Source organism: Delphinus delphis, chromosome 19, assembly GCF_949987515.2.
Source record: "Delphinus delphis chromosome 19, mDelDel1.2, whole genome shotgun sequence".
Lineage (NCBI taxonomy): Eukaryota > Metazoa > Chordata > Mammalia > Artiodactyla > Delphinidae > Delphinus > Delphinus delphis.
This window is the reverse complement of record NC_082701.1, coordinates 36348195-37404055: the sequence shown is the minus strand read 5'-3', so window position 1 is coordinate 37404055 and position 1055861 is coordinate 36348195. Positions and strand designations below refer to the sequence as shown.

The window sequence follows — 1055861 nt, the reverse complement described above, 5'->3', positions numbered from 1 at the left end:
TTTCTCTGTTCACCAGTTGATGCACATTAGGGTTGTTTCTAGTTCTTGGTTATTATAAATAATAATAGCAAATAACCCTGGAAGGTTTTAAGCAGGGAAATGAGCACCATAACCTGATTTACATGGAGGAAGATCACCATGGCTATTGTGTCAAGGGTGGAATGATGAGAAGCAGCAGCGAAGCAGGAGGAACAGTTAAGAAATTGTTTCATTTGCCTAGACAAACATGATAGTGCTCATAACAGGGATAAAGTAGGAGAGATGGAGAAAATTGTATGAACTTACAGTACATTTTGGAAGAGAATGAGAAGAAAGTGCTGATGGATTGGATGTAGTGTGAGGAAAGCTTGGTGGGCAAAGAACAAAGATTTTGTTTCCACGGGCTCTTTTATTCTATTTTTTGTTTTTTTAACTTACAAAAAAATAAGCGTAAAATTTATGTTAGAGATTATGAAGTAAAGTCATTTTGAAAATCCCAATTCCTTTCCCTCATGCTTGAGAAAGCAACAAAAAACAAACAAAAGTTGTAAAATGCCTTTTTTGATGTAACAAAACAATGGCCGCAACCCTAAACTATGAACTGCCAAGAATGCATGCCTTAAACTGGGCAATCTGGACCAGTATGAGAGGGGATGCTGTGATCCAACACTTTTCCCTCAGATCTGGAGTACTAAGCAAATTTCCTTAAAAGTAAGAATCACAGTTTTGACAGACACTTCTCTAATAATTTGATTGGAACCTTGTGGTTTAAGTTTCTTCACATCACACTTAATGTCAGAAGACAGTGGAGAAATGTTTACAGAGATCTGAGGGAAAGCATGGATGAGCCCAGAATTTTATACTCAGTGAATATTTCTTTCAGTTATATATATATAAAATAGAAAAAAGGTCACATACAAACATGGTAAAGCCTGCAAAAACTAAGATCATATAGTCTCCCTCTATTCCTTATTTAAAAAGTTTAATTATTTTAACTAAAAATAGCATGTGTAACATAACCTCATTCTTATTTATCTATTTACCTATCTATATTCTGTCTTTCTATCTGCCTATATATCCACCCCTATACCTGTATATATGCATGGTCATTGTTAGAAATGATAGTTACCAAATAACAGTAGTGATTGGATTTGGAGTCATTTTTAAGTTTCTTTCTTTATGCTCCTCTGTACTATTTACTTTTTAAAAATAACTACATTGTTTGCTATTTTTTTAATTAAAGAAAATGTAAAATAAGTGTAGCTAAATGAAACCACAAGAAGGAAATCCACATGTCGAGTGCAATGACGCTGGATGCTGGAAGGAGCCTATGTCCTTGTTGACTTTCATCAGTACCTGCTCCAGGCCTAGACCATCCTCCTATGGATTTCTTGTTACATGAAAACAATCAGCTCTCTTGGTTTGAACGACTAATATCAGTCTCTTAAATTTAGCATGTTTGTTAGGCAACTGCCCAACCCTGAATCTTACATCTTAATTGGCATGCCTAGGTTAACAGGAGGAACCATTTTAGTCAAATATGAGATCACTTAGATCTGCTCCCTTAAACCATATAACTCATGCCCAACTCCTAGGTAGGATGAACGTGGGGCATCCTTCTAATGGTGGTAAAAATTCTTACTCTTACTTGACCCAACTTTGTAACTTGCTTTCTTCTCTGTTCCTAATCTACCTGACCCAAATCTTATGACTTAGTCTCGCTCTCTTTTCCACCCTGTGCTCACAGCTTGGGCTAGAGGTTCTCAATAGGAATGATTTTGCCTCTCTCCACCATGGACATTTAGCAATGTCTGGAGACATTTTTGGTTGTCACAACCTGGAGGGACGTTACTGGCTGGCATCTAGAGCAGAGGACAGAGTGGCTGATTAATATCTGCCAGTGCACAGAGCTTCCCTACAATAATAATTATCCAACCCAATACGTCACCAGGGCTGGACTGAGAAGCTCTGTCTTAGACCTAGCCACCATTTTGGTTTAAATCATTGGCTAGCTCTTAGCTAAAACTCAATTTCTCTCCCCAATAACTCGTCGCCTTGAGGTGATATTTTATTATCCTAAATGTAGCCCTGACCACAGAACTCTACACTGTGTGGTCATTGTTCTTTCTAAACTCAATCTTGGAAAAGGGACTTAGGTAAGAATGGGTTGTGCCAGAGTGATGTTTTTTTCCAAGCAATCCCAGGGAGAAAGAGGCCAAAACAGAAGCCATTAGGATAAAGCATAGTGTAGTCCTGTTTAAGGAGTAGAGGTGAAATGGGATCTTGTCTGTGTCAGGTAAAACTAGAAAGCCTGTTTCATGAAAGAATTGGAGGTTGGTGAATGTCTGCTAAAGCTGAACAATAATGAGTAATTGATATAAAGTAGCATGCAAAGAAACCAGTTAGGGTGACTTTATAGGAGGCTAAATTAAACTTCCACATTGCTCAGGCTAAAACATTGCACAGAACGTAGAAGGTGGGGCAGGGAGGAGAGCCAAGGAGACCAAGAGAGCAGAGGTGGCAGATGAGACGACAGAGGCAAGGGAGCTTTGAAAGCCTTCTCTAGACAGCCTCTAACACTTTTCTAGGGTAACAGAGAATAATCATTGGCTGTCTAGGGCCTAGTTAGCCCATGGTCCAGAGATAAAGACTCCTGTAGGGTAACACCTATGTGCCCCTAGACCAGCAGTTCCTAACAAGGCCAAAAGAAATTTCATCTCATCCATCCAGATCTGCTTAGGTAAACTTTCTGATATACTGCAGACTGAGGAATCATTTTTTTGTTAATTGGGCATTTTGGTTAATAAAGAGCTTAACATGAGACTATGGAATAGTGGCAAGACTCCTGGGCTTAGAGTCAAAATATGTAGTAGTTCTATTGCTTTCTAGTGAGTCACATCAATTATCCAAGCTTCAGATTCTGAAACTGCTAAATTGACATCTTACACCTGTCCTGTCCTGTCTGTAAGTGAGGATACAGGGATCAAATGAGGCGACACCTGTAGGAGTGCTTTGAAAATTATATATTGAAATATATGTATTGAAGATGTGATAATATTATCACATACACCAGCCATGAATTGCTAGTTTGAAAGAATTAGAACAAAGTTCACATAAATTTCAAACTACACACAATAAATTTTATTCTCTTTCATGATACAGAGCATTGTTCAGTATCATGGAGAGAAGGCAGTGGCAGAGAGAGTAAATGCAGGAATTCAAATCCACTGTCCAGCGTTCTGGCCTTTAAAGTAAAATATCTGGAGTTGACCTCCTATTTAGCAAAATACATTAAGATATCTTAGATCATGCAGAACAAGTAAAGGTTCCAGAAGTGAACTTTTTGCACAATAAAAGTGAGAGCAGTTGAGTGTTAGAAGGAGGCAAAGAGGGAAGGGAATCCAGATACGAAGAAGCAGGGGGTCTTTGGGGAGATGGGGGCTGGGCAACCTGGTGATATGCAACACCTCACTGGCTCAAATCCTCGAACACCTTTATTACCACCTCCAATGACTTGAGAGAGCAGTTATCACATTGGGACAGATGGCAGTTGCCACCCCCAGAAAAGAGGTTGAGTTCCAAATCTACATCAGTAAAGGGTAGGGAAAAAGCTATGGGAATGAAATGAGATTTCCCCATGGAGCCAGAACTCAGAACCCAAAAAAGTGGGGTGACTGTCAAGACCATCTGGGGTTTAGCACTGAAAGTCCATATCCCAGAAAACCCTTGGTTCCAGACAAGTTGGGTTGATTGGTCGCCCTCTAAGTGATACAGGAATGAGGAAATTCAGGGTTTTCTGATATCTTCAGAAGGTCATTGGACTCTCACCAGGCTTGGATAGAGGAATGAACCAATAGAAAAACTCTAAGGACAGGATCTTGTTCCATATGTGTGTTTGAATGTTTAGATTAGTAAAGGCTAATTGACAAAGGAAGCAGAAGAGAGCACATGTCCTGCTGTTTTCTATGATGTTTATTAATTTTCACTAATGCCAGAATTTCCTGGGCTACTTTTGCTTTGGTTCCTCTTAAAAGAAGAACAGCTCCGGGGCTTCCCTGGCGGCGCAGTGGTTGAGAGTCCTCCTGCTGATGAAGGGGATGCGGGTTTGTGCCTCGGTCCGGGAAGATCCCACATGACGTGGAGCAGCTGGGCCCGTGAGCTATGACCGCTGAGCCTGCACGTCCGGAGCCTGTGCTCCACAACGGGAGAGGCCACAGCAGTGAGAGACCTGCGTACCAAAAAAAAAAAAAAAAAAAAAAAAAACAAAGCTCCAATGCTCTTGCATGTAAAATTCAGGGTAAATGAAACAATACAGCTCTGTAAGCACTCATGAAAAAAATAAAAACAAAGCAAAAAACTAAAAAAAAAAAAAAAAAAAAAAAAACACCAGTGCATTTTATTTGGAAACAAACTTACAGAAAAGCTGCAAGAAATAGAATAGTACAAAGACCACCAATATACCCTTTTCAAGATTACCTATTATTAACATTTCACACCATTTGCTTTATAATTCCTATATTGTCTCTTCACACACACACACACAATTTTTTTTCTGAACAATTTGATGCTAGGTTGCATGCATCATACCTTTTTACCCCTAAATTCTTTAATGTGTATCTCCTAAGAATATTCTCTTACATATAATTTAACATCAATATAATACTTCAGTAATTTAACATCAATACAATACTTTTACCTAATCTACAATGCATATTCCAATTTTGTCAATGGTCTCAACAATGTCCTTTATAGCAGGGGTTCCCAACCCCCAGTCCATGGACAGGTACCGGTCCACTGCCTGTTAGGAACCAGGCCGCAAAGTAGGAGGTGAGTGGTGGATGAGAGAGAGAAGCTTCATCTGCTGCTCCCCACCACTCCCCATTACCTGCATTACCTCCTGAACCATCCCCCCCCATTACTCGCATTACTGCCTGAACCATCCCCCCCAACCCCGTTTGTGGAAAAATTTTCCTCCACGAAACTGGTCCCCGGTGCCAAAAATGTTGGGGATTGCTGCTTTATAGCATTTCCTTTTTACTTCAGTATAGGAACAAACGTAGGATCAAATATTTCATTTAGTTGTCATGTCTCTTTAGTCTTCTTTAATCTGGAACAATTTGCAGCCTTTCTTTGTCATTTTTGAAGGTACAATCATGTTTTCATGTTTAATAGAAAGTTCCTCATTTGGGGGTTTGTCTGATATTTTCTCATGGCTAGATTATGCATCCTGGCTTGAATACTATTTAAGTGATTCTGTGTCCCTCTCAACGTATCACATCTGGAGGCACCCAATATCCATCTGTCCCTCATTAATGATACTAATTATGACTATCTAGCCAAGGGGTCATCTAGTTTCTATATGATAGAATTATATTTTTTCCCCATACACATACATTCTTAATCAATTCTGAATACAGATATTAGCCTCTTAGATGATTTCAGACCTGCACTTCTTTGCAATCATGGACAGGAAGAAGGTGTTGAGACATCTATTTTCAATAAAGGAGAAAGTTTTTATATTTTTATATTTATGTTCTACTTCATTTCTGGAACAAAACCCACCTCTGAAGATTGCTTCTTACTTGAGTAAAGAAGTGAGAAATAAAATCAAACCAAAACAAAAGCTAAGAATAAAACAACCCACTCTTGATCTGTTTCCTCCACTAGAGGAGATGATTGAGTTTCATGGAGCCAACCATCCTGAGAGCAGAATTCTGTTTGCTGCCTCTTGATGAGAATTTGACTAGAAGATTCTTGGGAAAATGAGAGGAAACTGGGCCAGCATCCCAGTGTTAAAACTACAGAGAAAAAATTAAATTTCTCTTAGTTATGAGTTCATATTACTTGTATCCTGCTGACTCTGATAGGCAGAGTAGCTTTAGAAAAGGTGAATGTGGAGAGCCAGTTTGTTAGTGATGAGTCCAAGCAAGGACAGTGTAGGTCTGATGTCTTTCAAGGGATAACCTGGACCTCAGAAATGCCTGTTGTTGTTCAGTATCATGGAATAAGATATAAAACTGCTTTATATGCATCTTTCTCCAAATTGTGACCTTCCTGGTATCTGCATTTCTGTCGTCAAGTTTCTCCTCTACCTAAAACCTTCACTGGGTAGTGTCTTGTGTCCACCCCTGGCTTTGTTCTCTGGTGTCCTTCAATATTTTTTCCCCTTGGTTTACAGTTTTCATGTGAACTTATCACCGGTAACAAGCCTCCTGTTTGGCATATGCCTAGGTTATTTGATACATGCTGATTACCCTTATGGACAGCTCAGTCCAACCCCATGGATGGACACCAGATGGAGAGGGTCATGAGCTGACCATGTCAGGAGAACTGCATTAGGCTCTAACCCCTGACCAGCGGCCATATATAATTCTTCTCTCCCAAGTTGGAAGTGGAAAGGAAGCAGTCCCACTACTTGGTCTCTGCATGGGATTAGGTAACAAAGAACAAAACTTGTGCCCCTAAAGAGTGAGGAGATCCAGCAGGTCTTAAGTGGGTAGTTAACAAAAGGTCAGTAATCTTGGGCCCAATGTTCAGAATCAAATGGGGGTCAGAAAATAACAGTAGATGAAAATGCGGAATAACAGGTTGAAATTAGTGAGAAAGATGTTGCTTGGATTAATTCTGGAGTGGGGAATCTTAGACTGAATTTCATTTTTACAAAGTCAAAGTACGTGTTGGCAAGATTGGACTGGAACAGTGTGCAATAGACAACCTATTTGATCCTGCACTGATGGTCTGGTGATCATCCAGTGAATTTGAGCAGAGAAGTTCTACATCAAAGGAACAGGTAAAGTCAGACTCAGTGATGAGATTTAAGAGTTCTGTGACTGTTAAGTATCTTGCCTATTTTAAGGTTCTTCACTTAAAAATCTGAAAAGTTGGAAAATTGAGTAAAGCAAATTCTTGAGAGGAGGTAATATTTGTGTGATATTTCTTAATATGCTGTTGGATAAAGGATAGTTTGAGATATTGGAGAAGTAATGTGTAACTAAAAACCCAGGAATTTCCACAATATTCCTTGATCACAGCTGGGAATATGATGGCCTCAGGTGTTTTGTGGAGCCCAGGTTACTATCAGCTACACTTGTATTATCCCGGTGCCAGGTTGTGCTATATTCATTAGCTTAATTCTCACAATAATCCTATCAAGTAGGTATTATTGTTTCCTTCTTTTTGAAGAGAAGGACATAAGAGACACAAAGAAGTTACAAAATTTGCTTAAAGTTATACAACAAATGATCAAGTTGAGAATTAAGCCTAGGGCTCTTAGTCCTGTGCTCTGCTGCAGTGTTTCTTAACCTATTTGAGGTAACTGATCCTTTGAGCATCTTATGTAAGATGTGAATGTTCTTCACAGAAAGTTGTACACCCAAAGTTGTATACCTAAATCTTCAGGGGGGCTTATGAACATCTGGGAGCCCACTGATGGACCTAAAGTTAAGAATGTCTCCTGAATATATTGAATATATATGTTTTAAAATTTTATTTTTAATTTTAAAATTTTTAAAGGAAAAATATATTTTAAGTTACCAAAACCTTATTGTACATAAAAACTGTTTTTTTTTTCAGTATGTGATCCTGAACTGGATCCTTTATTGTAAAAATATTGTTAAGTACTATTGGAGCAACTGATGTACTTGGAATATGATCTATAGAATAAGCAGTAGTATTATTTGATGTTAAATTCCCTGAATTTGATAACTCTACTGTGGTTATGCAAGTAAATATCCTTGCATACAACCTGTTTTCAAATAATTCAAAAAGTATAATGTACATTGAAGTAAAAGATCAGACAATATCAGAAATGGCTAATAAATTAAAATTTTCTCAAGGGAGAATAGATTTGAATGAAAATTTAATAAAAGACATTAAAGAAAGTCAGAAAAACAAAAAAAAATAATTAAAATTAGATGAAAGAAGTAACTTGGATCCGTATAAACTTTTGAGACCCAACAACTTTCTGAGTTCGATATGTTGATATAGAAGTTTTGGAGCAAATTCTGTTCATGCCTTGCTCATATCACTTTGGCACTCATGGTTCCAGTGCGTTCTTTTTTTAAAAAAAATTATTTATTTATTTGACTGTGCTGGGTCTTATTTGTGGCACACAGGATCTTCATTGTGGCACGTGGGATCTTTAGTTGTGACATGTGGGCTCTTAGTTGCAGCATGCAGGAACTTTAGTTGCGGCATGTAGGATCTTTAGTTGTGGCATGCAAAGTCTTCGTTGCAGCATGTAGGATCTATAGTTGTGGCATGTGAACTCTTTGTTGCAGCATGTGGGATCTAGTTCCCTGACTAGGGGTCGAACCCAGGCCCCCTGCATTGGGAGCGTGGAGTCTTAGCCACTGAACCACCAAGGAAGTTGCCTCCATTGTGTTCTGATGCAGCCAGTACAAGCTCTTAAAACTCTCCACTTGAGGGTTTTCTCAGACTGCAATTGGAACAGGTCAGAAGTGCTGGATGTTTAATGGCCCTGAGAGTACCTATTGGCTAATGAAAGATGAGAATTGGAGAATAAACAGCCCTGATTTCTCACTTCTTGAGAGGAAAAACTCTGAGGTAGATTCTATATCTCCCCTCAGGCTTCCCCAGCTGGACGGAACTTTAGATATCCACAGTGGGAGCCTGTTTGATAACACAGCCTTTATTGACTTTTATCACTTCTCTGTCTCATTTTTCCACTTTCCTAACTAGTGCTCTCTAGAACCACATTCCAAGCAGATTACTTACATTCAAATTCTTGTATCAGTGTCTGCTTCTGGGGCAATCTGGCATCAGACAAATCTATACAAGTATGCTACTGTGATAGTTTTTACACAATAATGATAGTTTAAGATACTCATCAAATGACAAAATCCAACTTTGAACGCTTTTGTCATCATGTAAAGAAGGCTGGTCTAGCCACTGGAGGATGAGAAGCCCTATGAAACAGAATGTAGGCAACTTAGTCAACAGTTGCAATCAACTACCGGCCATGTCAGTTGCTATCTGCAACCATCTGGTCCCCAGTCAACCCACCATTTGACCACAAAAACATGAGTGAACGCAGCTGACATCATAGGGAGTGGAGAGAAGACATACCAGCTGAGCCCTGCTCAAATTTCCAACCAGCAGAATTCTCTCTGAATCAAGGGGAACTGTACCCAGAATCTTGACCTTGTCAGACCTGATACAGATCATGGACTTTAAGCCTGATCTGTGATTAAATAAGACCTTGGGAATCTTGGGAAGGGGTGAGTATATTTCATGTATTTCACATGAATCACTGGGGCCAAAGGGAGGGCCATGGTAGTTTATTAGAATAATGGCCCCCAATGAATCACATCACCTTGTCTCCTCCCTTTGCAATGTGACCTTTTCCCCTCTCATCCAGAGATGGAGGCTATTTCCCCATCTCCTGAGTCTGTGCTGGCTTTGTGACTCACTTTTACCAAAAGAATGCTTCGGAAGTTACATTTTGGGACTTCTGAGGCCTATACTTAAGTGACCTTGCAGCTGCCACTGTCATCCTTATGAAATGCATCTGCTGTCATGTAAAAGGCCTGATCTAACTACCGGAGAAAGAGAGGCTGTGCAAAGAAGCTGACAGCTCCAGGCGACTTCCAGACATGTGAACAAGGCCATCTGAAGGAGCCAGCCACCAGCCGACTTGCCAACTGACCACAAACACAAAAGTGAGCCTAGCTGACACCACATGGAGCAGAGACAAGCCATTCCAGCTGAGCCCCACCAAACTGCCAGCTCAGAGAATCGCGAGAGGGAAACATAACATTATCCATGCATAGTTCTTAGTCTTGCTGAGTTTCTTTCTCCATTACTTCTTGAGACCAGGCAAGGAAAACAAAAATAAGGTCAACATGATGGTTGTAGACCCTACCTCAGCCACTGCCAAGATTACATTCTCATCTAGGTCCAAATTCAACCCTTTCTTTTCCCATTGACCCATGAGCCAGAAACTGGGGGAACTTTGGACTTAGTTACAGTAGAGGGCTACCAGGTCTGTCCAATTCTACCCAGGGGTTAAACCAACTACTAAACTGAAAGACAGATTACACAAATCATCTGCTGCTCTTGAAGAAAAACCCTGAGCACGACTTAGGATTTTGCATAGATTTGTAAACCTTGGCATTTCCTTGTAAAACTCAAGAGTATAGGTAAGTTAGTCATGGCACTGTTTCTGTTCTTTTTGCTTCTCACATTAACATTCATGTAAAAATTTACCTTAATTGAGAAAATAATACTAATAAAAGAAGTGAGAGGGGGCACACCACAAATAGGCAGAAATGCACCAGTCTTCAAGTAGCAGTAGTAATTTCAATATGAGCTATTTTTGCTTTGGGGAAGTTTAAGGAAACATTTTCTCTCTCCTTTTTTTCCCCTCTGTGTTCATCATTAGATGCTTATATTGAAGGCTTAGGTTGAAGAGCATGTTTTAGGACAGCTTCCCTTACTTTTCTGAACATTTATCTTCCTTTTGTGAAGTAGAATTATATAACACTGTGAGTGATTAATTTCAGATTTCTTGCCCTTCCCACTGTGTTTTCTTCAATTGTATCTTTTAGATTAGAAAATGCTAGAGAAAAATGTTGATTTCTGATGAGAATAATGTAACTTTTTCTGGTGAAAATCTTTCTTGCATAGAGCAGTCAGTTTGAAGTTTTTTTGGAAACCATCCAACTATTGATTAATTTATGTACATCGTGTAGCTCCTCTAAACTTGGCAGAGTTCCCCAGACCTCAAATATACAAGTTCATCATCTGCTGTTACTAAACTTAAATCAGAGGGAACTTTGCATTGCTAAAATTTCTCTTGCAAAATGTGTGAACATTTGGGTACTCCCAGATGGCTCTCCTGTTTGGTCCAGTCCTTCTGGCTACTTGGTCCCAAGTAAACCTATGGTTTAAGGGGCAGTTTTCTATCCAGGGACTATAATGTACCTATAAGGTCACAGGAAATATAAGTGAACCCCACATTAGTCTTCCCATACTCTATACCAAACCAATATAGTGGTTAACTGGGAATTTTTTTGCTAATACACCTAACTTCTGTTTCTCCTTTACTTTTATATATAATAGGCAAAGGATTATGCATCTATTAGTATTTGTAGAGTCTTTCTGACTCCAAGCCTCTGCTGATAAGCTTTTGTGTTGTCTTTTTGACTCTTTCCCCTTCTTTTACTGCCATTTTCCCCTAATCCAGCTCCTAGCCAACATTTACTTGAGAGAAAAAATAGCAATGGCAGAAGGAGAGGAGCAGGGGGAAGGGAAGAATGCAGGCGTGTTGAGGTGGACAGGGCTTCTCTTACCCCAATTGATTATTAGAACCTTCTTGGGAACTTTCAAAAAATATCAGTGCATGTGCCTGTGGAACAGTCTGGGCGTTGGCATTTATATAAATCTGCCTTGTTGATTCAACTAAACAACCACCATTAAGAACTATTACAGTTGAGTTTTTATAAGCAAGAGGCTGGCAAGGAGGAAGGTTCCAGGCTAGCTGTGACTTGTGAGAGAATTGGAAAACAAGATGTTTAGGAGAAAGTGAATTTTAAGAAATGTTAGGAAGTAGTGCTGTAGATTATAAATTGGATTTTTTTTTTTTTACCCAAGAGGTATATATAGAGATTAGAATTGATTTTGGTTGCTGATCCATATTTCCTTGAAGACAGCATCATATCATGGTAAGACTTACCCTCTTCTGGTTTCAGCAATCCTCTTTACAGGATTTAAGATATGGGGAACCACAGAGCTCTCCATGCACAGTTCAGACCATACCTGCTCTCACCCTCCAACACCTCCATAAAGGAACTCCCTGCCTCATCTCTTGACACTATCCAATTGACCATATCCCAGAAGGATATAACCAGATATGATTATCCACCTCTCTGTAAGACAGTGATTTTCAAATTACAGAGTCATAAAATAAATTTAATGGTTGTGACCAGCATATTGTGTTTTTAATGAAAAATAATAGGCAAGAAAATAGAGTGTATGGAAGCATATCATTTGTTAAAGTCTTTGCTTTACTATATGTATATGAGTGTAGTATTTCTTATATTCTTATGTTTCTTGTATTAGTATTTCTTACAGGAGGTTTTTCTTATTGTGAGTCTGGCAAAAATTATTGAGAGCCACTGCTCTAAGTGACCACAGAACACATTGTATCATACATTTATCTGGGTTTGATCCAGTTACCACAAGACTTTTATGCCTCTCAGGTGATCCTTTATCACCTGGACTCTCATTGTCATACATTCTCCAGTCTGACCCAATATACCACCCCTCCTGATGGCTCAGACCCTTTTACTTTGCCCTTTGGAATTTGTGGGTTGGCCATTAGCAGAATTTCCAATATTCTCAAACTCTCTTTGGAACAGTTCTTCTTGATCTATCTGAAAACTTATCTCCCTTGAAGTCTCTCTCCTACAGCCACTTATGTGGTGGCTGTTTCTTTTCCTCACTTCCCACCATTGGGTGTGGAGTTGGGGGTGTCCTTTCTGCTCCTCATTTTCACTTCCAGATCATTGTTCCTTCCTCATACCTAAAGAAGCCAGTTCTTTCAGACCATATCACCCACTACCTTTCCCTGACACAGCCAACTTCAGTCCTTATGGTTAAACTCATTCATTGATAATTAAAGAACCTGATTTTGCATCTTTCCTTCCATTGCTAGTCCTGCCTTCATTCTAGTTTCTGTTTTTTTAACATCTTTATTGGAGTATAATTGCTTTACAATGTTGTGACAGTTTCTGCTGTATAAAAAAATGAATCAGCTATACGTATACATATATATCCATATCCCCTCCCTATTGCATTTCCCTGTCACCCTCCCTATCCCACCCCTCTAGGTGATCATAAATCACCAAGCTGATCTCCCTGTGCTATGCGGCTGCTTCCCACTAGCTATCTATTTTACATTTGGTAATGTATATATGTCAATACCACTCTCTCGCTTCGTCACACCTTACCCTTCCCCCTACCTGTGTCCTCAGGTCCATTCTCTACATATGCGTCTTTATTCCTGTCCTGCCCCTAGGTTCTTCAGAACCTTTTTTTTTTAATTCCATATATATGTGTTAGCATACAGTATTTATTTTTCTCTTTCTGACTTACTTCACTTTGTATGACAGACTCTAGGTCCATCCACCTCACTACAAATAATTCATTTTTGTTTCTTTTTATGGCTGAGTAATATTCCATTGTATATGTGTGCCACATCTTCTTTATCCATTCATTTGTCGATGCACACTTAGGTTGCTTCCATTACCTGGCTAGTGTAAATAGTGCTGCAATGAACATGTGGTTCATGACTCTATTTGATTTATGGTTTTCTCAGGGAATATGCCAAATAGTGGGATTACTGGGTTGTATGGTAATTCTATTTTTAGTATTTTTAACATATTTATTGTAGTATAATTGCTTTACAAAGGTGTGTTAGTTTCTGCTGTATAACAAAGTGAATCAGCTACACATATACATACATCCCCACATCTCATTCCTCTTGCGTCTCCCTCCCATACTCCTTATCTCACCCTTCTAGTTGGACACAAAGCACGGAACTAATCTCCATGTACTATGTGGCTGCTTCCTCCTAGCTATCTATTTTACATTTGGTAGTGTATATATGTCCATGTCACTCTCTCCTTTCGTCCCAGCTTACCCTTCCCCCTCCCCGTGTCCTCAAGTCCAGTCTCTATATCTGCATCTTTATTCCTTTCCTACCTCTAGTTGCTTCAAAACCATTTCTTTTTTTTTTTTTTTTAGATTTTTTAACATCTTTTTTAGAGTATAATTGCTTTACAATGGTGTGTCAGTTTCTGCTTTATAACAAAGTGAATCAGTTATAAATATACATGTGTCCCCATATTTCTTCCCTCTTGCATCTCCATCCCTCCTACCCTCCCTATCCCACCCCTCTAGGTGGTCACAAAGCACCGAGCTGATCTCCCTGTGCTATGCGGCTGCTTCCCATTTGCTATCTATTTTACGTCTGGTAGTGTATGTATGTCCATGCCACTCTCTCACTTTGTCCCAGCTTACCTTCCCTCTCCCGTACCCTAAAGTCCATTCTCTAATAGGTCTGCATCTTTATTCCTGTCTTGCCCCTGGGTTCTTCTGACCATTTTCTTTTTTTTTTTTTTTAGATTCCATATATATGTGTTAGCATATGGTATTTGTTTTTCTCTTTCTCTTTCTGCTTACTTCACTCTGTATGACAGTCTCTAGGCCCAACCACCTCACTACAAATAACTCAGTTTCATTCATTTTTATGGCCGAGTAATATTCTATTGTATATATGTGCCACATCTTCTTTATCCATTCATCTGTTGATGGACACTTAGGTTGCTTCCATGTCCTGGCTATTGTAAATAGAGCTGCAATGAACATTTTGGTACATGACTCCTTTTGAATTATGGTTTTCTCAGGGTATATCTCCAGTAGTGGGATTGCTGGGTTGTATTGTAGTTTTATTTTTAGATTTTTAAGGAACCTCCATACTGTCTCCATAGTGGCTGTATCAATTTACATTCCCAACAACAGTGTAAGAGGATTCCCTTTTCTCCACACCCTCTCCAGCATTTATTGTTTGTAGATTTTTTGATGATAGCCATTCTGAGCAGCATGAGATCATATCTCATTGTAGTTTTGATTTGCATTCCTCTAATGATTAATGATGTTGAGTATTCTTCCATGTGTTTGTTGGCAATCTGTATATCTTCTTTGGAGAAATGTCTGTTTAGGTCTTCTGCCCATTTTTGGATTTTTTTTTTTTTTTTTGATATTGAGCTGCATGAGCTGCTTGTATATTTTGGAGATTCATCCTTTGTCAGTTGCTTCATTTGCAAATAGTTTCTCCTATTCTAAGGGTTGTCTTTTCATCTTGTTTATGGTCTCCTTTGTTGTGCAAGAGCTTTTAAGTTTCATTGGGTCCCATTTCTTTATTTTTGTTTTTATTTCCATTTCTCTAGGAGGTGGGTCAAAAAGGATCTTGCTGTGATTTATGTCATAGAGTGTTCTCTGTATATTTTCCCCTAAGAGTTTGATGGTGTCTGGCCTTGCATTTAGATCTTCAATCCATTTTGAGTTTATTTTTTTGTATGGTGTTAGGGAGTGTTCTAATTTCATACTTTTACATTTAGCTGTCCAGTATTCCCAGCAAGACTTATTGAAGAAGCTGTCTTTGCTCAACTGTATATTCCTGCCTCCTTTATCAAAGATAACATGACCATATGTGTGTGGATTTATATCTGGGCTTTCTCTCCTGTTCTGTGAAAAATGCAGGTGGTAGTTTGATAGGGGTTGCATTGAATCTGTAGATTGCTATTGGTTGTAGAGTCATTTTCAGAATTTTGATTCTTGCAATCCTAGAACATGGTATATATCTCCATCTATTTGTATCATCTTTAATTTCTTTCATCAGTGTCTTATAATTTTCTGCATACAGGTCTTTTGTCTCCTTAGGCAGGTTTATTCCTAGATATTTTTTTCTTTTTGTTGCAATGGTAAATGGGAGTGTTTCATTAATTTCTCTTTCAGATTTTTCATCACTAATGTAGAGGAATGCAAGAGATTTCTGTGCATTAATTTTGTATCCTGTTACTTTACCAAATTCATTGATTAGCTCTAGTAGTTTTCTGGTAGCATCATAGGATCTCTATGTATAGTATCATGTCATCTGCAAACAGTGACAGCTTTATTTCTTCTTTTCCTATTTGGATTCCTTTCATTTCTTTTTCTTCTCTGATTGCTGTGGCTAAAACTTCCAAAACTATGTGGAATAAGAGTGGTGATAGTGGGCAACCTTGCCTTGTTCCTGATCTTAGTGGTAATGCTTTCAGTTTTTCACCATTGAGGATGATTTTGGCTCTGTGTTTGTCATATATGGCCTTAATTATGTTGAGGAAAGTTCCCTCTATGCCTATTTCTGGAGGGTTTTTTATCATAAATGGGTGTTGACTTTTGTTAAAGTTTTCTCTGCGTCTATTGAGATGCTCATATGGTTTTTCTCCTTCAATTTGTTAATATGTTGTATCACGTTGATTGATTTGCATATATTGAAGAATCCTTGCATTCCTGGGATAAACCCCACTTGATCATAATGTATGATCCTTTTAATGTGCTGTTGGCTTCTCTTTGCTAGTATTTTGTTAAGGATTTTTGCCTCTGTGTTCATCAGTGATATTGGCCTGTAGTTTTCTTTCTTTGTGACATTTTTGTCTGGCTTTGGTGTCAGAGTGATGGTGGCCTCATAGAATGAGTTTGGGAGGGTTAATCCCTCTGCTATACATTGGAAGAGTTTGAGAAGGATAGGTGTTAACTCTTCTCTAAATGTTTGATAGAATTCGCCTGTGAAGCCATCTGGTCCTGGGCTTTTGTTTGTTGGAAGATTTTTAATCACCATTTCAATTTCAGTGCTTGTGATTGGTCTGTTCATATTTTCTATTTCTTCCTGGTTCAGTCTCAGAAGGCTGTGTATTTCTAAGAATTTGTCCAATCTTCCAGGTTGCCCAAATTATTGGCATATAGTTGCTTGTAGTAATCTCTCATGATCCTTTGTATCTCTCCAGTGTCAGTTGTTTCTTCTCCTTTTTCATTTCTAATTCTGTTGATTTGAGTCTTCTCCCCTTTTTTTTCTTCATAAGTCTGGCTAATGGTTTATCAATTTTGTTTATCTTTTCAATGAACCAGCTTCTAGTGTTATTGATCTTTGTTATCATTTCCTTCATTTCTTTTTCATTTATTTCTGATGCGATCTTTATGATTTCTTTCCTTCTGCTAACTTTGGGGTTTTTTTGCTTTTCTTTGTCTAATTGCTTTAGGTGTAAGTTTAGGTTGTTTATTTGAGATGTTTCTTGTTTCTTAAGGTAGGCTTGTATAGCTGTAAACATCCGTCTTAGAACTGTTTTTGCTGCATCTCATAGGTTTGGGGTATTTACGTTTTCATTGTCATTTGTTTCTAGTTATTTTTTGATTTCCTCTTTGATTTCTTCAGTGATCTCTTGCTTATTAAATAGTGTGTTGTTTAGCCTCAATGTGTTTGTATTTATTACAGGTTTTTTCCTGTAATTAATATCTAGTCTCATAGAGTTGTGATCGGAAAAGATACTTGATAAGATTTCAATTTTCTTAAATTTACCAAGGCTTGATTTATGACCCAAGGTATGATCTATCCTGGAGAATGTTCCATGAAACCTTGAGAAGAAAGTGTATTCTGTTGTTTTTGAATGGAGTGTACTGTAAATGTCAATTAAATCCATCTGGTTTAATGTATCATTTAAAGCTTGTGTTTCCTTATTTATTTTCATTTTGGTTGATCTGTCCATGGTGAAAGTGGGGTGTTAAAGTCCCCTACTATTATTGTGTTACTGTTGATTTCCCCTGTTATGGCTGCTAGTATTTGCCTTATGTACTGAGGTGCTCCTATGTTGGGTGCATAGATATTTACAATTGTTATATGTTCCTCTTGGATTGATCCCTTGATCATTATATAGTGTCCTTCTTTGTCTCTCATAATAGTCTTTGTTTTAAAGTCTGTTTTGTCTGATATGAGAATTGCTACTCCAGCTTTAGTTTGATTTCCATTTGCATGGAATATCTTATTCCATCCAGTCACTTTCAGTCTGTATGTGTCCCTAGGTCCAAAGTGGGTCTCTTGTAGACGGTATATATACAGGTCTTGTTTTTGTATCCATTTAGCCAGTCTATGTCTTTTGGTTGGAGCATTTAATCCATTTACAGTTAAGGTAATTATCAATATGTATGCTACTATTACCATTTTCTTAATTGTTTGGGTTTATTATTGTAGGTGTTTTCCTTCTCTTGTGTTTCCTGACTAGAGAAGTTCCTTTAGCATTTGTTGAAAAGCTGGTTTGGTGGTGCTGAATTCTCTTAGATTTTGCTTGCCTGTAAAGCTTTTCATTTCTCCGTCAAATCCAAATGAGATGCTTGCTGGGTAGAGTAATCTTGGTTGTAAGTTTTCTCTTTCATCACTTTAACTATGTCCTGCCACTCCCTTCTGGCTTGCAGAGTTTCAGCTGAAAGATCAGCTGTTAACGTTATGGGGATTCCCTTCTGTCTTACTTGTTGTTTTTCCTTTGCTGCTTTTAATATTTGTTCTTTGTATTTAATTTTCAGTGGTTTGATTAATATGTGTCTTGGCCTGTTTCTCCTTGGATTTATCCTGTATGGGACTCTCTGTGTTTCCTGGAATTGATTAACTATTTCCTTTCCCACATCAGGGAAGTTTTCAACTATAATCTCTGCAAATATTTTCTCAGTCCCTTTCTTTTTCTCTTCTTCTTCTGGGACCTGTGTAATTCAAATGCTGATGCATTTAATGTTGTCCCAGATGTCTCTGAGACTGTCTTCTATTCTTTTCATTCTTTTTTCTTTATTCTGCTCTGCAGTAGTTATTTCCACTGTTTTATTTTCCAGATCATTTATCCGTTCTTATGCCTCAGTTATTTTGCTATTGATCCCTTCTAGAGAATTTTTAATTTCATTTATTGAGTTGTTATTCTCTGTTTGTTTGCTCTTTAGTTCTTCTATGTCTTTGCTAAACATTTCTTGTATTTTCTCCATTCTATTTCCAAGATTTTGGGGCATCTTTACTATCATCATTCTGAATTCTTTTTCAGGTAGACTGCATATTTCCTCTTCATTTGTTAGATCTTGTGGGTTTTTACCTTGCTCCTTCACCTTCTGTGTGTTTCTCTGTCTTCTCATTTTGCTTAACTTACTGTCTTTGGGGTCTCCTTTTCACAGGCTGAAGTTTCAAAGTTTCCGTTGTTTTTGGTGTCTTTCCCCAGTGGCTAAGTTTGGCTCAGTGGGTTGTACAGGCTTCCTGGTGGGGGAGACTACTTCTGTGTTCTGGTGGATGAGGCTGGATCCTGTCTCTCTGGTGGCCAGGTCCATGTCTGGTGGTGTGTTGTGGGTGTCTGTGGCCTTATTTTGATTTTAGGCAGTCTCCCAGCTAGTGGGTGGGGTTGTGTTCCTGTGTTCCTAGTTGTTTGGCATAGGGTGTTCAACACTGTAGTTTGCTGGTCATTGAGTGCAGCTACATCTTAGCGTTGAGATGCAGATCTCTGGGAGATTTTCGCCATTTGATATTACATGGAGCTGGAAGGTCTCTTGTGGACCAGTTCCTGAACTTGGCTCTCCCACTTCAGTGGTCCAGCCCTGATGCGTGACTGGAGTGCCAAGAGCCTGTCCTCCACATGGCTCAGAATAAAAAGGAGAAAAGAAAGAAAGAAAGAAAGAAGACAAAATAAAGTAAAGTAAAATAAAATAAAATTATTAAAGTAAAAAGTAAAAAAATAATTATTAAGAAAAGCAATTTTTTAAAGTAATAATTTAAAAAAAAACAGGCAAAACCCTAGGACAAATGGTAAAAGCAAAGTTATACTGACAAAATCACATACAAAAACATACACATACACACTCACAAAAAGAGAAAAAGGGGAAAAAAATATATATCGTAGCTCCCAAAGTCCACCTCCTCAATTTGGGATGATTTGTTTTCTATTCAGGTATTCCACAGATGCAGGGTACATCAAGTTGATTGTGGAGCTTTAATCCACTGCTCCTGAGGCTGCTGAGAGATATTTCCCTTTCTCTTCTTTGTTCACACAACTCCCAGGATTCAGCTTTGGATTTGGACCAGCTTCTGCATGTAGGCCACCTGAGGGCGTCTGTTCTTTGCGCAGACCAGATGGGTTTAAAGGAGCAGCTGATTTGGGGGCTATGGCTCACTCAGGCCTGGGTGAGGGAACGGTATGGATGCAGGATGAGCCTGCAGCGACAGAGGCTGGCCTGACATTGCACCAGCCTGAGGCACGCTGTGCGTTCTCCCAGGGGAGTTGTCCCTGGATCACGGGATCCTGCCAGTGGTGGACTGCACAGGCTCCCAGGAGGGGAGGTGTGGATAGTGACCTGTGCTTGCACTCAGGCTTTTTTTTTTTTTTTTGCGGTATGCGGACCTCTCACTTTTGTGGCCTCTCCCATTGTGGAGCACAGGTTCCTGACGTGCAGGCCCAGTGGCAATGGCACACAGGCCCAGCCGCTTCGAGGCATATGGTATCTTCCCAGACCGGGGCACGAAACCGTGTCCCCTGCATCGGCAGGCGGACTCTCAACCACTGCGCCACCAGGGAAGCCCGCACACAGGCTTCTTGGTGGCGGCAGCAGCAGCCTTAGCTTTCCATGTCCGTCTCTGGGGTCTGCACTGATAGCCACGGCTCGTGCCCGTCTCTGGAGCTCCTTTAAGTGGTGCTCTTAATCCCCTCTCCTCGTGCATCAGGAAACAAAGAGACAAGAAAAAGGCTCTTGCCTCTTCGGCAGCTCCAGACTTTTTCCCGGACTCCCTTCCAGCTAGCCGTGGCACACTAGCCCCCTTCAGGCTGTGTTCACACAGACAATCCCAGTCGACCGAAGCCCGAGCCTGAGCTCCCCGCCCCCACTGGTCCCATTGGATGAGCAGACAATCCTCTCAGGCTGATGAGTGCTAGTCAGCATCGTTCCTCTGTGTGGGAATCTCTCCACTTTGCCCTCCGCACCCCTGTTGCTGCGCTCTCCTCCATGGCTCTGAAGCTCCCCACGCCCCTCCACCACCAGCAGTCTCCACCCGTGAATGGGCTTCCTAGTGTGTGAAAACCTTTCCTCCTTCACATCTCCCTCCCACTGGTGCAGGTCCCGACCCTATTCTTTGTCTCTGTTTTTTCTTTTTTCTTTTACTCTACCCAGGTACATGGGGAGTTTCTTGCCTTTTGGGAGGTCTGAGGTATTCTGCCAGCATTCAGTAGGTGCAGAACCATTTTTATTTTTCAGATTCCATATATATGTTTTAGCATGCAGTAATTATGTTCCTCTTTCAGACTTACCTCATTCTGTATGACAGTCTCTAGGTCCACCCACCCTACCTCAAATAACTCAATATTGTTTCTTTTTATGGCTGAGTAATATTCCATTGTATATATGTGTCACATCTTCTTTACCATTCATCTGTCAACGACACTTAGGTGGATTCCATGACCTGGCTATTATAAACAGCTCTGCAATGACCATTGTGGTAAATGACTCTTCTTGAATTATGGTTTTCTCAGGGTATATGCCCAGTAGTGGGATTGCTGGGTCGTATGGTAGTTCTATTTTTAGCTTTTTAAGGACCTTCCATACTGTTCTCCATAGTGGCTGTATCAATTTATATTTATAACAACAGTGCAAGAGGATTCCCTTTTCTCCACATCCTCTCCAGCATTTATTGTTTGTAGATTTTTTGATGATGTCCACTCTGACCAGTGTGAGGTGATACCTCATTGTAGTTTTCATTTGCATTTCTCTAGTGATTACTGATGTTGAGCATCCTTTCATGTGTTTGTTGGCAATCTGTATATCTCCTTTGGAGAAATCTCTGTTTGAGTCTTCTGCCCAATATTGGATTGGGTTGTTTGTTTGTTTTTTTTTTTTGATATTGAGCAGCTTGTATATTTTGGAGATTAATCCTTTGTCAGTTGTTCCATTTGCAAATATTTTCTACCATTTTGAAGGTTGTCTTTTCATCTTGTTTATGATTTCCTTTGTTGTTCAAAAGATTTTAAGTTTCATTAGATCCCATTTGTTTTTTTGTTTGTTTGTTTGTTTTTATTTCCATTTCTCTAGGAGGTGGGTCAAAAAGGATCTTGCTGTGATTTATGTCATAGAGTGTTCTGCCTATGTTTTCCTCTGAGAGTTTTATAATGTCTGGCCTTACACTTAGGTCTTTAAACTATTTTGAGTTTATTTTTGTATACTGTGGTAAGGAGTGTTCTAATTTCATTGTTTTACATGTAGCTGTCCAGTTTTCCCAGCACCACTTATTAAAGAGGCTGTCTTTTCTCCATTATATATTCTTGCCCCCTTTATCAAAGATAAGGTGACCATATGTGTGTGTGTGTTTATCTCTGGGCTTTCTATCCTGTTCCATTGACCAATATTTCTGTTTTTGTGCCAGTACCATACTGTCTTGATTACTGTAGCTTTGTAGTATAGTCTGAAGTTGTGAACCTGTCTCCTCCAGCTCCATTTTTCTTTCTCAAGATTGCTTTGGCTCTCCAAGGTCTTTTGTGTTTCTATACAAATTGTGAATTATTTTGCTCTAGTTGTCTGAAAAAATGCCCTTGGTAGTTCGATAGGGATTGCATTGAATCAGTAGATTGCTTTGTGTAGTATAGTCATTTTCACAATGTTGATTCTTCCAATCCGAGAACATGGTATAACTCTCCATCTGTTTTTATCATCTTTAATTTCTTTCATCAGTGTCTTATAGTTCTCTGCATACAGGTCTTTTGTCTCCCTAGGTAGGTTTATTCCTAGGTATTTCATTCTTTTTGTTGCAATGGTAAATGGAAGTGTTTCCTTAATTTCTTTTTCAGATTTTTCATCATTAATGTATGGGAATGCAAGAGATTTCTATGCATTAATTTTGTATCCTGCTATTTTACCAAATTCATTGATTAGCTCTAGTAGTTTTCTGGTAACATTTTTAGGATTCTCTATGTATAGTATCATGTCATTTACAGACAGTGACAGCTTTAATTTTTCTTTTCCGATTTGGATTCCTTTTACTTATTTTTATTCTCTGATTGTTGTGGCTAAAACTTCCAAAACTATGTTGAATAATAGTGGTGATAGTGGGCAACCTTGTCTTCTTTCTGATCTTAGTAGAAATGGTTTCAGTATTTCACCATTGAGAACAATGTTTACTGTGGGTTTTACATATATGGCCTTTATTATGCTGAGGTTATATACCTCTATGCCTACTTTCTGGAGGTATTTTTTTATCATAAATGGTGTTGAATTTTGTCAAAAGCTTTTTCTGCATCTATGAGATGATCATATGGTTTTTATGCTTCAATTTGTTAATATGGTGTGTCACATTGGTTGGTTTGCTTATATGGAAGAATCCTTGCATTCCTGGGTTAAACCTCACTTGATCATGGTGTATGATCCTTTTAATGTGCTGTTGGATTCCGTTTGCTAGTATTTTGTTGAGGATTTTTGCATCTATGTTCATAAGTAATATTTTCCTGTAGTTTTCTTTTTTTATGACATCTTTGTCTGGTTTTGGTATCAGGGTGATGGTGGGCTCATAGAATGAGTTTGGGTTTTTTCCTCCCTCTGCTATATTTTGGAAGAGTTTGAGAATGATAGGTGTTAACTCTTGCAATGTTTGATAGAATTCCCCTGTGAGGCCATCTGGTCCTGGTGTTTTGTTTGTTGGAAGATTTTAATCACAGTTTCATTATCAGTGTTTGTGTTTGGTCTGTTTATAGTTTCTGTTTCTTCCTGGTTCTGTCTTGGAAGGTTGTGCTTTTCTAAGAATTTGTCCATTTATTCCAGGTTTTCCATTTTATTTGCATATAATTGCTTGTAATCATCTCTCATTATCCTTTTCATTTCTGCAGTTTCAGTTGTTACTTCCCCTTTTTCATTTTTAATTCTATTGATTTGAATCTTCTCCCTTTTTTCTTCATGAGTCTGGCTAATGGTTTATCAATTTTGTTTATCTCTCAAAGAACCAGCTTTTAGTTTTGTTGATGTTTCCTATGGTTATCTTCATTTCTTGTACATTTATTTCTCGTCTGTTCTTTATGATTTTTTTCCTTCTGCTGACTTTGGTTTTTTTTGTTGTTGTTGTTGTTCTTCTTTCTCTAATTATTTTAGTTCCAGAGTTAGGTTGTTTATTTTAGATTTTTCTCTTCTTGAGGTAGGATTGTATTATTATAAACTTCTGTCTTAGAAATGTTTTTGCTGCAACCTATTGGTTATGGGTCATCATGTTTTCATTGTCATTTGTTTCTAAGTTTTTCTGATATCCTCTTTGATTTCTTCAGTGATCTCTTGTTTATTTTCTAGTGTATTGTTTAGTTTTCATGTATTTGTATTTTTTGCATTTTTTTTCCTGTAATTGATATCGAGTCTCATAGTGTTGTGGTTTGAAAAGATACTTGATATGATTTTAATTTTCTTAAATATCCTGAGGCTTGATTTGTGACCCAAGATATGATCTTCTTTATTCATTCATCTGTCAATGGACACTTAGGTTGCCTCCATGTCCTAGCTATTGTAAATAGAGCTGCAATGACCATTGTGGTACATGAGTCTTTTTTGAATTATGGTTTTCCCCCTGTATATGCCCAGATAAATAGTGGGATTACTGGGTCATATGGTAGTTCCGTTTTTATTTTTTAAGGAACCTCCATAGTGTTCTCCATAGTGGCTGTATCAATGTACATTTCCAGCAACTGTGCAAGAGCCTTCCCTTTGAGGTCACCCCAAAACACACCCCTTTACATGGTCCTGCCCACCAGAAGGCAGGCAACAGTCCCTCCCACCAGGAGGCATGCACAAGGCCCTGGACCAACCTCACCCACCACAGGACAGACACCATAAAGCAAGGAACTACAATCCTGCAGGCTTTGGAAAGGCAACCACAAACATTGTAAGTTGAGAAAGTGAGAGGACAGAGAAATTTGTTCCTTGCAGATGAAGGAAAAAGATAAAAACCTAGAAGAACAACAAAATGAAGAGGAGACAGGCAATGTACCTGAAAAATAATTCAGAGTGAAGTTAGGAAACATGATCCAAAATCTTGAAAAAGAATGGAGGCACAGGAATATAGAAGAAATGTTTAACAAAGAGCTAGAAGATTTCAAGAGCAAACAGAGATGAACAACACAATAACTGAAATGAAAAATACACTAGAAGGAATCAGTAGCAGAATAACTGAGACAGAAAAATGAATGAGTGAATTGGATGACAGAGTGGTGGAAATCACTGCTGCAGAACCAAATGAAGAAAAAAGAATGAAAAGAAATGAGCACAGTCTCATAGACCTCTGGGACAGCATTAAATGCTCCAATATTTGCATTATAGGGGTCCCAAAAGAAGCAAAAGAGAAAGGGCCTGAGAAAATATTTGAAGAAATTATAGTTGAAAACATTCCTAACATAGGAAAAGAAATAGTCACCCATGTCCAGGAAGCACAGAGAGTCCCATAGAGGATAAACACAAGGAAGAACATGCTGAGACACATGTTAATCAAACTAACAAAAATTAAATACAAAGAAAAAAATATTAAATGCAAGATGGAAAAAGCAACAAATAGCATACAAGAGAATCCCCATAAGGTTATCAGCTGATTTTTCAGCAGAAGCTCTGCAGTCCAGAAAGGAGTGGCAAGATATATTTAAGGTGATGAAAAGGAAAAACTACAACAAAGAATTCTCTACCCAGCAAGCTTCTCATTCAGATTTGATGGAGAAATGGAAGGCTTTACAGAAAAGCAAAATCTAAGAGAATTCAGTAACAGCAAGCCAATTTTGAATCAAATGCTGAAGAAACTTCTCTAGACTGGAAAAAAGAAAAAAAAAAGAGGCCACAACTAGAAACAAGAAAGTCACAAATGGGAAAACTCACTGGCAAAGGCAAACAACAAGCAAAAGTAGGAAATCATCCACACACAAATATAATATCAAACCCAGCAACCATTGGAAGAGAGTACAAATGCAGGAAATGGGAACTGCATTTGAGATTAAGAGACCAGCAAACTAAAACAACCTTGTTTTATATATATAGACTGCTATGTCAAAAACTCATGGGAAATTCAAACCAAAAAACTACAAAAGATACACACACACAAAAGAGAAAGCAACCCAAACACAACACTAAAGATGGTCATCAAACCAAAAAGAGAAAGGGAAGAAAAAAGACCTACAAAAACAAACTGAAAACAATAAAGAAAATGATGATAGGAACATACATATTGATAATTACCTTAACTCTACAAGGATTAAATGCTCCAACCAAAACACATAGACTGGCTGAAGGGATACAGAAACAATACTCATATATGTACTATGTACAAGAGACCAACTTCAGACCTAGGGACACATGCAGACTGAAAGTGAGGGGCTAAAAAAAGATATTCCATGCAATGGCAAATCAAAAGAAAGCTGGAGTAGCAATACTCATATCAGACAAAACACACTTTAAAATAAAGACTGTTACAAGAGACAAGAAGGACACTACATAATGATCAAGGGATCAATCCAAGAAGAATATTTTAAAAAATATAAATAAATATGCACCCAACATAAGAGCACCTCAATATATAAGGGAAATGCTAACAGCCATAAAAGGGGACATTGACAGTAACACAATAATAGTGGGAGATTTTAACACCCTACTTACACCAATTCAGAGATCATCCAGACATAAAATTAATAAGGAAATACAAGCCTTAAATGACATACTAGACCAGATAGACTTAATTCATATTCATGGGTCATTCCATCTGAAAGCAGAGGAATATACTTTCTTCTCAAGTGCACATGGAACATTCTCCAGGAGAGATCACATATTGGGCCACAAATCAAGCCTCAGTAAATCTAAGAAAATTGAAATCATCTTTTCTAATCACAATGCTATGAGATTAGAAATCAATTACAGGAAAAATAACTGTAAAAAGCACAAACACATGGAGGCTAAACAATATGTTACTACACAAGCAATGGATCACAGAAGAAACCAAAGGGTGAAGCAAAAATTACATAAAGGCAAATGACAACAAAAACACAATAATGAAAATCTATGGAACACTGCAAAAGCAGTTCTAAGAGGGAAGTTTATAGGAATACAATCTTACCTCAGGAAACAAGAAAAAATATCAAGTAAACAACTTAACCTTACACCTAAAGAAACTAGAGAAAGAAGAACAAACAAAACCCAAAGTTAGTAGAAAGAACAAAATCATAACGATCAGAGCAGTAATACAAGAAATAGAGGTGAAGAAAACAATAAGAAAGATCAAGGAAACTAAGAACTGGTTCTTTGAAAAGATAAACAAAACTGATAAACCATTAGGCAGACTCATCAAGAAAAAGAGAGAGGACTCAAATCAATAACATTGGAAATTAAAAAGATGAAGTTACAACGAACACCACAGAAATACAAAGCATCCTAAGAGACTACTACAAGCAACTCTATGCCAAAAAAATGGACAATCTGGAAGAAATGGTCAAATTCTTAGACAGGTATAACCTTCCAAGACTGAACCAGGAAGAAACATAAAATAAGAACAGACCAATCACAAGTAATGAAATTGAAACTGTGATTAAAAATCTTCCAACATGAGAGGGAGAAGATGGCGGAAGAGTAAGACGTGGAGGTCACCTTCCTCCCCACAGATACATCAGAAATACATCTACACGTGGAACAACTCCTACAGAACACCTACCGGACGCTGGCAGAAGACCTCAGACCTCCCAAAAGGCAAGAAACTCCCCACGTACCTGGGTAGGGTAAAAGAAAAAAGAATAAACAGAGACAAAAGAATAGAGATGGGACCTGCACCAGTGGGAGGAAGCTGTGAAGGAGGAAAGGTTTCTACACACTAGGAAGCCCCTTTGTGTGCGGAGATTGCGGGTGGCTGATCAGGGAAGCTTCAGAGCCGCGGAGGAGAGCACAGCAACAGGGTTGTGGAGGGCAAAGTGGAGAGATTCCCGCACAGAGGATCAGTGCCAACCTGCACTCACTAGCCCAAGAGGTTTTTCTGCTCACCCGCCGAGGTGGGCGGGGCTGGGAGCTGAGGCTCGGGCTTCTGTCAGAGCGCAGAGAGAGGACTGGCGGCGTGAACACAGCCTGAAGGGGTTAGTGCACCACGGCTAGCCAGGAGGGAGTCTGGGGAAAAGTCTGGACCTGCTGAAGAGGCAAGAGACTTTTTCTTGCTTATTTGTTTCCTGGTGCGTGAGGAGAGGGGATTAAAAGCACTGCTTAAAGGAGTTCCAGACATGGACGCGAGGCGCGACTAACAGTGCAGACACCAGAGACGGGCAGGAGACACTAATGCTGCTGCCACCAAGAAGCCTGTGTGCGAGCACAGGTCACCATCCACACCTCCCTTTCGGGGAGCCTGTGCAGCCCGCCACTGCCAAGGTCCTGAGATCCAGGGACAACTTCCCTGGGAGAACACACGGCGCGCCTCAGGCTGGTGCAACGTCACGCCAGCCTCTGCCGCCACAAGCTCACCCTGGATCGTGCCCCTCCCTCCCCCAGGCCTGAGTGAGCCACAGCCTCCGAATCAGCGGCTCCTTTAACCTCGTCCTGTCTTGAGTGAAGAACAGACGCCCTCAGGCGACCTAAATGCAGAGGCAGAGCCAAATCCAAGTCTGAGTCCCAGGAGCTGTGTGAAGAAAAAAGAGAAAGGGAAATCTCTCCCAGCAGCCTCAGGTGCAGCAGATTAAAGCTCCACAATCAACTTGATGTACCCTGCAGCTGTGGAATACCCGAATAGACAACAAATCATCCCAAATTGAGGAGGTGGACTTTGAGAGCAAGATTTATTATTTTTTCCCCTTTTCCTCTTTTTGTGAGTGTGTATGTGTATGTTTCTGTGTGAGATTTTGTCTGTATAGCCTTGCTTTCCCCATTTGTCCTATGGTTCTATCTGTCCATTTTTTGTTTTTTTTTTCTTTTACTTTTTTAAAAAAAATTTTCTTAATAATTATTTTTTATTATAATAACTTTATTTTATATTACTTTATTTTCTTTTATCCTTTTTCTTTCTTTCTTTCTCTCTTTCTTTCTTTGTTTGTTTCTTTCTTTCTAATTTTTCTCCCTTTTATTCTGAGCCATGTGAATGAAAGGCTCTTGGAGCTGCAGCCACGAGTCAGTGCTGTGTCTCTGAGGTGGGAGAGCCAACTTCAGGACGCTGGTCCACAAGAGACCTCCCAGCTTCACATAATATCAAATGGCAAAAATCTCCAAGAGATCTCCAACTCAACACCAACACCGAGCTTCACTCAAAGACCAGCAAGCTACAGTGCTGAACACCCTATGCCAAACAACAAGAAAGACAGGAACACAACTCCACAGATTAACAGAGAGGCTACCTAAAATCATAATAAGTCCAGAGACACCCCAAAACACACCACCAGACCTGGACCTGCCCACCAGAAAGACAAGATCCAACCTCATCCACCAGAACACAGGCACGAATCCCCTCCACTGGGAAGCCTACACAGACCACTGAACCAACTTTAGCCACTGGGGACAGACACCGAAAACAATGGGAACTACGAACCTGCAGCCTGAAATAAGGAGACTGCAAACACTGTAAGATAAGAAAAATGAGAAGACAGAAAAACACACAACACATGAAGGAGCAAGATAAAAACGAACCAGACCTAATAAATGAAGAGGAAATAGGCAGTCTACCTGAAAAATAATTCAGAATAATGATCGAAAAGATGATACAAAATCTTGGAAATAGAATAGACAAAATGCAAGAAACATTTAACAAGAACCTAGAAGAACTAAAGATGAAACAAACAATGATGAACAACAAAATAAATGAAATTAAAAATAGTCTAGAAGGGATCAATAGCAGAATAACTGAGGCAGAAGAACGGATAAGTGACCTGGAAAATAAAATAGTGGAAATAACTACTGCAGAGCAGAATAAAGATAAAAGAATGAAAAGAACTGAGGACAGTCTCAGAGACCTCTGGGACAACATTAAACGCACCAACATTCAAATTATAGGGGTTCCAGAAGAAGAAGAGAACAAGAAAGGGACTGAGAAAATATTTGAAGAGATTATAGTTGAAAACTTCCCTAATATGGGAAAGGAAATAGTTAGTCAAGTCCAGGAAGCACAGAGAGTCCCATACAGGATAAATACAAGGAGAAATATGCCAAGACACATATTAATCAAACTGTCAAAAATTAAATACAAAGAAAGCATATTAAAAGCAGCAAGGGAAAAACAACAAATAACACATAAGGGAATCCCCATAAGGTTAACAGCTGATCTCTCAGCAGAAACCCTACAAGCCAGAAGGCAGTGGCAGGATATACTGAAAGTGTTGAAGGAGAAAAACCTGCAGCCAAGACTACTCTACCCAGCAAGGATCTCATTCAGATTTGATGGAGAAATTAAAACCTTTACAGACAAGCAAAAGCTGAGAGATTTCAGCACCACCAAACCAGCTTTACAACAAATACAAAAGGGTTTGCTAGGCAAGAAACACAAGAGAAGGAAAAGACCCAGAATAACAAACCCAAAACAATTAAGAAAATGGGAACATACATACTGATATTTACCTTAAATGTAAATGGATTAAATGCTCCCACCAAAAGACAGACTGGCTGAATGGATACAAAAAACAGACCCATATATATGCTGTCTACAAGAGACCCACGTCAGACCTAGAGACACATACAGACTGAAAGTGAAGGGATGGAAAAGGATATTCCATGCAAATGGAAACCAAAAGACAGCTGGATTAGCAATTCTCATATGAGACAAAATAGACTTTAAAATAAAGACTATTAGAAGAGACAAAGAAGGACACTACATAATGATCAAGGGATCAATCCAAGAAGAAGATATAACAATTGTAAATATTTATGCACCCAACATAGGAGCACCTCAATACATAAGGCAAATACTGACAGCCATAAAAGGGGAAATCGACAGTAACACGTTTATAGTAGGAGATTTTACACCCCACTTTCACCAATGCACAGATCATCCAAAATGAAAATAAATAAGGAAACAAAGCTTTAAATGATACATTAAGCAAAATGGACTCAATTGATATTTATAGGACATTCCATCCAAAAACAACAGAATACACATTTTTCTCAGTTGCTCATGGAACATTCTCCAGGATATATCATATCTTGGGTCACAAAATAAGCCTTGGTAAATTTAAGAAAATTGAAATTGTATCACGTATCTTTTCCGAGCACAACGCTATGAGACTAGATATCAATTACAGGAAAAGATCTGTTAAAAATACAAACATATGGTGGCTAAACAATTACACTACTTAATAACAAAGTGATCACTGAAAAAGTCAAAGAGAAAATCAAAAAATACCTAGAAACAAATGACAATGGAGACATGACAACCCAAAACTTATGGGATGCAACAAAAGCAGTTCTAACAGGGAAGTTTATAGCAATACAATCCTACCTTAAGAAACAGGAAACATCTCGAATAAACAACCTAACCTTGCACCTAAAGCAATTAGAGAAAGAAGAACAAAAAAAACCCAAAGTTAGCAGAAGGAAGGAAATAAAAAAAGTCAGATCAGAAATAAATGAAAAAGAAATGAAGGAAATGATAGCAAAGATCAATAAAACTAAAAGCTGGTTCTTTGAGAAGATAAACAAAATTGATAAACCATTAGCCAGACTCATCAAGAGAAAAATGGAGAAGACTCAAATCAATAGAATTAGAAATGAAAAAGGAGAAGTAACAACTGACACTGCAGAAATACAAAAGATCATGAGAGATTACTACAAGCAACAATATGCCAATAAAATGGACAACCTGGAAGAAATGGACAAATTCTTAGAAATGCACAACCTGCCAAGACTGAATCAGGAAGAAATAGAAAATATGAACAGACAAATCACAAGCACTGAAATTGAAACTCTGATTAAAAGTCTTCCAACAAACAAAAGCCCAGGACCAGATGGCTGCACAGGCGAATTCTATCAAACATTTAGAGAAGAGAAAATACCTATCCTTCTCAAACTCTTCCAAAATATAACAGAGGGAGGAACACTCCCAAACTCATTCTACGAGGCAATCATCACTCTGATACCAAAACCAGACAAAAATGTCACAAAGAAAGAAAACTACAGGCCAATATCACTGATGAACATAGATGCAAAAATCTTCAACAAAATACCAGGAAACAGAATCCAACAGCACATTAAACGGATCATACACCATGATCAAATTGGGTTTATTCCAGGAATGCAAGGATTCTTCAATATATGCAAATCAATCAACGTGATACAACATGTTAACACACTGAAGGAGAAAAAACATATGATCATCTCAATAGATGCAGAGAAAGCTTTTGTCAAAATTCAACACCCATTTATGATAAAAACCCTCCAGAAATAGGCTTAGAGGGAACTTTCCTCAACATAATAAAGGCCATATATGACAAACCCACAGCCAACGTCGTCCTCAATGGTGAAAAACTGAAAGCATTACCACTAAGATCAGGAACAAGGCAAGGTTGCCCACTATCACCACTCTTATTCCACATAGTTTTGGAAGTTTTAGCCACAGCGATCAGAGAAGAAAAGGAAATAAAAGGAATCCAAATCAGAAAAGAAGAAGTAAAGCTGTCATTGTTTGCAGATGACATGATACTATACATAGAGAATCCTAAAGATGCTACCGGAAAACTGCTAGAGCTAATCAATGAATTTGGTAAAGTTGCAGGATACAAAATTAATGAACAGAAATCTCTGGCATTCCTATACACTAATGATGAAAAATCTGAAAGTGAAATCAGGAAAACCCTCCCATTTACCATTGCAACCAAAAGAATAAAATATCTAGGAATAAACCTACCTAAGGAGACAAAAGACCTGTATGCAGAAAATTATAAGACACGGATGAAAGAAATTAAATATGATACAAATAGATGGAGAGATATACCATATTCTTGGATTGGAAGAGTCAACATTGTGAAAATGACTATACTACCCAAAGCAATCTACAGATTCAATGTAATCCCTGTCAAACTACAACAGGCATTTTTCACAGAACTAGAACAAAAAATTTCACAATTTGTATGGAAACACAAAAGACCCCGAATAGCCAAAGAAATCTTGAGAACGAAAAACAGAGCTAGAGGAATCAGGCTCCCTGACTTCAGACTATACTACAGAGCTACAGTACTCAAGACAGTATGGTACTGGCACAAAAACAGAAAGATAGATCAATGGAATAGGATAGAAAGCCCAGAGAAAAACCCATGCACATATGGTCACCTTATCTTTGATAAAGGAGGCAGGAATGTACAGTGGAGAAAGGACAGCCTCTTCAATAGATGGTGCTGGGAAAACTGGGCAGGTACATGTAAAAGTATGAAATAAGATCACTCCCTAACAGCATACCCAAAAGTAAGCTCAAAATGGATTGAAGACCTAAATGTAAGGCCAGAAACTGTCAAACTCTTAGAGGAAAACATAGGCAGGACACTCTATGACATAAATCACAGCAAGATCCTTTTTGACCCACCTCCTAGAGAAATGGAAATAAAAACAAAAATAATCAAATGGGACTTAATGAAACTTCAAAGCTTTTGCACAGCAAAGGAAACCATAGACAAGACCAAAAGACAACCCTCAGAATGGGAGAAAATATTTGGTAATGAAGCAACTGACAAAGGATTAATCTCCAAAATTTATAAGCAGCTCATGCAGCTTAAAAACAAACAAAAAAAACAACCCAGTCCAAAAATGGGCAAAAGACCTAAATAGACATTTCCCCAAAGAAGATATACAGACTGCCAACAAACACATGAAAGAATGCTCAACATCACTAATCATTAGGAAATGCAAATCAAAACTACAATGAGATATCATCTCACACCAGTCACAATGGCCATCATCAAAAAATCTAGAAACAATAAATGCTGGAGAGGGTGTGCAGAAAAGGGAACCCTTTTGCACTGTTAGTGGGAATGTAAATTGATACAGCCACTGTGGAGAACAGTATGGAGGTTCCTTAAAAACTACAAATAGAACTACCATATGACCCAGCAATCCCACTACTGGGCATATACCCTGAGACAACCATAATTCAAAAAGAGTTGTGTACCAAAATATTCATTGCAGCTCTATTTACAATAGCCCGGAGATGGAAACAACCTAAGTGTCCATCATTGGATGAATGGATAAAGAAGATGTGGCACATATATAAAATGGAATATTACTAAGCCATAAAAATAAACGAAATTGAGCTATTTGTAATGAGGTGGATAGACCTAGAGTCTGTCATACAGAGTGAAGTAAGTCAGAAAGAGAGAGACAAATACCATATGCTAACACATATATATGGAATTTAAGGAAAAAAATGTCATGAAGAGCCTAGGGGTAAGACAGGAATAAAGACACAGACCTACTAGAGAATGGACTTGAGGTTATGGGGAGTGGGAAGGGTAATATGTGCCAAAGTGAGAGAGAGGCATGGACATATATACACTACCAAACGTAAGGTAGATAGCTAGTGGGAAGCAGTCGCATAGCACAGTGAGATCAGCTCGGTGCTTTGTGATCGCCTGGAGGGGTGGGATAGGGAGTGTGGGAGGGAGGGAGATGCAAGAGGGATGAGATATGGGAACATATGTATATATATAACTGATTCATTTTGTTGTACAGCAGAAACTAACACACCATTTTAAAGCAATTATACTCCAATAAAGATGTTAAAAAAAAAAAAACTACAATGAGCTATCATCTCAAACTAGTCAGAATGGTTATCATCAAAAAATCCACAAACAATAAATGCTAGAGAGGATATGGAGAGATGGGAACCCTCCTATATTGTTGGTGGGAATGTTAATAATTTTTAATATTAAATGTTCCCTATCCTAATTACTGGTATGATTTTCATCTCCTGACTATAACTCAATTGGTTCAGTGGTATTGGCACAAGGTCACATAAATAGACCAATAGAACAGAATAAAGGGCCCCCAAATTGACCCATGTAATTTGTAGACACTTGGTTTATGACAATACTGAGCTTGCAGAACAGTGGTGAGGAAAATTTATTTTCAATAAAGGGAGCTGCTCTGTGATGACATCTCCTACTACCATATCTCACTGTACTGTGTTTCAGCATTGCTGGCCTCTCTGGCTTGTTGGAGACAGCAAGCATGCTGGAGCCTCAGAGCTTCTGTCTTCCTATCCCTTGCTTGCAGTGTTCTTCTCCTGGACACCTGTATAGTTTCACTTAATTCTATGCTCAAATCTCAATTCCTTAGGGAGACTTTCCCTCTGAAAAGTGCGAAATCCAAAATATAATTTCCAGGTATTCTTTAGTCCCTCCCCTCAGTTTATATTTCTTTATAGTACTTCATAAGACTAACTTTAAATATTTATTTTTGTTTATAGGTTGTCTCCCTCTTAAAATATAAATCTTACAGGAGGTACTTTTTTTTTTCATAAACATGAAATGTCTGTTTTTATTTTGTTTCTTAAATTTACTTCAGTAATTTCTTTCTTCCTTCCTCCCTCCCTCCCTTTCTTCTTTCTTTCTTTCTTTTTTCTTTGTTTCTTTCTTTCTTTGTTTCTTTCTTTCTTTCCTTTCTTTTTCTTTATTTCTTATGGAAATATTATTGATTTACAATATTGTGTTAGTTTCAGGTGTATAGCAAAGTGATTCAGATATAGATATCGTTTTCAGATTCTTTTCCATTATATGTCATTACAAGATACTGAATATAGTTCCCTATGATATGCAGTAAATCTTTATTGTTCATCTATTTATATATGGTAGTGTGTATCTGTTAATCCCATACTCCTATTTTATTCCTCCCTTGCCCCCCCCACCCCCACTTCCCCTTTGGTAACCATAAGCTCTTTGGCCATGTTTGCAAGTCTGTTTCTGTTTTGTAAATAAGCTCATTTGTATTATTTTTAGATTCCACATGTAAGTGATACCATATGGTATTTGTCTTTCTCTGACTTATTTCACTTAGTGTGATAATCTCTAGGTCCATCCATCTTGCTGCAAATGGCAATATTTCATTCTTTTTTCATGGCTGAGTAACATTTCATTTATATCCACATCTTCTTTATCCATTCATCTGTTGATGGACACTTAGGTTGCTTTCACATCTTTTCTATTGTAAATAGTGTTGCAGTGAACATTGTGGTACATGATTCTTTTTGAATTATGGTTTTCTCAGGGTATATGCCCAGTAGTGGGATTGCTAGGTCATATGGTAGTTCTATTTTTAGTTTTTTAAGGAATATCCCTACTGTTTTCCATATTGGATGCCTCAATTTACATTCCCACCAACAGTGTAGGGGTATTCCCATTTCTCCACACCGTCTCCAGCAGTTATTATTTGTAGACTGGTGTGAGGTGATACCTCATTGCATTTTTGATGTGCATTTCTCTAATAATTAGTGATATTGAGCATCATTTCATGTGCCTATCAGCTATCTGTATGTCTTCTTTGGAGAACTGTCTATTGTCTTCTGCCCATTTTTTGTATTGAGTTGTTTTTTTGTTTTGGAGTTGTATGGGCTGTTTGTATATTTTGGAAATTAAGCCCCTCTCTGTTGCATTGTTTGCAAATATTTTCTCCCATTCTGTAGGTTGTCTTTTTGTTTTGTTGATGATGTCCTTTGTTGTGCAAAAGCTTGTAAGTTTGATTAGGTCCCATTTGTTTATTTTTACTTTTATTCCTTTTGCCTTGGGAGACCGATGGAAGAAAATATTACTATGATTTATGTCAGAGAATGCTTTGCCTATATATCTTCTATGAGTTTCATGGTGTCCTGGCTTATATTTAAGTCTTTAAGCCATTTTGAGTTTATTTTTGTGTATGGTGTGAGGGAGTGTTCTCACTTCATTGATTTACGTGCAGCTGCATCAGGAGATACATTTTTTTTTTAAGATGCTGTATGTCCAGCATTTAGAACAGAGTTTCCAATAAATATTTGTTGAATGAGCAAACAAACAGATGAATAAATGAATGCATATTGACACTGGCCATGTAAGCCCTGGGACTTATTTGGGTTACATGATTTATTTGGGTTACATGCACCTGTTCTGTAATCTGCTGTTTAGCCCACTTTGGGAAAAGTTCTGCTACTTACTGCCATCCTGTCTTAGAGGCTGACTGCTATTCTATTGAAGATTTTAAAACTTGGTGTTGAAAATGTAAGTCAGATTATTTCACTTCCATGCTTAAACCTCAAATGACTTCTCATTGCATGTGGAATAAAATTCAAGCTCCTTTTTTTGGCCTACTGAACCTGACACCATCTGTCTGCTTTCTACTTTTCTGATCTCTTCTCTTTGTGCTCTCTTTTTCACTCTTTCACTTGCAGCCACACTTGATTTCATTCTGTTCTTTGAATAATACCCCAGCCCATTCCTTAGAAACTTAAACTTCTTTCCTTCTGCTTAGAAAGTTGTCATCAGATTATCACTTGTTTAATCCTTTGTCATTCAGTACAAATGTCACCTTGCCAGAGAGGTATTTTTTTATCTCCTCCTCATCACCATGTAGTATTTGTCACACCCTAAAAATTATCTTGTTTATTCTTTGTTTACTCTGTTTCCCTTCTTCATCAGAACCTTGTTTTATTTTATTTGCTACTATATTCTTAGTGTCTAGACAAACAGTAGCTGACACTTAATAAGTGCTCAATAAATATTTGCTGAATAAATGAATGTTTCATCAGGGATATCATCTAAGGGGTAAAATGCTAGCCTTATCCTCTTAGAAATAATGTAAGCAACTTGGGGAACTTTCTGTTTGCAGTAACTTATGACAACTTGACTTTCTTCATGCTCACACATGTTTTTCTACAAAAGCCTTTCTGTATTGAGACACTTTAATTTCTATTTCTGCTTATAAATAAGGTACATTCTGTCAGTTACAGTCTTTCTTTGAAGACTGTTTTACTATGAACCATCCTTCTATGTGAACATTGTTCCTCTTTTATGATTGATGGGAGGCTAATATCTGTCTCTTATCTCCAGAGTCTTTTCACTCTGCTCCTGGTTTATCAGATTCAGGCAGTCTCTGCTGATGTTAAGAAGAAAAGCATTAATATTCTTTATTTATTTTATGTATTATTTATGCCTCACCTGCTTCCAAAACCAATTTGAGGCAGCTAACTTCACTTAATTATTTTCTACCCTTGCCCTTTGTAGCTTCCAGACCCTGTAAGTTTTCTCAGCAGTGCCACTGGATCTTTGATTCCTTTTCGAAAAGTATGATGTTGGATGGTTGGATTAGATGACCTCTGGACTCTTTTATAGTTATGACATTTTAAACCATGCTTCACAAAGTAGAGGCAGTTAATAACCATTCATCTAAGGGCACGCCATACTCACTCACTTCTTCCTGGGTAAATATCTTTACCACTTTCAGCTGTACTTCTTAAGGAGACTAAGTTTGAAACATGCTATATATAGATTTTCTATTTCTTTAAAATGTGAATATTTAAGTTTATATATATGGAACTCATGATACCACTTGCTGAGCACTACTATATTCCAGGTACTGCTAGGTATTTTATATAAGTAATTTCAATTAATTTCTGTAAAATTTCTATAAGGTAAATATTAATACTCCTATTTCACAAAACAGAAGAACTAAGGATCAAAATAGTTAAGTAACTTATGCAAAGTGAGTAATAAAAGGCAATACCAGGATTTGAACCCTGGTTTTTCTGGTCCCTCAGTCAGATACTCTGAGTCTGTCCTCTGTAGATGTATATTCTCCTATGGGTATAAATCATAGATGGAGAGAAATTCAACCCTGGTATTGGGTTAGCGATGACTAAGGGAAACTGAAACATCTGTGGACAAAATCAATGCCTTCTCTTTGCCTTCTCTGCTTCTATGGCAGTGATTGATAGGCAAATGAATGGACAGATGGGTGGATGGATCAGGGTCTGAAAGGCTGCATAAAGCTTAGGTCAGTCAACAGAGTAGAGACTGAGGTGAGGAGTTTGATTTCCAGGCAGAAGAAATAGCATATGTGAATTCCTTAAGACATGGTAAATAGTTTGGTGAGATCAGAGTGTAGGATCTGTCTGCAGGTTAGATAAGGCCTGAAAATGAGGCTGGAAAGGTCAGCAGAGGCCAGGTTACAAAGAGCATTTTGTGCTTGCTAACTAGTTTGGAATGAATCCCATAGGTGATGGAGCATCACTGAAGAACTGAAGAAGACTGATATGATCCAGCTTCATTTAGAAAGCCTGTTCATTGCATATTGTCTCTAACTCCTATGAACTGAACAGCTATTGATGGCCAGGTATATGGGGAATGCACTTTGGGAGAACATCTTGTTTTCTTGGCTGGCAAGGATTCTCATCCTGCTTAACCAGTGCCTGGGTATGGGAGGTGATACATCAAGGACAGAAAATGTCAGAGCCTGAATGGGGGCTTTGTGGGTGGAGCATCCCATAATTCAGCCTTGAAAGGTAGTTTTCTATTGCTCTTGAGATTAGAGGGAAGGCTGCTTTTGCCTCAAAAGTCAAGGCATTCTATGGGTGAATTTTCTGCTGGAGGTAAATTGGTGCCAATTTGAATTAACCCAATAAACTCTGGAAAACAAAATTAAATTATTGGCTCCCTTTCCCCTAGCAGCTAAAGGGTAGAATACTTTGCCTCATGTTCAGACACCTGGAGGGAAGAATGGACAGCTTCTTGGGTGAAAGAGAAGTGAACAGAAAGAAGAGATGAGAACCTGGAGGTGGAGGTTTTGTCTGGATTTGCGGTGCTCAGACAGCTTTCTAATGCCAAGAACAACACTCCCAGGGCTGTGCTATTAAAATGGAAGCGTAGTTAACATTCATAAACTGCTTGTCAGTTGAGAAATCATTGTCCAAACACATAGCCTAAGGTACTTTGCACAGTACTCTTCAATTGTTGGATACTAGAAAGTGTGGTATAAACCCTTAAATTTTTAATTTTATGAGTTAAAATGTTTAAAAATTGTTTAAATTTTATTTTGATTCCACAAACTCAGATTAGAAATTTGAAGATACTGAGTAGCAAAATTGTTGTAAGACTCTTTCCTCCATGTGGCAAAACATGTCAATTCTGTTGTAAAACCATATGTGGCCAGGGGACTATCAGAACTCTAGTGCACTTTGGAGTCAGACAAACCCAGTCTGACTTCTAGTCCCCAAACCTGAGTGTCCATGGGTAAGTCACTTCCTTTCTCTAAGCTTTAGTTTCCCATCTTTGAAATGGGGTCAGCACTACTTATCTCATAGGGTTGTTATAAGCATTGAATCAGAGATTATAAAGTGCTCAGTATTTTATATTTGGTACACAGTAAGGACTCAAAGGCAGTCATGGTGATCATTTTTGGTGTTTTTGAAACTCAGGTTTCCCAACACCGGTCCTGCATCATCCTGATTTGCTACTCACATCTCTTTTGAATGCGGCCATCTCTTTACTGCTAACATGAGTCCATATCTCCATCCTCACCTCTGATAAATATTTCCAGATCTGACACCAACTTGCTTGGCCAGAGTGCTCAACTTTTCCCTTGGTCTCCTGATACTTTAGTTTCAGTTCATCCTTCTACTCTGACATTTGTGCTTGCAGATGTCCTGGTAAGATGCTCCCAGCTTCCATCATCTCCCACTCAACCCCTGCTCTGGCTGGTCCTCAGATCTCGTTCCTTGTAAACTGCCCATGGTAGGCAGAATAATGGTCCCTCCCTCCCCCCAAAAATATTCATGTTCTGATTTCTGGAAACTGTGAATAAGTTATGTTACATGGCAAGGGAGAATTAAGGTTGCAAATGGAATTAAGGTTGCTAATCAGCTGACTTTAGATGAAGAGATCATCCTGAAGTGTCCCACTAGTGGGGCCAATGTAATCACAACTGTCCATGTAAGGGAAAGAGGAGAGTCAGGTCAGAACATGTGAGAGAGTCTCAAGAGGCCACTATTTACTTTGAAGATGGAAGGGGCTATAAGCCAGGAAATTCAGGTGGCCTCTAGAAGCTGGAAAAGGCAAGAGAATAGATTCTCCCCTAGGACCCCCAGAAAAAACACAGCTCTGCCAACACCTTGATTTTAGCCATGAGACCACCACTTCTCTAAAATAATAATTTTGTGTTGTTTTGAATACCACCACTGAATTGGTGGTAATTTGTTACAACAGCAGTAGGAAACAAATACTTTGCTTTTCCAGGCAAGCTATGTGCTTTCTGGTGGATTGGCCCAGACTTAAAGACAGGAAGACAAGATAACATGGATTTCAGAATAAGTGTTTCCAAAAAGACTTGGTACATGGCAGTTTATGACAAATATCAGTCCAATGATCACCCCAAGTATCCACTCTCATTTTGAAGTGGAGAGAAAAAACTCTTATTACTTTTTATTACTCTCCAACAAATACCTTGGTTACTCTTCTGTATTTTTCTTGCTGCCTTCATTTGATTTTAACAAGTACTACATTTTTATCTGACAAAATATTTTTAAATTATTAAAAAACTCTCAAGTTATGAAAGCATAGAATGTTAATGGGGGGGTTAAAACCTTTTATCTCCTTAAATAATGGGCTCCTTTTATCAAATGAAATGTTACGTGACCAGATACTATATAAAACAGATGATGGCAAATTGTCCAGTTAAAATGGATTGCTGATGGGGAGAGGGGAGGATACCCAATGTTCAGCCTTAGTCTCTGTGGCCCCTGAGCATCTCATGGGAGCCCCAGAGGAACCATTGTTCTAGATTTGAATTTTCCATTTGCAGATGGGAAAACTGGCCCAGAGGGGAAGCATAGTCATCTCAAGGGCACATGGTCAGTTAGTGCTGAAATGGAAACTGGGACCTGGGCCTCTGGGCCTGGCTCTCAGATTGTGTTCTCTTTACTCTAAACCAAATACTTCTTTTGTTTGATTTTTTTTTTTTCCTCATTGATAAGGTAAGAGGCACAGGCATTCTCTCGGGCGAAAGAATATTTTTCATCCAGGAAGTTCAGGTTCAAACATGTATCAGCTGCCAAAATAATTTCTTCCTTATGCTTCAATCATTCTACAGGTTAGGACACTGAGGCCCAGAAAGGTTAAGTGATGTACCTCCTATCCATTTTCAGCTCAGCTTTCACTCAGCAAGTGTCTCTTTCCATTACAGGCAATGAGAACTCTCTTCCTTTGTCACAGTGGAGGGACTGTTGCCACCAACCTGAGCATTCTGGTGCAAAAGAGTCAGAGAAATAGGAGGATTTCCCATTGATAAGAACACAAACAGCCAACATTTTGTGCTGTTGGATTACATTAGAAGAAAGTGTTGCCTTCCATAGAAATTGATGTAAAATAACTAAATCCTTAAGGATTCGTTATTAGGGCCAGTAGTAAGAAGCCAACTTAGAAAACAATGGAGAAGCTCCAAAACCTGAAGGAAGAAGAATCCATCTCAAGCCAGTACAGAGGGTTATCACTAGCCTTCCTGAGAAGGAAGCTTAGACTGGTATCAAATTCATGTCTTCTTCTAGTTCTCTTAATACACATGTACATAGTAAGTAGCTCTTATTTCCAAATGAAACACCAATCATTCTCTCAAATCCACCCTAGGCATTGCTGTGTATTTTGGGGTTAATGCTCAGCTGGGATACACTCGTATGGTCCACCAACAGGCATCTGTTCTGACTGACCATTGCCAATGTCATAGTTGTCATCAGGTATTTTGAATATTATCCCTGATATAAATGCCAGGTTCAGCCAAGATTCTGGTACTGTAGTGAGCCAAGCTGGGTAAGCAGAATCACTTACAGAATTCCTGAGTAAAGTTATTTTGATGTGGGTTTCTGGTAAGTGATGGAGCCAGAGCTCAACGCCCTTCTTACTGGTTTCCATGCCATACACTCTTCAGCACATTGTGTTTCATTTCAAGTGATGAAAAGCATTTTTCAATGTGATGGATTTCATCTACATTTTATTAGTCTGTTTCTGGAAAAAATATCATTTGTACATCATTCTGCTTGCAGACTTGTCTTTATTATTCCTTTCCCCACCTCACGTGGTGGGTCCAGGATTTGATTTTCTCTTGGCTCCTGGCACATTTCTCATCCTCTCTCAGAGCAATTTACCCTCTGTGACAGTCCATCTGTCTCTCCTGCCCCACTTATGAATCCTCTGCCTTTTCCAATTTTCCTTATTTCTTTTTTAGTATCATCCACCTCATCTTCCGTGATTTTTTCCAGCTCCTCAAATGTCCCATTGCTCCTTATCCAGGCTGTTTGATTGACTAGGATCCTGCAGATTGCCATGACAACATTTCTTTCATAACTTGCCCTGTCACTCTCTCTTAACTGTCTCATTGACCTTCACTTGTATTTCAGCGGTTTGCATTTTTCTCTTATTAAAAAGAAACTACAAACATGAAGCCTGTGGCCATTGTTTGAATGTTAGCATTTGAGATAGAATGTTCCCTGCCATGCCTGTTGGGGTTAGAGGGAGAGAGCATGTGGAGCTTCATTCCACCACTGAAGCTGGTGGGGATGCTTCGATGGGCTCATGGTCATTGTTGCTGAATGTCATCAAGGGGAGATGTGTACTTTCTTATATAAGGTCAGCAAATATTTTCGGTAAAGAATCAGATAGTAAAATTTTAAGTATAGTCTCTGTTGTCACACCTCAACCTTGCTGGTATAGTACAAAAGTTGCTAAAGAAAAAACAGAAAGGAACAGGCAGGGCTTTATTCCAATACAACTTTACAAAAACAGGCAGAGGGCCTAGTTTGTTGACCTTTGTTTTAGAGTAATTTTACCTTCTAGCTTCTGACCTTTCCTTGGGTATTTGTGCATTTGTTGTTTATTGAAAAGAGATTTTTCATATTTATGTTAGCATCCTATCTTGGGACACTCTCAGAGGTCACTTTGCAAGGGAGAAAGTGGCAGGGAAAAGGGAGCTTGGTGCAAGGAGATATCATGTGCCATTTTTGGTGTTGACAGAGGGATCCTCATTCAGGCTTGCTGGAGGAACTTGGCTTCATTACAGATTGGAGGTAACCTGAGCTGTGTCATTGAAGATTTAATTCTGACCCTCAATATTTTGCTCAGGAGCTGGGTGAACTTAGATAAGTCATTTCATTTCTTTGGATTTCAATGTTCTTATCTGCAAAATGGGGTCATTGTTGTTACTTTTATTATTATTATTAAATTTAATGTTCTATACTATTTAATTTCACATCTCTGATTACCACTTGCCAGCTGGCCCAAGGATTTGTATCTTAAGAGAGTTGTTGTCTTCTCATATCGCCAGGATAATGTGGTTTATGGATTACAATGAAACAGAAAATTCAAATATAGGGATTATGCTATGTATTTATTTTTCTCCCAGTCAGTCGTCCAGGCTGATATGATAGTTCATGATGTCAACATGGACTTAGGATTCTGCTATCTTTCTGTCTCATTTGTCTCACTTGACTTTTATCCCCAAAGTCCCTTTATGGTGTCAGTGAAGCCACTGTACCTCCAGCCATCACATTCACATTCCAAGCACCAGATCAGAGGAAAGGGAATTCTGTTCAATAACTTTCCTGGAAACTCCACCAAATAACTTCTATTTATGTGCCATTAGCTACCCCTAGCTTCCAGGAAGTGCAGTGTTTTAGCATGGCATGCTACTGTTCTCAGTAATATTAGGATAAAAGGGAAGAATGGCTATTAGGAAGGCAAATAGCAGTTTCTGGAACATACAGATTTATATAAAAGTGACAAGTGGATAGCTGCCCCAAACCATACCTGTGACACAGCATTTCTAGCTCAATTTTGACAGTTTTTCCAACAATGAAACAGGTGAGTTTATATAATGGGTAGTGTAATCATATTATGATTCATTTCATTAAGAAGGAAACCTATAAGTGATCTTGTTTCCCTTAGTTTCTCACTATAGACATGAGAATCTTAACTGATCCTGTATTCACATCAGGGGTAATATTAAAAAACAAAACCAAAAAAACTAACAATGTGTCTGTCATCAGCCCTGACCAATTAGAACAGATGCCAGCTGGTAAGACATATAGGCATGTACCAGTTGTTCTAAAGTAATGCATGGGAAGCCTTGAGACACAGTGATACATGAGAGGGATTTGTGAAGAATGATTAGAGTCTCATTCTGGAATAAGAATCATTTACCATACACATTTGTCAGAAATGAGCCAGAAGGATACATAAATGCTCATACTCGTCTATAGCTCCTCCTAAGGAGGGGGCTGGTAATAACTGTCAGCGTTGGCTTAGGATGGATCCTTCTCTCTTAGGTTTTAGGGATCATCTATGTTTCCCAAGTTGGCTTCTAATTACATGCTCTAGTAACTAATCTCACCTGCTCAGAGATATACTTAAGGACTTAGTCATTTTGCATTGATTTCCATGAAAGGCAACCCTTTCCTCTAATGTAATTTAACAAGCACATAATGTTGGTTGTCTGTGTGCATATCAATGGGAAATCTTCATATTTCTATAACTCTGACCCTTTTTTAACCAGAATGTTCAGATTGGTGGCAATAGTCACCATACTCTTCCAAAGTTTGAAGGTTTTCATAACCTTGAATAGGAAGAAACACTTGCTGGTTGAGATATGAGCTAAAAGTAGATTAGCCCATTGTGCTGCACCTGTATCATGAGAACTATATGATGTTCTACTTCCTGTGCAATTCCATTAAACAACATACTCTGCACTTACTCCAGCAGCTGCAGCTCTGATATTGCTGTCTACTTATGCACAGTATCGTGCGGGTGATTTTTCTGAGTTGGACAGGACAGTTCTCCAAATAATTAGATATAGATATAGATATAGATATAGATATATAGTATAGTTATTTTATATGCTTATATAATTCTACAACTAATATTATATATATATATATATATATATATATATATATATATATATATATATATATTCAGCCTTTCCCAGACCACCAAAATAAAAATCTTGTACTTTACTTCTTAATTCTTACTTTTTTTTTTTTTTCTGATTAGAGAGTCAGGAAAGCAGAATTTGGCTGGGGAGAGAAAGATAATCAGTGCTGGGCCAGGTGTTGGTGGGCCAGGTGTGGCTAGGAGGGGAAAGAATAATAAAAAAAAAAAGTCATTCTGGACTATATATTTGGATTCCATTTACTCTTTTTGAGAAATGTAGGTAAATGTTTTTTTATCACTTTTAGTTTTTGGATTGACTTTTTTGGCCCTGATCCTCCCTATGAATAAATTGTGAGTAACCCATATAATAAAAATTATATTTTAATAAAAAGTAAACTTTTTTTTCCTACTAAAGGAGCAATTCATGTTCTTTGAAGAAAAATCACTGAAATGGAGGGTTTGTTTGTCAGATATTTAAGAAGTTTCTATTTACAAGTTGCAACTTCCTTGTTTGGGTGGACTAGCAAGCAGACTTGGAGCATATTTTTTTAGGAAAGAGTTGTCTTTAAGCTTATACAAGGGGAGATTTAGTGGTTACTTTCCATCTTGGGAAAGAGTGTAAGAGGGCAATTTGCCACCTGAAGAATCCATTCCTTGGGAATATCTTTTTTTTCTTTTTTTTTGCGGTACGCGGGCCTCTCACTATTGTGGCCTCTTCCGTTGTGGAGCACAGGTTCCGGACGCAAAGGCTCAGCGGCCATGGCTCACAGGCCCAGCTGCTCCACGGCATGTGGGATCATCCCAGACCAGGGCACAAACCCGTGTCCCCTGCATTGACAGGCGGACTCTCAACCACTGCGCCACCAGGGAAGCCCTGGGAATATCTTTTGATATGCTGGGCTGGTGCTTTGGAGAAGGTGGATCCATTTGCATATCACCCAAGGAGCTATTGGGAGGAAAGAGATCAAGACCCTAGGTGCTTCATTTTGAGGTTTAAAGCTAGTGGACATCCCAGATGTGTCGCAATGGTCCCCAGGGAGATGCAGAAAGATGAAGCAGGCCTTCAAAATTCACTCATGAGAGACGGGGTTCTAGATAGTGACTGAGCTTAGAACAAAGGCTCTGCTTGGGGATGTGAGTTAAGACTTGGAATTCTGGGTGCCCATCTGTGGAGGTAGTATGGAGGAATGAGACTGTCCTTCCTCAAAGGATGTTCTTGGCTTGGGCAAGGATTTGGGCCAGCAAGAGGATCAACAGGAAGCTTCAAGCTGAGCCAGCCAAATTTTTAACAGCAGCAGGGGCAGTGAAAACACAGTGGTGCTTGTCAAGTATGTGTTTCCTCTTTTTGACTCACAGCTGGAAACAGTACTACGTAAGCCTAATGATTCCTGGACCATTCAGGAAAGGAGTCAAGCCCAAGAATGAGAAAATGGGAATCCTGCTAATATGGGAAGGTTTACATGATTAACTGAGTATAAAATATACAAATAGACCTTGTTTGTACCCTAAACTGGAAGGGTAGTACATACTCAGTTACATAGAAAATATAAAGCCTAGGTATAAGACGTGACATCATAAAACTCCTAGAAGAGAACGTAGGGAAAACATTTTTGGACATAAATCGTAGCAATATTTTATTAGGTCAGTCTCCCAAGGCAAAACAAATAAAAGCAAAAATAAACAAATGTGACCTAATCAAACTTACAAGTTTTTGCACAGAAAAGGAAACCATCAATAAAAGACAGCATATGGAATGAGAGAAAATGTTTGCAGACTCTGCGAACAACAAGGGCTTAATTTCCAAAACATGCAACAGTTCATACAACTCAATATAAAAAAAAAAAGGGCTTCCATTGTGGTGCAGTGGTTAAGAATCCTCCTGCCAATGCAGAGGACATGAGTTCGTGTCCTGATCCGGGAAGATTCCACATGCCATGGAGCAACTGGGCCCACACGCCACAGCTACTGAGTCCATGCACCACAACTACTGAAGCCTGTGCGCCTAGAGCCTGTGCTCCACAACAAGAGAAGCTACTGCAATAAGAAGCCCGCGTACTGCAACGAAGAGCAACCCCTGCTTGCCGCAACTAGAAGACAGCTCATTCACAACAATGAAAACTCAATGCAGCCAAAAATAAATAAAATAAAATAAATAAAACATTAAAAAAAATTAAAAAATAGAAGACCTAAATAGGCATTTCTCCAAAGAAAACCTATAGATGGCCAATAGGCACATAAAAGATGCTCAACATCACTAATTATTAGAGAAATGCACATCAAAACCAGTCAGAATGGCTATCATCAAAGTGTCTACAAATAATAAATGCTGGAGAGGGTGTGGAGAAATGGGAACCCTCCTACACTGTTGGTGGAAATGTACATTGGTGCTGTCACTATGGAAAACAGTATAAAAATTCCTTAGAAAACTAAAAATAGAGTTGCCATATGATCCAGCAATCCCACTGCTGGGCATATATCTGGAGAAAACTATAATTCGAAAAGATACATGCACCCCAATGTTCATAGCAGCACTATTCACAATAGCCAAGAAGCGGAAGCAACCTAAATGTCTATTGACAGGTGAATAAAGAATATGTGGTGTATATACACAATGGAATATTACTTGGCCATAAAAAATGAATGAAATAATTCCATTTGCAGCAAAATGGATGGGCCTAGAGATTATCATTTTTTTCTCCATTTCCTGTTCTTGCCTCCTTTGTTGTAGATTAATTGACCATAAGTGTGTGGGTTTATTTCTGGGCTCTCTATTCTGTTTCATTGATAAGTGTGTCTGTTTTTGTGCCACTACTGTACTGTTTTGTTTACTGCAGCTTTGTAGTATAGCCTGAAGTCAGGGAGTGTGATTCATCCAGCTCTGTTCTTTCTCAAGATTGTTTTGGCTATTTGGGGTCTTTTGTGTTTCCATACAATTTTAAAATTATTTGTGTTAGTTCAGTGAAGAATGCCATTGGTATTTTGATAGGGATTGCCTTGAATCTATAGATTACCTTGGGTAGTGTAGTCATTTTAATAATATTCTCCTAATCCATGAACACAGTATATCTTTCCATCTGTTTGTGTCATCTTCAATTTCTTTAATCAGTGTCTTACAGTTTCCTGAGTAGAGGTCTTTTACCTCCTTAGGTAGGTTTATTCCTAGATATTTTACTTTTATTTGATGTGATTATAAATGTGATTGTTTCCTTAATTTCTCTTTCTGATAGTTTGTTGTTAGTGTATAGATTTCTGTAGATTAATTTTGTATCTTGTAATTCTACTAAATTCAGTGACAAACTCTAGTAGTTTTCTGGTGGCATCTTTAGAATTGTCCACGTATAGTATCTTGTCATCTGCAAACAGTGACAGTTTTACTTCTTCCTTTCCAATTTGGATTCTTTTTATTTATTTTTCTTGTCTGATTGTTGTGTCTAGGACTTCCAATACTATATTGAATATAACCAGCAAGAGTGGGCATCCTTGTTTTGTTCCTGATTTTACAAAAAACGCTTTCAGCTTTTCATCACTGAGTATGACGTTAGCTGGGGGCTTATATATGGCCTTTATTAAGTTGAGGTATGTTCCCTCTATATGCACTTTCTGGAGAGTTTTTATCATAAAGCGATGTTGAATTTTGTCAAAAGTTTTCTCTGCATCTATTGAGATGATCATACAGTTTTTATTCTTCAATTTGTTAATGTGGTGTATCACATTGATTAATTTGCAGATCAATATCTCCAATACCCATTCTTGCATCCCTGGGATAAATCCCACTTGATCATAGTGTATGATCCTTTTAATGTATTGTTGAATTCAGTTTGCTAATATTTTGCTGAGAATTTTTGCATCTATATTCATCAGACATTGAACTGTCATTTTCTTTTGATATATTTTTCTGATTTTGGTACAAGGATGACATTGGCTTCATAGAATGAGTTCAGAAGCCTTCCTTCCTCTGCAATTTTTGGGAGTGGTTTGAGAAGGATAGGTGTTAAACTTTCTCTAAAAGTTTGGTAGAATTCACCTGTGAAGCCATCTGGTCCTGGACTTTTGTTTGTTGGGAGTTTTAAAAATTACTGATTAAATTTCATTACTGGTGATTTGTCTGTTCATATTTTCTATTTCTTCCTGGTTCAGCCTTGGGAAATTGTACTTTTATAGGAATTTGTCCATTTCTTCTAGGTTGTTATAGTTGTTCTTAGTAATCTCTTATGATTCTTTGTATATCTTTGATGTTGGTTGTAACTTCTCTTTCATTTCTGATTTTATTTATTTGGGCCCCATCCTTTTTTTCTTGTTAAGTCAGGCTAAATGTTTATCAACTTTGTTTAACTTTTCAGAGAATTAGCTCTTATTTTTATTGATATTTTCTATTTTTTAGTCTCTATTTCATTTACTTATGCTCTGATCTTTATTACTTCTTTCTTTCTACTAACTTTGGGTTTTGTTTGTTTTTTTTCCAGTTTCTTTAGGAGTAAGTTTAGGTGTTTATTGGAAATTTTTGTTTTATGAGGTAAGCTTGTATCACTGTAAACTTCCCTCTTAGAACAGCTTTTACTTCATCCCATAGATTTTGGATCATCATAATTTTGTTTTCATTTGTCTTCAGGTATTTTTTTTTATTTCTTTCTTGATTTTTTTCAGTGACACATTGCTTGTTTAATAGCATATTGTTTAGCCTCCACATGTTTGTGTTTTTTTGCAGTTTTTTTCTTGTAGTTCGTATGTACTTTTATAGTGTTGTGTTTGGAAAAGATGCTTGATATGATTTCAATTTTCTTAAATTTACTGAGACTTGTTTTGTGGCCTCATGTGATCTAAACTGGAAAATGTTCCATGTTCAGTTGAAAAGAGTGTGTTTTCAGTCACTTTTGGATGGAATGCTCTCTATATATCTATTAAGTTTAACTGGTCTAATGTGTTGTTTAAGGCCTGTCTTTCCTTATTGATTTTCTGTCTGGAAGATCTATCTATTGAAGTAAATGGGGTGTTAAAATCTCCTGTTATTATTGTGTTACTATCAATTTCTCCCTTTATGTCTGTTAATATTGGCTTTATATTTAGGTGCTCCTATGTTGGGTGCATATAAATTTACAATTGTTATAACTTCTTCTTGGATTGATACCTTGATCATTATGTAATATCCTTCTTTGTCTCTGTTTTAAAGTCTATTTTGTCTGATATAAGTATTGCTACCCTGGTTTCCTTTTTATTTCCATTTGAATAGAATAATTTTTTCTATCCCCTTACTTTCAGTTTGTGTGTGTCTTCAGATCTAAATTGAGTCTGTTGTAGGCAGCATATGTATGGGTCTTGTTTTTGTATCCATTCAGCTGTTCTATGTCTTTTGTTTGGAGCAGTTAGTCCATTTATATTTAAAGTAATTATGGATAGGTATGTTCTTATTGCAATTTTCTTAATTGATTTTGGCTTCTTTTTGTAGTTCTTTTTTTGTTCTTTTCTTCTTTTGTTCTCTTCCTTTGTGATTTGATAACTTTTTTGTGTATCTATTATAGATTTTTGGTTTGTGGTTACCATAACTTTTATATATAGCAATGTCTCTTATATATCTATGTGATTGTTTTAAATTGCTGATCTCTTAATTTCAAATGCATTTTAACAACCCTGCATTTGTACTCTCCTCCCCTCATGATTACTGTTTCAACATCATATTTTTGCTTTGTGTACCCTTCATTACTTATTGTGGATATAGATTTACTAGTTTTGTATTTAAACTTCCTACTAGCTTTGTGTGTACATTTCCTACTGCCTTTACTGTACATTTGCCTTTACTGGTGAGTATTTTCCTTTCATAATTTTCATGTTTCTAGTTGTGGCCTTTTCTTTTTCACTTAGAAAAGTCCCTTCAACATTTCTTATATAGCTGGTTTGGTGGTACTGAACTTTTAGTTTTTGCTTTTCTGTAAAACTTTTGATCTCTCAATCAAATCTGAATGAGAGCCTTGCCAGGTAGAGTATTCTTGGTTGTATGGTTTTCCCTTCCATCACATTAAATATATTGTACCACTCCCTTTTGACCTGTAGAGCTTCTGCTGGAAAGTCAGCTGATAGCCTTATGGAAGTTCCCTATATGTAGCTTGTTGCTTTTCCCTTGATGCTTTAAATGTTCTCTCTTTACCTTTAATTTTTGCCATTTTAATTATTGTGTATCTTCATGTGTTCCTCTTTTGGTTAATCCTATTTGAGTCTTTCTGTGCTTCCTAGACTTGGATGTTTATTTGCTTTCCCAGGTTAGAGAAGTTTTCATTTATTATGTCTTCAAATATGTTCTTTGCCCTTTTCTCTCTCTCTTTCTCCTCTGGGACCCCTATAATGTTACTGTGCTTGATATTGTCCCAGAGGTCTCTTAAACTCTCTTTATTTCTTTTCATACATTTTTCTTTTTTTCTGTTCAGCATCAGTGATTTCCATTACTCTGTCTTCCTGCTTGCTGATCTGTTTCTCTGTATCATTTAGTCTACTGTTGATTCCTTCTAGTGTATTTTTCATTTTAGTTATTGTATTCTTCATCCCTATTTAGTTGTTCTTTATATTTTCTAACTTTTAAAAAAACTTCTAACTTCTGGCTCTGTGAATTCAATCTTTTCCTGAGTGCTTTGATCATCTTTATAATTATTACCTTAAACTCATTCTTTGATAGATTGTCTATCTCCACTTCATTTAGTTCTTCTTCTAGGGTCTTATCTTGTTCCTTCATTTGGAACATGTTCCTCTGTCACTTCCTTTTGCTTCATTTACTGTTTGTATTTCAGTGTCTGGTAGGTTGGTTATGTTTCTTGACCTTGGAGAAGTGGATTTTTGTAGAAGATATCCTATGTGTCCCAACAGTGTGCTTCCCCTCTCATCACCAGAGCTATATGCTTTAGGGCTGCCCCTATGTGGGCTCTGTGATCCTTCTGTTGTGGCCGGATGACTACTGGTTGGCTTGGTTGGCTCCTGGTTTGGTTGATTGTCAGGCCCTGCCTTGTGTGGAGGCTTCCATACACTGGTTGGTGGGGCTAGCTCACAAGGGTACTGGTTGTGGAATCCTGGGGTGCCCCAAGGCTAGTACTGGCTCACTTGTGGGAAGAATCATGTTCCAGGAGACCCTGGGGCTGGTCCACTCCCACTGGTGGGTGAACCCAGGTTTTAGGGCTTGTGCTGTCCCACTAGCGAGTAGAACTGGGTCTTGGTGTCTGGCTGAAGGGCCCAAGGGTCCCAAAGCTGATGTCAGATGACTTGTGAGTGGGGCAGCTCCTGACGCAGCTGGCTGTGGGGTCTGACGTGGCCTGAAACTTGTGAGATTCTGTGTGTGCTCTTAAAGAGTTGAGTCTCTATTTCCCTGAGTCATCTGGGACTCCTGAAAGTGAATGCTGCTGGACTTCAAAGCCAAATGAATCTGGTGATTCATCTTCACATTGTTGGACCCCTGGGCTGGGGAGCATGATATGAGGCTCAGATTCCTCATTCCTTGAGGAGGACCTCTTAAGTTGTAATTATTATCCCATTTGTGAGTTGCCCACATGAGGGTATGGGACTTGACTATATCATGACTCTGCTCATCCTGCCTGTCTTATTGTGGTTCCTTCTTTATATCTTTAGCTGTAGAAGATCTTTTATGATCTTTTTCATCGATGGTTGTTCTATAACTACTTGTAATTTTGGTATGCCTGTGAGAGGAGGTGAGCTCAGGATATTTCTACTCTGCCATCTTGGCTGATATCCAGGAATGAAATTCTTGGAAATAACCACTGACCCTAATGGTGACTACCAAGCTATTCACATTGTCAGTGGTTTCCTGGTAAATTAGAATTCTGAAGAAAATGACAAGAACATCGTCAACAAAAACAACAAAACAAATTGTGATATTGTAATTTATAAGAAGAAATATTTGATCTTCATCCTGTTCCTGGTACAGGGCTCTAAAATTTTTGGAATTTCCTTAGTGATAGAGCAGTAATGGTGAATGGAGACACTTTGTTCATAACAAGCCCCTTTCAGCCACATCCATGATTATGTTAATGAGGTTATTTTTTAGAAAGCCCCTAAAAATGGGATGTTGATTGCCAGGAAAACCAACTACATGATTAGAGGGCTGGAACTTTCATTCCCACACCCTCTAGGGAAGGGAGAGGGGCTGGAGGTTGGGTTAATCACCAATGGCAAATGGTTTAATTAATCATGCCTATGTAATGAAGCCTCCATAAAGACCACAGCTGAAGGGTTAGAAGAGCTCCCAGGTTGATGAACACGTGGAGGTGTGGGGAAGGTAGTACAACCAGAGAGGGCATGGAAGCTCCCTGTTCCTTCCTACCCTTGCCCTGTGCATCTCTTCCATTTGTCTGTTCCTGAGTCATAGCCTCTTGTAATAAACTAATAATCTAGTAAGTGAACTGCTTTCCTGAGTTCTGTGAGCCACTCTAAAAAAATGAACCTGAGGAAAGGTTTGTGGGAACCACTGATATGTAGCTGGTCAGTCAGAAGAATAGCTAACAATCTGGATTTGGAATTAGCCTCTAAAGGGGGAACAGTCTTGTGTAACTGAGCTTTTAAACAGTGGAATCTGATGCTAACTCCAGGTAGATAGTGTCAGAATTGAGTTAAATTGTAGGACACTCAGCTGTTTTCTGAGAATTTCTTGGTAAGGGAAAATCCCCCATATATTTTGTTACCAGAAGTAAAATATTCTGTGAGTAGAGTGTTGTAGCAAAGTATAGAAAAAGGGTCAAGAGGAGAAACAGTGAGTTTCTTCTTTTCACAAATGAACCATGACTTGTAGTATTTGACAATATCCATGGTCTAAATACCTTCACCATGGTCAATTTAAAGCACCAACAGTTTAACAACTGACCTGTAAAATTCTTGAATGTTTAAAAATCAGCTCTCTGTGAGCTTGTATGGTTATTCCAGTAAACCACTGGTTCTTGACCTGGAACTTCATCATAGGTGAAAACAAACATTATGAATTCTGATCTAACTTAGGAAATGGCTTGCCTTTGGTTGAGAAATATTATTAGCCCATTTCTCTCCTGTATATCTCCTGTACTTGGATTCAGGAATTCTTTCTTGATAACACAATAACCTAAGTGGTAATAACCCCATTTCATGGATGAGGAAACTGAAATTCAAAAAGAAGTAAATGTCCAAGATCCTATATAAGACAGTATATATGGTTTCAGTTTCTTTCTAGAAGAACAGGTCTCTCCCAAAAGGCCAAGTGATTCAGTGCCTGGGCATCAGACCCCTAGGATCAAATAGGGGAGCTCATGGGAAGATATGGTGTATAGTAGCTCTATAGTTAAAAGGAAAAGATTATGAGGTAGCTGTTTCCACAAAGATTTAATTCTCACAATACTTTTATCATTTATTAATACACTAAGTGTAAAGTGGTTTGTTCATTGTAAAGTGGTAAACAAATTCTAGTCACTAACTGTTAATACTGAAAGTAATCTCGTAATTCACAGTCTGCAGTCACAGGTAAGATTATCACCAGTTGGTAATAAGATGCTGAGTGTCTGAGAGGTTCATTCAATTACAGTTGACACTTGAACAACAAGGGTTTGATCTGCATGTGTCCACTTACATGTGTTTTTTTAAAAATAGGAGATGCTACAGTTCTATATCAACTGTGGTTGAATTCAGGGATGCAGAAGAACAGAAATGGCAGAATCCAGCCATGTGTTTGGAGGACTGACTATAAATTACATGTGGATTTTCCACTGCAAGGAGGGTTGCCCTCCCCCATTTGTTCTAGGGTCAGCTGTACCTTGGGCCTCATAGCCTTTGAGGGGTGATCTGAAGAGACAGGTCTGCAACCAGTGACTCCTAAAGCCCAGCATAGTCTATCACATTGCTTCTTTGCATGTGTCCTGTCTTCCCTACTGGATTACAATGCCTCTGAGGGGAGATCCTCCTCTGTCTTTGATGTTTTTGTATCTCACCTTGTCAAAATGAGTTTTGATATCCAGGAGGTAGTTTTTGTCCTAACAAGGTTAGGTAACAGGGTTAGCTAATGCAGTCAACCAACTGATTCTTATTTAAATTTCTTAGTTTTCTACTGGGAGAAATCCAGACACATCTTTTACATCAGAAAAGGCAGTTGGAAATGCTACAAGTAAAAGAATGTTGTGACTTAGTTCTCCACATCCGTGTTACTGAAAAGCAGTCTACGTTCCCATGGAAAGTGGAGTGGAAGCATCATTTTTATTAAGAGGGTGGCACATCCATCAAACCGCTGAGTTGGGAGGTCTGCTTTAGTCCTGTGCTTCGAAGTTATCAGTCTCCCCTCACAGGGTTCATAAACTCCATCCAGAATCACTTGCCCGACCTGCTCACACTTTGCTTTCCTACCTGGGTCCAGTTGTCTTGATTACCTGACTTCCAATGCCAAGGCTTATTTTCTGCCTCATGGTCAATCTTTAACGGCTTGATGGGGAACAGAAAGAAGGCCAGAGTGTAGTGAGACATGGGGAAGGGTGGTAGGAGGTGAGCCTGGAGAGATCCATGGGGGAAGTGTGTTGTATGCAGACTTGCATTTAAAAGATTTTTCTTGTATGTACAACTGTTTTTGCAACTATAATTTTAGTTTCTCAGGGATGAAACCAATTCCTGTTCCTTAGAGTGAGCAGCACAGTGAAGACTGAATGTGCATGATTGCGTTCCAATAAAACTTTATTTACAAAAAGAAGCAGCAGGTTGACCTTGGTATGTAAGTTAGGGGGGATGTCTTGAGTATTAGTCTTAGATCCCCTTGGATTTGATCCCCAGCTCAGACACAAATTGTTTGGCTTTAGACAAGTTAATTAATCCTTCCTATCCTGAAGTTGTTCAGCCATAATTAGGATGTCACTTTATTAGGATGATCATGTGAAAATTAGATGACTGTATATCAAGTGCTCATCCCATATGTGGTAACAGCACCTTCTGTTTTTATTTTAATTACTCTATTTCTAATATGCAAGGAGTCTATGAGTCTAAGAATTCTTCTGGTATTTTCAGTTTAGGTTTTTCAGAGACATAAGCTGATAGCTCCTAAGATATATTTTCTCCGAGAAACAATAAACACTTTGAGTGGATTCCTTATCTGAACTTATATCATGTGGACAGATAAAGAGTTGCTTTAGGGACAGTGTTCTAAGTGGTTTGGAGAACTTTTCTTTCTAAAATGCCCAGCCTGAGCCCTACCCTTTGGCACATTTTCCCAGGCAGCCTGCACTTCTGTATGCCCTTCCCTCTTGGGCCCTGGCCTTCCCTCAGTAGGCCCACTTAGTCCCTTCTATGCATCACCCTGGCTGGGGATCTTGTCTTAGGTGTTTTTTGCAGAGGACTCTATCAGAGGACCTCTAGTCTGACTTTTTGGGCCACAGGAAACACAGACTTTGCAGGCAGGTGCAGGGCATGTCTATAAGAGTTCAGGTAGCATCATGTTATTCAAGGCAAAGATAGGAACCTGAGCCAGGTATTTTGGGACCTGGGGAGTGATGAGGAACTGGTGGCCAAGTTGGGAGGCTATTGTGTAGGGGTTGAGCACATGACTCTGATGTCAAGCTGCTTGGGCGTGAATCCTGGCTCACCTCTTATTAGCTATGAGAGCCTGGAAAAGCAAGTGTTGGTTGCCTAATGTGTTAAATGGAGATTGTAATTGTACCTATGACACAGGACTGCTGTGAGGACTAATTATAGCTATTTCCTTTATCGAAGGTGCAGCTTGATTTCCAGCAACTGCTGCTCCATTCCCTCTCTCTCTCCAGAGTGGCACCCCTTTCATACCCATATGCTTGCACATGATTCCAAATTCTCATCTCAGCCCTGGAATGTACATGATCATTTTGCTGAATGAATGTATCTGGTTGGATTTCTGAATTGCTTCTCTTCACTTGGTTGTTACTTCATACATCCACTGGGCTGTTATTTCATTCATTTCACATTAATTGGACATCTACTCTGTGCCAGGCATTCTGTTTGCTGCCCAGATTACAAATAAAACATGGTACTTGGGCTTCCCTGGTGGTGCAGTGGTTGAGAGTCCACCTGCTGATGCAGGGGACATGGGTTCGTGCCCCGGTCCGGGAAGATCCCACATGCCGTGGAGCGGCTGGGCCCGTGAGCCATGGCTGCTGAGCCTGCGCGTCTGGAGCCTGTGCTCCACAACAGGAGAGGCCACAACAGTGAGAGGCCCGCGTACCACAAAAAAAAAAACAAAAAACAAAAAACAAAACAAAGAAACAACAACAACAAAGAAAACATGGTACTTGCCTCCAAGGAGTTGCTCATCTAGTGGGTGATAGACAAGCAAACAATTCTAGTGTAGTTCAAAATGTCTGTCATACACATGGAGAAGGGCAGGAGGCTCAGATGAGAAAGTCAGGAGGGCTTCTGGGAGGAAGTGATACTTAAAAATAGTTTTTAATAAGTAGATGAGAGATGGACAAATTGGGAAGGGATGTTCCAATCAGAGGGGAAAGCATATACCACAGCTTGAAATACACTTGACCCTTGACCAATGCCACACTCTTTTTTTTTCTTCTAATTTTTATTCATTTATTTATTTATATTTTGGCTGTATTGGGTCATCGTTGCTGCATATAGGCTTTCTCTAGTTGCAGAGAGTGGAGGCTACTCTTTGTTTCAGTGCACAGGCTTCTCATTGTGGTGGCTTCTCTTGTTGTGGAGCATGGGCTCTAGGCACGGAGGCTTCAGTAGTTGTGGCTCGTGGGCTCTGTAGTTGTGGAACAAGGGCTTAGTTGCTCCACAGCATATGGAATCTTCCCGGACCAGGGCTTGAACCTGTGTCCCCTGCATTGGTAGGCGTATTCTTAACCACTGTGCCACCATGGAAGTCCCAATGCTGCACTCTTGTGCAGTCGAAAATTCACCTATTACTTTACAGTTGGCCCTCCCTAACTGCTGTTCTGAATCCAGGGTTTCTCATCTGTGGATTCAACCAACTGCAGATCATGTAGTAATGCAGTAGTTACTAATGAAAAGACCCCGCGTATAAGTGGACCCGCTGCAGTTCAAACCCATGGGTCAACTGTATGGTGATTTGTTCAAAGCCTTACAAGTAATTGTGTAACAGGAGCAGAGGGTGAAGGGGAGAGGATCTGGCATCCTGGGATGGGGAGGGATGTAGGTCAGATAATGAAAGGCCTCATGGACCAGCTCAGTGGCTTGCACTTCATCTTTATTCCAGGAGCAGTGTGTGACCTTGAAGGGTGTAAGCCGGGAGTGGTGAGTCAGATATGTGTAAGGAATGTGAGGGGTGAGGTGGGTGATTTTGCACCAGGCTGCAGGGAAGCCTCTAGTGACTTCCTCAACAAACCAGTTCTGTTACTCTGCAGTCAGAAGCCCAGAGTGTAAAGTGTTGTTGTTTTCCTTTCCTTCCCTTTTTTTTTTTTGATCCTTTTTAATATTTTGGACAAAACAATAAGAAGATGTCATTTACACTCTGAAGAGTGTTTTGCCCAGGGCAGAATTGGACGTCAGACCCCACCTGCTGCACATTGACAGGCTGCTGTATGAAATGCATGCTTGGTGTGAATAGGCAATTAACAGTCCCAACTGTTTCATCGAAAACTCAGAACTTCAGGACTGTGCTCCTTCAGGACGTGTTTTTCCATTTCCCAAGTCCCATTAATTGGTCCTTGCACTGTCCTCTCTCAGCGTTGTGTTCAGTCCTCTGGTTACCACTGCCTGCTTCTGTTGCAAGAGCTGGGAATCTATTTGTCTCACATGTCAGAATCTTAAACCCTCCAGTAGCAGAGAGGGGGTCTCATGTAGCCTTGTGGCCTCTACCACATGCTTTAGAGTTGCATGCACAGTAGATGCTTAATTAAGGCTACTGTTTCAAATCTGATTTTTAAAAAATTCTCCTTTATTTTATAGGTGAGGAATTTGAGAGGAAGGTAGCAAGAGAGGGAGAGAGAGAGAGGAAGGAAGGTGACATATATCAAGGCTCCTCTGTGGCTGTCACTGTATTCCATCTACTTTGCTCACTGAATCCTCACGACAGGGATAGTATCACCCTATTTTTACAGATAAGGAAAATGAGTCTCAGAGAGGCCAAGGAACCCGCCTACATTTGTGAAAAACATTATTGATCCAAATGGGTCTAGAACTCAGGGCTCTTTCTAGAGCACCCCACAGCCTCCCGGGCATGACTGCAGTGAAGGTCTGTTGCATTGGGTCATTCATTCTAGGGCTCTAGATGCAATTACCTCAGCCTCTGGGGCTTTGATGGGACATAGCTGCTCTCCACAGTGAGGCCACAGGGTACCTAGATGAGATGGACTCAGCATACACAGTGCAAATGCTTTTGCTACAGGAGCATGATGGAGACTTGCACCATGGATGAGTGAACATGGGGCAAAGAGAGGGGGCACCTGCCCTTGGAGACCCATAGCTACAGGAAGGGGCTGACAACTGCAGCTGTGGTCTTCAACTGAGAATCCAGACACTGTAGACTGGCTGCCCAGGAGAAAGTGCTATGGGAATAAATACTTCCACCTCACTGTTTTTCCTATCCTCCAGTCTCCTACATGTGACAAGGACACATTGCTGGACCCAAATGGAACTAAGAGAGCCAGTGAGCCTGCTAAGGGGTCCACAAGATCAGCCTCTTGGGGCACAGAGCAGTGTGGAGAAGGGTGGAGAATGGATTTGAAAGGGCAGAATGAGACTTGATAGCATCTTGGGGAGTGAGGAACTTCTCTCTTGGGATTTTTGTATGCAGAGGGTCTAGGACACTGGTGTTTGAAGTCCTGTCCTTCCACTTTCACTCCTGCACCCCCATCAGGAGGGAAATCATTGTCATTGTTTTTGTTGGACAATATCTTTCCCTATGTACTATCTTTCACATTCCTGAAGTGGTTTTAGCCTCCCCTTTCCCAAGGGCCATATGGCAGAAAGAAGGTGGGTTGCCAAAATAAGAAACAGGTCTGGAACAGTTTTTTGTTTTTTGTTTTTCGGTTTTTTTTGCAGTACACGGGCCTCTCACTGTTGCAGTCTCTCCCGTTGTGGAGCACAGGCTCCGGATATGCAGGCTCAGAGGCCATGGCTCACGGGCCCAGCCGGTCCGCGGCATGTGGGATCTTCCTAGACTGGGGCACAAACCCATGTCCCCTGCATCAGCAGGCGGACTCTCAACCACTGCACCACCAGGGAAGCCCCTGGAATAGTTTTATATACAGATGGTTCCCAACTTACGATAGTTTGTCTTAGAATTTTTCAACTTTATGATGTTGCAAAAGCAATGTGCATTCAGGAGAAAGCATACTTGGAATTTTGAATTTTGCTCTATTCTAGGCTAGTGATATGGGGGACGACACCCTCTTGTGATGCTGGGCTGGGCAGCAGCCACAGCTCTCGGTCAGCCACGTGGTCACCAGGGCAAACAACCGATACACTGACAACAATTGTGTACCCAGACAACCATTCTTTTTCTCACTTTCAGTACAGTATTCAATAAATTACATGAGATAGTCAACACTTTATTATAAAATGGGTTTTGTCTTAGATGATTTTGCCCAACTGTATGCTAACAAGTGTTCTGAGCATGGTTAAGGTAGGCTGGGCTAAGCTATGATGTTTGGTAGATTAGATGTATTAGATGCATTTTCAACTTATGGTATTTTCAACCTACGATGGGTTTATTAAGATGTATCCCCATCATAAGCCGAGAAAGAGCTGTATATATTCTCTGTAATGGTATCCTTGTTAAGTGTTTGTGTTCCTGCAGAGACATTGGCTCTCACTGATACCCCTCCCCTTGTGAGGTGAGTCAAGTCTCCCTCCCAGGGCTTGCACAGGTAGAAGGCTAGGTCAACGTGCTACTGAGTGGGATTCTCACATCCTTCTCAGGAGGCTTAGCTTTCTCCCAGGACATGCCCCACTTGGACTAAGAACAGACAAATTTCTCAGGAGCAAGGTGGTCCCTGGCTAGGCTCATGTCACAGTATACTGAGCTGCTGATGTTTCTTAAGGCAACAAGTAGAGTGGGTTAGTACTCCTCCTTGTGGTGCCTTCCAGACTGTGTCGGGGGAAGCCACATGTGAATCAAACTGTTTCTATGCTCCTCTGGTCACACAGGAAGACTGTTTCCATTTCCCTTGCAGTTAGAGTGGGGCCATGTGACTGGGTTCTGGCCAATAGGATGTGGGGATAAATGAAGTATGGCACTTCCAGACTGGCCTGAGTAAGACGAACCTGGATCCCTGACTCACTCAGTGCTTGGAGGAGAGCTACAAAGGAACATTGACATTGGCATTGAACTGTGACACAAAATCTTTATTAGGTTAAACTCCTGAAATTTGGGGGTTGATTGTTATAGCAGCTGGTTTTAATTAACCTCACTAATATGCCCTCCTCCTCGTAGTAATTGGCTAGACACCCCACCATCTATACCTAGTGATGATGTCCCAAATGTGTGCTTATTATGACCTGAAATGGAGATATTCAGAGAGAAAATATTTACTAGTGTGTGTGGAGAGATACCACCTCTCTTTTGGGGTTCCTTTCTTAGGAAAAGATGAAAATAACATCTTTATAGGCATTTTCACACGTTAGTTCACTCTATCCTCTCAAAATCATGAGAGTTAGATATTACTTAATATTCACTACCCCTGTTTTACATAGGAAAACACTGTGGTTCAAAGAAATTAAACAACTCTTATCATTGTGCAGCTGGGGAGCCATAATTGGGAAAGAGGGAAGTGACCCTCAGGTAAAACAACAAAAGGCTTTCAAAATAGCTTATGAAGAAGAACAAGGTGATGTGAAGAAAGGCATCATCCGCTAATTCAGAGGGGACCAGAGTCAGTGAGCCTTGAGAATTCAGAAGCTTCACCAACCATCGTGTAAAACATGTGTGTTCTCAGTGAAAAGGAATTTTAAAAAATTAGAAGATGATAGTCTACTGTCTTAAAAGAGAAAACTGAAGGCCATAAAGGGGAAGTGCCATACCCAGGTCATCTGGCCAGTAAGATGAGACACTGGGGTCTGAACCCATGCTCAAGGCCCATACTCTTTTTTTTTTTTTTTGCAGTACACAGGCCTCTTTGTGGTCTCTCCCATTGCAGAGCACAGGCTCTGGATGCTCAGGCTCAGCGGCCATGGCTCACGGGCCCAGCCATTCTGCGGCACGTGGGATTTTCCCGGACTGGGGCACAAACCCGCATCCCCTGCATCAGCAGACAGACTGTCAACCATTGCGCCACCAGGGAACCCTAAGTCCCATACTCTTTTTCTTCTACTGATAGCCAAGTTGCCTTAGAAAGTGGCCAGTCTCTAATCAGAACTTTCAGAATCATTCCTGTTCAATTTTCTTAATAACCCACCATAAGGCCACACTTCAACAATAAGGGAAGCAAGTTTGGGGGTTGGGTCTGTACCTCTGGCAGGTGGAGGAGCTGGCACGTGGAGTTCCTAGTTCTGACAAATTTCTTCACCCAAATCAAGACTTGCCTTCACATTGCTTCTACTAATATTTTTTTATCATAGATTTAAGAATTATCAATAACAAGCAATGACATTGAATTTTTTTCAAAAAGAAAAATTGGAGCTTTTTTCAAAAGTTATCAAAGATTTATTATCTATCTTTCATCCTCTGCTTTAGCTTGGGTGTTTGACAGATCCTTCATTATTTCCATACATTTGGACACTTCGGAAGGAGTCTGGGTTCTCTCTGATGCTGGGCCTTTCAATATTCTCGGTTTGGATCTTTATCATGCAAACTTCTCTTCTGAATAATTCTGTAGCAAGAGTGCAGAAGATGGCCTCAGTGGCTTAAAAGTTGTTTTAATTCACTGGAGACAAAGCAATTTCTCTGAGCTCCAATGACTTCTGTCCATCCCTGGTTGGGAAAGAAAATTGGAAATGGCATGGCTGAGTTGCCCATTCTTGGTTCAAACCGCTGTCAGGCGGGGAGTTCTAGGACACACTTATGGTGGGAGAATAAGCTTGCTTCTCTTTGCCTGAAGGATGGTAGCAAGCTGGAGAAAGTGTTGCTGGATGTCTGCAGTACTCTCTCCAGTCCCAGAGTAACCCTGTGTGTGGAGGGATTCTTGTTTCAGCGTTAGAGGGAAGAGTATGAAAGAATGTAGTGTTCAGCAGTCTCAGGGATGAGAGTTTGAATCCTGGCTCTGCCACTTTGCTAAGAGTAGGCTATTGGGCAAGTCTGAGCCTCTGTTTGACTCACTGTGCTTGGGGACAATACGTATTTTTTATCACAGAAGACTGTTGGAGGATTGGATAAGATGATGCTAGAAAAGTGCTCAGTACAATACCTGGAACATGGGAAGTATTTGATGACTAGCAGACATTACTATTCATTATATTTTCCCACCAAACAAGTGATGCCACAAGTTGGGTTTAAATAAGTCTGTGGTGTACAAGTCAGAGGTTGAATATGTATTCTACACCTCTGTATAATTCGAACCCCTGCATCCAAGCAGGTGCTTCCCTCCTTAGACTTGCCCATCCTGAGATTTGGTTACTTGTTTTTTTCCAAATTGAACTGAAATTCACATTACATAAAGTTAACCATTTAAAACTGTAAGGTTCAGTGGCATTTAGTATCTTCACAATGTTGTACAACCACCACCTCTATCTACTTCCAAGGACTTTTGATCACCCCCAAAGAACCCCCTGTACCTGTTAAGCAGTTGCTCGCTATTTCCCCAATTCCCTGGTCACCTCCAATCTGGGTTCTGTCTGTGGATTTACTTAATCTGGACATTTCATATAGATGAAATCATATAATATGTAACTTTTTTGTCTAGCTTCTTTCACTTAGCATAATGTATTTGAGGTTCATTCACATTAGCATACAACAGTACTTCATTCCTTTTTATGAATAATATTCCAATACTCCATTGTATGGATATATCACATTTTCTTTATCCATTCATCCATTGGTGGACAATTTGTCTATATCCACCTTTTGTCTATTGTGAATGGTGCTGTTATGAACATGCACGTATATGTTTGAATTTCTATTTTCAATTCTTTGGGGTATATACTCGTTACTTGTTTTAATTCATCTCTGCTGTTCATTTCTCACTAGCAGGTTTTCTGTGAGGCACCATGACAGAGAGGTAAGGCATGAGTGCTCTGGTGCCAGGCTCTCCCCTCTGTTACTTACTAGTTGAGCAATATTGTGCAAGGGGTTGACCTCTCTGTGTCTGTTTTCCCCTCTGTAAAATGGAATCCATAACAACAGTTTCTACTTTACAGGAGGATTGTGATGATTAAATGGATTGATAAACACAGTCTGTGCTTTAATGAACATTAACAATCACTGTCACCCTCACCTTCTAGTACTTCCTTCCTGGAATTTCCTTTTTAATCCCCATTTTAGGGTCTCTCATCTACTTCCTGGAGAGCCAGTGGCTGAAGTTTCTTCTTGGCCAGAGTGGCTGAGCTACTGGGCTCTCCCTTTAACACAGGGAGCCTTGGGACTTTGGAGGACCAGGATCTCTGAAACCAGAAGAAGCTTTAGAGGAACTGGGCTCTGAGCTTACTGCTGCCTGACCAATAGAAATCCAAATCTGATGTTGCCTTCTTCCTTCCCTCCATAGACCCCCACCCCCACCCAGATCTGTGGCTCAGAGCTCATATGACTATCTACTTTCTAGGGGAGGTGCCTCGCTCAAAGCTGCCAGTCGACTCATGTTTCCCCTTCTTGTCATATTCCTGCTCAAGACTTACAGCAAATCCTTATTGCCTATTACTCTAAGACAACCTGATCTTGGAGAGGCAGCAGTGATTGGTGGTGTGAAGTAAGATCTTAATTACCTGCCCAGGAATTGAACCTGGGTAGCCTGGATGAAAATCAGGAATCCTACCCACCAGAACCCCTGGCTCTTGCCCACAGTGCAAAAGGCAAAAACTGTAAAAACAGGTACACATTTTATTACTAGAGACATAGCACAACAACAAGTGTGAGAGCACACAGAGAAACAGTTTGTTTAGTTAAGATAGAAGCAAGGCAGAGATGCACACCCAGAGAGAAAGGGTGTGGGCATCACCCCTAATAAGGAGGAGTGCAGTAAAGAGGAGGTTAAATCATTTATATAGGGCGGGTCTTCCGGGTCTTTGTTTACCTTTGGCCAATTATCTGGTTTCTTTTTCCACACCTGACCTGCCCTTGGACCCTCCCCAACAGGCATGCACAACTTTTTTCCAAGATGGATTCCAGCCCAGAGGCCTATGGGACGGCCTTAGCATAACATATTGTGGGGTGGTGCCCCCTTCTTTTCGACCCCCAATGAGCCTTTCCATGCATGTGCAGTGTCTCCCTTGCCCCAAGGATGGGAAATATGTGACCTCTTGATCCTTTACTCAAACAGAGTTTAGTCTCTCTCTGTTCCTGCCATGACTGTTATCTTAAAGTGCCCTCAGGAGACAAAGCCTGGGTATTTACCCTGTTTCTGTTGTTACTGCCATTTCAGAGAGCAAACAGGAGGCTAGTTGTAAGTACCTAACCTGGAGCCCACCTATCTCCTGTCTCAGGAAATGCAAACAGGAGGCTAGTTTTAAGTGCCCAGCCCGAAGCCACTGTTTTCCTTCCTTAAACCTATCTATAACCCTATGATGTAGGTAGCTCTTCTCCATTTTATTTCTGTGTATTTGCTTGCAAAGGAAGTTTCTTTCTTTCCTTTTTTTTAAAAAAAAAAACGAGGAATCTTAGACTCAGAGTCATAAGATAATTGCCAGTTTCACTAGCGAATAAATTGTAGGGCTCAGATTTGAATATGCTAGCCAGGCCCAGGAGTACCTGTTCCTTCTGGTTTGCACACTGCCACCCACTCTGACCACCTGATCCCAAACCCAGCTGACTTTTCCTTCGTCCATTTTCATCCGATCTGTACTAAGCCAGTGAAGTCTCATTATGCCTTGAGCACCTGCCAGGCTTGTTCTAGCCCCAGATCTTAGCCCCAGCTGTTCTGCTTATCTGGAACACCATCCTGCCTTCCACCTATTCCTGCCACCTGGCAGGCCCAATTCAAATCCCTTTCTTTCACTAAAAGTCCCCACTGAGTTTTTCAATCAAGCTGTTGTTCTTCATTTTTGAATCTCCTATCATTCTTAAAGTTGCTGCTCTCAGGGCCTCAGCTAGCATTAGCATTGTCTTTGTGTGAATTACATTAACCCCAAGCTGATAAAGTACAAAAAGATGCTCTCAGTCACTCTCTCAGCTGGGCACTTTTCTGCAGTGTGCAGACTGTACAACCACATTCAGCCAACTTACCTATCTGACACCTTTGAAAATAATTGTCTTCTGAGTGTAAAACATTCCTAAGTCACATAGATAGCAAGAGCTCCATGCTCATTCATTGTCTCCCCAACTAGATTTGAAGCCTCTTGGGGGCAGGAACCACATCTTATCCTTCAGTTTCCCCCACCATGCTGGGCCCAAGAACCAGCTGTGTAGTTAGTGTCAAGGCCTTAGTTCCCAGTCAGTCTAGGGACTTAGAGCAAGTGTTGTCAGCCCTTGACTCTGAAGGGACCCAGTACAACTCTTGTAGGTAAGATCTGACTGACATCCACAGGTGACCTCAAGGCCTCTGTCCCATTCCAGCCACACTGACCACTTCACCACTTTGGAACACAGCCGACCTGTTCCTTCAGGCTGCTTCCTCTCTGGAATGCCGATTTCTTCCCTATTCGCCCAAGCACACTATGTGTTTTGTCAGCTCAAATGCCACTTCCCCAGGGAAGCTTTCTTGCCCAGAAATCTCTATTGGAATCAATTCCTTCCTCCTACAATTCCCTAGGTGGTCTTTTCCTTCTAACCCATCATTCCTGACTCTTGAAAAAGCATTTTGTAAGAGGCAGCTCAAATTTTCATCTCTAAAATCTGTTTACATCAGGGAGGTGTATTCCCCCCAAACACTGGGACCTCATCTCCTATTCTAGGTTCTTCGAGGGCAGGGTGGGTACCTGGCACACAGTAGGCCCTCGCTCAATGGCTGTTGGATCAGCGTCCACCAGGACCCCTCACTGAGCTCATTTCCCAGCAGTGTATCTTCACCCAGCATACCAGGAGCATTTGCATCTTTCCTTACCTGACACTTGTGTGACACTTTTCCTAAGTTTTTTCTCACCTCTTCTGTGGTTTTGTTTTCACAACTTTAGGATATGAGAAAAGAAATGATTATATTCATTTCACTCATGAGGCACCTTAGTTCAGGAGGCAGACACCTTACCTCATTGTCTGGTGACAGGGGCATGGCTGCCACTCACTAGGGTGTCCTGAGCTCCAGGGACCACTGGGGCACAGTGACAGTTTGGCTGTAGTTTCATCCTCTTAACTCTTGCTTGAAGATAACCACTCATTACCCTTGGAATGCCCACAGAATGTGAGCCCTGAGGTCAAGAAACCGACTTGGGTGTGAGGGTAAATTATCCTTTTCAACTCTAAATTCTACGAGCACAGCTCACTGGATTTCTCTCATCGACTCTCCACTTTAACATTCTATTTGAGTATCTCTTCCAGTGGCAGGTAGCCTAGAATGTAGACTCTACATATTTGGAAACGTTTGGCAAATATTTGCCCTGGCTCACATTAGATTCACCTGGGAAACTTTTAGAACTGCCAATGCTCGATAACTTCATAAGTTTCCTGAGGTGACTCTGTGGGAAGCCAACATTGAGACTGGTTCTCAATGCTGATGGCAGAGTAGAATCACCTATGGCTTTACAAAAATCTACTGATGGCTTGGACTTATCGTCAAAGACTCTGATTTAATTGGTCTGGGGCTAGGAACCATTTGCAGACCTCCTATACCTTGGGTCTACCATAATGGATAGGACTAAATGACCGAAGTCTCAAAGGGTAAGCCCTTCCATTTTGGCACCAGTTAAGAGCTAATGTTGCTCTAGTAGCAACCTTTGCCCTAGTATCAACTTCTGGCCCTAATACTCACCAACTGCGTGATCTTGGGTAAATATCTTTTCATCTCTGATTAACTTCTTTATCTATTATTAACCAAAATTTAAGAAATGGAGACCTGATTGAAATAAAAATGTGTTTATTTGGGGTTTGTTAGGACTACAGCCCAGAGACACAGTTTCAAGAAACACTTGAATTGTGTTCTGCCAGACTATAAAATAGGGGAGACTTATAAAGGCAAAACCCACAAGGTTACAGTTATTTACATGAGTTGTTTTTTAAGAATTATAATTGGACCTGGCAAGAAGTAAAGGTGCTTGTCAGGTAAGGATTGGTTAGGGCCTGAAAGAGTTGTATAATTATAAGGGGAGACCTTGAGATCATAAGGTTGCAGCTGGCTGATGTTCTGAATATGGGGGTGGTGGTGTCCTTGGGTCTTGTACAGTTCCAAGGAAGTTCAAGTTCTCAGTTCTGCAGGGATGTGTCTGAGATGAGACTCTCAGGTGCTGCCTGACTCCATCTTTGTATACCTGAACTGTGATTACTCAATTATAATTTCAATTTGTCATCACTATAAAATAAAGCCAAGAACTACTTGGCAGAACTGCTATAAGCACCAAATAAAATAATGTATATACAATATACGTAAAAGAACCCAGCATTGTGCCTGGTATATACCTGGTACAAAGAAGGACCTCATAAGTTGAAAAGAATCAAATATTATCCTCTTTCCCATAGGAAAATTCAACAAATTTTTTGAGCACCTACTATTTGCAAAGCATTGTAATATGATGTCTTTCTCTTATTTTTTTCTGTGCATATGAGGAAGAGCTACAGAGATGAAGGAAGAGATAATCTCTGTGTTCAGGAGATTTCAAATTGGTACGTACAGGCATGAAAACAAAGAACCGAATGAAGTCTATATATAACATGAATATATTTTTATATTTATCTATATTTCTAATATAGACCCAAATGAAGTAAATGTTAATTTGAGATAAAATCAATATGCTGTTCAAGCTCAAAGCAAGGAAAAAGTAATTTTCCTTGGGGATATCAGGGGAGCCTGGGGTGGCATTTGAGCTGTGTTTCTTTAAAAGTGTGTTGTGTTTCCACAGGTGAGGAAGAACAAGAAAGAGCACTCCAAGCTGAGGGATGACATGACTGATGCTCTGAGGCTGAGACAGGAGTTTGCAGATTCCTGTTGAGAATCCATCAAGGGAGACTTTGCCAGCTTTGCCAAGGGATTTGAACACCTTTAATCTGAAAACAGCTGGCGATCATTGAAAGTTTGAGTCTTGGGAGATGTGCTCCATTTGAAGATTTTTGTTCACAGATTCTAGTGATGGGATGGGAGGGTTGGAAATGTTTGGTCAGGACATGATTCTCCATCTCTTCCTCCCCACCCTGGCCCATGGCCAAGGCCTCAGATACCTTATGAAGAGCAGCTCAGGAAATATCCCTGAGTTCTGCTTCCCAGTCTCCATTCCACGTATGGCATATAGGTTCTGTCCTCTAGTGATGCATCTGGAATCTGTTTCTCTACCAATTGACTTGGAGCGCTGTCCTTTGGATGATTTGCTTAGTTTTGCATTTTGGTCTCTCCCCTGGAAAGTATCTCAGGTCATCCTCCATCCCCTCACCAGTCCAGCCTAAACTTCCTACAACCTCTGTTCAGGGTGGACTCAAATTCCTCTTATCTGAGAGCAAAGGCTGGGTAGTTTTTTCTCCTGGCTCAGGGTCTTTCACTTATCTGGAGATTGGAGGCAGGAGGACCTGCTGGATGGCTATTACTGTAGTCTGGCCTGAGATGATGAGGGTGGGACTAGGGCTTGTCACAGGGCTGCTGGGCTGGGGGAGGGAGCACTGCATGGAAGAGATACCATGATGGTAGAACTGACAGGGCTATAATTTGCCTGTGACTTTTAATTATGGACCCAGCTTATCTTTTCCAACTTCTGGTATTCTGACTCACAGCTTGTTTTCATTTATTTATAATAGTCTGAAGTCTTGGAAATGTTACAATCTGAGTAATCAGGAGGAGTGACCTGGGGTGGATTTTGGAAGGTTGGCACCAAGCCGTTATTTCAAATACTACTGCTTCTTTTATTTAAAAAAGGGAGATTTGTTATTCAGACTCTGGGCTTGTTAATTGAAGATTGGGGAAGAATAAGGGGGCTGGGGAGCATTCTAAAACCATCCAAAACAGTTATTATGCACAGGGTTTGGGATGTGATTCTGAAAAGTGAAGACTTGCTAGCTAACACTTCCTCTAGGCTCCCATGGACCCACCTTACAGGAGAGCCCTCCTCTGAGTAGGTCCTTCAGACAAGGATGTTGTTCGCAACTTTGCTGCATGTTGGAATCATCTGGGGATTTTTATAAAACCCTGACACCATCAGATATTCTGACTTCAGCAATGTGTAGTACAGCCTGGGTACTGGAATTTTTAAAACATCCCAGAAAGTCTAATGTGTAGCAAAGTTTGGGAGGAGCTAGTGGGAATGAGCATTTGATTTACAGTGGTTTTCACATTTGAGTGTGTATCAGAATCACTTGGAGAGCTTGTTCAAACACAGATGGCTGGCCGCACTCCCAGAGTGCCAGTAGGTCTGCAGGGCCATCTAAGAATCTGAATTTCTCTACAGCTTCCCACTGATGCCAATAGTCAGGGCCACACTTTGAGAACCATTGGCTTAGAAAAGCTGGGTCTGGCTTTACCACTTAAGAGCTATGTGACCCTGAGCAGATTCCCCAATCTTTAAGAAGTAGTTTCTGCATTTATAACATAGCAATGGTGATTACCTTATAGGTTGTTGTGTGGGTGAAATAAGATGATATTTGTATGTTGTTTAGCATAGGGCTTGGCCCACAGGAAATGTGTAACCCATGGTGGATTTTATTAATACGTTTCCTTGGCTGGGGTCTTGACAGATCTTTCCTTGTGGTCAATTGTGCTAATTGGTGAATGATGTTAAAGTGAGTTTCTGCTCCTAGAGATCCCGCTTTTAGGCTTTCTGGAACAGGAAAACTAGGATACTCTTGTTAACTATAAGTGCTCTGGGGTCCAGTAGGGTAAGGGCTCCCCCAGAAGTGTTGGCATGTTAACTGATAGTCCTCAATCAGACCCTTCAGCCTGGTGTGGGTGGCTATGGGCCATGCTTTAAGACTGTGCTCCTGCCCAAACACCAAGTGACTCTCACATTCCAGACACAAGTGGTGCAGTGAGTTGTGGTTGTTCTGACATCACCATGGAAACCCAATTTCTACTGAGGGAAGTGGGAACAAGGCCCTAAATTGTCTTGGAAACCACGAAATACGTCCTTGAGAGGGGAGTTGTGGATCTCCACACTATGACTTCTCTTTTTCTCATACAATTTGCCCAGAACTCTCTTCTGTGTATATTTACCTCCCTCCCCTATTCTGCTAAGGAGGGAACTGAGTCTCAGCATATATTTTCTTGCAATGTCTAGTTATCCTCCTCAGGGGGAAGGGATGTCCATGTAAGTCTGTGGCTCTAATAGGCAAAACCAGCTGGCCTTCACACACAGCAGAGCACAGCAGCACTGCTGCCTGCCCTTCCTGAACACCATGGACCCAAATTGTAAGAATGTATTTTTGTTCCTTGATGACTTCACCAGGCCAACTGTCAGGGGGCTTTTGGTGCTTTTTAAAACTTCTTTATTTTTTAGAGTGGTATAAATCCAGCTAATCTTTATTACTTCTATGTGGTTTGAAGACAAAGTGCTCCAATTTCCATTTTATAGTTTAGGAAACCCAGTGAGTAGGAGAAAGGACATTTCAGATGGGCCCAGGAGGTGGGAGGCAGGCTAGTTCACTCTATTTCGAGTTCTCTTTGGCCAGAGTGAAATTCTGCCTGTGGCCAGGGACCCCAAAAGGTGAGAGCCTGGTTTCCCTTTGTCTTCCCTGGGCTGAGAACTGAATGAGAGACAGAGTGAGGGAATGATAGAGAGTCTGTGAGAGGTCATTTTATCCAAGTCACTTATGGATAAGGACACTGTTCCAGGGAGGGCAGTTGACTTGCCCAAAGTCACAGAAGATGCTAGTAACAGAACAAGTCCTAGAAACCCAGCCCCTTGTCTTCCTTTCTCATTGGTGCTCTTTCCTTTTTGCTCTGACATACTTTAGGTATTTACCTATGTGCTGCCTGTTGGGTATCTATTGCTATCATTTGGCATTAATTTTTATTTTTTATTGGAATAAAATTGCTTTACAACATTGTGTTAGTTTCTGCTGTACAGTGAAGTGACTCAGCTATATGTATACCTATATTGCCTCCCTTTTTGACCTCCCTCCCACTCCCACCATCCCACCCATCTAGGACATCACAGAGCACTGAACTGAGCTCCTGTTCTATAAGCAATTTCCCACTAGCTATCTATTTTACACATGGTAGTTTATTTATGTCAAACCTAATCTCCCAATTTGTCCCACCCTCCCCTTCCCCACCATGTCCACATGTTTGTTCTCTATGTCTACGTCTCTATTCCTGCCCTACAAATAGGTTCATCTGTACCATTTTTCTAGATTCCACATATATGAGTTAATATACAATATATTTTTTTCTCCTTCTGAGTTACTTCACTCTGTATGACAGACTCTAGGTCCATCCACATCTGTACAGATGACCCAGTTTTCTTCCTTTATATGGCTGAGTAATATTCAATTGTATATATGTACCACATCTTCTTTATCCATTCATCTTTCATTGGACATTTAGGTTGTTTCCATGTCCTGGCTATTGTAAAAAGTGCTGCAATGAACATTGGGTTACACGTGTCCCATTGAATTATGGTTTTCGCAGGGTATATGTCCAGTAGTGGGGTTGCTGAGTTGTATGGTAGTTCTATTTTTAGTTTTTTAAAGAACCTCCATACTGTTCTCCATAGTGTCTGTATCAATTTACATTCCCACCAACAGTGGGAATGTAAATTTCCACACCCTCTCCAGCATTTATTTTTTGTAGATTTTTTGATGATGGCCATTCTGACTGGTGTGAGGTGATATCTCATTGTAGTTTTGATTTGCATTTCTCTAATAATTAGTGATGTTGAGCAGCTTTTCATGTGCCTCTTGGCCATCTGTATGTCTTCTTTGGTGAAATGTCTATTTAGGTCTTCTGCTCATTGTTTGATTGGGTTGTTTCTTTTTTTTGATATTGAGCTGCATGAGCTATTTGTAAATTTTGGAGAGTAATCCTTTGTCCATTGCTTCATTTGCAAATAGTTTCTCCCACTTTAAGGGTTGTCTTTTCATCTTGTTTATGGTTTCCTTTGCTGTGCAAAAGCTTTTAAGTTTCATTAGGTCCCATTTGTTTATTTTTATGTTTATTACTCTAGGAGGTGGGTTAAAAAAGATCTTGCTGTGGTTTATGTCGAAGGGTGTTCTTCCTATGTTTTCCTCTAAGAGTTTTATAATGTCCAGTCTTACATTTAGGACTTTAATCCATTTGGAGTTTATTTCTGTGTATGGTGTTAGGTAGTAGTCTAATTTCATTCTTTTATATGTAGCTGTCCAATATTCCCAGCACCATTTATTGAAAAGGCTGTCTTTCCTCCATTGTATGTTCTTGCCTCCTTTGTTATAAATTAGGTGACCATATGTGCATGGGTTTACCTCTGGACTTTCTAGTCTGTTCCATTGATCTATATTTCTGTTTTTGTGCCAGTAGCATACTGTTCTGATTACAGTAGCTTTGTTGTATAGTCTGAAGCCAGGGAGCCTGATTCCTCCCGTTTTGCTTTTCTTTCTCAAGATTGCTTTGGCTATTCAGGGCCTTTTGTGTTTCTATACAAATTGTAAATGTTTTTGTTCTGATTCTGTGAAGAATGCAATTGGTAGTTTGATAGGGATTGCAATGAATCTGTAGATTGCTTTGCAGAGTATAATCATTGTCACAATATTGATTCTTCCAATCCAAGAACATGGTATATCTCTCCATCTGTTTATGTCATCTTTGATTTCTTTCATCAGTGTTTTATAGTTTTCTGAGTACAATCTTTTGCCTCCTTAGGCAGGTTTATTCCTAGGTATTTTATTCTTTTTGTTGCAATGGTAAATAAGGTTGTTTCCTAATTTCTTTTTCTGATTTTTTGTTTTTAGTGCATAGGAATGCCAGAGATTTCTGTGCATTAATTTTGTATCTTGCAATCTTACCAAAATCATTGATTAATTCTAGGAGTTTTCTAGTGGCATTTTTAGGATTTTCCATATCATGTCACCTGCAAACAGTGACAGTTTTAGTTCTTCTTTTCCAATTTGTATACATTTTATTTCTTTTTGTTCTTTGATTGCTGTGCCTAGGACTTCCAAAACTATTTTGAATAAGAGTGGTGAGAGTGGACATCCTTGTCTTATTCCTGATGTTAGTGGAAATCTTTTCAGTTTTTCACCATTGAGTATGATGTTTGCTGTGGATTTGTCATATATGGCCTTTATTATGTTGAGGTAGTTTCCCTCTATGCCCACATTCTGGAGAGATTTTCTCATAAATTGGCATTGAATTTTGTCAAAAGCTTTTTCTGCATCTATTGAGGGGATCATATGTTTTTTATTCCTTAATTTGTTAATATGGTGTATCACACTGACTGATTTTCATATACTGAAGAATCCTTGAATTCCTGGGATAAATCCCAGTTGATCATGGTGTATGATCCTTTTAATGTACTGTTGGATTCTGTTTGCTAGTATTTTGCTCAGGATTTTTGCATCTATGTTCATCAGTGATATTGGTCTGTAATTTTCTTTTTTTGTGATACCTTTGCCTAGTTTTTGTATCAGGGTGATGGTGGCTTATTAGAATGAATTTGGGAGTGTTCCTCTGCAATTTTTTGGAAGAGTTTGACGAGGATAGGTGTTACCTCTTCTCTAAATGTTTGATAGAATTTGTCTGTGAAGCCATCTGGTCCTGGACCTTTGTTTGAAGATTTTTAATTACAGTTTCAATGTCATTACTTCTGATAGGTCTGTTTATATTTTCTAATTCTCCCTTGTTCAGTCTTGGAAAATTGTACCTTTCCAAGAATTTGTCCATTTCATCGTGGTTGTCTGTTTTATTGGCATATAGTTGTTTGTAGTATTCTCTTTTAATCTTTTGTATTTCTGTATTGTCAATTGTAACTTCTCTATTTTCATTTCTAATTTTATTGATTTGCACCCTCTCCCTTTCTTTCTTGATGAGTCTGGCTAAAGGTTTATCAATTTTGTCTATCTTCTCAAAGAACCAACTTTTAATTTTATTGATCTTTGCTATTGTTTTCTTCATTTCTATTTCATTTATTTCTGCTCTGATCTTTATGATTTCTTTCCTTCACTGACTTTGGGTTTTCTTAGTTTGTCTTTCTCTAGTTGCTTCAGGTGTAAGGTTAGATTGTTTTTGAGAGTTTTCTTGTTTCTTGAGGTGAGATTGAATTGCTGTAAACTTCCCTCTTAGAACTGCCTTTGCTGTGTCCCATAGGTTTTAGGCTGTTGTGTTTTCATTGTCATTTGTTTCTTTGTATTTTTTTATTCCTTCTTTGATTTCTTCAGTGGTCTCTTGGTTATTTAGTAGCGCACTGTTTAGCCTCCATGTATTTGTGTTTTTTACAGTTGTTTCCCTGTAATTGATTTCCAATCTCATAGCACTGTGGTCAGAAAAGATCCTTGTTATGATTTCAATCTTCTTAAATTTTCCTAGGCTTGATTTGTGAACCAAGATGTGATCTATCCTGGAGAATGTTCTATGTGCACTTGAGAAGTATATTCTGCCACTTTCAGGAGGAATGTCCTATAAATATTAATTAAATCTATCTGGCTTATTGTGTCATTTAAAGCTTGTGTTTCCTTATTTATTTTCTGTCTGGATGATCTGTCCATTGGTGTAAGGCAGGTGTAAAAATCCCTCACTATTATTGTGTTACTGTCAATTTCCCCTTTTATGGCAGTTAGCATTTGCCTTATGTATTGAGGCACTCCTCTATTCAGTGCATAAATATTTATTATTGTTATATCTTCTTCTTGGATTGATCCCTTGATCATTATGTAGTGTCTTTCCTTATCTGTTGTAAAAGCCTTTGTTTTAAAGTCTATTTTAACTGATATAAGTATTGCTACTCCAGCTTTCTTTTGGTTTCCATTTGTATGGAAAGCTTTTTCCATCCCTTCACTTTCAGTCTGTATGTGTCCCTAGGTCTGAAGTGGGTCTCTTGTAGACAGCACATATATAGGTCTTGTTTGTGTATCCATTCAGCCAGCCTGTGTCTTTTGTTTAGATCATTTAATCCATTTACATTCAAGGTTATTATCGATATGTATGTTCCTATTACCATTTTCTTAATTGTTTTGGGTTTGTTTTTGTGGGTATTTTTCTTCTCCTTTGTTTTCCACCTAAAGAAGTTCCTTTAGCATTTGTTGTAAAGGTTGTTTGGTGGTGCTGAATTCTCTTAGCTTATGATTGTCTGAAAAGCTTTTGATTTCTCTGTTGAATCTGAATGAGATCCTTGCTGTGTAGAGTTATCTGGGTTGTAGGTTTTTCCCTTTCATCACTTTAAATATGTCCTGCCACTCCATTCTGGTCTGCAGAGTTTCTGCTAAAAAATCAGCTGATAACCTTATGGGGATTCTTTTGTATGTTATTTTTTGCTTTTCCCTTGATGCTTTTAATGTTTTTTCTTTGAATTTAATTTTTGTCAGTTTGATTAGTCTGTGTCTTGGTGTGTTTCTCCTAGGGTTTATCCTATATGGGACTCTCTGCACTTCCTGGACTTGGGTGACTATTTCCTTTCCCATATTAGGGAAGTTTTCCACTATAATCTCTTCAGATATTTTCTCAGACTCTCTTTTTTTCTCTTCTTCTTCTGGGACCCCTATAATTCAAATTTGGTGTGTTTAGTGTTGTCCCAGAGGTTTCTAAGATTGTCTTCAATTCTTTTCATTCTTTTCCTTTATTCTTCTCCTTGGCAGTTATTTCTACCATTTTGTCTTCCAGCTCACTTATTCATTCTTCTGCCTCATTTATTTTGTTATTGATTCCTTCTAGTGTATTTTTCATTCCAGTTATTGTGTTGCTCATCTCTATTTGTTCTTTATGTCTTCTAGATCATTGTTAAACATTTCATATATTTTCTCAATCCATGCCTCCATTCTGTTTCCAAGATTATGGTTCATCTTTATTATCATTACTCTTAATTCTTTTTCAGGTAGGTTACCTATTTACTGTTCCTTTATTTGGTCTTGTAGGTTTTTACCTTGCTCCTTCATCTGTGACATATTATTTTGTTGTCTCTTTTTTTTTTTTTTTTTCTGATGCGTGGAATTGTGTTCCTGTCTTACTGGTTGTTTGGCCTGAGGCTTCCAGCACTGGAGTTTGTAGGCTGTTGGGTAGAGGTGGGTCTTGGTGCTGAGATGAGGACCTCTGAGAGAACTCACTCTGATGAATACTCCCTGAGGTTCTCTGGTAGCCCAGTGGTTTGGACTTGTAGTTCCCACTGCAGGAGCTCTGGTCTGACCACTGGCTCATGAACCAAGATCTCTCAAGCAGCATGGGGTGGCAGGAAAAAAAGAAAAGAAAAAGAAAAAAAAAAGGGACAGAACAATAACAAAGAGTAAAAACTAAAATAAGAAAACTAACAGATATGTTAGAAATAATAAAAATATAGATGAAACAACAACTGGCAGGTAAAACAACCACAATTGTAAAGAAGAGGGCCTTTTTCAGAGAACTAGAACAAAAAAATTTCACAATTTGTATGGAAACACAAAAGACCCTGAAGAGCCAAAGCAATATTGAGAAAAAAAATGGAGCTGGAGGAGTCAGGCTTCTGACTTCAGACTGTACTACAAAAGCTACAGTAATCAAGACAGTATGGTACTGGAACAAAAACAGAGATACAGATCAATGGAACAGGATAGAAAGCTTAGAGAGAAACCCACACACATATGGTCCCCTTATCTTTGATAAAGGAGGAAAGAATATAAAATGGAGAAAAGATGGCCTCTTCAATAAGTGGTGCTGGGAAAACTGGACAGTCACATGTTAAAGAATAAAACTGCAACACTCCCTAACACAGTATACAAAAATAAACTCAAAATAGTTTAAAGACTTAAGTGTAAGGCCAGACATTATAAAACTCTTAGAGGAAAACATAGGAAGAACATTCTATGACATAAATCACAGCAAGATCTTTTTTGATCCACCTCCTAGAGTAATGGAAATAAAAACAAAAATAAACAAGTGGGACCTAATGAAAGTTAAAAGCATTTGCACAGCAAAGGAAACCATAAATAAGATGAAAAGACAACCCTCAAAATGGGAGAAAATATTTGCAAATGAATCAATGAACAAAGGATTTATCTCCAAAATGTATAAACAGCTCATGCAGCTCAATATTAAAAAAACAAACAACCCAATCTAAAAATGGGCAGAAGACCTAAATAGACATTTCTCCAAAAAGGACATACAGATGGCCAAGAAGCATGTGAAAAGCTGCTCAACATCACTAATCATTAGAGAAATGCAAATCAAAACTACAACGAAGTATCACCTCACACCAGTTAGAATGGGCATCATCAGAAAATGTACAAACAACAAATGTTGGAGAGGGTGTGGAGAAAAGGGAACCCTCTTGCACTGTTGGTGGGAATGTAAATTGATACAGCCACTATGGAGAACAGTACAGAGGTTTCTTAGAAAAGTAAAAATAGAATTACCATATGACCCAGCAATCCCACTACTGGGCATATACCCAGAGAAAACCATAATTCAAAAAGACACATGCACACCAATGTTCATTGCAGCACTAATTACAATAGCCAGGTCATGGAGGCAACCTAAATGCCCATTGACAGATGAATGGATACAGAAGATGTGGTACATATATACAATGGAATATTACTCAGCCATAAAAAGGAACGAAATTGGGTCATTTGTAGAGACGTGGATGGATCTAGAGACTGTCATACAGAGTGAAGTAAGTCAGAAAGAGAAAAATAAATATCGTATATTAACGCATATATATGGAACCTAGAAAAATGGTCAGATGAACTGGTTTGCAGGGCAGAAATTGAGACATAGATGTAGAGAACAAACGTATGGACACCAAGGGGGGAAAGCAGTAGGGGTTGGGGTGGTGGTGTGATGAATTGGGAGATTGGGATTGTAATGTGTACACTGATGTGTATAAAATGGATGACTAATAAGAACCTGCTGTATAAAAAAATAAATAAAATAAAATTCAGAAAAAAAAGCTGGATAAAGCCTTGGCTTGAGGGGAGGGGCTTAGGCAGGGGCTGGGTTTAGGCGGTGGGAGGGAACTATGCTTAGGTCCCACAGGGCCAGAAAAGCCCTGGGTGGGGAGTGGGTGTTGGGCTTAGGCTCAGTGCAGCAGGAGTGTCCCAGGAGTGCCTCTGCGCTTGGAGGTCAGAGGACCGGGTCCAGGACTGCAGCAGGCTCACTGGGCCTGAGTGGGTGGGGGAAATTCCCTCCATGCCTCCCCTGATCCTCTGATCCCGGAGGGACCCCCCGTCCCCCACATCCACCGCTCCTCTACTGACGCTGCCTCCCTCCTACACCCTTAGGACCAACATGGCGTGGAGCGGGGCCTTGGAGGACAGGAGCCCCGCAGGCTTCCTGAGGCCAAGTGGGTGGGGGAAACATCCGCTGTGCCTCCCCTGATTCTCCGGTCCTAAAGGGTCCCCTCCCCCTCTGTCTGCCTCTTCTCGTCCTCCCCTATCCTCCCTCCCTCCCACGCCCCTAGGACCCATGAGGTTGGAGGGAGTCCCAGAGAATGGAGGACCAGGCCCAGGAGCCCAGCAGGCTTCCCGGAGCCTGAGTGGGTGGGGGAAACACTAGGTGTGCTCCCCTGATCTTCCAAGCACCCGAGGGTCCCTCCAGATGTGGGAACATTTCCCCACTCTCAGCCACCCCTCAGGGACACCGGTCCTATCTGGTCTCCACTTCTCCTCCCCCCTCACTCCCCCCACGTCCTACCTAGTCACTCAGGGGTTCCTCCTGTCTCCTCCATTTGGTATTAATTTGATGCCCATTTTGTGACTGATGCTAACCCCTCCCTGGAGGGGAAGGTATGGTCTGGTCTAGGAAAACCTCTAATACTTAGGCAATGCACGTGCTCTATAGTCAGTCTTTATAGAACAATCATTGCAGGTATTGTGCTAGCTGCTTTAAGTAGCTACATAGCATTTAAGCCTCATAGTTCATGGAAGTAGTTATTAGCATCCCCGATTTACAGATCAAAGAAGTAAAGCAACTTGCCTAAGATCACACAGCAAGCAGGTAAGTGGTACGGTGACAATTTGAAGCCAGGCCTAGTTGACACACTACATCACTGCCTGCCCTTGCAGGCTAAAGAAGATTCTGACCTAGAGAGGAAGCAGCAAGCCATACAAAGAAAGACTGCCACCTGCCCACCCTAAATCTTTGCAGACAGATCTGGTTTTCTGGAAAAATATGATTGCTCAGAAACAGGGTCATATGTCATCATGGTTAAGGCCATCATCTAACTAATTTTGGTGCAAAAAGTGGAAAAAATCAAATTAAGTGTATTGTTTCAAATATGAAATATCTGGCTGTTTGATTTTTTTTTTTCGTCATCAATAAACCTAGCCACTTGCTTAAGTTTTTGACATATTTGTGGATGTTCCCGTTTGCACAGACCCTACATGCCTGTGCTTTCCCTTCTTTCTGGAGCTGTAACAGAAAGGAAAGATGAAAGTTATTTTTAATTTGGCCACTGAATGAACAGCCAAGTCTTCCCTTCCAGCAGCTAAGCCTATATGTTTTCTCAACAGGGTATTAATTACCTGGCTCTGGGAATGACCAGACAGGCTGTTCTGGAGGCTCTGGCTGCCCTGCTGGCCATAATGCAATTGCTTGTGGACACAGCAGGACTCAGAGGCTTCAGCAGGGAGTGCCCTCCTCCTCAATAAACTCAGACACAGTACTGGATAACTTGTTACACACATTTATTGATTTCTTGACAGTAACCAAACACAGTGAGTGACCATTATAAACAAGAAAAGAAAGGCATTCATTTGTACTTTGTGAGATCCAGCTGCACCTGGAGAGAAAATACACCCCTTTCCCAAGAATTTACAAGACAAAGTGCATTCCTTCAAGGGAGCATCACGGGGGTGGGGTGGGGTGGGTGGTGGCAGTTTTGAAGTGCAAGAAATCTGTCACCTACTATCTCAGGCTGAACCTCACCTCATATGAATGATCGAGCCATGGAGTGGAGTTAAAGTTATACTTGCTTAGCAAATGCATTCCCATTGCCACAAACTCAGTAAAAACTGGCTGCAAATGAGCAAAACATGTAGATGAAGGAACAAATGAAACCAAAGAATGCAGTTGCATGGAGCCAGGGCTTAGCCTGTAAGGAAGGAGAATAGACTATAGCCAGAAAAATGAAATTAACTTGTTAAACACATTTATTGAGCTGTTAACAATAACCAAACACAATGTATGACCTTTGGAAAATAAGAAACAGCAAATGGATCAATATGATCTTGGCAAATCCTACTACACATATATGACAAAGAGGGGTAATAATTCCATTTTTTAATAGTCTGTGGTGATATATATATATACAATGTGCATCTATTCAATATCTGTCCTTTTTTCTTTTTAAATTGTTGAGTAAACAGAAGAATCGCAATCTAGAAATGTGTCCTTGGCCAACTTTGTCTTGGCTCACCTGTCACCAGCACCCATAAAGGATCCTAGGACACTATTTGAGATTACTTGATGCAAAGAACAAAAGTCCACTTGATGCTGTCAGAGCTGTGTTTTCTCCTCTCTCTCTTTTGGAAGAATTTTGTAATATACAAGGCTGAAAATTCTCATTCGGTAGATTTATTTGTTTCGGAAAACAGTATCAAAATTGTAATCAGGTTAATTGGTTATTTTCTTCTAAGACCTCTTATGAATGAGCCTTTTGTTCCTAAAATTTAACTTCCCATCTTGGGGGCTGTATGAGTGTGTATGTGAGTAGATATATTTGCATGTGTGTGTATGTGTGTGTGAGTGCTTGTGTGTGTATTTGTGAGTGTGTGTAAGAGATATATTCCTCTGCCAAGGTTTTGCAGACAATTTTCATGAAGAAAGGGCCGATCCAAAGAGTGAATGAGGCTTGAGGGAGGAAAGAAAGAGAAGAAAGAAGGGGACAGTTTAGGTTACGTCAATTCACAGTTGTAGCATTTCACTGAGGTGGAATTCTTCTTGGCTTACTTTCCTATTTGAGGAGCCATTCATTTACTGGAAAGAGAGAGAGAGAAAAAAAAAAACACACAAACAACACAAAACAAGGCATAATTGGATTAATTTACACACAGTTTGGGGGGCTTACTCCAAAGGGGAAGGGACAGTTCTCTAAATGTCTGCTTACTTGTATGTATCCCAACTACCCTCTCCACTTTCTTATGAACCTCTAGGCCTGAGCTATCCAATAGGGTTGTCACTAGCTACATGTGGCTAATATAAATCTAAATTAATAAATAAAATTGAAAACGTAGTTGCGTTGTCACACTAGCCACACTTCAGACATTCAATAGCCACATGTGGCTAGTAGCTACCCTATTGGACAATGCAGACACAGAACATTTCCATCCTTTCAGAAAGCCATAGTGGATGGTGCTGCTTTAGACCAGGGGTGGGCAAATGACAGCCTGCAGGCTAAATCCAGCTGTGAACTGCTTTTGTAAATAAAGTTTTATTGGAACACAGCTACAACCATTTATTTACATATTGTCTATGGCTGCTTTCACCCTAAAACATCAGAGTGTGGCAGAGACCCTATGACTCACAAAGCCTGTATTTACTATCTGGCCATTTGCAGAAAAAGTTGGCACTCTGGGTGTGTCCCTATTCCATCTACTTCATGATTGTCGTGAGGAGCATATGAGAGCCTGGATAGGGAAGCCCTTTTGAAACAATAATGTGCTGCCTAAATATGGGGACTATGGATGTTACCAGGCAACTTTAGAAGCAGCTACCACCTCTACCCTCCACTTTATCTCTCCAACTTCCTCCACATTTTTGTCTTTAATTTTCTCTCTCAGACACACCCAGAGCCCTGGGGTTAAATGATTTGGCTGGGTTTGTATGGCTTGTTAGTGTCAGAACCATGGCAGCAACTTGGGTGTCCTAACTCCTGGTTGGGGGCATCTCCACGACACTGTCCTTCCTCCACCTTCCTTTCCATGTTGAGAGTTTATGACAATGATCAATAGGTACTTAGTGTGTAGAAGGGAAGAGAGAGGGCTGGGTGTGGACCAGAGGGTTATGGGAGGCGAGAGGCATCTTGAATGTCCCCTCTAGTAGGAATTATAGTCACTTCTAGGGACATAGCACTAGAAAAAGATGCATTCATACACATACCTCATTGGGTCCCAATGGCCTGGCATCCAGAATTATTTGCTCACCTTCTAGGGGAAAAGGGGATCTATTGTGTATATAACTAAAAGCGCTAATGCTTCTAGCTGTCCTGTTTTAACACGTAACTTTGGGAACATCAGCCTCTCTGGGCTCTTCTGTAAAAAGGCAATGAAAATGCTGTCTTGCCTGAGCCAGACAAGATTTAAAGATTTGATCTCTGTCTCTGTTTAGGAAATACAGACTTTTTCAATAGAAAAGCACCATGTAAATGTCACTTATAATCATGACTCCTCCAATGGGAGATAGTGCCTGGCCTTTCAGAGTAGGTGTGAGCAGGAAGACTGGGCTTGGCCTGTCTCCACTGCCCACTGAGCCACTGAACCCACCTCTATACTGAAGCTTCTGGGCCCGGTTGTTTGGACAGTCCTTCCCCTGTAAACTGAAGTTGATGTTGGTGCGGATGCAACGGTTGTTGAGTGGCTGGACGGGCCTGAAGTTGTCACTCATGCTCAGAAAGATCTGAGATGGTTGATTCTGGCTGAGCAGGCGTAAGGAATGCATCTGAGGAGAGAGAAACAACTGTGAGATCCACCCATACCAGGAAAGAAGTAAGACCATGTAGACTGTGGCCAACCCGGGCAGTGCCAGCTGTGTGGGAAAGGACACCTGAGGCCTCCACAGACCCTGATTCATGGGTTCAGTGGGTACAACCCACTGATACCTCCATGCTTGGAGGGAGCCTGGCTTCAAGCTCCCTGGCTCCTGTGTGCCTCTGAACAAGTCAGTGATTCTCTTCTGTCTTATGACACACTGTCTGTCAAAGGAGGAAACCCAGCTGGGTGTTCTCCAGGGTCTCTTCTTTCTATCACACCTTGGGGTCCAGTAATTCAGGGAATTGTTCTCCCACATAGATATTATTCAAACTACAGTGATTGGTCCAGGAGTCAGAGCTAAATTAAGCTGGATTAATTCAGTTCCTTTTCTGTGAATATCAGGATCTGGAGCTGGACTAAAATGTTTGCAGCCATGTTCCACCCAGGACTGTGAAGCTAAAGAATACTCTCTAGCAGTAGAGGAGAACGAAGCTACGGTGCAGGAGGGAGCAGGAGAGAACAGAGAGAAAGGGCTTCTGGGCTTCTGATTCCAGTGACTTCCTGACATCAATTTCTGATCTTAAATTCCATAAGTTGACCCAGTATCTCATGGATAAATCCTTTTTCTAAGCTGAAGTTAGATGGAGGGGGTTGCTAGTCACTAAGAGTCCCAGTAAATACAGATAGCATCAGATACTTCAAATTGTTCAAATTGCTGTTGGGTTGTAAATACATATCCTGTAAAGGAGATTGGATTTGCTTCCTTTGCTTATCTTTCCTCTGAGTTTTTATAGACTCTTGCAATCATAGAATAGACTCATGTAATTTATCCCCTTCATTACAAAGAAGAGAATTCACTTCAAAGAAGTGGGGCAACAGGCTTAGGAGCTAATAAGGAGCCATTAGTAAAGTTGGCCTCAGAGGCCAGATCTCCTAGTTCCCATTCAGTTCTGAGAAATACTAGCCAGCCCAACTAGGAATAATGTGAGATGCTCTAAAAAATCCCACATTCAAATATGTTTATGAAATGTTACATATCATATTGCCTCTTCTTGGAGACTGACATGTATATCATTCTAAAGACCCTGAGAAACCTTCCAGCAATGAAATCGATTTAGCTCTTTTTATTTCTTTTTTCTCTTTTCTTTCTACTTTTTTAAAAAAAAAATTTAACATCTTTATTGGAGTATAATTGCTTTACAATGTTATGTTAGTTTCTACTGTATAGTGAATCAGCTATACATATACATATATCCCCATATCTCCTCCCTCTTGCGTCTCCCTCCTACCCTCCCTATCCCACTCCTCTAGGTGGTCTCAAAGCACAAAGCTGATCTCCCTGTGCTATATGACTGCTTCCCACTAGCTATCTATTTTACATTTGGTAGTGTCTATATGTCAATGCTTCGTCCCAGCTTAACCTTCCCCCTCCCCGTGTCCTCAAGTCCATTCTCTATATCTGAGTCTTTATTCCTGTCCTGCCCCTAGGTTCATCAGAACCATTTTTTTAACATTTAGATTCCATATATATGTGTTAGCATATAGTATTTTTTTTCTCTTTCTGACTTACTTCACTCTGTATGACAGTCTCTAGGTCCATCCACCTCATTACAAATAACTCAATTTCATTTCTTTTTATGGCTGAGTAATATTCCATTGTATATATGTGCCACATCTTCTTTATCCATTCATCTGTTGATGGACACTTAGGTTGCTTCCATATCCTGGCTATTGTAAATAGTGCTGCAGTGAATATTGTGATACATGACTCTTTTTGAATTATGGCTTTCTCAGGGTATATGCACAGTAGTGGGATTACTGGGTCATATGGTAGTTCTATTTTTAGTTTTTTAAGGAAGCTCCATAGTGTTCTCCATAGTGACTGTATCAATTTACATCCCCACTAACCATGCAAGAGGGTTCCCTGATAAAGCTTTTTCAAACATATTTGACCAAACCACTCATTTTGCTCTGCCTTTTGAACACTAGAGTTGTAGAGCACACTTTGGGAACTAACCCTGCTGTCTTTTCTCACTCAAACAGGTAGGGTGCATCTATAATTAGTTCGTGCTAAGCCTTTCCAGATGCTGATTCTTTTTATTTATTTATTTTTAAATGTTTATTTATTTATTTTTGACTGTGTTGGGTCTTCGTTTCTGTGCGAGGGCTTTCTCTAGTTGCGGCAAGTGGGGACCACTCTTCATCGCGGTGCAAAGGCCTCTCACTATCATGCCCTCTCTTTTATGGAGCACAGGCTCCAGACGCACAGGCTCAGTAGTTGTGGCTCACGGGCCTCGTTGCTCCGCGGCATGTGGGATCTTCCCAGACCAGGGCTCGAACCTATGTCCCCTGCATTGGCAGGCAGATTTTCAACCACTGATTTTTAACTACTGCACCACCAGGGAAGCCCCAGATGCTGATTCTTTAAACATAAATTTGATGAGCTGAATTGTGTACCCCCAGATTAAAAAGTTAAAGTCCTAACCCTCAGTACCTCAGAATGTGACCTAATTAGGAAATAGGGAAATTGCAGATATAATTAGGTAAGATGAGCTTATTGGGTTGGACCCTAATCTAATATGACTGATTGGGGTAGGTCGTAACCCCATTTGACTGATGTCCTTATTGTGGGGTGGGGGTGGGGGTTGGACAAAGAGACACAGACATTAAGAGAATGCCATATAAAGATGAAGGCAGACTGAGGTGATGCTCCTACAAGCCAAGGAACACCAAAGTTTTGCCAGAAAACCACCAGAAACCAGGGAAGAGGCATGGAACATATTCCTCACTTCCTCAGAAGGAAACACCTCTGCAGACACCTTGATCTTGGACTTAGAACCTCCAGAAATGTGAGGCAATATGTTTCTGTTGTTTAAGTCACAAAATTTGTGGTACTTTGTTAAAGCAGTCCTAGCAAACTAATACAATAAGCACTCCACAAACCCAGCCAGTCTTCACATCATCTTCCCCATTAGCTAAAAGACCACAGAGAAGCTCACCTGCATCCTGGTTATATAGACAGGTTTGTTCATTATTATCCAGCTTGCCGTCTCATAGCAGGGTGGGATAGTCATTGACCCATCATAAGTAATGAAACTAGAGGTCTCTGGATATAGTTCCTCTATATTAAGTCCCTGTAGTAAATATGCATCATCTAGAGAAATAAAAAAGACTTAAGAATTAGATTTCTTGAGAAAGTGCTGGTGTTGCTGATAATTTTTTCTTTTCAGATTCCAGAAGACTATAACTCTCAGGATGGGCTACAGTAACAAACAGTTCCCCAAATCACAATCACTTTAAACAAAAAAAATTCTATTTCTTGCTCGGATACAAGTCCATTCTAGGTTGGCTGAGAGCTTCCTGCATGTCATTGTTGTCCATACTCTGGGACCCAGACTATCAGAGCAGCTGCTGTCTAGATCCCTGTGATTCACAATGATAGGAGGAAAAGTAAGCATGGTGGAACATATGTTGGCTCTTAAAACACTGGCACATGTTGGCACATGTCACTTCTGCTCACATTTTGTTAGCCAAAAAATCATATGGCCAAGGCTGATGTTAGAGATTTAAGGAAGCACATTCCTCCCATAGGATGAGACAATGAATATTGGTGAACAGTAATGTGGTCTACCACAAGGAGAATAGGAAGAGCCAAGTCCTTGGTTATGGTCCCTGATACCTGGGCCCATAACATTATAGTCATAAAGAAATACACAGTTAAAGGCTTTTAGGACCCGTTAAAACATTGCCTGGTCACCATCCTTATTTATTAGCATTGCTTAATTAAGAGAACATTAAGAAAATATTTTTAGAAAAGTAAGTCAGACCAAATCCTACCATGAGATTTAACTGTTAAATTCAACAACTGATTTCATTTTTGTGGCTCTCCTCTCCATAAGGCCCATATAGATAACCCTTCTTATACCTATTCAAGGTATTCACACTCATATATCTTTTATTATTAAATATACTTTTTCAATTATAAAAGTAACATAAATACATATAAGACTATATGGAAAAAAGAAAGAGGAAAATAATAACTCTGATCACATAAAACAATTGCCATTAACATGTTGGTATATTTCATTCTGATTTTTAAATTCAATGCATTGGTTGTATTTTTATAAAATTATAATGTACTGGAGTTTTCAAATGTCAATAAATTTCAATGAACTTCTCTCCTCCTCTTCTCATGATCCTTCCTCCCTTCTTTCTGCAGACTCTTTCTCTCTTCTCTTGGCTTCTAAAACACCATACTTGGGACTCCTATTTTTCTGGCCATTCCTTCCAGGATTCTGTTGCTGGATTCTTATTTTCTACCTGCTTTACTCAGTGTTGGCATTTCCTGAGGATCAGTCCAAGGCTCTTTCTTCCCTCAGTCTATATTCTCATCATAGCCCATCTACATTCATGGCTTCCATTGCTCTCTGTACCCCAGTGATCTCTAATCTATGTCTTCAGGAGTCTTGCACCCACTGGTTTGCCATGAGTGTCCACAACTGTGGTCGGCCCAGGGAGCCTGAAGAACACATGGCAGGGACCCAAAGCCTGGCTGGCAGAGGGATAAGACCTGCTCCTCCAGTCCTCCTAGGTTCACATACATTTTCTCATCCATGTGTTCAACTCCCAGTGGGAAAGAACTGACTCTTTGGTGGTTGATATAATCTCTCAAATTCAGTATTGTGTATGTATAATGGTAAAAAAGGGCTTTCACATACAGCTGGAACCTCATACTGTCCTAATAAGATTGGTCAGGCATATAATAACATCTTCATTGACAAGAAACTGAAGATCAGAGAGGCAGAGTGACCTGCCCAAGGTCAGAGTGCTAGATGGTAACTGCAGAGTGGAAAGTGGAATCCAGCTCACCTGACTTCCAGGCCAAAGTCATTCATTCATTCAAAAAATGTTCACTAGGTACCTCTTAGTGCTGGATACTGGGTTAGTCTCTGGGGTAGAGCAGTGAACAAGAATAGATGCCTGCCCTCATTCTAGCTGAAGAGACAGATAACAAATTGCAAAAAAATATATAATATGTTGACCTTAATATCAGGATGGTGATGATAAATGCATCTTGGCCCAGGCTGTACCTACTTATCCTGAGCGTTAATGCTGCTAATCCATTTTCCTGGGCAAAAATCCCTTACCTTCCCCATCTCTTCCCCCAGAAATTTCTCACTCAAGTTTCTCTGATAAGAAAGAACCATCTTTGCCAAGGAAATTTGGATTTCAGAGCTCCTTTGCTTGCCAACTGAGTTAAGGACAAGTCAACTGATCCAGTGGTTTGGAACAATGCAAATAAAACCAGTTAGCCTGCTTCATCCTAAACTGCCTCTCCTGGCCTCTGCCTACCCTTATAGGGTAACTGAACTTCTCCAGGGCTCTGTCGACAAAATGCCCATGAGAGAGATTGGTCAAGCTGGATTAGAACACCAACACTAGGAGAACGGGCTTTCTTTCTCTTTCCATTTAAATGTTTCTACCTTTCTATCAAAACATCAGGGAATCAAGACAAACCCAAGAGAGACATAGTGATTGGAATATAGCTCGGCTGGATCTGTACTCTGACTTGTGCAGTCAGATGGTTCCATGACAGAACTGTGGTGCCCAGAGTATACACTGATGTGATGGTCCTTGGAAGTTAGATCAGGTGTCAACACAACAAGCTTATGTTGAGTAGCCACCGTTTGGCTCTAACTATTTCTTAAGCCCCTAGTATGTGTCAGGCACTAAGCTAGGTATAGGCAAGCAGGATGTAATGTAAGTGAATACAGCAAGAAACCACAGAGATAGTGATATATATCTGCACTGGGTACATTGAGAGGCTGTCAGTTATGCCTGGGGGTGGGTGGGACTGCAGAGGATTAATTGAGGAGCTGACCTGAACTGTATCTTGAACAACAGGAGGTAATCAGTGTGTGGCTGGTAAGGGTGGCTGTCAAGGGCACTGTAGATGGTCACAGTAAAGAAAGCTAAAGACACAGAGCAGCACATACTCAGGACAGCTAGTGCATGGGTAAGATGCAGGGGAAGGGGTGTTGTGAGGAATAAGGCTGGGGGGGTGGTCAGTACAGGCCACACCCAGAAGGTCCTTCTCTGTGCTGTTGGGAATTAGGGCTTCATCCTGTAGGCAATGTGGAGCCACGGAAATGTTTTAAGCTGAGGAGTAGTGTGATCAAATTTGCACTTAATGATCTTTCCTCTGATGGTGGCTTGGCCTGAAGATTAACATATTGAATGAGAAAAGGAAGCATTTGGCACATGTTTATTAAAGGTCAATGTGATTTGTTTAACCAAGCTTGCACTTGGAGCATATTGGGTACTCTAGCATGCTGCTATTATTGTATTTTTTAAAAACATCTTTATTGGAGTATAATTGCTTTACAATGGTGTGTTAACTTCTGCTTTATGACAAAGTGAATCAGTTATACATATACATATGTCCCCATATCTCTTCCCTCTTGCATCTCCCTCCCTCCAACTTCCCTATCCCACCCCTCTAGGTGGTCACAAAGCACCAAGCTGATCTCCCTGTGCTATGCGGCTGCTTCCCATTTGCTATCTATGTTACGTCTGGTAGTGTATATATGTCCATGCCACTCTCTCACTTTGTCCCAGCTTACCCTTCCCCCTCTCCATATCTTCAAGTCCATTCTCTAGTAGGTCTGTGTCTGCTATTATTGTATTTTATTTTATTAGGTGTGGTGGGGAGGAGAGATGGAAGGAGACCATAGAATGAGGGGCATTCCAGGCATGACTAGAGTAAAGAAAAACAACATTTATGTTTTTCTGAAACTATAATTAGCCTCTGTGTTTCATCTGTATTTGAGGACAGGGTGTGTGTGAGTGTGTGTGTGTGTGTGTGTGTGTGTGTGTGTGTGTGTTGGGGTCAGGGGGAAGGCCAGGAGCAACAGGTTACATTCATGGATTTAACCCACATAGCAGGGCAAAAACCTGCTTCCAAAACACTCTTGTGCTGATATCCCAGGCTCTGCTGCTGTGGTCCTGCCAGGAGATTCCTCTTCACCCATGTCACCTGTGAGATGTGCAATGGTTGCCACAGAACATGGCAGCTTCTACCCTCCGACAGTCATCATTCACCACTTTGTTCTTCCCATGAATCTGCTAATATGCATACTTCATCTTTGCCCTTTTAATTTCCTCACACTACAGAACTTGGAAAAACCCCTGTGTGAAGAATGTGAACTTTGGTCTCAGACTGGAGTTTCAGTGCTGGCTTTGCTGTTCACCATTTGCATGACCTTGGGCATGCAGGTAACCATCTGAGCCTCAGTTTCTCAGTATGCAGATGGTTGGAGTGGAGAGTGGACTGAATGGTTGTGTCTCCCTCAAATTCATAGATTGAAATCCTAATCCCCAATGTGATGATATTATGAGGCAGAGCCTTTGAGAGGTGATTAGCTCATGAGGGTGTAGCCCTCATGAATGGGATTAGTGTCCTTTTAAAAACAACCCCAGAGGGCTCTCTCACTCTCTTTCTGCTATGTGAAAATCCAACAAGAATTCTGTAACACAGAAGAGGGATTTCACCAGAACCCAGTCATGCTGGCACTGTCATCTCATATTTTCATCCTTACATAACTATAAGAAATAAATTCTGTTGTTTATAAGCCACCCAGTCTATGCTGCTTTATTATAGCAGGCTGACCTGCCTAAGACAGAGTACTTGCCTCACAGAGTTTTTGAGGAACAAATGAGATCACACTTTTCAAGTACTTGGCACAGGGCCTGCCTGGCCCATGGCAAGTACTCACCAATACTAATGTCCTTGCCCAGCTTTCCTGGGATAACAATTGCTTGGCCTCCCCGAGCCTTCCTGGCTCTCCCACACTGGGTTAGTGCCTTCCTTTTACACCATATTTACTGAATTAGCTTGCCAATAATTAACTAACCTATTTGAATGTCCCAGTAAACTGTGAGATCCTTTGGGAGAAGGGCTTCCGTCTTTTATCTCTGATTCCTTAAGCCCTACCATGGGGTCCACTACATGGTGGGTGCTCATTAAACATTGGTTGCATGCATGAATGAAATGGTCTCTGCCCAGCAGCTTCACCTGCTGGTGGCTCTGGACAGAAAATAAAGGAGGAAGAGGCAACATCATCTGTCAGATTATGGGAGAAAATCTCTGAGGCTTCAGTCTATACCATTAGCTTAAATACATGCTGCTCACCACTACTCCCAAATATGTCATACCCCAGATCTCAGAATGAGACGGAGACTGTTGCCTGTCTCCATGTGGTGTTACTGTTTCTGCACCAAACACACCTTTGCGTTTACATTGCTGAAACTGTAATGTGTGCATTTAACATATAACACTTGTCCTCATGACTCACCATTTTGCCTCAAAGGCTGACATTAAATCACTGTTTTATCTTTTAGGGATTAATTTGAGAACTACTGACTACCTTTTTATATCTTCTTTTCTCCCCACAATGACTTGCTTGATGTATTTGGCAGGAAAGAGGCAGTGGGACCCAAGAAAGTTTTCAGCCCTAGTGTCAAGGAACACTGGGGTGTCTTCCATGGCTTACCAGGTCAGGAAGTAATTATTACCCACAGACTACCTTATCCATGCAGCAGCCAGCAGAAAACCAACAGTTTGTGCGTGTCAGTGTTATCCTCTTGTCATGGTAGACAAAAAGGAGCCTAAGAATTAATGTCCTGAAAGATGGATTCTGCTCTCCAAATTCTCAAGGCTCTATTCATTAGTAAGGATGCCAAAGATCTAGAGGTCAGAGTTGTTTATAAACAGAGAGATAAAAATTTGGGGTGAAGCTCAGAGGCCAATAAGCTTATCATGCATGCCTCTGCTTGTTTTAAGGATATTTACTGAAAGAAAGTGATGGCATGAAATAAATTTTCATGAGTAGTTTTATAGAGAGGTTTCCTATCATCTATCTATCTATCTATATCTATCTATCTATCTATCATCTATTTATCTTCTGTCTATCATCATCATCATATAGAGGGCAAAGCCCTGGACTTCAAGCAGGAGTCTTAATTCAAGACTAAGTTCCAACTGTGGCTTTGCCAGTAACTTACTCTTTCTTCACGGATAAGTCATGTAACCTCTTACTTGTGAGCACAAGAATATTCTGGATAATTGCTAAAGTCATCTTTAGGTTAAAATATAATCTATAGACCCCCAAATATCCTTCAATATAAACAAGCTTACATAGATAAATTTTTCTTCTGTAGGTCAAATTTTTGGTATGACAGTGTTGTGATTTTTTCAATGTGTTGGATATACCTCTACATCACAGGAAGACCCCTTGGATAACCAGTAGGTAGAGAATATTTATACACAGTTGATAGCCCCAGTTTATTCTTTCCAATGATTGGAGAAGTTAACAGCTGTGCTTTTGGTTTTATGACATGCTCTTGCTGAATCTATGCCTTATCTTATACTGAGTTCTTAGTTTTGGACACAACTCCTAAAGCTGACTCTTTCTTTCCTTCCTTTCTTTCTTCCTTCCTTCCCTCCTCCCTCCCTCCCTCCCTCCCTCCTTCTCTCTCTCTCTTTCTTTCTTTGAAATACACCATGATGAAATGCCTAGTATCACATAGCGGGGAAATCTTTCCCTTAGTCTGAACTTCGATGGCAGCCTCTGGTAAATGCATCGTGTTAACTTATGTGACATTGATGAGATTTAACATCGCCTGACTTCCTGATTATGAAGTTCCCATTCAAAGAGAATGATGCCAGTGAGAAAAAGGCACAGCAGTTCCAGAAATCAATACTGGACTAACTTCTGATTAATATGGAACTCTTTGGCAATTTTCTCATATGGAATGACATTTCCTCTTGTAATCTGAGGCAAATTCAACTGAAATGAAAAAAGGCAATTGCTAAAGAATAAAGTAATATGATTTTTCATTTTATACAAATGAAAAATGAAAAAGAGGGCCTCCGAGAACTGGATTCAATGGAGGTAAGATGTTCCTTTTCCTTGCTGACTATAGTTACTACTTGGATTGCAACGTGGGGAGTGGAATGCTGCATTTTGCATTCTGTGAAAACATTTCCAAATCCATTCATTTGAAATGAAAGCACAAGTTCAATTAAGCATAGAGAAAGTCACCGGGAGTAACATGCTTAAGCTCCCTGGTGATATTTCATCACATTTAACACTGTGTTCCTCTGAGGAGTGAGTGCACAGAACACTTCCCAAGGAACTGAGAAGTATAAGGCAGTTACAAGTTGGTCTGTCCTTGCCTACACATTCATGTTTTAGTCAGGGTTGGGGTAGGGGGGGCTAAAGCAAAGTTATAAACAGGCAAGTTTGAAAAAAGATTTTTAAAGGGCTCAAAACACCATGTTTAAAAGCTTTCCTCAAAACACCTTGAGTTGTGTGCTTTTATTTCCTTGCTGGAAATACGTATTAAGACAATAATCAGACCCTTTCAAATTTGGAATCTATAATCTTTTGGATTCTTATTGGACTGAAGTTCACCATTGTATTTACTGTCTATGAAATGAATGGAGTATATGAAACTGAAAGAGAATGAAGCTACTAAAATACTCCACTGTCCTAAGACCCTGGAAGAAAGCATTCATTTATGTGTACTGTTCTAATAACAACTCCCTCTTACCCATTTAAGAAGGTTCTTTGCTCCACTTGAAAATATAAATATTCTTTAAAAAAAAATAATGCTGACCCCATGAAATCAGGTGGAAAATCAAATGATAAGAATGTCACCTTTTATGTAATTGGGGCTCTGTGCCTACTTATTAATTAACACAAGGAAAATGGAGGGATATTGGCATTGTTCCAATACACTACACTAAACAATTAAAATACTTCAAGTAAATTACGAATATCTCCTCCAGAAAATCCATTTTTCAATGCCATGATTTCAGTCTTGACCCTTAATCTGTTGAAGGCGAATTTAACTTGAATAAAATGGATTTTCTTTAAAAGACTTTCTAAATTCAGCCTGAAATTAATTCAGGCTGGTCTTTTCCATCGTCAGTCTGGGTAAGTAAGAGTGTTTTATAAGATTTGCTCAGACATATGAAATCCAAGCTTTCAAAGAGAGTGGAAGCTCACTAGGCTATTGCCATCCAATGTACGGGTCCCATGCAGGAGCTGGGTTTCATTAGAGTAAACAAGCTCTGTTGTTTGTGTGCCCTGTATTGCATTCACCTTGACAATAACTTTTATTTAGTTTTATAGTGACCTGCCTCCCACTCTCCAGGAAGCTGGATTTGACCACAACATACCTAGGATAATTTAGAAACACATGTTATTATGCACCTGGTTTATACCAGTCAATGTCCAGGCAACTGACTCATTGCCTTGTTTAATCTTCATCCCAACACTCTCAATGTCAGTATTAGTATCCTCATTTTATTGATGAGGAAATTATCTCAGAGAGGTTAAGAAACTTGCCAGAATCCACACAGAAAAGAGTGGTAGAGCCAGGAGCCCAGGTCTGCTTAGTTCTATATATCTTCACTAGAACACATTACATCCCATAAGTATAGTGGCTTTTACCAGAATGTTGGCTTCCAAAATTCCCAGTCCTTTTGGCAAGATTCTCCTTCTTTCCTTCTTTTATGGATTACCTGGCATTGATTTTCTCAACTGGATCAATAGAATGATTTTGCACAATTCATTTTTTTCTCCCTAGTCATCTAATATATGTTGAAATCAAGCAAATGGATTGTGTGCCTACTGGCTGCCATTTTGTAGCGATTTCACCCCATGCTTCCATGCTTACTCCTGCCTCTTTGTACCTCCTGAGCCAGTTGATGAGACAGACATACCAGAGCCTCATCCAGGGTAGGATTTAAAAGATATCTTTAGAAATTATTTACAATCTTAAGTCATGGGGATCTTTTAAAAGTGAGGATATGTCCGCCTCTCTTCTCTATTTATTCTCTCCCATGATCTCACCCAGGTTTAAATGCCATCTGGATCCCAATGACTTCCACATTTATATCTGTAGTTCTGTATCCTGAAATCCAGACTCATATATCCAACTGCCTAGACTCCACACCTCTTCTTTGATGCCCATCTTGAGTTTAACATATTTGAAATTCTGATTCCCTTCCTACCCATGAATATGCTTCATCCATAACCTTCCCCATCTCAGATGATGGAAAAGTCTTCCTTCCATTTACTCAGGCTAAAAACCTTAGTTATATTTGACTCCTCTCTCTCATATCACACACCCAATCTGTCAGTCAATCTCTTGGCTCTTCCTTCAAAATATACCCAATCATTTCTCATCACCTCTCCCAAGTTGGCCTGATCACGATCAACATTGCTGCAATCATCTCTCAACTTTTGTTCATGCCCCTATAGTCTATGCAAGCAAACAGAGAGATCCTTTTGTCAGGAGATCATGTTACTCTCTGCTCAGAGTTTTAGATTGACTTTTCATTACAAATGGCCTCCAAGGGAAAGACTGATAGAGAAGATTGACCCATCTAGTACCAATCTCTATGCCTTCTCTGGTTTCTGTATGTGCCTAATAATGGCAGTGCCACTGTGTTCCCTTGAATGACAGTGGTTTCCACTGGTAGTCCTATGTCAAGGGACAGACAGGAGCTGCAGGGGGCTTAGGATGGTATGAGCCTGAACTTTTAAAGTACCCACAAGTTCTGTGCATAGTTTATGTCCCTTCCAGAGTGGAAACAAGTGCAAAAAGCAAAGAGATGGCTCTTCAAACTGAACTAAATTTGGAATTAAGAGAAGAACATGCCGATAAGCTTCATGTAATGTGAAAGTATCAGCATTACAACTAGTTTTAAGACCTCAGAGCTTAGCTTTCCTTGCTCCTTAGGGAGGAAGACAGTAGGAAAGTAAGAGCATAGAAAAGTCCCCGGGAGGACCTATGATGGAATGCTTGCTCTCTCACTATGGATGAGTAAATTATTGTTCAGGAAATGTTCACTCCCTCCTCAGCCCCAATTCCATGGGAGTATTTTGATGTTGGGCTTGGCCATATGACTTGCTTTGACCAGTGGAAAGTAGATAGAAGTGACAGTGTGTGAGTTTCAAGCCTAGGTCTTAAGGAACATCACACATTTCTGACCCCCAGCATAAGAAGTACTTGATCTCAGAAAAATGAGAGCTTTGTGGAGCCAAGTTGCCCTAACTGACCTGCAGACATATAGAGCCACTCTAACCAACCCACAGATGCAGTAGTGAGAAATCAATGCCTATTGCTGAATGCTTGTTTATTATGCAGATGTTACTGACTAACAGAGCCACTCACTAGGTGTGTGTCCTTGACAAATGGCTTCACTTCTTAGAGCCTTGCTTTCCTCATCTATAAACTGGTATAACAATTGTATCTATATTGAGGATGGGACTTTGTGAGCACCAGGTAAGGTGCTGCACATAAAGCTCTAGCACAGAGCCTAGAGTGAAGAAAGTGTTTGGTTAGCATCTCTTCCTTGTTCCTGATGATGAGCACTTTGTAGAGTGGGTACCACAGCTGCGTGAGTATGGCAGACTGAAGCTCTGCTGGGGTGTAGTTCTGGGTAGCATCAGAAGAAGGGCTGGTTGGGAGAGTGGGTGGGGGCCAAAGTCAGTTGTCCCTGGGTAGTGTGTTTGGGTGGCAGCTGTGGGGACCCATCTCTTTCTTGCTTGCTTAAAAGTATGAAAGCTGGGTACTCTGATAGTTGCCCCTGAGCAGGTGGTGTTGTCTTTGTCTCTACCAGAATTCATGGGCCAATGAATAACCTGCTGCTTCCCGTAGAGCCTCTGGGGGGGACTTCCAGGCTTGTGTTTCCTACCCACTGGCTGTGTCCATGTGAATGACTCCTGTTTCAGAAACTCCCCTTCTTGCCGTCTGCTGGCCAAACTTCCAAGAGCTGGCTGCCCTGGGGCGTTCAGCTGGAGGGAAGAGTGCTAGTGCTTTCCTTCTGTGAAAATCAATCTCTTTCAGCCACAGTGTCCTGGGCATCACAGTGTCTAGGCCATTCCCACATGTCAGGCCAATAATTATCCCTGCAGTGTTACTTCCTTCAGGTATGTGATAAGTGCTCCTGGGAATACCTCCATTATTCCCCAACAGTGTAAAAGCACAAAATACCTGTGATTAGGGACGTAAAGCAGTTACCTTTCCCCATACTGGGTCTCTTTCTCTTGCTTTAGTTCCCTTTGGCCCTGACAGATAGATGATGGGACAAGAGAAGGGGGCGCTCCTGCTCTCTCTTAGTCCCACTTCTAGGAGCCTATATCTAGGGCAGTGAGGGCATTTCTTCAAATATGCTTCTGCATAAACTCCTTAGCCTGTTCTCAAGACCCTTCAAGATCTGACTCCAGACCATCTTTCCTGCCATTCCCTCTGCCCCCATAGGGGGCCATTCGTTTCTCCATTTATTCAGGCCATAATGAATGTTTATTGGACGTGCTGTGGGCAGAGAGGAAGAGCTGATGAAAGCAAAGTTCCTTCCTTTGAACTATTGAGTCCTTTAAATGCTCTTCTTGCTTTTGTATATGCTGCTTGGAATCTCCCTCCCTCCCTCCCTCCCTCCCTCCCTCTTTTCTTGCTGTCTTTTCTTACCAAATGTTTACTCATCTATTCAGTGCTTATTTGAATAGCAATTGCTATGTATAACCTTGCCATGAATTTTAGGCAGATTTTCTATGATCCCAAAGAGTTCTGTTCCTATTTTTAATATATTATAATTGTTACACAAAGTTTTTAAATTTTTTTAGACATGTATTTATTTATTTGGCTGCGTCCGATCTTAGTTGCAGCATGCAGGATCTTTCATTGTGGCGCTTGGGCTCTTCTTTGTGGCGTGCAGGCTTCTCTCTAGTTGTGGCATGTGGGCTCCAGAGTGCATGGGCTCAGTAGTTGTGGTGCACAGGCTCTTTAGTTGTGGCATGCAGGCTCTGCTCTCTAGTTGTGGTGTACAGTAGTTGCAGTGTGCAGGCTCTCTAGCTGTGGTACAAAGGCCCAAGAGCTCACAGGCTCAGTAGTTGTGGCATGTGGGCTCTCTAGTTGTGGCACACGGGCCCTAGAGTGTGCAGGCTCGGTAGTTGTGGTGCATGGGCTTAGTTACCACACGGCATGTGGGGTCTTAGTTCCCGCAACCAGGGATTGAACCCACATCCCCTGCTTTGGAAAGTGAATTCTTAACCCCTGGACCACCTGGGAAATCCCCTGCTATACAGATCTTTATGAAACACTATGATATGTCTGTCTCTCTGACTAGAGAGTGAGGGGCTCATGGACAGGAAACATGTTCTATTGATCTCTCTACTCCCTGGCACGCAGGACCACTTAATAAATACTTGTAGCAAATATTTAGTGAACAAATGAATGAAGGTCTTTGGTCTTAACTTTGCTATCCTCTTCAGCTATTGCCAAAGTCTGTCCTTTTCAGTTCCTACAGACCCAATGAGGATGAGTCATCAGGAACATCTCCCTTGAAGCAGATGAAGTTGAAGTTCCCCTCAGCCACATAACTGCTATTCATCATTGTTTCCAACAAGATCTGTCATCCTGGCTCTCTAGCCCCTATTTGTAAGAAAGGCCATCTTCCCATAGCACAAACCCATATGGATGCTTTCATCTTTGGCAGCAGCCACATCACTTAATACTAATCAGACCAGAGCTAGGGGGTGGGGCAGGGAGGGAAGTCCCACTAATGATTGACTTTGTAGCTGGCAATCTTTTAGATTGTGTGTTGAGGCTTAATGTATGATTTCATGGCTTTTCATGGTCTCTAAACTGCAAATTCAAGATTATTTGAAAACGTTTTATTTAATTTTTATGCTCTTTTAATCAAAAAAGTTAAAAAAAACTAATAATCCTTTATGGGCAGTTATAAAAACTGTTTGCACACAAGACAGAAATGTCTCCCTTTGCTGATCAATCTAAGTTTGAACTTAGAGAGGACTCCATAGGGGTACTGATGAGGCAGGGTGGTATGGTTTTGGAGATAACTTAATTCTTCTAGGTGATTCTCCAGGTTCATTCATCACTGCCAGCGTCCCCAACCCCAACCTCTTCATATGGAAGTGACTTCATATGGAAGCGAGTGCCTGTGGGGAGGGCTGGTGTCTGGCCCATCTTTTTATTCCAGGAGCCTCACTTGGTGCCTGTCATGAGGCAGGTGTGCAGGAAATGCTTGCTGAATGGATGAATAATTGAACAAGAGAAGGTTTCTCCATACTCTCCTTCCAGCAGTCTGAGGTGAGATCTGTAAGCATTCACTCTGTCTTTCCACGTCACCATTGGAGGTAGAAGCACCAGTGGCCTCCACCAAGTGAGGATACGCAAAGGGGATGTGAGGTGTTAGAATGTTTGTGTGTTGCTTTTTACATTTGCAAAGATCAGATTCAGAATCCTAGATTTAGAAAGACCTTAGAAATCTGAAGTTCAACTTCTTCACTTAACAAATGAGGAAACAGAGTCAAAGTGAGGAAGTTCCTTGATTAAAGACAAAATTGGCACATGAATTCCACTTTTCTGGTCACTCTTAATTAGTTAAATTTTTTTTTTCCTATACTGTTTTATTTCATTCCCTTGGTGTGTGCTGTCCCATAACTATCCCCAAATCTTGCAAACTCTGGGATTGCTGTGGAAGACAGTAGCATCCTTTCCCCTCTACTTCCTTCAACTTTTCACTGTTCTCTCTTTTTTGCTTAAGGATTCTGGGGATAAAACACTCTAGAAACCCAAGGAAACCGGACAGAGTTCTCTAGGTCATCGTATCACACATGTAAATGAAGAAAAATGCCACCCTGCCTCCACCTGAAAGGGAGACCCAATGACACAGAGAGGGAGATGTGGTTTCGCTGAGGGCTTCTGGATGTTTTGAAGTTGGATCCAAACCACCTGGTGAATGCTTTTTCAATCACATAATTGGCAAAGCCCCAAATGTGGCCAGCTGACATTGGTAGAGTCTGTCAGCTAGCAGAGTCCCCCAGCTCTTTACCAATCCATGGGGTAATGATGACCATCATCATAATAATCATTATTACCTTAGACAGACATGGATGACAAAGGCACTCTGGGGGCTTCTGTTTGAAATGAGCTGCTTCTTAGCCTACCTTCACTCTCCAGAGTGACTTTCTACAGAATTAAAGGATCATGAAGCTGAAAGAGGCCCTTGGAGATCATCAGTTCTGCCTTTCTGACTTCAGACAGGACTAACCTTTATAGAATAGTTGCTATATAGGAAATTGAACCAAACTTACTTTTATATGTTATTCTTGTGATAGTGTCTCTGTTGAGCATTCGATTAAGAAATGGGTTTGATGAATCAGAAACCTAGGGGAGAAAAGAAAATATTAATAACTGGGCAGTACTATTTCAAGATAAACATCGCCTCCATGCATTTACTTATTCACTCATATTTATTGAGTCCCTACCATGCTATAAACACTATGATGGCTGGAAATTCAGAGATTAAATATATAGAATCTACTTTCCAGAATCCACAGTCTAGAGAAAGAAGACAGGTAAGTAACCTAATGGTTATAATTTAGTGTGAAGAGTGCTATGATAGAGTTACAGGTATGATGATATTAGAGGAAGACCGTCCACCTGGGGAATCTTAGGCACTAAGGCCTGAGCTAAGTCTTGAAGGATCAGGGGAAGTTAACAAAGTGCTTTGGTGGTATAGTGTGGAAAAGGAGGAAAAGTGAAGAAAAACATGACATACAGAGGACTGTGCACACATGGACATGGGAGAACTAGTCATGCCCAGGGAAGTATTTCAGTGTAGGTGAAGGTGAGAGTATGGGGGAAGGATGCGAGGTAAGGATAGAGAGGTAGGCAGGTGCTAGGTCATGTCAGGCTTTGAGTGTCATGTTAGGGAATTTAAACTTTATCCTGTAGGGATGGGGAAATATCAGAGCGTTTTAAGTAAGGAGTAGGGAGTGACATATTAAGAAGGGGATAGTTTTCCAAGTAGAGAGTGAGAGAAAGAGTACTCAGATCAGTGATATCAGGAGGTAAAAAAGATCTCTAGGATATAATATAGAATCTTATACCACTGCTCAGTATTACATGAATCAAATATATCATAAGCCATGTCATTCAGTCAATCAATCAATCATCCATCAATCTGTCCTTTCATCCATCCAAAAATTATTTACCAAATTCCTATTATGGGTGACACATTTTACTAGATGTTCAGGGATCAGTTCCCATTTTATGCCCATGCTGTTAGGTCTCCAAATTCCTTGTTTGGAGAACAAGCCAAGTTTCCAGGGGCTTAAGCCAGGGAACCACAATTTGGAGACTGTGATGGGCCCCCACAAGACTGTATATACTGTTTTCTTAACAACTCCCTTTTTACTCAGCCTTTTTCTAGGGACCATTGTTCATCCTAGATATTTTTCTCCTACCTTGCTCAGCTGTGCTCTGTAATTTACACCTCAGCTGTTAATCGGATGTTGTGACACATCAACATTTTAAATCTGATTTATTCTGAGGGTTGGGAAAATTGCAGCAGATTATTATTATTATTAGATAAGTAACAGGTAATTTTTAGTTTGCAGAAAGCACAGACTGTTTATTTTCCCTCCATCTGCCTTTCCTTTCCCACGCAGTTTCCTGGGTGTGTTGTTGTGGTGAGACATACACCAAGGGGAGCTTGGTGAGTGACAATGTTCAACGGAGGTAAAATCCCACTCCAAATGGAGAAAAGTCCCAAATTAAACACTGCTGATCCCTGGAAGCTTTAGTGCTGAATCCAATTTCTACTTTGACATCCTCTTCAGCTATTTAAAAGATAGCCTGAAGCTGCCTGTTTGTGTTGATGCAGTCCATGAAAGGAGAGCCAAAAATAGATTGTCGTGGCAGGTGAGGAATCTGCCATGTCCCTCAATCGGGTGCCTTGGTTTCCTGGTACCCGGTGAGTCTGGGCAGAGCTAACATTGGGATTAGACATTTTTGTGCTGATTAAAAATAATTGAAAAATTTCCAAAGTGCACACAGATGATTTGTGGGCTCTAGCATGTTGGCTGTGTGGGTGAGAGGATAAAATATGTACTTGGTATAAGTGAGCTTAAGTGGGAAGTTAATGGTATGTGATTGAGCAGCAATTATAGCCAAATCTCAGTTCCCTGTGGTCATAGGAAGGGTGGGGGATTAGGAGGGGACAGAGATAGGTAAAACCCACAGATAAACAAATCTCTTGTTTTAACAAACAATTCCAGTGCTTTTATGGCTCAGCTTTTGGGCCAGGGTGACATCTTGAGGGCTCAGCTGACCTAGATACAGGGTCTCTCATTTTCTGTTCCTGCCTACCTTGAGGCAGGAACTGGGGAGGAGAGGCAGAAAGATCAGCAGGAGGGGAGGGCTACCAGAGGTTTTGTTCACGTCATTTCTAGGTACCAGTGTCCAGAACAAGGCTGGACTGTGTCCCATGCTCAGTCAGTGTTTGGGGATGAGTGAATGACAAGTCACAGCTTGGATAACTCACTGTGGAGCATCTGGGAGTTGATTATGTTGGACAAAGATAGAAGTGCTGTGGCTTATTTTGAGATCTAGCCAGAAAGCTTCAGGTTTGCTCAGGGAAAGAACAGAAGCATCCCTAAGAGCCAAACTGGCCTGAGAAGATGCAGGAGCTAGTCACCATCCTTTCACTGACCTCAGGGTCTGGGGCATATGTTCCATTCAACAACCCGCAGGGAAGCAGCAGGACCTGCATCAGTAATCTCGGTGGAAAGAGTGTTTCTGCAGGAGCTTGTGAAACACACCAGGAGTTTGCAGTTAGGAGGCTGACTTCCTGGTGAATCAATCACAGTGTCAGCTGTAATGTGCCTGCACTTCCAGGATGACATACACTGACTTAGGAGCTTTAAGCAAAGTGAGGCAATGTCAGTGGCAGGGACTGAGGCACTCACCAAAGGTCAGGAGCTGTTGGGCAGCCCATGTTGGCCGTGAGAGTTACTCATGGAAGGCCTGGCATTGTGAGCCCCTGGACATGCATGGCACAATTTTGTGAAATATCTTTAAGCTTCATAACAATAAGCTTGACCCAGGTTGAATGCATCAGTTGGTTATCAATATCATAATTGGGGCTGGTTGAGGGATATAGTTATTTGCCCCATGTTTGTGGGCAGCATGGGGATATGGGGGAAAAGTTTTTAAATGTTGTTTTCTCTTTTCCCCCTCCCAGCTCTGTGAATAAGGTCATTAATAAGGTCATTGACTTGCCTTAAAGTCAAGCAAGACTTGGGTTCCATTCCTTTATGGGCTGTTACGAACTACATGAATTAGGATGGAATGTCAAAGATTCTCTGAACCATTTTCCTCATCTGCAAGATAGGGACATAATACCCACTCTACAGGTTTATTATTAGGGTTAAATGATAAAATATATGTAAAGTACATATCTCAGTGCCTGGCATTTAGGAACCCATTGTTTATTATAACAGGGTCTGTGATGATGTCAAGACATATAGAGCAGGGACTGGCAGGATCAGTCTGTACCAGGACCAGTTTCCTTTGGGAAGTCACATCAGGTATTAAGAAGGCACGACAGCTTAAAAATGTACTTCCTCTATCAAAAGCCCCTTCCTATCTTTGCCAATGACAAGCTAGACGAGGTGGGGTTGGTGGCCAGTGACAGCAATATGTCACTAATGCCTCTGTCCAATGTTCAGCTCTACTGGGGCCACAAAAAGGTGAGGTGAGGGAGAGTAAGTTAGGAGGTGGTGTAGCCAGGCAGGGCAAAGTGCTTATTGAAAAGGGTGATGCTCTCAAGGAGGGAGGGGGAGTAGTGACTGGGGTTGCCCCTGTACCCATTCTTCTGAGTGATGCCTGGGGTTGTCCCTGCACTCATTCTTCTGAGTGATGCCTGGGGTTGCCCCTGCGCCCATTCTTCTGAGTGATGCCTGGGGTTGCCCCTGTGCCCATTCTTCTGAGTGATGCCTGGGGTTGCCCCTGCACTCATCCTTCTGAGTGATGATGATGCCACCACGAAAGCTCTGTTAAAACTCACTAGTGCCAAATGCTGAATTTCTATTGACCGTCATCAGATTCCAAGTTCTGATTGGAGCACTTCCTCTAATGGTCTGGCTAAAACTTCCCAAGGGGCTAGCACACTGACTGCCAACTTTTAGAACTGCCACCTTTTGCTTTTGCTTTTTTTTCCCTTTTGGAAAGACAGTTTCTTTTGTTTTCTTTCTTTCTTTCTTTCTTTCTTTTTCTTTCTTTCTTTCTTTCTTTCTTTTTTTTAATTTGCAAACTTGTTTCACTCAACAACTGTCAAAATGTTAAAGGTAATTATTTTTTAACAAATTAGAATTTGCTTGCTTGGAGGTTTGTTGTTGATGATGACTGTAAGAAGATGTAGAGCCTCCCTAGAATGTCATAAAGTCAGCATTGGTGACCTTTGCTTAATTATTCACAAGGATGCTTACAAAGGAGAAGGACAATGGAAGGGAAAGATGATACTCAGAGCAATTGTGGCAAGCTGGAGGGAGCTGTTTAGTGCAGTGCCTGGAGGGGAGAGATATCTCACATTTTCCTTTCATCTCTTTTTCCAAGGGTTATCTGATGGACAGGTCTTTAATCCGCTGGGGTGTCAGTGAGAAACCATCTCCCCTTATATTGCTTCCTTCTGATTCTTCTGTATGAGTGGGACCTAAAGCCTACACCTGGATCCAGCACACTTTTTCTCTCTAGGACAAAAGATACCTGAATCCTCAGGCCCCAGTGCTCTGAAATGGAACTCATTGTTTTTGCATCTCACTGAAAGGGGCTTTATTTATCATGAATCTCATGGAAATAAAAGTCACCCCCTGCAGCTTTTCTTGGGCATAGATATTACCTCTGTTGCTGTTTCTAAGATCCAACAGGACCGCAAACTGATATTCTGATTGGGGTGGGAATGGCAAGAAGAGAAGAATGAAGGAACACAATACACTTACTTTTATAAATATAGAAACTACCACCAATCCATTTGGGCTCTTTGCAGCTTCTGTGACATTGGTATATAACTCGTGGTTATAGTGGATGAGCTGCACCTGGCAGGAGTGAAAAACAATAATAAGAACAACAATCTAGCATTAAAAGATGTGAGGTACGGCATATCCACCCTACATAAGGGTAAACTGTAAAGTACATTGTAGAACAATTGGAAAGATAATCCTATAATTGAAGAGATTTCAGGGATATGATCTGTGTGTGTGTGTGTGTGTGCATGTATAAAATACGTGCACACACACATACACACACATACAAAATACCCATACATATTTGCAAAAGTTTTCTGGTAACAATCATGCATTTAATAAGCTTGGTGCCCATCTGGCTCTGGCTTCATCTCAGGACATTTCCCCTAAAGTGTGTGTAAAGTGAATTTCCCTTATTAGGAGCAGAACTGCCCTACAGGGGTGGACATGTTTCCAGGCTGCACCAGCAGCTGCCATTGGCAGCAAGCAAATCTTCCTCATGGCCATGGACAAGCAGGGAATTGCTAGGTCCTGAGTCAGCTCAGTGACACTGAGAGGAGACTGGCCAGCCTGCAAGATGCAGTGCTCCTGATGGAGAGAGAGCTGATGGCTTAGGCTCCTGATGCACCAGCTTGCACCAGTCACCTGATTGTGCAGGACTTAACTTACTCTTCATTGAATGAAGATCAGCAATCTGCCTGTTGAGCCCTTGTTCATTCATTTCAGGCTGTGGCTTTAAAATACCTTTTTATGTCCATGCCACTCTCTCACTTTGTCACAACTTACCCTTCCCCTCCCCATATCCTCAAGTCCATATATACACTACCAAACGTAAACTAGATAGCTAGTGGGAAGCAGCCACATAGTACAGGGAGATCAGCTCAGTGGTTTGTGACCACCTACAGGGGTGGGATAGGGAGGGTCGGAGGGAGGGAGACACAAGATGGAAGAGATATGGGAATATATGTATATGTATAACTGATTCACTTTGTTATAAAGCAGAAACTAACACACCATTGTAAAGCAATTATACTCCAATAAAGATGTTAAAAAAATAAATAAATAAAATAGCTTTTATTTTTTAACAGTATGGAAGTATAATTTTGTAACAAACTAAAAGAAATTAAAAAACAAAAGTTCCCCTTCCCCACCTCTTTCTAATCCCAGTCCAAGCAATATGATTATTAAGAGTTTAGTATTTATTCCAGATTTTTTTTGTGCTTATTAATCACACACACATATACATGTAGAGTTAAAAAAAAACACTAAATGGATAAATTCCTAGAAACATACAACCTACCAAGACTGAATCAAGAAGAAATACACACCTGAACAGATGAGTACAAATAAGGTGATTGAAGTAGTAATCAAAAATCTCTCAACAAAGAAAATCCCTGGACCAGATGGCTTTGTGGGTGAATTCCACCAAACATTCAAGGAAGAACCCATACCAGTCCTTCTTAAACTCTTCCAAAAAATAGAAGAGAGAACACTTCCGAACTCATTTTATGAGGCCAGCATCATCCTGATACTAAAGCCAGACAAAGACACTGCAAGAACAGAGAACTAAAGGCCAATATCTCTTATGTACATAGATGCAAAAATCTTTAATAAAATCATAGCAAACCAAACTCAACAACACATTAAAAGGATTATACACCATGACCAAGTAGGATTTATTCCTAGGATGCAAGGATTGTTCAACACATACAAATCAATCAGTGTGATATACCACATTAACGTAATAAAAGATAAAAACCACATGACCATTTCAATAGATTCAGAAAAAGCATTTGACAAAATTCACCATCCATTCATGATAAAAAATCTGAGAAAAACAGAAGGAACTTACCTCAATACAATAAAGGCCATATATGAAAAGCCCACAGCTAACATCATAATTAATGGAGAAACACTGAAAATTTCTCCTCTAAGATCCAGTACAAGGCAAGGATGCCCACTCTTGCCACTTCTATTCAACAAAGTCTAGGCAAAGCAATTAGACAAGAAGAAATAAAAGACATCCAAATCAGAAAGGAAGAAATAAAATTGCCTCTTTTTGCAGATGAAATGATTATATATGTAGAACACAATAAAGACTCAACCACACAAAAAACTCTTGGCACTGATAAATTAATTCAGTAAAATTGCCGGATACAAATTCAGTATACAAAAATTGGTGGCATTTCTGTACACTAACAATGGACTATCCAAAAAGGAAATTAAAAAAATAATCTCATTTATAGTAGCAACAACAAAAATAAGATACTTAGGAATAAGCTCAACCAAAGAAGTGAACAACTTGCACACTGAAAACTATAAAACACTGGTGAGGGAAATTAAATAAAATAAATGGAAAGACAGGCCCATGTTTGTGGGCTGGAAGAATTAATATTGTTAAAACGTTCATGCTACTATAGGTGATCTACAGATTCAATCCAATCCCTAACAAAATTCCAAAGGCATCCTTTACATAAATAGGAAAAAACCCCTAAAATTCATATGGAACCACAAAAGACCCTGAGTAGTCAAAGCAATCTTGAGCAAGAAGAACGAAGTTAGAAAGAAGCTAGAGGAATTACATTTCTTGGTTCCAAAATGTATTTCAAAGCTATAGTAATTAAAACAGTATAAATACATATGCATAGACCAGTGGAACAGAACAGAAGGCCTTGAAATAAATCCACACACTTATGGCCAACTGATTTTTGACAAGGGTTCCAAGAACACATAATGGGGAAAGGACAGACTCTTCAATAAATGATGTTGGGAAAATTGGATATCCCATGAAAAATAATGAAATTGGAACCTTATCTCATACCACATACAGAAGTCAACTAAAAATGGATTAAGGACTTATATGTTAGACCTGAAACTATAAAACTACTAGAGGAAAACATAGGAAAAAATTTCTTGACATTGGTCTTGACAGTGTTTTTTTGGTTATGACAGCAAAAAGCACAGGCAAGAAAAGCAAAAACAGACAAGTGGGGTTGTACCAAACTAGAAAGCTTCTGCACAGCAAAGGAAACAATCAAAATAGTAAAATGGTAACCTACAGAATGGGAGAAAATATTCACAAACAATGTATCTGATAAGGGTTAATATTCCAAATATCCAAGTAACTCATAACAACTCAATAGCAAAAAAACCCAAATAACCTGATTAAAAAATGGGCAAATAATTTTTTTTTTTTTTTTTTTTTTTTTTTTTTTTTTTTTTTTTTTTTTGCGGTACGTGGGCCTCTCACTGTTGTGGCCTCTCTCGTTGCGGAGCACAGGCTCCAGACACGCAGGCTCAGTGGCCATGGCTCACGGGACCAGCCGCTCCGCAGCATGTGGGATCCTCCTGGACCGGGGCACGAACCTGCGTCCCCTGCATCGGCAGGCGGACTCTCAACCACTGCGCCACCAGGGAAGCCCTGGGCAAATAATTTGAATTGACATTTCTCAAAAGAAAACATACAAATGACCAATAGGTACATGAAATAGTGCACAACATCACCAATAATTGGGGAAATGCAAATCAAAACCACATGAGATATAACCTCACACTTGTTAGAATGGCTATTACAAAAAAGACAAGCGATAACAAGTGTTGGTGAAGTTGTGGACAAAAGGGAACACTTGTGCACTGTTGGTGGGAATGTAAATTGGTGCAGCCACTATGGAAAACTGGATGGAGTTTCCTCAAAAAATGAAAAATAGAACTATCATAAGATCCAGAAACCCCATCTGTGTATATGTCCAAAAGAAATGAAATCTGTCTCTTAAAGAGATATCTGCACTCCCATGTTCACTGTAGCATTGTTCACAGTAGCTAAGATATGGAAACAACCTGAGTGTCCACTGAGGGATGAATGGATAAGGAAAATGTGATACATACCTCTCCCCACACACTGGAATATTATTCAGCGATAAAAATAACTGAAATCCTGTCATTTGTGACAACATAGATGAACCAGATGAGCCAGAAGGACCTTATGCTAAGTGAAATATGCCAGACACAGAAAGTCAAATACTGTATGAACTCATTTATAGGTAGAATCTAAAACAGTCAACTCATAGAAGGAGAGAATAGAATGGTGGTTTTCAGGGGTTGAGCAGAGAGGGAAATGAGATATTCGTCAAAGGGTACAAAGTTTCACTTATGAAGGTGAATGAATTCTGGAGCTCTAATGTACAGCATGGTGGTGATAGTTAACAATATTGTATCACACACTTGAAATTTGCTAAAAGTATAGATCCTAAATTAAATCTTTTTTTTTAACATTTTTATTGGAGTATAATTGCTCTACAATGGTGTGCTAGTTTCTGCTCTACAACAAAGTGAATCAGTTATACACACACATACATCCCCACATCTGCTCCCTCCTGCGTCTCCCTCCCACCCTCCCCATCCTACCCCTATAGGTGGTCACAAAGCACCGATCTCATCTCCCTGTGCTATGCGGCTACTTCCCACTAGTTATTATTTTACATTTGGTAGTATATATAAGTCCATGCCACTCTCTCACTTTGTCCCAGCTTACCCATCCCCCTCCCCATATCCTCAAGACCATTCTCTACATCTGTGTCTTTATTCCTGTCCTGCCCCTAGGTTCTTCATAACCACTTTTTTTTTTTTAGATTTTATATATATATGTGTGTGTGTGTGTGTGTGTGTGTGTGTTAGCATACGGTATTTGTTTTTCTCTTTCTGACTTACTTCACTCTGTATGACAGACTCTAAGTCTATCCACCTCACTACAAATAACTCAGTTTAGTTTCTTTTTATGGCTGAGTAATATCCCATTGTATATATGTGCCACATCTTCTTTATGACCCAGCAATCCCACTACTGGTCATATACCCTGAGAAAACCATAATTCAAGAAGAGTCATGTACCACAATGTTCATTGCAGCTCTATATAAAATAGCCAGGACATGGAAACAAACTAAGTGTCCATTGACAGATGAATGGATAAAGAAGATGTGGCATGAAATTAAATCTTATCACACACACCACACACACACACACACGCACATATCTATGAATTTGTGATGGATATGTTATTTAGTTCGATTTTGGTGATCTTTTCACAATGTATACATATATCAAAATATCAGTTGTACACCTAAAATGTATACAATTTTGATATGTCAAAGATATCTCAATAAAAAAAAAATGAAAAGCGAAAAAACAATGGAAATGGAATCACTTATAAGTAACTGTGAACTTGATTTAAAAAAATTATTTTTTTAAAAATTAAAAGTAGTCTGTGGCTATCTTTCTAAGTCAATGTGTATGGATCTACCTAAATCTTTCTAATAGCCATATAATTCTCCATCACATAAATGCCCCATAACATATTTAACCATCCTCTCACTAGTTTTTAGGTTGTTTCCATTTTTTTTTTGTCTCTCGGAAACAGTGTCACAGCAAGCCTAGCGTTATCTTTCTATAATGGTATTAGCATTTTCCACAAGCTGATTTGAGAATCTAAAAAGATGGTGCATGTAAAAGTGATTTATGACTGAAAGTATAAAGAGTATTCATTATTCCCAACATCTTATGTTGAATTTAAAAATGAGGTGTAGTTTTAGAAGCTGAGAAAGTTAATGATCAAAAAAGGGTACTTTTCCTTGATCTTTGAATAAAACATCTCTAACAGAGTGAATTGCAACCTTCACTGTGCATCCAGTTCACCTGGGTGCTTTTAAAATCCACCTATGCCTGCCCCGCAAATTCTGATTTGATTCTTTTAGGGTGGGAACAAGGCACTGATGTTTGTTAAAAGCTCTTCAGCTAGAGGGCAGCTGGAGTGGAGAACCAGTGCAACATAATCAGTGAGCATCAGTATCCCATCACTGTCCACTCAGATGGATGGTCCCTTGAGTCTGATAATATCCTGAACATCTTGAATCAGTAGAGCTTCTCATATTATTGCTGCTCTTGAAATATCCTATTTGTTTATTGTTACTTCACTTCTGGTGTGTTTTGCCAATGGTGGCAGATGGTTATACAGCAGCTACTCTGTCATCAAAAAGGCAACTGCAGTCAGGGGTTAGTGAATCTTCTCTGCCTGTGCAGGACTCAGGCCAGGCAGGCTTACAGGTCTGTGCTCATCAATCTCCTCCCTCCCTACCTCCCACCCACACAGCCAGGACTTTCTGTAGGTGGAGAACCAGGAGCTATAGGGGGACCTGCCACATCTCCTTTCAGTGTTGAGTAAGCTTCTTAATGAGAATCAAAACACATCCTGCCAACTGCTAAGATCTTCCCACCAGGTGACCTAGAAAACCACCTGGGGATGTGCCAGTTCTTCAAGGCATGCCTTGAAATTTCAGTATATTCTGAGAACTAGGCTTGGAGAGCAGAGAAGTGGAAGGCAATCAAGTGGAGTGATTCTTCTCTCCAACTTATAAGACTGAAAAAGGTAGGAAGATGTCTCTTGGATGCCCCATAGGGTAGGATCCCATAGGGGCCAGGGTTGTGGCAAGTATAGGGATGAGGCTGTGCTCTGCTCTAAGCTCAAGTTAGCACATTTGGGATTTTGATCTGAAGTCTTACCTCCTCTATGTTCCAAGGTAAGTTGGCTAGGATCCTGAGATCATGGTGAACCATATGAAATTTACTTTTTGATTTGCAAAAATGGTGATTTTATAGAGTTAACATAATCTTAAAATAAAGCTATTTTGAATACAGCATACCCCCACATGCCCACACACGAATTACACGTTAAAAAGATGACATAGTACTTTCCTACTCAATGTGCAGTGCAGGGACCAGCAACAGCCTCAGGATCTGGGAACTTGTTAGAAAAATGCAGAATCTTGAGCCCTACTCTAGACCTCCTGAATCACAATCTGCATTTTAACAAATTCCCAGTGATTTGAATGAATGTACGTTATTAGTAGTTGAGAAGTACTGGTTTAGCAGATACTGCTGGCTGGTTAGCAGGGGCCTATTTTGTCTGGTTGTTCACCCTTCCTCTGGTTCACTTCAGCTGAATTTAGGGGTACATACATTATGTATGTTGGAAGATAGGCTGAGTTCAGATCATAGGAGGCTTAGACTAGGAGCCAGGGAAGGGATTTGAACAGGAGATACTATAATCACTATGGGCTGTAAGAGGGAGACTGGAGCAGGGAAAGACCAGAGGTAAGGAGGATATAATTTCAGGTGGTGGTCTTTAAGGTGGAGAATGTTCCATAGGACTTTGTAGTTTATAGGATGTGCATGTGTGTGGTGAGTGGGCACCAAGTGATCCCCCAGGCCTCAGACCAGTCAGGACCACCAGAAGACCCCAGGAGGCAGCTTGGCAATGGCCAGGCTTCTTGTTCCCACATGTCAAAACACAATTTTGGCATCAAAGGCAAGAGGGACATTCATGAATCAACAGCAGGGCTTAACTGTGAAAAAGCACTGCTTCCCTTTCACCTACCTCCCAAGGTCCTTGTCAGTAGCAATTATAATTCCTGCAGCTGTTGATTTTGTTTTTCTCCAGGCAGGAACAGTGGGCCCAATCAAATACACACTAACCACATACACAGTGCATAGATGTGGGTGGGTCTGGGGGAAGGGGATCTGCTGCTTCTCCTGCTATTAATTTGGGGTTGGGGAGAAGCTATGTGCAAATCATATCCTGCTAGGAAGAGAGTATAAGATTGGCAAGTTGGTTCTGAAAGTGATGCCTGTGGATTGCCTTTTGCCATTTATGGGTAATATTTTTAAATCCAAACCCTACTAAGTCAGAATTTTGAATAATTTGGATGAGCACTTAAGCTGTAGTTTGAACACCAACTTTGGTGCTTACTCAAGGTAATCAAAGTGTCTGACGTGACATAGGAGATTTATAAGTGAATGCTTGACCTTCTGAGCAAGTGTGTGAGGCAACTAGAACTGCAGGGACAATGTTGAAACTGCTTACAAGAACAAACTCTTTGGGGGTTAATGATGACATTCTAATTAAACACTGCTTTTAGCTATTCATTAAAGAGACAACCCAAGGGCTTCTGCTAGCTTAGTTGGAATTACCATGTGAAAGAGCTAAGCCTGGATTACTGGAAATTATTTTATAATCTTGACTTTTTAATTAGTTTAGACAGGTGTCTGAACTTTAGAGAAGGTTTCTGGAAATGCAAGACTGAGAAATGGCTGTCTTAGAGGAAGAAATAAGATATTGTTGGACTTTTCATGATGCTCAGACATGGTACACTCTGTGATCCAGAGCATTTTCTAAGTTCTCTGAGATCTGATGTGATTCTTCATTGTGTGACACTAGCTTTAATCTTGTGTTCTCATCCCAGAACATGCTGTCTCACCTCAGTCTTTTATAAGGAGCTGGAATTTGTTCATTCAAAATATCTTTGAGGGTCAACCATGTGTTGAGGCCAGTGGGAGTGAGACTGATAAAATGCTTGTCCTCCTACAGATAACTTCAGATGGTGGTAAGAGCTTTGAAGGAAACAAAACAAGGTTTTGGCTTGCAAAATGAATGACAGTAGTGGAAATATTGGGGGGTGGCATGCAGGGGTGGGGACAATGTCAGGTAGTGTAGCTAGTGAAGATCTCTCTACAGAGGTGATATTGGAGCTGAGTTCTGCTGATGAAGAGGAGCCAGGCATGGGAGGACTGGAGGGAGGTACATTGCTGGCAGAGAGTGCAGCCAATGCAAAGAGCCTGAGGTAGGGATAAATAGCTGACTATGGTTGGGAAGGGTGAAGGTGGCTCAAGATGGGACTAGCTCATACAGGGCTTTGTAAACCATGGTGAGGAGCTTTGATTTTATTCCAAGTGCAGCACGTAGCCATTGGTTTTAAGGAAGAAATCAATTGATCTCTTGTGTATCATTTTGTTTGTTTGTTTTTTCTGATGTGCACTTTTGAAAGCTTCCTCTGGTCACTGTTGGAGGGCATAGTTGACAGAAGAGGCTTTGTCTATACTTCTTTACATTACAGCTCAGCTTTGGCCTCATCTTCCCCAGGACACCTTCCATGAACCACTGACACTGAGCATCAACTGCAGCTCCTCTCTGCTACCATGTACTTTCATTCAGTGGGAAAGATCAAAATATCTTACAACTAGGATGGCATTGTTAGTAGGTAATCAGAACAGATGTAAGCCACTGACAACTGGCATAGTCGTATGGGTGCCGAATATCCTGTTGATGTTAGTCGTCATCATCACTTATTGATGATCATCACCAACATTTGTTGAGCACTGCTTTGTTCCAGAGACAATGCCAGCAATAACATCATCTCACTTAAATCTCACAAAATTCCATGAGTTAGTGACATTATCTCCATTGAAGTCATAGGCCACTGGGCACTGGGCCACTGAGAGATTATTTGCTCAAGAAAGTGGTAGCGTTAGGATTGTGCCTAGTTCCTATGACTATAGAGTTAACATTCATGCTCCCTGTGATTTTGAACCTGTTTTCTTTATGTTTGTATCTATTTTTGAATAAACATCTCAAGGGCAGGGGTATACCTGGTGCCTGTCATGGGACATGGCTTAGAGGATATGTTGGCAAGTGCTTGCTTAACGACTCCCATTTCTGCATCTCATAGAGATGGGACCTTAAAAAAAACCCAGGCTAGTCCACTTTTAAAAATGAAGAAACTAAGATCAGAGAGGAGCTATGTCTTGTCCAAGATTATACAGTCATTTGTACATCCATTTGTTCAACAAGGATTTTTTGAGCAACTAATAAGTGAGGGAGAGTGATATGAGAGGACGAATAGGGAAGCAGGACGAGACTGTGGAGAACCTGGCAGGCCAAGCTAGGGGGTCTGGATTCCATTCTAAGGGTGATGGAAAATTATGTTTATGTTCTAGAATTCTCTTAGGACCAAAAGCAAAGCTTCTTCTCTGCCCCATAACTGAAGTGAGGAGCCAGGCAAACATTGACTTTTGGTGACAAGTAACCCAGCTTTCAAGCTAATCAACAAGTACTTATTTTTACTAAATGAGAAGACCTGCTGCAAGCAGGATTCTAAGTTGACAGCAAGCTATCCTTGTCATTGGTTAGGCTGGGCACAGCCTCTGGTGTAAAGGTCTCAGATCGAGTCTTCACTTCTCAGAAGTGAGCTGACTCACCATTGCATGCAGGGCTGTGGCTCACTCATCCCTCAGGCCATGGCAGAGAGACCAACTGTGTTTTCAGATCATGATGTATACACCTTAGTTTGTCTCAGTGTGTTGCTGCATTAGCAGAAGTCCCTTACTGAACTGAGGAAAGAGCAGCCTTGTAATGGAGGATCACACACAGCATTTGGAGTGATAACACCACCACTCTGATTACCCCTGCTCAAACACCTCAGTGGCTTGCCATTGCTTTTAAGACAAAGGCCCAAATCTGAGCACAGGTCTTGTGTGGCCTCTGACTTTTCCATCCATGTCCCCTTGTTGGATGTGCTCTGGCCACAGAGACCTTCTTTTTGTCTCCCTTACACACCATGCTTCCTCCTTCCCTAGAGCCTGTGCACATACCATCCCTCTGTTTAGAACACACTTCCCTCCCCTCTGTGCCTGACTCCTGTTTATGAACAACTTTAGTTCTCAACTCAAGGGTCATCTCTTGAGAGAGTTCTCTATAACCCACTCTCATGGCATCCTGTGCCTTTCCCCTTTGAAACACACATGATAGTTTTATTTAAATATTTATTGTGTGATTGATTAATGTCCATCATTTTCACTGGAACTTAAGCTTCATCGAGGCAAGGACTGTATCTGACTGGTTCTTGTGATGTCCCCATTACCCAGCACAGTACCTGACACATATGAGTAGTAGTAAGTTTGAAATAATTGCTAAATGAGTAAAGAAAGCCATGCAGGCTGGCAATAATGCAACAAAATGTGATGTCCCAAGGGACAGGGAAAGCAAAGTGCTTGGCTGAGATGGTAAAGGAACAGCCCATAATCCTAAAGGATATCTCTAATGGGAGCCCAGAAACTAAATACCACATTGGGTTATGTGGATTTCAAAGCCTAGCTTTGCTACTGGGTATCCTTGGGCAAGGCAGGCCTCTCATCTAAAAACTGGGATAATGCAGATGTCCAACAAACACATGAAGAGATGCTCAACAACACGAATCACCAGGGAAATGCAAATCAAAACCACAATGAGATATCACCTCACACCTGTCAGAATGGCTATCATCAAAAAGAACACAAATAACAAATGTTGGCGAGGATATGAAGAAAAGGGAACCCTCCTACACTGTTGGTGGAAATGTAAATGGTACAGCCACAGTGGAAAACAGTATGGAGGTTTCTCAAAAACACTAAAAATGGAGTTACCGTATGATCCAGCAATTCCACTCCCTGGTATATATCCAAAAAAAAACAAAGACACTAATTCAAAAAGATACATGCACCCCGATGTTCATAGCAGCATTATTTACAATGGCCAAGATATGGAAACAACCTAAGTGTCAATCAACAGATGAATGGATAAAGAAGATATGGTATATATACACAACGGAACACTACTCAGCCATTAAAAACGAATGAAATTCTGCCATTTACATCAACATGGATGGACTTGGAGGACACTATGCTAAGTGAAATTCATCAGACGGAGAAAGACAAATACTGTATGATATCACTTATATGAGGAGTCTAAAAAGTACAACAAACTAATGAATACAACGAAAAAGAAACAGAGTCACAGATGTAGAGAACAAACTAGTGGCTACCAGTGGAGAGAGGGAAAGGGGGAGGGGCAACATAAGGAGGGTAAGGGGAGTAAGTGGTACAAACTATTAGGTATAAAATAAGCTACAAGGGGGCTTCCCTGGTGGCGCAGTGGTTGAGAGTCCGCCTGCCGATGCAGGGGACACGGGTTCGTGCCCCGGTCCGGGAAGATCCCACATGCCGCGGAGCGGCTGGGCCCGTGAGCCATGGCCGCTGAGCCTGCGCGTCCGGAGCCTGGGCTCCACAACGGGAGAGGCCACAACAGTGAGAGGCCCGCGTACCACAAAAAAAAAAAAAAAAAAAAAAAAAAAAAAAATAAGCTACAAGAATATATTGTACAACACAGGGAATATAGTCAATATTTTATAATAACTATAAATGGAATATAACCTTTAAAAATTGTGACACTATATTGCACACCTGTAACATATATAATACTGTACAGCAACTATACTTCAATAAAAAAAATAAAAAATAAAAACAGGGATAATACTACTAACTACTTCATAGAACTGTGGTGATGATTTTTTTTTTTTTTTTTTTTTTTTGTGGTACGCGGGCCTCTCACTGTTGTGGCCTCTCCCGTTGCGGAGCACAGGCTACAGACGTGCAGCAGGCTCAGCGGCCATGGCTCACGGGCCCAGTTGCTCCGCAGCATGTGGAATCTTCCTGGACCGGGGCACGAACCCGTGTCCCCTGCATCGGCAGGCAGACTCTCAACCACTGCACCACCAGGGAAGCCCTGTGGTGATGATTTTATGACACAGAGTATATAAATCTAGTAAGCACTCAATAATTAGCTACTGTTGTTGTTGTTACACTATAATTATTATATAAGCTATAGATAATAGAGCCTTCAGCTCCTGAAGAAACAGGGTGTGTACAGTCCCCTCTTCTGGATTCTCACTTTGAGGTGTTACCTATTCATGACCTGGATCATTTTCCAACATATCTTGTCCCATTTAAACATATATGGAGCAGCTACTCTGAGGTGAGAGCTTTTAAAGAGAAATGTATCCCCAGTGGCTGATACTATAATTTTCAGGTAGTGGGAGACTCTTTCTCTGTAAAGAGTCATAAATATGGTCATATTAACTATATATTAACATATTAACTATAACATATTAACTCCATCACAGCCATGCAATCCTGCTTTTATATGAAAGCAGCTATAGACAAAATATAAAAGAATGGGCATGGCTGGGTTCCAATAAACCTTTATTTACAAAAACAGATGGTAGGCTATAGTTTGCTAACCCTGCTAGTTTAAGTTTCAGAGATGAATAAAAAATTTTAGGAGCATACATTTTCCAGAAAGTATTCTTAGAGATAGGAAGAAAATACATATTTAAAGAATATAAATATTAATCTCTCCCTTCCCTTTAAATGATAATGATTACCATTTCATATTTCTATAGCCCTTTAAACCTTTCAAGGCATATTCAACTCAAGTGAGTATAATTCTAGTCAGTGAACAAGTCCCAAGCACCCATCCTATGTCAGACCCCAGAAGTCAGAGGTAAATGCTATATGTTACCCCACGTTTTCCTAAAATAGGCAAAGGATATAACAAAGTCACAGAGAGGATAAGCAACTCTTCTGAGGTCACACAAACAGTGGTCCTGGTCGACTTTGCTTTCGAGTGTATGACATTTTCTTTCCACAAGAAAGGAAAAGTGTTTAGTATTTGAGGGGAGATCACATTTTAGCAGCTGTTGTTGGAACAAAAATTATAAGCTAGAATTTATTTATAAAAAGTCATTAACAAGTTTTTCTTTCTGTATAAGAGTACACACAGTCTGCAGAGAAGAACACAGTTTGAGATTTACCAACTGCCACATTCTCACCCTCGGTTTGTCAATTACCACTGGTCTGCCTGGTGACCGATGGTTTCCTGCATTTTAAGACATGGAATGCAATTCTGGCTAAAAATTTTTAAAAAGCCTCCAAATGTGGTCCAGCTATCACAGCAGCCTATAAAGCCAGAGTGAAATATGGGGTTTTTTTCCCCCCAGAAGATAGCAAAACTTGGATTTTAAAGCATGATGTTTTTCACAGAGTTGCACAGTTTGCACAAGTGCAGAGTGATATGTTTGAGAGCAGGATGATGCTGGAAAAGGCAATGCTTTGGGCCTCCTCAGATACCTCTTCTGTCTAATAACCTCAGGCTAGTGGCTTAGCTCCTCTGTGCCTTAGTTACTTCATCTGTAATATGGGGATGCATCTAAGGATTGTCATGAGAATGAAACAAGGTAATCTACTACACAGGCTTTCAGGAATTAGGCAGAGTATAATCAAACAAGCAAAATAAATGATGTGACACATACAAAGGACCACACATATAAAAGGCCGTTATCAAGGGACTTCCCTGGTGGCGGTGGTTAAGAATCTGCCTGCCAATGCAGGGGACATGGGTTCAAGCCCTGGTCTGGGAAGATCCCATATGCCGTGGAGCAACTAAGCCCGTGCACCACAACGACTGAGCCTGTGCTCTACAGCCCGTGAGCCACAACTACTGAAGCACAAGTGCCTAGAGCCCCTGCTCTGCAACGAGAAGCCACCACAATGAGAAACCTGTTCACCGCAACAAAGAGTAGTCCCCACTCGCCACAACTAGAGAAAGCTCATGTGCAACAACGAAGACCCAATGCAGCCATAGATAAATAAATAAATAAATTTATAGATATATAAAAAGGCAGTTATCAAATTCTCCTTCTTTTTCTTTCCACGATGCAAAGATTGGACATACTTTCCTTCTTATTGGTTTCTGGACTTCAAATTTGTTGTCACAAAACAAATTGCACACCAAGGATCTTCTAGAGAGTTTTCACACCCTTTTCACAACCTTCTCAAGAACCATTCAATTAGGGTGTTTTTTGATGCTTTTTTTCCCCCTGAAGTATTCTGAAATAGCTGTTTCTAGAAACCGATCTTTCCTTCTACGATCCTTTTTCTGAAGAAGCCATATCCCTTCCACTTCTTGTAAAAGAAACTGCTGAAAGCCAGAGCAGGATGGACCTCCTAAAATGAGGTCCAGATCATCCCAGAAGAGACCTACAGGGAGTGGTTGTTACCTGCCAGGATCTAAAGGTGGGGTCTGCAGATACTTTTGGAACCTTAGCTGATTTTAATTAAGGCTCTGCCTCAACTGCTTCCTGCAACCCAGACTTCATTGCTCCCATCCTTTTTCTCTGCAGTTGCCTACTTCCCGTCTATACTCTCATTACCTTAAACACATACCAGCAAAGAGCATGAATGAAGATCATTTATTGGCTCTGGAGTCAAACATCTTAGGTTCAAGTTCTGGGTTAGTCTTTTTGAGCCTCAATTTCTTCACATGTAAAAATGTGATTACAATATAACCACTCAAAGAGTTGTTGAGATGATTAAATGAGTCAAAGCATGTAAATGAGCTGAAGTGCATCAATGAGATAAATTAGGCTTTACAAGCAATGCCTGGCATATTCTAAGTACTTAATTACTTCCATGAACAAATGCATGTATGAAAATCCATCATGCTTGATCATTATAATGCAACATATGTCTAATTAAATACATATATTTTCCTTTTTTTTTCTGAAAATTGACGTACTCAATACTCAATCTTTTCAGGACACCAATAAATAATTCCTACAGGTATCCTGATTGGAGTAACTGGGGTTGGGGTTGAGAGGATACTTGGATGACTTCTTCAGAAGAAAAGGAAAACAAGTCATCTGAGGAATAGTGAAACTCCTCTGGGGGCAAAAACAGAGGTTAAATCAGACAAATTACAGGGGCAGAACCTGTCACTCCAGGGTCTCATACCAGAGACAATTTTTTCTTAGATTCCAACTCTTTAAGCAAGTAACTCTATCAAGACTTTTATGATATATTGTTCAGTCACTTCTGCTTTCTACAGAGGCCATAAACATCTATCATGGAGGAAGAAAAGATTAAATCCTCACAAACCACTTGCCAAAGCCGCTATATTCAGTTGGTGTTAATTCAGAAGAGTCACTTTTGATGAGTATTCTCCTAACTGTTTTTATTAATGGAAATAGAAATACAACATCTATTAGATAAAGAGAGGAGGGTTTTCTTTCCTTTTGTAAATCAAGCTTCAGAGCAATTTGGATAAGAAGTTCATAAAACTAGGCTTGATTTTGAACACATTAATTGCATAAAGTGTGATACTTAATAACTAGAAATACATTCAAGGCCATTAAATATACATAAACAACATCCAGGATGGATTGATTCTGGGGATGAGGAACGGAAAGAGCCTTGAACCAGGCATCAAGGGGACTTTGTTTTAAAGGACAGTTGGCCACTCAGTAGCTGGGTGAGTCCCTGCTTCCTTTTAGATCTCGGATCTTTATCTGGAAAACACGGAGTTTTCAAGGATAGGGTTTTGTGATTTTTCTAAAAAAATGAATGCACATTGGTAGGAGGTATAGGCTGTTGCCTTCTGAGTTTCCATCAAAGTCAATTAAATGACATGATTCAGAAACCAAATATTTAAATAAAAGTTTCAGTAGACAGCATGTTTAAGCCTATGGTTGCAAATGGAGTGACTACAGGGGCCAGGAAGTTTGCATAGGTAAGAGAAGGGGGCTGGGTAGGACTGCAGCCAAGAACATGTGTGCAGGTCAGGAACAGTCACTGGGCCTCCTAGCTGCCAGTTTGTGACCTCTGGTTTCTCCATTTGATAGTATTTAGGCCAAATCAAGTCAACCCAAAGAAAAGAAAATATTCCAAACCTGAGAATTGACTCTCAAGTCTTCATTCATTTATTCTTTCAATAAACACTTATTTGTGTCTCCTATACACTTGGCACTATGCTGGGCATGAGATGATAAAAAGAGGGGAGATCTTAGAGGCAGAAGGAAGCACATGTGCATAGGCCCTGTGGCATGTGTAAAAGGTAGAGGCTGGAGCCCAGAAGTTAAGGGGGGGATGAAGGTAAGATGACATAGAAGTAAAAAGTAGGGACCAGACCATATCTAGTCTTGGAGACCCTGGTAAGAATTTTGCCTTTATCTTAAACAATGAAAAGTCATCAAAATTCTAAGATGAAAGGGAGCATGTGTGTAGAGGGGTAGGAATTGTGATAAGGTCAGATTTAATTTTGGTGCAAATCACTCAACCAAAGACTATAGGGGGAAGTCTGTAACTATAGAGACTCTTCATTATAACACATTTTCTCACTGTGGTGTCTGACTCTACCAGGAATCACACTGCCAACTGTCTGCCAACTTTCCCCTATTCTTGCCCTTCCAGAATCTACCCAGCTTCTCAGTGAGCCATGCATTCCAAATCCTGGAATCAGATCACTTATATTCAATAACATACCTCATAAGAAAACAACATATCAATCCACATTACAGGAAATGGAATACTCTCAAACAGGTTTTGAAAAATCAGGAAGAATATTCAGGAAGATTATGAAAGATGAGTAGTGAGTACAAAACAACTTTTGGCAAATACAGAAAATTATTAGTTTATCGCAAAAAATAAGATACAGGTTATCCAATTATTAGAAAGTAAATGGCAAAAAATATCAAGAAAGCCTCAATACTTGTGTGGAAAAGTACAAAAGCAATAATTCAGGAACTAATTTGATCAATCCAGGGAAGGCCACATTGGTTCTGGCCTGTTATTGCAATTTAAAATGAAGTCAAATGCCAGAGGATAATGGGAACCGTTTTTTGGGTACTTAAATGCCATATAGGAGAGAGGGAGCCACAAAGACAGACCTCATTGTAGAAGAAGGAGGGGACTGTGATAAATGTTATTGAATGGGCTTACTGCCAACTTAATATAGTCTTAGAATCCAGCCCTCCTTCTGCTATCCAGGCAGTGTTTTATAATCAGGGAGAGGTGGACAGTTGTGTCCGGACAAGTCTTTACTGTATGCGACTGTCCCATGCATTGCAGTGCCTTTAGAACGTTTGTTTCCCCTCCCACTAATTGCTTCTTGTATCCCCCTCCCCCAATCATGGTGAAAATCCTAAAAATCTCCCATACATTTCCAAACAAACTCTCCAGTACAAACAGCTGGAGTGTGGCGGGGATGGTGGTGGTGGTGGTGGTATGGATTGTTGGTACTGCACAGACTGAGGGTTATGACTGGGAAAACCAGTTTCCCTATCAAACTGGAGGTAATGGTGAAGTTCTCATGATACACATCTGTGCTGTACGTCTTCATGAAGGTTGCAGAGTCTCTGGAGTCAAGTGGAAATGACCTTCGGTTGTAATGTCTTTCCTGCTGTATCCATGTGTGGTCTGATTGTCATTCAGATCTTTGCAGATTGCAGCTAGTTCCTTTCTCTCCCAGGGGATTTTGTTTTATAGAAAGGTCCTTTGATTTTGCTACTGAGGAGTGGGTCTGGGCCAGTTGTGGGTAAAAGGAGACAAAAGAAGGGAAAGCTGAATTACTCTCACTGTATGACAGGGGAGCCCAGATGGTGCCCTTGTCCCAGACGCCCAAAATATACTCTGGGAGGGAAACAGAGACAGTGTTTTGCTGACAGCATTTGGGAACAGGCATGAGGGCAGTCTATATTAAGACTTCAACATCCATTCTGAGCATATCTTTGTGTATGTGAGAGCACCGGGACTTTACTTGGAAACTACTGGGCCTAATCGCTCTGGGGCAAATGACATTTTCATTCTTTCCCACCTATCCAACATAAGCCAGGCCCAACTCTGTTGCTCTTATGATACTGGGTATAGCTCAATATCATGGTTTCACCTGGGACCTTTGTCATTTGCCAGAGCAAAGGTTCTTTCCAATAAAATTCGGTTAGCCAGAGGGGGAGTTCTTAGTGTCTTGTACAGCCAGAGTCTGAGGTATTCCCAAGAGTGCATGGGGACAGTGAGCTTCACATCCACAGAGAGGTAGCACCCACTCTGCCTGGAGCTGTGCTGGGGGAGGGGGAACAATTCTAAGATGGAGACCTGGTCTTGGACTTGAGCAGTTCTCAGTCCATGGAGGGAGAAAGCCAACTCATATATGGATAGCTTAATAATTTACATCTTCACATCCATTTCCTCAACGGAAGAAAACAACAGCCCTGATGTGAATTAGGTCAGGAAGCCTTGAAATCCACTTTGGGACAGGAGAAAGTGAGGACCTAAAGTCACTCAGCTGGTAAATGGTAGATTCTAGGCTTGAATCCAGGTCTCTTATTTTTCCAAACACAAGTCTATTTCCCATCTCTAGGCATTTGTTCAAGCTGCTACTTTTGCCTGGTGTACTTTTCTACTTTTATCCACCCATCCTATCTTGCCTGATCTTCAATTAAAAAAAATATTAAAGGAACTACTATATACTGAGAGTTTTCCACAAGCCAGCAGGGTCCTGAATGCCCTACAGCCATGCTCTCTTTCAATTCTTGTAACAGATAGACCAGCAGGAATTGTCCCCACTTAACAGATGTGGAAACTGAGGTCAGAGAGGTGGAATGACTTGCCTGAAGTCCCCCACCTAGTAAAAAGTGGAGCCATGAATCAAACCTGCTCTGTGACCTTAGGCACAGCCTCTGCTTCCACGGGGTTAGCATGATTGCCCCGCCTGCTTAAAGCCTCCCTGATCACTCCGGTCTGCACTCCTTTTACTTCCCCAAGCCTCTGGGACACCAACTCATGCGTGAACCTGGGGAAGTCACCTTCCCTTGTTGAGCCCTAGTTGAGAGACTGAATGATCTCTGAACCCCATTCCACCTCTGCCTTTCTCTGGCTGTATCTAGACTGTTCATTCTACTCTGAAGTTTCCATATGTTTATCTCATATTCACAATGAGTAATGACAACAACACTTGTGTATATTATTGAGCCTGTAGTTGATCCAGGACTGTGTTAGCTAGTTCACATTCATTATCTCATTTAATCCTCACAAAAACTTTATGCATGAGAAACTTATCATTACCTCCAATTTATAGATAAGGAAACCAAGGCATAGGGATGTTAAGTAATGTGTCCAAGTCAGACAGTTATTAATGGATAGAATAAGATGCCAAAGACAACATGTTAACTGTTAAGCTATGTGGCCCCCAAATGGATGTAAATGCTTTGGGACTAGGGATGGTCACTCAGACTTGAGGGACTGGCTAAAGAAATGACTCTTATGGAACAAAGGCCTCTGGTACTGGAATGTTACCTAGTGTCAGCTGTGGAGAAAAAGGCCCAGAGGTCCATTGTCCAGTGTGCTCCTTCCTCATCCCCCAGCCTCAGCTCCAGCTGCCGGAATCCTGTCTCTAAGTTTGGAGGGAGCAGCTCAGTGTGATCACCTGTGAGTCTCAGGCTCTGTTTCTCCCAGGTAGGAGCTACTCCAGACACACTGCCAGCCCTTCCTCTGCAAGTTCTGTCTGGGGGACAGCCTCTTGGCTTTTCCCAACTGCTAATGCTGTCTCCTTCTTCCTACCTCCAAGCCACCCTGCCCTTGGTTGGCCCTCAAGGTCTCCACAGCCCCATCCCAACTTCTCTAGCCTTCTCTCACCCTCTTCTCTATACCCCCCACCAGCCACATAAGGGGCTGCTGGCTGCTCCCTCCACATGCCCCATAGTTTCACACAGCTTGGCCTTTGCCCATGCTATTTGTTTCCACCTGGAAAGGCCACTTTCTTAAGCCATCTTTTCTGCCAATTGAAAGTCCCTCCTGCGATCTTCTCCATGCTAGCTTTCCAGATTTCCCTGTCTGAATTTGTACTCTTTCTCTTTTTGAATTTTCACAGTACTAAAATGTAGCTTTTACTCTGCTTTAAATGATAACTTTTGTATGTTTGTAGCAATTCCCCCATAGCCTCTAAGTAATGGAAAGAATTGGAAACCTTATCCTGGACCTGGCACTAACTCTGTGACTTAGGGCCAGCAAGTTAACCTCTCTGAACTTGAGTTTCTTCATCTTTAAGGTAGGGATGATACTACTTATTTCTCTAGTTGTTCAATTTATTAGCAAAGGATTATATAAACTAATGTAAGTAAAACACCCAGCACATGCTAGACATATACCAGGCATTCAAGAATCTTAATTTACCCTTCCTCAAAATACACATATATCTACATACACACACACTACCTACACCACCACCACCACCACCACAGCCACCATGAAGATGGTTCTAGGGTACAGGGATCATAACATGTCCAAGCTGTAAGGTTCATTAACAGTCCATTGTATTAGTCATTGTTTTATATATAAGTAGCCAGCACCTGGGTTAAGGGGGTCAGTTGCCCTAAGTTAATGCAGTAATATAACTAACATTTATTGGTTTCCTACTATATGCTGGACATTGTACTTGGTGGTTCACAAGCATTATCTTGTTCGATCCTGCCAACGAATCCCCTATGAGGTTAGGTAATAACTTTTCATCATTCCCATTTTATAGAGTTGTGGGGGGAACTAAGGCTTAAAGAAGTTAAGTAGCTTGTCCAATATCTCACTTGGCTAATACACTAAAGAGCTAGAATTTGAACCCCAGAGCCTAATTCCAGAGCCCAGCTCTTAACCAGAAGCCAAAGTAAAACTGGACCCCAGATATCCTGCAGAGATCCTACGTTCTTTCCAGAATCCTCTCCAGTGCCTCAGGAAGGGCTGCAGGAATTCAGACAAAGCTCATGTCCTAATTCCTCTGCCAGAGCTCTTTGCCCAGCTCTATCCAGTAGACCTGAATTGAACAGAAATTAATTCCACCTGTTTGGATCCCTTGCCCTGCCGTCTCCTCCTTCAATAGCTAAAATAAGTTCCCCCAAGGGTTGGTTGCTTTCTGTGGGGAGTTCCAGTAATCTCTGCAGGAGAGGAAGCCTGGAAGGAGAACTCCAACAACTTAGGTTGCTCTGAGGCACACCCTTAGGCCGGCCCAAGAGACAAGACCCTTAACTCTACCTTGGGCTGACACAAAGCACACACCTCTCTTGCTGGTCATTTTGTATTGAACATGCTTGGGGTCTTAAGGCCTGTTGAATTGGATAGGTACCAGACAGGGCCATTCTTTGCTTTCTAGGTCAGCCGATGTAGATTTAGGTAGAGCAGAGATGAGCAAACACAGCCTCCCAGTCCCAGCCCTAGAGCCTCTTATGCCCATTCTCATTTTTTTGGCATTTGGAAAGCAGGACCCCTAAAGCCCCAGATGGCAAAGATGCAGGGTTAACCTAAGGCAATCCCACACAGCTGCCCCGCCTAGCTGTGGCAAATTGTTGCATCTAGGCAAGGGAGACTTCTGAGCACTCACGGGGACTTTATGCTCCAGGTCTCAGCTTATACTAAACCACACTCATGATCCCACCCCCTGGACTTCTCTCAGATCTGCTCCTCTTGCATCCCCTCTAACAAGGCCATTGTCTACCCAGCACTGCACTGATAAACTTGAGTTCTTAGGAAGACTTGTTTTCCTTATTCCTGGGAGTCCATTAGTCACTAAGTCCTGTAGATTTCAGGAATATTTCTAATAGTTCTTTCAACTATCCCCATCCTCTTTATTCCCAGTGCCACTACTTCAGGTCCTTGCCTAATCTTACCCAGATTATTTCAAAACTTCCTAACTAGCCTTGTTGCTTCCAACCTTATGTCCCTCCAATCCAGTCTCTGCCCAGTGGGCATTGTGATGCTCTAAGTCTAAACATTTTACTCCCCTGCTTAGGGAACTCGTCTAGGCTCTTTTGCATCATCTGAAAGGCCCTTCACAACCTCCAACCTTTCACTCTCCCTCCAAACCACATATGCCAGTCATACTAAACCTATGCAGCTTCCTGGGCAGACCCAACTGCACATCTGTACATTTGAAGATGCCTTCCCTCCACTGGATATGTCCTTCACTCCTGTGTTCATCTGACAAACTCTTACTCATCCTTCAAAACCCTGCCTAGGCTTCACCTTCCAGGTGGGAATGCTCACGTGTGCCTCTGTGCCAACTTTATTCCTACAACTTACCTCTACTAAGGCATTTACCGCTCCAAGTTACAATTATTGTTTATAGGAGAAGAATGAGAGTTGCCGGAAAGCAGGACCATGACTTATAGAAACTTTTTCCCCAGGTTCTAGCACAGCTCCTGTTGCATCACAGGCACTAAATACACTTTGTTGATTTTCTTGAGTTGATCAAGTTGATTCTTCTCACAAAGCACAACCACCGCAGGGAAGAAAAATTGTCCTCTTACTTAGGAAAAAAATTACTTGACATGTCTTAGAACTGTGAAACCTTTGAACAAGTATTTTATTCTTCTTTTGCAGTTACTTTTTCTTTTTTATTATGTGACTATGGTCTGGATTAGTTGCCTGAGTTTTATTCATTTCTAAACTCTGATCATTATCTTGGGGGGTGGGGTGAGATGAAACAACAAACAATATATTTAGCTTTTTTTATTCCCAGAGACATATAGAGCAGCTTCTGAAGGAGTCTTAATATTGGGAAAGATGCTATTATCTGCATTTTATTAATTAATCCATACATCTGCCCTTCATTCTTTCTTTTCTATGGCCTTCCTCACAGCAGTGGCATACACTTTTGCTGTTGGTAAATTGGCACAATGAATCTGGTGAGCCCACCTCTATTTCCAGCAGTTAACATTTTATCACATGGCTATGATCTCAGGATTGAAGTCAGCTAAAATGATTAATACCATTTAATACCACCCAGAAGGAACATGCCAGAAATCTGTTTAAGGTCTTGTTATTCATGCCTTCATTGTGCATGTATTGTGATAAGCATAACCATCTTTTTTAGGCTACTGCTAATAACTACTTAGAATGATTAAGTTAACTAGTTGTTTTCTGCAAGAAAATTGCTCTGTTGTCATTAACATGAACTTAACACAGCTCCTGTTTCATCTTCAGCTTAGCACACAGCCTTTTGCCTCCCAGTTGCCTTAAATAAATGGAGAACCATCTCAAGAAGGTTGCTCCTTCATAAAAGATGAGCTTTGAAGAGGTAAGGAGGTAAGAAATTGTAGTTTTGCAGAGGACACTGCAATGGAGGCAGCTGCTGGGAGGGAATACCTGGCTTCTGCCTGGTAAGCACATCCCCCTGAGCTTCCATGGGGTTTGCGGGAGTATAACTGACATAATTAGCATAATTTTATTATTCTTGTGTGCCCTGAGCAATGTGAATGGGATCTGTGACTCTTTAAATCTCCCAGTTCTCTGCACCAGTAGTTCTAAAATTTTCTTTCACCTGAACATACGCATGATATTCTTGTGATACATACTCCCATGGGAATATGCTGCTTTTGAGAAAGAGACACAGATATCTTGTAGAGACATAAAGCACTATCAGTAATGACTGGTTGTTGGGGGTTTCAGCACAATTAAGATTGGTCAGTGCTACTTGAAGAGGAGTCTATGAACATGTGCATACAAGTTTTTGTTTAAGTACCTGTTTTCAATTCTTTTTTTTTTTGCAGTACGTGGGCCTCTCACTGTTGTGGCCTCTCCCATTGCGGAGCACAGACTCCGGACGCGCAGGCCCAGCGGCCAGGGCTCACGGGCCCAGCCGCTCCGCGGCACGTGGGATCCTCCCGGACCGGGGCACGAACCCGCGTCCCCTGCATCGGCAGGCGGACTCTCAACCACTGCGCCACCAGGGAAGTCCTCAATTCTTTTGGATATATACCTAGGAGTAGAATTGCTGAGTCCTATGGTAATTTTATGTTTAACCTTTTGAGGAACTGCCAAACTGTTTTCTTACGTTTCAAAATTGAGCATTACCTGTCCCAGACACTGAGTTAAAGAGTTTGCAAGATAGAGCACTTGGACAGTGAACATCTAGAGATCAGAGGGGACCAGAGGTAGTGCAGGCAGATCTCTAGGATCTTTTCACATGGTGCTTCTCACTCACCCACTGTGAACTGTCTTGTGAGTGGCGCATCCAGCATGGGCATCACCTAGGAGCTTGTTAGAAATGTAGAACTGAGTGCCCCACACAGACCTACTGCATAAGCATCTCTGGGGGTGAGGCCCAGGAATATGTTTTCAAGAAGAAATTCAGGTGATTCTGATGATTTCTCAAATTGAAGAAGCTCTGAGATAGACTTCAGGGTAGCCGTACAACCACCTTCTTTCCTCTCACATCAGAAAACCTATATATAGCAAAGTGAGTGAGAGAGACACTGCTTTAGGAATAGATTTGAGTTTGCTCTACTTTATATAAAATAAATCATTTGCAAAACTCCTCACTTTGAGCAAATTGTGTGCACCTTGCTTCACTTCAATGACAATACCAGACCATTCTGGGCAGTTATGCATGGAGAGTCACCTCAGCCCCATGTCATGTCAGTAAGCTCTCAAATGGTCCCTGCAGAAATGATCTAGGGTCTTTTTTTTTTCAGATTTCTTTTTTATTGAAATATAATTGACATACAATATCCTATTACTTTCAGGTGTACATCATAGTGATTTAATGTTAACATATATTAGGAAATAATCACCATGATAAGTCTAATTACCATCTGTCACCATACAAAGTTATTACAGTATTATTGACTATATTCCCTAGGCTATACATTATATCCCCAAAACTTCTTTATTTTATATCTGGAAGTTTGTACCTCTTAATCCCCTTCACCTATTTCACCTGCCCCTTATCCTAACCTCTCCCCACTCTGGTGACCATGAATTTGTGTCCTGTAGCTATGAGTCTGTTTCTGTTTTGTTTCATTTATTCATTTGTTGTGTCTTTTAGATTCCATATGTAAGTAAAAACATACAATATTTGTCTTTCTCTGTCTGACATTTAATTTAACATAATGATTTCTAGGTCCACCCATGTTGTTACAAATGGCACGATTTCATTTGTTTTTATGATAGAGTGATATTCCATCATATATGTAATACCACACCTTCTTTATCCATTCATTCATTGATGGACACTTAGATTGCTTCCATATCTTGTCTATTGTAAATAATGCCACAATGAAAATGGGAGTGCAGATATCTCTTTGAATTAGTGTTTTTGTTTCCTTCAGATAAATACCCAGAAGTGGAATTGTTGGATTGTATGGTAATTATATTCTAGGATCTTCTTAATAAATACTGAAACTGTGCTCTTCCTCAACACCCAGGCCAAACTGCAAGTATGATGATTGGTCTATGGTGGAGTCCACTGCTTTGGATTAACACTCTGTGACTCCCTGACAGCCAAGGGCAGTCTTGACATGTGATATTTGGTGTTTGTGTTGAGCCTTTCAGGTTTCTGCTGGTCGGGAAATGGCAATTTGGTAGTGTGTTGAAAGACTATGCATTTTGTTGTCAGACAGACCAGGGTTCAGATCCTGGTTCTGACACTCAAATCTGAGTATGTTTCTTAATTCTCTAAGTCTTCAATCCCTTGCCTGAAAAATGGGTTAATAATACCTACTACATGGCATAATATTTGTCCAATAAATATTGGTTATTGTTATTAATCCTTGCTAATGGTGCATGTGGGAACTCTCCATGGTGCTTCTGCCCTCCCCTCCCTCTTGTCCCTTTTTTTTTTTTTTTTTTTTTTTTTTTTTGCGGTATGTGGGCCTCTCACTGTTGTGGCCTCTCCTGTTGTGGAGCACAGGCTCCGGACGCGCAGGTTCAACGGCCATGGCTCACGAGCCCAGCCACTCCGCGGCACGTGGGATCTTCCCGGACCTGGGCATGAACCCGTGTCCCCTGCATCGGCAGGTGGACTCTCAACCACTGCACCACCAGGGAAGCCCTCTTTTCCCTTTTTAATAATAATAAAGAGAAATACATGGAAAGAAGAAGATGATCAAGGTGAGGTAGAGAGAACAAGAGAGGTACAACTGTCATGGATTCCTAAAGACTGCTTGGACTACTTCAGCCCTCTGGTCTCCTCCTGTTTCTAGATGTTTTGTATCTAAGTGCACTGTTTTGTGAATTCTTTAACTCAATGCCTGGCACAGGGTAAGTGCTCCATAAAAAAAAAAAATAAATAAGAAAACAGCTTGGCAGTTCCTCAAAAAGTTAAACATACAATTACCATATGACCCAGCAATTCCACTCTTAGGTATACATCCAAAATAATTAAAGGTGGGTACTCAAACAGAAATCTGTATCTGAATATTTATAGCCACACTATTCATAATAGACAAAAGGTGTAAACAACCCAATGTCCGTTAACAGATGAATGCATAAACAAACTGTGGTCTATCCATATCATGGAATATAATTCAGTCATAAAGAGGAATAAAATATTGATACATGCTACAACAGGGGTGAACACTGAAAACATTATGTTAAGTGAAAGAAGCTGGCTGTCTGGACACAAAAGGTCATATGTTGTATGATTCCATTTATATGAAATATTCAGAATAGGTAAGTCCACATAAGAAAGCAGATTGGTGGTAGCCAGGGGTTGGGGGGAGGGGAGAATAGGGAGTAAATATGTAGTGAGTACAGGCTTTCCTTTTGGGGTGATGGAAGTGTTTCAAAACTAAATAAATGTGGTGTTTGCACAGCATTGTCAATGTACTAAGAGCCATGGAATTGTTCATTGTAATATGGTTATTTTAATATTACTAGAATTGAAAAATATATGTAAAATATATATGTATGTATATTTAAAGAACAAAACAAGATGAAAGGTTGAGACTGCATGATTTATTTAGTTATTCCTGAAAAACAACCATTTAAAAAGATCTTGCTTCTGTTGCTTCCTATAACTAAAAATCCCTTGGTTCATGTGGGGAAGTCGGTGAAGGATGAGAGGCTCTCTAGCATGTGCCCATGGCCACATATTTGACCTTGCTTGTCCAGGATTTCAGGTAAAATCAGGAACTATGAAAGTTGTTAACAACTCAGCTGCTTCTAAAAGAGGTGAACATCTAAAACAGGGTCAGAGGAATGGTTTAATGCAGCCAAGAGAAAAATGTGAAGGAAAAGCATGTAGGTAAGCCCTCCTGAGAGACAAATCAGGAGCATAAAATTGGCAGTTCTTCTCCATGACACAATTTGACATGATCTGAAGTCTCCTCCAAATTTCTGCCTCTCTCTTTATCTTAATTAGCAAAGCAAAGTCTTAGTCTCCTTCCCTAATGGATTATCCAGAAAATAGAAAACTAAGCTTTTGGGAGAGACTTAAAAGAGTGAAGGAAAAGAGAGAAAAGGATGGCTTGAAGACGAAGAGGTATGTGAATCAAGCTTCCCCAATCCATTAATTCATTTACTCTCAAAAACAATTATATTCCTTTTTTCATGTACTGTAAGGAATCAAAGATATATATGACAGACATTTTCTGCCTTCAAAGAGTTTACCATCTGCCGTGGGGAGGTGGGGGGTGGGAATGTGGACACAAACAATTATTAAACAAACCATGGCAGTGCATGTAGACTGTATTGTATACATGAATCACTTGGGAATCTCATTAAAATGCAGATTCTGATTCATTGTATCTGGGGCGGGGTGTGAGTTTCTGAATTTCTCAAAGGACTGAGGTGAAATCCATGCTGCTGGTGAGGACACCACTTAGCATGGAGCTAGAGTGTCATAAACACAAAAACAAAATGATGATATAAAGCAGGTTTCAGCAAATGATGGCCTGTGAGCCACACATGGCTTGCTGCCTGTTTTTGTATGGCTTATGAACTAAGGATGGTTATACATATTTAAATGGTTAAATGGAAAAAAAGAAGCATGCTATCACATGACAACTAAAAATGGGCACACCCATTCCTTCACATATTGGCCGTGACTGCTTTCTTACTACAAAGGCAACATTGAGTAGTTGCAACTGAAATCATATGGCCTGCAAAACCTAAAGTGTTTACTCTTTGGCCCTTTGCATGAAGACTTTGTTTACCCCTGGTATAATATAATAAGGGATTTCAAGAGAGAAGGAGAGACCAGTTCCTGCTGGATTAATCAGGGGAGACCTCAAGAAGGAAGTGCATCTGAGTGGGTAGGATAGTGCATCTGAGTGAGAAGAAGTGTATCTGAGTGGATAGGGTAGATAGACTAGTGGGTAAGGACCTGAACAGCAGTATTTAGGGAATAAATAATAATAAATAAATAAATAAATAAATAAATAAATAAATAAATAAATAACTCCAGTAGGTACAAAGTCTCGGGAATGGGAAAAGCAGGGGATGTGATTGCAGATCTCAGTGTCAAAAGCATGAACAAACCAGGCCACTGTCAATGTGAAAGCATCTTTAAAACTTCCCTTTGAATGAGAAAGAGAAATGGTCTGACACAATGAAACCCCATTCCCAACTCTGGGAAGATGAAGCCAGCTGGGCAAGTGTATAATGAACTATGTGTGTATCTGAGAGCAACAATGAAGTCCAGGCATAACACTGGAGTGAGAACTTGGGAACAAGTGTTCCTCAACGTTGGGTAGTGACACTGCCCCCAAGGGAGTGTTTGGGTATCTGTCAGCATGTTTTGGGTTGTCACAATAAGTTTGGAATATCTATTGACATTTGCTGCCCAGGGGCTAAAAGGAACTGCAGTGAGACACAGAGGACTGCAATTCTGGGCAACAACAAATGGTTTCTTCTAAATGCCAGTAGCACTCCCATGAACAATTTCAGGCTGGGACTCTGCTGTGGTGTGGAATGGCCATGGATTGAGGAATGAAAAACTGGATGAAGGGAATGCCACCCACTTGGATATTGATGATTATGCTTGGCAGTTAGACTGAAAGTCTTCTGTTTTTTCCCTCAGATTCCAAGGAGAGCCAGAATGTCAGGTAATGCACAAATCCAAAGGGAAATTATGTTTTAGGGGATATTTATAGTGTCCATGAAGGACAAGATTTTGGTGGGGATGAAGTTCTATCACTGTCATTTACTGACAATCACTCTTTCAGCCTCAATCTGCACAGTGGCTAGATTGTTGGCTTTAAAATCAGAAAGAGCTGGGTATGATTTCAGTTTTGTCTTTTCCTAGTTGGGTGCCCCCTTGGCAAGCTATTTAAATTTTCTTAACCTTAGTTTCCTGACCTGTAAAATGGGTATGGTGAAGGATTGATGTAAAGATTGATTGAGATACTCTTTAGGGCAGGCTTAGCACAACATTAGGGCCCATAGTGGTGCCCAGCAAATATGTGTCCCTCTCTCTTTGCTTTGATGACCACAAACAGATTGCTTCTGCCAACAGTGTTGCTCTTATAGGCTGGTTGGCAAAATTAGGGCGGAACCAAATTTAGCATGGCAATGATTGATGTAAGGTGGGGTTTCTTTACCTCAACACTATTGACAATTTAGGCTGAATAATTCTTTGTTGTGGGGCTGTACTCTGCATTGAAGGATGTTTAGCAGCATCCTTGGCATCTACCTAGTAGTTGCTAGTAGCATCCCCCAGTCATGACAAGCAAAATTATCTCTAGACATTGCTAAATGTCCTCTGGGGGACCAAAATTGTGCATGGTTGAGAACCACTGGTTAAGGTGAGTGAAAAATAAGTTATAGCTGTTTTGGATGAAAGGAAAAACATGGATTGCTTTGTTTTTTTGTTGAAGCCAAAATTCTGACCATAAATCTCAAAACTCTGTGGCCTGTAAATACCACAACATATCCCATTTTCACTCATTGCCAGCCACTGTCCTTGGTCCTGGGGACAGATAGAAACAAGACATGGCCACTGTACTCTAGGCAAAGACAACCTGTTTTGCAGAGTCCCATCTGGAAAAGAAAGTTCTTGAAACTCTTACCACCAAGCAGCCATTCATTTTCCAGGTAAGGCCTGTCATTAGGTCTCTGGAAAACATTTGGATAGGCTGCTGAACTGATAAGATGGGAGCCTGGGTGGATTTATGCTCCTGTTTAATCTGAAAGCTGGGCCCAGGTCCAGGCTGAATCCTCTGGCAAAATGAAAGTTCCCCTTGCCACTGTGAGTCTGGATTTGTCTCAGAGGACATGGTTTGGTGGACAAGACAGATTATGTGGGGTGTATTTATACAAGTGTAATGTACTCAGAGCTCAAGGCAGAAGGTGGGTTTTATAAATCAGCAGATAAGTAAAATAAATGCATTAGGCTAGATATTCCTGTTCCTTGTATAAGGGTGAAAGGGAATGGTGAAATACAGTTATTCAAGGGAATTATATAAACAGTGGATTCTCCCTTAAACCACCCAACCTCCACCCCCACCCACCCAACCATGTTCTCTACGAGAAAGTTCCAGAACTTTGGCACTGGAAGCAGGAGCTTGTCTTCTTAACACCAATAATCAAAAGTAAAGAAATGGAAAAACAGAACACCACCTTGATGAAGGCATGGAGAAGAAATCCAATGTTTAGAAAGGGCTTCTCTGTGCCACGTGCTTGATGCATACATCATCTTATTTAATTCACACAAAAATCCTGTGGACCAATTATTTCCAAACTTCTCTGCTTACAAGAAACATCAATTATGCTTATTACAAATCCAGATTTGAGTCCTACCCTCAGACCTTCTGAATCTGACTTTCTGCGGAAAAAGGAAAATCTGCATTTTTAACTATCACCTTAGGGGTTTCTAATGATCAAGGGTTTCCAGTGATCAGGCTGGTTTGGAAAGCACTGCAGTAAGCCGTAATTTATTATCCCTAGTTATAGACGTGGAAACTGGGCTTTGCCTGACGTCTAATTCTAAATCATTTTCATGGCTTCATGCTGCTTCCTTAGAAATGACAGGTCCAATCAAGATTCAAAGAAGATGGCCTTAAAATTTGTCACTGTTTTGCATATCAGGTCCTTAGAGCTTTGAGAGCCAGTGTGGTAGAGAGAACAGAACCTGTGACTGGAGTCCAAGGACTTAAGCTCCAGCCCCGCAGTTTATTAGCTCTGTGACCTTGGGTGAGTTACTAAAGTTTTCCTGGTCACAGTTTTCTCATCTGTAAAATGGTAATAAAAAATAATACTTGCTCCAACTGCCTCCAGATTCATTGTGTGGATTGAATGAGATAATGGATGTGAAAGAGTTTTGCAAATGGCAGAGCGGTCTGTAATGTCTTAACATTACAGAATCCTGATTAGATCAATGCCCAATTATCCACATAACCAGTTCCTGTTTTGTGCAAAGCTTTTGTAAAGTTCTGAACTTTCCTTCTTACCTTTGGATCACTTCCCATTGTGTGGTCAGTATGAGAAAAAGAAACTCATACTTATTGACAGATTAAATAAAGCATGGTTGGTGCTTCCCATCAAAGGCTGTTACTCAACATAGGAAACCCCAGGGTAGCCATTTGCAGCAACATGGATAGGTCTAGAGATTGTCATACTGAGTGAAGTAAGTCAGACAGAGAAAGACAAATATCGTATGATATTGCTTGCATGTGGAATCTAAAAACATGGTATAAATGAATTTATCTATGAAACAGAAATAGAGTCATAGAAAACAAACCTAAGGTTACCAGGGGGTGGGGGGAAGGGATAAACTGGGAGGTTGGGACTGACCTATACACCCTACTATATATAAAATAGATAACTAATAAGGACCTTCTGTATAGCACAGGGAACTCTACTCAATACTGTGTAATAGCCTATATGGGAAAACAATCTTAAAAAGAGTGGATATATGTATATGCATAGCTGATTCACTTTGCTATACACCTGAAACTAACACAGCATTGTAAATCAACTATACTCCAATAAAAATTAAAAAAAAAAAAAAAAACCCAGGGTAGGCGACCCTCCAAAGCCATCTGTGTCTGGTTCTGCAACTCCTGATATTTGACAGCAAAAGCTCCACTGGATTAATCTGGATAGCTGAATATTAACCAGGCCTCTGCTTTAGCAAGGATAATTGAGTGTTGCCCGCATCCTCTAGTGGCTGAGGCTGTCAGTGCTGAGGCTGTCATTGAACCTTCAGACACTTAGACTTTTGTCCCCCTTGTTGCAGGAAGAAGAGTGGCCCCCCAGAGATGTCCATGTCTGATCTCTGGAATCTGATCTGTTACCTTACATGGAAAAAGGGACTCTGCAGATGTGATTAAGTTAAAGATCTTGAGATGGAGAGATTATCCTGGATTATTCCAGCGAACTCAATTAAATCACAAAGGTCCTTGTAAGTGAAAGAGCGAGGCAGGGAGGGGAATAGAGAAGGAGATGTGATGTTGGGGGCACAAACTGTAGTCATCCAGTGTGAGAAACACTCAACAGGCCACTGCTTGCTTTGAAGACAGATCCTCCCCTAGAGCCTCCAGAGGGAACACAGCCCTATCAATATCTGAATTTTAGCCCAGTGAATCCGTTTGGGACTTCTGATCTCCAGAATGGTACATAATAACTGCACGTTGTTTAAAACCACTAAGTTTGTGGTCACGTGTTACAGCAGCCATAGGAAACAAATGCATGCTCTTTCTCAGTGGTTATCAGTGGAGTGCTGTTGGCAAGTTAGTGAAGGCTGGTCCTGAGCATTGCAGGGCACCTAGAGTCCTGCAGGCAGTTAATGCCAGCTTCCCTCCCAAGTCATTCCCACCCAAAACATACCCATGCATTCCCAAATACTCCATGGCAGAGGCTGGCATTGCCTAGGTTGAAAACAACAATGTATATAGCTGAGGCATCTGGGGAGGAAAGGTGCATGTGGGAGCGGGCTTCAGAAAAGCAGAATTTAAAAAAAAAATACATTTAAAGCTCAACAATCCTCATTAACACTGTTGGTCCACCACTCTGCTGGAGATCTACTTCATGCCTACATGTCCCCTGCACATCAGGGCCCACCACCTGGCTGAGAGTAGGTGCTCTATAAGTGTTTGTGAAGAAAATAAATGGGTTATTTGATTAATTATTTCTCAGACCTCAAAGAAGGATTTACTGTGCCTTAAAAATACTAAAAAGTGTAAGCCAAAAATAATGAAATAAAATCTCATTAAAAGGAGCAGAGAAAGAGATGTCCAGGCACCTGGGGTGGGAGGTAGGAAGGATGGGGTGTTGAGGTTCTGTTTCTGAGCACCTTCTTTGGCCCTGAATTCCTGATTGCAAAAGTTAGACAGGTAACAGCCACTTAAACTTCCTTTTAGGTCTCACGTGCAGGTCAAAGGCGAATCACAAGGGGTGTCAGGAGTGACACATTGTTTACCAGCTATGGCACATGAAAACCCAAATGCTAGAAATGCAAATATATGTTTGATTTCCAGAAACTTTCCTTACAATTAGGGGAGAGATGGTTGGAAAATTCATCCAGCTTGATAAGAGATAGCCAGAGGCATGCTGATATGAGTGGTTTATTAAATTATTAAGATTTCTGGAGGCTGCGGATGCCAGAGAGGATGGCATGAAGAGTCGGAGTTGCAGTCTGTGAATCGTTGGAGACACTCTGAGTGTTGGTGCAGGACAGGAGGAAAGTCCTGGATGGGGCAGGGTGGGGGAGGGCTGGGGTGTCACTGAGTTTTCCAGGCAAAGAGAACGAACCAACCCATGTCCAATGTGTTGCTTCCTGCCTCTGCAAAGCTGCCAGGTACAGCCTCTCTGTGTTATTGATGCTAATGACCCACCTAATGGCCCTGCAAGAAGGATTTTAAATGACAGCTTTTGCAGGCACCACAAATCACCAAGCCTTGTAATCAAACACAGAGGGGCCCAGATCATTGAAGGACTTGGGATAATGGGTGATAAAATACAGTTTAATGTGGACAAATGTGGAATAATATGTCTTGGAACAAACAATCAGAAGGAGGAACGGCTGCTAAATGAATTGGTTTGCATTACACTGACCAGGAAATAGAAATGGCCCTGAGCAGCATCCAAAGAGATGACAAGAGGGGAAGGCTGGAGAGGCCAGTCTCCTTTGCTGGAAAAGAACCCCAGAAGAGTCAAAGGGAGGAGAATGACCAGGTTAATGCCTGCCTCCCAGGCACCTGATTCTCCACAAAGACAAATGAAAATGGCTTGCAGACCGTTCTATGGGTTATGTCCTGGCTGCAGCTTCTCAGGCTCCTTTGCCAGCTCCTCTGGTCAACCTCCAAACATTGAGGTGCCCCATGCTTTGGGGTACCCCAGGGCGTGGACCTTGGGCTTCTCTTCTCCTGTCTCACTGTCTCTCCAGAGAATCTCAATCAGTTCTTTGGCTTTAAGTATCATCTATAATCTGTTGACACTCAAAGTTAAATCTTCAATTAACCTTTCTCTCAAACTCTAGGTCAGTGGGTCTCAAAGTTTCCTACACACTGGAATCACCTGGGGGATATTTTCAAAAATCCCAACATGCAGACCACACCCTAGACCAATTAGTCAGAATCTCTAAAGGTGGGATTCAAGCAGCACTTTTAACTCTACAGGCGATTCCAATGTACAGGCAACTTTGAGAACCATTGCTCTTGACTTCTTTACTCAATTGCCTACTTCACTTCTCCACTGGGATATATAATTGGTGTCTCACAGCCTCTTCAATAAGTGGTGCCGGGAAAACTGGACAGCTACATGTAAAAGAATGAAATTAAAACACTCCCGAACACCATACACACAAACTCAAAATGGATTAAAGACCTAAATGTAAGGCCAGGCACTATAAAACTCTTAGAGGAAAACATAGGCAGAACACTCTATGATATAAATCACAGAAAGATCCTTTTTGACCCATCTCCTAGAGAAATGAAAATAAAAACAAAAATAAACAAATGGGATCTAATGAAACTTAAAAGCTTTTGCATGGCAAAGGAAACCATAAACAAGACAAAAAGACAGCCTGCAGAATGGGAGAAAATATTTTCAAACAAAGCAACTGACAAAGGATTAATCTCCAAAATATATAAGCAGCTCATGCAGCTCAATATCAAAAAACAAACAAACAACCCAATCCAAAAATCGGCAGAAGACCTAAATAGACATTTCTCCAAAGAAGATATACAGATTGCCAAAAAACACATGAAAGGATGCTAAACATCACTAATCATTAGAGAAATGCCAATCAAAACTACAATGAGATATCATCTCACACCAGTCACAATGGCCATCATCAAAAAATCTACAAACAATAAATGCTGGAGAGAGTGTGGAGAAAAGGGAACCCTCTTGCACTGTTGGTGGGAATGTAAATTGATACAGTCGCTATGGAGAACAGTATGGAGATTCCTTAAAAAACTACAAATAGAACTACCATATGACCCAGCAATCCCACTACTGGGCATATACCCTGAGAAAACCATAATTCAAAAAGACACATGCATAATAAGAACCTGCTGTATGAAAAATAAATAAATAAAATATAATTCAAAACTTAAAAAAAAAAATGACACATGCACCCTAATGTTCATTGCAACACTATTTACAATACCCAGGACATGGAAGCAATCTAAGTGTCCATCGACAGATGAATGGATAAGGAAGATGTGGCACACATATACAATGGAATATTTCTCAGCCATAAAAAAAACAAAATTGAGTTATTTGTAGTGAGGTGGATGGACCTAGAGTCTGTTATACAGAGTGAAGTAAGTCAGAAAGAGAAAAACAAATACCGTATGCCAACACATATATATGGAATCTAAAAAAAAAAAAAAAGGTCATGAAGAACCTAGGGGCAGGATGGGAATAAAGACAGAGACCTACTAGAGAATGGACTTGAGGACATGGGGAGGCAGAAGGGTAAGCTGGGACAAAGTGAGACAGTGACATGTACATATATACACTACCAAATGTAAAATAGCTAGTGGGAAGCAGCCACATAGCACAGGGAGATCAGCTTGGTGCTTTGTGAGCACCTGGAGGGGTGGTATAGGGAGAGTGGGAGGGAGATGCAAGAGGGAGGGGATATAGGGATCTATGTATACATATAGCTGATTCACTTTGTTATACAGCAGAAACTAACACAACAATATAAAGCAATTATACTCCAATAAAGATGTTAAAAAAAATTGGTGTCTCAAACTTAACATGACCAAACACAATTATTACCCCCACTCCATGCCTTGTCCTCTCCAATCCTCCCCATCCACTGATTGCTCAAGTCTGAAATCTAAACTTTATTCTTGTTTTTGCTCTTTCTTTGAGTACCTACATCTAAGCCACCAGCAAATTCTTCAACACTAACTCGAAAACAACATCCTCCCACCATCTAGTCTAACCTGGACCATTGCACGTCTGCTTATGTTTGGCTTCTCTCTATTTTCCCTCTGGTATCCAAAGTGATCTTAAAATTAAAACCTCTATTTTCCTTCTGGTATCCAAAGTGATCTTAACATTAAAACCAGGCCATGTCATACTCTGCTTAGGAACCTCTGATGGCTTCCATTCCATGTAGAATAAAATCCAAGCTAATTATCCTGACTTTTGAAGCCCTCCATGACCTTTTCCATCCTATCTTTATAACTTCATTTTGTATCTTTCCTCCCTTATCCATCAGGCCTAGACACTCTGACCTCAAACATCAAGCTCATTCCCATCTTTGGAATCTTGCACCAACTGTTTCATCCACATAGAATGCACTTTTCTTGATCTTCACATGGCTCACTTGGTCTCATGTTTATAGACACCTAGCTCTGTGGCCTATACCAGTGGTTTTCAGACCCTTGTCCAGGGTCTATTTCAATTTTATTGTGAGGATTAAATGTGTAAAAAGTCCTACCTGACCTGGACATCCCATTCCTCTCTGAGCTTATATTCTATGATACCCTTCCACTGCATACTCCTCTCCAGCTGCGCTGACTTCTTGGCTATTCCTCAAATTCATCAGAAAAGTGCCCACCTCTGGAACTTTGCACCAGCTCTTCCTTTTGCTCCAACATGTCTCCTTCAGATACCCAGTGTCTCACCACTTCAAGTGTTGGCTTGCATGTTTCCTCCTCCATGAGGTCTGTCTTGACTACACTAATTAGTTCTGTGCCCTCCTCCAGCCACTCCTGAGACCACTTGCTTTTCTTTTTCTCACTGATGTGTCCCTGGCAACTATAAGAAAGCCTGGCACATAGTAGTCACACCATAAATATCTACTGAATGAATGAATAAATAAATGAATGAATATATACAGGAATGAAATCATTCACTGACTGCAATAAAGTTAGCTATTATTGTTGTAAACTGGATACCCTCGGTTTTCTTCATCCTGGGATTATGAACAATTTTAATGCCCTAATTTTACTACTTACACCCTTGCACAGCAGCAGGACCTCAACCCCCTCCCCTGCCACTCCTATGTCTTCTGCAGTCATTTTTAAGACTGTAAAGGGGCCCCGGTGCCAGTCTTCTCCAGCTCCAGGTTTGCGGTGGTATCAGATACTTGAATTCGTGAGGAGCCCTCCATGTGATTCTGCTTCTCTGCCTCCCACCTGACCCAGCAGGCGGCCCTGCCGCTGCTTTCTCATTTCCCTACCAGCACAACAGATGCTGCTACTGCTGGTCCATAATTGGCTCTGACTACTGTTGCTGTGTTCTCCCCAGAATGGGAAAAAACATTCCCCTCCTCTACCCTCTGTTGTCATGGCTCACCTGGACCCTGAAGTAAAACAGCTTGTGCTCCAAGCCTTTCAAAGTTTCATGACAAAATGGTCCCTTTCAGTTTTTACTTAGGACTTAGGATGAACACCTGACAGACACGAACCTGCTCTCCATTGTCACCTTTCCTTTGGTCTTTGCTCCAAGCTTCCTTGGAACCTTCCTCTTCCTTCAATCAGAGATGGGTGCAGCTGCCAGGGCTCCCAATTCATGTGAGTATCTATCTGCCAGTAGGTGTCCGCTGACCTCACACCCAACCTTCACTTAGTTTCAGCCAAGATATCTCTCCAGAGCATCAAGAACAGAACTAGTTATCATTAAAAATACAATTTTAAATAGCCTTATAGAAGAACCCAATGCCTTAATTACTATATGTTGGTAAACTGCTGTCCCCTCTGAAGGTCCATTTCTGCATGAAAAGGATACTTTCTCATCCCAACAGTTTGCCCATGGTAACAGGATATCACTGATCTTTTTAAAATGACTTCTATTAAATGAAAAATCATCCCCAGCAGATGCGTATACAAGTTTCATCTGCACATGGGAATCAATTTCTTCATTTAGACGTTATTTTGGCAGTATTTATAGGCTGGTGGTTGCAGGGTAAAGAGAGGTGACTATTATGAGTATTAATTACAATCACTTGCATTTATCTAGTGCTTTATGCTGTTTAATGCTTCCACAGCTGTTTGCTCGTTTGATTCTTGCAAAATCCCTATGAGGCAGCCATTGGAGTTGAGGTCAATGAAACCCAGGAAGGCACGCAATGTACCTCACTTCCTTCTTTGCCAGGTCCCAGAGCCAGTTTGCATCAAGGCTGTGGCTAGAAACCTGACCTTTGGGTGGTAGGCCTGCTGGTTCTGCCCGCCTAACCATCAGGGTGTCATTGGGGAAACTGGTAAAGGCCTCTGTTCAGGGAGTACTCTTAGCTGGGTCACTGTGGTGGTCTCCTAACAGGTCCCCTGCTTCTGTCCTTCCCCTGCTTCCATCTGTTCTCAATGCAGCAGCCAAAGTGAGCATTTTCAGTCCTATTTCAGAATATGTGACTGTAACACTCAAAACCATCCCACAAAGCACTGAGCTGATCTCCCTGTGCTATGCGGCTGCTTCCCACTAGCTATCCACCTTACGTTTGGTAGTGTATATGTGTCCATGCCTCTCTCTCTCTTTGTCACAGCTTACCCTTCCCCCTCCCCATATCCTCAAGTTCATTCTCTAGTAGGTCTGTGTCTTTATTCCTGTCTTACCCCTAGGTTCTTCATGACATTTCTTTTAGGGGTGGGATAGGGAGGGTGGGAGGGAGGGAGACGCAAGAGGGAAGAGATATGGGAACATATGTATATATATAACTGATTCACTTTGTTATAAAGCAGAAACTAACACACCATTATAATGCAATTATACTCCAATAAAGATGTAAAAAAATAAATTAATTAATTTAAAAAAAAATCCCACAGCTCCCTACTCCACTCTGAGTGAGAACAGAACTCCTGGCAATGGCCAACAAGGCCCCACCATGGTCTTGTCTCATGGTCACCTCTGCTTGCTCACACTCCTGCTACGTTGGCCTCCTTGATGTTCTTCAACTGTGGCACACTCCACCTCAAGGCCTCCACTGCATCTGCTTCCTCCGCCTGGCACGCTCGTCCCCCATCTCTGCTTTGCTCACCTCGTGGCTCCAAACTTTGTTCACATCTCCCCTTCTCCATGCTGCCTGCCCCAATTTCTCTAGACCTCCTTTGCCTGCCCACCTGCCTCCTTCCTTCCTCATCCTCCTCGCCCTGCTCTATGTATTTCTTTCTCTATAGCACTTACCATCTTCCAATATACTACATGTGTTAGTTTTCCCAGGCTGCCATACAAATTACCACAAACTGGTAGCTTAAAACAACAAAAATTTATTGCAGCAATATTTTTTTGATCTGTCTCTTAAAGTAAAGGAAATAAAAGCAAAAATTAACAAATGGGACCTAATTACACTTAAAGCTTTTGCACAGCAAAGCTGTGTAAAACCATTGACAAAACAAAAAGACAACCTACTGAAAGGTAGAATGTATTTGCAAATGATATGGCCAATAAGGGATTATATCCAACATGTATAAACAGCTTGTACAACTCAACATCAAAAAACAACCTAATTAAAAAATGGCAGAAGAACTGAGTAGACATTTTTCCAAAGAGGAAATGCATATGGCCAACAGGCACATGAAAAGATGCTCATCGTTAATCACCAGGGAATGCAAATCAAACCACAATGAGATACCACCTCACATGTGTCAGAATGGCTATCATCAGAAAGAGCACAAATAGCAAATGTTGTTGAGGATGCGGAGAAAAGGGAACCCTCATACACTGTTGGTGGGAATGTAAACTGGTGCAGCCACTGTGGAAAGCAGTATGGAGGTTTCTCAAAAAACTAAAAATAGAACTACCATATGGCCCAGCAATTCTACTCCTGGATGTATATCAAAAAAAGAAAAAATCCACTAATGGGAAAGGATACACATATCCCAATGTTCATAGCAGCATTATTTACAATTTCCAAGATATGGGGCAACCTAAGTGTCCATCATCAGATGAATGGATAAAGAAAATGTGGTATATATATATACAGTGGAACACTATGCAGCCATGAAAAAGAATGAAATTTTGCCATTTGCAGTGGCATGGATGGACTTGGAGGACATTATACTAAGTGAAATAAGTCAGATAAAGACAAACACTGTATGATATCACTTATATGTGGAGTCTAAAACATACAACAGACTATTGAACATAACAAAAAAGAAGCAGACCCACAGATATAGAGAAAAACTAGTGGTTACCATTGGGAAAGGGAAGGGGGAGGGGTAATATAGGGCTAGGAGGTTAAGGGGTACAAACTATCAGGTATAAAATAAGCTACCAGAATATATTGTACAACATGGGGAATATAGCCAATATTTTGTAATAACTATAAATGGAGTATAACCTTTAAAATTTTGAATCACTATACTGTACACCCATAACATATATAATATTGTACAGCAACTGTATTCCAATTAAAAAAAAACACCAAAATTTATTTCTTCACAGATCTGGAGGCTAGAAGTCCAAAATCCAGGTGTTGGCAGGCTTGATTCTTTCTGGCGTCTTTGAGGAAGAATCTGTCTCATGCCTCTCTCCTAGCTTCTGGTGGCTGCCAGCAATCTTCGGCATTCCTTGGCTTGTGGCAGCATAATTCCAGTCTCTGCCTCTGTCTTCATGTGGCTGCCTTCTGTTTGTGTGTGTTCAAATTTCTTATAAGGACGCCAGTCATTGGATGAAGGCTCACCCTAATGATATCATCTTAACTTGATTGATTAAATCTGCAAAGATCTTGTTTCTAAATAAGGTCATATTCATAGGTACTGGGGGTTAGATCTTGAACATAACTTTTTGGAATTCAACCTATAATAATAATTAAATTTTTTTAATGTTTCTTGTTTATTGTCTGTTTCATAAGCTCTGTGAAGACTGGGACCTTCATTATGTGCACTGGTTGAATCCTAAGATACTTAACAAATGTCAGCTTCCTTCCCTCAAGTTCTTCATCTTTTAAATATTATTTATATCCCCCAAAGAAATTTTCATAATAACTAATTCTCAGTTATCTACCCATATTTGGGAACTGGCCAAGAAAGGTAATTTCACAGTTATTTTTCTAATGTATTGCCAGAAGAATCCTACTTTGACAAATTGGGCATTCTATCAAAGTTTCTACCTTATATTCAAATTTCACTTACATAGAGGCAGCCACAGCCTGCTAAAGGCTGTATGACAAGAGATAGAGTTTTTAGATGTGGTGTCTCCATTCAGAACCCCTTCTTTCTGCAGAGCTTGCAGTCACTGTGCTCACCCCCACCGTGCTCACCCCCACTGTGCTCACCACCTGTCCTGCCATAGTTTTGCCCTCAGTTTAGTACCTTGCACAGATGACCTTTCTCAGAATTTGCCAACCAGTCTGGTGAATCAGACTCCTATCATTTAAGAGCCCAAAGGGATCCTGGAAATCATTCATTTATTCACTTACCTAGTAATATATTTCTTGAGCACCTACTATGTGCCAGGCATTATGAGCTTCCCTTTCTATCCCCTTAAAATCTCACAGCACCCTGTAAGGTGGGCATTATGTTCCTTGGCATTATAGAGGGCACAGAGGCAGAGAGAGATTAAGGGAATCTCTGTGATGACTCATCTGGTAATTGGTAGATACAGGTTCAAACCAGGATGCTCAGGTTCTAAACCCTTTGAATGACACTGCCTTGAAATCCAGCTCCTTATCATTCAGCTTGAAGAGGAGAAAAGCAGAAATTACTCTGCCTCTTCTTTTAGATCACTCTCACCCCCTTCTTGGGGGCACACTAAATAGCCTATAAAGAGCTGGTGAAACTTAGTTCTCATTCCCAAGTTAGTAAATAATTTTGTTACTAGTTTGGTTTTCTTTACAGGGCACCCTTCCCTCCATGGACACATTTCATTTCCATACAGGTAGAGCAGGTGTCATGTGCCATTGGCTTCACTTGTGCCCCCAGAATCCCTCTCCATCCTTCTCCACTCTGCCAACTTGTGTCCTGCACTAAGTTGTGCCTCACATACCCTCTGGCTATCCTGGGGTTCTGCCAATGACAACCCTGGAAGGAAATCAGGTCCTCATGCCCCTGCTTCCTGCCCTGTGAAGTTGTCTTGGCTGGCGGTGTCCCAAAGGTCACTGCCTCTCTCAGAGCTGCCAACCTTACAAGAATTTCTCTCCTTGCAGCTTCTGGTAACTTCTCCCTCCCTTTGTCCCTTTGTGCCTCAGGGTAGTAACAAACAGGGTGTTTTATCCCTAGGTTAGTGTATTATTCCACGAGGCTCCCTCACATTCTTGCCTTTATGAATGGCCCTTTTATAATACACTTTCCTAAAATAATCCAATTTTGAGTGTGCCATATATATCCTACTGAGAATTTTTTGTATACAAATTACTGTGTCCATTTGATAGAAGAGAAGACAGAGGCTTATGTGGAGAAAGTAGCTGACTAGGGGCTGGAAGTAAGTCTCCAGTTTAGTGCTCTGAGGACAAAGAAGAATGTCCAATTGGCCTGAGAAAAACCTCTGGTAGGATACCGTGTTTATAGTAGGTGATCAATTAATGTTGGCTGATGACAAATAAGTTTTCTTTGTATATTAGTTATAATGATTATGTTCTAAATAACTAAACATAGGAAGTCAGCCTATTTGGAATTTCATTATCATGGAAAGAAAACTGGGAATGCCCCTAGTAGAGCTGAGTTTAAATATTAGTTCATCGGTGAGCAAGCCCCTTAGACCCTACAGTCTCACCTTCCTCATCTGTGAAACTGAGACAAGGCTTCATTCTCCAGTACCATTGCCAGGATTAAATGAGAGCATAATTTTAGCAATAGCCCCTGAGCCATTTTCTGAGCACCCCATGCTTATTGTTCACGATACCATTTCTTCAGCATTCCCTTCACGGTCCTCCCTTAGTGTGGTGTGAGTTGATCAGGAGTAGTGGGGTGGCAAAGAATGAGCTCCTGAGTTAACATGTATGAAACTGGGCTTTCTGCCACTGAAAGAGGCAAATCTTCATGGCGACCCAATTAAAGTTTTAAGCATTCAATTTGGACAGTTAGCAAGCTAGGCTCCTTTCCAGGAGGAATAAGAAGTCAGTGTAATGACCTAACTGATCCTGGACAGCTTTCTATCTCAAACAGTTGGAGTGGGTTTATCAGCTTCTTTCAGGAATCCAGTGTTCCTGGGCACAGTCTTCGGTAAAGAAGGGTGTCCTGAGGAGTCACACTGATGTCATGGCCCAACAGTGGTTGCCATGACTAGAGGACATGCTTTTTGAGAAGGAAGGTCATGAAGTATGGTTCTCACTAAGGGAAAAATGACTTCTCTTTCAACTGTTGCTATGGAAGTTTTTGGAATGTAGAATAAAGAACATCCTTCTGAAACCATCCATGTATCCTTCCATCCTTCCATTCATCCATCCATCCATCCATTCGCCATCCATCCGTCCATCCATCCATCCATCCATAATCCATCTGACATATACTGAGTACTTACTCCTGTCAAACATGGGAGATACAACACTAAATATGGCACAATTAATATTCAATCAACTAAAACAATGCTTACAAACTCAAGGCTCAAAGTCAGAAGACCTGTGTTTGAGTGTTTATTCTGTGATTTAAGTGGCCATGTGGTCTTGGGCAAGTCATTTCTCTGTAGACCAATTTTATCATCCATAAACTAATGTAGCTGGACTAGAGGAATACTCTCTGAGGTCTCTTCCAGGTCAGACATGGTGAGATTCTATGTTCAGGCAAATTCAGTGTAAAATAAGCTCATCGCACAAGTGCAGATACTGCAATAATGTAGTAAGTGGTCTCCTCTGTATACTTAGCCCCTCCAATCTACCTCCAATAATGTAGGCAGAGTGGGCCTTTCCAAAGAAAATCTATCTTGTTTCTCTTTTCATTTGTCCTCTAAGGGTGGATTCTTATTCCTCTTAGGCTGAAGATCAACATGCTTAAGGAGGCCTTTGTGGCCTTTTCTAACTCTTCACTTCATTTTACATCAAGCCTTGACTTGCTTTCTTTGCCCCTTAAACTCTTGTTCCTTTTATTACAAGGCCTCTGTCTGAACCACTTGTCTTTTCCCCATCCTTTGCCCAGGGAGAATCACTCATCTTTCAGAGAGCAGCTTACCCGCCATTTCTTCAGGGATACCTTCTCTCACCTCCTAGGCAAGACCTGGCTCCTTTGTTGTATATACGCATAGAACCATGTTTCTTCCCTTTAGAGCACAAACCCTACCCATATCCTAAGCCTTAACAAAAGGGTATTTTGTTTAATCTTTGGCTCCCCTACCAGCCTCTCAGTCTCATGAGAGCAGGAACAGTGGTTGGGAGCATGAGTCTGGAAGTCAGACAGAGGTGATTAGAGTCATGGTTCCAGCTTTGGGCAAGTCACTTTGCTCTAAGCCTCAACTTCTTCATCTATGGAGACAATGGTATGTTTATCACTGGGTTGTTGGGCAGCTGAAAATTGAGTTATGAAGGCCAAGAGCTTAATATAAGGCCTGGCATGTATTCAGTGCTCCATACATGGAAGTTGTTACCAATGAGATCAATTCTCCCTTTGCTGTGATTTTTGCTCACTTATAGGTCCATCTGGTCTGCATTTGATTCCATTTTTCAGAAGTGGGTTCCTGTGGGAATTGGTCCCCTTCACAGTTGCAAAACTTGACTCCTCTCCTCTCTCCATAGCACACCAAGTCCATCAGCTACCAGCGTTGGCTTTCCTTTCAAAATGTATCTAGAATCCAACTGCTTCTCTACCCTTCTACTGCTAACACTCTCATCTAAGGTGCTGGTAGCTCTCACCCAGGTGATTGCATTGGTCTCCTGACTGGTCTCCCTGCCTCTGCCTTTATCCTCTAGTCTTTTCCTGGTACAATAGTCAGAAGAAGCGTGCTAAAGTCTAAATTGGATCATGCCACTCCTCTGCTGAAAGACTTCTGATGGTCCCCATCACACTTAGAATGAAAGCCAAATCCTGCCCTTCAAAACCTTCCTGATCAGCCTCAGCCAACTTTTCTGATCCTATCCACTCCTCTGACACATAGGCTTCTGCTACAGTGGCCTCTGTGTCACATGTTGGAAGCACCTCCGTCTGGAAATCTTCAATCTGGCCTCCCCATCTCCTTTAGGTCTTTGTTCACAGGTCACATTCTCAATAAGGGCTTCCCAGACCACCTTGTTTAATATTGTGATCCCCACCCTACAATGGGCACTTTTTCCTATTATCCATCTCCTATTTTATTTTCCCCACAGCACTTGATATCATTTGATATACTATACATTTTACATATTTGTCTATTGTTTGTTTTTTCCATTGTGAGTTCCATTATGAAGGAGTTTTAATTCTTTTTCTCCCCCCTGTTGTAACCTTGGTGCATAGATCTTTATAAAAGAAACATGCTAGGTGCTTAATAAATATTTATTGGATGAATGTATGAATGACTGAGTTGTCACCTCATGGATGAATTTCTGTGCAAACTCAGAAACTGTCCTGGATTTTATGCTTGGTGTGAATCAGGCTCCCTGAACCTCTTCTTTACAGGGAGACACTACTACAATTAGATTTCCAAATTCCCTGAGCTGCAGAGTCAATCCCAGATGTTAGATGTCCCTGACACCCAGGTCTAACTTCAGGCACTGTGACACATTTTCACAAGAGTGAAGAATGAGTCATATTTTGATATGGTATAAATATTTGGCTACTTACCTCCTCCTGAAGGTGAATTAGTTCTCTCAGGTCACCAGAAATATCTCTCAGTTCCCTGAAGCAGAAACACACTTACTGATGTACATAAATAGCCAAGACAGAAAGAAGAAGCAGTCTTATGCTCACCGTCTTGGTCACCAGGCATTATGCTTACTGGGCAGAGAAAGAAAATTGATGAATATACATATTTGTTTCTCATGTTCCTAGCCTTAAACAGAAAAATGGAATCCCTCTTGGAAGACTGGCTGGGCAAATTTGGGGCTGTAACTTCTTTCTGTTTTGGAAAATAGTGGTTTAGTTTTTAAAGGAAAAGTTGAGGGAGCTCTGAGGAAGAAAGTGGTCAATGGTTGTGGTGCTCCAAAGAACTCATCAGGCTTATTCATGTTGGGACACGTGTTTGTCATAGGATGAGCACCAGGGAGATTCATGACAAAGGCATTTGCTGGGGTAAGACATTTATAGATATATGTACAGCAAGACGTCAAACCAGGAAAGATCTGGGAGTGGAGATGAGCAGAAGATGGCACTACAAGTAGTGAAGGATCCCTGAAGACATGATCACTCCTTGCTGCTTCAGTGATCATAATTGGTCTCCAGTAATTATTTTGAACAGATTCTACTGATGACCAGTATATTATCTGAGTGGCCCTCTGGGGTGCCTAGATGGGAGGGAGGGGGAACAGGGAGGAAAAGAGAATTCTGATGCCTCCATTGTGGCATGGTACTGGAGTGGTGAGGGCACAGGTGCAGAATGGTAGAGTATTGACTTGCTGTTCTGATGGACATCTGTGGGATATATGGAAGGAGAGGACATTAAAAACATGGAATTTCACAGAACTTCCAGTACGGATATGCAACTTGTGGTATGTTGTGGTTATATAAATTTGTTGTTGTTAGGAAGACCACAAAACAGAAAATTATGACTGTAGAGAAATATTTTCCCCAGAGGTACTGAAAATGGGGGCTCTTATCAGATGAAGTATCAATATGCTATCAAAAATAGTAACTTGGATTCTAAGGACTGAAGCCCATTCATTCACTCACTCATCTACTCATTTATTTATTTATTCATATATCCATTAATTCACTTATTCACTCACCCAAAAAATATATTTTGAGTACCTATTATGTATTAGGTATATGTCTTAATGATATAGAAGTCAACAAGATGAACAATATCCCTGCTACCCTAGAGCTTGAACTATAGTGGAGAAGACAGATAATAAACTAATAAACAAAAAATAGAAGAGAGAACTTTAGACAGTGATGAGTATTATAAAGATAATAAAGTCAGTGAATGATGCAGAGTTCTGTGGGTGAGTGTTCAGGCTACGTTAGATGGGATGGTTAGGGAATGCTTCTTTGGGAAAGGATGTTAGAACTGAGACCTAAACGATGGGAAGACCCAGTCACATGCAGATCTAAGGGAGCTTTTAAACAATACTGATGATGGACCCCCATCTTCAGAGGTTCTTATTTAATTGATCTAAAGATGAGGCATAAGATAATTCTAATGTATAGCCAGGGTTGCAAATCATGTATCTAGACTAGAAGAAAAACACACTAGATAGAGTAGCACGTGCAAAGGTCCTGAGGTAGAGAAAAGCTCAGCGTGTTCCCAAAGCAGAAAGAAGGTGGATGTGGCTGGAAGAGAGTGACTGAAACTGAAGGAGGAAAGAGACAGTTGGAGAAGGAAGCAGGCCAAGGTGAGCTGCTGAGCTTGCCATAGCTCTAGAACTGCACCCCTGGAGTATGCAGGAAAGAAGGGTTCCTGGCTACACATAGAGGCAGTCAGGGAGGCAGGATGAATAGCATGGAGAAAACCCCACACGTTCCACTTCTTCAGTGTCATCACAGAGCAAACTAATCTTAACTGAAGAATTTCTCTGGTGATCAGCTGCCTGTTTTCCTGGGGTGATCAATCTATGAAAAGTTTCCAAATTGTGTTAAAACTGCTGTTTTCTTGCAAATAGCACAGAGAGCACTTTCCAGAGAGAGAAGTTCAATAATTAAAATGAGTCAGCTCTGAAGAACTGGAGGGCAGTTTGATCTAGTTTAGCAGCTGACATTTTCTTAGCAGAGAAATGCAATATCCATAATACATTATTTTGTGCTGAACAGAAGTCAACTAAAACAGAATTGTCTCAGAAGAGACCAAGGGCAATTTGCCAAAAAATCTTTTGGAAGGCAACAGGAAACCTGGTTTTCAAAAGCTGAAGTTGAGGAGTGGTCTTGGGGCCACATCTCAGGTGCCTGCAGTTTGGAGGTGCTCCCCAGAGATGTTCTGACACACCTCTCCCCTCTGCTTCCCCTGGTGGAACTCTAAAGGGCAGATAAACACAACTCCTGGGCTGTCTGAACACCTGGAGTTTAGAAGTCTGGCTTCCAACCTCACCACCAACTGAAAGACCCCATCAATGTTGGGCAGCTCTTATCCTAGGGGTTAGGTTTACATTTGCCTAGTGTGTTACTATAGGAGGTGGGAGGTTGGGGTGACTCTTTATTTTTATGAAAAGAAGAGGTGTTAAAAGAGAAAATCGCTTTCTCTGGATGTCAAGTGTCCCTGCAAAACATCCCCCACTGAGCTTCCATGAAGAGTGAAATCTGCCAAACCTGAAAGTGGCTTGGCTTCAAGTCTAAGTCCCAGGGAGAGGTTGTAAGAATTTCCTCCCCATGCCTTCTACACAGTCTCTCTTCCTGGGGCTGGCTCTCCAACTTCAAAGGATGCAGAAATTGGCTCTATTCTGTCCTCCCAAGTTTATGCTATCATGGGCCAAACAAAATTCATGTTAGATTATGCCAAAGGCTAAATAACATTTTGCTTTTTTTCTACTTTTTGCTTCACCGACAATAGTCCAAGAGAGGAAGGCTTCAATTAGAGTAGCAGAAAATACTGATTAGAATCAATCAACACCTCTAGAAGTTTAAACACTTAAGTTAATTAAATGGTTCTGTAAACTTGAAGCTAAACTTGCAAACAGAAATTGCAGTGTATGAAAGGATGCTTAGATTTTTAAAAAACAGATAATTATCCAACAAGCTCAACATCAACATCACCAAGGCTCTGTGGAAATGATCAGGGAGTGCATCAATTTTCTTTTCTTTTCTTTTCTTTTTTTAATAAATTTATTTATTCATTTATTTATTTATTTTTGGCTGCATTGGGTCTTCGTTGCTGCACGCAGGCTTTCTTTAGTTGTGGCCAGCAGGGACTACTCTTCCTTGTGGTGCATGGGCTTCTCACTGTGGTGGCTTCTCATTGCAGAGCATGGGCTCTAGGTGCGCGGGCTTCAGTAGTTGTGGTGCGTGGGCTCTAGAGCGCAGGCTCAGTAGTTGTGGTGCATGGGCTTAGTTGCTCTGCAGCATGTGGGATCTTCCCGGCCCAGGGCTCGAACCCGTGTCCCCTGCATTCGCAGGCGGGTTCTTAACCACTGCACCACCAGGGAAGCCCAGTGCATCAATTTTCAATGCAGCTCACACTAACATCATTCAAAAGCCAAAATCTGTGACCCCTATCAGTAGATGAGATATTCTCACAAAGAACTGGTTTAGAGATAGATATGGGGGGAATTGGAAATGATCATGTGGTTTTTAAATAGTCCTGAACATTATAAGAGACCACCATTTCCTTACCCTCAATACAAATGAAACCATGCAAATGCAAATAGATCTTGCTGATTTTGTTTAATTTTAGGAGAAGGCCCAGTCTGAATGAGTGAAAAAATCATATATGGATTCTTTTCAAAGACCCATATGTTCTAACTCTTCAGCTACAAAATGAAGTCAAACTAGTTGACTTTGGTTGGGTTCCCTTAGAAAAAGCCTGAGATGAGGAATATAGTTCAAGTGATTTACTGAGGATGTGTTCCCTAGACAAGGGGAGGAAGGAAAGCAGGACAGAGCAGGAGCAAATATCTAAGCAAGGGTGGTGACTCAGCTGGAGATTTCTTCTCTCTGAGCCTTAGAGAAGTGCTGGAGTGTGGATTACACAACAAAATTAGTCCCACCTGAGGCAGGGAGGTCAGCCTATTATGCCCCTGCCTTGCATACCTCAGTCATTGGCTGTGGGCTTCTGCTGGGGATGGGTGGGGAAGTGTTGGGCATGGTCTCCTGGGCAATAGTAGGTGGAAATTTCCCAGGAACAGGGCCAGCTTTCAGGTGTGATCAGACCATCACAACCACTGGGGGATAGGCTCAGAAGCTACAAGATGGGATTTGGGCAGGGGGTCTGCTCTGCTGGACCAAGGACCTTCTGTCTCATAGAGGTTATTGGGTGATCTTAGGTAAGGGCAGGGCTGAAAGTTAACTTTGATGACAAGCTCATTCTAAAGTGTGAGCTACTCCAGGCTCCAGACACTGTCTTGTTCACCTATGAACATATGAGTCACTTAACAAATGTGTGTGTGTTAAGTGAATGATGAACAGATCACTTGTAGTGTCAACTGGAGATGGAGCAGTTTCCATGCCCTTTCCAAACATTTCACAAACACCCATGGGAGATAAAACAATAAAACAATAATATACTACTTGAAGTTCAGTCTCATCAGAAGATATGCATTGGAGCTCTAGTGTAGTTTCTCATTAGTTATGTGGCTTTGGACCTCAGTTGTCCAATCTTTAAAATAGGGAAAATACAACTTCACAGGCCTCTTGTGAGGATTAAGAGAAATGGCACATGGAAATGCTTAGTAATTTGGCTTTTTCTCATAAAACACTTTCCTTTGACAGATTGGCTAGAGTGAAGGAGTACAGACACATAAAGCTAAAGGATTAGAATGCTTTAATAATAAAAAATTACTGTGTAAAGGTAAAGCAATGCTGGAACTGTGCTATAAGTTGATAGGCACCATGGATTGATATTAATCTATAGAACACTTTTAGGAATGAAGCTACTATGTAAAGCTAGGTAGAGACCTAGAGTAAGTGTCTCATTGTTTTATTTCCCAACATAGTTTACAGCTAAGGCCCTGGACTCCTCTTAACTAGAGAAATGGTGAATAGCAAGCTGAACATGTGTTTCCCATGTGTTGATACTTGTGGGGTCTCTATGCACAACACTTACTACACCCTCTCAGACTATCTGGTGTGACTTTTTTGGGGTTGCCAAAAACAAACACTCCCTTCCATCATCCAGGAAAGCAAAAGGAGAGCAAGTGGGCTTGTCAGGTTAGGATGTAGTACTGCAGGCACTCTGTGCCCTGGTGCTCTAGCTGTCTCTCTGACCTCTGCATATTCTCCTTTTCTGCCCCTGCTGGACAGCTGTTCATCGGTCTAGAACAGAAGGTCATTACAGAGACTCAGCCACACTCTAAGTCAGAGGTTGGATTTTTAATTATTTGGGAACATGAAGGTGTCAGTTGTCCAACTGGCTGACTACAGAAAGTGTTTTCCTAGCTTAGAGTTCCTGAAGAATTGTGAGCTGCTACTCAGAATAACCTCTCTCACATTCATTGAATGGTCTGAACATTATTCTTCTTGTCATCGACTAAGGGACAGGACTAATGGCTGGACTTCAGGTATGGTCAGAGGGAGGAAGGAACCTATGACTGGCCATTTCTTGACTTGGTCATGACCACAGTGAGGAAACAGAGGCCTAACAGGCAAGTGTAAGAGGACAATGAGAATCCTGCGCTGACTGAACCCATCAAAGATGGGGACAAGGGGGAACACCTGAAGACAATGGTGATGGTAAGTCATGAAAAGAGTAGAGTCTGAAAGAATATAAAGTTGCTGAATATAGCTCCTTAGCTATCACTCAAACCTAGAGCCTAGGGCTAGATTCCCTGACCACTAGGCTTACTTAGACCGGAGCAAAGAACAGAGTATGGGTAATGAATATTTGTTGTTATCCTGCCCAGAATCTATCTATTCCCCCCTTCTCTTGATAATAGCATCCTCCCTTTCCTTTGAAGAACTGCCCCTATCTCATTCCATATGGCAACTGGGAAAATACCAATCCTGGTCCATGACCTCACAAGTTAGGCCAGATTCAATCTCCTAGGAATTTGAATTTTAAGTGGAGTGAAAGATGGATGGGGCATGACTGAAAACAAGAAAATTTGATGGCAGTACTCAAAAACAAGTCTGAGATCTGTGGTGCTGAGCTTACATTCCTGACATTCTTGTGGCCCTTGATTATCATTTTAGAAAGTTAATTTAATCCTTAAATTAGCTAGAGTGGCTTTCTGATGATTATAACCAAGGAACGAGTGTTCCAGTATAGAGGGTAGTGGTGTGCCTAAGGAGAGAAATGCCAGTCTCTCCCTCTCTCTTCGCTCTCTCTGAATATCCATGTAGTTGTGCTGGTGTAAGCACTGACAAATTTCTTACACCTCCACAAAGTTTACTTCAGACTTCTTGTCAGTTTGAAAGGTAAGGTGCTTACGTGCTGCCATCCATTTCTGTCTCAAAGAGGTATAGTCCCATAGTGGAATGAGTACATATTTTGCAATCAAAGAAAACTGGGTTTGACTGCCAGTTCCATCATCTGCAATTTGTGTAACGCTCGGCAAGTTACATAACTTGTATCCTTTTAATTTCCTCACCTGTGAAATGGGAACCATAACAGCTATTTTCTCAATGGGTGGTGTGAGAGTTAAATAAGGCAACGCTTATAAAGGACCAAGTATTGTGACTTTCACTAGAGCAAATAATTCCCTTCCTCCCTCTGGAGCTCTCTGGGAGGTGGGTTGGGCTCTTCACCATCATAGTCATAGTTATTCTGCAGTGTTGAATCTTGTCAATATACTAGATGAGGCCACACTCAGGTGGATGAGCAGTGACTCTCTGTGGTTTCAAACATAGGAGATACGATCGGAAAGGTGATACGTACTCTCACTAAGATAATGCACTTAAATGGTGATGGGAGGGGCTTAGTTAGACATAAGCAAGAGTGTGCTCAGATGGAGAGAGAAAAGGGGGTCTATAGACAATAGACGTCTGCAGAAAGTAGATTTGCGTCTATATCTGTGTGGGACAGTTTCAGCTAGTAGCCTGAGAAGAGAGTGGCCAGGGAGGGATGAGAATTCACAGATCCCTTTCTGCTTTGTGATCCTGGCTAAACAGGTGCTCATTATCCAGAGAATGGAAAAGCAAATTGTCTGTCAGCACAAGAGCACTTCTCTCAAATTTTCACTATTTTATAAGAGTTCTAGTTTCTCAGCAATCATAGTTCTTCTAGCTTTACATTCTCACACTGTAAGTTTATTTGTAGGGAAAAGGACAAAGTAATGGGGTGGGGAAAACTATTTAGGGGGTCAGTTTCCAAGTAATTTCATTCAGAGTTTTGTGTTTTCCTGAATCAATAAATACGATGTACAACAATATAAAAATGGTCCTGTTTCCTTTCTCCTGCTCCTCACCTGAGGACAGTCCCCTGGGCCACCTCACTCAGGGGTCTTCCCTCCAGATTTGATCGAACCATTGAGGTTGAGTGACACATGACAGCTCCTTGAATCATTTTCAGAGGAATTTGGTTGGGGTGGGGAGTCCTGGGCCTGGAGGTGACTGGATTAACAAAATATATTAGTGTATTTTTGGAAGAAGAAATGCACCTGGGGTAAGAAACTTCCCCCAAAGAAAGGATGTCTAAAATGTTCACAGTTCCCTCTTTTCCATCAAAAAAAGTGACATATATTCAGAGAAAAAAGAGACAAAAAGAAAAAAATGCCAAGATGTTATTCCCTTGGGTCCTTTACCTGTCCCCTCCTCCTTCCCTTCAGCCCTCCAGGATTGAACCCTGGCTGGCAAACATAACAGGGCTGGCCCCTCAGGTGATGTCAGTACCATGGTTTAAGTAATACCTCACCACTTACTAAATGTATAAGGTTGGGAACTTCATTTTGCCACACTCAGCTGCAATTCCCTCCATCTTATTTGTAGAGGAGTTATTTAAGCATATGCTATCTCCCCCACTGAATTTTAGGCCTCAACACATGTTGAACTTAGTATAAAATCCTTTCCCCTATACACTCTTCAACCTTAAGGCTTGCTGCTGAAAAATTGGATTTGCATGTGACAGAAAGCCCAAGGTTCACCAGGTTCATGGTGGGCCTAGCACTTGATTATCAAGTTTGTGGTCTTTCAAGCTTTGACTATGTAGGCACAGGGATCTTAAGTAGGAGGCGGACATGGAGAAACGAATTACAGTGTTATGTGAGTAATCTATGAAATCTAAGCTGCCATCTTTGGAAATTTACTCAGTGAGGAAGGCTTCTGTATCTCCGTTTTTAGCACAGCATTGTTAACTGGAAGCCATGAGCAGTTCCCAGAAAGGTCACACCTTTTCCTCTGATCTCACTCCAGTCCCTTTTTTCCTTCTGAGAGCTCATCTAAGCATACCACACATCAGCATGTATGCAAAACTACATTATGGAGAAGAGTGATTTGATGAATCATAAAATCTCACACAGCACTGGAGAAAGTCCAGGATAAACGGGCTTTGAATAAAGTAAATACCACCAAAACCCCCATATAAATGATGCATGACATCGCCTGCAAATTGAGGCCCCAAAGCCGTGAAATTTTAAACTCCCAGATGGCTCCCCTCTGTTTCTTTTCAGCTTGTCCTCACAAAACTTGTGCAATAGCTGCATCACTCACCACTGAACTAAGATAACACCTATTGCTGAAAACCAGACTGGGGGTTTAAAGGCAAGATCTATGTTGTATTTCTCCCTGTAGTCCCAGAACCTAATAAAGGATTGGAACACAGTAGGTCGCAGTAATTGTTTCTTGCATGTTTCTAAATGGGAAGGAGAGCTGTCTCTGTGTCAGAGAGGTTAAGACCCATCAGCAGACATCTATACTTCATGATTTAAGGAGTTAAGTATGTGCAGATAGAGATGAACCTGGATTTTTCCAGCCTTTTAAGGAGGAAATGGGTGTTGAGACCAGGTAGACTGGGGTTTGGTTCTCAGCTTTGGAATAGAATAAGTATATGATCTCTGAGCTCTGGTTTTCCACCACTGAGATGAATGTAATAGTAGTGATAGTAATAGTAATAAACAATTACACCTTCACAGCATTATTTCAAAGACTGAGCTAATAATAATGCACCCAGAGTGACCAGAACACACCAGACACTATCTATACAAATCCTTGTTCGTGTTCCTGCTGCCCCAACTCTTTCAGTGATTCGGCTGGATTCCACTAGTCCAATTTTTTTCTCCAACATCAAGGCCAATTCCAACCTTGTGGGTATGCAACATTTTTTCCTTTACAAGTACTTTTCCAACAGGGCAGATGTGGGTATCCTTTTAATCACGGTCTATTTTGTATGATTTGAAAGTTTAATTGAAGAAATGAGGAAAAGGGATGCATACTCACCATCACAGTTCATGTAAGTAACTCTGCTAAATCTTAGGCTGGGGGATGGCATCAGGCTTTCTGTCTCTCTTCCCACTTACCAAAATTTACAGTGTATATTGATCTTTCATCCATTTTCTTATTTGACACTCACAATAGCCCTGGGAGGAAGTTTGGACGAGGCATTATCACTATTTTCCAGATGAGAAAATGGAATCTCAGAAAGACAGACTTGTAATAAAAGAATCAAAGCATATTAAACCTGGAGGGTGTTTTGGAAACCATGTGGCACAACCCTTTCAGCTTATGATTGGAAAACAAAGTCTGGATCAGGAAGCGATTGACTTGCCCAATGCCACACGGTCATTGGTAGATTGAAACCCATCTGTCTTGATCCTTACTTTGGTACATCTCTCCGTTGGTTACAACAGTTATGTCTCTTTCTTTATAACAAAGGGCTTATCCTTACCACCACCCATTTATACCACCATCTATGAAATATAGGCTTCTCATGAAGTTAGTTTCCCACCTGCTGATACAAAGAGTGAACAGTTGATTGAAAAAATAAAATTAGACCAACAACAGTAACTCAGCTTTATCAATAAGCCTTGAAAGATGGTTCCTGGTTCCTACTTATAAGACTGGGCCAAATGGGAAAGTTGCCCATCGGTTAGGTTCATGGAAGAAGAATGCCAGGATGAGTCAAACTTGGGCATGTATCTATTCAGGCTATCCTAGAATATGTCATTGGTTGGAGAATTTGAATTGTGATAAGCAAGATCAGGGTTGTAGCTAAAAAATTAGTACCAGATGTCAAGTTCAAAGAGTGAAGCTAGGGATGAAATTGGAGGATGAACCATGAAGATGATGCCAAGAAGTTCAAGAGCAGGATGGATTTAGAATTAAGAACAATGTTCAGAACCAAGGATGTGCATGGCCACTAAGTGCTCTTGGTGTCTGGGATGTGGTGTGGGGACAAGCAGGCTGCCTGGAGTTACCACGCAGGACTGGACATGATGTGCACTGAGAGACCCTTCAGGTGTCGTCTATGCGGAAAACATCATTTTAGGGAAGTAACTAGTCATAATCTCAAAGAATTGCATGTTTTTAAGTCTCTGGGGAAGTTTTTGAAACTCACTCAGTTCTTCTCCCTTTGATGTGAGAAAAGCAGAATGAGACTGAAATCTTTTCCTAACCTACTTGCCATTCATATGGGGTGTTTGCTGACCCTTTTATCTTTGCTAAAATCAAAATCCTTTATGTCTGATGAGTGTGCTAGTATGATGCTATTTGGGCTTCTGTGTAAGGCTGTTTTTCCCCTCTGCTCCCTTCCCCCCATCTGTCTTCACATTTCCGAGTACAGATAAAAATGTTGGTACTCATTAGCTGGGCACCGTTGCAGCAAGCCAACCATCGTCCTGGGCACCTGCATGAAAAGCCAACAGCCCTGACCTCCTCTGCGCTGAATCCTGGCTCCCAACAGCACCGCAGGGCTATGTGGGTTTAGGGCACAGTAGCAGCAGACCCACAGGCCTGGTGAAAAGTAATCCGGAGTATGAGGCAGCCTGGGAGTTTGGAATTTTGAGGGGGCAGGAGAGGAATGAGGTTTTGGTGGATAGAATTCAAAAGTGTGAGAGATTTTATAAACAGCCACTCAAAAGGAGAGAAAGAGCTTCCAGTAATGCAGTGTACATTGTCCTTGCAGGGTGGCAGGCATACCCACTCCCACGCATTCGGTAATGATACAACATGAAAGCATGTTGTTTTAATCAAGGACATCACAAGTTAAGAGTTGTGCTCAGATTCTCTGGGCCTGCCCACTTTTTTCTACTTAAGGAAACTGTTTTCCCTATACACGTTTAGGAGGGCCTAGTTAGGGGATGCACTTTTAAATAATGTGAACATCCAGAATGAGTTTTTCTTAGTAAACATTGACCATTGCCAGAAACAAGTGTAGGATGGGCTAACTTCTCCAGTTTTATGGATGAAGAAAAAGAGGCCCAATGTCCTCTGAATAAAATGACTTTACCCACTTCTGTATTTGCCTAATGCAATTTCACTCACCCTGAACTTGGGAAAAAAAAACACAATGTGATTTCTTGGGGTGGAGGATTATGGGTAAAATTTTCCTTTTATTTTATTTTCTCAGAATATTATTATGACATTTGTGTAATGGAGAAAAACAATTACCTGCTCTCTCAATGAACAAAGGTTTGCAATTGAAAATACAGTGCGAGAGAGACTTATTTCCTTTCCTGATTTGAGAATGAAAGATAACTGTGCCTATCCCAGATGACACAGGGAAAATTCCACCTCCTCCATGAAGTTCCTCTCTTAAACATCTCTGTGCCTCCCCAGGACCCAGCACACTGGTGTTAGCCTACTGGTCACTCAGGAAATATCATTGGAGATGAAGGGCATGGTAATAGCTAGTAATAATGATAGTAGTTTCCACTGTGGAGTGTCTACCAGGAGCCTGCACTGACGGAAGCAGCTCTATAGTCATCATCTCTAGTCCCCATGACAAACCAGCAAGGAGGGAGCTATATTCCATTTTACAAATGGTAAGGCTAGACTCGAAGAGTGAATCCTTGTCTAAGGCCACAGAGTTAGCCCCTGCTTTGTGTAGATGCCTTGGTAGCTTCTGTGTGGAGCAAGACACATGTTAGGAGCTGGCTGGCATGTTCCTCTCTATTTCCATCTGGACAGGCCAAACATTCATAAGTATGCCCGAGCCCCTTTGAAAACAGCTTTTGAATAACCCACATGAGAAGGGCAGAGTAAATCAGCCTACTTTCTTGGGTTTCCCAATGCTCTAGCTTGAACTTTAATAGAATGCATATCTTCCCTCTTTCTAGTTTCACTGTCAAATTTTCCTCTGCATGAGCCATGCTTCTTGGAGGGGGAAGTGTGCACTGCTGCCCAGCACATCAACAAGGTGAGGGAGCTTTTCTAGTAACCCTCTCCATGGCAAGGCCAGTAGTAAGCCTTCCTGCGTGTCCCCACGCATCTGTAGCAAGTGGGAGTGGACACATGGGAGGTAACCTATAGCCACTTGCTGGCTTATAAGTGAAGGATGATTTTTAGTTTCTCTCTCCTTCCCCAGAATCAAAGATGCTATGTTTGCTCATTGAGAGGGATCCTTTTTTCTCTTGCAATTTCTCTGTGTTTTCTCTCTATTCATCCTGATGCCTGTCCTCAGGTTTGAGAAGGCAGGTGCAGATGGTCAGCTGTATCTGGTTCAGAGCTCGTTCCTGCAGTCTTTGTTCATATATTTGTTCATCCATTCATTCATTCATTCATTTATTATCTATACAGTGTCCACCTTCTGCTGGGCACCGCGTCTTTTGCTGGAGATAGAGAGATAAGAAAGACAGAGACCTTGGAGGTGGAAAGACCCTCTGGGTGTAAAAAAACTGTGATGTGCAATAAGGACATGTTTACAGATCCTGTGGGACCCCGAGGAGATTAAGCCTGTCCAGGAGTGGAAGTGGTGATGCTGACAGAGCAGGGGCACAGAGAGGTCTTCAGAGATGAGGTGGACTTCTGAACTGAATCTTGAAGGAGAAGTGAGATTGGACAGGCAGACGAGTAAGGCAAGAGAGTTGAGTGTCCTGGGCAGAGGAATTGTCTATGCAAAAGCCTGGAGATGCAAAGGAATATGTTGTTGTTGGAGAAGTGACTGAAAAACTACTCTTTTGTTCTCTGTTTATATAAATGTGATGCATCCTTTCAGGTCCCACTTTATGTAAGAAGCTGACCTAGACCACCTTAGGGAACACCCGGCCTCCTTTTAAAATAATTCTATAGAATTATTTGTTGACAATTATTCATCTAATGCCTTGTATTGTTACTTAACTTCTTAATGTATGTCTATTTTTTTCCTGACTATATTGGTAGATTTTGGAAAGCACAGAGAATATCCTGTACATATTCTATTGCCCTACTATGACAAGCATAACACAGAGTCCTTAGAAATATAATATTTAATGTGAACTTTGAACGAGCTAGAAAAGGACTTATGAGATTTTCCAGAGATCTGCCCTCATTTGACAGATGAGAGGCACAGAAAGATGAAATGGATTGCCCACATTTACGAAACCATTTGGTGGGATTACAACCCAGGTCTTCTGGTTCTCAGGTAGTGGTCTGTCTGTTCTGTCTGCTGCTTCCCTAGTTATTGAATAGCTGGGTGGATGTATGAATGGATGGATGGGTGGATGGATGGATGGATATCATGGTGCGTGATGAGTGTCAACTGCACCCTTGTCTTAATGTTGCCCACTCTTCAGACATTTGCTGAGCCCCTTCACCTTTCCTCCTGGTGCTCTCACTGTAACTGAACTTTTCATAAAATAATGAATCACTATGCTGCATACCTGTAACTAACACAATATTGTAAATCAAAATACTTCAATAAATTTTTTAAGAGCTACAACTAATTTAAGATCATATGCAAAGAGCAATAATGCTACACATTATACTAAGACAAAACGAAAATGGGATTAAAAATAAATTCACTTTGACACTTTGAGTGGAAGTTTCCAAGTATTTCTAAAGGAGATAGAATCCAGGATTTCTAAACTTTCCATTAGAGTCATCTTTTTGGTCCACTTTTTGACAACCCAATAAATACTCAACCCCTGCAGCCCTCACTGGAGGCATTCCAGCAGTATAGACAAAGCTGACCTGTTAGTAGCTATGCCATGATGGTAGAGAAACGATAACCAGAAAGACCACGAAAGCAGCCTGAGGACTTCAGCTGGCATGTGTTGTACTGTATCATTTCATTTCTGCTAAAAGTCTCACAAATATGTTTTCTCTAATGATGTGGATATTGAGGTAACATTTATTTTCAGAAAACACAAAAGTCAAGTTAACCCACATGGTCAGATAAGGGGAAATAAGTCCTGAATAGACATCTCTCTCAAATGGCCAATGAATCAGGACAGAAGAAGAATCAGTAAGATATAAGTTGGTATCATTCCCATTTTACAGGTGAGGAAACTGAGGCAGAGACTGATAAATAACTCCCCCAAGGCGAGTACCGGAAGTAGAGCCAAGAGTCAAGTTCAAGCAATCTAGATGTGCTCATAACCCCATGCCATTGACTTTACTGCAGAGAATAGCAAGCTTTCCTCTGTTTTCCCACTATAGGCAGTGCCTTTTCTTAGCACAGAACTAACTCACCAAGAAGGACTGTAAATGTCTCCTTACTAAAATGGAATCTCCCTGAGGGCATGGATTGTGCATTATTCATATTTGACCATAGATGCTGGCAAAATAATTCACACAGTAGAAACTCAAATATGTGTCTATGAGGAATAAATATAATTTATTATACAGAGTTTTTGGATTATTCATTATTTTGGATTAGTCATTCTTCTGTTTGGTTGATGAAGAAGTTATTAGACACACCAGTCAGATTTTGTCAAGTCCTGTGGTGCAAGAATATATTCTCCTGAGTCAGATTCTCTTTCTGAACTCCATTTATTTCCTAGTATAAATGTTTGTAAATCTGGGCATAAAATCAACAGGGACTTAAGCAAGGTTAAAGGGATTAATGTGTATCTTCAGTGAAGCAAATCATACTACAGCTAAGGAAGTAGCTGGTTTTGCAAATTTAACCCTGATTCCCCAGCTCTTAACACAAGCAAGCTTTCTTTTTCCTTTCGAAAAAGAAATTGAATACATGCCATATGAAAAAAATGTATCTTCAATATTAAAGGTCCACTGTAACTGAACTTTTCATAAAATACTGAATCACTATGCTGCATACCTGTAACTAACACAATATTATAAATCAAAATACTTCAATAACTTTTTAAGAGCTACAACTAATTTAAGATCATATGTAAAGAGCAATAATGTTACACATTATACTAAGACAAAACGAAAATGGGATTAAAAATAAATTCATTGATTTACCAACACAAAAGTGAGCACCAAAGTTAAATAAGATAACCTGCAATGTTGATCAAACTCAGCTTCTGCCCAAGAAAGCTGTGTGTTTCTAAACTGTTGGCATTTTTCAGAACATTAATAATGAGAAAACTCCCAATGGGGATATCCTGGACTTCGATGTTCAAACAATTTTTGGAGAGCATCCTACATCTGAGACTCAAAAAGTTAAGTCAATGCCAGGCACATAATAAGTTCCTGGGTTGTTGCAGTGCCTTGGAAGGGACAGATACTAGATAATAGTGAAGCAAGAGGTAAGGATATGTCTCAAGGGCCATTGATTATGTTAGTAATCTTCCTTTTTTTGGTGGGGGGTGGGTCTTATTTTAACTATTCTGTTCCAATTTAGCCCACATGTCTATCCCCAACTCTGCATTTTTAAAATTAAAGATACTTATCAGCCCACTACAGGAGAAGAAAACAGAGAGGGAAGGGGCTAAAATCAAACATTCTTGACGTCTACTCTGTGCCAGACACAGTGCTAAGGTTCTTTACCTTGCACTTTCTTGTTCTATCCAAACAACAACCCTCTGAGGTTGACATTGTTATTACCATTTTTTCTCATTTAGGAGGAGCCTACATAACTTGTTAAAGGGCACACAATTAGGAGGTAGGGCTGGCATTCCAACATGTTTGCTTGACGCTAACCCCTAGGCAACTTATTTGAGCCCATGCTGTGGTTTGTGCATTGACAGAAAGGAAGGAGAGGAAGAGCCATGTTAGCAGCCAGGCAGGCGAGTGACACGGTTGTGATCTGTTCCTGAGGTCCCTGTGATGAATAAGGCTGTTGTGACTCTAAATCACAAGATGCAAAATTCTTTGAGTGTACATTATGGATTGACTACAGTTATTTTTTCTATTTATAAGTAATATTCCTATTTGTCTGGGACGCTTGCATCCTATTTCTGCCACACTCATACTATTCCTTCAAGATTCTGCTCATGTCAGAAAGCTTTGTTCAACCCTCAGATTTGAGTCAACTGTGTCAACAGCACTTTAGCATGTAGATTTTCTTGGGCTGAACAGAAAAGAACTGTCTGTTTCCCACAACAGTAGACATTTTGGGGGATGTCTACGTAGCATACAATGCCTGTCTTCTCCATATAATTGCTCTCCCCACCACAGGGGCAGGTCTCCCAAGACCTATTTATCTACATAACCTCACTCCCATACACTTAGCTGATTGGGTCAGAGAGAACTTCAGATCTAAGTTGGGAAAATCAAATCTCTTCTTCAGAGAATTTGAAATTGGGATAAAGAGCCAGCCAGCCAGCCAATCCAGGAAGGTCTTGATCCAATGGGACATAAACTTGGGAGCTTAAGTGGGGGCGGGCACTTATGACCTCCATGTGCCCAGCAAATCAGATAAAGGGCAACTTATGGAGAGAATAAGAATAAAGCAGCCATGCAAATATAAGAAATGGAGTAGGAGTAGTTCCTGGGTCATGGCCTTGTTTCAGTCCTGGATTCCAGTCTCTTCAATGGGTCAGTGACCCTTGGGTCCTATGACATATCCTAGAAGCCTTCCAGTAAATTGTCCTCGTACTTTAACCTAGCTTGAGTGAGTTTCTGTTATTTGTACACCAAAGCACTATACCTAAGATGACCTCCGGAATTTCAACTCTATGTGGACAGTGGCCAGGTTTCTTCATCTGTGCAGCCTTAGGCTAGCACAGTTCTTGGCTCAACTCCACAAATCTTTGTCGAATTGTACTTACTGAATACAGCTTTTTTATCTAAGAGATAGAGATAACACTACCTGATCCTCCCCCAGATTGTCTTATGCTCCAGGAAATTAAATGAATTGAAATCAGGGGATAGTCGATTCCACTAAAAGGGCTTGGTGTCGCTTCACCTCATTTGCAGCTGGAAGCAGGTGCAGTGAAAACTGACAAGCACTTGGAAGAGAGAGAACAGCAGCAAAGAGTGACGAGCGAGGCAGGGTATGAAAAGGGCTTGTTTTGGTCTATGTGCTTTGGAATTAACTTATCCTTTAATTACAGGGAAAAAATTACCCTCCAGCTAGTAAAGACAGCCCTAAGAAAATTTTAAAAATGTAAATCAAGCTAAATGAATACTGCAGAAGCAGCTCTACAACTTGGTGGGATGGAGTATTTGGATGCCCCCGAGGTTTTAAAAGCAAATCCTGCAACTAATTTTTGGAGCAGAAACACTCTCCCTTTTGTTTGATGGCAAAGGAGGCTAAATGCTGACACTAACAGGGATTTACCGAGGAGTTTAGAGTGACAGAATCTTCTTGCTGTTCTGGCTCTCTAAAGACCAGAATTCAAACAAAGCCTAAGTGGATGATGATGACAATTCCTGGGGTTTCTTCTCAGGAGTGCTCAATGTAGAGATATCACTTAAATTGTAATTAACATATACAAAACAAATGGTTCAAGGGGAACCACTAGTTTCTAGTAAAATACCTTATTAACCTCAGGAGCATTTAAACTGGGAAGCAGTTGAATGAGTGATGTGTGACTGTGTGTGTGTGTGTGTGTGTGTGTGTGTGTGTGCGCGCGCGCTGGTAGCCTTGTGATGGCAGGGGCATGAGTAAGAAGTTCAATTTTTTTTTAAATTTATTTTATTGAAGAATAGTTGGTTTACAATGTTGTTTCCAATGTTTCTTCTGTATGGCAAAGTGATTCCGTTATACATATATGTACATTCTGTTTCATATTCTCTTCCATTATGATTTATCACAGGATATTGAATATAGTTCCCTGTGTTATACAGTAGGACTTTTTTAATTTTTTAATTTAATTTTATTTATTTTATCATACAGCAGGTTCTTATTAGTCATCAATTTTATACATATCAGTGTATACATGTCAGTCCCAATCGCCCAATTCATCCCACCACCAACACACCCCTCTGCCACTTTCCCCACTTGGTGTCCATACATTTGTTTACTACATCTGTGTCTCAATTTCTGCTCTGCAAACCGGTTCATCTGTACCATGTTTCTAGTTTCCACATATATGCGGTAATACACGATATTTGTTTTTCTCTTTCTGACTTACTTCACTCTGTATGATAGTCTCTACATCCATCCACGTCTCAACAAATGACCCAATTTCGTTCTTTAATGGCTGAATAATATTCCATTGTATATATGTACCACATTGTCTTTATCCATTCATCTGTCAATGGGCATTTAGGTTGCTTCCATGACCTGGCTATTGTAAATAGTGCTGCAATGAATATTGGGGTGCATGTGTCTTTTTGAATTATGGTTTTCTTTAGGTATATGCCCAGTAGCGGGATTGCTGGGTCATGTGGTAGTTTTATTTTTAATTTTTTAAGGAACCTCCATACTGTTCTCCATAGTGGCTGTATCAATTTACATTCCCACCAACAGTGCAAGAGGGTTCCCTTTTCTCCACACCCTCTCCAACATTTGTTGTTTGTAGATTTTCTGATGATATCCATTCTAACTGGTGTGAGGTGATACCTCATTGTAGTTTTGATTTGCATTTCTCTAATAATTAGTGATGTTGAGCAGCTTTTCATGTGCTTCTTGGCCATCTGTATGTCTTCTTTGGAGAAATGTCTCTTTAGGTCTTCAGCCCATTTTTGGTTTGGGTTGTTTGTTTTTTTAATATTGAGCTGCATGAGCTGTTTATATATTTTGGAGAATAATCCTTTGTCCATTGATTCGTTTGCAAATATATTCTCCCATTTTGAGGGTGGTCTTTTCGTCTTGTTTATGGTTTCCTTTGCTGTGCAAAAGATTTGAAGTTTCATTAAGTCTCACATGCTTATTTCTGTTTTTATTTCCATTACTCTAGGAGGTGGATCAAAAAAGATCTTGCCATGATTTATGTCAAAGAGTATTCTTCCTATGTTTTCATCTAAGAGTTTTATAGGGTCGGGTATTACATTCAGGTCTGTAATACATTTTGAGTTTATTTTTGTGTATGGTGTTAGGGCGTGTTCTAATTTCATTCTTTTACATATAGCTGTCCAGTTTTCCCAGCACCACTTATTGAAGAGACTGTCTTTCTCCATTGTATATCCTTTGTCATAGATTAGCTGACGATAGGTGCATGGGTTTATCCCTGGGCTTTCTATCTTGTTCCATAGATCTATATTTCTGTTTTTGTGCCAGTACCATATTGTCTTGATTACTGTAGCTTTGTAGCATACTCTGAAGTCAGGGAGTCTAATTCCTCCAGCTCTGCTTTTTTCCTTCAAGACTGCTTTGACTATTTGGAGTCATTTGTGTCTCAATACAAATTTTAAGATTTTTTGTTCTAGTTGTGTAAAAAATGCCATTGGTAGTTTGACAGGAATTGCATTGAATCTGTAGATTGCTTTGGGTAGTATAGTCATTTTCACAATATTGATTCTTCCGATCCAAGAACATGGTATATCTCTCCATCTGTTGGTATCATCTTTAATTTCTTTCATCAGTGTCTTATAGTTTTCTGCATAAAGGTCTTTTGTCTCCCTAGGTAGGTTTATTCCTAGGTATTTTTTTCTTTTTGTTGCAATGGTAAATGGGAGTGTTTCCTTAATTTCCCTTTCAGATTTTAAATCATTAGTATATAGGAATGCAAGAGATTTATGTGCATTAATTTTGTATCCTGCAACTTTACCAAATTCATTGATTAGCTCTAGTAGTTCTCTGGTGGCCTCTTTAGGATTCTCTATGTATAGTATCATGTCATCTGCTAACAGTGACAGTTTTACCTCTTCTTTTCAAATTTGTATTCCTTTTATTTCTTTTTCTTCTCTGATTGCCATGGCTAGGACTTCCGAAACTATGTTGAATAATAGTGGTGAGAGTGGACATCCTTGTCTTGTTCCTGATCTTACAGGAAATGCTTTTCGTTTTTCACCATTGGGAATGATGTTTACTGTGGGTTTGTCGTATATGGCCTTTATTATGTTGAGGTAGGTTCCCTCTCTGGGAACTTTCTGGAGAGTTTTTATCATAAATGGGTGTTGAATTTTGTCAAAAGCTTTTTCTGCATCTATTGAGATGATCATATGGTTTTTCTTCTTCAGTTTGTTAATATGGTGTATCACATAGATTGATTTGCATATATTGAAGAATCCTTGCATCCCTGGGATAAATCCCACTTGATCATGGTGTATGATCCTTTTAATGTATTGTTGGATTCTGTTTGCTAGTATTTTCTTGAGGATTTCTGCATCTATATTGATCAGTGATATTGGCCTATAATTTTCTTTTTTCTTTTTTCTTTTTTTTTTTTTTTCGGTACGCGGGCCTCTCGCTGTTGTGGCCTCTCCTGTTGCGGAGCACAGGCTCCAGACGTGCAGGCTCAGCGGCCATGGCTCACGGGCCTAGCCGCTCTGTGGCATGTGGGATCTTCCCAGACTGGGGCATGAACCCATGTCCCCTGCATTGGCAGATGGACTCTCAACCACTCTGCCACCAGGGAAGCACTATAATTTTCTTTTTTTGTAGTATCTTTGTCTGATTTTGGTATCAGGGTGATGGTGGCCTCATAGAATGAGTTTGGGACTGTTCCTTCCTCCACAATTTTTTGGAAGAGTTTGAGATGGATGGGTGTTAGCTCTTAACTAAATGTTTGATAGAATTCACCTGTGAAGTCATCTGGTCTTGGGCTTTTGTTTGTTGGAAGACTTTTAATCACAGTTTCAATTTCATTACTTGTGATTGGTCTGTTCATATTATCTATTTCTTCCTGGTTAGCCTTGGAAGGTTATACCTTTCTAAGAAATTGTCCATTTCTTCCAGGTTGTCCATTTTATTGGCATAAAGTTGCTTGTAGTAGTCTCTTAGGATGCTTTGTATTTCTGTGGTGTCTGTTGTAGCTTCTCCATTTTCATTTCTAATTTTATTGATTTGAGTCCTCTCTTTTTCTTGATGAGTCTGGCTAATGGTTTATCAATTTTGTTTATCGCCTCAAAGAACCAGCTTTTAGTTTTATTCATCTTTGGTATTGTTTCTTTGTTTCTATTTCACTTATTTCTGCTCTGATCTTTATGATTTCTTTCCTTCTGCTAATTTTGGGTTTTGTTTGTTCTTCTTTCTCTAGTTCCTTTAGGTGTAAGGTTAGATTGTTTATTTGAGATTTTTCTTGTTACTTGAGGTAGGCTTGTATAGCTAAAAACTTCGCTCTTAGAACTTCTTTTGCTGCATCCCATAGGTTTTGGGCCATAATGTTTTCATTGTCATTTTTCTCTAGGTATTTTTTGATCTTCTCTTTGATTTCTTCAGTGATCTCTTGGTTATTTAGTAACATATTGTTTAGCTTCCATGTGTTTGTATTTTTTACTTCTTTTTCCCTGTAATTCATTTGTAATCTCATAGCGTTGTGGTCAGAAAAGGTGCTTGATATGATTTCAATTTTCTTAAGTATACTGAGGCTTGATTTGTGACCCAAGATGTGATCTATCCTGAAGAACATTCCGTGTGCACTTGAGAAGAAAGTGCAACTTGCTCTTTTTGGATGGAATGTCTTGTTAATATCAATAAAATCTATCTGGTCTATTGTGTCATTTAAAGCTTCTGTTTCTTAGTTATTTTCATTTCAGATGATCTGTCTATTGGTGTAAGTGAGGTGTTAAAGTCCCCCAATATTATTGCGTTACTGTCGATTTCCTCTTTTATAGCTGTTAGCAGTTGCCTTATGTATTGAGGTGCTCCTATGTTGGGTGCCTATATATTTATAATTGTTATATCTTCTTCTTGGATTGATCCCTTGATCAGTATGCAGTGCTCTCCTTGTCTGTTGTAACATTCTTTTAAAGTCTATCTTTTCTGATATGTGTATTACTACTCCAGCTTTCTTTTGATTTCCATTTGCATGGAATAACTTTTTCTATCCTCTCACTTTCAGTCTGTATGTGACCCTAGGTCTGAAGTGGGTCTCTTGTAGACAGCATATAGATGGGTCATTTTTTGGTATCCATTCAGCAAGCCTGTGTCTTTTGGTTGGAGCATTTAAGCCATTCACCTCTAAGGTAATTATTGATATGTATGTTCCTATTACCATTTTCTTAATTGTTTTGGGTTTGTTTTTGTAGGTATTTTTCTTCTCTTGTGTTTCCTACTTAGAGAAGTTCCTTTAGCATTTGTTGTAGAGCTGGTTTGGTGGTGCTGAATTCTCTTAGGTACTGCTTGTCTGTAAAGCTTTTGATTTCTCCATTGACTCTGAATGAGATCCTTGCTGGGTAGAGTAATATTGGTTGTAGGTTTTTCCCTTTAATCACTTTAAGTACACCATGCCACTCCCTTCTGGGTTGTAGACTTTCTGCTGAGAAATCAGCTCTTAACCTTATGAGAGTTCCCTAGTATGTTATTTGTTGTTTTTCCCTTGTTGCTTTCAATAATTTCTCTTTGGCCTTAATATTTGTCAATTTGATTATTATGTGTCTTGGTGTGTTTCTCCTTGGGATTATCCTGTATGAGACTCTCTGTGCTTCCTGGACTTGGGTGGCTATTTCCTTTCCCATGTTAGGGAAGTTTTCGACTATAATCTCTTCAAATATTTTCTTGGGTCCTTTCTCTCTCCTCCCTCTGGTACCCCTATAATGCTAATGTTGTGGCATTTAATGTTTTCCCAGAGGTCTCTTAGGCTGCCTTCATTTCTTTTCATTTTATTCTTTTTTCTTTATTCTCTTCCGCAGAAGTGAATTCCACCATTCTGTCTTCCAGGTCACTTATCTGTTCTTTTGCCTCAGTTATTCTGCTATTGATTCCTTCTAGTGTAGTTTTCATTCCAGTTATTGTATTGTTCATCTGTGTTTGTTTCTTCTTTAATTCTTCTAGATCTTTGTTAAACATTTATTGCATATTCTTGATCTTTGCCTCCATTCTTTTTCCGAGGTCCTGGATCATCTTCACTCTCATTTTTCTGAATTCTTTTTCAGGAAGGTTGCCTATCTCCACTTCATTTAGTTGTTTTTCTGGGGTTTTATATTGTTCCTTCATCTGGTACATAGGCTTCTGCCTTTTCATCTTGTCTATATTTCTGTGAATGTGGTTTTTGTTCCACAGGCTACAGGATTGTAGTTCTTCCTGCTTCTGCTGTCTGCCCTCTGGTGGATGAGGCTAAGAGGCTTGTGCAAGTTTCCTGATGGGAGTGACTGGTGGTTGGTAGAGCTGGCTGTTGCTCTGGTGAGCAGAGCTCAGTAAAACTTTAGTCTGCTTGACTGCTGATGGGTGGGGCTGTGCTCCCTCCCTGTTGGTTGTTTGGCCTGAAGCGACCCAGCACTGGAGCTTACCTGGGCTCATTGTTGGAGCTAATGGCTGACTCTGGGAGGGCTCACACCAAGGAGTACTCCCCAGAACTTCTGCGGCCGGTGTCCTTGTCCTCACGGTGAAACACAGCCACCCACCACCTCTACAGGAGACCCTCCAACACTAGAAGGTAGGTCTGGTTCAGTCTCCTATGGGGTCACTGCTCCTTCCCCTGGGTTCTAATGTGCACACTACTTTGTGTGTGCCCTCCAAGAATGGAGTCTCTGTTTCCCCCAGTGCTGTCAGAGTCCTGCAATCAAATCCCACTAATCTTCAAAGTCTGATTCTCTAGGAATTCCTCCTCCCATTGCCAGATCCCCAGGTTGGGAAGCCTGACGTGGGGCTCAGAACCTTCACTCCAGTGTGTGGACTTCTGTGGTATAAGTGTTCTCCAGTTTGTGAGTCACCCACCCAGCAGTTATGGGATTTGATTTTATTGTGATTGCACCTCTCCTACCATCTCATTGTGGCTTCTTCTTTGTCTTTGGATGCGGGGTATATTTTTTGGTGAGTTCCAGTGTCTTCCTGTAGATGATTGTTCAGCAGTTATTTGTGATTCTGGTGTTCTCACAAGAGGGAGTCGGAAGTTCAATATTTCAAGCATCATAACAAGTAAAGTTGACATACCCAAGTGAGCAGAACAATCTGAGCTTTAATTCTTGGTGTTACATCAAATGACTTAATTTCCCAAGCTCTTACCTTAAAGGATGTATGATGATGGCTATTTTTAAAGTGTATACTTAATCTTTGGGAGAACTTCTCAAATATAACATAAAGTTTTTTATTACAGAGAAATGTTTCTGACTCTCCAGACAGCACAATGACCCCCTCAATCAATGTTTCTATGTGATGATAAAATTCTGCAGTAAGATTTTACTTCCATTGGCCTTTTGGTGCTAGAAGGGCCCTGATAGAGCAAATTTAATACCTTCATTTTCTGGATGAGGGAAAGGAGATTCAGAGAGGTTAGTTGCTTGCCTAACTAAGGCCATCTAGACAGAGGCTGACCATATGACTGATTCATTGTGCAAACTGGAACACTTTTGTGAGTAAAAGGAGGTGCTGTTGGAGGACAAACTGGTGTCAGCCTGGACTGTCCCAGACAAACCAGGGCATGTGATCATCCTATCTAAACACCTCAAAGCTTTGCCTGAAACTCACAGGGAATGAGAAAACGTGCCACCTGCTCGTACCCTTTGCAAGAATGAGTTATTATCTGGGAATGGGAAAGGTGCTACTAGGAGGCCAGGATGGGGGAGTGTACTTCCTTGTATGTGTTCAATCTGATGAGTTTTCCCCACAATTCTAAGCTGGTGTTAGTAGGGGCTTGATTGGTCTGTAGAGGGCCTTTGTGAGTATTAGAAAAAGGTGCAAATCTGCCAAGGACAAACACACTATCTAGGGGATGGTGTCCTTTGCAAAGATATAGGGAGTTATAACATTCCAGTATATGTCAATATTCCAGAGAATATTAACGCTGACAAGAAATTGGCAATCAGAAAGGGCCTAAGACCCATCTTCTTAGAGTAAGGGATTTGGAACCAACTCAAAATCGCTGATGGAATTTTCAGGAATTTTCCCTCCTACACAGATGCCACTCTGGATTTTTGTTAGATATGGATGGAGGATGGGAAATAATCCAGCATGAGCATTGCTGTTAGTCTCATTAACAAGGAAAATGAGACAAAAGGAGGTTGAATAACTTTTCAAAGGTCACAGGTGATAAGTGACAGAGCCAGGATTAAAACACAGGAATGAACAATGGCAGCAATCTTAACCTCTGCAGTTAACTACTGCTCACATAAGTAGGTCACATCTCCTCACCTGGGGCAGGGAAACCCATCATCCCTAGAGAGGCAGATGCAACAGGGAGGAAATGTATCCTCCACGAGGACCTTATGGAAACAGTAGCTGTTCTGGGGTGGCCATGTGGGTCCACCACAATGAGTCTTTCCTGAAGTAGAGAACTATTTGCTTTGAAAAAACTGGTATAGGGAAACTGAGTCCTGATGCAGGAATCTGGTCCCTGGGCCTCTCCCTTCTTCTGGTTTGCAAAGTGTTGGTTTTTTAAAAAAATAAATTTATTTTATTTTATTTTATTTATTTTTGGCTGCATTGTGTCTTCATTGCTGCATGAGGGCTTTCTCTATTTGCAGCGAGTGGGGGCTACTCTTCGTTGCGGTGCACAGGCTTCTCATTGTAGTGGCTTCTCTTGCTGTGGAGCATGGGCTCTATGTGTGCGGGCTTCAGTAGTTGTAGCACTCGAGCTCAGTAGTTATGGCTCACGTGCTCTAGAGTGCAGGATCAGTAATTGTGCTGCATGGGCTTAGTTGCTTTGCCGCATGTGCGATCTTCCCAGAACAGGATTTGAACCCGTGTCCCCTGCGTTGGCAGGCAGATTCTTTTTTTTTTGTTTAACATCTTTATTGGAGTATAATTGCTTTACAATGGTGTGTTAGTTTCTGCTTTAAAACAAAGTGAATCAGTTATACATATACATATGTACCCATATCTCTTCCCTCTTGCATCTCGCTCCCTCCCACCCTTCTAGGTGGTCACAAAGCACTGAGCTGATCTCCCTGTGCTATGTGGCTGCTTCCCACTAGCTATCCATTTTACGTTTGGTAGTGTATATATGTCCATGCCGCTTTCTCACTTTGTCCCAGCTTACCCTGCCCCCTCCCTGTATCCTCAAGTCCATTCTCTAGTAGGTCTGCATCTTTATTCCCGTCTTGACCCTAGGTTCTTCATTAATTTTTTTTTTAAGATTCCATATATATGTGTTAGCATATGGTATTTGTTTTTCCCTTTCTCGCTTACTTCACTCTGTATGACAGACTCTATGTCCATCCATCTCACTACAAATAACTCAATTTCATTTCTTTTTATGGCTAATATTCCACTGTATATATGTGCCACATCTTCTTTATACATTCATCTGTTGACAGACACTTAGGTTGCTTCCATATCCTGGCTACTGTAAATAGAGCTGCAATGAACATTTTGGTATATGACTTTTTTTGAATTATGGTTTTATCAAGGTATATGCCCAATAGTGGTGTTACTGGGTCGTATGGTAGTTTTATTTTTAGTTTTTTAAGGAACGTCATACTGTTCTCCATTATGGCTGTATCAATTTACGTTCCCACCAACAGTGCAAGGAGGTTCCCTTTTCTCCACACCCTCTCCAGCATTTATTGTTTGTAGATTTTTTGATGATGGCCATTCTGAATGGTGTGAGATGATATCTCATTGTAGTTTTGATTTGCATTTCTCTAATGATTAAGGATGTTGAGCATTCTTTCATGTGTTTGTTGGCAGTCTGTATATCTTCTTTGTAGAAATGTCTATTTAGGTCTTCTGCCCATTTTTGGATTGGGTTGTTTGTTGTTTTGATATTGAGCTGCATGAGCTGCTTATAAATTTTGGAGATTAATCCTTTGTCAGTTGCTTCATTAGCAAATATTTTCTCCCATTCAGAGAGTTGTCTTTTCGTCTTGTTTATGACTTCCTTTGCTGTGCAAAAGCTTTTAAGTTTCATTAGGTCCCATTTGTTTATTTTTGGTTTTATTTCCATTTCTCGATGAGGTGGGTGAAAAAGGATCTTGCTGTGATTTATGTCATGGAGTGTTCTGCCTATGTGTTCCTCTAAGAGTTTGATAGTGTCTGGCCTTATATTTAGGTCCTTAATCCATTTTGAGTTTATATTTCTGTATGGTGTTAGGAAGTGTTCTAATTTCATTCTTTTACATGTAGCTGTCCAGTTTTCCCAGCATGACTTATTGAAGAGGCTGTCTTTTCTCCACTGTATATTCTTGCCTCTTTTATCAAAGATAAGGTGACCATATGTGCGTGAGATTATCTCTGGGATTTCTATCGTGTTCCATTTATCTATATTTCTGTTTTTGTGCCAGTACCATACTGTCTTGATTATTGTAGCTTTGTAGTATAACCTGAAGTCAGGGAGCCTGATTCCTCCAGCTTCGTTTTTCTTTCTCAAGATTGCTTTGGCTATTCAGGGTCTTTTTGTGTTTCCATACAAATTGTGAATTTTTTTGCTCTAGTTCTGTGAAAGATGCCATTGGTAGTTTGGTATGGAATGTATTGAATCTGTAGATTGCTTTTGGTAGTAGAGTCTTTATCACAATGTTGATTTTTCCATCCAAGAACATGGTATATCTCCCTATCTATTTATATCATCTTTAGTTTCTTTCATCAGTGTCTTATAATTTTCTGCATACAGGTCTTTTGTCTCCTTAGGTAGGTTTATTCCTAGATAATTTATTCTTTTTGTTCCAATGGTAAATAGGAGTGTTTTCTTAATTTCATTTTCAGATTTTTCATCATTAGTGTATAGGAATACAAGAGATTTCTGTGCATTAACTTTTTATCCTGCTAATTTACCAAATTCATTGATTAGCTCTAGTGGTTTTCTGGTAGCATCTTTAGGATTCTCTATGTAGAGTATCATGTGATCTGCAAACAGTGACAGCTTTACTTCTTCTTTTCTGATTTGGATGCTTTTTATTTCTTTTTCTTCTCTGATTGCTGTGGCTAAAACTTCCAAATCTATGTTGAATAATAGTGGTTAGAGTGGGCAACCTTGTCTTGTTCCTGATCTTAGTGGAAATGGTTTCAATTTTTCACCATTGAGGATGATGCTGGTTTTGGGTTTGTCATATATGACCTTTATTATGTTGAGGAAAGTTCCCTCTATTCCTACTGCCTGGAGAGTTTTTATCATAAATGGGTTGAATTTTGTCAAAAGCTTTTTCTGCATCTATTGAGATGATCATTTGGTTTTTCTCCTTCAATTTGTTAATATGATGTATCACATTGATTGCTTTGTGTATTTTGAAGAATGCTTGCATTCCTGGGATAAACCCCACTTGATTTTGTTTTATGATCCTTTTAATGTGCTGTTGGATTCTGTTTGCTAGTATTTTGTTGAGGATTTTGGCATCTATGTTCATCAGTGATATTGGCCTGTAGTTTTCTTTCCTTGTGACATCTTTGTCTGGTTTTGGTATCAGGGTGATGGTGGCCTCATAGAATGAGTTTCGGAGTGTTCCTCCCTCCGCTATGTTTTGGAAGAGTTTGAGAAGGATAGTTGCTATCTCTTCTCTAAATGTTTGATAGAATTCACCTGTGAATGGAAGGCAGATTCTTAACCACTGTGCCACCAGCGAAGTGCCTGGCAAAGTGATTTAAAACCTCCTGATTAAGCTCATTTTGTCAAATAGTTCCTGTCGGGTTCACTTTCAAGGCTCAATCCAGAAATTCCTAGTTCAGCAAATAGATCCAAAGCAAGAAAATGTATTCACTCAAGCTACCTCTGAGACTAAGGACTATGGTTCCTCATGTTTTGCAGAGGGAAACAGATGTGTTTATATACAAACATATCCACAGATATACAATCTCTTCCTTATCATATTTCAAAGAAGTGAGACAAAAGATGTAACTGTGCATCTATATGAAACTTCCTGGTTGCTGTCCATCTGAGAGGGGAAGTTGAATAAACCTACAGCTCTCAGCAGGCCACGGTATGATGCTATGTCATATTTTACATAGCAATTGTGCCACTTGGAGAACTAGGCTCCTGTCTCACTTTACAGTCAGAAAAAGTTCAGGCTATTCTTAAGGCTGATGCAGAAGTGCGAAGGGCTAAAAGATCATTTCAGGTAACAGAGAGGGCACTTACGATGAAAGAGAACAGCATGATCAAGAAGCTACTTAGGGGCATAACTAGAGAAGTGACCTGGCTTGTCTAAGGTCGTTCAGTGCATAGCTGGAGTAAGAGACCTGGGTTCAAATTCTAGCTCTTCTCCATAACAGCCAAGTGATTGAAGGCAGGTTCTTTGACCTTTCCAACTTTCCTTTCCTCTTTGTAAAATGGTGCTAATGAGTGCTACCTCACAAGAAACTTGTGAGGATTGGATGCAATAAGGCACTGAGCACAATGCTTGGAACATAGTACATGCTCAGTAAATGAAAGCTGATGGTAGTACTAATATTAGTACATTGTATCTTTATGTTTTATCTGCAAGTATTTTGGAGTAGATGAGCTCTAAGTGTTAAGCTGGCTAATAACTGACTTGTACAGCACAACTGCTGTATAAGTCAGTTTTGTACTATAAAAGCAGTATCTCAGAAGTGCCTTTTTTTCTTTTTTGGACTGCACATCACTCTATAGTGTGTATAGAGCTGGCATTATTACCCCTTATCACAGCTTAAAAGGTTAAGGAAGGCTAAGTGACTTGCCTATTTCTGCCCTTACTGAGATCACACAGCTAGTAATTGACAGAATAGGATCTTGAAGTCAGATCTGCTAAGTCAAAATGTTGCCCTCTCTCTGGTGGCCCTAGTGTCCATCTCCTAGGCCAATGTCCTTTCCCATGATGTGTTTGTCTCTGCTTCCCTGAAGCCCTCTTCCAGGCCAAGGCAATGACTGCTCTTGGAGACTGCTTCTAACAAGCTGATCCAATGAATTATCATGAAAGCAATCCTAGTCTTACCCTTTTACTGCTGATATAGGGATAGATTTATAGAGGCTGACTCTGGCTGTATTTGGGAATGGATAATTACCTTCATTTAATATATCTTAGGCTGCTTTGGCTAAATATTAACTGCCCAGAATTCTGCCCTTTTTAACCAATTCTGAGCATGAGCATGCCACAGGCAACTAAGTGGCATAATTCATTTGAGGTGACCATAAATCTAAGATTTCCACTAGAAATGATGCAAAGAATAAATGGAACATGAAATCAAGTAAATGGAATTGAGTACAGTAATTAGTTCATATTTTAATCCTCAGTTCTGTTTATTATCCATTAACTGGTAAGCAATTAAGTTGGCACCATTGAAATGATTAGCTTTGTTTCAGCAAAAGTTTATTGATATGTCAGTGCAAATGAATCTGGTGGTTTTAAATGGCTTTATTTTGAATTGCATAGCAGCATATCCATGGAGCGGCTAGACATCTAATGATTTAATTTTGCAATATTGTTATCTAGATTACTTATATTTAATATTGCTGAGCTGTTCTGGATTGTTATTGGGAAGAGTTTGTGAGAGGACGGATTCAAACTGTAGAAAAGTATGGCTTATATCCTTGGGTTCTTAATGCAATAGTATGATTGCATTTTCCTATTGAGACCAAATGAAGGATCTTTAAGGCATTTCACTTTCTATTTTGGTCTTCCAAACTTTAATTTCCATACTTCTTGGAATTAGGCACTATAAACGTTTTCACATCAGTGGTGTTTTTGTTGGACACTCAAGATTGCTCATGTTTGTGAAATAATCTGTCAATGTCTTTGCCTTTTTGAGGCTGATTGTCTAAATGCCCTTGTGATGGGGTTCTGCTCACTAAGGCAGGAAACCTGAATATCAGACTACACCTGCTCTACTGGGCAACAAAAACCAGATGATGTAAACTGGTCTTTTGAGTGTTGGGATTTGATATAATAATACAATTTTTATTTAGAAAATTTTAAATCCCAAAGTAAGAGTCAGGAAACTTGGGTTCTGGTCCTAATTCTGCCACTGAATCTCGGTGACTCCAGGAAGGTCTCTTGTCCTTCCTGGCTCTAATTTTCCCTTTGTATGTAAGTCAGTGGGAAGAAATGACCTCAGTGGGGTCTCTAACACTGATACTTTAGATGGAGGCTTTGCGCAGACTTCTTTCTAAAAGCAGGTCTGTATCTTGAAGTGGAGATGTGATCTTTGGAGGAAACTCTACAAAAATTTTTTTAATTAAGTTTTTTTTTTAAGATCTTATTTTATTATTTATTTCTTTATTATATTTATTTTTGGCTGCGTCTGGTCTTAGTTGCGGCACATGAGATCTTCACTGAGACATGCAGGATCTTTTGATGCGGCGCGGGTTCCTTGTTACAGTGTGTGGGCTTCTCTCTAGTTGTGTCCTGTGGGCTCCAGGGTGCGTGGGCTCTGTAGTTGTGTCACGCGGGTTTCAGAGCATGTGGGCTCTGTAGTTTGCAGCACACATGCTCTCTAGTTGAGGACCACAAGCCAGTAGTTGTGGTGAGCAAGCTTATTTGCCCGGCGGCATGTGGGATCTTAGTTCCCTGACCAGGGGTCAAACCCGCATCCCCTGCATTGTAAAGCGGATTCTTTACCACTGGAACACAAGTGAAGTCCCGGAAATTCTAGAAATTTTAATGAACATTGACGTGGTCAGATTAGTAGTGAACAAGTCATTTTTTACTTTACATTTTCTTTTCCAATTGACTTTATTCCAGTAGCTTTGGAAATGGATAAAAAAATGTACCGCTAATCATTTCAACTGTACCAGCTTAACTGTTCACCAGTTGCTGGTTCACAGAAGTCTTAGAAGCAGTACCCATCCTCTAACTGCAGTGTCACTGGCTATTAAATAAAAGAAGATCTCATTCAACATTTGTAGAGTCATAACAGTGATCATCTCTATGATGACAGGTTCTACTGAACCCTGATCAAGTCCCAGTTAATGACTGTCTTTAATATTTTCTTTGTAATATAACACCTCCTTCCCTGCTTTAGACGGACACCAAGGGGGGAGATAAAAATCAAGTAAAGGAAGATGGTGGCTGTTATAATGCCACCCTGGCAGGACCAGATCAGAGTTACGATACAGGTTGGGATGGAATCAATGGGATAATGAGCTGATCTCAACAATTTGTCTTCAAATGCAATGACTTCTCTCTTAGGCAGCCCCAAAGTGTTCATCTAAAATGGTAATCCAGGAAGCTGCTGACTGGACTGAGCTGTCCTTTTCCAGAAGAAATTATAAAAATGTCCAAAGGGAAAAGTGCCTATCAGAGTCATCATCTGTTTGCTGCTATCATCATAATCTGCTCTACTACTAGGCTTCTGACCTCTGTTTGCTTTACTTCTTACAGGTCAGTTTGTTCACTCTGAGTGGGACTGGTTCCTGGATTCCAGAGCTTTGGCTTCTAGTATTGGCAAAGACAAGTTCCCTGATCTGATCCTGGGAGTAATTCCAGGGTTGAAACGAGGAATCTAAATGAATTTTTCTAGCACACCAGTTATCAATTGTTCCATTACTCCTCCCAGGTACACTGAAAATTCACTTACCTTATGTTTGTAAATAATTTGACATTAACACTTAGAACTTCTGTTAATAATGCCATCGACTTTATTAGGTTTGTCATTATGACAACAGAATTTAGTTTATGATATACTGGGCATAATTTAGACTCTGAAAGCTACAGTCTTTTAAATGATATTCATTTACTCATTCAATCTACTAAGTGACTATCACATGTATGTTATATTAAAAAGCACAACCTACTCTGTAGCTGCAGGGAGTTAACAGTCTGTTTGGGAAGATGGGATCTTCCACTAGATTGAAGGCTCCTTAAAGGCGGGCCCTGCAGCCTACAGGTCTTTGAATTTCCCCACTGGACTAGGGCCCAGAGTAGGTGAACAATGATTATTGTGGGGTTTATGGATAAACATTAGCCTATGGTAAGCAATGTTATGTATCAGAAGACCTGAATTAAATTCAGCCTCAATCACTTATTGTCAGGATGGTCTTGGGCCTTAGTTTCCCCAGGTATAAAGGGGATAATACTAAGGGTAACCTCACTGAGCTGGTGTTTAGTGATTAAATCAGAGAATTTATGTCAATGTGCTTTGGAATTCATTCAAAGTAAAAGCCAAAGTCCATACAAAATCCATGCAAAGGGGTAATGATCTGCAGCAGCTCCCGGCCCTACTCTTCTCTCTCTGACCTCTCACACTTGATCACTTACAGGTGAGCTCCTGGTCTTCCTAGAACACTCAAGCTTTCTCCCACTTCAAAGCTATGGAATTGGTTGTTGCCCATGCCTAGAATGTCCTTTCCCTAGACATCCCTATGGCAAACTCACAAATGTCATGCTCTCAATAAGGTCTACACTGACCACCATATTTACACTTGTAACTCACTACCTCCACTCCTCATCCTCTGATCCCCCTTACTCTGATCTATTTCTTTTCCCAGAGCATTTATCATACTCTAACTTACCATAGAAATTTACTCATTTATTATGTTATTTATTATTTGTCTACCCCCACTAGACTTAATTACCTTACAGGTAGGATTTTTACCAATTTAATTCACTGTAGCACATGGTAGGCTCTCAATTAATATTTGTTAACTAAATGAATGAATGAAAGAAAATCACAAAGCATGTAAACAGTGACTGGGTATTAGCAGTGAAATTCCGTAGCCACCTATGGGTGTGACTGAATAAGTTCTGGATTGCACTGCACAGTAATTGATTCGAGTCCGTGCCTTGTCCCTCCAATGGAAATAAACTTCCTCCAAGGTGACACTTAATTGTTCAATCCCTTTCTGTTCTTTACCACATTTAGAATAGGGCTAGGTGAGTACCTCGCCTCAAAGCATACCTCTTTCTCAGAGAAAGCCCAGAACTTCTCTTAGTGGTTACTGTGAACTAAATCACTCTTTCTTTCTTCCAGTTTCTAATGGAATTTGATGCTTTGGACAGCCTTTATTAAAACACTTCAATTTAAATGAGGCTATATATATAATAATCCCCATATAGTCAATGAATGCAACACACCCAAAATTCCAGGGAAAAAAGCCTATAAAGTTCCAATTACTAAAACACCAATAGTAGAGTAAGTTATTTATTCAGTGATTGATTGATTAATTCCACAAACATCAATTAAGAAGCACCTACTGTATGTTAGGCACTGTGCTAGTTGCATGATGTAGAAAGATGAATAGCAAAAAGTCTCTGTCATTGAGGGGATTACCAAGATTATTTATTCCTTAGTTCAGCAAACATTTATTGACTCTGCTGTCATGTGCCAATGTACAAGGTTCTGGGAATACAGTAATGATCAAGATAAAATTCCTATCAACAAGAAATGTGGTTCCAGAAGTGAGAGTAAACAGTTATAAATCTATAGCAATGGGTAATTTAATCGATTGGGGTCAGCAAAATTTTTCTCTAAAAGGCCAGGTAGTAAATATTTTCGCTTTTGCAAGCCACATGTGGTCTCTGTTGCATATTCTTCTCTTTAAAAAACAATCCTTTAAAAATGTAAACCATCCTTAGCTCCTTGGCTGAATTTGGCCTACAGTCTACAGTTTGTGGACTCCTGTAGTAGATGAATATACAGGATTCTCTGGAAGTCAAAAGGAGGCAGCAACACTTGACTGGCTGGGAGGAGGGAAGGGGACTTGGAAAGAAAAACCAAGTGGGCTGTGCTGGATATAGGGGGAGGAAGGTGGAGCTAGTAATCAGGGTAGAGGGAACAGCATTCCCATGGCACTCAAGTAGCTCTTCTATGTGTATTAGTCATGTATCTGTTATTTTTGAATATCCCAATTCTCATTCCCCCTCAAATCCCCAATTGTGCCAACGGAGCATCTCTACCAGGAGGTCCCAGCCTCCTGCACGGTGCTAATTAGATTTCCGGAGTACCTCCCCGCAAAACTATTCAGTGCCTCATGGGGCCCTGGTTCTCAGTCATGTGTTCCTCAGCACTTTCATACCCTTGCACACTTCAGGACAATTTGGTGTTAGTTGCTTATTCCTACAAATTTGTGTTACTTTGGTGAAACCAGTCTCTCAGAGATGCAAATAACTGATTCCTTGAAAAGGACAAGGCCTGCAGTTTCTGTTGTTTAGTCTCAGTTGTTTGCGCTGAGATAACTGTTTTCTCTTCTGATTCAGAGCCACTAAAAATACATATATTCTACATGGGACTTTTATTTCCCCTTTTAATTAAACAAATATTATCTACATAGCAACAGCTATGGCCTTTTTCCTCCCTCAAATGTGTTTAAACAGAATCAAGATTCAAGAGGCTGAGACTTGAGAAGTTGATGTATTTCTACCCAACCTTCATAGGGAGCAGCAACTGTGTCAGGTCACACAGCTATTCATCCATCCTCTCCTTTATACAATCCAGAGAGAGTTATTTCATAGTTCCCTTTCCAGAACAATCCTCAAGTATAACCCATATTATGTTGTGTTATAAACATATGTAAACCTCAATAGACTGTATGCTTCTCTGGGCAGGAGCTGGGTTTTGAGCTCAGCACACAGCAGAAGCACACTAGCCATGTGAAGAGTGGGTAAAATAAACAGGAGAATCTGGCCACAGGTATTCCATGAAGTAGCTGGTGCAATTCTCAGTGTACCCCCTTAACCCTTTGAAGTGAAGAACTTCAGGAAGGTTTTCAAAATGAATACTTCCAATTTCCCCAAATAAGAAAGATTCTTCTTATCTAGACTCACTACTGCAACTTAATCCATGGGCATGATTCTTTTCAAATATTATCTTTTTCCTGGTTAATATATTTTTTTCTTTTCATTAATACCCTACTTTGTATTGGACATTAATCTAACCATTCAGACACGATTAGCAAGCTAAATGTCTTACTTATTAAAAACGGTTAAAAAAATCGAGATGTTTGAATCTCTGAATATGCTCATTTATCACCAATCCCTGACAATGCATCCAGGAGTTCTTGTGTAGGACATGAATAATTTTTATAAAAACACAGTTGCTGACTGTGTGGTACATCCACACAGCTTTATAAAACAAAGCAAATAATGACCATCAATTACAATAACCTCACTAGACAAGACTGCAATTAATCTACAGCTCTTCAGATAACGACCGCTGCACTGCATCAAGGAAAATGCCTGGCATTAACTGGCTTATCGTGATCAGCAATGATAGATGGGGCAGATGGCAATGTGATTATTCATTGTCAACACAATAAACAAATGCTTTGCAGCCGAAGTGTTTACCTAGGTCCTCTCAGAGGATAGCTCAAAATAGAGAACAAAGGCAGCTCTGAAAATAGCTCAAAATAAAAATAAACAGTTAATCTATGGATGAAATATACTTACTTAACTGGGGCTAACCCTTAGTAGAATCTATCTGGAAAATATTTTCCCGAAGGAGATCATGGGTTTAGTAGAGTTTTGGCATTAGAAGGTACAATAAAGCCCATAGCTCACTTGCTTGTTAGGATGAGTCACTTTTATGAAGTCCTCAAATTCCATTCCATGCTTAATAATTCCCGTGATGAGAATTCATTGTTTTCAGAGGCAGACTCATTCCATAGATAGATAACTCTCATTGTTAGAACATATATTTAGCTGACTGCCATCTCTCTGGAATTTTGGACAATTGACCCTAGGTTTTCCTCTCATCCCACATAGAAGATATTAAACTCTTCTTGCTCACTAAAGCCCTTTATTTATTTTTATTAATTAATTATTTTAAAACATCTTTATTGGAGTATAATTGCTTTTCAATGTTGCATTAGTTTCTGCTGTATAATAAAGTGAATCAGCTATATGTATACATATAGCCCCATATCCTCTCCCTCTTGCATCTCCCTCCCACCTTCCCTATCCCACCCCTCTGGGTGGTCACAGAGCATCACCGAGTTGATCTCCCAGGGCTAAATGCAAGCATACCTTGTTTTGTTGCACTTTATTGTACTGTGCAGATACTGTGTTCTTTACAAATTAAAGTTTTGCAGCCACCCTGCATTGAGCAAGTCTCTTAGTGCCATTTTTCCAATAGCATTTGCTTGCTTGTGTCTCTGTGTCATATTTTGGTAATTCTTGCAATATTTCAAAGTTTTCATTATTATTACATTTGTAAAGGTAGTCTGTGATCAGTTCTTTGATGTTACTACTGTGACTCACTGAAGACTCAGATGATGGTTAGCATTTTTTAGGAATAAAGTATTTTTAAATTAAGGTATGCACAATGCTTTTTTAGATATAGTGCTATTGCATACTTACTGTAGTATAGTATAAACATAACTTTGATATGCACTGAATTCACGTGACTTGCTTTATTGTGATATTCGTTTTATTGCAGTGGCCTGGAACCTGCAATATCTTTGAGGTATCTCAAAAATCAATGCCCATCCAACTCTTTCCACATGACATGTTTTGGTGCTTTCAACATTCTGGATTTTTGCACCTAAACCCACACCAGTTTTTAGACCACTCATACTCAGGGGCTCAGAAAGAAATGTGATATATCTGATGTGGTGTACTCAGAGCAAAGTGTAACTATTTGTGCTGAGGCTGAATGTCAATTTTTCCTTGGAGCAGGGGATGTGTGCGTGGCTGCTCTGCTTGGGAAGCTGTTCTCCAAACACCATTAGTCTAGATAGCACCCCAGCTCTGCCATGTCCAGGGGGCAATTACTTCGGGTGCGCCTTTTAAAATTTTGTGCAGGATGGCTTTGTTGATTAAGTCCTCCTTCTTTAGAAAACTGGGATAATTCAGGCAGAACCTGAGCTGAAATTGACACAGTGGTCACTAACCAAATTCTCTCGCAAAAATTTTTACAAATGCACATTCCTGGACCACTTCTCTGCAGACTAATTCAGCTGCTTCCGGAGGATTCAAATGTAAATATTTTGGCAATTTTCCCCAGTTAATTCTAATTCGCAACTCTGTTTAAATGCTTTTTTCATTGAGAACACTTAATAAGGTACTACTGAGGGAGTGCTTCACAAACCTAATATTCATACTCTCCTGGGAGCTTTAAAAATGCAGGTTCTTTGGAGCAGCTGATACCTGTGGTCCGGGGTAGGTCTAGGAAAATTAATACATCAAGATCAAATTGTTATATGTTTCCCTTAAGGGTTTTGGAAGCCCTCATTTACTCCAAAATTGTAGTTTATATACAAGTTACAAAGCACCCTTATTATATATTGAAGAAACAAGCAACTTTAGGAAATTCTACAAGGTAAAGGTTTTAGCCTGGTAACCATCTATATTTTTTCACTCATTCATTTAATAAATTCATTCATAAATTCATTTTTATTCTGAGACAATATTGTGATAGGCACTGGAATTTAATAGTTCAGTAGGGGAGAAAAACAAAGAAATGACAGCAAATAAACGTCAGTCAACAAAGAAAATGAATACAAATCTTAAAATAACGTATTTAAAAAGGAAGAGTTTATCTAATTTTAAATAGTCTCTAATTCAGACTGGCAGTCCCCCAGTCATTCTCAGTTCATGAGTTTTTGCCCTGCTTTCATCATATTCCCTGGTACATGTTAGTTCAGGATCTGTAACTCTTCAGAATTTCCCATTACATTCTCATGTCCCTTTGCCAGACATCCCTAATCATCCCTAGCTTTTTTTCCCTACAGATTCAGGAAGGAGACTCATATGCCTGCTCAACCCGGTCCTCTATGCAGCCATTACTAATAGACCACAGATGAAATCCACGTGCAGCTTCCCCCATTCACAGTGCCTTGACACACCTTGGCGACTTTGCTGTTCCTCATTTCCAGCTTTATCTTTGTTGTCTATCAACTATTGAGTACTTCTAGTGATCTTTACATCTTTAATCCCACTTAATTTCAAAACAACCTGGAGAGGTATATAAACTCAGCCTTAGAAGGATCAAGTAACCAGCTCAAGGTCACACAGTTACTGTGTATCACAGCAGGAGGTACAAACTCAGGTTCTTTGATGCCAAAGCTGATGTTCTGAAACTTGTTCTGCATTGCTTCTCTTCTCAGCCCAGTTCAAAGGGCACCTCCTCTGTGAAACTTCTCCTGCATGCTTCAAGGAAAATTTGTCACTTCTTCCTTAGAGTTGGCCAAGGCCTTTGTACACCTCCATTACAGCATGACATTATACTTTAATGATTTGAATATAGTATTCTTTGAGCTCCTCTGTGGTAAGAACTATGTCTTTATATATATATATATATATATATATATATATATACATATATATATATATATATACACACATGTATATATGTGTATATATATATATATACATGTATATATATATATATATATATATATATATATATATATATATATATATCCGTATCCCTGGTAACTAGCACAGTGCCTAGGTAGGTTCTCAGTTGATGCATTTTGAATGATCATTAAAATCTGGCCACTGGACTCATTCAGCTGTGGATCTCTTTCTCAGTGTGTGGCCTTACTATATTAAAAACAATGCCACGTTTAAACATGATCTTGATTAAAAATGTTAAAAAGACCAAGCCAATAGTGAAATACATACTTCTGTTATTTGAAGACCTTCTTGACATCAGTTATTGAGGACTCTTAAACAGAAACCTGGTTACAAGATATTTAGCATATAAGGACACCTGACCTTTAGTTGATAACCACCCTCAAGTATAAGGGAGGTAAAAGAGGTCAAATTAACTACACCCTGCTTATCAAGTGTCATATGTCATAGCACACATGATATTTGTTTAAATTGTGGCTCTTGTCCTATAACTGAAGGTGTGGTTTGGCTCACTGATGTGGCCTGAGTTCTGTCTGGGCTGATGATAGACACAGTGACACTCACCATTAATGGCGGCACATTCTGCAGAAACTCAGACTATTTAGTTCCCTGACATTTATTTCGCTATACGTAATAGTTTTGTGCAAATAAGACCCATTCTGCCAGAAAGGAGAATTATGGAATCTATGCAAACATATGTGACATATAGGGGGCTGATTGCATAGATTGCATAGATAGGTGTAAATGAAGATGTACATGTAAGGTGAGGGTTTAGGGTTGAAATAATGATCTGGCGATATCTTAGGGCATTAGTCACAAGAGAGCTGTCTCTCAATGTCTCAGGAGGAAATATCAAGTTTCACTGTGGTCTTCCCTGGAAAACACTGGAAGCTCATTATAAACTTCTATGTCAACTTGCAAAAGACAGATGGAGAAAGGAGGCACAGACCTTCTTATTTCATAGATACAAGAGCAGTCTTTCCATCTGTCATCACACCTTGGATATAAATAAGCACCAAATCTTATTAATTGGCACTTACCCGTAGTACTTCAATAACCTCACATACCTCCCCAGAGAAGGCTTGTCCGTTGAGGAGGTGCTCTGACCCTTGGCTATCCTCACTACCAAAGTGTAGCCGGACCTCCTCCAGCCGGTGGCTGTATGTCATGGGCCCTCCTGATACGTTGACCAAGTGCTCCTTGTCCAGGCGCAGGGACACATGTCTTCCAGTGTTGTACATGGTCCCACTGACCTGCAAGGCAATGAGCAACAGGTCAAACAAGACTCTCCTCCTTCCATTTCTCACAATTTCTCACTCAACCCAGCATGGTGCTTAGACCAATGCCTTTTGCTTCCTTTTGATAGGAAGACACTAGGCTAATTCCACATGTGGAGTAGGGAGTGACAGCCTCCCCAGAGAGCACTTTTGCCCTACCTGGCATCTATGGTACTTTCTGTGAGTCATAAGCCACATTATCATTTAGGAATCTGAGGTAGGAACTCAAAGGAAACCTCATCAACTGTGACTAATATTTTGGACATTGCACTTATAAAGAATTAACTTGTCTTCTTACCATAAATATTTGGAATGTAAAGATGCTGCAAAAGTTAAAATCTCAGGTGTGAGAAATTGGAGAGAGCAGTTAGTAAGGATGAGATGCTACAAAGGCCAAAAGAGAGACAAGTAAGCTAAAATGAGTGAATAGGAACAAACCTTAGGGGGAGACTGAGGCTTAGGTTTGTAGTCTCAAGCATTCAGTATGGTGTGTCTTGGTTTAGGTCCTTCTCTAACTGCTGCAACCAGACACTGCAAAGAGTCAGAGCTCTGATACTTTCTTGCAGTTTATGGCCTCAGTGCTAAGCTAAAGAGATTCATATAAGCTTCCCATTTCACAGACTTCCTATTCCATCTTGCTTCAGCCCCTGCCCGCTGAACCTTACTGCTTGGGGTTTCTTTCCCTCCTTTTCTCTTGAACTTGATGCTCAGCTTCATTTTGTTGATTATGACCATAGCACTTCTCAACATTTGATTCTAGAACACTGATTCCTACCTGTGAGTCTATTGTCTTAGTCTTCTGTGTTGACTTAGCTCTAGGAGCAGATTGAAAACTTAAGGGAGACTTTGAATGGGTCTGGATGGAATGCTTCTGGGCTATGGGTTGCTGAGCTACTTGGATTTTCTACCTGCTTACTCTGACTCCTTTGGGCCCAGCCCTAGGGATCCTTTAAGGCAGTGGTCCCCAAAATTTTGGCACCAGGGACAGGTTTCGTGGAAGACAATTTTTCCCACGGACTGGGGGGTGAATGTTTCAGGATGATTCAAGTGCATTACATTTATCATGCAGTTTATTTTTATTATTATTACATTGTAATATATAATGAAATAATTATACAACTAACCATAATGCAGAATCAGTGGGAGTCCTGAGCTTGTTTTCACTTACCACTCACAGATAGGGTTTTGATATGAGTCTGCAAGCAATTGATTTATTATGGTTCCTGTTCAATCAAACCTCTACTAATGACAATCTGTATTTGCAACCACTCCCCAGAGCTAGCATCACTGCCTCAGTTCTACCTCAGATCATCAGGCATTAGATTCTCATAAGGAGTGCACAACCTAGATCCCGCACATGTGCAGTTCACAGTAGGGTTTGCACTCCTATGAGAATCAAATGCAGTGCTGATCTGACAGGAGGCAGAGCTCAGGTAATGTTCAAATACCAAAATACTCCACTGACTCACTATAGCACCATCTTGCTATAAGGTGGAGCCCATGTGCTGCTGTTGGCCATGGTCTGTGCGGGGACATGACCAATGAAACAGTGAAAAACTTATGTAAGATTCTCCAGTCTCTTTCTTCCCCTGCTTCATCAATCAAGGGGCAATGTGGAAAGTTGTAAATGTGGTATAGCTACAAGATGGAGGCTGTGTCAGCCTGAGTCGCTGGCAGATTATATGCAGATTGCAAAAATGGCTAGAATTCTTCCACTCCTTGTAACTACACTACTTACAATGTGACCTTGTAGCTGTTCCCATCAAGATAGGGCCATCTGTTTCTCCACCCCTTGAATCTGTACTGGCCTTGTCACTTGCTTTGGCCAATAGCACGTAGTGGATACAACATGCTTATTCTGAGAGTAGGCCTCTAGAGGACTTGCACGTGTCCTTACGCCGTTTTGGAAACTCGAGACCACCATGCAAACAAGCCTGGGCTAGCCTGCTGGAGGATGATCCAGAGTGAGGAGAACTATCCCAGGAGAAGCCATCCTAGGCTGGCCATTCCACGACTGATCCACCAGTTGACTGTCTTAGTCTGGCCTGGGCCAGAAGAATTTCCCACAGACCATAGCTTCCCATATACTGGGGAGCTAAAAATTTGGTTGTTTTCAGTCCCTAAGCTTTGAGATAGTTTGTTATAGAGCAAAAACTAACTGATATACACTAAGTCAATCATCTTCTCTGTCATGTGACTCTGGAACTATCAACAGAAGCTCTGGACAGTCTTTGTTGAGTAGCTGAACTAGAAAGTCACTTGGGGCTCAGACAGTCAGTCTGCTAATCAGCTGGAAAGTCATACCAGAATAAGAGAAGAAAGCAGCAGATATGCCAAGAGTGACAGAGGAAACCATGCAGAGATAGAATTAGAGAGAATATCAACTTCACCTTCAGAAACCCTTTGTATCTCTTTGTTCCAGTTCCTTCATGAGGCCTGGGCTGTACTTTCTCTGATACTTTACATCTTACAAAGGGATTTATTTTTTCTTAAATTATCTATCCCTTGCAACCAAATGATCCCTATCAAAGACTCTATGTCTGTTCTCCAGTCTCAAATAAATGTATATTCAGTCAGTATGACATAATGAGAGTTTGTTTTCTTTTCTTGTCCCAATTTATGACTTTCTTTGCAGTAAAATGATAGAGATAGATTTGTGTTTGACACTGCATTGATCTTTAAGCAAAATTTATTTTTTCTAATTATTAAGATAATATACAGGTATTATACATGGGTAGGAAGACAGAGAACAGCTCAATGAAATAAAAATTAGCCAAAATTCGACAGTAAACCAATAATCACCACTAATATTTTGGTGTATAACTTTTCACACTCATAACCGTATATATCTATATTTTAATGGGATCATTTTATATGTGTGATAATAAATGCTTTTCACATAAAAGGGTATATGATTTTATATATATATATTACATATAATAATTTAATATATATAAATTTATATATTTAATATATTATACACAACACACATATAATATATTTAATATATTTGTTACATATTTATACATTAATATATATATAGTAAATATATATTATTTTTAGTCACATGAATATTTCTAGGTTATTAACTGTTCTTTTGCAATATCACTTTGAAATAGCTTCATAGTATTCCACTGTAAACATATATGACTTATTATTGAATCTTTACAGCCCTTTCACTTTTTCACTATTGTTAAAAAATATTGCAATGAGATATAGAGAGCAAACTAGTGGTTACCAGTGGGGAGTGGGAAGGAGGGAGGAGCAATTTAGGCGTAGTAGAAAAAAAGGGTTAACATGGGATTATATGAAATCATCTTTGTGATACTTTTGAAAATTGTAAAGCACTACACAATTTAAAGAATCTTTCACTCAATTAAAAAAAATACTGCAATGAACATCCTTATGGATAAACATTTTTACTAGTGCAGATATTTCATTAGGCAAACTCTGGGTCAGACTGTGTACACATTATTACAGTGCTTATTATCTAATGCAAAATCCATTTGCTGTGGAGTGTAGATCCCACAGAGCAGGGCTGGATCTCAAATTCTCTTCAAATTGCATTAATTCAACAAGCAACATCCATGGGCCCCTATAGTATGCAAGGCTGCATAACAGGAGCTGCTTCAAATTCTTATAGGATATGTGCTCTGTTCCAATGAGCAAGTATATCAGGCTTCCCCGTACTTCTAAAAAATCCTCTCAATGTGTCTGTCTAATGTTCCTAAGAAAATTGTTGCCCATTGAAGCAAGGCAGGGACCATGTCCTATGCTTGTCTGCATTTCCCCAGTAATTAACACAATGGCACACAGTAGAGAGAAGAATAAAGGACTCTTGAGTCAAAAGATTCCCAGTCTGCCTCTTGGTGACCTTGAGTAGTTCAGTTAATTACTTGAAGCCTCAGTTTTCTTAACTGTAAAATAGAGATAAGACAATTTCCCCTATGAAAATGAGGGATAAAAAACTATAAGGCTTATAGAGAATGAATATGAGAATGATAGAGATAAATCCCTCCTTATCAGTAATTACTTATTGATTCCACTTACATGAAGTCCTAGAGTAGTCAAAATCATAAAGATAGAAAGTAGAACGGTAGCTGCCAGCGGTGGGGTGCAGAGAGGAATGGGAGTTATTGTTTAATGGGCATAGAGTTACAGTTTTGCAAGATGAAAAAAATTCTGGAGATGGACGGTGGTTGTACTTAATACTGCTGAACTGTTTAAGTAAAAATGGTTAAGATGTGTACTTTACACACGTAAAAATTGGAAAAAATTCCCTCATGAGTTTGTTGTGAGAATTAATACATTTAATGGTCAAACATTTTCATTCTTTTCCTTCATTTACTTTTGAAAATGGGTGCCTAGCTGACCTTGCAGGACCTGTGTTGATCTTACCCACTTCCCATAGCCCAGTGGAATATAGTGTTGCTTTCTAAAAGTCACAATGAAGAACTTGTACCGACTTCTGCATTGTGATGATTCACTTGTCTCTCATTTTGGATTTTAAAGCTCCAGTTGTGGGAAGCATCCAAGATCATTTTGAAGGCCATGAAGCAAACATGAAACCAGGGTAATCAGGAATAAACCAGTGCTTTCTAGTTCTTCCACTCCATACTTCCATACTCCTTCTACTTCCATGGCTCTATCTTCATTCATTCATCTGACTGTGTGCTAGGAGCTGAGGATAGTGTGGTGAGTAAAATCAGGCATGGTCCCTGCCCTCATGGAGCTTACAATTTCCATTATGAAGACAACAGAGTGGGAGAAGGAAGTTATGGGGAATCCATATGAAATTCTACCATTTGCATATGTGTTCGCACAATTAGAGGCAATACACCTATTCCCCCACCCTTCCCCCAGACATTGAAATAACATTAATTTATATTAATCAAAAAAAGCTGTGTAACCAGGGTATGGTTTGTTGCACTTTAATTTTTTTTAAAAAAGGCTTGACAATATTATGTATGATATCTGATGGTACACCTGCACTGAAGTAATTAACACTGCAGCAGTGTCATTTTACCTGTAATGCTAATTACAGTGTTTCCAATGAACTACTTTGGTGTGCAGCATGTTGGAAAAAGTTGTATTATGTAGACCAGGAAACAGAACTGAATGGAGACGATGAAGCTGCAGGGGATATCCAGGTTGCCTATGGCTGCCTCACACTTGTCCTTTTTGTTTTATTTTAATTCACTACAAAATGAGATGAGAGATACGATGCCCATGTAAGTGGGAGAAGTAAGAGTGGTCTGTGAATGCTCAGTGACTTGTCTAGAATCATACGGCTAGCAGTGGTGGCAAACCAAGGTCTCCTGATTCCAAGTCTAATGATTTTTTTTTTCCCATGGAAAATAATTTTGTTCATTGGTTTTCATTTATTTTAACATCTTTATTGGAGTATAATTGTTTTACAATGGTGTGTCAGTTTCTGTTTAATAACAAAGTGAATCAGCTATACATATACATATATCCTCAAATTTCCTCCCTCTTGCTTCTCCCTCCCACCCTCCTTATCCCACCCCTCTAGGTGGTCACAAAGCACTACCGAGCTGATCTCCCTGTGCTATGCAGTTGTTTCCCATTAGCTATCTATTTTACATTTGGTAGTATATATAAGTCCATGCCACTCTCTCACTTTGTCCCAGCTTACCCATCACCCTCCCCGTGTCTTCAAGTCAATTCTCTATTTATTCCTGTCCTGCCTCTAGGTACTTCATAACTTTTTTTTTTTCTTTTTAAGATTCCATATATATGTGTTAGGATACAGTATTTGTTTTTCTCTTTCTGACTTACTTGACTCTGTATGACAGATTCTGGGTCCATCCACCTCACTAAAAATAACTCAATTTCATTTCTTTTTATGGCTAAGTAATATTCCATTGTATATATGTGACACATTTTCTTTATCCATTCATCTGTCGATGGACACTTAGGTTGTTTCCATGTCCTGGCTATTGTAAATAGAGCTGCAAAGAACATTTTGCTACGTGACTCTTTTTGAATTATGGTTTTCTCAGGGTATATGCCCAGTAGTGGGATTGCTGGGCCATAAGGTAGTTTTATTTTTAGTTTTTTAAGGAACCATCATACTGTTCTCCAGAGTGGCTGCATCAATTTACATTCCCACCAACAGTGCAAAAAGGTTCCCTCTTCTCCACACCCTCTGAAGCAATTATTGTTTGTAGATTCTTTGATGATGGCCATTCTGACAGGTGAGAGGTGATATGACATTGTAGTTTTCATTTGCATTTCTCAAATGATTAGTGATGTTGAGCAATCTTTCATGTGTTTGTTGGCAATCTATATATCTTCTTTAGAGAAATGTCTGTTTAGATCTGCTGCCCATTTTTCGATTGGGTTGTTTGTTTTTTTGATATTGAACTTTATGAACTGCTTGTACATTTTGGAGATTAATCCTTTGTCCATTGTTTCATTTGCAAATATTTTCTCCCATTCTAAGGGTTGTCTTTTCATCTTGTTTATGATTTCCTTTGCTGTGCAAAAGTTTTTAATTTTCATTAGGTCCCATTTGTTTATTTTTGTTTTTATTTCCATTTCTCTAGGAGGTGGGTCAAAAAGGACATTGCTGTGATTTATGTCATAGAGAGTTCTGCCTATACTTTCCTCTAAGAGTTTGATAGTGTCTGGTATTACATTCAGGTCTTTAATCCATTTTGAGTTTATTTTTGTGTATGGTGTTAGGGAATGTTCTAATTTCATTCTTTTACATGTAGCTGTCCAGATTTCCTAGCACCACTTATTGAAGAGGCTGTCTTTTCTCAGCTGTATATTCTTGCCTCCTTTATCAAAAATAAGGGGACCATATGTGCATGGGTTTATGTCTGAGCTTTCTATCCTGTTCCATTGATCTATATTCCTGTTTTTGTGCAAGTACCATACTGTCTTGATTACTGTAGCTTTGTAATATAGTCTGAGGTCAGGGAGCCTGTTTCCTCCGGCTCCATTTTTCTTTCTCAAGATTTCTTTGGCTATTTGGGGTTTTTTGTGTTTCCATACAAATTGTGAGATTTTTGTTCTAGTTCTGTGAAAAATGCCAGTGGTATATAGATAGGGATTGCATTGAATTTGTAGATTGCTTTCGATAGTAGAGTCATTTTGACAATGTTGATTCTTCCAATCCAAGAACACAGTATATCTCTCCATCGGTTTGTATCATCTTTAATTTCATTCATCAGTGTCTTATAATTTTCTGCATACAGGTCTTTTGTCTCCTTAGGTAGGTTTATTCCTAGGTATTTTATTCTTTCTGTTGGAATGGTAAATGTGAGTGTTTCCTTAATTTCTCTTTCAGATTTTTCATCATTAGTGTATACAAATGCAAGAGATTTCTATGCATTAATTTTGTATCCTGCTATTTTACCAAATTCATTGATTAGCTCTAGTAGTTTTCTGGTACTATCTTTAGGATTCTCTATGTAGAGTATCATGTCATTTGCAAACAGTGACAGTTTTAATTATTCTTTTCTGATTTGGATTCTTTTACTTCCTATTCTTCTCTGCTTGCTGTGGCTAAAACTTCCAAACTATTGTGAATAATAGTGGTGAGAGTGGGCAACCTTGTCTTGTTCCTTATCTTAGTGGAAATGGTTTCAGTTTTTCACCATGGAGGACGATGTTGGCTGTGGGTTTGTCAAATATGGCCTTTATTATGTTGAGGTAAGTTCCCTCGATGCCTACTATCTGGAGGGTTTTTATCATAATTTGGTGTTGAATTTTGTCAAAAGCTTTTTCTTCATCTATTGAGATGATCATATAGTTTTTATCCTTCAATTTGTTTTTATGGTGTATCACATTGATTGATTTGCATATATTGAAGTATTCTTGCATTCCTGGGATAAACCCCACTTGATCATGGTGTATGATCCTTTCGGTGTGCTGTTGGATTCTGTTTGCTAGTATTTTGTTGACGATTTTTGCATCTCTGTTCATCAGTGATATTGGCCTGTAGTTTTCTTTCTTTGTTACATCTTTGTCTGGCTTTGGTATCAGGGTGATGGTGGCCTCATAGAATGAGTTTGAGACTGTTCCTCCCTCTGCTATATTTTGGAAGAGTTTGCAAAGGATAGGTGTTAGCTCTTCTCTAAATGTTTGATAGAATTCGCCTGTGAAACCATCTGGTCCTAGACTTTTGTGTGTTGGAAGATTTTTAATCACAGTTCCAATTTCAGTGCTTGGATTGGTCTGTTTATATTTTCTATTTCTTCCTGGTTCAGTCTTGGAATGTTGTGCTTTTCTAAGAAGTTGGCCATTTCTTCCAGGTTGTCCATTTTATTGGCATATAGCTGCTTGTAGTAAACTCTCATGATTCTTTGTATTTCTGCAGTGTCAGTTGTTACTTCTCCTTTTTCATTTCTAATTCTATTGATTTGTGTCTTCTCTCTTTTTTTTCTTGATGAGTCTGGCTAATGGTTTATCAATTTTGTTTATCTTCTCAAAGAACCAGATTTTAGTTTTATTGAGCTTTGTTATTTTCTTTTTCATTTATTTTTGATCTGATCTTTATGATTTCTTTCCTTTTGCTAAATTTGGGGGTTTGCTCTTCTTTGTTTTCTAATTGCTTTAGGTGTAAGGTTAGGTGTTTTATTTTAGATTTTTCTTGTTTCTTGAGGAAGGATTGTATTGCTATAAACTCCCCACTTAGAACTGCTTTTGCTGCATCTCATAAGTTTTAGGTCGTCGTGTATTCAATTGTCATTTGTTTCTAGGTATTTTCTGATTTCCTCTTTGATTTCTTCACTGATCTCTTGGTTATTAAGTAGTGTATTTTTTAGCCTCTATGTATTTTTATTTTTTGCTGATGTTTTCCTGTAATTGATATCTAGTCTCAAAGTATTGTGGTCAGAAAAGACACTTGATACAGTTTCATTTTTTTAAAATTTTACCAAGACTTGATTTGTGACCCAAGACATGATCTGTCCTGCAGGATGTTCCATGAGCACTTGAGAAGAAAGCATATTCTGTTGTTTTTGGATGGAATGTCCTATAAATATCAATTAAGTCTACCTTGTTAAATGTATCATTTAAAGATTGTGTTTCCTGGGGTTTCCCTGATGGCGCAGTGGTTGAGAGTCTGCCTGCTGATGCAGGGGACACGGGTTTGTGCCCCGGTCTGGGAATATCCCACATGCCATGGAGTAGCTGGGCCCATGAGCCATGGCTGCTGAGCCTGCGCGTCCAGATCCTGTGCTCCGCAATGGGAGAGGCCACAAGAGTGAGAGGCCCGCATAGTGCAAACAAAACAAAACAAAACAAAACAAAACAAAAACAAAAAAAAAACAAACAAAAAAGCTTGTGTTTCCTTATTTATTTTCATTTTGGATGATCTGTCAACTGGTGAACGTGGGGTTTTAAAGTTCCCTACTATGATTTTGTTACTGTAGATTTCCCCTTTTATGGCTGTTAGCATTTGCCTTACATATTGAGGTGCTCCTATTTTGGGTGCATAAATGTTTATAATTGCTATATTTTCTTCTTGGACTGATCCCTTGATCATTATGTAGTGTCCTCCTTTGTCTCTTGTAACAGTCTTTGTTTTAAAGTCTATTTTGTATGGTATGAGAATTGCTACTCCAGCTATCTCTTGATTTCCATTTCCATGGAATATCTTTTTCTATCCCCTCACTTTCAGTCTGTATGTGTCCCTAGGTCTGAAGTGGGTCTCTTGTAGGCAGCATATATATTGGTCTGGTTTTTCTATCCATTCAGCCAGTCTATGTCTTTTGGTTGGAGCATTTAATCCATTTACATTAAAGTGAATTATCAATATGTATGTTCCTATTACCATTTTCTTAATTGTTTTGGGTTTGTTATTGTAGGTCTTTTCCTTCTCTTGTGTTTCTTGCCTAGAGAAGTTCCTTTAGCATTTGTTGTAAAGCTGGTTTGGTGATGCTGAATTCTCTAAGCTTTTGCTGGTCTATAAAGCTTTTAATTTCTCCATCAAATCTGAATGAGATCCTTGCTGGGTAGAGTAATCTTTGTTGTAGGTTTTTCCCTTTCATCACTTTAAATATGGCCTGCCACTCCCTTCTGGCTTGCAGAGTTTCTGCTGAAAGATCAACTGTTAACCTTATGGGGATTCCTTTTTGTGCTATTTGTTGTTTTTCCCTTGTTGCTTTTAATATTTTTTCTTTGTATTTAATTTTTGATAGTTTGATTAATCTGTGTCTTGGCCTGTTTCTCCTTGGATTTATCCTATAACAGATATGCATTATTACCAACTGGCTCTCCTTCCATAAGATTGACATTTGGAGAACAATTTTAATATTACTGACTTTTTAAATTATATAATATAGAAAAAAATATATATATATATACTATATAATTACATATATCAACTTGTTATGTGTGGTGTCAACACAACTGGTTAGGAGCTGTTTGAACAAGATGTAGTAAAGAAATCAAATGGTATTTGAAGGTAAATTTGATGGTTAATTTTATGTGTTAACTTGTCTCAGCCATGGTGCCTGGATAATTGACCAAACATTATTTTGGATATTTCTGTGAGGGTAGATTTGAATGAGATAAACGTTTAATTCAGTGGGCTTTGAATAAAGCAGAGTTCCCCTAATAATATGGGTGGGCCTCATTCAGTCAGTTGTAAATCTGAATAGAACAAAAAGAATGGCCTCTCCAGAGCAAGAAGTAATTCTGCAGTAATTGACCTTAGGACCTGAACTACAGTATCAACTGTTTCTTGGATCTTCAGCCTGCCAGCACACCCTACAGATTACGGATGTGCAGCTTCCATAATCAAATGAGCCAATTCCTTAAATAAATCTCTTTCTACATGTATATACTCATTGTATTAATTCTGTGTCTCTGGAAAACCCTGACTAATATAAGTAATCCCAAGCACTCTGGGGGGTTACTAGGCTATCAACTCATATTTGAAGAAAGCATTGTTAGGTAATCGGTTGTGCAATCAAATAATTCCCAGTGGTTAAAAGTACAGGCTTTAGAGTCAGAGACATGTGGGATCAAGCCCTGGCTCCCTCATTCATGGGATGCTTGCCTCAAGCATGTGACAAAAGCTAAAATTAAGAAAATTGAAATTGTATCAAGTATTTTTTCTGACCACAACACTTTGAGACTAGATATCAATTACAGGAAAATATATGTAAAAAATACAAACACATGGAGGCTAAAGAATACACTACTTAATAAACAAGAGATCAGTGAAGAAATCAAAGAGGAAATCAGAAAATTCCTAGAAACAAATAACAATGAAAACACAATGACCTAAAACCTATGGTATGCAGCAAAAGCAGTTCTAAGAGGGAAGTTTATATCAATACAATCCTTCCTCAAGAAACAAGACACATCTAAAATAAAAAGCCTAAACTTACACCTAAAGCAATTAGAGAATGAAGAACAGAAAAAACCCAAAGTTACCAGAAGGAAAGAAATCATAAAGATCACTGCAGAAATAAATGACAAATAAATAAAGGAAAGAATAGCAAATATCAATAAAACTAAAAACCGTTCTTTGAGAAGATAAACAAAATTGAAAAACCATTAGCCAGACTCATCAAGAAAAAAAGGGAGAAGACTCAAATCAATAGAATTAGAAATGAAAAAGGAGAAGGAACAACTGACACTGCAGAAATATAAAGGATGATGAGAGATTACTACAAGCAACTATATGCCAATAAAATGGAAAACTTGGAAGAAATGGACACAGTCTTAGAAAAGCACAACCATCCAAGACTGAACCAGGAAGAAATAGAAAATATAAACAGACCAATCACAAGCACTGAAATTGAAACTGTAATTGAAAATCTTCCAACAAAAAAAACCCAGGACCAGATGGCTTCACAGGCGAATTCTATCAAACATTTAGAGAAGAGATAACACCTATCCTTCTCAAACTCTTCCAAATATAGCAGAGGGAGGAACACTCCCAAACTCAATCTACGAGGCCACCTCACCCTGATACCAAAACCAAACAAAGATGTAACAAAGAAAGAAAACTACAGGCCAATATCACAGATGCAAAAATCCTCAACAAAATACTAGCAAACAGAATCCAACCTTAAAATGATTATACACAATGATCAAGTGGAATTTATCCCAGGAATCAAAGCATTCTTCAACATATGCAAATCAATCAATGTGATACACCATGTTAACAAATTGAAGGAGAAAAACCATATGATCATCTCAATACGTGCAGAAAAAGCTTTTGACAAAATTCAACACCCATTTACGATAAAAACCCTCAAGACAGTAGGCATGGATGGAAGGTTCCTCAATGTAATAAAGGCCATGTATGACAAACCCACAGCCAACATCGTCCTCAATGGTGAAAAACTGAAACCATTTCCACTAAGATCAGGAAAAAGACAAGGTTGCCCACTCTCACCACTATTATTCAACATAGTTTTGGAAGTTTTAGCCACAGCCATCAGAGAAGAAAAAGAAATAAAAGGAATCCAAATCGGAAAAGAAGAAATAAAGCTGTCACTGTTTGCAGATGACATGATACTATACATAGAGAATCCTAAAGATGCTACCAGAAAACTACTAGAACTAATCAATGAGTTTGGTAAAATATCAGGATACAAAATTAATGCACAGAAATCTCTTGCATTCCTATATGCTAATGATGAAAAATCTGAAAATGAAATTAAGAAAACACTCCTATTTACCATTGCAACAAAAAGAATAAATTATCTAGGAATAAACCTACCTAAGGAGACAAAAGACCTGTATGCAGAAAATTATAAGACACTGATGAACAAAATTAAAGATGATACAAATAGATGGAGAGATATACTGTGTTCTTGGATTGGAAGAATCAACATTGTGAAAATTACTCTACTACCCAAAGAAATCTACAGTTCAATGTAATCTGTATCAAACTACCAATGGCATTTTTCACAGAACTAGAACAAAAAAAACTCACGATTTTTATGGAAACACACAAGACCCTGAGTAGCCAAAGCAATCTTGAGATAGAAAAATGGAGTTCAAGGAATCAGGGTCCCTGATGTCAGACTATACTACAAAGCTACAGTAATCAAGACAGTATGATACTGGAACAAAAACAGAAATGTAGATCAATGGAACAGGATAGAAAACCCAGACATAAACCCAGGCACTTATGGTCACCTTATCTTTGATAAAGGAGGGAAGAATATACAGTGCAGAGAAGACAGCCTCTTCAATAAGTGGTGCTGGGAAAACTGGACATGTACATGTAAAATAATGAAATTACAACACACCCTAACACCATACACAAAACTAAACTCAAAATAGATTAAAGACCTAAATTTAACGCCAGACACTATCAAACCCTTAGAGGAAAACGTAGGCAGAACACTCTATGACATAAATCACAGCAAGATCCTTTCTGACCCACCTCCTAGAGAAATGGAAATAAAAACAAAAATAAACAAATTGCACCAAATGAAACTTAAACGCTTTTGCACAGCAGAGGAAACCATAAACAAGATGAAAAGACAACCCTCTGAATGGGAGAAAATATTTGCAAATGAAGCAATTGACAAAGGATTAATCTCCAAAATTTACAAGCAGCTCATGCAGCTCAATATCAAAAAAACAAACAACTCAATCCAAAAATGGGCAGAAGATCTAAATAGACATTTCTCCAAAGAAGATATATGGATTGCCAACAAACACATGAAAGAATGCTCAACCTCATTAATCATTAGAGAAATGCAAATCAAAACTACAATGAGATATCATCTCACACCGGTCAGAATGGCCATCATCAAAAAATCTACAAACAATAAATGCTGGAGAGGGTGTGGAGAAAAGGGAACACTCTTGTACTGCTGTTGAGAATGTAAATTGATACAGCCACTATGGAGAACCCTATGGATGTTCCTTAAAGAACTAAAAGTAGAACTACCATACGACCCAGTAATCCCACTACTGGGCATATACTCTGAGAAAACCATAATTCAAAAAGAGTCATGTACCAAAATGTTCATTGCAGCTCTATTTACAATAGCCAGGACATGGAAGCAACCTAAGTGTCCAACAACAGATGAAAGGATAAAGAAGATGTGGTACATATATACAATGGAAAATTACTCAGCCATAAAAAGAAACAAAATTGAATTATTTGTAGTGAGGTGGATGGACCTAGAGTCTGTCATACAAAGTGAAATAAGTCAGAAAGAGAAAATAGATACTGTATGCTAACACATATATATGGAATTTAAAAAATGGTCATGTAGAACCTAGGGGCAAGACGGGAATAAAGATGCAGACCTACTAGAGAATGGACTTGAGGATACAGGGAGGGAGAAGTGTAAGCTGGGACAAAGTGAGAGAGTGGCATGGATATATATACACTACCAAACGTAAAATAGATAGCTAGTGGGAAGCAGCCACATAGCACAGGGAGATCAGCTCGGTGCTTTGTGACCACCTAGAGGGGTGAGATAGGGATGGTGGCAGGGAAGAAGATGCCAGAGGGAAGAGATATGGGGACATATGTATATGTATAACTGATTCACTTTGTATAAAGCAGAAACTAACACACCATTGTAAAGCAATTATACTCCAATAAAGATGTTAAAAAAATAATGTATGTCTGAGTTATAGAGCAATTGTAAAGAAACAATTTAACTTATTTTTTCCTTCAAAAGATATATGCACAACAAGGTAGATTTATCCTTGAGTTTGCATGGGGTATCAGATGTGATTCTGGAACAAGTCCCTCAGGTTGTCAAACTTCCTGTTACCAGATTGGGAAAAAAAAAAAAAAAAAAGAGGAGGAGTATCTTTTTTAAAAAACTCAACTTTTTAGAAAGACTCAATTCACAAAATAAACACATTGACTTTTTTTTTTTTTTAATGGAGATAGCACTTGTAGGGTTGATGTTTATTGTGGACAGCTAAGCTTGAGTAAACCTTACCTTCAGAAATTACAAGAGAGTCAATAAGTAGTTATTTGTTTGGTGTATTACAAAGCTTATGTGACATTTCCATTTCATTCTCTCTCAAGGCAGTATGACTGAAATCTCTAAATACTCAGAAATAATTCCCCACAGCTTATACAGAAATGTAACACTACAAATGGAGTATGAGACAGGAAACAGAATTTCAACTGTGTAAAAGAGAGAGATGGCTATCTGACGTGCACAAGGCTACTTGCATTCAGTTGGTTGGGAGAGATGGGGTGGAGGGCACCCACAACTTTTGAGGACTTACTATGTGTTAGATGCTGCGTCAATTTATGGATCAGAAAACTAGGTACAGATAGGCTAAAGACTCTACTCAAGGTTATAGGAGAAGCAAGCGAGGGCACTAGCACTCAAAAGAAAACTTTATGACCCAAAACTCATGGTCTTCCCACTGTCTCAGACAACACCTTCAAAGCTACCATAGAGATGCTGCACTCCATTTCTCACTGACTCTGTAAACTTTAGAAATTTGATAATGGTCCCAATTTATTTTTCTATATAAAGCTGGCAGAGGCTCTGCTCTCTCCTAACAGAGGAGTGCTGGCACTCTTGCCTTTCGGGTACAGTCTTCTCTAGCAGATTGTCTTTTACTGTAATTTGAGTGAATACATTGGGCTGATGGCTGTAACCCTAACATCGATGACAGCAGCAGTGATTGCGGTGTGTGCTAGGCCTTGCACTAGTATCTCCACTTAATCCCTACACTGCCCATGTGAGGAAGGCATTATTATCCGTGTTCTACAGAGGAGGAGATGGAGGCTCAAAGGGGTTACATGACTTTAACTAAAGCTGCAGAGTTAGAAATTGGCAGAGCCAGAGTCCAGCCGTGGCCTGTTTGATTCCAAATTCTACAGCTCTTAAAAGAGAATAGGTCAGAAGTTGGCAGAAAGAGTGTTTGGGAAATCATTTAGATTATAAGTAGCTTTGGGGATTGGGGACAAACTCTTAAAACCCAACTATGATTCCCCACAGATATGCCAGACTGGGTTTAATTTGTTTTGCCAGGCCTGGCCTGAATATCCTTGGGGATTTCTAGGCCGCCAGGTGGCAGGTGAAATCCCAGTCCACAACTTGCTGGTTGTTGAGAAATGGATCATACCTGACTATCCTAGTGTTGGCTTAGCAACTGGGTGACCAAGCTCATAATGTTGGCTTAGTGCCTAACAGAATTAGTGAAGAAGGTCCGACAATCATGTCATATAAATTAGGTGTCCTTTCTTGGCAATAGAGGTTTCCTATCATGTGTCTCTGACCGCTCTGCTGAGGTGTGTAATAGGTCTTCTTTGAATGTAATTAGTGAGCCTAAGAGATTTAAGAACACCACTTAGTCTGGTTTCCTGCAGAGTAGCTCAAGATGCCAAAGGGCTGATTTGTAAATGCTGAATTCAAGAAGCCAGTAGGCTGCTTGCTCATGTAGGCACTCTGGAGGCATCACTGCAAGAATAAACAATGTGGCAGAAACAACTGGAGTCAAATTATTGGCCTCACTACAGTGTGGCATATACATAAATTGGCAAAATTAGGGTAGTGTGGATTTTAGAGTTAAAAGGACTTCAGAGATAATCAAGCCCAACATTTTACTCAATAAACCTGGAAACTGGAACACAGGGAGGTTGAGAGACTTATCTAAGATTGTACAAGTGGCAGACTTGAGACTAGAAATCAACCAATTAACTCTGTCTCTTGCTCAGTACAGCACCTCTCCCCTTTCTCTTATTCTTTTGTTTATCCTTTACATTATTTAACACGGAGGGTACACTAGCATACTGACTCAGTTAGAAATGCTGGAGCACTAAGGCTGTGGATACACAAATACCAGAGCTCATAGAAAAATAGAAAAAAATCAGCCTGACATCTGGACATACCATTTACATGATATCATTCATCTGGATATGGAGCTCCTCTCAGTGCTTGCCCAGATGTTTGTGCCATGTAGATTTTAGAGCACTGAGTAGAAATGGAGAGGATTAGATGCTAAGAGAGGAGATGGAAACAAAGGATGTGGAGCGTTAGGAGCAGGTATTTTTGCAACATAGCTTTGAAAGAAAGAGAAGATAAATATTTGGAGCTCGTGAGTTGGAGCAGTTAGGCAGGAAGTGACTGAGATGTAGTTAAAAAAGAAAATGGAACTGGACCAGAATGATTGGCTTTGAGTTGCCATAGATGAAGTTGCACAGGAGGGTTGAAATACTTTCAAGATCTCACTCACCACTCTTAACCCTGCAGGGAGGATAGATTCTTCCTTAGGAATGCTAAGTTTACTCATCTCTCTAGCCCATCTATCTGAGTCACTACTCTTCCTATGTGAAGAGACTAGGATTTTGGAGTCAGTATTGAAAAACCAGATGAAATGATCAAATGTGCTGCTTGTTATTATACTAATCCTATTATTGTTATTAAGATAAAAAAATGAACCTATGTATGGCAATATTGACTTTTCAAATAACAGATGGTATCTTTCAATTCGAACTCTTCAGGGATGCTAGGCAGCACCACTGCAGCAAAGCATGCATTGAACATGATTGGTGCTGGTGGTAATGACAGGAGGAATTGAGGCCTGTGTGAAAAATGTTGCCTGATCTGCAAAGGTGTAGGCTACATAAAGAGAATGTTCTTTATCCTCCATCTCTCTCAAGGGTACCATGGGCAGGTGGCTGGCATTAGGCTGGGCATGTTCTTGCCTCACATAGTTGTTGGCACTGAAGCCCTTCACCGATACCCCAGCATTGCCCAATATCTGACCAGGGAGGGGACAGCAGAGAGAGGTGTTTGGAATGAGTTTTTCCACTATAGCTCTGGTGTGTAGGTTTCCAGGTGTGAGTCCTATATATTAATTGTTTATTGATCCACTGCTGCTAACCAATGATTTCATTAATTTAATATTATTTTAATAATTTAATCTTATGAATAAAATTTAAATTTAATAATTTGCCTCTGTGTCTTCTTACGTGCTTTATGAACATTTAAAATTCTTACACGAAATCTGCAAGGTAGGTGTGATCTTCCCATTTTCCGGATGAGGTAACTAACACACAGAGGGTTATGCAACTTGCTCAGTGTCACATAGCTAGTGAGTTAAAGAGTTAGAGTTTGGATGCAGACTGTCTGATTTCAAATTTTGTCTCTTTCTGCTTCACTGTGCTTCTCCTAACCCTCAGCAAGCAGGCCTCGTCTGTATCACTGTGGTTCAGTTTTGGTTTCAGGATTAGTTCTCCAATTCCCTTAGCTGGACTAGAACTCTGCTTTAAATCTTAGCCTGCTAGGCCTTTGAGTGCTCCAGAGTTCTTGCCAAGCCTCTCATTGTTGGTTGTCTGTATCCAACTTTTTGGACTCTCTAATGAGTGACCAATTGGACAGAGTAATCAAAATCAAGGTGGTATTAGCTGATTGACCAGCATTACTGCCCCCACGGAAATATCTGCTTCTCTGCTCCTTTTATGGGCTGGGAAAACACCTTAATTACCTGTACCAGCTCAAATCAAGCATAGGCTGAGTACACTCCTATAAATTTAAATATATTTTTGGGGGGGGGGGGTGGGAAATAATATAGGCATGTTTGAATTTACCTTTCTTGTTTCCTGCTGTATCCCCAGTACCTGAACAATGCTTGGTTTCTATTTATTGCAAAGAAGTGTACAAGATGAAATTCTGAGCACCATATCTGGATGCAGCCCCAGCTCCACCCACAGACTGACCAGATAGGTCTGAGGTGGGACTCAGGAAATTGCCATCTTCTTTAACCAAGTCTGACATATTCTTTATCCTTTCCCCATCCTCCATGCTGTAAGGACTTGCTTCAATAATTATAAAGACGATAGCATAAAAGCTCTTTCTAAACATATATTGACTCATATTCAGGCCACCTTTTATCGTTAAACTGTGAAAATTCAAGGTTAGTCCACTTTAATTAACATATTAAAACTTGTCTTAGAAAAGTTATTTCTAGCTTAATGTCATTTAATTCAATCCCTGATTCACAAGGCTTTAAGCAAATAATTCTCCATCTCCAGTTATCTGGTCTCCAAAGGGGAAAATGCCTCCTAAGGGGAGCTTGGTGGGACACAATGGCACATAGGCACTAGCAGAGCACGCAGAGCACCTTCTTAACATTCCCCCATGTGGGTGTCCCGGGTCCCACTGGTCAGGTTAGAATCCTTGATGCCAGTTTTTCAAAGAAATTAGAAATAGCAAATGTTTGGAGGATAATTAGAGAATAAGTCCCACTGCTCATTCCTCACATCACTGTACGCAAGTTAATTAACATTTATCTCTCACCGTGTTCTTGTCCCTATGGACTCTTGTTTATCACAAGCTGCTGCCCTCTAGGCTATACTCAAATGCTCACAGTGGTCAGCAGGCAACATAAATGAGATAGGTGAGGCGTGAGACAACAGGGAGTGATGGAAGCAGTGGGGGCGCTGGGGAGCAATGTGTCCTGGTATCTCTGGCAGAGTGTACAAGAAACTGGGGTGATGCTTACTTCTTGGGGAGAAACCAAGAGGAATCAGGAAAAGGAGGGGCAGGGGGTACAAGACTCATTTTTCATCTTGTGCCCTTTGGTATTGTTTGAATTTTAAAAGTAAACAAAATAATTTTTTAAAGTGAAATAAGATACTCTGTGGACAGTCACATCTGATGCTAAATCTTGGCTGTGGTACAATGGTTATGATGCGGGCTCAAGACCTAGTCTAGAGCAGCTGCCCATAGAAATAGAAAGCAAAGCTACATTTGCAATTTTAAACTTTATAATAGTTACATGTAAAAACGTAAGACAGTAAAATTAACTTTAACAACATATTTCATTTAACCCAATGTATCCAAAAGGTTACTTCAACATGCAACCTATACAAAAAGTATTAATGAGATGTTTTACATTACTTTTTCGTAATAAGTCTTTGAAATTCAGTATGTATTTTGCACTCAAAGCACATACCAATTCAGACTCACCACATTTCAACTACTCAATAGCCACATATGGTTAGCAGCTACCACATTGGACAGTGTAGCCTAATCAGTCTTCTTTCCCAATCTGTTCTCTCTCATACTCCTGTATTAGGGACTGAGACAACTGGGCAGCTGCTGGAGATGCTAGACTCTGAGGAGCACTAAACACCCCAGGAATAAATTAGGAGTATAGTATCAGTAACTTGTATCTCTTTCCCATCCATGCACACAGTTCCCTACCTGTTCAGGATTTTCTTTTCTCTTTTCCTCTCCTCTCCTCTTCTTTTTTTTTTTTTTTTTTTTTTTTTTTTGTGATTCATATAGTAAACTTTATGGGGCAACCATGCATGAGAGCCTACAAATGACAGTTGCCTAGGTTGGTGTTTAGAATCTACTGACCTTGAAACCCAGTAATGCATGGCCTAGTGCTATTTACTAAGAAGGTATAATGTCCTATTATCTAAATTATAAATCTTTTAATATTCTTCCTAAGAAGTTGGTTGAATCTGAAAACCATGAAATAAGCTGAGAAGATAAATTACATAAAAGTGGGAATGCTTTTGCTCACAGGTGTATTTGTTGAGAAATCATGGAAGAGTTCCCAAGTGCTGCCATCCCACTGCTTCTTCTCCTCCCAGGATTAGAGAGCCTCTGTTCCCAACATGAAGGTCATTTATTCTATATTTATCAAAGCTTTTCGTCTTGTCATTTAACAACTGTGCATTTGAGATTTCATATCAATGCCCAGTTTTCATGTGCTTTGCATTTTTCAGTGGCTCTGCAAGTATAATGAGCATTTCCTGTGCCATGGAAGGAAAACTTAGGGTCTTTGGCTGATGAGTAAATATAATTCACAACGAAATTCAAAGAGGACTCCACCCCGGATGCACTTATTTTATTGGTTTCATCACTGCTGCCATTGACTACTGTAGCCCCTAACAAGTGAAGGGTGACTGTGAAAAGACACCAGTTTCTAGAAACAACATGTGTCCTTTCTAGAAGCATGTAGCCAAGGAAATTACACTTTCTGACTAGAGGTCACATCTAGATCTACTATGACGACGACATCAGCATCACTACCGTCTGTCGAGTCTGTGTGTCTGCCGCTGTGCTTGTTTGCATTAGCAACTTGATCCTGGCTGCTGCCCCAGGAGGCAGATATTTTTATTATCACAATTTTGATGAAGAAACTGAAACTCAGCGAGGGCAAATAGGTTACAGAGCTGTGAGTGTCAGAGGTGGTAAATGTGAAAGAGCCCATGTGGACTGCATACTGAGCTGTTACATTGGCTTTGAGGAGGGACAGATGACTTTTGTTCAGGAGTGCCAGAGACGTTTCCTAGAGGAGCTGGCATCTGAAATGGGCCTTGGAGATGAGTAGGATGTGGATGTCGAGAGATACTTAGGATAGCGAAGAGCTGAGGATGGGAAATATAAGAGGTGAAAAGGGGAATGGAAAAAGTGACTAGTCAGTGTTCCTGGAGTGATTGAGACAGGAGCGAGGGTGGGGGTGACACAGAGTATCTGTGACCAAGGTGTGACAGACTCCCTGCTAGTGCTTTACACAGATCATCTCCTTTACTTGTTAGCAAAATCTGTGAGGTTCTCTGTGCTACAGATAAGGAAAACCGGGCTCTGAGAGGTTCAGGGATTTGTCAAGGTTGCACAGCCAGCAAGCAAAGGAGGGAGGACTTGAATGCATGTCTGTCCCACTTTTTTCACTATAATGCGAAATTATGTTAGAAAAGCACACTTTTCTTAAAAAAATAATTTCCTGCTGGCATGCTCTGTCCTACTATGCTGATTCTGTTGATTTGCAACATTTCTGTATCACAGAGAGCTTGGCTCTCACTCTCCTCTGTAATGCCTATCACCTCTACCACCACCATCACCACCCCTGTCAACCCTCTTCTCCCTCTTCCCCAGTCTTTGACTAGTAGGAATAAAATCTAAAATCCAACAACCAATAAAAGCCCAAAAGAAATGGTTAAGTAGCTGACAGCACCAGCTCGAATCTCACTTTAGGGATGAGAAGATAAATACTGCAATAACCAATATCTCAGAAATACATGGCTCAGTTTTATGCAACTGTTATTCTATTTCATGGCTCCGAAGTGACAGTTACATGAGCCAATTTGGGTCCTTACTATAGTCAAATGCCTACGAAGGAAGGCAGTGTGGTGTGTGTGCCGTGGGGGTGGAGATTCTTTGTTGCGGATCCTAAAATCAGCTCTCTGGGTATTCAGGATGGGGGAAGCAAATGGTATTTTTCAATTTCATCCATGACAAAAATAGTGAATGGCTCAAAAGTGATTTGTACAGTTGATATCAGGAAAGCGTATTCAGGAAAGCATATTCGCCAGATGAATTAGAGCAAATTAAATGCTGTGCAATGCTGTGCTCCTGTTTCCTATAGGCAGAAGACCATCTCAAACCCAGACGGCCAAAAAGAAATATCATCCAGTTCTTTCCCACATGCCCTCCCTGTGCTGCTTCCATCATCCTACTCCGTTGAAAACCCGTGCATATGTCTATGTAATGAAGTGATCTCAGAGTACCTTTCTGTTATACAACTCCCTATCTCTTTTATAGTCAAAGAACCTGAAATACTCATAGTAAAACCTGTTTTTACTAGTTTCTTCCAATTGTTACCACACACACCCCTCCCCCCTCGCCCACACTCCACAGAGGAACTCTCCTCGTTTTTGTATCTGACATACAATCATTCAACAATTAAAAAAAAAAAAAATCCCACCTCCCCAAAGCCTCTATAATCTGTCCCCTTCTCTCTGTCTGCACACTACCTCTTGTTCTGTCCCTTTACTTTATGCTGTCCTTTCCACTCCCAGCCACTGCCTAATTTAAGCTCTTATTTTACTGTGTTTCGTCAAATCTCAGATGTCATAGATTTGTAAAATGCACCATGATTCTATGTCCCATCATGTTTATAAAATGATAAACACCATCATTATAGAAGGCATTCCAAAGAGATGTTAAAACATGAAAAGAAAATGTGCATCTTTAAAATTGTTGATACATTCTCAACTAAACTCTTACAATTGTCTCCTACTTGCTCATACAACTTTGTAGTGGCACAGCAACCCCTACACAGTCAGGCCCTGAGCTATGTCTCCTTTTCTTCTGTTTAGAAAGACACTTCTCATCCTTCCAGATGACTTCCTCAAAATCTTTTGAGACTTTACGTGCATGGTGATGATGCTGTCACCTATGCATTTTCCCCTCCAATGACTATGAGGAATTTTAGGACAGGCTGCATATCTTATTCACCTCAATATCCCTCATCTTTGGCACAGGGCAGGTCCTGGGTTAGATACTGCTGAATGCAGATAAGGACTGCATGATGCTCATAGCTTCTGGGAACAGTCACTAGAGGGCAGTGTGGAACCATTACGAACCTCTGTTCTTCAGAAATCTACGTTGCAGAGGTTGAAGTAAGCAGGCCTCTTGTGGGCAAACTGGCTGAGAGCCTAGCAGGCTGTACAGTTCCAAGGGTGCCGCACCATTCTGCAGAATCTACTTTGAGGATGCTTCTTCCATCTCCATATCCCTTGTCAGCCTGCCCACTAGGTGTTTTCGGGAGGCTGCCTCAGCACTTTGCTTTAATAAGAGCCAAACACTCTTCCCAGCTTTCCATCCAGGGCAGATGGGGGAGGCCATGAAGAGGGAAAGAAATGAATGCCTCCTTAACATCTCCATTCTCATTTCTAATAAAGATAGGCTTGCCGTGAAGGGCCTGCAGTATAATTGCTCCACTTTGAAGAACAACAGGTAGCAGCATCAATATTTGATTTTTAAAAGGCTGTGTGAACAGTTTTAAATATTAAAGATAAAGGCAAAGACTCAAATTGCCTTTTCATCTCAGCAGTTGATGGATTTTAAACGAAAAATGGTGCTAATGAGCAGAATAAGACTGTGCCCATCAAATGGTTTTGGGTTGCAATAAAGCAAAATCATTTTGAGATGGGAGGGGGGAGCAAGGGGTGGGAAGCAATATCTGCACCAGTAAAGTTTTCTGTTCATTATCTCTGTAATGAGAGATATATAATGCAACTCTGCCAGAGTAACTTTCTTCCAGTTCATCGTGGGCTGTTTAGCTTCCTCAATGAGTGGTCTGGGACAGGATCTGATGAAACCTCATAAATTAAGTACCCAACTTCCTGGCTAATTAGCCCATATGTCAATTTCCAGTGATCAAAATGATGCAATTCAATAAAGCACAGTTCATTTTGTAAGGAAATATACTTTTAATAGGGAGAACTGCAGGGTCATGGTACTCCTGAGATAATTATGGGCCAGAGGAATTAGAGGCCTGGAGCTGTACTTACTGTCTGGAGATACCCCATGGGGTTTGTGTGGCAGACAGTGTCTTTCACGGACAATAAATTCCTTCATTACATTTCCATTACTGCATTAATGCAGCAATCTCTGATTTACTTTTAACAAGAAGGCTGGTTATTCCAAAAACTTGGCATTTAATACTAATGAGTGCTTGCAATTCAGGCAGCTGTGTGTGTGTGTGTGTGTGTGTGTGTGTGTGTGTGTGCGCATGTGTGTGTGATGTGTATGTGTGTGTGTTTGTGTATGTTTTGGGCTCAGGCAATCCAGCAGGAAAGTCAGGAACCTGGGAGGGCTCTGGGAAAGGCTTTGGGGGGCTGAGGTGACTCAGGCCAGGCAGACAAATGGTTACCTGGGAAAGTCAGGAGTATATAGTCTGAGAGCCCTGAGATCACACCTGAAAGAAGAAGCTGAGGTTAATACTAGGTAGGTAGTACCAAGTGTGAAATCCAGACTGAAAAGGCAGGGGATCCTTTAGGTAAGGTAAACAGGATTCTGTCAAAAAACAGGAGTGCTGGGCAGCAAAAGGATACAGGACCAAGGCTTGGAAGCAAAAAATGGTGCTGGGAACTCATGCTGATTTGGGGTTGTCCATGTAGTGTAGGAAGAACTAGGCACTTTGTGATGATGGGGCTAAGGGCAACCCAGCCCAATGGGTGTATCTTTAAGAGGCTCTACCTTGAATAGATCCTTTAAGAGCGAGGACTCCATAGTCAGGCTTGCTTGATTCTATAATCTGCATCCAAGAGCAAAAAGGTACCTATTTGTTTTAAATATAGAAATAGATGGAATTAATTTCACAAGTCTCTATGCAGGACTGGATGACCCTCTGACATGCTACCCAACCATGCTGGGAAGCCCTGCTTTGAATGGAAAAACCAGGCAGGAAAGATCAGTTCCACTAGTATTCTTCAGCTTGACTGCAGTGGAGTGGTTGGGTGACATACAGGAGAGGGAACAGCTCTTAGAGTCAAGTTCAAGTTCTGACTCCTCTGCTCTTAGCTGGGTGGTGTTGGGCAGGTTGCTCAGCTTCTCTCAGCTGTACTTTCCTTAATTGACATTTAATTTGCTTGGAAATCTATTTCAGAGGAGATGGGATGATAAATAAATGTCAGTTTGCTTATTTTCTACTTATTTCTCCAAAAACAGAGATAAGAAAAAAATAAGTTACAAATGGAATCAGGATTCTTTCCCTTGAAGCAATTCTTATCTATAGAGGAACTTCCTAGAAAAGTAAGGTTGCTGTTAATTCAAATAACTTGGAAATAAATTGGTGAAAAAAGGATTTTTCCATGAGTCAGAGGACTGAAATACGAATACATTAATTGGGGTGTTTACTTAAGGTGAGAAATGGATTGTGCCAAATTCAACCTTATGCAGATTCTTGCCAGAGTTCCCTGATGGGCAACATTGGCAATGCCTGTCAACTTTTCCTGTCCTTGAAATGAGGCTTTCCTGGTTGTCCAGAAGTTGCGGGAGGTGCCTTTGACAAAGATTTCCCACTATTAAAAAAAAATCTCTTCTTTGGCTTTTGACACTTACCTTGTCTTGGTCTTTGACTAAATTCAACTGATGTGCACTGAATATTTACTATCTACAAGTTCATTTTGTATGTTTTGTCATTTAATCGTTATAATAATTACATGAAGAGGGTTTAATTATGACTGTTTTTAGAGATGAGAAAACTGAGGCTCAGGCTGATTAAGAACTTAACCACAGGGACAGCTAATAACAGGAGAGGGGAGCTCCATATTCATGCCTTTGGATGAATTCCATGTCTCACATTCTTTTTCGTATTTCATGTCTCTTCCTCAGTGATTTGTCACAACTAAGAAATTAACATTGGTACATCACTACTAACTAAACTATAGACATTATTTGGATTCCATCAGATTTTCCACTTGTGTCATTTTTCTGTTCCAGGATCCAATCCAGGATACCACACTGCATTTAGTTATTGGCAGTTTTCACCTATTTGTTTCAATTTCATTTGGATGAAGGTTGGCATAGGGATAAAGTTTAAAGGCTAATATTTTGTATGCTGTACCCAATTGTAAAGATATGCTAGTTTTTTGTTTGTTTGTTTTTGATTTTGCTTTTGGTAAAAGCAGTTCTTAAAACTTGTTGCAAATGACACTTTCATTTTGATTTGGAATCTTGGCTCACTTGTACCATGGCTATGAGGTTTTGGGATTGAGATTCAGCTTTCAAAAGCAACTCTCCATCATTGTCTTCTTTCAAGGACAGGAAATTTCAAATCAACTTTGGGCTTTAGTATTCACTGCACCAAACATTCCTGAAGTTTCCATGATTGCCAATAAATAAGACATTCTATCATCTTTAAAGCATCAAATCTTCTGATGAATTGAATTTCATAAAATATTGCTCTATTGATCTTAGTGCTTAGCTTTCTATTGAAAATTGCTGGCCGGGACTTTTCTGTAAGGAGGATGTTGTGTACTTACACGGGTAGGGACATTTATGAGGTCAGGGTCCCTGATTCTAAATTTCACTTTCTGGCACTATATCAAATCCAAACTGATCATAGTGACCTTCTCTTCATTGCTGCTGCCTTAACTTTAGAGTAAAATTTCATTAATACTTAAAAGAATGTGGAAAGGATCCCTATGGATACATTGTAGCTATTACATGGCACACAGTGGGTGTGTAACCTGTGCTTCTTTTTGTCTTAGAGCAAAATAAAATCAAACTTGTCTCAGAACTCAAATTTGAGAGTTCATCACATTTACAGAAAGGAAAGGGCCATTGAGGAAAACTGATGACAGGGCAAGACTGAACAGGAAAAAGTCAAAGCCCAGTGTTTCTCCCCATACCAGTTTTCCCATGGCTGCTCTCTAAATAGTCTGCAGTTATGTGCAGGTTCTTTTAAAATATATTTAAAAAACAAATAAGATGTTCATATTTTTGTGATAACATGTCTTGAATGCCATCTGTTCTTGCCACTTGTTAAGGCGACTCAATGAGAAAATAATATTTGGATGACTAATATTTAGCTTGTTCATAGTCTTTTTAAATGTGTGGATGGCTTTCTTTGAGATAATATCCCAGGCTCCATGGCAGGCTAGTGGGATGAGAGAGCTGAAGGCAGAGCTTTGCCACCATTAGTCAAATTGCATCCTTCATCCAACATTTCTTAAGGAACTATAATATGTGAAGCAGTGTGCTAGCACTGGAAATGTGAAGTTGAAAGTGAGTCTCTGTAGGCTGGTGAGGACTGAGCAGCAAATCTATAATTACTGTACGTACAAGTTGTTAAGTTCCATGACAGAGGTTTGCAAAGGATGAAATCCATCTAATATACCTAACCTACTAAAGTTGAAATCCATCTAATATACCTACTATAACTAACGTACAAGTTGTTAAGTTCCATGATAGAGGTTTGCAAAGGATGAAATCCATCTAATATACCTAACCTACTAAATATCATAGCTTAGTCCAGCCTACCTTAAACATGCTCTGAACACTTAAATTAGCCTACATTTGGGCAAAATCAGCTAAGAAAAAAGCCTGTTTTATAATAAAGTGTTGAATATCTCATGTAATTTATTGAATACTGTACTGAAAGTGAGAAACAGAATGGTTGTCTGGGTACACAATGGTTGTCAGCGGATAGGGTGTTTGTCCTGGTGACCTCGTGGCTGGCCGGGAGCTGTGGCTGCTGCCCTGCCCATCATCACGAGAGGGTGTCGTCCCTCATATCACTAGCCTGGAAAAAAGCAAAACTCAAAGTATGGTTTCTTCTGAATGCACATCTCTCTTGCACCATCATAAAGTTGAAAAATCATAAGTTGAGCCATCGTAAGTCGGGGACCTTCTGTATATGAAAGAGTGCCTGTAACCCAGTCTGTGTGTATGTGTCCAAAGGTTTCCCTGAAGGAGATAAAGTCTGATCTGGATATAGCAGAATTGGTGGATAACAGCTACATGTGAAAGAGGGATGGGTGCAGGCTCAAATGAATCCTGAGTCATCAAGGATGCACATTTAATCTTTCATCTGTTTTAATTACACCAGAGAGCAAGAGTATTTGACTTACAGCTAATAAGTTAAACTCCATTTCCTGGGCACTTACTAGTGCATCCTAAGATAGTTGACCAAAAAGAATTGATTGCTCCTCCCCAGACCAGGCAAAGTGGAGATACAGGAGAAGACAACATGGTCCAGTTGTGGCAGCCACAATTTCCCCTCAGGCAACAATCAAGTAGTAATGTGAAGCAATAAGTTAAACATGAGGGTCCATTTGTGCTTAAGTAGCAGATTTATTCTATGTTAGTTTGATGTCATGAGTTGATACATTGCTATATTTTCAAGGTCAATTACTGAAGGATCTTGTACAGGAGGGCTAGACAGGGGATCTTGGAGACTTCCTCCCAAATCTAAAGCTCTATTGCTACTGTTCTCTTAAAGGATTGAGGTTTGGGAGGACCTGTTTATTTTTAATGCATAGTAAAGTGCAGTAGCTGCACATTGTAAAACTGCATTTTTCTCCCCATAAATAAAAAGCTCTGAAGGCATTACTTCCATGTTTTTTCAATCATAGTTACCTGTGGTGAGCAGCCAGTTATCAAGTGTGGCTATAACATCCTAAGTTCTTTCCTATACTATGGAGGGACAAAGAATGCTAAAACAACAAAACAGATAAGATACAAAGCCCCCCAAGAGCTTCGAGGGTCATAAAATCTATGAACATTAATACTAATACTTATGCTAATCTAATGCAAATACTAATAAAAGTGTTAATACTAATACTTGCTAAACTGTATTGAATGCTTCCTGTGTGCCAGGCTTTGCACTGAATACAATATCCTGCTGACTCATCACAGCAATCCTATGAGCTTGTACTAATGTTATCATTACTTTATAGATATGAAAACTGAGGCTTGGAGAGGATCATTGACCTCTCCAAGATCACACAGCTAGAAGGTAACAAAACTAAGTCATCAACCCAGCCTTGTCCAGATGCAAAGCCTTTCCCCTATCATATCACTTCCCAGAAGTAAGAGAAGGGCGCTTCCCCAGGCCTTACTGGCAGTGCCTATTCTCTATAATGGCTACAGTGAATTTGGGGACGCTCTGACTTTTCATGAAACTCAATAGTCATACCCTTGGAATTCTTTGAAGTTCCAACTTTTCCGCTTTTGTCATGGGCAGCTGTCTCACCATGTCTCAGCCCTGTCACTTACTCTTCCTACATTCAAGATAGTGAGAATCAGCTGGCTCTGGCCCTTTGCTGGTTCATTCAGTTAGCCCTGACTGAGCATGCACTGTGTCCAATGTTTTCCTATGTCCTGGGGTGGTGGAGGGAGAAACAGGGGAGGAAACCAGTAAAGTGAGACTTGACCAATAACGGCTGGCTAACATCACTATGGCTCCTTATCATTTACAGAGCACCCTAGGGTTCCCAGACAGAAAGCTCCGAAGTGGGAGAAGGCAGCCCATCTCACAAATGAGGACCAAGCCTCTCACAGAGTTTAAGCAGCTCATCTATGGTCACACTGCTTGCAGAATCAGGGTTTGGTACCATTTCATGTGATGCAACACAGAGTGCTCTGCATTGCTGCTACAGTTCTATCACTCTTACTTTTTTTCCTCTTTTTCATTCTCGTACACTACTTAACTACTGTGCCTCACTTTGTTCTCCTGTAAAATGGGGAGAAGAGCAGTAGCTGTTGGTTTGTCATGAAGATTAAGTAAGGTAATACATGTAAAAATACTTAGAAGAGTGCCTGATATAGTAATTACTTAATAATCATTAGGTACAAGTATTAGTTACTGCTAATGGTTAGTTACCAGTATTACTCTTACTTCTACTACTATGATTCCCACATGACAAATAGAAAACAATTATAAATAAATCTGCAAATGAGCATAAGCACTTGCTTATTAAATGAAAATGTTAAGTGGTATGGGGTAAAAAAGTGATATAAAGTAAGGTTTCCCAAACTTTATTGTTTTTGATACACAGCTCTAACAGTTTATGTTTCAGTAATTAAAGCCACAAGGGGAACTAAAATATGGACTAAGCCTTTGAGAAATTCACAAATGGGAAAGATGGAGAGGCAGATACATACATAGGTAAGCAGGTTAGAATGAAGCAAGGGCTACAATTGTCATGGGACCAGGGAGGAGGAGGTGAGGGGAAAAGAGACAAGAGAAGTAATTTCTTCTTACTGAACCTGCTAACACAATCATGCAATTTAGTTCTAATAATTGTCATGTGAGATAAACGTTATTATCCCTATTTTACGAATGAGGACACTGGGACTCAAAGAAGTTAAACAACTTGGCACAGAATGGAACGGAATTTTAACACAGAGGTTTTACTCCAAAGCGCATGCTTTTTCTATCTCCCCAACAATAGCATCATAATCTGGGTAGCATCATGGGAGAGCAGCTTGTGATTTCTCCCCTCTCTGAACTCTTAGAGCATGTAGCACACACACACTTGTACACACCACACTCACACACAGCATCATTGTGTTATCGGTACACCCGAGTGATCTCTGCAATCAGGCTGTAAGTTCCTTGAAGGCAGGGTCAGTGCTGTAGTTGCACAGTGCTTAACATATGGCCTTGTACATAGTAAGTACCCGCTGAAAAACCTGGGGGAAGGGAGAGATTCCACGATGTGCAAGACAGGGGAGGCGGCAGTAAAGCCAGAACACCTGAGAAAGTTCTCAGCATGTAGAGCCTCTGGAAGCCACGTTTAAGCTTCAAGTTGCCACCCTTGAGCATAGGTGATTTGATTAAATCTGGATCTCTTACTGAAGCTGGACTTTTGGATTCTTTTCTCAATAATTTGGGACAAGGACTAGGAGATTTAGTCAGGGCTGGTCTCTTAGATAAAGGGGATGTAAACTCAGGAACTGTAGGCTAGTCATTTTCTGCGTGAGAAGCAGAGAGAAGGATGAAGCAGACATTTAGAGAGATGACATCCTCATGGCCTGCTGGAGAAGTCACTAGATGTCTGCAGAGTGATGCATAAGGAAGGAGCTCGCTGAGTCTTTGGAGCCAGATTGCTAGGGTACAAAACAGTTTCTGTCTCTTACAGTCAGTGACTGTGGGAATATTGTACAACCTTCCCAGGCCTCTGTTTCTGCCTCTACAAAATGACGATGGTCATACCTCCCTTAGGATACCATGTCACCTGCTTCGGCACAGTGTTGAACACATAATACACTCTCTTTGAATTGCAGCTATCATTTTAAGGTTGTACCTCCATTTTCTTCTGCTGGGTTTCCCATCTGTATATTTCTAGCATCTTGGATACCTTTTCTTCCTCATTTAAGAACTCTCAGAGGCCCAATTGCTACTTGCACCATAAAGCAAATCAAAGTCCTCTCAGTTGCCCATGGAGAGATGGGTCCCTCAGCAGCTTTTGCCTGAGCATATTGATCAGCTACAAGCCAGAGAAAAAAAACCTGTCTTTTAACAGGTGAAACCCCAGGCTCCAGCACATTTCAAAACACAGACCTTCTCTTCTTCTATGGAGAAGAGGCTCTGCTTGTTTGTTCTCTCTGATTCTTGGGGCTTCTTATTAATTTGGTACAGGGCTGGGGATATTAATGTCTTCTTGTTGTCAAGAACATTCTCCAGAGTCATGAATAATCATGTTGTCATGCCTGTGTGACTTAAAATATAAAAGGTGTAATTTGTGCAAGTTTCAAAGTTACTTTTTTTTTTTAACATCTTTATTGGAGTATAATTGCCTTACAATGGTGTGTTAATTTCTGTTTTTATAACAAAGTGAATCAGCTATACATATACATATATCCCCATATCCCCTCCCTCTTGCGTCTCCCTCCCTCCCACCCTCCCTATCCCACGCCTGTAGGTGGTCACAAGGCACCGAGCTGGTCTCCCTGTGCTATGCGGCTGCTTCCCAGTGAAGCTGTCAGACTGTCAGAATATAAGCAATAGACTAGATCCTTAGCTGTTACTTCTGAATTTTCAAAGGACTTTAGCACATTTTTAATTGGAGTTTTTTCCCCCAGCCTTCAAATCAATCTGTTGGCTATTACTTCGTTTTGTGGGGTGGCCATATAATGCTGGGTTGGTGGGAGGGGTGGGTGGAAAGCTTGTTTCATTCAAGGCCACCTTCTTGGCTCAAGGCCATGGGCCAGAGTCCTGGTTTCTCAGACAATAAACAATTTTATTTATTTAATTTTTTAAAGAAAGGTGAGGAAAGGAAGCAGGATGCCAGATAGCCTAGGTGTGTGTAAAGTTTCTTAATAACAGCTTATATTTTCATAGCACTCTCAAAACACTTACACGTACCTCTATTCACTTGACCCTCCTAACAGTGGTGTTTATTCTCATTCTCTTAATATGTGTAAGCAGATTCCCAGGTCTCGGGGTGGGGGGAAACTAGTTCCCCATTCCTCTTAATTCACGAGGAGGGACTCTTCCCAGAATAACACTTCCGTTGCCTCTGTCATCGTCTCACTCTTCCCCAAGAAAGATAGGGCTGACTTCTCTGATTGGTGAGTTTGAGAGAGAAAAGTGAGCCTGTGAAGCTCAGTGCCTTATACTCTGCTCAGAGCAACCCACCCACAGAGAGGGTACACTAGCTGGTTCTCTTGGTCATGCTGAGACTTCTGTCATCTAGACTTGTCCCTACTGAGGTCAGGCCTATGGGCAATGGGGTGGGCAGTGTTCTCAAATTCACTTTGTAGCACACCTTAGCCGCATCCTCCAACATGTTTTACATCATTAATAAAGCTGATATTTTAGACTCCAGCTATCTGAATCCTGAGTTTATCTCTTAATTTAAACCAAGATGTATGCAAGGGGAGAGTGTATTGGAAATGTTATTTTTTTAGTCCACTCCAACACAGATAAGAAAAATCAAATCTAAGATTAAATAGTGAGGATGTTTTCTTATATATTCCACACATATTTAGTGGGTGTCTGCTATGTGTCAGGGCATAGATTTTAAAATGAAGAGTCTTCATCAAGCATATATTTTAATGTTAGAGAAAGGCATTCAACAGTTAAATCCACAATTACACTGTAATAAGGACTCAGGAAAGAAGCACATGAGACTTGGAGAATGTATAATGGGGGTCCTGACATGGTTTTGTCTGGAAATTGAAGGTTGTCTTCTCTGAGCCGTGGCACATAAACTGCACTCTGAGGGACAAGCAGGAGACTGACCAAAGTATTTCTGTGAGGAAGGATGAAAAATGATACTAGCACAAGGTACCTGGGAACCTGAAAGGAGGCAGGTGTGGCTGAAACAGAAAAATGGAAGGGAACTGGGGCACATGACAAGATGGAGCTAATAAGGTAGGCCAATCATGTAGGATCTTGTGTCAAATTTAGGATATTATAGTTTTTTTTTCCTAAGATCAACAGGAAGGCACTGGAAGGTTTTTAAGCAAGAGTGACTATGTTGAAATGTCAGTTTCACTAAGATCACAATAGCTGTTATGTAAAAAGTGAATTAGAGCAGAGCAAGAACAAAAGCCAGAAGCCCAGTTAGGAGGACACTGCAATAGTCTAAATATGAGACTAGAAATAGGGATGCATCTTGCTGCAATGGAGATGGTCTAGTTATATTAGTTTGGGCTGCTCCCAAAGCAAACTCTGAGATTCCAGTACAGTAATTTGACTGGCAAGTATTTGTTTGGAAACACCAGTATAGGAAAGAGATATGAGACAGGGAAGGGAAGGAGGTTACCAAATGTGAGTAATCGAGCTACTATTGGTATCTGGAACTTGATCTTGCCAGGACACATGCCTTAGAGCAGCACTGTCTGTTAGAAATTAAATGAGGGCCAAATATGTAATATAAGATTTTATAGTAGTTGCATTAAGAAAAGCAAAATAAAACAAGTAAAATTAGTTTTAAGAATATATATTGTCGAAGATGGTGGAGGAGTATGAGGATGTGGAGCTCATCTCTCCCCACAAATGCATCAAGAATACATCTACAAATGGAAAAATTCTCACAGAGAACTGGCTGAACACTAGCAGAGGACCTTGGATACCTAAAAGGACAAGAAAGATCCCTGCTTAACTGGGTAGGATGAAAGAAAAAAGACGGGAAGAAGAAGAGGAGAGGAAGCAGGATGGGAATGGCACCATTTGGTGGTGGGGAGCTGAAAGAGTGGAGAGGTTCCTGCATCTGGGGAGGCCCCCTCACCAGCAGAGAGATCAGTTGGAACAAAAAGGAAGCTTCGGTGGCTATCAAAAGAGAATGCAGCAACCCATCTGTGGCAGGCAGGACAGAGTGAGACCTACACAGATATATGGTCCATGTCACAGCCCTGCATGCCCCAGCATGAGACATGTGTCCGCTGGTGCGGATGGGGGCTGGGGACTGGAATGTGGGGAGAGGACTGCTGTTGGCTGTGAGGAGACAGCTGAGGGGATGGGAGTGAGGAAATCTGCAACTGGGAATGCCTGTGGAGGAAACCCGGCCTGCCATAGAAGCAAAGTGCTGCGTTGGGTGTGGAGCTTCTATTGCACCCTCTCTCCCCATGTGCCAGCCCCTGCCTCCCCAGGCACTAGGAAGGGCCCCCATCAGGGCCGGCTCTCTTGCACCGCAGCTGCCACCTTCCCCACACACCTTATCACTGCTGGGGCGGGCTGGCTCACGCACATGACCACTGGCTCTCCCGTGCACCTGTCGCTGTTTGGGCTCTTGCAACCTCAGCCACTGTGCTGCCTCCACACCCCTTCCTTGCTGGGGTGGACTCATGTGCTCCAGAGCAACCACAGGGGCAAACCCCTGTGGGTGGCCCACACACAGAGGTGGGACTGAAACCACAGCTGATCCCCAGGGAACATGCAACTAAGGAAGAAAAGCTGAAATCACTCCTTGCAGCTGTGCAAGTCATGAATTTACATCCCTGTGACCAGCCTTGTTAATTCCGTGCCTACAGAAGATATGAACAGAAAATGAATGCTCCTGTAGCCAAGATGGGTCTAGCTTTAGCAGTTGTAGACTTTGTGGGCACATACACATGGGAGTTAGACCAGGATAGAGTTGAAGTGCCTCCATAACACCCACAGCAGGCCCAGATTCCTGATTACTGCAATCCTGGGACCTGACTTCAGTGGATATACACTGGTAGCCTGGTAAAAACAATGCCTGAGAGTCACCAGGGCCAATTGCTGGCATACCCATAGTTAAGGTGGGGTTAAGAGCAGTGCCAACAACAGTATAATCTGAGAGCCTGCACAAGGGGTTAAAGGTGACACAACACAACACACCCACAGGTGAACATCTCCAGAGGAGGAATATTCAGTGGCTTCCCTCCCAGTGGGAGTGATCCAATCCCACCTACCTCACACCACAGATCAGAAACACAGCTATGAAACAGATCTGGGGGTCTCTACTCCAACAACTAGGAAGCAGACCCCACCCCTGACAAGACAGTGACAACCACTGACTGATGGGGAGGTCCTGCTCAATATCCAGTGAAGGCTCTTGTCCCCACACAGTCACACCTCCTATTAAGGGGATAACGGACAGCATGCACTGAAGAAAGAGATGGCAGACATCTATACTAAAACAGTCCTCCCCCCCAAAAAATATTAAACCCATGCTGTATACACAGGAATGTCCCCACATAAATATAGCCCTCCAAGACAGTCTGAGGGTCTGGCATTGGGGGGAATAACCCCCAGAGCATTTAGCCTTGAAGGTCAGCAAGGCTTGAGTACAGGAGCTCCACAGGGCTGGAGGAAACAGAGACTCCACTCTTGGAGGGTGCACACAAGTTCTCACATGCACTGGGACCCAACACAAAGCAGTACCACCATAGGAACCAGGGCTACACTTACCTAGGGATCTTAGGGGTTCTCCTGGGGAGGTAAAGGTTGACTGTCACTCATTGTGGGGGCAAGGACACTGATAGCAGAAGCCCCAGGGAATATTGATTAGAGTGAGCTTTCCCAGAGGTCCAGATTTAGGCACCAAGACCCAGCCCCACCTAATAACCTACAGGCTCCAGAGCTGGAAAGCCTCAGGCCAAGCAACCACCAAGATAGGAACACAGCTTCACCCATCAAAAGACAGGCTGCCTAAAGTTGTACTGAGCTCACAGCCACCTCAAAACACACCCATTGACATGGCCCTGCCCATCAAAGGGACAAGAACCAGCTCCACCCAAGAGGGGGCAGGTACCAGGCCCTCCCACCAGGAAGCCTACATAAGCCCCTGGACCAACCTCACCCCCCAGGGAATACACATGAGAAGCAAGAGGAACTATGACCCTGCAGCCTGTGGAAATGAGACCACAAACACAGAAAGTTAGACAAAATGAGTCAACAGAGAAATATGTTGCAAATGAAGGAAAAAGATAAAAAAAAAAAACCCATGTGAATAACTAAATGAAGAGGAGATAGGCAATCTACCTGAAAAAGAATTCAGAGTAATGATAGTAAAGATGATACAAAATCTCAGAAAAAGAGTGGAGGCACAGATCGTGAAGATACAAGAAATGTTTAAGAAGGAGCTAGAAAGCTTAAAGAAAAAATAAATGGAGATGAACAATACAATAACTGAAATGAAAAATACACTAGAGGGAATCAATAGCAGAATAACTGAGGCAGAAGAACGAATAAGTGAGTTGGATGACAGAGTGGTGGAAATCACTGCCAGAGAACAGAATAAAGAAAAAAACAATGAAAAGAAATGAGGACAGACACAGAGACATATGGAACAATATAAAACACATTAACATTCACATTATATGGGTCCCAGAAGGAGAAGAGAAGGAGAAAGTGCCTGAGAAAATATTTAAAGAGATTATAGCTGAAAAATTCCCTAACATGAGAAAGGAAACATTCACTCAAGTCCAGGAAGTGCAGAGAATCCCATCCAGGATGAACACAAGGAGGAACACGTTGAGACACATATTGATCAAACTGACAAAAATTAATGGCAAATAAAAAATACTAAAACCAGCAAGGGAAAAGCAACAAATAACATACAAGTGAATCCTCATAAATAAACACTGCAGGCCAGAAGGGAGTGGCACGATACATTTAAAGTGAAGAACTTACAACCAAGAATAGTCTAACCAGCAAGGCTCTCATTCAGTTTGAAAGAGAAATCAAAACCTTTACCATCAAGCAAAAGCTAAGAGAATTCAGTAACACCAAACCAGCTTTACAACAAATGATAAAGGAACTTCTCTAGGCAGAAAAGAGACCAGCAACTTAAAACAACCTTGTATATATATAGACAGCTAAGTGAAAACCACATGGGAACAGCAAACCCAAAAATTACAACAGATACACACACACAAAAGAAGCAAGCCAAACACAACACTAAAGATGGTCATCAAACCACAAGAGAAGAAAACAAAAGAGGAAGGAAAGAAAAAAGACCTACAAAAACAAACCAAAAACAATTAGGAAAATGACAATAGGAAAATACATATTGATAATTATCTTAAATGTAAATGGATTAAGTGCTCCAACCAAAAGACATAGACTGACTGAATGGACACAAACAAGATTGATATATATGCTGTCTAGAAAAGACCAACTTCAGACCTAGGGTCACATACAGACTGAAAGAGATGGGATGGAAAAAGATATTCCATGCAAATGAAAATCAAATGAAAGCTGGAATAGCAATACTCACATCAGACAAAATAGACTTTAAAATAAAGACAGAGATAGGAGAAGATGGCGGAAGAATAGGACGCGGAGATCACCTTCCTCCCCACAGATATATCAGAAATACATCTACACGTGCAACTGCTACTATAGAACACCCAGTGAACACTGGCAGAAGACCTCAGACCTCTCACAAGGCAAGAACCTCCCCACGTACCTGGGTAGGGCAAAAGAAAAAAGAAAAACATAGAGAGAAAATAATAGGGACGGGACCTGCACCAGTGGGAGGGAGCTGTGAAGGAGGAAAGGTTTCCACATGCTAGAAGCCCCTTCTCGGGCAGAGACTGCAAGTGGCAGAGAGGGGAAGCTTCAGAGCCATGGAGGAGAGAACAGCAACAGGGTTGCAGAGGGCAAAGCGGAGAGATTCCCGCACAGAGAATCGGTGCCAACCAGCACTCACCAGCCCGAGAGGCTTGTCTGCTCACCAGATGGGACAGGCGGGGGCGGGGAGCTGAGGCTCGGGCTTCAGAGCTTAGATCCCAGGGAGAGAACTGGGGTTGGCGGCGTGAACACAGCCTGAAGGGGTTAGTGCACCACGGCTAGCCGGGAGGGAGTCCGGGAAAGGGTCTGGAGCTGCCGAAGAGACAAGACACGTTTCCTTGCCTCTTTGTTTCCCGGTGCGCGAGGAGAGGGGATTAAGAGTGCTGCTTAAAGGAGCTCCAGAGACGGGCGCGAGCCGCAGCTATCAGTTCGAACCCCAGAGACAGACATGAGATGCTAAGGCTGCTGCTGCCGCCACCAAGAAGCCTGTGTGCAAGCACAGGTCACTATCCCCACCTCCCCTCCCGGGAGCCTGTGCAGCCCGTCACTGCCAGGGTCCCGGGATCCAGGGACAACTTCTCCGGGAGAAAACACGGTGAGCCTCAGGCGGCTGCAACGTCATACGGGCCTCTGCCGCTGCAGGCTTGTCCCGCATCTGTATCCCTTCCTCCCCCTGGCCTGAGTGAGCCGGAGCCCCCGAATCAGCGGCTTCTTTAACTCCGTCCTGTCTGAGCAAAGAACAGACACCCTCAGCCGACCTAAGGGCAGAGGCAGGGCCAAATCCAAAGCTGAACCCTAGGAGCTGTGTGAACAAAGAGGAGAGGAAATTTCTCCCAGCACCCTCAGAAACAGCGGATTAAAGCTCCATTATCAACTTGATGTACCCTGCATCTGTGGAATACCTGAATAGACAACGAATCATCCCAAATTGAGGAGGTGGTTATTGGGAGCAAGACAGATTATTTTTTTCCCCTTTTCCTCTCTTTGTGAGTGTGTATGTGTATGCTTCTGTGTGAGATTTTGACTGTATAGCTTTGCTTTCACCATTTGTCCTAGGGTTCTGTCTGTCCTTTTTTTTTTTTTTTTACTTTTTAAATTTTTTTTCTAATAATTATTTTTTATTTTACTAACTTTATTTATATTATCATACTTTATTTTATTTTATCTGCTTTCTTTCTTTCATTCTATTTTTTCTCCCTTTTACTCTGAGCCATGTGAAGGACATTCTCTTGGTGCTCCAGACAGGCGTCAGGGCTGTGCCACTGAGGTGGGAGAGCCAAGTTCAGGACACTGGTCCAAAAGAGACCTCCAGCTCCACATAACATCAAAGGGCAAAAATCTCCCAGAGCTCTCCATCTCAACACCAACACCCAGCTTCACTCAATGACCACCAAGCTACAGTGCTGGACACCCTATGCCGAACAACTAGCAAGACAGGAAGATAGCCCCATCCATTAGCAGAGAGGCTGCCTTAAATCATAATAAGGCCACAGACACCCAAAAACACACCACCAGACATGGACCTGCCCACCAGAAAGTAAAGATCCAGCCTCATCCACCAGAACACAGGCACTAGTCCCCTCCACCAGAAAACCTACACAACCCACTGAATGAAACTTAGCCACTGGGGACACAAATGAAAAACAACGGGAACTATGAACCTGCACCCTGTGAAAAGGAGACCCCAAACACAGTAAGATAAGCAAAATGAAAAGACAGAAAAACACACAGCGGAGAAGGAGCAAGGTAAAAATACACCAGACCTAACAAATGAAGAGGAAATAGGCAGTCTACCTGAAAAGTAATTCAGAATAATGATAGTAAAGATGATCCAAAATCTTGGAAATAGAATAGACAAAATGAAAGAAACATTTAACAAGGACCTAGAAGAACTAAAGAGGAAACAAGCAATGATGAACAACACAATAAATGAAATTAAAAATAGTCTAGAAGGGATCAATAGCAGAATAACTGAGGCAGAAGAACGGATAAGTGACCTGGAAGATAAAATAGTGGAAATAACTACTGCAGAGCAGAATAAAGAAAAAAAGAATGACAAGAACTGAGGAACAACTCAGAGACATCTGGGACAACATAAAACACACCAACATTCAAATTATAGGGGTTACAGAAGAAGAAGAGAAAAAGAAAGGGGCTGAGAAAATATTTGAAGAGATTATAGTTGAAAACTTCCCTAATGTGGGAAATGAAATAGTTAATCAAGTCCAGGAAGCACAGAGAGTCCCATAGGATAAATACAAGGAGAAACATGCCAAGACACATATCAATCAAACTATCAAAAATTAAATACAAATAAAACATATTAAAAGCAGCAAGGGAAAAACAACAAATTACACACAAGGGAATCCCCATAAGGTTAACAGCTGATCTTTCAGCAGAAACTCTGAAAGCCAGAAGGGAATGTCAGGACATATTTATAGTGATAAAGGAGAAAAACCTACAACCAAGATTACTCTACCCAGCAAGGATCTCTTTCAGATTTGATGGAGAAATTAACACCTTTACAGACAAGCAAAAGCTGAGAGAGTTCAGTACCACCAAACCAGCTTAACAACAAATGCTAAACGAACTTCTCTAGCCAAGAAAAACAAGAGAAGGAAAAGACCTACAATAACAAACCCAAAACAATTAAGAAAATGAGAATAGGAACATACATATCGATAATTACCTTAAATGTAAATGGATTAAATGCTCCCACCAAAAGACACAGACTGGCTGAATGGATACAAAAACAAGACCCATATATATCTGCCTACAAGAGACCCACTTCAGACCTAGGGACACATAAAGACTGAAAATGAGGGGATGGAAAAAGATATTCCATGCAAATGGAAATCAGAAGAAAGCTGGAGTAGCAATTCTCATATCAGACAAAATAGACTTTAAAATAAAGACTATTACAAGAGACAAAGAAGGATACTACATGATGATCAAGGGATCAATCCAAGAAGAAGATATAACAATTCTGAATATTTATGCACCCAACATAGGAACACCTCAATATATAAGGCAAATACTAACAGCCATAAAGGGGAAATCGACAGTAGCACAATCATAGTAGGGGATTTTAACATCCCACTTTCACCAATGGACTGATAATCCAAAATGAAAATACTTAAGGAAACACAAGCTTTAAATTACACATTTAACAAGATGGACTTCATTGATATTTATAGGATTATCCATCCAAAAACAGCAGAATACACATTTTTCTCATGTGCTTATGGAACATTCTCCAGGATAGATCATATCTGGGGTCAAAAATCTAGCCTTGGTAAATTTAAGAAAATTGTAATTGTATCAAGTATCTTTTCTGACCACAATGCTATGAGATTACATATCAATTACAGGAAAAGATCTGTAAAATATACAAACACATGGAGGCTAAACAATATACTACATAATATTGAAGTGATCACTGAAGAAATGAAAGAGGAAATCAAAAAATACCTAGAAACAAATGACAATCGAGACACGATGACCCAAAACCTATGGGATGCAGCAAAAGCAGTTCTCAGAAGGAATTTTACAGCACTACAGTCCTACCATAAGAAACAGGAAACATCTCGAATAAACAACCTAACCTTGCACCTAAAGCAATTAGAGAAAGAAGAACAAAAAAACCCCAAAGTTAGCAGAAGGAAAGAAATCATAAAGGTCAAATCAGAAATAAATGACAAAGAAATGAAAGAAACAATAGCAAAGATCAATAAAACTAAAAGCTGGATCTTTGAGAAGATAAACAAAATAGGTAAACCATTAGCCAGACTCATCAAGAAAAAAAGGGAGAAGATAAAAATCAATAGAATTAGAAATGAAAAAGGAAAAGTAACAACTGACACTGCAGAAACACAAAGGATCATGAGAGATTACTAAAAGCAAGTCTATGCCAATAAAATGGACAACCTGGAAGAAATGGACAAATTCTTAGAAATGTACAACCTGCTGAGACTGAATCAGGAAGAAATAGAAAATATGAAGAGACCATCACAAGCACTGAAACTGAAACTGTCATTAAAAATCTTACGACAAACAGTCGCCCAGGACCAGATGGCTTCACAGGCGAATTCTATCAAACACTTAGAGAAGAGATAACACCTATCCTTCTCAAACTCTTCCAAAATATAGCAGAGGGAGGAACACTTCCAAACCCATTCTACGAGGCCACCTCACCCTGATACCAAAACCAGACAAAGATGTCACAAAGAAAGAAAAAAACTAGCCAATATCACTGATGAACATAGATGCAAAAATCCTCAACAAAATACTAGCAAACAGAATCCAACAGCACATTAAAAGGATCATACACCATTATCAAGTGGGGTTTATTCCAGGAATGCAAGGATTTTTCAATATATGCAAATCAATCAACGTGATACACCATATTAACAAATGGAAGAATAAAAAAACATATGGTCATCTCAATAGATGCAGAGAAAGCTTTTGACAAAATTCAACACCCATTTATGATAAAAAAAACCCTGCAGAAAGTAGGCATAGAGAGAACTTTCCTCAACATAATAAAGGTCATATATGACAAGCCCACAGACAGCATCATCCTCAATGGTGAAAAACTAAAAGCATTTCCACTAAGATCAGGAAAAAGACAAGGTTGCCCACTCTCACCACTATTATTCAATATAGTTTTGGAAGTTTTAGCCACAGCAATCAGAGAAGAAAAGGAAATAAAAGGAATCCAAGTTGGAAAAGAAGAAGGAAAACTGTCATTATTTGCAGATGACATGATACTATACATAGAGAATCCGAAAGATGCTACCAGAAAACTACCAGAGCTAATCAATGAACTTGGTAAAGTAGCAGGATACAAAATTAATGCACAGAAATCTCTGGCATTCCTATACATTAATGATGAAAAATCTGAAATTGAAATCAAGAAAACAATCTCACTTACCACTGCAACAAAAAGAATAAAATATCTAGGAATAAACCTACCTAAGGAGACAAAAAACCTGTATGCAGAAAATTATAAGATACTGATGAAAGAAATTAAAGATGATAGAAATAGATAGAGAGATATACCATGTTCTTGGATTGGAAGAATCAACATTGTGAAAATGACTCTACTACCCAAAGCAATTTTCAGATTCAATGCAATCCCGATCAAACTACCATTGGCATTTTTCACAGAACCAGAACAAAAAATTTCACAGTTTGTATGGAAACACAAAGACCCCGAATAGCCAAAGCAATCTTGAGAATGAAAAACGGAGCTGGAGGAGTCAGGCTCCCTGACTTCTGACTATACTACAAAGCTACAGTAATCAAGACAGTATGGTACTGGCACAAAAACAGAAATATTGGTCAATGGAACAGGATAGAAAGCCCAGAGATAAACCCACACACATATGGTCACCTTATCTTTGATAAAGGAGGCAGAAATGTACAGTGGAGAAAGCACAGCCTCTTCAATAACTGGTGCTGGGAAAACTGGACAGGTACATGTAGAAGTATGAGATTAGATCACTCCCTAACACCATACACAAAAATAAGCTCAAAATGGATTAAAGACCTAAATGTACGGCCAGACACTGTCAAACTCTTAGAGGAAGACATAGGCAGAACACTCTATGACACAAATCACAGCAAGATACTTTTTGACCCACCTCCTCGAGAAATGGAAATAAAACCAAAAATAAACAAATGGGACCTAATGAAACTTCAAGGCTTTCGCACAGCAAAGGAAACCATAAACAAGACCAAAAAACAACCCTCAGAATGGGTGAAAATATTTGCAAATGAAGCAATTAACAAAGGATTAATTTCCAAAATTTACAAGCAGCTCATGCAGCTCAATAACAAATAAACAAACAACCCAATCCAAAAATGGGCAGAAGACCTAAATAGACATTTCTCCAAAGAAGATATACAGACTGCCAACAAACACATGAAAGAATGCTCAACATCACTAATCATTAGGAAATGCAAATCAAAACTACAATGAGATATCACCTCACACCAGTCAGAATGGCCATCATGAAAAAATCTAGAAACAATAAGTGCTGGAGAGGGTGTGGAGAAAAGGGAACACTCTTGCACTGCTGGTGGGAATGTGAATTGTTTCAGCCACTATGGGGAACAGTATGGAGGTTCCTTAAAATACTACAAATAGAACTATCATATGACCCAGCAATCCCACTACTGGGCATATACCCTGAGAAAACCAATATTCAAAAAGAGTCATGTGCCAAAATATTCATTGCAGCTCTATTTACAATAGCCCGGAGATGGAAACAACCTAAAAGCCCATCATCGGATGAATGGATAAAGAAGATGTGGCACATATATACAATGGACTATTACTCAGCCATAAAAAGAAACGAAATTGAACTATTTGTAATGAGGTGGATAGACCTAGAGTCTGTCATACAGAGTGAAGTAAGTCAGAAAGACAAAGACAAATACCGTATGTTAACACATATATATGGAATTTAAGAAAAAAAAATGTCATGAAGAACCTAGGAGTAAGACAGGAATAAAGACACAGACCTACTGGAGAACAGACTTTAGGATATGGGGAGGGGGAAGGGTGAGCTGTGACAAAGCGAGATAGAGGCATGGACATATATACACTAACAAAGTAAGGTAGATAGCTAGTGGGAAGCAGCCGCATAGCACAGGGATATCAGCTCGGTGCTTTGTGACCGCCTCAAGGGGTGGGATAAGGAGGGTGGGAAGGAGGGAGATGCAAGAGAGAAGAGATATCGGAACATATGTATATGTATAATTGATTCACTTGTTATAAAGCAGAAACTAACACACCATTGTAAAGCAATTATAGCCCAATAAAGATGTTAAAAAAAAATCATGCAGTTATTGGTTAGCTGGGTATAACACAGTATGACCCTTGGAAAGTATGTCTTGAGAGCCATTTTTTTTTTTCAAATGAGGAAACAAAGGAACAAAGAGGCCATGAGACTTGTTTAACTCATATATATATGAAACGCTCTGCTTTCCATAGTATTTATCTTTGGCATGGGCAATAAAAGGCACCAAGCAAAAACAAACAAGCAAACAAACAAAAAAAAATAGATGCCGAGAAAGCTTTCGACAAAATTCAACACCCATTTATGATAAAAACCCTGCAGAAAGTAGGCATAGAGGGAAATTTCCTCAACATAATTAAGGCCATATATGACAAACCCACAGCCAGCATCATCCTCAATGGTGAAAACTGAAAGCATTTCCACTAAGATCTGGAACAAGACAAGGTTGCCCACTCTCACCACTATTATTCAATATAGTGTCGGAAGTTTTAGCCACAGCAATCAGTGAAGAAAAAGAAATAAAAGGAATCCAAATCAGAAAAGAAGTAAAGCTGTCACTGTTTGCAGATGACATGATATTATTCATAGAGTATCCTAAAGATGCTACCAGAAAACTACTAGACCTAATCAATGAATTTGGCAAAGTAGCAGGATACAAAATTAATGCACAGAAATCTCTGGCATTCTTATACATTAGTGATAAATATCTGAAAGTGAAATTAAGAAAACAATCTCACTTACCACTGCAACAAAAAGAATAAAATATCTAGGAATAAACCTACCTAAGGAGACAAAAGACCTGTATGCAGAAAATTATAAGACACTGATGAAAGAAATTAAAATGATACAAACAGATGGAGAGATATACCATGTTCTTGGATTGGAAGAATCAACATTGTGAAAATGACTCTACTACCCAAAGCAATCTACAGATTCAATGCAATCCCTATCAAACTACCACTGGCATTTTTCACAGAACTAGAACAAAAAATTTCACAATTTTTGTGGAAAGACAAAAGACCCCGAATAGCAAAAGCAATCTTGAGAACGAAAAATGAAGCTGGAGGTATCAGGCTCCCTGACTTCATACTATACTACAAAGCTACAGTAATGAAGAGAGTATGGTACTGGCACAAAAACAGAAATATAGATCAATGGAACACGATAGAAAGCCCAGAGATAAATCCACACACATTTGGTCATGCTATTTTCGATAAAGGAGGCAAGAATATACAGTGGAGAAAAGACAGCCTCTTCAATAAGTGGTGCCGGTAAAACTGGAAAGGTACATGTAAAAGTATGAAATTAGAACACTCCCTAACACCGTACACAAAAATAAACTCAAAATGTATTAAAGACCTAAATGTAAGGCCAGACACTATCAAACTCTTAGAGGAAAACATAGACAGAACACTCTATGACACAAATCACAGCAAGATCCTTTTTCACCCACCTCATCGAGAAATGGAAATAAAACCAAAAATAAACAAATGGGACCTAATGAAACTTCAAAGCTTTTGCACAGCAAAGGAAACCATAAATAAGACCAAAAGACAACCCTCAGAATGGGAGAAAATATTTGCAAATGTAGCAAGTGACAAAGGATTAATCTCCAAAATTTACAAGCAGCTCATGCAGCTCAATAACAAATAAACAAACAACCCAATCAAAAAATTGGCAGAAGACCTAAATAGATATTTCTCCAAAGAAGATATACAGATTGCCAACAAACACATGAAAGAATGCTCAACATCGTTAATCATTAGAGAAATGCAAATCAAAACTACAATGAGATATCATCTCACACCGGTCAGAATGGCCATCATCAAAAAATCTAGAAACAATAAATGCTGGAGAGGGTGTGGAGAAAAGGGAACACTCTTGCATTGTTGGTGGGAATGTAAATTGATACAGCCACTATGGAGAACAGTATGGAGATTCCTTAAAAAACTACAAATAGAAGTAGCATACGACCCAGCAATCCCATTACTGGGCATATACCCTGAGAAAGCCATAATTCAAAAAGAGTCATGTACCAATATGTTCATTGCAGCTGTATTTACAATAGCCAGGACATGGAAGAAACCTAAGTGTCCATCAACAGATGAATGGATAAAGAAGATGTGGCATGTATATACAATGGAATATTACTCAGCCATAAAAAGAAATGAAATTGAGTTATTTGTAATGAGGTGGATGGACCTAGAGTCTGTCATACAGAGTGAAGTAAGTCAGAAAGAGAAAGAAATACTGTATGCTAACACATATATATGGAATCTAAGAAAATAAAAGGTCATGAAGAACCTATGGGTAAGATGGGAATAAAGACAGAGACCTACTAGAGCATGGACTTGAGGATATGGAGAGGGGGAAGGGTAAGTTTTGACAAAGTAAGAGAGTGGCATGGACATATATACACTACCAAACTTAAAATAAATAGCTAGTGGGAAGTAGCCACATAGCACAGGGGGATCAGCTAGGTGGTTTGTGACCACCTAGAGGGGTGGGATAGGGAGGGTGGGAGGGAGGGAGATGCAAGTGGGAAGATATATGGGAACATATGTATATATATAACTGATCCACTTTGTTATAAAGCAGAAACTAACAAACCATTGTAAAGCAATTATACTCCAGTAAAGATGTTAAAAAAAAAAAAAAGACAGTTACAAGAGACAGTGAAGTATACCACATAATGATCAAGGTATCAATCAAAGAAGTAGGTATAACAATTGTAAATATATTTATACACAACATAAGAGCACCCGAAAATATATGGTAAATGGTAATGGCCATAAAAGGGGAAATCAATAGCAACACAATAATAGTGGGTGACCTTAACACCCCAATTATACCAATGGAGAGATCATCCAGACAGAAAATTAATAAAGAAACAGAAGTCTTAAATGACACATTATACTAGATAGACTTAATTGATATTTATAGGACATTCCATCTGAAAGCAGCAGAATATACTTTTTTTCTCAAGTGCACATGGAAAATTCTCCAGGATAGATAACATCTTGGGCCACAAATCAAGTCTCAGTAAATTTAAGAAAATTGAAATCATATCAAGCATCTTTTTCTGACCACAGTGCTATGAGATTAGAAATCAGTTACAGAAAAATAACTGTAAAAAACACAAACGTATTGAGTCTAAACAATTTGTTACTGGACAACCATTGCATCACTGAAGGAATCAAAGAGGAAATCAGAAAATACTTAGAGACAAATGACAATGAAAACACGATGATCCAAAGCCTATGGGACATAGCAAAAGCAGTTCTAAGATGGAAGTTTACAGCAATGTGATCTTATCTCAGGAAACAAGACAAATCTCAAATAAACAACCTAACCTTACACCTAAAGGAACTAGAGAAAGAAGAACAAACAAAACCTAAAGTTAGTAGAAGGAAATAAATCGTAAATTTCAGACGAGAAATAAATGAAATGGAGATGAAGAAAATGATAGCAAACATCAACGAAACTAAAAGCTGGTTCTTTGAGCAGATAAAGTTGATAAACCTTTAGACAGACTCATCAAGAAAAAAAGGGAGAGGACTCAAATCAATAAAACTAGAAATGAAAAAGGAGAAATTACAATGGACACCACAGAAATACAAGGGATCATAAGAGACTACTAAAAGCAACTATAACACCTATAAAATTCACAAACTATAAGAAATGGACAAATTATTAGAACAGTAAAATCTTACAAGACTGAACCAGGAAGAAATAGAAAATGTAAACAGACCAATCACAAGTACTGAAATTGAAACTGTGATTTAAAAACTTCCAACAAACAAAAGTCCAGGACCAGATGGCTTCACAAGTGAATTCTATCAAACATTTAGAGGAGAGTTAACACTTATCTTTCTCAAACTATCCAAAATATTGCAGAGGAAGGAAACACACCCAAGTTCATTCTACAAGGCCACCATCACCCTGATACCAAAAGCAGACAAAAATATCACAAAAAAAGAAAATTACAAGTCAGTATCACTGATGAACAAAGACACAAAAATCCTCAACAAAATACTAGCAAACCGAATCCAACAATATATTAAAATTATTATACATCATGATCAAGTAGGATTTATCCCAGGGATACAGTATTCTTCAACATACATAAATCAATCAGTGTGATATACTACATTAACAAACTGAAGAATAAAAACGATATGATCATCTCAATAGATACAGAAAAAGATTTTGACAAAATTCAACACCCATTTATGATAAAAACTCTCCAGAAAGTGGGCATAGAGGGAACCTACCTCAACATGTTTAAGGCTATATATGACAAACCCACAGCAAACATCAATATCAATGGTAAAAAACTGAAAACATTTCCTCCAAGATCAGGAACAAGACAAGGATGTCCACTCTCCTCACTTTTATTCAACATAGATTTGGAAGTCCTACCCATGGCAATGAGAGAAGAAAAAGAAATAAAAGGAATCCAAATTGGAAAAGAAGAAGGAAAACTGTCACTGTTTGCAGATGGCATGATACTCTACATAGAAAATCCTAAAGATGCCACCAGAAAACTACTAGAGCTCATCAATGAATTTGGTAAAGTTGCAGAATACAAAATTAATACACAAAAATCTCTTGCACTCCTATGCACTACAATGAAAGATCAGAAAGAGAAATCAAGGAAACAATCCCATTTACCATCACATCAAAAAGAATAAAATACCTAGGAATAAACCCACCTAACGGGGTAAAAGACCTGTACTCAGAAAACTATAAGATACTGATAAAAGAAATCAAAGATGATGCAAACAGATGGAGAGATATACCATGTTCCTGGATTGGAAGGATCAGCATTGTCAAAATGACTATAGTATCCAAAGCAATCTACAGAGTCAATGTAATCCCTATCAAATTACCAATGGCATTTTTCACAGAATTAGAACAAAAATTTTTACAATTTGTATGGAAACACAAAAGACTCTGAATAGCAAAGTCAATCTTGAGAAACAAAAGCAGAGCTGGAGGAATCAGGCTCCCTGACTTCAGACTATACTACAAAGCTACAGCAATCAAAACCGTATGTTACTGGTACAAAAACAGAAATATAGATCAATGGAATAGGATAGAAAGTCCAGAGACAAACCCACGCACCTATGGTCACCTAACCTATGACAAAGAGGCAAGAATATACAACGGAGAAAAGAAAGTCTCTTCAATAAGCGGTGCTAGGAAAACTGGACAGCTACATGTAAAAGAATGAAATTAGAACATTCTCTAACACTATTCTAAAAACTAAACTCCAAATGATTTAAAGGTCTAAATGTAAGACCAGATATTATAAAACTCTTAGAGGAAAACAGGCAGAACACTCTGACATAAATCGCAAAAAGATCTCTTTTGATCCACATCCTAGGGTTATGAAAATAAAAACAAAAATAAACAAATGGGACCTAATTAAACTTAAAAGCTTATGCACAGCAAAGGAAACCATCAACAAAATGAAAACCCTCAAAATGGGAGAAAATATTTACAAATGAAGAAACCAAAAAGGGATTAATCTCCAAAATACACAAACAGCTCATGCAGCTCTATATCAAAAAAACAAACAAACAAACAAACAAAAAACAACCCAATCAAAAAATGAGCAGAAGATCTCAATAGGCATTTCTCCAAAGAAGACATACAGATGGCCAAGAGTCATGTGAAAAGATGCTCAACATCATTAATTATTAGAGAAATGCAAATCTAAACTACAATGAGGTATATCACCTCACACCAGTCAGAATGGCTATCATCAAAAAATCTACAAACAATAAATACTGGTGAGGATGTGGAGAAAAGGGAACCCTCCTACACTGTTGGAGAGAATGTAAATTTGTACAGCCACTATGGAGAACAGTATGGAGGTTACTTAAAAAACAAAAATAGAGCTACCATATGATCCATCAATCCCATTCCTGGGCATATATCCTGAGAAAACCACAATTTGAAAGGATACATGTACCCCGATGTCCATTGCAGCACTATTTACAATAGCTAGGACATGGAAGCAACCTAAGTGTCCATCGACGGAGGAATGGATAAAGAAGATGTGGTACATATATACAATGGAATATTACTCAGCCATAAAAAATAACAAAATAATGTCATTTGCAGCAACATGGGTGGACCTAGAGATTGTAATACTGAGTGAAGTAAGTCAGAAAAAGACAAATATTGTATGACATCACTTATACGTAGAATATAAAGAAATGTTACAAATGAACCTAGTTATAAAATGGAAGTTGAGTCACAGTTGTAGAAAACAAACTTATGGTTACAAGGGTGGAAAGGTGGGGGGAGGGTAAATTGGGAGATTGGCATTGACATATACACACTACTATACATAGAATAGATAACTAATAAGAACCTACTGAATAGCACAGGGAACTCTATTCAATACTTTGTAATGACCTATATGGGGATAGAATCTAAAAAATAGTGGATATATGTATATGTATAACTCACTTTGCTGTACAGCAGAAACTAACACAACAGTGCAGATCAACTCTACTCTAATAAAGAATTAATTTTAAAATGCATATATATTGTCTAGCCAAATTTATCTCAAGGATTATCTCTTAACATGTCAAAATAAAAATTATTAATTAGATATCTTACGTGCATCTTTAATACTAAGTCTCTTCAATCCAGTGTGTATTTTCCACTTACAACACATCTTACAACACATTTGAATAAATACTAAATTGTCTTTGGAAATAATTCATATGTGTTTCTATTTCATAAAAGTTATAGCTGAAAAAGTAGATTCATTCTCCTAAATTGTAAACATACTTAGAAGTTTCCCAATAACTGAATTGAGTGTCAGATTTTACCTGGGTCTCCCTGGGATACATCAACTCTGTGTGTCCTGGATGATGGCATAAGCTCAGTACGAGGCTCACAGGCATCTCTCCCCAGACTCCACAGACATCAGAGGAGGACAAGTGGCACAGCCTACAAGTCCTTCAGACCCAGTGTTTTCTGGAAGTTAAGGCATGGCTGGCTGGCTTGTGGGCTTGTAGGCAGGTTCAGGGGTATGAATCATTGCTTGGGTACCTTGCAGACAGCTTTTTAGGACAAGACCACTCTAGGTGATACAGACAGTGAGGTCTTACATGACTTCACACTTCGTTAGAAGATTTTGTTCCATCAGTTTAGATGAGATTGCAGAAAACACACCTTAACCACATAATAATGTCCCTGATAGCTGTAAAATCACATCTAACACCTTTACACAGAGGAAGTAATCTAGTACTTAATCATCTGTTCAACTTGAAGTTGTAAAGTGTTGGCATTTTCCCAAGGTCTTGTGCTAAGGAATGGGAGCCCAAGGGTGAGCTCTTTCTGCTTCTGCTCAGGAGGGAGAATCGATAAGCAGACAATCAGGGTAGAATGTGCTAGAAGGTATGATGGAGAGGATCACAGAAATGAGGCTTCTAGCTCCAGCTGTACAGGGAGGAAAATACAGGGAAGTTTTCCTGAAGAAAGTGACCTCTGATGAAATTGTTGAGGGAAAAAGAGCTCTGAAGCCTCATGTTCTTGGGTCAAAGAGTTGAGGGGGGGTCCCTGGGAGTCATGAAATCCCAATTTCCCACCTCCTGCAAGCTGCAGTCATACATCAGTTGGTTGAACTGGGCACCTTTTGATTCACAGCAACATCCAGAGAGAGAGAGAGTTTGTGGCAGGATCTGCAGGACCTGGAGTTGCAAGGAAACTGAAAACCAGTAAGTCGTCAGAGCCAGGGAGGGGCAACGAACAGCAAGAGGTCCAGGAGCAGGTAGGTCACAGACACTGTTTTCCCTTTTCCAAAAATGGTGGAAAGACTAGTGGGCAGTAGTGGCTAGAGTGAGAGCCCTGCTGAGAGTTTGGCATCTCAGGGCTCCTGTCTGTCTAGCAGCCCGCTTCTGCCCTCTACCCTCCCTGACGGTGTTCTGCCCTGCAGATGAACACTGAAAGCTTTTATTATTTAATCCTTCCCCTGGCCCCAGAATGATTCATTACAAATTCTGTGTCCATGAGCTGCATTAATATTGATTAAGAAACAGGTGCTCTCAGATTCAATTAGCAAAACTGCAATTATTCACAGAAGGTTACACTGGAAAATTGAGAAAAATATGCAGGTGTGCAAATGAGACCTATCTGAAGGTGCTGCAGAATGGCTTGAAAAATGCCTCCCTGCCCTCAAGCACTTTCATTGCATTACACTTTTCTTGAGTGACAAATGGAGCTGATGATGAGGCCAGTAGAAGTTCAGGTTTGGATTCAGATTCCTAAGTCAGGATTCCCAGACTTGCCTGTTGGCAAGTGAATTTATAGATTCCCCACTCCTGGTGATTCAAGTTCAAGGAATTCAGTTGTGGGGCTTAGAAATCTGTAGGTTAAAAATAACTGATATGACTTGTCACTAGACAAGTTTGGGGAATGTGCTCCAAGTAAAGGCTGGAGCTGATCACAGCTGTGAAATGTCATCTGTGGGGATGGATGATGATGGGACATGGGAATGACATCCTTTCTAGTTTGGTTTTGACATAGGTTTATTGAAGGCTGTAATCTCTCTGTGGATTCTGAGTGAGTAGTGGTTTAATCCAATAAGCATGAAAACAAGAGGAAGGTATCATGACTTGCCAATTAATTCTCTTTTTTTTATATAAATAAGAGAAAATAAATAGCTTTGGGTATGGAATCATGGAAACCCAACCTGGATATCTGGCACATTCTTGGCATTCTTGCAAATAAAACCTCCCTTGACAACAACAGAGGAGAGTTTGTGACTTAGATGCCTCCCTGGCTCATAGAATTTTTAGGACAAGAAGGACATTGGAGAGAATGGAGTCCAACCTCTTTAAAGTGCAGGTGAAGGCATGCTGGCTCAGAGAGATAAGGCACCTGCCCAAGGCCACTCAGGTGATGAAACAAGTGATCCAAAGACAGGAGGAGAGATACCATGTTTCCTGAACCTTGGTTTCTGGCTGCCAGTGACCCCTTCTGGCACAACTACTGCTTCTGAGATACTCTCATTATACGACTACAGTATGCTAGGGAGCAGGGAAGAAAGGAAGAACTTAAATTCGTTTCAATAAGTATTAAATAAGAACCTAATATATTCCAGGAAATGGGTGGTATGATAGATATAACGATGCATAAAATAAGACTGCTGTCCTTTAGGTCACATTGGCATGTAAATGAACAACTGAAACATAATGGGACAGTTACAAAGTAGAAGTATATGTAGAACAGTGGTAACTCCAGAGAGGAAGCAACTAACTTCTTGAGAAATCAGAAAGTCTCAGAGGGTTTTGAGTCAGAAGTCAAACCTCATCATCCTGATGAAAGAAGCAGCACGCCTGGCAGAGAGAACATGTGCAAGAGTCTGGAGGAGTGAAAACTCTAGAGCAGGTGTCAGCAAATATTTTCTGTGAAGAGCAAGGAAGTAAAGATGTTAGGCTTTGTGGGTCATAGCTTTTCTGTTGCGACTGTTCTACTCTGTCATAGCATGAGAGCAGCCACAGACAATGTGTAAGAAAACGCGCATGACTGTGCTCTAATAAAATTAGGCAGTGAGCCAGATTTGGCCAGTGTGATATAGTTTGCTGAACCCCTGCTCTAAAGTATATAAGTAGTTCAGAATTGTTGGAACATAGATCTGGAGGAGGAAGAACTAGGAGGAAAATATGACAAAAGATTAATCTGGTCAGCTTGGTAAAGATCAGATCAGAGACTTACATGCTTGCGTGAGTCACTTATCTTCTCTGAGCCTCAGCTTCCTCATCTGTGAAATGGGAATAAAAGTAACTCCCCAAGAAAGACTGTTGTGGATATTAACTGAGATAAATCTAGCATAATTCCTGGTATTTGGTAGGTGCTATGAAATGTTAGCTGCTATAGCTCCACAAATAGGCTACATTTAGAGATGGGAATGAGGAGTTGTCACAGTTTCAGAATTGACTCTACGATCAAAGTGCATTGTTTCCACCAGCAGGTTAATAAGAAGAGATGCTGTTTGGCTGTAAGTTGAGAGGGGAAGTCTTCAATGGGATATCTCCCTGGAGGTTCCAGGTCAAATGGCCTCTTATTATCTGACCTTACTTACGTTAAGCCTAATGAAAAGCCACTAATATCTCTTCAACAAATCTACTTTTTGCTTTGTTCATTTCTTCTACTGGAGATGAGTGCCTTGAAAGTGGACCATTCATCTTTGTATCCACATCACCCGGCACCCAGTAGAAATCAATGAATGTTTGATGCAGATGCCCTTGTGTCTGTCATTCCATCTGGGTGCCTTCTTTCTCTTCTCCCCATTAAGTCCCACTTTTCTTCCTATGCCGTGTAGACTTTTGATCTTATAACAATAATGGTATGTAACATTTTTTGACTTCTTACTATATGCCAGGTAGTATCCTCAACAATTTATGTACATCAATTCTGTATCTTGTGTAATACGAGGTAGATATTATATAACAATATGGTTATATAACAGTGAGGTAGGTATTATTATTACTCCTATTTTATAGATGAGGAAACTCGGGCTTAGAATACATGCTCCAAATTTTACAGCTACTAAGTGGCAAGACTGGCATTTGAACTAGGCTTGTCTGATTTCAAAGCCTGAAATTGTGCACTGGAAAGACACGTGGTGTTTGTTTGTACACTATCTTCTGATATTCCAAGTTATTCCTTGTAAGTCAGTCTCTTTCCTTGTAAGTCAGTCTCTTTCCCCAACCAGATTGTGCTTCTCTCTCTAAGGTGGAAAAGTTGACATTTATTAAATGTCTGGAGACTTAACTTGAAAAGCCCTTTGTCCCATGGTCCCTTGGATTGTTCCAAAGGATACATTACTAACTCATTCTTGGCCTTTGGGAATTACCACTTTTTTGACATATGGCAAGAGTGGAAATATTTTTCTGTTTATATGCTAAGCAGCATTATAACAGCTGCCTGAAAATATAGGCCTGCCATCCATCACTCAAGCACCCGGATGTCATAATCACAGATGACAAGCCAGCTCAGAAGTGCATTTGCTCTGCGGAGCAGGCCTGATACTAAGCATCTTCTTGGAGAAAATACTTTCTCAGTTAAATTGAAATCAAGGCCCATTGCACTGGAATTCTCTTTCTAATAGTGTTGGTTGGTGTCAAGCATTGGCCCATTCTTTTCTGATAAGAAAAGACCATGGTTATTTTCTTCATCTCTCCATTCTCCATGGAAACAGGATGCATGATGGACATGGAATGGTTTTCTGACTATCTAAAATCCAAGACCCCTAAGAGGGAATCTTTCTCTTCTCCAGTGTACACGGTTTTGGCAGGAGAGCAATTCTCAGTGCCTGTCTCACACTCTGGAAGTCTAGGCCTCCAATCCTTGAGATACTCCCTGGTACAGCCAGGAGGTAGGACACTGCATTTCACAATAGTAAATGGTGATTTGGTGGAGGTCAGCTTGTCCTAGCGATGGTAGAATGGTGATGGCAACAGTGATATCTCAGAGTCTTTGACTGCCTCATGACCAGAGGTGGTTGTTCCAATGCTTGGCATCCCTTGTTCCAAGTCTGATCCTCTAGCTTCCCCCTAATATCTTTCCAACAAATCTCCTTTTTGCTTAAGACAACCAGAGTTATTTCTATTGCTTGCAACCAAGAATCCTGGGTGACATAGTTCAGAACACACAATTTTATTGACAATCTCCCAGTCAACAGTTGTCTATAATATTAACCTCTTTTTCCCAGAGCTGCTTCATTGGCTGGTGGGAAACTATTATTTCCTTTCTTCCCATGTTTCAGGGGTGCTGAGCAGGAAGATGCTCCCAGAGCAGGAACTTATTTGGAAATTCATAGTTATTCAACTGGCCCATTAGAGAAGTATGAAAGCTAGTGTTTTCTTTGCTCACCGCTATATCCCCGAAATGTAGAACAGTATCTTGAACACAATGGGTACTCAATCAATACATATTTGATTGCTTAATGAATTAATTAATTGGTCCCTATTAACAGCTAGATAAAAACTCAGGTATTTTCACATTTAGTCTTTTTTTTGTTACTGTATGATTCTATTTACATGAAGTTTCAGGACAGGCAACACTAATTTAGATGGTGGTTCTCAACCAGGGGTGAAACCCCACCCCCCCTGAGGAACATTTGGCACTGTCTGAAGACATCTTTGGTTGTCACAACTGGTGGGGGGATGGTTTGCTACTGGCATCTAGTGGGTGGAGCCCAGGGACACTGCTGAACACCCTATAGTGCACCAGACAGCCCCTGCAACAAAGAATTATCTGGTCCCAAAGGTAATCGTGCCAAGGTGAAGAACCCCTGGTCTACGATAATAGAAGTCAGAAAAGTGGTTACCTATTGGGGAATACCGACTGCAAGGAGCACAAGGGAACTTTCCAGGATGATGGAAATGTTCTATACCTGCGTTGTCTCAAATAGTAGCTACCAGGCACATGACATTTAGTCTTCATAAACAATACACAAACAAGCTATTATTATCTACATTATATAGATAGAGAAACTGAAACTCAGTAAGCGTAAGTCATTTTCTCAAGGTCTCATAGGTGATTAACAGAGAATCTGAAATTCACAGTAAGTGTTACTGAAGTCTATCCAATTCATGCTGTTCCCCTCCCTATCCTGAGGCAAGTAAGGAGAATGAGAGGAAAATGACGTGAAGGACTAAAAAGAAGAGAGAAGAAAAGAGAAGGTGATAAAGTGAAGAAAAGACCTGGTAGGTTTCAGAATGAGTCCCCTTACCGGGACAACTGAGAATCTCCTGAGGTATTCTTTCCTGCGTTCAAACAGAGGGTGAGGGCAGCTTGTGCTGGGTGCTGATGTTCTAAATGGGGTTTGCCTCTCCCTGCTTGGAGGGAGTCAGCGTGTGTGGAGGCCCTCAGCTGATAGCACAGTGTTTCTCTTAGCTGTGTCCGAGCAAGACTGAGGAGCTCGCCTGGATCCCTGTCTTCGGAGCCTGTCCCTCAGTTCCTTGAGAGGCTGCTGACTAGAGAGCAGGGGAAGGATCTACAGGACAGGCCTACCTGGGAGGCTGGTTGCAGGGTGTGATGGAGCAAGGAGAGACTAGCTCTGCCAGGCTGGCAGCACTGTGTCAAGAATACCTGGAGTCCCTTCTGTTCCCTTGCCCCTGGCATTGCCCAGTGGGTTAAGTATCATAATTCCCATTTTTCAGTCTGGGAAGCCAACTGGATAGCTCTCATTGCTCAGGGACAGATGCCAAGTGCAAACTCTGGAATAACTTTTCTGAGGAGTTGGCCAGACCCTGGGGAGCTGGCAAACCCAGACTGTGTGAATGCTGGGGTGGGTGGCAATGTTACCTTCTCAGCCAGGAAGGAGTACCCCAATCCATCCACCATCCCAGAGCCTGAGACCCCAAGAGAAAGGACTCTCATGGTGCCAGAGCCTTGGAAGGTGTAAGAGGAATACGGGAGGCAGTTATGTCTGGTTCTGGGAATTAGGGAGGTTTTCATTTAAAATGTTTGTTTAAAAAGGCTCTTATCAATATCTACTATGGAGAATTTCCAGGGAACCCCATTTCTCCTCCTCCTGGAAGTTTTTCCCTGACCACTCTCGTGGGGCTTGATAAAAAATGAATAGACCCAGGTTAAAGTTCTGGCTCTATCACCGATTATCTGTGTGATTCTGGGCAAGTTACTTTACCTGCCTGAGCCTCAGTATCCTCCTCTGAAAAACTGGGATGAAAAAACCTACCTGGATAGAATATACAACTGAAGAATAACTAAATAAATCTAGTTTTCCCCACCATTTTTCCCCTTTCCTCTGACATTCAATGGCACTTATAGTATTTGTCAGATAATTTAGTTCTCAATTAGACAGTTTTCTAATAAAAGACATTTACCTTATGGTGCCATTATAATGATGTATTTATTTGTGATTCACTTTTTTTCTGTCAGATTACAGCCCACGGCTTAAAGGAACAGGTTCACCATTAGCTTCTTCAATGCGCCACAGACAAACCTTGCATGTATTGATAACTTCCTCTCCAATTCTGCCCTTGCATGAAACACTCCAGTACACATTGCATGGTTTATGGCTCCCTGAGCTTGTAACCCTCTGCCTCTGAGTGTGTGCACATGGTATTGCTCCCTGCTGGGAAACCAGCCGCTCTGCCCTCTCTTGCCTCCCCACCCGCTTCCAACAGGCTAACATTTCCTTGGGGAAGCCTTCCCTGAGCCCAGCTTGTAATGGTGCCCTAAGCCTGTTTCATATGCCGGGCACTCGTACACAGGTAATATTTACACCCCCCTCCACAGTCTCATTTGTCATTTTCCATTGTAAATGCCCAGAATAATAGGTGCACCTCACCTTCTACATGTGAATCCCAGCAAATGTCTCTGGTTCTTAGCCTTAAGTGATGCTGGAGAGATAGCTCTCCAAAGGATGAAGATTGGTGATTCCTCTAGACATAACTCTTCTCAGTACGAGACATGAATCTCACCTCTGCATTATCTTCCAAGCCCTTTGGTGGGTCCACAGTTTGTACCAGCAGCAGCCAGCCCCATCCTTGCCCTGTTAGGTAAAGCCTGGTCAGTGGCTGACTTCTTAGCTTCCTCCTTTCCTGCTGGCCATGGGAGGAGTCATTGTGCATCACATGCTTGTACAGATCAATGAGTGGGGAACAAGAGCTCATTCTAGGTGGGTGCCTGGGACCCCGGCTCAATGTGCTGCTCCATTGGAGCCCTGGCATCTGAATTCCCTTGTGTGGCTGGGCCCCTGATGACTGTGCCACAGTGACAATAATAAAGGGGAGCTCAGGAAGAACATGACAGTCTAGTGTGTCTGCAGCTGGGCCTAACTCCTGTCTCCAATAGGATGGTGCTCCTGTTGTAACAACTGTCCTCTGAGTTGCAAGTAATAAATCTCTGCCTTAAGTTACAGGTAACTGAGATTGTACCACTTGCATTTGGCAAACCCATAATGATTTGCCCTCTTCCCCTGCCATTTTCCTAGCTCAAGTGAGTATTCTCTCCCCTCTGGCTACTTCTCTGCCTTGAACACAATTCTTTTCCTGAATTTACCAAAAATGATTGTAACTTATTTGCTTGCCAGTGCGTCTTCCCTACTAGGCTGAGAAAACCTTGAGGGTAGGGACTCTGTCTATCTGTACTCTGGGAACATAGTGGGCTTAACAAATATGTGTTACCTTAATTGTTTGTCCAGATAAACTTGATCTCAAATTCATCTGTTACTGTGAAAAGTTTAGATGAATAGGTGGATCAATTTTAAAGGTTCTACTACTTTTGCATCTTGGTCATATTAACGTTTGTTAACAATGGGCTAAATGTCACTTGTAATAATAACCATCTGTATACTGTTTTCCAACACATCACCACTTTCATACATATTATCTCCACTTTTGGGGCAAAGGACATTATCCAACTCACATGGAAGCAGCATAACATATTGGTCAGGAGGACAAGCTATGGCTTGAGGTTTAAGTCCAGGCTCTCTCAGCTATGTAACATGTGCCTTCGGGCAAGTTACTTGACTTCTTACAGCTTTAGTTTCTAAACCTGGAAAATGGAAACCCAGATACATACCTCAAAGAGCTTTAGGAAGAATAAGTGAGATTATGTAAGTACTCAGAATATAGTTTCTCTCTGTACACTGTAATAGTAGGAATATAGTCATCACATACCTAGTAAATAGTAGAGGTAGACTAAGACCTATGTACTCCATTCACGATTTGTCTACTGTACTAGTCTAATGTTGCTAATTGAAGAGTCTGCCATTTTGAATTTCTATTCAAAACCAGTTCATGTGATCAAATGACAATATTACAATGAATTCTCATATATCTATCTTCATATACAAAGGTGCAACTAATATCTCATCTATATATTTATTTGATTGAAATGTACAGTGCCTGGTACACAGTAGATATTCAACTAATGTTTGTTAAATACAACAACCTGTGGATTCTTAGCTCCTTGTCTTGTATGTGCTAGGCTTTCTCACTGACTACACCAGGAGTATATTGACATGACTTTTTGGGCTGCCTGATCCAATTTCACTCTCTCTGGCTCATATTAGGGGAACTGTCTATGATCAAGAACCTAAAGAAATTCTTCCATGGCCCATAAGGAGATGGAGGTCTGTGTCTGGGAATTATCAGCATTGTGGTGTCACCAACTCAGATGACCAGACACAAATGAATTCTTCATGGTTCTATGGTGGAATCAGCTCTTCTGGCTTAACTACCTAAGTAAATATTCTCTCTTTTCCACTTATTAGGATCCTGCTAGCCTTTGGAGGCAATTTAGGCTTTCCATTTCAGGTATTAATGTACTTCATCTGTGATGTTATGGAAATGTTTGAACATCTATTTTATAACCTATTTAATTCTGCTTTGCATGAATGTTACTTGAGTATATTTCTCTCTTTTCTACTAGATGGTAAATTCTTGAAAATAAACACTATTCCTCTCTAAACAGAGAAACATCATGCATGATGTGTAGGAGAGAGAAATTAAAGATAAATAAGTGGAACGATACTACATTGTACTACTCCTATTTTAGGTATTATGCCAGGTACTTAATAGATATTATTAGTAGTTCTCACCTGCGAGACAGATATTACTTCTCTGATTTTACCAAAGAGAAAAGAGGCACAGGGAGGTTAAGCAACTTGCTCTAAGTATTGAGGATGGCAAAGGGTGGAGCTAGAAATAGAGCCCAATTTTTAAAATTTCAAAGCCTGTTCTTCCACTTTACCAGCTCCCTTCTATTGCTTTGCACATAATAGAGGCTTAGTAATTGTTGAACCGTGACCTGATAAACCCAATAACAGATTGAGGGTATGTGATCATAGCTAAACATAATCAAATCCCATGTAACGGCTTCAAAGTACTTGAGCAAGGGAGGATGGGTGGCAGCATATGTTTGTCAGAGTAACTACATTATAAGAATCCAATTCATTTAAATAGGAAGATTGAATTAAAGATTGAATTAATGAATGAAGCTTAGTGTAGAAGCTCAGCCTCAGTTGCTGGGTATATGCAAAGCATAGGATTGTTAATTATGTTTAAATCAAAAGCAAATTGACTGGTAGCTATTCATTATGTTTTTATGCATCTGGAAAAGAAAAAAAAAAAAGGAAAATGTGTACCAGGATGAACAGATCCAATGGAGAGGCTGGCCTATATTATGCAGATAAGAGCCATAAATCATGTGTGAGTGAACTTTAGGGATGATCAATATCTTGCCCAATGCTACTTTTACAATTATAACAATATCTTATGTTTATGCAGGTATTTGTAGCTTAAACATAATCTCAAACCCCTCATCAATTTTAATCCTCAAAGAACACTATAAGGTATGTGTTATCACCCCCATTTCACAGGTGAGGAAGCAGAGGTTCAGAGGTTCAGGCATCTTGCCCAAGGTTGTCCATAGTTAATGGAAAAGCAACAAAGGGAATGCAGACTTTCAAGAAACTGCTTTTCTTCCAAAAGTTTTGTTGTTCCTAGTGATGTTCATGGAGAGAATTGATTATCCAGTCACTTTATTCCTATCTTATGCTATTCCATCTTCCATCCTTTTTGCATGGCTCATGCTACTGAGGACCCAACGTGCCTTACATCTGAGTCCAACTGAATTGAAGGAACAGGAAATGATGCTTCATGGTTTAAAATAAATGGGGTAGAGGGGAGGGCAGAGAGAATTCTGGGCCATGAACTTCTTATAGAGTCTAGAATTCATGACAAATTCCTTTGGATCAGTGACCTTTTGGGGAAAAAAATTCAGAGAAACATAAACCAAGATGTCTCTTATGAAAACTATGTGGTTGTGGTTTTATATGATGAGATGGGTCTAAGATTACTTGCCCGCTCCCATTGGTTAGCCACATAACAAATGTATATTAAAATCCAAAAGTCATTGCTGGTTGAAAAATGAGGAAAGAATATAGATTGCATGAAAACTGAATAATGGGCCATGATTGGAACCATATTCTTGATAATCTTTAATTTGGTGCAGATTTATTACAATATTGCCTGGGAGGCCAGGTACCCCACAGAAACCAAGTTTTGCCATGTTGAAACTATAGACTAAGACAGAAAGGTAAAACAATAGTTTTTGACTAGAGGTTGAGTTTAGAGAAATTTACTGTAACTTTACTGTAACCTGTCTCTTGTACAATGGACAGTGGAAACGCCAAACAGCTACTGATTGGTATATTAGTACACAGACACACATGGTATATGTGGAGGAAAGACAATATCTTTTCTCCTTGCATCTTTTAGACAGATGTTTGGTGTTCCTTGTGCTTTCTTTCCTTACCACCTCATTTATGACCTTTCTTTGTCAACTGTTCATTCAGGGTAGGGCTATCATTTATCTACCTGCTGTGCCTCCATCTGCCCTAGAATGCCTCAGCATGCCCAGATTCTGGACATCCAATGTAATCTGATGGGGATTTGCTTTTAGAGTCCTTTTCTCTTTGTACACAATAAATCAAACAGCAAACGGTGACTATGGGACCCACCCCTGCAAAATCAATAGATGCTGGTGGTTGGAAGAAAGCTGAATTGAACTAAGCAGTACAGATATTTGCAAATTAAAACAACTGCTTTTCTTCCAGGGTTTTTGCTGGGTCTCACAAGGACCAAGGAGAGAAGTTAATTACAGCAGTCACTTTGAATTTCTTGAGTATCACAAGAGGGAAAGGTGTATTTTTAGTTTGTTTCTGGTTCCATTGTTAGCCAAAATGAGTGTGTAAATAGGGCATTATGCTGCCTGGGCACCTACAAGTATAGACATGATATAGAGCTGGAAGACAAGCTGCTGGATGGACCTTCTCCATTTTACCAGTAGAAAACTGAGGTCAGAAAGTTTACATGCTTGGCTCAAGTTCATATAGCTAATTGGTGGCAGAAGTAGAAGTAGAGACTAGGTCTTTTTACCCCTGGGTCAGCAGGTGTCATCCCATTATATTGTATTAATTTTAATACTAAGGCAAGGTTCTTTTATATATACAATTTAAATTCAACTGTATGATATTTAAACATTGATGTCAACAAATAATACCAAATAAGCATTATGTATAATATATATGTTAAATATACATTGTCATAAATTTCTTCACTATTTCAACCAATATTAATTTAGGACCTTTCTGCAAACTCTGGAATAGAGATAGTCAGACTTTCAATATAAGAAATTTATAATATAACTATTATAAGAATAGAGAGAAAAAGTAGAGAAGAAAGTAGGGAAAGAAAAAAGTAGAGAGTGCAACCTAGGAAATGTATTGATTACAGCAAAATCAAGTATATTTCCACAAATATAAGGCAAGATACTTGAGACTTTTAAAAAAATATCTAAAAAATGTTCATTTTAAATAGGGTTTATGGTGAATCTCAGTTAGCTAGAAGAGAATTATCCAGGACTCTCAATTAATCAGAACTGTGTTGCTAGTTCTGCTTTGGAAGAGAGAGACAAACCACAAAGAATATAGGACATATCAGGCAGAATGGCATCTGGAAAGGACCTGGATTCAGATCCAGATTTTCCAGAAGCCTTAACTTTTCTGCTGCTCAGTTTCATCGCTTGTAAAAGGCCAATGCAAGGCTTAACTGTGTGAGTGGGATGATACAATATATGTAGGTTACTCAGCCTAGAGGCTGGCACAAAGCATCTGCTCAATAAGTGTTCATGCTCTTCCTCACTTCTAAAACTGAACTTCCAGAGGACTTTCCTGGGTTTGATTCATATTCAGAGTTGTATCTGGCATCAACATCCTCATGAGATGAAATAGTAAGAACCAACATTCGGAATTATGTGACAAGTCCCCAGGGGAGCTACAACCATCTAATAAAGATTCCATTCTCACTGATGTTTTCCACAAGGCCCCAGGGGGGCTACAACCATCTAATAAAGATTCCATTCTCACTGATGTTTTCCACTTAACAAAAGAGAATATGGAATTACACATTTTAGAAGAACTTTTAGCCATTGAAAAGTCAATCAGAAGATTCAACTAACACGGTTTTACAAGAATTGTGGGTGGTTGAGGTTTTGTTTTATACTAACCTAATAAAGGTGCCTTTGGAGGAAGGACTGTTTCTTGGTATCAGCTTCCTCCAGGAGGTAAAGGACTCGAGTGCCCTTACTAAAAATAGTTGCTCCTGGATTGGACCAGTGCTGACAGAGCTCAGGGCTGATCCTGGGAAGGCACCAAATGTCCTCTTCAAGGTCTTTACCCACACTCATGGTGGTCAGAGGGCAGCGTTGTGCTGGGCAGTTGTAAGGAAGAACTGGTGAGTATATATGCTAATACTTGTGAATGTGTCAAATAACCCATACTTTTCAAAAGTTGGATTTGGAGGGTAGGAGGTGGGGGATCTAAAGCACAAGAAAATCATGGGATAAAAAAATTATAGAAAGAAACCAATCTGAAAAGGCTACACTCTGTATGATTACAAATGTATGATATTCTGAAAAAGGCAAAATTTGGAAACAATGATAAGATCATGGTTGCCAGGGGTGGAGTAGAGACAGATGCATAGGCAGAGCACAGAGGATTTTTGTGTAGTGAAAAAACTTTATGATATTACAATGATACATACATGTCATTATACATATGTCCAAACTCATAGAATATACATAAAGAGTAAACTCTAATTAATGTAAACTATGGACTTTGGGTAATAATGATGTATCAATATATGTTCACTAATTGTAACAAATATACCACTTTAGTAGGGGATGTTGATAAAGCTATATATATGTAGGGGCAGAGAGTACATGGGAAATCCTGTACCATCCTCTCAATTTTGCTGTGAACCTAAAACTGCTCTAAAAAATAAACTCTTTTGTTTTTGGTAAAGTCCTAGAAGTCAGAGCAATTTATCTAGATACTTTATTTTATAGGATGAGAAACTGTAGTCTGGAAAGGGACAGAGGTAATGGCAGCAGTGGGATCAGAACCTGAGGGTGATATTTTTCATCCAGGTTTTTACTGCCATCTCTGAAAATCTGGTTCTTGACCCTCTTTCCTAGAGTAATTCCTAGACAACTAACATGAAGTTGAATGTTACAGAGGGAAGGTATCTCACAGACTTCTTGTTCCAGTTCTGTTCTTTTTCAGAGGAGGGTACTGTGTTCCAGGAAGAAAATGGGACTTTCCCAGTATCTCATGGAAATTAGTGAGAGAGCCTGACCAGAGCTTATCTCTCCTATCATGGGCCCAGTGCCATTTTTACTTCAGTATGCAGAGTCTGTGGATAGCCAGTCTTTAAAGAGGACCAACATGTTCCTATGACTCCCAGGAACTGCAAGTTCAAGGGCCATGTCTGAGGACATGCTGGGGTACCATGCAGAGAAACCTATATCCTTTGTGGTAAAGGAGGTGAGAAGGAGATTAAGTCAACAGACAAGACAAGGAGAGCTACATCCCCTGGTTTAAATCTTTTTGGGTAATTCAAGTAAAATTCATGAGGCCCAGACCACTTTAGCTTGGGATTAAAGCTAAATTCACAATAGTCATAAAACTGGGGTGCTCTGGGCTTTTTCTCTACCTGGAATTGGGTTGCCTAGAGCACTTCAAATCAGGGAAGCCGTCTCCTAATTACAGTGTAGCATCTGTTCTTCTGTCCCCTTCCTTTCCAACTCCCCAAAGTTCTGTTTGTTGCCAAGTCCTCTAGCATATGTGCCAAGAGCACTGCTGCTTTCCCTAATGCCACCAAAGCCTGGGAAGGTCACTGCAAAGCTAACTCCCATAGCTCTCAGAGATGTTGGCACTTTTTTCTATAAAACATAGAATAAGTGTCTTTAAAGATGAGGATGGTGACCTTGCTAACAATTATTCAGTCATTACCCTCACCTTTAAAGATATCTTTTTTATTCTTTTCCCCAGAAGCATCCCAGGTATGCTGTTTCCTACCCACAGACCATCTGCCAGCCGTGTCTGCCAGAACAGCTGCCCATCAGCTGGAAGAAGAACCCAGAGAGCTTTTGCAAAGCTCTGACATCAGGGAGGCAGGAAGGCCTGTCACAGACAGTCCCAGGTGTTGGTGGCTGACACAGCCAATTTGGGCATGGAATAGGTACTGAGGGCAGACAGCATGAACATGGATGTGCATTTGTCTATGCTATGTGAAGTGATGATTTTTTGTGCACTTTCCAGGTGCATGCACATGCACATACACACACACAATTACTGACTTGTGGAGTGGTGGTGCTAGAAGTGACCCAAGGATCATTTAATCCAATGGTACCTACACTTGACCATGGCTCCTGACCATACTAACCACCTGGGGAGCTTTTAGAAATTACAGATTTCTGGACCCCACTGTCTGACCTAGTGAATCAGAATATCTAGAGGTAAAGGAAAAAAAAAATCTATATTTGAACAAGCTTTCCAAATGATTTGGCCATAGCCAGCTCAGCATGCAACCATGGGTTAGCATTTTGGAGCCATTGATTGTAGTACAAATACCCTCCCTCCACCACTATAATTTTTATTGAAAAGGATGCAATGGCCTTGGGAAGTGACCTGCGTTGGACCCATGGCAAAGCCCTGATGGAGATGAGTCAGTGACTTCTTATGTTCTGCTCCTTTCTACAATGTATACTACCCTGTCCCTTATTAATAGCCAAACTTTTCTTCCTATTTTTCTCACATTCACAACACAACATATGTGCACTTAGCTAGGCAACCACATTAATTGATAAAAAAAATATTTAATCTAACCTGACCTCCTTTTGGAAGCTCATCCCTCTACAACATGAGTCCTGTAGGCCAGGGACTGAGAGGCTTTAGAGAGACCCTAAGGCTTTAGAGATTAGCCTCTGAAAAATATATAAATACTGTTGTATACACACATCTGTGCTTGTTTTTTAGAAGAGGGTTCATAGCTTTCATCAGATGTTCAAAGGCAACTACCTTATACTTAATGTGGCTAAAACCTCTAGTTTATAATACCCATGATAAGAATTTGTTTGCCTATTGTTTTGAGGGAGATGGCTTAGAACTTAATAAAAAAGAAAAAGGAAAGAAAAGAGAAAAAAAAAGTCAACTTTAGAGAGCTAGCTTAACCTACTGGATTTTGGCACATATAGCTGTGCTAAGCATAGTGAAAGTGTTTGATAAAGTGTCAACATAGAAGACATGATCATAAAAGCTAATGCAACTTAAGAAAAAATAATTAAGTTGGCTTAAAGCTGCACTGTCACTAATGTGAAGCAAAAGTATGGCCAAACCAAAATACCTCAAGGAAAAGGCAGATGAAGCCAGAGAAGACTTAAGACATGGACTTGAAAGGATAATAAACATTTCATCATGGCAGAACTTGGGAGGAATAGGAAACAGTTACTTTTAATTAAAGTTATGCTAAAGAGCTTCAAGATGGTGGAAGAGTAAGAAGTAGAGATCACCCTCCTCCCCACAGATACACCAGAAATACATCTACACGTGGAACAACTCCTACAGAACACCTACTGAACGCTGGCAGAAGACCTCAGACATTCCAAAAGGCAAGAAACTCCCCACATACCTGGGTAGGGCAAAAGAAAGAAGAAAAAACAGAGACAAGAGAATAAGGATGGGACCTGCACCAGTGGGAGGGAGCTGTGAAGGAGGAAAGGTTTCCACACAATAGGAAGCCCCTTCCCTGGCAGAAACTGCAGGTGGCGGAGGGGGGAAGCTTCGGAGCCGCGGAGGAGAGCTCAGTAACAGGGGTGTGGAGGGCAAAGTGGAGAGATTCCTGCACAGAGGATCAGTGCCGACCAGCACTCACCAACCTGAGAGGCTTGTCTGCTCACCCACCAGGGTCGGGCGGGGGCTGGGAGCTGAGGCTCGTTGGAGGTCGGACCCCAGGGAGAGAACTGGGGTCGGCTGCGTGAACATAGCCTAAAGGGGTTAGTGCGCCACAGCTAACAGGGATTGAGTCTGGGGAAAAGTCTGGACCTGCCTAAAAGTCAAGAGAACATTGTTTCAGGGTGTGTGAGAAGAGGAGATTCAGATCAATGCCTAAACGAGCTTCAGAGACAGACGTGAGCCGCGGCTATCAGCGCAGACCCCAGAGATGGCATGAAACACTAATGCTGCTGCTTCTGCAGCCACCAAGAATCCTGTGTGCAAGCATGGGTCACTAACCACACCTCCCCTCCCGGGAGCCTGTGCATACCGCTGCTGCCAGGATCCTGTGATCCACGGACAACTTCCCAGGAGGAACACACAGCACACCTCAGGCTGTTGCAACGTCACACCAGCCTCTGCCGTCACAGGCTTGCCCTCATTCTGTACCCCGTCCTCCACCCAGACTGAGGGAGCCAGAGCCCCCGAATCAACTGCTCCTTTAACCCAATCCTGCCTGAGCAGGAACAGACACCCTACATGCAGGCGTGGGGCCAAATCCAAAGCTGAAACCCAGGAGCTGTGCAAAAAAAGAAGAGAAAGGGAAATCTCTCCCAGCAGCCTCAGGAGCAGCGGATTAAATTTCAACAATCAACCTGATGTACCCTGCGTCTGTGGAATACCTGAATAGAGAACGAATCATCCCAAATTGAGGAGGTGGACTTTGGGAGCAACGATATATAGATAGATAGATAGACAGATAGATAGATAGATAGATAGATATAGATATAGATATAGATATAGATATATAGATAGATATATATAGATAGATAGATATATAGTTCCCTTTTTCTCTTTCTGTGAGTGTGTATGTGTATGCTTCTCTGTGTGATTTTGTCTCTATAGTTTTGCTTTTACCATTTGTCTTAGGGTTTTGTCTGTCCATTTTTTGTTTTTTTCTTAGTATAGTTTTTAGTGCTTGTTATCATTGCTGGATTTGTTTTTGGTTTGGTTGCTCTCTTCTTTCTTTCTTTTTTAAAATTACTTATTTTATTTTTAATAATTATTTTTTATTTGAATAACTTTAATTTTTTTTATTTTTTTCTTTCCTTCTTTCTTTTTTTCTCCCTTTTATTCTGAGCTGTGTGGATGACAGGGTCTTGGTGTTCTGGAAAGGCATCAGGCCTGTGCCTCTGAGGTGGGAGAGCCAACTTCAGGACACTTGTCCACAAGAGACCTCCCAGCTCCATGTGATATCAAACGGTGAAAATCTCCCAGAGATCTCCATCTCAATGCCAAAACCCAGCACCAATCAATGACCAACAAGTTACAGTGCTGGACACCCCATGCTAAACAATTAGCAAGAGAGGAACACAACCCCACCCAGTAGCAGAGAGGTTGCCAAAATCACAAGAAGGTCACAGACATCCCAAAACACACCACCAGATGAGGACCTGCCCACGAGAAAGAAAAGATCCAGTGACATCCACCAGAACACAGGCACTAGTCCCCTCCACCAAGAAGCCTACACAACCCACTGAATGACCCTTAGCCATGGTGGCAGACACCAAAAACAATGGGAACTACGAACATGCAGCCTGCAAAAAGGAGACCACAAACACAAAAGCAAAATGAGAAGACAGAAAAACACACAGCAGATGAAGAAGAAAGGTAAAAACCCACCAGACCAAACAAATGAAGAGATTTCCAAAATCATGGAAATAAAATGGAGAAAATACAAGAAACGTTTAGCAAGGACCTAGAAGAACTGAAGAGCAAACAAACAGTGATGAACTACACAATAAATGAAACTAAAAATTCTCTAGAAGGAATCAAGAGCAGAATAACTGAGGCAGAAGAACAGATAAGTGACCAAGAAGATAAAATAGTGGATATAAGTATCGCAGAGCAGAATAAAGAGAAAAGAATGAAAATAATTAAGGACAGTCTCAGAGACCTCTGCGGCAACATTAAACATGACAACATTCGAATTATAGGGGTCCCAGAAGAAGAAGAGAAAAAGAAAGGGGCTGAGAAAATATTTGAGGAGATTATACTTGAAAACGTCCCTAATATGGGAAAGGAAATAGTTAATCAAGTCCAGGAAGCACAGAGTCTCACACAGGATAAATCCAAGGAAAAACATGCCAAATCACATATTAATCAAACTATCAAAAATTAAATACAAGGAAAAAATATTAAAAGCAACAAGGGAAAAACAAGAAATAGCATACGAGGGAATCCCCATAAGGTTAACAGCTGATCTTTTAGCAGAAATTCTGCAAGCCAAAAGGGAGTGGCAGGACATATTTAAAGTGATGAAAGCGAAAAACCTACAACCAAGAGTACTCTACCAAGCAAGGATCTCATTCAGATTCGAGGGACAAATTAAAACTTTACAGACAAGCAAAAGCTGAGAGAATTCAGCAGCACAAAACCAGCTTTACAACAAATGGTAAAGGAACTTCTCTAGGAAGGAAATACAAGAGAAGGAAAAGACCTACAATAACAAACCCAAAACAATTAAGAAATGATAATAGGAACATACATATTGATAATTCACTTTAATGTAAATGGATAAAATGCTCCAACCAAAAGACATAGACTGGCTGAATAGATACAAAAACAAGACCCATATATATGCTGTCTACAAGAAACCCACTTCAGACCTAGGGACACATACAGACTGAAAGTGAGGGGGTGGAAAAAGATATTCCAGGCAAATGTAAATCAAAAGAAAGCTGGAGCAGCAATTCTAATACCAGACAAAATAGACTTTAAAACAGACTATTACAAGAGACAAAGAAGGACACTAAATGATGATCAAGGGATCAAACCAAGAAGAAGATATAACAATTGTAAATATTTATGCTCCCAACACAGGAGCAACTCAATACATAAGGCAAATGCTAGTATATATAAAAGGGGAAATCGACAGTAACAAAATCATAGTAGGGGACTTTAACACCCCACTTTCACCAATCAACAGATCATCCAAAATGAAAATCAATAAGGAAACACAAGCTTTAAATGATGCATTCAACAAGATGGACTTAATTGATATTTACAGGACATTCCATCCAAAAACAACAGAATACACTTTCTTCTCAAGTGCTCATGGAACATTCTCCAGGAGAGATCATATCTGGGGTCACAAATCAAGCCTTGGTAAATTTAAGAAAATTGAAATCATATCAAATATCTTTTTCGACCACAACACTATGAGACTCCATATAAGTTACCAGAAAAAAACTGTAAAAAATACAAAAACATGGAGGCTAAACAATACAATACTTAGTAACCAAGAGATCACTGAAGAAATCAAAGAAGAAATCAAAAAACACCTAGAAACAAATGACAATGAAAACAGGATGACCCAAAACCTACGGGATGCAGCAAAAGCGTTTCTAACAGGGAAGTTTATAGCAATACAATCCTACCTTAAGAAACAAGAAGCATCTCAAATAAACAACCTAAACTTAAATGTAAGCAATTAGAGAAAGAACAAAAAACCCAAAGAGCAGAAGGAAAGACATCACAAAGATCAGAACAGAAATAAATGAAAAATAACTGAAGGAAAAAATAGCAAAGATCAATAAAACTAAAAGCTGGTTCTTTGAGAAGATAAACAAAATTCATAAACCATTAGCCAGACTCATCAAGGAAAGAAGGGAGAAGACAAAAATCAATAGAATTAGAAATGAAAAAGGACAAGTAACAACTGACACTGCAGAAATACAAAGGATGATGAGAGATTACTACAAGAAACTATACACCAATAAAATGGACAACCTGGAAGAAATGGACATATTCTTAGGAAAGCACAGACTTCTGAGACTGAAACAGGAAGAAATAGAAAGTATAAAGAGACCAATCACAAGCACTGAAGTTGAAATTGTGATTAAAAATATTTCAACAAACAGTTGCCCAGGACCAGATGACTTCACAGGCGACTTCTATCAAATATTTAGAGAGGAGCTAACACCTAGCCTCTCAAACTCTTCCAAAATATAGCAGTGGGAGGAACACTCCCAAACTCATTCTACGAGGCCACCACCACACTGATACCAAAACCAGATAAAGATGTCACAAAGAAAGAAAATTACAGGCCAATATCACTGATGAACATAGATGCAAAAATCCTCAACAAAATACCAGCAAACATAATCCAACAGCACATTAAAAGGATCATACACTATGATCAAGTGGGGTTTATCCCAGGATGCAAGGATTCTTCAATATATGCAAATGAATCAATGTGATACACCATATTAAGAAACTGAAGAATAAAAACCATATGATCGGTTAGTGCACCACGGTTAGCCGGGAGGGAGTCCGGGAAAAGGTCTGGAGCTGCCGAAGAGGCAAGAGACGTTTTCTGCCCTCTTTGTTCCCTGGTACGCAAGGAGAGGGGCTTAAGAGTGCTGCTTAAAGGAGCTCCAGAGACGGGCGCAAGCCACAGCTAAAGGCATGGACCCCAGAGACTGGCAGGAGATGCTAAGCCTGCTGCTGCCGCCACCAAGAAGCCTGTGTGCGAGCACAGGTCACTATCCACACCTCCCTTCCGGAGAGCCTGTACAGCCCACCACTGCCGGGTTCCCGGGATCCAGGGACAACTTCCCTGGGAGAACACACGGCGAGCCTCAAGCTGGTGCAACGTCATGCTGGCCTCTGCCGTCGCAGGCTTGCCCCGCACCCTGTGGCCCTCCCGCCCCCGGGCCTGAGTGAGCCAGAGCCCCCAAATCAGTGGTTCCTTTAACCCCGTCCTGTCTGAGCGAAAAACAGACGCCCTCCGGCGACCTACAGGCAGAGGCGGGGCCAAATTCAAAGCTGAGACCTAGGAGCTGTGAGAACAAGGAAGAGAAAGGGAAATCTCTCCCAGCAGCCTCAGAAGCAGTGGATTAAAGCTCCACAATCAACTTGATGTACCCTGCATTTGTGGAATACATGAATAGACAACGAATCATCCCAAATTGAGGAGGTGGACTTTGAGAGCAAGATTTATGATTTTTTCCCCTTTTCCTCTTTTTGGGAGTGTGTATGTGTATGATTCTGTATGAGATTTTGTCTGTATAGCTTAGCTTCCACCATTTGTCCTAAGGTTTTATCCATCCATTTTGGTTTTTTTTTTGAATGTTTTTCTTAATAATTATTTTTTAATTTAATAACTTTATTATGTTTTACTCTATTTTATTTTACTTTATCTTCCTCTTTCTTTATTCCTTCCTTCCCTCCTTCCTTCCTTCCTTCCTCCCACCATCCCTCCCTCCATCCCTCCTTCCTTTCTTTCTTTCGTTCCTTCTTTCCTTCTCTCTTTCTTTTCTCCTTCCTCCCTTCCTTCCTTCCTTCCTTCCTTCCTTCCTCCCTCCCTCCCTCCTTTCTTTCTTTCTTTCTTTCTCTCTTTCTTTCTTTCTTTCTTTCTTTCTTTCTTTCTTTCTTTCTTTCTTCCTACTTCTATTAATTATTTCTATCTACTTTTTCTCCCTTTTATTCTGAGCCGTATGGAGGAAAGGCTCTTGGTGCTGCAGCCAGGAGTCAGTGCTGTGCCTCTGAGGTGGGAGAGCCAACTTCAGGACACTGGTCCACAAGAGACCTCCCAGCTCTACATAATATCAAATGGCAAAAATCTCCCAGACATCTCCATCTCAATGCCAGCACCCAACTTCACTTAACAAACAGCGAGCTACAGTGCTGGACATCCTATGCAAAACAATTAGCAAAACAGGAACACAACCCCACCCATTAGCAGCGAGGCTGCCTAAAAGCATAATAAATCCACAGACACCCCAAAACACACCACCAGATGTGGACCTGCCCACCAGAGAGACAAGATCCAGCCTCATCCACCAGAACACAAGCACTAGTCCCCTCCACCAGGAAGCCTACACAACCCACTGAACCAACCTTAGCCACTGGGGACAGACACCAAACACAACGGGAACTACGAACATGCAGCCTGCAAAAAGGAGACCCCAAACACAGTAAGATAAGCAAAATGAGAAGACAGAAAAAAACACCGCAGATGAAAGAACAAGATAAAAACCCACCAGACCTAAGAAATGAAGAGGAAATAGGCAGTCTACATGAAAAAGAATTCAGAATAATGTTAGTAAAGATGATACAAAATCTTGGAAATAGAATAGACAAAATGCAAGAAACATTTAACAAGGACCTAGAAGAACTAAAGAAACAAGCAACAATGAAAACACAATAAATGAAATTAAAAATACTCTAGATGGGATCAATAGCAGAATAATTGAGGTAGAAGAACAGATAAGTGACCAGGAAGATAAAATAGTGGAAATAACTACTGCAGAGCACAATGCAGAAAAATGAATGAAAAGAACTGAGGACAGTCTCAGAGACCTCTGGGACAACATTAAATGCACCAACATTCGAATTATAGGGGTTCCAGAAGAAGAGAAAAAGAAAGGGACTGAGAAAATATTTGAAGCGATTATAGTTGAAAACTTCCCTAATATGGGAAACGAAATAGTTAATTAAGTCCAGGAAGCACAGAGAGTCACATACAGGAAAAATCCAAGGAGAAACCGCCAAGACATATTAATCAAACTATCAAAAATTAAGCAAAAGAAAACATATTAAAAGCAGCAAGGGAAAACAACAAAAAAGACACAAGGGAATCCCCATAAGTTTAACAGCTGATCTTTCAGCAGAAACTCTGCAAGCCAGACGGGTGTGGCAGGACATATTTAAAGTGATGAAGTAGAAAAACCTACAACCAAGATTACTCTACCCAGCAAGGATCTCATTCAGATTTGATGGAGAAATTAAAACCTTTACAGACAAGCAAAAGCTGAGAGTTCAGCACCACCAAACCAGCTTTACAACAAATGCTAAAGGAACTTCTCTAGGCATAAAACACAAGAGAAGGAACAGACCTAAAATAATGAACCCAAAACAATTTAGAAAATGGGAATAGGAACAATACATATCTATAATTACTTAAATGTAAATGGACTAAATGCTCCCACGAAAAGACACAGATTGGTTGAATGGATACAAAAACAAGACCCATATATATGCTGTCTACAAGAGACCCACTTCACACCTAGAGACACATACAGACTGAAAGTAAGGGGATGGAAAAAGATATTCCATGCAAATGGAAACCAAAAGAAAGCTGGAGTAGCAATTCTCATATCAGACAAAATAGACTTTAAAATAAAGACTATTACAAGAGACAAAGAAGGACACTACATAATGATCAAGGGATCGATCCAAGAAGAAGATATAACAATTGTAAATATTTATTCACCCAACATAGGAGCACCTCAATACATAAGGCAAATACTAACAGCCATAAAAGGGGAAATTGACAGTAACACATTCATAGTAGGGGACTTTAACACCCCACTTTCACCAATGGACAGATCATCCAAAATGAAAATAAATAAGGAAACACAAGCTTTAAATGATACATTAAACAGGATGGACTTAATTGATATTTATAGGACACTCCATCCAAAAACAACAGAATACACATTTTTCTCAAATGCTCATGGAACATTCTCCAGGATATATTATATCCTGGGTCACAAATCAAGTCTTGGAAAATTTAAGAAAATTGAAATTGTATGAAGTATCTTTTCCGACCACAATGCTATGAGACTAGATATCAATTACAGGAAAAGATCTGTAAAAAATACAAACACGTGGAGGCTAAACAATATACTACATAATATTGAAGTGATCACTGAAGAAATGAAAGAGGAAATCAAAAAATACCTAGAAACAAATGACAATTGAGACACGATGACCCAAAACCTATGGGATGCAGCAAAAGCAGTCCTAAGAGGGAAGTTTATAGCAATACAAGCCCACCTGAAGAAACAGGAAACATCTCGAATAAACAACCTAACTTTGCACCTAAAGCAATTAGAGAAGGAAGAATAAAAAAACCCCAAAGTTAGCAAAAGGAAAGAAATCATAAAAATAGATCAGAAATAAATGAAAAAGAAATGAAGGAAACGATAGCAAAGAACAATAAAACTAAAAGTTGGTTCTTTGAGAAGATAAACAAAATTGATAAACCATTATCCAGATTCATCAAAAAAAAAGGGGAGAAGACTCAAATCAATAGAATTAGAAATGAAAAAGGAGAAGTAACAATTGACACTGCAGAAATACAAAAGATCATAAGAGATTACTACAAGCAACTCTATGCCAATAAAATGGACAACCTGGAAGAAATAGACAAATTCTTAGAAATGCACAGCTGCCAAGACTGAATCAGGAAGAAATAGAAAATATGAACAGACCAATCACAAGCACTGAAATTGAAACTGACATTAAAAATCTTCTAACAAAGAAAAGCCCAGGACTAGATGGCTTCACAGGCCAATTCTATCAAACATTTAGAGAAGAGATAACACCTGTCCTTCTCAAACTCTTCCAAAATATAACAGAAGGAAGAACACTCACAAAATCATTCTACAAGGCCATCATCACCTTGATACCAAAACCAAACAAGGATGTCACAAAGAAAGAAAACTACAGGCCAATATCACTGATGAACATAGATGCAAAAATCCTCAACAAAATACTAGCAAACAGAATCTAACAGCACATTAAAAGGATCATACACCATGATCAAGTGGGGTTTATTCCAGGAATGCAAGGATTCTTCAATATATGCAAATCAATCAATGTGATAAACCATATTAACAAATTGAAGGAGAAAATCCATATGATCATCTCAATAGATGCAGAGAAAGCTTTTGACAAAATTCAACACCCATTTATGATAAAAACCCTCCAGAAAGTAGGCATAGAGGGAACTTTCCTCAACATAATAAAGGCCATATATGACAAACCCACAGCCAACATCATCCTCAATGGTGAAAAACTGAAAGCATTTCCACTAAGATCAGGAACAAGAAGAAATTAAAGATGATACAAATAGATGGAGAGATATACCATGTTCTTGGATTGGAAGAATCAACATTGTGAAAATGACTCTACTACCCAAAGCAATCTACAAATTCAATGCAATCTCTATCAAACTACCACTGGCATTTTTCACAGAATTAGAACAAAAAAATTCACAATTTCTACGGAAACACTAAAGACCCCGAATAGCCAAAGCAATCTTGAGAAAGAAAAACGGAGCTGGAGGAATCAGGGTCCCTGATGTCAGACTATACTACAAAGCTACAGTAATCAAGACAGTATAGTACTGGCACAAAAACAGAAAGATAGATCAATGGAACAGGATAGAAAACCCAGAGATAAACCCACGCACATATGGTCACCTTATCTTTGATAAAGGAGGCAGGAATGTCAGTGGAGAAAGGACACCCTCTTCAATAAGTGGTGCTGGGAAAACTGGACAGGTACATGTGAAAGTATGAGATTAGATCAGTCCCTAACACCATACACAAAAATAAGCTCAAAATGGATTAAAGACCTAAATGTAAGGCCAGAAACTATCAAACTCTTAGAGGAAATCATAGGCAGAACACTCTAAGACATAAATCACAGCAAGATCCTTTTTGACCCACCTCCTAGAGAAATGGAAATAAAACCAAAAATAAACAAATGGGACCTAATGAAACTTCAAAGCTTTTGCACAGCAAAGGAAACCATAAACAAGACCAAAAGACAACCCTCAGAATGGGAGAAAATATTTGCAAATGAAGCAACTGACAAAGGATTAATCTCCAAAATTTACAAGCAGCTCATGCAGCTCAATAACAAAGAAACAAACAACCCAATCAAAAAATGGGCAGAAGACGTAAATAGATATTTCTCCGAAGAAGATATACAGACTGCCCACAAACACATGAAAGAATGCTCAACATCATTAATCATTAGAGAAATGCAAATCAAAACTACAATGAAATATCATCTCACACCAGTCAGAATGGCCATCATTAAAAAATCTAGAAACAATAAATGCTGGGGAGGGTGTGGGAAAAACACTCTTGCACTGCTGGTGGGAATGTGAATTGCTACATCCACTATGGAGAATAGCATGGAGGTTCCTTAAAAAAGTACAAATAGAACTAACATATGACCCAGCCATCCCACTACTGGGCATATACCCTGAGAAAACCATAATTCAAAATGAATTATGTACCAAACTGTTCATTGCAGCTCTATTTACAATAGCCCGGAGTTGGAAACAAGCTAAGTGTCCATCATCGGATGAATGGATAAAGAAGATGTGGCACATATATACATGGAATATTACTCAGCCATAAAAAGAAACGAAATTGAGCTATTTGTAATGAGGTGGATTGACCTAGAGTCTATCATACAGAGTGTAGTAAGTCATAAACAGAGAGACAAATACTGTATGCTAACACATATATATGGAATTTAGGGAAAAAAATGTCATTAAGAACCTAGTGTAAGACAGGAATAAAGCCACAGACCTACTGGAGAACGGACTTGAGGATATGGGGAGGGGGAAGGGTGAGCTGTGACAAAGCGAGAGAGAGGCATGGACATATATACACTACCAAACGTAAGGTAGATAGCTAGTGGGAAGCAGCTACATAGCACAGGGAGATCAGCTCGGTGCTTTGTGACCGCCCGGAGGGGTGGAACAGGGAGGGTTGGAGGGAAGGAGATGCAAGAGGGAAGAGATATGGGAACATATGTATATATAAACCTGATTCACTTTGTTATAAAGCAGAAACTAACACACCATTGTACAGCAATTATACCCCAATAAAGATGTTAAAAAAAAAAAAAAAGATACTAGATCCTAAGAGTTCTCATCAAAAGGAGAACGGTTTTCTTTTTTTCTTTTTTATTGTATCAGTATGAGATGATAGATGGTAAGTAAACCTATTTTGCTCATCATTTCACATTATATATAAATCAACTTTCTTGCTATACACTTTAAACTTGTGCATTATGTCAATCATTTGTCAATAAAACTGGGGGAAATATCAAAAAACTAAAACCAAAAAAAACATACGATCATCTCAATAGATGCAGAAAAATCTTTCAACAAAGTTCAACACCCGTTTGTGATAAAAATCCTCTGCAAAGTAGGCATAGTGAGTACTTACCACAACATAATAAAGGCTATATATGACAAACCCACAGCCAGCATCATCCTCAATGGTAAAAAACTGAAACCATTTCCACTAAGATCAGGAAAAAGACAAGATTGCTCACTCTCACTGCTCTTACTCAAAATACTTTTGGAAATTTTAGCCACAGCAATCAGAGAAGAAAAGGAAATAAAAGGAATCCAAATCGGAAAAGAAGAAGTAAAGCTGTCACTGTTTGCAGATGACATGATACTATACATAGAGAATCCTAAAGATGTTACCAGAAAACTACTAGAGCTAATCAATGAATTTGGTAAAGTAGCAAGATACAAAATTAATGCACAGAAATCTCTGGCATTCCTATACACTAATGATGAAAAATCTGAAAGTGAAATCAAGAAAACACTCCCATTTACCATTGCAACAAAAAGAATAAAATACCTAGGAATAAACCTACCTAAGGAGACAAAAGACCTGTATGCAGAACATTATAAGACACTGATGAAAGAAATTAAAGATGATACAAACAGATGGAGAGATATACCATGTTCTTGGATTGGAAGAATCAACATTGTGAAAATGACTCTACTACCCAAAGCAATCTACAAATTCAATGCAATCTCTATCAAACTACCCCTGGCATTTTTCACAGAACTAGAAAAAGAAATTTCAGCTTGTATGGAAACACAATAGAGCCCAAGTAGGCCAAAGCAATTTTGAGAAAGGAACACAGAGCTGGAGGAATCAGTCTCCCTGACTTCAGACTATACTACAAAGCTACAATAATGAAGACAGTATGGTACAGGCACAAAAACAGATATATTGATCAGTGGTACATGATAGAAAGCCCAGAGATAAACTCACGCACATATCATCACCTTATCTTTGATAAAGGAGGAAAGAATATACAATGAACAAAAGACTGCCTCTTCAGTAGTGCTGATGGGAAAATTGGACAGCTATATATTAAATAATGAAATGAGAACATTCCCTAACAGCGTGCATGAAAATAAACTCAAAATGGATTAAAGACCTAAATGTACGGCCAGACACTGTCAAACTCTTAGAGGAAATCATAGGCAGAACCCTCTATGACATAAATCACAGCAAGATCCTTTTTGACCCACCTCCTAGAGAAATGGAAATAAAAATAAAAATAAACAAATGGGACCTAATGAAACTTAGAAGCTTTTGCACAGGAAAGGAAACCATAAACAACACAAAAAGACAACCCTCAGAATGGGAGAAAATATTTGCAAATGAAGCAACTGACAAGAGATTAATTTCCAAAATTTAGAAGCAACTCATGCAGCTCAAAACCAAAAAAACAAAAAAACAAAACCAAAAAAACAAAACCAAAAAAACAAAAAATGATGCTCAACATCATTAATCATTAGAGAAATGCAAATCAAAACTACAATGAGATATCACCTCACAGCAGTCAGAATGGTCATCATCAAAAAATCTAGAAACAATAAATGCTGGAGAGTGTGTGGAGAAAAGGGAACCTTCTTGCACTGTTGGTGGGAATGTAAATTGATACAGCCAATATGGAGAACAATATGGAGGTTCCTTACAAAACTAAAAATAGAACTGCCATATGACCCAGCAATTCCGCTACTGGGCATATACCTTGAGAAAACCATAATTCAAAAAAAGTAATGTACCACAATGTTCATTGTAGTTCTATTTACAATAGTCAGGACATGGAAACAACCTAAGTGTCCATCGACAGATGAATGGATAAAGAAGATGTGTCACATATACACAATGGAATATTACTCAGCCATAAAAAGAAATGAAATTGAGTTATTTGTAGTTAGGTGGATGGACCTAGAGTCTGTCATACAGAGTGAAGTAAGTCAGAAAGAGAAAAACAAATACCGTATACTAACACATATATATGGAATCTAAAAAAAAAAAAGGATGAAGAACCTAGTGGCAGACGGGAATAAAGATGCAGACCTTCTAGAGAATGGATTTGAGGATGCTGGGAGGGGGAAGGGTAAGCTGGGACAAAGTGAGAGAGTGACATGTACATATATACACTTCCAAATGTAAAACAAATAACTAGTGGGAAACAGCCACATAGCACAGGGAGATCAGCTCAGTGCTCTGTGACCACCTAGAGGGGTGGGATAGGGAAGATGGGAGGGAGGGAGATGCAAAGAGGAAGAGATATGGGGATGTGTATGTGTATACCTGATTCACTTTGTTATAAAGCAGAAACTAACCATTTTAAAACAATTATACTCCAATAAAGACGTTTTTAAAAAAGTTATGCTAGTACACTAATTTGAGTAACCAAGATTCATATTTCAAATTTTATGCCAACTCTGCCCATTGCCAAACATTCTTAATGGTTCCAGGAAGAACATGATGTAGTTACAGGATATATTTCTTTGAATATCAAGGGAGAGAGTCAAATGCACAAAGTGGAGAAATTGGTGGGAATAGCAGGAAGCTTTGTCACTCAAGCTCCTAAAGCCTCTTCTGCAAAATGGGCAGTGATAGTTATTTGGCCAAAGGATGTCCAAGTGTCCTTCACAGCATAGGTTGAACGATATTATTACTCTATGGCATTTTTTTCTGCCTTCTCTAATTCAGTATGGTCCCCTGAGGGCAGGAACTGTGTCTTTCATTTTTCTATCCTCAGTACTTAAGATACTGTCTTGTATTAATCGTCTGGTCCCATAATAATGTCACCAAACAATCACAAACCCTCAGTGGCAGGTAATATTAAACATTTATTTAGCTCACGAGTCTTAGGGGTTCAGATGATCTGAGCTGAATTTGTTCATGTGTCTGTGGTTAGCTACAGTTCTGCCAAATTTTCTGTGTTCACTCACATGTCTGGAGGTTACCTGGCTATCGGCTGATCTAGGATAGTCTTGGTTGGGACGATAGGGTAACTCAGCCCTTCACCACATATCTCATCCTTTAGCAGGTTAGCTTGGGTATGATCTCCTAACATCTCATTGGACAAAGCAAGACATATAGCTAAGTTTTGAGTCCAAATGAGGGAGTACTACCAAACTGGTACTACCAAGTACCAAATTAGTTGGCAAAGGGTATGAATACAGAGAGCAGTGAAGAATTGGTGCCATTAATGCAATCAGTCTCCCACATTTCTAGAATAAGGTAAAGGCTCAATAAATGTTTGTCACAACAAATGAATTGAATGTTCTCCAAATAAGGTATACAAATGGCCAATACGCATGGTGAAAAGATGCTTAACATCATTAGTCATCAGGGAAATGCAAATCAAAACCACACTGAGATGTTACTTCACACCTACTGTGGCGACTAGTACCAAAAAGTCAGATAATTACAAGTGTTGGCAAGGATATGGAGAAAGTGGAACCCTCATATGTTGTTTGTACGAATGTAAACTGGCACAGTCACTTTGGAAAACAGTCTGGTATTTCCTCAAAAAGTTAAACACTGAGTTGCCATTTGATCTATCAATTCCACTTTTAGGTATATACCCAAGAGAAATAAAAACATATGTCCACAAAAAAACTCATACATGAATGTTCATAGCAACATTATTCATAAGGGCCAAAGGGTGGAAATAATTCAAATGTCCATCAATTGATGAATAGATAAATAAAATGTAGTATATCCATACAATAGAATAACTTGTCCATAAAAAGGAATTAATCAGTACACATGCTACAACATGGGTGAGCCTTGAAAATATCATGTTAAATGAAAGAAGCCAAACACAAAGGGCCACATATGATATGATTCCATTTATATGAAATGTCCAGAAGAGGCAAATCTATAGGTCTAGAAAGAAGATTTGTTGTTGCCTAGAGCTGGGTGAAATGGAAGTGACTTCTAATGGGTAAAGGGCTTCTTTATGGGATAATAAAAATGTTCTAAAATTGTGGTGATGTAACACAGCTCTGTGAATATACAAAGAGCATTGAATTGTGAACTTTAATTGGGTGAATTGTATGGTATCTCAATAAAGCTTCTACCAGAAAAAATAAATTAAATAGATAGTTCCTGTGAAGGTACTGGCATAGTACTTGGCCATGTACCGTAATTCATGAAATCTGTGATGCTGCAGATTGTAATATGCACCATTATTTTATGAATCTCCAAGAAAGAAAAAATACTGCCAAGTTAACTATGACAGATAATCAGTTATAAGGTGTATTCTGATTTCAGAGATGTTCAATTGTAGAAAATATGTGTCTTCGAACCAATGAAATACGGTGCACATTGAAGAAATGTTTGTAGCATCTGAAATTAAATCTATTCAACAAAAAGACAGATATTTCTTTCTTCTAGATTCAAATTTTATGCTCACACACCTTTCCTAGATTAATGGTTTTTGGATATCCAATCTTGACTCCCAGTCTCCATCAACTTCAAGTGCAACCAGGTGAAATACCTACCCTCGCTGGTCTAACCTGCCATGCCATTCCCACTCTAGCCCTGTCCTAGGTGTCGCTGGACTGCCTGAGTATCTCTTGTCTCTTTGTAGGGAGGGAGGCCTTATTCAAGCCTGCCTTTCCCTCAGGGACTGGAGGTCATTTCTGCCTCCAAAGCCCTTCAGGCATCTTTTCTCTCCCCCATGATGAGATGTGACTGGGGTAAACAAGGAGAGGACTTTGTTGTGGTGAGAGACACCTGGCTCCCGGTGGCAGCTTCCACTGAGGAAAGAGTGAAAAACCACATACTTTTTCACTTTTGGTGGGGTAATGAGCAGTCAGAGCTGTTGACTGACAGACAATGGAATGAATAAAAGTACTACCCATCCATCTTTTTGTTGTCAGTAAATCTGCCGTACCTCTTGGGAAGTGGGAAGAATTCTTTTCTCCCTCTTGAAATTTACCAGCCTCACTTAGGACAGATAGGAGAATGACTTCATCATAGGCAGGCTCTCCTGCACTTTCTTAACAGCATGAATGTACTTTCTAATTTTCACACAAGAGGAAAAAATTCCCAAGTTCTTCAGTTCTATCTTCTGTATATACAAACCTTGTGTGAACTATAGAATGTTCTTGTGAGGAAAAGCAATTAACAAAAAATAGTGAAGAGAAGCAATCTTTCTCAGAAACAAAACCTTGAGAGAGCAGTGAGTAGCATTGTGGATGCCATGTCTACTTTATGATAGTTCTCCTGGGGCTGGCATTTTGTTCGGAATGATTCCAGATTTAGGGTATAACTTCACAAAAATTACATTGAGATATGAAGAAGGCATTATAGTGCAAGACAATCCATGTTTTATGAAATGTATCTAGCCCAGTGACACCAGGAAGATTTGATCATGGTGTTTGAGATGTATAATTCTCATAACAGTACTTGTACTTGAAATGTGTGAGACTGTCATTCTAAAGTCTTAATTTCAGCCCTACTGGAGACACTGCTCAGAGAACAAGCCCAAAGGACCACAACTGATTAAGCTTCAGGGAAGGATTAAAAGGTGTGGTCCACAGAGGGTGGATACCTACAGAGGGTGGATACCTAATAGTTGGTTATCACAACTCAGAGGTGGCAAATAGCTTCATTTTTCATCAGGATTCTAAATGATGGGAAGTGGCTGCTTGGCATGCCACGTTGAGAAGGATTCAGAAGCTGCTTCAGAACTTCAACTGGAAAACGTGCAGTATTATTGATCACGCCTACCTATGCTTTTAGCAGGGCTGGTCTTATGGTAGGGCCAGTAGGTCTGCTATTTATGCTTCTCATTAGTTTCCCTGAGGGAGACAGCATCCTAGAAGGGAAACATTTGGAAACAGTCACACATGGTCTCAATCCTGGTTTTGCTTTTTGTCACATGTCCGTGAGGTAAATTATTTAATTTCCCTGAGGCTTCATTTTCTCATTTACAAATGAAGTAATAACAATTGTGATCTCTTATACATTGCTCACTTAGTGCCACACACTGTTCAAAAGTGCTTTGCATATTTCAACTTATGTAGTCCTCACAAGTGCCTAGCACAATCCATCCCTGGCATTGCAGAAGAAAGATGCTTTCCACTTGGGAAAACTCTTCCTCCTCAGTCCAGTGCCTTTGAATTCAGCCTAATGTACTCTGCAGGCTCTGCTTAGAGGGAGGACTTGTACCTGAAATCTTGTAAACCCAGAAGTGCTCCCTACATGCGCCAAAGGGCATCTGAAGATTAATTCTAAGTTGAGAGGGGGTTGTTGAGTCTGGATTCAGTCTGAGGGGCAGATGGCTAGGGGCATCCATAGAGTGTCCCCACCACCAGTTAATGTGCAGATGATACTGGAAGCTGCGGTGAGGAAACACCCAGCCACCTCCATTCTATGCCCATTAGGACAGGATACCTAGCAGCCTACACACAATTCTGCAACCTTTGCCTGCTTTCAAGTAATGAAGTTATATCTGCTTCCAGGTTCTGCTGAATCTCCCCATATTTAAGTGCCCTATCCCTTCACCAATAACAATGAAACAGCCATCTTACTGACATTAAATGCAGAGTAGCAGACAGTAAGACTCATAGCCTAACATCTCAGGACCCTGCCAGTCATGCATAGACACCCTTCTGGCTAAAGGATTAACGTGCTACTCCTGGTTTAAATGGGGAATAAGCCTGTCACAGTACAAGCCAGTTTTCCCCTTACTTTCCCTGACATCTCTTGTAATTGTACCAGAGAATGAATAGTGCTCAAACCTCTGAACTGGTAGGAAACTAAGACAGTCTATCAGAAAGGGCTGTTCAGGAAGGTGAGTTTGAGGTTTGGCTCTGAGAAGCTGATGAGGTTGGAGAACTCTGTCCAAGGTTTCCTGAAGCAGAAGTAGCCCTGCCCTCCATCCTCCTGAGACTGAGTCTCCCCTCCCTGAGCCTTCACTATCCCTAAATGGCAGGTGGAACTTGGCAGCTTCCCCCACTACTTCATCCTTCCCTGCCTTCCTGCATTCCAGGGCTTGGCTAGAGACCTCATTTCCTTTTTACTGCCTGTTTCCTCTAAATCCTGATTTCTGTATCTCTCCCAGCTATACGATCTAATCTAACAATGAAAAATTTATGGAGATTTCAAGTCATGGAAAATGTTTGGTTTATTTCTACTTTTTCCACCTTATCACTATTTATTTATTGGTGTTGTGGGGGAAATGGTGTGGAGGAATAAGCAAAGAAATACAACATTTTAAGAAAAGCAAAAATCTTTAAGCACCAGTTTTAGTCAATTTAGGAGCATAAGGCTACCCTACAACTCGGTTTGCTAATTAAGTGGTGATTGGTATATTAAATTTTAAAGTATAATTTAGTCAGACAATAATTACCAGTGAACTAATTAAATTTACTTTTCAATGTTTTTAACTTTCAGCAGAAATTCAGTTGTAAGTTACTAAGCTACAACGATTCTAGCATCTTTCCTTTTGTCAGTGAATAAAAAGCAGGCAAAACAGCAATAATAAAAGAGATTTTCTTCCACATTGTATTTTATATGAAACATGCAGTAGTTAAGTGTATAGACCTAGGAGCTAGGCTGTCTGGTTCAAAGCTTGACTTAGACACTGACTGGCTGTGTGATCTTGAACAAGCTACTAAACCTCTCTGTGTCTCAGTATCTTCATACTAATCAGTACCTATCTCATAGAGTTATCATGAGGAACAAATAAATTAATTCTTATAGAAAATTTTAAATGTTGCCTGGCATATACTAAGTGCTAAGTCAGTGTTATCTATGATGATTTTTAAACAATTCTTACTCTTTCTGAACTTATCTCTTCCAATAGCAAGCCTATTCAAAAATAAAAATTTCTAGAAATGGATCTGCAGAAAAAATGATAATAAGAACCCAAACTCATTGATGATAGCATCTGCCACACAGGATTAGCCAATCATTCTTAATTTGTGACCTATTGCTGTCCATATTTCTGCTTCCAATGTTCTTCTCTTGTCACCTTCATAGATTCTGACAACTGAAATTTTGCAAGTGACTAGAGTTGTTGGTTCATTTCTTAATTTGGATAAGGTAAAGATCTTCTTGTGAACAGTTATAGAAGTCTTGAGAAGACAGAAGCATTAAAATCTAAAATGCTTGAGTTACTTACACAATAGACCAGTTTTTTTCATAAGCCTTCAAAATATGGAGGAATATGAAGTTGGCAGGTGGTGGAAGAAAAAAGAAAGAAAAGACCTTGGCCACCTTGCTCTAGGAGGAACCTTAGGCAGAGTCACAGATTGCATTCCTGCCTGCATTCTTAGTCATGCACTGGGAGGTATCTTTTCAGCATTAGGTGTAAATATGCTGCTTGCTTGGTAATCCACATACCACAATCTGATTAATAAACTGTTAGCATAATCTAATTAAAAGGTAAAGACTCCCTGGCCCCAGGAAGAGGTCAAGTCCCTTCTGAGTGGCAGACGTGACCCTTGCCAACCTGTTTACCCTCACAAATATCATGGCATCACACCTGAATGGATTTGGTGTATAATTTACCCATCTTCATAGAGGGTATGATTTAACTCCCTATAAAAAATTTGTTGGATATCATGTATCCATAAAGCTTGGATATACAAAACATAAAAACAGTTTCTTTCTTAATAATGGGTCAGGGTTTCTTATACTAATATTTTTCTTAAGGAGCAAATGGGCTTTTTTTAGGCAAAATTAATCTGCTTTCGACAGCTGTTATACTTGTTATCATTTGTGAAAAACTTTTCAAGAATAATACAAAGTCTTTGCTGCTTTCATTGACCTCTTCTTGGCCTTTAACTTGACCTGGTATGAATTTAAGTTGCAGATTCTTAGTTACTGACATAGACAAAATCTGCATCGCAATTCCATTAGGAGACCTAAGGTCAGTGTGCATCCTCTTTTAAGAAATCAGATAATTATATTTAGTAACAAAGGGCTATACTGGGAAACCTCTTCTTCTTAGCTTACATATTTATGACCTTAAATAGCTTTACAATCACGTGCATTCAAACTCCTCAGGCATAGAAATTAGAAGGATTGTCTTCTATGATGTCACACACTAGGAGTTGCTAAAACTGACCTATGGTTTTGCTAAATAACTCTTCACACAGTTGTCTGTTTGACTATCAACTGTTACTAAAAGTTAAAAGCACTATTGGTCACAAACATCCTCCAAAATATAACTGGATTATTTTAATTAACTTGGTTCAATAGATAAATTTGTTGTTAGTTATCCTTCTTGCGTTCCTGCTTCTTAATTTTCAGCCCAAGCGGTCTGTAGTAACATGAACTAGCACAAAAGTCTCTTTTTAAGGCAGGGAATTGGGATAAAGAGTACCAAATGGGAATCACATATGCAGGAAAGAAAGGCAGCTACTCTCTTGCTTAGCTCTGGGTGAGTTCTATTCCATCTTGCTTACCCTATGCTCTTTATCTCCCCAGTCTTAGACTCCCATTTCTGTCTATGGGCCCTCTCCTTTGAAACCTGCCTCTGCAGCCTGTTCAGAGTCAACTTTTGACCTCAGTTTGGACATTTTAGTTTTTTCTTTTTGAAATAAGCCTTTGTTTCTATCTGTACTCTCAGTCCTCACCAAGACTTGGCTGAAGTTTCATCTGCATCCTTCTAACTTGGATGGAGCACCAAAGAGAAAAAATAAATTTGCTTTCCTAGGAGAGAATTATCTGCAACAATGCAAAATGAAGTTACACACATCTAATTGAAAATGGAGAGAGAAGAGCCTGAAAACTTTCTAGATCATTTTTTAGACCATTTTTACTTATTAAAAATGTATGTTTTTACCTTTCTCCTTCATCTGTGACATATGCTAACACATATATATGGAATCTAAAAACAACAAATGGTACTGATGAACTAGCTGCAGGGCAAGAATAAAAAGGTAGACATAGAAAATGGACTTGAGGACATGGGGTGGGAGGGCGAAGCTGGGGTGAAGTGAGAGTAGCAATGACATATATACACTACAGAATGTAAAATAGTTGGCTGGTGGGAAGCAGCAGCATAGCACAGGGAAATCAGCTCGGTGCTTTGCGATGACTTAGAGGGACGGGATAGAGAAGATGCGAGGGAGGCTTAAGAGGGAGGGCATATGGGGACATGTGTATGCATATGGCTGATTCACTTTGTTGTGCAACAGAAGCTAACACAGTATTGTGAAGCAATTACGTTCCAATAAAGATCTATTTTAAAAATATGTATGCACCATCATTCATGTTTTATATTTTATTATTTAGTCATCTGTCTGATGCTCTATCTCAGTGAATGCAAAACACCCATAGGGTTTCCATAGGTTTACAGATAAGAGCACTTTCTTTAACCTTCTTTTTACCATAATGTCTTTTTTCCCTGCTTTATTGAGATATAATTGACATATAACATTGTGCACATTTAAGGTGTACAACAGAATGATTTTATATATATGTATATTGCAAAATGATCACAATAAGGTTAGTTAACACATCCATCACCTCACATAGTTACAGTTTTGTGTGTATGGTGGGAACTTTTAAAATCTACTACTTAACAATTTACAAATGTACAATATGTTATTGTTAACTATAGTCATCGTGCTGTATATTACATCCCCAGAACTTTTTTGTCTTTTAACTGGAAGTTTGTACCCTCTGACCACCTTCACCCATTTTCCTCACCCCTCACCCCTTGCCCCTGCCAACCACCAATTTGTTCTCTGTTTCTGAGTTTGTTTTTTTTTAGATTCCACATTTAAGTGAGCTCATACAATATCTGTCTTTCTCCATCTGATTAATTTCACATAGCATAATGCCGTCAAAGTTCATACATTTTGTCATAAACAGCAGTGTTTCCATCTTTAATGGCCGAATAATATTCCATTGTAACTTTATTTCACATTTTCTTTACCCATCCATCTGTTGATGGACACTTAGGTTGTTTCCATGTCTCAACTGTTGTAAATAATGCTGCACTGAACATAGGAGTGCAGATAACTCTTGAGATAGTGACATAAGGTCTTTAAATCCTCAAATGTAAATTTTCCTACACTGAGGGTGTCAGGAAGGGGAGAGACAGTACATTCCCAGACTTTCCATTCCATATTTCTGTGCTCCTTTACTGAACACCTCTATTTCCTGTGTCTGGGGTCTTTCCACATTACTTTACAGGATTATGTGAGCATCTCACTGGACCTGTGGTTTCAGCAGTCCCTCTCAGCAATGACCGAATGATTCTTACAGACATATATTTCCAGTTCTATATTTGCAGTTCTGGGCATAACGTGCCATGGCACACCATGTTCTTTGTGTTTCTGTGTCTTAGCAAGGGCTTTCCCTCTATCCTCCACTTTTCCATTCATTTACTTAATAAACATATATTAAGAAGCTACTATGTGCTTAGATGCTGGAGATTCAAAGGTGATCCAGTAAAAGACTTTCTATTAGGGACCTTTTACTATGTGTTGTCAGGACAATAACCAAGTAAGCAATTGAATAAATAAGATAATTAGTGTTATGAAAGCAATAAACAGGTTGATAAGACAGAGTAGCAGTTCTCAGTTATGGCTGTACATCAGAATCACCTGGAGAGCTTTAAAAACTTATAGGTGCTTAGGCCTCATCCCCAGAATTTCTAAGAGTGGGGTACTGGTATGTTTTTAAAAGCTCCTCAGGTAATTTTAAAAAACAGTTCTATTGAGGTATAATTTATATCACCCATTGTGAGCATATGGTTTGATGATTTTTTAGTAAACTGCAATGTTGTGCAACTATTCCTACAGGTCAGTTTTAGAACATTTCCATCACCTAAAAAATCCCTCCTGCCCATTTGTAGTAACTCCCTAGTCTCACCTGCAGCCTTAGGCAACCCCTGATCTGCATTCTACAGATTTGCCTTTTCTAGATGTTTCATTTGCCAGATAGTTTTAATGTGCACGTAGGACTGAGAAACACTAAGGCTGAGTAAATGAGAGGAAGGAGCAGCTAAGCTAGATTGGAAGGATGAAAATAAACTGTTTATGCAAGGAGTGTGGAGAATAGCTCTCTTGGCAGAGGGAACAGCAGAGGCAAGGCTTATAGGAGTGAAAGAGCTTGTTGTGGCCCAGGAGCAGAAAGGAGGCCACCTGTGCATAATGAGCAAGGTTGAGAGCAGACCAGGAGGCAGGATCCAGAACATTCCAGGCTTTGTGGCTTGTTGAGAAGCTTGGGTTTTCCTCTGAGATCGATGGGACATCACTGAGGGTTTTATGTAGGAGTGCGACATGTGATTCTCCTTTAAAAGATTCCTAGCAGCTTTGCAGAGCTGAGATCAGAGAGGGACAAAAGAGCGAAGCAGAGAGACAGGAGCTACATCGACATGGCTGGCTTCTACTCATCCTTTAAGGCTTGATTAAATGTGACCTACTTTGGGTGGCTTTCTCTTTGGGTGTCCCCACTTTTGTTCCCATAGAGCTCCATTCACTCTTCCATTAAAAACCAATTGTAAGGGATTGTTAATAATCTATTTACTTGTCTGTCTTCCCTATAGATTATGCATGCCTTTGGTGGATCGTTTGGGGGAAATACTCACCAAATAAGTAAATTAATGGAAACTATAACAAACAACGATGAGAAAAGCAAAAAGAATTATGTGTTATTTATACTTTTATTACTAGCACCTGGCACTATGCCTAGTGCAGTAACAGGTGTTCAGGAAATAAATATTTGTTGAATTGAATAGTTCATCTCTTCAAGGGCTGAGACCATGCCTTATGTTCTGAACCCCTCAGCAAGTAGCATGATTTAGTGCACAAGAGAGGTAATGTATAATTTCAATTGCACAAATGAATCTACCTTGATATTTGACTCCATCAGCACATGGAATATAACATGAGGTAATAATGAAAGTTAACATTTGTGTAACAATGTATAGTTTTCAAAGCACTTTCATTCATTCAGGAAATAGTTGCTCAGTACCAACCAGACCACATACCAGGAACTGTGTTGGGTATTAGTGGGTGGTACAGGGTTTGACAAGATAGTAAGTGTCTCCCTGCATGGGGCTGTGGTCTTGTTGGAGAAAACTGAGGATCACAATATCATACAACAGGTTTGAAAGGGGGGTAAGTCAAACCTCATTATCCCCATTTTACAGATGAGAAAAACCAAGGCAGATTGAGGTGCATATCTAAGATATGCGCTGAGACTCAAATCTGTGACTTCTGCCTCCAAATTCCTTTGCCGAATAGTGGCTCTTGGAAATAACTGCTATATTCATGACACTTGGGCGTTTCCCTGTGGAAAGCAATGATTATATCTGTGATGTAGACAATATTGGACTCTCTTGAAACATGAAATTTACAGCTGGAGGGGACCTTGGGGAGCATTTGGTTCAACTACTTTATTTTACAGTTAAGAAACTAAGACCCAGAGAAATGAAATGACTTTCCTACATGTTACACAGATATTTAGTTAGAAAACCCATGAACTCTCAAAGTGAAAAATCCTAATTCATTTCACTGTTGAGGAAATTTGGATCCAGACATGTGAAGTGATTTGCATAAAATTATAATGAGGAGACGGCAGAGCTCTTAAAGGAACCCAGGTCCCTTAACTCTTGGTCTACTGTTCTCACCACTAACTTGTAAAACACCTAAAAGCTTATATATGTTGTTCACCAAAAGACATATGAAAATGTCCATAGTGCCTTTAATCATAATGACCAAAAAGTAGGTATAACAAAAATGTCCATCATGGTAGAATGGATATAGTCACATAATGGAATACTATAAAGCAGTGAAAAAGAGTGAGCTACTGTTTCACAAAACAACATCAGAATATCTTAACAGATATAATAACCAGTAAAAGAAGTCAGACCATAAAAAGTGTCCATACTGGATGATTTTGGTTATGTGAAGTCCAAGCAAAATAGTGATAGAGGTAAAGTTACAATACGGAACAGCTGGTTGAGATGGGGCATGAAGGAGTCTTCCAGGGTGCTGGACATGTTCTTTGTTTTCATCTGAATGGAGGTAACACAGGTGTAAACATGTATAAAACGTCCTCCAATTGTCCTCCTAAGATCTGTGCATGTTTTTGAATGCAAGTTATATCTCAATAGATTTGATGAACAACAAAAAAAAGAAAGGTTCCAGTTGTCATCCCCTGTTCCTCTCACAACAGCTCTGAGATGTAAGACCAGGCTTGGGAGTATTAGGCTCAGGGAATTTGGTGACCAGCTCCACAGTCCATGGAACATGCTGCCCAGCCACAGCTCTGCTTAAAAGGCTGTTGGCTTTAAGACTTCAGTCAATAGAGAGAAGTCTTTAAGCTTCCTATAGACTATAAATGTGTTAATTACAATCATCAAGATTTTGTACTGTAATAAATGCTTATCTAATGGGTTTAGATTAGGCAATTTACTCAACTTACTTGTTATTTCCCAATTAACTCCTGAAATCTTCTTTTTCTGACTTTTCAACCTATAGCAATGAAGCCAATATACTTTGGATCTAAGGGATTATTTTTAAAAAGTATTTCATACAGTTTGCTTTACAGCAAAGAGTTCTGGAGGCAATTTCAGATTTACATGTGCATCACAGCTTCTTGAACTTATGTTCTTGTTTTGTTTTGTTTTTGAGGAAGAATATCCACACAAACACCCACTGCAGCATTATTTATAATGAAAACTAATAGGAAGCAAATAAATGCCCATCAGAATGTGAAATCCAAGAGAACAGGGATCATGTCTGTCTTATTCCTAGCTGAATTCTTAGAGCCTAGAACAAATCCTGGAAAGGAAAACATTCATGAAATATTTGTTGAATGAATTAATTGATGTTATGGGAGCACCAAGTAGGGTTCCCAGCCTGGATAGAAATGGGGGTGGATGTCAGGAAGGCTTTCTGTGAGAGGTGGCAGTTGAGATGGGCCTTAAAGGATGGGTAGGTTGTCTTCAGAGTCTGAGTAGGAGTAGGAGGGCTGAGGGAAGCAGAGGAAGACATGGGAGCATGGGAACAGCACAGGCAAAAGGCATGGTGGAGAAAAATGATGGGAGAGGAGCTGGAAAGTGCGAAGCAGGGTGTGCCTAAAGATGATGCTCAAAATGAGACAGAGACCAGATTCCAGCAGGACTTGGAAGCCTCCATTTTATTAGGATTCCATTTAAAGGAAATCAGTTTGTGTGTTTTAAGTGGGGATGGGACATGATTGGATCTGTGTTTTAGAATGCTTGGCAGTATGGAAAGACACATTTGGGTGACACAAGACTGGGGTGAAGATTTCAGCTGGGAAAGGGAAAAGTGGCCCCTGATCCCCGGGGGCTAGCCTGAAACTGTCAGCCAGGACTTGGTGTTGAAGATAAACATAAACCCCTTCACAGACCACAGCAGACAAGGCCACTCTGCCTGTAATGGGTCAAGTCAAAACCAAGGCCACTTCATAATCCTATCTGAACACAGACATAAAACACAAACACTGTCCAAACTACAAAAATGACCAGACATCCCCCGTCCTTGGTTAGTGTCAGTGGCTGATTCTGCTTTATCATTTACAGTTTTAACCTTATTTCATTCTTCCAGTATTATAGATAAGATTTACTAAGCTATTCAGTTTCAGAATTACCTCCATTTTCTGACAACACACAGTCCAGAGCCATGTCCTATTTTCTTGAACCTTCCTCCAAACACCTAACACAAGCTTCAATCCTATAATAAGTCCTTCCTAGCCCCTCATACTGAGATGCCTCATGATATCCAATGTTATCCGTCCTGCCTCATTGGAAGGAGCAATAAACTAGATTTATTCAACTGCAGATGTGTTCCTGGTGGCCTTTGGCTGGAAGGCAATGACATAGCTAAAAGTCTGTTACAATTTAGGTGCTAGAGTCCACCTGTACCAGCTTGTGAGAGCCTATTGTTAAATTTTTAGGAATTTTGCAAGCTAGTTGTCAAACACATCATTATTAATAATTAAATTATGTAAACTTTCAATTTAATTTAATTATATTGAAACAACAGCAATGCATCTTCAAAATTTATTACTTCCTTATTCTTTTATTACATTTTATGATTATCTGTGCTCTGGAGATTATCTGTGCTTTTATTACATTTTATGATTACCTGTGCATCTATTTTATCTGTATCGTGAAAATGGTATAAAATGGCATCTCTTCCTTACTCCATGTTTAATGATATCATATTGTTAGCTCAAGATTTTCCATAGTGGAAGTAGTTACATCATGGAAAATTGACAAACACTAGGAATCAAGGCTTCTCTCCATTTGGTAAACCAGCACCCCACTGTTAGGTTAATCCACAAATGTTGACGCCTTGCACTGAAGCACTAAGAGCAGGGCAGGGGATCATTGGGTAGATTCAAAAACTATACAGGTGAAAAGAGAGCTGACAGAGAAGGGAATTAATTATCTGAATTTTTCTCCCACCCTCTGGTATGAAAAGTATGACACTTTGAGTTTCCTTTGCTTAAGGAGTCCTATCTTTAGTATCCAGATATCCTTTCCTGATCCTCTTTATACTGTCCTGGACCCTTCCCACTCACAAGCTGATTTCTGGCCTTTGGTTTGAAAGGCAGGAAAAAGCTCAGGGAGTTCTGCTGGCCTCAGAGCACTGGTAGGAGCCATCAGGTTGAGGGGATCCTGCTTAGCCATCTTCCAAGTAGCTCATCATAACCTGAGAGAACAAGTACAACTTTGTGTCTTAAATTATTTACTTCAGGGATGGTTTAGAAATAAGGATGCATAAAATTTATTTACTTTTTAAAATTTTCAATCAGCATTAAAATTTCACTTAGACTAAGTCAGATAATAGAAAAGCACAGAGCAGATAGAAAAGATTAAAAAGAGAGTCATATATAACAGATGAAAAATTATGCCACTGGGGGAGGAACAAGAGTGTTGTGCTCTGAAGGAAGGGGCTTCCTCTAATGATAGTCTCTGGCATAGCAACAGTCAGGAAATTAATGGTTATAAAATACTTTAAAAGCCTAAAGCACTGCATCAGTGCTAAGACGTAATTGTGCCATTGCATCAGGACATGGAGCTTCATTACCCTTGCTCACAGTGGGATTCTCAAATGGGAGGGAGGTTTCAGCTCAGCAGTCTTGGCATCAATCCACTGGCTTCATCAGGCACTGGCTTGTTCCACACCCAGATCACTCACCTGGGCAGCCATGGTGAGGGCCAGAGGTATGAGGAAGACTAGGCCTACACTTACATGTGAAGAGGGAGGTGTCAGTGTGAGTACCACCTCCTGCAGGGAGCCCTTCTAGATAGATCACTAGGCTCTCCTCAGAACCCCAGCAACTCTCTCTCTACCCCTTGAGTCACCCTTGGGTCAATGTTGTTTTGCATTGTCATTTGCATGTTTCACCTTGAGTTCTGGAATCATGCCCTTTGCCTCTGTTGCATCCTCTGCATAGGGTCTATCCATCACAAAGTTGTAGCCTTTAGAGTATTCTCCAAAAGGCTGTGTGCAATTGCATGATAAGAGTGAAAGTTTCTCCTCCAAATAGTGTGTCTCCACTCCTACACTATATCCTGCTGTACCAATCCTGATACCCCATGGATATTCCAATTCCTTCAAGCACTCTAGAAGGCAGGTGTTATTAAAAACTCCCACTTAAAGGCTCAAAAAATGCCAAGCAAGTAGCTTGCAGAAGAGCTCAAGCCAAGTTCCAACTCAGTTTAATGCCCTTTCCTCATTATTTCCAAACTGTTGTGTGGTTTTTGCTGCTATTTGACTTCCTTGTTTTCCACTACGGTCAAAATAATAACCATCCAGACAACAAAAGCAACTGACATTGCAGAGTGCTTTCCTCAGCTCAGAGTGTGTCTGTATTGTCATCTTAATTTGTGCTGTGACTCCATTTCTAGCTACACAACCTTGGGCAAGACTTTAACCTCTTAGGGCCTCTGTTACTTCAATTATCATATTCATCAACTCAATGTCTAAGTGAGGCAGGGAAGATTATATTAGTAGTAAATTATTAATAAATATGCATTAATAATGACCCTTTAAACTTTTATAACTCTCCAGAGTTTACAAAGCACTTTCTCAAGTGTTTTCTCATTTTTTCTGCCAATAGCTCTGTATAGTCGGTGAGGCAGACAGTCCTGCCCCATTGTGAGGGTGAAGAAACTGAGGCCTAGAGAGACACCAGCAGCATTTTATAAAGTATATTTTGGGAGCATATTAATCTCTGGAGATACTCTATGGAAAAAGGGATGAGTGGGTAATACTGCATGCCGTGTCCCTGCTTAGAAAGTTAAAAGTGCAAGAAGGCACATTAAAGGCCCTGGTAAGTCCTGCAGTAAGGAAACTGGGTTGATTTTACTTAGTTTCTAATATATATATATATATATATATATATATATATATATATATATATGCACAAAAGATAGCTCCATCTCTGAAAACCTATTACTATTTCGTGAAACTAGGTTTCTTTGCAGCTCATGATCTGTGGAATTGACCCTTAGGATTATCTGGACTAAACTATTTAATCAAGGTAGTGTGACTGGGAGAGCTGATCTTCTATCTCTGAGTCAATACGCAGTGGTGTGGTCATTAGCAGAAACATATTTCAGCCCTCTGTTCATAATAAATTTAACTACCTGTATTGGTCAGTTTCCTGTCTGCTTTGGCCCAATAGGGTTGGACAGCCACTCCAGTCACTATTGACTTTCACTTGTTGCCAGTGAAATGCTGAATTGCTGGTACCAAGCTAACTTCACATCACTGCATGGCTGGTCCAGACTTAACCATCCAGCAAAAGTACAGGAGTGGGAGTTTGGGAAAAGGTATATTGAGGCTTCTCTGCCCTAGTCTTTCAAGTCTAAAAGGATCACACATTGTAAACATGACTTCTGGTGTCTCACTGGCTTTTCTTTCTAAGCAGTTCTGAACATTCCAGAGACATACTCCAGATACCAAAGACCAAGGATTAGGTAAGGGGACTAAAACAGTGGTTCTCAACCAGGAGCAATCCACCCCCAGCGCCTCCTGCCAGGGGACATTTGGAGGTGTTTGGAGACATTTTTATCTGTTCCCACTAGGGGGTGCTACTGGCATCTAGTGGGTAAAGGCCAGAATTGCTGCTAAATATCCTATGATGCACAGGACAGCCCCCACAAGTAATTCAGAATGTCAATAGTGCTGAGGTGGCGAAACCGTGGACTACAGGAAGTGAGATGGTTTGGGCATGTGCCACATTATTGAGGCAGCATGGAGTAGTGGAAAGAGATCTGACCGTTTGCCTGAAAGCCAGAGTTCAAATCCTGGTTCTGCTAGTGTGAAAGAGCCTTCTAGGGCTCACTGCCATGTAGTTCTCCTCTCCTTCCTGGTATGCGGAGAAATTTCATACAGCAAGCCCCTCCCTGCCCCTTCCCACAGATTGGTAAAGCCTATGCCTTAGTACCTGGTGGTGGACAGAGGTAAAGTTATGTGACCCCTTCTGAGCCTGGCCCCTAAGCTACCCATGACACCTGCCCTTCCACCACCTGCCAGCAGAGAATCCAGTGGAGGATTCTGAGGCCTGATCTAGATATTGGATCAGGGATTCTAAAACTTAGATCCTTGGGTGCCCAAGATGTCCGAGGATGCTGGAACTTGGGAAGGGAAACACTACCTCTTTTTCTTTGCTAACCTGTAATTGAAAGTTAGCATTTTTTCAAGTATGAGTGCAAGCACCAAACCATTGCAGTGTTAACAACACTTGTGACTTCTTCTCTAATAGAAATCAGAGATGTTTTCATATCACATTGCAGTTATTACATCCATATCTCAAAATAACAATTTTGCTCATCACTACTTTTAAATTATAGTAGTTATCAGCGTGACTGCTGGATCTGTTTAATAATGCACTAATAAAGAAGCACACATATTGCTACATTACAATTTTTTCTTTTAATTTTAATATTTTGGTAACTATTTCAAATTTGATGTTCTATGTAATCCTATGTATTTTGTTATTCATTTATAAACATTACTCAGGGAATGGTCCATAGGCTGTACCAGACTGCCAAAGGGGTTCGTATCACAAAAAGGTTCAGAGCCCCTGCTCTCTGAATGACTGCATGGATCAGAGTCCTTCTTCCCACCATGGCCCCACCCCATCCTTGGCGGGGGGTCCGCCAACCCACATTGGGCCATACTATGTGCAAGGGAGAAAACTCCCCGGTGTCGAACCAAAGAGATTTGAGGGGTGTTTGTGACAGTCACAATGATTAACCCTGCTGAGCCTCTCAAATGCTCTAAGCCTGGCTTCCACACTTCCTGGAAATAATCGTATCTATTCACAGGGTGGCTGGGAGGAGTAAAGGGGAGAACATGTATGCCATGTGCCAAAGATGAAGGGATTATTATGAATTACCAAGTGGGGCTGCTTTTCCCTAAGCCAGGAAAAAGCAAACAATGACCCACCTGTTTTTGTAAATTACATTTTATTGGAATACAGGCCCATCGCTTGTTTATATATTGTCTGCGGCTGCTTTCATGGCAGAGGTGAGGTTTACAGTTAAGGAAACCAAGTCATAATAGGTTATGGGAATGTGAGAAGGGAACTACCATATAATGGACAAGTGCCTTCAATCATCACGTACACTCCTTAAAACCCTACTATGAGGGACTCAGGAATTGGATGGTGGGGGATGGGGGAAATCTCTAGATTTGCCCAAGTTAGTGTGATTAGCAAGTGACAGAGCTGGGCTTTTAACCCCAAGTGGTTTCATGCCCATACAGTGTATACTGTCCAATACTGCTCTCTGCCATCATTTTCACTGCCAGCAGCATCATTATCAAAGACTTTTGTGTGATGTATGTGGTTACTGAGTGACAAAGTCTCTGCCATATGCCAGTCCAGAGTGGTCTTTCAAATGATACATGGTGAATTCTTGTTTGTCCTCTGCTGTTGAATTGCTATGTGATCCTAAGTAAGTTACTTAACATCTCTGAGCCTCAGTTCATTCAACTATAAAAACAGAAGTAAAATTTTTATCCTACCTGACTGGTTAATTTAGAACTCATTGAAAGAAGAAAGGAAGTAAATTAGTTGAGTAGATTTTTCTTTTTTTAGTCTCAGCACTGGAAAAAAGTATTTTTCTTTGAGAGACTCACAAAACTGACAGCTGCCAAAATTAGCATCTGACTCTTTTCCTTTTTATAAAAATGTATCTTATTAGATTCCATTACTTTGTACATCACAGAATGGTATAATGCCAGAGCTAGAAGGGAGTTTAAGAGATCTTTCTAAGCCAACCCTTCTTTTAGCAGTTGAGGAATCATGGGTCACAGGAGGCAAAGTGATTTGCTTAGGGTGTCCCAGGAACTATGGGCTGAGACTGGAAATCTAGTCTTTGATTCCCAGGGACTGTGTTTTCTGCATTATTGCATTGCCTCCTGAAGGAGGGACCTGATAAGAGTACCCAATTTGGGGGATGATTGTTCAAGCTTAAAAGTCATAATCATCAATGTGTCCCTTTTCTTTGGGGGTAAGTACACAATGCTAAATCTTCCAGCTTTGGCTTGAAGAAGGTCTGGCTTTGAATGTGCCTCTGCCATTGACAAATGAGACCTTGGGCTCACTGCTTCCCTCTTCTGCAGAGTCTTTCTTTCTTTGCCTGTAAAATAGGGATAATAATACAGACAGTACTCGACTTACGATTTTTCGACTTTATGATGGCACAAAAGTGGTATGCATTCAGGAGAAAGCATACTTGGAATTTTGAATTTTGCTCTTTTCCAGGCTAGTGATATGGGGGACGACACTCTCTTGTGATGCTGGGCGAGGCAGCAGCTGCAACTCCTGTTCAGCCATGCTGTCACCAGGGCAAACACCTGATATACTGACAACCATTGTGTACCCAGCAACCATCTTATTTCTCACTTTCAGTACAGTATTCAATAAAGTACATTAGATATTCAACACTTTATTATAAAATAGGCTGTTTCTTAGGTGATTTTGCCAAACTGTATAGGCTAATTTAAGTGTTCTGAGCATGTTTAAGGTAGGCTGGGCTAAGCTATGATGTTTGGTAGGTTAGATGTATTAAATGCGTTTTCAACTTATGATACTTTCAACCTACGATGTGTTTATCGGGATGTATCCCCCTTATAAGTTGAAGAAGATCTGTAGTATCTACCTCATAAGCTATTGAGAGATTAAATAAGATGATATAGATAAAGCATGTATAATAAAGTTTCTGGCATATAGTAAGGCTTGATAAATGCTAGCTATATTACAGCTATTGCTTAGCAACCTAAGGTAAGGATCTCCAAGTGCAATCCACTCATGGGGCAGAAAACAGGCTGTGATGTGTCATCTGGATGCTAAGAAACAAGGTAAATATTAGTAGCCATGGCTATCTGCCCACTTTTATGATTGAGAAAAGCTGCATTCAAGAAAATCACTGCAAATTTAGGTCTCTTACTTGGTATAACAAAATGGGAGTTTAAATATGTATTTATTTCATGTTTTGATGTCAGCAAGTATGAGTACTGAAGTAATCACCCATAAACAACTTAAACTTCCTGAGATAAATCTTCAGCAGTTGTTTTCTCTCCAGTCAAGAGTTGGCCCTTGACATTTGATTTAATCTGCACACAGGTCCCCACAGAGGCAGCCTCCTTCTGGCCACAGAACTGGTCTTCAGCATTTGGCTTCCTTAGATCCAGGGCCACCACAAATCCTTACTAACTATGAAATGTCTTTAAGCTTTAAGCTCTGATAAGTTTGATGCCCTGAAACCAGACCTCTTAGCCATGGGCTGAGGTCAAAGGCTCACTAGTTTACACACAACCAAGCTCTCAGTGGAGCACTGGGGGAGTGAGAGCGGGGGAGCTGTTTGGGACTAATTAGCCTCATTAAGAAACTCTTGATGAGCAAATGAAACTGAAATGTAGACACCTTCTGAAATCATTTAGCAGATTTGCAACCTGAAAATAAAGTAACTTTCCAGCAGTTTCCCAAGGCCTCAAAGTCCCATGTTCATGTTTCCTCCAAGAAGAAGTGGTACAGTATGGTTTTCCTCCTCAGCTGAGCCTGAGCCTGGAGACTGTAGGGACTCCTGGTGCCCCTTTGTACTTTCTTTAGATTGAGAGCTCTGTCCAATGGAGTTCTCTCCTCTCTCTTCTTTTTTACATTTAGATCCAACCTCCAGAGCTCTGCTCAAATCCTACTCCTTGCCAGAAGTGTGCACTCTTTCTCTTTCTGTCCTTGTTTGACAATTTACCCTATGCTGAGTTTTCATATGCATCTTCTCATTTAATCGCTATAAGGACCTTATAAAGTGGTCACTGTCATTATTCCCATTTTATAGATGAGGCTCAGAGATGTTAAATGACTTTTCCCAAGTCTCACAGCTAGTAAGTGGTACAGCCAGAATTTGAACCCCAAAAGTCTGACGCCAGAACCTGAGACACCCCATGTAACAGTCTTCAACTGTGAACACTTAAGAATGTCCTCAGTCTGCGTCCACCACATCCCCACTTCAGTGTGTCCTTGTCTTATGTGTGTGTAATGGATGTCCCCAACTGGCACACAGTAGGCATTCAATAAATATTTGCTTCATGACTCCATGGGTCATAAATTCCTTGAAGAGAATCATCTTGTTTTATACATCTAGGGATCCCACCCCCTCAGCTGGAGTTACCTGCACAATGTTGAGCTCAAAGTTTGAAGCTATTCCATTCTTCCTGAATACCAGACAAATTCTTTCTCATATCTAGATGAAATTTCTGACACAGCAATCTAAACTCACTTCCTTTAGTCGGAGTCATATTTGAAAATTTCTACCTATACCCAAATTAATACCAATCCATCTCAACAGAGGAGAAAATCCTGGAGTTGAGAGTCAGAAGACAAAAGTTGGAGTCCCATTCTGTCACCTATTAAGTGTGACCATTGGCAATTGGCTCAAGATTCTTGAGCCTCAATTTTTTTCATCTGTAAAATGTGGATAGTAGCATCTGCCCACCCAGACCACCTCACAGAAGTGGTATGAGCATTGGGTTAGATGATATACATTGTATCAACTTATACGTCAGCTATATTATTCTTACTGATCACCAGCTGGCGGCAGAAGTGTTTCTTTTGGTAGAGTAACTGAATTGTGGTGCATTCTGGATAGCAAAATCAGCAGAAATCTTGAGGATACCTTTCCCAGATCAAACTACTAAGTAGAGGGGCTGTGGCTAATTCCTTCTAAAATTCTTCACTTCTTCAAATATTTATTGTGTGCTTAATGCATGCAGACAGTAGATGCTAAATGCTGGATATTCAGCTGTTAGATACTGGACATGAAAAACCATATAAAACAGAGCTCCTACCCCTCATGGATCCCACAGTCTAGAAGGAAATAGAGACAGGTGAATCCCCAACCACCATGCAGTAGGTCAAGTGCTATGAAATAGATGGAGAGAAGGAGAGCTCATGTATCATGACTATCTACTATATCTTGGAATCATCCTTAACTTCTCCACTTCTCATCACCCTCTCCCCTTCCAGCTAGAACTTGTGAAAGTGAAAGTCAGAACATGTCACTCTTCTGCTCAGAATCCTTTGGTGCCTTCTTACCTCACTTGAGTAAAACCTGAAGTTCCAACAACAGGTTCAAGGCCTTGTACAATCTGGCTCTGGCTACTCTCTCCTCACTGCTACCCCTCTCTTCCTAGCTCAGCCCACACATCAGCCTCCTTGCTTTGCCCTGGCTCCTCCAAACACATGCCCATCTTAGAGTTTTTACAGATACTTTGACACAAATCTTGGCTTAGAATATCTTTTTTGCAGATATTCATGTGGCTTGCTCCTCCACTTTCTTCAGCCCTCTGCTCACATCTTGTATTAAAAACTCCATTCTTGACCACCAAATGTTAAAGAGCACCCACACTCTCCCATTATTGATACCCTCTTACTTAATTTTTCTTTTAAGGACTTAACACCACTGGATATGTATCTAATTGTTTAGGTGTTCACTGTCCTCCATTCCATAAAATGGAAGCTCCATGATAGTTGGTTTGGTTACTGATGTTTTCTTAATATATAAAAGTGTGCCTGGCACATAGTAGGTATTCAATAAATATAAAGAGATAGAATGTAAAGGGTGGTGCACAGAGAAGGGGCATCTCACAGGACTTGGTGGGGCAGAGGGAGGGGTCATGAGTCCCTTTTGGAAAAGGTACCACCTGCTCTGAGTTTTGAAGAATTGAAAGGTATTAGATAGACAGAAAAGGGAGGAAGAGTGTATTCAATTGAGGATGCAAATATTATGTGCAAAGACCCCAAAGAATGAAAAACCATGATGCATTTGGGGAACTTCAAGTGGTTCTAGATGGAAAGAAGTTCAAAATCTTTCTACCACAGTCTAAGGAGGAGATGTAGCCTTACTCCCATCATCCTCATCTTCTTTTGATACCCTAATAATTCACTAGAGGTTTTATCAACTGAGAGATTCTTAAAATATTCTTTCTGAGCCCTGCTCTTTGTAACCTAGGTAGCACTTTATTTTCCTTACTTTTGTTTTCCTCTTTTGCTTTGCTTTCCTTGGTTTTTAACAGGCATAAAAAACCTTTCATTTCTTTTTTTACATGCTGCTTTGCCAGAACCCAAACACCAAAAAATAAGTTGGTGAAATGCCAGATATCCACATCCAGAGTATTGGCAAAGGGCCACTGGGCCAGGCCAGATCAGATCAGCCAACCTGCAGGAAGTCAGGCGGTGGGGCAGGGGCCTCTGGCTCCAACTAAGGGCAATGGCTTTGTTGATGTTTTCTGCCATTGTTGGATGCTGCTCTGGAGAGGAATCATGTTCCCTCTTGTACACCAAGTTACTGAGGAGCTGATTTCCAGTTCTGCTCATCTTTTTATTTCTTCAGCATATCTGGTCTTTCTCCTCTGTTCTCTCTGTAAGGAATAAGGATGAAGCCCAAGTGTGCTCATTATGGAGGGAGAGGAGTGTGAAACTTTTTTCAGACAATTGTTTTTTCTGGGCCTCAGTGCCAGAGATCCCCATGCTTCTGGGGCTGAACCAAGTGATGAAGATAGCTGTTAATACTTTAATGCTGTATCTGTACATATTGTGGTAGAACTGTCTAGAATCCTGGAGTTTCAGCTTCAAAGATGGCAGTATAGACATGTCCATTGGTCTACCTGCCTTTCCAAACTTATCTTTCCCTACTTGAGCAAGATAAATAATAATCATTTGTTAAGGCATTAAGATGTATTAGACATTACAATGCACATAGAAATAATTGTCTCCTTTGCTCTTCTCAGTAACCTTTCTCTAAACTAGTCCCACCTCCTTCCTCTCCCTCTCTGTTGCCATCACTGTTGGTCACCCTACCTTGCTTTGTTTTCCTTCTAGGTACTTACCATAACTATGCTACATAATATTATGTATTTATTTTTTTTTGACCATTACTCTCCCAACCTAAAATAAAAATGCCATAAGAGCAAACACTTGGTTTTATTTTTGATAACTGCTGTATCCCCTACCCCTCAAGCACATAATAGGTGCTCAATAAATATTTACTAATAGATAAATTAACAAATCCATTAGTTAGGTTTTATTACTCTTTTGTTGAGGACAAAACCAACCAAAGGGGAAGTAAACTACCCAAGATAACATACTCAGGATAAGACTGAGAGTAGAGCTGAGCTAGGATTTGATCCCGGGCCAGATGACTTCAAAGACATCTTAATACATCTTATCACGCACCCTACATTCTAGCGTGGCTGGTGTTCGGCTGAGGCAAGTGAGGCACTCATCTCTGTACAAAATTTAAGGGGGCACCAAAAAATCCAGTAATCAAAATAAATGTTTTAATGTACTATTTAAAAAAATCAAAACTCTTAAGGCCAAAAAATTCATGATGAACAAAACTTCAAAATTATAAACAAAGGAACAGTATTACTGATTCTTCCTTTTGCCTCAGGCTCCAGTGTGGTTCAGTCCAGCACTGATCCATCTTTATTTAAAATGTTGATATTACTTCAACTCCTGCCCTGCCCTCTAGTCACAGTTGTATGTTAAATCTCTTATCCTTCAGGTACTTCTTCCTTCCAGGTCTTTGCTCAAATGCTCTTGGACCTTGGGATATATGTCTCTTGAACCACTGGCACTTTCGTATGTTTGACAGATCTCTCTAAACCACAGTGGAATGGTCACATAGCAATGTGTGACATCTCTCTTGAACTGTTGCTTTTTTTATTTTGACTCCACAGATTCTGGCTCCCTCACCTTGCTAACCGATGGCCACTGGGAAGGGCGGCGTTGGCTTCACTTACCAGCTACTAGTTCAGCTTGTCAGAACTACTGCCTGTACTGTCATGTTGTTTAATTACTGTGTTATTTCGCTGCATTTCCCTTATTAGTTTGTGAAAATGAGTGGAAAACAGAAAAATGAAAGAGCTGAATCTAGTGAGAGGAACTGTAAATCTTATAATCTAACCTAATTGAAAAAAAAATGGAAGTCGGTAGACATGTCAAAAGCACTGCTTCCTGGGCTTCCCTGGTGGCGCAGTGGTTGAGAGTCCGCCTGCCAATGCAGGGGACATGGGTTCGTGCCCCGGTCAGGGAAGATCCCACATACCGCGGAGCGGCTGGGCCCGTGAGCCATGGCTGCTGAGCCTGCACGTCCGGAGCCTCTGCTCCGCAACGGGAGAGGCCACAACAGTGAGAGGCCTGCGTACTGGGGAAAAAAAAAAAAAAACAGTGCTTCCTGAGCTTCAGTCAGAGGCTTGCTGAACTTGCCTGTTGACCATGTGTCCACATGTAGAAGGAAAGAACAGGATTAAAGGATGCATAATATGTTAAAGATATATTATCAAAATTGTCTCAAAAGATGAGGTTTAATCAGATTTGATGCTTTTTTTTTAGTTTTTCTGGGAACATCCTTAAATATCATTATAATTGTTAAATTTGTACTCTATGCCAGACACTTTATTTTACATGTATTAACTCATGAAATCCTCCTAGCAATCCTAGGGAGTAAGTGTTAATATTATCTATTTTATCTTTTTCTTTTTTTATTATTATTACAGATGAGGAAGCTGAAGCTCAGAGAAGCTAAGTAATTTGCCCAAAGCCACACAGCTAATGAGTGTCAGAGTCAGGATTTGAACCCAGGTGGTCTGACTCCAGAATCCCAGCCTAAAGGACACCAAACCTCTTAAGTAACACATAGATCTATTGGACTTTATGTATTTTGCACATATTTATTTTGTTCTTAATTCTGTAAGCATTACATATAGAAGCAGTGCCCTGCCCGTGGCTTCTCCCACTTTTGCTGGTCCTAATCCTAGCCTTTTCCAAGGCTCAGAAAAAAAGCTACCTTTCGGTGTTGCCTTCCCTGACAAACTAGAAGTAGTCTATCCTTCCTAGAACAATCTACAGCACTTTATTTCTCTCAAACTTTATTGCTCTTTTACTCGACACACATGTGATCTCTCTTAATTTATTGGATTAAGTGAATTTCATCTTTGCATTGTGCAAAACAGTATAGTAATAAGTCCTCGTAGCAGAGGGAACAGAGGAATGGATATGCCCAGTAGAAATGGCCTCTAGCTCCTGGAAGGTCAGAGGATTCTGCAGATTTTCCATGACATTTCTATACAGTGGTTATAAAGTGCCATATAAATATGGAGGAAGTGAAGGGTACTAACTACTGAAAAGTATAGCATTAAGTGATTAATAACATCCTTTCATGGAGATGACCCTTCTGGGAGACAGTCAGCAAGGTGTGTCATGTACATGGTGAAATTTGCATCGGGTTAGTTCCAGGAAATACCACTTTCAAGTCCCAACCAGATCTTTGAAGCTCAGATGTGGGGAAGGCGGCTCCATCACATGTAAAATATGGATAATTACTCCTGCTCTTTGTACCTCATGGGGTTGTTGTGACAGCAAATGAAAAATGTAAAAGGGCTTTATAAGCTGTGAAGCAATGTCTAGGAGGTGATTATATTTTCCCTGGGTAGATTTAATCATGCCCAATCCATATTCTCACATACTCCAAAACCCTGCTTGTGCTGGATACTCTGCATTAACCCTAGATCCTGCCTTCACCCTTTTCCACCTGTCTCTGTCCTGGGAGGCTGACCCTTATGGTCATTACTGGCTTCCTTTGCTCTCTGGCTTCTGCTTAGATTTGGCCGATGAGGGCCCTTGGCAGGAGACTGGGGCAAAGAAGGAGCAAGAGGCCAGGTATTTATTCCATTGTCTATCCCTCACCCCCAGGGTCTCAGTAGGGCTGGCTATGCCCCCTCAACTGGGATCACTGTCTCTCTTAAGGCAGCCCTCTCTACCCGGCCCGCTCCTTCATTTGTCACATCCAGTCAAAGGGCAGTGACAGCCAGTGCTGGGCACTGCATTCTCCCTCTAATGTCTCTACACCCTGCACACACCAAATCCTGCTCAAGGTTTCCTGATTTGTGTTATAGTTTCCTACTGGGGCCCTAATTAATTCACCTGCTCAAGGTCTTACCTTCTTCCTGAGGCTCTCCTAGCAAAACCAAATCCAGCAGCCAGCTAATCCACCTTGCTCTGAACTTAAAAACTCCCTCTGTTTATATTTTTGCCAGAGTGAACACCGTGGAATGAATATTCAATCTAGTGGATATTAGTAAGTGACATTAAAATTTCTTTTCATGTTCTGGTACCTTTGCGACTCACCAGCTGAACAAACTACATTACTATCAACCCCCTTTTTTTATCTTCAAGACTTTCAACAGCATTTACTTTGCTATCATGCATATTACAGGCCACTAAGACAGAACACACAAAGGCACACACACACACACCAGCTATGTAATTGTAAGAAGCCATCTACTGTGAAATGTATTACTATTTCGGGGATATTAAAATGTGAAAAAGTGTTCTTAGAACAGATGGAATATAAAAGTATGCACACCTTCAATTTTTCTTATTTGATGATCCTTTTCTGAGTAGAAAAATCTCATCAGAATAGAGTGCTAAGGGACATATTTTGGCAAACCCTGGCTCACGCCTTTTACCAACCAACAACATATAATAACACCTGTGCATTTCATTTATTATTGAATTGTTGTTTAGCCATGTGTTGTTAGTCTCCTTCTTGGTAGGTAGTCACTATTAATCCCATCTCTAGACATAGAGCTAACATCCTATGAGTAGTTGGGTGGGTTCTGTGGCAGAGGCTGGCTCACTCTTGACCAAGTCCAGTTCTATTTCCTCCTGTGCAGGAAACTAACTGTATTTCTCAGCCTTCCTCACAGTCAGGTGTGGCCTTGTGAGTTCTGCCTAATAGAATGTGATCAGAAATAATATGTGCTGCTTTCAAGCTTAGCCCATAAAACTCTTCCTTTCATGTTCTCTTCTCCCAACTGCTGGTGGGATGTTGACACCCAAGACAAACTTGGTGGTCATGTGTTGAAGATCCAGGCATATCATTAGCCTACATTTCTCAACACATGAATTCCCTCTATGCCCAACCTACCATTAATGCTGTTTGGATTTTGAGCAAGCAAGAAATACATTTCCATTGAACAAAGTCACTGAGATTGTGGGCTTCATCTCTTTCATACTGTGGCTAGTGTTGCATAAACTAAAACAACCTCCTTGTGACTAGGGGGTGGCTGGGTTAGGAGTGTGGCCTGTGGCTAGACATTGCACACAACCTTGGCCTCTGTAAACTCAGGCCATCTGTCCACACCCAGCCATCTCTTCTCTGATGGTCTTCCCCACGTTCCAGCAAGTGCTGACTGCTCCCTTGCCTACTTTTCCTGCTCCTTTGGGCATCATCTTACTAAAACACTTACAAAGTTGGATTTCATCTCTCTGTGTCCGTGTTTATCTTTCTCATTTGCCACAAGTTCCACGAGATCAGGGACCTCAATGGATTCATGTCCCACTTCCTAATGCCCCACATAGGGGCTGGCATTGGGTGCATATTTAAAAAATATTTTATTGAATTAATGAATTACTAGGTCTTTGTATAGTCAAATAAGGCATCTTGGGACCTTTGCCATATATTTAGAGTGACTCCAAGTAAAACCCACCATTTGAATAAATATAAATAAAACTGGAGGACCTTCAAGATGGTGGAGGAATAAGACGTGGAGATGACCTTTCTCCCCACAAATACATCAGAAATACATCTACATGTGGAATAACTCCTACAGAACACCTACTGAATGCTGGCAGAAGAACTCAGACCTCCCAAAAGGCAAGAAACTCCCCCACGTACCTGGGTAGGGCAAAAGAAAAAAAAGAAAAAACAGAGACAAAAGAATAAGGACGGGACCTGCACCAGTGGGAGGGAGCTGTGAAGGAGGAAAAGTTTCCACACACTAGGAAACCCCTTCACAGGCGGAGACTGTGGGTGGCAGAGGGGGGAAGATTCGGAGCCATGGAGGAGAGCGCAGCAACAGGGGTGCGGAGGGCAAAGCGGAGAGATTCCTGCACAGAGGATGGGTGCCGACCAGCACTCACCAGCCCGACAGGCTTGTCTGCTCACCCGCAGGGGCGGGCAGGGCTGGGAGCTGAGGCTCGGGCTAAGGAGGTCAGATCCCAAGGCGAAGACTGGGGTTGGCTGCGTGAACACAGCCTGAAGGGAGCTAGTGCACCACGGCTAGCCGGGAGGGATTCCGGGAAAAATTCTGGAGCTGCCAAGGAGGCAAGAGACTTTTTCTTGCCTCTTCGTTTCCTGGTGCCCGAGGGGAGGGGATTAAAAGTGTCGCTTAAAGAAGCTTGCGAGGTGAGCATGAGCCACGGCTATCAGCACGGACCCCAGAGACGGGCATGAGACGCTAAGGCTGCTTGCTTGCAGCCACCAAGAAGCCTGTGTGCAAGCACAGGTCATTACCCACATCTCCACTCCCAAGAGCCTGTGCAGCCCACCACTGCCAGGGTCCCGGGATCCAGGGACACTTCCCTGGGAGAACACACGGTGCACCTCAGGCTGGTGCAACGTCATGCTGGCCTCTGCTGCCACAGGCTCACTCCGAACTCCGTACCCCTCCCTACCCCCAGCCTGAGTGAGCCAGAGCCCCCAGATCAGCTGCTCCTTTAACCCCGTCTTGTCTAAGTGCAGAACAAACGCCCTCAGGCGACCTACATGCAGAGGTGCGGCCAAATCCAAAGCTGAACCCCAGGAGCTGTGCAAAAAAAGAAGAGAAAGGGAAATCTCTCCAAGCAGCCTCAGGAGCAGCGGATTAAATCCCCACAATCAACATGATGTACCCTGCATCTGTGGAATACCTGAGTAGAAAACGAATCATCCCAAAATGAGGAGGTGGACTTTGGGAGCAACAATATATATATATATTTTTTTCCCTTTTCCTTTTTTATGAGTGTGTAGGTGTATGCTTCTGTGTGTGATTATGTCTGTATAGCTTGCTTTTGCCATTTGTCCTAGGGTTCTGTCTGTCCATTTCTTTCTTTCTTTTTTTTTAAAGTATAGCTTTTAGTGCTTGTTATTACTGGTGGATTGGTTTTTTGGTATGGCTGCTCTCTTCTTTCTTTCTTTCTTTTTAAAATTTATTTTATTACTTAATTTTTTTAATAATTGTTTTTTATTTTAATAACTTTATCTTATTTTATTTATTTCATTTATCTTCTTCTTTCATTCATTCTTTTTTTTTTTTTTCTCCCTTTTATTCTGAGCCATGTGAATGACAGGCTCTTGGTGCTCCAGCCAGGCATTAGGGCTGTGCTTCTGAGGTGGAAGAGCCAAGTTCAGGACATTGGTCCACAAGAGACCTCCCAGCTCCACATAATACCAAATGGCAAAAATCTCCCAGAGATCTCCATCTCAACGCCAAAACCCAGCTCCACTGAACAACCAGCAAACTCCAGTGCTGGACACCCTATGCCAAACAACAAGCAGGACAGGAACACAACCCCACCCATTAGCAGAGAGGCTGCCTAAAATCATAATAGGGTCACAGACACAGCAGCAGATGTGGACCTGCTCACCAGAAATACAACATCCATCCTCATTCACCAGAACACAAGCACTAGTCCCCTGCAGCAGGAAGCCTACACAATCCACTGAACCAACCTTAGCCACAGGGGGCAGACACCAAAAACAATAGGAACTATGAACCTGCAGCCTGAGAAAAGGAGACCCCAAAGACAGTAAGTTAAGGAAAAAGAGAAGACAGAGAAACACACAGCAGATGAAGGAGCAAGGTAAAAACCCACGAGACAAACAAATAAAGAGGAAATAGGCAGTCTACGTGAAAAATAATTCAGAATAATGATAGTAACGATGATCCAAAATCTTGGAAATAGAATGGAGAAAATACAAGAAACGTTTAACAAGGACCTAGAAGAACTAAAGAGCAAACAAACAGTGATGAACAATACAATAAATGAAATTAAATATTCTCTAGAGGGAATCAAGAGCAGAATAACTGAGGCAGAAGAACGGATAAGTGACCAGGAAGATAAAATAGTGGAAATAACTACTGCAGAGCAGAATAAAGAAAAAAAATGAAAAGAATTGAGGACAGTCTCAGAGACCTCTGGGACAACATTAAACACACCAACATTTGAATTATAGGGGTCCCAGAAGAACAAGAGAAAAAGAAAGGGACTGAGAAAATATTTGAAGAGATTAGAGTTGAAAATTTCCCTGATATGGGAAAGGAAACAGTTAATCAATTCCAGAAAGCACAGAGAGTCCCATACAGGATAAATCCAAGGAGAAACATGCCAAGACAAAACTAATCAAAATATCAAAAATTAAATATAAGGAAAAAATGTTAAAAGCAGCAACAGAAAAAAAACAAATAACATACAAGGGAATCCCCATAAGGTTAACAGCTGGTCTTTCAGCAGAAACTCTCCAAACGAGAAGGGAGGGGCAGAACATATTTAAAGTGATGAAGGAGAAAAACGTACAACCAAGATTATTTTACCAAGCAAGGATCTCATGGAGATTTGATGGAGAAATTAAAACCTTTACAGACAAGCAAAAGCTGAGAGAATTCAGCACCACCAAGAGACCTTCATAACAAATGCTAAAGGAACTTCTCCAGGCAGGAAACACAAGAGGAGGAAAACACCTACAATAACAAACCCAAGACAATTAAGAAAATGGTAATAGGAACATACATGTGAATAATTACCTTAAATGTAAATGGATTAAATGCTCCAACCAGAAGATATAGACTGGCTGAATAGATACAAAAACAAGACCCATATATATGCTGTCTACAAGAGACCCACTTCAGACCTAGGGACACAGACAGCCTGAAAGTGAGAGGATGGAAAAAGATATTCCATGCAAATGGAACCCAAAAGAAAGCTGGAGTATCAATTCTCATACCAGAAAAAAAAGACTTCAAATCAAAGACTATTACAAGAGACAAGGAAGAACACTACATAGTGATCAAGGGATCAATCCAAGATGAAGATATAACAATTGTACATATTTATGCAACCAACATAGGAGCACAACAATACATAAGGCAACTACTAACAGCCATAAAAGGGGAAATCGACAGTAACAAAATCATAGTAGGGGACGTTAATACCCCACTTTCACCAATGGACAGATCATCCAAAATGAAAATAAATAAGGAAACACAAGATTTAAATTATACATTAAACAAGATGAAATTAATTGATATTCATAGGACAGTCCATCCAAAAAGAATAGATTACACTTTCTTCTCAATTGTTAATGGAACATTCTGCAGGATACATCATATTTTGCATCACAAATCAAGCCTTGGTAAATGTAAAAAAACTGAAATCTTATCAAGTATCTATTCCGACCACAAAACTTTAAGACTAGATATCAATTACAGGAAAAAACCTGTAAAAAATACAAACACATGGAGGCTAAACAATACACTACATAATAACCAAGAGATCACTGAAGAAATCAAAGAGGATATCATAAAATACCTAGAAACAAATGTCAATGAAAACACAACGACTCAAAACCTATGGGATGCAGCAAAAGCAGTTATAAAATGGAATTTTATAGCAATACAGTCCTACCTTGAGAAACAAGACACATCTCAAATAAACAACCTATCCTTACACCTAAAGCAATTAGAGAAAGAAGAAAAAAATATCCCCAAAGTTAGCAGAAGGAAAGAAATCATAAAGATCAGATCAGAAATAAATGAAAAAAATGAAGGAAACTATAGCAAAGAACAAAAAACTAAAAGCTGGTTCTTTGAGAAGATAAACAAAATTGAGAAACCATTAACCAGACTCATCAAGAAAAACAAGGGAGAAGACTCAAATCAATAGAATTAGAAAGGAAAAAGTAAAAGTAACAACTGATACTGCAGAAATACAGAGGATTATGAGAGATTACTATAAGCAACTATATGCCAATAAAATGGACAACTTGGAAGAAATGGACAAATTCTTAGAAATACACAACTTTCTGAGACTGAACCAGGAAGAAATAGAAAATATGAACAGAACAATCACAAGCACTAAAATTGAAACTGTGATTAAAAATATTCCAAAAACCAAAAGCTCAGGACCAGATGCCTTCATAGATGAATTCTATCAAACATTTAGAGAAGAGCTAACACTTATCCTTCTCAACCTCTTCCAAAATATAGCAGAGGGAGAAACACTCCCAAACTCATTCTACAAGGCCACAACCACCCTGATACCAAAACCAGACAATGATGTCACAAAGAAAGAAAACTATAGGTCAGTATCACTGATGAACATAGATACAAAAATCCTCAACAAAATACTGGCAAACAGAATCAAACAGCATATTAAAAGGATCATACACCATGATCAAGTGGGGTTTATTCCAGGAATACAATGATTCTTCAATATATGCAAATAAATCAATGTGATATACCATACTAACAAATTGAAGAATGAAAACCATATGATCATCTCAATAGATGCAGAAAAAGTTTTTGATAAAATCAACACCCATTTATGATAAAAACCCTCCAGAAAGTAGGCATAGAGGTAAGTTACCTCAACATAATTAAGGCCATATATGACAATCCCACAGCCAACGCCATCTTCAATGGTGAAAAAATGAAATCATTTCCACTAAGATCAGCAGAAAGGCAAGGTTCCTCACTCTCACCATTATTATTCAACGTAGTTTTGGAACTTTTAGCCACAACAATCACAGAAGAAAAAGAAATAAAAAGAACCCAAATCTGAAAGGAAGAACTAAAGATGTCACTGTTTGCAGATGACATGATACTATCCATAGAGAATCCTAAAGATGCTACCAGAAAACTACCAGAGCTAATCAATGAATTTGGTAAAGCAGCAGGATACAAAATTAATGCACAGAAATCTCTAGCATTCTTATAAACTAGTGATGAAAAATCTGAAAGTGAAATTAAGAAAACACTCCCATTTACCATTGCAACAAAAAGAATAAAATATCTAGGAATAAACCTACCTAAGGAGACAATCGACCTGTATGCAGAAAATAATAAGATGCTGATGAAAGAAATTAAAGATGATACAAATAGATGGAGAGATATACCATGTTCTTGGATTGGAAGAATCAACATTGTGAAAATGATTATACTACCCAAAGCAATCTACAAATTCAATACAATCCCTATCAACCTACCACTGACATTTTTCACAAAACTAGAACAAAAAATCTCCCAATTTGTATGGAAAAACCAAAGACCCCGAATAACCAAAGCAGTCTTGAGAAAGAAAAACGGAGGTGGAGGAATCATGCTCCCTGACTTCAGACTATACTACAAATCTACAGTAATAAAGACAATATGGTACTGACACAAAAATAGAAATATAAATCAATGGAACAGGATACAAAGCCCAGAGATAAACACACACACATATGGCCACCTTATCTTTGATAAAGGAGGCAAGAATATACAGTGGAGAAATGAGAGACTGTTCAATATGTGATGCTGGGAAAACTGGACAGCTACATGTAAAAGAATGAAATGAGAATACTTCCTAACACCATACACAAAAAATAAACTGAAAATGGATTAAAGACTGAAATGTAAGAGCAGACACTATCAAACTCTTAGAGGGAAACATAGAACACTCCATGACATAAATCACAGCAAGATCCTTTTTGACCCACCTCCTAGGGAAATGGAAATAAAAACAAAAATATACAAATGGGACCTAATGAAACCTAAAAGCTTTTGCACAGCAAGGGAAAGCATAAACAAGATGAAAAGACAAACTTCAGAATAAGAGAAAATATTTTCAAGGAAGCAACTGACAAAGGATGAATCTCCAAAATTTACAAGTAGCTCATGCAGCTCAATATAAAAAACACAAACAACCCAAATCAAAAATGGGCAGAAGATCTAAATAGACATTTCTCCAAAGAAGATATGCAGATTGCCAACAAACACTTGAAAGAATGCTCAACATCATTAATCATTAGAGAAATGCAAATCAAAACTACAATGTGATATCATCTCACACCACTCAGAATGGCCATCATCAAAAAATCTACAATCAATAAATGCTGGAGAGGGTGTGGGGAAAAGGGTACTCTCTTGCACTGTTGGAGGGAATGTAAATTGATACAGCCACTATGTAGAACAGTACGGAGGTTCCTTAGAAAACTAAAAATAGAAGTACCATATGATGCAGCAATACCACTACTGGGTATATACCCTGAGAATACCATAATTCAAAAAGAGTCATGTCCACAATGTTATTTGCAGCTCTATTTACAATAGCCAGGACATGGAAGCAACCTACGTGTCCATCAACAGATGAATGGATAAAAAAGATGTGGCACATATATACAATGGAATATTACTCAGCCATGAAAAGAAACGGAATTGAGTTATTTGTAGTGAGGTGGATGGAACTAGCGTCTGCCATATAGAGTTAAGCAAGTCAGAAATAGGAAAAGAAATACCCTATGCTAACACATATATATGGAATCTAAGAAAAAAAAATGCTCATGAAGAACCTAGGGGCAAGACCAGAACAAAGATGCAGACCTACTAGAGAATGGACTTGAGGATATGGGGAGTGGGAAGGGTAAGCTGGGACAAAGTGACAGGGTGGCACGGACATATATAGACTACCAAGCGTAAAATAGATAGCTAGGGGCTTCCCTGGTGGCGCAGTGGTTGAGAGTCCACCTGCCGATGCAGGGGATACGGGTTCGTGCCCCGGTCCGGGAAGATCCCACATGCCGCGGAGCGGCTAGGCCCGTGAGCCATGGCCACTGAGCCTGCGCGTCCGGAGCCTGTGCTCCGCAACGGGAGAGGTCTCAACAGTGAAAGTCCCGTGTACTTCAAAAAGAAAAAAAAAATAAAAAATAAGATAGCTAGTGGGAATCAGCCACATAGCACAGGGAGATCAGCTCGGTGCTTTGTGACCACCTAGAGGGGTGGGATATGGAGGTTGGGAGAGAGGGAGACGCAAGGGAGGAGAGATATGGGAATATATGTATGTGTATAACTGATTCACTTTGTTATAAAGCGGAAATTAATGCATCATTGTAAAGCAATTATACTCCAATAAAGATGTTTATATATATATATACAATGGAGAAGACAACCTCTCCAATAAGTGGTGCTAGGATAACTGGACAGCTGTATGTAAAAGAATGAAATTAGAACACTTCCTGACACAATACACAAAAATAAACTCCAAATGGATTAAAGACCTAAATGTAAGGCCGGACACCATAAAAGAGGAAAACTTAGGCAGAACACTCTTTGACATAAATCGTAGCAAGATCTTTTTTGATCCACTTCCTAGAGTTATGAAAATAAAAACAAATGGGGACTAATTAAACTTAAAAGCTATTGCACAGCAAGTGAAACCATCAACAAAATGAAAAGGAAACCCTCAGAATGGGAGAAAATATTTGCTAATGAAGCAACCAACAAAGGATTAATCTCCAAAATATAAAGGCAGCTCATGCAGCTCCATATGAAAAACAAACAAACAACCCAATCAAAAAATGAGCAGAAGATCTAGATAGACATTTCTGCAAAGAAGACATACAGATTGCCAACAAACAGATGAAAGGATGCTCAACATCACTAATTATTAGAGAAATGCAAATCAAAACTTCAGTGAGGTATCACCTCACACCGGTCAGAATGGCCATCACCAAAAATCTACAAACAATAAATTCTGGAGAGGGTGTGGAGAAAATGGAACCCTCCTACACTGTTAGTGGGAATGTAAACTGGTACAGCCACTGTGGAGAACTGTATGGAGGTTCCTTAAAAAACTAAAAATAAAGCTACCATATGATCCAGCAATCCCACTCCTGGGCATGTATCTGGATAAAGCCATAGTTTGAAAAGATACATGCACCCCAGTGTTCATTGCAGTGCTATTTACAATAGCCAGGACATGGAAGCAACCTAAGTTTCCATCAACAGAGGAGTGGATAAAGAAGACGTGGTGCAATGGAATATTCGTCAGCCGTAAAAAAAAGTGTGAAATAATGCAACCTGGATGGACATAGAGATTGTCATACTGAGTGGAGTATGTCAGACAGAGAAAGACAAATATCATGATATCATTTATATGTGAAATCTAACAAAGGGTACAAATGAACTTATTTACAAAACAGAAATTGAGTCATAGATGTAGAAAACAAACTTATGGTTACCAGGGGGGAAAGGGAGGGGAGGGATATATTGGGAGATTGGGATTGACATATACACAGTATTATTTATGAAATAGATAACTAATAAGACCTACTGTGTAGCACAGGGAACTCTAGTCAATACTCTGTAATGGCCTATATGGGAAAATAATCTTAAGAAGAGTGGATATATGTATATGTATAACTGATTCACTTTGCTGTACACCTGAAACTAATACAACATTGTGAATCAACTATACTCCAATAAAAATTTAAAAAAATATAGTGCACCTGATTTACAGAATATTATGCTTTTTAAGAAACCATTTCTGAGGTCCATTTCAACCTTACAATTCTATGCTTCTATGCCTTGTAGCTTCTGTTATCCTTATTCATGAAAGGTTTATGATCTGCTGATGCAAATCAGTTGCAACTGTTGAAAACTTTAGGACTTCACCTCATAAACAGCTTTTGACAGGCCTGAGCAATCAGGGTTGGGCCCCAGTTATTCCAGCGATAGAAAGCAGACCCTCTGCTTCAGTGAGGAGGCCAGGATGGAACCTGTCTACTTACTTTGCACCTGATGGGAAGAAGGAAGGCAAGCAACAGAACATTTGACTGATACTGGTTTAAGAGATCATGGCACGTTGATTGATTTACATATATTGAAGAATCCTTGCATTCCTGGAATAAACCCCACTTGATCATGGTGTATGATCCTTTTAATGTGTTGTTGGATTCTGTTTGCTAGTATTTTGTTGAGGATTTTTGCGTCTATGTTCATCAGTGATAATGGCCTGTAGTTTTCTTTCTTTGTGACACATCTTTGTCTGGTTTCAGTATCAGGGTGATGATGGCCTCGTAGAATGAGTTTGGGAGTATTCCTCCCTCTGCTATATTTTGGAAGAGTTTGAGAAGGACAGGTGTTAGCTCTTCTCTAAATGTTTGACAGAATTTGCCTGCGAAGCCATCTGGTCCTGGGCGACTGTTTGTTGGAAGAATTTTAATCACAGTTTCAATTTCAATGCTTGTGATTGGTCTGTTCATATTTTCTATTTCTTCCTGGTTCAGTCTCGGAAGGTTGTGCATTTCTAAGAATTTGTCCATTTCTTCCAGGTTGTCCATTTTATTGGCATAGAGTTGCTTGTAGTAATCTCTCATGATCTTTTGTATTTCTGCAGTGTCAGTTGTTACTTCTTCTTTTTCATTACTAATTCTACTGATTTTTGTCTTCTCCCTTTTTTTCCTTGATGAGTCTGGCTAATGGTTTATCAATTTTGTTTATCTTCTCAAAGAACCAGCTTTTAGTTTTATTGATCTTTGCTATTGTTTCCTTCATTCCTTTTTCATTTATTTCTGATCTGATCTTTATGATTCCTTTCCTTCTGCTAACTTTGGGGTATTTTTGTTCTTATTTCTCTAATTGCTTTACGTGCAAGGTTAGGTTGTTTATTTGAGATGTTTCCTGTTTCTTAAGGTAGGATTGTATGGCTCTAAACTTCCCTTTTAGAACGGTTTTTGCTGCATCCCATAGGTTTTGGGTCATAGTGTCTCCACTGTCATTTGTTTCCAGGTATTTTTTGATTTCCTCTTTGATTTCTTCAGTGATCACTTCATTATTAAGTAATGTATTGTTTAGCCAACATGTGTTTGCATTATTTACAGATCTTTTCCTGTAATTGACATCTAGTCTCATAGTTTTGTGGTCAGAAAAGATACTTGATAGGATTTCAATTTTCTTAAATTTACCAAGGCTAGATTTGTGAACCAAGATATGATCAATCTTGGAGAATGTTCCGTGAGCACTTGAGAAAAATGTGTATTCTGTTGTTTTTGGATGGAATGTCCTATAAATATCAATTAAGTCCATCTTGTTTAATGTATCATTTAAAGTTTGTGTTTCTTTATGTATTTTCATTTTGGATAATCTGTCCATTGGTGAAAGTGGGGTGTTAAATTCCCCTACTATGATTGTGTTACTGTCAATTTCTCCTTTTATGGCTGTTAGTATTTGCCTTATGTATTGAGGAGCTCCTAGGTTGGGTGCATAAATATTTACAATTGTCATATCTTCTTCTTGGATTGATCCCTTGATCATTATGTAGTGTCCTTCTTTGTCTCATAAAATAGTCTTTATTTTAAAGTCTATTTTTTCTGACATGAGAATTGATACTCCAGCTTTCTTTTCATTTCCATTTGCATGGAATATCTTTTTCCATCCCCTCACTTTCAGGCTGTTTGTGTCCCTAGGTCTGAAGTGGGTCTCTTGTAGACAGCATATATACGGGTCTTGCTTTTGTATCCATGCAGCCAGTCTGTGTCTTTTGGTGGGAACATATAATCCATTTACATTTAAAGTAATTATAGATATGTATGCTCCTATTCCCATTTTCTTACTTATTTTGGGTTTGTTATTGTATTGTATTTGTTACTTCCTGCTCTTGTGTTTCTTGCCTAGAGAAGTTCCTTTAGCATTTGTTGTAAAGCTGGTTTGGTGGTACTGAACTCTCTCAGCTTTTGCTTGTCTGTAAAGGTGTTAATTTCTCCATCAAATCTGAATGAGATCCTTGCTGGGTAGAGTAATATTGGTTGTACGTTTTTCTCCTTCATCACTTAAAGTATGTCCTGCCACTCCCTTCTGGCCTGCAGAGTTTCTGCTGAAAGATCAGCTGTTAACCTTATGGGGATTCCCTTGTGTGTTATTTGTTGTTTTTCCCTTGCTGCTTTTAATATGTTTTCTTTGTATTTAATTTTTGAAAGCTTGATTAATATGTGTCTTGGCGTGCTTCATCTCAATAGATGCAGAGAAAGCTTTTGACAAAATTCAACACCGATTTATGATAAAACCCTGAAGAAAGTAGGCATAGAGGGAACTTTCCTCAACATAATAAAGGCCATATATGACAAACTCACAGCCAACATCATCCTCAATGGTGAAAAACTGAAACCATTTCCACTAAGATCAAGAAGAAGACAAGGTTGCCCACTCTCACCACTCTTATTCAACACAGTTTTGGAAGTTTTAGCCACAGCAATCAGAGAAGAAAAGGAAATAAAAGGAATCCAAATTGGAAAAGAAGTAAAGCTGTCACTGTTTGCAGATGACATGATACTATACATAGAGAATCCTAAAGATGCTACCAGAAAACTACTAGAGGTAATCAATGAATTTTGTAAAGTAGCAGGATAGAACATTAATGCACAGAAATCTCTGGCATTCCTATACTCTAATGATGAAAAATATGAAAATGAAATTTAAAAAAACACTCCCATTTACCTACCATTGCAACAGAAAGAATAAAATATCTAGGAATAAAGCTACCTAAGGAGACAAAAGACCTGTAGGCAGAAAATTATAAGACACTGATGAAAGAAAGTAAAGATGATACAAATAGATGGAGAGATATACGATGTTCTTGGATTGGAAGAATCAATATTGTAAAAATGAATCTACTCCCCAAAGCAATCTACAGTTTCAATGCAATCCCTATCAAACTATCACTGGCATTTTTCACAGAACTAAAGCAAAAAATTTCACAATTTGTATGGAAACACAAAAGACCCTGAATAGCCAAAGCAATCTTGAGAAAGAAAAGTGGAGCTGGAGGAATCAGGCTCCCTGACTTCATACTATACTACAAAGCTACAGTAATCAAGACAGTATGGTACTGTCACAAAAACAGAAATATAGATCAATGGAAGAGGATAGGAAGCCCAGTGATAAACCCACACACATATGGTCACATTATCTTTGATAAAGGAGGAGGAATGTACAGTGGAGAAAGGACAGCCTCTTCAATAAGTGGTGCTGGGAAAACTGGACAGGTACATGTAAAAGTATGAAATTAGAACGCTCCCTAACACCATACACAAAATAAACTCAAAATGGATTACAGACATAAATGTAAGGCCAGACACTATAAAACTCTTGAGGAAAACATAGGAAGAACATTCTATGACATAAATCACAGCAAAATGCTTTTTGACACACCTCCTAGAGAAATGGAAATGAAAATAAACAAATGGGACCTAATGGAACTTAAAATCTTTGACACAGCAAAGGAAACCATAAATAAGACAAAAAGACAACCCTCAGAATGTGTGAAAATATTTGCAAATGAAGCAACTGACAAAGGATTAATCTCCAAAACTTACAAGCAGCTCATGTAGCTCAATAACAACAACAACAAAAAAAACAACCCAATCCAAAAATGGGCATAAGACCTAAATAGACATTTCTCCAAAGAAGATATACAGATTGCCAACAAACACGTGAAAGAACGCTCAACATCATTAATCATTAGAGAAATGCAAATCAAAACTACAATGAGATATCATCTCACACCGGTCAGAATGGCTATCATCAAAAAATCTAGAAACAATAAATGCTGGAGAGTGTGTGGAGGAAAAGGAGCACTCTTGCACTGTTGGTGGGAATGTAAATTGATACAACCACTATGGAGAACAGTATGGAGGTTCCTTAAAAAACTAAAAATAGAACTACCATAAGACCCAGCAATCCCACTACTAGGCATATACCCTGAGAAAACCATAATTCAAAAAGAGTCATGTACCAAAATGTTCATTGCAGCTCTATTTACAATAACCAGGACATGGAAGCAATGTAAGCGTCCATCAACAGATGAATGGATAAAGAAGATGTGACATATATATACAATGGAATATTATTCAGCCATGAAAAGAAACGGAATTGAGTTATTTGTAGTGAGGTGGATGGACCTAGAGTCTGTTATACAGAGTGAAGTAAGTCAGAAAGAGAAAAACAAATACTGTATGCTAACACATATATATGGAATCTAAGAAAAAAAAAAAAACATGTCATGAAGAACCTAGTGGTAAGATGGGAACAAAGACCCAGACCTACTAGAGAATGGACTTGAGGATATGGGGAGGGGGAAGTGTATGCTGTGAGAAAGTGAGAGAGTGGCATGGACATATATACACTACCAAACGTACAATAGATAACTCGTGGAAAGCAGCCGCACAGCACAGGGAGATCAGCTAGATGGTTTGTGACCACCTACAGTGGTGTGATATGGAGGGTGAGAGGGAGGGAGACACAAGAGGGAAGACATGTGGGATCATATGTATATGTATAACTGATTCACTTTCTTATATAGCAGAAACTAACACAACATTGTAAAGCAATTATACTCCAATAAAGATGTTAAAAAAAAAAAAAGAGATCAGGGCATATGACTGTCTCATTCTAGGGCATATTTGTCTCTTGTGGCTGCCCTATATCCTCTCTATATTTTGGTTGTGTTTTATATTACAAGTACTCCCTTTTCAAGAATAGGGACCATAAACTTGTATTCACAGACTCCCTTGCAGCTAAAGTACAGGTCTGAGATTTGGCTTCTGCCAATTGGCTGTACCCATGCAATACTTGGATTCAAAAGTGGGCAATGTGAGGAAGTAGTCAGGTGTGGGCTCTCACTATGCTGGTGATCGCTGTGGTGTAAGCTTCTACTTCTTCAGAGCTTCAGGCATTCAGGCATAAGCAGCACTGGGGATGAGGGGCAATGACTATGACAGTGATGTTTTTACTAAAACTGTTCCCCTGACATGGTTAGATATTATTTTTATCTCTGTAGTTTCAAAGCCCAGCTCTCTGGTCCTCCTGCAGAGTCTGTGAGTCAGCTAACATCTTTTAAATATTATTGTTTTTTACTCGAAGTAGCCACAGTGGATGCTGTGATTTTGCAACTTAGAACCCTGACCAGTGCTGGCAAGTGACAAGGAATAGGTGATTCCAGGGTCAGAGCAGCAGCTTAAAGTATCTTTAAGGATTCAGCCACTATCCTCCCAAGTTTTGTGTGTTTACTGTTTATCTCAATATTGGTTCAATGGCTCCCAACATCACATCCTCACACTTTGTTGTTACAAGTCAATAATAAATTAATGGGCAGAAAATAAACTTTCTTTTGTTTTTCCAAAAAAAAAATTTTTTTAATTAAAGAGGAAATAATTTCTAGAAGCTCTTCCATGTTTCCTTCCTTTTGTTCATTGACCAGAACTGGGTCATAAGAGCACCACTAATTGCAAAGGGAGCATCTGACCAAAAGAAATGTGATAGCCATTATAAGCTGAGACCAGCCATGATTTAGTACAAGGGGCTGGAAAATCCAGATTCTATTATCAAGAAAGAAGGAAGGGAGTGGCTGCTGGGTAGGCCACTGATGTCTGACACAATTACATTCCAAGCTTGCTCTCTCCTTGATGAGAACTGGCAAAGTGAATCTGCTCCTTTAAGAGGAAGCTTTACTATCAGATTCTGGTTTCCATTTTCACCAGGACAACTCCTAGATGCTTCAGAACCTCCTGATGGACCCATTGTCAGAGAGATTTGGGTTTGAGTCATGGCTCTGTCATTTGCCCAGTATGACCTGGGCAGGGACTTTCTCACTTCTCTTTATTCATCTATAAAATGGAGGCAGAAATAGTGCTGCCTCATCGGTTCTTGTGAAGCTATAGTAAACACAAAATTCCTTGCACATGATTAACAATAATTTAGAAGGAGGAGGAATACAAACGTGGAATGTTCTGACACATAACCCTCCTAGGGAGGGTAGCTTGACAATGCATAACTTGGTGATTTTAGAACAGATAGTTTCATACCAACTACAATGTGAGATGTTTGCCAAATGTGTGTTTATAAGTGTGTTGTAAGAAAATGTTGCACAGTTATCTCCTTTAATCTTCATACAACCCCTTTTAACAGTTGAGGAATCTGAGGCTTAAAGATGCTCATGATGGACCTGAGGGTACATTTGGTAAGCAGCAGGGACAGAATTAGTCACCAGGTCTACCAGGCCTCTTTTCATTTTACCTTGGTACCTGGAAGCTGAGCAGTACGGTCAATAGCAGATTGCTTGATAACCACTGAGGATCAATCTGAAGAACTCAGGAGCATTATGCTGGCTGTAGAATAGTGGCTTGTAGAATAGTGATATCACTTATGTTTTTAAGCTCCAGAGATTGAAGTCAAGGATCAGATTACTAGAGAGAAATTATGAACAACATAAGGAAAAATATGCAGTATGAGCTAAGCAACAGTAGAATGAGTGGTGTTGGTGAGAAGTGAGTTTCCTGTCACTAGAGATAATCAAACAGCACTGGTCTCCTGTAGAGATAATCTGTGCTTTGGATGGAAGCAAGGAAGTATGAATGAATGATTCTGAGGACGTTTTTAGTTCTGAGATCCAAGATTTTGTGAGAGAAGAGTGCAGGGCAACCCCAGCCTCATGAGAGGTTCTGGAATGGGTAGAATTTAACCTTTCAGTAGGATCAAAGTTCAGAGTTGATTAACTTACACGGGAATCCTGGAGTCAAACATATTTGATTTCTCTGCCCTTTCCTTCATTTCTCTGAGCCTCTGCTGTGAGGTGACAGTAAAGTCCTTTGGGTATCCAGGCTTTTCACTTGGGCATTAGTAAGAGAGGCTTGTTCTGAAAGGAAAGCAGGCTGACTGTTCTCACTGGCGGATCTCAGTAATGCTACCACCTGAGATGCCAAGACAAGCCAATGCACCCTATCCTTCTCCTGTCAGCACTCTTTCCTCCAACATGACACAGATTAAGAATTTACTTTTCAATAGCCTTTGATGAGTTTTTAAACATTTACCCTCAGGATTGTGCCTTTCTTTCTCTTTTTTGTTCTCTCAACTTTCAGCCAGCTGATCAAAATTCTAGCTAAATTTAAAGACTTTCAAATTGGGCCATTCAAAATTAAGCAAAAGGCACTGAATTTACTAAAGGTCTAGCACTTTTGATTAATCTTGAATTAATACTTCACTAATTTTCAATGCTACCTTTGAAACACAGAGCTGTGTTCTAACCTCAAATCCATTATCTTACCATTTTGTTTCTTTTTTTTTTTTTTTTTTTTTTTTGCGGTACGCGGGCCTCTCACTGTTGTGGCCTCTACCATTGCGGAGCACAGGCTCCGGACGCGCAGGCTCGCCCCTATCTTACCATTTTGAAAGGCAGGACTATCTTCCAGAGAATAAAAAAAAAAAATGCTGAGTGGTAGTCTCTTCTTGGAAGTTAGCCTTGTAAAATCAGCATTGATAGATAGTAGTCGTGATATATATATATATATATATTAGAAGACAACTGTTTTCTAAAACTATCTAACAAGAATCAGCTAGGAGAATTATTATAATACAGAGTAAAATAATATTTTTGCCATGTTGACACTAATTAATCTTTGTTATTTATACTAATGATTTTATGGTTTTATTGGTGTGCTACACTGCCAAAACTGTGGTTTATAATTTAACTTCCACTGCTGGGTGCAGAGAAGCCACTGGAGGCACCCTAATGATGAAAGAACAGCCATGGTAAGACCATGGAAAATGATACAAAGATGATTTATGTAATTTTCTTTTCCTATTTGCAGTTCATTAAATCACTGTCTTCTCACAATGACCAAGTGAAAATTAAAACACTTCAGGGAAGAGCTTGGGGTTCAGCATCATTAGACGAAGAGAAATGGGTGCCTTGATGAACTTGACTGCAGAAATCTATAAAGCAGAACTTAATCAGCCTCTGCATTGATCTTGGATGCTCAGAGGCAGGTTTAAGATTGAGCAAATCTTTTTAATGCATATTCTTTCCCTTTGAAAAGCAGCATGTGATACATGAGAATGATTTAGAGATTATCTCAGACTTCAGTTTCATAAATTGAAATGGCACATAGCACCTTCCAGGTTTTCATGGAAAAATGGGAAAAGAATAGACACTCTTCATGAAGCTGCCTCCTTCCTTGGATTCTCTGTCCATGCTCCCCAAAAGCATTATACATACAGTGGCAATTACTTAGAAGAAAGAGAAATTGCTTGTTGTCCAAATGATCATAATAAAGTTGGGCCACCAGTGTTCCACTTCCTTTACAACTGCAGGTTCAGAGAGACCAGCAGAATATATGGATCTGGACTGGCAAGAGGATCCTTTTCTCCCATAGTACATGATTTTCCATCCTTGTGGAGACGGACACCTTCTATATGAGGCAGGTGGCAAAGGCACCAAGGCTTTGGTGTCTGACAAGCTTGGACTTGAATCCTTGCTTCTGCAGCTATTATGAGTCCTTGAGAAAGTTACTTAAATTAGTTGAGCTACAGTCAGCTCCTCAACTGCTAAAAGGGGCTGATGAAACTCATCTCTCATATGGTTACAAAGGAATTAAAGGTAGTCATTGATGAGGACCGGAGGTAATGGAAACCATCCTAGTGTGATGCAAAAGTAGACTTTATTGGGGAAATTTACAAGCAGAGGGCCAGCAAGATTAGTTCCCCTTTGTTTCCTCTATGTAGAGAGTTGTCCAGGGGCCCAGATGGCTGGACAGAGTGTGAGGTTGTGCTATTGGAGTGGAACCTACCACCCTACTACTCTATCCTTCTATAGGTAGAGTGTGAGAGGGTTCTCAAAAGAGTGGCAAAAACAATCTGATCTTGCATCCCAGTTGTCCAAGAGGGTTGTAGATAAACATTTTACCACTGGACACCAGCTCCTCAGGAGAGTTGTTTATTCCTGGCATGATATCACTTTCAACTTGTGGGAAGTCTAAACCCCTCCCACTTGAAGACATGAGAGTCAGTCACCAAGGGTGACATGTGCTGGAAACAGGGGTGAGGGGAATCTTTGAGGAGAAGGTGGCAAGTTTTGGACTGGAGTTGAAGCTGTGCCTTGGACTATATATTTGAGAAGAAGGCCACTTTGCCTAGATCCATGTATTTTGCAAGTCAAGATTTACTTTGGGGCTTCTCAAAAGTGGAACCGTGGTCTGCTGACAATACTCTGTATTTCTTAAATATTCTATCTTTCTATAACCTGTTATTCACAATATGCTCTCCGGCTTTCCTCCTGGGCCTCACTATGAGCCAGCAGAGACACTAAGAGCAAACTAACATAAGGTAAGATGTAATTAGGTTTATAAGAAAGGCATTTTTTGTTATTTTTCAATTCAACAAAATAAACATTTCTCATTCTACCTTCTAGGCACCAGGGAATGTAGAAATGGGAGGGGGTTAACACCACCAATAATAACTCCAAACAGTTATTGAGTTTTACTGCCTACAGACAATACTCTAAGTACTTTATGTGTTTTATAAAAAGGTATCTAACATATAACACCTGCCTTTGAGTTAGGTGGAGAGTCAGCCACTTAACCAACAGAATGGGCAATGCTAGCACTAAGTGCTATAAGAGTGTAACAGACAAATGCTATTGGAGCACAAAGAAGGGAGTGAGGAAGGTAAGAGAAGGGACATTTGAAGCAGAAGGGTGAGAAAGAATTAGCCAGATAGGGATGGAAGGAAGAGCATGAACAAAGTCACGATGGTGGTATTGATGATGGTGGTGATAAAAAGCCAAGGAAGAGGAGGGAAAAGAAGAGGATGAGTAGAATGGCAAAAAACAATTAAGATTTAAGAGACATAAACTCCCAGCCACCATAAACACGTCTCTCAGTGCAGGTTTTCAACCCACATTTTCCACTCATTGACTTGGAAGGGACCGTGAGAAGCAAACATAAATAGGACTACTACAACCTTTATTGACTTCACCAAAAAGAAAAGCATCCTTTCCATAGACTGAAGGTTGGCTCTCTACCTCTCATCTGTTATTCTTGCTGTCCAAGGTAAACACACTTTAAAGGGAAAATGTCATTACTTCTCCTGGGATCTTTTTTACCAAGATCCTATAACTCTTTTGTAAATCCAGTGAGATGCTCTATGTAAAATCACTTTGAAAAAAGGCACCAGCAGCCAGCATACAGGCAAAGTCAGTGCTGTAAAGAAGTCAGGGTCCTCCTTTGCAGTCAGTGCTCTCACGGTGGAGGCAGCCATGGCCAAGTAGTCTAAGAGCAGAGGTGAAGTAGCAAAAGGACAGGGCATGTGGCACCTGGGTAACCCAGGTCTTCACACTAGCCTTCAGGGAGCCCCCTTAGTATCTTGCCCACATCCATTTCCACTAGGTAGTAAAACAGAGTGGAGAAACATACATAGGTTCACACATTCACTTGCAGCATAACATTTGTGGAGTGCCTGTGCCAAGTTCTGTGGACCCCATGGTCAAGGATCTCTCAGTGTATGAGGAAATGGACATGTGAAAAATAATTGTATTTTATCTGTGCCAAATGTTAATAAATTGTGGTGGTACAGAGGACTGAGATAATTGGTGGGGTGGGGTTTGTCAGAGAGGGATAAGGGTGAGAAAACTCCTCCCCCAGAGTGAACATATGTGAGTATGAAAGAGAGGAGCTTGTCTTTTGTTTTAATTCTTATTGGATATACTTAGTTCCTTTCACTGGGAGGTTTTACCCAGGAAGCAAAACAGTTAGCATAGAGTAAAGTGATAATGAAGGAGAGAAGGGGAATATGAGTCTGGGAACTAGGAAGTAAAGTGTTGTGTGAACATTTATACTGTCATGAGAAATGGTACATATACACTGGTTTGAGGTCAGATCACACACACACACACACATACACACACACACACACACATACACACACACAAACAAATTTGGCAGAAAGTCAGTGAAAGGATTCAGATTAGTGGTGTGTAAGGTCCAACACTTCAGGAAAATTCTTCAAAGAAGCAGCACTGAAAGAATAGGATTAGCAGGCCTTTGTACAAGCTTTCCTTTGCAAACTGAATTTCTAGAAATTATGTCTCCTCTTTTGGCATTATCATGGCAATTGATAATGGAAGTAAGATTCCCCTCTACCAGTTACAGTAGGGTTGAGGATGTGAGATCTTACATTTCTGATGGTCCACCCCACCCTTTGACAGATGCTATATAAAATTTTATTTAATTCTTATGACACCGTATAATGTTGGGTATGAAAAGTTAGATCCATTTCATCAATGGCAGGAAATTGTGGCTTGAAGTTTACAAATTCTTTTTCTAAGGTCATGCAGCTGATATAAGTCAGACCTCTTTTATCCCAAAGCATATACATATACAATGCTGCTCTGAAAACAGTGAACACCATTCTTCAAAGGAATAGTGTTTTTTATGTGCACATGATCAAATGTGAGAATGTAAGTTTTTTTTATATGTCAAATATATCTATATGAGAATTATTATCATTATTTGTCATTACTTCATTGTCATTGAAAACTTTCCATTGTTTACATCTTCTAATTTTTTTTTTTAAGTCTGGTTCATTGGGAGGCTAGATTGTTGCAGTTTTCAACCAGCTAATTATCTAATGCATTATAGATATGCAATATAACACCTGTGCTTCAGGCTAACATTTCTTCTCTCCTGGCCAAGCACAAAAGAATCAGCATACTTTCAGACTCTGAATCCTTAAAGTGATATTTATCATCACTGATTTAAAAATTGGAGTGCAAATGTCTTGAAGCATTTTATCTTCTCAATGTATAATTAATTACCTTGTTTAGAACTCTTATGAAGTATGTGGTGCAAGTATTATGATCCTCATCTTACATTCATCCATTAATTCATTCACTTTATAAATATTTATTAACATATTTAAAAAATCTAAGCCCCAGAGAGATAATTGATATACCTACAAGTCAACAGAAGAAGCTAATGACAGTCTGGAATCAGGGATCCTCTATCTGGGTTCTGAATCTGGGGCATCTCTCACTAAACTGTCTTGTCTGAGTATTGGTTCTAGTCTAGGTCTTTTAGATATATATTCATGCTGGCTTAGCTAAGTTATTGTAGGAAAGATCCTGATGGAACTAGTACCTTCTAAATCAACTCCCATTTCCTTCCAAACCCCTAGGGAAGTACAGCTCTTGGAACTGCTGTAGGCTTCAGAAGTCCTGAGAAATACATGCAGTGGCTTGTGTACTAACTCAGTTATAGGGGATGGGACTGCTTAATTGCTGTGAGGAGCTGAATACAGTTATTACTCAGAGTGAAAGAGCCTTGTTTCTTATTTTATTTGAAGGCTGACAATTATTTTCTGGAATGACTTGATGCATTATCAAAACTTCCATAGGAATTCAATGAAACATTCCACAACAGAGCAAATGCCCTCACCAGTTACTTAGCAAATATCTCTATATACATACGCTGTACTACCCAACAGTAGATGATTGGAAAATACACAGTTGTCCTCGAGTCTCTCTATTAGCTTTCTAGCACCTTCTGTGATCCTGTTCCTGCCTGTCCCTTCTCCAATTCCCCCATCAAAGATGGAATCACTACTTCCCATCTACCATCATTGTGTCCTTATAGAATTCTATGAATAGTAAAGTTATTTTAATTTAATTTCCCATTTTTTCCCCTATGAAATTGTGTACATACCTCCTAAAGGCAGAGATCTTGTTTTATTAACATTTGTAGCCTTGATGCCTAACACAGTATCTGATACAAAGCAGGCTCTTAAAAATGTTACAGGGAGACACAAGTGCATGAAATCAGGGATTCATAGTCCTTGGTTAATTACATATTCCTTGTTGAGTAAAAGAAGCAACAGGCTTTGAATATATCCTGTGCTTTCCTATCATGTATAGACTGATGCAATTAAAAAGGTTCTATCTTTTAGAAGAGGTAAGTTAATATGCAAATGACAAAAATCATTCATTTTTTCATTAGATATTAGGTAAATTATTACTTTGGTCCAGGCATGAGCTAATGACTAGGTATAAAAAGTAATAATAGGGGTTCTGGAGGGACTTACAGGCTCAACTATAATCACATAATTAAAATAAAGTAAACCAAGAGCCTAAACGTAAAGGAAGATTGAAACAGAAAGAAATTTGGAAAACTTCAAAAGAGACACAAAATAGAGCTCTAGCAGAGGAATTCACATGAAAATGAATTTTGGGAATTAGCAACATGGGGCCAGGCAATGAGCAATGGGTTTCTACCATTTAGATGAAGTGTTCCTCAGTGTCAGGCATTGTGGTACCTTCCTTGTACACTATAACTTATTCCTTACACTAACCCTGGAAAATAAGCACTTGGACTTCTTTTACAGATAAAAACTTGGGATCACGAAGATAAAGTAAATAAGGTATAGTGGTTAAGAAGACATCTTTGGTGTCTGGCAGAACTGGGTTTGAATATTGGATCTAAAACTTAACTGTGTGGCCTTGGAAAAGTCATGTTAAGCCTCAGGATTTTTACCTGCAATATAGGGGTCAATGATAGTACCCATCTCACTGATAAGGCAGGTAAAGTACTTATTAGCACTGTGCTCAATACAGAATACATCACCTATTGACTATTCTTTAGTTCAAGATGGTAAGCTAGCAAGGCAGGGTTACATCCAGCCTTCTTTACTCCAAAGCTGATGCTCTTTCATGTTTGCTGTCTGTCTCGGTGACTTGACACACATTCATTAGATGCCTGACATGGGCCAAAAGGCAGAATGCAGCTCTTCTGATCATTTTATTAGGACATTCTGTCCAACTTGAGCTTTGAGCCCAATCCCAATCTCTCATTGGGTTTAGAGTTCAAGTTGGGACAAAAATGCCCTTAAAAAATCCTTTGTGGCTATAATGATACAGAGCTTGGAAGGGAGTACAGCTCTTTCTTATGTTTTTGACTTTGGAGAGTAAGTCTAAGCCTGAGGATGAGAAGGATGATTTTAGTTTTGAATATATTGGGTCTGAGATTCCCATGGATTATACAAGTACATAGGAAAGCACAAATGGGAAACACATCATAAAGGCATTTTCAAGAGGAACTGACTACATGAGGGAGAAGGCTAGGAGGTTTTGAGTATGGTGGCAAAACACCAGAACCACAGTCTAAAAATGTGTCCTATTACTACAGATATCTTAAATGAAAGAGAGCAACATTGAAATCAAAACAGCAGAGGCAGATCTTGTGAGAATAAGCTCACAGTTTATCAGTTGAGAAACAGAAAGCAAAACAGAGCTGAGTCCACTTCACGAGACCCATGTGGTTGCTCAGAAGTAGAGGTGAATTAATATTCTGAAGGGCTAAGTGATAGCAGTAGAGACAGAAGGTAATGATTTTCATTTCCGTCAGCCATATAATCAGGCTCCTGATTTCCTGGAGAGGACCAGATTCTTGTATGATATGGAACCCCATCAAGAAGAATGTGCTCTCTTCGTTCCTTCCCCTTCTTTTCTTGTAGCAGCGAAAAGTCACGGCTTCACCCTCCTACCCAAATGTTGAGTCTTCAGTTCATGTGTCACTTATATTTGCCATCATATGTGACTTTAACTGTGTGTATACACTGATAGTTGGATTTTATAGTCCCCTTTGTTGGTCTCATGGCCTCCACACATATCCATGCTATTGTATTACCTCTAACAGCATATTCTCCAATATACCAATGTTCACAAGAATGCATCTTCTTTGCTGGTAAATATTTTATTGAGTGGTGTCACTGGTACTATTTCTGATGCAGATCTGACTCTTCTGTAAGGAATTTCCAATGTGAATGTAAGCAGACAAACTCACAAAAAAGACTCAGTAAATAGGATAAATAGCAGGATATATGCACAAGCTTTCATGAGAAAGTGGATGAGGTAATTGTTCATTGCACTCTAAAGACTGGGTACCTTGGATAGTTTTCAAAATCTCCACGCAAACATGGACAGAAGTTCCCTTCAAGAGAAGTACACAACATGGGTTGATTTATTATTTTGGCTACATTGACAGAAAACCCGCACCTGACCAACTTAAATTTAAGGAGATTTATTATCTCACAGTGTAAGACATCTATAGGTGGGGAAGGCTCCAGGCAGGGTACATCAGGGCTCTGAGCCTACCTCTCTGTGGCCCTGTCTTCCTTTGTGGGTTTTGCTTCATCAGCACTTCCAGGCATCATATCCAGGCATGCCAATGACTACAGGAAGAGACAGTACTCTCTCCCCCTTGCGTTTCTTTTTAAGAGCAAGAGAACGTTTCCCATGAGTGCCTTCCATGAGTTTCTCATATAACTAGCCTGAACAAGGTCATGCAACTGCCTCTAAGCCAGTCACTTGTAAGGGATATGAGATTACCATGATGGTCTTAGACTATCTGGGTTTTGTCCCATGAGCAGACATGTTTTCTGAGAGAGGCCACCTAAACAAAATCAGTATTCCATCAATGAAGAGAAAGAAGAGGACAGATTTGAAGTGGGCAGCTATTATAATAGGACAAGGGTAAAGAAGGTTGACTGATTCTGGGCAAGGGATTCTGGTTTTGGACATCTTGACACAATTAGAAAGAAAATCTGGAGATTTAAAGAGCTGGATGTTGTGATCAGCAGCTACAGAAATATCAAAATATCCCATGTATCCATTAGACACAGCTGTGATTGAGCACTGCAATGTCAGATAACTCTGCACTTACTCTCAGAATGTGTGCAGTGTTAGAGTTGAAATTTACTATGAGCTATACTATATGTAACTTTAAAAGGTTGGTAGTTATTAGATTTACCTGTTGGAAACATATCCCTGTAAAAATGAGGCACCATTGGCACAAAACTCTCTCTCACATATGAACTTACACAAAGAAATATATATATATATATATATATATATATATATATATAACTAATAACTTATTTTTCATGCATATTAAATAATTTTTGCTTTTAGTAAAAGTCACATCAATAAATCAATAAGCAATTAAAGTTTAAGCATTCAGTCTGAGAAGAATAGCAGTACATGGAACTAACCTGACCCCCCATCTTGAGCTGGCTTTCAGTTTTTCCAAACAAGCCTATGAAAGAGAAGAAAAAATTTGTTTCTTTTGCAGAAAAATGAGCAGAGTGGAGGCTGCACATGGGTTATTTCCAGAGGTTGAACAAGGCTTATACACAGCCTTATTAAGTTACCTGTGAATGATTAGTACTATGACTACATTAATTGCTGAAAATCCATTGTGTATGAACTAAAGCTGGGATTGATGGAGATACTAAACTGTTCAGCCAAATGCATCCAGAGTTATGCTAGAGTGAAGGTATAAAAACAGCTACAAGATAAATTAACCATGAGACATCTGCAGCAGCCGAGGCAGTCTGTTTCTCGAAGCCAGCAAGGGAACTCCAAGCACCTTGCACATTCCAAGTGGGTAGGTGGAGACTGGAGTGGGTTGCTGTGGGAAGAAACCACTCTCTTAAGGAGATGTGGCAACTTATGATGGCTGGGCCCCTAACATTTGGCTCAGAAATCTTCTCAAATTGACAGTCCCCTAAACACATAGCCTTTGAATAAACCATTGTACCTAAATGTAAGGCCAGACACCCTCAAACTCTTAGAGGAAAACATAGACAGAACACTCTATGACATAAATCACAGCAAGATCATTTTTGACCCATCTCCTAGAGAAATGGAAATAAAAACAAAAATAAACAAACGGAACCTAATGAAACTTAAAAGCTTTTGCACAGCAAATGAAACCATAAACAAGACGAAAAAACAACCCTCAGAATGGGAGAAAATATTTGCAAATGAAGCAACTGACAAAGGATGAATCTCCAAAATTTACAAGCAGCTCATGCAGCTCAATATTTAAAAAACAAACAACTTAATCCAAAAATGGGCAGAAGACCTAAATAGACATTTCTCCAAAGAAGATATACAGATTGCCAACAGACACATGAAAAAATGCTCAACATCATTAATCATTAGAGACATGCAAATCAAAACTACAATGAGATATCATCTCAAACCAGTCAGAATGGCCATCATCAAAAAATCTACAAACAATAAATGCTGGAGAGGGTGTGGAGAAAAGGGAACCCTCTTGCACTGTTGGTGGGAATGTAAACTGATACAGCCAATATGGAGAACAGTATGGACGTTCCCTAAAATATTAAAAATAGAACTACCATATGACTCAGCAATCCCACTACTGGGCATATACCCTGAGAAAACCATAATCCAAAAAGTCATGTACCAAAATGTTCATTGCAGCTGTATTTACAGTATCCAGGACATAAAAGCAACCTAAGTGTCCATCAACAGATGAATGGATAAAGAAGATGTGGCACATATATACAATGGAATATTACTCAGCCATAAAAAGAAACGAAATTGAGCTATTTGTAATGAGGTGGATAGACCTAGAGTCTGTCATACAGAGCGAAGTAAGTCAGAAAGAAAAAGACAAATACCGTATGCTAACACATATATATGGAATTTAAGAAAAAAAATGTCATGAAGAACCTAGGGGTAGAGCAGGAATAAAGACGCAGACCTCCTAGAGAATGGACTTGAGGTTATGGGGAGGGGGAAGGGTGAGCTATGACAGGGCGAGAGAGAGTCATGGGCATATACACACTAACAAACGTAGTAAGGTAGATAGCTAGTGGGAAGCAGCCGCATGGCACGGGGATATTGGCTCGGTGCTTTGTGACAGCCTGGAGGGGTGAGATAGGGAGGGTGAGAGGGAGGGAGACGCAAGAGGGAAGACATATGGGAACATATGTTTATGTATGACTGATTCACTTTGTTATAAAGCAGAAAGTAACACACCATTGTAAAGCAATTATACCCCAATAAAGATTTAAAAAAAAAAAAAAGAAACTGAGGTATTTGTAGTGAGGTGGATGGAACTAGAGACTGTCATACAGAGTGAAGTATGTCAGAAAGAGAAAAACAAATACTGTATGCTAACACATATATATGGAATCTAAAAAAAAAAAAAAAAAAGGTCATGAAGAATCTAGGGGCAAGAAGGGATTAAAGATGCAGACCTACTAGAGAATGGATTTGAGGATATGAGATGGGGAAGGGTAAGCTGGGACAAAGTGAGAGAGTAGCATGAACATATATACACTACTAAACGTAAAATATATAACTAGTGGGAAGCAGCCGCATAGCACAGGGAGATCAGCTTGGTGCTTTGTGACCACCTAGAGGGGTGGGATAGGGAGGGTGGAAGGGAGGGAGATGCAAGAGGGAAGAGATATGGGGACATATGTATATGTATAAATGATTCACTTTGTTATAAAGCAGAAAGTAACACACCATTGTAAAGCAATTATACTCCAATAAAGATGTTAAAAAAAATTATGTGGAAAAAGAAAGCTGCATAGCAGTGTGTACAGTATGGTACACTTTGTGTGTGGGGAAAAAAGAATACAATTTTGTGTGTGTGTATATGTGTGTGTGTTTATATATATGCATAGACTATTTCTGGAAGAATATTCAAGAAACTGGCATAGTTGCCTTTAGGAGGGGAAACTAGGTAGATGAGAGACTTGTTTGTTCACTAAATACCCTTTTATACCTCTTGAATTTGTACAATGTATATGTATTATATCTGGAAAATAAATTTTTAAAAGATTAAAATTTTCAAAAAAAAATAAACCATTGTATCTGTAAGACAAGACAGAATTTTATTTATTTTGTCACTTTAATTGCCTTTGAACATTGGTTCATGACTGTCTGGAAGGAACTTTCAAAAAAAAATTCCAGACCTCTGCTACAGGGAAGGTTAAACTAGAATCATCTGATGCTGGTGGATTTTTCCTTCCATGTGAAGACTCTCTTAGAGCCAAGGCATCATACCATCTTCTGGTTATCTGAAATAATATAGGTCCATCTTAAGTAAAGAAATTCCTGATGCAATTCAGTCCTACTAACAGTCTCTGGTTATATACACTCTCCTTTTCCTACAACAATATACCAAAGTAATTCCATCTAATGCTATTTATTTTTTTAGAGTATTGCTTTAAATAAGACTGAAAGATCTTAATGATATATTAGTGGGATAAGGGGTAGACCTGTAGAAAGAAGGAAAAAATGTCAGAGAGTCCTTGTTATCTGGGTTTTCATGATTGGAGCCTCCACTTACAGGGTTTTAGAGAGAAGTATAGTCACAATTGCATGAACATATCCATTACTGAATTGACCACTTATAAAAATCAGTCCCCATTCAAAATCAGTCCCCACTTAAAAGTAGAGCCTTAGTCAATGTCAATATAAGTCTCTCATGACTCATATACAGTCTTATAAATATGCTTTGTAAATTGATTATAAAGTAAATTAAAACTTTTTCCCCCAAGTGGAAGATTTAATGAAGTTAAAAAAACCTGCTATTTACAATAGCCAGGACATGGAAGCAACCTAAATGTCCATCATCAGATGAATGGATAAAGAAAATGTGGCACATATATACAATGGGCTATTAGCCATAAAAAGGAACAAAACTGAGTTATTTGTAATGAGGTGGATGGCCCTAGAGTCTGTCATACAGAACAAGGTGAGTCAGAAAGAGAAAAACAAATACCGTATGCTAACACACATATATGAAATCTAAAAAAACGGTACTGATGGACCTAGTGTTAGGGCAGGAATAAAGACGCAGATGTAGAGAATGGGCTTGAGGACACGGGGGGGAAGAGGGAGGAAAAGTGAGAGGGTAGCACTGACATATATACACTACCAAATGTAAAATGGATGGGTAGTGGGAAGCTGCTGCATAGCACATGGAGATCAGCTCGATGCTTTGTGATGACCTAGAAGGGTGGGATAGGGAGGGTGGGAGGGAGGCTCAAGAGGGAGGGGATATGGATATATATATATATATATATATATATATATATATATATATATACACACATATAGCTGATTCACTTTGTTGTACAGCAGAAACTAACACAACATTTTAAAGCAATTATACTCCAATAAGGATATATATATACACATATATATGTATACATATATATATATGTATATATACATAAAAGTGCTGTTGAAGAATGGCTGGAAACACATGCAGAATTATTGATGAATGATGATGTGGCAGAAACATAAGTAAGCATTATTTGAAGAAGAAATCCTCAAGCGCAATGACAGCCTAGGCATATAGAAGAGAATGCCATGAATAACAAAAGAATTAGAAAATAATGATAAAATCCTTGAATTTTGCAAAAATAACCCTTTTTATGATTATGCTGGGAAAGTCAATCTTAAAGTGAAGGATATGTTGTGAAATCATGATTTTGTTGGAAACATTAAACCAAGGGGGAAACAAAACAAGACCATTATTTGCTTTAAGAATTAGTACAACTATATTTATAAACTCTTTTTTCAAGTTTAAGTAAAATACATTTATTTTAATAATTTTTCAATATAAAATCCAAAAGATCTTTTAATTCATTTTTTAAAAGAAAATTTGATCCCCTTGATTGACCTTTTTCATTCACTTTGAGAATTCACTTTGAATGACCCTTTTAAGAGAATTAACTTTGAATGACCTTTTTCAGGTATGCATTACTGTTAAATAAGATGGTAAATATTCTGTTTTTACTGGGCCACATTACTGCATATGAGACAAGAAAAGCCCAGCATAAAGGACATCTAGTATAGAAGTATTACTTTGTCTTTGTGCTAGTTTTAAAATATGTCCACTATTTTTGGGATACTTCTTTCTTTTTAAAAGGCAGAGTCTAATTTCTCTGTTTTTGAGTGTGAGCTGGTTAATGACTTGCTTCTAACAAATAGAATAAAACAGAAGTGATGGTGGGTGTACTGGGTTTAATATGTACCCCTCTTCACAAAACAAATTTCATGTCCACCCAGAACCTCAGAATGTGACCTTATTTGGACGTAAAGTCTTTGCAGATATAATCAGTTAAGATGAGGTCATAGAGGATTAGAATAGGCCCTCATCGAATGTCTAGTGTCTTTATAAGAAAACAGATATACAGAGGGAAGATAGCCATGTTAAGATGGAGGCAGACACTGGAATGGTGCATCTCTAAGCCAAGAAATGCCAAGAGTTGCAGGCAGCTAACAGACGATAAGAAAGAAGAGGCAAGGGAGGATTCCTTCCTAGATCCTTCAGAGATAGCATGACCCTGTTGACACCTTGATTTTGGAATTCTCACCTTCAGAAATGTGAGAAAATAAGTTTCTATAGCTTCTTTTTTTTAAAAGTTTGATCTTATTTATTTATTTATTTTTAAACATCTTTATTGCAGTATAATTGCTTTACAATGCTGTGTTAGTTTCTGCTGTATAACAAAGTGAATCAGATATATGTATACATATATCCGCACATCCCCTCCCTCTTGGGTCTCCCTCCCACCCTCCCTATCCCACGCCTCTAGATGGTCACAAAGCACGGAGCTGATCTCCCTGCGCTATACAGCTGCTTCCCACTAGATATCTATTTTACATTGGTAGTGTATATATGTCAATGCTACTCTTTCACGTTGTCCCAGCAGCCACCCAGTTTGTGGCACTTTTCTATGGCAGGTCTAGCATAGGATGGCTTTGGTGAGTGCATCATACGAGGCACCAAAGTTTCTCTTTGTCTTCTCTCTCTCTTGGATATCTCACTCCAGGGAAAGTTAGCTGCCATGTCATGAAGATACTCAAGCAACCTACAGAGGACCCCCTGTGGTATGGAGCTGAGGTCCCCTGCAAATGGTCATATAAGTGAGTCATCTTAAAAGTGGGCCTTCCTGCCCCAGGCAATCCTTCACATGATTGCAGCCTCTGCCAAAATCCTGAATGCCCCTCCCTAAGAAAGCCTCAGCCAGAACCCCAGCTAAGCAAATTCCAAATATCTGACCCACAGGAACTGTGTGATAATAAGTACTCATTGTTTCAAGCCACTGAGCCTTGGCGTAATATTTTATATAGCAACAAACAACTAATACCTTTTTTCCCTCAGATCTAATTTTCCCACATCCAAAATTCCTGAAAGTGCAACTACAATCACAATGCATTTAGAATTGAACAGAGATTTCTTCTCCCAAGGCTATTATAATTTTCCATAACTTCATTTCCACTACTTATTCACCGCCTATTTCTGATAGATTAGAAAGTGGGCTTCTTTCTACCGTAGAACTCTCTCATAAAGCTCTATCATCTCTGAGATGTAAAGATTATAAATATGGGGACCTTCAAGATGGCAGAGGAGTAAGACATAGAGATCACCTTCCTCCCCACAAATACAACAAAAATACATCTACATGTGGAACAACTCCTACAGAGCATCTACTGAACGCTGGCAGAAGACCTCAGACTTCCCAAAAGACAAGAAAATCCCTACGTACCTGGGTAGGGCAAAAGAAAAAAAAGAACAAACAGAGACAAAAGAATAGGGACAGGACCTGCACCTCTGGGAGGGAGCAGTGAAGAAGGAAAGTTTCCAAACACTAGGAAGTCCCTTCACTGGCAGAGACAAGGGGTGGGCAGGGGGAAGCTACTGAGCCACAGAAGAGAGCACAGCAACAGGGGTGCAGAGAGCAAAGCAGAGAGATTCCCACAGAAAGGATCAGTGCCAACCAACCCTCACCAGCCTGAGAGGCTGGTCTGCTCACCCTCCAGGGTGGATGGGGGCTGAGAGCTGAGGCTCAAGCTTTGGAGGTGTGATACCAGGGAGAGCACTGGGGTTGGTTGTGTGAACACAGCCTGAAGGGAGCTAGTGCACCACAGCTAGCCAGGAGAGAGTCCCGGAAAAATTCTGGACCTGCCTGAGAAGCAAGAAGGGGTGAGTGAGGAGAGGGGATTCCTTCCCCGTCTGCCCACAGAAGGCAGATCACCACCTAAATGAGCTCCAGAGATGAGCGTGAGCCATGGCTATCAGCTCAGACTCCAGAGATGGGCATGAAATGCTAAGGATCCTGTGTGCAAGCACAGTTCACTATCCACACCCACCCGTCCTGTGAGCCTGTGCAGCCCGCCACTTCCAGGGTCTCGTGATACAAGGACAGCTTCCCCAGGAGAACACATGGAATGCCTCAGGTTGTTGCAACATCACACTGGCCTCTGCTGCTGCAGGCCTGCCCCTCATTCCAATTATAACTACAGTACCCTTCCCTCCACCTTGCATGACTGGGCAAGAGCCCCCTAATCAACCTAAACAGAAGACCCATACATATGCTATCTACAAGAGACCGATTTCAGACCTAGCAACACATACAGACTGAAAGTGAGGGGATGGAAAAGATATTCCATACAAATGGAAATCAGAAGAAAGCTGGAGAAAAAATTCTCATATCAGACAAAATAGACTTTAAAATAAAGACTATTACAAGAGACAGAAGGACGCTACATAATGATCAATGGATCAATCCAAGAAGAAGATATAACAATTCTAAATATTTATGCACCCAACATAGAAGCACCTCAATACATAAGGCAAATGCCAACAGCCATAGAAGGGGAAATTGACAGTAACACAACAATAGTAGGGAAATTTAACTCCCCACTTTCACCAATGGACAGATCATCCAAAATGAAAATAAATAAGGAAACAAAAGCTTTAATTGACACAGTAGACAAGATGGACTTAGTTGATATTATAGGACATTCCATCCAAAAACAACAGAATACAGTTTCTTCTCAAGTGTTCATGGAACATTCTCCAGAATAGATCATATTTTGGGTCACAAATCAAGCCTTGGTAAATTTAAGAAAAATGAAATCATATCAACTATCTTTTCCAACCACAATGCTATGAGATTAGATATCAATTACAGGAGAAAAACAGTAAAAAATACAAACACGTGGAGGCTAAACAATACACTACTAAATAACCAAGAGATCACTGAAGAAATCAAAGAGGATATCAAAAAATACTGAGAAATAAATGACAATGAAAACACGATAACCCAAAACTGATGGGATATAGCAAAAGTAGTTCTAAGAGGGAAGTTTATAGCAATACAATTCCACCTGAAGAAACAAGAAAACTCTCAAATAAACAACCTAACCGTACACCTAAAGCAATTAGAGAAAGAAGAAGAACAACAACAACAACAAAAAAACACCCTAAAGTTATCAGAAGGAAATGAATCATAAGGATCAGATCGGAAATAAATGAAAAAGAAATGACAGAAATGATAGCAAAGAACAATAAAACTAAAAGCTGGTTCTTTGAGACGATAAACAAAATTGATAAACCATTAGCCAGACTCATCAAGAAGAAAAAGGAGAAGACTCAAATCAACAGGATTAGAAATGAAAAAGGAGAAGTAACAATTGAAACTGCAGAAATACAAAGGATCATGAGAGATTACTACAAGAAACTATATGCCAATAAAATGGACAACCTGGAAGAAATGGACATATTCTTAGAAAAGGACAACCTTCTGACACTGAACCAGGAAGATATAGAAAATAAAAACAGACCAATCACAAGCACTGAAACTGAAACTGTGATTAAATATCTTCCAGAAAACAAAAGCCCAGGACCAGATGGCTTCACAAGCAAATTCTATCAAACATTTAGAGAAGAGATAACACCTATGCTTCTCAAACTCTTCCAAGATATAGCAGACGGAGGAACACTCCCAAACTCATTCTGCGAGGCCACCATCACCCTGATACCAAAACCAGACAAAGATGTCATAAAAAAGGAAAACTACAGGCCAATATCATGGAGTAACATAGATGCAAAAATCCTCAACAAAATACTAGCAAACAGAATCCAACAGCACATAAAAAGGATCATACACCATGATCAAGTGGGTTTTATCCGAGGAATGCAAGGATTCTTCAATATATGCAAATCAACCAATGTTATATAGGTAAATCAACCAATGTGATACACCACATCAACAAATTGAAGGAGAAAAATCATATGATCATCTCAATAGATGCAGAAGAAGTTTTTGACAAAATTCAACACCCATTTATGAGAAAAACTCTCCAGAAAGTAGGCATAGAGGGAACTTACTTCAAAATAATAAAGGCATATATGGCAAACCCACAGCCAACATCATTCTCAATGGTGAAAAACTAAAACCATTTCCTCTAAGATCAGGAAAAAGACGAGGTTGCCCACTCTCTCCACTATTATTCAACATAGTTTTGGAAGTTTCATCCAGGGCAATCAGAGAAGAAAAATAAATAAAAAGAATTCAAATCAGAAAATGAGTAAAACCATTACTGTTTACAGATGACATGATACTATACACAGACAATCCTAAAGATGTTACCAGAAAACTACTAGAGCTAATCAATGAATTTGGTAAAGTAGCAGGATACAAAATTAATGCACAGAAATCTCTTGCATTCCTATACGCTAATGATGAAAAATCTGAAAGAGAAATTAAGGAAACACTCTCATTTACCACTGCCACAAAAAGAATAAAATAACTAGGAATAAACCTACCTAAGGAGACAAAAGACCTGTATGCAGAACACTATAAGACACTGTTGAAAGAAATTAAAGATGACACAAACAGATGGAGTGATATATCATGTTCTTGGAATGGAAGAATCAACATTGTGAAAATGACTATACTACCCAAAATATTTACAGATTCAATGCAAACCCTATCAAACTACCAATGGCATTTTTCACAGAACTAGAACAAAACATTTCACCATTTGTATGGAAATACAAAAGACCCCAAAGAGCCAAAGCAATCTTTAGAAAGAAAAATGGAGCTGGAAGAATCAGGCTCCCTGACTTCAGACTATGCTAAAAAGCTACAGTAATGAAGACAGTATGGCACTGGCACAAAAACAGAAATATAGCTCAGTGGAACAGGATAGAAAGCTCAGAGATAAACTCATGCACATATGGTCACCTTATCTTTGATAGAGGAGGCAAGAATATACAATGGAGAAAAGACAGCCTCTTCAATAAATGGAGCTGGGAAAACTGGACAGCTACATGTAAAAGAATGAAATTAGAACACTTCCTAACACCATATAAAAAAATAAACTCAAAATGGATTAAAAAACTAAATATAAGTCCAGACACTGTAAAACTCTTAGAGGAAAACATAGGCAGAGCACTCCATGGCATAAATCACAGAAAGATCCTTTTTGACCCACCTCCTAGAGAAATGGAAATAAAAACAAAAATAAACAAATGGGACCTAATTAAACTTAAAAACTTTTGCACAGCAAAGGAAACCATAAACAAGTAGAAAAGACAACCCTCAGAATGGGAGAAAATATTTGTAAACGAAGCAACTGACAAAGGATTAATCTTCAAAATATACAAGCAGCATGCAGCTCAATATCAAAAACCAATCAACCCAATCCAAAAATAGGCAGAAGACCTAAAACCGACATTTCTGAAAAGAATATATACAGATTGCCCACAAACTCATGAAAGGATGCTCAACATCACTAACCATTAGAGAAATGCAAATCAAAACTACAATGAGATATCACCTCACACCAGTCAGAATGGCCATCATCAAAAAATCTACAAACAATTAATGCTGGAGAGGGTGTGGAGAAAAGGGAACCCTCTGGCACTGTGGGTGGGCATGTAAATTGATACAGCCACTATGGAGAACAGTATGGAGGTTCTTTCAAAAACTAAAAATAGAACTACCATACAACTCAGCAATCTCACTACTTGGGCATATACCCTGAGAAAACCATAATTCAAAAATAGTCATGTATCACAATGTTCATGTCAGCACTATTTACAATAGACAGAACATGGAAGCAACCTAAGTGTCCATCGACAGATGAATGGATAAAGAAGATGTGGCTCATATATACAGTGGAATATTACTCAGCCATATAAAGGAATGAAACTGAGTTATTTGTAGTGAGGTGGATGGACCTAGAGTCTGTCATACAGAGTGAAGTAAGTCAGAAAGAGAAAAACAATACCATATGCTAACACATATATATGAAATCCAAAAAAAAAAAAAAATTGTTCTGTTGAACCCAGGGGCAGGACAGGAATAAAGGTGCAGACATAGAGAATGGACTTGAGGACATGGGCAGGGGGAAGTGTAAGCTGGGACGAAGTGAGAGAGTGGCATGGACATATATACACTACCAAATGTAAAATAGATAGCTAGTGGGAAGCAGCTGCATACCACAGGGAGATCAGCTAGGTGCTTTGTTACCACTTAGAGGGGTGGGATAAGGAGGGTGGGAGGGAGATGCAAGAGGGAGGGGATATGGGGATATATGTATACATATAGCTGATTCACTTTGTGATACAGCAGAAACTAACACAACATTGTAAAGCAATCATACTCCAATAAAGATGTTTAAAAAAAAGATTGTAAATAAAGAGTGGCTGCCACTTTCATAAGTGAGATTTATTAGTTTTATTACCTCAGATACTTCAAAGATCATCTGAAGCATCTCATAGTTCTCTCATAAAATGCCCTTAAATGTAGATTCCAACAGTGGCAGTCTCTTCAGTAAGTTTTAGAGGATGTTCAAGGGATGTATGTATGTGATCTCTGGTCTCCTGGATTCCTCAGAAAGCTCAAGAAAGGCAACTCTGCTGCTCCAACAGCTTTACCAGTGAATATACAAAGGAGGGAGAAGATCCCTGAGAATGGAGCAAACAACTCCCACAAGGATGCGACATAAGTCCACAGAGTCAGGCATTGGTCATTGCCTAATATACCAGATTCATCCAGTCCCTGCTGTGTACCAGGGACAGGATCTCAGGTCTCAGGCAGACAAGGAAAAAGAAGATAATGACCCATCATTTTCCATCAGGAAGATGATCCCTTAAAAATATCACCTCATGCAGTATGGTGAGGACAATAATGGAAATATATACACAGGTCAGTAGGAAATAAGAAATGAAGTGAGTTTACCAAATGTTTTTTGTCCCAGAATATATTTGCCTGCAGGTTTGTTCACCATTGGAAGTTGAATGGGAACCACCTTCAAAGTGATAGCTGCACCCATCTGATCTTGAAGGAGGAGGAAGAGGAAGAACAGGAGAGAAGAAACAAATCTACTTACATTGCAGGCTGAGTACCATAGGCTTGTGCCCCTGGGATGAATGAACGCACTCTGACGACCATCTATGTGTGGAAATCCTGTCCTGGGGCTGCCTGTGGTCAGAAATGCTAGTGAATCTTGTATATCAAGTACTGCACAGTGTTCTAAGTGCTTTGGAAGTGTTAGCTCATTAAATCCTCCTAATAACTTGAAGAGGTAGGTACTATTACTATTCCCACTTTACAAATAAAGAAACTGAGATACAGTAAGGGGCATAGCTGGATTCAAACCTGGGCAATCTGTCTCCAGACAATGCCCCTCCATATTAATCTCTCTTTACTACAGATGATTTGTCATCTTGATAAAATATGACACAAGGCAGAATTTTAGGACTTTCAAGCAAGTCATACAGGTCTAACACTGGTGAGCTTGCTGTTACAAGAAAGGCTGGCTTGTGTCTGTGCTACATAGATATGTATAAAAAAGAGTAACGGGGAAGCAGACTTAGCTGTTTTGTGTTTTTGTGACCATTCCCTAAAATAATTAGGAAGCCAATACTGACTCGGATCAATGCATCATTGTGTATATCTTAAGTCTAAATAAATGTTAATGTAATACTTTGGAATATAATTAATTAGGTGTGCTCATAATTTCCTGGTGGGGTAGCCAGATCAGTTGGATGCGAGATAGTATGGACTGTTTAGTGTTATATAATAAACCCAGGACCATTCTATGAGACTTCGGTGCCAGCTAGGGAAACTCTGCAGCTCATCACAGATTTACTTTATATGGAAGCTGCTAAGGAAAAGAGATTCTGAGTCTCAAATCAGCTGTACTGCATCATTCCTTCCCTCCTTAATCCATGGCTCCAAATAATTTTGTAAGTAGATAAAATTCTTAACCCATCCAAGAATAATATAATCAGAAGACTAATACTACAGTCTCTTCTCTCCTGGGGAAACCTCTTCCCTCCTGGGGAAATTCCTTCAGAGCACAGATGAAGCAGTCTCCTTCCTAAGCATCTTCTACCTTTCTGTTCGATTAAAGTTTATCTCATTGCAGGAATGGCATCAGCTTTCAAAAAGCTGAGGCTAGTGAATGGACTTCTGGACTTTTAGAGATATACAAAATGCCAAAATCTTTTCACATCTGGTATTGCAGTGCACCCTTGCATAGTCTACCCAAACTTTTTCAATGTCATGGCCACTTGAAATATGATAATAATGTATTTTTATCCCATTCCAAGAGGCACTGTTTTTTTTAGCACTATAAAATCTCTGAGGTTTGTATCTTCCAATTGTTAGCACCTTCCAATTCCTGTCATCTTGGGGGCAGAAGTGACATGGTACATAAAATCATGCTGCTTCATATAATGGTTGAAATCTTGGGATTCAATGGAATATGGTATTTGTAAATCATGCTAAGGTAAACACAAGAAACTGCTTCTGGCTGGAGGCAGCCAGTCTAAGGGCTCCTGTAGCCCCAGGTTCTGGTTAGCACCCCTTGGAGGCTAAGAAACGCAGTATCTCAGTCATATCTGATTCATTTGTGAGACTCTGTGAAGAGAGTATTGACTCCTCAAATCTCAGTCATCCTTCCTGTAAAAGAGATCATAACAGTACCTTCCTGATAAGAGGCTTTTGTGGGCCTTCTGTGAGTTTATGTGCATAAAATACTATTCCTATAATCTGTTATCAAAGAATCTTCATTACTTCTTGTCGGTTTTATAGGGCCAGGGCTAGGGGGAGGCAAGTGAGGCATTTGCCTTGGATGTAAAACTTAAGGGAAGCCAAAATCTCAGTGATCAAGATAAACGATACTTTCAATATTAAAAAAAAAATCAAAACTAATGAAAAAAATCCAGGATGCAAAATAAAAACAAAATTTTAAGCAAAAGTAGGATCTGGGTCTTCACCTGGATGACACACCTCATTGCCTTACCCTAATCTCTGCTCTGTTGGATCCTATTATTTAAAATATTGCATGAAAGTATTATATATCTTGATTTACATGTTGTTTGGTGTCCCCTTAAATTTTACACCTGAGGCTAATGCCTCACTTTCTTTACTCTAGTCCCAACTTTGGTTACATTTCTGATGTTAGACTGATTGTTTCTAATTGTGCCTAAACTGGTTTGATGTCAATTCTCTTTTCACTCACGCCCTCATTCAGCAAGCCCCCAGTCTCTGCCAGGTGCTGTGCCAGGCACTAGGGATACACAGTGATGAGACACAACACCAGCCTGTGGACACTGATACACACAGATATGTACCATGTATTCTTCAGGGGTGTTGTAAATGCATCCATTCATTAATTCATCCCACAAAGTTCAGTGAGCACCTTCTCTTATGTGTGAGACACACAATATGTACCAGGTACAACAGGGAACTCAGGAAATTAATAATCAGTTCTATGTGGGTATGAATTTCCTTGTAAAAACACTCATTAACAGTGACCTATCAGGAGGATGTAGAGAGAAACCCTTTTGCAATTCAAAATTTGCTGTGGCTACTTCAAATATAGCAACTAGTATAGTGCCTACCACGTAAGACACACACAATAAACAAATATTTGTAAAATGACTGTTCAAACTAATGAATTCTCATAAGTAGATGGAGATGAAGAGTTACACTCTGCCCACCTGGAATCCCTTTGTTTACCTTGGATGCTGGTGGGCTTGGAGCAATGGAGAGAATCAGACTTTGCAATTAACAAATCTGAATTTGAAACTTGGCTCCACCACTTAATAGCTGTGTGACCTAGGTCAATTTACTTAATCTTTCTGAAACTATTTCCTCTAACAAAGTTAATACCACCAAACTTGTAAGTCTTTAGGGAGATTATGGATCTGCAGAGTATTTTGAGTCTGGCTCATAGGAGATAACTCATTAGATGTGCATTTCTTTCCTTTCCACTTTGTTTCAGAATTTGATGAAAGTGCAGGTAGGAAAGTCTGAGTCAACCTCAGGCAAAGAAAACCATTTGGGAAAGGGGTAGTGAGATTTCATGGCAGCTATAATGCCAAGGGCTCTGACCACACAAGGAATGGAACCAGTCTGTCTCTTTGCATCAATACCCCATAAACAAGTTTGATACAGGAAATGAATAATTCAAGTCCATTTCTACAAGACAATCACAAATGGATTGACTTCTCCAGGAAAGATGCCAAACTGCAGTCTTTAGCAATAGCTTCCTGATGGAATGTGGGCCTAAAGAAATGCTTCAAGGACAGGAGAAACACATGGGCTATAAGCAGGGAAGTCCTGAGTGCTAGAACAAAGATGCAAATTGGGGCTGTGCCATGAAAACAAAACTTAAACCATAAAATGTCACTCCACATGCAATTTAAGAGACATCTATGAGAAATAAACTTTTGAAAACTGCTCACAAATATTGGTGTATTGGCAAAACATTTCTATGAAAATATACAGTATGTCATATGCATAAATCTGTCCTGAGTTTTATGGTTCCATATACAAAGTCATAATGTATATAAAGTAGAGGAACATGGTGAACCGGTTCATTGCTTTAACTGATGCTGGTCAAATGGACTTGGAATAATCTATCAACCAAACAAGTACAATCACCATCTCAGAAGGATCCAGGGGAGTGGCAAAGGCAAAGGCAGGTCTGGTCATACTCATTTTATAGTGTGGCAGGTGGGTGGGGAACAGACTAAGATTTCTTGACTGCCTGCAATGAGCCAGGTCACTGCAAAGGTCATTACATCCATTATCTCACTTCAGATTCTCCACAGCTCTATGAGTCAGATGCTACTGTCCTCATTTCACAGATGAGAGAACTGACACTGAGAGAGGTTGAGTTACATAAGCAAGAACACATAGGCAGCAGATATTGCACTGGAATAGAAGCCTCAATAAAGCAAGGGTCTTGGACATCAACGTACTCTCAGCTCTTAAAATGGTTCCTGACTCATAGTAAGTGCTGAATAAATATTTGTTGAGCAAGTGAGTAAAGATAGGAAACCCAGGTTCAGTTGATTCTATGTCTGGTGTTCTTCCCAGAGGGTCATGGTGGTGCTGAGGAATGAAGCAGCTCATCTGCACAGAAAAGAGGATTCATGGGGGACAATGAGAGCTGCCCACTCTGAGAGGACAGGTTACAAGCTGCTTCTTCTCCCCAGTGCCTGCCCAGACCATTTCTCCAGACTAGCCTGTACTGAATGCCCCTTCCTTGTGCTCTGAAAGTAGTTCATGAGGAGCAAAGTGGAGGCAGCATGGAATCTAGAAAGAGCACGGTGCTCAGAGTCGGCAGACCCAGTTCCAAGCATTGCCACTTACTAGAGTTATGACCATGGAGATGTCACTTAGGCCCTCCAAACCTCAATCTTCTTGTCTCTTAAAAGAGTATAATAATACCCATCTTATTATCTTTATACAGCTTCATAGGCTATATATTGCACAACTCCACACTCTGTAAACTGCCATGTGAATGGTATCTTCTGGAGCTGTACTACAGAGCAGCCCTGCTCCTGGATGGAGGAGGAAGTTGTGAACAGCAGAAAGAAGCCACAAATGGAGCCACACAAACCCGAATTCAGATCAGCACTGCCACTCTCAAGCTGTACAGGCTTGCCTAATTTTCCTCACCTGTAAATATGTATGAGTATAAGTATGTACCTCATAGGGATGTTCTGAGGAAGAAATAATACATGTAAAGCACTTAGAAGGCATGTAGCTACTGCTTGAGAGGTAGTTAATTATTATTTTTTATTATGTTATTTTACCATTTTTTTATTCTGTATTAGGCCTATTTTAGGGTCTGTTTTCCTGATGAGACTGAAATCTTATAGAAGGTAAGGCCTGTGTCCACTTATCCATCTATCATCATTCTCCCAGTGCTGGACAAGAACTGGGCCCTTGATAAATATTTGTTGCACTAACCTGAACCAGCTGTTGACAAATAGTAAAAGTAAGTCTTTTTCACCATGTCTCATTATGGATTTTCCTCTTCTGCTTCACAGACTGGGAAAAGGGAGCCAAATACCTCTTATCTTAGTTAAAAGGTTTAGATTTCCCTAAACTTTTTTTTCCCCCACCCTTAGTTCTAACTCAAATCCTTTTATTTTGAGAGAAATTAAAAGAGCTTTCTAGCTGGCTGCCAGTCAGAAATCCACACTCAACAAAGGAATTTTTTATGTGTTCTTCTTCTTTGGGTCATACAATTAAGTAGAAGAAATATATAGGCAACCTAGGCTCCCCAGGACCCAGCATAACACAGTCTTTAAATTTTCTTGGGTCAGAGTTAGAGTCAGGATCATGCAGCAGTGAGCTTGTCCATGTTTGTAGACAGCATGCAGATGGACGGACCCTCAGCCATGACCAGAGCCCAGTTCCATTTGAGCAGGTTCCAGCTGTGCTGAATTGGAGGGGAGGATATCAGGTTTGTCCATGGTCTGCACACTATTTTGATGAGTGGAGGTGACTGGCTGCCAAAGAAACTTCAGACAAAAAAAAAAAAACTACTGATTTTCTGAATTATAGTTGACCCTTGAACAATTTGGGGGTTAGTGCCAACCCTCTGTGTAGTTGAAAATCCATGGATAATATATAGTCTGCCCTCCCTATTTGAGAGTGCTCTCTATCCGAGGTTCCACTGTATCCATAATTCCACATCCATGGATAGTATTTACTATTGAAAAATCCCCACATATAAGTGGACCTGTGTAGTTCAAACCTACATTGTTCAAGGGTCAACTGTATTTAGGAATGTGGGTAACATTTTTTTTAAGTAGTAAATATGTGCTAATTATAGTATTATTATAGTACTGGCACTTGCTTATATATTATTTAACTTAGTCACCACAGAAACTGATAGTGATAGTGATAGTGATAATGAACCTCCAGATTACAGACCCAGAGAGGTTAAGAAACTTGCCCAAGGTCACACAGCTGAAATTCAAATACTGGTTTGAATCTAATTAACATGTGCAGGGGTAAGCATTTGGGCTCTGCAGTCAGAAGGATCTAGATTTAAATTCTAGGCCCACTTCTCAAGAGCTATTTTGTATTATGGAACCCATTAAAACTTTCTAAGACTCAGTTCCACCACATGTAAAATGAGAATAACAGCTGTATTCATTTTACAGAGCTGTACTGAAGGTTAAATGAGATAAGGCATCTGATTTATTTAGATTCATCTGATTCATGTCTGCCACAAAGTGTTCCATCAAGTTTATTTATTTAGTACTACTTTTTAAAATTTACTACTACTGCATCATGCTCTTTATGTAATTCAGATGTTCCCCATTCCCCTCATTCTTAAGAGAGCAATGCCTTTATGAATTTTTAATTTAGAAAGCCTAACTTGCCTCACCTGTTTTATTTAAATAAGAAAGTATCCTATTTAGAAATATGGGGGCTTTATCACTTGTCTTTCGAAAAACTGAAAAGAGGTAAGTGGATACTCAATAGAGCTTGAGTCTACTTTACTGCAAGACGTTAGCCTGAATACTTACTTTTGTTTAATAAAAAAGAGAATATTAAAAAGGTCCTGTTGATATTTAACTGTATAATAAAACTCATAGAAACAGCTGGATAGAACGTGGGGCTATGAAATACAGCTGCAACCTAATAGTGTAATGCTGGAGGCCACGGTGTTGCTGTCCAGACCCAGGCTTGGCAGGCCTTTCTGCAGGAACCGGGACGAGCGCTGGGCAGGCAGGGGAGTGGCCAGGAGCCCAGCTGCTGTACGGGAGCCCCACTCCGTGTGCCCGACTGCTGCTTCTTGGAGTGTCTGTTGCACCAAATCCTTTAAAAAGAGACCCTTTCCCAGGACTCTACCCAGCCCGAGTCACCTCCCGGTGCATTTCCTCCAGCCTGTGCTCCTCTCCACTCTCTGCTCCCAGGCTCCTCCCTCCCATCAGCTCCTTGTGTCCACTTCAGGCCTCCCCAGCTTTGGTGATCTATTACACAAACATGTTTTCTGACTCAGTCTCTGCACCTGCCCTCAGCACACTTCAGATATTTACCCTCCAGTACTGTGAACTTGACTGTGGATGAGAGACAGTCATCCTGCAGTCTGCTTGCTCAGTGGGACCTTTCTTTCATCGTCCCTCTAAGGAGGTCACTCTGGCAAACCTACCATACAGAATGAGAAACTGAGGCCCAGGTTAAATGATTCACAGTGCAGGGCGGCAGCAGCTTCACCTCTGCTGTGCATTGATTTTCAGTGAGGTCAGACTGTCTCTGGCCACTCAGGAGACAGGATTAGGACTGAACAGTGGGCAGTAATATGAGTTGTGGCTGGAAAACATTCCTGTGAGGGAGAATTAAATGCATTTCCATGCAGTTTTTAAATGGCAGCAGGTAACCTCTGGGCAACCAGTGTCATAGCACTGGTATGTGTGGTTTCTAGGGGCTAGTCTTGTGGGAAGCTCCTGCTTTGCTAGGGAACTTGAATTAACAGAGGGGCAGGCTGAGCACTCACTTCCTAGTGACAGTGGCATCTGAGGAAGGCAAGCTCTGCTCAGGCCATCATCCCAGAACTGTTGAGAGAGGTTCCCCTCCTGCTCTCTTAGAAGGGGGTACACAGTATAGGGCATCTCAGAGGCTTCTGGGCATATGCCTGAGCTGAAGGCCATTTCTAAGCTTAAGATGATGCCCACAGGGGATATAGCAAACCAGGGAGTGATGTTACCACTGAAGACATATTTCAGATCATTTAAAAATCAAAATGGAGAAACTATGATTCGGACATCCAAAATGGAGCCAGGTGACCATTGTGGATGTGGTTTCAGACACATTCCTGAATCACGGAGAACTTGAATTTTCTGAGCTATATCAAACTCAAGGACACCACCAGCCATTTTCAAAACAATATCTGCTAGCAGCTGCCAGCTGTAGACTTGTAGTTTCAAAGATCCCTCCCACTTCACAACTATGTAATCATTTTGAACCTCAACGAATCCTTGCTTCAAAAGCACCCTTATGTCTTGCCAGCTCCAATCCTAATTCTTGACAATTTATGTAACCTTGCAGTTCTTTGCCTTTATAACCCTCTGCAATTTTGTAGTCCGGTGGAACACAATTCAAGTGTTTCTTGAATCTGTGTCTTCCAGGCTACAGTCCTAACAAACCTCAAATAGATGCCCCTTTGTTTCAATCAGGTCTCCATTTCTGAAATTTTAGTTAATATCACTCACATTTACTTACCATTGGTGTGTGCTGGGGTCAGTGTTCCGAGTGCTTCATACAGCTCATTTCACTTAACCCTCACAACTGCTGATGGGAAGGTGCTATTTTCATCCCCATTTTACAGATGAGGCACAGAAAGGTTGAGTAATTTACACAAGGTCACTTGAGAGTTTGTGTTCCTATGCTGCCCATCTTGCCACCCATTTGACTCTGGGGGAGACTGAGAGCAAAACTCAATAGGAGGAGAAGAGGAAAGAATTTTAGCTTTGTATTAAAACTGCCCTGGGGTGGATATGGCTCTGCATCCTACTGCTTTGTGACTTTGAAAAAATTACTTAATATTAGTTTCCTCTTCTAGGAAATGGAGGATAAAGCCAGCTTGAAGTCATTATGAGGAGAGGATAAATTAATTAGTGTGACACACAAAGCCCACAGTGCCTGACACACACAGTGCCTGACCTGAGCATTCTATGTATGTTAGATCTTATTATTATATGGGAAAGCATTTTATAAAATTTGAACTCTCATATACCTTTAACTCCACAATGGCAAGATTGTAATATGCACCATCGTTTAAGAAAAGATATTGACAATTAAACTATTACACACCATTGACTATAAGAAACATTTCAATTTTAGTGATGCTAAAATGCTAAATATAGTGTAGTATACCTATGTACAAACAATTTAAAAAGAATCTAGGATCCCTTGCCCCTGCCCATCACCCACAGCAAGGGAGGAAAGCATTGCAAACAAACAAAGACAGAGCACCAGTTTTATGAGTGCAGGGCCCAGACCACAAGGGGACCGAAGAGCTGCACACAGGTGCTCATCGGCCAGCCCTCTGCTGGTAGGAGGTGCATGAAGGCAATTAGCCCAGGCTAGTCTCTTCATTGGTGGAGCCACAGCGTTCAGTAATGGCAAAGTCTGGTTCTACCTCAAAGTAAAAAAAGGTAATGACAAAGAGAGTGATTAATTCCTTAAGTGGATCCTGAAAATAACACAATTTGGATTATGTGCGTAATCCATGAATGGGAAGAGGCCACAGGGTGTAGGAGAGGAAAGAGCAGTGGACTTAGAGCCTGAAGACTCTTGTCCTGGCCTCTGTTTTCCTCCCTAATTTCCTATGGGACTCGGGCTGGTGAGTTTACCTTTAGACTTCAATTACCTGGCTACAAATGAGGGGCTGAAGAATGAAACAATGAGGTTTTTCAGGCTCTGAACAAGTATGTGTCCTCACCCAATGCAAATGTGAAAGAGTTTGAGTGAAGATGATACTAGGAAACTGGACTTTCTGATGCTTCAAGCATTTCTGACCTGTCCCCTGGACAATCCTGTCCCTTTGCTGTCTGCTGTCTGAGCTTTCTACCTGAAAAGAAATGAACAAGCCAGAGTTAAAATGTCTTCCTAAAGCAGAGTCAATCCTAATGCATTTGAGATCCGTCTTTCATCCGTGAAGTAGCAATGGAAGAGACACTGCATTCCAAACTCTTGTTTTAGTTTGTTTCCCATCGTTAATTCTGGTTATTTAAAGGGTCACTCACAAGAAAACTGATGAGAGAGACATTTCAGCAAAACAACAACAATGACAACTTCCAAATCCCCGAGTGCTGACCATGAGACCACAAGTTGTCTAGAAATGACTAACATAAAAGGACTGATATTTGTAAAGTAAGTGGCTGCCAAGGAGCATGAAATTATGACAAGACACAAATCACAAATAAACTACTGGAAAATTCAGAACAGCGATAGGAGCTACATAAACACTAAACTACAACTCAAATCAATATCCATTTACTTGGTCCACAATTGGGAGGAATGCAAAGGTGAATATGACACAATTCCTGTGCTGGTGGGTTTCTCACATTCTTGTGGGACAGAGAGAAAGCACCAAGATCGCTTTACTACAAGGCTATCTGTGCAGAGTGCTGGGGTAGAGGTACAACAAAATGTTACTTGGAGAAATGGAGAACACTAACTTGAGCTGGAAGCCTTGTGAAAAGATCTGTGGAGGAGGGTAGACAGAGTGGAACAGGTAGATAACATAGTTCAACAGGTGGAGAAAGGGGGAATTGACATTCTAGGTGACTGGGGCAGCAGGAGCAAAATCCCTGATTCAGGACAATAATCCAGAGGATGGTGACTCAGTCATGGATTTCATGTTTGTATGTGTGTTGTGAGAGACAGAGAGACAGACACAAGAGAGAAAGAGAGAGACAGACAGAGAGAGAGAGAGACAGATGGACACACAGACACACAGAGAAAATGATTGTATCATATATGCAGTGCAAAGCAGTGCATTTGTTTTGAGGAGGGAAGTAACATGACAAAATTAAAAACTATTGTCTTCCAAATGAATCAAAACCACTGTTTTTCTCCACAAAACCATATGCTCCATGATAATAATAATAAGCACTATTTACTGAGCATCTACCATTGCTAGTATTTTACAATTGTGATCTCATTTATTCACCACCACAACCGTCTTACATATGTATTATTATGCCCATTTTACAGATGAGACCACTGAGGTTCTTAGAAAGGACATAATCTGTCTATCATGGCAGAGCAAGGACTAAAGAAAAGGCTACCAGAGTCTAAAGACTGCTTTTTTCCACCTGCAATATATACCTTTCACCATGTGCTACTGATTTTATCACAAAATATGACCTCATATTTTAACAAAGAGCCTTGGATGAGAAGCACCATCATTAGCATAGCTCTTCAAGGTTCACTCCTAGGAATCCCGAGCACAATACCACAAGGCTCTGGACGGTAAGTCTGTCCAGGTAAGGATACTCGCGTAATTTACCTGCCATGATGTGGCTGGGTTACACATGACTTCATTTTTTTTTTTTTTCTATTCCAGCAACAAACTATTGTTGGGTTTGAGGGAAGTATGACAATCTCACATTCTGTTCCCACAGCCATTCTCATATGAAAGGGCTAAAAATAGAGTCGCCTGTTTTTGTGATCTGAATGTTATTAAAGACAGTGGACAAGACTGGCACACTATTCCATTTCCATAATATGATTTCTGGTCTAGTCTGCAAGAATAAGTATAATAACAATCCTTCTGATTCTGTAATAGTGTCTCTCCTTAGAAAACACTCATTTTTATCACAGTTAGGTTAAGATTGGATGGGAAACTCAGGACTTTAGCTGACATCACTCAGTCAACTGTGAGGCCCACCTTCTGGAATTCAGGGGAAAAGCATTCAGTAACCTCATATTATCCTTTTCTGAATATTCATATCTGTGACCTGCAATTATAGCTATATAATATGTAAATCACAAAACAGAGGAGGAAAGAAGCTACTTATCAAAGATCTCTCTGGGAATCTCCTCCACAAATGAAGTCATATAAGTTTCTGGATTATAGGTGGACACTTGGAATCTCAGCTTGTAGTTTTCTTTGGGGGAAGATTTAAAATAAAGAAAACTATATACTCCACTTCAGTGAGCAAGAGAGAAGGGACAAAGGCATTAAAAGCAGAAGTGAAATGTGCAGATAAGAGCTTCATTTTATACTGAGAATGCAAGGTGCAATTTACCTGTTACTCTTACTTTGTTTTGCTTTATGCAGGGCATTCCCACTGGGAGGAGACAGAAAATGTGCCCATGCAGAGGCAAGGAATCCCCACAGCTCACCCTTTCCACCAATTTTCAGCTTTCCAGCTATAAAACACTCAACTGCTGTGTAATAGCTCCGGTTACAGCTGAAAATGTTAGTCATTTCGTCATACACAGTCCAAAAGTGGTATATAAAAGTTGTTTACAAGGGCGAAGCTGTAGTTCTGAAAGCTGACCTTGAGACCTCCTTCTACCTTGCCATATTTTAATTCTTTGAACCTGCAGCAACAGTTATGTTTTTATAACTACTAACACAGGAAGCTATTAAAACACTTGGCTCCAATGTGTCTTGGTCCCCACCTCAGCTGGAATGCTGTAAATGTTATGGCCAGCACATTTGTGCAAGCCCAAAGACAGAAACATCATATTGAAATAATTTCTGTGGCTAGTAAGGGGAAGGTGAGAACAGACTTCCAATCTAGGCCATGTGATGTAGTGACGGGGAGGATGAGTGCTGGAGTCGGAGCAAGCTTGAATCCTAGAGCTGCCTTTTAATTCCTGTGTGAATGGGTCCTTTAGCCTCTCAAAGTCTCAGAGTTCCCTTGTGCAAAATGGGAACAGCAATGGTACCTGACAGATAGGATGTGGTGGGAATTAAATGAGACATGTAAGGCACATAGTAAGGGCCCAGTAAAAGTTAGGTATTAATATTGTTGTTGAACTAATATCATTATCTCTTTGGCATCAGAGCTGGATTTTGGAATCTGTAGCAGATTGAAATTTTATGACCATATCCCCCTGTTATAATCAATTACTTCTTAAAACAACTTTATTGAGACATAAAAATTATATATATTTAAGGTGAACAACGTGATGTTTTGATACATGTATATGGTAAAAAGATCACCATAATCAAGCTAAATAATTTATCCATCATCTCTACATAGTCATCATTTTGTGTGTATATGTGTGTATGTTGAGAAGATTCAATTTAAGGTTTATTATCCTCTTAGCAAAGTATACAATATGATACTGTTAATTAACTATGGTCACCATGCTATACATTAGTTCCCCCAAATTAATTCATCTGCATAACTGAAACTTTGTACCCTTTGACCAACATCTCCTCATTTCCCCCTCCTCTCTTCCCTCCCTGGCCCCTGGCAACAACCATTCTACTCTCTGCTTCCATCGGTTTGACTATCTTAGATTCCACATGTAAGTGAGATGATGCAGTACTTGTCTTTCTGTGTCTGGCCTATTTCACTTAGCATAATGCCCTCCAGGTTCATCCTTGTTATCACAAATAAGAGAATTTCCTTCTTCTTTAAGGTTGAATAATATTCCTCTGTGTGTGTGTGTGTGTGTGTGTGTGTGCGTGTACGTGTGTGTGTGTGTGACATTTTCTTTATACATTCATCCATCAACACTTAACGTTGTTTCCATGTCTTGACCATTGCAAATAGTGCTGCAATGAACATGGTAGTGCAGATATCTCTTCGAGATCCTGTTTTTACTTCCTTGGGATATATACCCAGAAGTGGGATTGCTGGATCAAATGGTAGTTCTATTTTTAGTATTTTGAGGGACATCCACTTTCTTAAGAGAACTCAGAGTTAATAGCGGTGAATTCTAGCTTTCTCTTCCTTCATCAAAGGATTCCAGCCTATGGCAAAATTACATTCCTTCCTGGCCCTGGTTGTGAGTGAGTGAAAGGAGGACCTGGCACACTGTCAGCAACCTGTGCTAGTATGCTAGGACCTCCCCAGTCTCCATATTTGTTATCCTTTGTTATCCTTTTCCCTCATACTGGAATTATTTGGCCTAGAAGGGTGTCTGGTATTATATTCTTGGCTGGGTCTGGAAATAACCTTGGAGGACCCACCCAACCAGTGAGGCATATGATTCCTTGTGCCACATTTCACAAAGGCCACTGAGAAGCTAAAAATACTAGTCAGGAGAGCTGGGTTCAACTCTTGGCTCTGCTCCCTATTGCCGTAATCTTGGACAAATTATACAAACTCTCTGAGCCTCGATTTTCTCATCCAAAAAATGGAAATAATGTTATTATTTATTACAGAGTTTTTTTTTTTTGAAGACTAAAGGACATAACACAAAAGAACATTATAAACTGTAAAGAACTACCTAAATGTTACTTATTACTTTTGTAAGCTGGACAATCATTGTCTGATCAGTTACTTATAATGAGAATTCTCAGGGTTTCTGTGGCTGAAGATTGACTACATAAAAATAAATGTTGTATTTCTTATCAGAAGTCAGAGCAGTAGGGTTGGAGGAGGAAAGGGTACAATGGTGAGAGGCAGGAGATTGTTGTACTGGGTCAAGCCAGGCTACACTGTTGCAGAAAGAGAATTGTGCCAGGGAGAGAACAAGGTTCACTTACTTCTGATTTATTAGAATTGAACTTCTTTACATTTTTTTCCTCTTTATACAGACTTATCTCACTTCATCCTTATGCTCTTTCCAAATCCCATTCCTGGAAACCCTTTCTCTTCTGGTCTATTGAGACACTTTGGACTTAGCACTGATCAAACATTAGTTTTTATATAGTATATGTTTTTACAGGATCCAGCACTGACCCCATGAAATTAGTCCTTCCTATTTGGAACCATCCAATTTGGAGAGGTTCAGGCACAGCCAGATTTGCCATTCTAGTCCTAGAGGACTCAACAGTCCTAGAGGCCTCACCAGTCCTAGAGGCCTCATTTGCAGCATTATCTGTTTTTCTTTCCTTGAAACACCAGTTAAGTTGAGTGGCTGGAAGTGTGACTACAAGCCACACTTAGGAGAGCGGGCCAAATGTGCAGTATATATTTTGATGCCATGGAGGACGTGGGCCTGCCATTTCCTGCAGCAGGTCTGCAAGGGTAACTATCTGAGGAAAAGAACGGACTGGTGCAGGAAGGTTGGCTACTGTCCACACTTACTGCTCTGAGAAGTAGTCTGGAGGATGGATGCTGTCCTCAATGTTAGCAATCTCAAATAGTTCTCAGTAACTCTGAACTTGGAGGGCCAGCATGAAGTGGATTTTCTCTACCTCCTAGACTTTTACCCATGTAGCAGAAACACACTATGGACTACTAATGATATATAAGTCAATGTCAGCATAGCAGCTATTGATTTCTCTCCTCCATTAAAATATCATTGGAGGGTATTCAGAATATAAACCTCAGCAACAGCCAACCTAATAGCTTGAAATTAGGGGGGAAAAAAAGAGACTAATAATGGTATCAAGAGATATTGCACCAAGTACTTGATTTATTCCTCCTCCCCACTACTTGTGAGCTATATTGTTCTGATCTCTTATTAAATCAAGGATAGACACTGTACTTTTTGAAATTTTAACATAAAACACCTCCTATGCCACGTATGTGTGTGTGTAAATACCTTTTAAAGCAGGACAAGTGATTGTGCTGTTTCCTACGAAGTTGTTATAGAAACCAAAACCATTAAATTTGGAGATTTAGGAAAACAAAATTGGCAGCTATATCTCTTTCCTGTTTTGCCATATAAAATCAGCAGGAATAAAAAGGAGACTACTGACATTCCTTTTAGCCTGGAGAATAAAGGGCTTGAAAAGAGCAAAGGGGACTTAAGTCTTAAGTCTCTTTATCTTCAGAGCTCTGAAGTAGATGAGGAATAAGGCATGTTTTTAGTGAGGAGAAAAAGAGTCATTTTGCTTAAGATAAACAGGAGTTTTATAAAAGTGAGAATTATACAAAGGCTTAATGCTTGGGGAAAACATGAGTTCCCTATTAGGTTGGAAGGTGGGAGGCGGGAGGTGATCAGTCAGAGGCAGGCAACTGTTGTGCTAAAGTAGAGAGGCTTTGAGATGCAATGGAACTGATCATTAAGTTCCCTTCAAATCCAATGCTGTTTAATCCTCTGACTTTAGAAGTTTACTAAATTCACAGGTTAAAATTGCAAAGGTGGAAAAATAATGAGGATGTGAGAGAGAGAAAGAAAAAAAAGTTGGACAGATGCAAAGCCTAAGGTTAGAAAGGCATTATAAAAAGTTACACCTGTGGAAAAAAACTCCCCTTTTTCTCCTTGTTATATTTTAAACTTGCTGAATTGGAAAAATGGGAAATAGGTCACAATGTGTGGTTTTCTTTTTTTTTTTGAGATGATTTGGGTCAACTTTCTATATACCAAATTTACATGTTGTTGTTTCAAAAGCGACTCTGCATAGCAAAGAGAGAACATAATTAAAAATTCATTGGAAAAAAAGCTGTAATCAATGTAGAGTAAGCCTCTGAAAATTAGCCAATTAATCTGGATTTGCTTTGTTTCTTCATATCGAGGGACTTGATTTACATAAAAGAAGTCTAATGTGAACAATGAACACATACACAGAAAATAAAAGTTGAATAAATGATTATTTCTATATATTACCAGACACTTCAAAGGCTCATATTGAAAGAGGAATTACTAAAAGCTACATCTGAAAAGAACTCCAGAACCATGACCTTCTTAAAACAAGAAGTAATGGATTCTGCAAGGTCAGAAAGGTTTCAAAACAGAATTGCAAGACTTCTTGCATGGTCCACCATATACAGCAGCTACCCTTTTGCTATTGACACTATTTCTTCTTTAATTTACTCTCACACACAGAGCCAGGATCAATGAGTGGAAAACACACAGAGGTAAATTTAAACCCCTTGAAGAAATTTTCAGATGGTCTGATCTGTATAAAGAAAGCATCACCTACCAAGAAAGGCAGTCAAAATTAAGTTGGAGGACTACCTGAATCCAGAATCAAATGGGGAGATCCCTTCTTGCTGAGATTCATAGGATTCTTTGGCAACAAGTTCAGTGATCAAGAAAATGTTACAATAGATATTTATGACTTTATTCATTCAAATAAGAGGGATTTTACACAGAACCAGCATTCAACAGGACTTTTTTTTTTTTTTTTTTTTTTTTTGCCTCAACCCTAGCACCTTCCCCCACCTCCAAGTGTGCCATTACACTCTAGAGGAGACAGGATACCTTACATTATTATATTTTTTTCAGAGGTTAAGTTGCCCTTTCCAAAGGAAATATAGTGCAGTAATCATATACAAGAGTTCTGGATTCAGAAACTGCCTTTGTCTGTTTGGGTTGTCATAACAAAATACCATAGAGTGGGTGGCTTAAGCAATAGAAATTTGTTTTCTCACAGTTTTGGAGGCTGGAAGTCCAAGATCAGGGTGGCCATCATGGTTGGGTTCTGATGAGGGCACTTTTCCTATGCTTACATGGGCCTTCCTCAGCACATGTTCATGGGGAAGGAGAGAGAGGGAGAGAGAGGGAGAGAAAGGGAGAGAGGGAGAGAGGGAGAGAGGAGAGAGAGAACAAGTTCTCTCGTGTTTCTTCTAATAAGGGCACTAATCCCAGCTTGAAGGCTCCACCCTCATGTACTCATCTAACCCTAATTACTTCCCAAATGTCCCATCTCCAAATACTATCATATTGGAGGTTAGGGCTTCAACATAGGGAATTTGGGAGGAACACAAAGTTTTTAACAGAAACCAAAGTGTGATGCAAAGGTATGCCAACTTACTAGTTGTATGAGTTTGGCCAAATTATATACCTAAGTCTCAGATATTTCACTGGAAAACAGAAACCCCAACAAAATCTTCCTGACAAGGTTGCTGTGGGGATTAAATCAGTAAATATACATAAAGCACTTTCACATAAAAATAGTCCAAGGGATTTTAGTTGCTACTAGTGTTGCTGTTATTAGTAGTATTATTATCAGATGGTACAGGATGATTGAAAGTTGTCCCATGTGTTTCTCTGTTTTTGCTTTGCTTTGCTAATTACCATTTGTGCTTGAATTCAGTTCAAATTTCACTTTGTCCAGAAGGCCATCTCTGATTATCCTCAATAAGTTGGATGGCACCTACCTTGCTCTCCATGACTAAGCCTACATTTGTGAGCAAAGAACTTTCTCACTGCATTGTGAATATGATTTTTCATTACTCTAGCTAGACTCTGAGCTACTTGAGAGACTACCTGGAGTTAAGCCAAACTTCACAGTTAAGGGCACAGTCCTTCACCAGATCGTCCTCACTACTTCAGATACCAGTCTCAAGTTCAGGGTCCCCTGGGCCACCCTCACTTCTGACTAGCTGGCTAGAAACTCAGGGGTCCCTATGGACTCCCTCAGGCTTGATAATTCACTAGAACAAGTCACAGAGTTCAGAAAAGTGCTATACTTATTACTAGAATACAAATCAGAACCAACCAAAGAAGGGACACAACTTGCCCCAGCTTTGGTGTCCAGAGTTTTTATTGAAACTTCATTATGCTTCCATTATTGAATCATTGGCTGCATGGTTGAACTCAATTTCCAGCCCTTCTTCCCTCCACAGGTGGAAAGGCAATATGAGGTGTCTCAAAGCCCCAACCTTCTAATCACATGGTTGGTTCTGGCCTGGGCCAGCTCCAGTCCTGAGTCACCTTGTTAGCATAAACTATCAGGTGTGTGGTCTAAAAGGCCCACTATGAATAACAATGACACTCCTATCACTCAGGAAATTCCAAGGGATTAGTGGTTGTCTCCCCAAAACCAGGGACAAAGGGCAACCAAATACTTTATTTCACTGGGACAGAGATTATTCACTCTGAGTGCTTAGTAGAGTATATGGTAGGTGATCAGTAAATGTTTGCTGAATAAGTGATAATAAATGATTTACTGAATGAATAAGAGAAGTCAAAACAAGGCCATCGTCTTAACAACATAGAAAGACAGATTTGGCCAATTATCTTTATTTTGGGGTAGATTTATTTCTGGCATATGAAGCCCTCACATCCCTTATTCTATTCTCTCTCTACTTTCTCCTATTTTCACTGAGTTCTTCCCACTAGCATGTAATTTCTTGCTACTGTGAAGGAGACTCTAAGTTCCTCTTTAAAACTCTGCCTTTGCCTTTCACACCTTATCAATGGGATTTTACAGTGCTGATTGCTGAGGAAGTGAGACAGAAAACACTGCAAGAAAATCAAATTCCTCTCTCAGCAGCAGAAGCTCCTTGATGCATAAGAGCATTTCAATCCTGGTGTTCATTCCCCTCCACGTTATATTAATGTCAGTTCTGTTGCCACTCCATTATTATTATTAGCCACATCAATAAACAACCTTCAGGCTTGGTGCTTACTGCCTGTCAGATTGAAGCATGCAGGTGGAGTTATTAACACAAACTGATAATTCAGGTGCCAAGGGGCACAGTGGTTCCTGAGAGAGGCCTGAGGAGTAGTTTGGTTCCACAAACAATTATTGAATGCCTAGTATGTGTCAAATATTGTGCTGTGGGCTGGGGATACCAGTAATAAGAAGACACAGTTTCTTGCCTTGAGGAACATAGTGTCTAGGGGACCATGGAGATGAGGAAAGGGCAGAATGTATTTTCCCTCTTAGAGTCTTTCTTCCCAATAGAAATTCTTCAGGGTCCCGTCCTCTATGTCATCTCCTGAGATGTGACTGGCATATTTAAGATCTAAATTATTCCATTGTACTCCTGCACGTCTCATCTCATCTCCCTGCTTTATTTTTCTCTGTTGCGTTCATCATTACCTAATACACTATACAGTTTGCCTGTTTGTTTGCTTGCCTCCTCCCACTAGAATGTAAACGCCATGAAGGTGAGGATTTTTGTCTTTTTTTTACTCAAGGCTGTATCTCCAGTTCCTAAATCTATGCTAGGATGTATTAGGTGTTCAAGAACAATTTCTTGAATGAATGAATCTACTAAACAATGGCTGTTTTTCCAACTGGAGAAACCTCTTCTTTGCTAATGAAAAAAATTTAAAGGTGTGTTTATGACGAGATCATCCCTTTAAAGTGGGCTGGGTATGTTCCCTAAGCTGCTGGGTATGGAGAGGTGTGTCCGGGTCACAGAGAGGAGGAAAAGGGAGACCATAAGCACTCAGAGTTAGACACTTTAGCATGTACTTTGTATGTGTTGTATCATTTAACCCTGTGAGATAAGATTCATTCCCCTTATTTCATAGATGAGGAAATGGAGGGTGGTCACAACCTTGCCTGTGGTTCCACACCTTATCAGTGCCAGAACTGAGCTTTAAACACAAGCCTGTATCATAACCTATAAGGAAAAGAATCTGAAAAAGATTATGTGTGTAAATGAATCACTTTGCTGTATACCTGAAACTAATACAACATTGTAAATCAACTATACTTCAACTTAAAAATACCATCTTAAAAACAAGCAAACAAAACACAAGCCTGTAGACTTCATATTCCATGTTCTTCCCATCTATGACATTAGGCTATCTACACCAAGTCTTGGTGAACACAAAAAATGAGCAAGATGCAAGGCACTGACAGACTAAGATGGACAAATCTGTGCTTAAAAAACCATGTTGGTCTGTAAGGTTAGGACTATGCACCCCTTTACACCATTCACAGAAGGCTGGACAGGGCAGATATAAAAACACTGCAGTGAATGAGCTATTGGCTTACCTCAACCCCATGTGGACTGTGCCCCTGGCCAGTTACTGCCATGAGAGATCAAAGGAACAAAAGTAGGGAGGGAAAAAAAAAGGCTATAACCAAATAAACAAAAAGCAATGTTTTAAAAATCTCTGTCATGTCCTGCTAGTTACTGACTGCTCCAGTAAGCCCATCTCAACTGTCCTTAATCCAAACTTGACTCCTCTTGGTTAAAGACACCCCTTCTCCAGATCTGAGCCAAGAAAGTCCCAGTGAGACACTAAGTTAGGCCCCAGTGAGGCACTCCGCTAGCAGGGACAGGGCTCTGAAATTAGTATGCTCTCTCCATGCCTTGCTTATAAAGGTGAACTGCAGTTCATGTAACAGCCTCTCCATGTACCCATCCTCCTTCTCCCTCCTGGCAGCTAGTTTTTACTCCAGTTCTTTCCTGTGTCCTCTTTATCTGGCTTTTCCCCAAGATTGGACCATGTTTCCAGCATATCCCCATCTACTAGGTTTCTCTGAACCTAGAGCAGAAGCAGAGTCCTTGCTCTTTCTGCACCCTGAACATCATTTGACTGACACTCAGAATACCCCCTGGAATTTATGATTATTAGCTTCTCCTTTAGAGGAAATGGGAGGACACCCTTTTTGGCTCATTTATTTCTCAACCCCTATCAAACTGCCTTCCGAATGGCCAGCCAGAGAGCCATGGAACTGATCCCAGGATGTCTTCTAACATAGTCATATGACTTATGATGTCTATTTTTTAAAGCTTAGTAGAAATGTAGCCTCATTTAATCGTTTTTAAATCCCATGAAGAAACACTGAAAATATTGTTAATGCAAGTTAGACAAATATCAGTAGAAAAATTAAAGGGAAAATTTGAAAATAATGGTAAAAAGCATAGTTCCTCAAATAGTCCCCTTGATTAAAAAGTTAAAACTCAGAAATACTTGGAATGCACTCAGCTGATGAATCCCCAGCATGAAAAATGACACAATGGTTTATTTTTGTTTGGTTGGCAATAAGGGTGACATATTTCCTGGCTTCCCTGTGCTTTAGAAAAACGGTCTCTAAAATTGAGACTACTGACAATTTTGGTAAGAAACGAGATGACATGTCAGTAGAATATAGGTAACTAGACATTTATAAGGCTGGTCACTGATGCAGAATTGATTAGCAAGTGTAATTGCAGTAAAATGCTCTCTGCTGCTGGGAATGATGACTTGTGGCATATTGAGAGGGGTAAGTATGATTTTCAAGGAAATGAGATTCCCAATATTAAGACTGGATCTACAAGCACCCAAATTGAATTGAAAATAACCTAACTATTGAATAAGACTATAGAGTGTAATGGTTAAGAGCATGGGCTTTAGAAGGAGACAGATCTGACTTCAAAGATCAGTTTTAACATGTATTCATTTGTTGACACACAGCAAGTTCCTTAAACTCTCTGTCTCTGTCTCTTCTACAATAAAATGGGAATGCTAATAGTGTTTACTTCTATAGGTGATTGTGAGGATTAAGAGACAGTGCAAGTAAAGCAAAGTCTGTGTCTCTCATACTGCAGATGCTCAAAACCCAACCAAACAAACAAACTACCTGTATAGTTCTACTAGTTCACCAGAAACTCCAGTTACTGGAAGACAACCATCCAGTGGTCCACTGAAGCTAAGTCAGCCTATGGATGAGATGCACATTTTTGACTGATCAGGTTCAGATTTAGAGGCAACTGGCAAACTGTGGTCCCCCAGGTCAGAATCTGAGATTCTACCTTGTGAATTCAAGCTGCATGTAGCAGGAAAAATGTTCCCAGAATGGGAAATGTAAAAGTGAAGTGCCAAAGGTGCCTAATTATTTCCAACAAATTCGTAAAGTCTTCAGTGCGAATGTTGCATGAATGTAAATTTAAACAGTTTGATGATGATCCACAGTTTCTACATTATTCAGTCTTTTGAAAACAGGTAAATCTGAGTTTTCCTTAAACAATTCTATCAAGATTCAAATAAAACAGGTGTAAGATGTGAAAAAAATCTTATGGAAAGATATTCTACTTTGGATTTCTGTTGTATCTGGGGAAGCATTCATCTTATCCACTGCTCTCTCCCTCTCTCTCTTTTTTAGTAAACATTAATCCACCCAGATGGTGAATCATGGTAATCTCTCCTACCAGCTGCAGAGAGGAATTTTTAGTGAAGTGGGAATTTAAAGGTTTTTACATAAAGCACTAGGCTCGCTTCTACTTTTTCTCATAATGCTCAAATTATTTTTACTGCTGTGGGTTATAGATGCATGACTGTGGCACTGCTCCTGGAAGAAACTGACCTACAACTATTCAGAAGGTTCTTATGGTCTAAAGCAGCCCTCTCCTGCCCCACCCAGTATGAGTGTGCCAAGTCCCCAGGAAAAGGCACTCAGTGGCTAAGATTACAAGTTTTAGCCCTGAACTGACCTTATTTCACACTATGAACCCTACACAATCTTTGTTTGGCTTTTGTTGATATTCCTCCTGATCTTCTGGCCTCCCTTTTAATAAATCCAACAGGGATGTGGCCTTGATTTAGCCACTTCTCTAATTTCCAACTAAGAGATTTCTTTTCTTTTTTTTTCCTGGCCCAGCACTGCTCAGCCTAACCACCTGGTATTTTGACATCTCCTGTTTGACCTTAAGACCCTCCCTCACAAACAACTCCCATGAGCAGCTCTGTTGGACACTGCTCAGTGTTTATGTAGTCACTCAACCTCCTCAGTTCTTGCCCAAGAGGGTTAATGATGGACATTTATGAACATTCTCAAAGAAGTCTTATAGGAAGGAATGCCAATTTAGCTATGAAGCCTAAGACATTTTATAAAAAGTTATATACAAATAAATACACAAATACAAAATTGAAAGTCAAGATAATGCCTAATCTAAGTTGTGCTAATCACTTTTAATAGGAACACATTACTTAAAAAAAAGACATACACCTCTAAAGATATTCAAAATATAGTGACACAGAATGATGTTGATGCTTATAGCAGTTTTTAAACCTAAAATACAAAGGTGAAAATGTCAAAAAGAAATTCTAACACAAAAGGAAACCTATTGTCTGCTAATTAAGGCTAGAGAAAAAAGAATAATGCAATCTTAACCTTAAGAAGTTCATCTCTATTGAAGTTAAATTGTGAAAATTTCCATCTTGAACATTGAATTCTATGTGTACCCCTTTGATGACCACAAACCATTTCAAATGCACAGGGAGAATCTTTGAGAGCAAAGAGAGGAGATCAGAGGGAACTCACTGTCATGCGAAGACTAATTGCTTCAAGATCAGGAAGCCTGGAATCTGGTCTTGGTCCTGCCGTGAACTCACTTTGTGAACTTTTTGGGCCTCAGTTTCCTGCTGTGTAAGTTTACTTGTGTGGCATTCAGGTCTGATTAATATAAGAGATCATCAGGAAACAATGCAAAACTCACCTGGAACTTAAACAGGAGTCTCTCTTCCGGATCCTTGGTATGATTTCATGTGATGATCATGTAGAAGGCAGGTTTCAGGATCCTGGACAGAGCTATTTTGACTCAAGATGTGGGAAGGAGAGAAAGGAGCTTATCTGATAGAGTAGAAAAAATCAGGGGATGAGAAAGAGTCTGGATGTCAAATCTTTGGGAAACTGGCCTCAACTACCCCAGATGGAGTTTGTCACTTCACTCTTTGGGCTCCCATAGCACTTTAGAGGGATGTCTATGAAAACCCATGTTAACATCCCTGGAAAGATCATAAGCTTCTTAAAGCAGAGCTCCTTGAGATTTAGTTCTCACCTGAGCCTTCTCTCTAGAGATTCTCATATCTAGTAAAGTGTAATCACCCACTGGTGATTCTGACATACACTGGTGTTAAGGAGATTTTAAAAACAGAGTACATGTCTTATCAAGTGCCTGGCACCTACTAGACTGCCAAGAAAGCATACTAAAAGAATACATGTGCTGGGCTTCCCTGGTGGCGTGGTGGTTGAGAGTCTGCCTGCCGATGCAGGGGACACGGGTTCGTGTCCCGGTCCAGGAGGATCCCACGTGCCGCGGGCCCTTGAGCCATGGCTGGGCCCGTGAGCCCATGGCTGGGCCTGTGAGTCATGGTCACTGTGCCTGCGCATGCGGAGCCTGTGCTCTGCGGCGGGAGAGGCCAGAGCAGTGAGAGGCCCGCATACCCCCCCAAAAAAAAAAAAAAAAAAGAATACATGTGCTAAATAAATTAATGTGTTTCAGATACTGCAATCCAGCACAAAAACTGGCCTTAATAGGGTAAGTTACACTGGGAATCAGGAAAATTTCCATAGACTGTCACTACACCAAAGATGTTTTTAAATGAAGCCATGTAAGATCATCTGAGGTGACACCATGGTGAGAAAGATAGAAGGTTACACTACTACAAATAAATATTCTTTGTCCTAGGGTGCAAGATCATTCCCCTTAACCAGATGAAAACTAGGACACCAAAAAGAGAAGGATGTAAACCTTGGAGTTTAGGAGTGGTTTCTCCAAAACTAAGATGGAAGAAGAGGTCAGGTGTTATTGAAAATGAAGCCTCAGCCCTTCCTGCCCATATCATTCTTTAATTAGTATTTATTTAGACCATTCCACTGCTGCATGATCTTTTAAGATTTTCTTAAGAATCTGACCTACCATCACTATGCTCTGTCTTACACTCTCCCTATAAGGAAGTTGAGATTCAGAAGAAAAGAATCACATCAAACTGAATCCAGTGATACAGTTATGGCTAACTCTATTTATACAATTAACAGCCCCTTCAAGGAGATTGCCCTGCTGATCCAGGAATCACCACTAGCTTTTCCTGGGCCATGGCTTTATAGTGCATGCTATGCTATTTTGCCCATCATGAAAGGGCTGGCAGTCCACAAATCACCTTAGGGGAGGATCACACTCTGAAGTGACTTGAATAAATGATTTGTGTAAGTTAATGTGCACTTCCTATGACTGTGCTGTCATTAAAACTCTGGGTCAAATCAAATAAGTCCATCAAGGTGCTATAAAATATGCATGCAAAAATAATGGATAGTTAAGAATAATAAAACCATCCATAAAAGCTATGAAATAAATCAGTTATTCTTTCAGGCATGGAAAACAAAACACTACATACATCCAATGTATTATATACGCTGTAAGCACACATATATCATATATGAGCACTTATTGATGTACTCAGAGAAGCACAAGGTGATGAAGGCGTTTGCATAATAGAAGAATTTTCTATCAAGGAGGCATTGACACATTGACTGAAACAATGCTTTAGGCTCTGATCAATGGCTTTGCCAAGGACAATCCCTCTGGTGAATACTTCTCATGGAGAACATGCATATCCCTAAAATGATGATTCGCAATAGGAAATACAGAAAGACTTACACTTACGTCATGAAAAGGTTCTCAAGTAGGTAGCTCTAAGATGTTCTAAAGGGATTATTTGCTTTCCTCTAAAACCATGTTTTTAATCTCAAATTATGGGGAAAAAAATGTACCCCCAATCTTTGGGCCAAATAACGAACGAGTTAGGAGGTAAACATCTTTCCCTCCTTTCTTCCCATCTTTTTGCCCTCTCTCCCTTTCTTCTATACTTCCTCCTTCCCTTCCTCCCCACCTTAATTTCTTCCCCTCTAGCTCCCTCCCAAATTTTTTTTGGAAGTGCATTTTCATATCAGATGCTCCTCTGCACACTGTATTAGCAATGCCAGCATTCTTAGTGAGCATTTGCTTATGTAAGAAAAGTTGCAGATACAAATGTGCTACCAGTCCTACCCTCAGAGAGTTCACCATCTACTGTCAAAAAATCATGTGTAGGCAGTTAATGATAATGCCAGTAAGAATGAAACAGGTAATTTAAAAGAGAATATAAGCAAAGGAAAGAATGACTAATTCCAACTCTTAAGACTTTGGGAAAGTATATTGAACAAGATGACATTTGAATTTTGACTGAGGAATAGAATTTTCATCAGTAGGGGAGTAGGAAAAACATCTCCAGCTAGGAAATAGCATGTGAAAGACCTGGAGAAGAGAAAGGCAGTGGTTACACTCAGTCTTCTCTATGGAGCACCATGGCATGGCTGGTGTTCACATGAGTCTCTGGAATGGAAATGCTTCCTCCTCCTTCTAGCAAAAAGAATAGGAGCTAGTCCAAAGAATGACTTGGAACCTTAGTCATAGAGTTTTGTCAGCTTCATTACTTACCTACGTGTGGGGAGGTGGCTCCCCCACAAACTGTCTTGAATTCCTAACAATTCAATTTTCTCTCCTTTCTAGTGCTTGTTGTTAGCCCAGGGGAATTCAAGAACAGCACCCCAAATCATTGTTCCCTCAGACACTATCAAGCCCATCCTGCTAGGCTCATGCTAAATTTACTGTGCTTTTTCCTCAGAGACGTCTTTGCCTCTCCTTTCTATCTGCCTTCTATCAGGACATCTCCAAGCATTTAGGTATCTCAGTACATGCCAGAAATCCAAATGTAGAAAAGGATTTAAGTTTTCTTGCAAGGGTATCTTGAGCCCTGAACAACAAAGATTATTTGTGGTGTTATCTGGATCTGGCTCATTCTGGATTTGCAAGAGTCAATTGTTAAATATTCAGGAATTTTATGAGCTGGTTGATATCATATTGGTACCTTGAAATTGATCAGAGTGGGAGTATTTATACCATGGAAATTGGCAAAGGCCCCAAGATCACAGATCTTATTTTCAGAGAACCAGTTGTTAGATTTTTACCAGTACCATACTGAATATTTGGCTCTTAAGAGTCCCCAGATATTCCACACCAGTTAGCTAAGACCACAAAAATGGCTTTCAGAGGATTATCACCCTATTCCATAAACCAATGGAATGTTAGTGTCCAGGGAAGTTTGTTGGGAGGTGGTTATCAACAATCGTGCTGGTCATAAACCCACGGTCAAGACTGCACATGCTGCAGAGGAAAGAGGAGAAGCATTGAAGAACATCATCTAAGAATGCTAGTTCTATTCCTTATTGACTATTTGATTTATAGAAGTTTATTAATGTCTCTGTATTTTGTTTCTCTTATCTGAAAAATAAGGGATTTAATACTTATGTAACAGAGTTAAAGATTAAATAAATATTTGAAGGCACTTAGAATAATGTATAGAACAGAGTAAGCACCCAATAAATAACTTTGGTAACAGATTAATGTAAGTTTAAATGCTAGTACTGCTAGCACTTAACTGCTAGTAATGCTGGCTTGTATAATCTTGTTAACGTTATCTAACTTCTCTGGTCTTCTGTTTCTTCATATAAAGAGTAGCATTAAATACTTCACAGGGTGTAGTGAATTGGGTAGTTGGCATTCAGCATCCTTCTGGGCTTCTCAGCATTGCAGTGGCTGGAAAAGTAAAAGCTACACTTCCCAGACTCCCTTGCAGCTAGTATTCAGAAGGGAATTACATTCTACCAATAAGATTCACCTGTGTAGGATTTGGAATGCAGATGCAAGGCAGAGAACAATTGTTCATTTCTGGCTTGTGTTGTTGTTAAGTATGGTTGTGGAGACACTGGGCTTTTCTTCAACAGAGTTCCATTGTTCATGACTGGCTGTGGGGGTTTTGAGAGGCAATTGTGCTGGCTGGAGTGGTCCTCTGGTTCCATTCCTTCTGAATGTGGTAGCAGGAGCAGTTCCCCTGGTTTCCACAATGCTGTTCTCGGAATCATTCCTGAAAACCCAGCCTACAGTCCTCCAGTGATGTTTCAAGCTGTGTTAAATAACTTTAAGTGACCAAACAGGTGTTTATGTTCTGCAACTGAACCTTGACTGATAAACAGAGTTTGGGGAGGAATTTATAGGCATGTAGGACAATGAGTCTAAAAATGTCTGACATGAAACATGTTCCTAATTAATGTGTGTCCCCTTTTCTTTTCATATTCATCAACCCTCCTTTCTCTGGGGAAGAAAAAGACCCAGCTCACCATGGCTTGTAATCAGCATAATTTGTTTGATGACCTTTCTGTGCCTTCTGTGGGATGAATGTGTGTTCATTCCCTGGAAAGCCAGACCAGTGCTCTAAGTCTGTTTTTATATATGTAAATCCTCAAAGGACGCTAAGCAATGTTAAAAGACTGTGGCTTTCATGGACAGAACTATACAGTTGCTGCTGAACTTGAGAGATAAGCCCATTCCTTCTGGAAATTGACAGAAGATGGCATTGCTTGGAAAAGTTTCCCATGGACTCCAAGAGTCAGTTTTGTGTTCATTTATGACCCTAGTCCTAGTGGAGGTAGTGTCCAACCCCAACACTTATTTATTAATTCCATTTTTAAAATTGCCATCGTAGCACCTACTCTGGGAGTAATTATTTTAAAAAAATCCAAAACTCACGTTTCCTTTCTCCATTCTTTTATTCTAGTCCTTTTCAAATTATTTCTTAAGCAATAATAATTGTTTCAGCAATTAAAATATTGGGAGGTGAGCAGAGCTGATTAGAATAGCCTCTGACCACAAGCACCAAAAATATCAAATGAGAGAGAGAGCTGGATTCTTAAATATGATCTCATTATTAACATGGTGTATTATATTAACCTAGTTCCAAATGTAAAATATGCTGAAAACACTGATATTCAGCTCTTCCTTGTTTTGTTTATGGCACTTCCGGCAACTGCTTACTATTAGAGCTAAAAGTTGTTGAGAGTATTACAAAACAAAGGCCTGAAAAAATAAAATGTAGATGTGAGTTGAAATAGCACTATAACATGAAACTCAGTGTCTGCTTCTATCATTCCTATAGCCTGTCTACTATACCTAAGGATGTTGCATCATGCCCTTGTTGGCATGTCTCCACAGTTACCCTTGAGCATCCTGTATGAGTGGGGTGAGGGGTACTCAGAATGAGGAGGGTGGTTTTAATCTGTGTCTGGATTTTAGACAGAATCATGGTATCATTACAAGGGTATACAAGTTACCATGAATGAACTTAACACTCACAACAGTCAACACAATTGATCAACAAATATCTTTGATCCTAAAAGTCATTTATGCTCTGCTCATAGCTCACTGTCCCTCCTTGTGTAGACAGCTTTATGTAATAGGGAAGAATGCTGTACGGATCTGTTTTCTATTCCATACTCCACCACTTCAAGCTTTGTGTCACAGACAAGTCTCTCAGGCCCTCTTCCTTTGTCTTTTTCACTTTTTAAAATTTTTTCAACTTAAAAAAATGATTTACATACAATAAAACTCCACTTTTTTGGGGGGGGGTGTATAGTACAATGAGTTTTAGCACATGTGTGGATTTGTGTAACCACAATTAAAATCAGGATACATAACAATTCCATCATCTCCAATACCTCCCTCATGTAGCCACTTTGTACTCAAATGCTCCTGCTCTACTCTCTGCCACATTTTACCCCTGGAAACCATTGTTCTCCATCTCTATAGTCCTGTCCTTTCCATAACATCATATAAATGAAGTACAATAAGTAATTTTCTGACACTGGTTTCCTTTGCTTAGTGTAATATATTTTAGATTCATCCATGTTGTTGCATGCATCAGCAGTTCATTTCTTTTTATTGCTGAGTAGTATTCCATTGTGTGGGTGTAGCACAGTTTGTTCATCCATTTATCTGTTGAAGGACATTAGGTTGTTTTCAGTTATTATGGATAATGCTCTTATAAACACTCATGTATAGCTTTTTGTGTGAACATAATTTTTCATTTCTCTAGTGCAGAATTTTTCAACCACCATACTATTAATTATTAAATGGGCTTTTAAGTGGGGTAATTATTTTATGTAGGAGGCTGTCCTGTCCATTGCAGATGTTTAGCAACATTGCTGGATTTACCCATTAGGTACCAGTAGTGTCCATTGACCCAGTGTGACAACCAAAACAAAAAACATCTCCTTACATTGCCAAATGCCCCTTGGGGGGCAAAATCACCTCCATTTGAGAAAAAATGCTCTAGGGTAAAAACTCATAAGAGGGATTGATGTTCAATATAGTAAGTATATGCTTAACTTTAAAAGAAACTGCTTTTCAAGGTGTCTGTACCATTTTGCATTCCTACCAGGAATGCATAAAAGTTCTAATTGCTCAACATCTTTGTCAGCACTTGGTATTATCAGGTTTCTGAAATTTTAGCCATTCTAATAGTTGGGTTCTTCCTTCATTTTAAAATAAGAGCTAACAATACAATACTGTGGCAGATATTAGTACAGCTCACCAGTTCTGTGACTCTTGTCACTTGAGAAATTTCACTTCCTGTTCCCATTAAGGTGCATTTGACTATGTGAATTGCCTTGGCCAAAAACTGGAAGTGAGGAGGGTCACTTCAGGGTAGCCACACAGAAGAGTTGATGCATTCTTCTCTTTCTTCCGTTCTCTCAGCTTTGGCAACCAGTTACATTCCAAATGGTGAGGACTTCATCAGCCAATGTCTTTGAGTGAGAATGACATGGAAGAGTCCTCTGCTAAACCTCAAGTGAACATGAGGTATTAGCAAGAAACAAACCTTTGTCTTTTTTTTTTTTTTTTTTTTTTTTTTTTTTTTTGCGGTACGCGGGCCTCTCACTGTTGTGGCCTCTCCCGTTGCGGAGCACAGGCTCCAGACACGCAGGCTCAGCGGCCATGGCTCAGGGGCCCAGCCGCTCCACGGCATGTGGGATCTTCCCGGACCGGGGCACGAACCGGGGCACGAGAGGCAGGCGGACTCTCAACCACTGCACCACCAGGGAAGACCCCAAACCTTTGTCATGTTAAGCCACTGCTATTTTGAGATTGTTTGCTACCTCATCATATGCAGCCTAGCTTGACTAAAACCAGTTCCTATGTGCTTATTATAAGCATTTATGAAATAAATGTGGTTAATGCATTTAAGTACAGCTCTTGGCTCAAAATAAGTGCTCAGTAAATGATTGCTATTATTATAACCATTTCCTCTTCCCTGACCATACTACTACATGGTGATCCTTCTATTTATAAACTCACAGTTTTTATTCTCTGTAGTGCATTAACAGAACTACTTCAGCTCCTTCAAGGTACCCTGAGAATAGGTTGGTGTCAAAGAGTCAGACTGAAGCAAGCATACATCTCATTGGCCACCTGTCCCTCAGGTGTGCCGGTACACCATCCAGGGTTCAGGACACAGCATTACTGTGACACTGCAAATACATTGTTTTAGTATTGAGTCATTTTAAAACCTGTCTCCTACATATCATTGTCTGTTGTGAAGGTCTTTAATTAGTCAGCTAAACTTTTCACATTTTCTGTCTACTTGTCCATTTCCAAGAATGTAGAGAGGTAACAAGGTATAAAAACACAGTGGTTCCCAAAGTTGGTGGTACATGGGAATTGCTTGCAGAAATTTGAAAATTCTGAATCCAAGACTTAATCCCACTGGGATTTCAAAGACATAGATTCAGGGTAAGGCCTAGAACTTAGTGTAGGTTGTGCTTCTAAGAGCCTTTGATCTGATATCTTCTATAACCCAAACATTTCTTTGATTACCCAACAAGATTGTTGCAAGATTTGAGGACCCTCTGCTTTTATCAGGATTTTAATGCATAATATGGGCCGAATAAATGCTTTTCAAATTTATAACTATTCATGCACTGACAAACAGGGTGCTCTGCCTGAGTGAGAGTCTCATTAATTCAGGTTTGAACTTCATGCTATGAGGAGTATTCTTTTTACAAATCTTCTTATGTGTAGCTCTGCTTATCTTATCAGGATAAACCACTAGAATTGGAATCATTAGGGATTCCAATATTACAAATAGTTGCATAAGTCTTCTAAGTGGTCTCCCTATCTCCATTCTCTCCCTCCTCTACTCATCTTCCTTACTGCTGCCAAGACTATCTTTCTAACACATAGATTTTATCCTCTCCCTCTCCCATTTGACTAAACCTATGAGGGGATCCCTGTTCAAGATGGTGGTACTGAGAACACCTTTACCTCTCCTCAACCTCCTAATATTATTAAAATGAGCAAAGAGGTATAAAGCAAAGAATGAAATCAGTTAAAGCTCTGGAATATAAGAATGAACAGAAATTTTGAGGAGTTTCTGAATAATAGAGAACAAATAAGACAGGTTTGGCAGGAAGTGAAGACTAGAGAACAGAGAGACCTAAAGGAGACCAAAGAAAATCTCTCTGCAGAGAGGAGAGCCAATTGCTCCCAGCAGAATCCTGGAGGCATTCCACATGGACATCAACAAGTATGAGGAGCAGGAATGGAATGCAAAGAATCTCCCGAAATCCATGTTAGAGAGAGGAATTCATTTTTTTTTTAAAGGCAGTAACACATGTAGAGGAGTGAAATTCACTGCAGCTGGTACTCCTTGAGTGATGGTGTATTAACTATGTCATTTATATTCTGTATTCTGATGCTTTGACATCTGGGCCCTTGTTGATCTGGGGACTCTCTCTCCCAAGGATAGCCAATTCTTAGATAGTAAACATCTTGCCTGTGAGTATGCTTTCCATATGCAAACAAACTAATCCATAGTCTATACCTCTACTACCTCCTTTATTGGACTCTCACACTCAGGGTCATTATCCATGTGCTCTAATCACACCATGGCCAGGTACCAGCCAACTAGGAATAACCCTTATGCTCAAGAACCTGCTGAATTTATTCAAACTAGCCAATGTTCAATCTTATCCTGACTCCCTGGTTCCTTCCCATGGAAACCATAATAAGGGCTCTTGCCCTCAGTTCCCTCCTTCCTATCTCCTTCCTGGCAGACCTTGGTGCTCCCCCATATAGCTCCCCATCATGTGGCATGCCCCCTCCCCTTGGGAGCTGTGAATAACAAACTATCTTTTCAATGACATTTATCTCCTTACTGTAGTTTTCTATTAATACACTATATTTTAGACAGAAGGCTTTCTTACTGTGGTACTCCTGGTGTTCTGAAATTGACTGCCAACTCCCTACTCAATCTCTGATAGAAAACCCTGCTTATTGGCATATCCAGTAGGTTTAAGAAATAAAAAATAAATAAGTAGATAAAAGACCTAGGTAGAAGCATGATTTTAAAAAAGATAGATGTGCACTTCCCTGGTGGTCCAGTGGGTAAGACTCTGTGCTCCCAGTGCAGGGGGCCAGGGTTTGATCCCTGGTCGGGGAACTAGATCCCACATGCATGCTGTAACTAAGAGTCCGCATGTTGCAACTAATGAGCCTGCATGCCACAACTAAGAGCCCGCCTGCCACAACTAAAGATCCCTCATGACGCAACAAAGATCATGTGTGCCACAGCTACGAGCCAGCTCAGCCACAATAAATAAATAAATATTTTTAAAAAAATAAAAAATAAAAAGTTAGATGTAAAAATATATCAAATGATAAAATAGCAACAATTAACCCTGTGGTATTGGTGCATGAATAGATGAAGAGAGAAACTGAAAGAGAAAGCACAGTACAGACCCATACACACGGAAGAACTTAGTTGCATTTCAAATAAGTGGTGATGCATGATTTATTCAATAAATTGAGTAACTGGAAAATGTTAGATCACTTCATCACAAAACAGACTAAGAATAATTCTGAGATGGATTATAGGCATAAATGTTTAAAAAAAAACCCACAATGATTAAATTAATAGAATAATGTTTTTATAATATTATGCTAAAGAAGGATTTCCCAAGCAAGGACAAAACCCAGAAACGACAAAGGGAAAGATTTACAGATTCTATATCTTAAAAATGGAAGTTTCTGTATGCCAGCAAAAGTCTCTAATAACACACTTAAAAAACAAATGATAAAATAGAAAAAAATATTTGCAACACATGAAACAGAAAAATAGTTAACATTCATAATGTATAACAAACTCATCAAAATCAATATGAGTCTTATATAATAGAAAAAAAGAGCAAAGGGTAAGAATAGGCAAGTCACATGAAAATACAAAAGGCAAATAAACATATGAAAAACTGATGAACCTCACTAGCAATCAGGAAAATGCAAACTCAGTCACAGTGAGATAGCATTTTTTACATACCAGATTGGCAAAATTTTTAAATACTGATAATATCTGGGTTGGCAAAGCTAAGGGAGAAAAGGAACATCTTGTACTATTGTGATAGGGAGACAGCTCAGGGAAGAACAATTTGGCAGAATCCATCAAAATTACAAGTCTGTGACTTTTTGACTCTGTAGTTCCACTTCTAGAAACATATCCTATTGGGATGCTTGCTCAAGTGCAAAATGTTAGAAGCAGTAGTAAAGAAACAGAAGTATTCTAAAGGCTCATTAATAGGGCCATGGTTGGATACTGTGGAATACTTTCACAGTGGCTGAAGAGAAAGAATAGACATATAAGCCCTGACTTTAAAATAGGTACCTATCTTGTATTTTTGGCTAAAAAGAAAACAACAACAACAACAAAAAAAAAACAGAATGAAAGAAACTTGCAAAATAATATAACACATGCAGTATTATCTATGTTATATATGTGCATATATATTTATATATAATATATACAAAGATATCTGTATTTAGACATGTACAACACATATAAATATAAATAAATTAATAAAAAACTGTTTCATAAATCGTAGTATTGATTAGGAACCAGGATGGCAGAGTAGAAGGAAGTGCTCTCACTCCCTCTTGTGAGAACACAAGAATCACAACTAGCTGCTGGACAATCATCAAGAGGAAGACACTGGAACTCACCAAAAAATATACCCCACATCCAAAGAAAAAGGAAAAGTCACAATGAAATGGTAGGAGGGCCACAATCACAGTAAAATCAAATCCCATAACTGCTGGGTGGGTGACTCACAGACTGGATAACACTTATACCACAGAGGTCCAACCACTAGAGTGAAGGTTCTGAGCCCCACGTCAGGTTCCCAAGCTGGGGGTCCGGCAATGGGAGGAGGAATTCCTAGAGAATCAGACTTTTAAGGCTAGTGGGATTTGATTGCAGGACTTCGATAGGACTGGGGGAAACAGAGACTCCACTCTTTGAGGGCACACACAAAGTGGTGTGTGCATCAGGACCCAGGGGAAGGAGCAGTGACCCCAGGGGAGACTGAACCAGACCTACCTGTTAGTGTTGGAGGGTCTCCTGCAGAGTCAGGTGGTGGCTGTGGCTCACCATGGGGACAAGGACACTGGCAGCAGAAGTTCTGGGAAGTACTCCTTGGCTTGAGCCCTCCCAGAGTCCGCCATTAGCCCCACCAAAGAGCCCAGGTAGGCTCAGTGTTGGGTCACCTCAGGCCAAAAAACCAACAGAGGGGGAACCCAGCCCCACCCAACATCAGTCAATCAGATTAAAGTTTTACTGAGCTCTGCCCACCAGAGCAACAGTCAGCTCTACCCACCACCAGTCCCTCCCATCAGGTAACTTGTATAAGCCTCTTAGATAGCCTCATCCACCAGAGGACAGACAGTAGAAGCAAGAAGAACTACAATCCTGCAGCCTGTGGAACAAAAAACACATTCACAAAAAGATAGACAAGATGAAAAGGCAGAGGGCTATGTACCAGATAAAGGAAGAAGATAAACCCCCAGAAAAAAAAAAACTAAATGAAGTGGAGATAGGCAACCTTCCAAAAAAAGGAATTCAGAATAATGATAGTGAAGATGATCCAGAACTTCAGAAAAAGAATGAAGGCAAAGATGGAGAAGATGCAAGAAATGTTTAACAAAAACCTAGAAGAATTAAACAACAAACAAACAGAGACGAACAATACAATAACTGAAATGAAAACTACACTAGAAGGAATCAATAGCAGAATAACTGAGGCAGAAGAACAGATAAGTGACCTGGAAGACAGAATGGTGGAATTCAAAGCTGCAGAACAGAATAAAGAAAAAAGAATAAAAAGACACGAAGACAGCATAAGAGACCTCTGGGACAACATTAAACACAGCAACATTCACATTATAGGGGTCCCAGAAGGAAAAGAGAGAGAGAAAGGACCTGAGAAAATATTTGAAGAGATTATCCTCGAAAACTTCCCTAACATGGGAAAGGAAATAGCCACCCAAGTCCAGGAAGCACAGAGAGTCCCATACAGGATAAACCCAAGGAGAAACACACTGAGACACATAGTAATCAAAATGGCAAAATATAAAGACAAAGAAAAATTATTGAAAGCAGAAAGGGAAAAATGACAAATAACATACAAGGGAACTCCCATAAGGTTAACAGCTAATTTCCCAGGAGAAACTCTACAAGCCAAGGGAGTGGCATGATATACTTAAAGTGATGAAAGGGAAGAAACTAAAACCAAGATTACTCTACCTGGCAAGTATCTCATTCAGATTAGATAGAGAAATCAAAACCTTTACAGACAAGCAAAAGCTAAGAGAATTCAGCACCACCAAACCAGCTCTACAACAAATGCTAAAGGAAGTTCTCTACATGGGAAGCACAAGAGAAGAAAAGAACCTACAAAAACAAAAACAAAACAATTTAAAAAATGGTCATAGGAACATACATATCGATAATTACCTTAAACGTGAATGGATTAAATGCTCCAGCCAAAAGACACAGTCTTGCTGAATGGATACAAAAACAAGACCCATCTATATGCTGTCTACAAGAAACCCACTTCAGACCTAGGGACACATAGAGACTGAAAGTGAGGGGATGGAAAAAGATATTCCATGCCAATGGAAATCAAAAAAAAGCTGGAGTAGGAATACTCATATCAGGTAAAATAGACTTTAAAATAAAGAATGTTACAAGAGACAAGGAAGGACTTTACATAATGATCAAGGGATCAATCCAAGAAGAAGATATAACAATTATAAATATATAGGCTCCCAACATAGTAACACCTCAATACATAAGGCAACTGCTAACAACTATACAACAGGAAATCAACAGTAACACAATAATAGTGGGGGACTTTAGACCTCACTTACACCAATGGACAGGTCATCCAAAATGAAAATAAATAAGGAAACAAAAGTTTTGAATGACACAATAGACCAGATAGATTTAATTGATATTTATAGGATATTCCATCCAAAAACAGCAGGTTACACTATCTTCTCAAGTGCACATGGAACATTCTCCAAGATAGATCACATCTTGGGTCACAAATCAAGCCTCAGTAAATTTAAGAAAATTGAAATCATATCAAGCACATTTTCCAACCACAATGCTATGAGATTAGAAAAGAATTACAGGGGAAAAAAAACGTAAAACACACAAACACATGGAGGCTAAACAATATGTTACTGAATAACCAAGAGATCACTGAAGAAATCAAAGAGGAAATCAAAAAATACCTAGAGGCAAATGACAATGAAAACACGATGACCCAAAAACTATGGGATGCAGCAAAAGCAGTTCTAAGAGGGAAGTTTATAGGTATACAAGCCTACCTCAAGAAACAAGAAAAAATTCAAATAAACAATCTAACCTTACACCTAAAGGAACTAGAAAAAGAAGAACAAACAAAAACCAAAGTTAGTAGAAGGAAAGAAATCATAAAGATCAGAGCAGAAAAAAAAAATGAAATAGAAACAAAGAAAACAATAACAAAGATCAATAAAACTGAAAGCTAATTCTTTGAGGAGATCAACAAAATTGATAAACCATTAGCCAGACTCATCAAGAAAAAGAGGGAGAGGACTCAAATCAGTAAAATTAGAAATGAAAAAGAAAAAGTTACAACAGACACCACCGAAATACAAAGCATCCTAAGAGACTACTACAAGCAACTCTATCGATGCCAATAAAATGGACAATCTGGAAGAAATGTACAAATTCTTAGAAAGGTATAACCTTCTAAGACTGAACCAAGAAGAAATAGAATGTATGAGCACACCAGTCAGAAGTAATGAAACTGAAACTGCAATTAAAAATCTTCCAACAAACAAAAGTCCAGGACCAGATGGTTTCGCAGGTGAATTCTATCAAACATTTAGAGAACAGCTAATACCCATTCTTCTCAAACTCTTCCAAAAAATTGCAGAGGAAGGAACAGTCCCAAACTCATTCTATGAGGCCACCATCACCCTGATACCAAAACCAGACAAAGATACTACAAAAAAACAAAATTACAGACCAATATCACTGATGAATAAAGATGCAAAAATCCTCAACAAAATACTAGCAAACAGAATCCAACAACACATTAAAAGGATCATACACCATGATCAAGTGGGATTTATCCCAGGGATGCAAGGATTCTTCAATATATGCAAATAAATCAATGTGATACACCATATTAACAAATTAAAGAAGAAAATCCATATGATCATCTCAATAGATGCAGAAAAAGCTTTTGACAAAATTCAACACCGATTATGATAAAAACTCTCCAGAAAGTGGGCATAGAGGGAACTTACCTCAACATAATAAAGGCCATATATGACAAACCCACAGCAAACATCATTCTCAATGGTAAAAAACTGAAAGCATTTCCTCTAAGATCAGGAACAAGACAAGGCTGTGCACTCTCACCACTATTATTCAACATAGTTTTGGAAGTCCTAGCCACAGCAATCAGAGAAGAAAAAGAAATAAAAGTAATATAAATTGGAACAGAAGAAGTAAAACTGTCATTATTTGCAGATGACATGATACTATACATAGAGACTCCTAAAGATGCCACCAGAAAACTACTAGAGGTAATCAATGAATTTGGTAAAGTTGCAGGATTAATTAATGCACAGAAATCTCTTGCATTCCCATACACTAATGATGAAAAGTCTGAAAGAGAAATTAAGGAAACACTCCCATTTACCATTGCCATTACCATTACCATACCTAGGAATAAACCTACCTATGGAGACAAAAGACCTGTATGCAGAAAACTAAAAGACACTGATGAAAGAAATTAAAGATGATACCAACAGATGGAGAGATATACCATGTTCTTGGATTGGAAGAATCAATATTGTGAAAATGACTATACTACCCAAAGCAAGGTACAGATTCAATGCAATCCCATTCAAATTACCAGTGGCATTTTTTATGGAACTAGAACAAAAATATCTTAAAATTTGCTTGGACACACAAAAGACCCCGAATAGCCAAAGCAGTCTTGAGGGAAGAAATCGGAGCTGGAGGAATCAGACTCCCTGACTTCAGATTATCCTACAAAGCTACAGTAATCAAGACAATATGGTACTGGCACAAAAAAAACAGAAACATATATCAGTGGAACAAGATAGAAAGGCCAGAGATAAACCCATGCACCTATGGTCAACTAATCTATGACAAAGGAGGCAAGGATATGCAATGGAGAAAAGACAGTCTCTTCAGTAAGTGGTGCTGGGAAAACTGGACAGTTACATGTAAAAGAATGAAAGTAGAACACTCCCTAACACAATACACAAAAATAAACCCAAAATGGACTAAAGAACTAAATGAAAGACCAGATACTATAAAACTCTTAGAGGAAAACATAGGAAGAAAACTCTTTGACATAAATCACAGTAAGATCTTTTTTGATCCACCTCCTAAAGCAATGGAAATAAAAACAGAAATAAACAAGTGGGACATAATGAAACTCAAAAGCTTTTGCACAGCAAAGGAAACCATAAAGAAGATGAAAAGACCACCCTCAGTATGGGAGAAAATATTTGCAAATGAATCAACAGACAAAAGATTAATCTCCAAGGGGCTTCGCTGGTGGCGCAGTGGTTGAGAGTCCGCCTGCCGATGCAGGGGACGCGGGTTCGTGCCCCGGTCTGGGAAGATCCCACATGCCGCGGAGCGGCTAGGCCCGTGAGCCATGGCCGCTGAGCCTGTGCGTCCGGAGCCTGTGCTCCACAACGGGAGAGGCCGCAACAGTGAGAGGCCCGCGTACCGCAAAAAAAAAAAAAAAAAAAAAAAAAGATTAATCTCCAAAATATATAAACAGCTCATGCAGCTCAATATTAAAAAAAACAAACAATGCAATCCAAAAAAGAGCTAAATAGACATTTCTCCAAAGAAGACATACAGATAGCCAAGAAGCACATGAAAAGCTGCTCAACATCACTAATTATTAGAGAAATGCAAATCAAAACTACAATGAGGTATCACCTCAAACCAGTTAGAATGGGCATCATCAGAAAATCTATGAACAATAAATGCTGAAGAGGGTGTGGAGAAAAGGGAACCCTCTTGCACTGTTGGTGGAAATGTAAATTGATACAGCCACTATGGAGAACAGTATGGAGGTTCCTTAAAAACCTAAAAATTGAATTACCATATGATCCAGCAATCCCACTACTGGGCATATACCTAAAGAAAATAATAATTCAAAAAGACACATGCACCCCAATGTTCATTGCAGCACTATTTACAATAGCCAGGTCATGGAAGCAACCTAAATGCCCATTGACAGATGAACGGATAAAGATGATGTGGTACATATATACAATGGAATATTACTCAGCCATAAAAAGGAACGAAATTGGGTCATTTGTAGAGACGTGGATGGATCTAGAGACTGTCTACAGGGTGAAGTAAGTCAGAAAGAGAAAAACAAATATCGTATGTTAGTGCATATATGTGGAACCTAGAAAAATGGTACAGATGAACCGGCTTTCAGGGCAGAAATTGAGACGCAGATGTAGTGAACAAACATATGGACACCAAGGGGGGAAAGCGGTTGGGGGTTGGGGGTGGGGGTTTGATGAATTGGGCAATTAGGATTGACATGTATACACTGATGTGTATAAAACTGATGACTAAGAAGGACCTGTTGTACAAAAAAATAAATAAAATTCAAAAATTAAAACAAATAAATAAAAATAAATAAAATAAAATTACAGAGACAGAGTGACAGAGAGAGAGAAAATCTCTATATCCATCTGTATCCATCTGTATAGAGATATAGGTATATAGATACCTATATATCCATTATATATAGAGAGAGAGAAGGATATAGATAATACTGAGGTATTTTAAACTTAGTGATTTTTAAAGGACTTTGAGATCTTTTAGAAATGAGATTATTGGGTTAATATTGATAATAATACCAATAAAAATAGCATTAGCATTTGTGCGGGACATTGTTGCTGGATGTTCTGAAGTCATTAGGTCTCATCTCCATTTTAATGTAAGAAGCAAATCAGAGAGGTTAAGTACTTTGCCCAAAGCACTCTCTATGAATGGCAAGGACATTAATAGTGAACTATTAATCTGAAGTAAGACTAGTTTTAGTCCACAGCCTGTGGGTCTTCATTACACCACATTCCCTACACCTACTGAGCCTTGGTGCCTCTTGAGTAGACTGGGAGATAGGAGAGATTACTTGAAGTAAAGTATGGTCAAGGAGCATTGAGGGAAAAAAAATGGAAATTTAAATAGAGAAAGAATGTATTAGGGGCTTCCCTGGTGGCGCAGTGGTTGAGAGTCCGCCTGCCGATGCAGGGGACACGGGTTCGTGCCCCGGTCTGGGAAGATCCCGCATTCCGCGGAGCGGCTAGGCCCGTGAGCCATGGCCGCTGAGCCTGCGCGTCCGGAGCCTGTGCTCTGCAGCGGGAGAGGCCACAGCAGTGGGAGGCCCGCGTATCGCAAAAAAAAAAAAAAAAAAAAAAAAAAAAAAAAGAATATATTAACTAGGACTATCTACCAAGAAATATTTTAGAGAAGGAAGAATTTAAGTTTGTTGGCAGGGTCCCTATGATTACAAGTAATTGGTTATGTGATTTTTCTCCATGGCATTACAAGCAATTTGACAGAACACTGTGGCTATGGACATGGCGTCATTATTCCCAACCCAAGATAGAAAAGCATCTGTAAAAACTCCTTTGCCACCTTCTGCAGCTTGAAGATGGGAAAGGGGGAAAGGAGCAGAGTATGTTAGCATTTTCTCACATTTGTTTGTAGTCCAAATGAGTATATTTAACTGCTGTATTAGAAAACTTTGGAACTATTTTATAGCAAGTATTATCTAGAATTATTGCTCTTATCATTCAAAACTCAAATGTTATATTACAGAATTCAATTAAAGCCTGCATTTCTTGGAAAAAATAAACAAATAATAAATTCATAGTATTATATCATCATACCCCTCTTTATTTTTCCCAGCTGACCATTTGAGCCTTAGTACAAGAAAATCGAAGTTCTCTCACTTTTGGTTGCCCATCCCCAAAATTGTCCTAAAACCTTAGAGCCTCGTGAATGCCAATTGTGAATAGTACATGTTTGTGTTGTGTGGGTTGTTTTGTGTCTGTATGTGTGTGTTGGGAGAGGATGTCAATCTAACTTCCAGCCTCAAATGATGCAGCTGAATGTGGCTGACTTTCACAAGATGTGACTGTGAAGACTTGCTTCCCACAGTGGGGTTTACGATGGTGGTACTTGGCTTATACTATAAGTATAAGTCCCTGACCTAGACATCTATACTTGGTACTCAGTGGAGGATGCTCTGCATGCCTTTTGAGCTAACATCAGCTAAGAGTGTGGCTTTCCATGCTCAACTCTCTAAGCAACTTCCAGGTCCCTGTCAGGGAGAGAGTCAAGACTGGAATCTACCAGCTCAGAGACCCAGTGTTGCCACCTTTCTTCCATCTCTAGGGAATCCACCAAGGGGTCCAGGCAAGTTTTCCTTTAAAAAACCTCAGAAGTCATCATTTATTCTCCTTTCCTGGAATAAAGTATTAGTTTGGCACTTCTCTTAGAAAAGAGAGGTTGTGCTTCCAACAAATGTAATTATGCTGGGGCCCATCTTAGTTAAGGTACTGGTGGAACACTTCATCAATGGGATAGATTTTATGTGTGTAGTACAGGTCCAGAAGGAATAACATCAAACTATTAATAGTCATAACCTTCTCATATTTATTCCATAGTTATCTTAATGAACTAAACTTTGGTTTGCTTTTATTTGGGGAAGATCAATGAACTTGTGTGTATATATATGTGTATACACACATACACATATATATTGCATATATGCAAACTAACTAAAAATAATAAACAAGTTTCTTTCCCTCACTTGGATCATTTCTATCATCTTATACACATGCTGTTATTCTTCCCAACTTAAAACAAAATCCTCTCTTGATCACTCTTCCCCCTTGAGATATAAGCCTATTTCTCTGCTGTTCTTTACAGCAAAATTCCTCAAGTCAGTATCATGTGCAACTCACATCCCATTTTCTCACAGACACATGCTAATCATGTTTTTCTTCTTCTACTCATTACTATTGCTCTTGTCAACATCACTAATGACCCTTGACCAACCTCAGTATTGTTGATCCGATGGTCAGTTTTAGTATTCATCATACTTGACACACATGCAGCTCCTTCCACCTGGGAACACTTTCTTCTCCTGGCTCCCACGATATCATGCTCTTCCACTTTTCATCTCCTTCACAGCAGCTTCAGTTTAGTCTCCTTTGCTGATTTTACCTCAACTCCTCATCATCTTTTCTTTTTTTTAATATTATTTTTAATTGAGGTATAGTTGATTTACACTGTTTTGTTAATTTCTGCTCTACAGCAATGTGATTCAGGTCTACATATATTGATACATACATTCTTTTTTTTTAAATTACTCCTCCTCATCTTAATGATGGTTGCCCCAGGGCTTAGTCTGTGAGCTTTATCTCTAGTTTGCTTTAATCAGTCATGGCTTTTAATGTCATCTATGTTAAACATACTTCATATTTTACTTTCAGCCTAGCACTCTCCTGAATTCTAGATTCATATACCCTACTGCTTATTCAATACATCTACTTAGATGTTTGATCAGTATGTCAAACCCAGTATACCCCAAACTGAACTCATATTCTCTCACAAACCTCATCTTGCATTTTTCTGCAAAATGATAAATAACTCCATCTTTTCGACTATTCAAACAGATATCTTGAAGTCATCCTTGACCCCTCTCTTTCTCTTACATTTAATATTTAACCCATCTTGTTGATCAACTTTCAAATTATATTCAGAATTTGAATACTTTTCACCAACTCTTCTGCTGCCACCTTGGGTCAAGACACAATAACCCTCCCCTGGATTGTTGCAATAACCTTTTCACTGGCTGCCCTGACTTGGCCTTTGAACCCATTCAGCAATTCTCAATAAAGAGTGATTCTTTTAAGCCATAAAGTAGATTGTCAGTTTACTTACAACACTACAGAAGTCCCTCATCTTTCTCAGAGTAAAAGTAAAATCCTTATAATAGCATATTAGACCTTACATGATATGGCCTCTGGAATCCCCCTGACATCATTGCCCTTTACTTCTCCTAGTCCCTACTTCTGCCTCTTAGCTTCCTCTAGAACAGGCTGGGCATTTGCTGTTCTCTTAGGACCTTTGCATTTGCTGTTCTCTTTCCCCTGCTAGGAACATTCTCCTTGTAATATCCAACGGCTTACAAATTTAACCCACCCAGGTCTTTGATTTGATGTCTTATTCTCGGTAAAGCTTTCTAATACTATTTAAAATAGCACTCCTCCCACCCTCCCAGCATTTCCTATTCCCCTTCCCAGCATTTTCTTCTTTTAGCAATTATTAACATCTATATTATATTCCTAAGGCTGCTGTAACAAATCACCACAAACTGGGTGGGTGACTTAAAACAATAAAAATCTATTGTCTCACAGTTCTTGAGGCCAGAAATCTGAAATCAAAGTGCTGGAAAGGCTGATTCCTTCTGGTGGCTCTAAGGGAGAACCTGTTCCATGCCTTTTCCTGGCTTGTGGTGGTTGACATGAATACTTGGTGTTCCTTGGCTTACTGATGCATCACTCTAATCTCTTCCTTCATCATCACATGACCTTCTTACAAGAACAACAGCCATTGAATTTAGGGCTCACCATAATCCAGTATGACATCATCTTAAGTTGATTACATCTGCAAAGATTATTTCCAAATAAGTTCGCATACACAGGTACCAGGGGTTAAGACTTCAACATATCTTTTTCTGGGAAACAACTTAGCCATGGCACCACCTGACATGCAACATATTTTGCTTATTTTGTTTGTTGTATTTGTCTTCATACAAGAATGCAAGCTCTAAGACAGCAGAACTTTTTCATCTAATTTTATTTTTTTCCAAGTGTTATCCTCTCAGGGACTAAAATGAGGCCTGACTTGTTGAATGATTGAAATCTCCCTGCTAGCTCCCCATGATGAAGAGGATAAAGGTCCAACCACTGGATATGACATTCACAGTCTTGTACAATCCACCACTCAAGTTTTCACTCTTAGCTCTTGTCACCTCTCTCAGTGTCCTTCATTTTTACCAAAGTGAACTCTTGGCTTTGCCTCAAACATATACTTTTTACAGCTCCCCATATTTGCTCTTTCTTTCCCCTCTCTTAAAATACACTTCTTCTCTCCTTTACAACATGTATTACTCTGTTAAAATCTTATATATCTTCTTAAGATGACCTCCTTGATACCTTCCCTGAGCCCATATACAGCTAATAGCCTCCTTTCTCTTGGTCCCTCTCAGCTGTTCTAGTTTCCCCATCTTATCACATGGATGTATTGGTTTGTTGTCATGACAATCCCAGCCATGTTATTAAACAGGGAGACCCTTCAGAAAGGAACCAATGTCTTCCTTTTCTTTCTATCTTTCCTTCACTTCAACCTTCAAAATCCACCCAGTGCTTTGGAGTAATAGTCATGTGCTAAATATCTGTTGACAGAATAAAGAGAGCAAAGCAGATTTGCCATCTTAGTCTTTGAACAGATATAATGTTGGCCACTGGGCCCCAGAAAATATGCACTAGAGTCAGGCAATGAGTAGGGTGGGAAAGATGAAGTTTCTAAGACTTTGTTAAAAGTCATTATGGGTCCTCCAGGAATGTTCTTAGTCATGGGCAGAGAGTGCAGAGATTAGCACAGGAACACTCAAAATAGTGCAGGAGGCCAAAAATGAGATTATGTCTCTCCAAGCTATCTCACAGCTATGGCCAGCCCAGTAGTGAGGGTGGGTAGAGGAATGAATCTTCTCTCAGCCACATGCAACATCTCTAAAGACCCATTCCTTAAAGCCATTTCCAGAAGTGTTTTAAGCATTGTGGGTGAATTGAGCAGTGTGGTCTTAGACAAAGATGGACTGAGTGACTATAAAAGCTACAGCTGCCAACTATAAAAATTTCCTGGAGTAACAATTTCCTCCTGCAAATCAACTCAAAAATGTGATTGGTCTGTCTCATCTTTACGCAGTGTTCCACAAAGTCAGGACTACTCTGATAGAATCACTTGAGTGCTTTTAAAAAATCTAATTCCTAGATCCCATCTGAGATCCCTTTGAATCAGATCTTTGGGGTAGGGCCCTAGAACCCACATTGTAAATAAGCCCCCAGGAAAGTTTGACACATATTAAGGTTTAAGGATTCCTATCTTAAATGAACCTATCTCTAAATCCATTCATATAATCTTTCATGGTCAGCCCTATTCTTGACCTTATTCTTGATAGGAGTAAAAAAAAAATAGCAAGTCTTTAGATAAAGTTAGGGTTTCTCTAAATACTCCCCTGCTTAGAGGATGGGCATCCAGAAAGAAGCTTGTTATCTATTGCTGTATAACAAACCACCTCAAAACTCAGCAGCACAAAATAATGATTTATTATTATCACTCATGGTTCTGTAGATTGCCTGGTCTCAGCTGGGAGGCCCTTCCTTGGTCTCTTTCATGTGGTTGTAACCTGGGACTAGAGTCATCCGAAGACTCTCTGGGTTGGATGTTAAGATGAGTCACTCCCAAGACTGGCAGCTAATATTAGAAATTGGTTCAGAGCTCTGCTGGGCCTGTCAGCCAGAACACCTACACATGGCCTCTCCAGGTGGCTTCAGCTTCTTAGACAAAGTAGTTGGGTTCTGAGATGGAAATCCCCAGGAGTGAGCATCAAGAGACCCAGGTGGGGAAAAAAAAGAGACCCAGGGGGAGACTGCAAGGATTCTTAGGACTTAGCCTTGAAAGTCATGCAGTACCACTTCTACTGCATTCTGTTGGTCACACAGGGCCAGTCAAGAATCAAATGCACCATCACCTGGGTACAAAAGAGAATGATTCCTGGGAAGCATGGTGCGTTGGGGGGCCAACTTTGGAGACTAGCCGCCACATTTACTTACCTTCTAATTAAACGTCCCTGCTCATAAGAGCATTTTTACCTTTACAAAATTAGTAATGGGTTCATTTACCATTTAACCACAAATTCCAAATGGAAGGTTCACCTACATGTATGAAAATAAAGTTACCATCAAAGATAACAAAACAGATGACCAAACATTGCTTGCTAAGGCTTCTGTGAAAGCTCTTTTAATAGATGGGGGCCTACTGGATACATCCATCCTTTGAGATGGATTTGATTATAATCCCAATCCCTAGACAGAAAGGGAGTTGGAGTCTCCCAGCTATTAAACAATTCTTGGAGGAATAAGCTGGCATAGATAAAGTATTTATATTGAGTATCGTGGGCAACTTACTTTCCCTAGTTTCTTCATTTGGAAAAAGGGAGAGAGCAAAACTACATGATTTTTAGTGTCTCTTCACTCCTGACATTCCATTATTGTGCCAGTGGCATAGGAATTTGCAGGAAACATCACAGAACTAAACATTTTAGTTAATTTATGGTTGTTGTAATGTATTTTTCTAAATCATCCATCTCTTTTCTGTCTTTTAGTTCATTCTCGAGAACAGAGCAGGCAGGGTGAGTGGAATTCTAGTTCTGTTGCAATGTGAGGTAGAGTAAAGTACAGACCATGGAGCCAGCAGATGCTGGGTCTGACTCTGGGCTCTGAAATTCATGAGAGTAAGGTCTGTTCCTATTTACTCAACCTCTCTGATCCTTGGCTTTCTCATCTGTAAAAAAAACACTAAGTCCATAATTTTGTTGGGAGGAATAAATGAGTTGAACTTTAAGATTCTACCCCACTTGGCCATTATTGTTTCGATTTTGTCTTTTTAACTTCACTTGAATGGCTTAATGGTTATAGTGTACCTGTAGCTTTCAGTTACCACAAATCTGTTTGAGAAGTAGTCAAAGTATGAATACTACACATAAATAATAAGTGAGTGAACAGTAATTCAAAGCAATAAAACCCTATTGGAAAATTTGGACTCAAACTACAATTTCAAATCAATCAAAAATATTTATTGGGTCACTAGCATTTGTAAGGCACTGTGCTGAGCTCCACAGAAGACAAAAATCATATTTGGTCCTTGTATTCAAAGCTTCCTTCAGTCTACTTATCCCAAGATTGTTGAATTTGGAGCTCGGTGACAGTAATGATAGCAACACAGATCAATCTGCCTGCCAAGGAGAGAAGTGAAAGCTTGCTTCTGCTCAGTGCATAGCAAACAGCTTGGAAAGAGTCCTGTAAACCAAGAACCACAAACAAGGCCATTTCTCCTCTTTCCCAGGTTTTCATAAGTAGGTCAAAAGAGTTAGGAAAGTATGTATATCTGAATAAGAAAACTGTTTCAACTGACAAAGATTCAAACAACAGTAGGGACAAATAAGAGATAGCAATAATTATCTTTGGTATCTAGCATGAAGAGAAAGAACCCAAAACAATCACATGTACTACCAGCCATCCATTATGACAGAGGACCCAACTGGGCAAGATGCTGTGTGGAGATTGAGGTGGTGTTTGTGTATGTATGTGCACTAGGCTTTTAGGAGTTCACAAAAGGGGAGATGAGACAGATACCTAAATAACTGTAATTCAGAGAGAAAGTGATAAGGGTTATAAAATCTCAAAGTTCTGAGGAATGAGAAATGACACCAGTCAGGTACTATGAGAAAAACTTGTTGAAGGAAGAGGTCATACTTCAGCCTAGTCTTGAAGTGGAGGTGGGAACAGTAAGCAATTTGGCTTAGATGAATAATAGAATTTGGAAATGGAAGAAGTAGAAGAAAAGTCTGTAAAGAAGGTTGAAGCCAGACTCTAGAGAATTTTTAATACTGACTTAAAGAGGTCATATTTTACCCAGTAGGAAATTATATCAGATAAGAATTGTTTTATCTGCAAATGACAGAGAAACATAACAGACAGTGGTCTGAACGAGAAGGGAGTTTGTTTATCCATGAAATGAGAAGTCAGGGGTCAGGCAGTCCAGAGTCTGTATGGTGGCTCAGTGATGCCATGGGAGACCCAGGCTCTTTCCATTTGCCCCACCCTGTCATTCTCCACACATGGCTTCTGTCCTCATATTTGTCACCTCATGGTCATAATATGGCTACTCCACCTCTAGCCTCATGTCTGTACTACAGGCAGGAAGAAGGGTTATGGATAAAGGGACAAATTCCCTCCTAAAACTTTCACTCACATCTCACTAGAAATATGTCATGCCATCCATAGCTGTAGGGGAGGCTGAAATTTTTTGAGTATTTTACACTTCCTGCCACAGTGGTAAAGAAAGCTAAGGGAAAAGATACTTATGAGTCCCTTTTGAGTAGCCAGTTCACAGTGACTAACATACTTATGATTTTTGAGCAGAGGAATAATAGAGTTGAAACTGTACTTCTTGACAATTAATTGGGCTGCAATAACTACATAACTGCACTTGGAGAGAATGGTGGCAAAGAGAAAGATGAGAACCTTAGGGTGTAGAGAGATTAAGTGATGGATTCATAATAATATATTAGTAAGTGGTGAAGTTGGGACTTGAACCCAGGCTGGTGACTTCTAAGCTCTTTCCACCCATTTCTCAAAGCTGACTCAAAGGATTTGAGCCTCATGATTGGGAGCCTATAAGGTCCTTAACAGAACTATCTCTCATATAGAGTCAGGTACATAAGCACGCAAGCTAGGAAGTCAATCACTCATTTATTCCTTCAACACTGCTTGAATTATGACTATTGGTGTTTTAAAAACAATCTTGAGATAGAGTGTAATAAGGTGTAAAGAATGGGAGTTCAGAGAAAGATGGGCTCAAATCCCAGTTATTCCTCTTCCCAGTGGTATGATTTTAGGTTACTCACATTAATTCTTTGATCTTCCATATCCTTAAATATAAAATGGGAAGGGGAATAACAGTGACAGAGATTTGTAAAATAAGATAATGTGGGTATGGAAAACATATAGACAACATGGGTTAGTTGGCTGAACCTGCACTCTCAAATTTCTTCTCCCAGACAATTCCAGCCAGGGAGGTTGTATGTTGTCATTTTGGCCAATCAGACACAAGTGGAGTTGGCTGTATCTTTAGGAATGCTTTTATTTTTCTGATACAGGTTCTGTCCTTTCCTCCTTCCTACTTCCTGATAGTGGGCATGACAGCTGGAGCTGATATAGTCATCCTACCACAATGAGGAAAAAGCCATGAGAATAGTAGAGGCTTCATCATGGGTAACAATGAACAAATGGACCAGCACTAGCAGCTGTCAACTCCAAACCTCTCACCACTTGACAAAAATAAACTACTTATTATTTTTTTTTTTTTTAGTTTTTTAAGGAACCTCCATACTGTTCTCCATAGTGGCTGTATCAATTTACATTCCCACCAACAATTCAAGAGGGTTCCCTTTTCTCCACACCCTCTCCAGCATTTATTGTTTCTAGATTTTTTGATGATGGCCATTCTGACCGATGTGAGATTATATCGCATTGTAGTTTTGATTTGCATTTCTCTAATGATTAATGATGTTGAGCATTCTTTCATGTGTCTGTTGGAAATCTGTATATCTTCTTTGGAGAAATGTCTATTTAGGTCTTCTGCCCATTTTTGGATTGGGTTGTTTGTTTTTTTGATATTGAGCTGCGTGTGTTGCTTGTAAATTTTGGAGATTAATCCTTTGTCAGTTGCTTCCTTTGCAAATATTTTCTCCCATTCTGAGGGTTGTCTTTTCATCTTGTTTATGGTTTCCTTTGCTGTGCAAAAGCTTTTAAGTTTCATTAGGTTCCATTTGTTTATTTTTGTTTTTATTTCCATTTCCTTAGGAAGTGTGCCAAAAAGGGTCTTGCTGTGATTTATGTCATGGAGTGTTCTGTCTATGTTTTTCTCTAAGAGTTTAATAGTTTCTGGCCTTACATTTAGGTCTTTAATCCATTTTGAGTTTATTTTTGTGTATGGTTTTAGGGACTGTTCTAATTTCATTCTTTTACATGTAGCTGTCCAGTTTTCCCAGCACCACTTTTTGAAGAGGCTGTCTTTTCTCCATTGTATATTCTTGCCTCCTTTATCAAAGATAAGTTGACCATATGTGTGTGGGTTTATTTCTGGGCTTTCTATCGTGTTCCATTGATCTATATTTCTGTTTTTGTGCCAGTACCATACTGTCTTGATTACTGTAGCTTTGTAGTATAGTCTGAAGTCTGGGAGCCTGATTCCTCCAGCTCTGTTTTTCTTTCTCAAGATTGCTTTGGCTATTCGGGGTCTTTTGTGTTTCCATACAAACTGTGAAATTTTTTTGTTCTAGTTCTGTGAAAAATGCCAGTGGTAGTTTGATAGGGATTGCATTGAATCTGTAGATTGCTTTGGGTAGTATAGTCATTTTCACAATGTTGATTCTTCCAATCCAAGATCATGGTATATCTCTCCATCTATTTGTATCACCTTTAATTTTATCAGTGTCTTATAACTACCATATGACCCAGCAATCCCACTACTGGGCATATACCCTGAGAAAACCATAATTCAAAAAGAGTCATGTACCACAATGTCATTGCAGCTCTATTTACAATAGCCAGGACATGGAAACAACCTAAATGTCCATTGACAGATGAATGGATAAAGACGTGGCACATATATACAATGGAATATTACTCAGCCATAAAAAGAAACAAAATTGAGTTACTTGTAGTGAGGTGGATGGACGTAGAGTCTGTCATACAGAGTGTAGTAAGTCAGAAAGAGATAAACAAATACTGTATGCTAACACATATATATGGAATCTAAAAAAAAAAAAAGAAAAGAAAATGGTCATGAAGAACCTACGGGCAAGATGGGAGTAAAGATGCAGACCTACTAGAGAATAGACTTGAGGACACAGGGAGGTGGAAGGGTAAGCTGGGACAAAATGAGAGAGTGGTAGTGTATATATGGACATATATACACTACCAAATGTAAAATGATAGGTAGTGAGAAGCAGTTGAATAGCACAGGGAGATCAGCTCGGTGCTTTGTGACCAGCTAGAAGGGTAGGATAGGGAGGGTGGGAGGGAGAGAGACACAAGATGGAAGAGATATGGGCATATATGTATATGTATAACTGATTCACTTTGTTATAAAGCAGAAAGTAACACACCATTGTAAAGCAATTATACTCCAATAAAAATGTTTTTAAAAAAATGAATAATGCTATTGCATTATCCCAGAAATCATGATGATAAATAAATAGGTAAGTAAATTAAAAACAAAAAAAGCCCCAAAAAACCCAACTTTTAGTTGGTCAAGTTTTTAAATGATAGATAAAATTTAAATGATCTTTCTCAAAAAAAAACAAAAATAAACTACTTTTTTATGATACCATGGTTTCATTTTCTATTACTTTCAGTTAAAAGCCCTTAATTTTGATATACTATGTAAAAGCACTTTGTGCCTAGTTGACACTTAATAAATTATTATTATTATTGTCACTATTGATATTATTGCTATTGTAAGAGGTAGATAACATCAAGCTACATACTAACTTGAAGACGAAAAGACTATAATAATCAAAATACAGGAGCAAATATGTGAAAAAATGGAAACAAAGTCACCACAAAGGATCGAGAATAACATAAAACCATGTGATTCTGTAGGGGTGTAAAATGCCTATGCAGATGTCGGGAAAATCTATGTTATAAACCCTAGGCTATAAACCCCAATTCAGGATTATAGTAAAGTGCTCTCTCTGTCAGATGCAGAAACAGAGCACACATGGAGGGTTTGAGGGAGGGAAGAATTTCTACTGGAGAATTCTGAGCAATGGCTAAAAAATTAGTGCTCTGACTCTAGAAGATGGATTCTGTGGCTCCGATTTAAATTTAGTCTTCATGAGCATACAGAAAAATGAAACTGGCCAAGAGAAACTGTGGTTTCCAATAAGGAACTTAGAAATCAGAGAAGTCAAGGTCCATGGAAATTAATTCTCTGACCTTCAGAATTCTCTAACCAACTACTGAATGAGATAAATTACTAATATATAATGAATGTTAAATGCTCAGATTTGCATGAACCTAAAGTGCAAAATTGAATCCTATGAACAATAGATACCAAGAAGAATAGAAAGGCTATTTAAAAAGACAACAACAACAAAAGCTCTGGTGCATAACATAGCCCTAGGCATATATATGTTTGGTAAATAAGTTAATGATCAAATAACACAGGGTCATTCAGACAAAATCAGATATTCTATATTTGTGAGGTCAATAGATCAAAATTTCTATCAATCTATTTACTATATTTCAATATCATTTTTATGTATTTGTACATTTTCATAAAGGTTTGTTATAATTTATAAAAACACACAGCAATACAATAAACAATTTATAAAAGAATTTTGCAGTTCAAGATAGGTGACCATGTATGTCTCCTGACTCACATCCTGTTAAATGACTCAAATAATATATGAAAATAAGAAAAAAATAATAACATCACTGGAAAAGTATAAGGAGCTTGCCATTGGCAGATCAGACTACTCAGAAATTTCTGAGGGGTATAAGGCAGATGGCAACAGATCACTTACTAAGAATCTTAACAAGCTAAATAACCCACAGTACTCAATGGGGAAAAGAAGGTACCAAGAAAATATGAGTTTTCCCAGCAAAATTCTGGAGGGACCCCAAGATCAGGGAGCAGGAGAAAGTTGAGAGATAACTGAATAAAGATCCCTGAAAGAACTGGACCATTCAAAATGCTAATGCAGCATTTGTTCCCCTGAGTAAAGCTGAAAGAATGGCTCCCTGAATAGAGTAGGGTGAATGAGGGGCTCCCAGAGAGGGCACTAGGGTCCAAAAAGATATAGTGCTGGGCTCCCAAGTAACTTTGGTTACCATGGTGGGTCACTAAAGGGTAAATCCCCACACCTCCTAAAAAAAACTTCACTAGTCCCCACCCTTCTGAAAGGAGCCAGGGCTTCTGTCACCAGAATACATTCCCTGTTGGAGAGACAATGATTTTTGCATGTGATGAGAATGGCAAACTCAAGGCATCAGCCTGTTCATTTAGATCCAGATTTGTAAGCATGAACAAGTAGCCTAATCACTAATGTTGAATGAAAATTAACAGTCTGAAAGTGATTCATAGGATAAATAAAGACAAATCTTCGAGGAAAAAGAGCTAATGTATAAAACAGAAAAAAACAAACAAACTGTAAAACAAGTAAAATTAGAATCTTTCATAGATAATTGTGTGTCCTCCCAGTTAAAAAAAGATGAATCAGAATTCTTGAAAATTAAAAATATTGCAGAAATAAAATATATGCCTATCTCTGAGATCTGGAAAAGTAAGCCAAAGAACTCGCTTAGAAAACAAAGTAAAAATCCAAACAGGTGGTCTTTATAAAAAAAGCAGAGAGTGGTTTGTTAAGCAGAATAATGACCCTTAAAAAGATGCCCATATCTACCCCCTAAAAATGGTGAATAAGTTACCTTCCATGGCAAATAAACTTTGCAGATGTGATTAAGTTAAGGATCTTAAGATGGGGACACTATCTTGGGTTATTCAGGTGGGTTCAATGTGGGTTCAACATGGGCCCTTATAAGTGAAAGAGCAAGGAAAGAATAGAAAAGCCAGAGAGAGATTTAAAGATGCTGTGCTGCTAACTTTGAGGATAAAGGGAGGGGCCACGAACCAAGGAATGGGGGTAGCCTCTAGAAGATGGAGAAGGCAAATGAGTAACTTCTCCCCTAGAGCCTACAGAATAAATGTCATTCTGCTGACACCTTGATCTTCGCCCAGGGAAGCCAATTTCAGACTTCAGACCTCCAGAATAAAATAAGACATTTGTTTTGTTGTAGTTTGTTATAGCAGCAATAGGGAATTAATATACATGGAGAACAGATTCAGCAGACACAATAGCTGTATAGGAAGAATAAAAGAAACACATATGTTTAGTGGGTAGGATGTGACCAAATAAATAGAAGAAATGTCTCGGAGCTGAAAAGAGTTTCAGAGAAAAAAGCCAACTGAGTCCTCTATGGCAGAATTGTAGAAAATTGGGATCCTCAAGTACAAAGAAAAATCCTATAAGCTTCAAGAGGGAAAAAATATATAAGGTTAGTATAAAGGAACTGTTATCATTCTCATCACAAAGTCCATTATTTATTTGTGCTAAGGATTTTACTTTAACTTTCACCATGCAAGGACCCTGTACCATAAGCTTATATATATATAAAATATAATTATATATAATTATGTATATAATTATATATATATGTGTGTGTGTGTATATATATATATATATATATATATATATATATATATATATATATACACACACATATATGTATGTATATATGCATGAGGAAGCAGAGCCACACTGAAGTTAAGCAGTCATACAGACGGTAAGTAGTCGATGTGGAATTAAAACTTAGGTTGGGGCTTCCCTGGTGGCGCAGCGGTTGAGAGTCCGCCTGCCGATTCAGGCGACACGGGTTCGTGCTCCGGTCCGGGAAGATCCCTACATGCCGCAGAGCAGCTGGACCCGTGAGCCATGGCCGCTGAGCCTGCGCATCCGGAGCCTGTGTTCTGCAACGGGAGAGGCCACAATGGTGAGAGGCCCACGTACCACAAAAAAAAAAAAAAAAAAAAACTTAGGTTGCCTATTTCTGAAACCCATGACTTTAGTTCCTAGCCTCGAACTTCTCATCTATAATCCAGAAAGCAGGAGAACAATGACCAATGCCTAAAAAGACCTAAGGAAATACATTTTGAAATTTGAGTCCTATCATTAAAGTATGAAGCAGGGGTGAAATTACATTTTTAGATATATAAGAACTCGGAGATTTTACCAACCACATAGCCTTTCTGAAAACAAAACTTCAAAAAAGATAAAATTTTTGGTTGTACTTCAGCAAAATAAAGCTGAGAAACAGAAATACATAGCATACCAATAAAAAAAGCAACGATATCAGTAAAACTGAGTTAATACTAAGTAATTGTTGAAAATATGGCAGTGAAATTTAATGGAACTGTTAAGTAGGTATTCATAAAACAGAAGAGGCACAAAGTGAAAACTTAATGACCTGGAACCAAAATTCAAGATAATTTTAACAGTACATAGGAAGTAGTAAGGAAGAAATAAAGGAATGATGTAAAATACCTGGTTACACAGCTCTTATTTTAAGTAAGGTGGCTGTAGGTACTGCTCCATTTTTATGGAGAAAGGAAAATAATTTCTGTTTGTGAAGAGTTTAAGGATAACCATTAGAAGAACAAAAATATAACGTGGAACTTTCAAACTACTAAAATGTAAAATGAAAAAATAACCAATAAAATATGATAAAGTATGAAAAAACATGAAATAAGCATATCAGACATTATAATGACTGAATATCAGTTGAATTTTTTTACTTAAAGGACTCAGTTGGAGTGGGGGAAACAAATAAACAAAACAATATAATCATATTTGTTTAAAGAGAAAATAAAACCACAAAAAGTTAAAAATAAAGGAATGGACTAAGATTTATGAGGCCAATGCCAGTACAACAAACACTTGGGAGTTACAGACAAAGTAGAATTCAAGACAAAAAGCATTATATACAAAAAAGAGTATACTGATAAAAACATGTGTTCTAATAATATAACACCTGTGAACGTTAATACCCATAACAATACATTTAAAAATTAAGGACAACAAAAGGAGAATTTTATTTAAAAAACTGGAAGATTTTTTTAATTGAATACTATAGTCACAAAAGTAAGGATCTAGAGGATTTGAATAACATAGTTAACAGTCTAGAAAGAATGAGGAGAGGAGAGGCAGAGATGAAAAGAAGGAACAGAGGGAAGAGGGAAAAGGGGTGAAAGAAAGAAAGGAAGGGGAAAAAAACCTGGACTTTGTTTCAGACACCCTGAACTATGCACTCTTTTTAGCTGACTATGAAATAGTTTAAAAAATTGATCACATACTAGGCCATAAAGAAACTCTCAATAAATACACAAAATCTCAAGTCTTACAAATTACATTCTCTGAGGATGGTGCAAGTGTAACAATGACAACAACAAAAAAAAAGTAAAGGAAAATAAAAATCTTCAGACATTTTTTAAGGACTCATATACATAAAATTTTATGTAAAGAGGCAATAAAAATTGATCTTGCAGACTTCTTGGAAATGAGGAAAAATGAGAACTCTTTATAAAACGTGAAACATTAAAATGATAAAGACTCTCAACTTTGGTAACAAAAAATTAAACGTTTTATGTAGAAAAACCCATTGATTGCTTAAAAGAAGGAGGAGAAAAACATTTGCAGTCTAGTTAATAAAGGTTTAGCACTCATAACATACAAAGAGAACCTATAAGTTAAGAAGGAAAAAAGCCAATAAAGAAATGGCAACTTACCCAGGAAGGAATAGAATTGGCCATTAAACATTGCAACAGATGTTCATGCTGGTAATGGGAGAAATGTATGTTGAAACAAGAGATGTTTTTTCGTTTTGTTTTGTTTTGTTTTCTGGAACATTTTTATTTTCTGGAAGTGAGGGAAAGTCTGTGGCAAGTAGACTTCTGTCCCTTTTGCTGTCTTCTTTATCCACTCCTGCACTTAGGAGCTACTGTGACCTTGGCCTTGAGACCTCCTGGGCTTCAGTTCCCTGACGGGAATGCCTACTATAGCCAGTTTTGAACACATAGTGGCCCAGGATCTGGATGCTGGGGAGAAAGAGTGTCGGCTCCAAGGAGGACTTGGTCCTTGTACTCAGAGATATTTTCATTTGTTCCAAATCCAACAAGAGACAATTTTTATCCATTAGATTGAAAAAATATATATGTCTGCCAATAATCAGTTTGGTTAGGATGTGGGGAAACAAACATTCATATACTTTTTGGCAGATATATATATTTTTTTTGGAGAGAAATTTAGAAGGACTTACCAAAAATTTTAAAACATAGATCTTTTGAAATAGCAAGATTACCTCTAGGAATCTATCCTGCAAGGATACTCATTGTATGATTATTTGAAGAGAGAATAACTGAAGATAACTTCAATTCTGACAATAGAATGGCCAGATAAAGTACAGTCCAGCTATACCACACAATACTAAGCAACTTTTAAAAATAATGCAGGGCTTCCCTGGTGGCACAGTGGTTGAGAGTCTGCCTGCCGATGCAGGGGACACAGGTTCGTGCCCCGGTCTGGGAAGATCCCACATGCCGCGGAGCGGCTAGGCCCGTGAGCCATGGCCGCTGAGCCTGTGCGTCCGGAGCCTGTGCTCCGCAAGGGGAGAGGCCAAAACAATGAGAGGCCAGTGTACCGCAAAAAAAAAAAAAAAAAAAAAAAAAAATTAAAAAATCATGCAGATCTTTGTGAAATGCCATGGAAGAACATACTTCTGAGTTAAGAAAAGAGTGCATGTGTGTGTGTGCCCATACACACATATGTGTGTATGTATATATGTACATATATTATGTATATCTATGTGTTATACATAAATAATATATTTATTATATTACGTCTGAAAGGAAATACACTGCTGAACTAGCAAAAATGACTTTCCCTAGAGAGTGACACCTGGGACTTATTACAACTCTTTGTTGTTTTTGTTGTTTTATCTAAATATGTAACATTACTTTTGAAATTCAAAAAACTAACAAAAATAATTTAATTAAGGTGGAAGCAAGACAAGGTTATAGTAGTAAGAGGACACAATGGCTAGATGAGTTCACATCAATCCTGGGCTAAGTGGGCTATAAATCCAACACTGAGCCTCCTAGTGCTCAAAGCAAGAAGGAAAACATAACCAATATAATGGTCACAGAAACCATAAAAACCATGCAAAACAGCTGCTATACTCTCAAGAGGTACCATTTCCCCAGGCACTTTGATCTAACAGAAATTTCTCCTGGGGCTTTATATGAAGCATTGGTGCAAATGATGTCAAAATTCTACCCACGATAAACACCATGATTAATGTGTAAGGCTGCTTCTGAAACTGACCACAGTCATTCATTAGTTTAGTCCCAAGGAGGAGCAAAGTCCTCCTTCTTTGAGAAAACATTAGTGAGTCCAAGTAAAGTTCTTCAGACAGAAACATCCATAGAAGTAACATCATTGAAAAAAAAATCACTACCCACATGTACAAAGTGAAGAATATAGGAATTAATGGTCAGGGGGCAAATCTGTTCTCCTACCAACTCCTTCCTCAAGGACTGAAGCTCTTAATTCAAAGCCATGATCAAAGCTCGACAGAGTATGGTGACAACATGGAGATGCAGAGAATGTTTCTAGCTTATTCATACCTACATATAAGTAAATATGAGCAATTCATTTGTTTATGTTAGCATGTGACAAATTTCTTATTTAGCAGAACAAACAGAAGGCAATAATTTATTACTTAGAAAAAAATCAGGCCAATAAATTCCAAAAGGACTACTGTTATCTTAGGATGTCCTGTCCTTAGTCTATTAAAAGTGGTAAGGGAAAGCATGCTTCATGCCAAAGTGATGTGAAATGTATACCTTGCCTTGTTTTAGGGTGGATGTAGTTATTACTGTTAATGTCACATTTGTTCCCTTGCTTTCCCAGCATACAAATCAAATTTGCCACTTCATGAAGCATGAAATTACCTTTTCAATACTAATTCAACAGTAATGTTGAATAAACTGCGAGCAATTACCAACCTAATCAGGAAATACTGTCTTCCCACCTCCATCACTTCTAGTCACTAAAAATAGTCCTCTCTGCCCACACCGCAGAAGGGGATGAAATTGATGTGATGATTATTTCCAAATCCTGGTAGCATTCCAAATCTCTTGGTTGGAATCTCAGTGAAATCCTAATCTCCCCTAGACATTTCCTGCATCCTTGAATCATTGAATGGTTACAGTGTTGTCATCTTTATTATGTAGAACACACACTTACTAAGTCATCTACAGGTAGTAGACATTCTAAACGAATGTTAAAGAGAGCTTTGTAGCTACTGTCTAGTAAGAGCTTATACTTTTAGCTGTCATAAGATCTTTGGAGAGATAGGAGAACCAGATCACAGAATTATAAAGAATAATAATAACAGTAATGAAAATAATATATGTAATAGTGATAGTAATTTGATATAATTATGGGAATACTAATAGTAAAAATCATAACTACCCTCTAATGAGTGCTTAGTACTTTCCATATATTTTGCTAAGTTCTTTATGATTATTATTTATTTAATACTCACTTTAAGCTATCCCATGAGGTACAGAGGACAAAACTGAGGTTTATAGAAGTTCAAAATTTCCCCAAGGTCACAAAGCTATTAAGCACCAAAGTTGATATTTAAACCAAGGTCTGTCTGAGTGTATAGTCCATTCTCTTCCACTCTTCCACACCAGCAAAAAAAGTCACAGAGAACACCAAGCTCATGACATGTAATTTTGTAATAAGTGAAAAATCAGGAGCTAAAATATTGGAAACTCAGGTCCCTGATTACAGATATTTACTTCGACTGCCCTTGCCTACAACCAATGGCAAGTGAGAATGAAAAGAACCTCTACAAATGAATCTAGTTAAAATCAAGCAGCAAAAACTATTCTTTACAAATTGGTTTCCTTTATGGTTAAGAGACGTATGGGCTTTATTGGTCTCTGATATACAGAAAGAAACTCAACCCATAGTTTCTGCTCCTCATCCAGAATAAAACAAAACAAAACAAAACAAACAAACAAACAAAAAACACAGAGAGAGACACCACTGATTGTTTTTCCTTCAGTGTTTCTGTCTCATGGGGTGGTGTATCTACTCTTCTCTTTCTCAGTCAATCTGGAGTAAAGCTCCTCATATCAGATGTCTTCCCTAGACAGCTCACATATATCTTATACCACCCATGTATATGTTGTATATGCCATATCTGGCTAGATCGTGCATTAAAGAACAATAGAATTATTATTTATACCATACTACAAATCTAAGACAAAGTGAGCTCTAACCTATATGTATCATATAAAGGTATCACTTCCTAGTTATGCTTACGTGAAACAGTTTGTGTTTTGTCAATTCTGAGTCTTATCTATCATCTATCTATGTATCTATCCCTATCTCTCTTAACTCTATTCCTCTCTCTCTCTCTCTCTTTTTTTTTAAAGCCACAAATGGATAGTATCAAGTGAAGAGTGGACTTTTTGGCTAATAGATTCACCCTTTGTCTGGGGCCAAATAAAAGCCAGATAAAAATAGACCTTTGATGTAAAGTTCTCACACTTTTCATAAACTGGGTCTTAAACATCTTTCTACAACCTGGGCTACTCTATCCATCTATCCTAAGACAGATGCCTTCACTCACGTTCTTATGATCAGCCTTATCTCAAGTTTAAGATTTCATGCTTGCTACCACTTTCTAGGCTACCATCTCAGTTCCTCTCCTTGATCATAAGTGATGTTCTGTCCCATAAATGTTGCTTCAGGCCACCTAGAGCAGGAGACAGAAAAGGAGAAGGAGAGGGAATGATACTGATGATGATAACAAGAGGGGCTAATATTTGTTGAGCATGTTCATGTACCAGACATTGCAATGAACACTTCACATATAATATGGTTACAAATCCTCGTAATCTTATGAGGGAAGTACTGCTATTACCCCTATCATAGACATCAGCAAAAGAAGCTTAGAAAGGTTAAGTAACTTACTCAAGGCCATACAGCTAAAAAGTAGCAGAACTAGGGTCCCATGTGAATCCAGAGTCCATGTGCTTAACTACTTGTATACTACCTCTATGAATACCCTTTCTGCTTTAGTCTGGTCCCCAAAACACCTTATAGGACCCAGGCAGACAGGAACTATCTAGCCGCTCTGCATGTACAATGAGGGCCCAGCATAGAGCCAGCTTCTATTTAGTGTTGCTTGGGAATTATGATGACGAGAAGGTAAAGGTCTACTAAAAGGATAAATGCCCTAAGTTACAAATGTCAACAGACACACTTATGAACATGAGCGACAAGAATTTGGTAAATTCTCACTGGCTTTCTGATATCTCAGCTATAATACACATGTACACTGCTTGCTAGTCCAGTTCAGAAAGACTAAAGGAGAAAAAGAATTATTAGCACATTATTTTTTAAAATCTTATGTTCCTTGCATTTGGGGAGGTTTCAAATAATCATGACAAAACAACAGCTAAATGACAACTTAGTATTTTGGACTACTCTATTAGGGAAGGAGTTAGCATCAAGGAACTTATTCCTAACATCCAAAATTCAGAAATATGTTACATGTTCAAGATAAGAGAACATTAAGTAAACTACGGATATCTTAATAATTATGATGATGATGTCATCTTTGATGATAGAAGGAGCCCACACTAATCCTTAGGAATAGACTCACTCTCTCGTTTCATAGTCACAATATTCTGAGTTAATCTGAAGCTGAGTTATCCAGTCAGCATAAGGTGACATTATTGAGAGTTTATAATAAAGTGAAGAAATGAAAAAAGTAAGATATAAAATTTTATCTTTTGCAAGAGAAAAACTACTTACTGAAAAATATTGGAGAGAAATACAGTATAATATTAAAGGTGGTTGATTCTCAAAGATGGGACTGTGTGTGCTTTTTTCTTATTTCTTTTCTTTATTTCTTGATTGTCTCTTATAAGCCCTTGTTACTTTTACTATGGAAAAACACAAAACTGTATTTAAAATAAACAAGCAATGTGGACTTTCTTTCCTGGAGATGACTAACTAGGCAATATTTGTTCTCAAAAGGTCTTTTGGGGTCTCCAGGAAACCTAGGTTAGATTTTGGTCTTCATCAGGTAGAAAGGCATTTCCTACTGTTCTTCCTTGGAGGCCCTATTTTATAGTTCACCAAAAGAAGAACATATTTATAGACTGCACAGAAATGGAAAGATGCCTCTGGTGAATCATAAAGTGAGGAAATAAGTCACCTCAGGTGTCCATGGTGATTTATTCTTTCATTTCTTTTCACTTGTTCCTCACAAGAGCCTTAAGAGATTAGGACACCAGGCAATATTAATGCCCATGTTACAGAAAATCAGGGACAATGAGAATAGTTACCTGCCAAGACCACAAAATGAGCTTGTAAATATGTGACAATGGAATCTGACCTCAACTCTTAATTCAGTGCTCTCTTTAATGACAACAGCTATCTACGCAGAGTTCTGATTACTCCTGGCAGGGAAGAAAAGCTTATCAGGCTATGGCTATCTAAAATATTGATGGATGAAGGTTCTGTGTAATGCCCACTCTAAATTCGGCATATTACAACTCTCAGAAAAATCAAAAGAATATCAGATGTATCATACTCTTTTATTCAGCCATTCATGCAAGACTCATTTATTGCATGCCACGTACTATGAAAGTCCTGGGGATTCAGTGATGGTGGCTTTCAGGCAGCCTATAGTGGGGAAGCAGACAATTAAATCTAAAAGTATAGTACAGTGGGAAGAGTGATGTGAAAGAGACATAATGAGGTGTCATAGCCTCTCTGAAGAGGGACATGTTGCTCCTCACTCATCCACTTGTTCATTCAACAAATATTCATCAAGTGCCTTCTTGTTGCCATTCTTTGTGTTGGGTTCTGGGGATATATAGTAAAGAACACTTGATCTTTATCTTCAAGGATTATCATCTAATGGAGAAGAGAGAATGAATAAAACAGACTTATATTAAAACAGACATATTAAAACAGAACTGTGATAAATGTGGCAAAGGGTAATTAGTGTTGTAAAAGCATATGATCTATACTTTTGGTTCAAAGGAGAGTTTCTTTGCAACCCTCTACTAGAAACTGAGAAATGTTCTATTTCCTCAAAGCCTTGGACATTCAGAGGATAGTTTTCAGAGCTGATTGGAAGTAGCCTACTTGATAATGATTATACCTTTATTATAATAATTTGATAGATTCACTATTACTTATCATACTGCAGGTTTATTCTCTCCCTCCCCACCACTGCATATAGTAGATGCTTATCCTCTTGTCCTCAGTGTATGCATGAAGTGTAAAGTTGGACTGTTCCTCTCTTCCCAACAAGCCCCAAACACATTCCTAAAGAGAAAATTGCAATTATATCCATATTATTCATAGTAAAGCATTACCTCCTAACATGAAGCATCCTCCACTGAAGGTGACAGATGGCATTAGTATACTTATGGTAGAAGGAATGAAAACCTGATTATTCTCTTTCTAATTTTTTCCCCTCCTACATGAAGCATGCTATAGCCACCTCATAGAGTATGGTGGTGTGTCAAAACTTAATTAGCCAGCAGTTGTACTCCATCTACATTATGTTGGAAAATACATTTTCAAGAGCAAGAGAAAAGAACTCAAAATATTCTGGCAGGAAGGGATTTCTTAGAACACCAAGGAGAGAGAATAATGTAATAAGCTATTTTATATTATCAAGGCCTTAATTCTTTCTTGGATAAATATAAGCAGGAGAAAATTTTTTGGTTCCCTGGATGCAGTAGGGTTGGCATATCTTTTACACAAAAGTGGGAACTCAATGGCCTGACATATATATGTGTACTTATAGGGGAATCAGGAGTTACCACATTTGAAAGAAGTATGGTTCCAGTGTATCTGGAATGCATCATAGGGTGACCAACCATCCTGGTTTGCCTGGGACAGAGAGGGTTTCTGAGATGCAGGAATTTCAGTCCAGACAAACTGAGATGTTTTCTTCACCTTAAGTACATGTAAACTATGGTTATAGAAAAACTTTTTAGTGTTTCAAACTTACAAGTTCAAGTTGGCCAAGTCAGTACTGTTTCCTCTGATCTCTTCTTTGACCATTGTGGAAAAAGAGGCTAACTATTCATAGAAACATCAAAGATCGTTCTTATTCCAAAAGTGGCTCATTAGTCCAAATCCCCTACTCATCTCTCACCATCTTTCTTCTCCTCTGGCCCTGCTCCTTGCATCTTAGCTACCATCTTCCCTGCTTCTGGGCTGAGTACAGTCAATTGTTCACTGCAGCAGAGAAGAGTCTCTCAGGCTCATCTATCCTCTGTTCATGAAGCAGGCCCAGAGCTCTTTTTATATTTTCTAGGGATTTTTAACCAGGGGACAGAAAAAAAAATGAGATACACTTTCTTTTGTTACCAAAGTATAGTTGATTTACAATATTATATTAGTTTCAGGTTACAACACAGTGATTCAATATTTTTTATAGATTACAAAGTTTCAAAGTAATAAAAAAGACCTCAAAAATCTCAATATAATAATGTACTTTTGGAGTAATGATGGCAGCAGTCAAGATGGAGGAGGAGTAGGAGGATGTGAAATTCATCTCTCCCCACAAACGCATCAAGAATGCATCTACAAATGGAACAATTCTCACAGAGGACCTGCTAAACTCTAGCAGAGAACCTCAGACACCTAAAAGGACAAGAAGGATCACCGTATAAATGGGTAGGATGAAAGAAAGAAGAAGGAAGAGAGGAAGTGGATGGGACCTGTACCCCTTAGGGGGAGCTGAAAGAAAGGAGAGGGTCTCACATTCGGGGAAGCCCCCTCACCAGCGGTGAGATCAGCTGGGACAGAAGCGGAGCTTCAGGGGCTCGGAGGAGAGCTCAGCAACTGGTCTGTGGCAGGCAGGACAGAGTGAGACTTACACAGCTGGTCTGTGACACGGCCCTGCACACTCCAGTCTGAGACAGGTGTCCACAGGTGTGCATGGGGACTGGGTGCTGTAATGTAGAGTTTGGATAGCAGATCTGGGGGTGGGGAGAACTGATGTTGGCTGTGAGGAGACAGCCTGAAGGGACAGGAATGAGGAAATCTGCAACCAGGAATGCTCGTGGAGGAAGTGTGGGCCACTATAGAAGCAAAGTGCCATTGGTGAGTGATGCACAAAGAGCAGGGCCACCACTGCAGCCTCTCTCCTCACATGCAGGGCCCAGGGAAGGCTCACACTGGAGTAGCTTGGGCGTCCCTGGTCATAGCCTCCTCTGCTCCCTCCCCACCTGGGCGACCCACTCACCCTGATCAGTGCCGTGGCCCCTTCCTGCCACGGCAGCCTACTTGCCCTGATCACCACCTTGGTTTCCTCTTGCGTGATGGGCTCTCACATACCTATAGCCACCCAGGCATGTCCCGCCTGTGCAGCCTGCATGCCCTGATTGCCGCCTTTACCTCCTCCCACTTGACGGGCTCATGTGCTCTGGCAGCCTTGGGAGCAGATGGTGGTGGGTGGCTCACATGCAGAGATGGGGCTGAAAAAACAGCTGAGGCCCAGGGGCCACGTGGCTAAGGAAGAAGACTTGAAATCTCTCCTCGCAGCTGCATGAACCACAGAGTTACACCTCCACTGATGGCTTCCTAAATTCAGCACCTGTGGAACATCTGAAAGGACAGCAAGTGCTCCTGCAGCTGAGACAGATCTGGCTTCAGCAACTGTGGGCTTTGTGGGCATGTACACATGGAAATTGGGCCAGGCCAGAGTCTGAGCTGCCTCCGTATCTCCTACAACGGGTCCAGATGCATGACTATTGCAGTTCTGGGACCTGACTTCAGTGGATCTGAGCTGGTGACCTGGTGAAAACAATGCCTGAGAGTCACCAGGACAAATTGCCAGCATAACCCACGGTTAAGGTGGGACCGAGAGGAGTATCAACAACAGTGTAATTTATGAGCCTGCACAATGGACAAAAGGGGACACAACAAGCACACCCACAGGTGAACAACTCCAGAGGAGGAATACTCAGTTGCTTCTCTCCCTGTGGGAGTGCTCCAGTCCCACCTACCTCACATGGCAGATCAGAAGCACAGCTAAGAAACAGATCTGGGGGCCTCTACTGTAACACAAGGTTGCAGACCATGCCCTTGAAAGGGTAGTGACACTCACAAAGCAAAGGGGAGGTCCTGCTCAATATCCAGTTTAGGCTGTGGTCACCACAACACCAGTCAAACCCCCAATCAAAGGGATAATGGCCAGCATACACTGAGGAAAGAGGTGGCAATCATCCAAAATAAAAACAGCCTTCACACCAAACAAAAAAAAAAAAAAAAAAGAAAAAAATATAATTAAACCCATCCAGGCTACACACAGATGTTCCCACATAAAAATAGACCTCCAAGACAGTCTGAGGGTCTGGCATCAGGAGGGAGAACCTCCAGAGCATTTAGCCTTCAAGGCCAGTGAGCTTGAGTGCAGGAGCTCCACAGAGCTGGGGGAAACAGAGACACCACCTTGCAGGGCTCACACAAGGTCTCACATGCACTGGGATCCAGCACAAAGCAGTAGCTCTATAGGAACCTGGGCTAGACATACCTAGAGGTATTAGAGGTTCTCCTGGGGAGGCAGGGGTTGGCTGTAGCTCACTGTGGGTTCAAAGGGACAGGTGGCAGAGGTCCCAGGGAATATTAATCAGTTTGGGCTCTCCTGGAGGTCCCCATTTCAGCACCCAAGACCTGACCCCACCCAACAGCCTGCAGGCTCCATTGCTGGAAAGCCTCAGGCCAAACAACCAGCAAGACAGGAACACAGCCCCACCCATCAACAGACAAGCTGCCTAAAGTCAGAATAATCTCACAGACAGCCCAAAAAACACCACTTGACATGGCCCTGCCCACCAGAGGAACAAGACCAGCTCCACCCACCAGAGGGTAGGCACCAGTCCCTCCCACCAGGAAGACTGCACAAGTCCCTGGACCAACCTCACCCACCAGGGAGTAGACACCTGAAGCAGGAGGAACTATGATCCTGCAGCCTGCAGAAAGGAGACCACAAACACAGTAAGTTAGACAAAATGAGATGACAGAGAAATATGTTGATATGAAGGAGCAAGATAAAAGCCCACAAGAACAACTAAATGAAGAGGAGATAGGCAATCTGCCTGAAAAAGAATTCAGAGTAATGATAGTAAAGATAATTCAAAATCTCAGAAAAAGAATGAAGGCTCAGATTGAGAAGATACAAGAAATGCTTAACAAAGACCTAGATGAACTAAGGAACAAACAAACAAAGATGAACAATAAAATAACTGAAATGAAAAATACACTAGAAGGAATTAATTGCAGAATAACTGAGGCAGAAGAATGGATAAGTGAGCTGGAAGATACAATGGTGGAAATCACTTCCAGGGAACAGAATAAAGAAAAAAGAATGAAAAGAAATGAGGACAGTCTCAGAGACCTCTGGGACAACATTAAGTGCAGCAACATTTGCATTAAAGGGGTCTCATTAGAGGAAGAGAAAGAGAAAGGCCCGCAGAAATTATTTGAAGAGATTAGAGTTGAAAACTTCCCTAACATGAGATAGGAAATATTCACCCAAGTCCAGGAAGTGCAGAGTTCCATACAGGATAAACTGAAGGAGGAATATGCCGAGACATATATTAATCAAACTAACAAAAATTAAATACAAAGAAAAAATATTAAAAACAAATTGGGAAAGCAACATATAAGGGAATAGCCATAAGGTTATTGGATGATTTTTTTAGCTGAAACTTTGAAGGCCAGAATGGAGTTGCATAATATATTTCAAGTAATGAAAGGGAAAAACCTACAACCAAGAATACTCTACCCAGCAAGGCTCTCATTCAGATTTCATGGAGAAATCAAAAGCTTTACAGACAAGCAAAAGCTAAGAGAATTCAGTACCACCAAATGAGCTTTGTTTTTGTTTCTGTTTTGTGGTACACGGGCCTCTCACTGTTGTGGCCTCTCCCGCTGTGGAGCACAGGCTCCAGACGTGCAGGCTCAGCAGCCATGGTTCACGGGCCCAGCCGCTTCGCGGCATGTGGGATCCTCCCGGACTGGGGCACGAACCCACGTCCTCTGCATCGGCAGGTGGACTCTCAACCACTGTGCCACCAGGGAAGCCCCAAATGAGCTTTGAATCAAATTCTAAAGGAACTTCTCTAGGTGGGGAAAAAAGAGGTCACAACTAGAAACAATAAAATCAGAAACTGGAAAAACACTGGTAAAAGCAAATATACAGTTTAAGCAGGAAGTCATCCATACACGGATATGATATCAAACCCAGCAACCATGAGGAGAGTAGAGTAGAAATGCAGGAAATGGGAATTGCATTTGAAATTGAGACCAGCAACTTAAAACAACCTTGTATATATTATATATACATATATATATATGTATATATATATTATATATATACACGGCTATATCAAAACATCATGGGAAATGCAAACAAAAAACTACAATAGATACTACAAACTACAATAGATACAAAATTACAATAGATACAATAGATATACACACAAAAAAGTAAAATCAACCCAAACACAACACTAAAGATGGTCATCAAATCACAAGAGAAGAGAACAAAAAAGGAAGGGAGGAAAAAAGACCTACAAAAACAAACCCAAAACAATTAAGAAAATGACAATAAGAACATACATACCAATAACGACCTTAAATGTAAATGGATTAAATGCTCCAACCAAAAGACATGGACTGTCTGAATAGATACAAAAACAAGACCCACATATATGCTGTCTACAAGAGATCATCTTCAGACTGAAGGACACATACAGACTGAAAGTGAGCAGATGGAGAAAGATATTCCATGAAAACGGAAATCAAAAGAAAGCTGGAGTAACAACACTCATATCAGACAAAACAGACTTTAAAAGAAAGACTGCTATAAGAGACAAGGAAGGACACTACATAATGATCAAGTGATCAATCCAAGAAGAAGATATAACAATTTTAAACATATATACACCCAACATAGGAGCACCTCAATATATAAGGCAAATGGTAAAAGCCATAAAATGCAAATCAACACTCAAACAATACTAGTGGGGGACTTTAACACCCTATTTACACCAATGGATAGATCATCCACACAGAAAATTAATAGGGAAACACAAGCCTCAAATGACACATTAGATCAGGTAACCTAATTGATATTTATAGGACATTCCATCCAAAAGCAGCAGAATAAACCTCCTTCTCAACTGAAAATGTGACATTCTCCAGGATAGATCACATCTTGCGTCACAAATCAAGCCTCAGTAAATTCAGGAAAATTGAAATCCTATCCAGCATCTTTTCTGACCACAATGTTAAGAGATTAAAAATAAATTAAAGGAAGAAAAACTGTAAAAAATACAAACACATGGAGTCTAAACAATATGTTACTATACAACCAATGGATCACTGAAGAAATGAAAGAGGAAATCAAAAACTACCTAGAGACAAATGAAAAGAAAACACAATGACCCAAACCCTATGTGATACAGAAAAAGCAATTCTAAGAGGGAAGTTTATAGCAATACAGTCTTACCTCAGGAAACAAGAAAAATCTCAGATAACCAAACTAACCTAAAACCTAAAGCAACTAGAGAAAGAAGAATAACAAAATCCAAAGTTAGTAGAAAGAATAAAATCATAAAGATAGAGCAGAAATAAATGAAATAGAGATGACAAAAACAATAGCAAAGATCAATTAAAAGAAATTAAAAGCTGGTTCTTTGAGAAGATAAACAAAATTAATAAACCTTTAGCCAGATTCATCACACAAAAAAAGGGAGAGGACTGAAATCAATAAAATTAGAAACAAAAAAGGAGAAGTTACAACTGACGCTACAGAAATACAAAGGATCCATCAGAAAATCTACAAACAACAAATGCTGGAGAGAGTGTGGAGAAAAGGGAACCCTCTTGCACTGTTGATGGGAATGTAAATTGATACAGCCACTATGGAGAACAGTATGGAGGATCTTTAAAAAACTAAAAATAGAATTACCATGTGACCCAGCAATCCCACTACTGAGCATATACCCAAAGAAAACAATAATTCAAAAAGACACATGCACCCCAATGTTCATTGCAGCACTATTTACAATAGCCGGGTCATAGAAGAAACCTAAATGCCCATTGACAGATGAATGGATAAAGAAGATGTGGTACATATATACAATGGAATATTACTCAGCCATAAAAGGAACGAAATTGGGTCATTTGTAGAGATATGGATGGATCTAGAGACTGTCATACAGAGTGAAGTCAGAAAGAGAAAAACAAATATCATATATTCACGCATATATGTGGAACCTAGAATAATGGTACAGATGAACTAGTTTGCAGGACAGAAATGGAGACACAGATGTAGAGAACAAACATATGGACACCAAGAAGGAAAGTGGCGGGAGGAGTGGTGTGATGGGATGAATTTGAGATTGGGGTTAACATATATGCACTAATATGTATAAAATAGATAACTAATAAGAATGTGCTGTAAAAAAATAAAATAAAATTCCAAAAATAAGAAAGAAATACAAAGGATAATAAGAGACTATGACAAGCAACTATACAGCAAAAAAATGGACAACCTAGAAGAAATGGACAAATTCTTAGAAAGGTACAACCCTACAACACTGAACCAGGAAAAAACAGAAAATATGAACAGACCAATCACAAGTACTGAAATTGAAACTGTGATTAAAAAACTTCCAAGAAACAAAAGTCCCAGACCAGATGGTTTCACAGGCAAATTCTCTTAAGCATTTAGAGAAGAGTTAACACCTAGACTTCTGAAACTCTTCCAAAACATTGCAGAGGAAGGAACACCCCCAAGCTCATTCTACGAGGCCACAATCACCCTGATACCAAAACCAGACAAGGATATCACAAAACAGGCCTATATCACTGATGAACATATATGCAAAAATCCTCAACAAAATGCTAGCAAACCAAATCCAACAACACTTTAAAAGGATCATACACTGTGATCAAGTGGGATTTATCCCAGGGATTCAAGGATTCTTCAATTATGTGCAAATCAATCAATGTTATACACCATAGTAACAAATTGAAGCATAAAAATCACATGATCATATCAATAGATGCAGACAGAGCTTTTGACAAAATTCAACACCCATTTATGATTAAAAAAAAAAAAAAAAAACTCCAGAAAGTGGGCATAGAGGGAATCTACCTCAACATAATAAAGGCCATATACTACAAACCAATGGCAAACATCATTCTCAATGGTGAAAAACTGAAAGCATTTCCTCCAAGATCAGGAACAAAACAAGGATGTCCACGATCACCACTTTTATTCAACATAGTTTTGGAAGTCCTATCCATAGCAATCAGAAAAGAAAAAGAAATAAAACAATCCAAATTGGAAAGAAGAAGTAAAACTGTCATTGTTTGCAGATGACATGATACTATACATAGGAAATCTTAAAGATACCACCAGAAAACAACTAGAGCCCATTTACACAGAAAATCTCTTGCATTCCTATACACTAACAATGAAAGATCCGAAAGAGAAATTAAAGAAACAGTCCCATTTACTATTGCATGAAAAAGAATAAAATACCTAGGAATAAACCTACCTAAGGAGACAAAAGACTTGTACTCAGAAAACTACAAGATGCTGATGAAAGAAATCAAAGATAACACAAGCAGATGGAGAGATATACCATGTTCTTGGATTGGAAGAATGAATATTGTCAAAACAACTATACTACCCAAAGAAATCTACAGATTCAATGCAATCCCTATCAAATGACCAATGACATTTTTCACAGAATTAGGACAAAAATTTGTACAATTTGTATGGAAACACAAAATACCCTGAATAGCCAAAGCAATCTTGAGAAAGAAAATGGAGCTGGAGGAATCATGCTCCCTGACTTCAGACTATACTATAAAGCTACAATAATCAAAACAGTTTGATACTGGCACAAAAACAGAAATATAGATCAATGGAACAGGATAGAGAGTCCAGAGGTAAACCCATGAAACTATGGTCACCTAATCTATGACAAAGTATGGAGAAACAGTAGTCTCTTCTGTAAGTGGTTCTGGGAAAACTGGACATCTACATGCAAAAGAATTAAATTAGCACACTCCTTAACACCATACACAAAACTAAACTTAACATGGATTTAAGATCTAAATGTAAGGCCAGACACCCAGACACTATAAAACTCTTAGAGGAAAACATAGGCAGAACACTCTCTGACATAAATTGCAGCAAGATCTTTTTTGAGCCACCTCCTAGAGTAATGAAAATAAAAACAAAAATAAACAAATGGGACGTGATTAAGCTTAAAAGCTTTTGCACAACAAAGGAAACCATCAACAAAACAAAAACACAACCCTCAGAATGGGAGAAAATATTTGCAAATAAAGAAACCAACAAGGGATTAATCTCCAAAAATGCACAAACAATTCATGTAGCTCAATATGAAAAAAAAAAAAAAAAATCAAACAAACCAACAACCAAATCCAGAAATGGGCAGGATACCTAAATAGATATTTCTCCAAAGAAGACATACGGATAGCAACAGGCACGTGAAAAGATGCTCACCATCACTAATTATTAGAGAAATGCAAATAATGAGGTAGCATCTCACACCAGTCAGAATGGCCCTCATAAAAAAAGTCTGCAGATAATAAATGCTGGAGAGGGTGTGGAGAAAAGATAACCCTACTACACTGTTTGTGGGAATGTAAATTGGTACGGTCACTATGGAGAACATTATGGAGGTTCCTTAAAAAACTAAGAATAGGGGGCTTCCCTGGTGGTGCAGTGGTCGACAGTCTGCCTGCGGATGCAGGGGACATGGGTTCGTGCCCCGGCCTGGGAAGATCCCACATGCCATGGAGCGGCTAGGCCCGTGAGCCATGGCCGCTGAGTCTGCGCGTCCGGAGCCTGTGCTCTGCAACGGGAGAGGCCACAACAGTGAGAGGCCCGCGTACCGCAAAAAAACAAAACAAAACAAATACCTAAGAATAGAGCTACCATATGATCCAGCAATCCCACTCTTGGGCATATATCCAGAGAAAACTGTAATTTGAAAAGATACATGCACCCCAATGTTCATTGCAACACTATTTACAATAGCCAAGACATGAAAGCAACCAAAATGTTCATCAACAGAAGAATGGATAAAGAAGATGTGGTACGTATATACAATGGAATATTGCTCAGTGCTAAAAAGGAATGAAATAATGCCGCTTGCAGCAACATGGATGGGCCTAGAGATTGTCATACTGAGTGAAGTAAGTCAGGCTGAGATAGACAAATATCGTATGATATCGCTTATATGTGGAATGTATGAAATGGTACAAATGAACTTATTTACAAACAGAAATAGAGTCACAGATGTAGAAAACAACCATGGTTATCAGAAGGAAAGGGGGGGATAAGTTGGGAGATTAGGATTGACACATGCACACTACTATATATAAAATAGATAACTAATAAGGACCTACTGTATAGCACAGGGAACTCTATTCAAAACTCTATAATAACCTATATGGGGAAAGAATCTAAGAAAGTCTGGAGATATATATACACATATATATATAACTGATTCCCTTTGCTGTTCATCTGAAACTAACATAACATTGTAAATCAACTATACTCCAATAAAAATTAAAATAAAATAGCAATGAATGTAAAAAAAATGTACTTTTGGCATCTCTAATATATACATGAAGCAAGTTCTATCTCAGTTTCCTTATTTACTAAGTGCTTGCCTGACAGTTAATGCCTTCTCTAACCCCCAACCCCTCTTTGCTTCTACTATTGGCAGGCTTAATGACCAGGCCTCTATCCTAAGCTCCTTCCACTTCTCATGGCTATAGGAGGCAGTGAATGTAATATAAACCACATGGATTTGGAGTTCTCTGCCTGTTCAGAGCTGGTTTCAGATCCTGGTTCTTCCACCTTCTAGTTGAATATGCTTGGATGAATTACTTAATTCCCCTAAACTTCACATTACTCATAGAGATTTAAAAACATTAAAAAGTAATATTTACATATTCCCAATCTTCTAAGAAGACTGTTTCGTTTGCTCCTCTGTTCAGCGTGATAGATAATTATGAGAAACAGAAGAATCTCAGCAATCAAAGATGCAAGTAAGTTCTCTATATTCTCCCCATTAAGGTAAGTAAGGGTTAAAGATTTGCTCTAAGGTTGGAAATAAGAAGATATTCATCAGTCCCCCAGCGAATGCAATTGATTCTCCCCTGTGGCATTGAGACAACTACAGAATTAGAAAATGGAGCTTAGATATGGAGTTAGAAATATTTGGGTAAATAGTTCACACCAGGTCTCAAGGGGGGATAATTCCTCTCAACCTCTCAGGCTTTTTGTAAGAATTAATTAAGAATGAATTTAAACTCATGGGGCACAGAGTAAGGTCTCAATGACCCTTGGTTTAGTTGGGCGGACTTCGTTTTCCTTTTTGGCCAAGGGAATCAAAGGCTTACACAGCTAGAAAGTAGCATTTCTAGCACTCCTTGGCTTCTCTTCTTACTTACCTAGAATCTATGGTCCATCATCACAATCAGTGCATTTCCCATAACTTAATTCCTTTGCTCCTCTTTCCTTTTATCACACTCACGTGGCCCACCCTATAGTTAATTGGAACTAGATCTCTGTCTACCTTGTTCCTGCCCCAACTCGAATGAATTTGGATAAAAACATACAGCTATATTTTCATTTGTAACCATAACTCTCAGTGTGCCTTCAGCACTCTGTGGAAACCCTATTATATTGCTTTGGTCAATTCACAATCACATATTCAGGGATATCTATTTTATATCTTCTCCTCATCCTCCTCAAATTTCCCATTCCCATTTTCACTTTCAGTTTATACCCTTGATTATTTGACTGATAACGCAAAGCAATTAGATATAGAGCTACTTCGTCTTCCCCTAACCCTGAATTCTCCCCCAGCTCCATCCACACCCAGAGCCTTCTCATCCCTCCAGCTATGGGACTGAGTTAGCCCTTTATCTACTGATGGACAGCATCTCATTTTTCACACTGGATCTCCCCTTCTCTTGCTTAAAGGAGGACTTGAAACCTACAGGTAACTTATCTTTCCTTAACATTACAAGTGAATTGGATTATTCCCATCAACATACAAATATGTCCTAATTTCTCCTGTCTGAAAAACAAAGCTTATTTTGATCCCCATTCCTTTCTAGCTGCCCTGCCTTCATATATACACTTTTTGTACACCCACAACTGCTGTGAGTACAGCTACTGGGAATCCTCAACTGCCAGAACTGCTTTTATCTGGTAAAAGCCTCCTGTCCAAGGTCATGCTCCCTTCACAGGCAGCCCTCACATCCACTGGTTATGTACTGGACTAAAGGTGAGAGCTCCCTCACTTTAGTGGGGGGCCATTCTGAAGGGCCATCCCAGCTTCAGAGCTCACCATGTGGTCACCTTCATCCTTTGTTGAGACTGCATCACAGGCCACCTTCTCCCTCTACTCATTCTTTCTTCCTTCCTTCCCCACATAAGAGTTAAGCTTGCAATCCCTCTCACATAAACTTTTGCACACCAATGTCCATCTCAGAGTCCTTTCTTGGGGAACCTGACCTTCAATACCTCCATTAAAAAGTAAACTCCACCAGTGCTGGAACCTTATCTGTCTGGTTTTCAGCTATATGTACAGAGCCTAGAACAGTACCTGGAACAGAGTAGGTGTTCAATAGATAGTTGCCAAATTAATTATAAAGTGGTAGAACTGGTATCAGATCCAGTTCTACAAGATTTTAAAGCCAGTGCTGTCTGCCTCACAGACACTACCATGAAGGCATTTCTAACTAATAACCTTGAGATCAAGTTCAATTTGAAACACTGCCCTTGCTTCTGCATGCACCTGACACCAGATGAGACTTACAGGCAGCTAAGCACAGGGATTAATCGAAAGAACTCATCCTCACAAATGTAGAACCTGGAAGAGCTCATGTGTGGCAGTGTAATTACTTAGATGGCATCGACACATCAGAAGGCCCCTGGAGAGTCCAGACCCAAGCTCAGCTTGAGAGGTTTCTATCTTAACTTTGAATTTCCCTGGCCTCTGTCGCTTAAAGTCAAACAACACCATATTAACAAATTTTGAGTATGTAATTAATTTCTCCTTTTCTTCTGGCCTGCTAAGTAAACCAATATTAAAGACTAGAATATTTATCATGTTGACAGCTCCTGCCTGCTAGATTAGATTTTGTCAGGAAACTGAATTTTCCTCTGAGAGTATTCAACTTTTCTTGACTTCCACTTTAGACACTTTTGGTATTACCTAGCTCTACAACAAAATAAAATGGGAGGTAGCCAATAGAAGTAGTTGAGTATATTGGAAATCTTCATTCCAGACTATTTGAGAAATACGAATTCAGTTACTAAATAAAAAGCCAATTTGGTTAAAGAATGATGCTGTATCTTCCAAATGACTACTGTCGCATCCACTGGATTAAAACTCACAGAATCACAGCTCATATTCCAGTGATGTGTTTAGTAGTCTACTTTACCAAATCACTAGGAAAGCTATGTCCTGTGACATCTGTCCAAATGCAGAGAGAATCAAACTCTGATTATGCTAATCTGATATTGATGCAAGGACATTAGTGAAATAGACTACTCTCACTGAATAAAATGCCCTTGGCTTTCATAACCAATTTTTTGACTTGACTTCATCTGGTTCTCTGAAAAAGCCAGAGATACAGCTTCCATTATATTTCAGGGAAGACCATAACTCAAGTGAAAGCATGCACAAGCACACACAACTTTTCAGAGCAGCCATGCTGTCTTTTCTACTATCAGTATATATGTGTAGCCATTTCCTAGTAACAGGTGAGACAGAAGGTAAACGGTGTACTGAGATAGCTCTTTCCTGGCCTCTGTTAAAAACAAAACAAGACAAAATCTGTTTTGCAAAATTATAGTGAAGGTAGTTCGAGCTTCTCTGGAACTAGAGGTCAGGCCTTCAGAATTAGTTACTATTTATCTCCAGACTGAGTATAGAGCTTCCTATCATGATTTCTGGGATTGAAAACCACACAAAGCAGGTGAAATTCAGAGGTAAACACTACCAGTTTGAAAAGAGGTAAACATTGTGTCCTCTGTTCTTTCTATTGAGTTATTTTGAGACATGGGAAGACACTTAAGAAGCATGCAAAATACTAGAAATGAAAAGCCACACCTTTTATAAAGAACAAATGACAGTGTTGAGATGAGACTGAACCTGTCAATTTCCAGTCATCCATTCAAAGGACAAAGAGCCCATTTCAGGGAACCTTCTACAGATGTTCTTTTGATAGTTTTTTATTTAATAGTCAACTGGAGGCTCAGATTTTTATAATTTGATTTCCCAGAAAAAGCATCCTCTTCTCTGAGGAGACTATTCAGAACCTCTGAGATTTACAGAATTCAGTCTTGTGCAATGTGCTCATCTCATTGATGTTAACTGCAGTAGGTAAAAAGAGTGGTAAGAAAGATCCCTCTCCTCAACAGCCTGCAGGCCAACTCATAGTCCCCTCCTCTATTTTAACTGCACTGAGTCTTTGAAGCTACTGCACCTTCTTCCACTCTGTATGCAACTGGGAATATTTTCCACTTTAATTTTTGAAATTGTAGACATGTAGTAAAATGTTGCACTGTTTTGCTTAATCCATCTCCTCCTGCTTATATCTGTTATGTCTTCTTTTCAATTCCTGGTGACTGAAGCTATTTAAACCAGACCCAGCAGTCAGAAGCAGGGTGACAAAAATTAACAGGAGAAAGAAAAGCTCACATCCTTTTGTGGGTTCAGGCTGGAGGGTGGGGAGAAGAGAGCCTTAGGGAGGGGATAGTGTCAGAGGGGAGCCTTAGAGACAATGCACTGAATCCCCTTTGATGCTACCCTTAAGCTCTTTTAGAAAACTTAATCTCCAAAGTTTTAGTTTAATTTTGATTATAAACAAAATATCTTTCTACCAATGGTAATTAATAAAACTAGAAAGCAGAAAAACAGACCAGCTGATTTCCCTCTTCTTAATTAGGTACACTTGACAGTGCAAAGCTTTATTTTATTATCTGTTTTATTCTTCCTTCTATCTTGCCTCATTCCACAAAAGACTTAACATGGCTTACAGAAATAAATGTATATAACCTTACATATAACCAAAGAGTCAAAGCAAGTAAAAAAAATTGGAATAGAACAGCAGGATCCAGAGAGGAATTTAGTGGGTTATAAAGTCCCACTAATTTTATTACAGGTGAAAACTTGGCTCTGAAAATCTTGACACTCAAAGGGAAATGAACCACACAGTCACACAATTCTCATGCAGGAAAAAAGCACATCAATTGTACAGAGGAAGCAAGGTTTTTCCTAGCACTTAATATTAAAGGAATTTCTTACCTAGGGCTTCCTTTAGGAAGACCCAGTGACACAGTGTCCTTTACAAAACACCAGCAGCAATTTAAGGGTAGATATTTCTGCTGAATTGCTCATAAATTTGAGTTTTGAAAAGCTAAATGAATCTTAAAGACATTTGTGATTAGAGCAAGGGGAAAATTTTTGGTCTGTAAGTTGTGGTCTTTCAATTTATCACTTTGTTAACTTTGGATTGTTTTATGTGAAATTTTCTCAAAGGCAACCTAGGTAGTGGAGAAAATTTGTTGGAAGCTACAGATGGACATGCAAACATGGCCAATGGAATATGGGTGGAAGTGACAGTGGGCTAGTTTTGCCCCTAAGGCTTATGTGGCATTATATGCTTTACTTGCCCTCCTGAAAACTTTTGATCTCAACCAAAAGGACCGTTTCTAGGTAGTTGCTCCCCTCTCAGCCTGGGCCATAGAACATATCTGACCTTAACTTGAAGCTTGAATGAGGCCTGCTCCAGCAGACCTGAAGACCAATGAGCAAGAAGCACATGCTTATGTTTTATATCACCAAGATTTTGTAGTTACTTGTTAAATAGCATTATTGTGGCAATAACCTGCCAATACCCTGCCTTGACTACTTCACAAAGTTGTTCTGAAGATTAAGTGAGAGAAATGATCAGGGATATTATTTGCATATTCAAATTTAATGGGTAACTTATAGGAGCTCTGATGTTTATTCCAATATATGGCATATAGAGTTTTCAGTAGATTTACCTGCTGTTTGGTGGACAATGAACAGATCCTGAGACAGTTAGGGACCCAGGAAAGTATTGTGAAAAAATTGAAGCAAGTGAATAATAGAGGATGTGATTCATTATGCCTAGCATTACCAGATACATTAGTTGACATCTTATGTGAACCCTGTGTATTGCAACAAACACTATGTATATCATGCATGAATGGGGACTGAATTGAGACTGCTGGTTAGAATGATGCAAACCAACAATCCAGAAGGAACTCAAAAGATTGGGATGAAATAGTAATGAGCTACCAAAAGGAGTTTGGAAACTCAAGTGGAAGTCTGGCTGGTCTACTGCTAAGCACTAATCATTTGATATGATTGATATTATTTTGTTCAATCAGTAAAATTCTGAATTATCTACTTGTCTTTTTCTGGAGGTAACCATAGGAGTTATGATAACAACCACATTTCTGGATATTCTTATTTAACCTACTTTGGTCATCCTAGACCAAATTAAATACAATAAACATTAATCAAGCACCAACCAAAATTTTCAATGTGTACTTACTGGGCACCTTCTATGAACCAAACAATATGTGGCCTCAGGGATAAGCAGGCAGACCACCAGACATGGTTAAATTATATGCCAGATTGTACAATAAATGAGGACTGAACTTCATTAAGATTAAAAAGTATAGATATCATTGATGGGGACCAGGTCATGCCAACTCAAAATATGCCACTTTGACATAAGAATTATTTTAAGCTGAATGCATTTGAGTTCCTGAAATCTCTTAACTGCCAAAAAGCAGAGTCTCCCCAAAGAAATCAATTGTTGTAACCCCATAGAATCCTAATCTTCTCTTTGCGGCAGCACCATACCCAGACAGACCACTGTCACAAACTACCATATCTCCCATCTATTATCCTAAGGGCCCATTTATCCTTCCCAAGTCATTTGCTTTTCCATAAGTTCCCTTTCTCCCCCTCTCTTTTCCCTACTAGGTAAGTTATATAGACTCCAAATTCTAACCACCCCTTTGAGTTACTCAATTCTGGCTACTCCTAAGTGTTAAAAGGCTCCACACATGTTAATAAGCTTCTGTCTGTTTTTGTCTTGTTAATCTATCTTCTGTCAATCTAACTTATAAGGCCCCTGCTGGAGAACCTAGGAAGACATAAGGAAAAAGATATACATTTTTTTCCTCCCTTACATCACAAAGCTTGTAATTTACCATGTATTTCACCATGTTATAGGTAGTATCTTTTATCTCTTTGGTGGACTAAAATGTACAGTAACACTGATGGCATAAATAACATTCACTTTAAATCATGAGCATATTATTACACTGGTAGCCTCTACTGAAATAATTTCCAGGGTCAGTTATTTCTCTGTTAAATTAAAATTAAATTATGGAAACACTATGTAAATACTAGACGCAATAATGGGATGATTCCAATAAACTATGAGCCTCACCAAAATTCTTTTTTTAAAAAAAATTGAAATATAGTTGATTTATAAAGTTACATTAGATTCATGAGTACAACATATTCCCCATGCTGTACATTATATCTTTTTATCTTATTTAATAAAATAAGTAGTTGTTTGGACCTCTTAATCTCCTTACCCTACCTTTCCCCTCCCCTATCTCTATCCCTTCTGGTAACTGCAACTTTGTTCTCTGTATCTATGAGTCTGTTTCTGTTTTGTTATAGTCATTCATTTGTTTTATTTTTCAGATTCCATATATAAGTGAAAGCATATAGTATTTGTCTTTCTCTGTCTGACTTACTTCACTAAGCATAATACACTCCAAGTTCATCCATGTTGTTGCAAATGGCAAAATTTCATTCTTTTTAAGGCTGATGTATATATATACACACCATATCTTCTTTATCTATTCATCTGTTAATGGACACTTAGGCTTCTATTTTGGCTATTGTAAATAATGCTGCTGTGAACATTGGACTGCATATATATCTTTTTGAATTAGTGTTTTCATTTTCTTCAGACATTATACCCAGGAGTGGAATTGTTAAATCACATGGTAAAAAAAAAAAAAAAAAAAAAAAATCACATGGTAGTTCTAGTTTTAATTTTTTGAGGAATCCCATACTGTTTTCCACAGTGACTGTACCAACACATATTCCTACAACAATGGATTAGAGTTCCTTTTTCTCCACATCCTAATCAACATTTATTATTTGTATTCTTTTTGTCAGTAGCCATTCTGACAGGTGTGAGGTGATATCTCATTGTGGTTCTGATTTGCATTTCCATGATGATTAGTGATGTTGAGCATATTTTCATGTGCCTGTTAGCCATCTGTATGTCTTCTTTGAAAAAAAATTCTATTCAGGTCTTCTGCCCACTTTTTAATTGGGTTGTTTGGTTTTTTTTGATATTGAGTTACATGAACTCTTTATTTGGATAAAGATATATCCCTTATCAGACATATCACTTGCAAATATCATCTCCTATTCAGTAGGTTGTCTTTCATTTTGTTGATGGTTTCCTTTACTCTGCAAAGCTTTAATTACATCCCAATTGTTTATCTTTGCTTTTGCTTCCCTTGCCTGAGGAGACAGATCTAAAAAAAATATTGCTAAGACCTATGTTAAAGAGTGTACTGCCTATGTTTTCTTCTAGGAGTTTTATGTTTTCTGGTCATACATTTAGGTCTTTAATCCATTTTGAGATAATTTTTTTTATATGATGTGAGAAAATGTTCTAATTTCACCCTTTTACATGTAGCTGTCCTGTTTTCCCAACACCACTTATTGAAAAGACTGTCTTCCCTATTGTATATTTTTGCCTCCTTTGTTGTAGATCAATTGACCATATGTGTGTGGGTTTATTTCTGTGCTCTCTATGTGTCTGTTCCACTGATCTATGTGTCTGTTTTTGTACCAATAACATACTGTTTTAATTATTATAGTTTTCTAGTATGGTCTGAAGACAGGTAGCATGATATCTCCACTATGGTCTTTTTTTTTTTTTAACATCTTCATTGGAGTATAATTGCTTTACAGTGGTGTATTAGTTTCTGCTTTATAAAAGTGAATCAGTTATACATATACATATGTCCCCATATCTCTTCCCTCTTGCGTCTTCCCACCACCACCTACCCCCCTCCATATTCCACCCCTCTAGGTGGTCACAAAGCACCAATCTGGTCTCCCTGTGCTATGTGGCTGCTTCCCACTATTTTACATTTGGCAGTGTATATATGTCCATGCCACTCTCTCACTTTGTCCCAGCTTTCCCTTCCCCTTCCCCATGTCCTCAAGTCTATTCTCTAGTAGGTCTGCATCTTTACTCATGTCTTGCCCCTAGGTTCTTCATGATCTTTTTCTTTTTGTTTTTAGATTTCAAATATATGTGTTAGCATATGGTATTGCTTTTTCTCTTTCTGACTTATTTCACTCTGTATGACAGACTCTAGGTCCATCCACCTCACTACAAACAACTCAGTTTCGTTTCTTTTCATGGCTGAGCAATATTCCATTGTATATATGTGCCACATCTTCTTTATCCATTCATCTGTTGATGGACACTTAGGTTGCTTCCATGTCCTCGCTATTGTACATAGAGCTGCAATGAATATTGTGGTACATGACTCTTTTTGAATTATGGTTTTCTCAGGGTAGATGCCCAGTAGTGGGATTGCTGGGTCGTATGCTAGTTCTATTTTTAGTTTTTTAAGGAACCTCCATATTGTTCTCCATAGTGGCTGTATCAATTTACATTCCCACCAACAGTGCAAGAAGGTTCCCTTTTCTCCACACCCTCTCCAGCATTTACTGTTTGTAGATTTTTTGATGATGGCCATTCTGACCAGTGTGAGATGATATCTCATTGTAGTTTTGATTTGCATTTCTCTAATGATTAATAATGGTGAGCATTCTTTCATGTGTTTGTTGGCAATCTGTATATCTTCTTTGGAGAAATGTCTATTTAGGTCTTCTGCCCATTTTTGGATTGGGTTGTTTGTTTTTTTGATATTGAGCTGCATGAGCTGCTTGTAAATTTTGGAGATTAATCCTTTGTCAGTTGCTTCATTTGCAAATATTTTCTCCCATTCTGAGGGTTGTCTTTTCATCTTGTTTATGGTTTCCTTTGCTGTGCAAAAGCTTTTAAGTTTCATTAGGTCCCATTTCTTTATTTTTGTATTTATTTCCATTTCTCTAGGAGGTGGGTCAAAAAGGATCTTGCTGTGATTTATGTCATAGAGTGTTCTGCCTATGTTTTCCTCTAAGAGTTTGATAGAGTCTGGCCTTACATTTAGGTCTTTAATCCATTTTGAGTTTATTTTTGTGTATGGTTTTAGGGAGTGTTCTAATTACATTCTTTTACATGTAGCTGTCCAGTTTTCCCAGCACCACTTATTGAAGATGCTCTCTTTTCTCCATCATATATTTTTGCCTCCTTTATCAAAAATAAGGTGATCATATGTGTGTGGGTTTATCTCTAGGATTTCTATCCTGTTCCATTGATCTATATTCCTGTTTTCATGCCAGTACCATACAGTCTTGATTACTCTAGCTTTGTATTATTGTCTGAAGTCCAAGAGCCTGATTTCTCCAGCTCTGTTTTTCTTTCTCAAGATTGCTTTGGCTATTGAGGGTCTTTTGTGTTTCCATACAAATTGTGAAATTTTTTGTTCTAGTTCTGTGAAAAACACCAGTGGTAGTTTGATAGGGATTGCATTGAATCTGTAGATTGCTTTGAGCACTATGTTCTTTTTTTCTCAAGATTATTTTGGCAGTGTAGGGTCTTTTGTGGTTCTGTACAAATTTTCGGATTGTTTGTTTTAATTCAGTGGAAAATTCCATGGGTATTTTGATAGGGATTGCATGAAATCTGCTGATTGCTTTGGGTAGTATGGGCATTTTAACAGTATTAATTCTTCTAATCTATGAACATAAGATATCCTTCCATTTCTTTGTATCATCTTCTATTTCCTTCGTTAATGTTTTATAGTTTTCAGAGTGTAGGTCTTTCACTTCCTTGGTTAAGTTTATTCCTAGATATTTTATTATTTTTGATGTAATTGTAAATATTATATTTTGCTTGTTTTCTCTTTCTGTTAGTTTATTATTAGTGTATAGAAAAGAAACAGATTTCTGTGTTCTAATCTTGCATCCTGTAATTTTACTGAATTCATTTTTAGTTCTAATAGTTTTTTGGTTGAGACATTAGGGTTTTCTATACATAGTATCACATCATCAGCAAATAGTGACAGTTTTACTTCTTTCCTTCTAATTTGGATGCTTTTTCTTACCTGATTGCTGTGGCTAGAACTTACAATACTATATTAAATAGAAATGGCAAGAGTGAGCATCCTGGTCTTCTTTCTGATTTTAGAGGAAAAGCTTTCAGTTTTTTTACCATTGAGTGTGATGTTAGTTGTGTGTTTTTCATAAATGCCCTTTATTATGTTCAGATATTTTCCCTCTATAACTACTTTGTTGAGAGTTTTTATCATGAATGGATGTTGAATTTTGTCAAATGCTTTTTTGGTATCTATTGAGATGATCATGTGATTTTTATTATTTGTTTTGTTAATGTGTTGTATAGCAAAGATTGATTTGCAGATATTAAAACATCCATGTATCCCTGGGATAGAGCCCTCTTGATCATGGTGTATTATCCTTCTTATGTATTGTTGAATTCAGTTTGTTAATATTTTGTTGAGGATTTTTGCATCATATTCATCATGGGGACTGGCCGGTAATTTCCTTTTTGTGGTAGTGTCTTTGTCCGGTTTGGTATTAGAATAATGGTGGTCTCATAGAATGAATTTGGCAGTGTTACCTCCTCTTCAGCTTTTTGGTATAGTTTGAGAATGGTCAGTATTAACTCTTCTTTATATTTTTGGTAGAATTCCCCTGCAAAGCTCTCTGGTCTTGGACTTTTGTTTTCTGGAAATTTTTTAAATTACAAATTCAGTTTCATTACTAGTAATTGGTCTGTTCAAATTGTTCATTTCTTCTGTATTTTTTTTTAACTTGTTTTTAATGTTGGTTTCTTCTTGATTCAGTCTTGGCAGGTCATATCATTCTAGAAATCTGTCCATTTCTTCTAGGTTGTCCAATTTTCTGGCATATAACTGTTCACATTATTCTCTTACAAAAATTTTAAAGGTTATTCTCCATTTATAGTTATTATAAAATATTGGCTATATTCCCCATGTTATACAATATATCCTAATAGCTTATTTTATAATAGCTTGTACCTCTTAACCCCCTACCACAATAGTCCCCCTCCTCCCTTCTCTCTCCCCATTGGTAACCAGTAGTTTGTTTTCTGTGGCTGTGAATCTGCTTCTTTTCTGTTATATTCACTAGTTTTTTTGTATTTTTTAGATTTCACATAAAAGTGATATAATATTTCTCTAACATATTTTTGTATCTCTGTGGAATCAGTTGTTATTTCTCTTCTTTCATTTATTATTTTGTTTATTTGAGTCCTCTTCTTGATGAGCCTGGCTAAAGGTTTACCAATTTTGTTTACCTTTCAAAAAAACCAGCTCTTGGTTTCATTGACCTTTACTATTTTAAATTTTTTTGGTCTCTATTTTATATATTTCCTCTTCGATCTTCATTATTTCCTTCCTTCTGCTGACTTTGGGCTTTGCTTATTCTTATTGTCCTAATTGTTTTAGATAGTAGGTTAAGTTGTTTATTGGAGATTTTTCTCATCTTGAGGTAGGCCTGTATCATTATAATCTTCCCTCTGAGAATGACTTTTGCTATGTCCCATAGATTTTGAAAAGTTATGTTTTTATTTTCATTGGTCTCACAGTATTTTCTGATTTCCTCTTTGATTTCTTCATTGATCCATTGGTTTATAGTAGCATGTTGTTTAGTCTCCACATGTGTGTGTTTTTCCCATTTTTTCTGTCTGTAATTGATTTCTAGTTTACCGTTGTGGTTGAGAAAAATTTCTATCCTCTTAAATTTGTTGAGACTCATTTTGTGGCCTAACATGTGATCTATTCTGGAGAACGTTCTATGTACACTTGAAAAGAACGTGTATTCTGTGGTTTTCGGATGGAATGTCCTGTTCAATCCAACTGGTCTAATGTGTCATTTAAGGCTACTCTTTCCTTATTGATGTCCTGTCTAGATTATCTGTCCATTGATGTAAGTGTGGTGTTAAAGCCCCCTAGTATTATTGTATTATTGTCAATTTCTCCTTCTATGTCTGTTAATATTTGCTTTTATATTTAGGTACTCCTATATTAGATACATATATGTTTAAGAACCTTATGTCCACTTTTCTATTGATCTCATTATTATTCTATAATGCCCTTCTTTGTCTTTTATTATAAACTTTGTTTTAAAGTCTACTTTGTCTGATATAAGTTGCTACCCCAGCTTTTTTTTTCATTTCCCTTTGCATGGATTATCTTTTTCTATTCCCTTACCTTCAGTCTTTGTGTGTCTTTAGCTCTGAAGTAAGTCTCTTGTAGGCAGCATATAGTTGAGTCTTTTTTATCCAATCAGAGACCCTATATCTTTTAATTGTGGCATTTAGTCCATTGACATTTAAAGTCATAATTGAAAGGTATGTACTTATTGCAATTTTGTTATTTGTTTTCTGATTGTTTTTGTAGTTCTTTTCTTTTCTTCTTTTAGTGTCTTCCATTGTGGTTTGAGGATTTTATTTAGTGTTATGTTTGTGCTCCTTTCTCACTAGTTTTTGTATATCTGTTATAGGTCTTTGATTTGCAGTTACTATGAAGTTCATATATGTTGACATAAAATTATATCTACTTATTTTAAACTAATAGTCATTTAAGTTCAAACACATTCTAAAAGCTTTACATTTTTTTTTACTGCCCCTTCACATCTTGTGTTTTTGATGTCATATTTTACATCTTCATATCTATCCCTTAACTGTTTATTGTTGTTACAGTTGCTTTTACAATTTTTGTCTTTTAACTTTTATACTAGTTTATTTAAGTGGTTGATCCACAGCCTTTACTATATATTTGTCTTTACCAGTGGGATTTTTCCCCTCCTATAATTTCTTATTTCTTTTTGTAGCCTTTTTTTTTTAACTTAAAGAAGACCCTTTAACATTGTGGTTAAATACTGATAAATGCTCTGAGTTCTTGCTTTTCTAAGAAACTGTTTATCTCTCCTTCAATTCTGAATGATAACCTCACTGGTTAGAGTATCCTAAGTAGTACAGCTTTCCCTTTCAGCACTTTATATACATCATACCACCCCCTTCTGGTCTGTAAAGTTTCTGCTGGAGTATTAGCTGATAGCCTTATGGGGGTTCACTTGTATGTGACTCTTGTCACACTTGTATGTATTGTTGCCTTTAGAATTCTCTTCTTAAATTTTGCCATTTTAATTATAAAATGTCTTGGTGTGGGTCTCTTTGGGTTCACCTTGTTTTGTACTCTTTGTGCTTCCTGTACCTGGATATTTTTTTCCTTCTTTGGGTTTGTGAAGTTTTCAGCCATAATTTCATCAAATGCATTTTCTCTTTTCTCCTTCTGGAACCCCTATAATGCAAATGTTATTATGCTTGATGTTATCCCAGTGGTCCCTTAAATTATTCTAAATTTTTATTTTTTATTTTCTGTTTGCTGTTCTGATTGGCTGATTTCCATCATTCTATCTTCCAGGTCACTTATAAGTTCTGTATCACCTAATCTGCTGTTAAGTCCATCTAGTGTATTTTTCATTTCAGTTATTGTTTTATTCAGTTATGACTCGTTCTTTTTTTACTATTTTTTATTTGTTTGTTAAAATTCTGACTGTTTTCAACTATTCTTCCCTCAGTTCAATTAGCATTCTTATTACTATTGCTTTGAACTCTATCAGGCAAATTACTTACCTTCATTTAATAAGTGTTTTTTTCTTGTTCTTTTGTTTGAAACATAGTCCTCTGTTTTCTCATTATATTTCACTTTTCCTCTCTATGAAATTAGTTGAAATAGATACTTATTCTGGTCTTGAGGACATGTCCTTGTGTGGGAATGTCCCTATGCAGTCTGTGTGTGCTCAGTGGCTTTGGTGGAAGAGCTGGATTTGAAGAGCATCTTCCCCCCAGAGTGTTCTGGCAGAACCTCTTGGGTGGGAAGAAGGGCTGGAGTTGGAGGGGTTAGAATCAGAATCAGCTGCAAGACAGGGTTTCTCCTATGCTCAATGGCTGTCACCACCTCATAGGTGGTGAGGGGGCAGAACCTGAGGGGTTGGAGAAGGGAGGGAGTTGGGTGTCTCCTGGGTATGATGGCAGTCTCTGCCTTGATTTGGGATGTGGTCAGGGCCTGAGGGCTTGGGGGTATACTTTTGTGTTGGTTTCACTCCAGCCCCCCTCAGTTGTGTGAGCCTTGGTTAGAGGCTGCGTGGGAGCCAGAGGGATTGGTGCCACAACACTGAGATGGCTCTGCCCCCTCCTGGATGTCCAGAGATGTGGTCTCCACCCTGGAGTTAGCCTTGCTCCCTCCTAGAGTGCACAGGGACATGGCTCCCTGGTGGTGGTGGTCTCTGCCATGGAGCTAGTCTCAGTCTCTTCTGAGTGTGTGTGCCAAAGCATGCATTGACAATGGCTGCCTCCACTCTGGCCAGAGGCAGGGCCAGGGTCCAAGCAGTCTCTGTTCTATCAAGTGTGGACACTCTCGTTGACAACGACAGCCTCCACCTTAGTAGGGAGCAACACTTGAGCAAGAGGGGCTAGAGCAGGAACCTGGAGCAGACTGAGAGCCCTGCTGGGACATTCCTGCCAAGCTAACCAGAGCCCCAGGCTGTTTACAATCTGCTGTCTCTGCTTTGTGACTGACAGTAAACAAGTATGACCTCACTCTTTAAGAGTGGAGTCTCAGTTCTTTACAGCCCTCTGGTAAGCCCCATTGGTTTTCAAACCAGCTAAAGGGGCTTATCTTCCCAGTGTTGGATCCCAGGGTTGGGGTGCTTAATATGTAGCTTAAACTCCTCTCTCCCCAGAGAGGGTCCCTAAACCTCTGATATTCCCCTCCTCTTCTGTGCCACCTACTAGGGGTGTGGTTCCCAGCCAGATTGCTTCTAATCCCTTCCTACCAGACTCCAAGTTGATCTTTCTCTACAGTCTTTGTTGTAGAAGACTTGTTCAGTTAGTTCTCATATCAATTTCACTGAGAGTCATTCTATATGTAGTTGTAGTTTTCATGTGTTCATGAGGGGAAGTGAGTCCAGCGTCTTCCTACTTAACCACCTTGATCTTGAATCTTCACCACAATTCTTTAATATTAACTCCACTTTATAGATCAGGAAACAGGCTCAAGGAGTTAAAGTAACACGCTTAAGAACTGTCAGAGTCCAAGTACGTTCTTTTTTATCTATGTATCCTGCTACCTTCATAGTTTATTTACTGTGTCCCATATGGTATAACCACTAAAAAACAAAACAAAAAAAACTTGCCTGTCATTTCTCTTCTTTGCAGCTAGAAAAAGGTTTATTAACATTGGCATCAAGGAACATAAAGCAAAAACGTCCTAAGCTTTAAATTTGCTTTTCAAATACCACTATTTCAAAGGCAGATTACATGACTCCAATAATATGACTCAAAACCAGCACAGTGCATGCAATGAAAAGGAATATTTTCATCCATTATAAGAGACTGTCAGAGGAAAACATCTTACTGATATCACACCCAAGAGAACAGCATGTGAAGCAACATTATCATATTTTACTGAACTTTCATATACTCCACAGAGTATATGTATATTTTATCTTTTGAAAAGCCTTGGTAACAAAAGGAAAAATAACCATCTAAAACTCAAAGTGCACTCTAATAATGCTGCATTCACATTAACAACATTTTTTAAAAATTCACTATCTCATCTGTTCTAGGGATGAATATCCCTCAGTTACTGGAGGAAAAGCTCAGTCCTGTGACTCTGCACACTCTTTATAGCAAGGGATATGTCTGAAGCTTAGGGGCAGAGTGGAGGGCATCCATCCATTTATAAAGGCTTCCTCCCAATCAGTAAGATGGTGGTGGGGGATTTCTTGTGCACATGGAGTTAAACACAGTTGTCCCTTGGTATTTTTTCCAAGAGTCCCTGTGGATAACAAAATCTGCTCAAGTCCCTTATATAAAATGGCACAGTGCAATGAATATAACCATCCACAGATGTGAAGCCCAAGAATACCAAGGGCCAACATTACAAGATTAGCTTAATTTGCATATTCCTCTAGAATCACAGGGCTATTGATCCTAACTTCTAAGAATACATTTACATAAAGTTTTCAGGGCATTCTCAGTAAATCAGCAAAGGGAACTTTGGAACTAACAGTAAGAATCTCAAGAAAAGCAGGGAGAGAAAATATACCAGTTTTGGTAGTTGGGAGATTGGAGGCTGGATGAATCACTCTGAGGTAGAATAGACTCTAAAAACAAATGTCTTGTGGTACATGACTCTTTTTGAATTATGGTTTTCTCAGGGTATATGCCCAGTAGTGGGACTGCTGAGTCATATGGTAGTTCTATTTCTAGTTTTTTAAGGAACCTCTATACTGTTCTCCATAGTGACTGTATCAATTTACATTCCCACCAACAGTGCAAGAGGGTTCTCCACACCCTCTCCAGCATTTATTGTTTGTAGATTTTTTGATGTTGGCCATTCTGACTGGTGTGAGGTGATACGTCATTGTAGTTTTGATTTGAGTTTCTCTAATGATTAGTGATGTTGAGCATCCTTTCATGTGTTTGTTGGCAATCTGTATATCTTCTTTGGAGAAATATCTATTTAGGTCTTCTGTCCATTTTTGGATTGGGTTTTTTTTTTTTGATATTGAGCTGCATTAAATATTGTATGCTAACATATATATATATATATATATATATATATATATACACACACACACATATATATATATACATATATGAATCTAAAAAAAAAAGGTTCTGAAGAACCTAAGGGCAGGACAAGAATAAAGATGCAGATGTAGAGAATGGACTTGAGGACATAGGGAGGGGAAAGGGTAAGCTGGGATGAAGTGAGAGAGTGGCATGGACATATATACACTATGAAATGTAAAATAGATAGCTAGTGGGAAGCAGCTGCATAGCACAGGGAGATCAGCTTTGTGACCACCAGAGGGGTCACAAAGGTGTGGGATAGGGAGGGTGGGAGGGAGACCCAAGAGGGAGTAGATATGGGGATATATGTATATGTATAGCTGATTCACTTTGTTATAAAGCAGAAGCTAACACACCACTGTAAAGCAATTATACTCCAATAAAGGTGTTTAAAAAAAAAACAAAAGTGCAATGAGAAGCAAAAAACAAAAAAACATAAAAAATAAATGTCTTGGGTGAGGCATCCTTTTGTTGTTGACTGAGAACGGTGCTTCTGATTCCCACCAGTCATCGTCATTCAAGTAGCTTGCAGGCAAGTCCCCAGGCTCTTGTTTTAAATTTTTTGTCAGAGGCTCCTATGAAATTGTAAAAATGATGCTATCTTCTGAGAAACTCAAAAAAGGCTGAAGTCCCTTCAAGGTCAGACCATTCAAGCTTGGGAAAAATTCTTCTATTTGCTTTGGAGAAATACCACTGCCAGGATAAGAGTAATAGTGCCACGGTTCAGCAGCATTTGTGAGAGCAGTGTAGAGGACTGGTGGGTGACAAGAAGTGACCCCACCTGCACACACATTACACTCCCAGGCATCTCATGTCACCCCAGAACATTCGGAAAGGGGGCCTAGGAGGCTGGGGTAAGCACCCAGCAATGCTCTTGAGTGGGGAAGCTGGGCTAAATAACATTGGAATTGCAAGCCTTTGATTTGATTGTCCTATTCCTGGTGTGATTTGAGAACTGAGGGTCACCTTTGAATTCCCTTCAGTCTTAACACTGGATGTGAAGAAGAATAACCTAAAATTTCCATCCATTATTATCATTATCTCTCTCACCACAGAGAACTTAGGGCAGTCTGAGGAATGAATGGCAGGGATATGTCAGCTTGCTTGTTAAATTATGCATATCATATGAAATGACTGAAAGGACAACTACCTAGGAGAAACAGAGACAGCATTTACTCCGGCCAGTCCTTTGAGGCTCATGACTTTAAAAGTTTTTCTTGATGTGCTCTGAGCCCTGCAGAACTTGGAAATAAGTCTAGCAGGATTTCCACAGTACAATTCACGTTCTTTAGGGGAATAGTCCAGATGCAGAAATACCAAAGTGTATCCTCAACAGGCACAGAAAACACTGCCACCCTCTACAGAGAGAAATATCCATGTTCGTGTCCTAGAAATGAAAACCACAGATATTTCCCCTTACTCTATAGCTGCCAAATCTGGTGCAGTGATGACAATAACTATCTTGGGCATTTTATGTGTCCCTTTTTGGATAAAGGATGTAGGAAAATTACCCATTCAGAAACAACATTCAGTACATGGTTTGCCACCTTGCCAGGGAAGAGAGTGGCAGCCAGATAACAAAGCAGACCTATAGCACCACCTCTAAGGATAAAATATGTATGATGTTAGAGCCAAAACATATAGGCTGCAGAGATGAATTAACAGGCTGAAAATGGCGAAAACCTGGTGCAGGCTACCACTTTCCCTCATTCTTTCAAATTAAGAAAAAGAGAAGGAAACTGGCTGAAGGTCAGGGTTCTTCTGATTCCATGCCCTCTTCTTCCTAAACCCTTGATACAGATGGAAAATATTTCTCCTCTGACTTTAGCTTTAGTGCAACATTCTGAAAAGGAACACAGTGGTGGAGTCAGACAGCCTAAGGTTGAAACTCAGCTTTTTCTTGTCATTCCTGTGACTCTAGGTAAATTATTTAACAACTGTACATTTCAGTTTCCTTGTCTGTAAAACTGACCATCTCAAGTTGTTTGGGGAATTAAATAACATAAAATATGTATGTATAAATGGATGTGGTAAGTAATTAATATATTTATTTCCTTTCTCTTTCTCCATCTATTTGTAATTCCAGGATCTGGGGCATGTTTTTTTCACTCATCTTTTTATCATTTCATTCAATAAACATTTATAAAGTGCTTTCTTTGTGCTATGTACTTTGCTGCTAACCAGAAGCTGTCAGCCACAGCCATAAAAATTACTGGGCCAAAGGAACCCAGACTGTAGGTCGATAGGGGTCACTCTTATTCAAGATCCTGTGCCTCATATCTGTTGACGCTTTAAGCACAAAATCCATGGGGGAAATAAATGCCAGACCACATAGTAATTGGCAAGGACAATATGTTCTTCCAAATAGACTTTGTTGCTCCCACTTGAATCTGGATCTAGGGACTCTGACTGTTGTTAATTCGCCCCTGAAATGTGATTAACACATACACTTTCCCTTTCAGCTATATAGGTCCCTGTCTATGAAAAGGCAAACTAAAGGCCTTACCAAAAGTGTAATTACATGAATTTGTGTAACATTTGACCTTTGTTTCTTCATAATCCTTTTAATTTTATACTTTTAATCACAGACAGTAGCAATATGGAACACACAGAATGTTCTGACTATATTAGTGAAGTCACCTATTTATATATAATCTGTGATCACTTACTTTCACCCATTACAGTCTTCTAAGTGGGTAGCGTACAGTTATTAACTTTCAGGAAGCCCCTATATATCATAGCATCATACCATTAAACTTTTTGGAAATTCATCACAAATCAGTATACAGATGACATTGATGTCTTATTGCTATTCATTCCTCCTGGGCCATTTTTAGCAGTTCAATTTTAATATCCTTGCAGTTCTGAAATATGGCTCACTCTAGTATCTGTCCTTTTGGTAATCGCAAAAGGAAAACTTGGCAGTTGTCGTATATTACACTCTTGAGAAAAATGCTAGTAATACTTTGAAATGATTGAAAAATGTGGACTCAAAACTGCCTGTCAGGGCTATTTTCTCACTCCTATTTAAATTTTTTTTTTTAATCTTACCTTTTGGATTCAGAAACTGTGAAATAATCATTAAAAGGCAATGTATTGAATAAGAATCACTTACTTGGAAAAGCCTACAAGCGTCTCCCTATTTCTTCCTGTTGAACTTTCCAGCATGCTTCTAACATGGGTTTAAAGTGTTGCATGCAATGCTGCTAGAAACATGGTATCACTGACAAGAAGCTGGTGGGGGACTGGGTTTGTGAAATAGCCTAGGACATCCCTGGTTCTGGAATAGTGGTGGCTAAAGCTGGAAAGTAAGTTGAGGACATTGCTTTGTGACTACCAAGGCATAAGCTACACACATATGCCAACCTTACCTCTGCAAAGATGTGATTAGGAGGAATATAGCCTTGTAGAAGGCAAGCAAGTAAAGCAGATGTATTAAGAGAGGAATTAGGATGAAGGTAAGGAAAGTCAGAGTCCCACATAATCACTTCTATGCTTCCTCCCCAGTTAGTGGCAACTGTGTTTGCAGAGGGTAGAGTACAGGGCACAGGAAGCTCAGTTTGAATGATGCTTCAGGAGGCCAAAATATGGTCACTGGAATCATTATCAATACGAATATTTGTAACAAATCTGAAACTTTATTTTCACCACTAGTTATAATAGATGCTGTTGTTGATCCACTCCAACCTCCTTTTCTAGATCAGTGGACAGGTCTTCCAGCTTCTTTGAATGTTGGTTGCAATCAACTCACCCTCCTCCTAGGAACTGTCCCTGGCCTGTAAGAATAGTGATGTGCTAATAAGTGTTTATCAACCAGCTCTCCAGGAAAAAAGATCCTGGTGTGAAGCATTTCCAGATTTCTGTGGTGTAGACATCCTTACCACAGTGGATTTCAATTACCAACTTGATATCACTGAGTGCAAATGTTGGAAGAGATGCACAAGACAGGCTCTTGAAAGCCAGTGTGAGCCAGTTCCTCTAGTCCACCACTGTGAAAAGCTGTTTTGCCTGGGGATTCCAGGGAGGTTAGACTCAGTTTAAGCTGCCTTCCTAGACCCAGGGATAGGTGGGGGACTGATAGAAGTCTGGTGCCATTCATGCTCAAGAGTTCCCTCTGGGATCAGGCTCCAGTTGGATTCCAATTGGACCCATATCTTTGCTGAATTTCTCCCCCTGCCTTGCTTCTCCCATTCCTTTGTAGCTTTCACTTGAGAATACTTCCTCATCAAATCATTTGCACAAGAGTCTACCTCAGGCTCTAAACCTGAGCTTGGAGAGCATCAGACTCCAAAAAAGGTGACGCAACACTTATTTTGGACTGATAATTTTGCCAAAATCTTATTCTATCAAAGTTTCTCCAGCTCAGAATAAATAATTTAGAAGTCATCAAACACTGAGTTCATTTCTATATTCAAGGCTACCTAACAAATGAGCACTAAGCAGCAACATGTTGTGCATAATGTGTATCCCCTCTCTTCATCACAGCACATGGAATGTCTTTTTCTCATATTGAAAATTTAGTGAAAATATCTACTTGTCTAAATTTCCTTAAGTCCTTCAAACAGAATCTACTTCATTTTTTTCCTGAAACGATAAGGAAATTTATTTTTCTTTTATTTTCATACTGAAAGTTTCTAGGCAATGATAACCCTTAAACAGGATTCAAAGTATCTAAAGTTCATGGAAGGAGAGCTTTGTTGGTTTATCCAGGCAAATGATCAGGCTTACAAGGAGTAGGTTGCCCAATTTTAGAACCTTGTTGGAGAAAGCACACAACTGATACCAGATTTTTAATATCAAAATTCAGAACTTCTTTGGGTATGTCACTGTTTCTATGTCACCCAGATGCTCTGGCAGTTTTATTTTCTTGATTGTGATGGAGACACTTGTTCTGGAATGCTTGAGAGATAAGGTTAGCTGGGAAGAAGTCTGTAAAAATTAAGTCATTTTTTTCCCTTTCTCCTCCTCCCCCATATTTAGATGGATGGCAAGAAAGTTGAGCTGCAAGTAGTGTATGTGAATAAGACGTGTTATTGTCTATTTTTATTTTTTATATATATATATATTTTGCATTACGCGGGCCTTTCACTGTTGTGGCCTCTCCCGTTGCGGAGCACAGGCTCCGGACTCGCAGGCTCAGTGGCCATGGCTCACGGGTCCAGCCACTCCGCGGCATGTGGGATCTTCCCAGACCGGGGCACGAACCCGTGTCCCCTGCATCAGCAGGTGGACTCTCAACCACTGCACCACCAGGGAAGCCCTATTGTCTATTTTTAAAAGAACAGTAAAAATTGTAAAATTGTAAAAAAATTGTAAAATGCCTGTTAGTTTTATCTGTGGAATCAAATAACCAGAAAACTAAGTGATACCATGTGACAGATACTTAACTCGTGAGATTACTGGAGGAAAACCTTCCTTCTAGAAAATCATCTGCCTATAAATTCATTAAACACCTTCAGTTAATTCTCTCTGTATCCTTTTATAAAAATTGTGTTTGGTTCTCAGATAACTTGATTTTTCTGTCATTTAAGTATTGTCACCAAGCTCATACAATTTTCAATCCCTCTAAAATGTATGAAAGGGGAAAGCCTATTCCACTTTGAGGCAGAAGACAGAGGGCACAGGTTCCTCAGTCATATGTACTCAGGACCAGGAGAAAAGAGTGAAGAAAGGAAGGGGAGAACAGAAGTATAGGAAAAGGTAAAGGGGAGAAGGGAAATTGGAGAGGATTGGAGAGGGGAGGAAAAGATAAAGGAGTAAGTCAGACAGATGGAAAAGAGGAGGGAAATTAGAAAGAGAGAGAGAGAGAGCAAAAGAACAAGAAGCAGGAAAGGAAAGCAGTCTTTTAAAAGAAAATACTCACCAGAGGAGTAAAGAATGTGATCTAGATACATTTATAAAAAACTAAAGCCAGCATCCAGATGTTTCCTTGGGAGACTTGCCTAATGACTCTGCATTGATTTACTGGGTGATGTCAAGAAGTACACATTACATGAAACTGCCAAGACAGTGAGCAGTAATCTTCAGCCCAGATCTAAGCGAGGCAACAATGCATGAGAATCTGATAAGAACCTGATACCAGCAGCAGAACACCTTTACTCTGAATCTATTTCCCAACTGAGAATATAGCAACGTAGTATTTCTCACTTGGCTTAACTTTCATCACTTTTCAATGTTATGCTCTGAAACCTTCCACTGTCTGCCCAAAGCTCTGCTCTGAGCATAAACACAATTACCTTGGCCTACATTTTTATTTTTATTTTTATTTATTTTTATTTTTTTTATTATTTTTTTTTTTTTTAGCGGTACGCGGGCCTCTCACTGCTGTGGCCTCTCCCGTTGCAGAGCACAGGCTCCGGACGCGCAGGCTCAGCGGCCATGGCTCACGGGCCCAGCCGCTCCGCGGCATGTGGGATTCTCCCGGACCGGGGCACAAACCCATGTCCCCTGCATCGGCAGGCGGACTCTCAACCACTGCGCCACCAGGGAAGCCCTGGCCTCATTTTTAAATCATTAATCAAAGTCCTTTCTTATAACATTCATTTTACCCTGAATCCTCCATTCTAGCTACTCAGAGAAAAATATCCTAAAGGAGAAAGAGTCGTGTATTCAAAACTTTGAGGAATAATTTTGAAAGAGGATGAGAAGAGGAGAATGCAAGTTTCTTCCAAACAAACACTAGGGCTTTAAAGGGCGTTTTCATTTAAACTAGAGGGTTTACATCCTAGTTAACTCCTCATTTCGGAATCAGCCTCAAACAAATATATTCCTTGTGTCCCATCTAACCACTACTCATATAGAATCAGAGTTTCTAGATTGGAAGGGAATTCCCTGGTCAAGTCAAAAATCTTATTTTATGCTTGAGCTTGTTCTACAGTCTCAAGTGGCTTCAGTGCCTGCCAGAATGCTTTTTGTGATGTGATTCTCAATGAAACATATGAAGGTCTTTCGTTTTTCACACAGCTTGAATTCTTATTTTGAATTGAAGTCTAGTCTAAGTCACTTCCAAACACCTGGGCTAGTTCTCTGTGTCTGAGGCTGCACAGGACAGTTATAATTAAAAGGCACCTGTATTACACTTTAAAACATTTTTATTTCAGATAGATAAAAATTGAACATAGAACATTTGATTCTTCTCATCACTTTAGTCCTCTTCTTTTCTACTTCACTTTGTCGATGTCTTTTCCATTAATTAATCTAACCATCAGTTCTGAAAGATCTGACTGATCTCAGATATTGTCTTCTTAGTGATGGTTATTGCAGGACAATGACCTCACTTATCATGGGCATAGTACCTTATATACTATATAATTAGATTGAATTGCTCTCTTGGCATCTTCCCTGTGCTATTTATTCATACTGAAAACATTATCAATTAACTTCCTCTACTTTTTTCACATGCAGAAATTTTACAACAAAATATCTAGCTCAGCCTGAATCTGTACAGCTTTTTATAAATATATACCTGGTAGGAAAGCTTTACCTTTATGCTTATTAAATTTCAAGCTTTTGGGTTGGGGATACTGGCAAGGTGGCTCTGAATTCTAATTCTGTCATTCAAAGAATTGCAATCACTTCACCTCTCAGCATATGTTACTGATTCAAATGTGAATATTAATCTTTTTTACAGAGAAACTCAAGTGGGAGTTAAGTGTTTTTTCACTAAGAGCAGCAACATTCCTGATGGTAGCTAATCTGGTCTGAATGTTTGTGTTCCCCCAAATTCGTATGTTGAAATCCTAATCCCCAAATTGTTGTTATTAGAAGATGGGGCTTTGAGAAGATGATAAAGGTAGAAGGGTAGAGAACCTCTTGATTGGGACTAGTACCCTCATAAAAGAGGTCCCACAGAGCTTCTTAGCCCCTTCTATCATATGAGTATACAACAAAAAGACACCAGCTATGAATCAGGAAAAGAGCCCTCATCAGAATGTGACCATGCTACTGCCTACATCTTGGACTTCCAGCCTCCCAAACTGTGAGAAATAATTTTCCATTCTTTATAAGCTATCCAGTCTGTGGTAGGTTGGTATAGTAGCCCGAATGGACTACGACAGTAGCTAACAATTGTTGAGCATTTTCTTCTTTGCCAGCCACTAGCTTAACTGCATTATAACCTGACTAATAAGTGCATTATTTCATCTAATTACTTCTATCACAACCCTATGAAATGAGTACTATTATGATCTCCCTTTTAAAAATGAGGAAACTGAAGTTTAGAGAGGTTAGACCTTTTGTATCTAGGTGGTCAGTGGCAAACCTAAAATTCAAACCAAAGCAGAACATCTATGCACATCTATGTTCCCTAAATGGAAATTTACTCTATGTTAATACTGTAACTTCCTCTAACTATAACTTTAAAACATTTTCTCATTCTGGAAGTCTCAATTCTTGTTGGACCTTATTCTCTCTGAAACTGTTTTTCAAGATTATTTCCCCTTTTGTCTTTTTCCTTGTCTATAAGCCCTTTCTCTCACATCTCTTATATGTGATTTAAAAATATTTCTTGCAAAGACCCCTGTGTAGCCATATCCACTGTATCTTTAACTCCTGCCAGTTCCTTTTTTCATGTCATCTTTTGTAATTGTATTATAATAATTTAACTTTTAAGAACTTCCCAATCCTTAATAGTTATCTTCCATGAGGCAATGAGATCATATCTATTTCAGCTATGATATTTCAAAATTATGCTTTGTTAGAGCTTAGGATCCAAGTTTGACAGTACTTAGCTTTTTTTTTTTTTTTTTTAACCTTGGCTACCATATTTTCTAAGATAACACATCCACTTTCTCTCAGAGTTTTACCTTGTTGGTTAGATTAGATCCAAATAGAGAAACCTTGTATTGCTTCCTTCTGAGAAAGGTTATTATCAAATGGAAAGTTGAGAAATTTATCAAACTACAAAATACAGATGCATAAGAATTGCATTCACTTCTTCATTAGCTTTTAAAGATCTGCTCTATCCCACAAGTACACATAAAGTTATACATAAAATTTCCATACCAGAGCTTCAGTGTAAAAAGACCTATGGTATTTAAAGACAGCTGAGTTCCAAATGAGTACATATACTTATCTATGAAAGTTTACTATCAGTTATCCAATAAAAATAAGCACCACACCAACATATCTAGATGACAAAATGGATCTATCTTTATATTTTTTTCAAACTTCCTCATATGGAGCCAGAATATTTAAAAGACCCTCCTACAGATAATATTTCATTCTACCTAATTTTCCATGCTAGTTTATATTCTAGCATCCCCATAAAGCCTGGTTCAAAAAATTCAAGTTCTTAACCCTATTAAAAATTAATGCTATCCCATTGCCTCTTCCACCCTCTTCCTTCTGGATTCTTGCTGGTATCATTGTTAATTAGGCTGCTTTTTCAAACAAGATGAACAGTCTCTTTTGCCAGGAATTGTCCCTTTATGAAGAAGACTTCAAGGAGAAGTAGAGACAATATGGTGGAGTAGAAGAGGTGATCTCATATCCTCTCATGAAAACACCAAAATTAAAACTAACTGCTGAACAACAATCAACAAAACAGACTGGAACACACCAAAAAAGATATGCTACATCCAAAGACAAAGAAGCCACAGTGAGAAGGTAAGCCACAATGAGACGGTAAGAGGGGAGTTTTTGCAACATAATCATGAACTGGAAAATAATTATATCACAGAGGTTCTCCCACAGGAGTGAGCGTTCTGAGTCCCATGTCAGGCTACCCATCCTGAGGGTCTGACATCAGGAGGAGGAGGCCCTAGATCATTTGGCTTTGAAGGCAAGCAGGGCTTGAGTGCAGGAGCTGCACAGAACTGGGGGAAAAGAGATTCCACTCTTGGAGGGCACACACAAGTTTTCACACACACTGGGACCTAGGGCAAAGCAGCGCTCCATAGGAGCCTGGGCCAGAAATATGTGTGGGTCTTGGAGGTTCTCCTCGGGGGGGGGGGCGGGTGCGGGAGGTGGATGTGGCTCACTGTGGGTGAAGACACTGGTGGTAGACACCCTAGGAAATATTCATCAGTGTGAGCTCTATCAGAGTTTGCCATTTTGGCACCAAGATCTAGCCCCAGAAAACAGCCTGCAAGTTCCAGTGGTGAGACATCTCAGGCCAAATGACCAACAGGGAGAAAAGCCAGCCACATACATCAGGAGAAAGACTTCCTGAAGTCCTCCTGAATGACTACATTAGAGACACCACAAGGGGTGTCTCTAAACACACCCCTTGACACAGCCCTGCCCACCAGAGTTATCCTTGGTGGATAACTTGGCGTTAGACCCAGCTACACTCCAACCTCACCCACCTGGGGTCAGACACCAGAGCAGGAAGGACTACAAACGTGCAGCCTGAGAAACAGAGACCACAAACACAGAAAGTCAGACAAAATAAGATGGCAGAGAAATATGTTCCACATAAAGGAACAAGATAAAACCCCAGAAGAACAGCTAAGTGGAGTAAAGATAGGCAATCTGCCTGGAAAAGAATTCAGAGTAATGATAGTAAAGATGATCTAAGATCTTGGAAAAAGAATGGAGGCCAGACTGAGAAGATACAAGAAGTATTTAACAAAGAGCTAGAAAATTTAAAGAACAAACAAACAGATGAAAAACACAATAACTGAAATGAAAAATACACTAGAAGGAATCCATAGCAGACTAAAACATGCAGAAGAATGAATAAGTGAGCTGAAAGACATATTGGTGGAAATCACTGCTGAGGAACAGAATAAAGAAAAAGAATGAAAAGAAATGAGGACAATTTAAGAGACCTCTGGGACAATATTAAATGCATCAACATGTGCATTATAGGGGGTCCAGAAGGAGAATACAGAGAGAAAGAGCCAGAGAAAATATTTGAAGACATAATAGCCATAAACTTCCCTAACATGAGAAAGGAAACATTCACTCAAGTTCAGGAAGTGCAGAAAGTCCTTTACAGGATAAACCCAAGGAAGAATATGCCAAGCCACATATTAATGAAGCTGACAAAAATTAAAGACAAAGAGAAAATATTAAAAGGGAAAATCAGCAAGTAACATACAAGGGAATCCCCATATGGTTAACAGCTGATTTTTCAGCAGAAACTCTGCAGGCCAGAAGGGAGGGGAACAATATGTTTAAAGTGATGAAAGGGAAAAAACCTACCACAAAGAATACTCTACTCAGCAAGGCTTTCATTCAGATTTGATGGAGAAATCAAAAGCTTTACAGAAAAGCAAAAGCTAAGAGAATTCAGCACCACCAAACCAGCTTTACAACAAAGGCTAAAGGAGCTTCTCTAGGTGAAAAAGGAAAGGTCACAACTAGAAACAAACAAAAATTATGAATGGGAAAGCTCACCAGTAAAGGCAAATATACAGTAAGGGTAGGAAATCATCCACATACAAATATGGTATCAAAACCAGCAATCATGAGAAGAGGAGAGTACAAATGCAGGATATTGAAAATGTATTTGAAATTAAGAGACCAGCAACTTAAAACTATATATATATATACAGACTGCTATATCAAAGTGTCATGGGAACTACAAATCAAAAATCTACAATAGATACACACACACACACAGAAGAAATCCAAACACAACACTAAAGATAGTCACCAAATCACAAGAGAAGAGAACAAAGGGGAAAGGTAAAAAAAAAAAAAGACCTACAAAACAAACCCCAAACAATTAACAAAATGGCAATAAGAACATACATATCAATAATTATGTTAAATGTAAATGAATTAATTGCTCCAACCAAAAGACATAGAACTGGCTGAATGGATACAAAAACAAGACCCATATATATGCTGTCTACAAGAGACCCACTTTACATCTAGGGATACATACACACTGAAATTGAGGTGATGGAAATAAGTATTTCAGGCAAATGGAAATCAAAGGAAAGCTGAAGTAGCAATACTCATATCAGACAAAATTGACTTTAAAATACAGACTGTTACAAGAGACAAAGATGGAAACTACATAATGATCAAGCGATCAATCCAAGAAGAAGATATAACAATCATAAATATATATGTACACAACATAGAAGCATCTCAATATATGAGACATATGCTAATAGCCATAGAAGGAGAAATTGGCAATAACACAATAATAGTGGGGAACTTTAACCTCCACTTACATCAATGGAAAGATCATCCAGACAAAAAATCAATAAGGAAACACAGGCCTTAAATGGCACAGTAAACCAAATGGACTTAATTGATATGTATAGAGCATTCCATCCAAAAGCAACAGAATACACATTCTTTTTAAATCTTTATTTATTTATATATTTATTTGGCTGCACCAGGTCTTAATTGCAGCACACAGCATCTTAATTGTGATATGCTGGATTTTTAGTTGCAGCATGTGAGCACTTAACTGTAGCAAGTGAACTCTTAGTTGTGGCCTGTGGGATCCACTTCCCTGACCAGGGATTGAACCTGGGCTGCTTGCATTGGGAGCACAGTGTCTTAGCCACTGGACCACCAGAGAAGTCCCAGAATACACATTCTTTTCAAGTGCACATGGAACATTCTCTAGAACAGATCACATGCTGGGCCACTAAGCAAACTTTGATAAATTTAGGAAAATTGAAATAATATCAAGCATCTATTTCAACCACATCACCAGGAGACTAGAAATCAACTATAAGAAAAAAAACTGTAAAAAAAACACAAACATGTGGAGAAGAAACAATATGTTACTAAATGACCAATGGATCACTGAAGAAATCTAAGAGGAAATTTTAAAACACCTGGAAAAAAATAAAAATGAATACATGAAGATTCAAAACCTATGGGACTCAGCAAAATCAATTCTAAGAGGGAAGTTTATAGCAATACAAACTTATCTCAGGAAACAAGAAAAATCTCAAATAGACAACCTAAGCGCACACCTAAAGCAACTAGAGAAAGAAGAACAAACAAACCCAAAGTTAGTAGAAGGAAAGAAATCATAAAGATCAGAGCAGAAACAAATGAAATAGAGATGAGGAAAACAATAGCAAAGATCAAGGAAACTAAAAGCTGGTTCTTTGAGAAGATAAACAAAGTTGATAAACCTTTAGCCAGACTCATCAAAAAAAAAGGGGGGGGAAAGGACTCAAATCAATAAAATTAGAAATGAAAAAGGAGAAGTTACAACTGATACCACAGAAATACAAAGGATCATAAGAGACTACTACCAGCAACTATATGCCAATAAAATGGACAACAAAGAAGAAATGAACAAATTCTTAGAAAGGCACAACCTTCCAAGGCTGAACCAGGAAGAAATAGAAAATATGAACAGACCAATCACAAGTACTGAAATTGAAACTGTGATTAAAAAATTTCTAACAAACAAAAGTCCAGGACCAGATGGCTTCACAGGCAAATTTTATCAACCATTTAGAGAAGAGTTAATTCCTATCCTTCCAAAACTCTTCCAAAATATTGCAGAGGATTAAATACCCTCAAACCCATTCTATGAAGCCACCATCACCCTGATACCAAAACCTGACAAAGATACCCACAGGAAAGAAAATTACAGGCCAATATAACTGATGAACATAGACACCACAATTCTCAACAAAATACTAGCAATACGAATTCAACAATACATTAACAGGATCATACACCAAGATCAAGTGGGATTTATCCCAGGGATGCAAGATTTTTTCAATATCCTCTAATCAATTAGTGTGATACACCCCATCAAAAAATTGAAGAATAAAAAACATGATCAGCTCAATAGATGGGGAAAAGCTTTTGACAAAATTCAACACCCACTTATGATAAAAAAAAAAAAAAAAAACACTCTCCAGAAAGTGGTCATAGAGGGAAGCTACCTCAACATAATAAATGTTATATATGACAAACCTACAGCTAACATCATACTTAATGCTGAAAAGCTGAAAGCATTTCCTCTAAGATCAGGAGGAAACAAGGATGTCCATTTTTGCCACTTTTATTCAAGAAAGTATTGAAAGTCCTAGGCATGAAAATCAGAGAAGAGAAAGAAATAAAAGGAATCCAAACTGGAAAAGAAGAAGTAAAACTGTCATTGTTTGCAGATGAAATGATACTATACATAGAAAATCCTAAAGATGCTACCAGAAAACTACTGGAGCTCATCAATGAATTTAGTAAATTTGCAGGATACAAACTTAATACACAGAAATCTCTTGCATTCCTATACACTAACAATGAAAGATCAGAAAGAGAAATTAGGGAAACAATCCCATTTACTATCACATCAAAAAGAATAAAATACCTAGGAATAAACCTACATAAGGAATCAAAAGACCTGTACTCAGAAAACTTTAAGATGCTGATAAAAAACATCAAAGAAGACACAAACAGATGGAGAAATATACTATGTGTTTGGATTGGAAGAATCAATATAGCCAAAATGATTATACTACGTGAAGAAATCTATGGATTCAATGCAATCTCTATCAAATTAACAATGACATTTTTCACAGAACTAGACAAAAATCTTTAAATTCGTATGGAAACACAGAAGACTTTGAATAGCCAAAACATACTGAGAAAGAAAAATGGAGCTGGAGGAATCAGGCTCCCTAACTTCAGACTATACTATAAAACTACAGTAATCAAAACAGTTTGGTACATGTCCTGTGGTGCAGACAAAAAATACATTTTGGTACTGGCACAAAAAATGACACATACCTCAGTGGAACAGGACAGAAAGTCCAGAGATAAAGTCATGCACTCATGGTCACCTAATCTATGACAAAGGAGGCAAGAATATACAATGGAGAAAAGACAGTCTCTTGAATAAGTGGTGCTGGTAAAACTAGATGGCTACACGTAAAAGAATGAAATTTGAACATCCTCTAACACCATACACGAAAATAAACTCAAAATGGATTAAAGACCTAAATGTAAGATGGCGTTCTATAAAGCTCTTAGGGAAAAAAACAGGCAGAACCTTCTTTGACATAAATGGCAGCAATTTCTTTTGGGATCCAACTTTAAGAGTAATGAAAATTTTTAAAATAAACAAAGTGGATCTAATTAAACTTAAAAGCTTTTGCACAGGAAAGGAAACCATAAACAAAACAAAAAGACAACCCACAGAATGGGAGAAGATATTTACAAACATAGAGACCAACAAGAGATTAATCTTCAAAATATACAAGCAGCTCATGCATCTCAATATAAAAAAAAAAACAACCCAATCCAAAAATGGGCAAAAGATCTAAATAAACGTTTCTCCAAAGAAGACATTCAGATAGCCAAGAAGCACATGAAAGGATGCTCAACGTCACTAATTCTTAGAGAAATGCAAATTAAAACTAAAATGAGGTATCACCTCACACTGGGCAGAATGGTCATTATGAAAAAATCTATAAATAATAAATGCTGGAGAGGGTGTGAAGAAAAGGGAACCCTCCTATACTTTTTTTTTTTTTTTTTTTTTGCGGTGCGCGGGCCTCTCATTGTTGTGGCCTCTCCCGTTGCGGAGCACAGGCTCCGGACGTGCAGGCTCAGCGGCCACGGCTCACGGGCCCAGCCACTCCGTGTCACGTGGGATCTTCCCGGACCGGGGCATGAACCCGCGTCCCCTGCATCGGCAGGCGGACTCTCAACCACTGCGCCACCAGGGAAGCCCCCTCCTATACTTTTGATGGGAATGTAAATTGGTACACTCACAATGGAGAACAGCATGGAAGTTCCGTAGGAAACTAAGAACAGAGCTACCATATTCTTCAGCATTTCCACTCCTGGCCATCAATCCAGAGAAAACCATAATTTGAAAATATACATGCACCCTAATGTTCATTGCAGCACTATTTACAATAGCCAAGATATGGAAGCAACTTAAATGTCCATTGACAGATAACTGGATAAAGAAGATGTTGTATAAATATATACAATGGAATATTGCTCAGCCATAAAAAGGAACAAAATAATGCCATACGCAGCAACATGGATGGAACTAGAGATTAGTATATTAAGTGAAGTCAGACAGAGAAAGACAAATATCATATCACTTATATGTGGAATCTAAAAAATAAATGGTACAAATGAACTTATTTACAAAACAGAACCCAACTAACAGACTTCAAATACAAACTTTTGGTTACCAATGTGGAAATGTGTGGGGAGAAATAAATTAGGAGTTTGGGATTAACATATACACACTACTATATTATAAAATAGATAACCAACAAGGACCTACTGTGAAGCACAGTGAACTCTACTCAGTAATCTCTAATAACCTATATAGGAAAAGAATCTGAGAAAGAATGGGTATATGTATATGTATAACTTAATCACTTTGCTGTACATCTGAAATTAACCCAACATTTTAAATCAACTATGCCCCAATACAAAATAAAAATTAGTTTGGGAAAAAACAGTGCCAATATGACTGATTTGACAGTTAATGATTTCACTGCTTCCATATTCCACAATTATGGTTAAATATTTATTTAATTCAGTAATTCCCATTTAACTTCTTTATGTTTGCTTTTAAAATTTTTAATAACATTTATTGTTTTCTTTCTAATTTTACAAACAATACATTTTCATTGAAGACAACAAGTATACATAGAAGCAAAAGGCAAAAACAAATTATCACCTGTAATCCCCATGCCCCCCAGAGACAAACGTCATTAGCATTTTGATGCATATCCTCCCAGTGTCTACATACTTTTTTTTTTTTTTGAATTGAGGTATAATAGACTTACATTATGTTAGTTTCAGATGTACAACATATTGATTTGATGTTTCAATACATTAAAAAAATATCACCTTGATATGTCTAGTTACCATCAGTCACCATACAAAGGTATTAAAATATAATTGAATATATTTCCCATGCTATACATTTCATTCTATGATTCATTTATTTTGTAATGGAATTTTGTACCTTGAATCTCCCTCACCTATTTCACTCATCCCTCCACCAGTTTGTTCTCTGGTAACCAGCAATTTGTTCTCTGTATCTATATGTCTGCTCTATTTTTTCTAGTTTTTATTTATTTATTTATTTTGGTTTGTTTGTTCATTTCTTTTGTTTTTAGATTCCACATATAAGTGAAATCATATGGTATATGTCTTTCTCTGTTTGACTTACTTAGCATAAAACCCTCTAGGTGCACCAATGTTTTTGCAAATGGCAAGGTTTCATTCTTTTTTATGGTTTTCCATTGTACATACATACTTTATCTTCTTTATCTGTATATCTATAGATGAAGGCTTAGGTTGCTTCAATATCATGATTATTGTAAATAATGCTGCAATAAACAAAAAGGTGCATATATCTTTTCAAATTAGTATTTTTTGTTTTCTTTGGAAAAATACCCAGAAGTGGAATTGTGGTTTTAATTTGTTTTTCCCTGATGATTAGTGATGTTGAGTATCTTTTCATGTGTCCATTGGCCACCTGTATGTCTTCTTGGGAAAAATATCTATTCAGGTCCTCTGACCATTTTTTTTTTAAATTAGATTGTTGGTTTTTTTGATGTTGAGTTCTATAAGTGCTTTGTATACTGTGAATATTAACCCTTATCAGATATATCATAAGCAAATATCTTCTCCCATTCAGTAGGTGGCCTTTTCATTTTGTTAATAGTTTTCTTCTCTATGCAAAATATTTTTAGTTTCACATAGTCCCATTTATTTTTGTTTTTGTTTCTCTTGCCTAAGGAGATATATCCAAAGTATATATATATTGCTAAGGCTAATGTCAAAGAGTATATTGCCTACAAACTCTTCTAGGAGTTTTATGCTTTCTGATCTTACACTTAGGTCTTTATCCATTTTGAGTTTATTTTGTATTTGGTGAGAGATAGTAGTTTACTTTGATTCTTCTGTATGGAGCTGTCCAGTTTTCCCAATGTCATTTATTGAAGAGGCTGTCTTTACTCCATCGTGTATTCTTATCTCCTTTGCCATAGATTAATTGACCCTAGGTGCATGGGTTTATTTCTGGGCTATCTATTCTGTCCCATTGATTAATGTGTCTGTTTTTGTGCCAGTACCATAATGTTCTAAATACCATAGCTTTGTGGAATGGGTGGAAATCAGGGAGTGTGAAACCTCCTGCTTTGTTCTTCTTTCTCAAGATGGTTTTGGCTATTTGAGGTCGTTTGTGTTTCCATACAAATTTTAGAATAAATTATTTGTTCTGGTTCTGTGAAAAAAATGTCATTAGTATTTTGATAAAGATTGCATTGAATCTGTAGATACCTTAGGTAAAATAGTTCTTATAACAATATTAATTCTTCCAGTCCTTGAATATATTTTTCCATTTGTTTGTGTCATCTTCAATTAATGTCTTACAGTGTTCCAAGTACAGGTCTTTTATCTTCTTGGTTAGATTTATTCTTAGGCATTTTTTTTTCATGCAATTGTAAATGGGGTTGTTTTCTTAATTTCCCTTTCTGATACTTTGTTGTTAGTGTATAGAAATGTGACAAATTTTAGTATATTGATCTTATATCTTAGATCTTTACTGAATTCATTTAGTAGTTTTCATATTCTTTGTTGGTGTCTTTAGGATTGCCTCTGTATACTATCATGTCATCTGCAAAGAGTGACGGTTTTACTTCTTCCTTTCCAATTTGGATTCCTTATTTATTTTTCTTGTCTTATTGTTGTGGCTAGAACTTCCAATACTGCGGTGAGAGAGGGCATCCTTGTCTATTTCCTAATCTTACAGGAAATGCTTTCAGGTTTACACAATTCACTGTGATGTTAGCTGTGGTCTTGTCATATATGGCCCTTATTATGTTGAAGTATATTCCGTCTATATTCACTTTGTTGAGAGTTTTTGTCATAAATTGTTGTTGAATTTTGTCAAAAGCTTTTCTTTCATTGATTAAGATGATGATATGACTTTTTATTCTTCATTTTGTTAGTGTAGTGTATCATGTTGATTGATTTACAGATATTGAAAGCATTCTTGCATCCCTGGGATAGAGCCCACTTGATCATGGTGTATGATCCTTTCAATATACTGTTGAATTGGTTTGCTAATATTTTTTTGACAAATTTTCCATCAATTTTTAGCAGTGATATTTGATTCTAATTTTCTTTTTTGTGGTGTCTTTGTCTGCTTTTTGTATCAGGGTGATATTGGCCTCATAGAGTGATTTCAAAGGCCTTCCTTTCTCTTCAGTTATTTTCTAATAGTTTGAAAAAGATAGTTGTTAACTCTTCTTTAAATATTTGAGAGAATTCACCTGTGAAGCTATCTGGTCCTAGACTTTTTTGTTGAAAGTTGTTTGATTACTGATTCAATTTTATTACTGGTATTTGGTCTGTTCATATTTTCTATTTCTTCCTAATTTGTCTGGGAGATTGTACATTTCTAGGAATTTATCCATTTTTTCCTAGGTTGTCTATTTTATTGGCATATAATTGTTCATAATATTTTCTTATGAGTCTTTGTATCTCTGTGGTGTCAGTTGTAACTTCTCCCCTTTCCCTTCTGATTTTATTGATTTGGCTCCTCTCTCTTGCTTTCTTGATGAGTCTTGCTAACATTTATCAGTTTTGCTTATCTTTTCAAAGAACCAGTTCTTAATTTCATTGATCTTTTTTATTGTTTGTTTGTTTGTTTCTTATAAATTTATTTCTGCTCTGATCTTTATTATTTCTTTCCTTCTACTAACTTTGGGGTTTTTGTTTTTATTGTAGCTCCTTTAGTGTACAGGTGGATTGTTTATTTAAATTTTTTCTTGAGGTAGGCCTGTATCACTACAAACTTCCCTCTTAGACCTGCTTTTGTTTCATCTCATAGATTTTGGACTATGTGCTTGCATTTTCATGTGTCTTCAGGTATTTTTTAAATTTCCTCTGATTTCTTCAGTAACCCATCAGTTGTTTAGTACCACATTGTTTAAATCCTCGTTTGTGTTTTTTGCAGTTTTTTCCCTTTTAGTTAATCTGTAGTCTCAAACTCTTTTGGTCAGAAATGATGCTTGACGTGATTTCAAACTTTAATTTTTTGAGATTTGTTTTGTGGCCTAGCATGTGATCTATCCTGGATAATGTTCCATATGCATTTGAAGAGAATGTGTATTATGTTACTTTTAGATGAAATGTTCTGTATCTATCTTTTAATACTATTTTGTGTAATGTGTTGTTTAAGGCCAGTGTTACTGATTTTCCATCTGGATGATCTGTCCATTGATGTAAGCAGGGTGTTATAGTCCCCTACTATTATTGAGTTACTGTCAATTTCTCCATTTATGTCTGTTTATATTTGTTTTATGTATTGAGGTGCTCTTATCTATGTTAGGAGCATATATATTTAAAACTGTTATATTTCCTTCATTGATTTATCTCTTGATCATTATATAATGTCCTTATTTGTTTCTTGTTACAGTCTCTGTTATAAACTCTATTCTGTCTAAGTGTCTCCATCCCTGCTTTGTTTTCATTTCCATTTGCATGGAATATCTTTTTCCATCCCTCACTTTCGGTCTGTGTGTGTCTTTAAATCTGAGGTAGGTCTCTTGTAGGCAGCATATATATGGGCCTTCTTTTTTACCCATTTACCCACTATATGTCTTCTAATTGGAACACTTAGTGCATTTACCTTTAAAGTAATTATTGTTAAGTATGCACTTATCACCATTTTGTTAATTGTTCTGGGGGGTTTTTTTGTAGTTCTTTTTTGTTCCTTTCTTCTTTTGATCTCTTCCCTTGTGATTTGATGACTATCTTTAGTGCTATATTTGGATTCCTTTCCTTTTTGTGTGTATCTGCTATCAATTTATGGAAAAACCTGAATGAATTTTTTGGCCAACAAAATATATAGCAATACATGATTATTTTATGTTCAAGTGTATTTTAACAACCTTGCATTTTTACTCCTCCCCCTCCAAGTTTAATGTTTTTACCTCCTATTTTATATCTTTCTGGTTTGTGTATCCCTTAACTATTTATTGTGGATATAGATAATTTTACTTTTGCCTTTTAACCTTCCTTCTAGCTTTATAAGTGGTTGATCTATTACCTTTACAGTATATTTGCTTTTACCAATGAGATTTTTCCTTTTGTAATTTTCAGATTTTTAATTGTGACCTTTTCTTTTCTGCTTAGATAAGTCCCTTTAACATTTCTTATAAATCCAGTTAGTCATGCTGAACTCTTTCAGTTTTTCTTGTTTCTAAAACTCTTTATGCCTCCTTCAAATCTGAATGATAGCCTTGCTGGGTGGAGTATTCTTGGTTATAGATTTTTTTTCCTTTCATCACTTTGAATATATTGTGCCACTCCCTTCTGGCCTGCAAAGTTTCTGCTGAAAAGTCAGCTGATAGACTTATGGGAGGTCCCTTGTATGTAATTGGTTGCTTTTATCTTGTTGCTTTTAATATTCTCTCTTTATCTTTAATTCTTGCTATTTTAATTACAATGTCTTAGTGTGGCCCTCTTTGGCTTTATTTCTTTGGGACTCTCTGTGCTTCTTGGACCTGGATGTCAGTTTCCTTTCCCAGGTTAGGGAAGTTTTCAATTATTATGTCTTCAAATAATTTATCTGACCCTTTCTTTCTCTATTCTTCTATGGGACCCCTACAATGTAAATATTAGTGTGCTTGATGTTGTCTCAGAGGTCTCAAACTATCTTCATTTTATAAAATTATTTTTTTTCTCTTTTCTGTTCTGTTAGGGTGATTCCTACTGCACTTTTCCAGTTTGCTGATCCACTCCTCTGTATCATTTAATCAACCATGATTCCTTCTAGTGTATTTTTAAATTTAAATTACTGATTGTTCAGCTCTGTCTGGTACTTTATATTTTCTAATTCTGTTACACTTCTCACTGTGTTCATCCATTCTTCTCCTGAGTTCACTGAGCATCTTGATGATTATTACCTTGAACTCTTTATTGGGCAGATTGCTTATCTCCATTTTGTTAAAAAGTTTTTCCTTAGGTTTTGTTTTGTTCCTTCTTTGGTACATATTTCTCCATCTCCTCATTTTGCCTATTCTCTGTATTTATATCCAGTGTTAGGCAATTTGGTTATATTTCCTGATTTTGGAGAAGTGGCCTCATGTAGGAGAGGTCCTATGGAGCCTACCAGCACACTCCCTTCTGGTCACCAGAGCTATATGCTCTAGGAGTGCCCCCTATGTGGGCTGCATGGGCCTTTCTGTTGTGGCAGGACCAACTACTGTGGGAATGCTGGTAGGTGGGGCTGCATTCTGCCTGGTTGGCCACCAGACTCTGCTTCACGTGGTGGTTGCTGGCTCACTGGTGGGTTAGACCAGTTCCCAGTACAGCTGGTTGCATGGGTTGGGGGGGTCCCTGGGCTGGTGCTGTCCTTCTGGTGGTCTAAGCCAGGTCCTGGGGCAGCTGGCTGTGGGGTCTGGGATGGTCCGGGGTTGGTGCTGGTTCACTGGTTGGTGTGTAAGTCCCAGGCACTAATAGGATAGAAAGAAGACTCTAAAATGGTGCTTGCCAGCACAAGTGTCCTTGAGGTATAACAAGTTCCCAGGCACTGCCACCAGTGTCTGTGTCTCCAAGGTGGGTCCCAATTTCCTTCTGCCTCTCTGAGAAGCTCTCCAAAATCTGCAGATGGGTCTGATCTGGGATACTTTCAAATTACTGATTCTGCCCTGGGTCCTTTAGCATGTGAGATTTTGTGTGCACCCTTTAAGAGCAGAGTCTCTATTTCCTAAAGCCTTCCAACTCTCCCAATATGTCAGCCTTGCTGACCATCAAAGCCAGACATTTTGGGGGCTCATATTCTTGCTGCAGGACCCCTTAGCTAGGGAGCCTAATGTGGGGCTTGGTCCCCCTTCCTCCTTGGGGAGAACCTCTGCATTTATTATTGTCCTCCCGTTTATAGGTTACCTACACAGGGGTGTGGGTTTTGACTATATTATGTCTCCACCCCTCCTACCCAACTCAATGCAGTTCCTTCTTCATAGATTTAGTTGTGGAAAATCTTTCAGCTAGTCTTGAGGTTGTTCTTGTAGATAGTTGCTCTGTAAATGATTGCAATTTTGGTGTGCCCATGGCAAGAAGTAAGCTCAGGGTCTTCCTACTCCTCTGTCTTGGACACATTTCTCCCAAAGTAGGATTCTTATATCCATATGCAATGCAACAATATGTGAGTGTTGTTTGAAAGTACACTTATTTTGGATTTTGTCCTATGTGTCAGATATGAACAACTGGATAAAAAGTACTCTTCTTCAAGAAAAAACAAACATTGTTTAAAAATTATCATTGTAAATAAGCATCTTAAAAGGTAAAAGAAACCACATTTGTTGTAAAATAAATATCCAAGACATCATATGTTTTGATTCTCATCTATTATTACCCTTTGTATTCTTGTGTTCACATTGAATTTCAGCTCTACCTCATGCTAAAACAAACAAACAAACAAAACCTGTAATTCATCATCTGAGATCTATGCCAAGTCAAATATGTTCAAACAAACACAGTAACACAGTGAGGTACTGCAGCAGAGCTGTTTTGTGGGTTTGTAAATAAGGTACATTTAACAATGAGCAGGAAGAATGCTCATAGATACAAATGTGACATAAAACACATAATGACTGGGATGCATTTAACATGTTGATACCCAGCTGATCTCAGACTTCAAAATGTGGCAGCTTGCCCAAATTCTACAAAACCTCTCAATCTTTTAGAGAGGTTTTTAAACCTTTTAAGTTGGCTACACATTTCTTCAAGGAAAAACTAAATTCAGAGCCAGTGATTTGAATCCTTACTTCTAAAATAAATCTCCAATTCATTAAACACCATCTTTTAATAGTTTGCAAACATGATTTAGCTATTGTCTATCAAGTTTAGGCATTACATTACCAGTTAGTTTATCCAACTACCATCTATATTTTATATTTTCCACCTTTCACAAATGCAAAGGAAATAATCAAATGGTTCTCAGCTCTTCAAACAGCTGACAACACAAAGCATGCCAGATATAAATATTTACACCATCAAAAGTAAATGTTTCCAAAATTCCAAACTCCAAAGCATTTGAAAATTGATTTGGATCAGGTATACTTTACTAAATTGAAAATATACTTTTAAATCACATAACAACAAAAAAACACCAAAAGATAACATAACTTATGAATGATTTTTAACTCCAGCTATCTCTCATTCTCTTCTTTCCCAATAAATTTTAGAGAGAAGCTTTCCTGAATTAGTTTTTTTTTATTTCTTTCACATCAAGATCTTCCTCTAAGATGGTATGATGGAAAATGAAACTTGTATATTCACTGTTTGTGTTAGCTTGCTACCTTTTCCATCCCACTCCCTATGTGCTTTTTACCTAATAATGCTTTAAATCCTTGTCATACTCTTACGAAAAAATCCAGTTCCTTAACATGGCCTCAGGATCTCGCCTCTGCCTTCTTCTTCCATCCTTATCTCCTCATCAACCCCTCATAGGTCTCTGTGCTTCAGCCTTGCTGGCCATCTTTCAGGTAATTTCTGGAATTCAGGTACCACCCTTCCTTCTGCTTTGTGTGTGTTTACTTTTTTTCATTTCTCAGTTTGCCTAGAATACAGTTATGCCCTCCATCACACTCTCCAAGAAAGAAAGAGTGATTGCATACTCAAAATTGCAATTTGCCCTTTTTATATACTGGTCAGTGAACCTATACATGCTCATGACTTGATTTGAATGATTCAACTTTTTAAAGAGAGGTATATGTAGAAGCCAAGTCAAGTTCCTTTTAGGGTTTGTAAAATAAAACTGTAATTGGAACAATAATTAAGGTAGGTTAGTTTTCTATACGATCAGAACAATAAATGTCATGAACTTATATAGGACCTTTTTACAAAGGTGCTTCCTAAGTCATATTTAAAACAGCACACAAACACTACTTAGCTAAATAGTCTCAATCACATGCAAGATCCTTTAAAACTTGCCTTGTGACCTAAGTCAAAGTCACTAACAAAATCTTGATAGGTCATTCGATTTTTCAGTGCATGTGTGAAAATTATGTGATAAGAAAAAAGTACAACATATATGAAGGTGAAAAGATTACTTACAAACTTGTGGTAATTAAGGTGAACAGACTGCATAAGGGGAGTAGAAAGCAGAGCCCAAGGAGCCCAACCCCTGGAGAATCAGCCACCAGCAGTAGTGAAATTTATCCAAATTTTAACCCCAGGTTCTTGCACACAAATGATTTTCCATTCCTCTTGAGTTCACAACAGCTAAATCACTTTCAAACACAATTTTCTGTGTGTGTTTTTTCCACCTTCAACAATCTACTCAACAGTAAGGGTAGCTAAATATAGATAAACCAGAAAAAACAAAAAAAAACAAAAATGTTAGATTCCAGTGATGAGGAAACCCCATGGACATTATGCTCTTCCACAAATTAAGGAGGAGCTCATCATGGGGGAAGGAGAGGGAAGAAGGGATGTTGATGTGAGAATCGAGAAGCATAGTTCAGCATTTCTGTGCAGGAGCTATGATTCTTAGCCAGCAAGCCATAGTAAAATTAATTATTTACTTTCTTATAAATCATCTAATGTGATTTTTGTTTGTTTTTCCTTCCAGGATGATAAATGTCTGAGTTTACTTTTGTTAATTTTTTTTTCACTTTGTTGAGGTTAAAAGAAGCCCCAGTAAAGAGGTTTCTGAGAGGAAGAATTTTCCCAGCATGATATGCAGGGGAGGCAATGCTGTTTTCTGACTTTCTTTCATGAGCTACCAAGGGATAGGACTTCAGGCAACATCCAGGGAATACAAAGAAGTAATCAGAAGCATGAGGGTTTGACTAGGTAGAGAGAAAAAGCATGATTTACACATAATTATATTTGCTGGCAATAGGCCTGAGGTCTGTGATGTTACTCCTGGGTAGAAAGACAAACTCATCACAGAGATCAAGGACTGGAAGGCTGGCTTTCAGAATCAGCATCTCTCCCTGTCCTCAACTTCAAGATGGAAGCAACATGGCTGCTTACCTTCCTGCCCCCAGTGTTGATGCGAAGGGGCGTCAGAAAGGGGTCGAAGATCATGTGACTAGTCTCTATATTGACTGGTGACTGCCGTTTCCCCACAGAGCAAAGATTCCAAGCTGAGTTCACCAATCCCCAGAAAGAAGGAACTAGAAACAGAAAGAAATTTTAGAATCAGGCTGGGGAAACAATGTAAAAAGAGCTATGGCACAAAAGTCATAAAATCAAAGAGAGCCATCCAATGTTTCCCACACATAGAGATCCTTGGGTGTCATTATGGCAGTTTCCTGGTCTGAATCTTGGTCAATTTCTCTAACTCTTAGCTTCATGATGTCTTAAGATCAGATTTTGTTATTTTTGACCCATTGATTCTGTGGCCTCTTTGATGGGTATAGATAGCTAGCATTAATGACTTAATAAGAAGGTGGCATAGTCCAGCCACATCATCTTTTCATATTGAGGTACACTAAATATATAGCAACTCCTGAGTTGATGCTCTGCTTTTCTGTTTGGCAGGAATGATATGGGAATCAACCTTGTTCTAGATAGAAAGTTTTATAAGCTTTTCAAAGAAGTAGCATTCAACATATATAAAGTATTTATTCTGCTGAGGGAGTGAATTATTTTATGACCCCCTATCAATGCCAGACAGGAGCTTGGCAAGTTGACTTAATGTACCATCAGCTGAAGAATGTGTTCATTAATAAGCAGAAAAAGATGGCATTGAGTGCAGAGTGCAAATATCCAAAGGGAAATCATCCACTCATTTTCAGTGTCACATTAAAGAATCTATTAAAATAAATTTCTGGACAATTTCCAGTCCTATTTTCTTCTGTTTGAAAAAGTTAGCAGAGAAGTGGGGTAGCCAACCTACTAATTTTACATCAGTGAAGATCAGCGACTATATCTTCAACATTTTCCTGCCCCCTCAGTATCTTTATTGAGGCTTTAGATCCATGTGTCCTTTATATGCCTCTGAGATTGTATGATCATCATTCAATCATCCATGCACAGCATCTATCAGCAGTCCAGTGAGCTCCTATTGCATGTCCAGCACTGGGTTATGCTGAATTTTGAAGAAGGCAGATGCATGTAAGAACAATTACCACACTGGGGGTGGGGTACAGTATGAGGTTAAGTCAAGTGTATATGAAACTCTAGATGAGGGGCACCAAAGCCTGCAGCAGTGGAAGTGGAAACAGGGAGCGATTCCTACAGAAGATGAACCTAACAATAAAGTCACAACCCTCTCAAATGTACATGTCCTCTCAGGAACTCAAATTTAATACAACCTTTAATTTACAGCAGCCATTATTCCTTCCCACATCATGGATGGAGAAAACTGAAGCAAGAGAGGTGTATGGCAAATACCTGCCAAAGATACTATGAAAGAGAGAAGTTTGGGGCTGGATGGTATGTCTAGTCCCATCTAAATTCAAAATTCTATAACCCTTTTAATTGTTATAGGAAATTATTGGGCAGAAGTGATAAAAACAAGTTCCTTAGAGTCTTAGAAGAATATTTCAACACCAAAATAAGGTGGGCTTCATTGTGAAATATGGCAAATAACTTAATTTGGTTTAACCCCTTGGCAATAAGCCTCTGGTAGATCCACCCCCTTTAATTAAAAAGTTTGAATTGACTTTCCAGCTATAACAGATTTTCAAAATGGCAGCAATGGCCAGGGTTACAGAGAGAGAAAGAGAAGGAGGAGGAGGGGAAGGGGAAGTAGATAGAAGAATATGTACATGTGTTTCCTTGGCACTTTCATTTCCCATCATTATTTAAGCTATTTTATCTCTGCAAGTCACTTTATCTTTAGAAGGTACCATGACCTAGCAAAATTACAATATTTAAGGAAGCTCTTGCATTAAAAATGTATTTAAAAAACATAAACTTCTATCATCTATAAAATGCTCTTTTAAAATCACTGACTTAATTTTAGACTTATTCTTCAATCATTTCAAGTTTATTATAAAAATAAATCCTCCATCAGTGCATGTTCTTACCTGTGATTTTCAGTGATGCACATAAACATGGCAGATGTGAGGATGCCAGGGATACAGTCATGGCACTGCCACAAATTAGCTGTGTGCCCTTAGATAGCCATTTATTTCTTGGGCCTTGGTTGGTCTCTATGGCCTCTGTTGTAGGCTGAATAATGGCCCCCTCCAAAGATGTCCACATCCTAACCCCAGAACCTGTGAATGTGTTACCTTACATTGTAAAAGGTACTGGACAGAAATTACTAAATTACTTGAGATGAGTAGATTATCCTGGATTATCTGGGCCCAACATAATTATAAGGGTCTTTTTTATGAGAGAGGTGAAGAAGGATCACAGAAAAAAATTAAGGATGGAAAGAGAGGTCAGAGAGGACAGAAGATGCTGGCTTTGAAGATGGAGGAAGGGAACATGAGCTAAAGAATGCAGGTGGCCTCTACAACCTGGAATAGGCAAAGCAACAGATTCTTCCCCTAGAGCCTCCAAAAGGAACACCAGCCTGCTGACACTGATCTTAACCCCATGAGACTCATTTCAGACTTCTCACCTCCAGAACTCTAAGATAATAAATTTGTGTTGTTTTAAGTCACTAAGTTGTTATTATTTGTCACAGCCACAATAGGAAACTAATACAGCCCCTTTTATCTTTAAAATCCTGTGAGACAAGAACCTCTTTGACAATCAGGCCATCTATGATGTCCTGGGGGACCTTCCCTGGAAGGCAGATTCATAATAAACATAGTAAGAGATGATACATATTGTATTTCATATACTCCCATGAAAATTATTAACAAAAATAATCAAATCCTATAAATGGATTGCCAGACTGCAACATGGGTGGGCAGATGCTTCTGTGCTTTACAAATAAACTTCACACCCCAAAAGTACCCCCATAAAAACACAAACAGCAAAAATGTTATGTGAACGTCTGATTTGCTTTTATTGGGCATGGCATTCTTTATGACAAATAGTTTCAGGGTTTTACATACCCACTTCACTATCGAGGCCTGTGTGTCTGGTTCTAACCACTTGCTTAGACAATTGAGGAATAACTGAGAAACACTCTTCCTTGCTAATCTGTGACCCTCATTAGCTCCACTCCTGAAGAGGTATCAAAGTTTATTCATCACTGGATTGCTCATTTTAAATCAGCCATAAATTAATAGTCTTTCAGAAATAGAAGCCACCTTAGTGGTCATCTAATCTAAATGAATAAACAAAATTAAGGCCATAAAGGCAGATAAAGTCCTCAATCCAAGACCACACACCCAGGGAGAGGCAGGGAAGGACAGAGTAAGGACTGGTACCCAGGTCTCAAGACTCACAGTGCTCTAAATCCCTTCAACCCCAGCAGGCTTCATACATGAGCAGGTAATTAGAGTCAGAGTTTCAGAGTTAAATTGTTGTTATGGCCATGGAAGACTTTTGCTACCATTTCTCTTTTGGTAAATCAAGAGTAACATTAATGCTTAGTCTCCAGTTAAAATAAATTTCAAGTGCAAAGGTTTAAATCAAACTGCTTTAAATATCAATCATCCCAAATAAAGTTAGGATTTTTAAAAAGCCATTCAACTATAGCTGGGTAGAAACAAGGCTTCAATTCAGGCAAGATAAGATGTGTTTGTGTCTCATCTGCAGAGCCTCAAGGAGAGCTAATGGGGATGACTGCTCATGAAGAGCTGAACTAGGCAAGGTTCTAGTCCAGATGAAAGAAGTCAATGCTCTTAGAATCATTGTTATGTGTTGGGACAATAATTAAGGTGTCTAGTCCACGGACCTTAGGTGCCGAAAGGGACCAAGAATAGGTCTACAAATGTCATGTAATCTAGGTTCTAGGGAAATGCTATAGGAGGAAGGCTGTGGAAACAGAAGCATGGAATTCCCATACTTATTAGAGCATGGGAGTGAGCCAGTAGACTTTACCTTCAGAGCAAGGCTGGACAAATGAACTAAGGTTTCAAGATTTAGAGTAAGAAACTCTCCCTCTGGATTTGTGCAGAACTCTGTTATCCCCACAATTCTAATATGTAACTATGCTCCATATTTTTGATCCTTCAGGTTTATAAACTCCCCATGTCACCCCTGGGAACAGAAGTGACTTTGTAGAACGCTATGGCACTGCTTCTATTTCCAAATTTAGAGAATCATTGCTGAATTATTTTTTTCTTCATTCCCATGGTTGTCCCAATAAATCAAATTTTTAAATTTTCTGTCATTTTTTTTAAAGCATCAGTTATTATGGTTTACTAGCTAATGCGGTGTCTTTTTCTAGCTTGACTGATACAACTTATTGTTGAGAAAAAATGTGAAAAAGTAAACTTGAGTGAGAATTACTCTAATTAGTAAACAACTGGTCTGAAATGTTTGAATGGCACCATCTCTAGAATCCTTTTCACACAATCTTTTAATTTACATGTAACCTAAAATAGACACCTGACTTGGATATTTTTGCAAATTAATTTTCACAGAGACTAAACAATGGAACTTAACTGCTGCATCACAGCTATGTGTCATCTTGCCAAAACATTTCCCTGTGGCAATGCTGTCATTGTGACTATAAACTACAAAACCCAATGGTTTCTTGGCTCTGGGTCCAGTGAGCTATGAAAATGCTCAGTGACTGATTTCAGCTACGTAAAACATAAGCCTTGGAAAATTCAAAACCTATCGGTTGCTTATTCAAAATCAGTGAGACAAAAAGCTCAAGTTTAGCTTATTAACACATGGTAACCCTCAGACAAAACCAAAAAAGCTCCTACTAAAATAAGAAATAGTTTGAGAGAGCAATGAACTAGAGGGATCAAGTTTGATACTGAGTTAAAATTTGTCTCGATGACATTTGTATCCTATAGAAAATGCTCCAAAGTCAGTCTGAGCTTTTAGACATCCTCCTTGTTCATTTGTCCTGAGTTGTCATTTGTCGTCTCAGCAGAATTTGCAGAGACCATGCTGTTATGGCAAGGAGTTTGACACTTGGAATTAATTCATGCAATTTATTGACTTGCTAAATCCTATGGAAACAATACAAACTCAAAAAGTGTTTATTGACAGCCTATTATGTGCCAGACATTAGGCTTGACACTGTGAATTCATGCAGCAAATATTTACTGAGGACCTACTCTATGTGCCAGGCATTGCCATCAGTTCTGGGTAGTCAGTAATGAATAAAACAGATATGGTTCCTGCTCTCATAGATCTTGCAGTCTAGTAGGGGATATGGGGGATAATGTTTATCTCCAAGTTTATATACGCGTATCTATGTAATTAGAACTATTTGCAAGTACGCTGTAGAAACAATTAAAACAGTAATGAAATATAGAATATAGTATGGATTGGTGAGATAACCTAGGTAGAATGGCCAGGAATAATTCCTCTGGAGGTGACATCTAACAAACCCTGGAAGGACTGAGAGGAGTTGCTTCTGAAGAGTGGCAGGGGAGAGGGTGTCCAAAGAAGAGGAGAGGAGCAGGTCTTGGCAGAGAAGAGGCTGATGTGTTTAAGGAGTGGAGAGGAAGAAAGTTAACCTGAACTAGATGAGCCAGATGAGAAGAAAAGTGAGATGAAATGAGGTTGGCCAGGTAGACCAGGGACAGGAACTTGCATTTTACTCTAATGTATTAGAAAGCAACTGAGAATTTGGGGCAAGGGAGTACCATGGTCTGATTTATGAATTAAAAGCCTTGGTTGGAATACAGCCAAAAGTGAGCTTGCTTACCCTTGGAGTAGTTTGAGTAGGAAAAGAATTGGTTTCTAAGCAACAGTTGGGTTTTTATGAGAATTTAATCCTATTGCTTTGGGTTTGTTTAAATTCTATCTCAAAGGGACAACTAATTGAATGTTTTAAAAACTATTCTCTTCAACACACGTTCCAATAAAATAGCATTTTCCTATGATGCAACTAGTGCATTACAAGTAATCATTTGAAGCAAGGAATATTTTCATGAAGAGATTCAGCTAAGGCAATCTTTTCTAGCTTTCAAGCAATAAACTAAGTTCCCAACTTTTTGGCCAAAGGAAAGCAATTGCAAGTTGGGAAAACGAATACTGGCATAAAACATATTTTCAGTGAATTCAATCCTTACAAATAAAGGCTTCTGCTTCAATATAGCCATCTCTACTGTAGGGTTATAAAGCATATGAATACATTTAAAATAAGAACTCATATCTTTTCCTTGTTCTTTTCCTCACCAGAGCTGATTTACTGTCATTTTCCCTATTCTCAACTCTAATAAATCTCCACTTTGAGCCATTATTAATGAGCATGTTTGAAATACTCACTGCTGCAGGATTTTTGGCCCCTTTCTGATTTCAAATTTATATCATAAGGGGAGCTGGCTTTGAATAACTCCTTTGCTGCAATTCCTCTTCCATTGTTGGGACTCTGATTCATATTACATGGAGGGCTTCTAACTAGAGCTGCCCATTCTCTCACTTGGGAATCTCTAAAAGGTTGGAAATATCCTACTTAATACATAATCATTAATTTGTGCATTCACCTAAAAAATTAATGGAATATCTCCTATGAGCCAGATTTTTAAAAATGCTCCCACTCTAATGAAGACCTCTAATTGTGGGAAGACAGGCAAGCTAACAAATCATGCTATAATAAAACATGAGTTATAATTAAGGTGTGTGAATATTAAAGTCTAAATGGAGACAGGGGAGTAAATTGACCCTGACCCTTTCCTCAAGTGATGGCATCAGCCTTCCTAGCAGAGGAGACGTTTGAATTCATCCTGAAAGTATGAATAGAAACTACAAGCCATACAAATCTTATAACTAGTTAAAAGACTAAAATTTTTCTAGAAACTGAGACAAATTATTGCTGGAATTTGAATAACTTTTATGCAGGGAGATTTTAAGCCACTGGATCTTCTGACTTCCTCAACTTGGAGAGTTTGTATTACATAGGAGAAAGACCATGAGCTACCATATCCTTACCATGCAACCTTGAGCAGGGGGTTAAACTTCTATAGCCTTAGTTTCTCCATCTGTAAAATGAAGATGATACTTCACAGAGTTGTTGGGAAGATAAGTGAGAATATGCTTATAAAAGGTCTAGCATAGTGTCATTTCTATAACAAATATTCAATGAATGTTGGAGAAGGATTACCATGAGGGGATGTTGGGGAATGGTGTGGCCACCAGCTCTGTGATCCCACCACCATAACATTCCAGAGATGAAAAGGGTAAAGTTTCCAGGCAGGAGTGCGGAAGAGGGGAAGGTTTCAGAGGCCCACACATCCCAACCTGAATTCAGAGCAGGGAGCAGTCTAGGTCATAGGATTTGTCTCTCAATTTCATACTTTTAATGAACCATGTGAAATTATTTCTTGGATCTATAGCTCTCAACGTCTGGATGAATGGAGAGAGTTAGCAGTGATATGGGTCACCCAGCATGGTTTTATCTACAAAGAAAATAATTTTAATTTAGCTTTTGGAAGTTGGTGGATTATTTGTTTGTATAGCAGCTCCATCCTCCTGTTTGGGATTGGTTCTAATATGCTAACTGGCTTGCATCCCTGCAAGCACATCAACAGAGGGTGAAGTGAAAGGAAGGAAGGGGGAGTTTTCATTTGCTGATCAGTCACCATAATCTCTGTGCTAGGAACTTGACATATCTTATCTTGCTTAATCCTCCCCACAATTCTGTGAGATAATATTAACTGTTACTTTGTAGATGAGAAAAATAAGACTTAAAGAGGTTATATGACTTTCCAAGGTCACTTGGCCAGTAAGTAGAGGGACTAGAATTTGAAATCAGTTCTTTTCTCTAAAACAAAGAAATAACAAGACAAAGGAAGCAAAGTAATGCATGTGTAGTAACATATGAAACAATACACAGGCATATAAAGCAAGAGGTAATCATCTCACCCTCCTTCCTTCCAATGACAGCCCTGAGGTAGTTGGTGTGAACACTTTATTAGGCATCATTCAACATCTTTCACTATGCTCATACAAACATATTCAAGTACCTATACACAGAGAGAAGTTCTATTTATAAAAATAATTTTTGTTTCAAGTAACAATATACCATGAATGCCCTCTATGTCAGTCCTTCGTAGAGCCACTCATTCATGTGAAAGGCTACAGAGCTGCTGTAGTTTGAATGCACCTAACTTTTCTAAACCATTTCCTAAATGAAAGACATTAAGATTGTTTCCATCTTATTTTACCATGAAAATCAATGTTGCAGTAAATAGCCTCAAACATATACTTTTCATACTAGTAGTATTGTTTAGTCAAGGTATGTACATGCTTTATTTTAATAGATGCTGCCAGGTTACTTTAAAAGATACTGGCAGTGTCTATAAATATTTATGTTCCTAACAGCTATGTGTGGTATGTCCACTTCCCCATAATCTCCATAGCACTGAATGTTATTTATTTATTTGTTTGTTTATTTACTTATGGCAATCTAATAGGAAAGATGGGATTTCACTGATTTAATTTGCATTTCTTAACTACTGCCATGGTTGAGTATCTTCTCATATGCTCATTAGCTATTTGCATTTCTCTTCTGATCCTATTCTTCATGTATTTTTCTCTGGGTTATTTGTGTTTTTCAAATGAGTTTTACCTATCTTTTGAATTCTAGAAATATTAGCCCTCTGTCACATGCTATAAACATTTTCTCCTAGCCTATTATCTAGCTTTTAAGCTCATTTTTTGGTATTTGGTTATCTAGGGATTTTAAAATTTTATATGGTTGGATTTATCGATCTTTTTGTGCACAAGCTTTCTCTGTTTTCTCTATTATTTAATATTGCATATCTAACTAGAGTGTTTGTAAGTATTTTCCTAAATATTAAAAAAATATTTTTACTGTTATAGTTTTTACAATTTTATTTTTAAAATCTATCAGAGATTAATTTGTATATACTTAGACCACAATCTGGGGTCTAAGGTTTTCCCAGATATAAACTGAATAATGCCATTATTATTTATTAAACAAACCATCTTTTGTGACCAACTGAGTGTTACTTTTATCACATATTAAGTTTCCATATACATTAGATTTGCTTCCAGTCTTCCTGGATTATTCAACCTATATTTATATTCCTGTGTCAGTGCCATATTGTTTTGAGTATAGTTACAATTTAAGGTCATTTATAAGATCAGGCTTCCTGATCAAAAAGCCTGCTCTCTTTCCCTGCTACCTCTAAAGGACTATACATGCTCCAGGGAAACTTGCTAGGATTAGTGACCCTAGGAATTTAACTGTGTTAAATTCTGAAAAATTCACCAACATGTTATTAGACAACAATTTCCTACAAATTCAAACATCTGGTGAAACACTTTTAAAATCCTGCAAAACATGTGGATATCTTGAAATACAGTGTCCCTTATCCATATCTGTTTGAGTATGTAAACATCTCCCTCTCTTTTTCTCCCTCTAATTCTCACTCTCTCTATATGTGTGCACAAAATTACTATTATACAAATTTCAAAAGTAGGTAAATGATGAAAGCCCTCTTGCCCAGATGTATGTGGAGATCAGTCGCCTTTTACAACTTCTCAGTGTTCACATTTGGGTAATCCTACAGAAATCTCCAGCCGTTCCAGTCTGTCTTGGTTTTGGCAGGTATTTAAGGCATTTTCTTTACCATTTGCAAAAATAAGGGCTCAGTTATCTTCATATTACATCAGGAAAAATAATCTTTGTGCTATCCCTGAGTCTTGGGGTCCAAACACGATAAAATTGGTCACTAAACAGGGAACAAAAACACACATATGATCTGTTGGTCTTTTCCCAATTCTGTACTGGGATGGATTGTCCAATAAGCCTGCATGTATTTTCTGTTGAGATGCTAGATTTAGCTTTCTTTGACATAGTGACTTCTACCAACACATTTAACTTCTCTTCTTAATTTTCCTATTTGACTTTGGCATCAACATGCTTCCTATTAGCAGGCAATAAAACATGCAGGCATCTCACTAACTGTAGCTCTCTATCATCCCCAAAATCTTGTTAAAGATCAAATCTGGGTGAATTCTTTGCTTTCAAATGATTTTTGTCCAACCAAGGTACCACTAGCCTAATCCAGTTCCCAATGCCATGTACTTTAGTTTTTGTAACAATTCCTTAAATTCCCCAACTCCAGGGTAAGTTCCACATTACAAATGATATGAGAGCTGAGCAGACACAGAAGAACCATGACTGGAAAATAGGCTACATCTCTGGTTCACAACAGAATTTAGTGCACAGCAAGGGTCAGGATTAGATTACTCAAGATCTGTGTTGTCTTGTATCCCTAGAGCTCTGATTCAATGCCATCATTACACCCTCAGTTCCCATTCCAATCCTTGGCACACTCAACAACTCAACAACTACTAATCAAATGTGTAGATAATTAAATGGATGGATGGATGGAAGAAACTGAACTATGCTGTCTGCTTTGCGTCTTATTTTCTCCCCGGTGCTTGTCATATTATAGTTCTTCAATACAGTTTGTGGAATGAATGGATGCACATCATTCTGTTTCATTTCCAAACCCTCAAAAATACAGTGTGCTCATTCCTACTTCTGGGCTCTTTTCCCCTGTGCTTCACTGAGGTATAATTGACAAATAAAAATTGTATACATTTAGGTTGTACAACATGATTTTTTTAAGGTGTACAATGTGATGGTTTGATATACATATACATTGTAAAATGATTACCACAACCATAGTTACCTTTTCTTTTTGAGGTGAGGACCCTTAAGACCCACTTTCTTAGCAAATTTAAAGTGTACAATACAGAATTGTTAACTATAATCACCATGCTGTACATTAGATCCCAGAATCTATTCACCTTATAAGTGTATGTGTGTGCTCTTTGACTTACATGTTCCCTCTCTTCAGATCCTGGCAACCACTGTTCTACTCCCTAGTTCTATGAGTTTGAATTTTTAGATTCCACATTTATCTTCTTTTCTCTCTTGACCTTCCCCTATCAAATCCTATACATCCTACAATTCCTAATTTAAATCCCAATCCCTCCATAAATCATCCTTTACTGGTTAAGTCATCACTCTGGATTTCTAGAGAAGCTGGTTAGATGCCACATAATTTCATATTTAATTACACATGGTTACATTGTTCAATGTTTTGTGAATTCATTAATATCATTTTCTAAGTAGAAGTAAGCACCTCAAGATCAGAAACTTGAACATAGCACAACACCTGATTACAGGGCCTAGACCTATAAAAGATAATTCATGAAGTGATTGTTCAAGGTGAAATCTCTCTAAGGAACTTTTAAAAATAATTTTTATTAGAGTATAGTTGATTTACAATGTTGTTTTAATTCAGGTGTACAGGAAAGTGAATCAGTTATACATATATGCATATCCACTCTTTTTTAGATTCTTTTCTCATATAGGTCATTACAGAGTATTGACTAGAGGTCCTTATTAGTTATCTATTTTATACAGGTATGGTTTAGGGTACAGGTTAGGGTACAACAACGTTTTAGGGTTAGCGTATGTGTTAGGGTAAGGGTTAGTGTTAGTGTATGGGCTGGATTAGGGTACAGGTTAGGGTAAGACATCGGGTAAGGGTTAGGGTTAGGGTTAGGGAACGGGTACGGTTTTGGGTACAGGTTAGGGTACGACAATGGTTTAAGGTTAGCGTACGTGTTAGGGTATGGGTTAGTGTTAGTGTACGGGTTAGGATTAGGGTATGGGTTAGGGTAAGGCATCGGGTAAGGGTTAGCGTTAGGGTTAGGGTTAGGGAACGGATATGGTTTAGGGTACAGGTTAGGGTACGACAACGGTTTAGGTTTAGTGTACATGTTAGGGTAAGGGTTAGTGTTAGTGTACGGGTTAGGGTTAGGGTACGGGTTAGGGTAAGGCATCGGGTAAGGGTTAGGGTTGGGGTAGGGTCAGGGTTAGGGTTAGGGAACGGGTAGAGTTTCGGGTACAGGTTAGGGTACGACAACGGTTTAGGGTTAGCGTACGTGTTAGGGTATGGAAATCCCAATCTCCCAGTTTATCTCTCCCTCACTTTCCCTCCTTTTAACCATAAGTTTGTTTTCTACATCTGTGACTCTATTTCTCTTTCATAAATAAGTTAACTTGCACCATTTTTTTTTAGATTCTACATATAAGTGGTATCATATGATGTTTGTCTTTCTATGTCTGACTTACTTCACTCAGTATGACAATCTCTACATCTATCCATGTTGCTGCAAATGACATTATTTCATTCTTTTTTATGGCTGAATAATATTCCACTGTATATATGTACCACACCTTCTTTATCCATTCCTCTGGCAATGGACATTAAGGTTGCTTCCATGTTTTGGTTATTTTAAATAGTGCTGCAATGAACATTGAGGTGCATTTATCTTTCCAACTATGGTTTTCTCTGGATATATACCCAGGAGTGGGATTGCTGGATATGCTAGTTCTATATTTAGTTTTTTAAGGAGCCTCCATACTGCTCTCCATAATGGTTGTACCAACTTACATTCCCACCAATGGTATAGGAAGGTTCCCTTTTCTCTGCACCCTCTCCAGCATTGTTTGTAGATTTTTTGATAATGGCCATTCTGACAAGTGTGAGGTGATAGCTCATTGTAGTTTTGATTTGCATTTCTCTAATAATTAGTGATATTGAGCATCTTTTCATGTGCCTCTTGGCCATTTCAATATCTTCTTTGGAGAAATGTCTATTTAGGTCTTCTGTCCATTTTTTGATTGGGTTTGTGTTTTGATCTAGAGCTGCATGAGTTGTTTGTACATTTAGAAGATTAATCCCTTGTTGGTCGTTTCATTAGCAAATATTTTCTCCCATTCTGTGGGTTGTCTTTTCATTTTGTCTAAATGTTCCTTTGTTGTGCATAGTTTTTAAGTTTAATTAAGTCCCTTTTTAATTTTTGTTTTTATTTCCATTACTCAAGGAGGTGGATCAAAACAGATATGGCTGCAATTTATGTCAGAGAGTGCTCTACATATGTTTTCCTCTAAGAGCTTTATAGTATCTGGCCTTATATTTAGGTCTTTAATCCATTTTGAGTTTGTTTTTGTGTATGGTGTTATGGAATGTTCTAATTCTATCTTTTACATGTAGCTGTCCAGTTTTCCCAGTACCATTTGTTGAAGAGACTATTTTTTCTCCATTGTATAGTCTTGCCTCCTTTGTCGTAGTTTAATTGACCATAGTGCATGAGTTTACCTCTGGACTTCCTATCCTGTTCCATTGATCTGTATTTCTGGTTTTGTGCCAGTGCCAAACTGTTTTGATGACTCTAGCTTTGTAGTATAGTCTGAAGTCAGGGAGCCTGATTCCTCCAAGTTTGTTTTTCTTTCTCAGGATGCTTTGGCTATTCAGGGTCTTTTGTGTTTCCATACAAATTTTAAGATTTTTTTATCTATTTCAGTGATAAATGCCACTGGTAATTTGATAGGGATAGCATTGAATCTGTAAATTGTTTTGGGTAGTATATTCATTTTGACAATGTTGATTCTTCCAATCTAATAACACGGTATATTTATCCATCTGTTTGTATTATCTTTGAGGTCTTTCATCAGTATCTTATAGTTTTCTGCATACAGATCTTTTGCCTCCTTAGATAGGTTTATACTTAAGTATTTTATTCTTTTTGATGCAATGTTAAAATGGATTGTTTTTAATTTATCTTTCTGCTCTTTTGTTTTTAGTGTATAGAAATACAAGAGATCTGTGTGTATTAATTTTGTATCCTGCAACTTTACCAGATTCATTGATGAGCTCTAGTAGTTTTCTGAGAGCATCTTTAGGATTTTCTATGTATAGTATCATGTCATCTGCAAACAGTGAAAGTTTTACTTCTTCTTTTCCAATTTGAATTCCTTTTATTTCTTTTTCTTCTCTGATGGCTGTGGCTAGAACTTCCAAAACATTGTTGAATAAAAGTGGCAAGAGTGGACATCCTTGTCTTATTCCTGATCTTAAAGGAAATGCTTTCAGCTTTTCACCATTGAAAATGATTTTTGCTGTGAGTTTGTGGTATATGGCCTTTATTATGTTGAGGTAGGTTCCCTCCATGCCCAATTCCTTGAGAGTTTTTATCATAATGGGTGTTATATTTTGTCAAAACCTTTTTCTGCAACTATTGATGATCATATGTTTTGTTTTTTTTTTGTTTGTTTGTTTTTTTTATGGTACACGGGCCTCTCACTGTTGTGGCCTTTCCCGTTGCAGAGCACAGGCTCCGGATGCACAGGCTCAGCGGCCATGGCTCACGGACACAGCCGCTCCGCGGCATGTGGGATCTTCCCGGACCGGGGCACGAACCCGTGTCCCTTGCCTTGGCAGGCGGACTCTCAAGCACTGCGCCACCAGGGAAGCCCGATCATATGGTTTTTATTCTTCAGTTTTTTTAATGTGGTGTATCCCATAGATTGATTTACATATACTGAAGAATCCTTGCATCCCTGGGTTAAATCCCACTGGATCATGGTGTATTAACCTTTTAAAGTGTTGTTGGGTTTGGTTTGCTAGTATTTTGTTGAGGATTTTTGTGTCTATGTTCATCAGTGATATTGGCCTATAATTTTCTTGTTTTGTGGTACCTTTGTCTGGTTTTGGTATCAGGGTGATGGTGGCCTCATAGAATGAGTTTGGGAGTGTTCCTTCCTCTGCAGTTTTTTGGAAGAGTTTCAGAAGGAAAGGTGCTTAACTCTTCTCTAAATGTTTAACCCAATTCACCTGTGAAGCCATCTGGTCCTGGACTTCTGTTTGTTGGAAGTTTTTAAATCACACTTTCAAGTTCAGTACTTGTGATTGGTCTGTTTATATTTTCTATTTCTTCCTGGTTCAGTCTTGGAAGGTTGTACCTTTCTAAGAATTTGTCCATTTCTTCTTTGTTGTTCATTTTATTGGCATAGAGTTGCTTGTAGTAGTCTTTTATGATCCTCTGTATTTCTGTAGTGTCAGTTGTAACTTCTCCTTTTTCATTTCTAATAATAAAATTAGAAATCAATAAATATTTGAGCCTTTTCCCATTTTTTCCTGATGAGTCTAGCTAAATGTTTATCCATTTTGTTTATCTTCTCCAAGAACCACCTTTTAGTTTCCTTGACCTTTGCTATTGTTTTCTTCATCCCTATTTCATTTATTTCTGCTCTGATCTTTATGATTTCTTTCCTCTTACTATCTTTGGGTTTTGTTTGTTCTTCTTTCCCTAGTTGCTTTAGATGTAAGATTAGGTTGTTTACTTGAGATTTTTCTACTAAGGGAATTTTAAAGAAAAGTATTTGTGTTTGAAAAGACACCAGCAATGAAGTGGATTTACTAATATTTTGATTCTTCTCACCAGCTGGTTCCCTAACATATGCCCAGCCTTATGAAGCCCTTTGCAGTCCCACTAACATGTCTTGCCTACAGTGGTTCCACTGCCTAGAATGCCCTTCCCAATAGCCCATGCAGAGAGCACTTTCTCATCTTTCAAGATGAAGGTCAAAGAGCCCTCTCTAGGAAGATTTTCCTATCTGTTACTCCCTCCACTCTCCAGTCTTTTGATGGATCTCATGCCGATATTTGTGCAACTAGGGAACTCTTTTATTCTAATACATCTTGTTGCAATTTTATACATGTATGTCTTCCTAATAAATGGACATTTTTTGAAAACAGACTTCTGTCTCTAAATCACCATTGTTATGCACAGTGCCCAGTATATAATAAATTCACAGGCAATGTTGTTTGAATTTTAAAAAAGGATAAAAAGTAGTGAAGACTTGATATACACTGGTGGAAGAACAGACAAAAGGTGAGGAGTAGGGAGGACTACATTTTACTGAGCATCTACTTTGTGACAGTCCCAGTATCAGGCATTTACTCAGGATGTGTATTTAATGTCTGATCACTCTCCCCAAATGAAGTGGGAAGATAAGTCCAAACCTATGGATACGGTCTTAACTATCTAGGTTGTGGAGTATGAATACCAGACACAATTAGGGTTTGATGGTATTCTTATCAATGCAAAAATCCAAATTTGGGTTACCAAAAGGAATAAAGAAAAAAGAATGGTTCAAGATGAAAAATCAAAGGAAGAAAGTAGATAAGTGAGGAGACTTGCAGTAGGCAGTAAGAAGAGGAATAAATGAATTTCATGAGTCAGGCAGTGAGGAGACAGAGAAGCATTTTATTCATTTCTATGTCCATGGGCATGGTATGCTCTGAACTTTCAAAAGTATAGCCTGGGGCAGAAATTCGATCCATTTCTTATACCAATCATGGAAGGTAGATTGAAGGCTGCATCAAATGATCATATTGGAAAAAGAAGTAAAGTGGTACCACCACAGGAGACCATGACATTGGTCAATATGGCTTTAGAACATAAAATAATGTCTACCCATGCTGGTACTTATGTTTCCATCTTTAAAGACATTTCTCATTTTCACAGAGCATTGTACAAAGATTCAATTATAATGAATGTAAAAGTGCTTTGAAAACTGTTACACATTCCTAATTTCTTAACTATTCATGTTTAAATTGCAACATGCTTACAATGACCAGTATTTTCTTGTTCAGTAGGGTCTCTGCATTTCAGTATAATTTTTCTCTCCTGGCAGTACAACTCAGGTTCACGTACTAAATACAAGGAATAGATCTTTGTTGTAATGCTTGCTCAAACAGATAGCATGAAGGCTGGCCTTTTCCTTTATCATCATTTAAGGCAAAGTGCGGTGCTTAATAAACCATGCTCCAACTTATGGCTTCTCCAGGAGATCCATGGCAACACAGCAAAAGAAATTCATGATGATCTGAGTGAAGCATTCTTTGAGACTGATCCAGCTTAGAAGGCTCTCTCAAATCAATGGCTTGAGACATTAAAGTCCGAAATCTTTTGGGAATAATGAGAATATGAATTTTCCTCATTATTGTTGGTAGCTCCCTGGTCTTAGTGGAGAAGAACTCAAAGTGCCCAGAGGAAACACCAGTTCATAGTGACAGGAGATTAAAATAGCATTTGAGTTTTAAAGGCTCAGATGCCTAGGAAAGTTAGCAAGGACTTTCAGAAATATAATCAGAAATATACAGTCATAAATATAATTAGCAGTGAATAGATCCTTAAAAGTTTTCTCTGTAAGCAGCCTGAGTCTCAACTCCAGTTCTGGCCATCACTTCCTGCTTTTGTCTATGCATTGGGAAATCAAGAAAAATCAGCAAAGCCCTCACTTTTGCAACACTTTAAGGCTTATAAAGCATTGTCTCAAAACACACGGTTCCACTACTTTCGATATAGTAGTACAGAAGTTCATTAACAATCTGGCAGTTTAACAAAAAAACACTGTGCAAAGTCTGGGTCATCAAACAGAAGAATGTACACCCCCTTCTCTCAGAAGGATGCAACTCTTTACATTTCTTTGATCTCCTGGAAAGCAAGAAGTAAAACCCAAGTCTAGAATTAATCAGAGGTGATGGATTACTGATAGCTATGAACATATACCAATGGAGCCTGAGTGTAATGATGAAGTGTTAATTTCAGGGACTAGCAAGAATCTATGAGCATAGGAGGCACTCAGTTAATATTGGTTCAGTGAGGAAATAAGGGAATAGCTTAATGTTTGAAAAGAAAGGAATCAGGGAAAGTTGGTTAAAGGGTCAAAGGTCTTTATAGGATGCTATAAATGAAGAGTTGGCCTAATGGTTTATTATTAAGCACTACCTCAATTCTAGGCCCTGTTCCAGTTTAATCCTCACAACAGACTCATCATGTGAATTATCCCAATTTAACAGGTGAGGAAACTGAGGCTCAGGGAAGTTAAGTTTCACAGCCAGTAATAAGTCAGGCCTGGATTCAAAGCCAGGCAACCTGCACCCCTTAAATTCCATGTGATCTCACTCACCTTGATTCTTGATCTTTAAGTAAACACACCAATCAAATGCTGTCAAAAGAGCTGATTAGGGACCTCATACCAAATAAATCTGTGTGGGATTCAGGGATCTGCATTATTAACAAGCAGCCCAGGTGCTTCCAATGCAGGTTGCTCATAGACCATAAAAATTGGAAAAAGAGAAAAACAGCTGATAAAATTAACATATATTGGGAGAAAGTAGGTCTCACAAATTTACAGCAAGGTGACCTGAATAATGATAGATCAAAGGAGAAAAGCATATCAACCAAAGGGTTGATAAGAAAGAATAAAACAAAGAAACAAACATCCACATTTTGCTTCCTGCCCTGTCACATGAGAGAGGCACAGAAAGGTGTTTCTTGGTGGGAGTAGCAATATTTCACCAGAACTCACTATAGCCCTCAATGTTATCCACCTTCTTTTGTTCTAATTCCTTGACCACCAAGCAAACCTCAGATAAACATTCCTAAATGTTCTAATCTCAAAACAGAAAAATATTGTTTTTGATGGTAGACAGAAATAGTTCAGCTATTGGGGCAGGGATTGGGAGTGGGTTTCCCAATTTCCTCATTATAAAGTAGATTACCATGACAAATTATTCATCATCCTGTGCTATTTTCATAAGAATCAGAAAGCCCCAAGGGCCAGATGATCTGTGGACATACCAAGAATATTCTGTTTCTTGATTTGAGAATCTGTGTATCAGACCCTAGGCCATGAGGGTTTGACCAACATGTGGCCTCTGACAGGCACTGCCAGCAACCAGGCCACACCTCCCACCTTACCAGAAAAGAGTCCACACTTATCATTACTTTAGAAACCATAAACTGTATTTAAAAACCAAGAATAATTTGTGACTAAAGATGTTCACCTGAACATAATTTATAACAATGAAGCACTGAAAACAATCTAAATATGCAACAATAGTAGGGAAAAGTTTTAGTAAATAAGGTGCATTCACATAAAGAATATTTATGCAGTCATTAAGATAAATTTTTATATAGAATATTGTTTCAAATATATAAAGCAATGTGCAATGGAGGGGAAAAATAACCAAAATGTGGATAGAAGTTATCCCTGGATAATGCAATTATAGGCAAATATTAATGTATATGCAACTATATTCATATGCTCCAAGCTTTCCACAATGAGCAGGTAGTACTTACAAAAAAAAAAAAAATTAAAGACTGCTTATTTGGGCCAAATTTTAATCCCCCCAAGAATTTTATTCTTATGAACTGAGATTAATTGTCTTATAACATCTGTTTTCAGCATGGGAACGATAAAGAAAGACTGTCTGCCTCCTTGCATCCACTTTCCAAATTTCTTGGCTGATGATCTGGACATACCCAGGAATAAAATGCAGGTGATAAGCCTTCCCCTTGTAAGAAAGGAGAGAAACAGTCATCCTTAGCAATTGCCAAACAGGAGACATGAGAAGCCTCAATATATGGAGCAAGAATCCTTTCCTTTCATCCCTGCCCTTAGACATGAGAAGTTAATAGGGATTTAGTTAATTGGCTGATTTTTATCCTAATTGGCTAACAAATCTATTCCAATTTCAAGAAAAACCGAAGAGGAGAAAGTAACAACAGGAGGCTTCAGCTGCTAATGGATGTTTAAAAGAGACTGCATTTTATGTTTCAGGAGGTCTGAGGTCCTTAGACTCAGAGCATTAGCTTCCCAGAAAGTGGGGACTCCATCAAGGAAGGGGTAAGTGACCCTGATGGACACCCCAGGCCTTCCTGCCTCCTTGAAGAAAAACTGAAACTTATGGCACACATTCGATTTTGTTCTAGTACTGATTTCAGCTTAAGCAAATGCAGACTCAATTCTTGACTGGGAATAGAAGATTCAGCAAAGCTGAGGCCTGGTACCATGTGAGCACCAGGGCCTTCTGAAAGATGCAAGTTAAGCTCATCGCAACTGAATTTGCTTTCTTCCCCCACACCAATTAGGTCTACCATTTAATGTAAGGATTAGCATCTCATTTCCTGGACTGTCATCCAAGTCTCAGAATTAAATCGCTTTGTGGTGCTAGCCTTCTGCAAAATTTTGAGGTAGGCTAAACTGGTTTTCCATATCTTTTCACCTGTCTTTTAAGCCTCATTCTGCCCTGTTCCCTTACCAGGTAGTCTATTTCCCTTCCTCACTTCCTTTCAGACTACCTCTCCTGCTCCCAGTAACAAGTGTTATTTATAGCCTGAACTATAACTCAGCATTTATGATCAGAAACATGCAAACACACTCTTAGGAGGGGTGGCAGAATGCTTGAAAATGGTGCTATATCAGAAATTCAGGTCAGATAAGAACTGTATCCAAACTATCCTAAAATTATGGCAGGAAAAGTAAAAATAATAAAAACAGACAAAGTAGAAAAGAATAAGGAAAGAAAGGCATATGGTAAGAAGAGGTAACATACCATCAACACCGACCTCAAAACCAACTGACAAAGGTTTCAAGGCTCAGGCCATCCATCATTACAACAAATGAAAGGACTCCAAGGACAGCAGGCTGAAGAATCCAGAACTTATAAAAAATGAAGAATGAAGTATCTTCTATGTTTTTCCCTTTCCATTGCTTCTGTACATCTTTTTAACCTCCTAAAAATCTAAAATAACCATCCACTGAGAAGTCTCACAATATTTCTCCCTGATTCCCTTTCCCTGCATTCATCTAACTGTTTTATTGCCTCTGGTACACTGGGGCCTTGTTAATGTAGCTTTCAAGACACTCCACTCTCAGGAAGCAGCCTCTTTTTGGGGCTTATCTCTCACTGCTCTTCTTCATGCATCTTGGCCTCCAGCTGAACAAGAACTCTGTCATTACCTGTGTGTCCTGGGGCTTTCCTCTTTCATCATACCGTGCTCTTTTCCTACTCATTAAAATCATACTCATTCTCCAAGGCTGGACTCAAGTATATCTTCCTTTGGGAATTTCCCAATGCCTCTTTCTGCCTCAGGAAGTGGTACTCTCTTCTTTCTCTGAAATTCTGTTGTATCCAATGTCTCTCCTATACCACTTCTTATAATATCTCATAATAGTGGCAGAAAGCATGTTTTTATGTCCTAATGTTCCTCGTAACTTATACTGTGATAATGGAATATCAACTGATCGATGAATGAATGAGGAATCCTGACCACAAATGCTGAGTAAATGCTACACCACACTGATGGATCTTTCTTTTATTCTTGCTTACTCCCTTTTGCTCTCTATGCACACATATATATACTCATGCATTTCTGCTAGTGAGAATAGTTTAGATATCTTAATCGATAAGTAAAAGATTGATAAGAAGGTAAAACAATAAAAGAAACCCATAATGATTAGTGCTTCCGTTCTCTCAAATAGAATAGATCTTTATCTACTTAGCCTTTAGAATATAATTATTTATGAATTTCTTTATATTGAATCCACCTTGTTCCACAGAGGGCTTTGGGCACTTTTTACAATGCAAAATCTTGACTTTAAGGTGCATCTTCACATGTCAAAAAATAAGTCAAAGACTTTGTGTAGACTTTTTGAGCCACCTTTTTCTGTGAGGCCGTGAATGACTGGAAGAAGCAGCCCAGATTTCTGCAGAGTGGTAAATGGGAGGACCTCATTAAACCTAATGGAGGTTCACCTGCCTAAGGTTTGTAAACAGAGCACATGTTATCATTGGTGTAGACATGACTTTGTGGGTCTCTTTGCAAACTATATTAGTGCTGTGCAAATATTCCCACTCAGTTGTAAAGGCACATTATATGCAGGGAAATTATTCTCCCAGCAAAGAGACAGATGTTTAACCTCACTTAATATGACACCATAGTCTGAATCCTTAACATTAGACAGGGGTCCTTTTTCAAGCTAGGGTAAAATTGTATGTGCATATTTTAACAATACTCTGTAGCATAAAGTCATTACCTCTTTCTAACTAAAAACTTTCTGCGCTTTCTTTCAAGCCCCCCTTGGCAATGTCACTTGCAGAGGCCATGGTGCACCTAGCAGAAATTGGTAATCATGAGATGATGCAGAAAGTGTCTGTGATGACATTTTTCAGCCTCTCTAAGAACTTTTAAACATTTTGGTTGCAAATTCCTGCAAAATAACATAGCATGACTTACTTTTAATTGTATAAGAGTCTGTCCCCAGAAGAATATGAAACATGTCTTTTCCAAAGATACTAGGAAGGCTTAAGAAATTCAAGGAAAATGGTAGGTGGGGTTTAGAGCAAACACACACATCTAGAACTATTCTTGGGGGCTTTGGCACACAAGAAACATATCCATCAGTCTGCTAGTGGTGATCAGGGATAACTCTCCTTCAGAACTTCAAACAGAAGGGGCCCAGGAAACTGAGCTAGGCCTGAATTTAGGCACAATGGAACTTCTTTTAATGTAGAGATGGAGCAACAATCCCGATAATGCTGGAACTTAACATGAGACGCCCACCCGTGTGAGGTTCTTGCAGTTTCCAGCCTACCTTTCTATACTCTGCCTGTGGTGCTCCTGCTGGGCGTCAATAGACTCATTTGTGATTTACCAGCTCACTTCTGTAGATACTGCTTATAGGGGGATTTAAAGGGAAATGTGAAGGACCCACTCCTTCTGGTTTGCATCCTGTTCCTTTCAGCATTACTTCAGGAGTGGGGCGTCACTCTGGCAGCAGCAGTTGATTCCACTTTGCAGGTCTCCCTCCCACACTTCTAGAGCCAGCTTCATCACACCCCCTTTGAGATACCAATACCAACCAGCTGGCAGCACTCCCCAGAGGTCTGGGGTCCCAGTTGGCAGGAATCTCTTATGAGCTCCAAAGCCCTCAACAGCAAGCCCTACTCTGAGGCCCCAGTTTGGTGGCCTCCTCTGCTAGGCTTCTAAATTCTCATCCCATCTTTCTCTCTGTTCTCCCAGTCCTGGCCACTAGCTTATTTCTGTTATTATGACTCCTGTGAAACACAAGGGTTCCTTTTTCCCTTTCCAACTCTCTGATTAAACAATTATTTTATGTTAAATTATCTTTGTTGAAATGATTATGTGGTTTGTATTTTCTTAACTGGACCCTAATTGATATTTATTACTTATAATGGAGTTACACAGACTTTTACTATATTGTTGATATTATATTTACATTCTGGATGGTGTATTCATGTGCTAAAACCATACGGGTAATCAATATAACCATCCTGAAAGATGTCCATGATACACTGAAGTGATAAAAGCAAATGCTTTTATAATTGGCAGGCATTTGCTATATAATGAGAGAAAAACAAAGGAAATAATTTAAAAGGATACTGTCATCTCTAAGAGAATACTTTATTATTCCTGTTAAAATGACTCTCAAAATAACTTTAACATATGTAAACAGGACAGTATGACACATATTTTTTTGCCCATATTTAGATGAAATTGCAATGACTATAAAACAATTAAGGTGCAATTTTTGGATATTTTTGCCACAATTTGAAACCCTAAACGTTTATACAATATGTGTGATTTAAAGGCATACATGCTTCTAAAATTTAACTTTTTAGATAATACAGCTAAAACTAACCCACATTAAAGTCCATAGCTGAGAAGAATTAGCAAAAATCTTAATTATAGTCTCATTTACACTTCTATTTTCAAACCCATTCATGAATTAATTTTAACTCTGTGCCTCTGCCTTCAATCAAGCTGTGAGTACCTGTCAGAAAATGACAGTATTTGAATATTTGCACTTATGTTTAAAATTTCTACATCTTGATTTCTTTGTCAAAATTTCAACTTAGAGCTGTGTGGGTGAGGCTCTAAGGCAGAGGCAATAAGGTTGTCTCTGAATGTGGTCAAGATTCCACATCCAGAGAATGTTCATTTAGTGTGTAAGCCAAAATAGATCTTCTTATTAAGATAGTTGACCTTCAACACATGATAAAGCAGGAGGAGCGCATGAGGTAGGGAAGCCAAGTGCTGAACAGGAACTTTAGGAGACCTGAGTTCAAGGCCATGTCCTTTAGTGTAACATTGGGCTAATGTTAATCTGTGAAAATGGGCATCGGACTACTAGAGCATTGTTGCCCCTTGAAGCTTTTACACGAGCCATTATAATAATAAGTTTATTTACCTGCAACACCTTAAAGCAACTCAGTCTAAGGCAGTGGTTGCCAAAATTTTGGGTAGTGTGGCCCTATCAGTGAAAAAATCAACTTCAGTATGCAATCCCATTATAAATATTTATTCATAGATTAGATCGATATGCTATTATATTAATTATTACATGTATCGGGTACCTCCTAAAACAGTGGATACTAGCCAATATCCTCTCTCATTCATCTGCAGCCACATCAACCTCCTAAGTGATGCCTGACACTGCCAAACATGTTCTTACCTCACGGTCTCTACACTTGATCCCTCTCCTTCAACTAGCCACTCCTTTCACACCTTCATCTACTTCAGATCTTTGCTCAAATGTCACTTTCTGAGAAGGCCTTTCCTGACCACCCTATTTAAATTTAAAATCCTTCCCTATGCTCTTCTTGCCCTTCTTCTCCCCCTTCTTCTTGCCTTATTACTTTCCGGAACACTTTGCTGTGGGTGCTCTCCATTTACCCTGAGGGTACCTCTTCCCCCTTTTGTACCCTTTTCTTGCCTTGGGAAGCTGTCCTGCATGGATTACATCCACTGGGCTCCTTTGCACTCTGGATTCCTTTTGAATTTTGCCAGTGGGAGGCACCAGCAGGGACTGGAGGGTGAGGGGAGAGAAGGGGCATTTATCCCCTCAGCATCTATCCCTGCAGGGCCACGGATTGGAAAATGGCTGCTTTCCACTAGCAAGGCCACACCTCCTGTTGGGCGTCCTTCTACATCCACAGCTCTTGGAATGATCTGGGACACTGCCCCCTCCCCTGGGGGAGGTAGCTTCCTACTCTTTGTAGTCCCTGGGGAGTTTCTTCTTAGTTTCTCTTAAATCCTGCCTAGCCTTCTATAAATAGCTCTTCATTAAATGCTCCTCAATTACTTACTTCTGAGTGTGCCAGCTGTTTCTTTCCAGGACCCTGACAACCAATATTTATATTGATAATCTGTTTTCTCTCATTAGAAGGCAAAATTCCTGAGGGAAGAGATTTTTTCATCTATTTTTATTGTTGCTGTTCACTGCTACATCCTCCGTCCCCAGATCATAATAGGCATTTAAGTAGTTGCCAAATAAATAGATGAATAATATTTTCCTCCTGGATTCCTATGGTTTGTCTTGCACATTCCATTTTGGAAATCACCAGCTTAAGATTCAAATATATATTCTTCTTTGCCTGATTTGACTATTGGATTAATTTAGCCTAATTCCCATCTAATACAAAGCTCTATTTTTAAATCATAAAAAAATGTAATTTAGTATCAAATCCCCCTGGAAGATCATAATTGTCTCCCACAAGATTCCTGTAATAATGGCCCCAACAGATACTGAGCCAGTCATGGGAAAGACTTTATTAGTTCACCTTTCTGTGGTGTCTCTGAGTTAACAGATTTGTCTTTCTCCCTCCTGATTTCTGCTTTAAGATCTTATCTTTCTTTCTTGCAATAAGGAAGATAAAAACTGCCTAAGGAAGTAAAGACTTGGCTGACCCACTTTATCCCTATTCACAACAGGAGAAAGTCACTCATAATCTTGTCCCCCACTAAACTATTTAATTTGCATACAATTGTCAATTATTTAATTAACTTACAATGTCTAGGGCTTAGTTGCCTGGATCAGACCTAACAACTGTCTTTAGTAACAACATCCCTTAGAGCAGAATAGCTAATTAAACAGAATGAATTTTTTTTTAATCAGAAACTCATATAAATTCCTTTTTGTCCTTTAACGTGAACATTTGGGTGATTACTTCTCACTGAATGGCCTTATGCCTATCAAACATGCCCAGTACATTTGGATAAACCTGATTATTTTCTACATGCTCGAATTTCCTTCTCTGCATTAATCGATAAATGTATCTGGGTTCCAAGAGTTACTACTGTACTGAACAGAACCCGCTGAGGTTGCTTTGGGAGGGAAAGCATAAATGGCAAGAAACTGCTGAATCCTGCATCTAGGAGGGAACATTTTGTAAACACAGTAACTTCCACGTTCATGTGGCTCCAGCTTTAAATGCTGTGCTCATCTCTGGCTATATATAGTGGCCTGAGTAAGAGTTTTCTCATGTGGTTGTAAATTTCTCGAGCTGCAGGTCAAAACATTGTGATGTTCAAACAGTCTTAAACTGTTTGAAGAAGAGGAAATTAACTGCCAGTATTATTAAAATGGAACTCTGCTTTCTATTCCAACCAAAATATATTAGCTTGAACAAATAATTGCTCACAAAGTAAGATACAATTGTCTTTCACTTGAATTTCAACAACATTTCTGTCAGCAGTGGTCGACTCTAACCGTGTTATTTTAGTTTTCTAGGTTGGCTGTAACAAGTACCACAAAGCACAAACTGGGTAGCTTAAACAACAGAAATTTATTGTCTCACACCTCTGGAGGCTGGAAGTCAAGGTGTCAGCAGGGTTGGTTCCTTCTGAGGTGTGAAGGACTATGAACGAGAAACTGTTCCATGTGTCTCTCTCTTAGATTCTACTGGTTTGCTGGAAATCTTTGATGTTCCTTGGATTCCATGCAGCATCCCTATCTCTGCCTTCATCTTCATGCAGCATTCTCCTGGTGTGCATATCTGTGTCCACATTTCTCCTTTTTAGAAGGATGCTAATCATACTGGATTAGAGGAGAGGCATACCTACTCCAGTATGTCCTCATCCTAACTTAACTAATTATATCTACAATGACCTTATTTCCAAATAAGGTCACAATCTGAGGTACTGGTGTTAAGATTTGAACATGAGGGTTTTTTCTGGGGGTGGTGGGACACAACTCAACCCATAAGAAATGGCAAAAATGTTAAAAAAATAATACATTTCAAGAAGATGCTAAGAGACCACTGTATTCAACCCCTTTATTTTTTAGTGAAAAATAGAAAGATAAAGTGATTTGTCCAGGGCTTCCTTGCAGAGTTGGAAACATATACCAAGAATACAGGACTCTGGCTCTGGTTCTGGTGCTTTCCTAAGCACATGACACTGCATTTAGTTTTATTCTTCCTGAAAGTGAGACTCATCTGCATTTACAGAGGGAGAAGCAGCAGCAGTGGCCTATCCAATTTGGAAAACCTGCCTCAAAACTGATGTAGCCCCTCTACATCAGGTTGCTTTGTGAGGGTCAGCCACAATGGGCAAATTAAGAAATGGAAAACAAGGTGTGAGTACTGAAAAATAAACCTGAGTGCCAGACACAGTACCTGGCACTTCCTCTACACTCTAAGGAAGTTTGAATTAATAAGCTAAACTAATTCTTTAGTAAAAAGAATTGTTCACATTCATTTAGAGCATCTATCATGTCAAGTATTTTCAAATCCATTACCTAATTTGTTCCCTGCAAACTCTGAGAGACAAGCATTATTTCTATTTGACAGAAAGAGAAAATGTGGTTCAATGGTAACCCTTTTTTTTTTTTTTTAATTTATTGGAGTATAGTTGATTTACAATGTTATGTTAGTTTCAGGTGAACAGCAAAATGAATCAGTTATACATATACATATATCCACTCCTTTTTAGATTCTTTTCTTATATAAGTCATTACTTATATAAGTAGTGAGTAGAGTTCCCTGTGCTATACAGTAGGTCCTTATTAGTTACCCATTTCATGTACAGTAGTGTGTATATGTCAATCCCAATCTCCCAATCTATCCCCCCACTTTCCCACCTGGTAACCATAAATTCATTTTTCTACATATGTGACTCTATTTCTGATTTGTAAGTAAGTTAATTTACACCAAATTTTTAAGATTCTGCATATAAGCTGTATCATATATTTGTCTTTCCCTGACTTACTTCTCTCAGTATGACAAGCTCTAGGTCTATCCATGTTGCTGCAAATAGCATTATTTCATTCTTTTTTATGGCTGAGCAATATTCTGTTGTACATATGTACCACATCTTCTTTATCCATTCCTCTGACTATGGACATGTTGATGGATATGTTGCTTCCATGTCCTGACTTTTGTAAATATTGCTGCAATGAACATTGGGGTGTATTTATCTTTTTGAATAATAGTTATCTCTGGATATATGCCCAAGAGTGGGATTGCTGGATCATATGGAAACTAGTTTTAGTTTTTAAAGGAACCTCCATACTATTCTCCATAATAGTTGTACCAATTTACATTCCCACCAGTAGTGTAGGAGGGTTCCCTTTTCTCCACACCCTCTCCAGCATTTATTGTTTATAGATTTTTAGATGATGGCAATTCTGACCAGTGTGAGGTGATACCTCATTGCAGTTTTGATTTGAATTTCCCTAATAATTAGTGATGTTAAGCATCTTTTAACGTGCCTCTTGGCCACCTGTATGTCTTCTTTGGAGAAATGTCTATTTAGATCTTCCGCCCATTTTTTGATTGGGTTGTTTGTTTTTTTGAAATTGAGCTGCATGAGCTGTTTTTGTATTTTGGAGATTAATCCATTGTTGGTCGATTTGTTTGCAAATATTTCTCCCATTCTGTGCGTTGTCTTTTTGTTTGTTTATGGTTTCCTTTGCTGTGTAAAAGATTTTAAGTTTAATTAGGTCCCATTTGTTTATGGGACCTAATTTATGGGTCTTTGTTTTCATTACTCTAGGAGGTGTGTCAAAAAAGATCTTGCTGCAATTCATGTCAGAGAGTATTCTATGCTTTCCTCTAAGAGTTTTATACTGTCTGGCCTTATATTTAGGTCTTTAATCCATTTTGAGTTTATTTTTGTGAATGGTCTTAGGGAGTGTTCCAATTTTATTCTCTTACATGTAGCTGTCCAGTTTTCCCAGCACCACTTGTTGAAGAGACTGTCTTTTCTCCATTGTATATTCTTGCCTCCTTTTTCATAGATTAGGTGACCACAGGTGCATGGGTTTATCTCTGGACTTTCTATCCTGTTCCATTGATCTATATATCTGTTTTTGTGCCAGTACCAAACTGTTTTGATGGCTGTAGCTTTGTAGTGTAGTCTGAAGTCAGGGAGCCTGATTTCTTCAGCTTCATTTTTTCATTCTGTAGACTGCTTTGACTATTTGGGGTCTTTTGTGTTTCCATACAAATTGTAATTTTTTTTCTAATTCTGTGAAAAATGCCATTGATAATTTGATAGGAATTGCATAGAATCTGTAGATTGCTTTGGGTAGTAGAGTCTTGTTGACAATATTGATTCTTCCAATCCAAGAACATAATATATCTCTCCATTTGTTTGTGTCATCTTTGATTTCTTTCATCAGTATCTTATAGTTTTCTGAGTACAGGTATTTTTTCTCTTTAAGTAGGTTTATTCCTAGGTATTCTATTCTTTTTAATGCAATGGTAAATGGGACTGTCCCTTTAATTTCTCCTTCTGCTCTTTTGTTTTTAGTGTATAGGAATACAAGAGATCTGTGTGTATTAATTTTGTATCCTGCAAATTTAGCAAATTCATTGATGAGCTCTAGTAGTTTTCTGATAGCATCTCTAGAATTTTCTCTGTATAGTATCATGTTATCTGCAAAGAGCGATAGTTTTACTTCTTCTTTTCCAATTTGGATTCCTTCTATTTCTTTTTCCTCTCTGATTGCCATGACTCATGCTTCCAAACTATGTTGAATAAAAGTGGCAAGAGTGATCATTGTTGTTCCTGATCTTAGAGGAAATGCTTTCAGTTTTTCACCATTGAGAATGATGTTTCCCTTGTGTTTGTCATATAGGGCCTTTATTATGTTGAGGTAGTTCCCTCTATGCTCAATTTCTCAAGAGTTTTTATCATATAAGGGTGTTGAATTTTGTCAAAAGCTTTTTCAGTATCTATTGATGATCATATGGTTTTTATTCTTCAACTTTTAAATCAATGACATAGATTGATTTACATATATTGAAGGATCCTTGCATTCCTGAGCTAAATCCCACTTGATCATGGTGCATGATCCTTTTAATGTGCTGCTAGATTTGGTTTGCTAATATTTTGTTGAGGATTTTTATGCCTATGTTCATCAGTGATATTGACCTGTAATTTTCTTTTTTTCATGGTATCCTTGTCCAGTTTTGGTATCTGAGTGATGGTGGCCTTAAAGAATGAACTTTGGTATGTTCCTTACTCTGCAATTTTTTGGAAGAGTTTTAGAAGGATAGGCATTAACTCTTCTCTGTATGGTTAATGGAATTCACCTGTGAACCCATATGGTCCTGGACTTTTGTTTGTTGGAAGTTTTTAAATCACAGTTTCAATTTCAGTACTTGTGATTGGTCTGTTCATATTTTCTATTTCTTCCTGATTCAGACTTGGAAGGTTGTACTTTTCTAAGAATTTGTCCATTTCTTCTAGGCTGTCCATTTTATTGGTATACAGTGGCTTGTAGTAGTCTCTTATGATCCTTAGTATTTCCATTGTGTCCATTTTAACTTCTCCCTTTTCATTTCTAATTTTATTGCCTTGAGTCCTCTCCCTTTTTTTCTTGATGAGTCTGGCTAAAGGTTTATCAATTTTGTTTATCTTCTCAAAGAACCAGCTTTTAGTTTCCTTGATCTTAGCTATTGTTTCCTTCATCTCTTTTTCATTTAGTTCTGCTCTGATCTTTATGATTTATTTCCTTCTACTAACTTTGGGTTTTGTTTGTTCTTCTTTCACTAGTTGCTTTAGGTGTAAGGTTAGGTCATTTATTTGAGATTTTGTTTCCTGAGGTAAGATTGTATTGCTGTAAACTTCCCTCTTAGAACTGCTTTTACTGCATCCCATAGGTTTCAAATCATCATCTTTTTATTTTCATTTGTCTCTATTTTTTTATTTCCTATTGATTTCTTCAGTGATTCATTGGTTGTTTAGTAACATATTGTTTAGCATCCATGTGTTTGTATTTTTTACAGTTTTTTCCTGTAATTGATTTCTAATCTCATGGCATTGTGGTTGGAAAAATGCTTGATATGATTTCAATTTTCTTAAATTTACCAAGGCTTGATTTGTGGCCCAAGATGTGATCTATCCTGGAGAATATTCCATGTGCACTTTAGAAGAGAGTGAATTCTGCTGCTTTGAAATGGAATGTCCTATAAATATTAATTAGTCTATATGGTCTAATGTGTCATTTAAGGCTTGTGATTCCTTATTAATTTTCTGTCTGGATGATCTGTCCATGGGTGGGGTGTTAAAGTCCCCCACTATTATTGTGTTACTGTTGATTTCCCCTTTTATGGCTGTTAGTGTTTGCTTGTATACTGAGGTGTTCCTATGTTGGGTGCATATATATTTACAATTGTTATATCTTCTTGGATTGATCCCTTGATCATTATGTTGTGTCCTTCCTTGTCTCTTTTAACAGTTTTTATTTTGAAGTATATGTTTTCTGATATGAGTTTTGCTTCTCCAGCTTTCTTTTGGTTTCCATTTTCATGGAATATCTTTTTCCATCCCCTCACTTTCAGTCTGTATTTGTCCCTGGGTCTGAAGTGGGTCTGCTGTAGGCAGCATATATATGGGTCTTGTTTTTGTATCCATTCAGCAAGTCTATGTCTTTTTGTTGGAGAATTTAATCCATTTACATTTAAGATGATTATTGATATGTATGTTCCTATTGTGGCTTGATGACCATCTTTAGTATTGTGTTTGGGTTGCTTTTTCTTTTTTGTGTGTGTATATCTACTGCAGTTTTTTGCTTTGCATTTCTCATGATATTTTGATATAGCAGTATATATATAAGGTTACTTTAACTTTCTGGTCTCTTAATTTCAAATGCAATTCCCATTTCCTGCATTTGTACTCTCATCTTCTTATGGTTGCTTGTTTTGATATCATACTTGTGTGTGGATGATTTCCTACTATTACTTTATGCTTATCTTTATCGGAGAGCTTCCCATTTGTGGTTTTTTTGTTTCTAGTTGGGGCCTCCCTACCCCCACCCCAACCTAGAGAAGTTCCTTTAGCATTTGTTGTAAGGCTGGTTTGGTGGTGCTGAATTCTATTAGCTTCTGCTTGTCTGTAAAGCTTTTGATTTCTCTGTAGAATCTGAATGAGAACCTTGCTGGGTAGGGTATTCTTGGTTGTAGGTTTTATGCTTTCATCACTTGAAATATATTGTGCCACTTTCTTCTGGCCTGCAGAGTTTCTGCTAAAAAATCAGCTGATAACCTTATGGGGATTGTGTTATTCATTACTTTTCCCTTTTGGCTTTTAATATTTTTTCTTTGTATTTAATTTTTGTTAGTTTGATTACTATGTGTCTCAGTGTGTCCCACCTTGGGTTTATCCTGTATGGGACTCTCTGTGCTTCCTGGAATTGGGTGACTATTTCCTTTTCCGTGTTAGGAAAGTTTTTGACTATAATCTCTGCAAGTATTTCCTCAGGCTCTTTCTCTTTCTTTTTCTGGGACCTCTATAATGCGAATGTTGATACATTTAATGTTGTCCGAAAGATCTCTGAAACTATCTTCATTTCTTTTCATACTTTTTTAAAAAGTATTTTCCTTGGAAGTGATTTCTAACATTCTATCTTCCAGGTCACTTATCCGTTCCTCTGCCTCAGTTACAGTAAGTTCCCTACATACGAACGACTTCCATTCCAAGAGTGTGTCCGTATGTCCAATTTGTTCATTGGACAAAGTGCATTGAAAAAGTGAATTGGACAAGTCCAGCAACATTATCCTAGGTACGTAGCTAATACAATCGGCTATATAGTACTGTATTGTAATAGGTTTATAATACTTTTCAAAAAATAATACATAAAAAATGCACAAAAAATAATGATTTTTAATCTTATCATACAGTACCTAGAAAAGTACTGTAATACATTACAACAGCTGGCTTACAGGGGCTGGCATCAAGTGAACAGGCAAGAAGAGTCATTGACTGGAGGAGGGAGAGGAGGTGGGAGATGGCAGTGTTGAAGGATCATCAGCAATAGGAGATGGAGGGCAAGCTGCAATTTCATTCACGCCTGACATTGTTGGAATGTATGTTCGCATCTTTGAAAGTTCAAAGCTTGAAGGCTCGTATGTAGGGGACTTACTGTATTAGGCTATTGATTCCTTCTTGTGTATTTTTCATTTCAGTTATTTTATTTTTCATCTGTGTTTGTTTGTTCTTTAAGTTCTTCTAGGTCCTTGTTAAATATTTCTTGTATTTCCTCAATCTGAGCCTTCATTCTTTTTTTTTTTTTTTGCGGTACATGGGCCTCTCACTGTTGTGGCCTCTCCCATTGTGGAGCACAGGCTCCGGACGCGCAGGCTCAGTGGCCATGGCTCACAGGCCTAGCCACTCCGTGGCATGTGGGATCTTCCTGGACAGGGGCACAAACCCGTGTCCCCTGAATTGGCAGGCAGACTCTCAACCACTGCAACACCAGGGAAGCCCTGAGCCTTCATTCTTTTTCCGAGATTTTGAATCATCTTTACTAGCATTTCTCTGAATTATTTTTCAGGTTGATTGCCTATCTCCTCTTCATTTAGTTGTTCTTATAGGTTTTTATCTTGCTCCTTCATCTGAGACATATTTCTCGGTTGTCTCATTTTGTCTAACTTTCCGTGTTTGTGGTCTCCTTTCTGCAGGCTGAAGGATCATAATTCATCTTGCTTAGGGTGTATGTCCTCTGATGGCTGAGGTTGGTCCTGGGGCTTACGTAGTCTTACTAGTGGAAGGGACTGGTGCCTGGCCTCTGGTGGGTGGAACTTACTCTTTTCCTTCTGGTGGGAAGGCCCATGTCAAGGGGTGTGTTTTAAGATGGCTGTGAACTCAGGAAGACTTTATGTACCCTCACTGATGGGTAAGGCTGTGTTATTGTCTTGTTGTTGCTTGACCTGAGGCTTTCCAGCACTGGAGCCTGCAGGTTGTTGGGTGGGGCCAGGTCTTGCTGCCAACATGGGGACCTCTGGGAGAGCTCACTTCAATCAATATTCCCTACAGCCTCTGCTACCAGTTTCCTTGTCCCAACAATGAGCTACAGTTAACCTTCACCTCCTCAGGAGACCCTCGAAGGCCCATAGGTATGTCTAGCCCAGGTTCCTATGGAGCTACTGCTTTGTGCTGGGTCCCAGTGCATGTGAGACCTTTTGTGCACCCTCCAAGAGTGGAAATTCCATTTCCCCAAGCCCTGTTGGGCTTCTGCACTCAAGCCCCACAGGCCTTCAAGGCTAAATGCTCTGGGCGTTCTTCCTCCCATTGCCAGACCGTCAGACTGTCTTGGAGGGTTTTATGTGGGAACACCCCTGTGTAGCCTGAGTGGGTTTAGTATTTTTGATGTGAGGGCTGTTTTTAGTATAGATGTCTGCCATGTCTTTCCTTAGTGTATGCAGCTGTTATCTCCTTTATATGAGGTGTGACTGACGTTGTGTGACCAGAGCCTGCACTGTATATTTAGCAGGGCCTCCCCTTTGCTCTGTGGGTGTCACTGCCCTGTCAGGGGTGGGGTCTGCCCCCTAGTTGTTGGAGTATAGGTCCCCACATCTGTTTCTTAGCTGTGTTTCTGATCTGTGGTGCAAGGTATATGGGATTAGAATACTCCTGCTGGGAGAGAAACCACTGAGTATTCCTCCTCTGGAGTTGTTCACCTGTGGGTGTGCTTGTTGTGTCACCTTCACCCATTGTGTGAGCTCTCAGATTACACTGTTGTTGGCACTGCTCTTGGCCCCACCTTAACCATGGATATGCTGGCAATTGGACCTGGTGTCTCTCAGGTGTTGTTTTTACCAGCTCACCAGCATAGATGCACTGAAGTCAGGTCATGGTATTGCAGTAATCATGGGTCTGGACCTGCTGTTGGCACCATGGGGGCAGCTCAGACTCTGGCCTGGTCCTACACCCATGTGTACATTCCCACAAAATCTACAGCTGTTAAAGCTAGGCCCATCTTGGCTGTAAGAGCACTCATTGTCTGTTCAGATGCTCTGCAGGCTCTGAGTTTACAAAGCCAGTTATGGGGGTATCAGTCCTCAGTGTACACAGCTGTGAGGAGAGATTTCAGCTTTTCTTCCTTAGTTAAACAGCCCCTGGGGCTCAGCTGTGGTTTCAGCCCCACCTCTGTATGTGGGCTACCCACAGAGGTCTGCTCCTGAGGCTGTCCTGTAGCACACAAGTCTGCCCTGGCAAGGAGGGGGCATGGTGAAGGTGGCAGCCAGAGGCACGAGAGAGCTGTCCCAGTGGGCACAGGGTGCAGAGGGGGAGGCTGCAGCTGCTGGGGTCATGGGAATGCCCACCTCAGCAGAGACAGGGTGTGGAGGACAAGGAAGCTGCCACTGAGCTCACAAGAGTGCCTGCCACAGCTGGGATGGGGTGTGGAGGAGGAAGCGGCAGCTTCCAGGGTTGTAAGATTGCCCACCCTGGTGGGACTCCTTCCTAGTGCCCAGGGAGGCAGGGGCCAGCAAGTGGGAAAAGAGGCTGCAGTGGTGGCCCTGTCCTTTGCACATCACTCAACAATGGTGATTCACTTTTACGGCAGTCCAGGTTTCCTCCACGAGCATTCCCAGTTGCAGATTTCCTCACTCCTGTCCCTTCAGGATATCTCCTCACAGCCCACAGCAGTCCTCTCCCTGGGTCTGCCTTCCAAACACCACATTCCAGCCCCCAGCCCCCATGCACACTGGCAGACAGCTGTCTCAGGCTGGGGCATGCAGGGCTGTGGTAAGGACCATCTGTGTAGGTCTCACTCTGTCCTACCTGCCACAGACCAGTTGCTGCACTCTCCTCTGATAGCCCCTGAAACTCCCCTTCTGTTCCAACTGATCTCCCCACTGGTGAGGGGCCTTTCCCGGATACAAGAACCTCTCATCTCCTTCAGCTCCGCCCAGGGGCACAGGTCCCATCATACTTCCTCTTCTCTTCCTTTTCCATTCTTCGTTCTTTCATCCTACATGATTATGCAGGTAACTTTCTTGTCCTTTTAGGTGCCTGAGGTCCTCTGCTAGTGTTCAGAAGGTGTTCTGTGAGAATTGTTCCATTTGTAGATGTATTATTGATACATTTGTAGGGAGAGATGAATTCCACATCCTCCTACTCCTCCACCATCTTGACTCCGGTGAGTGATTTTTTTAAACTAAAGTATTACAGCCTGACTTTATAAAATTTGTACGTTATTTCAAGTTTGAATTCAAATTTGTGTTGTTTTTACTAAATCTGTATTGTTCTGAGCAGAACTAAATTAAAAAAAAATTTAAGTTGATAAACTTCTTAACATTTCCCTTCATTTTTTTTCCTACTTCATTTTTTTAAAAATCATCTTTATTGGAGTATAATTGCTTTACAATGGTGTGTTAGTTTCTGCTTTATAACAAAGTGAATCAGCTATACATATACATATATCCCCATATCTCCTCCCCCTTGCATCTTCCTCCCATCCTTCCTATCCCACCCCTCTATGTGGTCACAAAGCACCGAGCTGATCTCCCTGTTCTACTTCTCCCTTGAAATGTAAATTTGGGAAATTTATCACAGGCCAACCATCTCTCTCTAATAGTTCCTTCAAGCACTTGAGGCATCACTGCTTTGCACTCAGAAGATGGTCATAAAATATGAGTAAATGATGACAGTCCCTTTTCAGAACTGAGGGAGTCACAGTCACATAAGCTTAGGATCTGAATGAGCTTAGAGGCTTTCTAAACAATGCTCTCTGTTTTACAGATAAGGAAGCTAAGACCCTAGGTCCTAGAGCAAGTTGAAAACTCGATACCCTCTCAGTCCAGTGTTCTGATGATTGCACATCTGTCACCATTTCAATAAGAGAATGACCAGCTGGAAGAAAGTCCTATCAGATGGCTTGTTCCCCACTTCCTCTGAAAGCAAGAATGGTCATTAAAGATGCACGGGAGAAACTGCAAAAGAGTACAGTATTATGCAACAGTGATACTCAAAATTATTAAATTGGTAGCACCAGTGCCCTTCACAGGCACAAAGCAGCTCCTCTGTAAGGGAATGAAAAGAGGTCACATGTCATGGGAGATACTTCTTTCTATAGAGACCACGTCACAGCTCCAGAGGAAAGAACATCAATTCATTCCAGGGAATTTGTGTACAAGATAATGTATGCTTTTTCTCACATTGTCAAGATTCACAAAAGCAATAAGAAGTTTGAGCTCTATTACTGATGACCTCCCATAGAATATGCTACCTCTCATTTTTAAAAATAGTCTCACTCCTGGGTGGGGTATTTGATGGCCTTCAAAAAGAAATTGAATGCTTTGGTAGAACTCTTGAAAGGAATAAAGAGTGGAAAGAGAGAGAGGACAGGAAAAGGCAAAGGAGCTAGTCTCTCTGCTCCTGGATCTTTCTGGACCTTAAAGCAGTCATCTCTTTAACCTCAGGGCCTCACCACCTCTGAATAGTTTTTTTAATGTCCTCAACTCTTTTCAGACATTGTCCACACTGCCAAACAGGTTGAGCTTTGTCATCACCCATGGAAATCTTTGTTATATCCACACTGTAAAGTCTACATTCCTCAGCATGGCATACCAGGTCCTTGGAAACCCAGCTTCTGTTCTACCTCATTTGCTGCGTCACAGCTCCAGGTAACTCATAACTCAACCACACTTGGCCACTAGTCACTCATCAAACATGTCACTTGTATCCACTGCCTTGGGCATATCCTTTCTTCTTTCTTTCATCAAACAAAATTCTCCCCATGGCTCAAGGTTCAGCTCAGAAGCTCCCTTCGGTGAAAAATCTTCAGGTCAGAATGAGCCACTTCCTCACCTGAGCTCTTTCTCTAGGGCTCAGCTCAGAAACTCCTATTTTAAGCTCTGGTTCTTTTGATTATACTTAAGGACAAGCCATTTGTAAACCAATGCCAGATCTAGTAAGTTTTTAAAAGCTTTTAATTTTGGACTAATTTTAGATTTACAGAAAAGTTTCAGTGATAGTATGGAGAGCTCCCACTTAATATTTTGCCAAATTATAAAATATTTTATATAACATATAAAGCATGATATTAAAAACACTTATCTCACCTCCTGTCTTTACCAAATCTCAGCACTTTGCCATATTGCTTCAGATTTTTCTTAAAAGACATAAAACATTATTGTTATTTTTAAAGTCCTCTGAGTACTTCTCCCTGATCACAGTCTCTTGTCTGCCTCAAAATTAAGCGCTCTCCTTATTTGGCATTTATGACTGTTTGGCATGCCTTTATATGTTCACTACATATTTATGTATCCCAGAAGTTATATGATTTCTTTGTATGTTGTTAAACTTCATATATACAGCATCATTCTGTATACGTCAATCAATTGTATATGTTTTGCTTTTCACTTAACATGTATTTGTGATTTTATAAATCTAGTTCATTCATTTAATCTTCTGTATAGTATTTTATTGTATAAATATGCAACCATTTGTTCTACTCATTGCTAGACATTTCAGTTTCCCCGTTATTTTTCTTTAGTATGGACAAGGAAAAAAGCACACAACAATGTACATCAAGGCACTGATTTTATTAACAAAACCAGGAAGTGGACCTTGATTAACCCATAACTGTTAAACTTTCCCCCTCTAGAGTGCCATTCAAGTCCTGACAGAAGAAAAAATTAGAGACATCAAAATAATACTTTTGGCAGTTGTGAGAGGTTTCTCGTTCTTTTTGGTTCAGCAAAAATCCTTTTCTATAAAAAGTCAGGAAGGAACCCACCAGTATTTTTTAGGGAAATACATGTATAATGAGGTCCCTTTAAGCTCTCCCAAGCTCTTCAGAATCTTAAAAATGGAAGCAGGAGATGTTGTTCATATTATTATACAAAATGGTTGAGTTAAGTCCAAAGGGTACCTGGAGTCTTATCTCATTCAATTTGAATTTCCAGTATACACCATTGGTCCAGATTTAATCTTCCATTGAAATAATAAACTATTAAAAAAAAACCAAAAACCCAAAACACATGATTGTTTTTCCCCAAACAGTTTTAAATATGCCTATACATAATTCTACAGAAAAGACGGGAGTAGACCAGCTCAAATGTTTTGTTCGCTAATTAAAGCAGAACTCAGATTATATTTCTTAATAATTTTATACAATTTGGAAAGAAGGTGAGAAATGTTATTACACAGTGCTCAGGCAGGGAAATAGATGCCTTGTATCAACTCAGATTTCTCCTTTGTTCCACGGGGACATTTGCCTTTATCACCTTTTTCTTTCTGCTTATTACGAAAGTATCTAATCTCATATGCATGGTGGTAGGATTGGAGACATTGGGTGAATAAGACAGTGTCTACTCTTGAGAATATACTAGCCACTCCCTGAATATATGAAAACATAATTTAGAAAGAAAGTGAGAGAGAGAGAGAGAGAGAGAGAGAGAGAGAGAGGTGGCATGGTTCTCTGGGGGAGGCAAGAGATTGAAGGAGAGTGCTAAAAAATAGGATATGAAGTGCATTCCATATAGAGGGAGCATGCAAACGAAGGAATACTAACAATCACTGCCTCTAAGGAACTCCTGCAATAGCACATCTACTTGGAATCTAAATCCTGGTTTCCATAGTTTTGTCAATTCCACTACTATCCAAACTGTGTTATAGAAGAAATAACACAACTTGGTTCACAAGAAAAAAGACAATATGGAATGTGCCACATACCAGCTATGGTGAACTAGTTTATATTCCCTAAGAATACCATGAATTTTCAAGTCTCTAAGTCTTTCCTTATACCCCTACTTTGGATGACATTCTCTGAGTGCTCCACTTCTCTATGGCCTCATGCATCCTTAAAGCTCATTTTAAGCATAACCTCTCTAGGAAACCTCCCTTACTCCCCTCCTGAGGCATGAATCATCCCTGTGTGTTCTCCCAAAGAAGGCTGCTTCTGCCTCTGTAAGTACAGCACTCAGCACAGTCTGACAAACAGCCTCATAAATTGTGTGTGCCTCTGTGTCCTCTACTCTTAAAAGACAGGAATTCGTCTAATTCATCTTTGTAATCCCCTCAGTACATGCCATGGTGCCAACATGTAGTAAGTGTTAAACATGCAGTTCATTAAATTATTTGCATAGCCAAAAAGGAAACTGGCACTGGGAATTAGAGTAATCAACAGATCCCAGTAGTGCCACTGCCTTAAACTTCATGTGGATATAATTCCTTTGAAAATAACTGTGGGATTTTTATTGTTGTTATTGTTGATAATTGCCACTAAGTCCCTCAGCTCTATCTAGAAGTCCTAGGTTCAATTCCCTGGGCCAGAAACCAAGCTGTGTATATTTGAGTGGGTGTTGAGGGTATTCCCCATGGATCTCTTTTACAAATTGTGTTCAAAGTGGGCCATTTCCTGCTAGATTCCTCACCTTTCCTAAGTAGCATATGGTGAAATGTTTATTTTTATTAAAGCAAGTAAATAGTACAAAAGTATGTCAAAGAAAGAAAATTTAAAAGGCAAGAAGAAAAACACTAGACATAGAGTTTAAAAGGCCATTATTTGCCCATCAATTTTATGATTTACTATATTTTTTGAAACAACTGTGAATGGCTTTTTCTTAAGTAATGTTTGGGTTTGTTTTGGTTTCTTTTTTCTATTTTCTCTAGAAATTTTATAGGAAAAGAGAAACATACTTTAGCAAGGAAGGCTGAAAATTATTTTAAAACTCAAACATATCAGGCTAATATATTCATAATATAAAAACAAAGCAAAACAAATAAACACATGAGCAAAAATAAAACAAGAAATAAATGAGAGTACCAATAGAAGGAGAAGTAACATTACTATAGCTTTGTAGTATTGTCTGAAGTCTGGGAAGATTATGCCTCCTGCTTTATTCTTTTTCCTCTGGTTTGCTTAGGCAATTCTGGGTCTTTTATGATTCAATATAAAATTTTGGATTATTTGTTCTAATTCTGTGAAAAATGTCTTGGGTAATTTGATATGTGTCACATTAAATCTGTAGATTTCTTTGGGTTAGTATGGCCATTTTAACAATATTAATTCTTCCAATCCAAGAGCATGGATATCTTTCCATTTCTTTATCTTTAATTATCTTTAATTTCCTTTATTAATGTTTTATACTTCTCCGAATACAAGTCTTTCATCTCTTTGATTAGGTTTATTCCTAAGTATTTTATATTTTTTGGTGCAATTTTTAAAGGTTTTTTTTTTTTTTTTTTACATTCCCTTTCTGCTAATTCATTGTTAGTGTGAAGAAATGCAACCAAGTTCTGTGTATTAATTTTGTATCCAGCTACCTTGATGAATTCATTTATCAGTTCTAATAGTTTTGTGTGGAGTCTTTAGGGTTCTCTATATGTAGTGTCATGTCATTTGCATATACTGACAATTTTACCTCTTCCCTTCCAATTTGGATATCTTTTATTTCTTTTTATTCTCTGATTGCTGTGACTGGGACTTCCAATACTATGTTAAATAGAAGTGATAAGAGTGGTCATCCTTGTCTTGTTCCAGATTTTCAAGGCTTTCAGCTGTTCACCATTGAGTATTATATTGGCTGTGAGTTTGTTGTAAATAGCTTTTATTATGTTGAGCTATGTTCCCTCTATACTCACTTTGGTAAGAGGATTTTTTTTTTTTATCATGAATGAGTGAATTCTGTCAAATAATTTTTCTGCATCTATTGAGATGATCATGTGGTTTTGGTCTTTTCTTTTGTTGATGTGGTGTATCACACTGACTGATTTGGGTATGTTGAACAATCCTTGTGCACAGGGGACTATGTTCAACATCCTGAGATAAACCATAATGGACAAGAATATAAAAAAACAATGTATATATGTGTATAACTGAGTCACTTTACTGTATAGGAAAAAATAACAACATTGTAAATCGACTATACTTCAATAAAAGAAGAAATTTTAAAAAGAAGGAAAACTAACATGTAATTTTGTTTGGTACCAGTTCCAGTGACCATAGAGTAAGCATACACTACTCTACATCTCCCACTGATTAATAGTAATAGTATAAAAACATCTATCTGAGGACTCAGAAAAGTAAATAATAGCAGATGAATTGGAGAAAGAAATCAAAATTGAAAGTATGGCCAACATGATAATGAATTTATTGACATTTTCTTTTTCTTTTCTTATCTCTCAGCTTGGATTCTAGGGCACACAAACCACAGAACTGCACACTAGGTAGGGGGAGGAAAAACTCCAAAAGAAATTTATTCTCTATTTTTCTGTCCAGAGGACTGAGAAGGAAGAGTAGGTGGGATGGAGACTGTGGAGGGAAATTCCTTCCTATGTTTCCTTTTTTTTTTTTTTTTTTCTCATCTGGCTTACTCAGATGAAGACAAGCCCGGGTCACAGAACTATACATTAGTAAATACAGAAGTTATATATATATACCTAAAACTGAGAGAAATTCTTTCTCTTTGAGGAGAACTAGAAAACTTGGTTCCTGAGGTCCAAAGTGTGTGTGTGTGTTGTGTGTGAAATCATAATTAATTTTCTTCCTCCCTTCTCTTTCATTGATTTTTCCCCAAGGTGAACCAAGTCAAAGAAAGTGTGAAATGACAAAGGAAACTTAAACTCTGACTTTTAAGTCAGAAGATCTGCGAGAGAAATCCCTGGAGACTTGAGAGAGAAGAGGAGTTATGGAGAAGAAGCTGATAGAGAAAATGAACCCCTAAATCTGTGTATAAAGTCTCAGGCTCACCACTGAATTGCACATGCATTGAACCTAACCAAGATAGTAGAGCAAATGTTTCAAGAGTTGAAATATGATGTAAAACAAAACCCTGGTTGACCACTGGGTGGTGTATTTGTGGAGTAGACCAAAAAGTTCTACAAATGCTTTTAAAACTAAACTGACATATATCTTTCTTAATTAGTGTTTATACTTCCTTTGGATAAATACCCAAGAGTGCAACTGCTGGATCATACAATAGTTGTATTTTTAATATTTTGTTGAACCTCCATACTGTTCTCCATAATGGCTGCAATTTACATTGCCACCAACAGTGCACAAGTGTTCCTTTTCCTCCACATCCTCTCCAACACTTGTTAATTGCCATCTTTTTTAGCCATTCTGACAAATGTGAGGTGTTATCTCATTGTGGTTTTGATTTGCATTTCCCTGATGATTAGTGATGTTAAGCATCTTTTCATGTGCCTGTTGGCCATTTGTATGTCTTCCTGGGAAAAAGTCTATTCAAATCCTCTGCCCATTTTTTAATTCAGTTTTTCGTTTTTTGAAGTTGAATTGTATGAATTTTTGAGTATCTTGGATATTGGCCCCTTATCAGATATATCATTTACAAATATCTTCTCTCATTCAATAGGCAGGCTTTTCATTTTTTTTTTTTTAATACTTTCTCTCACTGTGCAAAAGCTTTTTAGTTTGATGTAGTCCCATTAGTTTATTTTTGCTTTTGTTTCCCTTGCCGGAGAAGACATATCCAAAAAATATTAATAAGAACAATGTCAAAGACAACACTATCTCTATTTTCTTCTAAAGGTTTTATGAGTTCAGGTCTTACATTCAAGTCTTTAATCCATTTTGAATTTATTTTTGTGTATGGTGTGAGAAATTAGTCCAGTTTGATTCTTTTGTATGTAGCTGTCCAGTTTTTCCAACACCATTTATTGAACAGACTGTCTTTCCCCATTGCCTATTCTTACCTCCTTTGCCATAGATTAACTGCTTGTATAAGTATGGGTTCATTCTGCTCTGCTCCAGTGATCTATGTCTGTTTTAATACCTATACCATACAATTTTGATTTCTGTAGTTTTGTAGTATAGTTTAAAATCAGGGGGTGTAATATCTTCAGCTTTGGGTTTTTTCCTCAAGATTGTTTTGGCTATTTGGAATCTTTTGTGTTTCCATACAAATTTTAAAATTATTTGTTCTAGCTCTGAAAAATGCCATTGGAATTTTGATAGGGATTGCATTGAATCTGTAGTGTGCCCTAGTATGATCATTTTAACAATATCATTTTTTCCAAACCATGACTATGGCATATCTTTTCCATCTGCTTGTGTCATTGCAGCATTATTTACAATAGTCAAGATATGGAAACAACTTAAGTGCCCATCAGTTAATGAATGGATAAAGAAGATCTGGTGTACATATACAGTGGAATTCATAAAAAAAATAATGAATCTTGCCATTTGTGACAACATGGATGGACCTAGAGGGTATCATGCTAAGGGAAATAAGTGAGACAAAGACAAATACTTTATGATTTCATTTATATGTGGCATCTTAAAAATCAAAACAAATGAACAAATATAACAAAACAGAAACACAGTTATAGATACAAAGAACAAACTGGTGGTTGCTAGAGGGGATAGGTTGGGAGGGGGAAAGAAATAGGTAAGGGAGATTAAAAGTTACAAACTTCCAGTTGCAAAATAACTGAGTCATGGGCATGAAATATACAGTGTGGGGAATGTAGTCAATAAATATCTTTGGTGACATATCATAACTAGACTTATCAAGGTGATCATTTTGAAATGTATAGAAATATCAAATCACTATGCTGTATAACAGGCACTAACAGAGGGTTGTAGGCCAATTATACTTCAAAAACAAACAAAAAACTCATAGAAAAAGAGATCAGATTTGTGGTTAACAGAGGTGGGTGGAGGTGGAACTGGATAAAGGTAGTCAAAAGATACAAACTTCTAGTTATAAAACAAGTAAGTACTAGGCATGTAATGTACAGCATGATAAATATAATTAACACTGCTGTATATTACCATGAAAGTTGTTAATAGAGTAAATCCTAAGAGTTTTCACCACAAGGAAAATTTTTTTTCTACTTCTTTAATTTTGTAACTATATGAGATGATGGAAGTTCACTAAACATATTGTGATAATCATTTCACAATGTATGTAAGTTAAATCATTATACTGTAGAGAGAAGAGATCAAGAAGGTGGAATAAAAGATGTGGAGCTTATCTCCCCTCATGAACACATCAAAAATACATCTATATGGGGAAAAATCCTCACTGAAAACTAACTGGAAACTGGCAGAAGGACTCCTGAACAGCTAAACATGTAAGAAAGATACACACGTAAATGGGTATGAGGGGAAGAAAAGTGATTGGGTCAGCATCTGTACCCTTGGGAGGAGACTCAGAGAAAAATGGAGATTACACAAGCATTCCCTTCCTCTGAGGTAAAGGTTCTCATGCAGGAAGACACAGAACAACACACATTTAAAGGGAACAGTGCAAGCTTGACCTTGACTGTCAGTGCTTCTGCTCCAGTAACTTGAAATAAGATTGTGTCCATGGCAGTGTGGTAATAGCCAATGAACGGAGAGAAAGTTCTGCCTCACATTGTGCACCAGCTCTTGTCTCTCCACCCCCAGCCCCATCTCCTGTCAAGGTGATACCTGCCAGCAAACCCTGAGAAAAGACGCGACTGGCATCCATATTGAAACCAGCTCTCCCACCAAAGACATCAGACACGTGCAATCTGCATAGGGGCACTTCCACATAAGAACACACCTTCAAGATCACAATAGGTAAAAGTTTCGCCTAAATTCGTAGAGGCAGAGAAAGTTAAGCAAAATGAAACCTGATAGGAACTACCTTCAATTGAAAGAGGAAGAGAACACACTTGGGAAAAATTGAAACAAAATTAACAATTTACCAGATAAGGAATTCAAAAACTCAGTAATAAAAATGTTAACTGAACTAGGGAAAAATAATTGATCTAATCACTGAACATTATAACAAGGAGATAGAAAATATAAAAAATGACCCAATCAGACATAATCAGACATGAATAATCCAATATCTTAAAAAAAAAAAAAACTCTAGAAGGAATGAATAGGAGACTAAGTGATACATAAGAACACATAGTGATCTGGAAGATAGAATAATGGAAATTACCAAATCAGAGCAACAGAAAACAAAGACAAAAAAAAAACAAAAAGAACAACATTTTAAAAAGTGAAAGCAGTTTAAGAGACCTCTGGGATAATATTAAGTATTCCAACATTTGCATCATAGGGGTTCCAGAAGGAAAAGAGAGAAGAGGATTGAAAATGTATTTAAGGAAATTATGGTTGAAAACTTCCCAAATCTGAAGAAGGAAACAGATACCCAAGTACAGGAAGCACAGAGGGTCCCAAACAAGATGTACCAAAACAGAAAAACACCAAGACATATAATTAAAATGGCAAAAAGTTAAAAGATAATTCTAAAGGCTGCAAAAGAAAAACAAAGAGTCATATACAAAGGAATTTCCATAGGCTATCAACTGATTTCTCTGCAGAAACTTTGCAGGCCAGAAAGGATGGTCATGATATATTCAAAGTGCTGAAAGGGAAAAACCTGCAACCTAGGATACTCTACCCAGCAAGATTATCATTTTGAATAGAAGGAGAGATAAAGACCTTTTCAGACAGCAAAGACTAAAAGAATTCATCAACACTAAATCTACCCTGAAAGGAACATTGAAGTGTCTTTTCCAAATTAAATTGAAGTAAGAATCTATAAGAAAGGAAAAATCTCTCTAAGAAAGGCAGATATGTAGGACTGAGGATCAACCTACTGTAAGAAGTGAAGATGAAACACTTAAATAAGCCAGTATGTAGATGAAAAGACAATACATTATAAAGCAACAATAACTACAATAAACAATTAAGGGATAAGTATAAAGATGCAAAATATGACATCAAAAACACAAAATGTGGGGGAGGGGAATACAAATGTTGATCTCTTAGAATATGTTTGAACTTAAATGACCATCAGTTTAAAACAAGTAGATAAAGTCATAGGTCAATATATATGAACTCCTTGTTAACCACAAAACAAAAACCTACAATAGATACACAAAAACCAAAAAGAAACTACTAAAGAAAGTCATCAAACCACAGGGGAAGAAACCAAAAGGATACTTGAACAGAGAACTACCAAAACAACCAGAAAACAAGAAATAAAATGGCAATAAATACATATCTAAATGTCAATAAGTTAAATGCTCTGATCAAAACACAGGGTGGGAGGGGGACCTTGAAGATGGCGGAAGAGTAAGACGCGGAGATCACCTTCCTCCCCACAGATACACCAGAAATACATCTACACGTGGAACAACTCCTACAGAACACCTACTGAAGGCTGACAGAAGACCTCAGACCTCCCAAAAGACAACGAATCATCCCAAATTGAGGAGGTGGTCTTTGACAGCAACATTTATGATTTTTCCCCATTTACCTCTTTTAGTGAGGGTGTATGTGTATGCTTCTGTGTAAGATTTTGTCTGTATAGCTTTGCTTCCAACATTTGTCCTAAGGTTCTATCCATCCCTTTTTTTTTTTTCCTAAATAAGAATTTTTTAATTCAATAACTTTATTATACTTTATTTTATTTTTACTGTATCTTCTTTCTTTCTGTCTTTTTTCCTTCTTTCCCTCCTTTCTTCCTTCCTCCCTCCCTCCCTCCTTTCTTTCCTTCTTGCCTTCTTTCCTTCTTTGCTTCTTTCTTTCTTTCTTCCTTCCTTCCTTCCTTCCCTCCTTTCCTTCTTTCTTTCCTCATACTTCTACTAATTCCCTCTACTTTTTCTCCCTTTTATTCTGAGCCGTGTGGATGAAAGGCTCTTGGTGCTCCAGCCAGGAGTCAGGGCTCTGCCTCTGAGGTAGGAGAGCCAACTTCAGGACACTGGTCAACAAGAGACCTCCCAGCTCCACATAATATCAAATGGCGAAAATCTCCCAGAGACCTCCATCTTAACACCAGCACCCAGCTTCACTCAATGACCAGCAAGCCACAGTGCTAGACAACCTATGCCAAACAACTAGCAAAACAGGAACACAACCCCACCCACTACCAGAGAGGCTGCCTAAAATAATAATAAGGCCACAGACACCCCAAAACACACCACCAGACGTGAACCTACCCACTAGAGAGACAAGATCCAGCCTCATCCACCACAACACAGGCACTAGTCCCCTCCACCAGGAAGCCTACACAACCCACTGAACCAACCTTAGCCACTGGAGACAGACATCAAAAACAGCAGGAACGACGAACCTGCAGCCTGCAAAAAGGAGACCCCAAACACAGTAAGATAAGCAAAATGAGAAGACAGAAAAACACACAGCAGATAAAGGAGCAAGATAAAAATGCACCAGACCTAACAAATGAAGAGGAAATAGGCAGCTTAACTGAAAAAAAAAATCAGAATAATGATAGTAAGCATGATCCGAAATCTTGGAGACAGAATGGACAAAATGCAAGAATCAGTTAACAAGGACCTAGAAGAACTAAAGATGAAACAAGCAATGATGAACAACACAATAAATGAAATTAAAAGTACTCTACATGGGATCAATAGCAGAATAACTGAGGCAGAAGAACAGATAAGTGACCTGGAAGATAAAATAGTGGAAATAACTACTGCAGAGCAGAATAAAGAAAAAAGAATGAAAAGAACTGAGGACAGTCTCAGAGACCTCTGGGACAACATTAAACACACCAAAATTCGAATTATAGGGGTTTCAGAAGAAGAAGAGAAAAAGAAAGGGACTGAGAAAATATTTGAAGAGATTAGAGTTGAAAACTTCCCTAATATGAGAAAGGAAATAGTTAATCAAGTCCAGGAAGCACAGAGAGTCCCATATAGGATAAACACAAGGAGAAATACACCAAGACACATATTAATCAAACTGTCAAAAATTAAATACAAAGAAAGCATATTAAAAACAGCAAGGGAAAAACAACAAATAACACATAAGGGAATCCCCATAAGGTTAACAGCTGATCTCTCAGCAGAAACCCTACAAGCCAGAAGGGAGTGGCAGGACATACTGAAAGTGATGAAGGAGAAAAACCTGCAGCCAAGACTACTCTACCCAGCAAGGATCTCATTCAGATTTGATGGAGAAATTAAAACCTTTACAGACAAGTAAAAGCTGAGAGAGTTCAGCACCACCAAACCAGCTTTACAACAAATGCTAAAGGAGCTTCTCTAGGCAAGAAACACAAGAGAAGGAAAAGACCTATAATAACGAACCCAAAACAATTTAGAAAATGGGAATAGGAACATACATATCGATAATTACCTTAAATGTAACTGGACTAAATGCTCCCACTAAAAGACACAGATTAGGTGACTGGATACAAAAACAAGACCCTTATATATGCTGTCTACAAGAGACCCACTTCAGACCCAGAGACACGTAGAGACTGAAAGTGAGGGGATGGAAAAAGATATTCCATGCAAATGGAAACCAAAAGAAAGCTGGAGCAGCAATTCTCATATCAGACAAAATAGACTTTAAAATAAGGACTATTAAAAGAGACAAAGAAGGACACTACATAATGATCAAGGGATCGATCCAAGAAGAAGATATAACAATTGTAAATATTTATGCACGCAACATAGGAGCACCTCAATACATAAGGCAAATACTAACAGCCATAAAAGGGGAAATCGACAGTAACACATTCATAGTAAGGGACTTAAACACTCCACTTTCACCCATGGACAGATCATCCAAAATGAAAATAAATAAGGAAACACAAGCTTTAAATGAAACATTAAACAAGATGGACTTAATTGATATTTATAGGACACTCCATCCAAAAACAACAGAATACACATTTTTCTCAAGTGCTCATGGAACATTCTCCAGGATAGATCATATCTTGGGTCACAAATCAAGCCTTGGTAAATTTAAGAAAATTGAAATTGTATCAAGTATCTTTTCTGACCACAACGCCATGAGACTAGATATCAATTACAGGAAAAGATCTGTAAAAAATACAAACACAAGGAGGCTAAACAATACACTGCTTAATAATGAAGTGATCACTGAAGAAATCAAAGAGGAAATCAAAAAATACCTAGAAACAAATGACAATGGAGACACAACGACCCAAAACTTGTGGGATGCAGCAAGAGCAGTTCTAAGGGGGAAGTTTATAGCAATACTAGCCCACCTTAAGAAGCAGGAAGCATCTTGAATAAACAACCTAACCTTGCACCTCAAGCAATTAGAGAAAGAAGAACAAAAAACCCCCAAAGCTAGCAGAAGGAAAGAAATCATAAAAATCAGATCAGAAATAAATGAAAAAGAAATGAAGGAAACGATAGCAAAGATCAATAAAACTAAAAGCTGGTTGTTTGAGAAGATAAACAAAATAGATAAACCACTAGCCAGACTCATCAAGAAAAAAAGGGAGAAGACTCAAATCAATAGAATTAGAAATGAAAAAGGAGAGGTAACAACTGACACTGCAGAAATAAAAGAGATCATGAGAGATTACTACAAGCAACTCTATGCCAATAAAATGGACAATCTGGAAGAAATGGACAAATTCTTGGAAATGCACAACCTGCCAAGACTGAATCAGCAAGAAATAGAAAATATGAACAGACCAATCACAAGCACTGAAATTGAAACTGTGATTAAAAATCTTCCAACAAACAAAAGCCCAGGGCCAGATGGCTTCACAGGCGAATTCTATCAAACATTTAGAGAAGACCTAACACCTATCCTTCTCAAACTCTTCCAAAATATAGCAGAGGGAGGAACACTCCCAAACTCCTTCTATGAGGCCACCATCACCTTGATACCAAAACCAGACAAGGATGTCACAAAGAAAGAAAACTACAGGCCAATATCACTGATGAACATAGATGCAAAAATCCTCAACAAAATACTAGCAAACAGAATCCAACAGCACATTAAAAGGATCATACACCATGATCAAGTGGGGTTTATTCCAGGAATGCAAGGATTCTTCAATATACGCAAATCTATCAATGTGATAAACCATATTAACAAATTGAAGGAGAAAAACCATATGATCATCTCAATAGATGCAGAGAAAGCTTTTGACAAAATTCAACACCCATTTATGATAAAAACCCTGCAGAAAGTAGGCATAGAGGGAACTTTTCTCAACATAATAAAGGCCATATATGACAAGCCCACAGCAAACATCATCCTCAATGGTGAAAAACTGAAAGCATTTCCACTAAGATCAGGAACAAGACAAGGTTGCCCACTCTCACCACTCTTATTCACCATAGTTTTGGAAGTTTTAGCCACAGCAATCAGAGAAGAAAAGGAAATAAAAGGAATCCAAATCGGAAAAGAAGAAGTAAAGCTGTCACTGTTTGCAGATGACATGATACTATACATAGAGAATCCTAAAGATGCTACCAGAAAACTACTAGAGCTAATCAATGAATTTGGTAAAGTGGCAGGATACAGAATTAATGCACAGAAATCTCTGGCATTCCTATATACTAATGATGAAAAATCTGAAAGTGAAATCAAGAAAACACTCCCATTTACCATTGCAACAAAAAGAATAAAATATCTAGGAATAAACCTACCTAAGGAGACAAAAGACCTGTATGCAGAAAATTATAAGACACTGATGAAAGAAATTAAAGATGATACAAATAGATGGAGAGATATACCATGTTCTTGGATTGGAAGAATCAAGATTGTGAAAATGACTCTACTACCCAAAGCAATCTATAGATTCAATGCAATCCCTATCAAACTACCACTGGCATTTTTCACAGAACTAGAACAAAAAATTTTGCAATTTGTATGGAAACAGAAAAGACTCCGAATAGCCAAAGCAATCTTGAGAATGAAAAAAGGAATTGGAGGAATTAGGCTCCCTGACTTCAGACTATACTACAAAGCTACAGTTATCAAGACGGTATGGTACTAGCACAAAAACAGAAAGGTAGATCAATGGAACAGGACAGAAAGCCCAGAGATAAACCCATGCACATATGGACACCTTATCTTTGATAAAGGTGGCAGGAATGTACAGTGGAGAAAAGACAGCCTCTTCAATAAGTGGTGCTGGGAAAACTGGACAGGTACATGTAAAAGTATGAGATTAGATCACTCCCTAACACCATACACAAAAATAAGCTCAAAATGGATTAAAGACCTAAATGTAAGCCCAGAAACTATCAAACTCTTAGTGGAAAACATAGGCAGGACACTCTATGACATAAATCACAGCAAGATCCTTTCTGACCCACCTCCTAGAGTAATGGAAATAAAAACAAAAATAAACAAATGGGACCTAATGAAACTTCAAAGCTTTTGCACAGCAAAGGAAACCATAAACAAGACCAAAAGACAACCCTCAGAATGGGAGAAAATATTTGCAAATGAAGCAACTGACAAAGGATTAATCTCCAAAATTTACAAGCAGCTCATGCAGCTCAATAACAAAAAAACAAACAATCCAATCCAAAAATGGGCAGAAGACCTAAATAGACATTTCTCCAAAGAAGATATACAGACTGCCAACAAACACATGAAAGAATGCTCAACATCATTAATCATTAGAGAAATGTAAATCAAAACTACAATGAGATATCATCTCACACCAGTCAGAATGGCCATCATCAAAAAATCTAGAAACAATAAATGCTGGAGAGGGTGTGGAGAAAAGGGAACACTCTTGCACTGCTGGTGGGAATGTGAATTGGTTCAGCCACTATGGAGAACAGTATGGAGGTTCCTTAAAAAACTACAAATAGAACTACCATATGACCCAGCAATCCCACTACTGGGCATATACCCTGAGAAAACCAAAATTCAAAAAGAGTCATGTACCAAAATGTTCATTGCAGCTCTATTTACAATAGTCCAGAGATGGAAACAACCTAAGTGCCCATCATCGGATGAATGGATAAAGAAGATGTGGCACATATATACAATAGAATATTACTCAGCCATAAAAAGAAACGAAATTGAGCTATTTGTAATGAGGTGGATAGACCTAGAGTCTGTCTTACAGAGTGAAGTAAGTCAGAAAGAAAAAGACAAATACCGTATGCTAACACATATATATGGAATTTAAGAAAAAAAAAATGTCATGAAGAACCTAGGGGTAAGGCAGGAATAAAGATGCAGACCTCCTAGAGAACGGACTTGAGGTTATGGCGAGGGGGAAGGGTGCGCTGTGACAGGGCGAGAGAGAGTCATGGACATATACACACTAACAAACATAGTAAGGTAGATAGCTAGTGGGAAGCATCCGCATGGCACAGGGATATTGGCTTGGTGCTTTGTGACAGCCTGGAGGGGTGGGTTAGGGAGGGGGGGAGGGAGGGAGACGCAAGAAGGAAGAGATATGGGAACATATGTATATGTATAACTGATTTACTTTGTTATAAAGCAGAAACTAACACACCATTGTAAAGCAATTATACCCCAATAAAGATGTTAAAAAAAAAAAAAGTAATACAAGAGAGAGAAAAGAAAAAAAAAAAAACACAGGGTGGCAGATTGCATTAAAAAAAAAAAAAAAGAATGTTTCAATATACTGCCTACAAGAGACCACTTCAGGGCAAAAGACAAACACAGACTGAAAATGAAGAATGGAAAAAGAAATTCCATGGAAATGGAAATGGTAAGAAAGCAGGGGTGGCAATACTCATATCAGACAAAATAGACTTTAAAACAAAGACTAAAGCAAAAGACAAAGAGGGGCATTATATAATGATAAAGGGACCAATACATAAGTGGACATTACACTCATTACACCCAATATATGCACCCAATGCATAAACACCTAAATATATAAAACAAGTACTAATAGACATAAAGGGAGAAACTGACAAATATACAATAATAGTAGAGGAATTTAATACCCCACTTACATCAACGGACAGAACATCTGGACAGAACATCAATAAAGCAATAGTGGTCTTAAATGATACAATTGACCAGTTAGACTTAATAGATCTCTACAAAATACTACACCCCCAAACAGCAGAATAAATATTCTTTTCAGGTGCACATGCAACATTCTACAGTATAGATCACATGGTAGGCCAAAAAATGAAAGACAAGAAAATTAAGAAGATAGAAATTATATCAAACCTTTATATCAACCATAACATCATGAAACAAAAAATCAACTACAGAAAAAAATTGTAAAAGAACAAACATGTGGACACTGAACACCATGCTACTAAAAAAAAAAAAAAAAGTCAATGAGGAAATCAAAGAGGAAATCAGAAAACACCTAGAGACAAATTAAAATGGAAACACAACTCTCCATAATCTATGGGATGCAGTAAAAACAATTCTAAGATGGAATTTTGTAGTGATACAGGCCTTCCTCAAGATACAAACAAACAAACAAAAAAACTCAAATAAACCTAATCTACCACCTAAAGGAATTAGAAAAAGAAGAACAAACAAAGCCCAAAGTTAGCAGAGGGAAGAATGTAATTAAGATCATAGAGGAAATAAATAAAATAGAGACCAATAAAACAATAGAAAGGATCAATAAACCCAAGAGCTGTTTTTGAAAAGATAAACAAAACTGACAAACTTTTAGCCAAGCTCATGAAGAAGAAAAAAAGTGAAGATGCAAATAAACAAAATAAGAAATGAAAGAGGAGAAATAACAACCAATGCCACAGAGATAGAAAATATCATAGGAGAATACTACAAACAGTTATATGCCAACAAGTTGGAAAACCTAAAAGAAATGGACAAATTTCTAGAAAGATACAACCTACAAAGACTGAATCAAGAAGAAAAAGACAATTTTAACAGACTAATCACTAGTAGTGAAATTGAATTTGTAATAAAATAAACTCCCTGCCTGCAAACAAAAGTCCAGGACCAAATGCCTTCTAGGGAGAATTCTACCAAACATATAAAGAAGAACTGATACCTATCCTTCTCATATTATACCCCAAATTAGAGACGATAGAACACTCCCAAATTCATTCACAAGTCAACCATTACCCTGATACAAAAATAAGACAAAGACACTACAAAAAGACAAAATTATAGGTCAGTATCTTTGATGAGTATAGATACAAAAATCCTCAACAAAATATTAGCAAACTGAATCCAGCAATATATAAAAAGGATTATACACCATGATCAAGTTGGATTTATTTCAGGGACACAAGAAGGGTTCAACATTGACAAGTCAATCATTATGATACAGCACATTAACAAAACAAATAATAAAAATGATATATTCATTTCAATAGACACAGAAAAAGCATTTGACAAAATTCAACATCCATTCATGACAAAAAATCTCATCAAGGTGGGTATAAAGGGAACATATCTCAACATAATAAAGGCCATTTGTGGTAAAACCATAGCTAACATCACACTCAATGGTGACAAGCTGAAATCCTTTCCTCTAAACTGAGGAAAAAGACAAGGATGCCCACTCTCACCAGTTCTATTTAACATGTTATTGGAAGACCTAATCACAGCAAACAGACAAGAAAAAGAAATAAAAGGCATCTAAATTGAAAGAGAAGAAGTAAAACTGTTACTATTTGCAGATGGCAGATATATATAGAACCCTAAATTCTCTGCCCTAAAACTATTAGAACTACTAAATTAATTCAATAAAGTTGCAGAATACATTAATATACAGAAATCTGTTGCTGTTCTATACACTAATAATATCAGAAAGAGAAAGTAAGAAAAAAAAAAAAAGCTCATTCAAAATCTCATCAAAAAGAATAAAATACCTAGGAATAAACTTAACCAAGGAGGTGAAAGACCTATACTCTGAAAACTATAAAAGACTGATGAAGGAAGTTGAAGATGATACCAAAACATGGAAAAATATCTTCTGCTCTTGGACTGGAAGAATTAATATTGTTAAAATGACCATACTACCCAAAGTGATCTTCATATTCAGTGCAATCCTTACCAAAGCACCCATTACATCTTTCACAGAACTGAAAAAAAAAAATCCTAAAATTCATATGGAATGACAGAAGGTCCTGATTTATCAAAACAATCTTAGAAAGAAGAACAAAGCTGGAAGTATCATGCTCCCTGGCTTCAGACTATACTACAAAGCCACAGTAATCAAAATAGCATGTTACTGGCAGAAGAACAGACCCATAGGTCAATGGAACAGAATAAAAAGCCCAGAAATAAACCCACATACATATGGTCAATTAATCTATGACAAAGGAGGCAAGAATATACAATGGAGAAAAGACAGTCTCTTCAGCAAGTGGCACTGGGGAAAATGAACAATCACATGTAAACCAATGAGATTAGAACATTTCCTCAAACCATATATGAAAATAAACTCAAAATTGATTAAAGACCTAAATGTAACACCTGAAACCATAAAGCTCCTAGAAGAGAACATAGGTAGAATACTCTTCGTCACAAATATTGGCAATATTTCTTTGAATCTGTCTCCAACGGCAAAAAATAAACAAATGGGACCTAATTAAACTTAAAAGCTTTGACACAGCAAAGGAAACCACTGACAAAATGAGAAGACACCTACAAAGTGGGAGAAAATATTTGCAAATGATATGACTGACAATGGGATTAATATCCAAAATATATAAACAGCTAATACAACTCAGTATCAAAAAACCCAAACAACCCAATCAAAAAATGGGCAGAAGTCCTGAATAGATATTTTTCCAAAGAAGACATACAGATGGCTAACAGGCACATGAAAATATGCTCAATATCACTAATATTTAGAGAGATGCAAATTAAAACCACAAGATATCACCTCACACCTGTCAGAATGGCTATCATCAAAAAGTCTACAAGTAACAAATGTTGGAGAGAAAATGGAGAAAATGTAACTCTTGTACACTGTTGGTGGGAATGTAAGTTGGTGCAGCCACTGTGGAAAACAGTATGCATATTCCTCAAAAAGCTAAAAACACAACCACCATATGATCCAGCAATTCCACTCCTCGGTATATATCTGGAAAAAAAATACCCAAAACATTAAATCGAAAAGATATATATATACATTTCAATGTTCATAGGAGCACTGTTTACAACAGCCAAGATATTAAAGCAAGCCAGGGGCCCATCAGCAGATGAATGGAAAAATAAGATGTGATGTGTGTATATATATATACAATGGAATATTACATTAAAAGAATGAAGTTATGCCATTTTCAGCAATGTGGATGGCCCTAGAAAATATTATGCTCAGTGAAACAAGTGAGACAAAGACAAATGCTGCATGATGTCATTTATACATGGAACCTAAAAAATAATACAAATGATCATATGTGAAAAACAGAAGCAGACTCACAGATATAGAAAACAAAGGGTAGAGGGATGGGGGAGATTCAAATAAGGAGTATGGTATTAAGAGATACAAACAGGGGCTTCCCTGGTGGCACAATGGTTGAGAGTCTGCCTGCTGATGCAGGGGACGTGGGTTCGTGCCCTGGTCCAGGAGGATCCCACATGCCGTGGAGCAGCTCGGCCCGTGAGCCATGGCTGCTGAGCCTGCACGTCCGGAGCCTGTGCTCCACAACGGGAGAGGCCACAACAGTGAGAGGCCCACGTACCGAAAAAAAAAAAAAAAAAAGAGAGATACAAACAATTATGTATAAAATAGATAAGCAGCAAGGTTATATTGTATAGCACAAGGAATTATAGCCATTATCTTGTAGAAAATTTTAATGAAATATAACCTTTAAAAATACTGAATAACTATGCTGTACACCTGAAACAAATATAATATTGTAAATCAACATTTCAATAAAAATAAATAATTAAAAAATCATTATACTGTACACCTTAAACTTTACATTGCTGTTTGTCTATTTTGTCTCAATCAAACTTGAAGAAAAAAAAACCCTAAACTGCGATAAGAAGCACAGTCTACAGACAGCAGGTTGGGACTTGTGGCAAGAACCATACCAGGTTGATTCCTTGATAAAACAAACAAAAATCAAAAACAAACAAAAGGAAAACACTCTCTAGATGATTTTAACAGGAGTAGATTCATAAACAAAATTCTCAAAATTTTCTAATACAATCCAAAATTACTAGTTGTAAGAAAAACCAGGAAAATCTCAATAACTCTCCAGAGAAAATATAATCAATTGATACCAATACCTAAGTTGACCCATATGTTGAAATTATTGGACAAAGCTTTGAAAGTAGTATTTTAACTATGCTCCACTAAGTTGGAGAAAACAAATCTTTTGAAATAAATGGAAAGGAAATGGAAGATACAAAGAAGAATCAAATGGAAATTTTAGAGACAAAAATTGTGGAAACTGAAAAAAATTTTACTGGATAGCAGAGTGGAAGTGGCAGAAGAAAATCACCAAACTTGAAAATAGATCAATAGCAATAATCCTTTCTAAACAAGAAGAGACAAAACTTAGAGGAAAAATATATAAGCAGAGCCTTAGGGCCACGTGAGACAGGTTTTGCATTTGTGTCACTAGACTCCCAGAAGGAGAGAAAAAAGAGACTGGTGAAGAAAATTTATATCTGAAATCTTCTCAAATTTGGTGAAAGCTATAAATGTGCAGGTTTAAGAGGTTGAGAGAACCCCCAAAATGAAGAAAATAACATACAGAGTTATCATAATCAAACTGCTGGAATCTTAAGATAAAGAAAAAATCTTAAAAGCAGCAAGCAAAACCCCAACACCTTATATATAGGAGAACAATTCAAATGACAGCCTATCTCAGTGGAAATCATGGAAGTTAGAAGACAGTGTAATAATCTATTTAAAGCGCTGAAAGAAAAGAATTCTTAATTCAGAATTCTATAACCACTGAAAATATCGTTCAGGAAATAAGGTGAAATTAAGACATCCTTGGGTGCAAAAAAAAAAAAAAAAAAAAAAAAAAAAAAAAAACCCAAAAAAACAAAACCTAAAACAAATGGTAAAAGAAGTTCTTTAGGCAGAAGAGAAATGATGCTAAGGGAATCCTGGAATCCCAGAAGTGAAAGAAGACAATAGAAATGGTAACTATCTGGGTAAATAAAAATAACCTTTTTTTCTCCTCTTAAGTTCTTTGAAATATGTATGACGGTTGAAGTTAAAAGTCATAACATTGTCTGATGAGGTTTTCAAATTTTTATAGATGAAACTACAGCAAAAAAGAGGGAGCATAAATGAACATATATGGTTATAATGTTTGCATTTTTCTTGTGTATGTAAACTTTGAAAAGATAGGTTATGTATATTTTAATAATTTGGGCAACCACTAAAAAAAAGCTATAAAGGGAGACACAGTCAAAAAATAAATTGATAAATTAAAATTGAATACTAAAAAAATCAAATAATAAAAAGAAGATAGAAAAGTGAAAACAAAAGAAAAAAATCAGAGCAAACAAATAAAAATATAATAAAATTATAGGCCTAAATCTATCCATATCAATAATTACGTTAAAGTAAATGTTCTAAGCAAAATGAACAGACAGAGGATCAGATTTGAAAAAAAAAGGTAAGATTCAACTACATGCCATCTACAAAAAAGCCACCTTAAATATAATTATATAGGTAGATTAGAAGTAAAAAGAAGGAAAAAAGATATACCATGCAAACATTAGTTAAAAGAAAACTGGAGTGGCTATATTAGTATCAGATAAAGTAGATATCAGAACAAGAAGAATTACTGGGGATAAAGAACATAACATAATGATGAAAGGGTCAATTCACCAAGAAGACACAACAAACTTATACGTGTATGCACCAAACAGACCTTTAAAATACACAAAGCAAAAACTGAAGCTGGAAGAAACAAATTAAAAATTATAGTTAGATTGCAAAAACTTCTCTCGGTAATTAACAGAACAACAAGTAAACACAAAATCATCAAGGATATAGAAGTTCTGAAAAAAACTCAGCTGATTTGACACATATAAAACATTCAACACAACAGCAGAATATACATTATTTTCAAGTGCACATGGAACATTCTCCAAGATAGACACATATCTTGGGTCATAAAACAGACCCTAACAAATATTAAGTGATTGAAATAACTCACAGTATGTTCTCTGACCATAATGAAATTAAACTAGAAACAAACAACAGAAAAGTGTTGGAAAAAAAGCACAAATATTTGAATATTAAACAACACTTCTAAATGATACATTGGTCAAAGAGGGTATCATGAAACATTTAGAAATATTCTGAACTAAATGAAAATGGAAATACTACATGTGATGGTCAGTTTTATGTAGTCAACTTAGCTCGGCTATTGTCCTTATTATTTAATCAAACATGAATCTAGATGTTGCTGTGAGGTAGAAATGATAAAGTCTATAGCCATTTTATTTTAAGCAAGAAAGATAATTAGCTGAAAGTTTAAAATAAAGATAAATTAGAACAGTGTCCTTCTTAAGCAGCTTTCCTGAAATGCTGTGAGCATATTGAATGAAAGAATAGATTTGAACCATAAGAAACAGCCCAGTTCTTGTTCGAACTCAACTATATATTTATTCTTCCAACCAAGAGGATATTTATCGAATACCCCCTATCTGCCAGCGAAAAACCCAGTTCTTCCATACCATGTCTTTATTTCCTGTGTCTCCTTTTAGTACTCACATAGAACACTTTGTGACACCAGTTGAGCATCCTACAATTTGACTCCAGTATGACATTATCTGTCCTGACATTCAGTCAGATTTCAGTTAAGGGCTCAGTCCCATAAGACTGCTCCCACCCTACTTCAGATGCCAGTTACAGATAGTAGGTCCCCCAGGTTACCTACAGCTTCTGTCCAATTTGGTTATAAATTGGAGGTTCTCAAGATTTCTTCTTCAAGTTGATCAATTTTAGAGCAGTGCCGGAACTCAGGGAAATACTACCAGCTTATTAGGGGATAAAGGATACAGATGAACAGTCAGATGAAGAGATACATAGGGAAAGGTCTGGGAAGGTCCCAAGCACAGGAGCTTCTGTCCTTCTCGATAGGTTCAAAGACAAATATAACAAGAGATGCTCCTACTGCCTTTATCAGTTAAGAATTCATATATATATATATATATATATATTCTATTACCTCAGAGCCAGGTACTGTGTTAAGCAATGAATATTAGACCAAAAGTTAAAATGAATGAATGAATGAACGAATCCTTAAGGAATTTTTGTGTGGATATTAGATAATGAGTAGGAAGTAAGAAGAAAAGCCCATTCCAGGCAGAGGGAAACAATGTAAACAAAGAAATGGAAGTAGAACAAGAAAAAATTGCTCTGAGAAACTATACTTTCTGCCCCTAAATTCTCTTTGCTTCCTTTCCCAGGTCTCCAGCAGCGGGGATTGGATGTACTAACTGCAGTGCGACAGCCAAAACATGGAGTTACAGAGTGGGCTGTTGGTAAAATAATAGAAGTACACGGAATAGTTAGCTAGCCCAAGGAGTGGGAAGGGGAGAGATAGAACACACATTTCAGGCCAATGCAGATTTTGTACTCCAAATGAAATTTCTCCAGCATCTTTAATTTAAAAAATACTATGCAAGGCTGAGCAAAAGTTGTCCAATCCCAAGCTACACTGACTGTCTTTACTTCATTTGAATCCCACTAAAGCACGATCTTCTCAAATATCCTTTTATGATATCTAGATAGTCTAATGCTTCAATTTAATTCTATGAGAGTGTGGATTGACAATGAATATGAAAAATTGAGGGGATTTCCCAAAGCAAGTCATTTCCTCGAAGGAGAAAGAAAAAGCCCTCCACAAAGTACAAGAAATCTTTTGGTTTTATTATTTATGTTATTTGTCCCTCATATGATGAATCAAGAATGGGAGTCTAAAATCTAAATTAAAGGTTACTGCAGCAGCATTTTTTTAAAAAAAATTATGCTACATGGCTTTAACAGAGGAAAAGTGATTCTATTATCACCCTGAATATTTTTTGTAGAGAAAGCACAGATGTATTGCACAGCTCAAATGCTGAATCCTCTTTGGTTTATTCAGAATTATTTGAATTATTAGGTCACATAGGATAAGCATGATAAGCATTAGTCTTTTTGTGATCTAATTCATCAATCTTTCCAAAGTTACTAAGGCAAATTCTATTCTAAATTTTATTCTAAAAGCCTCCATAATTTTGTTTACTTCTGTTTATCAAAAGTCATAAATAAGTTTCATTTTCTCTGCTATTAGATACTTTTAAAAATAAAGTAATACTTGTATTGGAAGGTACAATATCTACATTCCAGGAACAAAATAAAAGTAGAGAGGAGTCAAGAAGCAACCAGCAATAATAGTGGATTTGAGGCTGGGAGGAGAAGCTGTAGAGAAAGCAGACAAGAAGTGATGAAAATTTACTTGTCTACATCATGAACCTGCATGGGAAATATTGCTCTAAACATTCTATATTTGAATAGATGTTATATGGTAATTGGAGTTAATTTGCTAATGGGTGTTATCTGAATATGGATTTCAAAACACTCTATAAAATAAGTTCTAGATAAGATTTTTGATTTGTTTGGAAAATTGTCATAAATGATTTACTAAGAACCTAAGAACCTAGAGCTGTTTATCTGCTTGATTTTGGAGAGTCTCAGACAAATAATGAGGATATTCTAAAAGTGAACCTAGACTATAACACACATATTTACAGGCAACCATGAGCTCACAGTTTCCTATCCACAAATGGCAAAATCATGCTTATTATCTACACAAGCTTAGGAATAGAATAAAACATACCATAATTCTACCTACTGAACAATTTCTTCTCTAAGAAGCACAAATACTTAGTGAGGTTATGTTTAAATCTGTCCTTGGGCATGACAAATGAAAAATGTAACTGTGTGTGATATGGACCCCTTATTATAGAAGGACCCTTTAGAAAAATCTATCATTTTTTTTTTTGTCTTTGTTGTAGGAAAAAGCTTAGTCAACATTATTTGGGGATGATCAATCTTGACAGCAACCACAACAGAAAATTAACATTTGCTTATCAGAACTTAAGATATTTCAGTTAACATTGGTGTAGGAGTGAAATTTACCCTTATCTAGCTAACTTTCAGGAGTAGCAAAAACAGAGGATTTTCACAAGACATTAGAACTATTTAAAATATTTATTGGTGTATTTTTGAACTTTCCATTTCTACCGCTTTAAAAAGAATTCACATTTTACATAGTGTCTCATGTTAATTAAAACTTATCATTTCATGTTTATTACAGAATAAATCTACTATAGATCTATTTCATTATCCTAAACTAGTATACCACATAATAAAAATAATTTTAAATGTTTTTCTTAAAAATTGTAAAAAAATATTTTAAATTGAAAATTTTCATTAATTAAAACTTTCAGTTCATATGAATTGTTCCCTATTCTACCAAGTAAGAGTAACTTTCTATTGAATTCCAGACTATACCTTTAATCAAAGTAGAGAGGTATTAAAAAAAGTCTAAGCACATAATCTATATCAAATACCTTATGGTCTTGGAGGAAGAAAAATAGATTAGCATATGCAATTTTAAAACCAAGTGGAATCGGGAATTATAGAAAATGTGGTATGAGAGTTATATAAGGGAAGGATGCTACTTGGGGAACTAGAAAAAGAGAAAGGTTTCAGAAAAGATGTGAGATTTACTCTGGGCCCTCTCCCTTTTTTTCTGGTCCTTGAAAAGTTCATATTGAAGACTATAAAATTTTTTGGAGACTAACTGAAAAACAATGCTGTGATCATAAATTGTCTTGTTCTCTTTAAGAGAATCCTCTAATCTTTAACATTAGACTCTATACCTATACTTTTGAATACTCAAGATTATAAATGGTATTCTGAATTAATTTTTATTATAGACTTTGCTGAATATCTAAAATATTTGAAGGACAACAGTAGTGCTATTGATTTAGAGATTAATAAGACAAGGCTCTTGCCTGAGAGGTGGTTAGCATATATTAAAGGAAACAATTTCATGAACAGATATAAATTTAACATGCTGCAATAAGAGAACAAGGTATCAGGAGAGCAAAAGGAGAATGTTGTTTGAAACTACCATGCATTCCTGAAAACTGTATCTTAAAGCAGGTGATCAAAATGTAAAGTGTTATTTAGCATGAGGTTTACTCTTTTCACCTCTGAAGGCAATGGAAAAAAATTAAATGAGGAGCTAAAGGTAAGAAATGAATTGAAAAAAAAAAAAGAAAACCCTCATAAAAACAAAACTATATTAAGCAATATTGAAAGCATCAAAACATGATGACAAGTTTAATTTCTTTTGTGTACATCATCTGTGGCATGTGATTGTTTAAATCAAGGGACCATCCAAAATGTCACCTAACCAAAAAGTAGGAAAACTGCAAGCAAAGTTATATAAAGAATCACAGGGAGAGACTTTCATTCACCTAACTTCAGGCTGATGTGGCTCAGCACTGCCTGATCAAAAGGTTAGAAAACGCTGCAAAATTGACCAATTGATGAGATAGTATTCTACAGTGTCTAAGTCTAATAAAAAAATCAGGAGTTTCAATTCCTGACATAACAGAGTAATAAATATCAGACTAACTTTCCTGCCATGAACTGGAAGCAACTACTTTCAGGCATTAACAACACAGAACACAAGTCTGGGATACTTGAAAGAAGAAATACACACAAAGTAAGCTCCATATTTGCCCTGAATTTCTGTCAGAAGGCACATTCCAAGCCTTGACATACGGAAGTGGAGCCCAAGCAAAGAACAGCACTCTCAGCTGGGTGAAAGAAAGAGAAATTAGGCTACAGGAGTGATAAGGATGGAATCTTTAGATTAAGGTGGAGGAGAAGAAAGAGAGTGTAGATAAAGTGGAGATAAAGAACTGTGTAGATAAAGAGTTCCAGAACCTGCCTTGGAGTTGCCTAGACATGCAAAGGGCTAGATTTCATGAAGTCTGGCAGAGAATAACTTCTGAGAAATTGGAGCTCAATAAAGTTTCTGAAGGCTGCATAATGTGAGGAAACATTGGAGTTCTGGTCATTCAGAGTGGGACGGTTTCACTAACTTCCCCAAGCATACAGTTAAAATCTTATACAAATCACAAATAAAAGTAGGGATACACTAGCCCTAAATTATCCTTTCAATCCATCCTAACAAAGCCCAAAGAGTCTTGACAGCATAAAGCTGATTCTCCAGTAAATTAACTACTTTCCAGAAAAAAGTCAATGCACTTTAAAGAAAGACAATAAAATTTAGATTTTAAAGATGAGGCAACCAACAATGTACAACATACAATAATAATTTACTAGAATATGAAGCTGGGAAATATGACACATAACTAAGAACAAAAATGTCAATAGGAATGGACTCAGATATGAAAATAAGGTTGCAATTAGCTGATAAGGGCTTTAAATATACCTATTATAAATATGTTAATTTTTTTTAAAAGATTGAGTAAACAGACAAAAAGTCTCAGCAAAGAATTAGAAACTACAAAGAAGAACTGAATAGAAATTCTAACTAAAAATTACAATAGCTGAAAAAAAAAAAAGAGTAGCCTTGGCAGTTGATGGAACAAAAAAGAAGACTATAGGATGAAATAAACTATATAAACTAAATCTCAGAAAGAAAAATAAACTTGAAAAAAGGAACAGAGCCTCATTGACCTGTTGAACAGTATGAGATGTCTAAATATATAACTGAAGTGCCACAAGAAGAGGAAGAGACTGGGCAAAAACTATGTTTGGAGAATTAATGGTTAAAATTTTTCAAATTGATGAAAAATTTCATATCACAAATGTAATAAGCTGAAAAACCAGTCCAAAAACCACAAATAAAATCAGACATAGGCACCTTATAGTCAAGATAATGAAAATCTACTTTACCATTGTATTGAAGATAAAAAGAAAATCTTAAAAGCAATCAGAAAAGACACAGTGCATACAAGAGAAAATGATAAAAACTATAGCTGACTTCTTATCAGAAATAATGCAAGCAGGAAGGCAATGGGACACATTGAAAGTGTTGGGAAAAAAACCTGTTAACCTAGATTTCTATATCCAGCCAAGTATCTTTAAAATATGAGGGTAAAATAAAGACATTTCCAAAAACCTAAACTCAAGAGAAATTGAAACAAAAGAGATGTTAAAGATTTTTATATTAAAACATAATGGAACACAGATCTAGTTGAAAGAATGAAGAGCACAAGAAATGGCAAAATATGTAAGTAAACAGAACTATTTTGGGGTGTTTTTTTTTTTGATAACTGATATTTTTGAAGATAGACTGCAATAAGTTAAACATGTGTTTTATGATGTCTAGATCAACTAAACAATAACACAAAGAGGCATGGCAAAAAGTCAATATAGGAGATGAAATAGAATACTGAAAATTATTCAGTTCACCAAAAAGAAGGTAGGAAAGTTGCAACTGAAATAAAAGAGCAGATAGGACAAATAGAAAACAAAACACAATAAAACAAATAAAAAAGAAAACAGATACGAAATAACAAATACAAAAAAATAAACATGGTGTATTTAATCTAAACTTATAATTACACTGAGTGTAAATGGACTAAATCTTACAGTTAGAAGGCAAAGATTGTCTGACTGGATGAAAAAGCAAGAGGAAACCATTTGGTATTTATAAGAAATCACTTTAAACATAAAGACATAGACTGGTTGAGAGTTAAAAGATGGAGAAAAACATATTGTGCAAACATTAATCATAAAGAAGTAAATGTACTTATATCGATATCTGAAAAGTTAGACTTCAACAAGTAATGTAGTATCAGGGAAAATGAGAAATACTATAGTGGTAAAAGTTACAATTCATCAAGAAGACATAAATCTTAAATATTAATCATTTAATGAGAAACCTCTCAAATGTATGAAGCAAAATTTAATTATCTAAAGGGAGAATTAGACTAGTCCACAGTCATAGTTGGAAACATTAACCAGTCTCTCAATAATTGTTAGAACAAAATTCAGTAAGATATAGAAGATTTTTAAAACACTATAAATATTAAATTTGACTTAACTTTTATAAAACTTTATGTTCTAAAATAACAAGATACATATTATTTTCAAGATGGACTATATACTAATTTATAAGACAAGTGTCAATACATTTCAAAAACAACTGGGTGGGGACACAGCCTTACCCTCAGCAGACAGGCTGCCTAAAGACTTCTTGAGCCCATAGTCACCTCTAGATATGCCGCTAAATGTGGCCCTGCTCACCAGAGTGCCAAGACACAGCTACACCCACCAGGGGGCAGGCACTGGCCCCTTATGCTAGGATGTCTACACAAACTTCTAGACCAGCCTCACCTACCAGGGGACAGACACCAGAAGCAAGAAAACTACAGTCCCACAGCCTGCAGACCAAGTCAACAAACTCAGGCCATACACTACCCAACATCTAGGTGGCCCCTGGTCCTTGGGTGATGAAAGGAGAGTGCACTGCTGGGAGGCATAGGACTTCTCCTACAGAGGGTCACTTCTCCAAGGTTGAGAAACATAACCAACCTACCACATACATAAAAATACAAATAGCAGTTTAGATAAAATACGTTGACTGAGGAATATGTTTCAGATGAAGAAAGAAGATAAAACCCCAGAAGAAGAGCTAAGTGACATGGAGATAGGCAATCTACCCAATAAAGTGTTCAGAGTAAGGGATGTAAATATGATCAAAGAACTCGGGAGGAGAATGGATGAACAGAGTGAAAAGTTAGACGTTTTTAACAAATAATTAGAAAATATAGAGAACAACCAAACAGAATTAAAGAATACAATAACTGAAATGAAAAATACACTAGAAGGAATCAAGAGTAGACAAAATTAGGCAGAAGAACTGATCAATGAGCTGGAATATAGAGTAGTGGAAATGACTGCTGCTGAACAGAAAAAAGAAAAAAGGAACAAAAAGAAAGGAGGACAGTTTAATAGACCTCTGGGACAAATTGAGTTCACTATATTCACATTTTAGGGGTCCCAGAAGGAGAAGAGGAAGAGAAAGGGCCTGAGAAAATATTTGAAGAGATAATATCTGAAAACTTCCCTAACCTGGGGAAGAAAACAGTCACCCAAATTCAGGATGCGCAGAGAGTTCCATATAGGATTAACCCACAGAGGAATACACCATGACACATTGTAATCAAAATGACAAAAATTAAAGATAAAGAGAGACTATTAAAAGCAACAAGGGAAACACAACAAATTACACACACGGAAACTCCCATAAGGCTATCAGCTGATTTTTCAGCAGAAACACTGCAAGCCAAATGGGAGTGGCATGATATACTTAAAGTGATGAAAGAGAAAAATCTACAACCAAGAATATTCTACACAGCAAGGCTCTCTTTCATATTTGGTGAAGAAATAAAAAGCTTTACAGACAAGTAAAAGCTAAAAGAACTCAGCACAACAAAACCAGCTTTACAACAAATGATAAAGGAACTTCTCTAGGCAGAAAAAGAAAAGGTCATAATTTAGAAACAATTTACAAAACTTCATTGGTAAAAGCAAACATGCAGTAAAGGTAGGAAATCATCCACAAAGCTAATAGGGAGGTTCAAAGACAAAAGCAGTAAAAATCATTTGTGTCCACAATAGGCAGTCAAGGGATACGCAAAACAATTAGATGTAAAATATAAAATCCTAAACAGTAACTGTGAGGGGAGGAGAATACAAACACATGGTATCTAAAATGCATTTGAAATAAAGAGACTTAAAAAGAAAAAACTAGAAAAGATCAAAGAAATGAAAAGCTGGTTCTTTGAAAAGATAAACAAAATTGATAAACATCAAGAAAAAAAATGAGGGAGAGGGTCAAAATCAATAAAATCATAAATGAAAAACTTACAACCAACACCACAGAGCTACAAAGGATCATGAGACTACTATGAGCAACTATATGTCAATAAAATGGACAATCTAGAAGAAACAGACAAGTTGTACAATTTCCTAAGACTGAACCAGGAAGAAACAGAAAATGTGAACAGACCAATTACAAGTAATGAAATTGAATCAGTAATTTTAAAACTGCCAAAAAGCAAAAGTCCAGGACCAGATGACTTCACATGTGAATTCTATAAACATTTGGAGAAGATTTAACACCTATCCTTCTGAAACTATTCCAAACAATTGCAGAGGAAGGAACATTCCCAAACTCACTCTATGAGGCCACCATCAATCTGATACCAAAACCAGAAAAAAACACTACAGAAAAAGAAAATTACAGGCCAATATCACTGATGAACATAGATGCAAAAATCCTCAGTAAAAAACTAGCAAATTGATTCCAACAATACATTAAAGAGATTATACATCATGATGAAGGGGGCTTTATTCCAGGGATGCAAGGATATTCAGTATCAGCAAATCAATCAATATGATACACCACATTAACAAATTGAAGAATCAAAAGATGCAGTAAAAGCTTTTGTTAAAAATCAACATCGATTTATGATTAAAAAAAAAAAACCTCTTAAGAAAGTGGGCATACAGGTAAGCTACCTCAGCATAATAAAGGCCATATATGACAAACCCATATAAAACATCATACTCAACACTGAAAAGCTGAAAACATTTCATCTAAAATCAGGAACAATACAAGGATGCCTACTCTCACCACTTTTAGTCAACATAGTTGTAGAAGTCCTAGCCACAGCAATCAGAGAAGAAAAAGAAATAAAAGGAATCCAATTGGAAAAGAAGTAAAACTGTCACTCTTTTCAGGTGAAAAGATGTTATAAACAAAAAATCCTAAAGACACTACCAGAAAAGTACTAGAGCTTACCACTGAATTTGGTAAAGTTACTGGATACAAAATTAATATACAGAAATCTGTTCCATTTCTGTACACTAACAATGAAATATCAGAAAGAGAAATTAAGGAAACATTCCCATTTACCATTGCATTAAAAAGTATAAAATACCTAGAAATAAACCTACCTAAGCATGCAAAAGACCTGTACTCTGAAAACTATAAGATGCTGATGAAAGAAATTGAAGTTGACACAGATGAAAAGATATACTGTGCTCTTGGATTTGAAGATCCATATTGTTAAAATTACTACCCAAGGCAATCTACTGATTCAATACAGTCCCTATCAAATTACCAATGGCATTTTTCACAGAACTAGAACAAAACATTTTAAAATTTGTATGGAAACACAAAAGACCCCGAATAGCCAAAACTATCTTAAGAAAGAAGAACGGAGCTGGAGGCATCATGCTCCCTGACTTCAGAATATATTCCAAAGCTGCTCATCTGAACGGTATGGTACTGGCACAAAAGCAGACATATAGATAAATGGAACAGGACAGAAAGCCAAGAAGTAAACCCATGCACTTATGGTCAATTGATCTATGACAAAGGAGACAAGAATATACAGTGGAGAAAAGACAGTCTCTTCAACAAGTGGTGCTGGAAAAACTGGACAGCTACATGTAAAAGAATGAAATTAAAACATTCTCTAACACCATATACAAAATAAACTCAAAATGGATTAAAGTCCTAAATGTAAGAATGGATACTATAAAAATCCTAGAGGAAAACATAGGCAGAACACTCTTTGACATAAATCACAGCAAGATATCTTTTGACCCACCTCCTAGAGTAATGAAAATGAAAACCAAAATAAAGAAATGAGACCTAATTAAACTCAAAAACTTCTGCACAGTAAAGGAAACCATAAACAAAATGAAAAGACAACCCACAGAGAAGCTGAAAATATTTGCAAAAGAAGTGACCAACAAGAGATTAATCTCCAAAATACACAAGCAGCTCATGCAGCTCAATATCAAAAAACAAACAACCCAATCAAAAAATGGGCAGAAGATCTAAATAGATGTTTCTCGAAAGAAAACGTACAGATGGCCACAGGCACATGAAAAGATGCTCAGTATTGCTAATTATTAGAGAAATGCAAATCAAAACTACAATGAGATACCACCTCACACTAGTCAGAATGGACATCATTAAAAAGTCTACAAATAATAAATGCTGGAGAGGGTGTGGAGAAAAAGGAACCCCCCTACACTGTTAGTGGGAATGTAAATTGCAGCCACTATGGAGAACAGTATGGAGGTTCCTTAAAAAAACTAAAAATAGAGCTACCATATGATCCAGTAATCCCACTTCTGGGCATATATCTAGAGAAAACTCTAATTCAAAAAGATAATGCACCTCAGTGTTCATAGCAGCACTATTTACAATAGCCAAGACATGGAAGCAACCTAAATGTCCACCAACAGATGAATGGATAAAGGAGATGTGATTGATGTGTGTGTGTGTGTGTGTGTGTGTGTGTGTGTATATATATATATATATATATAATGGAATATTAGTCAAACTTAAAAAAGAATGAAATAATGTCATTTGCAGTAACATGGATGGACCTAGAGATTATCATATTACCTGAAGTAAGTCAGACAGAGAAAGACAAATATCATATGATATCACTTATACATGGAATCTAAATTACAATATAAATGAACTTATTTACAAAACATAAATAGACTCACAAAAATAGAAAACAAACATATGGTTACCAAAGAGGAGGGGGGGAGGCGGAAGAGATATATTAGGAATTTGGGATTAACATATACACACTACTATATGTAAAATAGGTAAACAGCAAGGATCTACTGTTTAGCACAGAGAATTATACTCAATATCTTTTAATAATGGAAAAGGATCTGAAAAGGTATATATATATATATATATATATATATATATATATATATATATATATATTCACTTTTCTGTACACTTGAAACTAACACAACTTTGTAAATTAACTATACGTCAATGAAAAAGAAAAAAGAAAAAATTTCCCACTCAGGCACAAATGAATACTATCAAATATTTAAGAAATGTATGATATCAATTTTACATTCACTTTTTCAGAAAAATACAAGATATGTGACAATTTTCCAATTTATTTTATTAAGCTAGCATATCTTTTATACCAAATCCAGACAAGGACTTTATAAGAAAAAAATGAAGACCAATACCTCTCATGAATCTATAAACAAAATTACTTAACAAAATATTAGTAAACAAAACACAGTAACATTTTTTGAAAAGGTTATATGTAATAACCAAGAAATATTTAGTCCAGTAATTCAAGGTTGGTTAAATACACAGAATTCAATTAATGTAATCATCACATTAAAAGTAGAAGAGAAGAAACATATGATCATTTCAATTGCCACAAAAAACTAATTTTACAAAATTCAACGCAATTGTGAAAAAATTATCAGCAAACTAGGAATAGAAGGTATGCCTTCAACCAAATAAAATGCATCTGCTCAACACTTACAACTAATATCATACTTAATTATGAAATATTAAAACCTTTCCCCATAAGATCTAGAAAGAGACACAGATGTCCATTGGCAGTACTTCTATTTAATGTGTTATTAGAGATCCTAGGCAGTACAATAAAAACAAATAAATTACAATAAGGATTGTAAAGGAAGAAGTAAAGCCAGCCTTATTTGCAGATGTCATAATTGTGTATATATAAAATCCTAAGTAATCTACAAAGAAAAATCCCTGACAAAATAAAAAGTGAATTTATCAATACCATGGATACAAACCAATATAGAAAAAATAATTGGGTTCCCCTATGCCAGCAATAAACATTTAGAAAAAAGGTTTAAATGCCATTTACAATATCATTAAAAACATAAAATATTTAGGGTTAAATTTAATGAAAGCTATACAAGAGCTCTATGCTGGCCCTTACAACATTGCTAAGAGAAATTGAAGAAGGCCTACATAAATGGAAAGATGTACCATGCTCTAGGGAGAGAAGGCTCAATATTATTAGAAAGTATTTTCTTCTCAAATAGATCTAAAGATTCAACAATGCATTTCTAACCATATATATGTATTTGTAATAGAAACAAACAAGTTGATTCTAAAATTTATATAGAAATGTAAAGAATCTAGAAAAGAACAATCTTAAGAAAGAACAAATTTAGAGAAATTCAAAACTTAGTATGAAGCCACGGTAATAATGAGGTTTTGACAAAAATATCAACAAATAGATCAATAAAACAGAACTGAGATTCCAAAAATAGACCATACTGTTATGTTCAGTTGATGTTTTTTGCAAAGGTACTAAAGCAGTATAATGGGGAAGATAAACTATTTTCAACAAGTAGTACTGATACAACTAGATATCAATGTGGGAAAAAGCAAGTAAACCTCAACTTCTACTTCATACCATAAACAAAAATTAATTTTAGTTGAATCATAAACTAGCTAAAGCTATAAAAATTAAAGAAGAAAATGTGGGAAAATATCTTTCTGAACTTAAAATAGTACACAATAAGCATTAATCATTAAAGAAAAAATAAATTATATTTCATCTAAATAAAAAATTTCTGCTGATCAAAAGGCAGAAAATCGGGCTTCCCTGGTGGCGCAGTGGTTGAGGCTCCGCCTGCCGATGCAGGGGACATGGGTTCGTGCCCCGGTCCGGGAAGATCCCACATGCCGCAGAGCGGCTGGGCCCATGAGTCATGGCTGCTGAGCCTGCGTGTCTGGAGCCTGTTCTCCGCAACGAGAGAGGCCACAACAGTGGGAGGCCCGCGTACGGAAAAAAAAAAAAAAAAAAAAAAAAAAAAAGGCAGAAAATGAATAGGCAATTAACAGACTGGAAAAATATACTTGCAAAATGTATATTTTGATAAAGAATTTTTGTTCTGACAAACTAAAAAATGAGTTTATCAATATCACAGATAAAACCAATATAGAAAGATCAATTAGGTTCCTATTTAATGTCAATAAGCATTTGAAAAAATAAAAGCAATTTTTCTGTTTAGAATATCACAGAATATGTAAATTATTTAGGGTTAAAGTCAATGAAATATTTAGGAATTCAACCAGAAATTCCATGTCAGTTAAATATACAAAATTCTATTGATGTAATTAAATTAATGTGTCCAGGATAAGTACGTAACTCATTAGTACAAAACAAATAAACCAATTTTAAAACTTGTGCAAAAGACCTCCAGTCACTTCACAAAAGGTGATATACAAATAAACAATAAACATATGAAAGTATTCAACATCACTATGATGCTATCATAATGACAAACATCATTAATCATCAGGGAAAGACAAATAAAAAACATAGTGGGTTAGATATGTATATATCTATACATCTGATAGAATAGATAAAATTAAAAACCCTGACAACAGCAAATGCCAGTGAGGAGGTACAACAACTCTAATAACAGTACCTTGCTGGTGTAAGAATAAATGTTACAACCACATTGGAAGAAGTTCTGGCAGTTTCCTAAAAGGTTAAATACATACCCACTATATGATCTAGACTTTTCATTCTTAGGTATTTACCCAAGGAAAATGATAATATATGTTCACATAAAGATTTGTAAACAAATGTTGGGAAAATCTATAAACTGTGACATAGCCATACAATGGGATATTGCTCAGGTGTAAAAAGCAAAGAACTATTGCTACATGCCCCAACATGGATGGATCTCAAAAACATTATAGTCAAACAGAAAAGACTACCTACTAAATGACTCCATTGTATGAAGTTCTAGAAAACTAGTCTATGATGAATCAAATGAATGAATATAACAAAATAGAAATAGGCTCACAGGTATAGACAACAAACTAGTGGTTACCAGTGGGGAGAGGGGCAGGGGGAGGAGCAAGATAGAGGTAGGGGATTAACAGGTACAAACTACTATGTATAAAATAAATGATACAAGGGTATACTGCACAGCAAAGGACATATAGCCAATATTTTATAATAACTTCAAATGGTGTATAATGTATAAAAATATTAAAAAGTATGTTGTACACCTGAAACTAATATAATATCTTAAATCAACTATATTTTAATTTAAAAAAAGAAAAAAAAGGTATCAGAACATCAGTTCTTTCTTGAGGGGGTAACTGATTGGGAAGGTACACAAAGAAACTTTCTGGAGTTATGAAAATGTTCTATACCTTGATGGGGATGTGTTACATTGGTGTTTACACTCATCACAACTCAATGAACTTTATAGTTGAGGTATATGCATTTTACATTAAGTTGATTATATCTCAATTTTTTAAAAGGCTACACCTGTGATTAGTAATAGATGCTAGTATTTGCTTCTGCCTTCTCTAGGACAGAATTTAGTTTCTTTGTCTTTTTTCCTGTTGCTGAGATATACATCAAGTGATAATAAAAATAGCAGATGTGACAATACTGAAATTGGTCTGACCAATTAGGGATATATCTAAGACAAAATAACTCATTTGAATGTTAAGAAGGAATGGGCTGAATTCAGGAAATCAACTGAATTTATCTATCATATCTTTTCCCTAACATATTCCACAGGTAAGCAGAGTATAACATGTAAAGATATTAAGAACTTAGTGCATGCTTGGAAAATTGTCATTCAGCTTTACAAGCGATTAAACAAATACCAGATGTAGAGCTAGTTTCCCAATCATGAATTTTAACTTATAATTCACTGACAGGCTATAAAAATTCCTTTGAGCTTTTCCTCTCTCTTACTTCCAACACTGAACTCTGGTGACTTAGGTGATCATCAAGGAAAAAAATCATGCATAAATATTACAAGCATTGTGTCTTTCAGTGATTGTTTATCCTGATATTTAACCAGCGCATCCATTGGGTACTAACCTCCCCTGGGTGGCATTGAAGGCAGGTAAGTAGGAGATTCTAATCACTGTTATTAACAACATATAGAAGCTTTCCATATATTCAGCTATAGGCTATCAAATGTTATGAAACATTTTGCATCTATGAATTATAGGTGTTCAGGGAAAGAAATTTAATGCACTAATTCATTACAACTTTCAAGGAAAAAGCATTAAGAGAAAATACTAAAGGAGATTCCAGTTTCATATGTTCAACCTTTGCTTGGACTAATTTGTAACTGCAAAGGCTATTCTAAGCTATGCATACTACTCAAGAATCACTGTGCTCTTTTATCTTTTTCCCTACTTGGAATGTTCCCCGTTTCTGTCTTGGTGAAAGTCTTACTCTTCACTCCGGACGGTGCAAATACCACAGCCTCTCCCCAGCAAACTGTCTCACCAACCCTAGGTATTTTAAATCTATCTGCTCACTTCTCATTCTTTTCTAGAGGATGGAGGAGCTCATTGAGGGAATGTACTTTGAAATATTAATCTTTGTGTCCTTGTGGTCTAGCTCACAGTAGGTGCTAAGTAACTGTTCAATAACGGACAAAATGAATTTATACAAAGCAGAGATTTTGGAACACCATCAACCCTATAGTTTGATTAGGTGTCAACTTCATGAAAATATTTTCAGGTCCAGATATCCAGCTGTTTTGGATTTTTTTTTTTAACCTTGAGTCTTCCTCCAATAATAGTGTTTTTAGTTCCAGTCTAATCTAGTTTCACATCTTTGAGTCGATTTTCACTTTCACTATAGGAAATGATATTTATTTTACTCTATTTTCTTGATACCAAACTCTTCTGTGTTTTATATCTGGTCACCCTTAATAGAGTATGTCATTTATCCACCGCAAAACTAACTCTGTCCAGATTACTCATTGTTTAATGTTCCCTGGCAGCTTTCTGGGCATCAGGAAACCTGATACTTTTCAAGATGTATTCGTATACAGGACATTCATAAGAGAGAGTGCTTTCTACCATCATGAGTAACTTTTATTTCTCTCCTAGAAACAAATTGGGGATTAGTGTACACAATCTTTCTCACATCAAGCTTTTTAATTTGATTGATTTCTTCCACTATACTGTGCAATATCAAAAATACCATGGAAATCTCAATAAATTATCTGCACTTAGAGTGCCTCTTTGCCTCTCAAATGCAATAATATACTCTAACTTTAAAAATGGATGGCAGGCATTATTTGTCTTCATGGATCCCAGCTCTTCTAGTTTATTGCCAGATGACTGCATGTGTATTTCACCTTTTATTTGTTTACTTTATATTGATTTAAAATCTTATGCAAAAGCAAAACAAAACAAGATACTGCCTGTGGCTGTACACCAAACATGAAAAAATACTATAGTTAGATCAAATTTCAGCAAACAAAACTCCAGCAGCAAGACAGTCTGGTTACTCAACAATGGAAACAGAAGTCAATGACTATTTGTTATTCACTCGCACCTTCATAATTGAAGATATCTATATCTATTATAAATATCAATTTTTTTAAAGCTATGTCAACAAATAGAGAACATGTAACAGTAGGGTGCCTTGTCCTTCTGTAAGGTCAAAACAATGTTTGGGGGACAATTTTCAGGGGAGCCAGTGCTGTCATGTTCCCCTGGATTATTAAGCATGTTTGTCACATGGTCCTCTAATCACTGTGATTATATGAGCTTTGTGGTTGGAATATGGTGAAGGATGATTAAGGAAAAGAGAGTACCTGTAGGTGAAGCAAAATATCACCTATGTCCAAAAGAAACAGGACTGATGGGATAGGCAAAGATGAAATCAATGATACCAAAAGTAGAAACAGCCCATTCTTTATGCCTCGGGCTCAGAAAAGGAAGGGAGGTTTGCCATATGTCAGGGTGAAAGAATTTCCTCAGCTGCTTTGGTAGGAGTGCTTTAACTTTTGTTCTCCTTGGCAAATATTCCCAACCTAAAGTTTCTATTTGAGAGTTGACTGTGAATAGTATGACTATCATAGTTCTTGCCTTTCAATTAGTTTTCCCCAAATTATTCCTATTCTATCACTTCTCAACCTTTAATAGATTCTAGATTCATTAGATGGCTAATTCAATTAAAGCACTGCACCTTTTCACCAAAAAATGAACATCTACCCATCTATAATTCTGTATACAATTTCAGAGAATAACATGATGTACAAAAATACACAGGAAAAAAGCAAACAAAAGGAAAGTCAATGTCACAATATGAAAAGCAAACCAAGTTGAATTCAAGGAAAAAAAGCATTCAGCTAAAAAGAGAAGATAATTTCCTTGGTAAAATATAAATTGGAACTATGACTGTTCTGAACTTTTATGTACCAAATAATATTGTATTGAAACACCTAAGATAAAATGACAGAATATAGGGAAATTTTAGGGAGAAAGTTGAGGAAATAATTTGGTGAAGGAGAGTTTTATATTTCTTTCTCTGTTTCTGACTGATTAAAAAGGCAAAACAAAGGAAGAAAATGCAATATCAAAATAACATAATTTTAAAAGTTGATCTGTGTTTCTATTTGTGTGTGTGTGTAATTCTGTACCCTACAAATACGTTCTGAGTACCCACGGAAAATTTGCAAAAGTTTACCATATATTTTTAGGACAAAAACACTTTAAATAATTTTTTTAATGTAAAAGACATGGTTAAAATATAAACAACAAGCTATTTAGAATTAAATCTCTCTACTAGTTCTTGTGTCAAAAAGAAAATTAAACTTATTAAAGTTTACCTGTAAAATGGCTGAAATATTACATGTTTGACCTATGAAATATACCTTGAGATTCACTTAAAGCTTAGAAAATTAAATTAACAAATCATAATATAAGAAGATAGGTTATAATTAACTTAAGAATTAAGTTAATTAAGATTAACTTAAGAATCCATTAAATAAATGTTTATTAAAATCTATGTATTAGACAAAATCATAAAATAGGAAAATACAAGACAGAAAAACTGCATATTTGAATACTAAACCTGAGACTATTGTTCAAAGGGAAAATAAAAAGTGACAGCAACAGTAAAAACACAAAAATGGATGAACTATTCACCAAGCTATTTAAGAAAGAAGTAAAGCACAAATACATAAAAATTGAAATTGAAAAGGAAAACAAAAATTGAGGGGATTTGTAATCAACAGATCTGCCTTACAAGAAACGTTAAAGGAAGTTCTTAGAAGAAGGAAAATGATATAGGTAGAAACTCAGATCTACCTATATAGAGAAAGGAAGAGAATTAGAAATAAATGAAGGCAAAATAAAATCTTTTATTTTTCTTTTTATTAATTACTCTAACAGGTAAGAGTTTGGTCAAAATAATAATCATAATTATCGATGATTACAACTTATGGATAGTGAAATGACTGACAGCAGTGTTGTTAATGGACAGGAGGGAGGAATGGGGAATACTCTAAGGTATTTGCAGTACCCATGAAGTGGCATAAGTGTTTGTTATTTGAAAGTGGACTTGGATTAGTTATAAATGTATTTTGCAAAGTCTACGGCAACCACTAAAAAAGTTTGCAAAAATTAAAAAGCCTGTAAAAGACAGAAATCAAGAATTAAGAGTTGTGTCTTAGATGCATTAACTTTGAGAAAGTTTTAAACATGCAAGCCAGTAAATGGGGAAGATGAAGAGAAATCAGGAAAGAAAATGAAAAGTAGGAATCAGTGTGGTAGAAAAACAAAGAGAAGATGGTTTACAAAATGCCAGTGAAAACATATTCTCATAAAAGGGTAAAAGATATTTTAAAATGCATACAAGATATTAAATACGTATAAAACAGAATGTTAACAGTAGTTGTTTCAATGCAGTGGTTTTGTGGGTGATTTAATTTTGGGTTTTTTTTTTCTATCTTCCAAAACTCTTCTGCAATAAATATGCAACACCATTGTAATAAGAAATGAAATGATGAAAATTATTTTTGAAATATCAGACCCCTTTCTCTTACTCAAGAATATACATATTTATGTCTAGCTTTGTAGTAGTGTCATCTACACATATTATAGGGAAAACTGTTGGTAAAAATGTTCTGGAGTAGCACAACCCAATAGAAATACAATGGAAGCTACATATATATATATAGTGTGTGTGTGTGTGTGTGTGTGTGGTACGCGGGCCTCTCACTGTTGTGGCCTCTCCCGTTGCAGAGCACAGGCTTTGGACGCGCAGGCTCAGCGGCCATGGCTCACGGGCCTAGCCGCTCCGCAGCATGTGGGATCTTCCTGGACCAGGGCACGAACCCATGTCCCCTGCATCGGCAGGCGGACTCTCAACCACTGCACCACTAGGGAAGCCCCTACATATATAATTTTAAGTTTCCAGGTAGGCATATTGAAAAACATTAAAAGGGACAGATGAAATTAGTTTTAATATTGTATTTTATTTAACCCATATATCAAAGTATTATTTAAATACATCACCAATATAAAATATAAATGAGCTAGTTTATCTTTTTTCCCTTAATCTTTGAATCTGGTGTGTATTTCACAATTATACCACATCTCAACTCATTTCAAATGTTCAATAGCCATATGTCAACAATGGCTACCATACTGGACCGTGTTATTCTAGATCCTTGCTACTCAAAGTAAGGTCTACAGAGCAGAAGCATTAACATTACTGAGGAACTTGCAGGAAATGCGCAACCTCAGTTCCCCACCCTGGACCTACTGAATTAGAATCTACATTTCTAACAAGTTGTCAAATAATGCTGGTCCACAGACCACACACTGAGTAGCAAGACTATATATGTCCAACTCAAACTTCCTCTAGAGTTTCTGCAGTGGTTCCCAAACCTGTTTCTTAACACTATTCTCTTTGTCTTTATCTCTATCATTTCTCTAAATAGCACTGACTATGTGCTGGTTACTGTGTGCTATACAAGTCCTATCATGCCCATTTTACAGAGGAAAAAACAGAGACACTGAAAATTTATGTAATGTACCCAAGATCACCCAGCCCAAGACCCACATTTGTCTAGGTGCCCAAGACTACCTAGTAATTACTGGAGCTAGGATTTGAGACCAAGCAATCTGCCTCCAGAGTCCTGTGTCTTTTTTGTTTTTGTTTTTTGTTTTTTGCTTTTTTGCGGTACGCGGGCCTCTCACTGCTGCGGCCTCTCCTGCTGCGGAGCACAGGCTCCGGATGTGCAGGCCCAGCGGCCACAGCTCACGGGCCCAGCCGCTCCAAGGCATGCGGGATCCTCCCGGACCGGTGCACGAACCCGCGTCCCCTGCATCGGCAGGCGGCAGAGTCTTGTGTCTTAATCGACAGATTTCTATTTGCATATCTGTCTTTCCCATTTGAGATACTTCAAGGACATACACCATATCCTACCCACCTTTGCTCCAAAGCACCTATATAATACACTAAATGTTTTGGGAAGGAACAAATGGAGGACTCATCTGTTCTCCTACTAGGACTGTCCTTCAGGACCAAATGCCTTGGAGTATAATGCCTGACCCCCATTTTATGGATGCTAGTAGACTTATTATTACTGTGTGTCAGGCTCTGGTCAAAGCACCTCCTAGGTACCAGTTTTGTCTCTATCGTTTTGCACTAATATTATGCAGATATTTATGAAAGTTATGGATAATATCCAAACCCATTTTTTCTTCTAAAAAACGTTTCTCCCTGGGAATTCCTTCGTGGCCCAGTGGTTAGGACTCTACGCTTTCACTGCTGAGGGCCCAGGTTCAATCCTTGATTGGGGAACTAAGATCCCTCAAGCTGCATGGCGCAGCCCCCCAAAAAGCTTTCTTCCTAAATATTTAAAAGATAAATTTTGTCTAAATGATAATCTAACAGGTCGGATTTCTGTAAGAGGAAGATTTGAAAACAAATGAAATGACCATAAAGTAAGGAGATTTAAGGAAGAAAGTGAGAAGCTTGGATAATTCCAAATCCAAACAATCACCTTTTTAAATATCTATGTAATAACTTTTCTTGCACATCCGTTAGTGATCTTTTCAGATTCTCTTGCCTTTTGTTCTAACCTAATCAATCTAATTTTGTTTATTTTCTCCTCAGTTAACATCCCTAACCTTTGGAGTGTCCAATTCTTATTCCTTCTTCCTTTGGCGCTTTCAACTTTGTTTCTCACCTGATCACACTGAAGTAGCTGAAAGGTTCTCAAGGACTTGGAGTCGTGGGTAGGGAAGCACCTTGTGCCTTTTACTAGATTCTCAAGCTGTCGGCTAACATCTGGCTGCTTTTCCAAGGAGGTGTTGTCAAGTCAGAAAAACCACCTGCCTCATAGATGGCCTGAGTTTCTGCCCCTACAAAAGCAGACTCCACAAAGATGGAGAAGAGTCTGCTTTTATGATAAGATATAGAGATGACTATGGTGTGAATACACTTTCCACCACTTAAAAGCTGTGTTTCAACAGTTACTTTTCTTAACTGTGTAAACTTGGATGAGATACTTAACCACTATGAACCTCAGGTTTCATCTACAATAAAGTGGCATTTTTACTTACCTCCTATGGTGTCTGATATCATTAACTGAGAATAAAATATATGAAAAAATATAGTGTAAATAATACACTGATAAATAATATCACATAATCATTCTCCTGCAATCCTTTTCCTATTTAATGACAGGAGTTCTGAGGCCCCAAATTTTTAAACCTTCCAATTGCCAACACAAACATTTCCATGTCATCCTCCTCCAAGATGCATTTGTCCTTCAGATGCAATTCATGTTACATAATATTTGTATGCAATGCTCTACTTTATTTACTTACTAAAACTGTATTATAAAATCTCTAGGATGGAGTCTGGGTCAGTTTTGTCTTCCTTCTTAGGCATCTATTACAATGCCAGGAATAAACAGGCACTTAATAAAACCCTGTTGTTGATGACAAGTATCACCAATATCTTTGGAAAACTTTCCATGAACTCCTCAGTTTGGTCACTATTCCAGCTCTACCCTCTCATCCTCAGGGTCCTCAATCACAGACCTCCCCTCACTTCCTGTAAATCAAGTATTATTATAAAACACTTCAAACATACAGAGAAGTAAAAGATCTATGTTTCTACCACTCATATTTCATAAATATTTACCTTTTGTCATATATTATTCAAGTTCTGTTTTTTTAAGATCTAGAAATGTTTCAGATACATTTGTGATCTTTTCAATCCTATTTCTCTTCCTCCTCTAAGGCAACCACTGTCCTGTTATGTCTATAAGTTTCATTTTTAACTTTCTGTAAAAATGGACTTATAATATTTGTGTCACAGGGTTATGAGAATAAAATAAAATAAAATATATAATGTGGTTGACAGTGAGTAAAATGTGCAGTAGTTTGATCTATCATCCTCATAATCGCCATCATCGTTGTCATCATTATTGTCATTATTACTTTTCTCTGCACACTTATCTGTCTCCTCCAGTAGAGTTATGCTTTTTTGAGATCTGGAACTGTCTTTCAAAACCTTCTATATACCCACAGCTTAGGCAAGTTCCTGATACATAGTTAGTATACAATATTTGTAAATTAAATAAAATTAAATGAATGCTACAAAAACTGGAATGATGGCCATCCATTCTCTGATTTCAGGCATAGTCTTAAAACACATTAGGCATTGTCTTTACCAATTCGCTAAAATAGGAACTTAACTGTAATATGCAGGCTGCTATTCACTCATCTTGAAAAATCCATAATAATGATAATCTCTTAATTCTTTCAAGTGTCCCTGATTGTTTGTATCACTTATTCATCTCCAATAACTGGCTCCAGATAATGAGACAAATTTAAGGTTCTTGAAGTTCAGAAGCTGAATTAAAAAATGAGCAGGTATTGGATAGATGTGTGCTCAGTATTCTCAATATCCTCTCAAGATAAAAGCAGCTTTTTAGTTTGTTATAACCCAACTTTCTGTTTTCTATTCATTTATTGAGATTTACAGACATCAAAAAGCAGAAATTGCCATTTAATATTATTTGCAATAAAATTCTCCTTTGTTTACTTGACACTGAATCCCAACAGTCAAGGAAGCAGCAACTCTTACTCATTTCCCCCATACACTAATTAAATGGTTTAGTGCAAAGATCAGCATAATTAAATAATTAGAAAACAATGAGAAGTGCTCAGGATAATTTGTAATATCAGTGCATTGATGGATTGGGTCCAGATTCCAGAATTTGATTGGCAGGACTTTATTAAGTTTTCACAACACTTAGGTAGGCTGGGAGCTCCTTTATGAGGCTCTTGCACATTAATCCAGGCTTCCGTTCTCATTAATACTGATGAGTGAAGAGAGTTAATTGAATTATGTATGAAGCACTGCTGATTAAATAATATTTCACTCCTCACTATAAAATTAGCTCTGCTGGATTAACATCCACTGTTATCTCTGACACAATGTCATAAGAACCTCTTCTCAAGCATACACTTTGATTCTTTTCCATCTGTTCAACTTATGCAGCACCTCAGTTACCACTGGAACCAACTACTCTTCAGCTCTGATATGAGGTCATTTTGGAGAACTGAGAGTTGTTTATTAACATCTGTGTAACTATGAGCAAAAATTCTCCCCAGTGTTCCCAGTATTCTGAGGACATTATTATTTAAATCCACTGTGGAACGTGAAGAAAAATTTTAATAATTTATCATTGTATTCTGCCTAAGGTAATAGGAAGAAAATAACTCAGGGTCTTCCAAATCAGCCTGGAAAATTACTTTATGAGCTGCATTTGTGGTTCTGCCTACATTTTCTACACCTTCCTCTTCTCACAGAATCCCAATGTCTGTTGAGAAAACAAAGTCTCTCCCTGTCAACAAGGTACTCAAGTTTCTCTCCTCTCTCCTTCCTTCACTCTCTTTCTTCTTTCGATTCATCTCTTTTTATTGTGAAATTTACTAGATGCAAGACGCTGTAACGGGTGCTGGTATGCAGAGATAGAAGATCAGCTCGGTGCTTTGTGACCGCCTGGAGGGGTGGGATAGGGAGGGTGGGAGGGAGGGAGACGCAAGAGGGAAGAGATATGGGAACATATGTATATGTATAACTGATTCACTTTGTTATAAAGCAGAAGCTAACACACCATTGTAGAGCAATTATACTCCAATAAAGATTAAAAAAAAAAAGCTGTGGTTACTCTTTTAGAGGAGCTCACATCTTAAAAGGCAATAAAATAGATATATAGATATTTAATATCATGTGATCAGTACATAGTAGAGATATGAACAGTGCAGAAAAGGGAGTGACCAATTCTACTTGGAGAAGATGAAAAGGCTTTGAAATTGGAAGTGACAAATGAGGTGAGTCTTGAAAGGTGAGTTGGAATTTTCCAGGTCCTGACTCCATTAGAAAGAAGAAAAAGAGTACAGGGTGAATTAAATGGCATGTAGATCCATCATCCATTGAGGTACTGGAGTAGGGATTAGACTAATAATCCAGGAGTTTTGTTTCTCCCTATGATTTAGATAAGATTTGTTGAATATGATCAGTTCTCCCAGGATGATGGTGTATTACTAAGCAACATGGTGTAATGGAAGGAAGAAGGCAAGAGGCCAAATTTGTATGTGACCTTAGTCAAGTTAATTACCTAGTCTGGGCTTTAATTCTTCAACTCTAATGTAAGGAGTTTGGTCATGACATATCCTACTGAAAGTGTGCAGACATTCTGACTGATAGTGGGGAATGAGGTTGGTCTGTCTCCAGAAGAGGTGGCTAAAAGGCTAGCTTGGTGAATTTACTAGAGATTTGGGTCTGGCTTCTCACTTTGAAAGTCCACAAACTTCTTTTTATCAGGGCTACAGAGATCTGGACTTGAGTACCTGATTTACATAGACTAAATTTATGAGATTAAAGTTTATAAATCAAGTTCTTAATTTATAATACACGTTCTTGTCAGCCTACCTTGAAATTGAAATATTCTTCTACAGGGAAAGCCATATTTTAATCAAAGGTTACTTAAGCATGGACTCAAAGCAAAGGGAATTGAATGATTTAAATGTTTATGACACCATGTCCTGAAAGCACCTACCTCAGTGCATCATGGGGAACTGATTTTTAGTGTAGCTGGACCAGGAACTCCTTTCTAAAGACAGTGTTAAAGAGTCACTGTGAAGTTCCAACTCCCAGACTCTCTTTTCCTCTAAACTTTCTTTACTCACCAATTTTTCTTTCTTATAGATCTCAGTAAATATGTATTGTCTACATATATTGATCCCTCGATAAATTTGCCACAAGTTTATGGGGCATTCCTTCTTCGTAAGATGACTGTCTCATTCTAATGGTCCTTGGCTTGATTTGATAATTCAAGTTGGAGAGGACAATCTTACTTTTCATACAGCTAAGTTCTTAGAAGCTCCTTTTTCCTACTTACCAACCTACATCTTCTAACTCTAGGATTCTAAGACATATAATACATTATCTTCTCATGGTTTGCAAAATATTAGACCTAGAGAAGATGCTTGAATGATACTGAATGTGACAACAACCTAGCAATCAACAAATAGGCATAGTTATATAAAAAGAAAAGAAAAAAGCTGATAAGATGTCAAGATCATGATTGATATACAAAGCTGTATTTCAGGAATAAAACCATGTAATGCATTTTATCTTTCATATCTCAAGTTCATAAAATATTTAATACCAACAAAGCAACCAAGAGAAGAGAATAAAATCTAACAGCATTTGGATTATTAGAAAAATGTCACTTTTTTTTTTCTTTTTTTTTGCGGTACACGGGCCTCTCACTGTTGTGGCCTCTCCCGTTGCGGAGCACAGGCTCCGGACGCGCAGCCTCAGCGGCCATGGCTCACGGGCCTAGCCGCTCCGCGGCATGTGGGATCTTCCCGGACCAGGGCACAAACCCGTGTCCCCTGCATCGGCAGGTGGACTCTCAACCAATGCGCCACCAGGGAAGCCCAAAAAATGTCATTCTTTAATTAACATTAATTGCTTTTATGCTGTGCTTTTTTTATTGCAAATAAGTAAAAGTATTTAGGAAATAAAATGCCCAAAACACAATTGCTGAATTTTCAGCTAAGAATTCTGTTTATGTTTTAGGATTGCTTCAAAAACAAACAGGCAAATAATGGTTTAATGAAATAATTGAAGTTTGATCATTAGGAGAAGACACTGTTCAACCATTCAAAAAAAAATAATTAAACCCTCAGCAGACCAAATAAACATTTTCATTAAAATTATATTCAATCATTACATTCAGTGACATACTCTAACTGAAGGAATTGGGTCTAATGAAAAGAGAATGTAAATGGAAAAAAGCATAGCTGAGGTTAATTCCAAATTTTCTATAGTATCTGAGAAAGCTGTGTGTTCTTTGTGCAAAGGTTCTCTGTCTATCCAGGGCTAAGGATGACTCGACCGAGATGGTTGGATTTTCAGAACTAATTTCCTGTATTCTTTTTGCTTTAAAACCTTTCCCAAGGCTTCCTTTTAGCAATGGAACCGAACTAGGTCAGCTAATATGTTCCCTTACATATTACATTTCTTCTTCCCTTAGGAGTCATCACTTTTCTTCTTGAAATAAATTCGCCTAAAGAATCAAAGCCATTTCTCTCAATCAACTTCCCATCATTCTCTATGGAGCCTTCAGTATACACAATTATACTGTCAGAAGTGTGTCACCCATTCACTAAAACACAATTGAAAGCCTAATAATAATAGCAGTTATTATTTATTGAATTCCTCAAATATGTCTTGCCAGCTGTGCTAGGGATTCAGTGATAAATAAAGCATTTTTGCTCTTGAGGAGTTCCCAGTCAACCAAGAGAAGCAAACATGTAAGCAGTTGTTCACTGCAAAGGAAGATATGTGTTATAAGAGCACACATGAGGAAGAAGCTTTCTCCAATGGGAGTGAGCTAACTCTCCCACAACTCTTATTCATGGTGTCATCATCCACCCTGTCCCCAACACGCTGAAGTCATACCCCTCTTCTCTTCCATCCTTTCATATTAAATGGTGATTTCTACTTTGGAAATATCTCTGCAATCTTTTCTCAGTGCTAATGAACTGGGACCTCAGCATCTCTTGCCTGGACAACTACAGTAACATCTTTGCCATTACTGTCTTCCCTCCAAAAATTATTACTATTAATTTTGAGCAGCACTGATTCAAAAATTGCCATTGGCTCTGACTTTTCCACAAGATCAAGTTCAATCACTTCAACATGGTCCATGTAACCTTTCACAAGCTGTCCCTCACACACTTCTCCAGCCTCATATCCCACATCATTCTCCAGGCTATACCAAACTTCTCTTGATTCACTCAACTTGCCATGTTCTTTCTATTATCTGTAGCTTTGAGAATTCCCTCTTCTCTGCTTGGCATATCTTTCTTTCTAACTCCATCTTCCTGGGAAAACTCTTATCCATAGACCAAAAAATCATTCCCACTTGGCTTTTCATCACCCAACTTGCAAAGGGATACCAGATAGGCCATTCACCCAACAAATGCAGGCTGTGAGGGCAAAAACTTGATTTTTAAATAACAGTGGAGGACCACACTACAGCAAAGTGAAAAACATTCACATGTGGTAAAAATGTCATCAGGACAGATGCTATAACGTGCTCAACTATTTTCTGTGGATTTAATACATTTCTCAAAATATCAAACTTACTCACAGCCAACAGGTGCATCCTGGGGTTTCAGAGACTGAATTTTACTCTAAACTCCCTGACTTCCAATCCCTCCACATGGTTAGTTCCTGCTTACCCTTCAAATTCTGGCTCATATTCAAACTCTTCAAGAAATCTCTCTAGATGTCCTTCTCAGGTTGGTCCCTGCTCTCATCTTTCTCATAGAATCTGATTTCTTTCCTTTATAGGACTTACCCCAATTTATCATTATATATTTATTGTTTATTTACTGTCTGTTTCTGTACAAGTTTGTAAAGTCCACAATGATAGAGAACACCTTTGTTTTATTCATCTATACCCACCCAGCACTAGCCTGGAAAAGAGTGAGTCTCAACAAGTATGTGTTGAATGACTACAATTCCATGTTGCATCATGCCAGATGACATAACAGCATAAAAATGTAGATTATATGTCCATCATAGTTATAGTCTGTTTGCTGGAGAAATCAATAATTGAAGATCTACACACATCAGGATAGGTAAGTTGTTATCAAGAGTTTTGTCTGTATGAAGGTCCCATGAAAGTCCTCCGAGAAAGAGGGACAAAAGAACTTTGAAATTTGCAATCAAGCTTAGCAAAATTGTTCCTAAACTCTCTCAGAGACAGAAATTCATCCTTTGCTAGAAGAGAGTCAAACTGCTTAGGCTTTTTCCAAAAAAAAAAGTTTATTTTAGGTGAAGAAAAAATATTTTTAGATGTATCAATGCAGGAACAATTAAACAGTATTTGACTCAAACTGGGAGAAACTCTATCATATTTAAAATAGCATTCTCCAAGAAACTCAAAGCACAGAGCAATACTTTCGGGATCTCCGAACAAGACTGACACCACTGAGGAAATATCTCACCTCATTCTTTATGAGAGAAGCACTCAGAGTAACAGAAGGGAGTCAAAATAATCTTGTAACAATGTCAGCCTCCAATGGCAAACCCAAGGTCACCTTACCCGTGGGAACCACAGGGACAGAAGAATCTGGGGATTATGGTCACCAGATGGGAAACTGGAGAGCAGCATGTTAACTGTAATATGTGCCAAGGTAAAAGATAGGTTACACTGGTCACCCAGCCTGCTGAAGAAAGACAAAGGAGGTATTTGGGAACTCAGTTGGTCCTCTTGATGGGGACACAGGTCAAAGCCTCTTTACAGAGGCTATGGCTGCCCATGTTTTTTTGTTCATCCACCCAAATGGCTGTATCCTGGAGAACAAGAATTTTAAAAAAACATACCATTAGAGAAAATGAAGGAACAAGAAAAGTAGTAAAATAATTTTGTGCTCAATTACGTGGACAGACTGCAGGTGCTACAGAGATGGGAGAAAGAGTATCCAGAAAAGGATGGGATATAAATATTTGTTCTCCTGCATTTCTTCATGGAGCTAGTCAGACAAAGAACCAACCTCATAGAATTACAGAAACTACCCCTTCTTTCTCTTACTCCCATTTCCCTTTTATCAATGAAAATAACTGCTCTCAACTCTGAAAATACCACCTTTCACTGTGGGCTCCCCTGGGGCCTGCTTTCTGCACAGTGCATCAATTTATTTATATTTATATGTCCTAAAATGTATTTTTTCAATTGGCTTCTATTATGCAACACACCATAAGGAAAGAGCCTGGTATTAAAGTCACACTGTGTGGCTTAATTTCACTTCAGTGGCAGGACTCTGGTTTTAATCAGCTTATTTTGGTCACAGATTAATTCTCAGTAATCATCCAGGAACCAAGTGACTCTCTCTTCCCCTTTCCTCTCTCTTCCATATGGAATAGAACATTTCTTCCACTCCACATAAACAGGAGTGAAAGCCAGCTTTTAAACTGGTGTGGTGAAATTGCCACTTGACTCTCCATTATCCCTACTAGTAATGGGAATCAGTGGAGTGAGTAATCTAAAATAATGGCTGGTTCCAAATCAAACATATTTTTCTTGAGGAATACAATATATAACTTTTTCCCCTAAAAAGAATTATCTTTCTTACTAATTATGTTTTCTTGGTCCCCAAGTAGGAATCAAGAAAAAAAGAGATAGCCTTTTTTTTTTTTTTTTTTTTTGCAGTACACGGGCCTCTCACTGTTGTGGCCTCTCCCATTGCGGAGCACAGGCTCCGGACACGCAGGCTCAGCGGCCATGGCTCACGGGCCCAGCCGCTCTGCGGCATGTGGGATCTTCCCGGACCGGGGCACGAACCCGTGTCCCCTGCATCGGCAGGCGGACTCTCAACCACTGCGCCACCAGGGAAGCCCCAGAGATAGCCTTTTTTAGCCTGCCAAGCATTGTTTGGGGTACATTATAAACATTATCTTGTGCAATCACTCTATGAGGATGGCATTATGACTTCCAGTTTATATAGAAGGAAATTACGAGTCAGCAGAGTTTTGTGAGAAAATCTCTGGGCTAAGAGTTAGAAAAAACAGAGTTCAGGTTCTGTATCATCACATACTTACTCAAATTGGAGTATGTATATTGTGCCAATTTAGCTATGCTAAACTGTTTCACAAAATTCCTTTTGCTGCAGAGTTCAAAGTTAGCATGGATCACAAGAGACATTTTGGGTGGGATGTGGAAAGTGAAAGTGAAATAGCATGCGTATTCTTTTCATGTGGGCAAGGTTATTGCAGGTCTGAGGCAGCAGCTGTAGCTCAAACACTTGCTTATCTGCTAGCTTGAGTTGTTTGTGTGGGGCAGTAGCCAGACCTGCAGCAATTTTATTTCCTGCTGGACATTGTATGTGTGCTTAGCTCCATGAAGTTGAATACCAACTTTTCCTGCAGATAATTCCATCATCAAAGTTGAAAGCTTTGTGGTGGTGAGAGACTAATATGAGTTCAGGCTATCCTCATGAGTTCTAGCCCACCCATTTTGTCCTTGCTTCCCCCTGTTCAGAGTCATTTTTCCTTCCTCACTGCTTTAAATGTGGACTTCAGGCTCCAGTATCAGATACAGAAGCAGTAGCCTCACATAGACTGTTTAACCAGCCCCCACAATTTCATAAGGTCCAATCCCTATAATAATCCCTTATTCTCTATAGCTCCTACTAGGTCTGCTTCTTGGATTAAATTCTGACCCATACACTGAACAATCCTAGGCAATCACTTCCTCTCTTCAGATCAGTATTATTTAATCAGTAAATAGTCCTTTCTGGCTCTATAGTGAAAGTGAAGGGTGACTCAGAATTGCGCTAAGGGGTTTTCTTTTTGTTCACAGATATCACAAAATAGGTAATTTATATATGGATAATCACAAACTAAATTAAAAAATGATGTGAAGATGAGTCATCATTAGGAATTAGGTCTTGAACTTCATGATGTGGATGATATTTCAAGGGAGTCCTCAAGCTCTGAGCCACCTGTGTGAAGAAGTATGTGATGACAATGAAGTTTAAGAGCAAGATTTGTGGTTGTTGAGTGTCCTTGTTTTGCGTAGGTTCAATGAAATAAATCCACACGTGTCTAACACTTCATTTCTTTTAAGTATTTTTACAGCTAGTATTCACATTTGTCAAAATGCCTATTCTAGAGTTGCTATAAGAAATATATTGACAATAGAAATGGAGACCTTGGATGAAGCTAGGCACATAAGAGTGAATAAAAGGTAATTATTATTTCTTAAATTTGTATGTTTATTTGACTTTTGCTAGCTCTCTTCATGGATCCTCAGGGTAGTCCTGAAATGCTACTATCACCCACTTTATTTAAGAGGAAATAAGCACAAAGTATATAAATGACTTGATCGAGGTCATATGGCTCCCTAGTGCTCACAAGGAGCAATAGCAAGTGATAGAACAAGGACCAATAACCTGATCCGCTGAAGTAATGATGATAAAGCTGGTATGTATGGAGCATATACGTTGTGTCAGACAATGCCTACACATATTAGCTTATTTAATCCTTATCAAGAAACAAACAAAAAAACCTATAAAGGCACTAATTTTTATTCCTTGTTTACAGATTAGGAAACTGAAACTTAAAGATTAAGAGATGATAAATTACCTACTTTATGTTATATAGCAGGTAAACAGTAAATGGGGACTAAATCTGAACAGTGGGGTGGGGATGGTTTTCCCAGCTTCAGCTTCTTAATAGTGTATCTATATAGTACCTGTCACATAATGTTGCTCTGAGGACTGAACAAGATAAGTAAGATGCTTATACCATACCTGAAGTGTACTGAGAACTCCTTTTTCATTAGCGATCTCATCCAATAGTCCATACTCAGTCTAAGTGCTGCTGGTTCTTTTATTGCTTATACCAGGGATTAGGAAGCTATGTCCTTTCACCCAAACCCAGTCTGAGGTCTGTTTCTGTATGGCTCATAAGATAAGAATGGTTTTTACAGTTTTAAAGGGTTGCCAAAAAAAAACCCCCCAAAACCCAAAGAATATGCAACAAAGACCTATGTGGCTCACAAACCCTAAAATACTTACTATCCAGTGCTGTACAGAAAAGTTTCCCAACCCATGGTCTTATATCATGCTGCTTCATTGACCTTGATATAAAGAAATAAAAGAGCCAGAAAGGCTACATTGATTTACTCTAAACAAGGCAGAACTTTGGCCTAAAGACTGAATAGATCTTGGAAGATAGGAAAGTTTGAAAGAGGCAGAAGAAAGCTCTGTTTGGTGTTTTTCAGTGAAGTGAATAAAAATGAATGACAAACCAGAAGTTCTCTCTGCCACAGCAACCTTACTGCTGTCCCATCTTGCTGTAAGCAATGAGAGAATAAACAACTGTAGAGGAGTGGGTTTTTATAGGGAAATTCTACCTGCCATGCTCTAAATTTATTCCCCCACACATAAATAAATAATGAACATGCAATACATCTAAGTTCATTTATTGGTTATTTTCCATGCATAATTTTATTTGATCCTCAAGATCCAGTTATGGGGGAAAGAATCAAGTCCTCCATTTTAGAAATAGGAAACAAAAATAAAAGAAAACTAATATGCATTAAGAAACTTTGATGTGTCATGCACTCTCTAGACACTTCCACATTCTCTCATGTGAGCATCACAACTTCACATGTCCTACTGTCATATATTTAGTTATTGTTATTGTTGTTTTCTAACATATGAGAAAGTTGAGGCTGAGAAGTTTAGGTAACACCTCACAAGTAGCAGGCTCTAAAGCCGGGATTTGAACTCCAAGTCTGGCTACAACCTTAGCCTCTTCCCAAGCAGGAGATGTAGGATAACCCTGCTTTCAAAAATAAGGAAAGAGAGGTTAGAAAAGGAAGCTTAGGATACCAGATGCTTCCACTTTTCTCTTTAGGTTACATTCTGGAACATTCAACAGACTGACCTTCTCTTAATTCCTGAATATACTCCCTTTAATCTATGGATCGTGGCATAGGCCACTCCCCTTGCAGGGATATCCTTAACTGCTCTTTACATCTTTCAAGATTCAACTTGAGCATCATCTCCTCCTGGAAATATTTTATCAAAACCTTTTTTTGTTTGTTTGTTTTTACTGTGGCAACAATTTTAATCCTTCAAGGATGCTCTCCAGTTTACATGTCTGTCCCATGGTACCTTGTCCTCTCTCTATCAAGCACATACCACACACACTACATTGAAATAGCCAGTTTAGATATTTCTTTCTCTCACTCTACTGTCACTTCCTTGAAAGCAGGGGCTATATTTTGTTCATTCTGTTTCTCCAAGCTTTAGCATAGTCCCTGACCTACAAGCAATCAGTTGGTACCTATTAAAGGAATGAGTAGCTGATCTACTCATTCCTTTAATAGATCAGCTACTCATTCCTTTAATAGGTGTGACCACCTACAGAGGTGGGATAGGGAGGGTGGGAGGGAGGGAGATGCAAGAGGGAAGAGATATGGGAACGTATGTATATGCATAACTGATTCACTTTGTTATAAAGCAGAAACTAGCACACCATTGTAAAGCAATTATACTCCAATAAAGATGTAAAAAAAAAAAAAAATTAGGGTTGACCTTAGAACAAAAGTTAATGTTCTGTGGTGTGATGAATTGGGAGATTGGGATTGACATATATATATATAAACTAATATGTATAAAATGGATAACTAATAAGAACCTGCTGTATAAAAATAAATAAAATAAAATGCAAAAAGAGAAAAGGAATGAGTAGATGAAAGCTTTTGTTTTCCTGTTTAGTAATTTTTAGGTTACAGTTTTGGATACCAGTTGATGGAAACACACACATGAATGCTCATTAATCTTCCAATGATATTGAAGTAGAAGCTTAAGACATGGATATGGAACTTTGCAACTCAGGTAGAAAATAAAACACCCAGAGTTTACTCATAAGGAAAATGGGTGCATTTCGATGCAATGACTTCCTTTAAGTAAAAGGTAGAGAAAGAGACCTCCCAACTGCCCTGTTGAATTTTATCAACTTTGAACTCTGTGTGTTGGTACTGAGCTAATCAAATTAGCATCCATCCCCACTTCCATGTGCAAGGAATCTTATTTCTTTCTTTCTTTTTTTTTTTTTTTTTTTGCGGTACGCGGGCCTCTCACTGCTGTGGCCTCTCCCGTTGCGGAGCACAGGCTCCGGAAGCGCAGGCTCAGCGGCCATGGCTCACGGGCCCAGCCGCTCCGCGGCATGTGGGATCTTCCCAGACCGGGGCACAAACCCGTATCCCCTGCATCGGCAGGCGGACTCTCAACCACTGCGCCACCAGGGAAACCCAAAGAATCTTATTGCTAAAGGAATAAACTCTTCCCTCAAAATATTCAGAGTAGTTACTTATAGGAAAAAAAAAACACATTAATAAGTTAGCTGTCTCTTACCAGGACAACCACTGAAAATTACATGCACATCCCAAGGGGCCACTTCCTAGTTATATTAATAAATCAAAATATCTACTTATGATGATTTATTTGTAGATCTTGATGCTGAAATCTCATTTATCATTTGCAATGCAATTTGCCCATCTCTACAGATCATAAAAATTCACTGAATTATGCTTCTTCTTATGGCATAATTTAACATCTTGTTTTTCAGCACTAGAATAAATCACCATGATTAATATATAATTTCCATGTGTTATCCCTTAGCAGTCAATTGTAAACAATGAATTTTATATATTCACATGTGTTTCAAGAGTCAATGAAACAAACTTTCTCACCTCATAATTTCTTAAACCAAAAGGTACAAAGAGACATATCTAACCTATTTCAGAATCAGAATCAGAACAACAAAACTGCCCAGTTAATAAGAACACCAGCTGTACATTTCTGGAATAAGTGCAATATCTTGCTGATTCTACCAAAATTGTGATTTATATTCAATACTATGGAAGAGACACATATATGTGTTTTGTTAGAAGTTGACAGTAGAGATTTTTAGTACAGCCATTCTGTGCCTTAGACACTAACAAGAGAGTTAAACCTACTGAAATGAAGTGATTCAAGATCTAGAATAAAGTTATGAATTTTGCATTAATCAATATGATCCTACCTTACATTATTTTAACACTATTCTACAAAGATATTGTGTTTCAATAATTAATAAATATTTTTTCTTAGAGAAAATGAGGCATGGAGAGATTAAGAGAATATCTTAAGAAACAAGAATGAGGTAATGATAAACAGCATTTATTGTCAACAAGTCTAGTTCTTGTTTTACAAGATAACAGATAAATAACATACTTTAATAATGAAAAAATTCAATTTTTAGTATAAAATTATTAAAATACCAACTTATTTTTAATATTGAAGAAATTTGTTAATTGTTCCCAGACATCTCAAAGCCAGGCCAAAAACAAGGCTCTTGCTTTTCTTATTCAAATCTTAAACTGGTCTGAAAAACAAAACAAAACAAAAAAATCCTTAAGATTCTCAAATACTTAAATGCTTTCAACTTCACTGGTATATTAGCAAGTTACTCTAATGTATATAACTAAGAAATTGGGTGTTCATAAATATGAATTATGAATATCTCTATAGTATATATTTTCCCCCATAAAATGTAGTAAAGTATAAAATAGTAATTTAGTTAACCCTTTAGAACATTAATGATTCTATAACATATCAATAAAATCATTTACAAAGCCATAAAAATAAATTCTGCTTCAAAAATTATACTTCATTATGCTTCTACACTACAGTCCTAACATTAACAATGAATTTATCGGAATCTTAAAAGAAATTTTTATCTCCATTAGGTATTTACCTGTTGAGAGTTATTCTCTAAGCAGTGAGTAATAGAAAACTTCCAAGGATCATTGAAATGAAAAGAGTGGGCAGTCTACCAGGGCCACTCCCTAGCCAAGTGATTGGCTCCACCACCAGATACACACTGTGTGTTTTCTACCCCATGCCACTTTGGCATTATATTCATCAAATATTATGGCTCTTTAGGGTACTTTGCTAATAGTAAACACGATGAGTGTTCTATCTGGCCTGGGAGAGCTCTATTTCACTGGTTTGGAGCAACCATTGAAGCCATTTCATGGATGGTCTATTCTTTATCAGACTGTCATGGTCCAGAGAAGCTATACTGGGGGCTAGTGTGGATTTGATCTGCAATGTTAATGTAATGATAAGTTCTTCAAGAATATCCCTTTATATCCTCACAAATTAATGGTTTCAGAAAACTTTCTCTAAAATATATTGGTCTCTTGGTTGTATTAACCAACAAGTCACATAAGAAACAAACAGGGGCTGGAAAATGGTGGTCCATGAAACATGGACATGGAAGGAGAAGAGTGACAAATGAAAAGATAGGAAAGATGAGGGGAAACTGACTTAAGTGTTCAAGAAGAGAAGAGGATGAAAAACAACCCTTAAGTATAAATTTCTTTTATCTCACTAAGAGATTCCATGGGTCTTAGAAGTAAAGTCAGATTGCAACTTTCATTATCTGATGTAGACTGAAGTAATGAGATCCAGAGAGAAAAAAGATGCAGAAGGCACATACTCCCAAATCCCTGATGAAAGCAAAATGATCAGAGGTCCTTTTCTTTATCTCTAGAAGGAAGTAGCACCTGATGTGACTTGTGCCTCCCCCTAAACCTGGAATCCCATATTGATAGAGTGCTTAAATGCTACAGCAATAAACCAGTAGGTCCCTATGGGAGAAGGGATGAAGTCATGATGTACAACTTTATTTTCTGCCCCCTAGTTCCCAACCAGGTAAACTCAAAAAGGGTATGTGGCAAACTTGTGCCTAAAATTATGAAATACTGCGATAAAAATATTACAGAAATACAGAGAATAATATAACAATGCCACATCACCCCACACCCAGATTTAATAAATGTTAACATTTGTCATTCTTTCAACAGATCTCTCTTTGTGAAAACAAAAAAAGCAAATTCAGTGGAAGACCCATTTTCATAATTTTTAAGCCCACTTTTCCCCTCTCACTGGAGAGCTGCTTTATGTCCTTTATGATGATTGTTTTTATATTTTTACTACATATATACTTATCCATACAACAGAACTTGTTTATAGAGTTCTTTGAAGTTTTACATAAGTGTAATCATATAGTGTATTCTGCAATTTGCTTTTTCACACAAGATTTGTTGAGATTTATGTGTTGATATGGGTATATCTAGTTCATTTGTTTTAAGTGTAGTAAAGTACACCTGCAGAAATATATCTTTTCTAAAAATGTCATGGCAATTCTTGGACCCTATCAGAATTTTGATTGAAATATTATTGAATTAATTCATCCGGGAGAATTAGCCTCTTTATTATATTAACTCTTGCCATTCATGTACATTGTCATTCTTTCACTTTCATCCAATTTTTTTTTGTTTTTTGTTTTGTTTTGTTTTTGCGGTACGCGGGCCTCTCACTGTTGTGGCCTCTCCCGTTGCGGAGCGCCTGTGCAGGCTCAGCGGCCATGGTTCACGCACCCAGCCACTCTGCGGCATGTGGGATCTTCCAGGAGCGGGGCACGAACCCGTGTCCCCTGCTTCGGCAGGCGGACTCTCAACCACTGCGCCACCAGGGAAGCCCCTCATCCAATTTTTGGATCTGTCAATCATATATATATATATATATATATATATATATATATATATATATATATATATATTTGGTTGTTAGTTAAGGCCTTCCACATATGTTATATATGTAGTTATATGTTCCTTATAGTCATTATTGTGAATTGTACCTTTTTTCCCCTATTATATTCTCTATTCTGCTATGGTTGATGTATAAACATACTTTCAATTTTTGCATATTGATCTTATAGCCCAATAAATCTGTTAAATACTCTTCTTAGCAGTTTGGCTATATCATATTCAAATAATTTTTTTTCTCCTTTTCAAATCCTTCTATTTTTATTTATTTTTCTTGTCTTGTCATGGCTAAAACCTCCACTGACAATTTAAATGCTAGCAGCGCCACTGTTTTAATGCAAATATTTTTATATATTAGCCATAGGTAAGGTATTTGATATAAGGCTTTGGTAGATACTTTTCAATAGATTAAGGGACTTTTATTTGAAAATCATTTTCAAAAATAACTTTATTATTATCCATAATATATGCTAAAATTTAAAAGAATGTTTCTGCTTCTATTGAGATGACAATGCAATTTTTATTTTTAATTTTTTTTAAACATCTTTATTGGAGTATAATTGCTTCACAATGGTTAGTTTCTGCTTTATAACAAAGTGAATCAGTTATACATATACCTATGTCCCCATATCTCTTCCCTCTTGCATCTCCCGCCCTCCCACCCTCCCTATCCCACCACTCTAGATGGTCACAAAGCGCCAAGCTGAACTCACGGTGCTATGCAGCTGCTTCCCACTAGCTATCTATTTTACGTTTGGTAGCGTATATATGTCCATGCCACTCTCTCACTTTCTCCCAGCTTACCTTTCCCCCTCCCTGTATCCTCAAGTCCATTCTCTAGTAGGTCTGTGTCTTTATTCCAGTCTTGCTCCTACATTCTTCATGACCATTTTTCTTTTTTTTTTTTGATTCCATATATATGTGTTAGCATACGGTATTTGTTTTTCTCTTTCTGACTCATTTCACTCTGTATAACAGACTCTAGGTCCATCCACCTCACTACAAATAACTCCATTTAATTTCTATTTTATGGCTATGTAATATTCCCTTGTATATACGTGCCACATCTTCTTTATTTATTCATCTGTTGATGGACACTTAGGTTTCTTCCACGTCCTGGCTATTGTAAATAGAGCTGCAATGAACATTTTGGCACATGACTGTTTTGGAATTATGGTTTTCTCAGGGTATATGCCCAGTAGTGGGATTGCTGGGTCATATGGTAGTTCTATTTTTAGTTTTTTAAGGAACCTCCATACTGTTCTCCATAGTGGCTGTATCAATTTACATTCCCACCAACAGTGCAAGAGGGTTCCCTTTTCTCCACACCCGCTCCAGCATTTACTGTTTGTAGATTTTATGATGGCCATTCTGACTCGTGTGAGGTGATATCTCACAATAGTTTTGATTTGCATTTCTCTAATGATTAATGATGTTGAGCATTTTTCCATGTATTTGTTGGCAATCTGTATATCTTCTTTGAAGAAATGTCTATTTAGGTCTTCTGCCCATTTTTGGATTGGGTTGTTTGTTTTTTTGATATTGAGCTGCTTGTAAATTTTGGAGATTAATCCTTTGTCAGTTGCTTCATTTGCAAATATTTTATCCCATTCTGAGAGTTGTCTTCTCACCTTGCTTATGATTTCCTTTGCTGTGCAAAAGTTTTTAGTTTCATTAGGTCCCATTTGTTTATTTTTCTTTTTATTTCCATTTCTCTAGGAGGTGTGTCGAAAAGGATCTTGCTGTGATTTATGTCATAGACTGTTCTGCCTATGTTTTCCTCTAAGAGTTTGACAGTGTCGGGCCTTACATTTAGGTCTTTAATCCATTTTGAGTTTATTTTTGTGTATGGTGTTAGGGAGTGTTCTAATTTCATTCTTTTACATGTAGCTGTCCAGTTTTCCCAGCACCACTTATTGAAGAGGCTGTCTTTTCTCCACTGTATATTCCTGCCTCCTTTGTCAAAGATAAGGTGACCATATGTGCGTGGGTTTATCTCTGGGCTTTCTATCCTGTTCCATTGATCTATATTTCTGTTTTTGTGCCAGTACCATACTGTCTTCATTACTGTAGCTTTGTAGTATAGTCTGAAGTCCGGGAGCCTGATTCCCCAAGCTCCATTTTTCTTTCTCAAGATTGCTTTGGCTATTCAGAGTTTTTTTGTGTTTCCATACAAATTGTTAAATTTCTTGTTCCAGTTCTGTTGAAAATGCCACTGGTGGTTTGATAGGAATTGCATTGAATCTGTAGATTGCTTTGGGTAGTATAGTCATTTTCACAATGTTGATTCTTCCAATCCAAGAACATGGTATATCTCTCCATCTATTTGTATCATCTTTAATTTCTTTCATCAGTGTCTTATAATTTTCTGCATACAGGTCTTTTGTCTCCTTAGGTAGGTTTATTTCTAGATATTTTATTCTTTTTGTTGCAATGGTAAATGAAAGTGTTTTCTTAATTTCACTTTCAGATTTTTCATCAGTGGTGTATAGGAATGCAAGAGATTTCTGTGCATTAATTTTGTATCCTGCTACTTCACCGAATTCATTGATTAGCTCTAGTAGTTTTCTGGTAGCATCTTTAGTATTCTCTATGTATAGTATCATGTCATCTGCAAACAGTGACAGCTTTATTTCTTCTTTTCCTATTTGGATTCCTTTTATTTCTTTTTCTTCTCTGATTGCTGTGGCTAAAACTTCCAAAACCATGCTGAATAATAGTGGTGAGAGTGGGAAACCTTGTGTTGTTCCTGATCTTAGTGGAAATGGTTTCAGTTTTTCACCATTGAGGACTATGTTGGCTGTGGCTTTGTCATATATGGCCTTTATTATGTTGAGGAAAGTTCCCTCTATGCCTACTTTGTGGAGGGTTTTTATCATAAATCGGTGTTGAATTTTGCCAAAAGCTTTCTCTGCATCTATTGAGATGATCATATGGTTTTTCTCCTTCAATTTGTTAATATTGTGTATCACGTTGATTGATTTGCATATATTGAAGAATCCTTGCATCCCTGGGATAAATGCCACTTGCTCATGTTGTATGATCCTTTTAATGTGCTGTTGGATTCTGTTTGCTTGTATTTTGTTGAGGATTTTTGCATCTATGTTCATCAGTGATATTGGCCTGTAGTTTTCTTTCTTTGTGACATCTTTGGTTTTGGTATCAAGGTGATAATCAATGTAGGGAATTACACTGAGGGATTTTTATAATGTTGCCCCATTATCACTTTTCTGGACAAAAATGACTTTAAAAAAACAATACAGTTTATTTTTAATATTATATTATATTTAATTTGCTAATGTTTAAGCTTTTGCATAGTGATCATACTTGGGAATAGCTTATACTGTGTTTTCTCTTCTGTTTTTAATCTGATTTTGGTGTCAATATTTATTAACCTCACATAATGAATTGGGCAGCTTTCCTTATTTTTCTATACTCTGGCACAGTTTGTATTATATGTGAACTATTTGTACTCATAAATCCATTTATTTCTGTATTTTCTATGAAAAAGAGTTCTATAATGGTTACTGGTGCATTTTTTTCAAGCATGTTTAATTATTTCTATTTTTATAGAAAATTATCCAGCTCCTAAAATTTTAAGTAACTGATTGAAATAGTATCAAACTTTCTCTTATCTCTCCACTGTATCTATGGTTACATTACTTTTTCATTATTCATACTATTTATTTGTGCAGTCTCTCTTATTTCTTAATCAATCTTGCTTACTTATGTTGTAACACAATCTGGCTTGTTTATTTTTCAAAGAACCAGTTCTAGTTTTGTTGATTATCTCATGTTTTCTTTTCCTATTTCATTGTTGCTTCTTTCCAGAGGATTCCTTTGCAAAATTCTAAAACACTTGAGGAAAGGTAAGGCAAAGGAAGTCAATAAAATCAATAAAGATGTGAATACACTCACTCCATGTGGAATGAAAATAATAGAGGAAACTAAAACTGAATTTTAAATGAGAATGTTCCGAATTCTTGACTAATGAAAAATAGAAGAACTATTTTTATTTAAAAGATTAAGCCTTAAATAAAAATTACTAGGAAGTTGGGAGTGCAAAATCTGTGTAATGCATGATTGTTTTCTGGAGGTAACAGGGTAGAGAAACTTAATAATTTACATTTTGGTTTTTACATTTTACGTATGTTAAAAATTTATGACGTAACTTTGTCTAAGCCTTTCTAATTTCTCTTTTTATATTTTTTCTGTTACTGCCATGTGTTTGAAGCAGAAGAGGGGCTCAAAAATATTAACTTACAATGTCATCTTGACTAGAAATCAAGTAGCAGACATTATTTGAAGTTTCACATCTTCTGCATCTCCTTCGCACTTAAAGAAATTTTGAAAGACACTCTCAGTCCCAAGAGTCATTAGAATTTTTAATTTGTAACTTACTAAATTAAAAACAAATTAAACTTAAACACAAATGTAGTGGCCTTCCTGAGTTTTTTTCTTACTCCTTCTTTTGTATAGCCTTCCCTTCTCTAAACAGAATAGTTGATGCCCCTTTCTGTCTTTGTCCACATGCTTTCACTCGTGCCCCCATTTCCCATGTGAACATTAAACATTAAACTGTGGGCTCCTGGAAGACAGGAAGTTCTTCTTATATTTTTTACCCTAGCACCTAGTACAGTTCCCAGCACAGAGTACTCAATGAATGTTTCTTGGACAGATAAAAGTGCTTCCTTTTGCCACTAATATTAGTCTACCTCATCTCTAAAAGTATGAATACTAGACCATAAAGACACTCCAAGTCTAAATCCTACTCTTTCAAGAATCAGCCACCCTCTATTACAAAGCCTTCCTCTATACTACTAATTGGAAATAATTTTTTCCTCTTTTTATTTGTAATGTAGTTTAATATCTCTCTTTTATGGCACATTATTTTCTATGTTATAGGACAGTGATTTATGGAAATAGACTCCTTTTTACAGGACTGTAAAACTCTCTTATACCAGGATCTAATTTGTGTTTTATACATAGCAAAGCAAATTATAAATATTTACTGAATAAATAGTTTAAAATATACATTTTAGTACTTCCCTCATGGTGCAGTCATTAAGAATCTGCCAACCAATGCAGGGGACACAGGTTCAACCCCTGGTCCAGGAAGATCACACATGCTGCGGAGCAACCAAGCCCTTGCATCACAACTACTGAGCCTGCGCTCTGGAGCCTGTGCACCACAACTACTGAAGCCCACTTTTAGAGCCCGTGCTCCACAACAACAGAAGCCACCGCAATGGGAAGCCTACGTACCACATCGAAGAGCAGCCCCCATTCGCCACAAGTAGAGAAAGCATGCACACATCAAGGAAGACCCAACACAGCCAAAAATAAATAAATAAATTTATTTAAAAAAAAATATATATATATATATATAAATTTTGAACATTCAATTTCCCACTTCATTATTTAATCAGGCCTTATTATTTTTACCAGGCCTTCATTAAGTTTCCTGAACTACGGTTTTGTCATATTATTTGGAGATAAGATATCCTGTGGGTGTTAAATGTTATTTTCCTTCTCTAATCAACTTCTCAACAGTGGCTTTGTAGCAGGGATAGAAGCAACTTCCTAGCTTTTAGAGAAACTCTAAAACAATGGTCAAATGTAATCTATAAGAACATTTCTCTTCTGAATTTATAATTTTAAGATGTTTAACATTTTGGTTTAAAATATAAGCTTTGAATCATAAACCTTTCTTGTCCCTCTAAAATTAAACATCTCATGATAGATTAGTGCGTCATAACAAAAAGCTAAAATTTTTTGTTTGTTTTTGTTTTTGCGGTACGTGGGCCTCTCACTCTTGTGGCCTCTCCCGTTGCGGAGCACAGGCTCCGGACATGCAGGTTCAGCGGCCATGGCTCATGGGCCCAGCCACTCCGCGGCATGTGGGATCTTCCCAGACTGGGGCACGAACCCGTGTGCCCTGCATCGGCAGGCAGACTCTCAACCACTGCACCACCAGGGAAGCCCTAAATTTTTTTTAATCAGTTATGTAATCAATATATAAAATATGAAATAGTTTATTAAAGCAAACAGAAAAAATGTCTACTTTGCAGAAGTACATTTAGATTTTTCCCCTCTCTTCTTCCCCTTCCCCTTCCTCATCTTCCCTTCTCTTCCCCCTCCTCCCCCTCCTTCCTCTTCTTTTCTTCTTCTCAACCTCCTCCTCTCCTTCCCTCACCCCTCACCCTCCTCCTACCCATTTCCTCTTCCCCTTCCCGTTCCCCTTTCCCTTCTCTATATATCAAGGGTCTGTAACATGGGATAGCTGGTTTCACACTTTATAATGGAAATGTAGGGAAATACACATGAAACACTACAAGGACTACATATATTGTGACATGACCCAGGAAAAGCTACAGGGGATCAGGATACAGAAAAGGAACCATGGATTTGTGGGGAAGACAGTCTTCAAGGGAACAGAGACCAGAAGTACATGCTGATGGAGAAATGACTTTATAATCACGGAAGAGCAAAGTGGAAATTCAAAAAGTAGTGAGCATTGTTTTCCCAGGTAAGTAGCTCCAAGGGTATAGCTGTGAACACAGTTTGTTTCAGTATCATCCATGGCCAAGAAGGCAGAACTGCCTAGGAGGACAGACAGGATTGAAGGCAAGCTCATGTCCAGGGTGAGCCAGGGGCTGCATCAGGGAGCCTTTACCTGGGGTAAGGAAGAAGCCTGGCCAGGAAGACCTTCCACCTTTCTGCTCCAATATGCCATGAACTAAGTAACAGTAACTTGTCATTTATTAAACACAATGCTAAGCAATTTATTATAATTTCTCTTATAATTCTTATAAATTCTTACAATTCTGTGATGATTATTATTTCAATTTTACAGGTGAGAAAACTGAGGACAGAGAGGAACTTGCCCTGATTCTCTCAAAATCCTAAATTCTCACAATAACCCTACAAGTTCAGCATTATTAATCTTATTTACAGATGAGAATACTGATGTTTGGAGAGACTGAGGAACTTAACAGTGACCACTTAGATAATAAATAAGAGCCAAAATTTAAATATAAGTCCATGAACCCAAAGAGAGAGCACAGAATCATATACATGTGTGCATGACAACTTTGGGTACCATATTGCTTTCTATGATACCAGAAGCTCCTAAATAGTAGTGGCTATGGCAGCTGAAATGCTTATTGAGTTCTACTTCGTGTAAAGCCCCAAGTTTTATAGAATTTTAGACATGAAAAAGATTTCAGGTACCTTTTATTCCAAGGTACGTACTTTACACTTATTTTTATTTATTTAATAAGAAAATACTCCAAAAGAAGTGAATTGTTCAAAATTAAAATGTGTTCAATATGTTTAATAATTATTTGTTAAAGGGACAGATGGGAGTCACACACAAAGAAGTCTATTCTGTCCTACCGACATGTGTAGTTTAATGATAGCAAGTTTAATGTTTTCTGATTAATAGTCTAATGATTTTTAATATCAAATGAATTTTCTTTGCAAAACTGGAAGACTGAACAAGGGTAAGATTGAATATAAAAGAGGAAATGGGAATATGTTAGTTACCAAAATAACCGGTTTTAAAATTAAGTAGCTGTTAGTGCTTTTTCTGCACTGGATTGATGCTAAAAGGAATTCCTCTGCTGTAGACAGGGAATTAGGAAAACTGGAAAAATCTCAGTGTAATTGTTTACTGGCTAGGAATGTATATAGACATCAGTGTCATGTGAGAAATTTTAAATTAAATCTTTCACTAAGCATGGTAAGAAGTTGATAAGCTGAGAAATAACAAACTGGGAAAAGCAAATATATAACAATTCTGTAGAAACAATTTTATAATTATCCATACAAAAAACTCCCACAGAAAAGAGAGCACTCACTGAACAAAAAATTATTAAACAAATGAAATAGTATGAGGAAATGAATCAACATGAGGGAGAGTCAAAAGCTAAAATAAAAGTTAGATTTTGTGCTGCAAGAACTAGAAATAATATATAATCCTCATAGAGATAACATATTTACCAAAAAAAAGTGAAGTGAAAGAAGAGATAGAAATCATGTGGGGAAACAATGTGGGGAAAAGAAAACTAGTTTTAAAAATAATTGACAATAGACTGAATATATAAGAATAAAATTAAAACTCAGAGGATGCACTAAACAGCAAGTATAACTCAGTTGAAGAGAGAAGTAGAGAATTAGAAAATAGATTGAAGAAGCCACATAGAATTCAGCACACAGAGTAAACTATAAAAGAAATTAAAAAGAGAGATTCAGAGACATAGAGGATAGAAAGAAAAAATAATTCCAAGAAACAATAATTTATTTGGATATATACTTATAGTTTGTTAGTTTTCTCATGCCTTTAATGATAGTATTTTACTAACATTCACTTTTACTTTTGCAATGTCAAAGGTACTATACTGATTAAATTTAGATTTTGTTAATTCATGTATGCATGGTATAAGTTTGAGGATAACTCTTAAATGAAATTTAGAATTCTAAAAAACTAGAGGAAGCAAAGATAAATCATGACAAACAAAAATACAATAGAAGGCTGTAGAAGTGTGACCATATATATCAGTAAACATAATAAAAGAAAATATAATTAAACTTCCATGTTAAAAAACAGAATATAAGATCCCATTTTTTATAAAACCAAAGTTATATACTTTAAATTAATGAAATAACAACTCCTAAATTCATATGAAAGAGTAAAGGACTAAGACAAGTCAAGAAGTATAAGGAATGATGACTCATTATGCCAGATATTGGGACTTACATAAATATAACCTGTAGACAACTAGACCGAGGTGACAGGAAGAAAAGCCCACAATCACATGTTTGTATATATTTCAAGTTGGAATATGATGATAATTGTATTAAAGATCAGTATACAGTAAAGGACAGACTACTTAGTAAATTGTAGGGAATCAATCAACTGGTTATGGGGAAAATTTGGATTCCTATCTCATACCATATATATAAAATACCAAAATGTGAAAAGCGAAATATAAAACTTAGAGAGAAATATAGAAGAATATTTGTACAGAATAGGGGAGATTAATGAACTAATACAAAATACACAAGCTATAAAGACATTTTATGAATGAATAAATGTGACATATTGACACTTTAAAACCTCTATAAACGAAGTGAAGTCTTACACTGAAAAAAGATATTTGCTGGGCACATAACTGACATGATGTAATATTAGTAACCAGAACCTTTACAAATTCATAAAGAACACACAAATGATTTGAACTAAAATTCATAGTATAACCAATCATGTGAAAAGGTGCTCATTTTCACTAGTAAACCATAGAAATGCATATTTAAACAACAAAGACATATCAATTCACATCCATCAGCAAAATGTTTCCATCAATTGGGCAAAAATTTCAAAGAAGAAAGTGGGTGAGTAATTGCAGTACATTCATACAATGGAATATTAAAGATCAGATAAAATTAATGAACTACACCTACATGTATAAACATGTATATATTTCAAAAACATAATATGAATTAAAAAGGCAAGTTGCAAAAGGACATGATGCAACGTTTATGAACAGATACATGTAACAAGAATAAAAATGATTCATCAACTTTTGTGGAGTGCTTTCCTCTGGTTACAGAGAGAGAGAAAATGGAATTGAGAAATTTTTAGCTGTATAATGGCATTTTCTGTTTTAAAAAATGTCTCTAAAGACAAATAAGAAAAATGCTTGTTTACTTTTTGCTGTTGACATTGTTTTCTTTGGTAGGTGGCATCATGCTGAGGTTGGGTCATGAAGCTGGTAACTTTATATATCAACTTTATAACTGCAAAAGAGTGATAACCATTTTGAAGAAGGACCATTCCCACCATTTTATTACTCTATATTTCCAGTGCACAGGTGAGTGCCTCGTATTTCAATCGCCACCCATTTCATGTCACACTGATTGGAAAGAGCTAATTCTAGTTTTCTCTTTTTAATAGATTCCAACATTTGTGCATTTTAGTTGTTTAAAAATGAGGTCATTTTCTTATTGCCTTTATTCTCTTTAATAAAGAAGGCAATCTTAGTTGTAAAATTATAAATTTTTTTCATGAAATTCAGTATGGCTTTTTGTTTTAATTTTGTATTAGCTCTAAAATTAAAACAAATTTTTTTTCCTTGACTCTCATGCCAAAAGATTACCTGTTACTGCTTCAGTCATTCTGAATACTAGAAGAGAAGGGTTAGTTTTCTTTTGTTTAATTAAACTAATCACACTAACAGCTTTCAGCAGGTGAAATCGATTTGAGGATTTTATTTTTACAAGGAACAATCTAAACATATACCTTACAGTTTTATATAAGTTTAACTTTCTTTTTTAAACTGTTACCTGTCATACATGCATGCAGAAAAGTGCACAGATCATAAGTGTATAGAGCCTGATGAATTTTCACGAAGTGAACAGCTCTGTGTATTTACTACCTAAAACCCCTCAAAAGGAAATGTTCTCCTCCTGGCTGTTAAGGCTCTTGGCCTCTTAGGTCTTGGCAGTCTAAGGTCCTAACAAACTAAGGTCACTCTATAATCCCTTCTGAGATATTTTTAAAATATTTTTTGCATGTTATCTAGTTCTCAGCAAGAGAATCAATCTGATATAAGTTAATCTTCAATAGCCAGAAGGAGAACAGTCCATTTTGAGGTGATACTTCTTATATTGCATTAATCCCAATCATAGACTAAACATACAATCTGCTTATTCTTACCTGAACATACACACATATGAGAAATAGCAGCCAAAGGCAAGGTATTAAGGAAGTAATATTGTAAAGACTATTAAATAAAATTTACATCTTCTGCTGTCCTAGTCACCTGTTTCCCTAAGGCTCATTCATACGGGACTAGGGCATTATGACACTCACTATAAACCCATGGGCACTGCAGGGGCTGACAAATCACAAGTTGGGTTCATGTGTGACAAAGCCGTTTCCAGAAATCCCAGACCAAAGAGAAGCAGAGGAAGTGACCAGGTCAAAGAAAATGCAGAGGGATGTGTCAGAAGATATCCCAAAGCACTCTGGGACCTGTACTAGCTAAGGTGATGCTCAGCCACAGGTGATGCTCAGGTGTCCCTCTAAAAGCAGATAGCTTCCTGTCTCTAAGCTTCAGGTTTCTTAAAATGACAATAATCATGAATAATTACATTATAGGCTTGTAGTGATTGGAAATAATAAATATGCAGAGTACTTAGAATAGCGTCTCCTTCATAGTATTGCTTAATAACACAGGGCTATGATAATGATCATGGTGATAGTGATGATGATTGTGCTGAAGATATTGATGATTGTGAAATGAAAATCATTATCATTATTATCAGAAAGAAGTCAGAAGATACCAGCGTACATGGTCTTGACATTTTATAGCTGAATTTCTGTTTTTTGGGGTTTTATTTAAGCTAAAAGGGGAAGTCTAGTACTTACTGCTTTCAAAATACTTGTTATACCTTAAAATAGTCATGCTCCCAGTACCTCAAATAGTCTCTACCGGACATATGAAATGTTACAAACATGGTCCCGCCCCATTGGCCCTCATAACTAATAATAACAGGGAGGGAATAAAGCTAACTCATTCATTGTCATAGAGTTCAGAGAAGGACTCAGTGTTAGTTATATGGCTCAGAATTTCACAATGATTAATAAGTAAGGTCTCACAGGAGGAACAGCACATACTTCAGAATGGACACATTCCTCATTGTAGCTCTTGCTGAAAAATATCAATAATAGCAAACAATTTCCCTAAGGCTTATTCACATAGGACTAGATGGTCTTTTGCTTTGAATACACTGCATTTTTAAAAGGGGATAGTGTAAAAAAAAATCTAACTTCCACTTAAACCAAATGGATAAGGCACAAAGATGGGAACAGATAAAATCAGAACACTGACATTTCCTACTCATGAACACCTTTCCTGTCTATTTTTGATTGTAGAGAAGTGAAACATGCATAATATAACAATCTTTTCAGAATGTGTTAGGCAACTTTGTTGAGACAAATGGATTGTTTTTCAAACTGTGGGTAAAGAGAGGGATGATAATAACAGGGAAGGGGTGAGACACACCAGGTGGCTGGGAAAACAAATAAAAGGAGAAACCAAAACTTCAACAGAGTGTACTTTTTTTTTTTCCTTTTTATTTTATATTGGAGTGTAGTTGATTAACAATGTTGTGATAGTTTCAGGTGTAAAGCAAAGTGATTCAGTTATACACATACAAGTATCTATTATGCTCTTTTTCAACAATCATGTAGAAGGTAAGAACCATTAATATAATATAATATATAAATAAATATTTGAAATATATACTAAGTGTATATATAAGGTGTATTTATGTGTGTGTGTGTGTGTATATATATATATATATATATATATATAGTAAATATCTTTTACGGTGATACTTCTTATATTGTACTAATCCCAATCATAGATTGAACACAACCTGCTTATTCTGACTTAGACATACACACATATGTGAAATAAGAGCCAAATGTAAATATATTTACTATAAAGATATTATATAAATATATTAAAAGCGAAGGAAAATATCTTTTAAATTGAGGGGAAAATGACAGCCTTTTTCCAATTTGGCCAAGGTTAATATTCTGACAGATATGGGCTCCCATTCATGGGTGAACTTATCTCACTGAAGACTGAGGAAATAGTGTAGGAAATCTAAAGGATTTCCCACTGAAGTAGATCAGAGTGATGCAGGTGGAGTGTATAATAAATGTGCACTTAAGTAAAATTAAATCTTCTCTGAGTCTCCTCCAAACCACTGCTGTCTTTCCAGACTTGGGGAATCTTACCTTCCTCTTTCCCACGACTCCCATGGTCCTCTACTCAATGCGCACCCACTGCTGTCCCTCTTTTTCTAGTTCAATCATTCCAATGACCTCAATTTTTCATAAATAAAGGCAGGTGACAGGAGAAAAATTCATTGAGGAAAGGAAATGCAACTAACTGGTTTCTCCTTGGAATCTCCTCACTGGATCTCAGTTTTTCCCATCTGTAAAGGGAGGAGTTTGGACTAAATTCTCTGAAGTCTATCCTAGCTGGGAACTCTGAGAGTCTAGGATCCCATGTTTCCTCTGACTCTTCTTGTTAAATATAAAGACTGAAAATCATTCCAACCTTCTCAAACCATCATACGTTTTCAGAGCTCTGTTGCTATAGGTTCTAGAATGGGATACCAAGAAAGACGAAACTCACAAAATAAATTGGGGAGAGAAGACACTGACTTTTTTTTTTTTTTTTTTTTTTCTGCAGTACGCGGGCCTCTCACTGTTGTGGCCTCTCCCGCTGCGGAGCACAGGCTCCGGACGCGCAGGCTCAGCGGCCATGGCTCACGGGCCCAGCCGCTCTGCGGCATGTGGGATCCTCCTAGACCGGGGCACGAACCCATGTCCCCTGCATCGGCAGGCGGACTCCCAACCACTGCGCCACCAGGGAAGCCCCGACACTGACTTTTAAAAAAAAACCTATGTAGGCAAGAAGGAACCCCTAAGGTAGCAAAGGAGTGACCTTGCCATGGTGTGCAGAAAGAGCAAGGCACAGGCACCCACCCTTATTTTTCCCTGACTCCTACTCAGAGTCAATGCTAATCTTCCTTAGAAAATAATCTCTTCCTGGAACTGAGGCAGATATTCTATGTACTTTTCCTATGACATAGCTGTGAGTCACAGAAGTTGAGTAATTTGTCTCAGATCACAGTGTCTCTAGTAAGTGGCAGAGCAGAACAAGCATAATACAAGGGCAATCTCTTGATAGAACCTCATTTTCCTTGGATCCCTATGCCAAGGACCTCTGGGATTGGACTTCCAACAAACACTGGTGGGCTGGACTGATTTTGGCCCACCTGCATTCTCCCTGGAGCTCTCTTGCTGACCATCACTTGATGTTGGCTAACCTTTCAGATTTCCCCTCTATAAATGCGAGTAATAATATCTGACTCCATGCCTCCCAGGGATGGGAATATAAATGAAGTAATAAAGGTGAGAATCAGAAGAGCTCCTCTTAACGATGGTGCTAAAAATCCCATGGGGTATTATGGTGTTATTAACAAAATGCAGAGGCTGCAGAGTTATATTTGGCCAAAATCTTACAATCCCAATTTTTTAGGAAGGAAACATAGATGTGGAGTCAGTATTTACTAACAGTGAAACTGACAACCAGTGTGCTCTTGCTTTTAAGCAAACCTAGTATATGCAAACGCTACCAGAAAAAAAAGTATAGCAATAGGTGATTTTATCTTTCACAGAACTATTCCGGATTGCATTAAAAAGACACTTCTTCAATATGTTTCATGCTTTGTAACATTTCAGTAAAACTGGAATTGAAAAAACAATGATTTACACAAAGCCTTTTAAGGGCACATCTTTGGTATTTTATAAGGTACAACAGAAGTTACCATTTGAGATTTCAGCGGTGTGTCTCTCCTGGAATAAGATTCTATCAAGCAATTATATCACTAGTAAATGCTGGCAGCCATTGCCTTGGGCTGGCTTTAGAACCCATAAAAGCAACTAAGGTTAATACTTGGGTATTAGAAGGGAACCACTGCATTGCAAAGGGGCAGTGCTAGTCAAGAGAAGACTGTAGACATAACCTTGAATGAGATAGGCTGTCCACTTCTCTAATGTAAGTCCACAAAATTCCAGCTCTTTGGGTGCCCATGAAACTTCTGCTTTGATGACATGACCTTTAGGGCCATGAAGAGTCTAAGGCTAACTTTTACATTTTGTTATCATTTTTTCCACATAGCTGCTCACTAAAACTCTTCCCAGCTGGTGGCCTGGAGAACATATTTTCTTCAGTTTTACACACACACACCCAACCCTGTTCATTTATATGTTTTAGAACTACTGGATAATTCCTTTTGAGGGTGCTGTAATAGCCCACACAAGTCAGGGTATAAGGTTTTTCACTGGTAAACAAACATCTTCAGTAACTTAATTGTGTTCTTTTCTGTTTATTCATTGCTGAGGATTGCTCTCTCAAGTCTTTCCTTCTCTCGTCTCCTCTATCCCAAGAAATAGAAGGGACCCAGTTAGGCTTCCTGGACCTCTGTCTTGCCTAATTTAGGTATGACCATAATAGGAAATGGATAATTATCATTTAAGTTTAACTATTCAAAAGATGATCCTCAAAATATCCTTTGGTCAACAAATCCGACCATATTCAAACAACTTTTGAGTGCTCTTTCTGATTCTAGGATGAGCAACACTGATTTAGAATATCATGTTGCCTTACCTTGACAATAATCCTGTTAAGATTGAAGCAGTGGTGCAATAACAGAGAACAGAACTTGGGAGATGAAAGGCCTAAATCACCATAAAAAGTTCTCAACCTCTCAAGGCCTCATCTGTTTCTCATCTAAGAAATACCATATATTCCTACCCTATCCTATAAATAATATTCATGTCATTATTGTGGGAGAGTGAGATACAAAGTACCTGGCATGGTGTCTGGCCAACAGTGAGCACTTCAGTCACCTTGAATCTGAATCTCTGAAGGGAAGCAAAAATATCGAGAAGAATGAGCCATTGAAACCTGATCACAAATGTTTCTAAGAAACTTACAACTCCTTACCCGTAGGTTTGATTTTATGTCCAAGTATGAAAAGCCATGTGGCTGAACTAAAAAGTGGATTTATTTTATAATTTATTGTATCACAATATTACATGTGTATTTATCTTACACATTTTATATGTATACTCTAAGAGAGAAAGACTTTTTGTAAAGTCAAAAATTATCATGTCAAGCAAACGCATCTGTTCACTTCCGTAGAGAACATACCGTTTTGTTGCAGGGTATAGAGCCATGACTTACCCTTCACACCCTAAAATTAAGTCCACCAAGGATGAACAATAGGCTTTTGGTGGCAGAGGCTTTTGTCCAACTGAGCAATAAATCCTAGCTGGCACCCATGATTACAGGGATTGGCTCCTGGTAATAATTTTGTTGTCATTATCCTCTCCCAGAGATGCATGCATGATTCTGGCCTTTAAAAACAGATTTAAGAGAAAGCATTTATCTTGACATTATCAGCCTTTAAAGATCATGCAGTAGGGCCTGTTAACCTTTCTGCCTTAATGATGAGTTTCAAAACTGTTGAATAACATTAATGGAATGAATTGAAAAAGAGTGTGTACTATGAGGCAGTCCCTGTGGAAGGGAAGAGGTGAGAATATTCAGAATGACAAAGGAAACTTGCCTTAGTCCTATGGGAACTGAGAAGTCATATGGAAGCAAAGGGATACAAACTGGATTCCACTTCTGTGTCTACTCCACATATGCAGTCCTCAGATACACATCAAGGCATGAGCAAAGTAAACTAAAATATTTGGCTTATAATTGTGTCTGACAATGACCCGGCTCCGGAAAATGCAAAGCATAAATAAATTTGCTTAACTGTACCCAAAAATATAAATTCTTATCTTTTTAAAAAATACATATTTTTTACCAGTTACCACCATATGTTGGGAATGACACTGGTTTTTGTCACTAATCATATGAAGGAGTATATGAAAATCACCTCCCTTCTCTAATACTGGGTTTTAAAAAATATTTTTTTAAAAAATCAACGGTTTCTAATGTCTTAAGGATTGAACATAAAAATAATTGTAAAGTTCTTCACACAGTTCCTTGGTCATATCATGGGTTCAATAAATACTATTGTCTTTCCTCCCAACCCCCCAAATCCCCCTTTGTACTAACTTGCTCAATCCACTAATTGAATGGTAGAACAAACTGATAAAGTTGAAAAATATTAGAAATTGAGAATTTGTGACTCCCTTACAATCTTTGTGATATAACTGCTGTGAACACATTTTCAGTGCCATACAAAGTTTTAACAGAAGGGCAGGAATTTAAAATAGTAAGCACTCTGAAAAATACAGGAGCCATCATGGGCACAGCAAACATCTCGAATCTCATACATGCAAATAAAATGGATTAAGTTTAGAGCACTGACATTCTGCCTTCTAAACCCAACAGGGAGGTCATGTCAATGCACAAAATTAAATGCATATTTCTATGCTTACCACTACAGCCCATGAAACAATAAAAGTGGATATGTGATCTTCTACTACACCTAATATTGTGAAATGAACCACAGTACCTAGCAGGAGTGGGTGAACTAGCATTTCCATGGCAACCAAAGGCTATCAATACCATTTTATTATTATCATTTTCACTTTGCACTTTCTTTGAAGAGAAATTCCCTGCTTGCATAGGTCTACTTGATAGCTTCCTAAATAATTCTAAACCGTAAGGCATTGTATCTTTTTTAACATGCTAGAAACACAATGGCTTATTCTAATTATCTTGTGAAACTAAACTCTCAAGTAAAACTTGAAGCAAAAACATAAAGCAGTCTCCTTCTTTTACTTTAGTTATTGACTTCATGATGTCTTGCTCTTGGCAAAGTGCTAATAAGAAAATGGAATAAACCTGCTACAGAGAGTTCTTCACATTTTTTCCTTGCAAGAAGAAGGTGGGTTTGAGCCAAGTCAGGTTCCATTAAAAGATAATAAATCATGAGTGGCTAAAAACTTTTCTAGATGACAAAGGAGTGGTCTAGGAGACCTTAGATTTTCAAGGGGGAAAAATGGGCAAATATGTGATGTCAAAAAATTACGATAGGGCTTCCCTGGTTGTGCAGTGGTTGAGAGTCCGTCTGCCGATGCAGGGGACACGGGTTAGTGCCCTGGTCCGGGAAGATCCCACATGCTGCGGAGCGGCTGGGCCCGTGAGCCATGGCCACTGAGCCTGCGCGTCCGGAGCCTGTGCTCCGCAATGGGAGAGGCCACAACAGTGAGAGGCCTGCATACCGAAAAATAAATAAAAACTACGATATAAGCCATAATGGAGTTAATATCAAGGAGGTCACTATTGATTCATTGTCCAAACTGGGTCACTTTTGAGAACAAAAGGGCACTATTAATAATTATGCAAGGACAACTGACATAAACATTATCCTTCTGTTAAGATCAAAGCGCTGTGGAACAAAAAATAGAAAGCAGCAAAATGTGTTTGGAAGACCATGGATCACTAGAAGCTAAGAGGAATGTTTGAGTTAGGGTAATGAAAGAAAAATAGATATTTTGAAGTGAAGAAACACGAAAACATTCCAGGAAAAATGAAATAGCAAGCACAGAGATGTGAAACAGTAAAATTGCATCATGTGGCTCATACTTGTTTGAACTCAAAGACAGCAACAAGGAGATGCCATTTCAGCCCCCATCACGCTGAGAAAATGCAAAAGCCTGATAAAGATATATACTAACTCCTCATATGAGTGCAACCAATTTGGAGAACACTATGGAAGTACCTAGTAAAACTGAAAATGTGTATACCCTATAATCCAGAAATAATACAAATCGACATGTGTGCCCAAGAAGAAATAGAGAAGGTTTACTGTAGATTGTTTGTAACAGTGAAAAATTAGAAATAACTTAAATGTTTATCGACAGCAGAATGGAAAATAAATTGTAATAAATCCATATAATGGACTACTATTCAGCAGTTAAATGAACTAAAACCCAGTGAATCTACCAACATAAATAAATCTCAGAAACATGTTGAATGGTAAAAAACAAAAAACAAAAAATCTGTAGAAGGATATGTATTATAGGACATCATACCAATAAGGATTAACACCTTGGAAATAATGCTTTAAATTGTTTACTGGATACATATATAAAATTATAGTAAAAGTATATGATAAAAAGTTTGCATGAGAATACAAAATGTTGGATAGTGGTTTGCTCAAGGTAGGAAAGAAATAAAAAATGATTAAGGAGAGGTACACAGATGGCTCTAACTATAATTGCAGCTTTACTTCTTAGAAGAGAGAGACATGAAAAAATATGGCAGCATTTTCAGATGTGGCAGAGCTGGGTGATGGTTACACGATAGTACACCAGTACACCATATTTGAGTATGGTGATCAGAAGAGTCTGAAGCCAGACTGTCTGAATCAAAATCCTGGCTCTCCCATTTCATCAGTGTGTGACCTTAGGAAAATAACTTGGCTTTTTCAAGTCTCAACTCCTCACCTGTAAAATACATCTAATAACAACACCCACATCATGGGATTGTTATGATGACTGAATGAATTAGTGTTTGAAAAGCTCTTAGAACACAAAGTAAGAGCTATGCTTTATTAAATAAAAACAAACAATTAGTCTAGTGTACAGCTCAAGTAGGTAGAGAAAAGGATAGCCTGGATGGGTGTTGATGGAAGATGGGATTAGGGAGGTAGCCTAGAGGAAAAGCAACTTTTATTAATAATATTTCCTAAGGGAAAATGCTTTTATTAAAGGACATTCTTGAAAGGAGTAAAATTCAATCTATTAGTTATCTTTGTATTGGGAAACAATGTCTGGGACATAACTGTTGCTCAAAAAAAAAAAAGTGCATTATTTTTATTCTTCTTTCAACCTAAAACATTCCGGGAGTAAAACAGGCCCTTTCAGAGCCATGATATTAGAGGTCATGATAAATATCATTCTCAAAGGATGGTCATGTCCCATAACACCTGAAGTGGGTGAAAAAGTCATGCATGGATCCATGGCATATCTATGTAACCAATATGCTTATATAATGCAATTCCTCAAGTACAGAGGGACCTGGAAGATCATCAGACTGACCGTGCTTGTTATTTGCCTGTCTCTCAGCTCCAAATCCCTCCTTTCCCCCTTCTATTCTCTGTTCTGTGATGCTGGGGCTGGAACTCTATATGCTGCATTTCCTATCTCCTTTCTGGCTATCTTCATGTCAGGTTCTGCCAGTGAAAGGCATTGGTGGGAATCTGGAAGTTGGGAGGAAGGGAGAAAGTGCCCCTTTCCAGCTTCAGTACTTGTCAACTTTACTGTACCAGCAGCAAAAAGTAATTATGACTAGTTTTCAGCTTTTCCCACCAATCCCAGGTCTGGTCTACAAGGCCTCACCTCCCTCACTAGAATACCACCCCATTGCAGTCTCCAGCTACGGAGCTGCACACACACCCCCACCCTGCCATGCTATCTTAGTATCAGGTGGGCTACAGCTTCCTTGATATTTCAAGCATTTACTGGGCCACACACTTTTATTAATTCAAGAAACCATAAAGCTGTGTATTCTCAAGTACCAGCCACAGGAAATCACCTTCTTAGGAGTATGAGCAGCAGCTTGTAATGCTGTCACCTTAGAGGTTTAAGTTATAGTCCTTCAGGGCCCACCTTCCAATTCCCAAATTCTTAGTGGCCTCTTCCTTTCTGTTCCCCAAGTTCTAAGGGTGGGAGCTGCTCTGGTTTTATTCCTGCCAAGTTGCCTTGGCTCTCCCTTTTTCTGCTTTCAGCTTTCAAACATCTGTGTACCCCAATTCCCCATGTTAAATTCCTATTGTTTGAGATAGCTGGCATGGTTTCTCTTTTCCTAACTGGATTCTGACTGACTCAGCAAACTTACCCTAATGTCATTTTTCAGGATGAGAAAACTGAGCTTCGGAGAGGAGAAATAACTTATTGTACATTACAACAAGGTAGAAACAGATGGTCTAGAACCCAGGTCTCCTGACTGGCAGTCCCCTGTCAATCAGGGATAAGACACTGTACTCATAACCAAGGAATCATAGAACTGGAAGGCACCTCAGTGATCATATCATTTAATGTAGAGATTAGCAGAACTTTCCTGTACAAAAACAAGCCTTGGATGGGACTCGCCCTGTGGGTCCACAGGCCACAGTTTTACAACCCCAGTCTAGCAGTTTTTAAATGATACCATGCATCAGAATCACCTAGAGGGTTTATTATAAACACAGGTTTCAGGGCCCCAATCCCAGAGATTGTAATTCAGCGTGTCTGGGAGCCTAAGAATTTGCATTTCCAACAAGTTGCTAGGTGGTGCTGATGCTGCTGGTCCAGAGACTACACTTGGGGAACCACCCCTATGATTCAACTTCTTTATTTTATACAAAAGGAGAATAATGCCAGATATATTGATTCAATGACCTACATGAGGTTATAAAGCCAGTAAGGGAGGGAATTGGTGCTTCAATCAAAATCTTATTTGTTCTGAAAGTGTGTATGAAGTTCTAACCATATCTTAGGTGCTGTGTTAGGTTCTGGGTATTAAAAACATGAAAATGACATGAGCTGGAAATGAGATAATAGCTGATATAGTGTCTATGAATGCGAGGAAGCATAAGAAGCACTGGGGGGCACCTTCAAGATGGTGGAGGAGTAAGACATGGAGATCACCTTCCTCCCCACAAATACATCAAAACTACATCTACATGTGGAACAACTCCTACAGGAACACTTACTGAATTATGGCAGAAGACCTCAGACTTCCCAAAAGGAAGAAACTCCACACGTGCCTAGGTGGGGCAAAAGGAAGAACAGAGACAAAAGAATAGGGATGGGACCTGCACCTCGGGGAGGGAGCTATGAAGGAGGAAAAGTTTCCACACACTAGGAAGCCCCCTCACTGGCGGAGATGTGGGAAGGGGGGGGGCGGGAATCTTCAGAGCCACGGAGGAGAGCACAGGAACAGGGATGCAAAGGGCAAAGCAGAGAGATTCCCGCACAGAGGATCAGTGCCGACGAGCAATCAGCAGCCTGAGAGGCTTGTCTGCTCACCCGCCGAGGCAGGTGGGGGCTGGAACTGAGGCTCGGGCTTCAGAGTTCAGATCCCAGGGAGAGGACTGGGGTTGGCTGTGTGAACACAGCCTGAAGGGAGCTAGTGCGCCAGAGCTAGCCGGGAGGTAGACAGGGAAAAACTCTGGAACTGCCTAAGAGGCAAGAGACAATTGTTTCAGGATGCATGAAGAGAGGGGATACAGAGCACTGCCTAAATGAGCTCCAGAGATGGAAGCGAGCCACGGCTATCAGTGCGGACCCCAGAGATGGGCATGAAATACTAAGGCTGCTGCTATAGCCAACAAGAAGCCTGTGTGCAAGCACAGGTCAAAATCCACACCACCCTTCTGGGAGAATGTGCAGCCCACCACTACCAGGGTCCCATGATCCAGGGACAATTTCTCTGAGAGAATACATGGCCCACCTCAGGCTGTTGCAACGTCATATCAGCCTCAGCCGCTGCAGGCTCACTCCACATCCCGTACCCCTCCCTCCCCCAAGCCTGAGTGAGCCAGAGCCCTATAATCAGCCGCTCCTTTAACCCTGTCCAGTCTGGATGGGGAACAGACACCCTCAGACGACCTACATGCAGTGGCAGAGCTACATTCAAAGCTGAACCCCAAGAGCTGTGTGAACAAAGAAGAGAAAGGGAAATTTTCCCAGCAGCCTCAGGAGCAGCAGATTAAATCTCCACAATCAACTTGATATACCCAGTATCACTGGAATACCTAATGAATCATCCCAACATTGAGGCAGTGGACTTTGGAAGCAACTGTAGACTTGGGGTCTGCTTTCTGCATCTAATTTGTCTCTGGTTGTATGTTTATCTTAGTTTAGTATTTAGAGCTTATTATAACTGGTAGATTTGCTTATTGATTTGGTTGCTCTCTTCCTTTTTTTATTTATATATATATATATTTTTCCTTTTTCTCTTTTTGTGAGTGTGTATGTGTATACTTCTTTGTGTGATTTTGTCTGTATAGCTTCACTTTTGTGATTTATCCTAGGGTTCTGACTGTCCATTCTGATTTTTTTTCTTTTTTACAATAGTTTTTACCACTTGTTATCATTGGAATATTTGTTTTTTAGTATCATTGCTCTCTTCTTTCTCTCTTTCTTTTTTTATTACTTTTAATGTTTTTATTTTGAATAATTTTTTTTCTATTTTAATAACTTTATTTTATTTATTTTTTCTTTCTTTCCTTTTTTTTTTTCTCCCTTTTCTTCTGAGCTGTGTGGCTAACAGCATCTTGGTGCTCTGGCCAGGTGTCAGGCCCAAGCCTCTGATGTGGGAGAGCTGAGCTCAGGATATTTGTCCACCAGAGACCTCCCAGCCAGGTGTAATATCAAACAGCGAAAGCTCTCCCAGAGATCTCCATCTCAACGCTAAGACCCAGCTCCACTCAACAGCCAGCAAGCTACAGTGTTGGACACACTATGCCAAACAACTAGCAAGACAGGAACACAACCCCATCCATTAGTAGAGAGGCTGGCTAAAATCATAATAAGGCCACAGACACCCCAAAACACACAACAGGATATAGTCCTTCCCACCAGAAAGACAAGATCCAGCTTCAGGCACCAGAATACCGGCACCAGTCCCCTCCACCAGGAAGCCTACACAACTCACTGAATGAACCTTAGCCACTGGTAGCACACACCAAAAACAATGGGAACTACGAACCTGCAGCCTGCAAAATGGAGACACCAAACACAGTAAGTTATGCAAAATGAGAAGACAGAGAAAACCACAGCAGATGAAGGAGCAAAGTAAAAACACACCAGACCAAACAAATGAAGAGGAAAAAGGCAGTCTATCTGAAAAAGAATTCAGAGTAATGATAATAAAGATAATCAAAATCTTGGAAATGGAGTGGAGAACATAAAACAAATGTTTAACAAGGACCTAGAAGAACTAAAGAGCAAACAAACAATGATGAATGACACAAGAAATGAAACTAAAAATTCTCTAGAAGGAATCAATAGCAGCATAACTGAAGGCAGAAGAACAGATAAGTGACCTGGAAGATAAAACAGTGGAAAAAGCTACCACAGAGCAGAATAAAGAAAAAAGAATGAAAAGAATTAAGGACAACCTCAGAGACATCTGGAACAACATCAAACACACCAACATTCAAATTATAGGGGTCCCAGAAGAAGAAGAGAAAAAAAAAAAGGGACTGAGAAAGTATTTGAACACATTATAGTTGAAAACTTCCCTAATATGGGTAAGGAAATAATCAAGTCCAGGAAGCACAGAGAGTCCCATACAGGATAAATCCAAGGGGAAACACACCAAGACACATATTAATCAAACTATCAAAAATTAAATACAAAGAACAAATATTAAAAGCAACAAGGGAAAAGCAGTAATTAACATACAAGGGAATCCCCATAAGGTTAACAGTTGATCTGTCAGCACAAAATCTGGAAGCCAGAAGGGAGTGGCAAGACATATTTAAAGTGATGAAAGGGAAAAACCTACAAGCAAAATTACTCTACCCAGCAAGGAACTCATTAAGATTCGAGTGAGAAATTAAAACCTTTACAAACAAGCAAAAGCTAAGAGAATTCAACACCACCAAACAGCTTTACAATAAATGCTAAAAGAACTTCTCTAGGCAGGAAACACAAGAAAAGGAAAGGACCTACAATAACAAACACAAAACAATTAAGAAAATGGTAATAGGAACATACATATTGATAATTACCTTAAATGTAAAAGGATTAAATGCTCCAACCAAAAGACATAGACTGGTTGAATGGATACGAAAACAAGAACTGTATATATTCTGCCTACAAGAGACCCACTTCAGACCAAGGGACACATACAGCCTGAAAGTAAGGGGATGGAAAAAGATATTCCATGCAAAGGGAAATCAAAAGAAACCTGGAGTAGCAATTCTCATATCAGACAAAATAGACTTTAAAATAAAGACTATTAGAAGAGACAAAGAAGTACACTACATAATGATCAAAGGATAAATCCAAGATGAAGATATAACAATTTTTAATATTTATGAACCCAACTTAGGAGCACCTCAATACATAAGGCAAATGCTAACAGACATAAAAGCGGAAAACAACAGTAATAAAATAATAGTAGGGGACTTTAACACCCCACTTTCACCAATGGACAGATCATCCAAAATGAAAATAAATAAGGAACACAAGCTTTAAATGATACATTAAACAAGACAGACTTAACTGCTATTTATAGGACACTCCATCCAAAAACAACAGAATACACTTTTATCTCAAGTGCCCATGTAACATTCTCCAGGAAAGGTCATATCTGGGGTCACAAATCAAGCCTTTGAAAATTTAAGAAAACTGGAATCATATTAAGTAACTTTTCTGACCACAACACTATGAGACTAGATATCAATTACAGGAAAAAATCTGTAAAATATACAAACACAGGGAAGTTAAACGATGCACTACTAAATAACCAAGAGATCACTGGTGAAATCAAAGAGGAAATCAAAAAATACCTAGAAACAAGTGACAATGAAAACATGATGACACAAAACCTATGGGATGCAGCAAAAGCAGTTCTAAGAGGGAAGTTTACAGCAATACAATCCTACCTCAGGAAACAAGAAACATCTAAAATAAACAACCTAACCTTACACGTAATGGAATTAGAGAAAGCAGAACAAAAACACCCGAAAGTTAGCAGAAGAAAAGAAATCATAAATATTAGATCAGAAAAAAAATGAAAAAGAAACGAAGGAAACAATAACAAAGAACAATAAAACTGAAGGATGGTTCTTTGAGAAGATAAACAAAATTGATAAACCATTAGCCAGACTCATCAAGAAAAAAAGGGAGAAGACTCAAATCAATAGAATTACAAATGAAAAAGAAGTAACAACTGACACTGCAGAAATACAAAAGATCATGAGAGATTACTACAAGCAACTCTATGCCAATAAAATGGACAACCTGGAAGAAATGGACAAATTCTTAGAAATGCACAATGCTTCTGAGACTGAACCAGGAAGAAATAGATAATAAAAGCAGACCAATCACAAGCACTGAAATTGAAATTGTGATTAAAAATCTTCCAGCAAACCAAAGCCCAGGACCGGATGGCTTCACAGGAGAATTCTATCAAACATTTAGAGAAGAGCTAACACCTAACCTTCTCAAACTCTTCCAAAATATAGCAGAGGAGGAACACTCACAAACTCATTCTACAAGCGCACCATCACCCTTATACCAAAACCACATAAAAATGCCACAAATAAAGGAAACTACAGGCCAATATCACTGATATTGCAAATGTCACTGATAAATGCCAAAATCATCAACAAAATACTAGGAAATAGAATCCACCAGCACATTAAAAGGATCACACACCATGATCAATTGGGGTTTATTCCAGGAATACAAGGATTCTTGAATATATGCAAATCAATCAATGTGATAAGCCATATTAACAAATAGGAGGAGAAAACCATATGATAATCTCAATAAATGCAGAAAAAGCTTTTGACAGAATCCAACACTCACTTATGATAAAAAAAAAAAACCCTCCAGAAAGTAGGTATAGAGGGAACATACTTCAACATAATAAAGGCCATATATGACAAACCCACAGCAACATCTTCCTCAATGGTGAAAAACTGAAACCATTTCCACTAAGATCAGGAACAAGACAAGACTGCCCACTCTAACCACCATTATTCCACTTGGTTTTGGAAGTTTTAGCCACAGCAATCAGAGAAGAAAAAGAAATAAAAGGAATCCAAATCAGAAAATGAGAAGTGAAACTGTCACTGTTTGCAGATGACATGATAGTATACATAGAGAATCCTAAAGATGCTACCACAAAACTACTAGAGCTAATCAATGAATTTGGTAAACTAGAAGGAAACAAAATTAATGCACAGAAATCTCTTGCATTCCTATACTCTAATGAAGAAAAATCTGAAAAAGAAATTAAAGAAACACTTCCATTTAAAACTGCAACAGAAAGAATAAAATACCTAGGAATAAACCTACCTAAGGAGGCCAAAGACCTGTATGCAGAAAACTATGACACTGATCAAATAAATTAAAGATGACACAAACAGATGGAGAGTTATACCATGTTCTTGGATTGGAAGAATCAATATTATGAAAATGACTATACTACCCAAAGCAATCTACAGAGTCAATGCAGTCCCTATCAAACTACCAATCGCATTTTTCACAGAAGTAAAACAAAAAAAATCACAATTTATTGTATGGAAACACAAAAGACCCTTAAGAAACACAAAAGACCCTTAAGAACCAATTGCATTTTTCACAGAAAACAAAAAAAAATCACAATTTGTTGTATAGAAACACAAAAGACCCAAAGCAATCTTGAGAAATAAAAATGGGGCTCCCTGACTTCAGACTATACTTCAAAGCTACAGTAATCAAAACAGTATGGTAGGAAGGAGCTTCAAGATGGTGGAAGAGTAAGACATGGAGATCACCTTCCTCCCCACAAATACATCAGAAACACATCTACATGTGTAACAACTCCTGCAGAACACCTATTGAACACTGGTAGAAGACCTCAGACCCCGCAAAAGGCAAGAAACTCCCCAAGTACCTGGGTAGGGCAAAAAAAAAAAAAGAAAAAACAGAGACAAAAGAATAGGGACGGTGCTGCAACAGTGGGAGGGAACTGTGAAGGAGGAAAGGATTCCAAACACTAGGAAGCCCCTTCGCGGGTGGAGACTGTGGGTGGCAGAGGGGGGAGCTTCGGAGCCATGGAGGAGAGTGCAGCAACAGGGGTGCAGAGGGAAAAGTGGAGAGATTCCCACACAGAGGATCGGTGCCAACCAGCACTCACCAGCCTGAAAGGCTTGTCTGCTCACCAGCCAGGGCAGGTGGGGTCTGGGAACTGAGCCTTGGGCTTCGGAGGTCAGATCTCAGGGAGAAGACTGGGGTTGGCTGCGTGAACACAACCTGATGGGGGCTGGTGCACCACAGCTAGCCGGGAGGGAGTCTGGGAAAAAGTCTGGAGCTGCCGAAGATAAAAGAGACTTTTTCTTGCCTCTTTGTTTCCTGGTGACCGAGGAGAGGGGATTAAGAGTGCCGCTTAAAGGAGCTCCAGAGATGGGCATGAGCCATGGCTATCAGTGCTGACCCCAGAGACGGGCATGAGATGAGTTATAAATGACAGCTATCGTCCAAAAATATATTGAAATAAGGCTGCCAAGAGGACTTGAAAGCGGGACAGAATTGCAGGAAACCGATTTCAGGAGGTAGACTGGAATTGCATGTAAAGCATAGGAAAAGAGGCAGAACGTCCACAATCATGCACTTGGCCAAAAAGGGCGTATGCGTTTTTTCCTGAATATATTCAGGAAACCAACCAACCAAGCTTGCAAAGGAAATCTGCACTACAATGAAGTCTCACTGCCCCCCGGTCAAAAGGGCCATCTGAAAAATGAAAAATGAACAGGAAAAACCAATGAGGTTTTTCTTGCTGTAGTCACCAAGTAGCCTGTGAGGAAGCACAGGTCACTATCCACACCTCCCCTCCTGGGAACCTGTGTGCCTGCCACTGCCAGGGTCCCGTGATCCAGGGACAACTTCCCTGGGAGAACGCACCGTGCGCCTCAGACTGGTGCAACGTTACACCGGCCTCTGCCGCCACAGGCTTGCCCTGCATCCGTACCCCTCCATCCCCCCAAGCCTGAGTAAGCTAAAGCCCCCGAATCAGCTCATCCTTTAACCCTGTCCTGTATGAGCAAAGAACAGACGCCCTCAGATGACTACATGCAGAGGCGGGTCCAAATCCAAAGCTGAACCCTGGGAGCTGTGCAAACAAGAGAAAGGGAAATTTCTCGCAGTAGCCTCAGGAGCAGAGGATTAAATCTCCACAATCAACTTGATGTACCCTACATCTGTGGAATACCTGAAGAGACAACAAATCATCCCAAATTGAGGAGGTGGACTTTGGGAGCAATGAGATATATATATATATATTTCCCTTTTTCTCTTTCTGTGAGTGTGTATGTGTATGCTTCTGTGTGTGATTTTGTCTGTATAGCTTTACTTTTACCATTTGTCCCAGGGTTCTGTCTCTCCATTGTTTTGGGGTTTTTTTGTTGTTTCTTTTTATCACTTAAAAAGAATATTTTTTCTTAACAATTATTTTTTATTTTAAAAACTATTTTATTTTACTTTATTTTATTTTACTTTATCTTTTTTCTTTCTCTCTCTCTCTCTCCCTCCCTCCCTCCCTCTCTCTCTCTCTCTCTCTCTCTCTCTCTCTCTCTCTCTCTCTCTTTCTTTCTTCCTTCTACTAATTCTTTCTTTCTACTTTTTCTCCCTTTTATTCTTAGCTGTGTGGATGAAAGGCTCTTGGTGCTGCACCCAGGAGTCAGTGCTATGCCTCTGAGGTGGGAGAGCCAACTTCAAGACACTGGTCCACAAGAGAACTCCGAGCTCCATGTAATATCAAATGATGAAAATCTCCCAGAGATCTCTATCTCAACGCCAAGACCCAGCTCCACTCAACACCCAGCAAGCTATAGTGTAAGACACCCTATGCCAAACAACTAGCAAGACAGGAACACAACCCCATCCATTAGCAGAGAGGCTGCCTAAAATTATAATAAGGCCACAGACACCCCACTACACACCACCAGACATGGACCTGCCCACCAGAAAGACAAGATCCAGCCTCATCCACCAGAACACAAGTACTAGTCCCCTGCACCAGGGAGCCTACACAACCCACTGAATCAACCTTAGCCACTGGGGATAGACACCAAAAACAATGAAAACTATGAACCTGCAGCCTGCAAAAAGGAGACCCCAAACACAGAAAGTTAAGTAAAATAAGACAGAGAAACACACAGCAGATGAAGGAGCAAGGCAAAAACCCACCAGACCTAGTAAATTTCCTTTAGAATTTGTTGTAGAGCTGGTTTTGTGGTGCTGAATTCTCTTCGCTTTTGCTTCTCTGTAAAGGTTTTAATTTCTCTGTTAAATCTGAATGAGATCCTTCTGGGTAGAGTAAACTTGTTTGTAGGCTTTTCCCTTTCATCACTTTAAATATGTCCTGCCACTCCCTTCTGGCTTTCAGAGTTTCTGCTGAATGGTCAGCTGTTAACCTTATGGGGATTCCCTTGTATGCTATTTGTTGCTTTTCCCTTGCAGTTGATTTCTAGTCTCACATTATTGTGACCCAAAAAAATGTTTGACATGATTTCAATTTTCTTGAATTTACTTAAACTTATTTTGTCACCCAGCATGTGATCTATCCTGGAGACTGTTCCATGTGCACTTGAAAAGAATGTGTATTCTGCTGCTTTGGATGGAAAGTTCTATACACATCTACTAAGTTCATTTGGTCTAATGTGTCATTTAACGTCAGTGTTTCCCTAATGATTTTCTATCTCGATGGTCTGTCCATTGATGTAAGTGAAGTGCTAAAGTCCCCAATATTGGGCTTCCCTGGTGGCGCAGTGGTTGAGAGTCCAACTGCTGATGCAGGGGAAACGGGTTTGTGCCCCGGTCTGGGAGGATCCCGCATACTGCGGAGCAGCTGGGCCTGTGAGCCATGGCCGCTGAGCCTGCGCGTCCGGAGCCTGTGCTCCACAACGGGAGAGACCACAACAGTGAGAGGCCCGTGTGCAGCAAAAAAAAGAAAAAAAAGTCCCCAATATTATTGTGTTACTGCCAATTTCTCACTTTATGTCTGTTAATATTTGCTTTATGTATTTAGATGCTTCTATGTTGGAACCATATATATTTCTAATTATTTAATCTTCCTCGTGGATTGATCCCTTGATCATTGTGCCTATATAATGTAGAAAATCATTATTTACTTCATTTACCATATATTTGCCTTTATCAATTAGAGTATTAGTAGACATTTCATATGCAAGACTTTGCACCAGGCAGAAGTCTGGGGTTGGCTACTTTATTCTTGGTTTACCCTGTAAACAGCACAGCTAACAGTAACCTCACACTAAGTATATGTTTGAAACAACTCATTCCAATGCCTCCAAAATTTAACTCACAGTATGCTTTACATACCAGAGAAGCTTCCATCCACTGCTTTTCCTTCAGACATATATGTGCTCATCCGTCTGCCCTGCCTATGCTCCACCATCCTGGTTGCAGCTTTCCTTTCATCACTTTAAATATATTGTGCCGCAGGCTTCCCTGGTGGCTCAGTGGTTGAGAGTCCGCCTGCCGATGCAGGGGACACGAGTTTGTTCCCTGGTCCAGGAAGATCCCACATGCTGCGGAGCGGCTAGGCCCATGAGCCATGGCCGCTGAGCCTGTGCATCCGGAGCCTGTGCTCCGCAATGGGAGAGGCCACAACAGTGAGAGACCCGTGTACCGCAAAAAAAAAAAAAAAAAAAAAAAAAAAAAATATATATATATATATATATATATATATATATATATATATATATATATATATATATATATATAGTGCCACTCCCTTCTGACCCGCAGAAAAGTCTGCTGATAGCCTTATGGGTGTTCCCTTGTATGTAACTTGTTGCTTTTCCCTGGCCACTTTTATTATTCTCTCTTTATCTTTAATTTTTGCCATTTTAATTACAATGTGTCTTGATGTAGTCCCCTTTGAGTTGATCTTGTTTGGGACTCTCTGTGCTTCCTGGACCTTGATGTCTGTTTCCTTTCCCAGGTTAGGGAAATTTTCAGCTCTTATGTCTTCAAATATGTTCTCTGTCCCTTTCTCTCTCTCTTTTCCTTCTGAGATTCCTATAATGTGAATGTCAGTACACTTGATGTTGTTTCCAAGGTCTTTTAAATTGTCCTCATTTCTTTTTGTTCTTTTTTCTCTTTTTGTTCAGCTTCAATGATTTCCACTTCTCTGTCTTCCAATGCACTGAATTGTTCCTCTGTATCATCTACTCTACTGTTGGTTCCTTCTAGTGTACTTTTTACTTCAGATATTATATGTTTCAGCTCTGTCTGGTTCTTCTTTATATTTTTAAACTCTGTTAAAATGTTTAACTTCTCACTCTGTTTATCCAAACTTCTCTCAAGTTCTTTGAACATCTTTATGATCATTACTTTGAACTCTTTATTAGGTAGACTGCTTATCTCCACTTCACTTAGTTTTTCTGTGGTTTTATTTTGTTCTTTCATTTGGAACATATTCCTCTGTTGCCTAATTTTTCTTAATTTGCTCTTTTTATTTCTATGCATTTGGAAGGTTGCTTACATTTCTCAATTGTGGAGAAGTGGCTTTTTTGTGGAAGATGTCCTAGGTATCCCAGCAGCACACTCACCTCTGGTCGACAGAGCTATATACTCTAGTGTGCTCCTATATGGACTGAGTGTGTTGGTTGCCAGCCCTGCCTTGTGACGAGGCTACCAGTCACTGGTGGGCAGGGCTGGGTCACAAAGTGGCTGATTTCAAAGCTCCAGCAGTTCCTGGGGCTAGTGGCTGGATCCAGGTCCCAGGGTCTCTGGCTGCAGGGCCCAGGGGGTCTCAGAGTTGGTGCCTGTCCACTGGTTGGTGAGCGTGGTCTGGAGCTATTTATGCTGGGTCCTGGGCCCTCTGGTGTAAAAGCTGGGTTCTGGAATGGCTGTGGGCTCAGGGGGCTTTAAGGCAGCCACCCTGTTGGTGGGTGAGGACAGTTCCAGCACTAATAAGCTACAGAGAGGACTCCAAAATAGTGCTTGCCAGAATCAGTGTAACTGTGGTAGAACAAGATCCCCAAAATGACTGCCACCAGTGTCTGTATTCCCAGGATGAGCTCCAGTTACCCTCTGTCTCTCCAGGAGACTCTCTAAGATCAGCAAGTTGGTATGACCCAGAATCCTTTCAAATTACTGCTTCTTTCCTGGGTCCTGCAGTGTGTGAGATTTTGTGTGGGCCTTTTAAGATTGGAGTCTCTATTTCCCACAGCCCTCTGACTCTCCCAAAAGTAAGCCCTGATGGCTTTCAAAGCCAAACATTCTGGGGGCTCATCTTCATGGTGCAGAACCCCCAGGCTGGGGAGCCCAGTGTGGGGCTTGGATCCCATGCTCCTTGCAACTATAATTATCCTCCCATTTGTGGATGGCCCACCTGGGTCTATGGGTCTCGACTATACTGCTTCTCTGACCCTTTTACCTGTCCTGTTGTGGTTCCTTCTTTACACCTTTAGTTGTATATCTTTTATGCTAGTCTTCTGGTCTTTTTCATCAATAGCTACACTGTAAATATGTGTAATTTTGTCATGTCCATGGCCATTTGGCTCATAGCTGGCTTTTTAAAATTTACATTTGATTGTGTCACTCCAGAGCTTAAAAATGTCTTATAATCCCTCTATTTAAAAAACAGAACAAAACAAAACAACCAAAAAGCTGTGCCTAAGCTCTTGAACATGGAACACAAAGAATTTAACAGCATGGCCCCTGATGACCTTGCTGGTCTCCTCATTCATCACATCTTATCGTGTACCCTGCCTCTTAGAGACTCAGAGGTACCCAGCATTCCCCAAACCCACAGTGAATTTTCACTCCTCTTTGCCAGTGCTGTTTATCCTGATAATCCTCACATTCTTCTCCTTATCCACTTTGGATAATCCTGAAGATTGTCAAGACCCAAGACTTCCTTCCTTCCTTCTGCTCTGTATTGAGAAATGTGACTCTTGAAGAATTTTTTGGGCTGCAAGTAACAGAAAGCCTGACTCAAAGTGGCTCCAACAACAAGATTTTTTTTTATCTCAAGAAAAAAAATGCTGAGGCAGTTCCATGGTTAATTCAATACTCAAGTGGCCCATAAAAGATCTTGGTTCTTTCCAACTTTCTGTTCTGCCATCTTTAGTGTGGCTTTTGTTCCCAAGTTTTTTCAGTGGACTCCCCTCACAAGTGATGGAGAGAACTATTTATCATATGTTCATATCTGTGTTAGTGTATTAGTCAGGGTGTTCCAGAGAAACAGAACCAATAGAATGTGTGTGTTTGTGTGTGTGGGGGGGGGGGTCTACAGAGAGAGAAATTTATTTTAAGGAATGGGCTCACATGATTATGGAGACTGACAAATCTGAAATTTTCAAGGTAGGCCAGCAGCCTGGAGGCCCAGTTGATGTTGCAGCTGAAGGCCAAAAACTTCTGGAAACACAAGTTCCCTCAGCCTTTTTCTCTTAAGGCCCACAACTGATTGCATGAGGCCCACCAACATTATGGAGAGTAATCTGCTTTACTCAGAGTCTACCAGTATAAATGCTAATCTCATTTTAAAAATATCTTCACAGAAAAGTCTAGAATAATGTGTGATCAGATATCTGGGTACTGTGGGTCAGCCAAGTTGACACATAAAAGTAGCCATCATGACGTCTAAATCAATCACTGTCAAAAAAAGAGGCTGAAATCACCATGGTGTAGATATAGCCAAGAGTAACCTTCTGGGGCTAGGAAGGTCTCCTTCCCTGAGCACATGACTATGTGGAGGTAAACACCCAAATAAAATTGGTGCTCTGTCTGTAAGGCAGATGGTGGTTATGGGTGATGCTGGATGAAGATACAGATTTAAGCAAGTAAACAACAAAATCTGTTAAACACCAGGCAGGCTGAATCCCAACGCTTTATGGCCTCCTTTATATGTCTTATAAACCCTATTACAGCCCTTATACTAAGTCATGGGTTTATTGCTTTATTTCCTCTTTAGACTGTGGGTTTATCCTTGTATAAGAACTATGTATCAGTTAGCTCTTTATCAACAGTCCCACACATGTGCTCAGTATCAGGTGGCTACTCCTTAAGTACTATTGAACTGAACAAAGTGGGCTATTCTGACACTAAATCAACCTTGTGTTTGCCATCACTGTAGAAATCATGTATTTTTATCTACTACAAGCTTTGTTAAGGTAACAGATTCACAACTATTATGTCAACTGATAATTATTTATGGACACTCTAGTAAAAGCTCATGGACAATAAAACTTGTCCAAATAATCTAGTCATAAGAGATTCTCTTCTCTTTTACACATCGATAATCTGAAAAAAATCCCAGGGCAAAGTAAAGAACATTCTTAACCTTATATTCAGTAATGATAATGAGAGAAAAAGGGACCATTGGCCTAAGCACCAATTCAGATAAAGTGGGTCATCTGGAGTCTGTGAGATGTTAGAGCCTAAGGTCCAATTACTTAATTCACAAATTCTCATGACTCTTATCTTTTTAAAGACATCTGAAATTCCCAAAAGTTTAGGAATTGAGATTATCAGATACCAGTCTTCTTTACCAAGAAGCCAAAGAATTTTGGGACTGTTAAATCTAGAGAATGATGAAGTTTCCTCTCCAGCGGTCACTGTATGGAGACACTTTGAGCTTACAAGTTCAAGGAACATTTACTAAGCACCTTCCATGTTCTAGCATCATGAGAGACCCTCACTTGCATGATTACATTTTTTAATTTACAGTTCTCTTCCTTTCTCAAACAGAGAAGTATCAAATATCCAGTTATGTTGTTATGATAAAATAATGATAGAAATGCCAACAGCATTACAGGTACTGACTCACACGATGCACCAGACACTTTACCTACATTATGCAATTTAATCCTCACAAAACTTTGTGAGGATGATTTGGTCCTTATCTTCATTCTAACAGATGAAGAACCTGGGGGAATGAGAGTTGGTAGGTGACTTGCTGACAGTTCTACCAGAAGGAAGCCATAGAGTCTAGATTCAGCTCCAGGTCTGTCCAACTCCAGAGTTCATGCTCATAACTCCACACCTTACTGGTTCCCATATAGACGGTTTTATACATATTATCTCATTTAAAACTTGAAATAAGGGAAACTTAAATTCTTTTAAATCAACACATAAAGGAAAGATAAAACTTCTTTCCTGTGGTTGTCTTAGAAGCAACAACAAACTCAAAATAGGGACTTAAGTACATGTAAAGGAAAAATGTGTCAACAAAGGGGAAAAAGTCAAAAAACTGTGGAGCAGAAAAGCAAAATTTTCCAGAATGTATCCAGTATTATCCATGAGCATTTCAGTCACTATGGAGAATATTACTAGTTTAGCAAGATTTATAATCTGGCAGAATGCCCTTTGTTGCTCTAATTTAATAATCACGAAGCATAAAAATATTATTATAAATGTAATTTCTGGGATGTCTTGAATATGAGAAGAAGATTCCTCAGAAAAAAATACACAACCTTCTATCGATTGGAAAGGGATGCCCCCAATTGTAAGTGTAAAATGTCATATATCTATATCATGCCATATGAACACATCTGTGTCAATTAAATTATTGTAAGAATATTATTAGAAACTTGATCATATCTGGGTGAATTAATCAAGCCCAGTTTCTATGCCCACTGGGCCAAGACATAAATGTATCATAGTAAATTTATCAAGTTAATAATACCAATTTATGAAACTATTCAGCAGTCAACTGGCTTTTCCCTGGGTCATTCACTCTCTCTCACCATGCCTGCTTTCCTCTTAATGAAAAGCTTCAAAGGTACGTATTTATGTCCCACAATACAAATGAAAAAAGTGATGCTCAGAGGAGTTTAGCAACTTGCTTAGCTCTGCACAGCTGATATAATGAACTATACAGAAGGACAGGAAAAGACGACATAGCATCCAAGAATGAACCAGGTGACCTGGGGGTACCGCTCTTCCCACCTGCCACTAACTACAAAGACCTCAACTGACACTTGACCTCTGTTTTCATTGCCTGATTTGGAACCCCACATTGCCTCCTCTTGAGAGCTTTATCTCTTACCCTCTCACATATAAGCAGTTAAAAATACTTTGAAATATCGCACCTGCCTTCCCTTCCATCCTTCTCTTTAACATTCATGCTCTTTCTCTTTCCTCTTTCCCTACAATCTTGAAGAAGCAGAAGACTGAGGACTATAATTAGGATAAGAGTAGTGGGGGAAGACAACGACACTCTACCTTGTCTCAAAACTAATGTTATGGTATGTTTCTGGCTTTAACCTGTCTTCAGTTCTCTCCTCCCATGCTGAAAACATCCACTTTACCTATGATTTTTTTACCTGGTATTTGGCCCAATCTGCTAAGTCCTGACCGTGAATGCTACTGAAGTGACCTCAGAGACGGCGTGCATCCCAGCAAGCCTCATTGCTAGTTTTCAGACTTCCTGTTTCATTAACATTAAAAAATCACTCTTTCTCAACCAAATTTTAGCATACAGAACCTCAACCCCAACTCTTGCATTGCCCTCTCCCTGACACAGCCACCTGTAGATGGAAGGACATTAAGATGTAAGCACAGATGGAAAAACGTAGTCTTGGTTAAATTACCACTCACTTAAAAAACTTTCTCTTGATGGAGGATTCATCTAACACATAAGTCAGACTATGATGCCTTTTGCAATACATTCCATGCCATGTAGCAAATGCAAAATTCTGGAAATAATACTACATTTCACTCAAATTATTTTCTTAAAAATAAAGTAATAAATGTGCATTTACCTGGGACAAAGCTTCCCTGGACCACCTCCTTGTATGCCCACCAGCCTTCATGGATTTTTGGTGAGTTCTGTTGAGCTAAAGCAAAAACAAAAGAGAAAACAGACTAAGATGAAAGCAGAGAAGTACTGTGTCCATGTTGTCCAAGAAAGAAGACTGACTATACATAAAATAATTCTTTTCTACCCATAAGTCATACTACAAACTGTAACAGCAGCCTACCACATCATTATTTTCAAACTGATTATTAACCTGTAAATATACTGTCATAAAGTTTTATAAAAAACACTCAGGATATTTCTACTGATGAGAAATAGTAAGTATGTATTTAAGCCTATTTGAATTGCCCTGTCACTTATCTCTACCTCTATCTCACCTCTTTTCTTTACCTCTCCCTACACACATATACACACACACATCCATATAAGGAATACCTATCAGTCTGACTGAAGCATCAATTCAAGAAACATCATTTAAAAGGAAGAAGGAAAAAGAAGCCCCTGGATAGTTGAGTACTGCAACTGACAAAAGTATCACTGAAAGCCTCTGTTCCATGAAGAGAGTTGCAAAACTTTTTGTTCTCTCTTCATCTCCAATCATTGTTTCTTCAACTACCCCATCCACTCAGATGTGGAATTATTTAAGATTTTAGCAGGCAGCAAGATAATTAGACCGTCTGAATCAAGTCTATTATAATGATGGAACTGTAGAGTTTTCATTAGCTTTCTTTAACATGCATTGTGAATGATCCAGATTCACCCTGCAAAAATCAGTCAGCCTAAGCAGGGCCCACTTGATGCCCATCAATTACAAAATATAGGCTAGAACTGAATACAGGCTAGAATTGAAGAAAATAAAGACATTTTACATAATATGTTTTCAAATTCCCAGTCTGGCTACCTACTGCTTGGCAATTTGGAAAGACAGGGCAGCACATTTAAAAGGCACCTCATTTAAAGTTCTGCTATACTACTACAGTAGTTTATCTGAGCTAGAGCACCAAGATAAGTACTGCATTTCCATTTTAACATCTCCCAGCCAGATTGTCAATAATCATCTTGTTGTTGTTTACATCTGATTTCCCGCGGGTGGAGAGCTAAGAATTTCTCAGAACAAACGGGTGAACAGAAAGCAGCCTTATTTTCCACTGTGTTCTCTGCTTCTCTTTGTCTGTGGATTTGGATTTCCTTACTTGATGTGCAACCAGCCCCTGGGAAAAATCCAGCTGTCTAATAAAAAAAATTGTGTTGACAATAAATGCTGTCATCACTGTCAGATGACGAAATACACATAGCAAAGGCCCTTCTTTTGATAGTAAGGAAAAACTATTTCAATTTTATACTCCTTTTTGTTGTTGTGGCAGTTTCAACCACAGAAGATGGGTATAACCTAGAATCACCTTACACACTGGGCCAGACCCAAGCAAGCTGACATCAAAATTTGCATTGGGAAATAAAGAAAGAAAAAAAATGGTGATGGAGCAGCGTATATTACTTTCACTCAAAAGACTTAGAATGAGATCATGGTTAAAAGGCTCAAAGGTAGTTGGAGCTGAAAATCAACAGAAGGAAAGTTACTAACATTGCTGATTCCAAGAATCTCTGCAATTTGGATTTGCCACAAATTCTGATGTCATAATCTTCACAAAATTTCTGTTCACCTGCTTTTCCCAAGGAGACCATGTTTATTGCTCTCTCCACCTTTGTTCTACTCTTTTTTTTTTCTAGAATTCCATCTTTATCTACTTATTGACTAGTCTTACTCAATCCTCAAAGCCTTACAAGTTCTCACTCCTTTCAGTAAATTTCTCCTATCATTCTACCTCCACTGTAGCCCCTCCTCTCCCTAAATTTCAGGACTTTACTGTCCACTGATTATTTGTCACTTGAAACATTTATTGAGGTCCTGTGATTGTCAGGTAGTGTTCTAAGAATCAAGAATACAAAGTTGCTATTTTCCAAAAACTTACATTCTACTGGAAGAAGACACAAAAAAGCCAAAAAAAAAAACCTGAATTAAACTATAAGAAGAATAAAATCTGAGAAAACAATAAGGCAAAAGAGTCATATATCACAATGTTCATTGCAGCACTATTTACAATAGCCAGGAAATGGAAGCAACCTAAGTGTCCATTGACAAAAGAATGGATAAAGAATAAGAGGCACATATATACAATGCAATATTACTCACCATAAAAAGAAATGAAATTGAGTTACTTGTAGTGAGGTGGAGGGACCTAGAATCTGTCATACAGAGTGAAGTAAGTCAGAAAGAGAAAAACAAATACTGTATGCTAACACATATGTATGGAATCTTTAAAAAAAAAACTTTCAAAAGAACCTAGGGGCAGGACAGGAATAAAGACACAGACATAGAGAATGGACTTGAGGACACAAGGATGGGGAATAGCAAGCCGGGACGAAGTGACATTGATATATATACATCACCAAATGTAAAATAGATAGCTAATGGGAAGCAGCTGCATAGTACACGGAGACCAGCTCGGTGCTTTGTGACCACCTAGAGTGGTGAGATATGGAGGGTGAGAGGGAGACACAAGAGGGAGATGATATGGGGAAATACGTACACTATAGCTGATCCACTTTGTTATACAGCAGAAACTAACACAACAATGTAAAGCAATTATATTCCAATAAAGATGTTTTTTAAAAAATGGATTAAAGACCTATTAAAGACCTAAATGTAAGACTGGACATTATAAAACTCTTCGAGGAAAACATAGGAAGAACACCCTTTGAAATAAATCACAGCAAGATCTTTTATGACCCACCTCCTAGAGTAATGGAAATAAAAACAAAAATAAACAAATGGGACCTAATGAAACAAAAGCTTTTGCACAGCAAAGGAAACTATAAACAAAATGAAAATACAACCCTCAGATGAGAAAAAATATTTGCAAATGAATCAATGGACAAAGGATTAATCTCCAAAATGTATAAACAGCTCATGCAGTTCAATATTAATAAAACAAACAACCCAATCCAAAAATGGGGAGAAGACCTAAATAGACATTTCTCCAAAGAAGACATACAGATGGCCAAAAGACACATGAAAAGCTGCTCAACGTCACTAATTATTAGAGAAATGCAATTCAAAACTACAATGAGGTATCACCTCACACCGGTTAGAATGGGCATCATCAGAAAATCTACAAACAACAAATCCTGGAGAGGGTGTGGAGAAAAGGGAACCCTCTTACACTGTTGGTGGGAATGTAAGTTGATACTATGCCACTATGGAGAACAGTATGAATGTTCCTTACAAAACTAAAAATAGAATTACCATATGACCCAGAAATCTCACTACTGGGCATATACCCAAGAAAACCATAATTCAAAAAGACACATGCACCCCAATGTTTATTGCAGCACTATTTACAATAGGAAGGTCATGGAAGCGACCTAAATGCCCATCGACAGATCAATGGATAAAGAAGATGTGGTACATATATACATTGGAATACTACTCAGACATAAAAAGGAATGAAACTGGGTCATTTGTAGAGATATGGATGGACCTAGAGACTGTCACACAGAGTGAAGTAAGTCAGAAAGAGAAAAACAAATATTGTATATGAATGATTTGCAAGGCAGAAGTAGAAACACAGATGTAGAGAACAAATGTATGGACACCAAGGGGGGAAAGTGGTGGTGGTGGTGGTGGTGGTGGTGGGATGAATTGGGAGATTGGGATTGACATATATACACCAACATGTATAAAATAAATAACTAATAAGAACCTGCAAATTAATTAAATTAAAAAAAACCACAAAGTAGTAGGTTGTTTAGGCTTTGTATTCCTGGAATTGATCTAATCATTTAGATCATAGCAATGACTAAATCATAATAATAACAATAATAAAAAAATATTAGATAGAGAAACATACTTTGCAGTATAATTAAATAAGTTGAGGTAATAGAGAATGACTTGAAAGACACATTAGATTGTGTAACAGTGATGACTTTTCAGATTTTTGACACTCAATCTGAAATTTAAATGACAAAGAAGATCTGACCTCAAGAAAATCAGCAGCTGTAGTATTTCAGGTGGATTAAAATATCCTAAGAAGCCAGGCAGGAGTGGCTTTTCCCAGAAACATAAATGTGGCCATTATGGGTGAACCATAGTGGATGTATGAGGAGAAAGGGTCAAGATGAGGTCTGATGATTTAGGTAGTAGTCCAGAAGAATGATGATGTTGGCTTCAACTAGCATAGTGTTGGTGAAAATAGAAGTAGATGGACCCTATATATATATATATTTATACATATTGCATAAAATATACACATATTTTATTTCTCTGTATATTTCAGGAGATGAGTGAATAGTACTAGCTGATGAGTTGAATGAAGGAAGTTAAAGAACATAAATCAAGGATAACTTCCACCTTTTTTGTCCTGAGTGACTAGATGTTGACAGATATTGAGATAACAAGAGATCCTAGGGGAAGAGTAGCTTTGAAATGTGGAGTAAAGATCTCCATTTGATAAGGCTAGTGAGCAATTATGGGGAGTTGTTAAGTAGGCAGTTGGATATAAAAGGAGTTCTGAGGAGAGGTTGAGAGGAGATATACATTTATGACTCTTTGACATATAAATGATATTTAAAACCATGAGTTTAGAAGAGGTCACCAAGAAGAAAGTGAAAATATGTAGAGGGACAAAAGGGACACAGAATTGAGCTCTGGAATGTTCAATATTTAGAGGTTAAACAAAGGAGGGAAATCCAAAATGAGATTAAGAGGGAGAGGCCACTAAAGTAGGACAAAACAAAGAAACAGGAGAGAAAATAGTGGTCTTGTGCCATTCCTTTATTTTACACTCTCTCTCTCTCTCTCTTTATTTTAGAAGTTTTAGATTTATAGAAATGTTACAAAGATAGTACAGAGTTCCCATATATATCCCATACCTATCTCCTTTATTACTAACTTGCTTCATTACTACATTTGCCAAAATTAATGATCCAGTGTTGACACATTATTATTAGCTAAAGTCCACGCTTTATTCAGATTTCCTACGTTTTTTTTTTTTTTTTTTTTTTTTTTTTTTTTTTGCGGTACGCGGTCCTCTCAGTGTTGTGGCCTCTCCCGTTGCGGAGCGCAGGCTCAGCGGCCATGGCTCACAGGCCCAGCCGCTCCGCGGCATGTGGGATCTTCCCGGATCGGGGCACGAACCCATGTGCCCTGCATCGGCAGGCGGACTCTCAACCACTGCGCCACCAGGGAAGCCAGATTTCCTATGTTTTTAACCTACTGTCCTTTTGCTGTTCCAGGATGCCATCCAGGATCCCACATTACATTTAGTTATCATGTCTCAGTCTTCTCATGGCTACAACAATTTCTTCATGTATTTTAAATTTGTAATTTCCCCATAGCCCTATCTCTCTAACTAAACTAAAACTATCTCAAGGGTAAATGGTGTGCCTTGTCTACTACAATGCAGCTCATATAATAGGTGTATTGGGCACAGTATTTAATGAATATTTGCTTAATAAATCTAGGAATGGAGAAAGACATGTAAAGCACCATTTAGCAATGCTATTCACAGGTTTCACAGGAATACCCAACTTAAGACTCCTCTCCACTTTTTCCCTAAAATAAGTTTCATGATAAGTAGTTCCTAGACTTTAAGAACCATGTAACTAAAATAATAACAATAGTAGAACACAAAAGAAAGGGGATATAAAGATCAGCTCTAATCTCTGTAACTGTAATAGTGTAGCTATAATTTTGTTTTCTGCTTCTTTCACCAACTATTATGTCATGGGTTGTTTTCTCCATTCTTTTTTTTCGTACACAGACCTCTCACTGTTGTGACCTCTCCCATTGCGGAGCACAGGCTCTGGACGCGCAGGCTCAGCGGCCACGGCTCACAGGCCCCAGCCACTCCGTGGCATGTGGGATCTTCCCAGACCGGGGCACGAACCCGTGTCCCCTGCATCGGCAGGCGGACTCTCAACCACTGCGCCACCAGGGAGGCCCTGTTTTCTCCATTCTTATATTTAACGTGCATATAATAGTCCTTTTAGTAAATTTGCCATAATTTCCCCATTATTCCCTGCCTATTGGCCATTTGGTTGTTTGAATACTGCAATTAACTTTTTCAATTCCAGAGCATACCCTGCTCTCCCTCTTTCAGAATCTTTCTTTAGCACGTATACCAAAATCAGGGTCAAAGAACAAGGCATAAATGTATTTAACTTACTTCATACAAAATGTATAGCAGTTTGCATTGCCATAGTAATGTAAGTGTTTATTTTTTAAAGGAAAATATTTGGGTAACAGACAAATAATGATAAAATAATGCTAATCCATTTAAAAATAATTTTCACTTCTGACAAATAGGCAATTAATCAAGAAGCATTGTAGTTCTGTCTAATGAATGATTCTCTTCTGACACAAATTCATGAGATGAATGTTTCAAAGTGAGGACACATTTTGTATTTCACTTTTTTACTATTATTTATCATCTTAGAATCAGGTATAGATGCATTTTCCATAAATATTATAGATCAATTTGGTAGTAAAGTCTATTCATGTTTTAAAAGATGCATGAAATTTCAGACCCCAAAAGTTTAAGTCCATGTCCAGATTCGCTTGGCCTCCCATAAGTCATAGCAATAAGGAAAATGTATGTGTTATATTCAGAATACTAAAATGGTATTAACATAATAAATCAACTTTTAAACCACAGTTGATAAACAATTGATAATTTCTAAAATCAATGAGTTAGTCAATTGTGGGATTAATCTCACTTCACACATAACTTTCAATCACAAGTAATAGCTTTGAATGAGACTAAAATCTCATATCTCTCTTAAGCTTGAACTCAGCAAGGCTAAGTCAAATGAAATGAAAGGAAACAAGCAGAATTATTGGTGTCTTTTTTTTTTTACATCTTTATTGGAGTATAATTGCTTTACAATGGTGTGTTAGTTTCTGCTTCATAACAAAGTGAATCAGTTACACATATACATATGTTCCCATATCTCTTCCCTCTTTCATCTTCCTCCCTCCCACCCTCCCTATCCCACCCCTCCAGGCGGTCACAAAGCATCGAGCTGATCTCCCTGTGCTATGCAGCTGCTTCCCACTAGCTATCTACCTTACATTTGGTAGTGTATATATGTCCATGCCTCTCTCTCACTTTGTCACAGCTTACCCTTCCCCCTCCCCATATCCTCAAGTCCATTCTCTAGTAGGTCTGTGTCTTTATTCCTGTCTTACCCCTAGGTTCATCATGACATTTTTTTTTCTTAACTTCCATATATATGTGTTAGCATATGGTATTTGTCTTTGTCTTTCTGACCTACTTCACTCTATATGACAGACTCTAGGTCTATCCACCTCATTACAAATAGCTCAATTTCGTTTCTTTTTATGGCTGAGTAATATTCCATTGTATATATGCCACATCTTCTTTATCCATTCATCCAATGATGGACACTTAGGTTGTTTCCATCTCTGGGCTATTGTAAATAGAGCTGCAATGAACAGTTTGGTACATGACTCTTTTTGAATTATGGTTTTCTCAGGGTATATGCCCAGTAGTGGGATTGCTGGGTCATATGGTAGTTCTATTTGTAGTTTTTTAAGGAACCTCCATACTGTTCTCCACAGTGGCTGAACAAATTCACATTCCCACCAGCAGTACAAGAGTGTTCCCTTTTCTCCACACCCTCTCCAGCATTTATTTTTTCTAGATTTTTTGATGATGGCCATTCTGACCTGTGTGAGATGATATCTCATTGTAGTTTTGATTTGCATTTCTCTAATGATTAATGATGTTGAGCATTCTTTCATGTGTTTGTTGGCAGTCTGTATATCTTCTTTGGAGAAATGTCTATTTAGGACTTCTGCCCATTTTTGGATTGGGTTGTTTGTTTTTTTGTTATTGAGCTGCATGAGCTGCTTATAAATTTTGGAAATTAATCCTTTGTCAGTTGCTTCATTTGCAAATATTTTCTCCCATTCTGAGGGTTGTCTTTTGGTCTTGTTTATGGTTTCCTTTGCTGTGCAAAAGCTTTGAAGTTTCATTAGGTCCCATTTGTTTATTTTTGTTTTTATTTCCATTTCTCTAGGAGGTGGGTCAAAAAGGATCTTGCTGTGATTTATGTCATAGAGTGTTCTGCCTATGTTTTCCTCTAAGAGTTTGATAGTTTCTGGCCTTACATTTAGGTCTTTAATCCATTTTGAGCTTAGTTTTGTGTATGGTCTTAGAGAGTGATCTAATCTCATACTTTTACATGTACCTGTCCAGTTTTCCCAGCACCACTTATTGAAGAGGCTGTCCTTTCTCCACTGTACATTCCTCCCTCCTTTATCAAAGATAAGGTGACCATATGTGTGTGGGTTTACCTCTGGGCTTTCTATGCTGTTCCATTGATCTATCTTTCTGTTTTAGTGCCAGTACCATACTGTCTTGATTACTGTAGCTTTGTACTATAGTATGAAGTCAGGGAGCCTGATTCCTCCAGCTCTGTTTTTCGTTCTCAAGATTGCTTTGGCTATTCGGGGTATTTTGTGTTTTCATACAAATTGTGAATTTTTTTGTTCTATTCGTGTCTTTTGAGAGGCAGTGTGAAATAATGGAAAGTACACAGCAACCTGTAACTAAATCCTAAATTTATGACTGAATTTTGTGTCACTTTGAGCAAACAATTTCATCTTTTAAATGCTCAACCCACCCCCCTCCCAAAAAAAAACACCTCAGTGTCCTTACCTGAAAATTGGTAATAATTACGTTGAAGGGCTGTCAGAAGGACAGTCAATATGAGACAATACTTTGTGCTTGATATATAACATCTATTACTTTAATTATTTGATGTTAGTCGTGGTGGTATGGGGCAGGGGAGGAGGGGCAGTGCAACCAAATGCCAGAAGGGGAATGTGGCAGAAGCCAAAAAGTAGAAAATTGCTCAGAAAAAGAAACCAGGAATTATGGTATAATTTTACTTGAATCTGGTTGAAATTTAAAAAAAAAAAATGATGGCGTGAAGAAACATGATCTGCACACTCTATCCTCCAGATCCTGAGCCAACTCATGGAAGGAAAAAAGATAGCCCTGCCTGACCAAGGGAGAGTTCAAAAGCCCCTGATGACATTCATGACATTTTCAAGTCAAAGTATAGTCACCAAGGAACCTGTGAAAACAGAACTGATTCAGGGAACTCATGCAGGTAACCTGTGCTATTTGCTGGGACAAAGCCCAATGCCCAATGGGGCTGCAGGGAAAGCAGATAAAATGACCCATTGGAATCAGCATGGTGGGAAATAAGACCATATGCAACTCTTAGGAAAAGACCAGGTGGTTTTATTAATTTATTTTTTTCTTCATATACCATCAGCTCAACATCTTTTTCTCCTTTCAAATTCTGATCTACTCAGTATTTGCTTATCATGCACTATATGACAGGTGCTGTCACATACTTTATAAGTGGTAGAGCCAGTGAATTATGAGGATATCTGAGTTGTGTAGATGACCCAAACTAGAGTTCCATTATTTAAGTAACAAAGACAAAAGAAAAGTTTGAAACTTGAATTATCTGGACAGTTGTAGCTGGAAAGATTTGCTCATTCTACCTATCTCAGCTACTATTTCAGTAAAGATAATTCAAAAATTTATATTCCTCACCTGGATATTTCATTCAAGTTCTATCCAACCTTTCTAGCAGCCCCCTAGATAAGGTATCGCTCCATGATCATAACAATTCTCTTTTGCCCCTGTGACAAAGACAGTGCTAATAATTCATTTTCCTCTTCTTCCTTAACAAGAGAAGCCTTGGTTTTTAGTAAGGCACATTGACTTCTCAGAATAAAGACTACATTTTCCTACCTCTCTTGTAGCTAGGTGTGGACATGTGATTTAAGTTCTGGCCAATGAGATGCTAGCATGTAGCACATCCAAGAAATGTTACAGGGAAATGCTATGCCTCTTCTCATCTCTTCCAGGATGCTAGAATGTGGACATGATAGCAAGAGCTCAAGTAGTCATCCTGAACTATGAAGCAAAAGCCTCATTTCTAATAACAAGATAGATGGAGCTGGAATGCCTACATTTAGAAGAGAGAAATAAACCTTCTTTGGTATTTTCTGTTACTCACTACTGACAGTAATCCATATACTGATACACACTCACCTCCAATACCCAAGGAATTAAGACATTGATCCTACTTCTGCTGTAGCTCTAATCTATTTTTTACTATACATTTATATACTACCTAGACAGAGGTCCTCAATAATTACTTAAATGAGTAATTACAGCTGCCTAATAACAGGACATCTTATCTCCATGTTCCTTGATGCTACCCCACTATTAAGACCCCTTTCCCTAAAACAATGCTTTTCTCATGTCTTTCATTGCCCCTTTAAAATTCTTTGATGATTTGCAACTATTTACAAAACAATATCCACACTCATTGATCATAATTCAAGGATCACAATGATAACCCTGCAATGACTCCCTTTTGGTTACACAGTGATGGGCAAGTGATGTTTTCCATGCTCTGTCAGGTGTGGTTAACTTATGTTTTCAAAACTCACTCTAGGGGCTTCCCTAGTGGCGCAGTGGTTGAGAGTCCGCCTGCCAATGCAGAGGACACGGGTTCGTGCCCCAGTTCGGGAAGGTCCCATATGCTGCAGAGCCTGCGCGTCCGGAGCCTGTGCTCTGCAGCGGGAGAGGCCACAGCAGTGAGGGGCCCACGTACCGCAAAAAAAAGAAAAAAAAAATCTCACTCTAGTCTCCTTTGAGATTCATTTCTCTGTGCTCTCAAAGAAGGTATTATATACTTCTGCTTTGTTGTATTGGGTTGGCCAAAAATTTCATTCGGGTTTTTCTGTAATCTTACGCATTTTACAGAAAACTCCGAACAAACTTTTTGGCCAGTTCAATATACACTATTTTCTTAAATTATCTCTTCATGGCTTTATAATTCTGATAGAACAGGTGTCCAGTAAATATTTCTAAACTGAAGTAAATTTAAATACTTTTTTTCATTGATTGACCCTACATCCTATTTGGACTAAACTGTCTTCTCTTGTTTATGTGTCATTTGCTCATGCTACTTATTTTTCCTGTAACATCATTTTCATCACTGAATATCCAAAGTAATTCAATTCTTCAAGTATCAGCTCAAAGGCCACTTTCTCCTTGAAAACGTCCATGTTCCTTCTAGCTGGAAGAAAGCTTTTTCATCTCTGAAGTTTCTTACCAATTTATGTATAACGTTTCCTTTCAATCCAATTCAACATGATTCAATTCAATCCAATCCAATCCAAAAATAATATTTAGAGTATACTCACGATATTTTACTACCTATTCTAGGTTACTATTTTGGAAAGGCTCACAGTTCAATGAGAAAGAAAGAGGATACATTTCACAAATTTGAGGCTAATGTTTATGCAATATATTAGTTAAGATAATGCAAGTGATGATAATGCTAGTTTACCTGCTGCAAAAAGTAAACTCTAATATCTCAATGGTGTAGTACAAGTTTATTTCTCACATATGTAAAATCCCAAAGTGGTTTTCCTGATTGTTGCACAGCTCTCCAATTCAGGGCCCAGGCCTTCTGCCTTGTGGCTCTGCTTTCTGCAACATATGAATTCAAACCACCATGATGTGTACATCAGGCCAGAAGGGAAAAGTTGTTTTCATGGCATAAACCTAGAAAGGATACTCATTACTTCTTCCCACATTTCATTGACTAGAATTTAGTTTCCTGAATATACTTAAATGTAAAGGAAACTAGGGAAATGCTGTCCAGCTGTGAACTACACAGTAGTGTTTGACTGGGTAGAATGAAGGTAAGTCTTACAGAAACCTCCATATCCCACAGTGATGAAACAGAGCAGGACCCTGTGGGATCCTCACAGGTACAAATTCTTTCTGTGTTCCCCACTTCTTATTTGTTGGAAATAGACTTCATTCAGCCTCCTTGACCTTCCCTGATTTCCAAAGGGCAGATTCAACAATTGCTTAACAGGGAAGGGAGGGAATGCAGAAACAAAGGTGCAGTCAAGAAACAATAGTGCAGCTCTGGGACAGGGTCCTGGTTCCTCCTTAGGGAATATACATAACAACACCTTTTAGTTCTTCTGTAGGAAATAAGGCCCCCAGCGAGGTGGAGGAGGATAACTTCAGGCTGAGCACAAGATTGCTGGAGCACTGCCCTCCTACCTCACCATAAGTCAATCAGAAGAAAGTCTGCACACAGTGGAGGATAACAAAGACTCTGACCCCCTCCCCAAATGATTCTTCCTTTAAAAACTTTCATCATCGAGCAGAATTTTAGGAATTGGTTTTTGGACATGAGTCTGCCTTCCCAGGTTGCCAGTCTCCTGAATAAAGCAAGCTTTCCTTTCTAACCAACATGTGTCTCTTGAGAATTGGCTTTACAGTGGTGAACACCCAAACTTGAGTTCAGTAACAGTGATACTGAAGAAAGTCTGAAAATTTCCCATTCCTCTAAGATGGACCAAATATGTCTTGGATAATATGTAGCTAGGGTGACTATAACTTCTGACTTGCCAAGGATATTCCTAGTTAACCTTTCTCAATATAAATATAAACAGTGCTCTCTTCAGCTCTCAAAAATATCCTAGTTTAGATGACAAATTATATGGTCATTTTTACACATAGCAGTCTTTGCCACATATTGCTTTAACCATTTTGAAGACTGACTGTAAAGCCACTTATATTCATATCAGATCAGCCACATACTGATGAAAATTTCATGATGTATGTGTGTTGTCTAACCTAAATCAAGATTTCCACCCTGGCAAGAGACTTTTTATGGCCTCTTTGTTACCTGGGGTGCAAGGAGAGGGGATTAAGAACACTGCTTAAAGGAGCTCCAAAGACGGGCGCGAGCCAGGGGTAACAGTGCAGACCGCAGAGACGGGCATGAGACACTAAGGCTGCTGCTGCCACCAACAAGAAGGATGTGTGTGAACACATGTCACTATCCACACCTCCCCTCCTGGGAGTCTGTGCAGCCCACCACTTCCAGGGTCCCATGATCCTGAGACAATTTCCCTGTGAGAATGCACAGCACGCCTTGGACTGGTGCAATGTCACGCTGACCTCTGCTGCCACAGGCTTGCCTTACATCCATACCCCTCCCTCCCTCCCGGCCCGCCTGAGCCAGAGCCCCCAAATCAGGGGCTCCTTTAACCCCGTACTGTCTGAGCGAAGAACAGATGTCCTCAGGCAACCTACACACAGAGGCGGGGCCAATCCAAAGCTGATACCCGGGAGCTGTGCGAACAAAGAAGAGAAAGGGAAATTTCTCCCAGCATCCTCAGGAGCAGTGGATTAAATCTCCACAATCAAATTGATGTACCCTGCATCTATGGAATACCTGAATAGACAAGGAATCATCCCAAATTGAGGTGGTCTTTGAGAGCAAGATATATTATTTTTTCCCCTTTTCCTCTTTTTGTGAGTGTGTATGTGTATGCTTCTGTGTGAGATGTTGTCTCTAAAGCTTTTTGCTTTCACCATTGGTCCTAGGGTTCTGTCGATCAGTTTTTTGTTTGTTTGTTTTACTTTAAAAACATTTTTTTCTTAATAACTATTTTTCATTTTAATATTCGGAGCTGTGCAGATGAAAAGTCTCTTGGTGCTCCAGCCAGAAGTCAGTGCTGTGATTCTGAGGTGGGAGAGTCAACATCAGGACACTGGTCCACAAGAGAACTCCCAGCTCCATGTAATATCAAATGGTGAAAATCTCCCAGAGATCTCCATCTCAACATCAAGACCAAGCTTCACTCAACGATCAGCAAGCTACAGTGCTGGACACCCTATGACAAACAACTATCAAAACAGTAACACAACCCCACCCATTAGCAGAGAGGCTCCCTAAAATCATAATAAGGCCACAGACACCCCAAAACACACCACCACACGTGGACCTGCCTACCAGAAAGACAAGATCCAGCCTCATCCACCAGAACACAGGTACTAGTCCCCTCCACCAGGAAGCCTATATAACACACTGAACCAACTTTCACCACTGGGGACAGACACCAAAAACAAGGGAAACTACGAAACTACAGCCTGCAAAAAGGAGACCTCAAACACAGTAAGATAAGAAAAATAAAAAGACAGAAAACCACACAGCAGATGAAGGAGCAAGGTAAAAACCCATGAGACCTAAAAAATAAAGAGGAAATAGGCAGTCTACCTGAAAAAGAATTCAGAATAATGATAGTAAAGATGATCCAAAATCTTGGAAATAGAATAGAAAAAATGCAAGAAACATTTAACAAGGACCTAGAAGAACTAAAGATGAAACAAGCAATGATAAACAACACAATAAATGGAATTAAAAATACTCTAGAAGGGATGAATAGCAGAATAACTGAGGCAGAAGAACACATAAGTGACCTGGAAGATAAAATAGTGGAAATAACTACTGCAGAGCAGAATAAAGAAAAAATAATGAAAAGAACTGAGGACAGTCTCAGAGATCTCTGGGACACCGTTAAACACACCAACATTCGAATTATAGGGTCCCAGAGGAAGAAGAGGAAAAGAAAGGGACTGAAAAAATATTTGAAGAGACTATAGTTGAAAACTTCGCTAATATGGGAAATAGTTAATCAAGTCCAGGAAGCACAGAGTCCCATACAGGATAAATCCAAGGAGAAACACACAAAGACACGTATTAATCAAACTACCAAAAATTAAATACAAAGAAAATATATTAAAAGCAGCAAGAGAAAAACAACAAATAACACACAAGGGAATCCCCATAAGGTTAACAGCTGATCTTTCAGCAGAAACTCTGCAATCCAGAAGGGTGTGGCAGGACATATTTAAAGTGATGAACGAGAAAAACCTACAACCAAGATTACTCTACCTAGCAAGGATCTCATTAAGATTTGACAGAGAAATTAAAACCTTTACAGACAAGCAAAAGCTGAGAGAGTGCAGCACCACCAAACCAGCTTCACAACAAATGCTAAAGGAACGACTCTAGGCAAGAAACACAAGAGAAGGAAAAGACCTACAATAATAAACAAAAGAATTAAGAAAATGGGAATAGGAACATACACATTGATACTTACCTTAAATGTAAATGGATTAAATGCTCCCACCAAAAGACACAGGCTGGCTGAAAGGATGCAAAAACAAGACCCATATATATGCTGTCTAGAAGAGACCAACTTCAGACCTAGGGACACATACAGACTGAAAGTGAGGGGATGAAAAAAGATATTCCATGCAAATGGAAATCAAAAGAAAGCTGGAGCAGCAATTCTCATATCAGACAAAATAGACTGTAAAATAAAGACTATTACAAGAGACAAAGAAGGACACTACATAATGATCAAGGAATCGATCCAAGAAGAAGAGATAACAATTGTAAATATGCAGCCAACATAGGAGCACCTCAATACATAAGGCAAATACTAACAGCCATAAAAGGGAACTCAACCGTAACACAATCACACTACAGGACTTTAACACCCCACTTTCACCAATGGACAGATCAACCAAAATGAAAATAAATAAGGAAACACAAGTTTTAAATGATACATTAAACAAGATGGACTTAATTGATATTTATAGGACATTCAATCCAAAAACAACAGAATACACACTTTTCTCAAGTGCTCATGGAACATTCTCCAGGACAGATCATATCTTGGGTCACAAACCAAGCCTTGGTAAATTTGAGAAAATTGAAAACGTATCAAGTATCTTTTCCTACCACAACGCTATGAGACTAGATATCAATTACAGGAAAAGATCTGTAAAATATACAAACACATGGAGGCTAAACAATACACTACTTAATAACGAAGTGATCACTGAAGAAATCAAAGAGGAAATCAAAAAATACCTAGAAACAAATGACAAAGGAGACACAACATCCCAAAGCCTATGGGATGCAGCAAAAGCAGATCTAAGAGGGAAGTTTAAAGCAATACAATCCTACCTTACGTGACAGGAAACATCTCAAATAAACAACCTAAACTTGCACCTAAAGCAATTAGAGAAAGAAGAAGAAAAAAACCCCAAAGTTAGCAGAAGAAAAGAAATCATAAAGATCAGATCAGAAATAAATGAAAAAGAAATGAAGGAAATGATAGCAAAGATCAATAAGACTAAAAGCTGGTTCTTTGAGAAGATAAAAAAAAATTGATAAACCATTAGCCAGACTCATTAAGAAAAAAAGGGAGAAGACTCAAATCAATAGAATTAGAAATGAAAAAGGAGAAGTAACAACTGACACTACAGAAATACAAAGGATCATGAGAGATTGCTACAAGCAACCCTATGCCAATAAAATGGACAACATGGAAGAAATGGACAAATTCTTAGAAATGCACAACCTGCCAAGACTGAACCAGGAAGAAATAGAAATTATGAACAGACCAATCACAAGCACTGAAATTGAAACTGTGCTTTAAAATATTCCAACAAACAAAAGCCCAGGACCAGATGGCTTCAGAGGCAAATTCTATCAAACATTTAGAGAAGAGCTAACACCTATCCTTCTCACAATCTTCCAAAATATAGCCAAGGGAGGAACACTCCCAAACACATTCTATGAAGCCATAATCACCCTGATACCAAAACCAGACAAAGATGTCACAAAGAAAGAAAACTACAGGCCAATATCACTGATGAACATAGATTCAAAATTCCTCAACAAAATACTAGCAAACAGAAACCCACAGCACATTAAAAGGATCATACACCATGATCAACTGGAGTTTATTCTAGGAATGCAAGGATTCTTCAATATATGCAAATCAATCAACGTGATAAACCATATTAACAAATTGAAGGTGAAAAACCATATGATCATCTCAATAGAGGCAGAGAAAGCTTTCAACAAAATTCAACACCCATTTATGGTAAAAACCCTGCAGAAAGTAGGCATAGAGGGAACTTTCCTCAACATAATAAAGGCCATATATGACAAACCCACAGCCAACATCATCCTCAATGGTGAAAAAATGAAACTATTTCCACTAAGATCAGGAACAAGACAAGGTTGCCCACTCTCACCACTATTATTCAGCAGTTTTGGAAGTTTTAGCCACAGCAATCAGAGAATAAAAAGAAATAAAAGGAATCCAAATCAGAAAAGAAGAAATAAACCTGTTACTGTTTGCAAAAGACATGATACTATACATAGAGAATCCTAAAAATGCTACCTGAAAACTACTAGACCTAGACCTAATCAATGAATTTGGTAAAGTAGCAAGATACAAAATTAATGCAAAGAAATCTCTGACATTCTTATACATTAATGATGAAAAATCTGAAAATGAAATTAAGAAAACACTCCCATTTACTATTGCAAGAAAAAGAATAAAATATCTAGGAATAAACCTACCTAAGGGGACAAAAGACCTGTATGCAGAAAATTATAAGACACGGATGAAAGAAATTAAAAATGATACAAATAGATGGAGAGATATACCATGTTCTTGGATTGGAAGAATCAACATTGTGAAAATGACTCTACTACCCAAAGCAATCTACAGATTCAATGCAATCCCTATGAAACTACCACTGGCATTTTTCACAGAACTAGAACAAGAAATTTCACAATTTGTATGGAAACACAAAAGACCGCGAATAACCAAAGCAATCTTGAGAACGAAAAACAGAGCTGGAGGAATAAGGCTCCCTGACTTCAGACTATACTACAAAGCTACAGTAATCAAGACAGTACGGTACTGGCACAAAAACTGAAAGATAGATCAATGGAACAGCATAGAAAGCCCAGAGATAAACCCATGCACATATGGTCACCTTGTTTTTGATAAAGGAGGCAGGAATGTACAGTGGAGAAAGGACAGCCTCTTCAATAAGTGGTGCTGGGATAACTGGACAGGTACATGTAAAAGTATGAGATTAGATCACTCCCTAACACCATACACAAAAATAAGCTCAAAATGGATTAAAGACCTAAATGTAAGGCTGAAACTATCAAACTCTTAGAGGAAAACATAGACAGAACACTCTATGACATAAATCACAGCAAGATCCTTTTTGACCCACCTCCTAGAGAAATGGAAATAAAAACAAAAATAAACAAATGGGACCTAATGAAACTTCAAAGCTTTTGCACAGCAAAGGAAACCATAAACAAGACCAAAAGACAACCCTCAGAATGGGAGAAAATATTTGCAAATGAAGCAACTGACAAAGAATTAATTTCCAAAATTTACAAGCAGCTCATTCAGCTGAATAACAAAAAACAAACAACCCAATCCAAAAATGGGCAGAAGACCTAAATAGACATTTCTCCAAAGAAGGTATACAGACTGCCAACAAGCACATGAAAGCATGCTCAACACCATTAATCATTAGAGAAATGCAAATCAAAACTACAATGAGATATCATCTCACACAGGTCAGAATGGCCATCATCAAAAAATCTAGAAACAATAATTGCTGGTGAGGCTGTGGAGAAAAGGAACACTCTTGCACTGTTGGTGGGAACGTAAATTGATACAGCCACTATGGAGAACAGTATGGAGGTTCCTTAGAAAACTACAAATAGAACTACCATACGACCCAGCAATCCCACTACTGGGCATATACCCTGAGAAAACCATAATTCAAAAAGAGTCATGTACCAAAATGTTCATTGCAGCTCTATTTACAATAGCCAAGACATGGAAGCAACCTATGTGTCCATCAACAGATGAATGGATAAAGAAGATGTGGCACATATATACAATGGCATATTACTGAGCCATAAAAAGAAATGAAATTGAGTTATTTGTAGGAGGTGCGTGGACCTAGAGTCTGTCATACAGAGTGAAGTAATTCAGAAAGAAAAACAAATACCATATGCTACACATATATATGGAATCTAAGAAAAAAAAAAAACGGTCATGAAGTACCAAAGGGTTAGACGGGAATACAGACTCATACCTACTAGAGCACGGACTTGAGGATATCGGGAGGGGGAAGGGTAAGCTGTGACAAAGTGAGTGAGTGGCATGGACATATATACACTACCAAATATAAAATAGATAGCTAGTGGGAAGCAACCACATAGCACAGGGAGATCAGCTAGGTGGTTTGTGACCACCTAGAGGGGTGGGATAGGGAGATTGGGAGGGAGGGAGACTCAAGAGGGAAGAGATATGGGAACATATGTTTATGTATAACTGATTCACTTTGTTATAAAGCAGAAACTAACACACCATTGTAAAGCAATTATACTCCAATAAAGATGTTTAAAGAAAGAAAAAAAAAAAGAAAACCACTAAGGGGAAAAAAAAATCACACCCCTTCCCTCCACTTCTATTTTCTCTTTCTCTCTTTCTCCTGCTATTGACAAAGAACATCACATGCCATTTCAGTAAACAAAGGATATTTCTGTCATAAAACCAGCAGCCACCACAGCTGACCCTATGGTGTACCCTGAGGGGGATTCAGAATGGAGGAAAAATGGGATAGTGGCCCTAGATAGGTAACATGCATATTAAATAAATGATTGCAATAAACTTAGACTCTTGCATCTTCCCTTACATAATAAAGCACTAAAATTATTAACTTGAGATGTCTGTTTTTGTGATTTTTTTTTTTTTTTTTTTTTTGCAGTATGAGGGCCTCTCACTGTTGTGGCCTCTCCCGTTGCGGAGCACAGGCTCCGGACGCGCAGGCTCAGCGGCCATGGCTCACGGGCCCAGCCACTCTGCGGCATGTGGGATCTTCCCTATTTTTGTGATTATTTTGATATTTGACTACATTTTTTTTTTTCCCAACAAAACTTCTATATATCCTGGCTCCTCCCTTACTTCTTAGGAAGATTTCCTCAGAGCTATCTGAGAGGCTGCCTTCCTGGGCAATAGTCCAAATAAAACATAATTCTCAACTTTTAGGTTGTGCATTTTTTTCAGTCACTACTACTATCCTTCTAACGATTTGCCAGCTGATAAATCAGTAAATCCAACTCATTTGAGCCCAGACCAAATTACTAAAAACCTGATGACCCAGGTACTTTTCCTTTTATTTAAATGTTAGATGAAAAGAGGCAAATTTCAAGGAAATAAGCTTACTGAAAGTCTTGAAGGTATTAAAGACTCAGTGGTGATGGAGTTGAGTGGAGGAAGGGTTTCCCCTTCTCTGAGTAACCTTTTTCTGTTAGTAAATATTCAACATAACTCCCAATGATTTCTTGAACTCCTATACAGTGAGAATCACTGCTGGAATGAGTTGTAGTATAAGAGATTGAATATAATGAATTATAATTATCTTATAAAGAAATTATTTAATTGAATTTCATTTTCTTCTAAATGTGGGTTAACCTGTTCAGAAAAATGAAATATGACATCAAATTATAGATGTAGAAGGGAGCTTTAAAATCCTGTGTTCTGCCCCCACTCATTTGTCAGAGGGAGAAACTGAGAACCAGAAGAGTAAAAGCCTTCAGAAGAATTACAACAAGGAGCCAATATTGTGATTTAAGGTCTCTGGTGATCATATTGTTACTTTTCCAACTACCTATATAAGGATTTTAAATGAGTTGTAAAAGAAAAGAGTAGTCATCAGTTAAACAGAACACCCAACTTCAGTTATTCAGGATTATGAATTCAGTAGTCAGAAAATTCCAAGATATTATGATAGTATACGGACTAATTCCACAATAAATCTGCAATGATGAGATTTAGTCTTGTTGCCATGCCATGGGGTCCTGGAACAAAATGTGCACTCTCTGCCTAGGAAAACCAAATGGAAGTAGAGTTTGAAAAGTTCGAGTTATAAGTTACAGAAAGCTCCTTCTGTCCTTTACTCATACACTTTCAGAACTCTGTGTAATGTTCCCTCAAGGTTTACTCATTTGTAAATCAAAGACAGATTATTAGGAATGAAAAGAGAGAACTTATGGGAGGCTGCTTTCTCTGAGACCCTCTCCAAAAGTGAATCTCTAAAGGAAAACAGGAAAATGTGCTTCAAGGGCTTCCCTGGTGGGAAGTCTGCCTGCCGATGCAGGGCACACAGGTTCGTGCCCCGGTCCGGGAAGATCCCACGTGCCGTGGAGCGGTTGGGCCCGTAAGCCATGGCTGCTGAGCCTGTGCGTCCAAAGCCTGTGCTCCACAACGGGAGAGGCCACAACAGTGAGAGGCCCGCATACCACACACACACACACAAACACACACACACAAATATATATATATATTTTTTCAAAATGACTATTTTTTTCCTCAAACAATATGTTTTCCCAAATTTCTGAGAATGCCAAGAACAAACTTTCTCTGTTATAAATGCTGCATGCAGTCATAACAAAACCAAGAAACAAAAAAAATAATAATGCCTCAACAAACAAATAGCCTTTTATCACACAGCCAAGGCAGATACCATTCCTGAGAGCCACACCACCCTTGGCTTTCAGAAAAAAATCACCATGCACAAAAGTGGAAAATATACTGAGAATTATTTAGAGCTCAGTCAATAAAATGTTTTCATCATCTTGGTCAGATTTCCCCAGTTAATATTTTGTTTATAAAGTAAGCAAATGCTCTCTCATCATTAGGTTAATTAGGTCCTATTTGTTTATTTTTGTTTTTATTTCCATTACTCTAGCAGACAGGTCCAAAAAGATATTGTTATGATTTATGTCAAAGAGTGTTCTGCCTATTATTTCCTCTAAGAGTTTTATAGTGTCCGGTCTTACATTTTGGTCTTTAATCCACTTTGAGCTTATTTTTTTGTATGGTATTAGGGAGTGTTCTAATTTCATTCTTTTACATGTAGCTGACCAGTTTTCCATCAACACTTATTGAAGAGACTGTCTTTCCTCCATTGTATACTCTTGTGCCTCCTTTGCCGTAGATTAATTGACCATAAGTGTGTGGGTTTATTTCTGGGCTTTCTATCCTGTTCCACTGATCTACATGTCTGTTATGTGCCAGTACCATACTGTTTTCATTACTGTAGTTTTGCAGTATATTTTGAAGTCAGGGAGGCTGATTCTTCCAGCTCCACTTTTCTTTCTCAAGTTTCCTTTGGCTATTCAAGGTCATTTATGTTTCCATACAAATTTTTAAAATTTTGTTCTACTTCTGTGAAAAAATACCATTGGTAATTTGATAAGGATTGCATTGAATATGTAGATTCCCTTGGGTAGTATAGTCATTTTGACAATATTGTTTCTTCCAAACCAAGAACATGGTATATCTTTCCATCTGTTTCTGTCACCTTTGATTTTTTCATCAGCATCATACAGTTTTCATAGTATGGGTCTTTTCCCCCCTTAGATAGCATTATTCTTTCTGGATGCAATGGTAAATGAAACTGTTTCCTTAATTTCTCTTTCTGATGTTGCATTATTAGTGTATAGGAATGCAAGAGATTTCTGTGTGTTAATTTTGTATCCTGCAACTTTACTGAATACCTGGAGGGTAAAAAACATGTTATTAAACAACAAATGGATCACTGAAGAAATCAAAGAGGAAATAAAAAAAATATCTACAGACAAATGACAATGAATACAATGATCCAAAACCTATGGGACATAGTAAAAGCAGTTCTAAGAGGGAAGTTTATAACAATACAATCTTATCTCAGGAAACAAGAAAAATCTCAAATAAACCACCTAATCTTACACCTAAAGCAACTTTCACCTAAAGCAACTTACACCTAAAGCAACTAGAGAAAGAAGAAAAAACAAAACACAAAGTTACTAGAAGGAAAGAAATCATAAACATCAGAGCAGAAATAAATGAAATAGGGACTAAAATACAATAGAAAAGATAAATGAGACTAAAAGCTTGTTCTTTGAAAAGATAAACAAAATTGATAAACCTTTAGCCAGACTCACCAAGAAAAAAAGGGAGAGGACTCAAATCAATCAAATTAGAAATGAAAAAGGAGAAGACACAATTGACATCACAGAAATACAAAGGATCCTAAAAGATTACTACAAACAACTATATGCCAATAAAATGGATAACCTAAAAGAAATGAACAAATTCTTAGAAAGGTACAACTTTCCAAGACTGAACCAGGAATAAGTAGAAAATAGGAACAGACCAAGTACTGATATTGAAACAGTGACTTAAAAACTTCCAACACACAAAAGTCCCAGACCAGATGGCTTCACGGGTGAATTCTTAAACATTTAGAGAAGAGTTAACACCTATCCTTCTGAAACACTTGCAAAAAACTACGGAGGAAGGAAAACTCCCAAGCTCATTCGATGAGGCCACAATCACCCTGATTACCATCATTAGGTTAATATTCTGCAATTCTACAAATCTATTCCTTTGGGTCATGCATTCTTTAAATATATACAGATTTATATATATACCCTCCCTCTTGGACCTCCGTACCACTCCCCCCATCCCATCCAGTTAGGTCACCACAGAGAACTGAGCTGAGCTCCCGGCACTATACAGCAGGTTCCCACTAGCTACCTGTTTTATGCATGTCAGTACACATACGTCAATCCCAATCCTCCAATTCAGCCCACTCGCAATTCCCCCTCCATGTTCACACGTCCATTCCCTAGGTCTGCATCTAGATTTGTGCCCTGCAAATAGGATCATCTGTATTATTTTTCTAGATTCCACATATATTCATTCACATATGATATTTGTTTTTCTCTCTCTGACTTACTTTACTTTGTATGACAGACTCTAAGTCCAACCACTTCTCTACAAATGACACAGTTTCATTCCTTTTTATGGCTGAGTGATAATTTATTATATATATGTACCACAACTCTGTTATCCATTTATCTTTTGATGGACATTTAGGTTGCTTCCATGTCCTGGCTATTGTAAATAGTGCTGCAATGAACATTGTGATGCACATGTCTTTTCAAATTATGATTTTCTCAGGGTATGTGTCCAGTAGTGAGATTGCTGGGTCATGTGATAGTTCAATTTTTAGTTTTTTAAGGAACCTCCATACTGTTCTCCACAGTGGCTGTATCAGTTTACATTCCCACCAACAGGGCAAGAGGGTTCCCTTTTCTCCACATCCTTTTCAGCATTTATTTTTTGTGGATATTTTAATAATGGCCATTCTGACCAGTCTGTGGTGGGTAACTCATTGTAGTTTTGATCTGCATTTCTCTAATAATTAGTGATGTTGAGTATCTTTTCATGTGCCTCTTGGCCATCTGCATGTCTTCTTTGGAGAAATGTCTATCTAAGTTTTCTGCCCAATTTTTGATTTAGTTGTTTGTTTTTTTTGATATGGAGCTGCATGAGCTGTTTGTGTATTTTGGAGATTAATACCTTGTCAGTTGCTTTATTTGCAAATATTTACACCCATTATTTTCATGTCATTTATGGTTTTCTTTGCTGTGCCAAAGTTTTAAGTTTCATTAGGTCCCATTTCTTTATTTTTGTTTTCCTTTTCATTATTCTAGGAAGTGGGTCAAAAAAGATTTTGCTGTGATTTATGTCAAAGAGTGTTCTGCCTATGTTTTCCTTTAAGAGTTTTACAGTGTCCAGTCTTACATTTTGGTCTTAATCTATTTTGAGTTTATTTTTGTGTATGTTGTTAGGTAGTATTCTAATTTCATGCTTTTACATATAGCTGTCCAGTTTTCCCAGCACCACTTACTGAAGACACTCTCTTTTCTCCATTGTATATTCTTGCCTACTTTGTCATAGATTAGGTGACCATAGGTGTGTGGGTTTATATCTGAGCTTTCTATCCTGTTCCATTGATCTAACTGTCTGTAATGTGCCAGTACCATATTGTCTTGATTATTGTAGCTTTGTAGTACAGTCTGAAGTCAGGGAACCTGATTCCTCCAGCTCCGTTTCTCTTTCTCAAGACTTCTTTGGCTATTCAGAGTCTGTTGTGTCTCCATACACATCGTAAAATTGTTTGTCCAAATTCTGTGAAAAATGCCATTGGTAATTTGATAAGGATTGCATTGAAGCTGTAGACTGCTTTGGGTAGTATAGTCATTTTCATAATATTGATTCTTACAATCCAAGAAGATGGTATATCTCTCCGTCTGTTTGTGTCATCTTTGATTTCTTTCATCAGTGTCTTATAGTTTTCTGAGCAGAGTGGTTTTTTGTTTTTGTTTTTTTTTTACCTCCTTAGGTAGGTTTATTCCTCAGTATTTTATTCCTTTTGTTGCAATGGTAAATGTGATTGTTTCCTTAATTTCTCTTTCTGATCTTTTGTTGTTAATGTATAGGAATGCAAGAGATTTCTGTTCATTAATCTTGTTTCCTGCAACTTTACCAAATTCATTGATTAGCTCTAGTAGTTTTCTGGTGGCATCTTTTGGATTTTCTACCTATAGCAACATGGCATCTGCAAACAGTGAAAGTTTTATTTCTTTTCCAATTTGGATTCCTTTTATTTCTTTTTCCTCTCTGATTCCCATGGCTAGGATTTCCAAAACTATGTTGAATAACAGTGCCTACCATGGACATCCTTGTCTTGCTCCTGATCTTACAGGAAACACTTTCAGTTTTTGACCATTGAGAATGATGTTTGCTGTGAGTTTGTCATATATGGACTTTCTTATGTTGAGGTAGGTTCCCTCTATGCCCACTTTCTGGAGAGTTTTTATGATAAATGGGTGTTGAATTTTGTCAAAAGCTTTTTGTGCATTAACTGAGATGATCATATGGTTTTTATTCTTCAATTTGTTAATATCATGTATCACATTGATTGATTTGCATATATTGAAGAATCCTTGCTTACCTGGGATAAATCTCACTTGATCATGTTGTATCATCCTTTTAAAGTGTTGTTTGATTCAGTTTGCTAGCATTTTGTTGAGGATTTTGGCATCTATGTTCATCAGTGATATTGGTCTGTAATTTTCTTTTTTTTTTATATCATTGTCTTATTTTGGTATCAGGATGATGGCAGCCTCATAGAATGAGCTTGGGAGTGTTCCTTCCTCTGCAACTTTTTGTAAGAGTTTGAGACACATGGGTGTTAGCTCTTCTCTAATATTTGATAGAATTCATCTGTGAAGCCATCTGCTCTTGGACTTTCGTTTGTTGGAAGGTTTTTAATTGTAGTTTCAATTTCATTACTTGTGATTGGTCTATTATATTCTATTTCTTCCTAGTTCACCCTTGGAAGTTTGTACCTTTCTAGGAATTTGTCCATTTCTTCCAGGTTGTCCTTTTTCGTGGCATAAAATTGCTTGTCTCTTATAATCCTTTGTATCCCTGTGGTGTCAGTTGTAATTTTTCTTTTTTCATTTCTAATTTTGATTGGAATCCTCTCCCTTTTTTTCTTGGAGTTGGGCTAATGGTTTATCAATTTTATTTATCTTCTCAAAGAACCAGATTTTAGTTTCATTGATTTTTGCTATTGTTTTTCTTCATTTATATTTCATTAATTTCTGGTTTGTTTTTTATGATTTCTTTCCTTCTACTAACTTTGGGTTGTGTTTGTTCTTGTCTAGTTCCTTTAGGTGTATGCTTAGTTTGTTGATATGAGACTTCTTGTTTTCTGATGTAGGATTGAATTGCTCTAAAAATCCCTCTTATGACTGCTTCTGCTGCATTCTATAGGTTTTTGGCTGTCATGTTTTCATTATCAATAGTTTCTATGTATTTTTCTATTTCCTCTTTGATTTTTTCAGTGATCTCTTGGTTATTCAGTAGCATATTGTTTAGCCTCCATGTGTTTGTGTTTTTTACAGTTTTATTTCCTGTAATTGATTTCTAATCTTATAATATTTGGGTCAGAAAAGATGCTTGATACAATTTCAATTTTCTTAACTTTACCAAGGCTTGATTTGTGACCAAACATATAATCTATCCTGGAGAATGTTTCATGTGCACTTGAGAAGAAAGTGTATTCTGCTGCTTTTGGATGGAATGCCCTATAAAGGTCAATTAAGTTTTTTGGTCCATTATGTCATTTAAAGCTTTTGTTTCCTTATTTATTTTCTGTCTGAATGATTTGTCCATTGGTGTAGTTAGGGTATTAAATACCCCTCTATTATTGTGTTACTGTCAATTTCCCTGCTTATGACAGTTGGCATTTGCCTTATGTATTGAGGTGCTCCTATGTTACATGCAAAAATATTTATCATTTTTATGTCTTCTTGGATAGATCCCTTGATCATTATATAGTGTCCTTCCTTATCTCTTGTAACAGTCTTTATTTTAAAGTCTAGTTTATCTGATATGAGTATTCTACTCCAGCTTTCTTTTGATTTCCATTTGCATGGAGTATCTTTTTCCATCCCTTCACTATCAGTCTATATGTGTCCCTGGATCTGAATTGGGTCTCTTGTAGACAGCATGTATACAGGTCTTGTCTTTGTATCCATTCATCCAGTCTGTATCTTTTGGTTGGAGCATTTAATCCATTTACATTTAAGGTAATTATAAATATGTATATTCCTATTACCATTTTCTTAATTGTTTTGGGTTTGTTTTTGTAGGTCTTTTCTTCTTTTTCTGTTGTGTTTCCCACCTAGAGAATTTCCTATATCATTTGTCGTAAAGCTGGTTTTGTGGTGTTGAATTCTCTTAGCTTTTTCATGTCTGTAAAGCTTTTGATTTCTCCATCAAATCTGAATGAGAGCTTTCCTGGGTTAAGTAATCTTGGTTGTAGGTTTTTTCCATTTCATTACTTTAAATATCTCCTGGCACAGCCTTCTGGTCTGCAGAGTTCCTGCTAAAAAATCAGCTGATATCTTTATGGGGATTCCCTTGTAGTTATTTGTTGCTTTCCCCTTGCTGCTTTAATATGTTTTCATTGAATTTAATTTTTGTTAGCTTGATTATTATGTGCCTTGGTGTGATTCTCCTTGGGTTTATCCTGTATAGGAGTCTCTGAGCTTCCTGGACGTGGGAGGCTATTTCTTTTCCCATGCTAGGGACGTTTTTGACTATAATCTCTTCAAATATTTTCTCAGATCCTTTCTCTTTCCCTTCTTCTTCTGGGACCCCTATGATTTTAATATTGGTGTGTTAAATGTTATCCCAGAGGTCTCTGAGACTGTCCTCAATTCTGTTCATTCTTCTTTCTTTATTCTGCTTCTCAGCAGCTATTTCCACCCTTCTATCTTCCACCTCGTTTATTTGTTCTTCTGTCTCATTTATTCTGCTATTGATTCCTTCCTGTGTATTTTTCATTTCAGTTATTGTCTTGTGCCTCACTGTTTGTTTGTTTTTAGTTCTTCTAAGTCCTTGTTAAACATTCCTTGTATTGTCACAATCTGTGCCTCTATTCTATTTCAGAGATTTTGGATCGTCTTTACTATCATTACTCTGAATTCTTTTTCAGGTAGGTTGCCTATTTCCTCTGCATTTATTTGGTCTTGTAGGTTTTGACATTGCTCTCTCATCTGTAACATATTATTTTGTCATCTCATTTTTTTTTTTGATGGGTGTGGCTGTGTTCCTGTCTTGCAGGTTGTTTGGCCTGAGCTGTCCAGCAATGGAGTTTGCTGGCAGTTGGGTTGAGCCAGGTCTTGCTGCCGAGCTGAGGACCCCCAGAGACCATACAGTAATTAATATTCCCTGGGATCTGAAATTCTGTATTAGTCGAGTGGTTTGGAATTAGCAAACAAACCACAGAGCTCAGGGCTGATCCACAGTCGTGGAACCAAGACCCTGCAAGTTGCACAGCATGGCAAAAAAAAAAAAAAAAAAAAAGGAAACAGAAATCAACAAAAGGAGCAAAACAATATAAAAGACTAAAAAATAAAATTAAATTTTTAAAAATTAAAAAATATTAGAAAAATAACAATAAAAATCAATCAACAACAACAAAAGAGAACCACAACAGCAAAAAAATAAATTAAATAAAACGAAAAGCGAAATAGAAAACAAAACTAATTTATAAAATAATAATTTTTTTAAATAAAAATTTTAAATTTCCTGGTGGAGGAATCAGGCTCCCCGACTTCAGACTATACTACAAAGCTACAGTAATCAAGACAGTATGGTACTGGCACAAATAAAAAAAATATAGATCAATGGAAGAGGAAAGAAAGCCCAGAGATAAACCCACACACTTATGGTCACCTTATCTTTGATAAAGGAGGCAAGAATATACAGGGGAGAAAAGACAGCCTCTTCATAAGTGGTGCTGGGAAAACTGTACAGCTATATGTAAAAGAATGAAATTAGAACACTCCCTAACACCATACACAAAAATAAACTCAAAGTGGATTAAAGACCTAAATGTAAGTCCAGACACTATCAAACTCTTTGTGTTATACACAAAAATAACACCATACACAAAAATAAAAGCAAAGTGGATTAAAGACCTAAATGTAAGGCCACACACTATAAAACTCTTAGAGGAAAACAAAGGTAGAACAGTCCATGACATAAATCACAGCAAGATCCTTTTTGAACCACCTCCTAGAGAAATGGAAACAAAAATAAACAAACGGGACCTAATGAAACTTAAAACCTTTTGCACAGCAAAGGAAACCATAAACAAGACGAAAAGACAACTCTCAGAACGGGAGAAAACATTTGCAAACAAAGCAACAGACAGGATTAATCTCCAAAATACACAAGCAGCTCATGCAGCCCAGTATCAAAAAAGCAAATAAACCAATCCAAAAATGGGCAGAAGACCTAAATAGACATTTCTCCAGAGAAGATATACAAATTGCCAACAAACACATGAAAGGATGCTCAACATCACTAGTAATTAGAGAAATGCAAATCAAAACTACAAAGGAGGTATCACCTCACATCAGTCAGAATGGCCATCATCAAAAAATCTACAAAGAGTAAATACTGGAGAGGGTGTGGAGAATAGGGAACCCTCTTGCACTGTGGGTGAGAATGTAAATTAAACAGCCACTATGGAGAAAAGTATGGAGTTTCCTTAAAAAAAAAAAAAAAAAAAAAGAACAACCAGAGACCTTCAAGATGGCAGAAGAGTAAGAAGTGGAGACCACCTTCCTCCCCACAAATACATCAGAAATACATCTACATGTGGAAGAACTCCTACAGAACACCTACTGAATGCCAGCAGAAAAACTCAGACCTCCCAAAAGGCAAGAAACTCCCCACGTATCTGGATAGAGTAAAGGAAAAAAGAAAAAACAAAGACAAAAGAATAGGGATGGGACCTGCACCAGTGGGAGGGAGCTGTGAAGGAGGTAAGGTTTCCACACACTAGGAAGCACCTTCACAGGTGGAGACTGTGGGTGGTGGTGGGGGGAGAAGCTTTGGAGTCACAGAGGACAGCACAGCAACTGGAGTGCAGAGGGCAAAGCAGAGAGTTTACCGCATGGAGGATCGGTGCCAGCCAGCATTCACCAGCCCAAGAAGCTTGTCTGTTCACCCTCTGGGACGGGTGGAGGCTGGGAGCTGAGGCTTGGGTTTCAGAGGTCAGATCCCAGGGAGAGGACTGGGGTTGGTTGCGTGAACACAGCCTGAAGGGGGTTAGTGTGCCACAGCTAGCCAGGAGTGTGTCCGGGAAAAGTTGCGGAACTGCCACAGAGACAAAAAACATTTCAAGGTCTCTTTGTTTTGAGGTGCATGAGGAGAGGGGATTAACAGTGCTGCCAAAATGAGCTCCACAGATGGGTGTGAGCTGCGGCTATCAGTACGGACCCCAGAGACGGGCATGAGACACTAAGGCTGCTGCTTCAGCCACCAAGCAGTCTGTGTGCAAGCACAGGTTACTATCCACACCTCCCCTCCCAGAAGCCAGTGAAGCCTGCCACTACCAGGTTCCCGGGATCCAGGGACAACTTCTCTGGGTGAACACATGGCACACCTCAGGCTGCTGCAACATCACACCAGCCAGTGCCGCCGCAGGCTCGCCCCACATTCGGAACGCATCCCAACCCCTGGCCTGGGTGAGCCAGAGCTGCCTAATCAGCTGTTACTTTAACACGTTCCTGTCTGAGCAAAGAACAGATGCCCTAAGGCAACCTACATGCAAAGGTAAAACCAAATCCAAAGCTGAATTCCAGGAGCTGTGCTAACAAACAAGAGAAAGGGAAATTTCTCCTAGCAGCCTCAGGAGCAGCTGATTAAATCTCCACAGTCAACTTGATGTACCCTGCATCTGTGCAATACCTGAATAGACAATGAATCATCCCAAATAGATGCAGTAGACATTGGGAGCAACAATATATACATATTTTTTTTCCTTTTTCTCTTTTTGTGAGTGTGTTAGTGTATGCTTGTGTGTGTGATATTGTCTGTATAGCTTTCCTTTTACCCTCTGTCCGAGGGTTCTGTCTGACCTTTTTTCTTTTTCTTACTTTTTAGTATAGTTTTTAGCACTTATGATCATTGGTGGATTTGTTTATTTGGTTTGGTTGCTCCCTTCTTTCTTTTTAATTTTTATTATTCTTTTAATTATTTTAATTTTTAATAATTATTTTTTTTAATTTTTTCTTTTAACAACTTTATTATTTTCTTTCTTTCTTCCTTCCTTCCTTTCTTTCTTTCCTTTCTTTTTCTTTCTCTCTCTCTCTCTCTCTCCTCTCTCTCTCTCTCTCTCTCTCTCTCCCCCTCTCCCTCTCCCTCTCCCTCTCCCTCTCCCTCTCCCTCTCCCTCTCCCTCTCCCTCTCCCTCTCCCTCTCCCTCTCCCTCTCCCTCTCTCTCTCTCTCTCTCTCTCCCCCTCTCCCCCTCTCCCCCTCACCTTTTCTTCTGAGCCATGTGGCTGACAGGTCTTGGTGCTCTGGCCAGGTATCAGGCCTGTGACTCTGAGGTGGGAGAGCCCAGTTCAGCACATTGGTCCACCAAAGGCCCCAAATCTACATATAATATCAAATGGAGAAAACCTCCCAGAGATCTCCATATCAACACCAAGACCTAGCTACACTCAACGACCAGTAAGCTACAGTCATGGACACCCATTGCCAAACAACTAGCAATACAGGAACACAACCCCACCCCCATTAGCAGAGAGGCAGCCTAAAATCATAATAAGGCCACAGACACCCCACTACACACCACCAGACATGGACCTGCCCACCAGAAAGACAAGATCCAGCCTCATCCACCAGAACACAAGTACTAGTCCCCTGCACCAGGGAGCCTACACAGCCCACTGAACCAACCTTAGCCACTAGGGGCGGAAACCAAAAACAGTGGGAACTACAAACTTGCAGCCTGCGAAAAGGAGAACCCAAAGACAGTAAATTAAGCAAAATGAGAAGACAGAGAAAGCCACAGCAGATGAAGCAGCAAGGAAAAAACTCACCAGACCAAACAAATGAAGAGGAAATCGGCAGTATACCTGAAAAAGAATTCAAAATAATAATAGTAAAGATTCAAAATCTTGGAAATAGAATAGAGTAAATACAAGAAACGTTGGACAAGGACCTAGAAGAACAAAAGAGCAAACAAGCAATGATGAAAAACACAATAAATGAAATTAAAAAGATTCTAGAAGGAATCATAGCAGAATAACTGAGGCAGAAAAACAGATAAGTGACCTGGAAGATAAAATAGAGAAATAACTACTGAAGAGCAGAATAAAGAAAAATGAATTAAAAGAATTGAGGGCAGTCTCAGGGACCTCTGGACAACATTAAATACACCAACATTCGAATTATAGGGGTCCCAGAAGAAGAAGGGAAAAAGAAAGGGACTGAGAAAATATTTGAAGAGACTATAATTGAAAATTTCCCTAATATGGGAAAGGAAATATTCAATCAAGCCCAGAAAGTACAGAGAGTCCCATACAGGATAAATCCAAGGAGAAAAATGCCAAGACACAAATTACTCAAACTATCAAAATCTAAATACAAAGAAAAAAATATTCAAAGAAGCAAGGGAACAGCAACAAATAACATACAAGAGAATCCCCCTAGGGTTAACATCTGATCTTGCAGCAGAAACTCTGCAAGCCAGAAGGGAATGGCAGGACATATTTAAAGTGATGAAGGGGAAAAGCCTACAAGCAAAATTACTCTTCCCAGTGAGAATCTCATTCAAATTTGATGGAGAAATTAAAATCTTTACAGAAAAGCTAAGAGAATTCAGCACCACCAAACCAGCTGTACAACAAATGATAAAGGAACTTCTCTAGGATGGAAACACAAGAAAAGGGAAAGATATACAATAAAAACCCCAAAACAATTAAGAAAATGGTAATAGGAACATACATATTGATAATTACCTTAAATGTAAATGGATTAAATGCTCCAACCAGAAGACATAGACTGGCTGAATAGATACAAAAACAAGACCTGTACATATGCTGTATAAAAGAGACCCACTTCAGACCTATGGACACATACAGACTGAAAGATAGGGGATGGAAAAACACATTTGATACAAATGGAAATCAAAAGAAAGCTGGAGTAGCAATTCTCATATCAGACAAAATAGACTTTAAAATAAAGACTATTGCAAGAGACAAAGAAGTACACTACATAATGATCAAGGGATCAATCCAAAAAGAATATATAAAATTGTAAATATTCATGCACCCAATATAGGAGCACCTCAATACATAAAGCAAATACTAATAGCCATAAAAGGGGAAATCAACAGTAACACAATCATACTACAGGACTTTAACACCCTACTTTCACCAATGGACAGATCTTCCAAAATGAAAATAAATAAGGAAACACAAGCTTTAAAGGATACATTAAAAAAGATGGACATAATTGATATTTATAGGACATTCCACCCAAAAACAACATAATACAGTTTCTTCTCAGGTGCTCATGGAACTTTCTCCAGGATAGATCATATCTTGGGTCACAAATGAAGCCTTGGTAAATTTAAGAAAGTTGAAATTGTATCTAGTTTCCAACCAAAATGCTATGAGACTAGATATCAATTACAGGAAAAAAATCAAAAATCAATATAAACACATGGAGGCTAAACAATACACTACTAGATAACCAAGAAATCACTGAAGAAATCAAAGAGAAATTCAAAAAATACCCAGAAACAAATGACAATGAAAACACAATGACACAAAATCAATGGGATGCAGCAAAAGCAGGTCTAAGAGGGAAGTTTATAGCAATCCTACCTTAAGAAACAAGAAACATCTCAAAAAAACAATCTAACCTTACACCTAAAGCAATCAGAGACAGAAGAAAAACAAACAACAAACAAACGTTATCAGAAGGAAAGAAATCATAAAGATCAGATCAGAAACAAATGAAAAAGAAATGAAAGAAACAAAAGTGAAGCTCAATAAAAGTAAAAGCTGGTTCTTTGAGAAAATACACAAAATTGATAAACCATTAGCCAGACTCATCAAGAAAAAAATGAAGAAGACTTAAATCAGTATAATTAGAAATAGAAAAGCAGAAGTAACAACTGACACTGCAGAAATACAAAAGATCATGAGAGCTTACTACAAGCAACTATATGCCAATATAATGGACAAGCTGGAAGAAATGGACAAATTCTTAGATATGCACAACCTTCTGAGACTGAACCAGGAAGAAATATGAACAGACCAAACACAAGCATTGAAATTGAAATTATGGTTTAAAATCTTGCAAAAAACAAAAGCCCAGGACCAGATGGCTTCACAGGAGAATTCTATCAAACATTTAGAGAAGAGCTAACACCTATCCTTATCAAACTCTTCCAAAATACAGCAGAGGGTGGAACACTCCCAAACTCATTCTACAAGGCCACAATCACCCTGATTCCAAAACCAAACAAAGATGTCACAATAAAAGAAAACTACAGGCCAATACCACTGATGAACATAGATGTAAAAATTCTCAACAAAATACAAGCAAACAGAATCCAACTGCACATTAAAAGGATCATACACCATGATCAAGTGGGGTTTATCCCACAAATGCAGGGATTCTTCAATATATGCAAATCAATAAATGTGATACACCATATTAACAAAATGAAGGACAAAAATCATATGATCATCTCAATCGATGCAGAGAAAGCTTCTGACAAAATTCAGCATCCATTTATGATAAAAACCCTCCAGAAAGTAGGCATAGAGGGAACCTATCTCAAGATAATAAAGGCCATGTATGACAAACCCACAGCCAACATCATTCTTAATGGTGAAAACCTGAAACCATTTCCTCTAAGATCAGTGTCAAGACAAGATTGCCCACTCTCACTAGTAATATTCAACATAGTTCTGGAAGTTTTAGCCCCAGCAATCAGAGGGAAAAGGAAATAAAAGGCATAAAAATCAGAAAAGAAGTAAAGCTGTCACTGTTTGCAGATGACATGATACTCTACATAGAGAATCCTAAAGATGCTACCAGAAAACTACTAGAGCTAATCAATGAATTTGGTAAAGTAGCAGGACACAAAATTAATGCATAGAAATCTCTTGCATTCCTACACTCTAATGAAGAAAAATTTGAAAGGGAAATTAAGGAAACACACCCATTTACCATAGCAACAAAAAGAATAAAATATCTAGGAATAAACCTACCTAAGGAGACAAAAGACCTGTATGCAGAAAACTATAAGACACTGACGAAAGAAATTAAAGATGACACAGACAGATGGAAAGATATACCATGTTCTTGGATTGGAAGAATCAACATTATGAAAATGACTATACTATCCAAAGCAATCTAAAGATTCAGTGCAATCTCTATCAAACTTCCACTGTCATTTTTCACAGAAATAGAACAAAACATTTAACAATTTGTATGGAAACACAAAAGATCCCGATAGCCAAAGCACTCTTGAGAAAGAGAAACAGAGCTGGAGGAATCAGGCTCCCAGACTTCAGATTATACTACAAAGCTACAGTAATCAAGAGAGTATGGTACTGGCACAAAAACAAAAATATAGATCAGTGGAACAGGATAGAAAACCTTGAGATAACCCTACACACCTATGGTCACTTTATTTTTGATAAAGGAGGCAAGAATATACAATGGAGAAAACACTGCCTCTTCAATAAGTGGCGCTGCGAAAACTGGAAAGATACATGTAAAAGAATGAAATAAGAACACTCATTAACACTATACACAAAAATAAACTCAGAATACATTAAAGACCTAAATATAAGGCCAGACACTATAAAACTCTTAGAGGAAAACATAGGCAGTACATTCTATGACATAAAGCACAGCAAGATCCTTTTTGACCCACCTCCTAGAGAGATGGACATAAAAACAAAAATTAAGAAATGGGAACTAATGAAACTTAAAAGCTTTTGCACAGCAATGGAAACCATAAACAAGATGAAAAGACAACCCTCAGAATGGGAGAAAATATTTGCAAATGAAGCAACTGACAAATGATTAATCTCCAAGACTTACAAGCAGCTCATGCAGCTCCATATCAATAAAGCAAACAACCCGATCCATAAATGGGCAGAAGACCTAAATAGGCATTTCTCCAAAGAAGATATACAAATTGCTAAGAAATACATGAAAGAATGCTCAACATCACTAATCATTAGAGAAATGCAAATCAAAACTACATTGAGGTATCACCTCACACTGGTCAGAATGGCCATCATAAAATCTACAAACAATAAATGCCTGAGAGGGTGTGGAGAAAAGGAAACCCTCCTGCACTGCTGGTGGGAATGTAAATTGATACAGCCACTATGGAGAACAGTATGGAAGTTCCTTAAAAATGTAAAAATAGAACTACCATATGACCTAGCAATCCCACTGCTGGGCATATACACTGAGAAAACCATAATTCAAAAAGAGTAATGTAGCACAATGTTCATTGCAGCTCTATTTACAATAGCCAGGACATGGAAGCAACCTAAGTGTCCATCGACAGATCAGTGGATAAAGAAGATGTGGTACATATACACAATGGAATATTACTCAGGCATAAAAAGAAACGAAATTGAGGTATTTGTAGTGAGGTGGTTGGACTTAGAGTGTGTCATACAGAGTGAAGTAAGTTAGAAAGAGAAAAACAAGTACCATATGCTAACACATATATATGGAATCTAAAAAAAAAAAGGTTATGAAGAACCTACGGGTAAGATGGGAGTAAAGATGCAGACCTACTAGAGAATGGACTTGAGGGCATGGGGAGGGGGAAGGGTAAGCTGGGACAAAGTGAGAGAGTGGCATGTATATATATACACTACCAAATGTAAAACTGATAGTTAGTGGGAAGCAGCCAAATAGCACGGGGAGATCAGTTTGCTGCTTTGTGACCACCCAGAGGGTTGGGATAGGGAGGGTGGGAGGGAGGGACATGCAAGAGGGAAGAGATATGGGTATATATGTATATGTATAACTGATTCACTTTGTTATAAAGCAGAAACTAACATACCATTTTAAAGCAATTATACTCCAATAAAGATGTTTTAAAAACACCCATAAAACCATATATCTCACTTTTGCCAGGAAGCACACACTAATTCAGTACTAAATTAATTACTCTCCTGGACTGGGTTTTAGTATATTTACTTCCATTCCCTCTTTTTCTCTCCAGTCCCCAAACTCTGACCCTGTTTCCATTTGACAAATATTTTTTATATATGCCTCTTGCTACATCAAGACCATGTTGGATGCAGGTAAGGGAACAACACAAAAAATCTGGAAAGTGTTAGAAAGAGAATAATCAGAGTCAGAAAACTTTGGTACAATCTACACTTCCTTTTGTTAACTGCCTGATCTTGAGCAAACCATTTAATTTATTGAACCTTTGCCTCCTCACCTGTAAAACCAAGATGCCATGACTTATCTCACAAGCATTGTTAACATCTGACAGGATAATGCTTGTGAAATGTACAAGGAAGCATGGCGATAAGGAAATGTACAAGGAAGCATGGTGATAAGGTTCACCTGGCTGCCAATATAGGGGCACAGGAGCTGAGGTTAATGAAGAAGCAGGTCTGAGGGTCCCCCCCCCCCACAACAGACTTGAGGACTTCATTGATCTCTATCCATCACATTTTCTCTGACCTGCATTTCCTTTTTGAACTTGGTGGGTATTCCCCCTAAAGAAAACAGAGCTCCTGCTGTCAGGAATCAAGGACTCAGCAAGAAGCCTGTGAAAGTGTCTTATGAGGCTTAGCTGTGTAATGACTAGAAGTCTCAGAACCCCAGGTCTACCTTTTTCTGTCCACCCTTAGGGAAAAAGTTCCAGGCCACCCCAGTGAACAAGCTTCCAATAGAATCTAACTGATGCTCCTATTCTCCACCTCCTTAACTTCCATGATAATTTGTTCCCCTTAATTTTCAAAATTTATTATATGTTGTAAAATACCAGAAAGATCAGGCAATAATATACACCAATGTCTCCCTCACACTTTTGGAAGAGAAGTTGACATGCTAAATGTGCCAGGATCTCCTTCTTTAAAAAATAAAAATAGGGGCTTCCCTGGTGGTGCAGTGGTTGAGAGTCCGCCTGCCAATGCAGGGGACATGGTTCGTGCCCCTGTCCAGCAAGATCCCACATGCCACGGAGCGGCTGGGCCCATGAGCCGTGGCTGCTGAGCCTGCACGTCTGGAGCCTGTGCTCCGCAATGCGAGAGGCCACAACAGTGAGAGGCCCGCGTACTGCAAAAATAATAATAATAATAAAATAAAATAAAAAAAATAAATATTACAGGTAGAGCTGAAGTTCTACTCCCCATCCTTCTCCTTATCACGCCCTCCCTTGAGGTACCTCACTTCTAGAGGTGGAATAAATCATTGGCATGCATCATTTTGGTTTTGTACCCATAATCCCCATAAATTATTGTTTAGGGCATGGTTAAAGTTATGTAAAATGTATTTAGCCATATCCATACTTTTCAGCTTGCTTTTCTCCTTTATCATATTGCAGACTCAATTCATTTTAACTGCTGTGTAGTATACCCTTATAAATTATCATTGATTCATCCATTCCTCTACTAATAAATAGTTGGAGTCCACCACTTTTTTTTAGCCATTTCAAATTGTGCTGCAATGAAGATTCTTGTGTAGATCTCATTGTTTATGCACTAAGATATCTAAGTTTTTTTTAAAAAATCTAGAATGGATGCCTAAAAGTAGAATTGCTGAATTATAGAATATGTCTATCTTGAAATAAATTAGATCTTTCTAAAGTGGTTATAACAGTTTAAACCACCATACCCTATACCCACAGCTGGTGCAATCAGATTTTAAAATATGTGCATATGATGTTTTTGAAATGGTAAGCTTCTGCAATTTTAATTTCCCCTGAATCCCAGTGAGGCTGAGCAAATTTTTCAGATATTTATGGCTATTTGAGTTTCACCATCTATAAACAGGCTTGTTTATACAGCTTATACAGCAAATGGTTTATTAGATTATTTGAATATTTTTGGTACCAGCGAATTTGACTCCTGCCAGAGAAGCTCAATCTATTTTCTTATACTTTCTTAACAGAAGTTTCTTCTTTAAGGTTAAACCCAAATCTTCACTGTTATTTCCACCCAGTACACTGTTTTTTCATTCTAAGATGACAAAGAATAAGTCTGACCTTATGACTGCTTTACATATTCACTTGTTTATTTGTTTGTTCATTCATTCACTTTAGCAAACGTTAATTGAGTATTCACTGAGGTCAGGAATAAGACATAGGTTATGCCATCAAGGAGATATGGTTTAGTAGGGGAGACAGACATTGAATCAACTAATAACACAATAACATGACAAGCCAATAATAGTGGTATGTATAGGAAACAAATGACAGAAAGAGGATGATTTCAAAAAATATTTACTATTTCACCACACCATTTATTAAAATATTGACGTTTATATAAAAATTATTTGTGATAAAAAGCCATTGCCACAAGCCCCTTCTTTATCTCCTCTCCCCCAATCACCTGGCTACCCTGACCCCTTCCAGGGATAGTTCCCCAATATCTCTATACTAATTGAAGGAGTGACATTAGTGAAGTATGCTCTAGGACCCTGCTCCTGTGCTAGAGTCGACCTGTTTTGAATGGTTGGTGCCCAGGCCTACTCTAACATATTTTGACTGTCTCCTCTGGAAGGGGGCTACCTTCACTTGCGACCTGGTTTCAGGTATTTTCACCACCCCAGTTACTCTCTTTCAGGCTTGTCTTTTCTTTTTTTTTAATTGAAGTATAGTTTATTTAAAACACTGTATTAGTTTCAGGTGTACAGCATGGTGATTCTATTTATTTGCAGATTATTTTCCATTATAGGTTATTACAAGATATTGTATATAATTCCCTGTGTTATACAGTAAATCCTTGTTGCTTATCTATTTTATGTATAGTAGTTTGTATTTGTCAGTCCCATTTGTCCTTCCCCCCCCCCCTTTGGTAACCATAAGTTTGTTTTCTATGTCTGTGAGTCTGTTTCTGTTTTGTATATAGATTCATATGTATTATTTTTTAGATTTCACATATAAGTGGTATCATATAGTATTTGTCTTTCTCTATCTGACATTTCACTGAACACAATATTCTCTAGGTCCATCCACATTGCTGAAAATGGAAATATTTCATTCTTTTTTATAGCTGAGTAATATTCCATTATATATATATATATATATATATATATATACACACACACACACACATATATATACACACATACATACATATATATGTATATATATACACTCACATGTTCTTATGCTAATCATCTGTTGATAGGCAGCAGGTTTGTCTTTATCCCTCATAAATTATAGCACCCAAAACAATACTTAGGTTTATGAGGAAATGTTCTAAGCACAATGCTTGTCATATATTACTGTGTGTATGAAACATCTAAGGATCTTGTTAAAATGTAGATTATGATTCAGAAGGTCTGGGATGGGGCCTGAGATTCCGTATTTCAAACAACTTGCCAGATCATTCCAGTGCTGCTGGTCTGAGGACAACATTTTGAGTAGCGAGGGTCTCACCAACTTGGAATATAATGGTACTAACACTATCCTAAGTCTTATACAACAGCGCTAACAACCCAGCCCAATGTCACATCAACATTTTGGCAAGTGTCATACTAAGGACACATATTGACCTAAGTCTTCTAAGTCTTTTTAGGAAGAGTTGAGGTTAAACTCAACTCTTTCTCGTTTTTCATGTGTGTTAGTATCTTTTTGTACAAACATATAACTGCATCCACACTAATTTGGAGGCTAGTGATTTTGCATTCTGATTCTTACTCAACCAGGTCAGTTTATAGAGACGATATATCCAAAGTTGCTTCCAACAATGCACCTGAGCTTCTGCTACTCTGTCTAAAGGTCCATTGCTAAATTAAAGCAATCCTCCAGTGAGCTAAAGTTCTAAGACAAACTATTACAATGTTTCGTTCATTATTTTAACAAAGATTTTTTGAGCACTCATATCTGGCAGTCACTGTTTTAGGTACAAAGACAAGTGCCTTCTCTCATGGAGCTTACATCTTTCTGGGACCAGAAAATTTATATATTGTAAATAAATAAACAAGAAGAACTTCATATGCCAAGAATAATAGCAAGAGGTGAAAGAGTGGCAAGGTGGCTACCATGGATTGGGTGGTGAGAAAAGGCGTCTTAGAGATGATATCATTTAGTCTGAGATCTGGATTAGAAGGAAGAAATCATATATAGATGACAAGGGAAAAAATGCAGGTAGAGAAAATAGATGGTACTGGACCCTAAAGCAGGAAAGTGCTTAGCATGTTCACAGATCAAAATGGCTCTTAAGCTACCCTAGAGCATAATGAGTGGGGGTAGCGGGCGGTACACACTGACAATGAGGAAGTAGGAAGGGGCTAGATCCTGTTGGCTACAGATGTCAGGGTAAGAAGTTTAAATTTTATTCTAAGTGTGATATGCAGCCATTAGAGATCCTTGACATCTTTGGATTTGTTTTAGAGGTAGAGTCCAGAAAGCTTGCCTTCATACTGAATTACTAGGTATCTAGAATTACTTTGATTTTTTGGGCTTTAGTAATCAGTTGGGTGTTCAGGCTATTTACTTGGTTGGGGAAAGTTGTAGTGTGGAGGACGTTTGAGGGTAAAAGGCAAGAGTTTCCTTTAACCATGGTAAATTTGAGATTCTGGCTAGACATCCACATGTAAATGCCAAGACAGCTGTGGGAAACAGAGTCCTGGAGAACTGGCTAGCTATTGGAGCTGGAGTGAAAGAACCTAGGTGGTTACTAGGGCAGACCCACACCAGATGTCACACTTACAGATTGATTAGAGAAGGCCAGCCAAGGAATTTGAAGAGTTGCCAAATAAAGAAGAGGAAGAATAAAGATGTGGAGTCTTGCGAGCTCTAAGAAGTGGTTCAAGGAGGCAGTAGTGAACCATATCTGATGCCACTGTAAGGTCATGGTAGATAAGAACAGAGCATCCATCACCTGCCAAATTTGGCAACACAGAGATTACTGGTGACCCTGACAACAGTGGCTGTAGAGGAGTGATGGGGAAGGAAATCTATCAGGTGAGTTGGGAAGAGAATGCTAATGAGGAAGTGGAATACTGCTTTTAGACAAATATCTCAAGATTTTATGTGAAGCGAGCAAAAAGTAAGAGCTGGAGGGAAACAAGAGATCAACTGTTTTTCACAGGAGATCCCAGGGCATATTTGTATGATAATGGGAATGAAGAGGGATAATATGATGATTCAGGAGTGAAGGAAGATATTGCAGGAGCAAAAACATTGAGACGGAAAAAGAGATTGGGATCTAGATCGAAAGCATTCGGATTGGTTTTTGATAGTTACATAGACACTGTCTTCATAGAAATAGGAGGGAAAGAAAAGAGACAGTATATCAACACAGGTGGTTTTGACATTGAAAAGATGAAGGGTTCCTATCTTCCTCCATTTTCTCTATGTTTGAGATCAAAAAGGTACAACGTATTCTCAAGTGTAACAGCAATCTCAAGAACAGACAAGCCAACATCTGGCATGACCCTACCATAACTACAAAGGAAAACAAACAAACAATTCTTTGTGAAAGTGGTCAAGAGAGAGGCAAGTAGCTTCTAAACAGAGTAATCAGGGAGATGAAATGAAATGTAATATCCCCTACAGCATTTAAACCTTTCAAAATTCTTGAAATATGTCTTGTCATATCCCATTTCCCCCATTACCATTCCTGACTCTTAAAATACCCCCTTGCTGACAGCCTTCTCCCTATACCCTCACTCTCATTTGGTATGTTGACAATCTCTTTCATCCTCAAACGTATCTCCCCCATCAAGCCATTTCTGATATCCACCCAATGCCCCAGCCCCCATCACTGGTACCTGTCTTGCCCTCCTTTGATTTCTCAGTCTTACTATATGACTTAGCAAAGTCTTTCCTATATTATAGTTTTGTACCCTTTGAAGGAAATAATTGTCCTGATTGCCAACTATGCCTTCTAAATATTTTTTTTTTGCTACTCTGACTCATGGTCTCAATATCAACTGCTCCCTTTTCCACACAGTTGTCAACTCAGATCTTTAATAGATTCCCATAAGAAGTCTAGTCTCAGCAAGCCTGAGTATGGTTTAAGCCAGTGCTGCCATTCAGTTGGGAGGATTTTAGGGTGCATGTCAATGTCCTCCAGTAATGAGATACTGGTGAGGGCTAGGTCCCTTCCCCCATAATTGGTCACTATATGGGATGCTTCAATATATACATGTCTCCAACTGATTTCTACAACACATACAGACCTGTATTCATGAGCATATACACAAAAGTTTTTACTTTCTTTGTGAGGTGGTAAAGCACCATCTCTCTGTTCTTTGAGGCACTTTCCGAAGGATTCTTCTGTGAAAGGGTTATTTGAGCCAAATATGACACTATGTCAGCAGCAAAATCCAGCCAATCTTCTAGTTGGAATCAGGCAACCAAATCTTCTACTAAGAAGCTGGACATAGGACCAAGCTATGGGCACCTAGAAAGCAGTGCAAGGGTTTGGGGCTTGCTAGATCCTCATACCTCATTCACTCCAGGGCAGTGGTGACCATATGGTACTTCTAGCCAATCCACATGTTTTGAATAACATTCATTTCACCAATAAAAAATTATTTCTAACATTTCTTGTGCTAATCCACAAAGTCTCTAGGTGTAGATTCAGATATGGAATGTTGACTGCTTATCACGGCTGCCTTTGAACTGTTGGCTCCTCATCATTGTCTCTCAAATGCTACCCTCTGGAGTATGTATTCTTTTCCAAGGCACTTCAAATGTTAGCTCTTCCCAGGGTATGGATAAAATTAAGCTAAACACATATAGCACAAGATTTAAATAGGAATGTTCTAAAGTAATTTGTAGATACACTAGTTAATGAATTCCTTCCTTCCTCCTTCCCTCCCTCTCTCTCTCTTTTCTGCTCTTTTTTTCTTGGTAGTCTGTACTGAAGAGTGATGGAGTCATGAAGAATGATCATATTTTGGAGTTCACGGCATTTCACTAAAAATTAAAATCCACAAACAATTATTTTCTCCAAAATCCCTCCTTAGCCACCCTGCCACATGTGGCTCTCTTTTCCTGGATCCTGTTCCTTCCCTTGTGGAATTTTAAATTACTTTCGCTCATATTCCGCACTCCCTCAGTTCTTAAGAGGCAAACCCAAACACCAAGATTTTCAGGAAAACAAGGGCACTTAAAACATGTCTCCACCCCTTACTAAGCAATTTTTCTGAGCATTTTTCCAAAAAAATACAGTGTTCTCCTCAAGAAGAATGTTGGTAAATAAAATTTTCTCAACTGCATTACAGATTTAAGAATGAGAAATGATTCTTAATTTTAAGAATTAAAATTAAGCAAAATCCAAAATGCATCTTATCCCAGATATACACTCACTTACCCCACCCTATATGGAAGACAGTTAATCTTGACATGAATATAAATTCATGGATTCAGGGATTGCATTTATTAGATTTTTTACCTGCTATCCACATGCTCTGATCACTTCTTTTTTAAAAATTATTTCAGCTTTATTGAGATATAATTGTCAAAACTGTAAGATATTTAAAGTGTACATCATGACGATTTGATATGCATACACATTGTTAAAGGATCCTCCCCATCTAGTTAATTAACATATGCATCACCCCACATATTTATCTTTTTTTTTTTTCCTGTTTTTGGTGAGAACATTTAAGTTCTACTCTCTTAGCAAAATACAGTGTTATCAACTATAGTCATGGTTTACATTATATCCTCAGACCTTATTCATCTTAAGCTTTCCCTATTTCCCCCAAACCCCAGCCCTTGGCAACTACTTTTCTACTCTGTTTCTGAGCCTAACTTTTTAAAAATTCCACATATAAGTGATATCATGCAATATTTGTCTTTCTCTGGCTTTTTTCACTTAGCATAAACCCTCAAGATCCATCCATGTTGTCAAAAATGGCAGGATTTCCTTCTTTCTCATACCTGAAGGATATTCCATTTTATATATATACCATGTCAGCTTTATTCACTCATCTGTTAATGGATGCTTAGGTTGTTTCCACACCTTGGCTATTGTGAATAATGCCTCAGTGAACATGGGGATGCAAATATCTCTTTGATATACTGTTTTCATCTCCTTTGGCTATATACCCAGAAGCTGGACTGATGGACTTCAAACTTTTCACTTCTTTTTTTTTTATCTTTGACTTTACGCTTTTAGAATTGTAGGGCTCAGTCTAAGGTGATAAGAATAACATGGAGAGATTTTGAAACTACCCAAAAATCCTCCCCTGACCTTCTAATCAGCATCTGAGAGGTGACACCAAAAATCTGTGTTTTATAAACAATTTCCCGAGGTAGTTTTAGCACCTGGCCCTGATTAAGCTATTTAGCACCAGAGGAAAGCTCTAGTACCAAACGAAAGAGACGTAAGGTTTTGCGGTGACTATAAGAGTAAATCTGTTACTTGCTCCTTTAGCAGCTTCCTTCTAATCACTCTCCCAGGTGTCCACAGCACAATCCACAGTGACAGCCAGGTTTGTGCTCATCTGCACATTTGTCACTTTATTAGGTGTCACCCTGATCTCGTTATTGTCCCCCCTCAGGAGCTGGTCAGCTGTGCTCAAGAATAGGTTAGCCCCTTTCTATTCAGAGGGTGTCAGTTAACCTGCCTGTGTCTGGGATTCTGACCCTTAATAGGGAAAATCGAACTTTGCTAACTATCCGACTGCATAAACAAGTGGAATGATGCACCATGACTGTTTGGGCAACTAGGTGCTGCTTGCCTAGACTGTGGTGATTTCATCTTTGAAGTTTTCCTTCAGCCACAGACCTGGGGACTACTGCTTGGTGAGTGATTCACACACACAAAATGAGGAATGCAGCTCAGTACATTTCTTCTTCCATGGCTGTCTCATTTGTTTCAGTACCATGGTCTAAGTTTCTCCTTACCACACAAGATGGTCCCCTCACTTGATTAGCTAGTTTGATATGACTTCACACTGGTGTGGGTGCTGTGTCACACGTTAAATGTCTCCACATGTGCAGGGAGCCAGCCTGAGGCAGTGGCACTATCTCAGACTTTGGAGCCAGCTTGATCTGGGTTCAAATCCCAATTTTGCCACTTAAAGTGCTGTGGCCTTGGGCCAATGACCACCCTTGACTGAGATTTCACTTGGTATCTACAAAATGGAGACAATAATAAAATGATAACTGCCAAAGGAATCTAATGGAATTAAATAACATGATGTTAGGCACATATGTTAGACACGATACAGGCTTATTACTCTTTTGGCTCCCCTTACAAAGGACGGCAGAGTCCACATCACGCCCCCTACCTTCTTTTTATCTTTCTTCCTCAAAGGAGAACACAAATAACAGTAATTACTAGGAGAACTTCATGAAAATATCCATTTCTCCACCCCTAGATCAACCCTTTTTTAAATCTCCAACTTTTTCTCCCCTCTCTTCCTCCCCCAGTGACTTCCCTGAGTGTCTCTAAGATGGTGGACTCAAGTGAGGCAAGTAAGGTGTCTAGGGTACACAGTTTAAGGAGGTGCTCAATCTCTCACCCAATCCTGGAAGCACAAGCTCCCTCTAGTATTGACCTGCTGGGGATTTCACTTCCCTCAATTCATCGTGTGCTGCACTGAGGACAACCATTTCCTTTCTCCCAGTAGTTTAGATATAGTTTAGATTAATCAACAGTAGAGCTCAGGCAAGTTTTCTCACTGGGGTGAATATAAAAATACAGGTCCCTGAGCCCCATCCCAGACCTTTAAAGGTACAATTGACACTTGAACCACATAGCTGGAACTACGCAGATCTGCTTTTAAGCAGATTTTTTTTCAATAAATAGGTATTACAGGTATTACATGATCCATGGTTGGTTGAATCTGCCGATGCAGAATTATGGCTATTGAGGGTCAACTGTAAGTTATACACAGATTTTCAACTCTGTGGGGGTCAGTTTCCCTAACCCCCATGTTGTCCAAGAGTCAACTGATCACTACCCTGTCTGCACATTAGACTCACAGGAAGCCTAAACTCCACCTCCAGGGATTTTGGTTCAGTTGATCTGGGGTGGGGCCAAATAGGTAAGTTTAAAAAGCTTTCTAGGTGATTTTTATAGATGATTAGGGTCAAGTCACTAAAATATGGTCAACGAATCTGCTCCCAGGTGATTCTTACACACACTACTTAAAAATCTACTGTCTTCTTGTTATACTCTCCAGCTCTGGAATAAGACTCAGGTTCAAATCCTTACTTACATGTGTAATGCTTACATTTGTAATAATTTACATATATAGTTTATATATATGATATAGTCTCTGATTTCCAGTTGCATGACCTTGGGCTACTTACTTAACATCCCTGTGTATCAGGAGACTATAAACAGCATCTAATAGGTATATTATGAGGATTCAATGGAATATTGCATGTAAAGTGTTTAGCAGAGTTCTGGTATATAGTAAATGTTTAATAAATGTCAGCTGTTATAACTATACATAGTAGTAGAACTTTAATAAAGGTTGAATTTCCTGTATTCTTTTCCTTTAGAATTTTTAATATACTTATTATTTTTAAAAAATAGTCCAACTTGGCTCCTTAAATGAAGCAAAATGTCTTACTTGTGTTTGTTTCTCCAGCTTTTAGCACAGTGGCTGGCATACATCAGGGGTTCAATGTATGTTTCCCAAATGTGTAAATGAATAAATTACCAGGTAATCTGTATTTGCCTTCACTCTCAAAGTAATCATGTCCATGTCTCAAGATTGTAAAAACCTCACTGACCATGGGGCCATTCATTCTGTCTCCAAATGTGGCGAACCTGCCCATGGCTCTAATCAAGAGCAGACTTGATTTATGAGGCCTGTGGAATGAGCCAGGGAGGTGGAATCCTCCACCAGTGATTTGTTTATCGCTGAGTCCCTGAAAATCGAATAGGAAGGGAGAGGGAGGTATGAAGAATGACTTAAGAACTACTCCCCATCACATTTGTTATGAGGTCCTTTCACTCTGGCAGAGTATGGCTGTCTGTTGCTGCTAATATGAAAATTCTAAAATTGTTACAAAAACACATGGCAAGTCCCATGCCTGTGTCTTCTACCTGACTGCCACCAGATCTTGACAGTGATGGAGGAATAAGCAGCCTGGATTTCAGGGGCTTAATTAATAAACTCTTATGGGCTGTGCTATAACTGTAATACTCCTTGGTGAATGACTGTAGTATATAAAGCAAAATGTGTTTCCTCCATTTAGTGGATATTGATCAAACGGTTTGTTTTAAAGTATTTAGACTGATTTGGTTCTTTGTCTTATTTATTCATATCTATACATTAATTGAAAGCCCAACAGCTCAAAAGGATTGTATTAATTTGATCGCCCTCTACTGGCCATAAAGTGAAGTACTGCCTGTTTTTGACCAGGTCCTAGAAATACTATTTTTAGAAAGTACTGGGGTTTTAAACTCCAAGCTACTTTCTATTATAAGTATAGTAGAGAGACCAATCTAAACTAAACTCCAAACCATCTGTCTTATTTTTGAATATTCTAGCTACTTAAAGGAGATCATCTGATTTAATATAGTTGGTGATTTATGAAGAAACATGGCCACGAACCAGAAGACCTGAATGCATATGGGCCTGTCTTCTCATCTGTGCAAGGAAGGTTGGGGTAAGACAGGCCCAAGACTCCTTTTCATTCTTTCCAACTTCTGTGGTATAGAGACTACACCCCAGGTTAGGAGCCCAGTGCCCTGAGGTCTAGTCCTGATTCTAACTTTTACTCTTGCTGTAAAGTAAACAAAAGATGTGATGGAACCTCTAGAGCTCCTTTGAATTCTGATGTTATTTATGACCTAAGTCATACTTAAGCCTCAGCACATATAAATGACAGGAGAAATTGTCAGAAGGATAATTCCAGTTAAAATCCTTGAAATTTTTTTTTTCCTATGAAAATTTTCCAAAAAACACAGGGTTTATCCCTTATATAGCCACTTATACTTATAACTAAAACTATTGTCTCCACATGAACAGTTTGAATAAACCCTAACATTTGTATTATCCAGAATATAGGGGAGGAAAAAAATGCAACACCAGACTCTAGATGCGTGTTCTTATATTTTGAAAAAATGAAGTAAAGAAGCCTTCCAAGTTTGAGGAAGAACTGCTTCCTCTGAGTAATACATAGAAACATTTAGAAAAAAGCCAAACTGCTTCCCTCTACAAAGTAGACCTACAATATAATCAGCAACCTTTTGCTTCCATCAGTTTGTGCTGGACTCCGCAGTCCCTGGTCACGGTGCAAAGGACACATTAGCTTAGACAAGGTGAGCACAGCATAATCCCCAGCCTTGAAACAAATGCTAAGAGTATTTAAGAAAGTCAGAGCAAGGCAATGCTGAAGAATGTCTTTTTCTACCACAAGGGAAACAGGAAATGCCACATAAATCAACATAAATCATTCGTTGACTTAGCAATGATCTGGCCTAGTGAAAATTCACCAAGTTACAAGAATTAAAAACAAAAATCGTAATTTCCTTACACTTAATTAGCCATTTATTCTACCAGGCATTTTCATTGCATACTTGTTAAAACACTGGAAAGGGGTTGATAGGAGCATCATTAGCCCACTTTGTAGATGAAATGGAAGAGATTATGTACCTTGCTTACAAAGACCAAATCACACAGATAATAAATACTATTTAAAATCATTATGTAATGGATTTTCCAAGAAAAACATGCAAATCATTCTAAAGTTGTTAGGGCTGTATGTATGTGTGTGTGTATGTATGTGTGAAGACATACATACTACTATTAGTACTAGTATTATAGTACTATACTACTACTATATACTATTCTCTACTATTTCCAAGGAGAGAAGAAGAGAAATAAATCATGGATTACTAGGGGAAAACCAGAGCAATAGGTTTAGGAGAAGAAATCTTTGAGATTGATTCTTCACTGACTTCTCAAAAACAAGAACTCTATTCAATGTGAAGATCACCTAGAATGTTGACTGAGTGTTCCCCACCTAAAAGGCACAGACCCTGTGTGGAGAACATCACAGGAAGCCATAATCCCTCCCCAGTTTATTGCCTAGTTGGGGAACAAACTATGAGGATTAATGCAGATTAAATTCTGTTCTCTATGAGGCCTGGGGAAAAAATGCCAGCTTTTAGTTCCTAGGGGGCGGAAAGTAATAGAGTAGAAATTTTATGTAGGTCACATCCAATCTCATGAGCATGTCCTTAAAAAATCTATCAGCTCTAGTTCAACATATGCCCCTAATCCTGTCATTCTCTCCATCTCTACTACTACCATTCTAGACTAGTGGTCTAAAAGATGGGAATAGGACCACTGATGTTTCATGACTTTCACGTGGCCAATTTCAGAGAAGGGAATATCAAAGCGGTGTCCCCTTCCTGACTATTGAAAAATTTGGAACGCTGTTCTGTGGTCCCATGCCTCCCTTGGTATCACAAAAGTTTTATCTACAACAGGCTTATGAAGGAGTTCATACAATATAACTATAATTCAATCTTGTCCACATGACTATTCTTCAAGTACAAAGCTTAAAATATACCAGATTAGATACCAGCATGAGCCCAGATGGAAAAATTGAGAGATCAGCATGGTCTCTGTGTAAGCATGTGATAAAATCTCTACAAAGAGTCATGCTTTTCAACTGGATGTGAGCTCTCTCCTCTGAATCCCCATAACCTTTCCTGTATCTCTCTGATAATATTTTTGCATTTTCTTTCCCTGCCTAATGAACTGTGAGCTCCTGTGGGTGTATGGAGCATGCATGATCATGTGTCTTACTCAACTCAGGCACCTGGAAAGAATAAGGCCTATGGAGTCTGACAGACCTGTCCCAGAAAGCTGGCTCTATTAACTGTGGGACTTTGAGACCTTAATTAACCACTCTAAGCCTCAATTCCAACAGCATTACAGTTATTGTAAAGATCAAATGAGATAATACATGTAAATTGCTCAGCCAGCACCTTGCCCCTAATAATTTATGCAATAAGTGATAGCTCTGTGTCTTAGGTTGGGCTCTCTAGAGGTAAAATCTGAGATGAGGATTTAGGTGCCTATGATTTAATTGAAGGAGAAGTCTCAGGAATAAAAGAATGAGGGAAGTAAGATAGGGCAGCAGGAAGAGTTAAGTTGAAATCTAGCTTCAGCAAGGTCCCATGGGGTGCTCTGGAGCATAAACTGCACCAGAGTTGGATCCACATTGGAATGGATCCAGCCCTTTGTACACTCCCCTCATCGAAGCCCTCCATGTCAGTCAATCATTGGCTATAGGCTGCCCCCTGGGGAGTGGGGAGGAAGGCATTCCCTCCATGTCCAGGCAGCTCCCATTTGGCTGAGGACAATTCTCTGGAGAAAAGGGCAGCCATGAGCTAATTAGCAGCCAATATTCACAGCAACCATGTAAGGGCAATTTGGGCAGGGCACCAACAGCACTACTACATTATTATTATTGTATTTATATCATTTCATGTCTAGATCTGAGCTTTTGATATGACAGTGATTCAATAAATAGTTATCACGTTGAATTAAAGGATCCAAATTATAGATAGTATGCAAAACCAGCATGAGTAGTTCAAGTCTCATCCACAGGTCTAAGAGCTTTGGAGGCAGCTCTCCCATTTCTTCCCTTCATTAACCCTCTTAATTAATTACCAAGGCTACACAAGGTTATAGCATGTCCCAAAATTCTTTGCCACACTGATGTCTGAAGCTGACTTAACTGTGATTTTCCTTGCTTCCCTTGTTTCAGAGATTTTTCTGACGTTAATTACACCTACACTTACATCCAAATATTTCATTGTGATGCAGATTATACTTGTAAGTGCATGAATTATTCTGAGGGCAAAAGAAATTAATAATGTTTCACCACTCACTGTGACATGTTTCCAAGCACGTAAATGACAGATGCACTTCTAAATGATGTACTTTTCTTCTCTTTGACATGCAGGACCCAGATTTAAAGAGATAGAAGATATAAAGGCACCTCCTTCTGGATCTACTGATGTCAAGCTTGGACCTCCATCTCTATCAGCAAACAGATGAATAAGTAATGTGCTCAGGTCCCAGTATCTGCTCAGATTAGATTGTATCAGCAGCCTTACACTCTGAAACACCATTAAAACAAATCCCCAAGCACCCAAGGAGGGGAAGGGAGGAGAGAGCTGGGCTGGTCATCAGTAGGAGTAGGAGGAAAGTATTTTGTAAACTGTAAGATGCTTCATAAAAGTTAATTATTAGTATTAATATTAATTCTTCTACCTTCAACCTATGTTCAATGCTGTCCAGATCCCCTGACCCCACATCCCCTTCTGAATTAATCAGCCCCTTCCAGAGATTTTGTTTCTGTTCTAGTAACTGGGGTCATACAAAAAGGAGCCCAAGCAGACTGAGTGACCAGCTCTTTTCTTGAAGTTTCATCTAATACTCAATCTATTGGTAGGGACAACTTGAATTCAGAAAACAAGTCCAAGCAGGTGTTAGGAGAGCCTCAATAGTAGCCTCATCATATGGAAAGGAAACAGAGATTATGGACACCATAATCACCATAATGCCGTCAAGAAAGTGAATGCCTGACAACCAGTTGCTGAGGTTGGAAAGATTCATGTTGTGAAACAAGAGGATCTGTTGCCGTAATTCACCAGATTTTATTTTAGTTCTACCAGAAAGATGAAGTATTTGAAAAAGGAGGAAAAAGAAAAAAAACAATACTCACTATTTGGTATGGGTAATCCAAAAAATAATTAATCCCTCACATGTAAATTCACAGTAAAGAAAAAAATGACACTTTAATTGTAGAAGGGCAAATAGTTGAGCTCTAGAGTAGAGGCTGGCAAACCATGGACCAAATTTGGCCCTTTGTTTTTATAGATAAAGTTTTATTGGAACACAGACATGCCTACACATTTACGTATTCTCTAGGACAGCTTTTTTTTTTTTTTTTTTTTTGCGGTACGCGGGCCTCTCACTGTTGTGGCCTCTCCCTTTGCGGAGTACAGGCTCCGGATGCGCAGGCTCAGCGGCCATGGCTCACGGGCCCAGCCGCTTCGCAGCATGCGGGATCCTCCCGGACCGGGGCAGGAACCTGCGTCCCCTGCATCGGCAGGCGGACTCCCAACAACTGTGCCACCAGGGAAACCCTCTAGGACAGCTTTTAAACTACAGTGGCATAGTTGATAGACGAGACAAAGACTATCTTGGCCCACAAGTTTCTACAGTCAAACTGCTTAGGATTAAATACTGGCTCTATCACTTATTAGTTGTTACTTGAGAAAGTTCTTCAATATCATTATCATAAGGAAATTATCACTACTTACCTCATAGCGTTGATGTGAAGATTGAATGAGTTAAAATATTGAAAGCACATAGAACAATCTCTAGAATATATCAATGAATCAATAACTCTTAGTTATTATTATTACAAACACCAAGATCAAACCTCCTCCCTCTCCTCATATGTCATTGGCTCTTCTGCCAACAGGACCACCTAGACATGTTTCTGCCCTTTCCCACACGTAAATAGGAATACCTTTCAGACATAACTTACTGTGAATGCAGACAGATCACTTTCTAGGTATTCCCAGCAGCCATGCAGAGGGGAAACCGTTTTTCTTTTTCCTTTTTTTCACTTTATTCCTAGAAGAAGACTTCAGTCACATGCTCATGTAGAGAGTTTAAACCTCCTTTCTCTGTATCCTACTAAAATATTCAATGGCCAGCCTAACAACTCCGATAAAATAACAGGTTTGTCTTCCCAACTAATAGTGTTTTCTCACCTCTGAAATCAATTAAGGGCTCTGAAGACACTGTATGATTCGGGGACTGTGGTTTAAAACACCAACCCTGAATTCCTAAAAGGGCTTATTAGAGCATACAGATTAGCTGCTCAAGATGCACAGAGAGCCCAGCCTCTGTAAGATAGGAATGAATGGTAGGAGGTAAAATTAGTACAAGTTATGAATAACCCACTTCCTTGAAAAACACAGATGGATGAATGTTTTCTCTCTTTCTCTCTCCCTGATTCTCTCTCTCTCCGTCTCACTTTCTTTCCCCCTCTCTTTCTGTCAGTGTTCAATAATAAAAGGTCAGTGTTGTGAGTAAAAAAATATATATTCATACCATTATGTGTAAGGCATTGCCCTGGGGGCCATGGAAAGAAACCCATGAGGTATGATTCCTGTCCTGGGGAGTTAATAATCCACTTGGGAAGACAAGCCTATGAAAAGTTAAATAATAATTAATGAACTCAATGACAGTACAAGACAACAATGGTAAATATACAACTATGTAGTAAGTAATTGCTAAATTCTTTCTTCAGATAGTTAGCATTATAGAAATTTTATAGGAGAATAAGATCCACATGACATGTAAATTTGTTAACCAAAACAGGAGAAAATGGCCTTTCTACTTCCTCGTATTGAATATAAAATGCCAAAGTTAAATACGTATTTATATTTCAAGTGAGTAATTTAAGGTGTTTTAATTTAAAACAAACATTAATTAACTATCTTCCTAGGGTAACAATATTTGTTAACCAGCCACTGAACATTGTTTTCTAACTTCAGTTGAAATGTTTTTGGAGGAAATGTGTAGGTTGAACCAAGAGAGTCAGATGGAAATTAGGACATGTGGTATAGTGAATCTTTGAGAAGAGGACAGCTCCCACAGTGAGAATATGAGAATGGAATGGGGTCCTGAACAGAGTCAAATAACTCAAGAGCTAATGCATATGAATATATCAGAACTCAGAGAACAGCCCCCCAGAGTCAGCACGAATGAGAAGAAGTGACTGAATTCTAGAAAGTTCTAGAAAGACCAATCTGAAACACCTGCAAGTGAGTCTCCTGAATGAAGCTTCTCTATCATATTCACCAATTCACTGGAGACATCCTATTTCCTAGGTACTTAGGGAAAGGGTTTATTCCCAGATATGCCACCAAATTCAAGTTTAACCATACACCCAGATTTCTGTTCCTTTGAACTACTGAAGCTCTAAATTTGGTGAGGCAATGATCTGCTTGTCTAAATAACATAACATAATGGTGAAGAATGTGGCTCTAAAACCAAACTGCCTGAGTCCAAATCCCAGTTCTGCCACTATGATTTTGAGCAAGTTACTTATACCAATGGAAAGGATAATACTACTTAATTCATAGTGTTGTCATTAGGGCCAAATGAGTTAATATATCTGAAGCTTTTAAAACCATCTGTAGTACATAGTTAGCACCTAGTAAGAATAAGCTGCCATACCCTGTTATTTAAATCCTCTATTACTTAATCTTCCAGTTATGAGAACAGCCCATACATCCTTCTCTGGGACCAATACTAGCCCTATAAAGGGGACTGTAACAAGATAAAGTTTATCTGCATATCTTATTCCAACCCTGGTTCCACCAAGAGGACCTAATTTTAGTACCTTGATCCTAACGTTATCCTTCTACTTAACAGGTCTTAATTTCAAAGCACCCTGATTTTTCTCTGTTGAGTATGCTGACTCATGTCAGTCATTCTAAAGACTAGACACAGTCCTTACATCCCAGTCCCCTCCTGCTGCTTGGTTCCTCTAATGCTATGCTCTGCCTCCTTCTGGGATCTTGTATGTAACAGGACTGCCCAGGTAATGACTACATGGCTACCTGTATATCTCCCACTGTCCTGTTGAAACTTCCCACCATTACCTTCTAGGACTCCAAGAATCTGACTGGTTTCTACATCTTCACATTTGTGGTTTGACATCTAATCCATCCAAGTGCTGTCAGAGTTTTCCTTGTGGCAGGTAGATTCAAAAGACTGGACCACCAACTGTTCTGCAAATATTATGGTAAATGCCTGAGAGTTTCTTCCAAGCATTCTCAAAGAATTTACTTTCTCTGCATCACCTTTGGTCAGTTGGTTTGAGAAAATGAGAAAACAAAGTTTCTGCTATTTATTGGCAAAACTGTGCAAAAGCATTAAAATAGGGAGAAGACAAAAGTGATATGGAAAATTGCTTCAAAAAATAGGTCTGCTGCTTAGCACACAAACTAAACTAATAGTGTATATACAGAACAAAGTTGCTAAACAGCTCTTCCATAAATCACTCTACAAAGCTTAGGTATCTGGAGCTATAAACTCATTCCACGATTTTCACTAGAAGGAGATCTTCATTGAAAAAAAGAATTGCTGCCTCTTGCTGGACATCCTCCAGCAATCACATAGAAGAGGAAAATATTGAGGGCATTCTTGGCTCTCTTACACACACACACACACACACACACACACACACACACATCCCACATATACAACAGGAAAAATAAAATGCTGGATATTAACTTCCAATCACTGTTTAGAAGGCACCAGGTCTATCACACTTGCAACTCAGAACACAAAGCATGAGTTGTCTTGCAAAAAGAAAACCTGTATCCCAAACAACACTCCTGGCCTTGCTACACACTTGCGCTCCCCTCCCATCCAACAGCCTTTAGGAACCTATAGGCAAGGAGCTAGTCATTAAGAGCCTTGATCTACTCGCTCCTTCCCCTCCTCTGGTGCATCTTCCAGAACATAACCTTAATTATCATAGCATTGGGATCAGCAAACCAAAATCCCTTCCACAGATACACTTCTTACTGGCTTTTATTCTGTAGCAACTATCTGTTTATGCACCCCTTAATCAGGTGCAACCAAAACAGTTAACAACCCAAAAGCAGTTAACACTTTTGGAGAGGGAAAATACAAAGAAAAAGTTTAAAAAAAGAAAAAAAAAAAGAGCTGCAGAGTCAAATTTGTATAAAGAACCACAGATGCTGGTGACTAAGGTGATGAAAATAAAGCAGATTAGGCAAAATTTAATTTGTATCAAAACAGCAGCCAAGGAAAACAATATTTTAATGCAATATTTTGAAAAAGCAAAGTTAATGCAAAAAAAAAACCACTGTGAAAAAATATCCCAATTTTAAATAGGAAAGAAATTCAAAACAATTAACAACATGACAATAAGTACATACCTATCAATAATTACTTTAAATAGTAATGGACTAAATGCTCCAACCAAAAGACCTAGGGTAGTTGAATGGGTACAAAAACTAGACCCAAGTATATGCTGCCTAAAATAAAATCACTTCAGACCCAAAGACACACAGACGGAAGGTGAGGGGACGAAAAAAGTATTTCATGCAAATGAAAATGAAAAGAAGGCCAGGGTAGCAATACTTATATAAGACAAAATAGACTTTAAAACAAAGACTGTAACAAGAGACAGAGAAGGACATTATATAATGATGAAAAGATCAAACCAACTAGAAGATATAGTGATTATAAATATATATGCTCCCAACATAGGAGTACCCAAATACATGAAGCAAATATTTACAAACATTAAGGGAGAAATTAATGGTAACACAATAATAGTAGGGAAATTTAGCACCCCACTTACATCAATGAACAGATCATCCAGACAAAATCTCAGTAAGGAAACACTGGCATTAAACAACACATTAAGCTAGATTAACTTAATATATAGAGAGATAACATTGCATCCAAAAGCAGCAGAATACACATTTCTTTCATGTGCACATGGAACGTTCTCCAGGACGTATAACATGCCAGGCCACAAAACAAGTCTCAATAAATTTAAGAAGACTGATATCATATTAATCATCTTTTCCAACAACAACTCTATGAGACTAAGAAATCAACTACAAGGAAAAAAAACTTCAAAAAACACAATCACATGGAAGCTAAACAATACACTACTAAACAACCAATGAGTCACTGAAGAAATCAAAGAGGAAACAAAAAAGTACCTGAAGACAAATAAAAACAATGATTCGAAAATTATGGGACAGAGCAAAAGCTGTGTTCTGAGTTGTAAGAGGGAAGTTTATGGCAATACAAGCCTCCCTCAGGAAACAAGAAAAGTCTCATATAAACAACCGAAATTACATCTATAGAAACTAGAAAAAGAATTAAAAAGCAAAATCCAAACATAGTAGAAGGAAAGAAATGATCAGAGTAGAAATAAATGAATTACAGACTTTAAAAAAGAATAGAAGCAAAATCAATGAAACTAAGAGCTCCTTCAAAAAAATAAAATAAAATTGATAAACTTTAGTCAGACTTATCAAGAAAAAAAGAGAGCAGACCCAAATCAATAAAACCAGAAATGAAAAAGAAGTTACAACTGACACACAAAAATGCAAAGGATCATAAGAGATTACTGTGAATGCCAGTTAAACAGACTACCTAGAAGAAATGGATAAATTCCTAGAAATGTACAATTTCCTAAGACTGAATCAGGAGAATATAGAAAATATGAACATACCAATTACCAGTAATGAAATTGAATCAGTAATCAAAACACTCCCCACAAACTAAAGTCCAGGACCAAATGGCCTCACAGGTAAATTCTATCAAATACTTAAAGACGAGTTAACACCTATCCTTCTCAAACTATTCCAAAACTGAAGAGAAAGGAACACTTCCAAACTCATTCTACAAGACCAGCATCACTCTGATACCAAAACCAAAGATACCACACACACAAAAAAACTTTACAGGCCAATATCACTGATAAACATACATCTAAAAATATTCAGCAAAATATTAGCAAAACAAATTCAATAAATTAAAAGGATCCTACACCATGATCAAATGAGATTTACCCCAAGGATTCAAGGATATTTCAATATCCACAAATCAGTCAATGTGATACAGATTAACAAATTAAGAATAAAAATCATACGATCATCTCAATAGATGCCAGAAAAGATTCTGACAAAATTCAACATCAATTTATGATAAAAATAATTTCAACAAAGTGCATATAGACGGAACATACCTCAACATAATAAAATCCATATATGACAAGCCCACAGATAACATCATACTCGATGCTGAAAAGCTGAAAGCATTTCCTTTAAGATCAGGAATAAGACAAGGATGTCCTATCTCACCACTTTTTATTTTTTTAACATCTTTATTGGAGTATAATTGCTTTACAATGGTGTGTTAGTCTCTGCTTTATAACAAAGTGATTCAGCTATACATATACATATATCCCCATATCTCCTCCCAATACGTCTCCCTCCCACCCTCCACATCCCACCCCTCTAAGTGGTCACAAAGCACCAAGCTGATCTCCCTGTGCTATGCAGCTGCTTCCCACTAGCTATCTATTTTACATTTGGTAGTATATATAAGTCCATGTCGTTCTCTCAATTCGTCCCAGCTTACCCTTCCCTCTCCCTATGTCCACAAGTCCATTCTCTATGTCTGCACCTTTATTCCTGTCCTGGCCCTAGGTTCTTCATAAACTTTTTTCTTTTTTAGATTCCACATGCATGTCTTAGCATATGGTATTTGTTTTTCTCTTTCTGACTTAACATCACTCTGTATGACAGACTCTATGTCCATCAACCTCAATGTAAAAAACTCAATTTCGTTTCTTTTTATGGCTGAGTAACATTCCATCATATATATGTGCCACGTCTTCTTTATCCATTCATCTGTTGATGGACACTTAGGTTGCTTCCATGTCCTGGCTACTGTAAATAGAGCTGCAATGAACATTGTGGTACATGCCTCTTTTTGAATTATGGTTTTCTCGGGGTATATGCCAAATAGTGGGATTGCTGGATCGTATGATAGTTCTATTCTTAGTTTTTTAAGGAACCTTCATACTGTTCTCCATGGGACTGTATCAATTTACATTCCCAGCAACAGTGCAAGAGGGTTCCCTTCTCTCCACATCCACTCCAGCATTTATTGTTTGTAGATTTTTTGATGATGGCTGTTCTGACTGCTGTGAGGTGATACCTCATTGTAGTTTTGATTTGCATTTCTCTAATGATTAGTAAGGTTGAGCATTCTTTCATGTGATTGTTGGCAATCTGTATATCTTCTTTGGAGAAATGTTTATTTAGGTCTTCTGCCCATTTATCAATTGTTTGTTTGTTTTTTTGATATTGAGCTGCACGAGCTGCTTGTACATTTTGGAGATTAATCCTTTGTCAGTTGCTTCCTTTGCAAATATTTTCTCCCATTCTGAGGGTTGCCTTTTCATCTTGTTTATAGTTTCCTTTGCTGTCCAAATGCTTTTAAATTTCATTAGGTACCATTTCTTTATTTTTTTTATTTTTATTTATTTATTTTTTGCAGTATGCAGGCCTCTCACCATGGTGGCCCCTCCCACTGCGGAGCACAGGCCCCAGACGCGCAGGTCCAGCGGTCACGGCTCACAGGCCCAGCCGCTCTGCAGCATGCGGGATCCTCCCGGAGAGGGGCACCAACCCACGTCCCCTGCATCGGCAGGCGGACTCACAACCACTGCGCCACCAGAGAAGCCCCTATTTTTGTTTTTATTTCCATTTCTCTAGGAGATGAGTCAAAAAGGATCTTGCTGTGATTTATGTCATAGAGTGTTCTATGTTTTACTCTAAGAGTTTTATAATTTCTGGCCTTATGTTTAGGTCTTTAATCCATTTGGGGTTTATTTTGGTGTATGGTGTGAGGGAGTGTTCTAATTTCATTCTTTTACATGTAGCTGTCCAGTTTTCCCAGCATCACTTATTGAAGAAGCTGTCTTTTCTCCATTGTATCTTCTTGCCTTCTTTATCAAAAATAAGGTGACCATCTGTGTGTGGGTTTACCTCTGTGTTTTCTATCCTGTTCCATTGATTTATATTTCTGTTTTTGTGCGAGTACCATACTGTCTTGATTATTGTAGCTCTGTAGTATAGTCTGAACTTGGGGAGCCTGATTCCTCCAACTCTGTTTTTCTTTCTCAAGATTGTTTTGACTATTTGGGGTCTTCTGTGTTTCCATACAAATTGTGAAACTTTTTGTTCTAGTTCTGTGAAAAATGCCATTGGTACCTTGATAGGGATTGCATTGAATCTGTAGATTGCTTTGAGTAGTATATTCATTTTCACAATGTTGATTCTTCCAATCCAAGAACATGGTATATCTCTCCATCTGTTTATATCATCTTTAATTTCTTTCATCTGTGTCTTATAATTTTCTGCATACAGGTCTTTTGTCTCCTTAGGTAGGTTTATTCCTAGGCATTTTATTCTTTATCTTGTGTTGGTAAGTGGCAGTGTTTCTTTAACTTGTCTTTCAGATCTTTCATCATTAGTGTATAGGAATGAAAGAGATTTCTGTGCATTAATTTTGTATCTTTGTCCCTTACCAAATTCATTGATTAGCTCTAGTAGCTTTCTGGTAGCATCTTTAGGATTCTCTATAGATAGTATCATGTCATCTGCAAATAGTGACAGCTTTACTTCTTCTTTTCTGATTTGGATTCTTTTTATTTCTTTTTCTCCTCTAATTGCTGTGGCTAAAACTTCCAAAAATATGTTGAATAATAGTGGTGAGAGTGGGAAACTTTGTATTGACCCTGATCTTAGAGGAAATGGTTTCAGTTTTTCACCATTAAGAACGATGTTGGCTGTGGGTTTGTCATATATGGCCTTTATTATGTTGAGGAAAGTTCCCTCTATGCCTACTTTCTGGAGGTTTTTTTTTTTTTTATCATAAATGGATGTTGAATTTTGTCAAAAGCTTTTTCTGCATCTATTGAGATGATCATATGGCTTTTCTCCTTCAATTTTTTCATATGGTTTATCACATTGATTGATTTGCGTATATTGAGGAATCCTTGCATTCTGGGGATAAACCCCACTTGATCATGATCCTTTTAATGTGCTGTTGGATTCTGTTTGCTTGTATTTTGTTGAGGATTTTTGCATCTATGTCCATCAGTGATATTGGCCTGTAGTTTTCTTTTATTGTGACATCCTTGTCTAGTTTTGGTATCAGGGTGATGGTGGCCTCGTAGAATGAGTTTGGGAGTGTTCTACCCTCTGCTATATTTTGGAAGAGCTGGAGAAGGATAGGGTTAGCTCTTCTCTAAATGTTTGGTAGAATTGTCTTGTGAAGCCATCTGGTCCTGAGCTTTTGTTTGTAGGAAGATTTTAAACCACAATTTCAATTTCACTGCTTGTGATTGGTCTGTTCATATTTGTTCCTGGTTCAGTCTCGGAAGGTTTTGCTTTTCTAAGATTTCTTTCCATTTCTTCCAAGTTATCCATTTTACTGGCACATAGTTGCTTGTAGTAATCTCTCATGATCCTTTGTATTTCTGCAGTGTAAGTTGTTACTTCTCCTTTTTCATTTCTAATTCTATTGATTTGATATTCCTCTCTTTTTTTCTTGATGAGTCTGGCTAATGGTTTCTCAATTTTGTTTATCTTCTCAAAGAACCAGCTTTTAGTTTTAATGATCTTTGCTATTGTTTCCTTCATTTATTTTTCATTTATTTCTGATGTGATCTTTATGATTTATTTCCTTCTGCTAAACTTAGGGTTTTTTTGTTCTTATTTCTCTAATTGCTTTAGGTGCAAGGTTAGGTTGTTTATTTGAGATGTTTCTTGGTTCTTGAGGTAGGATTGTATTGCTTTAAACTTCTCTCTTAGAATTGCTTTTGCTGTATCCCACCAGTTTTGGGTTTTCATTGTCATTTGTTTCTAGGTATTTTTTTTATTTCCTCTTTGAGTTCTTCAGTGATCTCTTAGTTATTAAGTAGTGTATTGTTTAGCTTCCATGTGTTTGTATTTCTTACAGATTTTTTCCTGTAATTGATATTTAGTGTCATAGCATTGTGGTCGGAAAAGATACTTGATACAATTTCAATTTTCTTAAATTTACCAAGGTTTTATTTGTGAACCAAGATATGATTGATCCTGGAGAATGTTCCATGAGCACTTGAGAAGAATGTGTATTCTGTTGTTTTTGGATGGAATGTCCTATAAATATCAATAACATCCACTTTGTTTAATGTATCATTTAAAGCTTGTGCTTCCTTATTTATCTTCATTTTGGATGATCTGTCCATTGGTGAGAGTGGGGTGTTAAAAGTCCACCACTATGATTTTATTACTGTCAATTTCCCCTTTAATGGCTGTTAGCATTTGCCTTATGTATTGAGGTGCTCCTAAGTTGGGTGCATAAATATTTACAGTTCTGATATCTTCCTCTTGGATTGATCCCTTGATCATTATGTAGTGTCCTTCTTTGCGTCTTGTAATAATCTTTATTTTAAAGTCTATTTTGTCCGATATGAGAATTGCTATTCCAGCTTTATTTTGTTTTCCATTTTCATGGAATATCTTTTTCCATCCCCTCACTTTCACACTGTATGTGTCCCCAGGTCTGAAGTGGGTCTCTTGTAGACAGCATATATAAGGGTCTTGTCTTTGTATCCATTCAGCCAGTCTATGTCTTTTGGTTGGAGCATTTAATCCATTTACATTTAAGGTAATTATCAATATGTATGTTCCTATTCCCATTTTCTTAATTGTTTTGTGTTTGTTATTGTAGGTCTTTTCCTTCTCTTGTGTTTCCTGCCTAGAGAAGTTCCTTTAGCATTTGTTCTAAAGCTGGTTTGGGGGTGCTGAATTCTCTTAAATTTTACTTGTCTGTAAAGGTTTTAATGTCTCCCACGAATCTGAATGAGATCCTTGCTGGATAGCGTAATCTTGGTTGTAGGTTTTTCCCTTTCATCACTTTAAATATGTCCTGCCACTCCCTTATGGCTTGCAGAGTTTCTGCTGAAAGATCGGCTGTTAACCTTATGGGGATTCCCTTGTATGTTATTTGTTGTTTTTCCTTCATTGCTTTTAATACTTTTTGTTTGTATTTAATATTTGATAGTTTGATTAATATGTGTCTTGACGTGTTTCTCCTTGCATTTATCCTGTATGGGACTCTCTGCACTTCTTGGACTTGATTAACTATTTCCTTTCCCATATTAGGGAGGTTTTCAACTATAATCTCTTCAAATATTTTCTCAGTCCCTTTCTTTTTCTCTTCTTCTTCTGGGACCCCTATAATTTGAATGTTGGTGCGTTTAATGTGTCCCAGAAATTTCTGAGACTGTCCTCAATTCTTTTTCCTTTATTCTGCTCTGCAGTAGTTATTTCCATGTCACTTATCCATTCTTCTCCCTCATTTATTCTGCTACTGATTTCTTCTAGAGAACTTTCAATTTCATTTATTGTGTTGTTCATCATTGTTTGTTTGCTCTTTAGTTCTTCCAGGTCCTTTGTAAACGTTTCTTGTATTTTCTCCATTCTATTTCCAAGATTTTGGATCATCTTTACTATCATTACTCTGAATTATTTTTCAAGTAGACTGCCTTTTTAACTTCATTTGTTTGGTCTGATGGGTTTTTACCTTGCTCCTTCATCTGTTATGTGTTTCTCTGTCTTTTCATTTTGCTTAACTTACCGTGCTTGGGGTCTCCTCTACACAGGCTGCAGGTTCATATTTCCTCCAGGCAGCGGTGCCAGGGCCCAGAGGCCCTGCTGCTCCTCCTCCTCCTCCCCACCAGGCTGAGGCAGTTAGGGGGTGGTGGCAGTGGTGGCCGCAGCCTCTCATTACTTTTATTCAACACAGTACTCAAAATCTTAGCTACATCCGAACCAAAAAAATTAAGGCATTCAAATTGATAAGGAAGAAGTAAAATTGTCACTCTTTGCAAATGATATGATAATATAAAGAGAGAAACTAAAGACACCACCAAAAAACTGTGAGAATTAATAAATAAAGTCAGTAAAGTTCCTAGATACAAAATTAATATACAGAAATCAGCTGCATTTCTATATACCAACAACAAATTATCAGAAAGAAAAATTAAGAAAACAATCCAATTTTCAATTTCATCAAAAAGTAAAATACCTAGGAATAAATCTAACCAAGGAGGTAAAAGATTTACACTCAGAATACCATAAAACATTGACTAAACTGATTGAAGATGGCACAAATGGAAAGATATACCATGCTCATGAATTGGAAGGATTAATATTGTTATAATAACCATACTACCTAAGGCAATTTTCAAATTCAATGCAATCTCTATCAAAATACGAATCACATTTTTCACAGAACCAGGACAAATAATTCTAAAAGTTTACGGAAACACAAAAGACCTCAAATAGCCAAAACACTCTTGAGAATGAAGAACAAATCTGGAGGTATCATGTTCCCTGATTTCAAACTGTACTATGAAGCCACAGTAATCAAAACAGTATGGTATCTGCACAAAAACAGACACAAAGATCAATGCAACAGAATAGAAAGGCCAGAAGTAAACCCATGTTTATATGGTCGATTAATCTATGGCAAAGGAGGCAAGAATACACAATGGGGAAAAGACAGCCTCTCCAATAAATGATGTTGGGAAAACTGGATAGCTCAATGGAAAAGATTCAAACTGGACTACTTTCTCACATCATGTACAAAAATAAGCTCAAAATGGATTAAAGACTTAAATGTAAGACCTGAAACTAAAAAAATACCTAGAAGAAAACATAGGCAGTACTTTAATGTGACATCAGTCTTAGCAATATTCTTTTGTATATGTCACCTCAGGCAAGAGAAACAACAGCAAAAATAAACAGATGGAACTATATCAAACTATAAAACTTTTGCTCAGTGTAGGAAACTATTAAGAAAAAGAAAAGTCAGCCTACTGAATGGGAAAATATATTTGTAAGCATATATCTGATAAGGGGTTACTATCCAAAATATACAAATATCCCATGCAACTGAACATCAAAAACAATCTGAGAAAAAAAGAGTATAGGACTTGAATAAAGATTTTTCCAAAGAAGACATACAGAAGGCCATCAGACACATGAAAAGTTGCTCAACATCACTGCTCATAAGGGAAACACAAATCAAAAGCACAATGAAATATCACGTCAGACCTATCAGAATGACTCTTATCAAAAAGACAACAAATAATAAGTGTTGGTGAGCATGTGGATAAAAGGGAACCCTCATACCTGTTGGTGGGAATGTAAATTGGTGCAGCCACTATGGAAAACGGTATGGAGATTCCTCAAATAATCAAAAATAGAACTACCATACAATCCAGCAATTCCATTTCTGGGTATTTTTCTGAAGAAAACAAAAAACACGGATTCAAAAAGATATATTCAGTAGTGTATATATGTCTATGCCACTCTCTCACTTCATCCCAGCTTACCCTTCTCCCTCTCCGTGTCCTCAAGTCCATTCTCTACGTCTGCATCTTTATTTCCATCTTGCCTCTACATTCTTCAGAACCATCTTTTTTTTGATTCCATATATGTGTGTTAGCATACGGTATTTGTTTTTTCTTTCTGACTTACTTCATTGTGTATGACAGACTCTAGGTCCATCCACCTCACTACAAATAACTCAGTTTCATTTCTTTTTATGGCTGAATAATATTCCATTGTACATATGAGCTACATCTTCTTTATCCATTCGTCTGTCAATGGACACTTAGGTTGCTTCCATGTCCTGGCTATTGCAAATAGTGCTGCAATGAACATTGTGGTACATGACTCTTTTTGAATTATGGTTTTCTCAGGGTATATGCCCAGTAGTGGGATTGCTGGGTCATATGGTAGTTCTATTTGTAGTTTTTTAAGGAACCTCCATACTGTTCTCCATAGTGACTATATCAATTTACATTCCCACCAACAGCAAAAGAGGGTTCCCTTTTCTCCCCATCCTCTCCAGCATTTATTGTTTGTAGCTTTTTTAGATATCCTTGGGTTTTTTGGGGGGGGCGGTTTGTTTCGTTTTTTTTTGCGGTACATGGGCCTCTCACTATTGTGGCCTCTCCCGTTTGAAGCACAGGCTCTGGACATGCAGGCTCAGTGGCCATCACGGGCCCAGCTGCTCTGCAGCATGTGGAATCTTCCCGGACCAGGGCACGAACCCGTGTCCCCTGCATCGGCAGGTGGACTCTCAACCACTGTGCCACCAGGGAAGCCCTGTTTGTAGATTTTTTGATGATGGCCATTCTGACCAGTGTGAGGTGATACCTCATTGTACTTTTGATTTGCATTTCTCCAGTGACTAGTGATGTTGAGCATCCTTTCATGTGTTTGTTGGCAATCTGTATATCTTCTTGAGAGAAATGTCTATTTAGGTCTTCTGCCCATTTTTGAATTGGGTTGGATTTTTTTTAAAGCCTTCTTAAGTAAGACTTATGAAACTTTCTGAGTGAGACTTGTTCTCCTCTGTGCCCACAATGCCATTACTTAGGTAGCTTCTCATACCTCTCAGGATAAAGATGATTCTACATGATTTGTCAAGGTCCTTCCTGATCTGGCTCTTACTTACATCTTTCAGCCTTGCCTCTTCCTGCATTTATGAAGCTCTCTCACACTATTCTCTATCCACTCTGAACAACCTTCAGTTTTCACATACACATCACTGAGTCTCTCTTTTTCTAAGCCTTTTCACATGTAATGCCCTCTGCCTCCTCATCCAACTCAAGTCTTCCAGGAAGTGTCAGCTGAGATATCACTTTCTCTAGGAAGCCCCATTGAGTCAGTGTTGGTGGTACTTTTCCTTGGATCTTGGTGCCAGATCATGGTACCAGTACCTCATGACTGACTCTCCCAGCGTCACCCCTGATTTTTTTCTTCTTTGATACATTCCTTGTCTGTCTCAGAAGAGAATCCATGATCAGATTCTCCTTGACTTTTCTTGTTGGAGATCCCTTCCCATCTTTGCAATCACCATTCTATAAGGTTTGGGGGTGACTGATGTGGTGGAAAGAATGCTGAACTAGGTGCTAGCTCAGGCTCAGATCTTATTCACTCATTCATTCACTCATTCATTCATTCAACAGCTATTTATGGAGTACTTCCTATCCATGTGCTAAGTATTATTCTAGGCAATGAAGGGAACAGGCAAAGGCCCTGCCCTCATAAAATTTTCATTCTAGTGAGAGCAGAATAAAAAATATAAACATGCAATGTATGTTAGTGTTAAGTGCTGTGAGGAAAAACGTGCCTATGATATTGCCTATGCTATCCTGGACAAACCTATTACATCTCTCTGAAACTAAATGTTATAGTTTGTAAAATGATGCTAATAATATCTGCTCTAAATAACTAGTAAGTTTGTAAAATGATGCTAATAATATCTGCTCTAAATAACTAGTAAGTTCTAAATAACTAGTAATGCAGGAAAATGAACACACTTTTGAAAACATACCAAGTACAAGCTATTATTATTATTATTGTTTTATTTTAGTTTTGATGTCATCTCTACTTACCCACTCCAATTCAATACGTGAATTTTTTATAAAGCCATTAGTCATTTAGATATTTGAAAATGAACAAATGGCTGGATGACAGCTTTAGTCCTCATCTAAATGTTTGTTTATTGTGTCTGTATGGTTGGAAAAGTCATGAGTTTACTGCTGTGCACTTGGAAGCACTTGAAAACATCAAACTCTAGGATTATTACTTTTCCTTATACTATTGAAATAATGGTAATTTTCCTCTCTAAATGTAAATTTAAAATGAACATTTTCACAGCAGTCTGGGAGAACAAGCTAAACAGGACTGTCCATCTCACACAAATGTTTATATTTCTATGTAGCTCATTTTTATTTAGGACATATGTGCATGCCAGAAGTGTATGGGAGAACATTAAACATTCCCCATGAAACTTAGGAACCAAATTTAATTTTTCAACTGTTTGCAAAAAGCATTTTTTTAATGGCAACATGCTTTGTTTTTTACTAGCTCTAAAGGAGTTTGTACGTGAAAATAAACTAAGACACGTTTTTCTATATTGCAGTTGCTAAATACTTTGCTCTGTTATTCCATCTTCAGCTGCTGAGATATCTGATATCAGAATCCTCTGGACCTATATTTCCCTTGGATATGACCCTAATGAAATAGTCCATTTGAATTAATAGCAACTATCATTTATTAAATGACACACTTTGCATGCACCATCTCATTATCTGCACTATCTTAATCCTCAAAATAGCTCTGTTAGATAGGAACCACTTTGATCCATATTTTACAGATAAAGATATAGTCAAAGAGGTTGCATGTACCTACTCAGGGTCACATCTATAGTGGTGTAGCAGAAATCTAGACCCAGGCTTCATGATTTCAGTGCTGACTCTGGGGCTATGATACACCAGCCTCCACTGCAAGCAATCACTCCATCCTCTGCCTTCCTAAGGGTCTCAATTTCTGCCTTCTTTATATCAGGCACTGCTTTCTACCTCGTATTAGTTACTTTTGAATAAGATTTATCTTATCTTTTAGACTATAAGCTTCTCAGTGAAAAGCTGCATGGCTAAGTTAGCTCTGTCTCTACCACTGTTTCAAAAAATACAGTACCTTAAACACAGTATTCAATCTCATAAAATTTCTTCCCCTACAATCCAAGATCACTGAGTGTCCCCCAATCTGAATCTGACAATGGCCTTCCTGAGTCACCTACTGTGACATCTGTCCTGGGGCTGGTTCCCACATCAAAATCTCTAGACATTGTTCTCTATCATTTATCTCATCTCTATCATTAGGAACAATTTGCTTTATGGCCCATTCCCCTAGGACTCCACTGATACAGGATCTGATGCTCTAATTTGAGTTAATTCATCTATGCCTTAATTAGAATCTATTTCCCTTAATTTACCAATTGAAGCCCATTGCAGCTTGCTGCTTCCCATCTCTATGCTCTGTTTTCTATCCTTCATACCAAGTTGTCAGTTTACAGTACTTTGGGTCATGCCTTTAGCTTGCCTTCCAACTCAACTGCTGAGTGGAAGCTTAATTTGATTATCCAGCTTCCAGGCCATCTTTAACCCTGGACACCACCTCTTGAATCACCTTTCAATCTATGCTCTTCTACCCAAGGAAGAATCACACTCTATACCCATGATTAAAGCAAGTCCCCAAGATTTCAGATTAGACTCAGAATCTTGGGCTCTTGTTTATTTGGATGGAAATTTGGCTAACAGGTAATAACAAACACTGTAACAAGGATCATCAGTGCTCCATTGAAGGAAGCAGCCCTCGTGTCAAGAAGACTAAACCACCATTTTCCTCTCTGCCTTTCTCCAACCAACTAATCCCCAATGCCATGGTCAAGTCTCTCTTCCATGTTGCCTTTCCCAATTCCCCCCACCCCCCAACTATTAGGAACATTATTAAACTTCTCATATTCATCACCCAAACTAATATTTAATTAAATATGGTCTCATTTTATTTTATGTGACTTTTAGTCTGCCTTATTAAACTAAAAGCTTCTTGAAACAGGAACCATACTGCCATATTCTCCTTAATCATTGTCATCAACATCATTATAGCAAATACTTATTTAACACTTAGTGTGTATAAAATGCTTTACACAAATCAACTCATTTAATCTTCACAAGAACCTTATGAGGTAGGTATTATTATTTCCCCATTTTGCAGGTGAGAATACTGAGGCATAGAGACAAGTCACTTGCTCAAGGTCACATGGATACTATGTGGTGAAATAAGTATTCATGTCTGGGCAGTCTGGTTCTAGAGTCCATGAGCTTAACCACTGGAACCCTTTATTCCATGGGATCCCTTTATAGTACTGAAAACAGTTGAGCACACTAACAATACACAATAAGAATTCATTGGATGCTTGGTATACAATTTGACACTAGTGGTCCTTTCCGTGTCCTTAATGGCACATCATCCAATTACTTAAGTGGTCATTGTCCAATTATGGAGGAAGGAATCAGGCTGGAACAAGATTTGCCCACAAGACCTATGGATGCATTGGAAAGACAGACTCAGAGGAAGATGCTATCAGAAAATTGGTATGGCTGGAAAAGCACTGAGCCTGACAACAAAAAGATATACTATGGTTGAGGCAGACAATAAAGCACATTCCATTTAATAAAATGGGCTGTGGGACTTCCCAGGTGACGCAGTGGTTGAGAGTCTGCCTGCCGATGCAGCGGACACGGGTTTGTGCCCCGGTCCGGGAGGATCCCACATGCCGCGTAGCGGCTGGGACTGTGAGCCATGGCCTCTGAGCCTGCTCGTCCAGAGCCTGTGCTCCGCAACGGGAGAGGCCAAAACAGTAAGAGGCCCGCGTACCGCAAAAAAAAAAAAAAAGAAAGAAAATGGGCTTTGGAGCAAGGCTGCCTGAGCTGGAATTCTAGTGCCATGAAGTGCCTTTCTCATGCAGCTATTGTGAAGACATGTAAGCTAATTCTTCTCAAGTGTCTAGCCCAGTAATGGGCAGGGTAGGTGCACGTCATGTGTTAGCTGCTATATTATACATAATAATTAGAATGAAGAAAAAGTCCTGATAAATGGGGTCCTGACTTGTATATGGGGTACCGCAATGGGAAATGAAGGCATGGTGGATATTCAGAATTTAGCATCTTTTCTTGGGTCTCTGGCAACCTGAGTCCAGTGGGTTTTAGTGAGGTTAGCCCATGGGTAGCGGAACCAAATTTAGGGAGGACACTGGGCCTTAAACCTAGAGATTAAGGTCCCTGTGTAATGCCTACAGAAATGAAGGCACTAGGTACAGGGAGAGTGAAATCTAGCCCCATTAAAACCAAGTTCCCTTACCTAGTTTATGATTAATCTCTCTACCCAAAACTTTATATGCTTTCTTGTCTCCTCTGACCTCAATTCTGTGCTAACTGAACACTAATCAACCAGAGTCAGATGACTGAGATTGCTGTCATCAATAACACTGTTAACGTACTAAAATTGCTGTTGTAAATATTATCATTCATGCACAAACTGAGGTTATTTCACCAGGGCAAAATAAGCTAACAGGCCCCTGACCATGGTCAGAGAGTCAAAAACCAGAGACATCCTGACTACCTGAAACTAAGATTAAGAAATGTTACAGAAATGTCACAAGATGATTAATCCCAGCTTCTTTGTTCTTCCCCTTTAAAAACACCCCCAACTCAATAACCAAGAGGGAGTAGATCTGAGATTTGTCTCCCACTCCCTTGCTTAGCCCTCTGCAATAAACCCTTACTTTGCTGCAAAAACCTCCTGTCAGGGTTTGGCTTTCTGTGCCTCAGGCAGGCACACAAGCCTTTGCTTGGCTAAAAGAGAAGCCCCTCATCAGAACCAAGCCACAGACTGAGGATTCAGTCCAGACGCAGGTGAAATCTCATGGCTCAGCTGAGGCAAAGGCCAGAGTGAAACAAGGCTGCCTTAGAACACAGCCCAATATATGCAGTAAGGCAGATTAAATCAGCCCTACCTCCACTCAGGAGCAGCCCAGAGAACCCCAGGCAGGCTGAGCATGTAGGTAAGGATCATGTGGTACTGAAGGTAAGGAAAAGCTGGGAGTTAGACTGGACATGATCAGTGTTGAATTGGGCTGCCTCACTGCCCTATCCAGACCTCACTCTGTTGGTGAGCAAGCAGTCTGGTGCTGTGCCCTTTGGTGAAGGCAGGCACATGGCAGGTGACTGACTCTGGGGAGTCAAAGCCAAGCTATCAGTCGGTACAGCCCATGGCGCAAACCTTGATGGCAAGTTCACAGCCCCCAGAGCCTCAGTGGTGGGGCACACGTCCTCTAGGCAGGGAGAACCAATTCACACAGCACGAGAGGCGTAACATAGCAGGAGACCCACAGAGGCTTTTAAAATGTTTATTTTTTAAACTGGTTAGCAAAGCAGATGAGAAACTGTCAGAGAGCTGCAATGAAGAGTTTAATCCAGAGAGCCAGCAAAGAGGTGAAAGGAAGCAGAAAAGAGAAGAAGCCGCCTCAGGATTTTGAAACAGAAATGCAAAGGGTGGTAACAAGTGGGGAAAAAAAAATAACTGTCACATCTCAAAAACTGCTCAAATCTACATTTGTAGAATGCTGTTTTCCATTCTCCAAGTCCTTTCTGCTTTTTAAAAAAAGGCACATGTTATTTTCTCTGCCAGAAAAGCTCAACTCTTCTACATATTTGACAAATTTCTACGTGTTCCTACGTCAAAGTTCACCTCCTTTAGAGAAGGCCACACCCTCATCTGACCTATTTTCATATGACCCAATGTTTGTAATAGTGTATTTCAACGTACAATACCATGATTATGAACTCCGTGTTTTATAGATGCCCATGATCTTCTTGAGGATATCCCCAAGACCCAGTATAGTTCCTGGCACTGTACACAACAGGTGCTCAATGTATGATTACTGAATAAGTGAAAAAAAAAAGAATGAATAAGGGAAAGAGTGAAGGAAGGAAACATAGAAAGAAGGAAAGAGGAAAGAAAGGAAAGGAGGGAGGAAGGGAGAAAAGGAGGAAGGGTAAATCATTTAAGGTTGAAACACAGGGTGCACAGAGCGGAGGCAGAAAGCGGGTCTATAAAGCATCGTAGCGTGTCATGAGAGTCATGTGGATCAAGCTAAGTATTTGAGCTTAATCACACTGGCAAAGTAGCATAATCAAAGGGTATAAAGCAGAATGATGTTTCAAAAACATCCTTCTCCAATGCCCCCTTCACCCTACATGTTATTAATCTTATTTATTTGCTCCCTGCTTCAAACTAATGTACTTGCACTCAGAGATTTGGCCTATATATTACAAACCAGCAGACCTCAACATCTCCAAGAAATATTCCTAAAATGATCTCCTATCAGACTCTTTGTTATCTCAGTACTTTATTCTTAACATCATTCTAAGCCTGAACTTGTTTATTTGTCCCTTGGGGTATCAGTTTTCCCTAAAAGGTTATGAAAACCTTTGGTTCTGAAGAATACAAAAGATTGTATTCTTCAGAACCATACAGACTTGAATTCAAATCATAGCTTGGTTATTTGCTAGCTTTCTAACTCCAGCTAAATTATTTAACATTTCCGAGCCTCAGTCTGTTCGGCCATATAGGGGTGATGAATGATATCTATTCAACATGTTTTTGTAAAAATTGAAAGCTATTTAAGGTTTAGACATATACTAAGAAATCAGTAGCAGCTAGTAATAGTGGTGTTGCCAATACAAGTTAAAAACTGTAGTCATAGTAAGTTTGTGTGTTCTTATGCCCTGGTATACTCTCTGGTAGAGGACACTGTCTTTTCTTTTTTTCATTATTATTTCCTTTTCTCCCTCTCCCCAAACTCTGCAGCTCTCTCTCCCCTTCAAGTTGTCTTTCAGTTCTCTGTGACTCAATGCAGAGGCATGCTATGCATGATGGTGCCCCTCTTCCACTGTGACCTTGATCCATGAATCTACCATCCACCCAGTTCATGAGCCAGAAACCTGGGTCTCATTCTAACCCACCGTTCTCCCTCTCCCCCATCACATGCAATTCATTAAGCTCCATTGATCCGTGTCCTAAACAACTCCTGATTCTCTCCATTGCTCTCCATATCCACCGCCACCTTCATCAGATTACCTCTGTCTCTAACTCAGACTGCCACCAGAGTCTCCTCACTGCCCCTCTCAGGTTACCTGTCTCCCTCACCTCACTTCATTTCCAGTCAATTCTCCTCTCTGTAGCTGGAGGAATCTTCTTAAAACTCAAATGTGATCATGTGAACCACATCCCTCACCCAGCTTAAGGCCCTCTCATGGTTTCCCATTGATCTTAGGATAAATACACAGCTTATTAACATTGTTGTTCTCTAACCTCACTTATTCTGTGTTGAAGCCACACTGGTTTATATCAGGGCCCCTTCTTTGCCAAGCTGTTGTCTTTTCCTCTAACAATCTCTCTGAAGAAATAGGTCTTGCACAATACTGTCTCAAAAACAAAGTTAAGCTCTGAACTCTGAACTACAAAGTTTTCTTTTTGGTTCAAGATACTGTATGTAACTGATATAAAACACTATGTGAAGACAAGTCTTAGAAAAGGGCCAAGCTGATATAGTACAAGAGGAAGTGATGGAGGAGCTGAGTGCCTGAAAGCACTTCATTTCACTTTTCTAAATGTGCCCTGTCAAAGTGAAGGGAATAGTCTCAGAAAGGCTTAAGTTAGTGGATACACAATGAAGTAGAATATTTATCTTCATGCTATTGAACTGCAGACCATTCAGCATTAGAAAACACCACCAAGTCTGTCTGCCAACATGCCTCAAAGTAGGGAGGATTCCAATTTGATGAGCAAGGCACACCATCTGTCAACAGGATTGCTAAGTGGTAACATAGCAAACTTCAGCTCCCAGAACCCAAGGAGCGGAATACTCTGGTGCCATTTGGGTAAGACGTACCCTTGGCTCAGTGGTCAAGAGATTTTACACACTCTACTCAACCTGGGAGAAATAAGTGATATCTGTGGGCAAAAAAAATATTGCCTGCCATTCCAGTAAACAACAAATGTTGCCCGCCATCAAGCCATCAACCACTGCAGCAGCCCTGGGCAGTGTACCCTGAGAGGAATTCAGGATGGAGAAAAGCAGGATACTGGCCCTTGATAGTGAAGATGCATATCAAAGGAATAATTTCAATGAGCCCAGACTCTTGCATCTTCCTATACATAGAGAAGCACTAAACTCACTAACTTGAGATGTTTGCTTTTTGTGATTAGCAGTAATCTTTTGATGTTCAACTACATGTTCATGTTTTTTTTTGTTTTTGTTTTTTCAGCCAAAACTCCTATATATCCTGGTTCCTCCCTTACCTCTTCAGAACAGTTCCTCAGACACATCTGAGAGGCCGTCTCCCAGGCTATTGTCCTCAGTAAGGTCCCCAAATAAAACATAACTCACAAATTTTAGGTTGTGTATTTTTCTTCAGTTTACAGATGTGTATCCTTGCTCCCAGTCCAACTCAGCCTCAACATTTCCTGTATGGGTGTTTGATAAGCCATTGCAGAAGGGAGGCACCTGGCTTAGAACAGCATGCTAGAGGGCTGCATCCCCAACCTTTACACTTTCTGGCAAAAGGATTCAAGGGACATTAACCTAAACAATACCATTGACCAAGGCATTGACCTTAGCTTACAGCTAAGGGTAGAAAGAAGGAGGAGAAAGGGGAAAGAATGATTCATGTATATTCCTTATAGAATATGATTTTAAAATTGAAAATATCTAGAATATATTTTGTACCTAAATTAGTGAAAGCAACATAGGGGTTGCTCTTACCTCAGATGCAATATCATCTTTAACCAAATGGATCAGAAATTATATATTCAAATGAAAATATGTAAATCAGTTATCTTGGAAAGCTATGTAATTGTCTGCATTTCATAGCTTATTTTACCTACAAAATTTTGAGGTTCACTTATCTGGAGATTTTTTTTCTCTTACACATGTGAATCTTTAGTCTCTAACCCAGTGCTTAGTACACAAGTAGACAGGGTGGCAAAACTTATGTACTCAGGAGTCAGATGTTCAAATTTGATCTACAGTTCAAATTCCAGCTCTGTTACCTAGCAAAGTGAATTTGGTCGTATTTCCTACAGTTTCTTCATCTGTAAAATGGGGATAATAATTGTCCCTACCTCATGTAGTTGATATAATTATATAAAAATAAAGCATACAAAATACTTAGCATTACCTTTAACACAAAGAACACTCAGTAAGTATTGGCTGCTGCTATAATAGGGGTTCAATTTATAATGCTTTTATTGGGGAATTATTGGGGCTCCTCCTGCAATCATCTGGATATCCTAACTCCCATTCTTCCAAATCACCTAAATGTGGATTTTTGGTGGGATTTGATATATAGAGACAACTGAAAATCAGTGAAATCTAAACACAGTGTCTATGAACTTCTTGGCTGTTAACTTTAAGTCTTATTCTCTTATTTTTCTTTGTAATCGTATCTTTCATAGTGCTTGGCCCTTAACTCCAGCAAATATTTAATTAATGAGCAGAATATTTGTTGAATAAATCATGGAATGTGAATAAAGTAGGTGAACACACAATTTACTCAGCTTGTTCACCCAACCTAGCTTCAGGACTCTATAAGAATGCTCTCAAAGGATGAAGAGATGTAACCCTATAAATTGGATGTGGAAACAATTTCTCAAGATTTCCTTCAGTGCTGCTCTGCTGGACATTTTTCATGCTTTCTGGTTTCCCATCACATTTTGGGTGCTTTTCCTATGGGTATTGGTTTCCCATTGCTGCTATAACGAATGACTACAACCTTGGTGGCTTTAAACACAAACATTATCTTGGTAGTTCTGGAGCTCAGAAGTCTGAAATGAGTTTCAGGGGGCTAAAATCAAGGTGTCAGCAGACTGATATCCCTTCTTCGGGCTCCAGGGGTAAATCCGTTTCCTTGCTTTTTCCAGCTACTTAGAGACCTTTCACATTGATTAGCTCATAGTCCCCTTCCTCCATCTTCAAAGTGCATCATTCCAACCTCTGCTTCTGTCATCACATCTCTTTTTTCTCATTCTGATCTTCCTGTCTCCTTCTTTTAAGGACCCTTATGATTACATTAGGCCCACCTGGATAATTCAGGATAACCTTCTCATCTCAAGATCTGTAACTTATCACATCTGTAAAGTCCCTTTTACTATGTAAGGTAACATATTCACAGGTTCCCAAGATTAGGATGTAGACACCTTTGAGGCGGGCCATTATTCAGCCAACCCACTATGTTTGGAGTATTTCTCACCTTTTGGGTTCAATCCCACCCAGGTAGAATCCTGAACTTTACTTTTGATAGGACACAGGCATGTGACACAATCTGGCAATCTCAGATGTCTGAGATTTCAGTTCTGAAGTGAACAACGAGAAAGTAGGTCTTATGTGGAATATATTTTCTGGTGATACTGGTGGCAGAATTGTTCAGCTTTCTGGACACCAGTGGTGTCTAGTGACTAGTCCACATCAGTGATGGGATCTGGCTGTCTCTGCCAAGCAGTTGCAGGAGCACGGGTCTTTCCTAGAACAATTGCATAGCAGTCTTATAAGTATAGCCTGCAATTCCGATTATTGGGCCCACCCAAAGATTCAGTGAGTACCTGCTTTAATGAATTTCTTTTCTGCTTATACTAATTTTGAAGGGGTTCTTTTATTTACAACTAAGGATCCCAGCGGACACAACCTCCTATCCTAGGGTTGTAAGAAGAGCCTGCAGAGAGGCTGATGGAGTGCTCCTAGAAAACTGTAACAACAAACAATATTTTGGGGTGCCTATTAGATGCCAAGCACTTGGTAAAAAGGCTCTGAAGAAATGCAGAGCAATCATTCAAAATAAGGGCCAGTAAACTGCACCATCCTTTGTAATAGTAGGTGTGAGGAGGAGGATGGAAAGACAACACTCCATGTGGCCCTACTCTGAGACTTTCTCAATCTGAACAGATGAATGCTGTTTGTGAAGGGATGGCAAAAGAGATTTTGATTACTGATGCTGGTCAGCATGGATGCATCCCTCAGTGTTTTTCAAAGCACTTCACCTCATTAGTTGTTTATATTAAATTAAATAGTCTTGGAATATCCATTAGTTCAGAAAGCAAAAGTATATCTGACTTAAGACTGCTTTTCACCTAGTGCCATTCTCACCCCTGCATTATCTACAGCTCACTCACCCAGGCCCTTAGTTCCCCTCTTTGTAGGACAAGGTGATTTTTATTTTTCAAAATGATGTTTTTTCACTTGCTCTGTTTCTGTGCCTTCTGCTTACAGTTAGGAGTTCACATCTGACTCTGGCAGTTAGTAGCTGGGTGACTTGAACCAGTGACTTAATCTCTCTGAGCTTCCTTCTTCTATAAATGTTGATATTACACTCCCAAGCAGGCTTGTAGAGAAGAATGAATAAGTGTGTGGGATGGTGGCTGAGCTCAAGCTCTGGATTCAGACATATCAGAGTTCAAATCGTAGGTTACATCTTATCAGCTGTGTGCCCTTCAACAAGTCAACCTGGGTGTCTCTGTCTCCTCTCAATAAAATGCGAGATAGATAAGACCTCCCTTATAAGGTTAAATTATTAAATGAGATAACAGATGGAGAGCTCTCTGCACAGTGCCTGTTAGCTACTAATACTATTAACAGTTAAGTGGCTGTTTGGAGTGGGTGCTTGGAGTGAATTAAGGAGTTACCAAATGAGAGAAGAAAATCAACTTCTTGTTTTCACACACCCTCCCCCACCACCCTCCTTTAACACAGTCTTAGTGATCTGGAATGCTCAGGAAACAAACATTTAAAAGCTGCTACTACTGACAGAGGTTGGACACATGGTTGCCTGAGTTCAAGAATAGGAGAGAGGCTGACTACTTAGGAGTGGAGCACAGGGAAATTTGGGGGATAATGGAAATGTTCTATCTTGATTGTGGCAGTTGTTATATGACTGCATTCTTTTTCCAAATTCATCAAACTGTAGATTTAAAATGAGTGCATTTTCTATATTACACTCCAATAAAGTTGATTTTAATTATTATACTAACAGGACCTCTAGAGTAGAGGTTGGGAAAGTTTTTTTTTTCTGTGAAGGGACAGGTAGTAAATATTTTAGGCTTTGCCAGCCATAGGCTCTGTTAAAACTACTCCACTCTCTTGTCATAATTCAAAAGTAGCCATAGACAAAAGACAATAAATAAATGAATGTGTGGCTGTATTTCAATAGAATTTTATTTATGGACTGAAATGTGGTTTCTTATATTTTTCATGTGTTACAAAATATTACTCTTCTTTTAATTTTTTTCCCAACCATTTAAAAATGTAAAAATGATTCTTAGCTCTTGGCCTTATAAAAAAAGGCAGCAGGCTGGATTTGGTCCCTGGGCCATTATTTGCCAAGCCCTGCTCTACAGTTCAAGAGTCTCTGTCAAGCAGCATTCTGAAATCTGCTTTAGGGGCTTCCCAGTGCAAATGCCATGTCTAAGAGGGCTGGGAATCTAGCTCCTGTGAGTCCTTTGGGGTCCTTGCCAGAACCTACTCCCTCTGTGGCTAGACTAAGCTGCTGCTTCCTGACTTCAATTTCCCCATCTGTACAGGGAGGACAACAATTGTCTCCCAGAGGCCCACAAAGCTCATTCAGCTTGTTACTTGGGAGAAAATGCTCTATCCGAGTGCAGCAACTGATCATGACTCAGGTTATGTGTCTGGCCTGTCTTGATCATCAAGGGGAAAGGTTTGATTTTTTCAGATTGTCATTCATAAAATTGCTTATCTTTCCAGGTGATGATCTTATTTCTGAATGTGGTCTGATAGTCACATTCCCAAAAGAGGAGGATTATTTTTTCAAAGAACTGGCAGCACAACAGTACTCTCAAAGCTTGCTCCTTCTCTGCCAAGATGCCATCCCCAGCATAAATCATCCCTTAGGGGAGGCTTTCCCTGAGAATATTTGCCTGGGCAGGGCCAGAACTGCTCCAAGCTCCTGTGACAGCAAAGAGAGCTTTAAAATCCAAACCACACAAACTGAAATTTCTTTTTTGGTTTCTGATACTGGTAGGAGATTAAGGAACCTCTTTGGGGTTGTAAAAACTGCCAAGACATCCACAAAAGCCAAGATAATTCTGGAGTTTCTAAAGCCTCAAGGGTTAAAAAAATTTTTTTGAATATTTAATCTAAAATTTAGAAATAATAGGGCAAGATGGCAGAGTAGAAGCACATGAGCTCACCCCAGTTACAAAAACACCAAAATCACAACTAACTGCTGAACAACCATTGACAAAAAAAAAAAAAAAAAAGCAACACTGGACCCAACCAAAAAAGGGACCCTACATCCAAAGAAGAAGCCACAACAAGACAGTAAGAGGGGCACAATCACAATAAAATCAAATCCCATACCCACTGAGTGGGTGACCCACAAACTGGATTATACCACAGAAATTCTCCCACATCAGGCTTCCCAGACTGGGGTATCTGGCAATGGTAGGAGGAGACCCCAGAGAATCTGGCTTTGAAGGCCAGCAGGGTTTGATCACAGGAATTCCACAGGACTGTGGGAAAGAGAAATTCCACTCTTGGAGGTTGCACACAAGGTCTAGTGTGCACCAGGATCCAGGAAAAAAAGCACTGACCTCATTAAAGACTGGGGCCAGACTTACCTGCTAGGAGTGGAGGGCTTCCTGCAGAGGCAGGGGGAGTCTCTGGCTCGCTGAAGGAACAAAGACACTGGCAACAGTACTTCTGATGATTACTCAATGGTGTGAGCCCTCCTGGAGGCCACCATTTCCTCCCCAAGACCTGGCCCCACCAAACAGCCTGTAGGCTCCAGTGCTGGGATACCTCAAGCCAAACTACAAACAGGGTGGGAACACAGCCCCACCCATCAGCAGAGAGGCTGCTTAAAGTCTTCCTGAACACAGCTCTGCCCACCAGAGGGACAAGACCCAGCTCCACCCACCAGTGGGCAGGAACCAGTCCCTCCTGAAGCCTGCACTAACCTCTGAGACAGCCTCATCCACCAGAGGGAAGAAAGCAGAAGCAAGAAGAACTACAATCCTGCAGCCTGCAGGATGGAAACTGCAATCACAGAAAGTCAGACAAAATGAGATGCCAGAGGAATATGTCCCACATGAAGGAACAAGATAAAACCCCAGAAGAACAACCAAGTGAAGTGGTCATAGGCAATCTACCTGAAAAAGAATTCAGAGTAATGACAGTGAAGATGATCCAAGATCTTGGAAAAAGAGTGGAGGCACAGATTGAGAAGACACAAGAAATGTTTAACAAAGACCTAGAAGAACTAAAGAACAAACACTGAGATGAACAGTATAATAACTGAAATGAAACACACACTAGAAGGAATCAATAGCAGAGTAACTGAGGCAGAAGAACAAATAAGTAAGCTGGAAGACAGAATGGTGAAAATCACTGCTGTGGAAGAGAATAAAGAAAAAAAAAATGAAAAGAAACAAAGACAGTCTAAGAGACCTCTGGGACATTTTAAATGTACCAACATTCAGATTGTAGGGGTCTCAGAAGGAGAAGACAGAAAGAACCTGAGAAAATACTTGAAGAGATAGCTGAAAACTTCCCATGGGAAAGGAAACAGTTACCAAATTCCAGGAAGAACAGAGTCCCAGGCAGGATAAACCCAAGGAGGAACACACCAAGACACATAGTAGTCAAACGGACAAAAATTAAAGAGAAAGAAAAAATATTAAAAGCAACAAGGAAAAGCAACAAATAACATAAAGGGGAACTCCCATAAGGTTAACCAGCTGATTTCTCAACAGAAATTCTGCAGGCCAGAAGGGAGGGGCATAATATATTTAAAGTGATGAAAGGGAAGAACCTACAACCAAAAATACTCTACCCAGCAAGGCTCTCACTTGGATTCTACAGAGAAATCAAAAGCTTTACAGATAAGCAAAAGCTAAGAGAATTCAGCACCACCAGACCAACTTTGCAACAAATGCTAAAGGAACTTCTCTAAGCAGAAAATAAAAGGCCACTACTAGAATCAAGAAAATTAGGAATGGAAAAGCTCACTGGCAAAGGGAAACATACAGTAAAGGCAGTAAAGGTAAGAAATCATCTGCACACAAATATGAATCAAAACCAGTGATTGTGAGAAGAGGAGAGCACAAATGCAGGATATTGGAAATGCATTGGAAATTAAAAGACTAGCAACTTGAAACAATTTTGTTTATATATAGACTGCTATATCAAAACCTCATGGTAACCACAAACTGAAAATCTATAATTAATACACACACAAAAAAGAAAACGGAATCTAAACACAATACTAAAGTTAGTCATCAAATCACAAGAGAAGAGAACAAAAGAAGAAGGGAAGAAAAAAGACCTACAAAAACAAATCCAAAACAATTAAGAAAATGGCAAAAGGATATGGCAATAATTACCTTAAATGTAAATGGATTAAATGCTCCAACCAAAAGACATATACTCGCTGAATGGATACAAAAACAAGACCCACATATATGCTGTCTACAACAAACCCACTTCAGATCTAGGGACATATACAGACTGAAAGTGAAGTAAGTCAAACAGAGAAAGACAAATATATGATATCGCTTATATGTGGAATCTGAAAAAGAAATGTGATACAAATGAACTTACTTACAAAAAGAAACAGACTCACAGACTTAGAGAATGAACTTATGGTTACTGGGGTGGGGGGGAAGTGTGGGGGAGGGATAGATTGGGAGTTTGGGATTGACATGTACACACTACTGTATTTAAAATAGATAACCAACAAGGACCTACTGTATAGCACAGGGAACTCTGCTCAATATTCTGTAATAACCTAAATGGAAAAATAATTTGAAAAAGAATAGATACATATATATGTATAACTAAATCACCTTGTTGTACACCTCAAACTAACACAACACTGTTAATCAACTATGTTCCAATATAAAATTAAAATTAAAAAAAAATAAAATTGGGCTTCCCTGGTGGCGCAGTGGTTGAGAGTCCGCCTGCCGATGCAGGGGACACAGGTTTGTGCCCCGGTCCGGGAGGATCCCACATGCTGCAGAGCGGCTAGGCCCGTGAGCCATGGCCGCTGGGCCTGCACGTACCGCAAAAATAAATAAATAAAATTTAGCCAGTCTTTCATTGAGGGAAATGGTTTCATTGAAGAAAAGTCAATCGTTTATATTAGGGGTTGCAAACTTTTTCTGTAAAGGGCCACATAGTAAATATTTTAGGCATTTCAGGCAATACAGTATCTGTTGCAACTACTCAACTCTGTTGGATTTGGTATAAAGGTAGCCGTAGACAATAAATGAATGAGCATGGCTGTACTCCAAGAAAACTTTGTTTACAAAACTAGGTGGTGGGCCAGATTTGGCATACAGTCTATTATTTGCTGAGCCCTGTCCTGAACTGTAGTATCTCTAAGTGGGACTAGGTAGGTTGGGGAAGAAAAATAAAACTTAGATCAACAGATATTACTTAGAATATCTGCAGATAATCTGGTAACCATCATTATAGATTAGGGAGTAAAACCCAACCAATCAGCATATTGTGCTAGGAGTGGGAACAGGATATACAAGAAGACTAGATGAAACTAGATCACGAGTTTTCCATCTGATGAAGAAGAAAGGTCAGTGACAAGCAGAACTAGAGTCAATAAAAGCCAGTGGGGTGTAGAGAACAAAGAGAATACTGCTCACTGGACTGATCACAACAGCATTCATAGAGAAGGAGACCTCTTGCTGAACTTGTGAGACGGGTATGATTCAAGTGGGTGAAAACCAGGTGAAGAAACACAACATGAACAAAGGCACAGGCAAGTATGAGTAAGGTGTGTTCACAGAATAGTGAGTTGGCAGATTGGAGCAAAGTTGGAAAGGTGTTTATGGAGTATCACAGAAGACTTTTACACATCAGTTTTAACAGTGTGAACACTTTTTGTAGAGTTAGTGGGAGGTACTTAGAATTTCTGAGCTTCTAGTACAATGTTCTCTACAAAGCAGGCAACTCAAAGAACCCTCCTCCTTTAGAAAGACAGTGAGGCTGGCTGCATCTTACATATTAAAAATGTGATGTTACTAACAGGTCACATTTATTAAGCCATTATTATCTGCCTGATAATAACATACTAAGTGCTTTACTATCATATGTCATTTAATATTTATAAGAAAATCACTGAGGTGGTTATTTTTATCCCTATTTTACAGGTTAGAAAACTGAGATGCAGAAGTTAACTTACCCAAATCCATCCAGCTTGGAAGAGGCAGAGTGTGGGTTTAAACCTAGGTCTGTCTGTAAGCTTTTAATCATTCTCCTAAATGGCTTCTCAGTGCATTTAAACATATTTTTGTGTTTTAAATAAAACATTTTTTTAAAACCTCATTTCTAAATTGTCTCTTTGTTTCTCCTACTCAAAAATCCCCAGTACTATGATAACCTTTCTCATCTTAAGTCTTCCTACTAAATATTTTTTCCAAGACCAACAGATTCATAATCAAAGATTTAGAAATTTAGGAGGAGGGGAAGATGGCGTAAGAGTAAGACGCGGAGATCACCTTCCTCCCCACAGATACACAAGAAATACATCTACACGGGGAACGACTCCTACTGAACACTGGCAGAAGACCTCAGACCTCCAAAAAGGCAAAAAAGTCCCCACGTACCTGGGTAGGGCAAAAAAAAAAAAAGAATAAACAAAGACAAAAGGATAGGGATGGGGCCTGCACCAGTGGGAGGGAGCTGTGAAGGAAAGGTTTCCACACACTAGGAGCCCCTTCATGGGCGGAGATTGTGGGTGTCGGAGGGGGAAAGCTTCGGAGCAGCAGAGGAGAGCGCAGCAACAGGGGTGCGGAGGGCAAAGCAGATAGATTCCCGCATAGAGGATAGGTGCCGACCAACCGGCACTCACCAGCCATAGAAGCTTCTCTGCTCACCCGCCGGGGTGGGCAGGGCTGGGAGCTGAGGCTCGGGCTTCGGTCGGAGCGCTGGGAGAGGACTGGGGATGGCAGCGTGAATACAGCCTGCAGGGGGTTAGTGCACCACAGCTAGCCGGGAGGGAGTCCAGGAAAAAGTCTGGACCTGCCGAAGAAGCAGGAGACTTTTTCTTCCCTCTTTGTTTCCTGGTGCGCGAGGAGAGAGGATTAAGAGCGCTGCTTAAGGGAGCTCCAGAGACGGGCATGAGCCGCGACTAAAAGCGCAGACCCCAGAGACGGGCATGAGATGCTAAGGCTGCTGCTGGCACCACCAAGAAGACTGTGTGCGAGTACAGGTCACTATCCACACCCCCTTTACAGGGAGCCTGTGCAGCCCGCCACTGCCAGGGTCCCGGGATCCAGGGACAACTTACCCAGGAGAACGCACGGCGCGCCTCAGGCTGGTGCAACATCAAGCCAGCCTCTGCCGCAGCAGGCTCGCCACGCACTCCGTGCCCCTCCCTCCCCCTGGCCTGAGTGAGCCGGAGTCCCCAAAGCAGCTGCTCCTTTATCCCCGTCCTGTCTGAGGGAAGAACAGACGCCCTCTGGCGACCCACACGCAGAGGCGGGGCCAAATCCAAAGCTGAGCCCCTGGGAGCTGTGACAACGAAGAAAAGAAAGGGAAATCTCTCCCAGCAGCCTCAGAAGCAGCGGATTAAAGCTCCACAATCAACTTGATGTACCCTGCATCTGTGGAATATGTGAATAGACAACGAATCATCCCAAATTGAGGAGGTGGACTTTGAGAGCAAGATTTATGATTTTTTCCCCTTTTCTTCACTTTGTGAGTGTGTATGTCTATGCTTCTGTGTGAGATTTTGTCTATATAGCTTTGCTTCCACCATTTGTCCTAGGGTTTTATCCGTCCGTTGTTGTTTTTTTTAATATTTTTTTCTTAATAATTATTTTTTATTTTAATAACTTTACTTTATCTTCTTTCTCTCTTTCTCTTTCTCTCTTTCTCTCTTTCTTTCTTTCTTGCTTTCTTCCTCTTTCTTCCTTTCTTTCCTTCCCTCCTTTAGACAACAAATCATCCCAAACTGAGGAGGTGGACTTTGACAGCAAGATTTATGATTTTTCCCCCTTTTCCTCTTTTAGTGAGTGTGTATGTCTATGCTTCTGTGTGAGATTTCGTCTGTATAGCTTTGCTTCCACCATTGGTCCTAGGGTTCTAGCCGTCCGTTTTTTGTTCTTTTTTTAAATTTTTTTTCTTAATAATTATTTTTTTATTTTAATAACTTTATTATTTTACCTTAATTTCTTTTATTTTACTTTATCTTCTTTCTTTCTGTCTTTCCTTCCTTCCCTCCTTCCTTCCTTACTCCCTCCTCCCTCACTCCGTCCTTTCCTTCCTTCCTACTTTTCTTTCTCTCTTTCTCTTTCTTTCTTTCTTTCTTTCTTTTCTTTCTACTTCTACTAATTCTTTCTTTCTACTTTTTCTTCCTTTTATTCTGAGCCGTGTGGATGGAAGACACTTTGTGCTGCACCCAGGAGTCAGTGGTATGCCTCTGAGGTGGGAGAGCCAACTTCAGGACACTGGTCCACAAGAGACCTCCCAGCTCCACATAATACCAAACGGTGAAAATCTCCCAAAGATCTGCTTCTGAACAACAGCACCCAGCTTCACTCAATGACCAGCAAGCTACAGTGCTGGACACCATATGCCAAAAAACTAGCAAGAGAGGAACACAACACTACCCATTAGCAGAGAGGCTGCCTAAAATCATAATAAGTCCACAGACACCCCAAAACACACCACCAGACGTGGACCTGCCCACCAGAAAGACAAGATCCAGCCTCATCCACCAGAACACAGGCACTAGTCCCCTCCACCAGGAAGCCTACACAACCCACTGAACCAACCTTAGCCACTGGGGACAGACACCAAGAACAGCAGGAAATATGAACCTGCAGCCTGCAAAGAGGAGACGCCAAACACAGTAAGATAAGCAAAATGAGAAGACAGAAAAACACACAGCAGATGAAGGAGCAAGATAAAAACCCACCAGACCTAACAAATGAGGAGGAAATAGGCAGTCTACCTGAAAAAGAATTCAGAATAATGATAGTAAAGATGATCCAAAATCTTGGAAATAGAATAGACAAAATGCAAGAAACATTTAACAAGGACCTAGAAGAACGAAAGATGAAACAAACAATGATGAACACCACAATAAATGAAATTAAAAATACTCTAGATGGGATCAATAGCAGAATAACTGAGGCAGAAGAACGGATAAGTGACCTGGAAGATAAAATAGTGGAAATAACTACTGCAGAGCAGAATATAGGAAAAAGAATGAAAAGAACTGAGGACAGTGTCAGAGATCTCTGGGACAACATTAAATGCACCAACATTCGAATTATAGGGGTTCCAGAAGAAGAAGAGAAAAAGAAAGGGACTGAGAAAATATTTGAAGAGATTAGAGTTGAAATCTTCCCTAATATGGGAAACAAAATAGTTAATCAAGTCCAGGAAGCACAGAAAGTCCCATATAGAATCAATCCAAGGAGAAATATGCCAAGACACATATTAATCAAACTGTCAAAAATTAAATACACAGAAAACATATTAGAAGCAGCAAGGGAAACCCAACAAATAACACACAAGGGAATCCCCATAAGGTTAACAGCTGACCTTTCAGCAGAAACTGTGCAAGCCAGAAGGGACTGGCAGGACATATTTAAAGTGATGAAGGAGAAAAACCTGCAACCAAGATTACTCTACCCAGCAAGGATCTCATTCCGATTTGATGGAGAAATTAAAACCTTTACAGACAAGCAAAAGCTGAGAGAGTTCAGCACCACCAAACCAGCTTTACAACAACTGCTAAAGGAACTTCTCTAGGCAAGACACACAAGGGAAGGAAAAGACCTACAATAACAAACTGAAAACAATTAAGAAAATGGGAATAGGAACATACATATCGATAATTAACTTAAATGTAAATGGACTAAATACTCCCACCAAAAGACACAGATTGGACGAATGGATACAAAAACAAGACCCATATATATGCTGTCTACAAGAGACCCACTTCAGACCTAGAGACACATACAGACTGAAAGTAAGGGGATGGAAAAAGATATTCCATGCAAATGGAAACCAAAAGAAAGCTGGAGTAGCAATTCTCATATCAGACAAAATAGACTTTAAAATAAAGACTACTAGAAGAGACAAAGAAGGACAGAATGATCAAGGGATTGATCCAAAAAGATATAACAATTGTAAATTATTCACCCAACATAGGAGCACCTCAATACATAAGGCAAATACTAACAGCCATAAAAGGGGAAATCGACAGTAACACATTCAAAGTAGGGGACTTTAACACCCCACTTTCACCAATGGACAGATCATCCAAAATGAAAATCAATAAGGAAGCCCAAGCTTGAAATGATACATTAAACAAGGTGGACTTAATTGATATTTATAGGACATTCCATCCAAAAACAACATAATACCCATTTTTCTCAAGTGCTCATGGAACATTCTCCAGGGTAGATAATATCTTGGGTCACAAATCAAGCCTTGATAAATTTAAGAAAATTGAAATTATATCAAGTATCTTTTCCGACCACAATGCTTTGAGACTAGATATCAACTACAGGAAAAGATCTGTAAAAAATACGAACACATGGAGGCTAAACAATACACTACTTAATAACGAAGTGATCACTGATGAAATCAAATAGGAAATAAAATAATACCTAGAAACAAATGACAATGGAGACGCCATGACCCAAATCCTATGGGATGCAGCAAAAGCAGTTCTAAGAGGGAAGTTTATAGCAATACAATACTACCTTAAGAAACAGGAAGCATCTTGAATAAACAACCTAACCTTGCACCTAAAGCAATTAGAGAAACAAGAAGGAAAAAACCCCAAAGTTAGCAGAAGGAAAGAAATCATAAAAATCAGATCAGAAATAAATGAAAAAGAAATGAAGGAAACAATAGCAAAGATCAATAAAACTAAAAGCTGGTTCTTTAAGAATATAAACAAAATTGATAAACCACTAGCCAGACTCATCAAGAAAAAAAAGGAGAAGATAAAAATCAATAGAATTAAAAATGAAAAAGGAGTAGTAACAACTGACACTGCAGAAACACAAAGGATCATGAGAAATTACTAAAAGCAACTCTATGCCAATAAAATGGACAACCTGGAAGAAATGGACAAATTCTTAGAAATGCACAACCTGCCGAGACTGAATCAGGAAGAAATAGAAAATATGAACAGACCAATCGCAAGCACTGAAATTGAAACTGTGATTAAAAATCTTCCAACAAGCAAAAGCCCAGGACCAGATGGCTTCACAGGCGAATTCTATCAAACATTTAGAGAAGAGCTAACACCTATCCTTCTCACACTCTTCCAAAATATAGCAGAGGGAGGAACACTCCCAAACTCATTCTATGAGGCCACCATCACCTTGATACCAAAACCAGACAAGGATGTCACAAAGAGAGAAAACTATAGGCCAATATAACTGATGAACATAGATGCAAAAATGCTCAACAAAATACTAGCAAACAGAATCCAACAGCACATTAATAGGATCATACACCATGATCAAGTGGGGTTTATTCCAGGAATGCAAGGATTCTTCAATATATGCAAATCTATCAATGTGATAAACCATATTAACAAATTGAAGGAGAAAAACCATAAGATAATCTCAATGGATGCAGAGAAAGCTTTCAACAAAATTCAACACCCATTTATGACAAAAACCCTGCAGAAAGTACGCATAGAGGGAACTTTCCTCAACATCATAAAGGCCATACATGACGAACCCACAGCCAACATCGTCCTCAATGGTGAAAAACTGAAAGCATTTCCACTAAGATCAGGAAAAAGACAAGGTTGCCCACTCTTACCACTCTTATTCTACCTAGTTCTGGAAGTTTTAGCCACAGCAATCAGGGAAGAAAAGGCAATAAAAGGAATCCAAATCGGAAAAGAAGTAAAACTGTCACTATTTGCAGATGACAGGATACTATACATAGAGAATCCTAAAGATGCTACCAGAAAAGTACTAGTGCTGATCAATGAATTTGGTAAAGTAGCAGGATACAAAATTAATGCACAGAAATCTCTGGCATTCCTATACACTAATGATGAAAAATCTGAAAGAGAAATTAAGGAAACACTCCCATTTACCATTGCAACAAAAAGAATAAAATATCTAGGAATAAATCTACCTAAGGAGACAAAAGACCTGTATGCAGAAAATTATAAGACACGGATGAAAGAAATTAAAGATGATACAAATAGATGGAGAGATATACCATGTTCTTGGATTGGAAGAATCAACATTGTGAAAATGACTCTACTACCCAAAGCAATCTACAGATTCAATGCAATCCCTATCAAAGTACCACTGGCATTTTTCACAGAACTAGAACAAAAAAATTCACAATTTGTATGGAAACACAAAAGACCCCAAATAGCCAAAGCAATCTTGAGAACAAAAAATGGAGTTGGAGGAATCAGGCTCCCCAACTTTAGATTACACTACAAAGCTACAGTAATCAAGACAGTATGGTACTGGCACAAAAACAGAAAGATAGATCAATGGAACAGAATAGAAAACCCAGAGATAAATCCACACACATATGCTCACCTTATCTTTGATAAAGGAGGCAGGAATGTACAGTGGAGAAAGGACAGCCTCTTCAATAAGTGGTGCTGGGAAAACTGGGCAGGTTCTTGTAAAAGTATGAGATTAGATCACTCCCTAACACCAAACACAAAAATAAGCTCAAAATGGATTAAAGACCTAAATGTAAGGCCAGATGCTATCAAACTCTTAGAGGAAAACACAGGCAGAACACTCTATGACATAAATCACAAGATCCTTTTTGACCCACCTCCTAGACAAATGGAAATAAAAACAAAAATAAACAAATGGGACCTAATGAAACTTCAAAGCTTTTGCACAGCAAAGGAAACCATAAACAAGACCAAAAGACAACCCTCAGAATGGGAGAAAATATTTGCAAATGAAGCAACTGACAAAGGATTAATCTCCAAAATATATAAGCAGCTCATGCAGCTCAATAAAAAAAAAACAAATAGCCCAATCCAAAAATGGGCAGAAGACCTAAATAGACATTTCTCCAAAGAAGATATACAGACTGCCAACAAACACATGAAAGAATGCTCAACATCATTAATCATTAGAGAAATGCAAATCAAAACTACAATGAGATATCATCTCACACCAGTCAGAATGGCCATCATCAAAAAACTAGAAACAATAATGCTGGAGAGGGTGTGGAGAAAAGGGAACACTCTTGCACTGTTGGTAGGAATGTAAATTAATACAGCCAGTATGGAGAACAGTATGGAGGTTCCTTAAAAAACTACGAATAGAACTACCATATGACCCAGCAATCCCACTACTGGGCATATACCCTGAGAAAACCATAATTCAAAAAGAGTCATGTACCAAAATGGTCATTGCAGCTCTATTTACAATAGCCCAGAGATGGAAACAACCTAAGTGTCCATCATCGAATGAATGGATAAAGAAGATGTGGCCATATATACCATGGAATATTACTCAGCCATAAAAAGAAACGAAATTGAGCTATTTGTAATGAGGTGCATAGACCTAGAGTCTGTCACACAGAGTGAAGTAAGTCAGAAAGACAAAGCCAAATACCGTATGCTAACACATTTATATGGAATTTAAGGGAAAAAAAATGGCATGAAGAACCTAGGGGTAAGACAGGAATAAAGACACAGTCCTACTAGAGAACGGACTTGAGGATATGGGGAGGGGGAAGGGTAAGCTGTGACAAAGTGAGAGAGAGGCATGGACATATATACACTACCAAACATAAGGTAGATAGCTAGTGGGAAGCAGCTGCATAGCACAGGGAGATCAGCTCGATGCTTTGTGACCGCCTTTAGGGGTGGGATTGGGAGGGTGGGAAGGAGGGAGACGCAAGAGGGAAGAGATATGGGAACATATGTATATGTATAACTGATTCACTTTGTTATAAAGCAGAAACTAGCACACCATTGTAAAGCAATTATACTCCAATGAAGATGTAAAAAAAAAGATTTAGAAATTTAAATTCTGTTCAAATTTCATCCAATCTGAGTTCACTAATTTAACATAAAATTGTGATTTTTTAAATCAATGCCGTATCTATCCATCTCTATATATAATTATTTTCACACTATTTTTTGTCTACATTTTAGGTGGGCCTTGCTTTATGGCACACAAACCATATATTTATCTCACATGACTTTTTGCTCAAGCATAATAGTGGAATACAATTTCAAATAAGTAAAAATGCTTATAAATAAAACCTAGAAGGGAACAACCTGTTAACAACAGCTGCATTAAAGTTATGTGATTACAGGTGATCTGTTTCTTTTTCTCTTATTCTCTAAATTAATTAAAATTGAATATATTAGTGTTATAATTCCAAATGTAATCATGTGAAAATGTTTTCTTAAAAAAAAAAGATTATGAAACAACACCTTGGGATCTACTCTACTAAGCAACTAATAAAATAATTTCCTAATGCAAAAAAGTGACTACATTCCATGAAGGTGCCATGATTCTTGGTTACATGTACTTAGAGCTATTAAGACTCATTAATTCACTGGGATCTAATATCAGGGTAGCTGGTATGGGCCTATCTTTGGTTTCTCTAAATTCAATCAATTTAAGAGAAATAAGAGTAGGGGCTTAGTGGATTAGTCACAACAGGCCATTAATCTCTGCACTCTCAATTGTAATCCAGCCTCTACCAAAGTGATTGGAGAAAAAAATCCCACAAAATACCCAAACACTCAAAAAAGCTCCAAAGCCAGCTCCCTAGAGACCGGCTGATGTAGGTCACAGTTTGCTTGTTTTTACTTAACATCAATACAGCACTTGTCATCTGTCCTATTTCTTGTTTTTCTTTTTGCCTTTTGCTTAAATTCTCAGAACAGCTGTATTTGAAAAGGAACCACGTTGCAATCCCACAAATGGCCTAGCATTTAATTATCATTTTAAAAATCATTCTCTTAAGTGAATGTGAAACATAAATCAAAACTATCTTCTCATGTTGAAAATTTATTGAAAAAACATGCTTAAGGTTACCATGTGTGTAAATTAGTGCTTGAGAAAGCTGGCAAAACTAAATAATGAAAAGAAAAGAGAGCAACCAGATTGTAGTAAAAATGAACAAGTGACAGTTTTAAAACATGTAAATATTATATATTTTCTCATAAATGGACTGGATCATAATACCTCATATCTTTATTGCTCTGGCCAATAAGCCAATATTTACTAACGTATCAAGCAAGAAAAACTACGGGCACATTCCTGAATCAAGATTTTGTTTATGCCATCATTGTGAGGGTTGAGTATTTACTGGGTCACATGAGACCATACACTGTATTAGAGGCCTTGGTAAGTCTAAACCCTAGTTATAAAATTAAAATATGTCATTAACTTTTTTAATATTAAAGAAGACTGTGGGCCAGACTCAGTAAGTTATCTCTGAAGATCATTTTTATGACAAAGACATGATGGTCTTCTTTCTTATAATCTCTAAAGTATTCTCCAAACATCCCAGCTTCCCCTAGTGAATCAGATTCAACCAACCTTAACTGATTATGTGTTATGTGCAGGCATTGTGCTAAACACATTCACATGAACTGGCTCATTTAATTCTCATGTTTTAAATGATATTGCCAAATTCCTTCCTAATATTTCCCAACATGTCTTTTGCTCTTTTAGCTTCAGCTATAACAATACAAAACCCACCATTTATTAAGTACATATGCCAAGCACTATGCTGCATTTTTAAATTTCAGTCTCCCTTAACTCCAAAAATAGATGTTATTCCTCCAGTTTTCAAAAGAGAACACTAAGGATTAGACATTTTAAGTAACTTCTTAACCTCACACAAAAAGTAACAGCAGAGTTAAGATAAAATTCTAAGACTTTAATATAAAGATGCCGCCGGCAAGGTTTTCAGTAAATGCTTTTATGGAGTAGTCAATGATGGCCCCTGGACTCTTTCTCAGGGTCTTACTAGAGAGCTACAAGGTCAGAATTCCACAAATATGGTTTGGGTTGGTCTTTCATTATGCCTTATCCTTACACTTGCCCATCTCAAGAGTCACTTCCCACTTTTCTGCTCACTCACAACCTCCAAAGTTCTTCCTCTAATTTAATCTTGCTGCTTTGACATTTCAAAAACTGGAAAAGTTTAGCATCAACAGTAAACTTTGATAATTTTCTTAAAAGTTTCATAACACTATAAAATTTCCAAGTTGGAAAGGGACCTAGAAATTGACCAGTCCAATATCCCTGTTTAAAAGGAGAAAACTGGGATTCAGACCAGTAAAACTACATACTTCACAACACAATACAGTGGCAAAACAAGTACTAACCACAACATGTTCTAACTTCCATCCCAGTAATTTTTTCTGCAAACCACCTGAGCCATTCTTCCCTATAATTTATGAAAATATGCTCTAGGAAGAATACTTAAGTAGGCTCAAATTTCTGAACTTAGGAAAGCTATTTGCTTGTCCTTAACCATGGTTTCCTGTCACTGATCTGACTTATTAAGCAAAAATAACATCTTGAATGCCATGGCTATTTGGTTTTTGCTTAATACTTTCTGGGAGTGGACCACTATTGAAAGGATCTGTCAAAAAAGAGACAACAGGCCCAAAATAGAGTCATCTATGCTAAGGCCCATGTCACCAAATCAAGACTTAATACCTAACCTAACTGCAGTTTCAGCCTTTTTCAGGAATATAATCTTAACCAGTCACTCTGGAATTTCCTGGTCAGCACTAATGAGGTAATATGCCAGGTAGATTCCTACTGTCCCCCAAAGGAATGTGGCCTTGTCTGAAACAATCAAGTCTTTGCTAGTAACTTTCCTGTCCCACCCTCTTCTGCCTATAAAATCTTCCAATTTGTACAGCTCTTTGGAGCTCCTTTCTATCTGCTAGATGGGATGCTGCTCAATGTATGAATTGTTGAATAAACACCAATAGTATCTTTAAAATTTACTCAGTTGAATTTGGGTATTTTTAAACAGATCTTTGAAAGCTTAATAACTGTTCTACATACTTGTTTACTTCCTCCAGGAATTCAAGTATATTCCTGGCGACTTATACACAGGTTATATATTACTTATGGATATAATATGGTAAAAACATAAAGAACTTCACACTGTTTTACCCAGTAATCATAATACTGGGATTATTTTAAAGAAATAGTTCAATAGAAATAAATATCTATAGACATAAAAACATATGCCCAAAATGACAAATCTAGAAATAACATAGATGCTCCAAAATAGGTAAAAAGAGAAATATAAATAATGCTATTTTAGATGAATAAAATATTATGAAACTATTACAAAGAAAATCATAAATGTTAAAGTGGCAAATACTAGCCAATTGTTCACTAGACCATGTTCCCTTTGTTCCTGGGCTAAGGCTAGTCTTGTGACTAGCCTGCAATTCTCAAACTCTTTTGCAATAAGATGTTGCCATGTGATTGACCAGAAGTGAGGTACAGTTTTCCTGTTAGGCCCATAAACACCTCTCCCATGATCGTCCTCCTCACTCTTTTTCCAGCTGTTAATGTTGATGTCCAGAACAATATTGGAAGCCATGTCTTGAAGATAGCAGAGACTATCAGCCTTGAGACTCCGAAGTCACTACACAGACAGGATTCCTTCTCTTTTATCCCTTCCCCCTCACCAAGCCCCTATTCTCTCTCTCTCTCTCTCTCTCTCTCTCTCTCTCTCTCTCACACACACACACACACACACACACACACACACACACAAACTGACACCAATTAGACAATTAATGTGAGCAGGAAGCAAGCTTCTACTGTGTTATGTTACTGAGACTGTGGGGTTTACTAGTCACAAAGTCCTGGATTTCCTAAACTAATACAACTAGGAAGCAACATGGGGGAATACTTAAGATATAATGTAAAAATTTTTTTTAAGTACAAAGCTTTAAGGGAAAAAAGTTATAATTGCAAACTTTGGGAAATGAAAATTTAGTCTATGAAGAATCAGTTTGTTTTCCTAAATTTTCTTTGATACTATTCTTCTATTATATTTAGCATTAAAATTAAGTCAATGACTTCTAGTATCATGCATGTTTGTAACACTAAAACACTTGCATATACAGTCCCTTGCTTGTAAGGAGTACTGATCAAAGAGGAGCATTTCAATTGAACACACAATTAAACTAAACAGCAAATGCACAAATAAAACTCTCATTTTTAATTTGACACATTTTACCTTTAGATATAGAACATTATAAAACTTTACCTGGCTCAGTCAGGCTCTAATTTCAGCAATTCTAAAAGCAAGAGGAACCAAAAAAAAAAAAGGCTGCACCAACTCACACACTATTTTAATCGCATAGGACTCTCATTTAGTCACTACAACACAGAACTTCAAAGACACAAACTAAAAGGCCACGAAGAACGTCTTCATAACAGTGGAAAAACAGGGGTGGAACCTGTTTGTTAGAGATAACAAAAAGTGATGACTTCACTACATTATATTTCATTCTATAAGATGTGAGTGACTTAGAGCTGGTATCATTACTGTGTACTGCAAGACAGCCAGCCAGTGATATATTTCTATTTACACCCAGGCCATACAACAAACATTTATTATACGTAGATGCCTCACTTTCTAACTATCAGTATAATTTCCATACATGTACTGCAAGATTAACAGTAGGAGACTTTTTTCTATAACCTCCTCTTATTTTTTTCTAAAATTAACAAGCAAACAAACAACAAACCACCTAACTGACCATTTCCTCACAGTTATAAAGATCAACTAGGAGATTATAGGCAGAATGTACAGCCAAGAACAGCAAATAAACTATGTTCTTTCAATTTCTAGGCTCTTGGAAATACCCGCCTCCGCTCCCCCATGGTAAAAACTGTTGGGTGCCACAGTTCTGTTTCTAAAGGCTGGGCAAGGTTGGGCGGGGGCGGGGCGGGGGGAGGTAAAGTTTTCTGACACAAGACTAAAAACACCTTAGAAAACAGTTTCCTGTATTGCTCTGCCTCAAGACTAAAGGGTGGGTAGGCTTTTCCCCTAAAGCACTCTAGTTCATTGCTAACTAAAGAACAGTGAGCTTTCTCAAGTGCTGGCTTCTCCCAAGCTGGAACCCAGTGAGAAAACAACCATATCCTTAGCAATTTCCTTTAATAGGAACAGAGATGGAATGAAAAAAGAACAACAATGCATCCATGGATCCTTAATCGCCCTAATTCAAGTCTCACAGGATGGTATCTCAGAACACAAAGGAGCAGAAATACATTTTAAACAATGGTGAAGTGCCCTGACTAAGGTTGGTTTGTCAAATGCAGATAAGAGTTGAGTCTGAGAAGGAAATACAAAGCTATCCAATAAGTTGTTCCCTGGGAAAGTTTCAGTTCTGACTGCATGCAGTAGAAGCAAAAGGGCAGCTAACAGAGAAGTCTTCTTTATTTTCCCTCCCTCTTAACCTCCATACAAGATCTGAATCTTGTTTCCCAGTCTCCTGTGAAGGAAGAAAAGCCATTCTAAATCAATCCTTATTATTCATTTATATATCAACTCACTCACTTATTATTGAGTATCTACTAAAATGCCAGGTTCTAGTTTGAGCAATGGGAAAAAAATTGTGTATCACTAAATATACATTCTACAAAGGCAAGGCTGTTTAGCTTACTATATTTTAACTTCTGTCTGGCCCAGCGCCTCACTGATAGGAGGCATTTATTAGCATTTGTGAAATTAATGAACCAACCCATTAAATACCTTCAGAGTGGGAGAGAACCCTTCCATAGACATGTACCAATATCTGTCCTTTTCAAGAATCCTATGAGGTATTTATATTATTCCAAAATCATGGAAGAGGAATGGTCCCTACTCAATAAGTGCTGCCATCAAAATTGTTTTCCTTAAAGGTGAAAGGTAACTTGTGTGTATGGCAGGAAGAGGGAGCAGAAGAGGAATATGTTGACTCATATCCTTCAGTAAATATGTTTATTCCAACTGTGGCTTTGCTGCCAAATGTGTTGTGAAAACAGCAGGACTTGGCTCTGGTAAATTCACCTGAAAGTCACAGGCTTCATTTCCTACTGCCAGCCCCTTCGGCCTATGGGCGTTAAGTATGGGACAAAGTTAAAGATTAATTCTCCATTTACTGTGACAAAGGTCCCACCTCTCCTGGATCAGGAGGAAAAGGCATTTGTAGACTGTCTCCTTCACAACCACTGAAGATCTTTCCACTTCCATCCTGATGGCACCTTAATGCAAATGAACTCAAACCCAAACACTGGCTACCCCATTACCAGGCCAATCTTGCTAATAAAAGCAATTATGGCTGTGTTATAAAGGCAATCCCAGACCATTCATTAGCATTCACAGCACCCACCCCACCCTTACATGTTATAAATCCTTTAAAGTTTTGTTTAAGATTACACAAGATGAAAACGGCAGAAAGTTGCAGGAAAGATTCAATTACCAAAGGCAATAAAATGATAGTTGCCATATTTCAAAATCTAGGGTCAACCAATAGCATCTTCGCTCTTTTTCCTAGGGTAGAAATACAAACTAAGTAAGGAGGTAAATTCTGTAGTCTAAATCTGAGTTATCACAAAAGCTTCTGGGAAGCTACATGGAACTAGAGACTATACTGGAAAATAACTAGTGTTCTGGGCCAAATGGAGCATAGCTGGACTAAAGCCAAAACCTTTAACCCTGACTGGTCTGCTCCTAAAGAAGATAAAGGTATAAACTAGACCTATCCGCCTGAGCCTTAAAATATGCCCTCCTTGCACAGAGAGGCACAAGGGTAATTTTTACTACTATTATATGTAAGCTATTACTGTTATTAGCATCATATTTCTTATATGCTATTCTATCTCGGCCTCATCCTTTACACTCCACCCTCTAGTTGTTGCCATACTTACCTCTTCACCTTCCCCTGAATTCATTATGTCCTATCTGATTGCCCTGTCTTTACAAATGTTGTTTCCTATGATCATCCCTCCCCTATCACACTCCTGGTCAATCAGCAGAAATCTTCCAAGCCAACTCTTTAGCTTTCTTTAAGACTCACCCCAAACAGCCTCTGACACTATTTACTCTCCTTCTTCTAGCACTTCCACCTCCAGAATGAGTCAGGTGCCCCTTCTCTGTCCTAGTCACATACTGCTGTATCTCTTTTCACTACAGTACTTATCACAGTCTGCTATAACTACTAATATTTTTAAAATCAGTGTCCTGCTAGAAGGTTATGAATTCTTGGAGGGAAAGGTCAGTTGTCTTACTCATTCCTGTTGGATCCCCAGTACCTTACATATAGAGCACCCTCAATAAATTTTGAATGATTAAGTAAACAAAGGAAGCCATTTCATTTTAGGTCTCTATACATACTTTATATTAACTGGACAATTGAAAGGGTGAAATGGGTATACAATTTAGTGGACCAAGAGTATACTCACTTGCCTTAGCTTGCAAACCCCTTTAAATTGGCCCCGTTATTCTTCTAGCCTATATCCAGTCACTTAATCTAACCCATCTATTTTATATGCTCATTTCACCATACTTCTGATACTTTTGTGGGGTTTTTTTATCACTTCTTGTATAAGAACATACTATTCTTGCCTCATGGTATGTCTTTCTTTTTTCCTTTTCCTCTTAGAAATCTCATGTATCCTTCCAACCCTAGTTCAACTGTTTTCTCCTCCATAAACCCTACCCCTTCCCCAATTGCATCTTCCAACTTCTAACAACAGAATTAACTCTCTTTCTTTATAATTAAACAAATTTAAAATATAAAATAATTAAATATATAAATAATTTAAAATAATAATTAAAAATATGAAAAGCAGGGCTTCCCTGGTGGCGCAGTGGTTGAGAGTCCGCCTGCCAATGCAGGGGACATGGGTTCGTGCCCTGGTCTGGGAAGATCCCACATGCCGCGGAGCGGCTGGGTCCGTTAGCCATGACAGCTGAGCCTGCGCATCCGGAGCCTGTGCTCCGCAACAGGAGAGGCCACAACAGCGAGAGGCCCGCGTACCGAAAAAAAAATATATATATATATAATATATATATATTATATATATATAATATATATATATATAAAGCACTCTGAACACAACTCTATCACATAACATGCATACCATGTTATAAATACTAAAGACCAAGTGTTGTTTGTTAATTTTTGTAATTCCTATGCTTGGCACGCAGTTAACTGGCAATACTGTTTTGTTGAACCCAAAGAAATGACTGAAAAATTAATTGTAATTTACAAAAACCGGTCCAAAGTGTCAAAATAAGTATTGTTATTGATGATAATAATTTTATGGGAACAGCTCCAATTCACTGAGAGACTACCACACGTCAAGCACTTTGACAGGATCTTATGTACATTTTCTCCAATCCTCATTTTACAGATTTTACAGAGACTCAGAGAATGTAAAGAACTTACCTAAGATCACACAGAGGGTGAATGCTAAAGGTAGTATTCACATTTAGACCTAGTTTGGTTCCAAAGCCCACGCTTACTCTTATATCATATGTGTAATTTGGTCAGTGATTACTGTATTCCAGATACGATGCTAGGCATTTACAAATAGTGTTTTGCTCCTTACAATTATCCTGTAGGATCAACAATCTTGGGAAATAAGTACCATCTCCATTTTACAGTTGAGAAAGCTGAAGTTTCCCCAAAACTCAACTACAATCTCAAACAGATTTGAGAGATTTGAGAGCAGTAGTTGGAGACACGCAACACAAATTTAAAATCTAAAGAAATGTTAGAATTTCAAACAAATTTTAACCAAGCTCAATCCATTGAATCCATGTAAAGATCCATAATAAGAAAAAATAAAAATCACCAAGAAATTAAATATATTAGGACACTCCATATTCTCTCAATTCAACAGCTCTCTAAGTGGGCTCCTCCCAACTTTCCAGTATCTCCTAAAGTGAATCTTTTTTTCCAATTGCGACAGTCTTCACTGTACATCTTACTCATTCCTTTCCCTCTCCTTCTGATGATGTGGTCCCCTCCAACTCTTCTATCCAAACCTCTAACATCTATCTAATATCCTCCTTTTCCTTCATGTCTGGACTTCTCTCTTACATAGCATTTATGTACTTTATCAAACAATTTGGCATTATTCGTACTGTTTTATATCATGATACATTTTGTGCATTACAACTTTGCTTTCACAACTATATCTACACCATTAAGTATTATTTGTAGTATTTAATATCACTCTACATTATGTGTATGTATCTCAACTTTTATTTTAAAGCTATATCTTATGCATGGATCATTCCATAATATAGTAAAGACACAGATAACTTTACATTTGTATAACACAAAGAACATTCAGGATCACTCTCCGATGTTTCCCTCAACAATTCTTTGAAATAGGCAAAGAAGATATAACTTTTCATTTCACAGATGAGGAAACTGAGAGTCTAAGAGGCTAAGAGAATTGCCCAAAATCACATAGGTAATTAAGGCAGAGTTTGATTGCAGGGTGGGTCTTCAAACTCCCACATTCTTTACACAATGGCCTACTACTGTACACATTTATGGTACCTGCATGTGTTCCTGGCCTAAACCTCAGGCCCAAATATGTAATGCTTAATTAAGGTGAAAAGGTGGGATGTTAAGTATGACGGCCTAGGGTGGCAATCAAACCCCCCCTCCCCACCCAAGAAAATGTTTCTCAACATTGACAATTCTTCCCCCCCTCCCCCCATAGTGTATTTACTCAGGAAGCCTCTCGTCTCACTGCCAGGAGAGTCCCATCTATGATATCTGTTATCTATGGTATCTGTCAATGAAGAGTCTATGTGACATCACATGGGAAACTGGGTTTAAACAAACCGTATTGCCAATAAGATCATCAGATTCTTTACTGGGGTGGAGCTCTTTTTTATATTTAATGGACCTTTCTATTTCAAATCATATTGACAGCATATGCAGTTTGCCATTTTGGAAGCACCTGAAAGTTGAGTCTATACTGAGTAATAATTTACAAGAAGAAAGAAGAAAATTGTTGCTCCCCTGGGAATAAGCACTACTTTGTTCCCAGTGATTTATTTAACTTTCCAAGCCTCACCTCCATAATGGGCTCACAGGGATAAAGTGGGTTACACTCATGACTATGCCCCAAAGCCTAACGTTACCAGTCTCATTTATAAGAGAAAGAAAATTAAGAAACATTTCAAAGTTGTTAAGCCAAGACTTCACTGAAAGTAGGATTTGTACTCAATGTTATAAAATGCACTAGTTAATGATATTTTTTTTGCTTTTAAACAAGTTGTAAGGGAGGAAGGTAAAGGTTCTATCCTATTCCTCACAAACCCTGCAATATCAGGTTTGTAGGAAAAAATATACTATTGCAAGCTTACTCTGCCTGAGACACTGTGCTAAGTGAAAATCATTGACCATATTATCTAATTTAATCTATATAACAAATGTGAGGTATGTACTATTACCCCATTTCTAAATGTAAACCATTAATGTGAAACCATTTTAATTTTCAGATTGGGAGAGAATATATGAAACATTCATTTCTTACAGGTATTGCTGATCATAAGGCACTGGGGGCAAATGAGTAACAGTGTTAACTGTTTGAATCACAGTCATGTACAACTCAAATACCATCTTAATTCTAGCTCTAGGCTACAATCACCCTAGACTTCCACTTCTAAGCTCTCTAAGATTTACATCCATTTAACACAATTTACTTTTTCAGTTGGAAACATCAAAATAAAAGAATACTTAATAAAAACATTTAAAAGAAATCTTGTAACAAAGCATAAATGATACACTGAATTTTGACTCAGAACTGGGTGTGAATCCTCCAAGCTGAACCTCTGTGGCCTTTGGTTGGCTTATTTATAAAATCACCCTACAAATTCTGAGACTAGATGAGTTAAAATGTGTGCAATATTGTGCAATACATGTGAAAGTACCACATAATTCTAATTACTATTGCTGTTATTATTATGAATAAACAAGGAAGTAAAGGGAAATAAAGTATAGGGAAGTAGGATGTGCAATGTAAATTAAATCAGACAGCTCTCTTTGGACCAAGAAATTCTCTCCTGGTGCTGCTAAGTATTCATTCTCGCTGACATGTGCTGCTTTTGTAAGAAGGGAATGTGCTCTTGCTAGCACAGGGAAATATCATCCTGGTTTTCTCTCTCTCTCTCTCTCTCTCTCTCTCTCTCTCTCTCCCTCCCTCCCTCCCTCTCTTTCCCTCCCTCCCTGCCTGTCATCTCCACAGATCTTGGCTGCCTTACATTTTCAGTAAAATTAAATATGAGTCGAACGTAGAGCCCCAAGAGCTCCCAGATCATGGCATTCCCTCTTCAGACTAGCTGTGCTGTCCTTAAGTAGCCAAATTCTCTCAAATGGAAGGCACACATGCTACTTCCCCAGCAGCTAGCCAAGCCTGGCTAAGCTAGCTAGCAGACCGCAGTCCCATTTCCTCAGCTTCATCACAATCAAATGATTAATGCAGAGCCATCAAACATACAAGCCCAGGTGTCTGTATTTTAAGCAATATAGCCACATAGACCCAGGGAGAAAACTCCTTTGGGTGTACTTTTAATTTGGGGGGTGGGGTAGGATGAAGGTAGGAACCTTTGGTTAACAAAACACTGTTACAAAGTTCCAGAGTGTTCCTGAAAGCCAACTGATATTCAGTCAATATACCTTCTACAGGCCAAGTTTAATTCCAAAATTTTCCTTCTGCAGAATGTTTACACTGCAGACTTTTGCTCCCTTTTCTAGTCTGGTATTCCTCAGTAATGAAATCAACCCTACAAATGCATCAATTATAGATGCCTGGTAACTCACTAACAATTAGTACCCATTTACTAGGCAGGGCAATTGATCCCAAGATGGTAGAGAGGTGCTTTTCTTTTTAAGATTTAGCAGCTTCTATGAATACAGGCTTACATTCCTTTTGGTAAAGCTCATTCATGATTAAATTAAAACTGCAAATCATGCAAACAGAAATGATAGGCCCACTAACCACTCCCTGAGCCACAATTATTTAACCTTAGTGTATTGCATACCTATACCTCTTAAGGCTGCCAGATGGGAAAACAAAGTCCCCCAAACTGTGACAAATGTGAGTCATAACTATATTACTAATCAGAATTGTGACATACATGGACATCACTGAATGAGCAGTTCTTCTTATAGAGGGAGGAAGCCACCCTGGCTTTGGAGAAAGAATGGCCTTTTAAAGTTAAGTTTATGAATGTGTAAATATACAGTCCATAATGTTGCATCTCTGCCTAAATGTCTTCATAAAGTGTAAATTAATGCTGATCCTAACTAGGCATTTGGAATGCTAACCTAGTTTTCCATATTTAGCTAATAGCTAGCAATTTTCCTTATACTTTTATCTTCTCATTATATAGCAATGATGATTATTTAGTAAATACATGTGAAAGGCCACATAGCAACTCTCCTGGGTTGGAAATAATCCTCTCCTAATGCTTCTATTTATACAATTTAGTTGCTGATACACCAAATCAAGTATAGCTGTGAAGAGTATCCCACTAATGCCTTTTTTGGAGGCTAAGAACAGGCCCATTCTCAGGCTGTGCTGGCCTGACCAAATGAAGAGTGGGGTTGGGGACAAAGGATGAGGAGGTCCAGAGCTTTAGTTAATGCTCACCTTTTGTAAATTTTAAAGGGACTCAGCTGGTTTGTTTGATTTGAAAGTATTTATGATGCTGGAAAGAGGTAGTAAAAGACTATTTTATAACCAGTGAAATAACATGGAGAAAAGAAAGAGAGTTTGAAAGAGGCACGTAGAAGAGAAAGATGTAAAATGTGGCCTTGTGAGATACCACGGTCTATCCCTGGACATATAACTGATATAAACCTTTACAAGTCATCTGGGAATTCTTCCTCCTAGATGTAGGATGGGTAAAGAGTAGAGGATTTGGAGTGACCCCAGGGCACTTTTTATTGTCTTCTAGGTACATAACATATCTCTAAAGTATTATAGAGGCAAATTTATTACTAGGGTGGCCAAGCCCCAAACAGTTTGGGCCAAGTCCCAAACAGCCCCAAACAGATAAGGGCAGACAAGTGTTTTTAATATCCAGAATCTGGTCTGGCTTAAAGGGTGGGGATTAGTGGAGCTGAAGGGAGATGCAGGAAATGTGTCCCTCCACCCCAATGCTGCTCAAATATGCCTGCTCACAGGGGCAAGATTCCTGATCTCCTCTTCTGCTGACTTCATGGGAAGTTGGCTGAGTCCCCAATTCTGCAGAGGGAATGCAGGCAGAGGGGAGTACTGCAAATGGGCCTTAACCTGGTTGCTTAAATGACAAGTGTGGAGGGAAATAGTGTAGACACTGTCAATGGGAGGAGGCACTGAACTGAACTGGGGAATACTGCTTATCCTGGGACATTTTCTTACATCTCCACTCCACACTCCCAACTCCCTGCACCAACAAGAACATTGCTTGGAAATCAAAATCCTTCCCAACACACACACACTCAGAAGCAGGCACAAGCTCTACTTCATTCATCTCAATGCCCTTGCTTCCCACTAGCTCCTAAAACCACAGACTGGCACAAGTAGCCTGAGGTCAGTAAGTCTGAGCCAGTTGCCACCGGGAATTAGGAAAGCTCATCATCTAAAGTGCTATCTATGATATTATGTTGTCTTGGATAGGCTTTGCTTTTATTTGGGGTGGTCCTAATGTGTTTGGGGAAGGCATGGAGTACCTCTCCATCCCTCTGATCTCTGCTGGTACTCTCCAGTCCCCGCATCATCCTGCAGTCTCCTGAAAGTGCCTAGATATCAGGGCAGGGCTCTGCGTCCATTTTTTCAACCAGGAACCACCAGAGTTTGGGAACTTTGAAAGCCAGGGATGGTGGTGGGGTTTGCCAAGGCTCAGATTTCCTCACCAGAGTTCTCAATCAGGAAAGCAGTTGAAAATCAACACCCATCTGCCTCTTCTTTCTCATCCCTCCACCCCTACTATGTTCCAGGACTCCATGCAGATGCTACCTCCAACACACACACACACACGCACGCACACACACACACACCCTTGGGTTTAGAAGGTGTTCAATTCTGAAGGCAGCAAATCCGCAGAACTGAAAGGGTCTCTGCCACCACCCATCTCCCGTCCCACCCCGCAAGGCTACTTGATTGCCTACATACAATAAAATCTCATACATTCCAAAGACCACAACATAATCCGAACCCGCCTGTGACTCCAGCGCGTCCCATACCTGATATGCAGACGATGAAATTGGCTTGAAGAAGAAAAAGCACCTCCCAGACTATTTCCATCCTCTGATTCTCATTCCAAGTGCATCACTCGACGGGAAAACAGGGGGGAAGGGGGGAATCCCCACAGGGCGCGCGCGCGCGCACACACACACACACACACATGCACACACGCACACACTTCCTAGCGAGCGCACACTCGCACTCCCACCCGACTGCCAGCCAGGGACCCCCAAGATCAATATCGCAGTTTGAATTGTTCCAGCAAATCTCCCCTCGGGCTTGACGGATGTGTGCCCCAGATGTGCTGACACATGTCCGATGCCTCGCTGCCCGGGAAGTCTCCCTGCTCGCCGGTCTCTACTCCTTGCACAAGCGGCGGAAACAGCACTAGCAGCGGCGGCGGCAGCCACCTGAAGCCACCAGCGCGGGGCTCTTCCTGCAAAAACGAGACCCCGATCCTCCTGGAGCCCCAAGAAGTCATAGACGATAGCCCCCCGCCGGGCCTTGCCGCGCAGTTCCGGGCCCCTGGCAGCTCGCAGCTTGCTGGCTAAGCCCAGGCAGTTCGCGACGAGTTGCCCTCGAAGTCCGCCCGCCTCACCAGGGCATGGTCAGAAGGTGGCTGCTCCGCTCCGGGGCCGTTCTCCTCCTGCTTCCGGGGGCCGGGGGGAGGAGCAGACACAGCATACAGAGAGACAGAAAGAGAGGCAGGGATTATTGCCCGCAACTGCTGGCCGCCAGCTGCCTCCGCCGACCCTCCCGGCTGCCCAAGTCCGCACGCAGCCTGCCGCCTCGGAGCCCGGCTCGGGAGACACGTCCAGGGCTCGGAACGGGAACCGTGGGGAGCCAGGTACTCGGAAGCATCGGGAGCCTACGGGCTCCCCGCGTCGCGTGCGCGCTTTCTGTTCCTCTGCTATTTTCCTGGGCTCCCCGAAACCTCCAGTTGCCTCGCTTCCATCGTCCGCGACTAGCGCTGCCGCCGCCGCCGCCGCCGCGATTTTCCGCAATACAACTGCAGGGGTCGTTATTTCCTCGCCTACGGATCCGGACGCCTCCCGATTCTGAGGGGAGGTGGAGGGCAGGTGGGGGAGGGGTGGAGGAGGAGGGAGCGGGGCTCGGCCAGGTGAGCGTCCTTGCTGCCGCCGGGAGTCCAAATGTCAACCCGGCCGCCAGGTGCCCGGGGGGGAGGCAGGGTGGGGAGGTGAGGCTTAACGCGGCCAAAAGGAGAAGGAAAGAGCTGGGCGTCGGAGCTTCGGGCCCCCGCGGTAGCCGCCTCGGCCCCAGCGCCGGGCTCCAGCTCCTCACTCCGCCCCGCCCGGGCTTCTTTTGTCACCACCTAGGATTTGCGGAGTTTTTCTTCTCCTTAAAAAGAACTTTGCGCCAGCCGGTTAGGCGCGGGAGACCCGGGCTGACTCATCTTGGGAGTGCTGTGCTGCGCTCTCCCTCTGCTGTGGAATATTGGGGGATTTTTTTCTTTGCATAATTAATTCCCTTCTCTTTCTCTCGTCCCTCTCCTGCCCCCTCCTCCTTCCCCCTTTCCGCTCCGGTTTCAGAACACTACTTACCCCAGAGTTCTTTTTGCAGGTTCCTAGACCAGGTCCTGCAAGGCCCTCACCTCCTGAAACTGGGGAAAAACCGTCTTTCCAAGTCCAGCTGCGGGCAGTGGCCACTGCCAACTACGCCTCTGCTTAGCTCCGGGAAGATCCAGGACTATTGGAAACCCGGGCTTTAGGGAAACGGGCTTCCCTTCTTTTCTTTCATTTATTCTGTTTTTCTTTCGGGAAGCTCAAGTGCTTTGGAGGCTTTTGCTGGGCTCCAGAACACTCTGCCAACAACATTCAGCAGCTTCCACAGATTTTCCCTTAGTGAAAGCGCGCGCGCGCTAGCGCGCGCGCACACACACGCCCGGAGCTCGCCTCCTCAAGGCCCCAGGGGAAAGTGGGGGCGGCAGGAGGCCGAGGCCGACGCCGGAGCCTCTCGCTGTTCCGCATGAGGGGTCACCGCAAGCTGGAAAGGACTTGCTTCCGGTCAACACCTTGTAAAGTAGGTGCAAGGGAATCGGAAGGAGACCCTGCGCTGAGGACTGTTCGCCTGAGAAGGCTGGCAGCGAGAGAAGAAAAGAAAAAATCGCAGATTTGTATTGTCTCTATGGCTGCAGTATTGGCCTTAGAAAGCCCAGACTTACCTCGTTGGGAGTGCTAAAGAAGAGGCGGGCAGGGTGGGGGAAATCCCTGAAAAGATCTCGGATTTCTCGGCGCGGTTGTTAGGATTGCAAACTATGACGTTTGGAGATTTCGCACAAGCGCGGATGAACACACAACAGACGCAAACACAAATAACCCGCAGGGATTTTTTTTGCACTTTACCTTTTGGTGTTTAGAAAACATTTCGGTGTGAGGCTCGGTCTAATAACCGCATAAAGGGTGGATAAATGTAGAAGGAGAAGGGAAATGGGTACCGTTCATCTGTACAGCAAAGTTAGTGAGTCTTCCAGGCGGTGTGGCATCTGAGAGTGCGGGGTTGGAGCCAAAGAATTGCAGCGTTCCCAGGATTTTTTTTTTTTAATAGATCTTTATTGGAGTATAATTGGTTCACAGTACTGTGTTAGTTTCTGTCCGACTGCTCAGGAAGGAGTCTGGCGGGTCTTTGCAGAGTGGCTGTTGGGTGGGGGGTTGGGAGTGGAGGGCATGAGCTTCCTGGGCTGGGCAGACTTTGGGAGCCACAGCTGCGTAGTTCTGGTGCCTTCAGGGATTGGAAAAAAGAACCACAGGCAGACTTGCTTACTTTTTAAGACGGAGGTGTGACTGAGCGATCTGTTCTCTGAGATGAAGGCCAAGGAATCCAGGTGGTCAGCACATTAAAAATCGAGGCCTAGATGAAGGAAGTCCAGGTTTCTTATGCAGAGAGCTTCGAGGCTTAGCAAGAAAGACTCTGAGACCTCAAAATATTACAAGAATCTGAGATAGTGAGAATTAGCCATTTGGGGAAACATACTGGGGGAGAGGGTGTCTCCGCGTCTTGAAAGTCCACCGTCCAAAAGGGGTTTTTGAAGGGAGAGAAAAGAAAAAAGTTTGCTAAAGATGAACAGATTCCGACCTAGGGAGCTTTTGAAACCATGGACAGTGACCTACCTTCTGCACTTGGGAGTGGAATTTGCTTGCCAGCAGGAGAGCTGTCTTCGGAAGCAGAAGCACAGTGCCTGGATTTTTATACCAGAACTCATTTATTTACTAATGAATTATGCAAATATTAACTGAGTGCCAGATATGTGTCAAGCACTGTGGCAAGACGCTGGAGTTTTATCACTAAAAATCCATAATCCTTGTTTTCAAGAAGCTTATAGACCATATTTCCTCTACATTTTGCCTTAAAAACCAAAGCCAATAAAATAATAATTAATTTTCTTCTTTTCAGCCTGTACACTCAGCTTCAGCCCTCTCAAAGAATATTTAATCTGTTCTCTGCCACTAAGTTTTTTCAATTACAAAACAAACAGGGCTTTCCTGGTGGTGCAGTGGTTAAGAATTCACCTGCCAATGCAGGGGACACAGGTTCAGAGCCCTGGTGCGGGAAGATACCACATGCCGTGGAGCAACTAAGCCTGTGTGCCACAACTAAGCCTGAGCTCTAGAGCCCGCAAGCCACAACTACTGAGCCCATGTGCCACAACTACTGAAGCCTGCATGCCTGGAGCCCGTGCTCCACGACAAGAGAAGCCACCACAATGAGAAGCCTGTACACCCCAATGAAGAGTAGTCTCCACTCGCTGCAACTGGAGAAAAGCTTGTTGGGCAGCAACAAAGACCCAACACAGCCAAAAATAAAATAAATTTATTAAAAAAAAAAAAAACAGACAAAAAGAAATGGAAACATCAATTCATAGGACAGTATTTAAGTAAAAATATAACATGCATGTATCAATTGTTTGCTATGTGCCAGGTATTGCCAAAGCCCTTCCATGAATAATCTGATTGAATCATCCATATGAGAGAAATATCATTATTACTTACATTTTACAGATGATAATACAGAGGCCCAGAGAAGTTATCTGTTCACGGTCTCACAGCTACTAACTGGTAGTGTAGAGATCAGAACCAAGCATTCCAAACTCAGAGGCCATGACACACTATTTTCCTTCACCCTCTATAAAATGAAATATATCATCTCAGGGAGGTAGAGCAGAGTCTATGACTAGAAATTAATCAAAGGCAGGATGAAATGCAATGGTAGATTATGCAGTTTAGAACTTAATTACTGTGGAATTAGGAGAAAGAAAAGATCACTGGAATTAAGAGTAATCAAAGGCATTTCTTTTCTTTTTTTGGGGGGTGGGCACATCACGTGGTTTGTGGGATCCTAGTTCCTAGTTCCCTGACCAGGGATTGAACCTGGTCTCTGGGCAATGAAAGTGCAGAGTCCCAACCACTGGACTGCCAGGGAATTCCCTCAAAGGCATTTCTAATGAAAGAATGTGAGTGCCTGCTAAGTGCCATTTCTGTTCTTGGCACTTGGGAGACAACCCTGAACTCAACAGTCCCTCAAAATTTAGTTTCCATGTTAACATTTTCTAGAAGAAAAAAACTAATATTTTCTTGAGTTATTTCTAGGCTTAACCCATGTTTTCTAAGAAATTTTTCATCTTAGTCCATAAAATAACTCAGGAAAAGCATATATTAAGTTGGAACCTTCTGTCCTCACTCTTTACTGAAGTGTTTATTTTTTTAGCTCATGAAACTAGCAAAAGAAATTTAAGACAATGAAGGTAGAAAATATTTATTCTTATTAATTTTTTTCATATTTTAATAAGCTTGTGCCCATATCTTGATAACTACAAAGAATCTCTCTCCACTATATCTGTCTTCATCTTTTGTCTCTTTCCTACTCTACATTTCTCTACTACAAATTCAGTGTAAGTATCTTATACATACAATAGAAAGTCTTGGCTGAGCCCAAGTGTGAGAGCCAATTCCAGTTTTCCCATAGAAAGCAAGGAATTGCAGTTCCACTCCCTAGAAAAGAGCAATATTGAAATCCTTTTGATTCTTTCTCCACCTTCTCTTTTTCTCAACCCCATAGAAAAAGGAGTGATTCATCTGATTGGTAAAATTTTTGAGAATTTGCTATCCATTAGGAGAAAGAGGTTACAAAGGAGCAAAGGAAACTTTTTAAGAGTAATAGATATTATCTTAATTGTGTTGCTGGCTTATGTATATGTACATATGTCAAAAGTCAAATTGTGCACTTTAAACATGGGAAGTTTATTTTATGTCAGTTATATCTCAAAATTATCTATCAAAATGGATCATTAGCTTTTGCAAATAGAGTCAGAGACTATAATCAGAAATAATCAGAAATATTTAATAAACTGTGGCTGGACTAGCCTTAGAGAAGCTCACTTTAATGCACTGTTGCTGTTCTATGTGAAATGTTACTGTAAAATTACTCAGACTTTGAGAAATATTAAAAATTAGGGGAGTTCTTTAATTTGGAAGTTATTCAAAGAAGTAGCTCTAATGTACCTGTATCTTTATATATTTTATAGGTATTGGACTATTATGTTAAAATATAACTATCCTGTTGGGAACATATGATAAGCTCCCCTAGTATTAGGTGGGGAGATTTTCCTTGAAGTTAGTGAAAATGATCCAGTCAGTCGTTCCTGGAGAGAAGCAAATCTTGGGACAAAAATGAAAACTTGGAAGATGAGCTTTAGAGTGGAGCTGAGCAAGAATACTTACTTTCCACTGAGTTAGGATGAGAGGCAAAGGAGTCTGTGCATTCAGGAGCATGTTTAATGGTGATGGCTGGATTCTGCCACTGGGATGTGGGCTATGAGATAGGGAAGAAGCCTCAGGAACATACCCTGAGGGAAACCAGTAAGACTGGCATGGCATGTGATTCTGTAATCTGAGAGAAACTCTATGTAGTAACCAGTTAAAAATTAATCTCTGAATGTTCTTCCTTTCTGCTGTCTCTTCAGATGACTATTGATAAACACTGTAACATATTGTGGGAAAATTTGTGTGCCAACATTTCGGCTACAACGATAAGGGGAATTGCAGCAGATCCAAAACTAATGTGGAGGTGGTAGCAGAAGCAAACACATGGTGATACACCAAACTGCAGAATGTGATGGAAGTGACACAAAGGGCATACCATTGGCAGAGCAGAGAGCTATGTGGAAGAAAGAGGCAGGTGAAGACTCTGGTGATGACATGAATTGTGAGCACAGATAGGTTATCCCCGCAGGGACTCTTCACCTAACAGGAGTTAGTAGGTGGGAGGGAGGAACCTCAAAAGGGGATCTATGATTCTACTATTCAGCATGAAGGCTGAGACCACCAAGCAGTGTCTTAGTTTCCTGTTGCTGCTGTGATAAATTATTATAAATTTATTGGCTTAAAACAACATAAACCTTTTTTTACTGGGGTATAGTTGTTTTACAATGCTTGTTAGCTGCTGTACAATGAAGTGAATCAGCTATACGTATACATATATCCCCTCCCTCTTGGACCTCCCTCCCACTCCCCACATCCGTCTGATCTAGGTCGCCACAGAGCACAGAGCTGAGCTACCTGCACTATACAGCAGGTTGCCACTAGCTATCTGTTTTACACATGGTACTGTATTTATGTCAATCCCAATCTCCCAATTCATCCCACTCCCCTTCCACTCCCCGTGTCCGTACATCCATTCTCTATGTCTGAGTCTCTATTCCTGCCCTGAAAATAGGTTCATGTGTACGGTTTTTCTAGATTTCACATATATGCATTCATATACGATATTTGTTTTTCTCTTTCTGACTTACTTCACTCTGTAATACAGTCTCTAGGTCCATCCACGTCTCTACAAATGACACAATTTTGTTCCTTTTTATGGCTGAGTAATATTCCATTATATATATGTACCACATCTTCTTTATCCATTCATCTGTCAATGGGCATTTAGGTTGCTTCCATGTCCTGGCTATTTAAATAGTGCTGCAATGAACAAAGGGGTGCATTGTGTCTTTTTGAATTATGGTTTTCTCAGGGTATATGCCCAGTAGTGGGACTGCTGGATCAGAGGGTAATTCTAGTTTTTTAAGGAACCTCCATAATGTTCTCCATAGTGGCTGTATCAATTTACAGTCCCATCAACAGTGTAGGAGGGTTCCCTTTTCTCCTCACCCTCTCCAGCATTTATTGTTTGTAGATTTTTTGATGATGGACATTCTGACCAGTGTGTGGTAATACCTCATTATAGTTTTGATTTGCATTCCTCTAATAATTAGTGATGTTGGGCATCTCTTCATATGCCTCTTGGCCATCTGTATGTCTTCTTTGGAGAAATGTCTATTTAGATCTTCTGCCTGTTTTTTGATTGGGTTGTTTAAAACAACACAGACTTTTAATCTTTCAGTTCTGGAGGTCAGAATTCTGAAATAAGTCTGAAGTGCTGCGTTGTTTCTGGAGCCTCAAGGGGAGAATTTGTTCCTTGTCTTTTCCAGCTTCTAGAAGTTGTCCTCATTCTTTTGCTCATGGCTCACTTTCGGCAGTAGCTTTACTCCAACCTCTGCTTCCATCATCATATCTCCTTTTACTCCCTGATTCCCTTTTTTCCTTATAAGGATCCTTGTGATTACATTGGGTTCCCTGTATAATCCAGGATAATCTCTCTATCTCAAAATCCTTAAATTAATCACACCTGCAGAATTCCCTTTGCCATGTAAGGTAAGATATTCACAAATTCTAGGGATAATGGTGTGGACATCTTTTTGAAATAGGACATCGTTTTGAAATAGGATTTCTTCTCATCCATACTGAAATTTGTAACCAACATAAGGAATTTTATTTTTTAGAGGAGGTAGTAGATATTTTATTCCTATAAAATGCCATTCCTTATTTGTTATTTAAGTTTTGACAGATCAATAATGACAAGGAAATGATACACACTAACTTTATGGTGTTTTGGTCAATAATTTGGGCATCAGTTTGGAAATTAGTGATACCCATACTACACTTTTCTTCTTTTCATTACAACTAATCACTCTCTCAAGTATCCAGCCTTCTGAACTCAAGATTTTACAAGTGGAACACTTATTTACAATGAATAAATAGCAGGCATTCTGAAAACTATTTCTGAAAAATTGAATAGGTTTATTTGTTTATTTAAATAACTTCAGTCTTTCTTACATTTGTGTCATGGATTTGATGGTACATTTCAAGTGCACATTAATACATTTCAGACTGGATCTAATGCAACTCCCTTAACTTTCAGGTGAGAAGATGGAGGCTTAAGGCTTAAATGATGTGTCCAAGTTCAAATATAGACAGAAGCAGAAGCAGAGTCAGAGTTTGACTCTTGTGTTCCTAATTATTTACTTTTAAACCTGTGTTGGTTCACAAACTGGCTCCAGAGACCAAAGAAAGAGGCTGAGCACTCCAGATTAGGAGGTGGCAATTTTAATCAGCAAGAAAATTTACAAATGAGGCTTGTCTTGGGCAGTTGGCTGCAAAATGAGTAGATCTCCATACCTGCCCACCAGAATCTTAGATGTTTATATAGGGGCTTTAACTGGGTTCAGTCACATATTCAGCCCAGGTGATCTCACAAAACCTTACTCTCTCAAAGCTGCATCCTTTAAAGGGCTCCCATTTTGGGAATGGTGATGGGAATGGTGAGTGAAATATATATTTAAAGGACAAAGAGGAGGCTTGATTGCCAGGGTCCAGCTCTCAGGTCAAATGTTGGTCACATCCTCTCAATTACCTCCTCCAAGGACCTTCCATTGCCATCATTCTTTCTGCTGTTACCAAGTAACACATTGCAGCAGCTGAAATACAGAAAGTAAATATATCATCCAAATTTATGCAACTTTGTGAAAGATGTTTTTCCCAGATTTTCTGCTTTTGGTCCAAAACACTTTCAATTCTACCTCACTGAGTGTGTGTGTGTGTGTGTGTGTGTGTGTGTGTGTGTGTGTGTGCATGTGCACGTGTGCGTGTGTGTGTGTTTGGTTTTGTGGTTTTACATAAAACAGTTTCCAGTGAAGTTTTATACCAACAAGAATCCTCTCCTTTTCTCCTTAAGCCAGCTGCTGTTGCTGCTTCAAGTAGCAATTATAGATCAATATAGAGGATTTTAGTTCCATAATAATTCTCAGGTTAAAGAAAGCCTTTAATTAGTACAACAGTCTGTTACCATCTCAGCTTATATAATTTTGGAGGTAACATTACATGTTAAAATAACTGGCCAAGTTTTTTTTCACATTGCCTCCCTAATGATTACCATTAAAATTATAAGTATTTATCTTTTTTTTTTTTTTTTTTTTTTTGCGGTACACGGGCCTCTCACTGTTGTGGCCTCTCCCGTTGCAGAGCACAGGCTCAGGATGCGCAGGCTCAGCGGCCATGGCTCATGGGCCCAGCCGCTCTGCCACATGTGGCATCTACCTGGACCAGGGCACTAACCCATGTCCCCTGCATCGGCAGGCAGACTCTCAACTGCTGCGCCACCAGGGAAGCCCCAGTATTTACCTTTTTATTTTGCTTTTGAACAACATATTCTGGTTTACTACTCAACATTTTCTACATGCTGGATTATAGGGTCATATATGCCATTTATTTATTAAGGAAACGTACAAATAATTAATGTGGCAGACAGACCTACCCCAAATATTTGGAGGCCCAGGATAAGAGTAAGTTTGATGGATCTTTCCTCTCCAAGCCCATGACCCTCTCTTCCCACTCTTGGCATTGTCTCAATTTGCCAGGGGTCTCATGGTGGGTCTTTCAGGCTTACATGAGATGCCTCAAGCTCAAGTGCCTCAAACCTATGCTTTTTACGCATACACGTAAATCCTTGGTCACACTCTTGATCCTAGGTATGCACTTACCAGCTCTAACGTCTACCCTCAAGGAAATAGAGCTGTCCCCTCCCTCCACCCAATAGTATTAAACATCAGATGTTTGTGTGAAATAACATTGCATAAATTAAAAACATTGAAGATGTTCAAGAGTGAGGAAGGTGTTACTGGAAGTCTCTAAAAGGAATCCCACTTCCAAATCAACACAGGGGTCTCCACATCTAGTTTATTTTCTTCTGCAATTGGGATTTTCAGGTTTTTATCCAACTTTAATAAGAATTTTTATCCCTGATACTGCTGTGTGGCTTTAATAAAGCAGGAGATGAGTTGCTGTAGTAGGAAACCTACAAAGTTCTGAATCTACTCTCTGATTTCTGCTAAACAGAGCAACAGAGAAAACTCATTAAAACAAAAAGAATTTCCTGCCAAGCAGAACAGGAGAGGTATAATATAAGTAGCCATACTCTATGACAGAGTTAACAAAAGTTGAGATCAAAGGGGGTTGTAAGACTAAAGTTTTGTTACAAAAAGATAAACATGCTATTGTCAGGTACTGTAAAATATTGAGGATGTGGTAAATGTCACATAAACTTATAATCAAGTGATGGTTTTCAATTCACTAGTTCAAACACTCTCTTAATGAAGCTTTGAATCTTAATGAATCTTTGAAGACATTTCTTTATGCGCTAATATTACCTTATGCTGAATTTCCCCTTGGGAAGGAGAAGGATGTAAACATTAATTGTGAAAATATATTTCACTTAAATCTCTGAGTTATTATTTCTATAGGAAGAGGAATTAAATGGATATGAATCAAATCTTTAAATGGTCAACTATTTTAAAATTCTCTTCAAGTCACTAACTTCTCTCATAATAAAATAGGAATGTCTGGTGGCTGTTTCTCACTATTCTTCCCATAAAATGTTAACTAGATTGGCATCCTACCCTCTTCACTTCAGGTTTTTTGTTACAAAAACAATGAATGGAATAAGATCTATTTTTTCCTCTTGTAAAAGTGAATTTCAGAAGGAGGTGGTAATTTTGGAGGTGTTGCCATAATATTTTTTGGATTCAGTTCAATCAGTAACTACTTGAGGTAGTTTTTCATTAACCAAAGGAGTATGCTCCTTATAAGGCAGAATGTGAGTGCCACGCCCAAAGAGTTCCCTTCAGGAATTTCCTAAATTTTTTAAGAAAATTGACCTTAATATATTTGAACTCTTAAAGAGGTGCAGGGTGACAGTGTCACAAAATCAAATGATGGAAAGCTTGGATAAGGTCCATTGGCATAAAGAAGTTGGGTCTATAATGGTTCAGAGAGTGACTTTTATCTAAACTGTTTTGCCACTGAATGCTATCAAGAAGAGCATCTTCTATTACTTTCACTTGCTACCCGCTATCTACTTTAAACCAGCAGGGTGCAACCTTGAGTCAGCCTGGATATACTTTATCCCTATGGAGAAGCAATGACCAAACTTTAAATGAAGGTAACTGGAGGTAAGGGAGCTCAAGAACCTCAGCCTGTTTCCCACTTTGGGGAAGACTTTCTGGCTACTCTAGTGGAAACCCAAACTAGAAAATGCAGACCTAATGAACCAAGTAGGGTCCTGTCAAGAACACAAAAACCAATAGTTATTTTTATGAGATAACTTAATGTAGAGAATTGGTTGAACAGGCATTGGAGGACTAAAAAGCGAACAGGAAAGCCTATAACCCAGAGAGAGTAACTGTAGGAAGTAGCTACCACCATTATGACTGGGGAGACAAAGAAAAGATGTCAGGGTTATCAGAAACTAGAAGCCTGGAGGAGGGGTTCTTGATGATCTGGCATCTGTACCTCTCAAGAGAAAGTGCTTTGCATTGATGCTGGTACCTTAGAAGCTCAGAGGAGGGGCTGTAACTCAGACCTCTGAGGAGGGCATGTTGCTCAGCTGGTACTTATATCTCTGATGCAGCACAATGAAGGCTGGTTTTAGACTGTTGGAAGAAACTGGAAAGTGGACCAACAGCTGCTTGCTGAAGGAAGAGTTGTTGCTGGGGAGACACTTGGAAAAACTGAAAGAATCAAGTCCTTTCTCCTACCTCAGGTCTTCTAATCTCCCTCTAGCACCCTCTGTTGGCAAAACCTAACAGAAACCAAAAAGAAATGTGTTTGATAAAGACCTAGCCACAGTATCACAGAATTTGGAACTAAAAATATGATAGTTTAATAATTGACACATCCACTATTCCAATAATGACAGGACTTTGATGGAGGAAAAATGATCATCTAATGTGATAGAACTACATCAGTTGTTATAGACCAGGATTTTGAAATGAAGTGTTACTTTACAGCTGCTTTTCACAGTGCTTGATGATGTTGAAGCAGTACTTTTCTCTCTGATTCACCAGCAGTTCTCTTGTTTAACCCACAATTTCATAAATATTTGACTTTCCAAAATCTGATTTTGTGTTAATCTCTCACTGCCCTATGAAACTAAGCAGGCTACCCTACAGTCTCTTCTCCTACCATTGAATTTGGCATCTCTTAGCCTTCGTTTGTCCCACCATAGTGAAAAGCCAAGCCCTCCTCATAATCATGATTGATTAATCAGTTTCCAAAATAGCCAGCAGTATCCTTGGTGCCTCTTCCATGTCCCTAGAACCTGCCAAATAACAATGTAGATGAAAAAATAAAAGATATGTCTTCTAATCTGGAGACTTGACCCAGAGGTCATCTGAGTTAAAGAAGTAGTACAGCTGACCTACAGACTTAAAGACATTTGTAGGAACTCAGAGAGGGAATGTCCAGTATAAACCATAATAGATGAGCAAAGCTTGATAGCAGAAGTTGTCATCCTAAATTCAAAACTGTGCTAACCTTAGGCTCTGTGGAGAACACAGTGGATAAAGAGTCGCTGAGCCATGAATCAGAAGGCTGGCATTTGAATCTGAAATATACTTTTCACCAGCTATGGAATTTCAAAAGGTGTTTAAACGCTTAAAGCCACAATTTCTTTTGCAAAAACAGGATAAAAACATCTTTCATATAGAATTATTGAGACAAGTACATGGAATAGTATAAATAAAAACATTTAATATTGTACATGATTGGTACTTAAAAATTATTAATCTAAATCTATATAGAATTATAATTGGAAAATGCAATACATGGTTTGTGAAACATACAAACCAGGAATTTTAAAATATCAAATACCAGACATTTAGGATATATTGAGTTATGGTTCTCATGTATCCCATTCTTATATCCCTTCCCACCTACCCCCAGGCAATACAATGGTCTTTGTTTAGCTGGTGGTGTTTGGAGTTTAAGGAAGGTGAAGTAAAGGGGAGTAGACAATTATACAACAAGATATCTCTATTTTAAGCAAATATTTACTTGACATTAACTAACTAAATCTTTTTTCTTATTCTTATCAAGGAGTACAAACATTAGGAAGATAAGATTTGAAGGAGAACTGAAATAGGAATCAGAAGACATAGGTTAAAATATCATTTTAATGTCACTCTGCCATTTACAAGTTGTGTGGGCAAGTTACTTCCCAGTCTGAGTTGTTTAGTTGTTGTTTTCATTTCTTTTTTTCTTTTCTTTTCTTTTTTTTTTGACTCTGTAATAGTTTTGTTTTTTACTATAATGGGTGGATTAGTATCTACCACATTGGGCTGTTTTGAAGAATAAATGAGATAATACACACAAAGTGCCTGGTATAACAGTAAGCCTTAAATACATGGGGCCATCATTGTCAGCTCCTGAGCACTCAGTTTTTGTGGACAGATCAGTGAGATATGAATTTGAGTCCTGGCTTTGCTGCTTCCCATCTCTATAATCTTGGGATCTTGGGTAGGTCACTTAAAATCTCTAGACCTTTGTTTCTTTAGCTTTAAAAATTAAAAGATTAATACTGAATCTCCTTACTTCACAGGGTTACTGGGTAGTGGAGCTGATGAAAAAATCAGTGCAAAACTCTTTATATATGTGTGTGTATACATATTCATGTATGTGTGTATATGTATGCATATTTTTGTATGCATGGCTATATATATGTAGGCATATACATATATACATACACCCACACATACACACATAGACCTTGATTTTGAAGGTCTCTTAATATTATGTAATCTATGGTAGTCCTGGGATTGGAATTTACTGATTAATGAAAGGAAAGGGCAGCAAATTTCAGGCTCTGCTGTAACAGTTGAGGGAAGCAAATGTAGCCTCTCATTTGCTACAGATAAACACTAATATCTTTATTCCATTCATTAATAATTAATTGCCCCAGGCTCTGACTCAAATATAATTGTACCTTATGAAAGCTCACAGCAGAGAAATATTGTGCAAAATGCAAAACATCAATTTTATAAGTAACAAAAATTCAATTAAGTTTAGAATAAATGTGTGAGTTAGCAACCCAAGCTTAACATACAGCCATGTAATGTAAATAGATTTGGAAAACAAAATAACAAGGGTGTGACAATTTTTAAAGTGTATGGAAAATCCAGCATTGCTTCCACACACTGACAAAAAAGGTACACATTACAGGAGAAGAAAATAATTTTTGACATTTTTATTGTGCTTTATAGCCACAGCAGTCCAATAAGTAGCCTGAATAGGAGGCTTCTCATACAGCGAGGCTTGAGGGGAAATGAAAAGGTAAACGTCCCAGAATTATGTCTTCCATATGCCTTTGGTGGAGCCTGAAATTCTTCAGTGTTGGTGAAATCCTTGACTTTAGATGCACATGAGTGAAAAATATGACCATGAACTTGACATCAGAAAGTTTGGGACCTGGTCTGCACACTACCCTTTATTTGATATGTAACTATGAATAATGATTCTTAACATCTCTGATCTTCAATGTATACATATGAAAATTGGGCACTAATATTATTAAGAAGGCATTAAAATAAGATCTTTTGTTAAAGTGCTTTGTATGTATGATGGAGGTTAATGAGTGTTACATAAGAGGTGAAATATAATGTTAATTTGTTGATTTTTAGTATTTTTCATTGTGTGTTTTTTTTAATTCACATAAAGCAAAATTTGCATGTTCAAATAATTTTGTTCTTCAGAGGAAGAACTTCTGAAAAGGACTTTTTCAACAATTCCATCATTTTGCAAAATAGTATGACAATCCTTATTTGAAAATGATTTTAAAAACAGTCATGCCAAAACTAAAACAACTATATTACAGTTGCAACCATTTTTTTTTTACTTATTTTTTATTTTATTCCCTATTCAGGAATTTAGCCCAAATTAAAAATGAATTCTCGCTGTTGGAAAATTGTCATTGTAAGCATCTCAACTTTTGACAAAATATTCCATCAAACTGTATTAGCCTATTTATAAAATATTGTACCTACATTGGCCCATCAAAATCACATCATTAAAACATAGCCTGAATGATGCTCTTGTTAGGTCAAAAAACACAGATGTTGTAAAACACTAATTTGATTAATTTCAATTCATTCAGCAAGCATTAAAACTTTTTGTATGCCAATCAAGCACAATGAAGGATGACACAATATATGCACACACATATAGACACAGACAATTGCAATGAAGTACAAATGTTGTCACTGAGGTACAAACAGAGCGGGGTGGGGTCATTTAAGTTGGGTCTTTAAGAATGAGTAAGGGTTCACCAGGTGGAAAGATAAAGAATAGTTTTTCAGGAGGAGTGTGCAGAGGTTCAGAGATAAGACACAGATGTCATATTTAAGAAACTCTAAGTAGTTAGTGTATTGTAGTTTGGTGTGGCTGAAACATTGACTGTGAGAGGGATATGGAGGGAGATGACACCAAAGAAGTGGCAGGGGTTAGACCATGGAAGCCTTATATGTCAAGTTGAAGAGTTTGCCTTGCAACCATTTTTTTAAAATAGGAAATGTATCAACAGATTTTATCACTTACTTTCTTCAGTGAACTTAGACTTGCCATTAATGAATGAATCACAGGCTTTGGAAGCAATTTCTAAGACAGATCTCAGAAATGTTCTGAATAGTAATAATATGAGTGGAATTCCTGTATTAGAGCACAGTAGGACTGGAAGGGACCACTCAGAGCACCTCCTGCAGCTATCTATTTAATGCTAAATCTCTCAATATAGTTGTGCCTATCAATCGTTGTCCAGGCTGTGCTTGCACACCTTGAATGATGGAGGGGTAAACAGAAAGTTCCAATCCACCCACTAATCCCTAGACAATCAGCCCCCAAATGGGGTTACCTAAGTGTTTTCCAAAAGTCACTTCATTAACATAACAAAAGCCACTTTAATTGCTCTTATCACTAAGGATAATTCAAAGGGTTTTAGGATCTCTGTGACATAAATGACAGGGATACCAAAGATATATTTCCTATTATAAATCACAATATCAGAGCAAGAGATGTTGGGGCCTTGAACCAGCACAAGTGTTTAGATTTAGGGCCTATTTCAAAGGTAGTATCTACAGGACTTCGTGATGGTTATAGAGATGGAAGAAATAGAGGAGCTAAGAAATTCATTATGGAGCATATGCATAACAATTTTTGTAAGCAGCTGAAAGAATCAGTAGGTCCAGAAAGTTTTATTCACATATGAACAATAATATCCTGACACATCCCATTGACAACATGGCATAACTAATGCAACACTGGACTAAGAACTCACACTTTTCTGAAATTTGTCACTTATAATTTGACCTTGAGCATGAAATTTCTCAGTTTCCTTATATGTAAAACTTAAAGTGTATGCTAGATGCTCTCTAAAAGTCCATTTACTTCACTTGTGCAAAGTCTTGAAGGATTAAACATAACCTTTGTTTGCTAATAGATATTTTGAACCCATTAGTGACATTGGGAAACTTTGCTTCATATGGGAAGTATATCCTAACTGAAAAGCATATAGAATTCCCCATTAGGAATGTACCCAGTGAATTGAGATATCATTTAAAGCTTTCACAGTGTTCCATTTTAATGAGCTGACCTAATAAAACAAAGTGAATAAATAGAAATTTGCCTTACTAATGCCTGGTTCAGAGGAAAGAGGATCAATCTAGTTATTATACACCACTATATGTTTGACAGTGTTTCGAGTTTCTTCAGTCAAAAGATTAATCTAAAAAGTCAATAAATGTTCAGTGGGGGAAGAAATACACGATGATTGAATTACATATTATAGCTTCACTGATTGACAACAAAAGTACTGAGATATTTGGCCTGGTAAATTGAAATTCTTTTGCATTGGAATAAAAGAAGTGGAAACCTTGATGGTGTAATCAGAGCATTCTAACAGACTGTTATCATTTCCAACATGTTTTCTCCTTTTTGCAAAAAAAAAAAAAATCTGACAGAATCTGGTTTGTTTATACAAAAGATCCTCCAGTCCAAGATCATGGCATATAAACATAAGAGCAGCAATAGCTAAAGATGGAGGGGAGGTAGAAATGGGAAACATTTGGACAAAGTGGGAGAAAAATCTAGAGCACGAGAGAGGGCAAATTTGAACATTATACCTTCCTCTTCCAATATTGAGGGGAAAAAAATTCTTCCATGAATCTTGTCAAATTCCTCTTATTAACTCTTTTACTCTTCCTGCACAGAAAAAAAAAAAGTTTCCTTCTAAAATCAACCAAATAAATAAGAAGTTAATTTCTTTTGTGATACATTTTTCTTATCATTTTGGTTAATGGTTCTCAAGCTGTAATGACCATAGGAATCACCTGTGGAACTTGCTGAAAATGCAGACTTCAAGACTCCAACCCTCAAAGATTCAAACTTGATATCTAAGGTGGAGTGCCCAGCTTACCTTTTTACCAAGCATCCCAGGTGATTCTGATGCAGATGGTCACAGATCGCATTTGAATATCCATCTCTTAAAGAGGCAACAGCATATGTAGTCAGGTTCTTCCCCTTTGTTGTATCATAGTTGTGCTGATAATATTAATTTTTCTTGTTTGGGGCATTTATCCTCACTGAAATTCTACAGGCAGATGGGAACTATTTCTATCATCAAAGTTGTTGACTGGATAAAATGCAAAATTCAATCCTATGCTTCTTAAGAGAAGCACACCAGGAAAATGAAGGCATAGGTAAAAATTTTTATTCCAGCTCAGTAGGATTCAAGGTGAGAAAAATTAAATGGCAAAAGCTGATTATTTTATACTACTAACGATACAATCTCCAATAAAGGGATAATAATTATGAACATTTATGCACCAATTAATAAAACAGCAAATATATTTTTTAAATGTAACTTTTAAAAACAAAAAACTCTATAGAGTTTTAATGCAAGTATAAATTGTGTAATTGAAATAGTCTAGTAGCTAATTTTATTCAGTTTCCTTTATATTTAAAGGCAACATAAACCTTTATTGATTTTAGTAAAAGCATAAAAATTACTTGATTGCTTAATTAGAAGTTAATTCAGTAATGAAAAGCAGAGCATAGAATGTCAACAAAACAAAAACAAGCTGAAAATACTACTTGAAACCAAAGCTAAAATGAAAAGCCAGTGAATGGCTGAGACTTTAAGTTAATCAATAGCATATAACAGTGATTTTAAGTGAGAGTAGATTTCAGTGACCCTATTTAGATGTATAGGGTAGTTTTTATTTATCTAAATGAGCTTTTACTAGGTTTACTCTTTTCCATCAAATGTAATCATATATATGTTTATCTATCATAAATGCATGAAGTGTTTGTGTGTGATACACTAATGGGTGGAAAGACTAGTATAACCACAAAACAGTGATTAATGAAAAATTATTTATCTTTGCTTCCAGAGTAAGTAAGTAAAAACGCACTGTAGTCTTTGGTAACTTCCTTGCTTTCTGGTATGATGAGATGTTGATGCCAAATCTGGACTCTGTACCCTGACATGGAATTAAGTCTCAGAGACAGTTTTGGATGAAGTAGAAAGGAATATCTTATTGCTTTGCCAGGCAAAGGGAGCCACAGCAGACTAATGCCCTCAAAGATGTGTGTCCTGACGTGGAGGGGGATAGTGAGGAGTTTTACAGTAAATGGTTCAAAGAGGGTGTGATCAGCTCATGGACATTCTTCTGATTGGTTGGTGGTGAGGTAGGTGGGAGTCAGCATCATCAACCTTCTGGTTCCAACTGGTCTGGGGTCTACGTGCTTTTGGGCAGCACACAGTTAACTTCTCCCACCTGGTAGGGGTTTCAGTAGCTGCAAAACAGCTCAAAGATATTGTTACGTGTATCCCTTGAGGGGGAACCAGGACCCTGCCCCAAGTCTGCACTACTGTTTCTTGACTGTTCCTCAGTTGTCTGCGCATCCCTTCCCTTCCCTAATTAGCAAATGTTTGAACCTGCCCATTGGAACTCAGGGAAGATCATGGAGGCTGGATGAAGCCTATTTCCTGTAACCAAGAAATGAGGGACACAGAAAGACTTTTGTGCCCAGGAGGCCCACATGGTCCTGCTTGGTTTCAATATTACATGCTCATCTTATAAAACTCCTGTCCAAGAGCTAGAATCAACAATTTCTCAAATAACCTTGGTAATAAAACTATAATCTGTGTGGAAGTGTTGTTCAATGCTCATGGATTGGCCATTGTTTCTAGACCTTTTCAGTGGATTGAATTATGAGGGAAATATATGAGTATATATTTCATACGTACATTGATACATGTGTATATATGTACATATGTGTCTTTGCACACATTTACATGCATATTAATTTTTATATATTTATATTTAAAGATAAAGCACATTATAAGTTTATACTTCCAATTGAAATGTAGGCTATTAAGTTTTAACTTAATCTCATCAATATTACATCTATACATGTATCATTCTCTCATGTCAGAAGTCTTTGTTCACAGTATCACTAACATAATTTCTAATTTTTTAAATTCCAAAATTCGTAATAGTCTCAGAATAACAACTCCAATGCTACCTCAAAGGCATGTACTAAGATTTTTTTTTAATTATTAATCTTACTGTCCTTGGATGCATCTTATTAGAGATATTCGGCATAATAAATGTTTTAATTTGCTCAAAATAATTATTCTATGTATGGCTATGCTACCAACTCAATATACAGCCAGGTTCCTCTGTTTCATTATGATTTCCATTTTTAGGAACTGCTTTTTAAATTTTATTTTTATTTTCTAGTCATGTTAAATATTTGATCCCAAGATCAAGTATATAAAACAAGATATAGTTAACGATTTCTAGCTTTAATCTCTATCCCCTACAACCTTTTCCTTTCCCTTAGGTTACCATTTTAATTTTTAAATATATCAATTTTTTTTTTAAATAAGCAAACCCAGCATACTTATTTGTATACTCTCTTTTTAAACACTTTCCCCCTCCACCTTGCATTTTCACTTATTATCATAAAGACTCCTTTATAACAGTAAACAGATGATATACTGTATTTCTTGTACTAAGTATTATAAAGTAACTTTACACCTGTAACACAAATCAACCTAAAAATCAATAGATTAAGATAGGGACTCTGACCAAATTCTGTGCCCTCAGTATTCTGTACTTAGCAAGTGAAAATACATTTGAATGGCTACTGAAATTTTCGCCAAGCAATCCAGTTCTGTCAGCTCTTTTCTGTTCGATATAAGCATATTTTCTTTTGAATAAACAAATGTTTAAAGAGCTTCATGCCAGTGTTTGGTATCTAAAATACACAAGATGTCTGTTTGAGGCAGGAGATAAATGGGCCCAAGGTGAGCAGCTGGAGTTCATTCCCTGTGGACAAATACTCCAAGATGATGATAACTGGAGAATGATAGCAGAGGCTGAGCCCTACCCAGATAAAAGATAAGAGACCACATATTTCTCATTCTCAAAGTCAAGGAGACCTTCCTGACAAAAATCTCCTTCGAGGTCAAAAGGCGAGTGATGTCAAGCTACCCATAGGCCTCTTCACTGGAATCCATCTTGGCTAGGAGATGTGTGTGCGCACATGGGAGGATCCTGAGAGGTACCAAATACAGACTCTGAACCAGGCAAATCAAAATGATTGGCCAAACGAAACCCAGAAGAAATGCCCCATATAAGTGATTTAAACTACCATGAGGGTACGACTCTCTATTAGTCCACCTGTATGTCTGTCCACACATACTGTACTCTTTTTCTTCTAATAAACACTTAACTTGTTTCACTACTTTCCATCTTTGTGGGAATTCTTTTCCACAAAACTGAATGGCCAGGGTCTTGTCACTGACCACTGGTCTAGTGGCTAGGATTCAGTACTCTCACTGCTGTGGCCTGACCTCAATCTCTGGCCAGGAACTGAAACCCTGCTTCGAGCCACTGCAGGCTGAGGCCACCCGAGATCATATTTGGTTCCAAAACCCAGGAATTCAAGGTATACTACAGGCTTCACCCAGTTGAGGCTTGAGGCCCCTGACTTTTGCTCTTGCTTTTTTTCTCTTGTTCTCTACTTCTTTTTCTTTTCAAGACTCACATGGCATAATCTCTGTTCACCCACTGCATTATGGCTCCCCCCAAAATTGGGAGTGGCAGGGGTATTCTCCAGGCCATGCAGGTTCAAACAATGCTTGGAGGACAGCTGACACTGTCCTTTGGGAAATGATGGAAACGTGATTTCCAACAGTGAAGGAGCCCAAGGGGTCTCTCTCTCTCTCTGTCGTGTATGGAACCCTCCACTATGCCTTTCCTTCCCACCTAACTCTCACAGCACTTCATATTTCTGTGCCCTTTTAGGGAGGGATTTCTTGGACATTATTCCTAAACTGCATCCCAGCCACTGCCAAACTTAGTGTTGCCTGTGTCAGACAAAATCGTCAGGTGATTCCCAATTCTGTCTTAGCTGCCAGACAGATAGGGCAAAGGATTTTGAGTCCTTTTGTTGTCTAGTTTCTCACCTCACTCAATGCCCAAAATTTACTATGAGAATTTTTCCACCTCCCAGCCCTTGAGCCTTGAACCCTGTGCCATTTTCCATAGCGCCCAGCTCCAATTTCTCCAAGGATTCCTCTTTGCATCTATCAGACCCCCTTCACTCCAGGCCTTGGCAGCCTACACACTACCACAGACAGCCTATCAGGCTGACCACTACCCAGCAGCCTGAATTATAAACTTTGTAGATGCTCAGTCGTGAGGAATACACCCCAGCGTAGGAAGACTTATCATAGGACATAAACTCTATGGACAAGGGATCCCTCCTAAGGAAAGTCCTGGCAATCAGTTTGCACTGGTTCAAATGTCCTCCCCAGCCACATGGGGTGACACCTTGCACAAGGTACCAAGGAAGACCAGAGATGTCTGGTCAGGAGTTGATGGGAGAGTAGAAGATGATTGAAACCACATCAGGTTCAAAGGGAATTTGGGGGATACCCTGAATCCCTTAGGTTAAAGCCTCCTGGTAAATGTTTCTGGGATTCTGGATTCCATTTCCAGGAGTGCTCTCTCATTCTCAGTTGCAGGTTACCCAACATAGGAGGGTCCCCCTCCAAGCCAGAAGAAACACCTCTGGAGTGTATCCTTAAGAACTAGAATTTTTTTTTTTAATAGAAGGGCTAAAAAAGGAAAAAAAAAATTAATTTCTACTGTAACAATGCCTGGCCTTTGCATAAGTTGGGGAATGGGGAAAAAATGGCCTTAAAATGGGTCTCTCAATTATAATAGCATTCTACAATTGGATCTTTATTGCCACGGGATGGGAAGGTGGACTGAGGTTCCCTATATTCAGACTTTCATAGTCTTTTACCAAAATCCCGCCTTATATGGCTCTTGTATTTCAAACTCTGGGGAACCAGAAAACTCTCCCGACATTTTAGATTATCCCCTTCTAAGCTCTTCTGTCTCTCAGGGGGGAAACCAAGCTCTCCCTACTCCTGACAGTAACCCTACTTCTCCAGAGCCACCTAATTCTCCAGAGTCACCTAGTTTTCCCAGTCCCTCTGACTGATTCCAAACTCCACCTCCCTATGTCCCTCCATACCCTCCGTTACCCCAAGGAAGAGAGACTAGGCCCTCTGTGTTAATTCACAGTGGAGCTTCCTATTACCCAGGATCAGGGAAATTATGCCCTCTTAGGGAAATGGCAAATGGCGAAGGGGCAGTCAGAGTACATGTACCCTTCTCTTTAACCAACTTAGCCCAATGCAAACAGAGCTGGGCCAATTTTCTGAAGACCCTAGTAAGTTTGATGAAGGGTTTCATGCCCTAACTCTGGTCCATGATTTAACTCAGCAGATTATACAAGCAGTCCTATCTACTTGCTGTACTCCTGAAGAAAAACAGAGAATCTGGACAGCAGCCCAGGGGTATGCTGAGCAGTTTGCCAGAGACCAACCCAACATTATGCTCTGGGTGGAGACACAGTCCCAAATCAGGAACTCCCTAGGAATTATAATTCCTGGGTGGGAATAGAATCCAGGAAGCACATGATTCAATGTGTATTAGAAGGGATGAGAAAGTGTATCAAAAAGTCAGTTAACTATGAAAAGTTTAAAGGAACAACCCAAGAATAAAAAGAAAATGCAGCTCTCTTTTCACGGTTAGTTTGTGGAGACTTTTAGAAAGTATACCAACATAGATCCCTTCAATTCCGAATGTGAGTCCCTGTTGGGACAGCACTTTATCAGCCAGTCTGCCCCTGATATTAGGTGGAAACTCCAAAAGTTACAATTAGGCCCACAAAACCCCATGCCCCAACTCCTAGATGTGGCTTTTGGGGTATTTAATAATGGAGATCAAGCTCAGGAGGAAGAGAGAAACCAACATGAGAAAAGGCAGGCCAGGTTTCATGCAAAACTGATAGCCATTGCTGTCAGCCATGCTTTGTAACCTCAGGACAACCCAAGGGAGCCAAGAAAGTTCAACTATCCATCTGGAAGTAAGACCAACAAGTGGGAAATCTACAAATAGAAGTCAACTGGTCCCTGTGCCCGAGATTGCCAGAAAGAGCCCCCTGGGCCATGCCCAGCCTGCAAACAAACAGGTCATTGGAAGAGGTACTGCCCTCGTTCTGAAGGGGAAGGGGGACTCCCGCTCCTGAGATGACCATGTTGGACACCTGAGGCAGCCCAGGGATTCTGGTGGCTCTCCCCCATTAGATGTCTATCTCCATCAAGGAGCCCAGGGTGGTCTTTGACGTGGCAGATAAGAAGACTAATCTTTTAGTTGATATGGGAGCCACTTACTCTGTCTTAATTTCTTACCCTGGACCTCTTTCCTCCAAAAGCTGTACTGTGACTTGTGTCTACAGAAAGCCTCACACACATTACTTTACTGGGCCTCTCACTTGCCAATTTGAGCAGCAGTTGATTTTGCATGTCTTTTTAGTTGTGCCTGAGTATCCTACCCCACTTATGGGGAAGGACCTTCTGAGATCCCTTGGAGCCATACTCTGGTTAGGAAGCCCCAAACAGCCCCTTATCTTGATTCTGACTAAGACAGACCAGCCGGAAGAGCAAGGTCCTATTCCCAGCCATATTCTACAAGCAGTGGACCCTTCAGTATGGGACAAAGGAATCCCCAGAAGGGCCATAAACACCCAACCTGTAAGAATTAGCCTTATCTCAGAAGCTGCCTACCCTAACAAGAGACAATACCCTATAAAGTTGGAAGCGAAGAAGGGTTTACAACCCCTCTAGATAAATTCTTAAAGCATAGCATCTTGGTACCCTGCCAGTCTCCACGGAGTACTCCTATTTTGCCAGTTGTTAAGACAAACGAGGAGTATAGGGTGGTACAAGACCTTAGAGCAGTAAATAACACAGTGGTCCCTATACAACCCCTTGTGGCCAATCCTTATATATTAGTCCAAATCCCTGAGGACACTAAATGGTTTACTGCAAGGATGCCTTTTTTTTGCATCCCAGTTCATCCCTCATCGCAATATAGGTTTGCCTTTGAGTGGACTAAATCCGACTCAGGCCAAATGCAATGATATACCTGGACAGTATTGCCTCAGGGGATTCGGGACAGCCCACACTTGTTTGCTGAGGCCCTAGGAAAGGAACTAAGGGAAGTACACTTAAAAGAAGGTGCTATTCTACAGTATGTAGATGATATATTAATCTGTAGTCCCTCCATGGAGGCCTTAGATAAAAGTATCATTGAAGTCCTTAATTTTCTTGGGGCCCAGGGTTACAGAGTCTCTCAGACAAATTCACAAATCTCAAAGCAACAAGTTAAATATCTGGGACATATTATAAACCCCAGAAGTAGATAGTTATCTCCAGATAGAAAACAAGCTATATTAAGCCTAAGCACTCCAAAGATGAAGAAACACCTTATCTTTTTGGGATTTTGTAGAATTTGGAGTTTCATTAAAAATGGAGTCAGGAGGGCAGGGTATGCTATCATGAGTGCTCGTAGACTCATAGAAGCAAAACATTTACCAACTAACACCTCGGCCCAAAAGGCTGAACTGATAGCTCTAACCCGAGCCTTAACCCTAGGAGAAGGAAAGATTGTAAATATATACACAGACTCAAAATATGCCTTCTTTGTTTTACATGCCCACTCAGCTATCTGGAAAGAGAGATGACTTCTAAATGCAAGAAATTCCCCTATAAAATATGGGGCTGATATTTTAAATCTCATATATGTGGTTCAAAACCCAAAACAGATAGCAGTCATCCACTGCCACAGGCACCAAAAGGGATCTGATCAAATTTCCCAAGGAAACAACAGGGCAGATCAGGAACGAATGGAAGCAGCCCTGATGCTCATAACCAAAACAGCATTAATCCCATCCCTTACCCCTTCTAACATTATACCCAGGTACTCATGTTCTGAAAAGACCTGGGCATGAGACATAGGGAGAACTACGGGAACAGACGCCTGGTGGCCCATAGATCTGAAATTGCTCATAACTCTTTCTGACCAATAGAAAATTATTAAGGACTACAGGATTCTCTCCATCTGGGGAGAGATGCAATGTCTACAATTGTTTTCCAACCTTTTACCGGGAAAGGGCTCCCAGAGACAATCAAAAGCTTACTTGAACCTGTGCCCTTTGTGCCACCCATCATCCAGGAGGCAACCTCAAGCCTCCCCCTCTTGTTAACCCAGTCCAGTGACATGGAACTTAACCAGGAGAGGACTGGCAAATAGATTTCACTTAGATGCCCTCTTTCCAAGGCTTCAAATACTTACTAGTGTTTATAGATACTTTTACTGGGTGGTAGAGGCCTTCCCCACTGGAACAGAGAAGGCAACTGAAGTGGCTAAGGCACACCCAAAGGAATAATTCCTAGATTCGGGTTGCCCCATCACCTCCAGAATGACAATGGACCTTCTTTTGTAGCAAAGCTTACTCAACAGTTTTCGTAGGCTTTAGGAATTAAAAACCACCTCCTTTCATCCTAGAGACCACAGTCCTCAGGAAGAGTAGAACAGGCTAATCTAAATAAAACCTTGGGCAAACTCTATCAGGAAACATCAGATTTGTGGTATTGCCTGTTGCCAATCACCCTCTTAAGGGTCAGGGCAGCCCCTAAAACAACCACTAAGTTAAGCCCTTTTGAAATGACATACAGAAGGCCATTCCTTACTCTGGACATGCTAACTGACCCAGAAACCCAGGCTCATCTAAAATACATTATAAACCTAGGTCAGGTCCAGAAGTCTATACAAGAATATAGCAACAGAGTACAGCCCTCTCAAGATGTCCCAGTCACTCTGTTGTAAACCCTGGAGACTGGGTACTTTTAAAGACCTGGAAAAATGAGTCCCCTGACAACCAGATACTCCTGAAATGGATGGGTCCTTACCAAGTCCTGCTGAGCACCCAGATGACAGTTAAATCCCGGGGAGTCACCAGCTGTGTTCATCTGTGCAGGATTAAACCTGTCTCCACTGATACGTTGCAGGAACCTAAAGACCCACATTCCAGCCATTCCTGTGAATCCACCTCTTCCTCTGAGTCTCCACAGGACCTGGAGGACCCAGGACAGCCTGAAAATTCCAGGTAGATAAGTGAGACTCTCCAAGACCTAAAGCTCTTATTCAAAAAGGACAAAGAGAATTCTTAGACCCAAGGCTAAGTACCCACAGCCACTATCTCCCTTTTTGTCTTCTGGTACTCCAATCCACTTACAGAATAACTGATATGCTCTAGTAGATTTAGATAACTATTGTCTTCTTTACTCTCATCTTTGCTTTCAGAATTTCCTAAACTTCTCTGCCCATGCTGGGTGATTTAAATATGACTCTGACTAGTGCAACTATGAAGCTACTAATTGCTTTAGCTTTTCTATGCCTCTATCCCTTATCCACAGGATGGACAGAGAACTCTCTGGTTCACATTGCACAAACTCTTGCTTGATCTGCTTACCCAAAACTAAGTCCATCTTGGACCACAGTGACCCCCTTGTCCATTCTGTAAGGAATTTTAGCCAAGTTCCTGAGGGAAAATTGTCTTCTACCAGAGACGCAAGGCTCAGAACAGTAATGTACAGAGCCGAATTGTTCATTTTCCTACTGAAGAAAATTCTAATGTCTCTTACCTAACTCTCCCCTTAGAAACAGAAGGACAATATGAAGTCAAACTGGGAGGATGAAGAACTGGCGTTAAAGCATCTCAGTGCTTTATAATGCCTACTCCCCAAGCCAGAACTCTAGTTACTATTTGTGTTCAAACTCTAACTTGCTACACAGTGGAAGAAGGATCCACATAGGAGAAGCAGATATCAGGACAGACGTGGATAGAACCCCTTGGGTTTGTAGCTGGAGAACATTTCCATAACAATAGAATTGGATGGCTAGGCTTTAATATCTTGGGCACATTAGTCTATTGTGCTCCACTAAGATACCTTTTTGTATGCCAGGTAGATTAAAAAAAAAAAAAAACATGCGCCACTATGCTTATGCAATAACTCCACGCCCACACAGTGTATGGTGGGAAACTTGATTACTCCTTTCTCAATCCACGCTTTAAACTAATCCAAGCACTGGGTTAGTTCCTCGAACCTATTTACTCGAGATTTACCTGGTGGCATCTAAGACAGAGATGCTCTTTCTTTGGATATACCTTGTTACCATGATGGGGATTAGCCACCCACCAACATGTCCTTCGAAACTTGCCTCATACTCTTACTGCCATAGCTAACAGTACTGCTCTCTTACTAATCTACATAAGTCTTCTAGATTCACTGGCCAAGGTGTACTTGACAACCGACTGGCCCTGGATTATCTGTCGGAAGAACAAGGAGGGGTATTATGTGCAGTTGCCAATACTTCTTGTTGCACGTACATTAATACCTCTTCCCAGGTAGAGACCGACATTGAGAAAATTTGACAAGAAACCACCTGGCTTCAGTAGACAATCAACCACCAATCCTCGCTATTCAATATGGGTGGGAAAAGTGAAAACTGGTCTCTAACTTGTTCTCCTGGATCCCACAAGTTATTGAAAACTTTCTGATGGGAGATTTCCATTTTCTTATAACCTTCCTCTTTTTAGCCATACTTATTTATGTTATATTTTGCCTAGTACTCTGTTGTCTTCCATACTGTGGCAAATCTGCAACTAAGACCTTTCAGCCCAAGAAGGAGGCCTGGGACCAACAGGTTCAGAACTTCCATTTTAGAAACAAAGAAATATACTAAATTTTAAGCCTGAGATTAACAAAATATGTTGAACTTGTATAACCAGATTATTACCCTTGCTTGAGTCTCTGATTATAATGGCCTTTTACTAGCCTTTCGCCCCTGCTTCTCTAATCAATTATTTAGTTTGTTTTCTCTAGAGCATCACAGGACAATGACAATGCAGAGACTCCAGCCGCTCTGCACAGCAGATCATGCCAAAATAACAATGGAAATCACGCTGGGCCCCCTTAATATTCCCAATAAAGATTTCTTGGGGTCTATGTTTTTCAGAAGGGATTTGAGGCAGGAGATAGATGGGCCCCAGGGTGAGCAGCTGGAGTTTGTTCCTTGTGGACTGATACTCCAAGAAGAAGATAACTGGAGAATAATAGGAGAGGTTGAGCCCTGCCCAGATAAAAGAAAAGAGACCACATATTTCTCATTCTTAAAGTCAAGGAGACCTTCCCAACAAAAAATCTCCTTGGAGGTCAAAAAGCAAGTGATGGCAAGCTACCCATAAACCTCTTCACTTGAATCCATCTTGGCTTAGAGACGTGCACACACACGAGAGAGAATCCTGAGATATACCAAATACAGATTCTGAACTAGGCAAATCAAAATGATTGGCCAAAGGAAATCTGGAAGAAATGCCCCATATAAGTGATTTAAATTACCATGAGGCCTCAACTCTCTCTCTGAGTCCACCTGTGTGTCTATACACATGTACTGTACACTTTTTCTTTCTAATAAACACTTTACTTGTTTCACTAGTTTCCTTTTTGTGGGAATTCTTTTCCACAAAGCTGAATGGCCAGTGCCTTGTCGCTGACCACTGGTCTAGTGGCTAGGATTCAGCCTTCTCCCTGCCGTGGTCTGACCTCAATCTCTGGCTGGGAACCAAAACCCTGCTTCAAGCTTCTGCAGGCCATGGCCACCTGAGATCATTCTGGTCTCAAGTGGTTAAAAAGTTAGCAGAGAAAACACACCCATTAGCACTGATATAGGAATGTTAAGTGCTTGGCACACGATGGTTAAGCCTCTCTTCATCATTTTTCCCTTTGTTGTTCCCCTTGATGGCATTGGATAATTGTGAAGCACATGGGAGGCAAGTTGAAAGACTTCAAGAAGAGTTCAGTTTGACTCTAAAGTTTGCTTAAAGTTATAGGGAGAAACACATAGACATTTAATAAACATTAATGTTTCTCTTCTTCCCTCTCCCTTCCCCAAATAATGTCCTTCCTTTAGACCTGTTATTTCATCCTCTGACTCACCATTGTTGCAATAGTCATTCTCTCTGCATTAAGAATAATATTCTCAGACTGTCACCCAGTTTCTACTAGTTTATTATTTTAAAGCTCTCCTTTAAAAACCTCCCCACCCCATCCTACCCTCTTCTTTCCTTTTCCCTAATGCTTCTGTTATATAGCTTTCCAGTCATCCTCACTCTTTCCTCTTTTATTCTGATGTAACCAATTCCACTCCTACAAACCCAATTCATACCAAAAGGAGACAATGTGCTATAAAAGTAACGGGGAGATTGTTCTAAATTTGGGCAACAAGTTGACACAGCACACAGGTATTATTTGTACAACTATGCTACTTTGAGAAATAGCCACTGCACTACTTGCAAATCAGGATAATTATCAGCTTTAGTTCCTAAATCACCAGAGCAAAACCCTTCATAAGTAAACACAAATAGTGAACCTGAATGCTAAAGAAAAGTAAGACAAGGGAAAGACAACCTTAGGGGTGAGGTGAAAAGCAGTGGAAGGAGGGCCTCCCTGGGGTCTTTATGGAGTCAGTAAAGTACAATGGTCAATATCAGAGTCTCTGATCTCAAGTAGACACAGGTTTAAATATTACATCGACCTTGAACCAGTGCCTTAGTTTTCTTTCACAGAAGATACACATGATATTCCCACCTTACACATTTTGTTACATGGATCAAGTCATATAATGTGTCTAAAGTACTGGTCCTTAATAAACATAAAAATATTTCTTGTTATTAATATCATCTTCATCTTCATCTATAACTACCAAGTTTTCTTCCTAGAGAATTTATTTTGAGGAGACCCAGAAGAAACCATGAATTTTACTGATCATGCTGTTTCTGCAGAGGACTAGGCACTAAGAATCACCCTTGAAGAATGGGGTAACTGAAGATGCACTTTCAGCTTGCTATTGCCACCCATTTACAAATGGGAGCAAAGGTCTAATTTTGGGGAGAAGCAGAAATGGGGACTTTTTAGAAGCTGCAATTAAACTCCAGAGCTTTCATGGAAAGCATTAGTCCTGGCCTAAATATTAGTCATAGCTAATGTATAAGGACTCCCAGCATATTTTGGAGCCTGCTTAACAATAATTCTCTTTCCCATCCCCTTATTTTTTAGTACAGATTCATAGGTCTTAATTTTTGAACTAGATACTAATTTGTTCTATCAGATCTAAGTCTTGCTTAAAATCATATACATGTTTAAAATGCAAACAGAAAAAAAAAAGCAACTTTAGCTCAATTAAGTTTTATGTCTCTTGGTACAGGAAGTGTCCCTTTGTGTGTGTTTTCCTGGGCTTCCCTCCTCTTATTTCTGATGAAAATTTGTCATAGGCTGCAGGAAAACAGGCATTTAGGAAGAGATTCAAATTCAGGAATGGACCTTCTCCCACTCCAGCTGCATGGATCTGTCCCTAAGCTCTGCCCATGCTGGGGTCTCTTCTGGCCACATGGGTCCTGAGCCTGGGCCCACCTTGGGCCCCGCCCCAAAACCCTTGGCCACGCAGGTCCTGGGCCTGAGCCCCACTCCTAAAGTCCCCTATGGCTGCACAGGCCCAAGGCCTTAGCTCCACTGCCGCCAAGGCTTACACTGGCCATGAGGGTCCAAGCAGGCCATGCGCTGCCCCCTCCAAGGCCTCCTTTGTCTGTGCCAACCCCTGCGGGTATGCCTGTGGAAGCTGGCACCCCAGCTAGCCTGCATGGGCATGTGTGCTCCAGGATAGCATCAGGAAAAAGATGCTGGTGAGAGGAATGCAAGCAGAGGTGGGGCTGACAGAGCAGGTTGGGAGGTCTGCTTATAGATCTTGGAGGGCCTACTCGGCGGGTAGGGGTTGGCTGTGGCTCAACATGGAGGCAAGGACACTGGTAGTGGAGGCGCCAGGGAATTTTTTTTCTTATTTTTATCTTTTAATTTTTTTCTGTATTTTATTTTCATTATTTTTTATTTTTAGTATTTATTTTATTTTATTTCACTTTATATTTTTGCTGTTGTGGTCTTGTTTTTGCCTTGTTGCTGTTTCATTTTTATTTTTCTAATATATTTTTTATTTTTCTAATTTTATTGTATTTTTTATTCTTTGTTATTATTCTGTTCTTTTTTTGTTTCTCTTTTTTTTTTTTTTTGGCCACACCATGGGGCTTGCAGGATCTTGGTTCCCAGGCCAGGGGCTGGGCCTGAGCTCCTGTGGTGAGAGCGCTGAATCCAAGTCACTGGACTAACAGAGAACTTCAGGCCCCAGAGAATATTAATCAGTGTGAGCTCTCCCAGAGGTCCTCATCTTGACATCAACACCCAGCTCCACACAACTGCCTGCAAACCCCAGTGCTAGACAGCTCACACCAAACAACCAGCAAGACAGGAACACAGCCCCACCCATCGAAAAAAATGAGAAAACAAAAAATATATTACAGATGAAGGAGCAAGGTAAATACCTACAAGACCAAATAAATGAAGAGGAAATAGACAAAGACTTGAGAAAGAATTCAGACTAATGATAGGAAAGATGATCCAAAATCTTGGAAATCAAATGGAGGCACAGGTAGAGAAAATACAAGAAATGTTTAACAAGGACCTAGAAGAACTAAAGAACAAGCAAACAGTGATGAAGAACACAATAACTGAAATGAAAAATACACTAGAAGGAATCGATAGCAGAATAAATAAAACAGAAAACGAATAAGTGAGCTGGAGGATAGAATGGTGGAAATAACTGCCAAGGAGCAGAATAAAGGAAAAAGAATTAAAAGAAATGAGGACAGTATCAGAAACCTCTGGGACAACATTAAATGCACCAACATTCAAATTATAGGGGTCCCAGAAGAAGAAGAGAAAGAGAAAAGGTCTGAGAAAATATTTGAAGAGATTATAGTCAAAAACTTCCCTAACATGGGAAAGGAAATAGCCACCCAAGTCCAGGAAGTTCAGAGAGTCCCATACAGGATAAACCCAAGGACAAACACACCGAGGCACATATTAATCAAACTAAAAAAAAAAAAATTAAATTCAAAGAAAAAAATATTAAAAGCAGCAAGGGAAAAGCAACAAATAACATACAAGGGAAACCCCATAAGGCTATCAGTTGATTGTTCAGCAGAAACTCTGCAGACCAGAAGGGAGTGGCAGGACATATTTAAAGTGATGAAAGGGAAAAACCTACAAACAAAATTACTCTACCCAGCAAGGAATTCATTCAGATTTAATGGAGAAATTAAAACCTTTACAGACAAGCAAAAGCTAAGAGAATTTAGCACCACCAAACCAGCTTTACAACAAATGCTAAAGGAACTTCTCCAGGCGGGAAACACAAGAGAAGAAAAAGACCTACAAAAACAAACCCAAAATAATTAAGAAAATGTTAATAGTAACATATATATTTATAATTACCTTAAATGTAAATGGATTAAATGCTCCAACCAAAAGACACAACTGGCTGAATGGATTAAAAAAAAGACATGTATATATGTTGTCTACAAGAAACCCACTTCAGACCCAGAGAAACATACAGACTGAAGGTGAGGGGATGGAAAAATATATTCCATGCAAATGGAAATCAAATGAAAGCTGAAGAAGCAATACTCATATCAGATAAAATAGACTTTAAAATGAAGAGTGTTACAAGAGACAAGGAAGGACACTACATAATGATCAAGGGATCAATCTAAGAAGAAGCTTTAACAATTATAAATATATATTAACCCAACACGGGAGCACCTCAATATATAAGGCAAATGCTAACAGCCATAAAAGAGGAGATTGACAGTAACACAATAATAGTGGGGGACTTTAACACACCACTTACACCAATGGCACGATCATCCAGACAAAAAAATTAATAAAGAAACACAAGTTTTAAATGACACAATAAACCAGATAGACTTAATTGATATTTAAAGGACATTCCTTCAAAAAGCAGAAGAATACACTTTCTTCAAAAATGCACGTGGAACATTCTCCAGGATAGATCACAGCTTAGGTTACAAATAAAGCCTCGGTAAATTTAAGAAAATTGAAACCATATCAAGCATCTTTTCTGGTCAAAACGCTATAAGATTAAAAATAAATTAAAGGAAAAAAACTGTAAAAAACACAAACACATGGAGGCTAAGCAATATGCTACTAAATAACCAGGAGATCACTGAAGAAATTGAAGAGGAAGTAAAAAAATACACAGAAATAAATGACAACGAAAACATGACAACTCAAAACCTATACAGCAAAACTTAAAACCTATGCAGCAAAAGCAATTCTAAGAGGGAAGTTTATAGCAATACAAACTTATCTCAAGAAACAAGAAAAGTTTCAGATAAACAACCTAACCTGGCACCTAAAGCAACAAGAGAAAGAAGAACAAGCAAAACCCAAAGTTAATAGAAGGAAAGAAATCATAAAATTCAGAGCAGAAATATATGAAATAGAAATGAAGAAAACAATAGCAAAGATCAATGAAACTAAAGGCTGGCTCTTTGAGAAGATAAACAAAATTGATAAATCTTTAGCTAGACTCATCAAGAAAAAAAGGGAGAGGACTCAAATCAATAAAATTAGAAATGAAAAAGGAGAAATTACAACTGACACTGCAGAAATACAAAGGATCATAAGAGAGTACTACAAGCAACTCTATGCCAATAAAATGGACAGCCTGGAAGAAATGGACAAATTAGTAGAAAAGTACAACCCTCGAAGACTGAACCAGGAAGAAATAGAAAATGTAAACAGACTAATTACAAGTAATGCAATTGAAACTATGATTAAAAATCTTCCAGAAAACAAAAGTCCAGGACCAAATGGCTTCACAGGGGAATTCTATCAAACTTTTAGAGAGGAGCTAACATCCATCTTCCTGAAAATCTTCCAAAAAATTGCATAGGTAGGAACACAACCAAGTTCATTCTACAAATCCACCATCACCCTGATACCAAAACCAGAAAAAGATATCACACAAAAAAAAGAAAATCATGGGCCAATATCACTGATGAACATAGACCAAAAATCTTCAACAAAATACTAGCAAAAAGAATCCAACAACAGATTAAAAGGATCACACACCAATATCAAGTGGGATTAATCCCAGGGAAGGAAGGATTCTTCAATATATGCAAATCAAACTATGTGATACACCATATAAACAAATTGAAGAATAAAAACCATATGATCACCTCAATAGATGCAGAAAAAGCTTTTGACAAAATTCAACCCTGATTTATGATAAAAACTCTCCGGAAAGTAGTCATAGAGGGAAACTATCTCAGCATAATAAAAGCCTTATACAACAAACCCACAGCAAACATCATTCTCAATGGTGAAAAACTGAAAGCATTTCCTCTAAGATCAGGAAGAAGACAGGGTTGCCCACTCTCTCCACTATTATTCAACATAGTTTTGGAAGTCCTAGCCATGGCAATCAGAGAAGAAAAAGAAATAAAAGGATTCCAAATTGGAAAAGAAGAAGTAAAACAGTCACTGTTTACAGATGACATGATACTATCATAAAAATCCTAAAGATACTACCAGAAAACTACTAGAGCTAATCAATGAATTTGGTAAAGTTGCAGGATACAAAATTAATACACAGAAATCACTTGCATTCCCATACACTAACATTGAAAGAGCAGAAAGAGAAATTAAGGAAACAGTCCCATTTACCATTGTAACAACAACAAATAAAATACCTAGGAATAAACCTAAGGAGGTAAAAGACCTGTATTCAGAAAACTATAAGATACTGATGAAAGAAATCAAAGATGACACAAACAGATGGAGAGATATATCATGTTCTTAGATTGGAAGAACAATCAAAATGAATATACTACCCAAAGCAATCTACAGATTCAATACAATCCCTGTCAAATTACCCATGGGATTTTTCACAGAATCAAAACAAAAATTTTACAATTTGTATGGAATCCCAAAACACCTTGAATAGCCAAAGCAATCTTGAGAAAGAAAAACAGAGCTGGGGGAATCAGTCTCCCTGACTTCAGACAATACTAAAAAGATACAGTAATCAGTACAGTATGGTACTGGCACAAAAACAGAAATATAGATCAATGGAACACAATAGAAAGCCCAGAAATAAACCCATGTACCTATGGTCACCTAATCTATGACAAAGGAGGCAATAATATACAATGGCGAAAAGACAGTCTCTTCAAATAAATGGTGCTGGAAAAATTGGACAACTACATGTAAAAGAATGAAATTCGAACACTCCCTAACAGCCATACCCAAAAATAAACTCAAAATGGATTAAAGTCCAAAATGTAAAACCAGACACTAGAAACTCTTAGAGGAAAACATAGGCAGAACACTCTGACATAAATCACCGCAAGATCTTTTTTGACCGTAATAAACTTAAAAACAAAAGTAAAAAAAATGGGACCTAATTAAACTTAAAAGTTATTGCATAGCAAAGGAAATCATAAACAAGACAAAAAGACAAACCTCAAAATGGGAGAAAATATTTGCAAATGATGCAACTGACACAGGATTAATCTCAAAATATACAAACAGCTCATGCAGCTCAATATCAAAAAAAACAAACAACTTAATCAAAAAATGGGTGGAAGACCTAAAAAGACATTTCTCCAAAGAAGATATACAGATATCCAAGAGGCACATGAAAAGATACCCAACATCTCTAATTATTAGTGAAATGCAGATCAAAACTACAATGAGGTATCACTGCACACCAGTCAGAAAGGCCATCATCAGAAAATCCACAAACAATAAATGCTAGAGAGGGTGTGGAGAATAGCAAACCCTCTCGTACTGTTGGTGGGGATGTAAATTGATACAGCCACTATGGAGAACAGTATTCAGGTTCCTTATAAAACTAAAAATAGAGCTACCTTATGAGCCAGCAATCTCACTAGTGGGCATATACCCTGAGAAAACCTTATCTCAAAACCAGAGTTGCACCCCAATATTCATTACAGCACTATTTACAATTGCCAGGACATGGAACCAACCTAAATGTCCATCAGCAGAGGAATGGATAAAGAAGATGTGGTACATATGTATAATGGAATATTACTGAGCCATAAAGAGGAACAAAATTGAGTCATTTTTAGAGACATCGATGGACCTAGAGACTGTCACACAGAGTGAAGTAAGTCAGAAAGAAAAAATAAATATAGTATATTAACACATATATGTGAAATGTAGAAAAATGGTACAGATGAACCTATTTGAGAAGCAGAAATAGAGACACAGATGTAGAGAACAAACATATGGGCACCAAGGGGGTAAAGGGAGTGTGGGATGAATTGGGAGATTGGGATTGACATATATACACTACTATGTATAAAATAGATAACTAATGAGAACCTGCTGTATAGCACAGAGAACTCTACTCAGTGCTGTGTGGTGACCTAAATGGGAAGAAAATCCAAAAAAGAATGGATATATGTATACATATAGCTGATTTAGTTTGCTGTACAGCAGAAACCAATACAACATTGTAAAGCAATTATACTCCAAATTAAAAAAAAAAATAGAATGAGACTTGTGACTATTTCAAGGCAGAGCCTTCAGTTATAAAAAATGAATCTCTGAGTTTTTAAATAATAGCTCACATATATCAAAAATTTGCTATATATGTAGGCTCTGTAGTAAAAACTTCATATTAATTAATTTACTTCACTCCATATACTTGTGAAATAGCTATGATCATTGTCTTTATTTGACAGATGAAGAAATTTAAGAACTAGGAGGTAATCTTTCCATAATTATACAGCTACTAGGAGTCAGGACATTGAACCTAGGTAGTCTGATGTAGATAGAACATGTATACCTGACAACTATAATGTAATTCCTCTTTTGTAGAAAAGATACACACACTCTCTTCTCTTCAAGAGCTCAGAGAAATAACTTTCATCAGATAACTTGTGAAAACCAAAATGCAAATTTTCAATAACTAATAGCTAACTATGTTTATTTTTTTTGTTTATATTTTTAATTTAATTTTTAAATTTTTATTTATTGCTTTATGTTTTTAAATATTAAAAGATAATTTTTCCATAGGGTACTGATTAACTTGACAAATTCAATAGAAGTGGGGAATTTCAGAGTTCTCTGTCTGGATTCAATATCTGATATAATTATTATATATAGACATATAACTGGATATGACCTTATTAAAACTGAAATTATTTCATTTCACCTCTTCCATCCCGTGAATGAGAAAACCCATGGAGTAAAGCGACACACCCAAGCACACAAGGCAAAGTGGAAATTAGCACTCTGTTCTCTCAGTCCCCAGTGCTACTCTTTTTTCTCATTCATTTTGTATATGGGTTTGGATTTTAATAAATGAAACAATAATGCACGTCTCTGATACAGATCAAGTGAACAAAATTATGACAAACCTTAATATGAAGATGATAGTTTTTATATTTCTTTGAAAGTCACATAGGGTCTGCCATATCCAGCTAAATAGAATTATGAAATGGGGCTCTGATGATCTTTTAGGCAAAGAGGAATAATGCATAGTTTATCTATGTCAATGACCCAAAATGGAAGCTTTTCTTTATTGCTAAACTACTGCCCTATGTTACAGGGAGGAAGAACCTAAAATCTCTCTCCTGTACAAGTAACACTACGGACTGTAGATGTCACTCAAAGGTAAAGTGGTGCATGTTATACATCAGTGGATCTCTGGGTAATGAGCACTGTTTTGACGTCATGCAAGTATTAACATTGCTTAATTTTAAGATAGTGAACTTAGTCGCTTCTTACCACTGTGATTTCTATTTCTGAAACAAATTTCATTGAAATCCTGTTAAAAAAATATAGTAGCAATGCTGTGGCAAGCAGAATAATGCCCTTTCCCAAATATGGCCATATACAAATATCTGGAACCTGTGAATATGTAGTAAAAGGGACTTTTCAGGTATGAATAAGGGTATGGACTTTGAGATAGGGAGGTTATTCTGGCTTATCTAGGTGGGCTCAATCTGAGCAAATAAATCCTTAAAATTGGAAGAGGAAGGCATAAAGTGAGTCAGAGGGTTATGATGGAAAAAAAAAGAGGGGACTTGCAAGCATGAAAGGGAAGGGACTCAATCCAATGTTGCAGGCTTTAACAGTTGAAGACAGAGGTCACTAATCAAGGGATGCAGGCAATTTCTAGAAGCTGGAATAACTTTCAGCTGACACTCAGCAAACACTGGGGACCTCAGTTCTAAAAACACTAGGAATTGAATTTTGCCAACAATGTGAATGACTAAGGAAATGGAATCTCTCTTAGAGTTTCCAGAAGGAGCACAGCTGCCTACATCATGATTTTAGCCTGATGAGATCAATGTCAGACTTCTGACTTACAGAACAGTAAAATAGTAAATCTGCATTGTCTTAAGCCATTAAATTTGTGGTTATTTGTTTTGGCAGAAGAGAAAACTAATACAAATCCTCATTTGAAAATCTTAATTTTCATTTAGTCATTGATTTTCAGAACTAGAAGAGAACTTATTCAGACCAAATTTGCCTTCCTAACCAAGACATTTTCCTTGTTTCCCACAGTGCTAATTGCTTCTCTCCCCAACATATATTTTACAGATAGGTACCCTTCGATTAAACTGCTCTGGTTTTTATGTCACAGATAGAGCTACACTTGACGTTAACATTAGTGCTTATCTTTGTATGGAAATTAATCAAAATACTTTCTTTAAATTATAGAACAAATCTTTAAACAAACAAAATGATAACCACCAAGTAATTTCATAGACACAGATACATTCACCATTATTTACGTCAAGTTATGAGTTCAAATCTAGTAAGTTAGGATTCATTGGTTTGGCTTAAACTAGTCAGAGCCAATTAAGCATATATGTGGTCAATTTAACCCAATCCACAGGATTGAGAGAAGAGGTGGGGGTAGTTTCCCCAAAGAAATTCATAATCTTTTTACCAGAAGGAGGGGAAGTGGATGCTGGGCTGGAAAAAACAGGCATCCTAGAAAGGACAACCCTTACTATATACCACACACTAAATTTCCATACACAGAACTCACTGAATGGAGAAAACTCACGTTCAGAATTCTTCCTTAGCTGATAATGTAACTCTCTTGGTCACGTTGGGATATAGTCTCCTTGTCTTTTGATATATGTGTAAATTGTAAATTCAGCCACACCTAACTCATCCAACAGGTATAGATGGTGTAAAACTCCTCTTTGGAGAATTATTGGTAAATAATATACAGTGATCATGTAACTATGGCAATTGTTATATCCTGCAGGTCAGAAGGTAGGAATGTTGATCTCTAATAAAGGAGTAGATTTCTTGGTCAGCCAATTTGGTAGCACCAGGTTCTGTTCTCTCATTAGATTCTTCCTTTTTCATTGCCCTCTGTGGACATATTTCAAAATGGCCATTAGCCAGAATTCCTTTTCTTTGTGTAAGTTGTACCTATTTAGCAGCCTATATGACACAGTGTGAGTTCAGGGACATGGAAATTTTCTTTGTGGTTATGCAATTACAGAAATCAATTAGACAAATTTGTGTTTTTGTTTTGTTTTGTTTTCCAACACAATTCTGTTAAGTGCTTAGAAGGTTATTTTTGTCTTTTTGCTTTATTCAAACCAGGGACCTTGGTGAACTAGTCTTTGAGTCCAGAACCTGTATTTGGGATTTATGTGTGTGTGTGTGTGTGTGTGTGTGTGTGTGTGTGCGCGCGCGCACGCACGTGCATGTTTGTGTGTGTGTACTGGCCCCTGCTTATGATAAGTGGTTTCCTAATATTCTTGATATTTTTTAATGTGAGAGCTTCCTTAGACTGGATTTCCCATGGAAAGGGAATCCATGTTATCCATACTTTTCTAAGGTGTTTTTTTTTGTTGTTTGTTTTTTCTAAGGTGGTTTTAAATTTGCCTCTGTCTAGAGCTTTGAGGTATTACAATTGGGATCAATTTTAACATTCATTTCTGTTTTAAAAGTTCACACACCATTCAGGTAGTATACATTTGACCTTAAATTCATGTGTGACAGTTTCATAATCCTGAATTTTAAAGGAAACCTGTTTTTTCATTCAAATACCAAGCAGACACAAAGTGCTTTTGATAATTTTACTAATCCAACTTCAAGAGCCTCAGCTTTATGTAGTAGTCAGTTCTGTTTCCCTGTTGCCCATTGGTCCAAGGTTTCATCTATTGTGGTAATAAAATATGAGTATAAAACACAGATCATTGAGACTTGTTAGTACCTCCTAGGGCAGTTGCAATTTCTCACCTACTTACATTTGTAGTTTATAGTATTCTGTTTATATCTGATTCCTGAAAATTCCCCTTACTTTTTCAGAATTTTAGCTATTAGTTTAAAGGATATTCAATATATTTTTATAAAATTCCTAGGTGTTTTTATTGAAGACATTTACTGGTTTTCTAGTCTACTATATAGACAGAACTGGAAGTCTGAGACATGTACTGAAGACTGAATTTGAGCAGTAGGAATATTTGGGAAGCAGTCTAGTTGTCTACAAATATATTCTAGTTGTTCTCATATGAAAAGAAAATTTATTGATTTCCAATCCTTATGGGGAAACCACTCAAGCTAAAATGCCTGTTATACGTTGTAAGCTAGAGGATGTTAGGGTCTTACTCAAACATTGATTTTGGTTCTTTCCTTGATATGTATCTTTAAAGTATGTGATATATTACTCGCAAATAATGACAGACTAGTTTGTTTTGTTTCTTAAGGAAAGTGTGTTTCCTATTAGTATCCTATTAGGGTCAACTCTGGCATTCTTGTTCTCTGTGACCATTACCAGCAACTGGGAATCAATTTTTTTTTTTTTTTTGGCTGCGTTGGGTCTTCTTTGCTGTGGGTGGGCTTTCTCTAGTTGCGGGGAGCGGGGACTACTCTCCGTTGCAGTGTGCAGGCTTCTCATTGCGGTGACTTCTCTTGTTGCAGAGCATGGGCTCTAGGTGTGCAGGCTTCAGTAGTTGTGGCATGTGGGCTCAGTAGTTGTGGCTTGCGGGCTCTAGAGTGCAGGCTCAGTAGTTGTGGCACACGGCCTTAGTTGCTCCACGGCTTGTGGGACCTTCCCAGACCAGGGCTTGAACCCATGTCCCCTGGATTGGCAGGAGGATTATTAACCACTGTGCCACTGAAAACTGGTGGCAATTCTGGTTTGTAACATCACAAAGAGAAGTCATTGAGATTGTTACTCCTGACAGTTTCATCAGTTCCATTTTTATCTTTTAACTAGAGTGTGTATTAAAACTTTATAATCTAAGATTATAATTAAGAAAATAATAATACTACATCCAAAGCAATAAAGGAGAGTCATATTTCCCTCATTTTTAAACACATAGGAATGCTTAATGGATATGATGAGATTATAATAATTACCATCATAATATAAATATACAGTGAAAGCAAGCTAAATAATTTTTTTTAATTAAAATTTTAAAAGTTAAAAAAAAAAATCCTCCAGAATGGAAAGGTAATCCCAGAAGTGTGAAATTGCATGGCTCATTCACAAGTTAAGGCAAGTTAAGACAAGTTAAGGACTGATGGCTAAAAACCTTCATAAAGACTGGTGTCAAAGCTCCCAACCCCTCATATAATTGAAACAGGAACTATGGTCCCCTTTTAACTCTGGAAGACAAGAATTTTGAAAATTCAACCTACCATATCAAGGATGCTTCACAGTAAGTAACCTCCCAGAAATCATTGGGTATAAACAGAATCCACTGTGGGAAATTGAATAAAAATATTGAACCACATATGATGATAAGGCTTGAATTCATACACTATTCTTATATATATATAAAAAAACATAGTTGGAAACTATTATAAAAACTGACTCAAAACTGGTCACTATTAGGCCCTATGGATGATCACAAAACTGCCCCTTAGGGACTTCTCCAAACATGAGAATATCTGCACTGCCTGAGAAAACAATTCTGAGGGAACACTGAAGGTGAGCCACAGACAAAAATTACGAAGCACACAATTTTTCATACAATGCTATGCAAAACAGTCAACTGATAAAGCAAAATAGACAAATCATGAGCAATTGATTTCAGAAAATAGAACATTCTGACATGGGCATTAACTATGTATAAATGTACAAAGAGATAAAATAAAGGTACAGAAAGGTGGGATCAAGATGGTGGAGTAGGAGAATGCTGAGCTCTCCTCCCTTATGAACACATCAAAACTGCAACTACATGTAGAGCAAATTTTGCTGAAATCAACTTTAAGGCTAGCAGAATGGCTATTCTATAACAAAGGTTATAAAGAAAGAGCCACTCATACTCCAGTAGGAGGAGAATAGAAGCAATCAATCAGGACCCACAGCCCCAGGTTATGGCCCAGAAGAGAAAGGGAATATCACAACCTCAGGGATCCTCTCTGGGAAGAAAAGGGTTCAAGCTGCATATTAAGCACCCCTGCCCTGTGGTCCAAAACTGAGAAGATAAGCCCCCTTAGCTGGTTTGAAAACCAGTTGGGCTTATTGGAGAGCTGTAAGAAACCAAGACTCCACTTTTGAAAATACATGCACAGACTTGCTTGCTCCCAGTCTCAGTGCAGAGGCAACAGACTGAAAACTGTCTGGTGATCTGGCCAATTTTCCAGGACCACCCCAGTGCACCCCTCAGCTTGCACCAAGCTCCTACTCTTATCATCTAGATATGGTCAGCTTTGAAGTCTCATAAATCTTAACTCCCCAAAATGTATAGTCATAAAAAGCAGCTGACACACTCTTATGTATGTTACCTTGGCACTATCATCCACCCACCCCTCATCCCTACTTCCCCCAAAGTAAGAATTAGTATTGCCCTTCTACAATGAACATACATACATTTATGGCCCACTCTGTGTCATATTTAGAAAAACTTATTTTCAGGTTTGTATTTCCTAGTGACCTGTGAAGTCCTCAGAAGAGGATGTTTTATAGTATTAATCTTTAAAAGCACAGGGCTAATAATAAAGTGTCTTAATTCACTGGAGACTATGAGTTCAGTAATTTTTATCCAATTCTTTGTTATCTTATAATGACTGATACACAGAAGCTCTTCAAGGCTTGTTAAGAATGTAACAAATACGTGAAGACAATAAATTTGGCTTCCAACATAAGCAAACATGATTCAATTGGTAATTAGGGTCAGATGATGAGGGTTCAAGTCCTGGATTATACCATATTTTCTTTCTGTGAGCTTAGGCAATTTATTTAAACTCTGAGTTTAAATTGGTTCACCATTAAAGTTAGGATAACCATTCCTAATTTTACTGTGCAGATTAAATGTGATCATATGTGACAAAACAAGTTTGTAAATTGGAAAATGCTTTAAAATGCAAGATATTATGATCACCATAGAAAAAAATGGTTTATCCGATGTTGAAAATACAATGTCTCTATCATCTGAAATAATTTCAATTGCAAGAAACGAAACCAGAAAAAAAAATTTACTTAAGAAACTGAAGGTTATTTTTCTTGTCAACAAAAATATAAAGGCAAATAGTTGGTTCAGCTGATGCAATAATTCCATCAGAGATTCAGGATCTGTCTCCATTTTCAATTACATCAACTTGAGCACATTGTTTGTGTTTTTAATTTTGATTTTATGTTAGAGTATAATTGATATAGTTGATTACCAATGTTCTGTTAGTTTCAGGTATACAGATTGAGCACACTGGTTTTGGTCTTTATGCTTCTTGCCTCAAAGATGACTACAGCAGTCACAGACATCACATCTGCATTCAAGACAGAAAGAAGGGGGGGAACCTTCAAGATAGCAGAGGAGTAAGACGTGGAGATCACCTTCTTCCCCACAAATACATCAAAAATACAACTACATGCAGAACAGCTCCTACAGAACACCAACTGAATGCTGGCAGAAGACCTCAGACTTCTCAAACACAAGAAAATCCCCATAAACATGGGTAGGGCAAAAGAAAAAAGAAAAAACAAAGACAAAATAATAGGGATGGGACCTGAACTTCTGTGAGGGAGCTGTGAATGAGGAAAGGTTTCCACACACTAGGAAGCCCCTTCACTGGCGAAGATGGGGGGGTGGGTGGGGGGAAGCTTTGAAGCCATGGAGGAGAATGCAGCAACAGGGGTGCAGAGGGCAAAGTGAATAGATTCCTGCACAGAGGATCAGTACCTACCAGCACTCACCAGCCTGAGGGGCTTGTCTGCTCACCTGCCAGGGTGGGTGGGGGCTGGGAGCTGAGGCTCAGGCTTCAGAGGTTAGATCCCAGTGAGAGGACGGGGGTTGCCTGCATGAACACAGCCTGAAGGGGGCTAGTGCACCACAGCTAGCCGGGAGGGAGTCTGGGACAAAGTCTTGAACAGCTTAAGAGGCAAGAAACCATTGTTTTGGGGTGCATGAGGAGAGGGGATTCAGAGCACCGCCTAAACGAGCTCCAGAGAAGGGCATGAGCTGCACCTATCAGCTCAGACATGAGAGAAGGTCATGAAATGCTAACGCTACTGCTGCAGCCACCAAAAATCCTGTGTGCCGCAAGTACAGGTCACTACACACACACACACACATACACACACACACACACACACACACACACACACACACGCAAACCCTGGGAGCCTGTTCAGCCTGTCACTTCCAGGGTCCCGTGATCCAGGGACAACTTCCCAGGAAAACACACAGAATGCCTCAGGCTGTTGAAACATCAAGCTGGTCTCTGCTGTCACAGGCTCACCTGGAATTACAATTATAACTACCATACCCCTCCTTCCCACACAGCATGAATGATCCAGAGCCCCCTAATCAGCTACTATTTTAACCCTGTCCTGTCTGGGCAAGAACAGAAGCCTGAGGGCAACCTACATGCAGAGATGGGGTCAAAACCAAAGCTCAACCACAGGAGCTGTGCGAACAAAGAAAAGAATGGGAAATTTCTCCTTGCAGCCTCAGGAGCAGTGGATTAAATGCTCAAAATCAACTTGAGGTACCCTGCAACAGTGGAATACTTGAATATACAATGAATCAAACCAAAATGGAGGTGGTGGACTTTGGGAGAAACTGTAGACTTGGGGTTTGCTGTCTGTGACTCGCTTGTTTCTGGATAGTTATGTTTATCTTAGTATAGTTTTAAAGATTGTTACAATTGCTGGATTTGTGTATTGTCTTGGTTGCTCTCTTCTTTTTGTTTTTTGATTACTTTTTTCTTTTAATTATTTTATTTTATTTTATTTTTTCCTTCTTTTTTTCTCCCTTTTCTCCTGAGCCATGTGGCTGACAGGGTCTTGGTGCTCTGGTCTGTTGTCAGGCCTGAGCCTCTGAGGTGGGAGAGCCAAGTTCAGGACATTGGACTACCAGAGGCCTCCTGGCCCCACATAATATCATTCAGCAAGAGCTCTCCCAGAGACCTCCGTCTCAACACTAAGACCCAGCTCCACCCAACAGCCAGCAAAATCCAGTGCTGGATGCCCCATGTGAAACAACTAGCAAGACAGGAACACAACCCCACCCATTAACAGAGAGGCTGCCTAAAATTGTACTAAGTTCAGAGAAACCCCAAAATACACCAACAAAGGCAGCCCTGCACATGAAAAAGACAAGATCCTGCCTCACCCACAGAACACAGTCACCAGTCCCCTCCACCAGGAAGCCTACAGAAGCCACAGAACAAACCTTACTCACTGGGGGCAGACACCATAAACAACAGGAAATATGAATTTTCAGCCTGTAAAAAGGAAACCCCAAACAACGAAACTTAAACAAAATGAGAAGACAGAGAAATATGCAGTGGATGAATGAGCAAGGTAAAAACCCACCAGACCAAACAAATGATGAGGAAATAGGCAGTCTACCTGAAAAAGAATTCAGAGTAATGATAGTAAAGATGATCCAAAACCTTGGAAATAGAATGGAGAAAAGAAAAGAAATGTTTAACAAGGACATAGAAGAAATAAAGAGCAAAAGAACAATGATGAACAACTCAATAAATGAAATTAAAAATTCTCTAGAAGCAATCAATAGCACAATAACTGAGGTAGAAGAAGGGATAAGTGACCTGGAAGATAAAATAGGGGAAATAACTACCACAAAGCAGAATAAAGAAAAAAGAATGAAAAGAAGTGAGGACAGACTCAGCAACTTCTGGGAGAACATTAAAGGCACCAATATTCAAATTATAGGGGTCCCAGAAGAAGAAGAGAAAAAGAAAGGAACTGAGAAAATATTTGAAGAGATTATAGTTGAAAACTTCCCTAATAAGGGAAAGGACATAGTCAAACAATTTCAGGAAGCACAGAGTCCCATACAGAATAAATCCAAGGATAAACATGTCAAGACACATATTATTCAAACTGTCAAAAATTAAACACAAAGAAAAAAATATTAAAAGCAGAAAGAGAAAGGTAACAAATTACATACAAGGGAATTCCCATAAGGCTAAGAGCTGACCTTTCAGCAGAAATTCTGCAGGCCAGAAAGGAGTGGCAGGACATATTTAAAGGGATGAAAAGGAAAAACCTACAACCGAGATTACTCTACCCAGCAAGGATCTCATTCAGATTCGACAGAGAAATTAAAACTTTCACAGACAAACAAAAGTTAAGAGAATTCAGCACCACCAAACCAGCATTACAGCAAAAGCTAACGGAACTTTTCTAGTGAGGAAATACAAGAGGAGGTAAAGACCTACAAAAAGAAAGCCAAAACAATTAAGAAAATGGTAATAAGAACATACATATCAATAATTACCTTAAATGGAAATAGACCAAATGCTTCAACCAAAAGACATTGACTGGCTGAATGGATACAAAAACAAGACCCATATATATGCTGTCTACAAAAGACACACTTCAGACCTAGGGACACATACAGGCTGTAGGTGACAGAACGGAAAAAGATATTCCATGCAAATGGAAATCAAAAGAAAGCTGGAGTAGCAATTCTCATATCAAACAAAATAGACTTTAAAATAAAGACTGTTACAAGAGACAAAGAAGGACACAACATAGTGATCAAGGGATCAATCCAAGAAGAAGATATAACAATTGTAAATGTTTAGACACCAAACATAGGAGCACCTCAATGCATAAGACAAAGGCTAACACCCATAAAAGGGGAAATCAACAGCAACACAATCATAGTAGGGGACTTTAACACCCCACTTTCACCAATGCACACATCAACCAAAATGAAAATAAATAAGGAAACACAAGCTTTACACGACACATTAAACAAGATGGGCTTAATTGATCTATATAGGACATTCCATCAAGAACAACAGAATACACTTTCTTCTCAAGTGCTCATGGAACATTTTCCAGGATAGATCATATCTTGGGTCACAAATAAAGCCTTGGTAAATTTAAGAAAATTGAAATCATATCAAGTATCTTTTCCAACCACAACACTATGAGACTAGATATCAATTACAGAAAAAAAACTGTAAAAAACACAAACACATGAAGGCTAAAACACACACTACTAAATAACCAAGAGGTCACTGAAGAAATAAAAAAATACCAACAAACAAATGACAATGAATAAACGACCACCCAACACCTATGGGATGCAGCAAAACTAGTTCTAAGAGGGAAGTTTATAGCAATACAATCCTAGCTGAAGAAACAAGAAATATCTCAAATAAACAACCTAAATTACACATAGAACAATTAGAGAAAGAAGAACAAAAACAAACAAACAAAACCCCCCAAAGTTAGCAGAAGGAAAGAAATCATAAAGATCAGATCAGAAATAAATGAAAAAGAAAAGAAGGAAACAATAGCAAAGATCAATAAAACTAGAAGCTGGTTTTCTGAGGAGATGAACAAAATTGATAAACCACTAGCCAGACTCATCAAGAAAAAAAGAGAGAAGACTCAAATCAACAGAATTACAAATGGAAAAGGAGAAGTAACAACTGACACTGCAGAAATAGAAAGAATCATGCAGGATTACTACAAGCAACTATATGCCAATAAAATGGACCACCTGGAAGAAATGGACAAATTCTTAGAAAACTATCTGAGACTGAACCATGAAGAAATAGAAAATATAAACAGACCAATCACAAGCACTGAAATTGAAACTGTGATTAAAAATCTTGCAACAGGGCTTCCCTGGTGGCGCAGTGGTTAAAAGTCCGCCTGCCGATGCAGGGGACACGGGTTCATGCCCCGGTCTGGGAAGATCCCACATGCCGCGGAGCGGCTGGGCCCATGAGCCATGGCTGCTGAGCCTGCGCGTCTGGAGTCTGTGCTCCGCAACGGGAGAGGCCACAACAGTGAGAGGCCCGCATACCGCAAAAAAAAAAAAAAAAAAAAAAAAAAAATCTTGCAACAAACAAAAGCCCAGGGTCAGGTGGATTCACAGGCAAATGCTGTCAAAAATTTAGAGAATAGCTAACACCTATCCTTTTCAAATTCTTCCAAAATATAGCAGAGGGAGGAACACTCCCAAACTTATTCTATGAGTCCACCATCACCCTGATACCATAACCAGACAAAGATGTCACAAAAATAGAAAACTACACACCAATATCACTGATGAACATAGATGAAAAATCTTCAACAAAATACTAGCAAACAGAATCCAGCAGTTCATTAAAAGATCATACACTATAATCAAGTGGGGTTTATCCTCGGAATGCAAGGATTCTTCAATATATGCAAATCAATAAATGTGATACAAAATATTTATAAATTGGAGAAAAACCGTACGATAATCTCAATAGATGCAGATAAAGCTTTTGACAAAATTCAATACCGATTTATGATAAAAACCCTACAGAAAGTAGGCATAGAGGGAACTTACCTCAACAGAATAAAGGACATATATGAAAAGCCCACAGCCAATATTGTGCGCAATGCTGAAAAACTGAAAACATTTCCTCTAAGATCAGGAAAAAGACAAGGTTGCCCACTCTCACCACTATTATTCAACATAGTTTTGGAAGTTTTAGTGATGGCAATCAGAGAAGAAAAAGAAATAAAAGGAATCCAAATCTGAAAAGAAGAAGTAAATCTGTCACTGTTTACAGTTGATATGGTACTATACATACAGAATTCTAAAGATGCTACCAGAAAACTACTAGAAGTATTGAATGAATTTGGAAAAGTAGCAGGATACAAAATTAATGCACAGAAATCCCTTGGATTCCTATATACTAATGATGTGAAATCTGAAAGAGAAATTAAGGAAACACTCCCATTTACCACTGCAAAAAAAAACAATACAATACCTAGGAATAAACCTACGTAAGGAGGTAAAAGAACTGCACTCAGAAAACTATAAGATAGTAATTAAAGCAATTAAAGTTGATACACAGATGGAGAGATATACCATGTTCTTGGATTGGAAGAATCAACATTGTGAAAATGACTTTACTACCCAAAGCAATCTACAGATTCAATGCAATCCCTATCAAACTACCACTGGCATTTTTCACAGAACTAGAACAAAAAATTTCACAATTTGTAGGGAAACATAAAATATCCCAAATAGCCAAAGCAATCTTGAGAAAGAAAAAACGGAGCTGAAGGAATCAGGCTCCCTGCCTTCAGATTATACTACAAAGCTACCTTTGTAGTAATCAAGACAGTATGGTACTGGCACAAAAACAGAAATATAGATCCATGGAACAGGATGGGAAGCTCAGAGGTAAACCCATGCACATACGGTCACCTTGTCTTTGATAAAGGAGGCAAGAATATACAATGGAGAAAAGACAACCTCTTCAATAAATGGTCCTGGAGAAACTGGACAGCTACATGTAAAACAATGAAATTAGAATACTTCCTGACACCATACACAAAAGTCAACTCAAAATGGATTAAAGACCTAAATGTAAGGCCAGACACTATAAAATTCTTAGGGAAAAACATAGGCAGAACACTCTATGACATAAATCACAGCAAGATCCTTTTGACCCACCTCCTAGAGAAGTGGAAATAAGAACAAAAATAAACAAATGCGACCTAATGAAACTTAAAACTTTTGCACAACAATGGAAACCATAAACAAGATGAAGAGACAACCCTCGGAATGGGATAAAATTTTTGAAAATTAAGCAAGTAACAAAGGATTAATCTCCAAAATATACAAGCAGCTCAATAAAAAAAAAAAAAAATTAAAAAAAAATCCACAAATGGGCAGAAGATCTAAATGGACATTTCTCCAAAGAAGACATACTGATTGTGAACAAACACATGAAAGGATGCTCAACATCACTAATCATTAGATAAATGCAAATCAAAACTACCATGAGGTATGATCTCACACCAGTCAGAATGGTTATCATCAAACAAATCTACAAACAATAAATGCTGGAGAATGTATGGAGTAAATGGAACCCTCTTGCACTGTTGGTTGGAATGTAAATTGATAGAGCCACTATGGAGAACAGTATGGAGGTTCCTTAAAAAACTGAAAATAAAACTACCATATTACCCAGCAATCCCACTTTTGGGCCTAGCAATCCCACTTCTGGGCCTATAGCCCAAGAAGACCATAATTCAAAATGAGTCATGTACCACAATATTCATTGCAGCACTATTTACAATAGTCAGAAGGTGGAAGCAAGCTAAGTGTACATCAACAGATGGATGGATAAAGAAGATATGGCATATATATATATATATATATATATATATATAAAATGGAATGTTACTCAACCATAAAAAAAAATGAAATTGAGTTATTTGTAGTGAGGTGGATGGACCTAGAGTCTGTCATACGGGTGAAATAAGTCAGAAAAAGAGAAACAATACTATATGCTAACATATACATATGGAATCTAAAAAAAAAAAAAAAATTGTCCTGATGAACCCAGGGGCTGGACAGGAATAAAGATGCAGACATAGAGAATGGACTTGAGTACACAGGCAAGTGGAAGGGTAAGCTGGGACGAAGTGAGAGAGTAGCATTTACATATATACACCACCAAATGTAAAATAGATAGCTAGTGGGAAGAAGCTGCATCGCTCGGGGAGATCAGCTTGGTGTTTTGTGACCACCTAGAGGGGTGGGATAGGGAGGGTGAGAGGGAGATGCAAGAGGGAGGGGATATGGAGATATATGTATACATATAGCTGATTCACTTTGTTATACAGCAGAAACTAACACAACATTGTATAGCAATTATATGCCAATAAATATGTTAAAAAAAAAAGACAGAAAGAAAGCAGATAAGGGAGGAAGCACTAGCTTCATTTGTTCTTTTCATTAGGAAAACACAAGTTTTTCCAGAAGCCCCAATAGATGCTTCTGCTAGAAGCTTCTGCTTCCTTTTTTTCTCCAGGAGCTTCTGCTCCCATCTCTGCTTAGAAATCACGTGGTCACTTCAAGTTGCATGAAAGACTAGAATATTTCATTTTCTCAGCCTTTATAATAGAGGTGGGCAAGGAAGGAGCTTGAGAGGGGATGTTGAGCTTGTCAGCCAACAGTATTTGTCATATATTTTCTTGAACATCTCTGTTTTCAATTAGTTGTGCAATCAAGCATAGCACTGTGTTCTCAAAGCTGTATTCCACTAGGAAAGAATTCCTTATTAAGGATTATTAAGGGTCAGCATGTCTTTTCAGCTGTCTGGTCTTTCATTCACATGTCAATAAACTTTAAGTTAGGATCATAGAGTTCTGCCATTGCTGGGATAAAAAGTTTTCCTAACTCCACACTTTGCCTTCAGAATATGCATTCATTAAAAGGTGACCAGGAATGTTAGGGAAGAAGGAGTTCCCTGAGAAGTAACTTTCCAATGAAGATTCCACTACAAGTACAGAGTAGAAAGAAAAATACAAAAAGAATGTAGACAGAAGAAGATTTAGAGACAAGGAAGAGGTGTTGGAAGAAAGCAAAACCCTCAAAGACAAAACAAAATGAGCAAAGTTAAAATAGTTTAAATTCTCTTTCTGCTTAAGTCCCAACATAGCATTTACTTTATAAAGAGCAAGGCAATCTCTTGCCTACCTGGATTATATCCAGCTAGTTTTTAAATTTACTAGTGAATTTGCTGGAGGTATTTACTTCTTTCAGGTAAGGAAAAATTAAGAATAGCCTCTTATTTTTATTAGTTTTGCCAAATAGAGATGAAGTACATCTTAAATAAGCATTGTAAGTATATTGCTTGAAAGCATAAAGGGCCATGACTTTGTCCAAATATCAATTTAGTCATGGAGTATACCTTGGGCTGTGTCTACTCTATCGGACCACAAAACATTTTATTTTATTTTTTAATTAAAATATAGTAGATTTACAGTAGTGTATTAGTTTCAGGTGTACAGCAAAATCATTCACTTATACATATATATTAAAAAAATATATATGTATATATTTATATTCTTTTTCTAATTCTTTTCCATTTTAGTTTATTATAAGATATTGAATATAGTTCCCTTGCTCTACAGTAAATCCTTGTTGTTTACAGAGCATTTTAGAGTAGAATAACTCTGCAGCAGATGGCTAGTTTCTGTTTTTAGAAGAGTGGACTTGGGATGCTTTATGCTTTTAATCATATTAAAAGATGTTCTAAAAATTCAGAACCTATCAATTCCTCTTTATGTTTCTCATTTAAACTAGAGCAAAAATGCATTAAAATTAATTTATTATTTAAAATAGAGAAATGGAATGTATAATGTCTTTCACAGAAATGAAGGCATTAATTCCAGTGATAAATCTGAGACCATACAACAAAATCACAGTGAACTACTTTAACCATCTGCTCCCACTATCATGTGAAAAATTTACTTAGTAGAAACTATTATGTATTTATTTCCAGCTTTTCCCATCTCCACCTTCTCTTTTTTCTTATATTCTACGTATTCCTTAACTTAAGCCACAAAGGTAGTGAAATAGGTGATTTTGTAACAGCTGTCTGCCAGAAACTATCCATGGCCTGCTTATTTTAAGGTCTACAGTTGCTTGTATTTGCATTGCCTTCTATTAATGTTGCAGCTGCCAAGGCTTTTGTGATAGATATGACTACATTCAGTCTCTATTTTCTCATTCAAATCATCTAATGACATTTTCAAGGGTAAAACTAAGATACCAGTTCCTTAAAATGAATTATGTTGAAAATCCATTTATAGTTTGCTATGTGTATTTGTTTATATTTTCATTGATCAACAAGACTTCAAAAAATTCAGTTGTCAACTTCAAATGTTGTAATTGTTAATCTCTCAAATTACATAGAAGTGAAGGAAGTTGACTAATTTGTTGGTATATGCAGAAAGTCAAAATTTTTTTCTTTAAAAAATAAATTTGGGAGGCAGGATCAAGATGCCAGAGGAGTAGAAAGCAGAGTTCACCTTCTTCCACAGAAACATTGAAAATATATCTACAAGTGGAATGATTCACACAGAACAGCTACTGAACAATGACAGAAGACCTCAGCTGCCTGAAAAGACAAGAAAACCTCCATGCAACTGAGTAGGACAAAAGGAAAAAGAAAAAGGAGGAATCAGGGCATGGCTTGCACCCCAGGGAGGGAGCTGTGGGAGGAGAGGCTCACCCACGTTGGGAATGTTCCTCACCAATGGACAGATTAGGCTGGACAGAGGGGGAATTTCAGAGCCTAAGAGAGGAGAACAGCAACAGGTTTGTGGAAGGCAAAATGGAAAGTAACCTGCACAGAGGGTTGGCACTGCCACCCTGTGCTCCCCAACCTGAGATATCCCTCTGATGGTGAGGGTGGGGATCAGGTGCTGAAGCTCAGACACCGAAGATCAGCCCCAGGGAGAGGATCATGCTTAGGTGTAGAAAAGCCTGAAGAGGTCAGGCTGTGGCAACTGAGAGTGTACTAGGAAGAAACCTGGGCCCACCAGAGAGGCAAGTCACCATTCCTGGGAAGCACATGAAGAGAGGCGCAGGGCCACCATAAGAACTTATTTCCCTGTGAGTGCTCCCAAGCAGCAAGATACCACCTACAGGAGCTCTGGGGGTGGGTGCAAGTCACTGCCATCATCTTGGGCTTCAGAGGCGGGCACTGACCACCTCTTTCAGACCCATGGGCGGACGCCATGCCCTGCCCCTGCTGACCCAGAAGGACACAACAGCCCCCACACTAGGCATTCCTCCAGCAGATCACAGGACCTGCCCCCACTGACCCAGAATTATGCATATAGCTTTTGCACTCGGAAATCTGCCAGTGGATGCTGAGACCATCTCACTGTCCCAGGACCACATGGATAGCTCTTGCTACTAAGAAATCCATCAGTGGGTGCCAGGACCAACCCTTCTGTCACAGGAAGGCATGCATAGCTCCTACATTAGAAAATCTGTCAGTAGCTGCTGGAAAGTGTCCTGCTGTCTTGGGAGGGTATGGATAACTCCTCCCACTAGGAAATCCATCAGCAGGTGCCAGAACTTACCTGCTGTCCCAGAAACATGTGGAAACTTCTTGCTAATAGGAAATCCGCCAGTGGGTGCCAGGACCCACCCCACTGTCCCAGGAGGGCACAGATAGCTCCTGCCACTAGGAAATCCAACCAGAGGAGGGGCTGAAACCACAGTTGAGCCTCAGGGGCTATGTGACTAAGGAAAAAGAGCTGAAATCTCTCCTCATGTCTGCTCAAACTGTAGAGTTACACCTCCGTTGACAGCTTCCTAAATTCAGCACCTGTGAAACATCTAAAAGGACAACACATTCTGTAGCAGTTTGGATGGGTCTGGCTTTAGCAGTTGTGGGCTCTGTGATTATGTAAATGTAGATATTGTGCCAGACCAGAGTCCAAGCTACCTCCATAGCTCAGATATCAGGTCCAGGTGCACAACTACTACAGTCCTGGGACCTGATCTCCATGAATCTGTGCCAGTGACCAGGTGAAAACAACACCTGAGAGACACCAGGGCAAATTGCTGTCATACCCACACTTCAGGCAGGACCAAGAGCAGTGCCAACAATAGTACACTTTGTGAACCTGCACGATGGGCAAAGGGGAATACAACAGAGCACATTCACCAGCGAACAGCTCCAGAGGAAGAATACTCTGTGGCTTCTCTCCCAGTGGAGTGCTCCAATCCTGCCTACCTCACACCAAAGATCAGAATCACATTTTAAAAACAGATCTGGGGGCCTCTATTCCAACAACTAGGGAGCAGACCCCACCCCTGACTGGGCAGTGAAAACCACAGAGCAAAGAGGAGGACCTGCTCAATATCTAGACCATGCATTGATCATCACAACACCAATCAATTCCCCTAACAAGGAAATAATAACACAAGCCTCTAGACCAACCTCACCCACCAGGGGGAAGACACCAGAAACAAAAGGAACTATGAGCCTGCAGCCTGCAGAAAGGATACCACAAACACAGTAAGTCTGACCAAATGAGAAGACAAAGAAATATGCTGCAGATGAAGAAGCAAGATAAAAACCTACAAGAACAACTAAATGAAGAGGAGATAAGCAATCTATCTGAAAAAGAATTCAGAGTAATGATAGTAAAGATGATCCTAGAATTCAGAAAAAGAATAGACGCACAGACAAAGAAGATACAAATGTTTAACAAAGACGTAGAAGAACTAAAGAACAAACAAACAGAGATGAACAAGACAAAACTGAAATGAAAAATACACTAGAAGGAATCAATAGCAGAATAACTGAGGCAGAAGAATGGATAAGTGACCTGAAAGACAGAATGGTGGAAATCTCTGCCACAGAACAGAATAAAGAAAAAAGAATGAAAAGAAATGAGGAGAGTCTCAGAGCCCTCTGGGACAACATTAAATGCACCAACATTCTAATTATAAGGGTCCCAGAAGAAGAAGAGAAAGAGAAAGGGCCTGAGAAAATATTTGAAGAGATTATTGTCAAAAAATTCCCTAACAAGGGAAAGGAAATAATCACCCAAGGCCAGGAAACACAGAGCGTCCCATATAGGATAAACTCAAGGAGGAATATGCCAAGACACATATTAATCAAACTAACAAAAACTAAATACAAAGAAAAAATATTAAAAGCAACAAGGAAAAAGCAAAAAAAATAATATAAAAGGGAATTCCCAAAAGGTTATCTGCAGATTTTTCAGCAAAAACTATGCAGGTCAGAAGGGAGAGGCAGGATTTATTAAAAAAAATTAAACGGAAAAACCTACAACCAAGAATACTCTACCCAACAAAGCTCTCATTCAGATTCGAAGGAGAAATCAAAAACTTTACAGAGAAATGAAAGCTAAGAGAATTTAGCACCAACAAACCAGATTTACAAAAAATACTAAAGGAACTTCTCTAGACAAGAAACACAAGAGAAGAGAACAAAAGAGAAAGGGAAGAAAAATGACCTATGAAAACAAATCCAAAACAATTAAGAAAATGGCAATAGGAACATACATATCAAGAATTACCTTAAATGTAAATCATTTAATTACTCCAACCAAAAGATATAGACTGACTGAATGAATACAAAAACAAGATCTGTATATATGCTGTCTACAAGAGACCCACCTTAGACCTAAGGACACATACAGACTGAAAGTGAGGGAATGGAAAAAGATATTCCATACAAATGGAAATCAAAATATAGCTGAAGTAGCAATACTCATACTAGACAAAATAGGCTTTAACATAAAGACTATTACATGCGACATAATGATCAAGGGAGCAATCCAAAAAGAAGATATAACAACTGTAAATATTTATGCACCCAACATAGGAGCACCTCAATACGTAAGGCAAATGCTAACAGCCATAAACAGGGAACTTGACAGTAACAAAATAATACTGGGGGACTTTAACACCTAATTTACACCAATGGGGCAATCATTCAGACAGAAATTTCATAAGGAAACATAAGCCTTAAATGACACACTAGAGCTGATAGACTTAATTAATACTTATAGGACATTAAATCCAAATGCAGCAGAATACATTTTCTTCTCAAGCACACATGGAATATTCTCCAGTATCAATCACATCCTGGGTCACAAATCAAGCCTTGGTAACTTAAGAAAATTGCAATCATATCAAGCATCTTTTCTGACCACAATGTTATGAGATTAGAAATCAATTACAGGAAAAAGAACAGTAAAAAACACAAAAATGTGAAGGTGAAACAATATATTATTTAACAACCAATGGATCACTGAAGAAATCAAAGAGAAAATAAAAAAAATACCTCAAAACTAATGACTATGAAAACATGACACCCCCAAAACTATAGGATGCAGTAAAACCAGTTCTATGAGGGAAGTTTATAGCAGTACAATCTTACCTCAAAAAAAAAAAAAGAAAGAAAAGTCTCAAATAAACAACCTAACCTTACACCTAAAGCAACTAGAGAAAGAAGAACAAACAAAACCCAAAATTAGTAAAAGGTAAGAAATCATAAAGAGAAGAGCAAAAATAAATGACATACAGATGAAGAGAACAATAGCAAAGAGCAATGACACTAAAAGCTTGTTGTTTAAGAAGATAAATTGATAAAACTTTAGCCAGACACATCAAGAAAAAAAGGGAGAGGACTCATATCGATAAAATTAGAAATGAAAAAGGAGAAGTTATAACTGACACCATGGAAATACAAAGGTTATAAGAGACTACTACAAGCAACTATATGACAATAAAATGGGCAACCTGGAAGAAACGGACAAATTCTTAAAAAGGTACAACATCCCAAGATTGAACCAGGAAGAAATAGAAAATATAAACAGACCAATCACAAGTAATGAAATTGAAACTGTGATTAAAAATTTTTCAACAAACAAAAGTCCAGGATGAGGTGGCTTCACAGGTGAATACTATCAAACATTTAGAGAAGAGCTAAATACCTATCCTTCTGAAACTCTTCCAAAAATTGCAGAGGGGGCTTCCATAATGGCACAGTGGTTGAGAGTCCACCTGCCGATGCAGTGCCCCAGTCCAGGAAGATCCCACATGCCGCGGAGCGGCTGGGCCCGTGAACCATGGCCGCTGAGCCTGCGCATCCAGAGCCTGTGCTCCACAACGGGAGAGGCCACAACAGTGAGAGGCCTGCATACTGCAAAAAAAATAATAATAATAAATAAATAAATAAAAATTGCGGAGGAAGGAACACTCCCAAGCTCATTCTACAAGGCCAGCATCACACTGATACCAAAGCCAGACAATGATATCACTTAAAAAGAAAATTACAGAACAAAATTCGGATGACCATAAATGCAGATATCCTCAAAAAAATACTAGAAAACAGCATCTAACAACTCAATAAAAGGATCATACACCATGATCAAGTGGAATTTATTTCAAGGATGCAAAGATTGGTCAATAAACACAAATCAGTCAGTGTGATATACTGTTTTAACAAATTTAAGAATAAAAACCATATGATCATTACAATAGATGCAGAACAAGCTTTTCACAAAATTTAACACCTATTTATGAAAAAAGCTCTCTAGAAAGTGGGCATAGAGGGAACCTACCTCAACATAATAAAGGCCATATATGACAAACCCACAGCCAACATCATTCTCAATGGTGAAAAACTGAAATATCAGGAACAAGACAAGGATGTCCACTCTCACCACTATTATTCAACATAGTTTTGGAAGTCCTAGCCACAGCAATCAGGGAAGAAAAAGAAATGAAAAGAATCCAAATTGGCAAAGAAGAAGCAAAACTGTCACTGTTTGCAGATGACATGATACTATACATAGAAAATCCAAAAGATGCCACCAGAAAACTACTAGAACTCATCAATGAATTTGGTAAAGTTGCAGGATACAAAATTAAGGCCCAGAAATCACTTTCATACCTACACACTAACAATGAAAGATCAGAAAGAGAAATTAGGGAAACAATCCCATTTACTATTGCAACAACAAAAAATATACCTAGGAATAAACCTACCTAAGGAGGTAAAAACCTGTACTCAGAAAACTATAGGATACTAATGAAAGAGATCAACGATAACACAAACAGATGGAGAGATATACCATGTTCTTGGATTGGAAGAATAAATATTGTGAAAATTACTATACTACCCAAAGCAATCTACAGATTCAATGCAATCCCTATCAAATTAACAGTGCATTTTTTGCAGAATTAGAACAAAACATTTGTATGGTAACACAAAAGACCCCAAATAGCCAAAGCAATCTTGAGAAAGAAAAATGGAGCTGGAAGAATCAGGCTCCCTGCCTTCAGATTATACTACAAAGCTACAGTAATCAAGACAGTATGGTACTGGTACAAAAACAGAAATATAGATCAATGGTATGGATAGAAAGCTCAGAGATAAGCCCATGCACCTATGGTCACCTAACTTATGACAAAGGAGGCAAGAATATACAATGGAGAAAAGACAGTCTCTTCAGTAAGTACTGGGAAAACTACATGTAAAAAGTGAAATTAGAACACTCCCTAACACCATACACAAAAATAAACTCAAAATTGATTAAAGTCCTAAATGTAAGGTCAGAGACTATAAAACTCTTAGGGGGAAATATAGGCAGAACACACTGACATGAATTACAGCAAGATCTTTTTTGATTCACTCCCTAGAGTAATGAAAATAAAAACATAAATGAACAAATGGGATCTGATTAAACTGAAAATCTTTTATACACCAAATGAAATCGTAAACAAAACAAGAAGACAGCCCTCAGAATGGGAGAAAATATTTGCAGAAGAAGCAACTAACAAGGGATTAACCTCCAAAATATACAAACAGCTCATGCAGCTCAGTATCAAAAAACCCCCAAATAACCCAGTCAAAAAATCGGTGAACAATCTAGACATTTCTTTAAAGAAGACATACAGATGGCTAAAAAGCATGTGAAAACATGCTCAACATCACTAGTTATTATAGACATGCAATTCAAAACTACAATGAGGTCAGAATGGGCATCATCCAAAAAATCTACAAACAATAAATGCTGTTGTTGGGAATATAAATTGGCACAGCCACTATAGAGAACAGTATGGAGTTTCCTTAAAAAACTAAGAATAGAACTACTATATGACCCAACAGTCTCACTCCTGGGCATATACCCAGAGAAAACCATAACTTAAAAAGATACATACATCCCAGTGTTCACTGCAGCACTATTTGCAATAGCCAGGATATGGAAGCAACTTAAACGACCATCAACAGAGGAATGGATAATGAAGAAGTGGTACATATATATGCAATTGAATACTACTCAGCCATAAAAAAGAATGAAATAATGCCATTTGCAGCAACATGGATGGACCTAGAGATTGTCATACTTAGTGAAGTATGTCAGACAGAGAAAGACAAATATCATATGATATTGTTTATACGCAGAACCTAAAAAAAAGTGTACAAATGAACTTATTTACAAAACAGAAGTAGAGTCACAGATGTAGAAAACAAACTTATGGCTACACGTGGATAAGGGAGGGATAAATTGGGAGATTGGGATTGACATATACACACTACTATATACAAAATAAATAACTAATAAGAACCTGCTGTATAGTATAGGGAACTCTCACTACTCTGTAATGGGCTATATGGGAAAAGAATATAAAAAATATAATAAAGGGTGACTGTATGTGTATGTATAACTGATTCACTTTGCTGTACACCTGAAACTAACACAACATTGTAAATCAACTATATTCCAATAAAAATTAAAATAAATAATTTTGACATTATATTCCTCTTTATGAACAATTGGCAAAAAGTAGTGTTGAAAATATATAAAGAAAGTGTGTTCTAAAGGATTGGATAAACTCTTAGAGCTGGGAAGAGTTAGAAGAGACTAACATTTTAGTTTCAACCCTCCCCACCTCCGCTTAGATTTTACTCCTCTTTTACAAGTGAGGAAATTTTACTAAGAAAATGAAAGACTTCCCAATGTGTCATGAATTATTGGCATGAAATCTCAAATCTCATTTCTGATCTGTGTTCATTCTACTTTTCAATATGAAAAGTAGTTTTTTTAAAATATTGAATGTTCATTCAAACCCAACTCAAATTGACTAAAAGAGCTAATGTTTAATTGGTTGTATTTAAACTTCTCAAATTGAAAGTATATCAAAATGAATCATCCTTTTCAAACATATCTCAGCAGAATGTAGTGCAAGATATGTGTCCTTATATGAATGCTGGTTTCTCTAGTAGAGACCCTGACATCCTGCCTAATCCTGGACACCCACCTCTTTCAGAGATAGGCACTGTCACTTGGAGCCTTCATGATGACTGCAGTCTTGCTTCATCTGGATGTTTAATTTGTAACCAGAATACTTCCACTAAGTATACATTGTTATTTGTTACAGATGGAGGGCAGAGACTCAGAATAAACTCGAGCTCACCACGTAATTTTTAATATTGTGCTTGGACTGTGAGTCATCACCATCATGTGCTTACCCTCCATTTTAGTTAATTCATTCACCTAGGTTCTATACCAACCCAGCTCCTTTCTTTTCTCCTGATAATGAGTTTCCATATTTTCTTACACCAAAGTCTCCTGAGCTAAAATGTCATTAGGAGATCTGCAGATAAAGAAAAGTTTAATGTAGATACCATGGATGAAGGTGATCTGTGCAGGGCACAGAGTATTGCAGCATTTCAGAGATACAACTCTTTCTCTCCCAGATTACATTGAGCAGGGAGTTATTTGGGTAAAATGGAGTTATGGCTGGGAATCAGCCCTTCCTTTTGATGTTGAGCCATGTTTCTTGAGCAAGGTTTATGCACCTCAAGTTTTCTCCTTTGTTATTTTTTCTATCATCCAAAGAGCCTTACAAATGTGCTTGAAAATATCTGACACAGCAGTAAATAAACTGATTAGGAACTTCTTTAGAGACTTGATATAATTAAAAATAAAACCAGTTCTGATTTTGGCCTTTAATTGAACAGATGATACCAGTACCCTAAAGAGGTCTAGGTGCAATCTTTGGGCATTGAGGGCCACTTGAATGAGAATGAATGGAACACAGGAATTAGGTTGCTCTGTGCTACTGCTCACATTTAATATTCTTTCTCACAAACAACAGCAAATGATCTTGACTCTGTGGATGGTTAGAAGTAGATACTGTATTGGAGATCCCTGAATGGCAATCGTGGACTGTAAATGTAACTTATAGGCATATATATATATGTGCAAATTTTCTTATTAAAGGGTGATTACCTTAACCCTCAGATTTTTATTTTGGATATTTGCAACTACTTTATTTATATTTTTTATTCTTTATATATACATTTTTACTCCCTGCACTTTTACACTCCTCCCCACCCCACATTTATTGTTTTCTAATATCATACTTTACAATTTTTTGTGTATCTCTTTACTAATTGTAGATATAAATGATGTTACTACTTATCTCTTTTAATCTTTCTAGTAGCTTTATAAGCTTCTATGTTTGCCTTTACCAAGGAAATCTTTGCTTTCATAATTCTTTTTTTTCTAGCTGTGGCCTTATCTTTTCCATTTACAGAGTCCCTTTAACATTTCTTGTTAAGTCAGTTTAGTGGGGCTGAACTCTTAGTTTTTGCTTCTCTGTAAAAGTCTTTATCTCTCCTTTAAATCTGAATGTTAACCTTTCTGGTTAGAGTAGCTTGGTTTTAGGTTTTAGCCTTTCATCACATTAAATATATGGTGTTACTCCTTTCTGACCTGCAGAGTTTCTGGTGAAAAGTCAGCTGATAACCCTATGGAAGTTCATTTGTACATAGTTTCTCCTCCCTTGCTGCTTTTGAGACCCTCTCTTTGTCTTTATTCTTTGCCGTTTAAAAAACAAGCCGTGGGGGAGAACTTCAGCTTGGTGGAGGAGTAAGACATGGAGATCACCTTCTTCCCCAGAAATACATCAGAAATACATCTACATGTGAAACAACACTGACAGAACACCTACTGAATGCTGACAGAAGACAGACTTCCCAAAGGGCAAGAAACTCTCCACGTACCTGGGTAGGGCAAAAGAAAAAACAGAGACAAAAGAATAGGGATGGGACCTGCACATCTGGAAGGGAGCTGTGAAGGAGGAAAAGTTTCCACACACTAGGAAGCCCCTTCACTGGCAGACAGAGGGGGTGGCAGGGGTTAAGCTTTGGAGTCACAGAGGAGAGCGCAGCAATTGGGGTTCAGAGGACAAAATGGAGAGATTCCCACAGAGAGGATCACTGCCAACCAGCACTCACCAGCCTGAGAGGTTTGTCTGCTCACCTGTTGGGGCTTGTGGGGGCTGGGAGCTGAGACTCGGAGTTCAGATCCCAGGGAGAGGACTGGGGTTGGCTGCGTGTACACAGCCTGAAGGGGGTTAGTGAACCACAGCTAGCCAGGAGGGAGTCCAGAAAAATGTCTGGAACTGCCTAAGGGGCAAGAGACCATTGTTTTGGGGTGTGCAAGGAGAGGGGGTTCAGAGCACTGCCTAAACAAGCTCCAGAGATGGACACTAGCCACAATTATCAGAGCAGACAACAGAGACAAGCATGAAATGCTAAGACTTCTGCTGCAGCCACCAAGAAGTCTGTGTGCAAGCACAGGTCACTATCCACACCTCTCCTCTCAGGAGCCTGTGCAGCCCACCACTGCCAGAGTCCCATGAACCAGGAACAACTTCCCTGGGAGAACATACGGCCTGCCTCAGGCTGTTGCAACATCATGCCTGTCTCTGCACCTGCAGACTCACCCTGCATTCCATACCCCTCCCGTTCCCCTGGCCTGAGTGAGCCAGAGCCCCCTAATCAGCTGCTCCTTTGACCCTGTCCAGTCTGAGCGAAGAACAGATGCCCTCAGATGACCTACAAGCAGAGGTAGGGCAAAATCCAAACTTGAACCCCAGGAGTTGTGCAAACAAAGAAGAGAAAGGGAAATTTCTCCCAGCAGCCTCACAAGCAGTGGATTAAATCTCCAGTCAAACTGATGGACCCGGCATCCCTGGAATAGACAATGAATCATCCTAAAATTCAGGTGGTGGACTTTGGGAGCAACTGTAGACTTGGGGTTTGCTTTCTGCATCTAATTTGCTTCTGGTTTTATGTTTATCTTAGTTTATTATTTAGAGTTTATTATCATTAGTAGATTTGTTTATTGATTTGGTTGCTCTCTTCCTTTTTTTAAATATATAGACATTTTTTTTCCTTTTTCTCTTTTTGTGAATGTGTATGTGTATGCTTCTTTGTGTGATTTTGTCTGTATAGCTTTGCTTTTACCATTTGTACTAGGGTTCTTTCTGTCCATTTTTGCTGTTGTTGTTGTTGTTTTTTAGCATGGTTTTTAATGCTTGTTATCATTGGTAGATCTGTTTATTAGTTTGGTTGCTCTCTTCTTTATTTCTTTCTTTTTTAATGACTTTTTAATTTTAATAATATTTTTATTATTTATTTTATTATTATTTTCTTTCTTTCTTTTATTTTTTGCCCCCTTTTCTTCTGAACCATGTGGCTGAGAGTCCTGGGATTCCAGCCGGGTGCCAGGCCTGTGCCTCTGAAGTGCCAGAGCCGAGTTCAGGACATTGGTTCAACAGAGACCTCCCAGCTCCACATAATATCAAACGGCCAAAGCTCTTCCAGAGATCTCCACCTTAATGCTAAGATCCAGGTCCACTCAACAACCAGCAAGCTACAGTGCTGGACACTCCATGCCAAACAACTAGCAAGAGAGGAACACAACACCACCCATTAGCAGAGAGGCTGCCTAAATTCATAATAAGGTCAGACACCCCAAAACACACCACCAGACATGGTACTGTACACCAGAAAGACAAGCTCCAAGATCATCCACCAAAACACAGGCACCAGTCCCCTCCACCAGGAAGCCTACACAACCCATGAAATCAACATAAGTCACTAGGGGCAGACACCAAAACCAATAGGAACTAAGAACACTGCAGCCTGTGAAATGGAGACCCCAAACACAGTAAGTTAAGCAAAATTAGAAGACAGAGAAATAAAAGGCAGATGAAGGACAAAGGTAAAAACCCACCAGACAAAACAAATGATGAAGAAAGAGGCAGTCTACCTGACAAAGACTTCAGAGTAATGATAGTAAAGATGATCCAAAATCTTGGAAATAGAATGGAGAAAATACAAGAAATGTTTAACAAGGACCTGGAAGAACGAAAGAACAAAAAAACAATTATGAACAACACAATAAATGAAATTTAAAATTCTCTATAAGGAATCAGTAGCAGAATAAATGAGGCAGAAGAATGGATAAGTGACCTGGAAAATAAAACAGTCAAAATAACTACCACAGAGAAGAATAAAGAAAAAGAATGTAAAGAATTGAGGACAGTCTCAGACACTTCTGGGACAACATTAAACACACCAATATTCGAATTACAGGGGTCCCAGAAGAAGAAGAGAAAAAGAAAGTGTTTGAGAAAATATTTGAAGAGATTATCATTGAAAACTTCCCTAACATGTGAAAGGAAATAGTCAATCAAGTCCAGGAAAAGCAGAGAGTCCCATACAGAAAAAATCCAAGGAGAAACAAGCAAAGACACATATTAACCAAACAATCAAAAATTAAATACAGAGAGAAACTATTAAAAGCAACAAAAGAAAGTAACAAAGAAAACCAAGGGAATCCCCATAAGGTTAACAGCTAAACTTTCAGCAGAAACTCTGCAAGCCAGAAGGGAGTGGCAGGATATATTTAAGGTGATGAAAGGGAAAAAAAACACAACCATGATTACTCTACCCAGCAAAGATGTCATTCAGATTCGATGGAGAAATTAAAACCTTCACAAAGAAGCAAAAGCTAAGAGAATATAGTACCACAAAACCAGCATTACAACAAATGCTAAAGGAACTTCTCTACTCAGGAAACACAAGAGAAGGAAAAGACCTACAATAACAAGCACAAAACAATTTAAAAAATGGTGATAGGTATGTACATATTGATTACTACCTTAAACGTAAATGGATTAAATGCTCCAACCAAGAGATATAGACTGGCTGTTTGGATACAGAAACAAGACCCTTATATATGCTGTCTACAAGAGACCCACTTCAGACCTAGGGACACATAGAGATTGAAAGTGAGGGGATGGAAAAAAAATATCCCATGCAAATTGAAATCAAAAGAAAGCTGGAGCAGAAATTCTCATATCAGACAAAACAGACTTTAAAATAGAGACTATTACAAGAGACAAATAAAGACATTACATAACGATCAAGGGATCAAACCATAAGAAGATAAAACAATTGTTATTCTTTATGCAACCAACATAGGAGCACCTCAATACATAAGGCATATGCTAAGAGCCACAAAAGGGGAAATCAACAGTAACACAATCATAGTAGGGGACTTTAACACCCCACTTTCACCAATGGACAGATCATCCAAAATGAAAATAAATAAAGAAACACAAGTTTTACCTAATACATTAAACAAGGTGGACTTAATTGATATTTATAGGACATTCCACCCCAAAATAAGAGAATATATTTTCTTCTCAAGTGCTCATGGAACATTCTCCAGGATAGATAATATCTTGGGTCACAAATAAGTCCTTAGTAAATTTAAGAAAATTGAAATTGTATCAAGTATCTTTTCTGACCATAATGCTGTGAGATTAGATATCATTTACTGGACAAAATCTGTAAACAGTACAAACACATGCAGGCTAAACATTACACTACTAAATAACCAAGAGATGATTGAAGAAATCAAAGAGGAAATCAAAAAATACATAGAAACAAATGGCAATGAAAGCATGACGACCCAAACCTATGGGACACAGTAAAACCAGTTCTAAGAAGAAAGTTTATAGCAATACAATCCTAACTCAAAAAACAAGAAGCATCTCAAATAAACAACCTAATCTTACACTTAAAGCAGTTAGAGAAAGAAGAAGAAGAACAACAACAACAACAAAACCAAAGTAAGCAAAAGGAAAGAAATCATAAAAATCAGATCAGAAATAAATGAAAAATAAATGAAGGAAATAATAGCAAAGATCAATAAAACTAAAAGCTGTTTCTTTGAGAAGATAAACAAAATTGATAAACCAATAGCCACACTCATCAAGACAAAAAGGGAGAAAACTCAAATCAATTGAATTAGAAATGAAAAAGGAGAAGTAAAAATTGACACTGCAGAAATAAAAAAAGGTCATGAGAGATTGCTACAAGCAACTATATGCCAATAAAATGGACCACCTGGAGGAAATGAACAAATTCTTAGAAAAGCACAACCTTCCAAGACTGAACCAGGAAGAAATAGAAAATATAAACAGACCCTTCACAAGCACTGTCATGGAGACTGTGATTAAAAATCTTCCAACAAACAAAAGCTCAGGACCAGACGGCTTCACAGCCTAATTCTATCAAATATTTAAAGAGCCAACACTTATCCTTCTCAAATTCTTCCACAATATAGCAGAGGGAGGAATACTCCCAAACTCATTCTATGAGGCCACCATCACCCTGATACCAAAACCAGACAAAGATGTCACAAAGAAGGAAAACTACAGGCCAATATCACTGATGAACATAGATGCAAAAATCCTCAACAAAATACCAGCAAACATAATCCAACAGCACATTAAAATGATCATACACCATGATCAAGTGGACTTTATCCCTGGAATGCAAAGATTCTTCAATATACACATATCAATCAATATACACATATCAATCAATTAACAAGCTGAAGGAGAAAAAACATATAATCATCTCAATAGATGCAGAGAAAGCTTTCAGTGAAATTTGAAACCCACTTACGATAAAAAACCTCCAGAAAGTAGGCATAGAGGGTCTTACCTTAACATAATAGAGACCATATATGACAAGCCTACAGCCAGCGTCGTTCTCAATGGTGAAAAAATTAACCATTTCCTCTAAGAGCAGGAAGAAGACAAGGCTGTCCACTGCCACCACTACTATTCACCATAGTTTTGGAAGTTTTACCCACAGCAATCAGAGAAGAAAAAGAAATAAAAGGAAGCAAAATTGAAAAGACAAAGTAAAGCTGTCACTGTTTGCAGATAACATTATACTATACATAGAGAATCCTAAAGATGCTACCAGAAAACTACTAGAGCTAATCAATGTTTAGTAAAGTACAAGGATACAAAATTAATGCACAGATCTCTTGGATTCCTATACACTAATGATGAAAAATCTGAAAGAGATATTAAGGAACACTCGCATTTACCATTGTAACCAAACGAATAAAATACCTTGGAATAAACCTACCTAAGGAGTCAAAAGACCTCTATGCAGAAAACTATCAGACACTGATGAAAGAAAATAAAGATGATACAAACAGATGGAGATATATACCACATTCTTGGGTTGGAAGAATCAACATTGTGAAAATGACTCTACTACCCAAAGCAATCTGTAGATTCAATACAATCCCTATCAAACTACCACTGGCATTTTTCACAGAACTAGAACAAAAAATTTCACAATTTGTATGGAAACACAAAAGACCCCGAATAGCCAAAGCAATCTTGAGAACGAAAAACAGAGCTGGAGGAATCAGGCTCCCTGACTTCAGACTATACTACAAAGCTACAGTAATCAAGACAGTATGGTACTGGCACAAAAACAGAAATATAGATCAATGGAACAGGATAGAAAGCCCAGAGATAAACCCACGCACATATGGTCACCTTATCTTTGATAAAGGAGGCAGGAATGCACAGTGGAGAAAGGACAGACTCTTCAATAGTGGTGCTGGGGAAACTGGACAGCTACATGTAAAAGAATGAATTTAGAACACTTCCTAGCATTATACTCAAAAATAAACTCAAAGTAGATTAAAGACCTTAATGTAAGGTCAGACACTATAAAACTCTTAGAGGAAAACTTTGGCAGAACACTCTATGACATAAATCACAGTAAGATCCTTTTTGACCCACATCCTAGAAAAATGGAAATAAAAACAAAAGTAAAGGAATGGGACCTTATTAAAAGCTTTTGCACAGCAAAGGAAAACATAAACAAGATGAAAAGTCAGGCCTCAGAATAGGAGAAGATATTTGCAAATGAAGCAACTGACAAAGGATTAATCTACAAAATATAAAAGCAGCACATGCAGCTCAATATCCAAAAAACAAACAATCCAAAAATGAGCAGAAGACAGACATTTCTTAAAGAAGATATACAGATTGCCAACAAACACATGAAAGGATGCTCAACATCACTAATCATTACAGAAATGCAAATCAAAACTAAAATGAGGTATCACCTCACACCAGCCATAATGGCCATCATCAAAAAATGTACAAACAATAAATGCTGGACAGAGTGTTCAGAAAAGGAAACCCTCTTGCACTGTTGGTGGGAATGTAAGTTGACACAGCCATTATGGAGAACGGTATGGAGGTTCCTTAAAATACTAAAAATAGAATTACCATATGATCCAGCAATCCCATTACTGGGCATATACCCAGAGAAAACAATAATTCAAAAAGACACATGCACCCCAATATTCATTGCAGCACTATTTACAATAGCCAGGACATGGAATCAACCTAAATGTCTATCAACAGACAAATGGATAAAGAAGTTGTGGTACATATATACAATGGAATATTACTCAGCCATAAAAAGGAACGCAATTGAGTCATTTGTTGAGATGTGAACGGATCTAGAGACTGTCATACAGAGTGAAGTATGTCAGAAAGAGAAAAACAAATATTGTATATTAATGCATGTATGTGGAACCTAGAAAACTGGTACAGATGAGCTGTTTTGCAGGGCAGAAGTTCAGACACAGATGTAAAGAACAGACATGTGGACACCAAGGGGGGAAAATCACTGTGGGGTGGGCATGGTGGTGTGCTGAATTGGGCGATTGGGATTGACATGTATACACTGATGTGTATAAAATTGATGACTAATAAGAACCTGTAGTATATAAACAAACAAACAAACAGAACAACTAATACTAAACTTTCTTTGGGCTATTTGTATGGAAATATGTTAATATAAATGTTTCAGACATTAAAAAAAAAAAAGAGTCATGTACCACAATGCTCATTGCAGCCCTATTTATAGTAGCCAGGACATGGATGCAACCTAGGTGTCCACTGACAGATGAATGAATAAAGAAGATGTGGCACATATATACAATGGAATATTCATCATAAAAGTAAACGAAATTGAGTTATTTGTGTGAAGTGGATGGACCTACAGTCTGGCATACAGAATGAAGTAAGTGAGAAAGAGAAAAACAAATACCATATGCTAACACATATATATGGAATCTAAAAAAAAAAAAAAGGTTCCGAAGAACCTAGGGGCAGGACAGGAATGAAGACGTAGATGTAGAGAATGGACTTGAGGACATGGGGAGGGGGAAGGGTAAGCTGGGACAAAGTGAGAGAGTGGCCTGCATGGACATATATACACAACCAAATGTAAAATAGATAGTTGGGGGAAGCAGCTGCATAGCACAGGGAGATGAGCTCGGTGCTTTGTGACCACCTAGAGGGGTGGAATAGTGAGGTTGGGAGGGAGATGTAAGAGGGAGGAGATATGGCAATATATGTATATGTATAATTGATTCACTTTCTTATAAAACAGAAACTAACTCACCATTGTAAAGCAGTTATACTCCAAGAAAGATGTTAAAAAAAAAAAAAACATGGTGGGAGGGGGCACCTTCATGATGGTGGAGAAGTAAGATGTGGAGATCGTTTTTCTCCCTACAAATGTTTCAAAAATACATCTAAATGTGGAACAACTCCTACAGAATATCTACTGAATGCTGGCAGAAGACCTCAGACTTCCCAAAAAGCAAGAAAGTCCCCACATGCCTGTGTAGTGTAAAAGAAAAAAGGAAAAACAGAGACAAAATAATAGGGATGGGACCTGCCCCTCTGGGAGGGAGCTGTGAAGGAGGAAAAGTTTCCACACACTAGGAAGCCTCTTCACTGGCAGACACCAGGGCTGGGCGGGGTGACAGCTTCGGAGCCACAGAGGAGAGCACTGCAACAAGGGTACAGAGGGCAAAGAGGAAAGATTCCTGCAGGAAGGATCAGTCCAACAAGCACTCACCAGCCTGAGAGGCTTGTCTTCTCACTTGCCAAACCAGGTGGGTGTTGCGAGCTGAGGCTCAGGCTTTAAAGGTCAATCCAGGGAGAGAACTGAGGTCGGCTGTATGAATACAGCATGAAGGGGGCTAGTGCACAACAGCTAGCTGGAAGGGAGTCCGGGGAAATGTCTGGACCTGGCTAAGATGTAAGAGAACATTGTTCAGGGTGCACAAGAGGGGATTCAGAGTACCACCTAAATGAACTTCAGAGATGTGCATGAGCTGTGGCTATCACCTTGGACCTCAGAGATGGGCATAAAATATTAATGTTGCTGCTGCAACCACCAAGAATCCTGTGTGCAAGCTACCACCCCCATCCCTGGGAGCCTGTGCAGCCTGCCACTTCCAGGGCCCCATGATCCAGGAAAACTTCCCGGGAGAACACACAGCATGCCCCAGGCTGTTGCAACATCATGCTTGTCTCTGCCACTGCATTCTCGCCCTACATTCCAATTATAACTACTGTACCCCTCCTTCCCTCTGGCCTGAATGAGCAAGAGCACCCTAAACAACAGCTGCTTTAACCGCCTCCTGTCTGGGTGAGGAACAGATGCTTAAGGGCGACTTACATGCAGAGGTGGGGCCAGAACCAAAGCTGAACCCTAGGACCATTGTGAATAAAGAAGAGAAAGGGAAATTTCTCTGTGCAGCCTCAGGAGCAGCCGATTAAATCCCCACAGTCAACTTGATGTACCCTGTCTCTGTGGAATACCTGAATAGACAATGAATTGTTTGAAAATTGTAGCAGGGGACTTTAGGATCAACTGTAGACTTGGGATTTGCTGTCTGTGACTGATTTGTTTCTGATTTTTATGTTTACCTTAGTTTAATATTTACCACTTGTTATCATTGGTTGATTTGTTTATTGGTTTGATTGCTCCATTCTTTTATTTTTAATTACTTTTTATTTTAATATTTTTTTCTTCTTTATTTATTTTTATTTGTGTTTTTTTTCTTCTTTCTTTCTTTTTTCTCCCTTTTCTTCTAGCCATGTGGCTGACAGGGTTTGGTGCTCTGGCTGGGTGTCAGGCCTGAGCATCTAAGGTGGAAGAGCTGAATTCAGGACATTGGACCACCAGAGACTGCCTGGCCCCACATAATAACAATTGGCAGAAGGTCTCCCAGAGATCTCCATCTCAATGCTAAGAACCAACTCCACCCAAAGGCCAGCAAACTCCAGTATTGGATGCTCCAGGCTAAGCAACTACCAAGAAAAGAACACAAACCCCCAATTAGCAGAGAGGCTGCCCAAAATCATCCTAAGTTCACAGACACCCCAAATCACACCACCAGACGTGGCCCTGCCTACCAGAAAGACAGGATCCAGCCCCACCCACCATAACAGAGGCACCAGTCCCCTCCACCAGGAAGCCTACAAAAGACACTGACCAACCTCACCCACTGGGAGTAGACACCAATGACAACTGGAACTATGAATTTGCAGCCTGTGAAAAGGAGACCCCAAACACAGTAAGTTAAACAAAATGAAAAGACAGAGAAAATTGCAGCAGATGAAGGAGCAAGGTAAAAACCCATCAGACCAAATGAAGAGAAAATAGGCAGTCTACCTGAAAAAGAATTCACAGTAATGAAAGTAAAGATGATCCAAAATCTAGGAAATAGAATGCAGAAAATACAAGAAACGTTTACAAAGGACCTAGAAGAACTAAAGAGCAAACAAACAATGATAAACAACACAATAAATGAAATTAAAAATTCTCTAGAAGGTATCCATGCCAGAGTAACTGAGGCAGAAGAAAGAATAAGTGACCTGGAAGATAAAATAGTGGAAATAACTGCTGCAGAGCAGAATAAAGAAAAATAATGAAAAGAATTGAGGACAGTCTCAGAGATCTCAGGGACAACATTAAATGCAACAACATCCAAATTACATGGGTCCCAGAAGGAGAAGAGAAAGAGAAAAGTTCTGAGAAAATATTTGAGGAGACTATAGTTGAAAACTTCCCTAACATGGGAAAGGAAATAGTCAATCAAGTCCAGAAAGCAAAGAGTCCCATGCTGGAAAAATCCGAGGAGAAACATTCTAAGACACATATTAATCAAACTTTCAAAAATTAAACATAAAGAAAAAATATTGAGCAGCAGGTGAAAAGCAAAAAATAACATACAAGGGAATCCTCATAAGATTAACAGCTGATCTTTCAGCAGGAACCCTGAAAGAAGGGAGTGGCAGGACATATTGAAAGTGATGAAGGGGAAAAACCTACAACCAAGATTACTTTACCCAGCAAAGATCTTATTCAGATCCTATGGAGAAATTAAAAACTTCACAGACATGCAAAAGTTAAGAGAATGCAGCACCACCAAACCAGCTTTACAACAAAAGGAACCAGCTTTACAACAAAAGGAACTTCTCTAGTCAGGAAACACAAGAGAAGGAAAAGATCTACAAAAACAAACACAAAACAACTAAGAAAATGGTAATAAAAACATGCATATCAAAAATTACCTTAAATGTAAGTGGATTAAGTGCTCCAACCAAAAGACATAAAGTGGCTGAATGAATACAAAACCATGACCCATATATATGCTGTCTACAAGAGACCCACTTCAGACATAGAGACACAAAGAGACTGAAAATGAGGGGATAGAAAAAGATATTCCATGGAAATAGAAATAAAATGAAAGCTGGAGTAGCAATTCTCATATCAGACAAAATAGACATTAAAATAAAGACTGTTACAAGAGACAAAGAAGGACACTACATAATGATCAAGGGATCAATCCAAGAAGAAGATATAACAAATGTTAATATTTATGCACCCAACATAGGAACATCTCAATACATAAGGCATATGCTAACAGCCATAAAATAGGATATCAACAGTAACACAATAATAGTAGGGGACTTTTACACCCCACTTTCACCAAAGGACAGATTATCCAAAATGAAAATAAATAAAGAAACACAAGGTTTAAATGATACATTAAACAAGATGGACTTAATAGATATTTATAGGACATACCATCCAAAAACAACAGAATACACTTTTTCTCAAGTGATCGTGGAACATTTTCCAGGATAGATCTATCTTGGGTCACAAAGCAAGCCTTTGTAAATTTAAGAAAATTGAAATCATATCAAATATCTTTTGCAACCACAATGCTATGAGACCAGATATCAATTATAGGGGGGAAAATCTGTAAAAAAAATACAAACACATGGAGGTTAAGCAATACACTACTAAATAACCAAGAGATCACTGAAGAAATCAAAGAGGAAATAAAAAAAAAACTTAGAAACAAATGACAATGAAAACACGATGACCCAAAACCTAGGTGGGATGAAGCAAAAGTGGTTCTAAGAGGGAAGTTTATAGCAATATAATCCTAGCTCAAGAAACAAGAAAAGTCTCAAACAACCTAACCTTACACCTAAAGCAATTAGAGAAAGAAGAACAAAAAAAACAAAGTTAGCAGAAGGAAGGAAATCATAAAGTTCAGATCAGAAGTCAATGTAAAAGAAATGAAGGAAACGATAGCAAAGATCAGTAAAGCTAAAAGCTGGTTCTTTGAGAAGATAAACAAAATTTATAAACCACTAGCCAGACTCATTAAGCAAAAAAGGGAGATGACTCAAATCAATAGAATTAGAAATGAAAAAGAAGTAGCAAATGACACTGCAGAAATACAAAGGATTGTGAGAGATTACTACAAGCAAATCTATACCAATAAATTGGACAACCTGGAAGAAATGGACAAATTCTTAGAAAAGCACAACCTTCTGAGACTGAACCATGAAGAAATAGAAAATATAAACAGACCCATCACAAGCACTGAAATTAAAACTGTGATTAAAAATCTTCCAACAAACAAAAGCCCAGAAACAGATGGCTTCACAGGGGAATTCTATCAAACATTTAGAGAAGAGCTAACACCCATCCTTCTCAAACTCTTACAAAATATATCAAAGGGAGGAACACTCCCAAACTCATTCTACGAGGCCACCATCACCCTGATACCAAAATCAGATACTGATGCCACAAAAAAAGAAAATTACAGGCCAATATCACTGATGAACATAAATGCAAATATCCTCAACAAAATACTAGCAAACAGAATCCACCAGCACATTAAAAGGATCATACACCAAGAACAAATGTAGTTTATCCCACGAATGCAAGGTTTCTTCAATATGTGCAAATCAATTAATGTGATATTAACAAATTGATGGATTAAAACAAATTAACAAATTGATAGATTAAAACAATATGTTAACAAATTGATGGATTAAAACAATATGATAACCTCAATAGATGCAGAAAAAGCTTTTGACAAAATTCAACCCTGATTTATCATAAAATCTCTACAGAAAGTAGGCATAGAGGGAACCTACCTCACCATAATAAAGGCCATATATGGCAAACCCACGGCCAACATCGTTCTCAGTGGTAAAAGACTGAAACCATTTCCTCTAAGATCAGGAAAAAGTAAAGGTTGAACAGTCTCATCACTATTATTCAACATAGTTTTGGAAGTCCTAACAATGGCAATCAGAGAAGAAAAATAAAAAAAAGAATCCAAACCTGAAAAGAAGAAGTAAAGCTGTCACTATTTCTAGGTGACATGATACTCTACATGGAGAATTCTACAGATGCTACCAGAAAACTACCAGAGCTAATCAATGAATCTGGTAAAGTAGCAGGTTACAAAATTAATGCACAGAAATCTTTTGGATTCCTATACACTAATGATGAAAAATCTGAAAGAGAATTTAAGGAAACACTCCCATTTACCATTGCAATGAAAAGAAAAAAAAATACCTAAGAATAAACCTATCTAAAGAGACAAAAGACCTGTATGCAGAAAACTATAAGACACTGATGAAACAAATTCAAGTTGATACAAACAGATGGAGAGATATACCATGTTCTTGGATTGGAAAAATCAATATTGTGAAAATGAATATACTACCCAAATCAATGTACAGATTCAATGCAATCCCTATGAAACTACCAATGGCATTTTTCACAGAAGTAGAACAAAAAATTTTACAATTTTTATGGAAACAAAAAAGATCCCGAATAGCCAAAACAACATTGAGAAAAAAAACTGGAGATGAAGGAATCAGGCTCACTTATTTCAGACTATACTACAAAGCTACAGTAATCAAGACAGTATGGTACTGGCACAAAAAAATGAAATATAGATCTATGGAACAGGGTAGAAAGCCCAGAGATAAACCCATGCATATATGGTCACCTTACCTTTGATAAACTAGGCAAGACAGAATATACAATGGAGAAAAGACAGCCTCTTCAACAAGTGGTTCTGGGGAAACTGGACAGCTACATGTAAAACAATGAAATTAGAACAGTTCCTAATGCCATACACAAAAATAAACTCAAAATGGATTAAAGACCTAAATGTAAGGCCAGACACTATAAAACTTTTAAAGGAAAACATAGGCAGAACACTCTATGACATAAATCACAGCAAGATTCTCTTAAACCCATCTCCTACAAAAATAAAAACAAAAATAAACAAATGTGACCTAATGAAACTTAAAAGCTTTTGTGCAGCAAAGGAAATCATAAACCAGATGAAAAGACAACCTTCAGAATGGGATAAAATATTTGAGAATGAAGCAACTGACAAAGGATTATTCTCCAAAATATACAATCATCTCATGCAGCTCAATATCCAAAAAACAAAAAGCCCAATCCAGAAATGCATAGAAGACCTAAATAAACATTTCTCCAAAGAAGACATACAGATTGCCAACAAACATATTAAAGGATTCTCAACATCACTAATCATTAGAGAAATGTAAATCAAAACTATAATGAGATATCACCTCACATTGGTCAGAATTGCCATCATCAAACTAATCTACAAACAATAAATGCTGGAGAGGGTGTGGTGAAAAGGGAACCCTCTTGCACTGTTGGTGGGAATATAAATTGATACAGCCACTATGGAGAACAGTATGGAGGTTCCTTAGAAAATTAAAAAAAAACTACCATATGACCCAGCAATCCCACTACTGGGCATATACCCTGAGAAAACAACAATTCAAAAAGAGTCATGTTCCACAATGTTTATTGCAGTACTATTTACAATAACCAAGATATGGAAGCAACCTAAGTGTCCATCGACAGAAGAATGGATAAAGAAGATGTGGCACATATATGCAATGTGATATTAGCCATAAAATGAAATGAAATTGAGTTATTTGTAGCAAGGTGGATGGATGGAGAGACTGTCATACAGAGTGAAGTAAGTCAGAAAGAGAAAAAAAAAACTGTATGCTAATACATATATATGGAATCTAAAAAAAAAAAATTCTGATGCTGATGAACCTAACGGCAAGACAGGAATAAAGATGCAGATGTAGAGGATGGAGTTAACTATATGGGGATGGGGAAGGGTAAGCTTGGATGAAGTGAGAGAGTAGCATTTACATATATACAGTACCATATGTATAATAGATAGCTAGTGGGAAACAGCTGCATAGCACAAGGAGATCAGCTCGGTGCTTTGTGACCACCTAGAGGGGTGGGGTAGGGAGGGTGTGAGGGAGGCGCAAGAAGTAGAGGATATGGGGATAATTGTATATACATAGCAATTTAGTTTGTTATACAGCAGAAACTAACACAACATTGTAAAGCAATTATACTCAAAGAAAGATGTTAAAAATATATATAATAAAAAATAAAAAAAATGAAAAACAAGGCATTTTGGTGTGGACCTCTTTGAGTTCATCTTATTTGGGACTGTCAGTGCTTCCTATTGTGGATGTCTTTTTTGTCACCCAGATTATGGAATTTTCAAATATTTTGTCTTCAAATCATTTCTCTTCCCTCTTCCCTTTTTCTTCTTATTCTGAGATCCTTATGATGCAAATGTTAGTACACGTGATGTTGTCCCATAGATCTCCTAAACTGTCCTCATTTTTAAAATTCTTTTTTCTCTTTTCTGTTCAGCTTTGGTGATTTCCACTACCCTGTCTTCCACTTCACTGATTTCCCCCCCGACCCGAACCCCCCATATCATGTAACAACTGTTGATTACTTTTAATGTATTTTTTTTAATTCCAGTTATTGTATTTTTTCAGCTCTGTTTGTTCTTCTTTACATTTTCTAATGCTTTGTTAAACTTCTCACTGTGTTCATGCATTCTCCTGAGGTCACTGAGCACTCTTATAGTTATTATCTTGAACTCTTTATCAGGTAGAATGCTTACCTCCACTTCACTCAGTTCTTCTTCTGGGGTTTATATTGTTCCTTCATTTGGAACATATTCCTCTGCTTCCTCATTTGTTCTAATTTTCTTTTTTTACTTCTATATATTAGGGAGGTTGCTTACAATATCCATCTTGGATAAATGGCCTTATATAAGAGACATTCTATGGGTCCCAGCATATAGCTCTTGTGACTAGACACTCTCTTTTACTCACAAGAGCTATATGCTCTAGGGGTGTCCCCTATGTGGTATTCATGGGCCCTTCTGTTGTGGCATGGTGACTACTGTGGGTGCCCTGGAAGTTGGGGGCTGGCTCCTGACCAGGTTGGCTGCCAGGTCTTGTCTCATGTGGAGGCTGATGGCTGCTGGTGGCCAGGGCCATGTCTTGGCATGGCTGGTTGTGTGTATTCCAAAGCTTGTACTGACACACTTGTGAGTGGGCCAGGGCTCATGGCAGCTGCTGCTGGGTTCATGAATTCCAGGGCTTTTTGTGGGTCCTAAGGGTCCCAGTGCTTGCCTTTGTCTTCTGATGGTGGGGCCAGGTCTAGGGGCAACTGACTGTGGGTCTGGGAGATTCCAGATCTGGTGCTGGCCCACTGGTAGGTGGAGACAGGTATGGGGTGGTTGGCTGTAGAACATAAGCAGGCCTTTAGAAAGTACCAGCCATTTGGTGGACAAGGATGTGTCCCCATGTGGCTGGCTATTTGGCTTGTGGTTTCCTGGGGCTGGTTAATAGCATACAGAGAAGATTCCAATTGATGCTTGTCAGTACTAGTGTCCTTATGGTAGAATGAGCTCCCCAAAATGTCTGCCTCCAGTGTATGTGTCTCCAGGAGGAGTATTAGTTACCCCCTGCCTTTCCAGGAGGCTCCCTATTATCATAAAATGTGTCTGACTCAGGCTCTTTCAAATTACTGACTCTATATTCGGTATTGGAATGTGTGTGATTTTGTGTGTGTGCTTTAAGAGTGGTGTCTTTGTTTTCTAGAGCCCTCTAGCTCTCCTGAAAGCAAGACCCACTGGCCTTCAAACCCAAATATTCTGTGGGCTCACCTCAGTATTGGGTCTCCAGGCTGGGGACTTCAATGTGAGATGCAGATCTTTCACTACTTGAGGAGAACCTCTACATTTGTGATCATCTTCCCCTTTATGGGTCACATACCAGAGGGTGTGGGTCTTGACTATCCTGCATCTCCTCCCTTCTAACCGATGTTGGTATACTTCCTTCTTTATATCTTTAGTTGTGGAAAATGTTTTTCTGCTACTCTTTAGGTTATTCTCATCAGTAGTTGCTCTTTAAATATCAATATGTAATTATGGTGTGCCCACAAGAGGAGGTGAGCTCAGTGTTTTCATACTCTTCCATCTTGGCAACTCTTTGTTACTACTTTAATTTTACATTAGATGTACAATGGTCATATTGTAGACCCAACATAGATGAAATGCATGTTTTCATTGTTATTCCAGAAGTAATGGTAAAATCTATAGAAAGGGGAAATGGGAGACAAATGACAAACACAGCACACAGGGAGAATGCCATGTCAACATGAAGGGCAAACCACCAGAAGTTAGGCAAAAAGCATGGAACAGTTAGGCAAAAAGCACAGTTCTTAGAAAGAATCAATCCTACTGACAACTTGACCTTGGATTTCTAGCCTTCAGCTGTGAGACAGGCAATACATTTTTTATATTTAAGTAATCTAGTTTGTGGTACTGTGTTACAGTGACTCTAGCAAACTAATACAATTTTAACAGAATGTGAAAAGATGATGGTTATATACTTTAAATAGACTCTGTTTCAACTTAAGTTGGAGGCAAGTCAAGATGGTGGAGTAGGAAGACCCTGAACTCATCTCCCCTCATGAACACATCAAAACTACAATTACATATAGAACAAATCTTGCTAAGGATGACCTGCAGAGTAGCAGAACAGTTCTATTATACAAATAAGGATGTAAAGAAAGAACCACACAGAGTCTGATAGGAAGGAAGAAGAAGTAATCTAGTTGGGAGTCACATCCCTAGGGGGTGACCCAGAAAAGGATATCACAGAGTTGGGGACCTTCTCTGGGGAGCGAGGGCTATTTAATAGCCACCCAAGACCTTGAGTCTGATATTGGAAGAGGAGCCCCTTAAATGGTTTGAAAACCAGTGAGAAATAACAGAGGGCTGTAAGAAACTGAGACTACACTCCTAATGAGCATGTACATAGACTTGCTTGCTTCCCATCCTAGTGGGAAGCAGATTAGAAACTGGCAGCTGCTCTGGCTGGCCTTCTAGGACTACCCCAGCATGTCCCACAACCTGCACCAACTCTTGCTCCAGCACATACTACCCTGGCACTGCTACTGACTAAGGTGGAGGCTACCATTGCCAATGTATGTGATCTCACCTGGGAAAGGAGCAGAGACAGCTCAGTAGTGTGGTTCCAACCCCTCCAGCCCCAACCCCACCTCAAACCAAGCCATGCACACTGAGAAAAAAGAACTAGCTAAGAACTGCAGTTCCAAGCACGCAGGCCCTGGCTATGCCCCCAGCCAAGATGGAGACTTGTTGGGGGTATGGGAGAAGTCCAACTCCCTAAAGGTTCCTGCTCCAGGTGTTCTGGCCCTAACCCCACTCTGACAGATTGATAACCATCAGTGAGCTTAGGAGAAACCCTAGCTTGCACGTGGCTCTGGCTTCAGCTTCTCTGACTTCAGCCCTACTTCTCACCATAGCAGTGGCTACCAGTGCCCTGCAGGAGAAGATGCAGATCATGCTCAGTTAAAATTTAGCTCTTCCACCAAAGCCACTGGCCTCATGCAGACTGCACACGGATGCTAACACACAAGGACATGACTTCAAGACTGGGAGAGGTAATTATTTAATCTAATTTCATAAAGACAAGCAGAGAAAATTAACAAAATGAGAAAACAAAGGAATATATTTCCAAAAAAAAAAAGAAAAAAAGAAAAACCATAGAAAATACCCTAATACCCTATTGAAACAAAGAAAAAGAATTTATCTGATAAAAAAGTTCAAAGCAATAGCAATAAAAATGTGAATTGAACTTGGAAAAAGATTAGATGAACACAGAACTAAAACAAAGAACTAGAAATATAGAAAAGAACCAGTCAGAGCTGAAGAATACAATAACTGAAATGAAAAATACACTAGAAGGAATTAACAGCAGATTAGGTTATATGAAAGAACACATAAATGACTTGGAAGATAGAATAGTGGATCACCCAAACAGAAGATTAAAAAGAAAAACAAATATTAAAAAATGAGGATAGTTTAATGGAACTCTGAAACAACATCAAGTATACTAAAATTCACACTATAGGGCTCCCAGAAGGAGAAGAGACAGAGAAAGGGGTAGAAAATGTATTTGATGCAATTATGTCTGAAAACTTTCCTAATATGAAGAAGGAAACAGATATCCAGGTACAGGAAGCAGAGAGTCCCAAACAAGATGAACCCAGAGACCCACATCAAAACATATCATAATTAAAATGGTAAAAGTTTAAATTAAAGAGAAAATTTTAAAGACAGCAAGAGAAAAAAAGTATCACGTACAAGCCAACGCCCATAAACCTATCAGCTGATTTTTCAGCAGAAATTTTTCATGCCCAAAAAAGTGGCATGACATTTTTAAAGTGCTGAAAGGAAAATTCTACAACCTAGGATACTCTATCCAGCAAGGATATCACCCACAATGGAAGGAGAAATAAAGAGTTTTCTAGCAAGCAAAAACTAAGAGTTCACCACTACTAAACTGACCTTATAAGAAATGTTAAAGGGTTTTCTGTAAGTGAAAAAGAAAAGGGTATAACAAGAAATAAGAAAATATAGGAAGGAAAAAAATCCCACAAAAAAAGGCAAATATGTAATAAAAGCAGTGGATGAACCACTTAAATAAGCTAGTAGGGGGTTAAAAGACAAAAATTGTAAAATCAACTATAAGTACATTAAGCAGTTAAATGATAGACATAAAAATGTAAAATATGATATAAAATCCAAAATATGGAGTATGGGAGTAAAAATCATAGATCTTTTAGACTGTGCTTGAACTGAAATGACTATTAGTTTAAAATAAGTAGATAAAGTTATAGGTCAACATATATAAACTTCATGGTAACCACAAATCAAAGACCTACAATAGATACCCAAAACTAGAGAGAAAGGTACACAAAAATAACACTAAACAAAATTATTAACCACAAGGAAAAAAACTAAAATAAGAAAAGAAAAAAGAAGAACTACAAAAGCAACCAGAAAACAAGTAACAAAATGGAAATAATTGCAGGCCTATCAATAATGACTTTAAATGTCAATGGACTAAATGCTCCAATCAAAAGACATAGAGTGGGGCTTCCCTGGTGGCGCAGTGGTTGAGAGTCCGCCTACCAATGCATGGAACACGGGTTTATGCCCCAGTCCGGGTAGATCCCACATGCCGTGGAGCGGCTGGGCCCATAAGCCATGGTCACTGAGCCTGAGCGTCCAGAGCCTGTGCTCCACAAAATGAGAGGCCACAGCAGTGAGAGGCCCGCGTACCGAAAAAAAAAAAAAAAATTGGTATATAGGGAACATGTCTCAACAAAATAAAGCCTATTTATGACAAACACATATGTAACATCATAGTCAATGGTGAAGAGCTGAAAGCCTTTCATCCAACATCAGGAACAAGACAAGTATGCCCACTCTCACTGTTTCTATTTAACACAGTATTGGAATTCCTAGACATAGCAGACAAGAAAAGGAAATAAAGACATCCAAATTGGAAGTTAAGAAAGAAAACTGTCACCATTTGCAGATGACATATACTCTATATAGAAAACACTATCTTCCACCAAAAAACTCTGAGAACTAATAAATGAATTCAGTAAAGTTGCAAGATACAAGATTAATGTACAAAAATCACTACACTGTTAGTGAGAATATATCAATAAATTGGTAAAGCTACTATGGAAAAAGTTTGGAGATTTCTCAAAAAATTAAAAATAAAACTACCATATGATACAGCAATTCCACTCCTGGGTATACATCAAAAGAAAATGATAACACTAATTCAAAAAGATATATAAATCTCAATTTTCATTACATTATTTACCATAAAGAAGATGTGGTGTATATATACAATGGGATATTACTCAGCCATAAAAATGAATAAAACTTTGCCATTTGCAACAATATGAATGGACCTGGAGGATACTATGCTTAGTCAAACAATTCAGACAGAGAAAACAAATATTGTGTGATTTCACATATATGTGGAATCTGAAAAATAAAAACAACAAGTGAGTAGAACAAAATAGAAACAGCCTCACAAACAGTTACAGAGAATAAACTAGTGATTATCACTGGGGAGAGAGGTGGAAGAGGGTCAAGAAAGGGAAGGTGATTAAGATGTATATAGAGAAGTGACCTAGTATTCTTGTTCTTATGGAAACTTTGAAGTTAGCTATTATTTTTCTCAATTTTGTAATAATTAGGACTTTAAGCTAAATAGTCATGAGAATGTTATAAAGAAATAATTCTGTTGCATTTTCAGAAAAACGGTGGAGTTTTTTTCTTTATAGTTACTAACATTAGATCAGCCATCTGTCATTTTTTACTAGTAAACCTATACATTTCAAATACTCCTGCCTTGAAAAGCTTGACTATTTCTCTGCTCTAGCAAAATATGAAAATTTCCAGTTATTTATCAATGTTTCAAATAGCAAAAAAATCTTGCAGATATTGCAATGGTTTATGATGAGGTTACCTAACTCCAAATTCACTGGCAAATGCCATGGCTCACAAAAGGAATGTAATTCTGCTATTTTTTTGAAAAGGCAACTTCCACAGACATTTTGTGTGGATAATGAATGTGAGCTTAATCTGAAATCTTTGTAAGAGTATCAGTGAGTGCTGTGGCTATTTAGTGTTATTGTAGTAACATTTATCACAATCCATAATAATCTCTTTTATGTGTTTAATATTTATCTCCCCAATAGACTGTAAACTCATGAGAACCAGGACTATATTTGTCTTGGTCAACATTGTGCCCCACAAATCTAGCACAAAGAAATTTTAATAAATATTTGTTGAATGAAAGCATGATTAAGTATGACAAATCAGTGATTATTGCATGGTCAAGGCAAAATATTATCAGTTTGATACAAAATGTAGATAACTGCACTTCAGGGGATGTGGTTCTAACCTCTCCTTTCCAGCTATTTAACAAAACTAATTTTTAAAAATTTTCTCCAATTTGGATGTTATATATTTTCTTTAAAAATATTTGTAGCTCTCTATTTCTTAGAAAGTTTAAAATCTGCAGAACAGTTATTTGTATAATCTGACTTCAATCAACACATCCAGCTTTACCTCTTTCCATTTTCCCAGTCTTTCTCTTTCCTTTCCCTCCAAATATGTTCATTATGAGATAGTCAGACAGACTATTCTCAACCCCATTTGTTTCATGTACTTTCAGAACTATATGATGGTGTTCTTGCCTAGAATAGCTGTCACTTTCACCTCTATCTGTTGGAATTCTATTAATCTTGTAAGACTCTCCTCCCATAGAAACTCACATAATTCACTGCAGACATCACACTGAGGATGTACAAGAATGAGAAAGTTTCTAATAATCATCGTACCAAGTTCCAAAAGAAAGATATGGCAACTAACATCTCACTCAGAGTAAAGGTACATGTCCTTACAATGGCCCCCTGACCTACAGAGTTGATTCCTCTCACCTCAATTCCAACAACACAGTCCTCTTAATTGTTCCTTGAATATCCCATTGGCAGTGGGTGTCTCTTCTGGCCAGAACACTCTTCAAGAGATCTGCTTGACTAAATTTTGTAACTATCATTAACCTCTTTAATACTCCAACCTACACCTTTCTCGTCCTCTCCTGCACTCCCAATCCTATTTATACTTCACTTTCTCTTTGTTTTAATCCATAACACTTATCATTCTATAATACAGTGTATACTATATTAATTTGTCTGTTGTTTATTATCTGATTCAACATTCTAGAATAAAGCTCCAGAACTTTACTAATTCACCAATATAATCAAACACCTGGAAATGAGAGCACTCTCAATACTTCTTGAATGAATACAATTCACAGATCACTAGATTTGTGTCACAAGCCTTCTCACATATATTATTTTAATTAATCTTACTGACTTTTGGACTTTTTACTCTTTCCATTTCACAGATGTAGAAACTGAAAGCCAAAGAACCTAAATATGCTAAGGTTATACAAACAATCTGCTGCAGATTCTTTCCAATAAAACCATGCAGCTTCAGTCTGCAAGGAGAAAGATTTAGATGATTGCTGCACAATTGCTATATCTTAGTAAAATGAATAGATAACTCAGGGTGGAGAATGCTCACTTATGGGTGTGACTAGTTGTCAAAGACAGGTTAGCAAGGAGTAGGGGAATATTTGAGTCTAGGGGAAACAAGTGAGGTAAGAGAAAAGGAATCAGAAATATCGAAGAGCAGAGTTGTAACATTAAACCACTGTAAAGATCTTAAAGTGGGACACTGTTTTCCTAGTTTCCCCCTTATCCTAAACCATACACATTAAATGAATCCCAAACCATATCTGAACAGATGGTTATTTGCATAATTTTTTTAAAAATACCATAGTACATGTCACAGTTAACCTAGTGTTTCCCCAGGGATCCTATGGTCCTTTGGATAAAATGTCCAAAAGTTAAGCTGTTCATTGATAGTTTTTTAGGAAGGAAAATAATGCTTTAAGTTGTTCATTTGTTTAACATTTACTGAGCACTTATTATATTGCAGGTTCTGTGTTAGACCTTGGAGAGTCAGAAATAAACAGTGCAGATATGTTCTTGCCCTTAGAAAACATGCAGTTTCCTTGGGAAGAGGAGAGACTCTTTGTTGTAAGTCCAAGAAGTGTTGTTCATATCCCGATAGATGTCTATGTAAGATAAATCTATTATCTAAAAAGACTTTTCAATTTTCCTTCAAGACAGTGGTCAAGAACTGGCTTTATAACATGAGTTGAGTTTTTAAAAATAAAGATATCCAGGGGTGGGATAATTCAAGAAAATGTATTCTGGTCAGAGGGACATATTTGAGCAAGATGCATTCAGTGACCTGCTGGGTGTGACTGGAGCATAGGATTCAAGTTGGAGGTGGGGGAAGGAGATGGGAGGGAAGAGATGGGACTGGAGAACTAGGAAGATCTAGATCATGCCATGTTAAAGGCCAAGACATTATCCTGGAGGTTTGGCGGGGAGAGGTGTGGAAAAATGTAAATAGCTATATGCCAATTCGTATTGACATTTAGAGAGATGACTCTGGTTGGGACTGTGCTGAAGATTTGGAAGGTGTAAACCTAGTGGCAGGGGGATCTTTTAGGACATTTTTGGAGGAATCCAGGGTCTCTGCTAAAGCTGTCTTATATAAATTTTTTTCTAAAAATTCTTCCAGGTTTCCCTCTTCTTATACATTCCGTGAGATGCTCCCCATTCCCTATCTCTTCTTTTTCCTGAGTAAACTGCTCTTGCAGGTGAGTGAAAAACAGGAGATATGTTTTGTCTAAGCCACCAGAACTGAACAGGTACACAGAGGCCCACTTTCAGCTCTTCTGACTCTCAGAACCAAAGATCTGAGAAAGTATTGCAATGAGGTTTTTCATTAGTGGGAGTTCAGAGAAACAGCTGAGACTAGAGCTAATGTTCTGTTGGTGAAGCAAATGAGAAACAGAGAACAATAGACAAAAGGAATATAAGAAAATGTTGAGGAATAAAGACACATGACCCTTATAAACCTTGGCATGTGAGTGAGGGTGAGATAAAAGCGGAGAGAGGAATGGGGTTTAGAATCCACACTTTTATTTCTGGAAATCTAAAAGAGTACAGCGAGAGACACATGAAAAATATTTTAAATCCAGTTGTTCCACTGAGAAAAGCAGGAACACTTAAGTAAAACAAATTGACCCTGTGTCCCACTTCTTTCTTTCTTTGGAAAAAGAAAAAAGATTGCAGAGAGGGCATTTACTTTGATTATGCCGGGTGTCTGTGAAAATAAGGGGAAAAAAGGACAAGAAAAAGAAAGAAAGCAACTATATTTGAAACAATAAGTCTTTGGAGCTGTGTTTAAGGCATTGTCAGCCTGGAGAGCATGAGGAGATCGGATGATGAGTAAATATTTTGGAACAGACCCATTTTGAGTAGAGAGCCAGAGAGACATCTGCAAAGATGAAAAGTTTTTGTTTAAAACATGTAAGGCCAGATTTCCCAGTGGCTAACACAGTGTGAGACTAGGATTTCCCATTTCTTTCCTGAGCAAACTGCTCTTCCAGGTGAGTGAAAAACAGGAGATTTGCCATTTCCTCTGCAAATTTACATACTTTATAAAAAATGGTTTTATGACATGCACGCTGGGTAACATCTAGACCAAAAGATATACTTACTGTACAAAGAAAGCACTTGAGAGCAGAAAGCCCCCACAGATCTTATAAAATGTAGCCAAGTTCAATTAACTGTATTAAAACTAAACAAAAATGAAGAAGTGGATTTGACAACTCATTCAGTTGTTAAAAGGCAGTAGATTTCAAGTAGGAATTGGAAAAATAAGCTAAGATCTAGGGCATTTTAAAGAGTTCTGTGTTAAAGTTTTGTACCTTACCAATGAAGAAATGAATGAGAAAACACTTGGTATTTAAAAGTCAACAACACTTGGTTTGATTCTTCTTTATTCCTACAAATCATTAGGGATATTGTCACTTAATTATCTCTAGTGCAATGCTAGTTGTATCTTTTCTTGTAAATCCTGGAATGTTAGAACTGGAAAGGCCCTTAGGGACATTCTGGGAAATCTCTATAAATGAACTGAAGACCCAGAGAGACAAAGCTTATTTTCAGAGTTTAAAGACTGTCCTGGTAAGAGAATATTTACTAAATCTACAGTCGAAATTATCTCAGAGCTGGAAATTTGGAGGCAAGAAGCTAATATATATATATTTTTCCTGGTGCCTCTTCTTAATTTAGTGAAGTGATAGCTCATGAATCCCTCTAAAGCAGGAAGTTAGAGGAAAATGTTGGGTTTTATAAATTTCCCTGATTATTAGAATAAGAGATGGAGCCATATAGCAAAACACTGCACGAGGTTGCAGTTTGAATCCCTGGAACAGTTATTTTCCAAGTTTAAAGAGAATGTTTTCTTGCTCCCTTTCTGGCATCCATGAAAAATATATAGGCAGCTGAAAATAATGCAAAGAGGCGAGAATGGTGCTTAGATGATAAAACTCTGTCCCTTATGATTATAGAAATTAAGCAATGCGAACAAAATTCTAAACAAGAAGTTGAAAGACAGGGAGGAAAATTAAATCTCTTTTCAAGCTCTTCTTCTTTTACTTTAGTTTTTTGTAATAAAACATGAACAAAGGTAAATTATGCATTACTTTTTGCTTTCTGATTATCTCCCTTCTAACTCCTAGTGTTTGCTATTTCTGAAATTTTTTCTAGTTATATCAACAAGTGATTTTTTAAATGCTAAAACCATTGACATTCTAAGTTAATATGTTCATGTTTACTGTCATGAAACTTAATGAAATTCCATCTCTAGTCATTGATGAAATCCATTACCACCCTGATCAATATTGCCCTTGGTCTACTTGCCATGTAGTAATTTAGCTCTTACCTGAAAAGTTGAGAATCTTGGCTCATTTATGCAGAGACTGGTATTGGCAGTCAGTTGATTCTACATGGACAAGGTAAGATAAAGTAAAGGCACTTTTTAAAGTATAGTTCACTTAAAATATTAAATTAGTTTTAGGAGTACAACATAGTGATTCAATAATTTTGTAGATTATACTTCATATAAAAATATTATAAATTATTGATTATAGCCCTGTAGTGCACATTACATCTCTGTATCTGATTTATTTATACCTGGTAGTGTGTATCTCTTAATCCCCTTCACCTATATTGCCCCTCCTCACACCACTCTCTGTATTGGTAACCATTAGTTTATTCTCTGTATCTACAAGTCAGTTTCAGCTTTGTTATACCAGTTATTTTGTTTTGTATTTTAGATTCCACATATAAGTGAAAACATGCAGTATTTGTCTTCTTTTGTCTGACTTAATTCACTGAGGATAATATCCTCCAGGTCCATTCATGTTGTTGCAAATGGCAAAGTTTTGTTCATTTTTATGACTAATATTCCATTTTATATATACACCACATCTTCTTTATCCATTCATCCATTGATGGACACTTAGGTTGCTTTCATATCTTGGCTACCTAAAATAATGCTGCTATGAAAATTGGAGTGTATATATCTTTTCTAATAACTAATTTGGGGGTTTTTTTGGAAATACATTCAGGAGTGGAATTGCTGGATCATATGATAGTTCTATTTTTAGTTTTTTTGAGGAACCGACATACTTTTTCCATAGTAGCTGTACCAATTCATAGTCCCACCAACAGTGTATGAAGGTTCCCTTTCTCCCCTTTCTTGGCAACACTTGTTATTTGTTTTTATTTTGATGATAGCCTTTCGGCAGATGTGAGGTGATATCTTATTGTGGTTTTGATTTGCATTTCCCTGAAGATTACTGATGTTGAGCAACTTTTCATGTGCCTGTGGGTCAAGTGTATGACTTCAGAAATTCCTATCTAGGTCTTCTGCCCATTTTTAAATTGGGTACTTTGTTGTTGCTGCTGTTTTATGTTAAGTTGTATGAGGTCTTTATATATTTTGTATATTAACTTCTTAACAGACATATCATTTGCAAATATCTTCTCTCATTCAGCAGGTTGCCTTTTCTTTGTTGATTGTTTCCTATACTGTGCAAAAACTTTTAAGTTTGATTAGGTTGCATTCGTTTAGTTTTGCTTTTGTTTCTACTGTCTGAGGAGACAGATCCATATAAATATTGCTAAGATTTATGTCAAAGAGTGTACTGCCTATGTTTTCTTCTAGGATTTCTATGGTTTCTGGTCTTACATTTAGGTCTTTAATCTATTTGAGTTTATTTTTGTATATCATATAAGAAAATGTTCTACTTTCATTTTTTTTGTATGTATCTGTCCAGTTCCCCAACAGCACTTATTGAGGAGACTATCTTTTTCCCATTGTATATTCTTGCATCCTTTGACATAGATTGATTGAAGGTATGTGTGTGGGTTTATTTCTGGGCTCTCTATTTTGTTCCATGGATCCGTGTGTCTTTCTTGTGCTAGTACCACATTGTTTTGATTATTTACCTTTGTAGTATAGTCTGAAGTCAGGGACCATGATACCTCCAAGTTTATTCTTATTTCTCAAGATCGCTTTAGCTATTCGAGGTCTTTTGTGATTCCACACATACTTTAGGATTATTTTTTTCTAGTTCTATGAAAAATGTCATGGGTATTTTGATGGGGATTGCATTAAATCTGTAGATTGCTTTGGGTAATTTGAAACATTTAAAAATATTAATTCTTCTAATCCATAGAAACTATATATCTTTCCATTTAAATGTACCATCTACAATTTTCATTATCAAAGTCTTATAGTTTTCAGAGTACAGGTCTTTCACCTCCTTGGTTAATTTTATTCCTAAGAATTTTATTCTTTTTGATGTGATTGTAAATTCGATTGCTTTCTTGACTTCTGTTTCTGATAGAAATTATTAGTGTAACCAAATGTAAAATAGATAGCTAGTGAGAAGCAGCCACATGGCACAGGGAGATCAGCTTGGTGCTTTGTGTCCACCTAGAGGGGTGGGATAGGGAGGGTGGGAGGGAGATACAAGAGGGAGGAGATATGGGGATATATGTATATGTATAGCTGATTCACTTTGCTATACAGCAGAAACTAACACACTGTTGTAAAGCAATTATACTTCAAAAAATATGTTTTTTAAAAAAGAGAAATTATTAGTGTATAGAAAAGCAACAGAGTTCCGTATGTTAATCTTTTATCCTGCAACTTTACTGAATTCATGTATTAGTTCTCCTAGTTTGTTGGTGGAGACTTTAGGGTTTACTATATATAGTATTATGTCATTTGCAAATAGCAACAGTTTTACTTTTCCCTTCCAATTTGTATGTCTTTTATTTCTTTTTCTTTTCTGATTGCTGTGTCTAGGACTTCCAATACTGTTAAATAGAAATAGTGAGAGTGTGCATCTTTGTTTCTGATCCTGAAGGAAAAGCTTTGAGCTTTTCACCATTGAGTGTGATGTTAACTGTGGGTTTCTTATAAATGGTCTTTTGTATGTTGAGGTATCTTCCCTCTGTATCAACTTTGTTGAAGTTTTTATCACAAATGGATGTTGAATTTTTAAAAATATTTTCTACACCTGCTAAGATAATCATGTGAATTCTATCCTCTATTTTTTTATGTGGTGTATCACACTGATTGTAGATATTGAACCATCCTTGTATCCCTGGAATAAATTCCTCTTCTTCAATGTGTATGATTTTATTTATCTATTGCTGAATTTGTTTTGCTACATTTTTTTTTTTTTTTTTTGCATTATGCGGGCCTCTCACTGTTGTGGCCTCTCCCGTTGTGGAGCACAGCTTCCGGACACGCAGGCTCAGTGGCCATGGCTCATGGGCCCAGCCACTCCACAGCATGTGGGATCTTCCCAGACTGGGGCATGAACCTGTGTCTCCTGCATTGGCAGGCAGACTCTCAACCACTGTGCCACTAGGGAAGCCCTGGTTTGCTAATGTTTTAATAAGCATTTTTGCATCTAGGTTCAGCAGGGATATTGGACTGTAATTTTCTTTTTTGTAGTATTTTTCTCTATTTTTGTAATAGACATGGTAATGTTGGCTACATAGAACAAGTTTGTAAGTGCTTCCTTTTCTTCAATTTTTGAGAATAGTTTGAGAAAATTAGGTAGTAACTATTCTCTATATTTGTGGTAGAATTCTCCTGTGAAGCTGTCCTGTCCTGAGCTTTTGTTTGTTGTGAGTTTTTTGTTATTAATTACATTTTAATAGTGGTCTGCTCAGATATTCTATTTCTTCCTGATTTAGTTGTTGAAGATTGTATGTTTCTAAAAATTTATCCATTTTTTCTAGGTTGTTCAATTTCTTGGTGTATAACAGTTCATAGTATTCTCTTAAGATTATTTGCATTATGTGATATCAGTTGTACTTTTTTTAGTTCTGCTTTTGTTTATGTGGGCCCTCTCTTTTTTCATAATGAGTCTGGCTAAGTTTTATAAATATTGTTTTCTTTGAAGGTAGTTTCATTGGTTTTCTTTAATTTTTTTCATCTTTATTTAATTTATTTCTGCTCTGATCTTTAATATTTCTTTTCTACTGCTGAATTTGGGTTTTGTTTGTTCTTCTTTTCTTATTCCTTTAGATGAGAAGTTATGTTGCTTATCTGAGATTTTTCTTCTTCCTTGAGATAGCCCCATATTGTTAAAAACTTCCCTCTTATATCTGCTTTTGCTATGTCCCAAAGATTTTGGAAAATTGTGTTTTAATTTTCATTTGTCTTGGGATACTTTCTGATTTCCTCTTTGATTTTGTCATTGGTCCATTGTGTTTTTAGTAGCAATTATCCACATATTTGGGTTTTTTTTTTCCATTTTTCTTCCTGTAATTGGTTTTTAATATCATAGCATTGTAAATGGAAGGAATGCTTGATATAATTTCTTCTTAAATTAATTGAGATTTGTTTTGCCACATAGTACATGATCTATCCTGGAGAACATTCCATGTCCAGGAGGATCCCACATGCAGCAGAGTGGCTGGGCCCATGAACCATGGCCACTGAGCCTGTGCGTCCCGAGCCTGTGCTCTGCAGTGGGAGAGGCCACAACAGTGAGAGGCCTATGTACCACACACACAAAAAAAAATGGAGACAAAAATAGAGAATATCAATGAAACTAAAAGCTGGTGTTTTGGGGTTTTTTTGGAAAACATAAACAAAATAGATAAATATTTAGCTAGACTCATTGAGAAGAAAACTAGAGGGCCTGTATAAATAAATACAATTAGAATTAAAGAAAAGAAGTTACAACTGATATCACAGAAATAAGTATAATCACAAGAGAATACTACAAATATTTACATGCCTACTAACTGAACAACCTGAAAAAAAAAATGGATAAATTCCTAGAAACATACAATCTTCCAAGAGTCAATCAGGAAGAAATAGAAAATTTGAACAGACAAATTACTCATATTGAAATTGAATCAGTAATCAAAAAACTCCTTATAAACAGAAGTCCAAGAACTGATGGATTTTCAGTGGAATTCTATCAAACATTTAAAGAATAGTTAATACCTATCCTTCTCAAACTATTCCAAAAAATTGAAGAGCAGTGAATCCTTCCAAATTTATTCTATGAAGTTGGCATTATCTTGATACCCAAACCAGACAAAGACATACAAAAGAAGAAAATTACAGGCCAATATCTCTGAGAACAAAGATGCAAAAATATTCAACAAAATATTAACAAAGCAAATTCAGCAATACATAAAAAGGATCATACACCACAATCATGTGGGATTTATTCCAGGAATGAAAGGATGGTTCAGTTTCCACAAGTCAACCAATGTTATACACCACATTAACAACAACAACAACAAAAGAATAAAAATCACACAGTCATCTCTCTAGATGCAAAAAAAAAAGTATTTGACAACATTTTATATCCATTTGTGATAAAAACTATCAAAAAAGTTGACACAGAGAGAAGAATATACCTCAACATAAGAAATGTCATTTATGACAAACCCACAGCTAAGATCATAAGTGTGGAAAACTGAAAGCTTTTCCCTTCGGGAACAAGATGAGTATGCCCACTCTCACCACTTCAATTTAACATAGTATTGTTAAATATTGGGCAAAGTTTGGGGGGATAAAAAGTCAACAGAGCAAATGAGCAGAGTAAGTGTATGTGAGGATCCAGGTTCAAGAATCACATTGCCACATTATTAACTCTGTGAAGCCAGTTTAAGTGAAACTTTTGACATTTAAGTTTTTACTACATATATTCTTAATCTACAAAGTAAAGTTAAAAGTCATGCTTAATTTTTAAGGTTGTTTTAGAACTCATTTGATAAATTATGTGAAATATAATATGCCAGAGGAGTAGGTGGACGTGGAGTTCATCTCTTTCCATGGATGCATCAGGAATACATCTATAGATGGAACAATTCTCACAGAACACTAACTGAAAGCTAGCAGAAGACCTTGGACACTGGAAAGGACTATAAAGATCCCAGCATAACTGGGTGGGATGGAAGAAAGAATAGAGGAGGAGGAGGAGAGGAAGTGGGATGAGACCTGCACCATGGGGTGGGGGAGCTGAAGCAGAGGAGAGATTCCTGAATTTGGGGAAACCCCCTCTCTGATGGGGAAATCAATTGGGACAAAGGGGAAGCATTTGAGGCTGTTGGAAGAGGGTGAAGCGGCCGATATGTGGCAGTTGGGACAGAGTGAGAAATATACAGACAGTCCATACCATGGCCCTACATGTCCTGGACTGGGACATGTGTTCATATGTGTGCAAGGGGGCTTGGAGCTGGTGCTTGGGGATTGGATAACAGGCCCAGAGTGAGAACTGCTGTTGGCTGTGAGGAGATGGACTTAGGGGATGGGAGGGAGGAAATCTGCAGCAAGGAATGCCCATGGAGGAAGACTGGACTGCCATGGAAGAAGGGCACTACTGCTGAGTCACATGTACAGGGAAGAGCCACTATTGTAACCTCTCTCTCCTCGCACACTGGCTCCTGCCAACGACAATAAAAAAAGCCCTCTCTGGGCTGACTCTTGTGCACCGGCTGCTGAGCAATAAAAAAAAGCCCCCTCAGAGCTGGCCCTCATGCAAAGGCTGCAGGGCAATTAAAAAAAAAAAAAGATCTCTCAGGGCTGACCCTTGCATGCTTGCTGCCAGGTGTCAGAAAAACTCCAGCCAGAGCTGGCCCTCACATACCTTACACCAGGCATCAGAAAAGGCTCTCTCTAGGGCCATATCTCTTGCACTCATGGCCACTAGGTTTCCAGTGCATTTGGCACCACCCATCCAAGCAATCATACCACCTCTGTTCCTGGTCCTCACAGGGATAGACCCAAGAGCTCCAAGGCAGCCTGAGGACCAGACTCCTGTGGGTGGACCACATGCAGAGGTGGGAATAAAACCAAAGCTGAATTTCAGGGATGGGGTGACTAGGGAAGAAGATTGAAAATCTTTCCATCAGCTGTACAAGCAGCAGATTAAATTCCCATGATCAGCTAGGTAGACCCTGCATCTATGGAATATCTGAGTAGACAATAAGTGCTCCCACAAAAGAAAATGGTCTATCTCTGGCAGCTATGGACTTTGGGAGAAACACACGTAGGAATTGGTCCAGATCAGAGCCTGAGTGGTCCCCACAGGGCCCACAGCAGGTCTAGAGACCAGCCCAGAGGCAGAGAAGAGTCTCTTGGGGAGGTGGAGGTAGGCTATGGCTCACAGCATGTGCAAGAACACTTACAGCAGAGATCCCAGGGAAACATAATTATTACTATTAATTTTATTATGTTTTGATTCATCCTGTTGTTCTAGCTTTTTTTTTTTCTTTTGGTTTCTTTTTCTTTTTGTGTTTGCTTGTTGTTGTTGTTTTAGGGTTTTGTTTTGTTTTGTTTTTTAGTCTTTTGGGTTCTTTGTGTTTTATAACATTTTTTATTTTTTTTATACATTTCTATTTTTACTTTGTTTTCTGTTGTTTTGTGTTCTTTTCCCTTATTTTTTCTTCCTCTTTTTCTTTAATATATTTTTCTTTTCTAAAATTTCCATTTTTCTTTGCTTTTCTGTTGTCCTGTGTTTTTTTTCTTTTTATTTTATTTTATTATTTTAAAAAAATCATTTCTATCAGTTTGATCTGTTTCCTTGCTTTGTTCCTCAGTTGGCACACTACTTTGGTTTTGTTTTTAGGTTATGTGTTTTTGTTAGTTTTAATCCTAATTGTTTGAGTTCATTTTTGAGTTCTTCTACTTGTCTGGTTGTTCTCCTGCTTTTTGTTTTATTTGGCTCTGATTTTGTTTCTTTTATGTGTGTGTGTATTTCCTCATTTTTGTTTTTGTTTGTTTGACTTCGTTTTTACCATTTCTCTGGGGTGTTTTACTTTTTCTTAATATATTTTCTATTTTTTAAAATATATTTCTGTTTCTATGTTGTTTTTCTGTTGTTTTGTCTTCTTTCCCTTTTTTGTTTTTTTCTTTTATATCATTTTTGTCAGTTTGTTTTGTTTCTTTGTTTCATTCTCAGTTGGCACTCTGCTTTGGTTTTGGTTTTTGGTTACAGCTTTCTTTTTAATTGTTTGATTTCATTCTTGGGTTCTTTTGTTTGTCTGGTTGTTCTCTTGGTATTTGATTTATTTCTTTCTGTTTTTGGTTTTTATGTGTCTGTGCATGTTTTCTTGTTTCTGTTTCTGTTTGTTTGATTTTAATTTTTATCATTTGTCTGGGGTTTTATTAGTCTTTTTTTTTTTAATCCCCTTTATTTCTGGGATGAGCGACTTGTAGGGTCTTGGTGCCTTAACCAGAAGTTGGGCCTGAGGCTCTGGAGTGGGAGCACCAAGTAGAGGATGCTGGACCACGAGAGAATTCACAGCCTCAGGGAAGATTAATCACCAAAAGCTCACACAGAGGCCTTTATTTGAATCCAAGACCTGGTTCCACCCAACTGTCAGCAGCTCCCAGTGCTGGACACCTCACACCAAACAACAAACAAGACCAGAATATAAGCCCACCCATCAGCACACAGACTATCTAAACTAATACAAAGCTCACAGACACCCTAAAACACACCACTTAACATGACCCTGCTCATCAGAGGGAAAAGACTCACCTCCACCTACCAGAATGCAGGCACCATTCTCTTCCATCATGAAGCTTACACAAGACACTGGACAAACGTCACCACCAGGGGCAGACAACAGAAGCAACAGGAACAATGACCCTGCAGCCTAAGGAAAGGAGACTTCAAATTCTGTAAAGTAGACAAAATGAGAAGACAGAGAAATACCTTACAGACAAAGTAGCAAGATAAAAATGCACAAAAGCAAATAAATGAAGAGGAAATAGGGAGTCTACCTGAAAAAGAATTCAGAGTAATGATAGTAAAGATGTTACAAAATCTTGAAAATAGAATAGAGAAAATATAAGAAACGTTTAACAAGGACCTAGAAGACCTAAAGAACAAAGAGTAATGAAAAACACAATAAGTGAAATTAAAAATACTCTAGAAGGAATCAATAGCAGAATAACTGAGGCAGAAGAACAGATAAGTGAGCTTCAAGATAGAATGGTGGAAATAACTGCTGCAGAGCAGAATAAAGAAAAAAGAATGAAAATAATGGACAGTCTCAGAGACTTCTGGAAGAACATTAAGCACACCAACATTCGAATTATATGTGTCCCAGAAGAAGAATTAAAAAGGAAAGGGTCTGAGAAAATATTTGAAGAGATTATAGTTGAAAACTTCTCCAACATGAGGAAGGAAATAGTCAATCAAGTCCAGGAAGCACAGAGAGTCCCATACAGGATAAACTCAAGGAAAAACACACTTAGAAACACATTAATCAAACTAACAAAAATTAAACACAATGACAAAATATTAAAATCAGCAAGGGAAAAGCAACAAATAACATACAAGGGAATCCACATAAGGTTACCAGCTGATTTTTCAGCAGAAACTCTACAGGCCAGAAGGGAGTGGCAACTTATATTTAAAGTGATGAAAGGGAAAAACCTACTACTAAGATTACTTTATCCAGCAAGGAGCTCATTCAGATTCTACAGAGAAATCAAAACATTTACAGACAAGCAAAAGTTAACAGAATTCAGCATCACCAAACCAGCTTTATAACAAATGCTAAAGAAACTTCTTTAGGCAAGAAACTCAAGAGAAGGAAAAGACTTACAAAAACAAACCCAAAACAATTAAGAAAGTGGTAATATGGACATACATATCAAAAATTACCTTAAATAAAAATGGATAAAAGGCCCCAACCAAAAGACACAGACAGGCTGAAGGGATAAAAACAAGACCCATATATATGCTATCTACAAAAGACCCACTTCTGACACAGAGAAATATACAGACTGAAAGTGAACACATGGAAAAAGATACTTCATGCAAATGGAAATCAAAACAAAGCTGGAGTAGCAATACTCATATCAGACATAATAGACTTTAAAATAAAGACTGTTACAAGAGACAAAGAAGGACACTACATAATGATGAAGGGATCAATCCAAGAAGATATAACAATTGTAAATATCTATGCAAGCAACATAGGAGAACCTCAATACATAGGCAAATGCTAACAGCCAAAAAAGGGGAAATCAACAGTAACACAATAATACTAAGTGACTTTAACACCCCACTTACACCAATGTACAGATCATCCAAACAGAAAGTAGATAAGGAAACACAAGCTTTAAATGACACATTAGACCAGATGGACTTAATTGATATCTATAGGACATTCCACCCAAAAACAAAAGAATACACTTTCTTCTCAAGTGCACATGGGACATTCTCCAGGATAGATCACATCTTGGGTCAAAAATCAAGTTTTGGTAAATTTAAGAGAATTGAAATAGTATCAAGCATCTTTTCTGACCACAACGTTATGAGACTAGATATCAATTACAGGAAATAAAAAACTGTAAAAATACAAACACAGAGAGGGTAAACAATATGGAGCTAAACAGTACTCTGATAACAACCAAGAGATCACTGAAGAAATTAAAGAGGAAATAAAAAAATACCTAGCAACAAATGACAATGAAAACATGATGACCTAAAACCTATGGGATGCAGCAAAAGAAGTTATAAGAGCGAAGTTTATAGCAATAAAATCTCACTTCAAGAAACAAGAAAAGTCTCAAATAAACAACCTAACCTTACACCTAAAACAATTAGAGAAAGAAGAACAAAAATAAAAAAAAAAAAAAGTTAGCAGAAGGAAAGAAATCATAAAGATCAGATGAAAAACAAACGAAAAAGATATGAAGAAAACAATAGCAAAGATCAATAAAACTAATAGCTGGTTCTTTGAGAAGATATACAAAATTGATAAACCATTAGCCAGACTCATAAGGAAAAAAAGGGAGAAGACTCAAGTCAGCAGAGTTAGAAACGAAAAGGGAGAAGTAACAACTGACACCACGGAAATACAGAGGATCATGAGAGATTACTAGAAACAACTATATGCCAAAAAAAAAAAAAAAAAAGGACAACCTGGAAGAAATGGACACATTCTTAGAAAAGTACAACATTCCAAGCCTGAACCAGGAAGAAATAGAAAACATGAACAGACCAATCACAAGAACTGAAACTGAAACGTGACTAATTCTTCCAACAAACAAAAGTCCAGGGTCAGGTGGCTTCACAGGCAAATTCTATCAAACATTTAGAGCAGAGTTAACACCTATCCTTCTCAAAAATCTTCCAAAATATAGCAGAATGAAGAACACTCCCAAACTCATTCTACGAGGCCACTATCACCCTGACACCAAAACCAGATAAACATGTCCCAAAAAGAAAATTACAGGCCAATATCACTGATGAACACAGATGCAAAAATCCTCAACAAAATACTAGCAAATATAATCCAACAGCACATAAAAAGGATCATACACCATGATCAAGTGGGGTTATCCCAGGAATGCAAGTATTCTTCAACATCTGCAAATCAATCAATGTGATACACCATATTACTAAACTGAAGGATAAAACCCATATGATAATCTCAATAGATGCAGAAAAAGCTTTTGACAAACTTCAAACTGATACGGTAAAACAAAAAAACAAACAAAAACAAAACAAAAAAAACTCTCCAGAAAGTGGGCATAGCGGGAACCTACCTCAACATAATAAATGTCATATATAACAAACTCACAGCCAACATCTTTCTCAATGGTGAAAAAACGCAAGTATTTCTTCTAAGATCAGGAAAAAGACAAAGGTGCCCACTCTCACCACTATTATTCAACACAATTTTGGAAATTTTAGCCACAGCAATCAGCGAAGAAAATGAAATAAAAGGAATCCAAATTGGAAAAGAAGAAGTAAAACTGTCACTGCTTGCAGATGAGAGGATATTATACATAAAAACTCCAAAAGACACCACCAGAAAACTACTAGAGCTAATCAATGAATTTGGTAAAATAGCAGGATACACAGTTCATGCCAAGAAATCTCTTGCATTCCTATACACTAATGATGAAAAATCTGAAAGAGAAATTAAGGAAACACTCCCATTTACCATTGCAACAAAAAGAATAAAATACCTAGGAATAAACCTACCTAAGGAGACAAAAGACCTGTATGCAGAAAACTATAATACACTGATGAAAGAAATTAAATATGATAAAAAAAAACAGGTGGAAAGATATATCATATTCTTGGATTGAAAGAATCAACATTGTGAAAATGACTATACTACCCAAAGCAATCTACAGAATAAATGAAATCCCTATAAAATTACCAATGGCATTTTTCACAGAACTAGAACAAAAAAATTTACAATTTTTATGGAAACACAAAAGACCCCAAATAGCCAAAGCAATCTTGAGAAAGAAAAACGGAGCTAGAGGAATCAGGCTCCCTGACTTCAGACTATACTACAAAGCTGCAGTAATCAAGACAGTATGATACTGGCACAAAAACAGAAATGTAGATCAATGGAACAGGATAGAAAGCTCAGAGATAAATCCATGCACATATGGTCACCTTATCTTTGATAAAGAGGCAAGAGTATACAATGGAGAAATGACACCCTCTTCAATAAGTGGAGCTGGGAAAACTGGACAGCTACATGTAAAAGAATGAAATTAGGACACTCCCTAACACCATACACAAAAGTAAACTCAAAATGGGTTAAAGACCTAAATGTAAGGCCAGACACTATAAACCTCTCAGAGGAAAACATAGGCAGAACATTCTATGACATAAATCACAGCAAGATCCTTTTTGACCCACCTCCTAGAGAAATGGAAATAAAAACAAAAATAAACAAATGGGACCTCATGAAACTTCAAAGCTTTTGCACAGCAAAGGACTAGATGAAAAGACAATCCTCTGAATGGGAGAAATATTTGTGAATGAAGCAACTGACAAAGGATTATCCTCCTAAATATACAAGCAGCTCATGCAGCTCAATATCAAATAAAACAAAATACACAATCCAAAAATGGGCAGAAGACCTAAACAGACATTTCTCCAAAGAAGATATACAGATTACCAACAAACACATGAAAGGATGCTCAACATCACTAATCATTACAGAAGTTCAAATCAAAACTACAATGAGGTGTCACCTCACACTGTTCAGAATGGGCATCATCAAAAAATCTTCAAACAATAAATGCTGGAGAGGGTTTGGAGAAAAGGGAATCCTCCTGAACTGTTGGTGGTGATAAATTGATAAATCCACTATGGACAACAGTATGGAGTTTCCTTAAAAAACTAAAAATAGAACTACCATATGACCCAGCAAACCCACTTCTGGGCATATACCCTGAGAAAACCATAATTCAAAATGATACATGTACCACAATGTTCATTGCAGCACTATTTACAATTGCCAGGACATGGAAGTAACCTAAATATCCATCAACATAAGAATGCATAAGGAAGATGTGACATATATACAATGGAATATTACTCAGCCATAAAAAATAATGAGACAGAGTTATTTGTAATGAGATGGATGGACATAGAGTCTGTCATACAGAGTGAAGTAAGTCAGAAAGAGAAAAAACAAATACCATATGATAACACACACGTATGGAATCTAAAAAAAAATGGTACTGATGAACCTAGTGGCAGAGCAGCAATAAGGATGCAGACATAGAGAATGGACTTGAGGACATGGCGGGGAAGGGAAAGCTGGGAGGAAGTAAGAGAGTAGCATTGACATATATACACTACCAAATGTAAAATGGATGGCTAGTGGAAAGCTATTGCATAGCACAGGGAGATCAGCTTGATGCGTTGTGATGACCTAGAGGGGTGGGATAGGGAAGATGGGAGAGAGGCTGAAGAGGGTGGGGATATGGGGATATATGTATACTTAGAGCCAATTCACTTTGTTGTACAACAGAAAGTAACACAACATTTAAAGATATTATACTCCAATAAAGATAATTTTTAAAATGCCTGTGAAAAATGCTTTTTAAATGGTAAAGTTTTTAAGTAGAGTATTTAACTTTTCTTTTTTCTTTTTTTTTTGCTGGTATTGAGTTAGTATTATTATTTTTTTTTCATTTTAACATCTTTATTGGAGTATAATTGCTTTACAATGGTATGTTAGTTTCAGCTTCACAACAAAATGAATCAGTTATATATATACATATGTTCCCATATCTCTTCCCGTTTGCATCTCCCTCCCTCCCACCCTCCCTATCTCCCACCCCTCCAGGCGGTCACAAAGCACCGAGCTGATCTCCCTGTGCTATGCAGCTGCTTCCCACTAGCTATCTACCTTATGTTTGGTAGTGTATATATGTCCATGCCTCTCTCTCGCTTTGTCACTGTTTACCCTTCCCCCTCCCCATAGCCTCAAGTCCATTCTCTAGTAAGTCTGTGTCTTTATTCCTGTTTCACCCCTAGGTTTTTCATGACATTTTTTTTCTTAAATTCCATATACATGTGTTAGCATACGGTATTTGTCTCTCTCTTTCTGACTTACTTCACTCTGTATGACAGACTCTAGGTCTACCCACCTCATTACAAATAGCTCAATTTCGTTTCTTTTTATGGCTGAGTAATATTCCATTGTATATATGTGCCACATCTTCTTTATCCATTCATCCAATGATGGACACTTAGGTTGTTTCCATCTCTGGGCTATTGTAAATAGAGCTGCAATGAACATTTTGGTACATGATTCTTTTTGAATTATGGTTTTCTCAGGGTATATGCCCAGTAGTGGGATTGCTGGGTCATATGGTAGTTCTATTTGTAGTTTTTTAAGGAACCTCCATACTGTTCTCCACAGTGGCTGTATCAATTTACATTCCCACCAACAGTGTAAGGGGGTTCCCTTTTCTCCACACCCTCTCCAGCATTTATTGTTTCTAGATTTTTTGATGATGACCATTCTGACTGGTGTGAGATGCTATCTCATTGTAGTTTTGATTTGCATTTCTCTAATGATTGGTGATGTTGAGCATTCGTTCATGTGTTTGTTGACACTCTGTATATCTTCTTTGGAGAAATGTCTATTTAGGTCTTCTGCCCATTTTTGGATTGGGTTGTTTGTTTTTTTGTTATTAAGCTGCATGAGCTGCTTATAAATTTTGGAGATTAATCCTTTGTCAGTTGCTTCATTTGCAAATATTTTCTCCCGTTCTGAGGGTTGTCTTTTGGTCTTCTTTATGGTTTCCTTTGCTGCGCAAAAGCTTTTAAGTTTCAATAGGTCCCATTTGTTTACTTTTGTTTTTATTTCCATTTCTCTAGGAGGTGGGTCAAAAAGGACCTTGCTGTCATTTATGTCATAGAGTGTCCTGCCTATGTTTTCCTCTAAGAGTTTGATAGTTTCTGGCCTTATATTTAGGTCTTTAATCCATCTTGAGCTTATTTTTGTGTATGGTGTTAGGGAGTGATCTAATCTCATACTTTTACATGTAGCTGTCCAGTTTTCCTAGCACCACTTATTGAATAGGCTGTCCTTTCTCCACTGTACATTCCTGCCTCCTTTGTCAAAGTTATGGTGACCATATGTGTGTGGGTTTATCTCTGGGCTTTCTATCCTGTTCCATTGATCTATATTTCTGTTTTTGTGCCAGTACCATACTGTCTTGATTACTGTAGCTTTGTAGTATAGTCTGAAGTCAGGGAACCTGATTCCTCCAGCTCCGTTTTTCATTCTCAAGATTGCTTTGGCTATTTAGGGTCTTTTGTGTTTCCATACAAATTGTGAAATTTTTTGTTATAGTTCTGTGAAAAATGCCAGTGGTAGTTTCATAGGGATTGCATTGAATCTGTAGATTTCTTTGGGTAGTAGAGTCATTTTCACAATGTTGATTCTTCCAATCCAAGAACATCGTATATCTCTCCATCTATTTGTATCATCTTTAATTTCTTTCATCAGTGTCTTATAATTTTCTGCATACAGGTCTTTTGTCTCCTTAGGTAGGTTTATTCCTAGATATTTTATTCTTTTTGTTACAATGGTAAATGGGAGTGTTTTCTTGATTTCATGTTCAGATTTTTCATCCTTAGTGTATAGGAATGCCAGAGATTTCTGTGCATTAATTTTGTATACTGCTACTTTACCAAATTCATTGATTAGCTCTAGTAGTTTTCTGGTAGCATCTTTAGGATTCTCTATGTATAGGATCATGTCATCTGCAAAGAGTGACAGCTTTACTTCTTCTTTTCCGATTTGGATTCCTTTTATTTCCTTTTCTTCTCTGATTGCTGTGGCTAAAACTTCCAAAACTATGCTGAATAAGAGTGGTGAGAGTGGGCAACCTTGTCTTGTTCCTGATCTTAGTGGAAATGCTTTCAGGTTTTCACCATTGAGGACGATGTTGGCTGTGGGTTTGTCATATATGGCCTTTATTATGTTGTGGAAAGTTCCCTCTATGCCTACTTTCTGCAGGGTTTTTATCATAAATGGGTGTTGAATTTTGTCAAAAGCTTTCTCTGCATCTATTGAGATGATCATATGGTTTTTCTCCTTCAATTTGTTAATATGGTGTATCACGTTGATTGATTTGAGTATATTGAAGAATCCTTGCATTACTGGAATAAACCCCACTTGATCATGGTGTATGATCCATTTAATATGCTGTTGGATTCTGTTTGCTAGTATTTTGTTGAGCATTTTTGCATCTATGTTCATCAGTGATATTGGCCTGTAGTTTTCTTTCTTTGTGACATCCTTGTCTGGTTTTGGTATCAGGGTGATGGTGGCCTCGTAGAATTAGTTGGGGAGTGTTCCTCCCTCTGCTATATTTTGGAAGAGAGTGAGAAGGACAGGTGATAGCTCTTCTCTAAATGTTTGATAGAATTCGCCTGTGAAGCCATCTGGTCCTGGGCTTTTGCTTGTTGGAAGATTTTTAATCACAGTTTCAATTTCAGTGCTTGTGATTGGTCTGTTCATATTTTCTATTTCTTCCTGATTCAGTCTTGGCAGGTTGTGCCTTTCTAAGAATTTGTCCATTTCTTCCAGGTTGTCCATTTTACTGGCATAGAGTTGCTTGTAGTAATCTCTCATGATCTTTTGTATTTCTGCAGTGTCAGTTGTTACTTCTCCTTTTTCATTTCTAATTCTATTGATTTGAGTCTTCTCCCTTTTTTTCTTGATGAGTCTGGCTAATGGTTTATCAATTTTGTTTATCCTTTCAAAGAATCAGCTTTTAGTTTTATTGATCTTTGCTATTGTTTCCTTCATTTCTTTTTCATTTATTGCTGATCTGATTTTTATGATTTCTTTCCTTCTGCTAACTTTGGGGTTTTTCTGTTCTTCTTTCTCTAATTGCTTTAGGGGCAATGTTAGGTTGTTTATTTGAGATGTTTCCTGTTTCTTAAGGTAGGACTGTATTGCTATAAACTTCCCTCTTAGAACTGCTTTTGCTGTATCCCATAGATTTTGAGTCATCGTGTCTCCATTGTCATTTGTTTCTAGGTATTTTTTGATTTCCTCTTTGATTTCTTCAGTGATCACTTCGTTATTAAGTAGTGTATTGTTTAGCCTCCATGTGTTTGTATTTTTTACAGATCTTTTCCTGTAATTGATATCTAGTCTCATAGCGTTGTGGTCGGAAAAAATACTTGATACAATTTCAATTTTCTTAAATTTACCAAGGCTTGATTTGTGACCCAAGATATGATCTATCCTGGAGAATGTTCCACGAGCACTTGAGAAAAATGTGTATTCTGTTGTTTTTGGATGGAATGTCCTATAAATATCAATTAACTCCATCTCATTTAATGTATCATTTAAAGCTTGTGTTTCCTTATTTATTTTCATTTTGGATGATCTGTCCATGGGTGAAAGTGGGGTGTTAAAGTCCCCTACTATGAATGTGTTACTGTCGATTTCCCCTTTTATGGCTGTCAGTATTTGCCTTATGTATTGAGGTGCTCCTATGTTTGGTGCATAAATATTTACAATTGTTATATCTTCTTCTTGGATCGATCCCTTGATCATTATGTAGTGTCCTTCTTTGTCTTTTCTAATAGTCTTTGTTTTAAAGTCTATTTTGTCTGATATGAGAATTGCTACTCCAGCTTTCTTTTGGTTTCTGTTTGCATGAAATACCTTTTTCCATCCCCTTACTTTCAGTCTGTATGTGTCTCTAGGTCTGAAGTGGGTCTCTTGTAGACAGCAAATATATGCATCTTGTTTTTGTATCCATTCAGCCAATCTGTGTCTTTTGGTGGGAGCATTTAGTCCATTTACATTTAAGGTAATTATCGATATGTGTGTTCCCATTCCCATTTTCTTAATTGTTTGGGGATCGTTATTGTAGGTCTTTTCCTTCTTTTGTGTTTCTTGCCTAGAGAAGTTCCTTTAGCAGTTGTTGTAGAGCTGGTTTGGTGATGCTGAACTCTCTCAGCTTTTGCTTGTCTGTAAAGGTTTTAATTTCTCCATCAAATCTGAATGAGATCCTTGCTGGGTAGAGTAATCTTGGTTGCAGCTTTTTCTCCTTCAACACTTTCAATATGTCCTGCCACTCCCTTCTGGCTTGCAGAGTTTCTGCTGAAAGATCAGCTGTTAAACTTATGGGGATTCACTTGTGTGTTATTTGTTGTTTTTCCCTTGCTGCTTTTAATATGTTTTCTTTGTATTTAATTTTTGACAGTTTGATTAATATGTGTCTTGGCGTATTTCTCCTTGGATTTATCCTTTATGGGACTCTCTGTGCTTCCTGGACTTGATTAACTATTTCCGTTCCCATATTAGGGAAGTTTTCAAGTATAATCTCTTCAAATATTTTCTCAGTCCCTTTCTTTTTCTCTTCTTCTTCTGGAACCCCTATAATTCGAATTTTGGTGCATTTAATGTTGTCCCAGAGGTCTCTGAAACTGTCCTCAGTTCTTTTCATTCTTTTTTCTTTATTCTGCTCTGCAGTAGTTATTTCCACTATTTTATCTTCCAGGTCACTTATCCGTTCATCTGCCTCAGTTATTCTGCTATTGATTCCTTCTAGAGTATTTTTCATTTCATTTATTGTGTTGTTCATCATTGTTTGTTTCATCTTTAGTTCTTCTAGGTCCTTGTTAACTGATTCTTGCATTTTGTCTATTCTATTTCCAAGATTTTCGATCATCTTTACTATCATTATTCTGAATTCTTTTTCAGGTAGACTGCCTATTTCCTCTTCATTTGTTAGGTCTGGTGGGTTTTTATCTTGCTCCTTCATCTGCTGTGTGTTTTTCTGTCTTTTCATTTTGCTTATCTTACTGTGTTTGGGGTCCCCTTTTTGCAGGCTGAAGGTTCGTAGTTCCTGTTGTTTTTTGTGTCTGTCCCCAGTGGCTAAGGTTGGTTCAGTGGGTTGTGTAGGCTTCCTGGCGGAGGGTACCAGTGCCTGTGTTCTGGTGGATGAGGCTGGATCTTGTCTCTCTGGTGGGCAGGTCCACGTCTGGTGGTGTATTTTGGCGTGTCTGTAGACTTATTATGATTTTGGGCAGCCTCTCTGCTAATAGGTGGGGTTGTGTTCCTGTCTTGCTAGTTGTTTGGCATAGGATGTCCAGTACTGTAGCTTGCTGGTCGTTGAGTGAAGCTGGGTGCTGGCGTTGAGATGGAGATCTCTGGGAGATTTTCGCTGTTTGATATTATGTGCAGCTGGGAGGCCTCTTGTGGACCAGTGCCCTGAAGTTGGCTCTCCCACCTCAGAGGCACAGCACTGACTCCTGGCTGCAGCACCAAGAGCCTTTCATCCACAGGGCTCCTGAATTTGGGATGATTCATTGTCTATTCATGTATTCCACAGATGCAGGGTACATCAAGTTGATTTTGGAGCTTTAATCCACTGCTTCTGTGGCTGCTGGGAGAGATTACCCTTTCTCTTCTTTGTTCTCACAGCTCACAGGGGCTCAGCTTTGGATTTGGCCCCGCCTGTGCGTGTAGGTCGCCGGAGGGCATCTGTTCTTTGCTCAGACAGGACAGGGTTAAAGGAGCCGCTGATTCGGAGGCTCTGGCTCACTCAGGCCGGGGTGTAGGGAGGGTTACGGAGTGTGGGGCGGGCCTGCGGCGGCAGAGGTCGGCATGACGTTGCTAGCCTGAGGCGCCCCGTGCGTTCTCCCGGGGGAGTTGTCCCTGGATCCCGGGACCCTGACAGTGGCGGGACCCTGTCAGTGGCGGGCTGCACAGGCTTCCCGGAAGCGGGTGTGGATAATGACCTGTGTTCGCACACAGGTTTCTTGGTGGTGGCAGCAGCGGCCTTAGCGTCTCATGTCTGTCTCTGGGCTCCGCACTTTTAGCCGCGGCTTGCGCCCGTCTCTGGAGCTCTCTTAAACAGCGTTCTTAATCCCCTCTCCTCGTGCACCAGGAAACAAAGAGGGAAGAAAAATCTCTTGCCTCTTCGGCAGGTCCAGACTTTTCCCCGGACTCCCTCCCGGCTAGCTGTGGTGCACTAACGCCCTGCAGGCTGTGTTCACGCCGCCAACCTCAGTCCTCTCCCGGCGCTCCGACAGAAGCCTGAGCCTCAGCTCCCAGCCCCGCCCGCCCCGGCGGGCGAGCAGACAAGCCTCTTGGCTGGTGAGTGCCGGTCGGCCCGATCCTCTGCGCTGGAATCTCTCCGCTTTGCCCTCCGCACCCCTGTTGCTGTGCTCTCCTCCGCGGCTCCCAAGCTCCCCCACTCTGCCACCCACAGTCTCCTCCACCCGCAGTCTCCGCCCCCGAAGCTCCCCCACTCCGCCACCCGAATTCTCCGCCCGCGAAGGGGCTTCCTAGTGTGTGGACACTTTTCCTCCTTCACAGCTCTCTCCTGCTGGTGCAGGACCCGTCCCTAAACTTTTGTCTCTGTTTATTTTTTTCTTTTGCCCTAACCAGGTACGTGGGGAGTTCCTTGCCTTTTGGGAGGTCTGAGGTCTTCTGCCAGCATTCAGTAGGTGCTCCGTAGCAGTTGTTCCACGCGTAGATGTATTTCTGGTGTATCTGTGGGGAGGAAGGTGATCTCCGCGTCTTACTCTTCCGCCATCTTCCCGGAAGTCCTAACTTTTCTTGTCTATGTATCTTGTCTCCATTGACATCAATGCTGTCCAATAACATAGTTCATAGATACATGTGGGCACTGAGCTCTTGAAACATGGCCAGTAATATGTTATAAGTGTAAAATGCACACCAGATTTCAACGACAGAGTACAAAAGAGAAAGTAAAAAAAAACTCACTAAATTTTTAGTTATTACACAGTGTAAAGATAATATATTGGATGTGTTGAGTTATATAAGTCATGTTAAAATGAATTTTATTTGCTTCTTTTTACTTTTGTTAGAGTTGGTTACTATAATAAAGTTACATGTGTGCTTTGCATTATGTTTCTATTGGAAAGTACTGATATAGATAATACATTTCTTTGGGTTGGAAACTTTGATTTTCCCTGAATTAATTGGTATTTTGCCCCTTCCAATAATTAGTCTTCCCCTTTGCTTTCAGAGTTAACTTCCTTAAACACAAACCTAGTTTTATTAACTCCTGGTTAAATTATTTTCATTCTTTTCTCATTGCCTGCTGAATAAAATCCATCTCACCCACAAACCTCTAGAAAGCTCACTGGGCTCTCTGTGGTCCAGTCCTAAACTCTGCCACCTTAGGAAGGTGAGTCAAACCTACTCCTCTCTATATGTGGCTAATAATAAAGGTGGCAAATAATTTATTGTCCAGAAAACCTGGGACACTTTCAAGATGCAAAAGAAGCACTGTTAATAATAATTCTGGGATTACAGGCATAAACTGTGACTGGGCTAAGCCAACCTCATCTACCATCCATCTTTCCTGAAGACGCATGTCAAGTGTGCTTGCACTTGCTGTTCCTTCTTATTAAACTATTCTTCCACTTTCCTGCCATGGAAAATTTCCACTTACTTCTCAGGTTTCATTTTAAGCATTTCTTTAACGGTCCCTCAAGCCCATCATCCATTGGGCACAATGACTTACCACACCTATTCTCCTGTTTCAGGGCTCCTTCCTAGTTCCCCTACTGCTTTGTCTCCTTCACAAGCACATGAAAACTGTCTCCCTAGCACCTAGCCCATGTTCTTGCCTGGAATTGGTGTTTGAAACTGTTTGCAAATGAATACCTTACCTCTTACCACAGCTAAGATCCTTGCCCACAGAGACATGACTACTTTGTTGACTGATTAATCAGGTCCATGATTTTAAATTAGGTTTTTCTGCACCTGCCATTTAATCTCACTGAGAGTCTACAGTTCAGCTTCTGCAAGTACATGTGCAGAAGCTTGGTTATTGTGAGCAATGTCTATTACCCATTTGTATGACATCAGGCTATACAGGGAAATCAGAGCATGAGGGGTAGAAGAAAACTGATTGTTGTGACATTCACGAAACTCCTCGCCTCTCTCTCCCTGGGATATGCAGGTGGAGGCTGCTCTGCTTTCTGACCTTTTGTTAAGGTACTATTTGTAAACAAAGGGCAGTCATTCTCAGCTGAGATCCTTACTACCACTGGCACAGCCTCATTATGCCAGTGATCCTTTTGCTCCTGTGACTGGTGGAGAGACCCTAGAATCCCTTTTCCTGGTTGAGGTACATTTACAAAATAACAATGGTATTTTATCACACCTAAAAATAAGAAGCTATAATCACTAAGATTTGTACAATTATGGTCAAAACTGACTTGTTTTTCATAATAAAACATACCTCGCCTTAGCCTGCTCACAGCTTTCATGATACTGAAAACCTCTAGAGGCTAAAGGGGGTTTAGCCTCTTTGAATTATGGATTAAAAGGAGCACAATGTGCTATTCTAAGTTGGTATGAAGGCTCAATTGTCCCATATGTGCAAGACAGAGTATGATATTTTATACTGCCTGCAAAGATTTGTTCAATTGTGTTTTGTGGTCTGGACTCAAAGATTCCATTGTTTTATTTTGTTTAATTCTGCAGGTGAGTGTTCAGCAAGTCGTCCACTCCCTTGAAGTAGAGAAGATGGGAAATCTGAGATCTTATGGCATAAATTAGCTTCAAACCAAGGTCATTTATGGGGTGGAAAACTAACTCATGAATTCTTCCACTGAACCACTTAAGAAAGAGAAAGATGGGTCCAGTTCCTGATCTGGTCATGGAGCTGCATATTAGATATAATCACAATAAATCCCCCATTTTTGCCTAAGCCCTCCAAGGTCTATTTCTGTCACTTGAAAAGACCCAGCTTCCATAACCAACATCAAAATGGAAACTTCTGCCACTTGTGCTGAATATTTATAAACCTATTTAGTGAATATATTAGAATTTTCAATTTTTCTTTCTCTGAAGTCAATAGTCTATTTTCATGGAAGGAGGGTGTCCCAAATTATACTTATTATATATCTAAGAAATAGCCATAATTTTATGGAGCCTCATCAAGATTGGCAAGACAGACTCTTCCCAAATGTTTTTTATGTAGACAATAACATTCAGTGGTCACTAAGACTCTTGTTAAGACTACATAAGATAATTGCAGCTTTCATCTTTGATAGAGTTATATACAGGGGCAAGGGGCTTCTAAAATAAATATTTCAATATAAAATAAATATTTTTACTCAAGCATGATAGCCTCTCTTCCCTCTATTCCTCTCTCTCTCTCTTTCATAATAGTCCAGAAGTCTGAGGGTTGTCAGATGGGGAACAGATGGGAAGCTTCACCCCTTTAGGGGTCCAAGTTCCTTCTGTCTTACTGTTCCACCATTCTTTAGAGCACTGGCTGAACAATTTTATTGGCAAGTAAACTTTCCAGCTAATGGAGGAAGGGAAACAGCTCACACAGAGGGTGAGAAATTTTTACTGAAGGAAGGGATGTGAAAGTTTTACACATTATTTCTATGTCATTGATGAGACAATATATGGGAGGCTGCAGCAAGGGAGACTGGGATGTGTAGTCTATCTGGACAGTCATGTGCCTTTCTAACACATGGGATGGTAGAAAGATCTTAATATTAAAAATAAGAAGGGGGCTTCCCTGGTGGTGCAGTGGTTGAGAGTCCACCTGCCGATGCAGGGGACACGGGTTCGTGCCCCGGTCCGGGAGGATCCCACATGCCACGGAGCAGCTGGGCCCGTGAGCCATGGCCACTGGGCCTGCGCGTCCGGAGCCTGTGCTCCGCAACGGGAGAGTCCACAACAGTGAGAGGCCCGCGTACCGCAAAAAAAAAAAAAAAAAAGGGGCAGAATGGATATTGTGGGAAATTTTCTGCCTCTGCCATGTGTTGCTAGATTATTACTATAAGGAAATGAATATGCTTTCTCCTTAGCTAATAAGTCACTCAAACTTTCCATGTGCTAAAAACACATAAATCTTAGTTTGCTATCCCCTCAAACTATTGCCCCCTTTTCATTTTATTCATTACCAGAATTCTATTTAAAAAAATGTAATCTGCACTCAGTGTACCAAGTTTCCTACTACTTACTTCCTCTTTAACTCATTGTAATTTTATGAAAAAGCTTTCTCAAAGGTCAAAAATAGCCTCTAATTCCCCTCTTTCAGCTCTCAGTCACTTTACCCTCTCGCCTGCATTGGTAGCTGTTCTGGAAACACACTTATTACTTTTTATGACTCAGTACTATCTTTCTTCTTCTTTTACTTCTGTAATCATAACTTTTTTTTCCCATCTTCATCTTCTCATATTATAAATGTAACATTATCTGGGGGTATAAATTTTTGTATTCTTCTTTGTCTATCTTTCAGCAGTTTCCTGGTGGCTTTGGCTAACACCTAGGCTGACCTCAGTTCCATACTCAAACTTGCTTTGTGTTATATACAATTTGCCTTATTCTTTCACAATAATCCTTTAAAGGATTCTAATATACATCTAAGCACAGGTCCCTATTAGCTTCCAATGAACATGTTCTGGTGTGTCAGAGCTCTTTTAATTCTAAGGAACAGAAACACTATCTTCCTTCTTGCTGCTGCAAATGCTTCTTCCTGCCATGGTCTCATCATCCTTCTCAGAGACTGAACAGGTGGTGGTAGGACATAGCCACTAACAGCTCCCAAAGTTACTTCTTTTCAATTTTAATTACCCATGGTGAGACTCACTTTTCTCCCCTCAGTCTATATTTCCAAAATTCATGGGAAAAATTCCAATGAAGGTGAGGGAAAAGAAGTACTCAGAAGAAACCAGAGGGACAGTATTCATAAAAGAAGACATTTCAGGGAAGCCACTGTAAAAAATGTCTATCTAATGAAATGAGTCATCTCTTAAATGCAAGCACATGTATACACTATAAACAAGGTGGCAAGAACATCAGACTTGGTTTAATAATTCTGCATGTGAATCCCAGGCCTACCATTTCTTTAGCTGTGTGATTTGGCTGTTTATATGTGCCTATATTTTAATCACATATTAAACTTTACATTCTGTCATTATTGTGAGACTGAATGACATTATAAATATAAAACTGACTAGTTTGCTCCCAGCATATATTAGCCATTCAGTAAATGTTAGTTGAATCTAGTTAGCCAAGAGGCCCTTAAAGGGAAAAACATATCGGTTTGGTGAATTTGGGCAAACCATTTCCTCGGAGCTTGAAAATAACATAAAAATCCTCTTTCTCAGTAATTCTCATCTACAAAAGACAGAGTATCAATACATTTATCTGTTATTCATTGGATTAGTTGTCTATGGATATTCTATGCAGTGCTTAATTGACCTTGCCAGTTCATTGGGAACTTTGGAGCAGCATCACAACCTTCCAAAGGAAGATAGATTGTGGTCTACTTGCTCACATAATAGGAAGCTGCACATCAGCTGAAAGTTCACAGAGCAAAGTTTCCTGGCTTTGTCTGTGCAGGAAAAATATTTCGGTTCAATTCAAAGCAAACTCTTTGCCTCATTGCAGTGTCATGTTGAATATAACTCTGGGAACAATGTTGGTGCCTGGAAGATGGCGGGAGGTGCCAGAAAGATTATATCCTCAAACATGATGGTATTATGTTTGTTCTGCTTCACAAAGTGATGGTTATTTGAACACTTTCAATTTTAAACTCCTCTTAAACCCTGCTCCTAAACTGTGCTGAAGGCTTGAGATGAACAAAGATGACACTGGTCTGATAATACAAAGGTGAGAAGAATTGAAGGAAGATGAGTTGAACATTTGCACAAAACTGGTGGGAGTTTCCAGTGCCCTTGGGACTAACGAGACAGAGAGATTGCCCATTTTTGTTCATAAAATTCTTACAGGCTCCCAGTTTATGTTGACTGTGAGGCTCATGTAGTGCTTACATTTCACTAGCACTTGTCAGATAAAGCAGGTCAAGACCTCTAGCACACAGAGGTACAGTAAAGTCTGATATATTTTCTAGAGGTTCTCTTTTGACCAGCAAAATAGCAGTAGTGAAGCCCAACCATACACCACACACACACACACACACACACACACACAGATGTACCTATATGCATGTATATACACAATATTTTTAATATTGTATATGTATAAGACATATACAATATATAGAAAATATATACAACATTTTTACACATATATGTAATATGTACGTAGAGGAATATATGTAAGGAGTTGCCTACATAAGTCTGAAAATTGTAAGAGGTCATGAGGAAGGGCAGGCTGGAACTCTTGGGCATGAGTTAAAGCTGCAGTCCATAGGCAGAATTTGTCCTCCAGGAAAACTCAGCTCTGCTTTTACGGTTTTTCAAGTGACTGAATCAAGCCTATCCAGGATATTAGTGTGATCTCTCTTACTTCAAGCGAACTGATTATGGACTTTTCACATCTACTTTGGTGCCTTCACAACAACACTGGTTTGTATTTGATTTGTATTTGAGTGAATAAGTGATGACTGCCATCTAGCCAAATTGACACTTCAAAAAGACTATCACAGAAGTTTAGTTAACAAAATGTATAAATAACATTGAAGAAATGTCTCTCACTTAATTCTATCATACTGAATTAATGTTTACATGCAGTGTTCAAATTACATAATATTTTGCTTAACTAAATAGGAAGTATTTAGTCGTGTTTCTGAATATATTTAAATAACTGAAAAATAATATAACTATGTTAGATATTTCAGAGAAAATTTTTCCCTTATTAGATTTGACTTAGCTAAGGGGATTATCCTGTAGATTGTTTGCAACTGACTTTGCATAAAGGAAATAGTTTTTGGACACTGGGGGGAGTTATATATTATATCATTCAATATTCCCAGGAATCCTGTGAGATGTGGGTGATATACCCAATTTGGTAGCTCAAGAAGTTGAGTCTCAGAGAGGTTAAATAACTTGGCCAAGATCACAGAATAAGCAAATGGGTATGTTCAAGATTTACTTGGAGTCTGGCTGATTCCAAAGCTTGAGTTTACTCTCATTTCAGCCCATTGATGAACATCAGGCTTACCATGCCCCGGGAATTGTAGCAAATGACTAAGTGGTCTTTGCTTCTCAATATCAATCTAATCTAATAAAACAGAATAAACAGGCACTAAAGGCAAGTTCACTTCCCAAACACACCCCACACAGTCAATTAACTTGTCTCAGGGAGGGATGATGAGGAGGGAACTAGAATGAAGTTGACCAGAGATTGAATGGAGAGAAAGAAAGGAAGAAGAGTAAGAATTTAGATTTTACTGCATTTAAAATTTTAATTAGTTGTACTTAGGAACTGTCCTTTGAGGAGAGGGCTGTAGTCTGATGTGTTTGTCAAATTTACGGCATCCTGCAAAAATTATGACTTTAAGAAACAGAGTCCTGGAGAGGACCTAATTCTGGATTTGTTCCTGATTATTTGATTAACATTGGACAAATCATTTTACTGCTCTCCACCTTCATTTTCTGTCTTACAAGTGCTGCAAATTTTATATAACGTACTCTTAGCCCTCCCCAAAGGAAGATGTGTGGATAAATAAACTGAAAGTTGTGAAATCTGCAGAAAATATTCTTTATTTTAAAGTGCTATGCAAATGTGATACGTGATTATGAATACAACTTTCATTTCTTATGGGTTGATTCATTTATGGCCAAATTATCTGAATGTATTTCCTCCATCTTTCTGAGACCTTATGACCTATCCATGCATTGGGTCTTTGAGCTTGATCAGGATCATTGCAGCCAGCATGGCATTCCTTTTAGCTTGCTGCTTCTGACTGGGGTAAATTCATAAGCAGCTTCCTTGAATCTAGAGCCTGGTCTAAAGTATCTTCTTTATCAAACATCCAGGATAGAGCAGATCCACAAAGACATAGAATATACAATGTTTTTTTGTTGGAAAAAAAAGGACATTTTTCAGACGAAAGGCCCTGAGATTTCCTTCTCTCACTCTCTCTGACTAGTTGCTTTCTGCTGCCTTATTATTAGAAAGAGCTATAGATAAAATATTTGATGAGCTCCTTTTTTCCACTTGTGTATTAATCTTATAATCTTCCTACAAGGTCAGCTTAACTGAGATCCAATTTGAACTAAAAAAATTTGCCTGTATACATTGACTCCTAATTACCTATGGAAGAAACAACTTTGGAGATTTGGCTTGATAATTACAATGGTCAAGCTGCAGAATATTCCACATCATTGAATTTTGATTCTGAAGTGTATACTATGAACTTTTCTCACCACAGTACTTTGCAGTGACATTCAATACAGAATGATGCAATTTTTTTAAAGTTTATATTCTTAAACCACTCATTGGTAGTGTTATAGAGTAGATTCTTGTAAGTTGACCTTAAATGTCCTAGTTTTGACAGGTATCAGATTATATATATTTAAATTTTATATGGTCTATTTAGATGAGATGAAACATATCCCCTTGGAAAGTAGATGAACTGACAATAGCATGAAAATTAAAATACATATGTTGTATTCTTGCCTGAATGCCAGGCCACTAGGCCTGTGAACAGAGGTTCCTGCAATCAAACCAGAGTTTTCTTCATGAATCAGTTTTAGATATGTCCCAGAACTTGGCTGAGACCACAGTATCAAAAATTGCATTTTGCATCTGTTGTAAAACTGTGGCTGAAGTCATAGCATGTTATGCCACTCAAAATCCCCTACAATATATCCCAAATAAACATATTACAGACCAAGTCTGGAATAGTGTTTAGCAGGAAATTCAGCAGGAAATATCATTCATCCACATGAACTGTGGTTCCAGCAGACATATATGTTTTCAATTCTAAAGAATTATTTAAAAAGTAACTAATTTACTTTTTATTCAACACCCTTTATTACTTTTTGGAAAAAGTCTGTTTCTAGTGGCACTCTCCACCATTCATTAACTGTGTCCACAAAAATTCTTAGTAATGTTTCTGTAAAGCAAATAATTGATGGCAATGAGTCAGCCATAAAAATATGCACCTGCCAATGAATAACTATAGCCAAGATACATCTAGAATTCATAGGAATAGTAAGAGCCAGAATGACCCTCAAGACAACAGGCTGTCAGAAACTTGACTGCAGCTTAATCAATGATATTAACACATCTAAAGAAAGAATGTGTCAAACAAGGAGGTAGAGCTTGCAGTAGTTTGCAAAAATACCCATTATGTTGAAGTATCTCCACATCCCTGCCATTTGTAGACTAACTTTATAACCACGCTTCAACATAGGAGACCTTGAAAAAAGAAAATGAACTTGTGATTTGGCTCAGTTCCATGCATCACACAAGTTTCCAGCCAGCCAACTGCCAGGGATGTGAGTAAATCCAGTCAAGATTGCTAAGCCTTACCTAGATCAGCAGAAGCCTCCCCCACCCACCCAGTTGACCTGTAACTTGTGAGCAGTAATAAATGGTTGTCGTTTTAATCTACTAAATCTTAACATAGTTGTTATGCAACAAAAGATGGTTGATAAAGAGGTCATCATTTAAAAAAAAATAAAATGGGAGCAACAGAATTTAATTTTATCAATATGAATACTGCCTTTCCAAAAGAAGGAACCTGGAATATCTAAAACAGACCAATCATTTGGGCTTTCCCAGAGTTTAGGTGAAACATCCCCTCAAATACTGACTCTTGCTCAGGGTAGGCAAGGTGAGCGTTTCATGTACTGAGAAGTTATAGACATTATAGCTCTGTTGTTACACTTAACTTTTGGATTTCTATCTTTTAGTAAAATGTGCGTTTGGCTAATCATCTTGGATAAGCTCTAATGTGAATATGAAGTTCTCTTCACATGGAAACTTGTCTGAGAGGATTCCCCTGATTCACTGACTACCAATATCTTCCTTGGTAACCCCGAGAACAGAGTTTCACTGATCATATTGATCTCGGAGGACCTTAGCCTGCAGTGGCTTGAAGTAGGGTTTCAGTTCCCATCCAGAAATTGAGGTTGGGTTGCAGCAGTGATAGCGTCAAATCTTAGCCACTAGACCAGTGGACAGTGACAAAGCCCTGGCCCTTTGGCTTTGCAGAAAAGAATTCCCACGAAGACAGAGATTGGTGAAACAAGTGTTTATTAGGAAGAAAAAGAGTACAGTACATTTGGATAGACACAAGGGTGGACTCAGAGAGTCGTGCCCTTCTGGTATTTTGAATCAGGTATATAGGGCATTTCTTCCGGGTTTTCTCTGGCCAACCATTTTGATTTGTCTGGTTTTGAGTCTGTATTTTGTATATCTCAGGACCTTCCCACGTGTGTGCATTCATCACTCAGACAAGATGGATTCCAGCAAAGAGGCGTATTGGTAGCTTGACATCACTCTTATTTTCTTTTTTTTTTTAATTTTTAAATTTTATTTATTTTTATATACAGCAGGTTCTTATTAGTCATCAATTTTATACACATCAGTGTATACATGTCAATCCCAATCGCCCAATTCATCACACCACCACCCACACCCCTGGGCGCTTTTCCCCCTTCATGTCCATAAACTTGTTCTCTACAACTGTGTCTCAATTTCTGCCCTGCAAACTGGTTCATCTGTACCATTTTTCTAGGTTCCACATATATGCGTTAATGTACAATATTTGTTTTTCTCTTTCTGACTTACTGCACTATGACAGTCTCTAGATCCATTCACGTCTCCACAAACGACCCACTTTCCTTTTTTTTATGGCTGTATATATGTATGTGTGTATATATATATCACATCTTTTTTATCCATTTGTCTGTTGATGGGCATTTAGGTTGCTTCCATGACCTGACTATTGTAAATAGTGCTTCAATGAACATTGGGGTGCATGTGTCTTTTTGAAATATGGTTTTCTTTGGGTATATGCACAGTACTGGGATTGCTGGATCATATGCTAATTCTATTTTCAGTTTTTTAACGAGCCTCCATACTGTTCTCCATAGTGGCTGTATCAATTTACATTCCCACCAACAGTGCAAGAGGGTTCCCTTTTCTCCACACCCTCTCCAGCATTTGTTGTTTGTAGATTTTCTGATGATGCTCATTCTAACTGGTATGAGGTGATACCTCATTGTAGTTTTGATTTGCATTTTTCTCATAATTAGTGATGTTGAGCAGCTTTTCATGTGCTTCTTGAGCATCTGTAGGTCTTCTTTGGAGAAATGTCTATTTAGGTCTTCTACCCATTTTTCGATTAGGTTGTTTGTTTTTTTAAATATTGAGCTGCATGAGCTGTTTATATATTTTGGAGATTAATCCTTTGTCCATTGATTCATTTCCAAATATTTTCTCCCATTCTGAGGGTTGTCTTTTCATCTTGTTTATGGTGTCCTTTGCTGTGCAAAAGCTTTGAAGTTTCATTAGGTCCCATTTGTTTATTTTTGTTTTTATTTCCATTACCCTAGGAGGTGGATCAAAAAAGATCTTGATGTGATTTATGTCAAATAGTGTTCTTCCTATATTTTCCTCAAAGAGTTTTACAGTGTCAGGTCTTAAATTTACATCTCTAATCCATTTTGAGTTTATTTTTGTGTATTGTGATAGGGAGTGTTCTAATTTCATTCTTTTACATGTAGCTGTCCAGTTTTCCCAGCACCATTTATTGAGAGACTGTCTTTTCTCCATTGTATATCCTTGCCTCCTTTGTCATAGATTAGTTGACCATAGGTGCATTGGTTTATCTCTGGGCATTCTATCTTGTTCCATTGATCTATTTTTCTGCTTTTGTGCCAGTACCATATTGTCTTGATTACTGTAGCTTTGTAGTATAGTCTGATGTCAGGGAGTCTGATTCCTCTAGCTCCATTTTTTCCCTAAAGACGATTTTGGGTATTCGGAGTCTTTTGTTTTGGCATACAAATTTTAAGATTTTTTGTTCTAGTTCCATAAAAAATGCCATTGGTAATCTGATAGGGATTGCATTGAATCTGTAGATTGTTTTGAGTAGTATAGTCATTTTCATCATATTGATTCTTCCAGTCCAAGAACATGGTATATATCTCCATCTGTTGCTATCCTCTTTAATCTATTTCATCAGTGTCTTATAGTTTTCTGCATACAGGTCTTTTGCCTCCTCATGGAGGTTTAGTCCTAGGTATTTTATTCTTTTCGTTGCAATGGTAAATGGGAGTGTTTCCTTAATTTCTCTTTCAGATTTTTCATCATTAGTGAATAGGAATGCAAGAGATTTCTGGGCATTAATTTTGTGTCTTGGTACTTAACCAAATTCATTGATTAGCTCTAGTAGTTTTCTGGTAGCATCTTTAGGATTCTCTATGTATAGGATCATGTCATCTGCAAACAGTGACAGCTTTACTTCTTCTTTGCCGATTTGGAATCGTTTTATTTCTTTTTCTTCTCTGATTGCCATGTCTAGGACTTCCAAAACTATGTTGAATAATAGTGGTGAAAGTAGGCATCCTTGCCTTTTTCCTGATCTTAGAGGAAATGTTTTCAGTTTTTCACCATTGAGAAAGATGTTTGCTATAGGTTTTTCATATATGGCCTTTATTATGTTGAGGTAGGTTGGCTCCATGCCCACTTTCTGGAGAGTTTTTATCATAATGGGTGTTGAATTTTGTCAAAAGCTTTTTTTGCATCTGTTGAGATGATCATATGGTTTTTATTCTTCAATTTATTAATATGGTGGATCACATTGATTGATTTGTGTATATTGAAGAATCCTTGCATCACTGGTATAAATCCCACTTGTTCATGGTGTATGATCCTTTCAATGTGTTGTTGGCTTCTGTTTGCTAGTATTTTGTTGAGGATTTTTGCATCTATATTCATCAGTTATATTGGTCTGTAAATTTATTTTTCTATAGTATCTTTCTCTGGTTTGGTATCAGCATGATGGTGGTCTCACAGAATGAGTTTGGGAATGTTCCTTCCTCTGCAATTTTTTGGAAGAGTTTGAGAAGGATGGGTGTTAGCTCTTCTCTATATGTTTGATAGAATTCACCTGTGAAGCCATCTGGTCCTGGACTTCTGTTTTTTGGAAAATTTTTAATCACAGTTTCAATTTCATCACTTGTGACTGGTCTGTTCATATTTTCTCTTTCTTCCTAGTTCAGTCTTGGAAGGTTATATCTTCTAAGAATTTGTCCATTTCTTCCAGGTTGTCCATCTTATTGGCATAGAGCTGCTTGTAGTAGTCTCTTAGGATGCTTAGTATTTCTGCAGTGTCTGTTGTAAATTCTCCTTTTTCCTTTCTACATTTATTGATTTGAGTCTTCTCCCTCTTTTTCTTGATGAGTCTGGCTACTGGTTTACCAATTTTGTTTATCTTCTCAAAGAACCAGCTTTTAGTTTTATTGATCTTTGCTATTGTTTTCTTTGTTTCTATTGCACTTATTTCTGCTCAAATCTTTATGATTTTTATTTCCTTCTGCTAACTATGGGTTTTGTTCATTCTTCTTTCTTTAGTTCCTTTAGGTGTAATGTTAGATTGTTTATTTGAGATTTTTCTTGTTTCTTGAGGTAGGCTTGTATAGCTGTAAACTTCCCTCTTAGAACTGCTTTTGCTGCATCCCATAGATTTTGGATCATCATGTTTTCATTGTAATTTGTCTCTAGGTATGTTTTGATTTCCTCTTTGATTTCTTCAGTGATCTCTTGGTTATTTAGTAAAGTATTGTTTAGCTTTCATGTGTTTTTAATGTTTTTTTTTTCCCTGTAATTCATTTCTAATCTCATAGCATTGTGGTCAGAAAAGATACTTGAGTGAGGGGAAGATGGCAGAAGAGTAAGACGCAGAGATCATCTTCCTCCCCACAGATACACCAGAAATACATCTACACGTGGAACAACTCCTACAGAACACCTACTGAATGCTGGCAGAAGACCTCAGACCTCCCAAAAGGCAAGAAAGTCCCTATGTACCTGGGTGGGGCAAAAGAAAAAAGGAAAAGCATAGACAAAAGAACGGGGAAGGGACATGCACAAGTGGGAGGGAGCTTTGAAGGAGGAAATGTTTCCACACACTAGGAAACCCCTTCATGGGTGGAGACTGTGGGTGGCGGAGGGGGAAAGCTTTGGAGCCATGGAAGAGAGCACAGCAACAGGGGTGTGGAGGGCAAAGCAGAGAGATGCCCACAAAGAGGAGCAGTGCTGACTGGTACTCACCAGCCAGAGAGGCTTCTCTGCGCACCCGCCAGGGCAGGCGGGGGAGGGACCAGAGGCTCAGGCTTCAGTGGGAGCAAAGGGAGAGGACTGGCAGCGTGAACACAGCCTGAAGGGGGTTAGTGCACCATGGCTAGCCAGGATGCAGTCCGGGAAAATGTCTGGACCTGCCGAAGAGGCAAGATACTTTTTCTTCCCTATTTGTTTCCTGTTGCATGAGGAGAGGGGATTCAGAGCGCCGCTTAAAGGAGCTCCAGAGATAGGTGTGAGCCGCGGCTATCAGCACGGACCCCAGAGACAGGCATGAGACGCTAAGGTTGCTGCTGCCACCACCAGGAAGCCTGTGAACGAACACAGGTCACTATTCACATTCATCTTCCGGGGAGCCTGTGCAGCCTGCCACTGCCAGGGTCCCAGGATCCAGGGACAACTTTCCCGGGAGAACGCATGGCGTGCCTCAGGCTGGTGCAATGTCATGCCGGCCTCTGTTGCCACAGGCTCACCGCACACTCTGTGCCCCTCTCTCCCTGCAGCCTGAGTGAGCTAGAGCCCCCGAATCAGTGGCTCCTTTAACCCCGTCCTGTCTGAGCGAAGAACAGATGCCCTCCGGCGATCTACATGCAGAGGCAGGGCCAAATCCAAAGCTGAGGCCCTGGGAGCTGTGACAACAAAGAAGAGAAAGGGAAATCTCTCCCAGCAGCCTCAGGAGCAGTGGATTAAAGCTCCACAATCAACTTGATGTACCCTGTATCTGTGGAATACATGAATACACAATGAATCATACCAAATTGAGGAGGTAGACTTTGAGAGCAAGATTTATTATTTTTTCCCCTTTTCTCTTTTTGTGAGTGTGTATGTGTATGCTTCTGTGTGAGATTTTGTCTGTATAGCTTTGCTTCCACGATTTGTCCTAGGGTTCTATCCGTCCATTTTTTTTTTTTTTTGTATTTTTAATTTTCCTTAAAAAAAGTTTTTTCTTCTTAATAATTGTTTTTATTTTAATAACTTAATTTTATTTTATTTTTATTTTATCTTCTTTCTTTCTTTTTTGCCTTCCTTCCCTCCTTCCTTCTTTCCTCCCTCCCTCCCTCCTTTCTTCCTTCCTTTCTTTCTTTCTTTCTTTCCTTCTTTCCTTCTTTCTTTCTACTTTTTCTCCCTTTTATTCTGAGCTGTGTGGATGAAACACTTTTGATGCTGCAGCCACGAGTCAGTGTTGTGCCTCTGAGGTGGGAGAGACAACTTCAGGACACTGGTCAACAAGAGACCTCCCAACTCCACATAATATCAAAGGGCAAAAATCTCCCAGAGATCTCCATCTCAATGCCAGCACCCAGATTCATTCAATGACCAGCAAGCTACAGTGCTGGACACCCTATGCCAAACAACTAGCAAAACAGGAACACAACCCCACCCTTTAGCAGAGAGGCTGCCTAAAATCATAATAAGGCCACAGACACCCCAAAACACACCATCAGACGTGGACCTACCCACCAGAGAGACAAGATCCAGCCTCATCCACCAGAACACAGGCACGAGTCCCCTCCACCAGGAAGCCTACACAAACCACTGAACCAACCTTAGTCACCGGGAACAGACACCAAAAACAATGGGAACTATGAACATGCAGCCTGCAAAAAGGAGACCCCAATCACAGTAAGATAAGCAAAATGAGAAGACAGAAAAACACACCACAGATGAAGGAACAAGATAAAAAACCACCAGACCTAACAAATGAAAAGGAAATAGGCAGTCTACCTGAAAAAGAATTCAGAATAATGATAGTAAAGATGATCCAAAATCTTGGAAATAGAATAGACAAAATGCAAGAAACATTTAACAAAGACCTAGAAGAACTAAAGATGAAAAAAACAATGATGAACAACACAATAAATGAAATGAAAAATACTCTAGATGGGAACAATAGCAGAATAACTAAGGCAAAAGAATGGAGAAGTGATGTGGAAGAAAAAATAGTGGAAATAACTACTGCAGAGCAAAATAAAGAAAAAAGAATGAAAAGAACTGAGGACAGTCTCAGAGACCTCTGGGACAACATTAAATGCACCAACATTCAAATTATAGGGGTTCCAGATGAAGAAGAGAAAAAGAAAGGGACTGAGAAAGTATTTGAAGAGATTATACTTGAAAACTTCCCTAATATGGGAACGGAAATAGTTAATCAAGTCCAGGAAGCACAGAGAGTCCCATACAGGATAAATCCAAGGAGAAATATGCCGAGACACATATTAATGAAACTGTCAATAATTAAATACAAAGAAAGCATATTAAAAGCAGCAAGGGAAAACAACAAATAATACACAAGGGAATCCCCATAAGGTTAACAGCAGACCTTTCAGCAGAAATTCTGCAAGCCAGAAGGGAGTGGCAGGACATATTTAAAGTAATGAAGGAGAAAAACCTGCAACCAAGATTACTATAACCAACAAGGATCTCATTCAGATTTGATGGAGAAATTAAAAGCTTTACAGACAAGCAAAAGCTGAGAGAGTTCAGCACCACCAAACCAGCTTTAAAACAAATGCTAAAGGAACTTATCTAGTCAAGAAACAGAAGAGAAGGAAAAGATCTACAATAACGAACTGAAAACAATTAAGAAAATGGGTATAGGAACATACATATCGATAATTACCTTAAATGTAAATGGACTAAATGCTCCCACCAAAAGACACAGACTGGCTGAAAGGATGCAAAAACAAGACCCATATATATGCTGCCTACAAGAGACCCACTTCAGACCTAGAGACACATACAGACTGAAAGTAAGGGGGTAGAGAAAGATATTCCATGCAAATGAAAACCAAAAGAAAGCTGGAGTAGCAATTCTCATATCAGACAAAATAGACTTTAAAATAAAATCTATAAGAAGAGACAAAGAAGGAAACTATATAATGATCAAGGGATCAATCCAAGAAGAAGATATAACCATTGTAAATATTTATGCACCAAACATAGGAGAACCACAATATATAAGGCAAATACTAACAGCCATAAAAGGGGAAATTGACAGTAACACATTCATAGTAGGGGATGTTAACACCCCACTTTCACCAAAGGACACATCATCCAAAATGAAAATAAATAAGGAAACACAAGCTTTAAATGATACATTAAACAAGATGGACTTAATTGATATTTATAAGACACTCTATTCAAAAACAACAGAATAGGGCTTCCCTGGTGGCGCGGTGGTTGAGAGTCCGCCTGCCGATGCAGGGGACGCGGGTTCGTGCCCCGGTCTGGGGAGATCCCACATGCCGCGCGGCGGCTGGGCCCCTGAGCCATGGCCGCTGAGCCTGCGCGTCCGGAGCCTGTGCTCCGCAGCGGAAGAGGCCGCAACAGTGAGAGGCCCGCGTACCGCAAAAAAAAAAAAACCCAAAAAAAAAAACAAACAAACAAAAAAAAAAACAAACAAAAAAAAACAACAGAATACACATTTTTCTCAAGTGTTCATGGAACATTCTAAAGGATAGATCATATATTGGGTGAAAAAACAAGCCTTGGTAAATTTAAGAAAATTGAAATTGTATCAAGTATCTTTTCCGACAACAATGCTATGAGACTAGATATCAAATACAGGAAAAGATCTGTAAAAAATACAAACACATAAAGGCTAAAACATACACTACTTAATAACGAAGTGATCAATGAAGAAATCAAAGAGGAAATTAAAAAAAAATACCTACAAACAAATGATAATGGAGACATGACGACCCAAAACCTATGGGATGCAGCAAAAGCAGTTCTAAGAGGGAAGATTATAGCAATACAAGCCCACCTTAAGAAACAGGAAACATCTCAAATAATCAACCTAACCTTGCACCTAAAGCAATTAGAGAAAGAAGAACAAAAAAACCCCAAAGTTAGCAGAAGGAAAGAAAACATAAAAATCACATCAGAAATAAATGAATAAGAAATGAAGGAAACAATCACAAAGATCAACAAAACTAAAAGCTGGTTCTTTAAGAAGATAAACAAAATAGAAAAACCATTAGCCAAACTCATCAAGAAAAAAAGGAAGAAGACTCAAATCATTAGAATTAGAAATGAAAAAGAAGAAGTAACAACTGAAACTGCAGAAATACAAAAGATCATGAGAGATTACTACAAGCAACTCTATGCCAGTAAAATGGACAACCTGGAAGAAATGGACAAATTCTTAGAAAGGCACAACCTGCCAAGACTGAATCAGGAAGAAAGAGAAAATATGAACAGACCAATCACAAGCACTGAAATTGAAACTGATTAAAAATCTTCCAACAAACAAAAGCCCAGGACCAGATGGCTTCAGAGGCGAATTCTATCAAACATTTAGAGAAGAGCTAACACCTATCCTTCTCAAACTCTTTCAAAATATAGCAGAGGGAGGAACACACCCAAATTCATTCTACGAGGGAACCATCACCTTGATACCAAAACCAGACAAGGATGTCACAAAGAAAGAAAACTACAGGCCAATATCACTGATGAATATAGATGCAAAAATCCTCAACAAAATACTAGCCAACAGAATCCAACAGCACATTAAAAGGATCATACACCATGATCAAGTGAGGTTTATTCCAGGAATGCAAGGATTCTTCAATATACGCAAATCAATCAATGTGATACACCATATTAACAAATTGAAGGAGAAAAACCATATGATCATCTCAATAGATGCAGAGAAAGCTTTTGACAAAATTCAATACCCATTTATCACAAAAACCCTGCAGAAAGTAGGCATAGAGGAAACTTTCCTCAACATAATAAAGGTCATATATGACAAACCCACAGCCAACATCATCGTCAATGGTGAAAACCTGAAAGCATTTCCACTAAGATCAGGAACAAGACAAGGCTGCCCACTCTACCCACTCTTATTCAGCATAGTTTTGGAAGTTTTAGCCACAGCAATCAGAGAAGAAAAGGAAATAAAAGGAATCCAAATCAGCAAAGAAGAAGTAAAGATGTCACTGTTTGCAGATAACATGATACTATACATAGAGAATTAAAGATGCTACCAGAAAACTACTAGAGCTAATCAATGAATTTGGTAAAGTAGCAGGATACAAAATTAATGCACAGAAATCTGTGGCATTCCTATTCACTAAGGATGAAAAATCTGAAACTGAAATCAAGAAAACACTCCCATTTACCATTGCAACGAAAAGAATAAAATACCTAGGAATAAACCTACCTAAGGAGACAAAAGACCTGTGTGCAGAAAATTATAAGACACTGATGAAAGAAGATACAAACAGATGGAGAGATATACCATGTTCTTGGATTGACGGAATCAATATTGTGAAAATGACTCTACTACCCAAAGCAATCTACAGATTTAATGCAATCCCTATGAAACTACCACTGGCATTTTTCACAGAACTAGAACAAAAAAATTCACAATTTTTATGGAAACACAAAAGACCCCGAATAGTCAAAGCAATCTTGAGAATGAAAAATGGAGCTGGAACAATCAGGCTCCCTGACTTCAGGCTATACTACAAAGCTACAGTAATCAAGACAGTATGGTACTGGCACAAAAACAGAAAGATAAAACAATGGAACAGGATAGAAAGCTCAGAGATAAATCCATGCACATATGGTCACCTTATCTTTGATAAAGGATGCAGCAATGTACAGTGGAGAAAGGACAGCCTGTTCAATAAGTGGTGCTGGGAAAACTGGACAGGTACATGTAAAAGTATGAGATTAGATCACTCCCTAACACCATACACAAAAATAAGCTTAAAATGGATTAAAGACCTAAATGTAAGGCCATAAATGATCAAAGTCTTAGAGGAAAACTTAGGCAGAACACTCTATGACATAAATCACAACAAGATCCTTTTTGACCCACCTCCTAGAGAAATGGAAATAAAAACAAAAATAAACAAATGGGACCTAATGAAACTTCAAAGCTTTTGCACAGCAAAGGAAACCATAAACAATACCAAAAGATAATCCTCAGAATGGGAGAATATATTTGCAAATGAAGCAACTGACAAAGGATTAATCTCTAAAATTTACAAGCAGCTCATGCAGCTCAATAACAAAAAACAAACAACCCAATCCAAAAACGGGCAGAAGACCTAAATAGACATTTCTCCAAAGAAGATATACAGATTGACAGCAAACACATGAAAGAATGCTCAACATCATTAATCATTAGAGAAATGCAAATCAAAACCACAATGAGATATCATCTCACACCAGTCAGAATGGCCATAATCAAAAGATCTAGAAACAATAAATGCTGGATAGTGTGTGGAGAAAAGGGAACACTCTTGCACTGCTGGTGGGAAGGTGAATTGGTATTGCCACTATGGAGAACAGTATGGAGGTTCCTTAAAAAACTACAAATATAAAAAAAAAAAAAAAAAAAAACTACAAATAGAACTACCATATGACCCAGCAATCCCACTACTGGGCATATACCCTGAGAAAACCGAAATTCAAAAAGAGTCATGTACCAAAATGTTCATTGCAGCTCTATTTACAATAGCGTGGAGATGGAAACAACCTAATTGTCCATCATCAGATGAATGGATAAAGAAGATGTGGCACATATATACAATGGAATATTACTGAATCATAAAAAGAAATGAAATTGAGCTATTTGTAATGAGGTGGATGGACCTAGAGAGTCTGTCATACAGAGTGAAGCAAGTCAGAAAGAGAAAGACAAATACTGTATGCTAACAGATATATATGGAATTTAAGAAAAAAAATGTCATGAAGAACCTAAGGTTCAGACAGGAATAAAGACACAGACCTACTAGAGAATGGACTTGAGGATGTGGGGAGGGGGAAGGGTAAGCTGTGACAAAGCAAGAGAGTGGCATGGACATATATACACTATGAAACATAAGGTAGATAGCTAGTGGGAAGCAGCCGCATAGCACAGGGAGATCAGCTCGGTGCTTTGTGACCACCTAGAGGGCTGGGATAGGGAGGGTTGTAGGGCGGGAGACCCAAAAGTGAAGGGATATGGGAACATATGTATATGTATAACTGTTTCACTTTGTTATAAAGCAGAAACTAACACACCATTGTAAAGCAATTATACTCCAATAATGATGTAAAAAAAAAAAAAGAAAAAAAAGAAAGATGCTTGATATGATTTCAATTCAATGATTTCAATGATTTACTGAGGCTTGATTTGTGACCCAAGATGTGATCTATACTGGAGAATATTCCATGTGCACTTGAGAAGAAAGTGTAATCTTCTTTTATGCATGGAATATCCTATAAATATCAATTAAATCTCTCTGGTTTATTTTGTCATTTAAAGCTTCTGTTTCCTTATTTATTTTCATTTTGGATGATCTGTCCATTGGTGTAAATCATGTGTCTTTTTCTTTGATTTTTTCCAATTTGTTTACTATGTGTCTTGGTTTGTTTCTCCTTGGATTTATCTTGTGTGGGACTCTCTGCACTTCCTGAATTTGGCTGGCTGTTTCCTTTCCCATGTTAGGGAAGTTTTTGAGTATAATCACTTCACATATTTTCTTGGAACATTTCTCTCTCTCTTCTCCTTCTGGAACCCCTATAATGGGAATGTTGTTGTGTTTAATGTTGTCCCAGAGTTCTCTTAGGCTGTTTTCATTTCTTTTCATTCCTTTTTCTTTATTCTCTTCCGCAGCAGTGAATTCCACCATTCTGTCTTCCAGGTCACTTATCCGTTCTTCTGGCTTAATTTTTCTGCTGTTGATTCCTTCTAATGCATTTTTCATTTCAGTTATTGTATTGTTCATCTCTGTTTATTTCTTCTTTAATTATTCTAAGTTTTCGTTAAACATTTCTTGCATCTTCTCGATCTTTTGCCTCCATTCTTTTTCCAAGGTCCTGGCTCATCTTCACTATCATTATTCTGAATTCTTTTTTCTGGAAGATTGCCTATCTTCACTTCATTTAGTTGCTTTTCTGGAGTTTTACCTTGTTCCTTCATCTGGTACATAGCCCTCTGCCTTTTCACCTTGTCTATCTTTCTGTTAATGTGGGTTTTGTTCCATAGGCTGCAGGGTTGTAGTTTTTCTTGCTTCTGCTGTCTGCCCTCTGGTGGATGAAGCTATCTAAGTAGCTTGTGCAAGTTTCCTGGTGGGAGGGACTGTTGGTGGGTAGAGCAGACTGTTGCTCTGGTGGGCAGAGCTCAGTAAAGCTTTAATCCACTTTACTGCTTATGGGTAGGGCTGGGTTCCCTCCCTGTTGGTTGTTTGGCATGAGGCAATCCAACACTGGAGCCTACCTGAGCTCTTTGGTGGGGCTAAAGGCAGACTCTGGAGGGCTCATGCTAAGAAGTACTTCCCAGAACTTCTGCTGCCAGTGTGCTTTCCCCATAGTGAGCCACAGTGACCCCCGCCTCTGCAGGAGACCCTCCAACACTAGCAAGTATGTCTGTTTCAGTCTCCCCTGGGGTCACTGCTCTTTCCCTTGGGTCCTGATGCACACACTACTTTGTGTCTGCCTGCCAATTGTGGAGTCTCTGTTTTCCCCACTCCTGTCAAAGTCCTGCAATCAAATCCCACTAGCCTTCAAAGTCTGATTCTTTAGGAATCCCTCCTCCTGTTGCCGGACCCCTAGGTTGGGAAGCCTGACGAGGGGCTCAGAACCTTCACTCCAGTGGGTGGACTTCTGTGGTAAAAGTGTTCTCCAGTCTGTGAGTCACCCACCCAGCATTTATGGGAATTTATTTTACTGTGATTGTGCCCCTCCTACCATCTCATTGTGACTTCTCCTTTGTCTTTGGATGGACATCACTCCCCTTTTGACCTCCAAGGAGCTTTGTAGTCAGGAAGGTCTCCTTGACTTTGAGAATGAGAAATATGTGGTCTCTTATCTTTTAATTGGGCAGAGCCCAGCCTCCTTTCTTAATTGTCCTGCTATTTTGGAATTTCTGTCCACAAGTAACAAAGTCCAACTTCTCACCCTGGGTTGGGGGAGACATCTATCTCCTGCCTCAAATCTCCCCTGAGAGACATAGACTCCAATAAATCTTTACTGGGAAGATGAAGGATGAAGTTCTGTCTTCTGTAACTTCTTCAAGCTGGCAAAGGGCTTATACCTTACTTAGTTGGGGTCACAGAGCTCTTGCCCTGTCTCATCAAGGGGACCCAGGTTGATTTCCGTTGTTATTTTGGCATTATCTGCTTTGCAGAGTGGCTGAAGTCCCTGAATCACCATTGTCCTGTGATGCCTGAGAGAAAAAAACAAACTAAATCATCCTAAACCCTGTGAGACAAACATGGTGTGGGTAGCTTGGTTCCAAGTATTTCAGGATATGGAGGGAAACTTCCCATTCTAAGAGGGATGAAGAGGATCTGTTTCTTTATTGTCCATTCAAGTCCATTTCCAGAAACAATCAGAATCCTTTGTAAAGCTCGTTGTGTGAATGGCCTGAGGAAGAAGACGCTCATTGCTGCAGTAGGTTGGCTGGCTGACATTCCATGCATGGTACACAGCACCCTGTACTTGCACCTTGCCTGTGGGAAATGCATACATACTCTGAAGAGGAAGATAGAAGGAATGCAGGTCGTCTAATGGATTTCCCACTTATTTGTAGATGAAAACAAAGAAGCTTTCCCATGAAACTTGAGACAGGCTTATGAAAAATGGTACAACCCTTTCCTCCTGCCCCCAGGGACACTTTCTGTACATTGCCTGAACTGAGGGTATGAGGATTTGTTGATCCACCAAGACACATTGTAATTAAAATACCAACAATTAAAGATAGAATCTTAAAAGCAACAAGGGAAAAGAAATAAGATACATGCAAGGGAACACACATAAAGCTTTATAGCAAAAAATCTATAGGCCCGAAGGGAATAGTATGATATATTTAAGGTGATGAAAGCAAAAACAAAACAAACAAACAAAAAAGAAACCCAAAAAAACCTACAACCAAGGATATGCTACTCAGCATGGCTATCATTCAGATATGGAGAGATCAAGAGTTTTAATGAAAACTAAAGCTATGAAATTTCAGTGCCATGAAACCAGCCTTACAAAAATGTTAAAGGGACATTTCTAACTGGAACAGAAAAGGCCACATCTAGAAATACAAAAATTTTGAAAGAAAAATCTCATTGATAAAGGCAAATATACAGTAGTATCAACTACTTATAAGGCTGGTAAGAAGGTTAAAAGACAAAAGTGTTGAAATAACCTATATCTACAATAAGTAGGTAAGGGATACAGAAAACAAAAAGATGTAAAACATGACATAAAAACAGTAAACATGGGGGAAGAGGTAAAAATGTAGGACTGTTAAAATGTGTTTGAACTTAAGGGATCAGCAACTTAAAATAATCACTATCATCTATCTATCTATCTTCTATCTATCTAATCTATATCTATATATAAACCTCATGGTTACCACAAACCAAAATCTATAATAGATACACACACAAAAAAAGAGAAAGGGAGACAAGCTACCTGATAAATTTCAAACATAACACTAAAGATAATCATCAAATCACAAGGGAAGGGAATCCCCTGGTGGTCCAGTCCAGTGATTAAGATTCCATGCTCTCACTGCTGGGGTCCTGGATTCAAGCCCTGCTTAGGGAACTAAGATCCCACAAGCCTCATGGTTTGGCCAAAAAAAAAAATATATATATATATATTAATAATCACAAGGGAAGAGAGCTATAAAAGAAGAAAGAAAAAAAAAACTACCAGAAAACAACTAACAAAATGGAAATCAGTACTTGCCTATAAATAATTAATGTAAATAGTCTAAATGCTCCAATCAAAAGGCATAGAGTGGCTGAATGGTTACAATAATGAACTATATATATGCTGCCTACAAGAGACTTACTTCAGGTTTAAAGAAATACACAGATTGAAAGCAAGGGGACAAAAAAAAGGTATTACATGTAAATGGAAATGAAAAGAAAGTCAGAGTAACAATACTTGTGTCAGGCAAAATAGACTTTAAAACAGAGACTGTAACAAGAGACAAAGAAAGACATTACATAATGATAGAGGAATCAGTTAAAGAAAATATAATGACTGTAAGTATATATGCACCCAACATATGAGCACCTAAATACATAAAGCAAATATTAAAAAAAAATACATAAAGGGAGAAATTGACAGTAACACATTAAAAGAACTAAACAACCTAATTTAAATAATAGGCAGAGGATCTGAATACACAATAAAAAAAAAAAGACATACAGAGAGCCAACAGGCACATGAAAATATGCTCAACAGCACTAATCATCAGGGATATGCAAACCAAAACCACATTGAAGATATCACCTCACACCTGTCAGAATGGCTATTATTAAAAACAGCAAATAACAAGCCTTGTTGAGGATGCAGAGAAAAGGGAACACTCATGTACTGTTGGTGAGAATTTAAATTGGTACAATCACTGTGGCTAACAGTATGGAGATTTCTCAAAAACTTAAAAAGAGAACTACCATATGATCTAAAAATTTCATTGCTGGGTATTTATACAAAGAAAACAAAAACACTAATTTCAAAAGTCATATGCACTCCTATGTTCATTGTAGCTTTATTTTCCATAGGAAAGATTTGGAAGTAATCTAAGTGCCTACTGATAGATGAATGGATAAAGAAGATGAGATATGTAAATACAATGGAACATTAAAACAGACTAACATATTGCCATTTGCAACAATATAGATGGACCTAGAGGGTATTATGCTAAGTGAAATAGGTCAGAGAAAGACAACTACTGTATGATCACTTATATGTGGAATCTAAAAAACAAAATAAATGAACAAATAAACAGAAACAGGGTTATCGAAACAGAGACCAAATTGGTGGTGCCAGAAGGGAGAGGAGAGAATTACATGAAGGAGATCAAGAGATACAAACTTTCAGCCACAAATAATTAACTCATGGTCATGAAATGTACTGTGTGGGGAATGTAGTCAGTAATTTTGTAATATTTTTATATGGTGACAGATGGGAAGTAGATTTATTGTGGTGATCATTCTGAAATGTATAGAAATATCAAGTCACTATGTTGTGTGCCAGGAACTATATAGTGTTGTAGGTCAATTATACTTAAAAAGCAAACAAACAAACTCATAGAAAAAAGATATCAGATTTGTGGTTGCCAGAGGTAGGGTGAGTGGTGATGGTAAATCAAATGGAAGTAGTTAAAATATACGAACTTCCAGTTATAAGGTAAGTAAGTACTAGGGATGTAATGTGCAACACAATAAATATAATTAACACTTCTGTATGTTATATATGAACATTGTTAAGAGAATAAATCCTGAGTTCCCATCACACACAAAAAATATATTTTTATTTTTAATTAAAATTTTTTTATATTACCCCTTCAGTTTTTAATTTTTAAAATTAAAAAAATATATTTTGTTCTATTATTTTATTAAAGTATGGTTGATTTACAATATTGTGTTAGTTTTGGGTGTACAGCAAGCATAGTGATTCAGTACTTTTGCAGATTATATTCCATTATAGGTTATTACTGATAATGGGTATAATCCCTGTGCTATACAGTATGTCCTTGTTGCTTAACTATTTTGTACATAGTGGATTGTATCTGTTAATATCATACCTCTAATTTGTCCCTCCCTGCTTCCCTTTCTCCTTTGGTAACTACAAGGTTTTTTATTTTTCCATATCTATAAGTCTGTTTCTGATACACATTCATTTAAATTACTTTTTAGATTCAACATATAAGTGACATCATATAGTATTTGCCTTTGACTTATTTCACTGAGGATAATATTCTCTAGGTCCATGCACATTGCTTCAAATGGTAGTATTTTGTTGTTTATTATGGCTGAGTAATATTTTTATGGCTGATATATATATATATATATATATATCATATATTCTTAATCCAATCATCTGTTGATGGACACTTGGATTGCTTCCATGTCTTGGCTATTGTAAATAGTGCTGCTATAAACGTTGGGGTGCATGTAACTTTTCAATTTAATGTTTTCATTTTTTCTAGATATATACCAAGTAGTGGAATGCTGGATCATATGGTAGTTCTATTTTTAGTTTTTAAAGGGAAACTCCATACTGTTTTCCATAATGGTTGCATAAATTTACATTCCCATACACAGTGTACAAGTGTTCCCTATTCTCCATATCCTCTCCAACATTTATTCTTTGTAGACTTTTTGATGATAACCATTCTGACAGGTGTGAGGAGATACCTCATTATGATTTTGATTTGCATTTTCCTTATAAGCAGTGATGTTAAGCACACTGTTAGCCACCTGTATGTCTTCTTTGGAAAAATGTCTATTCAATCTTCTGCCCATATTTGATTAAATTGTTGTTGAGATCTATGAGCTGTTTGTATATTTTAGAAATTAACTTCTTGTCAGTCACATCATTTGCACATATTTTTTTTTCCCATTCTGTAGGTTGTTTTTTTCATTGTGTCCATGGTTTCCTTTGCTATCCAAAAGCTTTTAAGTTTAATTAGGTCCCATTTGTTTATTTTAGCTTTTATTTCTTTTGCCTTAGGAGATTGAATGGAAATATACTCTGTGCTCCTGGATTGGAAGAATTAACATTATTAAAATAGTCATACTACCCAAATCAATCCATATATTTAATGTAATCCCTATCAAAGCAACTAGGACATTTTTCACAGACTTAGAACTAATAATTCTAAAATTTATATGAAACCACAAAAGACCCTGAATTGTCAAAACAATTCTAAGAAAAAAAGAAAAAAGCTGGAGGTATAACCATCCCAGACTTCAGACTATACTACAAAGCTACAGTAATTCAACAGCATAATATTGGCACAAAACAGAAATGTATATCAGTGAAACAGAATAAAGAACCCAGAAATAAATTCACCTACCTATTGTCAATTAATCTATGACAAGGGAGGCAGGAATATACAATGGAGAAAAGATAGTCGCTTCAACAAGTAATGCTGGGGGAACTAGACAATCACATATAAAATGAGATTTCAACATTTCCTCACACTATATACAAAAAATAAACCCCAAATTGTTTAAAGACCTAAATGTAAAAGACCTGGAATCATAAAATTCCTAGAAGAGAACAGATGCAGAACACTCTGTGACACAAATTACAGCAAAATAGATTTTTTAACTTAAAAAAAATTTGTATCTATAAGAGATGATGGATGTTCACTAAACTTACTGTGATAATCATCTCATGAGGCATATAAGTCAAATTATTATGCTGCACATCTTATACTTAAACAGTGCTGTTTATCAATTGTATCTCAATAGAACTGGAAGAAAACAAAACAAAACAAACAAAAAATAAACTTAAAAAAAAAAGTTGAGGGTTGTCATGAACAATCCCTCTGCCATGGTACTGTCTTTTTAACCTAAGAAATAAACTGGAAAAAATACTTTATGAAAAAAAGGAAAATAAATCCTAAAGGAAAAAATATAATCAAAATCAAAATCTAGAAAACAGAGGTTGAAACCTAGGAGATAGGAAAAAGGAATTCAGCTGTCTTTTGCACCTATTCCTACAAGCCTGGAGAGTAACTGTTACCGAATGCAAATTCGTGGGCCTGACACACAGTGAGGTCAAACAAAGCAAAACATTGGAGTCTGGAACAGAGAAAAGTTTATTGCAGGGCCATGCAAGGAGAATGAGTGACTCATGCCCCTCCAAATCTTTGAACTCCCCAAAGGGTTCCAGCAAAGCATGTTTAAAGGCAAGATGAGAGAGGGGAGTCTCAGGGTACGTGATTATTTAGAAATAATTATCACCATGAGGCTTGCAGCATCTTAGAGTCCTAACTACTGGACCACCAAGGAATTCCCAAGGCAATAGGAGTCCATTGGCTGGTTTTAATCAAAGAGATAACTGAATTTTAAAGCACAACCTTGGCTCCTATTTGGAAAAATAGCTTGTAGGAGGCAAGGAGAACGCAGGGACGATAGTTATGAAGACGATTCAGTAGTTAAGGCAGAATACAATGAAAGGAAAATCCTAAAGCCACTCAACATGAACATGCAGAGCCATATCTAAAACAAAGATGCAGGATTCAAAATCCAGTGCTTGTCCTTTACACTGCATTGCAAAACTAATTTTAGCTTTAGTGTGAATGTTGACAAAAATAAAAATAACGCTGACCGCTATTGGAGTTTTTTTAAAAAGGTGTGACCACTTTCAGCTGAAACATTCCAAGAAAACTCTATTCCTTGATACCCTTTATTACCTTGAAAGCTTGTGCACCATTATAGAATGCCTTGGGCTCATTATTTTTCTCGTGTATGTTTGTTTTGTAACCCCAAACTAGACAGTAGCCTCTCTGAGGTCAGAAATGTTGTCTTCTGCTACTGTAAAGTGGCTGTCAAGACTTCCCACAGAGTCTAGCATATACCAGGAAGTCTAAAAGTGCTGATGGAGTGAAAGTGAATTGAAATTGAATTCAGTGCATCTATTGCATGATTACACTATTTTATGATTCTTTTTTCTTTTAACAACTTTATTGAAGTATAATTGCTTTACATCCTTGTGTTAATTGCTGCTGTATAACAAAGTGAATCAGCTATACGTATAGATATATCCCCATATACCTTCCTTCCACCGTTTCCCTCTCACCCTCCATATCCTCCCCCTCTAGGTGGTCACAAAGCTACAACCTGACCTCCCTGTGCTATGCAGATGCTTCCCATTAGCTATCTATTTTACAATTTGTAATGTGTATATATCAGTGTCACTCTCTCACTTCGTCCCAGATTACCCTTCCCTCTCCACGTGTCCTCAAGCCCATTCTCTACATCTCCATCTTTATTTCTATCCTGCCCTTAGGTGCTTCAGATACCTTTTTTTCTTTTTCAGGTACCACATATATGTGTTACTATATGGTGCTTGTTTTTCTCTTTCTGAATTACTTCACTCTATATGACAGACTCTAGATCCATCCACCTCACTACAAATAACTCAATTTCATTTCTTTTTATGGATGAGTAATATTCCATTGTATATATGTGCCACATATTCTTTATCCATTCATCTGTTGATGAACAGTTAGGTTGCTTCCATGTCCTGGCTATTGTAAATAGAGCTGCAATGAATATTGTGGTACATGACATTTTTTGAATTATGGTTTTCTCAGGGTATATGCACAGTTCTGGGATTGCTGGGTCATATGGTAGTTCTATTTTTAGTTTTTTAAGGAACCTCCATACGGTTCTCAATAGTGGCTGTATCAATTTACATTCCCACCAACAATGCAAGAGTGTTCCCTTTTCTCCACACCCTGTCCAACATTTACTGTTTGTAGATATTTTGATGATGACCATTCTGACCAGTGTGGGGTGATACCTCAAGGGAGTTTTGATTTGCATTTCTCTAATGATTAGTGATGTTGAGCATCCTTTCATGTGCTTGTTGGAAATCTGTATATCTTCTTTGGAGAAATGTCTATTTATATCTTCTTCCCATTTTTCGATTGGGTTGTTTGTTTCTTTTTGATATTGAGCTGCATGAGCTGCTTGTAAATTTTGGAGATTAATCCTTTGTCAGTTGCTTCATTTACAAATATTTTCTCCCATTCTGACAGTTGTCTTTTTGTCTTGTTTATGGTTTCCTTTGCTGTGCAAAAGCTTTTACGGTTCAATAAGTCTAATTTGTTTATTTTTGGTTTTATTTCCATTTTTCTAGGAGGTGGATCGAAAAGGATCTTGCTGTGATTTATGCCATAGAGTGTTCTGCCTACGTTTTCCCCTAAGAGTTTTATAGTGTCTGGCCTTACATTTAGGTCTTTAATCCATTTTGAGTCTATTTTTGTATATGGTGTTAAGGAGTGTTCAAATTTCATTCTTTACAAGTAGCTGGCCAATTTTCCCAGCACCACTTATTGAAGAGACAGTCTTTTCTCTATTTTATATTCTTGCCTCCTTTATCAAAGATAAGGTGATCATATGTGCATGGGTTTATCTCTGGGCTTTCTATCCTGTTCCATTGATCTATATTTCTGTTTCAGTGCCAGTACCATACTGTCTTGATTCCTGTAGCTTTGTAGTATAGTCTGAAGTCTGGAAGCCTGATTCTTGCAGTTATGTTTTTCTTTCTCAAGATTGCTTTGAATATTCAGGGTCTTTTGTGTTTCCATGCAAACTGTGAATATTTTTGTTCTTGTTCTGTGAAAAATGCCACTGGTAGTTTGATAGGGATGCATTAAATCTGTAGATTGCTTTGAGTAGTATAGTCATTCTGACAATGTTGATTATTCCAATCCAAGAACATGGTATATCTCTCCATATGTTTGTATCATCTTTAATTTCTTTCATCAGTGTCTTACAGTTTTCTGCATTCAGGTATTTTGTCTCCTTAGGTAGGTTTATTCCGAGGTATTTTATTCTTTGTTACAATGGTAAATGGGAGTATTTCCTTAATTTCTCTTTCAGATTTTTCATCATTAGTGTATAGGAATGCAAGAGATTTCTGTGCATTAATTTTGTATCTTGGTACCTTACCAAGGTCATTGAGTAGCTCTAGTAGCTTTCTGGTAAAATATTTAGGATTCTCTATGTACAGTACCATGTCATCTGCAAATAGTAAGAGTTTTAATTCTTCTTTTCTGATTTGGATTCCTTCTATTTCTTTTTCTTCTCTGACTGTTGTGGCTAAAACTTCCAAAGCTATGTTCAATAATAACAGTGAGAGTGGACAACATTTCTTGTTACTGATCTTAGTGGAAATGGTTTCAGTTTTTTTACCATTTAGAAAGATGTTGGCTGTGGGTTTGTCATATATGGCCTTTATTTTGTTGAGGTAAGTTCCCTCTATGCCTACTTTCTGGGGGGTTTTTGTCATCAATAGGTGTTGAATTTTGTCAAAAGCTTTCCCTGCATCTATTGAGATGGTCATATGTTTTTTCTCCTTCAAGTTGTTAATATGGTTTATCAGATCGATTTATTTGCCTATATTGTGGAATGTTTGCATTCCTGGGATAAACCCCACTTGATCCTTTTAATATGCTGTTGGATTCTGTTTGCTAGTATTTTGTTGAGGATTTTTGCATCTATGTTCATCAGTGATATTGATCTCTAGTTTTCTTTCTTTGTGACATCTTTGTCTGGTATCAGGGTGATGGTGGCCTCTTAGAATTAGTTGTAGTATTCTTTCCTCTGCTATATTTTGGAAGAGTTTGATAAGGATAGGTGTTAGCTCTTTTCCAAATTTTTGATAAAATTTGCCTGAGAATCCATCTGGTCCTGGGCTTTTGGTTGTTGGAATATTTTAAATCACAGTTTCAATTTAAGTGCTTGTGACTGTTCTGTTTATATTTTCTATTTCTTCCCGTTTCAGGCTCAGAAGGTTGTGCTTTTCTAAGAATTTGTCCATTTATTCCAGGTTGCCAACTTTATTGGTATATAGTTGCTTGTAGTAATCTCTCATGATCCTTTGTATTTCTGCTGTGTCAGTTATTACTTCTCCTTTTTCATTTCTAATTCTGTTTTCTTTTTTTTTTTTTTTTTTTTGCTGTATGCAGGCCTCTCACTGTTGTGGCCTCTCATGTTGTAGAGCACAGGCTCCAGATGCACAGGCTCAGCAGCCATGGCTCATGGGCCCAGCTGCCCCACGGCCTGTGGGATCTTCCCAGACCGGGGCACGAACCCGCGTCCCCTGCATCAGCAGGCAGACTCTCAACCACTGTGCCACCAGGTAAGCCCCTAATTCTGTTTTCTTGACTCTTCCTTTTTTTCTTGATGAGTCTGGCTAATGGTTTATCAATTTTGTTTATATTCTTAAAGAACCAGCTTTTAGTTTTACTGATCTTTGTTATTCTTTCCTTCATATATATTTTATTTTTTATTTTTATTTATTTATTTATTTATTGTGTGTGTGGTACTTGGACCTGTCACTGTTGTGGCCTCTCCCGTTGTGGAACACAGGCTCTGGACACGCAGGCTCAGTGGCCATGGCTCACGGGCCCAGCCACTCCACGGCACATGGGATCTTCCCAGACCGGGGCATGAGCCCGTGTCCCCTGCATTGGCAAGTGGACTCTCAACCACTGCGCCACCAGGGAAGCCCTTTCATTCATATCTTTTTCATTCCTTTCTGATCTGGTCTTTATGATTTATTTCTTCTGCTAAATTTGTGGTTTCTTTGTTCCTCTTTCTCTACTTGCTTTACGTGTAATGTTAGGTTGTTTATTTGAGATGTATCTTGTTCCTTGAGGTAGGATTTTATTGCTGTCAACTTCCCTCTTAGAACTGCTTTTGTTGCATCCCATAGGTTTTGGGCTGTCGTGTTTTCATTTTCATTTGTTTCTAGGTATTTTTTGTTTTCCTCTTTGATTTCTTTAGTGCTCTCTTAGTTATTTAATAGCATAATGATTAGCCTCCATGTGTTAGTATATTTTACAGCTTTTTTTCCTGTAATTGATATCTAATCTCATAACATTGTGGTTGGAAAAGATACTTGATATGATTTCAATTTTCTTAAATTTACCAAGGCTTGATTTGTGACCCAATATATGATCTATCTTAGAGAATGTGTATCTGTTGTTTTTGGATGAAATGTCCTATAAATATCAATTAAGTCCATCTTGTTTAATGTATCATTTAAGCTTGTGTTTCCTTATTTATTTTCATTTTGGAAGATCTGTCCATTGGTGACAGTGGGGTGTAATTTTTCCCTATTATTATTGTGTGACTGTCAATTTTCCCTGTTATGGTTGTTAGCATTTGCATCATGTGTCAAGGTGCAACAATTTTGTTGTATAAATATTTAGAATTGTTATATCTTCTTCATGGATTGATCCCTTAATCATTATTTAGTGTCCTTCATTGTCTCTTGTAATAGTCTTTATTTTAAAGTCTATTTTGTCTGATATGAGAATTGCTATTCCAGCTTTCTTTTGATTTCCATTTGCATGGAATATCATTTTCCATGCCCTCACTTTCAGTCTGTATGTGTCCCTAGGTCTGAAGTGGGTCTGTTGTAGACAGTATATATACAGGTCTTGTTTTTGTATCCACTCAGCCAATCTATGTATTTTGGTTGCAGTATTTAATCCATTAACATTTAAGGTAGTTATCTATACGTATGTTTCTATTACCATTTTCTTAATTGTTTTGGGTTTGTTATTGTACATCTTTTCCTTCTGCTGTGTTTCCTGCCTAGAGAAGTTCCTTTAGCATTTGTTGTAAAGCTGGTTTGGTGGTGTTGAATTCTCTTAGATTTTGCTTGTCTCTAAAGGCTTTAATTTCTCCACCAAGTCTGAATGAGATCCTTGCTGGGTAGAGTAATCTTGTTTGTAGCTTTTTCCCTTCCATCACTCTAATTATGTCCTGTCACTCCCTTCTGGCTTGCAGAGTTTCTGCTGAAAGATCTGCTGTTAACCTTTTGGGGATTTCCTGTATGTTATTTGTTGCTTTTCTCTTGCTGCTTTTGATACCTTTTCTTTGTATTTAATTTTAGATTAATATGTGTCTTGGTGTGTTTCTCCTTGGATTTATACTGTATGGGACTCTCTGTGCTTCTTGGACTTGATTGACTCTTTCCTTTCCCATATCAGGGAGGTTTTCAATATAATGTCTTCAAATATTTTCTCAGTCCCTTTCTCTTTCTCTTCCTATTCTGGGACCCCTATAATTTGACAGCTGGTGCATTTAATATTGTCCCAGAAGTCTCTTAAACTGTCCTCAATTCTTTTCATTATTTTTTTTTTTATTCTGGTCTGTGGTAGTTATTTCCACTATTTTATCTTCCAGGTCACTTATCCGTTTTTCTGCCTCAGTTATTCTGCTCTTGATTCCTTCTAGAGAAGTTTTAATTTCATTTATTGTGTTGTTCATCATTGTTTGTTTGCTCTTTAGTTCTTCTATTTTCTTGTTAAACATGTCTTGTTTAATCTCCATTCTATTTCCAAGATTGTGGATTATCTTTATTACCATTACTCTTAATTCTTTTTCAGGCAGACTGCCTTTTTATTCTTCATTTGCTTGGTCTGATGGGTTTTTACCTTGCCCCTTCAACTGCTACATATTTCTCTGACTTCTTATTTACTTTAATTTACTGTGTTTGGTGGCTTCTTTCACAGAGCAATCTGTCTTCACCATAATTAACACTCAGTGGACTAACTGGAAATTGGAATTAAAATCTTATTAAGAAGGAATGTCTGAGCATGATATATATTTTGTTCTTTTGGTTTTGACTGACAGCTCATCTACAATACTTCTATTAAATTTAAATGAGCAGATCACAGTTTATTATGGTCCAAGTGTTAGATATGTTCAAATTGAAAGAGTGTCTTCAATTTGAATGATAATACAAGCAGAATGCAGCTGTTATATTTAAATAAGTAATGAGAACCAGTGGCATTGTAAATAACATACCAGGAAATTTGAACAAACCCATGCTTTTATTTTTTTAACTATTATCTGATTTAATATCAAGATTGCACATGAAATTTTTGGTTTTGGGAGAAAATTGAGTCAAGATCTATTTAAAAGATACGGGGATTTAAGCTTGTGGAGTGGGAGTAGATTACTTAAATTGACAATTATTTGGTAACAAAGCTGAAGTTAGAACCCTGGTCAACTGCTCTTATCCTGGCCCTTTCTGTTGTGTGGCACAGATTCCTCAGACAGAAGGATGATAAGAAAAATGATAAATCACATTACTTATGTCCCCAGTCATTCTCTCTTACCAGTTAGCATTTCCTGGACAAAAAGGGAGCAGGGCAGCCCAATGGGCAAGAATTTTCCATTTTGCAAGCAAATTGCTCTCATGTTTTTGGGGAAAGAGTAACCTTAAAATAATGAATGTTTGCCATAATAATGGCTCCTTCAGCACAGGCATTATGATAGTTGTAAAAAGGCCATCCATTTTAGTGCCAAAGAAAATTGAAGTGGAGAGTACATTATGTCTTTTTTTTTTTTTCCTAATAAATGATGTTGGATCAGGAGCAGTGTGATTGGTGTAAGCTTAAAGCATCTGTCCAAATGCTTGTGATCACAGGGACACCTCATCAGAAAGGAAGCTAGCTTCTTAAAAACTATATAATAATATCTGCAGCCTTTATTAGTGCATTCAAGGACTATTGTGATCTGGTATCAAGCTATTTCTTTTACTTATCTTCTATAACTTTCAATCTCAATCACTTTAGATAATTATCATTATTATTTCTAGATCATTCTGTTTTCTTCCAATCTCCTTCATATGCTGTTTCCTCTGCCTTTTAAGCTCTTTCCATTTTTTTTTTTTGCAAGACTGAGTAATTCTCTTCTTTCACAGTCCAGCTTAGTGTTCCCACTGGGTCCATCTCCACCTCTTTCATTCTTCAAGCTGCATAAACTGTTGCATCACCAGGACACCCCCAATCCTTTTAAAATTTATTAAAGTTGTTCATATTAATGGCCTTATGGTCAGGTGTTTGTCCTCTTATACAGAGGTTTCACTTTCTGAAAGCAGAGACCTTATGCATCATTGCATAACTAGTGCCTAATACAGTACTTTGAAAATAGCAGGTAATTAAATATTTGTCTAAAGAATGAAATTGTTGATAAGTCATGAGTGAATGGGGAATACACGTGAGAGAGAAAAAAGCATCACACTTATGGATACTTCTTTAAGAAGACTTTCTCAGCTATAGACTCAATCTCAGTAACAATTAGTCCCAGTGATCAGGAACTGGGAGTCTCCATTTTAGCAAACATCACAGCTGCCAAGATTTATGTCATCTGTGTATCACCAAGCAATAACTTTCCTGATGTAATATTGTGTTCAGTTGAAAGAGGTTTATCATTTTAAATGAAGCAATCTTTTTTGGTGACATGACAGAGCACTTGGAACCCTCTAGCCTACATAATTAACAACCATGCAATTATCTTTCTACTTTGTCACTTGGTTTGAACTTTCACTGGTGATCATTATCTTGTGATATGATAATATCAAAGTAAACTGGTAGTTAATTTAACAGCATTTAAAAGTAATAAAGGACTAAATATTTCAGAAATAAATGTTTTTTTGAAAACTCAGGAAACTCTTACAACTATTTTGAAATCTGGGTAAACATAAAACCCTTAAAAGAGCTAAGATGAAAGAGCAGCTGAATTGTGATTTAATTCAGTCAGGGAAACACTAGGGAGGAAGTGTTAAGACAATGAAAAAAGGATTAAGCTTAGAACCAGAGGTCTAGGTTTGAATTCTCAGCTTCACCTGCTCTTAGCAGTACCATCTTAGCTGTCTCCACTTCTTTTGTCTATAAACAGTACATATTAAGTTCTACATTGCAGCATTGTTGACAACAAAAAGAACCCAAATATGTAAGTTCCAAATCTGGCATGCAGTTGGCTCTCAATAAATGTCCCTTCATTACTCCTTTAAAAAAGAGAATATTTTGACATGTCATTTCTTATATCCCTGTGTACTATGTGAGCATGGAAATAACACTGATTCAGAAATAGGGATGAAGTGAAATCAAATAGGCATGAGGAGGTACGCTCACACAAGAACTTAGTAAACTACTTCAGGAGAGAAGAGCATGAGTTTGGGGTTGGACACTTGGAGTTGCTAGGACTCCAGCACTGTGTGGATGGGCACTTGGCTATTGGAAAGATGAGGAAAGCTCTGGGAGGAGCAACACCTTGCTGAGACCACACTGTTGCATGTGGCTGACAGGGTCTTGGTGTTCCAGACTGGTGTCAGACCTGTGCCTCTGAGGTGTCAGAGCCAAGTTCAGGACATTGGTCCACCAGAGACATCCCAGCACCACATAATATCAAATGGTGAAAGCTCTCCCAGAAATCTCCATCTCAATGCTAAGGACCAGTTCCACTTATTGACTAGCAAGCTACAGTGCTGGACACCGTATTCCAAAGAACTAGCAAGACAGGAACACAACCCCACCCATTAGCAGAGAGGCAGCCTAAAATCATAATAAAGTCTGAGGCAAGCCAAAACACACTACCAGATGCAGTCCTGCCCTCCAGAAAGGCAAGTTCCAGCCTCATCCACCAGAACACAGGCAAGAGTCCCCTCCAGCAGAAGCCTACACAACCCATTGAACAAACCTTAGCCACTGGGGAGCAGATACCAAAAATAACGGCAACTGCAAACCTGCAGCCTGTAAAAAGGAGACCCCAAACACACTAGGTTAGGCAAAATGAGAAGACAGAGAAACACACAGCAGATAAAGGAACAAGGTAAAAACCCACCAGACAAAACAAATGAAGAGGAAAGAGGCAGCCTACCTGAAAAAGAATTCAGAGCAATGATAGTAAAGATGATCCAAAATCTTGGAAACACTACAGAGAAAATACAAGAAAAGTTTAACAAGGACTTGGAAGAACTAAAGAGCAAACAAACAATGATGAACAATGCAATAAATGAAATTAAACTTCTCTAGAAGGAATCAAGAGCAGAATAACTGAGGCAGAAGAACAGATAAGTGCCCTGGAAGATAAAATAGTGGAAATAACTACCACAGGCCATAATAAAGAAAAAATAATGAAAAGAATTGAGGACAGTCTCAGAGACCTCTGGGACAACATTAAATGCATGAACATTCGAATTATGGGGCTCCCAGAAGAAGAAGAGAAAAAGAAAGAGTCTGACAAAATATTTGAAGAGATTATAGTTGAAAACTTCCCTAACATGGGAAAGGAAATAGTCACTCAAGTCCATGAAGCACAGAGAGTCCCATACAGGATAAATCCAAGGAGAAACACTCCAAGACACATAGTAATCAAACTACCAAAAATTAAATACAAACAAAAATATATTAAAAGCAGCAAGGGAAAAACAACAAATAACATACAAGGGAATCCCCAAAAGGTTAACAGCTGATCTTTCAGCAGAAACTGCAAGCCAGAAGGGAGTGGTAGGACATAATTAAAGTGATGATGAAAGCGAAAAAGCTACAAACAAGATTACTCTACTGAGCAAGGATCACATTCAGATTTGATGGAGAAATTAAAACCTTTAGAGACAACCAAATATAAGAGAATTCAGCACCACAAAACAAGCTTTACAACAAATGCCAAAGGAAACTTTCTAGGCAGGAAACACAAGACAAGGAAAAGATGTACAATTAGTAACCCGAAACAATTAAGAAAATGGTAATAGGAACATACATATTGATAATTACCTTAATAATAATTGTATTAAATGCTCCATCCAAAAGACAGACTGGCTGAATGGATTCAAAAACAAGACCCATATATATACTGTCTACAAGAGGCTGACTTCAGACTTAGGGACACATATAGAATGAAAGTGAGGGGATGGAAAAAGATATGGCATGCAAATGGAAATCAAAAGAAAGCTGGAGTAGCAATTCTCATATCAGACAAAACGCACTTTAAATTAAAGACTATTATAAGAGACAAAGAAGGACAATACACATGATCAAGGAGTCAACCCACAAAGAAGATATAACAATTCTAAATATTTATGCACCCAACATAGGAGCACCTCAATACATAAGGCAAATGCTAACAGCTATAAAAGGGGAAATCGACAGTAACACAATCATAGTATGGGACCTTAACACCACACTTTTACCAATGGACAGATCATCCAAAATGAAAATAAATAAGGTAACACAAGCTTTAAATGATACTTTAAACAAGATGGACTTAATTGATATTTATAGGACACTCCATCCAAAAACAAGAGAAAACACTTTCTTCTCAAGTGCTCTTGGAACATTCTGCAGGATAGATCATATTTTGTGTCACAAATCAAGCCTTGGTAAATTTAAGAAAATTGAAATCTTATCAAGTATCTTTTCCGACCACAACGCTATGAGACTAGATATCAATTACAGGAATAAACCTGTAAAAAATACAAACACATGGAGGCTAAACAATACACTACTTAATAATGAAGAGATCACTGAAGAAATCAAAGAGGAAATAAAAAAATACTGAGAAACAAATGGCAATGAAAACACGATGACCCAAAACTTATGGGATGCAACAAAAGCAGTTCTAAGAGGGAAGTTTATAGCAATACAATCTTACCTTAAGAAACAAGAAACATCTCAAATAAACAACCTAATCTTACACCTAAAGCAATTAGAAAATGAAGAACAAAAAAACCCTAAAGTTAGCAGAAGGAAAGAAACCATAAAGATCATATCAGAAATAAATTAAAAAGAAATGAAGGAAACAATAGCAAAAATCAATAAAACTAAAAGCTGGTTCTTTGAGAAGATAAACAAAATTGATAAACCATTATGCAGATTCATCAATAAAATAATGGGAAGACTCAAATCAGTAGAATTAGAAATGAAAAAGGAGAAGTAACAACTGACACTACAGAAATACATGGATCATGAGAGATTACTACAAGCAACTATATGCCAATAAAATTGACCACGTGGAAGAAATGGACAAATTCTTAGAAATGCACAATGTCCTGAGACTGAACCAGGAAGAAATTGAAAATATGAACAGACACATCACAAGCAATGAAATTGAAATTGTTATTAAAAATATTCCAACAGGAGATTCCCTGGTGGCAGAGTGGTTGAGATCCACCTGCCGATGCAGGGGACATGGGTATGTGCCATGGTCCAGAAAGATCACACATGCCATGGAGTGGCTATGCCTGTGAACCATGGCCGCTGAGCCTGTGAGTCCAGAGCCTGTGCCTCACAATGGGAGAGGCCACAACAGTGAGAGGCCTGCGTATCACAAAAAATAAAACAAAACAAAACAAAACAAAAAATATTCCAACAAACAAAAGCCCAGGATGGCATCACAAGCGAATTCTATCAAACATTTAGAGAAGAGCTAACATGTATCCTCAAACTCTTCCAAAATATAGCAGATGGAAGAACACTCCCAAAGTCATTCTACAAGGCCACTGTCACCCTGATACCAAAAACAGGCAAAAATGTCACAAAGAAATAAAACTACAGGCCAATATCACTGATGAACATAGATGCAAAAATCCTCAACAAAATACTAGCAAACAGATCCAGCAGCACATTAAAAGGATCATACACCATGATCAAGTGGGATTTATCCTAGGAATGCAAGGATTCTTCAACATATGCATATAAATCAGTGTGATCCACCTTATTAAAAATTGAAGGAGAAAAAGCATATGATCATCTCAATAGATACAAAGAAAGCTTTCAACAAAATTCAACACTGATTTATGATAAAACCCCTCCAGAAAGTAGGCATAGTGGGAAATTACCTCAACATTATAAAGGCCATATATGACAAACCCACAGCCAACATCATCCTCAATGGTGAAAAACTGAAACCATTTCCACTAAGATCAGGAAGAAGACAAGGTTGCCCACTCTCACCACTATTATTCAACATAGTTTTGGAAGTTTTAGCCACAGAAATCAGAGAAGAAAAAGAAATAAAATGAATCCATATCAGAAAAGAAGAAGGAAAGCTGTCACTATTTGAAGATGACATACTATAAATAGAGAATCCTAAAGATGCACCAGAAAACTACTAGAGCTAATCAATGAATTTGGCAAAGTAGCAGGACACAAAATTAATGCACAGAAATCTCTTGCATTTCCTATACGCTAATGATGAAAAATCTGAAAGAGAAATTAAGGAAACACTGCATTTACCATTGCAACACAAAGAATATAATATCCAGGAGTAACTCTAACTAAGGAGAAAAAAGACTTTTGTACAGAAAATTATAAGACACTGATGAAAGAAATTAAAAATGATACAAACATATGGAGAGATATACCATGTTCTTGGGTTGGAAGAATCAACATTGTCAGAATGACTATACTACTCAAAGCAATCTACAGATTTAATGCACCCCTATCAAACTACCAATAGCATTTTTCACAGAACAAGAACAAAAAAAAAATTCACAATTTGTATGGAAACACAAAAGACCCCAAATATTCAAAGCAACCTTGAGAAAGAAAAACATAACTGCAAGAATCAGGCTTCCAGACTTCAGACTATACTACAAAGCTACAGGAATCAAGATAGTATGGTATTGGCACAAAAACAGAAATATAGATCAATGGAACAGGATAGAAAGCCCAGAGATAAACCCATGCACATATGGTCACCTTATCTTTGATAAAGGAGGCAAGAATATAAAATAGAGAAAAGACTGTCTCTTCAATAAGTGGTGCTGAGAAAATTGGCCAGCTACTTGCGAAGAATGAAATTAGAACACTCCTTAACACCATATACAAAAATAAACTCAAAATGGATTAAAGACCTAAATGTATGGCCAGATACTATAAAACTCTTAGAGGAAAACATAGGCAGAACACTCTATGGCATAAATCACAGCAAGATCCTTTTTGATCCACCTCCTAGAAAAATAGAAATAAAAACAAAAATAAACAAATGAGACTTAATGAAACTTAAAAGCTTTTGCACAGCAAAGGAAACCATAAACAAGACAAAAAGACAACTCTCAGAATGGGAGAAAATATTTGTAAATGAAGCAACTGACAAAGGATTAATCTCCAAAATTTACAAGCAGCTCATGCAGCTCAATATCAAAAAGAAACAAACAACCCAATCGAAAAATGGGAAGAAGATATAAATAGACATTTCTCCAAAGAAGATATACAGATTTCCAACAAGCACATGAAAGAATGCTCAACATCACTAATCATTAGAGAAATGCAAATCAAAACTCCCTTGAGGTATCACCTCACACTGGTCAGAATGGTCATCATCAAAAAATCTACAAACAGTAAATGCTGGACAGGGTGTGGAGAAAAGGGAACCCTCTCGCACTGTTGGTGGAAATGTAAGTTGATACAGCCACTATGGAGAATCATATGGAGGTTCCTTAAAAATCTAAAAATAGAACTACCATATGACCCAGCAATCCCAGAACTGTGCATATACCCTGAGAAAACCATAATTCAAAAAATGTCATGTACCACAATATTCATTGCAACTTTATTTACAATAGCCAGGACATGGAAGCAACCTAGGTGTCTATCAACAGATGAATAGATAAAAAAGATGTGGCACATATGTACAATGGTGTATTTCTCAACCATACAAAGAAACGAAATTGAGTTATTTGTAGTGAGTTTGATGGAGGTAGACTCTGTCATACAGAGTGAAGTAAGTTAGAAAGAGAAAAACAAATACTGTATGCTAACTCATATATATGGAATCTAAAAAGCAAACCAAAAAAACAGAGGTCTTGAAGAACCTAGGGGCAAGATGGGAATAAAGACTCAGACCTACTAGAGAATGGGCTTGAGGACATGGGGAGGGGGAAGGGTAAGCTGGAACAAGGTGAGAGAGTGGCATGGACATATATACACTACCAAATGTAAAATAGATAGCTAGTGGGAAGCAGCCGCATAGCACAGGTAGATCAGCTCGGTGCTTTGTGACCACCTGGAGGGGTGGCATAGTGAGGGTGGGAGGGAGTTGCAAGAGGGAGGGTATATGGGATATATGTATACATATAGCTGATTTACTTTGTTATACAGCAGAAACTAACACACGATTGTAGAGAAATTGTACTCCAATAAAGGTGTTAAAAAATATACTAAAGAGCACTAGTACTCGTGAAAATGCAAATTAAACAATGAGGTAGATAATCTTTCACATTAACCACATAAGGCCACATTAAAAATCTACCAATACCAACTGCAGGAGAGATGTTGTAAGAGATAATCTATCACTGTTGTTGATGGAATTGTGTTGTTAATAAAATTATGATGTACCAGTTGCTGATGCAAATTTATACAATCATGTGGAAGAGCACACATTCTATCAAGTGGAAGCTATGCATACCTGTTACATATCTAGTATGTACTCTGGAGAAACCTCTCCCATGTGCTCAAGGAGTCATGTACAATGATGTTCACTGGAGTTCTTCATAATATTGAAGGTTTGACAACAACTCATAAAGTAAACAGGTGAATAAATATATAAACTATGCCATTTTAGTCAATGAAATTCCATGTAGCACTTAAAATGGATCAGCAAAACAAATATGAAACAGGGATAAATTACAAAACAATGTTGAGTGGCCCAAAAATGAAATGGAATACTGAATGGTGTCATGCTGTTTGCATTTTTTTCAAAAACATTCTGTATAAATTAGGGATGCCTACATATTTAGCAAAAAATATTTATAAAAATAATGCACATAAAAGTTATTCACCAATTGTGAGGTGTTTATCTCTGCAGAGAAAAGGGTAGGCAGGGGGACTCCAATGATTTTCACTGTTATTTCCTTAAAAAATATGTTCTGAAGCAAATGTGCCAAATGATAAAGTGTTAAATCAAGTAGAAGGTGTATGTGTACCCATTATATCATTCCCATTTTTTATGTGTAGTTAAAATATTTCATATTTAAATTTATAATTAAGAACTTTATAGATATATAAGTAAAAGAAGACAAAGAAAAGGAGGAGATGACAGGCTGGCAATAACAATAGTGGCCATGTCTTCAAGATGTTTTAGTTCAATACAGCCTAAACATGTAGAACCACAAAGGTTTGTCATCCCTTACTTATTAATGTCCCCCAGAATTGAGTGTAAATCCTTCTGTTTATACTCCATACCAATTAAACTTGTGGACAACATGGGATTCCATATAAGAAAACTGAAGTCCTTGAGGCTGTATTTCCCTGAATGGGCATATAGTAAAGATTAAAAAATGCTGGTTCACTGACTGAATCAATAAATAACTATCAAGGTGATTAAATAACCAAAATAGTACCAGTAAATGCACCATACAGTGGGGTGACAAGCTTAAGTGCCAGAATATAAAGTAACTTAAAATTTTTAAAAAAGATATTCAAAATTACCCTTGAAAATACTGTAGAAAATATCCATGTTGGGTTTCATTGAGGTTAAATACAGCATCTCACCTACTGTCTTGAAACGTTTTTTTTTCAGTTAAACAGATATATAAAAAATATGAAGAGTAGTTGTCTTGCATTTATGAATGAAATTATAGTAAAACTATGTATCTTTAAATGTTATAATCACACTCAGGGAGAAGTTTATGCTATAAGAAGCATGAGAACCTGAGCTTAAGGTTCTCCTGAGCAGATCTTTGTCTCTCACGTCAAAGTTACTGTTGAAGTGTGTACTCAGTGAACAGAATAGTGGATAGGATCATGTGCTATAAAATCATGGTTTATCTTTCATTTGTCTTTATAGACCAAGCAAGCATTGGTTTGGCCAATAAGTTTGGTCGGAATTTTCCGTAAGATGTTACAGAAAACAAGAACGAACTTTTTGGCCAACCAATAGAAGCGAATTTACATGAGTTAATAGAGAATATGATGTGACCCAACTTTAAATGGAATTGTTTCATTATTACCAAAATAATCATAATTTACTAAAGCATGTAGAAACCTGTAATTTCACCAATTCAACATCATCCTAACATGCTCATATTAATGATTCCATGCTCATTTGTTTATTTTGGATCAATTCAAAAGAAGACAACATCTTCTAAAAATTTCACCACTACATTTAATTTCTATAAACTGCTGCACCTACACCTAAAAACTTCACAGTTTATCATAATTTTCTAAAGTGTGTGTGCCTGCCACATACTATATTCCAAAATGTCAACCCAGGAAACACATATTTTAAGAGCATGATAGAGAGTGTTGTCTACAGCCCTGATCCCTTCAGTATTTTTATGCCAAATTGAAGGCAGGCTTACCAAATTTTCAAATGATAAGAGGCTCAGAGATATAGGAAATATTTTCAAATTAAAAAAAGAGTTTGGAATGATATGATGAATAAAGCAACATGGAATTTAAAAGAACTAAATGTAAGGCCTTGGGCCTGAGTTGAAAAATCAACCTCTCAAATAGAAGATGGGGGAGATAGATGTCAGGAACATCACATTTGAAAAAGAATTAGAAATTTCAATCAACAAGAAGTTCATCAGAGTAATGGGGTTGCTTGGCGCTTCATAGAGAAAACAAACCTTTTTGTTGGGAATGAATGAGCCCAAATATAGGAAAGTACTATAAACTCTAATGATATTACTAATTTGAGTGTATTAATATGTCATAGTTTGTAAGTTACATTTCAATGTAAGCCCATTTCAACAAATAAATTAATACATCCAAATATGGCTAAAAGGATAGTGTTTCTGTTGTCTATTGCTGTACAAAGAACCAGCCCCAAACTTAGTGGCTTAAGGGTATTATTTCCACAATTCTCTAGTATGGGAATTTAGTCAGGATTCTGCTGAGTGGTTGTTCTGCTCCAAATTATGTCAGCTCTTGTCAATTCACTTTCAACTGCATTTAGCCTAAACCTAGGCTGAACCAGAAGGTCCATTAAGTCTGGTGTCTCAGGGTCCTCCACATGGCCTCTCTCTCTCCACATGTTTATTATCTTATCATTTGTAGTCTAAGTCAGGATTTCACAGGTTCTCCATTATTGACATTTTGGGCTGAAAAATTTTTTGCTTGGATATGTTCTCTTCTTTGTAGGATGTTTACCAGAATCTTTGGTCTCTACCCACTAGATCTCAGAGGCAGCCTTTCCCTCTGTCCTTCCAGATATGACAACCAAAAATATCTCCAGACATTGCCAAATGTCCCAAATACCTTCATTTCTTCTTTTGACGTACTTATTCATATTACTACCTCTTAGTGTTGTTGCAGATATTGAGATAATAAATGCAAAGCCCTGCATACAATTCCTGGTGTTTAGTAAATGTTCAATAAATGTTTATTATTATTATTATCCTCACCTTATACTTATGAATTTGCACAAGGTTCATTTTAAGGACAGTGGTTATGAAATAATTTCCATTAGAATTTTGTAGCTCCTAAGGCTCTCTGCAAAATACCTTCTCCCACTTATGTTAACCTGGAAAAGGCTTCTCTCTCTGTGCAGCCTTGCCATCTTTGTTGTCAAAATGGAGTGCATGGTGTCCTAAACTATGTTGTTTCATGGTGTTTTCCCTACTGCTGTGGTGAGGAGAAATAGTGGTGGAAAAAATTACTTACCAATTTGAATCCAAACTGAAATTAGATTTTTTTTCTGTTGAGTATCCACATTATAACCATATTATTATCCATAATATTAATAATCATCTTGTTTTTATACAGCAGTTTAGATTTTAACAAGTTACCTAAGTGCTTCTACTGTCCTATTAGAAGCATTGTATACATTTTTTATGAAGTGGATTTATTTTTAAATAAGTAGTAAGATTAAATGAAATTTAAGTTGCTTAAATACTGAATAGCCATGATTTTATTTTAATCTGTTGGCATTTCTCAAGGTCTATTAATTCATATAAGGACCATTTAGAAATGAAGGAGTGAGAGTTTCATGAATTTAAGTCCAAGACATATGTAGTTTTGTAAGGCATTAAAAATTATATAAACATAATTTAATGGCAGTTCTCTGTGAGAGGCAGTCCTTAATATACTTGAAAGGCAGTCATTAAAATTCAATTGAACTTGAACAATAAAATTCCAACAAAAATATCAAGTATCCAGGTGAAATCAGCTTTTGGTTTTGTTGGAAACTACTATCTATGCAATAGGCTTTCAACCTTTTCTAAGATGTGTGAGATGGAAGTCTTATGTAAAACAAAACAAGGAAGAGGAAGATAATTCAGTGTAGGGACTATGACAGGGTTGAAGAGCTGGCCAAAGTTCTGGAAATGTGATTTTCCCAAGAATGATAAGAACAAAGACATGATTATAGCAAATCCCTCAATGACATCTCAGATGTGGCAAAGTCTGGGACTAAAATGATTGAAATTTTAGCTGCATCCAGCATAGGATAGGATGTCTTTATACATTGATGGAATTGAAAGATGAAAAAGAAAAAAATCACCAACGTGCTCTTGGATAAATGAGAATACAATGACTAGAAGGCAAGTAAGTTATTTTCAGGTAGTGTGTGCTCTAAAGAAATTTGACAGGAAGAGAGCTATAGTTAGAAGGTCAATATAAACCAGGAAGTCTCAAAGTGATTAAAAGAAAATCTTGGCTTAAGTTTGTCTCCTAGAATTATTTTATACATAGGTTCCTTTCTGTTCAGATATTTTAATAAATTGAGTATAAAAATAATAATAAGTTAGGACATTCAGGTATTTTTTAGAGGATTTGGATAGACAAAACTTTCAGATTTCCCTACCCTACTATACACAAACTCTCTTTCTCCTTTTCCTTACTGATTTTCATTAGTGTCACTTAAGAACCCAACACTCTACTGAAATTATTACCTTAAATATCTCAAAAACTATTCTTTGGAAAAATCCAATGTTCTTTCCTAATCTTCATTATCCTCAATATCTTTTAAAACACTAGATGCTTTTGCATTGTTTCTTTAAACCTTCTATCTGACAATTTTTGTTTTGTCATCTTCTCTGAATATTTATTTTATTATCACTTAATAGTAATATCTGTTAATTTCCACCCATGTCCCACCCTTCATGCCTTTATTTCTGCCTATTCACTCCCTCAGAAAGATATCCACTATTGTTTCTTCAGCTATTACTAACAGTAAGGTGAATTCCAAATCTAAATTCTAAAATATGAATCTAGTTATTTACATTCCAAAACTCTCTATAAAGTATGTCTGCTTAGATGACACATCTGTACTAACCAGGACAGGACAGACTCTGTTGCACAATAAATAAGCCTTGAAGATTAGTGACAATAGAAAAAAAAGTTTTATTGCTACTCATGTCACACCAAATGTAGGGCAGATTGCTCTCTTCTAAACAATGACTCAAGGGTCCTGATCTTTTCCTTTATAAACATATGACATTCAGAGTAGACACAGATGTGGAAGTGGCATACATCCCTTCCTACAACATTCCATTGGCCAGAACCTAGTCACATGATCTCAACCTACTTTAAGACTCATAAATGCTGTCTTCATGTGAGCACGAAATAAAAATCAAATGGGATTTGGTGAACAAAGAATATTTTCTCCATCACAACATTCTCACTCAAGCTCAGTTCAACTCAGATCTAACTCATCTTCCTTCACAAACTGCAGTTAACCACCTATTTCAAACTATTTCTAATAGTCATCCACTACTTTTCTTGAGTATCTCAAGCTTAAAAACATTACCTATAATGAATCTTTCTATTTTATTCCTTATATAGACTTTGACACCAAAACATGATTTCTTCTTTCAAAATATCAGTCATGCATTCTTGGTATTGATGCCTTAGTGTAGATACTCATAAAATTCTGCCTGTATTATTTTAGACAGCTTATTATATCATCTTCTTTTTTCACTTTATTCTGTATTATCCTTCTGTAAATATCTTCTTTACACGATGTTTCCTTCATGTCTATCCCTGGCATAAGTGACTTCCTATTTTTCTTAGTATCCAGCCCAATCTCAGAACTTTGAATAATCTGGTCTCATATCACCCAGGTAGCATGATCTTCCATTGCTGTATTAGTCAGGGCTCTCCAGAGAAACAGAAGCAATAGAATATCTATATATACATATGAATCTACAACTTATTTCCAGCTCTATAATCTCTTTCTCTAACTAGAAAGAGATTTATTATATTATACTGGCTCACACAGCTATGGAGACTGAGAAATCTCACCTTCTGCTCTCAGGAAAGTTGGTGGTGTTCTTCAAAGTCCTGAGAACCATATAGCCTTTGTGTAGATTCCAGTCTGGGTCTGAAGGCCTGGAAGCCAAGAGCACTGAAGGCAAAAGATTGATGTCACAGCTTAAGCAGTCAGGGAGAGAGTACATTCAACTTTCATTTGCATTTTGTTATATTCTGGTCTTTGATGGATTGGATGATGCCAGTCCACATTGGGGAAGACAATCTACTTTACTAGGTCCACCAATTCAAATGCTAATCTCTTCCAGAAACATTCTCAGAGACACACTCAGGAATAATGTTTAACAAGTAATGTTGGAATCCTGTGGCCCAGTCAAGTTGACAAATAAGATTAATCACTACAATTGCTCTCCAATATGTTCATGATAATCTAGATAAGGCTTTTCCCTTATAACCCCCATCCTCCTCCTTCACTTTCCATACATATAGGTCATGCTATTATTTGTCTCCGTGATCTTTTCCTAACCTAAAGTACATCAACTATTTTCATTATCTATTCAAAACTGATTTACGCTTCAAGACCCACTTCTAGGATTTCCCTGGTGGCACAGTGGTTGAGAATCTGCCTGCCAATGCAGGGCACACAGGTTCGATCCCTGGTCCAGGAATATCCCACATGTCGTGGAACAGCTAAGCCCGTGCACCACAACTACTGAGCCCATACACCTAGAACCCATGTTCCACAATAAGAGAAGCCTTCGCAATGAGAAGCCCATGCACTGCAACGAAGAGTAGCCCCTGCTCGCTGCAACTAGTGAAAGCCTACACACAGCAATGAAGACCCAATGCAGCCAAAAATAAATAAATAAATAATAAATAAATTTATAAGACCCACTTCAACTGCTATGAAACATTTTCCTCTATTCCAGGCCATGCTAATCCCTTAATTCCCTGTACTCAGTTTAGCACTTCACTGTTTTTTCTTGTTTTGTGTTAGATTTTTCTCCTAAGTTAGTAGATAAGCACTAATTCAGGACTCACAGGTTTTTTTTCATAATTGCATAATTTTACTCTTATGTACTCATTTGTGTTCTATTTTTCTCTTACAACACCTAGGAGAGTGATAAGCATATAGTCAATTCTAAATAAAAATGTTCCAAGATTTAGAAAATTAAATGATAAAACACCAAGAAGAGTTGTTTATTCTTGTAATACATGCTTCAATTAACATTTTCATGAATTCTATCAGGTTATTATTTTCCTGGGATATTGTTAGCAGTATATAAATATTTTACAAGACTCCTAAAGAGCTTCAATATGGTATAAGTATTCTTACCATAAACCTACATTAAGATATTTAATTCACTCAAAATATTACATAGCACATTTACTCATTGTGTGGGCATTGGCAATTTCTGGGCAACTTCCATCTCTGTTTCCAATTCACCTCACCTACTTGCAGAATTTGGTATTTGTCCATTAAATTTTTCCAGAAGGTTCAGGTCTCCCCTGAACATATACAGCTGTTCTCCTGGGTATTTGTGCTTTGGTCAAAGTCAGGTATGGACTTTCAAGATTTGATGACTTTTGCCATTATTTCTGGCTGCTTAAATGATTTTTCAGCTTGTGATTCCCTATCACTAAATTCTTGATTGTTCAGCAGAAGTGACAAAAATCAAATTTATTTTGTGGACATATTTCTTTCTTCCTTTAAATCCTTTTTGTCTCTGGAGAGTTATTTTTTTGTGCCCATATGTTTCTCCATGAATTACTCTGCCCCTTGGTTCTCTCCTTCCTCTTTGGCACGTTCTTATAAAAACTTCTGTAACTCTCATTTTACTCTTAAATAAATACTTGAGTATAAAAACTTAGATCATCTATGCCTATATATACACACCTAAAATTAATTGAATCACACCAAAATTATACCAGGATATTTACAAACACCACTTTCTGTGCTATTGAAATAAATTGAACTTTGTTCCACATATGTTAATCCATCAGGTCCTCTGGTTTCCCTATCATATACATTATCTTGCATATTTTCCAAGCAGCCTGACAATGACGTGGAGACATCTAATGGAATCCCTATCCTATAAGAATATTACTATTTTGTGAGTGATAAACTGGAAGAGACACTTGAGGAAAATCCTGTTTATAGAGTCTGATTTAAATATCTACAACTACCCAAGAAGGCAGGAAACACAGGATCTACTCCCAGCCCATAGACAAACAAATGAGGAACTTCAGGTTCCTCATTTGTAAAGTGACAGAGTCAAACCAGATGATTTTTGAGGCCCATTTGCAATTTACTATGCTATATTTTTTTCATCATTGATATTCATTGTGATTCGCAAAGAGATGAGAATTTTGAGCAAAGTCTTTTGCTTTAATGTCTGTGCTCAGAAGTGCTGCTTATTGTGTTCAATGACTACTAATGAGGGGATTTAGATATTTCATAAGATGAGCTCCAATGCTCACCAGGATCTTCCTTCTCCTGAGTTGAAGATCCAAGAATATTCTCAGATCTAAGGTTCATCCTTCAGAGTGATCATGGATAACAAGAAACAAAACTTATTTTTTTCAAAAAGCCAAGGTAATATAAACTAGCTTTGTGAGCATGAATCACACATTTATCAGCTCACCAGGAATGTTTTCAACCATCTTGCCATCAAAACTTTCCTGGAAAGGGAAAAATATGATATATGTGTAAGCACTTTCTAAAATGAAAAGTTTTATTTAATAGTAGCAATTATACTGCTAAAGGTAATAAAACTCAATGAAAATGATAGTATTATGAATTAGGCTTTTGAACAGGGAGGTGGGTCCTAAATCCTGCACCAGGGCTTATTATGTTTGTGTAGGTTAGCCTGGAAACCTACCACCATATACAATCAGGCACCATGATCATATATACATATGGATACAGACAGCTCTGTCTGCTCCAGCAGCCTAGAACCAGTGATCATTCAGTAGAAACAAATGCACCTGGTACCTGGATCTTGGTTTCTAAACATTATTATCCAAGCAAAAACCCAGAGCACATTGGAGAAATGGCTGATACTAGTGCTTATGACACAGAAAATTAAGGATGAACCTGGAGCATGTTGTAGTGTCAAAAAGAAAATGTTAAAAGAAAGAAAGGAAGAAAGAAAGAAAGAAAGAAAGAAAGAAAGAAAGAAAGAAAGAAAGAAAGAAAGAAAGAAAGGCAGCATTGAGTTATAACCCAAAGAATAAAATGAGGGAGACTGAGAAAAAATTTAACAAACAAATAACAACAAAAAAAACCCCTGCTCATTAATATCCTAAAACCCTCCCCAAGATCATAGTGAAAGGTTCTCTTTAATGTTATATGAAGGATAAAGAATTGGAGTCAGTAACCTTCATTTAAAATTTGGTTTTGATCCTTATAGTGTGTCTTTGGGAAGTTGTTTAGCCAAAGCCTTGATTTCCCAGTTTAAATATATATATATATATATATATATATATATATATATATATATATATATATATATATATATATATATACACACACACATGTTTTCTGAGTTGTTATGAGTACCACATGAGATAATGCATACAAGAGCACTGTGAAACTATAAAGCAATATAAAAATATTAGATATTAGCTTTAATAGCCTATTGCAGTAATTTTCAAAACATGATCTGGGGACCCTAAGGGATTTCTAAAGCCATATTGTGAAGTTCCAGAAAGCTAAATCACTTTCATAATAATCCTAAATTATTGTTTTTTTCATCCTCATTCTTTCATGAGCATAGAGTGGAGCTCCTCAGAGACCACGTGTTATGTGATGACATTATCATTCTAAAGAGTGTGTTTTGTTTTTCTTGTGTTTTATTGACCTCTCAGTCTTAATTTCTCATATGGCAAATACAAACAGACATAACACATATAAACAAAAGGCTTTGGAATTGTCAATTAATTTTAAGAATGTAAAGCTTTTTTGAGACCAAGAGATTTGAGAACTACTATTTTACCTTTTTATTATCTATTGTAAAATAACTAAGGCACATTTTAAAAATTAAAACTAAAAATTCAGTCTTTCTAGGGCATAATTTATTTTAGATTATTTGAATTACTGCTAAACTATTCTGAATGAAACTGAGCAGAATCCTGTGGGGCCCTCCCAAGTATGAAAGTCCCTCCATGACCCATGCCTCTTGTTTGTAGCTGAATTCTCCCAGTCCTCCTCTGATTCAAAGAAAGAGCAGGGCTTCCCTGGTGGTGCAGTGGTTGAGAGTCTGCCTGCCGATGCAGGGGACATGGGTTCGTGCCCTGGTCTGGGAAGATCCCACATGCCGCGGAGTGGCTGGGCCCCTGAACCATGGTTTCTGAGCCTGCGCGTCCGGATCCTGTGCTCCGCAATGGGAGAGGCCACAACGGTGAGAGGCCCGCGTACCGCAAAAAAAAAAAAAAAAAAGAGCAGGTTCAAAGAGTTAATAATTAGGACAATAGAGTCACAGAATCTTTCAGTGTCTGATGCACATTCCTGAGTTGTTTTACAGTTACTATAACCGCCACCAGAGGGAAAAAGCCAACTGCATGATGACCAGACAGTAGCCATGCCATAAGCTGCTCCATCTTGAGCAGTACTGAATCTATGGCTAACACAGTTCCAAGAACTTGCCTCAAGGGAATGGGATTAACACTATTGCTTATAATAATTTGTATCTTTGTGGGCATCAAAATAATTGTGGCTTGTTCTGCCCATACATGTAATAGGGCAAGTAAATTGTCAGCAAAGAGTTGCTACAGACCCATGTCAACATCTTTCACTCTAAGAATATGGCACCTTATGTCAGCATGAAGAAGTTACAGAAGACAAACCTTCACCCATAATCCCATAGAAATGGAATGATGTCTGACAGTGGGGATTTGTAAGCAAATCTTTGCAGGCAGCTCTTTGCAGGAAGCAGTTATCTGCAGGACATCTTTTTTTCTTATCACTTTAGCAAAGCTATCTTTAACTTAACTTTTACACCAGGTGCTTCTCCATGCTCTATTCAGCTCTGGCCCAAGCACTCCTTTCAAATCTTATGATCACACAAAGTCTTGCTTAACCTGTTGATTCTTTCCTTAGATTAAAGAAGTAGAAATGAAGAATAAGTAATTAACAGATGACTAGATCATTTCCCCAGATTCCCCTTCAGTAATCTCATGAGCAAACTGTGTGAACACGATATAATCTAAAGAGAGATCACAAGGAATCAACAAACCTGCATGCAGTGGGAGATAGGAAAGAATATGACCCCTTACAACAATGATTAACTGAGATCACTTCCCGTTTTTCCCTTTGAAAACTTTTATAGCTGAGCAGAATCTTGGGAGTTGGTTCTGGGACATGCATCTACATTCTCCTCAGGTTGCTGGCCTCCTGAATAAAGCAAACTTTTTTTTTTCTTACTAGCACATGTCTCTCAAGTATTGGCTTTCAACATTGAGCAGCCAAACCTGAGTTTGGTAACATGAATTTGAGAAATTGTTTCATTCAGTAAACAGAGGCTAGGGCCTAGCATGTCTGAGATACTAAAATGCAAATGTGATCAGAACTTCTAACCCTGAGTCAAGTGAAGTGATACAGAGGCATGAACAAATAATTCTAAAATGAATATGAAGTGCTGAATACACTCAAAGGCAGAGGCTTCCCTAAGGAGAGATTAGGGAGAATTATTAGGACAGGAAACATTTGAAATTAAACTTTAAGGAAGAGAAAAAGGAAAAAAATGGATTTTCGTTCCAGGATTCCAAATATTCCAGAAATCAGAAATAATAACTAGCAAAGGAATAGCAGCATAGAAGACCAAGGTTACCTTAAGAGTGGCTAGAAATTTGTTGCAACTGATTTTCCGACCAAAAGTTATTTTGTTTGCCTGGTTTTACTATCATTTTTTAAAAGATTCCAACTGATGTCAAAATGAAGATATCATGAATGATGTGTGAGTAGAATTCTAAACAACAAGTATCTTTTTTTTTTAAAGGTATCTTTTTTTTTTAAAGGACTTTTTAAGCAGGAAAAGAAAGGAAGAAATAATAAAAGTCCTGTGTTTGTTTTCATGTCAGGTGTATAGTATCTTTATTTTGCTTATTGTATTAAAAGTTCTTTTCATGGCCAGCTCAAGTGAGCCATAGGCTGGTAGTTTTTCTTCTTTCCATATCTCAAATCATATTGTACTGAAGCTTCAAAGCTCTGTTTCTGTTATTTCTTTCTTAAGAACTTGATAAAGATGGATGGGTTTACAGTACAGCAAAATCTGATGCACATTTCATATGCTTCATCTTGTATTGAAAGAAATAAGTAAATTATCCTCTGATGGCCAGCGGAATTCTTGCATGTGTGAAAAGAATGCTTCCCTCCTTTTCATACACCATCTAAGCTTAATTATCTTCTTTAAACCCCAAATGTTTTGTTCTCTGGGGTTTAATAATCATTCAATATTCTCAAATGTTTTATTTTTTTTCTTAAATGTACCATTGTCTTGCAATCAGTTTTAACTTTGTTCAGGTGTCCAGGTTTATAATATCAATGATAATTTTAAATCTTCAAAAATTCAACTATTCTGTAAGACGTTTTGCTCACAAATTTTAACCCTTTAAAATTTTTCAAATTGACAAAGATAAGGGTAACATTCAGGGCTTCAGTGATTTAGTTAATTTTCATAAATAATTGTTTTGTAAATTTGGAAAAATGCTATGACATTTAACAAAGGCCAAAGTGTCTTTTATTTTTTTAAGTAAAATTTTATGTCCTAGATTAAACCATAACCAATGATACACTCTACATTTCAAATATCAAAAATAGTTTCCAATTTATTTAGGTAATTATAGGCATAAGTCCACACAGAGTAATTGGTAATGTCAAGATCTTATTTAAGGAATTTCACTCTTTTGAAATTGATCATCTGCCTGAATAACATACTTACAGAACACAGATCCAACGAGAAAACTAGTGAGCTATATATGATCCTTGATGCTGAAAAATGCAACTAATTGATTTACAGATTGCTATTGACAATTCAAAAACAAATGCTTTAATAAAGCAAGATGTTTTTGAATGTTAATATAATAATTGTGATAGTTCTTTATAATCAGAGACTAATCATTATTAATTCCCTTGACATTCACTGAAGTGATATTAATTATAACAAACTCTTTCAGCAAACATCAAATGTAGTCCAGAGCTCTAAAGCAAAATGTATTGCCATTTGAAATTCACTGCTGTACACCCAGTGGGAATTGTGGCTATATTATCCAATTATGAGCATCATATTAACCAAAGTGAATATTTTACTTTTCTGCAGATTAAAAAAAAAATCGTTTTTGAAATGTTTGATAATTATGCCCTATTTTTTCCTTTTGGGTTCCATGGCTTTGAAATTTTGTTTTACCTTAAAGAAAAAGTTTCTATTTTTTTATCTAGACTTTTCTCCCCAGATATCTCTATTTGATTTATGCATGTTCTCCTTATTTTTCTTATTTTCCGTGGCTCATGAAAACTTAAAAAAAATGTTATAACCACTTAGTACATGCAGTAAATTGAATGGAAAGCAAACAATTCCTTCACTTTTGAAATTTAGTTGTAGAAGAAAACATAAGCACCCCATGAAATTCTGAATACTCTAAACTTGTCCTAATTCATTTTGTCTTGGGCATATAGGTGTTGTTACCTATATGGGCATATAAATTTTGTTACTTCATCATGCTATTGTTATTTTTTTCCCAATTGCTTTTTTGAGTAGGATCTTTTTTTAGGGACAGTGATGTAGAAGGCATTCAGTCTTTAGAAACTGACAGAGTTCATGTTTATTTATTGAATGATCTGGCAAAAAGATGGTATTCATTCTAAAAGGAGAATAAATTTTAAACATGTTCTAAGAACTAGCTCAGAGAATATGGTAGATGTTCAGCTCATGATGAGTAATCAGAACTAATATTTACTGATCACTCAATTTGTTTCAGACAATGTACAGTTTACATGTATCATCTTATCTAATCTTTACAACAACCCAGAAAAGAGAACTCTGAAATAAGAATGTTGTTCTAGGAATATTACTTACTCCTAAGTTGTTTTGAGGATATTTTGGCTGTGGGTTCCTCTGAGTTCCCTGTATAAATGTTTTCTTTCTTTCTCCTCTCCTCTTTCTTCTCCTCCTCCTTTCCTTCTTCTTTTTAAAAAAATCTCCATCTCTCTCTGTCTCTTTGTCTGTCTGTTTGTCTCTCTTTTGTTACACCCTCTATCCCTCCCTCCCTCTTATTTCACCTCTATTGAGGTATAATTGATAAAAAGAAATCATATATATTTAAGGTGTATATATTGTAAAATGATCATCACAATCAAGATAATCAACATATCACATAGTTCCATTTTCTTTCTTTCCTTTTGTGTGTGTGTGTGTGTGTGTGTGTGTGTGTGGTGAGAACAGGTAAGTTCATCCTCATCAAATTTCAAGTATAAAATACAGTAGTACAGAGCTGCCAGCACGTCCTAACTGACTGAATTTAGCATCATGCTGTGATCTCAAGTCTATGCAGAGCTAACTGGTATGGAAACATTCATTCTCTTTTGGGCATGGACTATTCTCCTAACCACCTCCATCACTCTGCCACTTCTTTTTCTACTTTTAAGAGTGAAAGTAAAAAAAAAAGTAGAATGAATAAAGTAAAATAAGCTAAAATATCATCCCATAAAATGGCAATGATAAAGTAGTAAAAATATGCAGCTATAGTAAACACACAGACACACAAAACCCCATGTAGACAAAACTGTAAAAGTTGTAAAAGAGAACTAACCTGACTCCATATTGGATCTATTCCTTTAGCTCTAACCTTTGTGCTCAGTTGCTTGTGTTTAGTCATGCTGGCTCCGCACCTTTGTAAAAGAATGTTGCCTATAGCCTGAAATATACAAAATAGCCCTTTCTCAAGGTTCTGCCTGCCAGGCTTGACCTTTAAAGAATAACACTTTTTATTTATATAGAGATAAAAAGTTGTTGAACAGAGAATAATATTTGTCTTGCTAGATGTTTACAGAAACATTGTGACCAAACCTACATGGACAGCTGCAAGAACAAAGGATTATCACACCCATTCTGGGGACTGGCCAGCACCCAAAAGTTTGCAACAGCCAGACACACCTCCTCCTCTTTTAGTATAAAAGAAGACTGAATTCTAACGTGGGTAGGATGGTTCTTTAAGACACTAGTTTCCCCTCCATCTTTGACATCTGCTGGATTTCCAAATAGTTGTTATTCCCTGCCCCAATATCTAGTCTCTCAATTTATTGGCCTGTCCTGTGGTGAGGAGTATTAACTTGGACTTGGTAACAAAACCAATTTAGAGGATCAACTAGGGCCACTCACTTATATCTAAAATTACTGAAAACAGAGACATTTTGAGCTGACTGTTCAAAGAAGGAGCACTTCTCGTAGGAGTACTCCTAGTCAGTAGTAGTTGCCACTGTTCTCCTCTTGCTCCTTTTTCTTCTGCCCTCCTCTACTTCTCCTAGCTCATTTTCCCCTTAGTGAAGCTGAGTCTTGCCCCAGAGGTTACTGGTTTATGCTATTAATTCTCACAATTGGCACTAAACTTGTAGTGACTGTACAGGAATCTCAATGAATGAATAAGAACTGTGGTATCTTGGAGACGTATTCTGCTTCTTCAAGAAAATAATTCTTGTGCATATAGTTACAACAGAGGTTTCTTCTTTTTAGGATCTTATAAGGTTATGAGTTGGGGGAAAACACTAGTGATCATTCAGTTTAATGAACCACTGTAAGGATTAGTAAATGAGGTGTAGGGGGAAAAAATGACCTGTCATACCAAATCCCAGAGCTGACAGGTGGTTAAGACAGCACTAGAGTCCAGTTTTTCTTGTTTCAAAAGCACTTTGTATAAATGACAGGTCATTCTGAGGAAAATGCTTGTATATTAATAACTGCTAGTATTTTCCCTTTCTCAATTCTTTCTTTTTCTTTTTTTTAACATCTTTATTGGGGTATAATTGCTTTACAATGGTGTGTTAGTTTCTGCTTTATAACAAAGTGAATCAGTTACACATATACATATGTTCCCATATGTCTTCCCTCTTGCGTCTCCCTCCCTCCCACCCTCCCTATCCCACCCCTCCAGGCTGACACAAAGCACGGAGCCAATATCACTGTGCCATGCCGCTGTTTCCCACTAGCTATCTACGTTACTACGTTTGTTAGTGTGTATATGTCCATGACTCTCTCTCGCCCTGTCACAGTTCACCCTTCCCCCTCCCCATAACCTCAAGTCCGTTCTCTAGTAGGTCTGCGTCTTTATTCCTGCCTTACCCTTAGGTTCTTCATGACATTTTTTTTTCTTAAATTCCATATGTATGTGTTAGCATACGGTATTTCTCTTTTTCTTTCTGACTTACTTCACTCTGTATGACAGACTCTAGGTCTATCCACCTCATTACAAATAGCTCAATTTCGTTTCTTTTTATGGCTGAGTAATATTCCATTGTATATATGTGCCACATCTTCTTTATCCATTCATCCGATGATGGGCACTTAGGTTGTTTCCATCTCCGGGCTATTGTAAATAGAGCTGCAATGAACATTTTGGTACATGACTCTTTTTGAATTTTGGTTTTCTCAGGGTATATGCCCAGTAGTGGGATTGCTGGGTCATATGGTAGTTCTATTTGTAGTTTTTTAAGGAACCTCCATACTGTTCTCCATAGTGACTGAACCAATTCACATTCCCACCAACAGTGTAAGGGGGTTCCCTTTTCTCCACACCCTCTCCAGCATTTATTGTTTCTAGATTTTTTGATAATGGCCATTCTGACTGGTGTGAGATGATATCTCATTGTAGTTTTGATTTGCATTTCTCTAATGATTAATGATGTTGAGCATTCTTACATGTGTTTGTTGCCAGTCTGTATATCTTCTTTGGAAAAATGTCTATTTAGGTCTTCTGCCCATTTTTGGATTGGGTTGTTTAATTTTTGTTATTGAGCTGCATGAGCTGCTTGTAAATTTGGGAGATTAAACCTTTGTCGGTTTCTTCATTTGCAAATATTTTCTCCCATTCTGAGGGTTGTCTTTTGGTCTTGTTTATGGTTTCCTTTGTTGTGCAAAAGCTTTGAAGTTTCATTAGGTCCCATTTGTTTATTTTTGTTTTTATTTCCATTACTCTAGGAGGTCGGTCAGAAAGGATCTTGCTGTGATTTATGTCATAGAGTGTCCTGCCTATGTTTTCCACTAAGAGTTTGATAGTTTCTGTGCTTACATTTAGGTCTTTAATCCATTTTGAGCTTGTTTTTGTGTATGGTGTTAGGGAGTGATCTAATCTCATACTTTTACATGTACCTGTCCAGTTTTCCCAGCACCACTTATTGAAGAGGCTGTCCTTTCTCCACTGTACATTCCTGCCACCTCTATCAAAGATAAGGTGTCCATATGTGCGTGGGTTTATCTCTGGGCTTTCTATCCTGTTCCATTGATCTATCTTTCTGTTTTTGTGCCAGTACCATACTGTCTTGATTACTGTAGCTTTGTAGTATAGTCTGATGTCAGGGAGCCTGATTCCTCCAGCTCCTTGTTTTGTTCTCAAGATTGCTTTGGCTATTCAGGGTCTTTTGTGTTTCCAGACAAATTGTGAAATTTTTAGTTCTAGTTCTGTGAAAAATGCCAGTGGTAGTTTGATAGGGATTGCATTGAATGTATAGATTGCTTTGGGTAGTAGAGTCATTTTCACAATGTTGATTCTTCCAATCCAAGAACATGGTATATCTCTCCATCTATTTCTATCATCTTTAATTTCTTTCATCAGTGTCTTATAATTTTCTGCATACAGGTCTTTTGTCTCCTTAGGTAGGTTTATTCCTAGATATTTTATTCTTTTTGTTGCAATGGTATATGGGAGTGTTTTCTTGATTTCACTTTCAGATTTTTCATCATTAGTATATAGGAATGCCAGAGATTTCTGTGCATTAATTTTGTATCCTGCCACTTTACCAAATTCATTGATTAGCTCTAGTAGTTTTCTGGTAGCATCTTTAGGATTCTCTATGTATAGGATCATGTCATCTGCAAACAGTGACAGCTTTACTTCTTCTTTTCCGATTTGGATTCCTTTTATTTCCTTTTCCTCTCTGATTGCTGTGGCTAAAACTTCCAAAACAATGTTGAATAAGAGTGGTGAGAGTGGGCAACCTTGTCTTGTTCCTGATCTTAGTGGAAATGCTTTCAGTTTTTCACCATTGAGGATGATGTTTGCTGTGGGCTTGTCATATATGGCCTTTATTATGTTGAGGAAAGTTCCCTCTATGCCTACTTTCTGCAGGGTTTTTATCATAAATGGGTGTTCAATTTTGTCAAAAGCTTTCTCTGCATCTATTGAGATGATCATATGGTTTTTCTCCTTCAGTTTGTTAATATGGTTTATCACATTGATAGATTTTCATATATTGAAGAATCCTTGCATTCCTGGAATAAACTTCACTTGATCATGGTGTATTATCCTTTTAATGTGCTGTTGGATTCTGTTTGCTAGTATTTTGTTGAGGATTTTTGCATCTATGTTCATCAGTGATATTGGCCTGTAGTTTTCTTTCTTTGTGATATCCTTGTCTGGTTTTGTACCAAGGTGATGCTGGCCTCGTAGAATGGATTTGGGAGTGTTCCTCCCTCTGCTATATTTTGAAAGAGTTTGAGAAGGATAGGTGTTAGCTCTTCTCTAAATGTTTGATAGAATTCGCCTGTGAAGCCATCTGGTCCTGGGCTTTTCTTTGTTGGAAGATTTTTAATCACAGTTTCAATTTCAGTGCTTGTGATTGGTCTGTTCATATTTTCTCTTTCTTCCTGATTCAGTCTTGGCAGGTTGTGCATTTCTAAGAATTTGTCCATTTCTTCCAGATTGTCCATTTTACTGGCATAGAGTTGCTTGTAGTAATCTCTCATGATCTTTTGTATTTCTGCAGTTTCAGTTGTTACCTCTCCTTTTTCATTTCTAATTCTATTGATTTGAGTCTTCTCCCTTTTTTTCTTGATGAGTCTGGCTAGTGGTTTATCTATTTTGTTTATCTTCTCAAAGAACCAGCTTTTAGTTTTATTGATCTTTGCTATTGTTTCCTTCATTTCTTTTTCATTTATTTCTGATCTGATTTTTATGATTTCTTTCCTTCTGCTAGCTTTGGGGTTTTTTTCTTCTTCTTTCTCTAATTGCTTGAGGTGCAAGGTTAGGTTGCTTATTCGAGATGTTCCCTGCTTCTTAAGGTCGGCTTGTATTGCTATAAACTTCCCCCTTAGAATTGCTTTTGCTGCATCCCATAGGTTTTGGGTCGTTGTGTCTCCATTGTCATTTGTTTCTAGGTATTTTTTGATTTCCTCTTTGATTTCTTCAGTGATCACTTCATTATTATGTAGTGTATTGTTTAGCCTCCATGTGTTTGTATTTTTTACAGATCTTTTCCTGTAATTGATATCTAGTCTCATGGCGTGGTGGTCAGAAAAGATACTTGATACAATTTCAATTTTCTTAAATTTACCAAGGCTTGATTTGTGACCCATGATATGATCTATCCTGGAGAATGTTCCATGAGCACTTGAGAAAAATGTGTATTCTGTTGTTTTTGGATGGAGTGTCCTATAAATATCAATTAAGTCCATCTTGTTTAATGTATCATTTAAAGCTTGTGTTTCCTTATTAATTTTCATTTTGGATGATCTGTCCATGGGTGAAAGTGGGGTGTTTAAGTCCCCTACTATGAATATGTTACTGTCAATTTCCCCTTTTATGGCTGTTAGTATTTGCCTTAGGTATTGAGGTGCTCCTATGTTGGGTGCATAAATATTTACAATTGTTATATCTTCTTCTTGAATCGATCCCTTGATCATTATGTAGTGTCCTTCTTTGTCTCTTTTAATAGTCCTTATTTTAAAGTCTATTTTGTCTGATATGAGAATTGCTACTCCAGCTTTCTTTTGATTTCCATTTGCATGGAATATCTTTTTCCATCCCCTTACTTTCAGTCTGTATTTGTCTCTAGGTCTGAAGTGGGTCTCTTCTAGGCAGCATATATAAGGGTCTTGTTTTTGTATCCATTCAGCTAATCTGTGTCTTTTGGTGGGAGCATTTAGTCCATTTACATTTAAGGTAATTATCGATATGTATGTTCCTATTCCCATTTTCTAAATTGTTTTGGGTTCGTTATTATAGGTCTTTTCCTTCTTTTGTGTTTCTTGTCTAGAGAAGTTCCTTTAGTATTTGTTGTAAAGCTGATTTGGTGGTGCTGAACTCTCTCAGCTTTTGCTTGTCTGTAAAGCTTTTAATTTCTTCATCAAATCTGAAAGAGATCCTTGCTGGGTAGAGTATTCTTGGCTGCAGGTTTTTCTCCTTCATCACTTTCAGTATGTCCTGCCACTCCCTTCTGGCTTGTAGGGTTTCTGCTGAGAGATCAGCTGTTAACCTTATGGGGATTCCCTTATGTGTTATTTATTGTTTTTCCCTTGCTGCTTTTAATATGCTTTCTTTGTATTTAATTTTTGACAGTTTGATTAATATGTGTCTTGGCGTATTTCTCCTTGTATTTATCCTGTATGGGACTCTCTGTGCTTCCTGGACTTGATTAACTATTTCCTTTCCCATATTAGGGAAGTTTTCAACTCTAATCTCTTCAAATATTTTCTCAGTCCCTTTCTTTTTCTCTTCTTCTTCTGGAACCCCTATAATTCGAATGTTGGTGCATTTAATGTTGTCCCAGAGGTCTCTGAGACTGTCCTCAGTTCTTTTCATTCTTTTTTCTTTATTCTGCTCTGCAGTAGTTATTTCCGCTCTTTTATCTTCCAGGTCACTTATCCGTTCTTCTGCCTCAATTATTCTGCTATTGATCCCATCTAGAGTAGTTTTAATTTCATTTATTGTGTTGTTCATCATTGCTTGTTTCATCTTTATTTCTTCTAGGTCCTTGTTAACTGTTTCTTGCATTTTGTCCATTCTATTTCCAAGATTTCTGATCATCCTTACTATCATTATTCTGAATTCTTTTTCAGGTAGACTGCCTATTTCCTCTTCATTTGTTAGGTCTGGTGCATTTTTATCTTGCTCCTTTATCTGCTGTGTGTTTTTCTGTCTTCTCATTTTGCTTATCTTACTGTGTTTGGGGTCTCCTTTTTGCAGGCTGCAGGTTTGTAGTTCCCGCTGTTTTTGATGTCTGTCCCCAGTGGTTAAGTTTGGTTCAGTGGTTTGTGTAGGCTTCCTGGTGGAGGGGACTAGTGCCTGTGTTCTGGTGGATGAGGCTGGATCTTGTCTCTCTAGTGGGCAGGTTCACATCTGGTCGTGTGTTTTGGGGTGTCTGTGGCCTTATTATGATTTTAGGCAGCCGCTCTGCTAATAGGTGGGGTTGTGTTCCTGTTTTGCTAGTTGTTTGGCATAGGTTGTCCAGCACTGTGGCTTGCTGGTTGTTGAGTGAAGCTGGGTGCTGGTGTTAAGATGGAGGTCTCTGGGAGATTTTTGCCATTTGATATTATGTGGAGCTGGGAGGTCTCTTGTTGACCAGTGTCCTGAAGTTGGCTCTCCTACCTCAGAGGCAGAGCCCTGACTCCTGGCTGGAGCACCAAGAGCCTTTCATCCACACGGCTCAGAATAAAAGGGAGAAAAAGTAGAGAGAATTAGTAGAAGTATGAGGAAAGAAAGAAGGAAAGGAGTGAAGGAAGGAAGGAAGGAAGGAAGGAAGAAAGAAAGAAAGAAAGAAAGAAGCAATGAAGGAAAGAAGGAAAGAAAGGAGGGAGGGAGGGAGGGAGGAAGGAAGGAAGGAAAGAGGAAAAAAGACAGAAAGAAAGAAGATACAGTAAAAATAAAATAAAGTATAATAAAGTTATTGAATTAAAAAATTCTTATTTAGAAAAAAAAAAAAGGGACAGATAGAACCTTAGGACAAATGTTGGAAGCAAAGCTATACAGACAAAATGTTACACAGAAGCATACACATACACCCTCACTGAAAGAGGTAAAGGCGGAAAAATCATAAATCTTGCTCTCAGAGACCACCTCCTCAATTTGGGATGATTCGTTGTCTAAAGGAGGGAAAGAAGGAAGGAAAGAAAGAAAGAAAGAAAGAAGGTAAAGTATAATAACGTTATTAAAATTAATTATTAAGAAAAAAATTTAAAAAAAAACCATGGACGGATAGAACCCTAGGACAAATGGTGGAAGCAAGACTATACAGACAAGATCTCACACAGAAGCATACACATACACATTCACAAAAAAAGGAAAAGGGAAAAAAATCATAGATCTTGCTCCCAAAGTCCACTTCCTTAATTTGGGATGATTGGTTGTCTATTCAGGTATTCCACAGATGCAGGGTACATCAAGTTGATTGTGGAGCTTTAATCTGCTGCTTCTGAGGCTGCTGGGAGAGATTTCCCTTTCTCTTCTTTGTTCTCACAGCTCACCGGGGCTCAGCTTTGGATTTGGCCCTGCCTCTGCGTGTAGGTCGCTGGAGGGCGTCTGTTTTGTGCTCAGACAGGACGGGGTTAAAGGAGCCGCTGATTCAGGGGCTCTGGCGCACTCAGGCCGGCGGGAAGGGAGGGGCGGGGAGGGAGGGGCCCGGAGTGCGGGGCGGGCCTGCGGCGGCAAAGGCCAGCGTGACTTTGCACCAGCCTGAGGCCCGCCGTGCGTTCTCCCAGGGAAGTTGTTCCTGGATCCCGGGAACCTGGCAGTGGCGGGCTGCACAGGCTCTGTGCTCGCACACAGGCCCCTTGGTGGCGGCAGCAGCAGCCTTAGCGTCTCCCGCCCGTCTCTGGGGTCCGCGCTTTTAGCCGCGGCTCGCGCCCGTCTCTGGGGTCCGCGCTTTTAGCCGCGGCTCACGCCCGTCTCTGGAGTTCCTTTAAGCAGCGTTCTTAAACCCCTCTCCACACGCACCAGGAAACACAGAGGGAAGAAAAAGTCTCTTGCCTCTTCGGCAGGTGCAGACTTTTCCCCGGACTCCCTCCCAGGTAGCCGTGATGCACTAACCCCTTCAAGCTATGTTCAAGCCGCCAACCCCAGTCCTCTTCCTGCGCTCCGTCCGAAACCGAAACCCGAGCCTCAGAGCCTCAGCTCGCAGCCCCACCCGCCCCGGCGGGTGAGCAGACAAGCCTCTCGGGCTGGTGAGTGCCGGTCGGCACCGATCCTCTGTGCGGGAATCTCCCCGCTTTGCCCTCCACACCCGTTGCTGTGCACTCCTCCGGGGCTTCGAAGCTCCCCGCTCCGCCTCCTGCAGTCTCCGCCCGCGAAGGGGCTTCCTAGTGTGTGGAAACTTTTCCTCCGTCACAGCTCCCTCCCACTGGTGCAGGTGCCGTCCCTATTCTTTTGTCTCTTTTTTTTCTTTTTTTTTCTTTTGCCCTACCCAGGTACGTGGGGAGTTTCTTGCCTTTTGGGAGGTCTGAGGTCTTCTGCCAGCCTTCAGTAGGTGTTCTGTAGGAGTTGTTCCACGTGTAGATGTGTTTCTGGTGTATCCGTGGGGAAGAAGGTGATCTCCGCGTCTTACTCTTCCGCCATCTTCCAGCCAAGTTCTCATTGTTAATTCTTATATGTGAGCCCCTCAGGCAAAATTTCTTTAAAGCACTAATTTCTGAGATAACACAAATCAGACATTAAATTGTACTTTTTATAAAAATTTAATGAACATCAAGCCAAAGTTAGGACAGATATTGCCCTTATGAAATGATCAGTTGATCACTTACTAAAAGTTCATTGATAGATATATCGTATTGTGTAAAATGCTTAGTAGTAATACTCAGAATGTTTAGCTAATGAGCTGTTTCAGGATTTTCTAGGTCTGGAGTGGGACCCTGACACCTGCATTTTTAAGAAGCTCCTTAGGAAATTCTGTTACACCGTGATGTTTGAGAATTTATCTGGTACATATGAACACACACAATTTGCACAAAAAAATAAGTACTAGTGTCTTTCTAAAAAACACAGAAGTGTAGAAGCCAAGAAAATGAGGAGTGAGATAGAAGGTTAAAGAGAGACGGAAATGAAAAACAAGCAAACAAACAAAGCTTCTAACTAATCTGTTCTTCTGGCTTTAATTTCATTTTATCTCTAGTCCATTCTCTATTATGCCAAGAGACATACTTTTTAAACCACAAATCCAGTCATAGCCTTTTGCTAAAACAAACAAACAAAACTTTTGAGTGTTTCTTATTACCTGTGGAACAGTCTAAATTACTGATCGTGACTTTTAATTGGGACCCTCCCCATATTTTCAGACTCATTTTTTTTTTCCATTTTCCCCCTCATATTTACTCTAGCCATGCTTGGCCACTTAGCACTTGCTAAACAAGCCTAATATTTTTAGATTTCTGTGTCTTGCTTTCTTCCTGGATTGCTCGTCTCTCAACTTGGATTACAAGATATTCATACTTCAATACAAAGCTAAATCTCAAGTTATTGACCTTTTCTGACACTAATATTTTAAGAGATAAGATTAAGAAAATCTATATCACAGGTCAATACACAGGTCAATTTTTTAAAAATTAATTAATTTATTTTTGCTGTGTTGGGTCTTCGTTTCTGTGCGAGGACTTTCTCTAGCTGCAGTGAGCGGGGGCCACTCTTCATCATGGTGCACGGGCCTTTCACTGTCGCAGCCTCTCTTGTTGCAGAGCACAGGCTCCAGACATGCAGGCTCAGTAGTTGTGGCTCACGGGCCTAGTTATTCCATAGCATGTGGGATCCTCCCAAACCAGGGCTTGAACCCGTGTCCCCTGCATTAGCAGGCAGATTCTCAACCACTGCACCACCAGGGAAGTCCCTCAGGTCAATTTTTGATGCAATCTGATGCAAGCTCATAATTCTAGGGGATCACTAGAAGGCAACATTATGACCTATAGAAGCCACATTGATTTTTTAAACTATCAAATATGTTAATAGTTAACATCTACATTAAATGTGTGTAGGGCCTAGAATCTTTTATTTCTACTTTACGATGAACACTTCTATGATCTCAGAGTATGCTTTCAGACTTTAAACAGGCAAATGTTCTATTTTTTTCTGGAAGAAAGTGTAGCTCTGTGCCCATATAAACTACCTCCATGAATTTTCAGTATTGATAGAATAAAATCTGGACTTTCCAGTTTTTCCAACGTCTCAAGATAAAAATTGTGAAACATGCAGAAAATTTGAAATAATTGTGTATACCTACCATCTGGATACTACAATTGTTAGCATTTTGTTATGTTTTTTTTTTTTTTATCACATACCTATCCTTCTGTCTTTCCATCTGCCCATCCATTCATCCATCTTAATTTGCATGCATCTCAAAGCAAGTTGCAAACATTAGTATAATTCAGGTCCTCACATTTGTTAATGCAGAATGTTAAGACTTTCATGTGAAAGCTTGGCAATTCAAGCATATACATTTCTCATCAATCAATAACATATATTTACACTATAGTTTTAAACAGTATGTGGTTTGTTTCCTATTAAAAGCATGGTTAAACTGAGTAATATTTGTGTAAGCTCACATATTTTTATGATTTCTTACAAAATTCTCTCATTAGGCCACATCACCAGAAAGCAAATAATTTTTAATTCTGATAGCTTAAAAATTGCAGAAATCCTATTAGTGTTTTAGTACTTTGCCTATATAAAGGTTTGCTGTATATTTTTTTTCCAGCTTCTGTAGAGCTATTCTTAAAGACAATTTCTTTAATATGACTTATTTTCCTTAACCTACTAGTCAAGGGATACTGCCTGGTTTACATGAATAAGTAATGAATGTTTAGAGATATATTCCTTGAATTTTCAGAGTTGCACAGTGGAGAAATGAGAATAGTGATATAGGAATAGGGGAAGAGAGGTGGGGATAGAGTTTGTAAGTTGATAAATCAATGCTATACTGTTATTTAGTACTGTAAAAATAATAGGAAGCACTAAATAGTTAAAAATAGGAAATTCTTTGGAGCTAGAGTGGACAGAAGAGGGTTGTGGAAAGAAACTGGTGATGTTCACCATAAGCCCTCCTGTAATGATAATATTAATAATAATGCATGATAATAACACATATAGTACTTGTTATGTGCCAAGAACTATCTTAAACTCTTTACATTTATATATTATTACATTTTTCTTAAATGTTACATTTTACTTAATTTTCATTTAATCTTCATAAGAGTTCTATGAGGTTGATATTATTGTTATTGCCATTTTACAGATGTGGACACTAGTCTCAAAGCAAGACTTCAGTCTTTGAACTCAAGAGTTGTGTTCTAAAATCCATGTTGTTTACTGTTGCATCTTGATATAGTTTGTTTAAAAAGTTATCCATGAGGTGTTGTTTTCTGCCTTCAGTGGCAGGAAAACTTCCTCTGTTTTAAAAAATCTTGTAAGCATTCTTTTACAAATAATGAAATTCATGTAAACTCTATGTAAAGCCCACTTCTCTAGTCTTTGAAAGTCTAGATATCCATATATTGCTCAAATATTGCAATTATCCCACTCTTGGTTTCTAGTCTCACTGTTATATTCACCCTCTGTGCATATAGGAAACAATATTCAAAGTAAGTAAATAAGTAAATAAACAAATGTGACAATAAATTATACTTTTGCTCACTTGTTTGCTTCTACTCTGAAAATTTTATTTAAACTTCTACATCTTTCATGATTTCTGTTGATGAAATAAAATTATTTTTAAGGCAGGACAAGAAATATTTAACATAAAATTTTCTCTGCCATTTGAGCCACTAGCCCCTCCTTGTTAGCATGCATTGTGTTTCTGCATCACACATTAACTAGATCCCCTCAGAAGACACAGGAATGCCTGCATACCAAAAAAAAAAAAAAAAAAAAGAGCAATTTTCTCTTAGTGCTAGCAAGGTAACTCCTTAGGAGATAACATTCCTTTCTCAATCTTGTTAGGGGTCACAGTGACCCATTACTTTCCTTGTTGGATTATATGAACTGTCAATGTGTTGCATTGATGTATAATCCTTTCATGTATAACCACTTGCCTCAAAAACTTGTATAACTGCTTTGACTTCTAATGGGCAGAATAGTCCTCAGAGCTCTCTGAAAGACTGTCTCCTGTGTTATAATTCTCAGGTTGGCATGAATAAAAATTTCCATTTCTTCCTTAGCTTGGCTATTGATTAATTTTTTGTTGACATTTGCATGGCATAGTCAGTAGGATATTATAGACAACACCAGAGTATACCTGGAGTCTACCCCAAACAGGTGCTCAGTACTAGCATGGACCCTTTGAACCTCACTGGCTTCTTGGCACTCATTACATGTTTTGGTGAGTTTTCCTAATATCTAGAGCTCAGTGTTTAAGGGTTGGTCCTAAAAATTTTATTTGAGCTGTTTTACTTAAGACTTGGAGTCTTAAGGGCCACTGATGAATTTTCTAAGTAGGGACCTATGGGGATCTGGGCAGGAGGCCCAAGGAAACATAAGTGGCTGCATTTTGTTAAATTTGGCTTATTTTTTTTTAAAAAAAGCAAGTAGATAGATGGTCTGAACAAACTAGTGAAATGAGAGATTGAAATATTCAGCTCCAAAGAGGAAGGGACATTTGCTCCTTACAGCCACAAGGTGTCCTCAGGCAACTGAGAACCTAGTGGAGATGGCTGAAGATCAATCCTCCTGATATGCAATGGTCCCACAGGGAATAGTACTACAGCCATTAAGTAAATACTGCTCTTCCAGGGACACACAATAAGGGTTGGTCACCCAGTGCTTTGAGCACCTTAGGCAGTTTTAGACTGTCAGATGGAGAAACCAAGACATATTAAAGAGTCTAACAGACCCAAGGGTAAATCCCGGGGAGCTAGACTCAGAAGCAGCGCACATCTGATTCACCACACTGTCCTCAGAAATTTGTTCAGATCACATCTCATATCTGAGTTAGGCTGACAGATTAATAATGAAAAATTGTACTTAAAAGACCAAACAGCTCCCTGATGGACATCCATCTATAGGAACCTCAGCTGGGTTTATGTATAACTTATGGAATGGAAACTTGCAAGTACTTACTTAGGAACTTAGGGAAGTCTCTCCCTGAAAATGGCCAAGATGTGGCTCATTTGACGTTCCAAAACTAGATTTTTGTATATTCAATCATAGAAAGACAGCTTGATAAACATCTTTTTAGAATTCTGACCCAAAGGGAACAAATCATTCTAGAAGAAACTTGCTTTTCTCTTCTTGTACCTTGAGATGTAAATGTTTTACCCAGGCTCTCAGGAACTCTTATCTTACTCTTAACTAGAACATCTCCAATTTCTGAGACTAAGGAAAAAATGGGGGAAAGAGGCCTTTTCAAACATACTGTGAGATATATGTCTATGTCTATATGAATGTACGTATGTCTGTGTATTTGTTATAGATATGATATGTTTCTAACTCTGAATGGTATTACCAAAATTTATTTTTAAAAGAGCTCTGTTTATTTGGCTTAAAGGAAATTAACCACTTACATAATAAGCCATATTAAAGTTAGTTTCAGTTTGTTGGTTTAATTAATATAGATATATATTTAGAGTAATAAATATTAAGTATAATATTTTTATCATGCCAAGGTTTATTGAAAGTCAGTAAGAACTTATTGTTTCTGTTATAAAACATTGTCAGCAAGAAAAATAATTTAGTATGATGAAACTCTTAAGTAAATTAAATGTAAAAGAAATAAGAGTTTTTAGGTGAATCCTTTAAGGAATAGTTATGTTTCAGGTACATCTGCCTAAAAATAGTTTCTCTAAATTGTTGGTAACTTGAAACTTTAGAGTTTTGCTACATTAAGTTAAATCATGGAAATTCATTTGCTCTCCAGATCATTTCCAAATAAGATATACTACTGCAACATTAATTGTTAAACAAGTCTAAGTTTACTAAAACTAAAGATGTTTGGGTTTATTGGACATACCTTGTACCACATTGAGAAAAGAAATTATGCAGTGAGAAAACGTATGTTTCTAGAGGTTATAAAATGTTCATAAGTTTGCCAGTTGAGAAATGCTGATATAGGAGGAGTCAAGATGGCGGTGTGGGAAGACTCGGAGTTAGTGTCTCCCCACAACTAGGGTGCCTGCTGCTGCTGGTGGGGAACTCTGACCCCCACAGAGACAGGAAGAACCCCAGAGGGAACTGGTAGGACATACCAGAGGGGAGAGGAGAAGTGGAGGCCAGATAAGATCGGTGCCCCTGAGGCTGAGGAAATGAGGAGAGGCAGGCAGGAGGGGACCTCCCAGACCCCAGACCAGAGGAACAAGAGAGGAGAGGAAGGAGTTTGCCCCCCACACACTCACTTGAGCCCAGGAAGCCTGCTGGGCTCCCAGGTGAGATCCCTTGTCCTCTGAGACCAGGGGTGGAGGGCAGGGCTGGGCCTCTTCTGTTCCTTGAGCCTAAGCCCCAAAACCCCACAGTCCCTGGGGCCTTTTCCAGCCCTGTAGGTCCTGAGCATTAGCCCTGCCCACCACACAAACCTTGCCCTTGTTTAGTTTCCACTCTCCACAGCCAAGGTCTTTCCACCCCCCAGTCCCCCCTTTTTTTTCTTTTCTCACCTTCTCTTTTTTCACTATTGTGGTACTGATGTACCTTCAGGTTGCTGATTCATCTATATTTTTATTTTTACATTCTTTCTAACATATCTGTTAGTTTCCTAGTCTAATTTTATTTTTTACTTTGTTATTGTTCTCTCTCTCTCTCTTTTTTTTTTTTTTTTTTTTTTTTTTTTTTTTTTTTTGCTGCCCCATGCAGCTTCTGGGATCTTGATTCACAACCTCAGGTTTGGGTCCCTGCAGTGGGAGCTCCAAATCCAAACCACTGGACTAACAGAGAACCTCAGACCCAAGGCAATATTCATCAGAGTGAGGTCTCACAGAGTTACTCATCTCAACACCAAGACCCAGCTCTACACAATGGCTTACAAACTCCAGTGTTGGAAGCCTCAGGCCAAACAACCAGTAAAATAGGAACACAGCCACACTCATTAAAAAAATAAAAATTGTGACAGGAAAAAAAAAAATGTCACAGGTGAAGGAGCAAGGTAAAAACCTACAAAACCATATAAATGAAGAGGAAATAAGCAATCTACCCGAAAAAGAATTCACAGTAATGATAGTAAAGATGATCCAGAATCTCGGAAATAGAATGGAAGCATGGATGGAGAAAGTACAGGAAATGATTAACAAAGATCTAGAAGAACTAAAGAACAAACAGAAGTGGACTATACAAGGACTAAAATGAAAAATAAACTAGAAGGAATCAATAACACAGTAATGGAGGCAGAAGAACAAATAACTGAACTGGAAGGCAAAATGGTGGAAATAACTGCTGAGGAGCAGAATAAAGAAAAAAGAATGAAAAGAAGACTATCACAGAGACCTCTGGGAAAACAATAAACACACCAACATTTGAATTATAGGGGTCCCAGAAGAAGAGAAAAATATTCTGAGAAAATATTTGAAGAGATTATAGTCGAAAACTTCCCTAACATGGGAAAGGAAATAGTCACCCAAGTCCAGGAAGCACAGAGAGTTCCATACAGGATAAATACTAGGAAAAATACACCAAGACACATATTAATCAAACTAACAAAAATTAAATTCAAAGAAAAAATATTAAAAGGGGCAAGAGAAAAACAAAAAATAACATACAAAAAATCCCCATAAAGTTATCAGTTGATTTCTCAGTGGAAACTCTGCAGGTCAGAAGGGAGTGGCAGGATACACTTAAAGTGATGAAAGAGAAAAACCTACAACCAAGATTACTCTACCTAGCAAAGATCTCATTCAGATTCGATGGAGAAGTCAAAAGCTTGTCAGGCAAACAAAAGCTAAGAGAATTCAGCACCACAAAACCAGCTTTATAACAAATGCTAAATAAACTTCTCTAAGCAGAAAACACAAGAGGAGAAAAAGACCCACAAAAACAAACCCAAAACAATTAAGAAAATGGTAATAGGAACATACATATTGATAATAACCTTAAATGTAAATGGATTAAATGCCCCAACCAAAAGACACAGACTGGCTAAATGGATACAAAAACAAGACCCGTATATATGCTGTCTACAAGAGACCCACTTCAGACCTAGGGACATGTACAGACTGAAAGTGAGGGGATGGAAAAAGATATTCCATGCAAATGGGAATCAGAAGAAAGCTGGAGTAGCAATACTTGTATCAGACAAAATAGACTATAAAATAAAGACTGATACAAGAGATAAGGAAGGATACTATATAATGATCAAAGGATCAATCCAAGAATAAAACATAACCATTATAAATGTTTATGCACCCAACATAGGTGCACCTCAATACATAAGGCAAATGCTAACAACTGTGAAAGGAGAAATCGACAGTAACACAATAATAGTAGGGGAGTTTAACACCCCACTTACACCAATGGACAGATCTTCCAAACAGAAAATAAATAAGGAAACACAAGTTTTAAATGACACAATAGATGAGATAAATCTAACTGATATTTATAGAACTTTCCACCCGAAAGTGGCAGAATACAGTTTCTTCTCAAGTGCACATGGAACATTCTCCAGGATAGATCACATCTGGGTTCAAAAATCAAACCTTGGAAAATTTAAGAAAATTGAAATTGCATCAAGCATCTTTTCTGACCACAATGCTATGAGATTGTAGATCAATTACAGGAAAAAAACACTGCAAAAAACACAAATATGTAGAGGCTAAACAGTGCACTACTAAATAACCAAGAGATCACTGAAGAAATCAAAGAAGAAATTAAAAAACAACACATAGAAACAAATGACAATGAAAACATGACAACCCAAAACCTATGGGATGCAGCAAAAGCAGTTCTAAGAGGGAAGTTTATAGCAATTCAATCTCACCTCAAGAACCAAGAAAAATCTCAAATAAACAATCTAACCCTACACTTAAAAGAATATAGAGAAAGATAACAAAGAAAACCCAAAGGCAGTAGAAGGAAAGAAATCATAAAGATCAGAGCAGAAATAAATGAAACAGAAATGAAGAAAATAATAGCAAAGATAAATAAAACTAAAAGCTGGTTCTTGGAGAAGATAAACAAAATTGATAAAACCTTAGCCAGACAAATCAAAAAAAAAGGGAGAGGATGCAAATCAATAAAATAGAAATGAAAAAGGAGAAATCACAACTGACACTGCAGAAATACAAAGGATTATAAGAGACTACTACAAACAACTATATGCCAATAAAGTGGACAACCATGAAGAAATGGACAAATTCTTGGAAAGGTACAATTTTCCAAGACTGAACCAGGCAGAATTAGAAAATATAAACAGACCAATCACAAGTAATTAAATTGAAACCATAATTCAAAATCTTCCAACAAACAGAAGTCCAGGACCAGTTGGCTTCACAGGCTAATTCTATCAAACATTTGGAGAAAAGCTAACACCGATCCTTCTCAAACTCTTCCAAAAATCTACAGAGGGAGAAACACTCCCAAATTCATTCTATGATGCCACTATGATGCTAATACCAAAACCAGAAAAAGATATTACACAAAAAAGAAAATTACAGACCAATATCACTAATGAGCATAGATGCAAGAACCCTGAACAAAATACTAGCAAACAGAATCCAACAGCACATTAAAAGGATCATACACCATGATCAAGTGGGATTTATCCCAGGGATGCAAGGATTCTTCAATATATGCAAATCAATCAATGTGATACACCACATTAACAAATTAAGGAATAAAAACCATATGATCATCTAAATAAGTACAGAAAAAGCTTTTGACAAAATTCAACACCAAGTTATGACTAAAAAAACTCTCCAGAAAATGGGCATAGAGGGAACCTACCTCAACATAATAAAGGCCATATATGACAAACCAAGAGCAAGCATAATACTCAATGGTGAAAAACTGAAAGCATTTCCACTAGGATCATGAACAAGACAAGGATGTCCACTCTCACCACTCTTATTCACCATAGTTTTGGAAGTCCTAGCCATGACAATCAAAGAAGAAAAAGAAATAAAAGGAATACAATTTGGAGAAGAAGTAAAAGAGTCACTATTTGCCGATGACATGATTCTATACATAGAAAATCCTAAAGGTGCCACCAGAAAACTATTAGAACTAATCAATGAATTTGGTAAGGTTTCAGGATACAAAATTAATGCACAGAAACCTCTGACATTCCTATACACCAGCACTGAAAAATCAGAAAAAGAAATTAAGGAAACACTCTCATTTGCCATTGATACAAAAAGAATAAAATACCTAGGAATAAACCTTCCTAAGGAGGAAGTAGACTTGTACTCAGAAAACTATAAAACACTGATGAAAGAAATCAAAGATGACATAAACAAATGGAGAAATATACCATGTTCTTGGATTGGAATAATCAATATTTTGAAAATGACTCTACTGCCCAAAGCAATCTACAGATTCAATGCAATCCCTATCAAACTACCAATGGCATTCTTCACAGAATTAGAACAAAAAATCTTACAATTCATATGGAAACACAAAAGAACCCGAATAGCCAAAGTAATCTGGAGAAAGAAAAACAGAGTTGGAGGAATCAGGCTCCCTAACTTCAAACTATACCACAAAGCTACAGTAATCAAGACAGTATGGTACTGGAACAAAAACAGAAATATAGATAAATGGTACAGGATAGAATGCCCAGAGATAAACTCACGCATATATGGGCACCTAATTTAGAACAAAGGAAGGAAGAGCATACAATGGAGAAAAGACAGCCTCTTCAATAAGTGGTGCTGGGGGGCTTCCCTGGTGGCGCAGTGGTTGAGAGTCCGCCTGCTGATGCAGGGGACACGGGTTCGTGCCCTGGTCCGGGAAGATCCCACATGCCACGGAGCAGCTGGGCCCGTGAGCCATGGACGCTGAGCCTGCGCGTCCAGAGCCTGTGCTCCACAACGGGAGAGGCCACAACAGTGAGAGGCCCGTGTACAGCAAAAAAAAAAAAAAAAAAAAGTGGTGCTGGGAAAACTGGACAGCTACATGTAAAAGAATGAAATTAGACCACTACCTAACACCATACACAAAAATAAACTCTACATGGATTAAAGACTTAAATGTAAGTCCAGACACTATAAAACTTTTAGAGGAAAAACATTCTTTGACATAACCACAGCAAGATCTTTTTTGACCCACCTCCTAGAGTAACAGAAATAAAAACAAAAATAAACTAATGGGACTTAATTAAATGTAAAAGCTTTTGCACAGCAAAGGAAACCATAAACAAGACAAAAGGACAACCCTCAGAATGGGAGAAAATATTTACAATGAAACAACAGACAAAGGATTAATCTTCAAAATATACAAACAGTTCATGGAGCTCAGTTTTAAAAAACAAGCAGTCCTGTTAAAAAATGGGCTGAAGACCCAAATAGACATTTCACCAAGGAAGACATACAGATGGCCAAGAGGCACATGAAAAGATGCTCAACATTACTAATTATTAGAGAAATACAAATCAAAACTACAATGAGGTATCACCTCACGCTGGTCAGAATGGCCATTATCAAAAAACTAAAAACAATAAATGCTGGAAAGGGTGTGGTAAAAGGGAACCCTCCTACACTGTTGTTGGGAATGTAAATTGATACAACCACTATGGAAAACAGTATGAAGGTTCCTCAAAAAACAAAAATAGAACTACCATATGACCAAGCAATCTCACTACTGGGCATATACCCTGAGAAAACCATAATTCAAAAAGAGTCATGCACCACAGTGTTCATTGCAGTACTATTTACAATAGCCAGGACATGGAACCAACCTAAATGTCCATTGACAGATGAATGGGTAAAGAAGATGTGGCACATACATGCAATGGAATATTACTCAGCCATAAAAAGAAATGAAATTGAGTTATTTGTAGTGAGGTGGATGGACCTAGAGTCTGTCATACAGAGTGAAGTAAGTCCAAAAGAGAAAAAAAAATACTGTATGCTGACACATATATATGGAATAATAAAAAAAATGGTACTGATGAACCTAGTCGCAGGGCAGGAATAAAGAGGTAGACATAGAGAATGGACTTGATGACATGTAGTGAGAGGGCGAAGCTGGGGTGATTTGAGAGCAATACTGACGTATATACACTACCAAATGTAAAATAGTTGGCTGGTGGGAAGCAGCAGCATAGCACAGGGTGATCGACTCGGTGCTTTGCAATTAGCTAGAAGAGAGGGATCGGGAAGGTGGGAGGGAGGCTCAAGAGGGAGGGGATAGGGGGACATGTGTATGCATATGGCTGATTTGCTTTTTTGTTCAACAGAAACTAACACACTATTGTGAAGCAATTATCCTCCAAAGTTCACATTTACCTGCTTCTTGGTTTCTGCTAGAGATTTTCTTTAAGGTTAAATGTTGTAATAGATATGTTATTGAAGCTACTAGAAATAATAAGGAAAACATTTCAGTATGCAAAGAAAAGATGTGTGTTTTCAGTAAAAGAAGGTATAGGAAAGGAAATGCATTTTCTTAAGGGAAAAGAAAATAATTTTGTCCTAAAGCTGGTTATTTCTAAATGGGGAAAAAGAGGAACAAACTAATCTAAATATGAAAAGCCATGGAATGTTGGTGGAAAAGGAATCCTGAAAAAGAGGTTTTGTGTATGGTCAAGACTGGCTAAGATTAGACTGAATTTAATTAGGTAAATGAATTTTATTATTAAAAGTAAGCTGGTACAAGACTGGAGTTTGGTTTTTCTCTCTGTTAAGAGAACAAAGTTTTCTAGGAATATTGAGGTGCTTTGAATAACAGATTGCTTCTTTACCTTTCAATTAAGTGATTTGCCTTTGAAAACTTTTTTTGTCACTTTGGTTAAGTGAAGAAATATTGTTTCACAGTGACCTGTAATCCTATTTGACCAAGGGTTTTAGAGCTTTTTCTAAAAATATTTTTTACAAACTTCACAAAGATTAAATTCTAATTGAAGTTCTTTTGACCTCTACCTAAGTTTAGAGTGCTTTGGAGGGCCTCTGAAGCATTTCAGAGAGAAATATTAAACTAATTATGTTTACTTGTTATGTTCAATTACATGGGAGGCATTGGCAAATGAGTGGTGATAAATCTTCTTAGGTCATATTGTATAGGTAAATACTATTAAAATAAATATTCTAGAAATCATATGTAATTTCTAAAACTTGGATATGTCCTGGTATAATGTTATCAGTCATAATTCTAGTTATTATCTTAAAATATTATGTCACAAAGTAGCCTAATTTATTTGTCAACTTCATTACAACCAGGTCTTTAACCAGGCTTTTTAAAGTTTTGTCATTTATAGACAGCTGTAATCTGATGCTTTGGCAAAAATGTTTCATCTTCAACAAAATTCATAGAAAGAACTTTTTGACAAGCACAGGTTTTGGGTAACTTCCAGATGTTGCCATTGAACTGGGTAGGAAATTAAAGAATTCATTGATGATTTCATAAAACTATTAATGAAAGATTAAGATCAAAGAATAGTTACATAAGACTGAGTGATCTGATGAATATTGTTATACCTTTTATGGTTTTTGTCTGAAGTATTACTGGCTTTTAATCTTTGTTTTCCATATATAAGAGAATCTTTCCCTTTAAGTTAATTATAACTTACAGCAATTTAGTAAGTTATACGTTTGTGAATATAATTGTTTGTAAATATATCTTTTTTAAAACATCTTTATTGGAGTATAATTGCTTTACATTGTTGTGTTAGTTGCTGCTGTATAACAAAGTGAATCAGCTATATGTATACATATATCCCCGTATCTCCTCCCTCTTGTGTCTCCCTCCTCCCCTCCCTATCCCACCCATCTAGGTGGTCACAAAGCACTGAGCTGCTCTCCCTGTGCTATGCAGCTGCTTCCCACTAGCTATCTATTTTACATTTGGTAGTGTATATATGTCAATGCCACCCTCTCACTTTGTCTCAGCTTACGCTTCCCCCTCACCGTGTCCTCAAGTCCATTCTCTATGTCTGTGTCTTTATTCCTGTCCTGCTCCTAGGTTCTTCAGAACCTTTTTTTGTTTTGTTTTTTAGATTCCATATATATGTGTTAATATACGGTATTTATTTTCTCTTTCTGACTTACTTTACTCTGCATGACAGATTCTAGGTCCATCCACCTCACTACAAATAACTCAATTTCATTTCTTTTTATGGCTAATATTCCATTGTATATATGTGTCACATCTTCTTTATCCTTTCATCTTTCGATGAACACTTAGGTTGCTTCCACATCCTGGCTATTGTAAATAGTACTGTAATGAACATTGGGGTACATGACTCCTTTTGAATTATGGTTTTCTCAGGGTTGGGTATATGCCCAGTACTGGGATTGCTGGGTCATATGATAGTTCTACATTTAGTTTTTTAAGGAACCTCCATATTGTTCTCCATAGTGGCTGTATCAATTTATATTCCCACCAGCAGTGCAAGAGGGTTCCCTTTTCTCCACACCCTCTCCAGCATTTATTGTTTGTAGATTTTTTATGATGGCCATTCTGACCGGAGTGAGGTGATACCTCATTGTAGTGAAACATTTATTTTTTCTCTCTCTACATGATCCCTCTAAAATTTGAAAACTCTTACTGAATACTCATTTTTATGTCAACTTAATTATTTGAATAAGTTCAATAAGAATCTGTTTTCCTTATAACAGGACATAATTGGAAACATTGGTTATATTACCATGGCTTTGACTGAAATATCATACCTAAGAAAACGCATAGATTCAAATATGACCAGACAGCTTTAAAGAACTAAGGAGAACATTAAAGATCCATAAAACTTGTTGGAAAAATTACATTGTATCCTGCTGAGTTCCCAGCAGCCTTACTAGGTATATAAGGAAGGCAACCTCCTGGCAGTAGCAAGAATCTCAAGATATTTTGAAGATCTTGGGAAGAGAATTATTTACCCAAATCTATAGATATTGCAAGCAGAATCTGCTAGGAAGCTCTTGGTTTGCCTTTCCTGGTTTTGAGAGCCCTTTTAAAGGTTTAATATTAGATTCCTTATGAAAATTTCCAGCAAAGCCAAAGAGCCTATAGGATCAATTACACTTATGTAAATAATCAGGCCAAGTTTATTGAAACCAGACTTATTTTGCAAACAAATTAGTACTAATTTAGCTCTATTTGGTCCAAATGAGGACAAATTTAGATAGAGAAAATTGTATGTCAGCAATATACCTTTGTGAATATTAAATTCTATTGTTGTTTAATTTTCTTTGAGATTTTATATTTATCACCTGATTCACTTCCTAAATGGCTCCTCATTTCTATGTTACATTATTGTAAAGTTTAATTGAATTATTAAAAGGACATTCTAAATTTGTTACTGAAGCTTATCACAGTAATCTGTCTTTGGATTAAAATCGATACTGCATGACCTGAAACCAGAAGATTATGTATATTGGAAAAGACATCAGATAAAGAACTTTCACAGCCATGGTGGAAGGGGTTTATCAGACCTCCTCTCCTGAATGGACTGCAACTCCTGTTTTTGACACCTGGCTTTGACTAACTAACTGAGACAAGTACTACCAGGCTGAGAAGATGATATCTGAAGTAGACAGCTGACCCATGATGCTGGATGAGGCATGTGTACTGATTACCTTGATGACTGTTCATACTTTTGCATATGAACTGAGTGTATTTCTTTCTTGGTCTCAATTATCTGTAAGTTTCAAAAAAAAGTCATTCTAATTGCTGGGTTTGTAGCAAATTACCTATGTCCAGTACTCCTGAGTTACCTTGAGTTACCTGGATTTCTCCTCTCCAAGACTCTAGGTGGATGGCCCTTAGGAAATTTATTCTAAAAGAAAGAAATTACAGTTCTGGTCAGGCCACTATTGTTATTATTAGATGGGTTTCCCTCTCATATGACCTACAATCATACTCGCTCTGACCATGACCATAAATATAAATTTTCTTTAAAGTTACTCAAGTTAAATCAGAGCAATGAGCTAAATTTCAGTCAAAGAATATAATTTCCCAATTATTAGGACAGACTTTTCCTCAATTATGGGATAGAATTATATGGCTACACCAGGCTATGGTCATTTAAGTTTAAAGGCCCTTATGTTGGGAACAATTAAATCATACTAAGGATAATCAGACAAATAACACCAGGAAATTGGACTGAATGCTTTATGAACAATGCCAGTATATCATTCCCTTTGAGAACCAGTGATTGGTTTGGAACTGATTGGTTGAGATCACCCGGAAAATAGTGGGTAGCTCTGAACAGGATCAAGTGGAATTTATGGAACAAATTTATGGCTTTGGCTCTCCCCAGGTTGGTTAGAAAGATGCACCATGTGTTTCCCTTGTGCTCAAGGCCACCTATGGGTAGCTTTGATGAAAGTCCCTGCCAATCTACCTTTAACATGGACAGAATAGGTTCAATCAGTTTTCCAATGAAATGAACATCTGGACATAATATTTTTTCATTCACTTGGAATAGAAGATGTCATTAATCACATAGAAGTTTTAACAAGATTTATTCAGCAAGATTTGAATGATAGTAAGCAAGCCATTAACTTGTTAAATTCAGAAGTTTCCTTGATGACAAAAGCAGTCCTACAGAAGAGCATGGCCCTTAATATTCTAAAAGCTTCCCAAGGGGGAACTCATATTATAATACAATCTGAATATTGCATTTGTATATCTAATGAATCTCTAGTATAACCCATTTTATGGCCCATAGAAAGAGTCAAATTTCCACTCTGAAAGATCCCCTTCTCAGTTTAGGGGAAATATGAGGAAATTTGGTTCAGGAGGATCTTAAACCTTTACTAATGACATTAATATCCCTGTTCACAATTTTGATTACAGTTTGCATAAGATAATATCTAAACAACTTGAAACTTTTGATCACACCTATAGTTTTCTATAAATTAATGAACATGCTCAATGCACATGCAAGGTAAAATTGGCATAAGTTCTATTGGACAGCTTGGAATTGACTGTCAGTCCTTGCCAGACATCCTACCAATACAATCCACTTACCTCTCCAAGAGAAGAGAAAGGACTGGGCTATTAATTAAGACCCAACATCAAGGGACATGATGAATCCAGGGCAGGAAAGCAAACACTCGGGCATTCAGGGAACAAATATTTAATCACCTAATGCTTTCTCTGAAAATATTACTGATCAAAAGGTGGAATCAATTAAATAAAATTATTTTTAAGACAGAATAAGAAATATTTATTTATTTTAAAAATTTTATTTATTTATTTACTTATTTTTGGCTGTTTTGGGTCATCATTGCTGCACGTGGACTTTCTCTAGTTGTGGTGAGTGGGGGGTTACTCTTCATTGTGGTGCATGAGCTTCTTATTTCAGTGGCTTCTCTCGTTGCAGATCATGGGCTGTAGGTGCGCGAGCCTCAGTAGTTGTGGCACGTGAGCTCAGTAGTTGTGGCTCATAGGCTCTAGAGCGCAGGCTCAGTAGTTGTGGTGCACAGGCTTCATTGCTCCTCAGCGTGTGGGATCTTCCTGGGCCAGAGATTGTACCCGTGTCCCCTTCATTGGCAGGTGGACTCTTAACCACTACTCCACCAGGGAAGTCCAAGAAATATTTAATATAAAGTTTTCTCTGCTCCCTCCCTTTTAGTGTGCATTGTGCATCTGCATTACACATTAATTAAATACCCTTAGAAGACACAGGAATGCTTGCCAAAAAATGCAGTTTCCTCCTGGCACCAGGAAGATAACTCCTTGAGAGATAACATTCCTTTCTCAATCCTGTCAGGGGTCACAATGACTCACCTTGTCAGATTACGTATACTGTCAATATGTTACATTGATGTATATACCCCTTTAAAGTATCACCCTTTGTCTCAAAAACTTATATAACTAACTCTGCTTTAACCTCTAACAAATGGAACAGTCCTCAGACCTTTCTGGAAGACTATCTTCCAGGTTATAATCCTTGGATTGGCCTGAATAAAATTTTCCATTTCTTTCATAGATTGGCTACTGATTTATGTTGTTGCTGTTGACACTGGCATTGTTATGACTTCAGGAAGAATGCTCCCTGAGGATTCAAAATAACTATAAGGTCACTCACTAACAAAAATTCATGTATTGCTGATAAGGCAACATGAAAATTTTTACTCTGGCTATGTTAAAATGGATACATCATTTGTTTTTCACTAATGAGAGGTTTGCAAAAGTGGTGGATTCTGGGTTGAAAACCTGTTTATCAAGTCAGTGCCGGTATTTAAAGGTATAAAGAAAAGATCTTGGGGTTTACATTTTCTCTGTGCATTGATGCTTCCTAGTATAAGAATACCCACATTATATTCTTACCCCATCATTTTTGATCATTCATCCTCAAATGAATTTATCCTTCAACATTCTAATGGATTTCTGTGCCTCACAATAATCATCAAGATATGACCCTGGTTACATAGCACCGGACCTCTGAACAAAGCTCCATAGATGATCCATTTGGGCCTAATAATGGTCTAACTTTTTATCTCTGATGTCTAACAACTCTCATTTCAAAAGGGATCAATGGCTTAAAAAAAAATCTTAAGGATTGTAACCTGCCTTAAAATATATGTATCCTTCTCTTCCCTTCCAAGATGGATTTTTTAGTCTTTTAAATCAAGGTGAACTGAAAAATGATTGCATTGAAACTAAAACTAAAACAAAAACAAAAATTGCCAAAGAACATAGAGTTGCAGTCTGAATTTATCTCAAAACAATCCAAGGAGAAGCTCCCTGTTATTGTTATAGTACCAGTGGAGTTAAAATGTAAGATGTGAGAAACTATGCTTGATTTCATGGGGTGCTTGTACCTTAGCTAGGAATATAATGCTGTTGTCTCTAACATAATAAAAGGAAAGGATCTTAGAAATGGAAATGTAAAAATAAACACATTTTTAGAAGTTTGAAATGATGTTATTGTCAAAGCAATCAATCACTCAGTTGAATGGTAGTAAGTTAAAGTAGAGAAGAGCCAAGATCTCAGTTATATTTAAAAGAAAAAAGAAAGACTTGATTTGGCTACAAAGTAGAGAATATTTGGGTGGGGTAGGAGTAGAAGCAGAGAGATCAGCTAGATGGTTATTGCCTTAGACCAGATGTCAGGTGGTAGTGAGGTAGATTATGATGGGGAAAGTAAAAATGAAGAAAAATATGTATTTGTGGTACATACTGTGGACATAAAGAACTGAAAGATGTACTGGTGGTTTAAAAAGTTGCAGTCATGGGTTGAAAAAGGAAGGAATGAGAGATGACTTTTAGGATTTGGGGTTGAGAACCTATGTGGATGTCTGTGCCCTTCACTAAGATGGAAAGTTGGAATTGGAACAAGTTTGGGAATATAAATAGAAACTTTCATTTTGAATACATTGTATACACTCTTGATTCCCAAGTGACATATGGAAAAGAACTATTTTAACCTAAGAGACAATGTATCCTATATTCATACATATGCACAAACATGCATAAGATAAAACCAGAAAACGCATGAATTAGGTTTCCACTCACATCTGTGGAAAACCCTTGACCTTGATTCAGTCTTTCTGATGCTTCTCTCTCAAGCATCAGAAAGCAGTCACTGCTTGGAAAACTTTATGCTCCAGTTCCATCTGCATATCTTGTTTTTTCAAATAGGCTGTAAGCTTTTGACAATAAGAACAAACAAACTATGTCTTATGATTCTTGGAATCCACCCAGTAACTAGGAACATGGTATAATGAAAAGAATTGAGATTTTGAGAAGATATAGATGTGAATTACAGTGCTACTGCTTATCCTTCATTTGAGAAAGTTACTTAGCCTTGATAAATTTATACTTTTTCATCTGTAAACTGTAATAATAATACCTACTGTCTTGTGGTTGCTCTGAAGATTAAATAAGAAAAGTTTAACCGATGCTTAACAGAGTTCTCGGAATACATTGAGGTACAATAAATGTTAGTTTTCCTTCTCTAAACATGGTTATATGGACTTAATACATATTTGTCAAATAAAAGAATGACATTATCTTTGGAATATTACCACCATTAATTCCTAATGGGTCCTGAATTTTGGGTGAAAATGACACTTCATTAATGTTTTCCTATTTGGTGTTAATAGCTCTATAGTGTCACAGATCACAAAACATACTTAATGTGTGTTGCTATTATCAATCAGTACAGTAGAACACAGTCCACAGAATGTAAATGAGTCAGATTAATTTTAATCATTTGAAAGCGAACATTAGCATTCACGGTAATGGGAATAAAATTGTCTCCATCACAAGTTAAATTACTACTGCTGTAATTTTAAAATAGCTGATTCTGAATTTCTACCTGTATCTTTAAAAAGTGATCTATATCTTCTCATTATTTTCTTTCATAGACACTTAGGCAGAATTTAATCTCAGTTGTACTTAGAGTAAAGCTAGAAAGTAGCTGAAAAAATGTTTCTTAATGAACTATTTATACCAATGTAACATAAATCTTGAGAAATTAGTTAAAATATAGTTTTCCTCAAATATTTTGACATTGTATTTTGTATGACTATTATCCTCTTGAAATACTAATTTATAAGAATTCTTACTACTAATACTATGTCATAGAGCACGTACACTATTAAACTCTAGGTCCTGGTCAGAAAGTTGAGAACTACTTTTTTTTTTTTTTTTTTTTTAATTGAAGTATAGTTGATTTACAATGCTGTGCCAATCTCTGCTGTACAGCAAAGTGACTCAGTTACACACAAATAGACCTTCTTTTTTTTTAATATTCTTTTCCATTGTGGTTTATCACAGGATGTTGAATATAGTTCCCTGTGCTATACAATAGGACCTTGTTGTTTATCCATCCTATATATAATAGTTTGCATCTACTATTCCCAAACTCCCAATCCTTCTCTTACCCTCCACCCTCAGCAACCACAAGTCTGGTTGTAACCACAAGACTAGTTTGTGGTTACAAGACTAAAGAAGAGGGGGCTTCCCTGGTGGTGCAGTGGTTGAGAGTCTGCCTGCCAATGCAGGGGACATGGGTTCGTGCCCCTGTCTGGGAAGATCCCACATGCCGCAGAGCGGCTGGGCCCGTGAGCCATGGCCGCTGAGCCTGCACGTCCAGAGCCTGTGCTCCGCAACGGGAGAGGCCACAACAGTGAGAGGCCCGTGTACCGCAAAAAAAAAAAAAAAAAAAAAAAAAAAAAAAGACTAAAGAAGAAAAATACAGGGTCTTCTCAATAATTATGGAAAAATTATTGATACAAATTAATATACATTCATGATAGACATCCTCAACAAAGTAGGAATAGAAAAAACACTTTTTTTTCCCCAAAAATATCACCACTTCTCTTCAGTGTTATATTGGACTCCCAGTAAGGGCAATAATGTAAGTTAAAGAAATAAAAGCCATGTAGATTGGAAAGGAACAAGTATAAATTTCTTTATTCACAGATAATACTATTCTTTCTGTAGAAATTCTAAAGAGATATACAAAAGAGCTGCTAGAAATAATAAGTGAATTTAACAAGGTTTCAGGATCCAAGGTCAATGTACAAAATCAATTGTATTTCTCTATACTCATATAAAACAATTGAAAATTTGAATAAAAGCAATACTATTTACAATATCTTCACAGATTTGGAAAATTAGGGAATAATTTTAACAAAATGTCTATAAGATCTGTGCACTGAAAACAACTGAACACTGATGAGACAAATTATGTTGGGGCTCAGACTAAAACAGATTCTGCCAATCTTCAGCTTCCTGGACATTGACATCGACCCAGCAGAGGAAGAGAAAAAGAAACAGTAAAAGATTAGTATAGAAGGTTTTTATGAGCCGGTCCTAGGTGTAGGGCACTTTACTTCTACACATATTCTATTGGTTAGAACTAAAATACAAGATTATATATCTACCTGAGAGGGACACAGGGGAATATAGTCAAGCTATTTGCCCAGGATAAACGTTTCTGTCCCACATAACACTCTTTGACATAAATCACAGCAAGATGTTTTTTGATCTACCTCCTAGAGTAATGAAAATAAAAACAAAAATAAACAAATGGGGCCTAATTAAACTTAAAAGCTTTTGCACAGCAAAGGAAACCATAAATGAAAAGACAACCCTCAGAATGGGAGAAAATATTTGCAAACAAAGCAACAAACAAGAGATTAATCTCCAAAATATACGAAAGCTCATGCAGCTCAATATCAAAACAAAACAAAAAAACCCCAAAACAACCCAATCAAAATATGGGCAGACGATCTAAATAGACATTTCTCTAAAAATGTTTCTATATGGTACAAATCCTTCTTTGACCATTTGCTTTACTTTAGTTTCAGTGCTCATATCATAGAAGGGTCCATGTCATAAAAGAAGTCAAAAGCAGTTTTGGATAATCAGAATCCTTCTTCAAGATGTCAATCTGATTTCTGGCATTATGTCTTCTTCCTCATTGTCTGGCACTTTTTCAGAAGCACTCAACTCCATCAAGTTGTCTTCTGTTAATTCTTCTGGTGTGGTGTCTATTAGCTTTTGAATTTTGCCAAGATCTATATCTTGAAACCTTTCACCCCTCACCTTTTCTGCCATACCCACAATCTCTTTCACGATTTCCTTGATTGGCTCTGTTGTAAATCCTATGAAGTTATGCACAACATATGGATACATTTCTCTCCAGCAGAAATTTATTCTTTGGTGCTTGATAGATTTCAATGGTGTAATCCTTCCAGACTTTCATGATAGTTTCTCTATAAGGGTTCTCTTCCAGAGCCTTGACAATTCTTTCCATAGAGAACTATGTGAAATGAACATTAAACATCCTTATGACCCTTTGATGTAGAAGCTGAATTAGAGACCTTGTGTTTGGGGGAAAGTAGACCACTTTGAAGCCTTTGATGATGAATTCGCGAGCTTCTGGGTGGCGTTTTCCAACACCGACAGAACTTCAAAAGGCATTATATTACTGGCAGTGTAATTGCTGACTTCAGGGACAAAGCATTGATGGAACCAATACAGAAAAAGGGTTCTCATTGTCTAGGCTTACTTCTTGTACAATTAAAAGACTGGCAGTTGGTATTTATTTTTTCCATCAAGTCTCAGGGGTTTGCATCTTTATAGACAGGACAATCCTGATTATAAACTCAATTTCATTTGTACAAAACAGTAGAGTTAGCTTATCCCTTTCTGCCTTAAATCCTGGTGCTCACTTCTCTTTATTTCTAATAAATTTCCCTTGTGAATTTTTTTCTAAAATAAAACATTTTCATCTACATTAAAAGAAACATGTACTCAGCCATAAAAAAGAATGAAATAATGCCATTTGCAGCAACATGGATGGACCTAGCGATTGTCATACTGAGTGAAGTCAGACAGAGAAAGACATTTATCATATGATATCACTGATATGTGGAATCTAAAAAAAGGCTAATGAACTCATCTACCAAACAGAAATACAGTACCAGGTGTAGAAAATAAACTTATGGTTACCAGGGAGTAAGGGGTGAGGGGTAAATTGGAAGATTGGGATTGACATATACACACTACTATATATAAAATAGATAACTAATAAGGACCTATGGTATAGCACACGAAACTTTATTCAACACTCTGTAATGACCTATATGGGAAAAGAATCTTAAAAAAAGATGGATATAGGTATATGTATAACAGATTCACTTTGCTGTACACCTGAAACTAACACAACATTGTAAATCAACTATACTCCAATAAAAATTAAAGAAAAAAAGGGTCAGTTGTATGGGAAAGATTTTGGGAGAGTAAATCCTAAGAGTTCTCATCACAAGGAAAAGTTTTTTTTTTCTTTCTTTTTTTTTTATATATGAGCTATATGAGATGATGGATTTTAGCTGATCCTATTGTGATAACCATTTCACAATATACATAAATTAAACTATCATGCTATATCCCTTAAACTTATACAGTGATATCTTTCAAGTATTGCTCAATAAGACTGGAGGGAATAAAGAAGTACTATCAAGCAGGAATAAGATTGTGTGGTATTGATTGAAAAAACAGATATATAGAACAATGAAAATGGTTAGAAATATCCATTAATAGACCCAAACAGACATGGACAGATGATTTTTCAAGAAAGGCACAAAGGAATTTTAATGGAGAAAAGACAATCTTTTCAGTAAATTGTGCTGGAACAATTGGGAGTTCATATGAAAAACAAAAAAGCCTTAAACTTTTGTTGCACACCATCTACAAATTATGTAATATATCCTTACCTGTAGGAGCTAAAATTACAAAACTTCTGGATTAGGCAGAGATTTCTTAAGTAGGAAACAAAATGTATAAAATATTAAAAATGATAAATTGCATTTCATCAAAATTAAAACTTTTGCTTTTCAAAGTATTGTTAAGGAAATGAAAAGACAAGCCACCACCTGGGAGAAAATATTTTCAAAATATGTATTTGATGAAGGACTTGTATCCAGAACATATTAAGAACTCTCACAACTCAATAATGAGACCCAAAAAATTAAAAATAGACACAGTATTTGAACAAGTGCTTCAACAGAAAAGGTATGTAGATGGCAAATAAGAACATTAGTCATTAGGAAAATAGAAATTAAAACCACAATGTGATTTAAAACTACTACAAATCCACTAGAATGACTAAAATTGCAAACACCGACAATCCCAAGTGTTGGTGAAGCTCTGGAGCAACTGTAATTCTCATTTATTGCTGTTGATGCAAAATAATAAGATTTTTGGAAAACAATTTTGTAGTTCCCTCTAAAGTTAATCATATATTCACCATAGTATGACCTAACAATCCAACCCTTAGCTCTTTACCATAGAGAATTTTTGAAAAATATGATTACACAGATGACTGTACATGAATGTTTATAGAAGCTTTATTTATTATAGCCAAACACCAGAATAAATGCAAATACCTATCACTTTATGAATGGATAAAAAATTGTGCTATATCTGCAATGGAATGGTATTCAGTTGTAAAATGGAATGAACTAATGTTACATGTAAAACATGGAATAATTAAAAAAATACACTTAGAAATAAAAAAATTATGTTCACATAAAAATCTATATGCAAATGTTCACAGCCATTTTATTTGTAATAACCCCAAACTGGAAACAACGCAAATGCCCTTCAGTGGATAAATGGTTAAACAAACTGCATGAATCAACACATGGAATTTTATTTACAATAAAAGTAAATGAGTTATTGATAGCCCATCTATTTAGATAAATCTCAAGGGAGTTGTGCTAAATGAAAAAAAACCTCAAAGGTACTGTAAGATGTAGTATGTGACATTCCTGAAATAGAAAAAATATATATATATAGAAATAGAGAACAGAATAGTGGTTGCCAGAGGTTAGAGGGGAGTGGTGGGAAGGAGGTAGCTGTGGCTATTAAGGGTAGCCTGAGAAATCTGTGTGATGGAACTATTCTTTATCTTGACTTTGGTGAAGGTCACATGAATCTTCATATGTGGTAAAATGCATAGTACTAAATGCACACACACCCCCACATATACACAAATAAGGACACATGGTGAACACTGGTAAAATCTGAAGAAAAAAAAAAAACAGTGGTTTATCAATGTCAGTTTCCTAGTTATGGTATTGTACTATAGTTATGCAAGACTGAGTGAACTGGGTGATGGTTGTATGGAATCTCTTTGTATTATTTCTTAAAACTGCACTTAGAGCTACATTATCTCAAAATAGAAAAAGTTTAAAAAATAATACAACGAATGAAAAAAATCCGGACACAAAAGATCATACACTATATGATTCCATTTATATGAAATTCTAGAAAAGGCAAAAGTGTAATTATAGAAAACAGATTACTGGTTGCCAGGGGTCAGGGACTGGATAGAGGACTTTGACTACAAAGAGAGACAGAGAAATGCTCTATATCATGATTGTTATATGATTATGTACATTTCTCAAAACTCATATAATTGTGTACTTAAAATTGTAAATTGTCTAGTTCAGGATGCTATAACGGAATACCATAGGCTGGGTAGCTCATCAACAACAGAAATTTACTTTTCAATGTTCTGGAGGCGGGGAGTCTAACATCAGAGTGCCAACTTAATTGGATTCTGGTGAGAGCTCTCTTTCAAGTTGTAGATGGCTGACTTCTTGTATTCTCACATGGAAGAAAGAGATCAAGCTAGTTATCTGGCTTCTCAAAAGGGTGCAAATCCACTCATAAGGGCTCCACCCTCATGATCTAATTATTTCCCAAAGGTACCACCTTCAAATCACATTAAATATTAGAGTCCAATATATGAACATATGAATTTGGGTGGGAATACATTCAATCTATAACATAAATTATACCTCAATAAATTTGTTATGTAATTTTAAAAGTAGATATCAGTAATGTAGTAAGTCATAATGTACCTATACTGATATCATTATTCTTATATTCCAAAAATGAATATAAAATTATTATTGATCCCACTCAAAGCAACACGATTGAAAATTACAAAAGAATAAACTTAAGAAATGGGTGGGGGGAAAACTGTGAAGATACTGAGAGAACCAAAAGAAGATTTAAATATGTGAGTAGACATATTATGTAACTGAAATAAAATATTCAGTATTCTAAAGATGTTAATTCTTTTCCATATTATCTTTAATTGCAACTTTAATTATAATCTCAATGAGATTTTTTTCCTATCACTCCATATGCAAAACACCGCAGAATATTTAGTGAACAAAAGAGTAAAAATCACAGCACAACAAAACAAAATGTCAGAAGCCAGTGGGACTTAACTGCTCAAAGTGTTAAAATACATTATAAAACTACAGCACTTGGATGTAGTGCTAGAATATATTAGCAGAGCACTGGAACAAAATAAAAAGTTCAGAAACATTATGAAGTACATTTTAGAGATTTGGATATAATAAACTATCAGAGAAGTAGGGTAACCAACATTGGAACAAAGGGCTAATTAGATAAAATCAGATTTGTACTTTAACACTCATGCCAAAATAAATTTCTGACAAATAAAAAACATATTAGTGGTTACTAGAAGAAAATACCATTGAACATTTTTAAATCTAGAGGCAAAGAGGTCTCTTCTAACACTGACAACAAAAGCAGAAAATAAAATATAATGTGACACTGTTGGTGGGAATGTAAATTGATACAGCTACTATGGAGAACAGTATGGAGGTTCCTTAAAAAACTAAAAATAGAACTACCATACGACCCAGCAATCCCACTACTGGGCATATACTCTGAGAAAACCATAACTCAGAAAGAGTCATGTGCCACAATGTTCAATGCAGTTCTATTTACAATAGCCAGGACATGGAAGCAACCTAAGTGTCCATCGACAGATGAATGGATAAAGAAGATGTGGCACATATATACAATGGAATATTAGCCATAAAAAGAAACAAAATTGAGTTATTTGTAGTGAGGTGGATGGACTTAGAGTCTGTCATACAGAGTGAAGTAAGTCCGAAAGAGAAAAAAAAAATACTGTATGCTAACACATATATATGGAATCTAAAAAAAAAAAAAAATTGGTTCTGAAGAACCTAGGGGCAGGACAGGAATAAAGACGCAGACATAGAGAATGGACTTGAGGACACAGGAAGGGGAAGGGGAAGCTGGGACAAAGTGAGAGAGTGGCATGGACATATATACACTACAAAGTGTAAAATAGATATCTAGTGGGAAGGAGTCACATAGCACAGGGAGATCAGGTCGGTGCTTTGTGACCACCTAGAAGGGTGGGATAGGGAGGATGGGAGGGAGACGCAAGAGGGAGGAGATATGGGGATATATGTATATGTATAGCTGATTCACTTTGTTATAAAACAGAAACTAACACAACAATGTAAAGCAATTATACTCCAATAAAGATGTTTTATATATATATATATATATATATATATATATATAATGTGACAGATTTTTATATTTAAGTGTATAAAAATTTTACACATTGGTAGCCATCCTAGGGCATGTTGCAGATTCTATTCCCTATCCTACTCCTCTTTTCTACATTAATCCTTATTCTATTGAGGTATCTACTCAGTCCCCAGCTCCAGGGGTGGATACTAATCAGCATAAACCAGAGACAGCAAATTAAAATACCAGACTATTTCTGTGGTGGTTGGTTTTATGTATCAACTTTACTGGGTTTAAATCTGCCCATATAGCTGGTAAAGCATTGTTTCCAGGAGTAGTGGTGAGGGTATGTCAGAAAAGTTTATTGAGAGGATGTGAGTGCTGGTTGAATCTGGTGATCTGAGGTTCCTTACCCACCCACCCAAACTAGGAGCCATTGCAAGGACACAGCCTTGAGAGAGACAGGTATTATTGAGACCAACTGGACTGATTATGTGACTGAACCCAGATAAGGTCTCTATATAAATTTTAAGATTCTGATGGGGAGGGGCAGAGATCTTCTCCTCTTGCAGCTGTTCAAGACAAATGTCACATTATTAAATAATAAAAAAAAAATAATAAGCTAGCTTAATTAAACTGCCACTTACCAATGTGGAGTAGCCTGCCTCTGCCTCTGCCTCTGTCTCTGCTTGCCCTCCATGTGTGTGGAGGCGCCAAGTTCAGATTTCCTGGAACACCTGGAAGGAAGAGGAAGGGTAAATATTCTCTCCGTTAGGACGTTGGCACTTCTGGTTCTCAGGCCTTCAGACTTGGACTGGGACTACACCAACAGCTTTCCTGGGTCTCCAGCTTAAAGATGGTGGATCATGGGACTTCTCAGTCTCCATAATTCTGTAAACCAAAAACCTTATAATAAATAAATAAATAAATAAATAAATAAATAAATAAATAAATAAATAAATAAATATATATATATATATATATATCTCTTATTGATATTGCTTCTCTGGAAAACCTTAACTAATACAATTTCTATTTATTAATTTGGCAAATATTAAAAGAAAGATTGTTAAAATTCTTTGTCATCAAGGTTATAGAAAAATTGGCACTCTCATACATCCTTAAAGGGCATGTATCAATATACTGAGCCTTTAAGAAAACGGCATGTGAAAGTATCACCAAGCATTACATTACACACTTTCAATTCCAAAATTCCTCTTTAAAATGTATCTTAATTAAGGCCTGGAATAAACTTAAAGGTGTAAAAATATTTATTGTGTCATTGCTTACAGTAGCAAAAAAGTAGCAGTATATTAAATAAGTATTTTTAAAATAAATTCTGATTTATCACAAGGAGACTAGAATAACAAATTAATTTGAGTAACTAACATGATTATAGTGTTTACTAAGTGCAAGTCACTGTGGTCATTGAAATGGTTATGTAGCTCTGTAATTGCTGACAGAAATAAATACATCAATTTCATGTTAAGAAAAAGATAAGCCTATAGAAATATGCATAGTATGATCCAATTTTTCTAAATAGGTAGGCACTCTATAGTGTGTATATTCATAGAATAAGTTCTGGAAGGTTATTAGGGTGACCACGTGTCTTGATTCACCTGGTAGAGTTCATTGTCCCAAAGTATTTATTTATTTTATTTTCACTCTAAAAGGACTCACTTTAGATAATAAATAATATTAGTGATGTGTGATTTTTTAAACTTTCTTAATTATTTATATCTATATTCAATAAAGTCTTAAAATGAGCATATATTTTCTAAAGCAGGCATGGGAGAGACAATAATGAAGTGTTTTAATTGGACAAACCAAAAAGTATGTTCCAGAAAATATGTGCTGTACAGCATACACACATATATGAAATACATCATAAACTTAAAAGCTTATAAAAAAATCCCTCAGTTTTGGTGTTTTCTGTTCACTACTTTTTAGTCATTTCTTTGTTGAGAAGTGTTGCAGGGAAGTGAAAGTTGAATTAACATCACTTGCTCAGCTTTAAGAAACTGATCCTCTGTTGAAACAACTGTAAACCCATTTCTACAAAGTTTTCTGAAAATGCTTTTCAGTGAGAGAAGGAAAAGAATCAATTTCTATCAATAGAAAGTAAGATGATTAAAATCTCTAAAAGTTGAAGGGGCTTGCAAAGAGCAGTTACATAGTCAATAAGCAAAAATGCTCCAAAAAGAAGAAGAGACTGGAGGAAGATTCCAACATGATTCTTTCTTGGTTAAAATACATCTTGGAGAGTCTAAGTATGTTGGTGACAATGTGTGATTTTCTTTAACTACCTGGGTTTCTTACGAAGAGACAATTTGTAGAGAACTGGAGCAAACATTGCTTAATAGGATGATGGAAATGGTGGCAGAATTTGGAGTTCTAAAGGGGATGAAGAGATTAAATTAATGAAGATCTAGCTAGAGGAGTTAGCATTAGCCTCTTAATACAGAGGAGGGGGATGAGGTGGAGAGAAGGATTGTTCTTACTGGTTTAAACTGAAGTTTGAATTATCGTAACTCAGATTTCTGACTTTAAGAAAAGCATCATAATAAAGTTAAAGTAGAGAATACCAGAGTTATATTAGCAAAAACTGGTATTGTTGAATTTTAAATTATAAAATGTACTGTGCTCAGATTCGAACCTCAAATGTCAACTGGGGTGAATCTATAACATCTAAGACTAGTTAACCCCCCCCAACCCCTTCTATGATTTGTGAAAAGTACAAGGTCCTCCCTATGAAGCTTGCAAATTCCCAGGAGGATTCCTTTATCAAGCCCATATTTGATCTGAGTTCCTGCCTTTATTTACCATCCTATGCTTTTCCTCACAGAAGTCCATATATAGAATTCAGTCCTTTTCCTTGTTACACACACACACACAATTCACATACCACTCACTATAGGGATTTGTGGGTGTAGTTGACTCTACTGAAATTTAGGGAATGAGGAGAGGTTTAAAACCATATAAACAGGGAACTTCCTGGCAGTCCAGTTTTTAGGACTCCATGCTCTCACGGCTTAGGGCCCAGATTCAATCACTGGTCAGGGGACTAAGATCCCACAAGCTGCATGGCACAGTCAAAAAACAAACAAAAAACAAACAAACATTCTTACTAATTATGAGACCTTCTGCATTTTCAAATGCCTTAGGCATTTTAGTAAGAGAAGAACAAACCCAAATCCATACTGGATCCATTCCTTAAGCTCTAACCTTTGTACTTTGTTGTCAATATTTAGTCATGCTGGCTCTTCACATTGGCAAAAGAATGCTGACTGTTGCCTGAAATATACAAAACAGCTCTTTATCAAGGCTCTGCCTCAAAGGCTTGACCTTTAAAGAAAAAACACTTTTCATTCATATAGAGACAAAAAGTTGCAGAACAGAGAATATTTGCCTTATTGAAGGTTTACAGGAACATCATGACAAGACCTACGTGCACAGAGGCAAGAACAAAGGATTATCACATCTCCTCTGGGGTCTGGCAGGCACCATGAAGCTTGCATGAACCAGCCAGACACCCTCCCCTTTCAATATAAAAGAAGCATGAACACTAACTCAGGTAAGATGGGTCTTTGGAACACTCGTCCTCCATCTTCTCGGTCTGCTGGCTTTCCAAATAAAGTTGCGTTTCCTTGCCCCAATACTTTGTCTCTCGATTTATTGGCCTGTCCTGTGGTGAGCAGTGCAAGCTTGGATTTGGTAACATTTTTACCTATCCTGATCCTGTTTCTTGCCATATGCAGCCCATCTCTTCATCTCTTTTCTTTTCCTTTATCCAATTCCTTTTTTCTCAGACATAAAAATAAATACTTCCTGAGTATTTTAGCAGTGGCCTCTCCCATTGCGGAGCACAGGCTCCAGACGCGCAGGCTCAGCGGCCATGGCTCACGGGCCCAGCCACTCCGTGGCACGTGGGATCCTCCCGGACTGGGGCACGAACCCACGTCTCTGCATCGGCAGGCAGACTCTCAACCACTGCACCACCAGGTAAGCCCCTTCCTTTGTTTTTATACAGAACAAATTAACACTTTCTATTCCTTTACAAGGTTAGCGTTTGGGCTCCTTTTGTGAATCTAAGCTTTAAAAATTACTCTGGTGTAATTAAATTTTTAGACAACGTGTCCATTACTCATCTGTGAGGTGGAGATTTTATTTTACAGTTTAATTGTATTTTGCAATCTTATTACAAATTCCCAAAAGTTTTACATTTTGTAAGAAATGGTAAGCAGTTAAATAATTCATACTCTTTTAATAAATAGTCTACTATGATAAAGTCATTGAAAAGAGAAGAACATTTTTATATTATCTCTAGCAGTTATTCATGTTTGGAGTAAATCTAAGTATTTCGATTATACTTAACACCTCACAGTAATATTGGTCATCTGGTGGTATTGAACCAAGTTTTATACACTGGGGAAGGTTTGGGTAACTAGCATATGTTAAATTCCAGAAAACTGGCTAAGTTCTGTACATTATTATGCTTGTTTTTTTTTTTTTTTTTTTGCTCATTAGTTGGATTTACGAAAAGTGGAAAGAAGTTAAGAAAGTACTCAACTCAAAATATATATTCTCACGAGAAATAAAAACAAACAGAATCAGTGTTCTAGCAATTAACATTGAAAAAATGTTAAGCAGAAGTTGTTTTCATTTTTGCTTTTGGTCACATTTACATATTGGAACAATAAATACACATATTTCTGGGGAAATGAATGCATACAAATCTGTATTCTCAAAACAGTCTAACAAAAGTTAGAGACAATGATCAACTGAGCTACAGAATAACAAAACTATTAGTTCTTTATTCTACATTTCATTGTCATAGAAATTCTTGCATAGGAAGTTGTTTTCATATTCAGTTGTTCCGGACTTTGCACATCCTTTAATTTTGGTAGCACTGTCAAATATGTCTGTGACTAGGATTTTTCTCTATGTTGACAGTGGTCTTTTCACTTTTTTCAATGGTTCTTCACATCTGAAGGATCCTTGTGCCATTAACTGATGTTTCTCTAGACAAGAGTTTATTTAGTAAAACAGCAGCAACAACTATAAATCTCCAGAAACGTAAAAATTCAGAAAGTGCACAGCCTCAGATGTGAATAAGAGGAACTGGGAAGGGAATGCTCTCACTAATGAATGGCCTTATGTCCTTTCTCACAGTGGTGCGAGTTGGGCCCCTTTCACCACAAGTAGAGCCTTGCTACGAGCACAAAACCTCCAAAACTTTGGAACACATTTCTTATTTTATTAATGTATACAAATTTTAAGTTATTTATTTGTAATTGTATTTTCAAGATAAATTAAAGTTAATATGTATGTTAACTGTCCAAAAATGGAAAGTAGGTGTAAGTTTATTTAATTTTCTCCACTTATCTAAGAGGTTGGGGCTACTATCTTTACAACACATTCTTTGACTTTTAAGTTTAATTTCTCAGACTTTGTCACTTGCCATTGTTCTTCTCCAACTCTTGATACCATTGGAGATTCTACTGGCTAGGCAGATGACAGCAGAAGCATAAACTGGATCACATAAACATGTGTAAACATCTTAATATCATTTTGGCACACCTTGGAAGTTTTCTATATTGCTAACTCATGACTGGCAGACAATTAGTTTTCATCTGTTATGAATGCAGAACAATCTGATTTGTCATGTGTTACATTTTTGCCTCCATTTTAGTCATTTACTCATTTTGGCTCCTTTTTATTTAGTTCACTCACTTGGGCAGTGATATAGTTTCATGCATCACATAATCATATGATCTAACTTCAATTGGTGTTGCAGGTTGGGTGTCTCAGAAGAAGACTCTGAGATTCAGATTCATGAAGACGATGCTTATTAGGGAGCATTCTGAGGGTATGACATTTGGGAGGAAAAGAGGATTGGGCAGAAGAAGCTGTGATGCTCTTCTAATGAAGGGCCCAGCTGATACTATGGTGGAACTCTGGAGCATGGGATGATTCCTCAAAGTTGTCCCAAGTTGAGGCAAGAGGCCAAGTCATTCATTTATATAGATTTATATAGATCTGTTGTTGAATATGGGCTTTTCCTGGAAGGAGGTTGACTGAACCAGGCAGTTTTCTTCAACTGGGGCAATCCTCAAAAATGGATGGCAGCTAAGGGTCATCTCCTGGCAACACTCACAACAGCTAGGAGAAAAATTTTCTCATTCCTAAAGATGTGGGTTGCATATCACAGTATCTACCTCATAATTTAACGTTCATTCAATGTAGAAGCTTTCTCTAGATCAATGGATTACAAACTTTTGTTTTTAAGAAATAGTATTTTTTGTCCCAAGCCTTTTTTTGTACACAAAATATTTCTATATAAAAGATACAAAAGTGGTTGCTTTACCAGAATGCCCAAGATACTTCCACAGTTACTTATACACCCAGGGTTTCTTGGGACACATTTAAAAACCTACTAGATGAATAGTTGTAAGACTTGTCTGATCATCAGCTGAAAAACTTAAAAAAAAAGCAAAACCACACACACAGATTCTTGGGTTTCATACCTAGAAACTTTGGTTCATCGGGTCTATGATTGGGCATCAGTATACGAATATATAAATACACACACATATATGATCCATGTGATCCTTCTAGATTAGTGCTCTACATAATAGCTTTTTTTAAACTGGATTTTCTTATTAGAAGAAAAAACTGTATAGATCTGAATCACTATTATACAAAAATGAAAAAGTCCAGGGCATACAGATTGGGAGGTGAGCAGGGAGGAGCCCTGCTACGCTGCAGTTTTCTTCTGTTCTTTATCTTCTGCTTTCCTCCTGAGTTACATGTCATTAAAGTTTATAGGTTTGGTTATTCCTCAAAAATAACTTGGTGACAGTTTTCCTAGGTGTTGATTTTATTGGTTAGGTGTTGGGGAAAGAAAGTTCTGAGATGGCTCAAGATACCATCTTCACATTGACTTCCCTGGTATGTGCATCTCCAAATATATATGACAAAGCCAAGTTCTCTCCAAAGAGACACTCTCCACCAGCAGTTTATGAGTGATTCTGCTACTCCACATTAGCACTTAGGATTGTTAATTTATTTATTAAGTAAATATTTATTGATTACCCACCATGTGCTAAACAGCATTCTAGGTGTTTGGGATAAATTAATGAAAAAAATTAAGCCATTTTAGTAGACTGACAAACAATACATATAATAAGTAAATAAATTTTACTGGATGTTACAAGATGATAAATGCAATAGAATAAAGAAAAGGAAGAGCAGAGTAAGAGGGATCAGGAGTGTCATGAAAAGGGGGATTGAGGTGGTAATTTTAAATACAGGAGCTCAGATCAGTTTTATTGAGAAGGTGATATTTGAATAGGTTTGAAAAGGGATCAGGGAATTAACTGTGTAGTTATCTGGGGAAAGTCTGTTTGAGCTAGAGCTGGGTTTCTCAATTATGACACTATTGACATTTTGGGTTGAATAATTCTTTGTCGTGGGGGCTGTCCTATGCTTTGCAGAATGTTCAGCAGCATCCCTGACCTCTACCTTATCAGTTGTATTTGCCCCTCCAGTTGTTGCAGCCAAAAGTGAACCAAACATTGCCAAATGTTCCATGGGGGCCAAAATCACCCTAATTAAGAACCACTGCTTGTAAACTGCATAAATAATTTTGTCCTTTTCTATATGGATCCCAATTTTCTCAGTTACTTATTAGAAAGGCCATCTTATTTTTGAATTGTAAAATGGTACATTTGTCAAACAGAAAGTTCTCATATATGTGAGAGTTAGAGTCCTACTCTATGATGTTTCAAAGATCTATTATCTATTTCTGAATAAATACTCTCTTAATTATTATAACTTTATAAACTTTGCTCTCAAGTATTTTTTCCTTATTTTTCTTTGAAATTAACTTACCATTTTTGGCTAGTTACTCTCTTCCATATGTATTTTCAGACCAGGTTGTCACAATTTATAAAAACTGTGATAGGATTATGATAGAAATTCAGTAAACTTATTGATTAATTTAGAGGAATTTGACACCTTTATGAAATTGATTCTTGCCATCCATAACCAAAAGTATCTCTATCCATTTATTTAGGGTTTTTTATGCCCTTTAACAAAGATATTATTCATTTTCCCTATGTAGGTCTCAGGCCTTTTTTGATAGATTCATTTCTATTTTGATAGATTTCAGAACCTACATGATAGGTTCTGTTGCTAACGTGAAGAGTGTTTTTAAAAACAATTATTACATTTTCTTAATTACTGTTTCTGGTGCATAGGATTGTAATGAATTTTTGCATTTTCAATGCAACAATCTTATATATGGTTTCCAGCAATTTCCTACAAATTATATTTAATAGTCCAGAAGGACCATCGTATAATATATGGATTATGAAAAAAATTCCTTTCCAATCCCTTTAGCTCATATTGCTTTTTTGTTGTATTTTGCTTCAGTTAGCATTATAGTGAAAGTTTTTAATTCTGTTCCTGATCTTAAAATGATTGATTCTAATATTTCACCTTAAGTGCAAGCATTGCTATAGTCTTTCAGTGGGTAAACTTCATGAGGTCAAAGATGATTCCTTCCATTTTCAGTATGCAATGAGTTTTATCTCTCAGGGGAATTAAATTTTATCCAATATATTTTTTGGATGTATTTAGATAATATGTTTTCTTTTTCTCCTTTAATAAATGAATGGAGTGATTACAATAACAGATTTTTCTAAAGTTAACAATTCTTACATCCTGGAACCAAACCTACTCATTTGCTCTAGAAAGGAGAACAGCTCCATGCTGCAAACAAAGGAGTATCTGTTTCATCTCTACGGAAAGTTGCCTAAAGAGGCAGATCCAGGTTTATAGAGACCTGAAGATTATTTAACTTGGGGTCTCTCTATAACAATAATAATCATGCAGATTATGAATACAAATGAGCAATAAATGCAAGTACATATTTAAAATTGGAAATAAACCATAGTAAATTACAATTTTATTAAGCTGATGAATATCATAAGTATCACAAAGTCTAGAAAAGTAACTTAACTGTTTTATTTATCAACTGATGTTGATACAACACTGTAACACCTTTTTTTTCAACTTTTGGCTGTATACTCTTAAAACACCTCTTTATAAGACAATGAATTTTTTTTTTTTTTTCCGGTACGCGGGCATCTCACTGTTGTGGCCTCTCCCGTTGCGGAGCACAGGCTCCGGACACGCAGGCTCAGCGGCCATGGCTCACTGGCCCAGCCGCTCCGTGGCATGTGGGATCTTCCCGGACCGGGGCATGAACCCATGTACCCTGCATCGGCAGGTGGACTCTCAACCACTGCGCAACCAGGGAATCCCAAGACAATGATTTTTAAATATTTTCTCTGTAAATACTGGACAAATAATTAAGTCATTCTTTTGCATGAGGAACAAATGTTAGTTTTTAAGCAATTACTGATATTGGAGGGACCTTCAATGTGGCGGAGGAGTAAGATGTGGAGATCACCTTCTTCCCCACAAATACATAAAAAATACATCTACATGTGGCACAACTCCTACAGAATACCTACAGAATGCTTGCACAATACCTCAGACTTCCCAAAAGGAAAGAAGATCCCAACATACCTGGGTAGGACAAAAGAAAAAAGAAAAAACAGAGACAAAAGAATAGGGATGGGAACTGCACCTCTGGGAGGGAGATGTGAAGGAGGAAACATTTCCACAGACTAGGGAGCCCCTTCACTTGCAGGGATAGAGGGTGGGCAGGAGGGGAAGCTTGAGAGCCATGGAGGAGAGCGCAGCAGCAGGGGTGCAGAGGGCAAAGTGGAGAGATTCCCACACAGAGGATTGGTGCCAACCAGCACTCACCAGCCTGAGAGGCTTGCCTGCTCACCTGCTGGGATGGGTGGGGGCTGAGGCTTGGGTTTTGGAGGTCAGATCCCCGGGAGAGGACTGGGGTTGGCTGTGTGAACACAACCTGAAGGGGCTAGTGTGCCACAGCTAGCCACGGGGGAGTCCAGGAAAAAGTCTGGACCTGCCTAAGATGCAAGAGACCATTGTTTTGGGGTGCATGAGAAGAGGGGATTCCTTCCCTGACTGCCCACAGAAGGCAGAGTACCATCTAAACAAGTCCAGAGATGGGCGCAAGCTGCGGCTATCACCTCAGACCACAGAGGTGGGCATGAAATGCTAATGCTGCTGCTGCAGCCACCAAAAATCCTGTGTGAAAGCCCAGGTCACTATGACACATTCCCTGGTAGCCTCCGCAGCATGCCACTGCCAGGGTCCTGTGATCCAGGGACAAATTCCCCGCAAGAACACACGGTGTGCCTCAGGCTGTTGCATGCCACACTAGCCTCTGCCACCACAGGCTTGCCTGCATTCCAATTATGACTACTGTACCCATCCCTCCTCCCAGCCTGAATGAGCAAGAGCCTCCTAATCAGCCACTACTTTAACCCTGTCCTCTCTGGGCAGGAACAGATGCCTGAGGGTGACCTACACAAAGAGCTGGGGCCAAAACCAAAGCTGAACCCCAGGACCTGTGTGAAACAAGATGAGAAAGGGAAATTTCTCCATGCAGCTTCAGAAACAGCAGATTAAATTTCCACAATCAACTTGATGTACCCTGAATCTGTGGAGTACCTGAATAGGCAATGAATCATCCCAAAATTGAGGCGGTAGACTTAGGGAGCAACACGCTTGTTAACATTGGTGGATTTGTTTATTGGTTTGGTTGTTCTCTTTTATTTTTATTATTATTAATTTTTTTCTTTCTTTTTTTTCTCCTTTTCTTCTGAGCTGTGTGACTGATAGGGTCTTCATTCTCTGGCCTGGAGTCAGGCCTGAGCCTCTGAGGTGGGAGAGCTGAGTTCAGGACATTAGACCAACAGAGACATCCTGGACCACATATTATCAATTTGCAAAAGCTCTCCCAGAGGTCTCCAACTCAACACTAAGACCCAGCTCCACCCAATAGCCAGCAAGTTCCAGTGATGGACTCCCCATGCCAAACAACAAGCAAGAGAGGAACACAACCCCACCCATTAAGAGAGAGGCTGCCTAAAATTATACTAACTCCACAGACACCCTAAAACACATGACCACATGCAGTCCTGCCCACCAGATAGAAAAGATCCAGCCCGACCCACCAGAACACAGCCACCAGTCCCCTAGACCAAGAAGCCAAAAGAAGCCATGGAACCAAGCTCACTGACTGGGGGCAGACACCAAAAAACAATGGAAACTATGAACCTGCAGCCTGCAAAAAGCAGACCCTAAACACAGTAACTTAAACAAAATAAGAAGACACACAAATATGCAGCAGATGAAGAAGCAAGGTAAAAACACACAATACCAAACAAATGAAGAGGAAATAGGCAGTCTACCTGAAAGAGAGTACAGAGTAATGATAGTAAAGATGATCCACCATCTTAGAAATAGAATGGAGAAAATACAAGACATGTTTAACAAGGACATAGAAGAACTAAAGAGCAAACAAACAATGATGAACAACACAATAAATGAAATTAAAAATTCTCTAGAAAGAATCAATAGCAGAATAACTGAGGCAGAAGAATGGATAAATGACCTGGAAGATAAAAGAGTGGAAATAACTACTGCAGAGCAGAATAAAGAAAAAAGAATGAAAAGAATTGAGGACAGTCTCATGACTTCTGGGACAATATTAAATGCACGAACATTAGAATTATAAGGGTCCTAGAGAAGAAGAGAAAAAGAAAGGGACTGAGAAAATATTTGAAGAGATTATAGTTGAAAACTTCCCTAACATAGGAAAGGAAATAGTCAATCAAGTCCAGGAAGAACAGAGAGTCCCATATATGATAAATCAAAGGGGAAACATGCCAAGATTCATATTAATCAAACCATAAAAAACTAAACACAAAGAAAAAATATTAAAAGCTGCAAGGGAAAAGCAACAAACAAGGGAATCCCCATAAGGTTAGCCGATGATCTTTCAGCAGAAATTCTGCAGGAAAGAAGGGAGGAACTAAAGTTCCTTTGCTAAAGGAACTTCTCTAGGAAGGAAACACAAGAGAAGGAAAAGACCTACCAAAAAATAAACCCAAAACAACAAAATGGTAATAGGAACATACATATAGATAATCACTTTATAGGTAAAGGGATTAAGTGCTCTAACCAATAGACATAGACTGGCTGAATGGATATAGAAAGATGATCTGTATATATGCTGTCTACAAGAGACCCACCTCAGACCTAGGGACACATAGAGACTAAAAGTAAGGAGATGGAAATTGATATTCCATGCAAATGGAAATCAAAAGAAAACTGGAGTAGCAATTCTCATATCAGACAAAATAGACTTTAAGTTAAAGACTATTTCAGGAGACAAAGAAGAACATTACATAATGATCAAGGGATCAATTCAAGAAGAAGATATAACAATTGTAAATATTATGCACCCAATAAAGGAGCACCTCAATATATGAGACAAATGCTAACAGTCATAAAAGGGGAAATCAACAGTAACACAATAATAGTAGGGGACTTTAAAACCCCACGTTCACCAATAGACAGATCATCCAAAATTAAAATAAATAAGGTAACACAAGCTTTTAATGACACATTAAATAAGGTGGTCTTAATTGATCTCTATAGGACATTCCGTCAAAACAACAGAATACACTTTCTTCTCAGGCAGTCATGGAACATTCTCCAGGATAGATCATACCTTGGGTCACAAATCAAGTCTTGGTAAATTTAAGAAAATTGAAATCACATCAAGAATCTTTTCCAGCCAGAGTGCTATGAGACTAGATATCAATTACAGGAAGAAAACTGGAAAAAATGCAAACACAGGGAAGCTAAACAATATGTTACTAATTAAACAAGATATCACTGAAGAAATCAATGAGGAAATCAAAAGTACCTAGAATCAAATGATAATGATGACCCAAAACTTATGGGATGCAGCAAAAGCAGTTCTATGAGGGAAGTTTATAACAATACAATCCTACATCAAGAAACAAGAAAAATCTCAAATAAACAACTTAACCTTAAATCTAGAGCAATTAGAGAAAGAAGAACAAAACAATCTCAGAGTTAGCAGAAGGAAAGATCATAAAGATCCGATCAGAAATAAATGAAAAAGAAATGAAGGAAACAATAGCAGAGATGAATAAAACTAAAAGCTGGTTCTTTGAGAAGATAAACAAAATTTATAAACTATTAGCCAGACTGTTCAAGAAAGAAAGGGAGAAGACTCAAATCAATAGAATTAGAAATGAAAAAGGAGAAGTAACAACACTGGCACTTCAGAAATACAAAGGATCATGAGAGATTTCTACAAGCAACTATATACCAATAAAATGGATAACCTGGAAGAAATGGACAAATTCTTAGAAAAGAACAGCCTTCCGAGCATGAACCAGGAAAAAATAGAAAACATGAACAGACCAATCACAAGTACTGAAATTGAAACTGAGATTAAAAATCTTCCAACAAACCAAAGCCCAGGACCAGATGTCTTCACAGACAAATTCTATCAAACATTTAGAAAAGAGGTAACACCTATCCTTCTCAAATTCTTCCAAAATATAGCAGAGGGAGGAACACTCCCAGACTCATTCTATGTGACCACCATCACCCTGATACCAAAACCAGAGAAAGATATCACAGAAAAAGAAAACTACAGGCCAATATCACTGATGAGCATAGATGCAAAAATCCTCAACAAAATATGAGCAAACAGAATCCAACAGCACATTAAAAGGCTCGTACACCATGATCAAGTGGGGTGTATCCCAGGAATACAAGGATTCTGTGATATACACAAATCAATCAATGTAATACACCACAATAACAAATTGAAGGATAAAAACCTTATGATAATCTCAATAGATGCAGAAAAAGCTTTTGACAAAATTCAACACATATTTATGATAAAAACTCTCCAGAAAGTGGGCATAGAGGGAACCTACCACAACATAATAAAGACCATATATTGTTCTCAATGGTGAAAAAGTGAAGCCATGTCCTCTAAGATCAGGAAGAAAACAAGATTGCCCACTGTCACCGCTATTATTCAACATAGTTTTGGAAGTTTTAGGCACAGCAATCAGAAACAAAACATAAATAAAAAGAATCCAAATCAGAAAAGAAGAAGCAAAACTGTCACTGTTTGCAGATGATATGATACTAGATATAGAGAGAATCCTAAAGAAGCCACAAGAAAACTTCTAGACCTAATCAATGAATTTAGTAAAGTAGCAGGATACAAAATTAATGCACAGAAATCTCTTGCATTCCTGTACACAAATTAATGAAAATCTGAAAGAGAAATGAAAGAAACACTCCCACTTAACATTGCATATAAAATACTTACGAATAAACCTACCTAAGGAGAGAAAAGACCTGTATGCAGAAAACTAAAATATACTGATGAGAGAAACTAAAGATGATGCAAACAGTTGGAGAGATATACTTTGTTCTTGGATTGGAAGAATCAACATTGTGAAAATGACTACACTACTCAAAGCAATCTACAGATTCAATGCAATCCTTATCAAACTAGCACTGGCATTTTTCACAGAACTAGAACAAAAAATTTCACAATTTGTATAGAAACACAAAAGACTCCGAATAGCCAAAGCAATCTTAAGAAAGAAAAATTGAGCTGGAGGAATCAGTCTCTCTGACTTCAGACTAAACCACACATCCACAGTAATTAAGACAGTATTGTACTGGCACAAAAACAGAGCTATACCTCAATGCAACAGGATAGAAAGCCCAGAGAACCCATGCACATATGGTCACCTTAGTTTTGATAAATGAGGCAAGAATATACAATGAAGAAAAGACAGCCTCTTCAATAAGTGGCACTGGGAAAACTGGACAGCTACATGTGAAAGAATGAAATAGGAATACTCCCTAATGCAGTATACAACAATAATCTCAAAATGGATTAACGACTTAAATATAAGGCCAGACACTATAAAACTCTTAGAGGAAAACATACACAGAACATTCTATGACATAAATCACAGCAAGATCATTTTTGACCCACCTCCTATAGACATGGAAATAAAAGCAAAAATAAATAAATGGGACCTAATAAAACTTAAAAGCCTTTGCACAGCAAATGAAACCATAAACAACACAAAATAACAGCCCTCAGAATGGGAGAAAATATTTGCAAATGAAGCAACTAACAGAGGATTAATCTCCAAAATTTATAAGCAGCTCATGTGGTTCAATATCCAAAAAACAAACAACCCAATTCAAAAATGGGCAGAATACCTAAATAGACATTTCTCCAAAGAAGCTATACAGACTGCCAACAAACACGTGAAAGAATACTCAACATCACTAATCATTAGAGAAATGCAAATCAAAACTATAATGTGGTATCACCTCACACTTGTCTGAATGAGCATCATCAAAATATCTACAAACAATAAATGCTGGTGAGGGTGTGGAGAAAAGGGAACCCTCTTGCACTGTTGGTGGGAATGTAAATTGACACAGCCACTATGGAGACCAGTATGGAGGTTCCTTAAATATCTAAAAATAGAACTACCATACAACCCAGAAATCCCATCACTGGGCACATACCCTGGAAAACCATAATTCAAAAAGAGTCATGTACCACAATGTTCATTGCAGCTCTATTTACAATAGTCAGGACACGGAAGCAAACTAAGTATCTATCGACAGATGAATGGATAAAGAAGATGTGACACATATATACAATGGAATATTACTCAGCCATAAAAAGAAATGAACTTGAATTATTTGTAGTGAGGTGGATGGACCTAGAGTCTGTCATACACAGTGAAGTCAGAAAGACAAAAACAAATACCGTATGCTAACATATATATATATGGAATCTAAAAAAAAAAAAGGTTCTGAAGAAACTAGGAACAGGATAGGAATAAAGATGCAGTTGTAGAGAATGGACTTGAGGACATGGGGAGGGGGAAGCGTAAGCTGGGATGAAGTGAGAGAGCAGTACTGACATATATACGTTACCAAATGTAAAACAGATAGCTAGTGGGAAGCAGCTGCATCACCCAAGTAGATCAGCTCGGTGCTTTGTGACCACCTAGAGTCGTGGGATAGGGAGGGTGGGAGAGAGATGCAAGAAGGAGGGGGTACAGAGATATATGTATACATATAGCTGATTCACTTTGTTATACAGCAGAAACTAACACAACATTGTAAAGCAAGTATACTCCATTAAGGTGTAAAAAAAAAAAAAAATGAAAGGAATTCTGAGAAGTTAGATATCCCTAAAAAAAAAATAAATTAATGATATTGTGTGCAAATCCCCATGTGTACACCCACTCTTTTTCTGTTATATTCTGTCCCTTATTAACAGCAGAATTCTGATACCTATTATTTTTCATGGTTTCCATAAAAATATCTGACATATTTTTAAGTGTTTAAGCTACATTTTTAGTATATTAATGATAAAAGAAAACTTCTGCTTTGAATAGGCATTATTAAGAAACAAATTCTTTGCTTACAAATTTATATTTGTGTCATTTGGAAGACATTTCCAGAGACTAGCTTACTGTTCCACCAAATTCAGATTTTGTTTCTCTTCTACTCCTCATACAATACCATTATTAATATCTGAAGAATAATTTCAGATTGTTGTAACACCTGTGGCCCTGTGCTTTTACATTACATCATGGTGAATCTTCACAGTGGGCAGGAGGAGTATTTCTGGAAGCCATTCTTACACTGGCAATTTTGGCAATAAATTAAATGTAAACAGAAGTGACTCTAAACCATATAACTATATCTCACTAAATGACAAATATATGTATTCCCCAGCTCAACTTTTAACTTGAATCCATATAACTATCAATTGACCCAAATGGAAGTGTGAAGGAAAGCAAACTGAGGTGGTGGGAAGCAGTGATCTTAATGATCATAAGAAATATACCTAACTTAACAAATTTTACCAAAACATATAATCACAACCCATTGCTAGGTTTAACCCATTCTACAGCTGTGGCAAGAATTTGTGCAGTTTAGGGACTTTGAAACTTGATGTTTATTAGCTTCATGTATACCCCACTATGATAGGAGCTACATAATAAGTGTTTAAAAGAAAACTAAAAAAATATAATGTATTCCATTTGTAAGTTTGTATGATATTTTACAATGTGTCCCCTTTGCAACCATGTGAAGTGAGGATGTACGCTCAACTTTTCACAGAATATTTGCCTCCATACTGCTAATTGAAATAAGATGTTCAATAGAGAGCTTGCTCACTGAGACAAGGCAAGAAAAGTTAAGAAAATTTCTGATAATTAAGATTTAATTTTCCTTCCCATTCTAAAAATTTTCTCAGTTTTCCTTCAGATAAAAATCTTAGTTATCATTTTTCCAAACTCACATAACTCCCACTAATATTTGATATTAGTGAAATACACACTACTAAATATTCTTGCACATGATAGTTCTCCATTTATTCAGAGAAGGATGATAAATAAGACTTTATATGTTTTGATATCCAAACTATAAATTCACATTATTTTTATATACAAGACTTTGGAAATATCAAATACATGATCTTGATCTTGCCCACTGTTGGAAAATAGTTCAACATGCTGAAAAATCAAAACATCTGCTCATGTTCTTCACCAGATAATATATTTTTATTTCTGAGTATTACTGGAAACTCAAGCAGGGGAACACTTCTAAGGAACTATGGAACAGATAATGTTTTCTGTTCTTTCTCAAATCTTCCCTTTCTGTACCATTTTCCTCCTTTCCTTCTAGGTTGGCTCCATTAGGGTCAACAGCATTCATATGTTGTCTTGCACATCAAGGCATCAATTCCTGATAGACTCATGCCTGAGGTTCTCTTTTTCACTGGCATATCTGCTAGGATTCACAAAACAACACACACATGATAGCACAAAAAAAGAATGATTTTTTGAGAACGTGCTCAGAAAAAGTAAATAAATGTTGGTTCCAAATGTAACCATAAAGCATTTAACATGAAATTGTTGTAATTTATTAAAGGAATGATAAACAAGGAAGAGACATCTTAAACAGAAGGTAGGAAGAACAAAAACTTGAGAAAGCTATCAAGACAATCACCGCTTTTTAAAGTCAAAGGAAATTTAAAGCTGCAGCAGTAAATCAGCTCCCAATCTAAAATGTTCAGAGCACTTCCCTGGTGGTGCAGTGGTTAAGAATCTGCCTGCCAATGCAGGGGATATGGGTTCTAGCTGTGGTCTGGGAAGGTCCCACATGCCGTGGAGCAGCTAAGCCTGAGCACCACAACTGCTGAGCCTGTGCCCTAGAGCCTGTGAGCCACAACTACTGAGCCCAGTGCCACAACTACTGAAGCTGTGCACCTAGAGTCCATGCTCTACAACAAGAGAAGCTGCTGCAATGAGAAGCCCAGGCACTGCAATGAAGAGTAACCCCTGCCCACCGCAACTAGAGAAAGCCCACACACAACAATGAAGACCCAACACAACCATAAATAAATAAATAAAATAAATTTTAAAAATTAAAAAAGTAAATATTCAGAATGTGAGGAGGAGTGACCAAGGTGTCAGAGTAGTAAGATCCTGAGATCATCTCCTCCTATGGGTGCACCAAAAGCAAAACTATTTACAAAGCAACTATCAATGAGAATGACCTGGACACTAGCAGAAAAGATTTTCCACAACTAAAAATATAAAGAAGGAATGGGTAGGACGGGTAGAGATGCAATATAGTCAAGACCCTCACCCCTGTTAAGCAAACCACAAGGGGGAAGATAATCAAAATTTCAGAGATTCTCCCCAAGGAGTGAGGGATTCAAGCCCCACATGGGGGTCCCCAGTTCTGGGGTGCTGCACTGTGAAGATGAGCCCCCATACTATCTGACTTTGAAGGACAGCAGGGCTTGTGTACCAAAGAGCTGAAAGGCTGTAGCAAAAAAGAGACTTGGTTCTTAAAGAGAACACACAAAATCTCACATTCTGCAAGGCCCAGTGCAGAGGCAGAAATTTGGAAGGAGCCTGGGTTAGACACATTTATTCATCTTGGAGAACCTCCCAGAGAGGTCAGGAGGTAACTGGGACTACCTCTGGGGACAAAGATTCTAGCTGCAGCCATTTTGGGGAGTTCTTGCTACAATGAGGACACTGTTGATGGATGGCTCCATTTAGGTGTCCTCCTTCTATTCTACTAGCTCTGAGGTTGTACCAGTATACCAACAAGTTTTTACCAGTCCCAGGACCTCCCATGCCCTGCAACCAGTCTCCCTGGGACACAACTCCACCCACCAAAAGACCAAGACCAGAACTGAGATGCTCCAAGTCATCCAGCCATCTGCACCAGGGGTTGGCCCCACCCACCAAAGTCCAGAAGCATCCACATAAGGCCTAGGCTGGCAGCCAACCAGGACAAGGGCCAGCCAAGCCTAAAGAACACCCACAGTATTTCACCTCAACACAAGAGAAGGACCCACTTAGCTCACACAGTGAACACCCCTAGATCATGGAACTCTGGTGACAAGAGGAGATTTCACTATTGGGCTCCATAGGAAGTCTCCTACATAAGGCCACTTCTCCAAGATCAGGAAACATTACCTACCTAATCTACTTAATGCATAGAGTAATCACAGAGAATTAAGCAAACCTAGGTGACAAAAGAATATGTCCCAAATGTAGAGGCAAGATAAAACTCAAGAAGCAATAAGTGATGTAGAGATAAACAATCTACCTAATAATGAGTCAATGTAATGATAATAAAAATGCACAATAAACTTGGGAGAAGAATTTATGAACACAGTGAAAGTTTAACAGAGTTAGAAACTATAAAGAACTAAATGGAGCTGAAGAATACAATAACTGAAAGGAAAAATACACTGGAAGGAATCAACAGTAGATTAGATGATACAGAGGAATGAATCAGCTAATTGTAAGCCATAACAGTGAAAATCACCCACACTGAACAGAAAAAAAAAAAAAAAAAGAAAAAAGAATTTTATAACACAAGAATAGTTTAAGAGACCTCTGGGACAGAATCAAGTGTACTAACATTTGCATTATAGGAGTCCCAGAAGAAGTGAGAAAGGGGCAGAGAACTTATCTGAAGTGATAATGGCTGAAAATTTCCCTAATCTGGGAAAGGAAAAAGATGTCCATGTCCAGGAAATACAGAGAGTCCCAAATAAAATGAACACAAAAGGATTCACACCAGTACACATTATAACTAAGATGGCAAAATTTAAGGATAAAGAGAGAATCTTAAAAGGAACAAGGGAAAAGAAACTTGTTATGTACAAGGTAAATCCCATAACATTGTCACCTGACTTTTCTGCAGAAATTTTGCAGGCCAGAAGGGAGTGGCATGATATATTTAAAGTGATGAAACAAAAAACCTACAACCAGGAATACTCTACCTGGCAAATCTATCAATTATATTTGAAAGAGAGATAAAGAGTTTTACAGACAAACAGAGGCTAAAAGAGTTCAGCACCATTAAACCAGCTTTAAAAGAAAGATTTAATGGACCTCTCTAAGTGGAAAAAGAAAGGCCACAACTAGAAATGTGAAATTATAAAATAAAAAAATCTCATTGGTAAGGCAAATATATAGAAAAAGTATTAGATCAACCACTTATAAAGCTAGTGCAAAGGTTAAAGACAAAAGCAGTAAAATCATCTATATTCACAATGAAGAATACACAAAATAGAAAGATGGAAAATATGGTGTCAAAAACATTAAAAATAGGGGAGCGAGTAAAAATGTAGGATTAGTAGAATACATTCAATCTTAAGAAATCATCAAATTAAAATAATTATATTGCTATGTATAAACCATGTGGTAATTGTAACAAAACGTATAATAGATACATACAAAAGAATAAATCCTTGAATCACAAGGGAAAAGTGCTATTGAAGAAGAAAGGAACAAAAAGGGACTATTAAAACAATCAGGAAATTAACAAAATGACAATAAGTACATACACATCAATAATTACTTTAAATGTAAATGGACTAAATGTTCCAATAAAATATATAGAGTGGGTGAATTGATAAAAAAAAAAATACCAGGCCCATATATATGCTGCCTCAAAAAGATTTATTTCAGATAAAAAGACATACAGACTGCAGGTGAGGGGCTGGAAAATGGTATTCCATGAAAACGGAAACAAAAGGAAAGCTGGAGTAAAAATGCTTATACCAGAAAAAATATAGTTTAAAACAAAGGCTGTAACAAGAGACAAAGAAGGATATTACATAAAATAAAGGGATAAGTCCAACAAGAAGATATAACAATTGTAAATATATATGTACCTAAAATAGGAAAACCTAAATACATAAAGCAAATATTAACAAACAAAGGAAATATTAAAGGATGAAATTGACAGAAACACAATAATAGTAGGGGACTTTAAATCTCCACTTTATTAAAGTATAAATAGGGACTTTAATACATCAATGGATGCATGATCTGACAAAAAATCAATAAGGAAACAGTGGCTTTAAATGACACATTAGAACAGATGGACTTAACAGATATCTACAAAACATTCCATGCAAAAGCAGCAGAATACACATTATTTTAAAGTGCACATGGAACATGCACCAGGATAGATTACATACTAGGCCAAAACAAATCTTAATAAATTTAAGAATATGAAATCATATCAAGCATCTTTTCTGATCACAATGGTAAGAGTAAAAAATCAACTATAAGAAAAAAAAAAAACTAACCCTGGGGGCTTGATAGACCAAGGAATAACCTGCCATCATGCCAGGAGAAACAGAGCTAGCTCAGAACTGCAGCTTCCAGCCCCTTGAGTTCTTGCCTACACCTAGCCAAGGTGGAGACCACCATTACAGCAGGAAGAAGCCCAGCACCCTCAGTGCTGTGACTCCAGCTCCTTGGGGCCCTGCCCCACCATTGGCCAAGGTGGCAATCATCATTGCTCTGGGGTTAAGTCTGGATCTCTCAGGGTTCCTGCTCCAACTGCTGGGGCCCTGGCTCTGCCCCCAGACAGTACGATGACCAACAAAGAACCTGGGATAAACCCTGGCTCACACCAGTCATTAGCTCTAGCCCCTCTGACCCCAGCCATACCCGCCTACTGCCAGTGCACCCTGGGAGAAAACAGCCCATGCTCACTTCAGACTCAGCTCTACCCCAAAAATCAATGGGAACAAGCAGAATGCATAGGGATGCTCCCACATAAGGACCTGCCTTCAAGACTGAGATAGGTAAAAAAGAATTAGAAGACAGAAATATCTTACAACCAGAGAACAGGATAAAACCCCAGGATTAATCCCAAAGAAGCAGAGATAAGTAATTTACTCAACAATGAGTTCAAAGCAATAGTAATAAAAATATTAACTGAATCTGGGAAAATAATAAAGGAACACAGTGAGAACTTCAATAAAGAAATAGAAAATATAAAAAGAACTAAGCTGAAGAACATAACAATTGCAATGAAAAATACACTAGAAGGAATTACCAGCAGATTCAGTAATACAGAAGAACACAAAAGTGACTTGGAGGACAGAATAATGGAAATAAACAAATCAAGAGCAAAAAAAAATTAAAAATTAAGATAATTTAAGGAACCTCTTGGACAACATCAAATCATACTAACGTTTGCATTATAGTGGTCCCAGAAAGAGAAGAAAGGAAAAGGAGCAGAAATCATATTTGATTAAATTATAGAAGAAAGGAAAAGGAACAGAAATCATATTTGATTAAATTATGTCTGAAAAATACCTACCCTGAAGAAGAAAACAGATACATATGTCCAAAGTGCAGAGAATCTCAAACAAGGTAAAACAAAGAGACTCAAACCAAAACATATGATTAAAATGGCAAATGTTAAAGATATAACTAGAATTTTGAAATGGCAAGAGAAACAGTCACATAAAAGGGAAGCTCTGTACTTCATCAGCTGCTTTTTCACAGGAAGTTTGCAGGTCATAAGGGAGCAGTCTCATATGTTTAAAGTGCTGGCAGGAAGCAACCTACAACCAAAGACACTCTACCCAGCAAGGTTATCATTCACAACACAAAGAGAGAGAAAGGTTTCCAGACAAGCAAAAAGTGAGAGTTCATCATCACTAACCTACCCTACAAGGAATGTTTAAGAATCTACTTTAAGCAAAAGAGAAAAGTCTATAACTAGAAATAAGAAAATAGATGAAGGAAAAATCTTACTGATGAAGTTATATATAGTACAAGCAGTGGGCCAACCACTTAAATAAACTAGTCCAAAGGTTATAAGGCAAGAAATTTAAAAATTAAGTATAGCTGTATTAAACAATTAAGGACTAGACATGAAAACATAAAATATAAAACCAAAGTGTAAAACGTTGTGGGGGGAGTAAAAAATGTAGTTTTTACAATGATTTTGAATGAAATGACTATCAGTTTAAAACAGATAGGTATAGTTATAGTTTGATATACATAAACCTCATGGTAAACACAAATCAAAAACCTACAATAGATACAGAAAAAAATAAGAGAAAGAAAGCCAAACATAGCACTAAAGAAAATCATCAAACCACAGGGGAAAGGAAAGGGGAATAAAACAATAGAGCAGAACTACAAGAACAGCCAGAAAACAAGTAAAAACTGGCAATAAGTACATACCTATCAATAATCACTTTAAATATCGATGAACTAAATGTTCCAATAAAAAGACATAATGGGGCTAAATGGATTAAAAAAAAGATCCATCTCTATGCTGCGTATAAGAGACTCACTTAAGAATTAAGACAGACACAGGTTGAAAATAAGGCAATGGAAAAAGATTTCCATGCAATTGGAAACAAACACACAAAAAGCTGGGTTAGAAATACTCATATCAGACTAATAGAGTTTAAAACAAAATATAATAAAAGACAAAGAAGACATGGTATAATGATAAAGTTTCAATCCAAGAAGAGGATATAACATGTGTAAATATATATGCACCTAATATAGGAGCACCTAAATATATAAAGCAAATATTAACAGACATATAGGGAGAAACTGAAAATAACACAATAATAGTAGGGGATTTAATATCCAAATTAATCAATAGATAAATGATCTAGACAGAAAATCAATAAGGAAACAGTGTCCTGAAATGACACATTGTACCAGATGTCCTTAGGAGATGTATACAGAACATTCCATCCAAAAACAGCAGTATATTTATTCTTTTTAAATACACGTAGAACTTCCTTGAGAATAGGTCACATGTTAGGCCATAAAATGGCTCAATAATTTGAAGAATATTAAGATTATATCAAACATCTTTTCCAACCACAATGGTATGAAAGTGTAAATCAATTACAGGAATAAAAATGGAAATACAAAACACCTCAAAAAGCATGGATACTAAACTACATGGTATTAAAAAACAAATCAGCCAGTGAAGAAATCATAGAAATTAAAAAAGAAAATACCTTGAGACAAATTAATATAAAAACATAACATTCCAAAATCTGTAGACATAGCAAATGCAGTTTTAAGAAGGAAGTTTATAGTGATTCAGGCCTACACACAAAATAAGAAAAATATCACATAAACATCCTAACTATCTATCTAAAGGAATTAGAAAAAGAACAATTAAATTCTAAGGTCAGCAGAAGGAAGGAAATAATAAAGATAAGTGCAGAACTAAATTAAATAGAGACCAAAAAATCAATACAAAAGATTAATGAAGCTAAGAGATTTTTTTGAAAGATAAAAAAAGATTGATAAATCTTTAGCCAGACTCATTAAGAAAAAAGGAGAGGGCTGAAATTAAAAAAAAATGAAATGAAAGAGGAGAGTTAATAAATGACATTACAGAAATACAATTATAAGACAATACTATGAACAGTTATACAGCAATAAATTGGACAACTTAGAAGAAATGGATAACTGCCTAGAAAAGTACCATCTTCCAAGACTGAATCAGAAAAAAACAGAAAATCCAAAGAGACTGATTACTAGTATTGAAACTGAATATGAAGACAAAAAACCTCAACAATCCAAAGTCACAAATTCACAGTGAAATTCTACAATTTAAAGAAGAGTTAATACTTATTCTTCTCAAACTATTTGAAAAAATTGAAGAGGAAGAAACACTTCCAAATTCATTCTATGAATAAGCTTCACCCTGTTACCAAGTCCAGAGAAAGACACTAAAAAATAGAGATAAAATGATAGGACAATATCCATTATGAATATAGATGTAAAAATTCTCAAGAAAATACTAGCAAATTGAATTCAACTATACATTAAAAAGGATCATGTACCCTGATCAAGTGGCATTTATTCCAGGGATGTGAAGATGGTTCATAACTACAAATCAATCAATGTGACACACCACATTAACAAAATGAAGGATAAAATTCACATGATCATCTCAATACATGCAGAAAAATAATTTGACAAAATTAAATGTTAAGTCATGATAAAAACTCTGGACAAAATTAATATGTAGGGAATATACTTCAACATAATATAGGCCATTATGACAAACCAATAGCTAACATTATACTCAATGGTAAAAACCTGAAAGCTTTTCCTCTATGATCAGAAACAAGACAAGATGCCCACTGTCAACACTTCTATTAAACATAATATTGGAAATACTAGCTACAGAAATCAGACAAGAAAAAATATATTTAAATTCAACTGAAGAAGTAAAACTCACCATTTGCAGATGGCTTGTTACTGTATGTAGAAGACTTTAAAGAATCCATCAGCGGGACCTTCAAGATAGTGGAGGAGTAAGACGTGGAGATCACCTTTCTCCCCACAAATACATCAAAATACATCTACATGTGGAACAACTCCTACAGAAAACCTACTGAATGCAGGCAAAAGACCTCAGACTTCCCCAAAGGCAAAAAATTCTGCACATACATGGGCATGTGGCTGAGAGGGTCTTGGTGCTCTGCCCTGGTGTCAGGCTTGAACCTCCAAGGTGGGAGAGCTGAGTTGAGGATATTGGACAACCAGAGAACTCCCAGCCCCACATAATATCAATTGGTGAGAGCTCTCCCAGAAATCTCCATCTCTAATGTAAGACACAGCTCCACCCAACTGCCAGCCAGTTCCAATGCTAGATGCCCCATGTCAAACAACTAGCAAGGCAGGAACACAAGCCCAAGCATTGGCAGAGAGTCTGTCTAAAACCAAGGTTCAGAGACACCCCAAAACACACCACCGGATGTGGCCCAGGCCACCAGAAACACAAGATCCAGCCCCACCCACCAGAACACAGCCACCAGTCCCCACCAACAAGAAGCTGACACAAGCCACTGAACCAAGCTCACCAACTGGGGGCAGACACCAAAAACAACAGGAACTAAGATCTGGGAGCCTGCTAAAAGGAGACCCCAAACACAGTAAGTTAAACAAAATGAGAAGACAGAGAAAGATACAGCAGATGAAGGAGTAAGGTAAAAACTCACCAGACCAAACAACTGAAGAGGAAACAGGCAGTCTACCTGCAAAAGAATTCAGAATAATGATAGTAAAGATGATCCAAAATCTTGGAAATACAATGGAGAAAATACAAGAAATGTTTAACAAGGACCTAGAAGAACTAAAGAGCACACAAAGAATGATGAAAACACAATAAATGAAATTAAAACTTCTCTAGAAGGAATCAATAGCAGAATAACTGAGGCAGGAGAATGGATAAGTGACCTGGAAGATAGAATAGTGGAAATAACTGTTTCAGAGCAGAATAAAGAAAAAATAAATAAAAAAAATTGAAGATAGTCTCAGGGTCTTCTGGGACAACATTAAATGCACCAACATTCGAATTATAGGGATCACAGAAGAAGAGAAAAAGAAAGAGTCTGAGAAAATATTTGAAAAGATTATAATTGAAAACTTCCCTAATATGGAAAGGAAAATATAAAGTCCAGAAAGCACAGAGACTCCTGTAGAGAATAAATCCAAGGAGAAACATGCCAAGACACATATTAAACAAACTATTAAAAATTAAATACAAAGAAAATATATTAAAAGCAGCAAGGGAAAAATCAACAAATAACATATGAGGGAATCCCCATGAGGTTAACAGCTGATCTTTCAGCAGAAATTCTGTGAGACAGAAGGGAGTGGCAGGACATATTTAAAGTGATGAAAGGAAAAAACCTACAACCAAATAACTCTAGCCAGCAAGGATATTATTAAGATTGCATAGAGAAATTAAAATCTTTACAGACAAGCAAAAGTTAAGAGAATTCAGCACCACCAAACCAGCTTTACAATAAATGCTAAAGGAACTGCTAAGGCAGGAAATACAAGAAAAGGAAAGACCTACAAAAACAAACCCATAACAATTAAGAAAATGGCAATAGGAACATACATATAGATAATTACCTTAAATGTAAATGAATTAAATGCTCCAACCAAAACACATAGACTGCCTGAATGGAAACAAAAACAAGACCCATATATATGTTGTCTACAAGACATGCACTTCAGACCTAGGGACACATACAGAATGAAAGTGAGGGGATGGAAAAAGATATTCCATGCAAATGGAAATCAAAAAGAAGCTGAGTAGCAGTTCTCATATCAGAAAAAATAGACTTTAAAATAAAGACTATTACAAGAGATAAAGAAGGACAATACATAATGATCAAGGGATCAATCAAAGAAAAAGATATAACAATTGTAAATATTTATGCATCTAACATAGGAGCACCTCACCTCAATACATAAGGCAAATGCTAACAGCCATAAAAGGGAAATCAACAGTAACACAATAATAATAGGGGACATTAACACCCCACTTTCACCAACAGACAGATCATCCAAAATGAAAATAAATAAGGAAACACAAGCTTTAAAAGATACATTAAACAATATGGACTTAATCGATATTTATAGGGCATTCCATCCAAAAAGAGCAGATTACACTTTCTTCTCAACTGCTCATGGAACATTCTCCAGGATAAATCATACCTTGGTTCACAAACCAAGCCTTGGTAAATTTTTTAAAAGATTGAAATCATATCAAGTATCTTTTCTGACCACAATACTATGAGACTAGATATCAATTATAGGAAAAATACTGTAAGAAGTACAAACACATGGAGGCTAAACAATACACTACTAAATCACCAAGAGATCACTGAAGAAATCAAAGAAGAAATTTTAAAAATACCTAGAAACAAATGACAATGAAAACACAACTATCCAAAACGTATGGGATGCAGCAAAAGAAGTTCTAAGAGAGAAGTTTATAACAATACAATCCTACCTCAAGAAACAAGAATAATCTCAAATAAGCAACCTAACCTTACACCTAAAGCAATTAGAGAAAGAAGAACAAAACAGTCAGAGTTAGAAGAAGGAAAGAAATCATAAAGATCAGATCAGAAATAAATGAAAAAGAAATGAAGGAGACAATAGCAAAGATCAATAAAACTAAAAGCTGGTTCTTTGAGAAGATAAACAAAATTGATAAACAATTAGCCAGACTCATCCAGAAAAAAAGGGGAGAAGACTCAAATCAATAGATTTAGAAATGAAAAGGAGAAGTAACAACTGACATGGCAGAAATACAAAGGATCATGAGAGAGTACTGCAAGAAACTATATGCCGATAAAATGGGCAACCTGGAAGAAATGGAAAAATTCTTATAAAAGTACAACCTTCCAAGGCTGAACGAGGAAGAAATAGAAAATATAAACAGACCACACATAGCACAGAAATTGAAACTGAGATTAAAAATCTTCCAACAAACAAAAGCCCAGGACCAGATGGCTTTACAGGTGAATTCTATGAAACATTAGGAGAAGAGATAACACCGATCCTTCTCAAACTCTTCCAAAATATAGCAGAGGGAGGAACACTCCCAAATTCATTCTACAAGGCCACCATCACCCTGACACCAAAACAAGACAAAGATGTCACAAAAAAAGAAGAGTACAGGTCAATGTCATTAATAAACATAGATTCAAAAATCCTCAACAAAATACTAGCAAACAGAATTCAACAGCACATTAAAAGGATCATACACCATCATCAAGTGGGATTTATCCCAGGAATGCAAGGATTCTTCAATATACACAAATCAGTCAATGTGATAAGCCATATTAACAAATTGAAGGAGAAAAAACATATGATCATCTCAATAGATGCAGAGAAGTCTTTTGACAAAATTCCACACCATTTATGATAAAAACCCTCCAGAAAGTAGGCATAGAGGGAACTTACCTCAACATAATAAAGGCTGTATATGACAAACCCACAACATTGTTCTCAGTGGTGAAATATTGAAACCATTTCCACTAAGATCAGAAACAATACAAGGTTGCCCACTCTCACCACTATTATTCAACATAGTTTTGGAAGTTTTAGCCACAGCAATCAGAGAAGAAAAAGGAATAAAAGGAATCCAAATTGGAAAAGAAGAAGTAAAAGTGTCATTGTTTGCATATGACATGGTACTATACATAGAGAATCCTAAAGTTGCTACTAGAAAACTACTAGAGCTAATCAATGAATTTGGTAAAGTAGCAGGATAAAAAATTAATGTACAGAAATCTCTTGCATTCCTATACACTAATGATGAAAAATCTGAAAGAGAAATTAAGGAAACATTCCCATTTACCACTGCAACAAAAAGAATAAAATACCTAGGGATAAACCTACCTAAGGAGACAAAAGACCTGTATGCAAAAATCTATAAGACACTGATGAAAGAAATTAAAGATGATACAAACAGATGGAGTGATATACCATGTTCTTGGATTGGCAGAATCAACATTGTGAAAATGACTCTACTACCCAAAGCAATCTACAGATTCAATGCAATCCCTATCAAACTACCACTGGCATTTTTCACAGAACTAGAACAAAAAATTTCACAATTCGTATGGAAACACAAAAGACCCCAAATAACCAAGCAATATTGAGAAAAAAAGTGGAGCTGGAGGAATCAGGCTCCCTGACTTCAGACTATACTACAAAGCTACAGTAATCAAGACAGTATGGTACTGGCACAAAAACAGATATATAGATCAATGGAACAGGATAGAAAGCCCAGAGATAAACCCATGCACATATGGTCACCTTATCTTTGATAAAGGAGGCAAGAATATACAGTGGATAAATGATAGCCTGTCCAATTAGTGGTGTGGGGAAAACTGGACAGCTATATGTAAAAGAATGAAATTAGAACACTCTCTAACACTATACACAAAAATAAACTCAAAATGAATTAAAGACCTAAATGTAAATTCAGACACTATAAAACTCTTAGAGGAAAACTTAGAACAGAACACTCTATGACATACATCACAGCAAGATCCTTTTTGACCCACCTCCTAGAGAAATGGAAATAAATTCAAAAATAAACAAGTGGGACCTAATGAAGCTTAAAAACTTTTGCACAACAAAGGAAACCATAAAGAAGACGAAAAGACAAACCTCAGAATGAGAGAAAATATTTGCAAGTGAAGCAACTGACCAAGGATTAATCGCAACAATTTACCTGCAGCTCATGCAGCTAAATATAAAAGAAAATAAACAATCTAATCCAAAAATGGGCAGAAGACCCAAATAGACATTTCTTCAAAGAAGATATACAGATTGCCAACAAACAATTATTGATGTTGAGCATGAAAGGATGCGCACATCACTAATCATTAGAGAAATACAAATCAAAACTACAATGAGGTATTGCCTCACACTGGTCAGAATGGCCATCATTAAAAAAATTACAAAAAAAAATTACAAACAATCAATGCTGGAGAGGGTGTGGAGAAAAGGGAACCCTCCTGCTCTCTTGGTGGGAAAAATTGATAAATTGATACAGTCATTATGGTGAAGAGTATGGAAGTTCCTTAAAAAACTAAAAGTATAACTACCATATGACCCAGCAATCCCACTTTTGGGCACACATCCTGAGAAAACCATAATTCAATAGGAGACCTGTACCACAATGTTCACTGCAGCACTATTTATAATAGCCAGGACATGGAAACAACCTAAGTGTCCATCAACAGATGAATAGATAAAGAAGATGTGGTATATATATGCAATGGAATATTACTCAGCCATAAAAGGAAATGAAATTGAGTTATTTGTAGTGAGAAAGATGGACCTAGAGTCTGTCATATAGAGTAAAGTAAGTCAGAAAGACAAAAACAAATACCTTATGCTAACACATATATATGGAATCTAACAACAACAGCAACAAAAAACAATGGTTCTGACAAACCTAGGGGCTGGAAAGGAATAAAGACACAGACATAGAAAATGGACTTGAGGACTCAGGGAGGGAGAAGGGTAAGTTGGGACTTAGTGACAGAGTAGCATTGACATATATACACTACCAAATTTTAAATAGATAGCTTGGGGGAAGCAGCTGCATTGCACAGGGAGATCAGCTCTGTGCTTTTTGACCTCTTAGAGGGGTGTGATAGGGAGGGTGGGAGGGAGATGCAAGAGGGAGGGGATATGGGGATATATGTATACATATAGGTATTTCACTTTGTTGTACAGCAGAGTCTAACACAGCATTGTAAAGCAATTATATTCCAATAAATATGTTTAAAAAAATTAAAAAAGAAAAAAAGAAAGAATTGAAATAAAAAATAAGAATCCACCAAAAAACTGTTAGAACTGAAAACAAATCTGGTAAAGTGGCAAGATACAAGACACATACTAATAATGAACTATCAGAGAAATCAACAAAACAATCCCATTTATAATGGCATTAATAAAAATAATATACATAGCAATAAATTTGATCAAGGAGGTGAAAGACCTGTATTATGAAAAGTGTAAGATATTAATGAAGGAAATTGAAGATGACACAAATAAATGGAAAGTAATCCACTTTCATGGATTGGAAGAATTAATATTGTTATAATGTCCATGCTACCCAAAGCAGGCTATAGGTTTACTGCAATCCCTCTCAAAATACCCATAAAATTATTCACAGACTAGAATACGTAATCCTAAACTTTTTAGAGAACCACGAAAGACCCCAAATAACCATTGAATTCTTGAGAAAAAAAGAACAGAGCTGGCGGTATCATGTTCCTTTGACTTCAGACTATTCTACAAAGCTACAGCATTCCTAACAGTACGGTATTTGAACAAAAAAAGACACATATATCAATGGAAGATAATATAGAACCCAAGAATAAACCTACACACATATGGTCAATCAGTCTATGCCAAAGGAGGCAAGAATATGCAATGGAGAAAAGGCATTCTTTTCAATAAATGGTGTTTAAAGAACTGGACAGCTACGTGAAAAAGAATAAAACTAGGGCATTTTCCCACACCTTATAAAAAATAAACTCAAAATGTTTTAAAGACTTAAATGTAGGACCCCAAATCATAAAACCCCTAAAAGAAAACATAGGAATTATGCTCATTGACATTGGTCTTTGCAATATTTCTTTGGATCTGTCTCCTCAGGTAAGGGAGATGAATGCAAAAAATTTTTTAATGGTACCTAATCAAACTTTAAAACTTTTGACAGCAAAGGAAACCTTCAACCAAATGAAAAGGTAACCTCCTGAAAGGGAGAAGATATTTGCAAACAGTATGTCCAATAGGGGGTTAATATAAAAAAATATTCAATGAACTCATACAAATCAATATCAAAAACAATAATAATCTGATTACAAAATGGGCATAGGACCCTAATAGGCATTTTTCCAAAGAAGAAATAAAATGTTTGGTAGGCAAATAGATACTGAACATCACTAATCATCAGGACAATGCAAATCAAAACCACAAAGAGATATCACCTCACACCTATCAGAATAGCTATCTTCCAAAAGACATCAAATAATAAGTCTTGGCAAGAATATGGAGACAAAAGAATGCTCCTGCACTGTTGGCAGGAATGTAAATTTGTACAGCCACCATGAAAAATAGTATGGAAGTTCCTCAAAAAATTAAAAATAGAGCTAACATATAATCCAGCAATTCCATTCTTGGTATTTATCCAACGAAAATGAAAACTCTAATTCAAAAAGACATAAGCACCCCAAAGTTCATGAAGCACTATTTACAGTAGCCAAGGTATGGATGTAACCTAAGTGCCTATTGATAGATGGTTGGATAAAGAATATGTGATATATATATATATATATATATATATATATATATATATATATATATATTACTGAGTCATAAGAAGAATGAAATCTTGCCACTTGTCAGAGTGTTGATGGACCTCCTGGAGTGTATTATGCTGAGCAAAATAAATTAGACAGAGAAAGACAAATACTGTATGTTTTCACTTATAAGTGGAATCTACAAAATAAATCAAATGAACAAATATAACCAAACAGAAACAGATACACAGAACAGCTAATGGTTACCTGAGGGGACAATAGTAGGGATAGAAGCAAAATAGTTGAAGGAGATTAAGAGGAACAATTGACTAGGTATAAAATAAATGTTACAAGGATCTAATGTATAGCATAGGGAATATAGCCAATATTTTTTAACTTTGTATGGAGTATAATCTGTAAAAATTTTGAATTACTATGTTGTACAACTGAAACTAATATAAAATTGTAAGTCAACTATATTTCAATTAAATAAAACTACAAATAACAATATGCTACTAAACCAGAAATTGGTCCCTGAAGAAGTAAAAGAGAAAATTTAAAAATTCCTGGAATCAAATAAAATCAAATACCACAATACAAAATCTATGGGACACAGCAAAAAATGTTGTAAAATGGAAATTTATATCAATAGAAGCCTACCTCAAGAAATAAAAATCTCAAATAAATGATCTAAATTTACACCCAAAGGAACTACAGAAAGCAGAAAAAACAAAACCCAAATTTAATAGAATGATAAAAATAATAAAGATCAGTACAGAAATAAATGAAATAGAGACTTAACAATTTTAAAGATCAATGAATCTGAGAGATGGTCTTTGAATAGATAAAATTGATAAATCTGTAACCAGACTCATTTGGGAGAAAAGGGAGAGGGCCCAAATATATAAAATCAGAAGTAAAAGAGGAGTTACAACTGACATTACAGAAATACAAAGGATTGTAAAAGATTACTACCAATAATTATATGCCAATAAATTGGACAACTTAGAAGAAATGGATAAATTCCTAGAAACATATAATTTCTTAAGACTGAATCATGAAGAAATACAATATGAACAGACCAATTACAAGTAATCAGAATCAGTAATCAAAAAACTCCCAACAAATAAATTTCCCCACAAGATGGCATTATAGGTGAATTCTATGAAACATTTAAAGAAAAGCCAACACTTATTCTCAAACTAGTCCAACAAATTGAACAAGAAGGAATGCTTTCTAACTCATTCTCCCTGATACTAAAATAATACAAAGACACCATAAAAAAGGAAAATTACAAACCAATATCACTGATGAACGTAAATGTAAAAATCCTCAACAAAATAATAGCAAACTGAATTCAACAATACATTAAAAGTATTGTACACCATAATCAAGCAGGATTTATCCCAGGAATGAAATATTGGTTCAATATATGCACATCATGTGACATACCACATCAACCCACTGAAGAATAAAAGTTATAAGATCATCTCAATAGATGTAAAAAAATTCTTTTGAAGGGAGAGTGGGAGGGAGGGAGATGGAAGAGGGAAGAGATATGGAAACATATATATATATATATATATATATATATATATGTATAACTGATTCACATTGTTGTAAAGCAGAAACTAACACACCATTGTAAAGCAATTATACTCCAATAAAGATGTTAAAAAAATATTTTGACAAAATTCAACATCTATTTATGATTAAAAAAAACTCTCAACAAAGTTGGTACAGAGGGAATATTCCTCAAAATAATAAAGGCCACATATGACAAACCTAGGGCCATTATCATACCAATAGTGAAAATAAAATCTTTCCTTCTAAGATCAGGAAAAAGACAAGGATGTCCACTCTTACCCATTTTATCCAACATATTACTGGATGTCCTAGTCACAGCAATTGGACAAGAAAAAGCAATAAAAGACATCCAAATTGGAAAGGAAGAGTAAAACTGTAACTGTTTGCACATGATATAATGATATTTAAAGAAAATCCTAAAGATGTCACCAAACAACTATTAGAAGTAATAAATAAATTCAGTAAAATTGCTGAATACAAAGTTAATATACAGAAACCTGTTGTGTTTTTATACACTAATATCAAGCCTCAGAAAGACAAATTAAGAGAAAAATGCCATTTCCAATTGAATCTAAAATAATAAAGTACCTAGGAATAAATATAACTATGGAGGTTAAAGGCCTGTACTTGGAAAACTATAAGACACTGATGAAATAATTGAAGACTACACAAACAAATGGAAAGATATATCATGCCTATGAACTGGAAGAATTAGTATTGTTAAAATGATCATACTACCCAAGGCAATCTACAGATTTAATGCAATATTTATCAAAATATCAATGGCATTCTTCACAGAACCAGAACAAATAACTCTAAAATTTGTATGGAAACACAAAAGACCCCAATTGTCATAACAGTCTTGAGAAAGAGCAAAGCTGGAAGTATCACACTCCCTGATTTCAAGCTATAGTACAAAGCCAGAGTAATCAAAACAACATGGTACTTTAAGAAAAATATGGACATAGATAAATGGAAATGAATAGAGAGCTTAGAAATAAACTCACATTTATGTGGTCAATTAGCCTAAGACAAAGGAGGCAAGAATATACAATGGAGAAAAGACACCATTTTCAAGAAATGATATTGGGAAAACTGGACAGCTCCATACAAAATAATCAAACTGAACTACTTTCTGATACCATCTGCAAAAATAAACTCCAAATGGATTAGAGACCCAAATGTAAGACCCAAAGTTATAAAACACCTAGAAGAAAACATAGGCAGTACACTCTTTGACACTGGTCTTAGCTATATATATATATATATATATATATATATATATATATATATATATATATTTGTATCTGTCTCCTCAGGCAAAGGAAATAAAAGCAAAAATAAACAAAAGAGACCCAATGAAACCTAAAAGCTTTTGCACAGTAAAGGAAACCATCAAAAATTGAAAAGACAATCTACTGAATGGAAAGTTATTTGCAAATGATATGTTTGATAAGGGGTTAATATCCAAACTATATAAAGAACTCTTACACTCAATTCAAAAAAACAAAAAGAAAAACAAAACAAAATCAAATTTAAAAGTAGGCAAAGGACCTGAATAGATATTTTTCCAAAGAAGACATACAGGTCAACGAAGCATATGAAAAGCTGTTGAACATCACTAATCATCAGGGAAATGCAAATCAAAATCACAATGAGGTATCGCCTCAAAAGTTTCAGATTGGCTATTATCAAAAAGATCACAAATAACAAATGTTGGTGAGGATGTGGAAAAAAGGGAACACTTGTGCACTCTTGGTTAAAAAGTAAATTGGCACAGCCACTACGGAAAACTTTATGAAGGTTTCTCAAAAAATTAAAAATAGAACTACCATGCAATCCGACAATTACACTCCTGTGTATTTATCTGAAGAGATTGAAAACACTAATTTGAAAAGATATATTCACCCCTATTGTCATTGCAACATTATTTATAATAGCCAAGATATGGAAGCAACCTAGGTACCCATAGAGAGATAAAAGGATAATGGGGGTTGGGGGGAAGGGAGAATGGGAGAAAGCTGGTCAAAAGTACAAACTTCCAGTTTTAAGATAAATAAGTACTAGGGATGTTGTGCACAATATGATTAATATAATGAACACTGCTTTATGTTATATATGAATGCATCTAAGAGAGTAAATCCTATGAGTTATCTTCACAAGAAAACTTTCTTTTTCTTTTCTCTCTATATGAGATGATGGCTAGTCACTTAACTTATTGTTATAATCGTTTTGTGATGCTTGTAAGTCAAATCATAATGTTGTACACCTTAAACTTATAGTGCTGTATGTCAATTTTATCTTAGTAGAACCAGAAAATGTTCAGAATATTTAGAGTATTTTCAAATAAACTTTAAAATTAGAAAACTAAGGCAAATATCCAATGAAGGGAATTAGCTTTGCTCATTTTGAATCTAAGGGACTATACCTTCTAGTGAATGAGAGGGCAGTTACCCTCTGTCCTAATCATAGGTTGTGTAAAATACCAGGAATTTTTTATTAAGCCTTTCAACTCTTTGCTCTTGGGGGTAAAAATCAATGCACATAGTAGGAAAAAGACTTTTAGTATAGAAAGATTTTTAGTATGATGGACTCCAAATGTGGCTGAGCACCAGCATCACCTGCAGAGCTTGTTAAACTGCAAACACCAAGATGCACAGCCAGTTCCAGGAATGCTGGCCAATTAGATGTAAGTCAGAGTAAAGGTGCTTGGTGGCCGTTAAGGAATAGGTATTTTTTAAATCAAGTTGTGACCCTTAAGGAATGGCCCTTAAAGAATATGGCTTTTTATAATCAAGTTGTGGTAATTTAATAATTCACACTCCCCCACTAAACATAATCTGGCAAAGACAAAAGATAGTCATGGAGCAGACCCCTGGATCAATGCTGGAATCTTCAAATCTCCTTTGTTTTTCTCAGTAAAGACCACCCTCCATTTTTGTACTTGCCATTTTCAAACCACCCTTCTTCATGGTGACAGATTTACCTAAACTACTGTATAAAAGTATAGGGATTAAGAATATGAGTCTTGGAATTGGATCAAGACCTTAATCTGACTCTACTGCTTATCCATCCTGGACAACTCAATCTCTGAGCTTCTTTACTTTACCTGTCAGATGAAGATAGTGACATCTACTCTATAGGAATTTATGGGGATTCAGTGTAATGTGTACATTAAAGTGGCTTATAAAGTACTAGGCATATTTTAGTTATGAGTTGTAACTGCTTCCTGCTGATGTTTAAAATAAACACCCTTCAGTGAAATATTTACACATCATATTGCTGGATGCATTGTTCTAAAAGTTTCTTTAGAAATTACCTTAGTTTCCCATCCAGCTTTTCATTATATTCTGAATAGTATCCACTTGTAGCCACAACTTTGAGTTCTAGAGCACAATATATATTCAGACGTTTATAAAGTAGTGGCCACATATTATTTATCTTTCCAAAAGAAATGTTTATGATTTCCTTCCTATGGGGACCACCTAACTCTGATATCATAATAATCTTCATCAGTCCCCATTACCCCACTGATAAATTAAGAACATATCTTAACAATGGATATCACAATTATTTTAGGGATAGGCATGTTGTACGAACCAGACCTAGAGTCCTTTCCTGTACTTTTATAGAGATTTGTTGAGAAAGACAACCTTTGATATACTCTAGGATCAAGGATGCAAGGGACATGCAAATCTGAAATTGCTGATTGTTCTCTCGCTCATAATGTGGAGACCACCTCCCTGAAAATGAAAGCAATATGGATGAGTGTAGAAAAAGAGACATAAACCAGTGATACAGTGTGAGCACCTAGTTTCAGTCACACCTGTGAATACTGAATATTGGATACCTCCATGAGTATTCTAGTTTTAAAAGCTAGTAAGCTTTTTTCCCCCGTCCAAGCTAGTATGTACTGGGTATTTACTTTCAATCAGAAGAGTTCTGATCAGTGAAAATATACCTTTCTTTGCATTTGTAGAATCCCACTTTATATGTGAATTCCTCTATTATCTCATTTCCATCTTGGCTGAATTAATTATTGTACCCTTTAGTCATTCCTCCAATGTTGTCTATGCTTGCTGTTTTAAGTGTGTGTCTTCCTTATAGACTATGAACTCCCCTAGGATATGGACTGTTTCTTATTAAGCTTTATAGTTTCAGCATGCTGCAGAGTATATAATGCAGTAGGAACTTAATGATATTTGTTGTGCAATCTGACTAAAACTAAATGATTATACTGTCATTTGCAATTTTCAAATGCAGAGACAAAAGTTTATTTCCTCCTTCCCACATCCTCTTATAACTAGATTCAAAGACTATTTGATCACTCATTGAAAGGGAATATGGGAACCGGGGAGACAGTAGAACACATCTTCCATGATGGCAAATTTTGAGCTAATATAATTCAAGTACTTTGCTTTCTGATGATTTAACAACTTGGAAAATTTATAAGAATAGATTGTTTATATTTCCTCTAATATCACCTGTTTTATTTATTTATTTATTTTTAGGTTCTAACTTTGTAAATTTTATTTTATTTTATTTTATTTTACATCTTTATTGGAGTATAATTGCTTTACAATGGTGTGTTAGTTTCTGCTTTATAACAAAGTGAATCAGTTATACATATACATATGTTCTCATATCTCTTCCCTCTTGCATCTCCCTCCCTCCCACCCTCCCTATCCCACCCCTCCAGGCGGTCACAAAGAACCGAGCTGATCTCCCTGTGCTATGCGGCTGCTTCCCACTAGCTATCTACCTCACGTTTGGTAGTGTATATATGTCCATGCCTCTCTCTCGCTTTGTCACAGCTTACTCTTCCTCCTCTCCATATCCTCAAGTCCATTCTCTAGTAGGTCTGTGTCTTTATCCCTGTCTTACCACTAGGTTCTTCATGACATTTTTATTTTCTTAAATTCCATACACAAGTGTTAGCATATGGTATTTGTCTTTCTCTTTCTGACTTACTTCACTCTGTATGACAAACTCTAAGTCTACCCACCTCATTACAAATAGCTCAATTTCGTTCCTTTTTATGGCTGAGTAATATTCCATCGTATATATGTGCCACACCTTCTTTATCCATTCATCCAATGATGGACACTTAGGTTGTTTCCATCTCTGGGCTATTGTAAATAGAGCTGCAATGAACATTTTGGTACATTACTCTTTTTGAATTATGGTTTTCTCAGGGTATATGTCCAGTAGTGGGATTGCTGGGTCATATGGTAGTTCTATTTGTAGTTTTTTAAGGAACCTCCATACTGTTCTCCATAGTGGCTGTATCAATTTACCTTCCTACCAAGAGTGCAAGAGGGTTCCCTTTTCTTCACACCCTTTCCAGCTTTTATTGTTTCTAGATTTTTTGATGATGGCCATTCTGACTGGTGTGAGATAATATCACATTGTAGTTTTGATTTGCATTTCTCTAATGATTAATGATGTTGAGCATTCTTTCATGTGTTTGTTGGAAGTCTGTATATCTTCTTTGGAGAAATGTCTATTTAGGTCTTCTGCCCATTTTGGATTGGGTTGTTTGTTTTTTTGTTATTGAGCTGCATGAGCTGCATATAAATTTTAGAGATTAATCCTTTGTCAGTTGCTTCATTTGCAAATATTTTCTCCCATTCTGAGGGTTGTATTTTGGTCTTGTTTATGGTTTCCTTTGCTGTGCAAAAGCTTTGAAGTTTCATTAAGTCCCATTTGTTTATTTTTGTTTTTATTTCCATTTCTCTAGGAGGTGGGTCAAAAAGGATCTTGCTGTGATTTATGTCATAGAGTGTTCGGCCTATGTTTTCCTCTAAGAGTTTGATAGTTTCTGGCCTTACATTTAGGTCTTTAAACCATTTTGAGCTTATTTTTGTGTATGGTGTTAGGGAGTGATCTAATCTCATACTTTTACATGTACCTGTTCAGTTTTCCCAGCACCACTTATTGAAGAGGCTATCCTTTCTCCACTGTACATCCCTGCCTCCTTTTTCAAAAATAAGGTGACCATATGTGCGTGGGTTTATCTCTGGGCTTTCTATCCTGTTCCATTGATCTATCTTTCTGTTTTTGTGCCAGTACAATATTGTCTTGATTACTGTAGCTTTGTAGTATAGTCTGAAGTCAGGGAGCCTGATTCCTCCAGCTCCATTTTTCAAGATTTCTTTGGTTATGCGGAGTCTTTTGTGTTTCCATACAAATTGTGAATTTTTTTGTTCTAGTTCTGTGAAAAATACCAGTGGTAGTTTGGTAGGGATTGCATTGAATCTGTAGATTGCTTTGGGTAGTAGAGTCATTTTCACAATGTTAATTCTTCCAATCCAAGAACATGGTATATCTCTCCATCTGTTTGTATCATCTTTAATTTCTTTCATCAGTGTCTTATAATTTTCTTCATACAGGTCTTTTGTCTCCTTATGTAGGTTTATTCCTAGATATTTTATTCTTCTTGTTGCAACGGTAAATGGGAGTGTTTTCTTGATTTCACTTTCAGATTTTTCATCATTAGTGTATAGGAATGCTAGAGATTTCTGTGCATTAATTTTGTATCCTGCTACTTTACCAAATTCATTGATTAGCTCTAATACTTTTCTGGTAGCATCTTTAGGATTCTCTATGTATAGTATCATGTCATCTGCAAACAGTGACAGCTTTACTTCTTCATTTCCGGTTTGGATTACTTTTACTTCCTTTTCTTCCCTGATTGCTGTGGCTAAAACATCCAAAAGTATGTTGAATAAAAGTGGTGAGAGTGGGCAACCTTGTCTTGTTCCTGATCTTAGTGGAAATGCTTTTAGTTTTTCACCATTGAGGACAATGTTGGCTGTGGGTTTGTCATATATGGCCTTTATTAGGTTGAGGAAAGTTCCCTCTATGTCTACTTTCTGCAGGGATTTTTATCAAAAATGGGTGTTGAATTTTGTTGAAAGCCTTCTCTGCATCTATTGAGATGATCATATGTTTTTTCTCCTTCAATTTGTTAATATGGTTTATCACATTGATTGTTTTGCGTATATTGAAGAATCCTTGAATTCCTGGAATAAACCCCACTTGATCATGGTGTATGATCCTTTTATTGTGCTGTTGGATTCTGTTTGCATCTATGTTCATCAGTGATATTGGCCTGTAGTTTTCTTTCCTTGTGACATCCATATCTGGTTTTGGTATCAAGGTGATGGTGGCCTCGTAGAATGGATTTGGGAGTGTTCCTCCCTCTGCTATATTTTGGAGGAGTTTGAGAAAAATTGGTGTTAGCTCTTCTGTAAATGTTTGATAGAATTCGCCTGTGAAGCCATCTGGTCCTGGGTTTTTGTTTGTTGGAAGATTTTTAATCACAGTTTCAATTTCAGTGCTTGTGATTGTTCTGTTCATATTTTCTATTTCTTCTTGATTCAGTCTTGGCAGGTGGTGCATTTTGAAGAATTTGTCCATTTCTTCCAGGTTGTCCATTTTATTGACATAGAGTTGCTTGTAGTAATCTCTCATGATCTTTTGTATTTTTGCAGCGTCAGTTGTTACTTCTCCTTTTTCATTTCTAATTCTAGTGATTTGAGTCTTCTCCCTTATTTTTCTTGATGAATCTGGCTAGTGGTTTATCAATTTTGTTTATGTTCTCAAAGAACTAGCTTTTAGTTTTATTGATCTTTGCTATCATCTCCTTCATTTCTTTTTCATTTATTTCTGATCTGATTTTTATGATTTCTTTTCTTCTGCTAACTTTGGGTTTTTTGTTCTTCTTTCTCTAATTGCTTTAGGTTCTAGGTTAGTTTGTTTATTCAAGATGTTTCCTGTTTCTTAAGGTAGTATTGTATTGCTATAAACTTCCCTCTTAGAACTGCTTTTGCTGTATCACATAGATTTTGCGTCATCGTGTCTCCATTGTCTTTTTTTTCTAGGTATTATTTTATTTCCTCTTTGATTTCTTCAGTCATCACTTCGTTATTAAGTAGTGGATTGTTTAGCCTCCATGTGTTTGCATTTTTTACAGATCATTTCCTGTATATTTTTAAAGATCTTTTCCTGTAAATTGTATCAAATATCTTTTCCGACCACAACTCTATGAGTTGTGGTCGGAAAAGATATTTGATACAATTTAAAATTTCTTAAATTTACCAAGGCTTGATTTGTGACCCATGATATGTTCTATCCTGTAGAATGTTCCATGAACACTTGAGAAAAATGTGTATTCTGTTGTTTTTGGATGGAATGTCCTATAAATATCAATTAGGTCCGTCTTGTTTAATGTATCATTTAAAACTTCTCCTTCCTTATTTATTTTCATTTTGGATGATCTGTCCATTGGTGAAAGTGGGGTGTTAAAGTCCCCTACTATGAATGTGTTATTGTCAATTTCCCCTTTTATGACTGTTAGTATTTGCCTTATGTATTGAGGTGCTCCTATGTTGGGTGCATAAATATTTACAATTGTTATGTCTTCTTTTTGGATTGATCCCTTGATCATTATGTAGTGTCATTCTTTGTCTCTTCTAATAGTCTTTATTATAAGGTCTATTTTGTCTGATATGAGAATTGCTACTCCAGCTTTCTTTTGGTTTCCATTTGCAAGGAATATCTTTCTCTATCCCCTTACTTTCAGTCTGTATGTGTCTCTAGGTCTGAAGTGGATCTCTTGTAGGCAGCATATATATGGGTCTTGTTTTTGTATCCTTTCAGCCAATCTGTGTCTTTTGGTGGGAGCCTTTAGTCCATTTACATTTAAGGTAATTATCAATATGTATGTTCCTATTCCCATTTTCTTAATTGTTTTTAGTTCGTTATTGTAGGTCTTTTCCTTCTCTTGTGTTTCTTGCCTAGAGAAGTTCATTTAGTGTTTGTTTTAAAGCTGGTTTGGTGATGCTGAACTCTCTCAGCTTTTGCTTGTCTGTAAAGGTTTTAATTTATCCATCAAATCTGAATGAAATCCTTGCTAGGTAGAGTAATCTTGGTTGCAGGTTTTTCTCCTTCATCACTTTAAATATGTCCTGCCACTCCCTTCTGGCTTGAAGAGTTTCTGCTGAAAGATCAGCCATTAACCTTATGGGGATTCCCTTGTGTGTTATTTGTTGGGTTTCCCTTGCTGCTTTTAATATGTTTTCTTTGTATTTAATTTTTGATAGTTTGATTAATATGTGTCTTGGCGGTTTCTCCTTGTATTTATCCTGTATGGGACTCTCTGTGTTTCCTGGACTTGATTAACTATTTCCTTTCCCATATTAGGGAAGTTTTCAACTATAATCTCTTCAAATATTTTCTCAGTCCCTTTATTTTTCTCTTCTTCTTCTGGAACCCCTATAATTCGAATGTTGGTGTATTTAATGTTGTCCCAGAGGTCTCTGAGACTGTCCTCAGTTCTTTTCATTCTTTTTTCTTTATTCTGCTCTGCTGTAGTTATTTCCACAATTTTTTTCTTCCAGGTCACTTCTCCATTCTTCTGCCTCAGTTATTCTGCTATTGATCCCATCTAGAGTATTTTTCATTTCATTTATTGTGTTGTTGATCATTGTTTGTTTCATCTTTAGTTCTTCTAGATCCTTTTTAAATGTTTCTTGCATTTTGTCTTCTATTTCCAAGATTTTGGATCATCTTTACTATCATTATTCTGAATTCTTTTTCAGGTAGACTGCCTATTTCCTCTTCATTTGTTAGGTCTGGTGGGTTTTTATCTTGCTCCTTCATCTGCTGTGTGTTTTCTGTCTTCCTATTTTGCTTATCTTACTGTGTTTGGGGTCTCCTTTTTGCAGGCTGCATGTTCATAGTTCCCGTTGTGTTTGGTGTCTGCCCCAGTGTGTAAGGTTAGTTCAGTGGGTTGTGTAGGCTTCCTGGTGGAGGGGACTAGCGCCTGTGTTCTGGTGAATGAGGCTGGATCTTGTCTCTCTAGTGGGCAGGTCCACGTCTGGTGGTGTGTTTTGGGGTGTCTGTGGACTTATGATTTTAGGCAGCCTCTCTGCTAATGGATGGGGTTGTGTTCCTGTCTTGCTAGTTGTTTGGCATAGGATGTCCAGCACTGTAGCTTGCTGGTTGTTGAGTGAATCTGGGTGCTGGTGTTGAGATGGAGATCTTTGGGAGGTTTTCACCATTTGATATTATTTGGAGCTGGGAGGTCTCTTGTGGACCAGTGTCCTGAAGTTGGCTCTCCCTCATCACAGGCATAGCACTGACTCCTGGCTGTAGCACCAAGAGCCTTTCATCCACACAGCTCAGAATAAAAGGGAGAAAATGTAGAAGGAAAGAATTAGTAAAAGTAGAAAGAAAGAAAGAAAGAAAGAAAGAAAGAAAGAAAGAAAGAAAGGAGGGACAGAGAGAGGGAGGACAGAAGGAAGGAAAGAGGGAAGGAAGAAGAAAAGACAGAAAGAAGATAAAGTAAAATAAAGTAATATAAAATGTAATAAAATTATTAAAATAAAAAAATAATTATTAAGAAAAATAATTAAAAACAAACAAACAAACAAAAAACCAAAACGGACGGATAGTACCCTAGGACAAATGGTGGAAGCAAAGCTATACAGACAAAATCTCACACAGAAGCATACACATACACACTCACAAAAAGAGGGAAAGGGGAAAAAATCATAAATCTTGCTCTCCACCTCCTCAGTGTGGGATGATTCATTGTCTATTCAGGTATTCCACAGATTTAGGGTACATCAAGTTGATTGTGAAGCTTTAAACCACTGCTTCTGAGGCTGCTGGGAGAGATTTCCCTTTCTCTTTGTTCTCACAGCTCCCAGGGGCTCATCTTTGGATTTGGCCCTGCCTCTGCGTGTAGGTCACCGGAAGGCGTCTGTTCTTCGCTCAGAAAGGACGGGATTAAAGGAGCCGCTGATTCGGGGGCTCTGGCTTACTCAGGCTCGGGGGAGGGAGGGGTACAGAGTGCAGGGCTAGCCTGCGGTGGCAGAGGCCGGCGTGACGTTGCACCAGCCTGAGGCGTGCTGTGCGTTCTCCCGGGGGAGTTGTCCGTGGATCCCGGGACCCTGGCAGTGGCGGGCTGCACAGGCTTCCCGGAAGGGGGTTGTGGATAGTGACCTGTGCTCGAACACTGGCTTCTTGGTGGCGGCAGCAGCAGCCTTAGAGTCTCATGCCCGTCTCTGGGGTCCGCGCTGTTAGCCACGGCTCGCGCCCGTCTCTGAGCTCCTTTAAGCAGCGCTCTTAATCCCCTCTCCTCGCGCACCAGGAAACAAAGAGGGAAGAAAAAGTCTCTTGCCTCTTCGGCAGGTCCAGACTTTTCCCTTGACCCCCTCCCGGCTAGCCGTGGCATACTAACCCCCTGCTGTGTTCATGCCGCCAAACCCAGTCCTTTCCTGGTGCTCCAACCGAATCCCGAGCCTCAACTCCCAGCCCTGCCCGCCCTGTCTGGTGAGCAGACAAGCCTCTCGGGCTGGTGAGCGTTGGTCGGCCCCGATCTTCTGTGCGGGAATCTCTCCGCTTTGCCCTCCGCACATCTGTTGCTGTTCTCTCCTCTGTGGCTCCGAAGATTTCCCCTCCGCCACCCACAGTCTCCGACCCGTGAAGGGGCTCCTAGTGTGTGGAAACCTTTCCTCCTTCACAGCTCCCTCCCACTGGTGCAGGTTCCGTCCCTATCCTTTTGTCTCTGTTTATTCTTTTATTCTTTTTCCCTACCCAGGTACGTGCGGGGTTTCTTGCCTTTTGGGAGGTGTGAGGTCTTCTGCCAGCATCCAGTGGGTGTTCTATCGGAGCAGTTTCACGTGTAGATGTATTTCTGGTGTATCTGTGGGGAGGAAGGTGATCTCCATGTCTTACTCTTCTGCCATCTTCCCAGAAGCCTCTATCATCTGTTTTAAATAATTTTTCAGCAGATACTGTCTTCTCATCAATTTATGATTGAGTTCTCTAGCAAATGCCAGTGGTGCAAATGGTCTCTCAAGCAGATTTCCTCACTGTGAAGGGAATGCACTGATAGGCTGCTGTGGACTGCTGGAATCTTGACAGTCAAGATTACCCCCTGTAAGTTATCAATGTGGCTTTCCCATGTGGGCTTGATTGGTATGAGCCAGGTGTTCTTTCTACTCAGCCATGAAACTTTTAAAGGGAAGGAGGGAAGTAATCTCAGTTAATCATTGAGGTAGGTGTTCAGAGTTGCCTTACCCCACCGCATGTAAGCTCATTGACATTTTATGATCTTCCTCCTGATAACATCTACAAGATGTTATCTTGTTCGCACAGTTTGGTCACACAGTTTGTTCGTGAGATTACTGAAGGGGAAGCTAGGAAAGCGATCTGGTCGTCTGCTAATTACAGTAAGCCCCCTACATACAAAACTTCAAGTTGTGAACTTTCAAATATTCGAAGGTGCGTTCCATCAATGTCAGGCTTGAGTGAAATTTCAGCTTGGCTTCTGTCTCCTATTGCTGACGTTCCTTCAGCTCCACCATCTCCCACCTCCTTTTCCAGTCAGTAACTCTTCTTGCCTGTTCACTCGATGCCACCCCTGTATGCAAGCTGTTGTACTGTACTACTCTACTTTTCAAGGTAGTGTACTGTAGGATTAAAAATGTTTTCTTTATTTTTTGTGTTTATTTGTTTTTTATGTATTATTTGTGTGAAAAGTATTATAAGTCTATTACAGTACAGTACTATATAGCCAATTGTGTTAGTTGGGTACCTAGGCTAATTTTGTTGGACTTACTAACAAATTGGACTTACGAACTCATTCTCGGAATGGAACTCATTCATATGTAGGGGACTTACTGTACTTATTTTTCATTTCTACTTCTTTGATCTATGGAAAGAACTGACAAGTTATGGAAAGAACTGACAAGTTAGGCAAAGCATCGTGTGATTAAAAGATTTGAAAGGTGTGCTTGGGCCAGAAATGAGTAGAGCATGGAGATGCCTGGTTTAAGGTTAAAACAAAATGGTGTCTCCTGAAAGAGAGCTCTTTCCTGCCAAAATCTGCTTATATTACCAAGTAAGCCATTCAGGCTTTGCACCTGAGAGATCAGTGTGTGGAGGCATGTTTGCAGGAGACCCATCCAGTTGTAGCTATCAGTTTTTTTATTGCACTCCACTCCTTCAAGTCCAGTCTTGTCCTGATGGAGGCACACACTGAGCAAATCAATATTTCATCAGGTCATACATATCATTTTCCTTTAAATGTGGCATTTCCTGAATCCTCAAATATAGTGTTGATTATATCTTGGGACCACTCTTGCCTTGGACTCTCATGTCTGAAATTAAAATATAAGACAATGGAGAGAATAGATTAAATTTTTTAAAAGTCTGATTTTATTTTTTTTACTAATTTAAGAACAAGTATATTATTGAAGGTTGGAGAAACTATAGACTGTAAGTGCCAGTGGTCATGAAAGTCTTCCAAGCTCCAGAGACTTTACCCCACTTTCTCCTAACTCTTGATTCTAGGGTTCAGATATTCTATCACTAACAATGACAGTTCTCTGGAAAAAAATTTCCAACATCTTACTTAACACTGTGTGTCATGGTGAGGCAGGAGGTGGATGTGCTCCAGGCTAGAAATTTACAACTGGCCTCCTTTTCACACTTCCTGGGGTGAGAAAAAGATGTGCTGCAGGCCGGACATTTACTACCAGCCCCCTGTTTACATTTCCTGAGGCAAGAGATAAATGGGCACCAGACAACATATTTATGACTTGACTCCTGTCTACAGTTTGAGACCTTCACTTTGATATAAGAAACAACAATAGGAATGGGGTAGATAACCAGATATTTGTCCCTTTTATGGCAGGGACAGAGAGGGGCTAAGCCCTTTTAAAAGGTCAAGAGTTCATACATTTCCCATCCTTAGGGCGAGAGAGACACTACACATGTGCAAATGGCTTCACAGAATCAAAAAGGCAGGGGAAGCCAGACCATAGTAAGTTTTGCTATCTTCCTCCCAGATGCCTTTGTGATGAAGACTATCTTTACTGGGGGGTGCGTGCACACCCAGAGGAAGGTCCTGAGACAAATTAACCGTGGGGTCAGAACAATACGATTGGCCAAGTAGAAGACAAAGACCTAGAAGACTGCCCCCTTGTAAAGGATTTAAACTTCCCAAAGGTGTGACTCTTGCGAGTAACTCACTGAGTTCACCTGTGTATCTTTCTGCATGTACTCTGCTTTTCTAATAAACACTTTACTTCCTTCTATACCTTCTGTCTCCTTGTGAGATTCCTCCTTTCAAGGCAGACAAGTACTGGGGACTTAGATTTTAGCAGTTGGCCCTATGGTCTAACGCATAAGATTCTCAGTTCCCATTCAGGCAACCAGGGTTTGATTCCCAGTCAGGGAACTAAGGTCTCCCTTCCAGCTGCTGCTTCACTGCAAGCTACCACTCACTGCTGCGTGTGGCTGAAATCAATGGGTTAAAGAGGCAGGGTGTCATTCTTTGGTGTAAAGACTTCTTTAAGAAAAAACAATGCTAATCCTTTAGCAATTTGCTCCCAATAGTTGTGAAACATAGTTTGTTTTGCAAACAATTGTTTAAGTTTCTTTTCAGTAGGATCTTCAGAACATACAGGACCCTAACAAGGATCTAGGTGAGAAGGGGAAGATTTGATTCACCAAAGAGGCAAAAAGGGAAACATAAACATTTATTGAACACCTACTATGAGGCTAGTGTATCAAATATGCTGTCAGCAAAATTCATGTGAAACTACGAGATGTCAGTTAGCAGAACAATCAGGGAGTCAAGACACTTGGGCTCAAATTACAGTTCTGTCCTTTACTAACAGAATAACCCTAGGCAAGTTACTTAACCATTCAGAAACTCCATTTCCTCATTTGTAAAATAGTATTCATAACAATATCTAAAATCATACTTAAGAAAAAAGAAACAAATAAGGTAATGCCATCAATTTTCACCTTCAAAACCTGTTAGTGTGTAATGGTTTTTATTATAAAACTTATCATTATTCATTATTTAATTAAAGAAGATTAGGAAACTGAGTCTCAAATAAGATGACCAAAGCCATTTATGAATGAAGGCTGACCTTCTCCTTTATAACACTATTTTTTTATTTTTGGAGCCAGAGGTGATAGGAAGCAGGGCGAGGGGTGTGTATATCAGTGGTAGAGGGGTTGGGTTAGGATTTTTGTGGAGCCTTGAGAAATTGGATGATAAGAGCAGGGCCACTGTTCTTTATGTATTATATTATGATTGCAGCTGCTCAGTCTCCTAGTATTTTTTTAGAGTGTCTTTTAGAACATTTGCTATTTTTAGGCTTCCTTTCCATGTTTTGATTTTTCTGATGTCAGAAATGGCTTTGAAAAGTTATACAATGCTGAAAGAACTTTGGTCATTTATCATCTCTCAAGCATCCAAAGTGTTACCACTATTGTTCAGCAACATTGAAGGAAGAGAATTCACCCCTGGGACTTTCTTTTGATTGTTGTTAGATTTTAGTCATAGCTAAAAATCATTAAAATCATTGCCCTCATAAGAAAAGTCTGCACTTTGGTGGCCTTGCAGTTTTCCATTACAGTGCCCAAGCTGTTCATTGAGATACAATGAGGATCTAAGCAATGTCATCTATCTCAGTCATTTTTGACATGAGAGTAAAACCCAGTGTCTGAAACCTTTGTCTCTTGTCACCCTAAAACTCTATCCATCAAACTTTCTTCTCATCAGTTCTAGCATAAATGCCAGAGCGAGACATTTTCCTCCTCACTTTTAAGTTAAGGCAATTAAGCTTGCTTTTATATGTATCAACTATATCATACTACACAGGTAGAGCTGAGCCTTAGCTGGTTCCATGATGAATACTGGTGCTGCCAATGACTTTGTTTTGGAAAGACAGTTTCCTGTTTTAACACAGTCCTTAGAAAATAGTGAACTGAAGCATAAACCACTCAAATATTTTTTTCTTAGAGTCCACTTTACTCATTTGTCACTAAAAAATCTCAGTGTGCCATAAAACAGATACAGTTGTTTAATAATTTGGCTTCAGATCCAAACTGAAGCTGTATCAATAGTAGGAAAGAACGATTACGTAGTTCTTAACATTTTGATAAATATTTTCTTACAAATTATAGTCATTTGTTAGCTTAAGTAAGCTGAAAAAACTTTAGGATATATATTACTGGTGGAATCATGTATTTTTTCCACCATGCACAGATAATTTCAGGATTACTGGCCAAATAGTCGATCTTGTTAGGGAACTACAGTGATAAGAACAAGGGTGGATGTTCTTTCTCAAGAATATTGGGGTCTTGCTTTGAGACAAAATCTAATAAAGCTGAATGAGAGGCCTGTCTTAAATATGCAAGGTAGGGCTTTATCAGAATATACTAGTATAAGGCTGAGATAGAATTACATCCTTAACCATTTTAATACTATAGGAGCTTCCATGGATGATATAAAACTGTTTTCTTGAGGACCAGTTATGTCAGGTTTTCAGACTGTTAGGAGAATAGAATATAAAAATGAATAAGATTCTGGTATATGTTAGAAAATGTGGGAAATTCTAGATTGACTTTTTTAGATTGATATTTTTTAGGTCATTTTTAGAAGTGATACCATCTTGGCCAGATAGGGCGCTACTTAGAAATACAGGATATGGCCCAGAAACAGCACATCAGAGATCTCAGATATCCATTTGTTAAGTATTGGCCTGGGAGTGATTCTCAGAAGACAATCAAGAAAAGACTGGATTAAGGACACATGAAATACCAGGTATAGAAACAGTGTCAGATTTTTTTTTCAAAGTAACTCACAACTACTTACCCTCATAGGCCATGGAAGGTGCTATCAAGTACTATAAACTAACAGGAATATTGCAGAGGTTAAAAGGAATCACAGCTCTCTGGCAAAAATGAGTCTGGAATACCCTTATTACCTTTCCATATAAGGACAACACTAATATTTTCAATGTCCTGAAAGTCAAATTTTGGAACGGATCAAAGGGCTATAGGTATTGACTGAATTGAAGTCTCAGTTCATAAATAGTTTTGTGCCAAAAGAGCATGAGGGGATAAAAGGATAAATAAAATATTGTATATCCATACACCAGAACACTATTTGGCCATGAAAAGGAACAAAATACTGATGTATGCTAAAACATGTATGAATCCTAAAAACATGCTAAGTGAAAGAAGTCAGACAAAAAAGATCAGACTTTGCAATTCTATGTATATGAAATGTTTAGAATAAGCAAATCTATAAAGATAGAAGGTAGATTAATGGTTGTCTAAGATATGGATGAGGATGGGAAGAGGGAAGGACTGCAAATGAGCACAAGTTTTCCTTTTGGTGTGGTGAAAGTGTTCTGAAATGAGATTGTGGTGATTACTGTAGAACTCTGTAACTATACTGAAAAACACTAGCTTATTAATTTGAAATGGATGAATTTTTATGGTATGTAAATTTTATCACTATTAGAAGAAAAAAGAACAGAGAAGGTCTTTGTGGAGGAAAAATAAACATAATGAACTCTGAAAGACACGAACAATTGGCTCATTAAAATAACACTTGTCGGGCTTCCCTGGTGTCGCAGTGGTTGAGAGTCCGTTTGCCGATGCAGGGGACACGGGTTTGTGCCCCAGTCCGGGAAGATCCCACATGCCGCGGAGCGTCTGGGCCCGTGAGCCATGGCCGCTGAGCCTGCGCGTCCGGAGCCTGTGCTCCACGACGGGAGAGGCCACAGCAGTGAGAGGCCCGTGTACCGGAAAAAAAAAGATAGCACTTGTCCTACTTAACCAGGTATGTAGGCCTCAGGCATCAGATCACCATCTCATTTTCACTGGAAAAAAAAGAGAAAGGCTCATCAGGCTCTGAGTTCACATCACAGCCTCTGGGACACAGTTAGTTTAGTTGTCACTTACAGGGCACTATTATATCATTATGGTAAGGGGAAATATTGGACTAAATCTTTGGATTTATTATCTACTGCTGTGTGCGGGGATGCTGCAGACTCAGGGCTTCAGGGGGCATGCTCACATAATATTCCCTGTAGGTGACCAACCTTACACTTGGGCTCTGTTGTACTGGTTATTGTTCCTCTAGATTGGGCAGGTGGGTGCTGGAAGCTAGGAGGGTCTCTGAAAGCCTTAGCCAAATTTATCTCCTACCTCACATGGCTAGGAGAGATTCTAGGAGAAAACCAAACTCAGCATATTCACCCAGAGCTGAATTGTTATTATGAGCTCTAGAATCAAAATAAATAGGAGAAGTAGAAAATTCCAGGTTTCAAGAGATAACTTGTGAACATTCACGGATGACCTAGACTGGGTTTCAGTGGGCCTCAGAAATAGGGGCCATGTGAGAGTGGTCCACAGCATCAGCAGACACGGAAAAAAGTTGACTCTAATCTAATTCCCTGAGTGAAGAATTTCAGGTTCTGTAGCTGTAGGGCTTGGGACTAAGGGGAATAATGATGGCGGCAGTTTTTACAACAAAGGGCAGATAGTCAGAATGTCAAAAGATTATTGTTAATTAAAGAAAACCAGATATCTCAAGTTAAATAATTTAGTGCTATTCTATGTATGGGAAGATGCAAGAGTCTGGGGTCACTAAAATCATTCCTTTGATATGCACCTCAGCTACCTGGGGCCAGCATCTTGTGTATTCTAATCCTGAGTTTCCTCAAGCTGCACCATTGTGGGTGGCTGCAATCTGATGACAGCTAGATGGCAGGCATATCTTATTTCCAGCCTGAGTTCTCTTGGAGCTCACCATTGGGGGTGGCTGCAATCACTGATGGCTGTGACACCTTTTGTTTACTGATATGGCAGGCAGCATTTAGTCCACAGTGCCCCTCTTGGTCATAAATTCAACCAATGTTTGGGAGGCATTTCATGACCAATTTTGTCCCATGGCACTGGGAGGCTCTTCCCAGATTAGGCAAAGATTCTTGTTGATATGCCAACTCCAGGTGCTGATTTCTGGATTAGGCCCTGTTGATAATTTAAAATTCTCTGGATCCTCTCTCTTACTAGTCTATTGTGATCCAGGACATGTTTTTCCCTGTTGCTTCTTTCCATGCCTAGAATCACACTATTACAATTATTCTATAAGAGTCATAAGTGTGATCTATTTCCTCAAGATGTTTAGCCATCATCAATTTTTTTGGAGGTCTGGTTGCACATTGGGTACTGTAAGAGACAATGATCTTATAAAATAGACAGGATATAAGCTAGTAACCTTGACAAAGTCATAGTGCAGCAGAGAGACACAAAGCATAAGCAATTTGGAAACAAAGAATAAATTAAAACAATGATTAGTATAACTAGTTGTAATCTGGTTGCAGTTAACCATCAAGTCCACAGGAGAGCTAGCTGGAGAAGCCAAATTCTGGACAGATCAGATAGAGAGGAAAAGATAAATGTTTCATCTTTGTTTACAAAGTTATACTTTATCAAATTCTTATAGGTCACAGCATAGAAGTATTTTTCTGGAAAACAAAGATTAATGCTGGTATATTTCTCCCCAGAAGTCATAAAGTTATAAATCATATTTATCAGCTCATTCAATCCCTTGTAATTAATTCCTGTTGACCTGGATGAAGTCATCAGGTTTTCAATTAGAGTTTTGTCATTTGTTACCTTGTTCAGTGGATTATCTAGAGGCTCTCAGAAACTTATATTTGTCAAAAAATTTCTTTTATGAGCCTTCTTGAGGATCATTATTTTGTAAAAGCATCAGAGTAAAATAATGACTGTCTATAAAGGGCAAAACTTAAAATGGCATGGTTAAAGGTTTGAGTACAATGCAATTGGTAAGAAACTTGGACATTTCTGTGACATGTAATACATTAAGATAATAACTAGAATTATAACATTTTATCAGGGCATATCAGATGTTAGGAATTATATATAAATTTTGGAATATCTATATCAATGACATTTATCCATACACTATAATCTAAGGTTCATCTGCAACCTCAATGTTTCTCAAGTAATTTAACATACCAAAGAAGCATAATTAGTTTAACATTCTTTTCTGAGATGTCTCAGGGTTCCTTGGAAACATCCCAGAGTTAGCTGGAGGCTAAAAGAACTTTAGTTAGAATTTGATATTTTGGAAAGTTTATTAAATGTATCAAAAAGGTTTTAAAACACAATAGGATCATAGGTCACTGTGAAACAATACTTACTCATTTAATCAAAGTCACAAAAAGATTTAAAAAAATCACTTAAGGGCACAGAAACTCACAAAATCTGTTATCAAAAAGGAGCACTCTAAGAAATGTTGTTCTCTTAACAGAGAGAGAAATAAAAATCCAGTCTTCTACTAGCTTACTTAAAAACAAAATCCATTTACTTAATTAAATTCAATCTAAATTTAGCTAATTCATGCATTAAACTTTTTTCTTGGGGTTCCTTTCCACAGCCTTTCATCACTTTTTGTATCCATGTTAGTTTGTCCCTTATTTTTCCATCCAAAACCAACCATCTCTAAGACAAAATTACTATCTTTTCCCTTAATAAAATGTAATTCCATTCCTTATAGCTCCTTTACTGAAAACATGCATTTTACTTTCCTATTGAAATGTTTTATTAATTCTATTGGCTTTTATGACATATTTAAAATAGAATCCTCAACTGTTAAGAAACCTTAATTTCTAGTGAAAATTAAGAAGTAAGCAATTATGAACTGTCTTTTACGCTAGCATTCTGTAGATTGGTGAACATGAATACCAGTGATAATTTCTAAAACCATTTGCTTTCTGATAGAGAATATCTCAGTTTGGTACCAAACATATTCATTAATAGTCCTAAATACCTTTAGTTTCTCTGTTTAGTAATTGATGTCTCAGTATCTTATTTCTTTGGAAATGACCTAGCTATTCAACAGACTTCCATCATTTAACTTAAATTAGCACAAGTCTAGAATTTTAAGTTATAAAATATTTGGAGAGATCATTTTAAGTAGATATTTCTAAAACATAATTATTTTTTTTTAACATCTTTATTGGGGTATAATTGCTTTACAGTGGTGTGTTAGTTTCTGCTTTATAACAAAATGAATCAGTCATACATAAACATATGTTCCCATATGTCTTCCCTCTTGCGTCTCCCTCCCTCCCACCCTCCCTATCCCACCCCTCCAGGCTGTCACAAAGCACCGAGCCAATATCCCTGTGCCATGCGGCTGCTTCCCACTAGCTATCTACCTTACTACGTAAAACATAATTATTTTTAAAGAGCTTACTCTTTAAAGAATTTACTCAAAAGCTCTTATCTCATTTACATTTAAAGTTTCATCATATCAAGCTGTTTTCCTTGCTGACAAATTTGCAACAGATATAATAAGGTCTTGTTTGACTTCTATTAAATCTAGTACAATAATAGTATTATACTTAATGCTGATGACTCTAAAGACATGTCTATGTTAATTAGATCAACAAACAAACTAACTTTAATACCAGGTATCAACTTAATATTGGATATTTCCCAGTTCATTTGAACCTGAAAGTCATTTTGTCTAGCTTCTTTTATAGTTAATTTGTAAGCACTTACTATTTTTATTTATTTATTTTTTTGGTGGTACACGGGCCTCTCACTGTTGTGGCCTCTTCCGTTGCGGAGCACAGGCTCCAGACGTGCAGGCTCAGCAGCCATGGCTCACGGACCCAGCTGCTCCATGGCATGTGAGATCTTCCCCGACTGGGGCACGAACCCGTGTTCCCTGCATCGGCAGGTGGACTCTCAACCACTGCACCACCAGGGAAGCCCTGGAAGCACTTACTTTTAAGTCAATTAAATGGAGCACTCTATAAATTCAATTTTGATAATGATTTCTAGAGGTAGATATATCTCATATGTATAATGTGTTCACAGATATATAAACTGGCAGAACTAGAGATCTCATGGCTTTACTTGAAAAAAAACAGTTATAAATCAGGCATTACAATATAAACTTACTAGTTTACAAAGAAGTGTTGGAATACATTAAAGTTGCTTGCTCAGATGACTAAGGCTTTAAATTTTGTGGAAAAGACTTCTAAGATTTGTATTTGTTCTTGAGAAAAATTCTAGGGAGGCTATGAATTAGATTTTCAGTGGAGGGAGGCTTTCCAGTGGTTTGAATTTTAAAACTGCCACCTTTGTCATTTTTTTTTTTTTCCTGTGGTTTCAAGTCCTTCCGAATTGAGCTAATTAGACTCAGTCTCAGGTCCCTGTGGCCTATATTTAGATGTCTGATTTGTAGAGATTTGTATGATAAAGACAGTTGCTTTTTGATATTAGTGAGAATGTTTCTAACGAAACTGAAATTTAAGTGTTTTGTGTTCTAGAGTTTTAGAGTTTAATTTATCATTCCTTCACAACTTGTATAAGGCGTTCAACAAAGAGCCTCTTTCTGAGTTAAACCCAGAGCAAAATCACTATTGTTATTTTTATTAGTCCCTTAATATGAGTTTCTATTTCACTTTATTGTATGGCTCAGGTACCCTATTTGTTTCCTTTAGTATGTTTACTATTTCCTGAGGGGCAGATCTATATGCCTTGTCTTATAATATCATGCAGGGGAAGCATTCCCCGATGAAACATGTCTATCTCACAATATAATTAAGCAAAAGAGATGTAACCATCTTAAATAAAGCCCACTTAAATAGACCAATTTTATACTTTTTTATACTCTTTCATCTCAATTCTGTCAACTTTTATACCTTTAACTTTATTTTTCACTAGGATCCAATCAACAAGTTTTGATCTTACCAGAGGAATCCTAGAAGTTTTTCTTTCTTTTTATTCCCTGTCCATTTTATTTTTATATAAAATGTTCTGGGATCCCCATAGAGAGGAGGTGAGCTAAGGAGCACAGGCCTTTTTGTCAATCTTGATTAATTGGCCTAATTTTTGCCCCAAGTAATTGTTGGTCAGGTATCTCAGTGTAACTTCTTTTTCCAGCCCCTTAAATATATATATATATATACACACACACATACACACACACACACACACACACACACACACACACACACACACACACACATATATATATAAATACATATATATTAAATTGGGTTAAATAAAGCAGGCTTTTTTGGCTTTTAATCTTGGGGACCAGTAAGGGTTCCCTTTTGGCCCATTTAACCTTAGGTAATGTAATATCAAAACCTTGTGTTTTAATCATATATATGTCCATTTTATTTATCCCACTTTACATAATAATCTAAAGATTTCTTTATCCATTTGGGATGTCTTTTTAAAAATTTCTACCTTGTTGGAAAAAGTATCTAGGCTTTTCTTACAGGTTTTTTTCCTGTTAACATTAGTTACTTTTATTTTATATTTTTTTTAAGCATCTGTATGTCACCTACAAATTGGCACTTGCTATCTACTTCTACAAGGATCAAATTATGAGCCACTGTAGCTGCTGACCATCAGGGAGATCAGGAATGAGGCCCTCTTTGCTCTGTGAAAAACTGGCAGACCAGGTCTTCAGATAGATATTTTCAGGGGATGATTTTATAAGTCCAATTCTTGCATCTCCTCATATCTAGAAAAGCACTAAAATCCTTCATGGTGATGTCTGCTCCTTGTAACTAGCAGTAACCTTCACGAGACTAGCAGAAACTTTCTGTAAAAAATACATGCTTGATTGCATGCACTCCCCCTTCACCAAAATCACACATATATTGACCTTCCCCCCTACCTCTTTGGAGCAGTTTCTCAGAGCTGTCTGAAATGCTCTCTCCTGGGCTATAGTCTTCATTTTGCCCCAAATAAAACTTAGCTCTCACACTGTGCTTCTTTTTTTCCAGTCAACATGTAAGATCCATTGAGGGAAGCAAATACCACAAATAAAGCTTCTCCAACTGTTTTTTTGTTTGTTTGTTTGTTTGATTTAAACTAATGGAGTTCTTAGGTTAACCATTAGATATACTTCTTTTTTTTTTCCACCTTTAGTATGATTTTTGTTTATATAGGTACCAGTAAAACAGTTGTTTATAATTAGACCTCTCTAAAAAATTACCAATTTAGAAGAGTCTCCAATTTAAAAGATCCATCATTGGGCTATTAACCAATAAGATGCAAGTTGCTTTCACATAAGAGTGTATTTTCGCAAGTAGCTATCGCATCGGGAAGGATGCCACCTAAATAAAAGATCCAGAAAGTTCACTCCCCAAAATAGCGTGACAGAGATCAAGTTGTTTTTTTTTTCACACACACACACACACACACACACACACACACACACACACACACACACACAATATCCTAAGAAGATCAGTATAATATTTACATCTCAAAGACACAATAAGAGAAATGCAAGTTCCCCCTAGAAGGCCTTTGTTTAAAGTCAGAATTCTGAAAATATATTTTTATCAAGCTGGCTTTTAAAACTTAACTGCTTTTCACAATAAAAGAGCCCCTTCTTTTAGGATGAGATTTCCTTTAATTCCCAATTAAGTAAGTATTTGTAAGTGTAAGTATGTATATACATAAACCTGGCTGGGGTATTAGTTGGAGGCTGACAATCTGTCGTTCCTTTTTTGTTGTTTGTTTTGATAGCTTTATTTCTCATTCTGAGGTCGGTTTGTTGATTGATAAACTTGCTAGTGATGATCGCGTGGTGGGTCAATGTGCTGCTTAAGAGCTTAACTCCTCTTTTTTTCTTTTTCATTCTTCCAGAATTGTTTTAGCTCCCTTTTACGCGTCTCGGGTTTTCCCGGTGGCAGCATAAGACAAGCACAGGTGATCAGATCACGGAATGGCCGGCCAGTTCTTATTCATGTCCCTGGTTGAGCAGGTTGTTAATTAAAACGAGTGGGTTTCCCTACAGGGACAGCTACACAAAGGCATGAGGTCTTTGACTTCACCACTCCTGCAAGTTTCTCAGTCCCCTGAGAAAGCCATTGCCAGCCGGGATGAGAGAGTCCCTTCTTCAGAGATAAGAAGCTTTCATAAGATTTAAGTTTTATTTCAACAAACCATATTAATGTAGACAATTCAAGGAAAAATGATAGGCCAGTCTTCCCCCTAATTACTCAGTCCAACCCTATTTAGTATTTGACTGATCAAAGTCTTCCCAAGTCTTTCAACTGAGGATAAAACCACTCAGTGTCTAAACTGAGCCTGAATGTGTTTCCACCAGCCTCCCCTAATATTTTTCAATTAGGGGGCATTTTCTCCTTTTTCAACTGGGCTCCCCTAATACCTTTAAATTAGAGGGTCACTCCCCTCTATCTTTCAACTGGGGAGCCAGGTACATGTTAGACATTACCAAATAAAACTCAGGATCATCAACCAAAAATCGGGGGAAACAGGAGAGACTCAATTCTTCTGGACTCTCCAATGAGGCAGATGGGCACAAGAGGCCTCTGCTGGTACCAAGGATCCAGTTCATCATAGAGTTCAGGTGAAGGAGATACATCTGCTCTGGGTCCTTTATTCATGGTATTCAAAAGTGTTGACTGAAAAATAATGTACAACTTAAAACTTAAGAGTTATGTTTTATTCATTGGACATTCTTAGGACTTCAAGCCCAGCAGAGAGCATTTCAAATAACCCTGAGAAAACTACTCCAAGGAGGCAAGGGGGGAGCCAGGATATACCGGTGTTTTTGCAAAAAAGGCCAGGTAGTTGGAACGTCAAAGATGATTGTTAATTAAAGAAAACCAGATATCTCAAGTTAAATAAGTTTGTGCTTTTCTATGTATGGGAAGATGCAAGAGTCTGGGATCACTGAAATCATTCCTTTGATATGCACCTCAGCTATCTGGGGCCAACATCCTTTGTTTTCTCATCCTGAGTTTCCTCAAGCTGCATCATTGTGGGTGGCTGCAATCTTATGACTGCTAAATGGCAGGCATTCCTTGTTTTCATCCTGAGTTCCCTCAGGGCTTACTGTCAGGGGTGGCTGCAATCGCTGATGGCTGTGACATCATTTGTTTACTATATGGCAGGCAGCATTCCTAGTTCACAGTTGCTGTTTCTTCTCCTGGCTTCTTTGTTGGTAAATGAATTTATTGTGTAGTGAATTCATGAATGAATCCAAGTTTGAGGGTCTTTCTGAGTTGTGGCTAAACATTTGTAGGAAAAAATGGGAAAATTTCTGCTCACTTGAAACACAAGAATTCTCTTTTGGACTTTTTTTTGGTCTTGAAATGACTTTGCCTGACTTTGGAATCAGAGTAATGCCGTTCTCATAAAATGGGTTGGGAAGTGTTCCCTTTTCTATATTCATTCTAGAAGGATGTATGTGGAATGGGTTTCTTTATTTCTCTTTGGAATTTATTTCATGGGTGTTGACTCACTGTTTACATCACTGTTATTGCAGAGGAAATTTGTTTTCCATAAGGCAAAATCTCTAATAGATAGAACCACTCAACATTCTTCACCATTTCCCACCGGAGAAAACCTTACTCCCATTTCCTTACAGCTCCAAGTGCCTTTTTTTTTTTTTTTTTTTTGTGATACGCGAGCCTCTCACTGTTGTGGCCTCTCCCGTTGCGGAGCACAGGCTCTGGACGCGCAGGCTCAGCGACCATGGCTCACGGGCCTAGCCGTTCCGCGGCATGTGGGATCTTCCTGGACTGGGGCACGAACCCGTGTCCCCTGCATCGGCAGGCGGACTCTCAACCACTGCGCCACCAGGGAAGCCCTCCAAGTGCCCTTTTGGTATCTTTCTGGAGCACAGTCTTTCATATCAGGCAGACTTGGGTCCAAATTCTAGCTTTGCTTCTGATTTTTTAAAAGACTTATTTTTTAGAGCAATTTTTAGGTTTACAGAAAAATTGCATGGAAAGCATAGAGAAAACCCATGTTTTCTCCCTCCTACAAAATTTCTCCTATTTTCACAATCTTGCATTAGTGTGGTTCATTTGGTAGAACTTATAAACCAATATTGATACATAATTATAAACTACAGTCCATAGTTTGCAATAGAGTTTACTCTTTGTGTTGAACAATTCTTTGGGTTTGGAAAAATGTATAATGTCATGTATTGATCATTACAGAATCATATAGAAGTTTTACCACCATGTTATATTCTGTGATACATTTATTCATCCTGTCCTCTCTGCCCCTGAACCCTTGATAACCACTGATCTGTTTACTATCTCCATAGTTTTTCCTTTTCCAGAATGTCATATAGTTGAAATAATACAATATAATCTTTTCAGACTGCCTGCTTTCACTTAGTGGTATACTTTTAAATTTCTTCCATATCTTTTAATGGCTTGATAAACTCATTTCCTTTTAACATTGAAAGTCTGGACTGCCAACATGGAGTGCATCATGAAAGCCCTGGCACTTCGGGACAACTCGACCATGGGCTACATGATGGCCAAAAAGCATCTGGAGATCAATCCTGGCTACCCCATTGTGGAAACCCTGCGGCAGAAGGCAGAAGCAGACAAGAATGACAAGGCCGTCAGGGACCTTGTGGTGCTGCTGTTCGAAACTACACTGCTCTCTTCTGTAGAAGAGAATTTGTATCTTTTCAAATTCTATTGTTTGGGTGTGCCACAGTTCATTTATCCATTAACGCACTGAAGGATGTCTGGGTAGCTTCTAAGTTTGGGCAATTATGAATAAAGTTGCTATATGGACATAAGTTTTTTGTGTGGACATAAATTTTCAACTCATTTGGGTAAATACCTAGGAGTGTGACTGTTGGATTATATAATCAGACTATGGTTAGCTTTGTAAGAAACTGTGCTTTCCAATGTTGTTACTGAATTAAGATGTATGTATTTCTGCTTGGGCCTTAGACCCGCTGAGGCCCTCTGCCTTGGTGGGGAGGTTATTTTTCCATTCCAGTTCATATAGCTGAAAACAAAATGGAAGCTGAGATTGAAGCACGACAAGCTTCATTCAATGGCCAGAGGATGGAAAAGTGAGGTCATGGTTCACAAATAAATTTCTCACCTTAATGGAGAGAGGAATTTCCTTTTAAGGAGTAAGGACAATGGGGGGAAGCAGAGAGATTAATGATTGGGAGGCATATACATAGTTTTCTGGGTAAGAGGCAGGGTTTTCCTGGAAATGGGGTGCCCCCCTTCTCTTCTTTCTGTGTCAGTGACTTCTTGTGGTCACCAGTTGATGTGTCATTTAGTATGCTAATGTTGTAAAATCAGTGCAAAATGAGACTCGGGGTCTGTTGCAGGTCAGATTCAGCATCATGTTTTTCAAAAATTTTATTGAAGTATAGTTGATTCACAGTGTTGTGTTGACATGTGTTAACACTTTCTGTTGTACAGCAAAGTGACTGTATATACATATATATATATATTCTTTTCCATTATGGTTTGTCACAGGATATTGAACATAGTTCCCTATGCTACATAGTAGGACTTTGTTGTTTATCCATCCTATATATAAGAGTTTGCATCTGCTAATCTCAAACTCCCAGTACTTCCCTCCCCCACCCCCCTCACGCTTGGCAACCGAAAGTTTGCTCTCTATGTCTGTGAGTCTCTTTCTGTTTTGTAGATATGTTCTTTTATGTCATATTTTAGATTCCATATATAAGTGATATGATATGGTATTTGCTTTTCTCTTTATGACTTACATCACTTAGTATGACCATCTCTGGGTCCATCCTTGTTGCTGCAAATGGCATTATTTTTAATGGCTGAGTAATATTCCATTATATATATATATATATATATATATATATATATATATATATATATATATATATATATACACACACACACACACACACACACCATATCTTTGTTATCCATTCATCTGTTGATGAACATTTAGGTTGTTTCCATGTCTTGGCTATTGTAAATAGTGCTTCTATGAACATAGAGGTGCATGTATCTTTTCAAATTACAGTTTTGTTTGGATCTGCCCAAATTCCCAGGAGTGGGATTGCTGGATCATATCTATTTTTAGTTTATTTGGAAATATCCATAATGTTTCCCACAGTGGTTGAACCAATTTACATTCCCACCAACAGTGTAAAAGGGTTCTCTTTTTTCCACACCCTCTCCAGCATTTATTATTTTTAGACTTCTTAATGATGTCCATTCTGACTTGTGTGAGGTGGTACCTCATTGTAGTTTTTATGTGCATTTCTCTAATAATTAGTGATGATGAGCATCTTGTCATGTGCCTATTGGCCATCTGTATGTCTTCTTTGGAGAAATGTCTATTTAGGTCTTCTGCCCATTTTTTGATTGGGTTGTTTGTTTTTTTGTCATTGAATTATATAAGCTGTTTGTATATTTTGGAAATTAAGCCCTTGTTAGTAGCATTATTTGCAAATATTTTCTCCTAGTCCATAGGCTGTCTTTTGTTTTGTTTATGGTTTCCTTTGCTGTGAAAAACTTATAAGCTTGATTAGGTCCCTTTGTTTATTTTTGCTTTTATTTCTATTGCCTTGGGAGACTGACCTAAGAAAACATTGTTACAATTTATGTCAGAGAATGTTTTGCCTATGCTTTCTTCTAGGAGTTTTATGGTTTCTTGTCTTATATTTAAGTCTTTAAGCCATTTTGAGTTTATTTTTGTATACGGTATGTGGGTGTTTTCTAACTTCATTGATTTACATGCAGCTGTCCAACTTTCCCAGTACCATTGCTGAAGAGACTGTCTTTTCCCCATTGTATATTCTTGCCTCTTTGGTGGAAGATTAATTGTCCATAAGTGTGTGGGTTTATTTCTAGCTCTATTCTGTTCCATTTTATGTTCCGTTGCATGTGTGTTTTTGTGCCAATACCATGCTGTTTTGATTACTGTAGCTTTGTAGTACTGTCTGAAGTCTGGGAGGGTTATGCCTCCTGCTTTGTTCTTTTTCCTCAGAATTGCTTTGGAAATTCTGTGTCTTTTATGTTTCCATATAAATTTTAAGATTTTTTGTTCTAGTTCTGTAAAAAATGTCATGGGTAATTTGATAGAGATCACATTAAATCTGTAGTTTGCTTTGGATAGTATGGCCATTTTAACAATATTAATTCTTCCAATCCAAGAACATAGCATACAATTCATCACCATCTTGATTTCACCTGGTTTTATGCAGTTTTTCTTTTTCTCTTCCTATAGCTTCCTTTCTTTGTTTTCAGATTCTGTGACTTAAAGACATATGTTAAGTCCTATTTAAAGAAGAGGTTGGTGGGTTTTGAGCAAGGGTCTGTTGGCAACTCTGGTAACAATGTGACTATACCATTTCTCATTCCCACCAACAAAGAATGAGAGTTTCCATTATTCCACATCCTTGTCAGCATTTGGTGTTGTCATTATTTTGGGATTTAACCATTCTAATAGGTGTGCAGTGGTATCTAGCTGGTGTTTTAGTTTACAATTCCATAATGATATATGACATTTAGCATATCTTTATATGCTTATTTGTAATTTGTATGTCTTCTTTGTTGAAGTGTCCATTGAGATCCTTTGACTAAGTTTTAAAACTTTTTTTTCTTATAGTTGAGTTTTAAGATTCTTTGTAAGTTTTGGATAAAAGTCTTTTATAGGATATATGCCTTGCAAATATGTTTGCTGTCTGTGTCTCTGTCTTTTATTAATTGTGTGACCTAGGCTAAAACTCTTAACCTTTCTCAGCCATAATATCCTCCCTTCAGAAAATGAGAATGGCAATATCCAACTTACATTTTTTTTTTTTTTAATAGACGGAGTTGACAAGTTATATGAAAGAACCCAGTCCACTGCCTGGCTCAATAAAAGTTAGCCTTGTGTCTGTGCCTTTTCTTCTCCCATCCTCCAAACATACATCCATTTAATACTTCTCATGTTTTATATGTGGTTGTTTTTATCAGTACTTTTCACCCTTTAATGAGCATATAAATTGTAGACTCTAATTCAGTAAGTCTGAGGCAGAGCCTGAGATTCTGCATTTCTAGCAGACCTAAATAGACATTTCTCCAAAGAACATATACAGATTGCAAACAAATGCAAGAAAGGATGCTCAACATCACTAATCATTAGAGAAATGCAAATCAAAACTACAATGAGGTATCACCTCACACTGGCCAGAATGGCCATCATCAAAAAATCTAGAAACAATAAATGCTGGAGAGGGTGTGGAGAAAAGGGAACCCTCATGCACTGTTGGTGGGAATGTAAATTGATACAGCCACTATGGAGAACAGTATGAGAGTTCCTTAAAAAACTAAAAATAGAACTACCATACAACCCAGCAATCTGACTATTGGGCATATACCCTGAGAAAACCATAATTCAAAAAGAGTCATGCACCACAATGTTCATTGCAGCTCTATTTACAATAGCCAGGACATGGAAGAAACCTAAGTGCCCATTGACAGATGAATGGATAAAGATGATATGGCACATATATATACATGGAATATTACTCAGCCATAAAAAGAAATGGAATTGAGTTATTTGTAGTGAGGTGGATAGACCTAGAGACTGTCATACAGAATGAAGTAAGTCAGAAAGAGAAACAAATGTGGTATGCTAACACACACACACACACACACACACACACACACACACACACACACATATATATAGAATCTATTAAAAAAAAAAGTAGTTCTGATGAACCTAGGGGCAGGACAGGAATAAAGACGCAGATGTAGAGAATGGACTTGAGGACACGGGGAGGGGGAAGGGTAAGCTGGGATGAAATGAGAGAGTAGCATTGACATATATACACTACCAAACGTAAAATAGATAGCTAGTGGGAAACAGCCGCATAGCACAAGGAGATCAGCTCTGTGCTTTTTGACCTCTTAGAGGGGTGTGATAGGGAGGGTGGGAGGGAGACACAAGAGGGAGGGGATATGGGGATATATGTATACATATAGCTGATTCACTTTGTTATAGAGCAGAAACTAACATAACATTGTAAAGAAATTATACTCCAATAAATATATTAAAAAAGATAAAGATTTTAAGTGATGTTGGGGCTACTGTTCCATAGAACATACTTTGAGTAGCAAGGGTTTACATTTCTTTCTCCTCTTATAAATCAATGCTGTCAAACTTCTTTTTTGACCTATTAGTGAGATATGAAATCAATTTTGTCAATTGGCAGTCATCATTTTTACACACATAGAATACAATAAAAACATCACAGGGAGTTAACCATTAACACTATTGTTTCATGAAAAAACATTGTGATGCACAATATAAATACTGTGGTCAAATTAAAGGGTATTTGATGATTTACTGTATTATACTGAAAGAAGGCTAAAGTCTTGCTTATTCATACACATATTGTCAGCTACTGAAACATGTTTTTGCAACTGATAGGTAAATTAATACTTGTTTATTTCAACTGGGATGTAGAGACAGTAAGATGAGTAAGTTTTGGATAGTCTGAATAATCCTCATGATGAAGCAAAGACATGGATTGGTTTTTGAGGAATACATAGAATGGCACTTGGTATAAAGGAAGAGAGGAAGGTGGAAATGACTCAAGTTATACACAGAAAGTGTACAGTGTGGTCTAGCCTGTAGTGTGGAGCCAGGGGAGAGGATGGTCCAGGTGTGGGAGGCAACAGGGAGCTGAGAACTTCTATAGTTGCATGTTTAGAATTGAAAGATAAAAGCAGAAGCACACGGTGGTTTAAAAGGACTGGGGACAGTAAATGGAACTGAGGCAGGAAACTCAGATAAATTTCTCCTCCGTTGTATTAATACAGGAATAAAGTTATAAGAGCCTGAGTTAAGTTAATGACAGCAAAAATGAGGATCACAAATCATTCTAAAAGATAACTCTGCCCCAAGGTTACCCTTTATCCATACTGCTGTGGGGTAGTGGGGTATTATTATTAATTGTGAGATTCTGACTGTACACCGTTCAGAAACTTCAGTTTCAATTTGCACATTTTCCTGAAAAGGGAAATCCCAGTGTGGAATTCTCTCAGCAAAGGGAAATTCTGATGTAGGCACCACTTAGGGCAAAGGTCCAGGTCTAGTGGGACTCGGAAATCAAGTTTGGGTGGGTTTCCACCATATGTTTTTCTTTTTCTTTTTGAGCATCTCTTTGCTGTTTCCTCTTATGGTTTATGTTTTATGTGTGACTTCCAGCTGTCAAGGTGAAGGTTTAGGTTTTCATTTGAGCACGTTAACATCTAACTTTTATTGCCAACTGCTCAAACCAAAATGGGAAACATTTCCTCTGAGGTTCCACCCCCACCTGGGAGCCCCTTGGGAAAATTTTTGAATGACTGGTCGATCTATAGTTATGATTCAATGAAGAAAAGAAAGATTTTTTTTTTTTTGACACAGGATGACCACAGTTTTCTTTAGACTCTGGAGAAAATTGGTTAAAATAAAACTTTTTAAAAACTACAAAATGAGTTATTTTTGCATGTACAATTAGAGAAAGCTAGCTTACTGAAATACTTTTTCAGAATTCTGACCCTGAGAGGACAAAAATATTCTTAGGAGAAAAACTTGGAGTTAACTCTTATCATGTCCTTGAGATACACAGCCCACTTTGGCTGAGATTTCAGCCTTGAGTAAATTAGTAAAACTTCAAGCCAAAAAAAAAAAAAAAAAGAGAGAGAGAGACAGAGACAGAGAGACATTTTAAGCCTCAAGCAGAAAGCTAGGTCTCTCACTGTGTCTGTCTGGATATATGTATATCTCAGTATGTGTCTGTCTTTGGATAATATTTCTGAGGTTAATTTGTAAATGAGACCCATTTAATTGGCTTAAAGAAAAGTAAGCTCTTACAAATCAAACAATTCTAAATACAAGAGAAATTAAGCTAAATGAATTTCAGGTTCATGTGAACTGGGAAATATTCAGTATTAAATTAATACCTGGTATCAATGTTTAAGTTTGTTGATCTAATTAATATAGACATGTCTTTAGAGTTATCAACATAAGTATAATACTTTTATTGTACCTAGGCTTAATATAAGCTAAATAAGATCTTATTATGTCTGTTGCAAATTTTCAGCAAGGAAAGTAACTCAATGTGAAGAAACTTTTAAGGAAAGAAAATGCAAATAAGATAAGAGCTTTGGATGAAATTTTTAGGAACAATTATATTTTAGGAATGTCTACTTAAGAATAATCTCTCCAGATATTTGACAACTTGAAATTTTAGAGTTGTGCTAAATTAAGTTAAATGATGGAAATTTATTGAATAACTAGACCATTTCCAAATAAAATAAGCTACTGAAACATTAATTACTGAACACTGGTTTACTTTCACAGATAAACAAAAGGTTTAGATTGATTAATAAATGTGTTTCATGTCACAACGAGATATTTTCTATAAGAAAGCACATTTTTCAAGAAATTATTATTTGGTTTTATGTTTACCAATCTACAGAGTGCTGATATAAAGGACAGTTCATGGTTGTTTAAGGAAAGTAGGATGTGAGTTTTCAGTAAAGAGGAGATGAGGAATGGAATTGCATTGTATTAAGGGAAAAGAAAGTAGGTCTGACTTACAACTGGCTGTTTCTGGATGGAAAAATAAAGTGATGGATACAGAAAGTGATGAAAGTTTGTGGAAAGTGGATGCCAAGGAAAGAGTTTTGTGTATGATCAGGGGTGACTAAGTTTAGAAAAAATTGAAGTGAGTAAATAAATTTTAAATGTAAACTGCTGCAAAGCTTGAAAGTGTTTTTTCTCTCTGTTCAAAGGACAAGTTTTTTAAAAAATGTTGAGCTGCCTTTGATAACAGATTTTAAGTTTCTTTACCTTTTAAGAGATCTGTATTTGCCTTTGAAAACTTTTATTGCCACTTTGGCTACAAAAATAACTATTATTTCACAGTGACCTATGATCCTATCTGACTAAATGTTCTAAATCCTTTTTGATTTTTTTTTTGACAAAACTTCCAAATCAAACTGTAATGAAGTTTCTTTGACCTCTAGCTAACTTTGGGATGCTTCAAGGGGCCCCTGAAGCATCCCAAAGACAGATATTATACTAATTATGTTCATTTGGTATGTTAAATTACATGAGAAGAATTGTCAAATACATAATAAATCTTCTTAGTTTATATTGTATGGCAAATGTTACTAATATAGATATTCTAGAAATTAGATGGAGTTTCTAAAATTCTGATATGTCCTGGTAAAACATTATCAGTCATAGTTCTATTTTCTGAAAGTGTTGTATGTCACAGCAGTAACCAAGTTACTTTGTCAATTGCATTATAATCAGATTTTAAACGTGCCTTCTTAAGTCTTTCGTCATTATAGACATTTATGGTTTCACTCGAATCTTTTGCAAAAATTCTGCCTCTTGAAGAAGATTTATAGAAAGGACTTTTGGATAAATACAGGTTTCTGATTTTCAGACCATAATGCTAAACTGGGTAAGAAATTGAAGAAATCTAATGGGAAACTTGATGGCTTCATAAAACTGTTAACAAAAAGGATTAGTTACATAGGCCTGAGTGAACTGGTGAATATGGCTATAATTTTTATGGTTTCTATCTGAAAAATTACTTGTTTGAATTTGTGTTTTCCAGGTATAAGGAAATCCTTATCCTCAAACTAATTATGGTTTATAGTAATTCGGTAAATTATACCTTTAAAAGCAGAATTTATCTGCTTCTATCTGAAACATTTATCTTTTTTCTCTATCTGTTCCCTTCAGAGATTGGAAACTCTTAGGTTCACAGCAGCTTTGTCAGATAAATTAAGAAGGCTACCTCACTAACAGGTACAGAAATCTCAAGGTATTTTGGGGACCTTGAAAAGAGAGGAATTCACCTAGTTCTGTTAGGCAAAATCTGTGACAAGCCCTTGGTGTGATTTTCCTAGCCTTGAGAGGTCTTTTAAAAGTTCAGTCTGAAACTCCTTATAAAAGTTTCATCAAAGTAAAAAAAAAAAAAAAAAAAAAAAGCCTATATGGTCAATTACAGTTACATAAATCAACAAGCCAAGTTTATTGAGACCAGAATTATTTTGCAAACAAACTAGTCTTAATTTTGTTATATTTGGTAAAAATGAGGGTAATTTTAGAGAGAAAAAGATTATGTTTCAGTAAATATTACATGCCAGTTTTGTTAATGGAGGTCTGTATTCACTAAGACTCACCTCCCAGATAGTTCCCCATTGTTGTGTTATATTAATGTAAAGTTTAATTGAATTATTAAAGACACTCTGTTTCTGAAGCTTATTTTAGTAATCTAACTTTAGATGAAGATCAGATGCCTCATGACCTGCAACCAAGGGATTATGCATACTGGAAAAATAATTTAAAGGACTATCTCCAACCTAGACACAAGGACTCTTATCAGGTACTCTTAACTAGCTCATACACCATGAAACTGAAGGGAATTGACTCTTGGATTAATTTCTACTCACAAATGGTGCCTGCACTGGACTGGCCTATAGAGAGGACTGCTGACCTTAAAATCACCTTAAAACAATGCTCAAACTGAGAAGAAACTGCACTCACACCAGGATGAGAAGAAGATGACATCAGAAATAGACAGCTAGCCCAAGATCCTGGACCTGACTCAAATGATCTTTTATAATGTTTTCTTGACTTCTTAGACCTTTGCATATGAATCAAATGCTTTTCTATTATAGGCATGATTCTATGCTAGTTTTAAAAATCAATCCAATTGTTGGATTTGTGGCCAGTTACCCATATCTAGCACTTCTAGGTTACCTTGGTGGATTTCTCCACTCCAAGGCTATAATTGGTTGACTCTTAGGAAATTTATTTTAGAAAAAAGAAGTTATAGTCCTTCTTAGGCCGCTATTGATATTACTAAGTGGGATTGGAATCCCTTCACCTGGCCAATTAATAATACCTGCTCTGACCCTGACCATAAATATGAATTTTCCTCTATTACTCAAGTTCAATCAGAGCAACAAGCAAAATTTCAGCCAAGAAATAAAACTTCCCATGATTGTGTGATAGATTTATGTAGTTAACACCAGGCTATGGTAATTTAAGTTTAAAGACTCCTCTATGCTGAGAACATTTAAATCATACTAAGGATGATCAGTCTAGTAACACTAGGAAACTGGGCTGGGTGCCTTATGGACAGTGCCAGTATATAATTTCCCTGAAAGATAAGGATGGTACAGAACAGACTAAGTCAGATGACCTGGGATATACTGGGCAGCACCTAATAGAAGTTCTTGAATTATATTCTTACTTATGACCTTACTAACTATATTGACCTAACTAGCTATATTGTTTCCTATATTGCCTTTTTTTCAGAAAATTGTTGTTTCTTACATCATCAAATGTGTGACTGAGCCTCTGGTAAAATGACATATAGTTCCATGTGAGATCAGTGATTGTAATAGTGTAACTTTAGATATGGGAAGAAGCAACAAGAGGGAATATTTTCCTGGACCATAAGAGACTAGTAAGACAGGTGGTCCAGAGACTTTTTGCACTGTTAATAAGGACAAGTCCAATAATAGCACATTGAGTGACCTATCAATGAAATCTTCACCAGACCTGAGAATGAACATTCCTAGCACTGTGGGACAAAATGGTCATGAAATGCTCCCCAAACCAGGGTCAAAATTATGACCCTGAAGGGGCCCTGCCAACTGAAAATTGGCACTTGCCTTCTGCCTCTGCAAGGATTAAGTCAATGGCTACTGTGGCCACTGACCTTCAACACCTACTGAAATGAATTCAGGGTGGAGAACAGAAATGAGTCACTCCATGCTCTGAGAAAACTGGCAGAACAGGCCTTTACATATTTACAGAAGATCTTATGAGTCCAAATTCTTGCATCTCCTCATATCTAGAAAAGCACTGAAATTAATAACAATAACATCTGCTTTAACACTGAGGAGGGGAATACATTTGAAAGTCAAAATGGAGTAACTATGGTAAAACTAGGTGACAATTGTGGAAATGATTTCAGATGCAGTCATTCTGTATTTTTGCAATTTTGAATTCTCTGAGCTATGCCACAAGGATTTAAATATTCCCCAACCCTCTTCAATGAAATTTTGCTAAAGATTTAAGACAGTTACGCCTAGATCAAGATTGAATAGAGGCCTTTCCAGTCAGAACAGAAAAAGCATCGGAAGGGACAAAAACTCTTTTAAGGACATTATTAAGAAAACTCTCACCAAGCTATGCCAGAAAACTCACCCAAAATGGGACAAGGTCTTGCCAATTGCTCTCCTCCATATACTGATGGCTTCTAAAAGCAGGCTAGGATTGAGTCCTTATGAAATTATGTACAGGAGACCATTCTTAGCTCCTAAGAGCAAGGAAAAAGAAACATTTCTAACACAGAAGGAAAAAGGAAAATCAAACAGTATGTTCAACAGATTGGTCAGTTGTTAACTACTATGTATGAGATTGTGTTCCACAGGTCTCACCCTCACCTAGAAGCTCTCTTGCATCCCCTCAAAGCAGGATACTGGGCGGTGCTGAAAGTGAAAAATAGCAATGACCTGAGCAACCATTTAAAGAAAAATGGAAGGGATCCTATGACGTTCTTCTTACTACTTACACCTCTCTAAAACTGGATGGAGTAAAAATGTAGGTACATCACACCAGGGCAAGAATATTGCCTACAGCCAGCAAGCGGACTCCTGAGAAGCAGACATCTCACCCTTTGGGAAACTTCAATTATTTGTTCCTACAAGAGGAATGAAAGTTCTGTTGTCTTATCTTTTCTTATAAATTTTACCTATATATAGATTCACATACTGATTATTTTGGTAATTCTAACTGCTAGATAAGTAGTCAGCTTCCTATTTCTGGATCTTCAGGATTGCCTTGATGGGTTTACCCATACAGGGAATGGTTTGGAAACAACTGGCTACAATAAGTCTCTCTGAAGTGTTGATTCCAGACTGGCTTCAGACTTACTCTCCTGAATTCCTAAGGAAATGAAATCTATTTAGTCTACTAAAGTTCTAGCTATCACTCCTCTTACCTCTAACTGGGTCTATTGCACCAAAATGGTGGAACAGGGATTGAGACCTTAATAATGTAAGACACGGATCCAGGACTTGAAACTCAAATATTTCTAATTCAGTATCTATTCCCCAAAATTTAGGCAAGACTACACCCTACCTCAGGAGGAAGTAGTTAGAGAAGTCACCACCCCATTCTCTGAAGGATTTGGGGAAAGATAAAACCAAAATGAGGATTAAAACCAATTCCCCCTAAAACTGAGTTTATGATTAATGTCTCTATCCAAAAAAATTATTCCCTTCTTTGTCCAACACCTGTTCTCCTCAAGATTGAGGGAGTATCAAAAAAGGGGGAGGGTCATATTGAGCAGTGCCCTGTGGGGCTCCTGGGCAGAAAGGCTTCCTGTGTCCCCCTTTTCTTTGATTACAGGAAATAGCCTTCATTCAGCCTCCATTACGTTCCCTGAGTTCTAGCGGGCAGATTCAAGCAGTTTTTAATTTGGGAAGGGAGGGGATATAAAACAAGAAAGAAACAGCATCAAGAGAAACAATAGTTCAAACTTGGGGCAAGGTCCTTGTTCCCCATCAATGAACACACACAATATCTTTGAGAAGTTTTGCAGATACTGAAACTCCCTCCAGGTAGGAAAAGTTAATGATTAATGATAGTATGCTGCCCACAAACACGTATTCTCCAGACAAACTGGAACCAGAAGGTTGATGATGCTGACTCCCACTTACCTGACCACCAACCAATCAGAAAAATGTCCACGAGCTGATCACGCCTTCTTTGAACCATTATTATAAAAACTTCTCACTATCTTCTCCAAGGGGGCACAGTTTCTGGAGGTGCTAGCCTGCTGTATTCCCTCTTTGCCTGGCAAAGAAGTACAGCTACTCTTTCTCTTTCCTCCAAAACTCTGTCTCTGTATTTCTGTTTGACATTGGTGCACAGGGAGCCAATATTTTGGCATCATTATTACTCTACTTCTATCCCTAGGGTAGACCCAATGTGTCAGTGATGGAGGGCACAGAAAATGAGATATAAGAAGAAAGGGGTGGGGTGGGAAGTCTGAAATCCATCTGTTTCTTTATCTCTGTAGTACTCTTACCAAACCTATCCGCCACAGTTTCTCACAGCACCAAATAAATAAAGACCCCATCTAAACCAGAGATTACATACCAAAGTTTTACCATGTTTACAAGCTTCCCACTATGCACTAGGAATGTAAGAGTTGAAAGGAACCTGAGATATTTTGCAGGCTAACGATTTAATGTTGCAGAGAAAGAAAGGGAAAGTGAGGGTTCATATAGTCATCAACATAGCAACTGGCAAGGGACAACTCCTCAGTAGATATTTTCTGAATGAACCAAATTAGATATTTACAGGGACAAGATTAGACCCAGAAACTCTGACTTCTGGACCACTATGCTCTTCTGCTTACCCCTCAGCTGGCTCTTCACAAAACTATTATATCTGAGTAAAAATCCAGTCTCTAAATACTGAGACCACACAAGGAGACTAGAGTTCATCCTACGATTTACAGCGAGTTCTGCCTTTTTAGTAAAAGGCGTGGATAGTGTGGAAGACAAGTATATGGTAACACCATGAAATTAGATACATTAAGAGCTCTGAAAAAATCTGGAACCACTTGTGAAAGATTGAAATAGAATAATTGATTGGGCTGGCCACAGGGTACCAAATGTTCATAGAGAGGAATAAGTGCTAAAGATACCAAGAATAAAACCATTTCTAGGAATTCCTCAAAGCCAGTGGTACTTTGTTTCCTACAACTCCACTTTTACCTGGTTGTGTTCTTCATGTTGTTTTGGGTGGGGCTATTTATTAAGCCCATGGGTCCCTCAGACAGGTATGTAGCTAAAGGGTGAAATAAGAGAAGAAAAGGGCTTCCCTGGTGGCGCACTGATTGAGAGTCCGCCTGCCGATGCAGGGGACACGGGTTTGTGCCCCGGTCCAGGGGGATCCCACATGCCGCGGAGCGGCTGGGCCGGTGAGCCATGGCAGCTGAGCCTGCGCGTCCTGAGCCTGTGCTCCGCAATGGGAGAGGCCACAACAGTGAGAGGTCCGTGTACTGCAAAAAAAAAAAAGGAGAAAAATTTTTGCTACACAAGGAGAAAATAAAGGAAAGGAACATATTTTTGTGGGGAGTACCTGGAAACCTCAGGTCTCTATATCTATGCCTGCTCCTTAATTTTCTTCCTAGTTTCCAGAAGTTAAAACTACAGGCAATAGGAAGCCCAAAGGGAGGCTTTGAAGAGGGAGTGGCAACACTTCTTGGTGTGTTGGAAATCCTAGAACTTGTGGGTCAGGAAGAAGGCTGAGGGGATCTTTTGGCTCTGGGAAAATAAGATTTACATTCCTGGGTCCTGAAATCAAAAAGACCAAGGTTTACTCTTGGCTCTGTGATCTTGAGCAAGTGCATAACTTCCTCATTCAGTTTTCATTTAAAAAATGGAGATAATGATCATGCTTATTTTATACAATGTTTAAGGATTAAGTGGGATAATTTATATAAAGTGTTGAATATAATCTGGTGCACAAGCAACACAAAGCAAATGATGAAAATTATTATGATTACTAGGGATTATTATCATAACTAGGGAGTTTCTTGGAGCAGCTATGGGGTTGGCAGTATTGACAGTGTGGCTGCAGCCCTGGCAGCAGATATAGATGGAAAAAGAGAATAAACCAAGATTCTGACCTCCAGAGTTTTGGGTTTCTGTCTTAGCCCTAACACCTTCCAGGTGCATTTATCTTGGAAAAGCCACCAACCCTCTCCAGGTCTTGATTTCTTCATCTCTGAAGCGTGAAAAATTTTTAATAAATGCCCCAGGGAGATTATGGTCTGGATAGAAACTTTTATATACTGAACTGTGAGAAATGGAATATTTCCTACCATATCAGTAAACTAAAGGATGACACAGTCATCAGCAGTTGCAGCCACAGCCTATGGTGAGCTGGTAAGCCCTGAGGGAACTCAGGAAGGAAAGGATACCTGCCATCTAACAGCCATCAGACTGCAGCCACTCCCTAGGGTGAGCCCTGAGGAAACTCAGGATATGAAAACAGAGGATACTGGCCCCAGATAGCTGAGGTCAATATCAAAGGAATGATTTCAGTGAGCCCAGACTCTTGCATTTTCCCATACATAGAAAAATGCTAAATTCCTTAAATTGATAGGTCCGGTTTTCCTTAATTAACAGTAATCTTTTGATGTTTTCAATTACCTGCCCTTTGTTGCAAAACTCCTGTATACTCTAGCTCTCCCCTTGCCTCCTTGAAGCATTTCTCTCAGGGTTACTTGAGATGCTGCCTTCCGGGCTTGAAGTCCTAAAAACTCCCACCAGATAAAGCATAACTCTCAACTTTTAAGTTGTGATTTTATTTATTTTTTTGTCAACAACTGTTATACAAGCAAATATTTTTTGTTATTTGTAGCAAATCTGGTCAGCCTTTTCCCTTGCATACTCAGCTCCCTGCCATTATAACCTTTGAAGCCAATCTTAGAGTTGCTACCCAGGGTGACAATAATCATCAAGGTGAAAATTGACTATGCCTTCCTGTTTGCTTGCTGTGGTGACCCACACTGTGGTTTTGTTCAAATTTATTGTCACATCATACATTCTCCCAGAGGAGATGTGGGTCACTTATCCTTACTTCTCCACCTTTCTAACTCTTTCCACCCGCTGCATCCAAATAGCAAAGGGACACTATCCCACTGCCTATGAACCAGACTCATGTCACATGGGAGGAGCCTCAGTCACTCAGGGCAGGAACAAGGGATGCCTTTCAAGAATGCCAGGAAATTTGATAGTTATAAACACTATGCTCTATAGATCACCAGCACTTATTTATCTTGCATAGGCTAACAATACAGTATAATATGCTTAAAGTTTACTAAGAGGGTAGATCTTATGTTGAATGTTCTTACCATTGGGAAAATCAATCAGTCAATCAATCGGGCAGGAAGAAACTTTTGAAGGTGATGTATATGTCTATGGGTTTGATTGCAACTGAGCAGGACCCTCTGGGGCCTTCCCAGGATAGACCGCCTCCCCCATATCTCTGCTGTATCTCCTCTCTGAAGTACCTAAATAATGGTATCTGATGTACATTACAGATGCTAAAACCCCCACCAAATGGAAGGATTTGACTGCTTGAAGACCATGAGCACCTATCTCCCAGGCCTCCTGGCACCTAAGGATTGATAATCTTAACTCCTGTGATGCCACCCTGTTACATCACCATCAGCCAATCAGAGAATTGTGCACAAGCTGATCACATACGCTGGAACTCCCCTCCCTCACCGTGCCTTTAAAAATGTTTTGCTGAAATCTATTGGGGAGTTTGGGTTTTTTGAGCATTAGCTGTCCTGGACTCCTTGTATGGTGCTTTATAATAAACACTGCACTTTCCGTCACCACAACTTTGTGTTAGTAGATTGGCTTTACTGTGTGCAGGCAAGCAGACACAAGTTTTGGTTTGGCAACATGATGATGGTGATGATTTCATGGATGTATACCTAGCTTCAAGTCATTGAGTTGTATACATTAAATATGTCCAGCTTTTTACATGTCAATCACACCTCAATAAAGTAGTTTAAAAAAAAAAAAAGAAAGAAAGAAAGCCATCCTGTGCTGTGTTTGTAGCAGTGTGGCCTCAGTTCTCCTTGGCCGGTTTATACAGTCTCCTCTAACAGACAGATCTGTTTCTGAGTCCCTGGGAAGGAAAATAAAAGCAGAGAAGTCCTGTTAGCCTGGGGGAGGAATCAAGCTTGCAGGTTGAATTTTGTGCTCAGGCAACATCTTGTCAGCCAAGTCATGCCGGTTTGCAAAGGTCCTCAGATCAGATCCTCAGATCAGATCCCTTAGAGGTGAGTCTGCATAGGATTCATGTCCCAAAGTAAGCATCTGGGAGGTTGAGATGAGCATAAGGCAGAGAGACTGCTCTTTAGACAAGTCCAGCACTCCAGCATCAAAAATAATTGTGCCCTTCAAAAAAGATACTACCGGAGGTTAGTACTTATTCCTTTGTTGTTATACTCACTGTATTAATTCTCACCATGTAAAATAGTGGAGATTTTTCCTTTGATATGGTCCCAGAGGAGGTTATAAATTACAAACAAAAAATGGCTCATCTTACATTCGATTGCCGGATTGTATTGCCCAACTTTATCAATAATGTGACTTATTTTTTTTCATGAAAACAACAATATATAGAACTTACTAAGTATGTTAAATCACTGAGCTATGTGTTTTCCAACAATTTTCAAGGTGAGAAGAGTAATCCTGGAGATAATCCCCAGATTTTAGTTGTCATTTCAATAAGCTTCTCAGTGTAAATTTGCACTCAGAATTTTTTAATTCCGAAGTTAATAAAATTTCCATTAGGGCAAAGTGATTGTTTCTCCAAGTTTCAATCCATCTTTGACTGACCAAATATTACCAGAGAATGTTCTATTGGGAATTCCAAAAGTGGTTTTCTAAAATATAGCTGGCTTTATTGGAATAAACTTTTACACTCACATAATGCGTAACCACTTTGAAGGAGGGATTGCTCATTTGCTACCACATATTTCATGTGTTTATTTGGAAAAATGATTTCCACCTCAATTCTAATCTATGGGTTTTCCTCTTATTCTGTCTTCCTTTTTATTTTTAGCCTGAAAGAATTTCTAGAATGTTTGTTAGAGTATATTTATATTTATTCTAGAATATTTATTAAGGTATATCTTGTTGCCTGACTGGCTCAGGGGAAAATGATGAAGTCTTCATTAATTCAGCACACTAGTATGCCCAGGTGCATACTGTGGCTGAAAGTCATATCCAACGCAGCTTTTCATATCTTCAAGCATCCTTCCAGTTGCCCCTTATCTGATGGTTGAGTAGCCTTCTATCTCAGAGATACTACTGACCAGCCCTCTCACCAATTACAACAGAAAGTCAAGCATGATAAATATCTAAAGATGATGTAAATTGCACCAAAGATCAGCGTTGCAAGTGCTTACCAAAAAGCATAACCCAAAGTTAATGAAGTAGGTATGAAGGAATCTATACAGTGCTTGGCACAGAGAAAATGCTATAGATATTAATTTCTTCATTTTCTTTGAATTGTCTGCTTTGTATCTCATGTGTATATATGAGCTAAAAGATATATTGTTTCAGGAAAAATACTCTAAGGTGTCATGTTGTACTCCTATAGATATTCTGAACTGTATCTCAGAACCACTTGGATTGTAAATTCATGTAACCTAGCTTCATGACCAGTGACTATCTACTCTGTTTCAAGAAGCTCAAAAACTTCAAAAATTATCTTCCAGAGATTCATGAAAGGCTTAATGGTTTTAAAAGTCATAGATCTTTAATCCATTTCATAACATTGGGATAAAAATCACTGCTGCTTTGAATCAAACTGTTACGTTGGAAAGACAGGGAGTCTTGAAGATCCAGCTGATTTCAGTTCAAATTCCAGTTTCATTGCTTACCTGCTGTATGATCTTAAGAAGCGTATTGTACATCTTTATGCATTATTGTTCCTCTGTGAAATGTAGATATCTTTTTAAATTTCCACTGGGCTGTTGTTACAAGGATACACACACACATACTTATATACACACATACACATGTATATATACATATATATTATATATACATATATCATATGTATCATATGTATATAATATATATTATATATACATATATCATATAATATCATATGTTTATGTATCTATATATATACTGAGAGAGAGAGAGTGAGATTGAGAGAGAGATGATTTGGTAAGTAGATAATGATAGGGGAGAGAGAAAAAGAAAGAGTCTATTCAAAGACATCTGTTTCCCTCATTTTTCCTGTTTGCTCTACAACAAGCTCTCTAATTAGTTTGCTCTGCAGCTAGTTCTTTATGCATTCTGGATATCAACCTTTATCAGAAATGTGCTTTATAGATGTAACTTTTCATTTTATAGGCTGCCTTTTCACTCTGTTGATTGTGTCTTTTGATGTACAAAAGATTATAAGTTTGATGTAGTCCTGTTACTGAGTTCAAGCTCGCTCTGCTCACTGCAAAACAGGCCAACAAATCAGGAGATGAGATGTTTAGGCAAGGAATATGACTTTATTCAGAAAGCTGGCAGACCAAGAAGATGGCAGACTAATGTCTCCAAAAAACCATCTTATCATGGTCTGGATGCCATTTTTCTTTTTTATAGAACATAGAGGGAGAGGAGATGAGGAAGTAAAGTAAAAAGGCCATAAATTTTGCAAATATCCCCTGGAATGGTCAGCCTTGGGGAGAGAATGTGTTAATTTCTTCTTTATTGCAGCCATTCACAGGTGGAAAGGCTCAGGATACTTCCATGGACAAAGGCACTTTGGTTTAACATTCAGGCGGAGGGGCAGGGTTCCCTGAGGCAGGCCGTTATGTATAGACAGTAACCTTTTAGTAAACAAAAGCAATGGGAAGCAAATGTTAAAGTAAAAGAAAGAGCGAACACATAGTCAGATTTGGCTCTTCCCTGTTACAGTCCCATTAACCTATGTTTGCTTTAGTTGCCTATACTTTTGGTGTCATATCCAATAAGTCACTGCCAAACCCAATGTCATAAAACTTTTCTTCTAAGTTTTCTGGAGGGAGTTTTGTAGGGTTTTTTTTTTTCTTACATTTAGGTCTTTAATCCATTTTGAGTTTTTGTATATGGTGTAAGATAAGGGTTCAACTTCATTATTTTGCAGGTGGATATCTAGCTTTCCAAACTACAAGGCACATAATTTTTCAGTTAGCAGCAGAACTCAAACTGCATGGCTCAGATATCAAGGTTAGAATTTACTTCATCTTGTACATGTGTATTAGTAAATTTTTATATTCTAGTGTCAGGTAGATCTGAAATAGTTGCTACAACAACTTGAAGAGCCATGTATTGAACTCTACGTATTTCCCTCATTTATGGATTCCAACCCAGCTGGAGTTAACCTGAATATAGAATTGCATACTTCTGACCTTGTTATTCTCCTGGTTTGAGCCTGAATGTTTTTGTATTCCTACCAAAATTTCACATTTTGCCTCTCCCCATTCATATGGATTTATAATTGTAGGTGACGTCTTTGGCCAGTGTCCTGGAACTTTATGTCTTCCCCCTACGTCCTTACTGTTACTATGGACAATTCTTAACTAGAATTCTCCTTTTGACTTTCTTAGGTCTTCAACTCCCCAAACATGGCAGCATGTAGTCCTTAAAATAAGGTTGAACGTAAGTATTCTAAAGGAGGTAGAGGCTTAATATTAATAGAGTTAGAAATATTTAGAAAAGCAAAACAATTTTGAAAACAAAAAAGAAAAAGAATCCTTTGATTCACCCTACATTATATAAGATTAATTATAAAAGTATAATACAATTATTCCATAAACTTATATCATGCCACCATTTTAGACCTGTGGCAATTTTAGTTTACACTCAACTTGAGCTCTCATTCAATACAGACATTAACCAGTTGTACAAAATTTAACAACACTGGTATTATTTAATTTTATTATTTTGCTTTCATTTCTGTACTAATTCCAACTTGGCTTACCTCTTGAGCCAGTGTTTCTCAATAAGGGATCCATGGACCAACTGCATATGAATCATCTTGTTACTCATAAAATTCAGGTACTGGATGGGCTCCACTACATTCTTCTTGATTTGGAAGAACAAAATATCAATGGAATTTTGAAAACCAGTGTCTTACATTTTTTAAAAAATATTAATTAATTAATGTATTTATTTATTTTTGGCTGCATTGAGTCTTTGTTGCTGTGCACAGGCTTTCTCTCATTGTGGCGAGTGAGGGCTACTCTTCATTGTGGTGCATGAGCTTCTCATTGCAGTGGCTTCTCTTGTTGCAGAGCATGCGGGTTTCAGTATTTGCAGCATGCAGGCTCAGTAGTTGTGGCTCTTGGGCTCTAGAGCACAGGCTCAGTTGTGGTGCATGGGCTTAGTTGCTCCACGGCATGTGGGACCTTCCTCTACCAGGATCGTACCTGTGTCCCCTGCATTGGCAGGCAGATTCTTAACCACTGCATCATCAAGGAACCCCCTTACATTTTGTTTTAGAAGTACCATTCTTCTCAGTCAAAAAAAACAAAAAAAAATCTTGTTCCCTAACTTGACTTGAGTTTCATCTGAACTCTAACCAATATTGCATGCATTGATCTTGTGGACTGATCCTTGGCACTTCATCTTCTTTTCCTGCAATACAGTGAATCCTGATTCACTAGATCTAAGACAAATTTCTGCTTGTCTACCTTGTTACCAAATCAAAACTTGGGTCTACTTGCCTGAACACAGTAAAGCCAACCTTCTGACACCAGGTTGTGGTGAAGGAAAGTGTAGTATTTATTACTGTAAGACACCAGACAGGAGTCCAGGACAGCTAACGCTCAAAAAGCCCAAACTCCCCATTGGGGTTCAGCAAAGAATGTTCAAAAGCAAGGTGAAGGAGGAGGAGTCTCAGGGTATGTGATCAGCTTGTGCACAATTCTTTGATTGGCTAATGGTGAAGTAACAGGGCAGTGTCACAGGAGTTAACTTTATCAATACTTAGGCACCAGCAAGTCTGGGGGCCATGTGCACACGGTCATCAAGTAGTTAATTTCTTCCATTTGGTGGGGGGTTTTAGCATCTGTAAATCAACTCAAGAAATGTGCATTAGATACTATTTATCTAAGTACTTCAGAGAGGAGCTAAAGCAGAGGATATGGGAGAGGGTTCTGTTCTGGGAAGGTCTCATAAGGTTCTGCTTGGTTATAATTCCCCCCCTTTACTTTGATACTTCTCAATCCTGAGGGGAATAGGGGAGATGACTTATCTGGTTATTTCTTGCTAAATGAGGGCAAAGTCAAATTTTCAGGATTAAAGGAGAGAAAGTTGTTGACTTTCATTTCAAAGAAGTATTGAGTCCCAAGCTTAGCACCAATATTTTGTATTATTAAAATATTACTTTACTTTTGATTGCTTTATTATAGTACCTGACAGATATTTGAAAATTAGAACACATATTACAATCAGAATAATGATCAAAATGCATCCTTGTAGTATTCCCCAAAGGAGTCTTCCTATTCTAGATGGCAACCAGGACAAAAAGTTATGGAGTGGGTCCTCTCTACAAATATCTTTTAACTAAGTAGACTTTTGAGTTATTCTATTTATTTGTGTTTCAGTTTCTCCAGGGATATTAATATATATCTAAAGAACCTAGTGCATTCTGCTGGGAAACTATAGCCTGAACTGTCTTGTTTGTCACTACTATATCTAAAGTAAGAGAAAGAACTCATGCTTACAAGAGGAGACCTTCAGACAATAAGGTTGCAGTTGGCAGCTGCTAGCAGATATTGTTTTAGAATGCCTGTTGGTGTTTGGAAAATTCAAGTTCTCAGCAATACACAGACATCTGAAATCACATCCACAAAAGGCCACCTACTTTTACCTTGTATGTCTGAACCATAGCTACTCCATTTTGAATTTTAAATTCATTCTTCTTCTCAATGGCAAAAGTAGATATACAGTGTATGCTTAATAAGCCACAAAACAGTCCAATCTGATCAGTAAAGTTTACGTTAAACCATGTATAAGGCAGAGTGATGTCCCCATTTCTCAATATGTGAAGATTTTTCCATTATTTCCACTTCTCATTGCAAATCTTTGATGGACCGAAGTACAGTAAGTCCCCTAAATATGAATGAGTCCCATTCCAAGAGCACGTTCATAAGTCCAATTTGTTCATAAGTCCAACAAAGTTAGCCTAGGTACCCAACTGACACAATTGGCTATAGGGTACTGTACTGTAATACGTTTATAATACTTTTCACACAAATAATACTAAAAGAAAAACACAAAATAAAACATTTTTAATCTTACAGTACAGTGTCTTGAAAATTATAGTAGAACAGTACAACAGCTGGCATAGGGGCTGGCATTGAGCAAACCAGCAAGAAGTTACTGACTGGAGGAGGGAGAGGAGGTGGGAGATGGTAGAGCTAAAGGACCATCAGCAATAGGAGACAGAGGGCAAACTGCAATTTCACTCACACTTGACACTGATAGCACAGGTTCTGGCTCCTTGTTGGATTCAATTCTTTCTACCCTCTTGAAAAAATAATCCATTGATGTCTGAGATCGTTTTTTCTCATCATAGATGACAAGGTAGCACTGGATTGCATTCTGAATGACTGCTGCAACCTTCAGGTACTGTTCTACATTCAGGCCCTGTGCTCAAAAATTAACGGTGCCTCCTCAAATAAAGAAAATCCCCTTGCTATTTCCTGCATTGTGAATGTCTTCAGTTCTTTGGTTACTTCTTCTTCCTCTTGTCTCTCTTCATTCTTTCTCTAGGCCTTCAATTCCATCAGGTCTTTATCAGTAATCTCCTCATGTTGCACAGCAAGAAATTCAATGAAGTCGTCCTCTTGCAGCTCTACCTCCAACTTCTCACTGAGGGTCACTAAGTTGCTGAAGACCTCTTTGGACTCCTCACTCACCTTCTCAAATCCATGAAAATCATGAACAAACTGAGGGCAAAGACTCTTCCAAACCCCATTCATGGTGATGTCTGTAACCTCACACCAAGCAAAATCAATGTTTTTTATGTACTTGTAGATGTTATAACCCTTCCAAAATTATCACAAAGTTGTTTCTGATTCATCACTCACCATTACTGCTTGATGAAAAGTGTGACATAAATAATATTTCTTGAAATTTTTTATAACTCCCTGGTCCATAGGTTAGATGAGTGACATAGTATTCAGTTGGCAGTTGCATTACTTTCACACTGGAATGAAAGACGTCCGTGAATGGGGAGGTGGCCCAGAGCATTTTTGTGCAACAAAAGAATAGGACATCCTTCTCCAAGAAATATTCCTCTACCTCCTGGATAAAGTAATGGAAAAGTCAGTCCTGGAAAATGGCTTGTGTAACCCAGGATTTGGGGTTCTCTTCCACAATAGGAAGAGAGCCCTTGGCTATGTTTTTAAGGGCTCTTGGATTCTCTGAATGACAAACAGAGAGGTTTCAGCTTCATCTCACTGGAAGTATTGCCACCAAACAACAGAGTTAGCTTATCCTTTGATGTTTTATAGCCTGGCATCAACATTTCCTCCTTATTGATGTAACCTCAGTCTGGCATCCTCTCTGGTACAGTCCAGTCTTGTCTCATCCACATTAAAAACCTGCTCAGATAAATGTGCACCTTCATCAATAATTTCTCGAAGTGTTTCAGGAAATTCCTGGGCAGCTACCATATCCGCACTTGCTGCCTCACTACTTAGTTTTACATTGTGAAGGTTGGCTCTAGCCTTGAACCAATGAAACCAGTCATGGCTGGCATTAAAATTGCACCCTCTGATTCTTTGCTGTGTTTCTTCTTCAAGTCTTCATAAAGGCTTTTATCTTTCTCTTGAATCAGCATTGAGGTGAGTGGGACTCAATGCTGATGGTGATCCTGCATCCACACACTGAGGAGCTTCTGTATCTCCTCCATCACTCTTCCACACTTCAGTATTATTGTCAACATCATTGGTACAGCAGACTTCACATGTTCCATGATCTCGTCCATGTTCTTTAGAATCGTGGCATGGTTGAGTGATTGATGTTATAAGAATGAGCAATGTCTACCATCTTTTCACCTCACTCCACTCTCAATTATTTTCACTTTTGTTTTCATTGTTGTCACTTGGCACTTCTTAACAGTACCAGCTACATCACCACTGCTTTTATGCTTGCTTCTGGACATCCTGGGCTTGAAATAAATATATTGTACTACTGTACTCTATACAGTACTGTGCAGTAAAGTACACAAAAGCACAACCACTTGTAGAGGATGCACACACATGTCAATGTACACCAGACACATGAACTAACTTATGTGATTGGGCATGCAAACACACATCCACATTTTTAAAAGTTTGTAACTTGAAGGTTCGTATATAGGGGAATTACTGTATCTGTCCCCTGATGCCTGGGTGGCTGCTGTCTTCCCTGGATCCATCGTGTCCTTCAGTGTTAAGCCTACTTTTTGTTTATATATATATTTGCCTAGTTACCCATGTTGGTGGAAAACTAATCATACATAGTAATTAGCTCAGAGGTATGTTAGCCAGGAAACATTATATAGGTCATACATTTTATCAATTATACCTTATTTTTACACAAGCATTGTACATATGCTTTCAGCAATAGACTTAAAACAAGCAACACTGCAGATCATGAGTAGTTACTCTGTGACAACTCCACTAGAGAATTCTCTTCACATCCTAAACATTCAGTACAACAGTGTGGTTAAAAGTAAAACAATAACTTTCAATGTTGATAGGGAAAAAATATTTGGCAAACAGTTCAATTAGATTAGTATAATAGGTCTTACAGCCTTGGACCAGGCTCCTGGTTCAGCTGCCCATTGCTGCTGTTTTCTTCTCATCCTGGTGTGGGTGTTTTTTGGGATCAGCAGTTCCCTATACATATGACTCCAATGCAGAAGTCCTCCTCAAGTGGGAAATATAAGTCCAAGAGTCAATTCCATTCTGTTTTACTGCACATAAGATAGTTGAGAGTACCTGACGTGGGTTCTTTTATCTAGGTTGGAGACAGTCCTTTAAATGCCCATTTCAGTGTGCATAATCCCCTGGCTGCTGGTCATGGGACATCTGATCCTCATCCAAAGATAGACTGCTGTGATTAGCTTCAGAAACAAACTTAGAGAATTCTTTTAGTAGCTCAACTAAACTTTGTAATAATATAACAAAGGGCCATGTGGGAAGTGAGTCTTAGGCAGTAAATACTGACCTCAATTAACAAACCTAGAATTTAACATCCATTGAAACATAATTATTTTCCCTCTAAAATTACCCTCGTTTTTACCCATATGACCAAATTCAGGCTAATTTGTCTGCACATAGGTTCTTTTAAATTTGCTGTGCTGGAAATTTTCATAGGAATCTCAGATTGAACTTTTAAAGTCACACCAAGAGCTTTTCACAGATTTTGCCTTACAGATTTGGGTGAATTTCTCTCTTTCTGAGGTTCCCAAAATACCTTGAGATTCTTGAGCCTGTTAGGAGGTGGCATTCCTTATTTACCTGGTACTTCTGGGAACCTAAGACTTTCCAATACCTGGAGGGATTAGGTAGAGAGAAAAGAAAAATGTTTCAATTCTACTTATGAAGGTAAAATTTACAAAGTTGCTGCAAATCATAATTAACTTAAGGGAAAAGGTCCCCCTGCATTTGGAAGACACAGATTAAAAGCCAGTAATATTTCAGACAATACCCAATAATTATAAACATATTTATCAGTTTACCCAATTGCATGTAACTAATCCTTTCTGCTAACAGTTTTATGAAATCAGGGTTTCTATTAGACTTTTTAAAGTTCTTACCCAGCTCAGAAGTATGATCTGAAAATTATCAGAAACCTGTAGTTGTCCAAAATCTTTTCTATAAATCTTCTTGAAGATGAAGCAGTTTTGCAGAGCATCAGCTTAACTGTCTATGAATGACAAAAGACTTAAAAAGGCAAGGTTAAATATATGATTACAATGTTTTTGACTAAGAAGTTTAACCAAGTTTCTGTGACATACTTTTTAAGATAACTAGAATTATGACTGATAAAATTATACCAGGGCATTTCCAAATTTTGGAAACAATATAATTTCTAGAATGTCTATATTAATAACATTTACCCATACAGTATAATCCGAGCAGGTTATCATTCATTTGACAATGCTTCCTGTGTAATTTAATGTAGCAAACAAACCTAGTTTATTATTTCTCCCTGAGATGACTTAGGGGTCCTCTGAAGCATCCCAAAGTTAGCTGGAGGTCAAAAGAACTTTAATTAGAATTTGATAGGAAGTTTGCCAAAAATATCAAAAAGATTCAAAACTTCATCAAATAGGATGATAGGTCACTGTGAATATTTATTCACTTAACCGAAGTGACAGAAGATTTCAAAAGCAAATATAGATCACTTAAAAGCAAGGAAATTCACACAATCTGTTATCAAAAACATTATTCTAAGAAAACTTTGTTCTCTTAACAGAGAGAGGAATCAAATCTAGTTCTGCATCACTGTACTTGCAATAACAAAATCAATTTACTTAATTAAATTTAATCTAATCACAGCCCAACCATGCACAAAGCTCCTTTATCAGTGCTCCCTTTCCCCAAACCTTCCACAACTTTCTGTATCCATATTAGTTTGTCCCTTATTTTTCCATTCAGAAACAACCAGATTTAGGATAAATCTACCATTTTTTTTCCTTTGACAAAAATGCACTTTCATTCCTCACACCTTCATTTACCAAAAACACACATTCCACTTTCTTGGCATACTAAAATGTTTCCCTTATTATTTTACTAACTTTAATTACATATAATTTTAACCCTAAAAACCTTAATCTCTAGCAAACACCAAAAAGCAAGCAACTGTGAACTCTCTGTCATGCCACCACTTCCTGATTGGAATTTATGAACATATTCTATAACCTGTATTTGAAATGACCTAGGTGTTCAATGAATTCTCATCATTTAACTTAACTTAGCAAAACTCAAGTTACCAAAAATCACAGAAAGTACTTTAAATAGACATACCCCAAACATAATTATTCCTAAAAGAGTTCACCTGAAAAATCATATCTCATCTACCTTTATTTTATAACTTATGAAAATCATACCAATTTAATTTTTGTGTTTTTTTTTGTTGTTGTTGACAAACTGTAACAGGAATAACATGAACTTATTGGTCTTTGGTAAACCTAGGTACAATAAAAGTAAGACATGTCTTTGTTAAATAAACCAACAAGTTTAAGCAAGGTTTAATATCAGATATTAATTTAATATTGAGAATTTCCTAGATCAAGTGAACCTGAAATTTGTTCTGACCAGTTTCTTTTATATTTAGAAGTATTTAATTTGTAAGTTTAAAACACCCTCTCTGTTTTTCTCAGTCTTAGGGACTACACAAGATCAGATGAGTTCCTGAGAGCCCAGGTAGAACATTTACATTTTAAAGGCATGGGGAAGGAAATGCAAGTTCCTCCTAGAAAACATGCTTCCTCTAAGTACATATGTTAAAACCAGCCATCATGGTCATTTTCAGGGATTTTTAAAAAACAAATAATAGTAATAGATAATAATACATATTATTCACTCACATTCACATGCCTTACTTTCAGAGAAACATGAATCAGCATTCAAGTTACTAAGACCATTTAATGAAGTCAAAACCAGGAAGAGAGAACAGGATTTGGACTCAGGTCACAAGACACACACACACACACACCAAAATGCTCATTCTGATATAATAGCAGAGCCATTAGGGGACATTTTTCTCTAGATCTCAGAGAGTCCTGAGGCCAAACGGTGTTACAATAAAAATATCATTTTCTTTCATTTATGGGAGCATAGCTAAGATCTTCCAGTTTTGCAAAATATACCCTAAGGGGACTAGCAGATGGAAAAGAGCTCTGATTACCCATAATTAATTATTCAGGGCAGGTGTTGTCAAATATCAAGCAAGCAAACAAACCAATGCAATGCAAAGTTGTCTCTCAGGGTCACAGTTCCTTAGTCCCAGTTACAGAGATTCCCAATCAGTGCCTCATCAGTCAGAAGAAAAACCAAAAACAAAGCTTGAGTCCAAAGTGGAGAAACCCAATCAATTCCCCATCAGAGATGAAGTTGATGACTAAGACTTAGTCCAAAAAAGAAAATAGCAACCAATGTTCCATCACAGACAAAGCCAATGCAATAGGGAAGGATACCCTAATGTTGTCACACATGAGCTGTGTTACTTACCAAAGAAGTCTCAAACGGTCAATTCCAGTGCCTTGCTCCCTTTACCACAAAAATCAAAAGCATCATGGCCAACAATGCCTGGTCAGCAGTGAGTACTTGGAGCTGTCCTTGACACAAATGTGCTCAGGCAGCTGCTGGACAAGGTCTGGTGTGCTATGGGTGAGATGCCCACTTGTAACTGGGCTCCATGTTGGGCACAAAAATTATTACTGAACCAAACCTTGGGTCTGCTCATCCATGTGCAGTAAAGCCAATCCACTGACCCTGGGTTCTGGTGAAGGAAAGTGCAGCATCTACTCTAAGGCACCATAAAAGGAGTCCAGGACAGCTAATGCTCAAAAGCCTGAACTCCCCAATGGGTTTCAGCAAAGGATTTTTAAAGGCAAGCTGAGGGAGGAGAAGTCCCAGGGTATGTGATCAGCTCATGCACAATTCTGATTGGCTGATGGTGAGGTAATAGGGTGGTGTCAAAGAGGTTAATGGGGTTTCCCTGGTGGCGCAGTGGTTGAGAGTCTGCCTGCCGATGTAGGGTACATGGGTTCGTGTCCCGGTCCGGGAAGATCCCACATGCCACGGAGCGGCTAGGCCCGTGAGCCATGGCCTCTGAGCCTGCGCATCTGGAGCCTGTGCTCCGCAACGGGAGAGGCCACAACAGTGAGAGGCCCGCGTACTGCAAAAAAAAAAAAAAAAAAGGGGGTTAATGTTTTCAACCCGTAGGTACCAGCAGGTCTGTGGGCTATGTGCTCATGGTCATCAAGTAATTTCTTCCATTTGGTGGGGGTTTTAACATTTGTAAAACAACTCAGGAAATGTGCATCAAATACTATTATCTGGGTACTTCATAGAGGAGCTAAAGCAGAGGATATAAGAGAAGGGTGTGTCTCAAGAAGGCACCATATGGTCCTCCTTGGTTACAATTTGTTTCACACAATGTATGCTCTCCTTTAACAGGTCTCTGCTATTTCATCTAGTAAGTGTTGCTGATATCTCCATCTCTTTACTGGAGATGTCATTTGTTGTCAGTGCTGCACAGACATTTACTGATTATTGAATAGCTATATATACTCCTCTATATTCTTCAGCTCCCTTGCAGTTAGGTATGGTCATGTGACTTCTTTGGCTAATAGAATATGAGGGAAATAATAAATGTCACTTTCAGGATGAAACATTTAACCGTTGGTGCTCAACTCTTCTTTTCTCCTTTTCCTATAGAAGCAACATGTTGATATGGCAGCCTAACAAATTCAAAGCAGCCTGAATCAAGAAATCACTTCAAAAGGGCAACATCACTAGAGATCTCATCTTCCGACTCACATCAGAATTTGTATAAGCAAGTCAATAAATCTTAATTGTGTTAAGGAACAGAGATTACAGGACTAAGGTTATTACAACTCAGTCTAACATATACTCCTTAACATAGTTGGTGTACATATGAATTTAGCTGGTTTGCCACATTGAGCTTTGTGGTTCTAGTGAGTCTGTGATACAGATGAGTTTTTTCTCTCTTTATTGACCCTTTGACTTTGAACTCATTAGTATGAGACATAACCTGTCTACAAGGTATTTCTAGTGACTAAGACTTGTAGTCATTTAGGATCATATTAGGTCTTGTCCAAGACCATGTAGATTGTAGCATTGGTTACAAAACTTCCTTCTTTTTGTTTATCTGGGCTCCTCCATGTCTTTACTGAGTGCTGGCTTCTGTGACTCTACTTTCAAATTTTAAGAGAAATTCTCTCACTGCCATTAAAAGAAAAAAGAAACAGTATAGAATAAAGGAGTCAATTTTACCCAAGGGCACATTCTAGAAATTAGGTATCCTGATGAGAGTAACATTTCTAGTAATCGGGTCATTTTTACCTCTCTGGTATGGATCCTAGTACAACGACTTAGAAATAATACGTGCTTAAAACATGTTTATTGGAATGAACTTGTAAATGTATTCATATTTTCTTTTGGATTATATGCCTCTTGAGGGTAAAGGCTATGTCTTGTTTCATTTTTGAGCTCTCTACAATGCTTTGCTCATATTAGAACCTTGGCAAACATTTAATTCGAATTTAGCAAGTAAGTCTGACAGTGATCAAATTGGGGAGGTGTAGTTCTTGGGCCATCAGATATGACTAGTGAGCTTCCACCTCTTTTTCACTCTGATTAGTGTTGATTAAATATTCAGCAACAACGTCTCAGTGAGCTATTAAGTTACTGTATTTCATGCTCCTCCCACATTCAATATTTAGTCATAACATTTAATGGACAATAATACTAACAAATAAATATTTAAGGCTTCTAATTTCAGCATGGTTTGCTTCCGAAAATTAACACTATGATTTTTAAATGTCAGTGAGATTAGTACAGTCTTATAACTATCTTTCATAAGATGAATGTAACTCTTCGGTAAATACCAAATATATATATGCATATGTATATGTATTTCTTCAAAATAAATTAATTATGCTTTAATGTTACCCTTTGTTACAGGAAAGTTACCACAATGAAAATATTATTCTTCTTGGGAAAAAATGACTGCACTTTTGGTATTTGAAATGATTTACAAATTATTGTGATTAATTGTTGTGCAGCTGGAATTACTTTGGTCATATTTTCCTCATGTAACGAGATATTTTCCAACTTATCTACTGAATGTCCATTGCTCTGTTGATGTGAATATCATAATTAGCAATTCAATATGTCTTCTTTATCTAGAATTAATTAATTATAGTATTTGGTAATGTGTTTGTTTTACTCTACTTTGGGATATTCTTCCTGCTTGATGAATAGTGGTGTAAAAAACAAAACAATTTATGCTTTTTTACATAATTTCTACTTATGTAGGGCCTTACAAAATTATAATATTTAACATGAATCTTAGAAGTCTGGATATTGATAATCATTTTTAAAAATAGAACTTTAAAATGTTTCTTGGTAGAGTTTCTAATATTTTCAAAGTTTAAACATCATATTGTTGATTCTTCAAATTAACTCATGTTTAATAAATTATTATTAGTCACCTAACACTGTGCTAGGCTCCAGAAATGCAAAAAAAAAAAAAAAGATTATACAGAAACCCCTACTCTCAAGGAACTCATGATCTAGTCAGTAAGATATGCATAAAGTCAAAATGTCAACATCATGGTGAATACTCTTATTATGTTACTTAGGAGGAGAGAGGGGAGGTTAGACCTAATACCACTTATAGACAGGTTGGGGCAGAAGGGAGTGAACAAGAAGGAAATAAGTTCAGAAAAATCTAAAAACTGAGTTATTTCTTAAAAATGTTATCACATGTGGCTTCCCTGGTGGCGCAGTGGTTGAGAGTCCGCCTGCCGATGCAGGGGATATGGGTTTGTGCCCCCGTCCGGGAGGATCCCACATCCCGCGGAGCAGCTGGGCCCGTGAGACATGGCCGCTGAGCCTGCACGTCCGGAGCCTGTGCTCCGCAATGGGAGAGGCCACAGCAGTGAGAGGCCCGCGTACCGCAAAAAATAAAAATAAAAAATAAATGTTACCACATGGAGAGCGTACGGCCATGTGTAGCATCCCAGGCATAGGGAACAGCATAGGAGGCATACACAGCTTATGTTCCTTGATATACATTAATTCCTATAAAACCATGTTTCAGGATATACAGGAGAAAGAAGATTAGACTAGAAAGAGATGCAGGGTCAGACCACAAAGATATACCAAATCACAGTTAAGTCTTTGCCTAATAAGAAACACACAAGTTGTGAAGGTTTTTTAAAAAAAGAGTTACACAATCAGTTAGAAAAATTTGTAGCATAAAGTTTCATAATTAGGAAAGAGAATCTTATAATAAATTACCTACTGTTTTTACAACCTTTAAGCCTTATTAAATTTAAGTTAATTTTAACTCAAACATTACAAATTTTATAGCAGGTGATTTAAACTGTGGTCACATTTTATAGTAAGAAACTGAATCTAAGTGTTCCACATCTGTACACCCTGACTATTAAGTAGGCCCTTATTTCTAGAAAATTCCTTGTTAATCTTGATAATCCAGAGGGATTTTTAGATATTTTCCCCGATTTTGGTGACTAGCTAAGGCTACTTCTTCTATTGCAGTCTCTGGTGTTTGGTTAACACCATAGGGATGTCTTGCTAACTGGTGTTTTATGGCTCCTCTGCTCATATGCCCAGTGCTACTTTGCTGGTTTTAGACCATCTTCCCCATCGCTGCTGTCTTTGCTAGACTGCTGATACCCAAGCAGTCCTCAGATGTGCTCACTCTGTATCACCAAATTCTATCCCATTTCTGTCTACCTTTCATTGAGGGGTGCAACAGCAAATCTGCTTGGGATCTTAGGGACAGTTATGTTTGCATGTGATAGTTATTCTCTTTCCAGAGTGATAGGGGTAGATTAGAATAGTTACACAGGTAGTTTTAGAAATCACACTAAGGGATTACAAATAAGGAAATTTAGGGAATCTGGGGAAACAACTGTTAAACCATTAACCTGTCCCCAGGTTAATGATCATTTGGGAAAGCTATCAGAATGTCATGAAAGGAAGCAGGCTTGCTCAACAATAAAGTCATAAATAAAAGCACAAGATATGCCCCAGGTCATTAAGTGAAAAAATGGGACCTGCATCCTGCTGGTTGAGGTCAGCAAGATAATGATCCTAAGGACATGCACTTCTTCACATAACAAGGACAGGAATATAAGGGAAAGGTGACATTTCAAAGTAGAAGACCCTCATTATAGTGAAACTTGAGATGATTTAACATATTTTAGTATATGTAAGCACCCTCCTGCTGATTTAAATAGTACCATGACAGTCTTGGTTTGACCATATAGGGTCAAAAACTCTCCCACTTGATGTGAAGGAGGAGCTAATAATGTAAGCCTGCCATCTATTCAACAAATGAGGGAGAAATTGATCTTGTTTCCCTCCCCACTTTTCCTTTAATTATAAAAATTAGTTCTCAGGGCAGAGCCCTCTTGCCTGCCAACTTGTATACCTCACAAACATCCTATATTAATAAATCTACTTCTTACCTATCACTTTACCTCTTGATGAATTCCTTCTGTGCCAAGACATAAAGAACCTGAACTTCATTAAGTCCTGAGAAAAGTTGTGTGGTTTCAGTTGGAACATTGTGGGTTTGAGTCCCATCTGAGGTATGACTGCATTCAAGTCCCATGTGAGGTGTGGTTTCAAGAGGGCACAAACACTTAGTATAGTAGGGCTAGTCAGAGAATAAGCATAAGCTTGTGTAGTAATGCAGGCCAGGGAAGTGAATCTGCCTGATCCTGGCAGTCTTGAGGTAGAAGGTAGATGACCTTCAGGCTGAGCAGATGGAGTTTGTGAGGATATGCAATTGGAGCTTGTCTCCCCCTGACATTTCAAGAAAAACAATAAAGGCAGGAGCAGAGAGGAACTAAGCTCTGCTAGAGTAAGAAGATAAGATGGCCATATCTTTCATTGAGGTCAGGAGACCTCCCCGACTTCACATGCACAGAAATCCTCCTGAGGGGTAAAAAAGAGAGGGGATTCTAGCCCATAATATCTTCTGTGATATGTTCTGTCAACCTCCCAGAAACCTCACACTGTAATTCATCTTGGCTGAAGGATGCATGCACACATCAGGAAGGGCCCTGAGTCAGATCAGATACGGGAACAAACAAGATGATTGGCTGACTTTAAGCTCCCAACATAACATCACTAAATGTGGAGTTGTGGAGAAAATTATAGTATTGGCTCTGTCAAGTTGATATAAGCCCACTTCATCAAGTCACTGCCCACAGGCCAATCCTGATACATTATAACCCTCTGGATACAAACACTGGTTCAGAATCAAGTACATAAATCCAAACAATGTTGATAAACATCACTGTGGATGTTTGGTACTGAAGCTTGTGGGGAGAAGGTCATACATGTCCCTCTGTGATGAAGACTGTGAGGAATATGTAAACATAGAGCTGCTAGTCACCACTTTTGCTACCATATGAAGAAAGTATGTAAAAATAAGGTGGGACAATTGTAGAGCCAAGAGGCGGAGAGAGAGAGTCCTGTTGGCAATTTGAGGCCATTGTTCTATTTTTACCTGGCCATATTCATCCCTCTGGGACTTTCTAATTATATAAGCAAATGAATTCACTTTTCACACAAGCTAATTTAAGTCAGTTTTCTGTCACTTGCAAGCAAAATTAACCTTCATCTTAAAGAGTAAAGAATGTCTTAGAATAGGAAATTGACATTTTTGTTCTGAGATTGGAAATATTTGAAATCTTCAGGGACCCAGATAAGCATTGTTAGGCTTTCCTTATATAGAAGGTGTGCATGAGAAAACCCAAAGTTTTCTTGGGAAGCAAAACAAGTGAGGAGACTGCAGAGCAAATAGGAGACTGGCTTGGAACAAAAAACTCACAGAGAAGTATCACTCAAGGGAAGGGCCATGGGCTTTGTGTTTCTTGACATAAGAGTCTTCTCTACCCCTTTAAATCAACTGTATGTGCATATAGGAGAGGGGTGATGACAGTCTTCTAGGTGCTAAACTCAATCTACTATGAAAATTCTATCCTTCACATTATTGAGAGAGTTATCTTTATGACTGAACATCTGATTACTCCATCTGAAATGTAAAATGCTTTAATTATTTTAGTGGAGAAAACAAAACTCCTTTGCATGGAATGTCAGACCCTTTATAATTTCTTTTTGAACTTTAACCCTATTTCATTTTACTCTCTTCTATATACCTTCATTCCCATAATTTTGAACTTCCTGGATCCCTAATAGACCTTGTTCACATATGTCTCTAGATATTTGTGTGCCTAAAAGGTGCTTACCCTATTGTTGACCTAGTTATACCTACTTATCATCTGTGTCTTAGCACAGTTTATCACTTTTTTTAAGAAGCATTTTTAGATTCCTCCAGAAGATATCCATGACTTCCTCCTCCATTCTCCTTTACCATGATATTTATCTCTCTATTGTGGCAATTAATAGTTTGTTTGACTGTTCTCACTAGACTGGAAGACCCTTGAATATGGGTTCCTACTGACTAAATCTCTTAAAAATGTACTAGAGTAAAGGATGTTTGCAAATACAAGCAAAGTTGTAAGTTGTCTCAGACCTTAGAATAGCAGACTGGTTCTGTTCCGGAATATTTATTGTCAGACATTCTTCAAGGAAGTAGAAATATTAGCATGACATGGCTTATGCTCATTACATTCTAGAGCAGAAAACAGGTAGAGAGGTAGATAGATGATAGATAGATAGATAGATAGATAGATAGATCCTTAAGGAGTATAGGAGGTGGGTACTAACTGCAATGATACCGTAGGAGACATTTCATCTAGAACAGCTGCAGAAGGCTGCATGGAGAAAATAACATTTTAATTGAGTCTTGAAAGGTATATAGAAACTCTTCCAGAAGGAGTGGGTGAAAGGAAGAAAAATAAGCTCATTACAGACAATTTTACTGTACATGTAAAATCACAGTCAAACACAAAAAATGTAGTTCATTGTGTATAAGCAGATTGCAATGGCTATTGTAATAATATTTAGCCTAGTTTCTGGCATATAGTATGTGCTCAGTCTATGTTTGGTGATGAATAAATGTAGGCTGCATGAGTAAGAGCAGTTGGAAAGTATGTGCAAGGTAATTTGGTACCTAAATTGAAAGGGTCTTAATATGTTAAGGAAGGAATTAGTACTTCATCCAGACTTAAGGCAGTATTTCTAAGTGGTTAAGACCAGTTGATAGTCAGACTGCTGGGTTTGCATATTAGATACATTATATACCAGCTTGTAGCTGTAGGAAAGCCTAAACCTTAGCTTGTCCACCTATAAAATGGGGTTAATAATTTGTAGAGTTGCTGTGAGGTTTAGAATTAAAGCATTTAGTACAGAGCTTCACACATGTGAGTTTACAATAAAGGTTAACATAACATTACTATTAGGTCTTTATACCCTGGAAAGTTTTTGAAGAATGTTAAGGGAGAGAGTGACATGAGCAGGGTTTGTTTCTTTAAGATGCTACAGGGTTATTGGCATGCCAGGCTCGAGAGAAAGTCATTTTTCCTGATTTTTTTCTGACCTCTTTTGATTGGGAGGGAGGAAAAAAACCTCACAACTTGATGAAAAACATTGGTGATTTCAAAGAGGTGACAGGCATAACAAAGTATCAGTCAAGGTCTGGGACTAGATAATGATATATATCATTGCTTGAAGAGACTGTTTTAGACTTGGAGGAGGAACACAAGTAGCTTGGTAATGGGACTGAAGTAGGACCCTTAAGAATGAGAGTTAGAAAGGCTAGTATTAAATGGCAGGTTTAACTGGGTATAGGAGAACAGGCAAAGGGAACTAAAGAAAATGAAAAAAAAATGGCTAAATGACAAATAACAGTTACCAGAGGAGGAAAATGAATTGAAATGTGTAACTTTCTCACTCTCTCTGTCCACTTCTAACTCTTTTAAGAGCAGTCTAAACTCTCATATACTGTCATTTAGGATAAGTGCAGCCCTGGGTGGAATGATTTTGGACTGAAGCCTGATTCAGAATGAGATGGGGAAGAATGGGAGAGCAGGTAGGGAGATTTCCAGCCCCTTTCTGCAATGTTGACTTGATTATTTTGCCGGTTAGTTGGTGTTTTGGTGCATGAGATAAACAAAGATCATTATTCTTAGCAACCACATGTCTACATCTATGAACCCCTTTGCACACCAATGAGATCTAGTGCCGCGGACCAACCAGAGAAAGAGGATCTCACTGCCCAGGGTCAGAAGGGAAGGGGTAAGGAACTGAAATAGCACCGACAAATGGGGTCAGAAGGACCAAGACAACTGATGGTTGCAAGGCAAATTTTATTATGTTACAGTTGCAGATTATATAGACTAGAAAAAGGAAGGTTGCCAGATGGTGGTTTACATTATCTACAGACTGTCTTGGCTCAAGGTTAACTTCCCTGGGAGAAAGTCCATAAACCCAGAATCATCAAAAATAACATGCACATGCAGCGGGGAGACAGCTTTGTTTGTCTCATTTTACATTCTTTCTGATTTCTGGGCCCTGGTGATTTACCTCCCATGGAATGGAACAAGGAGGGGAACAAGTAGGGACAGTCCCTTGGAGCAGCTGTGGCATGCCTGGCATGTCTGCAGCCTGCTCTCAAGGCTGACTGCTTCCCACAGGTCCCCCTTTTTTATTTTTTTAATTTTTGCTGCAAAATGGTTCCATGAAGCTTAGTGCTGAGAGTAGTATATTGTTGCATGAGTATACGAAACAGACATGAGAAGATTACTATCAATAATAGGCAAATTATTGCCAGGGTAATAAATCCTGACAACCTTCCAGTAATCCAAGACTGAGGGTTTCACCACTTTAAATGATCCAGTAAAGTTTGAATTATATCTTCTGGAGAAATGTCATCAAGATGTGCATTTTGTATATCCTGAATTACAGCATTTAATTTCTTAAGATCAAGACTAATATTATTATCTGACCAAACACTCAGCAGATGCATTTTTACTTTTTCCCATTCCCAAATACAGTCATTGTACTTTTAAGGAGTAAAACAAATCCATGTATACTTTGCATGACAAGCTAAAAGCATCCTCAATTTTAATGCTGCCATCTGATCTCCAATCCCCAGAATTGTGTTTTTAAATTCACCTAACTTGTTATTAATCTGTAAATATATGTGACTTTGTAAAGATAAAGCAAGACTGTTATTTTGAGATAATTGATTAGCAAAGTGACCATGATTAATACTCTGTGAAAGAGCAAGACCGGCAGTAGCCGCGGTAGCAGACAGAGCAGCCAAGGCAAGTAAACTTACTATTAGCCACCCAATAAAGCGTCTCCTTCTCTCCAAGGCTTTAGAGAGCTCCACCCATGCCTGTACTCCAGTATCTTCATACCAAGGTTCTCTCAGATGTACAGGCACCATAACATATATGGGTTGCTTTAGTATAAGCACAGATTGTGTTCCTGCAGAAAGGAACATACAACTGCTAAAAATACAATTAACACAGCTAATATTATATCCTCCTTTGGAAGAATTACCAATGTTAATAGAACCAATCAAAAGTGTATATGGAGGAGCAATACAAGTTATAACAGGTGTATTGGAATAAGTTAGAGCCTGTTTCCATATATCCCAGTTCTTTTGAAATGTGATAAACCTATCTATGACGGGAATAGAAGAGATAAGAATTGACCCCTTGGTATGATCTATAGTACACCATATTTTGTTATTATTCCAAGATGCATTGCAACGTTCAAAATTGGATTCAGGAAAGTTAACGGTCATAAAAGGAGGAAATTGATTTTTGTATATTCTGTTAAGAATAGTAACCTTATGTCCAGCTATAAGTATCCCTTGTCCTCCAAGTAAACGCTTCGTACAGAAATAATTTCCTGAATCTTCACCTGTAACCTTGGCTATAGTAATAGCTGAATCCCTAAGTGGTGAGGCACATGAGATTCGACCTCTAATATTAATAGGTTGGCCATTTTTATACCAAATGATGGTATCCTTAAGATCCTTTCGTCGGCTGGTAGCCAGGCATGTAAGAGTAATGTTGGTTCCTGTAAAATGAAGGATGCCTGGAGAGGCTGACAAACTAATTGGTTGATCCGTTCCCTCATAAACATCTGTATGCTCATAACTAATAGCCTTTACACATCCAGTTTCCAGATTCAATGGGCTAAGACAGACAGGATGGGTACTAAACCAGTTAGTGTAATTTACAGACATATTGATTTGTTTTATATTCCCAATAAGAGGCCCATAAACGGTATCATTGTAAAATACAGGAAACTCTGCTTCAGACCAAGATATGGGTTGTAATAGTGGAGGATCAGGTACATAGGCACAGTAAGTTGCTGCATTAACAGAGGGAACACATGAAATGGTTGCCAACATAGCCAAATATAAAGTTACAGGTGTAACAAGATTATTCTGTTGTTTCACTAACTCTTGAGCTCATGAAACCAATTGTTTAATTTGTCCCCAAGTTGGAACATCACTCCTTTGAGTTGTCCTGGTAAGTGGTCTCCTCTTCTTCTTTTTCTGAATCAACACTGTCAAATTTTTGGGAGAGATGCAGAGCTTCTTCATCTTCTGAACTAGTTGTGAGCTGTGGTGAGCAATCTATTTGCTTGACTAAGTGCTCAGGAAGCCAGCGAGGTCCAGGTGCTGATCTGGGAAAGATACACATGTGACCACATCCCCAAATCAACACAGGATCAGGGCCATACCAAGTGCTGGTTAACGGATCTTTCCAGAGGACCTCCAGAGATTGAGAGGCCAATCTTGGCTCAGCCACCAACCTCTCCCCTGCAGAGCGGCTAAATTTATCAACAGTGAGAAAATTTAAAATAAACAAAGCATGATTTATAAGGCTATGTGGTGTTGTTCTATATAATTCCCCCTTTTTTATTTTTTCAATAGTTAGCTTTAAAGATCTATTTGCACATTCTGTAATACCTTGTTCTTGAGAGTTATATGGAATGCCTGTAATATGGGTAATTTGTAATGAATTACAAAATGTTGCAAAAGCAGCACTAGTGTAAGCGGGCCCATTATCTGTTTTAATAATTTTGGGAAGGTTCATGAAAGCAGAACAGTGTAATAAATGAGTGATAACATGTTTAGTAGCTTCTCTGGTCTGTGCTGTAGCACAGAGGAAACCAGAATAAGTATCAATAGTGACATGAACAAACTGTAATTTCCCAAAAGTTGGGATATGAGTAACATCCATTTGCCATAAATAACTAGGTAATAATCCATGAGGATTAACACCATAATGTGGAACAGGAAGGTGAGGTAAGCATTGTGGGCATTGCTTAACAATTTGTCGGGTGGCTTCACAAGTAAGGGAAAATTGTTTGCGTAACGTAGCCGCCGACTGATGGTGTAAAGCATGCGATTGTTGTGCTGCTTGTGAAGCAGTTTGATCATAACTTACCATAATATGAGGGTGTCCAGGACATGGACCATGAGTATCAACAGTATGAAGATAATGAATGCAATACATTAGCCATTCTTGACAGCATGACGAACGGAAAGGAGGAGTATGGTAAATTGGGACATGTCCTGCTTTAGGGAAAAGAGATTGAGGAGGAGGAGTAACTTTAACTTTATTCTTGGGAGGAAAATGCACAGGATAAAGATCACGTTTAGATCGAGTTAAAACATCTGCAGTCGCATTAAGTTTAGTCAGTGGACCAGGCAAGTTAGAATGAGCACGGATATGCAGAGCTGCAACAGGACCATCGTGGGAATGAATAAGCTGTTAAAGCAAACAAAAACAGGATGATAATTCAGGGTCATTAGTATGTCCTATGGTCTCAGTCTCCAGAAGAAATAATAAGTTAATAAGATATTTACTATCAGAAAACAAATTAAAAGATATAGAAAGCAAATGTTTAAAAGCCATTATGACAGCATACAGTTCAACACATTGAGCTGAAGTCAAGGAAGTTTGTGCAATTAGTTTTGTTCTCTCTCCAATGATTACAGTAGCCACTCCTGAAGAAGAACCGTCTGTAAAAACCAAAGGTATGCGAGGAATAGGCTGTTGCCTAATTATAGAAGGAAAGACATAAGAGTTAAGTTTGCTGAATTGGATCCATTTATCAGCAGGGTAATGGCATTCCAAGGTACCTGAAAATCCTACAAGAGCAAGACCCCATTCATTACTATGTTGAAAAAGCCAATTTTGTTGACTAACTGAATAAGGGATAATAATTTGAGAAGGTCCTATACCTATAAGTTGTAAGCATCTAGTTCTACCTTGTATTATTAAATTACTAATAAATTCATAATAAGGGTTAATAACTTTAAAGGGTGTAGTTTTCATATGAATCTATTCAATAATTCCAACAGTTTGCCATAAGATGGCAGTAGGCACATGAGGAGTTGGACAAATTATTAAGAAAATTAGAAGGTGAGTATGAATTCTAGTTAATTGTGTAGAACTGATAGATCTATTGACTATTTGTAAAGCTTGAAATCCTTCTGGAGTCATAGAGCGTGAAGAAGAAGGATCTGAGTCACCTTTAAGAATATCAAACAAAGGTTGTAATTGAGCAGTAGTAAGTTTTAAGGAAGGCCTTAGCCAATTAATATCTCCAAGTAATTTTTGAAAATAATTTAATGTTTTTAAATTATCAACTCAAATTTGCAGTTTTTGAGGCCTAATAGTAGTGTTATCAAAATATTTTCCCAAATATAAAAATGGAGATTGTCTTTGAATTTTTTTGAGGCAATGACCAAGCCAAATGATTGTTAGGATTGTTGTAAAAATTGAAAAGCACTCTCTAATAAAGAAATATTATCAGTGGCTAAAAGTATATCATCCATATAATGTATGAGATATAACGTTGGAAACTTTTCTCACAGGAGTCAAGGTCTGAGCCACATATTTTTGGCATAATGTAGGACTATTTGCCATGCCCTGAGGCAATACTTTCTATTGAAATCTCCTCATGGGTTCCTTAAAATTTAAGGAAGGCAAGCTAAAAGCAAAATGTTTTTTATCTTTAGGAAACAAAGGAATAGTGAAAAAACAATCTTTTAAACCTATAACTAAAATATGGTAATTGTGTGGTATGGCTGTTGGAGAGGGTAGGCCTCGTTGAAGAGCTCCCATTATTAGTATAGTTTTATTGACAGCTCTTAGATCCTGTAATACCTATATTTCCCAGATTTTTTCTTGATAATAAAAAATAGGAGTATTCCAACGGCTATTGGAAATTTCTAAATGCCCTAATTGTAATTGTTTTATAACTAACTGCTCTGTAGCCTCTAATTTCTCCTTAGTGAGGGGCCATTGGTCCACCCATACTGGGTCATCAGTTAGCCAAGTAATTGGATCAGCAGTGAGTGGAGGAGAATCCTAGGCCCTAAGGCCCCTAAGAAAAATCCTAGGCCCTAAGACCCCTAAGAAAAACCCAAACCTTGTCTATCATTTTTTTATTTTCACATCAATAGAGTAGACAGTTCCTTGTTGATTTGTTTCCAGCCCTTTTGTGGGGAGAAATCCTTGATCCAACATCGTATTAGAGACTTGAGAGTTTGGACTGTAAAGCAATACTCCCATTTCTTTTAATCTTGACCCCAGAGGTTTAAAGGCAACCCAGGCAAAACATAAGGCTGGAAGTATCCTGAATGGCCCTCACTATCTTGCCATAATAATAATTGACTACTTTGTATAGGAGAACTTTGTCCTGTTTCTTGAAGTTCTGTAATAGTAGGACTAATGGGCCAATGTTTAGGCCAGTGCATCTGCGTTATAACAGAGACATCAGCTCCAGTGTCTAACAAACCTGAAGAAAAACTTTCCATTAATGGTTAATTTCATTTCTGGACGTTCTTTCCCTATCTTCTGAATCCAGTAGGCATCATTAGATGATCCAAAAGCCTTTGTTTCTCTCTTTTGATGTTGTAAAATTTGTCCATGAGGTACAAAGGGCAAAAGTAGCAATTGTGCAATTTTATCACCAGGAGAAATAGTTATTATATTTTTAATAGTTTGTGCCATGATTTTTATTTCTCCTTCATAGTCAGAATCTATGACTCCTGGCATAATAGTTAAACCTTTCATGGTGACACTACTTTTTCCCAATAATAGTCCAATCAAATCCTTGGATAAAGGTCCATAGATGCTCGTAGAGAGGGCCTGAGGACCCATTTCAGGAGTTAATACATATCGGGCGGAGGTACTGAGCTCCAGTCCTGCGCTTCCTTGTGTTGCTCTGGAGAGCGAGGATATTGTATGTTTTTATTCTTGGCTAATGTCTGATTGATAATTTGAGGAGGATACACAGACATTGCCCCTATTGTTTGTTGGGGCCGGGGAAGGCCCCAGGAGGAGTTTCCCGACAGTGGTGTCCCATCCTTGTGGGCCACTGAGTGACAATCTCGTGCTCAATGTTTTCCCCTATTGCATTTAGGACAAAAACCAGGGATTTTCCCACCATCTGGAGGTTTTTGAGTAGGGAAGGAAGGACTAGGGTTAGAATTAAAAGATCTACATTCTCTAGCAAAATGACCTGCCTTTCCGCATTTAAAGCAAGTCTTTGTTTTCTTTTGATTGTTTTTAAACCCCACTTTAGTTAATGCTGCAGCCATAGCAGCACCCTGTATATAAGCAGGCCCAATGTCTGCACAAAGGCAAATATAATCCTCCAATGTTCCCCGTTTTCTCCAAGATCGAATCACAGCCTCTCATGCATTATTAGTGTTTTCAAAAGCAAGTTGCTTAACTACAATTGTACCAGTGAGTCCATCCACAATGAGTCTCCCCACTGCCTGTAACAATCTATCTACAAAATCAGCATATGGTTCATCAGGTCCCTGTCTAATTTTTGAAAGATCCTCAGCTTTGTGTGTAGAAGGTAATTTCCTCCCGCCTTGTAATGCCAAATGATTTATTTGAGGATAATCAACAAAGGGATAAGTTAATTGATCTTGTAAAGAAATATATTGTCCTTCCCCAATCAGCATATGATAATCAACTGGAATATTATGGGCAGCATTCTTTTCTGCTTGTTCAGCAGCCCGTTCATAAAAATCAGATTTCCATATCAAATAATCTCCACCATTTAAACAAGCTCATGCAATAGACTCAGCGGGGGAAAGAGATTATCCTGCAATAGTGTCAACCATAGCAGTAGTAAAAGGAGCAGTGGGTCCATATTGAGCACAAGCAGATTTTAAATCTTTCAAAACTTTAAAAGGAAGAGCCTGATGCTCCCTAATAGCCTGTTGAGGATTATTAGGATCAGGTCTTTCTATGACAGGACAACAGAAAATAGGATCTTCTCCTCGCTTTATTGCTCCTTGTATAGCACGCTGCAAGGGACTGAGCATTTTTACAGATGTAGATTTTTGAGGAAGACAGTCCTTACTAATTTGCAGCTTTTTCACTGACTTATCTATCATAGCCATTAGAAAATCATCCTCAGGATATTTCTCTATTTTATATTTAAAAGCCTCATCTGTTAAGTCAAAATGTTCCTCTTCATCTGAAATATTTAAATTAATTAGCTCTTTCGGTTTAGGAAGTGGTGATGCAGTAGCTGATAATACAGTCTTTTCTTCTGTCAGAGGCTTATGTTTTTTCTGACTTTACATTCAAATCAACACTATCATGAGAAGAATCTAAACATATTTTTATCAGATTCCACAAACTAAATGTAACAACAGGAGTATGAGTAGGCCCTCAAGACTCAATAATTTTTTAAAATCTTCTCCAACTTTCTGCCAGATTTCTATGTCAACAGAACCGCCATCAGGAAACCAGGGAGATACATCATGGATATACTGCAAAAATTCAGTCAACTGTGAGGTAGAAACTTTATTACCCCAAGCTTTAAGCATCGAAAGTAAAACCTGAGCAAATAATTCACACTCATTTGAGCCATTTTGCCCCATCTTATTTTACTTCTGACTATTGCCTTATGCCTCTATTAGTTTCACTTTTACTGGTGGCCACACATATTTTGCACAAGCGTTCTCTTACCTGCACTTTCTTTTTCTTTTAATTGCCTTCACGCTTCAGGTCCCTGTTCAGGTGCCACTTGCTGCGGACCAGCCAGAGAAAGAGGATCTCACTGCCCAGGGTCAGAAGGGAAGGGGTAAGGAACGAAGTAGCACCGACGGATGGGGTCAGAAAGACCGAGACAACTGATGGTTGCAAGGCAAATTTTATTATGCTACAGTTGCAGATTATATAGACTAGAAAAAGGAAGGTTGCCAGATGGTGGTTTACATTATCTACAGACTGTCTCGGCTCAAGGTTTACTTCCCTGGGAGAAAACCCATAAACCCAGAATCATCAAAAATAACATGCACGTGCAGCGGGGAGACAGGTTTGCTTGTCTCATTTTTCATTCTTTCTGATTTCTGGGCCCTGGTGATTTACCTCCCATGGAATGGAACAAGGAGGGGAACAAGTAGGGACAGTCCCTTGGAGCAGCTGTGGCATGCCTGGCATGTCCGCAGCCTGCTCTCAAGGCTGACTGCTTCCCACAATCTAGTTGTAGGAATTTATAGTTCACTTGCAGCAAATAGAGTAGCACTTGAAGTAGTGTTGTCCAGGCTATTCCTTTGAGGTTTTATGAGATATTAATACATGGTCTGTGAAGAAGTGTTTCTGTGGTCCTATTAGTCTGGAAACAGTGAGTTAAGCAGAATGAGATCAGTTTAATCACTGTAGGACTTCTCAGATGCCTACTATGCCAATGTTTATCATTAATCTCCTAGAGGGAAGAGCTAGGCAGAGGGCACGATTGCAGGACAAGGAATAAAGTGTTCTGTTCTCAATGTGATCAGTCTAGTGAGAAAGACAGAGAAGAGTAATCCGATCAGAGCAATAGTTTGCAAATACTTCTGCTGAGTAGAATATTCTGCTTACCACTTAGTCACTTCACTTATGCCATTTCGCTTTCTCAAAGCCAAAATCGAACCACTGACTTTATCTCACTGCTACTTACTTCTTGTCTGGCTTGAGACATCAGGAATTGGCTTAGATATCATCATGTTCAATCTTAATTTTATAGCAGAGTTTTACTAAAATATTTGAGTAGGCCTAGACATTTCTATCATGCATAGCTTCCCAAGTTGTGCACTACATGAGTGCAAGGTGTCTTTCACTAGACTATGATGTGAATTGATTGTGAATAGCACCCGCAAAGTAATCTATGCAGCCATAGATAGTAGCCCTTATTAGACATAACAATATTTAATTTATTTTCCCCTAGAAGTGGTAGTTACATGTTCTAAGGAGGCTGAGAATAGTGACTAAAATGTAATAATCAAAAGAGTATAAATCTTAAAGCCTGAAAGGTATATTATGTCTCTAAAACACGTTTCATTATAAAATAAATTTCTAGGATGACTATGTTACAGTTATCTAGTAAAAACATATATTATATCCCTAATTTCAAAACTTCATCTTCTCTATTAGTAAATAATTAAAAACTAGTAGAAAAAGAGGGTGGGGACAGAGGAGAAGCAGTGAGTGACACTGAAGTATTTAGAAAGAGGATAGAGGCAAAGGAAAAACTACTCAGAGAACATCTAATGGAAAGCAGGTGTCAGAATAATAATTATATATATATATACACATAAGTAAAATCTTAGATTTATGTAATACTCCTTAGTGAGTCATCTTATGTAGCTTGCTAAGTTTCAGAAAGAGTAGCACAGTAGTTTAGTTTTATAGGTGATAAAAGAATTGAGGAAAGGAAGTATTGTGTTTTCTGACACCCTTTGGGATTAACTTCCAGAATATCTAATCTCGGCAGCATCACCCTTAAATCCCAGTCCCACACCTGCTTCAGCCATATGATCTGCTTCCACTTGACTTGTTGAGGTGTTCAAAAACATATTTAAATAGCTCCCAGGAATAGCAACTTTGTTCTTTATCTCACAATGAGGTTTACCTTCTCAGGTAAGACTTAGACCTTAGACGTTGGAGGGAATTTCACAGCATTGCCAGGTTGTTTTTCTTCCTTCACTTGATTTGCTTATTTATCCTACTGGACTGTGACTATGTTGAGCACAGGGAACTCTGTATTCCATCCTGAGCATCACTCATCTCTAACACAGTGCCTGCCTCATAGTAGACAGTCAATAAATAATTGTCGAGGGAGTAACAGTCATGGCGTGTCTCATCTATCATTTGAGAATCTCAGCTTCACTCCCTGTAAGTTGTTTCACTATGCCAGTTATGTCTCAAGCCCATTAGTACTCTACATGTTACAAAAGGCTATTTTAACCAAGATGGATGTTTGCACAGCTTCCTCACTCCCTGGGCAAGTGTGGAGTTTAACAACCCTAATACTCATTCTGAATCAAAACCAGGAATTCCTGTTTGCTTAGGTTCCAAGAGTAAATCTTCCTGTACATAGAAATGTATCATGTTGACGCTCTTGATGGGCAGGCTGCCCAGAACTTCATTGAGTTCTACTTGATCTATCAAGTAGATTATGTTTCTACTTGATCTATTGACCATGGAGGCTTGAAAATAAACAGCTTTGCCAACTCCACATAACTCGTTTGGAGGTTGGGAAACCAGGAAAGCTTTGCACAAAGCTAAGAGCTGGCACAGGGCTTGGAGTTTTGAGTAAGTTTCTGCAGTTGGCTTCAGGAGGGGAAAAAGAAATCTGTATTCTAAAATCAGAGCAGGAAATTAGAACTTGAATTCAATCAGTGTGTTTAGGGAGCACTCACCATATGCAAGTAATCAGATGGCACGATATAAGAATGAGAGGGAAGTGGATGTTAATGTTACCGAATCCGAGCTCTTACCCTTGTCACGTAACAGGCCAATAACTTGAGAGACGATGTGTTGCAGTAAGGAATAGCGGTTTTAGTTGGAAAGCCAGCAGGCCAAGAAGATGGTGGACAAGTGTCTCAAAAAACTATCTTACCAAAGTTAGAATCATATTTCTTTTAGAGTAAAAGAGGAGGGAGTGTGACTTGTTGTTGCAAACTATTTGGTGGCAGTCAGATCCTGGAGGGGAAGTGATAAACCTTTGTTCTTGCAGCTGTCCAGGAAGGTCTAGTCATGCTGTTCCTGTAGACCTCCAACAAGATGAATGTTATTCTCTGTTCTGCAACTTTTTATCTCTACATGAATGAAAAGTGTTATACCTTTAAAGGTCAAACCTGGGAGAGAGCCTTGAGAAGTGTCTATTATGTATATTTTAGGCTATAGGGAACATTCTTTTACAAAGGTACAGAGTCAGCATGACCAAGCACAGGCAACAGGCACACAGGTTAGAGCTAAAGGAATAGATCAAATATGGAGTCAGCTTTCTTCTTTTCTATTACATTAAGGCTGACTCTACCATTTGGGCAAGTCATCTGACCTTTGTGATATCAAATTTATGAATAATTTCTGTATCTATGATAAGGATATGGTGACAGAAAAGATGATTTGATAGAAAGGGAAGTACTATTATTGGAATGAAATAAGCCTAGATTCCATTCATAAACCTACAAAGCTCCACCTGTGAAAACTAAAAATGCTACTCAGCCTTGATTTGATTTCTTCATCTATAAAGTGGTAATAATACTACAGGTTAGCCAGAAATAATAAGTTTGATAGTCACGTGGCAACATATATAGAGCTCAGACATTTAACACTGAATATGGAAAGCAAGAATCAGAATACACCTAATGTGCTCTCTCCATGTGTGTATGGTGAAAATTGGAGCAACACCCTTCAAATGGACTAGAGTGAAGGTCTATGGCCAAGGAGGGGAAAGGAGTGATAAAAATAATGAAAACAAAAACAAAAGAATCATCTGACATGGACCATAGATAATTATACTCCTGAACTGAGTAGCATAATTAACTCAATTCTGTGGTCCATGAAGGGGAAAAAAATAATCATGCAAATAAATATATAACTACAAATCATAATAACTGATGTGAATATAAGAAAAATATGTTATTATTAAGAAGAAGGGGAGTAGGGGAGCTCTAACATAGATGTTAAATTGAGCCAGGTGAAAGTGGAGGAAAGGACATTTCAGACCACAGAAACAGCCTGTACAAAGTCCATGGTCCTCTGAATAGACTGATGCATTCAAGGGACTGAGAGAGCCACAAGGCTGGTGAAAGAGAACCAGAGTAATTAGAGTGAGCCTGAAATGATAGACAGAAGCTAAGCTATGCAAGGTCTTTTGGACCATATGTAAAGGTTGCATTTTAACTTAAATACAATGAGAAGCCATTAAGTGGGGTTAAATACAGAGGCTGGTGGATAGTAATTGATTTGGTAGGAAGAGAATGTATGTGGCATGCTCAGATTTTTGTTAAAAATTCTACCTGCTGCCAGGGAGCCCAAGTGGATGTAGATAGATCTATTAAGAACTTTCTTGCAGCAAACCAAATGAGCCATAAGAGTGGTTTGGACAACAGTGTAGGCAATGGGAATGTAGAGAAGTAATTTTTTGGAAAGATACTTGGAGATAGTATCAACAGGTCACACAAGACCAATATGTCTTTGACATGGATTATAGATATGTTCAAATTATTTGCCACTCCTTTTTGTTGCAGGATTATACATCCCTTTCTGGGATGTACTAACATCACAAATAGTCATGGTACTTTTACTTTAGACAGATAATGTAAATTTAAGTACTATGTGTCAATTCTACGTGGAAGTTATGAGGCAGAGGATGCTTTGCTACACTTTTTGTTTCCTCTGACATGAGACTAGCAATGCCCCAGAGAGAAGATGAGGCACCAATCTGGATCTACAAAGTTACAGTAATCAAAACACCATGGTACTGGCCCAAAAATAGCCACATAGATCAATGGAAGAGAATACAGAGCACAGAAATAAACCCACACTCTGAAGGTCAATTAATCTAAAACAAAATAGGCATGAATATACAATGAAGAAAGGACAGTCTCTTCAATAAGTGGTGCTGGGGAAACTGGAAAGCTACTTATAAAAGAATGAGATTAGAACATTTCCACACACCATATAGAAAAATAAACTCAAAGTGGATTAAAGACCTAAATGTAAGAGCTGAAATCATCTAGAAGAAAACATAGAACACTCATTGACATAGATCATAGCAATATTTTGGGGGGATTTGTTTCCTAAGGTAAAAGAAATAAAAGCAAAAATAAATGTAATCTAATTAAGTAAGCTTTTTCATGACAAAGGAAACTATCAACAAAACAAAGATACAACCTACTGAATGGGAGAAAATATTTGCAAATGATATGACTGATAAGGGGTTAATATCCAAAATATATAAACAGCTCATACAACTCAATATCAAAAAAACAAAGAACTCACTTTAAAAAATGGGCAAAAGACCTGAGTAGACATTTTTTTTCAAAGAAGATATACATATGGTCAACAGATACATGAAAAAATGCTCAACATTGCTAATCAACAGAGAAATGAAAAACAAAACTGCAATGAGGTATCACCTCACACATGTCAAAAAGGCTATCATCAAAAAGATTACAAATAACAAGTATTGGTGAGAATGTAGAGAAAAGCTAACCCTAGTACACTGATGGGTGGGGGAGGGTTGTAAATTAGTGCTGCCTTTATGAAAAACAGTATGGACGTTCCTCAAAAACTAAAAATAGAACTACCATATGATTTAGCAATTCCATTATTGTGTATATATCTGAAGAAAATGAAACCACTAATTTTAAAAGCTACATGCACCCAACGTTCATTGCAGCATTATTTACATTAGCTAAGATATGGAAGCAACTTATGTGCCCATCAACAGATAAATGTATAAAGAAGATGCGATACACACATGTGCATGCATATGTGAGCGTGCACGCGTGCACACACATACACACACACACACACACACACACACACACACACACACACACCCCACAATGGAATATTACTCAGCCATAAAAAAGAATTTAATTCTGCCATTTGCAACAACATGGATGGACCTGAAGGGTATTATGCTAGCTAAGTGAAATTAGTCAGAGAAAGACAAATACTATATGTTTTCACTTATATGTAGAATCTAAAAAATAAAGTAAATTAGTGAATATAACAAAACAGAAACAGACTCATAGATACAGAGAAGAAATTAGTGGTTACCGGGGGTGGAAAGTTGTAGGAGGAGGGGAAAGATAAGGGAAGCAGGTTAAGAGATACAAATTACTAGGTACAAAATAAATAAATACAAGGATATATAATATTATACAACACGGGGAAATATAGCCATTATAATAACAAAATGGAGTATAATCTATAAAAATATTGAATGACTATGTTGTACACCTGAAGCTAATATAATATTGTAAATGAACTATACTTCAATTAAAACAAACTTGATTGTTTGGCTGATTATGGTATTCAAATTTTTTTGTCTTCCAAAAGGATCTCATAAAGAACTGTGCATGAAATGAAGTTACAGAAGACCCATACAGTCTCTGGGAGAGGGAACACTGAAAAGGGTAGCCTTAAATGGAGGATTTGGTCTCAAGATACATGACATAATATAACTTCTGTTCTGGGTGGGTCTCCAATGATGTCTGGAAACTCTTTCACTAGACCTTGGTTTCCTCCTTCTGCTCTTCACTCTGAATCTTTTAAACATTTTCTGTTTTACCCAGCCATCAACTCTCCTCTCACACCTTCCTCACTCTCATCAGAAGACCTTGCCTCCTACTTCTTTGGGAAAATACCTATAGAACTTGAGTTTCTGAATCATGGGCCCTCTGGTCTGAAATGCATATATCCTTTAAACTTTTCTTTCTTCTTGCCAGTCCAAAAGAAGATATTGACATTTTCTTTCTAAAGCTGATGCCCTATCTATGTTTGCAACTTTTCCTTTCTTAAATATTACTCCATCAATCATTCTGTCTGTTAGATATTTCAGACCTCCTGCATTGGCTTCTTCCTGGGGTGCTACAGACATGTTCAAATATCTGTTATCCTTTAAAAAATCAGAATAAAACCTTGTCTCAACCCGGTTCTCCCTAAAGTTATTTTCTCTCTCTCTTTCTCTCTCTCTCTCTCTCTCTCTCTCCTTTTCTTTCCAGGTTCCTTGAAAGTCAATACTTTTTTTTTGTGGATGAAAAACGTTGCCTGCATGTCAGTAAACAAAGGATGTTGCAGCCAACAGCCACTGTATCCACCCACAGCTGTGCATCCTGTGGGGTTTCAGGATGTAGAAAAGCAGGATACTGGCCTTAGTTAGTTAAGGTGTATATCAAAGGAATTATTTCAATGAGCACAAACTCTTGCATCTTCCCATACATAAAAAAGTGTTAAATTCATTAACTTGAGATGTCTGGTTTTCTTTAACAGTAACCTTTTGATATTTCCACTACTTGATTTTTGTTAAAAACTCCTATATATTCTGGCACCTCCTTCACCTTGGCGATCTGGGGGGAAGTCCTCAGAAAATCCACCGAATAAAACATAATTCTCATTTTAGGCTGTGAATTTTTTTTCAATCAACAGTTTCTATATATTTTCTCCTATTCTTTTTTTAAACCACTGCATTTTAGCCTTTACTCCAATGACTTAGTTGAAACTGTTTTTTAATAGGCTATTAACAACCTCTAATTATTGAGCTCATTAGCGTATCCTTTTCTGGATTTTCTATTGCATATTATGCTATTGAATAAATCCCCCTTGAAAACATGTTTTCCCTTGGCTTTGGTAGCTTTACTCTTAGTTTTCTTCCCATTTTTGTGACAGTTATTGCCTTCTTTTGACTCGTTTTTCTTTGTTCAATTATTTAAATAAAAATATTTAAGATACACTTTCTCTTTTTTCTCTTTGCCCTGGCCAAATAATCAATTTTTGTAATGTTAATTATCTCACTTTTGCTTAGATAGTTCACAAAGGTTTAACAATAATTTTAACTGCTCCAAGCTCTAAGCTTAGTCTCTTTTTGTATTCTTATGCCAAAGTCATCTCAAACTCAGTGTATACAAATCTTAAACTTGCTATGTTCCCTTCAAGCTTGATGTGTAGGTTTTCTGCATCCAAATCAGAACTAGATAGGTCATATCTCTACTTGAAAACCTTACCACCTTAAACTTTTTGCATTGCTGGGGCAGAGACTTTTTAAAAAAAAAAATATTGGAGTATAGTTGCTTTACAAAGTTGTGTTAGTTTCTGCTGTACAGCAAAACAAATCACTTATACATATACATATATCCACTCTTTTTTAGATTTCCTTCCCATTTAGGTCACCACGGATCATTGAGCAGAGTTCCCTGTGCTAAACAGTAGGTTCTCATTAGTTACCTATTTTATACATAGTACTGTATATATGTCAATCCCATTCTCCCAATCCATCCCTTCCACTTCCCCCTTTGGTAACCATGTTTTTTGTCTACATCTGTAACTCTATTTCTGCTTTGCCAATAAGTTCATCTGTACCATTTTTCTAGGTGCCACATATAAGCAATATAATATGATATTTATTTTTCTCTTTCTGACTTACTTCACTCTGCATGACAGTCTCTATGTCCATCCACATCTCTGCAAATGGAATTATTTTGTTCCTTTTCATGTTGAGTAATATTCCATTGTATATAGGTACCACATCTTTATCCATTACCCTGTCAATGGACATTTAGGTTGCTTCCATGTCTAGACTATTGTAAATAGTGTTGTAATGAACACTGGGGTGCATTTAACTTTTCAAATAATAGTTTTCTCTGGATATATACCAAGGATTGGGATTGCTGGATCATATGGAAACTCTATTTTTGTTTTTTTAAGGAAATTCCATAATGTTCTCCATAATGATTTTACCAATTTACATTCACACTGGTGGTGTAGGAGGGTTCCCTTTACTCCACACCCTCTTCAGCATTTATTGTTTGTAGATTTTTTGATGATGGCAATTCTGACCACAGTGAGGTGTTACCTCATTGCCGTTTGATTTGAATTTCTGTAATAATTAGAATGTTGAGCATATTTTCATATGCCTCTTGGCCACCTGTATATCTTCTTTGGAGAAATGTCTATTTTTTGATTGGGTTATTTGTTTTTTTGATATTGAGCTGCATGAGCTGTTGGTATATTTTGGAGATTAATTCCTTGTCCATTTCTTCATTTGCAAATATTGTCTCCCATTCTGAGGGTTGTCTTTGTTTTTTTGTATATGGCTTCCTTTGCTATGCAAAAGCTTTTAACTTTAATTAAATCCCATTTGTTTAATTTTGCTTTTATTTTCATTACTCTAGGAGGTAAGTCAAAAAAGATTTTGCTGCTATTCATGTCAAAGAATGTTCTGTGGGGCAGAGTCTTTTATCCTGGGCACAAAGCTTTACTATGTTCCCCTGTGCCCCTTTCAGGTAGATATATAGTCTTGTAGTTTAACCAATAGAATATGGATAGAAGTAAAGTGCCCTACACCTAAGACTGGCTCATAAAAACATTATGTACTAATCTTTTACTGTCTCTTTTTTTCTCCCTCTGCTGGGTAAGTGTCAATGTCCAGGAAGCTGAAGATTGGCAGAACTTATTTTAGTCTGAGCCCCAACATAATTGTGCAGAGCAAAAGATCTTCCCCCACCACTAATCTAGAACACTTAGTCAAATGTAACAAACCCAATGAATAGACTTCTACATTTTTTTAAAAAATTGGGGTATAGTTGCTTTATAGTGTTGTGTTAGTTTCTGCTACACAAAGAAGTGGATCGGTTGTATGTATACATATGTCCCCTCCCTCTTGGACCTCCCTCCCACTTACCCATCCTACCCATCTAGGTCACCACAGAGCACTAAGCTGAGCTCCCTGTACTTTACAGCAGGTTCCCCCTAGCTATCTATTTTACACATGGTAGTGTATATATGTCAATCCTAATTTCCCAATTCATTCCACCCCCTTCCCACCCATGTTGACATGTCCATTCTCTACATTTCTATTCCTGCCCTGAAAATAGGTTCATCTGTACCATTTTTCTAGATTCCATATACATGCATTAATATATGATATTTGTTTTTCTCTTTCTGACTTACTTCACTCTGTATGACACTTTTTAGGTCCATCCACGTCTCTACAAATGACCCAATTTCATTCCTTTTTATAGCTGAGTAATATTCCATAGTACATATGTACCACATCTTCTTTATCCATTGTTATGTTGATGGACATTTACGTTGCTTCCATGTCCTGGCTTTGTAAATAGTGCTGCAATGAGCATTGGGGTGCATGTGTATCTTTGAATAACCGCTTTCTCTGGGTATAGGCCCAGGAGTGGGATTGCTTGGTCATATAATAGTTCTATTGTTAGTTTTTAAAGAAACCTCCATACTGTGCTCCACAGTGGCTGTATCGATTTACATTCCCACCAACAGTGCAAGAGGGTTTCCTTTTCTCCACACCCTCTCCAGCATTTATTTTTTGTAGATATTTAATGATGGCCATTCTGACCAGTGTGAGGTGATAACTCGTAGTTGTGATCTGCATTTGCCTAATAATTAGTTATGTTGTGCATCTCTTCATGTGCTTTTTGACCATCTGTATGTCTTCTATGGAGAAATGTCTATTTAAATCTTCCCCCACATTTTCTGATTGGGTTATTTGGGTTTTTTTTTTTATATTGAGCTACATAAACTGTTTGTACATTTTGGAGATTAATCCCTTGGTTGTTTCATTTGCAGATATTTTCCCCCTTCCTGAGGGTTAAACTTTTGGTTTGTTGATGGTTTCCTTTGCTGTGCAAAAGCTTTTAAGTTTCATTAGGTCCCATTTGTTTATTTTTGTTTTTGTTTTCATTACTCTAGGAGGAGGGTCAAAAAAGATCTTGCTATGAATTATGTCAAAGAGTGTTCTTCTTATGTTTTTCTCTAAGAGTTTTATAGTGTCTGGTCTTTCATTTAGAGTTTTTTTTAGTTTATTTTTGTGTATAGTGTTAGAGAGTGTTCTAATGTCATTCTTTTACATGTAGCTGTCTAGTTTTCCCAGCACAACTTATTGAAGAGATTGTCTTTTCTCCATTGTATATTCTTGCCTCCTTTGTCATAGATTAGGTGACCATAGGTGGGTGGGCTTATCTCTGGACTTTCTATGCTGTTCCATTGATCTATATTTCTGTTTTTGTGCCAGTACCATACTGTCTTGATTACTGTAGCTTTATAGTATAGTCAAGTCAGGGAACCTGATTCTTCCTGCTTTGTTCTTCTTTCTCAAGGTTGCTTTGGCTATTCGGGGTTTTGTGTTTCCATACAAATTGTAAAAATTTTGTTCTAATTCTGTGAAAAATGCCATTGGTAATTTGATAGAGATTACATTGAATCTGTAGATTGCTTTGTGTAGTATAGTCATTTTCACAATATTGAATCTTCCAGTCCAAGAACATGGTATATCTCTCAATTTGTTTTTGTCATCTTTGATTTTTTTCACCAGTGTCTTACAGATTTCTGAGTACAGGCCTTTTCTCTCCTTAGGTAGGTTTATTCCTAGGTATTTTATTCCTTTTGTTGCAATGGTAAATGGGATTGTTTCATTAATTTCTCTTTCTGATCTTTCATTGTTAGTGTATAGGAATGCAAAAGATTTCTGTTCATTAATTTTTATACTACAACTTTACCAAATTCATTGATTAGCTCTAGTAGCTTTCTGGTGGCATCTTTAGGATTCTCTATGTATAGTATCATGTCATCTGCAAACAGTGACAGTTTTACTTCCTCTTTTCCAATTTGGATTTCTTTTATTTCTTTTTCTTCTCTGATTGCCGTGGCTAGGACTTCCAAAACTATGTTGAATAATAGTGGCAAGAGTGGACATCCTTGTCTTGTTCCTGATCTTAGAGGAAATGCTTTCAATTTTCACCATTGAGAATGATGTTGCCTGTGGGTTTGTCATATATGGCTTTTATTATGTTGAGGTAGGTTCCCTCTATGCCCACTTTCCAGAGAGTTTTTATCATAAATATATGTAGAATTTTGTCAAAAGTTTTTCTGCATCTATTGTGTTGTTCATATGGTTTTTATTCTTTAATCTGTTGATATAGTATATCACATTGATGGATAGATATTGAAGAATCCTTCCCTCCCTGGGGTAAATCTCACTTGATTATGTTTCACAATCTTTTTAATATGTTTTTGGATTCAGTGTGCTAATATTCTGTTGAGGGTTTTTGTGTCTATGTTCATTAGTTATATTGGTCTGTAATTTTATTTTATTTTTTGATATCTTTGGTTTTGGTATCAGGGTGATGGTGGCCTCATAGAATGAGCTTGGCAGCTTTCCCTGCAAGCTTTTGGAAGAGTTTGAGAAGGATTTGTGTTAGCTCTTCTCTAAATATTTGATAGAATTCACCTGTGAAGCCATATGGTCCTGGACTTTAGTTTGTTGGAAATTTTAAAAATACAGTTTCAATTTCATTACTTGTGATTGGTCTGTTCATATTTTCTATTTCTTCCTGGTTCAGTTGGAAGGTTGTCTTTTCTAGTAGTCTCTTATGAACCTTTGTATTTCTTCGGTGTCAGTTGTAATTTCTCCTACTTCATTTCTAATTTTATCGATTTGAATTCTCTCTTTTTTTTTCTTGATAAGTCTGGCTAAAGGTTTACCAGTTTTGTTTATCTTTTCAAAGAACAAACTTTTAGTTCCATTGATTTTTGCTATTGTTTTCTTCATTTTTATTTCATTTACTTTTGCTTTGATTTTTATGATCTCTTTCCTTCTTCTAACTTTAGATTTTGTTGTTCTTCTTTCTCTAGTTGCTTTAGGTGTAAGGTTAGGTTGTTTATTTGAGATTTTTTCTTGTTTCTTGAGGTAAGACTGTATTGCTATAAACTTCCCTCTTAGAACTGCTTTTGCTGCATCCCATAAGTTTTGGGTTATAGTGTTTTCATTCTCATTTGTTTCTTTGTATTTTGTTCCTTTCCTCTTTGATTTATTCAGTGATCTCTTCGTATTTAGTAGTGTATTGTTTATCTTCCATGGGTTTGTGTTTTTTTATAGTTTTTTTTCCCCTGTAATTGATTTCTAATCTCATAGTATTGTGGTTGGAAAAGATGTTTGATATGATTTCAATTTTCTTAAATTTACCAAGGCTTGATTTGTGACCCAAGATATGATTTATCCTGGAGCATGTTCTGTGTGCACTTGAGAAGAAAGTGTATTCTGCTGCTTTTGGATGGAATGTCTTATAAACATCAATTAGGGCTCTCTGGTCTATTGTGTCATTTAAAGCTTGTGTTTCCTTATTAATTTTCTGTCTGAATGATCTATCCATTGGTGTAAGTGGAGTGTTCCAGTCCCCCGTTATTATTGTGTTACTGTCGATTTCCCCTTCTATGGCTGTTAGCTTTTACAATATGTATTGAGGTTCTCCTATGTTGAGTGCATAAATATTTACAATTGTTATATCTTCTTTTTGAATTGATCCTTTGATCATTATGTAGTGTCCTTTCTTGTCTACTGTAATAGTCTTTATTTTAAGGTCTATTTCATCTGTTACAAGTATTGTTACTCCTGATTTCTTTTGATTTCCATTTGCATGGAGTATCTTTTTCCATCCCCACACTTTTAGTGTGTATGTGTCCCTAGGTCTGAAGTGGGTCTCTTGTAGACAGCATATATACAGGTCTTGTTTCTGTATCCATGCAGCCAGTCTGTGTATTTTGTTTGGAGCATTTAATCCATTCCCATTTAAGGTAATTATTGATATGCATGTTTCTATTACCATTTTCTTAATTGTTTTGGGTTTGTTTTTGTGGGTATTTTTCTTCTCTTTTGTTCCCTGCCTAGAGAAATTCCTTTAGTAGTTGTTGTAAAGCTGGTTTGGTGGTGTTGAATTCTCTTAACTTTTGCTTGTCTGTAAAGGTTTTGATTTCTCCAACAAATCTGAATGAGATCCTTGCTGGGTAGAGTAATCTTGTTTGTAGGTTTTTCCTTTTCATCACTTTAAATATGTCCTGCCGTGCCCTTCTGGCCTGAAGAGTTTCTGCTGAAAAATCAGCTGATAACCTTATGGAGACTCCCTTGTATGTTATTTTTTGCTTTTCCCTTGCTGCTTTTAATATGTTTTCTTTGAATTTATTTTTTGTTAGTTTGATTAGTATGTGTCTCATCATGTTTCTCCTTGCATTTATCCTGTATGGGACTCTTTGCACTTCCTGGACTTTAGTGGATATTTCCTTTCCCATGTTAGGGATGTTTTTCACTATAATCTCTTCAAATATTTTCTCAGATCCTTTCTCTTTCTCTTCCTCTTCTGGCACCCCTATAAGTCAAATGTCAGTGCACTTAATGTTTTCCAGAAGTCTCTGAGCCTGTCCTCATATCTTTTCATTCTTTTTTCTTTATTCTGCTCCTTGGCAGTTATTTCCACCATTCTGTCTTCCAGCTCACTTATTCGATTAGTTCTTCTGTCTCGGTAATTCTACTATTCATTCCTTCTAGTGTATTTTTATTTCAGATATTGTATTGTTCATCACTGTTTGTTCTTTAGTTCTTCTAGGTCTTTGTTAAACATTTCTTCTATTTTTTCAATCCGTGCCTTCATACTGTTTCTGAGATTTTGGATCATCTTTACTATCATTACTCTGAATTCTTTTTTTAGTTGGTTGCCTATTTCCTCTTCATTTATTTGGTCTTGTCAGTTTTTACCTTGCTCCTTCATTTGTAACATTTTTTTTTGTCATCTCAGTTTTTTGATAGGTGGGGCTGTGTTCCTGTCATGCTGTTTGTTGGCCTATGGTGTCCAACACTGGAGTTTGTAAGCAGTTGGGTGGAGCTGGGTCTTGGTTCTGAGATAAGGACCTCTGGGAGACCTCATACTGATTAATATTCCCTGGAACTTGAAATTCTCTGTTATTCCAGCAGCTTTGACTCAGGGCTCCCACCACCGAAGATCAGGCCTGACTCTTGGCCTTGGAACCAAGACCCCAAAAGCCACGTGGCATTGTGAAGAAAATTTTAAAAACAGGCAACAATCAGAAAAGAGCAGAACAATAACAAATAATAAAAAAAATAAAATTAGAAAAATAAAAAAATAAATTAGAAAAAATAACATTAAAAATGAAACAAGAAAACAAAATAGAACCACAATAGCAAAAAAATAATAATAAAATAAAATAATTAAAAATATAAAAATAAAAGATAAAAAAATAAAAAAAAATTTAAAAAGTATAAAAATTCCCTGGTGCCTGTTCTATCAGTGTCCTTGCCCCCATGGTGAGCTAAAGCCAACCCCCACCTCCCCAGTAGGCCTCCAAGACCTCTAGGTAGGTCTCTGGACCTGCTGTGTCAGCCCTGCTTCTGTGTGAGTTCCTCTCACCAGTGTCTGTTCCTAAAGCTAGCCCAGAGCACACGTGCCTGCACAGGTCTACACAGGAGTGTCTGCAGAGGCTGGCACAGCAAGAGCAGGCTTTGTATGCATGCAGCGTTCAGCCTGCCTGGGCCCACGTGACCAGAGGAGGTCCTATCAGTGACCGCACTTAAGCTGCCAGGACCCACACAGCCAGAGGAGGCTTTGGCAGATGCAGGGCTCAGGTCTGGGACCTGTGCGACTCTCAGAGATTTTGATGGTGGTGGGGCTCTGGCCCAGTTGCCACACAGATGGAGAGCACCCTGGTTGGTGTGGGGCTCAGGTCCATGACCCACTTGGCCAGAAGAGGCTTTGTCAGGGCAGCGCATGTGCTGTCAGGACCTACATTGCCTGTGGAGGCATGGTGGGGAGTGGTACGCAGGTCTGCGAGGACCTGCACAGCCAGAGGAGACACCACTGTGTCAGGGTTAAGGCATGGGACACCCCGGGTCAGAAGAGGCTTTGGCAGGTAGGGGGATTCAAGCCCAAGACCCACGTGGCTGGAGGGGGCCCAGGGGTGTTTCAGGCCTGGAGCCACAGCAGGCTCACCAGACCCAAGCAGGCAGGCGAGACACTGGCCTCGTTACCCTCCGATCCCCTGATACCCCAAATGTCCTTCTCCATTCCCGCTGACCCCCTCTCCATGTGTGGACCCCTCCAAGCATGGGAACCTCTCCTTTTCCCCAGTAACCCCTCAGGGGTGCCAGTCCTGTCCTGCCTCCACTTTTTTCTCACCCTTCTTTTCTCCCACATCTTACGTGGTAACTCGGGGATTCCTCCTGTCCCCTTAGGTGTCTGAAGTCCCCCACCAGTGCCTAGTATGTGCCTTACTTGTGAGGAGACACAAACTCCATGTCCTCCTACTCTGCCATCTTGACTTTGCCCCTTCCACATGTTTACTTAGCAAGTTTCCAGGATTTATTTACAATCACATTTGTCTATAGCCCAAACTCTCGTAAGATAGGTATAATGTATTCTTAATTTATTTTCATCTCTATCTCACCACCTCATATAATCTATACTTGTTTCCTTTCTCTAATTCTACCATGCTCTTTTATACCTTTTACCTTGGCATATAGTATATATTACAGCAACATGGACATCTCTTTAATCTTCTTTTCATATTGTATATATATATTCATCTTTTTTCATACACAGATAAAAAATATGTTCCTCTATGAAGCGTTCTCTAATTTTCTAGATGAATTTGTCTCCTCTGTTTTCCCAAATTCTTTTTTTTTTTTTTTAATGAGGTACACAGGCCTCTCACTGTTGTGGCCTCTCCCATTGAGGAGCACAGGCTCCGGACACACAGGCTCAGTGGCCATGGCTCACGGGTCTAGCCGCTCTGTGGCATGTGGGATCTTCCCGGACCGGGGCACGAACCCATGTCCCCTGCATTGGGAGGCGGACTCTCAACCACTCTGCCACCAGGGAAGCCCCCAAATTCTTTATCACAGTTTTATTTAGCACATGAATCAAAATTATTTATATTTCAGTGTCTCCATAAAATTTTGAGAAGCAGAAAAAAATGTTTTGTTTTCCCAACATAGAACACTATCTGGCATATTTAGGTAGTCAAATAAATCAAAGAATAACCAAAATAAGATATTTTCAAAAATTTAAATTCTTGAGATCAATCATTTTATATTGGCTTTATAATATTTCTAGTTAAAAAGGCAACTATTTTTAAACTATAAAGTGGAATAAGATGACTAATATACCATAGAGATATTTTGAGATGAAATAAAATAACATATATAAATAATTATCAAATGTTATTTTTAAGTTTTCTAAAAGACAACAGCTATTCCTGGAACTAAGAAAACACATGCTATGAATATGATATAATATGACTTACTACATAATCCTAAAAATAGGTGATGTGAAAAAGAACACAGCTGTGCCCTTTAAAAAAGGGAGTAGCTGTGTCACCCTTGTGGAAAAGAGAGATAGATACCCAAAAGATTCAGGAACATTTATTAAAAGCAACAAAGAAAGCTCTGAGGAAAAGACTCACAAACTGAAGCTTAACATCTTCCCCAAATTATACAGAGAATATTATTGGACCTAAAGGAGAAGAGAATGGAAGGGTCTTCATGTTAATAATAGAAGAAAAGTAAAGGTAATTTCAGGAGGTATTGAAGAGAGAGAGAAATATAATAGCTGGTCTTGAGAAAAGAGTACACTAGGAAATTAGAAGAAGGCAGGCTCTTTCTGAAGCAGAAAGACGAGGAACGGTTTTCTGTACAAAATTCAGCCTTGACTATAGTTCACAAAGAAAATAAAGAAGAAAGTGGGGGGCAGTGAACTTAACAGGAAAGACCAAAGATAATTTGATGAGGAGGGCTATGCTTGAGAAACTTGAATCTTAGATTAACAAAACTTGCAGGAACTGATAACTAGAAAAAGGAACAAAGAAATATACCAAAAGAGAAGAAAAGAGGGATACCAAGGAAATTATGTAGGTGACCTAAAGTCACAGAAATACTTCTGCGGACTCATTTCCTAGCTAACTATAGCACAGGCAACAAAAGACCAGATAATTTTAGAGTTTAACCTGAAGAGCTCTTAGGAAAAATTCTAAATACATAAAAATCAGGGGGAGTATTTCTTATTTTATTTTGTTATTTTTTCCACAATGGAACTAACTGGATGATACTTTCAATGGTTAATGAGAAATACAATACAAGAAAGAGCAATATAGGCAAGTGTATTATTTAAAACAAAATAGTATGTTTAAGAGACGTGAATTCTGAGTAGGAAAATGTGAATTAGGTAATCAAAACAGAATTATAAATGTACATAAAAGTAAAACAGTATTTAAAGATGAAGCACCTTCTCTGAATCTGATTTGAAGAACAGTGTTAAGAGGGGCAAGCCTCTGGGAAAGGAAATATGTACTTTGGAGGATAAGTAACCAAATCTCTAGAAAACAGGTTCAAAACAAAAGGAATACACCAGACAAATTGACTGCATTTCTGCTGTATATTTTAATAAGGGAAGTTAAACATACTCACTTTTATAGCAAAAAACACAATTAGTCCCTCTAAAGCTGGGATGCTTAATTGAAATTTAAGGAGGATATGTTCATTGCTTTTGAAATAAGAATAAATGCTAAAAAGCAAGGGAATAATGGAGGGGGTGAAAATGAAATCTATGTTTTTCATTTCAAGACAGGCAAGAAAATTTGGGTCACCTTATAAACTGAAAAGAGGGCTCTCAGGGAAGGAGTAATGGCCAAGGCTTACATTAGACTGTATGTGATCAAAAGAAAAAATATATTTATTTTGAAGCCTGTATTAGGGAGACTGCATAGAACCTTTGAAAGTCTTCAGAGACAAGCAGAAATAAATTTAAAGGGTGGTTTTACCACTTTATAGCTGAGATTGTTTTTTTTTTAGGGCCTAATTGAACTTCCAACTAGAGCACAACATCCATGAAAACAGGCTCTTGAACTTGGCTGGCATTACGCACTGCTATATTCCCAGAGCCTATAATTTAGCCATTTAATTTCATTTTAAAGGTAGACATGTATTGAGACTCAGGGATGGCCATCCTAAAATATACCACAATAACATGTTGATTATTTTGAATTAAAGTTATTTAAGAAATGGCTAGTGCAGGAGGGACATTCTTTTTATATCTGCTGTCTTCTTAGATAAAATCCTCCACTTAAAATTGCTTTGGTCACCCCCTTTTCCCCCCCAGCTTGATTGAGATATTATTGACATATAACTTATGTAAGTTTAAGGTGTACTATGGCCACTCTTCTTATAGCAACTACTTTGCCTTTGAAACTCAGGTAATTGCTTCCCCTGATGCCCTAGTCTCATTTAAACACTAATCTTTCCCCACAAGATTCATGCATATTTTAGTTGAAGATTACATCACATTGCACTGAGATTATTAACTCTATTCCTTGCTAGACTATAAGTTCTTTGAGAAAAGATAGTGTTTCATGTAACTTGTTTTCCCACAACACCTGGGAAAAAGGAGGTACTCAGTAAAGGGATATTGGATAAATTTATGGATGGATGAATGTTGTGCCTTCTACTTGAATGATTTTATCTTGTATCATATAAAGAACATTATAAATAGGCTCATGAAAGCTTTCAGTTGAGGAGAGCAATTTCCAATATCAGGTAAGAATGGTGCCTATAGTGATTTTTGTTCCCTAATTGCAATGTAAAAGAAATAAAAATCATTTTGGAAATTTTTTTTATCATTTCAATAAGGCAGAATTAAGTACCAAACTTCAAAGAAATTATGCAATGAATGCCTCCCTCACACCTCCATATCACAACAAAAGAACTATAGTGTAAGCAGATTTGAAAAGTCTTATTCAGGCTTCTGGTTTCCAGTCCAGTGTGTAAAAAGCTTGGAAGTGACCCCAGCTAAACAAACTGGAAAATCAACAACTCCTCTTAGATATGTAAAAGAAGTGAGGTCACAAGGCAAACCACATTCCCCAAAATTGTATAGACAAACAGGTGAGTACAGAGAAGTACAACTTACTGAAGCAGAAACCCATGAGCAAAAATCTTCACAGGAACCAGTGCCAGGGTAGAAAATCTGAACTCTAAGTGATGAATTACAATTACAGTTACAGTAAAGCTCAGGGTGAACAAGTCTGAGAGTAAAAAACTCCAGTGGGCACACACTCATAGGGGGACCCCACACTTTTGTGAGTTTTACTTACAGAGACCCCACTAGGTTCTTATAGTGAACACCAAAGGAAAAATTCCCTCCAGCTTTCGGTAGGAGGAGGGTAAAATAAACCATCTTGAAATATCCCAGAGCATTCAGTTCTTCCTAACAAGCTCTGCCTTCAAGAAGAAACTAGTTACCTATAGCTTAACCTACTGGAGTTTTATCACAGCCTAACTGACCTGGGGGAAGAGAAATATGAACATCAACTGGCTCCAGCCTTTCACAGGAAGGAAGGGAAATAATATAACTTCAGCCCACTGTAGCCATACTGTTCCACCAAAAAGGAGAGGGAACTGAAAAATACTCATGAAGTTCATAGTCCAGAGGCATCAGAGAACTATAGAATGATTTACCTCCCCCTAAACCTTACCACCACATTACTAATAGCCTATTTACAGCAGTTCCTTTTACACGGTATACAATATCCAGCTATCAACAAAAAATGTCAAGGCAGCTAGACTTCATTAAAATTGAAAAAAAATGTGTACTCTGAGAAAGATATTGTCAAGAGAATGAAAAGACAAGCCAGAGGCTGGGAGAAAATATTTGTAAAAGATATACCTGATGAAGAAATTTTTTCCAAAGTACACAAACAACATTTAAAATACAACAACAAGAAGACAAATAATCCAATTAAAATGTGGGCCAAAGACCCTAGCAGACACTTCACCAAAGATGATATACAGGTCATAAATAAGCATATGAAAAGATTCCCTACATCATAGGTCATCAAGGAATTATAAATTAAAACAACAGTGAAAAACTACATACCTATTAGAATGGCTAAAATCCTGAACACTCACAACTCCAAATGCTGGTGAGGATACAGAGCAATAGAAACTCTCATTCATTGATGGTGGGAATGCAATATGGTACAGCCACTTTGGAAGACAGTTTGATGGTTTCTTACAAAACTAAACATATTCTTGCCATACAATCCATCAATTGTACCCCTTGGTATTTACCCCAAGTAGTGAAAGAGTTATGTGTACACAAAAACTTGCACACATATGCTTATAGAAGCTTTATTCAAACTTGTCAAAATTTGGAAGCAATCAAGATGTCCTTCAGCAGGTGAATGGATAAATAAACTGTGGTACATCCAGAAAATTGAATATTATTCAATGCTATAAATGAATGAGCTACTAACACATGCAAACACATGAAGGAACCTTAGGTGTATATTAATAATTGAAAGAAGCTAATCTGAAAATGTTACAAATGGCATGGAAAGGGAAAAATTACAATGTTCTGGAAAGGGAAAAATCTCGATACAATATTCTGGAATGGGAAAAATATCAATACAATAAAAAGATCAGTGATTAACATTCTGGAAAGGGAAAAATATCAATACAAAAAAAAAAGATTAGTGATTAATAGGGGTTGGTGGGGAGGAAGGGATGAATAGGTAGAGCACAGAGGATTTTTAGGATGGTGAAAATACTCTGCATGATACTATAATGATGGATACATGTCATTATACATTTAGCCAAACCTATAGAATGTATAAGAGCAAGAATGGATCCTAATGTGAACCATGAACTTTGGGTGATGTCAATGTAGGTTCATCAACTATAACAAAGGTATTACTCAATTACTGAGTGGACTGTTGATCATGATGGAGGCTCTGCATATGTGGGGGCATGAGAAAATCTCTGTGCCTTCTCAATTTTGCTGTAAATCTCAAATTGCTCTAAAAATTAAAGTCTATTTTTTAATGTCACACTAAATTCAAGGGCATTTTTTTTTTTTTTTTTTTTTTGCGGTATGCGGGCCTCTCACTGTTGTGGCCTCTCCCATTGCAGAGCACGGGCTCCAGACGTGCAGGCTCAGCGGCCACGGCTCACAGGCCCAGCCACTCCACGGCATGTAGGATCTTCCTGGACTGGGGCACGAACCCTTGTCCCCTGAATCAGCAGGCAGACTCTTAACCACTGCGTCACCAGGGGAGCCCTCAAGGGCATATTTTTTGCATGCTTTATCTGAAGAACTCAGACCTGGGGCCAGACAGTTCCTTCAGTTACAGTGGATCCCTTCAGTCATTTAGAACCAGGTGTCTTCATAGTTAGGATAATGCACAGTGATAGCTCAGGGTACATTCTGTGGTCTCACCTCCCCCTTCACACCTGTACAACAAATCCAACACAAACATTATATTGTTTGCAATTAGTCAAAGTATGCATAGGTTTTGTTTGTTTGTTTGTTTGTTTGCTCCTTCCTTTAAATAAAATGCTTTTGAATAATTCCTACCTTATTTAAGTAAGAACAACGTGCTAATTTTACAGCCTGGGTTCATAAGAAAATAAATAAAGTCAGAAAGAGTACTTCATTCTTGTTAGTTACAATTTTTTTTTTTTCTGATGTTAAGGAATCTCTGTGAAAAGCAAAACCTATTTGGGAAAAGTATAATAATCAATGTAACAGGATATAATTAGGAATGATATTAACAACAGGGAAAGTTAAATAAACAGGATATACCTATTGATGGAGCTACTTCATTGACAATAATGAATATGAGGAACTCCTATAATACAGTAAATGATATATATAATAAAAGCATATGTAAAAGTACATATATAAACATATATATAAATATATATACATAAATTTTTTCACTCATCAAATCCATAATGTGTCCTGAGTACCCTCTCTGTGTCTGTGATAGTTAATGGAAATCAGCAATAAATAAAATGACCTGATCTCTGCAGACATGGTCCTTACAATCAACCTCAGCTGTAATCAAAGTGTGGTCTGTGGACCACCAGGATGAGCATCACATGGGAACTAATGAGAAATGCAACCCCATTAAGATATTTTATATCAGAAATTTGGAGGATGGGGCTCAGTAACCTGTGTTTTAACAAGCCTCTCAGGTGATTCTGATGTAAGCTCAATTTTGAGAATCACTGGTCTTGCAGAGAAGACAAATATTAAACAAAGTTATCTGTGGGAATTAAATCAAGTGTCATTGGAGAAGAATGAGAAATTGTTAGAGAGGGTATCGGAATAACATGTAAGATCTTTGGGAATTCAAAGAAAGCTCCCCTGAGCAATTGATAGAATAGAAGTGGGCCATTGAATAGAAGAATGGATAGATATGTAATAAAACAAGCATAATAAATTGCTAATGAGAGAATCTAGGTGATACGTACACATATATTTATTGTAAAGTGGTTCAACTTTTTAACATTTTCATGATAAAATATTGAAGAAGATAAGAGTGGGCTTTCAGGAGGACTAGAGATGGTAGAAAATGAGTGAAGGCATTCTTGGTATAGAAACATGTTCCATGTTATTAAATTCTCACTCATCTGTCAAATCTTATGAGTCTTATAAGTAACCAAAAGGACACTGTGGCTGGAACATAGTGACTAAATGGGAAATAGTCATGACAAGGGTAAGACGAGGTAAACAGTTTTTAACAGTGTCTGCTTGTGTAAATGTTAGTTTGCATGACATATAATCCTTTCTATTGCTGAGTAACACTGAATTACATAAAGGTACCTATTTGCTTATTCAATCTCCTATTGATGGACATTTGGATTGCTTCTAGTCTTTGACTATTATAAATAAAGCTGCTATGATCACTTGTGTGCAAGTCTTTAGTGGGTGTATGATTTCATGTCCCTTGGAATGGAATTAGTTTCTGAGTCATAGAATATATAAATATCTAAGAAACTGTTGAACAATTAGAAGTTTTCTGAAGCAGTTGATTCATTTCACATGCCCGCCAACAATGTTTAAGATTCTAGTTGTTCCATATACATATCAAATTTTTTTTGTTTGTTTCTATTTTTATTATCTATAAAAATATTTCTGTTAATTATCCACAAAGTGATTTAACACATAGCTTAGTACAGTTAAACATAGGGATTGGATCTAGGTTTAAGAATGAGTATGGAAACTAAGAAAATACAAATATCTTTGCAATTGAGGGAGAACAATGCAGACAATATAAATGTTGGTCAACATGTGTGATTCAATTCTGAAAATATTTAGGAGCTATTATTATACATTTATAAGATATTGATACAGAGAAAGGTAACTAATTTCTTGAAGTTCAATACTAGTATCGAAAATAAGTTCAATTAATATATTCAGACAAAATTAATTCTACAAAAAGGCTTTTAATAAGACACAATTGTTCTCTGACTCAAAACAAAGAGTAGTTTTTTTTTTTTTAACATCTTTATTGGGGTATAATTGCTTTACAATGGTGTGTTAGTTTCTGCTTTATAACAAAGTGAATCAGTTATACATATACATATGTTCCCATATCTCTTCCCTCTTGCGTCTCCCTCCCTCCCACCCTCCCTATCCCACCCCTCCAGGCTGTCACAAAGCACCAAGCCAATATACCTGTGCCATGCGGCTGCTTCCAACTAGCTATCTACCTTACTACGTTTGTTAGTGTGTATATGTCCATGACTCTCTCTCGCCCTGTCACAGCTCACCCTTCCCCCTCCCCATAACCTCAAGTCCGTTCTCTAGGAGGTCTGCATCTTCATTCCTGCCTTACCCCTAGGTTCTTCATGACATTTTTTTTTCTTAAATTCCATATATATGTGTTAGCATATGGTATTTGTCTTTTTCTTTCTGACTTACTTCACCCTGTATGACAGACTCTAGATCTATCCACCTCATTACAAATAGCTTAATTTCGTTTCTTTTTATGGCTGAGTAATATTCCATTGTATATATGTGCCACATCTTCTTTATCCATTCATCCGATGATGGGCACTTAGGTTGTTTCCATCTCCGGGCTGTTGTAAATAGAGCTGCAATGAACATTTTGGTACATGACTCTTTTTGAATTTCGGTTTTCTCAGGGTATATGCCCAGTAGTGGGATTGCTGGGTCATATGGTAGTTCTATTTGTAGCTTTTTAAGGAACCTCCATACTGTTCTCCATAGTGGCTGAACCAATTCACATTCCCACCAGCAGTGCAAGAGTGTTCCCTTTTCTCCACACCCTCTCCAGCATTTATTGTTTCTAGATTTTTTGATGATGGCCATTCTGACTGGTGTGAGATGATATCTCATTGTAGTTTTGATTTGCATTTCTCTAATGATTAATGATATTGAGCATTCTTTCATGTGTTTGTTGCCAGTCTGTATATCTTCTTTGGAGAAATGTCTATTTAGGTCTTCTGCCCATTTTTGGATTGGGTTGTTTGTTTTTTTGTTATTGAGCTGCATGAGCTGCTTGTAAATTTGGGAGATTAATCCTTTGTCAGTTGCTTCATTTGCAAATATTTTCTCCCATTCTGAGGGTTGTCTTTTGGTCTTGTTTATGGTTTCCTTTGCTGTGCAAAAGCTTTGAAGTTTCATTAGGTCCCATTTGTTTATTTTTGTTTTTATTTCCATTACTCTAGGAGGTGGGTCAGAAAGGATCTTGCTGTGATTTATGTCATAGAGTGTTCGGCCTATGTTTTCCTCTAAGAGTTTGATAGTTTCTGGCCTTACATTTAGGTCTTTAATCCATTTTGAGCTTGTTTTTGTGTATGGTGTTAGGGAGTGATCTAATCTCATACTTTTACAATTACCTGTCCAGTTTTCCCAGCACCACTTATTGAAGAGGCTTTCCTTTCTCCACTGTACATTCCTGCCACCTTTATCAAAGATAAGGTGTCCCTATGTGCATGGGTTTATCTCTGGGCTTTCTATCCTGTTCCATTGATCTATCTTTCTGTTTTTGTGCCAGTACCATACCGTCTTGCTAACTGTAGCTTTGTAGTATAGTCTGAAGTCAGGGAGCCTGATTCCTCCAGTTCCTTTTTTCGTTCTCAAGATTGCTTTGGCTATTCGGGATCTTTTGTGTTTCCATACAAATTGGGAAATTTTTTGTTCTAGTTCTGTGAAAAATGCCAGTGGTAGTTTGATAGGGATTGCATTGAATCTATAGATTGCTTTGGGTAGTAGAGTCATTTTCACAATGTTGATTCTTCCAATCCAAGAACATGGTATATCTCTCCATCTATTTGTATCATCTTTAATTTCTTTCATCAGTGTCTTATAATTTTCTGCATACAGGTCTTCTGTCTCCTTAGGTAGGTTTATTCCTAGATATTTTATTCTTTTTGTTGCAATGGTAAATGGGAGTGTTTTCTTGATTTCACTTTCAGAATTTTCATCATTAGTATATAGGAATGCCAGAGATTTCTGTGCATTAATTTTGTATCCTGCCACTTTACCAAATTCATTGATTAGCTCTAGTAGTTTTCTGGTAGCATCTTTAGGATTCTCTATGTATAGGATCATGTCATCTGCAAACAGTGACAGCTTTACTTCTTCTTTTCAGATTTGGATTTCTTTTATTTCCTTTTCTTCTCTGATTGCTGTGGCTAAAACTTCCAAAACTATGTTAAATAAGAGTGGTGAGAGTGGGCAACCTTGTCTTGTTCCTGATCTTAGTGGAAATGCTTTCAGTTTTTCACCATTGAGGATGATGTTTGCTGTGGGCTTGTCATATATGGCCTTTATTATGTTGAGGAAAGTTCCCTCTATGCCTACTTTCTGCAGGGTTTTTATCATAATTGGGTGTTGAATTTTGTCAAAAGCTTTCTCTGCATCTATTGAGATGATCATATGGTTTTTCTTCTTCAATTTGTTAATATGGTTTATCACATTGATAGATTTGCGTATATTGAAGAATCCTTGCATTCCTGGAATAAACCCCACTTGATCATGGTGTATGATCCTTTTAATGTGCTGTGAAATCTGTTTCCTAGTATTTTGTTGAGGATTTTTGCATCTATGTTCATCAGTGATATTGGCCTGTAGTTTTCTTTCTTTGTGACATTCTTGTCTGGTTTTGTTATCAAGGTGATGGTGGCCTCGTAGAAGGAGTTTGGGAGTGTTCCTCCCTCTGCTATATTTTGGAAGAGTTTGAGAAGGATAGGTGTTAGCTCTTCTCTAAATATTTGATAGAATTCGCCTGTGAAGCCATCTGGTCCTGGGCTTTTCTTTGTTGGAAGATTTTTAATCACAGTTTCAATTTCAGTGCTTGTGATTGGTCTGTTCATATTTTCTCTTTCTTCCTGATTCAGTCTAGGCAGGTTGTGCATTTCTAAGAATTTGTCCATTTCTTCCAGATTGTCCATTTTATTGGCACAGAGTTGCTTGTAGTAATCTCTCATGATCTCTTTTATTTCTGCAGTGTCAGTTGTTACCTCTCCTTTTTCATTTCTAATTCTATTGATTTGAGTCTTCTCCCTTTTTTCTTGATGAGTCTGGCTAGTGGTTTATCTATTTTGTTTATCTTCTCAAAGAACCAGCTTTTAGTTTTATTGATCTTTGCTATTGTTTCCTTCATTTCTTTTTCATTAAGTTCTGATCTGATATTTATGATTTCTTTCCTTCTGCTAGCTTTGGGGTTTTTTTGTTCTTCTTTCTCTAATTGCTTGAGGTGCAAGGTTAGGTTGTTTATTCGAGATGTTTCCTGCTTCTTAAGGTGGGCTTGTATTGCTATAAACTTCCCCCTTAGAACTGCGTTTGCTGCATCCCACAAGTTTTGGGTCATTGTGTCTCCATTGTCATTTGTTTCTAGGTATTTTTTGATTTCCTCTTTGATTTCTTCAGTGATCACTTCATTATTAAGTAGTGTATTGTTTAGCCTCCATGTGTTTGTATTTTTTACAGATCTTTTCCTGTAATTGATATCTAGTCTCATGGCATTGTGGTATGAAAAGATACTTGATACAATTTCAATTTTCTTAAATTTACCAAGGCTTGATTTGTGACCTAAGATATGATCTATCCTGGAGAATGTTCCATGAGCACTTGAGAAAAATATGTATTCTGTTGTTTTTGGATGGAGTGTCCTATAAATATCAATTAAGTCCATCTTGTTTAATGTATCATTTAAAGCTTGTGTTTCCTTATTAATTTTCATTTTGGATGATCTGTCCATGGGTGAAAGTGGAGTGTTTAAGTCCCCTACTATGAATGTGTTACTGTCGATTTCCCCTTTTATGGCTGTTAGTATTTGCCTTATGTATTGAGGTGCTCCTATGTTGGGTGCATAAATATTTACAATTGTTATATCTTCTTCTTGGATCGATCCCTTGATCATTATGTAGTGTCCTTCTTTGTCTCTTTTAATAGTCCTTATTTTAAAGTCTATTTTGTCTGATATGAGAATTGCTACTCCAGCTTTCTTTTGGTTTCCATTTGCATGGAATATCTTTTTCCATCCCCTTACTTTCAGTCTGTATGTGTCTCTAGGTCTGAAGTGGGTCTCTTGTAGACAGCGTATATATGGGTCTTGTTTTTGTATCCATTCAGCTAATCTGTGTCTTTTGGTGGGAGCATTTAGTCCATTTACATTTAAGGTAATTATCGATATGTATGTTCCTATTCCCATTTTCTAAATTGTTTTGGGTTCGTTATTATAGGTCTTTTCCTTCTCTTGTGTTTCTTGCCTAGAGAAGGTCCTTTAGCATTTGTTGTAAAGCTGGTTTGGTGGTGCTGAACTCTCTCAGCTTTTGCTTGTCTGTAAAGGTTTTAATTTCTCCATCAAATCTGAATGAGATCCTTGCTGGGTAGGGTAGTCTTGGCTGCAGGTTTTTCTCCTTCATCACTTTCAGTATGTCCTGCCACTCCCTTCTGGCTTGTAGGGTTTCTGCTGAGAGATCAGCTGTTAACCTTATGGGGATTCCCTTATGTGTTATTTGTTGTTTTCCCCTTGCTGCTTTTAATATGCTTTCTTTGTATTTAATTTTTGACAGTTTGATTAATATGTGTCTTGGCGTATTTCTCCTTGTATTTATCCTGTATGGGACTCTCTGTGCTTCCTGGACTTGATTAACTATTTCCTTTCCCATATTAGGGAAGTTTTCAACTCTAATCTCTTCAAATATCTTCTCAGTCCCTTTCTTTTTCTCTTCTTCTTCTGGAACCCCTATAATTCGAATGTTGGTGCGTTTAATGTTGTCCCAGAGGTCTCTGAGACTGTCCTCAGTTCTTTTCATTCTTTTTTCTTTATTCTGCTCTGCAGTAGTTATTTCCACTATTTTATCTTCCAGGTCACTTATCCGTTCTTCTGCCTCAGTTATTCTGCTATTGATCCCATCTAGAGTACTTTTAATTTCATTTATTGTGTTGTTCATTGTTGCTTGTTTCATCTTTAGTTCTTCTAGGTCCTTGTTAACTGATTCTTGCATTTTGTCCATTCTATTTCCAAGATTTCTGATCATCCTTACTATCATTATTCTGAATTCTTTTTCAGGTAAGCTGCCTATTTCCTCTTCATTTGTTAGGTCTGGTGCATTTTTATCTTGCTCCTTTATCTGCTGTGTGTTTTTCTGTCTTCTCATTTTGCTTATCTTACTGTGATTGGGGTCTCCTTTTTGCAGCCTGCAGGTTCGTAGTTCCTGCTGTTTTTGATGTCTGTCCCCAGTGGCTAAGGTTGGTTCAGTGGGTTGTGTAGGTTTCCTGGTGGAGGGGACTAGTGCCTGTGTTGTGGTGGATGAGGCTGGATCTTGTCTCTCTAGTGGGCAGGTTCACGTCTGGTGGTGTGTTTGGGGGTGTCTGTGGCCTTATTATGATTTTAGGCAGCCTCTCTGCTAATGGGTGGGGTTGTGTTCCTGTTTTGCTAGTTGTTTGGCATAGGTTTTCCAGCACTGTGGCTTGCTGGTTGTTGAGTGAAGCTGGGTGCTGGTGTTAAGATGGAGGTCTCTGGGAGATTTTCGCCGTTTGATATTATGTGGAGCTGGGAGGTCTCTTGTTGACCAGTGTCCTGAAGTTGGCTCTCCTACCTCAGAGGCAGAGCCCTGACTCCTGGCTGGAGCACCAAGAGCTTTTCATCCACACGGCTCAGAATAAAAGGGAGAAAAAGTAGAGGGAATTAGTGGAAGTATGAGGAAAGAAAGAAGGAAAGGAGGGAAGGAAGGGAGGAAGAAAGAAAGAAAGAAGCAAAGAAGGAAAGAAGGAAAGAAAGGAGGGAGGGAGGAAGGAAGGAAGGAGGGAAAGAAGGAAAAAAGACAGAAAGAAAGAAGAGACAGTAAAAATAAAATAAAGTATAATAAAATTATTGAATTAAAAAATTCTTATTTAGAAAAAAAAAAAAAAGGGACGGTAGAACCTTAGGACAAATGTTGGAAGCAAAGCTATACAGACAAAATCTTACACAGAAGCATACACATACACCCTCACTAAAAGAGGTAAAGGGGGAAAAATCATAAATCTTGCTGTCAGAGACCACCTCCTCAATTTGGGATGATTCGTTGTCTAAAGGAGGGAAGGAAGGAAGGAAAGAAAAAGAAAGAAAGAAAGAAAGAAAAGAAAGAAAGAAAGAAAGAAAGAAGGTAAAGTATAATAACGTTATTAAAATTAAAATTGATTATTAAGAAAAAAAATTTTTTTTAAAAACCATGGACAGATAGAACCCTAGGACAAATGGTGGAAGCAAGACTATACAGACAAGATCTCACACAGAAGCATACACATATACATTCACAAAAAGAGGAAAAGGGAAAAAAATCATAGATCTTGCTCCCAAAGTCCACTTCCTTAATTTGGGTTGATTGGTTGTCTATTCAGGTATTCCACAGATGCAGGGTATATCAAGTTGATTGTGGAGCTTTAATCCACTGCTTCTGAGACTGCTGGGAGAGATTTCCCTTTCTCTTCTTTGTTCTCACAGCTCCCTGGGGCTCAGCTTTGGATTTGGCCCTGCCACTGCGTGTAGTTCGCTGGAGGGCGTCTGTTTTTTGCTCAGACAGGGCGGGGTTAAAAGAGCCGCTGATTCGGGGGCTCTGGCGCACTCAGGCCGGCGGGGAGGGAGGGGCACGGAGTGCGGGGAGGGCCTGCGGCGGCAAAGGCCGGCAAGACTTTGCACCAGCCTGAGGCCCACTGTGCGTTCTCCCGGGGAAGTTGTCCCTGGATCCCGGGACCCTGGCAGTGGCGGGCTGCACAGGCTCCGCGGAAGAGGGGTGTGGAGAGTGACCTGTGCTCGCACACAGGCCCCTCGGTGGCGGCAGCAGCAGCCTTATCGTCTCCTGCCCGTCTCTGGGGTCCGCGCTTTTAGCCGCGGCTCGCGCCCGTCTCTGGGGTTCGCGCTTTTAGCCTCGGCTCGCGCCCGTCTCTGGAGCTCCTTTAAGCAGCGTTCTTAAACCCCTCTCCTCACGCACCAGGAAACAAGAGGGAAGAAAAAGTCTCTTGCCTCTTCGACAGGTGTAGACTTTTCCCCGGACTCCCTCCCAGCTAGCCGTGGTGCACTAATCCCTTCAGGCTATGTTCAAGCCGCCAACCCCAGTCCTCTCCCTGCGTTCCGTCCGAAACCGAAACCCGGGCCTCAGAGCCTCAGCTCGCAGCCCCGCCCGCCCCGGCGGGTGAGCAGACAAGCCTCTCGGGCTGGTGAGTGCCGGTCGGCACCGATCCTCTGTGCGGGAATCTCCCCGCTTTGCCCTCCGCACCCGTTGCTGTGCGCGGCTCCGAAGCTCCCCCCTCCGCCCCCCACAGTCTCCGCCCGCGAAGGGGCTTCCTAGTGTGTGGAAACTTTTCCTCCTTCACAGCTCCCTCCCACTGGTGCAGGTGCTGTCCCTATTCTTTTGTCTCTGTTTTTTCTTTTTTTTCTTTTGCCCTACCCAGGTACGTGGGGAGTTTCTTGCCTTTTGGGAGGTCTGAGGTCTTCTGCCAGCCTTCAGTAGGTGTTCTGTAGGAGTTGTTCCACGTGTAGATGTATTTCTGGTGTATCTGTGGGGAGGAAGGTGATCTCCGCGTCTTACTCTTCCGCCATCTTCAAGGTCCCTATCCATATCAAATTTTTAACTTTTTTTTTAAGTTATAATTTTTATAAAACATTTGTACATTGAAGTTCTCTGGAGATTTATTATTATCACTTTTTTGAAGTATAGTTAATTTACAATATTATATGTTTCAATGTACAACATAGTGATTCAATATTTTTATGGATTATACTCCATATACTCTGCTGTTTCTGGATAGAATGTCTTATGGATATCTATTAAGTCCAATTGGTTTAATGTGCCATATAAGACCACTGTTCCCTTATTTATTTTTTGTCTTGATCATCTGTCCATTGATGTGAGGTGTTAAAGTCCCCTACTATTATTGCATTATTGTCAATTTCTCCCTTTATGTGTATTAACATTTGCTTTATATTTTTATGTGTTCCTATATTAGGTACATATATGTTAACAAATGTTATATCCTCTTTTTGTATTGATCCCTTTATCATTATATAGTGCCCTGTTTTGTCTTTTGTTAAAGACTTTGTTTAAAAGTCTATTATGTCTGATATAAGTATTGTTGCCCTAACTTTCTTTTCATTTCCATTTGTGTGAAATATCTTTTTCCATCCTCCCACTTTCAGTCTGTATCTTTCTTTAACTCTGAAGTGAGTCTTTTGTAGGCAGCATATAAATGGGTCTTTTTTTTTTCCCAATTAGCCATCCTACATTTTTTTGGAGGAGCATTTAGTCCATTAACATTTAAAGTGATTATTGATAGGTATGTTCTTATTGCCATTTTGGTATTTGTCTTCTGATAGCTTTTGTCATTCTTCTCTGTTCTTTTCTTTTTCTTTTACTCTCTTCCCTTGTGGTTTGATGATTTTTTGTTTGTTTAGTGTTATGTTTGTGAACCTCTTTCTCTAGTTTTTGTGTATCTATTGTAGGGTTTTGATTTGTGGTTACACTGCAGTTTATATATGTTCACCTACAACTATTTCTACTTGTTTTAAACTGGTAGTCATTTAAGTTCACAGACATTCTAAAAAATCTACATTTTTTACTCCCTTTCCTCATATTTTGTGTTTTTGATGTCATATTTTTCATCTTGATGTTTATCCCTTAACTGTTAATTGTCGTTATAATTTGATTTTACACTTTTTTGTATTTTCATCTTTGTACTAGCTTAAGTGGTTGATCTACAGCCTTTACTATGTATTTGCCTTTACTAGTGGGATTTTTCCTTTCCTATAAATTCTTATTTCGTGTGGTAGTCTTTTCATTTCCACTTTAACAAGACTTTTTTTTAACATGTTTTGTAAGGTTAGTTTAGAACTGATTAATTCCTTTAGTTTTTGTTTGTCTGAGAAGAATTTTTTTTTTAATCTCTTCTTCAATTCTGAATGAAAGCCTTGCTGGGTACATTGCATGTTTTCCCCTTTCAGCACTTTAAATATATCATGCCACTCTCTTTTGGCCTGCAAAGTTTCTGTCAGAAAATTAGCTGATACCCTTGCAGGGGTTCCTTCGCATGTGAGTCTTGATTTTCCTCTTTCTGCTTTTTTTTTTTTTTTTTTTGCGGTACGTGGGCCTCTCACTGTTGTGGCTTCTCCCGTTGCGGAGCACAGGCTCCGGACATGCAGGCTCAGCGGCCATGGCTCACGGGCCCAGCTGCTCCGCAGCATGTGGGATCCTCCCAGACCGGGGCACGAACCCATGTCCCCTGCATCGGCAGGTGGACTCTCAACCACTGCACCACCAGGGAAGCCCTGAGATGATCATATGGTTTTTATTCTTTAATTTGTTAATATGATGTATCACATTGATTGATTTACATATATTGAAAAATCATTGCATCCCTGCGGATAAACTCCAGTCGATCATGCTGTATGATCCTTTTAATGTGTTGTTGGATTCTGTTTGCTAGTATTTTTGTTGAGGATTTTGCATCTATGTTTATTATTTATATTGGCCTGTAATTTTTTTTTTTTTTTTTTGTGGTTCTTCTATCTTGTTTTGGTATCAGGGTGATGGTGGCCACATAGAATGAGCTGGGAGTGTTCCCTCCTCTGAGATTTTTTGGAATATTTGAGAAGGACAGTTTTAGCTCTTCTCTAAATATTTGATAGAATTTGCCTGTGAAAACATCTGGTCCTGGACTTTTGCTTGCTGGAAGATTTTTAATCACAGTTTCAATGTCATTACTTATGATTGGTCTGTTTGTATTTTCTATTTCTTCCTGGTTCAGTCTTGGAAGGTTGTACCTTTCTCAGAATTTGTCCATTTCTTCTGGGTTGTCCACTTTATTGGCGTATAGTTACTTGTAGTATTCTCTTATGATCCTTTGTATTTCTGTAGTGTCAGTTGTAACTTCTCCTTTTTCATTTCTAATTTTGTTGATTTGAATCCTTTCCCTTTTTTTCTTGATGAGTCTGGCTAAAGATTTATCAGTTTTGTTTATTCTCAAAGAACAAGCTTTTAGTTTCTTTGATCTTTGCTATTGCTTTCTTCATTTCTATTTCATTTATTTCTGCTCTGATCTTTATGATTTCTTCCCTTCTACTAACTATGGGTTTTGTTTTTTCTTCATTCTCTAGTTGCTTTAGGTGTAAGGTGAAGTTATTTATTTGAGATTTTTCTTGTTTCTTGAGGTAAAATTGCATTGCTATAAAATTCCCTGTTAGAACTGCTTTTACTGCACCCCATAGGTTTTTGGTCATTGTGTTTTCATTGTCATTTGTTTCTACTTATTTTTAGATTTCCTCTTTGATTTCTTCAGTGATCTCTTGGTTATTTAGTAGCATATTGTTTAGCCTCCATGTGTTTGTGTTTTTTACAGTATTTTCCCTGTAATTTATTTCTAATGTAATATCATTGTTGTCAGTAAACAAGCTTGATATGATTTCAATTTTCTTAAATTAACCGAGGTTTGATTTGTGACCCAAGATGTGGTCTCTTCTGAATAATGTTCCTGTGCACTTGAGAAGAAAGTGTATTCTGCTGCTTTTGGATGGAATGTCCTATAATTGTCAATTAAGTCTATCTGACCTATTGTGTCATTTAAAGCTAGTGTTCCCTTATTAATTTTCTGTCTGGATGATCTGTCTGTTGGTGTAAGTGGGGTCTTAAAGTCCCCCACTATTATTGTGTTACTGTCAATTTCCCCTTTTATGGCTGTTAGCATTTGCCTTATTTATTGAGGTCCTCCCATGTTGGGTGCATATATATTTACAACTGTTATAACTTTTCTTGCATTGATCCCTTGATTATTATGTAGTGTCCTTCCTTTTCTCTGGTAACAGTCTTTATTTTAAAGTCTATTTTGTCTGGTAAGAGTATCACTACTCCTACTTTCTTTTGATTTCCATTTGCATGGAATATCTTTTTCCATCCCCTCACTTTCAGGCTGTATGTGGCCCTAGGTCTGAAGTGGTCTCTTGTAGACAGCATATATATATATATTTTGGGGGCTTTTTTGTTTCCATTCAGCCAGTCTATGTCTTTTGGTTTGAGCAGTAAATCCATTTACATTTAATATAGTTATCAATATGTAGGTTCCTATTGCCATTTTCTTAATTGTTTTGTGTTTGTTTTTGTAGGTCTTTTTCCTTCCTTTCCTCTTTTGTTCTTTTCTATTGTGTTTCCTGCCTAGAGAAGTTTCTTTCACATTTGTTGTAAAGCTGGTTTGGTGGTGCTGAATTCTCTTAGCTTTTGCTTGTCTGTAAAGCTTTTGAAATTTCCATAGAATCTGAATGAGAGTCTTGCCAGGTATTCTTGATTATAGGTTTTTCCCTTTCATCACTTTAAGTGTATTATGCCACTCCCTTCTGGCCTACAGAGTTTCTGCTGAAAAATCAGCTGACAATCTTATGGGGATTCCCTTGTACATTATTTACTGCTTTTCCCTTGCTGCTTTTAATGTTAGCAACAAGGGGAAGTGATTAGTGTGTGTCTCATCCTGTGTGATTAGTTTGATTACTATATGTCTCAGTGTGTTCCTCCTAGGGTTTATCCTGTATGAGACTCTCTGCACTTCCTGGACTTGGGTGACTATTTCTGTTCTCACGTTAGGGAAGTTTTCAACTATAATTTCTTTAAATATTTTTTCAGTGCCCCCCCCCCTTTTTTTTCTTTTTCTGGGACCTCTTTAATTCAAATGTTGGTGATTTTGTCCCAGAGTCCTCTGAAACTGTCCTGACTTCTCTTCATTCTTTTCTGTTCATTCTGTTCCATGGCAGAGATTTCCTCCGTTCTGTCTTACTGGTCACTTATCCATTCTTCTGCATCAGTTATTCTGCTACTGATTCTTTCTAGTGTATTTTTAATTTCAGTTATTGTATTGTTCATCTCTGTTTGTTTGTTCTTTAGTTCTTCTAGGTCTTTGTTAAACACTTCTTGTATCTTCTTGATCCATGACTCCATTCTTATTCTGAGATCTTGGATCATCTTTACTATAGTTACTCTGAGTTATTTTTCTGGTAGATTGCCTATCTCCTCTTTGTTTAGTTGTTCTTATAGGTTTTTATCTTGCTCCTTCATCTGCAACGTATTTCTTTGTCTTCTCATTTTGTTGAACTTACCATGTTTATGGTCTCCTTTCCACAGGCTGCAGGATCATAGTTCCTCTTGCTTCTGCTGTCTGACCCCTGGTGTGTGAGGTTGGTCCAGAGACTTGTGCCATTATCCCCTTGATAGGGGGTTTGACTGGTGTTATAGTGATCAGAGCCTGCCCTGGATATTGAGCAGGCCCTTCCCTTTACTCTGTGGTTGTCACTGCCCTGTCAGGGGTAGGGTGTGTTGCCTAGTTGTTGGAGTAGAGGCCCCCAGATCTGTTTCTTAGCTGTGTTTCTGATCTGTGGTGCGAGGTAGGTGGGATTGGAGCACTCCCACTAGGAGAGAAACCACCAAGTATTTCTCCTCTGGAGCTGTTCACCTGTGAATGTGCTCTATTGTGTCCCCTTTCACCTGTTGGGTGGGGTCACAAGGTACACTGTTGTTGGCACTGCTCATGGTCTCTCTTTAACTGTGGGTATGCTGGCAATTGGCCCTGGTGACTGTCAGGTGTTGTTTTCACCAGGTCATTGAAACAGATCCTCTGAGGTCAGGTCCCAGGACCGCAGTAGCTGTGTACCTGGAACTGCTGTGTGAGCTATGGAGGCAGCTCAGACTCTGGGCTGGCCCAAACCGCCCCCCCACCACCACCATGTACATACCCACAGGGCCCAGAGCTGCTAAAGCCAGACCTGTCCCAGCAGCAAGATTGCTTTTTGTCCTTTCAGATGTTTCACAGGCGTTGAATTTAGGAAGTCATCAGAGGAGGTGTAACTCCAGAGTTCATGCAGCTGCGAGGATAGATTTCAGCTCTTCTTCCTTAGTCACATAGCTCCTGGGGCTCAGCTGTGGTTTCAGACCTTCCTCTAGGCAAATTTCCTTGTGGGGAGAGCTATATGTGACCTCCGGAACAGCAGGGTGGGTCCTGGCACCTACTGGCAGATTTCCTAGTAGCAAGAGTTTTCTGCACACTCCCAGAGCTTTGGGGCAGTTCTTTGTCCCTGCTGATGGAGTTCCTAGTGGGGTGATTTATCATGACCCTCCCAGGGTAGCGGTGCAGGTCCCAGCACCCACTGACAGATTTCCCAGTAGCAAGAGCTATCTGTGCCCTCCCAGGATAGCAGGGCAGGTTCTGGCACCCACTGATGTTTTTCCCAGTTGTGGAAGCTTTCTGCAATCTCCTGGGACAGTGGGGCATGTCCCGGCACCCACTCGTGGATTTCCTTATAGGGAGAGATGTCTGTACCTTCCCAGGACAGTATGGGCAGGTCCTGGGATCTGCTGGCAGAATTCCCAGCAGATGGATCTGTCTGTGCCCTTCCAGGTCAGCAGCGGTGTGTCCTGGGACTTACTGGTGGAATTGCTAGTGACTGGATCTGTCTGTTCCTTTCCAGGTCAGCGGGGGTGGATGTTACTGGATCATTAATAGTTCTATTTTTAATTTTTGGAGGAATGTCCATACTGTTTTCCACAGTGGCAATACCAATCAATTTAATTCCCACCAGCAGTGTATAAGAGCTCTCTTTTCTCCACATGGTCACCAACATTTGTTATTTGTGATTTTTTGTTAATAGCCAATTTGACTGGTGTGTGGTGGTATCTCGTTGTACATTTTTTTTTTTTTTTTTTTTTGCGGTATGCGGGCCTCTCACTGCTGCGGCCTCTCCCATAGTGGAGCACAGGCTCTGGACGCGCAGGCTCAGCGGCCATGACTCACGGGCCTAGCTGCTCCACGGCATGTGGGATCCTCCCAGACCGGGGCACGAACCCGTGTCCCCTGCATTGGCAGGTGGACTCTCAACTACTGTGCCACCAGGGAAGCCCTCTCATTGTAATTTTGATTTGCATTTCCCTGATGATTAGTGAAGTTGGGCATCTTTTCATGTGCCTTTTGACCATCTGTATGTTTTCTTTGGAAAAATGCCCATTCAGGTCCTCTACCCATTATTATTATTTTTTTATATTGAGTGTATAAGTTCTTTATATATTTTGGATATTAACTCCTTATCAGACAAAACATTTGAAAATATCTTCTCCCATTCATTAGTTTGTCTTTCCATATTTTGATGGTTTCCTTCACTGTGCAAAAAGTGTTTAGGTGTGATTGGGTCCCACTTGTTTATTTTTGCTTTTGTTTCCCTTGCCTGATGAAATAGATCCAAAAAATTGCTAAGACCAATGTCAAAGAGTGTATTCCTATGCTCTCTTCTAGGGGTTTTATAGTTTCAGGTCTTACATTTAGGTCTTTAATGCATTTTATCTTATTTTTATATATGGTATGAGAAATATTCTATTTAATTCTTTTACATGCAGTTTCCCAGTTTAGCCAACACCATTTATTTAAGAGACTGTCACTTCCCCATTGCATATTCTTGCCTCCTTTGTCATAGATAGACTGCATGAGTGTGGGTTTATATCTGGGCTCTCTATTCTGTTTTATTCATATATGTGTCTATTTTTGTGCCAGTACCATAGTGTTTTTTTTTGTGTGTGTGTGGTATGTGGGCCTCTCACTGTTGTGACCTCTCCTGTTGTGGAGCACAGGCTCCGGACGCGCAGGCCCAGCAGCCATGGCTCACAGGCCCAGCTGCTCCACGGCATGTGGGATCTTCCCGGACTGGAGCACGAACCCGCGTCCCCTGCATTGGCAGGCGGACTGTCAACCACTGCACCACCAGGGAAGCCCCATAGTGTTTTGATTACTGTAGCTTTGTAGTATAGTTTGAAATCAGGAAGACTCATACCTCCATTTTTGTTCTTCTTTCTCAAGACCAGGGTCTTCTGTGATTCCTTACAAATTTTAGGATTATATCTTCTTGGCTGTGAAAAATGTCATGAGTATTTTGTAGGGACCACATTAAATCTGAAAACTGCTTTGTGTGGTATGGACATTTTAACAATATTAATTCATCCAACTCATGAGCTTGAGATAGATTTCTATTTATGTGTATCATTTTCAGTTTCTTATATCACTGTCTTTAGTGTTCAGAATACAGGCCTTTCATCTCCTTGGTGAAATTTATTCCTAGGTAGTTTGTTATTTTTGATTCAATTGTAAATTGGGCAGTTTTCTTGATTTCTCTTTCTGATAGTTTATTATTAGTGTATAGATATGCAACAAATTACTTTATATTAGTCTTGTTTCCTGAAACTTTACTGGATTTGTTTCTTATGTCTAATAGTTTTTGTTTGTTTGTTTGTTTGTTTTGTGGACACTTTAGGGTTTTCTATAAACAGTACCATTTCCTCTTCAAACAGTGACAATTTTATTCTTCCTTTCTATTTAGATGTCTTTTATTTCTTTTCCTTGTCTGATTGCTGTGAATAGGACTTCCAGTGCTATGCTAAATAAAAGTAGTGAGAGTGGGCATCTGTCTTTTTCCTGATCTTAGAGGAAAAGACTTTAGCTTTTCACCTTTGAATATGATATCAGCTTTGGGTTTGTCATACATGGCATTATTATGTTCACGTTTGTTCCCTCTATACCACAGTTGAGAGTTTTTATTATGAATGAATGTTGAATTTTGTCAAATGCTTTTGCTACATCATTTGGGATTCTCATGTGATTTTATTCTTTGTTTTGTTAATGTAGTTTATTACATTGATTAATTTGTGGATATTGAACCATCCTTGAATTCCTAGGGTAAATCACATTAAATCATGATATGATCAATTTACTGTATTGTTAAATTTGGTTTGCTAATGTTTTGTTGAGAATTATTGCATCTATGTTCATCAGAGGTATTGGCATGTATCTTTTTTTTTCCTTTTCAACATCTTTGTCTGGATTTGGTACCAGGGTGATGTTGGCCTCATATAATGAGTTTGGAAGTGTTTTTGCCTCTTAAATATTTGGGAATAGTTTGAAAAGGATAGGTATTAACTCATCTTTAAATGTTTAATAGAATTCCACTGTGAAGCTGTCTTGTCTTAAATTTTTGTTTGTTGAGAGTTTTTATTGCTGATTCAATTTCACTACTAGTCATTGATTTTCTATTTTTTCCTGATTCAGTCTTGGAAGGTTGTATGTTTCTAGGAATTTATTTATTTCTTCCAGGTTGTCCCATTTGTTGCATTTAACTTCTCATAATATTCCTTTATGACTTTGTGTAATTTTGTAATATTGGTTGTATCTTCTTTCATTTATAATTTTGTTTATTTTGACTTCCTGTTTCTTTCTTAATGAGTCTAGCTCATGGTTTATCTATTTTTTATCTTTTCAAATATTCAGCTTTGGGTTTCATTGGGCTTTTCTATTTTTTTGTCTCTATTTTATTTATTTCTGTTCTTTATTATTTTCTTCCTTTTGATGACTTTAGACTTTGTTTGCTCTTCTTTTTCTAAGTACATCAGAAGGAAAGTTAGGTTGTTTATTTGAGATTTCTCTTGTTTCCTGAGGTAAGCCTTTACTGCTATAATCTTCCCTTTTGGAACTGCTTTCACGTCACCCTTTGGATTTTAGAAAGTTGTATTTCTATTTTTATTCATCTCAATGTATTTTTTAAATTTCCATTTTGATTTCTTCATTGGCCCATTGGTTGTTTAGTAGCATGTTGTTAAGTCTCTGCATTTTTGCGTTTTTTTTTTTTTTTCCTGTTTTCTTCCTAACTGATGTTTATTTTCATACAGTTGGGTTAAAAAAAAAAGATATCTCATATAATTTAAATCTTATTAAATTTATTGAGAGTTGTTTGTGGCTTAGCATGTGATCTATCCTGGAGAAAGTTCCATGTGTGCTTGAAAATAATGTGTATTCTGCTGTTTTTGGATGGAATGTTTTTCAGATATCTATTAAGTTTATCTGGCCCAATGTGTCATTTAGGACCTTATTAATTTTCTGGATGATCTATTTATTTATGAAAGTAGAGTAACAAAATACCCCACTATTGGGGCTTCCCTGGTGGTGCAGTGGTTAAGAATCTGCCAGCCAATGCAAGGAACACAGGTTCTATCCCTGGTTCGGGAAGATCCCAAATGTCTCAGAGCAACTAAGCCCGTGTGCCACGACTACTGAGCCTGAGCTCTAGAGCCCATGAACCACAGCTAGTGAGCCCACATGCCACAACTACTGAAGCCTGCATGCCTAGAGCCCGTGCTCTGCAACAAGAGAAGCCACTGCAATGAGAAGCCCGCACAGTGCAACGAAGAGTAGTCCCAGTTCACCACAACTAGAGAAACCCCACGTGCAGCAACAAAAACCCAACACAGGCAAAAATAATAAGTAAATTTATTAAAAAAAATAATAAAATACCCCACTATTATTGTATTACTGTCAATTTCTCCTTTATGTCTGTTAATATTTGCTTTATACATTTAGGTTTTCCTTTATTAGGTGCACATATATATAAATATATATTTCCTTCTTGGATTATCCCACTTATCATTATTAATTCCTTTCTTTGTCCTTTGTTATAGATTTTGTTTTAAAGTCTATTTTGTCTGATATAGGTATTGATGCTGTGGCTTCTTTTTGTTTCCATTTGCATGGAATACCTTTCTCCATCCCTTCAATTTCAGTGTATGTGTGTTTTTAGCTCTGAAGTGAGTTTCTTGTAGGCAGGATGGAGAGAGGTCTTTTTCTTTTTAATCCAATCAGCCACCCTATGTCTTTTGATTGGCAGGTTTAGTCTACTTACATTTAAAATGATTATTAATAAATATGTGCTTATTGCCATTGTGTTACCAGCTTTCTGGCTGTTTTTGTAGTTCTCTGTTCTTTTATTCTTCTTTTAGTCTCTTCCCTTGTGTTTTGATAATTTTTTTAAAATTTATTACTATGTTTGCATTCCTTTCTGTTTGTCTTTTGTAGTATTTTGATTTGTGGTTACCATGAAGTTAATTATTTCAACCTATAAATATATCTACTTGTCTTAGGCTAATAGTCATTTAAGTTCAAACATATTTCTAAAGATCTCTCCTTTTTACTCCTCCTCCCTATGTTTTATGTTTAGGTATCATATTTTTCATCTTAGGTATATTACTTAATTGTTTATTATTGTTATAGTTGGCTAAACAATTTTTGTTTTTTAATCTTTGTACTAGCTTATTTAAGTGGTTGATCAACTGCCTTTACTATATATTTACCTTTACCAGTGGGTTTTTTCCTCAAATTAAAGAAAACTTGTTATAACCGTTTCTTTTTCACTACAAGAAGATCTTTTAACATTTCTTGAAGGCCAGTTTATTGGTGATAAACTCTTTTGGTTTTTCATTGTCTCAGAAAATATCCTTCAATTCTGAATGATAACCTTGCTGGGTAGTGCATTCTTTGTTGTAGTTTTATTTTTTTTTCCTTTTAGTACTTTAAATATGTCAAGTCACTCCCTTCTGGCTTGAAAAGTTTCTGCTGAAAATCAGTTGATAGTCTTATGGGGGTTCCCTTGTATGTGGCCCTATACTTTTCCACATATGCCTAGTGGTTTTGGTGGGATGTGCTAGCAGCTGCCACCATGGTGAGGCCTAGGGCGGTAGTGAGAAGGGCTGGAGCTGGAGCAAGGTGTGAGCCAGGGCTTCTCCAGGCTTGATGACAGTCACAGCCCTGTCAGCACGTAGGGCTGGGGTCCAAGGGGCTCCTAACTAAAATATGAGCTAACTTTACTTATCCCTGGCATAATGCTGGCATCCACCTTAGTCAGGGGCATGGTCTGGGGTGGCGCCAGGGCCTAAGAAGCTGGAGCCATGTTTCTAAGCTAGCTCTTTTTCTCACCTGTGTGATGGCTATCTCTGCCTTGACTAGGTCAGGGCCGGGACTGAGAGGCTAGAGCCATAGTACTAAGCTAGTTTCTCCACACCTTGGTGTGCTGGCAGTCTCTACCTTGATTAGGATCATAGCCAAGGCCCCAGGAACTGCAGCCACAAATCTGATCTAGCTCCACTTCTTCCCAGAAAGATGGCAGTCTTCACCTTAGTCAGTGGCAGGGTCAGGGCCCAAAGGACTGCAGCTGCAAATTTAAGTTAGTTCTGCTTCTCCCTGATGTGATGGCAGTCTCTGCCTTGGTTGGGGTCATAGCCAAGGCCCCAGGAGCAGCAGCCATAAATCTGAGCTAGCTCCACTTCTCCCTGGGCAAAATGATGGTTTCCACCTTTTGAGAGCAGTGTCAGAGCAAGAGGGCCTGGAGCAGGAGCCCTGTGCAGGCTAGGGGCATGCTGGGGAGGTTCTGTCAGGCTGGCCAGAGCACAACAAATTCTCAACCTGTTGCTTCTATGCTGGGACTAGGAGAAAGAAATTCTGCATGTGCACTCTTCAAGGGCTGAGTCTAGGTTCATTACAGCTCTCTGGTAAGCCTTGCTAGTTTTCAAACCAGCCAGGCTGGCTGGCCTTCCCAGTCCTAGACCTGAGGTTTGGGGTTACCATTAGGGGGCTTAACATCTTGCTCCTTAGAGAGCATCCCTCAGCCTCTGATATCCCTCTTCTCTTCTGGATCACCCAACCATGGTGTGGGTCCTAATTAGTTCACTTCTCTTTTCCCACCAGAGGCTACTTCTTTCTTTATAACCTTGGCTGTAGAAGAGCCATTCTGTTAGTCTTCAGATAATTATCAGGGAGCGTTGCTGTATTGCTAGTTCATGGTGGGGGAGGTGAGGTCAGGGTCTTCTTACTCCACCATCTTCATGCAAGTTTCTGGGATGGGTTAAATTTAAAGGGGCTTTGAAAGTCAGGAGAATTGTAAGGATGAACCTGGTAGGTTAAGAATATGAATCTGTTAGTGTTAGTTAGGAAGATTCGGAAACAATCTATGCTAGAGTTCTCTGATCTCTCAGTACACACTAAACAAGTGGATACACTTTCAGTTTTCATTTCTATAAGGAGAGATAATCAAATTAATGACATGGAAACTTAAATTTGAAAGCTAATCTTCCTGAGGTTTCAAGAAACCTTTCAGTAGTCACTGGGTACAGCTACAGGTACAGCTACTATAGTGATATAAATAAAAATTATTTAATAATTAAAGATACATTTCATTTTTTGCAGTAATTTATTAATTTTAAAAAATTTTATATAATTTTAAAAGGTTACTTTCCACTTACAGTTATTACAAAATATTGGCTACATTCCCTGTGTTTTACAATACATCCTTGGGTTTATCTTACATGCAATAGTTTGTACCTCCCACTCTCTCACCTCATATTTCCCCTCCCTTTCACTGGTTACCACTAATTTGTTCTTTAGCTCTGTAAGTCTGCTTCTTTTGTTGTTGTTGTTGTTAAATTCACTAGTCTGTTGTACTTTTTTAGATTCCACATATAAGTGATATCATACAGTATTTGTTTTTCTCTGCCTGACTTATTTCACTTAGCATAATGCCCTCCAAGTCCATCCATGTTGCTGCAAATGGCAAAATTTCATTCTTTTTTTAATGGCTGAATAGTATTTCATTATATATATATATATACACCACATCTTTATTCATTCATCTGTTGATGGACACTTAGGTTACTTCCATACCTTGGCAATTATAAATAATGCTGCTATGAACATTGGGGTGCAAAAAGATACATTTCATTTTTGAACAAGTACTTCACCCATTACACTATTTATTTTACAGTTTAAGTATTTGCAGCTTGTTGTATGCCAATTATACTACAATAATTATTTTAAAATATATTAAGTTTTTAAATGATCAGCTATTACATAAAATTTCAAAATTAATAATAAAACTTTCTTATATTAATGAAGGACTCATCTGCAACTTTTCTTCATTTGTGATGTTTCACATTCAGTTGGCCTTTTTATTATTTTAATTACAAAATTAGAATATTCTAAATAAATTTTTGTACCTATTTACTTATTTATTTTTAACCTAGAGAATGACATTATGCTAGGTGCTGGGGATGAAGCTGTAAAAGGACAGACACTAATCTTGGCCTTCATAGAGTTTACAACCAAAACCTCCAGAAAGAATAAATCACTCTTTAACTCCTCCACTTCCGTCACTGCAAGACTCTTATCACCTTGCTCTGCCCTAATTTTTTTGAACCCCATGATAGCAATAACTACCCCTCACTTGAGGGCAGTGACAATGTCTAATCATCTTGATAACACGTGCTAAACATAAATCCTTATTTAATTAAAACTTACTGAATGAATTAATAAAAGAAACTGAAATAGCCTCAGAATAGCCCTGTGTATTCTTATCCCCATTTTTTTTGCAGGAACTATATAAATACAAGACTTTTTCTTTTTTTGTGGTATGCGGGCCTCTGACTGTTGTGGCCTCTCCCGTTGCGGAGCACAGGCTCCAGACGCG

The 1055861-nt window shown here is 38.3% G+C and overlaps 1 protein-coding gene across 5 annotated transcripts; it reads right to left on the bottom strand.

The window, feature by feature from the left end:
* Positions 1–81280: 81280 nt before the first annotated feature.
* On the bottom strand, positions 81281–701073 carry CA10 (carbonic anhydrase 10). Of its 5 annotated transcripts, none has more exons than XM_059998253.2 (10): positions 700167–701070; positions 625693–625728; positions 593552–593626; positions 458754–458896; positions 192901–193086; positions 106176–106271; positions 101487–101559; positions 87294–87448; positions 84088–84262; positions 81281–82582 (listed from the first exon to the last, which is right to left on the bottom strand). In XM_059998253.2, exons 1-10 carry the CDS (start codon positions 700225–700227, stop codon positions 82560–82562), a joined length of 1023 nt encoding a protein of 340 aa, XP_059854236.1. In that variant the 5' UTR covers positions 700228–701070; the 3' UTR covers positions 81281–82559. The 5 variants fall into 5 exon arrangements, with proteins under 5 accessions (XP_059854236.1, XP_059854235.1, XP_059854240.1 ...); XM_059998252.1 differs by having other exon boundaries at positions 192874–193086; positions 700167–700227; XM_059998257.2 differs by lacking the exon at positions 192901–193086 and having other exon boundaries at positions 700167–701073.
* Positions 701074–1055861: the final 354788 nt, after the last annotated feature.

What these genes read in the sequence shown, in the direction of transcription:
- CA10 (XM_059998252.1), bottom strand. Translation starts at nt 700,227, where the DNA reads ATGGAAATAGTCTGGGAGGTGCTTTTTCTTCTTCAAGCCAATTTCATC. An exon ending in TTTCATCGTCTGCATATCAG is followed by an intron (nt 625,729 to 700,166) that starts GTATGGGACGCG and finishes ATTCTTTTTCAG; the next exon opens with GTATACTGCCGATTTCCTCT. An exon ending in CCAGGGAAGCTTTGTCCCAG is followed by an intron (nt 458,897 to 593,551) that starts GTAAATGCACAT and finishes TTCTGTTTCTAG; the next exon opens with TTCCTTCTTTCTGGGGATTG.